The 1,053,855-nt window shown below is 47.3% G+C and overlaps 330 protein-coding genes and 1 non-coding gene across 349 annotated transcripts in view; 166 read left to right on the top strand and 165 right to left on the bottom strand.

The window, feature by feature from the left end:
* ONS95_009247 (uncharacterized protein) overlaps window positions 1-952 on the top strand; it is a gene marked incomplete at both ends in the record, with an annotated part of 1,406 nt that extends 454 nt beyond the window's left edge. The window contains 4 exons of the mRNA XM_058502826.1: window positions 23-154; window positions 211-330; window positions 497-622; window positions 672-952. Coding sequence (XP_058361756.1) covers window positions 23-154; window positions 211-330; window positions 497-622; window positions 672-952 — 659 coding nt within the window. The remainder of the gene's footprint in view (window positions 1-22; window positions 155-210; window positions 331-496; window positions 623-671) is intronic.
* A 3,166-nt stretch (window positions 953-4,118) lies between these two features.
* ONS95_009246 (uncharacterized protein) lies at window positions 4,119-5,824 on the bottom strand (the record flags this gene model as incomplete). The annotated part of the gene is made up of 2 exons (XM_058502825.1): window positions 4,119-5,643; window positions 5,760-5,824. 2 exons carry the CDS (start codon window positions 5,822-5,824, stop codon window positions 4,119-4,121), a joined length of 1,590 nt encoding a protein of 529 aa, XP_058361755.1.
* Window positions 5,825-6,925: 1,101 nt separating this feature from the next.
* MPG1 (mannose-1-phosphate guanyltransferase) lies at window positions 6,926-8,236 on the bottom strand (the record flags this gene model as incomplete). The annotated part of the gene is made up of 4 exons (XM_058502824.1): window positions 6,926-7,822; window positions 7,880-8,026; window positions 8,132-8,175; window positions 8,230-8,236. The coding sequence occupies 4 exons, from the start codon at window positions 8,234-8,236 to the stop codon at window positions 6,926-6,928; spliced, it is 1,095 nt and encodes a 364-aa protein (XP_058361754.1).
* Window positions 8,237-13,266: 5,030 nt separating this feature from the next.
* Window positions 13,267-15,059, bottom strand: RAM1 (CAAX farnesyltransferase (FTase) subunit beta; the record flags this gene model as incomplete). The annotated part of the gene is made up of 5 exons (XM_058502823.1): window positions 13,267-13,531; window positions 13,583-13,873; window positions 13,923-14,040; window positions 14,090-14,217; window positions 14,272-15,059. 5 exons carry the CDS (start codon window positions 15,057-15,059, stop codon window positions 13,267-13,269), a joined length of 1,590 nt encoding a protein of 529 aa, XP_058361753.1.
* A 2,849-nt stretch (window positions 15,060-17,908) lies between these two features.
* ONS95_009243 (uncharacterized protein) lies at window positions 17,909-21,055 on the top strand. Its single transcript, XM_058502822.1, has 2 exons — window positions 17,909-20,226; window positions 20,280-21,055. The coding sequence occupies exons 1-2, from the start codon at window positions 18,021-18,023 to the stop codon at window positions 20,378-20,380; spliced, it is 2,307 nt and encodes a 768-aa protein (XP_058361752.1). The 5' UTR covers window positions 17,909-18,020; the 3' UTR covers window positions 20,381-21,055.
* Window positions 21,056-21,084: 29 nt separating this feature from the next.
* ONS95_009242 (uncharacterized protein) lies at window positions 21,085-26,688 on the top strand. Its single transcript, XM_058502821.1, has 4 exons — window positions 21,085-22,527; window positions 22,630-22,845; window positions 22,901-25,065; window positions 25,115-26,688. The coding sequence occupies exons 3-4, from the start codon at window positions 24,025-24,027 to the stop codon at window positions 26,393-26,395; spliced, it is 2,322 nt and encodes a 773-aa protein (XP_058361751.1). The 5' UTR covers window positions 21,085-22,527; window positions 22,630-22,845; window positions 22,901-24,024; the 3' UTR covers window positions 26,396-26,688.
* A 618-nt stretch (window positions 26,689-27,306) lies between these two features.
* Window positions 27,307-27,706, bottom strand: ONS95_009241 (uncharacterized protein; the record flags this gene model as incomplete). Its single annotated transcript, XM_058502820.1, has 2 exons — window positions 27,307-27,342; window positions 27,416-27,706. 2 exons carry the CDS (start codon window positions 27,704-27,706, stop codon window positions 27,307-27,309), a joined length of 327 nt encoding a protein of 108 aa, XP_058361750.1.
* A 2,829-nt stretch (window positions 27,707-30,535) lies between these two features.
* Window positions 30,536-31,153, bottom strand: ONS95_009240 (uncharacterized protein; the record flags this gene model as incomplete). Its single annotated transcript, XM_058502819.1, has 4 exons — window positions 30,536-30,540; window positions 30,596-30,774; window positions 30,837-30,881; window positions 31,113-31,153. The coding sequence occupies 4 exons, from the start codon at window positions 31,151-31,153 to the stop codon at window positions 30,536-30,538; spliced, it is 270 nt and encodes an 89-aa protein (XP_058361749.1).
* A 611-nt stretch (window positions 31,154-31,764) lies between these two features.
* Window positions 31,765-34,741, top strand: ONS95_009239 (uncharacterized protein). The gene is made up of 2 exons (XM_058502818.1): window positions 31,765-32,311; window positions 32,364-34,741. Exons 1-2 carry the CDS (start codon window positions 32,102-32,104, stop codon window positions 34,425-34,427), a joined length of 2,274 nt encoding a protein of 757 aa, XP_058361748.1. The 5' UTR covers window positions 31,765-32,101; the 3' UTR covers window positions 34,428-34,741.
* A 633-nt stretch (window positions 34,742-35,374) lies between these two features.
* Window positions 35,375-36,521, top strand: ONS95_009238 (uncharacterized protein; the record flags this gene model as incomplete). Its single annotated transcript, XM_058502817.1, has 3 exons — window positions 35,375-35,386; window positions 35,441-36,014; window positions 36,067-36,521. 3 exons carry the CDS (start codon window positions 35,375-35,377, stop codon window positions 36,519-36,521), a joined length of 1,041 nt encoding a protein of 346 aa, XP_058361747.1.
* Window positions 36,522-36,992: 471 nt separating this feature from the next.
* ONS95_009237 (uncharacterized protein) lies at window positions 36,993-38,384 on the bottom strand (the record flags this gene model as incomplete). Its single annotated transcript, XM_058502816.1, has 1 exon — window positions 36,993-38,384. One exon carries the CDS (start codon window positions 38,382-38,384, stop codon window positions 36,993-36,995), a length of 1,392 nt encoding a protein of 463 aa, XP_058361746.1.
* Window positions 38,385-39,708: 1,324 nt separating this feature from the next.
* On the bottom strand, window positions 39,709-41,685 carry ONS95_009236 (uncharacterized protein; the record flags this gene model as incomplete). The annotated part of the gene is made up of 4 exons (XM_058502815.1): window positions 39,709-39,940; window positions 39,990-40,380; window positions 40,430-40,809; window positions 40,859-41,685. 4 exons carry the CDS (start codon window positions 41,683-41,685, stop codon window positions 39,709-39,711), a joined length of 1,830 nt encoding a protein of 609 aa, XP_058361745.1.
* Window positions 41,686-43,585: 1,900 nt separating this feature from the next.
* Window positions 43,586-48,046, top strand: ONS95_009235 (uncharacterized protein; the record flags this gene model as incomplete). Its single annotated transcript, XM_058502814.1, has 4 exons — window positions 43,586-43,727; window positions 43,781-45,876; window positions 45,922-47,078; window positions 47,128-48,046. 4 exons carry the CDS (start codon window positions 43,586-43,588, stop codon window positions 48,044-48,046), a joined length of 4,314 nt encoding a protein of 1,437 aa, XP_058361744.1.
* A 662-nt stretch (window positions 48,047-48,708) lies between these two features.
* Window positions 48,709-50,200, top strand: ONS95_009234 (uncharacterized protein; the record flags this gene model as incomplete). The annotated part of the gene is made up of 3 exons (XM_058502813.1): window positions 48,709-49,252; window positions 49,328-49,887; window positions 49,955-50,200. The coding sequence occupies 3 exons, from the start codon at window positions 48,709-48,711 to the stop codon at window positions 50,198-50,200; spliced, it is 1,350 nt and encodes a 449-aa protein (XP_058361743.1).
* A 1,531-nt stretch (window positions 50,201-51,731) lies between these two features.
* ONS95_009233 (uncharacterized protein) lies at window positions 51,732-53,063 on the top strand (the record flags this gene model as incomplete). The annotated part of the gene is made up of 3 exons (XM_058502812.1): window positions 51,732-52,652; window positions 52,714-52,747; window positions 52,849-53,063. The coding sequence occupies 3 exons, from the start codon at window positions 51,732-51,734 to the stop codon at window positions 53,061-53,063; spliced, it is 1,170 nt and encodes a 389-aa protein (XP_058361742.1).
* Window positions 53,024-57,436, bottom strand: ONS95_009232 (uncharacterized protein). Its single transcript, XM_058502811.1, has 4 exons — window positions 55,233-57,436; window positions 55,121-55,179; window positions 54,294-55,016; window positions 53,024-54,204 (listed from the first exon to the last, which is right to left on the bottom strand). The coding sequence occupies exons 1-4, from the start codon at window positions 55,403-55,405 to the stop codon at window positions 53,288-53,290; spliced, it is 1,872 nt and encodes a 623-aa protein (XP_058361741.1). The 5' UTR covers window positions 55,406-57,436; the 3' UTR covers window positions 53,024-53,287.
* A 78-nt stretch (window positions 57,437-57,514) lies between these two features.
* ONS95_009231 (uncharacterized protein) lies at window positions 57,515-59,297 on the top strand. The gene is made up of 3 exons (XM_058502810.1): window positions 57,515-57,595; window positions 57,650-57,697; window positions 57,751-59,297. The coding sequence occupies exon 3, from the start codon at window positions 57,779-57,781 to the stop codon at window positions 58,022-58,024; it is 246 nt and encodes an 81-aa protein (XP_058361740.1). The 5' UTR covers window positions 57,515-57,595; window positions 57,650-57,697; window positions 57,751-57,778; the 3' UTR covers window positions 58,025-59,297.
* A 3,086-nt stretch (window positions 59,298-62,383) lies between these two features.
* Window positions 62,384-63,574, top strand: ONS95_009230 (uncharacterized protein; the record flags this gene model as incomplete). The annotated part of the gene is made up of 1 exon (XM_058502809.1): window positions 62,384-63,574. The coding sequence occupies one exon, from the start codon at window positions 62,384-62,386 to the stop codon at window positions 63,572-63,574; it is 1,191 nt and encodes a 396-aa protein (XP_058361739.1).
* Window positions 63,575-67,164: 3,590 nt separating this feature from the next.
* Window positions 67,165-73,912, bottom strand: ONS95_009229 (uncharacterized protein). The gene has a single exon (XM_058502808.1). It carries the CDS (start codon window positions 70,821-70,823, stop codon window positions 67,422-67,424), a length of 3,402 nt encoding a protein of 1,133 aa, XP_058361738.1. The 5' UTR covers window positions 70,824-73,912; the 3' UTR covers window positions 67,165-67,421.
* Window positions 73,913-74,380: 468 nt separating this feature from the next.
* On the top strand, window positions 74,381-76,197 carry ONS95_009228 (uncharacterized protein; the record flags this gene model as incomplete). Its single annotated transcript, XM_058502807.1, has 4 exons — window positions 74,381-74,453; window positions 74,502-74,571; window positions 74,624-74,844; window positions 74,897-76,197. 4 exons carry the CDS (start codon window positions 74,381-74,383, stop codon window positions 76,195-76,197), a joined length of 1,665 nt encoding a protein of 554 aa, XP_058361737.1.
* Window positions 76,198-76,558: 361 nt separating this feature from the next.
* Window positions 76,559-77,842, bottom strand: CDC31 (Calcium-binding component of the spindle pole body (SPB) half-bridge). The gene is made up of 2 exons (XM_058502806.1): window positions 77,438-77,842; window positions 76,559-77,337 (listed from the first exon to the last, which is right to left on the bottom strand). Exons 1-2 carry the CDS (start codon window positions 77,660-77,662, stop codon window positions 76,822-76,824), a joined length of 741 nt encoding a protein of 246 aa, XP_058361736.1. The 5' UTR covers window positions 77,663-77,842; the 3' UTR covers window positions 76,559-76,821.
* Window positions 77,843-78,967: 1,125 nt separating this feature from the next.
* Window positions 78,968-85,384, top strand: ONS95_009226 (uncharacterized protein; the record flags this gene model as incomplete). The annotated part of the gene is made up of 6 exons (XM_058502805.1): window positions 78,968-79,076; window positions 79,198-79,296; window positions 79,529-83,187; window positions 83,305-83,559; window positions 83,606-85,219; window positions 85,271-85,384. 6 exons carry the CDS (start codon window positions 78,968-78,970, stop codon window positions 85,382-85,384), a joined length of 5,850 nt encoding a protein of 1,949 aa, XP_058361735.1.
* A 699-nt stretch (window positions 85,385-86,083) lies between these two features.
* On the top strand, window positions 86,084-87,268 carry ONS95_009225 (uncharacterized protein; the record flags this gene model as incomplete). The annotated part of the gene is made up of 2 exons (XM_058502804.1): window positions 86,084-86,593; window positions 86,680-87,268. The coding sequence occupies exon 2, from the start codon at window positions 86,711-86,713 to the stop codon at window positions 87,266-87,268; it is 558 nt and encodes a 185-aa protein (XP_058361734.1). The 5' UTR covers window positions 86,084-86,593; window positions 86,680-86,710.
* Window positions 87,269-88,624: 1,356 nt separating this feature from the next.
* ONS95_009224 (uncharacterized protein) lies at window positions 88,625-90,454 on the top strand (the record flags this gene model as incomplete). Its single annotated transcript, XM_058502803.1, has 3 exons — window positions 88,625-89,138; window positions 89,189-89,636; window positions 89,683-90,454. 3 exons carry the CDS (start codon window positions 88,625-88,627, stop codon window positions 90,452-90,454), a joined length of 1,734 nt encoding a protein of 577 aa, XP_058361733.1.
* A 1,850-nt stretch (window positions 90,455-92,304) lies between these two features.
* On the bottom strand, window positions 92,305-96,100 carry LIG4 (DNA ligase (ATP)). 2 transcript variants are annotated; one of them, XM_058502801.1, is made up of 4 exons: window positions 95,921-96,100; window positions 95,236-95,872; window positions 94,238-95,183; window positions 92,305-94,189 (listed from the first exon to the last, which is right to left on the bottom strand). In XM_058502801.1, exons 1-4 carry the CDS (start codon window positions 96,034-96,036, stop codon window positions 92,904-92,906), a joined length of 2,985 nt encoding a protein of 994 aa, XP_058361731.1. In that variant the 5' UTR covers window positions 96,037-96,100; the 3' UTR covers window positions 92,305-92,903. The 2 variants fall into 2 exon arrangements, with proteins under 2 accessions (XP_058361731.1, XP_058361732.1); XM_058502802.1 differs by having other exon boundaries at window positions 95,236-96,100.
* Window positions 96,101-98,124: 2,024 nt separating this feature from the next.
* On the bottom strand, window positions 98,125-98,800 carry ONS95_015051 (uncharacterized protein). Its single transcript, XM_058508736.1, has one exon. It carries the CDS (start codon window positions 98,694-98,696, stop codon window positions 98,388-98,390), a length of 309 nt encoding a protein of 102 aa, XP_058361730.1. The 5' UTR covers window positions 98,697-98,800; the 3' UTR covers window positions 98,125-98,387.
* Window positions 98,801-100,382: 1,582 nt separating this feature from the next.
* On the top strand, window positions 100,383-101,816 carry ONS95_009222 (uncharacterized protein; the record flags this gene model as incomplete). Its single annotated transcript, XM_058502800.1, has 1 exon — window positions 100,383-101,816. The coding sequence occupies one exon, from the start codon at window positions 100,383-100,385 to the stop codon at window positions 101,814-101,816; it is 1,434 nt and encodes a 477-aa protein (XP_058361729.1).
* Window positions 101,817-103,914: 2,098 nt separating this feature from the next.
* Window positions 103,915-105,705, top strand: IRS4 (Increased rDNA silencing protein; the record flags this gene model as incomplete). The annotated part of the gene is made up of 1 exon (XM_058502799.1): window positions 103,915-105,705. The coding sequence occupies one exon, from the start codon at window positions 103,915-103,917 to the stop codon at window positions 105,703-105,705; it is 1,791 nt and encodes a 596-aa protein (XP_058361728.1).
* A 250-nt stretch (window positions 105,706-105,955) lies between these two features.
* On the bottom strand, window positions 105,956-108,033 carry ONS95_009220 (uncharacterized protein). Its single transcript, XM_058502798.1, has 4 exons — window positions 107,432-108,033; window positions 107,292-107,348; window positions 107,164-107,232; window positions 105,956-107,105 (listed from the first exon to the last, which is right to left on the bottom strand). The coding sequence occupies exons 1-4, from the start codon at window positions 107,875-107,877 to the stop codon at window positions 106,229-106,231; spliced, it is 1,449 nt and encodes a 482-aa protein (XP_058361727.1). The 5' UTR covers window positions 107,878-108,033; the 3' UTR covers window positions 105,956-106,228.
* A 41-nt stretch (window positions 108,034-108,074) lies between these two features.
* Window positions 108,075-118,484, bottom strand: ONS95_009219 (uncharacterized protein). The gene has a single exon (XM_058502797.1). The coding sequence runs from the start codon at window positions 117,458-117,460 to the stop codon at window positions 108,629-108,631; it is 8,832 nt and encodes a 2,943-aa protein (XP_058361726.1). The 5' UTR covers window positions 117,461-118,484; the 3' UTR covers window positions 108,075-108,628.
* A 2,223-nt stretch (window positions 118,485-120,707) lies between these two features.
* ONS95_009218 (uncharacterized protein) lies at window positions 120,708-123,021 on the top strand. Its single transcript, XM_058502796.1, has 4 exons — window positions 120,708-121,420; window positions 121,486-121,811; window positions 121,862-121,983; window positions 122,048-123,021. Exons 1-4 carry the CDS (start codon window positions 120,895-120,897, stop codon window positions 122,688-122,690), a joined length of 1,617 nt encoding a protein of 538 aa, XP_058361725.1. The 5' UTR covers window positions 120,708-120,894; the 3' UTR covers window positions 122,691-123,021.
* A 1,471-nt stretch (window positions 123,022-124,492) lies between these two features.
* On the bottom strand, window positions 124,493-125,443 carry ONS95_009217 (uncharacterized protein; the record flags this gene model as incomplete). Its single annotated transcript, XM_058502795.1, has 1 exon — window positions 124,493-125,443. One exon carries the CDS (start codon window positions 125,441-125,443, stop codon window positions 124,493-124,495), a length of 951 nt encoding a protein of 316 aa, XP_058361724.1.
* Window positions 125,444-126,687: 1,244 nt separating this feature from the next.
* Window positions 126,688-128,327, top strand: HMX1 (heme oxygenase; the record flags this gene model as incomplete). The annotated part of the gene is made up of 2 exons (XM_058502794.1): window positions 126,688-126,790; window positions 126,844-128,327. The coding sequence occupies 2 exons, from the start codon at window positions 126,688-126,690 to the stop codon at window positions 128,325-128,327; spliced, it is 1,587 nt and encodes a 528-aa protein (XP_058361723.1).
* Window positions 128,328-129,236: 909 nt separating this feature from the next.
* On the bottom strand, window positions 129,237-130,637 carry ONS95_009215 (uncharacterized protein; the record flags this gene model as incomplete). Its single annotated transcript, XM_058502793.1, has 4 exons — window positions 129,237-129,616; window positions 129,674-129,738; window positions 129,788-130,310; window positions 130,427-130,637. The coding sequence occupies 4 exons, from the start codon at window positions 130,635-130,637 to the stop codon at window positions 129,237-129,239; spliced, it is 1,179 nt and encodes a 392-aa protein (XP_058361722.1).
* A 988-nt stretch (window positions 130,638-131,625) lies between these two features.
* Window positions 131,626-133,088, bottom strand: ONS95_009214 (uncharacterized protein; the record flags this gene model as incomplete). Its single annotated transcript, XM_058502792.1, has 3 exons — window positions 131,626-131,889; window positions 131,939-132,784; window positions 132,840-133,088. 3 exons carry the CDS (start codon window positions 133,086-133,088, stop codon window positions 131,626-131,628), a joined length of 1,359 nt encoding a protein of 452 aa, XP_058361721.1.
* An 899-nt stretch (window positions 133,089-133,987) lies between these two features.
* On the bottom strand, window positions 133,988-135,420 carry YPT7 (Rab GTPase ypt7; the record flags this gene model as incomplete). The annotated part of the gene is made up of 6 exons (XM_058502791.1): window positions 133,988-134,556; window positions 134,604-134,706; window positions 134,759-135,043; window positions 135,102-135,197; window positions 135,278-135,331; window positions 135,391-135,420. The coding sequence occupies 6 exons, from the start codon at window positions 135,418-135,420 to the stop codon at window positions 134,447-134,449; spliced, it is 678 nt and encodes a 225-aa protein (XP_058361720.1). The 3' UTR covers window positions 133,988-134,446.
* Window positions 135,421-135,866: 446 nt separating this feature from the next.
* On the top strand, window positions 135,867-136,566 carry ONS95_009212 (uncharacterized protein; the record flags this gene model as incomplete). The annotated part of the gene is made up of 3 exons (XM_058502790.1): window positions 135,867-135,966; window positions 136,017-136,357; window positions 136,408-136,566. The coding sequence occupies 3 exons, from the start codon at window positions 135,867-135,869 to the stop codon at window positions 136,564-136,566; spliced, it is 600 nt and encodes a 199-aa protein (XP_058361719.1).
* A 172-nt stretch (window positions 136,567-136,738) lies between these two features.
* Window positions 136,739-138,328, bottom strand: DOT1 (Nucleosomal histone H3-Lys79 methylase; the record flags this gene model as incomplete). Its single annotated transcript, XM_058502789.1, has 2 exons — window positions 136,739-137,729; window positions 137,787-138,328. The coding sequence occupies 2 exons, from the start codon at window positions 138,326-138,328 to the stop codon at window positions 136,739-136,741; spliced, it is 1,533 nt and encodes a 510-aa protein (XP_058361718.1).
* A 509-nt stretch (window positions 138,329-138,837) lies between these two features.
* ONS95_009210 (uncharacterized protein) lies at window positions 138,838-141,486 on the bottom strand (the record flags this gene model as incomplete). The annotated part of the gene is made up of 5 exons (XM_058502788.1): window positions 138,838-139,096; window positions 139,146-139,295; window positions 139,347-139,426; window positions 139,475-141,214; window positions 141,265-141,486. The coding sequence occupies 5 exons, from the start codon at window positions 141,484-141,486 to the stop codon at window positions 138,838-138,840; spliced, it is 2,451 nt and encodes an 816-aa protein (XP_058361717.1).
* Window positions 141,487-141,946: 460 nt separating this feature from the next.
* Window positions 141,947-148,104, top strand: RRP5 (rRNA biogenesis protein rrp5). Its single transcript, XM_058502787.1, has 3 exons — window positions 141,947-142,603; window positions 142,654-147,075; window positions 147,129-148,104. The coding sequence occupies exons 1-3, from the start codon at window positions 142,163-142,165 to the stop codon at window positions 147,654-147,656; spliced, it is 5,391 nt and encodes a 1,796-aa protein (XP_058361716.1). The 5' UTR covers window positions 141,947-142,162; the 3' UTR covers window positions 147,657-148,104.
* Window positions 148,105-148,106: 2 nt separating this feature from the next.
* Window positions 148,107-151,224, top strand: CAT1 (catalase A). The gene is made up of 3 exons (XM_058502786.1): window positions 148,107-148,953; window positions 149,006-149,330; window positions 149,387-151,224. The coding sequence occupies exons 1-3, from the start codon at window positions 148,720-148,722 to the stop codon at window positions 151,051-151,053; spliced, it is 2,226 nt and encodes a 741-aa protein (XP_058361715.1). The 5' UTR covers window positions 148,107-148,719; the 3' UTR covers window positions 151,054-151,224.
* Window positions 151,225-151,227: 3 nt separating this feature from the next.
* ONS95_009207 (uncharacterized protein) lies at window positions 151,228-156,104 on the bottom strand. The gene is made up of 7 exons (XM_058502785.1): window positions 154,524-156,104; window positions 153,647-154,476; window positions 153,297-153,601; window positions 152,551-153,246; window positions 152,294-152,462; window positions 151,887-152,170; window positions 151,228-151,822 (listed from the first exon to the last, which is right to left on the bottom strand). Exons 1-7 carry the CDS (start codon window positions 155,646-155,648, stop codon window positions 151,689-151,691), a joined length of 3,543 nt encoding a protein of 1,180 aa, XP_058361714.1. The 5' UTR covers window positions 155,649-156,104; the 3' UTR covers window positions 151,228-151,688.
* On the top strand, window positions 156,105-159,133 carry ONS95_009206 (uncharacterized protein). 2 transcript variants are annotated; one of them, XM_058502783.1, is made up of 6 exons: window positions 156,105-156,204; window positions 156,257-157,573; window positions 157,810-158,006; window positions 158,175-158,646; window positions 158,741-158,800; window positions 158,878-159,133. In XM_058502783.1, exons 2-6 carry the CDS (start codon window positions 157,293-157,295, stop codon window positions 158,975-158,977), a joined length of 1,110 nt encoding a protein of 369 aa, XP_058361712.1. In that variant the 5' UTR covers window positions 156,105-156,204; window positions 156,257-157,292; the 3' UTR covers window positions 158,978-159,133. The 2 variants fall into 2 exon arrangements, with proteins under 2 accessions (XP_058361712.1, XP_058361713.1); XM_058502784.1 differs by having other exon boundaries at window positions 156,105-156,257; window positions 156,375-157,573; window positions 158,741-159,133.
* A 626-nt stretch (window positions 159,134-159,759) lies between these two features.
* Window positions 159,760-161,884, bottom strand: ONS95_009205 (uncharacterized protein; the record flags this gene model as incomplete). Its single annotated transcript, XM_058502782.1, has 6 exons — window positions 159,760-161,024; window positions 161,075-161,350; window positions 161,418-161,498; window positions 161,619-161,660; window positions 161,720-161,776; window positions 161,881-161,884. The coding sequence occupies 6 exons, from the start codon at window positions 161,882-161,884 to the stop codon at window positions 159,760-159,762; spliced, it is 1,725 nt and encodes a 574-aa protein (XP_058361711.1).
* Window positions 161,885-162,276: 392 nt separating this feature from the next.
* ONS95_009204 (uncharacterized protein) lies at window positions 162,277-163,198 on the top strand (the record flags this gene model as incomplete). Its single annotated transcript, XM_058502781.1, has 4 exons — window positions 162,277-162,433; window positions 162,537-162,650; window positions 162,702-162,815; window positions 162,864-163,198. The coding sequence occupies 4 exons, from the start codon at window positions 162,277-162,279 to the stop codon at window positions 163,196-163,198; spliced, it is 720 nt and encodes a 239-aa protein (XP_058361710.1).
* A 328-nt stretch (window positions 163,199-163,526) lies between these two features.
* Window positions 163,527-164,526, top strand: ONS95_009203 (uncharacterized protein; the record flags this gene model as incomplete). The annotated part of the gene is made up of 2 exons (XM_058502780.1): window positions 163,527-163,686; window positions 163,811-164,526. The coding sequence occupies 2 exons, from the start codon at window positions 163,527-163,529 to the stop codon at window positions 164,524-164,526; spliced, it is 876 nt and encodes a 291-aa protein (XP_058361709.1).
* Window positions 164,527-164,657: 131 nt separating this feature from the next.
* ONS95_009202 (uncharacterized protein) lies at window positions 164,658-167,254 on the bottom strand. Its single transcript, XM_058502779.1, has 3 exons — window positions 166,448-167,254; window positions 166,281-166,397; window positions 164,658-166,232 (listed from the first exon to the last, which is right to left on the bottom strand). Exons 1-3 carry the CDS (start codon window positions 167,076-167,078, stop codon window positions 164,794-164,796), a joined length of 2,187 nt encoding a protein of 728 aa, XP_058361708.1. The 5' UTR covers window positions 167,079-167,254; the 3' UTR covers window positions 164,658-164,793.
* A 189-nt stretch (window positions 167,255-167,443) lies between these two features.
* Window positions 167,444-170,021, top strand: SPB1 (AdoMet-dependent rRNA methyltransferase spb1; the record flags this gene model as incomplete). The annotated part of the gene is made up of 3 exons (XM_058502778.1): window positions 167,444-167,611; window positions 167,660-169,421; window positions 169,468-170,021. The coding sequence occupies 3 exons, from the start codon at window positions 167,444-167,446 to the stop codon at window positions 170,019-170,021; spliced, it is 2,484 nt and encodes an 827-aa protein (XP_058361707.1).
* A 159-nt stretch (window positions 170,022-170,180) lies between these two features.
* On the bottom strand, window positions 170,181-172,859 carry ONS95_009200 (uncharacterized protein; the record flags this gene model as incomplete). The annotated part of the gene is made up of 1 exon (XM_058502777.1): window positions 170,181-172,859. One exon carries the CDS (start codon window positions 172,857-172,859, stop codon window positions 170,181-170,183), a length of 2,679 nt encoding a protein of 892 aa, XP_058361706.1.
* Window positions 172,860-173,250: 391 nt separating this feature from the next.
* Window positions 173,251-174,256, top strand: ONS95_009199 (uncharacterized protein; the record flags this gene model as incomplete). Its single annotated transcript, XM_058502776.1, has 3 exons — window positions 173,251-173,536; window positions 173,590-173,872; window positions 173,950-174,256. 3 exons carry the CDS (start codon window positions 173,251-173,253, stop codon window positions 174,254-174,256), a joined length of 876 nt encoding a protein of 291 aa, XP_058361705.1.
* Window positions 174,257-174,643: 387 nt separating this feature from the next.
* ONS95_009198 (uncharacterized protein) lies at window positions 174,644-175,384 on the top strand (the record flags this gene model as incomplete). Its single annotated transcript, XM_058502775.1, has 1 exon — window positions 174,644-175,384. One exon carries the CDS (start codon window positions 174,644-174,646, stop codon window positions 175,382-175,384), a length of 741 nt encoding a protein of 246 aa, XP_058361704.1.
* Window positions 175,385-176,542: 1,158 nt separating this feature from the next.
* On the top strand, window positions 176,543-179,187 carry ONS95_009197 (uncharacterized protein). 2 transcript variants are annotated; one of them, XM_058502774.1, is made up of 3 exons: window positions 176,543-176,827; window positions 176,889-177,562; window positions 177,609-179,187. In XM_058502774.1, exons 2-3 carry the CDS (start codon window positions 177,119-177,121, stop codon window positions 178,713-178,715), a joined length of 1,551 nt encoding a protein of 516 aa, XP_058361703.1. In that variant the 5' UTR covers window positions 176,543-176,827; window positions 176,889-177,118; the 3' UTR covers window positions 178,716-179,187. The 2 variants fall into 2 exon arrangements, with proteins under 2 accessions (XP_058361703.1, XP_058361702.1); XM_058502773.1 differs by having other exon boundaries at window positions 176,543-177,562; window positions 177,609-178,476; window positions 178,526-179,187.
* A 156-nt stretch (window positions 179,188-179,343) lies between these two features.
* ONS95_009195 (uncharacterized protein) lies at window positions 179,344-183,303 on the bottom strand. Of its 2 annotated transcripts, XM_058502770.1 has the most exons (5): window positions 182,856-183,303; window positions 182,663-182,802; window positions 181,661-182,615; window positions 181,192-181,615; window positions 179,344-181,145 (listed from the first exon to the last, which is right to left on the bottom strand). In XM_058502770.1, exons 1-5 carry the CDS (start codon window positions 183,016-183,018, stop codon window positions 180,692-180,694), a joined length of 2,136 nt encoding a protein of 711 aa, XP_058361699.1. In that variant the 5' UTR covers window positions 183,019-183,303; the 3' UTR covers window positions 179,344-180,691. The 2 variants fall into 2 exon arrangements, with proteins under 2 accessions (XP_058361699.1, XP_058361700.1); XM_058502771.1 differs by having other exon boundaries at window positions 182,663-183,303.
* Window positions 179,595-180,530, top strand: ONS95_009196 (uncharacterized protein; the record flags this gene model as incomplete). The annotated part of the gene is made up of 1 exon (XM_058502772.1): window positions 179,595-180,530. One exon carries the CDS (start codon window positions 179,595-179,597, stop codon window positions 180,528-180,530), a length of 936 nt encoding a protein of 311 aa, XP_058361701.1.
* Window positions 183,304-183,407: 104 nt separating the features above from the next.
* SRP1 (Importin alpha subunit (Karyopherin alpha subunit) (Serine-rich RNA polymerase I suppressor protein)) lies at window positions 183,408-185,397 on the top strand (the record flags this gene model as incomplete). The annotated part of the gene is made up of 3 exons (XM_058502769.1): window positions 183,408-183,644; window positions 183,926-184,435; window positions 184,486-185,397. 3 exons carry the CDS (start codon window positions 183,408-183,410, stop codon window positions 185,395-185,397), a joined length of 1,659 nt encoding a protein of 552 aa, XP_058361698.1.
* Window positions 185,398-188,652: 3,255 nt separating this feature from the next.
* On the top strand, window positions 188,653-192,222 carry ONS95_009193 (uncharacterized protein). Of its 2 annotated transcripts, none has more exons than XM_058502767.1 (9): window positions 188,653-189,472; window positions 189,548-189,662; window positions 189,715-190,200; window positions 190,248-190,731; window positions 190,782-190,874; window positions 190,933-191,063; window positions 191,118-191,246; window positions 191,305-191,618; window positions 191,711-192,222. In XM_058502767.1, exons 3-9 carry the CDS (start codon window positions 190,024-190,026, stop codon window positions 192,012-192,014), a joined length of 1,632 nt encoding a protein of 543 aa, XP_058361696.1. In that variant the 5' UTR covers window positions 188,653-189,472; window positions 189,548-189,662; window positions 189,715-190,023; the 3' UTR covers window positions 192,015-192,222. The 2 variants fall into 2 exon arrangements, with proteins under 2 accessions (XP_058361696.1, XP_058361697.1); XM_058502768.1 differs by having other exon boundaries at window positions 189,548-189,890; window positions 189,940-190,200.
* A 1,031-nt stretch (window positions 192,223-193,253) lies between these two features.
* On the bottom strand, window positions 193,254-194,955 carry ONS95_009192 (uncharacterized protein). The gene is made up of 5 exons (XM_058502766.1): window positions 194,450-194,955; window positions 194,279-194,392; window positions 194,207-194,223; window positions 194,006-194,156; window positions 193,254-193,956 (listed from the first exon to the last, which is right to left on the bottom strand). Exons 1-5 carry the CDS (start codon window positions 194,636-194,638, stop codon window positions 193,315-193,317), a joined length of 1,113 nt encoding a protein of 370 aa, XP_058361695.1. The 5' UTR covers window positions 194,639-194,955; the 3' UTR covers window positions 193,254-193,314.
* Window positions 194,956-195,145: 190 nt separating this feature from the next.
* ONS95_009191 (uncharacterized protein) lies at window positions 195,146-199,008 on the top strand. Of its 2 annotated transcripts, none has more exons than XM_058502764.1 (6): window positions 195,146-195,534; window positions 196,034-196,070; window positions 196,121-196,455; window positions 196,507-196,604; window positions 196,654-198,116; window positions 198,168-199,008. In XM_058502764.1, the coding sequence occupies exons 1-6, from the start codon at window positions 195,528-195,530 to the stop codon at window positions 198,451-198,453; spliced, it is 2,226 nt and encodes a 741-aa protein (XP_058361693.1). In that variant the 5' UTR covers window positions 195,146-195,527; the 3' UTR covers window positions 198,454-199,008. The 2 variants fall into 2 exon arrangements, with proteins under 2 accessions (XP_058361693.1, XP_058361694.1); XM_058502765.1 differs by having other exon boundaries at window positions 195,146-196,070; window positions 198,168-198,567; window positions 198,619-198,829.
* A 153-nt stretch (window positions 199,009-199,161) lies between these two features.
* ONS95_009190 (uncharacterized protein) lies at window positions 199,162-201,132 on the bottom strand (the record flags this gene model as incomplete). Its single annotated transcript, XM_058502763.1, has 2 exons — window positions 200,594-201,132; window positions 199,162-200,533 (listed from the first exon to the last, which is right to left on the bottom strand). Exons 1-2 carry the CDS (start codon window positions 200,605-200,607, stop codon window positions 199,162-199,164), a joined length of 1,386 nt encoding a protein of 461 aa, XP_058361692.1. The 5' UTR covers window positions 200,608-201,132.
* A 334-nt stretch (window positions 201,133-201,466) lies between these two features.
* ONS95_009189 (uncharacterized protein) lies at window positions 201,467-202,390 on the bottom strand. The gene has a single exon (XM_058502762.1). It carries the CDS (start codon window positions 202,203-202,205, stop codon window positions 201,480-201,482), a length of 726 nt encoding a protein of 241 aa, XP_058361691.1. The 5' UTR covers window positions 202,206-202,390; the 3' UTR covers window positions 201,467-201,479.
* A 2,074-nt stretch (window positions 202,391-204,464) lies between these two features.
* On the bottom strand, window positions 204,465-205,160 carry ONS95_009188 (uncharacterized protein; the record flags this gene model as incomplete). The annotated part of the gene is made up of 1 exon (XM_058502761.1): window positions 204,465-205,160. One exon carries the CDS (start codon window positions 205,158-205,160, stop codon window positions 204,465-204,467), a length of 696 nt encoding a protein of 231 aa, XP_058361690.1.
* A 602-nt stretch (window positions 205,161-205,762) lies between these two features.
* On the bottom strand, window positions 205,763-207,520 carry ONS95_009187 (uncharacterized protein). Its single transcript, XM_058502760.1, has one exon. The coding sequence runs from the start codon at window positions 207,048-207,050 to the stop codon at window positions 205,959-205,961; it is 1,092 nt and encodes a 363-aa protein (XP_058361689.1). The 5' UTR covers window positions 207,051-207,520; the 3' UTR covers window positions 205,763-205,958.
* A 1,169-nt stretch (window positions 207,521-208,689) lies between these two features.
* On the top strand, window positions 208,690-212,011 carry ONS95_009186 (uncharacterized protein). The gene is made up of 4 exons (XM_058502759.1): window positions 208,690-210,595; window positions 210,647-210,728; window positions 210,792-210,979; window positions 211,029-212,011. Exons 1-4 carry the CDS (start codon window positions 210,394-210,396, stop codon window positions 211,853-211,855), a joined length of 1,299 nt encoding a protein of 432 aa, XP_058361688.1. The 5' UTR covers window positions 208,690-210,393; the 3' UTR covers window positions 211,856-212,011.
* Window positions 212,012-212,737: 726 nt separating this feature from the next.
* On the bottom strand, window positions 212,738-213,484 carry ONS95_009185 (uncharacterized protein; the record flags this gene model as incomplete). Its single annotated transcript, XM_058502758.1, has 2 exons — window positions 212,738-213,342; window positions 213,460-213,484. The coding sequence occupies 2 exons, from the start codon at window positions 213,482-213,484 to the stop codon at window positions 212,738-212,740; spliced, it is 630 nt and encodes a 209-aa protein (XP_058361687.1).
* Window positions 213,485-214,046: 562 nt separating this feature from the next.
* On the bottom strand, window positions 214,047-218,452 carry ONS95_009184 (uncharacterized protein; the record flags this gene model as incomplete). Its single annotated transcript, XM_058502757.1, has 3 exons — window positions 214,047-215,620; window positions 215,741-216,005; window positions 216,056-218,452. The coding sequence occupies 3 exons, from the start codon at window positions 218,450-218,452 to the stop codon at window positions 214,047-214,049; spliced, it is 4,236 nt and encodes a 1,411-aa protein (XP_058361686.1).
* A 13-nt stretch (window positions 218,453-218,465) lies between these two features.
* Window positions 218,466-220,798, bottom strand: ONS95_009183 (uncharacterized protein; the record flags this gene model as incomplete). Its single annotated transcript, XM_058502756.1, has 6 exons — window positions 218,466-218,721; window positions 218,793-220,045; window positions 220,102-220,250; window positions 220,328-220,464; window positions 220,519-220,710; window positions 220,773-220,798. The coding sequence occupies 6 exons, from the start codon at window positions 220,796-220,798 to the stop codon at window positions 218,466-218,468; spliced, it is 2,013 nt and encodes a 670-aa protein (XP_058361685.1).
* A 257-nt stretch (window positions 220,799-221,055) lies between these two features.
* On the bottom strand, window positions 221,056-223,332 carry ONS95_009182 (uncharacterized protein). 2 transcript variants are annotated; one of them, XM_058502754.1, is made up of 5 exons: window positions 223,118-223,332; window positions 222,867-222,997; window positions 222,699-222,816; window positions 221,936-222,646; window positions 221,056-221,876 (listed from the first exon to the last, which is right to left on the bottom strand). In XM_058502754.1, the coding sequence occupies exons 2-5, from the start codon at window positions 222,879-222,881 to the stop codon at window positions 221,311-221,313; spliced, it is 1,410 nt and encodes a 469-aa protein (XP_058361683.1). In that variant the 5' UTR covers window positions 222,882-222,997; window positions 223,118-223,332; the 3' UTR covers window positions 221,056-221,310. The 2 variants fall into 2 exon arrangements, with proteins under 2 accessions (XP_058361683.1, XP_058361684.1); XM_058502755.1 differs by having other exon boundaries at window positions 221,936-223,332.
* Window positions 223,333-223,642: 310 nt separating this feature from the next.
* On the top strand, window positions 223,643-229,108 carry MGM1 (dynamin-like GTPase mgm1). Its single transcript, XM_058502753.1, has 3 exons — window positions 223,643-224,104; window positions 224,161-226,200; window positions 226,306-229,108. Exons 1-3 carry the CDS (start codon window positions 223,795-223,797, stop codon window positions 226,752-226,754), a joined length of 2,799 nt encoding a protein of 932 aa, XP_058361682.1. The 5' UTR covers window positions 223,643-223,794; the 3' UTR covers window positions 226,755-229,108.
* On the bottom strand, window positions 227,391-229,108 carry ZRG17 (Endoplasmic reticulum zinc transporter; the record flags this gene model as incomplete). The annotated part of the gene is made up of 2 exons (XM_058502752.1): window positions 228,588-229,108; window positions 227,391-228,470 (listed from the first exon to the last, which is right to left on the bottom strand). Exons 1-2 carry the CDS (start codon window positions 228,918-228,920, stop codon window positions 227,391-227,393), a joined length of 1,413 nt encoding a protein of 470 aa, XP_058361681.1. The 5' UTR covers window positions 228,921-229,108.
* Window positions 229,109-230,145: 1,037 nt separating this feature from the next.
* Window positions 230,146-231,228, top strand: ONS95_009179 (uncharacterized protein; the record flags this gene model as incomplete). Its single annotated transcript, XM_058502751.1, has 1 exon — window positions 230,146-231,228. One exon carries the CDS (start codon window positions 230,146-230,148, stop codon window positions 231,226-231,228), a length of 1,083 nt encoding a protein of 360 aa, XP_058361680.1.
* A 318-nt stretch (window positions 231,229-231,546) lies between these two features.
* Window positions 231,547-232,132, top strand: ONS95_009178 (uncharacterized protein; the record flags this gene model as incomplete). The annotated part of the gene is made up of 3 exons (XM_058502750.1): window positions 231,547-231,672; window positions 231,794-231,896; window positions 231,948-232,132. 3 exons carry the CDS (start codon window positions 231,547-231,549, stop codon window positions 232,130-232,132), a joined length of 414 nt encoding a protein of 137 aa, XP_058361679.1.
* Window positions 232,133-232,270: 138 nt separating this feature from the next.
* On the top strand, window positions 232,271-232,735 carry ONS95_009177 (uncharacterized protein; the record flags this gene model as incomplete). Its single annotated transcript, XM_058502749.1, has 1 exon — window positions 232,271-232,735. The coding sequence occupies one exon, from the start codon at window positions 232,271-232,273 to the stop codon at window positions 232,733-232,735; it is 465 nt and encodes a 154-aa protein (XP_058361678.1).
* A 571-nt stretch (window positions 232,736-233,306) lies between these two features.
* Window positions 233,307-234,172, top strand: ONS95_009176 (uncharacterized protein; the record flags this gene model as incomplete). Its single annotated transcript, XM_058502748.1, has 3 exons — window positions 233,307-233,309; window positions 233,593-233,725; window positions 233,793-234,172. 3 exons carry the CDS (start codon window positions 233,307-233,309, stop codon window positions 234,170-234,172), a joined length of 516 nt encoding a protein of 171 aa, XP_058361677.1.
* A 1,201-nt stretch (window positions 234,173-235,373) lies between these two features.
* Window positions 235,374-236,621, top strand: ONS95_009175 (uncharacterized protein; the record flags this gene model as incomplete). Its single annotated transcript, XM_058502747.1, has 2 exons — window positions 235,374-235,764; window positions 235,816-236,621. 2 exons carry the CDS (start codon window positions 235,374-235,376, stop codon window positions 236,166-236,168), a joined length of 744 nt encoding a protein of 247 aa, XP_058361676.1. The 3' UTR covers window positions 236,169-236,621.
* A 502-nt stretch (window positions 236,622-237,123) lies between these two features.
* EBP2 (rRNA-processing protein and EBNA1-binding protein ebp2) lies at window positions 237,124-239,737 on the top strand. The gene is made up of 3 exons (XM_058502746.1): window positions 237,124-237,425; window positions 237,474-238,080; window positions 238,131-239,737. The coding sequence occupies exons 1-3, from the start codon at window positions 237,174-237,176 to the stop codon at window positions 238,400-238,402; spliced, it is 1,131 nt and encodes a 376-aa protein (XP_058361675.1). The 5' UTR covers window positions 237,124-237,173; the 3' UTR covers window positions 238,403-239,737.
* On the bottom strand, window positions 238,976-240,801 carry ONS95_009173 (uncharacterized protein; the record flags this gene model as incomplete). The annotated part of the gene is made up of 4 exons (XM_058502745.1): window positions 239,945-240,801; window positions 239,865-239,892; window positions 239,714-239,807; window positions 238,976-239,660 (listed from the first exon to the last, which is right to left on the bottom strand). Exons 1-4 carry the CDS (start codon window positions 240,689-240,691, stop codon window positions 238,976-238,978), a joined length of 1,554 nt encoding a protein of 517 aa, XP_058361674.1. The 5' UTR covers window positions 240,692-240,801.
* Window positions 240,802-241,128: 327 nt separating this feature from the next.
* Window positions 241,129-242,970, top strand: ONS95_009172 (uncharacterized protein; the record flags this gene model as incomplete). Of its 2 annotated transcripts, XM_058502744.1 has the most annotated exons (6): window positions 241,129-241,433; window positions 241,502-241,740; window positions 241,844-242,181; window positions 242,245-242,422; window positions 242,478-242,591; window positions 242,663-242,970. In XM_058502744.1, the coding sequence occupies exons 3-6, from the start codon at window positions 242,068-242,070 to the stop codon at window positions 242,968-242,970; spliced, it is 714 nt and encodes a 237-aa protein (XP_058361673.1). In that variant the 5' UTR covers window positions 241,129-241,433; window positions 241,502-241,740; window positions 241,844-242,067. The 2 variants fall into 2 exon arrangements, with proteins under 2 accessions (XP_058361673.1, XP_058361672.1); XM_058502743.1 differs by lacking the exon at window positions 241,502-241,740 and having other exon boundaries at window positions 242,162-242,181.
* Window positions 242,971-268,279: 25,309 nt separating this feature from the next.
* ONS95_009171 (uncharacterized protein) lies at window positions 268,280-269,426 on the bottom strand (the record flags this gene model as incomplete). Its single annotated transcript, XM_058502742.1, has 3 exons — window positions 268,280-268,621; window positions 269,051-269,222; window positions 269,287-269,426. 3 exons carry the CDS (start codon window positions 269,424-269,426, stop codon window positions 268,280-268,282), a joined length of 654 nt encoding a protein of 217 aa, XP_058361671.1.
* Window positions 269,427-270,971: 1,545 nt separating this feature from the next.
* Window positions 270,972-273,765, bottom strand: ONS95_009170 (uncharacterized protein; the record flags this gene model as incomplete). The annotated part of the gene is made up of 3 exons (XM_058502741.1): window positions 270,972-272,701; window positions 272,749-273,183; window positions 273,231-273,765. The coding sequence occupies 3 exons, from the start codon at window positions 273,763-273,765 to the stop codon at window positions 270,972-270,974; spliced, it is 2,700 nt and encodes an 899-aa protein (XP_058361670.1).
* Window positions 273,766-274,897: 1,132 nt separating this feature from the next.
* On the bottom strand, window positions 274,898-275,320 carry ONS95_009169 (uncharacterized protein; the record flags this gene model as incomplete). The annotated part of the gene is made up of 1 exon (XM_058502740.1): window positions 274,898-275,320. The coding sequence occupies one exon, from the start codon at window positions 275,318-275,320 to the stop codon at window positions 274,898-274,900; it is 423 nt and encodes a 140-aa protein (XP_058361669.1).
* A 335-nt stretch (window positions 275,321-275,655) lies between these two features.
* FAA4_3 (long-chain fatty acid-CoA ligase) lies at window positions 275,656-278,017 on the bottom strand (the record flags this gene model as incomplete). Its single annotated transcript, XM_058502739.1, has 7 exons — window positions 275,656-275,751; window positions 275,797-276,084; window positions 276,125-276,452; window positions 276,498-276,692; window positions 276,738-277,059; window positions 277,104-277,531; window positions 277,578-278,017. 7 exons carry the CDS (start codon window positions 278,015-278,017, stop codon window positions 275,656-275,658), a joined length of 2,097 nt encoding a protein of 698 aa, XP_058361668.1.
* Window positions 278,018-278,983: 966 nt separating this feature from the next.
* ONS95_009167 (uncharacterized protein) lies at window positions 278,984-279,508 on the bottom strand (the record flags this gene model as incomplete). Its single annotated transcript, XM_058502738.1, has 3 exons — window positions 278,984-279,170; window positions 279,255-279,362; window positions 279,432-279,508. The coding sequence occupies 3 exons, from the start codon at window positions 279,506-279,508 to the stop codon at window positions 278,984-278,986; spliced, it is 372 nt and encodes a 123-aa protein (XP_058361667.1).
* A 1,443-nt stretch (window positions 279,509-280,951) lies between these two features.
* Window positions 280,952-285,951, top strand: ONS95_009165 (uncharacterized protein; the record flags this gene model as incomplete). Its single annotated transcript, XM_058502736.1, has 6 exons — window positions 280,952-282,440; window positions 282,492-283,811; window positions 283,876-284,004; window positions 284,145-284,218; window positions 284,295-284,589; window positions 284,643-285,951. Exon 6 carries the CDS (start codon window positions 284,767-284,769, stop codon window positions 285,949-285,951), a length of 1,185 nt encoding a protein of 394 aa, XP_058361665.1. The 5' UTR covers window positions 280,952-282,440; window positions 282,492-283,811; window positions 283,876-284,004; window positions 284,145-284,218; window positions 284,295-284,589; window positions 284,643-284,766.
* Window positions 283,237-283,734, bottom strand: ONS95_009166 (uncharacterized protein; the record flags this gene model as incomplete). The annotated part of the gene is made up of 1 exon (XM_058502737.1): window positions 283,237-283,734. One exon carries the CDS (start codon window positions 283,732-283,734, stop codon window positions 283,237-283,239), a length of 498 nt encoding a protein of 165 aa, XP_058361666.1.
* A 1,279-nt stretch (window positions 285,952-287,230) lies between the features above and the next one.
* On the bottom strand, window positions 287,231-291,765 carry ONS95_009164 (uncharacterized protein). The gene is made up of 9 exons (XM_058502735.1): window positions 291,431-291,765; window positions 290,000-290,582; window positions 289,938-289,940; window positions 289,754-289,769; window positions 289,598-289,705; window positions 289,480-289,551; window positions 289,352-289,435; window positions 288,135-289,308; window positions 287,231-288,080 (listed from the first exon to the last, which is right to left on the bottom strand). Exons 1-9 carry the CDS (start codon window positions 291,432-291,434, stop codon window positions 287,797-287,799), a joined length of 2,328 nt encoding a protein of 775 aa, XP_058361664.1. The 5' UTR covers window positions 291,435-291,765; the 3' UTR covers window positions 287,231-287,796.
* An 86-nt stretch (window positions 291,766-291,851) lies between these two features.
* Window positions 291,852-295,280, top strand: ONS95_009163 (uncharacterized protein). The gene is made up of 3 exons (XM_058502734.1): window positions 291,852-294,847; window positions 294,929-295,030; window positions 295,103-295,280. Exons 1-3 carry the CDS (start codon window positions 293,464-293,466, stop codon window positions 295,228-295,230), a joined length of 1,614 nt encoding a protein of 537 aa, XP_058361663.1. The 5' UTR covers window positions 291,852-293,463; the 3' UTR covers window positions 295,231-295,280.
* A 20-nt stretch (window positions 295,281-295,300) lies between these two features.
* Window positions 295,301-296,341, bottom strand: ONS95_009162 (uncharacterized protein; the record flags this gene model as incomplete). Its single annotated transcript, XM_058502733.1, has 1 exon — window positions 295,301-296,341. One exon carries the CDS (start codon window positions 296,339-296,341, stop codon window positions 295,301-295,303), a length of 1,041 nt encoding a protein of 346 aa, XP_058361662.1.
* An 845-nt stretch (window positions 296,342-297,186) lies between these two features.
* On the bottom strand, window positions 297,187-298,912 carry ONS95_009161 (uncharacterized protein). Its single transcript, XM_058502732.1, has one exon. The coding sequence runs from the start codon at window positions 298,522-298,524 to the stop codon at window positions 297,730-297,732; it is 795 nt and encodes a 264-aa protein (XP_058361661.1). The 5' UTR covers window positions 298,525-298,912; the 3' UTR covers window positions 297,187-297,729.
* Window positions 298,913-298,965: 53 nt separating this feature from the next.
* Window positions 298,966-300,994, bottom strand: ONS95_009160 (uncharacterized protein). The gene is made up of 5 exons (XM_058502731.1): window positions 300,457-300,994; window positions 300,109-300,392; window positions 299,962-300,058; window positions 299,509-299,888; window positions 298,966-299,459 (listed from the first exon to the last, which is right to left on the bottom strand). The coding sequence occupies exons 1-5, from the start codon at window positions 300,528-300,530 to the stop codon at window positions 299,233-299,235; spliced, it is 1,062 nt and encodes a 353-aa protein (XP_058361660.1). The 5' UTR covers window positions 300,531-300,994; the 3' UTR covers window positions 298,966-299,232.
* A 166-nt stretch (window positions 300,995-301,160) lies between these two features.
* On the bottom strand, window positions 301,161-302,312 carry ONS95_009159 (uncharacterized protein). The gene has a single exon (XM_058502730.1). The coding sequence runs from the start codon at window positions 302,149-302,151 to the stop codon at window positions 301,510-301,512; it is 642 nt and encodes a 213-aa protein (XP_058361659.1). The 5' UTR covers window positions 302,152-302,312; the 3' UTR covers window positions 301,161-301,509.
* A 454-nt stretch (window positions 302,313-302,766) lies between these two features.
* ONS95_009158 (uncharacterized protein) lies at window positions 302,767-303,400 on the top strand. The gene is made up of 3 exons (XM_058502729.1): window positions 302,767-303,070; window positions 303,126-303,218; window positions 303,270-303,400. Exons 1-3 carry the CDS (start codon window positions 302,954-302,956, stop codon window positions 303,288-303,290), a joined length of 231 nt encoding a protein of 76 aa, XP_058361658.1. The 5' UTR covers window positions 302,767-302,953; the 3' UTR covers window positions 303,291-303,400.
* Window positions 303,401-303,632: 232 nt separating this feature from the next.
* Window positions 303,633-304,930, bottom strand: ONS95_009157 (uncharacterized protein). The gene has a single exon (XM_058502728.1). The coding sequence runs from the start codon at window positions 304,629-304,631 to the stop codon at window positions 303,873-303,875; it is 759 nt and encodes a 252-aa protein (XP_058361657.1). The 5' UTR covers window positions 304,632-304,930; the 3' UTR covers window positions 303,633-303,872.
* A 25-nt stretch (window positions 304,931-304,955) lies between these two features.
* ONS95_009156 (uncharacterized protein) lies at window positions 304,956-306,808 on the top strand. The gene is made up of 3 exons (XM_058502727.1): window positions 304,956-305,600; window positions 305,685-306,067; window positions 306,123-306,808. Exons 2-3 carry the CDS (start codon window positions 305,764-305,766, stop codon window positions 306,791-306,793), a joined length of 975 nt encoding a protein of 324 aa, XP_058361656.1. The 5' UTR covers window positions 304,956-305,600; window positions 305,685-305,763; the 3' UTR covers window positions 306,794-306,808.
* A 94-nt stretch (window positions 306,809-306,902) lies between these two features.
* Window positions 306,903-307,938, bottom strand: ONS95_009155 (uncharacterized protein; the record flags this gene model as incomplete). Its single annotated transcript, XM_058502726.1, has 5 exons — window positions 306,903-307,135; window positions 307,213-307,294; window positions 307,353-307,501; window positions 307,560-307,688; window positions 307,740-307,938. The coding sequence occupies 5 exons, from the start codon at window positions 307,936-307,938 to the stop codon at window positions 306,903-306,905; spliced, it is 792 nt and encodes a 263-aa protein (XP_058361655.1).
* Window positions 307,939-308,197: 259 nt separating this feature from the next.
* Window positions 308,198-308,995, top strand: ONS95_009154 (uncharacterized protein; the record flags this gene model as incomplete). The annotated part of the gene is made up of 1 exon (XM_058502725.1): window positions 308,198-308,995. One exon carries the CDS (start codon window positions 308,198-308,200, stop codon window positions 308,993-308,995), a length of 798 nt encoding a protein of 265 aa, XP_058361654.1.
* Window positions 308,996-309,023: 28 nt separating this feature from the next.
* ONS95_009153 (uncharacterized protein) lies at window positions 309,024-310,817 on the bottom strand (the record flags this gene model as incomplete). The annotated part of the gene is made up of 1 exon (XM_058502724.1): window positions 309,024-310,817. The coding sequence occupies one exon, from the start codon at window positions 310,815-310,817 to the stop codon at window positions 309,024-309,026; it is 1,794 nt and encodes a 597-aa protein (XP_058361653.1).
* A 362-nt stretch (window positions 310,818-311,179) lies between these two features.
* Window positions 311,180-313,083, bottom strand: DLD1_1 (D-lactate ferricytochrome c oxidoreductase; the record flags this gene model as incomplete). Its single annotated transcript, XM_058502723.1, has 3 exons — window positions 311,180-312,751; window positions 312,798-312,900; window positions 312,947-313,083. 3 exons carry the CDS (start codon window positions 313,081-313,083, stop codon window positions 311,180-311,182), a joined length of 1,812 nt encoding a protein of 603 aa, XP_058361652.1.
* A 433-nt stretch (window positions 313,084-313,516) lies between these two features.
* Window positions 313,517-317,665, bottom strand: ONS95_009150 (uncharacterized protein). Its single transcript, XM_058502721.1, has 4 exons — window positions 317,373-317,665; window positions 316,850-317,320; window positions 316,321-316,798; window positions 313,517-316,252 (listed from the first exon to the last, which is right to left on the bottom strand). Exons 2-4 carry the CDS (start codon window positions 317,218-317,220, stop codon window positions 315,338-315,340), a joined length of 1,764 nt encoding a protein of 587 aa, XP_058361650.1. The 5' UTR covers window positions 317,221-317,320; window positions 317,373-317,665; the 3' UTR covers window positions 313,517-315,337.
* ONS95_009151 (uncharacterized protein) lies at window positions 313,716-314,945 on the top strand (the record flags this gene model as incomplete). Its single annotated transcript, XM_058502722.1, has 1 exon — window positions 313,716-314,945. One exon carries the CDS (start codon window positions 313,716-313,718, stop codon window positions 314,943-314,945), a length of 1,230 nt encoding a protein of 409 aa, XP_058361651.1.
* Window positions 317,666-324,262: 6,597 nt separating the features above from the next.
* Window positions 324,263-325,801, top strand: ONS95_009149 (uncharacterized protein). Its single transcript, XM_058502720.1, has 3 exons — window positions 324,263-324,507; window positions 324,570-325,219; window positions 325,274-325,801. Exons 1-3 carry the CDS (start codon window positions 324,344-324,346, stop codon window positions 325,663-325,665), a joined length of 1,206 nt encoding a protein of 401 aa, XP_058361649.1. The 5' UTR covers window positions 324,263-324,343; the 3' UTR covers window positions 325,666-325,801.
* A 4,776-nt stretch (window positions 325,802-330,577) lies between these two features.
* ONS95_009148 (uncharacterized protein) lies at window positions 330,578-331,512 on the bottom strand (the record flags this gene model as incomplete). The annotated part of the gene is made up of 4 exons (XM_058502719.1): window positions 330,578-330,846; window positions 330,896-331,094; window positions 331,145-331,409; window positions 331,460-331,512. 4 exons carry the CDS (start codon window positions 331,510-331,512, stop codon window positions 330,578-330,580), a joined length of 786 nt encoding a protein of 261 aa, XP_058361648.1.
* A 347-nt stretch (window positions 331,513-331,859) lies between these two features.
* Window positions 331,860-335,377, top strand: ONS95_009147 (uncharacterized protein). Its single transcript, XM_058502718.1, has 2 exons — window positions 331,860-334,239; window positions 334,322-335,377. The coding sequence occupies exons 1-2, from the start codon at window positions 332,193-332,195 to the stop codon at window positions 335,290-335,292; spliced, it is 3,018 nt and encodes a 1,005-aa protein (XP_058361647.1). The 5' UTR covers window positions 331,860-332,192; the 3' UTR covers window positions 335,293-335,377.
* Window positions 335,378-336,956: 1,579 nt separating this feature from the next.
* ONS95_009146 (uncharacterized protein) lies at window positions 336,957-337,938 on the top strand (the record flags this gene model as incomplete). The annotated part of the gene is made up of 2 exons (XM_058502717.1): window positions 336,957-337,250; window positions 337,345-337,938. The coding sequence occupies 2 exons, from the start codon at window positions 336,957-336,959 to the stop codon at window positions 337,936-337,938; spliced, it is 888 nt and encodes a 295-aa protein (XP_058361646.1).
* Window positions 337,939-339,400: 1,462 nt separating this feature from the next.
* Window positions 339,401-340,220, bottom strand: ONS95_009145 (uncharacterized protein; the record flags this gene model as incomplete). The annotated part of the gene is made up of 2 exons (XM_058502716.1): window positions 339,401-339,545; window positions 339,598-340,220. The coding sequence occupies 2 exons, from the start codon at window positions 340,218-340,220 to the stop codon at window positions 339,401-339,403; spliced, it is 768 nt and encodes a 255-aa protein (XP_058361645.1).
* A 12-nt stretch (window positions 340,221-340,232) lies between these two features.
* Window positions 340,233-341,696, bottom strand: ONS95_009144 (uncharacterized protein; the record flags this gene model as incomplete). Its single annotated transcript, XM_058502715.1, has 5 exons — window positions 340,233-340,442; window positions 340,494-340,619; window positions 340,666-341,123; window positions 341,181-341,299; window positions 341,350-341,696. 5 exons carry the CDS (start codon window positions 341,694-341,696, stop codon window positions 340,233-340,235), a joined length of 1,260 nt encoding a protein of 419 aa, XP_058361644.1.
* A 404-nt stretch (window positions 341,697-342,100) lies between these two features.
* Window positions 342,101-344,734, top strand: ONS95_009143 (uncharacterized protein; the record flags this gene model as incomplete). Of its 2 annotated transcripts, XM_058502713.1 has the most annotated exons (5): window positions 342,101-343,166; window positions 343,221-343,297; window positions 343,364-343,639; window positions 343,690-344,118; window positions 344,226-344,734. In XM_058502713.1, the coding sequence occupies exons 1-5, from the start codon at window positions 342,934-342,936 to the stop codon at window positions 344,732-344,734; spliced, it is 1,524 nt and encodes a 507-aa protein (XP_058361642.1). In that variant the 5' UTR covers window positions 342,101-342,933. The 2 variants fall into 2 exon arrangements, with proteins under 2 accessions (XP_058361642.1, XP_058361643.1); XM_058502714.1 differs by having other exon boundaries at window positions 342,101-343,639.
* A 194-nt stretch (window positions 344,735-344,928) lies between these two features.
* On the bottom strand, window positions 344,929-347,359 carry ONS95_009142 (uncharacterized protein; the record flags this gene model as incomplete). Its single annotated transcript, XM_058502712.1, has 7 exons — window positions 344,929-345,185; window positions 345,322-345,387; window positions 345,475-345,814; window positions 345,861-346,234; window positions 346,344-346,788; window positions 346,864-347,205; window positions 347,279-347,359. 7 exons carry the CDS (start codon window positions 347,357-347,359, stop codon window positions 344,929-344,931), a joined length of 1,905 nt encoding a protein of 634 aa, XP_058361641.1.
* Window positions 347,360-347,724: 365 nt separating this feature from the next.
* On the bottom strand, window positions 347,725-349,499 carry ONS95_009141 (uncharacterized protein). The gene is made up of 3 exons (XM_058502711.1): window positions 348,764-349,499; window positions 348,403-348,695; window positions 347,725-348,345 (listed from the first exon to the last, which is right to left on the bottom strand). The coding sequence occupies exons 1-3, from the start codon at window positions 349,037-349,039 to the stop codon at window positions 348,063-348,065; spliced, it is 852 nt and encodes a 283-aa protein (XP_058361640.1). The 5' UTR covers window positions 349,040-349,499; the 3' UTR covers window positions 347,725-348,062.
* Window positions 349,500-349,899: 400 nt separating this feature from the next.
* On the top strand, window positions 349,900-352,505 carry ONS95_009140 (uncharacterized protein). Its single transcript, XM_058502710.1, has 3 exons — window positions 349,900-350,536; window positions 350,587-351,750; window positions 351,854-352,505. The coding sequence occupies exons 1-3, from the start codon at window positions 350,373-350,375 to the stop codon at window positions 352,206-352,208; spliced, it is 1,683 nt and encodes a 560-aa protein (XP_058361639.1). The 5' UTR covers window positions 349,900-350,372; the 3' UTR covers window positions 352,209-352,505.
* A 262-nt stretch (window positions 352,506-352,767) lies between these two features.
* ONS95_009139 (uncharacterized protein) lies at window positions 352,768-353,766 on the top strand (the record flags this gene model as incomplete). The annotated part of the gene is made up of 1 exon (XM_058502709.1): window positions 352,768-353,766. The coding sequence occupies one exon, from the start codon at window positions 352,768-352,770 to the stop codon at window positions 353,764-353,766; it is 999 nt and encodes a 332-aa protein (XP_058361638.1).
* A 630-nt stretch (window positions 353,767-354,396) lies between these two features.
* On the top strand, window positions 354,397-355,175 carry ONS95_009138 (uncharacterized protein; the record flags this gene model as incomplete). The annotated part of the gene is made up of 2 exons (XM_058502708.1): window positions 354,397-354,624; window positions 354,696-355,175. 2 exons carry the CDS (start codon window positions 354,397-354,399, stop codon window positions 355,173-355,175), a joined length of 708 nt encoding a protein of 235 aa, XP_058361637.1.
* A 608-nt stretch (window positions 355,176-355,783) lies between these two features.
* ONS95_009137 (uncharacterized protein) lies at window positions 355,784-357,430 on the bottom strand (the record flags this gene model as incomplete). Its single annotated transcript, XM_058502707.1, has 4 exons — window positions 355,784-356,574; window positions 356,628-356,930; window positions 356,978-357,109; window positions 357,163-357,430. 4 exons carry the CDS (start codon window positions 357,428-357,430, stop codon window positions 355,784-355,786), a joined length of 1,494 nt encoding a protein of 497 aa, XP_058361636.1.
* Window positions 357,431-358,086: 656 nt separating this feature from the next.
* ONS95_009136 (uncharacterized protein) lies at window positions 358,087-359,283 on the top strand (the record flags this gene model as incomplete). The annotated part of the gene is made up of 1 exon (XM_058502706.1): window positions 358,087-359,283. One exon carries the CDS (start codon window positions 358,087-358,089, stop codon window positions 359,281-359,283), a length of 1,197 nt encoding a protein of 398 aa, XP_058361635.1.
* Window positions 359,284-359,801: 518 nt separating this feature from the next.
* On the bottom strand, window positions 359,802-362,828 carry ONS95_009135 (uncharacterized protein; the record flags this gene model as incomplete). Its single annotated transcript, XM_058502705.1, has 1 exon — window positions 359,802-362,828. One exon carries the CDS (start codon window positions 362,826-362,828, stop codon window positions 361,602-361,604), a length of 1,227 nt encoding a protein of 408 aa, XP_058361634.1. The 3' UTR covers window positions 359,802-361,601.
* A 1,020-nt stretch (window positions 362,829-363,848) lies between these two features.
* ONS95_009134 (uncharacterized protein) lies at window positions 363,849-364,407 on the top strand (the record flags this gene model as incomplete). The annotated part of the gene is made up of 2 exons (XM_058502704.1): window positions 363,849-364,113; window positions 364,310-364,407. 2 exons carry the CDS (start codon window positions 363,849-363,851, stop codon window positions 364,405-364,407), a joined length of 363 nt encoding a protein of 120 aa, XP_058361633.1.
* A 5,734-nt stretch (window positions 364,408-370,141) lies between these two features.
* On the bottom strand, window positions 370,142-370,447 carry ONS95_009133 (uncharacterized protein; the record flags this gene model as incomplete). Its single annotated transcript, XM_058502703.1, has 1 exon — window positions 370,142-370,447. The coding sequence occupies one exon, from the start codon at window positions 370,445-370,447 to the stop codon at window positions 370,142-370,144; it is 306 nt and encodes a 101-aa protein (XP_058361632.1).
* A 3,154-nt stretch (window positions 370,448-373,601) lies between these two features.
* Window positions 373,602-375,320, top strand: GT2 (Type 2 glycosyltransferase; the record flags this gene model as incomplete). Its single annotated transcript, XM_058502702.1, has 4 exons — window positions 373,602-373,654; window positions 373,761-374,615; window positions 374,664-374,958; window positions 375,006-375,320. 4 exons carry the CDS (start codon window positions 373,602-373,604, stop codon window positions 375,318-375,320), a joined length of 1,518 nt encoding a protein of 505 aa, XP_058361631.1.
* Window positions 375,321-381,418: 6,098 nt separating this feature from the next.
* Window positions 381,419-382,588, bottom strand: ONS95_009131 (uncharacterized protein; the record flags this gene model as incomplete). Its single annotated transcript, XM_058502701.1, has 2 exons — window positions 381,419-381,627; window positions 381,682-382,588. The coding sequence occupies 2 exons, from the start codon at window positions 382,586-382,588 to the stop codon at window positions 381,419-381,421; spliced, it is 1,116 nt and encodes a 371-aa protein (XP_058361630.1).
* A 2,009-nt stretch (window positions 382,589-384,597) lies between these two features.
* GWT1 (Glucosaminyl phosphatidylinositol (GlcN-PI) nositol acylation protein) lies at window positions 384,598-386,212 on the top strand (the record flags this gene model as incomplete). Its single annotated transcript, XM_058502700.1, has 2 exons — window positions 384,598-384,717; window positions 384,800-386,212. The coding sequence occupies 2 exons, from the start codon at window positions 384,598-384,600 to the stop codon at window positions 386,168-386,170; spliced, it is 1,491 nt and encodes a 496-aa protein (XP_058361629.1). The 3' UTR covers window positions 386,171-386,212.
* Window positions 386,213-387,492: 1,280 nt separating this feature from the next.
* On the bottom strand, window positions 387,493-389,452 carry ONS95_009129 (uncharacterized protein). The gene is made up of 2 exons (XM_058502699.1): window positions 388,587-389,452; window positions 387,493-388,536 (listed from the first exon to the last, which is right to left on the bottom strand). Exons 1-2 carry the CDS (start codon window positions 388,710-388,712, stop codon window positions 388,423-388,425), a joined length of 240 nt encoding a protein of 79 aa, XP_058361628.1. The 5' UTR covers window positions 388,713-389,452; the 3' UTR covers window positions 387,493-388,422.
* A 627-nt stretch (window positions 389,453-390,079) lies between these two features.
* On the top strand, window positions 390,080-396,667 carry ONS95_009128 (uncharacterized protein). Its single transcript, XM_058502698.1, has 4 exons — window positions 390,080-392,699; window positions 392,745-393,338; window positions 393,386-394,091; window positions 394,161-396,667. The coding sequence occupies exons 1-4, from the start codon at window positions 391,644-391,646 to the stop codon at window positions 395,396-395,398; spliced, it is 3,594 nt and encodes a 1,197-aa protein (XP_058361627.1). The 5' UTR covers window positions 390,080-391,643; the 3' UTR covers window positions 395,399-396,667.
* Window positions 396,668-398,454: 1,787 nt separating this feature from the next.
* Window positions 398,455-398,913, bottom strand: ONS95_009127 (uncharacterized protein; the record flags this gene model as incomplete). The annotated part of the gene is made up of 1 exon (XM_058502697.1): window positions 398,455-398,913. One exon carries the CDS (start codon window positions 398,911-398,913, stop codon window positions 398,455-398,457), a length of 459 nt encoding a protein of 152 aa, XP_058361626.1.
* Window positions 398,914-399,438: 525 nt separating this feature from the next.
* Window positions 399,439-401,918, bottom strand: ONS95_009126 (uncharacterized protein). The gene is made up of 3 exons (XM_058502696.1): window positions 400,862-401,918; window positions 400,060-400,796; window positions 399,439-399,987 (listed from the first exon to the last, which is right to left on the bottom strand). Exons 1-3 carry the CDS (start codon window positions 400,923-400,925, stop codon window positions 399,754-399,756), a joined length of 1,035 nt encoding a protein of 344 aa, XP_058361625.1. The 5' UTR covers window positions 400,926-401,918; the 3' UTR covers window positions 399,439-399,753.
* ONS95_009125 (uncharacterized protein) lies at window positions 401,909-404,140 on the bottom strand. The gene has a single exon (XM_058502695.1). It carries the CDS (start codon window positions 403,986-403,988, stop codon window positions 401,943-401,945), a length of 2,046 nt encoding a protein of 681 aa, XP_058361624.1. The 5' UTR covers window positions 403,989-404,140; the 3' UTR covers window positions 401,909-401,942.
* A 1,084-nt stretch (window positions 404,141-405,224) lies between these two features.
* On the top strand, window positions 405,225-407,190 carry ONS95_009124 (uncharacterized protein; the record flags this gene model as incomplete). The annotated part of the gene is made up of 5 exons (XM_058502694.1): window positions 405,225-405,331; window positions 405,404-405,472; window positions 405,576-406,457; window positions 406,538-406,723; window positions 406,872-407,190. The coding sequence occupies 5 exons, from the start codon at window positions 405,225-405,227 to the stop codon at window positions 407,188-407,190; spliced, it is 1,563 nt and encodes a 520-aa protein (XP_058361623.1).
* A 579-nt stretch (window positions 407,191-407,769) lies between these two features.
* On the bottom strand, window positions 407,770-409,037 carry ONS95_009123 (uncharacterized protein). The gene is made up of 2 exons (XM_058502693.1): window positions 408,434-409,037; window positions 407,770-408,373 (listed from the first exon to the last, which is right to left on the bottom strand). The coding sequence occupies exons 1-2, from the start codon at window positions 408,857-408,859 to the stop codon at window positions 408,050-408,052; spliced, it is 750 nt and encodes a 249-aa protein (XP_058361622.1). The 5' UTR covers window positions 408,860-409,037; the 3' UTR covers window positions 407,770-408,049.
* Window positions 409,038-409,401: 364 nt separating this feature from the next.
* ONS95_009122 (uncharacterized protein) lies at window positions 409,402-412,312 on the bottom strand. Its single transcript, XM_058502692.1, has one exon. The coding sequence runs from the start codon at window positions 411,253-411,255 to the stop codon at window positions 409,684-409,686; it is 1,572 nt and encodes a 523-aa protein (XP_058361621.1). The 5' UTR covers window positions 411,256-412,312; the 3' UTR covers window positions 409,402-409,683.
* An 8-nt stretch (window positions 412,313-412,320) lies between these two features.
* On the bottom strand, window positions 412,321-414,350 carry ONS95_009121 (uncharacterized protein). Its single transcript, XM_058502691.1, has 3 exons — window positions 413,652-414,350; window positions 413,380-413,579; window positions 412,321-413,289 (listed from the first exon to the last, which is right to left on the bottom strand). The coding sequence occupies exons 1-3, from the start codon at window positions 413,863-413,865 to the stop codon at window positions 412,750-412,752; spliced, it is 954 nt and encodes a 317-aa protein (XP_058361620.1). The 5' UTR covers window positions 413,866-414,350; the 3' UTR covers window positions 412,321-412,749.
* Window positions 414,351-414,369: 19 nt separating this feature from the next.
* On the bottom strand, window positions 414,370-417,757 carry ROK1 (RNA-dependent ATPase rok1). Its single transcript, XM_058502690.1, has one exon. The coding sequence runs from the start codon at window positions 417,607-417,609 to the stop codon at window positions 415,471-415,473; it is 2,139 nt and encodes a 712-aa protein (XP_058361619.1). The 5' UTR covers window positions 417,610-417,757; the 3' UTR covers window positions 414,370-415,470.
* An 82-nt stretch (window positions 417,758-417,839) lies between these two features.
* On the top strand, window positions 417,840-418,337 carry ONS95_009119 (uncharacterized protein; the record flags this gene model as incomplete). Its single annotated transcript, XM_058502689.1, has 1 exon — window positions 417,840-418,337. The coding sequence occupies one exon, from the start codon at window positions 417,840-417,842 to the stop codon at window positions 418,335-418,337; it is 498 nt and encodes a 165-aa protein (XP_058361618.1).
* A 516-nt stretch (window positions 418,338-418,853) lies between these two features.
* ONS95_009118 (uncharacterized protein) lies at window positions 418,854-420,075 on the top strand (the record flags this gene model as incomplete). Its single annotated transcript, XM_058502688.1, has 3 exons — window positions 418,854-418,871; window positions 418,932-419,110; window positions 419,202-420,075. The coding sequence occupies 3 exons, from the start codon at window positions 418,854-418,856 to the stop codon at window positions 420,073-420,075; spliced, it is 1,071 nt and encodes a 356-aa protein (XP_058361617.1).
* A 577-nt stretch (window positions 420,076-420,652) lies between these two features.
* On the top strand, window positions 420,653-423,274 carry ONS95_009117 (uncharacterized protein). The gene has a single exon (XM_058502687.1). The coding sequence runs from the start codon at window positions 420,958-420,960 to the stop codon at window positions 422,992-422,994; it is 2,037 nt and encodes a 678-aa protein (XP_058361616.1). The 5' UTR covers window positions 420,653-420,957; the 3' UTR covers window positions 422,995-423,274.
* A 297-nt stretch (window positions 423,275-423,571) lies between these two features.
* On the bottom strand, window positions 423,572-426,240 carry MAN9 (Beta-mannosidase B; the record flags this gene model as incomplete). Its single annotated transcript, XM_058502686.1, has 2 exons — window positions 423,572-425,614; window positions 425,662-426,240. The coding sequence occupies 2 exons, from the start codon at window positions 426,238-426,240 to the stop codon at window positions 423,572-423,574; spliced, it is 2,622 nt and encodes an 873-aa protein (XP_058361615.1).
* Window positions 426,241-428,515: 2,275 nt separating this feature from the next.
* Window positions 428,516-431,112, top strand: ONS95_009115 (uncharacterized protein). The gene is made up of 3 exons (XM_058502685.1): window positions 428,516-429,074; window positions 429,130-429,429; window positions 429,509-431,112. The coding sequence occupies exon 3, from the start codon at window positions 429,700-429,702 to the stop codon at window positions 430,243-430,245; it is 546 nt and encodes a 181-aa protein (XP_058361614.1). The 5' UTR covers window positions 428,516-429,074; window positions 429,130-429,429; window positions 429,509-429,699; the 3' UTR covers window positions 430,246-431,112.
* Window positions 430,534-431,900, bottom strand: ONS95_009114 (uncharacterized protein; the record flags this gene model as incomplete). Its single annotated transcript, XM_058502684.1, has 2 exons — window positions 430,534-431,700; window positions 431,763-431,900. The coding sequence occupies 2 exons, from the start codon at window positions 431,898-431,900 to the stop codon at window positions 430,534-430,536; spliced, it is 1,305 nt and encodes a 434-aa protein (XP_058361613.1).
* A 518-nt stretch (window positions 431,901-432,418) lies between these two features.
* On the top strand, window positions 432,419-434,262 carry ONS95_009113 (uncharacterized protein). The gene is made up of 5 exons (XM_058502683.1): window positions 432,419-432,585; window positions 432,654-433,004; window positions 433,052-433,735; window positions 433,845-434,039; window positions 434,094-434,262. The coding sequence occupies exons 2-5, from the start codon at window positions 432,963-432,965 to the stop codon at window positions 434,175-434,177; spliced, it is 1,005 nt and encodes a 334-aa protein (XP_058361612.1). The 5' UTR covers window positions 432,419-432,585; window positions 432,654-432,962; the 3' UTR covers window positions 434,178-434,262.
* Window positions 434,263-437,566, bottom strand: ONS95_009112 (uncharacterized protein). Its single transcript, XM_058502682.1, has 4 exons — window positions 437,485-437,566; window positions 436,138-437,431; window positions 435,718-436,080; window positions 434,263-435,619 (listed from the first exon to the last, which is right to left on the bottom strand). The coding sequence occupies exons 2-3, from the start codon at window positions 437,341-437,343 to the stop codon at window positions 435,991-435,993; spliced, it is 1,296 nt and encodes a 431-aa protein (XP_058361611.1). The 5' UTR covers window positions 437,344-437,431; window positions 437,485-437,566; the 3' UTR covers window positions 434,263-435,619; window positions 435,718-435,990.
* Window positions 437,567-438,367: 801 nt separating this feature from the next.
* On the top strand, window positions 438,368-440,040 carry ONS95_009111 (uncharacterized protein). The gene is made up of 3 exons (XM_058502681.1): window positions 438,368-438,469; window positions 438,542-439,230; window positions 439,331-440,040. Exons 2-3 carry the CDS (start codon window positions 438,571-438,573, stop codon window positions 439,889-439,891), a joined length of 1,221 nt encoding a protein of 406 aa, XP_058361610.1. The 5' UTR covers window positions 438,368-438,469; window positions 438,542-438,570; the 3' UTR covers window positions 439,892-440,040.
* Window positions 440,041-440,742: 702 nt separating this feature from the next.
* ONS95_009110 (uncharacterized protein) lies at window positions 440,743-441,921 on the top strand (the record flags this gene model as incomplete). Its single annotated transcript, XM_058502680.1, has 2 exons — window positions 440,743-441,288; window positions 441,385-441,921. 2 exons carry the CDS (start codon window positions 440,743-440,745, stop codon window positions 441,919-441,921), a joined length of 1,083 nt encoding a protein of 360 aa, XP_058361609.1.
* ONS95_009109 (uncharacterized protein) lies at window positions 441,307-443,947 on the bottom strand. The gene is made up of 4 exons (XM_058502679.1): window positions 443,748-443,947; window positions 443,624-443,688; window positions 443,435-443,564; window positions 441,307-443,340 (listed from the first exon to the last, which is right to left on the bottom strand). Exons 1-4 carry the CDS (start codon window positions 443,808-443,810, stop codon window positions 442,570-442,572), a joined length of 1,029 nt encoding a protein of 342 aa, XP_058361608.1. The 5' UTR covers window positions 443,811-443,947; the 3' UTR covers window positions 441,307-442,569.
* On the top strand, window positions 443,435-446,134 carry ONS95_009108 (uncharacterized protein). The gene is made up of 5 exons (XM_058502678.1): window positions 443,435-444,183; window positions 444,233-444,491; window positions 444,760-444,802; window positions 444,931-445,263; window positions 445,316-446,134. Exons 1-5 carry the CDS (start codon window positions 443,960-443,962, stop codon window positions 445,432-445,434), a joined length of 978 nt encoding a protein of 325 aa, XP_058361607.1. The 5' UTR covers window positions 443,435-443,959; the 3' UTR covers window positions 445,435-446,134.
* Window positions 446,135-448,111: 1,977 nt separating this feature from the next.
* ONS95_009107 (uncharacterized protein) lies at window positions 448,112-448,851 on the top strand (the record flags this gene model as incomplete). The annotated part of the gene is made up of 2 exons (XM_058502677.1): window positions 448,112-448,265; window positions 448,328-448,851. 2 exons carry the CDS (start codon window positions 448,112-448,114, stop codon window positions 448,849-448,851), a joined length of 678 nt encoding a protein of 225 aa, XP_058361606.1.
* Window positions 448,852-448,944: 93 nt separating this feature from the next.
* ONS95_009106 (uncharacterized protein) lies at window positions 448,945-449,942 on the top strand (the record flags this gene model as incomplete). The annotated part of the gene is made up of 2 exons (XM_058502676.1): window positions 448,945-449,696; window positions 449,795-449,942. The coding sequence occupies 2 exons, from the start codon at window positions 448,945-448,947 to the stop codon at window positions 449,940-449,942; spliced, it is 900 nt and encodes a 299-aa protein (XP_058361605.1).
* A 3,746-nt stretch (window positions 449,943-453,688) lies between these two features.
* Window positions 453,689-454,981, top strand: ONS95_009105 (uncharacterized protein; the record flags this gene model as incomplete). The annotated part of the gene is made up of 1 exon (XM_058502675.1): window positions 453,689-454,981. One exon carries the CDS (start codon window positions 453,689-453,691, stop codon window positions 454,979-454,981), a length of 1,293 nt encoding a protein of 430 aa, XP_058361604.1.
* Window positions 454,982-456,801: 1,820 nt separating this feature from the next.
* Window positions 456,802-457,113, top strand: ONS95_009104 (uncharacterized protein; the record flags this gene model as incomplete). Its single annotated transcript, XM_058502674.1, has 1 exon — window positions 456,802-457,113. The coding sequence occupies one exon, from the start codon at window positions 456,802-456,804 to the stop codon at window positions 457,111-457,113; it is 312 nt and encodes a 103-aa protein (XP_058361603.1).
* Window positions 457,114-465,716: 8,603 nt separating this feature from the next.
* Window positions 465,717-466,172, bottom strand: ONS95_009103 (uncharacterized protein; the record flags this gene model as incomplete). Its single annotated transcript, XM_058502673.1, has 1 exon — window positions 465,717-466,172. The coding sequence occupies one exon, from the start codon at window positions 466,170-466,172 to the stop codon at window positions 465,717-465,719; it is 456 nt and encodes a 151-aa protein (XP_058361602.1).
* A 1,050-nt stretch (window positions 466,173-467,222) lies between these two features.
* Window positions 467,223-471,036, top strand: ONS95_009102 (uncharacterized protein). The gene is made up of 6 exons (XM_058502672.1): window positions 467,223-467,978; window positions 468,158-468,278; window positions 468,363-468,517; window positions 468,564-468,626; window positions 468,675-468,818; window positions 468,868-471,036. The coding sequence occupies exons 1-6, from the start codon at window positions 467,953-467,955 to the stop codon at window positions 469,292-469,294; spliced, it is 936 nt and encodes a 311-aa protein (XP_058361601.1). The 5' UTR covers window positions 467,223-467,952; the 3' UTR covers window positions 469,295-471,036.
* Window positions 471,037-472,702: 1,666 nt separating this feature from the next.
* ONS95_009101 (uncharacterized protein) lies at window positions 472,703-473,077 on the bottom strand (the record flags this gene model as incomplete). The annotated part of the gene is made up of 1 exon (XM_058502671.1): window positions 472,703-473,077. One exon carries the CDS (start codon window positions 473,075-473,077, stop codon window positions 472,703-472,705), a length of 375 nt encoding a protein of 124 aa, XP_058361600.1.
* A 3,663-nt stretch (window positions 473,078-476,740) lies between these two features.
* Window positions 476,741-477,837, bottom strand: ONS95_009100 (uncharacterized protein; the record flags this gene model as incomplete). Its single annotated transcript, XM_058502670.1, has 3 exons — window positions 476,741-476,824; window positions 476,873-477,608; window positions 477,761-477,837. 3 exons carry the CDS (start codon window positions 477,835-477,837, stop codon window positions 476,741-476,743), a joined length of 897 nt encoding a protein of 298 aa, XP_058361599.1.
* Window positions 477,838-479,092: 1,255 nt separating this feature from the next.
* On the bottom strand, window positions 479,093-479,959 carry ONS95_009099 (uncharacterized protein; the record flags this gene model as incomplete). The annotated part of the gene is made up of 3 exons (XM_058502669.1): window positions 479,093-479,225; window positions 479,478-479,777; window positions 479,856-479,959. 3 exons carry the CDS (start codon window positions 479,957-479,959, stop codon window positions 479,093-479,095), a joined length of 537 nt encoding a protein of 178 aa, XP_058361598.1.
* Window positions 479,960-491,499: 11,540 nt separating this feature from the next.
* On the bottom strand, window positions 491,500-492,099 carry ONS95_009098 (uncharacterized protein; the record flags this gene model as incomplete). Its single annotated transcript, XM_058502668.1, has 1 exon — window positions 491,500-492,099. One exon carries the CDS (start codon window positions 492,097-492,099, stop codon window positions 491,500-491,502), a length of 600 nt encoding a protein of 199 aa, XP_058361597.1.
* Window positions 492,100-500,464: 8,365 nt separating this feature from the next.
* On the bottom strand, window positions 500,465-501,550 carry ONS95_009097 (uncharacterized protein; the record flags this gene model as incomplete). Its single annotated transcript, XM_058502667.1, has 1 exon — window positions 500,465-501,550. The coding sequence occupies one exon, from the start codon at window positions 501,548-501,550 to the stop codon at window positions 500,465-500,467; it is 1,086 nt and encodes a 361-aa protein (XP_058361596.1).
* Window positions 501,551-501,687: 137 nt separating this feature from the next.
* Window positions 501,688-502,390, bottom strand: ONS95_009096 (uncharacterized protein; the record flags this gene model as incomplete). The annotated part of the gene is made up of 2 exons (XM_058502666.1): window positions 501,688-502,156; window positions 502,302-502,390. 2 exons carry the CDS (start codon window positions 502,388-502,390, stop codon window positions 501,688-501,690), a joined length of 558 nt encoding a protein of 185 aa, XP_058361595.1.
* A 2,257-nt stretch (window positions 502,391-504,647) lies between these two features.
* On the bottom strand, window positions 504,648-505,001 carry ONS95_009095 (uncharacterized protein; the record flags this gene model as incomplete). Its single annotated transcript, XM_058502665.1, has 1 exon — window positions 504,648-505,001. One exon carries the CDS (start codon window positions 504,999-505,001, stop codon window positions 504,648-504,650), a length of 354 nt encoding a protein of 117 aa, XP_058361594.1.
* Window positions 505,002-505,802: 801 nt separating this feature from the next.
* Window positions 505,803-508,020, top strand: ONS95_009094 (uncharacterized protein). Its single transcript, XM_058502664.1, has 3 exons — window positions 505,803-506,558; window positions 506,627-506,808; window positions 506,870-508,020. The coding sequence occupies exons 1-3, from the start codon at window positions 506,275-506,277 to the stop codon at window positions 507,253-507,255; spliced, it is 852 nt and encodes a 283-aa protein (XP_058361593.1). The 5' UTR covers window positions 505,803-506,274; the 3' UTR covers window positions 507,256-508,020.
* Window positions 507,408-508,926, bottom strand: ONS95_009093 (uncharacterized protein; the record flags this gene model as incomplete). The annotated part of the gene is made up of 3 exons (XM_058502663.1): window positions 508,506-508,926; window positions 507,879-508,452; window positions 507,408-507,774 (listed from the first exon to the last, which is right to left on the bottom strand). Exons 2-3 carry the CDS (start codon window positions 508,217-508,219, stop codon window positions 507,408-507,410), a joined length of 708 nt encoding a protein of 235 aa, XP_058361592.1. The 5' UTR covers window positions 508,220-508,452; window positions 508,506-508,926.
* Window positions 508,927-509,099: 173 nt separating this feature from the next.
* Window positions 509,100-512,195, top strand: ONS95_009092 (uncharacterized protein). The gene is made up of 12 exons (XM_058502662.1): window positions 509,100-509,181; window positions 509,478-510,209; window positions 510,276-510,322; window positions 510,381-510,437; window positions 510,482-510,511; window positions 510,569-510,610; window positions 510,657-510,732; window positions 510,782-510,822; window positions 510,871-510,896; window positions 510,944-511,130; window positions 511,195-511,623; window positions 511,677-512,195. Exons 2-12 carry the CDS (start codon window positions 510,006-510,008, stop codon window positions 511,708-511,710), a joined length of 1,173 nt encoding a protein of 390 aa, XP_058361591.1. The 5' UTR covers window positions 509,100-509,181; window positions 509,478-510,005; the 3' UTR covers window positions 511,711-512,195.
* Window positions 512,196-512,327: 132 nt separating this feature from the next.
* On the top strand, window positions 512,328-513,481 carry ONS95_009091 (uncharacterized protein). Its single transcript, XM_058502661.1, has one exon. It carries the CDS (start codon window positions 512,535-512,537, stop codon window positions 513,210-513,212), a length of 678 nt encoding a protein of 225 aa, XP_058361590.1. The 5' UTR covers window positions 512,328-512,534; the 3' UTR covers window positions 513,213-513,481.
* Window positions 513,482-514,118: 637 nt separating this feature from the next.
* Window positions 514,119-514,691, top strand: ONS95_009090 (uncharacterized protein; the record flags this gene model as incomplete). Its single annotated transcript, XM_058502660.1, has 1 exon — window positions 514,119-514,691. The coding sequence occupies one exon, from the start codon at window positions 514,119-514,121 to the stop codon at window positions 514,689-514,691; it is 573 nt and encodes a 190-aa protein (XP_058361589.1).
* Window positions 514,692-514,747: 56 nt separating this feature from the next.
* ONS95_009089 (uncharacterized protein) lies at window positions 514,748-515,287 on the top strand (the record flags this gene model as incomplete). The annotated part of the gene is made up of 1 exon (XM_058502659.1): window positions 514,748-515,287. One exon carries the CDS (start codon window positions 514,748-514,750, stop codon window positions 515,285-515,287), a length of 540 nt encoding a protein of 179 aa, XP_058361588.1.
* Window positions 515,288-515,298: 11 nt separating this feature from the next.
* Window positions 515,299-518,128, bottom strand: TOA1 (transcription factor IIA subunit alpha). The gene is made up of 2 exons (XM_058502658.1): window positions 517,966-518,128; window positions 515,299-517,416 (listed from the first exon to the last, which is right to left on the bottom strand). Exons 1-2 carry the CDS (start codon window positions 518,083-518,085, stop codon window positions 516,271-516,273), a joined length of 1,266 nt encoding a protein of 421 aa, XP_058361587.1. The 5' UTR covers window positions 518,086-518,128; the 3' UTR covers window positions 515,299-516,270.
* Window positions 518,129-519,224: 1,096 nt separating this feature from the next.
* CDC20 (ubiquitin-protein transferase activating protein) lies at window positions 519,225-521,044 on the bottom strand (the record flags this gene model as incomplete). Its single annotated transcript, XM_058502657.1, has 2 exons — window positions 519,225-519,340; window positions 519,388-521,044. 2 exons carry the CDS (start codon window positions 521,042-521,044, stop codon window positions 519,225-519,227), a joined length of 1,773 nt encoding a protein of 590 aa, XP_058361586.1.
* Window positions 521,045-521,637: 593 nt separating this feature from the next.
* On the top strand, window positions 521,638-524,597 carry ONS95_009086 (uncharacterized protein). The gene is made up of 4 exons (XM_058502656.1): window positions 521,638-522,217; window positions 522,268-523,198; window positions 523,245-524,020; window positions 524,085-524,597. The coding sequence occupies exons 1-4, from the start codon at window positions 521,842-521,844 to the stop codon at window positions 524,225-524,227; spliced, it is 2,226 nt and encodes a 741-aa protein (XP_058361585.1). The 5' UTR covers window positions 521,638-521,841; the 3' UTR covers window positions 524,228-524,597.
* Window positions 524,598-527,583: 2,986 nt separating this feature from the next.
* ONS95_009085 (uncharacterized protein) lies at window positions 527,584-530,541 on the top strand (the record flags this gene model as incomplete). The annotated part of the gene is made up of 1 exon (XM_058502655.1): window positions 527,584-530,541. One exon carries the CDS (start codon window positions 527,584-527,586, stop codon window positions 530,539-530,541), a length of 2,958 nt encoding a protein of 985 aa, XP_058361584.1.
* Window positions 530,542-531,051: 510 nt separating this feature from the next.
* On the bottom strand, window positions 531,052-531,683 carry ONS95_009084 (uncharacterized protein; the record flags this gene model as incomplete). Its single annotated transcript, XM_058502654.1, has 2 exons — window positions 531,052-531,180; window positions 531,279-531,683. 2 exons carry the CDS (start codon window positions 531,681-531,683, stop codon window positions 531,052-531,054), a joined length of 534 nt encoding a protein of 177 aa, XP_058361583.1.
* Window positions 531,684-534,555: 2,872 nt separating this feature from the next.
* On the top strand, window positions 534,556-536,070 carry ONS95_009083 (uncharacterized protein; the record flags this gene model as incomplete). Its single annotated transcript, XM_058502653.1, has 4 exons — window positions 534,556-534,736; window positions 534,788-535,307; window positions 535,368-535,432; window positions 535,487-536,070. 4 exons carry the CDS (start codon window positions 534,556-534,558, stop codon window positions 536,068-536,070), a joined length of 1,350 nt encoding a protein of 449 aa, XP_058361582.1.
* Window positions 536,071-536,837: 767 nt separating this feature from the next.
* Window positions 536,838-537,920, top strand: ONS95_009082 (uncharacterized protein; the record flags this gene model as incomplete). Its single annotated transcript, XM_058502652.1, has 5 exons — window positions 536,838-536,889; window positions 536,962-537,007; window positions 537,063-537,375; window positions 537,428-537,667; window positions 537,720-537,920. The coding sequence occupies 5 exons, from the start codon at window positions 536,838-536,840 to the stop codon at window positions 537,918-537,920; spliced, it is 852 nt and encodes a 283-aa protein (XP_058361581.1).
* Window positions 537,921-538,891: 971 nt separating this feature from the next.
* On the bottom strand, window positions 538,892-539,692 carry ONS95_009081 (uncharacterized protein). Its single transcript, XM_058502651.1, has one exon. The coding sequence runs from the start codon at window positions 539,638-539,640 to the stop codon at window positions 539,218-539,220; it is 423 nt and encodes a 140-aa protein (XP_058361580.1). The 5' UTR covers window positions 539,641-539,692; the 3' UTR covers window positions 538,892-539,217.
* A 467-nt stretch (window positions 539,693-540,159) lies between these two features.
* ONS95_009080 (uncharacterized protein) lies at window positions 540,160-542,232 on the top strand. The gene is made up of 2 exons (XM_058502650.1): window positions 540,160-540,747; window positions 540,799-542,232. Exons 1-2 carry the CDS (start codon window positions 540,465-540,467, stop codon window positions 541,461-541,463), a joined length of 948 nt encoding a protein of 315 aa, XP_058361578.1. The 5' UTR covers window positions 540,160-540,464; the 3' UTR covers window positions 541,464-542,232.
* ONS95_009079 (uncharacterized protein) lies at window positions 541,754-542,059 on the bottom strand (the record flags this gene model as incomplete). The annotated part of the gene is made up of 1 exon (XM_058502649.1): window positions 541,754-542,059. One exon carries the CDS (start codon window positions 542,057-542,059, stop codon window positions 541,754-541,756), a length of 306 nt encoding a protein of 101 aa, XP_058361579.1.
* A 434-nt stretch (window positions 542,233-542,666) lies between the features above and the next one.
* On the bottom strand, window positions 542,667-543,877 carry ONS95_009078 (uncharacterized protein). Its single transcript, XM_058502648.1, has one exon. The coding sequence runs from the start codon at window positions 543,677-543,679 to the stop codon at window positions 542,855-542,857; it is 825 nt and encodes a 274-aa protein (XP_058361577.1). The 5' UTR covers window positions 543,680-543,877; the 3' UTR covers window positions 542,667-542,854.
* Window positions 543,878-544,121: 244 nt separating this feature from the next.
* On the bottom strand, window positions 544,122-544,610 carry ONS95_009077 (uncharacterized protein; the record flags this gene model as incomplete). The annotated part of the gene is made up of 1 exon (XM_058502647.1): window positions 544,122-544,610. The coding sequence occupies one exon, from the start codon at window positions 544,608-544,610 to the stop codon at window positions 544,122-544,124; it is 489 nt and encodes a 162-aa protein (XP_058361576.1).
* Window positions 544,611-545,617: 1,007 nt separating this feature from the next.
* Window positions 545,618-547,125, top strand: ONS95_009076 (uncharacterized protein). The gene is made up of 2 exons (XM_058502646.1): window positions 545,618-546,132; window positions 546,193-547,125. The coding sequence occupies exons 1-2, from the start codon at window positions 545,759-545,761 to the stop codon at window positions 547,109-547,111; spliced, it is 1,293 nt and encodes a 430-aa protein (XP_058361575.1). The 5' UTR covers window positions 545,618-545,758; the 3' UTR covers window positions 547,112-547,125.
* On the top strand, window positions 547,120-547,601 carry ONS95_009075 (uncharacterized protein; the record flags this gene model as incomplete). Its single annotated transcript, XM_058502645.1, has 1 exon — window positions 547,120-547,601. The coding sequence occupies exon 1, from the start codon at window positions 547,248-547,250 to the stop codon at window positions 547,599-547,601; it is 354 nt and encodes a 117-aa protein (XP_058361574.1). The 5' UTR covers window positions 547,120-547,247.
* Window positions 547,602-548,242: 641 nt separating this feature from the next.
* Window positions 548,243-549,883, top strand: SWD1 (chromatin binding protein). The gene is made up of 2 exons (XM_058502644.1): window positions 548,243-548,655; window positions 548,702-549,883. The coding sequence occupies exons 1-2, from the start codon at window positions 548,294-548,296 to the stop codon at window positions 549,747-549,749; spliced, it is 1,410 nt and encodes a 469-aa protein (XP_058361573.1). The 5' UTR covers window positions 548,243-548,293; the 3' UTR covers window positions 549,750-549,883.
* Window positions 549,884-550,291: 408 nt separating this feature from the next.
* Window positions 550,292-552,478, top strand: GLR1_2 (Glutathione reductase). 2 transcript variants are annotated; one of them, XM_058502643.1, is made up of 5 exons: window positions 550,292-550,623; window positions 551,044-551,298; window positions 551,359-551,637; window positions 551,694-552,084; window positions 552,140-552,478. In XM_058502643.1, exons 1-4 carry the CDS (start codon window positions 550,316-550,318, stop codon window positions 551,803-551,805), a joined length of 954 nt encoding a protein of 317 aa, XP_058361572.1. In that variant the 5' UTR covers window positions 550,292-550,315; the 3' UTR covers window positions 551,806-552,084; window positions 552,140-552,478. The 2 variants fall into 2 exon arrangements, with proteins under 2 accessions (XP_058361572.1, XP_058361571.1); XM_058502642.1 differs by having other exon boundaries at window positions 550,292-551,298; window positions 551,694-551,743; window positions 551,830-552,084.
* Window positions 552,479-553,507: 1,029 nt separating this feature from the next.
* On the top strand, window positions 553,508-560,145 carry RPB1 (DNA-directed RNA polymerase II subunit RPB1). Its single transcript, XM_058502641.1, has 3 exons — window positions 553,508-554,255; window positions 554,317-559,148; window positions 559,200-560,145. Exons 1-3 carry the CDS (start codon window positions 553,899-553,901, stop codon window positions 559,231-559,233), a joined length of 5,223 nt encoding a protein of 1,740 aa, XP_058361570.1. The 5' UTR covers window positions 553,508-553,898; the 3' UTR covers window positions 559,234-560,145.
* A 601-nt stretch (window positions 560,146-560,746) lies between these two features.
* ONS95_009071 (uncharacterized protein) lies at window positions 560,747-563,229 on the bottom strand. 2 transcript variants are annotated; one of them, XM_058502639.1, is made up of 3 exons: window positions 562,835-563,229; window positions 561,793-562,774; window positions 560,747-561,672 (listed from the first exon to the last, which is right to left on the bottom strand). In XM_058502639.1, exons 1-3 carry the CDS (start codon window positions 563,112-563,114, stop codon window positions 561,078-561,080), a joined length of 1,857 nt encoding a protein of 618 aa, XP_058361568.1. In that variant the 5' UTR covers window positions 563,115-563,229; the 3' UTR covers window positions 560,747-561,077. The 2 variants fall into 2 exon arrangements, with proteins under 2 accessions (XP_058361568.1, XP_058361569.1); XM_058502640.1 differs by having other exon boundaries at window positions 561,793-563,229.
* A 123-nt stretch (window positions 563,230-563,352) lies between these two features.
* ONS95_009070 (uncharacterized protein) lies at window positions 563,353-564,015 on the bottom strand. Its single transcript, XM_058502638.1, has one exon. The coding sequence runs from the start codon at window positions 563,930-563,932 to the stop codon at window positions 563,492-563,494; it is 441 nt and encodes a 146-aa protein (XP_058361567.1). The 5' UTR covers window positions 563,933-564,015; the 3' UTR covers window positions 563,353-563,491.
* A 229-nt stretch (window positions 564,016-564,244) lies between these two features.
* On the bottom strand, window positions 564,245-568,156 carry HIS4 (trifunctional histidinol dehydrogenase). 2 transcript variants are annotated; one of them, XM_058502637.1, is made up of 4 exons: window positions 567,219-568,156; window positions 565,588-567,171; window positions 565,272-565,521; window positions 564,245-565,005 (listed from the first exon to the last, which is right to left on the bottom strand). In XM_058502637.1, exons 1-3 carry the CDS (start codon window positions 568,048-568,050, stop codon window positions 565,322-565,324), a joined length of 2,616 nt encoding a protein of 871 aa, XP_058361566.1. In that variant the 5' UTR covers window positions 568,051-568,156; the 3' UTR covers window positions 564,245-565,005; window positions 565,272-565,321. The 2 variants fall into 2 exon arrangements, with proteins under 2 accessions (XP_058361566.1, XP_058361565.1); XM_058502636.1 differs by having other exon boundaries at window positions 564,926-567,171.
* A 141-nt stretch (window positions 568,157-568,297) lies between these two features.
* TAF9 (Transcription initiation factor TFIID subunit 9) lies at window positions 568,298-569,818 on the top strand. The gene has a single exon (XM_058502635.1). It carries the CDS (start codon window positions 568,781-568,783, stop codon window positions 569,549-569,551), a length of 771 nt encoding a protein of 256 aa, XP_058361564.1. The 5' UTR covers window positions 568,298-568,780; the 3' UTR covers window positions 569,552-569,818.
* A 2,342-nt stretch (window positions 569,819-572,160) lies between these two features.
* Window positions 572,161-572,827, top strand: ONS95_009067 (uncharacterized protein; the record flags this gene model as incomplete). Its single annotated transcript, XM_058502634.1, has 3 exons — window positions 572,161-572,354; window positions 572,403-572,569; window positions 572,622-572,827. 3 exons carry the CDS (start codon window positions 572,161-572,163, stop codon window positions 572,825-572,827), a joined length of 567 nt encoding a protein of 188 aa, XP_058361563.1.
* Window positions 572,828-573,537: 710 nt separating this feature from the next.
* Window positions 573,538-574,848, top strand: ONS95_009066 (uncharacterized protein; the record flags this gene model as incomplete). The annotated part of the gene is made up of 1 exon (XM_058502633.1): window positions 573,538-574,848. One exon carries the CDS (start codon window positions 573,538-573,540, stop codon window positions 574,846-574,848), a length of 1,311 nt encoding a protein of 436 aa, XP_058361562.1.
* Window positions 574,849-576,908: 2,060 nt separating this feature from the next.
* ONS95_009065 (uncharacterized protein) lies at window positions 576,909-580,847 on the top strand (the record flags this gene model as incomplete). The annotated part of the gene is made up of 5 exons (XM_058502632.1): window positions 576,909-576,971; window positions 577,037-578,381; window positions 578,466-579,841; window positions 579,897-580,279; window positions 580,364-580,847. 5 exons carry the CDS (start codon window positions 576,909-576,911, stop codon window positions 580,845-580,847), a joined length of 3,651 nt encoding a protein of 1,216 aa, XP_058361561.1.
* Window positions 580,848-581,854: 1,007 nt separating this feature from the next.
* On the top strand, window positions 581,855-584,360 carry ONS95_009064 (uncharacterized protein). Its single transcript, XM_058502631.1, has 6 exons — window positions 581,855-582,537; window positions 582,591-582,721; window positions 582,779-583,018; window positions 583,070-583,260; window positions 583,313-583,804; window positions 583,863-584,360. Exons 1-6 carry the CDS (start codon window positions 582,351-582,353, stop codon window positions 584,245-584,247), a joined length of 1,626 nt encoding a protein of 541 aa, XP_058361560.1. The 5' UTR covers window positions 581,855-582,350; the 3' UTR covers window positions 584,248-584,360.
* On the bottom strand, window positions 584,361-586,199 carry ONS95_009063 (uncharacterized protein). The gene is made up of 3 exons (XM_058502630.1): window positions 585,138-586,199; window positions 584,849-585,070; window positions 584,361-584,778 (listed from the first exon to the last, which is right to left on the bottom strand). The coding sequence occupies exons 1-3, from the start codon at window positions 585,642-585,644 to the stop codon at window positions 584,527-584,529; spliced, it is 981 nt and encodes a 326-aa protein (XP_058361559.1). The 5' UTR covers window positions 585,645-586,199; the 3' UTR covers window positions 584,361-584,526.
* Window positions 586,200-617,423: 31,224 nt separating this feature from the next.
* ONS95_009062 (uncharacterized protein) lies at window positions 617,424-619,026 on the bottom strand. Its single transcript, XM_058502629.1, has 2 exons — window positions 618,365-619,026; window positions 617,424-618,315 (listed from the first exon to the last, which is right to left on the bottom strand). Exons 1-2 carry the CDS (start codon window positions 618,844-618,846, stop codon window positions 617,931-617,933), a joined length of 867 nt encoding a protein of 288 aa, XP_058361558.1. The 5' UTR covers window positions 618,847-619,026; the 3' UTR covers window positions 617,424-617,930.
* A 751-nt stretch (window positions 619,027-619,777) lies between these two features.
* On the top strand, window positions 619,778-622,307 carry ONS95_009061 (uncharacterized protein). Its single transcript, XM_058502628.1, has 2 exons — window positions 619,778-621,840; window positions 621,939-622,307. Exon 1 carries the CDS (start codon window positions 619,852-619,854, stop codon window positions 621,223-621,225), a length of 1,374 nt encoding a protein of 457 aa, XP_058361557.1. The 5' UTR covers window positions 619,778-619,851; the 3' UTR covers window positions 621,226-621,840; window positions 621,939-622,307.
* A 2,230-nt stretch (window positions 622,308-624,537) lies between these two features.
* On the bottom strand, window positions 624,538-625,346 carry ONS95_009060 (uncharacterized protein; the record flags this gene model as incomplete). The annotated part of the gene is made up of 3 exons (XM_058502627.1): window positions 624,538-624,870; window positions 624,937-625,182; window positions 625,239-625,346. The coding sequence occupies 3 exons, from the start codon at window positions 625,344-625,346 to the stop codon at window positions 624,538-624,540; spliced, it is 687 nt and encodes a 228-aa protein (XP_058361556.1).
* Window positions 625,347-627,298: 1,952 nt separating this feature from the next.
* ONS95_009059 (uncharacterized protein) lies at window positions 627,299-628,497 on the bottom strand (the record flags this gene model as incomplete). Its single annotated transcript, XM_058502626.1, has 5 exons — window positions 627,299-627,554; window positions 627,611-627,657; window positions 627,742-627,993; window positions 628,076-628,312; window positions 628,390-628,497. The coding sequence occupies 5 exons, from the start codon at window positions 628,495-628,497 to the stop codon at window positions 627,299-627,301; spliced, it is 900 nt and encodes a 299-aa protein (XP_058361555.1).
* A 2,376-nt stretch (window positions 628,498-630,873) lies between these two features.
* On the top strand, window positions 630,874-632,113 carry XYL1 (NAD(P)H-dependent D-xylose reductase (XR); the record flags this gene model as incomplete). The annotated part of the gene is made up of 4 exons (XM_058502625.1): window positions 630,874-631,012; window positions 631,153-631,280; window positions 631,332-631,994; window positions 632,084-632,113. The coding sequence occupies 4 exons, from the start codon at window positions 630,874-630,876 to the stop codon at window positions 632,111-632,113; spliced, it is 960 nt and encodes a 319-aa protein (XP_058361554.1).
* A 689-nt stretch (window positions 632,114-632,802) lies between these two features.
* Window positions 632,803-634,226, bottom strand: ONS95_009057 (uncharacterized protein; the record flags this gene model as incomplete). Its single annotated transcript, XM_058502624.1, has 3 exons — window positions 632,803-632,822; window positions 632,950-633,828; window positions 633,941-634,226. The coding sequence occupies 3 exons, from the start codon at window positions 634,224-634,226 to the stop codon at window positions 632,803-632,805; spliced, it is 1,185 nt and encodes a 394-aa protein (XP_058361553.1).
* A 395-nt stretch (window positions 634,227-634,621) lies between these two features.
* ONS95_009056 (uncharacterized protein) lies at window positions 634,622-635,896 on the top strand (the record flags this gene model as incomplete). The annotated part of the gene is made up of 2 exons (XM_058502623.1): window positions 634,622-635,111; window positions 635,160-635,896. 2 exons carry the CDS (start codon window positions 634,622-634,624, stop codon window positions 635,894-635,896), a joined length of 1,227 nt encoding a protein of 408 aa, XP_058361552.1.
* Window positions 635,897-636,434: 538 nt separating this feature from the next.
* Window positions 636,435-636,839, top strand: ONS95_009055 (uncharacterized protein; the record flags this gene model as incomplete). Its single annotated transcript, XM_058502622.1, has 1 exon — window positions 636,435-636,839. The coding sequence occupies one exon, from the start codon at window positions 636,435-636,437 to the stop codon at window positions 636,837-636,839; it is 405 nt and encodes a 134-aa protein (XP_058361551.1).
* A 391-nt stretch (window positions 636,840-637,230) lies between these two features.
* ONS95_009054 (uncharacterized protein) lies at window positions 637,231-639,498 on the top strand (the record flags this gene model as incomplete). The annotated part of the gene is made up of 8 exons (XM_058502621.1): window positions 637,231-637,338; window positions 637,414-637,982; window positions 638,079-638,263; window positions 638,328-638,383; window positions 638,465-638,611; window positions 638,690-638,796; window positions 638,869-639,183; window positions 639,336-639,498. The coding sequence occupies 8 exons, from the start codon at window positions 637,231-637,233 to the stop codon at window positions 639,496-639,498; spliced, it is 1,650 nt and encodes a 549-aa protein (XP_058361550.1).
* A 1,141-nt stretch (window positions 639,499-640,639) lies between these two features.
* On the top strand, window positions 640,640-641,287 carry ONS95_009053 (uncharacterized protein). Its single transcript, XM_058502620.1, has one exon. The coding sequence runs from the start codon at window positions 640,960-640,962 to the stop codon at window positions 641,182-641,184; it is 225 nt and encodes a 74-aa protein (XP_058361549.1). The 5' UTR covers window positions 640,640-640,959; the 3' UTR covers window positions 641,185-641,287.
* Window positions 641,288-641,392: 105 nt separating this feature from the next.
* ONS95_009052 (uncharacterized protein) lies at window positions 641,393-641,620 on the top strand (the record flags this gene model as incomplete). The annotated part of the gene is made up of 2 exons (XM_058502619.1): window positions 641,393-641,459; window positions 641,526-641,620. 2 exons carry the CDS (start codon window positions 641,393-641,395, stop codon window positions 641,618-641,620), a joined length of 162 nt encoding a protein of 53 aa, XP_058361548.1.
* Window positions 641,621-642,421: 801 nt separating this feature from the next.
* ONS95_009051 (uncharacterized protein) lies at window positions 642,422-643,341 on the bottom strand (the record flags this gene model as incomplete). The annotated part of the gene is made up of 2 exons (XM_058502618.1): window positions 642,422-642,670; window positions 642,748-643,341. 2 exons carry the CDS (start codon window positions 643,339-643,341, stop codon window positions 642,422-642,424), a joined length of 843 nt encoding a protein of 280 aa, XP_058361547.1.
* A 257-nt stretch (window positions 643,342-643,598) lies between these two features.
* Window positions 643,599-645,645, top strand: ONS95_009050 (uncharacterized protein; the record flags this gene model as incomplete). Its single annotated transcript, XM_058502617.1, has 2 exons — window positions 643,599-643,956; window positions 644,027-645,645. The coding sequence occupies 2 exons, from the start codon at window positions 643,599-643,601 to the stop codon at window positions 645,643-645,645; spliced, it is 1,977 nt and encodes a 658-aa protein (XP_058361546.1).
* Window positions 645,646-646,809: 1,164 nt separating this feature from the next.
* Window positions 646,810-647,919, top strand: ONS95_009049 (uncharacterized protein; the record flags this gene model as incomplete). Its single annotated transcript, XM_058502616.1, has 4 exons — window positions 646,810-646,967; window positions 647,033-647,442; window positions 647,568-647,799; window positions 647,886-647,919. The coding sequence occupies 4 exons, from the start codon at window positions 646,810-646,812 to the stop codon at window positions 647,917-647,919; spliced, it is 834 nt and encodes a 277-aa protein (XP_058361545.1).
* Window positions 647,920-650,028: 2,109 nt separating this feature from the next.
* On the bottom strand, window positions 650,029-652,007 carry CSN12 (COP9 signalosome (CSN) subunit; the record flags this gene model as incomplete). Its single annotated transcript, XM_058502615.1, has 6 exons — window positions 650,029-650,112; window positions 650,387-650,801; window positions 650,867-650,928; window positions 650,978-651,203; window positions 651,253-651,530; window positions 651,708-652,007. 6 exons carry the CDS (start codon window positions 652,005-652,007, stop codon window positions 650,029-650,031), a joined length of 1,365 nt encoding a protein of 454 aa, XP_058361544.1.
* A 359-nt stretch (window positions 652,008-652,366) lies between these two features.
* RPL20 (60S ribosomal protein L20) lies at window positions 652,367-654,171 on the top strand. The gene is made up of 4 exons (XM_058502614.1): window positions 652,367-652,491; window positions 652,937-653,121; window positions 653,174-653,350; window positions 653,404-654,171. The coding sequence occupies exons 1-4, from the start codon at window positions 652,488-652,490 to the stop codon at window positions 653,560-653,562; spliced, it is 525 nt and encodes a 174-aa protein (XP_058361543.1). The 5' UTR covers window positions 652,367-652,487; the 3' UTR covers window positions 653,563-654,171.
* ONS95_009046 (uncharacterized protein) lies at window positions 654,172-656,231 on the bottom strand. The gene is made up of 4 exons (XM_058502613.1): window positions 655,628-656,231; window positions 655,462-655,572; window positions 655,214-655,413; window positions 654,172-655,166 (listed from the first exon to the last, which is right to left on the bottom strand). Exons 1-4 carry the CDS (start codon window positions 656,047-656,049, stop codon window positions 654,970-654,972), a joined length of 930 nt encoding a protein of 309 aa, XP_058361542.1. The 5' UTR covers window positions 656,050-656,231; the 3' UTR covers window positions 654,172-654,969.
* Window positions 656,232-657,005: 774 nt separating this feature from the next.
* Window positions 657,006-657,995, bottom strand: ONS95_009045 (uncharacterized protein; the record flags this gene model as incomplete). Its single annotated transcript, XM_058502612.1, has 1 exon — window positions 657,006-657,995. The coding sequence occupies one exon, from the start codon at window positions 657,993-657,995 to the stop codon at window positions 657,006-657,008; it is 990 nt and encodes a 329-aa protein (XP_058361541.1).
* An 816-nt stretch (window positions 657,996-658,811) lies between these two features.
* Window positions 658,812-659,382, bottom strand: ONS95_009044 (uncharacterized protein; the record flags this gene model as incomplete). Its single annotated transcript, XM_058502611.1, has 2 exons — window positions 658,812-659,207; window positions 659,254-659,382. The coding sequence occupies 2 exons, from the start codon at window positions 659,380-659,382 to the stop codon at window positions 658,812-658,814; spliced, it is 525 nt and encodes a 174-aa protein (XP_058361540.1).
* A 260-nt stretch (window positions 659,383-659,642) lies between these two features.
* Window positions 659,643-660,369, bottom strand: ONS95_009043 (uncharacterized protein). The gene is made up of 3 exons (XM_058502610.1): window positions 660,129-660,369; window positions 659,910-660,074; window positions 659,643-659,863 (listed from the first exon to the last, which is right to left on the bottom strand). Exons 1-3 carry the CDS (start codon window positions 660,328-660,330, stop codon window positions 659,808-659,810), a joined length of 423 nt encoding a protein of 140 aa, XP_058361539.1. The 5' UTR covers window positions 660,331-660,369; the 3' UTR covers window positions 659,643-659,807.
* On the bottom strand, window positions 660,337-660,868 carry ONS95_009042 (uncharacterized protein; the record flags this gene model as incomplete). The annotated part of the gene is made up of 1 exon (XM_058502609.1): window positions 660,337-660,868. Exon 1 carries the CDS (start codon window positions 660,772-660,774, stop codon window positions 660,337-660,339), a length of 438 nt encoding a protein of 145 aa, XP_058361538.1. The 5' UTR covers window positions 660,775-660,868.
* Window positions 660,869-661,233: 365 nt separating this feature from the next.
* On the bottom strand, window positions 661,234-662,320 carry RAD1 (ssDNA endodeoxyribonuclease; the record flags this gene model as incomplete). Its single annotated transcript, XM_058502608.1, has 2 exons — window positions 661,234-662,102; window positions 662,149-662,320. 2 exons carry the CDS (start codon window positions 662,318-662,320, stop codon window positions 661,234-661,236), a joined length of 1,041 nt encoding a protein of 346 aa, XP_058361537.1.
* A 152-nt stretch (window positions 662,321-662,472) lies between these two features.
* Window positions 662,473-662,810, bottom strand: ONS95_009040 (uncharacterized protein; the record flags this gene model as incomplete). Its single annotated transcript, XM_058502607.1, has 3 exons — window positions 662,473-662,518; window positions 662,566-662,620; window positions 662,672-662,810. 3 exons carry the CDS (start codon window positions 662,808-662,810, stop codon window positions 662,473-662,475), a joined length of 240 nt encoding a protein of 79 aa, XP_058361536.1.
* A 686-nt stretch (window positions 662,811-663,496) lies between these two features.
* GCN5 (histone acetyltransferase) lies at window positions 663,497-664,678 on the top strand (the record flags this gene model as incomplete). The annotated part of the gene is made up of 1 exon (XM_058502606.1): window positions 663,497-664,678. The coding sequence occupies one exon, from the start codon at window positions 663,497-663,499 to the stop codon at window positions 664,676-664,678; it is 1,182 nt and encodes a 393-aa protein (XP_058361535.1).
* Window positions 664,679-665,681: 1,003 nt separating this feature from the next.
* NGG1 (Transcriptional regulator) lies at window positions 665,682-667,794 on the top strand (the record flags this gene model as incomplete). Its single annotated transcript, XM_058502605.1, has 2 exons — window positions 665,682-666,201; window positions 666,329-667,794. 2 exons carry the CDS (start codon window positions 665,682-665,684, stop codon window positions 667,792-667,794), a joined length of 1,986 nt encoding a protein of 661 aa, XP_058361534.1.
* A 998-nt stretch (window positions 667,795-668,792) lies between these two features.
* Window positions 668,793-675,109, bottom strand: ONS95_009037 (uncharacterized protein). The gene is made up of 7 exons (XM_058502604.1): window positions 672,956-675,109; window positions 672,780-672,899; window positions 672,622-672,706; window positions 672,174-672,563; window positions 672,100-672,124; window positions 671,461-672,045; window positions 668,793-671,407 (listed from the first exon to the last, which is right to left on the bottom strand). Exons 1-7 carry the CDS (start codon window positions 673,577-673,579, stop codon window positions 669,583-669,585), a joined length of 3,654 nt encoding a protein of 1,217 aa, XP_058361533.1. The 5' UTR covers window positions 673,580-675,109; the 3' UTR covers window positions 668,793-669,582.
* Window positions 675,110-675,224: 115 nt separating this feature from the next.
* Window positions 675,225-678,884, top strand: ONS95_009036 (uncharacterized protein). Its single transcript, XM_058502603.1, has 8 exons — window positions 675,225-675,433; window positions 675,484-675,595; window positions 675,652-675,778; window positions 675,824-675,929; window positions 675,976-676,280; window positions 676,333-676,697; window positions 676,745-677,091; window positions 677,138-678,884. The coding sequence occupies exons 1-8, from the start codon at window positions 675,388-675,390 to the stop codon at window positions 678,529-678,531; spliced, it is 2,802 nt and encodes a 933-aa protein (XP_058361532.1). The 5' UTR covers window positions 675,225-675,387; the 3' UTR covers window positions 678,532-678,884.
* Window positions 678,885-682,877: 3,993 nt separating this feature from the next.
* On the top strand, window positions 682,878-684,026 carry ONS95_009035 (uncharacterized protein; the record flags this gene model as incomplete). Its single annotated transcript, XM_058502602.1, has 1 exon — window positions 682,878-684,026. One exon carries the CDS (start codon window positions 682,878-682,880, stop codon window positions 684,024-684,026), a length of 1,149 nt encoding a protein of 382 aa, XP_058361531.1.
* A 3,709-nt stretch (window positions 684,027-687,735) lies between these two features.
* On the bottom strand, window positions 687,736-691,448 carry ONS95_009034 (uncharacterized protein). The gene is made up of 3 exons (XM_058502601.1): window positions 690,763-691,448; window positions 689,532-690,635; window positions 687,736-689,481 (listed from the first exon to the last, which is right to left on the bottom strand). Exons 2-3 carry the CDS (start codon window positions 690,510-690,512, stop codon window positions 687,772-687,774), a joined length of 2,691 nt encoding a protein of 896 aa, XP_058361530.1. The 5' UTR covers window positions 690,513-690,635; window positions 690,763-691,448; the 3' UTR covers window positions 687,736-687,771.
* Window positions 691,449-692,052: 604 nt separating this feature from the next.
* Window positions 692,053-692,837, top strand: ONS95_009033 (uncharacterized protein). Its single transcript, XM_058502600.1, has 2 exons — window positions 692,053-692,322; window positions 692,427-692,837. The coding sequence occupies exons 1-2, from the start codon at window positions 692,185-692,187 to the stop codon at window positions 692,730-692,732; spliced, it is 444 nt and encodes a 147-aa protein (XP_058361529.1). The 5' UTR covers window positions 692,053-692,184; the 3' UTR covers window positions 692,733-692,837.
* Window positions 692,838-693,115: 278 nt separating this feature from the next.
* ONS95_009032 (uncharacterized protein) lies at window positions 693,116-694,429 on the top strand. The gene is made up of 2 exons (XM_058502599.1): window positions 693,116-693,513; window positions 693,570-694,429. The coding sequence occupies exons 1-2, from the start codon at window positions 693,318-693,320 to the stop codon at window positions 693,875-693,877; spliced, it is 504 nt and encodes a 167-aa protein (XP_058361528.1). The 5' UTR covers window positions 693,116-693,317; the 3' UTR covers window positions 693,878-694,429.
* A 3,797-nt stretch (window positions 694,430-698,226) lies between these two features.
* On the top strand, window positions 698,227-699,489 carry ONS95_009030 (uncharacterized protein; the record flags this gene model as incomplete). The annotated part of the gene is made up of 1 exon (XM_058502598.1): window positions 698,227-699,489. The coding sequence occupies one exon, from the start codon at window positions 698,227-698,229 to the stop codon at window positions 699,487-699,489; it is 1,263 nt and encodes a 420-aa protein (XP_058361527.1).
* Window positions 699,490-700,865: 1,376 nt separating this feature from the next.
* On the bottom strand, window positions 700,866-704,404 carry URE1 (Urease; the record flags this gene model as incomplete). Its single annotated transcript, XM_058502597.1, has 7 exons — window positions 700,866-701,486; window positions 701,568-702,459; window positions 702,505-703,292; window positions 703,413-703,841; window positions 703,930-703,956; window positions 704,068-704,154; window positions 704,384-704,404. 7 exons carry the CDS (start codon window positions 704,402-704,404, stop codon window positions 701,166-701,168), a joined length of 2,565 nt encoding a protein of 854 aa, XP_058361526.1. The 3' UTR covers window positions 700,866-701,165.
* Window positions 704,405-705,114: 710 nt separating this feature from the next.
* ONS95_009028 (uncharacterized protein) lies at window positions 705,115-705,687 on the bottom strand (the record flags this gene model as incomplete). The annotated part of the gene is made up of 1 exon (XM_058502596.1): window positions 705,115-705,687. The coding sequence occupies one exon, from the start codon at window positions 705,685-705,687 to the stop codon at window positions 705,115-705,117; it is 573 nt and encodes a 190-aa protein (XP_058361525.1).
* Window positions 705,688-706,719: 1,032 nt separating this feature from the next.
* On the bottom strand, window positions 706,720-710,529 carry ONS95_009027 (uncharacterized protein; the record flags this gene model as incomplete). The annotated part of the gene is made up of 1 exon (XM_058502595.1): window positions 706,720-710,529. One exon carries the CDS (start codon window positions 710,527-710,529, stop codon window positions 706,720-706,722), a length of 3,810 nt encoding a protein of 1,269 aa, XP_058361524.1.
* A 2,565-nt stretch (window positions 710,530-713,094) lies between these two features.
* ONS95_009026 (uncharacterized protein) lies at window positions 713,095-716,906 on the bottom strand. 2 transcript variants are annotated; one of them, XM_058502594.1, is made up of 5 exons: window positions 715,544-716,906; window positions 715,382-715,406; window positions 715,146-715,212; window positions 713,542-715,063; window positions 713,095-713,486 (listed from the first exon to the last, which is right to left on the bottom strand). In XM_058502594.1, exons 1-5 carry the CDS (start codon window positions 715,545-715,547, stop codon window positions 713,449-713,451), a joined length of 1,656 nt encoding a protein of 551 aa, XP_058361523.1. In that variant the 5' UTR covers window positions 715,548-716,906; the 3' UTR covers window positions 713,095-713,448. The 2 variants fall into 2 exon arrangements, with proteins under 2 accessions (XP_058361523.1, XP_058361522.1); XM_058502593.1 differs by lacking the exon at window positions 715,544-716,906 and having other exon boundaries at window positions 713,542-715,212.
* A 1,986-nt stretch (window positions 716,907-718,892) lies between these two features.
* ONS95_009025 (uncharacterized protein) lies at window positions 718,893-722,430 on the top strand. The gene is made up of 5 exons (XM_058502592.1): window positions 718,893-719,832; window positions 719,919-720,339; window positions 720,400-720,942; window positions 721,089-721,569; window positions 721,779-722,430. The coding sequence occupies exons 1-5, from the start codon at window positions 719,665-719,667 to the stop codon at window positions 721,966-721,968; spliced, it is 1,803 nt and encodes a 600-aa protein (XP_058361521.1). The 5' UTR covers window positions 718,893-719,664; the 3' UTR covers window positions 721,969-722,430.
* A 730-nt stretch (window positions 722,431-723,160) lies between these two features.
* On the bottom strand, window positions 723,161-726,095 carry ONS95_009024 (uncharacterized protein). Its single transcript, XM_058502591.1, has 2 exons — window positions 724,897-726,095; window positions 723,161-724,807 (listed from the first exon to the last, which is right to left on the bottom strand). Exons 1-2 carry the CDS (start codon window positions 725,263-725,265, stop codon window positions 723,500-723,502), a joined length of 1,677 nt encoding a protein of 558 aa, XP_058361520.1. The 5' UTR covers window positions 725,266-726,095; the 3' UTR covers window positions 723,161-723,499.
* A 120-nt stretch (window positions 726,096-726,215) lies between these two features.
* ONS95_009023 (uncharacterized protein) lies at window positions 726,216-728,324 on the top strand. Its single transcript, XM_058502590.1, has 2 exons — window positions 726,216-727,880; window positions 727,932-728,324. Exons 1-2 carry the CDS (start codon window positions 726,361-726,363, stop codon window positions 728,179-728,181), a joined length of 1,770 nt encoding a protein of 589 aa, XP_058361519.1. The 5' UTR covers window positions 726,216-726,360; the 3' UTR covers window positions 728,182-728,324.
* ONS95_009022 (uncharacterized protein) lies at window positions 728,294-729,992 on the bottom strand. Its single transcript, XM_058502589.1, has 3 exons — window positions 729,650-729,992; window positions 728,643-729,526; window positions 728,294-728,593 (listed from the first exon to the last, which is right to left on the bottom strand). Exons 1-3 carry the CDS (start codon window positions 729,750-729,752, stop codon window positions 728,441-728,443), a joined length of 1,140 nt encoding a protein of 379 aa, XP_058361518.1. The 5' UTR covers window positions 729,753-729,992; the 3' UTR covers window positions 728,294-728,440.
* Window positions 729,993-731,150: 1,158 nt separating this feature from the next.
* Window positions 731,151-733,374, bottom strand: ONS95_009021 (uncharacterized protein). Its single transcript, XM_058502588.1, has 4 exons — window positions 733,092-733,374; window positions 732,920-733,024; window positions 732,697-732,839; window positions 731,151-732,647 (listed from the first exon to the last, which is right to left on the bottom strand). Exons 1-4 carry the CDS (start codon window positions 733,158-733,160, stop codon window positions 732,134-732,136), a joined length of 831 nt encoding a protein of 276 aa, XP_058361517.1. The 5' UTR covers window positions 733,161-733,374; the 3' UTR covers window positions 731,151-732,133.
* A 167-nt stretch (window positions 733,375-733,541) lies between these two features.
* On the top strand, window positions 733,542-736,790 carry ONS95_009020 (uncharacterized protein; the record flags this gene model as incomplete). The annotated part of the gene is made up of 8 exons (XM_058502587.1): window positions 733,542-733,822; window positions 733,878-733,953; window positions 734,003-734,106; window positions 734,180-734,296; window positions 734,409-734,819; window positions 734,890-735,182; window positions 735,281-735,533; window positions 735,583-736,790. The coding sequence occupies exons 1-8, from the start codon at window positions 733,759-733,761 to the stop codon at window positions 736,788-736,790; spliced, it is 2,526 nt and encodes an 841-aa protein (XP_058361516.1). The 5' UTR covers window positions 733,542-733,758.
* A 160-nt stretch (window positions 736,791-736,950) lies between these two features.
* On the bottom strand, window positions 736,951-738,363 carry ONS95_009019 (uncharacterized protein). Its single transcript, XM_058502586.1, has 4 exons — window positions 738,090-738,363; window positions 737,574-738,036; window positions 737,318-737,512; window positions 736,951-737,266 (listed from the first exon to the last, which is right to left on the bottom strand). Exons 1-4 carry the CDS (start codon window positions 738,197-738,199, stop codon window positions 736,973-736,975), a joined length of 1,062 nt encoding a protein of 353 aa, XP_058361515.1. The 5' UTR covers window positions 738,200-738,363; the 3' UTR covers window positions 736,951-736,972.
* Window positions 738,364-739,093: 730 nt separating this feature from the next.
* ONS95_009018 (uncharacterized protein) lies at window positions 739,094-740,371 on the bottom strand (the record flags this gene model as incomplete). The annotated part of the gene is made up of 3 exons (XM_058502585.1): window positions 739,094-739,572; window positions 739,621-739,921; window positions 739,970-740,371. 3 exons carry the CDS (start codon window positions 740,369-740,371, stop codon window positions 739,094-739,096), a joined length of 1,182 nt encoding a protein of 393 aa, XP_058361514.1.
* Window positions 740,372-740,957: 586 nt separating this feature from the next.
* On the bottom strand, window positions 740,958-742,370 carry ONS95_009017 (uncharacterized protein; the record flags this gene model as incomplete). Its single annotated transcript, XM_058502584.1, has 5 exons — window positions 740,958-741,342; window positions 741,403-741,787; window positions 741,847-741,890; window positions 741,941-742,226; window positions 742,280-742,370. The coding sequence occupies 5 exons, from the start codon at window positions 742,368-742,370 to the stop codon at window positions 740,958-740,960; spliced, it is 1,191 nt and encodes a 396-aa protein (XP_058361513.1).
* Window positions 742,371-742,608: 238 nt separating this feature from the next.
* Window positions 742,609-744,926, bottom strand: ONS95_009016 (uncharacterized protein). The gene is made up of 6 exons (XM_058502583.1): window positions 744,725-744,926; window positions 744,410-744,670; window positions 743,741-744,359; window positions 743,242-743,686; window positions 743,131-743,160; window positions 742,609-743,065 (listed from the first exon to the last, which is right to left on the bottom strand). The coding sequence occupies exons 1-4, from the start codon at window positions 744,870-744,872 to the stop codon at window positions 743,530-743,532; spliced, it is 1,185 nt and encodes a 394-aa protein (XP_058361512.1). The 5' UTR covers window positions 744,873-744,926; the 3' UTR covers window positions 742,609-743,065; window positions 743,131-743,160; window positions 743,242-743,529.
* Window positions 744,927-745,116: 190 nt separating this feature from the next.
* ONS95_009015 (uncharacterized protein) lies at window positions 745,117-747,951 on the top strand (the record flags this gene model as incomplete). The annotated part of the gene is made up of 2 exons (XM_058502582.1): window positions 745,117-745,188; window positions 745,252-747,951. 2 exons carry the CDS (start codon window positions 745,117-745,119, stop codon window positions 747,949-747,951), a joined length of 2,772 nt encoding a protein of 923 aa, XP_058361511.1.
* An 871-nt stretch (window positions 747,952-748,822) lies between these two features.
* ONS95_009014 (uncharacterized protein) lies at window positions 748,823-750,839 on the top strand (the record flags this gene model as incomplete). Its single annotated transcript, XM_058502581.1, has 3 exons — window positions 748,823-748,997; window positions 749,113-749,737; window positions 749,789-750,839. 3 exons carry the CDS (start codon window positions 748,823-748,825, stop codon window positions 750,837-750,839), a joined length of 1,851 nt encoding a protein of 616 aa, XP_058361510.1.
* A 735-nt stretch (window positions 750,840-751,574) lies between these two features.
* Window positions 751,575-753,569, top strand: ONS95_009013 (uncharacterized protein; the record flags this gene model as incomplete). The annotated part of the gene is made up of 1 exon (XM_058502580.1): window positions 751,575-753,569. The coding sequence occupies one exon, from the start codon at window positions 751,575-751,577 to the stop codon at window positions 753,567-753,569; it is 1,995 nt and encodes a 664-aa protein (XP_058361509.1).
* Window positions 753,570-755,281: 1,712 nt separating this feature from the next.
* ONS95_009012 (uncharacterized protein) lies at window positions 755,282-757,343 on the bottom strand (the record flags this gene model as incomplete). Its single annotated transcript, XM_058502579.1, has 6 exons — window positions 755,282-755,584; window positions 755,709-755,854; window positions 755,927-755,959; window positions 756,106-756,198; window positions 756,506-756,667; window positions 756,767-757,343. The coding sequence occupies 6 exons, from the start codon at window positions 757,341-757,343 to the stop codon at window positions 755,282-755,284; spliced, it is 1,314 nt and encodes a 437-aa protein (XP_058361508.1).
* A 53-nt stretch (window positions 757,344-757,396) lies between these two features.
* On the bottom strand, window positions 757,397-758,305 carry ONS95_009011 (uncharacterized protein; the record flags this gene model as incomplete). Its single annotated transcript, XM_058502578.1, has 2 exons — window positions 757,397-757,959; window positions 758,044-758,305. The coding sequence occupies 2 exons, from the start codon at window positions 758,303-758,305 to the stop codon at window positions 757,397-757,399; spliced, it is 825 nt and encodes a 274-aa protein (XP_058361507.1).
* Window positions 758,306-759,032, bottom strand: ONS95_009010 (uncharacterized protein; the record flags this gene model as incomplete). Its single annotated transcript, XM_058502577.1, has 2 exons — window positions 758,306-758,478; window positions 758,600-759,032. 2 exons carry the CDS (start codon window positions 759,030-759,032, stop codon window positions 758,306-758,308), a joined length of 606 nt encoding a protein of 201 aa, XP_058361506.1.
* Window positions 759,033-759,345: 313 nt separating this feature from the next.
* Window positions 759,346-760,274, bottom strand: ONS95_009009 (uncharacterized protein; the record flags this gene model as incomplete). Its single annotated transcript, XM_058502576.1, has 4 exons — window positions 759,346-759,515; window positions 759,619-759,798; window positions 759,893-760,063; window positions 760,187-760,274. 4 exons carry the CDS (start codon window positions 760,272-760,274, stop codon window positions 759,346-759,348), a joined length of 609 nt encoding a protein of 202 aa, XP_058361505.1.
* A 2,252-nt stretch (window positions 760,275-762,526) lies between these two features.
* ONS95_009008 (uncharacterized protein) lies at window positions 762,527-763,462 on the bottom strand (the record flags this gene model as incomplete). Its single annotated transcript, XM_058502575.1, has 3 exons — window positions 762,527-762,956; window positions 763,011-763,229; window positions 763,299-763,462. The coding sequence occupies 3 exons, from the start codon at window positions 763,460-763,462 to the stop codon at window positions 762,527-762,529; spliced, it is 813 nt and encodes a 270-aa protein (XP_058361504.1).
* A 169-nt stretch (window positions 763,463-763,631) lies between these two features.
* Window positions 763,632-765,196, bottom strand: ONS95_009007 (uncharacterized protein). Its single transcript, XM_058502574.1, has 2 exons — window positions 764,517-765,196; window positions 763,632-764,465 (listed from the first exon to the last, which is right to left on the bottom strand). Exons 1-2 carry the CDS (start codon window positions 765,008-765,010, stop codon window positions 764,201-764,203), a joined length of 759 nt encoding a protein of 252 aa, XP_058361503.1. The 5' UTR covers window positions 765,011-765,196; the 3' UTR covers window positions 763,632-764,200.
* A 195-nt stretch (window positions 765,197-765,391) lies between these two features.
* On the top strand, window positions 765,392-766,508 carry ONS95_009006 (uncharacterized protein; the record flags this gene model as incomplete). Its single annotated transcript, XM_058502573.1, has 2 exons — window positions 765,392-765,863; window positions 765,919-766,508. 2 exons carry the CDS (start codon window positions 765,392-765,394, stop codon window positions 766,506-766,508), a joined length of 1,062 nt encoding a protein of 353 aa, XP_058361502.1.
* A 1,596-nt stretch (window positions 766,509-768,104) lies between these two features.
* ONS95_009005 (uncharacterized protein) lies at window positions 768,105-769,419 on the top strand (the record flags this gene model as incomplete). The annotated part of the gene is made up of 5 exons (XM_058502572.1): window positions 768,105-768,255; window positions 768,332-768,577; window positions 768,703-768,755; window positions 768,848-769,041; window positions 769,134-769,419. 5 exons carry the CDS (start codon window positions 768,105-768,107, stop codon window positions 769,417-769,419), a joined length of 930 nt encoding a protein of 309 aa, XP_058361501.1.
* A 5,443-nt stretch (window positions 769,420-774,862) lies between these two features.
* ONS95_009004 (uncharacterized protein) lies at window positions 774,863-781,742 on the bottom strand. The gene is made up of 3 exons (XM_058502571.1): window positions 780,910-781,742; window positions 776,954-780,494; window positions 774,863-776,878 (listed from the first exon to the last, which is right to left on the bottom strand). The coding sequence occupies exons 2-3, from the start codon at window positions 778,093-778,095 to the stop codon at window positions 775,105-775,107; spliced, it is 2,916 nt and encodes a 971-aa protein (XP_058361500.1). The 5' UTR covers window positions 778,096-780,494; window positions 780,910-781,742; the 3' UTR covers window positions 774,863-775,104.
* Window positions 781,743-783,580: 1,838 nt separating this feature from the next.
* Window positions 783,581-789,292, bottom strand: ONS95_009003 (uncharacterized protein; the record flags this gene model as incomplete). Of its 2 annotated transcripts, none has more annotated exons than XM_058502570.1 (5): window positions 783,581-787,689; window positions 787,783-788,326; window positions 788,379-788,481; window positions 788,544-789,145; window positions 789,196-789,292. In XM_058502570.1, the coding sequence occupies 4 exons, from the start codon at window positions 789,290-789,292 to the stop codon at window positions 788,046-788,048; spliced, it is 1,083 nt and encodes a 360-aa protein (XP_058361499.1). In that variant the 3' UTR covers window positions 783,581-787,689; window positions 787,783-788,045. The 2 variants fall into 2 exon arrangements, with proteins under 2 accessions (XP_058361499.1, XP_058361498.1); XM_058502569.1 differs by having other exon boundaries at window positions 783,581-787,997; window positions 788,102-788,326.
* A 1,018-nt stretch (window positions 789,293-790,310) lies between these two features.
* ONS95_009002 (uncharacterized protein) lies at window positions 790,311-791,162 on the bottom strand (the record flags this gene model as incomplete). The annotated part of the gene is made up of 1 exon (XM_058502568.1): window positions 790,311-791,162. One exon carries the CDS (start codon window positions 791,160-791,162, stop codon window positions 790,311-790,313), a length of 852 nt encoding a protein of 283 aa, XP_058361497.1.
* Window positions 791,163-792,895: 1,733 nt separating this feature from the next.
* On the bottom strand, window positions 792,896-795,175 carry ONS95_009001 (uncharacterized protein). The gene has a single exon (XM_058502567.1). It carries the CDS (start codon window positions 795,031-795,033, stop codon window positions 793,117-793,119), a length of 1,917 nt encoding a protein of 638 aa, XP_058361496.1. The 5' UTR covers window positions 795,034-795,175; the 3' UTR covers window positions 792,896-793,116.
* Window positions 795,176-795,414: 239 nt separating this feature from the next.
* ONS95_009000 (uncharacterized protein) lies at window positions 795,415-796,575 on the bottom strand (the record flags this gene model as incomplete). The annotated part of the gene is made up of 5 exons (XM_058502566.1): window positions 795,415-795,486; window positions 795,552-796,057; window positions 796,108-796,159; window positions 796,208-796,345; window positions 796,396-796,575. 5 exons carry the CDS (start codon window positions 796,573-796,575, stop codon window positions 795,415-795,417), a joined length of 948 nt encoding a protein of 315 aa, XP_058361495.1.
* Window positions 796,576-798,226: 1,651 nt separating this feature from the next.
* On the top strand, window positions 798,227-802,647 carry ONS95_008999 (uncharacterized protein). 2 transcript variants are annotated; one of them, XM_058502564.1, is made up of 15 exons: window positions 798,227-798,652; window positions 798,728-799,462; window positions 799,522-799,564; window positions 799,615-799,830; window positions 799,875-800,065; window positions 800,135-800,276; window positions 800,338-800,580; window positions 800,631-800,877; window positions 800,930-801,097; window positions 801,147-801,419; window positions 801,470-801,569; window positions 801,619-801,950; window positions 801,998-802,116; window positions 802,183-802,207; window positions 802,258-802,647. In XM_058502564.1, the coding sequence occupies exons 1-15, from the start codon at window positions 798,559-798,561 to the stop codon at window positions 802,342-802,344; spliced, it is 3,015 nt and encodes a 1,004-aa protein (XP_058361493.1). In that variant the 5' UTR covers window positions 798,227-798,558; the 3' UTR covers window positions 802,345-802,647. The 2 variants fall into 2 exon arrangements, with proteins under 2 accessions (XP_058361493.1, XP_058361494.1); XM_058502565.1 differs by having other exon boundaries at window positions 798,227-799,462; window positions 801,619-802,116.
* A 1,664-nt stretch (window positions 802,648-804,311) lies between these two features.
* On the top strand, window positions 804,312-805,822 carry ONS95_008998 (uncharacterized protein; the record flags this gene model as incomplete). Its single annotated transcript, XM_058502563.1, has 2 exons — window positions 804,312-804,815; window positions 804,902-805,822. 2 exons carry the CDS (start codon window positions 804,312-804,314, stop codon window positions 805,820-805,822), a joined length of 1,425 nt encoding a protein of 474 aa, XP_058361492.1.
* Window positions 805,823-805,894: 72 nt separating this feature from the next.
* Window positions 805,895-808,446, bottom strand: ONS95_008997 (uncharacterized protein). Of its 2 annotated transcripts, XM_058502562.1 has the most exons (3): window positions 808,178-808,446; window positions 806,324-808,118; window positions 806,075-806,188 (listed from the first exon to the last, which is right to left on the bottom strand). In XM_058502562.1, exons 2-3 carry the CDS (start codon window positions 807,820-807,822, stop codon window positions 806,143-806,145), a joined length of 1,545 nt encoding a protein of 514 aa, XP_058361491.1. In that variant the 5' UTR covers window positions 807,823-808,118; window positions 808,178-808,446; the 3' UTR covers window positions 806,075-806,142. The 2 variants fall into 2 exon arrangements, with proteins under 2 accessions (XP_058361490.1, XP_058361491.1); XM_058502561.1 differs by having other exon boundaries at window positions 805,895-808,118.
* A 186-nt stretch (window positions 808,447-808,632) lies between these two features.
* On the top strand, window positions 808,633-812,967 carry ONS95_008996 (uncharacterized protein; the record flags this gene model as incomplete). Its single annotated transcript, XM_058502560.1, has 4 exons — window positions 808,633-808,797; window positions 808,849-809,311; window positions 809,443-809,738; window positions 809,788-812,967. 4 exons carry the CDS (start codon window positions 808,633-808,635, stop codon window positions 812,965-812,967), a joined length of 4,104 nt encoding a protein of 1,367 aa, XP_058361489.1.
* Window positions 812,968-813,637: 670 nt separating this feature from the next.
* ONS95_008995 (uncharacterized protein) lies at window positions 813,638-814,564 on the top strand (the record flags this gene model as incomplete). Its single annotated transcript, XM_058502559.1, has 1 exon — window positions 813,638-814,564. One exon carries the CDS (start codon window positions 813,638-813,640, stop codon window positions 814,562-814,564), a length of 927 nt encoding a protein of 308 aa, XP_058361488.1.
* Window positions 814,565-815,286: 722 nt separating this feature from the next.
* Window positions 815,287-815,838, top strand: ONS95_008994 (uncharacterized protein; the record flags this gene model as incomplete). The annotated part of the gene is made up of 1 exon (XM_058502558.1): window positions 815,287-815,838. One exon carries the CDS (start codon window positions 815,287-815,289, stop codon window positions 815,836-815,838), a length of 552 nt encoding a protein of 183 aa, XP_058361487.1.
* A 232-nt stretch (window positions 815,839-816,070) lies between these two features.
* ONS95_008993 (uncharacterized protein) lies at window positions 816,071-817,283 on the bottom strand. The gene is made up of 4 exons (XM_058502557.1): window positions 817,032-817,283; window positions 816,941-816,975; window positions 816,722-816,890; window positions 816,071-816,666 (listed from the first exon to the last, which is right to left on the bottom strand). Exons 1-4 carry the CDS (start codon window positions 817,253-817,255, stop codon window positions 816,252-816,254), a joined length of 843 nt encoding a protein of 280 aa, XP_058361486.1. The 5' UTR covers window positions 817,256-817,283; the 3' UTR covers window positions 816,071-816,251.
* A 626-nt stretch (window positions 817,284-817,909) lies between these two features.
* Window positions 817,910-819,075, top strand: ONS95_008992 (uncharacterized protein; the record flags this gene model as incomplete). The annotated part of the gene is made up of 4 exons (XM_058502556.1): window positions 817,910-818,203; window positions 818,286-818,596; window positions 818,656-818,809; window positions 818,866-819,075. The coding sequence occupies 4 exons, from the start codon at window positions 817,910-817,912 to the stop codon at window positions 819,073-819,075; spliced, it is 969 nt and encodes a 322-aa protein (XP_058361485.1).
* A 122-nt stretch (window positions 819,076-819,197) lies between these two features.
* Window positions 819,198-819,884, top strand: ONS95_008991 (uncharacterized protein; the record flags this gene model as incomplete). Its single annotated transcript, XM_058502555.1, has 2 exons — window positions 819,198-819,489; window positions 819,556-819,884. 2 exons carry the CDS (start codon window positions 819,198-819,200, stop codon window positions 819,882-819,884), a joined length of 621 nt encoding a protein of 206 aa, XP_058361484.1.
* A 3,896-nt stretch (window positions 819,885-823,780) lies between these two features.
* Window positions 823,781-824,287, top strand: ONS95_008990 (uncharacterized protein; the record flags this gene model as incomplete). The annotated part of the gene is made up of 2 exons (XM_058502554.1): window positions 823,781-823,925; window positions 824,034-824,287. 2 exons carry the CDS (start codon window positions 823,781-823,783, stop codon window positions 824,285-824,287), a joined length of 399 nt encoding a protein of 132 aa, XP_058361483.1.
* A 1,409-nt stretch (window positions 824,288-825,696) lies between these two features.
* Window positions 825,697-826,458, top strand: ONS95_008989 (uncharacterized protein; the record flags this gene model as incomplete). The annotated part of the gene is made up of 1 exon (XM_058502553.1): window positions 825,697-826,458. The coding sequence occupies one exon, from the start codon at window positions 825,697-825,699 to the stop codon at window positions 826,456-826,458; it is 762 nt and encodes a 253-aa protein (XP_058361482.1).
* Window positions 826,459-826,703: 245 nt separating this feature from the next.
* Window positions 826,704-827,414, top strand: ONS95_008988 (uncharacterized protein; the record flags this gene model as incomplete). Its single annotated transcript, XM_058502552.1, has 1 exon — window positions 826,704-827,414. One exon carries the CDS (start codon window positions 826,704-826,706, stop codon window positions 827,412-827,414), a length of 711 nt encoding a protein of 236 aa, XP_058361481.1.
* Window positions 827,415-828,441: 1,027 nt separating this feature from the next.
* ONS95_008987 (uncharacterized protein) lies at window positions 828,442-829,173 on the bottom strand (the record flags this gene model as incomplete). Its single annotated transcript, XM_058502551.1, has 4 exons — window positions 828,442-828,605; window positions 828,689-828,841; window positions 828,893-828,997; window positions 829,053-829,173. 4 exons carry the CDS (start codon window positions 829,171-829,173, stop codon window positions 828,442-828,444), a joined length of 543 nt encoding a protein of 180 aa, XP_058361480.1.
* A 99-nt stretch (window positions 829,174-829,272) lies between these two features.
* Window positions 829,273-831,027, bottom strand: ONS95_008986 (uncharacterized protein; the record flags this gene model as incomplete). The annotated part of the gene is made up of 5 exons (XM_058502550.1): window positions 829,273-829,826; window positions 829,877-830,133; window positions 830,182-830,558; window positions 830,633-830,766; window positions 831,003-831,027. 5 exons carry the CDS (start codon window positions 831,025-831,027, stop codon window positions 829,273-829,275), a joined length of 1,347 nt encoding a protein of 448 aa, XP_058361479.1.
* A 2,627-nt stretch (window positions 831,028-833,654) lies between these two features.
* Window positions 833,655-834,569, bottom strand: ONS95_008985 (uncharacterized protein; the record flags this gene model as incomplete). The annotated part of the gene is made up of 1 exon (XM_058502549.1): window positions 833,655-834,569. One exon carries the CDS (start codon window positions 834,567-834,569, stop codon window positions 833,655-833,657), a length of 915 nt encoding a protein of 304 aa, XP_058361478.1.
* A 483-nt stretch (window positions 834,570-835,052) lies between these two features.
* On the bottom strand, window positions 835,053-835,940 carry ONS95_008984 (uncharacterized protein; the record flags this gene model as incomplete). Its single annotated transcript, XM_058502548.1, has 3 exons — window positions 835,053-835,244; window positions 835,299-835,817; window positions 835,878-835,940. The coding sequence occupies 3 exons, from the start codon at window positions 835,938-835,940 to the stop codon at window positions 835,053-835,055; spliced, it is 774 nt and encodes a 257-aa protein (XP_058361477.1).
* Window positions 835,941-836,736: 796 nt separating this feature from the next.
* Window positions 836,737-838,407, top strand: ONS95_008983 (uncharacterized protein; the record flags this gene model as incomplete). The annotated part of the gene is made up of 4 exons (XM_058502547.1): window positions 836,737-836,764; window positions 836,849-837,211; window positions 837,257-837,540; window positions 837,598-838,407. The coding sequence occupies 4 exons, from the start codon at window positions 836,737-836,739 to the stop codon at window positions 838,405-838,407; spliced, it is 1,485 nt and encodes a 494-aa protein (XP_058361476.1).
* A 715-nt stretch (window positions 838,408-839,122) lies between these two features.
* ONS95_008982 (uncharacterized protein) lies at window positions 839,123-840,387 on the top strand (the record flags this gene model as incomplete). Its single annotated transcript, XM_058502546.1, has 3 exons — window positions 839,123-839,345; window positions 839,442-839,828; window positions 839,918-840,387. 3 exons carry the CDS (start codon window positions 839,123-839,125, stop codon window positions 840,385-840,387), a joined length of 1,080 nt encoding a protein of 359 aa, XP_058361475.1.
* A 591-nt stretch (window positions 840,388-840,978) lies between these two features.
* ONS95_008981 (uncharacterized protein) lies at window positions 840,979-842,603 on the top strand (the record flags this gene model as incomplete). The annotated part of the gene is made up of 3 exons (XM_058502545.1): window positions 840,979-841,517; window positions 841,566-841,808; window positions 841,856-842,603. The coding sequence occupies 3 exons, from the start codon at window positions 840,979-840,981 to the stop codon at window positions 842,601-842,603; spliced, it is 1,530 nt and encodes a 509-aa protein (XP_058361474.1).
* A 119-nt stretch (window positions 842,604-842,722) lies between these two features.
* ONS95_008980 (uncharacterized protein) lies at window positions 842,723-843,445 on the bottom strand (the record flags this gene model as incomplete). The annotated part of the gene is made up of 1 exon (XM_058502544.1): window positions 842,723-843,445. One exon carries the CDS (start codon window positions 843,443-843,445, stop codon window positions 842,723-842,725), a length of 723 nt encoding a protein of 240 aa, XP_058361473.1.
* A 180-nt stretch (window positions 843,446-843,625) lies between these two features.
* Window positions 843,626-844,370, bottom strand: ONS95_008979 (uncharacterized protein). The gene has a single exon (XM_058502543.1). It carries the CDS (start codon window positions 844,291-844,293, stop codon window positions 843,979-843,981), a length of 315 nt encoding a protein of 104 aa, XP_058361472.1. The 5' UTR covers window positions 844,294-844,370; the 3' UTR covers window positions 843,626-843,978.
* Window positions 844,371-846,059, bottom strand: NOB1 (Nin1 binding protein). The gene has a single exon (XM_058502542.1). The coding sequence runs from the start codon at window positions 846,021-846,023 to the stop codon at window positions 844,476-844,478; it is 1,548 nt and encodes a 515-aa protein (XP_058361471.1). The 5' UTR covers window positions 846,024-846,059; the 3' UTR covers window positions 844,371-844,475.
* A 178-nt stretch (window positions 846,060-846,237) lies between these two features.
* Window positions 846,238-846,350, top strand: ONS95_008977. Its single transcript has one exon. It is a non-coding gene; the product is annotated as a tRNA-Leu (tRNA).
* A 1,403-nt stretch (window positions 846,351-847,753) lies between these two features.
* LAP2_2 (Leucyl aminopeptidase yscIV) lies at window positions 847,754-850,102 on the bottom strand. Its single transcript, XM_058502541.1, has 4 exons — window positions 849,379-850,102; window positions 849,020-849,328; window positions 848,595-848,970; window positions 847,754-848,542 (listed from the first exon to the last, which is right to left on the bottom strand). The coding sequence occupies exons 1-4, from the start codon at window positions 849,457-849,459 to the stop codon at window positions 847,854-847,856; spliced, it is 1,455 nt and encodes a 484-aa protein (XP_058361470.1). The 5' UTR covers window positions 849,460-850,102; the 3' UTR covers window positions 847,754-847,853.
* A 1,081-nt stretch (window positions 850,103-851,183) lies between these two features.
* ONS95_008975 (uncharacterized protein) lies at window positions 851,184-852,426 on the bottom strand. The gene is made up of 2 exons (XM_058502540.1): window positions 851,990-852,426; window positions 851,184-851,932 (listed from the first exon to the last, which is right to left on the bottom strand). Exons 1-2 carry the CDS (start codon window positions 852,267-852,269, stop codon window positions 851,313-851,315), a joined length of 900 nt encoding a protein of 299 aa, XP_058361469.1. The 5' UTR covers window positions 852,270-852,426; the 3' UTR covers window positions 851,184-851,312.
* A 1,104-nt stretch (window positions 852,427-853,530) lies between these two features.
* ONS95_008974 (uncharacterized protein) lies at window positions 853,531-854,923 on the top strand (the record flags this gene model as incomplete). The annotated part of the gene is made up of 2 exons (XM_058502539.1): window positions 853,531-854,469; window positions 854,534-854,923. 2 exons carry the CDS (start codon window positions 853,531-853,533, stop codon window positions 854,921-854,923), a joined length of 1,329 nt encoding a protein of 442 aa, XP_058361468.1.
* A 1,442-nt stretch (window positions 854,924-856,365) lies between these two features.
* AP1M1 (AP-1 complex subunit mu-1) lies at window positions 856,366-857,850 on the bottom strand (the record flags this gene model as incomplete). Its single annotated transcript, XM_058502538.1, has 4 exons — window positions 856,366-856,446; window positions 856,494-857,585; window positions 857,633-857,761; window positions 857,812-857,850. The coding sequence occupies 4 exons, from the start codon at window positions 857,848-857,850 to the stop codon at window positions 856,366-856,368; spliced, it is 1,341 nt and encodes a 446-aa protein (XP_058361467.1).
* Window positions 857,851-859,423: 1,573 nt separating this feature from the next.
* Window positions 859,424-860,382, bottom strand: ONS95_008972 (uncharacterized protein; the record flags this gene model as incomplete). Its single annotated transcript, XM_058502537.1, has 3 exons — window positions 859,424-859,539; window positions 859,585-860,320; window positions 860,371-860,382. The coding sequence occupies 3 exons, from the start codon at window positions 860,380-860,382 to the stop codon at window positions 859,424-859,426; spliced, it is 864 nt and encodes a 287-aa protein (XP_058361466.1).
* Window positions 860,383-863,005: 2,623 nt separating this feature from the next.
* ONS95_008971 (uncharacterized protein) lies at window positions 863,006-864,667 on the top strand (the record flags this gene model as incomplete). The annotated part of the gene is made up of 2 exons (XM_058502536.1): window positions 863,006-863,626; window positions 863,675-864,667. The coding sequence occupies 2 exons, from the start codon at window positions 863,006-863,008 to the stop codon at window positions 864,665-864,667; spliced, it is 1,614 nt and encodes a 537-aa protein (XP_058361465.1).
* Window positions 864,668-864,725: 58 nt separating this feature from the next.
* ONS95_008970 (uncharacterized protein) lies at window positions 864,726-866,212 on the top strand. Its single transcript, XM_058502535.1, has 4 exons — window positions 864,726-865,183; window positions 865,286-865,484; window positions 865,609-865,694; window positions 865,781-866,212. Exons 1-4 carry the CDS (start codon window positions 865,045-865,047, stop codon window positions 866,137-866,139), a joined length of 783 nt encoding a protein of 260 aa, XP_058361464.1. The 5' UTR covers window positions 864,726-865,044; the 3' UTR covers window positions 866,140-866,212.
* Window positions 866,213-869,262, bottom strand: ONS95_008969 (uncharacterized protein). Its single transcript, XM_058502534.1, has 4 exons — window positions 869,030-869,262; window positions 868,181-868,970; window positions 867,040-868,132; window positions 866,213-866,988 (listed from the first exon to the last, which is right to left on the bottom strand). Exons 2-4 carry the CDS (start codon window positions 868,592-868,594, stop codon window positions 866,438-866,440), a joined length of 2,058 nt encoding a protein of 685 aa, XP_058361463.1. The 5' UTR covers window positions 868,595-868,970; window positions 869,030-869,262; the 3' UTR covers window positions 866,213-866,437.
* Window positions 869,263-870,427: 1,165 nt separating this feature from the next.
* ONS95_008968 (uncharacterized protein) lies at window positions 870,428-876,321 on the bottom strand (the record flags this gene model as incomplete). Its single annotated transcript, XM_058502533.1, has 2 exons — window positions 871,441-876,321; window positions 870,428-871,344 (listed from the first exon to the last, which is right to left on the bottom strand). Exons 1-2 carry the CDS (start codon window positions 871,625-871,627, stop codon window positions 870,428-870,430), a joined length of 1,104 nt encoding a protein of 367 aa, XP_058361462.1. The 5' UTR covers window positions 871,628-876,321.
* A 176-nt stretch (window positions 876,322-876,497) lies between these two features.
* On the top strand, window positions 876,498-877,962 carry ONS95_008967 (uncharacterized protein; the record flags this gene model as incomplete). The annotated part of the gene is made up of 2 exons (XM_058502532.1): window positions 876,498-876,641; window positions 876,766-877,962. 2 exons carry the CDS (start codon window positions 876,498-876,500, stop codon window positions 877,960-877,962), a joined length of 1,341 nt encoding a protein of 446 aa, XP_058361461.1.
* A 691-nt stretch (window positions 877,963-878,653) lies between these two features.
* ONS95_008966 (uncharacterized protein) lies at window positions 878,654-880,228 on the top strand (the record flags this gene model as incomplete). Its single annotated transcript, XM_058502531.1, has 4 exons — window positions 878,654-878,704; window positions 878,799-879,161; window positions 879,232-880,064; window positions 880,123-880,228. 4 exons carry the CDS (start codon window positions 878,654-878,656, stop codon window positions 880,226-880,228), a joined length of 1,353 nt encoding a protein of 450 aa, XP_058361460.1.
* Window positions 880,229-882,206: 1,978 nt separating this feature from the next.
* ONS95_008965 (uncharacterized protein) lies at window positions 882,207-883,805 on the top strand (the record flags this gene model as incomplete). The annotated part of the gene is made up of 2 exons (XM_058502530.1): window positions 882,207-883,713; window positions 883,771-883,805. 2 exons carry the CDS (start codon window positions 882,207-882,209, stop codon window positions 883,803-883,805), a joined length of 1,542 nt encoding a protein of 513 aa, XP_058361459.1.
* Window positions 883,806-884,319: 514 nt separating this feature from the next.
* Window positions 884,320-885,411, bottom strand: ONS95_008964 (uncharacterized protein; the record flags this gene model as incomplete). Its single annotated transcript, XM_058502529.1, has 2 exons — window positions 884,320-885,021; window positions 885,088-885,411. 2 exons carry the CDS (start codon window positions 885,409-885,411, stop codon window positions 884,320-884,322), a joined length of 1,026 nt encoding a protein of 341 aa, XP_058361458.1.
* An 827-nt stretch (window positions 885,412-886,238) lies between these two features.
* Window positions 886,239-887,987, top strand: ONS95_008963 (uncharacterized protein; the record flags this gene model as incomplete). The annotated part of the gene is made up of 1 exon (XM_058502528.1): window positions 886,239-887,987. One exon carries the CDS (start codon window positions 886,239-886,241, stop codon window positions 887,985-887,987), a length of 1,749 nt encoding a protein of 582 aa, XP_058361457.1.
* Window positions 887,988-888,807: 820 nt separating this feature from the next.
* ONS95_008962 (uncharacterized protein) lies at window positions 888,808-889,143 on the bottom strand (the record flags this gene model as incomplete). Its single annotated transcript, XM_058502527.1, has 1 exon — window positions 888,808-889,143. The coding sequence occupies one exon, from the start codon at window positions 889,141-889,143 to the stop codon at window positions 888,808-888,810; it is 336 nt and encodes a 111-aa protein (XP_058361456.1).
* Window positions 889,144-891,283: 2,140 nt separating this feature from the next.
* ONS95_008961 (uncharacterized protein) lies at window positions 891,284-892,703 on the top strand (the record flags this gene model as incomplete). The annotated part of the gene is made up of 3 exons (XM_058502526.1): window positions 891,284-891,845; window positions 891,905-892,319; window positions 892,403-892,703. The coding sequence occupies 3 exons, from the start codon at window positions 891,284-891,286 to the stop codon at window positions 892,701-892,703; spliced, it is 1,278 nt and encodes a 425-aa protein (XP_058361455.1).
* A 1,388-nt stretch (window positions 892,704-894,091) lies between these two features.
* On the top strand, window positions 894,092-894,961 carry ONS95_008960 (uncharacterized protein; the record flags this gene model as incomplete). The annotated part of the gene is made up of 1 exon (XM_058502525.1): window positions 894,092-894,961. The coding sequence occupies one exon, from the start codon at window positions 894,092-894,094 to the stop codon at window positions 894,959-894,961; it is 870 nt and encodes a 289-aa protein (XP_058361454.1).
* Window positions 894,962-895,425: 464 nt separating this feature from the next.
* ONS95_008959 (uncharacterized protein) lies at window positions 895,426-896,842 on the top strand (the record flags this gene model as incomplete). Its single annotated transcript, XM_058502524.1, has 4 exons — window positions 895,426-895,714; window positions 895,770-895,834; window positions 895,890-896,126; window positions 896,176-896,842. 4 exons carry the CDS (start codon window positions 895,426-895,428, stop codon window positions 896,305-896,307), a joined length of 723 nt encoding a protein of 240 aa, XP_058361453.1. The 3' UTR covers window positions 896,308-896,842.
* A 197-nt stretch (window positions 896,843-897,039) lies between these two features.
* On the top strand, window positions 897,040-898,097 carry ONS95_008958 (uncharacterized protein; the record flags this gene model as incomplete). Its single annotated transcript, XM_058502523.1, has 5 exons — window positions 897,040-897,106; window positions 897,159-897,510; window positions 897,567-897,708; window positions 897,764-897,981; window positions 898,031-898,097. The coding sequence occupies 5 exons, from the start codon at window positions 897,040-897,042 to the stop codon at window positions 898,095-898,097; spliced, it is 846 nt and encodes a 281-aa protein (XP_058361452.1).
* A 598-nt stretch (window positions 898,098-898,695) lies between these two features.
* On the top strand, window positions 898,696-900,124 carry ONS95_008957 (uncharacterized protein; the record flags this gene model as incomplete). The annotated part of the gene is made up of 2 exons (XM_058502522.1): window positions 898,696-899,043; window positions 899,090-900,124. 2 exons carry the CDS (start codon window positions 898,696-898,698, stop codon window positions 900,122-900,124), a joined length of 1,383 nt encoding a protein of 460 aa, XP_058361451.1.
* Window positions 900,125-904,981: 4,857 nt separating this feature from the next.
* ONS95_008956 (uncharacterized protein) lies at window positions 904,982-905,914 on the top strand (the record flags this gene model as incomplete). Its single annotated transcript, XM_058502521.1, has 4 exons — window positions 904,982-905,147; window positions 905,196-905,366; window positions 905,415-905,564; window positions 905,613-905,914. The coding sequence occupies 4 exons, from the start codon at window positions 904,982-904,984 to the stop codon at window positions 905,912-905,914; spliced, it is 789 nt and encodes a 262-aa protein (XP_058361450.1).
* A 2,591-nt stretch (window positions 905,915-908,505) lies between these two features.
* ONS95_008955 (uncharacterized protein) lies at window positions 908,506-908,724 on the bottom strand (the record flags this gene model as incomplete). The annotated part of the gene is made up of 1 exon (XM_058502520.1): window positions 908,506-908,724. One exon carries the CDS (start codon window positions 908,722-908,724, stop codon window positions 908,506-908,508), a length of 219 nt encoding a protein of 72 aa, XP_058361449.1.
* Window positions 908,725-908,869: 145 nt separating this feature from the next.
* ONS95_008954 (uncharacterized protein) lies at window positions 908,870-909,925 on the bottom strand (the record flags this gene model as incomplete). Its single annotated transcript, XM_058502519.1, has 1 exon — window positions 908,870-909,925. One exon carries the CDS (start codon window positions 909,923-909,925, stop codon window positions 908,870-908,872), a length of 1,056 nt encoding a protein of 351 aa, XP_058361448.1.
* Window positions 909,926-912,087: 2,162 nt separating this feature from the next.
* Window positions 912,088-913,575, top strand: ONS95_008953 (uncharacterized protein; the record flags this gene model as incomplete). The annotated part of the gene is made up of 8 exons (XM_058502518.1): window positions 912,088-912,331; window positions 912,387-912,439; window positions 912,496-912,712; window positions 912,759-912,944; window positions 912,993-913,016; window positions 913,065-913,216; window positions 913,266-913,309; window positions 913,359-913,575. The coding sequence occupies 8 exons, from the start codon at window positions 912,088-912,090 to the stop codon at window positions 913,573-913,575; spliced, it is 1,137 nt and encodes a 378-aa protein (XP_058361447.1).
* Window positions 913,576-916,477: 2,902 nt separating this feature from the next.
* ONS95_008952 (uncharacterized protein) lies at window positions 916,478-916,931 on the top strand (the record flags this gene model as incomplete). Its single annotated transcript, XM_058502517.1, has 3 exons — window positions 916,478-916,584; window positions 916,638-916,797; window positions 916,857-916,931. The coding sequence occupies 3 exons, from the start codon at window positions 916,478-916,480 to the stop codon at window positions 916,929-916,931; spliced, it is 342 nt and encodes a 113-aa protein (XP_058361446.1).
* Window positions 916,932-917,048: 117 nt separating this feature from the next.
* On the bottom strand, window positions 917,049-918,905 carry ONS95_008951 (uncharacterized protein; the record flags this gene model as incomplete). The annotated part of the gene is made up of 4 exons (XM_058502516.1): window positions 917,049-917,218; window positions 917,330-917,509; window positions 917,589-918,668; window positions 918,881-918,905. 4 exons carry the CDS (start codon window positions 918,903-918,905, stop codon window positions 917,049-917,051), a joined length of 1,455 nt encoding a protein of 484 aa, XP_058361445.1.
* A 627-nt stretch (window positions 918,906-919,532) lies between these two features.
* On the top strand, window positions 919,533-921,265 carry ONS95_008950 (uncharacterized protein; the record flags this gene model as incomplete). The annotated part of the gene is made up of 4 exons (XM_058502515.1): window positions 919,533-919,634; window positions 919,683-919,919; window positions 919,966-920,567; window positions 920,626-921,265. The coding sequence occupies 4 exons, from the start codon at window positions 919,533-919,535 to the stop codon at window positions 921,263-921,265; spliced, it is 1,581 nt and encodes a 526-aa protein (XP_058361444.1).
* Window positions 921,266-921,643: 378 nt separating this feature from the next.
* On the top strand, window positions 921,644-923,026 carry ONS95_008949 (uncharacterized protein; the record flags this gene model as incomplete). Its single annotated transcript, XM_058502514.1, has 1 exon — window positions 921,644-923,026. One exon carries the CDS (start codon window positions 921,644-921,646, stop codon window positions 923,024-923,026), a length of 1,383 nt encoding a protein of 460 aa, XP_058361443.1.
* A 51-nt stretch (window positions 923,027-923,077) lies between these two features.
* ONS95_008948 (uncharacterized protein) lies at window positions 923,078-924,204 on the bottom strand (the record flags this gene model as incomplete). Its single annotated transcript, XM_058502513.1, has 4 exons — window positions 923,078-923,458; window positions 923,535-923,746; window positions 923,801-923,899; window positions 924,030-924,204. The coding sequence occupies 4 exons, from the start codon at window positions 924,202-924,204 to the stop codon at window positions 923,078-923,080; spliced, it is 867 nt and encodes a 288-aa protein (XP_058361442.1).
* A 791-nt stretch (window positions 924,205-924,995) lies between these two features.
* ONS95_008947 (uncharacterized protein) lies at window positions 924,996-925,483 on the top strand (the record flags this gene model as incomplete). Its single annotated transcript, XM_058502512.1, has 3 exons — window positions 924,996-925,079; window positions 925,147-925,228; window positions 925,281-925,483. The coding sequence occupies 3 exons, from the start codon at window positions 924,996-924,998 to the stop codon at window positions 925,481-925,483; spliced, it is 369 nt and encodes a 122-aa protein (XP_058361441.1).
* Window positions 925,484-926,376: 893 nt separating this feature from the next.
* Window positions 926,377-941,493, top strand: ONS95_008946 (uncharacterized protein; the record flags this gene model as incomplete). Its single annotated transcript, XM_058502511.1, has 13 exons — window positions 926,377-927,643; window positions 927,706-927,722; window positions 927,774-928,383; window positions 928,486-930,455; window positions 930,505-931,952; window positions 932,074-932,209; window positions 932,321-932,719; window positions 932,776-935,074; window positions 935,178-935,210; window positions 935,339-938,278; window positions 938,325-938,720; window positions 938,792-938,811; window positions 938,878-941,493. The coding sequence occupies 13 exons, from the start codon at window positions 926,377-926,379 to the stop codon at window positions 941,491-941,493; spliced, it is 14,151 nt and encodes a 4,716-aa protein (XP_058361440.1).
* A 741-nt stretch (window positions 941,494-942,234) lies between these two features.
* On the top strand, window positions 942,235-943,232 carry ONS95_008945 (uncharacterized protein; the record flags this gene model as incomplete). Its single annotated transcript, XM_058502510.1, has 3 exons — window positions 942,235-942,393; window positions 942,447-942,731; window positions 942,780-943,232. 3 exons carry the CDS (start codon window positions 942,235-942,237, stop codon window positions 943,230-943,232), a joined length of 897 nt encoding a protein of 298 aa, XP_058361439.1.
* Window positions 943,233-943,578: 346 nt separating this feature from the next.
* On the bottom strand, window positions 943,579-945,766 carry ONS95_008944 (uncharacterized protein; the record flags this gene model as incomplete). The annotated part of the gene is made up of 2 exons (XM_058502509.1): window positions 943,579-945,217; window positions 945,267-945,766. The coding sequence occupies 2 exons, from the start codon at window positions 945,764-945,766 to the stop codon at window positions 943,579-943,581; spliced, it is 2,139 nt and encodes a 712-aa protein (XP_058361438.1).
* A 1,219-nt stretch (window positions 945,767-946,985) lies between these two features.
* Window positions 946,986-948,724, top strand: ONS95_008943 (uncharacterized protein; the record flags this gene model as incomplete). The annotated part of the gene is made up of 5 exons (XM_058502508.1): window positions 946,986-947,108; window positions 947,174-947,274; window positions 947,338-947,555; window positions 947,608-947,809; window positions 947,923-948,724. The coding sequence occupies 5 exons, from the start codon at window positions 946,986-946,988 to the stop codon at window positions 948,722-948,724; spliced, it is 1,446 nt and encodes a 481-aa protein (XP_058361437.1).
* A 192-nt stretch (window positions 948,725-948,916) lies between these two features.
* On the bottom strand, window positions 948,917-953,165 carry ONS95_008942 (uncharacterized protein). 2 transcript variants are annotated; one of them, XM_058502507.1, is made up of 5 exons: window positions 951,778-953,165; window positions 950,761-951,722; window positions 950,545-950,710; window positions 950,000-950,495; window positions 948,917-949,885 (listed from the first exon to the last, which is right to left on the bottom strand). In XM_058502507.1, the coding sequence occupies exons 1-4, from the start codon at window positions 952,068-952,070 to the stop codon at window positions 950,189-950,191; spliced, it is 1,728 nt and encodes a 575-aa protein (XP_058361436.1). In that variant the 5' UTR covers window positions 952,071-953,165; the 3' UTR covers window positions 948,917-949,885; window positions 950,000-950,188. The 2 variants fall into 2 exon arrangements, with proteins under 2 accessions (XP_058361436.1, XP_058361435.1); XM_058502506.1 differs by having other exon boundaries at window positions 949,546-950,710.
* ONS95_008941 (uncharacterized protein) lies at window positions 953,135-954,611 on the bottom strand (the record flags this gene model as incomplete). Its single annotated transcript, XM_058502505.1, has 2 exons — window positions 953,135-954,438; window positions 954,497-954,611. The coding sequence occupies 2 exons, from the start codon at window positions 954,609-954,611 to the stop codon at window positions 953,135-953,137; spliced, it is 1,419 nt and encodes a 472-aa protein (XP_058361434.1).
* A 1,228-nt stretch (window positions 954,612-955,839) lies between these two features.
* ONS95_008940 (uncharacterized protein) lies at window positions 955,840-956,541 on the bottom strand. The gene is made up of 2 exons (XM_058502504.1): window positions 956,472-956,541; window positions 955,840-956,418 (listed from the first exon to the last, which is right to left on the bottom strand). Exon 2 carries the CDS (start codon window positions 956,383-956,385, stop codon window positions 955,906-955,908), a length of 480 nt encoding a protein of 159 aa, XP_058361433.1. The 5' UTR covers window positions 956,386-956,418; window positions 956,472-956,541; the 3' UTR covers window positions 955,840-955,905.
* An 86-nt stretch (window positions 956,542-956,627) lies between these two features.
* Window positions 956,628-960,056, bottom strand: ONS95_008939 (uncharacterized protein). The gene is made up of 3 exons (XM_058502503.1): window positions 958,910-960,056; window positions 957,003-958,822; window positions 956,628-956,746 (listed from the first exon to the last, which is right to left on the bottom strand). The coding sequence occupies exons 1-2, from the start codon at window positions 959,894-959,896 to the stop codon at window positions 958,463-958,465; spliced, it is 1,347 nt and encodes a 448-aa protein (XP_058361432.1). The 5' UTR covers window positions 959,897-960,056; the 3' UTR covers window positions 956,628-956,746; window positions 957,003-958,462.
* Window positions 960,057-964,949: 4,893 nt separating this feature from the next.
* ONS95_008938 (uncharacterized protein) lies at window positions 964,950-966,527 on the top strand (the record flags this gene model as incomplete). The annotated part of the gene is made up of 1 exon (XM_058502502.1): window positions 964,950-966,527. One exon carries the CDS (start codon window positions 964,950-964,952, stop codon window positions 966,525-966,527), a length of 1,578 nt encoding a protein of 525 aa, XP_058361431.1.
* Window positions 966,528-968,079: 1,552 nt separating this feature from the next.
* Window positions 968,080-971,951, top strand: GSY1 (glycogen synthase). Of its 2 annotated transcripts, none has more exons than XM_058502500.1 (5): window positions 968,080-968,308; window positions 968,382-968,730; window positions 968,779-968,876; window positions 968,925-969,200; window positions 969,247-971,951. In XM_058502500.1, exons 2-5 carry the CDS (start codon window positions 968,661-968,663, stop codon window positions 970,804-970,806), a joined length of 2,004 nt encoding a protein of 667 aa, XP_058361429.1. In that variant the 5' UTR covers window positions 968,080-968,308; window positions 968,382-968,660; the 3' UTR covers window positions 970,807-971,951. The 2 variants fall into 2 exon arrangements, with proteins under 2 accessions (XP_058361429.1, XP_058361430.1); XM_058502501.1 differs by having other exon boundaries at window positions 968,382-968,876; window positions 969,247-970,802; window positions 970,851-971,951.
* Window positions 971,952-978,115: 6,164 nt separating this feature from the next.
* Window positions 978,116-979,363, bottom strand: ONS95_008936 (uncharacterized protein; the record flags this gene model as incomplete). Its single annotated transcript, XM_058502499.1, has 1 exon — window positions 978,116-979,363. The coding sequence occupies one exon, from the start codon at window positions 979,361-979,363 to the stop codon at window positions 978,116-978,118; it is 1,248 nt and encodes a 415-aa protein (XP_058361428.1).
* Window positions 979,364-980,839: 1,476 nt separating this feature from the next.
* Window positions 980,840-988,188, bottom strand: ONS95_008935 (uncharacterized protein). The gene is made up of 6 exons (XM_058502498.1): window positions 987,162-988,188; window positions 987,017-987,106; window positions 986,907-986,960; window positions 986,808-986,856; window positions 985,480-986,759; window positions 980,840-985,429 (listed from the first exon to the last, which is right to left on the bottom strand). The coding sequence occupies exons 1-6, from the start codon at window positions 988,136-988,138 to the stop codon at window positions 982,591-982,593; spliced, it is 5,289 nt and encodes a 1,762-aa protein (XP_058361427.1). The 5' UTR covers window positions 988,139-988,188; the 3' UTR covers window positions 980,840-982,590.
* Window positions 988,189-989,138: 950 nt separating this feature from the next.
* COX6 (Cytochrome c oxidase subunit 6) lies at window positions 989,139-989,946 on the bottom strand (the record flags this gene model as incomplete). Its single annotated transcript, XM_058502497.1, has 4 exons — window positions 989,139-989,260; window positions 989,349-989,466; window positions 989,550-989,595; window positions 989,726-989,946. 4 exons carry the CDS (start codon window positions 989,944-989,946, stop codon window positions 989,139-989,141), a joined length of 507 nt encoding a protein of 168 aa, XP_058361426.1.
* A 1,380-nt stretch (window positions 989,947-991,326) lies between these two features.
* ONS95_008933 (uncharacterized protein) lies at window positions 991,327-994,206 on the top strand. Its single transcript, XM_058502496.1, has 4 exons — window positions 991,327-991,884; window positions 991,961-992,187; window positions 992,237-992,839; window positions 992,897-994,206. The coding sequence occupies exons 1-4, from the start codon at window positions 991,768-991,770 to the stop codon at window positions 993,993-993,995; spliced, it is 2,046 nt and encodes a 681-aa protein (XP_058361425.1). The 5' UTR covers window positions 991,327-991,767; the 3' UTR covers window positions 993,996-994,206.
* A 495-nt stretch (window positions 994,207-994,701) lies between these two features.
* ONS95_008932 (uncharacterized protein) lies at window positions 994,702-995,264 on the bottom strand (the record flags this gene model as incomplete). The annotated part of the gene is made up of 3 exons (XM_058502495.1): window positions 994,988-995,264; window positions 994,840-994,933; window positions 994,702-994,775 (listed from the first exon to the last, which is right to left on the bottom strand). Exons 1-3 carry the CDS (start codon window positions 995,198-995,200, stop codon window positions 994,702-994,704), a joined length of 381 nt encoding a protein of 126 aa, XP_058361424.1. The 5' UTR covers window positions 995,201-995,264.
* Window positions 995,265-997,345: 2,081 nt separating this feature from the next.
* Window positions 997,346-998,548, top strand: ONS95_008931 (uncharacterized protein; the record flags this gene model as incomplete). The annotated part of the gene is made up of 4 exons (XM_058502494.1): window positions 997,346-997,768; window positions 997,824-997,893; window positions 997,946-998,158; window positions 998,211-998,548. The coding sequence occupies 4 exons, from the start codon at window positions 997,346-997,348 to the stop codon at window positions 998,546-998,548; spliced, it is 1,044 nt and encodes a 347-aa protein (XP_058361423.1).
* A 3,986-nt stretch (window positions 998,549-1,002,534) lies between these two features.
* ONS95_008930 (uncharacterized protein) lies at window positions 1,002,535-1,004,040 on the top strand (the record flags this gene model as incomplete). Its single annotated transcript, XM_058502493.1, has 1 exon — window positions 1,002,535-1,004,040. One exon carries the CDS (start codon window positions 1,002,535-1,002,537, stop codon window positions 1,004,038-1,004,040), a length of 1,506 nt encoding a protein of 501 aa, XP_058361422.1.
* A 1,570-nt stretch (window positions 1,004,041-1,005,610) lies between these two features.
* On the top strand, window positions 1,005,611-1,006,849 carry ONS95_008929 (uncharacterized protein; the record flags this gene model as incomplete). Its single annotated transcript, XM_058502492.1, has 1 exon — window positions 1,005,611-1,006,849. The coding sequence occupies one exon, from the start codon at window positions 1,005,611-1,005,613 to the stop codon at window positions 1,006,847-1,006,849; it is 1,239 nt and encodes a 412-aa protein (XP_058361421.1).
* Window positions 1,006,850-1,007,391: 542 nt separating this feature from the next.
* On the top strand, window positions 1,007,392-1,009,759 carry ONS95_008928 (uncharacterized protein). Its single transcript, XM_058502491.1, has 5 exons — window positions 1,007,392-1,007,552; window positions 1,007,822-1,007,951; window positions 1,008,135-1,008,285; window positions 1,008,348-1,009,358; window positions 1,009,514-1,009,759. The coding sequence occupies exons 1-4, from the start codon at window positions 1,007,478-1,007,480 to the stop codon at window positions 1,009,111-1,009,113; spliced, it is 1,122 nt and encodes a 373-aa protein (XP_058361420.1). The 5' UTR covers window positions 1,007,392-1,007,477; the 3' UTR covers window positions 1,009,114-1,009,358; window positions 1,009,514-1,009,759.
* Window positions 1,009,760-1,010,158: 399 nt separating this feature from the next.
* Window positions 1,010,159-1,014,842, bottom strand: ONS95_008927 (uncharacterized protein; the record flags this gene model as incomplete). The annotated part of the gene is made up of 4 exons (XM_058502490.1): window positions 1,010,159-1,011,079; window positions 1,011,124-1,011,303; window positions 1,011,349-1,014,495; window positions 1,014,549-1,014,842. The coding sequence occupies 4 exons, from the start codon at window positions 1,014,840-1,014,842 to the stop codon at window positions 1,010,159-1,010,161; spliced, it is 4,542 nt and encodes a 1,513-aa protein (XP_058361419.1).
* A 1,203-nt stretch (window positions 1,014,843-1,016,045) lies between these two features.
* ONS95_008926 (uncharacterized protein) lies at window positions 1,016,046-1,017,266 on the bottom strand (the record flags this gene model as incomplete). The annotated part of the gene is made up of 4 exons (XM_058502489.1): window positions 1,016,046-1,016,351; window positions 1,016,430-1,016,693; window positions 1,016,748-1,016,883; window positions 1,016,953-1,017,266. The coding sequence occupies 4 exons, from the start codon at window positions 1,017,264-1,017,266 to the stop codon at window positions 1,016,046-1,016,048; spliced, it is 1,020 nt and encodes a 339-aa protein (XP_058361418.1).
* Window positions 1,017,267-1,017,715: 449 nt separating this feature from the next.
* ONS95_008925 (uncharacterized protein) lies at window positions 1,017,716-1,025,133 on the bottom strand. The gene is made up of 2 exons (XM_058502488.1): window positions 1,022,311-1,025,133; window positions 1,017,716-1,022,258 (listed from the first exon to the last, which is right to left on the bottom strand). The coding sequence occupies exons 1-2, from the start codon at window positions 1,022,692-1,022,694 to the stop codon at window positions 1,018,020-1,018,022; spliced, it is 4,623 nt and encodes a 1,540-aa protein (XP_058361416.1). The 5' UTR covers window positions 1,022,695-1,025,133; the 3' UTR covers window positions 1,017,716-1,018,019.
* On the top strand, window positions 1,023,417-1,024,835 carry ONS95_008924 (uncharacterized protein; the record flags this gene model as incomplete). The annotated part of the gene is made up of 1 exon (XM_058502487.1): window positions 1,023,417-1,024,835. One exon carries the CDS (start codon window positions 1,023,417-1,023,419, stop codon window positions 1,024,833-1,024,835), a length of 1,419 nt encoding a protein of 472 aa, XP_058361417.1.
* A 196-nt stretch (window positions 1,025,134-1,025,329) lies between the features above and the next one.
* ONS95_008923 (uncharacterized protein) lies at window positions 1,025,330-1,026,433 on the top strand (the record flags this gene model as incomplete). Its single annotated transcript, XM_058502486.1, has 1 exon — window positions 1,025,330-1,026,433. The coding sequence occupies one exon, from the start codon at window positions 1,025,330-1,025,332 to the stop codon at window positions 1,026,431-1,026,433; it is 1,104 nt and encodes a 367-aa protein (XP_058361415.1).
* An 883-nt stretch (window positions 1,026,434-1,027,316) lies between these two features.
* ONS95_008922 (uncharacterized protein) lies at window positions 1,027,317-1,030,022 on the bottom strand (the record flags this gene model as incomplete). Its single annotated transcript, XM_058502485.1, has 1 exon — window positions 1,027,317-1,030,022. One exon carries the CDS (start codon window positions 1,030,020-1,030,022, stop codon window positions 1,027,317-1,027,319), a length of 2,706 nt encoding a protein of 901 aa, XP_058361414.1.
* A 547-nt stretch (window positions 1,030,023-1,030,569) lies between these two features.
* Window positions 1,030,570-1,032,690, top strand: ONS95_008921 (uncharacterized protein; the record flags this gene model as incomplete). Its single annotated transcript, XM_058502484.1, has 5 exons — window positions 1,030,570-1,030,791; window positions 1,030,847-1,031,104; window positions 1,031,245-1,032,061; window positions 1,032,115-1,032,512; window positions 1,032,568-1,032,690. 5 exons carry the CDS (start codon window positions 1,030,570-1,030,572, stop codon window positions 1,032,688-1,032,690), a joined length of 1,818 nt encoding a protein of 605 aa, XP_058361413.1.
* Window positions 1,032,691-1,035,518: 2,828 nt separating this feature from the next.
* ONS95_008920 (uncharacterized protein) lies at window positions 1,035,519-1,036,676 on the top strand (the record flags this gene model as incomplete). Its single annotated transcript, XM_058502483.1, has 3 exons — window positions 1,035,519-1,035,544; window positions 1,035,604-1,036,422; window positions 1,036,478-1,036,676. 3 exons carry the CDS (start codon window positions 1,035,519-1,035,521, stop codon window positions 1,036,674-1,036,676), a joined length of 1,044 nt encoding a protein of 347 aa, XP_058361412.1.
* A 630-nt stretch (window positions 1,036,677-1,037,306) lies between these two features.
* Window positions 1,037,307-1,040,069, top strand: ONS95_008919 (uncharacterized protein; the record flags this gene model as incomplete). Its single annotated transcript, XM_058502482.1, has 8 exons — window positions 1,037,307-1,037,734; window positions 1,037,802-1,037,869; window positions 1,037,928-1,038,098; window positions 1,038,145-1,038,169; window positions 1,038,213-1,038,785; window positions 1,038,841-1,039,140; window positions 1,039,228-1,039,693; window positions 1,039,785-1,040,069. 8 exons carry the CDS (start codon window positions 1,037,307-1,037,309, stop codon window positions 1,040,067-1,040,069), a joined length of 2,316 nt encoding a protein of 771 aa, XP_058361411.1.
* A 2,261-nt stretch (window positions 1,040,070-1,042,330) lies between these two features.
* On the top strand, window positions 1,042,331-1,043,288 carry ONS95_008918 (uncharacterized protein; the record flags this gene model as incomplete). The annotated part of the gene is made up of 3 exons (XM_058502481.1): window positions 1,042,331-1,042,700; window positions 1,042,754-1,042,990; window positions 1,043,069-1,043,288. The coding sequence occupies 3 exons, from the start codon at window positions 1,042,331-1,042,333 to the stop codon at window positions 1,043,251-1,043,253; spliced, it is 792 nt and encodes a 263-aa protein (XP_058361410.1). The 3' UTR covers window positions 1,043,254-1,043,288.
* A 223-nt stretch (window positions 1,043,289-1,043,511) lies between these two features.
* ONS95_008917 (uncharacterized protein) lies at window positions 1,043,512-1,047,146 on the bottom strand. The gene is made up of 4 exons (XM_058502480.1): window positions 1,045,995-1,047,146; window positions 1,045,851-1,045,945; window positions 1,045,007-1,045,782; window positions 1,043,512-1,044,955 (listed from the first exon to the last, which is right to left on the bottom strand). Exons 1-4 carry the CDS (start codon window positions 1,046,904-1,046,906, stop codon window positions 1,044,687-1,044,689), a joined length of 2,052 nt encoding a protein of 683 aa, XP_058361409.1. The 5' UTR covers window positions 1,046,907-1,047,146; the 3' UTR covers window positions 1,043,512-1,044,686.
* Between the last annotated feature and the right edge of the window lie 6,709 nt (window positions 1,047,147-1,053,855).

The raw sequence follows: 1,053,855 nt of genomic DNA, 5'->3' as shown, positions 1-1,053,855 counted from the left end.
TAGCCTATGCTAATCTCGCTAGGTAATACTGGTGTCTTCACTCAAAACCTGACCGTTACCAACAACGTTCCCGGTGTCAACGGCTTCTCCCAGGCGAAGACCCAGGACTTCAATATCACCGTCACTATGCCCGACTCCATGAACTGCATTGGAGGTGAGAACAACATGCATTCATGAAAGAGTATCCTGGCTGACAAATGCCTACTATAGGCTCTACCGGAAACATCTGCACAGTCCGATGCCGAAACAACGCTCAAGCAGGTCCCTTCGGAGGATGCTTCGCTGTTCAACAGACCGACGTCACCCCCAACGAGAACTCTGCCAACACCAGTACGTAATCCCCCGAGGTTATTGTCCATGTTCTCTGGGTGTGAGCAAGCTTCTTGCTCTGTAAATATGTTTCAATTAGACAAAGCATTAATCGAAACCCATTGACATATCTCGTTTGCCTTTGCTTGACACACGGTTATTTACACCCGTGCTGACTGAAAATCAGTTGCTACCGCAGCTACACTCCCAGCTGTTCTTGCTCAAGTCAACCAAGACCAGCTCGATTTCGATGCTGCAAACAAGGCCAACCAAGTTTCGGCGCAAGGAGCTGCAGCTCTCAAGGCCGCAGGAGGTACGAGATCTTGTTGTCTCCCAAGAAGAGTTGTACTAACTTGAACTAGCTGAACTCCCAATTGTCAGCAAGGCAGCTGAAGTTCAGACTCTTTCCAGAGAGAACATCAATGGAGCAGCCGCTACACCAGCTGCTGGAGCTGGAGCCGGAGCTGCGAAGGGCGCCGGAAAAGGAGCTGCCAAGGGTGCTGGAGCAGCAAGTGGTGCAGATGCTGCGACTGCGACCAAGGCCCCAGGTGCCACCAAGGGAAATGGAAATGGCCGCAATCAGAACCAGAACAACAACAATAACAACAACAACAACAAGCGAGCTATCAAATTGACCGTTTAATTGCTGGAGGAGAGAGAGCGCTCTGGTGTATTGATGTTGGGAAATATATGCTTAGAGACATAACGAGGAGGTCACGATGAAATTCTTGTATCAAATGTATGAAATGTGTTATATGGTCGATTTACTTAAACGTTTCCTTGACGATCCGATCTTTCTGGCTTGAGGACTTCAGGTAGGGCGCTCAAATGCTCAGTATCGAAGATGAAGCCATTAATAATTCAAATCAGTCTCCTAATTACCGCTCAAGGGGACTGGACAACACACAACACCAATCGCAAAAACATCCACTATTTCCCCTGAGTCCCATCAGCCCCTTCCCCACCTACTTCCAACCCTCTCAAACACCTCGCCAAGACCTCGCTTCCCAGTCAACTCTCGTGCCGAAGATAGATATTCGGTATATGCTTTCAACACTTCAGCTCCGAAGCTGAAGCATATTGAAACACTACCCTCCATTCCTCGGCTTACGTCACAGCAACGAAAGTCATTAAGATTGTAGTGACAGGCATGGAAAGTCCCTGCCTGTTTAAGCCTTACGGAAGAACAGACGTTCTGAGCTGACGACGACCTGTCGGAGAATTCATGTGTGTTGTGCAGCGTGCAGGGCAGGGGGGAAATGGTGGCTTGTGATCCTGGACTTGAGGGTCCAGGGATGCGAAATAGGAAGGAGGCAGTGTTTCGGGATGTTGGTAGCTGCAAGGCTACGTGCTGATGCTAAGAAGCAATCTGTAGTGGAGGTTCCAAATGTTTTGTGAGCTGTTATGCCTCTGTCCGTTGACGTTGTCTTCGGTTGTTGAACAAGGACATCGAGGCAAGTCAATGCTCCGTGCCCAGTCTTGCTTGTTACCGGTCGGGAAAATCATAGGAGTATATTAACATCCATTCGGAAGTGAAAGTAAATACAAGCATTAAATCTCTGATCATTTGTGCCACGGAAAGTTTTTCCGACAAGATGGTGAGTGTTTTGAAAGCTAAGCGAGTATTTCGCCTCTTCTGTCTGACCCCAGGCTATTCGCAAATCTTATATTGGCAGCACAAAACCTTGCAGTCATTTTTTGAGTTAAAGTTACCTAGACAGTTGTTTTGAACTTTTGCGCTGTCATTTGGATGATCTACTACGGAGTCAAGAACGATTATCTCGCTGGAAGACTGACTTTCCATCGCTGACATGCCCGCCATACATGGAACGCTCTACCTTCCACGCCAATGGATTCGTCTAAGCGCTTCGAGATCCAGGTAATTACTTATTTGTAGATTATGCTTGTCTATAAATTCCATTGCTCTCCTTTAACGTGAGGTTTGGTCAGCCAAACATTTCCTCTTCTCAACACACATGATATCCCAACGAACTTGGAGAACCCATCTCACAATTCCAACATCGCAACACAGCGAAGCATACATATACGATAGAGCCGAACCCGAATGCTGTGCGGAAGTTTGGTCATTTTTGTTCTTTAGATTTAGCGTATAATTTGATACTTCTCAAGTAAATTGTGCGAGTGACAAACGAGACACAATCTCCTAACAGCTGAGGGAGTTCGCGGTCCACTTGTAGCAGGACAAGGAGAAGTCTTCATCTTCCAAGGTCTACCACACGTAGCCTCGACATTGCGGCCTGGTTTCTTGACATTGGCTGAAATTACTTGCCGTTCCAATCGTATAGCTAGCCAAACACTCACAGATTTGGGCAGCAAGGTGATTGATCCCAGGTATCGAACATACGCTTCTTGAGCCCACTAAGTTCCATGATGGCTGACCTGCAGCACATAGAACTGCTCCTGCGTCAACACCTTCAACATGATTCTTCTCGAGTAACGTGTTGGATACCTATCAGTAGTTACAATTGCTCTCCTCATACAGCGTCATCAGTTCGAAGATATAACTCATCGACTCCAGCTTCGCCACTAATTCCTGAATGAACGACCCAGTCCAGCTTGAAGAGCTTGACGACGACGTTAGTTGCAATTTTCAGACGTATAGACAGGTTTCTGGTCCACTAGAGTTTGGGAACGGTGATCTAAAACCAATATTTATGTGCCTCCTAGCAGAAAGCGAGCACATACAACCAGGCATCAACAAAACCTGTAGACATACAGTGCCTGGCAAATCCGAGGAGCGGCTTCTGTTCCTTTCACTCCTGAATTTCGCTATTCCCTGGCAGTTCTTGATATTTTGGTTAGATGGTGTAGCTGAGCAAAACGATACGCGTGGAAAATGCATATACTATATCACATTTCATTTCTGTAGAGAGCTAGATCTTGAATGAGTTGATTGTTGAATATGATTTAAGTGTACGTAGGTATGGCTGGTTCGTCGAAAAATGTGATTTGAGATAGTACGCTTCCCAGTACTTCATCATAAATACAAAAAAGGCATTCTTGAGATCGTCGCGGCTCTAATTTGAGTGTGCTTCAGGTTAAGAGAAACGGGGTAATGCATGGCTCTGATCAGCACGATAGTGTTTCCTCATGCTGCGCCTACTCAGCAGACTTTCAGAAGCATGTAGACGAGTTTTGATCAAGGCCACATCGCAAAATGGCACATGCCGTGCAACGGGTATGGAGTATTATGGACCAGTGATATAGCACTATAAAAAGCCCCTATTCAAAACAAAGCATGATGCAAAACGACTAATACAAAACAATAGAAACGCTACTCACCTCAACCTCACACATCTAGTCGCCAGCTCACCACCTCTCCTCATCTCCACCAGCATGCACTTGTCCTCTCCTTCGCACACATTCGGAACTCGTAGAAACCGAAACATCACTGCTCTCGAAATCACTTGCTGGTGACTGGGGTCCCAGTTAGCATGATTATAGGTGCGTTAAATTGGACCAGAATTTCTTGATGGAGGGAAGAACGTTGCGGGATCGGCGGGTTTAGCTCTGTGTTTAAGAAAGTGGAAGCTGGGGAATAGTGCTTCAGTCAAGAAAGAAACGTTTGTCCTCGTCGATAGGTTTGACTGCCCTTGACATAGGTCAGCGATATCGTTCTAGTCTTAGATTAGCTTATTGGCTTCACGTGATACAGAGGTAACTATTAATATCCTTACATCGAGTAACTCAGCACATATGCCTATCCCATGTAAATATCTGTAGATATCCATCGCTATGCCCTACTTTACAATCAATAGTTACAAGCACGATCAGTCAAGAGACCATTGCTATTTTCTGCCATTGATTCCCAGCACACCCTCCCATTCCTTCCTCATCCCCTCGATCTTTGCCCAAACTTTCGCTCCAGTAACCTCAAACTCCTCTCTCTTCTCTTTTGTCAAGTCAACCGCATCCTTCTTCCTCCCTTTTCTATTCTTGATCTCCGTAGTGTCCTCGATGTCGCCATTCCAACCCCATCCAGGGACCTCAGTCTTCATCACCCGTTCATCTCCACTCGTGTCGGTTGCTGATCCCCACTTTATCTTCTTTAAACCACCTCCTTCGGCAGCATTGAGTTCTTCGGTACCAGTGAGAGTAATCCAGACGGGAGAGACTGCCGCTTTATATGGTATGATAGGATGCCAAGGGCTTCCTATCCATCTTGCGATGTAGAACACCCATGTATAGATGACGACCAGGAAACCAGGGAGTGGCATTATGTCTGACACGAAAATACCTGGATGGGTCACATACATTTCGGGCTTTAATGAAGGTTCACCGTTCTTCGATGATCCCTTCTTTGCCGTTGTGGTTTTCGAGCAGTCAAAGAATGGTGCCGATGGTCGTTGCGTAGCTGGTAGCTTCGAGGTTAAAGCAAGCAAGTCCATAACTCTCTTCGAGCTCTCATATGGCGAGTCGGATTCCAAGCCTTGAATATCGTCGATTGAGAATTTATCATCCACAGCTTCAATAGAACTGACCCAGATAACTTTGCCACAAGTTTTTGCGTTGGGCGATGTGGGTCGTGAGAGGAGGGGCATCAACTCATGGGCGAGAATGTAATGACCAAAAACGTTTGCGCAGAAGACTTCTCCCAGTGGTGGCCCGAGTGATTTCTCTTGATCATCTAGCAACGATTGCTTAGCATCGTCTGTTGAATGTGATGTCCGGACCAGAGCCCCCAAACTCGACTTCTTGTAGATCGGCCACGTAACCGCATCTATCGTGTCGAACAAAACCGTTCTTATTGCTAATGGCCAGTCCAGACCTATCCAGCCACCAATACCAGCACTCAAGATAATAGCATCTAGCCTGGGGATCCGTATCCCGCTCAATCCCCAACCCCACGACCTTTGTGAGCCGATCGATCCGGGCTTCTGGCTGAGCGCCCATCTATCCTGCTCTACATCCGGACTGTAGCTCGCCGTACCAGGCGATCCGTGTGGGAGCTTACCGCCATCCATTGTAGTTGCATCCGGACTCCCAACCGTGCCATTGACCAGCTTGTCCGCCAGAGCATACACACTACGCAGATCACAGAGATCAATTTCTACGCCCAGGAAATGGACTCGCTGTACCATGTCCTCCCATTTGTACTCAATGCCTTGCTCCTTGGCTTTCACTCTCTGCTTCTTTGCGAACGGGGAGCTTTCGACTTGTATTCTGAGGTGGGCGCGCAGACGTGAAATTGTAAATCGGGTCTTCATAGGTGATCTCGTGCAGAGGATGAGGATGAGATGTTTATTCGGGCTGGTTGAGGGAGACGTGAAGAATTCGTCGATGAGGCGGGCTGCAATGGAAAAGCCTAGACCACTGGTAATATATTAGCTCAATTGCATCAAATTCTGGTGATTCAGCGCTGTCGATCCTGAAGGGGAGGATGAAGCTGCTGCAGGACCCCGCTGGATATCGGGCTCTGTACTTCTTACCTGTTTGCGCCAGTAATCAAGGCAAAAAGCTGACCATCGCTCGTCTCCCATGGTGGTAACCCCATTGTGCTGGAAGAGTTACGAAGCTTGTTGCGGCGAGGATATGAATTGTGGTTTAGAAAGGAGGGATGGAGAGATGTGGCGAGTATTATTTACTTTTCTGGGGTAAATTGCAGCTCGGTCCTTCTTCATGGGCTAAGCTTCAATGGGTCGGAAATCTGGTCCTCCACCTGGAGAAGGGCCTTCTCATATTAGACGAGGCGAGTAAAAGATAGAGATATGTAGCAAAGTAAGTAGTACTTTTATACCATACTTGTGTGTGTTGCGTTCAATTGAGGGCCTAGATTAAGTTCTGTTGAGTTGTAAGCTGATGTGGGAAGCACCGAATCCAAAAGTTACCACCTCTGGTTGTCCAGGCTTTTTTCGAGCTGGAGACGCAGTATTTCAAAGGAATGCTCTGCAAATATATTCATTGGCAAGTGTGAGTTTGCTTACAACGAGGCGATCTGGTCTAAATCCTGTGCTGAGCGGAAGTTCAAGGGTTTATTTGTCACTGAAAAGCGATGAAATGAGCCAGAGAAGTCAACAATGGAATCTCAGCTTATTCTTAGTGAGTTGCATATCACTGGCAGGCAAGGATGAATCAGTCGAAGCACGTCTGTTCTGGAAAGATTTATTATCTAAGATTAGAATGCATTTACAAACATAATCATGCCCATCCATCACCCAAGGGCATTTGGGAGAATGAACAAATCCATCAGCCAGCAAAGAGAACAGCCCAAACCAAATCCCTTTCCGTGAAGAAAGCCACTCGCCAAAATAAGATCAAAAACTAAAACGACATGCCCATAGTTCCTTTGATTTTCTGAAGTGCGCTCAAAATTGCATGCATGAAGCCATAGACGCCATCGCATGCAAACAACACGAAATTGTCCCACCAAGACTGCGTTCTTTCTGGCTTGCTTTCTTTCTTCATCCGAAAAACGAAGAGTAGGAGGGGAGAAGATGCTATTGCTCCGAATAACGACCCTCAATAATACTACACAGCCAGGTACCATAAATTGTACTTAGCCGAAAAGCCATGCTCCAGGCGTGGTAGATGCGATTCTAATAGCCGCATTCTTCCGAAACTGGCAGTGGCTGAAACTGTAGATTGTATTGTAGTTTTACATAATAATCGCAGGAACGTCGACGTTGACCTTGATGCTCTTATGTGGCAGGATGCTTCCCCCGTTGACGTAGATCTCGTCGCCGATTGTGACATCGTCTCCCAGTACACTAACGTTCTCCAATCGTGCCCACTTGCCTACGGTGGAGTTCCAGCCGACAATGGTACTCTTGACCCAGGCGTGGTCCTTGATCTTCGATCCTGCGAGAATGACACAACGCTGTAGGCGGACACCATCACCAATGACAGCATCTGGGCCAATGGTAACGTTGGGCCCGATTCTGCAGTTCTTGCCAATCTTCGCGGAGGGGTCAATCAAAACATTGCCGCCGTGTACGTATGGCAAGCTGGAAGAAGCAAGGAGTTTCGAGCTCTTCTTTGTGAGCGAGGAAAGGTAAAGACAGGTTCCAGATAGGAAATCCTTTGGTTGACCAACGTCCATCCAGAAGCCATCCAAGTCGAAAGAATGTAATTGACCATCTGCGCAGATGGCTGGGAAGGTCTCTTGCTCGATAGAGGTAGGGCGCAACTCGATGCGCTTCAGAACGCTTGGGTTCAGGATGTAAATTCCGGCGTTGATACGGTTGCCAACGAATTCAACGGGCTTCTCAACGAATCGGTCAATCCGCGAAGCATGATTAGGCTTGTGAACAACCACACCATATTTCGAGGGCTCCTCGACCTTTGTGACTACAATAGTACCCTCATCGCCATGGCTCTTGTGGAAATCGGCGAGATCTCCAAAGGGGTATTCGCAGATAACATCGGAGTTCAGAACAAAGAATGGGGTATCGTCCTTTCCAAGGATCTCTTCTGCGAGCTTAAGGGGGCCTGCAGTACCAAGGGGTTCTGACTCAATAGAGAAGGTGATTTTGACGTTAAACCGGGATTCGTACTAGGAGCGCAAATTGTCAGTACCTGCTGAAGGTACAAGGGGAGGTGCAACACTCACTTCTGCCAGATGCTTCTCCATAATCTCGGGTCTGTAGTTCACAGCTAGTACGATATCTGTGACGCCAGCTGCTGCCAGAGCTTCAACCTGGTGCAGAATCATAGGCTTGTTGCCGAACTCGACCAATGGCTTGGGGAGGGTGAGGGTCTATTGTTCCGTCAATCATTGAAGGTATTCTGAGGTTCTGGGTGTCTGCGGTAGGCCGTTGACCATCCGAGGATGAAGTTGCTAGCTGGCTAGGGGGTAACGTACGAGAGGGCGCAGACGGGTGCCAAAGCCACCAACGAGAATAAGGGCTACACCAGCAGTTAGCCATATATCCACAGTACAAAGTTCACCCTCGGACTTGCCCTTCATCTTGAGTTGTGCGGAGGTTGATGTTGTGAGAGTGTGCAAGTTCGAAGGGCAGAAAGTACCCCACAGTGACGATTGAAAGTGTTAAGCTTTATTGCGTAACAGGGAGTATCTGCGTTGGTTGCTGGTTTCCTTCAAGTCAAGTTGGACAGTGAGTTACTGTTGTTCAACGAGTGTCGTGGGTGATTGAATTTGTTGTACAGTTTTCTCGAAGTAGAAAATCGAATGGTTGGAAGGAGGATGGGAGGGTCGAGGAGGACACCTGGACTTGGTCTTGGTCCCAAAATATTCTCGCCTAGGTCCCGTCGGCGAGCCCCTTTTCTGCAGTTTAGTGGATCCTAGCTCGACGGAAGGCAAAATTAGATGTGCTTTGATTGCTGCACGAGGCTGAAGGGCTGGCCTCGTAATCTGTTTATTTTCACGTTCTGGATCGATTGAATAATGGGAGTGCTCGGATAATGCTCCGCTTGTTTGGACTGAGAAGTTAGAACTCGACGGTACCTAGACACCGGGGGCAGGTAGGTACAGAACGGTTTCCAGGCAGACCGAGGATGAGGCTACAACGATCGGATATTCATGGCACAATGAGCGCAAGCCACGATCCCACAGCGAGTTCTGATCAGCTGGTACACAGCATCATCATCGTGGGGAGAAAAAGTCTATTTGAAGCGCCTGTTCCTTGTGTGTCAGGCTTGGACGCAATGCGATACGGCATTGTTCTTTTGGCAGACGCGTGGGGTGGTTATCGCCTTGTTTCTTTTCTTGTGATACGATGGAGGGACGCCCTGAACCCCCTCGTATGGCCATCACGAGTGTTGAAAGAAAAGCTCGAAGTGGCTGAGTAGTGAGGGGGGGTGCTTGTACGAGATTGCTTTATTTGCACTCGACGCCACATCCGTCCCGGCGGTCCTCCCAGTCTTCCTGTCCAACCGTTACACAGTCACGGGGAACTTCTATATCAGAGGTATTATCAAACTACCGAGCAACTACCTCATAGGGTATCTCAAGTGCTTTTATTTCATCGTCAGGTCATCATTATCATAAGTCTGATCGTCCATTATGCCCAATGGGTTGCCGGTTACCCAATTTCCTTACCCCTTGATGAGAAAAGAAACTCGTGGGTTGTCATTCCCAAAATGAAAGTAATACTGCCGCCACGCTTGCTAAATGCATCATTCGCGAAGAAGGAGAATCTTCAAGCCGCCGTCACGTTCCAACACACCATATCTGCAACTGCACAATTCGTAGACAGCCTCCGTAAAGACAGTTTGTGGGTCGAGTTGCCTCTGATCTCCAGCGGTAGGTGCTGTTTTCCCCATACCGCAATCATGTCTTGGTGGTTGAAAGGTAGTGGAAGGGAAATCGGTCGTTATCGTCGTCAGTCGTCATTAAGATCGAGTCGTAGAATCGTCAAGCAACGTTTTTATAGCGTTGTCGCTGTTTTGTCTTCGTCGTAATTCGTTGTTGCGTTGCTGCAGGTTTCCCCCAGAACCGAGCAGCATATCGTTGGTGGCCAAGAGGCTCAGCCTGTATGCTCAACAGCTAATTCTTAGCTGCCGGAAGACGTATCAGTTTAGCCCTCTATTCCGATGACGTTGTGGAACTGCTGCTGCTTAAATTGACAGAATGGCTTCGACCACCCCGGCTTCTACGATGTCTACCACCACTCTCATTCGCGGGAAGGCCTTGAACCACACCATTGCGAGCCAGCATACCTCCATTCACAGAGAAGTTACGGCACACCATGAACGCCCGCATAGCTGCGTTCTCCTGAGCCAGCCCATCGGATTCGTATGCTAAGTCCGTCTGGTATTCCCGACCATTGACGAGAACCAAACATGTGAAGCCAGAAGAGCTCCTGTACGTCTCATACAAGGGATCGCGCCAGCCTCGACGACGGCAAAGACCTGCCGAGCTGTCAGTAGTTGCTCCGGTTACAATCATTGTACAAAAATGAAGTCCCAAGAATAGTAAGGAATTGCATAACAAAATGCACTGATGTGCAAACACATTCATTAACATGGTGCAAAAATGGGCGGTGGAACCAGTACCCCAGCCCAACGGGAGGGTAGTTTGAGAGAGCCAACGTGCAAGATCGTGGGGGTGGAAAGCCCCTTTCCAGCAGGATCTGGGATACACAAGGGACCGGAAGGAAAATCGGATGACAAGACCCATTGGATTGAGGAGATTTCTTTCCGATTCAGTGGATCAACGTACTCTCCAGATATGCCATATAAAACCCGCCCATCGTGACTCGTCAATTGCCAACGATCAAGTGTGACAAGATCCTGTTCCAGGAACAGGTCCAAGGTGGTGGATGTAGAGAGTGTGGGAGAACACTTTCTCGAGTTCCAGGATGTACCGATGATGATGAATGCCCAAACCACGACGACGCCGTTGATGCAATTGAGCCCAACCTGGAGTATACAAGGAAAAATGCACACAGTCTGTTAAGTGTAGGTGATAACAGTGTTGTATGGTCAGCGTCGTGGTTTTGACAGAGTAAGGCTGACGGATGGAGTGGGTGTCTAGGGCTTTGTGCAGGACTTTCGTCCAGCGACGGCGAGACATGTGTGATTTATTGCAGAGTCTACGGTTAGCGTGAGACAAGGATTATGGATTGGACTCCCGTAGAGTTATTCAGGCGCTGTTGAGATAGGACGAAGGTTTCAACCAGATGCAAGTCATGATGCGGCTCTTCAAATGTGACCCATATCGAAGTGCTGGCGTACGTGGTTGCCAATTGATATTTTCAACGCGAGATTAGGCTACTCCACCACAACATGGGAGCGCATACTAGGCGATGATCTCTGAGGGGTCAGAGGTATCAATTCGTCCTTTCCAGGTTGGTCTGCAGCTACTGTTTGTCGATGCAGCAGCGGTGGCAAAAGGCTCAACACCCGTCCCATAGATCTCGGGCAAAATTTGCATGCTGTTGCAGCAGGAGGAATGGAGACGCAGGCCTTGCCTCCATCGAAGAAAGGACGGCCTTCAAGACTTGAAAGTCGCTCGCTCCTGGGGTGACATGGAGATCCGACGGGCTGGCCGCTAATGCACTGGCATCGAGAGACACCGGATTGATGCAACTAAAATATCAGAGACTTAGAACTACTCGCCCACTGACGCGAGCCATAAATGAGCGATGAGTACGGAAGAACCATATTTGGAAGCTCTGGACTGGCTAAAGTACAGCATCGAGAGCGAGAGTGGTCCCCTCAGCCCCGCACTACAACGGTTTCGCTATGCATGGCGAAGTCCACCGTGTTGGACACTGAATGACTGGAGTAGGACTTGACACGAAGTCGGTGAACCACTCAATGCATAAAGAGTGGCTGGCCTGCTCTGAGATCTCACGGTACTTTACCCTCCAGTCGGTGGTGGGAGGGCCAGAAAGGGCGAGGCAACCCAAGCCAGACCGACGACTAGCCGTGTGCAAGGTTCTTGATCGCATGTATGATGAGCTGGCATTGCGCTTGAGGACTTAAGGAGTAAGGCTTTATGCCGTGAAAATTGAAAGAGGCATACGGCAGCGGTATATTAAGCAGTGCGTGAGAAGGAATCGATACCTGACGACCAGTCTCGGGCCCATGGTCAACGTCTCCTCCTCCAGATGGCTTGCCGTCACCTTCCGCCGGGAAAAGGAAATTCTGAAGGTCCCAGACATCGTCATCCTGTCGCCTGGGAGCGGATCTTAGATCAGGTACCTGAACCGCCTGTCGCCAGCATTGCCGCCATGGAGGGGATCGCTTCGGAGGAGGTCGGCCTGGCTGGCATTGGTGGGCTCACTATCTGTTGGCTGCATTGTCCTATCGTCTGACAGGGCATTTCCAGAGGACAACTTTCGGTGGTTCGCGCAGTCTGACAAGGGCTCCAATTCGTGGAGTGGCGCGGAGGTATATTCTCTGCAGCTGCATGCTCATGCGGGGCTAAATCAGCGTGAGAAAGTTCTGAGCCCAGACAGCACGACACGGGGGAATTGACTTTGAAAGTCATGAACATGTCTCAGAAGACGTGATGCTAGACGTTCACCTTGGGACGGAGATGCATATATCAAAAGGTTTCGCCTGTGGTCACCGAGATCTTGCAGGGCAGGGCGATGGTCTGTTGATGTCGCCGCGGGAGAGGGAGGAGGTTGGCGAACAGCTCAAGGCAATGGAACCTTGAAATCATCGAGGGAAGTGGAGTGGAGTGGAGTGGAGCGGGGGCGCGAGCTTGAACCGCTGAGTGCCCTTCGCTTGGCGCGAGACCACCACACAAGCAAACCCACAATACAAAAACTCCACAGCATCGCGACTCAACATAGCAAAATCTAGAAATACCGCTCAAGATCTGCAAGAAGTATGCAAACACCATGCAGATTGTAGCAGGAGTCTCAGTCTGTAATCAACTTCACTTCTCCGAATGCAAATGGAAGGAAAATTGATTACGTTCGCAGACTCATCTCACCGAATCTTCTTCGCACAGCGTCTATTCGACCTGTCACTTTTCAATAGGCGTTGTGTCACTGTCAAGCGTCATTATGTGGCTTGCCGTCCTCCGTTTGTAACTCCTTCCAGCTTCTGGCATTCCAACGTAGTGAACTCACGATACAGAAGCTGGTCCTGGACCATGCAAATATCAACCTGCTAGAAACTTGACTCGTGATAAATGTCCCTGTCAACGTCTCACCAGCATGACCCCACTCTTGAAGAAATCCATGGCCGTGAAGAAATAAACAAGAAAGGACGCGGCTCGACTGGCCAAGTCGTGTAATACCAAAACACCTACTGAGCCCTTACTGAATGACTTAGCTGCGAATCCCTAGTACGCTGTGAACCCGGAAAAATATGTGGAATTGAAAAGCGAGCATTCTGTGCGCATAGCAATGCAACTGGTTCGCTTGACGTGCCACTACACATGGTAAATACCCCCAAACTCCGCAATCTATGCATCAAGCTTCCATGTTGGCTCAAGATCCGTCTCCACGACCGGCCCATATGTAACGCTTCCAATCCACTTGTTCTAACCTAATGCACCGAAAGCCATTATCGACATTAGAAAGCCCCTTTGGAGGCAAAATAACCTCTCATCTCCTCAGCAGTGCGTTCGGGTATGACGAATACTGGATGAAGAGTTCCGATTCTGTCACCTTCTTCAAATATTTGTGACATTTCAATAATAGGTTCGGATGTCCATTGAAATGCCGAGGTAAGAAGACCACCAGATCCGACCTTCGGCGGTGCTTGATTGAAATACCAATCATTCTGTGCAGAGCTGAAGCCAGCTAGAACGTAGCATGTGTGGTATGAATCAGATGAGCTGGAGTTCTGTTAGCTGGAAATTTAGTAGTATCGATGTTGAACTGCCTACTGGCTTGGTTTGTCCCTCAGTCCGCCTCGCCTGGATTGGTCCTGGCAGCAACACAGGATATACCTTATCAAACCTTCCCTACTGTACAGCTTCCCATCAACAGTAATTGAGGACAGTGTTTGCGCAGAAGAGCTGATCCCATTGAGGCATGCTTCAAGCAAGGGCCAGCACCCTCCCACCCAGTGACTGTAACATCCATCGACCAACTTGTTCGTCCGGCCCGAGAAGCCGCTATCTGGTGCGTATTGGCGGGCTGAGAGCCATGAAATCAACAATGGCACATCCAGGTATCTGAATAGTGTTTGTTAGTGTAGTAAGATGAAGCAGGAAAGTTATCTACTTTGGTATTATTTCATGAGGGTCACCCAAGATGCTGAGGCAAGCCAGAGCACAAAAAGCGTACGCTCCATGAGCCTCCACATCCGGACGAGCTGACATTCCGCCCTCGAATGTTTGACCTTTGATTGTTATTAAACAATAGGCCAGGATGAGAGGACAATTACTCACATCTCGATATCCACTCTGGGAGACCCATGAGAAGTGTATCGCCTTCACGTGACCACGCAGGTGAATCAGGGTGAAGTTCGACAGGAATATCGAGGAGTGTGATGATAACAGCAGCGATATATGCTCCACTGCGATGGTTTAGCACTGATATGCGGATTTTCCGCAAGGGGCAAAAAGCTGACCGAACATCTTCCTCGCCACCAATGGACATTTGAAAACCACCACCAGGTTGCTTCAGAGCACTTAGCCATTTCCACATGTTCTTACGATCGATAAGATCGAAAGCTTCTGACCCTCCCACAATAGCGAGAGAAAGCAAAATTGCATATGTTGGAGCAAGGTGCGACATTTGGCCATGGCCTCCACCAAACCCACCATTCTCATTTTGGATCGGCCGGACAGTGTTGATGACTCTCTCTCGGTATTCTGATATATCCTCTCCGAGAGTGGCAAGCCCATTTAGAGCCCAGTAGAACATCCAAGGTCTGCTAGCATCGGCGGCAACATAGCCAGCTGGGAGCCTCCGCAAACTTTTATGAAGAAAAGCAATGTGTCGATCTCTAGCGAGCCGTGGCACTCCAAAGTCGTTGTACTCCACATCAGAGTCCAGACCAGAAAGAAAAGGAAGGCACTCTTGTATCGTCTCATCTTGGACTTGGGACGTTTGGGTCATGAGAACGTCCCGACAAAGCGGGAGTTGTGTGAATATGTCTGGAATCATGCTTGTACGAGCGGTCTTTGTTGACATTGTGTAAGGAGAGCTCGTGGTTCCCGAGACAGGGTCTATGAGCGCAGAATCGGCAAGGGCAGGATCCTCGGTGATGAATCCAGGCTGACGGGTCTCCCGGTCACCATAAAGTAAACGCTCAAATGTTTCAGACGGTGCAGCAGAGGAGGATGATGATGAGCTAGCCATGGTCCGTCTCTTGAAGATAACCTTGCGGTGTTTTCTTTCTTTGATGAAAGTCATGTGAGGCTCATTTTGGGAAAGGAGTGCTTCGATTCGCTGGAGCCTCTTCTCTTTGTCCGGGTTTGTGTTGGACAAATTCAAGCAAGGGCAGTTGGAAGTGAAGCGAACTTCCCGATTTCGATTTTCCCGTCCTTGCTTTTTCGCTTAAAAAATGCCCCACCACCAAAGCATTTGAGCCAAATGCAACCACGAGCGGGTTCGCTTTTCAAGTGGAATGTCATTACAAGTTCTCTTTGAGATTGGATACGACGTATTCCACATGTCTGGCATGGATTCTGACCTTTCATCGTATTTGAGAAGCTCAGCTCTTTGATAGTAGGTACTAATTCAGTACCCAGGAGTTTGTAGAAGTTGTTCTCTCACTTCTGTTCCTCAGGTACCTACCCTACCTTACTACCCCTGCAGGCCCACCAGGAAGCTTAGATCAATCAGCGGTTTTCCAAGCGACACTCAATTGCTTTTGAATCTGGGGACATTTTACTTTTCTTGCACAATTTGGAGCCTCAAGCATAAGGTACAAGACATACGCATCATCTTCCTAGACATCGTCTCCTGAGTAACAGATATTTTAAACACAGTACACTGTGTTGTGCAGCCAACCGTGCCGAACTACTTCCGTTGCTTCACCAGTTCACCCCACTACTGGCCCCATCCCTGAGGCACGTTATCGCTCGCCGAGGATGATAAGAAGAGGGGCAGAGGGGCAATGGCGGTTGGAGTCAATTCCACTCAGAGCTTGAACAGATAAATTACATGGCAGCTGGCATCTCTGCCAACTTGTCACACAAAATCCAGGCCTCGAGATTGCCATGGGACTGTGAGAATGTGAGCTGCAAGTGCAAGTGCAAGTACAAGTGCAAAGGCAATGGCAAAGGTAAAGGCAAGCTGAGCCGGGTATGCGAGCAATATGTCGGTATGCGCTGATTTGCATCACCAGGCATCATGTGTGTCCAATAGCGTGCATCCACGGCCAAGCGCATGAATTTGAACATGCAGCTCGTTTTTGCGCCAGCTGCAGCCAGGTAAGATCACCAAAGAGGCAACTACTGCGGGCGAAGATGAAGTAGTAATTTACGAGTCGGTCGTCGATTGACGATGACGCCGGCGGTCCCAAGTCGGAGATGAGTGCAGTGCAGTGCAGTGCAGTGCAAGACGGGTTCCTGTTCTCCCCGTCTGGTTTGGGTGAAACGAGAAGAGTCGGAATGGGGAGGGGCAAACCTGACTCGCTATCGACGCGTGATTGAATGATGATACACTGCCGTGCCTGGCTAATTGAGAGGCCGTCTCAAACTCTCGGAATACTGTAGCTTTGGCCCCAGTTTATGTTTCATTCGACGGCGGCAACTCTGTGATGAAGAAGGAGGCCCTGGAGGCCTTGGTGAAGGATGAAGGATGACCGGGAAGGGGGGGGGGGGAGGGAGGATCGAGATAGCGGGGTTCTCTCCACCGGCGTTGAGGGCCACTGCTCAGTGCGTGGGTACACGAAGACATCAGCGCGTACAGCCGTTGGCCGTCAACGACAAGTCGTGCAGCACAGGAAGACCCTCGTCCCTGTCAATAGGACAGATGAGATAGGAGGATACGGAAAGGTAGGAAGGATATCGAGTTGATGCTCGCTCCCGTTGGCGATCCGAAGCCAGAATGTAAGACGTGCACAAACGGAGACTTACAACGAGGACTATCAGGCATGGCCGCAGGGCCTTCCATGAGGAAACCGCCTCAAGATGAGCAGAAAATGGAGCCTTCCATCATCGAGAAAGTTTCTAAACACCACGAGAAACGAAGGTGGTTCTGTACTTGTACTGTACTGTACAAATCGCCTGGCTGTCGATCACAGCATCTCCCGCGCTTGCCTCAGTTACCACTCCACTCCATAATCTGGCCAAGCGAGTATGCAGCGTTGCGTTAGAGCTGAGCAAGGAGGGTGGGGTATTCTCTCAGGGTCTGGCTTTTTTGGGGGAGGCGTACCGAGATTTTCACACACTGGCAGGTTCTTTGCAAGGTTTTCAAGACACGCTCGGGATGACTGGACTACTTCTGGATAAGACAGGAAACGACATTGTGCAGTACAGGTAAGGTAGTAAGCAGGACATTGAGTATTGTACGACCATGTCAACTTCAAGCAGAGGGTAAGAATGCCAGTATCTCAATGTCAGGATTTTTCGTGTTCTCTTCGGGAAACCTAGCATAGGTACTGTATGCACCTCATGGAGGTAGATAAATTATGAACAAGAGGAGGGATTCGGCTGTTGACACGGAACGTAGAGGCTTGCAATCTTCAGTGGCTGGTGCGCTGTATCCAGCCTGCCATCCCTTGCTTCAGTGGTGAGTGGTCTATCTGATCTGCTTCAGTGGGCGCGCTATCCTTTTACAGTACAGTACAGTACAGGCGCCTCCCTGCGCCTCCCTGCCCCTCCCCACGCCTTAGCCGACGCTTTAAGAGGGGGCAAGAGGGGATACTCGTAGGCGAGTTCTCTCTGAAAGGCTGCTCAGTCCGTAGTGCTCGCCTGCCCTGCTCCCAGGTCTTGGTATTCGCTGAAAGTGGCCCAGTGGCCCATCACGTCCCCCCGAAACCGTCCCAGTCCGCTAAATCCAGCGCAAATCCATGCTGGCTGCTCCCTCTCTCCCCCGCCCCTCCGCAGCCATTGGCCACCTGACTTCTGTCGCGCAGTAGCGTCCTGCAGTGAGCTTTTTGAGTGTCCAGAAACCCGGCGCTGATTTGACGGGGCTGGGATGGTCCGGGCAAGCTTCGTGCCCACCCTGCGATTCTTCCGGCCTCTGCTCACCGCTTCTTGTGTGGAGCCTGCTCGCTCGACGGCCGCTCTCCTCAACCTTCTCACGAACAGCCAGGCCTCTCACCGACTTCATCGTGAGGTCTTCCTCTTTCTCAAAGAGCGGTGTCACCTACCCTCTTCTTACAATACTATTGACCATTCCGATCACAAAAAAGAACTCGCGACAATGACTTCGAATCTTGACTTCACACCAGAGGGTCTGTTGGACCTAACCTTCGATCCTCGAGACCCCCGATACCCATTCACGACCAATATGGCCGCGCGCTCGAGCTGGCCTATGCCTCTCGATATGGCCTCAGGAACTGCTGCTGACGAGAGGCGCGAGACTTCGCCGGGCCACAACCCCCATCAACACTTCCCTCAGGCTGGACATATCAACTCCCCAACCCTCATGACAGATTGGCCGATGCAGCAACCTCAACAGCAACTCTCACAGTACATTCCCGATAACTCGTTAATGGGGGGCCAATTCAATGCCTTTGGGGGCACCTTCCAGACCTCTCCCCTCGACTACCACCTTCCAACAACTCAAGGCACATTCGATGCTGGGCTTCAGATGGAGGCACCTTTTAATGGACTCCCACAGACGGTGGAGGCTCAGGCAGCGATGTGGGCAAACTGGCAGGAAATCGAGAATGCTATGAACTTCGCGGGAGCCAACGACGGGTTACCAAGTATAGGACGTCAGAGTTTAGGGAGCAACTCGCCAACTGGGACGTATCTGGAGGTTCTGTCACTCCCGAGCTCGAGTAGTGACAACGGGTGGGCCACGGTGGATCACTTCCCCAATTTCGAAGCATACCAGCAGGCACAGAACGCAGCAATCTTCAATCCTGGGCAAACCTTACATCTTCGGACTCACTCGGACTCGTCACAGTCGGACGGCACTGGGCATACGATAGAGTCGTTCGGCAGCTTCGAGGACATCTCATACCCATACTCACCATACTCCCCGGCATCAGATACATATCTGAACAATAATAATGACCACCGGAATTGCTTTCATGATGGTGCTCATCATCACAACCACGAGATCGTCAGCCCCGCCGCTGCCGTAGCCCCGGTACCGATCAAGATGTCACCACCATCGAGTAGAACTACCCCATCGTCTACCTCGTCACCTCCAGCCAGGAGAAACTCGGCACCTCGGAAGAGCCCTACAGCCAAAGCCACAAAGCCTGTTATTCGCCGTACATCGAATGGAAAGAAGGATACCGAGAAGCGTGTTGGACGAAGACGTGGACCGTTATTACCGGAGCAAAGGAAGCAAGCGAGTGAGATCAGAAAGTTGCGAGCATGCTTGAGATGTAAATTCTTGAAGAAAACATGTGACAAGGGAGAACCATGTGCTGGTTGCCAACCTTCACACGCAAGGTTATGGCAGGTACCTTGTACACGTATTGACATCAAGGATATCGGTTACTTCATGAAGGACTGGAGAGCGGACTATGAGAGACATGCAGGCCGTGGCGTTTCTGTCTACAACATCAAGGGCTTCGCCCAAAAGGAGGAGCTCATCTGGATCACTCACGGATATGGTTTCGCCATCCCAATCATGGCCCGAGAAGTATACGTTAGTGATGACAGCTGCTTCACTGTCGACTGGATCGAGACCGAGCATGAGGAGCCACTCGAGTTCGATACCCGTACCGAGCGAATGTCGGCCGGCTCAGAGGGTGTATCAACGGAAGCATTGTCTGAGTACCTCGACAAGCATCTCGATGGTCCATTCGAGGAGTTCATCGATGACTACTTTGAGGGTACTCCGTTCATCACTGAGATCTTGAAGACTGCCCACCGGTACTACTTGAAAGAGAAGGTCCCGGTCATCCGAAAAGCACTGAAGCTTGTTCTCGCTTACAACCTCACACTCCATGTCACGATGGTCGAGCAACGTGGTGACGAACATCCTATGGAGGGCTTGATCGATGACGAGGAGTCCAAGTACAACGGAAAGATCATCGCGCCTGTCATGATCAACTTCCAGATCAAGTGCGCACTTGCAGATATGTGGCGTGAGCTGCAAAAGGAGATTCTTGAGGAACTGTCATCGCTCTACTCCAGTGTCTATAGTGGCGACAGGCTTAAGAATTGGCCTACAATTTTCATGCTTGCCTCCATCCTTCTCGCTGTCTGGGAAGAGATGCAGTTCGATTGTCATTACCGTGTTCCTGATGCAGCAGCTGTCAACAAGTTCTGCAGCGACATGGAGACCACTCCAGTTGGTGTTATCGTCGGACTCTTCCACGCCATCTCTCAGAAGCTCCCATCATTCACTGAATGGGATACAAGAAGACACGGACAGCTTCTCAACAACAACGTTGCTGTCTGCGAAGCAATGACTGAGATGAAGGATCACGTTACCAAGCATGGTAAGCCACAATATTTCTGATAAGACATAACCCTATACTAACCACTGCCTCAGAATCCTACCTCAAGACTCGTCCAGATGCCAAATTTGACCGAAGAGATTTCGACTCCTTGTCCAACAAGTTCTTGTCAAAACTCGTCATCCGAGCCAACTAGTGTCTTTTCCTTGTCTGAAAATACTCTTCTATATACCCACGATGCACTTCGTCTGTACAAATTCAGCGACACTGCTCCATAGAGTGGAGGGCCCCACGACGGGGCCATATTGATAGTTACGAATCTTTTTCCCTTTGTTGGTTTGAGTCTAAATCTTTTACTCTCTTTTATTCCACCATCAGCGTATGGAATGCCATCAGCGAGGGCACTTTTTTCTTTTCATTTTCATTTACTCGCTAAAGAAGTGGAAGAGGGGGTGATTTCACGTGTTGAATTTGCTTGAATGGGGCATAGCGAAAGTCATATTTACGACCCGTTACGATGGTTTATCTTTGGCAGGAGACCTGTATGAATGACTCGAGGATCTAATTACGAGATCAAGGATTTTCACGTTTACGTTTTCATTGCCCTTACGGACGTCATGTTTTATCTTACGGATGGAAGGCTTTACTTTGGAAGGATACGTTGCTGTTTGATGGGTTTGTTGGAATTGAATGAGAGCATGCATCTTGGGCGTTGGAAACCCTATGGATAAACTGCCTCCGGAAGGATGCTTGGTGTGCTTTGCAACCACTGTTTTGGGGAATTTGAGTTGTCAGGAAAGAGGACTGTGTATGGCTATGCACACGACGATATGGCGCCAGTAGATATAAATCTCGGTCAAAATAAAAGAGCTTTATCTGAAGACATAGATGTGCACTTTCTCGCTTGCGGCTTGTGAAGATGAACAGGTAGGTACCTACCTAGAGTTGAGTTGAAAGTGGACACACTCACGCAGACAGTTTTGAAACAGAAAGGATTTGAATTACATCGAAGATAGCAGTAGCCCAAGAATGGCCACATTCAACCTCATCACCACCAAGTTGCACTCAGACCCTCTGAAAGACTGCCCCTCAGAATTCCCCCACCTCATGTCCACCTGCAGCTTTCCAATTCCAATTGAATGGACAGTCGGTATTTGCACGTGACTCCTCCGAGGTCGGCATCATCCCGGGTAAATCGTACCTTGAGGTACCTTAGTCACCGTTGGCATTTCGCCAAGATCCTCCTGCTTTGCTCGCTTTGTTCGTAATCGCAATCTCTGTCGCTGATGACGCAGGAGGTCGGCGGCACCGACATGGACATGACATGAACCTTTGCGAGTGCAGCATGAGAGGATTTCCTGCCTTTTTGGGGGGGATGCAAACTGACTCGACGGCTCTCTTTTGTACTCGAGACGATGCCGAGACAGGATGCCGGTTGGCGACCTCAATCACACCTAAGCTACGTAGAAGTTGGGTGCATCGCATCGTCCAACGCTTCCAGGTCTCGTGTTGAAGGAGGTGGGGTCGAGATCACCTTGAGGGCTCACTTCCATTCAGGTTCATGCAGCGGTCAAAGTGGGCCATCTTCTACAGTAGAATCGGCCTTGCCCGCTGCCTTATCGCTTGGCTCGGTGGGCTCGGTGGGTTCATCTTTGCGGGGAGGTGATGGATGGATGGGATGCCCCATGGGTCGATATCAGACTTGGAGAAAGAGACATGATGACAAAATATTGGGACAGGTCAGCACAGTGCAGCGACATCATATCCTTTGTGCATGAGGCTGTCCCGGAATAATACATGATGGCATGGAATGGCCAGGTAAAATGTGAATGTTCATAGCATACAAGTAGCCAAGTCTCGAAGCTTCCTGGTGATTCCCTCAATTCCCCAAGCACGCAAGCCAGCAACAGCAAAGCCGCCAGGCCGCCTCCTCGCTCTTGCTCTCGCTCCAGCCATTAACTTCACTTTACTGCCACAGCCACGCCATCCCTCCGCTCCACGCAGCGCAGAGTCTCGCTCGCACGAGTGTTGCCGTTGCCGTTGCCTCCTTCCTTGTCCTGCTTCTCCCTCTGCCTCGCTCGCCGCGGTGAATCATCGAATCAGGCTGCACCTGCCAGAGCCTGCCAGCCTGCCAATTCCGACCTCTTAGCGCCCCACGCTAGTCTCCCCGCCGCGCCATATAAGCAACCACTCTCGCCCAACACCGCCCATTCCTCTCTCTACAAACCATCTTCGACTTCTCGAACAAATCCAACTCGCAAGTCAACCTCTTCAATCAACATCATCTACCACATCCCCAATACATCTGAATCTCCGCAACCATGCAGATCTTCGTCAAGACTCGTGAGTTTCCCTTATCTCAGAGAGCCTCGTGTGACGCCACGCCACTGAAACTTGGCTTGAACTTGCACAACAACACGAGCGCATGCTAACATCATCTCGCAGTCACTGGCAAGACCATCACTCTCGAGGTCGAATCCTCGGACACTATCGACAACGTCAAGAGCAAGATCCAGGACAAGGAGGGAATTCCTCCCGATCAACAGCGCTTGATCTTCGCAGGCAAGCAGCTCGAGGACGGTCGCACTCTCTCAGATTACAACATTCAGAAGGAGTCTACTCTTCATCTCGTCCTCCGTCTTCGTGGCGGTATGCAAATCTGTAAGTTGTCACTTCCGCCACTTCGCTTTGAAATCACATTCTAACATCTTCTTAGTCGTAAAGACCCTCACTGGAAAGACCATCACCCTTGAGGTGGAATCCTCTGATACTATCGACAACGTCAAGTCGAAGATCCAAGACAAGGAGGGCATTCCCCCTGACCAGCAACGTCTGATCTTTGCCGGAAAGCAACTTGAAGATGGCCGGACTCTGTCTGATTACAATATCCAAAAGGAGTCCACTCTTCACTTGGTCCTTCGTCTCCGTGGTGGTATGCAGATCTTCGTGAAGACACTCACTGGAAAGACAATCACTCTGGAGGTTGAGTCGTCCGACACCATCGATAATGTCAAGTCGAAGATTCAAGACAAGGAGGGTATCCCACCCGACCAGCAACGTCTTATTTTCGCCGGCAAGCAACTCGAGGATGGTCGCACTTTGTCCGACTATAACATTCAGAAGGAATCGACTCTCCACTTGGTTCTCCGTCTTCGTGGTGGTATGCAGATTTTTGTCAAGACTTTGACTGGAAAGACCATTACATTAGAGGTTGAGTCTTCGGACACAATTGACAATGTTAAGTCCAAGATCCAGGATAAGGAGGGTATCCCACCCGACCAGCAGAGACTCATTTTCGCTGGTAAGCAGTTGGAGGATGGCCGTACGTTGAGCGATTACAACATTCAGAAGGAGTCTACCCTTCATTTGGTACTCCGTCTTCGTGGAGGCCAATAAGGGCCTGGGGCTTTCTCTTTCTTTTCGATTTGCGTGGCGTTTGGTATGGCTTGGGGGATAACCATGGCACGTACATAAGCATGATCGTTGCACTGGTATGTGCACAAGGAAATACTTGTATAGTCCAATAAAATAACTATTCGGACTCTTCAAACCATGGCATTGACATTTTGTGATGTGACAATATATTATGATGTTCTAATTTAAACGTCTGTACGGTGATTGGAAGGTACAGATATCCTTTCAGTTCTGACTATAAAGTGAGGCTAGACGAGGCTGATACTTCTTCGGTGTTTTTCAGTGTTCCCCTTCACACTTCCCTCCAAACCACATGGATTTTTGCTTATTAACGCGCCACGCAGAAACGTCTAGAATTTTATCAAAACTACTCTTAACGTTCGTCATGAGGCATACTGTACGCAAGGTAGCTGCTCCACTGAAATTATGCCATCTTACTTCTACCATCTGAAATTCGAACTATATCCCTATCCCTCTAATAAGACCGAGAACAAAGCGACAAAAGCGTCATCCAAATCTACAGCTCATACCACACCACGTTCTAAAACGATAGAAGAACAAAAAGGGCTCACGAGAGCAATCTGGGTTCCGCCTCCTGGCAGTGACATATTCCAAACAGAAGAGTGGCCAGCCCACGAAGCTGTCAGGCAAGACCTTCGACTCAACACACGAACGAAAAGTCCAGGCTCCGTATCACTTGGCCAGAATACATCGATCAGAGCTCGAGAGAGTGACGAAACCACTGCTGCAGCAGGAGGTGTAATCGACCGCGGTGCTCGAGCAGTGCGGGGTCATTTGCCCTTGATCCCAGAATCTGAAGACTGCACCACTATCTCCCCGAACCAAACCCTCGAGTTCCCGACCCCGAACCCGATTCGTGTCCCCACAGATCTGCAAACCGCGGTCAAAGATTGGAGGTTTGGGCGTGTGAGGATCGAGGGTCTAGATATGATGGAGAGGCCGAAACATAGGAGGGGTGAGAGTAGCTCTGCGGTTGGAGGCGTTGGGTCTGGCAATGGGACTGGGAATGGGATTAATGCCGGTCTTGCGCCGGAAGCTGTGGGTTCGTTGGGCAAAGTCACAAAGGCACTGTATAAGCCTCTTGAGCAGGGCGGAGCGAAGAATACGGAGCTTGGGTGGGGTGTGGTACATCTGTATCGGGATGGAGATCCGACTTCAACGCAGGATGTGAGAGAAGAGGACTTATATGAGGCTGATGAGGAAGGACACTCGGTGGGAGAGGAGGAGGATTGCACGACGCTGTGCATTCCGGCTGTTCCCAGCTATCTTACTACGAATGATTTCCTTGGCTTCGTGGGCGAGAAGACGAGAAATGAAGTCAGTCATTTTAGGATGGTTATGACAGGGAGGATGAATCGGTATCTGGTTCTTATGAAATTTAGGGATGCTGCTGTGGCGAGGAGGTGGAGGAAGGAGTGGGATGGGAAGGTGTTCAACAGTATGGAGGTATGTTTGTTGTTCTGCATTTGCTTACTAGTAGCTAACATATCAAAAGCCAGAAACTTGTCATGTTACCTTCATCAAGTCGATTACTTTCCAGACACCAAACTCCTCAAATCCCAATACCAGCTTCCCAGAGCTATCTCATGATCCTTTCACACCCTCTTCAACTCCCGCGTCCTCACTTAGACCATTCCCTCCACCAACACCGAACCTGGTCGAACTCCCCACATGCCCAGTTTGTCTGGAGCGTATGGACGACACGACCGGTCTCCTCACTATCCTCTGCCAGCACGTCTTCCACTGTGATTGTCTCCAAAAATGGCGTGGTAGCGGCTGCCCGGTCTGTCGACACACCAACCCATCGCTCTCCCTCACCTCCCCAAACTCACCTTCATATCCGCCAGACCTACACAACCCTCCCTTCGGCAGTGGTGAGGCCTCTCTCTGTAGCGTTTGTGACTCCACAGACGATCTGTGGATCTGTCTCATCTGCGGCAGCGTGGGTTGTGGCCGCTACAAAGGTGGTCACGCAAAAGACCACTGGAAGGAATCAGCGCATAACTTCGCCCTCGAGATCGAGACACAGCATGTCTGGGACTACGCGGGTGATATGTGGGTTCATCGCCTGATCCGCGGGAAAGGCGATAGCAAAGTCATTGAACTTCCCGCAAGAGGTCACATGGCCGCTGGTCATGTCAATAACGATGAGGAAGATATGGTACCGCGGGAAAAACTAGATAGGATTGGCATGGAGTATACCCACCTTCTAACCAGCCAGCTCGAAAGCCAACGTGTCTACTTCGAAGAACTAGTCAGCAAGGCAGTAGCCAAGGCTTCAGCTGCCTCGTCCGCCGCTGCTTCTGCCTCATCGCGCGCCGACGAAGCCCTCAACCAATTGCGCACCCTCTCCCTCGAAAACAAGACCCTCAAAGATGAAATCATCACCAACTTAGAGAAAGACCTCGCGCGCGAAAAGCGAAAAGCCGAGAAGAGCGGCGAGATCGCCCGTGGCTTCGGCAAGAGCCTGATGGAGGAGAAGAAGGTCTCTGAGGGGCTGATGGAGAGAATTGGGCATGTGAATAAGAGGATGGAGGGGCTTGAGGAGGAGGTTAGGAGGGTGAGGGAGGAGAATGAGGAGTTGAAAGAGAGTAATAGGGACCTGTTGTTTAGTATTAGTGCGGAGGGAAAGATTAGGGAGATGGAGGAGCAAGGTGGAGAGGATGGTGCTGCTGGGGGTTTGGAGAAGGGGGAACTTGAGGGGGGGACGTTGAGTCTGCCGCCTGAGAAAGTTCCTGCTGGGAGGAAAGGCAAGGGGAAAGGGAAGGGGAAGTGAGGTGGTATATTACGGGGCTTTGCATGCCCAAAGAAGGCGTTCGGTAGATATTTTACATAGCAGCCGTTGTGATGGAATACCCTGGGATGGAGTTTTACCTGAGTCTGCTATCAGAATAAGTACACAAGAATTGTTTTCTCTTATCTCTATGTCGTCGATATCGAAGCTCGGCTTCCTCGGATGCCATCTCTTCATCATCAGTACAACGGAGCCAGCCATACAATATTCATTTCCAGCAACGCAATTCAAACCAGCTCAGAATCGGAATAGCTGAAACAACATTTATTTCTCCCTAATGTGTATATTCATTTTATGGCTAGTGTAACTCTCTTCAAGGTGCCTAAGCTTACCAGACTCTATTCGGAGCTGATTCGACCTATTCAGTATAATACATATTCAGCCTTTCCCACCGCCGGCCGCTTCAAAGTCATGTATGCAACGTACAGAGGCACGTCCACCGAGTCTCGGGTCTCACCCATTTCAAAGAACATGTGTTACTTAAAATGTATACGAGCAGCTGGATGTCACTGATCATTAAGCAATAGAGAAAATGTACCAAGTAATATATATCAAAGGGTATTTATGATCTCCTGTTGAATTTTAGGCTACTGTTGCAGAATGAAATCTACATGTATGGCCTGATATCTAGCAAAATACTGCATGTCATCAATCCTCAACCTGCATGTCAGCTTTTGCCTTCATGATAACCTCCTCCAGAGTCGATTCGTTCGGATCAGGAGAGTTTTCAGCTTAAAGCTGGAGAACTTCCATCATCTGGAAAAGCCCCGCCATTGCAGCGTTTTCTTCTCTACTTCCCGTGGCCACGAGCTTCATTTCATTCATCTCTTGGTCGCAGACCATCTTCTTCGCCCACGAAGCACGATCCTGCCCGCATCCGCACCCTTCTTTGCTCAGTATGCCTCTACAAGTGTGATCGGATGAAACCTCTGTGATTCTTCTTAGCAAACGTTCTGTGGTCTAAAAGAGAACTCGAACACTAAAGACCACTTGCTGACGTACCTTATTAATGATATTTCTCAATTGGCTTTGAAGTCCCTCTCGCTGGTATGGATCCAACGTGAAAGCATTCCCCATTCGCAACACTTCAGCGTCATAAGGTACAACTGCCCTTTGCACCCAGGCACCTTCCATTACAGATCTCCATACAATCTTCTCAGTCCAATACTTCCGGTTGACCTTCTCGTCAACCTCCTTTGCGAACTTCACGAACTGAGTTGCACGAAGTCTCTCCCAGGCCGTACTTGGGTCCTTCACCTTCGAAGTGAGTCGGGTTATATCATCAGCCGTCATGAGCGTATAGAACTCAAACCAAAATTCCATCGGCTTGTCGTATAGCTTCACGAAGCTTTTGAAAACCCCAGAGAGGCGTATGCGTCAGGCGGGACATGACGGTGAAGGATGACGGCTTCTCACAGTTGGCGTGAAGAAGGAACAAGGCTAGGAGGATGATCGAAGATGGCTTTCGGGGACTTCTTGACACCAAGGTTCGCCTCGATGAATTTGGTTGCATAAGGGTGGTTGAAATTGCAACATAATTTTACAAGGGACTGACGAGAAGCTTTGTCGTCTATGATGACATGACGCATGTCTCTAGATGCGAATCACTCGAAAAATCATTGTCTAAGCTTCTCCTTTTGCCTCTGATAGCGTTGAGGATATCTCTGACTTGCTCAACATTAGCACGTGTGAGGGTATGCTGACCGTCGAAACATTCGTGTAGTCCACGCAAAACAATCTCCACGGTCATGACGTTGGAGTATTCCAAGTCGATGAACGCAGGTGCACAAGTTTTCCAGTTGTGTCTGTCAAATGTTGTTGCGATCACGATGGAGCGCTAGGTCATTACTTCAGCCGATATTTTGAAGTGAGCCAATACGACACCGCGGATTTTGAAACCCTCGGCCCTAAGAAACAGCACTGGCTTGGCATCCTCCGAGATGGGGCGATTTAGTCGGATTATTAGAGTTCCATCTTCGTCGAGACGTATGTGAGGAGCGCCCTCCTGCCAGTGGCTGTGGCCATGAACTTCCACAAAAAGAATTTGCGACTCGTCAGAGGTGAGGTGAACAGATTGGAGAATAGATACAACAGACATAAAAATGCAGTGTCTAGCTGCCGTAGTATTCTTTGCTTGCCATATTGGGTGATGGTTTAGAGGCGCAGTCGATCGGTATGGTACTTGCACCCTCTAACTTTGGCCCATCGGTAGGGCAAAAGGTGTATCGGCCCATTGGTAGGCAAAACTTTGTGGGGAATCCGGGATCTGCTTTATCATAGCTGTAAACCGAAGCTTGGTTGTAGGTATGATTGTGGTAAATTCAAGCCTGTCATCTCCCGGTGATTCGTTTGTCAGGCTCATCTTTTTTGGCGTTCTTTTTGGGGTGGGGGGCGGGGGGGTTCGGTCCGGCAAATAAATAAACAATTAAAGCTAAGCGAAGTCGCTTCTTCGGCCCAAAGGCTAATCTCATAGTCTCCTCCTGAAGCAGACAAGAAGGTACTCACTCTTCCCAAATATTGAATATCTTGGAGGGTGAGTCTCTACTAACCCCATAGGATAACATTGAAACCGAAGCGGTGGTTTCTGCTTGCTACTTCGCAGCTAGCCAGAACAAAACACCTCGCTTGATTATCTTATGACCAAGGGACCTTGCATACTGTAAGCCGTAACGAGTCACATAGTAGGAAGACACCTGCACACAGTCTCTGGTTTCTAATTTAAACTTTCAAATAGTCCTGCCACAACAGATTCTCCCCGTAGCCCTGATCATCGCCTCCTCCGCAGTCAGCCCTGCCGGGTCCACGGCGTTAGCAGCTTCAACCTCCAAGCCCTCCACCATCGTCAGAAGACCATCCATGCTATGATCTTCCTCGTTAGTAGACTTCGTAACCTCATCTCGTCAATTTCTTCAATTCGTGCTGTCTTCTTGACCCACAAATCTCGTGGTATACCTTCACCTTTCTCGACCCAGTATGCTTCGACACGGATTATTAGGTGAAATCGCTGTAAATATGCATCAGCAGGTTTTGAGGCTAGGTTGCAGAAGCTCGTGGATATACCTTCTCACCAAACCTTCCTCAAAGCCCACTGCAATCCCTCCCGCACAACCGGCTTCTCCCAAAACGTGTCCCCAAGCCTCTTTACCTCCCCTTCAAAAAACCCCAATCACCGTCTGTAACCACGCAACTTCCATTTCTTTTCTCCAAACCGTGTTCTCCGTCCAGTCTTTCCGTCTGACCTTGTCATCCACGCTATGCACCCAGCTGAGCTACGACATCTTGCGGAGAGTCTCCCAGTCAGAGTCAGAGCCTTTGTTTTTGCTTTTGGTGAGGAGATGCGAGATACAGCGCCTGGTCATAAGGGTGTAAAAGTCGGACTAGCATTCGATGGGTGTGTCATACGTGCGGTGAAGCGAGGGGAGAAGCTAGCGGAAGAGTAGGCTGACCGGGAGAGGATGCGACGGAGATAGACTGTTTCGTAGAGTTAGTGAAGCGAACGGACAAGGATTGGCCGACATTTAGTGAAACAAAGTGGGATAGGGATCGCGTTCGTGGAGCTGAGGATGGTTGAGGATTGGTGGTTGAATTGAGAGCAGAGACTACTGACAACCTCAGACGAACCGGGATTCAGAGGTATGGAAGAAGGCAATTCGATAGAAGCTAGCCATTCGAAAAACCAATGTCGAAATTTCTCTTTGGAACACTTGAAAGCTTGTATAATATCCATAATCCGCTCTCGACCTGGACAAGCGTGACAGATGTCAGATACTCATCACCATTGAGTGAGTCGTGGAGAACTCGAAAAACGAATCCAACAGGTAGAGACTCCGAGCAGTCAAATCGATATAGGAAGTATCAAATTCAGACCACTGTTTACTTTGGTAAATCTCCTCAAACGCAGCACAGCTCTTGACCATGACTGTAGCTGAGACTTGGAATTGCGCAACGAGGAATTCATCAGTCCTGAAACCATCGGTTCGCAGGAAATGGCTTGGACTGCTGTCTGTGGCTTCAAAGATGGTTCTTTGATATAGTCTGATTATTAAAATACCGGATAGATCGATGACTGTGACTGGGAAATCATGTAATCTTACATGATTCCGACCGTAGTACGTCACGAAGCTAGGCTATGCCTTGTCAGAGAGGACATTCGTATAGCAGAAGATCCGACGATGTACTTACATGGAGGACAGGAGGACTTTACCGTGTTTTCCCTTAGCTGCCATGATTGGGAAGAGAGTTCGAAAGAAAAAGAGCCTGAGACGAGGGTACTGATGGGTATAGATCGTGTCGGAGGTGGTTTCAGGGGAAGGGAATTGAGGAAACGAAGGATGGCGCTCTTGAGAACCGATGACGAATCGCTAAAGATTCAATATCAGGGAAATGTGCTGCGCGCTAGAAGCCTTTGCTGCGTCGTACTCACTCGTCACTATGGAAGCGGCTGCTGTATGCACACGACAGTTGTATTCTAACCGCAAGTAAGCCCTAGAGCCACCTGAGGGATTTGCAGACTTCTGCGATTGGTATGCATCAGTAATTCAGGAAATTCGAAAGCTAGGATCTTTCCTTTGGCAATTACCTTTAGTGGATATCAGAGCCTTTCAGATGATGCTCATGTTGACATTTGTAAGCAATTTTCTCGGAGTTTCAGCGTCAACTACGACCTTTTTACTTTCACTGTGTGAAAACTTCAACCTACTTGAACCTACTCGTATTCAAGAATTGCAATAAGTTACGCATCTATCCCGTATTGAACTTTCGATCAGTGCAGTGCGTCAACGACGGGTATTCTGCGCTCGAACATTTCATCAAGGGAAGCTCCTGCAGAGTCTGTGCCTTTACCATCATTAAGAAAGAAGCAGAATTTGAAAAATGTCTGTGAGTGAATTCTTCGGTCAAATCTCATTAAGCTCTTGTATGAATAGCTTACTGGGTGTATCTCAAGCCGCCTGTTTTTAGTGGTGGCTTTCCTCACAAGAATCACTGTTTTCTCGCCCGCAATCTATCGAACTTCGTCATATACGCACGTATCTAAGTACCCAGAAGTCGAGCACCGAAAACCCGTACTGTAGAAGATGAGAAAAATCCAAGCCAAGTCGCAGGCATATTTCACAACTTTGAATTCCATGCTGTGAGAGAAATATGAAGTAAATTCCACCAGGAAACAACATTCTGACATTCACTGTCGATATGTCATATCTCCGCAGAACTCTTCCGAAGATATGACATGGACAAGCCTCAAAGTGTTGAGTTAATCGGGGAAGTCGTTCGAGTTGAAGTTATGGTAGCCGCACAGACGCGCGGCAATTTGCCCCGCCAACTTGGTTGGATGATCATGGAAATTGCCAACCTTGTAGTTTCCTACACCACATTCCGTCATAAGTCTGTTTGAGCTGCCACAACCGCATCTTGAATTCCTCGACACATTCCTTACGAAACGGTATGACTTCTAGCGATGCTCAAAGCTTAAATATACAATTCCGAACAAATATCACTACGCCGCGGATTTCCGCGATTTGTTGAGCTGCAGGTGGGATTATTCAAGGCCCTAGCCAGGACCTCACCCGACAGATACCCTTACAACCTTGCTCAGACTACTCCCATCCGTATCACCGGCGGAGACATCTCCAGAGTATATTCTTCCCCGCGGCTGCCCGTTGTCAAGCTCCAACTTTCACACGATACAATATGGCGAAAGAACCAGAAATCCATGACCACATGCCACACCATGTCAAGCACAAGGAGAGGAATCCTATGACGAACTGGGTCTACGATGTCTTCCTCTGGACGTTTTCTATTCTGGTGGATTTGTTCTTTAGAGAAGTCCACCCTCGAGGATCATGGAAAGTCCCTCGAAGAGGACCTGTAATCTTCGTTGCTGCCCCACATGCAAATCAAGTATGCCATGTCGAGCTTTGGCAGAGAAATATACTGACTTGTGACTACTTAGTTTGTCGACCCTCTCATCTTAATGCGAACCCTGCGAACAGAATGCCACCGTCGAGCCGCCTTTCTGATTGCTGCGAAGTCGATGAACCGATGGCTTATAGGGTGGTTTGCGCGAAAAGTTGGCGCTGTTCCAGTCGGACGAGCACTCGACATGGTCAAGCCAGGACCTGGAACGATATACCTCCCCGATCCTGTCAACGACCCCCTCCTCATCCGTGGAGTGGGCACAAAATTTGATGGGAAGGAAGTCCAAATTGGCGGGTTGTTGGTTCTGCCAAGCGTTAATGGTACTGCTGCGAATGCTGAGATCGAGGAGGTTATAAGCGCAGAAGAACTCAGACTGAAGAAACCGTTCAAAGGCCAGGCTGCGATGCAGCAGCTGACAGGCAGAGAGGATGTCAATGGCAGCGGAAAGTTCACAGACGAAACCGTGAAGGGTGGACCAGAAGGTTTCACAGGCTCGAAATACAAGACTGCACCGAAGGTTGACCAAACACAAGTTTATGATGCGGTTTTCGATCGCCTCAGCGCTGGAGGTGCTGTAGGTATCTTCCCAGAAGGTGGTAGTCACGACAGAACTGAGCTGCTGCCTCTCAAGGCAGGTGTTGCGATCATGGCACTTGGCGCATTGGCAGCGAGCCCTGACAGCGGATTGAAGATTGTGCCGTGCGGAATGAACTACTTCCATGCCCACAAGTTTAGATCTCGGGCAGTGGTAGAGTTTGGAAATCCGGTGGAAGTCCCAAAGGAGCTTGTCGAGCTGTACAAGAATGGCGAACGAAGAGAGGCTGTGAGCCAACTGCTCGATACGGTCTACCAAGCTCTGGTAGCCGTTACAGTAACAAGTCCAGATTACGACACGCTCATGCTGATCCAAGCGGCTCGACGACTATACAATCCTACCGGCAAGAAGCTTCCACTTCCAATGGTAGTAGAGCTCAACCGGAGACTTGTGAAAGGATACACACACTACAAGGACGACCCTAGAATTGTTTCGTTGAAGAAGTCCGTCACAGATTACAATAAGCAGTTACGATATCTGAACATTCGAGACCATCAAGTCGAGTACGCTAAATTTTCCATCCCGAAAGTCATTTTCCTACTCTTCTACCGCCTCGGGAAGATCTCGGTTCTCTCTATTGGTGTCATCCCCGGTCTCGTCCTATTCGGACCTGTTTTTGTCGCCTCGAAGATTATCAGTATCAAGAAATCGAAAGAAGCCCTTGCGGCTTCGACTGTCAAGCTACAAGGGCGTGATGTCATGGCCACATGGAAATTACTGGTTGCACTTGCCCTGGCGCCAATTCTTTACAACTTCTACACAATCCTACTCACATACTGGACTTATTGTAATCGAGTCCAAGGATATATGCCAGACTGGGTGCCATTGTGGGCAGTCGTCATTTTCGGTTATATTTTCTTTCCAGCAATCACGTTCGCAGCCCTGCGCTTTGGAGAAGTCGGAATGGACATCGTAAAGTCTCTACGTCCGCTAGTCTTGTCCCTCAGCCCCCAGTCAAGCAACACCATTCAAAAGCTACGAGAGCGACGAGCACAATTGAGTGCCGAGGTCACTGATGTGATTAACACACTGGGTCCGGAAATGTTCCCAGATTTCGACGCCGCCAGGATTGTAGCAGATCCTTTCTCTGGAAGTCCAACATCATCGAAACATCGCCGTAGCGAAAGCAATACGTCTGGAATTTCGGACACAGGTTCACCACCTCCGTACCCAAGAACCAACACAGACGCTTCAATTGCTGCCGGGTCAGGATATCTCCCGAGAAACGAATCTTTCAAGAATCTGGGCAACATTGGCCTTTTCGCTACCCGACCACCTTCCAGAAGTAGAAGTCGGAGCAGTAGCAGTGGCGGGGCTGTTGGTTCTGGGTCATTCCCTCTGAAGAGCTTCAGCACGCTGGACTCAAAGAGTGGCTTCGAAGAAGTAAGCATGAAGATTAGAGGTGCCATGAAAGAGCGGGGCCAGATCAGGAGGAGACAAAGTGATTTTGCTAGAGAGGAGGAAGAGGCAAATGACAGTGATGGAGAGAGGAAGAACGAGTGATACTTCTCTTTGAATCATTAAGTGGTACTTAGCACGTTGGGTAATGGATGTAGCAAGTTGGTTGTGATATAGCGCCGGCGTTCGGAATACCAATACCAAATGATTTTCTCGCAATTTCCTTCCCACTCTTGTGTAATGGTAGTTCGAAATCATCTGACACACAATATCTTCATTACAAGAAAATATCACAGGACGGTGTTGTTGATGTTGTAGTGGTTGAATTGGTAGATAAATTTTGCAAAGAGTTCTCGCTTAGCATGATTTTTTTGTAAACAAGACTAATGAAAGCAAGCTGAAACCTCACAGTATCGAAGTACCTCAACTGTTGATCAGCGCTGATAGTAGTCATACTCATGAAACTGAACTCTTGTGAGGGAGGTGGCGATAATCATGGCAAGTATACAGAGATCTGGCAAATGAGAGGATGGTATATAATGTCACCCAACCATCAATGCTGTTCGAGACACTGAATACTACAGAACCCCCAGAATTTCCTGGAAAATCTGCTTCAACAACTTTATTTGTCTTTCTTTCGTGTTAGATGGGTCTTTAGCGTAGTGATGAACCCAAATCAAAGTCGCCTTCGAAATTTTACCCTCCGCAAACAGCCTTGTGCTCTCAAATTCCAGTCTCGTCTTCACCCTGGTCGCAACGGAGATCGGTCTGCCGGCTTTACTTTCACAGAGTTCTTGATGTCTCAAGAACCCCAGCCCAAAGCGGTGCTATCTTGCCGAAGGGTGAGCCTGACTTCGTCTCTCGATGGAGAGAGTAGCCACGCTAGCGTGTTCCTGTCGCTTGTGGTCTACAAAAGATGGCCTTGCCTTGTCCACGTCGTTCTTTCTCAACCACAAACACCACGACAGCAGTTGCTGCAATCGCACTTCTGCTGCTCAGCAGTCTCTCAAGATCTTCAAAGTATTCTCTAGTTCAAAGTCAGAAACAACACAATGTCTATTCCAGTATGTTCTTTGCAAAAAAATCTTCGTTTCTGGCTAGCTGCTCACGTTTGCCAGGACCACTCGTCTCATGAGATCGACCCAAATGGCGATCTCACCATCAAAGTCCTCGAGTATGATCTCACAATCTGTGATGACAATGGCAAGCACCCCGTCCTTAAGACTGCTTCCTTCAAGGTTTCCCGCCAGACCGTGATCGACAAAAGCAAGTCCAACCCATTGAAAGTCATGTTGAGCGGTGGTTTTCTCGAAGCACGCAGCAAAGAGATCATATTCAAGGAGGACACCATCGCTAGCGTTGATCTCTGGCTTCGCTGTTTCCACCAAGCCTTCGATGATGCCTGCTATTCGATTCCCATCAAGGAGGTCTGGCATGCTTTGGTTTTCGCCAAGAAATACCTGATTGATCCCCTGGAGCTGAAGGAATGGTTCGACAAATACTGGAAGGGTGTTGATGAGAAGCAGTTCAAGTTAAATGACATGCGTCAACACCTCTATCCAGCTTATATGTTCGACTCACCAATTGCATTCGCTTGGCTTACGAAGAATCTGGCCTACAAGAGTGCGGACCACGTCACTGAGATCAATCCAACTGAGCATCGTTATCTTCACCTAGATGGCAATGTTGTAGGTGAGTCAATTTCAAATTTGCAAGATAGGGTTACTGACTTGTTCCTTATCAGGTTCAATCAATGGTGCTCGAGGAACCTTGCGTGGCAAGCTCATCCGAGGCTTGTTCGACCCCGTCAGCTCGTTCCTCAATGCAAAGTGTGATTGTAAGGAGAAGGCTCTCTTCGCTTACAACATGGGCATCGGCAAGACAGGAATATGGCCTCTTCATGAACACCACAAGAAGTCTATTCAGGAGATTCTGGACAGTAAAGGCTTTGTCAAGTTTGAGTGCGAGGTCGCAACCGACGCCTGCGTATTTTGCCAGGCCCATTGCAATCCAGCAGTTGTCCATTCACTTCGTCATAGAATCAGTGATCACTTCGAGGGCCTGTGCCTCGATTGCATGAAGAGAACTAAGGGTGGAAGCGTGGATGATGATTACTGGGAGCATGACAAGGATAAGGAGTGGAGTCGCAATTGCAGTATTGCGCATGGTCAGCCAACTTGGTACTTCTCATTCATGTGAAGAAAGACGGATATGGAGAGACATCAACATTTGAAGAAGCTCAAGTGGGAACGGGAGAGAGACTTCTTTAACTGATTCTACTAACCGTCCACTGAAAGGCTTTTTGGGGGGCAGCATTCTGTTGGCCTTTGCTGCACGCATACTTGGGCAAGGGCTGCGTAGTGGGGAATAGGGTGCTGAAACCTAGGATTCAGCACATGCACCTGCACTTACACAACGGTGGGAAAGTCTTCTGGCTGTACAATTTCTACTTTTGCAGTCCATAGATCCATAACGAGCGCTTTCAAAATGAATATGCAGTCCTTAGGTCAACGCTAATCACAAGAGCATGCAAAAATAAGACAAGCTAGTAGCATCTTGCCTCGACGCTGAATGCAGGGTATATTGCAGAAACAACGCTGTTGAGAACCTAGCGGAACCACATAGCAGTAATGCGACAACGATATGATGGTATGCATCTCATAACGACCACTACCTCTTCTCCGTGAGAGGTACGTCAACAGCAGGAACATGCTGCTCCGCCAAATCCTCTCCAAAGTTCACCGGCTTGCTAGGGTGTGGCGTTGTCTCCGCCTGCCCAACCATCGCCTCTCTCATCTCCACAGCATTCCAACCCCTATTCCCAGCAATGGCATTCTCCTCCGCTGCCTTTAGCCAATTATCCCACTGATCTGTCTTCGGCGCCACTCCTCCTCTCGTGATCCAGCCAATTTTCTTCGTCTCGCGAATAGCATACCACACGGTGCGAGTGAACGACGGTCGACCCTCAAGTGTGTCGTCTTGAGGAAGATTGGCATCCTGCGCATCTGGGGGGGTGATGTCTCGGCATTCATAGTTGGAGAGATCCCAGAAAAGGTCTTTTGGAACGAGGGAGGCGGCCCAAAAGAGGCCGTTGAGGATGATGTAGGAGAGACCAATGGCTGCTTGCATAGCAAACTCGCAATTGCCCATCAACACTACGGAAGCCATGAGCAGGAACGTTCCAGTTCCAACAAGGATCCGATACATCTGAGTGCCAACGTAATATTGGCATTCTTCTGTCCCAGTATACAGCTCTCGAGCTACGTCTTCGTTACATCGAACAAGGAGGAAAGCTCCTTCACGAGTACGGATCACGACATCCCCTGCTGGTACTTTCGACTTGAAAGAACGCTTCATGAGAACTGGCTGCCACCATGAAGCATATCCAACAATCGACGACGCCATAGAGATTACACAGACTGCTAGAATCGCAGTTCCATCTTTTAGGAATATCGCGCCGATGATTAAACCGACTGTGACCAAGAACGAACCGACGGAGAGTATATTCAGCGGTGAGAATCTCTGGGGCGGCACTCGTGGCTTCTCTTTGTCTTGCTGCGTGACTATTCGAGTGAGCGTCCTGCGAAGTGTTGGGTGTTCGAGAGGAGTTGTAGGTCCGTTCTCGATCATGCCTATTTCTATCCTCAACGGCGTAGTATTCAGGTCATTCTTCGATTTGTTATTTGCCTTCTCCTGCCCAGGATGTAGCGGAATTGTGGGCGCTCGCTCTCCTCTGTGTGTGATCTGCAGAACTTTGAAGACGAAGGGGGGAAGGTCTTCGATGGGGTGCATGATATTCGGGAAGTAGTTGAGCGTTGGAACGAGAGTGCCATTGTGAACTCCTACGACAGCGGCGTTGAGGAAGGGCATTCGAGTCGGTCGGGAGGGTTTGAGGAGGACTTGAGGCGCGGGGATGATTCGTGGGAGTATGCAGGTCCATGATGCTGTGAGGGCTTGGGAGTGTTCCTCGATGGAACTCTCTCCTACGACCGCCAGCAGGGAGACGATATCCAATCTCCATCCATTCTCGCCTTTGGTGCCTGAGGGGAACCAGTTCGACATGGTGCTAGTATACAGAATCCCAACAGCTCTTGCCGATCTGCCAAGGCTGGCACTGTGGGGTTTGATCCGAGCGATGCTTTCTCGAAGGAAAGCTCTTGTGGCTGGCAGGAAAGGTAAAGTTTGTGAGTGTTCGGGAGGAAGAAGGTAGGTAGGCAAAGACAAACGAGAAGTGCAGGCTGTCCTTAGTATTCATCAGTGGAGAGAAACGAAATCAAATTCCGAAAGGATTTGCCAAATCCATTTGAGCTCTTCTCAGCCTCAGCCTCCGTCTTCCAGCAACTGCCCAAGCAGCTTGGGTTGGGGTACAGAATAAGAGCATTGTCAGATGCCAAGAGTTGAGCTGACGCGACGGCACATGAAACCATGTGCAGTACATTGTGCAGCCACTCAGAGAGCCGGCCCTCGTCTCTTCTGCCTCAAAGAGGTAAACTCTTCATCGTTCGTTAGTACATTGGAAACAGATGGCTTGCTTTTGCCGTGCAGCTGTTGCTCGGATGCAGCAGCGATGTTTCATTCCATGCTATGAGCTTCCCAAAGCCTCGGCACGCGCCAGGCACGGGCCGTGGCTTCGTTCCCAGAATGGCACTGACTTCGGGTCCATCCGATCTTCAGTGGAAGGGGACCGTGTTGAGAATTCTCATTTCTTTATCGGTTCATTGATGGGATGATTTATGCTGCTCTTCCTCACGGCAACTTGGAAACGGCCATAACTAACGTGGTTTTGTGTTACAGTAAGTAGTCTTTGTTCATGTACTGCTGACTGAAAAATAAACACGAGCAAACGAACAAAGAAGGTATATCTGCAGCGGGCCCTTTGGACATTGGATCATCCTGGCAAAGCCGGTCTTTCATCTATTGTATGGTGCCGAATAAACTACCAAAGTTAGATCCGAACGCAACCATCTTGGGGGACCAAATGATTGAAACAGGGAGAAGCAATGGTTTTGACTCGTGCTTCAAAATCATGCTGGATAATTTATACAGTTTATATACAAAGTGCCTAGGTATCTCTGAAGCCACCCTTCTCGAAACGCCATACGCCCGAATAATGCCAGGCTTATGGAAACGAACTCCCCGCGAATCTCTTCGGAAAACCCCGCTGCTTTTCAATTGTCTGCCACCACGTTCGATGTCCGTGGAGTACCCCTCCAAACTCCAGATATACCCCCACCCGCCCAAAGTCTTCTCTACAGCAGCGGCAAACTCCATCCCTATTGCGACAGCCTACCTCAGCGCTCGATTATCGGCAGCGATAAATATACCGTGCTTTGAATGAAGTGAGAGTCCGAATCTATTTTCAGATGTGAAGTGGTGAACAAAGGTCTCAATGACGACCTGGTTCTGGCTCCCAGTTTTGCATCATCGGGCCGTATTCATTGACAATCCATTGACAGAACTCATCCCACTTCCTCGTCCACTCGGCGGTGACTGATTTTAATTGTTCTGGATCCATGCAGCTGTGCTCCAGACTCCACTTGGCGAGTTGCTTCCAGCCTTGTAAGCTCATGGACTCGGCGCCAATCATCACTTGGTAGAAATCATGTGACAAAGAAGATCTAGAAACTGTTAGCTTCAAATTTCAGGAACGCGGGAAATGGCGCTTACTTGTAGAATGTAGCATTGTCGCTGTTGATCGTGCAAGGCACGTTGTTCGCCAGTAAAATAGGCAAGTGATGGCCAGCAATGTTCGGAGTAAGACCCAAAATCTCATTGGATATTGGGCATGATTCAATAGCAATCCCTTTCTCCTTGAATTTCTCCATGATCACAGGATGTCTGGCGATGGCATATCCGTGACCGATTCGTTTCGAGTTCAGTAGAACAGCGTCGAAGAGATTACCGTCAACTTTATCACCAACCTCAAGAGTCTCGCCGCAATGAAATAAGAATGGGAGATCCAGCTTTTGATCGTCGCACTTTTTCCGAAAGCTTAAGAACTCGGGAACGAAGTGTCGAAGCTCGTTGCCCATTTCTTCATGCCCAACAAGATCGAAACCTTTGAGATCTTTAATACCGACACGGTACACAGAAGTATCAGTACTTACCACACAGCAAATCTCTAAATTTTAACTTCAGATCTATACACTCATTCAGAGAAGCCTCCACCTGCTCTTTCTTAAAAGATCGCGGTGTGCAGTATATGACTTTCATCCCTCCAAAGTACTGTTCGCTCTCGCTGATCTGCTTCATGGTGTTTTTGAGCTCCTCGTCGATGATTCCCATAATGCCATCGTTGCCGATTAGTTGAGTCCCATCATCCGTCTTAAGTGTATTAGTCGCCATGAAGTTAGGTCGGATCTCGGCGTATTGAATGTTGTCTTTAACAAAGTCCATGATGCATGCTCTAGTATAGTTTCTAAAAGCGGATTCGTAGGCAAATAGTCCTTTCATCATTTGCGTGCGATGGTTGAACTTCTCCCAGATACTGGCTTGGTCAGTTACCTTGATCGAGAAGAGACAATGCTCAAACTTACCCTCGACTGGTCTGCCTAATACCATGGGCTTCTTCCTCTGAGATATGCATCTTCATCTCTAGCCAAGCTTCTGCACCACTTGTCCGTTGCCATTCGCGGCCAGAATCATCTCTGTAGAAGAAGAGGCGCTGAAATTGTTTGTAAGGCATCCATCGGTTGCACACATATTGTTCATCGAAGATATTTCCCAACTCAACGAATTGCTCATTACCCTCTGAATCTTTAACATGAGTTGCCTCATTTGGGGTCATAACCATAAATGATATCCGGGAGTCGATCCAGTTCTGTGGTGTAGTCAAAGGAAGTGTACTCCGGATGTACATTGCCTCGATTTCCCTAGCTTGCTTGATGAGAAATCTGGCTGGAAGACAGGAGTTGAAATGTATATGAAGATGAGCGCCTTTTGGCATCATCTTCGCAATCTTGAACAGTTCCGTCTTGTTGATGAGGTCTACATTGCCAAGGAAATGCTCTCCCTGAGTTCGCTTGCCGTCCACGTTTAGGGGTTTGCTGTAGGTGTGATCCCAATCATAGCCTCGAATCTTCCGTACTATCTCAGCGGCTGTCTTTTCGACATCTGATGACGCGGCGATAAGCTGAGCATCGAACGCCCTTGATTTCTCCTCGGATTGAAGTGCTTCCAACGCCTTGTTGTAAGCGTCCATGTCTAAGTCGGTCAGGTGGTCTGTCTGAGATCTCGTTCCTGGTCTCCCAAATTGAGGTATCTTTCGGAGTCTTCGAGCTGTTTGAGGGAACTGCTGAGACCGACCCTTCCCCTCTGGTGACTCGTCCCCGTCTTTATCAACGGTAGAACAAAGGGCGCCCATTCCATCGGCGGCCTGATGCGGTTCTCTTACATAGAATAGCAGTGCCCCCGTAAGTGCTTGACCTTTTTCAGAATTGTGGATTCTGTGCAAGCGACCTCTCTCTCATTATTTAGTTGAGCAGCTCGGTGAGGCTGTTAGGATGCTTTCGTGCTGGAGATCTGGGGTTCCTGGTTCAGGTGAGCTGGGGCTGCGCCACCATGCGATCGAGCTGTGATTGGCCGTGCTGACAACCAACCTCCTTCTTTACAGCCTCCCAGTTTTATGACTGAAGGTCGACTGCGATTGCTTAACGAAAGCTGTGACACCGCGCTTTGTTTTGATATTGGAAAGGTATTTAGAGGATGAAGAATGGCCTAAATTAAAAGAAGAGCAGGAGAGTGAGAGTCTCATTTCTCTCGCGCGCACCCAAGTCCCAAGTCCCATGCATGGGGCAGGTGAGAGGTGAGACGGCTCAGCTCAGCTAAGGTACAGTAGGTAATCAGCGTGACTTCATGCCGTTCGCGGACAATGGAATGATTGGGAAAGGAAACCCTTCAATAAAGGCCAAAGCAGATACGAGTAGGCCGGCGGAGAGCTACCTAGGTACATTCCAAAAAGCTGGCGCCCAGTATTTTGTGTGGGTATCTCCGTACATCAGCTCTCCATCCATCTGCAGTTTCTAGTTACTAGGTAGGGACTGACCTGCACATGAAGTGGGTCGGAGGTACAAATGGAATGGAAGCGTCAAGGCGCTCCCAACCTCACTTCCTTGTACCTGATGAGAGTATCTGCCCAGGGCAGACGTCGTCTTGCGACCGGTCGCACTTTTGCTGCGGAAGTGCAGGTTACGGGGCTGTGTTTGATAGCTCAAGCGCTCGTAAAAGAAGAGCAAATTTGATTGCGCATATTAGCAATCTCGCTTGATCGCCTCCTAAACTGGTGGATTGTGGCTATGGCAGAACTGTCGATTCGTCCGCAAAATGCCAACGCGCGCGAGGCGCATTTCGTCCCGCGCGAGCTCTGTGACCAAATTTGATTTGACCGTTGCTCACATCGCACAGCCTTCGTCCGAAAGCAATTGGGCTTTTGGTGTACACGTCCAGATTTGACGTTGTGTCTTGTTCACCGAGAGATTATTGCGGCTTTTTCTTGCCTATCACATAAATCACCTCAAGACTAAGCTCTCGATGCTACCCATAGCCAGTATTAGTAGTTAATTGTGAAGTCTCATGTCCATCTCCCCCACAGTATACTTCTTCGGAAAGGTACGTTGGAAAGAAGGTTTGGCGTAATAAGAAGGCGGGCGGTTTGCTGAGATCAGATTGTCTGATTGTGTCGTAAATAAACTATCTATAATCGTATGGACCTCGGGATGATTGCGAAGCAGTAAAAGTCTCTATTTTGATAAACTCCGCTGTAACACCACCTGGTTTAAACACGGCATTCTAGAGGCAGAAATTGTCGTTGTGTGAGTGAACTTCCTTTCACGTCCCAGCTACGAAAGCTTGTTCATGGTGTTAGAATGAACATAAGAATCTTGCAAAAACGGCATATATGTACATTTCAGATTACTAGGAAGGATGATGAGGGTCAGACATAAATCCAGATCAATTTGTGTCCTCCATTGTTGCAGCAGGTTTGAGCTCTTGTTTCCTCAAGGCAGCCTGCACTTTTTGTCCGTGCGGCTCACCGGAACGCAGCCACAGTTGATGTCAGGAGCCTCGAGCTCCAAAGGGGAACTTCAACATCAAAGCTCGAGTACGGCCAGAAAGTACCCGTCTCATCCCCAACTTGTTAGCCCACAAAGCAGGCGCACAGCCATGAGCAGAGGGAGGATAGGAGAATGAGAAGAAATCTTCATTTGGTCCCTAGATGATTGAACGCCGAACGCGAACCTCCCGACAAGACGTGGCTCCGCCAAATGGACGGTTCAGGTCAGAATGGACCGGGCGGGGTCCACGACAGCACCAGCAATGGAGGAATGTCCAGAGCAGAAAGGTTTGAAGATGAGAAGCGCAGGATCGTGGACAGCTGTTTTGGCAAGAAGGATGAAGATGGATCTTGTATGAGCCCATTTGTTGAACTGCAGACCAACAGCTAACCTCATATCCTCTAGTAATGGAATCATACATCACACACATCAGAATCATAGAAGACGCTGCATATCCATCTACTCCACCGCCACCAAATGCCAATCCAAGTGCAAAGAAGCCGCGTCTAATAATCGTAGCTGTGAGGAAGTCGGGAAGGGTTCGGATGCATAAGGCAAGGGAGAATGCGAATGGGACCTTTTCGATTGGCAAAACTTGGATGCTTGACGACCTGTCTTGCGTACAGTCCTATAGTGGCATCAACCCAGCAAGTCCCGAAGAGGAGCAACAAAAACAATGGGCGGGAGGTATTGGGTTCACAGTCACTATTGGGAAACCATACTATTGGCAGGCGAATACCCAGAAGGAGAAGCAGTTTTTCATTGCGAGCTTGGTCAAAATCTATACCAAGTACACCGGAGGAAAGTCCCCAGAGCTTCTTGGATTTGAGCCGAGGGAAAGGGATCAATTGCTCGGTGTCTCCGCTCCAGCACGCCCGCCGCCTGTTTCTCAGCCACCTCCTCAGCAGCCCACACCACCAGCATATGGCCGAGACAGACGGCGAGAGCCATCAAGAGAGCCTCCTGTACTCAGGAATCAACCCAGTCGAGATGCAGTACAGCGTCCTCCCCCACAGATGACCCCTCCTGTAAATCCTTATGGTCAGACGGCAAGACCGCCAATGCGGGCTCAACGAGGCGACTCTCCGGGGGGCAGTATGGAATCTAATAGCACCGCTTCACAGCAAGCACCACCAAATAATCGAAGACTAGGTACACAGCCGAGTCAGGAATCATTCGCCAGAAGCGATGATGGGTCCAGTCTACCACCGCGGTCACGAGGTGGAATGAATGGTCTCCCGAATGCGCCAGGCAGATTCCAAGATCGGAGTGCAACTCCCACATCTCAACGAGCTGTGACTCCTGATTCAAGCTCTTCAGGAGTTCGAGATATGGCGAGTGAAGTACCTCCTATTCCCGCGCCGTTATCCTTACCTCCTGAACGTCGTCGGCCTCCAATGCCAGTTCTTGGTGATTCACGCCAGAGAACCCTAAATTCGAATGACAATATCGTTCCTGCTCCTCTCACAAGTCCTGCGATGCGACGGGAAGATTTGCGGCCACCAACACGTAGTAGTGAGCGGAGTATTCCCCGGGAGCAAGATACTGACAATGGAAATCCACCATCATCTACAAACGGGTTCCAGAGACCGGTTCCATCTCGTAATACAGCTGAAAGTTTAGATCGCAGGAACAACACCCAAGCAGTCCCCGTTCCACCTCCAGCCCCAGTATCAGATGCTGCGGAAATGGTGTCGCCGTCGGCAAACGCCGAAGCTCCTCCTCCAGTAGAACCTGCCGAGGAGCCGGAAGAGGAAAATCGACCGGGACTGGGACCTATGATTAAGAAGAAGAAGTCCAAGAACGAGGTTGCTGGTGCGATGTTCAAGGCTGCAAAAGCTGCGAATGCTTTTAGCTCCTTCAAGCCACGCGCTGGAGGTGCTGCAGAGCGATTGAGGGAAGCCCAGGCAAAGATGACCGATGGCCCAGACGGAGTTACTGGTGTTGTACCAGCACCCTCGCTCCTTCGGGGAATGAGCTCAGACAGTACCACAGGAACCGGGACCACACCAGCAACAACGCCTCTGGAACGACCGGTTTCTCGAAAGAAGAATGATAGTGTCCCAGAGGTCAAGCTTACGGTACCAGAATCGGGACGTCCTGGTAGTTTTGAAGCTCCAGTGGCCGCGCCACAGGAAGATACGCCGCCCGAAAAGGCTAAAGCTCGTGAGGCTAAAAGAGCGAGACCTCCGGCGGAGACAATGTCAAAGGAGCTTGCTGCCATTGGCGTTGATCCAAGCATTCTTGGCGACCGTGGTGGGGAGCTAGTTTCTGCATGGGAGGAGTTTGGCTGGGTCGGCGAGGGCATACGATCCAAAAATATCGACCAAATGAAAGACGAGGTTGAGCGAGAGCTGAACAAGATTCAAGCTGGCGGATGGTTGAGTAGGCTAGAGGAGGAGGATGACAGAATCGAGGCGATCAAAACGGGTCTCGACAAGTGTATCGAGGAATGTGAAGAGCTGGATGGCCTGTTCACACTGTATCTTGTCGAGCTTGGCGTAAGTCGCCCCCTCCAATGTGTCGTTTACTTACTGACATTTCAGACTTTGAATGAGGATGTCGCATATATCGAGGCTCAATCACAAGGTTTACAGGTACAAACAGCCAATCAAAGGCTCCTCCAAACGGAACTGAAATCTCTTCTCGACACGATTTCAATCTCTGGAGAGCAGTTGAGTGGTCTCCGAGAAGCATCACTGGAGTCTCCTCGCGGCTTAGAGCAGATCGAAACAGCCTTAGTCATGCTTTTCAAAGCTATGCTGACTATCGATCCATCACTCAACACAACTGTTTCCAGACCTAGCGAGGACGGAAGTCTCCGCTCCGGCAAACCCGGAGGCTACGGAAACAGTGAGATTGGGAGTATGAGAGTACTGCAGGAAAAGAAAGATGTCTACAAGATGGAGATCGCAATGTTCCTTCGCCGCTTGAAGCCGTTTTTGCAAGTCAAGTTTGGTGCTGCCATTGATGAGACGAGAAAGGCTCTTGAAAGAGAGAAAGGCAGTAATCTTACTCGAGCTGCAGGAAAGGCTAAGCTCGATCCTCGAAACCACGATCTTGCCCGTGATCTTCTTTGGAGATATAGCCCGTTAATGCTGTTCTCAAGAGAGGTTGATCGTTTCGAATGGGAGGAGCTTATGAAAATGTACGAAATGGTATGCCGACCATTATATCAAGACGAGTTCCGAGATGCTACCTTCTCTTGGAAGCGCATTGCCAAGAAGCCAATTGGTGATGAGGGCGATATCTTGTTTACATCTCAAATCGAGAAGCAGACTGAAGGTATTGCAACGACGGCTCGGAAGTTGACTGTCAAGCGGAGCCAAACTTTGGCGAAGAGCTTGCGGTCTCCAATTGGTGACAATGCTAGTAAATCTAGTCTAGACAAGTCAGATGGCCGGCTTCAACCATACGAGGTGTTTGGCGGAGTTCTCGATGAAACGATTCCGATAATGAGCATGGAACAGAACTTCATTGTTGAGTTCTTCCATGTCACCTCTCTCGCACAATCGGATTTCCCCGATGCGGTGGCTGCGTCGCCACCAGACTCTCGACGTGGTGGTGACCTTCGACGACCAAGAGTTATGGACCCAGATAGAAGTCTCGCAAAACTTGTTGTCCAGTCGATGGAAGAAGTGTTTTCGTTCTATGCCAATGATATCCAATCGCTTGTTGACTGGACTATTCAATCCGATCCACTGTATATACTCCCACCATTCCTGACAAGGAAAAAGCTAACGGATTTTTAGACAAGGTGTCGGTGTAATTGCCGCCATTGAGCGCAAGCTGGTCGGATTTGAAGAATCAAATCAGGAATACCTGTCTCGAATGCTGCAAAAGCTACACGTAAAACTTCTTGGCATGTTCAACAAGTTCTTGGACGAGCAAATTCGTGCCATTGAAGATACAAAGGTCAAGATAAAGAAGCGCAAAGGAGTCATTGCCTTTATTCGGATATTCCCATCCTTCTCCTTGACCTTGGAAACCATGCTCTCGACGTCCCATGACCTCGATATCCGGCAGACCGTCAACAATGCATATGCTCGCATCAACAAGACCATGTTTGAGTCACTGAAGGTCATTGCAAGAGAAAACCCCGGTGCTCAGGTTGCCGGTGCCGACCCTGAAGACAAGGAGGCTTTGAATTACCAGGTCTTACTTATCGAAAACATGAATCATTACCTTGAAGAAGTCGATGCTCGTGCCAATCCGGTTCTTGAAGACTGGAAGCAGAATGCGAGTCGGGAAATGAACGAGCACATGGGCCTTTATCTCGGTGCTGTGATTAGGAGACCTCTAGGGAAACTGCTCGACTTTCTTGAAAGCACAGAAAGTCTCATGCTATCTAGACAACCAGGAGAGCCAGCCTCGAAGACTTCTAGTATGCCTAGTCACTCAAAAACCACATTCCGCAAGGTTCTTGCAGGCTACGACTCGAAGGAAATTAGAAAGGGCATCGAGGCGCTCAAAAAGAGAGTCGAGAAGCACTTTGGCGATGCTGATGAGCCTGGCCTTAGTCGCGGTCTTGTAGTTAAGGTCATCCAAAACTGCGAGAAGTTCTACGAGAAGGTCGAGGATCGGATCTTGACTATCAGTCGAGATGTATATGATGGAGAGGTGATTTCAGAATGGTCCAGGGCCGACGTCTCTGCAGCATTCAGAAAGTAAAGAGGCGGTTTTGGGGCTCAGCAATCTGGTTCATAAAGGACAGGATAATTTACATCTTCGTCATCGTGTCGTTTGTTGCGGATGAGGGCTTGTTCTGGATTAATGATGACTGGCGTTCTTTGGTGGATCCATGATCTGGGTTGCATCGACTGTATCAATTGTAAGGATATACCACGAGGTAGCAAATGTAGAAATTTATTGTACAGTCTTTGGGTTCAGCACACAAGAAATCCACGGAGAGTTCTCCTCAGCCCGAGGCTCGGCGGGAAGAACCGGTTGTCGATCACGTAAGTAAGAGTGGGGAAATATGTAGCTGACAAGAAAATCTCCCAACTACATCTGTATAAGAAGATGCTAGACCACCATACGTGTAAACCCTCACTCCTAGAAGGACACTTCAGCAATACCACCTGTTGCTACCCGTTTTAGGCGCCGTCAGCGTTGTTAGCACGGTGCGAAGAGAGTGTCATAATCGAATCTCCTGATTTCCATCGACCAGATATTCCAAATCTGGTGAGAATCGTCATTGCGGGAAGCACCATAGTCTCACAAAAATACATACTGGACTATTGGTGCATCTTATACCGAAAGTTCACCTTCCTTAAACTGCAAGTTACAGCCCGACGTCAAGATTCTGAGTCTCGCGCTCGCTTGATCGAATCATGGAGTCTGGACCATCAGGCATAGCCCTCACCCGGCTACCATCCACCACCACTGGATCACAGCACTCTCAATCTCCCGCCGAAGATCCCTCACAATCTACAGCTTTACGTCCAGTTTCCAGAAATCGGCAAATTCTCGTCCTTGTCTCCTCTTTCCTTACCATCGTCATCACAATCGGCCTCAACCAATCATATGGTGTCTTCCAATCCTATTACATATGTCCCTCTCAAACCATTTTGAAATCAGCGGATAACTCTCCCGCTCTGGTAGCGTTCGTTGGAACACTGGCTTCTGGCCTGACTTGGTCGGGGAGCATCTTCATCAATCCGATGCTTACACGTATTTCACTGCCTCAGCTGCGACAATTGTGTATTCTAGGCGTATTGTTGATGAGCTTGGGGTTTGGGCTGGCAAGCATCTCATCTACGGTGTGGCAGTTGCTGCTTACCCAAGGATTGCTTTATGGTGTTGGATCATCGCTGTTGTATTTCCCAATTCTGAGCTCTGCTCCAGAATACTTCAATGAGCGGAGAGGAGCTGCAAGTAGGTGACCATTTCTTCCCTCTTGAATATTTGCAATATGAAAACAGAGAGTACTTGGCTGATCAAATGTTTCAGTGGGATTCATTCTCTCTGGCGCAGGAATAGGCGGACTGGTATTCTCACCACTCGTACGAGCTCTCCTTTCCAGCATTGGCCCACGCTGGACACTGCGAGCTCTCGCTCTAATCGTCCTCATTGTCTCCCTCCCCATCGCCGTCTCTGCCTCTCCATCCCGCTTCCTCGGCAGAAGACCCACGCACGTTGATCTCAAAATGGCTGTCAAGCCCACTTTCTTAGTCTCAGTTTGCGCAGGTTTCCTGCAATCGGGCGGGAATGGCCTCCCTTTAACATTCCTTGCTGAATACAGCGTAGCTCTTGGCTACACCGCTGCATTCGGCGCTAATCTTTTGGCCGTGAATAATGCTGTGAATGCCATTGGACGGGTCCTGACGGGGTGGATTGGTGATCGCGTTGGGAGGCAAAACACATTGTGTAGTACGTGCTTGTTGTGTGTTGCTGCTGTGGCGGGATTGTGGTTGGGGAGCATTGGGGATGGGGGAAAGAAGGGGCTGTGGCTTGCTTTTGTGGTTATCTATGGGATGGCTGGGGGTGGGTACAATGCTTTGTTCCCAACTGTAGGTCTTGATTCTTAATCCAAGTTTTTCTTGCGTCTACAAAAACTCTCACCTGACATGAGATTAGACTATCGCAGAAGTCTTTGGTTTGCAAGCATATGCCAGTGTCAACGGCTTCATCTACTTCGTTCGTGGTCTTGGTACGATGTTCGGGTCTCCTGTTGGTGGTCAGATTCTTGGAGAGAGCAAGTTGGGTAATTATAGAGAGGTCATCATTTTTGATGCCCTGTTACTGGCTGGAGCTACGGTATGTGTAGTGGCCGTCAGGGGTCTTGATGCTGCTGAAAAGCGGGCGTGGAAATGGAGGGCATAATCAGAGCAGAAGGCTGTTATTGACATGAGTTACTAGCACAGGTTCTCCAGTTGTCGCACCTAGATAACATTAAGCTACAAACTCTACTCAGGTTTTTCCCACGACATGCAACGAAATAAGTGATAGGACACCGGTTCCTCATACTTGTAGCTCATTGATTCGCGTTGGGATTATACAGCTCGCACCATGGTACCTGTACCGCAGAAAAACGTCTTTAGGTAGCGCTTCAGTCTCAAGTTGATCATGCAGGTGTGCACTCTCGCGGTGCAACTTGCCGCTGGGAGCCTGTAAATACTGGCCATGCTGACAATTTTCCTTTCGCCTGATATTCTTTAAGATATGTTTCAGACTTTTTTCTGTTACTAGTATATCAAGAGATGATACGATTGGCTTGGTAGCTATCTGGGTCCTACTAGATGCATCTTCCCATTTTTTGTTTTGTTGTTAATCCAGAAGTTTAGCGAGCGGGTCGACCCTGGTCCCGAGGTCAATGTTGTGGACTGATTTATAAAGAGCCCATCCGAGTGTCTCTCTGAGAAATAGAACAATACTAATATGAGTGACGTTAAAATATGCTGGTGGTTATCGGCCTGCCAATAGGGAACCTGGGACTCTGCGGATTACGGAAGGGTTGTCAAAGAACCATAAAACTGGTGTCAATCTACCTGTATGAGACTAGTATCGCAATAGTAGGTCTGACAACTGCTGATCTATTTGAAATACCTCACCGTATATGGAACGAATTCTTCCATCACTCGGTCACACGGTGATAGTGAAGTATTCGCGTCGACTCACCTGCTCGGCTACCATTCGTTTAGTGGTCAGTCAATTCTGCCGAAGTTTTGCGTGCTTTAGGTAGCGAAATAAGCAATTGCCTGACATCTAACCACGGCACCTTAGCCCGTTAACCTGCGATGGGATGTGACAGCTTTCTCTAACTCTAACTAGACCTGAGTTACGGACTGGACTGCGTATCTTGCACCGTGAAATGGCGTCTTGGGTGCGTCTATGTCCCTGTCCGCTCTTCAGTGTGCCGTGGCTGAGTTGCCAACAACTTAGATTTTTGCCTTTTGACGATTCTTCTTCTTTTTATTGCCCCTTTATGTATAATAATGTCTGTTTAGTAAAACTTCGTTTCATTCCTTTTTTTGTCTCTTTTTGTCCTTTTGTTTATCGACGTTTTTAAGCGAGTGAGGCGGGTAGATGAATTCACAAGACCTAGCAAGGCGACTTTGCAGCGCGCACCTGTCAGAGATTGAGTCATTCGCGATTCACTTATACCAAGATAGTAGCGTGCGACTCGGTAGATGCATTTATTCTTGATCACCGACCCTCCTGCCCATAATCGGCTCCTCCTATCAACCTCTACGCGATCTCGAACGACGACCAGCACGCATTTTGCTCTTCGCTTCCTCATCTGTTTTGCGTCAAAAAGAGCCAAAACTCCCACCCACTGATCGACTTGGTAGCCATGTCTTCCCATGCAGTAAGTGCATCCCAACCTTCAAGCAAGAACCCTCCTGACCAAACCATGCCGAGAATCAATACCATCGAGATCGACGGAGCAGGAGACATGTATATTCAGACCTTTGAGTACGCCAATCAACGTATTCATAGACAAACTCTCCTCCGAGTTTCCTGCAAGGTTCTCCGGGAGAACTCTGATCTCTTCAAAGCTCACCTGGAGCAATTCGGCCAGGACGAACCCCTCGAACTCCACCACATCTCTCTTCCAGCCCTCGAATTCTGGCTTCAAATATTCCACCGTTGCGTAGATGAAGCAAGACTCCCCGACATTCCAATGTCTGACTTTGAGCGTGCAATCATCCTAGGCCAGGAATACGAGTTCAAATTCTCAAAGCTGAGCGTCTGGTTCGCCGTCTGGCTTGGCTCTCAAAACCTCCGATCCTTCAAAGCAAACGATCTCCGCCGTCTGCTCTCTATCTCGAGCGAGCTCAATCACGAAAAGGGCTCCCAAATCCTCAATATACACCTCACGGAAATCGAGTCCGGTCACGAAGATCACACCATCGCCACAGCTTTAAAACTCTTCCCACCCGTACCAGTCATGTCGACACGGCAGAGCAGCATAATCATCTTCTTGCTCGAAGACGTTTACGTCGGTGATTATGAGCGCTGGGGTTTCTCGCCTTCTTTCCAAGCCAAATACGGCGAACCCATGGAATATTACTCTGACTTCCACCGGTTGATGACTACGTCGTTCGATTATAAGGTCTCACCTAGGATCAAGAGACTAGCTAGTTTAGCCGATCAGGATACTAAGCCGAGGTTCTTGTGGTTCTGTCAAATGGCGGATGATATTGCCAGGAAGGAGGAGCTGCCGATGCTGAAGAGGAGAGAGATGGAGGCTGCTTGGGTATGGGCTGCTTTTGAGCTCTACGAGAAAGATGAGACCGCGGATCCAACGATGTTAAAGAAGATCATTGCTAGGGTAAGTCTTTGTGTCAACATGGAAGTTTTACGTACTCGAGCTGTTTGCTGACTTTGGACAGCGAATTCATCCACGGCTTAAGGTCGAGCAGTATTGTAAGCATCCGGGCTGCCCATATTTCCTTTCTCTTCCAGCTTGAAATGTCCAAAACATGTCTGGGGACATCTGACATGCAATTACTAATGTTGTTGTTCAGGGCAGGATAAATGTGCCAAGCTATGCTGGTCAAGTCACGAGATTGCGTTTCTGGAAGACGGATGCGAGGAGGATCCTGAGAGTGAGAGAATAGTGGATGGCGATGATTACGTGGACTTGGATATGGGTCCTGCGGATAAGACTGTGACTGGAAAGCAGATTTTGACACAATTGGAGGGGAAAATGGATGATCTCGAAATTGCAGAAAATTCATGAGATATCTTGATTACTTCAGTTTCTGTACCAATGCCACAACTTCCAACAGCAACTAGACGCATGTCTCAGAGAAGTCGCTTCAAGGTAAACATGCCCATACTTGGTTAGAAAGCCACCGCCATGCCCCAAAACGCCAGTTATGTTACACCATAATATTACGATAAAAGCTTTAGCAAATTTAGGGGCAATTCTCACTTTCCCAAAATTATACATTACCCTATTATTCAAACTTTCCTCTTGTTCTTCTTCCCAGTTAAGTGTCTGAAAACGCCCAATACCCACGGCAGAGTCAATATCCATGCCAATCCCATTGCAAACGCTGCCACAGGGACCGCCCACTTAAAGTACAGTCTCATCGTCGGTCTCAACTGCCCAATGTTCTCCTGCATGCTGAATAAACTCGCCACATAGCTTAACGGGATGAAGAACGTCGCCAGCCATGTCAGCCGCGCCACGTTGCGATTGTCATCTTGGGAGCGCCTCGAGTCTTCGATTGAGATGATGGCCGTGACGACGGAGGTTAGACGGTCAATTCGTTGCTGGTATTCTTCCATGTAGGAGAGAGCACGTGAGAAGTCGGATTTGATGGGGTGGTTGCTGGTTGGAGCGAGGGATGATGCGAGTGGTGTCGAGGTTGAAGTTGGAGCGAGGGCGGATTCGATGCCGTTCAGTGTCACAGATGTGCTGGTGTCGTGGACAGGTACGCGGAACACGCGTTGTAGAGAATCAGTGAGCATTTCGCGGTAGAGAGGAACAAGACGCCGCCAAACGTGGAGTTTTTTGAGGGCATCGTCGATGCCGAAGTCTTTGCTGAGGAAGTGGTCGGGATTTGATATTTCCCATTCGATGATGCCAATGCGGGTTCGAATGTAGTCACTAATAGCGAGCCAATCTGCACAGATGAGATAGAGCAGGGTTTGCATGGGCATATCCGTCCTGGATTTACTCGAGGTAATAGAGAGGTTTGTTAATTGAGATGCCGGGGCTTTCTTCGCCCAGTAGATGAAGTCTTCGAAGAGAGACTTGCGTTGCGGGCCTGCGGGAATATCGGGGGATTTCATGCTTGGGGTTGGTTCCCAATTACGATACCCGTACCACAAAGGTGTACCTTTCTGAATAGTTGGATCGAGGAGAAGAACGCCTGCAATGAAACTTGTAAGTTTCAAGGTTCCGACACCATATTGAGGCAAGTCGTATGAAGAGCAAGATAAGGAGGAAGAGAGCACATACCAACATCCTCTTTACCATGCTCGCCTTTCTTCAACCAAAAGCTGGCTCTACTCCGCGTAATTCCAACAATAGCATTCCTATCGTCCCATACTGCTTTATTGTTGACATCATCGTCCGGTCTTCTTAGAACATTGAATCTCTCCGCCTCCTTCACACCTTCCGTAAACTCGGCAGAAGTCTTGTAGTACCTCGCGGTGACATATTTCAACTGCACCCATCGTCGATGTCCTTCAGCAACCCTCATGTTAGGAGGATCTTGCCACCGATCGCGTATGTTGCACCATGCATAGTCGACTATGTGTTCCCGGAAGAACGCAGGCTCGATGTCTAATCTGGATCCCAGTGCCTCAATCACGTCTCGCGAGAGGTCTTCCACGACGAACAGTCTTAACTTGCACTCTTCCACTGGAGCTGCTCCGCCATTTACCCCAGAATCTTCACTTTCTCGTTCCTCTTTCTTCTCCTCAACATTTTCTTCTTCAAGAGCAGCCACAAGTGCAGTAGGCGTCTGACATGGCATCTCTGTCACCTGTCCTGATGCAAGATACTTCAACAACATGACATTGGTCCGACAAGCCCTGTCGTTTCGGTCCTTGATTCGCTCTCTTCGAACCTCTGGCTCAATATTCACTCCAGGGGTGGGGTGTGTCGTACTGAGATCTTTCCAACGTAGTGGAGTCGTGCTAACTTCCATGAAGTCCGCTAGAAGACGAAGATGTGGCCCTTGGGACGAGTTAGACCTGAAGTGATGAAGCTGGCTTGTCATATGTCGTAAGATAAAGCTTTCTCGCGGGCGAACGAGAAAAATATGGCTTCCGAATACCTACATGTGTTCGACAACGCCTTCACGTGGGTGAGGTATGGATAGAGCTTTTGCTCATCATTTCTATGTATCGTCAGGTCCGGCTTTATTCGTGTAGAAGGAGAAGTATGGCTCACGAGAGGATATTCCACTGCTCCTGTGCTTTCTGTACTACCTCTGTCGAGTAGACATCTCCAATCGCATACGACTCACTCATGAGATCTGGACGGAAGAAATCATATACCGGATTCGGCGTCTTCATGATGTTTGGCTTGCCCGGCTGGCCGAACCTCAGCCTCGTTGGTGCCATCCTCTCAAGTTCAATCGGCCTGAAGCTAGTCCAGTCGACCAACGTAAGGCGAGATGAAGCAAGTCTGGGGAGATGATGATGAAGGATGGATGGGTCAGGGATGAGGAAATTGAAATGCGGAACGGGACCTCAGCCTTGTTTAATCGATCGACAGCTAGCTGCGGCTGAATGGTGCTTGAATTGGGTGAAGCGAGAGGCTTTGATTGGTATGCTTCTAACGCTAGGGATGGGGAAGCGGGATGGGAAGGGCCGCTGATTGGCGTCTGCACGGTTGGTGGAAGCCTTCTTCCCAGAGTGGAAAAGAGCACAGAATTGGGACGCAAACGGGAAACTCGAGATGCGATCAATAAAGGCGAGTCTACCCTAGAGATTCTGTTTACTACTTTTGAAGATCTATCGATGAATCAGTTATCAAGTTTCTATATGTGGATTCAAAGCCTGGCTTGTAAGCAGTCAGGAGGGTGTAAGCAACAAAGGGGCAGGCAAAACGACAATTTGCCTTATTCGGCGGTCTGATGCCACCTTCTGTAATTATTTTGACGGGGCTCACAGAGTGAGAAATTTCTACAGCCCTGCTTTCCTTGATCATGGATCGTGTGTTTGTGTTTCCCTTAGGTTTTTGCTTGGTAAAGATAATCGCTCCAAGTAATGAAATTTCTCAGCTTAAACAGCCTAAAAGCAAAGAGCCTGTCATGAAGACCGCGCCTGTTGAATAAGACTCTGCCGAGCAGATGTGTGCTGGAATGTAGGTAGGTGGAGGGCAAGGGTTTCAATGCCTTGCCGCCAAGACCGATTTAACTCTGCTCCTCGGAAAACACCAGTCTTCTTGATAACTCGTAAATCCTCTGAAATATCGATCGTAATGTAGACCAAATGCTGGGCGATTCCAGAAGGACACTCGATACATTAACTGCAAGATAAAATAGGATGACAAGAGCACCTTGCAAAAAGACAGCCGTTCACGGGAACTTGGGGGCGTCGGAGAATACATGGGAATGTAACGCTGCCCTTATCATTAGAAGTTGGTGCGAAAACAAGTAGTGCGACGAGACATGAATGGAATCTTGTCAATTCTTTCAGGACAATCAATTATTATTAGGCAGCACATGAACCTCAAGAAATACAAAGGATATTTGAAGAACATGACAGATCATCTTGATCTTTTCTGTCCCTCAACCAACAACAGGATGGAAGATACCCCGGGACAAATGAAAGATGATCCTCCGCCTTTGTCGAAATACCTCCAACGCTGCATTCCTACGGGACAATGATTGAACCTAAACCTGGATATTGAAGCATTTAGGAATCATGCCTGCACGGGAGTGTTGGTTCCCGATACTTTGGATTGAGGCATGCAGGGGCTGCGGCTCGATGAAAATATCCCGAAAAATGTTGGTTTCCAAGAAAAATCCATACCAAAACTATAAGTGCTTAACATGAGGGAGGAGAATAGAACGACGAATGAGGCTGAAAAAATCCTTACTATGCACGACATCCGATAAAGCGCGTATACAATTAAAACAATTGGAAACTGTGAGGCTCGTACGCATACCCACAACTTCGCGGGCGCTTCATGAAATGAGCGCCAGACGGGCATCCAGGTATTGATGAACGACATCTCGGGTCTGTTTCAGCGTAATCTCGCAGTGGATCCCTGGGAAAGGCCCGAAATAGACCGCTTTATCATTCCACGAGCGCTTACCCAAACCTCATGCTGAGCCGCGCAGCCGCTCAAGCAAGTAACCGCCATCCTTCTAACTGGTCCGACCGGCGTTTCGCTGCCTATGCGCGTCTGCAAATAGGTAGACCACATACTGTAATTCTACTTGCGTTGATGGAACAGTGGTATTGTAGATGTTCTCTTTTTGAAAGGTAGGTGAGGCTTGAAGAGCCACGGCGGTTGTTGATCTTCATACAAGCGCTCTGGCCGGGATGGCCGCTGCTGATATTCCGAAATCTCATGTCGGCGGTCAACTCCGGGTTGAAGCTCAGCCACAGCTTCAAAGCTGGAGCTCAGGACCCGGAAGTGTATGCATCTGATGGCCAGACTGGGAGTGGGCTCGGTGGGGAGTGGGGAAAGGGCTCGCTTCCATCTTTCACACAGAACGCCATTTTTGAAGCTTATAAGTAACGAAATAAGAAAAAATCATCAACCAATAGAGACGCCTTGGTGGTCTAGCGGTATGATTCGTCAGTGGTCCCATCTTCCGCATCTCAACTCAACATCCATCTAACATCTTGCAGTCGCTTAGGGTTCACCCAAAGTTTAACTTGCGAGAGGTCCCCGGTTCAGTAAGTTGAATCTTCCACGATATGTTCTTCTACAAATCACTAACCAATTCCAGATCCCGGGCCAAGGCCAAACACCACACGATGTTTAACTTTTTTTTTCTTTCTCTTTTGTATCCGATTGAATTGAATAGTCAAGTCGAAAACTCGGCCCGGAGGACCGGAGGGAGTTTGTTAAACCGTCTTTTTTGGTCTCCTGAGAGATCTGCCTTGTTCACCTCGAGACCAGCTTCAGTCGAGGTCTATCCAGCCTATCTCAGTAAGTCCCTTGATGGCCCAGGAATCTACGCAAAGAGACAGGCCACATCAAGTGCTTCATCATTTGAATAGAACAGGCTGTTGTAGGCAATAAAATAAACTTTTGAAAAGTACGTCGTATAAAGTTATATTGAATTGATTACTTGTGAGCAATGTGCTCTCGAACATTACAGATCAGGCAAGAAAGAGGCAAAAAAAGGGGGTGCCAGTGCACCATGGGTCTTACCGCGACTCGAACGCGGGGCCTCTCGCAATGTTGAACTCAAGGTAAGGTAAACCCTAAGCGACTGCGTCCACGTTACTTCGTTAGGACAACCTTCCTCAGGAGGATGTGGAACACCTACGAATCATACCACTAGACCATCTGCACATAATTAGCAGGTGTCAAATTTGATGGCAACGTCGGGTTGATCTTACAAGACCGGATTTGCTCCAATTTGAACCAAATTTGCACGGATCTTGCTATCTCATTATATGTAGGCTGTGAAGAAAGTGGGCAACTCACCCTCACCATGACCTTACTGGTCCAACAAACGAGTCGCAATAATAATCGTGCAGGTGTGGTGGGCTACTTGTAGGTAGCTGGTAGTTGCTGCTCAAGCTGAGGACTTTTGCTTGCACATGCGTGAGGATTTTGCTCTGAGCTGGTGACTGGTCCTGCACAAAGAGTGGTCGCTGGTGAGGAATGAAATGATGATGTGGCAGTCAAGATGAAGCAGCTGGTCCACGGCTCGAGGACCAGAATGACTGAGCGTTTCAAAACACACTGGCGCACAGCCTATCACAGCGCCGTCCAGGTCCCTGAAGATCTCTCGCTTGGTGTTGTCGCAATCCCGCCAGTCTGCTCTTAGCCTAGGCATTGCCCCTGGCTGTCACTCCCTGCACGTCCCCAGCCTACCAACACCTCCCCTCCGCCACCAAGATCAAAAGACCAGAACACTCGCAGATGCGGACGGAGGCTAGAGATTCGATGCCAGACCATTCCAAGCGAGCCTGGACTTCAGCTGTTGTGGTAGGGGATGGCATGAAAGGCATGAATGGCTCATCCGAAGATGAGATAGGAGAAGTCTTCAGATGGAAAAGATCGTCGTAGCTGCATGACTGCTTTCTTCTTCTTCTCTCGATACCAATAACGATCTTCCATGCCCAGCAGGCAAATTTTCGACCTTCATAGCCTCCATCAGGCCTTGTTTGCGGCCAAGAAGTGGGCTTTGGGCTTCAAAGCCTCATCGTACGTGTAATGTATTCGGCATCAATTCTTATTCACTGGGAAGCCAAACACCAGATGCCTGCCAGCCATTTTCAAGAATGCTGGATGCATGAATGATGATATTTTCCCTCCATGCATGAAAAACGACGACGCATATCACATTGCTCAGTCCAGCCGAGTCGAGGGGGGCGGGGGGATAAACTTCGCCTGATTCTCCCATCAACATCAAGCGACCAGCAATCAGCTGCTTCACACTCACTCCTGACTCGAGAAACAAGGGAATGCATGCTGCGTGATCGATGGGAGAGTGAGGATGACCGTTGAAGCATTGCCATTCACCGCCATCTATGACGCAGGAAATGAACAACTCACTCCCTCTCACTGGATTGCAGCCCAACCCCAACCATCTTTGCGGAAATTGTAAGAAAAATTAACTGGCGGTGATATCTCCAACCTCCTCACGCATGCATGACTAGATACATTACTGTGACGGGCGGAACTCACCTTCACTGACGGAAGGGAAGCACATTTATCCAGCCAGCATTCCCTCTGGCAAAAATAAGTTCAGCATCCCTCTATTATTGCGAGACTTTATTGCATGTTCTCTGAGCAGCGCGGTTCATTTGATTTGATTGATATCGTGGTTTCAGGAGCTCCTTGAAAGCCAACCTTGCTTTGGTTATCTATTGGCCGAAGCCAATACGGCGCAGGTTTGACGGAGAATATATCGACGAACCGAACGAAGCGACTCAGGAGAGTGCAGCCTGGAAACAGCCTTTGCAGGAGACAGCACTGCACTGCACAGCACTGCACTGCACCAGAACCGCCAAGCCAAGGGACAACAGCAATTCTCCAGTGCCACGGACCAGTTCCCCCTTCACCCCCTTGGACCCATTCACGGCTATCCAGGCGACATCCCTATCTTAGGTACCTACCGTAGGTATCCTACCTCCCTACCTACCTACCTAGCTATCCTATCCCTCCGCCGTGCTGAAAACCGGATCTTCGTCTCTCCCTTGTGGACCTGTGCCTGTGGTACGCTGCATGCCCTGCCCTGCCCTGCCCTCCTGGACTGCCATCCTGTATCCGTACCCTGGCGTGCCTCACCTGCCTCCCTCCTGCCCCCCTCGTCCCCTGCATCTTCATCTTCATCTTCATCGCCCATCCCCATACCCACCACCCTCCCCATCTCAAATTCGCTCCTCGCCAGTCGATTGCCAGTCGATCCTCGGTCTCCCCCTGCGCAAGTGGGCTGAAACTGCCATCCACTTTGCTGGGCCGTTTTTGGAACGAGGGGTCCGTCAGCATTCCAACAGTGCTTCCCAGCGTCTAGGGGCGAAGCATCGCGCGGCCTACTGCTTGGTCGCCGACAGCGTAGGACCAACCACCGCCAACCATCCAGCGGCCACCGGCAGATTCCTTACTGGAGACTGGCGACTGGAATTGGACGAACGACGAAAATACCTTACTCTTACTCCTTGACGGCGTGTGTGGAAACAATTAAAACAAGTCCATAGGAGCGGCCCTCCTGGCGTCGTCGAGTCTTGATTCGGTAGGCCGCTATCTGGACCTTGCCTCACACACGCCCTTCCTCATTTATACGTACAATACTTATATCCCCTCCACCCTCATCTACCCTGAGGCTTGTCCAAACAGAAGTAGAAGTATCTTCTACTGCCACCACTTCCACTACTGACTGACTGACTGCCACACCCTCGCCTGCCTCGCACTTGACCTCGACTTCGCACCAGCCTCCACGCTCACTCCCGCACCAACATCGCATCGAGACGACGACCCGGTGTCAGTCGGATAAGGTACTTATAATCAGGTGCAGCATTCAGACAGATCATTCGAGCATCGTCCGGCTCCCCGTTCATCACCGTTCATCAACGTCACATCCTCCTCTCCTCCCTCTGGAGTACATTATCTACAGCACGACGACCCCTCGAAACGAAACACTCGGACTTTGCACGCCTCTCTTTATCGATATTGCAGCTAGAAGATCTGCGAACGGACGAAGAAACTGTCAACCCCTCGCTCGCTCGCTCGCCCTCGCCCCTGCGTCTGTGCCCCCCTGCAGCCCCAGGAAATACCACATCAACAGCGGAATAATAGCTTCTTTTCGGCGACTTTGGCCAATACTGTACTGTACTGTACTGTACTGTACGGACGTACGACTTGGATAACCCTTTTACTCCAGAGCCTGTGCTACTCCAGCACTCCCTGTGCGCACTTACACTTGGCTCGATTCGCTTTCAGATCGTCCCGCCCGCCATCCTTCGTCCAGGGCTTTCTGCTCAGGCATCTAGCGAGGCTTTTGCTATTCCATTTGGATAAAGCATCATCCTTCCCCATCCACCGATCCACTCCACTCCACTCTACTCGCTCCTTCGTCGTCCACGACTCGCATTCTCCTCTCACGCACTCCTCTCTGGCATTGGGCTTGGCTGCTTGCGAATCATCATCGCCTCCGCCTGCCTTCCTGCCTTCCTGCCGTCCCAGTCTTTTGTCAACCCTGACACGATTCCCTCCCTCCCTTGCGGCCGTTGCATTCGCATGACTTGAATCGTTTACGCTGCGCCAGCGAAACAACATCCACCACAGTCGGCATCTGCGCCTGAATCTCTCCGCTGGTCGGAAAGTTTTGTCTACAACAACGATACTTCTCCGCTTTTTTCATATACACAGCAGCCACCCCACAGTCCTTTGCCGGCCTCGCCGTTCCACAGCACAGCACAGCACAGCACAGCACTGCACTCCACTGCACTGCACTGCACAACACAGCACAGCGCAGTACTTGTACCTCGCTACAACTACCTCGCTTTACACTCTCTCAGGCATATTTTATTGTTCCTGCTCCCGCCTCGCTTGCATTGTTCTCAAGGTCCAAGTCTTTGTCGAGTCTTAGCCGACAATTCAATTCATTGTTTTTGTCGTCGCTACAAAACACACCTTTCCGCCTTGCAGACTGTGTTCCAATTCACAGCCTCGCTGCAATCCAAGCCTAATCAACCTCTCGGCTCGCCCAACAACAATATCAACAGCGCCACAATAGCAAACAGCTTTGCTAGGCACAATCAACAATACGAAGCTCACGGCCACTAGACTACGATATAACGATACTCATTAGCATTCATATTTCTATACCCTCCTGGCTTCGTGTGCCCTTTTTTTTTTTAACCAGATCAATCCTCGACACCAAACATCTTCTTCGATACAACATGTCGTACCCTTCAAGAGAATTGAACGAGGCCGCCCTGGAGCGCTTCATCTACACTCCTGTAAGCACTGATATGATCAACTATCTTGCCCGCAAAGCATCAGAAGTCATCCAGTGTGAACGAATTACCTCCCATTCATTACCTCCTTCCCCTCCTCAAACACCCCCGGAGGATGGATCAGAATCACCGGCCCTTCCTTCCCTGGAACGCTTCATTAGCAACTTGGTACGGAAATCAAATGTTCAGGTACCAACTCTCATGACGACATTGGTGTACCTCGAACGTTTAAAGCAAAAGCTTCCACCTGTTGCCAAGGGGTTAAGGTGTACAGTACACCGAATCTTTCTCGCTGCCCTCATCCTTTCCGCAAAATTCCTCAATGACTCCTCACCGAAGAACAAGCACTGGGCCGAGTATACCAAAGTTCGAGGTTACGAGCATTTTGGTTTCTCAAGGACCGAGGTCAACCTCATGGAGAAGCAACTTCTCTTCCTTCTCGATTGGGATCTCAACATCAGCGAAGACGACCTCTACGCTCACCTTGACCCCTTCCTGGAGCCAATCCGTCAAGAGATCGAGAGAAAGCAAGAGTACGCTCGCCAGAAGGAGGCGCGCAAGATAGCTGCACGAGAACAGCAATTGGCAGAGGAAGAGCAGCACAGGGTACAATACGAGTCGGCGAGTCAATACTGGCTACCAGGGTACCAAGAACACCAGATTTACGAAGGCCAATATATCGATCCAACCGGCATGGTGGTTGGCAGACCTCAATCCTCAAACATCCGCTACGACTCTCCTCCACCTTCCACCGAAGTCCCAGGTCTCGCACGCAGTGGTACAGCAGACACATACTCGATGGTCTCCTCCTCAGCTTCCTCATACGTGGACTCGATCTCGCGCGCTGGCACACCAAGCTCAAGCATCGGTAGCTACATGGAGATGGAGCAAGACGGCCAGTACTGCCGCGGCGCCAACAACACCAGCCCCAATGCTGTCATTCGCGACATCGTACAGATCGAGATGGATCACCAGGTCTTGTACCCTCAACACAAGCGTGGTATGCTACCTTACGAGATTGAGCGTGAAGTCGTTGTCGAGGAGAAGCCGGCTAAGAAGCCAAGGCTTATGAGCGGCAATATCTTCTCGCGTTTACTTGGAGGGCAGAGAGAACGCAACAGCTATGCTTCATGATGCGTTGGATAACGATAAGAATGCACGAATTTCCTATGTCAATTTGAGTTGGATGGAAGGGTGGAAAAAATGGAGCTCATGAAACGATATGATAGGTCCAATCGATCTCGGAGGACATAATGAAGGAAAGCATTGTTCTTTACATGTTCCTTGGGGGCCAAAGGGATTCAATTTGGATGGAAGCATTCGAATCTGGCCAGGTCTGCATCATGGAGTTTTGACATTTGTCCCTTTATCTTTTCCTTTGTCCTTTCGCATTAGCATGGCGTACTGGAGTCGGATTTGCTCCCTTTTGGCATGGCATGGGATGGCATTTTACCGCACTGCATTATAGTAATTGGATGACATGTGGATGAGTGGGCACGGGGAAGAAAGAAGGGAAGGCTGGATGCGCTGCATCGCCGATTTTTGGAGATATCATTGTGAGAGTCAGTACCTAGAGAATTTAAGATAAGACTCTTACACTATACAAAAGAGTTTGATGCTCATTACACTACGCTACACTTCCTGTCTCTCCTACCGTGACTTCACTCTTCAAACTGACTCCATCGTGACGACTCTTTGTCGGCTACTCTTACCTACTTGAGTTGAGTCAAATTTCAAATTCCAGTGAGGTTGATGCCGAGGCAGATCCAGATCCAGATCCAGATCCCAGGTCCCAGATCGACATTGGGGAAAAGGGGACGCCGCTCGCTTAGCTGCGCAAATGTCAACTCAGCCCCTGAACAGCCCAGCAGCCCCTTGCTGCGCTGAACAAGCCCGCCGCCTCCCGCCTCCCGCCAAGAGACGGACTTGGCCCGCCGCCCCCTCCATCTACCTCCGTAGTTTTTTCGTTGGATTACCTTGTGTTCATTCATCCCTTCTCTCTGCTCACGATTCTAACACCAAACTCGAGGAAGGACTTACAAATAGTGGAAGTGCATTTCACTCATTGTCTTGTCTTGTCTTGTCTCGGGTCTCAGCCTCCCTCTCAGCTATACCTGGTTGATTACTCAAGGTCGTGATGCAGATTCCGTCCACTTCTTTCTTCTCGTTGGAATTATTCACCATGCATGGCTGGCTGTACCTGTTGTACGGAGGGACGGAGTTAGTAATCACACGATACGATCCTTCGTTTGTCAATACCTCAAGCAGGCAGGCAGTCAGTCATATTTGCTTTCAATTTAGTACTGGTATCTGCGTCATTTGTCTTATTGTTTCTGTTCTGCGCCTCATTTTCGTCATTTGTTCGTGGCAATTCCAAGCCAGGCCAAAACCGAAGTCAAGTCAAGACAGGACGACGGGGTGACAATAGAAGGCGCAAGAGATGATAATCCTGCGTAAGCTCGCCTCCACCTCGACCTCGTTTATTGTCAGCTCAGCTGGAGTTTGCCGAGCTCCATTCTGTTTTCAGCATCACGAGCTGTCGTCGTATCTCGGGTACCTGCTTTGTCTACCTTTTAAGTAAGTGTTGCCTGTTCACGGGTGGAGTCCTGTCGTCTTCTTTCTTTTGCCTGCTTGCTGCGCATACGGTTTGATGAGGGGGGGGGTTTCTTACAGTGACTGCCTGCCTGGACGTTTATCTGTTCTTTTCGATTTCTGAGTAAGGAAGAGATTTTGAGATGGCAGGTACAGCATGGAAGGGGAAAATTCAAGATAGAGAAACGTATATATATATATGAGTTTATGTGTACATTTTCGATGTGGAAGGCCTTGTACTTTCTTATATGCATCTTTCTCTCGTCAGTTCGTGGTCACCCATTTTGGGCTTTTCCAATGATTATTCACGCTCGCAGATCTTCCAAGTAAAGCAACTTGTTGCCGAAAGTTTCGATGGTGATGTTTTGAATTGCGAGATCTCCATGTGCTTCTATTCTAGTCTGTTTTATGTGCGACAGCATGATTCAAGAGTCGGGTTTCAAGAAGCCTCGACTTCGCTTCGTAGAAGAAGCGAGGTGTGAATTTCAGGAGTGATATCATCTTCCATACTCCTCAATCACGCTCCTTGAAGATACTCTCGTTCTTGGACGCTGTTTTCATCTTCCCCTTTTCACCCTCGAGTATTGCTTCTTCATACACATGATCATCCTCAAATTCCTATCAACACCCACAATCTTCCTATGAACAACACATTACCACTGCTAGCTTCTTCAATCATGGCTTCAGCAACGGTATCAATCTGTTTTGATTTTCTTGAGAGGGCAACGGCTCGTCCGATTCGCCAGGAGAGAGGTATCGTGTGCTCAACAACCCACTGCTTGGTGTTTGCTCTTGTTACAGGTCCTTTCGCACATGCTACGTGAGAGCCCACGTGTGAGAGTGTGCGCGGAATTGTCGCTCAACCATCAATTCGGACTTGGCTTCTTTCATCCAACTTCACCTGTTAAAAGAAAGCCCGAAGAGAACTTGAGAGGGCTATTTGCCATGACATTGCCGTTTCCATCACAGATTGTCGAGGGTAGAAATACGGGTTTCGTTTCGGATACTATTGGCGTTGTTTGCCATGCTACAGGATATGCTCTGCCCATCAAATCTCCATCCACGGTGGGAAGACTCATATTCGTCAATACACCGAAGATCATTCCTCGTAGTCCAATGGCATCTCCGATCTCCAGCATCACAGCATCGGGCTGCACTTCAGTGAATCATATAGTTCTGTCTGTGGTTGCATCATCCTAGAATGTCAGCGAGTTTACCATCAGCATCTTGAGAAAGCTACTGATCACTAGGCAGTTTCTCAATCGAAACTATCAGAGACCCTTTGCCTCCTCCTCTAGCCACGAGATCCTTATTTTGAAGATCACCAGGCGAGAGCACCCACAACCCCGGTGACATAATACTCACCCGTAAATTGACCTATTCTTGCCTTGCTCTTCCCAAAGTGCCCTTTCAAACTTTGATCTCAAATACCTGGAAGAAAAGTGTGCATCCAAAGCTGTATTGTACATGTCTAAACGTGGGAGTTACACGAAGAGATAATCAGCTTCTCGGATTTTTATTTTCCAACAAACCGCCACAACGCTCCTCCCGCGTCTTCTTACCTACATTCCGCAATTCCTTGCTTCTAACCCGTGAGAGGGCCCATCAACTCCGCTAGTCCGCAAGCTCAGTAACACAATTCCTTCACATAGAAAGCATGAGTAAGTCCTTACTCAACATAGTAAATGTTACACACGGCTTTCAATCCAGAAGCACAACATTCAAATCCTCAATTGCCTGCCACAATCCCAACATAGTGCGTTGTCAATACTCGATAGGTTGGCTGTTCGTGTTGGACAGCAATAGGATCATGATGCACTATTGAAATCTGCTGTGCTACCAATACCAAAGGACATCTTCATGAAGGTTGGTCTGACTACAGGACGCAAGGCCAAGACAAACGAACTCGTATGAGTGAACACAGGTCGTAATTTGGCATCACACATTGGCGAGTGCGTTGTCGATGTATTGGAGTGCTTCTCTGCTGTTGGAATTTTTTTTAGGTAGTATCACGATGTATGACCTTGAAGGCTTATATAAGACTATGGTTAAGAGAAGTACAGAAGCTTTTTGATAGTTGAAATCTCGTGGGACGTTTTGAAAACTGGTGCACTTAGGACGCCTGGCATGGTATGGTAAGAGACATATAATATTTGGTGGTAATTTCTGTAATCTGTGGGGGTCATTCGGGGTATCGTATCCATCACTTTTCCTCCTCTTCTTTTCGAACATAGCTAGCTCACAGGTAGAATTAAATACAAAGAAACGAACACCCTTGCGTGCCGTGCCTCTTTTACAACTCGTATCTCGAGAGTCCCCAACCCATCTATCCCAACCCAGACAAAGAATATAAAAGAGAAACTCGTTTTTGAGAAGAGGAGAATCTGGATCATTCATCCTCGTCCCAGCCACCCTGCTCGATCAAAAAACTCACGATTCGTTCCTTGACTCCTGTCAATTCCCTTCCCAACGCACTACTCCACAGCTCCTCCACACACCTGACCTTCTCCTTCAGATCATCGGTCAGACGTACCTCCTCATCCTTCTCCACTTCTCTCAACTCCGCCTCGACCTCTTCCTCACCTTCTCCCTGCGCGATGCGTTGCGTACGCATTAACCTACAATTCGCGAGCGTGACACCGCTCTTGACTTCGTGCAGTAGACATAGAAGATTCGTCTGGCTCTCAATGAATTGGTATGTGCTTTTCTCGCAGTGTCCTAGTAAACTATAGAGATATTGCATCGGAAAAGCGTAGTAACTGGGATTCTCCTCGTACTCCGCAGCAGGGATTTGGATCGCGAAACTCTCATCAATACGGCTGGGAATCTTGTCCGTGATGCGGCTCAAAGACGGTGCGATGTCCCAAAAGGCAGAAAGTTGTACCTCAACACCGCGGACGACATTCTCTTCGATGATATCCATGAATTCTTCCGTGCGTTTGAGCACTTCTTGCTCAAACGCTAGCTTTCGCTTGGATGCATCTTCAGCGAAGAAGAGCTCTGCGTTCTGTATTTTCTCGTTGTTCCCGGCGAGCCGGTAGGGTATTATGACCATGTCGCGATACCGGTTGTTGCGGTCGCTGAGGAGATCGAAGAGTTCTCTGTGGAGCTGCTCACGTGCCTCGAAGATCCATTTCAAGAGTGTGAGTTTCTCAAGAAGTTCGGGCTGCTCGTCGCCTTCTTCTTGGGTTAGATTCGGTGACTGCTGTTGTGCATCAACAAAGAGTTTGGAGCGCAGCTGTTCGAAGAGCTCTGTCGAGCGGTTGACTCGGTCCATGAGAAGGTCATTGACGGGAATCACGACTTGAGACTGGAAGAGCTCGAAGTCGAGTTTGGAAGCTTCTTTGGTCTTTTCCTGCTCAGTTGCGAGGGCTGTGGCTTCGACCTTGGCGGCATCTGCGTAGGTCATGTTTCCGGAGCCGACTTCACGTTGGATATTGATCCGGAGCGAGTCTCGCCGTTTCTTGGTCTCGGCGGCGAGGTCATCTTGGACCTGTTTGCTACTTGTTGAGAAGCGCTCTTTGGTGGCTTCGACTTCAGTGAAGTCGCTGAGAACACGTACGACAGTGCGGATGGATGTGAGGTCTGGGTGATTGTTGTTGACGGCTGGATGGTGACGGGGATAGGGTGGAGGTAATGTTACAAGGCGGGAGACATCCAAATGATCTGGATTTGGTGTTGTAAGTGCCGGTGAGAAGGGTGCCGGGGATCTGACTGAAGCCTCTTGAGGTTTGGAAGAGGACGATCGATTACTTGGCTCATGCCAGCCAACCTTCTCTGGTGGATACTCATTGGCCCCATACACCTTTTGCACGCTTCTGGGCTCAGACATATCGATTCCCTTGCCATTTTGACTCGCTCTAGGGTCACTATTCTCGTATTGCAAAGATTCCCGTAATTCTCTTGGCATACCCATGTATTTGGACTCTCGTTTTGATCGTTCCAGTCGCATTGATGGAGTGCCATTTGAACCCTCCTGACTAACCTCCCACCACCTGCTTGATGGTCGACCTCTAGAATCTGAACCATCTGGCGCTTCGCTCACACTCATACTTGGAATTGGCGAGAGAGAAGGCATATAACCAGTCCACCAAGTCGATTCTGGTCGTCCGAGTGCCGGAGAAGAGGGTGTTGAGCCAGACGACGGCTCCTGAGCTGTCTGCAGTTTGGGTGCATCGTGTAAAGCCGCCATTAGAGAGCCTCGATGTGATCGATTGCCCATAGGACCTGGTGATCTAGGTCCCGTTGATGATTCCGGAGTCCATGCACTGGACCTTGAAACCATAGATTCTCTCCTAGGGCTGCTGTACGGTCGAAATAGATCGCGGGTTAGCTCAAGAATTTCTGACCCCATGTCATCAATTGCTGACGCATATCTTTCTCTTCGTAAACGAGATTCAGTAACTATGAACTCTGCAAAAATTCGAACACGCTCGCCATCGGTTGCGGCAGCTGCCTCTCTCTGTGCAAATGCCTGGTGCCTTTCTACAGCGGCACGCGAAAATTGCTCTGCAGGTGAGATTTGTGACATTTGACTGTGATTCGATTGCCTTGATCCAGGCCGCGACGGGACTAATGCTGCGATAGTCGTGTTGTCATTGTTTGGGATATGAAGTATATGCGATACGGGTCGACCTGGAGAGCTCATGGTGAGCCTGGACTGAGGTGGAGGAGTAGGCAATGCCTTCGGTGGTATTGCGGGAGACCCCTCGATGAAGGCAGCCTTGATTTGGCCGGGAGAGAAAGGTGGGGTTGGAGCTTCAGGTCGACTAGAAGAACCAGGTGGGCGGGGAGTTGAGCCCCTAGATCCAGTTCCTGGGCCACCTTGTACAGGAGTATTGTGCTGGAACTCAGCAGATCTTGGTGTTTCGACATGGTGTGATCTTGCACTTCTCGGAGTTGACCGTGTGATTGTTGGTCTTCGAGTGAGTAACGTCTGTGGGAGAACGATATCTGAAGGCGTGATAGCTTCGGCCCAAGGATTATTGGAAGGCTCTTCTGTGACAGCGCTTCGCCTGGTTTTGCTTTCGGTTCTCCTTTCTCGAAGACTCTTTTCGCCTCTCACAGCATGGGCCCTAGCCAAGCCTGACGAACTAGAGCCCGAATTGGATTCTGCAGCAGTACTCGAGCCAACGCTGGATGTGTCGATATGAAGTCCACGATTGGGGGATCTACCTCTCCCAGCAATATCTTCGTCCACCCAGCCCGCAGGAGTTGGAGGGACGGGTCCCAGAGAAGACATCGGCCCAGGCCTTCTAGTTGGTGGAGAGACAACACGATCAGTCGATCGACTCATACTCTGTGATCTCGAGGATAGCGGAGGAGGCCCAGGAGGGGGTGGGGGCAGTGGCATCCCAGGCTCCCATCTTGATGTTGACGAACCTCGCGAGCGGGATGACGACGGAGTACTTATAGCCCCAGTAGATGCAGCTCTCCGAGAAGCCGGTGGTCTTGACTCGGCCTGTATTGAGCCTTCTTCCTCGGATGACGGCGCCTCAATAGAAATTGGCACTGGCCGCCGTGAACCCGAAGCATGATCTCTGTTGATTTCGGGTGAAGGTCTTGGTGCTTCTTGTTGTGCAGGCTGCGCAGGCTGTGCAGGTCTTCTGGAAAATGAAGATATACTAAACAAGTGTGGTGTTCTATCACTGGAGCCAGCACGTTGCCGAGTATTTGGAGGAGGTGGAAACGTAGGATTTGATGTAGGTTCTGGGGATGACCGGTACTGATTTGATGGTGAAAGTCGAGAAGCAGGTGAAATGCCAGAAGACGGTTCTTCATTCATAATCATTGAAGTTCGCTGTGACCTAGGGGGACTGTAAGGCGGAGGAGGGGGTGGGGTAACTACGGGGAGCAGTTAGCGTCTCCACAGGTATAATTAGACAGCACAGCAGTTCATGAACAAAGATGATTCGCAGAAAAAGAGATTGTGCATACTCTCCACATCTTGAGGGCGTGCTGAAGAATGCCCCGATGAGAAATGAGTGCTGCTGTCTGGCGTGACACTGGGTGAATTCGACCATTGTGCTGGGTTGTAAGCGGATGTCCTGACCGCACTCACTGGAGTGAACGACGACGGGTTGTACCCAAAGGGGGCACTCAGAGACGTCGATGACAAAGCAGAACTGGGAGTCTGCTGGTGAGGCTGATGTTGAGGGAGATTGAGGGAGGTCGTCAACGGGTCCAGATTCAAGCGTCGACGAGCTGCCTCTCGCAAGGTCGCCATGATATCAATCTGGTATCCAAAAATAGCAACTTCTCTCGCCTATCCTGCTCGGTTCCTGTTCCTGTTCTGTCTGTCCTGTTTAGACGTGCACCCAGCGAAGGGCTTTCGGCTTCGTCTGGCGGCGGCGACGACTCTGGCCTGAACACATCTGGTCCCAAAAGATGAGAAAAGATTGAGGCTCGTCGTTGAGCACGAAACGAGATCGAGCAGGTTGGATGGAGGGGTCCCGGCCATCTTAATGGGGCCTCCTTAGGACTAAGGACCCCTGCTCGTGCTTGCAGTCGAGGAAGAAAGGACGCTGTGGGGCAGGGGGCGGACTAGCGGGTACTAGCCCCATGCACAGACGGGGATGTCCAATTTTGGCACACGTGCTGATTGGCGGGCCTGCGTGACATGTGGGCGGCCTTGCTTTGGCTGTCCAGCCTGCGTCCAATTAGGCGTCGGGACGGTGCGGCAGCAGACCGACAGGGCGCTTATCAACTTGAACCATCATGCAAAAGATTGTGATGGGGCCAGCAAGACGCGAAGAGCATACCAGATACCGTACCAGCAGCTATCACTATCACCCGAATCCAACCACTGAGAGAATTAAGCTTTCCGCCATAGCATGCCCCTCCCCCGTGAAGTGGAAGAGGAAGTAGAAGTGTAAGTCACTGCAGTCGGCATGTCAAGTATCTAAATCTGGTGGTATCCAACCACTCGTCGGCATGCCTCTCAGCCGGCACAGGCACACGGGGATATGCAGGAGCCTTGTCGGTTGGCATCCTCCAGGACTTGTGTCATGTTTGTGGTGATCCCAAGCTTCGATTGCATTGTGCCCTAATGCACAGAGTGCTAACGGGCATAAAGATGTAGAGTACGGCACTTATTCAACCCTGCCGAATTCTGCAAACGGGGCTGGGAATTATCTCGTGATCGGAAGCCGCCTCATATGAGGTGACTTGAGGACGGGTAAGGTCAGACAGAGTTGGAGACGAAAATAGACCCGTTGAGTGTAACCTCACTGTCCCATCAAAGTGGTTGGTGGCGGCCCTAAACGTCCTTTGTTCTTCCAGAAAAAGAAGAGGCGGCACAGTAGCTTAAGCTTATTGTCTAAAGCTGGACCTTCAAACTTATCTTTTTACTTTCTTTGCGATCTGTGGCGTTCAACCTGAAAGCTTCTGGAGTCGCCTCGTAAATTCTCCGATGTATGATGGTGGGGTCGTCTGCAGGAGTGTGTTTCCCAGAATAGCCACTTGGATTCTAAGACACGCTTGCCGGATGAAGATGGTTCTTTCGTCGGAATGTTCGAAGTTCACAGCTGTAAACTAGAGAAAGTGACATAAGCGTTAACCAAGTGAAAGAAGTAACTTTCTGTTGTAAATCTTTTATTAAGCCTCCAGCCACACATGGATGCCGCTGTAATGATCTTTCAAGATCTGTGGAGTCACAAAGTTCTTGCCATAAATCAAAACAGGAGTAAAGGTAGTAAGTACACTGGCAAATACGATACGAAGCTCAAACATCGTTCCGAAAACTCATGCGAGCCAACTGAGGCTTGAATTGAGTAGGGGCTCAACTCTGCCCTTGCCGGCCAAGAAGGGAGCTTGGGCCACTCGTTCAGTACAGTAGCACAGCTTCTGCTGGTTTTCTCAGCAATATCCACTACACAATAAACAATAATACTTGAATGCCTATCTCTGTGCGATAGTGGCCTGTGATCCTTACCAATGCTCAGAGGTAGATCGCCAACCGAGCTGTAGTTGCTTTTGTAGGGACGTGGAAAGGCATCAGCTTGATATTCTTTTGAACTTGGACCACGACCCCCTATGAGCATGGATTCATTCGCACTAAGGCACCCCGATGCATTCAATAGATACCAGAAGACCAGAGCTTTTGTAAGTAACCAGGACATGTGATGTACAAAGGCAACCTTACGTAAGAAACGCCGTGGTACCATGGATTCTAAACAATACTGGGCCAATGCCAAATGTTCCTAGATAAACAGGTTGATGCTGGGAATATTTTGCAAGATAACAAAACAGCTCATTGAGTAGAAGATCAAGAAAGGGGAAACAATAGCCAATGGGCGAAATTGGTGCTGTGAAGCAAGTCTTCGAGCCGTACATAAGACAGAAAAATGATCGTCCTTCGCTCTCATCCCAAGTAAAGCTCGGAGGACTGCCCGAATATTGATGCGGTACATATGTAGGCTTGAAAGCAGCCAGTGGCAGTAGCTTAATCAGAACTGCGCACTGAATTAATGTGGGTGATCAAATAATAACTAACACGCAGGGGGAAGAAACCCTCCGTGAATCAATCAATGTTCCTGCATGCTATTGAATATTGAATATGACAGTGTATGTGTCTAACATCGAATCTGCACTCAGGCTAAGAATATCATAGGGCCATCCAGGGCCGGTGAGTCCAAAGAGAATGAGACAAAGAAGGCTGGAGAGAAGGCTGTGTGAATTTGGAATATCAGCCAAGAGTTTGCCACTTGGCGTCCAAATGCACTATGTCCCAACGCCTGCTTACAGTGCAGGACATATTTCGGAATGCGAGAACTCGATCAAGAAAGAGAAACTGGATAAAATAGAAAGCGAAACGTAGAAGAAACTCTAGATAGCAGAATAGAGTAAGGCTGAACCCGATGCCATTCGCATTGCACGGCCCGGATCGGTGAATCAGCGAAGTGATGGAAACGCGGGCCACTTCCTCCTGTTGGCTCGGCTTGGCGCTGCGCATGCTGATGACTTCTAGCGCCTCTTGCCTTCGAGCTCGTCGTCACAGCCATCTCTTCGCATTCAAAACGCCCAACCCGAGTGATTATGCTTTCACACAACCATTGAAACAGTCTCTGCCATCTCGTCCATATCGCGCCTACCCACTCTTTCCTTCTAATACTCTTTCTTCGTCTGTTTAACCAGTGCGGGGCTCTCCTTTGACGATCCCGCCATCTTCAAGCGATCCAGAACGACGACGACACTTCAACTCCAGACAGTAGTGCCGGCTACGACTTCATATCCGGAGTATTCAGCCATCGTTCAGGAACTCTGTCATCTATTGCAACCGCCATATCCGACACCGTTCGCCGCCTAGTTCGTCATTTTCAATAAGCGCTTCTCCGCCTCGTCGCAAACATGTCGAAGGTCATTAGAAGCGTCAAGAATGTGACGAAGGGTTACTCCTCCGTCCAAGTGAAAGTCCGGAATGGTACGGAAATGATTATATGTTTCAATATACATAGCTAACTTCTTTTAGCTACAAGCAATGATCCCTGGGGGCCTACTGGGACAGAAATGAGCGAAATTGCCCAGATGACCTTCAATTCGTATGTACATATGCTCATAATTAATGGTCATTATTTTATTAACGCCATGAAGCTCGAATGAATTTTACGAGATTATGGATATGCTGGATAAGCGATTGAACGACAAGGGAAAGAACTGGCGCCACGTATTGAAAGCTCTCAAGGTTCTGGACTATTGTCTTCACGAAGGTTCGGAATTGGTTGTTACTTGGGCGCATAAGAACATCTACATCATCAAGACCCTGAGGGAGTTTCAGTACATTGATGAAGACGGTCGGGACGTGGGGCAGAATGGTAGGGACCAGTTCATGGAGTCACATTTGAGATCTGGCTAACAGGGTTTCAGTTCGGGTTTCTGCGAAGGAGTTGACCTCACTTATCTTGGACGAAGAGAGACTTCGTGCTGAGCGTAGTGATCGGAAGAACTGGAAGTCGAGAGTGACTGGCATTGAGGAATATGGCCCACAGGATCACCAACAACCTCAACGTCGGGCTACTCGACCACAGCGTGCTCAGCGAGCCGACGAAGAAGATGCCGAATACAAATTGGCTATCGAAGCTAGCAAGTATCAAGAAGAAGAGGATAGAAAGAAGCGCCAGAGTCGAAATGGAGAGCCTGAGGATGATGATCTTGCGAAGGCGATTAAGTTGAGCAAGGAGGAAGAGGAGCTTCGGCGGAGAGAGCTAGAGGAGCAGAACGCAGCCAGTCTATTTGATGACGATCCTATCCAGACTGCTCAACCTACTGGCTTCAACCAAGGATATCAACAACAGACCCAAGTTGATTGGGCAGGAAATCCCATTGACCCAAATATGCAGCAACAACAAACTGGCTACATGAATAACATGTACACTGGTTACCAACAGCAGCAGCCAACTGGCTACCAGAATGGATTTTCGAACGGATTTGGAGCTCAACCGACCGGCTTTGATCCATATGGTCAACAGCAACAGCAGCAACAACAACAATTGCAACCACAGCAAACGAGCTACAACCCATATGCTCAACAGAGTCCGTTTCAACAACCGCAGCAACAGCCGGAACCCCTTGTTCCTGCTAGCACGAACAACCCATGGGCTACGAACTCCCAGCCTATGGCAATGAAGCCAACCCCCACTGGGTCTAATAATCCTTTCGCGACTAGCTTTGCTCGTCCTCAAACCGCAACTCCTACTAAGCCATCTCTCGCCACTCTCCAAGAGCAGAAGACTGCTACTTTCAATAATAATTCCTACAACCCAATTGCTTCATTCCAGCCACCTCCCAAGGAACAAGATCCTCATCATGCAAGACTCAACGCTTTACTTTCAAGTGGTGATGGTATGGATACATTCGGTAACACTGGCGAGATGAGAATTCCCGCCCAGCACACCGCACCCGGCACATTCGTCAATAGTGCAGGCGCAGGACTCGGACGACTTACCGGTCAGCAAACTGGTACCAACCCATTCTTGCAAAACCAGTACACTGGAATGCCACAAACACAATATGGCGCTACAGGACATCAGATTCCGGCTGCAACTGGACCGGCTGGTATGTCAAATGGATTCGGTGGTGGGTATGGCTCTCAACAGCAGAACGCGAACCCATTTGGTCAAAGACCGCAACAAAACAACGGGCAAGGAGGTGATTTGATTCAGTTTTAGGGATATCTACTCGGAAATGGGATGTGACAGGGAGAAATTTTGAAGTTGATACCTTCATTCATTCGAATTCGAGAGGGAGAGGAGAGGAGACGTACGAATCGTGCGTACTTACTTGCTTGCCTGCACGCACCCATTTGTGTTATTCTCCTAGCAGGCGTGCAAATCATAAACTTCGCTAGGACAGTGACGTTTTTTGGAAGGGAGGAATGATTGACGGGTGACATGACAAGTCATGTCACTGACGGATGGATGACTGATGGCTTGGGGTTATCGTTTTTCGTCACTTCTTTGTTCATTGTGTTTAGATTGAGTGAGGGGAGGTGAACCAATTCACGAGCGATGGCATACAGTATCTATTCATTGACCACTCCTTACTGTGCGCGTTCTTCAATCTCATTCGGATGTGCTTGAAATTGCGGTGAAGCACGTTTAGACGGGGCGAAGGAATTCCATGATCAACTTGCCAAAGCGCCTAGACTCCTCGCTCCATGGTAATGTACCAAAACATGCAGGTTAACCCATATACGAGAAGGCTGTGTCCCATCCACCACGCCCCGCCTCATACCAGCAAATAATTACTAAGATGAAATTATAGTAGCCATATAAGTATCCTTTGATCGACTCTCAACTCATACAAATCCCCACAAACTCATCCCTCCCTACGCCTCCCTTCCCCTCCAGATCAAATTCTTCAATCATAGCCACCAACTCCTCATCCTCCAACCCTTCCCCCAACTCCCTCGCCACCCTCCTCAAATCCTCCAGCGTAATCATCCCCTTCTCATCAGCATCGAACAGCGCAAACGCCCTCAAAATCTCATCCCTTGGATCACGCTCACTGATCAGTTTCGCGGCTATGGTCTGGAAACTGGGGAGTGTGAGCGTGAGGCGTCCTGGGGGAAGAGGCTCGTTCGGGTTTAGTGGGTTGGAGGCGGCTGCGGATTGATGCGGTGCGGCGAAGGCGTTCTGAGGTCGGGAAGACTGTGGTGGGGGATTGGATGGGGTGAGAGGCGGGACGCCGTAGGTGGATAGGTGGGCGAGGATTTCGGATTTGGGGAGGTCGAAGCCGAGGGCTTTGAGGGCGACTTTGAATTCGTGGTAGTCAATTCGGTGGTCTTTGTCGAGGTCGAAGAGGGCGAACTGTGTTTCGTTAGATCAGGTCTCGCAATCGTGTAAATTTCAAGAGGTTTCTGGTGTTTGGCTCTTGGGAATATAGGATGCTTCATGAAGTCGCACATACAGCTTCATTTATCTCCTCCCTCTGCTCGTCCGATACCTGTGGTGTCTCGGGCTCTTTACTCTCCCGTTGCTGCTGTTGGCCCCTTTCACGATCTCCACGCCCTGCATCTCGTCCTGCTGGATGCGCTGACCCGCCAAATGCATTTACGTTTCGTTCGGGGAGTTTGCCGTGTAGTGTTGAGGAGTATGGCCGTTGTGGGAAGGAGGGGTGTGCTGTTGATGCCATTGTGCTGTGCTGTGTTGGAGGTGAGAGTTTGCGCCGGATAGAGGTGGGTGACAATGAGTTTGATAGCTTGAGGAGATTTAGAAGGTTACGGCGGGGCAAGGTAGCGAATTGTTGCTTATGTACTATTGTACGGCGTTGTATTGTATTACTGTCTCTTTAAGAGGAGAAATGTGGTGGTTGTCGTTGAGTGAGTCTTGGACGTGGGGTTAGATTTTGGAACCAAGGGACGGGAAGAACGCGACTTCACGCGTGCTAGCGTGTCTGGCAAGGGTTGCATGCATGCGTGGGAAGTTGATATTGACTTGGTTCTGCCAGAGCGAAGGTACATGTCTTTTTTTTGTGTAACTCTTTGAGAAAGAAAACGTCAAAAGATTTGTTGCCGAACTGTAAAACAATAGGATTTCTTCTTTTCATATGCTGTTGGAGAGCTGGTCTTTTCATCATCCTTCCCTGCCCCCAGAGCTTTCTCGGCTTCCTAATACCGCAGATCATTAGATACTGCACAGTGCAGGGATTTAGCTTCCCAAGTTTTTCTTCTGATACGGATGTTCGCCTGGGATCCTGTGGTAGGTATTTCAAAGCACCTTGGATAATATAAAATGGAGTCTGGAAAAGCTAATTTCCAGCTTTGATAACATACAAGGACGTCTCGTGTGAGGTCACTTTACCACTGTTCAACTTTGACCAAGGATAGCACGACTTGGCTGCCCGTTCGACACAGTGCTGGAATTCGGATCCTTCTAAAAAACACATCGGAAGAGTCATCTTTCAAAGGGAAGCCTTACGTGACTCCCTGACTATCAAGGATTGCTTCAGATCCTACCGTTTCCCCTCAGGCAACACTCTGGTGGCGATACTGTGTGGCCTAGATTCTCAGATGTCTTCTCTACCTATCCCTTCGTACCTTGAAATCCGCCTAGGCAGCAACTTGAGGCGTAGAATCAGTCACCAGACAGGCTTCGCACGCGCTGATTGGCTGGGCTAGCAAGCGGACACTGCCGAGTAACTTCACCTTCCAACAGCCTGCGAACCAGCTTCAACCCATAAAATATTCCAGTCGCCGACGACGACTCCCATCTCCCTTTTCGCCAACCTCGTTCTGCCTCTCTCCAAAGTAGATGATTCTTGTCTCTCTTTAATCAATTCTAATGTTTGCGGGCCTCCGTCGTCACTGAGCGCGACATTCCTCCTTTTTAGAACCGCGACACCACGCACCGCGTCTCCTATCGATCTCTCGCAACCTGCGCTCCTTGGTGCGAGCTCAAGCTTCCACATTGATACACCGATACCTCCCCCATAGGCAAGATGTCGTTTGGAGGGGGATTCGGAGGCTTCGGCCAGAATAACAATACTCAGCAAAGCGCTTTTGGAGGTAGCGGCGGATTTGGAGCGAATAACACCCCTCCCACTTCAGGTATGTTTCTCAATTTCTCAATTCTTCTAGCATGTCTGCGAGCTGGTGTCTGGTTTGGATTGAGATCTTTGACAAACGGCGCGAATCCATCGCTTACTCGACTCTTCTCTGCGCGAAACAGGCTTTGGATCAACTGCGACCACAGGTTTCGGAGCTTCAAACACTGGCGGTCTCTTTGGCAGTGGTGGGACTGGAACAACTGGGGGCTTTGGATCTGGAGGTATGTCCATTTTCCTGCACTGGATCATTCTGGTATCGACCCTTGCGCCGCGCTGCTTAGCACGACCTGTCAAAATCTTCAACTTTTTCCGTCCCCCATCTTCTTTGCTCGCAGATCTCAGGGTATCATCTACACATCAGTCATGAATCCACGCAAATCCTCTTCAGAGAATTCTTCAGGTCTCTATTTAGATGCGAGAGCGGAAGAAGAAATGCTAACGTCGCAAACACAGGTGGGTTCGGTTCAACGAACAACAATGCTTTTGGAGCGAAACCTTCAGGATTTGGCACTACGGCCTCTAGTGGTGGAATGTTCGGATCGGCTGGAACTGCTACGGCTGGAACCTCAGGATTTGGTGGATTTGGATCCACAAACACTACATCGTCGCCCTTTGGTGGTGGGAATACTACAACTGGTGGTGGACTATTTGGCCAGAACAAGCCAGCATTCGGTGCTGCTGCACCAGCTTCGAATCCTTTCGGCTCCACTGCCACAACCTCTCCCTTTGGAGGTGGAGGTACAGGAGCATTTGGGGCGCCCCAATCTACAGCTTTGACTGCCGCAGGTGCAGGAGAATGTCAGGGTACAGGAAACGTTCCATTCCAGGCTTTCGTCGAGAAGGAGCCAAACAGCAGCTCAAACCAACAGAATGCCTTCCAGAGCATCTGCTTCCAGCAACCATACCAGAAGTTCTCGCCAGAGGAGCTCCGACTTGCAGACTATGCTCAGGGTCGCAGATATGGCAATTCCAATAACCAGCCAGGAGCTTTCGGTGCATCGAACTTTGGAGGCTTCGGCGCAACCCAACCCGCTTCAACTGGTTTCGGTGCCAGTGCAAGCACAAATACCAATGTCTTCGGTGGTGGAGCAGCTAGCACAGGGTTTGGCACAAGTCAACCTGCATCAACTGGATTTGGCAGTACTGCGACAAGTGGTGGTCTATTCGGCGCGAAGCCAGCAACTGGCGGTCTGTTTGGATCACAACCTGCAGCTACAAATACTGGTGGTCTGTTTGGATCGCAGCCTGCAGCTACGAATACTGGTGGTGGTCTGTTTGGAGCACAACCTGCTGCGCAAAATACAGGTGGCAGTCTCTTCGGAAACAACAATGCTGCTGCTGCCAAGACACCCTTCAGCTTCGGGACCTCCCAGCCAGCAGCTTCAAGCACTGGCTTCGGATCTACCACTGCGACTGGTGGCTTCGGAAGTGGTGGTCTATTTGGCAACACGGCCACTCAACAGCCCGCTGCGACTGGGTTTGGTGCTGGTGCACAGCAGCCAGCTGCAAGCACTGGATTTGGTGGCTTTGGCGCAACTAATAGTCAACAACCTGGGGGTTTGTTTGGCTCCACGGCAGCTAAGCCGGCAACTAGTCTTTTCGGTTCAACACCTGCAGCTACTAACACAGGGGGTGGGCTTTTTGGAAACACCCAAGCCGCTGCCTCGAATCCCTTTGGCGGGTCCACGAATACCCAAGCCTCTGGCGGTCTCTTTGGAGCGAAGCCTGCCGCCACAGGTGGCGGTCTGTTTGGAAATTCCGGTCAACAGAACAACGCAGGCGGCAGCCTCTTTGGAGGGTTCGGAAATAACCAAAGTCAGGGCCAGCAACAGAACACTGGAGGCGGACTCTTCGGTGCGGCCAACAATCAGCAAAAGCCTAGCGGACTGTTTGGAAGTACGTCAACTCAGCAACAAGCTGGCAATAGCTTGTTTGGAAACCAGAACAACCAGCAACCGTCTGGAGGGTTGTTTGGCGGCTCATTAAATAATCAACAGCAGCAGCCGCAGCAGCAGCCGCAAAGCACTCTCTTTGGCGGCGGAAGTTCCATCTTCAATCCCCAGCAGAATCAACAGAATGGCCAGTCACTTACAGCTAGCATCAACGATAACACAGCTTTCAGCGGCTCTTCATCCATCTTTGCTCCTTTGGCAAATAACCAGGTCAGCAACCCAGGGCCTATTGCTACACCTCTATCGAGCAATGTCAAGACCAAGAAGAGCGCTGCACTTCCATTATATAAATTGAACTCTGCTTCAACTTCACGCTTTTCAACACCCCAAAAGAGACCAGGCTTTGGGTTTTCCTACAGCAACTATAACACACCTGGCAGCGCATCTAGCACTTCCAGTACCCCTGGTTTCGGTGGCAGCTTGCTTGGTGCCGGTAGTTTTGGTCGAACTTTGAACAAGAGCATGTCTACCAGCAGCCTTCGCCGAAGCTTCAACACTGAGGATAGCATCCTGGCACCTGGTGCGTTCTCTGCTAGTCCCAATGCTCGGCATTACGGAAGCACTGGCAGTGTTAAAAAGCTCACCATCAGTCGTGGCCTTCGTCACGACCTGTTCTCGCCACCAACTCCACAAGCCCCGTCTGCTCCGCCATCAGCCCTCAAGAAGCGTGTTTCGTTCGGCGCCGATGTCAACGGGAACGGCAGCTCCGGTTCTGGTTCTTCTAGCCCTCTGAAGCAAGTCACCAGCAATGAAGCTAGCTCAGACACCGCAGCCGTCGTGAATGGAAAAAAGCAGACGGGCCCATCCACTCCTCCTGAGATGTCACAACTCCCGAATAGCAACAACCAGCTGGCTATTGTCCGAGAGGAGGAGGTTGCCCTTGTGCAATCCAAGACACAAACTGACGAGGAGGACGAGCCAATTCTTGGAGAATACTGGATGAAGCCTTCAAAGGAGGAGCTTGAGAAGTTGAACCCTTCCCAGCGCTCAAAGGTCTCAAATTTCGTTGTTGGTCGACACAATACTGGTGTCATTCATTTCGACGCACCAGTCGATCTCAGCAACATCAATCTTGACGACATCCTCGGTAATATTGTTGTACTCACCATTCGATCAGCTACGGTTTATGCAGACGCTGCTAAAAAGCCACCCCCAGGAAAAGGCTTGAATCAACCTTCAACCATTACACTGGACCACTCTTGGGCGCGGAAGAAGGATCGTAACTCTGCTAGAGGCTTACAGAAGCACAAGCAACGTCTTGCGAAAGTCGACGGCACCCACTTTCTTGATTTCGATAATGATACTGGAATTTGGAAGTTCACTGTTGACCATTATACAACCTACGGAGTTCCAGACGAGGACGAGGACGACGAGATTGAAGATGTTAGTGAATTTGGTCAGAGTACTCTGAGTGCTCCACCAGATACACCTACGCCAAAGAACCGTACGCCCAAGCCAGCCCGATTGGACGAATCTTTCGCCTCCGACTCTCAGATGACATACACTGAGTCAGATCCAGAGGATACTTTTGAGTTCAGAAAGAAGAAGATTCTCCCGGGTGCCTTTGACGATCAAGAGTTGTATGAGGATGAAAGCATGGACGGTGAATATGACGAGCAAAACCAGGAGTCTTTTTTAGATGAGCGCTCCGTGGGTTCGCAGTCTGAAAACGGCGTCGAAGAGCCAATGGATCAAGACGGCGAGTATCAGGACGACGAATCTGTCAGTATTGTGGATCAGGAGATGGCGGGCTCCTATCCAGATGCCGACAATACCGCGGAGCTCGGTTCCTCGCAAGAAGGTGAAGATGAGAGTGTGGATGGTATGATGGAAACACCTGGAGCAGTTTTACGGGCCAGAATGAGAGCATTAAAGAGCTCGGAAACCCCTTCGAAGAACAAGTTCTCTGCTGGTGATGACTGGGCAAACGCTTTACAGGCCACTATTAGTCCCCAGAAGCAAGACCGAGCCTTGCTCAAGAGTTTGATCGATATCCAGGGAAACGATGGTCGACCTGACTCCGAACCAACACCAATCCCCAAGCGGGTCATCTCCGATGGACGTGGCTTTGCGACCAGTATTGATCTAATGAACTCTTTGTTCGGTCAGACTCGGAGCCCAGTCAAGGCCAAAGTCCCAGCAAAGCCGAAAGGTTTCGAGGTTGGTATTCCTTCCTAAGTTTTCGATTGGGATGGTTGAATCTAGGCCGTTTGTTGCGCCTGCTCATGTATGTAATGATGAATAAAGGACATTTGCTAAGAATTGTGTATCAAATAGTGGCCATATGCGAAGAAAGCAAAGACGAGTGATCACGATATGGCCAACATGGACGACAGTGAACGCGCTTTCCACGACTCGATGAAGCCTCAATGGGGCCATGACGGTACTTTGGTTTATGCTGCTCCACCAAATTCGAAACCTTTCGGAAGATCCTCTCGTCGTGCTCGCGAGCGTGATGGCTTACTTACGGTTCAGAAGAAAGCAGTGGTCTCAGAGCACCGAGACGTTCGCTTTGCGAAATTCTCGGATGAGGTACTTCATTCCAGTTCAGCCCTGTGACACGACTAACAAATCCTAGACTTCCGCTGGTCTACTTGCGAAACAAAAAGACATTTCAGTCATTGATGCTTCAAATGGCGTTCCACATGCCCAATTACCCGAAAACTTTACGTTCGGTGACTTCTTTGACGAAAGCGCAGCTACGAATCCGGCCACCGCTCACGAGAAGCTCGTATGGCAGCTTGCAAGTATTCTCTTTGACAACTTCACTATTCCCGAGCATCTCGAGCAAGTCGGTAACATAGAGGACCGTCTCCGAAAGGATAAATTGTCAGCATTCTGGCAGAAACTGGTTGATGATGCAGCTTCGAAAGGCGCTGCTTTGGCTAAGTCGGATGAGGAGAAAGCCATTGCATGCTTGTCAGGTCACCGAGTCCCAGATGCTTGCGGACATCTCATCAATACAGGAGATTTCCACCTCGCCACCCTGGTCGCTCTTATTGGCAGCAAGGACTCCATGAGAAACGACATGCGCCAACAACTCAATGACTGGAAGAAGACCCAGATGCTCTCAGAATTCAGTCAACCTGTACGTGCAATCTACGAAATGCTTGCAGGCAATGTCTGCTTCTGCAGTGGATCCAAAGACCTCAATGATCGTATGGAGGCATTCGTCATCTCGAAGCGTTTTGGTCTCGATTGGCGACAAGCTTTTGGGCTCAGGCTTTGGTATGGTATCTCATCTAACGATGTAATTGATGCCGCGGTTCAAGCTTTCGCAGACGACCTTAGCCAAGACAAGGAATCTGCTAGACCTCATGCTTGGTATATTGAGCAGAAAGTACCAGCCATGTGGGATGATGTGAATCGGGAAGAGCGGGACGATCTCCTCTGGGGTCTTTTGAAGCTCTACACCTTCTCCGACTCGGACATCGAAGATGTGCTCCGCCCAGAGAATTCTCAACTCTCTCCTCTCGACATACGTCTCTCTTGGCAACTTAGCCGAGCCCTTATATCATCTGGTCGTGCCCGATATGCAGACGATGACAATGATAAGGCTGACCAAACAACACTGTCTTTCGCGGCGCAGCTTACCAACGAAGGTAGCTGGCTCGATGCTATATTTGTTCTTCTCCATCTCACATCAGACGATGCTAGAGAGAAGTCCATTCAAGACCACCTCGCACGTCATGCAGGACTTGTCGGTACCGAAGACAGCCAAAATTTCGTCACATTGACCCAAACCTTCAAGATCCCTGCACCATGGGTCTGGGAGGCAAAAGCACTGTACATGCGAAGTGTCGAGAGAAACCCAAATGGGGAAGTCGAGTGCCTGATCAAAGCTGGGTCCTTCAACGAAGCACATCGCACCTTCGCCAGAGAAGTGGCCCCCAAGGCTGTTGTCGAGCTTGACTACGACACCCTCAGGACACTACTCTCCGGGTTTCAAGGCAAGGAGGGTACGATCGCCGAATGGCATTTGGGCGGAGAGATATACCAGGATTTCTTGGAACTTCTTCACAACGACAAGAAAGGACATCCTATCGACGATCTTGTTCTTGAGCGACTTTTGTCTGGCCTCCCAGCAGTTGTTCAGGATTCTCGTCACCCGAGCTTCATGGAGACGGTGGCTATTGAGACGATCAGTGGTGTGGTTGCCAAGACTGTGATTGTTATGGGCAAGAAGGGCGAGGTAAGTTCCACTGTTCAGCAAAAGGTCAGAACATCTACTAATATGCCGCAGAAGTCCAATCTTCACAAAATCTTGAGACTTCCACTTACCGAGGACCGATATTTGAAGCATACCGTGGAGTTGAGTCTCGAATATTACAGAGGCGTGATGGCCAACGCGAGATAAGACTTCTGTGCAACTGGAAAGGATGGGTGTCACATTCCCCGATTTCTTTGTATTCGAAAGAGAGAATACCAGGCTGCGCAAGACGCCGCTAGCGACTGCTTGGGAGGAAAGTGGAAAATACATCGTGTGCAAATGTTTTGATGGGTGGTAAGCGAATAAGCGAATGATGGAGGAATCAGGGCCTTGAAAAAATGGGATAATATCAGCGGGGGAAGATGCATGGGTATGGAGATGTGACACTCTAAGGCGCTGTTTATAGATAGTTGGTGGACACCTTTTTCTGATGCATGGCGGATTGGATGGGCATGTATTACTTTTACCTGCTTCTCTCTGCGGCTGTGTATCGCGGCATACTACTTTAGATAGCTAGATAGCTTTCGTCGAGGCATGAAATGAATGCTTGAGATGAACTGACGTGCCTTATCCTCGTTTTATAATCGCTGTGAGTGCTTAATCCTGGAGTTTGTCATGGTGCTGGTGTATTTTATTTCGTTGCTTTGCATTTCAGGTCTCTTTGACCTATTACTATGTCGTCATAGCCTGCTAAGTTCTTTCCTCAATACTCAGCCTAATTACTTCCAACAGTTTATCGTTCTGCAAGTCAAATTTGGAAACATGAGGTCATAGTATTTACATGAGACAAAGGGCTCGCTAAATCCATGATTGATTGGCGCATCACATCAGGCATATGACGAGAACGATACGGTTTCCTCAATTACTTTCTTTATTTATTACTTGTCTTTGTTCCTCCTATATCTCCGATCAAACTCCCTTTTCCTTCCTTCTAATGCTTTTCCATTCTTGGGATTCTTCATTACTTTACTATTCAACTTCGAAGAGGCATTTACTTTACTCAACATCAGGAAACGGAACCGAGACTGGATTTCAAGGAAGAGAGGAGAAGTGCACCCAAAAGAGAAGGCAGGAGAGGGAAAGAGCCAAAATGACGAAACTTCCAGTTGGAACATGCGACACTGTAATCATTCATTCGCTGCCCATTCCATTCCCCATGAATCTGCAGAAGCTTCAATGGGCACTGCCACTATTTCTCACACCAGTTTGACGACATAAACTGACCACACATTTGATATACTAGTGCCAAGCTGAAGACACAACCCTCCGTACCAACCCGTTCACGAATGATGAGCAGTGCGAGGAATGTCGTGAGGGGAGCATTATTGGGGTTTCAGATGTGAGGGCGAGATATAGGTACGTTTCCCATCTTCTTAGTCTTCTCACCTTCCCTACCACCTTACCAAGCTGGGCTACACACTGACACCACCTCACAAACACAGACTCAAAGACATAGACCTCGCAGACCTCAGCATGAAAACCGAGCCTCAACCTGCCTTCCTAGGTGGTCCAGATAGGAGGTGGTATCTCGTCAGTGAGATTGAGTTCAGAGCTGAAGAAGTGGAACAGGAGAAGGAAGAGGAGAAGAAGGAGAAGGAGGAAGCTAGAGAGCTGGCTAGGAGAGCGAAAGAGGAAGTAAGGGAACAAGCTAAGAGGGAGAAGGAGGAGAGGAAGAGGGAGAAGGCAGAGGAGAAGGAGCTGAAGAGGAGGGAAAAGGAGGTGGAGAAAGAGAAGCATAAAAGGGAGAAGGGTAGACCTGCTAGGGCTACTACTGTGGCTGGGGGGAAGAGGAAGAGGGGAAGCGCGGCTATACAAAGATTAGTTGAGGAAGGGAGTGAGGAGGAGGAAGGCGAGGATGAGGTTGAGGAGCCTGTTCAGCCAGTTAAGCGAGGAAGGGGAAGACCACCGAAAGTGAAGAGTGTTGCTGCTCAGACGTCGAGGAAGGTATCGGCGAGTGGTGGAAATGTTCGTGGGACATTGAAGCGTGGACGGGGAAGACCTCGTAAGGCGAGGGTTAATCGGGATTTGTGAAAGGGATTCTGGAATGCTTTGTCGGTTGTGGTCGAACATGAGACTGTACTGGCGTTGGCGTTCGATAGAAAATTCAAAGGCGATATTTGTTAGATTCCATATTTTTCTTTGGCTGCTTCATGAGCAAAAATACTTGTACATCCCACTTTTGTAGCAGCTGAATGCGGGGAAATGGAAGCTGGTTTTACATGGATAGAGGACTAACAGTGGCAAACTTTTGAAGACGAGGAGGTTGGTGGTTTCACCTGTTCTCACTTTCAGTTCAGCTTGATTGAGCTTTGAGTTCGAAACCGAAGAAGCTTAAAAATCCTCCGCGCTTTGCTTCAGTCTTTTGTTGAGTTTCTTACGGAGAGTCTCGAGGTGTTCACGGCTCTCATTCCGTGGATGTGCATCTTGATTAATAGGTCATGAGGCTGATGTGACGGTACCTGCTGCCTAGACGAGGGGCTAATGTCTTAAAGGTGACTCGATTCCCCCTTCTCTCACATTTCGACAGAATCCATTTTCAGATGGCTGGTAATCGTCCGAAGATCTGAATCAAAAAGCCTTACCATCTATATGCCCTATGCAAGGGACGCCCGGAAGGTGCTCATGGATGTCCATATTCTTTCGGCTGTTTCAAGGTTTGTTTGCAGCCTGCTCTGATTGGCTGCAGATCGCGCTGCGGCCCGTCGCTGGGCCTCGTCTGGGGCAGGTTATCGATAACGATTGGTCCCGCCTCCTCTTTGCAACGTCCTACCAACACATCCACCACCGCTGGACTTACCAGGTCGACCGTGGGAGAGGCCAGCACATACAGCACAGCATACTCGTAGTGAAGCTATACAGCTTGTGAGAGGTGAGTGCATCGAGGGTCGGTGCCGTGCAGCGCAGCGCAGCGCAGTGGTGTGGTGTGGTGTGGTGTGGAAGTTAATCCAGTGGCTGGGAGCTGTCGGATACCCTTCGAGTGAACCCCACTACACCTCAACCATCTCGATACCTCCCCTACCGACCGTCGTCGCATCTTCTTCTTTCCCTTATCGTACTGTCGCTGTCAATTTTCACTTGATCACTCAATCAACCATCAACAGCTGTTTCTCGGCGCAAGAACTTCGGTCTACCTGCTCAGGCTGACCCAGCGACCTCGTTCGCGTCACGCGCATCACGACTCAACAAGGCAGACGTGACTTCAGGTCATGCCCCTAATCACTGTTGAAAACCACGTCAATCTCTCTTTGATATCTCTTAACGTCGCACCCGGAACCTTTTTGGCTTTTGCAGTGCTTGCCTTTGCATATCTCTACATCATCTACGTCAGAAACAACCCACTACCCCGCCTACAGGTCGCACATCTACAAGCCCAAGTCCAAGCCCATAATGGGACCCCAGCCCACGATCGAAGACCTGGACCAGATGTTCGAAGAGCACCCTTCTTTAGACGCATCTCTGCAAGACTTCGAGCCGACAAGCAGCGAGATAGGCCAATCGCCCCGCTTCGGATACCCTTCCCATCACTCTGGCTTCCTCTCAGACACAGGCTCGGAGATGGCAGACTCGGTTTCGGGAGGCAGATACAGCCCGCCGGCATGGAGACGCGACGGAAACGGCAATCGAAGCAGCGGCTTCTGGAATAGATCGATGCTGGGCAAGCGCAGTAGGGAGGATTCGAGAGAGAGCAGTCCGGAATATGAGAGCGCGGATGATGGGGAGGATGCCACATTAGCTGCTGCTGCGCGGACAAGGCTACCAACTGGATCGATGTCGCCGGATAAGCAGAGAAGTCCGAGTCCTGGTCCTTATCCGCAAGGTTCAGAAGACTTTGGTAGAACCTTTGGGGGTGTAGTCAAGCAGGAGCAAGATGCAGTACAATCAGCAGAGAATGCCAATAACTGTAAGACATAGAAGAATCTGTAGCATATTGCAAGCACTGATTATTTCCAGACATTCGATTCGCTGTCAGAGCAGAAGTTCAACATCGAACAGAGCCATTTGAAGCAGCGTTTTCTTTCATCAAAACGAGATTTACCACCATGACGAAATCGTGGACGTCCTTGGCGACTTCAATTCTTGTTGCTCTTCTCTCATTCCTAGCTTTGCAAAGACTCTTCCAACCTAGCGACCCGCCCCCGGTTCCAGACTTGGTCAAAGTTGCAGGTCTTGCTAAGGCTTTCGAACCGCTCATATTCTATTCGGAGAATGGTGTACAACAAGTTGGTGATCTCCAAGCTACTGGGGTGGCTGTATGGGATCTTGGAGAGAGTGTACGATCAACGAATATGACCTCCGCTCCTATTATAGTGAAGGAGTTGGATGGATTAAGTGAGAGTCTTAAGACGTTGGCTATTGAACTGACGAGATTTTTTGCGAATGTGGATGGTGATGTTGATGGGTAAGTAGGACTGAGATTTACCTTGGGTTGAGTCTAATGATTCCAGGATTTTAATTGTAATGGATTGGGCGAGACGAGAGCTCTCTCAACTTCAACTTCTACCACCGTCACCTATGACATCCGCATTTGATAACGTACACACGTTGTTGACTAAATGTGGAGTCCTCGAGACCCCATCTGGAACGCCAACAAGAGTTGGTACATTAACTACCTCTATCTTTGGACTGTCTTCGCAACAACGAACACGCCAAACCCTTCAACGCACATTTACCGAGTTTCTCTCCGTCCTCGAAGAGTCCATCAATTCAGAACTGACCCACTCCCTAGCCCTCTTCTCCCTCTTCGAAGCCATCGATCGCCAATTTGGCAATCTAGCCCGCACTGTCGCCCGCGAATCCGACGCCCAGGACTCAGCACAGGACGACTTGCTCTCGTCGCTTTGGACCAAATTGCTTGGCCCCAACGCAAACACCCTCCACAAATTCGAAAAGAACAAGAAACTTCTCAGCAACATCCGCTCCAAGACCGTGCAGAACAAAAACATTCTGGAGGATCACAACCGCAAACTCCTGATGCTCAAAGCCAACCTAGAGAATCTGAGGCGCAAGCTGGTTAGTCCGCTTGTGAGAGCAAATGGTAGTACGTTGGGCATTGAGGACCAGATTAGGGGGCTCGAAGAGGTCAGTGGGTATCTGGGTGGTGTGCGGGAGAAGCAGAAGACGAAGTTGATGGAGTATCTTTATGGGGCTGGAAGTAATAGTGCGCGGAGGATTGCAGGGGTTGAAAGAGGTGAGATGGATGGGTATTGGGAGCGGTGACAATTCTTTGTGTTACACCTGTCTCCTTATTTTGCTTTTGATCTTTGCGATAGATGGACTACAGCTGCATTGAATTTGGTTCGCGCTTGATACAGATTATGGAACTCCCCTTGTGGAGATGTTGTTAGCTCGTTGGTTGGATTGGGTAGATAGAGAGCCGGACGATGGCAAGATCGAAAGATCGCAGGGAAGGATAGCTGGTTGGGTGGTGTTCTGGGCCTGTGCATTGGGGGAGCAACGGCGTCTTACTATCTTGTTTCCCCCCCCCTATTCAACCCCCTTCTTGTATAGCACCTTTCTGTCTGTTTTATTTTCGCAAGCAAATCTGTCTACAGAACAAGTGCACTTTAGTAAATGATACCAAGACTTCATTCAATCCTCCAGCTATAGAATAGCGTCCAATTCCACATATATATCTGTCCAGCTTCTTTCTTTCTTAATCTCTTAAGACGGTATCTCCGAGCAAACTGTTTCCTGAGGTATCATACCTGGAAAGCAAGCCAGCATCCTTCAGTTCATCCACTGCCCATCCCCATTGCCTTCTCCCCCTCAGCCAAGGAACAAGTTAGGCCGAAACTTCCCTTTCTCCATCTCTCTCACAGCCCAGGGGCTTGTCCCATCCTTTCCAAGAGAACAAACCCCTACCTCGAAGTCTCCTTCTGCTTAATTAGCCTCCCACAGTCCATCTTCATAGCGGCAATATATGCCGGGATAGCTTTGTACGTGGCGCACAAGGAGGTGTCGGTCCATGTGCCGATACAGGTGCGGAGTGTGTAACAACAGGTAGTTTGGGTGCACATACTTTACCTGAGGCAGAGGATGTAGACTTCCAAGGGTGTTTGGTATGTGGATATTGTGCTTCCTATTGCTGTTGGTCTGGTGTTATGAGCGTTTCTAGATGGAGGGTTCCGAACGGAAGAGAAGGCGATGGGCTTGAATGCTCGATAGAACAGTCCAAACAGTACGAAGTGGAGGACGGCATGTGAGAGAATTACTTTAGTGAATATATTGTCTAATACGGATGTGAAGCATTCAGTCTTTATGTTAACTTTGTTACCAGTCACCAGCAAGAAGAGCTCCATCATACACTATTGGCATCTGACGATATGAATTCAAGCTACCATGAATCAGAGAATACAGAGATCCAGAATCACAATATTTTGTCAACATTCCATCAAGAATCTGTCCCATAATCATACTCTATGCCAATTAAAGGCTCATCGACCCCCTTTCCCTTTTCCTTCTCCTTGAAGCCCTCCAGATCTCGAAAATACTCACTTCTTCAAGTCCATTTATTTTGAATCTACGAATAGGCCCAAATGTGCGTCCACAAACCGCAGCTCTTCACATCTTGCGCCTGCCACAAAATAACTATCACAACCTGTCCCTTCCAAGCCGCGGCCGAAGACCACGCACGGCACCGCCTCGAAGACTCGCCAGATCATACAACATGTCAACTGTTTACTACAGAGAAGGAAACGACAGTAGAAGGGAATTGTATGATGGGTAGGGAAGGCGGATATCCATATTCTAGTGACGAAGATACTACTATGCGAAGTGTGGATCAACAAACAGGAAGAATTATGGTGGGGAGCTGGGAAGGTAAGAGTAGGCAGAAGCTGTGGTGGGATGCAGACGATTTGTACTTGGTGACATGGACATGAAAAAAGCTCCAAGTGGTAAATAACTAAATAAATATAAGCAATCACAGGGTCAAATTATAAGCATGTCCAATGCGAAGATTGCGTATGGAATTATATGTCTTACTCGCCAATGTAGATTGTGAATTCAAAAGGCATTACGCAATGACCAAGGCCCCTTTCATCTCATCAAAAAACAACTCCTACATCGTTAATAGATATAATTCTTTAGCTCAATTTGTCTTGTATCTCCTTAGACCTTGTTTCTTCCTTACAGTTTCATATCTCCCAAACCCGAAAGCTTCCTAATTCCTGCTTTAACCATTGCCCTCAAAATCAGCTTTGGAGAAATTGAGACCAGACCGGTGTACTGATCGTCGTTTTCAGAAAGTTGTTTTGCTTAGGGGCATGCCAAGACATCAATCAGGGTGGCTGCTATCACTTGACCATGAAACCCAAGATGTTTTGAGTACAGTGAAGAGCGCGAAAAGTAGACGGATCTGATGAAACCGTGGAAGAAATGTTAGAAGAGGGCTTTGCGGATGAGGCTACGATTGACACTGCTGTTGATGAAGATGCTGCCTTTATGACACTTCTGTCTGAGGAATTGGAGGTAGCCTCTGGAAGTGATAGAGAGAATGAGGCACTGAGCTTGAAGGACGCTAGGCGCAAATTGCTACAGCTGCAACAATAGCCTTAGCTTTGTCTTGTGGGAAATAAGAGAATGACTTGTTGCGTATAATTGTTGGCACAAATCTAAGCTCCTACATAGTTCTTGCTCATACTGTAGTCATAACTCTGTTCATGATTCATAAGGCATACCTCTCCTCATCCATCAACGTCTTCTCTTCCCAGCTATCCTCCAGCCACTTCTTACCCACAATCCTCGGTATCTTCTTGAACCGTGAAGCTTTCTGACGTACTTCTTTTGCCACCTTTGAATCGTCTTCCAAAACAACGAAATGCGTGATGCCTTCTTTCTCCTGACCACTCTCCGCAACCTTGCCTCCCGAGAACCTCAACCTATTTTTCATGATCAAGAGATCTATATCTTTGTTTGTCCCTTCTTCATCAGAAGCAATCAAGCGGACTACACATCTCCTAAACATCGAACCGGGCATATCGTCAAGTCCTCTACCGTGTTCTTCAAGCTGGGAGAGGAACTCGTCGGATGAGAAGGTAGAGTTCTTGGGATGGATCATGTGCTCTACTAGAGCTCTCAGATCTTCCACGTTAGTGTCTCTCGCGTAGCTGTCGCCGTATATATCAACATTGTCCTCGAAGTCTGGGCGAGAGGAATCGAGCATGTGGAATAAGTGACTTGGCTCGAAGGGAAGAAGGTATCGAGGTCGGTCGAGTCCGTCAGCTTCTGCTTGCTTCAGCGCTTCAAAGATCCAAGCCGGTCTCAGAATATTTCTTTCGCCTTTTTTGACCAAACTCGCAACCTTGATCACATTCTTGTCTCCGATGCAGATTATTCCTTCTCTGGCTGTGACGCTTTGGAATATACTGCCTCCATTGAGCTTTATCGCCTGCTCGATCTCGGCTTTTGTCTTCTTCTGAGGATGCTGCATCTCAGTCATGACGCAGAAATCCAGACCCTCGAAGATTTTGGTTTTGGGACCTGCATATGGTGTCTTGACTTTGCTGTCTGCCCCTGCTATGACGATGTCTTTCTTCAGTCTCTTTGCCATCTTCCTATTCTCGAGCTTGAACTCCTTGCCCTTGGATTCTGCCTCAGCTTCCTCCTTCAACTTATCGAAATCTTCCAGGGAGAGTCCTTGGTCCCAACGCTTGTCATCTCGTATCTTCCTGAATCGAGGGAATCTCAATGTAAACTTGGTTCCGAACTGATCAGAAGCACCAACTGATGCAGCTTTGACTTCTAGAACGACAGAGTCGCAGGGTTTAATCCACACATCTGGCCGCTCGTACTGCCTGTCTCCACCACCGAGGACGATGAGATCTTTAGGTGGCTTCTTTGGATCCCAATCGTTCCATTTGCCATCAGTGAGATGGCGGATCTTCGCATAGTCTTCGGCTCTGAATCCTCCTCCAACTTTGCAGAAGGAGTAGCATTTCATGGGACTTGCCCCTGTGTGCGGGTTAGATTCTTGATCTTACAGAGAAGTTCTTGACTTACCACTTGAAATATGATTCGGATTTACACGAAGTCCACACAAGAATGATGACAGGGCTCCACCCCGATGACCAGAACCGTAGTATCCGCCAATGACAACACAGTCGAGCGACTCACCAAATTCCGTCATATACTCCGGCTTCACTTTCATCCATTCGTTATTGCGTTCATTGAGACGATAGATAGACGATGGCTTCTTCAGGACTAGTCCTTCAGATGCTTCGGCTACTACCTGGCGAAGTCGGGTTTCGATTTCTGCTGTATCAGTCGTGGCAGTATAGTGATGCTTCTCAAGTCGTCGATGAACATCGTTCACAGACATTTCCATTGCCTTGCGTCTTTCCCGCAGAGTGTATCCCGTAAGCTGCTTACCGTTCAGATACAAACAGTCGAATACTCGAAACAATGGTCGGATACCGGAATTCGTTTCAAACCCATTTCGCCCTTCAGAGATAGCAGCAGTTTTCAAAGTTCCGAATCCTACCATGACATCTGTAGCAACGTCCCAGGTGATCATTTCGCCATCAAGGATAATACTGTCGACTCCTTCATGGAAAGCCCCATCAAGATGTCGCGTCAAAGCTGAGTCCTCGTCATCTGTGCTGTTTCCATACAAATAGCTGTAGTCTTTGCCCTTCCGGGACCACCACTTGTAGTTTCGTTTTCCGTCATCATCAACTTCCATATGCATCTGCATTCGCTCGCCATCAAGCTTCTCTTCGATCCAGAATTCGCCCTTATGATCACCCGTCTCGTCCAGTGCCATTTTCTCGATCATTCTCTGAAATGAATGTGATTGAAATTGAGCGAGCTGGGGCTTGAAACATTCCATCAGTGTAATTCCTCGTGTTTCATCACTAATGCGAATAGATGGATCAACCAGTTCCCAGCAGACTCGTCTTAAACTTGAGGATACGTTGAATAGAGCCTCACCATCTGGATGCCAGACCTGTTCTAAAATCAGTATACGTGAACGACAGCCTGAACAATGCGTCACTTACATCGAGTATGGTCCTTTCTGATGCTCCAATCTTCATCTGACGGAGGATGATACGGATCAACCACATTAATTCATCAGCGTTCATCCTATCGTAGAACGTGTTGAAGATAGGTAGCTGATCCTCTTCCTTGGATACCGCAGAGAGCTTGTCCAGCATAGCGTTGACTTCAGCAATTCGCAAATCGCCAACTGTAGTCCTCATAGCCCGTTTCGCCAAAACTTCGTAGCATCGTCCTGCAAAATCTCCTGCCATCTTGCCCCCTCGAACATCCTTCCAGTTGAGCAGACTCAGAGAATCTTCGGATTTTGGATTGATTTTCAACATTTTAACAATGAGTTTTCCAATGGCTTTCTCCTTCAGGCCATACATGGCGCGATCACGATCCTTCTCAGGCAGGATGAGACGGATGGCGGGGTAAAAGTCGTTTCCCACCTCGCTCCGCCATCTTGAGACAAAACGGTCGAGGATTGCTCTACGCTGTTCGTGAGGACTCAAAGTCTTGGAACCAGGGCCTTTCTTCCGAGCAGCATGTGGGCCGCTGGGCTTCGCTTTGTTGTCGTTGAGCGGATTGAAGAGGGTTGTAAAGAGTTCATGAAATGGTAGAGTCTTAGAGTGATTCATCGGACGATCAGGATATCTAATAGAGTTAACAACTATGCCCTGCCCTAAAACTGCTCAGACCAACTTCTCATTCAGCTCCTCCTCAGTCATGAGGCCGTGACCATACTGTAGTTCATGGTCGGCCAGGGCTTCTTCATCTGGCTCTCTTGGTTGGCTTGTTTGACTCCGCTGGCTAGACATCTTAAATTCTACAGTCCTCAGATAGGTGAACTCATCGAATCGGGAGACGAAAGGGGTTTGGCCGAGCGCGTCTTCTGATGATTCTGGAGGTCGTCGTTCTAAGCAGCACGCGAAACGCGAGATCAGGTGAGTTGCGGGGCTGCGCCAGATGCGTGATTGGCTGAATTTTGGCTATAGAAGGGAGGCTGTTCTGACCTGTACCTTTGAGTTTTTGAAGACTGGAAGTGAGGTAACTTTCATTATGTCCCATTCCCAAGTGGAAGCTTATGAGTCTTGTCGTTTTGTTCTTACTTCAAATCATACAACAATCGTTCTGATGCAGCGGCTTAAGCTCCGCCCGCAATATGATTTTGTCAGAGCATACTGCCCACCTTTGGCGCGTTCAAAGTCAACAACCAAGAATCAGCAAATCTAACATTGGTCAACCGAGTATAGCTTTCAATCCATTCTTTCTCGATTATTTTTGGTGCATGCTTCTTTGCTAGACACACTCGCCTACTTACTCATAGTTCTGGTTAATTGGCATGCTTGATCTCGCACAGTTTGCGACTTCATTGGCATATCAGAACTCCACGATGATAACTTCTCCACCGCGTAGTCAACGGCAACCAGTATCCCCATATGAATGGCCAAAAGTCTAAACATCCAGCTCCCACTCAGATACCTTTTCCACTAGACTCCTTATCTCATAATATACATGTATAATTCTACCTGGCGGCACCAGAAGCGTCTGAGAGTTGGACCCTCGATACCACCTCCCGGCTGTGTCGACTTGTGACGAGCTTGATTGCGGAGGCTTATCGATGAGCAGTCGAGTTTTGATTTTGTTTGGGCTGGGTTGGCTTTTTGGAAACCTTGCTGCATCCGCTAGATGTGAATGCATACGCTCGTGAACATCAAGACCTCTGACACGCATTTCACCTCATAGCCTCATGGCTTTGGCCGAAAGATTCATTCGAATTACCCACTTGGATTTCCTCGCCTAAATATACATTTCTGCCGTATGACCTATAGTCTGTAGGCAAAATACACGGAAGTTGATTGATGCCCAGAACCATAATGGAGAAATTTAGGTCAAGGATGCTGTAGATTCGTCTTCCGGGACAACGCTACCCGAGAGCTCGCAGAGAGACCTTTTGCCGTCGTCCCAAAGTCCAGCTAGGCAATTACTGTTCAGTCTCTCATGCTACAGTCCGCGACATCAAATATGCCAACAAGTTTTGCCAGTAGAACAGCCAGCTTACTATTTCACACGATCTGCTGAGTTCGTTGTTGAAAGGTCATTTTAGAACATCTGGGCACTCTAATTATCGCAGCCTCGACTTGATGAAACTGTGAGCGGAAAACTGGAAGTCTTTCCCCAGGCATATCGCGAAGCAGTTGAGGCTGAGAGCTGAATGCCCTTCTCCAGCCAGAAGCCAATGTGGCTGTACGAAAAGCGCATTTGGAAGGTAGGATTACTTTTGTTGTTAACTCAGACACTCCGCTTGCGTTTGCCTACAGAGGCTATGGCGAAATGTGTGACGACCCCGAACATGTACTGTTGCCGTCGGATGCATATTTATTTCTCCAACCGACTTCAACCGTGTCACTGGACAGCCGGACGCCAAATCGACCAGTGTCCCAAACATGACAAACAGCCATTTGTCTTTGAGATAATCAGATTCTTAGAGCCAAGTCCGGTAAAGGCGAGGTCAACGGTTAGGTACAGCGACTCAAAGTGCTACCTGTCTCTAAGAAATGATCGCTTTTCGTAAGAAGGAAAAGAGTGGTGTGCAGTGGTAAAACTCCAACGGGCGATTAAATAATGCACACGTGAGCGCCCATTTCTCGCTGACAGTAGGGACGAACGAACATCAGATGTAGGCATCCCTCAAAACCAGCAAATCCTGATTGGGCAAATACGCAACAATATGACAGGTCATAGATAAGGGCTGCATGAAAACGGCGAACTGCAGTCTCCGGGTTGGGGGTACAGAGTCGATCGATCTCATCGTATGCTTCGGAAAGCTGAAAGAGCCCAAGGGAAAAGAGGAGGGGTAGTTTGTGTGGGATGCAGCGCGACTCAACTTTATTAGTTGGATATATCGTCGCCGCTTGATTGGAGGGCTCTAAAGTCCGCATACCTCCTCCACGGCCACCATAACTTTGATAAGATCCGCTTCGTTCTCAATACAGAGTACGAAATACTGGAGAATGCCTAAATACTCTTTCGTCACTCCAAATACCGGGATTGGATGATTTCAACTGGTAAGCTCGAGTCTATGCCGAGGCTCTATTGAAAAGCGGACATGAAAGTAGCGGATTGGTTTACTTTGTTCTCCGCAATTCAATCAAACGGCCTCTCCCGATCACGGAGCATAAACGACTTGCCCTCTTCGGAGACAATTGCGGATCATCAATTTTGATGTTCTCGATTTTCTCTGCAACTTGCAGTGTTTAGGAAGGCGAAGAGGCACACGAGCAGAGTAGTCCGGAGGTAGTAGAGCAGCGGTGAGGTTGAGCAAACAAAAGTGGACAGCGAATGGCCATTTGGAAAATGAAAAAGAGAGGAAAGCAATCCAGTGAAATGCAAAGAGAGAGAAAAATTCGCGGTGAAAAGAAATGCAAGTGCCGCTCAGTACCGTAGCAGTCATCCATCTGCATTGCATCCTCCGCATGCAAGCAAGATGGATGTGGAGAGCATATGAGTGCTTCCTGGGCCAGCCTCAGCTTCAACCGGTGAATTGGTCAACTCCAATCCCCAACTCTTGGCCGAAAATAGAGTACAGTAATGGGGTTGCTAAAAGGCTTGCTGGCCTTATCTATCCTAGCCAGTGATAGAAAATGCACGATCTGTGACTGGGTGAGTCGGAAGATGCACTAGGCTTGGGGAGCGGGATACAACATGCAGGTGGCTTCCTTAACCATCGTCATGCAAGTAAATTAGAGTAGTGGACCCTTGTATCGGTGAAGGTGACTGAAAGCCTTGCTGCTCATGCCTGAGAGTCCTCTGGATAAGTCTGAACGATCCTGAAGTTTGACCCTCCCTCGCCTCCACGTCTGGGGCCCACAGACAGACGGTTGTCGAAATGCACCACTGACAGGAAACCTTGGACCCCCCCATGCCACGGCGACAGGTAGAACGCCGGTAGACAAGGGGAACGTGACGGGTCGATTCGGGCGCCGGCAAGATATGGGGGGGGAATTTGATGAGCTGTACCGAGACTTGACACAGGCTCAGCAAGGGCAAGGGCAAGGCAAAACAGGATGAATCAGAGCTCGACTCTTGTCCTGCAACGCCCATCTGCGGTGCTGAGGTGTACAGGCAAGATAAACCATACATTTGGGGGTCCTCATTTGCTTTTGGAAGAAAATTTTCATTCTGGCAGAAGGCGCTGTTGATCTGAGAGCCTGAGATATTCCGTTCGTCATGAGAGTCGATCAGAGTAGATGCTGTACTTCGTCGCTGAAAGGTCCAACGCAAAGTGCAGAAGTAATTTACCTCGGTCTTCTGGAACAATGATAACAAGAACGAACTAACGAGTAACGACCCTGAGGGAAGGGATATGGGGGGTTGAAGCCTTGAAGGGGGGTGAACGGGGGGCAAGATAAGACGGCGATAGCGAGTCAGCCCTGGGTGTTACAGCGTCCCAGTACTAAGTAGGGGTCCAAGTCTTCTTCCAGGGGCCACCCGGGCCACTACTGGCGCAGTGTCTCGTGCCTTCCTTATCAGTCCGACAGGGATAGGAGGAAGAAGAGGAAGAGGAAGAGGAAGAGGAAGAGGGAGAGAAGTGAGGAAGGAAGAGGAAGAGGGACAAGGACAAGGACAAGGACAAGGACAAGGCGAGGCTGGCTGGCTGGCTGGCTGGGTGGCTGCAGTCATCCATATCAACCCAACACACCCGGTTCCCGTCCCCGTCCCCGTCCCCATACCCATTCCCATTCCCATCCCTTCCTTCCCTTTGCTGACAGCAACCCTCCTTCTTAACACCTAAGAGTAACACTCGCATGATTATTCCTTCTCTCCTCGCACTCGCACTGTCCATCCCTTCTACTGGATTTAGACACGAACATACTGTCACTATCACTTCACAATCCTCCCAATAAGTGTCCGTAGAGACATGTTCCATCACAACCACCAGACTGATATCTGCATCGAGCTGCTGGACCAGGAAGGCGCCTGCTCGCGATAACTTCGTCCACAGACCACTGTACTGTCAAATAGCAAGTATCGTAACACCAAAGTATCGAGCAACCTCTCGTTGGGAAGGGAACTTGGCTTTCGTCTGCGGTTTCGATTGGTAATAGGCGTTGTTAGTCTCGGTCCACCACTAACGATCACTTGGAGGTCCCTGGTCCTCGTCATGCTTCAACCACGGTCTTTCCTCTTCACGCGATCATCCTCTCCTTCTCCTTCCCCTTCTCCAAACCACCTAGAAATAAAACATGAGCGTCCGGAGAGAAAGAGCAAACCTCTCACAAACACGAAGGACATGTCGTCCAGAACATCAACAGCGACATCTACCGAGAGTTCGAGACCGACCACCCCATCTTCTCCAGTTATCATACCCCGAGGTCAGAACGCCGTAGCACACGATCGTAAACGACCGCAGCGTATAAACGAGAAGAGACAAAATGCGCGTGCCGAGAGGAGGCTGAGGCCCGATGTCCCTCCATCAGTCGCGATATTACTCGCGACGACCTCGATCCCTCCTCAGATGCGGCGCAGGAGTGGTGCAAGTCAAAGGTTGACTGTGGATGCTATACTCAAACACACGGGAGAGGCGGAGAAGGATTCTGTTATGTCTCTAGGGAAGAGCCCGGGGGATCTACTGCTCTCTCTACTGGACGAGGATGAAGATATTGCTGATAGCGAAGCTGGGCGCGAGTCGGTGCTATCAACAAGGACTATGTCCAGTGAATCCATGCCTTCTTTGGACGACGATGGATCCATGTCCGAGGCTTCACCTTCCTTCAATTCATTTGTAACTCCTGGGTCTGGATCTCGCGGCAGAAGGCTTACGGCTTCCCGAAGGATACAATCACTCTCATTTCCGCTCTTGGTTTCCTCCGAAAGTCACCCATTATCGGACGTTGATGTTGATGAGCTTGATTTCCGAGTCTTTCAGAAATCACCAGAGAAGGAGGACGACAAGTCCAGCATCGAGACAGAGTCGCCCCGACGCAAATCGGCATTCAAATCTAATCTAACGGCTTCACTAAAGGCACTGAGGTCTGCTGCAAGATCATTCTCTAGTCTCACCACGCCTATGATCACACCCGACGACTTCCTTACAAGATCGATCATCTCTATTGATCCTCAAGTACCATTTACAGATGAAAGAATGCCCCCTCGTCTCGAAGACACTCCAACTCCAGCGCTTCGCCGATATCTCAATCCTACTACGAATGCCCCCATCGAGGCTCATGTTCCACATTCGCACACCCAGACCATGAATTCTACGGCTTGTACAGCTTCGATACAGATGCAGACCTACAAGGTATCTCGCTCAACTAAAGGAACTTCACCTGTGGTTATTAGCCGACGGACCATACCGACCCCGGAAGATGTGGCCGAGGTCGCCGCCGGACCATTGGCGCGACAGAGGGACATGCGGGAGAATAGTGATTTCATTCGAGTGGCCGTCATGGAAATGCTTATGCGGAAGAAGGGAAAGCTGGATGACCAGAAGCCTGGAAGGGCGCGATGGGCTTTGCCTCCGAGGATACCGCCGACGAAGCCTTACGAAATCTCTGAGAACGGAGTTCCAGCAAGGTGGGTCGCCTACACGAATTAATCCAGGAACACAACTGGACCTGGAGTTTCTCGAATCTAGGTGCCGGCATTACCAACAGACACATGACGCTGGGAGTTACCAGGTCCATCTTCAGCATTACATTACGTATCGCGATTCGGCAACGCCTAACCGCCTTTGTGGACTCCGAATCAACCCTGGATGCCCACTTTCTGCCAGTGCCGGGCTTCTGGAAGGATTTCTAGACCCACTTGACCACGGTGAAAATCCCACAGGAAGGTTTGAACAGCACCCCCACTGTTCGCTTCAGCGGCGCTGCAGGCTCTTCATTTGTCGCGGAAATCAGGGTCCGTCTCGAGTTGTCAGGATGTTCATCTTCTGCTGCACGCGACCTTGACGACAAATTTGATCCTGACAGGCTGTTCCAAATCTTCAGGGGATAAGAACAGCTGTTGTTTCCACCGGAGACGTTCGGAGATGCATTAACTTTTACGGCGCCGGGATCATCAGGGGTGTTACCGTCACGGTGCAGCATGCATGGCGGCCTTAAGGACGAGGATTCAGACCGCCTAAGTCAACGCACAAAATATTTTGGGCTTCCTTATCAGAACGACTGTGCCTGGATCAGTCCTCTTCAGGCATCTTGTCATACGACGCGTGCATCAACCTAAATATTATCAACCACGTTGCGTTGGTGTTCAGTCTTGTTTCGCTGAAACTATTCAGCCTTCCACAATAACGATGAACAAGGGAGATATAACAAGATCTGCACTCGATGAGGATATCCTTGGCCATTTATTGGTGATCTGGCAGGGTCAAAGCTCTGCGGTTGGCGATTCATGTCATTTTGTTCACGCCGCGGGTGAAAAGGATGCACGAAGGGTTCAAAAGGATTCAAACCGTGTCATCGGAGACAATACCATCCCTGGATAGGCTTTTCTTTTCTTCGGTATCTGCGTGGAGGGTCCATTCAAATTTTTGTCGTCTCCGGGGTGAAGGTTTTAAACCTCGTTCATTGACGGGTAGGGGTCCAGTGTGGGGTATGAGAAGTGGGAGATGTGAGGAGAGGAGACTTGAGAATTGACAAGTGAGAACGAAGAAGATGGAAAAGAGGGAGCACTTACGGGATCTCAACAGTACCACAATTGAGAAGATGTTTCATGCATAGCGCTGCGTTGTCCTTTGGTATTGTAAGACTATATTGGGTTCAGGAGTATCGGATTCATGGGAATGGCAATCGGACAGCATGCATTTGATGGTCGAATGGAGTTGAATAGGTTTGCGGTTCGATACCACAGCTTTCTGATATTCCTTGAGTGCCAGGTTCGTGGCTGTATGTCGCGCAACGTGTCTTGGAAGTGTACATAGTGGCCGAGACTGACGAATAGAGAACTGAAACAGTCAAAAATCATTTGAAGTTCTTTAGCACTTGACCTCGATGCCCCGTCATAAGCTTCTGTCATGCACTCAGAGTAGCCAAGGCTTGTCTGTGCCTGAGCACTGATCCCATGGAATTGGGGAGCTTGGGAGACAGGAGTAGGAGAGGTACAGAATGAGAGGGGAACGAAAGGGGTGGAGTGAAATATAGGTGGAAGATATTGAAGTAACCTGCCTTGACCTGGATACTCTTGTAATAATGTATACAACAAGACAGGTTCATCGAAATATTTGTTTGCATTTACTACTACATGAGTTGCAGCAAAAGGGGAGCCGCCTGAAAGCATCACCAGACTCCTGCCGCATATGGAGGGGTCTGCTGATCTGTCAGCCTTGTCAGTGATGGTGAATGAGTTCTTGAATATAACAATATTCTCAAATACGATACAGATCAAATGTATTATTACCATTGAAACAAGATTCCAACAGTCCTAGTGTACACTTCAAAAGTACTGCACAAGAAATCCTCTTCAAAGCAAAATTTGCTGAGGTAAGGCTGCTGCTGTACCTTGTGCTAAGAGTTACTCAGCCTCGCCCATTTTAAATATCCAGGTCTATTCCAACGGCCTCCGAACAACGCTTCCAAGGAGACAAGCATCCCAGGGGCACCACGTTCGTATAAGCAGAACCTCATGATTCGCCATACGTATGATATCTACCGTCCGTCTCGATCGCCCTTCGCTCGCGATCCTACTGCGGCTCGATGAGTTCGAACAGAACAGCTTCGCAGGACAGCAGCAGGCTTGGCAGCGGTCCTCTCACGAACTCGAGCTCTACAATCAAAGCACGGAATCGGAATGCAGCTCTCCGAGGAGCCACTCTAGCCTTTGGGAAACCTCCTGTCAAGCCGAAGCCGCAGATACACAATTACAGCGGGAACAATGGAGCGTTGGCTGCGGCAACTTCTGTAGGGGGAACAATAACAGGAGGCTCACGTCAGAGCACGAGGAACATAAATGCTTCGAGGTCAGAAGATTTGGGAGGAGACCAGCGATTGGCATATCAGAATACTGGATCCAGTGTTGGTAGCAGATCATATACGGGAGGCCCGGACCGGAACATGGTTCAGCAAAGGCAGAGCCAACTCGGTGCCAGAAATATCTATCTCCAGCCTCCAGGAACACCTGCAGATCAATCGAGGTCTGCTTCTTTTATAGCTGCCACCATTGCAGCTTCACGGTCTGCATCGATAAGCCCCAACATCACTGGCCAACAAGAATCCTCTACTGCGAAACTGCGGCGGCCCGGGAATTCTAGAACGCCGTCCGTGAGAAGTATCAATTCCTCGCGAAGCTCTGATCATGCTCTGGACACGACCCCAATACCGCCCACAACGTCCTTGATAGGGATGTTCGAGCAGAATGCTGCGTCTACATCAACTGAAAAGCGGCCGACTGCTAGGAGGCCTGCTTCGGGTCCTCCGACAAAGGCATCACGAATCAATGGATCACCATCTCCTATGCGGAATCGGACACCATCACCACTGGCGAATAAACCACGAAAACCGCCTGTGAAATCTACAAAGCCGACTCTGGCAACAATACAGAGTGTCTCCGGCGAATCCGAGCCTCGAAAACCTCCCCCAACTGGACGGAAACCGTCATTACCTATCACAACTCCAATACCCATTCCTATCCCAAACAAACCCAAATTGCCGGAGGTCGCAACCGCACTTGATGATGACGATGCAGCATCAGACGACTCCTTCGTCTCAGTATCCGACTACCAACCTTCGGACTACCAGCCATCCTGGCGCGCTGAAATCGCCGCCCAGAACCGGCGTCTCCAATCTCAATCCCATGCCAACCACTCCAACCCCTCCGTAACCGTCAATTCCCTCGCAAATGCAATCGTGGCCTCCTCGCTGGCCTCCTCCCGCGCAGCATCACCCTCAAAATCCTACGCCTCGTCTCTCCACCCACCTCCACCGCCTCCGCGGAGAGGCAACCGCGGCGGACTCTTCCACCACAGCGCGAAAGAGAACGACCCATCACGCACACCCAGCCCTGCCAAGCCCGCCGTCCTACGCACCACAATGCGGAAACCAAAATCTAAAGAAGAGATCGATGAGGGTTTACAGCGACGAGGCAAGAAGAAGTTCGTTAAGAAGCACCCAAATAAACATCATGAAGGGGACAGGAAACGCTGGCGAGATGCTATCACGGAACGAGAACGAAAAAGATATGAAGCCGTCTGGGCGTCGAATAGAGGGTTATTTGGTTCAGGGTTGCCTGGAGATGAAGATTCAGTTCCGAGTGTTGCTGTCAGGGACATATTTTCCCGGTCGAGGTTACATGACGATGTTTTGGAAGAAGCGTATGAGTTGGTCGATAGAGGCAAGAATGGGAGACTGGAGAGGGAGGAGTTTGTTGTCGGGCTTTGGTTGATTGACCAAAGGCTCAAGGGAAGGAAACTTCCCATTCGCGTGTCTGACAGTGTGTGGAAATCGGCTGGGGGGATGAGTGGCCTGAAGGTTAAAAAGGTTAAGAAATAAAGCAAAGATGTAAATAGCAGGCATTATGACTAGGATTGGATATAAGGGTTCTGGGGAGATTTTAGACCGAGATGGATTACAGGATAGTCTCGAGATACAGATCAAGTGGATCTGACAGGACACGGAGACGTGTTTTCGTTTGTTATGTGACAGAAAATACCCCGAATTTCAATTTACCTTTAATCGGGATGCTGTATAAGCATAGATAATAGAGTGAGATTCAAATTACCACTATTTGCAGTATTTTCGTCCAAGATATCCGGCTCCTTGTTTTGACTCTAGCGAGAGACCCCCTAATCGACCCTCGCTTAGTTTACGACGAAACAGGACGTCTATCAACAATCATATCAATTACACAGGCAGTTAGAACTTCGCTTTCCTTACAACGAGCTCTAGACTCCCAGAATTATTGCTATGGGCATTACAGCAGCTATTTCCAGCTCGTACTTATTTGCACTTCTTCTCCCAGCCTGAAATACAATACAGCGGTACATAGAGAACACACTTGCTCGCCTTCCTTCACCTACCCAGGAAACGGGAACACGGCTGGACTCTTGTAACCATTCCCGCCCACACTCCTCACTCCAAAAACAACATTATCTTTACTGATCCCCACCATTGCACTCTGCACATCACCCACATCAACCACTCCCCTCCAAACGCTCTCATCTGTCCCCCTCCAAAGAACCTCATACCCCACCGCACCCTTGACCCCCCTCCACCTCAACAGACTATCATTTGTCAATCCCGCCGTATCAAGAGTAACATTCTTCGGGCCATCCGGTCCCTGCGCAAGACTCCACGCCGCCGCACCCGTCACCTTGCCCACTCTCGAAATATAGTAGAAGTCACAGAACTCTGCCAAATCACCGTACTGCGTCCCATTTTCCACCCTCACGTCTTGGTGCTGATGTGCGAAATCCTCGCGAGGTTCAGTGAATCTGTTCGCGGCGTAGCCGGCTGCTAGAAAAGGGGCGTGGTCTCCTCCGCGTAGGTAGCGATCGAGGCGGTAGACGGTCTCGACTTGCATACCAGTGAGGGGGTTACTTGCTACGTCGACGGTGAAGCGTGCTAGCTGGCGGGCTGGTGAGTCGTTCTCACCGCCTATGGAGAGGCGTTGGGCTGCTCGCGACGTGGATTCGTTGGTTGGGATGCCTTGGGCGAAGATGCGGATTATGTTGGATTGGTTCTTTCCGTCATCTCCGATGGGAGAGCCAACGATGTCGTTCGTCCACATTCCTTGAACGTTAGCAGAGGCATTGGCGAGTATTTGTGCCATGTAAGTTGAGCCGAGGAGACCTTGCTCCTCGCCTGCTACGGCTGCGAATTGGATGGTTGCAAGAGGTCGGTGGGTGGCCATAATGCGGGCGAGTTCCATGGCTATGGCAACTCCTGAAGCGCTGGAAATGAGTCAATATATGGTATTGGAAATGAGAAGAAATAGATATTTAAGCATACTCATCATCCGCTCCAGGAGCATCGTCAACAGAGTTGCTGACGTTTGTGTTTCTGGAGTCATAATGCCCACTTGTTTCTTCTATTAGCATACGTTCCTGCATCAGATCTGGGTTCATGTGCAAACAAACCTCATAATCACAATCCGTTCTGGCTCGCTGGTTCCTTTCAACGTGGCAATAATGTTACTAGATGACGATCAGTTTACATTCTACGGCAATGGCCTCCTTTATTCACCATTCAAAACTAAATTCACTCAGAGAGAACGTACCTGATATTCGTCGGGGCCGAAATCCTCCCTCCAGGGCTTTGCACATAACTTTGCAACTCCACTGTCATCCATCCCTCACTCTGTTCCGCATACCCCTGATACTCCTTCAAGATCCAATCCCTCGCCGCACCAATGCCTCGTGCAGGATCAGTCTGTGAGCTCTGTGTATGACGCGTCCCAAAAGAGACAAGCTTCTCGACAATAGCTTGAATGCGAACAGGATCGACTTGTTCCAGGATAGAAGTAAGTTCCTCATCTGGGGATTGCGAAGTGTAGGGCACACCAGGGAGGTCAGATGGCCATGCTGTTACGGCATCGCAGGGTGAGGTGGGGATGGGGATTGTGGCATTTGTGGGTGTGCTTGAAGGGTAGTAGGAGTAGGTTGCGGATGTGTATGGGAGGAATGAAAGTAGCAGTGTGGCTACTTTGCAAGATGAGGATATCATAACTACGTATTATGAGATTTAAGAATGACAGGGCAAATAAATGAAAATCTGAAAACCAAAGCAGAATTTTCTGTCCTTTAAAACGTCTGGAAATATCCCCATAATAATTATTCAATATATGGCACAAGTTCAATATCTTGTATCGATGACTTCACCACAGCATCATTGGCAAGCTTTGCAGGTACCCCGCGCTCCATGTCGACGGCATATTAAGATATGTCATGCTTGGGAAAGAGGGGTATCGTGAAGTTCAGCGCGGAACAGGAAGCTGCCAATGTTGCTTTTTAGCCGGATAAGGCAGGTCCTAAAGAGATTGTACCTGGATCTCATCTTGGCATACACTGAGATCGGCAGTGACATGACCTGTAAACAATCGAGATAATTTTGGATAGGACAAGCTCGTACAGTAGTTAGGCGATAGCCTTCAATTGATGCTGACCAACCCTTGTTACGTCTTCGGAATGCGAAGTCTTGCTACAACGTCGCAGGAGAGCATCAAATCCGCACCTGTACTCAATAGTGTGCCATTCATATTCCTCCCCGGTCTCAACAACCATCTCAACTATATACTATAATCAAACATAAAAAACACCGAGATGAAGCCCGCTATAATTTCGTCGCTCCTAGACGCCGCCCATGCATGTTCTATCCCTCAAAGGCTATGCCTCCGTTTCCTCAATCCTACACAACCTTCCTAAAATAATGGGTCTACTGCCCAGCCACCAAGTATATGTTACAAAAGAACTTTATATCAACTACCATGCTTATTAAGCCCGCCCAGGATCGTCTTGAGACCCTTCTTCTTCTTTGACATCTCCTCATGGTCGTCTACTTGTCCTCCGCCCAGACTTGACGAGCTCTCTCGCTCCTTCTTCTTCAAACGGTTGAGAGTAGTAGCGACAAAGCCTCCGTCGTTGCTCTTTGTACTCTTCGAGCCTGTCTTTTCGCTGTCTGCAATACTTTCTGATCGATCATAGGTTCTGTTCGCCGGAGTCATCATCAACGAAGCCGGAAAGGTCTGTGACCGACCACTCGATTGGATGGAAAGGACACTACTAGAATTGCTTGGTGTCCTGTCCAGCTGTCCGTTATTGCTCGATGCAAATGATCTTCGAGGACTCCTGGATCGATCGGATCGATCGGATCTTGCAATTGGACTTGTACCAAACATACTGCTGCTTGCATCGCTATTATCATGGGAGTTGTCCTGGCTTGACGGATTCAGTAGCATACTACTTGTTGCAAGCTCTCGAAGCCGGTGTTGTTGAGCGGTAGTAGGACGATGTCTGCTGAACTTGTTCCCGATGATAGCACCAGTATGGGAGATCAGGGCACGGATGACATCCTTCTTGAGTGCGAGCGCAAGGTCAAGATTTGACCAAGTTTTATTGCGATACTCGATTTCAGGAAGACGGAAGACGAAATCGTGCACGTCTTCAATGTTTCGCTCTCCCTTCCCTTTATAACTCAGACACAGCACCACACTCGTCAACTTAACATGTGCTAAGGTCATGTATTCGGATGCTCGAGACATCATCTCAGTCAGATCGTCTGATGGCTTTTCCTTTTTCCCTGAGCTACGATGAATTCCGAACCGCTTGGACTTTACGTCACCGTTGGATGACTGGCTCTCATGACCAGACGCGATTGTTGATGATCGCCCTAGAGTTGGTCGCGAATTGACACTGGATTGTAAGCTCTCAATTGATGCCTTCTTGCCCAAGGTTTTCGCGCTCAGGTTGCGAGAGCTGGAAGAATTCTTGCTGCTTGATTGAAATATTCGAAAATGATGGCCTTCTTCTCGTGCATGAAGGCTGGAAGCCTTGTTCTTGCGTATGATAGCTGTGCTAGGCCTGGCTTCTGAGTGCATTGTTGGGCGAAGGCGAAGTTCCAATGATCCCGCTCTCCTGCTGGAATCCCCATCAAACTTGTCTCCAGCCACGGTGCTAGGCCTATTGGTTTTCATCGAGTTATCGTCATCCTCGTCTCCGTCTTCAACTGGCTGCATATGCTTGACCATGAACGGAGATTTGTTCTTTGTATCGTTTGTGCCAGGGAACATGTAGTCAAAAAGTCGTTTTCCAACCTCTCGTTCGAGCTGGATCTTCATGGGGAAAAGGTTGACTTCAAAATGGTCCATGACCGGTATTCCAGCGATCGCCTCAAGCATATTCCAGTTTACACTCAACATTTGGTGATTCTCGCCCTCATTGAAGACTCCACGTTCAGCGTCTGAGTAAGGAGCAAACATTTCGGGGTAGATTGCATCTGGGAGAAGATTGAGGCCAATAATCTTTCCGATGCTCATGTTGTTTGCGTGTGATCCGTCTGAGTTATCTACTCTATCGTATTCGGCGTGTTGAAGCTGGAACTCCATAAGTGGCTCGTTGTTGTCACGGATAAGATGCCAAACGATTTGGTCGGATGAGATGATCCATCTAAGCAGCCCGCTAGTCTGGGTAGCATCGTACTTTCTTTGAGATGAGGTAATTGCTTTCATCATGAAGAACAGTTCGTCTTCACAGCTTGTCAGATCTCTATCCAACGCAAGTCTATCTTCCCAGCCTTTCTTGTCGAGGAACTTTGAATTGATCTGGAATTGTGTCTTAATTTCTTCCAGCTGTCGAATCCGTTCTTGTAAGCGTATAACCATTTCGGGAGCACCTCGCAGATCACTGAAGTCAGAAGCAAGCATGATCTTCTCCAAACGCTCATTTCTTGTTTTCTCCAGTGGCTCACTGTACATAAGCAAATCCATAACGATGATGTACATAGCGTAATACTGTGCTGAATTGCAGATGGCGAAGATCTGTGGAAACTCGACATAGAGATGGTCCATTCGATTTTCAACCTTGCTTGTAGCTGCGGCATGGGTTCCCTCACTGCTGATTTCATCGTTGTATTTAAGTCGCAGGGTATTGTACTTCTCGTAGATCAAGGTCGCGGAAGTCTTCTGGACAATACGCTTGAAGCCGAAAGGATCAACTTTGAAGTCGAACATTACTTCCATGGGTACCCATGGAGGCCAAACAGATCCAGCCGGGACACCATAATGATTTCCAGAGTACATTGAGAGCAGTTGCGATGAGAACCACTTCTGATGAGTAACGAAAAACTGGGTGCTATCCATTTCCACCGAAAAGCGTCGCTGAACAAGACCACTGACATCGTCAAAGATGCGATCTTTATCCATGACTTCAACTACCTTCCCTTCCATGCCCTTGGCAGTTACGAGCACCACAGCTTTGGAGTTTTTCTCGCTTTGAAGTTGAATTTGAGGTGCTATTAGCCGTAGGTGGTAGCTGTTCTGTGGTGTAAATTCTCGTCCGATTCCAGCATGCAAATTCTCCGAAGAGACCCTTTGGTTCTTCTCTGGCTCTTTTCTCGGACCCTTGGGATCATCAGCGTTGACGAAGTCTCTACCATCGGCCAGGAGTTGATTGATGCGATCTTCGACATCTCGGGATCCAGGTTCACAATTTGGGGCCTCTGGCGAATGGCTCCTATCAGAATCATCCGTCTCCGGCGTTACAGTCGGCTTGACAACCTTGGCCTTGTTCTGTTCATCGACGATATCAAGGATGAACTTGACGGCGCGTCTGGACAGATAGTAGACAAAGCCACGCCTTTGGCTGACTTGGTGGATGTAGCGAAGAATGATATTCCTCAAAAGATTGTTCCACTTAAGCTGCATATTGTGGATAACAAATCGATTGTTGAAATCGCTGATGAAGTCTGCTCCGGGATTTGTGTCCATTCCCTCCGCTGCTGCATCGTAATGCTTGGGTGACGAGGTTTCACCATCACTGTCGACATCTGCATCTCCATCAGGCACTGCGCGCTTCTTGTCCGTGTGAATGCGCATGGCCATCCGTCGAAGCATAGACTCCAAGAAGAGTCTCTTGTCTCGCAAGAAAGTGCCATGCTTGCTCAGCTGTTCGAAGTCAGCCCTAAGCGAAGTATTAGTGTCATCCCGAACACATTCAAGCTCAGCATCTTCGACTGCCTGGCTATGGGTTTCCATCTGTTTCTCCAGTTGGTCCAGGCGGGTCTGGATGAGATGGCATTGCACGCGACGAGGATCATCATCTCTGCTCATGATACAGAAATGTGTCTGTTCGTGTCCGAATGGGCTGGTCCTGTCTGGGTCACCCGAAATTGTGTCACCGTGGTCGGTCTGGCGGAAATAAGTGAAGCGTGGAGCATATGCAAGCGGCATGATCTTAGTTTCTGGATTTGCCTCGGAGGGTAATATCCAATCCAACTCGACGAAATCGTCCATATCGATCCAACTGAAGTCGTTGTCCGGAATTTCGAAGTGTGACAGATCTGTGGAGGGCGTATCCAATTGAGAAACGAGAGTTGGGGCTGAGGCCTTCTGCAAATCTTCAGGTGTAGTACCTGCAATGCTAGCCGTGATGGCACGAATATCGGCAGAAAGCAAGTCGAGTTGTGCTTGATGCATCTTCATAGCTGTAGTTTTTCCTTGTGTCTTGCGGCCCTTATCATGAGTAGGAAACTCTTCACGTCGCTGATGCATGTCAAGCATAAAACTGTCAAGTCTCATCTTCAATCCAGTGGCCGAGACGACGTCCGCAGAGTAATCTTCGGCATCCTTATGCTTGTAAATATGGCTAATAAAGAGCGGCGCCAATAATAGATTGTACTTGATTGTAGCAAGATGTCGGCCGAATTTCTTACTTGACTTCTCAATGCCTGGCCATAATGCTCCTTGTCGAATAGGGAGTGACATTGTACCATTAAACATTGACCACCAAGCGAAGAAGTGAGAAAAGAATCGAGGCGTGAGATGTACGGTGTTGTAGCTATTCGATTTCTCCAGGTTCGATACGGACCACTCACGATTGACAGGTGCTTTGACAGCAATTGACATGTGAATGTGGTGACTGCGGAAGCCTCTGAAAGCATCATACTCGAGGCCGGGTGGTGCCTGTGCGAAACGGGCTTCTTTCAAGATGACGTTGTAATGTGGTTCGAAATCAAACGATCGTTTGCCTTCTTCCCGTAGATTTCTCTCAAACATTAAACCAACGAGCCATTGAACATTTCCGGAGAGTTTCATAACAACTTTCTTGAAGGCTGCACCTCGCTTGAAACTGTCGACGCTAGTCATGCTGTCGCTATCGCGATCGAGTTTCGATATGTTGCGTGCTTGGTGACTGAAATCCGGAATTGCAAGAATGTATTCGCCGCTGTCCACGGTCATGAATTTTCTTGGGTCCTCCTCGCGGCAAATGTTCCAACGCACGTCATTTCGCCAGCACATGAGAAACCCTGCCCCATTGCCAGTAACCACGTAGGGATCGCGGGTTCCTTTGAGCATGAGATGGACATCACCATCTCCTTTCCATGCAACACTGACACGAGAGTGGAAGCTGAGTCTAATCTTGTCCCAGAAACCAGTTCTATCAGATGGGTCCACCTGAGGCTTGGTGAATGTCTCGATCACCATCATCATGTCTTGAATTGCTGGCTGGTATGATGCACCCCACGTAATTCTTGTTGGGAACCCAGTGTTGATGTCCACCTTGATGTCCGAGTATGACTTGACCGGTGAAACGGTTCTCCGAACGTCAATTGCGAACCCACCAGCCCTTGCGCTTCCAGGTTGGCACTTCACTGCAGGGACAATATCTACCTTAACGTGTCGCGTTGATTCTGAGCCGCGGAACTCTTCAGCAATAACGAAATCTGACTTGAGAGACCAAGCAGGAAGGCGTGGTGATTGTCCAGGCTTTATGGCGGGAACATGTAAAAGAGGCAGTGGATAATCTCGCAGCGTTATACGAGCTTCTCCCATGTCTATCTGCACATGCATAGGGATTAAAAGCGAGTACTTCATGTCATAAGGCATCCCTTTTCCGACGCGATGAATGAAATCTGGCAGCTGGTGCATGGGAAACGAGGGCTTTTCGATAGTGATGTGAAGGTCACTAATCAGCGTGGCCATCAGTGCCGGCCGTTGTGGGACCTCGAGAATATTCTCAGAATCCTCCATCTCGTCGGGCAGTTCATCAGGACCCCAGAAGATGCCTCGAATGTCCTTCATGCCACTCTTCGCCAACCCGTAGATGCGGTCAATCCTCCGCTTCCAACTCTGAGCATTGTGTCTTTGCAGCTTCTCATGCGCCTCGCCAATTGAGATTTTGGCAGATGAACTAATTCCACATGTACCTTCAGGATCATAACGCAGCGTACGGCCGCGATGAGATTTAGAATGATGACTCTCATGGATAATTTGATCTTCACTTTTACTCCGTTTCGGCGCCTGGGCATCCTTGTGGGTACTGCGACCCCGTGGGTGAGCAGATCTATTGCGAAATCGAGAGGAGTCTTTCCTCATTTCTTCATCCTCGATCTTCTTAGCCTTAACTTTGAACGCCACATCGCGTGCGATACGCTGTGCCTGTTCTACCAATCCGGTCCGGTAGATAGTCCCAAGCTTCCATTCGAATGCGCCATCCTCAAGTTCAAAAAGGAGAGCTCTGCTACGTATCGATATTTTCGGTAATTGCTTCGGCCCCTCCGGACCCTTGTTGAGTATATACTCATTCGTACCAGTGACAAAGCGATGATGAAGTTGCTGCACAGCCTTGAGAGTGTTGACAAAATTGTCGAAGACTTTGTGGAGGACGAGTTGATGTGGAATCGCTAGTCGGATGGCTTCAGAATTAAGATCGATAAGCTTCTCGTCCAAGGTTTCTCCATTGCTATGTTTTCTCCGACTTTCACGTAAATCCGCTCGCAAGCCCTTGATACTGACAAGTCTCGCCCAGACCCGTTTAATTCTTGGGGCTTCGGCATACAGCCTTGCAAGCTTGGAGTGGAGAAAAGGCGGTGACCACCTGTGTCGTCCGGCTTCCATACCATATATTTGCAACATTATGGCAGGGTCTGAAGGCATTTGGGCTTTGATTTGGACCAGCGTCGCCCTCAGGTCGACCGTGACCAACTCTTTTGCAGTGAAAGGGTACTCAGGTGCATCCCGGGTGTAGAAGTCCTCGGGAGACTTGAGCGGTGATAGGAGATCATTATCAAAGACAGCCGCTGATGCTATACGGGCTCGTTCTTCGTCCCTATCTGCTTTTGTACGTACAAATGCCTTCCTAAGGACGGTTGTGGCAACTCCAACAGCGTAGTGTCGATACAAGGAGTACTGGACGAGAAGCTGTCGAACATGCGAGTTAACGTGGAATACTGGTCCTTGAGCATCACTGGACGTGGACACTGCAACTTCGAAGCGTGGCATGGCAACAAATGGCTCATGCTCCCACTTATCAGTCGATTCGACAATGAAAGCTTCTAGGCCACGGACATGAACAGCCAGGCGACGTCCATCAGTAGGATGCTGCTGCTGCTTTCTGCGTGGAGACGTAGGCATGTTCAGGAAGAATTCTGGATCAGGCGTCAACGACCGACTACCTGTTCGGCGCCGCGAGGATTTTCTCTCCAAAGAATCCAATTTCAAAGCCTTGTAATCCGCTGTCCAAGACTCAAGTTGTAATGCGATACCTCTCGTATCGTCAGAGATATCTTCGTCCACGCCAGCCACCTCAGCGCTAAAGTCGGAGCCTGACAACTGGAAATGTAGGAGCCAAGGAGGCAGTGCTCTGATGAAGTTTGGGTCTCGAGTGGTTCTTGCGTGTGCCTTCTTGGTGGGCGCTTCGTTGAGTCGCAACTGGCGAACAATCTGGCGTACCCCATCACTGATTTCGGGTCGAATCATATATATAGAAAAGGTCTGAAGATTTCCTGTCGCGACAACATGAACTTCTGGATTTGCATTCAGCTGAACTTTGAGCTCGAGAGACTCTGTTTGAACCAAGTCAAAGTGGGCTCCAGAAGATGTCTGGTAGTAAAGGTCGTGTGATTGTACACGCAACGTCGAACCTAGACTGTAATGGAGTTCTCCAACAGCGGAGTGCGAAGACTCTATGTCCAGGGAGACTGATGATATCGACGAAATAATCAGATCAAAATCATCTTCTGCTGCGGTTTTCTCCACGGGAGGTAAAGCGATTCGGATGACAGGCTCATGCATGGAGAATTTGACGTTGGCTTTTGGCAATAGTCGCGAGATAACTACGTGCTTCTGAGACCGTGTTGAACTCCTTGGTCTCTGATTCTTGCGTAACAGTGCCAGGATCAGGGGCAAATGCTTTGGATCCAAGTCAACAGAAGGTGAGGTGATGACAACGTTTGCAAAAAGAATGTTGGCATTCCTTTCAGCTGCACTGTTGTCCGCGGCGAATTCCACTGTTTTTGAAGGGAGAGTTGTCCGTACAGTCGTTGTTGCCATCGGAATATATGCTAGCCTCTCTGACTTCCCATGGCCGTCTTCTACACCAACAGAAATCGCTAGAGCAGCGACCAAAGCTTGATGTGCTACGTCCTTTGAAGAAAAGTACATCCGGTGTGCAGGAGACTTCTGGTCTAATCGGTGCAGATCAACACCGACCTCCTTCATTGAAGCATTCAGATAGATCGGGGTGCCATGGGGTTGTACGGCGTTGATTTTCTTTGTAAACCCCACGAAACTAACAGCAAATTGGACTTCCTTGATGCCTCGAAGGATAGAGCTCACAAACTCCTTGGAATCTGATACTGTCTGAACAAGATTTTCCTCCCGGCTGCCAGGCCTATCAAGTTCCTCAATAAGATCCGTGACGGAGAGTTCCTCCACATCTGGTGTTTCTTGCACATAGAGCCGCCGGCATCCTTTGTACCTGTTCATGCAGGTACTAATATCGTCATATGGTATGTGAACTCTCCCCAACTTGAGGGAGATAGCAGCATCTCGCAGCCCATCCAAGTCTTTATACAGCAGTCCGTGTATGTTGAGGGTCGCGTGATCGAGCACTTCGAGAGAATCTTTGCCTTCAGGGGTGAACAAAGCACTTCGAACCGTGATCATCCACTCTGCTGGTCGTTGCTCCTTCTTGGGAGACTTAAGATGTGAGAACATCCTCCCGCGGTCCACCATCTTCGGCCGAGTGTCTACTGCCATGGTAAAGCTTCCAACTTGTATCTGCCCCACGTCAACAACCGTCACAGACGAATTTGTAGCCACCACGTCAACCATGCGGATCCAGTTGATATTACGGTGTAGACGTTTAATGCGTTCCTTTATACTCGTGAGCGTCTTCCAACTCTTGCTTCGAGGGTGGCCAAAGCTGGTTGTCCGCGACAACGGCTTCCTCTTTGGCTCGAAGTCGCATGCTGGACCATCTGCCCCCTCCACGGTCCCATTAGTGTCCTCCTCATGACTGCCACCTTTCTCCCCATCTGCAGCCCGCAAGTCTACAGTCACCGCCAATTCTGTGAGCACGATGCTGACCCATGTTGGTTGTGCAAATGTAGGCCGGTGCAGGTTCACGCCCAAGCCCCGAACCTCAATCTTTATGCCATCTTTCGGTGTGTATGCCAGTCTTCTCAACGAAAAGTATCCGATGCGCTGGATGGATATGCCCGTAAGAATTCGAAGAACGGCGAATAGAATGAACGAGGAGAGGTATGCGAGCACTATCACCCCGAAAATAAAGGTAGGATTCAGGAGCGCCATTAAATCGTTCGGTCGCGGAACGCCATTCGCAGCGCGTCTGTCCTATCTTCGGCGTCGAATATGTGTTCCTCCAGCCTCGGAGGCCGTTTTTCTGCAGTTGGGACGACAACAAAAGATGCCATGCGCAAATGGTCTTGTTGTTCCCGAAAGCAATAATCTGAACCCAGCGGCTCAACTCACTTTAATTCCGAAAATACCGCCAACAGAGAGATACGGAGTACTCGGATCAGCATAGCTCACCAGCGCCCCTCGGTGATTCGCAAAGCTCTTCACTGCTAGTCGAGGTACGGGAGGGGATAGTTGGGTGAGGAGGCTGTGCCGCTAGGGTCATCGTCGAAAGGCTGGAGTGGTTGGAAGGCTCGGAAGGGTTGATTGCGGGGATGGCGATGTGGTGTTGGGCGCCCGATAAAGCTCGAAGTGAAAGAAGCTTTTGTTAATACGCCCGCCGTCGTTATTCTAGTCGAGGCACAGGAAGGGAAGAACCGGTTGGCCGGGCTGGTGGCCGAGAGAAAGGTTGACGGTGGATATCGCGAAGATGGCAACTCAGGTAGGTATATATTATTCAATTTACCTTTGGGAAGGCAATGCGATGCTCTCGAATCAAGGCGGCGATACCCTAGGTACAGTAAACGTAAATCAAGAATAAGGCTGCAGCCGACCCGCTTCCATTGGTGCACCACCAGCACCCTGGACACGATCGTCGATGGCTTGCTTGCCCTCTCAAACTTGTGTAGCAAACAAATAACTGGTCAAACTGGAATCTTCAGATCCAAAAATACGCGGGAAACCTGCATCAACTCTGCTTCGATAACTCTGCATGAGCTGACGAGAGAAGGTTCGGACTGCAGCAGCGATCTCCTCCCTTGTTGGGACGCGCCCGCCTCAATTTAAATTCTGGTCAACGAAACCTGAAGCTCTGTCACAGATGAAGGATCTTTGCTCTGCAGTTCTATCTACAAGTCGCATATTGTTCAAGAAACGATTCATATCTCTGCAAAAAGGACATCGAACCTACATACATGCTAGGTACCCCATGGAACTACCTAGGTAGGTAAGGTATGTTCAATTGGGGGATGGATATCACGTGATCATAGCCACCAATTTTCATTGTATTTGCTCGCGGTGCTGCCCTCACGCGAACCTAGGCTATAGATTGCGGCAAGATCATTAATGGATTATTGACACGTTTCTAAGGAAACAAATATGTGAGGCTGGTTCCCAAGCCTTTCAGGTTTTGTTGGGATATTTGAAACTGCTCAATCGTCTGATGACCTGGAATGTTGATCTCGCTAATTGGAAGCGAGATGCCCCCTTTGTTTACAATCGGAACCTTTGCACTGCAGATGTTGAATCGTGTCCTCAATGCGCAATGAGACGTTAACTTTCGCCCCCAGAGATGAACCCAGGCTGAATTATTCTTTTCGGTCACTAGAGATTCGCCACGATTGCTACTTGCGTGGTCCAAAATCAGACGGTGAGCTGCAACTTGATCGTCATCGCTGGTAGTAGGATCATCTCCTGGACAGAATGATTCAGGCCGATCTCCTCTAATCGATCGTCCATATCAGTATCTTTGGCTTAGGATCACTGATATACTTCCGCATACCTGATCAAGTAATCGGCTACATTGTCATGTGTCAGAACTTCATATCTTTTGCCATTGATCCCCTTATCATTTGTGATGAGATGGCAATAAATGGCGCTGCTGCCAAGCAACAGTCATTTGCTGTTAGTATTGCTGTTCTGGGATTGTTTGGTAGCTTCGAATCGGCGATGTGTCTTGCCATCTCCTCTGCTACCCAGCGGAATATCTTACCACCAATATAATGCGTACCCGCCGAGGATTACTCGGACATCACCATGGCTCATGCCAATATCACGACATAATTGCTGTACCTAATGGGCTCGACTACCCGTCTCGCCACATAGCATGCTTATTGGGATGCTCAGCGAAACATGTTGTCAGCGGTTACTACTATCTGGGCTCTTGGAGTACCGGTAGTTCTCAAGTGCCGAAATATCGAGGTCATTGGTACCGCAGGTGGACTGCTGTCTAGATGATTTTGAGTCAAAAATGAGGATCTGACCTCAGGACAGTTTAATAGAGAGTTGACGGAATGGAAATGCGTTATTTTGTTCCCAACACATTTGATGCATATCTAAGTCTTGCTTAACTGCCTCCAGTTTCACCGTCTTCTTGGAGCAGAACAGATCAAGGCCTGTAATAGAACTTGGACAATTTCTGTCTGATTTAATGCCCCGCTATCTCTCCTTCGTATTCAGCGTACCCGACTTTCGATGTTCAGAGCCCTTGCATACGATGCGTCGGTGCTTACATTAAGGTCGATTGCTTGGCAAAAATTGATTAGGGGCGACGTAGAGAAGCCGGTGACAAAGCTGAAAACCCATGACAAATCAGGGCAACGACCAGTAACAAGAGCCAGATTGCAGTGCAGCGATTATCTACAAGATATACCAGCCTCAACTCCAGAGAGTCAGTGAAATGAGATGCACCTCAGCAAATGTGGGAACAAGTTATTCCGACTGGACAGTCAATCACGTCCAATACGGCAGGCACTCCCTGCTACTTTTTGTACTTGCCCACCTTTCTGCATAAACGAGGATTATTAAGCGTCCTGGTAGATTTGAAGCAGTGGAGAACGAAAGTGGGAGACCAATGGCTCATAAACTCATCATAGACGGTATACGCCGGTAATGCTGCTATCTCGGCGAGATGAAGCATCTCTCGCCGAAACGAGGCTCCTCCCAGCGAGGATGAGACAACTTGCCCCATCAATGAGCCAACAAATGGTCAATCAACAGCCACAGCGTCACCGCCTGCCTCTATCTTGTCGATGAGAAGTGATCACGACGATAATGCTCTGTCTCGGCTTGCCGCAGGTATTCGATGAGACGACGAGTTTCATCATGGACAGCTGTGACTTCCATCGAGCAACGTGCCAAGCCTCGATATAGGTACGAGTATATCGCTGAGACTGGAAAGTGGGAATGAACCTAGCTCCCCGAGATTGCCCCTCCTAGATCTGTGATATTCCAGCGAGTTCTCTCTCCTCGGTCGTCCTCAGATTGCTGAAACTTTCATTTGTATCCTCAAAAAGGTCTGCTTCTTAGCCAGCTTCCACCTCCTACGGCGCGACTGCTATCCAAGAAGTGCGTATGGTAGTGCTGTGAGCCACTTTATGTATTGACGTTCCAGACTATGGTCTCCATTGAAATGCTTGCTTACCATTTTAGTTCAAGTCACACAAGCCGATATCAGGAGGCATTCGCTCGATTTGGTAAATGAAAACCACCAAAAATTCGACGAACCGAGAGAACGCCGAAGACATCGTTACGCGCCAATTCAAGAAACTGTGTACTACATTGCACTTTAGCCCGGTGTTCACTACTTCAACGACTTAGCAGAATCCGAAATGAACCATGGTGTGGCAAGCAGTAACCATGGACCACCAAGCTCATTTTCAAGTCCGAACGAAGACCTTCACCCGATGCCCTTCGTTATGGTAGAAGAACCACTTCTTCCTGCCAGTAGAGAGCATCGTAAGACAGTTCGCCACCATGTCATGCGAGCTGTACACTCTCGCCGCAGAGCGCAGAACAAGTCTACAGTGAGAAAGCATACCTTAATTCAGAAGGATAAATCAGCATCATCAGCATCAAATCCAGATTCAAAAACTCCTGAAGCAAGTGCTAATGGCAGTTTTGCCTCTCCAATTTCATCGTTGGAACCCGACGCTATTAATGAGAGTGCCGAAGAGTTGGCCAAGCCATCGAGTGCTGTTGCGCACCCAACGAATCAAATTCAACAGCTTATTATCACCAATCCCAATGAATCATCTTCTCGACATTCAAAAGGCCAAGGCGGTACAATAGAAGATTCACGATTCTTCTCTATTGCTGGATTTATACGTCCATTCGAACAATGGACCTTTGACTCTTGTGAGATAAACTCCAACTAATGAGCTATCATTGCATCAAGGTTCAGTACTTATTTATGTATACAGCTACTCCATATGCAATATTCCAGCTGGACGGAGCTCCCATTCTCTGCATGCGTTCAGAAGGTTGGCCATTTCCTGAGTCAACTGGCCGCTTGACCCCAAAAGTCTCTGTTTGGATGCCCAGCAGGATCATTCCTATTCCGAACTTCCGCTCCCCGCGTGACTGCTTACACAACAGCGCTCAAGTCTTACCTCACATTCACAACAGTCAGGAGTACTTCGCCTTCAAGGTGGAGACAATCAAGTGGATCAATGGAAGATTGCGGAACGATGTCCTTGGGACCAGCGACACTACCATTGGAAGTATTTTGCTGCTCATCAGCTTCGAGGTGAGTAAGGACACATTATTATCGTGACACTCTGACAAATTTCAATACAGATCGCTCGTGGTAACAATGTAGAATCCATCCATCATGTCAATGGCCTTGAACGAATTGTTAATCTCCGGGGAGGTATTGGCAGTTTCGGAAATAACAAACACTTCCTGGTCAAGGTTTTACTGTAAGCACTACGAATTCATTTATTCTGTCGAGCCCTGCGCCCGTTCTTCGCTGATATCGTACAGTCTAGACCTCATTGTCGCAATCATGAGTAACACCACCCCCCGATTCATCCAAGCTTCAACCTCTACATCTTTACCCCCAAATATCCTCGGCATTCGACTTAACCGCATTTCCGACTCTCCTCTTTGCAGCACACGCCGGCTTGAACACGTGCTTCGCGGTTCACCCTTCTGCTTGAAAAGCATCCAATCCCTCCAACACATGCAAGACCTCACGACTAGTCACCAAACCCGCTTAAGCTCTCCAAAATACACCCTCCCGCCCCTCTCAGCCACAGCCAACAAACCTATCACCCTCCTCCACCGAATAATACACCTCACAGCAACGATCTTCGCAGCCGCCACACATACACCACCAACTCCCTTTTCGTCACCTCTAAACCTACCCATAGCGCAGGAACTCTGTCAAGCTCTCGAATCTCCTGACAACGATGCAACGTGGGATGCTTTCCCTGGAATCTTCGTATGGATTCTCTTGACAGGCGCAGCGGCATCGCCGGATATGAGTCCTCAACATAGTTATTTTGTGTCCCTGCTCATGAAAGTTGGACTTGGGGCTGGCTATGGCTGGTTCGATGAGTTGAGTACGTCGATGGGGGTCTTTACGACAATTAAGAGGAGGGCTGAGGGTTTAACATTCGGATAGTCCTGGGATCTTGCGAAATGCATATGGGTCTCTGTTCCAGGCATCTTGCAGTAGCTTTTGACCTGAAGCAACAAAGTCCAGCACGCCAGCTATGCTACGCAATTTATTCCCCGACCCTGGCGAGCCTGGGCTGGGATGTTAGAAATATGATTGAGAATGCTTTGTTCTATGGCATTGCTTAAGCGAGAGCACGCTGCCGAAAGTCAACAAACAACTTCTGCTTCTTCCCAACATCCTTCTTCCTAACCACCATCAAGAAACAGCATTAACATTATTCTAAAATATTTCCAATGTTAATTTTCTACCTGCATCCAGTAAATCCATTAAGCCACTAAATTCCATCAGCCGGTCCCTTCCTCCCTTCTCTCAAGCGCTATCCACTTTGTCACCAACACTTTATAGCCCCGTAAGCCAGACGCCTGAACCAACTCCCTCCACTCCCATCCTCCCCACCACCTACCCACCCTCTTCCACGTATCTATCCGTAGATTCCCAAACAACACACCAAATCAATCCACCTCCTCAAACACACTCTCACTTTCTGGAAAGCGTCCCCCCATCCCTGCGGACGTCTCTATATCCCAAACGATTCCACAACGTTGTTTCGTTCTATCTCGTCAATTTTCTTGGCATTCGGCTTATTTGAGAATGTAGATAAAGATGGACTCTCTGATCCACACGGAGAGTCTGAATTAGATGAAGGGTTTAGGTTAGGGATGGAGTGGAAGAAGACTGCTGTTGTCCAGAGAGCTGGGATTTGTGCACGTGTAGGCATGAGAATACTGAGCATGGAGCGGGCAAAGGCGATGTCCTGTGTGTGGAGTAATGAAGGCGAGACAAGGAAGCGGTAGAGGCTATACGACGCCGTACACGATAAAGAGTTTAAAGCGGGGGTGTCCAAGGGTTCGTCCTTGAGTATTGATATATGCGACAGCATCTCCTCATCTGCACGAGTTCAAAGGGGAAATGGAGCTAAAGTATCCAGTGGATACACAAGGTCGAGAGAGGAGACTTCCCATAAGGTAGGAAAGCAAGAGGTGGTGTATGCTTCCACCCGGTACAGCAGATCAGTGCATCAACATTTTACCTCTCACCTTTCGACAGCACCACTGTCCTAGCCTCCAAACGTTCAACAACAACGGTTCAACCATTTACAAACAAGTCAATTTGTTCCAATGTGAAATCTCGTTGGGGTACACTATCAGGTAGTAAAACTTGGATAGAAAGACACAGAGGAATTCTCGGATCTCTACCAAAATCTAGATAGAGAGAAAGGAGATAACGGTCAGCTCGCGATCCAGTAGACTTCTTACAATAGCTCTCGGTCAGAATAAAGAGGATTAACAACGAGTGTGGATTTCTTCAGTTTTCATCCTGGCTGAGCCCGAAGGACTAGCGGAAGTCTACTTACTGTACGCGAGCTGTCGATTACCAGAGGCAAAATTATACTGTAAACATCAATCTCATGCAAGCTCGCTTGCGCCACAGACAAGAATTCTGATTCTCGGCAAATGTAGCTAGTAATTAAGATTACATGGAAAGCAACGGAGAAACAGGAGAAATAGAAAGAATCAGCCTTCTGGCAGCCCGTTGAGCTGGTGGCAATTGTCAAGCAACTAGTCTCTGTGATATCGTGACTAAGCGAAGCTGATTTACAACTTGGTCTATAGGTCATGAGTGGAATTGCCTCTCGAGCCTGCGTAAGCTCGGCACGAATTTGTTGCTCAAGTTGTCAAGTCGTCGAATTGAAAGTTTGAAATGATAGTTAAGCTCAGTGTAAGAAAACAGTGAACCTTGGGGAACTAGTTCCATTGGCTTTTGTAGAGCAGTTCCTTCAGAGTCCAAGAGCTCCTCTCATTGCCATCAAGCCGAATTTCGATTCTGTCGATGTAGTCTCCCAGCTTCATAACGCGGTACCCGGTCCTGTGACGCTCAGTGACTCCACCACAAGCATAACACAACAAGGTATCCATGTGCAAGTGCAGCATATTTGCCACGCTCCCCGGATGAATCAGACCATGACTCCGATTGCTACTTGAACCAATATGGTGCTCCACCGGAAGGAAACCACACTCTGGTTCGTCTGGAGTAAGGACGGTCAGCACAAGGGTCCCAATGGCGAGCCCTCTTTGCTTGGGCTGGGATAGAAAATCCGGGCCTCGGACGAGGAAGCGCTGAAGCAACTCGAGTAAACTCCAGATGATGTGAGCGTACTCTCCACAGCCTGCGCGCCAGCCAGACTTGTACTTCTCCGTCCAATCTCCAACCGCTCTGATCTGAGCCTCCACAACATCGACGTGAGATGAGACAGCTGGTACGGAAAGCCATGTCGGATATATAACCCATTCATTCTCGATAATGCAGTCAAGCGAGTACTTGAGGCTGCCTGAAGCTCTGATGCGCGAGATAGCCTCCAACGTTTCTACATGTATCTGATGATTAAGATATAGAAGAGACCGACTATTGACGCGAGAAGAAGCCTTCGAGTATCTATTCCATTGACTCAAGGTACCATAGTCGAGTGGGGGTTGCTTGTGCTGGCAGAGTTCCAATTGTTGTGCATCTAGACACTCTTGGTATCCAAGGTCAAGACGAGGCCCGCACGCACTTGACGATACCGGAGCTCGATCGGCTGATCCAAGGACGGCAAGATAGATGAGATCGCGAATCTCACGACAAAGCCTCAGGAAGGGTGGCAGTGACGACACAACTGCCTCAACAGCGGCAGGTTCGTGGCTGGTGCCGGTTTCCATCTTGCAGATGGTTTCAAAGACTTTTTTTACTGTAGAAAGCCAACAAGCTGGGCCCCCGAAAAACGTGGAAAGATGAGACAAGAACACAGGCAAGAACGGATGAGAACGACGAGGAATGATTGAACAGGTGAAACATCATAAACTTACATGCCAATTAAAGGATCCAGCAGGATTTAGGCAGCGAGGCTGGATTGGTTCGCACACAGCCAGGATGCAGCGAATATCAGGCGAAATCAACGTCAGCGACATACCCACAGAACACTGAAAGGTCCAACTGGCATTTGTTACCAGTGGTAAGCTTCGGAGATCGGTGACCATTGTGAACCAGACAGACAAGCTGACGATCAGAACATGGGAATACCGTCAAAGTGACAAAAGTTGAGCCCGTCACATGATCCCACACTTGCACACTGAGACACTTGAGGTATCTAGGTAGGAATGGATCTATGTCGCAGCCGCCAGATGGTATTCTCGTATCAAGTCGCTGCCGGGATGGGATTCTGGAGAGACACAATGGAAATGTCGGATCCCCGTGTATCAGCAGTGCAGGCGAGGTCCAGATAACCTAAGATAAGGGAAGCAAGCAGGGCTGGTTGCCTTCTTCTCCTGAATCTGAAATATCAAAGCAAAATAAAGAACAATGTCGGCGGTTTCCATCTTCGACTGCAAGAAGAACGTAGCAACAGATGTCGCAAGAATATCCAGGCTGTAGGTACTGTACGAGTAAATTTACCTCCGATGATGCGATCGAACGATCGAAAAGGTACAAATCGATCCACACTAGTAAAATGCCGAGGCCGTGGATGGACCGGACCAGAAGATAAGTATTCTGTCCACTTTCTGTCCTCCGTCCTCCTATGATTTCTCTCCCCATACGATCTCCAGACTCTATCTCTACCCTTACCCCCTTCGCTCTATCCTCTCTTCTGGCGCAGTCTAGTCGAAATAAACTTTATCGATAGCGACAGAAGAGTCGCGATCGGGTCCAAAGCGGTGCCAAAGTGCCCAAGCCGTCCTGGAACTATCGAAGGAGCTATCTGCCATCGACCCCAACTCCAAGTGTGTGAATAACAAAACAAAACAAAACAGAACCAAAAAATCGATCCTCTATTCGGAATCATTTCTTCTCTTCCCCTATTCACGACCGTCTCCGACTTCACCTACAACACGTTACCTAGAGTACAAATATTGATAACTTCCTTCTCTTGCACTTATACTTATCGCACTTCCGCTTTTACTGTTTAATGTTCGCACACCATGATAGCGAGAAAATGTCAGACAGCAGCATTCCCACGCCTTCTCCTATGCCCTCTCCCCCGATAAACCCTCATTCCCTCTCCGAACGCAGTATGTTCTCATATCTCTCTAGAAGTTATGCAAACGACTGACAAAATCCAAAGTCAATATCTCGACCCGCCCTCTCCACACCCAACTCAATCGCCTTATCCTGACCCGACTACCCCTCGCCCTTCCACCATACACCACCAACCCCTCAACCTACGTCTCAGGCCTCTTCCACATCGCACCTATCTACTCAACCTTCGAAGACCTCTGGGGAGCACTGCTCTCCTTTCCACAGCTGCCGACCACCCTGCAAACCAATCACGATGCATGCGATCCAGGGCAACCCCTCCTGGACTCAAAGTCCATTCCCTTGGTGTCGAATAGCACGCAGAAACCCACACCCATGATCCACACGCCGAAGATCTGCACAAGAACACACTCTCTACTCTCACACCTCCGGATGCCAGGTCTGCTTCGAGCAGGGCGACTGCTGGCAGACATACGGACCCTGACGAACACCCCGGATCACCAGATAACGGCCCAGTTGAGAGCCATATCACATTCTGGACCTCTGGCAGAATTTCTGCAACATACTAAGACATCCGTGGAAGCAAATCCTCATGTCTTGCTAGCATATGCATGGGTTCTGTACATGGCCCTGTTCTCGGGCGGACGGTACCTCCGGGCAGCATTGAAAGAAGCAGGAGGCCAAGGCGATGCGTTCTGGTCTCGGGAATCTTCTCCAGTTAGACCATACAGCATCGACGACTCCGCCGTACCACCACGCTCAACATCCCGCCCGGACCCCCGTACAACTCCCTCCTCGACCTCCGAGACCAACACAGCACCAACCCGTGTGCAACCCACCGCAAAAACGCTCAACCCACGTCTTCCACCTCCAGAACCAAACGCCAAACCCGTCCCAGGCCTCTCATTCTTCTCTTTTACCGGCGACTCAGACGGGGAAGATCTGAAAACGCTTTTCAAATCCCGCATAGCAGAAGCGGAGGTCCTTCTCACTGTCGGCGAGAAAGACGATATCGTCCTTGAAGCCCAACATATCTTTACCTACATGCTCCAACTGGTCAACCAACTCGACGCCGTAGTCGGTACTACGGAGTTCGACATTGCGGCGTCAGCTAGCACTGCGAGAGGACGACCGCTGAACGCCAGTCGTGATAGCATATCTGTGGCGAAGGAGAGGATGAGTAGGCTTGGGACGCTGGAGAAGACTGACGATGTGACGAAGTGTGTGGCTGGTATGGAGGGCAAGGGAGAGAGTAAGAGTAGGAGAGGGTTTTTAGATGTGGTTGCTGGCCCAGTGGCGAGGGTCATAATGTTTAAAGGAAGATTGCCCAGTTTCGATCAAGTGGTGAGACGGTTTTCGAGCTCAAAGACCGGGACGTCGCAGGTTATTTTTGTGGATGAGCATGAGGTTAAAACAGATGGGGTAGAAACGGAGGGCAGTGAGAAAGATCGTATAACGACAACATCGAGGAGCACGGGTGAGAGTGTGAAAAGGAGTGTGCTGAAGGGTCTGCCTACGCCTACCATGGCTGTACTCCTGCTATTCTTCTTCATACTTTACAGACTAAAATAAAGTACTGCAATGGCCTATGAAGGTAAAAGCAGCACAACAAGAACAGACCCATATCCACACCATGACACCAGATGAACGAACACCACGACCAGGAAACTACTCGAATACTATGGAACCAGAAAGGCGTTCGGAGACTCGCAGGTATACCAAGGAATGGCGTTCAACGGATTGAGCAAGGCGATGCACGAATCAAGATCGAGGAGGCGCCCCGGAACTCTACATAATTACAATTGTGCACTGTACAGCGAGCAATGCACACAAAGCAGAACAGAGCATTGCAGAGCAGAGCAGAGATACCCATGTATTAATACACCAATACTCCTGTGCTTACTTCCCTACCTCTTACGGTCCTGTAGATAGATAGATAGATAGACATCGAGCAGACTGTATTGGATTAAGATAATAAGGATGTGAGTCTTGCAGAGGGCAATGGAGTAGGTATCTCTCCGAACCCATGTGATCAAAAGGCACTTTGTGTGTATTATGACAGCAGTGGCTATTGAGCCAGCTCAGGGAACAAATTAACATTAAAGTCTTTGTTATATGTCACATTTGGGATCAGAAACATTGAATATTATACGTGTTGCTGTGAGAAGATATATAAGAAGTAATGTATTGCATGGAGCAGAAAGCCGAAACTTCCTTATAGCTCATTATCATTACATTACAGTGTTTTGCCGCAGCAGCAATCAGATCTTGAACATGATCATTCAGCTGAATACCGACGCCGAGCGATTGGAATTGAAAGATCCCCATAACTTCCTTGTCTGAGCAGCATAGCAAATCAAATCATAACCATTCTGATGTACTGTATGTGTCGTCTCCACCCAAAGCAAACGAAATCAACCCAAAGTATCCTAGGTACATGGCGGACGAAGAAGCCTTCAGAAGGATCGTTCCTGCAAATTTTTAGAGGAAGAGACGTGTGCTGGTAGCAGAACCTCTCTCGCCGATAGTACCGGTATCGGACGGTCGTAAAGAAGCAACGGAGGAACCGAGATACTGTCTAAAAGATTCCTCAAACTCGTCAAACTCAATATTTTCCACGGGACCATCTTCAGCGATTCGGGACAAGGCTCGCTCTCGTCTTCGCTCGAAGTATGGATGCTGGCTCGTTTGGGGAGTCGAGACTGGGGTGACCTTGGCCTTATCCACGGGCGACATTCTAGAGTACAGTCGAAATTTCTTCAAGATTGGTCGAAACGCAGGTCGTAGAGGAGGAATGCAAGCACAAATAATTCCAAGGCTGACCTCGCCCATTGAACAATTGAGGGGAAGTGCACCATGATCTGTTAATACGAGCGTCAGAGAGAGGAGATGTACGAGGACGGGGAGTTGAGTCTAACATGTAATGTCCAATGACTTTAGACCCTTGAGCTGTCCCAGACGAAAAAGACCCGACAGACACGAACTATCCAGCAATCAGTACGTGTTGACGCGTCGTTAAAAGGAACACTCACAGAAGGCCAATTGAATACAACAGTACCAGTTCGATCCTCTGCTTCCGTGACATCCGAGACTTCCAGAAGTAGGGCATTGGAGCAGCCCAGAGAGCAAAGTCAGTAGCGGTGTTGATGGCGGAGGTGACGTAGAAGAACAATTGAATGTCAATGCATCTCTTGCGTTTCACGTTCCAGTTCCACGAGCTTTCAACAGGATCGCACTCGAAGATGATCGTGACGACAGAGGTGAGTGCTTGAAGCACAACGAAGACTCCAAGCACCCACATGGCACGGCGGAAGTGCACACTGGGAAAGATGCGAAGGTAGGAAGCAATGATCGACAACTTGGTGAGGGCATTGGCAAGAGAGTAGCATACGTAGCAGCCGTAGAGGATCTGGATGAGACTCTGGGTATTCTCGAGCTTGGGGTCCGGGTCCTCGCGCAGAATATCCATTATGTGTCTCCCAAGACCTGACCAGGCACCGATGATTGAGCACATAGCAAGAAAGATAGTGGCGACGCAGGCTCCGAACATGATATCTCGACCTCTAGTCAGTGTTGTCCTTTGAAAACGTGTGACAGGCAAGCCGAGCCAGAGTAACGAGGCACTGTGAGGCTACAAGCTATACCGTCAGAGCCAGAAAGAACGTACTTACAGTCATCATTTCCAAGAGTACGTGAATGATCGATGCCGGCATACGAAGGGCGGTATCCGCCTCGAACGAACAAACGCGCGAGTACGAAGGACGCAACAGCGGCCATCAGGACGGAAGTTGTCCAAATGATCGAACTAGACATGCTGGAATGGTCGTTCGGATCTAAACCCGCTCCAGCCTGCAGACTCTCGAGATAGCTAGTATCGGCCATTGTTGCGCAGATTGGTCGGTCGATAATCAGGAGGGTGAATGACAGTATGTGACGGGAAGACGAGGTCTATACGAGAGGCGAAAGGATGCAGGAGAAAGAAACTGAAAGAGTGGAAGTCCACAAATGTGGGAGGAAGAAGGATTGGGGCTGCGAGGAGATCGATGCGGGAAGTTGAAAAGCGGGAGGAGGGGAGAGGGGAGAGGGGAGAGGGGAGAGGGAAGAGAGAATGAATGATTGCGCGATATGATGTACTTTACCTCGTGTGGTGGTATTGGCCCCTCCAAATTGAAGTCGGGTCGAGTCAATACTGCAAGCGCGAGAGAGGGAAGCTACGGCCGCGAGGAGACTGCCGTTGAAAGCGAGGCCAAGACCGCCAGTCAGGCTCCCTCCTCGAACCTGAACATGAAGTGAAGATGAAGAAGAAGAGAACATCAACAATTGACCAACTTATCTTCAAGTCGAAATGAAAAGAGGAGCTTCTTGCCCTTTCAATGTGGAGAGTAACTCGTTGCGAGATTAGTCTTGTAAAATGTTCAGCAAGTCAACACCGAGTGATCCCAAGGCCAGCCTCATCTCATGCCAAACAGCACTGCACGCCAGCAATGGCAGCGCCATTAACAACGAACAGCTACCTATGCGTGATCTGCCGACGGACGCACTGTATCCCCCTCATATCCCCGGAACCACACGTAGGGCTTTCCCAGCAGGCCAGGAGCTGCGTCACCTGCACTGTTTCTGTCGTTGGCCTTGACCTTGACCTTGACCTTAATTGACCACTGTCGCAGGATCCAAGGATATTTTATCGAAAGGCCGAGCGAACCCATGAAAAGCAATGGAGTGGCGCCATGTCCGCCAATTTCGCCGTCTTGATGGCCAGTCGAAGCCAGTTAGTTTCACCAACCAATACCCATTCACGGCTTAGTCCATTGATACACTTTTTCTCTCCAAGTGAAAGAACTTGTCAACTGCACAAATACCCGATCAAGCCTCAAGCAATGGTATCAATGCCTTCACGCCTGACAAGAGGATCATCTTCATCTTTACTCTCATGATTGATGAACAGGAAGGACAGGAGAACAATAACAGCTCCAACCCAATACAGAGCACTGGAATACTGTTTGCTGATTATCATTTGGCCGATCAAGGACAAGGGAATTGTCATAGACAGTCCAACTGTCACCAACAATGGCGTAGTGAGGAGCATTGCATATGCCCAACAGTAGTCTGCAATGAAGGACGATGCAGCATTCATCTATCGGATATCAGTACAGTTTTCAAGTGGAACAGTCTAGAAAACTTACCAGGATGATAACCCAGACTTTGCTAGTAGGTGGCAGGGCAAATGTCTCCACTCCAGTAAAGTGCAGTATTATAAATCCTGGCCACAAGAAGATCACATTGAAAAGACCAACAAGTCCGAAGAACAGCGGCATGCTCACACGATCCTCGTTACCAATCCGCTTCTTCATGACAACGGCATAGATACCATACATGACCGCGCTTCCAAAAGCCATAGCATCGCCAAGGGCAATCTCTCCTTGAGATTTATGCGGGAAGTTTCCCCGATGGTCGTCATTATCTTTCCTCGATAGATCGACCGAAGATATTAAAATGATACCAGACAACGAAGCCAAGACTCCAATGAGCTTCTTGTAAGAGAAGTGCTCCACGCGAACCAGAGCTCCAAAGATCAACGTCCAGATACTGCTGGTTGATGTCAGAATAGTCGAGCTCGCAACACTGGTATATTCCAAGCAAGCCGCAACCAAGTAGTTGGCTGCAAACCAGAGGAAGCAGAATTCCAGACTGAGCCATGCGGTTTCGGACACGCCCAGCATCTCGTCTTGGGGGTGAGGATCTCCGGATAAGCTCAAAGCTGGTCCAACATCGTTATCCACGAGTAGTCTGGAATGCGAACCCGACATAGGATCCTCGGCATCGTCTTCATCGCCACCGGATTTGCTGCCGATAGCTGTGTAACTTGCCTTCCTTTGCTGCCAGAACTCCACCATGGATGTCCTTATATGCGAGACACCATGTTGATGCGATATCCTCCAAAAGATCGGGATTAGAGATATTGCAAAAAACGAAGTATTGAGATAAGTAACGAAATAAGGTTTAGAGTACGTGTTATCCGCAAATATATACTGCATGTATCTCATTAACGTGGTACACAAGAGAGATAAGGTGGGGGTTACATACACTCGTCAAGAAATTAGAGCTGGTCCACAACCCAACAGTAACAAGCAGTAAGACGATCCCCAGCGTCCGTCTTGCCACATTCCCAAGTCCAACGCCCGCTCTGAAGCCTTGGGTCTTTGTCCCTGCAGGTGCAGAAGCTAGAGATTGTCTGTCGTGGGATTGCATGCGGTGGAGGTCCACAGATCGATCCCTGGACGCCAGAACCTCTGCAGCCAAAGCCGGTGGAACTGGGGGTATTTGGGCACTCATTGTAGCGGCTGTTCCTGTATTTGATACCCCCAAGTATACTTTCGAGGTTCGTCTATTGGGCGGCGCGTGGCTTTGTTGGTCCAGTCACACTGTCAGAAAAATAACTCGAAGGTGAAGGACAGTTGCCAACCAGAGATTATGGAATCTCACCAAATCAAAGATAGATTCATGCTATTTGCGGATTCTCCATTATGATCTGCAAATACTGTTTGCTTGAAGTTGTTGCGGTCAGGAGAAGTCAAGGGTGGTGGTCACTTCGAGGTTGTCGCGACTCGAGACGTCGTATCTGTCAGACCCTGTCACCCTCGAAGTCATGATTGTAGCCTTGGCTCCACCATACCGCGATTAGGCAGCCGGACCCGAGGCGCAGCGATAAGATAGGAATGGGTGGGCGCCTGGGCGCCCATATTCCTTGCATGAGAGTCTTTGCTGGATCCGAGAAATGTTATTAGTGTTTTTATTTACTGTCTTTCTGGAAGTAAGAACCCTCATTTCATTGTTGACTATTGCGGAGAGCCATGAAGCAAAGGTCAAAGATCAGGTGAGGGGTTTCATGAGACAGCGTTTTTGTATCATTGAGAAAGGGCTCATTACTGGATAAATACATTTTCGCGGGACGTTAGAGATTTAGTGCTACGGGAAGTTAGTGTGATTCCGGTCCAGGAGAGGAAGGGATTTTGGTAAAGTGCTGGGAGAGACGTACTTTCTACCTTATTTATCCATTAAAGACCTCGTTTCTCGGATAAGGTACGCACATTCCCACACAAGGGGGGATCAAAGTGGATGAGGTCGCTACCTACTCCTTAGGATTCTTTCACCAACAAGTAGGCAATTTTGTGACAACAGACATAGGTTTGTATCCGCTTCTAATATGCCAGCAACTGTATCTAAGAACATGCAGCCCACTTATCTAAATGGATACAGACATCTAGCAAACCCATGCGGCTTGACCATAAGAAGAATGCTTCACCACGAGAGTTATCCAATTTATAAATGCAAACTCTTCATCATAAGCTCACAGCCTCCAACACACAGATACAAGACCTCTCAAAGCCCATTAAGCATTCTGTATAATCAAGGAGACGCAGACACCAAAGCGCCATGTATGATCTGATCCCTATGTACAGCAAACACCCTTACAAATCCCATTGCAACCAACACTTCAATCACCCTAACTTTGCCTTTCCGTCTGTCTTCTCACCTGCACAGCCAACCGAGAAATCAAGTAAAGGGGCTCTCAAGCAGCCAATGTTGACACAGGACAGGAACCTGCATAGTCCCATAATAGACAGAAGGAAATCATATGTGAGCCGGAAGAAATGATGTACTGTCTCTCTTTCTTTGCTAAAGGCAGAATTCTAGCATGCGCAACCGTCTCTGTCGTTCTCAATGTGGATATTGATAGGGTCTGAGAAGTCGCCACTGAACTCCTCAGATTCTTCTTGGGCGAGCGCATTTCTTGCAATGACTAAAAATATGTTAGCTTTACTACTCCAAGGGCGTGGAGACACATACCCTCAAATGCTTGCTCTACGTTGATAGCTTCCTTCGCACTGGTCTCAAAATATGGAATTCCACCTTTAGACTGGCAGAAAGTCATAGCTCGTTTTGAGGATATCTGTTGCTAAATTAGCGAGTAGCTCTCATGACTTCATATACTCTTGACTTACCACTCTCTTGTTCTCTTCCACGTCAATCTTGTTACCTAGCACGACCTTAAACCATGTATTAGCACACTTTCCATATCCCCCACGAGCAAAATGCATCAAACTTACGAATGGAAAGCTGTCAGGATCCCTCGGCGAAGCCTGAATCAGGAACTCGTCCCTCCAGCTATCAAGGGTATCGAAACTCTTGGAGTTGTTGACATCGTAAACCAGTACGCAGCAGTCGGCACCTCTGTAGAACGCAACGCCTAACGATTGGAATCTCTCTTGTCCGGCTGTATCCCAAAGCTGTGCATCCCATCAGCTATGCACTCTAGCGCATATATTCTTCGTGACGAGGCCATACCTGCATAGTGACCAATCGATCATCAACCAACACCTCCTTTGTCAAGAAATCCGCCCCGATCGTAGCCTTGTAACTTGCGCTGAACTTCTTGTTGACCTGTCCCAGTATCAGCCCTAATTCCCAAACCAACCTTCCATCTGTCTCCATGTAGAAGAAGCTCCAGCCGCAGGACATACATATTGGTTCATCAAACTCGTCTTGCCTACACCGCTATCTCCAAGGATAATAACCTAGACCACTCTCAGTAACTCTGGCTTCCGAAATCTTAACATATATCGGGTTCTCAAACCTTAAGCAAGACCTTCTTTCTAGACGCCATTGCGAAGAGAGTCTGGAGCCAGTAAGTAGTAGTGTTGATGGGCGGTAATAGTTGACCTCGCCTCCACAACTCTTGACAAACGCTCGAAAGATTGACGAAATCGGTTTGCGAAATTTGGTCAAGTGATTATATTTGCGTTGCGTGTGTGGTGGAGCGGGGCAGTTGAGTTATTGATGTTCGGTGTTGGTCTGGCAGTTGAAGAGAGAGGCTGGAGATGCAGCTGCAGTGGGCACACATCAGTATACCTCATTGCCGCTAGCGCTCTAAGCTCCAGCCTATCTTGCGACAGGCCGCAATCAGGCTCCCTAACCTGCAGCCTTGGACAATCGTCACAAGCTCGTAATCAACAAGCAGAGTTCAGCCTTTCTATAGACTTTCAACTTTCTTGCTCGCTACGAATAATGATGTAGCGTCCCTCGTTTGTTGCTTGCACAATAACGAGAACCATGACTTCATGGCGCGATGAGTATATCCAGGCTCTCCAAGACCGAGACCTGCGAGAGCAGGCAAGCTATCAGAAGTTGGATGCCGATCTGATAGCAGCCTGTAGGTATGGTCCCTCAAAAATTCTACATGTATATTAATCCTCCATATAGTCACCAATCTCCTCGACCGCACCGCCGAGCTCGAAGCCGACAAAGCCTCAAATCTCTGGCCATCTCCGCCTCAATCCGACTCGAAAACCCGAGACTCCCCCAAGCCAACAGGAACGAATGAAGGCACGGGACAGCTAAGACGGGATCTTGCAGAAACATTACGCTCAAACGGGCAGCTGCAGACTCGGATCAAGAATGCGGAGGCGGAGCTGGTGAAGCTACGCGCGAAGAGTAAGGCGGATACGAAACAAATAGAGGAGTTGTCGAGGGACAGGTCGTATCTTGCGCAGAAGCTTAAAGATAGGGATGAGGAGCTGAGGGGGAAGACAAAGCTGCTTGATGTAAGTGCCGCGTGGGCAATACAGATGGCTCTTTTGCTGACGGACATTAGGACGTTCATGATGAGGTCATCTCGCTCAACTTACAGTTGAACATGTCGGAGCAGAAGGTTAAGGATCTGAAAGCTGAGAATAAGGACCTTATTGATCGTTGGATGGCGAGGAAGGGAAGGGAGGCAGAGGAGATGAATAGAGCATTTGAGGAAAGATGAAGCTTGGGTATCAATGTTATTGATCTTTTCGCTTCGCTATCTAACATCTAGCATAATGCTCGCCTCCGTCAGTACTCTACATTCTAAGCCGTCATTTCTCATCCCGTCACGCTCTATTTACAGACTCCAGAAAACGATATAATAACACGCCAATCACAGAACAGATAAATAACTATCCCTCGTTAGCGGCACGCATCCTAGCGAGATGGGCTTCATCCTTGGTAGCGATGTAATAGTCTCCACCGCGACCTGTCCAGCTGACATCACGAGGACCAAAAGGAAGAGGACTGTCGTCGGTATTTTGAATGATGTTGGCGGGGTCGTGGTGGTTACGAGCGCTACCACGTGCAAATGACTGCAATGAAATGATGTGACATCCGTCCTTCAGGTCGAGGAACAAAAGCCCAAGGTCCTTATTTGTCTGCTCCCCAAAAACCTCATTGTTGACAAGTACCACATCTGCCTTCCTCAACACTGCAATGATTGCTTCATTCTTCAAGAAGTTGCCCTCCTCGAGCCGAACATTACCAGTATTGAGACCCCAAAGGCGGCAACGAGCCTTGAACTCGGCAGCTTGCTTTCTCGCGAGTCTGCAAGCATTAGGCATCATCTCGCAACCCCAGCTCTCACAACCAAATTCCAGAGCTGCTTGCAAGACAACGTTTCCAACCCCCGAGCCCAAGTCGACGAAGACTTGGTCAGACTTAAGCCCACACTTCCCCAGAACTGTGGAGACAAAGGACGAAAGAAGCTCCCCGTAGACACCATCGGATCCTGCTTTATAAACCCGGAGATCATCCACATGGGGTGACACAGCGCGGTCGTAAACTTGCTGTAGAATGAATTGGACCATCTCCAATGGCAAATGGTGCAGCTCGTCCAAATTCTTGGCAAGAGCTCCTTCTCGGAGAAGACTTGTCATTGTTGCGTTGTAGAAATCAACCGCTTTTTTGAAGTCTTCGAGTAAACGAATATCCACTCTCTTTGTCTTGATAGATGTTATGGCATTTTGAGCTTTCTCCAATTGTCTGATAACACCAGAATTGGCTGCGGCAAAACCCTTTGCCTGCTTCTTTGTTAAGTAAACGTCTCGAACGATCCTAGCAACGTTCACGATCTCTTCTAATGAGTCGATTTTGTCTTTGCCGAAGTCCAAATAAAATCTTTGAGTTGTGTCAGCTGAGCCATATTCAAATTACTACCAGGAGCATGATTGGTACCTTTCAAGCTGGGAAGCACTAGGATACTTCAGCTCAACTGTAACGTTTCCCGAAGACGCCTTGGAAGACTTGTCACACAGATCCGCTGCATGTATCATATCGAAAGTTCCACCGTCCTCATCAGAGAAGGCTTTCCTGGATCGAAGCTGTCGTTTTTCATCCTCCGGGCGGTTCGTCTTTTGCCTCTTAAATGACTTGTGATCGGCAAGGTCGATGTTAGAGTCACTACTCTCGTCGCTTGTGTCATACATGATAGGCATGTCGTTGGGAGATAGTTGTCTGGCAGCTTTGCGCTTTGGAGGGCGCAAAGAGGAAGATTCGTTTGGGTCGGAGGAGGGTGTTGCGGGTGTTGCTGGGCTGGCAGCTGCAGAAGATGGTGATGGCCGAGCAGATGACTCTCGAGACGGCGAAGGTCTTTGAGATGTGTGCTGTCTCGCTCTCTCGACGGAGGGGAGGGGTGCTGGTCTTTTCTCAGTCTGTATCCGGACAGTGGAAACCACGCCCTTCCTGCGCTGAATCCCAGACTTGACGCCACCGAACATCGAAAGTAGTTTTGTAGGAATGTATTCGCTGAGATGGTAGAGACTGCGCAATGCAAATGTCCAAAAATGTAACGAGTGTGGTTGTAAAGGATAAGTCTAGTTTTATGTTTTGTACAAGTGAAAGGTCTCGGTCGGATGTTGCCTGTCACTCCAGATCCTGCAGCCTTGCCATGCGCATGACGCTAAAGCCAAATAGTGAGGGGAGCGGCGATCAACCCCTGCCAGGTCACGCGGACTCAAAATGGGGTCGATTCTCGCATGCACCTGCATTGGCTCGAGGCTTGTTTACTTGTTGGAGCAGCTTCAGAATCTCACTTGTCTGTTTTCAGAGAGGAGCCAGCGCTTCTTCGAGCAAAATTAAAGCCATTTTCATGTGAGGGTATCAATCTTTCTGCAAACACCAAATCTGCACCATCTCAACGCCAATTCTTGCTCCTCTAAGCTGTTGTATGCCGTTCAACCCAGCCAACGCCGACCCCTTGCCCATATCCTGTGTTTCACTACCCATCTCATAGTTTGGAGCGGACTGCTTCCAGTCGATACTTCACATCCTTCAGCACCTTAGTCGCCGGTTTCCAGTCGTCAAACTGCTTCAGTAGTTGCGTGGTTTCCTGATCGAGTTCTGTCTTGACGAAGTCTTCTTCCAAGAGCCCGCGCATGATCCATGGAAGAACATAGGGGTTTGCATTGGTGGGAATCTCGTATTTCTTGATGTCAAGTGGAACGTCGCCTACTGATGTTGTTTCTAAAGCATACTCAACAGCAAGGCTACCGGCAATTAGTCACAACTCAACATTCACTACGAAACCTAACTTACTCGTAAACATTCCCATCGTCGTAAAGCCGGGAGTGTCCTTCACCAGTATAAAGACTGCCTGCTAGCGGCGCGGAGAGTTCTCGAATCAATCCATGATCAGAAACTCCAAGATTCCTTAACTTCAACGCGAAACCAACGAGATGTGAAAGACTAGAGATTGATCAACAAGAGAGCTTTAGCATAAACTTGGATGTGACCTACAAGTCTGGAGCATGGATTCGACCATCCACAAACACCGCTCTGAAAATGTACGGATGGCTCACGGTGGAGAATATAGATGACTGCCATCTGTTAGCAGTTGAAATGACGAGAATTATGAATGTACCAACCTCCATTGACACCAATTGATCATCGATCGAACCACAATACGTGATCCTAACACCATACTTCACGGCGACCTTCAAAGAATCTTCATATCTCTTGGATACGGCGCTCTCTGGATTCGCGAACTCGAAAAGTTCCCCCGCTGAGCCACTGAACAGCCTTGACTTATAATCGGCAAATGGTCCTAGTGATACTCCAGCCATCGCACAAATGCCAATTTTTCCGGTAGTGACAACCCCAAACTCGATCAACTTGGCCACGAGCATCACAGCAACCGGTACCCCTTGCGAGTGGCAAGCTACCAAAACAAAGTCTGCCTTCCGAACATGATCAATCCAGTTCAGAAGTAGTTTCCAGAGGTTGTCAACTCTCTCAGCAATCTTCCCTTCACCCTCAAGCGCAACTTTCTCTATCTCACAATCCAAACACCCATTTTCATTGGCCCATCGTCGAATCGCATCCGATGCGTGATTTGCGAAACGGATGGATGTTCCGGTGGGCTGTCCTATCACGGTCCTGAGTAGAGGTGCAGGAAAGAGGCCATGGATTCCAATAGCTAGGGCTTTCTTGATCTTGGGAGGCTCCTTAGTGAGAAAGACATGTTTTACTGGTTGTTGGTGGCCGTGAAGAATCAGACGAGTAATCTGCTGAAGGATTGATGGGTTTTCGACTAGCCTGTACGTGCTCTTCACCGAAGGAATGAGAAGATTTGTAGGCACTATCTTACCAGGCAATGGGCTTGGCGAAGACGTCGTTTTCGACGCTTCCGGTTCAGCTTTGAGTGCACTCTCATCTTCTTCAGTTGACTGTGGCCGGATCCGTTTACTTGATTTTGCCTTATTTTTCTCTTTGACGGTTGCAGTTTTCGCAGGTTCTGGTTTATTCTCTGAAGCCTCGCCAGCTATCGCAAGCTCTCCTGGTTCTGCGGTCTTTTCGGCAAGTTTAGGCGGCTTTTTGGCTGGCTCGGTAGACCAAAACGCCCAGCTCGAGCCCGCTGCTGGAACAACCTGCTCTGGTTCAGAAGTTGTACTTGGAACTGGTGCCGGAAAATCTTCCGTAACAGTGTCCTGGTCGTTGTCGGGGAGTTTGACTGGGAGTTCTTGCTTCGGCGCCTCTGCAGCAGTTTCTCGTGCCGCTAGCGACCACAGCCCAAACCAAGACGATGCTGGGACTTGGGTAGTAATTTCAGAGACTCCCTCTATCTGCGTAGTTGAGGAGGGCGCTTCTGCTGTCTCAAGTACTTGCGCCTCGATAGCTGGAGGTTTATTACCAACCACCTCGACTATCACAGAGGGCTTTGGTGACACACTGGAGGCTTCTAGACTTGGCCTGTTAAGCCATGAACCTAGCCAACCAGAAGAAGTAGCAGGTCTGGTGGAGTTTTTTTCGGCTTGTGGTGGGCGTTGGGTATCGGGACCTTCAGCTTGTGGTTTCAGCGGTTCGTCCGTAGTAGGAGCCTCTCCATTCGACGGTTCAGGATCCAGCTTATTGCCATCCTTGCCTGCCAAAGTATCTGAGTCCGAGGTTCCTCCCATAGTGATATCCAGAGTTTCCTTGCTTTTCCCTAGGTACATCGAAGGCGGTCTAGCTGCTGTAATGGTGGGGGATTTCTTCGGCTCAAATCGACTCAGATCAACAGTTGACGAGTTCGTGGGTTTATCGGCCAAAATTGATTCTCTGGCTACTTGGGTTAAAGCAGTCGACTTTCGAGGCCAAGTTCCATACCAGCTTCCCTTCGTGTTAAGCTGCATGGCATGTGAGTTACTGATAGACGGTGTGTTATTCTGAGACTTACCGGCTTGAAAGAGTTGGCCTCGGCCTTGACACTCTTCATGGGAGTGGGTGCATCTTTTGTTCTATTTGAGGCATCTTTGGACGTATCGGCAGGTGGCGTCGAGGCTTTCTTTACTGAAGAGCTGTCTTCGACCTGTGGTAGCGTTGGGAGACTTCCTGTCACCGGTTCTTCCGCATTTGGAGGCTTCGTTCGTGCTCGTTTGGATTTTCGTAATGGTCCCATTAAATAAGATAACAAGCGCAGATTTAAATTCACGCAGGGAGAATGATCAGTTGAAATCGACGTTGCAGAAAGTTATTCCCAACTGAGGCAACTCGTAATGTTTACGTCGCGGGGCTTGTGACATCAGGCTGCCAAGAAACCATCTAGCTTACATAATCACTTAATGACTCCGTTCAATGGTACAAGATGTATCTCCAAAGCACATTTGCAGTGCACAAAGGGCTTTGTGGGTCGTGGAATATACTGCCTTGTTGAATTGGAATGGTTGTAAATGCTCCTTACCATTACTAGAAAATATAGTGCTATCAGCAGCTTTCGGCACTCTGGGCAACGAAGACCCGAGAAGGTGAGCTATGAAATATAATCTGAAATCATGTACAATACTTCAGAGGCTCCAAGTGACTGTAAATAGCTCGGCTCTGCGATGTATGCCGGGGTTTCATGATTCGTTTTTTCTACATTACCTAGGTACTTCGTCGCCATCCCTGGCAGCCCGTACCCGTATCTCAGTCCTGTTATCAACAAGCTAACAAGGCCCCCTGTCAGTCGACTACGCTAGCTGGTCCCCGCCAAAAAGTTCTACAATGGAGACTAAAATTTTGAGAAGTTGCAGATTCGCATCCGGGCCCAAGACTTTTATTCAATTACACGTCAACAACGACGTTGGACGTGAAGTATGGCGCCGATCGAGAAGAAGAGAAAGAGCGGTCCAACCAACGAATCTTTTGCGCGATCACGAAATCCTAGAGACGCAGATAATCGACCTTCCAAAAGACCAAGAGCGGAGGAGCAGGAAGGAGAACAAACGACCAGAGCAAAGATCCCACATGTGCCGAAGATATCACAAGTACGAGATGAAGACATTGCATTTCCTCGAGGTGGTGCAAGTCTTTTGACACCACTAGAGCACAAGCAAATCCAAATTGAAGCTACTCGAGATGTGTTGTTTGAGCAGGGCGGGAAATCCACAAACGTTGATGATGCCGGGGAAGATGGCGAAAATACTAAAAAAAGGAAGCACAAATCGAAGTCAAAGGAGAAAAGTAAAGGGAAGAAAGGTCAGGAAGCTACTGAAGCCGACGAAGAGGATGTCAGGATTGAGGGCTTGAGCTACAAGGTATATTTGAGCTGCGATCATGGCAGCGATTCTTTGTTGACGTTCTATAGCGATTAGTTACAGGCTCACTAGTACTGGGACAAGTCTCCCAGATCAGTGATCTTGACATCGCCCTTTCCCTACCAAATAATCTCACCGGTTATGTACCAATCACTTCTATTTCCGACAAGATCACAGAGAGGATCGAGGCGATTGCTGCAGATGAAGGAAATGACGAGGAGACCGAGTTAGAGGATGTAGACTTGCACAAACTATTCACAGTCGGCCAATATCTTCGAGCATACGTTGTTTCGACCAAGGATGATGAAGCGGTTGCATCTGGCAAGGCAAAGAGGCATATAGAGTTGTCGCTTAAGCCCCAACAATCGAATAGTTCTATGATTTCCCAGAATGTGGTGGCCAACAATACCCTCATGGCATCCGTGGCAAGTGTAGAAGACCATGGTCTCATTATGGATCTCGGCCTTGCAGACCCAGATATTAGAGGGTTTATGTCATCGAACGACGTCGGTTACGGGGTGGATATCTCCAGCATCCAAGAAGGAGCCGTTTTCTTGTGCACGATCACTGGTCTCAATTCTAATGGCAAAACCGTCAAGCTGTGTGTGGATCCGGCCAAAATTGCACACCCGAAGAAGCCAAACTACCTGTCCGAAGCTCCAACAATTGACGCTTTCGTCCCTGGTACTGCCGTAGAGATACTGGTCGCAGAGATCACTCCAAGAGGAATCGCGGGAAAAGTCATGGGTATGCTTGACGTGACTGCCGATCTGATGCATTCAGGTGCTGGAGCAGATGGAAAGGATTTGGAGAAGAAATACAAGATTGGAAGCAAAATAAAGGGAAGGGTCATCTGCACATTTCCCAATGCTCAACCTGCGAAATTGGGGGTGTCGTTGCTTGACCACGTGATGTTACTCGCATCTCAGCTCGCCATACAAGACAAAGAAAGGAAGAATCCTCTAGACGTCTTACCTCTGTCTTCTATTGTTGAGGAAGCCACAGTTACGAAGGTGGAGCCAGGAATGGGTCTTTTCGTTGATTTGGGTCTGAAAGGTGTTTCGGGGTTTGTGCATATATCAAGAGTCAAGGATGGAAAGATCGAGACCCTCTCAGAAACTACTGGACACTACAAGACCGGCTCCAAGCACCGTGCACGAGTGATCGGATATAATCCTCTAGACGGAATATACCTCGTCTCATTAGAGGAGTCGATTCTGGCGCAGCCTTTTCTCCGGATCGAGGATGTGCCAATTGGCGCAGTGGTCAGAGGCAAAGTTGAGAAGATCGTTGTGAATGAAAGGGGTGTGGGAGGCGTACTGCTGAATCTTGCAGAGGGTATCACTGGGCTTGTGTCAGAAGCGCACATGTCAGACGTCCAGCTACTGCACCCTGAAAAGAAGTTCAAGGAGGGTTCTACGGTCACAGCCAGGGTTTTGTCAACAGATCCTGGGAAAAGACATATTCGCCTCACACTAAAGAAAACACTGGTAAATTCAGATGCATCCATATTTGTATCCTACGAGGATATTGCGATTGGCATGCAGAGTCCTGGTACAATTGTTAATATCCTCCCAAATGGTGCCGTTGTACAGTTCTACGGATCAATCCGTGGATTCCTTCCGGTGGCTGAAATGAGCGAGGCATACATTAAAGATCCTACCCAGCATTTCCGTGTCGGGCAGGTTGTAAATGTTCACGTTCTGAATGTTGATCCCGAGGAGGAAAAATTGACTGTGTCATGCAAAGATCCTTCTTCTTTTGGGCTTGCTCAGCAAATTATCATGAAGAAGTTGAAAGTGGGCGAGACTGTTTCCGCTGTGGTTACAGAGAAATTAAACGACACCATTTCTCTTGATCTTCAAGGCCTTCGTGCCAGTCTTGCTGTGGCCCATCTCACCGATGGCTCGGCGCAAAAGAATGCGTCTGCGCTGAAAAAGATTCGTGTTGGACAAACTTTGACAGATCTTCTGGTCCTCGAGAAGAACGAATCTAAGCATTTCATCGTGTTGACAAACAAGCCAGGTCTTATCGCCGACGCCAAAGCTTCGCTTCTCTTACGAAGTTTTGAAGACGTGAAGGAGAATAAGGTCGTCCATGGATTTGTTAGAAATATCACTCTCACAGGAGTGTTTGTTCAATTTGCAAGTGGTCTCGTTGGATTATTGCCAAAGGTCAAATTGACGGAGGATGCAATTCGCCTCCCAGATTTTGGTTTGAAAAAGGCGCAGACCCTTCAAGTCAGAATTGTTAGAGTCGATCATGGGCAACAGAATTTCCAATTATCTATGATTGATGCTGCTACACCCAAGGCTTCAACCGAGAAGTCCGCTCCTTCTGTCGCTATCAATCAAGAAGCATTGAATCCAATTGACACAACACTCCAGAGTCTTGACGACCTCACGTTAGGTAGATTGACAAAGGCAAAGATTGTCTCGATCAAGGACACACAGATCAACGTTCAGCTTGCAGACAATATCCAAGGTCGGATAGATGTCTCACAAATCTTCGACTCCTGGGATGAAATAAAAGATCGCAAGCGGCCCCTCCGCTCGTTCTCGCCAAAGCAGATACTGAATGTTCGTGTCCTGGGTATACACGATGCGCGAAACCACCGATTCTTACCAATATCACATCGATCAGGCAAGACTCTGGTTTTCGAGCTGTCCGCCAAACCGAGTGACCAGAGCAGTAAGGTCCAGGATCCGCTCGTGCTTGACCAGGTCAAGCCCGGATCTTCCTGGATTGCTTATGTGAACAACATACAAGAGAGCTACGTCTGGGTAAATCTCTCTCCGAACGTACGTGGCCGGATTCTTGCTCTGGATATTTCAGATGATGTGTCCAAATTGAAGGACCTGGAGTCAAACTTCCCTGTCGGATCAGCAATCAGAGTCCATGTCAAGCATGTTGACGCTGCGAACAATCGCCTTGATTTGTCCGCTCGGTCGGCACAGTCTTCGGAGCCATTGACCCTCAAGAGCTTAAGCAAAGGAATGGTCGTGCCCGGAAAGGTCACAAAAACCACTGAGAGACATATTATGGTACAGCTCAGTGATAGTCTCTCGGCCCCTGTCAATCTTACCGATCTAGCCGACGACTACTCGGAAGCAGATCCTACAAAGTACTCAAAGAATGAGATCATTCGGGTTTGTGTTACAGATCTTGATCTTCCGAACAAGAAGATTAGACTATCCACACGACCCTCAAGAGTTTTGAATTCATCTCTCGATGTAAAAGATCCGGAGATATCAACGGCGTCTCAGGTAAAGCCCAACGACATCGTGCGTGGTTTTGTCAGCAATGTCTCCGACCGTGGTTTGTTTGTGAACTTGGGCGGGAATGTTACTGCCTGGGTTCGTGTTGCTGAGCTATCGGACTCCTATATCAAGGAATGGCAGAACGAGTTTGAGGTTGATCAGCTTGTGAAAGGGAAAGTCACTTTGGTTGATTCCGCCAAAAATCACGTCCAAATGAGTTTGAAAGCTTCTGTCATTGACAAGGACTACGTTGCTCCACTGGGCTTCCACGATCTTAAAATCGGTCAAATAGTGACTGGCAAGGTGAGAAAAGTGGAGGATTATGGAGTATTCATAGTGATTGATGGATCGAACAACCTCAGTGGGCTATGCCATCAGTCTCAAATGGCAGACAAGAGCCGAGTCGTCGATGTAAAGAAGCTTTACGAGGAGGGAGATGCTGTCAGAGCAAAAATCCTAAGTCTTGATAGGGAGAAGAAGCGAATCAGTTTCGGCCTCAAAGCATCGTACTTCGATGATGGCATCGAGTCCGAGGATAACAGCGAGGATGAAGATCTCAGTGAAATGCAAGGCGTCAAGATCTCCGGAGACTCCAGTAATGAAAAAGAGGACGAGGTTGGTGGAATTGATCTGAATGACGTTGAAAGCATTGACAGCGATGAGGATCAAGCTGGTGCAAATTCAGACGAAGAAATGCCAGATGTGGATGAAACCGATGTGCCAGCTCTTAGCGCAGGAGGATTTGACTGGTCAGCCAACGTTCTTGACGAGGTGGACAACCGATCAGACGGCGGGTCTGACAACGAAGGGGGCGACGAAAAGCCCAAGAAGAAGAAGCGCAGGAAGGCAGAAATTACGGTTGATCGAACCGGTGACCTGGATGCCAACGGGCCACAATCCATTAGCGATTTTGAGCGTTTACTTCTGGGTCAACCAGACTCCTCCGCCCTTTGGATTCAATACATGGCTTTCCAGATGCAACTCAGCGAACTTAGCAAAGCAAGAGAGATCGCCGAGCGTGCCATCAAAACAATCAACATACGCGAAGAGACCGAAAAGATGAACGTATGGATTGCCTTGCTCAATTTGGAGAATGCCTACGGAAGCGATGAGACAGTAGAGGAGGTTTTCAAGCGAGCATGCCAATACAACGATGCGCAAGAGATCCACGAAAGACTTACCAGTATCTACATCCAGTCTGGCAAGCACAGCGTAAGCCAAACTCCCTATTGTGGTAGGTGAGATTATAACTAATAGCTCGACAGAAAGCCGACGATCTCTTTCAGGTGCTGGTCAAGAAGTTCTCCCAATCCCCCACCGTCTGGACAAACTACGCTCATTTCCTCCTCAATACCCTCTCCTCCCCAGACCGTGCTCGTGGCCTCCTCTCGCGCGCCAAACAATCACTCCCACCACACACCCACATCGCTCTCACGCTCAAATTCGCGTCTCTCGAGTTTCACTCCGCAGCCGGGTCCCCCGAGCGAGGTCGCACCATGTTCGAGGCCCTCCTCACCACTTTCCCCAAACGTCTCGATATCTGGAACCAACTGCTGGATCTGGAAACTACGCAGGGTGATAAAGATGTTATCAGAGGCGTATTTGAGCGCATGGTTAAGACGAACAAGGCATTGAAGCCGAAGCAGGCTGTGGCGTGGTTTAGGAGGTGGAGCGAGTGGGAGGAGGCGAATGGTGATAAGAAGAGTCAGGAGAAGGTGCTTGCAAAGACACAGGAATGGGTTATGGCTGCGGCAGCGAAGAAGGAAAAGGCGAAGGATGGTGATGAGGAGTAGTTGAGCTTACTTCCGAGAAAGAGATCGCATTCTGCATAGCATGGAGTAAAGGACATAAAAGCATCGACGCACGCCCAAGACGGGCTTTTCTTTGGTGATGGGTACTGTATGCTAGACGAATGAAGACAATTCCTGAGAGATGCGCAATGGAGTCATTTCTCTAATCTCAGTGTGAATTTGCCGTAAATGAAATGGATCCATCTCGGTCTCCGCAGGAGTTTAGCTTTCTATTTTTTGTTTGTGAAGTAGTGGCATCAATGCCTCGCTAAAGAAAATAGTATCTAGAGTCTCCCAGCATTCGGCCATGGGCCTTATATCTGACTTCTGGGCGAAGGGCAAATAAATTCTAGCTACGCATGAGATTTCCTTGAGAAAGAGTCGAATACCACACGTGACTCGTCGATCAGTATCTGGTTGTGACGACGTCATCCATTTTGTGAACTTCATAATGCACCTTTTTCCTTGCCTTTCAATCCAATAAGACCTTGAAGCCATAGCTGCCGATGCTTCGCTGTCCTACCTTGCCTAGATCATATTTCAGCGCGCTTCCTCGAGCTCCCAAACCCACGACGTAATCCTATCCGGAGCTCACCTCCACCTTGTACAAAACCTACCTGCCGTCCACTTGGATTAGATGTATCAAACGCAGCTTCCCTTGCTTGCCGCTCACTGTTGCCGGAAATGCTTCGTGCCATGCAGTCAAGCTCCAATGATTGGAGTTTCATTCCAAAACATGCAGCAGCAAGTGGTATTCAATTGGCAAGGAAGACTTCCTGATCAATCCTCAGTCATCTTTGGGTCAGGGGTAAGCTTCAAATTGTAGGGATTCTATGGAGATACGTCAATATACCTAATTGTGAAAGTGGAGTGGAGCTAACGTCATCTGTTTTGCTTCCGTTGGCCAAACAAAGCAAGCGAGGCGTGCAGCTACTGTACCCCGTCTCCCGTGCAAGCGACCCCTCCACGATATGTCACATAAATTGCGAGATCTCCTCAAACGTCTTCTTTCTCATCTTGCCGATTGCTCTCACATCCAACTTCCCACTCGAAACTCATCTTCATTATGCAATCAGTACTAGGAGGAGCAGTCGAGAAGGCCGGAGAAGCAGTCTCTGGAGCCATTGGCACCAACAAGAAAATCACAGACATGAAGCAGAATACCATTGACCCTACCAAAAACGACTTCCTCACCAGCGATTTTGGAGTCAAGCAGAACAGCCATGATGTTTGGCTCCACGCCTCAACTGGCGACCGCCAAGGTCCTGCTTTACTGGAAGATAATCATGGGAGAGAAAAGGTGTGTTGATTCTGTTCTGTGACCTAGTGTTTAGCTAATTCATGCTGCTAAGATCATGAAATTCGACCATGAACGTATTCCAGAACGAGTTGTACACGCTAGAGGTGCAGGTGCTTTCGGAAACTTTAAGCTCTACGAGAGTGCAGAAGATGTCACATCTGCTGGAATTCTTACCGATAAATCACGAAACACTCCGGTATTCGTACGGTTCTCGACCGTATTAGGCTCGAGAGGTAGTGCGGACTCTGTTCGAGATGTGCGCGGTTTCGCGGTCAAATTCTATACCGATGAGGGGAACTGGGATATTGTTGGAAACGACATTCCGGTATTCTTTATCCAGGATGCTATGAAGTTCCCAGATGTTATTCATGCTGGCAGTCAGTCATCCCAAATACCAGGACTGATTTGTGGCACTTAGCTGACTAGGAATTAGAACCTGAACCGGACAATGAGGTCCCGACAGCACAGTCTGCGCACAACAATTTTTGGGACTTTCAGTTCTTACACACTGAGGCTACTCATATGTTCATGTGGGCTATGAGTGACCGTGGAATCCCAAGATCCTATCGTATGATGCAAGGTTTCGGTGTCAACACCTACACTCTCATCAACACAGAAGGTGTCCGCTCTTTCGTCAAATTCCACTTCACACCAACACTCGGAGTACACTCTTTGGTTTGGGACGAGGCTCTCAAGATCGCTGGTCAAGATCCTGACTTCCACCGTAAAGATCTCTACACAGCCATCGACAATGGCGTCTTCCCAACCTGGAAGTTTGGCATCCAAGTCTGCCCTGAGTCTCGTCAAGATGAATTTGACTTCGACATTTTAGATGCTACCAAAATATGGCCGGAAGAACTCCTGCCAGTTCGCTATATCGGCGAGTTACAACTCAACAAGAACGTTGATGAATACTTCACCCAGACCGAACAAGTCGCGTTCTGTACAGCACACATCGTTCCCGGCATCGGATTCTCCGACGATCCCTTGCTCCAAGGCCGCAACTTCTCCTACTTTGACACGCAACTCTCCCGCCTAGGTGTAAACTGGCAAGAGTTGCCTATCAATAGGCCGGTTTGTCCGGTGATGAACAATCATCGGGACGGACAACACTGCCAAACTATTACCAAAGGCAAGATGAACTACTACCCCAATCGACACTCCGTCATCCCGCCCGCTACTGCAGCACAAGGCGCCTACGTTGACTACCCCGAGAAAGTGGTCGCCATGAAACAGAGACTTCTCTCCGTCAAATTCAGCGAACACTTCTCGCAAGCCCAAACATTTTGGAATTCCATTACGCCAATCGAGAAAACGCACTTGATCGCCGCCCTGAGTTTCGAGCTTGACCACTGCGATGACCCGATTGTCTACGAGAGAATGATCACTCGTCTTACGGATATCTCTCTTGATCTCGCGCAGGCTGTGGCTGTTAAGGCGGGTGCGCCAACACCGACTAAGGCTGGCCGTCCTAACCATGGAAAGACTATGAAGGGACTCAGCCAGTTCGACTTTACGCCTGAAGCACTAGGTCTGACTCCCACGATCGCCACGCGTAATATTGCAATCCTCGTTGCGGATGGCTTCAATTATGTTGAATACGAGACTGTGAAAGGCGCTCTGAGTGCTGCAGGAGCGATGGTGTTTACCATTGGCCCTAAGAGACAGCCTGTTAAGAGTTCGGGAGGCAAGAGTGTCACACCCGAACATCATTTTGAGGGAATGCGCTCTTCGCTGTTCGATGCATTGTATATCCCTGGCGGAGAGCATATTCCCACACTCAGCAAACAAGGCCGCGTGGTGCACTGGATCAGGGAGGCGTTCGGACACTGCAAAGCCATTGGTGCGACTGGCGAAGCTGTCGGTCTAGTCCGCACAGCAGTAGGAGTCGAGGGCATGGTATTTGCAACTGGTAATGAGGAGGCAGCTGTAGTTGACTGTTACGGTGTTGTAACTAGTGGTGGTGTGGTTGGTAGCGAGGGATTATTAAAGATGGTCAAGGGTGCGAAGGGCTTCTTGGATGCATTTGCCTTCAACGTAAGCCAGCATAGGAACTTTCAGAGAGAGTTGGACGGATTGACGGAGATGATTGCGTATTGAGGGTTAGTAATCGTAGAGAAAGGTCTCAGGCGGTATTACCTCGGGAGGCTGACGTCCGACATTTAAAAGTAAACAATCCAGTGTACATGTGAATGACATATCTGTTGATGAGCAAAACAGGTAAATATGGAGCATGCAGCCCAACAATAATGGAAGTAAATTATTGGCCGTGATCTTACATTCTTAGTACCTTGCAACACGGCTTGTGCTACCTAAATGGGAAGCTTTCGAGGTCATACGTCGTACGTAGGGCGAGATAGGCGAGAGACGAAGATTCTGTACCAGTCGGCCTGTCTAGCCAGCCAACCTTGACATAGGCACCGTAACGACGACCGAGAGACACACAATTGGCTCAAGGACATTGATTCGCTTCCAGAATCAGTATCCACAGGCTTGCACACACATCTCTGGGGACTGCCCAAAATTCCTGGCATCTGGTAACATGAATAGAAGTAATTTATTACCCCTCAGCCGTCATTAAATGCTCTGTAGGGGCGTGCTATATGCTCAAGGACAGAAGCACCAAGCCTTCAGTGTCTAGCTAAATCGCCAAAATTTCAGACTCTCGTCAACTTCCAATCAATCCCTTCATTTCCTGCAAGTCCAAAGCCGCCTCCCACGACCCGCCTCTTCATTCAAACCGTCAAAACGTAAGTAGACAATCGATTACCTGCTCCACAATATTCTAATGCATTACCCGGACATAGGAAGCTGCAGTCAGCCTGCGGAACTGTGACACTCCCTGCCTGGAATTCGTTTCCACAGTAGCCTATCTCTAGTTAGTAACATAACATCTCCACAAGCCATGAAGCCTGGCGAGAAGGAAAACTTACACTCAGCACCATACTCGACACCCCAGTACTTGAATCCTGCACAGTTCGACGCACACATCTCTAACGTCATAGAAGTCTCATTAAAGAAGAACCCTCCATTCAGAGCCCTCACTCCAGTAGCCTCCGTCTGGCATCCATAGTAGCTGTATGCGCCAACAGTTGGCTTAATAGCGGGCGTTCCCTGCGGCGCTGCAGACGAGGTCTTCGTGCTTGAGCTGGCTGGCTTTGAGGTGCTGGACGCCACCCTGCTTGTTGAGCTGGCAGGCTTGGTGGTAGAAACAGAACTAGAGACAACAAGTGAGTTTGTCGAACTGGCTTCAAACAAAGAGATTGATGCGGGGGTGAACATTGTGCTGGCTGGTTTTACAGTTCAAAATGCTAAAATCAAGACGCTTGAGGATACTAACCGGCTGCTTGATGTGCTGGGAGAGCCTGTGCCGGCTTTTTGGTAGACTTGAAGACGGTTTCCGGCACCACAATAGGCGTATTGGTCGCCTGCGCAGGTCATGGAACAGTCTGCATTTGGAACAAGAACGGATCCGGCTCCGAACTCATCTGCACACCAACATTCTCGTCCTATGTCGAGTTAGAACTTGAGGTATCTGGATATCGATACGAGTCCTGGATTATTCAAAAACTATCGTGCTGGGGGGCTCATGCTTACCATATTCCATTCCAGCGTATTTGAATCCAGCGCAAGATGCCACACAAGATTCGACAGTATTAGTATCACTTGGGAAAGATGCAGCACCAAGAGCACGGACACCATCTCCTTCTGTGTAGCAACCTAGGTAGTTATAGCCACCTGCTGATGGTACGATGCGAAGGGTTGGGACAGCTGTTGAGCTTGCTGAGCTCGAGCTGGCAGGCTTCGTTGTACTTGAACTAAGTCTCGTGCTGCTTGAGCTCGCTCCCGTCAAAGACGAGGACTTTGATGTATTAGTCGTGCTAGATCGGAGCGTTGATGAGCTTCTTGAACTCGATCGTGACGTGGAAGTGGAACGAGATGTGGAAGTAGATCGAGATGTGGAAGAGGATCGAGTAGTTGAAGCCGACAGCCTAGAGCTGGACGTGGAAGTACGAGAAGATGAGGAACTCCTTGAACTTGAAACCGCCGTTGATGATCGAGATGAAGAACCACTCTGCGTGCTTGTTGTTGAGACACGTGTGGAAGAAGTAGAACGAACGCTTGATGTCGAAGTCACTCGGCTGCTGCTGGATGACACCGAGCCGAGTTTGTACAACTCTAGCCTGTTGCCTGCTCCACAGTATTCGCTCCCGTCGCCTGGGCAGATAAAGCTACAATCGAGTTGGTTCGCAGCTAGAACGGAGGTGGCATCAAGTGTTTGACCACAGTAGCCTGTACAGATTAGCGAGAGCAATAAAGGTCAAGATACAACATGGTCTTACATTCTCCACCGTACTCGACTCCAAAATAGGTAGTTCCAGCACATTTCGAGGCACAGATCTCAAGAGTCATGCCAACATAGTCGACATATTGTGCCCCTGACAAAGCTCTCACACCGTCGCCTTCAGTGTAACATCCTTGGTGAACATAACTACCAACGACGGCTTTGACAGCAGGAGTTGGCGTCGAGGTTGGTACCGTTGAGGACCGTGATGATACAGAGCTGGACCGAACTGAGCTTGTGAATCGGGCTGAGCTGGATGACCGTGAGCTTGTAGCAACCGAGGTGAGCATATACAGCTCCAACCTGGACCCATTAGCATATTTCTACCTTGAGTATCAGTCAAATTACCGATTGCCAGCACCGCAGTACTCATTGGGATTTCCGGGACAGATGAAATTGCAATCCTCCAAAGGAGCTTGTGTTGAAGAAGCAGCGAGCTCATTTCCACAGTAACACTCCCCATAATATTCAATACCCCAGTAGACGTATGCAGCACAGTTTGAGGCGCACATCTCCGAAGTCATGTTTGCATAGTCAACGAAAGCTGCGCCGGCAAGAGCCCGAACGCCTGTGCCTTCCGTAAAGCAACCTTGGAAAGTATATTTGCCCACGATTGGCTTGTGCACTGGGGTGGGAACAGCAGTCGAAGAGGTCGTGGATGATGCCCGCGAAGATGTTGACGATCGCGAAGTTGAAACTACAGAGCTGGAAGTACTGCTTGGCGCAACAGTTCCGAGAGAGGCACATGATGTTCCGAGTGAGGCGGGATCCTTGAAATCATCGGCGAAAGTGCCACTTCTCACTCCATACTTCGTGCCAGCGGCAGAAGCGATGGTAGAGCTACCGCTGTAGATTGCATATGGCCCAATGGTCGCCCCCTTGACCATGGGGACTGTTGAGTTGGACAAAGCTGGGACGGGAACACCTCCAGTTCGAGAAACCTTTTGACTGACGCCCAATGACACAGGAGAAGTAACTCCAGTGCGGACGGCAGCAACGACTGTGAGATTAGTGCCGCTGAGACAACTCTGAGGAGCCAAGGCGATGACGGAGTCCTGAATCGGGAACCCAGCACCATTGTTGGCGTAGGTGGTTGAAAGTCCGCCCGTGCCTACGACAATGACATTGAATGACGAAATAGACGTTGTCGCTGGAATGTTGGCACTGAAGCCGTAGAACTAATCAATCAGCGCTTGAATTACAAATAGAGAAAGAGAGATCATACCGTGAAGCTGTCATCGAATCCAGTGGCTGTTCCGCTAACAGTCGTGGTAGTGATGGTACCTCCAACTCCTCCCGTGCGGTCCTTGTAGATAATCTGGACATTGAGAATGGACGAAGCAGGTCTGGTGGTAGTCCTGACTCGGATGTCCCCAGAAAAGGTGATCTGAGCACCACCTGACAGCAAAGTGAGCTGGATTCCACTGGGCTTGACTTCATATGGTGCGAGTGCGTCCGAGAGGTTCACGGTTGGTGCAACTGTGTCGATCATCCTTTGCAAAATTGACGAGCACACGGAGTTGAAAGTGGTCGGGTTTGTCATTGCCTGGATGGTAACATTCTTATCCGCAGTGAAAACTACAGTATCAGCATTTCGAGTAGCTGCAACAGACGGCCCGACAGACAGAGGATCAGTGTTGGGCCCACTGATATATCGGGTAGCAATATTGTTGTCGAATTCCAGAGTATTGTCGAAAAGCGCGTATCCGTTTGGTGCAGTTCCTGCAGGCACAATCTCTGGGAAGAACTCGCTATGAACTCCTCCGATAGCATGTCCACAAGCAGTCATCTGAATCATATCGACGGTATTGAAACCCATTCTCGCGAACTGATTGATGAATGTTCCTTGGGGGTTCTGTGGCTGAGGCACTCCCATAGGACCTGCAGCTGTGGCATCGATCCGCCCTCCACGGATAGGCACAACCGGACCGCCACATGCTCGGACAGATGCATATACTCCCAAGGCGATGAGGTCGGACACAGATAAGCGACTATTGTACAACGCAGAATATGTCTGCAACGTGCTAACGAATCCGGGGCCCAGGTTCTCGCCATTGCTCAACTCCCAAGCTATTGAAGAGTCGATTCCTCCATGTGGTTCGAAGAAAACATTCGTCGTGGCCATATCGTGGAAAGCGATCCGTAACCATTCCGCAGCCGTTTGTCGTCCAACTCCAAATTCCGATAGCGAGCAAGGCGTGACATGACCTCCGAAACCCTTGCTCTTGTAGCCCGCATTCAGAAACATAACATCTTCCAGCTCGTCAATGGCAGACGGCCATGTTGGCGCCGCAACTCCCAGTCCCGCAAAGACGGCAATTAAGCCCACAACAGTCGGACAAAGCTTCATAATTAAATATTATTGAAGAAAAAAAGATCGAGCATACGATACAAGTATATCGACAAACGAGTGTAGGGCTGCACTGGCAACACGAGATGCAACAAGGGAAAAAGAGAGAACGTCCGAAAAGAGATGGAGACACAAGGTACTTATTGCTATCACTTAACTTACTATTGACTCTCGGGGTCTCAGCCGCATGGGAGATCCAATGGAGGAGGTTCAGGGGAGCCAGGGTCGTATGCAAGTCCCTGAGGACAAGCCTCGTATTTGGACTACGGGCATGGGGGCTCGATACAGGCGGTCTGTAAGTGGTCAGCTCAGCTGCCCAACCCTCTCAAACTGGACCAAGTGCCCATGAAATTTCCTGGATAAGCCACAACAAACCTTGCCGAGCCTAGATAGGGGAGAAAAAAAGTAGATAAACACGGCACATCCCCTCGATCCCCATCCCCCATCCCCCGGGACCATGCCGTGTTTATCCAGGACGCGTAGCGGTGCAGATTACGGAGAGGCGCCATCGGCCAGAGCTCCGGACCTTCCTGAGTTTCCATTACTGTATTACAGTATTGTCGGAGTGAGCTGGCTGTCCATCATCCCTTGTGATGTGTTTGCCATACTGTAGGTACCCCATGCATGTAAGCATGCATGAATGCATCTTTTCCCCATGCACATATGTGGTGCTATGCAGTGCTATGCACAGGCGGAATACAATGCAACTGCTGACTTCTAGTCAAGACCACTTCTCTCTCGAGGTATCATTATTTTCGCCGCTTGGTGTCGAAAGCCACGAGCCCGAGCACGAGCACGAAGGCGAGCCCCTGCGGACCGTCGGCTGAGGTTGGTCTAAAGGAGAATAGAACGTGGAACTCGGATACTGTACTGTAGCCCTAACTTTGTCGGACTGGAAGCGGGAAGGCTCTGCCAATCAAAAGAATACATATTCGGACGGCGTGTATCTAATTTAAACGTCAAGCAGCCGAGAAAAATTGGCCAGTCCGTCTTATTTCAGGGGTACAGTAAATTACAGTCGTAGTACTGAAGCCACGATTATTATTGGCTTTCTTTCTCAAAGTTGGGTTGGGATGGGATGGATCATGGCTGATGGGATGGCTGATGGTTGAGGATTCGAGGCCCTGGTGAGTGGTGAGGGCGGGGCGAGGAACAGGGACCGGTGCATAAAACCCGCACGCACTATGGATTTTGTGCATCGCATCGCATCGCATCGCATAACATCGCTAGCATTTGTTTTGTGAGTGGCATACTCGTTCGTAGTCTGACTCTGACTGCATGTGAAGAGGGGCATGGGCATGCCGCATGCGAGATCGCCGCTCGAAATGCCACAGAACATATATATATATATATATATTTATATCATATTTATGATGACAAGAACAGAGAACGATAGACCTATCATGCAAGTGGGTAGACTGTCAAGATGTCTCAAGTTTCGATATGATGACGCGATATGAAGCCGCAATACAATGTCGTTCTATGACCGCTCGCTCCACACGGCGATATTCCACCCCACTCCAAAACTCACCCCGCCATTACCAAAAGCCTCAACTTGACATGAACATCCGCTAGAAGTCTACCCTGGCATCTTGTTCCCACGCATTTTGCACCCTGCACTACCGCGCCTCTGTCCTTGTTAAAATGCAACCTCGCGACCCCTCAACCATCTCGCAGCAAGAATCGATACCTGAAGATCCCACCATCACACTCCTTGAAAGCTACAACTCTCTCAACCCCTCCACAATCGCAACACTAGCCTCCCTTCCTTCGCCGCTGGAGTTTGTACGTTTCGTAGCACAGAATAGACCGTTTGTCATTAGGGGTGGAGCTTCGGATTGGAAAGCTGTGAGAGAATGGAATGTCCCCAGCTTGAAACAGCTGCTCGAAGGGGTTAGTGTTAACGTTGCAGTCACGCCGCTTGGGTACGTTATATACTTCATTTATTCATCACTTTGGTGCATCACAGTCTTTGAAGCTATTTTCATATCAACTTTCTCATCTGTCTCATTCTCCCAATCACGGTTGTCGCTTTCTACGGCATAACTTAAATTGTTCCATATACCGATTTGTTTACTTTCGCTTCTCAAGATTTACTACCCTTGTTTTGACCCTTGTTCTACCGTATTCAGAATCTCAGGCACTAGCTAATACAGCATAGCAACGCAGACAGCCCAGTCAAATCTCCAATAACCAACGAACTCCTCTTCGTGAAGCCTCATGAAGAGCAACAGCTTTTCTCCACCTTCCTCGATTTCGTAATCGCCCAAGAAAAGGAAATCTCCTCAGTAAGCGACGCCTCTCCCTCATATCAAGAGAGACATATCCCAGGAGGCGAAGTCCGCTACGCTCAAACCCGTATGTCCTCTTTTTCTATCACTTCAATCACCTGATTCTCTCCTGCTTTCCCCACCTCCCCTTTCCATTAAAACAGTCCACCTCCTTACTTTTTATCTCATGCCACAACATTTCACGCATACACACCCCAACCCTCTCTCTCTCACTAACCTCACCCACCCCAACCAGAAAACGACAACCTCCCCTCCGAATACACTCTCCTCTCCTCTTTCGTACCCCCCAGCATCCCTTTCTCCCGTATCGCTCTCTCATCCCAACCCGACGCCGTCAATCTCTGGATCGGCAACTCCCTCTCCGTAACCGCTTTACATAAAGACAACTACGAGAACATCTATGTACAAATCATCGGGTCGAAACATTTTGTTCTTCTGCCGCCTGTGGCGTGGGCAGGTGTTGGAGAGAGGGTTCTGAGGCCGGCTTCCTATCGCCGCAGCCATGGCGGGGTTGGTCAAGGGGGAAACAAGGGAAGAGAGGGGTTTGAGATTGTAGAGGAAGAAGGTGATAGCGTCCCGTTTGCGACTTGGGATCCTGATTCGGAGCTGGGTGTGGAAGATGGGAATGGGACGAGGCATTCGAAGTATGTGGAGCCAATAAGGGTCACGTTGGAGCAGGGAGATATGTTATATTTGCCTGCTTTGTGGTATGTCACACTGTCAATCCCCTCTCTGTCTTTCTGTCTCTCTGTCGAACTTTGACGTTAATACATCGAATTATGCTAATTGTGCGAATGCAAGGTACCATAAAGTCTTACAATCTTGCTCCAAGGAAGGGCTTTGTGTGGCTGTGAATTATTGGTGGGTGCATTCCCTACTTACGGCTCCAGGTCTGTGTTGTCTTAGAAAGTGCTGTTGCTAATGGGGAATCGGGACAGGCATGATATGGAGTTTGGGGGAAGCTTCTGGCCGATGTGCAATTTTGTTCGGGATGTTGGATTGGCTACGGGTGCAGGATATGGAAGTACAGCGCGGTGACCAAAGTATCTGCGGCGAAATGTCAGACTGGTAGCAGCTATTTATCATAGGACGAGGGACAGTTGATGACAGAGTGTACAAGGGCAATCAGAAAACATGTCAGATGCAGAATATCAGTCACGGAATGATATAACCTAAAGACAGCACATATTTGTATGTCAAGAGTCTGATTGCCATGACTGAAAAAACATGTAAAAGTACAAAACACAAACGCTCGCAAGATTCGACCCTCCACTATCTATGCCCTCGAAACGACCAGTGACCAGCCAGCCCAAAAAGGCTCCTCGCCTACTGTAGGAGTAGGAAACAGGAAACCCATCCAGTCCAGCCTAATGCAGCATTCCCTAGACCTAACGAAGTAACTTTTTGGTGTGAATAAACCCACTCGCAAGCAGTCGCAATTCCGCACAATGTAGGAACAGACGTGTCGTGACATACCGAGAAATAGATGCCCCATTTGCTTAGAACATCAGAGCGGGAAAACATGTGTCAGTCCGGAGCAGAGAAGAAATGTTTGTGCAGGCCGCCCATATGCATTCTAAGTGTACGAGCACACTTTACTTTATAGGCGCCGACCCCGAGGCCAAAGGAGAGCCGAGGATCTGGCAAAAGATCTAGACACATGCTTGAGAAGATCCAACGCCAAACGAAAATTTCCCGAGAAAAGCAGAGAGGAAGATTAGTGGTTGCGGGAATGGGTATAAGGCGTGATCCAATCAATGAAAGAGATCTTTTGAAACCTGTTTCAATCCATGACCAACTTTTGAATGCCGTGCCTTAAATCACGATGCAATTGCGCGCGACCCCTGGTTTCCACCACGGTTATTCTTCTTAGGCTTCGAAACAGTGCTCCATCCATCGTCCTCCATAGCAGCAGTTTCCGTAGTTGGAGTAGAGGCCTGAGCCGGTGATTGAGGAGCCCGCCCGTTCGAGTACTGTCTTGGCTCGAAATTTCTTGGGCCGCCCCGACCTTCTCCTCGACCTCTTCCGCCGCGGCCACCATGGCCCCCTCTTGGTCCTCTTGGGATGTCATCCCGTGGAGTTGGTGGACCGTTTGAGGCCCTTCTCCAAGCACCAGTCTCAACTGGCTTTGGTCTCGCATCCCGAACAATCTCTCTGGGCTTTACGGCTTTCTCGTCCACGATATGTCCGTTGGCATTCTCAGTCTCGATCGTCTCTCCTGTTTTGCTGGCGTCATCGCCCTCTCTTTGCAAGATCTCAACTTTCTTCTCCGCCTCAGCAGCCTCCTCAGCAGCTTTAGCTTTCGCAGCCTCGCGCTTCTCCTCCTTAGCCTTCTCTTCGGCTTCTTTCTTCTCCTTAGCTAATGCTGCCTTCTTCTCCTCAATCTCTTTCTCCTTGGCGGCGGTGTCAATCGGACGAGCGGCACCGAATGGGCTGGCCTTGGCGTCACCAGAAGTGGCTGTGGTAGGAGATGACACATCAAGAGCCTCAGAGACAGTTCGCTTGGCTAAGTTCAGCTTGGGGCGACCAACTGGCAGGGCATGGCTTGGTGCTGGAGATGATGGAGCCTCACTTCCATCTCGAGATGGGACGGACGACTTTGGTGCTGGGGCATCAGGCCGCATCTTTGAGCGCCACTGGTTGTCCTGTTCGGCAGCAGTTGGAGCTCTCTCGACAGCTGGTCGTTCTTGGAACTCCCGTCTTGGTGGCCTCGATCCATCCTGCGATCCTTGTCCTCGACCTTCACCCCATTGAGCGGCTGGCGACGCTCTGCGATCCCTGAATCCCTCGGCTCTTGGTCCATCATTTGTTCTTGGGCGGCCTCCTTCTCTGGGTCCTCGCTCAGCTTGCGGCAATGGAGACAACGGACCCTTCCGATCCCAGTTTCCGAAATCGCGGACCTTGCCATCCCCTTCTGCAAACCGCTCCTTGCGCTCTCCTCGCTCTCCGCCAAAGTCAGACCCGAATCCTCCACGTTCAGGTCCACGACGTTCGTTGCCACCTCGGCCGGGCAAATCTGGCAAAGGCCCCTTTCTGCTCCAGTCGGTAATTTCCCTTACGTCTGGGCGGTCTCCACGGTCCTTAGCTATAGATTTGTCAGTTATTATAGCCTAATGGGTTATTCTGAGCACATACGAGGGTCAGCAACACTGATTCTAATATTGCGACCTTGGAATGGAGTGCCATTGAGAGTCAAGGCTTGCTTGAGACCATCTCTGGAAGCAAACTCGGCATATCCGAATCCCTTTGGCTTCATCTCAAGCTTGTCCTCAATGATTCTGACATTTGTGCATTCGCAGCCAGCAAAGAAGTCGGTGACATCACCAACAGTGGCATCGAAAGAAAGGTTTCCGAGATGTACCGTGTAAGGTGGTTTGTCGGGAAGCGGCAATTCTTCACGAACGGAGTAGCCTTGATTATATGTTAGAATATGCGACAGTAACAAGAGTCGATGTGGCAAATGAAGTCCAAGACTGACCTCCGGCATTACCGCTACCGTATTGACCTGTAGTGGAACTATAGGTTCGGCGTTCACCTCCTCCATAGCCAGTGCGAGAGTCTATGGCAGTTAGTTATTTATTCCAAACAAAATCGCTGATGCGGGTCGGCGCCTAGAACATACCAGCTATAAAAATGAACGTTAGCAATCATCCAAGAACAGGCATCATAGAACACTTACAAACTGGCATGTCCTCCATCTCGTCGGCCCAGGATCCCATCTCTGCATTTTGTCAGTCTTGCTTTTGTTTGGAAGGCTGCGGGACTTCGAGGCGCTCTCACTTTCATCAGTCAAGAAGGCCCCGAGGGACATCTTCTGCTGTTCTTTCTTTTTGGGAGCTATTTGAATAACATGTCAGCATATGTTCTAGACGATTATCTAGTGTCCAGAGAGTCTGGTAGTTCTGCGTGGCAGGCTTCAAAGTGTTGGAGAACAGGCTTACCCATGTTTGCGGCTTTTTAAGGACGCTGCGCGAGAACACCTGGTCTTGCGCTTTGTCCTAGGGGGTAATCTGAAGGACAGCAATTCCTTCAGTTGATTCGTAAAGATTCGATTGCTTGCTTGTTCAAGTTCTGGGAACTTGATTGTGTCGTAGGATTCGGAGAGACAGGATACTGTTCTTTCGTGTGCGGATCAAAAGTTAGCCTTGAGAAAATCAGCCCCGGGATCTTGGTGGTCCTGTACCATACTACTTTCGGTCAAGCGGCGAACTTACTGACACCAGATTCAAGATTTCCATTCACGCGCTTTCTGCTTTTCAACTTTATGCCATTCCTTTTATAATAGTCCGAATGGGTGAATCAATTGTAACAATCGGTGCTTCTTCTCTGTTTTGAGTATGCAGCCGAACGCATGCGCGATCAAAAAAGCCAAAGACGATATGTCACAGCCATCGAGGCCAGGGGAAAACGGAGATGCTCCTCGACGGCGGAATGACTTGCCTCCTGAGGTACTAGATATCATAATCCCCGCCCTGCAGGTTGGCGGACTTTCCGGTATGATGATTCCAATCCAGTTCCGTGCAATCTCCTCTTCCTCGACTTGGAATGTCAACATTTGCACGTGATAATTCTCATGAGTGATGCTAACATACATTAGGAATGTCCGGACTTCTGGTAGGAGGATTTGCAGGTGTAATACGATCCAATGCACCGTTTCTCTTTGCCCTGGCTTCCGGAATCCAATGGTCTGTCCTTGGAGGAACTTTTTGGGGTTTGTCGATCCCTCAGCCCTACCTTGGCATCTGCTAATCCCTACTTTCAGCATCAAGAGGTGTCGTTCTACATGCATGGGGTAAGGAAAAAGTCACCCCAAGGGAGAAGGCATCAGCCAGTGCTATAGCTGGAGCAGTCGGTGGTACAGCTGGAGGCCTTTTACGTGAGTATATGTACAATCACCACCTCCATTGTCTGACCTTGGCCATAGGAGGACGAAGAAATGTTCTTCCAGGAGCAGTCATGTTTGCCCTCTTCGGAGCAACCGGTCAGGTTTTGTACAATATGGCAGATACGCGAAATTCCGAGCGTTCCCAAGCTCTGGAGGAGGAGAGAGATCTCAAAACGTCGTGGCTAAACTCAAAGTGGAGTCCCATGAAGGTCTTGTCCGATGCTGAGTACGAGGCGATGCTGCAGGACAAGCTTTTGAGCATCAACGCTCAGATAGCGCTGGTCGATGAGAATATTGAGGCTCTGCGCAATCAGAAACGCGAGGTAGCTGCCAAGAAGACTTTAGACGATTCATGGTCCTCGAAGTCGACTTAGCCTTGCGTTGATTGGCTGTTTTGTACGATGCTGATCTCACTTCTACCTTGTACACCTTGTTGGTTTTCTGCTTGTAAGCTTGTGTAAGATGTACCTGACTACTTGCGATGTGGGATACCAGTCTGTACGAGCTTACGTGAGAGGTCGCCTTTGTTTTCAATTTGCAAATAACATGGATACTCAAATCTTATAAATAATCGCACATCCTCCTCCATTGAGGGTCATTCATGGGACATTCATGGGACATTGGTTTTTAGATCTTTATTCATTCTCGACTTTCTAAAAGCATTCCTTCAGATTTTTCTAGTCTAGCATCCATTAACTCATTATGGCGCCAGCTCAGTGGCCAGAAACACCCTTCATCCCCAAGCAAGCTCAACCCAAGAGCGCAGAGCTCTTTGAACGCATAATCGGCAACTCATCTGAAATTGTGGCGCAGCATATCCTCAGTAGCCGCCTCCCACTAATTCCTGCAAATTCTGTAATTCGTACGTTCTTCATTTCCAATCCGAGCAAAATCTCTTTCTGATGCTTATGGTCCATGTCTCATATCCCTTGCTCTCCTTGCTATACACTTCGCCATAAGGTAGATACACTGACCAAGCACCACAGACGATAACGGCTGCGGCACCCTTCAAGTAACCAGTGAAATATTCACACCCACAGCCAGCAACCCCTCCCCACCACCCAACATCACAATCCACGCCACAGACTCCAATGTCTACCAAATCTCCGCCGCGTCGGCAAAGGCCCTCTCCAATAATTGGCCTGTTCAAACAGCCGTTATGAAAGCCCAGGAACTCACATTCCCCTCGGACTTTTTCACACACTCCTTCACCAACTTCGTCATCATGGGACTCACCAACCGGCCCCTCGCAGCACAACAAATATACCGTACGCTCAAACCAGGGGGCGCAGCCGTTGTAGTGACATGGGCATATATGCCACACGATATCCCTCTTAAGAAAGCGCATCTCGCTACGCGAAGCCAGGATAAGGAATTGAGGATTCAGTGGGGTGGCGATTTATTGCTGGAGAGTACGTTGAGAGATTTTTATAGGGATGGAGGGTTTCAGGATGAGAAGGTTGATATCAGACCCTTCGAGCTGTGGCTTGAAGCTAAGGATTTGAGAGCTTGGGCAGAGGGGTTGTGGAGCTTCCTTGGGGATACGGAGGAAGGGTGGAGTAAGGAGGATGAGGAGAGATGGGAGGAGGCGATTCAGATTGTTGTTGAGGAGGTGGAGAAGGAGGAGGCTTATGTGAGAAATGTGAATGAAAAGGGTGGGAAGTTGAGATTTATTGCCCATGTTGGATTGGCGACGAAGTAGAGGAGAGGCGCATGACTATCGTACACAGGTAATGACCATTTTCTGTTGACAACACTTCTTCATAATATCATGGTTCAAACTTCAAATTCCACAATATTCAGGATCTAGGGTATGCCTGAAAACTAAAACTATTCTACCTTTCACGATCTCACACTCCTATACACCAGCATTGTTTCGTACCTCTATCGCACCTGCAGAAACAGAATATCCTGGTACGCCATCTTGATGAACGCCAGTCTATCATTTCCAAATTGCAAAGACAGCACATCAAACCCTTAATTCCTCATCAGCGTCATCATAGCCTTCCTCTACGTCCGCCCACCCGGAACCCCACCTCCGCCCATCCTTCTCTCCACCAATTCTCAAATCTCTTGCATCATCGCCTTCCTCTCTCCAGCACCGAATCAGGTAGTCGTCCCCAACAGTGACCAAGTCTCCGGCAGATGTCCAAGATACGGAACCAACTTCGCGATCATGGCCCCGAACTAGTGCTGTACCATTATCTGAAACGACAAGAGAGTCGTCAGCAAGCGTGCTAAGTCCACTACTAACTCTGCGAAGAGTTGGCCGGCTCTCAAGTAGGCGTAGGGGTTGGCCACTTTCTGTCGATAATTCCTTTTGTTGAGCTTGATTTTGGAGAGGCAGGTAGCGCTCGTCGGTAGGAAAAAGTATTGTGAAGCCATCACTACTGCCAACTGCTAAAATCTCACACTTTCCATTCTTGGCTTTGCGTATGTCTGACTTTACGTAGAAGGTTGTAGCATGAAGCTTTGCGTGTCTGAAACCGTAAAGTGGACCAAGTCCCTCTTGCGTGCTAACTTGCGATGATGCGCGAGGCGGATGAATGCTGGACAGCTCAGGAGCATGACCTAACATGAGGTGTTCGGTAGAGTAGGCGTAAATAGTGTTGTCTTTACACAAAGTATAAAATCTGCTTCCATCACCGCTGATGTTAAGAGTATTGATTCCGAAATGGCGCCACTTGCTGTGCGATTGAGGTTGTGATGTAGCTGTAAGCGGACCTCGGGGCCGCGCCATGGAAGAACTTTGTCGCATGTCCCAAAGCTTGACAGAGGCGTCTGCTTCTGAGGCGGACATGAGGAGGTGTTCTCGGCCAGCCGGGAGAAAGTTGATTGCTGTGACAGAAACAACGCCCGATCTTGTTGTTTTTTCTCCAGGGTAAATGATTTGGTCCGGGGCACCAATCGCGGGAGCAACTTTTGCTAGCGATTTGTGCCCATCAAATATGGTGGTTACCGGCCGATTGAACCGAATTTTCTCCTCGTAGTCATGTTCATCGAAGATTGGATCCGTCTCGCGAGGTGCGAATATGCAATTGGTTGGGCCATCAGATATGTTGCATCTGAGGTCCCATAACTGGATGCTACCATCTCGACTTGATGTTGCCAACACGTTATTGTTGTTAGCCCCAGGTTGCCATCGAATCTGCTTCAAAGAAGCTGAGTGATTACCGAAAATGGCGATTGTAGCTTGCTTTTGCATATCATAAACTCTAGCACTTTGGTCTCCAGAAGCGGTTGCTAGTCGGCTATCATCATCTGTGAAAGACATATCGATAATAGCATTGGAATGTATCCGTGCGGAAAAGCAGTGCTTGCTGAATGGAGGGTCTCCGCCTTTGGCAGATTCCAAAATTCGTACATATCCTTCTTCATCTCCTACTGCTACAAGTGTCGAGTCGGTAGCTAGATTGTTGTCAGTAGAGCTCAGAAGCAAGCCGTAAAAGGACCAACCGTTGAGACCACGGGCACAGAACGGAATCGTTCGACGGGCTCCTTCGTGCAAGATGCTCATGCTAACGTGAACATCTTCTGGCTTGCTATGGAACCCAGCGGTATGATCTTGCCAGTCTGTAGTAAGTCAACATCAAACATTTTTCAAGAGAATGCTGAGAACGAACCATTGACAGGATATGAGTAGTGATGTGACGGGATTCCAATACTTCGGTGCAGCAATTGTCCCCCAAGTCCTCGCTGTTGTAACCTGGATATGCGTTTTACAGGCTGCGGCAGAACATCTTCATCTCCATCGTCTTCAGAATCGACTTCTTCATCTTCATCAATATACCCCAGACCTCTAGCAGCTCTCTCGCAGGGCGACGAGAGAACACCAGCCATATTTGAGTGATCTTCGTGCGAACCAACAAAACCAAGCTCTTTCCGAGGAGACTGTTCCAGTGTATGGAAGACCTTCCTCCTCTTCGACTCTCGTGTGAAACCCAGGGGACTACTCTCCTGGCCATTGATATCTCGAAAAGGTAGAAGAGGACTCGATTGTGTGTGCCGGTTGATAGCAGGTCCAGTAATTTCGTTCAGAACTTTTCGAGACCTTGTATTTGGGAGACTGCCATGAGATGACCGCGGCGTGAAGAACCTGGTGAACTTTCTAGGTGTTACGGAAGGTGCACGTCGTTCTTTTTTCCCTTTCTTGGGCGAAGATCGTGGTGGAGAGAGGTTGCGAGTGACTTCTGATACTTGGGTATCCTGACAGACTGGCAGCTCGAATTGTTCTGTCGCCTCTGTAAAAGGCATCTTGGGTGCCGGTCGAGACTCCACACAGGTGTTCTTGCTTTTCGACGAGCAGAAAGTGGCCTCGTTGACGTGTATCGAAAGTGATATTGAAGTAGATGGACCAGAGCCAAAACCACTAAACGCCAAAGCCAGTCGCTGTCGCGTCAGACGTGATGAGCTAGTGAGCTAGTCTGGTTTCTCGCGGGGAGCAGTGTGAGTGTGAGTGTGGGTGTGGCTGGGCTGGGCCGCTGAGGCTGGTTATCTTAGCGTGCTAGCAGGGGTGGTGCTACGAAAAATTATGGTACGGCGGGATGGGTTATCGAAAGAAAATTATCTAGAACTTCACTTTCCTTCATATTGGCCACCATTCGACCCGATCCGCAAAGATGGGTATCCAGAAGAAGCATGGTAAAGGTCGTCTCGATAAGTGGTACAAGCTGGCCAAAGAGAAGGGATATCGAGCCAGAGCTGCATTCAAATTGATTCAGCTGAACAAGAAGTATGGATTTCTGGAGAAGAGCAAAGTGCTGTTGGATCTTTGCGCAGCACCTGGTGTAGGTTCTAGTCTATCCTCTCGCGATACGAAACTAATGCGATTATAGTCATGGTGTCAAGTAGCTGCAGAATGCATGCCAGTGAGCAGTCTCATCGTCGGCGTGGATCTCTCCCCAATCAAAGCCATCCCACGAGTTATTACCTTCCAGAGCGATATCACGACAGATAAGTGCCGAGCAACAATACGATCGCATCTCAAGACATGGAAGGCCGATACAGTTCTGCACGATGGAGCTCCCAATGTTGGTACAGCTTGGGTACAGGATTCGTTTAACCAGGCAGAATTAGTTCTGCAAGCTATGAAATTGGCGACAGAGTTTTTGGTTGAAGGAGGCACGTTTGTCACAAAAGTTTTCCGGTCGAAGGACTACAATAGTTTGCTTTGGGTTTTCAATCAGTTGTTCGCAAAGGTTGAGGCAACGAAACCACCTTCATCCAGAAATGTTTCCGCCGAAATTTTCGTCGTCTGTCAAGGCTTCAAAGCACCCAAACGGATCGATCCGAAATTTCTTGATCCACGATCAGTCTTCGCAGAACTCTCTGACCCAACGCCAAACAACGAAGCTAAAGTCTTCAATCCTGAAATCAAGAAGCGCAAGAGAGATGGTTACGAGGAAGGAAACTATACACAGTTCAAGGAAGTCACAGCGAGCGAGTTCATTCAAACAGTAGATCCTATCGCGATTCTCGGCGGCATGAATCGATTGAGCTTTGAACAACCCCCGAATGGAGATGTTGCGCTTGCAGCAATCGACAAGCTACCCGAAACTACTGAAGACATCCGAATCTGCTGTGCTGATATCCGGGTTTTGGGGCGGAAAGAGTTTCGTATGCTCCTGAAATGGCGACTGAAGGTCAGAGAAAAGTTTGGCTTAGCGACCAAGAAGACAAAAGCCCCTGCAGAGGACGAGATAGCAGAAGTTGAACCCATGGATGAGGAGTTGAAAATTCAAGAGGAGCTCCAGGCACTTAGTGAAAAGGAGAGTGGAAAGAGGAAGAGAGAGCGACGAAGGGAGAACGAGAAGAAACAGAAAGAGATCATTCGGATGCAGCTACACATGACAGTACCTACAGAGATCGGTCTTGAGCAAGCAGGACCTAATGGCGAAGGCTCCATGTTCGGTTTGAAGGCTATTGACAAGGCTGGATCCGTTCACAAGATTGCGAAAGGAAAGATGGCGATCCTCACTGAGGCAGATCGTCGGAAAGACCTGGATAGCGGTCCTGGATTATGGGAAACCGATAGTGAGAGCGATGACGAGGAAGATAAACTCGATCGAGAACTCGACTCGCTTTACAACCAGTACCAAGAGCGAAAGTCTGATGCTGATGCTAAGTTCCGAGCCAAGAAGGCAAGAAAGGAACACGAAGATGGTGACTGGGAAGGGTTTTCAGCAGGGGAAGATGCCAGCGATGATGATAAACTTGAAGAGGACAGTAGTGATGAGTCGTCGGATGAGGATAGCACATCAAAAAGACCCCTTTTGACAGATCTAAAAGGCAAAGATACGAAAAGCGGAGGGCTCTCGAGGCGAGCAGCACATTTCTTTGACCAGGATCTCTTCAAGGATATTGGAGGGCTTCCGGAAGAAGAACTCGCATTCGAAGCAGAAGACGAGGAAGAGGTGTCCGCCGCCCTTGAACAGTTAGAGTCGATACGACCGATGGCAGAAGAGGAAGAATCGGAAGAGGAGACCCCTATGGCCGATGAGGAAGAGGACAGTGACGAGGGTGGGTTTGAAGTTGTGAAGAAAACAGCTCTGGAGAAAGAGTGGGAAGAACAAGAACCTCGGAAGGATGGCAAACTCGGTAGGGCTTTATTTACCTCCAAAACTTGCAAAACTGACCCAAATAGATATCGACATCATCACTGCAGAAGCTATGTCATTAGCACAGAAGATTGCTACTGGAGAGGTGACAACCCGCGAGCTGATAGACGAAGGTTTCAACAAATACGCTTTCAAGGACCGCGATGGACTTCCAGAATGGTTCTTGGATGATGAGCACCGACACGACAAACCCCACCGTCCCATCACTGCCGCAGGTGCAGCTGCCATCAAGGAGAAACTCCGAGCACTGAACGCAAGACCTATCAAGAAGGTACGCGAAGCCAAGGACCGGAAGAAGTTCAAGGCTGCACAGCGATTAGAGAAGTTGCGCAAGAAATCTGCTCTGCTACAAGACGAGGAGGGTATGACCGAGAAAGAGAAGGCAACCAGTATTGCGAAATTGATGAGCAAGGCTGCTAAGAAGAAGCCGAAGCAGCAAGTAAAGGTTGTTGTTGCGCGCGGTAATAATAAGGCTATTGCTGGTAGACCTAGAGGTGTCAAGGGCAAGTACAAGATTGTCGATGCCAGATTAAAGAAGGATGTTCGAGGCGAGAAGAGAGCGGCGAAAAAGAGGAAATGAGTAACATTTTAGTCGAATCGATACCATTTCTCAGCGTCGCTTTGTCAGTGTTGGAATGTTTTGTTTGATATGTACCAGCTAGAAGGCGACTGCTCCCAGAAGTCTAATACTTCAATCCCAGGTTGTCAAGCGAGTTGCAAGCAGAGCGTATCCTGCTATTCAGGCAATCTGAACAGTCGTCATCTCATCAGTAAAGGATAGCTCTCCATGCATTATCCCATGCACATACGCCTCGCCAACAAGGCGATTCTTCCTCAATAAGAACGGCACTCTTGCACCATCCAAGATATACAAAGCATCGCCATAGTCTACATCAACTGGAGCCAGCCCGATATAGCCCCCAGTTGTTCTGAAAAGTCTCCTATTACTTCTGACTTCCTTTGCCGCGCGATCGAACAGATAGAATCCTTTGCTTGACCTCAAATTCGGGGAGACGAATTGTTGCAGTTTCCTACTTCTTTCTTTGACTTCGCTGAGTGGCCTGCGCATCAATGGTGGGTCTGACCGCGCGTCTGACTGCGCAGAATCCGTTGTCTCGAGTGCCAGATTGAAGCTTTCTTCGAGCTCTTCCCGAGTGGGCAAAGCTGAGGAGGGGCTATTAGTCGCGAGCTGTTCAATGGCATCCATTTGGAACTGACGACTCTTCGGTTGATGTTCCCAGTCCAAAAACCACCGTACCATCAACGTCAGCATCCAGTCGTGGAAGTGGTCACTGTACTCCGCCGGCGCAGGATGCTGTATTGGTGGCCGTTCTGTTGTATCTGCTATGAGAGTACGCCAGAGCACTTCAACTCGATCTTCGCCTGTTCGATATATGCTAGAAAGTTTGAGACACATATCAATACAGCGTATAACATAACATGACGAGCGCATGTCATTAAGCGGGATGCTGAAGTCCGTCACAGTGTCCACGAGCCTTCCTTGCACTTCGAGCGTATGACCTCGAAACCTTCGAATAGCTGGTTTCGCCATATGAATGTTAGAGACGTTGAAGCAGGTGTGGTTTCCTAGATGGATAATTGGTACTCTGCCCAAGGCTGCTCTGTAATCTGGGACCCAGGAAGGGAGCGATAAGCTGGTCATACCACTTGGCTTGCTACCCACGTAGGACAAACAAGACAATATTGGAAGTTCTATGAGAATCGACATAGTCACGGAAGTGTAGATGTCAGGCAGTGGGAGCGAATAGTCTGGAGTAATATGCTCCGCAGAACCATTTGGAAGAAATCCTTTTACCAGACCCAGGACTGCATATATCTTGTCCTTCATGTTGGAGGCTTGATACCGTCGAATCTCTTGGATCATGTACTGCAGGTACGAAAACCATAGTTCTATGTCAGTTGATGCACCATTTGCGGCTGCAAACAGATTGGCAAATTTGGGGTCTCTAGGACCACCATGAAGTACCTGGTCGCGATATTCGAGAAGTCGGTCTGCTTCGTCGCCGATACCTCCTCTGGGATTCGAATCCATTCCCTCAGCAAGACTATGTCGCCATCCGCTGTCGCGAAGAAGCAAGCCAAGAGCATAAACGTCCTTCCATAGAATTGTTTTCTCTCCACATTGGAACGTAAGATCTCTTGCTAGAGCTACCTCTTGCACAATCCAGGCCCTCCTAAACCACCTCCGGCGCTGGAAGAACTGAAAATACTTTTGCCACATCTCGATCCAATCTTCCGCCAACTCGACCCCAATCATTTTGAGGAAAATTGGGTCCAGAGGATTCTGTACTGTGGCTTCATTTTTGACCTCCAGGTTCGACAAAGCTTTTGACAATGTTTTCCGAGCATCTGCAAAGTCAAACAGATCAGAGCACTCGCTTCCAAGCCATACAATGACATTCTTGGCACTTGAGTAAATACCTCCCATCAGGGAGATTTGTATGGCTTTCTCCACCATGTTCACCTGATCAATGCAGATAGCATCGGCCCAGATATAACCCTGCATTTTGGTTTCAGCTAGCCAAAGGAGCGCCGAGAAAAGATTGTCAGAGATCGCGAAGGATGAACCGTCGAGTTCTATCTCTTCACCGTGAAATGCAACTTCTTCGCCGCCTTGGGCAGGATATGTTCTGTCTGATTCATCGTACATGGGAGATGCCCATGTATACGAAAGTGCCTGATACGGAGGCATCGAATCGAGATTATGTGTCTCAATCATACATTTGACAATGAGCTTATCCAAACCGTCCTGGCCGAAGCCCAGGACTCTGACCAGTCTGATACTCCGTGTGCTTGGTAATGGCTTGTAATGATACGGTGGAAGACCTTGTAGACCGATGGATTTCGTTCCGGGCTCAGTCATCATAGCACTTCTGATACCAGCTTGCGTGAATGAATCTGTTGGTTTAACTGGTGTCGTGTAGACACATGCTCGCGTATGCTGGCCGCCAAGTCCATAACAGCACCGTCTTCTGCCTGCTGGGATCTCAACGGGGTCTATGCCAAATGACCCTCTTCTTTCCCACCGGTCAGCGAATGAATCTTGGCTACTTTTAGAATCTTGTACTGTTGTTTTGTTGATCTGGGCTGCCTCAGTATTATCAAGAGGATATGTGAATCCTGATGGCCTGGCAGTCTTTCCCGCTGGGTCGATGCCCCAGGATCCCCGTCGTACATGACGTTCTGGCGTTGGTGGAAGTTCCCTAGAACTCGACGGAAATGGAATGACATTCTTTCCACTTCGCTCACGGTATACATGAAGAGGATCCTCACTGGCAATTGTATATTGGTTACTCTTTTGCTGACGATGAATTTTCGGGAGAGGAGGGGGCTCAACAACATAGCTGAGATCCCATTGGCCCAAGAGAGCTTCGATGTCAGTGTCAGACTCGGCCATGATGCCCCAGATTAGATTTCGGAAAGGAGTAAAGGTACGAGTTCTCGCTATGAGTCGCCTCAGTATTCAAATGGTTGTTGACGAGAACTTGAGGTTGTTTAATGCAGCGTTCGTTCAGCTGGACCACAAGTGGCGCTCAACCCTGAACATGACTGGCTGCAGATCCAGGATGAGACAGGCACAGCCACTACAGCAAACATCCTTAAGGAAAAGATTTTAAACTTTAGCTATGAACAGTACTCCAGTATCTGCTTACCTTGAGCCACTTTCCGGAGAATGACCTTTCATGAATTCGCCAAGTGCCTCTGCTTCGACAAATTCGCTTCGACTAGTTCGGCCATCGCCCACTCTCGTCAGTGGGCAACAAAGAAGTTAATTTCGTCAAACTATGATGGATATGACAAGCGATCGATGTTCAACGTGCCAGAGAAGTAACGCAAGCCTAGAGCCTGTGGCCAAACCAAGCGAGGTTCGAGAAGTTAGTCTCCGCAGCCTTCAAACCTCTGCGGTGAATTGCAAGATATGTGCTTTCGTGCAAGACGTTCTTTCATTGGATCATACTACCCCGAGTATTACGGATGTGTCGTACGAACCCTCAAGAATTAAAATAGAAGGCGGAGGTCTGAGGTTCACAGGTCAGTGGCAAGGAGCATTAGTGATCGAGATATACAAAGCTGGTAAGTCTTCTTTCTTCATAGTGAAAGCAACTCATTTGAATGACGATAATTAGAGATACAGCCGAATCTGCCAAAACCGAAAGAGGTATCACAGAAATTGTCGTGTAACGATGCTGCTGGAATCATTGCAGAATGGATGGCTGCTTGTGAAAGCTATGTCGAGTGCCAAGATCCGGTCTCGAATAAAAAATACAACTATACAGGAACAAGACACGTCAGACTCCATATTACTAATGTTGAGATTGACCTGCACTCATCATACCTGAAGAGACTTATTTGGCTGGGACCCAACCTTGAGTTCGCTCGCTTGGTACCATTCCCTCCTGATGTTGTTCAGTATGCCGCATTGAGTTACTGTTTTGTTGTCCATCTACTTCCAGCTTCAGTATACTGATGAAGCTATCTTATACCAGCTGGGGTAGAGCACGAGATGGAGACCACATCTTCAAAACAGATGACTCAACAAAGTTGCAATTCGAGTCTTCCATTCCTCTGCAAGACGTTCCCCGAACCTTGAAAGATGCCTTTTACTTGACGAACAAGCTCGGCCTGGATTATCTTTGGGTGGATGCACTCTGCATCGTCCAAGGTAACCAGGAGGAGTGGGAGCAAGAGTCAGCAAAAATGGGACTCATCTACTCTAAGTCAAGGATTGTTCTTTCATCTACGCAATCCTCCAGCGTCAACGATGGGGTATTCATGCCCCGATCAACAATATGATTATCTCAGGACATCGCTAGTCCAGATGGCTCAATGCATGCTCGGAGGAACATGAATCACGAGATTATTACATCATGCAGAACAAAATCCAACAAATGGTGGGAAGCGAACATCAACAACACTTTCCCTGTACTTTCCAGAGGATGGTGTTTCCAGGAACGCATGCTAGCAACTCGGATTGTACATTTCACTTCTACAGAATTAGTATGGGAATGCTAGAAGTGTCGAAAATGCGAATGTGGTATTGTCCAGAGCCATCTGTACCCCGCCAAGAACAACATTTCTTCAGCTTTTCGAATATGCTTGGAGCAGGATGTCGGCGAGACGGGGATCAGACAGATATGGCACGAGATAGTCCGAAGCTACTCTGTGAGGAAACTCACGAATATGAGCGATAAATTGGCAGCACTCTCCGGTATTGCTGCATTGATGAAGAAGAAGACCGGGGATATGTATGCCGCTGGTTTATGGAAGGCGTCATTACCTTTTGACCTATTGTGGAGATGCGATCAGACTGGTGATTTGAAGACCAAGAAGGAACGCTTGCCATCCTGGTCCTGGATATCAGTTGATGGCGCTGTCAAATGGCCAGTTTCGCAAGAACCGGATCCAGCACAACCGCTCCAATACGTGACATCTACAACATATTTCGAATGTGGAGCCCTCGGTACCGAAGTCTGTAAGATTGTATGTGAAATAGCTGGCCAAAATGAGTTCGGACCGGTAGCTTCTGGGAGAATAGTCCTGAGAACGAAATTGATCGACGCCACAATTCAATGTCTTTCTGAAAATGATTGGTATGACATGTACGAAACTCAATTGGCGGTCAAAGTCGAAAATCTGGACCTGGCGCCGTTCTGGCCTGACATCAGCATGACTGGCCCACGAGTGAGTGGAAAAAATGGAGTGGCAACCGAGTCATTCTTTTTGATGCAGATCATGGAGCCTGGAGAAGCACTCTGGACTTGGGAAGAAGCTTTGGTCGTGAAACAAATGAACGGAACAACGGATGAGTTTGAGCGGGTCGGTGTCGCAGCTAATGTTTTCACAGTCACCAGAAACGAGTGGATAACTTCAAGCAGCTGGTTCGGAAATGTTATTGATGCTCGTGAGGTGGTACTGGTGTAGCTTTGGAGGGACTGATGCAACAATGGAAATTCACAGACAGCTCTGCTTCTCATCAACTCTTGCAAGAATGCGATGCATTCAGTCTTAAATCTCATTCGCAATCCAAGATTGACCAAATAGTTCATTTACCTCTCGAATTTTGCGCCATGGCCGCGGTCAACGAAGTAGATACTTGTAGAAGATCCCACAGCTCGTACCAAATGCCAAAAATTTCAGATTTTATGTCTTCTTTGGTGTCTACTACTTGATCGTCGGTTCGTCTCTATAGGAGCACCACAGTTTCTCACCTGCCAGGGGCCTGGAGCATCTTGTTCATGGTTTATACAGCGGCACTCCACATCTGTGTAGTCCACAAATTGCCCTTACAAAATTTGTCACCCAAGGCAGACTTCGGCTTTGCCAAAGATAGCTTTTCCCCGCTCCATAGTCGATGCAAATCCTGCACGCAGCGTACCGAAGACATACTGAAGTGTCCGGATACTTGCTTTTTCTTCCATGTTCAATTAGGTCGTTTCGTCGAACTCGAATTGAAATATTTCGATCATCAAATAAGAAGTCAGATCCGGGGCGCACTTTCATGCACCCATACCGTTGGGAGTATATGTTATCGACATATTAGAGAGTGGGCTGAGAACCAGAAATCAATGCTGCCGAAGAGACAACCTGATCAAACGCAACCGAGCATTTGTAACCTTAAATAATGATCTTTCCTCCAACTTTGCAACCTTACAGCGATGCTCTGCTGAACAGTTAATATCTACTTCAGTGTCTTAGTGAGTCGAGGATGGCCACGAATGGGACCAGCCCTGCGATGAAGACACGCCAGAGTCTCCATCAATGCCGAGATGGTCTTCATCGGTACTGACGGCAACACAGAGAACCTTGACGGCTAGTTTAAACTGCTAAATTACCGAGTAAGAAGTTGCTTTGTTAGCTACAGTATGAAGAGCGAAATTCGGATTGGCTCGAGTATTCTATTCTGTACTTGTTTGCGTCAGCATTTTGGCATCTACAATGCGAGGAAGTTGACTGGACGTAACTTTTCTGACGTGCAGGCAATTCCCAGATGGACAGGCAAGATATAGTTCACTCAGCACTACGTATTGAGAATTTCGGATGAAATGGCAGAGCTGGAAAAATTGGGTCTGTCTCCAGCAGGGCATAAATGGCACAGACGAAAATCTGCCCCTGACGTCTCGAAGCGCTAAGCGAGCTCCCGTACGAACCACAAGAGTCTCCAGGATCTCCGTGCGTCTCATTCCCAGACGTTTCAGGACCACCAGGACCTTGTCACTTCCGCTGGCAGGCTCTAATCCGGAGAGCGAGGCAAACCCAGCCACTCAATCATGGCTATGCATAGGGGTCATTCCCAACATCCTGTCTGCACTTCCTCTTTTTTGAGGGAGGCAGGGCATAACCGAGTTCTTGAAATGACGATGTGTTGTGAGTTTCCCCATAAACATGCAGTCGATCACGAAAACTAAGGCTATGCTATACCGTGTAGTGTTTCAGCCGTAGAGAAGCTTCGTAGACTGAACACCATGGTTCCCTCGTCCCTTCTCACTTTCTTTCTCTCTCTCTCTCTCTTTCTCTGCTCTTTCGAACCTTACGCTGTTAATCTAATCAACACGGTCTTTCGAATCATCATTCTTCGGGCTGGACCTTCCAGTTTTTTCTTTCTTTGAGCTGGTACTCCCTTTTTTATTTACGTTCTTTGTAAACACCTTTTTCAATATGAGAATCAGTCTTTTCCAACGCCGCGAGGCAGCATTCGATTCGACCAAGCTGGTTTGGACCAAGGTGCGGAGGCAGAATGATAGTTCCAACGCGGTGACGAACGAGTTGGAAACAGTGGCTCCTCCACAGGAAGAAGATGCCAGTCTACCTAGCGAAGAACCTTCTGCATCTGCTCCTCCTCCACTAGCAGCGCCAGCTATAGCGGACACCGTCACTCCCCCTACGGATACCTTCATTCCTTCGTCTTCAGAAACCATACCAACAGCGACCGAGGCTCTCCGACCGACAGAGATTACACCACCAGCAGACACCATTCCGATCAATACCCCTCTTGCTCTAGCTGAGACCTCAACGCCAGTCCCAAACCCAACACCAGAGGCTTTGATCGAAGATTTACCATCATCATCTGACGTTGCACTTCCACCAACCGAGACTGCCGCTGTAAGTAACGAGGTGGAGTGGTGTATATTTTTGCTGACTCTACAAGTCAACACTTGTACTTGAAACCGCAACTCCATCCATTTCGGTTCCAGAGGCCGTAACACCCCCTCCTGCTGCCGCCGATGAGGCCACCAGCTCAGCTGAGCCAATTACAACCTCGGCACAGCCTGTTGTGGTGCCTTCATCAGCCGCAGTTGATGTTTCTTTGTCGACCACAGCTCCCAGTGCAGGAGATGTTCCCTCATCAGTTGAAAGCTCAGCTCTACCAGTCGAAACACCTCCAAACATCCCCCCACCTGTCTCAACCCCGTCAAAAGTTCCTACTTCAACCCCTGGGACAACTCCCGCGGCGTCAACGCCACCTCCAGAGGCGGTTGCTGCAACTCCCAACATTCAAGGAGGTTCCTCCAGTCCCTCTGTTTCCTTTGACACATCATCTTCAACTACTTCGCCCAACACCTCAGCTTCCTCTCTGCCTGGAGCCCCTGCAGCTGTTGTTGCTGCTAGCACGAGTGAGTCACTGAGCCGCGCGACACCCAAGGCATCTTCCAACGCACCTACAAACGCTCTTTCTTCCAGTGGCTTGAATGGCGCTTCACCAAGCATTCTTGACACGACATCTCAAGCGTCAACATTCCTTACTGTAACATCTTCTACCGCACAACCCACTTCTGTCTCTCCGTCCTTCCAGCGTCTGTCTGCGGTGGCATCGTTTACTCAAGAAGCAGATAGTCTACCAACTGCTGGAGTTGCAAATCTTGGAACTGATACCACCGGCACCAATGCTGGAACCCTCTCTGGCGGAACAGATGTCGATGGGAATCCGATAAATGCCAATGGCATTACGCAAACTTCTCAAGATAAAGTGCAAGCGAGCAAGACTACGGTAATTATCAGCGCTGTCGCTATTGGTGGTAAGTTGTACCATTTGTTAATGGATGAAAACAATCTAATAATCAACAGTTGGATCCATCGCTCTCTTCATCGGCATTGTCTTCCTCATTCGACGCATCATGCGCAAGCGTCGTGTCGGAAAGGCAGAGTCCCCACCCAGTTCGCCACTTCTGACACCAATCGATTCGCCTATGCCTCTGTCTATTGCTCGAAGTATGAGCCAGCGCTCAGGAGGCAACGACTTCTGGGGATTCAGTAACGGCAATACTATCGCAGGGCCCAGAGGAGACAAGGTTGACGACAACTATAGAGGAGTGGCGCCACTAAGCCCTCTTCCTCAAGCAGCTACAAATTATGGAAATAATACAAGCAACGTGAATGATTTTGCAGGCTTCAAGCTGTTTCCGAGTCCGAGCAAAGGAGATGCAAAGGTGCAGCCTAGAGACTTCTAGATACGGCGGAGAAGGGTGAGAGGGTATGACGACACGCAAACAAGATCAGACTTTCGTTTGTAGACCAGATAGGTAGCAGGTAGTGATAATATACGTATCCTCTCCCCCACAATTTTCACCGTCTGATTATGCATTGCCAAGTAAAGAAATTATTCTCAACCCTGCTTGGGAAACACTCGTCTCCACGTAAGTTCGGGTGAGGAAGCCAAAGGTGTTGAGCCGCGTACAACGTTTATATTTGTTAACCAGAAGAAAAAAATTCGAAACTTTCAGTGGCATGTTGAAAGCGTGCAAACGAAATAGGGAAAGTTGTCTGAAAACAGAGATTACCTTAGGCATGCTTGATAATCACCTCCTAACTCCGAAGCGAATTAGGGACTACTGTGCTTTGATTCAACTCCACCCGGATATTTGGTCAAATGAGAAGCCAGAATACCGAGCTAGATTGCAGATGGAAAATTATCTCATTCAATCAGTCAAAATATTGTAGGTTGAGAGAGACGAAGAAATGGATGATCCTCACTATATCTGGAGACGTTGTCAATGACGTAGTATCCACTCTTGCAAAGCAATTAGTAAGAGACTGCTATATATGAACAACTCATCTTCTCAACAAGCGAGCGTAGCATTGTCTATTATCGTCAAAGAACATACTCGAGAACATCCGCCAGTACAGGTATATCAAAATGCTTGCGCTCACAAGTTGTACCGGCAAATTAGGCAAAGCGACTCTTAACGCTATCCTTGAATACAATCTCATCCCTCTCAAAGACCTCGTAATCTGCACCTCATCCAGCACCTCCAATTCGAGATGGGACTACCTCAAAAGCCAGGGCGTCCAAATCCGCTCTTTCAACTTTGACAACCCCTCCCCATCGACCTTCAAAGACTGCACCTCTCTCTACCTCATCTCCACCCCTAACATATCCATGGATTTCAACAACGCACCGCCCGGATCTGGTCGAGAGAAAGCGCATATCGGTGCCATCGAAGCCGCTCGTGAAGCAGGTGTGACCAGTTTCTTTTATACCAGTTTGGCGTTCGGAAGTGATTCCGGTGCTGGTGTCATGAGAGCCCACTTACGCACTGAGGAATTTCTGAAGGACTTGCGAGAGAGAGAGGGTGTGAAAGTCACAGTCATGAGAGAAGGTTTGTATAACGAGAGCTGGCCGCTTTATCTGGGATATTTTGACCCGAAGGGCGATGAGAGAGGTGAGGTGGTTCTTGCTGGCGATGGAAAGATTAGCTGGACAGCGATTAGGGATCTGGGGTTGGCGAGTGCGCTGGTATTGGCGGATGGGAGTGGGAAGTTTGAGGGGAAGACGTTTTATCTGTCGAGGAGGGAGGGGCCGAGGAGCATGAGTGAGATTGCGAGATTAGTGGGCGAGGCAAGGGGGAAAGAGGTTAGTGTGAGGGTCGTGGGCAGAGATGAATATGTGGAAACTTGCATGAAGAGAGGTATTGAGAGGGCGTCGGTTGAGTGGTGGTCCTCGACGTATGCTGCATTGGACAGGGGAGAGTGTTTGATTGATGATCCGACGTTGGACGACTTGTTGACTAGCCGGGGCGTGAAGACTACGGCTGTTGAAGATACAGTGAGGGAAATGCTACAAATACCGTAGCTTGAGCCTGGTGCTAGTATGTCAAAGCTTCATGTCTGCTACAATATGTCTCACGGAAGATCAAAAGAGCCCGCCGCCTCCTGAATGACTTGACATTATTCATCTGGGTTTACCGTGCTCCGCATTCATCCTAGACGCCGCGCCTGGAATTAAGCGCAATATCATAATATATTTGTGCCAAATAAAGCAAAGACTCGCTGCCATCTGCGACCATCTCCAGCATTTGCTTTGGCTGGATCATCCTCGGCCGTCTTGACTCCGTACTGCTGGATGCAGCAGGTGAAGGCTTTGTTTCTCGGCAGAAGATTGCTGAGCTCGCCATCACTTGCAGACGCCCCTGGAGGAAGTACATCACCCATCCCGCGTTTTTTGTCCTTGCCTTTGCCTTTCCAAGTTTTGGACTGGAGCCTGTCGCTTTCTGAGTCGCTATCCACATCAGGCTGTTGCCCGATGTCTCGAGGCGGAGTTGTCGACGACTCAAAAGAAGACGGAAGTAGCGTTTCGACTTTGCTACCATGTAAACGTAAAAGTTCAGATTTCTGCTCCTCAAGGTCTCCCCATAACTTGAAAAGCTGCTCCTTGAGACGAGCGAGTAGATCCGGGTTCCTGCGAAGACTGGCTAAGATCAGCATCATTCTGGGCGTCTGAACACGATACTAACTTGGCTGCATCGTCATCCAAGCCTAGCAAGCCTTGCGCTGCCGAGTTATCGACCAGCAACCAAAGCCGTTTCTCGGGTCTCGTTGGACTGGTATTTGAGCAGGCATCCTCTACCTGCAACCAGAACCTCCATTCCCAGATCTTCTTGGCGAAGCCCTTGCCACTGGTGAACGATCGCATGTCCTCTTCAACGTCTGTGTCCTCTCCTCCGCTGTAATCGGAAAGCATGTCATATTCCGATTCCCGACGCCAAACCGAAAAATCTTCAATCTTCTCTGGAGCGTAATTGACGATGCGAACATTCGCTCGGTATTTTCGCACTGTGAATGGTGACGGATAGCTAGACTCGCCTGGATGTGGAAGAGTTTCTGGCTCCATAATCACTTTCAGGCTTGTAGGAATCTTGTCTGGAAATGAGCAGCGTACTGCTTGACGTTAGCTTAATTCATCGAGTTGACAGAATACCTTGCCATTATCGTTGAGATTCAACTTCTCCGCAAGCTTTTTTTCAGAGGCGGCAGCCTCCTTCTCTGCCGCTGCTCGCTTCTCTCTCCGCCGCTGCTTAGAGTTGAGTTTCACTGGCCTATCGTCCTCTGCCTTACGCTTGTTTCCCAAGCCGTCGTCTTCGCAAAGAATTGCCTTCTTCTGAGCCTCGTGCTTTTTCCAATACTCGAGAGAGCGCTTCATTGCCTCTTTCCACCTGATATCGTTTCCTTCTGGGTCCTCCGATTTCTCCATTATCTGCACTTGGATCTTGCCCTCGAAATTTTGTCGGTCTCCACGCAGGTAGCCTTCCAGAAGTCCACCCATTTTGCCATACTTGATCTGTACGTTTGAAAGCAGCACCCACTGCTTCACCTTGACGTACTCACGAACATATGTTGCATGCTCGTCATACAAATTGAGTTGAATGGACATCTTCCCAAATGGACCTGGCCAGGCTTTTGGGTCTTTTCCACGTGATTTAATGTAACCGTACTCATCGCCGTCTTTGGCGTCGGATGACGCCCCTTCCCCACCCCAAGCATTATTGTAAAATGAGCTATGCGGAGTGTAGTCTGATAGATATAAAGTCATGACGTTCATTGTATCATGAAGTTTGATGACCTGTCCGAGAATATTGTAAAAGTGCTCAGGCTTTACATTTTTTAGGAGGCTGAACTTATCCTTGACTGTCATTGCTTGCATGCTTTTCTCGTGGAACTCGTGATCGGATGGAAGATCCATCTCATTTGATCGGCTTTTCGCCCAGATGGCATAGTTTGTCTCCATGAGACTCGGTTGTCTGAATTTCCCGGGCGGAAATGACTGCCACTGAGCTGTAGGAGAGTTCAAAGCCTTCGTTGGGACCCTTGTAGCAGCCAAGACGTGACATTCGGTCGTCTTGTGGGCGATCAAAGAAATGGCTCCTTGGTACATTTGAGCCTGATCTTGGTTAGCCTAGTAGCCCATAAAGGCTGAGAAGTCCTTACTCTAACATTACGAAGAAGAACTATATCTGCAGGGCCGGATATTGTGGGCATGTTCTCCTCCGGCCAAAAGAAAGATATCTGAATCCCGTAGCTCTCATCTTGTATAGAGTGATCTATAAGCTCAAGGGTGCATTTGAAATCTGGTTCGCACATCAGATGGACCCAAAGGGGTTGACTTGAATCTCCCCCATACCTGTGCCTCGAGTTTGTTTTGGAGGCATGAAGTCTTTCACAAAGCCAACTACGTTGACCGCTACCTTAGCCTTTAGCTGCTCATTTGGAAGATTTCTGATCTCCGCAATGGTGGTGAATCCTGATGGCAAAGGCTCGGACGGAGAAGAGTCCTGGGTACTCATCTTGGGCTGCTTCTTTCACGTGAAGGTTGACAATAGATCATTTCTTCAGGGATATGAAGGGGCCACCACATTCATCATTATCTTGTGATCAGTGCAAAGACGAATGTTTGCCTGCGGCCGGCTTTGAGGTTGCTTGTGCCAGCACTTCACCCAGAAGACGCGACTGTTTTCTTTAGACGCGATACGTCGTGAGCGCCCACCCATTAGTCAGCCGCCTCCACGTGACTCTTATTTCAATCTGATTGAGCTCTTCTCTCGGTATCCCGCTTCGACTCCAACTCACCATCCTCAACTCCAAAAACAACTTCTCCCAGGACCTGATCAACCTCGATTGATCACCCCACCGAGATACTTGAAGATACGAAAATCGCACATCACTAACCGCAAATATGGCTGACCGCTACATCCCCGAGCATCGGCGGACGACGTTCAAGGCAAAGAACACCTTCAAGCCTGAAGAGCTGAGACGCCGCCGCGAGGAACAACAAGTCGAGATTCGCAAAGCCAAGCGTGAGGAGAACTTAGCAAAGAGAAGAGGTATCACTGGTGGAGACGGTTCGCGTCCTGGAGCTTCTTTAGGGGCCGAACCGGACAGTGACGATGATACTGCTCCCACCGAGAGTCAGGTAAGTTGGTCGCACATCTTATCACTTTTTGCACGGCACAGCACGCGCAATAGCCTCGTCGTTCGCATGCCTACATAGTAATTATACATCTGGGTGCCGGCTGCCGTTGTTTTCGCCCTCTGTTTACCCCCCAGTGGGGTAGCCGCGAAAGATTATTTTTCGCTTGTGTTGAAGGGCGGGAGGTGATGGTCCACTCTTCGCAACACCCCAGGAAGACCACTTCCCCACATTCTGTATTATACCTGCTTGCCTGGTCATTATACTGATTCGTTCGTCATTAGTTGAATGAGGACCTTCCCCAAATGGTCGCTGGCGTTTTCTCCGAACAAATCGACCTTCAAATTCAAGCTACTACGAAGTTCAGAAAGCTACTTTCCAAGGAGCGAAACCCACCTATCGAAGAAGTCATCAAAACTGGAGTCGTCAGCAGATTTGTGACCTTCCTCCGATCTCCTCATACCCTGGTACAATTCGAGGCTGCATGGGCTCTTACCAATATTGCCTCTGGTTCAGCACAACAAACACAGGTTGTCATCGAGGCTGGAGCGGTCCCCATATTCGTTGAGCTGCTTGGCAGTCACGAGCCTGATGTTAGAGAGCAGGCTGTCTGGGCTCTGGGAAATATTGCGGGAGATAGCCCTTCATGCCGAGACTACGTTCTGAGCTGCGGTGCCCTCAAGCCTCTCTTGAACCTCTTGGGTGACAGCCGAAAGTTGAGCATGCTCCGCAATGCTACCTGGACCCTTAGCAACTTCTGTCGTGGCAAGACACCGCAGCCAGACTGGAACACCGTGAGCATTCCAACTTGAACTATGTGATGATAAGCTTACACTCTCAGCAGATCTTGCCCGCACTCCCCGTTTTGGCTAAGCTGGTTTATTCCCTGGATGATGAGGTCCTGATCGACGCTTGCTGGGCGATCTCATATCTTTCCGATGGTGCTAACGATAAGATCCAAGCTGTCATCGAAGCTGGCATTCCTCGTCGCCTCGTCGAGTTGCTCATGCACGCATCCACCTCTGTCCAGACCCCTGCCCTTCGCTCCGTTGGCAACATCGTCACCGGTGATGATGTTCAGACCCAAGTCATCATTAACTGCGGTGCTCTTCCCGCTCTTTTGTCACTTTTGAGTTCTGGTAAGGATGGAATCCGCAAGGAGGCATGCTGGACAATCTCGAACGTTACTGCTGGCAACTCTACCCAGATCCAAGCCGTGATTGATGCAAACATCATCCCCCCCCTCATCCACCTTTTGTCTAATGGCGATTTGAAGACTCGCAAGGAAGCTTGTTGGGCTATATCTAATGCCACATCCGGTGGACTTCAAAAGCCGGAGCAAATCCGCTATCTCGTCAACCAGGGCTGCATCAAGCCTCTATGTGACCTCCTTGCCTGCCCAGACAACAAGATTATCCAGGTTGCCCTTGACGGTCTAGAGAATATCTTGAAGGTTGGTGAAATGGACAAGGATGCCGCTGGTGAAGGACAAGAAAGCATCAACAGATATGCCTTGTTCATTGAGGAGTGCCAAGGCATGGAGAAGATCCACGATTGCCAGACGAATGCCAACGAGGAGATCTACATGAAGGCATACAATATGATCGAGAAGTACTTTTCAGACGAGGACGATGTCGCTGAGGCCGAGGACGGTACTACCAAGCCTGACGGTACCTTTGGCTTTGGCACAAACACTGCTCCCCAAGGCGCTGGCTTCAGCTTTGCCAGCCCCAACGGCGATTCGATGGATATGTAAGCTTGCGCTGCGTGCTGCACATCTCCTCTGGCATGCAGAAGCATGCTTTACACCCCTTCGCGCCAATACACCATACGATTTCTAATTCGAATGGCCGAGTACTCGAATTCGATTCACGGCATTCCCATATTTCACCGCCGACAACCCAGTTTTCTACAGCACAGACACAACCCGCGAAAAGGCGCCCCTTTCGGATGTGACCAACTTTAGCGAAAGATTCACCATCATGTATTTCCCTTATGTTCACCACACCCCTGGCACATCACATCGGCGTTGTTTTTCTGAGAATTTTGATTTGGAGTGCGAGACACGGTAGCTTTAAAGCTCCTGATCTCAGTGAGATGAGTATCAAAGATTGCGGTACTTCCTTAGTTTGAGCGAGGTAGCTTGAAAGCTCCTGCTCTGGACGATGCGGACGATGCGGACGGTGATGATGGATGGGTGATGGGGAGCTACACATGGTAATGACTATGTGTTTCAGAGTGCTTCCGAACAATGAAGAAATCCCCAAATTATTTTGCAATGGCCCACGTGAACGTACATCTTCAGCTATTCCGGGGTTGGCATCTCACTGGCTTCTTTGTGAGCATGTCGCCCTAGTCCAATGGCTGGCTGTGGCTTCCAAATGTGCTAAGAATTTAAAGCATGGCTTTACCTCGCCTGAATTCTGCGCTTTGCAAGATCTCTCGCGCCTATCTTCAAGATTCATGGTATTACCACCATAATGACAGTTTTCAAATCGACGTAACATTCCCCCATTTAATATATCTCATATGGTCTCACGCTCCGTCAGTTCACTTTCATAGTCAACATTGCTCTTCGCGATTATAATGAGCTCTGCTATCCTCAACTGCCCTGAACGCCTAAGTAAACGGCGCTTTACGTCCCAAGACTCGCTTACCGTGTTCTATCAGGCACCTCTACCAGATGGAATGAAGATTGAGGCAATTCTTGGCATAGTTCGTCACTCGTTGGCGAGTATGTGTTGGACCTCAGGTAGCTGCTGGGTCTTTGATTTTGACAAAGACAGAGTTGTTGAGGAATGCAAGGTCAGACAAGCTCACATTCAAAGCAAAATAATTGAGGTCGTCCTATGCAAATTTCGGCTGGATTATACAGATTTAGAAATCGAATGCTTCTTCGTGTTTCCGCAACAAGCATCATTGTTTCATTATCTTTACACTGACAGATCGTACTTGCGAGAGCAGCCGGCTGAATTGAAAGAGAAGCTTCCGGGCACTGTCATCAGGTAGCCACAGAAACGCACGATCATTAACAAAACCGTCCTACCTCCATCGCCTCAGCATCGTTGTCTGACACGTAGTGTCATTTGGCTGCTTGTTTCGCCATCCTCAAGGCCACTTTGTCGTTCTTGTCGGCAGACTTCCAACAGAGCCTCAATATCCTTGGCAAAATATGAGGAGAATGGATCCCACGGTTTCAGCCCGCATCTATTCCTCGCCTTCTCCAATGATTTGGTGCGATCCCAATATATATCTCTATTCCAAATGACATGCACAACCTCACCAGAGCCTGCCAGCCTGACAAGTCTCACATCAGGTATATTCCAGCCACGATGGCCACGATAGGTTGCAGAGATTTGTGCTGCTGATAGCTCTTTTCGAAAGCTGTCTGCTAGGTGAACGAAGAAGCTCTTTCCATTGCTGTCAGTTCCCTCCATGTATCTGAGACTACTGCAATAGTACTTTTTGGTCGCATCGTGCTCAATGGCTGCTTCGTGACCACATCACCATAGTCGAAATCCAGAAATTTCTGCCCATCGCCGTATCCCCGATTGAATTGCGGCTCTGTTGCTAGTAGGAACCTTCCCAGCAGACTGTTCTCCACTACATACATATCCTCAATGATGCCAAACATCTGGACAACATCGTGAGGCAGCTGATGAAATTGACCAGCTCTACTTCCACTAAATGCATGCAATGTTGCCGCGATAGCGACGCTACGGACTCGAAGCATATCGCAGGGAAGTAAGACAGGGCCATTGAAGCTTCCATAGACTATAATCCCGGCTCCACCTGTCAATGAGTTTTTGTTCATTTGCTAATGGACCAGTAACGTAGAGGAAATCGTGCAAGAAGTCAAACCAATTCTGAGGGGCCTGAAACTCAGTTCCAAAAGCCAGCTAGTAACCAATAAGCTACATTACTCGGCGTGACTGGGAAGATGCATGAAGTAGAGCAGGTATGGCAGCATTGCTATCTTGACAACTTTGTTTCTTATGGGAATCGGCCACCTTGAGTTCGACACAGCGAGGTGGGGGAAGAGTACGCTCGAAAACCATAAACCGAAGCTCGAATGTAAAGTCGGGAAAGAAGGAGAAGACTTGGCGTTATGGTAACTTTGATGGGCGGACCCGTTGCATTCTAGGGAAGGCGGCTTTGTATTCTTTGCGAGGACGGCTCGGAGTGATATCTGGCTGATGTGAACTAAATAATGTACGCAAGTTTGCTTCTGAAGAAGAAGTTGCCGGTATGGCACAAATCGCGTTGGTGGCTTGGTGTGATGGGATCGAGTTGCTGTTTAGTGCAGAAAACCAGTCTGAGGTGTTGGCTTCAATGTTTTGCGAATTTCAGAAGTTGGTGAGAGTTTGAGCTTCGCAAAAGAACGGTGCTGTCCCTGCGTCAACTTCACAATTTGTCGAAGCTGGGAAGATCGATGGGAATTTTGGTCTAAAAGTGAGGCTTGTTTTGATGACTCGCTAAGAGCCGAGGAAGAAACTTGCGAAGATTGCCTATTACCTGCCACTGAATGCAGGTGAGGGCATATTTATGCGTATTTATCGCTTCATTGTCCAAGTACTTATGGTGTGCAGGGAGCTAGTCACCTACTGTAGTTTACTTGGCCAGGCTGCCTCTTATTGCTGGCGAACTCTGGACACAAGTCTGTCCAGCTGCAACATGGGCTGCGTGCAAACCTCGAATCATGCTTTGAATACGACAATCAAGAGCAAACCTCATGGCCAGCGAAGATCCTAGTTTTGGAATCTATCTCATCCCGCAGCTCGGAAGCCTTGACAAGTTACTGCTGCATATTCCCAGAGAATGGGAATCCCAAAACGCGACTCGGTCTTACAGTATCAGGCAGCAGCGCACAGAGAAATTGAGACATCGTGGACTCGCGTATGTACCATAGAGAAGAGCATCGAGAAATCGGCTCCATATATATCATGTCATAGGCGACATGGGCAACATGATCCCTCACACCACGTAGGTAGGTGGTTTTGTTTCAGGTGAGGCTGGAAGCCGCTTTGTCATCAAAACTTGGCGCCTACCAACGCCTTTTCCAACTACACCCCTCCAGCCCTCATACCCAACTCGCTTTTCTGGCAACAACGTGACAGTTTCGACTCTGAGCTCTATACAGGCGAAAGAACTATGTAACGATCTACTGAATTGATGAATTCGTGCACCCATTGCCGTTCATTGCGCTCCAATCACGAGATCTTTCGGACATCCAGGGTTTTGCACCGCATCTATGGCGTGCTAGAGTCTAAACAAACGGCATCCATTTCGATGTCAAGACAGTACCCTCCAAAGGTTCGATCGGCATTCTCCAGATGCGCGCATCCATTCAAGGTACCCCGTTTTCAACGAGCTGATTTCTGGAAATCAAGCCTTCGCAGGGGCATGCATGTAAGATGGTTCCAGACCCCCAGGTTTCTCTCTCTACGGCTTGTATCACGCTACTGGCCTATTTCTTTTTCGCTCTCAGAGCCAATCCCTAGTGGCAAAACGCCCGGGTATGCAAGTACCGTGCGGTACAAACAAAGACCGGACTTTTGGCTTCGAATTAGAAATACAAGCCTCAACTTGCGTGATCTTATCTTTAGTCTCGGAGGTCCTGGGTGAAGGCCGGTGCGATGAGAGATCTCACAAGGAGATTTTCCAGACGTCATGGATCTTAGGGACATATATATACCAACTTCCCAGAAACATTACTCTCATTCTGTCTCTTTCCACATGAAGTGACAGCTTGCCCTCCAATACCTTGCATCTCTAGCACATACTGATTCCTGGGTATGGCTGACTCGGCTCCACAAATCCCACTAACTCAAGTAAGTCGTTTTACAATGATCTTTAAAGCTATGAGCATCTTTCAACACATTCCTAGACTGACCTTCGTCTTCCAGGGTGCCGGCTATGGCGTCGTCATTGGTCTTGGGGCACTTTTTGCCTTGGGAATGATTGCAATATCTGAAGTGATGAAGAGGAGAGGAAACGTAGAGAATTCTGAAGAGTTTACTGGTATGTAGACATGTTGATGCTTGGATTTCATGCACTTATAATAGCCTTTCAGTCGCAAAGAGATCCCTTGGAACTGGTCTGACTGCTGCTGGTGTTACCTCATCCTGGACTTGGAGTACAACGCTTCTCTCGTCCGTCACGGTTGCTTACGTGTATGGTGTTGCTGGATCGTTTTTCTACGCAGCATGTAACAGTACGCAAATCATGGTTTTCAGTAACTTAGCCATTGTGAGGTCCCGAACTGAGAAGTCCCTTCTTCTCTGCTGACTAGCAAAAGCAATGTAAACGAAAAGCACCTAATGCTAGAACATTCCTCGAGATCATTCGAGTTCGATACGGCACCACTGCGCACTTCTCTTTCATGTTCTTCAGCTTGGCATCGAATATTCTAGTCGTCTCGTCCATCTTGATTGGAGGGGCTGCTGCTATAGAATCATTGACTGGTATGAGTGTGTATGCAAGTCTTTGGCTGCTCCCACTCAGTGTCTCTGCGTACACAATACGTGGCGGTCTAAGAGCTACCATTTTGACTGATTACGTGGGTCTACTCCAATCATAGCAGACTCCTATGCTGAACTATTCCAGATACATACTGCAATTATCCTCATCATCATTCTCATGTTTTGGTTCAAAGTGTACGCGAGCGGAGATCAGATCGGCTCTCCAGGGAAGATGTGGGACTTGCTCATTGAAGCTGCGAAGCGGAACAATTACTCGGCCCCCACTAAGGATGGCAGCTACCTCACTATACGATCGATAGGTGCTCTCAAGTTTGCGATCCTCAGTATCCTCGAGTACACCGGTGTCGTCTTTCTGGACAACTCCTTCCATCAAAAGGGCATTGCTGCGGACCCTGCTGCTGCCATCCCGGGATACGTTCTTGGAGGGCTGGCATGGTATGCCATGCCGTTTACCTTAGCTACCACAATGGGCATTTTAGCTGTTGCTCTGGAGAACACCACTTCTTTCCCTACGTTCCCGAGACGAATGAATGCACAGGAGATTGGTGCTGGGTTGGCTCTACCATATGCCGCTCAGACAATTGCTGGGAAAGGCGGAGCAGGCGCTGGTAGGTTGTTCCATTAAATCAACGCAATCGTCCGCTAAAATAATGCTTAGTGCTTGTGTTGATGTTTATGAGTTGTACCAGCGCCATTTCTAGTGTCCTAATTGGAACATCGACTGTCCTGTCATACGACGTTTATAAAACATGTACGTTCAAATATCTTTCTGCACTTCAGACCTGGTCGTTTAACCACAGTTCATGTAGATCTCAGACCCAACGCGACAGATGCCCAAGTGCTTCGAGCTGGCCATTGGTGTGTTGCTGGGTTTGCGATGTTTATGGCAGCTTTTGCCACCATGCTTCATGGCGTCAAGATCGACTTGGGTTTTATCTACGTGAGTTTCCTTGACCCGTGATTTGCCCTACAAATACTCACAAGTATCTTGTAGAATATGACAGGCATATTCACAGGTTCGGCGCTACCGGCGCTAGTCGCAACATTCTTCTCCTCCCGTCAAGGTGCTCTAGCAGCCACATCGTCAATCTGGCTCGGCTTCTTCGCCGCCGTGATTACTTGGGTACACCGACACCCATCCCTCTTGAATCATAACATGTAGCTAACCAGTCCCGCCGTAGTTGACACTCGCCAAACGCTTCTCAGGTGAAGTGACCATCGCCTCCGTCGGCGCCACAGACCCCTGTCTCTACGGCTGCATAGCAGGTATCGGTGCCGCTGCCGTGGTCACCATAAGCATCTCGATCTTCCACAACGCAAATTACACATGGGAGAGTCTCGGCGCAATCCGACTCCTTGACGATGAAGGCAATGATCGCGATGTTGCTTACGAGGATCCAACTTATGATCCTGAAAGACTGAAGAAAGCTGCGTATGTTGCGAGGGGAATTACAGTGTTCTTGTTCCTGGCGCTGTTTATCATTTGGCCGTTGACGTAAGTCCTATCATTGCCTCGTTCCTTTTCGATATTCTTCTTTTCTGAAAATAGTAGAGCCAAAGTCTGACACACTACTGACACTCTCCCAGTCTCTACGGCACCGCCTACAAATTCTCCCGCAAATTCTTCACTGGCTGGGTCATCGTCTCCCTTCTCTGGGCATTCTTCTCCTTTTTCAGCGTCACCATCTACCCGATCATTGAAGGCCGCCACTTGCTCCTCTCTTGGGCGAAAGATCTTGTTGGAAAGGGTGGAAAGAGTGGACATAGTGATGAATTTGATCATCACAAGGATAAGCGAACGGCAACATTTGGAGATACAAGTCCGGAGGTGGGGAGCGCAAATGAGAGTCTGAAGGCTGGGGGTATAGGTGTTAGAGAGGAGAAGGCATAGAGTTACAGGGAAGTTGGAAGCGGAGAGTGGCAAATTGAATTGGGCAGGGGACAACTTAACGTGAGGATGTGCCGCCAATAGCGAATTGTTTATTTTGGATCTGCCAAGTTGTGTGTTGCCCACGTCGGTTTAGAAAGAATTGTCTAGAAGTTTGACAGAACAAAAGGGTATCGCTAAGGATAAAATAAAAGTCTCTATGTGTTCGTCATACAACGAGAGCCCCGAAATGTGATATAATCCCCAGCCGGCAACGGGGGGCCTACTCCAAATGCGCGAAATTCTCAAAGGTCAAACCGGCCAAATCATCCGCAAACTCCTGAAGAGAAGAAATGTGAGGTAATTACGACCATTCTATCTACTCTCAGTAGATCCGAAAGATTTCCGCCATATAATCCTTCGGTAATCCAGCACAAGCACTTCCAAAACATGACAGGCGAGAATCCCCAATCTTGCCCGGGATTCCCCAAATCTAGAATCTCGGAATCGATCAACCAGCACCCGTCAACCCAGAAATAAACATATTCGACCTTCCTCAGAACGGTCCGATCCTTGATACTTGCTGCGACGACGATTATCACTCCTGTGTCAGCGAAGACTGGACTCCAGCTTGTATTTTCCAAGGATGATTGGGGGGTGTGGGACGCCGATTTGTTCTCGTGTGAGGCGCTGGGCTTAAGGTTTCGCAAAGATGGAGTGACATCGTACCGTAGGAGACGAATGGTACCGAGACCAAGAAGTCATGGTCCGCTGTGATCCGACAATCTCGAACACTTCTGATGGTAGCGGGAAAAATGCATCTATTAAATAGGATCTCATCCGCTGGTTTCACGTCTAGCGGTTCTGAATTTTTCACGCCAAGAAACCACTTATCAGTATTAAAAAGAGTTGGTAACCCAGATGTAAGAAAGTACTTCAGAATCTGGGGCGTCCACGAGATAGGCGTGTTTGAGATCACAGGTAATGGTGCTAGAGGGTGTGGGTGCTGGCTTGAGGGTGAGAAGTCGGATAGCATGTTCAGAGATTAGAGGTGTGTACTTGTATCTGCTGTCAAAATTATCGGTCGCCATGTACAGATAGAAGATTTTGAGAAAATAATCCAAAATTGTGATAAGAAAAGAGAACGATGAGTGAATGTTCAGCTGGCTGAATGAAAATGAAAGTGTGGTGGTTGCATCAGCACCTGACTTAGAGCCAAACCATCCAAATGATAACGCAGTAAATATGGGTATCGGCACATTGATGACAGCATTCTATTCAGGAACTTCTGATGTACACATCTAATATATGCTCGTTTACATCATCATGCTTGAGTCTTGGTATCCTTGCCGTCGCTATACATGCCAAGGTATGTAGCCTTCAAGCGACTCATCAAATGCTCATCTGCAGTCATTGCATGAACCCCAGTACTGGCGCTGGCATTGGCTCCATTCAACTCCTGTACCATCTTACTGGGGACTGGCTCCAATACAGTTGATCCGACAGGATGCCCAAAATACGCAATGCTGTATCTTTCTTCTCCTCCTCCCTTTCCCTGGTTCGGAAAGATAACTCGATGAACTGTGCTCTTGAAAAGATTGTTGGTCCAGTAACTCAGAAGATCGCCAATGTTTACCAAGATCGGAGGTGAGGGATCGTTTTCTGTACCGGGAGGAAGGACTGGTACTGGTGTCCATGGAGCGTTATTGCTGTAATCCCTTTCACTGTGTGCTTCTTCGCTGGTTGATGGTGGAATAATCTCTAAGCCTGGCTGGCCGGGACGTTGGAAGAGGAGGGTGATTGAACCATAGTCGGAATGCGCTCCCGCTCTGATGTCAACTTCTGGCTCGTAATCTGTTCCTGGAGGAATGGGCGGGTAGTAGAGGAGTCGAAGTGTGCAAAAGCTTTCCTCTTCACTTCGATGCCGACTGGCAAACCAATCTGAACCCCCTTTTCCGTGATCAACCTGCGCGGATATCAGTCGAAGATATACCAAAGAGACTGGGAAAAGCTACCTCAATACCAATGGCAAATAAAGCTAGGATCCTTTCCATGAGGCTATGGCAGTATTTGTGGAAAGTATCTAGCTGCTGCTCGTGAGGCGCGAACGCGGGAGGCAAAGGCTGCTGAGGCTGACCCTTGATGAACTCAGCAAGATTGAAGGCCCTCGTAACTGTAAGTCTTGGGCTTTATACTTGAGTATGAGAAATACATACTCTTTGAAATCACCCATCTGTATGACCGTTAGTGATGACCCTTATAAGAGGGAGGACTGTGGAGCCACATACTCTTTGTGTTTTAGGATCCAGAGTCTCTGCATGCATACCGACCCATCCTCGGTTATTTGTTTGTATTGTGCAGGTCTTCTTCTCCTCTATTGGTGACTTGAAAAAGCTTTTTGACTTGGCGAGGGTATATCAGTTGTATGTATGATGTGGTGAGTACTTGTGAAACCTCACCAGTTGAAAGACATCTTCAATCACGTTCACAGGGATATCTTTCCCTTCGTTCTTAACATAGACAAAGCCATATGTAGCTGCTGCGTCGACAAGCTGCTTTGCAACTTCTGATTCTGGAAGGCTCCCTGATATATCGATGACAGGAATTTGACCATTTGATCCAGCAGTTTTGCCGTGAGAGATCGCCATGATCTATCGGAAATAAACGAAGGCTGTGAAGAATGTAGCAAACGGCTGATTGTGTACAGTTGAATCTGAGGAAGTCAGACTTATTGTAGAGCGATGCGATCCCCCACTCTCTCCATTCACTCAAGTAGATTTCACGAGATGTGAGGCTTGGAGCTTGAGAATTGTGTTTGATAGATTCTTGGAGCGTACACCCTTTCGCTTTCAGGCTTTCTGCGTCGCGTTCTGGTACCACGATCGTCTAAGTCTGTGTCGATGCAAGTCCCTCCACAAGAATTATCTTCTGCTTTTATTGCCGATCCCAAGATACTCGACTCGACTCGACTCGACTCCGGCTCGAGTCCGGATGCAGGGCATGCGAGATGGTGCCAAGAAGGCACATCACGTGAAAAAGGTTAATTTAGATATCCTACCTTACCTACCTAGGTAAGTTCGATAGACCCCTGCTCGGTACCTGGCGAGCATACGGGAGCTACGACCATGCCACGAACCATCCCCGGACTTTGGACATTGAAAGGAAAGCAGCTCACCTCACCCTCACCCTTACCCTTCTAGACCTACAGTCCCTCGCAACACCGAGTCTCGCAATAGACATCTCTTCGATTCGACTAACCTCTCACCTCTGCCGCACTCGGTCGCATCGCATCTACATCTACATCTACATCCGAAGTGCTGCGCAATTTGAGACTTCGATTCCAAAATCCAGCTGCTTCAACGTCTTGCGATCGCTCCTTCTCCCTCCCCTTCCACTCCACTGCCCGAACTCGACGAACTCGAACCTCTAAGGTAACCTCGACCCGCATTTGGATCGCCAGTACCAAGTTGCAAAGGGAAAGCACGTTCTACATACCATATCCGCCTGCCCAGCTGAAAGGCTGCGCTCTGAGTCAAGATGCCTCGTAAGTTCACATTTCACGCTTCATTCATCATCACTTCTACAGAACAACCAACCGCGCATCAGCAAGATGGGATCCGAGACATACCACATATACGACGCATCAAACATGTACCGGGGTAGTTACAACATGGCGAGCAGTGGTGAGGTCTGGTACGCACCCCAGGCTGCACCAATGGACCCTACAAGAGCCTTGTCTCGACGACAAGCACATCTCTCGTCCCAAGATTATCACTCGGGGCTGGACACTATCAACGAATATGCTCCAGCCCATGGTCTCATGAGAGCATACTCCAACGCTCCGCCTCGTACCAAGAACTTCGTTGCACCAACACACCCTCAAATGATAGAGGTCTTCCCTGCTTCGAGCAATGATGGTGTCAGACACGCAGACGAAGGCACACCCCTCATGGAAGATATTTACACAGCTGTTGATAGTCTTGCACCTAATGACACCGAAATCGGATCGAATTGGCCATATGCTAACAGCAAATTTTGTCCAGTCCAAGATGCAGACTTCAGCGTTAATTCAGACGCATAGTAAGTCGCACTTCAGTTTGTGATTTGTGCTCAGGACTAATTTGCTATAGTTCAATGCCATTTTCGGAGCTGAAAGATGCTGTCATTGGTGTCGAAGCAACATCATACCTCCAACACATGATCGACGGCCAGCCTGCTCACGAACCTCTCCTCGCAGCACTCGGTGGAGATCCAATAGCATTGAAGCACCATATTGGGAATGATTTGGATAGATGGAGCGAGAACAAAATGCGGCCTTTCTTTGTATTTGATGGACAATCGGTTGTTGGTAAGGACGAAATGGCGCTGAAAAATGCTAGAGCGGCTCTCGCAAAGACGCAAAAAGCATGGGAACTGTACAGCAATAACCACCCCGAAGAGGCCGTGAAGACCTTTGGTGCTTCTGGTACGTATGATGTAGAATCAAGTGGCTGGCCTCCAGACTAACCTCCAACAGGCGCCGTACGAGCACAAGACTTGTACCATATTCTTCAAGAAGTCCTAGCTGAGAGAGGGTTGGACTTTCAGATCGCGCCATTCAGCGCATGTGCCCAGGTAGTCCAGAATTAGCCCCTTTCTTTCATCTCTGCTAAACGTTCCCTAGCTTGCCTACCTTGACACACTTGAAGAACAATTTATTGATGGCATTATGGGTTCGAAAGAGCTGCTCCTCTACGAGATCAATGATGCAATTATCCATCCTCCAACCTCTAGTAACTGGGAAGAAAAGTGCTTTTACGGCATCATCAAGTCCGAATTACTAACAAAACTTAACGTTGTCGCGAATCCAGAAATGTTTCATGATGCACTTCTCTTGGTTGGCACCTCATTTTTACCGCCATTTCCTCCTCTCCAAGTCGAAGGCATTATTTCTTCGCAACCGTATACACTCACAGACGCAATCAACCTCTTGCGGACATCCAATAGATCAGTGACAAGCACCTGCAGTACTTTCCAGGACGTTCTCGATAAGCATGATCAGAACTGGTTGACAAAGTACCGGAAGGCAAAGATGAGCGTGAAGCATTGCTGCACAGTTACCACAGACGGTCTTGTTCATATTCGAGACTGGGACAACCTCTCAGCCGATAACTCGGAATATCTAGGCTTACAGATGCCTTCCGAGCTCTATCATTACCTCTCCAAAGCTCTGATTGGACCAAGAATCATCAATTGCTTTGTGCACTTGAAGTGGCATATTTTCCCGACCTTGGATGGAGTTGTCTCGGATGAGTATAAGAAGCTGGTTACCCAGTCACTACTCCCTTTGAAGGAGACCACTGCTGCCCTGGTTTCTTCGCGCATCGCTCGAGCAACACAATTCAAAGATATCGAGATGATATTCTGGTTTGACGAGAACCTCAAAAAGACTCTTGTCCATCGAAACATGCAGCCTCAAACCAACCAGCAGACTGATTCATGGGGAGTGAAGGATGCACAGCTTAAAACTCAAGCAACAGCGACCGGAACATCTCCTGTAACTCTATCATTTGCCCTCCTCTCGCTACAATCGAAGGATTTCCCCGCTACAACTATCTATGCCGCACCGGCTAAAGGCCACATAACCGGTATCAACTCGAAGACAGAGCTTCAGTCGAATGTGCTCTGGCGTTTTCTCCATCTCAGAGGGTACATCAACGACCAACATCAATTGACCAGTTGGGGTAAAGCCTTGGCAACGACTTTGAAAGCAATTGGACCTTCTGTAAAGGCCTACAATGATGTTCACCACCTCGAAGAGGCTGCATTTCTCGCCTTCGAGCTTCTTTCCTTCGATAATCTCAATTCGCGCAACCGTCACTCGGAACTAATCGGTGCGCCTCTTCGTGGATCTGATGACGATAAGGCAAATTGTATATTGATAGGGCGCACGTCGTGTCTTCTCAAGCTCCGTCACCAAAACCTTGGTTACACTGGGCCACTCAGCAAGAATTTCCTGTCGTTCCATTCGATCATTAAAGAAGTCCGCGAGACCGACAGAGACCTCTTGGAAGGTGTTCTTGCGTCGTTGCTTCTCAACGGGCAAGGGGAACGCCCCCGGGACGACTGCGATGGGCTAGGACGAAGGTATGTTGAACGGTGCGTGCAATATCATCATCACTTGGCTAACAGTTATAGTCTGCCTTTCTCCAAGGACATCGACACCAGTCTCGGAATCGCAGTTAAAACTTATCTCGATGACTTCTTCAAGGCCGAATGGACCCCAGAAGAACGCGAAGCCAACAAGGCAGAATACATCAAGAAGTACCTCCCACACAGCGTCAACTTCCCCGAAGACTTGGATGTTGCCTTCAAGTTCTTCGATGCAGTCTATGAAGGTGTATCAACTCTGGGCAAAGAGATCAACGAGGCAGACAAGAAGGTCTGGGATAATGCGTATGCGTACCTGGCCAAGCGGCGATAGATGGTTTTGGGGGTTGGGCGATAGTAATTCTGGCTGAATGCTTGGCTTCCTTGACATTCTTGTATCCTCGGCAGCATGGATTCTACGACAGTATGCTTAATCTTAGGTATATTGGTAAGGATGCCTCTGGATAGCCTGGGGTCACTACTCATATATAGGAAGCAGAATATATTACGTCAACCCATTACTGTAATGCTTTGGTGTTCCATCGAGACGTTGCGACGGGCGAGCATAATTAACAGTAACCATTGGAAGGAAACTCATTCAGTGAATACCCCGGTGCAGACAACATGTGCAGAGATTGGTTGCCTACAACCAGGTGTATGCAAAAGTGCTTTATTGCGCGTGTACCTTGGCCCCATGTGACAGGCTGAACGACTCGTAGTTGCACTGGGAGCTCGGAGCTCTTGGCACTTTTAGCGAGTGTTTGTTGACTTTTGAGAATGAGACATCGCATGGCAGCGAAGCATTTGCAATATTTGGACTTCGAGTAGGACTTTCATGTACATTCTGTTTAATTCGTAATGGTCCTTACTTTCTTTCAATGTATCCAGAGAGCATATTTTCATATGCGTGTCTAAACTCAAGACGGCGATCGATGGATGTAGTGCTAAGATAATGATAATTGCAAATCTTCACCCTCCAGTTTCCTCCCTTTGTCATTGCACCAGCAGTTGGATGCCATAAATACCCTCTAAAAAATCGCCCTCACATTGGTGTCAAATTCTGGATGCTTTTGCCTTCCTGACGCCCAAGATATTTCTCCCTCACCCCGGCAAAATACCTCTCCGCTTCTCCGGCTCGCACCGGTACCCCGTCCTGTTTAATCTCCCTCCTCAACTTTTCACCTTCTTCTAGATTACCTTCTCGCATAGCAGCTTCCAAAATCAACGGTCTCGCCTTAGCTATCCACATATCGCCCTCCGCTACTAAGCCCTCAATTCGCCTCCTCAGATCCTTTGCCTCTGCCTCGGGATCAGTGTCCAAGTCCATCATCTTGGTCGTGATCGTGGCATTTTTCGAATCACGCTTCTCCAGCTTAGATGCCGTCGATGAAAAAGATGAAGCGAAAGCTGAACCTGCTTGGTTACCCTGGCCGCTGGGTTGTTCGACTCCCTCCAGGACTTCATTGATTATCATTCCTGCTGCTTTGGATAGGATGCTGAGAAATGAGACTTGGGCATTTATCTCGTCCAGCCTGTCCATATTGGAAATACAAGTAGAAGCGTGGATTCCACCGCAAGTCGAGCATTTGCTAGCCTGTGAAGCGGGTTTGCGTGTTTCCTTGGAGGTCTGGAGAGCTTGAGAAGTCTGGAAAACTTGATTAGGTTGAGGGATGAGTAACTGTTGCTGCTCGTACCAGATCGGGACATTGAGTTTGACGATGAGACTGGGTTTGAGGGATGTCGGGGTGAGATCGGGGCTAGGGGCTGACTCGGCTGAGGCGCGATCATGGCTTGGGCTGGTGTCATGTATAGCTGGTGGACGGCTAAGAAGAGTGATTCCTGGTGGTTCACGGGGTTGGGGATAATTTCTGTGTGAATAATTGCTTGTAGTGACGGCTTGCTGAGCTGATAGGAAATGATGGGCTTTGTACCGAGTTGGGACTCTAAGTTTGATAATAAATCTGGGTTTCTGAGAGTCGGGAGCGGGAGTAATGTGACTGGTCGAGTTACCAATGTACTGTGGACTGGGGCGATGTAAATGTGGTGCTGTGATGGGTGGGAAGATTTTTGTTGTGTCGACATTGGTATTGTTTTCGATACTGGACTGATGGAGGGCTTTGCGCTTCTTTGTGTGTGCAACTGGTTCGAGCACAGAGTGGACATTGGTCGGAATCCAGCCTCTCCGTGGAATCGGAGCTTCTTTCCCCTTCCTTGTCAACAATTGGTCATGACTTTCGACTTCACCGCCGGCTTCTGAGGTTGAATCTGAGTATTTAATGGAAGTTTCTTCTTGCTTCCTTTGCAGATCGAGTGGATGTGCTGCAGGTTGGGTATCAATAACCTTAGGATCATCTGCGAGAACTGCATTTTTCAATGGTGAAGGCTTCTTGACGAAGCGGTTCTTTCGCCATAATCTCGAAACTGGTGTCAGCAAACGCGCGTCAAGGGCAGTCGCGACTCCGAAGAGAACTCACACCAGTCTAGGCATATTTCATTCGTGTCATGGATAGAGATTTTAGAGCAGCTGTGCTGATGTCAGTCTTTGAGATGTGCTGCTAGGGTTGCAATATCTTGTTGGAGACGGGGGGAGTCTCGAATTCCAGTATTTTTTGTTCAGAGGAGTCTAACAAGACTTGAAAGAGGGGGCTTTATAGATTAAAATCAGGTTTGGAGAATATGTAGCTATTCACCCGAACACGAAACATTGATGGAATGGAGTGCTGAAATCGAAGGTGACTCTCAAAAAGTTGATCTGAGAAAGCCACCCCCCAGAATCTTGCTTGCCTAGTGAGTAGATCACTTTGAGGTGTGCACTTGTTGTGCTCAGTATTCGTTAGCTGGGCAAAGCGTAGATGTCCCTTCAAGGCTGTCTCGGAAGAGAATGGGTGAAGATGGGGGCTATTCAGTAGATTGCTTCACACACAGAGGGGGGGAAAATATGATGGGCCGAATATGAGATTTAATGAGCGATAATTAAGGAGCAAAGTCGTAAATGCCGAATTCTGTGTTCACAGTTCTCATATTTCAGTATCTCCTCCAGCTCCAAAACGAACCTATTTAACCTTTTGGACCCCAGTGGAGTAAAATCGAGAAGCGAGGCTTGACTAGCGAATCCGGTCGTAGCTCTCGAGTGGATCACTCCTTTGAGCAAGGGATTAAGTCGCTTCTGAAGCCAGATCAAGACAAAATACTCCACTGCAGCGTGCACGGACAAAAGGTTCGTTTTGGAGCTGGAAGGGATAAAGCTACTCTCATCTTTCGAGAAGCCTGTAGGCAGACACAGATGTTAATTCTGAAGCTGTGTCTATAGGAAAGCTAATGATGACGGCTCTCCAATCCATGTAGATCTTCTCACAATGTTCATTTCGTATCACTACAATACTCCGCAGTGACACTCAAGAGGGAAGCGTTCTTTGTATAATCGTCCATAGTCACAGAATCCCTTCTCGTAGTGTCTCGAGCTGTATATACTTCCATCAGAGACTCATCCACGGCAGAAGCTTCCTTCTCCGCTACTGCTGGTGTTTTTGAGAGCTCCCGCTTCGTAGCTTGAAAAACGCGCTCTATTTGATCCCCCATCAGCGCGAAGAGGTCGTCAATGCTCTCCTCCAGATAATCTCCAGCATCTTCAAAGTTCGCCTTAGCCCTCCGAATTCCCTCTTCATCGCCTGTACGAGCCGCAATCTCTAAATGCAACATCAAAACCCGTGCTCTGTACCTCCAACACATTGAAAGAGCCCAATGGGCTACGTAGTCTTTGTGGTAGCCAATGATCGTATTCAGACTGAGATCTTCCAGCACCAGCTCCTCACTGGGCGGATAGATCTTCACTTCGGGTTTTTCTCTCTCGAGCTTCTTGATCTGGTTCAACGCGCATTCCAATTTGTCTTGATGAGCAAGCAGAGAAATTCCGTGCACGCAACCGCAGGTGTCGCAGACTTCAGATGCTTGAGATCCGTCATTAGTGGTGGTGATGGTCGTGTTGCTGCTGAATGATGAGTCATGGCAGGCTAAGGTACCGTTCTTGATATTGTTTTTGCTGTTATTGAATTGAAACATCCGCATGTGAGGGAATATTGAAGGCATTTTCGCGTCGTTTAGAGGGGGATGTGGGTTAGTAAGGATGTTGTAAGAAGTACTAGAAACTTAACATTACACTCGCAAAATACCGAGATGTGCTCGAGCCTTACTAAGTATACAGCGATACGTCTGTTGGGTTATGAATAGAAATCGTTGATACTGGACGATGTTGACTTTTTGGATGCTATTTGGGAATGGAAAGGTGACGGAACGACAAGAGAAAGAGCTCGGGCTGGTAAGTCGATTTTGACTAGTCCTCGCTTAAATTCCAAGACAAATGGGGGTGAGAATGGGAAGGAGCTTTCAAGCGATGAACTCCAGCAATTGTATCAAATCGATAAGCTTTTCAGGGATAATCAGAAATAGGCTTTCTTTTCGTTATGCTAGTATCGTATGACATTATAAAACTGACTATAATCTACATATTGTAGATGCATCTGCAGCCTAGTGATAGGAGACCCCAAAGTCTGATGAGTTTGACTTCACAAAGAACGAGAAGAAACTAACTGCGACAACCCTCGGCCTGCTTCTTTATTTTCTTCATATGTTCATCGCCGTTGTTGATATAGCAAAGATGTATGTTTCGCGCAGCCTACTCAGTCTCTTGGATAAATTTACGCCAAAAGTTCTTGCCCCGCTGGCCTCAAAGTGTGGAAAAAGGTCTCAAGAATCCTAACATGGCATCCCTCAAGCTTAGCATTAGGGAACCGCAACCTACTGTCAATACTAAGAGAGCAACAAGAATGAAGGCTTTCGAGACCTTCCACAGCAAGCAATTTTACTCGACACCAACGCCACTCTTGGCATCCACCAGCTTCTTGGCCCCTTCTCTACATTTCTGGATCATCCTCGCTGATACTTTTTTACGATCTGATTGATTTCTTCATCATATTGGCCTGTGTATATCGGCAGACGAGCCCTTTACAATCAAGCTTGTCCTCCAAATCATGTACTTCAACATCTCATGATGCTTCGAATTGAGCGGTTTGAGCCCTTTCCTTACGAAAAGTTCTGGAATATCACTTTTGAGATGATCAAAATACTTGATTAGAACTTTCAATAGATTTTTGTTCACGACAACGTTGAGATTCCTCCTCTTCTCGACAGTGGAAGCGTTCGCATTGCACGTTGTCTTTTGTGTGTTCGCGGCCATTTTGTTACTTTCCATGAGAAGTTGTCCAAATTCACGAGCAACTCTCTGATACAAGCTGACAGTCCCGTTGATGCTTCATCCGCTTGTTCCAAATTCATGAGATCTGAATTGATGAGAGTCATGAATCCCTTGACCTCATCCCGGACGCCAAGAATGGTTCTCTCCTCGTATTCGACCGAACATAGCATAGCGCTGGCAAGTCAATCAACGTCTACACTGATATTGTGTGGATCGTCTTTCGTAGATTGATGAAATGCCTGGTGAGCGAGATCACAGTCCATTTTCATGGCATGGAATGACAAGGCGCGGGCGTTCCACGCACTTCCGACCCTTTACAAACTTTCCAACTCCTGCTGAGCTCTAAAATTCGGAGTTCTAGCCCATTTATAGTGGAGATATTGTATAGTTGTATGATTTTCTTGGATGTTTCTGCGATTAAAAGGCTGTTTGCGATAGTTCTGTGCATATTTCGCTAGGACTCGGCGGATCATATTTGCAGGCAGCTTGTGGCCGGTCCCAGGTGCAGAAAGACTCAACATCTGGTCGAACAGCACCCTTCACTCTTCGTGCGAAGTATAACACTGAATCTTATGGTTCTGAAATTTAGCAATGCTTTTGTCCTGAACTCCTAGCTCGTAAACCACGTTTTAATCGTGTTAAAGAGAGGCCACGTCCGTGTTTCTTGAGTTGGAAGATTGAGATTATCTGGTCGCTAGCCGAGGTGGAAATTGCTCAAAATAATGGGAGGAGTGAGACGTACTAGGTCCTGAGCTTTCCGTGGCATTGTTACCGGCAGAGAGACAATAAGCTCTTCTTGGTAGCAGGGTCCAGCTCCATTATCTTCAAGCTGGGTAATCGATACAGTCAGGATTTTTTTGGTTTTGTTCTGCCATTTTCTTGGGGGTCCACTGAATAGGGGGTTTCATATGAAACGATCAAGAGCTGGGTTTGTCCATTGGCTGCTATATTTGGAGCGCTCTGCCCATTATCTCTCTAGGATACAAGGCCATTACTTGCATATTTTGCAGTGCCTGAGATATCCGACAATTTATTGCCTCAATCTATTCAATGAAAAAACAATCCTGAGTAAACAGACACTGTCCACAAATTCTTCAATCTGCATTCATCAGGTCGACGACACCAGCCCACTCACAATCAAGTCTTTCCTCAGCAGAAATCACGTGGTTCCATGATCCAATACCCAGAGCTGTCCACTTGAATCTCTTCAACTTTGCGTGGTAATCATTTAAGTTCTGGCAGCGACTCTCTAGTCTTGCAGCAGTCAACTGTCCCTTGTATGACGGCAACTGAACTCGTTTCAGCAAGATCTTTTCTGCTCTTTCGAGAAGCTTCACCTTGGACAAAGCTGTGTCGAACTTCTCGAGGAGAGCAGTGCTTAGAGATGCTGGATGCCCTGGCTGAATGAGGCTGTTGCTCTCTCGCTTCTCCATCTTCTTCACCTCCTCCGCCCACATCAAGTTGCACTGCTCCAGCAGCTTCTCCATGTTCTTCATAAGGCTGGCATTGTCACCGGCGTCTTCGATGTGTTGTTCTATTGTCTCCACCTGAGATTCGTAGATCTTTAGGGCTTGTCGGTCATTCTTGTAGGTCTGGGTGTCGCTCTGGTTGACATTGTCGGCGAGGTTGAAATGCTTGCAGTAGACACAATTGTCGGACGCCAAAATCCTCGTGACACCAGAGCTGTTGGAGAGCGAAGCACTTTGAGCCGCAATCTGGCCGTGGTGCCTCATTATATGGCCACAGATGAACTTCCATTCGTAATTGACGCCAAGCTTGACGGATGCCATGGCTGCGAAGGTGACTTGCAGATAAAATTGGAGGATATGGCAGTACCTAGAGTTCAAGGTCAGTAACTGACGAGTTGTGGTCTTGAGATAAGCTGTTGATTATAAAAAGAGAAATTTCAGGACCCAGACACATGTAACTAACCAGATCGAAGGTTTTTTCCTCGCGTCCAAACGTTGCGGCGCACAACGACGCAGACCGAACCAAGACGTTGATCTTGAGATGCGATGTGCGAAGACCTAAGCTAGGTGGCGCAGAAGAATGAAGGAGATTTAGACGCGACGGAGAGTAGACCATGGGAGGGGCCTAAGCAATCTTGAACTCAAGAACATGCCTGAGTTCACTTTTCAGTGTCAGCACTAGATGTTGAAAATGAATAGATGTAGAGGTGCAAGACTCACACAGTTTCAAAACCTGAAATGTCAAGTTCTATACAGAAAGGTGAAAGTCTTTCAAACAGTACTCTACAGTTAATGTCAATGTGATCACCAAGCGAGCCTCACTCTTGTCGAATTTATAAACATTACCTTACTTGGTGCCATCCAGTCGATGCAGGTTCATCAACTGTTGACTCCTGGGTGAGCTTGCAGTCAGCAATTTCTGGACCTAAAGCTCATCATTGTATTAATGTAGGTGTCTCTTGTCCTGCCAAGCTCGCCAGGTATCTGCAATCTAACGACCCAAGGTAATATCACGTTCATCTACTCAGATCCATCCCTCCCACCAAGTATAAACAACCTCTTTTCTATTTTACCAACATAATCTCACCACCTATCACTCTCCAGCTCTTTCACACCCCTTTAGCCCTCATCCATAAACCTAACAAACCTCCTCCAAACATCCATCAGATTCTTCTCCATCAAACCCTCCACTTGCATTCCACTACACCCAGCCACCCCACCCGTGCTCATATCTTCCAGCTCTCTCCACAAATCACGAAAGAAACGATGCCTTGTAAAAATCTCCCCGTTCATTCCAGGATCCAAAGCTCCCTCACTAACATTTGCAGCTTCAATGTCTTCGCTCTCAAGTAAAGTAGAGCTAGCTTGCAAGAGGAGATACGCTTTATCTCGGACGAACGTAAAGTTCTCTTCCAGAGTTCCGTAAGGAAAGGGAATCGACGGAATACTGGAAGTGTATATCCCAGCACTGCGCTTCTCAACCTCCCACACCTTCGCCGCCCACTCTTTGTTACACCTATCATACCACCCCCAAGCTTTCTTTGAACCCTCAGTATCTGCATCGAGGAACTGCGCGTATTTCAGGACTTCATCTCTCTGTGCAGCAAGAACAGCAAGTCTGAGGGCGTCAGCACGGGTGGTGCTTTCTGCGAGAATGTCGGCTTTGGAGGTGCCGTGGATTGGAGGAGGATCGTTATCTTTGAGAATTTTTCTCTTCTTCCTTTTCTTGTTGTTGTTATTCTCGACAGATGCTGCTAGCTCTTTGCACATCGGACAGAGCTCTGAGAATGTCTTGTGGAGTTGGCGGGGGCCGAAACGGATGGGGTAGAGGGGGTCTTCGTCGTCGTGGATGAGCATGTGGTTGCAAGTGTAGGTCCAGCGGGTTTGATAGTGCTCTGTGGTGTTATATGACCTGAACTCGGATTTATCTATGCTGCTGGTGTTCTCGGGATATAAGGTCGCGTTGAGCGAGTTATTTCCGGCAAGATCTGCAGTAGGAGAGAAGAAGGAGCAGCTATGATGCCCATTCAAGGAATATTGCGCGTGAGCCTCAGTAGAAGGTTGGATGGGAGGCTTGGTATGATCTTCGACAACCGTCCGGGAACAGCATTCTTCCTCATCAGAGGAGATGGACATGCTGCAACTGTGGTTGTCATCTTCGTCTTTCTCGAACGGGGAGCTGCAAGCATCGAAGTCCATAAGGAAAGCCATGACTGAATAGAGGAAGTGAATGGAAAGTGGCGCAGCGTCTGACCTATTCTTTGGGTATTAAACAGTTAGTACTGAAGTAGTTATAGATCAGATTGGTATGAGGCTGTCAAGAAGCAGAACCTTGGTGTGAAGCAGCGACCCGGGCAAATTTGAGGAGCAGTATTGTTGTGAAAGTTAGTGCTTGGTGTAGTCTAGGATCAAGATCGCGTACTGTGAGGTGTGGGATGCCGCAGAGACAACGCGATCAATTTGTCTTTCGGGAGATTCGCGAGAGTGAGTGGTTCCTGTCTTTGCGCGCCAGAAAGGAAGTAAACAATCTCGACCTCGTTGATTAGCTTGCCCCGCTTGCTCCAATCAAGTAGGTAAGCGAGGTCTCAACCACGCTGATGGAATTCAAGTCCGTAGATACTTTGCTCGTAGAAGTGAAAATTGTTGATGATGCTTAGAGGTCGTATATTTGTTATATGTATGCTTGGGAGTAGTTGAAAGAAACACGTCTTTCTTTAGTCTTAAGCTGAAATCTGCTGCTTATTCTTCCCTGTCAGGCTGCAGTTTCACAACCGTGGCAACACAACGCTAGAATAAGATTTCCTTTAAAAGATGCTTGGGGACACAGTAAGGAAGACTTCAAAGAATACAAAACCTGTATGTAACTTACTGAGTGGAATGTCATTGTTTGTTGGAGCTGTTCACAGACTTCAACAGAAGCAATGGAAAGATTTATCATGGAGTGCAACCAAAAATGCAAATCGCGGGGAGGAACCTAACATAAACCGGTGGGTCTATAGTAAGACTGATTATATGAGGAGAACATACGGTAAGGCAGCACAAAATAGATCGAAAAAGCAGACAAAAAACCTTTTCCCAAGCAGCCATGACAAGACACACAACATTTGCCAACAGCACAAGCTGTAACGACATGTGCATTTCAAACAATCATGGGCATTGCCGTCATCATTCTCCTCCTTGCTGTCAACAACAGCTTTGTACTGCAAAAGACAAGAGTTCCACCACCATCACCACCCACTCGACTATCGTCAAGACTTCCAGCAACGCTGTGCTGCAAATCATTGTCAACCCAAGATTAACGAATAACACCTTCACCGTCAATAACTCCTCTATCAATACCGAGCCACTTGGCCCCAAGAGCCTGGCCACTAGCGCCGTCAATACTGAGCAACCCCTCTGCACTTGACGATCCTGGATCGGTCACCCCTTTCTTGAGACGAACTCATCTGTCGAGAGGAAGACAGAGCAACGACTAGACATGCAGCAGCGACGAAGAACATATGTCATCATCATGATTTACGTCGCGGAGTTGTATCGTATCGTTGTCTTCCACTTCATCGTCTCCCTACAGGAGAGAGGTGTGTTAGACCAGGTGAAAATGTTGAGATGGAGGGATTGGAGCAGGTTTTTGGAAGCTCGTAAGGTTTTGAGGGAAGTTTGGCTCGGGTGGCTGGATGAAAAGGAAATGAAGTGGGAGAAGACTAGAGATCGTTGGATGGGAACGGGTGGAAGGTTGACGAGAGCATAGGAGTTGGGATGACAGTGAGATGCCAAGCCCTTTTTCTCCTGCAAGTCCATGTTGCGAAACTATGACAAACATAACAATGTATCGGTGGCAAGGCAACAATTGGCAGCGACAAAACTCGACGATCACAATGGAATTGTCGATCACGGGCACTTGCTGTACTAGTAGTCAACACCATGAGTGACTCCACATAGCATATGATCCATCTCAGCTTGAAAAACGAGACCGATGACAGGACAAACGGACATAAATCAGGCTCAATCTCAAACGAAATTGAATAGGCAAAAGGAAACATGACAGGAGCTTTCATCAGCTTCACATTGCTGCACACTATGCATCGCTCAATCCCAAGCTGCAATGCTGTTGGTCTCCTACCTGTAGTGCATTTCTCTTCTTTCCGTCAAAGAGCACATGTAATTTAACCAAATTGCAGTTTGGCAAGATACAGGATAGATGACAAGCAACAAGATCCACCGCTGCAAAACGATATCCCTCGCGTCTTGACTTCAGACTACTGCTGGACTATTGGATGGAAAGTTTTCAGTTAATTGAGCCATTGGACCAAAAGGGTTTGCACAGACTTCCCGTTTGCTGCAACTCTCAGGCCCTCCTCGCTTCGGTGGCTGCAGTGGCGGGCGGGGCACGGGCTCGGCGTCCGCCAATCTGCTCGAGTTTGCTGCACCGCGCGGATCAATTGCACAACGCCAATGATAACCACCGCCCAAGCACAGCCAGATCCAGTGATCGAGTGATAGATATCGTAATGCCCGAGACTTGTGGAGAGCCGTGCTCGCCATGGTGCAACGACAAGACTCCAGCATCGAGATAGTGGCACAGACCGTCGAAGTCGACCCCGCGTGCTCGAGAAGAAGGAGAAGGGCGAGAAGGGCGAGAAGGGCGAGAAGGGCGAGAAGGGCGAGAAGGGCTCGACTCAACTCGACAGCTACCAGCAGGATGCTCAGCTGCATCCCAGTCCGCCCAAAGCCACGCCACTCAGGGTTTGAAGGCGGAATAGAGAAGGCTCGTGCGACTTCAGCGAGCGAGAAATGCACAGCACAGATCATCAAAGCTGTCATTTGTGACATCCAAGCGAATTGTGACCTGTGTGTGAGGACTCGAGCAAGTGCAGTGCAGTGCAGGAACCAGGCACGGGATGATGATGGATGGATGTGACCATCATAATGGAATGGAATGGAATGGGCTGCCCGATGCAGAGCGAAAACGTGCAGGTAACGCCAGTACTAAGTGCCCGCCCGAGTCGCACTGGCTGGCTCTGGCTCGCCGGCTACCTTACCTTACCTTAGAGTAGGGCTTGACGGCTTGGATGGCTGCAGGAAAGTTCGAGTAAATAAAAATTATGACTTGTGCTTATGAGAGAAATTCTTGCCGATGTCTGGTCTGGTCTGGTCTGGAAGCTGCGCCATGCGAAGCTGTCAATTGGAAAGCAAGGAAGCATCAAACAAGACTAAGGTATCGAGGAAACGAGTAGGTTAACGAGTACCTAATAAGGTACCTAGGTAACGAGTAACAATCCCCCCGTGCCTGCCCACCCACACCACATAACACCACCTCGCCTCACCTCACCTCACCTCACCTCACCTCACCTCACCTCACCTCACCATCCCATGGCATGGCATGGCATGGCATGGCAGCCACGCACCTTCCCGAAAGTATTAAGATACGTCCGCGTCCGCATCCGCTCCATCCCTTACGTCCACGTCCACCTCCACCTCCAGCCCGACTTCCTTCCTCCTTATCCTGAAAACTTCACTTCTCCTGAAGTTGACCAGCTCCCAGACATATCTCACGATGTCCCATTACCCAGACTGGTTGCGGTGGTATAAGAAGCCTTCGTACGTCGACGTCAATAAGTTCGCCACAGATATCAGTGACAGTGCCGGCACCGCCTCGAATCCCAACAGCCCTCGGAGTAGTGCCGAGACCAAAAGGAGGAGCAGCCATGATATACCCTCAAAGCTCAGCCTGGAGAGGATCTTAAAGAATAGAACATGTAAGTACCGTCCACTTGGAAACACTTGCAGGTTACTGATATCCAAGATAGGTAGTCCAATGTCGCTGTATGACTTCTACATGTACCTGAAGTATATTGAGCACTCATCAGAGAATCTGGAGTTTTATGTTTGGTACGTAGACGACAGAGTGATGTCGAAAGTGCTGTTATGGTGCTGACAGTTATGCGACCTCAGGTTCAAGAACTACGAGGCCGGGCGTTCGACCGCGTTCCCAGAGTTGCCTCGTGCTCTTACGCCAGTCGATGTCAATGGCTCTGGAACAAACTCTCAAACGAGTCTTGCGAAGCCGGAAAATGATGGGAAGTTTCAAGAGCACAGGATCCAAGAGACTGAAGGGCAAGACTACTTCAATTTCGAAGAATGTATGTGATGGCCATGTTGATAATTGGAGAGTTCGCTGACATCTCACAGCCGCGATATATTCTCGTATCTCAGCCTTCGTTAGCCCAGGAGTAGCATGCGGGTCCAAAGGATGCGAAAATGGACGACTATCTCCCGTGTACAAACGACCATTCTCAGTTGTTGAGAAGATTGAGGCAGAAGCCGAAGCAAAAACATCAACAGAAATCGAGAGCCTGCGACGAGATGAACTTGATACCATACGGACAGTGTTCCTTCTCCCAGGATCGGCCAAGGAGCTCAACATTCCGGCTCCCATGCGGCGCAAGGTCCTTGATGCTATTGCAGCGTCCACTGATGCCAAGCATCTCGAACCAGTCGCAGAACACTGCTACCTCCTTTTGAAATCATGTTCACACAGAAACTTCATTCGTCTTGGCGTATCGAATGGGACTTTCGAGACGATTTGTATGGCGACTGGTCTAGGTATTGTCCTCACAGTTGGCGGATTTCTTGCGATGTTGCTATTGGCATTTGCATCGCCATCCTTTAGACACTGCTCTCGCTGGCGAGGCCTCGGTATCTGGCCAATGTGGAGCGTTGGTGTAGGACTGATACTCTCTGGGATACGGGGTAGCTGTTTCTTCCTTCTATTATTTTCCAGAAGACAGCCTCTTCCCTGGGAGAGATTCGAAGACGACCCAACTCCAAAGCAGCGATCCCGTTTTATCCGACTGGTTTCGAAACTGATGATATTCGACCGCAAATTGAAAGTAAAAGATGATACCCTGAGACGGCTCCAGAGGAAGGTCGTACTGCAAAGTGTGATGGGTGGAATGGCGTTCGCTACAGTGATGGTTATTGTATTCTTGAGTCTACCGATTTGGAAGAAAGTCTGATAGGATTGAACACATTCGCTGAGTGGGGTAATATGTATATAGCAGTCTCATACCAGTCATATCCATTTGTATTGAATGACAACATTTTTGAAGAGCTCTGTTTCTGTGTTCTGTGCATTGTGCATTACGAAGATGGACATGACGTGTAGGTGTCGTTGAAAGAAAGTTCAGGCTGATCTGAATGCAAAAGCTGTTCTAGTAAGGAGACGCCTTGCGGGGCAGCCGGAAATTATCTTCTAGGCAGGGCTGACATGTGCGAGCATATCCCAGCCCGCTCCAAGAAATAGATTGCAGCATGGCTCGTGCTGACTGACGCTTTCCAGTCCATTATTCGTGGGTCTGCTGGAGAGCAATAGAGGATTTCAGAAAATAGAAATGACAAGAAGACGAGTGGGCAAGGATGCACGAAGAGATAGAAGCTAGAATGCTGGAGCTCATGATAGCATACAGCATGTCAGAATACGCAAGTGGGGAGAGCGAAGAGGAAGAGGAAAAACTAGACACTATTCAAAGGTTGTTGGAAGCACTCTACGTCCCCTTAAAACCTTGCAGCGTTTACTGACTTAGACGCAGATGAGTGTCCTCAATGTTGGGTATTGGCAGCCCTTCTTTTTACATGAAAGAATGACTTTTACGAGGAAGTAACGCCTACTTTGGTAACAAAGCAGACCTTCTCGCAGATTCAGTCATCTATTGAAAATGCTCTGAGATCCTGTGCGGGATCCATACCTTCACCGTATTCCCTCGCAAAACTCAGCAGCTGCTCAGCTCTCCTCCACCCCATCGCCAACCCTCCCAAGTCAGTACCAGCTTCTACCTGAGTCCTTAACCACAGACTGGCTTCATCCCACGCCGCAGTCTATCCAACCAAATATGAACCCGTCAGAACGGTCCACCATCCATACCCTCCCACACCTCATAATCCTCATCCTCTCCCTCCTTCCTCTCGCCCTCCCTTGGTTTTTGGATAACCTTCGCACAAGACCAGTCGTTAGGATCTTGGAACTCCACTGCTTCGTTGGTGAGCATGTCAATGTCACCGTCTGCGTCGAGCATGGAGCGGGAGGCGGTTCGAGCGGTATTGGTGGATGTTCCGTTGTCGTGGATGTGTTTATGATTCTGATCCTGGACTGGCTCTCCTCCATTTCTTTCACGAGCTTCTTCCAAGTTTGCCATATCACAGTCCCCCTGCACACTGTTCAACCACTCCCTGACCCTTGCCTTTTCCTCCCTCTCATTGCCATTACCATGACCCTCCCCATTTTTATCCTCATCTCCTGCCCCAGCACTCTCGTCTCTGACACCCCGCCACCTCTCTACTTCCCTTTCCCTTTCCCTCCTCTCTTTCTCCGCAACGCTAAGCTGATACTCAATACAACAGCAGCAGTCGTAGTACCGGCGTTCAGGTTTGTTGGTCAAGTCGTGGCAGAGGAGTGGGTTATTGCGAGTGCAGTGTAGCCGAATGAGGTGTTTGTGGCCGCAGTCATCTGGCGAGAGAGGGGGTGGTTAGTGGGATGAGAAAGGGAGAAAACAGACGTAGGTGAGGAGGTGGAGGTTGAGGAGCGGAGAAGAAGAGAAGAGAGCAGAAGCAGATGGGTGCTTACACACGAATGTTTTGGCCAGGCACATGGTTGCAGGTGGGATCAAGTCAGTCTGACCAAGCTACGGAAAGTATCTCGAGACGATGTGATGCGGTGAGCTACGTTGCAACAAGAGACACACGACGCGGTATTTTTATGTGTCCGATGGTGCGCGCGTTGTTTTCGCTCGCTCAGATTGGAGTTTTGATCCCTGGGTGGGTACAGTTTACTTCTGTTGACTCGGCTTTGAAAGTCAAAAGTGAGAGGGAGTGTGTGATTTCAAATATCTGCAGCAGTCGAAAGCAAAGTATAAGTCGAGATGGCGAGTTTTGTTTGCCTATTCACGTTGCTAGCGGGAGCATGAGGAAGCTCGAAGGCTAGATTTCAGATAGCGTAAAGGAAATGACAAGCGCCGTAGAGTGGAGCAAGGAGATTCACCTTTGTCAATTTTCCGTTCTATTGTTGACATTGCGGTAGACTGATTGCCGAATTCAGCTTTTAGGGGCACGTGGATATCGTAAGCGAGAAATCGAACTGTTGTCAACAATGGCAAGATTTGCGGTATGTTAACCTTGTGAACATGAACTTATCCAACGCTTGTAAGCTACAAGCTAATCATCATCTATAATTTCTTCCACCTTCAACCAGCTGAAGTCAAGCCCGTTATCTTCCTTAACTTTCTTCAATGCCGTCCTAGCTTTCTTATGTAACCCCTCGACCACAACACCCGAATCAGCTTTTGAAGGCGCCAGACTCTCTTCATCACTCTCAGATTCCTCACTCTCATTCCCTCCATTTTCTGTCTCCGTCTCATCTCGCTCTTCACCTTCACTCGCCTCCTCATCCTCATCCTCCCACTCATCATCTTCCGCTTCGTCAGGCACAAAGATTTCATTGTCACTCCACGCCTCCAACTCTTCCTCGTCTTCAAGCACCTCTTTGACCATCTCCTCTGCCCCGTCGAAAACGAACTTCCAGTTTGGTTTCTCCTTGCATAGATCCAACATATCCTTTAAACCTCCAACCTTCTCCCGTTGAGTTTTCACTAGAACTTTAGCGATATCGTCGCTGTGAAACAGAATTGCTGTTGTGAATGCACTCCCGTACCAACCTCCTCGGATAGTAGGATCTGCACCTCGAGCAAGCAGGAGGCGGACTATTGTTAAGTTTCCGGAATTGCAAGCGGCGTTGAGTGCAGTTCCGTACTGGCCTCCAGTGATATTGACCTCAGCTCCATGTTCAAGCAGCAATTTCGCGGTCGCCTTCCTCCCAGCAACACAAGCAGCCTGAAGGGCAGTTCGATATCTCCCACCCAGCATATTAACATCTGCACCTTGTTTTAGCAGCAAGCGAATGAGAGCAATCGGCCCTTTAAACGCAGCAGCTTGCAAAACTGACACGAAAGTCCCAGCCTTGACATTTATATCCGCACCATGTTCCAACAAACAAGCTGCAGCTGCCACATTACCCACCACAGCCGCAGCATGTAACGCCGTCCCATACGGACCAATAGTCTTGGCATTAACATCCGCACCCGCTTCTAGAATCCGTTCAATGACTCCCACGCAGCCCTCGTCATCCCATAAAGCAGCACTCTGCAATATCGAGCCGCGTTTCGTAGCGAGATGCACGTCTGCGCCCGCTTCTAACAACATATTGATATCATCCATATCCTGTGTCTGACAAGCAAGGAACAATGGACTCCGTCCAGATTTCTCCCACACGAGATTTGGATCCGCACCTCGATCCAACAGCCGCTTCACCATCCCCGGCTCGCCCTCTACAACCGCCGCTCCCAATGGTGTGGAGTTCACGCCCCCAACAGCGTTCACATCAGCCTTGTTATCCAGAAACAAATCAATCAGCGCTTCTTCGTCATCCGAACGCTGTACGATCGCGAAACTTAAAGGAGATCCCCATTTTCCGCAGGGCACGTTGACGTCTGCTTTGTGGCGTTGCACAATTTGGTGAACGAGGGTGTGGCAGGCTCCTGAAATGGCGGATCCCAAGGCGGAACCCCATTTTCCTCCATAGATGGTATTGGAGGCGCCGTGCCGGTAGAGGAGCGATATGGCGGTGTAGTAGCCGGAGCGGTAGGCGCATGATAAAGCGGTTCCGTAGGTGCCACCTACAGCGTTGACCTCTGCACCTGCGTTGAGGAGGATTTCGAGCTTTTCGATATCGGCTGGTTGGTTGTGTTAGTATTGGTCTTCAATGCTTGATCGTCTTTAAATGGGGACCAATTGTGAAACTGTGTGGACATTTGGAGATAGAGAAAACAACAGAAAGTAATCGAGACACTTACTGTCACTATCGTCACAGAACGACGCCTGGAGTGCAGAATGCCATTTCCCACCTGTCTTATTCACATCAGCACCAGCTTCGATCAAAATCCTCACTCCGTCAGCATCTCCATGACACGCCATAGCAATGATCGGATATGGCACTTCTCCTCCACCGTTCAAGTTCACGTCTGCCCCGTACCGAAGGAGAGCGTGAAAGCCGTTAGTCTTGTAAGCTTCGGAGTTTGAGTAGTCGCCACAACAAGCTGCAATGAGGGCAGTTCCATACTTTGAGTCAAGTTAGGACTTGGTAAGAAGAGATCTTGAGGGTCGCTTACCTGGCCAACATGATGCTGGTTGACGTCTGCACCAGCCTCCACAAGAAGATCAATACACTTCTCACTCTGGGACAGAGCTGCAGCCTGCAATGCCGTTCCAAAAGTCCCACCAACAACATGAACATCACTCCCCAAATCCAAAAGTGTAGCAACTGACTCCGATTGTCCATAATAAGCAGCACATTGAAGTGCAGTTTTAAACACTGTATCCTCAGCCTCGAGTTCAAGCTGCGTACCAGCCTCAACCAGCCTCCGAATCAAAGTTACATGGCCATACTTAGCTGCCACCTCGAGCGCAGTAACAGTAACGTGGTCTGCATCCAGATCCAGATTAGGTTCACAGCAGAGATTCACATCCACCCCCCTCTCCATGAGAATATCAATAATCGCCTCATTCTGCAACCGAACTGCAGCCATCAGCGCTGTGCACTCGTCGCCATTAACAGCATTCGGATCAGCACCATGATCCAAGAGCAGACTCATAGCAGGGATGTTCCCTCGCCTGACAGCCGCTATCAGAGCACATCCCGCTTTCTCCTTGCTTCCCGGCGTGACAAGTTCGTTGACATCAGATCCAGCTGCGAGGAGCATCTCCAGGACTTTTGGATTGCAGTGATCGCTATCTATGGCAGCTATCAAAGGAGTGACGTGCAGTCCAGCTTCTGCTTCAACGGAAGCACCAAGATCGAGAAGGACTCGTACTAGGTGATCGTTCCCTTTGTGAGCTGCAAGTGCAAGAGGTGTCCATTCTTCAGTAGAGCGGAGCTCGCCCATCCCATCAATATCGACGCCATTACTGATGAAATAGAGAACGAGTTCTTCGTGGCCTTTACGAACGGCCATTATTGTAGCGTTTGCCGTATCGTAGGTGTTTTCCATGGGTACGCCTAATTCGACAAGTAATTTTACCATTTCGAGATTGCCTGCTGAGGCGGCACTCACGAGCGCTGTTCCTCTTACTCCACCATCCATGTTGACATCGACTCCAGCGTCGGCAAGCACGCGAACGATATCTTTGTGTCCATAGAATGCAGCAGCTTGTAATGAGTTCCCATAATGCGAATCATAAGCCTCGACATCCGCACCAGCAGCAAGCAGAACCTGTACGATTTCCAGATGCCCTTCTGCACTTGCTGCATTCAGTGCATTTCGATGCTTTCCGCCTTTGGCATTGACGTCTGCTCCATGAGCGAGCAACAATTCCACGACGTCAAGTCGACCCGCACAACACGCAGAATGCAAAGCATCGGCACCTTTATCGTTCTCGTCGTTGACTCGAGCTCCGAGATCTATCAATTTCTTCACAAGATCGATCTTGCCGAGGGCAGCAGCTGCCATGAGTGCACACGCGTGTCGACCACCCTGAGCGTTGACATTTGCACCATTGTCTAGCATCTCATTGATGATTGAGTCGTCTTTCCCGACTATCGCTGCGATCAAAGGGGTAGAGTACCAGCCTCCTCGGCCATTGATTGAAGCTCCGCCTTCCAGTAAGAGTTTTGTGACCCGGCGATGTCCTTTCTCTGCTGCTGCTGATAACGGTGTTCCATATCTTGGATCTGCCACTTTGAGGTTTGCACCTCTTTTAAGGAGGATGCTAACGACATCGGGATGACCTTCTAAAGCTGCGATTTGGAGCGCAGTGCCGTATTTGCCGCCTTTGCTATCGACCGACGCCCCCACCTCGAGGAGGACTTCAGTAGCGTCTGCATGACCTCGAGAAGCTGCTAGATAGAGATATCGAGCAAGCCTCTCTATGTCTACATCTGTGAAGCATCTCTTGAGAAGTATATCTATTACCTTGCCATGGCCCTCGGCAGCTGCCGCTGTGAGGGGGTCATCCGTGTTCTGCTGGTCGATAGGGATCTTGGCTCCTTCGTCTAAGAGGGAGTCGACAGTTTTAGAAAGGCCAAAGAACGAAGCGTAGTACAGAGGCGTGATATGAGGAGGTGGCATGATGGTCAATGCATTTCGTCGATGCTGTAAGTGATAGATCTGTAACCACAACTCATAGTTTCCACGTCGCTGCACATCTGAATGAAACAACTTTTCGATAAGTTCATGGATCAGGTCCTCGGATGTCGATACGTGGTGAGCATGAATCGGCCAGGACTTCGCTGCATATTCCAGGAAGCTAAAGTCCTGGAGAAGGGGAACCACTTCCTCAACAGAAACCGCGGGTCGGCGATCAAAGTCTCGGTAATTCAGATATGTCAAGCACACCGCAGCGAGCTCAGCATGGACTTGCTCTTGTGCGATGTAATAGACACCCAAAATATCCTTGATCCTCGGCGAAATCAAGAATTCCTTAACTGTGAAATGAGCCAGTGAAACTTTGTGATCATCGGACACCGTGATCAAACTACTGCAATAACCAACGATGTCTTCCGGATCCATTACATCATCGGGATCAACATTCTCGTTTATCAGAACTCGGATCGATGGCTATCGCGGACGCCAGTTCTTTCAAAGTCATCTCTCTGGCACCACGGACGAGCCATTTGAGTAATTTCTGGACGATTTCTTGGTGGTCTTCGTCTATTGACTGAAGGATTCTGAGGTAAGTATCCTCTAGCGTTTTGGGGAGATGTTTGAGAGCTTCTCGGATGGCATTGTGTGTTTTGAATTTGCAGAGGTGGTCGATTTGGCAGTTGATCCATTGGAACCTGCAAGTCTCACAGTCAGTTACAAAGCAGCTCACGAAACCAAGGGATCATGGGCTGATCGAGAGACTTACATTCCCTCCGCTTTCAACACCAATGTATCAGAAATCTGCTTCCGCAATTCCTCATCCTTAACCTTTAATTTCTTGCTTGCAATCCTCGTATTTAGCGTCGCATTGACATAACTCTCAATATCGCCCTCCACATGCGTTGCCCTCATCCTCAAATTCGGGAAATCCTTGAGTTCCTCGTTAATCAGTGGGTCCTCTCTCGAGCTAACCAGAATCTTGACATGTTCCACCGAATCTCCAATCGCCGAGATAGCTTTCAAAATGCATTCTCGATCGTGACATTCGTCTACGGCGTCGATTACGATGAAGACTTTCTGGAACGAGGCATCGAGGAATTGGCTAAAGTTGCTGCGGACAAGATCGAGTGATGGAGGGGCGAGTTTGGCGACTCGATCGTCTTCATATTGGTCTTTGTAAAATTTCCGTACGTTCTGGTAGACGGCCATGTTTTGGCTGCTGAGTTGGTTGAGCAGTGTTCGCAAGACCGTCGACGGGTCCTGTTTCATCGGGTCTTTGTAATCGCAGAAGAAATACGCGAGCCCAACTTCTTCGCTCTGGTATTCGTGCTTCAAATAATTGATGACCGTGGAAATCAATACAGTCTTCCCAGCCCCTGGAATTGCATGTAGCCAGAAGAGAGGCGAGATGTCGTCGTTCAGCCAGTGCTGGAACTCTGTGCAATTCAGAAACCATGATCCTGTGGAGCCGTATCGCAGCTTGACGGATGCAGCATGGTTGCTCAGGACATCTGCAGGTGCAAGCCATTTAGTGATTTTCTCCATGCCATCTTCATCTAGTTCACTTTGCCAACGTTTCTGGAACTGCTCTGTTTCCTCCCATCGACTGGTCTGCACCGTCCTCTCTTGGGCAGCTCTGATACGCTCAGCGTGAGCTTCTTCCTTCTCAGCTAAATTGATCTCAAACTCAATCTTCGCCATAACTTCTGACAGTCTTGTCCGGATCTCTCCGAATTGGAGCTTGAACGGTTTCCACACGAGTTTGATGAGCGTGGAAAGTCCGACGGGTGTGATGGCCCGCAGATGGTTCTTGCTTGTCCGCTCGCTGGCTTTGACGAACACATGTCGCGCCTTAGTGCAGAACTCGAACATGATTTGGAAGACTTCGACCATGAATGACTTTAGTTGATCATTATTGGGGAAGAGCTGAGGGAGCCGTCTTAGTTGAGAAAGATGCAAGCCCATGATCTCCATCATGTCTGATATCTTTTCAAAGTACTCGGAATACTCTTTCGCCAACTTATTGCTTTTAGTAAAATCCAAGCACATTATTTGAAAAGCTTGAGTGTACTCACATGTAACACAATCCGAAAAGATCCCCATAGTGGCGACAGAATCGTTGAGCTCGCATTCGCGATGACATCAAACGCAGCGGCATACTGCTCAATACCTGCAATGAACGGCTTCAATGCCACAGAGGCTTTACGGCTAGCACTTTTGCCTTCTGCGGGATTCCCTTGTAGTCAGTTCCATGCTTCAATGTATGCATGTTCGAGCAACAGTCATTCGGGAAAAACCAACTATGCACACTCTCCGCGGTCATAACATCGCCCAGCAAATTCTCGACCACAGTCGTAGCAACAAAAAGATCTTTTTCCTTAGGCGACAGGGTCTCGAAGAACAACTCCACGATTCCGCCAAGCCGTGTTCTCAACTCCCTATGTCAGTAGGTCAGTCCGTTTTCTCTTCGCCCCCAAATCGATCCCACCTACCGGTCGGACACCCTCCCCATCATTTTGACCTCAGAACCCACAAATTTGATATGCGAAAGGATACGGAAAGACAAATGGAGTGCAGGGCATTGGAAAAACGAGATGTTCAAGGAAAGAAATAAAATATGCGTAGGGCTGAAAAGTGTTGTGGTGAGCACAAAACTTTTGGCCCCCAATTTGACGCCACAAGCACTGTCATGCAGTCAGCATGGAGCTGGCGCCTATTCGGAGGGAAATAGGCGGCTGTTAATTACCGTGGTGTACGTAGATAGTTACACATACATATATGGTTTTGATGGGTTGGTTGATGGTTGGCAGTGGTAGGTGTGGTACTTCTTTCTTACTACGCATTGGGTGTTACTGTTCGCGAAGGGTTTCGGACACTGGATATGACTAATTCTTGCCTCGACATTTTTCAGCGGCATAAGAGGAAAGCTTCTTAATCCATGCCCGCGGAGACGGACGCAGGAACTAGCCTCACTTGAGGCAGTTGACATTTGAGACAAAGCCAGGATCGTAGTTGTTGCATCAGTGCATGGTTCCTTCAAGATTGGCTGAGCTGGACAAACAAAATTCATATATCTCTATTCATCCAACGCCAATACGCTATCAAATTAGCCACACATTGCAGCTACGTGCAAATGCCTTTGCTAAAGAATTGAACGCCACCATCCCAAGAAAGGCCATTCGCTAATTTTGGTGTGTCAAACATCATGAAAACTAACGCAACGCCGTAGGCAGTATTCATCCAAACACTGCCGCACAACTAGATAATACAAAGTAGAACTTCCATCACATCTGGTGCAGCTCAGGGAAGTATTGAGCTATTTTCAATGGGTCGCCATAATTTCTTGGTGGCGGAGAGTCAGGCTCCGGATCTGGAACAGGGTGATTGATTTGTGGAGGTTCCATGGCCGAAAGAGACTTTCGCTTCTTCTTTGTGTTCCCTTGCTCTGGTGGCTTGGAAGAGTCTCGTAAGCTGAGGCTCTGTAGCGGTGATAAATTGCGAAGGTCAGATGGTGGAGTTGAGATTCTTGGAGGGACGGTCTCGTTGGCGGGTGTTAGTGCTGGCGAGCCTGAAGTAGCATGCATGGAAGGAGTGAGGGTGCTGGCGAGGCTTTCATGTAGGCTAGATGACATATTTGATACCTTGCGAGGTGCAACGCCTGGAGATTTTGCGGATTTCGTGCCATTACGGACGCCCTTCTCGTTCGTGACCAAGCCCTTGTCTTGGGCGAATTGAGAGGAACGACGGTGGTATGGATTGTAGCTATAGTATTCATCAATGATTGGATGTACCATGACCGTTTGCTTGTGAATTGTCAAGGTCGAGTTTGTTGGGACTGTGACCCAGCTTTCTGTTTCGGATTAGTGACTTTGTACGAGGAAGAAAGAAATGAGATTCGGGTTCTTGTACCTCTTTCAAACGTCAAGGGCTCGCTGGCAACCAAAACAATATCGGCACCTTTATCCCGACGATCCATCTGGTATTCGCCTTTTGTACTCTTGTCTTCCCACGTGGTTCCCGAAGAATAGTACAGACTAGCCGCTTCGTCGGTACGACTACTGACATATCGAGTACAGACAACACTATGCCCGTCCGTGATAGCAAAGTTCAACAAACTTCTGGTGTCTACATTCTCCTCCTCCACCACACTTTGTGGAATGTCCGCAATAAAGTCGTTGATCTGTTGGATTGTTCTCAGCATAGCTTGTCGTAGAACACCCGGTCCAAATCCGGTCTGTGGGGGAGAGCTTGGGTTGTGTCCCATGCGCTCGAGGGTGTCCAGATACAAAGCAAACGCCCATTCGCTGTCTGTTCCACCATGTACACCCAAGTACCACTTGTCTGCCAGCCGCTGACCTAGGGGCCGCTTGATTTGTTTCCATCCTCCTAATCCTCCGTTGTGCATCCACATCAAACTTCCGTGGTAGAATGGGTGGCAGTTGTCATCGCTCAGTGAGCCTTCGGTCGTGGCACGAACGTGTGCGAAGATAAGATGGGAAGCAGTCTTGGAGGCGATTCGTTGGAGATTGACGCAATTCCATGCAGGCGTCGTAGATGTAAATATGCAAGGTTCTGGACCTAATTTAGGTTCGGTGTAGTATCCAATTCCAAACCCATCACCTGCAACGCGTCAGCAAAGAGGAAGTGAGTGAGCAGATGGGTCCAAACGCACCATTGTGAGGCCTTCTCATATCCAAACGGAGGCGGGAATCGAATGACTGTGTGAGGATGGAATGTGTGGGATCAAGAATCAACTTGGAGAGCAGGATCTCATCAGACCCTTTGTAGACCTGAAATCTGTTAGCTGGTGCTTCGTGGCCAGACGCGACGCTGTGCTTACAAGAAAGCGACACATCTTCCCAGGTACTCAACAGCTTTTGAAAGATTGAGAGTTTCGTTGCACGGAGGGATTAGGAGGATGCTCTCAAAGGCCTTGTCATTGGACCAAAATATTGAAAGAGTCCGAAAGTGCTGTTGGAAGAAAAGGTCGTAAGTGAGTCAAATCGCTGAGCTCGGGAACAGGAGTAGGGGGCGCAAGGCTGAGAACTCAGATGGCGCAATCTAAGGTCAAATAGGAAGGGGAGGACGGACAGCGAGGAAAAGCAAGCAATTACCCGGACGAGCGACGGAAGAAAGAACGAAGAGAAGACAAGACAAGACACAAGTGTAGAAAGGGCAATAAAGCTGCACCTACAAAACCGAGAGTGAGTAGAAATGGAAATGATGAATGGTGTATGTACGGGAGGTACGAGTAAGGTATTGTGCCCAGCTCAAGGCTACCAAAATTCCCGTACCGTCTGCGCTGGTTGGAACGTTGAAGGGGCGGCCGGGCGCCGGGTCTGGGAAGATGCAGCTAAAATCCAAGATCCACCTCCACCCTACAGTACGAGTACGAGTACGAGTACCTGCACCCAAGTGACCCAACAATCGGGAGTCGGGAGTCGGGAGTCGGGACCGAAGGGACCCGGACACAGGACTGGAACTGGAGTGACTGGAAGCCCAGGGCCAGTTGGGCGTGCGCGGGCCCAGGCCAGCCACACATTATCTGCACCGCCACATCCACGTAGACGCCACTATTGACGCATAGTAATACCGTTCTTGTACTTTGTTTGACATGGAAGGGTACGTACGGGTAGGGTAACTGGCAGACTGGATGCATCAGACGATTGTTCGAGAAAGCTATCGCCATCGCCCCCCAGCCCATGATTCGCTTTCTATGACCCCAAGATTTCCGGGAACGCCTTGCTACAACCATCTGTTCCGTAACAATGAGCGGGCGACTCTTGTCAGCCAGGCTTCGGCCTTTCGCCCAACGAGTCAACATGACAGCAGCGCGTCACTTCCATCACCAAACCACGTCCTCGGCCGGAGGGCTTCTCAAGACAGATTCGGCAGTACGGGCGGCGCGGAGGAGGATATGGCCAGCTGGAAATACCGCCTTTTCTAATGCCGTTGTTGTTCGGAACGCCTCTTTCGTACGGATACTTCCCAGGTTACTGCTCAAATTCGCAAGAATTCCCGCCTTATTTGGGGGTGCTACGATTGCCGGACTGGCATATGTACAATACCAGGCCACCCGTAGGTTTAGTTATGGCTCTCTCTCTCCTGCGACGGCTACTGACGCATGTATGCAGAGGCTGGAAACTACGCCATCGATGTGTTCAACTCGACCAAGGAAACTGTAACTGGAGTTGCTGGAGGCTTATTTGGAGGCGCAAAAGGAATTGCAGACCAGACACTGCAGGGATGGCAAAACACAAAAGAACAAGTTGAATTACCCGAGTGGCTACAAAAAGTGTTACGAATTCACGAAGAAATTGGAGAGGGGCCAGGAGGGGAGGGTGGTGGTAAAGGCCCTGACCCAGAACAGCCAAAGCAGGCCAGATATGGGACTGCTGCTGCTGCTGGAGCCACTGTTGCCGCATATGGATACGACCAAACATCCGAGGAGGACCCGAGGTCTGGAGAGGAGTCGGCTAGGGACGACCAGATGATGGTTTTGACCAAGAAGATGATTGAGATTCGGAGCATATTACAAACTGTGGGACAGTCCGATACGCTGAATCTACCCTCAATCGTCGTTATAGGCTCTCAGTCATCTGGAAAGAGCTCTGTACTGGAGGCTATAGTTGGACATGAATTTCTGCCAAAAGGATCCAATATGGTTACACGGAGACCCATCGAATTGACCCTCGTTAACACACCAGATGCTCAAGCCGAATATGGAGAATTCCCAGCTTTGGGTCTGGGGAAGATCACAGACTTCTCGCATATTCAACGGACCTTGACAGAACTCAATTTGGCGGTTCCAGACTCAGAATGTGTCTCGGATGATCCCATCCAGCTCACTATCTCGTCGCCACACGTACCGGACCTGTCGCTTATTGATCTTCCTGGCTATATTCAAGTGATTGGACATGATCAACCGATGGAGTTAAAGCAGAAAATCTCTGATCTATGCGACAAGTACATACAGCCGCCGAATGTCATTCTTGCGATTTCAGCAGCAGATGTTGATCTTGCAAATTCAACAGCCCTTCGAGCCAGTCGGAGGGTGGACCCTAGAGGAGAAAGAACCATTGGAGTTGTCACCAAAATGGATTTGGTTGATGCCACGAGAGGAGCTGCAATTCTCAATGATCGGAAGTATCCTTTACGACTTGGATATGTCGGTGTCGTCTCAAGGGTACCACCTCAACCGACAAGCTTGTTTAAAAAAGGTAGCGGAAGCATCGCTTCCGCAATTGCTAAGAATGAGCATGCATACTTCTCAGCTCATCCTCTCGAATTTGGTCAGGATGCTGGAGTTAACGTCGGCACTACCACTCTACGTAAGAAACTCATGTCTGTCCTGGAACAAACAATGGCCGCAAGTCTCCAAAGCACCGGAGATGCTATCAGACAAGAACTCGAAGAAGCAACCTACGAATTCAAGGTCCAATATAACGACCGCCCGCTGTCAGCTGAATCCTACCTGGCCGAGAGCTTAGACGCATTTAAGCATTCATTCAAGGAGTTCACGGAGAGCTTTGGGCGACCACAAGTCCGAGAAATGCTAAAGGAAGAACTAGACCAAAGAGTCCTGGATCTCCTCGCATCGAGGTACTGGAACAAACCTGTCACGAACCTCTCACCAGCTCTACCAGAGCCAGACTCCCTGGCTGACCTTCCAACCGCGGACCCAGAATCACTATACTGGCACCGCAAACTTGATGCTTCTACATCTGCTCTGACGAAGCTCGGAATTGGCCGGCTAGCAACTACCGTAGTAGCAAATGCTCTCCAAGCTCACGTTGATAGTCTAATCTCCCAGAGCACATTCGCGGCTCATCCCTTCGCTCGCCAAGCCATTACTGAAGCAGCTTCTGGCATCCTAAACGAGAGATTCTACAGCACTTCAGACCAGGTAGAGAACTGTATCAAGCCCTACAAATTCGAAATTGATGTCGAAGACGGTGAATGGGCTCGTGGCCGAGAAAACGTTGCGGATGTCCTCAAGACCGAATTGAAGCATTGTGATGAAGCCGTCAAGTCAGTAGAGCAATCTGTAGGTGGTAAGCGGAAACTCAAAGATGTGATGAGCTTCGTCGATAAAGCAAGAAGAGGGGAGGTTGAAGTCGTTGGTGACGGAGCTAGTGGTGCTGGTGGCTTCTCATCGGATTTGCTTCAAAGAGGTCCGTACACATCCCTTCCCGTCCTTTACACACCGAATTTAAGGCCCTGACTTCAAAATTGATTTTATATGAGACGAGAAAATAAGCTAACAACACTCTCTCCAGGCAAAGAAGCCATCTTCCTCCGGGACCGCGCCCAACTCCTGCGCATGCGCCTCACCGCCCTGAAATCCAAACAATGCGCCACCAAATCATCCCGCTATCACTGCCCCGAGATCTTCCTCGACGTCGTAGCCACTAAGCTAACCTCCACCGCCGTGCTCTTCCTCAACGTCGAGCTCCTCTCCGAGTTTTACTATAACTTCCCTAGAGAACTCGATGTCCGGCTTGGACGCGGCCTGAGTAAGGACGAAGTGGAGAGATTTGCGAGGGAGGATCCGAGGGTTAGGGGTCATTTGGAGGTTATTAGACGGAAGGAGTTGCTGGAGTTAGTGTTGGGGAAGATGGAGGGGCTTAGAGATTTGGAGGCTGAGGAACGCGGGAAGAGGGCCAGTGTTGCGGCTGCGGGTACTGGGGGGAGGAAGCGAGAGGGGAAGGGTTGGAGTCTGTTCTAGGTTGTTTAGTTGCTCGCATGCGAGACATGCCAGCACTGGATGAAATCCGAGGTTCGTCAATCATCCTGAATGAAGGCGAGGGGGTTGAATAGGAGGGGAGAGCAGTGGCGATTATGATTCATGCCACATATCTGGAAGAGGCGTTTGGTTTGTGTTGTGTGTGTTTGCCTGCTTATTCTTGGGCTGGCCGATTTCTTCAGATGATATCACTCCTGTTTCTGATTTTTGGTTGTTGCTTCCGTTAGAGCATGGAAATTGCACATACCCTCCTCTTGTTCATACCAATACCGCTCAAGTCTAAGAATCATTGAAAACAATGCACAGCATGCAAGGCTCGTCTTTTCGAACCTTGTCAAATTAGCGTTGCATTTTGGAAAGCACTTACTGCAACTTCGACCTTTAAGTCGACTTGCTATCTGGTTCAATATCTTGTCCTCAAGCGACTGAAAGAAATGTATGTCATCGGCATCAATGCTTCTGGATTTTGTTGTACATCTGATGTGTAACAGCATGACTCTATCCCACCACAATATACCGTTGCACCCGGGCCTGCCAAAATACTAAAAATGGCCTGCAGGATATAAGTACAAAACGCCAAAAATGCACAAGATTCCCGAAAATGCCATATAAAGCATCTCATTTGTCAATCGTAAACTGCGTCGTAACCTCCCACTTCACACCACCTCCCTTCCCATACCCTCCTCCAAGCCTATTCTTCACCAATACATTCAACCTCTCTCTCAGCTTACCCACCGAAGCATCATCGCCTCTAACCCTCAACTTCAAGTTCGCCATACACAGCCCATAATGCACCTGCCAAAACCTTGCCTCCTCAACTTGCGCTATCATAGGGTCTTTGTGGATCTCGCGCATCACGTCGCCGACGCCTTCGCCGGAATACGACATCAGTAGCATCAGGCCTTGCGTCATGGCCAGTCGTACACCCAGCACGAACATAGAGATGGCGATCACGGCACAGAGGAGTCGGTCGAGCCAAAGGTAGAGCGTGATGGTTAGAAGGGGGAGCAGTAGCATAATTGCGCTGCAGGAGAGGGTTAGGAAGTGGGAGGGATTGGAAAGCACGCTAGGGAGTGAGGATATCACAGCGAAGCGCATGGCTTTGCCTATGCGCGCGTGATTCTTCAATCCGTAGGCTGAGATCAATGTAGCTACAATAGACAGCACAGCAGCAGAATCTACCGAACCAGGCGATACCCGCTGATGCGAATGTGGATGGTGCGGTGTATGTGAGCCCATTCCTTCAAGCACATGCTTCAGATTATGTGACATAAGATCGAAGCCCATGAAGAGCAGGAAGACGGACATGGCGAAGCCGGCTAGGACTTCAGTGCGCTCCAGTCCGAATGGATGGCGTATTGAAGACCGCTTCCATACTTCGAAGTTACTGAGCACATCTACTACAACGCAAATCGTGGCGGACACAGCGTCAAAGAAGATCAGGTGGGAGAGGGCTGTGAGTGCTAGTGAGCCTTCAGCAGAGAAGAGCACGTATGCTGCTACCAGCGCATGACATGCACACCAAGCAATCCGAGTCGTTTGCTCCTTCGACCTGCTTGCCCACGCCTCCTTGTATGTCGGTATCGGGAGAGATGCTGGAAGGGCGAGAGGCGCTCGTGGAGGGGGCTCGAGGAAGATCTGATGCTGGGCTGACACGCTCGAGTGTTTGTATCTATGGCCTCGTCGTTTGCCAATGTTCTTTGCGGTGTTCTGGTTAGCTGATGCGGTTGCAAACTTGACCTGCACATCTGATGTAGAAGTAGAAGCAGAAGCAAAAGCAAAAGTAGGGAGTGTAAGTGAATTGGCATGCCATACTGAGTTTGCCATCGCCGGGCTGTCTTTGATGGACTGTGTCTGGAAGTCAAAAGGGCTGCGAGAGCCAGGTGGAGGTGGAGGTCCCAGGGTTGACTCGGAGTTGAAGGACGGCGTTCCTAGGCCTGCTGAGGACGGCATGGGCGAGGCCATGGATCCAAAACGGCCAGGGAAGGTGTCTGACAGAGGGGAAAGGGAGTTGGCATCGTAGGTAATGGTCGAGCGCATCGTTCGCGGCCCACCATTGATCCCAAGTCCATCTTCTGGATCTTCGGGAATAGGGGTCGGAGGCGTGGGCGTCCGCGGTGGAGCGGGAATTGGCAGGCTCGAAGCCATTGCTGCTCACTCACTATAGACGACGGCGGCGTAGCATAAGGGGAGAAAGTCCACGATGAGCAAGGGGCACTTCGGAAGCTCAAAGCTGGTGAGATTGACGTTCTTCAAGGCCGTGCGGGAGAGAGGGGAGCGAAGTGGAGGAGGAGTTCGGATGTTTTGACGTTCCAACCGCGGGTAGATGCTTTAGCTCAGCCTCTTTACAGTAGCGCTTGACAGGCCCCAGGCTCCCTAAATTGGTGGTGGGCCCAAGAGGCCAGGTACGCGAGCAATCTCGACAACTTTATTTCAATCACACTTCACTACTGTTCTCCTTCCCTTCAACCATCAAGCTTTGGAATGTATCTAATCTTCGTCGAGTGTGTTTCCAGTCAACTGCTATACGTCGCCAATCATTGCCATCTTTCAACGAGGCACAAGCATCGACCTTGATGATATGTGCCAGTTGTGACACTTCAAAGCCATTCTCCGCCAAGACCAGATATTGAAACTATCCTTGTACCACCATCACACCACTCTGCTCTTTGTCTTCATTTGCGCACTGATATATTGAGATTTGATACTCGAGAAAAGAAGGGCCTGACTGAGTAAGAGATTGGCAGACTATAAGGACAGTGTGCTAAGACCATGCTGATGATATCATCCCAGGCGCAACCTCTTGTCCCCAAGTCCGACTCTTGAGAGTCTCTGGAAACCATAATACTGTTCTTCATCACTTTGGATTGCGGGAAGAGTGTTTGGAGCAGGTAAGTTTCGTTTCTGTTGTTGAACACGCTCATTAATGATCCTCTAGCAGTTGCGCACGTGCTTGTCAAGCAGGGGCAAGGAAGCAGCAGCTGCTTGCCACGAAGGAATATTTCAACAAGAACAGTATTGTTCATCCGCATTAGTTTTTCCTCAATTCACTGCTTCAAATGATAGTATAGCCACTTGTTAAGATTTGTTTCACTTGACACCAGGCAGTCCAGGCTTGCACAAGTCAGCTATAAGTACGGCCACCCCCTTCCTCCTCTTCTCATTTCCACTTCTCTTAACAACAACGACAGCCTCATGCTTTGTAAATTGTAGTGATAAGGATTATCAATCAGTATCTCTATGTTTGTTCATGTGCTAACACCATGCCAGAGACCCATCGAGGCTACTGAGAAAACTGCGGTACTTGAGTAGACCTTAAGCTTACTCCGCCACTGGGACATGCCTTGTTAAAGACTTCTTGGTACACTTGAGCATGGAATCCAAAACTTCCCCGATAGATCCCAGCAGCCACTTCAAGGTTGCCGCCAATCCTCACCATGGAGGAGAAGACCTTCCACCAGGGCATAAGAGAAGCCTCTCCGGCAGTATCCTCTCTAAGCTATCCTTCCTGAGAGCAAGTGCAGATGAGAATCAAAATTCCACGCAAAGAGCTGAACCTAACCCTGAGTTTCTCCCTGGCGATGACCGTATATCTCCAAAGAAATCTGGAAGAGCTATGGCAGTTGCTGTTCAGCAGCAAAAGACAAGGAGAAGAAAAGGATCATTGAGAAAAGCTGCTTTACTTGGTCGTGGAGCTCAAAGGGAGAAGAGAGAGCTCAAATCATCTCCACTAGAGACTGGATTGGACCTTTCTTATGGTGGTGATGGTACAACTTCACCAGAGGAGATTCACCAGACTTCTGGGCTAGGCCTTGGTCTGTCGGACACAACGCCTCGTCCTTCCATGGAAGGCTATGCCAGCCGAGCTAACAACATACTCCTGTCACCAATCAGAACTTTGCCAATGGGGACAGAGGACCATCTTGTTACATCGCCCACTGCCACAAGTCCTACTCTCACGTATATCTCTACCACAGACGAGGACGACGTTCTCAGCATTCGCAACCACGGTATTCCACCTCCACGCCCTGGTGTCATGAACTCCTCTGGCTCCGACTCTTACTTCCCTCCTGGGTCTGGCTCTCTCACTCGTCGTCGATCAGGACAGAAGGCTAAGTCTCCATTATCTCTTGGAGGTCTTGCTGCTAGTCCTCTGCCAGTCCACGATGATGAGTGGGACTATTCAGAGACAGAATGGTGGGGATGGGTCGTGCTTATCGTTACGTGGATTGTCTTTGTGACTGGCATGGGCTCTTGCCTCGGAGTCTGGAGTTGGGCGTGGGATGTTGGAGAGACGCCATATGCTCCTCCTGAGCTTGAGGATGATCCAACTTTGCCAATAACTGGTTACTATCCTGCACTGATCATCCTCACATCTGTCATGGCTTGGGTCTGGGTTGTCGTTGCTTGGGTCGGCATGAAATACTTCAGACATGCAAAAATTAGTGGAGATTGAGAGTCTTGCTGTATATACAAAGAAGGCCAAAATCTTTGTTGTCGGGAGTCTGTATCAGTAACGCTTCACCTCCTTCTGGCCAATCATTCGAGTTCATTGTCGGCCACTACCACTAGCTGGAGAGGAAAATACGCTCTCACCGCTCGAAGACGGCAGATCAACCACCCGGCCGCCACCAAGTATAAAAGGCAGGGTTTGCAACCACACTTTACCATCAGAACAAGCAACAACCTCGAACATAATTCATTTGAAGGCGTTAATCATTCACTAACACTTCAAACAAACATCATCCTATCAAACCTCTTTATACCAACCAAGATGGCAATCATCTATGACAAGCTGCTCAGCTCAGCTCCGCCATTGACTTTAACAATGAGTCTGAACCCGATATCGACGACGACTCAAGCATTAGGTCCGCTTCTGATGCAGATGAGCACGATTCCGGTGACGACGATCCCTACATGGAGTTAAACGAAAATTATTCATGCTGTGGATGCGTCAAACGCGAGTTCTACCGCCAGAATGAGTGTTTTGCTTGGAAGTGCACAGTTGCGAACATGAGAAGTGCCCTGAGTGCAACACGTATGATGATGATGGCCTCTCTGTTCTTGATTCTGAAAACGAACATGATTCTGAGTACATCATCAATGATCCAGAGGCTGAAAAAGGTGGGATGGCTCGCTCTACGCAATTCAAATAATGACCGCTAACATTTCCAGCCATTATCTCCCAAGTTCAACCTGGTCCCGCAAGTCTCCAAATTCTCACACCCTTGCTCGACCAAGAATCTGCCGGTCGCTACCGCAATGTCGCCGATGAGATCAAGGGCCGCATCACAGCATATGTCTTTATGCCGAGTGAGCGCGTTATCAGCGTTCGCTGGAGCCACATCAACATGACATGACGCTATAGAGGCACCCCGATCCCACTTGGCACCATTGAGATCCCTGGATCCTACCTCAAGTCAGTCACCAAAGAGTTCCTCAAGCCTGCGCCTGCCCTTCTCAAACGCACTTCAACTCCTCCTGATATAAACTTCACTATGGATGTTTTATTCTTCGAGTATTTCCGATGTGGTTCACGAGACAAGGATTACGATGAATATCTGCAGGCTATGTCAGATGCTGCACAAATCCTCAAAGTTCACCAAGGAAAGAGAGGTGTTCCGAGGGTCCATGAAATTAGAGTCAGTTGGTGCAACCGAGCTGATTTTGCAGACGTCCTCAAAGAATATAACGACATTGAAGGTCTTGAGAAGGCGACTCTCATTGCTCATGACCACTACAATCAGGCGGGTGCAAGCAACAGATGCAGCGATGATTGGGATTCAATGGTTGCTGCTGCATCCGACGGCGAACTGGCTGGCTACTCCTTTGATACAGACCAATTCGACCACACGAATGTCAACCTTCGAGAAGAAGCTCGGGAGCTGGACGAAGAGATTGAAGAATGGAAAGCTAGGAAGGAGCACAAGAAATCCCCTTCTCCTACTTCTAAGAAATTTTGATTGTGAGTCTTCCTAACAATTCCCTCATCTAAAGTATTGAACTGACTTTTGCGACAATTAGTAACGAACTTCCGAAATCAGTGGTTTGGACACGACGCTAGTTGTTGATGCGTGGTTCAGTTTCTGGCTGTATGAGTAGATTCTTCGTGTACGAAGGTAGCATATCTTCTCTGCAACTGGGGTATTTTGCTCTTTGTACGAGTATTCTGGTCATCACAGCGCCGATGAGCAACACCGCATGCTTGATATTTTTCTCTTGTATGAGTAGTTTAAGTCATCGCAGCACAAAAGTATCTGCCATACGAGGAGAATGGAAACCTGAGAATGCATTGCCATTTGCCTGAAAACCCTTGTGATTCTGACTGGAGGCCTGTTGTTTCCCTGGCACGTTTGCAGATGATGCTTTGTTGTGATGTCTGATTGTTGACGACGCGATTTGTGAGAGGTTGGCACAGTCACATATCGCTTAACTTTTGTTGACATCACACGTCATCTTGAACTTGGACGACGGATGCAGAGAAGACGTGTTCTCGCAGCATTATTCAATATTTCTTCAAATTAAAACCTTTAAATGGTCTATATAAAGTTATACAGACTATCAAAACAACATTTTTAGATGCATGAATCTAATTCCTTGGCATGTGGTGTTCATCCGTTCCATAATCCATTTAAGACAAGGCCATGTCCTAATCATTATCTGGTGGGCACATCACTAATCAAACATCCGAGCCAACGAAAATCTGTTCTCCTCAACTTATTGGTCATATGACTGACCTGCTCACCGCTCGAGGCTAAGATGGCAGATCCCTGCCTGCCTAAATATAAGTACCCGAGTCCATCATCGCAACATCCTGCAGGCATTGGCACAAGACACAGGACATGCAAAAGTCTTCGAAGCACTGAAATACACCAAGGATTTACCAACACCATCATACAATATCATCATTCATAAGGCTAGAGATGCCTTCCAGCTGTTCAACATCCCAGGCTGTAAGTTTCCACTCTCTTCTCTGTCCAATGTTGCATCGGTCGGGGCCTACATAACTAACGCTGTCAGATTCTCTTGAAGGTATTGCCGAACTGGAACCCATCGAAAACAATTTCGTGGGCATCGCCGATGAAAAGCTCCTCAAATTGCTAAAAGCAAAGGTTCTGTTTGAGAAGTTCTGTCGAGATCCACGAATCATCTGGGCAGTCTGCAATATTGATACGAAAGAGTGGACGCATCTCTGCAGTAGCCCTACCAACAAGGGTTCATTCGCTCTTCATGGCCTCGATGGACTCATCAAACCATATGCAAGATGCTCATACAAGAATATTCTTGGCTGGGAAGTGACGAATACCCTTTCTTCAAACCTATCCTTGACAGTATCTTCTTCGGATGCTTCCACTGCAGAAATACCATCCTGTGCAGCACAGAATACACTTGTGCCATGAGAACTGCAGTTTTCTTATTGGATTGCCACAATATAGCTACCAACGTCACTCCCAGCGAAACAATCCAACTCACCGGGTACCAGAATGAGTCGCACCGTCTCGGATTTCTCACAACTTCCGCCATGTCCCTAACCTCCATCAATTCACAGTCGTCGCCCACGATCATTATACAGGTGCCTATGAAGATTTGAGTTTCTTGATGAAGTAAAACTTGCAGCGGGGAAATTACGATGATCTAGCTGCTTTACGCACCATGGTGGGATTGTGTGAGCTGGAATCTTCTTGGTGTGACAATGAGGATGGAGTGTCTCAAAGACGGCGTTATTCATTTGGGGATCGGGCTTTGGAACTCTATGGTAAGGCGTATTGTACGCTGAACTTGATTTCGATAGAAATATGTGTGAGATCAGTGATGTGAGGGATAGCTGGTCCCTGCCATCCATGCTAGGAAATCATCATAGATGACAGAGTTCAACCCCTTGTGTATAGCATATTCCTTCTTATCTACGAGATGTAAAGTCCTTCCATCTAAGGGGGTGTTTACCATTGTACGAGTACTTAATCGTCACGCCTTAAAGGGACAAGCTTTGCAGGTCCAAGCAAACCGTTGGATGAGCCATGAAACTTCAATTTGAGTTGGTGTGAAACCGTTGGGATCACAGAGTGATGACACGTTACCGCTTACATACTTCATCTGGAGGCATGTCTAAATCTTAACAGCGTGTATTATATGTTTGTTGTTGTGATGTTTACCTACATCTTTTGTCGTGTATGATACATCTCGGGCTTAGGATTGTGGCGGTTGTCGCTTAATTGTTGACATCACGATATTGAATAGAATGTTCAAAGTGGTAAAGGTCGGATACCAGTTACAAGTTTAAAATAGTATAATATAAGCAGAGCTGCAGAAATTTATATATATTTGATATTACTATTACGAATTTGTACAGTTTGCATGAGTATGTCCTAACAGTCTTCTATTTTGTTGTGTTTGACTCTATGTACTCTATAGTTATTATCTATAAAAAAAGAACAAGCTAGAACGAAAGCAGCCTGCCTACCTAGATTCTCGCCGCTTGAAGTAAAGCGGCAGATCAACCAACTAGAGCCGAGGAGCATAAATACTCCAGCTGCGTGCGGGTCTGTCACTCAAAAAACAACAATAGCAAGTTCATCTTAATTCATTGATTTATTCAACAAGATGGCCACAACCATGTTCTGCCTTTCAGTGGGCTCGCCTTCAGCTCAAAGCCCCTCAAGAAATACTGCAATCACATCTGACACCTCTGTCAGCCATGCTTTTGAGGAGTACAACCCTTCTGAACCCGAACATGGAGCGAAAGACTTTGGCAGGGAGCATGAAACTGCACGTTGTGAATGCACAACCGTGAAGCAGTTCTTCACCAACATCGACGGTGACTTCTTCTGCACTGCTTGTAAACATGAGCAATGCTATCTCTGCACTGAGTATAATGATGATAATCACTCTATCCTGTCTGATGAAGGCCAAGGAAACGAAGAAGGTGAAGAGCTTTGGCGCATCCACGATGATGAAGCTGATGTTGCTATTGCACGCGTCAAACAGCCAAATGGTGAGGGATCAATACGTCAAACCTAAATGACTCGAGCTGACATCTATACAGTGCCAGTATCTTCCATCGTTGAGCTTGGTACTAACGATATCAACTTTGTTACTGCAGCTTTCGACGCGAAGAGGCTAAAGAGTCGCCTCGAAAACATCAGTAATGAATGCAAGCTCCTAATCGCTTTTGAATCCCTCAAGTGGTCTGGAAATCGCCCTTTATCAACTTCAGTGTGCTGGCTGGGTCCACCGCAAAGTATCGGACTTGGAATAGTCCTCAAAGACCGAACAACGAACAAATCGAATCTTGACCGGCTATTATTGGTTGACTGGCAGTCTTCAGGTCATCAGGTCCAAATGACCAGCGACGACTGTTTCCATCAGAACAAGGAAATAAGATTATCGGTGATTTAGACATGTATGTTGGTGATTGTTGTCTTAAATTCATGCGAATTGCTCACGTGACTTCCGCCTTTACCTGAGCTCTAGGTAGATCACTCTTTACAGGAGAGCTAGAGTAGCTACCCTTTCCTTTGTATTAAGTTGTCCATAGTAGCAGAGAGCTCTCTGAAGGAGAGCTCTTCTTCTTCCCTCACGGATATTCAACACCTTGATCACATTACATGTTGATAGAGAGCACATTCTCTCTCCAAGATATCCAGGATGAAGCAGTTGCTGATGCACCAGTGACCCAGGTGAGTTCACCGTATGAAACTGACAATAGGAGGCCATGGTCGGTATCCAAAATCCCGGAAAAGTTTCGATATTTACCGTCTTGGCATCATTCTCATAGAGATAGCGTCTTGGGAGCCTAGAGTCGCTCTTACTGACCAAAAAGAGATAAAGACGATGCGGCCCGGGGACCTGACGAGTCGATGACATCAAGTGGAGCTAGAGCCAGCATGTGGTGGGAAAAATCTCTAAAGACAGCGGAAGAGGAAATCGCTCCTGAGATGGGTACTGGAACTGCAACGCCATCCTCCTTTGTTTGCTGGGCGGCCAAGCAGCCTCCAAGTGTGATGCATGGCAGGATTCTGATGCAAAGTGTTTATCTGGGGCGAGGAGAGAGAAGTACACTTTGAGAATATTGGAATTGGAATTGGAATATTCCTGGAAGCTCTTAAAGCATCGAGAGCAGTTTGAAATGTAGACGCAGGCAATGGAAATACAGGGAATGCCATGAGATTATGAGAAAACTAAACAATTACGATTATTGAATTATTGAAGTACTCGCAAGTTGCGCTAAGCATAATTACATTATGCATCTTATCTCGGTTATGTACGCTAACTAGAACAGTAAGGCGGTCAGTGTGGCGCGGCATTGATAACTGCGATCAAATTATTTCGGATCAAGCTCTGTCGTCCTCCCAAGCTCTTGATAATCTTGTACCTAACACCACCCACCACAATACCGCCACAATGGTTGCGAAAACGAAAAGCAAGCTTAAGATGGCTTTGGCCGCAGACAAGGGAGTCGATTTTGGCAAGCAACATTTGAAAAAGAAGCAAAAGCTTGCGAACAAACTGAATAAAGAAAAGTCGTCCAAAAAAGGCGGGGAGAAAGCAGCCGAGGAGGATTGGGAGGACGTTGAGGAAGAAAAGGAGGATGATGAGGCTGAATTGAGTGAAGAGGAGAGTGGGAGTGATGAGGAGACAGAGGCACCTATGAAGGCAAGTCTTGCGCATGCGCCATTAAGGACAGCTTTTAACTCTCAGCAGATCGACTTTGCCGGTATCGATGAGAGCGACAGTGACTCTTCAGCGGGCGAGAACGATCAGAACGACGAGGATTCGGACGAGGAGGACGACGAAGATATCCCAATGTCAGACCTTCAGGACTTGGAAGACGAGGAGAAGGAAGACCTCATCCCCCACCAACGCCTTACAATCAACAACACAGTCGCCCTCACGGCCGCCTTAAAACGAATTGCCTTACCAATCTCGAAGCTTCCCTTTTCGGAACACCAATCTGTGACGACTTCGGCGCCTGTCGAGATTGTAGACGTGTCGGATGATCTGAATCGTGAACTTGCCTTTTATGCGCAATCACTGTCTGCGGTACAAGAAGCCCGCAAGCAGTTGAAATCAGAGGGGGTACCCTTTACCAGACCCACGGATTACTTCGCGGAGATGGTCAAGGCAGATGAACATATGGCAAAGATCAAGGCGAAATTGATTGATGAGGCTGCCGGAAAGAAAGCAAGCGCAGAGGCGAGGAAGCAGAGAGACTTGAAGAAGTTTGGCAAGCAGGTACAGGTTGCGAAGCTGCAAGAGCGTGATAAAGAGCGAAAGCAAACTTTGGATAATATCAAGACTCTCAAAAGAAGTAAGTTGCCCCAGCAATTGATGTGGTCGATGATGCTGATTTTCCCACAGAGCGTCAAGGTGCGGATACAGACGCTACGAACGAAGCTGAAATGTTCGATGTTGGTGTTGAGGAAGAACTTGGTAAGACATCGAGGAAAGACCGACAAGGGCCCAACAAACGTGCAAAGAAGGACGAGAAATACGGCCATGGCGGCAAGAAGCGATTCAAGAAGAGTGGTGATGCACAGAGCACTGGTGACTTGCGAGGGTTCTCCAGTAAGAAAATGAAGGGCGTTGTCAAGCAGAGGCCTGGAAAGGCTAGGAGAGCTGGAAAGAGATAGAGTCGCAGTACATCAGCTGTGCGGAACACAAATGGGAAGGATAATGTGGCGTTCCGGTTGTCTTGCGGGCGGCCGCTGTCATCGGCCTTGTGCAGTGTGCGTTGGGTGTAGATATACCATGCACATTTGTTCATGACTGTTCAAGGCTTTTATCAGTCAATGTGTGATAGAGACGATCCATGTAGGTTACTGCCCTGCATCGGACGCTTTTCTGGACTCAGTTTATTTTCTCTATTTGAATGATTTCTCGATCAGCAATATTTTCGTGGTTCTATTCCAGTTCCGTAAGTGCGGACGACGTTATATCGTTTTGTGCCGTGGTTGTGGGCTGTTGCACAGTGTTCCAGCACTAAGCAGATTTATTTGCTGCAATTAGTTTATATACGTTCTGCGATAAGCCTATTGCGAGTCTCTCGTGTACAAATGTCGCGACCAGAGGCAAAAGATCATTTGTTCAAGCTATTGTTGATTCTGAATTGAATGTGGTTGAAGTGCAGTGCAGTCATTTATGTACATTTATATCTCTCACCATCCACACTCAGCACCACTACGTTATCTTTGCCTCGGCTGTGCTCACAGGAGCGTATCATATGTGTAGCAGAAGGTATCTCCCTGAGCATTCAAAGCCTCTTTGAGCGTGATCGCTGGAGCAATAGGCGACAAGTTGATCGTGAAGTCAAGGGTGACATTATCTCCGCTATAGTCGAATGGGATAATCGGACCACCAACCTCATTCAAGCGCTGCTCGAGGTCAATGTTCTGCCACTCAGTGAGTACACGATCGAGGTTGACATGGTGCAAGTAGAACAATGGGTCTCCTGGAGAGTTATACGCATTTCCAATCGTCCCTAAGACGCCACCAACACCAAAATGTCCACTTCCATGAATGTTAGGGATGGAGAAGATGGGCTCGTTTTCGATCTGCTTAGCAAATGCAGTGTAGTCAGGCTGAGCCATCACAACGTCAACATTTTCTTGGGCGGCAAAGGTGTTCATAATTGTAGGGATGAAGTCTCTTGTCAAGCACGTTGCAGGACCGGGGTAGTTGATTTGGAAAGCTGGGTATGCGAATGGCCCATCAGTCACACATCCGCCGCCGGTCCTCCCAGTGAGCCCGAATGGGTTCTGTTCGGGAGTGGTATCCTTGATGTAGCGCCCGTTGCCGTCGAATCCAACTGTGGGACTAAAAATGTCAGTTTCAAAAATAGCAGTGCTGTTTGGGTCGACAGTATCTGCATCTCGTGCCCAGTCCCAGTAACTAATCGAGTCAACTCATGTGTATTTGGTCACGGAAATCTGGGGGCCACTTACGGTTGGCCACCTGTGTATCCGCATTCGTCTCTCAGGGCAGCCTCGTAAGCAGCAGTGATGTATCTGTGCCAGAGGATGAAGTGTCCGACCCAATCTGGTACCGACAATCAGAGCTCTGTCATAGGAACTGGGTATGCCGACCTCAACTTACGTATATTTGGAGTTTGATTATTGTGCACCTATGAGCCATCAGAGATATGTTACTGGCCGCACTTGATAATTTGGACTTACTGCATGGAAATCATCATATCTGTTCACGATTCCGGAAATCCTGGAGATGGCATCTGTGTTGGTCAAGCAGAGAACGGCATCAATGTATGCATCTTTCTCAGGTGTGGACAAGCTTCTCCATTCCTTGCGAACTGGTGGGTCGCTGCAAGAAATTGCTGTCGCTGAAGCCGTGGCACTGCTGGACGTTGTTACCGAAGTTGATTCTGTCGTGAGGGATGTGACGGTGTCAATGGGGATTGTATTAGTCTTGGGATAGAGACACGAGCATGCTGAAGAGATTCTTGAAGCCAGACCGCCACAGTTGTTGGCGAAAATTGGGATTGGAGCAGTGGCTGGTCCGAGTGTATATGTTGGACAGAACTCAGATGCTTGGGATGAACTTGCTTGAAGCTGTCTGAAGCAGTTGTCTCGATCGCATGCAAGAAGCGCTGCCGTCGTTGCTGGGGTGGTGGTGGCTGTTGCAGTGATCGGAGCTGGTGTGGTTGGGACCAGACAAGCACAGGCTGAAGAAAGTCGCGATGTTACAAGTAGACCCTGGCACATTGGAACGAAAGTCGGAAGAGCTGCAGCAGCCGAGGAACCAGCCATGAATGTTGGGCAAAATGTGGAAGCTTGGTCCAACTTTTGCTCCATCTGTCGGTAGCAATTATCCTGATTACAGCTCTCCTGTCTTTTTTCCAGCACTGCACAAGCGCCTAAGCTTGCTATCGTGGCCAACGAGAGCACAATGAGGTTGAAAGTCTGCATCTTGGCTGTTGAAGGATTACGAAGACGGAAATGACCCTTGGGGGTGACCAGTTTTGTTTCCTCATGGCGATCGCCAGGTTTATAAGCTCCTTGAAATGACACTTACTGCAGGTGTGGGATTGAGCAGGCATGCTGCCGTAGCCCATTAATTCCATTTGTGGATAGATCTGGAAATGATGTCCGGCTCGAGGAGCAACAGAGATGCTGGCCCAGGTCCATATGACACTTGTCCGATTCTGGAACCCATGTTTACTTCCAGCAGCAATTCTAGCCTCATTATGATGTTGGCATCGAATAGCTTGCTGAAGCTGCCCAAAAGAGGTAAAGCATTCCTGAGTTATTTGTTGTATTTTTTTACTTTCGCATGTATGACCGTTCTCACATTGCTCTGATCATTCTGCCTTTCAAGTCTTATTCACTTCGTTGTTCATTCGAAGCCTTAATCTACGGAACAGCATCCGGTGAGCCATATTCTTCTCGGACTTTGCACCCCGCAGATGCAGTGAGTATCATTATAAAAGAATGGTTTTTGATGCAAGAAGTCCCTGCGGTATTCGTTTCTGTGGAGCCGGAGGCCGCAATACCCCAGCATTATGTTCAACAATTCCTTGGCTACATACGCCAAGCTATTCGCCGCCGCCTGAATGCCTTCGATTCAATCCATATTCCTCAAATCAATTCGCTCGCTTGTGTTGCCGTCTCCAGGATCCTGTCAATTTAGGTGGAGTCACTAGATGTTCTGGTAAGGCTCGTTCCGATTGTGGCTTTGCAGACTCGGTGCTTTCAGCTCACTTTCTTTCCATGGTTCAGGTTGATTCCTTTGGAATTTTACAAGCATTGGTGTTTCTTTTACTATGCTAACCCATCCGATCGTATTTTGAGTTATCAAGTTTCGACCGACGAAGGCGTTCGCCAGGGTCCATGTGTGAGTTGAGTTACCCAACATACAATACTAAACCAACAGACAAGGATGAGGCTTTCCACGATTTGCGAGAAGATAAAGTAGATCTCGCAGACCTTCCTCTTCAGATCAACTTTAGCGAGACGCAGTAAGTCAATACTTAGGGCTTCAGAAGGCCTAACATTGTGATACGTGCGAATAGAGAGGACTGTGGCCCGTAGCAACTGATAATTGCTAATAGTGTGAGTCAGATCATGCAAGACGCAAATGTGGGTATGACAGTGCCTCAACAAAGAGGTTGAGATGCAGCAGTTTCATGCAAGCCTAAGAGAGGGACCGGCTATACGGTTCTGCTAAAGTTGGAACGTCTTATCCCACATTTTAGAGTGACAGCCTTGTTCCGATTGGATACAAACGACGTCACAGCTTACATCAATGGGACTGAAGTCTCCTTTGGCCGGGAAATCAAATCCCTATGCCCATGTTCCCGAGCCAGGAACCGAATTTCAATCCTAGCAGCCAAGACTCTTTCTTTTCAGGATGTGATGTAGCTGATGGTGAATTTGCAGGGGAAATAAATCTGTCAAGCGTCAGTCGTACCTCTATGAAGGGCCATATGACCCATTTTCTCAGACCGCTGATGTTGCGATAGGCCTTTGAATGTAGATCTCAACCCCAGAATGCTTGGTCTCCGACATTCCCACAGCGTTGCAACGACGTGGCTGCTTCGTATTACTCGATGTCGACGCTCAATGTCGTAACTGATGTTATCATTCTCGTTATGTCTCTGCCGACATTATCCAAACTACAAATCAACGCGCGAAGAAAAGGTGATTTTTGGATTTGCATAGTTATCAGTGCTTAAACTTTGATTGATTATATTAGTGGCCTTGATCGGCATCTTCTCGACTGGCGGAGTTGCGATTCTTGCTTCGTATTTACGATTTTATGCCCTGCATGTTTACGCTATCACGAAAGACCCTTCATACGATGCAATCTGTAAGTTTCCTCTCCATATGCACACTACAAGCTCACAGACCTATATATTCTCCTTTGGTCTCAAATCGAAGTCAACCTGGCAATCATCTCAGCATCTGTTCCTGCCCTACGACCGCTTCTCAAAAAGACTTTCGCAGGTTCTTCCGATCGATCGAAATACGCACAAGCATACGGATATGTACAGAGCAGTCAACTTGGAGGTACACGAGGAGCAGTCGAGCTGCGATCTTATACTGGGAAAAATGAGACAATGGTCAAAACAGCTATGGATGGCAGTAGTAGTCAGGAACATATTCTCGAAGATGGTGGGGATCGTGGAGGCATCAGGAAGACAGTAGAGACTAGTGTGTCCCGTGAAGAGTACAGGCAAGCTCTATAGCCTATAAGCGCCTTTCTTTCGGTGATTGACAATCGCACAATACTTCGAGGGTTTGGGTCTTGGAGGATTTTTGAGCTGCGAAGGTATTTAGCGAAGAAGTATAATAATTCTACCCAGAAGATTAGCCTATTTCGCAAGAAATAGTTTCAGTAATCACCTGCATCCTATGAGAGAGTTTATGAAATCTCTCTCTACTCAAATATCACTGATTCATTTGGTATCTCTGAAGAAGGGCAATGATCCGTACCTGTTTGTTTTGGCTTGAGGCCCGGCAAAGCTACTGAAGCGAAAAATCCCCATGCTCCACTGGAACAAGGAACAACTTCTTGAACGGCTTTATAAGCGTATCGCTCTTGACTTAGCGCAGTTTACACAATCAATTTAACAGCGGCGAATTGAGCCTTGATTAGAACTCCCTGAATCTTGCCAGACTCGTTATCAGCCCTGAAGCCTTTTCTTCAGCTGGACGATAGCGAAATGTGGTTTTGTGTATCGGCATGTAAAAAAGATTAAGCATGATCACCAAGTAAGCTACTTGATTATCGATAAATTTCATAGAATGGTCCGAGACATACGTGATATATTGGGTATCGAATGATGAAAGACTGTTGAGTATGTATTGTACATGATGGTCATATATTTGGCAACGATGTCTCATGGCCATGGAAAAACTGTTTTTATAGCGTAATCTTTGGTTATTTTAGGATTAAAACCCTACACGTCGACACATTTTAGGGTCTTCCCCGTCAGGGAGATGACAATGCGAAAGCTTGTGCCTCTTCCCACCAGCCACGCGAATCACATTTTAGAGAAAATCGTAAGGAGCAAATTCCATTTCCATCTCCTCTTCCTGATCGTCATAATGGCTACAGCATGAAGTCTCGCAACACATTTTCTGCGTCTTTTTCCTCGATGCCGCCACTCTCGTCTGTCTCATTAGAGTCACTGCCATGTGAGTGGAAGAATTTCGGAAGCTGGTAGATTACTTCTCCTTCGTGTCCCTACCTACGACTGAGTGAAGCCGATTGTGGTAGTAGTCGGTTGATTCCTCGGTGTCTAGATACTCGAGTACGTCTTTGATGGCAGACATACTTTCAGCTGGGATCGGACCAAACTCCGCTTTCTTTTGTGTTGTGGGTCACGTGCACTAGCTTAGTTACCTACATTAGGAGAGCCCTACGCTCTCTTTCTCCTTTCTCTCCTTAGACGTACTAATACTATACAATTCAGCCCCTGAGACCTCTCTAGCAGCTAAGTGTGAGGTTTATATAGTAGTAATTCTAATAACTCTTAAAACTCGATTAATTCTAAAATCCTCGAATTTAACCTTGTTTTACACCTAAATAACCTTATATAAATAACTATACTACTGTTTATCTGGTATCTGATATCCGACTCTATAGATCTTACGTAAGTATAGGGAATAGAATTAGCGCGTCCTCTTTCTTAACTATCTTCTTATAGTAAAGCTAAATACTAAATAATAAGAAGAAGAAGTATAGAAGTAGAGATAAAAATAGTAGATTCATCTCTAGCTCTAGTAAACTTAGTAGCCCGAGCTTAATATCGACTCTTTCTACACCTCTTTAACTACTATCTAAGGATCTCTTCAAACGCGAACCCTCTACTTCTCTAGTAGCTCCGAGAACTGCTTATTACGTTAAAAGGGATATATCTCTAGTCCTAGCTTATAGCCCTTAGAGTCACTAAAAAAGAAAGAAGCAAGAGAATACAGAAGAAGAAGGAATTAGCTAAGAGACGTTAATTATACCTAACACATTAGAAAAAGTAACACTAGAAGAAGTATTCTCCCCCGGATCTACTTTAGCTTTACTAATAGCACCGGAAGTACTAGTAGTACCTATTATATAGTCCTCTACTCCTAGCACTTCCGACTTACTATTACCTTTCCTACGAAAAGCCTGCTTTTTAGCTTACTAGGAACTTGAAAGGTTTAACAATGAAAAAACGGAAATATCCTTAAGAATCAATTCCGATAACTATTCTGATATTATAGTAACTCTAGTAATTTAAGACTTAGACAATATCGCTATATATACCTTCGAATAATAGCTCGCGAACGCTACTTAAGTTAAAATAGTTTATAACCTTATTAATATTAAAAGAGATAAAACTTTCGTAGAGGCTAGGGAGATTCTATATCTAACGGACTTTTAAATAGCTATAATAGCTCTTAGGATAGCTAGTACTAATTGATACGTTAACCTAGAGACTAAAGCTATTATAGATATTATATATCTCACTTACTCTAGCAGATCACGCAACACTTAGCAGATTTTTATAGTCCGCTTTCGAAAGAGCCCTTTAGTAATACTAGAAGAAGACGACCTTGTAGTCCCTATCATTACCCTATACTATTAACTAAAGGTAGATACTCCTCCTCGTAGTAAGTCCACGCCTAGAAGTACTATCGAGCTAGAAACACGAGCTATATATATCAAGGCCGCAGATATAACCTTCAATAGTACTACACCTGTCACTTTATACTTGAATCGTCTTAACTACCTAGCTACTACTTACAGAGACTAATAAATCCTTAGATTGCTTCCTCTCGTAATAAAGAACTTAGCTTAGGACTAGTTTAATAGCCTCTTAGCTTCCGTTCGAATTAAGATAAATATCGACCTAAGCCTATAAGTTAAGAAACTTAGCTTACGATTTCGTAGAGACCCTTCTTAGACTCTCTAAGCTACCGACGACCTTTAATACAGATTTAATAGTAAGGATAAAGCTATAAAGGACGCCCGCGACTATATCACAAAGAAGCTTAAGTTATATAATAAAGCCGGAGAAGCAGATAAAGGATTAAAGGTTCGCTGAATCTACTTTAAGTTAGATCTTATCTTAAAGTTAAACGTACACTTATTAAACTATACTTTAATAGATAAGTTTATAACTAAGGTAATAAACGCCGAATAGTCCGCGAAGGATCAGTTCTAAGAGATATAATAAATAATTACTACAGTAGTAGAGTATAAGCGAAAGAATTTTAATAGTTAGAATCGTAGAGCTACTAACTCGAGGGACTAACCCTGAGTCTATAGCGCTCTATAACCTAAGTTCATCCCTCAGGAAGTAGCACGACGTATTCTAAAGGCTACTATAAAACAACTAGCTATTCTGCCTTTAGATCGAAGACTAACCGCGCCCGGCGACTCTTAAACTACTTTATTAACACTAGTAGTCCCGGTAGTTCTAGTAATCCCGGCTCGTTCTACTTTAAATACTTTCCGACTTTATTACCCTTATACTTATTATAAATCTCTCGCCTATATTAATCCTTAGTGCCTGCTTAATCCGTATAAGAGAAAGAATAACGTGAAGCTTACTACGTAAGTCTCAGCTTATATAACTAAATACAAGGATATAGTAGTAGTTAATAACATGCTATAGGAGATATACTAATCGGAAGTATATATTATAAAGCTTATATAGATAATAGATAAGGTATTATCTCCTAAGTTTACTGAACTAGAAAATAGTCTAGGCGGTTACTTAGGATCGGAGTAACCTCTCTGCTTAGAGATCTAACTTTTTTAGAAGATAACTATATTACTACTTATAATATCACTTTAATAAATTAATACACGCTTAATTTATCTATTATCGATTCTATTCCTATAAGTACTTTAACTCCTTTACTATTATTACTAGTGCTATTATCTTCACTTATGCTTATTCTTTAATATATTTACTATATTAACAGATAAGTGTATACTTTCTTCTAAAAGGCCCGAAGCGTCCTATTCTCTCTACTAAGTATAGCCTAAGACTTCTACCTTAACTCTAGAGTAGGAATCTCTTTAATATCACGCGAGATATAATAATAGAAGTTTCCTAAGGTACCTATCCGTATAAGACCTTATAAAATTAGTCTCTTAGGTATTAGTTAAGGCCCTATAGTATTAGAATATATACTTCTTCCTTTCTCTTTATACTTAATTAAAAGGAATATTTTCTAGTTCTAAGCGGAAGTCTACTTAGTAGATTAATTAGCGTATAGTATTCTACTCTTAAATTCTTTTCTTAAGAAGAATAGTATAAATATCGTATATAAGAAGAAGTCCGGGGATATAGATTACCTTTAGTAGAACTCTAAAAAGTTTTAATTCTCTTATATAATAAAGAAGACCTTAGAACCTTCTCGAGCTATTATATATACTATAGAATCCGTAGTAGTTTATCTTAGCACCGGGGTTAACCTAAAGATTTAATACCGACTCCTTCTAATACATTAAAACAGGTACTTAATAATACCTAAATCTTAAGGTGACCTTACTCTTAGTATATTCGGATCCCTTATTAAAGGTATTACTAATAGCTATACCGCGCCTATCCCTTACTCTAACTTTAGCCTCGCTCTTATTAAAATAGTATATAGATAAATCCTAGGACTATTAGACCGCGTTAATAGTAACCTAGAACCTACTAGAGTTTATCTAAGTCTCATAGAAGTCTTTTAAGGTTTAGAACCTCTTAGCTTAGATAAAGAAGGGAAGACTCCAGATAGCTACTTATTCCTAGTGCCACTGATAGAAGAGTATATTAATATTTCCGAGGCTTATATATCTAAAATATAAGGAGAGAAAGCCTACTAAAAGATTCTTAAAGTGATCTGTAATAATAGCTCTTTATTCCGCAGAGAATTAAGATAGTTTAATAATAGTGTTAAAATACCTATTCCTTTTAAAGAAAGCGTACCTCTAAATGATCTTAAGTAAGTACCTTTTAATATATTAGTAAAAGATAAATAAAATATAGATTTAATTCTAGACTCTCTTAAAGCTATAGGTGTTATTAAGGACGTTCTACTAGGGAAGCCTTACCTAGTAGTGTTACTAGTATTCACAGTCTACTACAATAATAAGCCTAGAGTTGTTATTAATCTTCGCCGCGTGAATACTAAGCTATTTCTAGATACCTATTCTCTACTAAGGTAAGATAATATTCTATTAGCTATAAATAGTACTTTAGTCTTTTCAGCTCTAGATATTATAAAAAGCTTTTTCTAGTAGCTTATACTTAAAGAAGATTAATAGAAGATAGCTTTTATTACCTAATATTATAGTTATAAATAATTTATAGTTAGTACTATAGGCCTCGCTAATTCTCCCGCGTTCTTCCAATATCGTATAGAGAAACTCTTTAGTAAATACCTCTAGTAATTTATTCAAGTCTATATTAACGATATTATTATCTTCTCAAAGGATATTAACACTTATATCAAGGACCTCCGTACTATATTAACTCTCTTATACCGGTCAGGGGTTATACTATCGCTATCTAAATGTTATTTTACTTAACTAGGTATTAGGGCCTTAGGCTACTAGATAAATTAGCTAGGCATAAGTATAGTAAAGGAAAAAGTGAAAGCTATTAAAGCTATTTAATTCCCTAGTACCTTACAAGAGTTAGATATAATCTTAGGGTTCTTTAGGTACTACTGCAAATTTGTCCCTTACTACGCTACTATTAGTAGGCCGCTTTAAATAGCGAAAACTATAAGCTTTAAGGGTAGTCCTATTAAGAAGGCACCCCGTAGGACTTATACTACAAAGAAGACTCTACTAGAGTCTATTAATAGGGACAAGGAGCTTCTCTAAGAATATAAAGACACGTTTATGACTCTTTAAGATTATCTATATTTAGCTCCTACCTTAGCTTTTCCAGACTTCTCTAAGCCCTTTATCTTATACGTTAACAGAAGTAAAGAAATAGGATACAGCGTTACTATCTACTAAGTCAGTAACAACGGCATTGAAAAGCTAGTCTTATATTTATCTAGAGATCTAACACTAGCTAAATAATATTACTAGCCTATAGAATTAGAGACCGGCGGTTTAGTTTAGGCTTTATAGAAATTACTATAGTTTATCAATAGCGGGAAGCTTATAGTTTATATAGATTACAGCTTAATAGTCCAAGCCTTCTAAGATAAGGGCGCGATTCAGGGTAAACAGTCTAACTGTCTAGTAAATTAGTATCTATTCCTTTAAAAGTTCGCTTCCTTTATAACTATTATTTATTAACTAGGAAAGTCCTATACTAATATCGATACCTTATCTTAGATACCGATCTAAAAGGCTCCTTATTCTGTTATATAGATAGCTTTAGCTCTTATCCTTTACTATATATTATATTTTCTAGTTCAGATTAGATCTTATAGTAAAAAGAAAGTTAGATTTACAAATAATACTTAGGAGATTACTATAGATAAGGTAGGTATGGCACTGCCTATGAAGGACTAGGTAGGCGTAGTACCGCCCGCGGAGGACTAGGTAGGCGTAGTATCGCCCGCGGAGGAGGTAGGCGTGATATCGCCTATGGAAGATTAGGTAGATATAGCTATGTCTACGAAGGAAGCGTAAGGTAAAGTTACTACGACCTTTAGTATTAAGCCTACTCTTCTTAAGGATATTATAAAGGCCCTCCTTACTAATTAAGTCTTCAGAAAGATTTATAATCTCTTAGTTGAATAGAACAAATAGACCTAAGGTAATTAGGATAAACCGCGGAATACCCTTTAATACTACTATCTAGATCCCGATTCTAAGCTCTTATTCTTCCTTAATAGTGATATAGAACGTGTATATATACCTCGGTCTTATCTATAACAAATCTTTAAGATAGCTTATAATAATCGAGCCTATATTAGAGTAGATCGCGTTTATTTCTTAATTCGTCTACTACTTTACGTTCCTCGATTGTACTAGTGAATTTAAGAATATACTACTAATTACCCTATCTATTATAAAGCTAAACCTAGTAAATAATACCTGTGGGGATCTCTATAGCTGATACCTTATCTAAATCTGCCGCTCTCTGTCCTCTCCTTTAACTTCTTTAAAGGTCTTCCCTTATTAAAGTAAGGTAATAATAAAATTCTCTTTATTATAGATAAAGCTATAAAATTCATGAAGTACCTTGCTAGCTAGATAACTACTATAGTATCTAAGTAGGCAGCTAAGTATTTTTCCTTTATCTTTCTAGACTAGGGTTTACTAGATACTATTATTTCAGATAGAGACTCTAGATTTATCTTAGAGTTTTAGATAAAGCTTTTCTAACTCTCTTGTATATCTCTTATCTTTACCTTTTCTTATTATAGCGCTAGGAATAGTTAAGTAGAAAGAATAAACTAGACTTTTATCTACATGTTATAATATACTCTAGAATATAGATATAACTAGTTTAACTAGGAAACTCTCTTATCTTATATCTAACTCTATCTGAATACTACCTTAAACGCCTCTACTAGGTCCTCTCCCTATTCCCTATTATATAGTAAAGACGTGAAAACAGAGTTTAGTATAGCTAGAGATTTCACTTTCTTTAAAGATCGTGATATTCTACGCTAAGAAGTAGCTAATATAGTCACCTTAGCTCAAGTAAGAATAAAGTTGTATTATAATTCCAGCTACTACCTTCTACTTAATTTCAGTAACTACGTTTACCTTAAGATCGTAAAGCTAAGGGAGAAAGGCTACTAACTTTAAAATCAGACTAAACTATTTACACAGAGAGTAGGACTACTAAAGGTTGTTAGACGTGTTAGAGATCTTACCTACGAGGTTTAGCTACCGGATTACCTTAAAAGTATATATCTAATTATCTTAGTCGAGTTCCTAAATCTAGCCTCACCTGATCTCTATAATCAACTTTAGCTAGAACTAAGTCTAATTATAGTAGATAGCGAAGATTGTTATATTATAATAGAGATTCTAGATAAGGAGGTTCAAAAGATTCCCGGGTTAAGAAGATAGTCTTACTACTATATCCGATAGCTTAATTACCTTGAAGAGACTTGAGAACTAGTATCTGAAATTAAGTAGTAAGTCCTAGCTCTTATTAGAAAGTACGAAGCTTAGCGCTGCCTTCTACGCCTGTTAATATCCGTCTCTATAATCGACCCCGTTGATTTGTTAGCTTAATAACACTTATAAATATCTTTAGCCGGGTTAGTAACCTAAACAGCCTGCTATAGTAGCGTATTTTATTACCTTTTTAGAAGGATCTTCTACCTTTATTAATTTAAACTTTACTTTAATTTTTTATCTTAGTTAACTTCTATTATTTACTCTAATTCAGCTTTAGCTTAAGTTAGATATTATCTACTCTTTTTCTTACTAGCGCGTTCTATTGTTTTCGCGCTACTTTTAGTTAGCGTATAACCTTATTATTTCTATAACTTTATCGCTACTTTTATCTCTCTCCTTAATACTAACAATATCTTCCTCTTCTGCCTCACTGTATTCAACTTTATAATAAGCTATAAGCTATTAGCTTCCTTAAATTTAAAGTACTAATTTCCCTTATACTACCTTTCCTTTTAAAAACTTCCTTCCTTCTCGCGCTACATGTCTCGCTTACTATAGAGAATATCGTTATAACTACTCTTAATACTAAAGGTTTACTTCCTAAAGGTAATAGTATTATTGAAATTACCTCCTAGGTTCCTCTTCCTAAAGATAGCAATCTTAGTATAACTACTACTAATACTAAAGGTCCTTTTCCTAAAGGTAATAACATTACTTAAGTTACTTTTTAAGTTCCTCTTCCGGAAGATAATAATCTTACTCTTATTACTTAAGGTAATATCCTTACTAAAGCTGATACTCCTATCTCTTACGATCTACTAGCTCCGGTCTTAGATACTCTTCTTATAATAAACGTCTCACTTCTTAAACAGATTACCCCTGATCTTTTAGTTCACTAAGCCTTTAATAATAAAGTCTATAGTACTTATAATTAAATCTTCCTTATAAATAATAATCTTATCTATAAGATAGCCTTTAACATTAAGATCTTTACTACCTAGCCTAATCTCGCTAGCTCCCTTACTTTTATTATTAAGGTTAGACACGTCTAGAATAATCCTATTAATAATCTGTATAACTATAAGTTCTTCTACGTTAACCTTATTATCTACGCCTAGGAGATTACTAAGTACGAGTTTAATAAGCCTATTCCTAAGTACTTTATTATTCCTAAAGGTACCGATATAGCTAATAAGATCCACGTTTCCCTCTCTACTAAGTTAATTATCTTTCAGGGAAATATAACTATTTCTCCTTTAACTAATAAAAAGAATCAGGTATCTTTAGAAACTCTAATTAGAGATATTACTAAATATAGAGTTAATAGCGGACCTTTCTAGTTTAACCTTATTATTAATAAGGATCTGAAGTTAATAGTAGCTAAATTCGTATCCAAGATTAAGAGAGAGAAGTCTGGTACTCTTATATATATTTGGATAAAGGAGTCCCTTTACCTCTATAAGCTCTATTAAGGAAATATCTATTCTCTTAACACTAGACCTCTTCTTTTATAATATAGAATCGAGAACGTTCAGATTCCAGGCTCTTAGGAGAACTTTCTTGTTCCCTTAATCTATACCTTAAATAATAAGTATATTCTATCTTATATAGAAGCTAATAGTATTAGTTCTTATACCTTTAAAGCTACCTTCCTTCTAGTACTCTCCTCTTACGCGAAGACTTATTCTTTAGATAACGAGCTTCCTAAGATTATTATTACCTGTATTAAGTAGGATAAGTACCTTATAGCTTGTCCTAAGGAAAGTAACTTATATACCTTCACCCTCCCCTTTACTGTTCCAGACTGCCCTCTACTTATAGATAGTATTATCGCTATTCGTAAAGGCCCTCTCCCTGTAAATAATAATAATAGTGTTAATAATTATAGAGACTTTATTATGTTTTATGAAATAAATAAGGATAAGAATAATTATATCCTAGAGACCTAGATAAAGAATACTATTACCTCCTGTTCCCGCTAGTATACTATCGCCCTGCCTCCCTCTAAGTTAAACCCTACTATATATCCTACTTTTACTCTTTACTATCTAATTGATAATCTGTATACCGGTATTAACAGAGATAACGCCCTTACAGTTAGTACAGTTATCCCTTTTATTAAGACTCGTATTAATAATTTTAAGCGTATAAGAGATATTTTAAAGGATAAGGATCTCGACTTTTATAATATCTTGTCGTGCACCTGACGCACCTGAGGCACTCCCTAAGGCGCTCCAGCCAACTAGAGGCTACTTATGTAACTAGAACTCCTAGAGCTTCCTCTTATAGGGGAGCTCTAGAATACCTTAATAAATTAAGACTTTCATACTATATGAAGCTCCTCCCTATAGTACACGATAGTTAAGAGCTATATTCGCTCGTTTAAGCTACTATACAAGTATACTACGTAGTACAGGTAGAGTTACAGGTAGTATCGAGAGATACTCATACCGCTACTTAAAGAACTCCTTTAAATACCTCCCCGAACTTCCTGAAATACTCTCGACGCTATTAGTTCTATAGAAAGCCTCTCTGATATATTAATATACCTTCAAGACGAGTTAATTAAACACAAGAGCGATACTCTTAATCAGAGAAAGCAGTAGCCCTAGTAGTAGACGACCTTCTAGTACTATACTAAACTTAAAGGAATCTAGAGATTTATTAACCTTAACACTAATAACATTAGAAATATTATCAAGTAATAACCGAATCTCCCAAGTATTAATGATTTTATATAGGAGGAGATAAATAGTCGCCTTAGTAAGTAGATAGCATCGTTAACACAAGTTAACCTAGATTTACTAGTGAAATAGAACGCTACTACTACTAAGGAAAGAGAGAATATAATAGAACCGCCGGCGTCTATAAGTAAGCCCTTAGAAGCTAAGTTTAAAGATATTAAGGTACTCTAGGAAGCTCGAATAAAAGAGTACTTAAATAAGCTAGCTAAATAGATAGCGCTTAATAACCGTATTTAGAACCTCTTTAACTAAGTAAATAGTACTATCAGCTAGTCTATTCTAACTGACGCAATTAATAATAACACTACTAAGGGCGCCGCAGGACTATAAGCGCTAGTCAGGTCTATTAAGCGTAATATAGCACCTTTAGACGCAGCAGTACTAACCTCTGTTATTTCGGACTACACTAATACACTTAGCCTGCTAACACGTTAAGATAAGAAGTCGCGAATTAAACCTTGTACATAGTATAAGCTATAGTAAAAGAACTTCTATCTTACGAGAACGTATAATATTCCCGATATATAAGGAGTATATAGTATACGAGCTTTCCTAAACGTAGTATTAATTTAGTTAGAGACTTAAGCTACTTAAGTACTCGCTAATATTACAAGAGACAATACTCTAGGACGTCAGTATAGTATAACGCTAGAGGAGTACAGTTTAGCGTTTACAGCGAATATAAAAGAGCACTACCGGAACAGAGGTAAGGGAGCTAATAGTTTCTACGCCACGCTAATACTAGGTAGTTGTTCTAATATAAGAGGCTTATAAGACTATTCCGGAAGCTCTTGGAATCGCTCCCGTTTAAATCAAGGAGACAGGAAGATTAACTGCCCCTATGGAATCAGATACCAGCACTCTCTAATTAAGTGCTAGAAGCTCTATTTCGCCTATAATAGCTTTTAAGCTAATAGCATAAGATTCTATCTAAATAATAAGTAAATTAAGAGGATTCATGAGACTATCTAAGTACCTAAGTACACAGAACTATACTAAGAGATCTCTAAGGAAAGCTAGACTACTATCTCTATAGCTTAGATTACTAGGAAGAAGCCTAGTAAGGACCGAGAACCGTCGTCTTAGTAAGCTAAAGGGAAGTACCCCGGAAACATTAACGTAGCTACTATTAATTTAAAGCTCTTAGACCTTAAAGAGACACTCGGAATCTACACCGCGGACTTTATTAATATTCCTCACGCACTCTTAGAGAGTACCTTAGTTAATAACTATAGTGCCTAGCACTTAGTTAATCACGAGAATAAGCTAGTTCCAGGTTCCTTTAAGAGATTAACTGATAATAACTACATAGAAGCTAGAACATAATAAATTCCAGTAGTCAGCAGAGGGAAATAAGTATTTAAGAACTCCTTAGCTAGGCCGAATAGTCTAAATACTTAAGACTTATTACTTAATAACGTCGCTATAGTCCGTGATTTCTATATTAATATTATCTTAGAGGCGTTACTAAAAGACGCCGGGCTATAGTACTCAGGGAAAGATACTACTTTACAGTACAAGGAGGTTTAGATAAGCGTAGTTATTAGATAGCTAGTTCGAAAGTTTAACTTAACTTTCTTTAAATATAAGCCTTTCAGATACTCTCGTTACTCCTATAACCCAGTGACCTTAATACGCACACTTATTATAATATACCCGACTCTAAGTTATAGCTTAAATAGGCAAGGTTTCCAATCGTTAAGTTAACTACTTAAGGAGCGTTCCGTAACTCCGTAACTATAGCACCTACGTACCAGCTATTTAGGAGAGAGTGCTCTACAGGCGTTACTTAAAGCAGGGAGAGGCGTATAATTCAACAGAGTATTAAGAATCTAGTATAAAGACTATACTATTATATACGCCGGAAACGTCACGTTAAGATAGGAGTTAAAGAATAAGGTAGCTAGGCTATTCTACTGAATCCTCTAGGACTTATTCGACTTTAACGTAGGTTATAATAGCACTCGCTAGCTACTTATTATTAAGGACAAGTATAGTAGGAAGCTCTTTAGCTATATATTACTAAGTAAGTCAGCTAGCTACGTTATACTAGTCTTAGAGAACTTCGAGCGTTAGACTAAGTGTTAATATAGACTATTAGTCTGTGTTATTTAGCACGATAATAATACCTTAGTTATAGCTATTCGAGGCACGTTAAGGTACAAGGAATAGACTATAAGAGAAGGGATAGAGGTAGAGAATCCCCTGCTATATACTAAAGAACCTATAGGCGGCGCGAAGCGCGTAGGATAGGAGATTATCACTAAATCTATTAAGATACGCGTTTAAGCGAACTTACCGGAGAAGCTTTACCTAGAGGTATATTATATAGTAATCTACCTTTATAATATAAGTCTTCTCGCACGCTAAAGGATAAGGAGTCTAAATCAAGTACTCTAGGAATAGTTTCAGAACTATTTTCAGTAGTACGATCCACTAATAGTAAAGAAGCTCTTAACCGACTTAAGATCTAACTAGAGTAGAGTATACATATATAAGGCGCGTGCATATCTAGTTATAACTAATAGAGAGGCTAGAAAGAATTATAGAGGCTTTAAAGTTAGCCCTAAGGCGCACGTTAGATACTTAGTTAGTTATATTACTTCCAACTTATATAGGATCTAGGTGCCTTAGCTATGCCGTGTAGTAATCACGCGTAACGTCCGGTTTAATAAGATAATATTCTATTCCCCTGAGAAAGAGAGGAAGGTCGGCTAACTTACCTCTACTCTAAGGGAGCTTATTAAGGACCTGGAAGAGAACGTCGTCGCTCTAGACGTGGAGTACGATATTAGTAATATTATCGACGCAGTTATAGCGGAATATACAGCTAAACTAAACGAAGCTACATTTAAGGCTAACGTTAGTATTAAGACTACTATACTAGTCGCTAAGGAGGTACTAGAACTAATAGATATTACTCCGATAGAGCTTCTATAAAGCTCGGGGGTAGTACTAGAGGTATAAGAGCTAATAGAGGTCGACTCGCTAGAGCTTCCTTAGACCTCTGAATTACCCCCTTATAAGAGTTAGACCTCGGAGGTAGAGAGTAATAATATAGTCCTTTATAATAATAACTTCGCCGATAGTAGTAGAGATCTGACTCCTTACAAGAGGTTAAGTCAAGGCGCCCTAAGAGATACTAAAGCTACAGAGACTAATTATCTCTTACCCTAGTACCGGAGGGACACTATAAGTAGTAATAATACCGGTCTAGGTATTAAGAAGGCGCGCTAACGAATATACCCTTAAGTCGTATTACCTAGCTAATAGCTATAAGACCTTAAGTAATAGGTCACTAAGCTTCTAGAAGCTCCTCCTAAAGCAATAGGGACTGAGTTTCTACGGGTAGCTAGAAATAGCTACTAATAGCGGCAAGTAATAGAGCGTGATTAAATCCAGGTAACTCAGGAAGCCTGAAGAGAACGTGAAAGGCTTACTATATACAACTATTACTCTATAGTAGTAGCTCTAAGATAAGATAGCTACTCGCGCTTTTAAGAGTTTACTATAACCTTCTGTAGTAAGACTCTAACACGAGCTAATAGCTACGATACTATTATACTTCACGTAGTAGTTTTAAGCGCTATATTAGATATCCAAGTAGAGGTAAGAGCTTCTAACTTATAAAACTAATATTAAGAGAAGCTCCTAAAGCTACCTAAGAACTAGAGGGAGCTAAAGAGTTACTTATACGGCGAGTAGTTTAAAGCTAACGCAGAAAAGGAGATATTAAACTTAGAAGCTTGAGACTATTAGAGACTAATTCCTAGGGAAGACATAGCTACCTCACCGATTCCCTTGAAGTAGGTGTTTACCTACAAGGTAGATTCTATAGGATAGCTTAAGTGTTATAAGTCTCGGATTATAGTGCGAGGTGATATATAAGACGACTCTATAATATTCTTAACTTACACGGCTACACTTATAGTGAGGTTATTCCGAGTCGTGATAGCACTAGCGACTTAATTCGACTTAGAAGTAAAGCAGTTTAACGTAATTAACGCCTTTATTAACGTAGAAAGAGATAAGAGAAGCGCCTTAGTCTCATGTTTCCCTCCGGAAAGCTAGAAAAGACTAGGAATAGTAATAGAAATTAACCGAGCGCTCTACGACTTAAGAGACTCACCTGTACTCTAGTATAGCGACTTTATAAAGATACTTAGTAAGCTAGACCTATCTCTACTCGCGGAGGAGCTATATATCTTTATAAACTAGCATAGGACTATCTTTATAGCGTTCTACGTCGACGATATTCAGGTCTTATATTATATTAGACACGCCGAAGAGAGCTAGACAATTATAGACAGATTATACGAGGCGTATAAGCTAATAGTCCTAGGAGACGTGGAATAGTTCTTAGGAGTGCGAGTAGTACGGAATAAGGAAAAGAAGATAGTGTCTCTCCTGCATAATATTTATATCGAGAAGATAGCTCAGAAGTTTAATATAGTAGATAGGAAGTGCCCTAGCACGCCTCTCCCGTACTACGAGCTAATCAAGAACCTTAGTATAGTAACTTTTAAGTAAATCAAGGAATATTAAGAGAAGGTTAAGTTAGTGCTATATATAGCTATTATACTCCGACTAGACGTCGCCTTTGCAGCCTCTTAACTATTATACTTCCTTACTAACCTAAGCGCGCTACACTTAGAAGCAGTTAATTAAACTATACAATATCTGTTCAGCTCAAGATTCCTAGCTATTATCTATAGTCAGAAGGACAGAGAGATACACCTTCTTATTACCTCAGATACGTCTTTTATAGATAACACTAAATCGCGTTATTCCTCCCAAGGATTCCTAATTATACTATTTAGAGGAGCTATTATTTAGAAAGCCTCCTAATAAGACACTATTACTACTTTAACAACTGAGGTAGAGCTTCTTAGTGTAGAACAGACTACTAAGGAGGTAATAGCGCTTTAAAGGTTCTTTAAAGAGCTAAGGCTTAATATAGGAGCTCCGTGGAATATATTCTACGATAATAAATAGACGATTCAGCTAATAGTTAAAGAGAACCAGCGAATCTCGACGAAGCTTCAGCACGTCGATATATAGAATATATGGCTACGACAAGAGCATAAAAAGGGGAGTTTTCAGGTAATATATCTCCCGACAAATAATATACCAGCTGATAGCTTAACTAAAAACCTACTAAGGCAGAAGTTTAAAGTGTTCGTCACTCTTTTAAACCTTCAAGACTCTCGAGCTGATATCGAGAAGCTCGCTTAAGCTATATAATCTATATAGATACTTTCTTTTATCACGTTTCCTTTACTTCATATTTACAGTTCTTAAACGCTATTAGAGAGGAGAGAAGAGGTAGAATTATAGGACCTGATCCTAAGCTGCTACTTCAGGGTTATAAAGCCGCGCTAAAACAACGCGAAGAGTGAGGGACCCGATCCTAAGCTGCTACTTAAAGGTTACAAAGCTTATACCGCTTACTAAGGAGGGAGAAGAAGGTCAATCAACCGCCGGGCAGCGCTAGTTATAACGTTAACCTCCGCTAAAGCAGAGGCACGTAAGGCTAAACGCGCCGCAGGGGCGACGATAGCAGCTCCCGCAGAGCCGGAGCCTATTCTTATAGCGCTAAAAACAGGGCGGGGGGGGGGAACAGCGGTCTTTCTGCGGAGAGCAGAGGCAGGGGTAGGAGTAGCGACTAATATTAACAGTTAGATAACATCTGAAATCTATAAGACTACTATTACAACTTACAGATAGCGGCACGGATCTTATTCTTATCCTTATCCTCGTCCTCCTTAGCCTCTAAGGCCTTCCGAATAGTAGCCCGGCGGACCGTGAGAGCTTATATATATCATAGAGTCAGCCTCGCTTAGTACTTTAATATTAATACCTTAATACTTCGTTATTCTAATACTATAACATAAGGAAACACTTACGCGTATACCCTCTAAGAGGGCCCGGGCTACCAAGTAGCTAGCGAAGAGTTCAGCGGCACAGGCAAGGGCGGTAATATAACCTAATTTATTATTTTTATAATAACAAAAACAGCGCGAAGCTATCTCTTCGTCACGATAAGGGTCTGTTACGAACGCACTCAGAAGGAGTATCACGTGTGTCTTGGCCCTGAGGCTCGGCAGCATTGCTGCACAGAGAAGCCAAGAACTAGGAACGAAATCACGGGACCATGTGTCACGTGATGGCATGGAGCTTTTGGAACCATAGGGTCCAAGGTTCCTGGAGCCTGGGATCATAGGACCCATAGGGATCCAAGGCTAACGAAGGTTCTATATAAGACTGGCACGTCTGCCATTAGATAGGAGCTTCGTGCTCAACTTCAAATAGTATTCTGATACTTAGTAACTGTCTTCCCGTCTACGTGATACACCTACCTCTCGATCATCAGAGATCAACTGCAGCCTTCTGTATTTACAGCGAGTAAATACCGGACAGTTACACTTTGAGCACCTTCTCGTCAGAGGTACCGACTCACGAAGACAACATGTCCTCCGTCAAAGGATCGTCGAACGACCACTCGGCTCCCGCCAAGGTCTTCGACCCAAAGAACATACCCAAGATCGCCGCCCCGGATCTCTACAACGGAGACCGATCCAAGCTCAGAGCATACCTCACGCAGGTTAAGCTCTATACGGGCTTCAACGGTCACCAGTTCGCCACGGAGACTGACAAAGTCCTTTGGGCTTCGTCCTTCCTCCGGGGATCTGCCTTCAACTGGATCGAGACCTTCCTCTCGGACTACATTCAGAACCGAACCAAGGATGGGAGAGTCTCCACGGCAATGACCAAGGAATCCCAGAAGATCTTTATGACCTTCGAAGGTTTCGAGCATAGGATCAACCGCGTCTTCGGCGACATTGATCAGAACCGTACCGCCGAACGGAACATCCAGAACCTAAAGCAGGTCGGGTCAGCGACCACGTATACTGCCGCCTTCCAGCAATTCGCGAATCAGACCAGCTGGAATGACGACGCCCTTCGGGCACAGTACTACAAAGGGTTGAAAGACGGAGTGAAAGATGAGATAGCAAGATCGGACGCGCCTACCGACTTGCAAGAACTCATCGAAATGGCTGTCAAGATTGACAACCGAAACTACGAGAGGGCACTCGAGAAGAAAGGCCAATACCGCTCCGGAACGCACATGCACCAAGGAAGAGGGGGCAATAACAAGAAACCATTCTACCCTCGGGAAATGGAACTCGATGCGACGTTCCGGAAGCCAAGTCATCAAGGAAAGCCGCGCAACGGCGGGCTATCTAAGAAAGTCATGAGCGAGCGACGAGAAAAGAAGCTGTGCTTCGAGTGTGGCCTCCCTGGTCACATGGCCAGCTCTCATCGACAAAAGAAGTCGTGGACAGACAAGAAACATGCCAACGCAATGGGACGTGGCTCTTACAATGAACCAACACGACAACTCGCCGCGACGTATCGACACATGACTACAGACGAGCTCGAGGAGAATCACATCCACACCCAGTTGGGCGATTCTGACGACAGCGAGCGAGATTCCGCGAGCGTCGTGGATCAGCTCGAGCAAACCGTCGTCAGCACGCCCCCTGAGGACTATGTGTATCGAGACAACGACAGCTCTGGGCCAGACGATGACACAGAGTTAATGCCAAGTGACAGCGAGGAAGAAGCCCAGGAGCCAGAGTGGACTCCAGAACCAGGGCCACCTCAACCTGAACTCTCAGGACCAGGAGTGGGTGAAACTTGGGAAGTTACCCAAAGAGAAGAGAGCCTGTATCAGGTTAGCTGTAACACTCGCCACTGGACCAATGTAGCCACCGGGGTTACTTATCAGGAACCAGGCCTTGTCGGCTTGGGGGGTCCACCGTGGGGGGCAAGGTACGAAGTAGTCTACCGGGACTATAAGCGTATCGGATGGAGAATGGCCGGCAGCTGGGAAGGACCGACGACCTTTATGCAGCACTTGCCACTCCAGAATACCGTCATTCTTAACACCAGCGCGCCACCAGGGGTGGGCGAGGAATGGGAAATCATGGCTGAGAACCGACATAATAGGACATGGGTCCACGTCAATGATGACGGCCGGTACTATTACGAGATGTACAACCCAGTAACATACACCGAACTCGGAATAGGGCTCGTATACAAGGTCAGCCTAAGCTATGGCAATCGAAGGGTATGGGAAAGTGTCCTCGACCATAGCGTACATTGGGAATATTTCTGTGTGCGGCAACTTGCCGCCATTGGGGATAAACATCTCACGTTGGAGGTTAAAATCAAGGGAGTCAAGCTTCAGGCGATGGTAGACTCTGGGGCACAAGGGAACTTCATGTCTCCTACTGTTGTGCTCGAGCACTACCTGTCAACCGAAGTAAAGGATAAGGGATACCACCTGGTACTGGCGGATGGCAAGGTCGCCTCCGATGGACTGATCGAGGTCCAGACCGCTCCAGTCCATATGGGCATCGCCGGACACTCCGAAATAATCCAATTCGACGTCGTCAGGATTGGAAGGCACGACATCATCCTGGGGTTGCCATGGATGGAAAAGCATAATCCTGTTGTCGATTGGCAGACAGGAAAACTTGAGTTTAGTCGTTGCCAAGACTGCTGTTATCCACCGGGAACAGAAGCAGTGAGCATTCGAGAGGTTAGCGCCACCTCCAAGGAAGAGCTCGGACACCAAGACAAGGGTCCACTGATGAAGGATATACCATCAGCATACAAGAAGTTTGCGGCACTGTTCAAAGAAGAACGAGGCATCGAGGCCTTGCCGAAACACCAGGACTACGATCATCGGATCGAGTTAGAACCAGGTACCAAACCGATATTCCAACCACTTAGGGAATATTCGGCGACAGACTTGATGACGATCAAGCAATACATCGATGAAAACCTAGCGAAGGGATTCATCCGAGAGTCCAAATCCCCATGGGGAAGTAACGTCTTATTCGCAGAGAAGAAAGACGGTGGACGACGAATGTGCATCGACTACCGTCGATTGAACGATGCCACAAAGAAGGATCGTTATGCACTACCATTGGCCAAGGAGCTGCGGGACAGACTCGTTGGAGCCAAGATCTTCACTCAGCTTGACCTAAGAGGAGCATACAACCTCGTTAGGATGGCTGAGGGTGAAGAAGAGAAAACAGCATTTCGCACCCGTTTCGGTCACTACGAGTACACGGTCATGCCCTTCGGCTTGACTAACGCACCAGCCACATTTCAGCGTCTGATCAACAATGTTTTGCGGCCTTACTTAGACGTAACGTGCATATGCTATTTGGACGACATACTGGTCTACTCCAAATCAGAGGAGCAACATGTGAAGGACGTCACAGCCATTCTCCAGAGGCTGGAGGACGCCTGCCTGTTACTCAAACCAGAGAAGTGCAACTTCCACGTGGACGAGGTTGTCTTTCTAGGCTATGTGGTCACCACCGCAGGATTGGCTATGGATCCCAAAAAGATCAAAGCAATCATCGAGTGGACGGGGCCCACGAATGTCAAGGAAGTACAATCATTCCTCGGGTTTGCCAACTTCTACAGGCGATTCATCAAGGACTACTCGAAAATCGCCGGGCCACTCACGGAGTTGACCCACAAGGACAAGGAATTCCACTGGTCCGACAGCGCACGAAAAGCGTTTGAGGCACTCAAAGCGGCTTTCATCGCGGAACCAGTACTCACTTCCTTCACCCCCGACAAAGAAATACGCATAGAGACAGATTCTTCGGACTACGCTATTGGAGCCGTGCTCAGCCAGCCGGGCGAGGACGGAAGATAGCAACCAGTCGCTTACCATTCGCGGAAACTATCACCAGCAGAACTCAACTACGACATATACGACAAAGAGTTGCTGGCAATTGTGGACGCAGTACGCGAATGGAAGGTCTACCTCGAGGGCGCCGCCCACGAAGTACAGATCCTAACGGACCACAAGAATCTCATTTACTTTACAACGACCAAAGAATTGAACCGACGCCAGGTTCGATGGTATGAAACACTCTCTACCGTTAAACTTCGAATTTCTTATGTCAAGGGAACGGAAAACGCCAGAGCCGACGCTCTGAGCAGGAAACCAGAATATCTCGCAAACAAAACTCACGAATCCCACACCGTACTGCGGAAGGATGGTGATTCGCTAATAGTCAATCACCGACAGCTGGCCTCAACGGGCCAGGTCGCCGAGAAAGTCTGGAGGGGCTATGCCAACGACCCGGTCATAGCCGAACAGAAGAAGCAGCTGGGCGAAGGATTCTCCTTCACCTCAGACGGCACGCTTCTGTACCAAGGACGAATCTATATACCCACTGGGGACAGGATTAAATTCGTCACGCACTGGCATGGGCTGCCCGCTCATGGACACCAGGGGGTAGCTAAGACGCTGTCTAGGCTATCCAGGGAATACTACTTCCCAGGAATGAGGAAGGTAGTCAAAGACGTGGTAGCGTCGTGCGACACATGCATCCGGAACAAGGCATCACACCATGCTCCGTATGGGCTCATGAAGTCACCAACAACACCACCTCGCCCATGGAAATCAATCGCTTTGGATTTCGTGGTCGAGCTACCACCCTCGAAAGACCCAGTCACAGGAATCGTATACGACTCGATCTGTGTGATAACGGATAGGTTCACAAAGTACGCGTACATGGTACCAGTACTTGGAACACAGGACGCGCCCATGATGGCGCAGGTATTCCTCAGAACAATCTTCGCAAGCCACGGAATACCAGATGAGGTCATCTCAGACAGAGACAAGCTCTTCACCTCGAAGTTCTGGAAAACTCTCATCGCGCTCTTAGGAATGAAGCAGAAAATGTCAACCGCATTCCATCCTCAGACCGATGCACAGACAGAACGAATCAACCAGATAATGGAAACTTATCTTCGGTGTTATGTGAACTACAAGCAGGACGACTGGGTGCAACTACTTCCACTCGCTCAGTTTGCATATAACAGCGCGGACCAAGAGACCATTGGAGTATCGCCGTTCTACGCGAATTATGGGCACAATCCCACGGCATACAACCCACCAATAGCCGGTCAGGGTACCGCGCAAGAAGCCATACTACAGGCAGATGAGCTTAAACAGCTCCATGAAGAATTGTCAGCCGATATTCTCTTCATCGCGCAGAGATCTGCGATCTACTACAACAGAAAGCGTAGCATGGGACCAACGCTCAAGGAGGGGGATAAAGTCTACTTACTCAGAAAGAATATCACAACCAAGCGACCAAGTCACAAATTGGATCACAAGAAGCTAGGACCATTCAGGATTGCAAAAGTCAAGGGACCAGTCAATTTCCAGCTAGCTCTTCCAAGGACAATGAACATCCACCCGGTATTCCATATATCCCTCCTCGAACCAGCACCACCAGGAGCACCACCGGCTCCTGTCACCGAAATACAACCAATCAACCCGAACGCCGAGTACGAAGTAGAGACTATTCTCGACTGTCAGTATTCCCACGGCAAGGCAAAATATTTGATCAAGTGGAAAGGGTACCCACAATCGGAAAACACCTGGGAACCCAAGTCTAACCTCCACTGCTCGGGACTCCTCCAGCGGTACCATCGGGAGCATGGGGGACCGCGGCGGAGGGGGAAGGAAAAGAAAGCCCCAACCAGAAGGAGTCGGGCAACCCGGAAAAGGCTTGGGGATCAAGGGTAGGATCCTCGAGGAAGCGGGAGGCTTCCGCCAGGGAAGAAGCGGCTTCTTCCTGACGAGCGGCCTCCGCGCGTTCGGCAGCTTCAGCAGCGTCGAGTTCGTCGAGCGTCTCGACGCCTCGACGGATCATCTCTTTCTCGCGATCATCCAGGAAGCGCTGTTGCTTGCGAAGGCGGAGGATTTTCGCCATCGCCTCTTCCTCCTCGTCACGAAGTTTTTGGCGCTGGCGATCCAGCGAGGACCAGTCGCTCAAGGACGGGAGTTTCGAGGTGTAATTACAAGAGGAGCGCTTCTTGCGAACGCACTCCGAACAGCGAGTGGATTCCTTGGAATCCACCACACAGCGGCGCTTGTGAAGCCGACAAAAATCACAAGGAGACATTTCTTCTGCGTCTTGGGAACGATCGATTCGAAGGGCCAGGGCGATACGTTCAAGTTTCTTGCGGGTCGCCTCAGAGGTCATGATGGAAGAAGAAGACGGCCGTGGGCAGTCGTCGATATTTCCTTTGGCATACTTAAGCGTGGGGACCACGCTAGGCTAGGGAGGGGATAGTGTTACGGACGCTCCTGGGAGCCCGCTGGGTCCCAGGAGGAAATATCCTCAGAGCAGGCGTACTCCTGGGAGTCGGACGGCTCCTAGGAGTAAAGCTCACAGGAACCAATAAGGTCTAAGGAACATGTATCACATAGCATTACATTATAGTAGTATTGCAGGTCACGGTGATCTGGCAGCGGCCTTCCGCGGTCGGGTCACGTGACGGATCCCAGGGGATCCCAAGGGATCCAGTACGACTATGTCGTGAAGGATCCCAAGGGACCTGTGGGATCCAAGGAGAACGAAGGTTCTATATAAGACTGGCACGTCTGCCATTAGATAGGAGCTTCGTGCTCAACTTCAAATAGTATTCTGATACTTAGTAACTGTCTTCCCGTCTACGTGATACACCTACCTCTCGATCATCAGAGATCAACTGCAGCCTTCTGTATTTACAGCGAGTAAATACCGGACCGTTACACCTGCGACTCACACTACACCTACCCTTTGGTACACACTCTACCTACCCTTTGGTACACACTACGCCTACCCTCTGATACACACTTTACTTACCCTTTGGTACACACTCCACTTACCCTGTATTATCTCCTTCTGTCTTAGTACTCTACCTTCTGTACCCCTGACACCTTCAGGCTCTTACCCTCTGTATTATTAGTATAGTCCTTCTGTATTTCAAGACTATTAGAGAGAGATAAAAACACTCGTCGCAAGCTAGCGTAGTTAGAAACAAATATAACCCAAACCTCAAACCCTAACCCTAAGTGTCCGATCTTATTATCTTATCTTTTACTTTATCTTTTAACCTCTTATAGTACTATACTTAAAAGGTATTATTATTCTAGCTAATCTAATTAGTGAACTACTAGAAAGTAGTAGTATATATAGTTACTAACCTGACCTGCTTTAGGTTCTAGATATTCCGCTTAGCGGTATAGTTCTAATTAATATTACTAAAAACGTAGTTAATCCTATATTTGAAACTTTCGAAGGATATAAAGATCTTTTAGGATTCCTTAGTTATTACTATAGAGACTTTTCTATCCTTAGTTTAGTTTTAAATATAATTCGAGAGAAAAGTCTCGATCTAATTAAAGGTAGATCCTTAGAAAAAGGATAAAGCCTAAAGGACTTTATTAGTATTTATAGTAAACTAATAACTATTAAAGCTTATATAGAGCTTAACTTACGTGAGGTATACTTTAAGTTTAGATTAGTCTTTACTATAGAGATCCGAGGCGGCGATCTTAAGTATATTTTTTATATTAAAGATCTTAGTAGAAGCTGAGTTATTATTCGATAATAATCCTTTAATAGAGGATATGTTATCTTTATAAGTCGGTACTTTTAATAAGATAGTACTTAAAGTATAATAGTCCGGTATTTACTTATTATAAATATAGAAGGCTATAGTTAATCCCTAATAATTAAGAGGTAGGTATATTATATAAATAGGAAGATAGTTACTAAGTATTAGAATATTATTTAAAGTTAAGTACTAAGCTCTTATCTAATAGTAGATATACTAGTCTTATATAGAACCCTTATTCTTATAGATCTCTTTAGTATAGATCCGTAGATCCCTAGATCCTTTCCCTTACTATAGGATCTAGGGATCTAGGGATCTATTACGTGATATTAGTCGCTAGAACCTGTGCCTTTAACTGCAGTACTTTAGATTATATAATATATATAGCTACTGTAGTACTATAAAATCCTAGGGGAGGAGTTCTCCTAGGAGCTCTTACTTCCTAGAAGACTTCTTCTAGGAGCAGGTGTCTCCCTGAGCCTATAGTCTCCTAGCCCCTCCTGCCTGGGAGTCCTCAGGCTCCTAAGTGGTCCGTGATAGAGGCGACCGCTAGCTATATAAGCTAGTTAAGTAAGGGCGCGCGGGCCCTGCCCCGACCCGGGTTCCCGCGGCGGCCCTAGGGGAATCCGGCGGGAATACGCCTAGACTAAGATATAGGATCAGAGCTACCTAGCTAGTAGCGTGTAGAAAGATTTTAGTAAGGCTATAGAGAAGGCTGATATTCCTGCTAGCGCAACGGTCGCAGTCTTGGCGTAAGTATTTTGAACTGCAGCTTATACTTTAGCGGTTAGTTACTGATACGAAGCTTAATGAAAAGAAGCATCCAAGCTCGAGCGATAGCAAAAGTCACTTCACTACTATCTTTGAGGACGACGATGGCAAGCATGTTTCGACCAAGCACATCTATCCATGAGTTCTGCCCGGGTAGTAGGCTAGTAAAACAGTGGGAGGACATGGAGACGTGATATATTCGAAAGGCCATGTGCGAGAAACGGTGGAATTTGAACTTAGATCCTTGTTACTACTTTGTAATATAGGAAGAGTGTGTCTGCACGGATTTATTCTTGGATAATGGTGGGGAATGGTAGAGAGATCTGTATTGCAAGGACGTCAGGACGGAAGAGTCCTCGCTACTATGGCTAGCACTATATAGATAAGCCAAAGCCTGTTCGATATATTCCTTCTTTCGCTAACTCATCTGGATCGTTTGAATTTATGTAGAACCAATGTACCTCAGTTCAAATAAGGATCCTTTACAATGTCTAACATTGATACTCTTTTTCCTGGATCCAGATTCGTCATCCTCAAGATCAACCTCTTTGCCTCGTTCCCGAGGTTCGGAAATACATCCTCAGACCATTGCTCAAAAGCTTCGTTTGACTCGTCTTCTGCAATGGCTTGCCACAGACCTGTCAAGAGGACTCTAGCTTCTTCGTCATTGACATGCTTCACCAGCGCATCCGGTAGCGGGCCGAAGGCTGAAAGCAACTTGAACAAAATCACTGGCTCGGGCTCCACATCGAGTGTCTCGAAATCTGGGTGAAAGCATTGCGCCCCTGTGATCACGTAAAGACACTAAGAGCCACCGTTAGCAAAAATGGTCAGACCGAACAAAAATTACTCGCTAGAAGTGCAAAAGAGAACACCTCCGAAGGTTTCCCAACACCTTTCCCTAGCTGTCCTTCCGGGCTACGCCACATGACATTCCCCATCCTGTGATTTAGGAGTTTTCGGCCTTCCAATTTCAATGCACAGTCCATGTCGCCCAGTGCCACCTGCTCCAGCTGGAACTGATCTTTCTCGTCCACATGCCAATTAACAAAGACATTGTTAGGCTTTACATCTATAGGATAAGTCAGCGGAGATTTATAGGCAATGGGCATCGGAGCTTCATTTGGTACCTAAGTGTATCCAATTCTTAGCATGAATATCGCGCAGTCCTAGCCCAACCTCTTTCAGAATTGTCTTTCTTGCTTTTATTGGAAGGGCTGGATAATTCTCTACCAACGAAAGCAAATCGGTCTTAAAGTACTCGTAGACGAGTACATTTTCAGTTTTATTGTCGTCCACATGAATTCGAAGCCGAGCATTATTGCCAAACTCGTCTTTGAACTCCTGCAAGAGGTCGAAAATTGACTGGGAAACAGGCTTTAGAACAAAGAGTTTTCCATCACAACTAGAATTATTTTTCATCCAGTCAGTCATGATATTGAGGAAGGAGCTAAATGGTTCACGCTTACAGTGCAAGCTTGATGTCAAACCCTGGTTTTGTGGGATGATGCTGAAGTACCTTTTGACACACATACTTGCGACCGGACTGACCAACAAGCGTTGAAAACATCCTAACAGCTTTAAAAACACGAGCACGATAAAGATTCATCAGGAGATAACTTGGAATAAAGGTAGGACGAGTTGAGCAGAGTAAAGAAACAAGAGCAGGTGAGGCGACCGTGGGGTACAAGTCCAGAGCGCGTATGTTGGTACTTGGTATGTTGGAACTTTCCCTTTATCTTATTGGATCATCGATCTCGTCGCGGAGAACCAGACGATGTGGATCTCAATCACGTGGCTATTAGCCGCTGGTGCTAAATTTAGCGCGGAATGGTTGGAACTCTCTGACGCCTTCGCGTTCCAAAATGGCCATGTTCGTCCAAGCCAGTAAGCAAATATGCGGTCCGAGTACGATCAGGCTCAACAATAGTTAGCACATTGGCATCGAATAGCTGGGCCGGCTGGACTATCCTGTGGTTATCGACGACGATGACGTTTGCGACCATATACCCACCCACTGCCCAAGAAGTCCACCTCCTCCAACATCGCCTTCGACGTCGCGATCCTCTCCCCTCTCCCCCCTCCACAGCTCTCCTGCATCATCATCGCAACGTACCGTACCATCACTCGGTGTCTCGTCGCGCAACACATCTGGGAGTGGTTCCAGTCATGAAAGGATATATGCGGGCATGGATAGACTGGAGAATACAAAGCGCATGCGTATGGTTCGTGGAGTAGTGCTTAAGACAGTTGCTTCCAGCGAGCAAGAACAAACCAAGTCGACCGAAGTTGCGGAGACAAATGATTCAGCTGCTCCGTCCTTCAATGAAGAGCCAAGGTGGAACCCAGAGCTGCTACAGACAGGCGCAGAAGAGATACCATTCTCGAGAGCTTGTTCCCAGCCGCATTTCATCCTATTGAAGTTGCGGCTGCCTCTGGAGAAGCAGATCTGAAGTGTCAGGATCATCCTGGAAGGTGGCATGTTGGAAATCCTGGGGTCAGAAGATGCTGGAAATATCATAACATAGGCATTATGAAGAATATCTGGGCTTGGTGAACAAGTGTCCCAGGCAGTAATAATATGATTCGGTGTCGACCCGCTGGGGCTTTCTGCAATTGTTATTGAATAGCTGTCCTCGGACTGCCTTGATTTGATCGCATGCACCCTGATCTATATGGTTTGTTGAACAAGGCAGTTGAGTTGAATTGGGTTGAGTAACGTCAAAATGTTCAAGAACAGTGTGAACCCGATCCAGTATTGGGTACATTGCGGTATTGGTCCTGCATACCCAAGCAGCATGTATAACAGTCGGTACTTGAAGAATCACCTAGTGCGACCACGTATCGTAAGCTGTTTCCATATTTCTAGCCTGTCCTTAAATCCCTACGCTAATGCATGTCTCAATCTCGTCCTGCGCATGTTCCTGTGTAGGTATCGCGCGCCTAGACACAGCCCATATAGTGTAGCAGCCGAAATTGAGTTTCTTCTATTCTCTAGCCTACTTTAGCCAAACCAGAACAAAGACCTAATAGCCAGACAGGTAGAAAGTAAACAACCTAACCGAGCACAACCGTCGATTCTAAACAGGACGACTAATATTCAACAGCCTGTCATAAAATTCTGTCATCGACTAAACACAAAACACAACTCCATCTACCACTTCAGTGGGTAACTGCTGGGATCCAACCCAAAATACCCACTCTCCGGCAACGGTAGCAAACTCGCATTGTTATTATACAACTGGTAATCAACCCCCTGTAAAGCAACATCATTACCCCACCAGCTGAAATTAGAATTCTTCCCCACCCCAAAGCTGAACACCAGCGTTACAATCAATCCGGATATTGCCACACCAACACTCAAACCTGCGAATACCATGTAGGCATACTTTCCCCACCAGGCGGTATAGCGACGCTTAAGGTAGTACTGAAAGAACCAGGCAATGAAGATACCTAGCGTGGCGTAGGAAAGATTCGTATTCCCCGCCCATTGCAATGCACCTGACAAAGCGACAGCTGGATTCAAGGTCGACATAACGGCAGCAGTTGGCTTCCAGATGTATTTGTCGAACGATGTGGACTGTTTAGCATCCAATCGAGATTGAATGAGCTGTCGGATCCGAGGAGCTGCCTTCTCAACCACAACCCAAGTCAATCCAAGGATGGCTCCAATCAAGAAACACCAAGGTAAGAGTGGATAAAGCTGGAACATGTTGTTCGTCCCAAAAGCACCGAACGAAATGACCGACGAAAAGACAGAATTTGCATAATTGCACACCATATACTGCTTGTTATTCCACTGGCAAAGCGTGTTGTCTCCGTTGAAATAAACGACCATGACCTCCAGCATGGCACAGTAGATGAAGCAGTTGACAACGCAAGATGCGATATGTCCTCGGAACACAGCTCGGGGCGGCAACTTGGCATAATGTGCATACTTTAAATCTCCAGCAAATCCACCTGCCATCTGCTCAAAAGCGCCTCCAAGCATGAGGATGACCAACTGTGGAAGTGGTTGTCCAGGCCATATGACACCAGGAAGAACCTGCCAGATCACATTGAGTGAAATACCAGTAGCGGCAATGGACTCAATAATGATCCAGGGAATCGTTAACACTGATCCGACACCAACCACAACGAGGATCGACCACCAAGGAGTTTGAGTAGGCCATGCAGCAACGCCAACAACCGAGACAATGAAACCAAACACGAACACGATGGTGTACCACCACTCCGGGACCTCTTTGTATGGTTTCATCAAGCGGGTCTGACCATCGGTGAACCCTGTGTAAATGGATCGTCGTTTGATGGTATTCACCACGATGCCGACAAAGGCTTTCTTGAGGGGCTTCCAGTACTTGACGAACACGTACACGATCGAGAAAGTGTAGTATACGAAGTTGGCACCCGTAACAAAAAGATTTGCAACAGCGTAGTAGGGCGGCCCATATTCCTTGTATGCTTCAAGGTTCACTCTATTGTCTTCGGTAAGCACCTTGCTGATGTTGTACGACTTCATCTCCTTGTCGAATGCCGCATTGGAGTTGATAGGCATGTACGCAGCCCATGACATGTTCGTATAGTACATGATGAGAATAACCAGACCCGCAATGACGCGCATGCAGTACTGTTGTAGCTGAGCAAAGAACGGAGAATTCATGGCAGTCGAACCGGATGCATTTGGATCCCAAGAGGAGAATGGATTGAACCCCATTCCACCGTAGGATCCAGTCACGATAGCCAAATTCTTGTTCTTTGGAGAAATCCAAGTCATCCAGTTGAAGAGTCGCAGAGCTTGGAAGAACTTGTTTGGTATCCAATAGTAAAAGAGAAATACGACACTGGCAATGACGAATGTTCTGTAGCGAGAGATCCTCCAGCCATCTACAGTCATCAGCACTGTCATTCTTCTGCAAGACCGAGGAACTTACGAATGACTTCCCCCTTGTTCTCACTTGTGATCAAGGCTCGATTCAATGCCAGCGTAGGTAGCACACCTGGCCAAACAGCTTCCTGTGGGTAAACGCTCAGGCGACGCAGCATCCCGGCAGCCCCGAGACCAAAAATCTGATCTGCAAGTGCAAGGACAATAGCGAATCCGAAGCTGGCCCAGCGTTGATTGAAGAAAATGGGAAGTCGCATAACCAACAACCCTGTGAAGTTCCCAATCGTGTTCGCTTGGGAGATGATGGTGGCAAGTAACTGTTCTTTGGATGACCAGGGTCCTGGGTTCAGGGTGTACCTTTTTCCACGCAGGTGAAAGCCCCAGTCAGGAAGAGCAAGAGCGAGGAATCGACCCATTGGTACAATGAGAAGTTGGATGACCTGGCCAGGTATGGATATACCGGGTTGTCGAGGACTGAAGACTGGGACGTGTGAGTGGCATGGAACTTAGGGGGGTAATTTAACTCACAGGTGTTCACAGCAGAAGCAACACAAACCCAAAAGAATCCAACAACATAGGCTCGAATACTCTCACATGGCTCTTCCGGATCATCATAAGGGAGTGTAACAGCGCGAACCTCGGCGTAAGGAGACCAGTTGTGAATCGTGCCAGCCGTCCTGCACGTCACATAGGCCCAATCCTCATGGTTTAGCTCGCAAGCAGCACTACCCTCCAGCAACTGCCTGCATCGCTCAATCAAAACATGGTCGATGGTATAATCAGTTTCAAGATTCTCGACGACTGATTTGAGAATTTTGAGAGACTCTTCTTCATTCAACGTGAGAATGGCGGCCGCAACTCGATCAGGATCAGATCCTGCAGGCAATGTCTCGCTCTTGCCATTGTGCTGTCCAGTGTACTCAGCAACTAGGCGTCGATGCCATTCCTCGGGTGCAGTCCAACTGTCGTCAAGCGATGTTGCATGTAGTGTTTTTTCGTTCACATCGAAAACCTTGACATCACCCAGAGACTGTTTATCGTCCAGAGACTCTTTATGATCCATTGTAAAAACAAGTAGAGTGAAGACGAGTACCAATGGCCTGTCCGATTCTGAGGTGGACTTACATCAAAGTTCTTTGTCAAAGGAGCGGAGCTGTGTTTACTTATGGAAAGGTTGGCTGGTTTTCCGCCTCGGCGCTCGTTAGCCCCAAGACTTTGGCCAAGGCATCCAACCATGCCCATATCTTATCAAAAGCGTCTGTGTTACATTGCGTATCAAAGTCTCGACGGTGGCGGTCAGGGTCGTTTGCCGATCAGTGTTGGACATTATTGACGACTAGGAAGTCAATTCATTGACACTTTACCCCGCACTCCATTCACAGTCCGGCATATTGGGGCAACTCCACCAGTCCACATAGCTTATGCATTTAAAGATTGGACAGACCTGCGCTCCTTTCCATATCTGCTGTGCCCCATTGCATGTCCAATCACAGGATAAATAAAGGATAAATGTCAACAGTGGGATACTATCGGCACATCATTTACCGAACGGGAGGCGTACGCCACCTTCATTTCTGAACGCCGCCCTCGGCTTAATATTCATCAACTCGATGATGTCTTGTCGTCCTCTTCATCACGTATCCGAGTTTCCATCACTCTAGATGCCGTGGATTTGCCGATAGCACCTGGTCACAATGACTTTACTTTAGCGAAAACAATATGGGATACTTCGAAATAACCACCACATACAATGTGATCACATGTACAAGTACATAGAGTGAGGGGTATTTGAGGGAAATCGAAGCAGTACAAATAGTGGGGGATGTAATGTTACATCTCAATTTTGAAGCACAAAGAAATCGCTGCCATGGTGTGGCAGCAGGCGAAGCATCACGAAGTTAAAACTTGGCTATGGCACAGTCCGAGATAGGCAGGTGGTGCGTGGTGTTATTCCTATCTTGATTGCTTGGCCGAGTTGGCTCTCCTCCCCGCCATCCCCAACGCATCTAACTGCATTTCCCGTAGTCGTTCCTCAAGGTGGACCTGGTTCGGATCGTTAGTTCCTTTCTTGCCCTAGCTTGAGATAGCTTGACCTTGACCCCGTGGAACATATTGTGGGTTCCGTAGAACTGGAACCAACAATAACACAGCTCGACATGTCTCGTGGTCAATCTTAGCGAAACCCAAGGTTGGCCTTAGATTCCCAAAAGAAACGAACTCCGAATCCCAATCACAGTCAATAAGATACCATTATTCGTCCAATCACCACTTGTCCAGCCACCAACGTCGCAAAACCCCTTCGGATCAGTCGCATACACCCCATATAAGAGACTCAAGTCCGTCAAAAGAATACTGAACATGACGATTCTCCAGATCTTGATGTCGAGGAACTGGCGCAGGAGGAAAATCTGAATCCCGAAGATGCAGAGGCAATACGACCCGAGTGCTGTCAGCAGGTATCGAGTGAGTGGATCTATAGTTTTCACAGGGATGGCATGAGGAACGCTGCTGGTGAGGTATGTCGCATGGTCGAAGAAGAGGACATAGATACCAGATAGACAGACCAGAGGATCGATGTAGAGGAAGAAAATGCGGTAAAAGGCTGGAATCTCGACCATGATGGATATTTCGTCGAGCCGCACGAGGAGGGTACTGATGGGTTGACTTGTTTCGGCTGTGGATGGAAATGAATCTCGTGATGAGCTTTAGTGGACACAAGGAACTGTGAACTTAACGGGGAAGTGGGTTGTGAAAGAAGGTGGGGGGAAGCGCTCCACAAAACTGTAAGCTGACGACTTCCCCGCACTTACTGGGTTCTGCGGCGTAGGGACGCTAACCCACCTCTGGAGAAGGATCTAGTCCACATCCAGTCATTGGTATTTGCATAAACATCGAAAACCTATGTTTTATATAAAGGAACGAATTATACTGGCATCCAAGGTCTCTAAGTACATCATTTCTTACTCTTCGTATACGCTGCCCCGATCTCCTTCTGGTACCTGTCGAACAAAGCCTTCCGGTTTAATTTCAAAGTAGGCGTCACCAGATTCTGTGCTGTCAGCTCAGAAACCATCAGCTTGGGAAGGAGATTTACATTTTGAGGAGTCCATTCTTCATCTGTCAGGACAACTCCCACAACAATCTCAATTCCACTCAAGCCGGATCTCTTGCCGATCGCTTGCATTTGGTGCAATGCTACTTGCTGGATTCTCTCTTCGTAAATCAAGTCGCCAATGACTTTACGTTTTATGCCGAGAGATGCTGCAAGCTTGATCAAAGCAGGCTCTACTGGCTGGATCAAGATGATAGGATGGGTTTCAGATGTCGAGGCATAGACGCACAGGTTCGCCACGATGGGTGCAGATCGGTACAACGATTCGAGCTACTGATCAGCATGGTTCAGCTGAGACGAAGAAACATACCTTTTCCAGAGCAATGTACTCCCCGTTGAGCGTCTTGACAAGATTCTTCTTCCTGTCGATTATCCGTAAATGCCCATTTTGATTCCATTCGCCGATGTCGCCGGTCATGAACCAACCATCAGAGAAAGCAGCCGCTGTCTCATCTGGATTCTGGTAGTATCCTGCCGTTACGCTATGCCCTCGAATCCAGACCTCTCCTTGAGGATTGGGCAAGTTTGTGGCCAAATATCCTGCGTCTGGATAGTCGACGAGCTTCACTTCTACGGACGATTCGACCTCGCCGCATGCATCGACAGTCCAGGTTCGAGGGTCACAGATAGCACCCATACTGAGACGGGTCAGAAAACACTTTTAACAGTGGAGAATTACAAACCCAGCAGTTTCAGTCATCCCATATGCACTTATCAGAGGCGCAATAGCTATCGATATGAACTCTTGGGTCTCTTTCGAAATTGGCGCAGCAGAAGTCAAACAGACTCTAAGTCTCCCGCCTGTCGCATCTTTAACCTTGTTGAACACCAATGCATCAAGAAGCTTCCCTCCAGGAATTCCACTTGAGGTAAGCGCCCTAACACGTAAGCATTGGCCCAACCGATGATTTCAAAGCTCGTACCGCTTAGCATAGAATGCACTCCAGAACGCACTTTTCATGACCGTACCTCCATGATCAACGTTCGCGATGATACCTTTCTTCACAGTCTCCCAGACCGCAGGCACTCCAACCAGGAGGGTTGGCTTGAACTCTCGAATATCACCTAAGCAATTCCTACAATTGGCCTCCGACAGAGTCCTTGGTGAACCATAGCCGAGAGTTATACCACGATACAGGGCGACATGCTCCAACAGAACTTCGAAAATATGTGCAAGCGGAAGGTATGCCAGAAGTCCGTCTCCAGGATGTAGGTAATCGCCCAAAGTGGTGTTTATTCCCGCAACTGATTTAGTTAGCCTGCGCGATGGACAGTAGACTTGCACGTACCTGCTGCGACAATGTTTTTGTGGGTGAGTTCTACACCTTTTGGCACACCCGTCGACCCTGAAGTGTACATAATGTAGGCCAGGTCATCAGCTGCAGGAAGCACAGGGTCGGTGTGGCTCTGAGCTCCGAGGTGGCGAAGCTCTTCAAAACTCAGGATGGTAATTTTCTCAAAAGATGCTTTCAGTACCTGCAGGTCTTCTTGTCGGATCGAATGCTCGCTGTCGGTATTGTACACAATGAACTGGATATCTTTTGCATCACTCAGGACTTTGATGAGTATGGTGATCAAGTGTGGCTCCAGGAATATTGCTCTAGCCTTTGTTGCTTTCAGAGAATGTCGAAGTCCATTTTCTCCTAGGGTGTCGTAGGCCGTCACGATAGGCATCGACTGAGAGATTGCTCCATGAGCCGTTGCGAGCCAGTGCGCACTAGGCAAATGATCAGCGCTTAGTAACTATAGTGGAAAATACATACCTGGTCGAAGCAAACATGTGCACTCGATCTGGTGATGCGAGACCCAGTTTACGAAGGCCGGAACCGAGTTCCAGGACTTGCTTATGGTATTCCGTGAAGCTCATGTACTCGTACCCGCCCAGCTCAAAATACGACCACTTCTTCTCCGTTTCTCGAATGTCCCCATCCACAAGCTTTCTTACCTTCTTGATTTCATGGTGCATTTGGACGATCCTACGTGAGCCCAGTGCTTTCTGGTCGCCATGTCGCAATACGCTCTGCTCGACGATGTCGTAGAGGGTGCTGATACTCTCGTCTGGTTTGCAAACGAGGTTTTCAAAAGCTCGTGCATTCCGCCGTGGTGCTGTCTCTCCTGGAATGGAGGGTGCATCTACAACTGGAATTGTGAAAGGTGGCTTTCTGGACATGCGAGGTTCGAAGGTAGTGGAATTTGGAGGCATTGCGGAAAAGACCAGGCGGAGCAAGAAACAATCTGAGTTCGAAATTCGGAAGCTTAGACCATGGGTTATGACAGTATCGGACAGACGCGAGGTAGGAGCACGGATAGATCAATCAAAGTGCGCCTTGGAGCCATCAAGTAACCTCAGGGTCTGACCCGCCGAGGCAGATGGTTTTCCGGAGTCGGAAACCTAGTCCGCTCGCGGATTACTTGACGCCATCAACAATATATCCCAACAGAAGCCGAAAACTCGCATGTCTCCAACATTTCTATTAGAACAGCCTTTCCTGGTGCCAGGCAATCAATCCAAAAAGGATCAGAATACAGGTCGCTCCGCAGTTGCTGTATCCCTCTTCACGTGCACGATGGCACTGAGTGCCTCTCATATTTACGTACATGAGAGTATCCTGGATTGCGCACTGGAAATTCACTAGAAACAGGCTCATGATGAATCATTCTAACCAGGTTTTGAAGTCACAATGCAATTTGGAGTATCGCAGCAAAGTTGATGTGCTAGAAAGGTGTCCCGCAAGTCATCCGGGTCATCCAAAGTCGGAGTCAGGTAAATATGCCACCCATCCCCCAATCAAACCTACAGCTTGACTTCCAGAGAATGTACCAAGGAATTACAAAGAATGACAAGACTTATGCGACACCTAACAGATGACGCGGCAGATATGTTGACGCTGACCACTAAGCGAGACCAGGTGGCCTTGGATGGTTTGACATCGGAAAAGTGGAAAAGCCAGCCTCGGTTGTTCCGGCTGAGTCATCAATACCAAGAGACAGACAACAATGAAAAGAGGAAACACTCAGAGGGACGGAATTATCATTTGACGAAATTCGTCTTTTAGCAAAAAATACTAGGAACTATGAGAAGAGAGATGAACATCGGATCCAACCTCCTTCTAGCCTCGCGGAGCTCATCTGCATGCAATGATGAAGATCCGCAGTGACTGAGGTACCTTTAAAGGTTAGCTTCAATAGTCGACTTCAACTTCTCTGCACTAGCTCCGACAAAATCCGTAATGAAGGCCCCGTTCTTGTAGAACTTGAACGTTGGAACACTGCGGATAGCTTTGCTATCTGGTAAATCCGAAAGCTTATCGATATCAACATGAATGAATAATGCCTGACTATACTGGTTTGAAGCTCTATGTTCAAGATATTCTGTTAGTGGCAGAACTCAAGTATGACAAAAGAAGTTGAACAGAAGGGTAATATTGGAAAGAACATACGCTGCAAACCTGGGGGCCATAGCTCGACATGGGCCACACCATTCAGCGCTGAACTCTACCACGACAAGTTTACCTGGAGTCGCCATCAAGGAATCATACTCGGCGTTGCTGTATAATGTCAATATGTGAATCCAAGGCAGTTGCTGGGTCCACAATCTTGCGAAGGACAGTACAAACCTAGCCACGTGGTGAACCTTGTCAGGTTCAGTGCTAACGACTTGAACCGATTTGCCGCCCTGGTTTTGGAAATCCATTCTAGGAGGGGCAAGTGTTTTCTCACCTGCATCGAGGTATCGTCAATTAGTCGTAGGTTCTGGCGATAGCTATAGATTGGTTGGGGAGAGTTTAACATACTCTGTTTTGAGACAGCGACCAATGATGGAGTCCTGGCCATAGCAACTCCGTCATCCTAGACACCAATTAGCCTATAGTTTCCTGGATAAAGTCCAGGGGTAGTCTTGCTTGAATTGAGATATGGATTGTCATATCCCTGACTGGGTGAGATATTGCTGTATGTAGGAACAGCAAGAGAAAGCACTTGATTCAAGTCGAGAGGTACATCGTGGAATGCTCTGAAATCTGGTAGCGAGTTGGAGATGATGTTATGAAGCAAGAGAAGCTGCGATGGAAGATCCTAAAAGAAGGTAGAAGAAGAGAGAATTGTCCCTTCATACATACTTTGAATTCTATAGGCACAGTATTATGAGAAATAGGGGCCAGATTTCAGAGTTTCACGAAGTCTCACTTCGATATCGTTGTGTTCCGCTGTACCCAGGCTCGGTTGTCGATCGGGTTCAAATTGACCAAATTCCGTGTTTGTTTACCACCATGGTTGTCAAACCCGTTTTCTATTGGATATCCTACACCCCTCGACGACTTTCTCAAAGATTAGTGTTGTATTCGCAATTTAAGCTGTGTCACTGTCTCAACCGATTCCAAAAGCACGATCGGGAAGAAGCGCCAACGAAGGTGCTCCGTTTGAAGGGTTGCTGTACTTAGGTCACTCTACAATGTGAATCACAGATATAAATATCCGCTGTGCTCAGATTCAGCACAAATGAAACCTGTCCATGCTCACACTCGTATCTCGGTGCTGTCGTCACACAAAGTTTCCGATATGCCGAAGGAGGGCTGGGCTTCAGAATAGCAGTATTTGGGATAATAATACCACAAACCAGTCGTAAATGAACTTATCATCAGCAATCCATGAGATGATTGACTCGGTTATCATGATGGGCGCCGATTTGCTTCCATCGGGCTGCTCCTGGGCAACTTCTCGGAAAGCTGTAGCATGAGGGTAACAACAAAGTTCACCATATGGAGCGATAAATAATACGTCATGTGCTAGATTTTCACTTCTTTAATTCCAACAAGCGGGCTCGGATTAGATACTGCGTGTGGCACACATAATGTGCAACCAAACCAATGTTTGGGGGTCGGAACTATAGGAAGGGACCTGAAGGCTTGTACAGGCACATGATGTCAATTTAAGATCGCAGAACTCTTGGTCTATAGCATAAGCACTATATCTAGAAGGTTTTTTTTATTTACGTGTCATTGGTGGATGTCGAGATGAGTAAATAGTCCACCTCGCTACCCCGCGTTTTTGGCCCCCACATGTCATCGCCTTAAATGATTACCGGCTTGGCGCATGGTTGCCATCTGGCCAGTGCTCAAAGTTTGAGCATCGATAGCATCACCACAAAACCTCCACATCACTTCCAATCACCAGGAATCAACTCCGCAGGCTACAAGATCCTGAAAATCCTATGCTAAGTTGTACCATTGACTCGTCGAGCATCGTGTCGTGTTGGGCCTCGAGTCAGTAACAGAAGCTTCACGCCACAATATCAACAACGAGCCATACCTTCAGGCTATGAGCAGCTCCCCGCGCACCGAATCACACGAATGGATTATTTGAACACTGGCCGTTGCAGACTGCACCAATATTCATGGCTTGGATAGATGTTTGTGCGGCCGGGACATGCAGAGGGACTTGGTGGTATCTGGTTGACACATCTCTTTGGCTCGACAGACACGAAGCGTTGACTGGATACTAAAAGAATTGGACTCGACGGGTCCGTCCTCCGACCACAGTGCGCAGTAGTCACGTAAGCGTCTGAATATATTCAGTGGATTGTCAAGGCAATTCATTGTCTCAGCTGTACGAGACTTTCGGAGACTCTATGAAGTTGGGTCCGTAATTCTTTCAGTCGAGCACCAACAACACCGCCGACGCCTCGCATGATCACAGCGCATCGGATGCCCTACTTGAATCTCGGCTCAGAGTGCTGGATTTCTCGTCGTAAGGCTTTGCGGATCCTAAGATTCGGGTTTCTGGGTTCATATCCAGACATGGACGGAGCACTGACACCGAAGCACGACTACCGTTCGAGTAAAGTCCGCGGACCGTGGCAAAGAGTGGACAGATAAAAAGCCTCTGGCATATCGCTTACAATGAGCTTTCTTTTATTCACAGGGATCGACCTCTTGGGCTCTGCAACAGACATCATCCTTCGCCTCGAATCCTCACACATCGTCGATCCCTTGGCTCCCAGCTGCCACTCGGCGCTTCCCTCGCTCCTCGAACTTTCCCTGGAACATCCATCGTGTCCTTTCAATCCATTAGTCCATCTCGAAAAACCATATCCCGATCGTATGCACTTTCCAGCCTAATTCATACTGCTGGAAGAGGAAAATCTCGGAAGAGGAAAAACACATTCGAAACGAGCGTTGCGCATAACGGAGATGTGAAGAGGTATTTCAAAGGTATACCCAGATGCCAGTTTGGTCAGGCCGAGGAGAGGAGCACATCCAAGGCGGATCTTGAGGAGGATTTCAAACATTTCGCCACTCAGACAAATCTTCCCTGGCAGATATGAAAGAGAATGGCTTCTGTTCAAAGAAAAGACTTCGAAACTAAATGGAAGTCTCTCATGAATGCACTCACCTGCTTGTCGGGGCTGAGCGCTAAATCATGGATCGCACGAGAGCCTAGCTTCGCTCCAGTGAGCATCATCACTGGCATCTACGAAGGACTGCGATATAAATTTCAGGGAATTCCTCGTATCCGACCGTCTGGCAGTTTTTGGCTGCCATATCCATATTTACTGTCGTCGCAGTGATGGCACTGTCAAGTATCTCTCTGTTTTCAAATCCGAGTCAAACATGACTGGAAAGAGGGGGGTAAATGAGACCCTGAGGCATTTGAACGAAATGTAGACTCACAGTGACCAGGGCAGGTAGTGGGTTTAATGAGCGATCATCATCATCAACAACAACAACTAACCTCCTCTGATTCCGCTCTTTGCCATATATGCCCTTGCGTCCACATTTTCGTTCTTACGCAGCTCGATTCTCTCTACAACTGAATTATATTCTGGGTATGGTAATGGGCTATGAGAGGAGACCATAATCGAAAATGATAATCAAGACATCCGCCGTTCAAGATTGACAGGATAGCTTGTCCAAAAAACTTCGCTTTCAACCATAACCTTCCGAGCACTCCCCATCCTCACCCACGATCTCCGCTGAAATTTACGACCGTATATAGTCATCGCACCAAAGAAAGGGCTCGACAAGATCTACGATAATTCTATTCGGCGAGGAATGCTCTTCTTTTCCAAGGCTCGAGTTTCATGAGAGTGGCGATTGATGATCCTCTTGGATATTTCTAGAGCAGAAGCTTTCAAAGAATACATATGGACGACGAGCTTCGTGGTGGCTTATTCATCTGAGAGTGCTGGGGCAGAAGTCAGAGAGATCGAGCAACAGCTCGAGTTACACCGAGGAAAGCACCTTCTTAATCAACTGGGATAATTACTTTTGGCTCCACGATTTGTTCTGCAAAATTCATCGTTGTGCTAGTACAAAGTTGCAAACCATGTTCAGATATGGTTGTTACCATATGAATAATGGCGAAAAGACCCAAGCCAATCCCAGCTCTATTTACAGTTGCAAATAGGGCCACCCACGGCTACTATCAAGCCAATATCATGTTGACGAACTCTTGGACAGCTCGTTTCCGCTCCTCACGTCTTTTTTCGTTGTCATCGTTCTTCCAGTTCAATCTTGAGACAAAAGTCATAGAACCAGCAGGCACAGCTTGAGAATCAATCGACAAGACGATGTCCTTGTTATATTTGTATCGACGCAGCAGGAGCTTCTTGTCTTCAGACACAATCTGGATGACGGTACAACCTCGCGATTCAAGGGTGTCCAGTGCTTCTTGTACGCCCGCTTCGTTGATGAGATTTTCGTACAAGAGTGATGCCTTGTGATGGAATGTGAAAACATCCCAGGCTATTTTCACTGGGTCGCCGTCCAGGGAAGTTGCGCGCGTAGGGATGGTGGCTCCATTACATTTGTCGCAGCTTGTTTGGTACGAAGGATAGCTCTCACAGCAGAACCAGCATCCGGGCGACTTTATAATGACTTCGTGTTTTGGTATTGCTCGATGTTCTGTTCCGGGAGCAGACATTCTTCTGGAGGGTGGGTGCTGGGGGCTGGAGGCCGCTGGTGATTCTTATGGGTATCCTGCGCAGTTCAATACAGAAGGTAGAAGCCGACAGCTCAGCTTGGAGACTGGAGACTGGAAGCTGAATTTCGAGCTTTATCTCAGGCGCTGGTGATTCTTATAGGTATCCTGCGCAGTTAAATACTAAAGGTAGAAGCCGACAGCTCGGCTAGGAAGCTGTCTTGGCTTCCAGAAGTTGCTTTGGAGCGTCGCATGTCGATTATGACTAAGTCGGTGAGTGTGACAACCCCTGTTTTCTTTCTTGTAAACAAAGAAAATGACAAGTACTCACCGACAAACCGCTCATTGGGCGTCTTTTTGTGTCGATTGTCGCTTTGTACACGGCTGATAAGCACCCTGTGCGTTTCACCTAGCATCCAGTCTTTGAATCAATGGGCCTTGGTACTTTCTTTGTGTAGGGTAGGGAAGATACTTTGGGCCATTTCAGGTGCGTGTCGGGTCTCAGTAACAAATTCAATATGGGCGGCATTGCGTTGAGCATCTCTTTGTTCACGGCTGATAAGCACTCTGTGCGTTTCACCTAGCATCCAGTCTTTGAATCAATGGGCCTTGGTACTTTCTTTGTGTAGGGTAGGGAAGATACTTTGGGCCATTTCAGGTGCGTGTCGGGTCTCAGTAACAGTATGGGCGGCATTGCCATAACGAAATCGCGGCCTGCGACCTATTTGGTGACTCTTGTTGTTCAGCAAGTCCTTTCTACGCTGTTCTAGGTAGGCTGTTCCGATTTTTTTCATCAGGATGGTACTGTGAAGCATATGACGGTGGTCTTCCTTTGGTCTTGCGGGCTCTCAGTAGAAGGTATGAGATCGATTGAATGCTGTTCTCTGGAACAGGATATCAATGAAAGACAGACAGAACACTTCACGGCTCACGATGTAGGCGCATTCACGAGCGCCTTTGATCACAAGGCTATAAAATGGGGCTCTTACGAGAATTGCCAGTCACTTTAGGCAGCAGCCCGAACAGAACACAGCCATGGATCGCATTGACTATGAAGACTATTCTCACCCAGAAAAGCTTTACACTGGTTTGGTGCTAGTGGACCCAGGCATGGATCCCAGCAAGCTTGAAGAGATCGGTTTGCAGAGATCCCCAGAGCTTAAGGGGCGCTTCCACAATCGTGAAGAAGGGGAGGACGAAAAGGAGCTGTGTTGGAACTGCGGCTGGGCGGTCAAAAACGAGCTCCTTTCTTCGTATGGATCACGCGTCAGAATTGTTCATACCAGACGCAATATTGGAATATGGCAAATTGGATCGAAGTGGATGATCCGCGACCAGCCAAATGACCACTCGCTTGGCAATGATTTTATAACGCAAACTTTTCTGCGCCACCAACCTGGCCATAGCATTCCAATTCTGAAGGAAATGAGGCTATTAAGTGACCCAAATGACAGGGTATGCCTCACCTTGATGTCTCGGGCTCAAGGCGTGGGACTAGACACTATCTGGGACGATCTATCAGAGGAACAAAAGACCAGCTATAGACACCAGATGAGAGACATTCTGAAGCAAATGAGGAACTTCACTTCTCCGGTCTGTGCCAAGGTCAATGGTGACCTCATGGACGACGGTACAGTTGGAGAGTGTCTTCGCCGCACTTCTCCCACGTGCCACAAGATGGGACGCACAAATGATGAATGGTTTGAGAACCTTTCAAGCGAGCTACGCTTTGGCCTCTCACGGATCCATGACACAAAAGACCCCGTGGTCATCGAGGAGAAGTTTCAAGAACTAAAGAGAACCTTCCCATCATCCGAGCCATATGTTTTGACGCATGCAGATCTTAATTTCACTAATATCATAGTGAAAGACAACAAGATCGAGGCGATTATCGACTGGGAATTTGCTGGTTTCATGCCCTGGTGGGTTGAACGCTGGTTCACAGTCGTAGGTGGCACTGACCAGACGGATGAGCTCTTCAAACCGATATGGGAGGAGTTAGAGGGGGATTACGAGACTTTCAAGACAAATGTTGTCAAACCTGTACATAAAGCTCATGGGACTTATCAGATGAGCATATCTGATCAATATATGTCACATAACAACAACAGAAATCGATGGCTGAGGCCAGGGTTTTGTAAATGCCAGCCATACGCTGGGTATTTTGAAAATGTTTTAACTGGAGAAAAGCTTGAACATGTAACCCATTTTGATACATGAACTCGGTTCCTACCCGCGAACTGATGGTGCATTTCCTCTTTTCTTCTTTTCTCCTTTCCCCCTTTTCTCATTTTCTCCTTTTTGTCTTCCAGTCAGGCTGACGCATTGGCGAATAGCTGTGGCCGTTTTGCGGCGCCAGCAGGCCTTTTAGTACAGCATAAAAAAAATTTCCTAGATGTTTCACTCAAGCCCGATCAACACAGTTTCTCAATCCATCGATTAACAAAATTCCAGGCGGGCATTTCAATCAAGTGATAGTTGAGTCACCAACCCTGCGAATAAGAAAAATACTCGGTGGAAATCACATTACGCGTGACATTCATGTGGCTACCGTGAGGGGCAAGGTACCCAGGTAAGTACTCAACAACAAAGATCTGGACGGATATCTACTTCTATACACGAGCCACGAGACGTATTTTCGTGACATCTTATAACATTGTATTCGCACTCATCCGCTGGGCTGCTGGTCAGGCTTGACACCTCGCTCTAGGCTCTAATAGGTACCTTGGAGGAGAAAACAGGTTCCGCTCCGCCATGGGAAGGAGGGGCATGGGAGAGGCACTTTGCTAAATTAACGACTTCGCAACTGTCAAGAGATTCTCATCACTATCAATCGACTGTCTATTGACAGTTCACCAAAGTGTTTTTCTTATAGCAGGTACATGAGTATCATTCTAGGAAAGTCTTCCTCCCACGGTGGGACGGAACTTAGGTACTTGCGCCTTCACGGTGTGGTAAGCCTCGGCACAATCACGTGCGCAAGTCAAGCCTTGCATCCAGTGCATGAGATCTCTCTCCTCTCGACAGTTTCCCTTCAATTTCAAATACATAATCACTAGGGCACAGGACATCATACTCAAAAGAGCCCAATTTGAGCAGCGAACCACGGACTTTATAGCATAGCGTCTTTGGGCCCAAATTATACCTTGAAATAAGTAGAAAATGAATCAAGCCCTAGCAAGACTCTCTGCCAAGATATACTTGACAGCCACCTGAAATCCGAAAGGTTTCTCAGTTCCAGCAACGCAAATAGATAAATGCCCCTTCAACTCCCATCGTTGAGCTATTGGAATACTGTCTTTTCTCATTTCAGCAATGTGAAAGGTCTCTATCTAGTGGGAATGTATTCCAAGAACTTGACAAGAGCATACTTGATTTGTATGGGGTAGAGACTAGATCTGTGAATCACGCCGGGGTGAATCACGCCGGGGAGGTGAATGTCGTAATGGAAAAAAAAAAAAAAAAAAAAAGGCAACGGCAGGAGAAAAAAGCGTTCGAACGGCTTTGAATCTCAGATGATTAATCGGATACATAGAGTAGATGATCTGCCCCTCAACTGCTGAAAACAGGGTTTTCCAAAGGGCTGCGCGAAAGCGGGGCATTAACGTTCACTATCTTACAAGGCAAGAGGGCAGTGGAACAAAAGGTCATAGGTCCTGACAAAAAATCTTCGAGATCAAAATAGAGAGTGTATCGTGCTAATAAACAAAGCCAAGCCAAGCAGCCTGGACCCTGGATCAATTTGGAAGGCTTGGGCAGGAACAAGCAGAAGAAACCAAGGACACACTGAACCACAAATTTGCCGCCGAGAAGGCAAAAGCTTCAAAGAAGGCCCGCGAGATTAAGAGCCGTCATCCATCCCATCATCCAATCTCGCCAAAAGAATGTAAACAATACGCACAGACCAACTCATCAAGCGAGTATCAACTCTTGCAGAAAAGAATCAATGTCCTCCCAGTAAGCAAGCACATCTCGACCAACCCCACATCCACTTCTCATCCACAATAGTCCACCTCCTTCCACCTACTCTCAACCCCGAAACACAATGCCCAGAACCCCTTCACCCTAGAACCCCGCCAAACTCCTCACCATCTTCGCCACGACATCCGCCCCACCAAGACTACTCTGTTCATCTGCATTCGGATAAAAGAACGCCGCAACAGCGATGATGACATATGCGGCACAGAGGAGGGCACCTTCGAGGTAATTGGAACGACCGTCCAGGACGAGGAAGTTGACAATGAAGGCCGAGACGAAGAGGGAGACTGTTTCGAAGAGCGTGAAGTACAGTGACATGTTCTTGTCCATTGCCCAGCCAAGGAGGACGACAAATGGGGTGACGAAGAGGGCTGGGACGGGGTTAGCTTGGAAGTTAGAAATTGCGAATGATGATGAGGACATACCAATCTGAATTGAAGAGCCAACGGCGACACCAATGGCAAGATCCATCTTATTCTTGTGGGCTACCGTCACGGCAGTCACGTGCTCAGCAGCGTTACCGACAATTGGCAAGATGATCAAACCGATGAAGGCTTCGCCAACACCAGAATTACCTTCAACAACAGCATTGATACTGTCAACCATGAATTCGGCACAGAGAGCGACAAGACCGGTAGAGATGAGAAGGAGCATCATGGCCGTGGTACGAGAGATGTTCTCATCGTCTTCATCTTCGGACTTATTGGCGGCAATGGCAAGACTGTTGACACGATTTGGTGTGATACGGGTCTGAGGAGTTGCGGTACCAGATATTTGTTGGTTGAGGCGATCCGGAAGCGAATTGGTGCGGCGAATGCCGTAACGAACTCTGGGAATAGGTCCAGCTGGAACTGGGTTTAAAGTAGGCGAAGGTTGCATGAAGACATTCTGAGAGAAGGTCTTTGGAATTGCCGGACGAATGCTGGCCATGTTCCGGATATGGAAAGGACGTTTTTGGGAAGAGTCCATCTGCTCTGATTGTGGCTCAGGTTCTGGAGCCATAGCGAAATCAACACGACGCGGCGCATCAGCTTCGGTAGTTTTCTCGCTCATTTCGGGTCCTTCAGCAAGTGTATCGTCTCCGTTTCTGCGAGCAGCTTTGCGGTTTTTCTTTTCTCGCTTACGTTCCTTCTTCATTTCCTTCTTGGTCTTGCGGATAATAGAGTTCTTTCGGCTGCGTTGGTGATGATCTTCATCGTCCCCTTCCTCACCAAAATCAACTGCACCAAGGCGATGTCCCGTATTGTCGTCAACGGCTTGGTCAGTGTTCACTGGAGAGACAGAACCAGCTCCAAAGGATGGGGTCCGGCTTGGTTGGATCTTCTCGTTGGTCTCCTTGGATCCAGAGCTGGACTTGCGACGGCGTTTTCCACCTCTCATCACTCTCCTGAATCGCTTGGCTGTGGTATTGGATCCACTGGAGTGTTCAGAGTCGGAGCTAGAAGATGACGAGGAGTCGTCCGATGAGGTTTCCATCCATTGGGCGACGGGACCGGGGGCCAACTCCTCATCGATGATATGCTGTGGCGTACTCTCGTACATGTATGCATGGGACTTGAGTTGGAAGAGAAGGTACAAGACGTAGACGAAGAGAAGGATCTAGATGATTAGACATGGTCAATTACGATGGCGAAAAACATACCACACTTGTGCCACGGCTAACTTTCAAGACGGCAGTATTGGCCTTGGTCTTTTGTTCGTCGGAAAATGAAGCGTGGAAGGCAGTCTGGGATGTTAGTGGTTGATGGAGAAGGTGGACAGCAAGCTTACAGGAAGCAGCAAACTCATGACGCTCAAACTGAGTAGACAGGCACTCATTTGCGTGACAGTGCTGTTATAGATCTGCGGATATCAGCAACTGCGACAACAAATGTCTGGCACCAATTACCTGTTCACGGAAGCGTAGTCCACCAATCAAGAAACACATTCCTAGAATCAAGAGCAAGTTTGCAAGAATGGAGCCGAGCAACGATGCTTGGACGATACGGATTTCATTCTAGGGTATTGTCAGCAGAATCCCAGGGTCGGGAGAGGAATCACTAACCTTTGAGAGAGCAATACTGTAGATGGGAAGATTGGAAGTGAGCATAGGTCTTTCAAAGGGTCACAAACTTCTTGCATGGGGAACAAAAGAAAAACCGAATAATATGGGACTCGATTGATTTGATAATGCCTTTAAGAGGGCTTCTCTCTCTTTCTCATCTTGATCTCTTGTGAGGTAGACATACATGCTGGAAACATTAGCTTGATTCGAACCCAGGATGTGAATAGCAAGGTGTGAATAGCTTACAAGATAATAAGCTCTACTGCATTACCAAATGTAACATTCATTAGTGCACCGATTGTATCTCCCATTCTCTTGGCCACGCTCTCGGTAGCATGACTGAGTAGACCTGCAAGAGGTACGATAGCAATAGCATTCATTGCGAAGATGATACCTGGACTTAGTTTGGCAGCCTTTGCCGCAATGCCAATGGGTACGAAGACGAGCAGCAAGTTAATATAGCTGGACAAGAGGATGGATCTGGCCGTGAGCCAAAATCGCATAGCAACATTTTTCTTTGCAGGCTTCTCGTCATCGTTTATGACAGCCCCCTCCCCATCAACTTGCGGAGGTGGAGCTGGTGGCGGGACATCGGACGAGGTATTGTCAACAGTGTTGTCTGCTGTGGGTTTCGAAGACTGGCGCGCGAGGCCGTTGATGTCTGTGGAGGGGAAGGGGGGGATGTTGGTTGTGTCATTTTGAAGGCTGGAACCGGTCCTGGTGTGCTGAGGAGTGGCAGATGGATTGTTTATGGGTAGAGTCTGTCGGCTCGATTTGGAGAGTGGAGAGGTGCCATGCGCTTTCGTTCTTGCCCAAGAGCGAACGCGATCTGCAGATGAATTAGAATCAGGCGAAGCTTTCTTCATCGATGTGGAAGATAGGGCGTGGTGGTGGTGAGATTGTTGGAGAGTAGTCCGTGGGGGAAGAAGTGAGGGATAAAGTAGAAGAGGAAGACGAGGATGTTGACGGTCAAGGGGACAAGCAACAGGATGTTGATATACTGTAGGCCAGGCGAGTCGAGCTGGTGCCAGTAAGGCGAAGATGGAGTGGAGTGGAGTGGAGTGGAGTGGGGGGAACAAAGAGTGGGATGGATTACTCGTAAAAGGAGACCAGGAGATGGCGAAGAGGCGGAGTTGGGTTGGCCAGCTTTTGTTCGTCCAGATTCCAGACGAGCCAGACGGGACTCACATCCACAGCTGACGTGCCATAAGGCGAGGCAAGGCAAGGGGACCATGCATGCCAAGAGCCGGCGGGGCGGGGATTCCGAGGATCCTCCAGCGCTGATTCGCGCATCTTCGCCGGCTGCCGTATTCCAACGGATTATGATTCGTAGATACGCGTCGGGCGTGATGCTGCCCAGATTCAGATTCAGAGATCCAAGCTTCCACGCATCCAAGCCTCCAAGCAGGACCAAGCAAAGAAGCTTCGCTGGCTTGTGAAGGCTTGTGACGTCTTGGGGAGTCTTGTTTGTATTCGCCGAGATATCTGTTTGGGACGACATGACAAGACTTTCGTAAGTCTATGTTCAGGCCAGTCGTTCAGTTTGGGTGTCTCGTGGCATGCATGTATCCTGCTTGCTTGGACCGAGAAGGGATTCCAGTGATCCAGGTCCAGAAAGGTGACAAGGGAACCCAGGAGGGAAGTGCCAAGAGAGGAAGTAAAAGAGCCAGTACTCACGCATAGCTGGATATTCAAGTGAACAATCGCGTGCTGGGACGCAGGAGGAGACGCGGCGTGCTGTCAGCGTCAATCCGATGTGTTTGTATGAAACCGGAGATGACCCTTAGAGCTGTGGCGGGTGGATGTTGTTGAGATCTAGAGGCCTTGATAATTAAGGTACTGTCTGGTTTAGGAGTGGAGTGGGCAAGATGGAGGAAAGGGAAGAATAGAGACTGTAATTGGAAGCAGGAGCACGCGAGTGTCGTTGTCGTGAAATCAAAGGAAGTCACTTCACATCGTCAAAGAAACAGAAAGGACGACTAATCTCTTGAAGCAAAAAAGCAACAATTAAGGTACTTACCCGGACGGTCCTCACTAGGTAATTTCCCACCTCTCGCCAAGCCTACAAAACCAAGTTTCCGCGTTGAATTGAACTGCCCGTCGGATGAGTTCCCTATAAAGCACATATCCACTTCTCTCTCTATCGAATTCCGGGATGGATCCTAATCTGCCATGTGTATCGCGTTTCGGAGGCATGCCCAAAAAACCCGCGTGCGTTTGTTCACTACATTTTACCCACCTAAGAGCAGCATTACATCCTTACCTATCTGTCTACCATCTCCTATCTCCTAATGAGTCTACTTCCTTTGTCTGATCTCAATCAAATCAAATCTTATCCTGTCCCACCTCATTATGACTCTCACTCTCAACCATCGCATTTGCCTTCTCCTCCCTCACACAGCCATCGGAATCCGGCACAGCGCCAAGCCCCCATCTAATCTGATCACCCACTACAATGTGGCTGAGCATGTGGCTTGTCGCACTAATGGTCTAGCTCCCTCAGCCACATCTGCTCAGCGTCGCGTCACCACCGTTCCAACGACTCAGGTTTGATGTCACCGGCTCCACAATCGTGACTCGAGATGACGAAATGACGGAATGATGAGATGACGACAAGGTAGTTTCTCAAGGTTCGTTTTGTTGCACGTCGCAAAAGGTACATATAGGAAAGAGTCCCCCGAATTTGGATGGAAGGGCAGGGCAGGGCGCTGAGCACGTGGCAACCATGGAACGAACGACCACGTCCATGAGAAACGCATCCAGATTGCTCGCCGACAAGAAATAAAGTGCTGCGGAGATCAAAATACCTCTTCTTACCACTTTTCACTGTTTTCGGTGTTTAAAATCCCTCGATCCATTTGTTTTTGCTGTTCTGGTCGTCAAGTGGCCCAGATGAGGGGCAATATGACCCCGCCTCCTGTTCTACTCGTGTCCTCTTAGTTTCTTATATATCACTCCTCTGCAAACGCAACAGACCATGCATCTTCTCTCTGCCTTTGCCACTCAATTTCTATTTTTTCCTTAGAAAAGAAAACCTGTCAATGCCGTGGTAGAGCCATCTCTGTCAGCGTGTCTTTCATCTTCTCCTGTGTGGAAATTCACGGTCGTTGATATTTTCTTCCTATAAATTTACTCACTGGAGGTTACATGGACATGAATTGAACCCCCCTGGTTGGAATGGTCTTGTTCATGGTGTAGAAGTCCTCGTGCATGGTGTGTGGATTTCGTGCTCGATTTGGTGTCCACCAATCCCAAAATTAGGCATCAACTATCAACATCTCCCGCAATACTTTCGTGGATTTGATGCTTGTGGTTCGCAATTATCAATGCATGAATCACTTGGTCATTCCCCGAACGTCTATACTTCGCACCTTCATATGGTTACCAAGTGATTGGGCAGTCTCCTCGCTAAATTCGTCAGGCCGCTTTCTTCCAATCCTTCTCTACCTCGTTTATGTATCTAGCCCCACTGCAACGAGCCGGGCCGATATGTCACGATCCTACAAACCCTTCAGTCAATTCACACATAACCTACCATGGGGCATAAAAAGTGTGGAGGAGATGTACATGTACAACTTCATGACGCAGAAGGCCGCACAGGCCGAGTACAGGAAAGGTAGGAGCGGTGTACAAGTGAACTATACCATCAAGAATGTAAATCCTACAATCAGATTATCTCCTTCAAATTCCAACCTCATTTTCCCAAGACGATGTTCCCAAATTCCACTACCACCATGCCAACAAAACCCAAATCCATCACCCTCCATTCCTCGCCCTCCCTCAGGACCATCATATCCTACCTCATCCCCTCCCTCGCCCACTGCCAAGTCGGCTTCAGCACAACCTCCATCTCCGGCTTCCAAGCCATGACCGGCTTCCTCACCACCTACGGCCACCCGGACCCCCTCACCCCCACCGGCTACAACATGGGACTCATCCCGCAACAACTCGCCGCCTCCTTCATCAACCTCGGCACCATCCTCGGTCTCCTCCTCTGCGCCACCCCTCTCCTACAACACACTCTCTCCCGTCGCCAAACCCTCTGGCTCGCCAGTCTCATCTCGATCCTCGGATCGGGTCTACAGCTCAAACATTCACCCGTAAGCGGTCTCTATGCAAGGAGGATAATAATCGGTCTCTCAAACGGCCTGTTCATCTCCTCCGCAAATATATATACATCCGAGACCGCGCCAGCACATCTCAAACACAAAATTTCGTCTCTCTTTCCACTCTGGTTCTGTACAGGTGGTGTGCTCGGTGCAGTGACGAACAATTTCACGCAGCATTTACAGACGAGCTGGGCTTATAAGATCCCGTTGACATGCCACATTACGATTCCGTCCCTGCTGTGTATCCTTGTTTTGTTCACGCCTGAGTCTCCGCGGTGGTTACTCCTCCATGGACGAGGTAAAGGGGAAGGACACCTCGACGCAGCTCGCCATTCTCTCATCCTGCTCCGCGGCCACGGCACTTCCCTCCATACACTGGACGTCGAGATTGACAAAGAAATCCTAGAAATCCAGGAAGACATTGGTTCACAGCGGAAAATCAAACAGTCACAATCACTTCTAAGCCGGTACCTATACCTCGACCTCTGGACTTCCCACCCCCAACACCACCCTCACCATGACCGTCGTCACACTCTCCTCTGCATCTCCCTATTCCTAACCAACTCCTCCTCCGGGATCTGGCTCCTCCTTTCCTACGGCACAGTCGTATTCCAACTCTCTGGCGTGAATCATCCATTCCACGCATCCATCTACAACAATATCGCCAACCTTCTCGGTACAATCCTCGGTTTATATCTCTGCACCAAGCAAGGAATACAGAGCTCCAAAAGTATGATGGTGCTGGTTCTAGTGGGGAGTTTCTTTCAAGCTGTGTGTATGCTCGGTGTAGCTGTTCCGTTCACCATCATGCCGGACTCCGACCTCGCTGGGGTGATTCTGTTGATCTGCGTGGTTGTGCATGGGTTTGTGTATTCTGCGTTCTCAGGGGGGTTGGTGGTAGCGAAGTTGTGTAGTCAGATTGTGGATCCGGAGTTTCGGGGGAGGGTGGTGGGTTTGGGTACGGGTGTGAATCATGTCACTGCTTGTAAGTCCTCAATCCACATCGAGGTATTATTATATTTGCCAGATGGAAAAGGAAAGAGTAACCTGATTCTAATTGTGACAGGGCTTATTGCGTTCACGACGCCGTATTTCATCAATACTCGAGAATTGAATTGGGGTCCGAAAGCTGCGTTTATCTGGGCTGCGTCGAATACGGTAACTAGTAGTGAGTAACTTCTTGGATGAGAATAGGAGACAGGGCTGAGAGACGCGAGACTAATAGACGTGTATCATCCAGTCTTACTTCTGCTCTTCCTCGCGACCGAAACCAAAGGATGTACACACAAAGAGACCGACAAAGTTATTCAAGATCAGGACCATAATCTGGCAAAAGATGAATGTAGGGAGTTATCACGGCTTGCTTGAGAGCTTTGAGCATTGTTGTATAGCCTTTAATACACCACCCTTCTACTAAACTCTCATCCTTCAAATCACACTACCTTCCTACTCCTACCCACCCACCCCTCTTCACGACCTCCCTCCTCTTCGTCACCTTCTCCTTCTCCAACCTCCTCTTCCTCTTCAGCCTCACCGCTAAATACGGTCTCAGAAAATCCATTCCCTGCCTAACTCTCTCATCCTGTTCTTTCTGGCGCCTGTAACATTCCATCTGAAACGTTTTATTTTCATATCGAATAGCGTGTGGTATGAACCTCCTTGGCTGATGATACGGTATGTTTGTGATAGTAGTAGGCGTGGACTCGGCGACGATGACTTCCATTGAGGAGGGTAACGGGGTCGAGCATGATGAGCTGGGCGAGCCGGGCGGACTGGGTGATAAAGAGATGAATGTGATGGGTTGGGAGAGGCTGAGTCTCTCATCCAGAATATCTGCAAGCTTCCCTTCTGTTTTTATGGTCTTTTCTGGATCCTCTTTCCTGTCTGAAGTACCAGTTTCTCTTGGCCTTAATTCACACAATCTCCTGAAAATCACTTTCGACTCCTTATTATCCACACTGTTCCTCTTGCACAGCCAAGACCAAAACCGGCTTGCTGACAGTGTGAGAAACATCACAGCGAGTATCCCCAGAGCCAACATTACCTCCTGGCCCATTGTAGGGTGGAGATCTGAGGGGACGCCATTGCTCGACGTGGAGGTTGTGATCCTCTGGGTTGGAAGCGGAGAGGTAACTGGTATTGCCGTTCCCGAAGGGCAGATTTCCTGTGCAAGGTTACAGAACTTCAGTAATTTTGACCCATCGTAATTGGAAGGCAAGGGTGCTGGCTCCTCTTGTCGTTTCTGAATGTTTTCTGTTGTTGGGATTGACTCAACAACCTCTGGATCGGGGAGATCACCCGAAGTTCTCATTTCGAGCCATGACTTTTCGCCTTTGGAAGAGGTGTATTGAATCCAAGAAGGATTTGGAGTTGGCTTTGGAGCGACGCGAAATGTGTAGGTGGTTTTCGGTCCACGTTTTCTTCTTTCTCGACAGCCACGAGATGCTGCCGGTTTTGGGTTTGGACTTGACTCCATCATCTTGAGGTTTTTGTGGTGGTGATAATTTTGTCGAATGAATTGTCTCGGAAAGAGAAAATATACAATTTTCGAAAGTGTGATTTCGAGAAGGAATAGTGACTCTGCTGTGGACGCCTTTTTAGACGGGCCAACAAATCGACGGCGCCCGTAATGCTAGTTTACCGTATCATTGCGAGCCTGTCCATGATGCGTCTAGTATTCACCGTCTGCTTTAGATTTTTGAATAAAAACCTTGGTCTTGAGCGTGGGCGAAACAGTATTTCAACCTTTCGAGTCCTATTATTCAAGGGGTAACATGCTGAGAGTTAGATTGATCTTTGCTTCTACTTTGTCCCATTCATAAAACAGTCATTGAACTGCCGCTTCTATACAATACCTCAGTTCTACATATCTTGCCTAACGATGATAGTGGAAAATAAGCGAGACGCTACATACAGCCTTAAATTGCCCCGAAAACCACGATGATATCTTCACAATGTATACATCGCTATAGTTGGCTTTTGGAGCTACACTAAAGGCAGAATAGCTACGCTTACACTCCTATATTGGTGATGTTTCAATTTCTAAACAAATGAAAGAAACGTCACTCATGGAACCGCGATGTGGTAAGCTTCGCCCTACTGACCACTTTTCATCTTCATGCTCATTTGCATTACTCAAATATCCTCAAATTTAGATCCCCTGCGATTCACAAAATGCCCACCATAATTTTCGCCACTCAGTCAATTGCGACATTGTTATATAACCATACCACAACCGACGAGCGATCCTGTAACTCTTGTTTGCAAATCGAATGTATGGCTTTACCTTCATATTTGGATTATTGGGGGGTATGCTTCTGGAAGGATTCTTCTTTCTTTGTCTTATCATCGCAAAAGAATTAATACCAATCGAGAAACGCTACGAGGAGACATTACGAGTCTGCCGGGCGCGAATGAAAGATGCTGAGAGACTGAGTGAAGTCAGGAGGAAAGCATTTCCAGATAAACCATTCTTCACCCTCAGACAAGATCTAATATTCTGTGCGGATAATCTTGACATATTGAATGATTACGGGTACTGGAACCTTGAGGATACCAACAGCGAGGAAGGAGAAAAGGAGCGTGTGAAGGAGTGCGAGCAGACAGTGACCGGACATGAACGGCAGGATGGGAAGAAGTTTCGAGGCAGGACTTGGAGGAGGATATTGAGACACACCTAAACTGAAAGCAGAAAAGAAGATCTTGTGCCATAGATTATCTTTCAGAAGTAGTGATCTGAGAAGCTAGACTTAGGAAGATGTTTTGAGTATTTAGGATCCCTCATTCCGAGATTCTTGCAATTATGAAGACTAATAAATCTCTAACCAGCTTGTCAATTCTTGTCAACTGCCCCGGCCCCGATTCCCATTACAGTGTTCCGATCGTATCCACAGCATAACAATCCTTCGCCTCATTCCAAATGGTAGAGACCTTATTCGGTTCAACGTGCCTCTTCAAGATATAGTCAACACAATGCGTCGTGTGGTGAGATGAAAAGCTCCCATCATCAATCCACTTCTCATCTTCTCTACTCTTTGCAAACAGGAATTTCCCTTGTTTCTCCCACGTATATACACAGTGTGCAATATGATACGTCTGCGAAGAGAACAGCCAGCGATATTCGCCTGCTAGCACCACATCCATCGAGAGACGTTTCGTCAGGTAGTAGTCCTCATACAATTCCCAATTCCGCTCATCAATGTAACGTTGATGCATCTCCGTATCCACGCATTCAGCTGGCACCCACGCGAAAGACATAACATCAAACACACAGCCAAGTGAGCGAGCAATACGAGGTGTGTTTCCACAGCTCGTGTTGACGCTTGTGAGAACGGCATCCGGCTGAGGTGGATTGAGGAAGTCATGTTGTGTCTCGTCGCCGATATATTGGAGGTTCATGATTCTGGTTTCTTTTGGTTTGCTTTTGGCAAGATATCGAGGAACAATCAGAAGGAGAGCGACAGAGATGATAAGAGCAGAGAAGACGAGGATACTGGCCAAAAGCTGATGCCGATTGAACTGTCTCCGAATGATGTTTTTCTCAGGAATCTGGGTATTTTCCAGGTGCTTTTCATCCTCGTCAATTGTTTCGAGAGTATTCAAAGAACCACTATCTTCTAGTGACCTCCGTTCAAGTCTTTCGTAATCCCGATATCCTGGCATCTTGTGCGATGTCTTTATGCTGAAGCACTTTCAATGGTCATGAAAATTTTGCTGGTGTTGGGGAGCAACGAAAATCAAAGAATTCACTCTGTAGCCCCGCGGGTTTCCATGACCATATCGGTATTGACTTGAACTTGGGGGTTGGTAGATCAAGTCCACTGCATGCACAAGAGTAAGCTCGGAGACATCATTTGTGCTCAATTGTGGACAGAGATCGATGAACTTTCTGTCGCTGCTTTATTGTCATGGAATGTTGTGGAACGACCGTAAATGACTGGTTGAGAATTGCTGCATAATCAAGCCGCTATGAGAGGATCTAGTGCTCACCTACCCCGCGTCATACAGCAGCGCCGCATGTGCCGCAAAGAGTATTGCGAAGCTTAGTATGGGCTGGACAATCTTATTACCGGCTTTGAATTCTTGTGGCGGGTTTAAGTATTAGCCGCAGTATCCTGGAAATCCCTCAGACGTGCCATATTGATGTTGCGTTGTTGATTCGGTGGCTCTGCTGACTTAGTATGCACCCAACACGCGCGGATCTGCACGTATTCAGCCAGAAATCTTGCAGGCCCTATTTTTGTCGCCTCACTATGCCAACGACTGATCACAGCATCACGACAAAATGGCACACTAAAGAGGTTACTTGACAGTGTTGACTTGCATAGTCGTGGTTAATCTCATCACAGCGTAAGCAGGCTGAGTTGTAACTCAGGTATCATAGTTGTAGCACAGAATCCCATCCTCGGTGTCAATGATATCCGCAACCGTTATTGCCGATGCCATATCTCCCATCTCGATCACATCCCTTAAGCTTGCCTTCTCATCTGATTCCTCTGAGTGCTTTGTGTCATATGTTCCACGCCTTCCTGGTATTTTATTTTGCCACTTCGACCACAACCTGTCCAGCTGCGCATGATGCAAGAAGAATAATGGATCTATAAAATGTCAATATCGACAAGCATCAATCACATTACACCAACTTACCTGCAGGAGCATTGAATGACAAGAAGTCTCCTCGTATACCAAAAGGTATCGTATTGTGAGGGGCGTCTTCCAGCTTCAAAGTGAATGAAAGCAGATCGTCTTCATCAAGTATCTTCTCCACCATGTTGGGCTGAATAAGTTTCCCGGTGAAATGACCTGTTGACGTATCGTTCCTGAAGTTTCTAGAAAGGCAATGGGGGTAAACCTTCGTGTCAATGTACCGTGCGGTAGTCATAGCGAAAGGGCCATCTGTCACACAATGACCGCCGCCTATTTGACTCTCACCGAGTGCGGCATCACCATTGCCTCCGAAGCCAAGCTGTGTATCAAAGACTGGAGAGGCTGCTGGATCTTGGTAATCTAGAACCCAGTTCCAATAACTAGAGAACTCAGATCAGCTTGGCATGACACGGGGAAATCCATCTGCGGTCCCTCTTCTAAATGGGTACCTACGGCAATGGTCCAGCGTACCCACACTCGTCTCTCAAACGTTCTTCGTAGATGTGAAGGAAGTATCGATGCCATGGAAGAAAGCTGGACTTCTCGTGACCTATGATATGTCAGTTACCAATAGCTAAACGTGACCGGTGGTTAACTTACTTGTGTAGCCAACCGCAGGATGAATATATGGAAAGTCATCATAGCGGCTTCCGCCAGTTGGAAGATCAGAAGGACGATTTTGGAGACATCTGATGCTCTGGATGTAGTTGAGTTTGTCTGTGGTTGAGAGTGTTCTCCATTCCTGGCGAGTGCGAGGCTTCTCACAACGAATGGATGCGGGTCGGAAGGCTTGTGATAAGGTGTAAATGAAGGCACCGGTGGTTAGTGCTATCAGAACAAAGACGAGAATGACTTTAGGCCTTCCGCTCCAATATTTGGTATGTCTTCACGAAAATGAAATGTAAGTGATCAGGAGCAAGATGGCGATGGGCTGAAGCTGTATCTCACCTACTTGTCCTCTTTTCTTGATCCTCTCCGCCAGGTAGCGACGAGTAATTGACTTGATGGGTTCGGACATACATTCTGTTGTTCTGGAGCGCTTTCTGGAGCACCTGCCTCGTGCGAGACAGAGCAGCTAGAAGTGTTCCCTTGGTTCTCGGTGTGACATGGGAAAAATTCCTCCTACAGCCAACTTTGCCATCTCATGTCGAGACACACCCTCGGCATTTAAGACTCCCCGAAAGTCCTAGTAGTCGATCTTGATGCTTGAGGTGCCCTGAATGCGGCGTAAGAATGATTTAACCGGACATCCCGCTCGCCATGGAGGGTCGCCACTAAGTGACGAGCGAGTCGTCTTCGCAACGTTACACAATATGTACAAGAGGAATGATCCCGATTCTCCCACCATCTCTGTACAGTGGGTTTGATATACGTAGATGGCTGAGGTTGATCGAAGTTGTTTCCTGCAGAGATTCGCTCGCCTCATGTAAGCCTAGTAAGCTGTGCATAACTTAGCGGCGGAATACTATGCAATTCCCAAAGCGACTCCCTTCCACATCTGACTCGTCTCGACAGCGAATTAGTTATCTATATGCGCTTCCGGCATAGTTCGGTGAAAACCCGTTCACTTCCTGACTAGCGCACGCCGCCTGATATTGCCCGATATCCACAAACACCATCTAAAGATCTCTGCTGCCTGACGCCAACGAATTCTCCGGAAGTCTCGTCGCACTCTAGGATGTCCTAAAATTCAAAGACGTCAAAGACGTAGTTTCTAAAAGCTTCACTCTGAATACCTGCACACAAACAATACCTCGAGGCATTGTTTTAGTTCACCTCGCTTAAAATTCTGTGTGCCCAGAGCAACAGCTGACTAACTTCACCACCTACTTGAGACTCTCGAGATAGTGTGATTCTTGTACACGATGAATTTCCTTGCAACTGAGTGCAAATGATTGCCACCACGAAAATCGTACTCTCATATTCTTGCCCATTCTTGAAAAACGTTGATTTGCCTCCTCTCCCTGAATGATACCCACTCAGACCACAATGTCCTAGATCTCATTTTCCAATGTCACACGATGAATAGGCCATTCCAACCTCCAACGTTCTCCTCGGATCAGTAGGCGCTCGGACCTCATCAAAACAGTGCGTGTTGTGCTCTCGATCTCGCATGTAGTCGTTAAGGGGGCCGCCAGTGGGAAGTACTTGGAGATTCCTCGAAAGCAGATATTGACAATGAGCACCGTGGAATGGCCAAGTCGAAAAGTACCTCTCGTACTTCCCTGCCAAGATATCCTCGGCGGGAATCTCCTCAGTCCTGTTCTCATGTTTCCAGAACGGCCATTTTTGCGAATGAAAGTACATGAGGGCATGTGTGTTGTTAAGACATGGAGGTGGTGTCCAAGCATAGACCATAACATCCAACTGACATCCCAGACTTCGAGCTTCTTCTGGGGTTTTCCCACATTTGAGCGTAATGGTGTTGTCTGGTTGACCATTTGGTTTCTCGTAACGAGACCACAAAAATGCTTCGGACAGACTGACCAACAGTAGTACAGCTGCGAAGAAAGCATACAATATCCAGTGGCGATGGAAATTTTGGATCTTTGTTGGTTCTATATCCGCATTTCCTTTCTCCAGTAGTGAAAGATTATCGTCCTTATCGGATAAGAGCAACGAAAATTCTCGAGTATTCTCCATGGCATCTGTTGATGGCGAGAAGAGACGAAAATAATGTGAAGAGATGGATTAGAGAATTTTTGCCAGTCTAAAAGGCTTGCGGCAGTCTGGAAATAGCGAAGGCTGCAATGCGGTCAAATCTCCCCCACGGTGTGTTGTTTCATGTGTTATGGCCTTCCTGCTCCAGTTTGGCTACTTCTTGAATCCACCGGCTCTAGAACAGTGATGTAATCTTACTGTGTATCATCAGACACACGGTAAGAATGTAGCGGGAGGGTAAACCAATCGCACTTGTTACCTTGAGAAGTAGAAATCATGTTATGATCCGTGCCGCTCAAGAAGGTATACAGCAGTCAGCCGTACATTTTTGCCACCTCCGTGTCGTCCAGTCAAGGTCCCAACATGTCATTCACACTTAGGCTGAATGTACTGGTTGCTGCCACTGCACGTTTGACACATGCACTTTAATTCAGAAGAACCTTGAAAGTGTGCCAGCTTCTTTAATCCTTGCTCGTTCTGCCAATCTCTTACAGCCATGAATCCTCTTGATCAATAGTGTAGTTTCATTATCGGACCAAACTCCAAATAGGAAGGTCAGAGTAAGTGCTCCTTGTAGCATTAAATGTCTCTGGCTAGATCTTGGCTGCAGCAGTGAGTTACCATATCCAACAATGAGCTGATAGGAGCATTCAAGCGAGGGAGCCTGATGTATAAAGCTATCATCGGACTCTTGTAATAAACTCTTTCCATTCTCAACATCTGTCCAGCTGTAAATCTCTGACATCCATTCAAGAATCCTCTTAATCCCTACCAAATACTCAACATGAAGGTCCTCTCCGTCCTCGCTGCCATTGTTGCTTCAACCTTGGTTGGCCAAACCATCGCTGCTCCCGTAGCCAACGCCGTTGCTGAGAGATCTGAGTTAAATGACCGTGGACTCGTGAGTGCCACATATTTGCTGTAAAGAACGAGGAACAATAACTCATATCGTGCAGGCAACCATGTTCTACGGCTGCAAGTTTGCTCCCGAGGAGACTGAGGTCGATGATGCCGACCCGGATAAACTCAGAAAGCTCATCAAGGAGAGAGTAGGTCTTCGAATCATTAACTCACATATCATCGCTGACGGAAATACGTAGTGTATCCCCAAGAAGTTGTGAACGGATCACATCTGTGGCAACAATGAGATGGCTTGGATATCTTCGGATGGCTCTAGCTTAACTCAGAGTTTGTAGAAGCATAATATGACACTCATTCTCTTAACTTTTACACCTAGAGCTATCTATTCATTCGCTATGATCAACCTTGTGAAGTCGGTGAAGTTTCTTTTGTGGTCCTTCTTGATTTTTGAGATGAGTTTTTGGAATATCAAACTTCTCTTGTTTTCCATGATTCTCTATACCGTTAAGTTTGGCTTATGTTGCCATGAGCTATCGTCATGTCCATATCGTAGTTTCATCTCAAAATTATAGAAAATGAGGGTCGATGTGAGTCAAGTTTCTGGAGTTTTTGCAATTGAGTTCCTTGATTGTTTTATTATGGATAAGAAAGCCCTAACAAGGGTAGATCCAAGCTTTAAAAGACTTCTCATAAGTGAGTAGACCCAGTAGACCCCGTACTGTATGGTTTCAAACACCGCCTTGGCCCCCCAAGCAAATATGGAAACCAATGCATTTCTTCCCCTACATCCATTCCCCTCAAAATTTAATGACAATAGATACTGAAAACTCCTTTAAACAACTTCAGAGCAATCTTGGATGAACTTCTGCAGATTTCGGAGGATCATTCCAATAGATCGGTCCAATATCCCCAACTCCCTGAGCACACTTCAAATATGCTGTCCCAGTGAACAGCATAGTCTTGATATCTCCAGGACTCCTGACTTCTTCCAGACAATGCTCTGCATGGGAAATGTTCCTTGAAACATTGTCCACCGGGGTGCCATAAGTCAGGCACTGAAGTTGTCGATGGATAAGATACTGGCAATGCTTGAGGTGGAGCAGCCACGAGGTGTATGAATATTCATGCCTTGCAGCGAGAATATCTTCGTGAGACAAAAGTTCCGATCTTGAAGCATCGCTCCAGAATTCGATTCCGTGAGAGACTAGCCCTTCCCAGTACTCATCAGAGAGAGTTTTGTTGAAGCACGGAGTTGGTATCCATGCGTAGTTCATGACATCGAAGACGCAGCCTTTTGACCTAGCTTCTGATGCTGAGGTTCCGCATTCTAAGATTTGATCTGGGACAACTGATGAAGATGTCGGTATCGGCGTCGGGTCTGGATGTCTGAGAACTGCGTAGAATAGACCGAGGATAGTAATGCTGGATATTGCTGTTGCGATAAGGATGACAACGTGCTTAATTCGAAAGGATGAAGGAATTTTGGCCCCTTTGGATACAGCAATATTTTCAGGTAGAAATGGTTGCTGGCTCTCATCATCTTTAGATGACTCCGACGACTTTTTTCTGAAGAGACCTGACAATTGATCCATAGTAGGCATCGTGATCCAATGCTGTCATAACAGTAACCACGAATACTTGGATGGCAACACTACGAGCACTTTGAAGTCTAAAGAAAGTGAGCGGTGGACAAGTCTGGCATTCACTCTCAGCACGAGGGGCAATGTGCTGCTGCCGTCACAGTTCGATGTCGTCGTTTGCTTACCTCGCTTAAGCGAAAAGGGGGCGGGGTCGCAGTAAGCGAGATTTTAGGTCAAAACGGGCTGATTAGGTCCGGCTGATAAACATGCAGACCGGAACTTCCGAGATAGGAATGATTTACATTGCGTGGGATCTTCATGTGCGAGATATAGGTGCTTCTTACCTGAGCACTGATTCTGCGAGAAAGAAAATGTGACTGGTGATATTTCAGTGTTTATCTCAGCACTAGCTCGGATTGTAGGTATGCCCCGCTCAAGTCCATGCACACAGCTTGTTTTGATCCTTGAACACCTGCCACCGGGGATAAAAATCTGGCTTTACGTCAATTCACATTCATCCAAATCGAACGGCACAGCGGGACAAACATACAATAAGCACTTTTGGTTTCAGCCTGCACGATGCGTGCCAAGCCATATGTCGGATTCACATCAGCACTAAACCGATGGCCGAATGAGGAAGGTGATCAATTGATGGATGTCCTGATACGCCCGAGATTTACGATCCCATCGAGACAAATTTGTGGTTGGATCCGAGCCTCTGGACTTGTTGTGTAAAAGCAGCAATACCTGATAGCCTGGTCAACATTGCCCCAATCATGGCGTCTGATATGGAAGTCAACGTCACAAATCATACCCCAAGAGCCACAGAGCTTTTCAAATACTCAAAATCGTGGCACAGCTCTATTTTAGGAAGGTGTTGTACGCAGAATGTTTGATCAGTTCCATGCAGTGAATTTAGTGTTGACGTCAAGTTCAACATCCATCTCTGCCAATAGGATCTCTTTTACGACTTCACAGTCGACAGACTTTGTGCGAGCAAGTTTCCAGTACTCTTCGATCCCCCGCTGAGTTAAGATTTTTAGTGACGTTAATTTCGAATGCCTTGTCTCAAAGGCTTGACACAGACCAGCTACTTGTACCCAAGCACTACCTATTGGCGTAGGGACAATACCGTAAACCACGGACAGTGACCATGGACTGGATCAAATGTCGCTGGCAGCAACAATCATACAAAAGACTTGAACTTCGAGATCAACATTCAAATTCGGACATTACAGAAAAGAACCAACGTCAAGGTCGCCATGAGTTCTCATACGCAGTAACATTGGTCAATTTATTGCTCACAATCTTGACCATCACGATCGTCTTTGTGCATCACAACGGGCCAAGACAACACATATTAGCCAGCGAGGAATGCATCTGTCCAGAAACATGGACCGATGCCCGGTACGAATACCCAGGGATGAATACAGATTTGAAACAAGTTACAGGATACTGTAAGGAAGCAACATCGTCCTCAATATGTGTACAGATGGTCTAACCATTTAGCAGCCCCCCTCCTCGATGAAGTTGACCTCACTCCGCAACCCAAAACTCTCAACGGCGCTTTCCATTCCAACACCACGATATTCATGCAAGACCCCTCACCCGCCGTCGATGCCGCCTGGCTCTTCTTCTCCGAAGACATATTCCTCACCCCTTGGACCAGCGTTCGCTACTCCGGTCGCAGCCTCAGCAAATCCATACATTTCGAGCCCGACTCTGCTGGTAACCCAGGGCAGTACATCGCAACATTTGACGTGTTTCATCAGATCCACTGTCTGAATTGGTTGAGGAAGAGTGTGAATTGGGAATATTATTATGGGGAGGAAAAGCCGACGGAGACTTATTTGATGCATCAGAAGCATTGCATTCATATGTTGCTGCAGAGTTTAATGTGTAATGCTGATGTGGACATGGTTACGTTTGAGTGGATGGAGGGGCACGATGAGAGGGTTGAAAGTTTCGGGAATGAGGAGAAAGAAGATAACGGTGGTGAGGTGCAGAAGAGGAACCGGCAGGATGCAATTCCAGCAGCGAATTTCAATGTTCATAAGATGTGTAGGAATTTTTCGGCATTAGTTGAGTGGGCAAAGAAGAATAAAGAGGAGGATCCGGTACAGACGAGGAGAAAGTTGAGGGTGCCTGATAATATACGGCTGAATCGGCCAGAGGACTATTAGATTGTTTCTGAATACCATCTTTGTCATGCAATTTTTCTCGTGGAATTATGTACAAGCCTGACTCAGTGATTGTAGGATCTCATGGATATCTTCGTGCAGGTGCAATTCTTCACTTTGGAGTGTCTGACAAACTAACCGCCCCTCTCGCAGCAACCACTTCCTCCATCGAAACATTCAACGCCCTATCCATCGCCCAATTTCGAATCATCTCAAAATTCCGACACTGATGTCTCGTGCTGAAATCCGGATACGGCTCACTATACCCATCAACCCACACAGCCGTAACGAGACCAATGTCAGCGGTACAAGTGAGTCTTTGGCGGATCATGTCAATGCAGTGATCTTTTCCGTCTCTCTGTCAGTCCGACTCGCTGACGAAAACCAAATTCGACGATGAAGTAAGGTAAGTAGTAGCTTACCGACATGATTGCGAAGCCAGTGATCGCCAAAAGCATGCTCTTTCTCATAATGTTCCATATACGTCGCCATACGTACGAGATTCTGTATCGCGAACAACTATCAGACTTCAATATCCTGTACTGAAGATGAAAAAGCCTACCAAACAATGCAAATTATGGAAAACTTCCAGCGTAGCAAAGTATCCGCCTCCGAACTCATCTGGGATCTTGACCGTGGCATTGGCCCTAAAGTCTTTCCCGATAAGATGCAGTTCTTCTTCTGAGATGGAAAGGGTGGGACCAGGCAGTACTGTAAGGTTGGGTCAGCGCCTGTGAAATTGTGGTGCTGGATAGGATCTTGAACTCACTTGAGCCGGATGAGAGAGCATCCCAAGCATCATCTAACTCTTTCCTTGGAGTCCCTTTGTACGCTGATTTATGATTAAGGGCGCCATGGAACTGTTGCGTAATATATTCTACGGCTGGCTGTGCTGGAGCTGAGAAATGAAGTTAGTGCATGGAAAACCACCTCGGCGAGGAAAGCTTACAGTAGATAATGGGCTCAGCAGGAGCACAAGAACAGGACTGGTTATTCCGACTGTAGCTCGCGACGAGCAATGTCAAGGAAACAAGGAAAAATGCAGCGTGTGTAATCCAAAGCATAGATTGTTTGGCAAACGTGGCTGCTCGTGTCGGGTGCCGTGGCCGAGCGCCATCTTCTGGTGGGAGGGGTTCATATTTTGACATAGTGAGCTGACGAAAAGTGATACTGGTGATGGCCGTGGCAGGAATGAGAAACGGAGTATAGATCAGAGCTTAGTCATTCATCTGATCGTCATGTGCACAGCGTATGAAGGGGAGGAGGAGGAGAAGTGGGAGAGCTCGCCCCTGGGTAGCCTTAGCGCTGACAGAGCAGCGTACCACTTAAGAGCAGCCTCCACGACAACTCTTTGGATAGATAAGAGCATTTGTTTAAATTATCTAGTGGCAGATACGACGATACAATATGGCGTCAAAGTTCGAGCTCCCACGAAAGTCATTCGAAGACGACACCAGTAATGACCGTCTTTTGCAAGACGAGCCGAACGGTTTCCCTGACAAGCAGCACCATATGTCCGAGTTCCGTAGAACATTACTCAAATACGCTTTTATTAGTTCTACGACATTGACAATTCTCCTCCTATCAATCACCACATCCACACTCCTCCTCCAAAAATTGCATTTCACTCCCAACTCTTCCCGAGCCACCACACCCCAAATATCCCCAGGAAATATCCTCAACTGCGGCACATCTCCATCACAAGCCCGTGCTCTAAATTGCATCTTCGACATAATGGACTACAGCTGGACTCCCAAACCATGCTTTCACGCCTCCCTCTCCCAGTACTACCTTGACCTAGCACTCTCCCGCAACCTAACATTCCACCTCACCTCCTCACAATCCAAGACTCTCCCCACATCCGAAGTGTTAGCCGGAAAACACGAATACGTATTCACCACCCGGATCTTCCACACGCTACATTGCGCATACTTCTTGAACCGGCAAACAAGCGTGTTGATGGACGGCTTAGCGACGAGTCTGATGCGCAACGCGAGTTATGGCGTGCATTGCCTGAACGAGGTAATGGAGCCAGGTAATGCGGAGGAGGAGATTTTCGCAGGGTTTCATTACGAGAGGTGTGCGATGGGTTTGGGGTATTTGGAGCCCAGTGCGAGAAGGAGGCCGAAGGGGAAGGGGTTGGGGAAAGTCGTTGATGGAGGGGCGGGGAACGCGTTGAAATTACCGGACCCGCCGGCGGTGTAATGAATTTGCATTGTATTGTACAGGGTATCTATTGAATTGGATTTGGGGCTGAAGCTTTGATAGCTTTCAAAAAGGCACCGACGTCTCCTTTGACTCCTACGGCGTTGGCCATGTCCCAGTCTACGACGCCGGCGTTCTCGAGACCGACTCTAATCAACTTCACCCGTCCTTTGCTCCTCCGAACCAGATCCTCATTCGGCCACCTCAATACGCCAACTGTAGACATGCCTACTCCCAATTCTAAGATCACCGTCGATCCCTGCGTCTTACTGAGGACATTCCTCCTAAACTCCTTCCACCTCTTTTCACCCTCTTGGTACGGGACTTCTGTAAAAGCGCTACCCGACCGAACACAGAGCATCAATCCACGACCACAGAAAGTGCATTTCGGAACTTTGCTGGCATCAGTCAATTCTTGCGTGACTGGGTCCATGAAAGGAATCGCAGCGTCGAGCAGCGGAGCAGAAGGGAAGTAGGCATCCTGTCTGCACGGTTTTTCGCATTGCAGATATTGGTATCGTCCTTGTGGGGTACTCATAATATCCTCAGGGAAGTCATTCTTGACGAAGAAGCCATCTGCGTTGCTCGTCCTGACATGTACTTTTCCATTTTCGAATCGCCGTGTTATCTTCAGGAGGTCGCCATAGACGTCTGATTTTGGCCATTTCCGGATCATGAGCAAGTGGTGGAAGAAATATCCCCACTTCACTTGCTGGCTTGGCCAGTTGATGGGACCGAAGAGGTCGTACAGGCGACGGAATCCGTACTTTTTGTAGCCGTGCAGATGGGTGGAGAGGACGGATGTGGATGTGTAATCAAGACCTGTAGAAGCGGAAAGTCCTGCGCCGGCGGATATGATAAGAGTATCAGCTTGTGCGAGCCAGTTGGCAGCAGTTTGGGTCGAGGAGTTTTCTGGGATGGGAGCTGGAGCTGTGGGAATTGATGCCACGTCGGATGCAGATAGAAGACTGGAATAGATCTCGAGATCGGCATCCAAGAAGACATCGAAAATTATATCTGTTATCGTTGTTTCTGGGTGTTCGTCGATCCATTTTTTCACACTGTTGACGGCAATATTCGCAGCCAGTGCTTGCGGAAAAGCAAAAATTCCAGTCGAGATGCAGCAGAAAACCAGGACCTTTCTTCCGTTCTCCATGGACTTCAACCCCTCAACTGCATTCAAGCAATTCTCATAAGAGCTCTTCAAGTCATTGATATCAACTGCGCTCGGCTTCGAGCCTTGTTCCAGCTGTGGACCAACAGTATGGATTACATGCTCCGCTGGGAGGCAGTACCCTTTCGTGACTTTTGCTCGTCCGACTGGCTCTTCGCTTCTTTGCGCTGTCATAAGAACCTCGCATTCGTCTCGTAGACGTGGACCAGCTGCTGCGTGAATTGCGTTGTCAATACATTTGTGTTGGGGCTGGAAGCATCCCAACATGCGAGAATGTGCTGCATTGACGATCGCTGTGACACCAGAGAGAGTGGTGATGTCGCCTTTCCAAACGGAGATCTTAACTTTTGAAGCGTTTGATATAGGTGAAGATCGATAGGTAGTTAGGGGCGGGATCGATGAAGAGTGTGTGAGCAGCTTTTGGTCTCTCTCATATTGCAGGGCTCTGTCGATACTTGTGAGAATATCGTCGGGAATGGGTGGTGAAGGCGAGCGGATGCAGAGGAGCGTTTTCAGGACTGCCAACTCATCGAAAGTATCCATATCACCATCGGGATAACGTTGTGCGATAGCAGAAGCGATGGAAGGAGTTTCGTCCAGGAGGAATTGTATCGAGTGTGAAAGGTGATCCGAAGGTGTGTTCGTCATTGTGTCTAATGTTGGAGTCGGATACCGTATTACTGTGCGTTTGCAATTTGAGGAATAATTCAAAGAAAAGAAGGAGAAACGAGGGACATATAAATGAAAAGCAGGATGAAAGTGATGTGCAACGAAGTGAAACCGCTTAGATGTTATTGGTGGGTTGCTGGGGAAAACCTGTGGTGATTGTATGACTAATCCGGATCCCACTCCCACAAAAGGCCGATGGGATCCGAGGGTTGGACGAACAACAGCCTCGAGGCATTATATTTATATCAACTCTGAATAAAAGTAAACTAAAAGAATTTGAGATAATACAGCAAAGGTATATTAAGTGTTTCGGGAAGCTTTTGGTGATTGTGTGGCGTGACTCACGAAACCATCTTCCCTTGCGCATTCACAACAACATCCTCCCAATTGCTTGGTCTTTGTCGTCCATCAGGCGAAACCTCATTCAGCCACTTCTCGCACTCTCTTCCCCATTCCAGCAATCCCAGCTCTGATCCCCATTCTCCCATAGCCATGATACCCACAGGTACACGTCCATTACCCTTCTTAGGCTCCACGTACCCCACAGGGCATGAGATCGCAGGGTTGCCACAAAAGTTGGCGAGCCAGACATACTCCATATTCCTGATACTGGTATTTCCGTCTGTGATTCCATACTTCAGATCGCCTTCCGAAGCAATCGGCCATCCTGCCATGGGTGAAGTTGGCGTAACAATCACGAGACCTGGATACTTCTGATACAAGAATGCGAGATGCTGCATCAACATGTTCCGCAATTGCTGTGCGAGTAGGTAATCCTGTGCCGGTGTCTGGGCACCAACAGCAAGAAGAACTTGATTCGCAGGGTTTAGACCAGCCAGCCAGTTCGATGGGTCGAAAGGCTTCGCACGAGCGCGTACTGCCATCTCGGAGAGAATGGTGAAAGCGTGCGCAAGTTGTCCTTGGGGAACGTAAGGAATGGTGATTTCAACGACTTGATAACCGAGCTTCTCTTTATAGTATGTTATGACTTCATTGCAAAGCTTCAAGACAGCTGGATCGGCACGTTCGAACCACTCTTTGTAGATACCAATGATCTTTGGACGGTGGGCTGAAGGCTTGGCGCACGGTTTGGTGAATAGGGAGCAAGTCGGATCAGAGGGGTCAGACTCGGCCATGATTCGATAAGTGATCTCCAGGTCCGAGACGGTTGCGGCGAGAGGACCACTAACGGTGACTGTGCTTCCTAAATCTTCGAGACGATTATGAGATGGCTTCAATCCGTAGATACCGCAAAACGACGAAGGGATGCGAATACTACCACCTCCATCGGCTCCAATGGCGAAAGGCACGAGTCCAGCAGAAACAACATAAGCCGCACCTCCTGAAGATCCACCAGTATAGTATTGATCGTTATGCGGATTGCGTGGAGTTCCCCAGTTGGGGTTGTTGTTGGTTGTGTCAGCGCCCAACTCGTGCATATTCAGCTTTCCGAGGATAATGCCTCCTGCATCTCTGAGTGTCTGAACAGGCCATGACGACTTTTCGGCGAGTGAGAACACTTTGTCATTCTGCTTACGGCCACTTCTGGTCCTGTAGCCAGCGACATCGGTTTCGTCTTTGATGGCTGTGGGGATTCCGTCCATAATTCCAAGAGACGAGCCATCTTTGTATCTCTGAGTGGAGGCTCTCGCTTCTTTCATGATCTCGTCAACGTTGCTGTCGATGAATGCAATTGAGTGATGTGACTTTGGAGATGCTTCTCTTCTGATGAGGGGGAGAAGAGACTCAACGACGGCCATTGGTGTGAGCTGTCCTGAAAGGTACAGCGCATGATACTCAGCAACGGAACGGTAACGTCCAGGCATATCCTCTGGAAGGATAGGGAAAGACTTCGGATCCAGGCCATTGGTGTTGGATTTACAGCCGCAATCAGAAATTGGTATCACAGTTGGCTACACAAGTTAGATACTTAACGAGGATATCATTTCCTGTACTCACATCCCATCTTTCTCGGTAATCCTTCAGATATGGTAGTTCCCGAAGGCCATTGAAACCTGCATTGGCCCACAGCGTGCGCTGGAGGAACTGGATTTTGGCAACACTTGTAATGTCAGTTGATCTGAAGTAAACTGGAAAAGAAGACAAACATCCAAGCGCCAGTCAGTAGCAGGACACCTGTAAACACAGGATTTGCATCTTCCTTCTTTTTGTATGGGGTCACTGGTGCCTCAACAGCTCGAGGATATCCGAAGAAGCGAGTTGCTGCTTGTTTTGATTCGCCCATTATGCAAAGAGATAGTTCAATCTTGATCCTGACAGATTAGAAATAGTGGAGATGGATGAAATACGTCTCAAAATTGAGCTGCGGATTGACAAGTGTTGCTTCAACCTCAGTTATTGTCCGGATATGGAATGGCTGAGGTGCTGTGTGCAGCTCTTAACGCAGATCACACGCGAGGGGGGGAAAGTCTTCCGAGAAAGATAGAATATGGTCTGTGAAGCTTCAATGTACTGTAGCAACGCTGTAGCTGTGTAAAGAAGCGTGAAGAACTCCAGGCCTCTAGCTGTGATGTGAAACTAGACCATCAGCAGTAATCTGGCTCTGGTTCATGGTGCCTCGGCTTAGAGATGTTCGGGGCGGAACAACCAAGTTCCGATCTGCCGTTAATCACCGCCCACTCATTCATGATCTCATTGCGCCTCATTGTGTTTGTGCTGTGCCATCTCGCATCCAGCTCAGAGCTGTGAATAACCGGCTTGCACAGCCCACTTCCATTCCCTTACTGACATCAGAAAGACTTCAAGAGAGGCGTTGCATTAAATCTCTCATACAATTGAAACTACCTACAAGTACTCAGCCAGGCCAAGTACATTTACTTTCCTTGTCTTTGTTCTTCCTCCTCTGAACGTATCAGCATGTGTTTCGGTAGCAAGCTCAAAGGCGACGACCCGTCATCCAGATTGAACAACGACTACAACGACCATCTCAACTCCAGACCCGTTGAATCGAAACCCTCCAAGACCTCACACGCAATGCCTCAAGACAGTTCCTACCAACCACCAGCAGGCCCGCCGCCTTCTCATCAATATCAAAGCCCAGAGATCTATGGCGCACCTGCTGGGCCCCCGCCAAATCGTAACAATGAGTACTCCGCACCTTCAGGACCTCCTCCAAATCGCAGCAATGAGTACTCTGCTCCTTCAGGTCCGCCCCCGAATCGAACCGCAGATTATTCTGCGCCAGATGGACCCCCGCCATCCCATTCATATGATGCACCGCCGCAAGAACCATACCATGACTGGCAGACAGCTGTCCCAGATACCTCTCTCCTCCCACCCCCACCATCAATGGGCAATCAACGAAGCGCCACGAACAACGCAACAGAACAGCAGGCAGAGCTAGGAGAGATATGGTGCTCGCAGAACCCTATGACAGGCCCGGTGACCTTCCCAGAGGCAGCTCTTGAAGCCATTGACAAGGGAGAGATTGGAGTTATCAGACCAAGAGACTACCAAGGCAATCTCGAGCGACCACGACCTGGAGTTTGGGCAGGGAAGACAAAAGCCAGCACACCCGATAACTGCATAATCTCGACCCTTCCCCTCTACTCCGTCATGGCTCACTCGCCTCTTCGAACTGCGCGAACAAAGAGCATATACTACGAAGTGCGCATCAAGCAGACCAACAGAAGAGAAGTCAGTCTTGCAATGGGCTTCGGCGCACAACCATATCCAACATTCCGTCTTCCCGGCTGGCACAGAGGAAACCTAGCTGTCCATGGAGATGACGGAAGTAAATACATCAACGACCGATGGGGTGGAAAGGACTTCACACAGCCATTCAAGGCTGGCGAAACATTGGGAATCGGCATGATCTTCACGGCCAGAAACCTCGATGCACCTCCTTCTTATGATTCTGCTCCCGCGCAAACGATGTCTACGAATCCGATCGATATTGAGGTTTTCTTCACGAGAGATGGGAGGAAGGAGAGTAGCTGGAATCTGCACGAGGAAGGAGATGCTGAGGAGGATCTGCCGGTTACTGGGTTGGAGGGATTCAATGATCTTTACGCTATGGTGGGTACATTTGAGAATGTGGAGTTTGAGATTGTCTTCAATCAGGGAGAGTGGATGTATCACCCGTAGTGGGGGTATAATGTTTACTGATGGTATTTCAAAGTGTCTGGCCTGCTGCAAGCTCGTCGGTAGTCATACCTATGTTGATTTTCCTGGGCTGAATATTTTCTTTAAATCTCAATGAAAGGTCTTCTTTGCCGAGCTCCCTTCTCATATACCAGTCACTAAAGCGAGCTTGGTCCCATCCTCCCATGGCCTGTGTAGCGTTACTTCTCTAGTATACTCTGAAGTTCGTTGACTAAGAACAAAATATATAAGCTTAGTGATAAAGAATGTCGTGATAATAGACATCTAAATAAGGAGATATTTCCAAGACCTGTCCATCACATAGCTTTGATTACTACGTGCATACTTGAAAGTCGGATTTCGCAAACACCCAAATACCGAGAACTGAAAGAATTTCACACCTTTGCCTCATACTTTGCCACAAGCTTCAGCTGTGCAACTCGTCCCAACTCTTGTATATTTGCACTCCTGATAATCTCCAATACAGTAAAGTCCACACTGATTCTCTGCCGGATCCAGTTTCTCATCTCGATACTGACGAGTGAGTCAATACCCAGATCCACCAAGGGGGCGCTGAAATCCATCTCCTCCTCTGTCCGCATCATAAATCCATACAACGTCTTGCCAATTTCTCGAGCTAGCAGATCGACCGATTCTGGAGCCTTCAGTAATGACATGTTGGACCCGATGTCCTTGAGAAACCGGCTGAGTTCGTGGTCTGAAGTTGCAGGTGACTCAGAAGACTCGCCATTTGTCTCTAGATTTTGATAGACCAGCATCCGGGGGTCGTTACGCCAGGTTGTTCTGTTATTTGGAGAAGTGATTGGTAGTACGGAGCGCAAGCCAATCCCGATTTGCGACTTCTGGACATACCGGAATCTCTTGGAAGATCGAGAGGCCAAAGGATAGACGGGTACTGTTGGCTGAGAACGCTTCAGCATCAATTCGATAGAATCAAGCAGTTGTGGCTCTTTAACCAAATACTGTGCAGTTGACCGAAGCGAGTCTAGAAGGTCGGTATTTTCACTGAGATATCCCACATCTTCCATAACTCCAATGTTGACAGTGGAAGCGGCAAGTCCAAGGGAATGCCTGTAGGATACGAAAGCATCAAGGAATGTATTCCCTGCGTTGTAGTTCGCCTGGCCCCAGTGACCACTCATTGCCCCGGCGGAGCTGAAGAGAAAGAATATATCGAGAGGCTCTGATTGCTCCTTAAGAAAAGCGTGGTGGAGATTCCAAGTGCCTTGTACTTTCGGATTTACTGCGGCCTGCCAGTCATCCCAGGATAAAGTTGCGAAAGCGGCGTCCTGTCACCATGCGTTAGCTCATTGTCTGATATGTGAGATGTTCTTGTATGCGATGCGTTTGTACCTACCCTCAAAACCATCGACGCCTGGAACACTCCTCCGATTGGTTCTCCTGCGGCCTCGATTGCCGAGACAACATCTTCATACTTGGAAACGTCCCCCGAAACTCTGGTGGTCCTACAGCCCTGTACTGCGAATTCTTTGACAAAAGGATCATCATCGAGAATATTTCCGGCGGATCTTGACATGAAGACGATATGTTTGGCACCCCACTCGACCAGCCAGGTTGCAATAGAGCGCCCAAGCCCACCAAGTCCCCCGACGAACAAGTACGCCCGATCTGAACGAAGCTTCAGATCCTCACGCAAGGTCTCAAATGAAAGCTCTGAAACAAGTTCCGGCATTGACACAACAATCTTGCCAATATGCTGAGATTTCTGCATGTACCTGAATGGCTCCGTGATGTTCAATGCGGAGAAAATCGTAGTAGCTGCGGAAGGCTTTATAAGTCCGCGGGCGTAGAAGTCCATGGCTTTCCCCATGACTCTGGAGTTCTGGATTAGAAAGATGCAGGAAAACCTGAAGAAATAATCCTACCTATCAAGTTCCTCTGGGCGTTTGGTCGAGAAAAGTAGCAGATCAAATCCGATAAACGCACGATTGGACTCGAAAAGTTCCATGGCTAGGGTGCCTTGGCCGACGAAATCTCGTCGACCTATTTCAACAAATGTGCCAAATTCCGCGACGCATTTCCATGAAGCATGGAGAAGTTCACCAGAAAGTGAGTTCAGCACGACGTCGACTCCCCGACCTTCAGTTGCCCTCAATATGGCGGGAAGGAAGCTCGATTCCCTAGAGTTGAAAATGTGATCACTATGAATACCGAAGTTCTTGATCAAGTAAGCCGCTTTTTCGTCGTTGCCCACAGTGCAATATATCTGTAAATTTCTCTTGTTAGCAATCGTCATTCCGAAGCGATACGGAAACGCCCACCTCGGCGCCTATCAGTTGGGCGATCTGAATTGCAGCAAGTCCAACGCCTCCAGTGGCGGCATGGATCAGTATAGACTAAATGCTATGTGAGTAGATACTACCAAAATATCCAGGGTGCCTAACTTACCTGTCCTTTACTCAATCTCGCAGCATCAATGAGGCAGTAGATTGCAGTACAATAAACTGCCGATATAGCAGCACCTTCTTCGAACGTCATGCTGTCTGGCATCTTGGTGCACAGCTTTTCGCAGACTTGGTGGGTAGATGTGAATGATCCACTTGAACTAATGATCACTCGATCACCTTTCTTGAATTTCTTGACCATGTATCCTGTTTTTGTCACGATCCCACTTCCTTCATAACCAAATCCTCCGCCGATAGATGACTTCTCTGTGATAACACCCATGGCAATAAGCAGATCCTGTAATGCGTTAGTGAATTATTACAAGCCTACAGCCGGTGGCTCAACCGTCAACCTGAACATAATCATCGGCGAGTTCAGCAAGTTCCACTTCCTTCCAGTGAAGAGAGTTAAGGAGCCCAGGTTTGGACAGTTCTAACTTTCTTACGGCAGAGTCCGTCTTTTTCTTCTTCAATTCATCTGCCACGCGGATATAGTGGTATCGACTGATCAGAAGTTTGCCATCCACCAGCGCCCACTCACTCGTCGGGCTGACGTTTTCTTCAAGTACGCAATCCTGAAGATCGCGAAAGATAGCTGGGATGAAACCGAAATTTGCGTCATTCAGTTTTTCCAGCTCAAGAGTAGCAAGATTCAACGCCATCTCGGTACGGAGCACTCGAGCGACCCCAATGACCATAGCATATCTAGGGTCTGTACATGCGACCTGGCATGATCTCGTTACCCAGAGTATACGAGATCCTTGGAGTTGACTAAGAATGCTTTTAAAGTTGACGAACCTTGATTCGGTGATATCGTGGAAGAAAGGACCCTCAAGATCGAGAATAGAAATGATGTCCTGTTGTGGTCGCGGCGAAGTTGTTTTATCGTCTAGACAGAGGAAGTCGACCTCAAATCCCCCAGCTTCAAGACATTTTGAAATTTTCTCTTTGAATTTCCCTTCTTTGTCAAAATACAGGAGGGTGACATTTCGTGGTCCAGGATGCTTCATAGTCGGCCTAGCGATGATGTTGTTATTGAGATACCCGTCATGACTGCAGGCGTCAATTCGTGTGAATCCTGTAGCTTGGAGCTCTTCTATCCATCTGGCCGCACTAATGTATGGCTCAGTAAAGCGGCCATCTGGTGCTCCGAGCCACCACCCGGGTAAAACACCCATCACGAAGTTGATCCATTTGGTATCTGTAGATAATGTTAGAGAATATGACCGAGTCTCGAAAAGCAATACGTACCTGGTGAAAGCTCTTGAAGTAATAGCCGGCCCTGAGGATGTAATAACTTTCGCACATGAGATAGTGTTCGACGTAGGCTTGGAGTCGCATGCAGAACCTAGGGAAAGTCAGCCAATATTACCAGATTCATTGCAGTGCAGATACATTGCAAGCTATGATTAGGTCAAATTCTTCGGCTTGGAAGCCTTGTTCAATTGGATCTTGGGAAATGTCCAAAACCTTATACTCCAAGCCGTCGAAGTCTTTAAACCTCTCTTTCGCCGCTGGGAAGAAACCGGACGAGATGTCCGTAAAGGTATAGGAGAGGAACATCCGTTCGCCATATGATGACCTTAAGCTGGGCAGCACCGTAGCTGTAGTCCCACCAGTACCTGCACCAATTTCAAGGACTCGCATGTTTGGTTTGCGATGAGCTGCCAGACCAAGAAAGGTGGCGCACTCAGAATTTTGAATGTAATCATAAAGACGGTGCAGGACATTGTCTTCCATGAGAAGGTCCAGCGCTTCCACTTCTCCCCTGAAGATTTCTCGACAATGTTTAGTGATTTTGTAGATGGCAGTTGCTGCCTCAGACGCTGCGGTCTGCTGCAAATCGGCGTAAAGCTTCTCGATTATAACATAGCCTTGACCCGTAGGCAAATTATAGGACGAATATTGAAAAGGAAAAGCTTCTAGCCATTCTTGGTAATGTGAGAGATAATCCTTGGTTGGTTGAATGCCTCGTAGCTGCTGCGTTGTCTCCTTTATACAGGCGAAGAAAAACTCGTCAAGTTTGAGATGTAAACTGGTTCTGTCATGTTTTTGACGTATCAAGGAAGCCACATCCAGAAAATTCAGATCTTCTTGCCATTCCAATTCTACAGCAGCATGTGGATCTATATCTGCGTCTTGGATACTCCCTAGTCTCGACATCTGAAGCCCCTGAAGGTCGATGACAAGTTGGCCTTCCGACACAGCAACGATATTACCGGAGAGTGCAGCCTTCGGTTCCTGGTCTGTAGTTGCTTGAATGACCATTTTGTTTGCCAAAGGTGGGCAGACGTAGATCTCGTGTATGTAGGTTGGAATTGAAAATGATTGAAACCTTCTAGGGAGGCCATTGCAAGTTGCTGGCCCTAAAGCTTGCAGCAAAGTATCCATCGTCACTGGATGAACGGCGTAGGCGGTTTCGTCTTCCCTGATGTCATTTGTGATATTCGCGACGAGCTTGCACTCCACTGGATGAGAAGTCATATCGTTCAGTCCCATGAACCGAGGGCCATAGTCAAGACCCATTTCTTTGAACTTTCGATACCATGCTCGCCTAGAGAGTACGCGTGGCAGAGAAGCAATGACTGGTGTCTCTCGAGGATACTCCGAGCCAGCCATAATTTGCCCAGAACTGTGCTTAGTCCAGACACCGTTTTCAAGGGAATATACAGCGAAATAATACCACTTCGAGTCCAGTGTACTGGTAATAGGCATCACTTGAAGCTGCGTAATGACTTCCCTGTCCTGGCCTTGTTGCATGACCAGCGCGGCCTTGATGTGTATTCGGCGTGCTGTGAATGTTGTTGACTTCGTGAGTTGTCTGATTGCCTCACCAGCCATACAGACGTACCCAACCGCCGGGAGTAGGACTTCTCCTGCAATTTCATGCTCTTTGATCCAAGGGACAACGTCTGATCTTAGTATATTTCGCCAGCTCGGATTTTGATCGGTGCTCTCTATGACACGGGAACCAAGAATATCATGATGCGGGAACTCTCGCAATCGCCATTCCCTTGAGAGCCTACTTTCAGCCCAGAGCGGCTCATCGTAGTGCCATGGGTACAACGGAAGAGCAGGAATAAATTCGCCTTTACCTGTAATGTTCTCTAAATCGACCGGACAATTTCGGAGCCACATCTCCCCAATAGATCTCAGGAACTCCTTATGGGAGTCTGATCCACGAGTTTGCAAGCTGAGATAATCGTCATCAGATTTCAGGCCCTGGAGCGTTTGACGAATAGGGCCGGCGAGAGCTGAATGTGGTCCGATCTCGACGAAGAGTTTTCGGGACACAATATTTGTAACAACACTGCTTACCGCTGTCGAGAATTTGACGGGGGAGACTAAGTTCTGTACCCAGTATGCAGGTCCAAGATCCTTGCCGCGAGCGACGATGCTGCAAGTCACGCTGGAGAACAACGGAATTTGTGGGTCCAAAGGACATATATTGACACTCGCCATGAGTTCTAGATACCGGCTTGTAGCGGGTCCCATCTGATCTATACAAACAAGCAGTCAGTTGAAGGGTTTGACAAGAGGCTGATCAACTTACTTGAATGATAGGCGCGGTCCACATTCAACATACGGACGAGGATATCCGGAAGGGCAGCTTTGATTTCCTTCCCTACGAGCTCTAGAATGTTTCGATCACCCGTCAATGTCGTGGACCTGGGACTATTTTCACAACCTACACTGACACCAGGCCGAAGATATGGTACAACTTCTTCTGGGCTGAGGCCAACAGCCGCCATTGCTCCTGGGGCTTTCGTTGTATCAAGCTCCGCCATAACTTTACCTCTGTAGTAGGCAATGGAAATTGCTTCTCTAGCCGTGACTGCACCGCATGCGTAAGCTGCAGCAATTTCCCCACTGGAGTGGCCGAGGACTGCATTTGGCTTGATTCCGTATTGGCAAAGAACGTCAACTAGTGCGATTTGAAGGGCTGTACAGCATGGTTGGGATATCTCTGCTTCGACAAGGCGGCTAGACTTTCGAGGAGCTGACAAGAGGTCTGAGTACGGGATCAATGAATCAGCTGTGAGTAAAGTGCAGATGGTGTAACATCGTACCTGATAATTTCCATGCTGGGGGCTCAGGAACTGTGCTTAGGAGTGTATCAAGCTCTTCAATGCTTTTCCTGAACACTTCGACGTTGGTAAGAAGTTTTGCTCCCATCTGAGCCCACTGAGCGCCCTGCCCAGTGAAGGCGAATGCCAATTGTGGGGCCTGCCGTTCTGAACGTTGGTGCATAACTGATGGCTCCCATGAGTCCTCGCCGTCTGTGACGCAGAAAGCGCAGTGGGAGAGCACTTCCCGCTTCATAGCCAAAGAGTAGCTCATGTCCGCAAGCGAATCGGGATTGGAAATATGAAATGATTGATGATCAGCTATCATCCTGGTCAAAGCTTGTGGGTGCTTTGCCGAGAATACCAGTAAACGAGGGACCAGAAGGGTCCGATGGAGCTTGACCGACGGCTGAGACAGAGTCTTGTGTATTCCGAACGATTCTGCGGAGCCTAAAATAACCTTCCTGAATGTTAGGTGAAATTTTCAGGAAGCATCACTAATTTTACTCACATGAGCATTCGAGCCTCCCACACCAAAGGAATTTACGCCAACGACTTCGTCCCAATCCTGGGGCCATGGCATAGGGACAACTGGAACATGGAGTTTAGAAGCTTTCCATGGAACTAAGACAGCCAGGTAATTAGTGTAGGCGTGGAAACATACGTAAGACTACTTGCTTTTAGGATTTGGAACTGTAAAATTGATGTTGGGCGGGATGATCTTTTTTTCAAGAGCAAGTGTCATTTTTATGATGCTTGAAAGTCCAGAGGCGCCTTCGCTGTGACCCAGGTTTGGTTTGACCTATTAATGCAAGCATGAGTGAGTGTTTATCCAATTTCCCTTTCAACATACCGATCCGATGTAGATTCCATGCTCGCCGAATATGTTTGCCACCGCTGCAGCCTCGATTGGGTCCCCTGTTCAAGCATAAGTCAGTTCTTGTGATCTTTGAATATCAATACCGAAGGAATACAACCAGAATGTAACTTACCGACAGCAGTCCCGGTCCCATGGCACTCGATCATAGCAGTCTTAGAGAGGTCTGATATGCCAGCAAGCTCATGACCTCTTCTCATAAGAGCCTCATGTGCGGCTGTGTTAGGAGCCGTCAAAGTGGATGCCTTACCACCAGAGTTAATACATGTAGACCGAATAACAGACCTAATAGGATCTCCATCCCGAATCGCGTCGCTGAGTTTCTTCACATATATTGCAGAGACAGCTTCTCCCCGAGCGTACCCATCAGCATGGGCATCGAATGTCTTACATGAGCCTGTCGAGGATAATACCCCTTGTTCTTGCATAGTGATTGACGTCCTGGGCGAGAAGATCAGATTTGCACAAGCGACAACTGCGGCCTCACATTCTCCAGCAGCGATTCCGTGACAAGCGTCGTAAAGCCCTGTTAGAGCTGAAGAGCACGCAGTACGAACTGTGACACTGTGAATTATTAGCCGGCGAGATATGAGCTGTTGGTATGGATATGAGCAGCAGACCTGGGGCCCATGAAGCCAAATTCATAGTTAACGCGATTGGCCGACATATAATCCCCATAGCCCGTCAGCCTGTACATGTGGTAGTGTTGAGGGTCCCTGCCATCAAGTTCCAACCAATCGCCATCAAATGATCCAAGGTACACGCCAATTTTCCTTCCTCGAAGCTCACTTGGCTTTAGTCCGGCATTTTGTAAGCACTCATACACAACTTCAAGAGTGAGCCTTTGCTGAGGATCCATTGTTTCGATTTCCTGCTTGGTCATCGACCAAAATGAGGCATCTGCATTGCCAAGATTGATATCGCCGAGGAAGTAACCATACTTGCTTGTCACATGGCCAATCTTACCTGGCCCATACCACGCATCGATATTGTATCGGTCCTTGGGCACTTTACAGCGCCCACTCCGTCGGTTGCACAGAAGATCCCAATAGCCTTCTGCATCATGAATACCTCCTGGGAGACGCATTCCCATGCCACAAATAGCCATTGGTTCCACCAGAGGCACAGAGTTCCCCTCAGGAGCTTGGTAGCCATTTTTGGCATGAAATTGTTCAGAATGGGGCCCATTCTGCTTTCCATTTGTCGGAGTACCATTGGTGTCGATGCTGACCATTTGATTGGAGACCACCGTCGTGGCTTTAGCTGCGGCTATTGGTTTTTTGTTCAGCCTATGTATAAGAATGGGTAGCTGTTCGATTTACGTACAATTGAGGTTACGAGGCGTAAGTGACTAGTGTCTTCGTGGCGCTGAAGGTACTCAACAGTTTGAAGTGCTTTGAGGTCTGAAACTTTCAGGATGTTCAAGAGCTGATTAGCTTTGAACGATCCGATGCTGAGCTTCTCTAAATAAGCAACCTATCCGTAAGTTTCCCAGCTTTCTACAGAGTCGGCACTCCAAACAATCTTACGCTCCTCATCTCCACACAAACCTCAGCCGCAGATAAGCACACGCAGGACAGCGGTTAAGTGTTGTTCCCTGTCAACAGGGGGATCCCCCGGATGCGGATTTTGACTCCCCGGAATTGAGGCGATTCTGAAGATAGAGTCCTAAAAATTATTCGGACTACTCCTGAATACAAGGGAACATTACGAAATGGTCTTTGATGAGCCTTTTCTTATTTTTGTGGGGTTTTTGCAAGAGAGAACAGTTAACACTAAAACGACCGGGGATAACGATCCCCGGCCTGGAGATGACATTCTTCAGACACCGGGAAATGGGAATTCGATAGCTGTACCCCGCTACCGGAATTCGGTCCTCCGAACCACTTCGGGCACGGGCCGCTTCCTAGCTTCCGAAGCGACGATGGAACAGGTCAGACTTCAACACTAGACCGGGTAATATATCATTCCATTAACTGAAGAGAAATATCACCTCGCTCCCCTTCAAGTCTGTACGAGAGGATTGGAGGTATGGCCCCACTACTGCAGGAGGCTGTTCCCACAAACAGCACGCCTATTTCGATAGGACCGAACCTATGGATCACCGGTCTGGGTAGTCAATATCCTCCTTATCTACTTGGCCCAGAGAAATTGGAGCAGCTTGCGAGCAAGTTCCATGATATTGAAAACCCAGGGTAAGAATAGGAATAAGAACAACGGCTGAATTGAAAACATTACTGATAGAATCTACGAAAAGTCTGAAAAAGCTTTTGCAAATAAATCGAACTACTGGAATTGAGACACGATCATCAATTAGATCCTATGACAGTGGATTCACCAATCAGCCTGATCCTCCCTCTATCAGCGATATAGATCATTTCTTTCGAAAGGCTGGGGTAGATTTGACCGTTCAAGCTTGTAAGAAGGCTTTGAGAGAATGGGCAGGAGATTACAGCGACATTACCCACACGATCGGTGTAACTTGCACCAACCAGAGCAACCCTGGATATGATCTCCTAGTAAATCAAAAGCTGGGACTGCAGCCAACTGTTGATCGTACACTCCTCCAGGGCGTGGGCTGCGCGGGAGGTCTTGCCATCCTGCGAGTTACAGCTCAGATCGCCTGTGGAGCGACGATGCGTGGGCGGCCAGCACGCATACTTGCATTTGCTTGCGAGTTATGTACGCCAAATGTCAGGTGCGATCTGGCCGAAGTCGTGAAGTGCTCTGATCCAGGTGCAGTCAGCATCGCTGGGGCACTCTTCTCTGATGGTGCCGCCGCGTTCATCTTATGCAACGATTTTGGGCTAGGTGACGACACCCAACCCATTCTTCAACTTCTTGAATGGGGAAACGCAACGCTGCCTGATACGACCGAGCACATGGGATTCTATGTAGACCCACTGGGTAAGCTTTTCGCTGTCTTTAAAGTTCGGTGAATGGCTGACAGCTTGTTTCGAGGCTTCCGAACCGTCTTGACTAGAAACGTGCCCGAGCTCGCCACCCGCGCAATATTCCCGATGTTCCAGTCGCTAGTGCCAGAAGTCCAAGAAAGGCTCGGGAAAAGAGATTTGAAAGCTAGTGACTTTGACTGGGCACTACATCCTGGAGGTGAGGCTATTATCGAGAGTGCCAAAGAATTGTTGCAGCTGAGCGATGATCAACTTCGAGCAACTTGGGAGATATACAGAACGCGAGGCAATTCGTCGAGTCCTACGGTTATCATAGTCCTAGACAAGCTGAGAGCGATGGGGCTAGGACGCGATCAGATCGTAGCAACGTCGTTTGGGCCGGGTCTGGGGATTGAGATGTCAATATTTAAGAAGTGCCACCAAGAGACAGAGGATTGGTGAAATCAGGTGTTGCAACCCTCTTGTTATCAATCTCGACGTTAAAACCGCCAGTCTGTTTACAACTGAGATACAAATTACAGATCCGAAAGTAAATACAAGAAATATGTAGAAACGTACTTTGAAAATTTAAGCGAACATATTTAATTAGGAGCCGAGCCTTTTGCGACCGAGATGGCCTTAAACCTCGCCGAATGCCGAATCAAGACTCTTTCACTTCTCCATACTCAATCTCAAGTATCAATTAGCTGCATGGGTACTTCCTCAAACAACAAGGCGTGATTGCCAGTAACCTTGAGGGCCAGTTACTCAGGAGCTGTAGTCTACTAGATAGCTGCTCCCTAGTGGAGCTTCACTGGCGCGTTTTCGCTTACAGCGGCCCCATTCCGTTGGCTGCTTCAACTCCCAACTTTAAGTAAAATGGTATACACTGGTATTGATTGGTATGTATACTTGGAGAACAGCTATCCTTCCACATAAGACCGTAGACTGAGGAGAATTGGGCTCCCCCATAAATCAATGATGCATCAGGATCATCACGGCCATATATCCATTCTCAGATCATGCATTTTTGGGTTTGGGAAATTCTGTTTACAGTCCGATACCATAAAATATAAAACTAGAACCTCGTATCCCAGATCTAATTTGAACCTTAGGGGTGAAAGTATTGACAATATCCATAAATCATATTGGAGGCTCTATGCTAAGCGAGGCAACATGACATGTTGAACGGGCTACAAACATTTGTCCGCACTTTCTACAACCAAGTCATGGAATCTCCCTTCTGGTAAGCCTGTCGCCAGTAGCTGAACGCCTTAAATGTAGCTTTCCTACAATCTCTTTTTCTCTTCGTCATCAACAAGTATTAATCATACACAGTTTCCTCGCCTTGTAAAGTAACCAAAGCCCATCTAATTCTTCATTGCCTCCAACCCCTACGAAGCTGACTCGTTTGAATCTTCTCAGGAAGTCTTCTCCTTGTGCTGTCGTACTGCGGATGTGTACCTAGGCTATCCAATTGATTGTTGAACCCCAATGTAGGTGGTGTCTGTTCTAACGCCGAGCGAATGATGGTGACAGCGTGGCGGCCACGTCGACAGGAGTTATTTATATATCAGATATTCTCTGGTCTGAGTTCTGGTTAGGTGTGTAGGTCTGCAGATGTATTTGACCCTCTGTACTCCATTCCGGTTGGACCGCTTGCTCAATCATATACTCCGCGGACATGCTGAGCCCCCGTTTCCTACCTTAGGGCTTCCCATCCTATTGCGCCGACGATCGGTCTCCACTTGATCCTATATAAACAAAAAGTCATAGAATGTAATCCCTTGTTGGCAAATCCTGTAGTTACTTAGTTGAAGAAGTTTTGTCACTCATTACTCGCCCGACTACTCTATTTCTCTTTAGCGGGTAGATGACGGGTTTGGGGTCCAGAATTGCCTGTTATTGATGATAGATAGTAATGACTTGAAGCAAGCTTTCGGGTATTCTTTTTGCTTAAGAACACCTGTGGCCACGACTAGATACACACACACACTGAATTGCCTACACATGGAAAGACGACTACAAGATATAATCAGTAAAGTAAGCACGATTAGAAACCGATTCAAATAAGTAAACGCAATCAAATTGAGGGTCAGGTCAAATACGGCTTCAAGCATATCTTGAAGGGCTTGGGGGTACTGTGGGGACCCACTCCGCTCTAAGCTGGAGGAAGTGCTTCGTACCTTCCCCATGCACATCAACTTATTGCAACACATTGAGACGCACCTGCCGTCGCATTCAAGGGCACACTATGCCAATTAGCCCAAACACCGGGCAAGGTCTCTTCTCTTCCATTTAATCTTTTCTCCATCCCAACAATACAACACCATTATCATCAAACACAACAGCACGATCGAGAAACAACATTGCAATCCGCGACAATACCTTCTGCAACAGTATATCGTGCATTCCTCTTTCTGAACTAACTCACGGCTTCGCATCATTCATCATACCGCTCGATCACTTCCGTTCAACTCGCTCGAGGATGTTTCCACATTCATCTGCCACGCATTCGTACCCTACCACATTGGCGCAGGACTACCGAGGGCACAAAGATAAAACGACATGGTACATGATCTGCTGCACTACGATGGCTCAGATATCAAGACTTCAAGGGTCGTTTCGGTCTCATCATTGCGCATCAAGGTACTGCAACCCCTATCCCCCCCCCTTCTCCCCTGCCCTCTCCCCCTTTTACCGACAACGGTCTAGCCACTGGATCACTAATATCCTTTGGCTTCCAAAGATTGTCCAAGATCAAACTCTATGCCTAGTTCCATCTCTGGCTTGGAGTTGATAGCAAGTCAGAGTCTAGAGTAGAAACATTCCTTCACATTGCACACGTACAAGACGTCAGCATTAGCTGACGCAGGTACACAGATACTCAGCCGCCCGACAAAGCTCAGTATAGCATCACTGCTCTATCAAGTCAAACTCGGCTTAGCATTCTCCAATCGTCACACGAACAATCACACGAAATCATCTCACATCCTTCTCCCAATCTCCAATCGAAATACCCTCGAATATCAACAGCATACTCCTAGCCAATGGAGCCAGCTCAATATGGAGTTCTTCGCCTTTGAACGTGTACACAAAGTCCACTTGCGACTATTGTGAATATTCAACTTATGGCCTGTCTCGCCTCCTCAGGCACGGCAACAAAAAATACAAGGAACGGCGAGAAAACAGTCCAAAACCAGCAATAATAGTGATTTCTTTTGTATGGGGTACGTCTTCATCAGAGTCATGACTCCTCATCCCCGTCAAACCTTGCTGACTTCAGAGCAACATAACGCCTGCGTGGGTCACCGCCGCTGCAGGTCTTCCAAACATCTTGACGATACCTTTTCACTCTTGAACGCTTCCATCCCTGACAGCACCTAAGACCCTACGTTGCTTAAACAGGAAGGACTCTGGGTATGGACAGTGGAGTGTATGATCAGGATACCCGGGGGCTTGAGGAGATTGAGACTTGTAATGCGCCTTGCAAAGACGAGAACAATATCCCCACCTCGATACTGCCTGCCAATACCAGCAGAGCATAGTTTGGGCCACAAGAACTATGAAAGGACGGAAAAGCAAATGCGATAGAAACAGCATGCGCGAAAATATCTCAGAATGATGGGAGACCAGCAGAGGTTCTTCGAGGTAGAGGACTAGATTGAAACGGAGGCACGTGTAAAACAATGGGAATGGAAGGAAAAGGAAAGGAAAAAAACGAAATATAACGATGAAGTACAAATTGAAATGAATTGAAATGAATTGAAATGAAATGACATGAACACCTGTTTTACGGTATGTGTTCTTGATGTGCGCGCTAAGGTCTAGTGAAGCTCTAACTAGGTAAGTTACAGTGTGGAGCGGTAGAACGCCACTACTGTACTGCTTACTAAGGCGGGTCCCCGGCCTAGGCACCAGACCAGGGGCAGTACAACACAAACCTTTGCGGTACAGAAAGGTACCTCTGGACTCCAGATTGAAACTTGAAATTTCATTGCTGGTTTGCTGACAAGGGTTTGATACGACCGCGGTTGGTGCCAAATAGTACTCGATTTATTTCGTAGGTAACAATCCAATCACAAGAAAAGAAAGTGATGCCTTACGGAATGCCAACAGCCGAACGTTTTCCTATTTTGGCAAGCCTCTCAATCTTAATAAACATGAGCCTAATGGTATTTTACAGCACAGTATTTACAGATTGGGTCAAGGGATATTGTTAGTGCCACTATATTGCCCTCTTCGTCTATTATGATATGCCATGACATCCAACTTGTTACCACCCTCAGCAACTATCTTTACTAGACCGGCCTGAACCGAATCAGGCTTGGCCAGCAAAGTCAATCTTTCTGCCTATTCTGCCTTGAGTGTACCGTCAGAAGTATAAGCACGGCGAGTGAAATATCACCACAAGTAAACTGCTTGCATTGCCACAATTTCAGTAACATCAAATCATTCTTCATGTTCCCATCCCACTACCCTGTCATTCTCAGAAATTACAAACTTACTCCTCAGCTCCAGGCTGCTTTTCAATTAACGAGGTCTCTCTCCGTGATTCGAATACGTCGCTCTTCGGGAATCTGTTCTTGCAGCCGCTTACTCTTCCCCGAAGCTGTTATGAGCACTTTGAATTGCATGCTCGGCTCCTGCCCAATGAGTGTTCCCAGCATGGACAAAAAGTGCCAATAGTCTTCATCCCAGCAATATTTCTCGAACTGAGCCAGGTCATCGATAATACAAAAAACGGTAAGATCTAATACTTGTTTGAACATCGTCTGGAGTAACATCTGGAATGAGAAGCAGAGATCCCCCATGGAAATCGAGGCTCCGTCACCAAAGCATCCCGAAATTTGGGCAGGTACAGAGCCCTGGGGCCATAAACGGAGCAGTTGGCAGAGCAGACTCTGAACGAGACCCATTGGACCTCGTAGGCTATCATTGGAAGCTATATGCTGCCCACAAAAGAAGAGTAGCGTGACGACTTCTTTCTTGTTTTCGAACCTTTGTGCCAAACTTGCGCAGAATGACGAGTTTGGTGATATCTTTCCAAATCTGGAGTCAAATTGCCCCTCAACAAAAATAAGGTCCGAATCATCGGCAAGCATCCATTCTTGGAAACGCGGTTTCAATGTTGTAGCCTCGCTATAAGACGTCGCAGCTGAATGAAATTGATTACTTTGTCGGACAACAAAGTCTAGGTCGCGAATACACTGGTCATGTGGCACGCCGAGTAAATCTATCAGGTACCCCAGGTGTAGTTCTTGAATTGATTCGGGTGCTGCGCACTCGGTGCCAATCCTGAACATTTTATCGCTATGTCGGGCTTCTACTGTAATGAGACATGTGGCTTGCTGTGTAGTTCAGTGGAGGTTAACTAATCAAGATACTCGTCTTTCTGCTCCCAAGTTGTTATGTTATCTGATATAAGATGCTGAAGCTTCAGTATTGCGACTTGAAGTTTTTCGACGCCCGAATGAGTGTTTGCTGTCACTTCCTGTATCTTTCTAGTGGCGAGACAGGTTTCGAACACCAGCTCATCTTGCAGGTCTCTGGCCAGGCTGTCAACAGCTAAGCTCTTTCGCTTGATGAGAGCCAACATGTCTGGTAGATCGAATCCTCGAAATAGGCTCGTCACTTTGGCCACTGTGTTCATCAGTACATGCTTTTGTTCAATCTGGATTGTTATACTTGCCGAATGTGTCAGGCATTAGCAGCTTTATCAAGTCTGGTATAACTGCAAAGAGCGTTCTCTTTAGGTCGACTATCGACTTCTCCAGCCTGATGTCACTGGGAAACCTGTGGGATTTGTTACAAGCCACGATGATGATGGTGGGTATATCTTCAAATGTATCCAGGATACTCCGCCTTACTGATTCCCTTTGCGCAGCAAGCTGAATCGCTAATATTAGCCGCGATCAGAAAGGTAAGAGCCAGTACATACATGGAAGATAATTGCAAGTCCACCATGGAGAAAGCATAAGTCATCCGGAATAGCATTCAAAAGAGGTACAATTGATCTCGATAAAGAGCTCAATTTTCTTCTATTTTTGGTGAAGAAATTCTTGTCGCCTTGTTGGTTGAGACTTGCTGCTTTTGTCGCTATCTCCAGCTCTTTCATCACTTCCTGCCAGGAGCATTGAACGGGATCAAATGGAAGCCTGCGACTGTTGAATCTCTCATGTTCTCGCAAGGTTTGCACGAAATCTCTACTGCAAGTGAGTCCCCAACCTTCAATGTGTTGTATTGTTCAGCTTACTCGTAATATTCCCTGACCCTATCCATTGGCATTTCGTCCACCTTTGAAGCCATCACGTTCAAAATTCATTTATTGATTTGTCTCCGAAACAATGAACAATTTCGTCAGCTCAGAAATGTTGTCGATTCCATGAAATGTTGCGACTTCATAACCTTGAGCCTGAAGCATTGGGCCTGGTGACCGATTGTCACGGGGAGACCGAGACAAGGCAGGTATTGCCAGCCTGATAGGCTTGCACTGTTATCTTCGCATTTCATAAGGGCCAATCATCACCATGTAAAAAGTCCATATGACACGGTGATCTTCACTTTTCAAGTCTCACTCAGCCTCACTCGCCCATGCCCCTCACTTAACTCGGGCGTTGCGAAAGGGCTGCTGGTCAAGCCTTCCTGTCGGCTACGTCAGAACGCCCTGTTGCTTTCCATGAGGTATCAGGCAACCAGCACTACCTATTCAATCCTCCGGTGATCTCATATCGAGGGCAAGGCTGTCAGTTGATCGGACCTTGATCCACATTTCTTGCTCAAGATGATCCTCGAGCACATGTTACATTTTGAATACTTTCCCGCACTCCCCTGCTCCATCGCAGCCCTTAATCTCGATCGCCGTGAGACGGTTTCAGAACAGATAGTAACCATCTAGCAATTTGAAGCTTCTAGTGATTTGATCGACTACTTGACTCCACAAGGCTCCAACGTTACACTTCAAATCCAAGTCCTCTCAGGACCCGAACATGGCATCCGATTTCGATTATAAGGTTGATCCCGAAGCAGAAACGGACGACGATGAAGAGCATCTGGGCTCTCTCTATCTGGGACAGATAAAAATACTCCCAGAGGTTCGGAAGTGTGATCTTTTGAACTTCAAGAATCAATTCAATGCCGCCGAAAAAGGGCTCTATGCCGTCGACGTCCTTGAGTCCGACACTTTCCTGGATCAAGAGGAAATACAAGAAGAGCTAAGGCTACGACGAAGTCTCGCCAAGAATCCTAATCAGGTGAAGAACAAAGGGCTGAAGCTTTCGAAGTCAACATATAGGCTCCCGCACAACACTCACACTGGACAGTCTGGGAAAAAGGTCATTTCGAAAATCCGGATACGATCGCCTGCCATTCTATCAATTCTGTCCAAAGTCATGCAGCAATCTTGGGGTAGCCGTCCTCGGACATTCATTCGACCTTTTGGCCCGCTCATATACTTTCATTCGCAGGTTCTGGAAGCATTGACCGAGATAGAAGTCAAGTGGGCACTGGAGAGTGAGGCTTCGGCAGCGGTCCTTACGTCAGTGAATTGCGATAACTCTTCCGAGAAGACGATCCAAGGTGGCATTCTACATATTAATGGCAGTGCAGCGGCTATTTCAGAAATAAGGTGCTATTTGCAATTCATGTCCACCGAGATTTTACCGCTTTACACCCAATTCGACAATCTAGACGAGTCGTCAAATCCGAAAATCATGTTCCATGATCTGTGGTATCTGTTCAAGACAAATGAACTGGTGTATCGACCCGTTGGTGGTGGAGCAATTCAAGAGACAAACGGCTTCAGTCTTGGTCAGCGAGCATGGCGCATCCATGGTACGCAAGAATCCGTGGCCGGTGATGATCTGAAAACCGCACATGATCGGAATAACTTCGAGGGAAGCGGTGGGGAGAGAACCTCTTTCAATGTCCATTGTTACTACATTGACTACACTGGAGAAGAGTTTTGTGTCGTCACCGAGATCTTCGAAATACATGCATATGAGGGGGAGAAACCCGTGAAGTCCTTGATCGTGTTTCCATACCGGTTCTTAGCAGATCACGAGGAGAGGCTGGAAAAGTACATAGAATATGGACACACTTTCCTGCACAGTCTCGAGACACGACATGCGGCATATAACTGGTGGTCAGTTGTCAAAACTCCTCGTGGAACAGCAACTACCGATATGGAAGGTAACGATCTTAAACGTGCTGAATACGTCGAGAGCGAAGTTATCGTCGACTTTGTTGAGGCCTTTCAAGCATGTCCATCATGGAAACCGGTCCCATGTATCTTGAAGGCCCAAGAACCTCGCCGACTGACCATTGCAGACGACCTTTATACATGTTGGTGGTCTGATATCCATAGAACGAAGCTTCTAGCTGAGACAAGTGAAATCATTGTACTTCAGGCTGGGATCAGCACCTATCAGTGGAACAAAAATCTCTTGGATGACCAATTCTTAGCCAGGGTCCGGGAAAACGACAAGAATAACAGGCTTACTACCAAGAAAGATCTTCGTGAATGTGACTTACCGCTGCTTCCCTCTCGAGTCTTTGGCTACGTCTTACGGTATCGAAAGTTTGAGCAGCTCGACGTCCATGGCCTTAGTCCTGTTAAGGGATCTAGCGATGGCTTCGATTGCCTGAAAATAAACCCTCAGCATAAAGTTTTGGTCAAGTCTCTTGTATGGGACCATTTCCAGAAGAAGGCCTCTGACAGAAGAGATGGTGTCAAACGTCCTTCCTTGGACTGGATCAAAGGCAAGGGAAAGGGTTTGTTTATCTTACTTCATGGAGTACCAGGTGTCGGCAAGACTGCAACCGCAGAAGCAGTAGCTCAAGCCAGCGGAAGGCCATTGTTTGCCATCACCTGTGGAGATCTTGGCTTGACACCTACAGAAGTAGAGTTTGCTTTAAGAAGAATATTCCGTCTTGCCAACACCTGGGATTGCGTCTTACTTTTGGATGAGGTTGATACATTCTTTTCTCAGAGGTTGAAAGGAGATGCCACCTTGATCAAAAATGCTCTTGTATCAGGTAAGCTGTTCTTTCATCTTTACCCCGCTCATCGTAGAGCGAACTTCAAATCCTGTGTCGTATTGACCTGTGATCAACTTAGTGTTTCTGCGAGTCCTCGAATACTATGATGGACTACTTTTTCTGACAACGAATCGCCCGGATGCTCTTGACGAGGCATTCAAATCCAGAATTTACCTCTCTCTCTATTATCCCCAACTTGATCTTCGACAAACCAGGGAAATATGGGAGATGAACATCGATCGCCTGCGAGCTGTCGAAATTGAACGATGCAAAAATACGGACCTTCAACCACTCCAAATCAACAAGCGAGAAATATTACGGCTTGCAGAAGAAAGGTTCAAGAACAGTGATGCTAGTGTCCGCTGGAATGGCAGGCAGATCCGCAATGCAATTCAAGTTGCATCATCACTGGCAAACTCTGACGCGAAAGAAGACAACATGCCACCAAGGCTGACTGCCGACAACTTCAAGCTGATATACGACGTCACTGAAGATTTTGACAACTACTCGCGAGAGCTTGTAGGGAAGTCAGACGGTGAACTTGCCTATGATCGCGGTGATCGTGCAGACCACTGGAGTCCTGAGCTTCAACGGTCCGTGGAAGGTCATTCATACGGCCGTAGAGGACTGTTTCCGCCGGGGAGAGTTCAAGGATTTGGAGATGGAGTGGCTTATGCGCAGGCTTCAACCAAGAGACGACGGCCAAGTGTTTTTGCTGGTCGAGGTCACATTGATTTCTCCGACGCATTAGGTCACTCGGGTCAACGTGCTGTTTCGCCAACATATCAAAGTCGCCAGTCACTCTCAATCCCAGGGGATGGTAGGTCTGAGACAGGTTATAGACCGAAAGCGAGTAACCCGATTAGGAGACATCCAGACGAGTCGAGTTACCCCGATATATATGAGGGCTGGGTCAACGGAGGCACGGTACCAAAAGAGGCTAGCCCAGATGAAGAAAGTGTCCAGATTGGAAAACGCACACTTGAGGACGCTAGCTCGGCGCTTCATTCTACGACAAAAAGAAGGAAAGCAGGTGATAGCGAAGACTAGAATAAGGAACATCTACCACTCCTATTATATTGTCAACTACATATTATGCCACAAGCTGGGAGTGATAAAATTGCAATAATAGAAGGTTTTTATTAAGTATCTGTGACACAGTTTCGTTCACAGATATGCAAGTGCCGTGATACCCAAGGATAAGTGACGTAAAGATCTAAATCTATCTTGGCAATGCTTCAACTGTCATGATTTCATAGTGCAATGCGACTAGTTGTGCCCAGATCAGGCACAGTGGTATGGTCAACCATAATACTCGCCGAGGAGGCACATTTGTTTATAACTGAGGACAAGCTCCGAGAGCTCAGTGTCGAAAATGTTATTGAAGAAGTAGTTAATCTAAGTCAACAAATGTATTCGATGGGCCATTACACAAGAAGGAAACATGAGCTTGAGACACGTTGACGTGAAAAGTAGCAGGAGTTCAGCCGCACTTTTTGGTGGCTGAGTCGAGATGCAGTGATTAATAAAAATTTATTTCTATTGGCATCAACGTGAGCTAGCCTCGTATTTTAGCCATCCATTTCCGTTGGGCTGCGGCTGAGCGAGCCACAATGGACGACATTCAACCTGAAATGTTGCTTCGCAGCCCCCCAGGCGGTAGAAAGTGATCAACACCAGCAAATCAATACCAGAGATGAAATTGCTATACTCTCATCACAGGTCGAGAGGGCAACATCGACAATTAGGGAGGTTCTCCGACCAGACGGAGAGGATCCAGATCATAGATCGTTCCGTCCCGCATTGAAGCGCTTCCGAAAAGGCCGCATTTCGGGAGATCACCAACTGACACGATGGATCAAAAAACAGAGCATTTGAAGAATGATTTTCACCTATGAGCGCGATAAGCAGTGTTACCACGGTGAAGAAAGTTATAACATAAACGATGATGCAGCACAAATAAGTAAGACAGTCAAAGCTATAATTGTTGTTGCAGACACTCGATTCTCTATCTAACCGAATGACGTATCACAACTCTTCTACTTCTTGATATTAAACTTTACAGTATCAACTATCTACAGAGGCATTTTACTAAGTAACAAGGCACACACAAATAGTAGAAATCTTTAGGCCCACCGGCCCAGTAGCCGTAGTCGAGGTAGGGAGGCAGCCGCTCTCTTGTGGAGCTTTATGGGCTCCAACCTGCGTTCTCGCTTATGCAGCCTCATTCTCTACCTCTAAGGAAAACAGTGTGACCTATCGCAAAACGGTATATATAACCAAAAAGCCACCACCCTTCCACATACGACCATAGACTGAGGAAAACTGGGCATCCCGTCCGCTCTGCCACACATAAGCCTCAGATCGGCAGATTAGTAGTTGGGTGGGTGACCACCAGCGAATACCTGCTGTTGTATGTTTTTGCATTTTTACTTCTCTTTTGATGTTACCAAGGATCAGCAATGACTAGATAGTCTCTTTTCCCTATTATCCCTTTTCCGCCTGAGCCCTCCACTCAAAACATCTTACGCGTCCTGTTCTCTTCCACGTGCTCGCTGATGCCAATCCATCTCGGCTACGTGCTCATACCTTGCCAACATGATCAACGCTCGCGCAACTTTTTGCCTTCTGTAATTGTTTATTCGCTACCGTAAGATATTGTACATTTTTGGCGGAAAACATCAAGACTCCCAGTATTCCCTTTTCCTCTTAACATGGAGCGCAATACACCTTCCATCGGTATCGATGGTTTTGCTGATTTGGGGTCAAACATCTCGTTCTACGAATCTGAATACTGGCGAGACAAAGCAAATACACCTCCCCCAAATGCCTTCAATGCTCCTCGATTGATTGTTCTCTGTACATGGCTGGGAGGCGCGACTACTTCACGTATACGGAAGTACACCGCGAGATATCAACAGCTCTTCCCAAGTGCAGATATCCTCCTCATTCGCACAACATTGCTGGACATCACTTTGCGCTCATTTACTCAGATTCGTGCTCGATTGGTAAGTGTTAACATCCCGCCCACCGAACTCTATGGATTCGGAATATTCCTGGCTTTGAGCATCTTGAGACTCCATGTACTTACGCGTGTACCAGGCGCCTGCCCGAGACGTTATTCGCAGGATTTTCGGCAAGGAGCACTGCGTGAGGTCAAATGAGTCGGTTCTTTTGCACATGTTCTCCCACGGTGGATGCAATACTGCTCTTCAACTTCTCATCTCTCTACAACAAGAGCGTACAACCTTGCCGCTTAAGGATGCCATCCTTGATTGCTGTCCAGGAGACGGCACATTTCAGAGGGCATATGATGCAGCTGTAATCTCTCTTCCAGCCTTCCCCCCAGTCCAGATGATCGGAAGAGCTGCGCTATATCCAGCTATTGGAGCAATCACTGGCCTACAACAATTTGGAGTACTAAGTTCTGTGACGGACTTGCGTCACCAGCTTAACGATTCTACACTGTTAGGGCCAGAAGTCCGACGGCTTTATCTCTACTCGGCTACCGATCGCATGGTAAATTTTGAGGATGTTCAATCACACCAGAAAATGGCACGGGCATTACAGTATCCAGTCGGAAGCGTTTTGTTCCAAAATGCCCAACATTGCGCTCTGGTTATGGAAGATGACGCGAAGTATTGGGCAGCCATCGAGAAGTTCTGGAATGGTAAGATGCCAACGGCTAAACTTTAAGTCACTTTGTGGCATATATATGTTCACGAAGGTGGTATAATTACGAGGTCGTTCATACTTAAAACAATTTCACTGTGGCGATCTCTGGGGCAGATTCTGGGTGAAATCACGATTTGCTCCAAGCGATCAATGTCAACGCCGATATGAGATAACAGCCCATCAGACTCAGTCTTGCCGTGTATGGGAAAGCCTGGGTGATGCGATTCTCAGCCTGTCAGCAAAAGGGGAAGGACGAGCACAAGCGCTTCGGGCTTCGGACTTCCATTCATCTGCCTCTGAGCATCATACAGCAAGTCGGCCCAACACGCACCTTCTAGGTATTATCTTCTTCCCAATATTCTGAAAATTCGGGTAGGTATCTGTACTCACAAACCATTCGTCCGAATACCCTATTTTTCCAGTAATCCGAAATGTTGGATTCGCGGATATGTCGGAAAAGCGGCGACAAGGTTGACCCGAATCCAGCCGAGCCCTTTTCCTGGCGTCAGAGAGGTACAAGCCTTGAAGGTGTGGAAAACCAGCTCAATTTCGGACGAAACGTGTCCGAGCTTTGTTTTTCCTGCAGGTCGAAAGGCACAGTGGAAATGCTTCTTTATGGTTCGACGGACTGTCCTTCCCCGTATCATCCTTTCTCCACTTGGTCCCTCCATCAATAACGCAGAGTTTTCCTGGCCGGGTCATTCTCTCCAGAGAAGCCATCTCAGCCTCAACGAATTTCCTGTGCTGGCGCCTTACATTCTTGCTGTTTCTAAACTGATCGTTCCAATCGTCGCTTGCTCAAGTTAACACCATCGTCTAGAAGTTCGCTGGTGCTCTGGTCCAGATTTTTCATTTTGCAAGACTATTGTTAGAGACAAGTGGGGTATGTCCAAGACTTCCATGTCTGTTACACTGTTTGAGTATTATTGGACTGCGAATCAGTCGCAATAGTGGTGGTGTTCGGTAACAGGTTTTCAGAAGGTGGGCCTCCGTTGATGAGGCAGACGGCACGTGATCTCGTTTAAAGGTAAACAATGTAAGGTATGATGCGAAGAAGTTCATGGGAGTACGTGTAGTTATCTTCTGACGTATATGATGCATTATGTTGAGTACCTAACCAGAGACAAATTCTATTAGGTCAAAAATGGCCCAGTGAGTAGCTAGGGCTTTTAATATTATTTATCGATCCAGGCTTGGAGTGGTTCGTACACTGGCTTGTAAGCGAGCACTAGACATAAAACTATGGTGTCAATATCTCTTGAACATACCACCTATCCAGTTCTAAGTAGCACCAAGCTACCGGCCCGTGGAACCCACTTCGAATCCTGCAGGCTATACACTTTTCACCTCAGTAATATGCCCAGGTGCGATAAGATGCAGCAAAACATGCCACTCAGACCTGTCAATGATCGGACCAGAGCACCTATACCACTCAGCACATTCTGATTCCCTAAACCCTAACTCCAGATGTCAAAATATGACCTCAAAGCCTCGAGCCCTCCTTCGAACAACAGCTACTCTCCTTGACCAACGTACTGGTCAAATTCCTGTTCGAAGGAACATCGAGCCCGGGATTCTCCGTGAAGAAATCCACCGGCTTGAGATGCAGCTGCATGATATCCACCGGCCTGTTTCAGAAATGAGCAAAATTACAGAGTTATCGGAGTAAAGTAGACTTACATAACAGGCCAGTCCTCCACTCTCGGATTATGCGTCAGCCCAAAACAACTCCAAACCACCACATCCGTATTTTTCACATCATCTCTCCTCTTCACAGCATCACTGACACCGCCAATCTCATCTTGACTTTGAAGCGTATATCTTCCGCCAGCGTATAACTCACCATCCTTGTATTTCGTCACCCAAACATGATGTTTTGCGAACTGAGCACGGCGGGATTGTATCGAATCCGGCTGGGCGAGCAAGACCTGAGTAGGCATAGGAGTGAATTTATATCCCACCGGGTGTCCACTGACAGGATTAATTTTATTCGGATTAATCATCTTGATGACTCTGTTGTGTTGTGGCGCGGCATCAAGCCATTGCGATTTCTGGATCTCAGTCTGCACGACTTCGTAGAAATTGCCCTTGGGATTTCTATGGGCTGATGTTGGGACAGGATGAGACTCTTCTGTGAGAACCGTGTTATCTGCACCATCGATCGCGGGATCTATTCGAATAGCAAAGATGTGTTGATGGTTCTGCGCGAGAACACCTGGCGAGACAACATTTCCGTACTGTGATTTCTTGCCTGCGTCAATGGAGACGACGCTGACGATGCCGGTGGCTCGAGCTTCGACCATGATGCCGCCTGCTTAGTCGAACTTGTAGGCGAAGATGTATTCGTAGTTGGCGAGGGTGATAATGAATTGGATGACAAGTTCCCGGTGTCTTGTAACGACGGCGCGGCCAGTTCGCCAATTGGAATGTTTCCAGGCGATGCCATTATCTTGCTCGTGTAGACAGACGACGTTCGGGCTGATGGTTATTGTGCCATCACCGGCTGTCTTGACTGTGTCGAAATACTGAAATATGTTAGCTAGACATCCTTTGAGAATTTTTGAAGATCGAGATACCTTGATGTGACCCAAGCAATCACATCCAAGTTGAAGGTTATTGGCACAGATTCCTGCTCCCCCATCTCCAAAGTCAAAAGCTTGCTTCCGCTGGAACGGAGCTCGAGGATCAGCGTATGGAACGGTCTGCGCAGTCAGTACATCACAGCAATCCATAGAATGGAATCATTACCATCTCGCTGACACTCAATCGATACATAACACTTCTTCCATCATATTTGATATCATGAAGTGTTGCACCCTCACGATAATTAAAGCCCACTCTGAATCTCCACTTTTGCCATTCAATCAAACTTTCATCCGTGACCTTAAACGACGGTCCATCCGGCTGCACAACATTCAACTGCTTCAAGTCTTTCCTCAAGCCACCAGGAAGAAGCTCAGGGACGTATTCAGCTGGCTGGTAACGATCCATGATATTTCCCGTTGAAGTTCCGTGGTTGAGACCGTCTTCTTCGCCGCCTGTGGCGAGATGGTCGATGCGGATAATTTCGCGAGTGCGAGCATCCATGATTGGGATTAGCGGTAATGGATAGGCGTAGAAATTGGAGTCTGCGTTCCCGATTGTGGTATCGTTGGCGAAGCAGAGGGCTTGAAAGGTTCGTCGCCATTCCTCGTCCTCGTCGGGTCCTGTTGGAAGATCAACACTTTGGATTCATTGCTATGAAGATCAAGGAGATTCATTACCTCCATATGGCCAAGGTTCGACAACGACTTCGTATTTATCTGGGATATTCAATTTGGCAATCTCTTCCTTGAAGAGAGAGGACGCAGCCACAGCAGCAGCCACATCGTCAAATTCTTTCCTATGAACAAAATCAGCCGTTACTTCCATATCTGTACACTGCATACTCACCAAGTCAAAGCAGCATGAGCCGGCTTCTCCACCACACTCTGGCTGACAATCGTCCCCTTCTGAATATCGATCAACGACTCGCAGTACTTGGCAATCTTGTCTCTCCCAATAACATCGTAAGTCACACGTGCCAGACGGGCTGGTCTTGGTGTGCTAGGTTGCAGCTTTCCATCACTCTCTAGGTCTAAGAATGGCTGCAGTTCTGCTTTTGGTGGCTCCTCGAGAGATATGGCTCGGAAATCAATGATTGAGCTTTTGTGAGAGCCCAGGACGATGTCTCGTGCACGGTGAGATTCCTCGATACTCAGAGGGATGAGGGGATGCGGTGGTGTCTTTGATTGAGGCATTATGTTTGGTGTTTGGTAGAGGATGTAGCTGAGGCTGAAGGGAGAAGGAAATGGTGTTGGAAAGTTGTGGAATGAAGGTTGATATATTATTTGTCAACTTTTAGAGCTTCTATGACCCCATCGGGGTTGGGTGCGGGGACCAGGTCAAGCCGTTCTGGCTTTTCGGTAAGCAATGTGTCGGGTATGAGCCGATCATTGGAGTTATCTTGCCCGGAAATCTGCTTATCGAAGTTTCTAACTACGAAACTGTACCACTGAAACCATGCAACATATGGTACAACTTCGTACACTACTTTCTCGAGTTTCGACTCGTTGGAGTTTCGGGTATCTCCCGGGTACGATTCGGGCCACTGGTTACCCGTGTCGAGGACACCGAAACGACGAGCACTAGAGCTGCACATCATTGGACATTCACAGGAGGCAAGGCTTGAAGCTGTACTGTATTCAGAAGCTGTAGCCGATATTGGAACAGGAGGTCGTGTTCACGACCCCGCCTTTACGGGAGATCAAGTTCAACCCCGCACTGCCCATGTAGGAGAGTGAGATAAGTAACAGGAAAACACACTTCATGTTGCCTCCAGTCCTCTGATTCTTGACTGCACTTAAGAGTTCTTCTGGATAAATTGCAAGACACATCTGTACAAAATAGCATGAATCTGCATCTACAACATGACATCCAGTTCATCCAAGGCTTCCCAAATTACTAGACACGCAGCCTATTTCCTTCTTCTCGGAACGTAAGCGATAGAGCCTGTATCGGTGTGCAAATAAATGATAGAGGTACTATGGATATCTTCCAGAGGTATGCCGCCGGGTATGGGTATCATACCCGAAATACCCAGATCTTCGCATCGCCAGATCAACGGGTATGCAGCGGTAACGCTAAAGACTAGACACCACCAACTTGGAAGGACCCTGGCTCGAACAACGGAACTGGCGGAATAGCCGTCAGATAGCAGCTCCTCCGCAAATCTTGGCTTGAAACCCCGGAATTAATTATCGTGGAGCATGCGGAATGAGACCCGCAGATAGTCGTATTTTGATAGTTATCTAGATGGATATCAGGAAGCTTGGATATCTTAATATTGATCCGTATCTGTATCCATGCCTGTGGGGTTAAGAAGCAGGACTTAAGAAGGCTATGCTGCCATCCCTTGGACCATTCTTACGTTAAAGTAATTCGAGAAACAGCCGTGTTCGCTTCCATTAACACCTAATTACACCAAATATTGCCGGGATGGCGACAAAAGAATTGGATCCCAGTGCGGATATGGAGAAGAAGCTTCCTCAGGATGTCCAAGCGACAAGTTTCGTGTCAGAAAGGGGCTATGCGGAGGAGCTTCGTCGAGACTTCTCGATCTGGTCGCTTGGCTCATTGTGTGTTTGCTTGATGGCAACGTGGGAAGCGTTGGGAAGTGTCGTTGCTGCTGCACTGACGAGTGGAGGAGCACCATGTTTGTTCTACAATTAGTATGTCCTGGCCTAAAGCGCGACCGTAAGAAGTGGAACTGACTTTGCGAAAAGCATCATTTCATTCTTTGGAACTGTAGCTATTGCGGCTTCGTTGGCCGAAATTGCATCGATATACCCCACTGCCGGAGGTACATCCTGCCCATCTCAACTCCTACTTATCGTATGGGCTTTGAATTACGGCTGACAACAAACAGGTCAATACCACTGGGTCGCAGCACTTGCGCCCAAAAATCAAATGCTTGTGGCATCCTGGTTCACTGGCTGGATCTCAATCGGCGGACAAATCGTTCTTACGGCATCTGCAGCGTTCGCAGCTGGACTGCAACTGCAGGCTTTGATCACAGTGAACAACGATGGCTACATCCCGCAGCGCTGGCAAGGAATGCTCTTCTACTGGATGATCATCCTATATGCCGCTGTGGTGAATATCTGGGGATCCAAGGTTCTCCCGCATACAAATCTTGCATCTGGTTCGTCCCCATCACACGCGCATGCTCTAGAGCTCGCTAATACTTTGCAGGAGTACTGCACATCGGAGGTTTCATAGCAATCATGGCAGTCTTGGGTGCCATGGCTCCGAAACATAATGCTGATTACGTCTTCGTCGAAGTGACAAACAGCAGCGGCTGGTCCAATCAGGGTGTTTCATGGTTGGTCGGTCTCCTCAGCACAGTTTATCCTTTCCTCGGATACGATGCCGCTTGCCATTTGGCAGAGGAGATGCCGCGACCAGAGCGGAATGTACCAATTGCTATGGTGGGTAGTGTTGTGGTCAATGGCATCATGGGATTTGGATATGCGATAATGCTCTTGTTCTCGCTTGGTGATCTCGAAGGGCTCCTTACTTCTGCAACTGGATTTCCATTCATGCAACTCTTCTTGAACGTTACCAAGAGCAGTGGTGGAGCAACAGTCCTGATCTTGATACCAACCATGATCGCAGTCGCTGGTGAGTTAACTGTCCTCAAGCCACCTTCCTCCGCCCAGTATTTTGAGATCAAGTCCTCCCAACATGTCAACTCCACTCTCGGACAATCGCTGATTTAGTGGTCGTAGCCAATGCGGCCGGATGTACCTCAACCTCCCGCACATTCTGGGCTTTCGCAAGAGACTCTGCAACGCCGTATTCCAAATACTTCTCGCATGTCAATACTTCATTGCAAGTTCCAGTACGGGCTGTGGTTCTAGTCACCATTTGCGAATTGCTTCTGGGCTTTATCTACCTCGGAAATAGTACTGCATTCAATGCAGTCCTTTCCATGGCAATTCTCGGGATGTATACCTCATACCTGCTACCAATTGTTTACATGACAATATATGGCAGAAGGAAGATGGCCGGCAAATTTGGTCCTTTCAGGCTGGGCAATACACTTGGTATGATTACCAACGTGACTGCGACATGCTGGCTGTTGGTTGCAATTGTGTTCAGTACATTCCCAACATTGCAACCTGTGACTCCACAGAACATGAACTATTCCATTGTCGTCATGGGTGGCTGGTTGGTTGTTGGGGTAATGTTCTTCTTTTTGTCGGGTAAAGGTAAGTATGCAGGGCCTATCTTGTAAGTGGCGAAGAAGCAATTGCAGCCCATGGTTTGAGGTTTCCAGGATGGTTATCAGTACTGTTCCGAATAGCATTTCCAATCGGAAGAAGCGAGCTTTACAAAGTCTAACTTCATAGGCCACTCATATAAATATCGTCCTCGGCGTGTTGGTGTTGTGATGTGAGATTGAGACGCATTCTCAAAGATGGAAAAGTCTCATCCAGGATAGCTGTTGATATTTTCAAGCCCAAACCCACCATCAAGGAGGCCGCGTAGCTGTACATCGAATGCAAAGAATTCATCAGATGCGTCACCAAAGTCTCGCAGAAATCCCCAGTCTTCAGTGGAGAACTGTGGGACTTGCTCAACCGCAGTAGTGTGACTTCCATTGGACAGATTAGGCCCAGGGGCAGGAAGTGCTGGTGTAGCCGTTCCAGACGGATATCTCTGGCTTGAATGGGAGCCTTCAGGTGCTAAACGAGCGAAAACCCATATTAATATGACTGAATTATACATGTAGATATTTCCTGAATATTGCAATGAAATCGCTGGGAACGGATTTGATCGGGCGTGGATCAAGGCAAAGGCAAAAGAAGTCAGGATACTCACTGGGTGACCGCAGGGCCCTGGGGTTAGAGCTATTCAGAGCTCGGAGTTCTTGTGGAAGGTCGAACACTGGCAGGTCAGTCAACTGATTCCTTTCAAAGTTCACAAAGGACGGAAATGGTTGAGAGTTGATGAGGAAATCGGCTGTGAACTCACTTTCAGACAACACCTGGTGTCGAGCACCAGCGCTTTTCCATGACTTGCCCAGTATTGACAGCCAACGTATGCAAAGTTTCAGCCGTCTGCTCGTTTCCGGAGTTGGTTCTTTCGACATTTTCGAGTGGTATAGTAAAGTACTCGCGGCAGTGAAGACGCTAAATACCATGTCACATGGCAGTCCCAGCAAACGATCGATATACTTCTCGAGAACAATGCAAATGTTGTTTGCTGCTTCCAAGCACACGTCAAGTGGGTGGGGAGACTCGCTTGCGGCAGGATTTGAAGACCATCTTGCAATGAAAGGTCGATGGAGGAGTATCGTGCAGTGCCAGTTGATCTGTCCTTATTAGATTATGCGAGACAGAATTGGCTTTTAAACTTACCACATAGTTGGTAACAGCTGCAGGCACAGATGTCAAGTCTTTGCTCAAGTCCAGCCGGAGTGGCGAAGCTTCCATTTGTCGTTCCCACTCCTGCAAAACAGCCCACAGTTCCATCCGTTTTGCTTGCCCGACGGCTTGGTTATCGCGGATGGTTCTCCTGGCAACGATCCCGTAGATTTCTCTGGCCACCCTTTCGAAAATCTTGGACAATTCGATGGTCGAATGAAGACCAGACAGAGTGCGTAACTTGATAGACGTGTTTCGAAATTGCCCAGGAGTCTGTTGGTTCCCAGCCTGGGTAGACATCAACTCGAATTCGTCGGCCTCGGAGACGGAAGGATATGGCGTGTCAGTTTCCTCGGCTCGTAGTATGACTATTTAAAATGTTAGCATGATTTGCTCTAAAGCCCGTCCATAATTTTGTGCATCGGAGCAGGATCCCAAAACCAAAGAGCTGGCTTCCTATCGTGAAGGTGGACTTACCTGGCTTGCCCATGTCAGAAGAGATCATTTTGTCGAGGACATACAGATTCCACCACAATCTAGACTTCACTTCAACCTGGATCGGATCATCGGAATCGCTTTGACGATGTAATCTAAGATCAATAGCCATTCCCGCCGCCACAGAACAAAGAATCGCAGCTTGAGCATACTCCGCAACGCCATGTTGTTGTAAAGTGAGAATAGTCAAAACCTGACAGGCCGTTATTGACGGTGACAGTGCATTTATCATCTGCGGTTCCTTGCTGCCACTACCCTGCTGAAGAATATCCAAAGCCTCCTGCAAAAACTGTCTGGGTTCGGGGTATTTTTGGAGAACACTGTTGGGAGTATGCTGTGCTGGCCTATCTACGCAGGAAGCAATGCAATATATGGCTGCGACGAGAGCTGGGTGCATCATGTCCGCCGGGGATCCATAGTCCATGGACTGAGAAAAACGGTTATTAGCATTAAATTCAAACATTCCAACATAAGATATGAAGAATTGATTGGGAACACTTACGGTATACAGCGGCTTGTACAGCATCGGCCATAGCGGGTGCATACAATTGAAGTATGTCTGCAGTAGTCGAGAAGAAAGCTCCGGCGACACATTGCGGACAGAACTGGGAGCTGGAGTTGGTCGCGGAGGTATTCGAGAAGCTTGTTGATTCTCCAAAGGTGTGTAAGGACTCTGTGAAGCTGTGTTTTGGGCCGGACTTAGGGAAGTATATGTCCGCGGAGGCGGTCGTGGTCGTGGACTTTCCCCAATGCTCGTTCTTGCTCTGCTACGCTTCGATATACCGTACGTGCACTCAATTTGTTTATGCTGACAAGGCGTACAAGTAGGGAAAGTTCCATCGCACTGTATTTATTCCCATGTGTTAGTATGAGTTATGTTAAGATAATTGGAGGTATCTCTCGCTGGATGTACTCGCCTTGACCTTCTTTAACCCACAAGGCTGACAAGCCTGCGAGACACGTTTCCGCGGTGGAGGGGCTTGTGGATCCGAAGACATGGACAGCGCTTGACAGGAGTCGCTTGGTCGGTCTAATGCACTTTGAAGGGGTGTCCTGGGTCGAGTGCGCGACTCTTGGTTCGGGTATGCTGGGTTGATGGAAGGTTGATTGTGGTATTGAAATTGAATGCGCCGGGTAAAATCGCGGCTGGGGCTGCATCTCAACCGGGATACTGTAGCCGAATAACCGCCCGGCGCTAATCCGTATGTCCTGCTCACAACAGTGTTCGGATATGCGAGGACTACTGTTGAACTTGTATTGCTTTGAAGATCGGTAAACAGTCTTACTCCGCTAGAAATCCTGCCTGGATATGGGGGAGGAACTGACGGCAGGGGCTGCTTCCCCGACCGGATGGCTGTGGCAAGCTATGGAAACGAGTATATTCATGACATCTGAGGATGTAAGGCTTTGCTTAGGTTATTAGATCATTATGTATCTTCTACCTTGCACGTTATCCAATAGTCACCAGGAAAGACTTGGGACTCCCATTGACATATCCAGACTGATCGACCCCACCACCCCCAGCTGGCACATCATCATAAGGAATCGCATAACCCCTCCCATCAATATTCGCCTCATGCACCAACCTCGCATAATGATTCGTGACCGGCAACTTGTAAAAATCGACAACCTTCTCGGCATTTGGATGGACCTGTTCGTTCAACAGGGTCGTCCGATTAAACCCTGCACTGATCCTCGCAGTCAGCGGTCCCAAAGCCCAGCATTGTTAGCAAATGGACCAGAACTGCATCCAAAGATATCTGCTGTGGATGGTTTGCAGAAAGAACCTATGCCGGGAAACTCGAGCTCGCCGCTTCCGCAGTGCCCGCCGACTTTACCCCATTGGGCGTGTGTGTCGATTGCGAGATGGCATTTGCTGTACATGTCCCAGACTTGATTGACGTAGGGCTCGAAATAGCCTTTGAAGAGATTTCCTCCCGCCATTACGATTCCATTGTTGGGACTCATGACTCGTAGAGATTTTCTGCATAGGAATTAGTGATCAAGCACTCAAATGTCACCAGAAGCGGGAGCCACATACCCATTGGCTTCATAGACAAGCTTACTCCAATCTTTGTTATCTTGTGCTCTTAAGCCATCAACTATATGTTGGAATCCGTCTGGTTTCAATCCAAGGACTTTCTGCTCCGCCCCATCTTTAGGTGTGAGCGTCAATGACACCGACAAGCTGACAAAGTCCACATAACTGATATTCGCGTAGATTGAATTGTTCGCGAATGTAAATTCACAAAAGTCCCAGGTCAAGTTGATATTTGGATCGCTGGGATTTGATATTGATGGCTCGACGAGAGCAGGGCCAGGATTGACCAGAAACTTGATAAGGTGGTCAGCTACCTTTCCAAAGAAACAGAGTCGAGGAACGTGGCTCCCCAATAACTCACCTTCAATTCAGTATCAACGGAGAACCAAATACGACCTCCAGCAAGCTGGGGAATGGTGACCGTGATCGTACTCCCCGGAGCACCCAGTTTAATCGAACAATTTTCCGACAATGGTTGAAGGATATCCGAAGGTGAGTCAGGATAGTACGGAGTTTTGCCGTCGGCTTTCATCAAGCATACGTGATTTCCTTTGTCGAGTGCGAGACCAGTGATATAAGCATAGACATTACTGGCCTTTGTTCGATTCTGAAGCTGGATATCCATTGTAGGAGACATGCTTGCGGCGGGTGCTGGTGGTTTTGGTGTAGCGAATTTGGAGGAATGAGCTGCGCCGAGGACTTTCTAGAAAGCTGAGCGTATTGCTTGATTGAAGTGAGAACGTCTGCTTACCTTAAACAGAGACATCGAATAGTGTCGAAGAGATCAAAGACACGAAGTACGGGATGTGGAACTTTATGTGGGAGTGAGATGTCAACAATATAGCCGAATGGTCTTCAGCCCAAGCCCGGCGACAGGAGACTCCCCAAACAAGTGGTTCACTAGCTCTCCTTGAAGCCCGGTATACTGCCACAAGGAAATTATTAATTGCTGGCTTGCCAGTAATGGTCTTTTAAAGGTGTTACTGTAGGTTGGAAATTGTGTTTGAAAGTTGTCAGCATCAAAGAAACCGCCAAAATGTTGGAATCCTTGGAAGCAAGATAGCGTCATGACAAGACCGCTGCTGACTAATGATGCAGATGCAACCAGGTGGTGGGGGAAGGATGCAGCAGGATAAGAAATCTAAATTGTTATTGAAGTTACTGTCATACTTGGAAATCTATGCCAGAGTATAGATTTAGGGTGGGTAACTACGCGTTACATGAAAGCTTATCCCGGGGCCAGGGTAACCATAGGATGATAGGATGGCCAGCTTGTGACATAGTTACCATCCTTAGCTAATTCCTCAAGGCTCATAGGGACTGCACTTAAACCAATCGGCTTCGAACGTAGACGAAGCTTTGAGCTGAATGTATACCAGCAGCTACTTATTAAGGATAGGAGTTGATGTCAGAAGAGACTCCGGAGCCAGTTCCACGTGACATGTTTCCTTACACGTCATGTAGGTAGGTACCTTGCGCAACTTTAGGTAGATATCTCTCCAGCGCACAGGGCGAATCTCTCTTTTTTCATCCACTGATATAGTAATGTGACGGAGCATTCTTCAACCTCACAATTGGAGACCGATATCAATGCTTGTAATAAAACGAGATATCACAAATGCTCATCTCCTCCGACATCAATTTTTCCAAAGAAACGGTCGACCTCGAAACCCCACAGTTATTTCAGTAGCTATGACACGGCCACAATTTTTATGCGCTTTAACTGTCCAATCAAAATGTTTCTTAAGAGTATTATCTAGAGCTCAATGGTGATCATTGTGGATGGCCGGCTGGGCGGCGATTATGAGTCTCGAGTTGGAGGGTAGCACTAAATCACCAAATGCGGGGTACGGGACGGGAATGCGAAGCTTGTGAACAAAGCATCTAAATATATATATAGATCACAAATTGATGTTATCGACATAAGAATTCTTGTATATTCTCAAATACAACACTGTAAGCTCGTCGCAATGCCACTCCAATATCTTGATGCTTTGGTTGTGGGGACTGGCTTTGGTGGGATCTACCAGCTGAAGATGCTTCGAGACCAGGGTCTGAAGGTCAAGGCAATTGACAAAGCATCGGATGTTGGGGGAACATGGTATTGGAATCGCTATCCAGGAGCCATGTCTGAGTGAGTTTGAAAATTTTCCATTCACAGAACCTCAACTGACCAAAATACAGCACATATTCTCTTCTGTATAGATTCTCTTGGGACCATCAAGATCTTATGGAGTATCCCTGGAATACACAATATCTTCAAGGGCCTGATATCTTGAAATACCTCCAACATGTGGTCAAACGACACGACCTCAGGAAAGATATGCAATTCGAAACGGAAATGCAGTCCGCCGAATGGAACGAGTCAGAGGGACGATGGATCGTGGGACTTTCAACTGGTGAAACCTGGAGTGTGAAGTACCTCGTGACAGGCCTTGGTCTACTCTCGAAAACCAACTTCCCAGCAATCCCCAACCTCGAAAAATTCGAAGGAGAGCTGTATCACAGCGCAAATTGGCCCAGGGATGCCGATTTGAAAGGCAAGCGAGTTGGTGTGATCGGCAACGGGTCAACGGGAGTGCAGCTCATCACCGCAATTGCCCAGCAGGATGAAGTGAAAGAACTGCTTTGCTTCCAGCGTAACCCACAATACACCGTACCAGCAGGAAACGGAAAACTGTCCCAACAGGAACGCCAAGAAATCAATGAGAACTACCAGGAGATCTGGGAGAAGGCCAAACAGAGTTATTTTGCATTCGGGTTTGATGAAACCTCGCGGCCTACATTTAGCGTGAGTCCCGAAGAGCGTGAGAAGATTTACGAAGAGGCATGGCGGATCGGCAACGGTTTCCGCTTCATGTTTTGGACATTTGGGGACATTGCCGTTGATGAGAAGGCCAATGTTGAGGCACAAGATTTCATCAAGAAGAAGATTCGGCAGATTGTGAAAGACCCGGAGAAGGCTCGTAAACTATGTCCAACCGAATTGTACGCCAGAAGACCTCTCTGTGATTCTGGGTACTATGAACAGTTTAACCGAGACAATGTTGACATTGTGGATATCAAGACCAATCCGATCACGGAGCTCACTCCCGTTGGCGTGAAAACAGCTGACGGAAAGGTGTATGAGCTCGATGTCCTGATATGCGCAACGGGTTTTGATGCTGTCGATGGAAATTACACACGAATTGCCATCAAAGGGCGAGAAGGCGAATCGCTGAAGGACCACTGGTCAGCCATCGGCCCAACGTCATACCTTGGGATCATGGTTCCGAATTTCCCCAATCTTTTCATGATTCTAGGTCCGAATGGACCCTTTGCCAACTTGCCCCCTGCGATTGAAGCTCAGTACGTGTTATGTCCTGACATCTTGGCATCCCTTGTTCATTCATTCTCTCTCGTTCTGGGAAAGACTAATACCTGCAAGTAGACTTGCTAATTTTGTTTACAGAGTCGAAATTATCTCCGATCTCATTGCCCGTACTGAACAGTCAACTTCAGCCAAAGCTACCAGACAAAAAAATGAAGTCAACGGAGCCAATGGTGCACACGCGAACGGGAGCACCAAAGGAGAAAAACCAATACGAGGGGTAATTGAAGCAGAGCGCGAAGCAGAAGATAATTGGACACAACGCTGTGAGAAACTCTCTGCTTCTAGTCTGTTCCGGAAGGTGGACTCGTGGGTGTTTGGTAAGAATATACCTGGTAAGAAAAAGGCTGTCATGTTCTACTTTGGGGGCCTTGGTCCATATATTAAGGAAGCCTCAGGACTGGTCGAGGACATGAAGGGATTCAGAATTTCTTGATCGAACGATCGAAATTCGGACCTTCATGTTATCCAAGTGTTTCGTCTATGCGTCTCTATTCGTAAACGGTCGATGTCATTGCCGTAACCTTTTGCGTTGAAATTTTGAGAGAGTGTCTGTCTCACAGAAGTTTAAGTGACTGGCCTCGTGAGAAGGGGCGAGGAAAGCACAAAGATTGCGGTCAGATGATGGTGGGATAATAATATCCTCTATTAATTTGAAAGCAGCATAATTGATCGATTCAATTGATTATGTAGAATTTAAAATTCAGCACTGACAAAACAAATGCGACCGCACAATCAAAAAACCAGTAAATATCGCCGTGTGGAGTTCGGGCCGGGCCAAGTGTCCGATAACCGAGAACCAAGCCTAATTTCATGAGTTTGTTTACATTTGATTCGCCACCACCAAAGCGGGGGTGATGACATACATGAACTCGCAGCATGCTCCAAGTTTTCAACTTGCCAATATTCAGTTGGGATCACTAGTATATAACGCAGCTTCAAACTTCAGGTTTTGTCTACCCCGCTCGAATTCTTGATCCATCTCCGGGAACAAAATGGCTGGCAAAACAGTATTTCTCATCGGCCCTGGCTTCATCGGTCTTGAAGTACTGGCCGAGCTCCTGAAAGAGGGCTACCAAGTCACGACACTAGTGAGAAGGGAGGAAGCTGCCGCAGACCTCAAGACGAAAGGCGTCAACACCATCATGGGCACCCTCTCTGATCTCGACCTCATTACCAGCACCTCCGCCGATTCAGACATCGTCATTCACACCGCAACTGCAGACGACAAACCATCAGCTGAAGCTGTACTGGACGGTATCACCAAGCGAGCTGCTACAGGAAAGAGCACCATCTACATCCACACCAGTGGGTGCAGCGAAATTGTCGACGACTCACATGGAGCCTATGTCAGCGACAAGATATACGAGGACGACAAACCCGAAACCATTGATGCATTGCCCGACACAGCACATCACCGAAGCATCGACTTGGTCATTCTCAAAAGACGAAAGGAATTAGGGACCCAGGCCAAAATCTCCATCATTCTCCCACCCCTCATCTATGGGGTTGGCAAAGCATCCGGGCGGCTGTCAATCCAAATTCCTGCTATGGCAAAATTTGCCCTCAAGCACGGCTATGCTGGCTATGTTGGAGCTGGCGAATCTGTTTGGGGACATGTCCATGTGTCCGATCTTGCTCGGGGCTATCTGCTCATTCTTCACTGGATGGAACAGGCTAGTCCCGAGAAAGTTTTGGGGAACCCGTATTTCTTTGCTGAGAACGGAGAGGAGCATTCGTGGAAGAAGTGTGCGGAGGAAATTGGGAAGGCTTTGTACAACGGGGGCAAGATCAAGGATCCTAAGCCAAGAGAAATACCTGAGAGTTTGTATGGAGATATCTTTGGAGAGATGTCGTTGACCGTTGTTGGTGAGAATTCGCGGAACCGTGCGAATAGGTTGCGCGCTCTGGGATGGAAACCAGTTGAGAAGTCTTCTTTCCAGTCACTGCGTGAGGATGAGATTCCTGCTTTGTTGAAGCAGGAGGGGAAATGATTGGCTTGGCAAAATTGACTGCTGTGGTGTGAGAATATGGGCTGTTGGGTGCTCAATGTTAACCAAGTTTCCTTACAAATAATAGAAGCAATCTTGCCGCATCATACTTCGAGCTACAGTCATGAGATGGAGACCTTTGACGACCGTAACCTCGCCGGGCGTGTATTGAGATAAGTCCAAATTTATTCACAGCTCTTTTTCCTGATCAAACATGCTCTATTGTCTTCCAGGTGGCTTCCGAATTCTCACTCGCAAGATCGTGGTACAGCATGTTGCACAGAAATTCAGTCACCAGATCTAGTTTGATGTACTCGAGCCAAAGTTTCGATCCAATCCATCTGGAAATAGAACCTTGGGAATGGTTGAAAGCTGAGTCGACTTCAGTCCAATGTGTCTGGGTCCACAAGGGACACAAGATGATTACCGTTATCTTGGCCGAGCCAGCTGAACCCTAGACATTGACATCGGTTCCGTGTAACATCGATTCGACAGCATGCGCGAACAAAAGTACCATGAACACGAGAGTAGTCTAGCTACTCGGTCACCGTCCCAGAAACCTCCTTGAATATAGCTACCGAAGTGTATGTAAGGTTTTGACCCAATACAAGATCAAACTCATCAACAGCCACCATGTCAGACAGCCTCATTTTGAAAGCGATCGTCTTTGTGAGCTTCCTCGCATTCTCACTCTGTCAGAATGCAACGACATTCAATTACGGATTCCTTCTTCCAAGCGGCACTAGAATAATCCACGGCGAAGGAAGTTTCGTCAAGGATGCCTACCCTCCAGAACTACATATCCCAGCCACACTTCGCATCCTGAATCCAGGTCATACGATTGACCCAACGACACCAAGCGTGAGTGGTCTAAGCAACTCTCCCACAGCATTTCTTACCCATAATCAACTGACCATACACCCCCCTTCTAGTGGTCTGGCTCTTTGGGCATCGTCGAGTTCAACACCACTGTCCGAATGCCACGGCACGTTCACCTTGCCGCCAAGAAGCACGGTCCCGGCCAACGTCTCGTTGCAGAGAGAATCACAGTCCTTAACGGCGTTGCAGTCACCGAACAAGCAGGCAAATTGTTCGTTATCCCACCGAACAGTATGGTTATTGCAGCTGCAGGTGTTCCACACGCCTGGACTGCAGCTCCTCCAGGTATTGACTTCCAAGCACTTGGAATCTCGGGCAGCGAGAAGTTGGTTTCAACGGGGAAATTCACGGCTATATTTGAGTATGAGGATAATACTGGGTTCTATGCGACAGCTCAGACGGAGGTTATCAAGAGGGCCGAGGATTATGTGCAGGCTACGGATTTGCAGAGTATTCGGATTCCAGAGTTGTCGATTGAGCAGTTGAAGAGGAAAGGTTCTTGGGTGTGGGGAAGGGAAGCAAAGAGGTTTTAAGCACCTTATGATGTGAACAATGGGATGTCAAGCAGCCGAGTTGGTCTGATTGCATTTCGACTATTCACTGTGATGTCCGTTAGGACTTCGCCTCCTGTCCAAAATGATGCCAGCTAAGTAGTTCATCGATAAGTTAAAATGATCAAGTCCAGACTAGTTCAATGTATTGTTTGGCTTGCTGAATTATAGTAATTTGCGGACTTCTGAAACTTGACTGCAGTTATGTGTTTACTTCGGCACGACATATTAAAACCAAAGAACGGGTCGGCAGAATAAGCGAGTGCACTGTTTCAGAACAACATCTGACAATGGGGCATGTTGCTAGCCCCAGCTGCTTGGCATGTCTTGCTTACTTTTGAGCAGATCTTGCCTAGGTCGCACTACTTTATATCATAATGCTAAGCTGGGTAGACGCTAAGGATCTCTATTGCAGCAAAGCACTCCAAGGCCGCGAATGGAAACCGGGATTCTTCATCAGTCACGGCATCCTTCAAGGCAGTGCAACATATTTGAATGTACAGCTCTAGATAAACTGTATGAAGATGTGAGAGTTGAGATTATATAGCTGAAGACACCCAGACACGTAAAAAAAAAAGCTCGCTTGCAAACTAAACACTATCAACAAACAGACTCTCATCAATATCAAACGCAGCAATCAGCCCCTTCTTCGCCTCTTCCATATCAATCCCCTCAATCTTCTTCTGAATACCCTCTCTCCTCTTCACCAACTCCCTACTAATATCCTTCCACTCAAGAACATCATTCTTCACCCCACTCCACATAGCCCTACCAGCTCTAACATCCACATTCTTCAACCTCCCCGCATCTTTCCTCGCAACACCATCCACAATTACCATCTCTATATCCTGAGGACTACTATGCAAGATAATTGCACTGACCGGATCATGTTGCGCTGCACACACCATGCCGGGACTCAATGCGTCCCAGACAAGAATATCCGCAAATGCGCCGACTTTCAAGGTCCCGATCTTGCCTTCCATCTTCGCAGCTCGGGCACCGCCCAATGTGCCGAGATTAAACGCCTCTTCTACAGTGCGGTTTAACTTTCGAGGGATTTTACCCTCGTCTGTAAACTTCTGGTTGTAGGTTCCGCGGGAGGATTGTAGGAGCAGACGGAGTTCTGATGGAATGGAAGCGCTTTGATTGGAATGGCAATCGATGCCGACTCCGCATTGAGAGGTGATGTCTACCGTAGGGTTGAAAGCAGCGCATCTGCCTAGACCCATTTGCAGCTCTGTGCTGGGTGTTGTGGAAGCGTGACTGTTGGTTTTCGCGAGAAGGGTTGCGTCGGTGGGTGTTGCGTTTGTGGCGTGAGAGAAGAGGAAGCTGGAGTCGAGGAGGCCGTACGAGTCGAGTTTTTCGATGTGAGATGAGGGCCCTGTTGCTACGAATCAGCTTGCTGCTAGATGAGCAAAGGATATAAAGAGTTACCGGTTACTCCATTGCGGCCGTAGTGGACTGTGTTGACTTTGATGCCTAGCGATTTAACATGTGCATAGATTCCAGCAAGTACATCCTTAGGTAGGTAGAGGTCGTCGAATGCGAAACCAAGCGAGACTCGGCCATCTCCGAATGGTGACTTGGCTGCAAGTTCGTCTAGTAAGGCGACAACCCATGGTTCCATGGAATTTTGAGCTAGAGTGAACGGTTTCCAGGATTCGACACGCCCGGATGGGCAATAACAAAAGATAGATCTGATGCCAGATGATATTGTTGCTGCAATCGCTGCTTTGCCTGTGTATTGTGAGATTTTTCTTTGAGGAAAGTTTGCAGTCACTTACTCGCGTCTGGAGAGTTGTTCAGATGGGCATGATCTACCACAGTTGTGGTGCCGGCATCAAGGCACTCGAGACATCCGGCTAGCTGTCCCCAGAAAAGGTCTTCTGGGCTATGAATGGAATGACTAGAGTTTCCTACAAACATTAACATATAATGTGTTGCGAACTTGGTTGTAGGTGCACTTTACCAGGGGCAAAATAGTCGAGTAACAAGTCATTGCTGTGACGACCTTTCAGAAGCGTCTGCCAAACATGATGATGTGTGTCCACGAATCCAGGACTGAGAATCTTGTCTGTGCAATCGATCACTTGAACACCCGAGTCGACCTTGATTCCAGCTTCGATCTTTGTGATAGTATTCCCTTGTATCAGGACGTCTGCTGTGATGCGGTTGACATGTTCGTTCTCGTCATGAACCAGAACTGTTCCTCCTTGAAGAAGTATTGAAGACGACATGACGAGAGTGCAAACAAGAGTATGAATGTATTAATCAAAACTTTCAGTGGAAGCAAAGATGAGCTACTTATATATGCGTTGCAATACAAATATTCAAAATACGTCACTTTTCTATGAACGAATCCAAGCTCACAGAGTTGGGAGAACCAAACTAGATTTGGAGATCGGCTTGCCAAACCATACAAAGGAACCAATAAGAACAACATACAGCTGCACAGCAAGGAATTGAGAGATAGCAAGGTACGCTTGGAAGAGGGGAATTAATCTGAGTAGTACTGAAAAGAATGCCTCTACGGGGATAACGGCTTGAAGGACAAAGTCCGACGGACAATCGTTTAGGACAGTCTCCTTAAGACCGACTGTCTAAGAATGTTTGATAGCTTTGCAAGGAAGAGCGAAGATGATGTAAAAAGACGTAAAGTAGAACTTGAAGATATATTCTTTTTGAGGTAAAAGTGCGGAGAACTCCTCGTTATTCTAAAAACAAAATTTAGGACGGCCACCCTTGGAATTACCCTAGATTGCACGGGCCACCCGCTCGCCACCAATCGACTCCAGTCCTCGACGTCTCAACTGCCTCGCCGCATCTTCACCTCTCAATGTAACCTCCCTCACCTCCATTTCCACAATGTCTCCCTCTCCTCATCCTCACCAGAATGTCCTCGTCCGCATTCCCGACCTCCCTCCCTCAATACATCTCCGATATGTCCCACGATGACGACAGCGACCCCTCAAAACAACTCCACCAGACCCTCCGCGAATCCATAACTCGAAACCTTTCCTCTCCGCGGCGTCCTCTCCTCACACATCTCAACGCAGACACGACATGGCTGCTCTCGCTTCCGTATCCCGAATCCGCGCCCTCGAAAGATGGGCGCGTATATTATCATATCTTGATCGATCCCTGGTTACGCGGCGGGCAGAGCGATGTCGCGAAGTTCTTTAGCCAGCAGTGGCATGTAGAGGAGAGTGCCGTGCAGACGATCGCAGAGTTGGAAGATGTTGTGAGGGGAATTGAGGATGTTGCAAAGGGACAAGCACTACTGCCTCCTCCTCCGGGTGGTTACGAAAGCTCTGACTCCGAGGACTATGAAGAGGTCGTTGTGGAAAAGAGACGTGCGGAGATGGCTCCGCCGAAGTCAACAAAGAGTCCCATCGATGTGATACTCGTCTCCCACGAATTCACAGACCACATGCATAAGGAAACACTCCTCGAAGCTGCGCCCTCCATTCCTGTCTTCGCGGCTACTAAAGCCGCCGTGGCGATCAAATCTTGGAAACATTTTGATTCCGTGGCCGAGATACCGCGGTTTGGAGGGGATTGGAGGGAGAGTTCAACGAGTCCGTTGCCGGGGTGGGTGAGTGTGAGTAGAGTTGCGTATCCCGGCAAGGACTTGCTCTATTACCACTCTGCGGTAATGGTTACATTTCCATCTTCAGAGCCAGCTGGTGGGATAGATGGGGAAGCAGAAGCTGTCATCTATACACCCCACGGGATATCACCTAGTGATCTTGCTCCTGTAGCGACAGCAAGTCCTGCGATCAAAACGCTGGCTTTATTGCATGGTCTACAGGACATCAGACTCGGCGCACAGCTGAACATGGGTGCGCATAACGGGTTGAAGGTCCAGCGGCTGCTAGGGGCGAAATACTGGGTTGGCACGCACGATGAGGTGAAGAGGGGTGGGGGAATAGTGAGCTGGTTCTTGGACAGGAAGAAAATTAGTTTGAAGGAGGCGATTGAGAGGGAAAAGGAGGAGAAGGGTGAGGATTTGAGGGGCAGTGCTGTGGAGGGTTTGAAGGAGGTTAGGTTTGAGGAGTTGGGGAATGGGGAGAGTTTGGTGCTGGAGTGAAGATTATGAACCACCGCTTTTAGTGGTCTAGGGATCTGGATAAGTGTCTCCTTGGATACGGTCTCTATCTAATAGTCTCACCCTTCCACTCCTCCAGACTTTCCCTGTCTCCTCCTTCCACCTCCTCCCTCATGCTCTCCCAATCCACTCAACTTCAAACCTCCTCCACACCCTCCCCAGTACTACCCTCCCCGGTAAATCCACCCTCCCCCAGAACCTGTCTCCCTCAACACCAACATAGATGTCCAAAGTACGCGCTAGCAGTGGGATATCGACGCTGGAGATGAAAGTACGCTGTTTGAGCTGCTGGAGGTCGGCGGAGGAGATGTAGTGGAGCTTGTGGGTCGTGAGGGAGAGTAGGAGGTTGGTGGTGGGGGAAGTGGATTGCTTGATGTTGGAGGTAGGTGAGGAAAAGGGAGTAGAAGTGGCTGAGTGAAGGGGTTCTGATGACATGTTCGGGCGCTGTAGAACTTGGATTCAGGTTTAGAAGTTTAGAATGAATGCATGAAAACCGGAATCTTGTCTTGTTGTGCAGTTCTACTCTTTCGTGCTGCCGTTACGTGGATTTGGCACCGCGTCGGGAGTGTTGCTATTAGAGATTTGAATCTTGCCTTGCCTTCCTTTTCTCTCCAGAAGAGCCGAAGTTTCCTCTATCTATCTAGAGAGCCGTAAAAGCCTCAATTGATTGGGAAACCATTCGTTAAGAGTCATTATTACTACGAGGAGAGAGCGGCGTTGACTTGACTCTCATTAGCTGACTGTTTGACTTGACCATCAGTCTGAATGGAAATGAAACATTCTGATGCATCATCATACGTATCTATTTAAATAATTACCACTTCCCTCCCCCTCCTCCTCTTCACCTAACCTCTTCCAGTCACAACAGCAAAGTCATGCGCTGTCATTTCTATATGTCGGTACCTGGTTGAGTACCATCGTCTATCTGGGTAGATTTGATAGTCAGGCAGGGAAAGAGAGAGAGAAAGAGGCTAGATGGATAATTGAGTGAGGAAAAGAAGGAAAGGGGGAAAGAAAGATTCATCTGAGAGATTGTTGGACTGGAGTGAAAAGGAACAGTTGGTGTGAGAAATCGGTTTTCTGAACGTGTGGAGTGGCGTGGCTGACATGAACGTGAAGCTTGAATAGGAAACCAGATGGTAAAGTGGCGGGAAGTGGAAGGGGAATGAGCGGAGAGATCACGTCTTCGCATATTCTGATATTCACAACATCTAAGTCATATGTAGCTAACTTAGTTAGTATAAAAGCAAGGTTTAAGTATCAAAGGGAGCCATTCATTTCTTGCTCTACCTAACTAAAACGCTGATATCATCTCGTCCCGTCACTTCCCTTCCCTTCCCTTGGGGCATAGACAACGCAATCTGCCTCATCTCCTCCCATCCATACCCTCCATTCCATCCCATCCAATTCCTCGATCTGTATCTGTATTTGCATCAGCAGCGTAAAGCAGCCACCAAGCAAACCCACCCCTTCTCTGCCCTGCAAAGGAAATCCAAACCATCATCGTCAAAGAACCACACCTCAAACCACAAAACCTGCATACACCAAGCCAGCCGACTTGACATCAAATTCCCGCCCTCCGCCTACAAAACCTGAAAAGAAAAAGAGGTAGACTGCCGGTGTTTACCGCCTGAAAGGTGGCTTTGCTCATCTAGCTAGCTAGCCACCGGAACGTAAATACAATCTGTACATCCCCCAGGTCGCCCGGTCGTTTGAGAAGAAAATAACGGGCAGAAAGAAAAAGACAAAGATTTCGCTTTCTTGCTTGCACGCTTGCATGAAACAAAAAAAAACCCCCCAAACTCCACGCTGATGTTGTGCTGAAAAGTTGAAGAAAAACCGGAGGAAGGAAGGGAAACCGAAACCGAAACCGAAACCGAAACCAGAAACCGTGAACCCAAACTGGGGTATGAGAAAGAAACCAAGTCGAACCGAATCCTATGTGGACGCTGTATGTGCAGTACTGTGCTGCGCTGTGCTTTTCGTTCTGTGGTGAGTGATTATTTGTCGATAAGATGTGCTGTTGAACCAAGCTCCACCGCTCCACAGACTCCTTCCATGCATCCAGTGTATGTGAGAAGTGAAGTGTGAGGACACGCGGCCGTGGTATGTAAGGGAAACCGTAACGCCAGATCATGAAGAACGTGAATATGTGAGAACGTATTGCTGGGGAGTGTAGAGGAGTATGTGAAGAGTGGTGAAAGGCGGAAGGTATGAGGTTGGTAAAGAGAGCTGGACTGGACGCGTAGAATGCTGCGCACATGACCAGAATCCAATCCTATGTAGGTATGCTAGACAGCTCAGTTCTTCTTCTTGCTCATGCGAATGAACCGTGTGCGGATCCACATGACGAACTTAGTCCACGCAGAATGAGTCTTGAGCTTCGCAGTGCCTGACCGTCGTGGCTGGGAAAACTGCTCCTCGCCCACACTCATAAACGTAGGAGTCTGCTGTTGGGGAACAGAGTTGTAGTCCCTGCCTACAAAGCCGTCTTTCTCCTGCATAGTGAGATCGGACTTGGAGCGCTTGGAGCGAGTTTCATTGCTTGCTGAGGAACGACGGTGGCCGCGCTCGATCTGACGGGCTTCTTTCTGTTGGCGCTTCTCGAGAGCTCGGATTTCTTCACGTGCGGCTTTCTCTTCTTTGGCTTGCTCTTTCTCCTGGAACTTGCGGCGGGCTTCTTGGATGGTCTCGGCTTGGAGACGGGTGTCTACCTCTGAGCGAGATCGAATGCGGAAACCCTTGTCCAGGGAACCTCGAATAGCGGAGACGGGAGACATGGTTTCCGTGGGAGAGGCGATGTCTGAGGAGAGAGTGGTGTTATGGAGGGATGTATGTGAAGTTGCGAGGGCAAGTCGAGAAGAGCTTCCTTGCTTGCTGGTGAGGACTCGGAGAGCGTGTGGTTTTTGTGATTGAGAGATATTGGGGGAGGAAGTCGAGACGCCTGTTATGGATGGCGTGGAGGTGTGGTTTGAGAGGTTGGAAGGTGAGCGGAAGGGGTGAATATGACTCTGGCTCTTATTTGGTGATCGTATCTGCGTCTGTTCCCGAGGGTGGTCTTCATCTTCAGTCAGGGCAGGGCTGTGGTCGAGTTCACTTTCGCGCAGAGAGTTCTGATAAGATGCTGAGGCCGCGATGGGCGGAGTATAGGGACGAGGAGTTTGCTGGAACGGATGCACAAAAGAGCCAGCACGATGGCCACTGCCTGTGGTGGCAGTAGAGAATTGGGAGGTTCCACTGGTCGAGCGGTGGTGGTAGCCTCGTCTGAGCTGGACGTCATGGGAGGAGCGAGGCCCAGACCCATTGCCATTGCCAGTCCCAAGCACACTTCCCATTCCCATTCCCATTCCCATTCCCATTCCACTTCCACTTCCATACCCATACCCGTACTCAATACCGAGTCCATTTTGCTCTGCCGCAGACCGATCCAGGTCCAGCGAGTTCCTTTCGCTCTGGGTCAATTTCCTCAGTATCGGTTTTACTATCGTCCCCCGCGATTTGGCCGGATGGCCCTGGTAGCTGGTCATGGTGCTGTGCTTCTTTTCTGCACGCTCCTCCGACAGCAAGGGCAGTTGCGATTGCTACTCCCCCTATGAAAGTCACCGACACTCATAAACCGGTACTTCGCATCACTGCACGCCTGCTGAGGGTATGGGTATATAGATGGTGGATCGGGTGCTGTGGTTCGATACGTTGCGCAGGTGGACGAACGACTCGGGTTTGACGTCTACACAACTGACACAAAGCGTCTATTCAGAAGGATGCGATGGTTTATATATTGGCGCACTGGCTGCAAAGGTGGTACAGTTCGAGGGGACGACTCGAGGTTGGATGTTGGTGCCGCTTGCGGTGAGTTGCTGCTGTTGGACTCTTGGTGCGACGGCTATGCGACTTCTCCTCCTGAACAATTGCAAGGCCACAACAAATGCACTCTGCTTGCGGATATCGATACAGGGTCTATGAGAGTCGGACAGGTGGGAGAAGATATACGGAGGATAGGATCGTGAGGGATTTTCGGCGATGCTGCACCGCCTTCCTTCTGCGTACGAAGCCGAAAGTGCTGTGCAGTGGCTAGCCCCAGGCTCCTCTTTCTCTTGCAGCAGATCCAACAGAACAATCAGGATGCCAGCAAAGGATTCCGAAAGACTGATCCGATTGTGGATGCGTCGTGCTCGACCTCTCGAGGAAGATATCGTGTTGAAAGCTGTGGAACGTTGTCGTCGTCAGATCAACAATCAAACGATCAGCCTCAGTAACACATGCCTCTGCCCTCATGCTGGGCGTGGGTCGTGGGCGGATGTCTGAGACCTGGGCCTGGCTGTCCTCCTATCGTATGGTTGCTCCAGGCCCGCTCTGGACCCTCTGCGCTGTGATTACTGGCCAGCCGAGCACTCCGACCCCTCTTTTCTGGCTGTGCCTCCCACTACTCTTATCGTGGTCCCTGTACATGTTCCCGGCAAGTCCGGGGACCAGACAATAAGCTCTCTTTGACAGAGACATGACTTTGTTTCAAAATCGCGGCTTGGATGTTTCTCTAAAAGAGAGAGATGGTTGTGAGGAGACGGGAATCAATTAATGAGGAACATGTCACTGTAAGTGGGGGAATGGTAAGTAGTGCTGGCAAGTTTTCTGGATCTTCACTGGTAGCAGGCACTTTCTACGGGTTCCTGGTGGCATGGTTGCGCGATGTTCTTGAAGCGGTTCATGATCAGCATGCGGCGACGCTGGGCGGTTGGTGCGGGATGAAAGAGAAGGGGACCTGGAGACGATCTCTCCCGTTGTCAGATCATAATCTGGTCGATAAGATCGCTGGTAAGGGTTCTCATCCTCACCAGCATCATCTTCCGACAAGATTTGGCGATGACTTCCTCCTTGGACTCCTTGGAGTTCTTAAGGAGGTTGATCGAATTGTCAAAGTCCCATACCACATTCCTTTCCTGTCATAGCCTGTTCTGCGCTGCCAAGGTTTCCCGAGAACAGCGAAGCTCACCAACAAATGGAGATCCAGACCAATCAGGCATCGAGAAGGTCAAACCAAACAAAACTGCGTCCCTAAGCGCTGTCTCCTTGCGACCAACACCACAGTTCAAATCTCGGCTCATCTAGCCTTCTCAGCTCAAGACTAGATGGAAATGACGAGATCTGTCCATAACTTCTTAGCGTGAACAAGGGAAAGAACAAAGATATATGGGGGCAAAGCGAGCGAGGCACGAGGTAGAGTAGATTCTCCCGCGGTACATGACAGCGGCGTCATTCCCTCTGGGTGAACTGCAATCAATAAACCTCAACCAAGGTAAACTGGAAAAAAAAGGAAGAAAGGAAAATCTCAATCCGAAACGAAATGAAAGCGCCAACATATGTACATATGTATCAACTTCTCGCAATCGTGCAAGCGAGCAGCCCTGTCTCGGACAGGTCCTCCGCTCGATCTTCAGTCAGACGCTTCATGTACCCTTCATATGGGGAAGGAGAAATATATTGCCGGGTCGAAATGGTACCTAAGTAGGTAACCAATATGTTGTATCCCGACAGCTCATCTTGACGTCTACTTCTCCCCAAAGAAATAAACCACTCACTCTTGTTAATCCGTTCCCTTTTCGAGCCTCATCTCCGCTCGTCCCCTGTCTGTCTCCTTCGCTTCGCTTGCTAGTGCAGCGAGAGTCTTGATTGACCCTTATCCTCGTGCGCAGTAGTTCTCGAAGTAGATCTTAGGTTACAAGACGGAGAGTGGAGCCGACTCATGACTAGAAGATCTTGTACAGATTATCGATTTAGTCCTCTTGTCCTAGAATTTTCTCGATTTGGGAGATTGTGTTGCATCTGTGATGAGATTGTACATACCTAACAGGGTGACGTGAGATGAGAAAAGACGAGGATGAGTTTGAGGGCGGTACAGGGCCGATGGATAATCCGGGCCGTGAGGCCTCGCTTCTATTCGCTTGTATTGGAAGTGTGAGGAGGACGGGGGACGGACGCGGGGATGGGGTGGGAAAGACGGAGAATCGTTCCTGCTGTTCCTTTTACACGTCTATTGGAAAGGAAGGGAAAGAGATGGCCGATAGGGTTTTGGTGATTTCAATAGAAGATTTGTGAAGAATAATAATGATGTGGTAATACACCTTATGGGACTGGTCTACTCCGTAGAAGGATTTCCTCCCCTTTCCCTTTCCAGGATGTGGATGGGATAGGACTTTGGGACTGGCCAGGGTAGGTAGTGATGTACGGAGTGTGTGCATGGTGATACAGTAGTATGTACCGAAGTACATTGCAAGTCGGAAAACTCTGTTCCTAAGCTCAGGTACCTGTATATCAAGTGAGATTTTGCAAGGCATGGTAAGGGAAAGGCAAGGATGGGAGGTCAACCCAAGCGCATCAAAATATAATTTTTTCTTATTGCATTGCATTGCATCCTACTGAGGGAAGGCCAGCCTGCAGCCAGCTACAACCTACCTACCTACCTACCCACCTACCTACCTACAGTACCATAATGCTATTGATTCCTTCTTCTTCTTCTCGCAGGCAGGGGAAAAGAAAATTCAGTCGTAACTTTGAGTCTACTGTATGATTTTAGTCTTCGTGTTTCTCAGATACTTACTTGCCTACGGACTTCTCGATACAGCAAGTGATTTACCATTCCCAAGCTTCAACTTTGTAACTTTGTATGAACCTGCTGGGTCGAGAAAAGTTACTTGCGAGTCTCGGCCTGGTCGGTCGATGGCTGGGATGCCTGAAGTGTGTACTGTATGGAGGAGGAGTATTGAAGTAGGTTCCAAACCCCTGCTTGTCCCCGCTAAATACTATGCGCACACCGAATCCTTTCTCTTTCCACCACATACAGTACTCTAAAATCGAGGCAAGCGTGACGATGTCAGCAAAGCCCAGATAAGTTAACTATTTTTTCCATCCAGGTAGGTATTCTATCATCAAGATCATCAAGCAACATTTCACTTCTGCTATCGCCCAACCTATCTCTTTCATTATTAAACAGCTTGAAAATACGGCACGCATTATCCAGACTATCTATCTAGCCCTGGTATCTCTCCATCTCTCTAGCACTACCCTCTCCTCGCGTCGATACAATCAATTCCGCTTTCGCCTCGCCTCGCTTGTTAGATCCACCTAACCTAGCTCCTAGGTAATTCACTTTCGGCCGGCATACGGGAATCGCGACATTGCGAATTGCGAATAGGTAGATTTGATTCGAGTGACTTGCATGCAACCGTGCGAGCCGTCCGCTCCCCTAACCTTAGTGTACTGTAGTGAAGTAAAGTAAATGCACGCTAGGCAAAGTGCGGCACCGTGGTCCCATGGCACCTTGGTGGTGTGCTGGTGTGCTGGATGGCGTTCCGTTTCTTTATCGATACTTTGGGACTTCCAATTTGTTGGCGGGGGGGGGGGGGGGGGGGTGTGTTAGGGGATGGAGGATTATTTGTATTTCTGAATGAAGAGAAGGTTTGAATCTTGGGTTTGGGTTTGGGTTTTAGGTGCGGGATCGTGAGGTGAGGTGAGATGAGATGAGATTGATGGGACACTGGTGGTGGTGTCAGCCTTTTTTAATTTAAGAATATTAGGCATCTTACTGTATGATTTGGAGGAGAGTACAGTCTGGAGGAATACAAGTATGAGGTAAGAAAACTGGGGTAGCGAAGGTACGGAGGGAAGAAATCGGGTGTCTGCAACGCGTACTCTACTCGACAGTAGTAGTAGTGGGAAGTTTCGACATGTGAAATCCTGAACCCGCTCCCTCCACCTCCACCTTGATACATACAGTACAGTACCTCCGTACGCATGAAAGTAAAATGTAACTTTCCTCAGTCTGTGGGTACATAAGCTTCGGCTCAAAAGCTAAAGTATTTGAGCGCATAAAAAGTTTACTTTGCGTTCTACTGTACAGGAGTAATTTACTACTTCCATAGAAACAGCGGGATTTATTTTGTCGTAAATTCATGTATGGCTGGGAGTTTTTAAGCCTCATTTAGTAGGTACTCGTAAGTAGGTAGGTAGGAAGGATACGTATCTAACCCCCATCCAGGTCAAGTCAAAGTCCGCCTGATCGATCTCACTACTGTATTATTTCCAAGAACGTTGCGTAACTAAGTAACTTCCTAAATGCCTGCCAAACTCTGTTCCATATGCCTTCCGTTCTAGACCTGCTTGCTTGTCTGTCTAGGTACCTACCATTTATTCGCACACATCCCTAAATTTTGACTTCCCAGTGGTGTGAAACTGTTGAGCCGCCTTCCCTTCTACTGTACAGTACTGTACTCTATCATGTGCGGTGGTGCGGTGCCGTGGTGCGGAAGGAATGGAAGGAAGACCAACCTGTCCTGTACTGTCCTCGCCACAATTTTCCCAGGATAATAAAGGAAGCAAGCAGGCAAGCAAGCAAGCACGCGCCACTGAGTGGACATGCTACCTACTTCCTCCTCAGCTCAACCTCAGCTAAACTAGGTAGGTAGGTAAGTACTTCGCTTTTCTCGCTTTTGTCTTTACGGAGTACCTAGGTAGGGTATCCTGCCTGCCAGCCCCACTGTCTGTTCTCCCCCCACTACACTGCACTGCACTACTACTGGCGTGCGTGCGTGCGGCCGCGCGGGTGTGTGGTGTGTGCGCAGAGCGATCGATTGATTGATTGATTGACCCTGAATTGTTGAAGTTAAATGCGATCGAGTCGAATCGAATCGAATCGAATCGAATCGCTGTTGGTTAGTTAATTAGTTAGTTAGTTGAGATGGCGGTTGTTTAGTTTCTAGATCCTAGTGTGAGTTGATCTCGATTGCTGGGCGGCTGGCTGGCTAAGGTGGTTTAGACAAGAGAGAGGCGGACCTTGGGACGGGGCTTGTTTACTGCGTAGATGGGGTTTTGATATCATGGCTGGAAACGGAGAATTTCGAGGTCTGATCTGGAGATTTCGGTTTTTGAATATGAGAAAAGGAAGCGAGAGGCTGGGAGGATTTCTTTCTTTCTTTCGTTTTGTTTTTTTGGCGCTGCAGATAGATATGCATGTCACTACTACATACTCCGTACATACATACATACATGGCTAGTGATAGGTAGTCTCGGAGGCTCTTAAACCTCGAGACCATGTACCAATGTATAGAAATGTGTATAGTTCACACGTATACACGTCCGGAGCATGGAGTTAGGTACCTACGTTCGGTATCTCACGCATAGGCGATGCCAGCACTACTTTACTCTAGTTCTTGAGTTTCTCCCTGAGACAGTACTGCTACTGGGGATAGATAAACTTTGGAAGGATGAATTGCTGCAGGAATGACATATTGCGGTTTAATTTGGGGAAGCACGAAGATGCTTCCGTACCGTTGACGTCGCCGTTACCAAGATTCGGATCGTGGGATGGAGGGATGGATGGATGGGGGGGTGGGTGATGTGCGGCCTGGCGGCTAAGTATATCCTGGCCCTTTCTTTGGCTTGGACGGAGCAGACTGGCCTGGATTAGATGAGGTTTTGATATTGGATTCAAAAAAAATTTCTTCCTGATTTTGGACTAGGAAATTAGATATGATGAGATTCGTTCGGGAGAGACAGAAACTGAGAGAGGGACAAGTCGCAAGACTGTCTGGATGAGGTGATCTAAGCCGTCTTTACGCACCGAGAGAACCAAGTAAGAAAGGAAGGTGGATTAACACAGTGGAGCGGAGTACGCAGGAAAGGTTGGAAAAATAATGAGATACAGAAAGTCGCCTGCATCGTACCTTGCTGTGAGCTTGAACCTTCGGGGTGCGCGAGCTAGGACCACAGAATGGCTGGCGACCTCGGGGTGTTTGTGGAGTCCATTCAAGGTTCTGCCAGCCTGCGCGTACATACGGAGTTATCGTCCCCTCCTCTCCTCTCAGCGCACCATTCTTGAATTTCCAGGTTCGGTGGTGGAACTTGTGGTCTCATTTGTCTCGTGAGGTTTATCCATACATACTGCAATACTTACAGCGCGCTTCGCCAGCCTGTGATTTCGCTGCCCCTCCACAAGCACGGAGTGTCCTTTGCCGCTGAGGTGGCTGTTTGTTCGTAGCCTGTAGCTCACAATCTACCCCGCCCATAGCCGTATGGAATGTCTCATAACCGCCCCTCCATCCTTGAATACCTATCAAAGACTTTGAGCTAGGAAACAGCTCCTCGAGCCATTTTAGTTTTCTGACACTTAGCTGGCTTCGAATTGGCTAGGTGGATTTTAGGTGTTTTGTTGCCGCTATCCTCGTTCTTATTTCCAGGCGGCAACAGCGCGTGAGTGGGAGCAAAGCATCGCTTACAGAAATCCTCGTCACCAACAGATCCATGGAGACAAGGCCAGAGTGGGGCTTGATGGAGATTTGAAAATTCGAATGGAGAAGGACGGCTGGCATGGGCACAAGAGCTGAGAATCATGACTGGGTAGATTTGCGAGCTAGACAATTCTGTACGAGATTCTTGCTCCGTAATGACAGTATTTCCGTTGGCCTGTTTGTAGGTTAGGTTGCTTGACGATTCTGTATCTATTCGGAGTACCTCGCATGTCACAGATACGTGCCATGGCTCCGTCTCGTCCGTACGCACGCACACGCACACGCACATCCACTTCCACATCCACATCCAAGCTTAAACCTTTTTGTTTTTCAGCGTGCATGAGCACCTGCAGCTCATCGCGTCACCTTGCTTGCTGACGAACTAAAGCATAATAATGCAAGCGAGAAAAGGAAGAGGGAACGAAACGAACGAACCGAAGATTTCGAATTTGTGGGAATAAGTCATGTTTTGCCTGCCTGCCTGCCTGCCTACCCGCTCCGAAGTCTCATGCTCGACATCTGGATCCTGGAGACGGCCTGCAATAGTTGAGGATCCCCTTCTATTCTGGCATGGTCTGGATGGCATTGCTGATGAAAGCAAGGTAATAGCATGAATCTTCTGATCTGGCAAATGTTTCATCTCTCGTGATGATATGGATGGCGACGTCAAACGACAAGCCCTCGTGCCAGTGTAAGATTTTTTGCCAATTTCTGATTCCGAAATTTGAACCGAATGGGTTACTGTGATGTCTAGTCGAGTCAGAAAGGCGTCTCTCGCTCCGTACTGAATCCTGACGACTCCCGTTCGAGATTGTCACTACTACTGTCATCAAGCACACGGCTCCCAAAACAGTTACTGCTGCCATCTGCCCCTCTTCGTTGCCCCTCCATTCCTGAGCTCGCTACACATTACACATTGCAACGGCCATGATGACCCATGCTTGTAAGGGTAGCTTGTCGTGATAGAACAGATCGAATAGAATCGTCGTTGAAGAGATCTCTCGTCAGACGCTAGGTACTTGCTACTCCTTAGACATGTATCCTCTATCCCACTTAAGTGGCTCTCACTGGCAGCTGCTGCAGACCATCGACGGCGCCGATGGCGCATGCATTGCATTCTGTAACGAGAATCAAGCGAAACGCCATCGTTTCTTTAGCCTGGCCTCACTGCTCTTCTGCATTCCTGTTCTTTTTCATTCATGAAGCTCCGGCGGAATTTCCTTCAGTCTTGTCTCGAGATGTACAAAAACGTTCTGCTGCAGCGGCCGAAGTGTCTCGAAGTTCCTCGACAATAATAATACAGTAATAAAGCCACCGAGGAAGGGGAGCCCTGCCCTGCCCTGCCCTATCCTTGCCACCAACCACTTGTCAAAAGCCCGGCTTGTTGCTGTACGCAATCAATCGAGACCCTGGAGGGTGCTTGGATGGGGTTGCAGTGCTAGGGTCTGACAGACTAGGGACATAGCCCCCACTGGCGCAAAGTCAGGTCGGTCCCCTGTACGGTCAACTACTGTACCTATCCCAGCATAAGCCTTCGCTCTATCGCACCTATTCAGCCTGCTGTCCCCGCCGCGAAACACTGCACTGCACTGCATTGCGGGCTTGTACAGTAGGCTTGCAGGCTTGCAGAAATGCGCTGAATGCGTAGCGAGTATCTGTACAGATCGCAGCATGGACTCAGCGCAGCGCAGCGCTGGCTGGTGGGCTGGCTTGCCTGCCTTTCTTATGCTGATCCCTTCTGTCTGTGGGGGATGCACTTGTTTGAGACCATTCAAGACTACTGAGGTGTGTACACCCTCTCGACCCTACTACTGTACTATGGTAGCAGGAATGAGAAATGCCGTCAGAAGAGAAATATAAATTACGTGGTTTGGACTGTCCCTGATCGCTCCGCTGAAGAAGCTATTCATAGGCTCTCCCGTAGGTTTCGTTAGGTGTCGTTGGCCAATCCATTGTGTTGAGATGTCTCGCTAGGAGATGCCCTATCCTATGGGCTCGATACTGACCTACCTATCGAGGAATCCTCGGCGCGAGCTGTCCCACTCTATCGTCCCCTCCAGCCCTCCTCCTCTCCTCCTCTCCTCCTCTCCTCCTCTCTTCCGTAGCGACTCAGATGTCGCTCAATAATGTCTCTCCTCCCCTCATTATTTTCCGCCCCCTCAGTTGTCAACAATAAACCTCCACCAGTAAATGCCTCCTCCACTAAAGAAAGGCCCACCCACCAGTACAGTACAGTATCGGCACCAGCCAGGCCCTCGGCCATCTGCTGGTCCTTGCTCTCTGTCCCCGTTGTCTTATCCTCCATTTCCTTGTAAGTATCAAAAGCTGTACGAAGTACTGAGGGTCTGCAATGTCTGTTTGTTCCTTGTATCGTGCCATATCTACTGTATTATCATGCTGTATCCATTTCCTTAACAAACTTTCCCCCTCTATCCCCACCTATCCCCTCATACTCGTGTCCTAGACATGGTATGGTGGCTCCGGTAGTAGGCAAATGTCGGGTCCTCAGCATCTAGCATCTGAATGGCAGACGGACTCTGTCTCATTTCCTGGCTGTTTTATTATTGACTGATTATTATTTTCTCACGCGGCTTTTCTTCAATCCATCAGCCATTAGCCATCGGCCATCAGCCATTTACTATCTATCTTCCACCACCCAATCCTCTCTAGCCGTCCTCCTGCTTGCGAGCGAGCGCCTCCATGTACCCTTCTGTACCCACTCCACCACTACTGTAGCTACCCTGTCATCCACTACCCCTCCCTCATGCCAGTGTGGCCACCATATCCCTACCCCTCCACTCCACCCTTTCCTTCGCGATCCCGACCTCGTCAACCCCCTCGACCCTTGACCATGCCATGCCATCAATTTAGTATCCGCCGACTAATGTCAGACTACTGACTACGACTATTTCTGCTCCCCTTCACCCACCAGCCAGCATCCAGCAGCCAAAACCAGAAGCACAATATGACTGATCGGGTTTCGCGTCCGCGACTTAAACGCTCGTCTCTGCGGCCTGCTCTCCATCATGGTGCCGTCTCCGTTCTGGCGTACCCGTGGCTGAACTATATAGACCTCCGCAGGACCCTGTGGGGAGAGAGAGAGAGAACGTTGGAGGTATGACATCTCGGCGACTCTCGTGCACCGAGCTGTATCAAGGGCATCGCCGGTTCTGTTGTATATTTATCAATTGAGCTCCAGCACCTGGGCAATAACGGTCTTTTGGTGATCTTGGTTCTCGGCCCTTCGTTGTTCTATCACTTAATCGCCGGCATATCAAATCATATCGTGTCCTTGTCAGATCATTGTCCCTCCATTGTCGTCGTTGCTTGCCGCATACAGTACAGTCAGTCATTGCCTTGCTTGTTCTGTCTCGTCCTCGAAATCGTCTTCGTCTGTCTTCGTCTGGCTCGGCGTTGCGTTGCGTTTTGTGGATCACGGTACGGAACTTTGGATTGCATTTTCCAATTGAATCTTGGATCTCGATTGTCTAGGTTTTCTGGCTTTCTGGCTTCTGGCTTGCATTTCACTGCTGGATCCAGTGAAAAACACCATATCTGCAGACTTTGTCGACTTCCTGCCCCAATTGGCCCGGACTCGACCTGCTGCAGATTTCCTCCAAAAGAAGCAGTAGCAGCCCGCTCTCGACGCAGCCGACCTCTTCATACGCTGCACGCGAAAACGCCTCGACACCCTCTCGAGCATATTTCACGCCCATACAGCACAGCCTTGAAGCAAAAACACATTTGAGCCTCTTCCCCTCTATCTTGGCGTCGGCACGCTCACCCTCACGAATCACCACCCCCGCTGATTCACTCGAATTGCCTCCAAATCATATATATCTCTCCAATCGCCTTTCCTCGTCTTCGACACATGACCCCTCAGATTTTGCCTCTCAAAACCACTCCACAGTGGCAATTCAGCCTAGGCACTCAGAGAACTTGCACCATTCCTGCAGGTGATCTCTCAATTGTCTTTGACAGTTTCCGGATAGCCTAGACTCTGTACCCCGCTGATTCAAGATGTTTACCTTTTGGGATCTGGGCCCATGGGCAATCACTTTCTGGGTTTTCTGGTAGGCGCTCACATTGTTCTTTTGTTTCCGGTGGAATATGGTGGCAAGCTCCAGATCCATGTTCTACTACGCCATTGGTCTCGTGGCTCAAAACTGACTTCTTTAGGATTCATCGGTATCTCCGAACGATTGTCAACTTCATCAGCCATTGGTGCTACAAATCCATTCCTATACCCGAAACCCCAACCTACACCGCGAAAGACGTCACAGTCATCATTCCTACGATTCATAACAATTTTGAGGAGTTGAGGGAATCCATACAAAGTATCCTTGCCTGCCAGCCTTACGAGCTACTGTTGGTCACGACATCCGACAAATACCAAAAACTCGTCCAGTTCACGAAGTCATTGGAGGCGCCGAATGTCCGCACATTCCATACGCCAATTGCAAACAAGCGGATCCAGGTCTGTGAAGCGATCCCCAAGGTCAAAACGTCGATCATTATCATGGCAGACGATGATGTCACGTGGCCAAGCACCATTCTACCTTGGCTCCTGGCACCCTTCGAAGATGCAAAAATTGGCGGAGTTGGACCCAACCAACGAGTGAAGCGGATTCGTTCTGGACCACTTGCAGCTCTTTGCTACAACTGGCTCGGAGCTGCCTACATCGAGCGACGGAACTTCGAGATTTCAGCCACACATGGAATTGATGGTGGGACCTCCTGCATGTCCGGACGCACCTGTGCCTTCCGGTCTGAAATCCTCCAAAGTCCCTTGTTCTTGGATGGCTTCAAGACTGAGCGATGGGGCCAGTATCAACTCAATGCTGATGATGATAATTTTGTCACGCGATGGTTGGTTTCGAACAGATGGAAGACATGGATCCAATACAACCCGCAATGTGAGATCGAGACTACGCTTGAGAACAACATCAAGTTCCTCTATCAATGTTCTCGATGGGCTCGTAGCAATTGGCGAAGCAATTACACGAGTATGGTCATTGAGAGACACGTTTGGAGGTAGGCTTCTTAGCAGCCATTATATTTCTTTCGCTAACATATTTAAAGACAGCAGCCATGGTCAACATACGCTCTGCATCTCGCAACCTTCACATCCCTTTCGGTCGCCTTCGATCCTTGGATTATATGGTGTACTCATAAAGCCGCTTACAATTTGCCCGGAAATGGATACTACTACGCCATGTGGGCTCAAATTATTTTCATGTTTGCGTTCATCAAGGTCATCAAGTTGGTTGGTCTTTTCAGACGAGAGCCGTTCGACATCATCTTCCTTCCACTCTCGATCATGTTTGGATATTTCCATGGTTTCGTCAAAATATACGCTGGCATAACTCATCGCATGGTAAGTCATTCACCTTTCTTCACATACTTCGTACTGACCACAGCCAGACCTCATGGGGCAGTCGTGAAGACGGTGACACCAATGACAGCGAGCGTATGAGCCCAAGAGGCCGCCGAAGTGAAAGCATCACTCTTCCACCCGGCAACCACCCCGGTCTCGTCCGCTACAACGATGGGAAAATGTTCATCTTATCGCCAGATGAGAAAGAGCACATCTTCGTAGCGACGGTCGAAAGGGCCGTCAGTCCAGACGGCTCGGCGTCGGACACAGATAGCGACTTACTGGATGCGAGAAGCGACAGTTCAGACGACTCTTATGATAACGATTCAAGTTCGAATTCTAGTTCGATGGTGACGAATTGATGGTTCCGCTTGGACGCTAGTGCAGCATAAATCCAAGTGTGGTTTCATCAGTCGCATCAAGTACATTTTTCATTACCCATTCTCTGGCGACGACTTTTACGATTCATGAATGGATGGAAGGACATTTCTGTCTAGGAGCCCACGACTTCGATGGCGGATCTAAGGAGTTAAGCATACTGGTTTTCGGGTCCGGGTTTTTAGCTTGTTTTTATTCGACTCGGCTCGACTGCATTGGTGGAGTTTGGGCTATGGGATTTGCAACTTTCCATACCGTCTTCATTCTTCTTCCTTTCTTCCTCTCACTTGGCTGCACAGAAGGAGATCTGTAGGATCCACAGCACTACTTCTCCTTTGCTGGCTAGCCCCAAAATTCCTCTTCTTGGCTCGGGATGGAAATGGAGGGATCGAGTCACACACGTGTGATTCGTGGATCTGGATTGAAGGCATTAAAAATCTGATTTCTTACTTCATCTCATCATCGCATCATATTCTCATTTTGATTCGATGGCTTGTGCTCTGGGTTCTTGTATATTTCTGGGAGGCAAAGACATGTTTTTTTGATCTGACCATCGGGCTCGCTCGACTTGGTTTTGCTTTGTGGTTGCCAGGAGAAATTCCAAAAGCTCTCGCGCTCCTCATTTACTTCATCGTTGATGTTGTTGGTTTCAAGACCGGGGAGAAAAAGAAAAATTGAGATAGAGAAGAGAAGAGAACAAAAGAACATGGATGGACTTCACGGTTGTGCCATTTGGAAAACTGGCTTTGCTGGTGAAAGAGGGCCAGAGGGCTCGGCAAGTGCAAGTAGAATGATTGATAGGACAAGATTGGGGATGGTGGTCCGAGACTAGATGAGATGAGATGGTATCAAATTATTGAAAGCCAATGAAGCCAAAAGCACCACCAGAATAACACCCCTTTTCTAAATCTATCTATCTGCCTGACAATTTTCCTAACTATATAATTTTTCTTTTCTTTTGCTTCTTCTATGACAACACTCACTCACTCACTCACTCGTTCGTATTCACGGAAGCCCCGGAACGCCAGCCGCATACATCTACCAAACCCAACCCCCACCTGGTCGAGGGTCCACAAAACGAACAAATGACCTGATTGAAATGACTGGCTGATTGATTGACTGATTGACTGATTGACTGCCTGGCTGGACTGGACCCCCATTGAGGCTCAATTGAATCGGAGGTAGGTGTGTATGTATATATACTTTACCGACAATCGAGGAGAGTTTGGCTAGATCAGCCAGCACCAGCCAGCACCAGCCCATCGGATGGTTTTTTGATTTTTTATTTGATTTGATTCTGAGTGATGTTCCAGTTCGGATGTGAATCCGAATTGAGGATGAGATGAATCAGTTCGTTCATCCGTACCAGCCACGGATAGGAGGATACTCAATGGGAATGCATGTATATGTACATGTAAGATTTGGTCAACGAACTTATCGATCAACAGCGGAGCGGGAGTGAGTGAGTGTGGAGTGAAGTGTACTCGACGTCATTGAGGCTTGGAGCTTGCAGTTTGGAGTTTGGAGTTTGAAGCCTACTCCTGACGATCGAGTCGAGCAAGGCTGACTTGACCAGATGAAGAAAGATCATGAGGAGGATCGATCATTCGTCATAGCTAATCCGCATCCGCGTCTACCGGCAGCAGTTTCACTATCTGCTGCTGCTGATGTCTGATGTCTGCTGTTGTGCTTCAAGCAATCGAGCAAGCAAGCAAGCAAGCATGAGGAGGCAATTTTTTTAATAAAAAAGAAGTTAGAGGAGCTTAAACTTGAGGGTGTCAACTTGTTATTATCCCTGCGTCCTGCGTCCGGCATCCTGCGGCCTGCACGTTTTTGGTTATGTATGTATGTATGTATGTATGTATGCTGTGTGTGTGTGTGACGGTGGTGTGTGTGGAGCTCATGCATGTGTTTGCAGATGCAGATGCAGCTGCGGTGATGGGGAAGGTGTGGTGTGGTGTGGTGTGGATGCAGGGGACTTGGGGGGGGTGTTATTGACGTGCTTGACTTGGGGGGTTGGTGGGATAGCTGTGGTTATTGAAGGGAGTTGGAGGATAAGGTAGGGAAAGGAAGGTAAGGGAGGGAAGGGGAGGAAAGGGAAGGAAAGGAAAGGGAAGGGAAGGAAAGTGTGCGGAGGTGGAGGATCGGCCGATGGAAGTACTGATTGAGAGAGAGAGAGAGAGAGAGAGAGAGAGAAAGGTACCAAGAGAAGGTGGTGGTGGTGGTGGGTACATGATAACAATGTATGAGGTTAGGATGGGCTTGGGTGAAGGGTATTGATACCTAGGGAATGGGAGTGGGAATAGGACGGGACAGGTACCTTCTACTTCTGGAGGGAGGATGATGTAGGGTCTTCTTTATTGGGATGGACGGGATAGCATGTCCATTCTGATGAACGATTGGGATGATGATATGAGGAGAGATATGATGTATACATCTCGCTTATAACGTATGTACAGATAAGTATTCTGCTGTTGAGTAGCATTCATGTAAGGAAGAATAACAATATCACAATTTCACAACGGCTTTTTTCCTTTGGAAAGTCGGTACAGCTGTCACGTTACGGGACGCCCTTTACCCGGGCCGAAATGATATATTTTCGGGTTACATTGAGCACTGAAGGCTTGAGGCTTGAGGCTTATTTGTATTCAAGAATAGTATTGGGATGGAGTTGCAAGCCGATGATATCAGGCTGGAGGTGCTTTGATTGTTGGCTGTACAATACTGCATCACCCAGACTAGAACGAGACTTCATTGTTGGTTGTAAGCGAGTCAGTGGATGAATGTTGTCATATTTCACATGTGTTTTGTCGCGTGTGGGCAAAAAAATATGATGGATATTCGAAATTATATGTGTGGTTGTTTTGTTTAGAGGGGTGGTCATAGGCTCGGCTGATTGTTTGTTAATTTGTGGCGTTGAAAATGAGCTGATGGATGTGTCGGGTTTGATCAATTGGTGGTTTCTCTGGATGAAAAATGTTATCCTCTGTTTGGGATCAAGTCAGATTCGATAGCATTGAAGGTAGAGGTACAGGTGTTTTGTTCCGTGGAAGTACTGTAAAGTACCGTCAGGCACGGAATAATATAACTGCGAATTAGTGGGATGAATGGCGAGAAGCTTGAAGGGAACGAACACGCCAGGGTACGCTGCCCAGCCATGACGAGAGTGCAAAGATAGTGGAATTTCTGCAGCGGGTATTTCAGCGCTGTCTTACTGGCTGCTATGTATCTTGGGTGGTAGGCATGGCATGCTGAGAGGGTCTAGAGCATGCACTGCAAATGCAGCGACTCATGCATCTACATGCATAATGCAATGCAGATGCGGTGATTCTCGCACTGCAGATAGTCTGCATTAGCTGGATGTACGACGCTCGATCGGAGAGGGACCTGCATACTCGAAGGTGGGGTGGGCTGGAGGGAGGGTTCATGGATGGATGGATAGACAAGCAAAGGTGGAGAAGTGAGGGAAGGATAAGAGCGAACGTTCTAGAATTGAAGTCCACTTTGAATTAGTGGTGAGATCGATCGAGATTTGTCTTGGGGAACCGGAGTTCGCGAGAGGAGATGTTGGAGTCAGTCAGTCAATCACTTGACTGTAGCTGTAGACGAAGAGGACAAGGGAGGTTGAATTTAGCGAGAGCCACGGGCGGCAGGACGTGCGATTTGCCAGGTCTGTGCCAAAGAAAGTTCCGCTTGAAAGGTAAGGTTTGCTGGTCTACCTTCATGTCAGGACATGACAGAGGCAGCGGCTTTCCAACGAAACTAAAATAGTACATGATCGGAATGGGTCTTGATCTCGACATGTCGATCTTGTCTTGTCTTACACCCCTAGGCTTTTTTTCGATTCTCTTAAACAGCTAGTGCGAGACAACAGACAACGGCTTCTGTAGCACTTGCTTTAGTTGCTCTAGTTTTGATTCAAGCAAGATTGGGTTTGCTAGTCGCTCAAGTGGCTTATCTGTAGTGTCGATTTTGATGGAGAAGAGGGACAACTGAAACATCGCCCTTGAGATAAAAGTTGGAGGTTTAGTGTGGTTTGCATGTGAGAATGGCCCAAGGCTGAGAACGTACCCTCGTGTCGAGTGTCTGAGAAAGTACTGCAAGAAATGGGTGGAATGAAATCTGACATGACTGGGAACAGGGTTGAGAATTTAACTTTTGGCTTGCGCCTTTGGTCCTTGCTATTGTTTTCTTTATCGCGTGCAGCGGCGATTCAAGGAATTGAAGCTCCAACTGCGGGGTAGGTGGGCACGACCCTGGACGGAAATTATGTCACCGAAGGCATCGTGGGAAAGTGACAATGGTAGAGTAAAAAGAGCATATCGAAGAATCAAATCAGCTCTTCTTTCAGATCTTGTAAAATGCTTAACATGGGCCGTTTGGACTAGCTGATATCTTTGGCCTGCCAGCAGGACAGGTTGACAATCACATAAAATACGGAAGGCTCATGGCTTGCGACGCAGACATTTTCACCCATATATCTCCTATGCCAAGTACTGCTTCTTGGATAAGAACATATGATTGATCAATTGACGTTGGAAGCCATCATGTACGTCAAGCTCATTCGAGCAAGCAAGTCCCAGCTCTTCACCCACACACACCTTTCCTACATCCATGCCACTGCTGCTGCAGAAACGCCAGACGCCTCCGACGGACATCTGAGCCGGCGGATCTCTGGCGGTTCCTGCGCAAAAAGCAAATGAATGAAAATATTCCACTGGTCGGTACTGATTCTGATGCGCTTTGGCACCGAGGAGAACGAGGGCGGCCTTGTTACTGTATGAGGGGTACTTTAAGCGAGGAGGCTGACTAGATGCTGATTGAGGTTTTGATAGAATGGAGTAGCAAGCCCGTGCTTTCAGGAGCTTTCGAGAACGTGGATTTCTAGTTCTGACATGTTGTCTCGGATGCAGAACACAGATGGAGACGGAGCTACTTCTAAGTGCAGCATTGTTGCGAGGCTTGAAATGGGGAGTCCGTTTTAAGTATTTGCTCAGGTTGCCTACTGCAAAATGTGGCGCTCAATATCCTTGTAGGTACATCCTCAGTCAATAGTTTTGACTACGGGGTTAGACTTGTCTCCCCTTGTCAATGTCTCGGGGCTGGCTGAATGCCAAGGAGTAGGGGACGACTGTATGTATGCTGTGCATGGCGAGGTTGGAGAAGTTGGTATTCGTGAGGCTCATGCTCATCATTCGTGTCGATCCCGTATCATGCCAAAGTCCGTGTCGTCGTATTATGAGATTGTGGGTGTTGCTCGTGATTGAACTGAGTGAGCATCTCTCAGGTTAACGGCGCTTCTGGAGACGAGATCTGGTGAGACGCTCTGTTCCAAGAGAACGGATGCTGGAATGGAGGGAATTAAGACCGGCATGGTAATAGATTTTGATGTGCTATCTTAGTTTGTATAGATCTAATGCTACATTGTACATCTTGCTGCATTTAATCGGCCGTGAAATTGTGATCGAACATAGCCCATGTCTTTCGTCAAATCTAGGAAACGTTACTGGCAGACGCAGGCGGGAAAGAGACGTGCAGGGGTCATTATAATTCCAAGGAAACGGGGTATCCTCAAGCAAGCATGTTGCGGCCATCAAGTCGTGAAAATTGATGGAAAGTACAACGAAGCCGTGCAGAGGAGGAAATTGAAATAGCCAAAAAGGAGAGCCATCAGTCGAACCCGTCGCGAACGGAAACAGAGACTTTCCACTCCCCCTCCATTCTGACCTGTCCACTGTTCACTGCCGTTGATGCAGAGGTACCGGAATGGACGAATCGAATCGTGATCCATGCGTGGTGAAATCTGGGTGGGACCAGATGGGTTGGTACGAATTCGGAAGACGTTCATTCACCGTGGATGATCGTTCAACGGTAAAGTGGTGTTGCAAGTCCGGCTTCGGCCCTGCTGGTGTGACATGCCTCATGCGAGTGACTATGCGTAGCTCCGAAAACAAACGTCTGCATCAATAAACGGCCTTATGATGGAGAAGGGTATGCAAAGCATGCAAAGCCGGAACGAAGAGGAACAGAAGTATGCGCTCATGGAAAGGCGGGACCCCGATTGTGGCAACAACACTCCTGATTAGGCGTGGCCGGCTAGGAAGAGGATATTCTCTTTCATGGCAGCTGTGAGTCGTCCATGGTTTCCTCGACCGGTGTAGATGTAAGTGAGGACATCTCGCCATGCGTCAGGGTGTGGAATTGGGAGGTCGATAGAGTCTCCCTTTCGGACGTGGCCGGACAGCATCAGAGCTCCAAGGACTGGTAGATAGTGCAGTGCATATTCTATATCTGGAGCAGAACAAATATCAGTGAAGAACAAGCGATATGGGTTTGGAGACTCACGGATGGGGAGGGAGCCATTCCCAGGAGATGGAGATCTATGCTTTCTCTTTGTGCTAGTGATCTCTGTTGGAAAAATGTCCGTATTTACTTGGGTTGACGACCGTCGAGTTCTGGGGGATCTTCTGAGAACAGGAGAGCCTTCGCTTTCTCCTGGTTCGCTTGTAACCTCGGGAATGCTTTTTCTGAGCTCCTCGATATCGAATTGCTTCTGCATCAAGAATGGCTTCCGGTCTTTCCCTCGTGGCACAACTCTTGCTCGGATAGTGACTAAATGCGTGTTTAACTTTATCTCTGCCTCATTTCCCAGTCCAACAGCCATACTTGGCCGACGAAGGCTGACAGCGTTGACAAAAGCATCTGCTGTTGCCGAGTTACCTAAATAGGCGAATCCCCAATCTCTGAGGTGATTGTGTGTGTACTGAAATGGAACCTGGAGAAAATACTCCTGCGGTTTTGCGCACAACGTAGACGCACTCCATCCTGGAGACAAGATCTCATGTGCATCATGGACTTCATTCGTAGATACATCCGACAACTCTTCTACCTTGACTTTCGTTGAAATCTCTCCGGCTTCCGGCACAGGTGACAAGCCATGATGTCCTGCGGAGAAACGGAAGCTTCCCAGTTGCAATGCCAGAGTTTTGGTTGTAGATAGCAGCGAATGTCTTCGTGGAAGCTCTTGACTCTCAACGAAGCTTTCACGCCTCTGCTGTTCAATTGGTATTGTTGCAATATGGTAGGCGCGTGCTGCTACGATACTTGGACTCGGTAATAATGTCGTGGGATGGGCGGAACTTCTCGCGCGCTGTCTCGCTTGTGTTTGTGATTCATATGGGGTGTCGGAGATAGTTTTGATGGGTTGTAGTTCGCTGTGATGTCGTCTATCAATTGCCGAGAGTGCGCCCATGGTCTGCAACACTTTTGGCCGTCAGACCGCTGTTGTGGAGTTGAGGTTGACGATCTCCGATCTGAAGAAATAGAAAATGATACTGAGATTGGCGGCGGACTCCTTCTATTTGCGCGTGTTGTTGGTTTTCAGATTACAGGGAAGACAATTGAAAGTTGGATCGAGATGTGTGCTTTGAGGATGAAAATAAGCCAGTCCGGATCGACAAAGGTACCTGAGTTATACAACATTCGAAGTTTCTTTGAGAGTTTGCATTCCCGGTGTGGTTGGCGTGCTTTCCGCACCTGCAGGACAAAGAAAAAAACATTCGGCGTTGGGTCATGCCTTGCATGAAGCCGAGGCTTCGAAGTAGCTCAGGACCGTTTGCAGCCATAAAAGCGAGCCCTCATTTCCGAGATAATTTGTCACAGTTCACTTGAAGGCAATCACTCTCTGACTCACGGTGCAGTGGTGGGAGGAACCCTCCCGTTCCAAAAGTCTCATCGGCGTGTCAGAAAATAGGCCCAGGGACTCAGTGGCTTTCCAACGGAATGTCGTTCTTCATATTTTGCTTCGAGCAATCGATGTGTCGGCTCGAAACAGTGGGAGATGAGAGTCGTCCGTGTTTAGTATGAAGGATTCGCGGGAGGCCGTTTGAAGCCACCCGCAGCCAAATCTCAACTTCCGAAACGCAGCCGCGAGCCCATCAAAGAATGTTTCGCCACTCGGCAGAGGGTAGTGACAGCCGCAACCCGAGACCATGGGCGAGCGCCGACTAGGAGCGTATGACGCGCACGATCCATGGCTTTCAACAGAAAGCTGTCCGTTTAGACCTCTGAGCTTTGATTCGACCTGTCTGCGACATTCGTTCAATATCATGTGACCATTGTAGACTGTGAGCCCATGTGCCAAGGGTTGATGAAGTGACTCTGGACAAATTGGCCGGCGAGTTCATCGCCGAGAGCAGGGTCATCGACTCCAAGCTACCACAACGAGATCGTTATTGACATGTGCGTGAGAAGTGGTAGATTGAATAGCCGATAGAGATGGTGTTGAGACCTCGTCGTGTTGCTACGACATGATGCTGGCTTCCCACACCTTGTAGGTTCCATGCTCGTCGTGTCGGACAGCTTGACCATCAGGAGACTCATGAGGAGACAAAGTCTCTTCATATAAATAGCTGGTGTCGGCCGAAAGGAGTTCAATGCAGGAAGAATGGTACGGAAAATCCTTCCCGAATCGACTGGACTTTGAGCACAAAGGGATGAAGACCATGGAATGGCGGGTAACAGTTCCCGAAGGATGGATGGAGAGGTCAAGCTATCAGCATGGTGTGTAGGACAGAGTTCGGAAGGACGACCCTGTGTGTGTGGAAACTTCCAGAAAAATGAAGCTACTTCAACAGCATTCGTCTTTGATCATACCTGAAGCGAGATGCCTAGAAATCAATCTCTTTTAAAGCAGTATCGGCTGTCATTACCACCAGATAGCAGTCAAGGAGCGACCGATCGAAGCTCAGCCCCAGCCATAAGGCAAAAGTTTGACACAGGAAGGCACGACGGATATCATTGCTCCGTCACATAATAGATGTACCGCGAAAAGGAATAAGCAACAAAACAAACGAGGTATGTCGAGCCTCAACTTAGCTCTGACCGTATCTATTCGTCGACGACTCCAAGCACGCGATGCAAGACAAGTAGGGTAATACACAACAGCGGCCGAAGCGCTAATCACAGAGAGTACTGCATGATATCCAACTATTCGGGAATCACGCATTTCAGACAAAGGGAGAAATGCGATGATGAAGACGAGAAACTTACAACTTCAAGGTGTTGAAGTTGCAAACCTTTGGAACTCAGGAAGATGGAACTCATCGCGAAGTCACGAGCCTGGTAGCCTCGGTGCGGAATTACATCCGTCCGCCTCGCGACTTTCGCGTTGTCTGGCATCTTCAATCTTCACACGTCTCTCTTTACGGACTCAGGACATCGCTCCTGTGAAGGTGCTTCTCACTCTATATTCTTCTCAAAATGTCTCGAGCAGCGGAACAAGCAATGGCTGCGAGCTACAAAGCTCTGAAGGAGGACTTTGTGTCGAACCTTACCGGCGGGAAGATTTCAGAGATCAACTATGTTACTGCTGTTGCGCCGGTCGGTTTTTGCCTTCTTCTCATGACTTTTTCTAATTCACAATATACTTGGCTCCATCCTTGGATATACTAACAGTCCGAAGGCTGCAGTAATCCTCTGGTCCGCACTTCAGGCCCGTCAATCCTTCTTCAAACCATATACCCCTCTTGCCTTCGCGGTCGACTTCCTGCTGAACGTCTCTGCGATTCTCCTTGCCATAACTCTATATGCTCCAACTCCACTACTTCTCAATGCCCTCCTTCTGGCACCCGTCCCTATACTATACTTCCTCCCACGACCTCCGCCGCCGAAGAAAGCGAAGCTTCCCCCCATTGCAGACAAGCAATCAAAAGAGACACCGAACCAGCTGCCTAAGAAGGCATTTGTGACGACGTATAGAGGTGCTATGATTGTCGTTACGTGTATAGCAATATTAGCTGTGGATTTTCGCATATTCCCAAGACGGTTTGCGAAGGTGGAAAATTGGGGCACTTCCTTGATGGATGTGGGTGTTGGGTCGTTTGTCTTCTCGGCTGGCATTGTGGCAGCAAGACCCATACTGAAGGCACAATTAGCTGGGAAGAAGCTGGCTCCGCTGGGAACGAGGTTGGCACAGTCGCTGAAGCATTCACTACCGCTGATTGTGCTTGGACTGGGGAGGTTGTATACCGTGAAAGGGTTGGATTATGCTGAGCATGTTACCGAATACGGCGTACACTGGAACTTCTTCTTCACGATGGGTTTCCTGCCTCCATTCGTGGCATTGTTCCAGAGTGCATTTGAGTATGTGCCCAGTTATGCTGGACTGGCAGTGGCACTCGGACTTGCATACCAGGCTGCCTTGGAGTTCACAGATCTGAAGGCCTTTGTCCTTACAGCTCCGAGGACGAATCTATTCGACAAGAACCGAGAAGGGATATTCAGTTTTTTCGGATACCTTGCGATCTTCCTCGCAGGGCAGGAACTGGGATTGTTGGTTCTTCCACGAGGCGAGGGCTCCACAGGCGGAGAGCAGAGGAAAAGACTCCTTGTTAGGATGGGAGCCTGGTCAGCAGGTTGGATAGTCCTCTTCTGGGCTAGCACCAACTACTCGTACGGCCTCTCCCTAGCCGTATCACGACGTCTCGCAAACCTGCCCTACTTCCTCTGGATCGCAGCATTCAACACCGCCCAACTCACAGCTTTCTGCCTCGTTGAAACGCTGTTCATGCCCAACGCGCATAAAACATCTGCAACCAAGAAAGAGGAGGAGGAAGTATACAGAGCGAGTACGAGTCGCGTGTTAGAGGCTTTCAACAGGAATGGGCTTGCGATCTTCCTGGCTGCGAATTTGTTGACGGGCTTGGTCAACTTGACGGTGCCGACGCTGCATGTTACAGACTTGCAGGCGATGGGGATTTTGGTCGGCTATGCGGCGACTGTGACGGGTGTTGCGGTGGGCTTGGATGTGTATGATATTTCGATTAAGTTGTAATTAGCGATATACCAAATATGAGAGAATTGTGTTCATACCTCCACGCGTTTCAGAGCAGTTTTACTTGTTTGCATTGTTTTGATTCGCTTAAGGAGGGTTTTGGATGTCTCGCCTATAGATATGATCATATGCCTCCACATCATGTCTCCTCATTCCCTTTACGAGTCTGTCTACTTCACCTGCAGTTTCACGTTTGTCATCACTCGTAGGTACCAAGCACGTGGTTGTGTCTGTTCACTACTGTCGGTGTATTCTCCTAGGTGCGAAGGTTCGTTCCAACCACTTGAGTTGAACAAAGAGAGTGGCCTCCCTAGTCAAGATCTAGACTACAACTCCGAGTCCGTGAAGTGAACAGGACTCTACAATCGGTGTCGTACACCACCGGCTCAGAGTTTAATCCTTTCATCAAGACCGGCTGATATCTCAGCAGTGAGATGTGTAGAAGGGGATTTATCACTGAGATTGATACTGCGGCTTACGAAATTTGATGCCCTAGACGTGATCTAGGATATGTTTCCACAGCACAGTACTAGCCAAGCTTTGCGTGTTACATATCCTGGTGCTTCGTAGACTCGTAGTTGGGCTCGTATCAGCCACTTGCTGAATGTAGGTGGCTCAATTTTCAACGGCGTTGCGTGAATGATGTTGCTGGGAAGTTATACTGGAGAAGTTGGACTCGTAAATTATTCTGCCTTTTCCAAGGGCTAAAAAGAAGGAGCAAGGTGAATTTATCTCTCGCCAGGTAATACAGTAATATCATCGTGTGTCTTCACATGGTTTCTGCCGTCAAACGAATATCGCGACTAGGCACCTTCAAAACCGTAGGCCCATTTAGTACATTCTCTCTCCTCCTCATGTCTTGTTGTCTCTCTTCTGTAATCAGAGACACCTGACATGAACTGTCTTCTTCACTTGACAGGTACAAGAATGGTTACATTGGGGTAGAGTCTTTGTGTTACTTGGGCCAGTGAGCAGTGTGCAACTTAAAGGACCAACACAAATGCTAGAGAAGAGGTCTGGATATGAATGCTGCAGCCTGTGAAGTCTTGATGTTTGAGATTAGAGGATATGATACGATAGAGGGGTGATGTCATTCATGTGTTCCTGGAAATACTCCTTTGAATGGTTGGTAGGTGACGGGAGGGACAGGAATATATTTTTCCTTCGGAATCAGACATGGGAGACACTGAGGAAACCAGTTGGTAAATTGTCCGAACGCATTAGAGACTATTGGAATTTGGAACTGGATGGATGAAGAGCCAATGAATGCACAAGATGACAGTGCGGGAGCTGATTTCTGGAATCGGTTCACGCTCTTCTCGGCAAGGAAATGGTTAAATGCTAACCAGAAGTCTGGAGAGGTCTAATGGTAAAATGAACCGGAAGAAAGAAAAGAGGTATACATCTGGGGGGGAAAGAAACAGTAACGCCGGATCTTGACTGATTCCTAATCATCTACCAGACCGATCTAATTATCTTTAGTCCTTCCCTCCCATAAGTGACAGACACTCGCTTCCATATATGCTGCTTTGTGCAGATACTGACCGGTACATTAGATTAGGCAGGTTGTCAGTCACTACCCATTACAGGACCTAGGTATTATCGATTTCAACATTCCGTTTCGATTAATCAATCCCTCGACATCAGACACATGGCAGCCCAGCCCTCGGCATGACTTCCCTTTCCTTTGCCCCTTCTCCTTCCACTTCCGAACCCCATGACCGTCACCCATCTTGTAGCCGAGCATTAGGTAGGTTCACCTCCCTTCCTTCGATCCACGAGCTAACCCCCACCAGCGGACCACTTTACCTTTTATCTAACCACCACACGGAATTATTTCTTCCCGTAGTAAGTTTATGACATCTCTTTCGTTTGCTTGCTTTACTTTACTTTAACATCAATCTACTTTGGGTTGGATTGGGATTGGATTGGGTTGCTAAACTAGATTGGCTAATAAAGGTAGCTGATGGCTTTAAGCCAAATGCGGTGTGGATTCAGGTACCGTTTGGACTTGGCGGGGAGGGGAGGGAGGTTGGTGCCGGGTGCTTGCATGCGGGTAACTTATGGGATGCATGTGAATGAGTGAGTGAGCGAGTGGTGAAGAGGCGGGTGAGATAGAATGGTAATGACTCGTGGTAGGGAGGGACGGTGTGATGACCGAGGACCAGCTGATGATGAGGAGGAGTTTGATGGTAGAGGGATTGCAGGTTGGTACCTAGGACGGTGAAGGGAACTTGACTTGACTTGACTTGTCAGGTGATAGATTGATAGAAGCCGAGGATACCTCCGTATTTCCTAAGGTGGAAGCGAGACGGAGACGGTGAGGCTTGACTCTTCTTCGACCCAATCTGGTAATTCTGGCTAAACTGGGGAGATCGTCAATTCGGAAGTGAGCTGTCAGGACTACGGTACTTACTCGTTGCAGCTTCAATGCCTTGTAGGTAAAGGTGCTAGAAACGATGGAACAGAACAAAAGGAAGATCAACCGTGTCAATGGAACCTTGAGGAAATCAACCTCGGCAGTGTGTACTGTACTGTACATCCCCCTCGAAACCCTACAGTCTTAAAACGGGAATCGGAGAATACTCATCCCATCTCCTTCCAACCAAACCAAACCAAACCAAACTTACCCAAGTGCCAAGACCACAAAATATCAAATGACAAAAACAAAGTCGGAGTAGTCACATACAATAATACGGAGGTACCGAGCACCAGCAAAAAATACAGTGACATGATGTACAGAAAACCTTAAAATAGATGAGCAGACCAGGATGGATTGGTCTTCCATTCCATTTCCTCGGGGACATGTGGGGGGGGTTTGAGGGCGTCTGATTGGTCCTTGAACACTTGCAGATTGGAGATGGGGTCTGTGTGCGGCGTTGTTCCTGAAAGCCTCATTTCCGGTGGTTTATGCCTGCTGGGGTGGGATGACTGTATTGATGAATGGATGGATCATGGATGGAATGGGAAGATGAAGGTTTTTATATGTATTTTTCCTTTTTCTTTTTCTGGTGGTTTGGAGAATTGTGTTTGGAATTGACGGGATTGAGGGCAGGCAAGCAGGCAAGCAGGCATGAAATGCACTTTCTTGCTTGTATGGAATTAAAGGTCTAGGGGTCTGGATTCGATTCTCCATTTGTTTGTTTGATGGATGCTTTTGGGTATTAAGTTTCTATGAACATGCCATGAACATGGGGAATTATTTTTGGGCCTTATTTTTATGTGAAAAAGGAAAGAAAGAATGAAAGTATGTGTGATTTACCCACTAACCGAGAAATCAAGAATCTCGGAGATGTAAATTTCATGCGCTGCCGCTGTGAGTGGATGTTTTTCTACACGGTGGGTATACATCGGTATTCCTCTTTTTTTATATGATGATCTTATGCTGATGTCTGGTGATGATGCGTGCACGTACTGTACCTACGCTGTCTCTTGTCTCTTGTCTGTTGATGTAACTCGACCCGACTCGACTCGACTCAACAGCAAAAGCCGAAAGACCTTTGGACAGACCGTTTTTTTGTTTCAGGTTTATCCCTGCGTTGCCACGCAGGCGATTGGTTGGTTGTGTTGTTTTTGTGGGCGGACGGGCGCGGCCTGCCACGTCAATGCAAGCAAGGTAAGTAAGTAAACAATGTTTATGCCTTTATCGACGGTGTGGACGGTGAGAGGAGGAGAGAAGAGATGCAAGGTTGGTTCTGGTGAAAGATGTGATGTGAGGCTCGCTTGCATTGATTACCACTGGGATGGGACAGGAAACGGTCGGGATACCATTCGGCAGACTGGCGGTGATGGCATGTGTTTACGGTACATGAGTGAGAGAGGGAACGCGCGCGCCACGATGATGTAGGTAGGGAAGAGCGTGTTGAAGGGATGAGGGATACAGAAAGTAATATGTGAATAAATGCATGAATGACCTCCTTTTTTCTGCTTCCCCTTTTTTGGCCCTCTTGGAAAGGGTTGGCTCGTGAGATCCGGACTTGATACCGTACCATCGTGTACCTCCTCCCTTCCTTCACTTGAAGAATCGGACCTCCCGAAGGAATAATTTCCACTCAATTCTTCATTCCGCATTCCCCTCGCTTTGTTGGTGACGAGATAGATATCCATATCGCGGTCCAAGGAGAGAAAAGAGTCCTCATTCGGAACGAGAGGATTGCGGCTGCTACTAAACCTGGTCCAAGGCAGTATTGATATTGATATCCAGCCTGACCCGGCCGTCAACCATACCACAACAACCCCTACCAAAAGCCTCATATCGTCCTGGAATCTGGTAGTTGGCACCCTTCCAACTTAGTCAATATCGTACCGGAACCTTCCACTTCTAGCGTTCGAGAAATAGAAGTCTCCCTTTTACCCCAATCCAGCCACTTCCTCCTCGACGTCAGCCCAATCTCTGCTAATATCAGACGCCACTGCTGGATATTCTTTGCACCACTACGCCTCGCGTTGCAGATACAAACAGCCGCGATCAGGTCAATCGGTTCACCCAATCATAATAAGCTTAAACAGATATTCGCCGACGGCAGTCTTCGACCAGAACCACCAAGCAACGAACTACTTAGACTGAGTTGAGTTGTTCTACCGCAGCTGCATCCGCGCTTTGCCCTGTGCAGCACAAGTGCCCACTGCCCACCTCACGCCTTCCCCCTATTATTGCCTTTGCAGGACCTCAAACTTCGCTAAGCCGAAAGGAAATTACACGCTCAAGGGGCCAGGGAGTAGGGAGGAGAGGAGAGAAGAGAAGAGAAGGGAAGACGTCGACCAAGCACTTTTGACTGGTCTGTACCTACTACTGGACTGGACTGGACTGGACTACTGGACAATAATATCGTACTCGAGCAATTCGATCTCACTTCCATCCTCCAACCTGCGATTCCGAGCATCAACAATCCCTCGTCGTCCTCCTCGTCCGCCGCCGCCGCAATTGTTGCCCAGCCGCCCCGTCTCCTCGCGATACCGATAACACACCACACCACAACACGCCCAGGTCAGGCTTCTACTGCTGGACGCCAGGCCAACAGCAGTCAAGACATTGAACTGTAGCGCAAAAACACGACCCAGCACTGGCCCCGTTTCGCCGTATTCAGTACTGCGCTGCACTGCACTGCACTGCACGGCACCCGCGTTGTGTATTTTTTGGGCGACCGACCGACCGCTTGCGACTTGACCTCATCAACAACCTCCCTCATCCTCCTCCTCCTCCTCCTCCGCCTCCACCACTCCCGATCTATCAGGGCTCCAGCGGCTGCTGTCAAGAGACCACGCCCTCAGCACCGCACAATGGTAGCTGGCCCATCTCATTGGCGATAGAGGCGACACACTCGCTATCACAAGCTCACAGGAAACCGGATTGGACCTCGACCTCCTTTTCGACCTGGATCTGCAGCACCAGAGCAAGGTCTGCCGACGACAAAAAATAAGGTGATCAAGACATCACCACCTACAATCCCGTGCGCATCGGAGCAGACAGACAATGTCTTCCGCCGCTCTTCAAGCTGCACCGCATCAGCCAACGTCAGTCGGATCACATTCTCCAGTCGCTGCGACCTCGAGCAGGCCCTACACTGCGGGCTCATCCCAATCTCGAGACGGATATTATAACCAAGCCCAGACAAACGCGTCTCCTTCCTCTACACGTCGACCCTCGAGAAGACCAAGTGGAAATAGCAATGGCGCATCTGCAAACAATTCTACATCCCAGCAACACTACTCACCACCTGGAGGAAACCCGAATTCGGCTTCGATGACCTCCCGGGGTCCATCGTCGAATCACCTATCTTCGGGAGAGGTGACCGCTACTTCTGGATACCCTACCATGTCTCCAGGTGATCATCAGCGTGGTGTTCCGCCAGTTGTCTCAGCACGAACATCGTCGAATCGATCGGCTGCACAAGCAGCTGCAGTTACAGCAGATCGAACAAGGAGGACTGCACACGCGAATGAATCCTCGAATTCACCCCGTCAAGCTATAACGGGCGACGGCCAGGAGCGGGTGGACACACAAAGGAGTAATGGGAACAGACAAGTGAATGGGGAGGACCCAGCCGTCGCGGCCGCTAACGCTGCTACGAGGAGACGAAGAGCTCAGCAGTCTCCGCCAGAGAGTATACCACACAGCTCTAGTGGGAGCAGGGAGCCAAGATCGTCACAATCGGCGACTGCTGTTCAGCGACAAGCTATGGCAGCAGCTACTGCACAATCGCCCAGTGGACCTTCGAGGGAAGCCAGCGCAGTTTTAAATAGAGTCATTGTCAGCAAACCCGAGGTAGATATAGATCGAGAGCGGGAACGGATGGCAGAGGCAATCCCATCATCTCCAGGAGCTACACATTCTACACCCGGCGGATTGAGCGTTGTCGGAAATGAGGGTGTTGACGATCAAGCTCGAGGGACCCGGAGTCGACATGATCACAGCACAAGCAAAAGGGAGAAGAATACCAAATTTGGCGACTACTACTTGGGCAATACCCTTGGAGAAGGAGAATTTGGCAAGGTCAAGATGGGTTGGAAGCAAGAAGGTGGTGTACAGGTAAGTATGCCAGTGAGGCCATTCGGCATCCGCTAACAGCTTCAGGTTGCGATCAAACTTATCCGTCGAGACAGTGTTGGAACGAATCCTACCAGACTGGCAAAGATCTACCGAGAGATTGCTATCCTTCGAGAAATATCCCACCCAAACATCGTACGACTACATGAAATGGTTGAGACTGAAAAGCAGATTGGTATAATTCTCGAGTATGCTTCTGGAGGAGAGCTTTTCGACTATATCTTGAACCACCGGTATTTGAAGGACAATGCTGCCCGACGGCTGTTTGCACAACTGGTTTCTGGTGTTGGATACCTGCACAAGAAAGGCATTGTCCACAGAGACTTGAAGCTGGAGAACTTGCTCCTGGACAGGAACCGCAACATCATCATCACCGACTTCGGTTTCGCCAATACCTTCAACCCAGATGACGAGCTTGGAGACGAGATCGAGTACAACCTGTCAAGCAGAGACTTTGTCAAGCGAATGGAATTGGACAAAGTCCTTCCTGGAGGACACCGCAGAGGTGATCTTATGCAGACAAGTTGTGGAAGTCCTTGTTATGCGGCTCCAGAACTGGTTGTCAGTGACTCGCTCTACACTGGTCGCAAGGTCGATGTTTGGAGTTGCGGTGTGATCTTGGTAAGTTTTGGACCTGTCTGTGGTGTGTTATGCTAACATTGCTTTAGTATGCAATGCTTGCAGGCTACCTTCCCTTTGACGACGATCCAGCAAACCCTGAAGGCGACAACATTAACCTTCTCTATAAATACATTGTTTCAACCCCTCTTACCTTCCCCGAATACGTCACACCTCACGCTCGAGACCTTCTACGCCGCATACTTGTGCCTGATCCAAGAAAGAGAGCAGACTTATTTGAAGTTGCGAGGCATAGTTGGTTGAGCGAATACTCCCATGTTGTGGGCTTCATTACCAGCACTACAACCACCACAGAGCAGATTGGAACAACCACAGTTGGAAGTGATGAACAGCAAGATGCACCACTGCTGAACAGGAGCGCATCTGTCAGGGAACCCTCGAAGACACAGAAGTCGCCAGCAGCCGTTGGGGATCTGTCAAGGAAGCATGGTAATGTGGATCCGGACGAGCCAGAGGCGTATCCCAAGCCCTCGAAAGACAACAAGAGGAGAACTGTTCAGGTGGAATATGTGGCGCCCAAATCACAAACCCAACGTGGCGAACCATCTGCCGCAGCACCACCATCAGTTTCAAGAACAAGGGCTCGTGCTGGAAGTCAAGGGCCTGTGGAGGTTCAACCGATTCAGCAGTCGAGAAGAGCTGTTTCTACCGAGAAGCCCTTGCCGCAGGATCCTCCTTCTCGCGAACAATATGCAAACCAAGGCAGACGGGGATCGAATTCATCTCGCCAGCAAGGCATGCCTCCCCCGTCTCGACCTGATCGACAAACCCCTCGGTCCGCATCCGATGCTAATTATCTTGCAGCTCATGCGGCCCCTCCCGTATCTATCGCAAGGCCGAATACTGGTGGCTCGATGACATCTTCAGGAAGCAGACCCGGATCATTGGCTCTCAGAGATCGTGGATCCTATAGTCAACCAGCCGCTCCAACTGTCGCGGGAACGAATGCTCAAGGTCGTATGTCACAACCGAAGAATACCAAGCACTACAATATCTCTGCGCCGATGATGGAGGGTGATCAAGACTATGGAAGACCAAGTGCTAACCAGATACCAGCAAAATTTGCCAAGGTGGCAGGTTTAAATGAGGGATCAGTTACTTCACAGGATTCCAAGGGACACAAGAGATCGAATACAATTGGAGGCATTTTCAGCAGGACGAACTCGATATTCGGTGGAAAGCGAGACCAATCAGAGAAAGCAGAGAAGCCAAAGAAGTCTTACCCACCGGTAAGCATGTCTGGCACTGTGGGACAAGGACAGCAGGATACCCCAAGGCAGTCGATGGACTCTCGACGTTCGATATCTTTCGGATTCGGCAAGAAGCGAAGTGGTAGCATCAGTGGGTCACAGACAACAACTCTACAAGACAAGCCAAGGCGGTTCTCACTTCTCCCAGCGTCCTTCTCATTGAAGTCAATTGGGATTGGAAAGGATTATGGTACCCCTGGAGCTCCTCCCGATGACCAATACGATGATCGTCCAGACAGCCGTGGAAACTATCTTGATCCTCCGCAGACGAGCAGGACTACCGATAGTCGGAACATTTCTGGAGCTACAGCAACCCAATACACTTCCGATGGTGCTTATGACCGCGGTGATAGCCCAATGGACCGCAGGGGTACTAGCACTTCAAGTCCAGCCCAAAAGCGATACACCTCCCAAGGAGTCTCCGATCCTCGAACTGGCGCCGCTCCACAATTCCTCCCACCGATGAACTTCCGACAGGGCGAATCTGCACTCAACACCGAGTCCGAATCCTCCCTCAACGAGACCGTACAAAGAAGAGGCGTCTACCCACCCGGCTTCAACTCATACGATGATGGAGCAGGGCGAAGACAGACACCACAATCCTCTCAAGGCCAAGGGTCAAGACCTGCGCGTGGTGTCCTACAGAAGAATAATCGCAAGTTCGCCGATGCGTACGAGCAGGAGCAGAATAACGGATATGGACCTACGCACTCAGACCATGCGGGGAGCAGTGGTGCCGCGAGAAAAGTCATGGATTTCTTCAGGAGAAGAGGAAGGGATCGTGGACAGTAGTCTTCCAGCTCGCTGAGAATATGAAACGCTTATCAATACCTGGGTGTCTAAAATGGGAGATGTGGTGGCATATGTGAGGAGTTTTACCGTTTGAGCGGTTGTTGGATTGGATCGCATTGAATCCTAAATCCTCTGAAGAATATCCTTCGTATGGAGATTAAGTCCGTCCTCGAATAGTGTAGGATGGAAGGGAGTGGAGTGGAGGAGTTTAATACGATGTGGGGCCGGGGGGTTTTGCATGGGAGGAGGGCGAAAATAGCAAAGAGGGTAATTAATGGTTGGTAGGGAGAATTACTTGATTCGAGCGTGTGTGTGTGTGTGTGTGTGTGTGTGTGTGTGTGTGTGTTTTTTACTTTTGTCTGCTTGGTGCTCTCTTTTTTTTATTTTGGAGACTGGATGCATGGATGTAGGGATGGAGATTGTTTGTCCTGCAGAACGGAAATGGCGGAAAGATGGAAGGATGGATGCGTACTTGCCTGCCTACACGCTGTAGTAGGCAGGGTGGATGGATGGATGGATGGAGGGATGGATATGTTTTGGAGTGGGGTGTACTTGCGCTGTGTGAGGGAGGGAGGTTGTGTACGGGGGGTTACTTCCATGCATCTTATCTACCTATCTACCTGGTGGAATGCAGTGGAGTGGATTGGCAGTGGAATGCGGTGGACTGGTAGTGGAGTGGAGTTGGGTCGGGTCGGGCTTTTGTTTGTTGCAGTCTGCTCTGGTGTGGTCTGGACTGGTCTGGTCTGGTTTTTGGTCTGGATGGTGTTGGTGCTGGACTGGGTTTATTGAATGTTTAAGAACCTTAAGTAAAGTCTATTATACTGAACTCTCGTTTTTTTTTTGTCTTCCTCTTTCTTTTGTCTCTGTGTGTTGGGGTGTGTGTGTGTGTGTGGTTATGTGTGTTTTGGAATTGGGGGTTGGATTTGTGAAAGATTGAAGGGGGTGAAGTGAAGAATAGGAAAAGTAAAGAATGATAGATAAATAGATATTGCGAGGACGTGAAACTGGAGGCAGGAGTAAGCAAGCTTGCTAGCATACTGAAGTGAAGTGGAGTGTAGTGGAGTGAAGCGAAGTGAAGAGCGGATATTGTAATAAAATCATAGGTACTCTTTTTTTTTTTTGGTATTACAATACACCTGTCACCTGTTACTGCCTTGTCTGTTTTCGCTTATCTTGTGATGTGATGTGATGTGATCTGATGTGATGACATGGGATGTGATGGGATGGGATTTCCTAAATCAGTTTGTTCCGGCCCGGCATATATGTATGTACTATGTTTGGGAAGAATGTATATGGTTTGGAATGTAGTGAGTGGATTTTGAGACTTTACTTTCAGGGATAAAACTCAAAGACGGTGAGAGGGGTGAGGGAGGGTAGGGTGCGCTGTTGATGTTGAATTTGAAGTTTTTGGGATTTGGGACTTGGGAGAGAGGAGGGTGTATGAGAGGGGATAAGAGGAGGGGGTAAGGGTGTGGAAAGGCGGCGCTTGTATGTATGTATGTATCTATGTGCGAGGGAGGGTTCGTGACATTTACATGGCTAGATACTTGCTATTTTGCTATTTTATCAAGGAAACGGGATTTCCTCTGCGTTGACACATTTGTAACCTATTTCGAGAGTGAGGTTGGGATTGAGATGATGGTGCTGATTTGAAAGCTAGGTAGGTAGGTATATTGATGGGGTCTTGGTACTTCAGATGAATGAATGTCGTCGTAGTTTTGCGGGACATTAGAGATTGGGTTGGGGTAGAAGCTAACATGAGTTCAATGCTGCTTCCTTTTACAGCTTCCGGTTTGTAACCTGGGTAGAAAGGGATGGAGATGATATTTTACGTAATGCTCAACCGAAAATTGTGTCTCTTATGTTTTGTTCTTTAAACAGATGCTGGCTTGCCCATACTCAATTCCTCGATACCAATCAGCAGCCACCTCCGTCCCAACAATCACATCCACCAATTCAGGGAAATACTTCCCCCTCTCCCCCGACGCCCAAAAATCAAAACTCCCATCCAACCCAACCCCATCAATATAATGCAGCATATACGCGAAATGATCCTTCGGCCCAATCGGTCTCGTGTCATTCTCCGGTCTGCAAAGTCCTCTGATCTGAATATCAAGACCAGAGATACTCTCTCCAAACGCAATTGTCCGTTTCATTTCCATCACTGCGCGGGAGAATCTGAGGGTGTATTCTTGTCTGGGGGTTTTCTTCTTGATTGGTTTGTGGCGGCGCTCTTTGATGTATACTGCGAGGCAGAGAATTGTGTAGATGATGATGTATACGGCGATGCAGATTCCAAGGGAGATGAAGAATGATTTGGTGGTGAGGATGGGAGATGAACATTTTTCTACATGTGTTGAGGACTCTATTGCGGTTGTATTTTGAGCATCCATAATTGTGACCAGTGTGGGGGAATCTTCTTGGATTTGCGTGTGATGAGGAGAGTTTTGAATGAGGAGAGTTTTGAATGAGGAGAGTTTTGTGGATAAAGGAGGATGGGTGACTGCTGGTGTGAAGCTTCAGCGATGCGCGTGACAGGAGGAAACGAGAAGATTTTACTACAAGTCTATCTTGCTGATTTGATCTCAAGACGAGATCAGTGTGGGCCAGAGGACGAGCTAGTTAGTTTAGGTCGATTTGCCTTAAAGGCTCGCTCCAGATGTTCCTCCGCGGATTTGATAGTGCCCGTCGCTCTACGCCATACAACTGTTGCGAAGCTTTGGGAAAAGGAAAGCTTATGGTAAACGAGTTAAGGTCTTTACTAGCCATCAGTCCAATGTATGCAACTAAGTGAAAATGCTTATGCACATACTGGGTCATTGGCATGTTGTGAGAAATGAGTTTAAGCGAGGTTCCGTTGGCCACTAAATCAAGGAATCCACACTAAGGATGCTTCATGGGAAAATTCATCAATGGAGGTACACAGTACACATGACCCGATATCTGTATATCTGGTGTGAGCAGGACTAGGAATGTCTCTGTGGAAGTTTAAGTTATCTTTTCGACCCTGCTCCATAAAGCCGCATCATTGATCTCAATCTCGAACTCGCCAACTTTCAGCTCTCGTCTTCGATTCCAGCCCCAAGAATCTCATCTGACTTCTCATGCGCACTCCCATCGTAGTACTTGTTCAGAACAGCCTGGAAATCAAAAACCTTCTTCTCCGGATCGGTACGAAGAAAGAGCGTCATACTCGCGTGCATCTTGGTGACATCGACAACTGATCCCATGAGCTTGAGAATGCTCGCGGTGGATGAATTTAATACCGCTTGAGTGATCTCGATAAGACGTGAATTTAGTACAGGATGTTGGAGGTATGCTTGCGCTTCTTCGAGGCTGGAAATTGCATATTTGTTGCCCTTGGCTGATGTTGATATGCCGATGAGTGATGGGAAGATATACCAGATCCAGTGGGTTGTCTTTCTGCCTCGGCGGATCTCTGATAGTGCCCGAGGATATTGTCTTTCTTGAGCTGTGATGAAGCGAGTGAGATCAAATTTGTCGACGTGCTCCATGGTTTGGAAGTATGAGAGTTTCAATCTGATGGTCTACGCGAACGTTAGTGCTGTGACCATGACTGAAGGTTTTAACAAGGTGCACCTACAATAACGAACGATTTGCGGAGCTGGAAACAAAGGAAGTCCAGGAGCTACCCCCGTTGTTGCCCGCGTTTTATATTTTTTCCGAAAACCCCAGAATGAAAGATTCGCATCAACAAATATCTGCAGTACACGTTAGCCGCGTCCTTTCAGTTCCATGTGGCTCAGGGCTTGCTACTTGCAGTCATGTATATGGATCGATGACCATACCCCTGTTTCGCCAGCCCTTCCTCGTAACTTATGATACTTTTGCGATACCGCTGGCACTTACATATCGATGTTACCAGAGAATCTAAAGATTGGATATGTCCGTGAAGGAAGGAAGACAGAATCGCGAGAGAACAGACAAGTTGAAAGGATCACCCCGAAAACGCTAGGCCCAATGAGGTTACAGGCCCCTTGAAAGCTCACCATGTCGCAACTTTATCTCAACAACATCACCACCAATTCATGGAGCATCATGGTTGTGATGCCAGTGGCGCCACAATGAGCAATAATGCTGCGCGAGTCTCGCCAACTTTCACTTCAACGGGTCAGGAGCAGAACACACCTCAGCAATCGTCCCAGCATACGAGAGCGAGGACATGGTAAACTTCGTTTTCAACATTCATCGCAGGCAGGTTCATTGATTTCTTGGATAGATCATGCTTTGGAGACATAATTTACAAGCATCTTCTCCTTTCTTGTCCCCAAGAACATATTCCCACCCATGCCATACCAACCGACATTCGGGGGCTCCTCAATGCCAGCGATCTCCTAGTGCCAGTAGGTTACGCAAACCCCTTTTACCGTCTTCCAACCTTCCTCAAGTGCCTCCACAATATCCTCAGGAAGGGGTCCCTTCTCCAAATTCGTCAAGTTCTCCTCGAGCTGCGCAGCGCTACTAGCACCAATAATGATGGTGTCGCCATACTTTCTGTCGAGAAGGGAGTGATGTGAGATCCATCTCAGGGCACATTCAGCTTCTGGAAGATCGTGCTTCTTCGCAACCTGTGTAAGGGTCAGCCTTCATTCCCCAACAGAAATAGTGATTCTTGGAGTGTGAGACTCAACACGACTTACCGATCTCAAAATATCCAAAGCATCAAAGTACTCCTTGTTGAAGTACCTCAACCTATAATTCTTCGCCTGTTTTCTCTTCGGGTCAAACCTCGAGCCCTCCTCAATCCCTGTGTCCTCATCCAACATATTTCGCGTATATCTCGACGTCAGATATCCTCCCGCCAGCGGATTGAAAGCGTACAGCGCAATACCGTAATACCTCAGACACGGGATCAATTCCGGCTCAATGGCGCGGTGGAATGCATTGTACAGGCCCTGATAGACGGCAGGCTTGACCCATCCATTTCGCTCACACAACTCACACATCTGAGCGACTTCCCACGATGCGTAGTTACTGATGCCGTAACGGTTGAAATAGCCTTCATTGTACAGGTTATTGATCTCACGGAGCGTGGTCTCAAACGGCGTGCTTCTCTCAGGAGCGTGGAGGTACCACATATCAATCTTATCAGTCTTCAATGCCTCAAGGGATTTCTTCAGCGCGATACGTAAGTGTTCCGGTCCATGCGTGACTTTAACGTCTGGTGCGAGGTCGAGACGGGAAGCTTTGAGGTTGGGCGAGAATTTGGTTTCCAAGACGAGGCCGCGCTCTTGCCATTTCAGTTGGCCGAGATATTGCTCGGAGCTGCCTTCGCCGTAGATGAGTGCTGTGTCGATTTCTGAGTGGCCATGTTTTTGGAAGACCTCTAGAACGCCTGCACATTCCTCGAGTGTGTGGATGCGGGTCGCTTCGACGCCTCGAATCGACGCCTCGAATTTTGTTAGTCGGGAGACTCAGGGAAAAGGTGAGGGGGCCAGGTACCTTTGGTGCCGAAAGTCATTGCACCGAAGACGATGGGAACGGTAGTTTTTGGAGACTCTGCCATTTTTAATATGGAGATGTTTGTCTGTGAGCAGGGATGGTTTTCTTGTTGTGGTGTTGAGTTGATATTGATGTAAGATCTCAGAATCGAGAAGAAGTTAGTCCAAGTACTTATTCCATTTTAGCAAAGGTGATGCGAGACTAGGAAGCAGAGGAGTTTAACTGCTAGGTGAATAGAATTTCAATAAGCCTTCCAGATCGTAAATGAATAGATGTCCCGAGCTAGTGGGGTACGGCGTTATCGCCAGGTTTATGTCCGAGCTGACGGCAGAGGCATACGCATCATTGGATAATCAAAGTACATAAACTGGATCAGAAAGCTTGTTTCAATCGGTACAGAGTATGAGTCAGATGGGGGCGTTCTCGAATCTGAATCCGGCTCACCTCTGGCCGAGAAGTGTTTGTTTGGATTACTGATAGGCGTAGCGAGCATTTTCTTGGCAATTTACTGGCGCTGCAACCGTACCAACTCGACCTGAAGAGATCGTGAGTTGACTAAAGAATATGGTCCAAACTCAGCCAGCGGTTTCATACTCAGTTCAGTACCCGTGTTGGCTTTTGTGCCGAAAGGGCTATACGAATTGCGACTAAGGGGATAGATATACACGTCTAAATCCTTACTGGTAAGCTGACTTGATCTCCTTGCTTATTGCTACCTAATCCCAAAACGCAGTAACTTGGAGAATTAAGTTATTCATCTTAAAGGCCAGATGTTGTGAGAAAGTCAAGGATCGAGCTAAGGTACAGGAGGAGAGGATACACTGCTTACCAGAACATCGACACTTCTAATCGCCTTCAACATCCACTAGAAGCCAGAAGACACTTAATAGTTCAAGGATGTAGTAGATTTCTCAGAAGGGATTGAGATGTCGACCCTGCAGAAATCACGTTAAATGATATTTCGGTCTGTTGTGTCAAAACCTCCATGTCGATGGGCAGTCACGAAGACACGCATTCAGGAATGGATATGTTGACAAGAACTGTGATGATACATTGGTGTCTACTTCTCTGCTTATGATATTTATCTTTTGGTGAAAGTCCCTGGATTTTCAGCTTCATCCCAACCCCATGTGAGTGATACGACAGGACTGCGTCTGGAATTTGAAGTCGTTGGTAGTGCCGAGACTTCATCGATTTTGCGCTCCTCAAATCTACCACCACGGCTGCCATTCTCGATAGCGTCTCTGTCATCAATATCCGCCAGATCACTAGTGGCAACAGTGTCAGCATCAGCCGGAGTATCATGCCGAGATTGGCTGTCTCCCTCGCAATCCCTCTTGAACTTCAATAATCCTGTGTCTACAAAGTCCCAGTTGAACATACTTTCTCCAAGCCACTTATCCCTGGTCTGCGGGAAGAAGCTCAACACATCATCGCGATACCATTCCAGGCTCTGGGCTGATTCCAGCACGCCATTGAACACCAATTGCAACTCGACTTTCTCAGGTTGTTGTCTTGTGTCCTTGGACATATCTCGTTCACCAAGAAGCCCGCCGTGAGGAACAGGTTCTGCAGCACTTGTTCTGGCTGTACAGACGACTGATATCTCGAGAGTAGTTCCAAGCCCTTCGTATACACCCACATAATCGAGAAGACAAACTTCCCCTGGAAACTCAGACTGTCTTCCGTCTTCCCACTCACGTATCATTCGCTCGTACATGGAGCGACGAGCTTGTGCCTCGAGCTCAGCAAGTTTGAGGAAGTCGACTTTTTGATCGTTCGGAGCCAAGAGACTCTGTGCTAGTATTTTGGCAGTCCAATCTGCAGCATCACCATCCGACGCAGCATTCGCACAGGCAACGATCACAGTCTGGGTGCTTGGAAAGGTGTAAATAACAGCCGTCGAGCCATTCATAGTGCCGTTTGTTTGGAGTACCGGGGTAGCTTTCTCTTGGAAGTCCAGAACAGGACGATTCCCTGAGCAACAATTGAAGCTCAATATACCCAGCCAATCTGTCGGAAAATGTGTTCGAGCCCAGCCCATGTGATAATGCCATTGTCGTCGCCCTTCTTTCCACGAGTGGCGGTCTTCGATAAGTGTGGTGATTGTCGAAAGAGCAGGGGGTGGTTGAGGAGAAATTATCGCTGCGCCCCAGCTGACAAGGTCACTAACGCTGCTTCGCATTCCCATTGGCGCTAGAAAAGTTGTTCGATGCTCGTCGGTGGTATTGTCACACATCAGTCTGCAATGAGTCCCATCTTGGAGCCTTGCGTAGGGGAAGGCGACATTCTGATCCGGGTTCCTCGAATTTCCATGGCCTGGATGTTGACCTTGATGTTGACCTTGAGCTTGACCTGGACTTTGATCTTGATTTTCACTCCGAATGGAGGCAACATCTACTGCTTCTCTGCCATAGTAGCCTCCTTCTTTTTGCAAACTTACTCCAGGCATGTCACAAGCATCAGCTTTGTTCAGTGCTGTCCGATGAAGACCAAGGGGAGTCAACAACTGCTCTTGCACAAGGTCCGCATAACGACAGCCATAAACATTCTGTAGCACTAGCCCGACAAGACCATAGCCCAGATTGCTATATGTCCAGCGCCCAAAACGATCACCCTTCTTGTTTGACGTTGGAATCTGATTGGTAAAGGTGACAAAGTCTGCCTCGCCTTGTAGGGCGCTATCGCGAGGTCCATTGATGAGGATCTGCGGATTGCCTAAGCCGCTCGTATGGCTGAGAACCTGCCTGATAGTTGCATCACGAACTCGAGGATCGCTGCCGCTCTTCGGGTTGAAGGTAGGTAGGTACTTCGAAAGGGGCGCGTCAAGATTGATTCTGCCGTCGCGAACAGCAAGGCCGACAGCCGCTGAGAGGAAGGTTTTGGAGATGGAACCGATGAGAAACTTTGTATCTTTGTTTGGGCTGAGTCGGCTCTCAACATCGCGATACCCGCACGCATCGGTGGATAGCAGAACACCATGGTGGATAATGCCGTAAGCGATGCCTGGTGCGCCACAGATCGAGAGAAGCTGAGTGATTTGAGTATGAGCCTCGGTCAAGCGTTGTGTAAGGACTGAGGGGTTGGAGGTCGTCGCGTTCTTTGGAAAGCTCTTGGGAGAAGCCATCTTGGTATGTTAGTACAGTACCATAGAGGAGTTTGTTGACTTGGGATGTTATGAAAACGGTGAGTTGCTAGGTAGATTCGTGGACAAGTTTTGGGAACGCGACTCAGCCGAGAAACCCGCACAGAGTGATTTGGGAAGCGGAGAGAGTTGGGATACTGACCTGAGATAAAGGAAAGAAACTCGAGTGAGTGGGTGAGAGATGAATCGTGTTCTGTCACGGGATAATCAAGCGAGAAATTCACGGAGACTGGAGTGATCTGATAACACCCGGCTTTGTTGACTGAGATGAAGCAGAGGCGGCGCGGAGGTGAGTGAATCTGCACATGGGCGAACATGTCGATCATAAATGATCAGTGCATTGTTTAGTCAACGAGATACTCATGAAGAAGGGCTTGTAGTATGAGTTGCTTCAAGTTTCATTCGTTGAGAGTAAATCTCACATATACGACTGAAGTTGACATGTAAAACCCCGCAGCGATCGAGCGATAGTATATATGAAGGAGCTGGCTTGCCCGCTGGATATGATACTTGGTATGATGGCTGAGAAAGGTAAGTGAGCACGTCATTGGGGAAACTCAGATGTAGAGAGACATCGTGTACAATAATTTTACAATGTGTTGAATGCGGATATTGAAGTTCCAGCAGCAGAGTTCACTCCGATATTAACCTCAAGGACTGTCAGCACGAAGACTATATCAACACTCATATATGCACCAACATTCACCGGCAGGAATCCGACAATAATTTCGACCATGGCCGCAGTCATTCCAATATATCAGCAATTTCAATATCCACCTTCACTTTAAGCCCAACTCTATCTCCCACGTAAGTCCAGAAAATCAAGGCATTCTCAACAACTCCTCAAATATCTGCCTCAAATATCGAGTCTACCTTGATCGAAGGCTCCATTCTTCTCAAATCCGTACCCATATACTCATACTTATTCACTTTCGCTTTTCCTGATCCTGACAACCTCATTCTGGCGTCTGACGCTTCTTCGTTGAGTCTCTCAGCAGCTTCGTTTTTAAACCTTTAGATGCAAGTAATTACCACTACAAGTATCTGAAGGCGCAACCACCAGCTTCTCCATCGAATCTTTAAAGTCATAGGCTTTGCCACGGCGATATCGCCATCTTCTGTGCTGCACTCTCCACAATCGTTCGACAGAAGTGGGAGTTCGGTGACTATACGAAGGATAAATTGATGGATCGAATAACGCCAATAAACACAACCGCCATGGATGAGTTGGACGACCCTGCTATGATCCTCTCCCAGGTAGCAGCTTGTTTTGGGAACGTGGGGGTGACATGGAGTCTCTTTGACGGCCCCCCTAAGACAATTTAGTAAGTCAAGGATTCAAACTCGTGTTTCCCCTCAGTCCTGGGAAGTTAAACAGCCGACTGACTGCTTGTTAGTGACTACAGAGGCACCGTCATTCACTACATACCTAGCGAGGCTGAGAATAAGCTGATGATACGTGAAAAGTATGTACTACTGCAACTTCCTGATCCTGCACGGCACCACATAAACTTACCTTCTCCCCCCATACCTCTTCAACAGAATGTCCACTGACTTACGATAATAAAGTTTCGAGGCAGCCTGCCGACAGCTACTCAGCCAAGGCATTATAACCCCGACACCAGATGGGGGACACTGTGTACATGCTTCTTTCCATAAAGATATCCTCACCCGAATGACTCTATCCGTCCTCGAATCTCGATATGCTTGGGCAACAAGCTTGATTTACAACAAGACGCCACAACAGAAGGATGGACACTCGATTATCCTGCAGTGGCCCAACGCGCAGCAGTGGTTGCCCTCCATGACTTCCCTTCTCGACCAGGCTGCAGAGGAATTTCAGACAATGAACAGCAAGACGCTCTTCCTGTTAGCCGAATGTGGGAGGAATTGGTCCGTTATGCTATCGGAACAAGGAAATTACGTGGACGCCGAAGTGATACAGCGCCAGGCTTTCATGATAAACAATCGCCTGGTCTTCGATGCTCGACTCAGGTATGAGCAGCAAGATCGGTCTGTGTATCCGAAAACCACGGTCATCGATTATTCCACGCTGCTCCTCTTGCATGCTGATCTATACAGTATCTTGGGAACCATTTCCATCGAGCAGAATCTCGGACTGTTGGCCATCTCAAGGATGGAAAAGGTACGGAAGCTTAGAACAGAAGCCTTGGAGATTCAAACACACGGCAACCTCAAGTACATCGAACTGCAGAAAGAGCATATCAACATGGCCGTACACAACGTGGCTGCCTCTTATATCATTGCGGACAAGCCAAGACAAGCATTGAGTTTACTGAATGACTTGCAACAGAAATTCAAGGAACAGTTTAGGCCACGATGGCGCGGCAACCAAGCTCTCAGTCTCTTCCAGCTCAACAGACTTCAAGAGGCAAATGAGCTCATCGACATGGCTTTGGCCTCGAATGCTTCCCCATGGGAGATGGCTCGGTATATATTCTTTTAGTTTTCTCAGCCCTGAGAGTGTTCTTCTTTCTTGAAATGGCCGAACTGACCTGACCGTCTCGTAGGTTCCATTTCACGAAAGCCAACATCCTTCTACATTTACCTCTTCCTGACATCGAATTGGCTGAGGAAGCCCTGAACGACTGCCTGGCTCTGAGACTCCAGATTATACCGAACCACCCTCTCACCGGCCTCACATATCACAAGTTAGGGAAGCTCTACCAAGATCAGAAGAGACTTTCGGAAGCTAGGTAGGTTCGCTCCCAGATTTGGGGCTGACGCTTTAAAATCCTCCGTCACTTCGCTCGAGATTGCCTCATTTTTCTTGCTCCCTGAACAATGTCCACTAGAATCCCAAATTTAGTCCTATACACGAAACTGACAAAGCTCCTTCTTTAGTGTCGCCTTTTCAAAAGCCGTAAACCTCCTCCGTCCAGCATGCACAGAGTGTATGGCAAACACCGCAACACCTACAAGTACTCGCAATACATCTACACCCAGCTTCGAATCAACAATCACCACGTCAGCCTTGGCAATAGGAGAAAACATATCCAGAACGTCCCAGTTCAAGACATCCCTCCCAGTCACATTCCTAATCCGATCTCTATGGGCATATTCGCGAGCTTTGTACTTGCAGAATCGTGGCCAGGAAGCTGGTAAATATCAAGATGAGGCCTACGATTTAATCAACAGTAACGCCGTTCTTCGACCACAATAACATCCACAAGGACAGGAAAGTGCTCGAAGCAGTGCTAGCGCTCTAGGAGATGATGATATGCGGTTGTGTGGGATAGGTTTGAAGGCTTGCGACGCTTCGTTTAAAAGTGGCGCTTGGGATGGTTGGATTTCAGTATCTCATCGTTGATCTGAGAGTTCGTTTCGTGATCCTGCTGGTAGGAGTTCTTCCTAGTTCGGGAGACAGGCAGGCAGACTGGTGTTAGATAATTGAGGTTAGAGTGGACCACTCTCGAGATGGAGCGAAGCTGCTTCGAGGTTTCTTCTTAGTTCTGCGGCGATAGACAAAATACGTTGAACTCTTCACTTAGGGTATTCTTGAACTCTCGTTAAATTTTGTTGTGCATGTGTAACACTAGTGATATCACCAGGCTAGGGCGACAAGAAATGGATCTGTGCTGCAGGTAAGAAGTCCCCTTGAGATCGTGGCTATCGGTTGCTACAGCGGAATCGAGACATCTCGAATGAAATAAGAAGAACGTGGTGCAGTCCTCCCTCTGAAAGAATAATAAAGCTCCTAATTTGTCTCTTTGGTCGTGAGATAAAATACACCACAAGAGACCTGTCGTCGGCGAGCGACCAAACCAATCATCTTCGACGCCGTCTGGTCATCATGCCGCTCGAAAAGTTTACATTAAGCTACACAGGATATCAGGCTACTCAATATGACCCTTGAAACCTAGAAAAACTTCTATAAACCTCTTTTAAGACGCATCAAATCAAAATATACTTTCTATCCGGTAATCGGTTGAACATTCAATATGACAACAACGTGAGGTCTACAGAATTTGACCCTGAATCAACGGGAGCCAAGGGGAAACGACGCAACAATGGCACAATACTCAGTCCTCCAACCCCTCGATAACCTCCACAACCTTCTCCGGCATACTCAAAAAAGGACTATGCCCACTCCCGCAACTAACCTCCTTCATCTTCACTCCAGCAGCTTCAACTATAGCTTTCTGCTTCTCCAACCGCAGACCCTGATCATTCTCACAGAAGAGGTACGTGCAAGGCACATAATCATATCCCGGGTTCGTCAATGGCGAGAAATTTGTGACGGCTGGATGAGGCCTCAGCTCAGCGACCCATCGCTTTTGCTCTTCAGGTGAGAGGTCGTTGTAGAAACGCATTTCGGGGTCCATCATTGTGGTTGATCCGTCGTCCTGGAGTTTTGTATTAGTAGGAAAATAGAAGCGGGGGAGTATGTGGGAAGGGTGACTTACCGCGACTGGGATGAAAGGTTGGAGAGATCCTCCGAGGGCATTGGCAAGTGTACCGCCTACTTCCAGGACAAACGCTGCCATATATAGCAAATGTGTTACACCTCCCTTCAGACCTTTCTTGGCCCGTGCTTTCGAGCTGAGGTCCTCGGTCAGAGCTTGGGTGCCGACAATTCCACCGTACGAGTGCGCGACCACGATCACATCCTTCTCTTCTTCCTCGATTAGGTGTTTGAGGATGGATTGAATGAATTTGGAATCATCATATAGATCCTTCATCGGTGGCTTTGAGTTGAAAGTGGGCAGTGTGGGACAGACTGTTTGGTAGCCTGCTTTGGTGAGGAGTTCGATGAGAGGACCGAAGTGAACGGCTGAGTGCCATGCTCCGTGTACGATTAAGATCGTTGGTTTAGAGGAGTTAGAAGACATAGCTGTGCAACTAAAATGCAGAATGTTAATGTGAATGTGAAATGAGATTGGAAATTGAATTGGAATCTACTTTGAAGTGGAATGAACAAAGAGTAATCTGGTGAGCGAGTACTTCCTCCCATCCGCTGAAATGAAGGGCTGCGAAGACTTTTGTGGTCAAGACGGTGACCACTTCTTCTTTGGAATCTGGTGAGATTTTAGACCATATTCTCCTTCATGGGCAATATTGTCTTCAAGAAATAGGTATTGGCTCCATGTACGAGTTGGCACTAAATTTCGTAGTCGCTTAACTCCCGAGACCGCCGTGCTGATTGGCGAGCAAGTGTTTGGGTCTAAGCAACTACCTATCAATCGAGTTCTAGCCCCCAACTCACCCGAACGTTTTTCAGCAGGCTTAAATGTGACCACCCTCTTATCTAAGTTCCGGATGACGTTAAATCCATATTCTCTATCTCCAATATGCTCGGAACTCAAACCCGCCAGTTGAAGTTCGAATCGAGTTGTGGTTTCATCAAGCCCAGTAATCACTATGGGCAATTTGCATTCAAATGTCTGAAAATTAGTTTATCTGTGAAAGTAAAAGAAATCGTCCATGCATCTAATACTATTCTTGAGCCCAAATCAAACCCCAGGCCATTTCCTCTAGCCCTTGATCTCATCCTCGTCCCATCCCAAATACCAGTATTCAAAATCGAAGCCCAACGCAGTCCAGTCTTTCCATCCCAGAAATCACGTACCCGTTCCAAGATAGACCTTTGCTCCAAATGTAAGTCTACACATATACCGCTAGAGCTGAAGCCACGCTTGCAAATACAAGCCCAAGACTAAACGACATCAATGATACGTAGCTCTTTTCCGCTTTCGTCGGTGGTAATCCTAGAGAAAACGCCCTCGTTGAAATTGCAACCTTCAGGCAAGAACAGCGGAGTCATGTTTCCAAACTTGTCAGGGGGAGGAGTAACGCGGAACCATCCAATCCTCCGATATTGGCCTGTGGCAATGCCCGTGGGAGCAAAAATTAACCCTTGAAACTGGTTACTAACCACCCCCACTGGCGCAAGATAAAGTAGTGTTCCTATGCAAACCGTCATTCCGTCTTCGATTGTGTCCGGACATATTACACATTCGATCTCTCTGTCGCCCATGCTTACAATCCAGAAATTATGACTTTTGAGTCCTTTTCTGAGGATCTCAACACGTAGTAGATTCTCACAATGGAGAGACAATATACCGCTCAAGACAGCTCCGTAAGCGTTTCCTTCCGTAATGCAACCAACAAGAACATCATGTACTTTAATATGAGTAGGATCTCTCTTTCGGTCTATGTATCTCCATTCGATCGGGCCATCAATAGAAGCCCACGACCAAGTCGGTGCTGTGTAACGATCTGGTCTTTCTTTACACAAACCCACTCCATACCAGCAGAGTTGGTTCTCGATACGATTTGTCCATAGTCCAGCTACGTACCGACCAGAAACGTGGCATTGGATAGCTTGTGCAAGACCGGAGATAGCCACGAGCTTGTCAGTGATCTTCGTTAACCGACATTCCGAATAGTCCTGAACAATCCCCTTCCACAAGTCGACGGAGTCAGATGTTACACCATTGAGGCTTATCCGAGTTACTCGGCCTCTTTTGTGATAGCTGTGAGGTATTGACTCGCAAGCGTGAAGGTGTCTGCATTCCCAGAACAGTTGGGACTGTGCGAAATGCAGGGTACGCCGGGCCAGAATCCGTTCTTGAATCGCCCACCCTCTTGTCATCAATGGCATAGTATCAAGAAGCCCTTCATCAAATCGCAAAGGAAGAGATGTGTACTGTACTTCTCTTTTCCCTGAAACAATAGTAATCTTGTCAAGCCAATTAGAGTTTCGAGGGAAAAAGCATCCAATGGTCCCATCAACTGCACCAGCAGCTGAGATATTGATTCCTGAATTACCATAAACCATTTTCATTGAAGCTGACTCTCGTTTCCAATCCTCTTCGTCATCTTGAATGATGCATAGTGAGTCGATCCAGATGTAATAATAGCCGAGATACAGAGCGATTTGCATGGCATCTTTGATTGTTTGAGAGATAGCTGCATCAGGTATTTCTTTGTGGTAAGACAGTAACATGTCTCTTGTTAACATAGGATGGTGATTGAGACCCCAACAATGGCCCAGTGTTGCATACTTCGAGATGGACTCTTCGTCCTTGAACGTGCGTAATAATGGCCTAGTCGCTGTCAAGTCTACAATTCTTGTTGGCTTGAATGTAGAATGAATCGATCTGTTGCATTTTTGGTGTGTGGTCTCACAATTGTCGTGCCAAAACTTGGAAATAGCCAAACCATCGCGCGTGGATTGCGTGAGATTCATTGAGACACCAGCTTCTGTTTGTGGCTCTGCGATCATGTGAGTTACCCAGGTGGAGCATAAAGATCTTGACTTGAGTCTGTAGGTAGCATAGCACTACTGAAACTCACCTCTATACGGAAAATATATTTGCACTCTTTCATGATAGTAACGGGCCGGAGGTTCTGAATTTATCTCCGAATCCATGTCGAGCGGTGTGTGGACATCAATGCGGAAAGATGTGCCCCTTCTACCCTTTCTTGCCTCATATATACTTACAAGAGCTTTGCCTGGTAAGGGTGTCAATGCAGAAGAAGCTGGAATGCGTAAACTTGAAAACAACCATGAGCCCCAACAACCACCTTTCTTTGAGAATGTGTAGCGCACTTTGTTGAGAGGTCTGTGTGCCGAAAGCTGAACACATATCTTGCATCCGGCTTCTGCAGCTTCTTGGAGCTCTTTTTCTGTACTGTGATGCTCAAAGGTAACATGCTTTACTATCGTGGAAGTCGGCCAATTATCGCATATCTTCCGGCAGTACGAACACAGAGCTGGATTTCGCTTGAGACTTTCCAGCATCGCTGCTTCGTCATGAGATGCCGTTCCTAGTTCATCACTGTCAACCTTGGGTCTGCTTGAGACCCGCTCAACTTCTGGACTGCTCTCCACATGCACACTACCATGGCTGATCTCGGATTGCGGCTGACTAAAGACTTCAGAAGGACTGCAGAGAGATGATGATGTCTGCGGTAAGGGCGAGGGCCATTTATCATGAGCTCCAGACGTTGCTGCGGTGAATTGCGTCTCAGCCTTGCCTGGTGTGTCCATCTTGACTGACGCTTGAGCAGTGCCGAGTGTGGGTTGCAGAGAGAATAAGTGTTGTGTGAACTCTTGGAGAGGAATATCTCCGATACATTGATTGTGAAGCTTGATTTTGATGGACAGATGAAGAGGAGAAGATGGATGTTGGTTTGTGAGGGGAATTCGGTGGTTAAATGCAATCGTCGGATGCCAAGAGAAAATGCAAGCACGACAGAGCATGTCGTGTAACCAACAGGAAGGAGCACATGATAGGGCAAGGCTACATAAGGTAGAAGCCTGAAATCGAACATCAGACTGGGAGTCAACAAATTCTCATGAGTTCTGGCTCTGGATTCAAGGTCTGGCGAGTATAGTGCCAATGCGAAGGATACCTTATCCAGCTGTCTCCGGCGCGTGCAAACAAATGCCCCTCATCTCATCATACGAGGTGCTCAGAAACCACGAATAAAACATCTCAATACCATAACTCTCACGACACCCCACGAACGAAAGTATAAGCAGAGATTCAAGTATGAACTTCTAAAAGATTCTCAAAATTTCAACTGCTCAGCAGAAGAGCATGTACATATGTACAAGTATAAACAAAAAAAGCTGTGGATATATACAACGAAGATGAAGCTTCTTTCTTTTCCCGTGTCTCTCTTCTCCTTTCTCTTCTCTCATGGACATCCTCTCATCATGCGTCCAAGGCTCCTCTTCTCATAACAAGCAATAAGCAATATTCTTGAAAGCTTACTCGCAATCCTCGTACTCCTCATCAACGGGAGTTGTAACTGGTGCTGCAGTCTCAACTGGTGAAGCAACAGGTGTCTCAACTGGAGAAGCAATAGGAGTCTCAACCGCAACCGGCGCAGACGTAGCAGCTGGTGCACTAGAACTCGCAACAGGGACAACAGCCGTACTCGACGCACTCGGCGCCGCAACAACCAAGCTCGAGCTCGCACCTGGAGCAGGAGCCGGAGCAGGCGACGAAGCACCACCACTAACATAGACCTCCGGGCCCGGAATCTGGTAGACATCAACACCATTGTAGATGTTGATCAGGATTCCAGGGTCGGTAGCAGAGTATGCGCCGGGGAAGGAGACGCCGGTGGGGGTAGCAGAGCCGGTGCCTTCGACGTGCACTTGGTAGCAGGACATGTAGAATTGGGCGCCTCCGGCGGAGCCGGCGGCGTGGAGGGCGATCTCTTCGGCGCGGATGAGGTAGTCGCCTGTGGCGAGGTCGGAGGGGACGGTGAATGTGCGTTTGCCGCAGTTGGCGTTGAGGAGGTCCTGTTTATGACATGTTAGTGTTATGGCTTTGGTGAAAGTTTGAAGGGATTATGATGTTGGAAAAGAGGGAGAGGGTTTGGAGGGACGTACATCTGCCCACTTCTTGGTGGCGGAATCGTAACCGTCTTCAGCGACCTTGAACCATGTACCGGCTGAAGCATCGGCCTTTGTGGCGTCGTCGACCTTGGACATGTATACTATGACTGGGCCGTGATGAGCACCTCCAATGGCTTCCTCGGCACAGTCACGGCTGTTGTGTTGGTGCATCTCGACTGTGACTTCGCCACCAGCTATTCATTTCACATCATGTCAGCCACAAATCTCGCAGACAGCCTTTTGCGAAGATTGAGAAGGGAACTCACCATTGATTGCGCAAATCCCGGCAACAGCAGCAGTCCCAGCATTGCACACAATATCCTTACTCGTCACATCGCTAACAGGCGAGTTGCTGAGCGGCTCACGCACACAAGTTCTCGCCTGATCAACACCATCAACCCAGAGTTGTTGCCAAGTAGCGTGTCCGAGGACGGAAGAGGCCGAAGCCAGGAAAAGAAGGGATGAGGAGAAAGTCTTCATTTTGATTTGCTGGTTGTTGTATGTGAGGTATATCAACACGTTTTTCTTCGTTTGTTTGAGTGATTGGTTGCTTGGTGTAAATGTGGGGTGTAGGTAAAAGAATGGAAAGTTGATACTGGTCAACAGGTATTGTAACGAATGAACGAGCAAACAAGCAAGCAAGCAAGCGAATGAATGTGAGAGAGAATGAGAAGATATTGCATTGGCAGGACTCCCTCTCACCGCGGACACCACTTTCTTAAATACTCCCTTCTCTTCAACTAATCCATCCAACACTCCACCCGATTGCACCAACCCAGCCCATCACAGCCAAACTATTGAAACACATCAAATCTCCTGCCCCTCACTTCCAAATCCGAACACACCACTCTACAACCCGGCACCCGCCCGCATACCCGAACAGCTTGGCACCAGCAACAATAGATTAATTTATCCCCTCCCCTCGCCTCGCCTCGCCTCGCCTCCCAGCAACATATCTACAGTAGTACACGTTTCGTCTAAACAAAACACACACCCGCCTGCATTGCTTGGCTCTTAAGCGAGCGAAGAACGCACTGGCGCGCTTCCTCAAACCAGCACCCCCTGCCCCTCCCCACAGCAATAACCTTCATCCATCCTGACAGGAGCCAAGACACACGCCAAGCCACGCTCTCCCGCAGGTTTGTGTGAAACAGTAATAAACAACTGCCCAGGGGGGGGCCACTTAAAATAAACGAGAGTAGAGCCGCATGCGAAGTAATATATTCCTCACAAAACGGGAGGCGCTAAGGGTGGCAAGGCCGAAATGAGAGTTATGCTTTTGATGCTTGGTGCTTGGGTGGAGGTGACAGGTGCTTCGTATGTGCTCGGAAGTCAGAAATAAAGTACGGCGTAAGTAGGTAGGTGCCTATATGGGGAGTGGAAGGGAGGGGAGGGGGTGGTATGAGTGGTGGGATTTCGGGTGTTGGTTGGTTGGTGGGTGGAGAAATACTTGAAGGTGCAGTACTGCAGGTGAGGATTTGATGGTTTCCAGGTTCTTTTTTTCCACGTCGACACTGGGACCGCGCGCTTGGGAATTGACCTGGGAGGAACGGGAACAGGAACAGGAAGAGGAACGGGAACAGGAGGGTGGTGATCTAGTGGTCACTGGTCAAGGAGGTCCGCTGAGATCCGAAAGAAGGTGTGGAAGTGGAAGAGGAGGGATTGGTGGATGGAGTTGAGTTGTACTCAAGAGTTGTACTACACTAAATTAAAGTGATTTGGATTGAGTGCCGAGTCCAGATTCTGATTCCACGCTGTTCTAGAAGCAGAGTACACGCCTGGTGAATCTCGAGGTTTGCAAGACATAAATCCAGTTGGTCCAAAAACACGACTTGTAGAATCCATTGAAGCTGCGTTTTCATCGAAAACAAGTATGCATGCTAATTGTAGGACCAGAGACCCTACACACCGGCAAAGCTGCGCCTACAGGTGTAGCTCTGCCGGGTAGTGATGGTCTTTGGTCCAAAGGTTAGTTGTAGAGATGGTCTTGCTTCTGCATCTGCGAAGCTATTTTCACCAGAAGGTAGGTCGGATGGAGAGGCATCAGCGACAAATCGAATTCCTGGACCTGGGGGAATCAAATATCTACTCCTCGAAACCACCCCACTCCCCATCATCAGCTGCTGTACTCGATTCCTTCTCTCCCTCAGCACCACCCTCTTCAGCCTCAAGTTTAGCTCGCCTCCTACTCCCACTGATAGCACCCTTCCGATTATTCTCCAATTTTCGCTCATAACCACTCTTCGTACTAATCTGCACCTTCCTCTTCCCTTTGCCCTTATCCTTCTCATTCTTATCTTTCCCCTTCTCAGCCAAACCCCCACGTCTAGCCTCAACACCATATATCTTCAACCTCTTCTTCTCCTCCTTACTCGGCTTGGGCAACACATCAAGTAACCACTTCTGCATACCCGCCTCGCCCACCTCCCTCCCAGCCTGCTTCTCACTCGCCGCAATGACATTCGCCACATCGCGCACATACGGGATGTCCTCTTTCGTGTACAATGTGACGGCAACTCCGCCATCGCGTCCACCACGGCCAGTCCGCCCAACGCGATGGATGTAGCTGGCGCCTGAGTTAGGCACGTCGTAGTTGACTACGCCGTTTACGCCGCGGAAGTCGACGCCGCGGGAGAGGATGTCGGTTGTGATAAGGATCCAGATTTCGCCGGTGCGGAATCGCGTCATTACGTGCGAGCGGGCGGAGTCAGAGAGGTCGGAATGCAGGACTGCGATGCGCGCGGAGCCGCCTGCTTCGGCGGGGATGTCGTAAAGGAGTTCGGAGTGGAGGGCTATGGCGCGGGGGATGGTTTGTGTGAAGACTAGGAAGGGAGGGCGGAGGGAGATGGTGGATGAGGAGGTTCCTGCGGTAGGGTGGAGGAGTTGGCGGAGGGCGAGGAGTTTTCCGGGTTCGGTGGCGGCGTAAGTAAGTTGGTGGGTTATGTTTGGGATTGCTGAGTCTTTGAGGCCTACAATGAGGCGGAGGATGGGTGTATTTGGGAGTGAGAGCTGGGTTCGGCGGCTGGTGATGGTTGATATGGCGAGGGTTTCGATGGATGAGCCTATGGTGGCTGACCAGAGCGTAACTCGTAGGTCCGGATTGGTACATGAGTTCCAAATACCAAGGGTTTGGTCTCTGAATAGGGGATCGAGAAGAACATCGGCTTCGTCAAGAACCAATGTTCGTATTGAAGGCAACGGCGCATATTTGGTAGGATCTCCTGTTGACAAAGCGCTGAGAAGAAGACCAGGCGTGGTGATCAAAATGTCGCCTTTAGAAATAGGCTGAGATGACTTCTTCTCGTCTTCCTCCTCTTCCTCCTCACTAGAACTCTCATCCACCTTCGTGCTGCCCTCCACGATTCTCATTCCCTTCCGCATCCCCACCACCTTGACCCCAGTACCCAAACTCAATTTCTTCGCCTCGTTCACAATTTGACTTGCCAATTCCTTCGTAGGCGCAACCACAATAGCTTCCAGATTATGCTCCCCTTTGTCTTCCTTCTCTCTTCTCCGCTGTATAATCTTGTCCACGATTGGAATCAGGAATGCCAATGTCTTCCCACTTCCCGTCGGCGCAACAGCCAGTAAATCCACCTCGGAAGCCCCAAGCTCAGATTCTCTCAGAGCAACTTCAGGCCGTAAAAGAAGCGGCAAACTTCCCATCTGAACTTCCGTAGGTATCTTATATCCCTGCTGTACCAAATTGTCTGCCATGCGACCAGAGATCCCGTATGTACTCCGCAGATCTCCGAATGCGATCAGCGGTTGAGGATACACCTGTTTGAAATCCTCTTTCGAAGATTTCTTGCTTTCCTTCGTTTTCTTCGACTTCTTGATCTTCTTCTCGGGCGTTTTTCCATACGTCAGGAGAGTAATCTTCAACCTATGCGATTTGAGAATCTGTCGGCATTCATCTTGGTCCAGAAGTTTCGGCTCTGCGATGGTAGTCACATTTTCTGCTGGCGCAACCTTCTTCACTATTGGAGCTGTGTTTTTCGGCGCAAAGAAATCCACATTGTCGTCCTCGTCGTTCACGGTCTGTTCTTCAACTTTCTCTCCTCCGCGCTTCCTCTTCTTTCCTCTGGAATCGGGTATCGCATCGTGGTATAATTGAGGGTTCGACGAGATACCAGCTGATGGCAACTTGGCAGAAGCATCCTTCGTAGCACCTGGCCTGTTTGTTGGTTTTGTCGATCGCGACAGTAGCTTGAGGATATCCATATTTGCGTGGTGAGTAACGCCTTTGGCAGCAGCCTCGGAATTTTATTTTCTGGTTCGCATTCTGCCGCCTCGCTTCACCGCCTTGGGATACTTGGCCATCCCGTGTTGACCTTCCACTTCCCCTCGTTTGGCTGTTTCATGTGCCAAGGTTAAGTACAAATCGTCATTTTCTCTTTCGTCATGTTTTCCTCACTCTCAAATTCTCAGCTTGACTCTATGTTTTATCCAAGATGGCTCAAAGTACTACCAGCAAGTTAATGGTATCTCTAGGCCCTCCAAGGCCAAGCGTCTCCCTCACATCCACAGCAACATGTGTTACCAGTACAATCCTAGGAGTTACCGCTTGTATCAGAACGCCTCTTTGCTTGACCTCTCCTTGGACTGTGGTTGGAACGGCTGTAACTCTTGATTCCAACGGTCTCCCATTCTTGGAGTGCATCAATACTACCTCTGGCGCTGCTGAGCCAACTACGAGCGGCCGGATCAAGCCCAGTGGGATAGCTTCGGTTTCTTTGCAGCATACTCCGTTGGATTCGACTTTTGAGGCTTCTGGGACTTCGACTTCTAACATACCGTCAACAACTTCGTCTGCTACAGGTATTTCCGCACCAGCTGCAACTCAAAGTACCAATATGGCGGGTCATGCAGGTTCACCTTCTGGAATATTAATCCCAGTCTTCCTTGCTTGGCTTGGAATTTTCACAGTTTGCCATCCTGGGCATATCTAACCAGTACCGGATTATCTTTCTCTTATTATAAGAGGCAATGGACACTTTCGTGGATCATCGTCACTCTCCTTCAACTTGCCGCCCAGCCATCAAATTGCCACACCAATCATCAGGAAATCATTCATCTCTACTCGAGCCAACACACCGTACCACCCAACAATACCACCCTATTTATCATCCACTTCCTCCCAAACCCAGGGAATTTCTGCTTTGGAGCTCCTCCGATCTAATCACGTGTCTGCAAGTCCACCAATTCGCGTCTTTAATTGGCGCGGGTAAAGCTGTCTCCCGGATAAATGCTTGAAGCTTGACATCCCTAGCTCTGGCGGGGTCGTGTCAGTGCTGATCTCGTGGGGCAAAAAAGAGGAGGACTGGACTTGACTGTCAAACCACAAGCTACTCTCCAAAGACACTTTCTTCTTTCTCCTGGGAAACTTTTTAATCCTCTTTTTCTCCTCCCTCAAGTCATCACAAAACAACAAACCATATTTCCATCAATATACGAACGTCGCAACAATGGCAGAGACCACAGATGTGTGCAACCCCTCCCCCGCTTCTCTTCAATCAACACAACAGCTAATATATTCTCCACAGAACCTCTCCTTCATCCTGAACAAACCCTTCGATGTAACTTTCGCCCAACAACCAAAGCCCGAATTGACCTCTCCCCACGATGTTCTCGTCGCCATAAACTACACTGGTATCTGCGGTTCAGATGTCCATTACTGGGAACATGGCCGCATTGGATCTTTCATCCTCAAGGAGCCCATGGTGTAAGCTCCCCTCTTCCCCTTCTCTACCCTCCCCAATCCTCAATTCAACCAGTCCATAGCTCAATAACTAACATCTCTCTTCCCACCACAGTCTGGGCCACGAATCCGCCGGAACCATCACCGCCATCGGCAGCGAAGTAACCAACCTCAAAGTCGGCGACCGCGTCGCCCTCGAACCTGGCACCCCCTGCCGCCGCTGCACGCCCTGCCTCAGCGGACACTACAACCTCTGCCCCCTCATGAAATTTGCCGCCACACCCCCCTTCGGCGGCACCCTCACAGGCTTCTACCTCTCCGCCTCGGACTTCTGCTACAAGCTGCCTGAACACGTCTCCCTCCAAGAAGGCGCCCTCCTCGAACCCCTCGCAGTAGCAGTCCACATCGTCAAGCAAGCCGAGATCAAGCCTGGGCAGTCCGTGGTCGTCATGGGTGCTGGGCCAGTCGGATTGCTATGCTGTGCGGTCGCAAAGGCATTCGGCGCAAGTATTGTTGTGAGCGTGGATATCCAGCCCGCGAGATTGGAATTCGCAAAGAAATACGCAGCGACTCATACATTCACTCCATCGCGCGTTCCAGCCGAGGAAAACGCCGCCGCGCTCCTGAAATCCATTGACCTCCCCTCCGGCACCGACGCCGTGATCGACGCCTCTGGGGCGGAACCATCTATCCAAACGTCTATCCATACGGTGCGTCGTGGCGGCGTGTATGTGCAGGGCGGGATGGGTAAGCCGGACATTACGTTCCCGATTGTAGAGTTGTGCGTCAAGGAGGTGACGTGTAAGGGGAGCTTTAGGTACGGGAGTGGGGATTATGCGCTGGCGTTGGAGTTTGTGGCGAAGGGGTTGGTGGATGTGAAGGCGCTGATTAGTAGGACGGTGGAATTTAAGGATGCGGAGCAGGCGTTTAAGGATGTTAAGGGGGGCCAAGGGATTAAGGTGCTGATTAAGGGACCGAATGAGAAGTAAGTGCCAGGTGTGAGAGAGCGAGCGGCAGCCCTGAGAAGTCACCTCGTGGCTACTAGTCACGAGGTATGAAATAGGCTTATTAAAAACGATCAGCTGTTGATGGTAGTACACATTTATATTAACGCTGAGTGGTACGATAACACAGTGAATTAGAAATTCAAAGTAAGGAGATTAAGTCTTTATATAAGATATATACAGGAGTCAAGCCAATGTAGAGGTATTTTGTCCTGGCTAGGAAGTACTTAAGTTAAGCGACGTAGTCAGAATAGTGGAGTGGTCGAAACAGTTGGGAGGGACGTTACTCATAATGAAGTAGAAATTGAATAGGTGTAGGAAAAGCCATAGCTCTCCAAAGCTCTATTATAGATCTAAGTGCAATTCTTTCAATTAAAATCCGAGCTCAAGACGCACCTTTCGCTTAGCATAGCACAGCCGGCAAAGGCTCATTGATCGATGCTTACTTTTCAGCGGCGCCCGGCTTCGATGCAGTGTTCCATCACCATGTTGTGAACAGAGGAGGGTGAGGATTGGAGAGGATAGCTTCAAATCCTGTACAGGCCTTGTTCAGGCTCAGGTGTCACCCTTCAGCTGCGCCCAGCAAGTGCAAAACATAGTTACTGATGGATGGCTATTGGGCAGCAGAGCCTGTATGCGGTGCGCAATGTTTGTTTTTTCAACTCGCATGCAGTATGTTGTGATATGATTGGATTATGCAACGAGTATCGGAACAGACAACACATCATGAGGCTCAATAGGGCGATTGGGGCTGGATGTCCAGATACCAGCCTCATTCCTATTGATATACAATAGATCTACCCGGGTCATTTTTGTCAGCCGAGATTTCCCCACTTGACTGACAGATTCGTACCAGCTAGTGAAGACATGTCTGAAGGCGAGAGCAACCACATTGATCTATTCTCCTGCCGAGAGCTCCATTCTGCATGCGATCACGACGAGTGCCCACAACAAAATCACAGCAGAGATGCTGGTGATACTGTAAATATGGCGAAGGACCTGCAAATAGAAGGAACTATTGCCGGGCTGGAGAAAAGCGCAGAAGCTGGGTGCAAGACATGTACCATATTGTTCAGCGGACTGAATCTGCCAGAAATTCGACACATCCGGAATAATGGCATTCGTCAGGCTATGGAATGCGGAAAGACTCAGCCGGGAGACTTTGAAGAAGGAAGAACGAGGATAGAAGTGATGTGGGGTGTTGGAACTGAGGTTGAGCGAGTTGTGGTTCGAACTGGGCTGCCTGAAAAGAGCACCTATGTCGACCGAAGGTATTTCAACTTTGGCTATCAACCTTCTGCGCAGCCAGCCGGCTGTAGGGTGTTTCCTATCTTGGAGAGCTTCCCAGTCAGTGATACGAGGTCGAAGGAGAGCTATGCGCATTTGAAGCGGTGGATTGATCTTTGTGATGGAACGCATAAATGTACGCCAAAGACACTACCTCTCCTGCCAAAGCGAGTTTTGAAAATATCCGGAGACAGTGTTAGGTTGTACCTAAGACCACATGAAGGAAAAGCTCGTTATACTACCTTGAGTCATACCTGGGGTTCAAACACGAACTTTACCTTGACAATTGATAAAGAGGGGAGGGAAGGTACTCTCAATTCCTTTCTCAAGGATATACCATGGATGACTATCCCCAAAACGTTCCAAGACGCTATCATCATCAGTCGTGAGCTTGATATCGAATACCTTTGGATCGATAGTTTGTGCATCATTCAGAACGACAAGCAGGACTGGGAGGAGCAATCGCGCGAGATGAGACCCATCTATGGCAATTCATGGCTGAACATCGCCGCAACTGACTCAAAGGACTCTCGTGGAGGATGCTTTAGGATCTGCAACGCAGATCAGACGCATCCATTACAGCGCGTGCCAGAAGATCTCAACATTGTGATCATGGATCAACCAGTCAACACGCACAAGGATTTTGGAACAAATTACCGCACCGATTCATCTTCGCCGCCTCTGCTCCAGCGTGGCTGGGTGTTTCAGGAGCGTGTGCTTCCTTCGCGTATGATCTATTACACCAAGGACGAGCTGCGTTGGGAATGCAATGAGATGGCCGATTGCCAATGTGGCGGCATGGTCGTTCTCGCGCGGTTCAAGCCTTACTACTACCAGTCACTGGCGGGCCTACAGGACCCCCTGCCTTTCGTGTGGATGAAAATGATAGAGAGATATTCCTGGCTGAGGCTTACTTACCCAGAGAAAGATCGAATGATAGCTCTCGCTGGCGTCGCCAAGGAAGTGCTCGATCACGGTGGAGCTGGGGACTATCTGGCTGGGCACTGGAGACAGGATCTATCTTTGCAACTATGCTGGACTGTGATTGACAATCGTCGACGTCCCACGCAATATTTTGCCCCTTCTTGGTCATGGCTCTCTGTTCTAGGGTCCATTGAGCACTCGAAAATCGAGTTCAGACGGCAGAAACGCCCTCAGATAGATGTCCAGATTACCGATGCAAGCTGCCAGCCATCTGGTGGCGAGGGGCTTGAGAGAGTCACATCGGGGATGATCATAGTCACCGGTAAGATCCTGCATCTGAATGCGGAAGCCATACATACATCACAAGATGATCGTCCTCGATATAGACTATGGCACCAAAACAGCAGCTTCGAGTATTCCGACTTCAGGCCCGACTCCATCTTAGACTCGAGTGAGGCAATTCAAATCACAAGTCTCTCAGTACTGTTCTGGGGAAAAATCTGGGTCGGAACAGGCGGTGTCGGTTACCAAAATACATTCATGGTGTTGCGTGCAGCAGGAGATGATGGATCAGGCTCATTCCAGAGACTAGGGATATTCTCGCTACCGGACAGACAAGAGGGCCCAGGGGCAACCCTGGCAGAGGAATTTGTAAGCCTGTGCGTGCTCATGGCTGATATACGCATCATATGATGCTCGTACATTACATTGGTTGGACTTTATTCATTTCGTTTGTCAAGAGCACAATACAAAGCTTACGCGATGGACTTTCTTATCGTTCGATACTCTCATTATGATGCCCGTATTTTCTTCACTTCCACCAAGCGAAGCGATGCTCGCTGCTCTCACATCGTGGCAGGTTCTATTATCATCCCATGCCATCATTCAGATGCAAAACCTATGCCAACGATTCCTACCTATTCTCACTACGTAACCACATAAATACACGATTCAAAAACGAAAAAGAATCACTCCGAAAAGGAGCATAGAAGAAATGAAGTTATTGTTGACTTCTAAGCCTGCGTCGTGTCATATCATATCATATCGTATCTATCTCAATGAACATTCCCTTGGGCACGAAAGAAAGAAAGAAATTAGAACGAATGCCAGTTTCAAAAGTGAAAGCATGTCCCGGAAGATATATCCTTAGCCTCATTGACGGATATCTATATCTGAACCGAAAAAACTCATATCCCACCCAAATAACACTCAGCCAGAGCAAACAACGGGCTTCCCTTTCTTTCCCACACCTTGACCTCACCACCCCAACCTAAACCATCCCCAAATACCTCGTCTCCAGCACCGTCTCCCTTCCCGCCCCCGTAACAGGAATACAAACCACCTCCCCGGGAACAAGATCCACCAAATTATCCCCAAACCTCACCCCCTCATCCCCACACTCGACCGCCACCCCCTTAACCGGCACCTCGGCACTAACCTCCACAAACTTCCCATCCTTGCTCAGCACAGCCTTCAACTCCCTCGGTTTCTGCAAATGCACATACTTCAACGGCTCCGGCCAGTTGATGTACCGCGCGATCTGCTCGCCGTTTGCATACAAGTACGCTGCGACGACGGTGCGTGACTCATCGCCTGGGTTGGATACGGGCACGGGGAAGGCGGCGATCTCGGTGCTGCGGTTGGAGGGGAGGGAGAAAGCGGACTCGATGGTCTTGGAGTACGTTTCCTTGCCGGATATGACGTCGAAGGCCTTGATAACCACATCAGCAGTGATATCCTCAAGCGTGAGATTCGAGCCCCAGACTTCGATCTCGGTTTTCTTGTCGATGTAAGCGCGTGTGTGTTTATCTTTCGGGATGAGATGCTCCTTGCGTGTGACGCCGAGGGAGATGGGCGCCATCTCGCGCTTGACGGTGTAGTAGGCGTGCTTGGGGCGGAGGTAGTAGTCGACGATGGCCCAGGATGTGACGGGCCAGCAGTCGTTGATCTGCCAGACGAGGGCGCCGCCGCAGTATTCCTTGCCGGGCCCTTTCCACTGCCGTTTCCAGAGGCGGTAGGCGCTGGCGAGGCATTCGGCTTGCATGAGTTGGGTGGAGTAGATGAATTGCTCGAGGGGGTCCGGGGCGTAGCGGAAGTTCTCGACAAGGTAGAGAGCGATGCGGCGTTCGTGCCCGTCGGCTTTGTTGTGAAAGTCGACGGTTGAGGATTGGGCGAAGCGGTCTGGATCGTCTTTGCCGAGGGGGAGGAAAGATTCGATGGTTTTGATGTTGGGGAATGCTTCCATGCCGAATTCTGAGACGAATCGACCGACTAGCTTGTCGAAGTTTTGATACTTCTCCTGGGAACCGTGCCATACATTCCATTGATGAAGGTCACCGATGGTAGGATCCGTGGTATCTTTGCCACCCCATGGACTACCGAAGTGGTAAAAGGTGTCTGGAATAAGTTCATTGCATGTATCGAGGAGGATCTTCTCGTAGATGTATCGAGCTGGAAAGTCAGTCTTGAGCCAACTCTCCGCATCCTTATTCTCAAAGTCGTAGGTAAGCTTCATTGACTCTTGGTATTGGTAATCTTCGTTGTTGCCAGCCCAAATGACGATGGATGGATGATGACGAAGAAGTTTCACGTTCTCTTCAGCCTCTGTCTTCACCAGGGTCAAGTACTCCGGGAAAGCAGGATAGTTTCCGCAGCCAAACATGAAATCTTGCCAGACTAGAATTCCAAGCTCGTCGCAAGCATCATAGAATGCCTGCTCTTCGAAAATACCACCGCCCCATACTCTGATCATGAACTGGTTGCCGTCTGCTACCAACTTGACCCAGTCATAATATTTCTCCTTACTGATTCGAGGGATGAAATTGTCGGCTGGAATCCAGTCGCTACCTCCACAGAAGACAGGGACGTTGTTGATCTGGAAGAAGAAAGTGGTTCCTGGCTGGCCATTCATTGGTCTCTGAATCAGTTCTGCTCGTCTCAGGCCAAACTTCTTGCTTTGCGTGTCGATTTCTGACTTGCCCTCGACTATTGTCGCAGTGATTGTATATAGCGGTTGCTTGCCATAACGAATCGGAAACCACAGAGCTGGGTCATCAATCGTGAATTTGTGAGAAGCGTGACCTTTCTCGGCCGTGACCGTCTTGGATGCCACTTCCTTCCCGTCCAATGAGATATCAAACTTGATCTCAGTTGCCGAGCCTTCAATATCGGCCTTTGCAACAAAATCTGCGGACTTCAAGGACTCGTTAACATTGCTTGTGAAGTACAGATCCGAAATTCTCGAAGAAAAAATCTCGAGGTTGATTGGTCTCCACGGTCCGCAGGTCATGAGAGTTGGTCCCCAATCCCATCCCTGTCAATGGTCAGTATTTATCCTGCAGAGCGAAATGAGCCTCATACCCAGTGATATTGCGCCTTTCGAACAGCCAATCTAGAAGTATCACCATTCCAGCATCCCCAGTGATGATCTGGATATTTCTCCACAATAGCACATCCCTTCAGATATGCACTCTCGAAAGTGATCTCGAGCTCATTGTCTCCCTCTTTCTTCAAGAACGTCGTCACATCCACCCGTTCAGGAATGAACATGCTTTCCGTCTTGAGAATCTCCTTGCCGTTCAGAACAACCGTCGCATATGTATCCAGTCCATCGAATGCAATAACTGCCTTGACAGTTGCCCGCTCTTTGTCAGATAGCGACGGAGATGGGAATGTGGTTTTGTAGATCCAGGGTACTTCGCCTATCCATTGTACATCGTTCTCATTCTTCCCCATAAATGGATCAGCGATTATATTGTTGGCAATGAGGTCCAAGTGGACATTGGTAGGGAATTGGGCGACTGGGAGGAACTTGGAGTCTTTGTTGTCGCCTTGCTTGAAAGTCCAGTTCTTGTCGATTGGGGTGATGGTATGTTTCGACATGGCTGGAGATTCTGATTGAGTTTGAGGGTTCGAGGAGAAAGGGTGTTCCGTCCGCATTTTTATTTGTTCATGTATCTGCTGGAGGAGGTGGGGTGTTAATTGGCAACACTTGGGTTGGCTCAGAGTTGCAGCTGATCTCGAGAGGGTCACAAATCGGAGTCTCGAGATAATTCCCTTGTATTCCAACAGTTCTGGACACCAAAAATGTACTGGGCAAGGCCTAAATTGTATGGGAGGTATAAGTATGTATATAATTTAGACAAACAAAAGGGCTGACTAGTGGAGGCCCTAGAGTGATGGAACGTTTCTAGCTGCGGGGTCTTGATCCCGTTGATGGTTGAAGACTAGGACGAAGTGTCATGGCCGGCGTACCCAGAGCTCCCCCAATCCCTGGGCGGCGTATCTGGGAGTGGGATGTGATCCGTTAACAGGGGATCTCCTGCTTGCGCGGCTTCAGGGGGGATGAGGCGGTGGACGCATGTTGGTACGGAAGAGGAGGGGACTTGATGGGTGGATATCCAACGCCTTGAGCTAGGAGGGATGTTGGGTCCTGCATCTGATGCGGCGCTGCTTGATGCTCATCAGGCTGGGCGTGGGGAGGTTTCGTATTTTGTGGTACAGCGGCAGACAAGGAGAGGATTCGATTGGACTCGAGGAGGTGTGTAGGTAGGGATTGGATCGCATAGGCTGTTATTGGTGAGGGGAGCTGAGAGGCATGTTTTCTGATAGAGGGGCACGGTAGGAATTCTGAATTGCCTTCTGGGCGTGCTATTTGGCGGGGAAATTCCTCCCGGCGCCGACCCTCGTTGAGTCCACCACTCCGCAATATCATGCCTATCTACCTATGCTCCTTATTCTTAATTTATTCTAGCGGAGGTAAGAATATTTGCAGACTATTCCTATGAAATAAGCAGAAAATATGCCGATAGCAGAGCCAGCAATGCAGCTCGCAACCCTCACCGCGCGGTATCAACCGGATAGTGGGGAGGGGTCGCCATGTGCTGTGCTCCTCTCTTCTGGGCATCATCCTCCCCCTCGTCATTCCTCATCCAGTAAACCGCAAGCCCAACTCGAGCCTCATTTCAGCCACTCAGGGTCTCTAGAATTTTAAATGTACCTGCATTTAACACTACTGTATATCGGAATGCCTGGCCGAGTGCCAGCAGCTGGGGTCTCGTCAGTGAGATTTGGCTGTCCCAGATTTCGCTCGCATCAATGGAAGGCTTACAGACGCAGCCACATCTACTCTTGAGACGTACCGCAGAATCGCAAATACGGCATCAGATCTGATCTGCTGTAACCTGCGCAGCATCTTACTGGACGTCGTCAAATCTGTCGCCCGAAAGAAAATGCGGAAGACTCGGTCCTGAGAATATCCAGCGCGGAACGTGTCCCTCCGTATGTCCCGTTGGGGAAAATACGGCTTCGTCTCGACGACGTCCAGTGTCATCGTCTTGCCATTTTTGCAAGACGAGAGACTTCGAACTCCACTTTGAGAGGATGCATGGGTCTATGTTACCTTCAAAGGCTTTCCGGGCAGGTATGATACTTGTTCAGCGGCATCATGTGATGTTCTGCTTACGGCACCGTGTATTGACAGAAAGTCTGATGTCCAGGAGCATGGTTGATTCTCAAATTCCTCCCCTTGAACGGTTTCTGATTTCTTCTTCCTTACTTTCACATGCTTTCAGGGAAGTCTATTGATTCTTTTTGACCTCGTAACGATCAAACGTATTATTTTCCTACAAATGTGGACATTTCTAGCCCTCTTCGGCTGTATCAACCAAACTGAACTCGATTAGTACAGCCTACTTTTTTCATCACAGTGTATGTACGCCTCAACAGCTGCGTCACTTACTATGGAAGTATTTCACAAGCACCTAGCTTACCAAACTTCAAGACGGAGAGTCAAAGTTTAGGACCCAGCACCCCAAACTCAAATCACGGCTGAATGAAAAATGCTTGCCATCCAGGTTCTGACACCAAGTCAGAAATGCAAGCATACATCAGTTCGGTCACGGAGAAGGAAAGCTCCGTCTTCATTACTACTTCTGACAATTTTGTTTTGCAATTTTCATCATATGATGCCAACTCATTTTCAGCCTGAATTAAGCTCATGTTCAGAGTTCTCTTACTTGAAACAACTCTGTCCACTCGGTGTACTGGAATCGCATAGATGACCAACCGTTTAGTATCGTGCTTGATACAGTCTAAAAATTGAAGAAGATGGAAGTCTCCCTATTCGTGGAAGTTTGACGAAGTATTTATTTCTTCACCACGTGGACTGGATTTTCCTGCCTACCTAGATTATCTCCTCTCATCGTTGAAAGCCAGCTTGTTCAATTTACAAAAGACTTACCAGCAACATATCTTGCCAGTTTTCAAGGCAGCTGAAAACTTACCTTCATGATAAAGTTCACGACATCTTATCAATCCAACAATTCCGTGGGGGCACACCATCTCTCACATACTTTCCTTCCATCCAGTAGTCTCTCCCTGCTCCACGCTGTTGAGATAAGCTCACCATACCCCGCAAGTTAGTTCGCGGGAGCGGGATGCTGCGTTTGTTTTCAATCTATTCATAGTGCGGCGGACACGTGGGCAGCGCCCGAGAACGCCTCGCGCGGTCTATCTCCACGATCCGTCTTCCCAGACGGGATGGCACACCAGAAATGTATTGTGACTCGAAAGAGTTGCGCATCACGAGACTTCCTCATAAATACTCGGTGCTGTGATGTGATTCCTGTACCACTACCCAACGTGCTCTGCCTCCCCATTCGATAAATGTAAAGAACTAAAATGTTTTGATTCTTTTGGGTCTACTACTAATCAGATATCGTTATCTGACACGAAACTCTCTCGGTTCACAAGGCATGAACCGAAATGCCTATGTCAGATATTGTTCTATGTCACTTAGTCTCCTGACTTCTCTGACTGCGTTGATAGGATCGTCGTGGTCATGTCAAGCGGTGTACAAGTGCTATTGTACGTCTTGGGATTACAATGACACAACACCAACATCAATACCATTTACATCCCATACCAGAGGAACTTGTTTCCTGTCGAGCAAACTCATCGTTGAGAATTGATGGGCCTCCTACCCGGGGTCATTCAAATCCAAGCGCTATTCTCTTCTAGGAAACCGAGCACAATTCCCGCGAACTCCCGAGTCCGCGTCAACACTCTCTAAGCGAGTTGATCAGAGAGTAAACTGTAGACCTTATAAGTACAATCCACAGCCCCATGGTAAAGCTCAAATTCTACATTCTCTTTTTTGAACTTACGCAATTCTCTGCTTCTCACCAGTTACTAATAATGTCACAAGACAAGAAAGTCGTCTTCATCACAGGCGCCAACACAGGTCTCGGCCTCGAAATAGCCAAAGCCTTATACAAAACCCCCCAACCATACCACATCATCATCGGCAGCCGACTCATCAGCAACGGCGAATCCGCCATCGCCGCCATCCAACAAGAAGCCAACCCCTCATCACCCAGCAGCACCACCCTCAGCGCCATGCAACTCGACCTCTCCTCCGACGCCTCCATCACCCAAGCCATCCAATACATCACCTCCACCTTCCACCGCCTCGACATCCTCATCAACAACGCCGGCGCCTCCTTCGACGCCCTCCTCCGCGACAACGCACTCAGCATCCGCGACGCATGGAACCAATCCTGGGACACCAACGTAACCGGCACGCAAGTCCTGACCAGCGAAGCCATCCCCCTCCTCCTCAAATCAAGCTCGCCAAGACTGATTTTCATCACGAGCGGGACTTCTGCGCTCGCGTATACGGACAGGTTTGATCACCCTGCGTTGCAGCGGATTAATGCCTCGCCTGCGCCCGGGTGGCCGAAGCGGGAGATGGAGAGGGAAATTAACCCGATTGAGGCGTATAGGAGTGCGAAGACGGGGCTGAATATGATGATGAGGCAGTGGTTTCGGATTTTGAGGAATGATGGGATGAAGGTTTGGGCGGTGTCGCCCGGGTTTTTGGCGACTGGTTTGGGGGGCGTGGGGGTTGAGGAGTTGAGGAAGGTGAGTGGGGGAGATACCTAGCGTGTTCAAGAGATGGTGATGGGCTTGCTTGCTGACTGGTGGGCTTTTTAGATGGGAGCGAGAGATCCGGCGGAGGGTGGAGAGTTTGTCAGGCGCGTTGTTGAGGGGGAATATGATTCGGAGGTGGGAAAGGTAATTGGCGCTCATGGTGTGCAGCCTTGGTGATCTTCTTAGATAGACAGTGACCTGCCCAAGGTACTGAGACTGAATGGGGATCTCCTATGCTTGAATGCGGACGTCAACTTCTGTCTCTGTCTATGTCTTTCCCGCAATCGGGTAGTTCTCTCGTCATGTAAGCCCAGGCGCGTCTTCCAACTCCTGCATCAACTCCCTCCACCAAACCCCCTCAGCACCAGCCCGTTCACCGAGCTGCAATTCCCAAAGCCGCAATCGTACCGCCTCATAGTCTCTCCTAACCCGCCTCTCACACCACCACGTTCCTTCATACCGACACATCAGTCCCAGCCAGTACCCAAGCAGCCACAACGCCCTCTCATCCCTTTCGTACAGGAGAGATTTCAGTCCTCCATGTATCTTGGTGAGAAACACCCAATTGACGAGAATCATCGATTCTGGCGGTTGAAGACTCCTCAGATAGGCAAGCGTCATCATTGCCGGTCCGAAAATCTCATTCTCGTCTTCAGCGCAGCAGTTGGAACCAGAATCACTACTGAGATTATTGCTTCTATCGCGCTTCAATTTGAAAGCCCGGATCCAAGTCTCAGGAACGATATCCAAGGTTTGGAATTTCCGGAACTCCCTCCACCCGGCTTTGCCAGGACCGAACATGATAGGGTTTAGAAACGCTACCGTCCGATCCGTGTACGCTGACAACGAATTCGAGAGCGGTCTCAAACCAGCTTGTAGAGCCAGCCATCCCATGCGTTCTCCTCCCAAGCCGAACACCCAAGATGATTTCGGATCATCCTCATCCTCATCCTCAACGCCATCATCATCGCGATGCGGAAGTGTGAAAGCAAGCATGTTCAACAGTAGTGCAGCCAGTAGCAGGGCGTTTGCCCCTTGCTGTCCTAGAGACTTACTTGGCGTGCCAAGAGCGACTTGGAAATCCTGGATAGCTAGAGACTGGAAGAAATGCTCTGCGATGCGATGCTGCAATATTCCTGGAGACATATGCCGGAGGTGGCTTGCGGCGATGGCGAGGAATGTGTTGCGGATGAGGGGATTGGATTGTGTGAGAGGGACTAGCTCGTCGTGACCTGGCATGCGGAATATGGCATCCCAGTTTGTGCAGAGGTGGTGCAGGAGTTGGATACCAGGGGTTCCGGTTTTGGGACTTGGGTATAGAGTAGTTATTGAACTCATTGGCGAGAGCTTTGTATTCGTAACACTCCCCGAAATATGGTGTTGATATAAGCCCTCATCAGGCATGTCATATGTGCATGCTCTCTCATTTCGTCGACATCGGAGGCATACTGGCTTGCACTCGTCGCACTAGTTTCATTAACATAAGCTTCGGATGCCAAGACCGTAAAATTGGAGGCAAAGAAACAGACCTTGACCTTTTTGTCCTTGCATGGACGGCAGCCAGATCTGGATTTCCTATGCTGTCTTTGCTTTTTGTAATCACGGATTTTCAGATCAGAGTTAATGAATGTGAGGACTTGAAAACCAGGCTTTGGGTTTTCTTTCATGGTTTGGTAAAAAGCGGAAAGCGAGGTGATTCGAGTTCGATCCATCAACAGCATGAAGAGTCTTGTCTCGAAGTGGTGTAAAAATGGGATGAAACAAAGTGCTGACGCACTGCTGTTCTATGTTTACAGTGGGGCTTGCTCGGTTTCCACTTTCGGTTAGCGTGGTATGTCTGTGGGTAAACCTCAACCGATGTGAAGCTATCAAGATGCCATGTATGGGATTCAATAAATTGAATACTGTCTGAAGGTGGGGATTCTAATTCTAAGAGCTTTCTGGGGGGTCATCTCACAGGTCATCATACGCGTCGTCCGGCTCGTTGACGCTGCTGCTGCATCGTATCAAAGACGGTTCCAAGCACCCCCACTCTTATACAGATGCTACGTAGGTTTAAGAGATTTACACAATCAACAACCAGCCAGGAATACATACAATAAAGCTAAAGTACTTCTTGTCTCAAAGCCAGGGAGGAGGTCTTCTCGTCATTAGCGAGCTTCGGCGTTAAGCTTCTTGGCAAACATCCAATCCCTTAGCGAAGCCCATTCAACCTTTTGAAGTAAACAGGTCCGCTTGCAGTAATTTAACAGATTTCGCGTTCCAGCTTCTAGAGCTCTTGGAAACCCCGAAATTATTCGATTTACGATGCACAGATGCAATCTTGTATGTTCATTGGATGAGGAACTTCCAGTACGTATTAGAGCCAAGTCTCATTACCCCACATCGACAATTGGCAGCTTACAAATGTGCATGATCAGGTGTCAAAAAATACCGAGTATCGCAACAGTGGAGCGGCTTTGTAATAAGGTCGAATTGTTTTCCCGAGTCCATCGAATAAAGGCTTGGTTTTGATGTCTTTTACTGCAAAATGGAGCATCGATCGGCTGGGGAACAGATGCTGGAGAGTTCCCGGAGAGATGCGCGGACTGTGAAGATGTCCGGAGGTACATAGAGACTATTTACTTGATTAAAATATATATCAGTACAGATATCATCTTTCAAGAGCCGTATCAGCGATTTTTCTTCTCGATCATTTCAGACCGGTGAAACCCCAACAATAAGCAAACATGTCAAAGCTCATCGTCGTGGTCGGCGTCACAGGCGCTCAGGTACCTTCCTCAGCCCAGTTAAACAGCCAGATATTAATCTATATCAGGGCTCCTCAGTAGCAAAGACCTTCCTCCAACTCCCAGGCTGGCGCGTCCGGGGTATCTCGCGCAACCCTTCCAGCCCAGCATCCCAAGCCTTATCTACCCTCGGCATCGAAATCATCAAAGGCGACCTCGATGACAAAGCCTCACTTCTCGCCGCCTTCCAAGGCGCGACCACCATCTTCGCCAACGTAGATTTCTTCATCCACATGTTCAGCGCCGTCCAATCTCCAGAAATAGCATCAGGTCGCGACCCCAAAATCTACGGCCACGACCGCGAAATCGAACAAAGCCTCAACATCGCCGAGGTCGCCGCCTCTCCAGCGATAATCAAGACCCTAGAGCGATTCATCTACTCCTCGCTCGCCGACGCCACGGAATGGAGCGGCGGAAAGTACACGGCTGTGTACCATTTTGATTGCAAGGCGGAAGTGATTCGTGTTATTCGAGAGAAGTACCCTGAGCTTGCGGGGAAGATGAGCCAGCTGAGGATGGGGCACTACGTGGAGAACTGGAGGACGTTCCCACCGATGGGGCCGCAGAAGCTGGAGGATGGGAGGTTTGTGCTGAGGAGACCTACTGCTGCGGGCTTGCAATGGCCGTTTGTGGTTGCGGAGAAGGATACGGGGGAGTTTGTGAAGGCGCTGGTGGATTTGCCGGTTGGGAGCATTTTGGCTGGTGTTTCAGAGGTATGTAATGCGACCTTTTCTCCATTTATTTGCTGCTTTTGCCTTTCCAAAAATGCGGAGTATTGCGATAATGGACTGTTTAGAGAAGACAAGCTAACCCACCGACCAGACCATGACCATGCCGGAGTTCATCGAAACATGGGGCAGAGTCCACGGCAAAAAAGCTGCGTACGAACAAGTGCCGTATGATGAGTTCTTTCAGGGAGTTCCTGTTGCGATGAAAGAGGAAATAGGGGATTCATTCAAGTTCATTGAGGACTTTGGGATTTCTGGCGGAGAACCGGATATATTGACACCGGCGCAGGTGAGTTACGCCCGAATGTTTCCTTTGAAGTAGGAAGCTGCTGATGAGATATAGCTCGAGTACAAGCTCAAGCTGACGACCGTAGAGAAGTGGATAAAAAATGAGGATTGGTCGTCTGTTTTGGGGGCTCAGAAGTGAGCTTGGCGAGTGATTTGATTGCAATTGGGAAGAGGAGCTCAGGGACCACAAAGTTTCCAAGTGCTTGTAGCTGGTGGTAGTAGCCTTGTTATATTTCAATTACCGCTTGACAGGTTACTTAATGTAAAGAAAGGGTCAAAAAGAATCCGAACACTTGTTTTGTTCAAAAAGCAAAAGTGAAAGCCCCGATATCTCGGATTTTGTAGAAAGCGTGTTCCTTCCAGGGTTCCCCGAGAGAAAGTACCCCTCCTCCAAGCGTGAGCCAGATGTTCCCGTCCACGCCAGGAACCCGAGAAGGTGCCTCTCGGGTCGTATTCGTGCTTTAATCGAACCGACTTCACAAGACAGCGAGCTTCAGCCAGGTTTCCCCAGCTGAAGGTTCTCCGATCGCATCCCGCAACATCCGTGAAGATAGACGGACTTGTCTTCAATTTGCAATACTTATATAAAGGTCGATGACCAATCCGAGTTACTACTGGAGAAGTTAGCTGGCTGAAGTCATGAAGTGTACTGCATGACGCCTAGAGTTGTCAGCTTTGTATTTGTATAGCGCTGTGGGGGGTGTTAGAACTTAGCTTCTGCTGAAGTTAGGATATTGGGTAGCCATGACCACTTACGCGACCAAAATGACTGCATGACTAGCAGAAAAAGTTTTACTTCGCTAGAAATATCTCATGTTTTGAAACCAACAATCACATCACATTTAACCAATGCGTTGAACCTTGCTGTGATATCGCAACCTCTCGAGTCTAGAGCTTTCTTCGTTTACTAATATCACAAGATTTCAGGGGACTAGGTAGGCTATTGTGGACTTCTTCTCCTTAGAAGACAAACTGTAGTGAGCTATTTCTTGAACTGTTGAAACTTGAAAGTGAGGCGTTGCTTTGAAGCATGTTCCATACTCTTGACTCGCCACCAGGTCAAATTTGCTCATACGCGGTCAAGAAACTTTGAATCAGCTTCGACGTAAGCGCATCGCTTTGATAAACGTCGTTGAGTCCATTCGCAGAATTTCGTTGTATATGCTGGTAGAGATCGTGGAGAGCCGCATGACACCGAGCAGCTTCATATGTGCTAAGTCCCAGACAATGCCTTCAAGTATGTTCCACACTCTCTGCTCTCCTCCGACAGAGACCTGATTATACGCCTTGAGAAGGAAACGGACAAGAGTCGCAGTCATCTCATCCGTTTGTTCGATGTCTTGGCATCGCAATGCAGCATTCTCTTGGATATGTACGAAGAGGTTGTTGATTGATCTGTAATATCTCTCGACCATGAGAATATTGAAGTATGATGCAGTTCGTTCGATATCCGTGATGCCTGGATTCCGGCTGTTTGCACTCCCTGCGTGTGTCTGAGCAGTGATTGTCGATGTGGGACTCTGGAGTGGGTTTGTTTGGAGGAAGAGGGGCGAGACAAGGCTCTGATCGCAACTTTCTAGCCTGGAGAAGGACGCCGGGGATTAACGCATGAAAAATGAAGCTTGAACATCATAACAAACCACCATCCTCCGAATTAGACTTGATTGGTCATGACTTACTGAAAAGAGAGAGAGGGATCTCATGCACTGGTGAATACTAGGTACTCATGACTTGACCAGGTGAATCGCCTCATGGGACGAACAATCTACAGCCTCGGTCACTTAACTATTCTTATCGTGCTTGAAGATCTTTCTTTCCTGCACGTTCAGCGACTGAAGCTTCAAAAACAGTCGTTCGATACGCACGGCAAATATGGATAGAAAAGGAAACGCGAGGAAGGCAAAATCAAACATGATTCAAAAGGACTAATTGCGTTGCAGCACATTGACACGCTACGCATTGATCACGTTCAGGAGATCCTGGCCTTTGTGCCATCTGTCCACAATCTGTACTTGCTCTTCGTACCAGCTGTTCATCGTTCCCTATGTGGAGTCAGCACACTTCCTGATCTGACACATGGCACTGGGGAGATAAATTACCTCCTCCACATATCCCATATGTGGTGTCAACAACACATTACTTCTTCCATCCGTGCCCCATTTTGTGGTCCTCCATTTCGAGTCCAGGGGCAGAGGCTCAACAGCAAAGACGTCAACAGCTGCACCTCGAATCGCTCCTTTGTCCAGAACTTGCAGCAAAGCATCCTCATCCACTAACGGTCCTCTCGAAGTGTTTACAAACAGTGCATTCTTTTTCAAAAACTTCAAATCTTCAGCCCCAACAATACCTCGCGACCGATCACTCAGCACATAATGCACACTCAACACATCCGCCTCTTTAAATAACTCCTCCTTACTGACAACCTTGAACACTTTCTCCCCATCCTCCTCAACCGGCAAGCCCAATGCCTTCGCCTTCTCATCAGCCGCCTCTTGCGTCAAGCTTGAGCTCCAAGCAAGAATCCTCATTCCGAAAGACTGATACATAATCTTTGCCACATTTCCACCTAATTTGCCCAATCCAAGAGTCGAAAACGTTTTTCCGCTCAACCCCGTCGCAAAATCAGTCTCCCACAAGCCGTTCTTCACATTCCTATCATCACTCGCCAAAAGCCTCGCAATACCCAGAATCAACGCAACACAATGTTGTGTCGTACTATCCGGCCCTCGTCGCTTCTTGCGATCCACAGCAGCAGATGGCGTTCGCCCTGCTTCTCCCGCTCCCGTGACTGGAATGCCGAGAGCTTTTGCGGCAGCCATGTCGATTGCCGCATTCCGGCCACCAGTGGTGAGAAGAAGCTTCAGATTTGGGAGAGACTTGAGGAGGTCAGCTGGGAAGGGCGTACGTTCTCGCATGGACGAGATGACGGTGAAGGGTTTGAGACGCGTGATAAGTTCTTGTTTAGTGGATTCTGGAGTTGTGGGGTTGTTGAATGCGGGGAGTGTGTCTTGGAAAGTTGTGATCTCAAAGGTGGGCTTGAGAGACTCGAAATGTTTGGGTGCTATACCCTGATAGTCATCCAAGATAGCGAGCTTGATCGGTCCTTTGGGTACAGGAGGCATGGTGGTGATCTGGCGGGATAGATACCGAGGTGGGGTGAGGTGAGTGGTTGTTGAAAGTTGAGTTCTCGTTGCGAAGCAGAGTTGGGTTGATGAAGTAGATTGGCTATTGGTATGAAGATATCTTACAAGTTTGATGGATTTATAGCGTCGCGATAATATAGCCGTTGGCGTGTTGGTGCACATATTATTATCGGCGCATGTGGTGTCGTTGAAGTCTAGGTACGTGGGGTAAATATTATTCCGACCCTCGGATTAAGCTCCATGACGCAATCTAATGGTTCGTAAGCATGAATTCCAATATCTAACTCAATTATAGTTGCTTACATTACGAATATGAAAAGAGCATAGAGGTTCTCCGCGGTTCGAAGAATCTGACTGCCGTAAAGAAGCTATACCAGTCCTATCTTGCTCTGTTGTCACAATATTCGAGCAGACTTGGTGGGGTTGAGAACCAGTACAAATCACGTGACTCTGGGGTTTGAAATGGAGTTTCGTTCGACCAACGTCGGATGACAGTTAAGTACTGTTTCAAACTGCTTGACAGTTTTTAATAAATCCTGATCTATTCTGAATGTATGAACACGTTGAGATGTACACGTAATAGCAAACTTGTTGTGGTAGCCAAAACCCACAAAGAGGTTACATTCTATATGCTGTTGCAGCAGCGATTTGCTGGTCCGACACACTCTGCGCACTACCCAATAAAATAAAGCTCGGAAATAGGGTACAAGTTCGGATGCTGCTATAGTGACTGGGATAGTACCAACAATACACATCGAATGATTTCTCCAATAAATTATCTTCTCAAGCTCGGACAATCATTTTTGCCCTCAGCATCGGGCTATGCCATACCTAGTTCCTTCTGTCCTGAATTTGGGGTTGGAATATCCAGGGTCATGAGCTTAGACTAGTCTCCAGCATTTCTTGATACAAGAATGAGTCCTCGAGGCCGGCCATCATCCTGCAAAAACTCATGCCCGAACACTCATCACTCCTTGGGCGGGAATTCGGCATGCAATGAGGCGACTGTTCATAAACCTAGGCGTTGTTCATTACTCGCTGTGATTTTTGTTGCTGTAGAAAAACAAAGGCTTTCAGGGTTGGGTGAATCGAAGCTGAACTCAAATATCCAACCTGAGGCACACAATAAACAAACTCGCTTAGGAGAATTCACTTTTGCAACAATGATCCCTCACCATAAACTTCCCGATAGTTCAGGTCTCTTTCTATCTCGATGCCAAAATCCTTATTTTCACGCGTAGATCGATCTCTTAGTTTTACAGCCACGAGACATCTTTTCGCCTACCAAGTACAACACACGACCATTTTCTTCTCTGCGGCACGCAGGATCCTGCAGAACTGAATTGCTGACAACTCGCAGTTCATCTTACAACAACAATTCAACTCACCATGAACAGCCAGACGATATCCCTTTTGCAACGACCACCGGTAAGATCGAGAGCGATACGCAAATCTCTGCCAGCACGTCCAGTCCAGGATGTCGTGGAGCTTCCTCGACAATCAGAGTCGGCTCCCGACACCCCGCTCAATTCCTGTGCGGACCAATCTAGAAGGAGAGAAACCAAGCCAGAAACAAGTAGCAATCTTTATACTCATACTGCCCAAATACCTCCGGAGAGCAGTCAAGTTGACCCAGCCGCAGGGACTCTGTGGGTGCCAACATCACGCCAATCGAGCGCAACTCTCGGCGAATCAAGATCACTTGTTCACAGCCCGTCTCTAACCAATGAGGCCTTACGTAAAGCAGATTTATTCGGCGACCTTGTTTTGAGCGGGTTCAACAGTCTGTTCAATCCCAATCGTTCGCTCGCGCAAGACCCGCTTATATTTCCATCGCCCGTTTTAATTCAGACAGCACGACATTGCTCAAGATACAATCCCTCTGTACTGGAGCAGGCAGAGCTAACGCGTAAAGCGCATATTTTGACACTCCCAGAGCGTCGAAATCCAAATCTTGTTGTGTCTCGAGGCCATGAGGAACTCATCCCACCATTAAAGAAGATCTACAGAGATGACATCGATCTATTTCTGTTCGTGTTTGCAAGATGGGTAAGTTTGAGAGTCTGTTTGTGCCTCACTTTACCTCTCCAGCTTTGATCCAAATACCTGTCCCCTCTTTTGTTCCATCGCATGCATTGACAATTGCTAGGCCTTCAAAGTGGACGCCGATGCCGAAACCGGAAACCGTATGTACGACATCCTCTCGAAGTTCCAAACTCAGCTGGATTTTATGGAACGCAACCCTGTACCCCCACCAGTCAGCCATGCCGCACAGAATGGGCTCGATATTGGTCGCATGATTGCCCGTCGCGCTTCTCAGACCCAGAGAGAATGGTTAATTCCCGCTGTCAGCCATATGTTTTTCACCTGTCACCAGCAGGCCGAGCAGACTTTGAATGTAATGGATGAGGAAGAGTATGCCGCATACAAAGAATGGGGTCCTGGTAGTTGGATGGATGCACAGCTCAGGGAGAAATTCTTCTTTGAGCATGCTTTTAGGTCGCTGGAGAAGTACAATGTCGATGAGATTGAGAGGAGACTAGGTGGTGCTGCTGGTAGGGGAGTCAGTGCGAGTACTGTTGTGGATCGAGGAGACAGTCGTGACAATAGAGAGGGACGATTACTGACCTGGGACGAGATTCATGAAACCGGCGACTACATGGAGTTGTTGTTCTTGAAGACTGGAGGATGTGGATCTTTCCAACTCTGAATATCTCCGATTTGTGGGGCACTGACTTCTTTGGTTTTTTTATATTTAGCTTCCTCAGTAGACACGTGGCTGGACTTGGAGTTGAAAGATATGTAACAGTGATATCGGGAACCTGCCCATGCATTTGTATATGCAACTCTACACTTTGTATTCCGTACTGTTTGTTTACTCATTCGTTTAATGTAGGATTATCAGATCATATGACCCCATCTTGGCCAAGCAGATATAGAAGAGCTGCATGAATCGATGACACATCTGCGTTGGGAACTACTTGTGATATCAAATGTGGCAGCTGGTTTGGATTGGAGCCGATTCATTATTTGTCGGCCTAGCTGCCAAGAGGAAAGCATTCAGTCGTTGGATCGCCCAAGACGAATGTATAGAAACTTATAAATAGATCCGAACTTCGTGTAGTTGCCAGTAAAATAAATATCACCGTCTGTAGTCATCGAGCTGTGTATGCCTAAAACTTTTACAAGATCTGCTTCTCTTTAATAACTGGGTTAAATTTGGTCCACTGATGTTTGAGAGCACGAATGCATGATTGGAGGAAGTGCTTCACCTTCAGATTTTCTTGATTATGGTGATTTCTGATATTGTACGTTCAACTTTATCTTGTTCGATATTCACTTGAATCAAGGATATGTTCCCGATATGAATTTAAAGATTGCTGTCTCTCAACCAATTCACCACGAAATTTAAAATCAACCTTTAGCATCAGCCAACACCTCCACCTAAACTATCCTCCTACGACCAACTGCACTATTCCACTTTCTGTAGAATCACCATTTACAACCGGAATATCAAAGAAATCAACAATCTAGCAATCCTGATCTCGACCTGACACAACAATGGGGACCCGCGTGATTTGCGTCTCGCCCTCGCCACCTGGATCCATCACATCTACACTGTCATCTTTTTCGGAAACACACTCTCTATTCTGCTCAACCTCACCCTTGCCATCAAATACAAGCCTCAAGACATGTTTCACACATCTGGAACTCAAAAGCCGAACTCGTGCTGCATGTCAGTCCACAGTTCCTCGGGCTCACAAAAGACGGAAGAGGAAAGGAGCAGATAAGGACAGAAGAAGAGTTCAGGTCGGCGATCCGAGACAGATTTGTGCAAGTACACTCGAAGGATGTGAGGGGATGAGAGTTAGGAAGCAGAAGGTGGAAGGATGTGGGGACAGGAATGGTGAAGTGAAGTTACAGCAACAGGAAGTATCGAAGAAGAAGAAGACGAAAATACCACCCATAAACACCCCTCTCATCATGTCCGTGGCGGCTGATAACGCTGCGGTGAGGTCTGGAATAGATGGTACTGAGGAGCAATTCATGGATGACGAAGTTCAAATGAGCAATATTGATGAGTTCATCTCAATATGGTTTGCCTTGGTGAGTTTGAAGCACTCTCTTGTGTTCTCACATCAAACATCCAATCTTGTGTATCTAGCTTCAAGACAGTACCACTGACATGCAGCTCCAATACAGGGCCACCTGAAAAGCGACATTCCCTTCCCACCAATTCCCGCACGCGACGCCTCACCCAACGAAGTCTCTAGCCTCGCCCGCATCTTACACACCTGGTTAACGCACGAATCGAAACCCGACATTCTCAGTGCCATTACATACGGCCGTAGCCTCGGAAAACAGCTCTGCCACGTTTGTCTGAGCAAAGGTATCATAGATCAAAGCCTGTACAACTTGGTTCGTGATATCGCAGATTTCTATGCGGCGTATGTTCAGGACTTGGAGGATGAGGCGGGGAAAAGTCTGAGTAAGAGGAAAGAGGAAAGCAGGGCGAGAAATGGTGGGCATGGAAGTAGAGGTGGAGATGTGAATGAGAAGGAGAAGAGGAAGGGCATGGGCGAATTTCTGGAAATGGTGTTGGCTAATGATAGAGGTAGTAGTAAACTTCCCGGGTGGGGACGCATGATATGGGAGGGGAAATTGTTGTTTGCGCTGTTGCATGGGGCGACGGAGGCGATTAAGGGTGCCTTAGGGGATGCTGCTAGGAAGGGAATCTGAGGGAGGGCTGGCTAGAAATGCTGAAGGACATTTGTTCAAAGGGGCGTTGATTGAAGGAAGTGAACGGCTGGTACGCGCTGCTCTGCACTGCGTTGAGACTACACATCAACCAAGATAGGGCACGCTGCAATTGGTAGGGTACAAACAGCAACTAAAACCCACCTCAGGGATTTTTGTGAGCCAACCTTTGCGAGCGAGCATGATAGAGATAAATAAATTCGCGATCTATTTCGCATGGTTTTGAAGGAAACGTCGAACATCTGGAAAGCACCTCGCTTGAACGACTGAGAGGAAAGAGACAAGTAACTAGCACCCTACGTTCCAGGCATCGAAAGGTGCCCATGATATGAAAGGATTATTATTGTATTACTCTAATATCTCACGCTACCTCTAGCTCAATATCAACAACAAATATACTGTTATCTGCAATCCCGAATAAAGCCTCGCTGAGAATATTGATAACCGAAAGAGCGAAACGAAAGAAGAGGTATGCTTGACCCTCTATTGGTACTGGCTAATGAAACACCAAATGCCGTGCCAGGTCCCGAGCTAGCTATGAGCAAGAATGAATCGTATATACGAACCAAGGAAATCTTTCTTACAACAGGTATGTACTGGCCTCTCCTCTGCTTTCTCGGCGGTCCAGATTCAACAGCATCCTCTATTTCTTCTCCGACTCCCGCTGAGCGTGAAGACTTCTTCCCACTCTCTCATCCCACCTAAAGTTCCACCGCTTATACCCCATCCATTTCTGCTCCTCGGTTTCCTCCTTCTCCTCGCACCCTCATCGACCGTCATTCCACTCTTGACGCTCGCTCCATCACCATCTCCCTGCCACCCTCCATCTCCATACTGTATACCACTCATAGGATCATCAGGATCAATTTCTCCGAGTTCAATCTTCGTCAGTATCATCCTCGCCAGCCGGTTGAATACCTCATCAACATTCTCTCCACTCAAGGCTGATACTTCGACAGATACAGGGACGTTATTGCTGCTTGCCCACTTCGATGCTTCCTCCGCACTCACTTCCCTCCCATCCGGCGCCACGCTCGCCCGTAATTGTGTGCCCAGCCCAAGGGTTCCAGCCCCAGACGCAGACCCATTTGTAGACGGTACCGACCCTCCAGCATTGAAGGGGAAGGACGAGGCCTTGCTACTGATGCTCGACGGGGTAGCAGGCGGTAAAGGCGAGCTTGTATCGATCAGTGTCCCGCTGTCTGCCAAGTCTGCTTTGTTTCCTGCCAAAAGGAGAGTGAGGTTCGGGGATGCGAGGGCTCGTGCATCGTTCATGAACGAGGGGAGGGCTGTGAAGGTGTTATGGGAAGTGATGTCGTAGACTAGGATTGCGCCAGCGGCGCCGCGGTAGTAGGAGCGTGAGACGGAGCGGAATCTTTCGGTGCCTGCTGTGTCCCAGAGCTGGGGGAGGGAAGGTCGGTTAGCTGAGCCCTAGTCGGAAAGAAAATAGAGGGGTTCGTAAGGGGGCAATAGGAGGGAAGAGCTTGGTATTTACTTGGAGTTTTATCCGTTTCCTTCTCGCGCCAGTTCCGACTCTTATAATCTTGCTTGCGAACTCGACGCCTATCGTCTGCGAGGATACGATTCTCCATTCGTTCTTCACGAAGCGGTGCAAAAGGCAGGATCTGGTTGCCATTGTCAATACTGCCTCTTCTCTATCTGCGATAACGGGGATGGTTCGTACTTCCCACTTCCACTGGGCCCGAGCAAAATGATCTTTGCTAAGTAGTCGTACATGCTGCCCAGTTCCTATCCTTTCTATCAGCATTATTCTCCTTCATCGCGGCTATCCAGAGAAGTCAACAAACCTGATCGCGCGCCGTCCCCCCCGACTCGTCGCTTGCAGCGGATGATCTCCTCGGGCGCACCATCTTGTATTATGCTCTCTGCTCTCTTCCAACAGTGGGGGTGGTATCTTGTCGTCCTGGTCGTCTGCTCGCTTCCTTGAATCTCTCCTCACTCACTTCGTCGTCATTTCAAGCATCGGATCCCTGCTGTTGAAGCGTGCGATTGATGCGTGATGTTGTTGTCTTATCGTCGTTTGTCGGCGTCTGAGAGTTCCAGGTCCGATCGACGCCTGCCTGTTTTGGGAAAGGTTGCAGGGCAATCGCGAGCCGAGGCTGTTTATTTGACTACCTCTTCCATCTCACATCAGTCTTCTCTTCTGTCTATGAGTACAGCCAGAACGACTCAACCACTTATAAATATGAAGATCGAAGGCAGAACATTCATCGTGTCCGGAGGGTGAGTTTTCTACCTGCCTCATCAATGTAACAAAGCTAACGTACAATAGAGCATCTGGTCTTGGCCGAGCATGTGTCGAAGACATTTGCCGGAAAGGAGGCTACGCAGCAATCCTTGATATGAATGAAGAGCTTGCCGCAGAAGTCGTCAAAGATATTGGCGGGGGCAAGACCAAATTCTTCGAGGCGAATGTATTGGAGACCGACAGTATAGCTGCTGCTGTCAAGGGAGCTTTGGAATGGGTCAAACAGACGGGAAAGGAAATTGGTGGGGTTATTGCTGCTGCGGGTGTTTCTACGCCAGCCAAGGTTAGTGATCTATCTTTGCTTGTTACCACCATCTACGTTGATCAACTAGTATTTTGCAGCATGAAGTGTTTGCTTCTCCATGAACAGCGCTCTCAAGTCCTCCTAGTTGTCACGTGAACAATCTCTAAGGGGGCGTTCACCACTTAGTATCGCCGGTTGTATAAGATACAGGCTTCCTTACGGATTCTTCCTCACTCCAACTCTCTTTCTCATCCTGCGTCATATCTATTCATTCCCTTGGTATAATTACATCTGACAAAACGAATAGATTCTAGACCGCAACTTGAATCCCTTTTCGCTGGACGACTTTGGTACGTTTATGCTGCTCATTTCTATCCAAGCAGATATATCATCCACATCCTACATGTGCCACACGTTACATTCTTATTTTTGTGGTCATTGTTGAAGACCAGTAAGCTCATTCTAAAACCCTCCACAGACTTCGTCATGAACGTCAACGTTCGCGGCACTATCGACCTAATCCGCCAAGTCCTCCCACACATGGCAGCAACTACACCCGTTGGGTCCGACGGTGAACGCGGTATTATCATCATGGTATCATCTTCTGCAGCCTTCGATGGCCAGCCAGGCCAAGTCGCATACTCTGCATCCAAAGGAGCTATTGCCTCGCTTACGCTGCCGTTGACGAGAGACTTAGCGAGGCATGGGATTCGGGTGGTGACGATTGCGCCGAGTTTGTTTGAGAGTCGAATGACTAGTATGATGAGTGACAAGGTTAGAGCGAGTTTGACTAGGGTTATGGAGTTTCCCTGTGAGTTTGGATTTTTCCCTGCCTTCCGAGTTGCGTTTCTAATGATATGCAGTGAGACCCGGTCAACCGCATGAGTTTGCACAGCTCGTTACACAGGGTATTGAGAATATCATGTTGAATGGGGTGGTGCTGAGACTTGATGGCGGTATGAGGATGCCAAGTAAGATGTAATTTTTTGTACTTTAAAGAAAGTGGCCACGGAATGGCTTCAAAGACATTTTTGGTCTTGGCACACTGTCCAAAATTTGCCTATCTGAATTCCGCGCTACATATGTGTTCCTTCTAGCCAGAATCCCCCTCAAACGCCAACCATGCACATCCAAACGTGCTTCTCCTACCCATCAACGCCGTTTCAGGTTTCTCGCAGCCCAACAAGAACAGGTTAGTCCACGTGTGACCTTCCTTCCCGCAGCGCAGATAGAGTACATGGAAATTTTTAACTCTTTTAAAAGAGACTGTCCTGCTGAAACATAAATGGAACAGTGCAGGGTTCTCTTCTGGAGTTCAACTCGTGTTGATTATCGGAGTATCCCGCATTACGTTGCGTTGGTGTTAGCGTCTCGCTTAGCTTTGTCTATTTTGTCACCCGCTAGACCAGCGCGGAAAAGCATAGAGACAAGCAGAGCGTCGCGTCGCTAATTCTTTTAGTATGATCAATTGAGATTTCTGATCACGGTAGATTTACTGAAGTAAATTACTGGTATATTGGAAGGGAGGTGTGGATTTCTTTGGGAATAAGGTGGTGCATTTGCTGAAGGAAGTCTTGTCACTTGGTAAAAGGTTAAGTAATGTCTGTTTGTAGGACTATAAAAGGTAGAATAAGGCAATAGGTACGTGATATAAGAATGAACGAAAATGAAAGACAAAAAACACCTGAATCTATCTGCCTCTCGCAGAGGGGACCGGAGAGGACGCATAGATTGAGCCTACTACATGTAGGATTTTGACTGTCTACACCATCAAGACAGGTTGTGAGCCACGAACTGATTAAGGGCCTCGAGATGCAACTTGGGGCACCAGACTTAAGTCAGGTGTGCGAGGAAACACCAGAGGAACTTTTCAAGTTGTAGATCGGAAGAGCAAGCATGGGATCAAGGAGGTGACACTAAATGTGAACGACATTGATGATTGAACTGCCAGCAGAACTCAATCGTGGCCGCAATGTCCATTTACCGCCACTACCGCTCCACCATACTCACAAGTGCAAGGAAATGCGTTATTTCGTTAAATGTAGTGGACAGTTCTCTCGTTTAACTTAGCCAGAATAATCTGTAACCGTCAGATTTCTAACGTCCTACGCATAACGGGCTGGCTAAATTACATATACATCAAGAGAATACTTACTCATTGGCTCTATCATTGTATCAAGCAACATGAAATCAAGTCTCTCAGAACGAAGCCTTGTACAGATTGACTTTGATATGACTTAACTGTCGAATCGAGAATATGGGACACGTGGTAGCACAAGGATAAGCTCATGCCTTCAGCTTCAAATCCTAGGACATTCACTTATTCGACAAAAATATTCCTTGAAATTGATTCGTTCAGATGAAAGATCTGCTTTCCAGAAGCAGCAATACCGCTCTGAGAGCATAGGTATATGCTCAGCTATGGCGCTAGGGAATTTCACGTCATTTGGCAATGACCTCCATTAAATCTCCTCCTTCCATGAAACGTCCGCAACTACCTCAATAATCTTTGCTCGTCGCAAGTTTCTTCCTCAGCACATCGCATCCCGCTTCAAAACCATGGCAGCACTTGGTCGAAAGTGAGATTTGACACAGGTCACCACGGAAACACATGGAGCCAAGATTCGCAAGCCGGATGAGAATACCATCGATGGCCCTGTATCGAAGACCCCAAAGATCCTTCACAATGTTCTGTTGCGGTCTGAGGACATTGGTATTAGAGGGGACTTAGCAAGAACCTCATCTTTAGCTCTGCTGGAACAATTCTACGTGTCTAGGGCCAACCAAGCAGAGGTCAATTATCTCAACCCGATCTCCGGACGTCATGTGTGGGTGGCTGTGATGGAATTTCGTGGATTCTGTTGAGCTAGTGGCGTCTTCAAAAGCAGACAACATGCAAAGATAGGAGTTTCAGAGAGTGTAGTTGAATGGATCTAATCGCGTGATTGGCATCCTCCCAATTCTGGTCTGCTGCTCTTCAGCGGAAAGGCCTCTGAGATTGAGGACCGTCAGGGAGCATAGCTTTGGGAAATGCAATTCGACTGGCAGAGTATCCTGGATGAATCAGTGAGGAGCCTATCCCCGATAGCTGCCATCAAGGCGGTGACATCAGAGCTGACAGTCAACCTTAGATTGGAATTCAGTTTCCTCAATGGACAAACGCGACTGAGCCGTTCTTTGCTTTCTTAGTACGTCTCAAGACAGATCACACCAGGAACATGCTTTGCTAGCATGCTACTCTCAGGGTGAACCCAGAACGAAGGCTACGACATTTCTCAACTACGGCGGAGTAAGCATACCTATTCCAGCCTCCACCATGTTCTTTCCTTTCCGTCCGACCCCTTCAAACACCACTACACATTTGGATCTACTTGCGACTATCTCAACTTCCCTCAATGTTTCTTCGGCTTTCAGATTTGAAGAAAACAGCTCCGCTGACATCAACGAAGAGCCTGCCACGCCTGCTGCTCATAAGCCCTAAAAGAGCGGACGTCAATCTGCATACTCCAGCCAACAGCTTTCAGAGCGATATATCCCATGCCCACAAGATGAGCAGGTCATCAAGTACTAGCCGATGATGAGCCCTGATATGCTCTGTGGCGCTGTGCAAAATGCGACGGCATCTGCAACTGAGTCTGTTATTTCGCAGGCCAATTGCGATGTCTCCTCCGCCGCGGTTTTGCAGAATTCTGCGACCGGTGAACATACTCCGACCGATGGAGAGCGAGGAGTCTGTACTGGCAGCATCTTCTTCTGAGATCCAAGAGGATACTGCAACAACGGCTGTCGCTTCAACATCCGGAACAAAGAAGAGTTTGTTGTATAGAATGATACTGTAACAGCTGGTATCGATTCAATTGCTGAAACAAATGAAGATTCTACTGTGCCAAACGATACTGTCAATACTACACCGTCTACAAAGAACGTAGACCAGGAGGAGGATCTGCCAGCTTCGCCACGCTCAACCGCGGAAGAGTCCACCATTCCGAATGTTACCATCAACGTAACTCCCGCCGGCGAGACTACAGGCGCGGATCAGAACACTACAACAGAGGATCTGTCGGCAAGTGGTGCGCATGAAGACTTTGCTGCTGTTGGAAATAATAATCTCAGCGGTGCCCCTGTCTCTGAGATCTCGGGTCACAGCATGAAGCCACTCCCCACATTCCTCCCACCAGCAAAACACCCCCTACTGATACCACAACGAGAGAAGATGTCGCTGCTCCTGCTACTTACTCTGAAACCCGTACCAATGACGAGATGGAGTTTGAGTCAACCTCATCCACCAAGCCACCAAATCTGCACGCATCTCAACAGCAAGGACATGTCTGTGTCCTCTTCTATTTTAGAGACTTCCAAAACGCAAGTCGACGACTCCTCCGAACCAGAAGTTGAATAAAACGACACCGAGATACAAGACGACGGATTGGACCCAACCAGCGAGGTTTTCTATCACACTCCTGGTGTCTGGGCGTCAAAAAGTCCGGAAGACATGGCCATGGAGGAGGTGGAGCAGTTGAGCCAAGATAAAGACGAAGAGGAAGGTGAATACGAGAGTGACTTCTCTGACTCAGATTCAGGCCCCGATTTCAACCCAGATCCCGAGACTGATATAGATATAGACGTGGACATGGACATGGACATGGACATGGACATGGGCCTGGATATGGAAGCAAGTGAAGGTATTGACGACGAAGGTTCGGACACTATTTCCGAGCCACCAAGTGATTTTGAGGAGGACAATCCCTTCGAGGAGGAGGTCGAGATGGAGGTAGCAGAAGAGATAGAAGATCGCGACGAGATGGCTGCTGAAGAAGAAGAAGAAGAAGAAGAAGAAGAAGAAGAAGAAGAAGAAGAAGAAGAAGAAGAAGAAGAAGAAGAAGAAGAAGAAGAAGAAGAAGAAGAGAGCGCTTCAATTTCAGAATCCTCGTCCGATGACGATACTACCCAGCCACCACCCCAACCCGCAACACCCACTACCGTCAACGACGACGACACCGATTTCATCGCCGGCCAATTCGGCTCAGTGTCAATATCCGGCCCTTCTCGCTCCATCTCCTCATCCACGGTCCCAAGCTCAGCTGAGTCCTCTACTGTAGCCGAAACCAGTTCTTCTCCTATGGATAATACTACCGATACTGAGATATCGACTGATTTCAGTAATGCGCGTCGTCGTCGTCATGCTGAGGCGGGCTCAGGCTCGGCTTCGGATGATGAGGATTCAGAGACGGAGATGGATTCGGAGTAGGAGTCAGGTGATGAGACATCAGATGGTGGAAAGAGCTATGAGGATGGAAGTGAGCCTGGAAGTGAGATGAATGCCAGGATAGTAACGAAGATAGTAGTGAAGAGGGCAGTGAGGCCGACAACGAAGGCCCGGACAGTGATTCCACTGAAGAGTCTGGCGACGATGAAGAGTATCAGAAGAGAACAACGGATGAGGAAATTGATGAGCTTGCGGATGGAGCGATGTCGGGCTTGAAAGTCTAGGTTGGATAATGTCCTTGCAAGTACTGTATTAATGATACCCTTGTACAAGAAGCGCGAGATTGAGATGGATGCTAACCAATAAGATGTCTGTATATTAGCTACAGTACCTCCAGTAGAATGTCTCACATGACTGCAATCAAGAAAATTGAATTAGAAAGTCTATCCAATCTTGTCACGTTGGTCAGAGTCGTGAAACAAATGATATAAAGTAGAGGCATAGTAATTACAAAAAAAATTGACAATCAATCGTCACTGCTCTTCTAACTCGGCTCCATCACACCAAACCAACAGTCCACAGAACAACAACAACAACAACAATGACACCCCTCGAGAAATGAAATCGACAGAAAACAGAAACAGAAGTCAGGTTGATAAAGCTTTAAGAAATCGACCATCATTACATCTCTTCAGTAGATTAGAGTAGCAAAACCCTTGATCGACTTGTCTCACCTACTCAACTCCCGTCGTTGGTCTGGTCTCAGAATCTCGCTTAACACAGACAAGGAGACTTCTAGTTGTTTACATTGACGAAAGGGAAGTCCATGTCATATTAAACCTATGCAGAATATCCGGAACTTTCCAAAAAGAATACGATAGGTTTCTATCTAGTGATAGTTCTCCAGGAATATGAACAATATAGTAACAGTGATAAGAATAAACTTGAAAAAATAATGTGCCTCAGAGATGCAGCCATCGTGATTTGCGTACTGAACCCCCGAGAAAGATTGCAAAACAGCATCACCGAAACACTGAGATACCAAAGAACATTTCTCACATTAATGTTTTGAATCGTAGAATAGTGATACTACATACCCAAGGACCTCCTCTCTCTCTATCCCCACCGTCGGCTTCCAAATCCCCTAAACCGACCACAGCCGAGAACCGCCATCGATCCAATTTACCGCAACATCCGCACGATCCGCTCTGCAAACCTAAAGATCCAGAATTTCAAAAGGTCTTTGTAGATTGCAAAGAAAATAATGAAGCTCCTCTCCCCGAGGAAACGCTTGCCAAGAGCCTTACAGAAACAATGAAACGTTGCAAGCAAAGTGGATCTAAGATAATCGATTCAATCATGCGAAGTCTTTCTTCTTATCCTGATTGATCAGAACCATCACTCAACCTACATCTCGGCGCCTCTAACCCACCTCTGGAATCATGAAGCTGGTACTGAGTCCACTTACCGCTTGTAAGCGAGAGGCAGCCATGCGGAGATAAGAGGCAACCCCTGAAAGCCGGAAATAGTGAACTGTAAAGGGGCAAGCATCAGAGAGGCAGATAGCGACCTCGCTTACCGTGTTTGGGACTTGAGACATGGATAAGAACTGGGATGATGGGAAGGAAATGATGCGGATGGCTTCATCCGTGTCTACAATAGAGTTTCAGAATGGGGAGGTCATTACTGTAATACTGTATTGACAAGGTTCGGGATTTGCCTCTTCTGGCATGCGAAAACGAAGGCTCTAGTGGCCCCAGGAGACTGGAAACTAGGAGAGCGAGGAACAGAGGAAAGTGGATAAATTGTGTAAGAAGCCTTCTTTTTGCGATGACAGGAATAGATTTGAAAAAGAAATCCAATTTCGGAATACTGAACGAGTGTATGATTGAGTCTGCGCACGGCTATCGTGGTTGACCAGAATCAAGTTTTCACGACCCGACAGTCTGGTTGGACATCAGGTTTTGGTAAGCATTGCGAAATTCTCCGAGTCATGCTGGGAGGAGTTCTAACCCTGCCCTTGTCCCTGTACTGTATCCTTGCTTCTGTTCTGCGCCGTTGAGTTGCGGGGATGCGACTCCAAGGATCCAAGAGAAAAGGAAATGGTGGGCCGTCCATCGCTAGGGTGTACAAGTACCGTGGAATTTGAAAGATCGCAGGGGGTAAGAGGTTTCGGCAGTTGGCTTTGGATCAATGGTTGGATGATGGTTAGAGAGCCGAATATGGGGGAATCATATGATGTCTCTTGTGGTTGGCGGCGGTGTGCTTCATGGTGCATTAGGGCTAGTCGGCAGCATATTCCGTGCAATTACGCTGGATTGTATTAAAGTTCCATTGGTTGTTTCGTTTTGGGGACAGCAGAAGAACAAGGTACAGTTTTTTGTCTCCAGAGAACAAGGGCCGTCCTCTTCAATACCCATAGACTCAGTATTATTTTTCCTTTCGCTTGTTCCGTTTCAATCTGCGGACATGAGCAAGGGCTGCTTGAACCTGAGCTGAGGGTGTGCTTACTTAATTAGAGGGTGAACAAGCCTGAGCAGAGCAGAGTCTACCTAGGTAAGCATCCTAAGAAGGCCCGAATCTGTCTACACACTATAATATAGAGCTCATTTTGGCCTCCTATGTGCCCCTGCTATAGCTTCCAGACTGAATTCTGCCCGGGAATCCATTTCTGCTCCTTCACAAGATTCCTGCTGGAAGAGGCTTTGGATCACACTTGTCGTGTAGCACTGTTGTAAATCACGATAGTTACCCCCGCGAACCCCGCGGCTATTCTATGTTCATTATCCCACCCACTCTTTCGTTCAGCGGCACTCGGGTTCAGATTGCATTGATAGGTAAAACCTTAAGTTGCAAACTAATCCAAATAGACACGACATGCCTGTATAAAAATTCTATGTCTTTACAACTTTGCGTTGATGCCTGGCATACAGTCGAATATACATTTCCTTGCGAGAGACAGTCTCTATGAAACGGAAAAGTCATATAAATTTAAGGTCTCCTAGTGAAGATGAACTGCCGCAAACCAAATTCCGGCTTGAGAAAACACGAAAATATCACATTTCATGATTTAAGAGGTCAGGAATCATCTTTCTCTTATGACAAAAATGGCTTCACCATCGCCCCCCTTGATAGCAAGATGGCGTATACAAATTTTGCCAGCCGAGAGATGATCAAGACCGTCTTGTTAAGGGAAGTTTCGACAATTCTTCAGAGTGTACTTGGGGCCACGACCGTCCAAGCTTTTGAGTATATAGTAACTTAAAGCATTGTACTCCTCCTGAACCTGAAGGCGTATTGATATGATATGCTCTTAGATTCGGAAGCGTTATTTGAATTTTACTCTCTCTCTCTCAACTGGACAGACTTATCATTACAACCAGCCAATTTCGGTGGCACACATTGGTCAGCAACAGATCTTACCTTAGCTCTCATGGGTCTGGCATGAGGTTCAGAGCTGATACAGTTTCTAGATTCACCGCCATCGTCCACCGTTGCTACTATCAAGAACCGGAATGGAGACTGAACTGTGGTACTAGAAGTGCCGCACGCATCTTTCGAAAACCCGCTGACTCCACCTGATGAGAGCCCAAGGAAAAGTATTGAGGCCCGCTTTCTGGTATACTACGAGGGATAGAGCTGGCCAAGGATTGGGTTTGCATTAGGTTTAGCACAAGATGTAGCAAGTATTTGACAACAATAGCTTGGTCTTCAGTTTCGCAACATAGCTTCAACAGAATTATCTGACGGAGTCGGAAAGTGAATTCTTGTTGGTGACAGCCCTGTTGAGCCAAATATTGCATATTTTAAGCAATTTGAAGAATCGACAAAATTTTGGTGGGGTAAGCGTGGGCGGTTGAACAGTTTGGGCTGTCGTTTGGGGTGGACGCTTCTACCGTGCTCTACTCCTGCTGCCTACCTAGAGCAACTTCGAGGTTCACGCCGAAAACGAAGTCGCCTACCATATCATAACATTATTTCTCCTTTGCACGACAAGTTTCGAAAGACCTTTAAATCATAATCCTCAAAGATGAGGAGCCATCCCCTCCACCAGCCGCAAGAGTTGGCTGCCATCGTCGATCGATTCCGTCCCGACTGGTCACCTTTTGAGGACATCTGCAAATATATCCACTCGCACCCTGAATTAGGCACCCAGGAGTCTCAAACGGCGGCTCTTGTGGCTCGGCATCTCACCGATCTTGGCCTCGATGTGAAAGAAGGCATAGGTGGTTACGGCCTCGCCGGTATCCTGCGCAATGGCCCTGGTCCCATCGTTCTGATCCGTGCAGAACTTGACGCTCTCCCGGTGCTAGAAGAAACGGGGCTCCCATACGCGAGCAAAGTTTGCGCGCGCGACAGCAATGGAGTCGAACAAACACTGATGCATGCCTGCGCTCATGACCTCCACATATCCTGTCTCCTGGCGACCATACACCTGCTCATAGCTGCCAAGTCGTATTGGAACGGAACTGTGATCTGTGTTTTTCAGCCGGACGAAGAGAGGGGGAGAGGTGCCACGGCTATGGTGGAAGATGGGCTATACGAAAAGATCCCTATCCCCGACCTGATTCTCTTTCAGCCCGTCGACCATCAACGGACGGGCACCGTGTCGATCGGTTCGGGCCCCACACAAGCGGCAGCAGGTTCCTTCGACGTGAGAATCTTTGGACGCGGGGGCCACGGAGCCCAGCCAGAAAGTTCCATCGATCCGATTGTCATCGCCAGCTACATCATTGTCCGCCTCCAGAGCATTGTGAGCCGAGATATCGCGCCGTCAGACGTGGCCGTCATCACGTGCGGGAGTATCCATGCCGGCGAAGCCGAGAACATCATCCCTGATTTCCTAGACTTTAAACTCAACATCAGGACTTTCAATTCCCAGGTCCGGAAGAAAGTGTTGGAGAGGGTCAAACAGATCATCACGGCCGAGTGCGAAGCGTCCAACGTCCCCGAGCCTCCCCAGATTACGGTGAGAACGACATTTCCAGTGACGGATAACAACGTCGCCATCGTCGAGAGGCTGAGGAATACGTGGCAACCCTGTTTTGGTGACAGCTTGCAAATAGACGTGCCGAAAGCAGCCAGCGAAGATTTGCCCAACTTGGCTAATCCGCATAATATCCCGTACGCGGTATGGTTCTGTGGAGGCACGGATGCGGAGAAATGGGACGACGCGGCGCGACGCAATCAGCTGGACCAGATCCCCAGAAATCACAGTGGTCTCTTTGCCCCCGTCATCGAACCCACTCTTCGTACAGCAATCAATGCCATGTCTCTCGCAGTTCTCACATTTGTGACCAATGGATCTTCTTTAGTCGCTTAAGCAATCGCTTCACCCGGGTACGATTATTCCATCCTGCCACTGTTTACATGACCCACTAATTGCCTTATTTAGGTACTTAAACGAGAATTCTAGCCGGGGAAGTTGGTGTCTTACCTACGAAAACAGTGACAGAAAAAGCGTACCCTTTCACCACATAGAAATCAGGATGGAAGCCGACTTTATTCAAGGAGCTAGAAGTAGTAGGAAAGGAGGCAGAGGAACATCAATATGCGGGCAAGAAAGAGGGGAGCAAGGGGGAGTGAAAAAAGGGACTGGCAGACGGATGACATTGCTCATTCATGAGGGCAGGAAGTTAACTTCAGGGGCATCAAAAAAACATCCAGAAGGAGAAGCGGAAGACCTTCTCAAGTCTTTAAATCTAGTTAACTCAAGGAGGGCTGTAGGTTGTAATCTACTCGCTCTAAGGTCACATACAACAATGGTGAACACTTTTCAGACACCACTAAAGGACCACAGAGTTTCTAGAGCAGAAATCCAATATGAAGTTCTACCGAGTTACCAAGGAAGTCCTGTCCGTAGGTAGCAGCCTTCGCGCCTGTATTCTGGGTCAGGTAATCGCCGGTAGTGATACTGTAGGTAGATTCCAACCCGCCCCGCGTGATCTCGCCATGGAGAAAGTCTCAGTACTCGGGCGTCAGGCGTCGGGCGTCAACAGTCAACCTGTCGAGGGGAAAGATTATTGTAGTGGCCTGCCCGAATTCCCATCTCGAGCGATCCTCGCTCAAAGTCTATCTGATCGCGCGCTCTATTCATTTGACTACATCTTACCGCCCGCCGCGGAGAAGTTCTGATGGCAGAGTTTGTTGGGCCAAAGGGAGGATCTACTTCCTTGCTTGCTTGGTCGAGCTGGCCGAGGAGGAGAACGTAAGTCATTCGCACCATGAGCCTCAGGTCAAGAATGAAGGGATGAACTGTTCAGCAGGGGCTGTACTCGATTGTCATTGGGTGGACTTATTGTCAAAGAAGTGAAGGCCCACCGCTCCAAACTAGGTAAACCATTCTACTCTCCCCGCTGATTTGATGAGGGGCTGTGTCTCGCTCACGAGAAGAGCCTCGAGCTACGATCCTTGCTGCGCGCCCTGGCTTCGGTGATCCTCCTGGGAGGACCGCACTCACTATTAGACAGAAAACGCGAGATACTGGACGAATGCGGCGTCCATGTTGAGGCCGAACGCGCCCATCCAGAAATCAGATCTCGATTACCAAAGAAGACTCCTTAAACCTGTCCACTTCTTCTCGAAGATTTGAGCAGGCCAGTGTTTGCACCCCGATTTTATTAATCTTTGTGACCCGGGAGACCGAGCAGCGAACTGACTTGATATTCTCGACCAAGCAGAATGGGCGCGCAGAATCTTTCCAGACAGAGGTTGGATGAGTTTGCTGAACTAAAACCCTTGGATTCAAGTCTCGCAACTCCAGATACATCAAGGCAGGCAACTCAAGGATCCGTCTTAAGCGCGGAGATGGTGTCAATGGCATCGGATTTCTCTTTGGCGAGAAGAGAGCCCCGATGGCCCTAGTATATTCATCCCAGTCGCAACGCAGATTTCCATGGCCGATCGGATATCTTGCAACTGCTGAATAAAACATTCCTTACAACCCCTGAAGAAAATGACCTACGGATGATTGGTAGGACGCAATTAAGAAGCCTCGCGATATGTGGGCCTGGCGGCATTGGCAAGACGCAAGCCGCTGCAGAATACGTCCATTCTCGAAAGGACCACTTTGATGCCATCTTCTGAGTGTACGCTGATCAACCAAGTAAAATTGCGGAGGGATTCAGCCGCATCGCTATCGAAATGGGGCTCGTTCCGGAAGACTCATCCGATGCTAAATACCAGACAGTGACACGGGACATTGTCAAAGGATGGCTTGCAATTGCCTTCATAACTTATGACATTATCGATACTGACGCGCAGGATACTGCTAAATGGTTCTCAGTTCTTGACAATGTAGATGACGCTGAGATGCTGACGGACTACTACTGGCCCTTGGACGGACCTGGATGTGTTTTGACTACTCGCCGTGACCCCCTTGCTAAGAAGAGTCGATTTTTGGCAACTGATGGAGTTGACCTCGGCCATTTCAGCCGTGAGGAAGCAGCGGATTGACTCCTCAAACTGACTGAGCGTGATACCGACACTGATGGAGTCGACCCGCAGCTGTTTGACGTGGCAGAACGTCTGGGAGGATATCCCCTCGCCATTGCACAAATGGCTGGTGTTGTCACACGGCGGCAGCTCTCCTTCGCAGATTTCCTTCAAGCTTAAAAAGAGGAGGAATCTCTTGAGGAACTATTCAATCTTTTTCTCGATACTCCCGGTCATCGCAGCGGATATGAGCATAATGTGGCCACTGTTTGGGCGATTGAGGGCCTTGAAAACGGCGGCACGCTGTTGGACGCACATTCGTTCCTGGGCCCCGATCATATCCCTGAGCGTATCCTCCCTAACCAACCAGGGATTGCAGCCTTGGAAGGCTTTCTTACCACCGCGATGGTTTACCAGAAAGCGATATCCGAGCTCCTACAGTCTTCTCTAGTGTCGAGAGACAAGAATGCGAATGAATTGACAATACATCGACTGATTCAGGACCCTGCTCGAGGGAAGATGTCAAACGCCCGTTTTTGGGCTATTTTCTCTGCCACGGTCAGATTACTAGCATCAGTCTGGCCCTAAGATACGTCTGATTGGCGGCATAGTGTGGCGCGCTGGGGTTGTATGCGAAGAAGAGTTTCCGCACACTGTGCGGATCAAATCTTCCGCTTCCCGCTTTATATCATCTCGAGTGGAGCAAGAGGAAAGTCTGCAACCAGAAACAAGTCTGGAGCTTTCAAGGCTTTTGACAGGCGCTGGCTGGTAGGCTCCTAAATTCCACTTGAGTCAGTGCAAATGACTGAGATGTCAAAGTACCATCTTGAACAGGGCGACCCAGAAGAGTCAGAAGATTTCTACGACATTTCGAAGGTGATCTGCAACATGTTAAAAATGGTGGATACCAAGTCCGCGACGCAGACACAGCCAGCTGGGGCAGCTGGGGCCACCATTGTTCTCACGTATCAATGGTCGTCTAGCAGAGATTATCCATCACGGTGGTTGTGCTGGAACCGTTACTAACAAGTCTCCAGTAGCTCTCTCATGTTGTGAGACATATAACTCGCTCCTGAGCGACGAATTTGCCATAAACCCATCAGGCGTGGGAACGGGTCTTGCAATATCGTGGAACGAACTCGGCGTGGCTCAGATGATGAATCTGCAATGGCAAAAAGAAGAAGAGTGCTGCCAGAAGGCAATCGACATAATGCGGGAAGAAACCCTTCCTCAAACCATGTGGTCTTTCCTTCGTGTCAATTTAGGCCAAGTATACTAGCTCATGGGCAAAATCGAAAGTCACTCTCTGTGCTTCTGGAAGGGCTTTCTATTCGTGAATTTGCGTATGGTCTTAACGATCGCGAGTCATTCATGTAAGTTCAAAATCCCGCAATAATCCGAACCCAGGGTATTCTGACATACTTGCCATTAGTACCGGAAGATTCTTCCATGCCTGGGGGAATGTTAAGGCTACTCAAGGGGACCTGGACGAGAGTTTGGCATACCACCAGAGGGCCTTGCTTCAATATCGGTCCACGGTCGGTGACAATCACCATCAAACGGCCGCTGCGTGTTACAAAGTCGCAGTGCACTATGCGCGACTAAACCAAAATGAGGCTGCAATGCCCTTGATCAGGAACGAAGCTCATACTAGGATATTAGAAAAGTGCTTAACCAGGCTCTCAAGGTATACAGTGCCCTTACGGCTTACAGGCCAGAACGAGCGAGGGCCCACTATTAAAACAAACAGGTACTATCATCCCTGGGCAAGGCGAAAGCCTCGTTCGAGGTCAGCCGGCAGTTGTATGTTGAGATGGTGCTGGGTGGTAAGCAGCCCGCAGGAGAACTCAGTGAGGCGGACCTGTAAAAACTCGTAGTGTTCTGGTCAAGATAAAATAAAGCTCTGTGCGCGCCACCAGATGCGGCACTGTGATTGATTTAGTTTGGTCAGTGAAGGATCATGACCTTTCAATCATTTGTCTTTTAAGGCTGCGCCTATCATCTGTCATTTTGAGTCTCGACTAGGGCAAATCGCTGTTTGATTGTTACGCAGGAGTGTCATTGTGGACCTGTGGCATGTAATTCCATTCTACAGGCGCAACTGTAAAGCTGATTGTCGAGTGATTTCGGGCGGTTGAATCGAGGTGAGGTCTGGTGTCTCCACTTTTAGTGACTTAGAAGCACGACGATCAATTGAGAAGTGGCGTTATGGAAGGAGTTTGCGGACCGAATAGAAGCATAGATTGAAAATTGTGATTTGCCAGCGTGAACTATTGGTGGCGTATGAGAGGGTTGCATGTTGTTGTGATTCTTCGGCACGTTTGGAGCAGGCATGTTCCAACCCGCCAGGGACCAGATGTCTGTCTCCTTCAAGACAGTATGGTAAGACTTCCGTTCCGGACCGAGAGCTTAATGTTCTGAGATGTGCGAGGTGCGAGGCAACATGTATCGTCCTTCGTTCTCAATGGGAGACCTCGTGTTTGGAGGAGCGTAAGTGTCTGGTTTGAGAACCGATACTGGAGTGCGGTGAGCCGAATACCCAGCCAAAATCAACCAGGCGTAACACAAGTCCCAGACCTGCTGCATACTAATGCATTCGATGCTGCAAGAGGTGCATCGAATGCATGGCTAAATAGATTGCTTTCAGACAGCGGTGTGTTGCACCATAAATGATGCAACTGGAGCCGAGAGCACTTTGGGTAGCCAGAGTATCGGAATCGGCGATGCAGAATGGTCTTCGATGTGCGTAGATCTTGCGAACGTGCGAATCATGTCTCGCTTTTAATATATGGCAATTTCTGTACTGGAGGGGTAAATGGTGTCTTCACTGTTGATGTGAAGTGGCTGTCGGAATGACTGGTTGTTGCCGGGGGTTTCTGTCTGCGGGGCAAGGTAGGAAGCTCCTGCAGGCACATGAGAGAAGCGAAGAGTGAACTTGAAGCCTGTAAAAGAACCAGGTGACTGCGCCAATTCCAAGGGAACGGTACACTCTCACCGAATTGGGGGTGATCCGACTTCGGGGATTTCTCGAACATGGGAGGGATGTTGATGCAGGTGAGTAAATGCTTGACGTCAAATGCCTGTCCGCTGATATTGTAAGGATGTGATGATAGACGGATACGAAATGGATTGCAAGGCCGAAGTTCAACAAGCCGAGCTTGCACTTCCTAAATGCAGTATATCCAATTGATCGTGCTTTGGCTAGGTTCGGGCACCAGGGAACATGGTGTCAAGGCACCATGCACACCAAACCCGATCACCATCTGCAGGTGAGGTGCCCAAATATCTCGTCGCACACCAACCTTTAGTATCCTAGACCTGGAAGCCACTCTAGAACAGCAGACTATGTCGAATGTCGCTCCCGAGACTCCCTGTTTCCGTCGCTACTATTGTCCGATGCTGAACACCAGATCCCCGAGGCTCGTACAGGTACAGCCTAATCGCTGTGCTCGCCGGATGATACAGATTCATGTCCCAAGAACCAAGATATTGGGTTGTAGCATTTTGTGTGAGGAGAGACCTGTAGGACCAAGACCTGGATTTGTGGTTGCTGTGGTCTTTGAAGATTCCCAACCATCGTATGTGAGACAGGCGTACGAGGTTGTGCCTTTCGTAGCAATTGAGGCTTGATCCTATCCATTCAGGTCTTGCATACAATAAACCATACTTATTGGAATGCCATTTTGGAAGCGAGCATTTTACAAAGACAAAATAAAAGGTGATAAGAATTAGTTGCGATCGTGACTTATTAGAGGCGACAGACCACAGAAATGGAGGAAGAAAGGAAATTGGAAAAGAAAAAAACCAAGGACAAAAACATGAATATGCTGCCATGAAGTAGCAGTAACTATTTAAAAGTCACTCCCTCCTTCCTTCGACTTGAAGAATCAAATGGTGAGATAGCAGGTACGGGCTCCAACCAAATCATCCCAACTGGGAAAGGAACCTCAAAAAAATCATCCTCATCAACCAAAGCGCATCAAACAAAAAGGAATTACCAACGGAACCATCAATGGAAGTCAACCAAAGTCAATCCAATCCAAAAATTTAGTACCAGGAAAGCAGGCATCATCAAGGCCCATCCATCCATGCCAGACCACTCTCTCGGTCTCGGTAGAGGCCCACACCATCAGATCAGTCGGGTGCGAAAGCCACCAGGCAAACTCTCATCAACAGAACAGAACAGAAGAGAATAGGAATCCGAAAATCTCAATATGGAAAAACAGACTAGACGAGACAAGACTACCTATATTGACTTCTGTCCCATCCCATACCGGTACTGTACTGTAAATTTACGTCCAGCAGCTCTCACAGCTCTCACCGTACCGACGATCACGGCCACGGCACTCACCTTTCCATCGCTACTGTAAGTTAGGTAGTGCTCAACCTCCTCTCCTTCCTGTTCCGTATCTCGACATGCAGATCCCCCATCGCCAATTCGCTCATCTCTTACTCGAGGAAACGGACATTCGCCGACCGACTACTTGAGCTTTTAGATCTGAAGTTGAATTACGATTAGTCGACCGCTGTATCGGTACCTTATCCCTTGAGAATTAAGATGATTGTTTTTAGGTAGGTAATACTCGTATTTCGCCGCGCATTATTATTGTGGGTTGGGGTGGGGTGGGGTGGGGTGGGAAGAGGATTGGTGGGTGAATGCATGAGGTGGTGATCATGAAAAGGCACGTGGGATGTGGTGTTGATGATGATTGCTTGGAGGCTGCAAGTACAGTATGGTGATGTGTGAAATTGAAAGAAGGAAGGAAGGAAGGAAGGAAGGAAGGAAGGAAGGGAATGTAGATGGAGTGGTCATTTTCGGAAAATTTGGAGAACAAGAAGGGTGTATTTGAGAAATGAGGTAAGTACCTAATAAGAACGAAAGGCAAGCTGTAGCTTTGCTTTGCTTTGCTTTGACGCTTGCGTGTGAGCGAGAGAGGAGAAGAGAGCTCCGTGGGATTTAATTTAGAGCTTGTGCTTGCTTGCTTGCTTGCTTGACTCGTGGTAACCTTACCTACATCTCCGTCCGGATATACTCGTAAATTTAGCAATCCTACCTCCCTCCCTTTCCGAAAATACGAAACCCTCAGACAGTACAGTAGTAAAAACGAACAGATGTTTCCCCCTCCTCTTCTTTTCCTTTTCTCTCTATTCTCGAAGTTTTTTTTTTAAAAAAAAAACAGAGCATTAATCCTAAATCCCTTTCACCTTTTCCTTTCCTCTTCCCATTCATTCTGCCATTCTCACAAGCGAACCCCTCCCCTTCAACCCAGCCAAACCTCGGCTCCTCCCATCCTATCCCATCCCATCCTACGAGTATCCCACCACCACCACCCAATCCATCCCCTATCCCAGCCGAGCATATCCCTGCACGCCGCCCCGTCCCATCCCAACTCAGCCGGACAGGGGCATTGCTGACTGATGGGATATGATGGGATGGTGGCTCGCGGGTGTGTGAGACATTTGTTTGCCAGGCTGGGAAGACCCCTGTTCGCGAGCAAGCCCATCGAGCAGGGAATGTGCGTCCCAGACCGTCGGGTGGGTGTGGTGTCCACCGTGTCCTGAGTGTTCGAGTGTCAATTACGAGTACGGGAGGGGAGAACCCGCTTGGACTTGGGCTTGGGCTTAAGATAGTAGGTAAGATGGGATTGGGTGGTTTGGTCAGAAGAGAAGGCTGGAAGGAATGAAGGGAGAGGGGATGAGGTTGCTGGACTTGGAAGAGGATGAGATGCAGGCAACGCAAGACCTAGATGGGGAGGGGGAGGGTTCTGAGCGGTAAATGCGATGCGATGGAGGGAGTTTATTTGGTATATACCTACCGAGGTAGGTAAGTAGGTATGTTTACAGGATCGTTTGCAAAAGTTTCTCATTAAGTTTTCTATTGTTCAACACATCTGATTGGGTACCGCCTGGAAAGTAAAGTACAGCTCTCACATATCGCGCCCTACCTAGCCAGCGCTTACCTACGCATTCCAAGACTAAAATAGAAATACCTGAAATACTTCCTCGTACGGCTGTACCTCCGTGTTGTGCTGTGCTGTGCTGTATTGTGTTGTTTCGTATGTACACATGTACTGTACTGTACTTCTAACGCAAATAGTTTATGACTGTGACAGAGGTACAAGTACATGTGCAAGGGTACCGGATACAGTATTGGTCCGTGGTTGGCCGTCATGGAGTAAGTGGATAGATGTGGTTCCGAGGAGCTGGGTGGAGCCAGCGCTGTGTAGGTTGATGTACTGTGATGAGACGTGCGGCGTTGTGCTGTGCTGGTGAGCTTAACCATCACGGCGGGTGGGTAGGTAGGTATGTTGGGTTTTACGGACCGCTTACCGCCATGATTTGGAACCTGCCATGGCATGAATAGTCTCTCCAAGAGGGAAAAGTGAGTTGAGGCATAAGTCGGTCGAGCGAAATGCAACACAAGATGAACCTAAGGATGAGATTCCGGTCGTTGCTCCGTCCACCAGAAATGTCCTTCGATTCCAGTTCACCTATTACGTTAGTCGCCTAGATTGCAAGCCGCTTGCTATCTCCCACATATAGACACCGCAATCATATATTAAAAATCCAGAATCCAGACTCTGTGTCTGTCAGTCTTGGCTGTTGGTTCTCCTCCTCCCCGACCCAAACGGATCTTTCTACTGGTAAATCTTACGCAACCAATCCCCGATTCGAGGTAATGCCATCCCGTGCTTGGCCACCACATGGGCCGCCATCATGCATGTATGATTGCATATGCTATGCAAGAGGCAGTCCTCTCTGTTGGGAAAGCTAGGGTGGGTCGGAGCAGGTGGGGTGGTTGGAGGGATCGATCAATGAAAGCAAAGCGTCACGCTCTCCGGCGCCGCAGCGTTGTTGGAAGTGCGTGCGGCTCGGCTGTGGAGATTTCCGATTTCTTTGCTTGATTCCTGTTCGTTGGGTCGGGTCGTCTTTTGTTGGTTTTTGTTTGTTGTAAAGTGGATTGGAATGCAATACGGTTCAGACTTTCCGATTCGATCGATGATCGTTTTCGGTTCTGGCCGTGCCGTCCAAATGGGGAGATGCTTTCCAGCATTATTGTCATTTTGTCAGCTGGAATGTCAGATGTTGTGAATATCCAACATGAGGCGTAGTGCTTTCCAGTCATGTGGATGTAGAAATTTATGTAAGCGCGGTATGAGAGGAGGATGCTAGTCAGCAAAGTCAGCAGTCCGAATCCTTCGGCTTGGGATCGGCTGAGCCGTTTCGACCTACTTACTGGATGCCCGATTCTATGACATGTCCCGGTTACCATAAACCGCATATAGCGTCGAGGATGGTGCGGAAATGGTGATGGGGTATACACCGGGATTGGGTATAATACGAGTGTAGGACAGCCGGTTGGTGTGAAGATTTTGGGGCTTCAAGGATGGGTGCGGCGCAGGGTACCGTCAGCATGAGGTCGAGCATGGCATTTGCCGGGATCGGAATGTTGGTGGAATAGGAAGGATGCTCAGTGGTTGGAGATGTGCAGACTTTATTGTGAGTTGGTCAGAGTACATATCAGATGTGCAGTTCCAGCTCAGCTGTATCGGTTGTCATGGATGTGTTGTGTTGTGTTGTGTCGAGGACTCGAAGTGCTGGTACTGTACAAGCGGGTGCGGGCCATTCAATCGACCCGCCTCTGCAAACCGCCGGATCCTGGTTGGTGAACCGAACTGTCGGGCCTGATGACGGTACCGCGCCTCCACCGTACTGTACCGCTGGACGGAGATGGATGGATGGACACCTATATCTCCTTCAGGACGCAATATCCGTTCCCACCACTGGAAGAGAAGAGAAGTAGTTTTGTCTCACCGACTGCGCTTAATCTTGCAGACCAGAGTTTTCACCTCGGAGTTCATTTCGTATTTGCCATACAAGTATCGTTGGTTACTTGGAATGATGAATGTCCGGTATTGGGCATGCAGACGGGCGTACCGCCGGCTCGGTATCCCATGAATCATAGATTGGATGGAGACTACCCCGTCCCGCCTGGCTGGGGCTGTTGTTGCAATCTCGGTGCGGCTGGGAATGATCATCCCCAAGGATGAAAGGGCCGAAAGAAACCCAGCTTGACTTTAATCTTAAATCAGATATTGAGAATCTTGTGCGAAGATCTCCTCTTCCAAACCTGCGCAGAGAGAGGAGAAGATAAGAATGAATCGTGTCAACTGAGCAGGCCAGAACTCTAACCACAACTTTATTACCCTGCGACACAAATCCTCAACTGCAGGAAGAAATCTGACGAGTCTGTACCACGCCATAGGTGATTCCCGTGTGACGATGAGCAAGGACAAGGACTAGGATACGCTGGTTGCTTGGGTGGTATTGTAGTGGGACAAGAATATATCCGAGCCCTGTTTGTTGGTCAATTTTTGCTGGTGCAGGTAGACAAATTTGACGTTGAGTGATCCAACGCGCTGTTTGAACAACAGAAGGATCATTCATCTGATTTTTGACCTCTGAGACCTAGAAGAAGGGAAGTATCAAAGGGAGGTCAGTCTGCATTCGCCTTGCTTTCCAGATCAACCCACAATATCAAAACACGGAGAAAGAGACCAAACCAGACAGACCCAACCTCCTGTTAGCATTCCTGCTATTACTAAGACCAGACCTGTTTCGTTTCATTTCACTTCATCTCCGCGGAGGATTCCATCATTCTTTCTAACCCTAGGTGAAAACTCGTTCATCACGAAACTTAAATTATCCTGTACTCGATCGGTTGATTGGATTCCCAGAGATCGGTTCTCTGGTCCTGACTGTCGGTAGAGTACACGAATAGGAACGACACCCCGATTCCAGGCCAAACACCAATACCAACATCTGCTTGAACGTGGCACAGAAATTTGAGTTTTGAGAGAATCGTCAGACTGGGTGTAATTCGATCTGCAAGCATTTGTTGCTCGCAACTCTCCTCTCGGATCCGAACAATCGCCAGTAATTCTGATACAGACAGACAGGGTATATTCGGCCCCCATCACAAGCCTCAGCCTTCTTCGGCCTTTTTCCAACTCGTCTGGTCCAAAATGAACATGTGAAACACCTTCTCCCTTTATTCTGTACCCGCCGACTCCCGCCATTAATATTTATATTGTTATGTCGGGTCCGTTGTCCAGGTTCATCGGGCGGTGGAGACGAGATAGAGCAGTCGGTCCCCACAAATATGTTACCGCCGTTGGGATTGAGACTACATGATGCACCAGAAGCTTTTTATATCTTCTAGCGCGTACCTGCATGACTTTTAGTCCTTTTGTGAAAATTTGGTGGAGACTCGCGACGAAAGTAATCCGACCCAATGCGAGGCAGGTACTACAAGGTACAATGGGGTTCTTGCGAACCTTTGTCTTGTCTCAGGCTATCCGATAGACTTCGATGATGGATTGTCAGCCCTTACGCCTCGATTAATGCCGAGCTTTAGTATCAGGACGAGCAAGTAATCTAAATCCCAGAAGCATGTCAAAGATCGACCATGCGATCGATCGATGAACAACTAACCCTAAGCATCAACAAATCTCCGAAGCAAAACCTGCTCTCGTCGTCCCCTTCCAGTCTGGTCGTCTGCCCGCGAGTCAAACACCACAGATCCTCAGTCCCCTTCCCCCAAACTCTCCAAGCGAGGGAACACTAGAACACCAGCCGATGTCTATCAGCTGCAAGCCACCTGTACCAAGTGAATTTACCCAGCAAAACCCCCAAAGTCTAATTCCCTTCTGCGGGCAGCTACAGGCAGCACGGAACAGCTACGGGCTTGGGAGCGTTCGGGGTCACAGGCGACACAGCGCTACTCTGCCGCTACACTACGCTACGCTACGCTGCCGTCAGTGCCATTCCCGTCCCAAGGACAAGGTCAGCGAGGTTGCACGCTGGGACGAATCTGGGACTGGGAGGTCCAGAGGAGCTGTTAGCGGTGTAGAGGCTTGCCCTAGGCGCTGCTCCATTCGTTGGATTCCAGATTGTACCGCCGCCACTGACCCTGTCCTGCTGCCCTGATGCCCTGCCGTGCCCTGTTCTGACTGCTGGGTTTCCAGGTCTGCCATCTCCCGTGCCCGAGAGTACTACTGTACTACTGAGGTGAGGGACTACGGAGCAGGTGGGTGAGGCGCTTTTCCAGAAGAAGACAGCTCCGCCAGTCAGGGAAGAGCCAGGGAACATTTAGACCAGGACAGGGTCTTCCAGAGGGAGGCCAGAGACGACGAGCACCATTTGCAGGGTGCCAGTGGACCCCGACTACAGTAGCACTGTGCAGTACAGTACTTACTTACTGTAGCAGCCAGCCATCCAAACCCAATCCCAATCCCGTACCCAAACCCAAACCCAAACCCAAACCCAAACCCAAACCCAAACCCTTCTGGGCGTCGAGCTAGAACCAAAGCTAAGGTAGACCGTAGCCGTGCCCTTCGCCGTCTGCACTTTCTTTGGGACCCGCTACCAGGACGTCGACCACCGTTCGTTCAATTACATACATACCTACCACGACCCAGCAGTACTTCTCGTCTCCTCGACTATTCGTTCGTTCGCTCTCCTTTCCCAGGACCAGAGACTCTGACGCCAGACGCCAGCGACTGTGCCAACACCGGCAGCCGTCTTCACCGTCACCGTCACCGAACCCACTACTTCAACAGCCAGATACCCACCCACTTCCACGTCACTTGCATTCTCTACGCACCACCACTTCACTTCGATTCAATCCGGTCTCTACAACCTCGTCTTCTACATACCTCTAACCACGTCACAACATTACATTACAGTCTATTACAGGCTTCCTCGAATACAGCGAAACCCCACCTGCTACGAACAGCAGATGATAGTATAAAAGCAACAGCGACCTCTGCGACGAATTTCCTATACATAATTGTCTCGATGGTTGTGACCATGGCCAACAATGGGTACGTTTGATTTCCCTCTGGTGGTTGAAGGCCGTGTCTTTGCGGGATATTTACTTCCCCCCCACCAAGTCCGCACCCTTCAAAACTCTGCAGAAACTTTTCCAGCACTGCACAGAATCTGCGACCTCAATTCTGTGTTCTCCTTGTCGGAGAGCAGTCACTGACAAGAACCCCGCCAGAATGCCCCTCCCTGTTCGCCCCGAACACCAAACCAGCCAACCTCCCCCACCAAATTACATAGAGTATGGGCGCACCTACTGTGGCTTCAGAAATGGCAAATACATGTTTCCAATTGACGAGGTGAGTGCTACGATTCTTCCAGTACAGTGCAGGGCAGAAATACGAGCCGGTAGGACATAGGGTGGTGGGCTAACTGAGGGGCAGTCTGAGATGGATCGCATGGACATCTACCACAAATTCTTCTCGGTCGCCAGAAATGAAGAACTGCACGCCACGCCCTTTAGCCCGAACTATGATAAAGGGCCCAGGATATTGGATTTGGGCTGTGGAACAGGCATTTGGGCGATTGATATGGCAGAGTAAGGCGCGGATTTAGGAGACAGTGAACGAGGCTGATTTTAGCAGGAAATATTACCACCATCACGCAGAGGTGCAGGGGATAGATCTGGCACTGATTCAACCTGCAAAGTAAGAACCAGGAGATTGCGGGAAGATTCAACTGCTAACTATATGCAGAATTCCGCCGAACTTGACTTTTGCCCAGCGAGATATCGAGTCCCCATGGTTTTGGTGCGATGTTGATTCTTGGGATATGATCCACATGCGGATGCTGGCAGGAAGCATAACTAGCTGGCCAACCACATATGCACAAATTTTAAGGTGGGATACACAAATCTGGATGGAAGTGAGCAGAGGCTGACAGAATTAGGCATTTGAAACCAGGCTACGGATGGCTGGAGCATGTGGAGATTGACATAGAGCCACGGTGCGACGACGGTACCCTCCCTGCGAATTCCAGCCTCATACAATGGAGCAGACTGCTATTGGATGCGACAGAGCGCGCTTACAGGCCGCTGGCATACAACCACGACACAGGAGCAATGCTTCACAGAGCAGGCTTCGTGGACATCAAAGAGCAGGTCATCAAAATTCCCCTGAACCCGTGGGAGAACGACCCTCATCAGAAAGATATTGGGCGCTGGTATAATCTCGGTCTTACGCAAGGCTTGGATGCACTTACCACGGCGCCTCTGACACGGATGAGCCAGTGGACGAAAGAAGACGTGGATAGATTGATTGGAGATGTCAAGAGGGAGGTCTGCTCCAAGAAGCACCACGTCTACTGCAATATGTGAGTTGTGATTCTGCCTATCCATTGCCCTATTCGCGCAACAAATTTTTCCTAAAATTGCCTCTATGACGTCCAAGCTAACATGTTTCCGCTAATTAGGCACATTTGGATTGCTCGCCGGCCAGCCAATGCTTGAGTCCTTCCGCAGCGAGAATTAACAAGCCACCCTTCAAACGCCAGCCTGCAGCACACCTCGCGGCTCTTCTCTCACACCACCCTCGGATTCGACGGGATCTCAATGACCAACCTGTATTCAATTTACCCGAACAAAATACAAAAATGCGGTACAGACAACCCAACCCGTCTAAGCCTGGGCAAGGCAGACCTCTCAATCAAACGAAATGGGCCCCCTCCCTTCCTTAACCGCATTGTAGTACCATATGCGCGCGCGCAGAAAGACTGGGTTAGATGCATATGCAGCTCTAAGCGCCTGCAGATGTAACCCCTCCTCCCTCCTCTCCCTGACCTGGCTCATTACACTTCAATTACGGCCGAAATTCCGCTCGGTACGCGAACAACCTGCAATTTCTGGCGGCTGCCCGGATCGATTTACCACCTTCCCCGATGAGCTGTTCTGCTCCGTGTTTCAAGCGTGGCGCATCGCATGGTCATTTCAAGAAGTTCACTGCAGACCATACTACGGCCTGCTTTGGTGTTGTGTGTTGGGGTCGGGTTTCGAGGTTGAATAAATGTGTGTTTTGTGGACTCGTATGACCAGTACGCCGAGAAAACATCCAATCGGCATTTCGTAGCTCTTCCCTGTCCCTCAATCCCACTGTTGGTTTTTTTTTGTTGGAAAACATCCCTGTACGACGCTCCGGACCGAAGCGAAGCGAGGACCCCCGCTCAGCCCAGACCAACCAGCACGGGAGGAACGAAACGAGTCCTGGGACAGGAGTCGCAAAGTGACAGATTTTGGGCATGTTGGTGTTGGATTTTGGGTTTTGTGTGAGGGTAATGAAGATTTGCGTTTGGGATGGATTGACCACTAACCGGCACTCCGGGAGCGCAAGGATGGCATGATGTTGGTGTTGGTGTTACATGATCGAGAGGGTGATTGCAGAGGCGCAGTGAACACTGTGTTACAGACCAGACCAGGTCAGCAAGCCAGCAAACCAGCCAGCTGAAATAGGGAGCATGCCAATTTGTCGGAGGGAGACCTGTTCGTTGGGTGGTGGATCGGCTGGGAGTTAAGTCAATTGGATTTGACCGGACTCGATTGGATAGGAGTAACATCGAAGGGGTTTTCGGCCATTCTGAGGTCCCAGAGAAAATGGCTATGCGGGCGTGGTGATGAGACATGTCGCAGGCGTCTTGGAGAAAATGACGAGAAATTTTGGACACGCTAAACCCTTTCGCCGTGGGGGTTGCGGAGCGATCTGAGTAACGAGCTGGCATGTACGGTTCACCCTTGGATGCCAGTTCCCTCAGGCAAGTCCTGTGTCTCGGCATTGAGATTCTGTACCATCAAGATTATTGTCGACCAGGCAACCTCACCGCCCTAACAATGTAAGCCTGGGGTCGTACAAGGTTTCCTTACTTTTTCCCACTGAAATCGATTCTCAAGAATGACGGGACTGGATTGCGACATGACGCAGATGAGATGAGATGAGACATGACAGGATCAGACAAGAACTGTCTCTGACCCAGGATTCTGGGATTATGGCACGCATACCTGGGCTGAGATGAGATGAGACGGAACTTTCCTTTCTTTTTTTCTCGAACCGGAGCGAGCCGGGTGGAGGGTGGAGGGTGGAGGGTGGATAGAGAGAAGGACAGACAGACAGGCCGGCCGGAATTCCAGACGTCGGCGGATTTGGATAAGTCAAGTTCAGATGGTTTGCGTTCAAGCCCCTTGAGCTTGCTTGCTTGCTTATCTACCTAGGCAGTTAAAGAAGCAAGGAAGTGTGGGATCATATGTCGATAACTTTGACGGTGCTGGGAGCTGAAGCCAACCGGCAAGCAAGAAAGCAAGCAAGACCACGAAACTGACAACTGAGATGGGTTTTGGCTGGGCTGGGTGAACTGGAAGAATGTAGATGGGTAGATGGGTAGATGGGTAGAAATAAAGAATGAAAACCTTGAGTCCTAAAATAATGTAACTCGAAATCTTGCATTGATGTCGGTCCGATAAATATGTCGGACTAGGAATGACTCTTTCGCATTCTTTCCAAAGTTCCATTCCCCATTCCTCTGCTTTTGCTCATAGTCATACTCATACTGTATATAGCGAGCTACACAAAACCCTCGGATCCTCTCCTCTCCTCTTCCATCCGATCCCATCACATTCTGACCTCTTTACAATTCGTTCGTTCGCTCGCGAGCTCGCTCAATCAATCAATCAATCCATCCATGCATGCATTAACACACCGTTCCTTCCCTTACTTCTTGTCTTTCCGAATTCATACTCAAGGCATCCCGGCATGCTAGCGTGCTTTTCCTATCCCTCTTTTCGAAGTTCGCAGACGACAGGTAAGCAGGCAGGTAGGCAGTCATTTGCGCGACTTTTCTCAAATCAGTAAAGATACCTCAGGTAAGGTCAGTAGATATCAATTGCAAAGCAGAGGAGGTTCGACCGAGGAATTAAAATTTGAATGATAAACGCAAAAGGAGTAACTTAGCAGGTAGCTTGCAAGATTATCGCCGCCTCCCTCACATGTAAGTTGATGAGACTTTGATTGCTGGCACGTAATGAGATGAGATAAGCAAGCAAGCAAGTAAGCAAGCAAGTATTATGGCAGAGGTTTGCACTGTGTTGGTTGGGGAGGAAGTTTGGGCGTAGAAGGAAGGAAGGATTTGAAATGGGAGAGAGAATGTTGAGAATGAGAAATACGCAGCGTAAGGGATAAAGAAAGTCTGTTTGATGTAGGGATGGAGTTCTTTGAAGTTCACGGGTTAGTTCTCTCCAAGGGACAACATTCTCAGAAACTGGATATAAAACAATCCTTGGGCAAGCAACACACACAGAAGCACACAGGCATCAGCGCCAACGTATCATGAGCAGAATATTAAGCATGATCTCTGACCGTTCTCTATCCCGAATATCCGGTTTGGACCGGGGTTTTGTGACTATGTATAGTCGGTGTTTTTACTGGAAATATAGCATCTCAACAGTCAATGAAGCACAGCAGGTAAGGTAAATGAATATTCTCAAAATACATATTGGTTAAGGAGTGTAAAAATCGTCATATCTGAAGCAAGTATTGCTAATTCCAAAACTGGCACATCCAAGTAAGTCACAAAGAACTCCATAACACAAATGCGTCCAACCTTCATTTTCCACCACCCATCCAATCTAAGAATGCAAAACCATCCATGCTATGCAAAACCAAGATCTAAACCAAAACAGAACACCAAAAGTACAAACTCCTCATCCCCTCCTACCCACCACCAAGCAGCAAGCCCCCCCCACTCAGTACTTAACACAAGCAATCTGCGCACCCACCAAATCCTTCGGCTGCGCAACAGGCGCAAACCCGGCAAAAGTACGCTGCTCCGTGATCGTAACAACATAGTTATCAAGATAGAGATCGCACTTGACGCCCTGGAAGTTGGACTGCAGGAAGAAGGACGTGGCCAGGAAGCTGTGGTTTGCATCGAGAGGGGTGTTGGTGAGGAGGGCGGCGACGCTGTTCTTTGCGCCGTCGAGGGAGACGGGAACGTTGGCGGATCGCCCGGAGTAGTCGTTGGTGAATTGGACGGTGGTTTTTGCGATGGGGGAGGCGGTCACGGAGGTGCCAGCGGCGGCGGCGAGGAGGGCGAGGGTGAGGGTGGTGAGGGATTGCATTTTGATTGTTGGGCCGGGTTGGGTTGGGTTGGGTTTCTTGGAGAGAAGAGAAGAAGTTTTTGTAGAAAAGGGTGATTTTTGATGTGAAGTCGAGAGTGGAAAGGGTGTTGGAAGGGTTGATTGTTGATTGTTGATTATTGCAAGTAGTAGATGTGATGAATGGAGATGATTGTTGATACTGATGAGGTTTCGATTCTGGGACGAGGACCACGAGGTTTATATATCCATCCATCTCGTATCGACAAACCTACTTACCCACCCATGCTCGTGTTTCCAAACCTTCCCCTCGATGCCTCCCACTACATACCTACACCTACCTTTCTCTCCACACCAGCCGCCAGCGCAGCATATTGCTCGCCAAGAACGGCGAACGGCGCTGTCTGTCAGCCCTGAGGGATGTAGACTATGTGCACAGCAATCAGCCAGCCCGCCGCCACGGTCACGATAGTGTAGTTCGGATCAGAAAATAGGACGAGGCGCGGGGTTCGATTCCGTAAGGCTGAGGAGGGGAATGCGGGGAGGCTGTGCATCGTCTCATCTCATCTCACCACCCCAACTTCTGTAACTCCCCGTCCAAACTCCCGACCTTACCTTAAACTCAAAGTCAGCTGACTTCCTCTCCCCCGCTACACCACAATTCCAGAGGAATAGTAGAAGTGAAGTGGTCTCAGCTGCGCCTTGGATACGAAAAAGGCCCGGTGTTTCTATTTCAGGATGCGGCTTAAATGTAGGCAAGGAAACTCGAAGGAATAACCAATGGTAAGCAGTGCTGCGTTTCTCGCGTGATACGAAAGAAGCTCAGCCGATCCATCACTTGAATATAATTGTCGTGTGAGATGATCAATCGACCATATTATCGTCAAGAGATGGGGAAAGTCGGATAATCTTTTAGGTTGGGAGTACCAGACTCCCGGAGTTTCCAGCGTTGAGTTTCTATTTTCGTTGCTGACCGCAGCTGAGATCCAGCTGTACTGTGTAAGCCTTGCACGTGATTTGTTTAGGGCTGACTTCGAATCTTTTACTTGCTGAGAAGGGTTTGTTGTTCTGATTGATGATTATATGAGAGATCGTTGATTGGTAATTCAAAGACTTGTTGTTTTATTGTGCATCATATTGTCGCAAGCTTATCTTGAGCGCGGTGTTTTGTCGTTTTCGTCAATATTGTCAAGACTTCGGTTAGCAACAGCCTTTTGGACACCTCCGTACTATCCGCAGAAACCGACAAGCTGAAGAGAACGTCTTGGTATCTCTCCTCATAACTCCATGGACATAGGAAAACACTTATAAGCATGTCGTTCAAGTGTTAAGGCTGACAGTGGCGCTACAGCATGGAGCTGGCTTTTGCTGCGGAAACCCGGCAGCGAAGCACAGCAGGAAGCTAGAACACTAAACAGAATTTTGTGAACAGCTCAGCGCAAAGATTTGACCAAGCCACTTGCTGGAATTTATGGTGTATCACACGACACTTCTGTATTGTGCCGCTATCTCCTGACGCGGCTCAGGTCGATCATTCAGCCTCGAAACGTCAACCTCCATACTTCTGCAGATATTGCCTTTTGCATGGAAGGAGATCTTTTTCACTCGAAAGCGTTTCATATTCTGTATCATTGGCTCATCTCTTTGACCTATGTCGCTGTTCTAGGAAGTCGAAAGAAGTCATGGCACAACATGCCACGGTCTTTTCCGTCCGAAAAACCTGCACATGCCTTCGGAAACTTTTCTTCGGCCCTTCGGGCAAATAATGATGGCGAGGAGCTCCGGCTAGAGCTCGAAGAGCGCAGAATAAACCCTGCGTTTGATCACCGCCCTCTTTCAGACCTTCTAGATCCGTTGCCGCTGCGACAGAGATGGAAATTATAGAAGATTAAAGATTTCACCTAGAGCAGTGTTCAGTTCGAAGATATCTCCGCCACAAGTCCAAGACATCCTAATGCAACCGTATGACGAACCTCCTCAGTTATGGGCCTACCATACTAAAGTGAGCGAAGAAGCATTGCCAATTCCACTTTTGAAGCTGGTTCGGATATCCAAGGCGTACAATGTCGTTTTTTAGACTTCGACCTGGACGGAGGGGTTGACAGCTTGGCAGTCGATGCCATACTTGGTAATACGAGCATTTGCGCAAGACACGGCTTAGTACAATGAAGGCTATTCTGTGAGAGGATAAGTTGTGGTATGAGATCAGGTAGATAGGAAGCGCTAACCATCTTTGTGCTTCGTCAATAACATAAGACAGTTGTTGCGCAGACGGAGAGAGATGAGATGAGTGTAAGACGCTTTGAATTTGACAATTTTCCCTTGCAAATTTTGTTGAGAGCAAGCTTGACCGTTGCAAACACTTTTTCCTCAACGGGGAACGATGATTCGAAGTTCATTTCCGAATTTCTCGCACTGGGAAATAATATCCCTTCTTCTTACCAACTCACCAGCAACTAATGAAAGCACAAAATTTCGTATGACCGGTGAAATATCGCCGGTTCGAAGATTTCCAATGTTGAAAAGATGAGATTGACCGTCACCTGCTGCTGATGTTACTTTTAGTGTTGATGTCGTTCGTGCTGACATTTCGCTGTGGGGCGGCTGGGCCCGATCTCCTCGCTTGCGTATTGTCGTCCAATCATATGCAAGCACAGTTCGTGATGGGTTTGGAATCTTGCCGGTAAAAGCCAAAAGCTGACTTTATATGCGTATGCATATGCAGTCGTCTCACGGAGTCACGATGTATGTTGCCAAACCCTGATATTGATGTTCAAGCTATTAGCTTAGTACTGTTCACGAGCCACTGGGGCGGAAGATTTGATGCTGACTTGAGATGCTTTAGATTTGAGGCTTGGTTTGGTAGAAAGTGCATGTCAGAAGCAACCTTGATAGCGTGGTTGAATTGTAGCTTGCATTGAAAAGTTAAGGCAGGCGAGATAGAGTGATCGTCCATCTAAGCCCATGAGACCTCTACTGCTGCGAAGGATAGTCTAATCGTCATACACTCTCACGGAGAGCTTCCCTTGCTTCTTGTCCAGAGCCATACCATGTCCCGACGAAGACTTTTGAAAATCATTCGTCTTCTATTCCGGGCTGAGACTTGAGTCTGCTGATGCGAAACTCGCAGAGATGGCTGTAGTTTGTTGTCAAGCAGCATTGCCTGGCTCGAATGATGCTACTGTTCTACCTCGCTTCAGAGCCTTCATTTGTGAAGAGATTGTGTCCTCTGCCCAATTCCACGCCAAGAGACGTAGCTAATGATGACCATTTGCTGCTGTGCAGAATATTGCGGTACGGAGGTACATAGTCGCATTCGAGGAGATGAAACTTGTTCTTCATGTTCATCGTGTCTCGCTAAGCATACTCTCATGGAGCTTCTAAAGTTGGTACGGAAACATCTTAAATCTGGCTGATAGGCGGTCTTGGTGTGCCCCGAACGACTGGTGTATGTCGAGGTGATTCTTGAAAAGACGACTCCAAGGTAACACGATTTCATCGTCGTCGATTGCGACTTTCAATGCAGAGCCAAGAAGACCCTTTGCTGTGAAGACTTGCAATAGCGATCATATAGTCCGCGCAGCGTAGTACCCGAGAAGTCTAGACATTAAGCTTCAGGTCCGAGATCTAATAGAATCCCGTCGTGTTTAGGAATAGTAGTGGTTGAATTGAAGACAAATCCTGGGGTCAGCCAAAGCTCGAACGCACAAATCCAACAACGATGGGAGGAACATTGCTTTGGATCTGCAAATCTTTGAGTTGCAAGAAGATCTGTAGACTGTTAGAATCCAGACATCAGCCATCATGGCTACCACTTGCCTCATTCAACGACGACTGTTCATTGATTTCCTCGATAATCTTAGCAAGTTCAAATTCCTTGAGTGACGGATCGCGAGTGACCAAAGCATTGTACGCGCTCTTCAAATGCGTAATCGCTACCATGGAATTGTCTTGTATGCTCTCAAAAATGAAGATCAACACAGAGGCGTGTAGGAGCAATTTCGTGGGATGAGTCTCCGACGGGGAGGATGCGATCTCTCGGATCCCTTCAAGCGCTCGACCGTACTGTCGAAATGCATAATTGAAGTGAGCAGATGCCAGGCCTGACATGTCTCCTGCTCGTTCCAAATTCTTTGCTTTGCTGAGGGCGGCGATAGAGTCATTGAGCTGCTGGATCGTGGGCTCCGTGTGAGGAAGGTCGGATTGTCTGTGGTCCCAGGGTATATTGTGAAGGACTTCTTCACCAAAGTCCCACAAGCTGCTGTCTTCTTCGGTGGTATTCTTGATACCTAGGTACTGCTGGTCTTCCAGACCGCCTTTTAGTTGCGATGCAGCAAGAGGCTGCTGTGGGGAATGAGGAATGGGCTCTGATGCTCGACGAAGTATCAGTTGAGAGTCATTGGGAAGAAGGAGACGTTTTCGATGCGCTGTCGTGCCCTTGGTTGCTTTGGCTTGTTGTCCTGACCGTTTGGGTCGGTAGCCTTCACACTCAGTTCCGAACTTCAGACATCTTAAGCACCCGGGCTTCCCTTCATCGCACTTGACCTTCCTTCGTCTGTCGAGAGAATAAGTTAGTAGTTCAGACGTAATTGTTGGTTCAGAGTTGTATGCAGTTGATGGTGACTGGATATGGCTATGTCTAGCTATGGCCCTGTGTCCAAATGGAGAACGATTCTGGCAATCAGGGGCTAGGGAACTGTAACATACTTGCAGGTTTTACAGCCTGTACGGACCTTTGGCTTACCAGCCCGACCCTTCAAAGATCTCTCTTCATCAGAAGCCATGTTTCTGGCAGATCGAGACGATTGTTGTCGGTTTGAATTCAGTGGGGTGTCAACGTCGATGGTCTTGTCTGTACCGAACGATGATTTCAGAAGACCAGATAAACGCCTTATAAATTCTAAGCAGCTGTCGCCTCTCAGGGCGTAGCGATCTTGGCATCTAGGGACCCCTTTGTAGCGTTTGGAGTACTGGGTGAGATCCAGGCCTTGGTAGTAAGCGCCTACCGAGCGTCGAAGATGGCGCGCATGGAACCGTCTTCCACGGCCTCTCCTATACCCCTGACTGTCAGCACCCCTCTCTCAAAAATCAAAGATATGGCCCAAACTGGCCGTACCCTTATATTCAAGTGTACGGCTCACCTAAAGAGGTCTCTTTAATAATCAAGAAGTTGTGTTGCCGAGTCATAGGCATTGCCGCTCGGTAAGTCATTCTGGCATGAATGATATCACACCGGACACAGAACCATTATGCTGGATTGATTTCAGGTATCGAGGGTCTAGTCCATGTCTCCCTAACTATTGTTCCATGAATCGAAGCTGCGTGCGGTCTCCCAATCGTAACAAGTTGTGCTTACGGTCTTGCCCCTTTTGGGCCACAATTCCATACAAGCGAGCCGAACAAGTGGAGATTGACGAGTTCCGACATGTCAGCAGCGACCAGCCACTTGAATGAGCTTGCTTGACAGCTGTCAAGCGTCTCTTCGCTGTAAAACATGAAACACATTCCAGCACTGCCGTCCCCGTCGTGGAAAGATACCCAGTGCTGAGAGGTAAGAGACGCTAGCATCCTCGCTAGTAAACAAACTACATTGCTTGGCGGGAGTCTCCCTCCACTGAGACGGCTCGCAGCGTATATGCACAGACGGATTTAATAAGACGGACTCCGCCGAGGAGCCGAACAGGCAAATAACAACGCTTGTCGTATGACAAGTCCATACATGGATGAAGATTCACTCGTGAGGTTGGGAGATAGACGCCGGGAAGGCTGTGTTCATAGAATGATAAGTTGTTCTAATACCGCCCACCAGCCGTGTAAGCTGATGAGGGGACGAGCGGCCAGCAAGCCATCAGACCAGTGCTGACCATATCAGGCTTGGATCCCTATGGCCAACCTTCCAGGGGAGAAAAGAAATCGAAAACATTAAGAAGAGTTCTCGAAGTCAACAAAAGAGGTGTTCAACACGTAACCCATTCCGTCTAGATATACCGATCCGTACTCCAATTGCTAAGTTTTTGCTAACGAGAAATCCTGTCATATTTACCATCCCTTCTTCTTAGTAGGGATTGGAATGCCTGGCCAACCCAAATGTGGGATTGGCTTAGGGAGAATAGGAATTCCTGTTGGGAAGCCATGGTGACCACGATGCACAGTGGTCGTTGTAGCACAGCTCCTGCATTAATGTTAGTCGTGGTCAAGCACCGATTTCTGGTGGTCTAATTGAACGCTCCTACGAGGAAATAGGTATGTATGTTTAGATGAGGCATCTTGGTCTGACAGTGACGCCACATACTTCGGCATCTAACCGAGAGACGAGTAAATAGCCGTACCGGCAACTCGACATGGCCCGGTATCTACCCAATTTATCCACCACCAGCCTGGCTGACTGGGGGTTTCGACGCCAAGAATAAAGAAATAGACTCACGTTGGGTGGTGATGGCCGGGAATGGTATGGTACCATGTCGATGTCGTCCAGCTGTAGGTGATGCATTTGGTAACGACGTAGTCATGACCTTTGCCGTTCTTGTTTTCACTGTCGAGAGGCTCGCCATCCTTTCCATGACCAGTGACTACCAACAAATCTTCGATTTTCTCGGCATAGTACTCCTCAGATTGCCCGAAGCCGAAGACAGGAGCCTTCAGGGTGTAAGGGCCATAAACAGTCTTGGTCTTACATTTAGGAGGATTGTGCGGCCACTTGGGAGGGTGATGTGGCTCTCTACCACTACACAGTGAAGTCGGTTAGCACATTGACGAAGAAAACAGTTAGGGTTGCTTCGAGAAAGCATTGAGGTTTGCTTACAGCAGGACTGCAGGCGAATCTGTGAGTTCTACTGTCTCTGCGATGATTGGGCTAGCGAGCGTACTGGCTCCGAGGAGACCAAGGATAACGACTGGAAGATACATGGCTGTATGGCTGAAGGTTCTTGTCTTCAAGGACCAAGCAGTGATGCTCGCAGGACTGAAACTCGATGCAGGGAGGGAGGAGAAGCAGAAGAGTTGGGAATCCTGGGGGATCTTATGGTTCTCCAACTCAAATCTGAGTATGGTTTGCACTAGAAATCCTCTTGCTCATCATTGTCTGTATTCATGTTGATGCTGCTGCAGACTTGACCCACAATCCTATCGGAAGGTCCAGTTTTCTTCGGCATCATACTTTTCACATGCCTGGTTGCGGAAAATGATGTTCATTGCGTGGTTGAGCTGGCCAATCTCAACAAACACCCTCGGCAGATACAGGCCGGAAGCCATACCGTCTCCTGTCGATCCTGAAACAATATGGATAGCGATATCAAAAGGCGTACATAAGCTTGAACTATGTCCTGAACCATTTCCACATCAGGTATGATGATCTGCGGCAGGCTGGTGTTTCCCGTGCACTAAAAACGCCACTGATATCGGGAGCCGCACTGGTGGCCAGATATCACACCAGACGAACCGAGAGTGTATGCAGCCACGGCCCTCACCATGCTGTCGTCCTATCAAGAAGTGCAGGTGGGGGTCAATCCCCGAATAGCTGCAGACAGAAAGCGCAAAAACTTCAGATAGTGGTTTCAAAATCAGATGAAGTCATGCAGGAAAGAGGGGATAGAACTCAAAAATATTCGTTCTCAGCCTGATTCTCTCTTGAAGATGGGGATCTGCTCATCCTGCCTGCGGAATACCAGGAAAGGAGACAGCACATGTTGGATGGAATTTGCACCAACGGACGTCCGTATAGCGCTATCGACTGCTGCAAAGCAATCATCCAAACGCAAGCCTAGAGGATGCGTAGGTGAGCACTTATGCTGGATACGTCTGTCCATATCTCTGGCCTTGCAGAGAAAATTGGAGGACAATCGTGATCGGACGGTCCAGGAGTGCTTGGACCTTTTACCGTAATATTATCAACGGTGATAGACGACAATACTCGGCGCGGTCGAATTCTCTCTTGGCCCATGACGGGAATCCCGCAATTTCCAACAGTACTCCAAACAAGTATAATAGTTATAAGTAGTAGTATAATAAGTACTTGTTTAGTAGTAATAACTCTCTTAATAACTATAAGAAGAAAGAATTACAGAAGTATATTAAGTCCAAGCTCTTAACTAACTTACTTATAAAGACTCCTAGCTTATCTTCTAAAGACCCTTCTACCCCTAGTGCTATCTGTGTTAAGAATACTATTAAAAAGAAGAAGCTTATTAAGAAGGAGACCTCTCTTATAAAGAAGTCAAAGAACACTAATAAGTATATAAATAATACCCTAGATTAGGATAATTCTAATAAAAGTAATACCCCTACTATTAAACGTAAACCCGTATCTATTACCGCTACCTCTACTCTTATAACCTCTAAGAAAATCTTATTCTAAGTTACTTAGTCTTCTAAGACCGCTCTCTCTCTAGAGAAGGCTATTAATAGTGATAAAAATACTAAGGTTTATACTAATATTAATAATATTAAGGATAAGGATAATAGTAATTATTTTAAGAAGAAGAAGAAGAAGAGATCTACTAAGTGTTAAGCTCCTAAGACTACTTCCGGAACTACTACTAGATTACACTAAGCCTGCCCCTATTATAAGGCTATTATAACTACCTCTACCTTTATTACTAGCTATCCTCCTAAGATTAAGTTACTTCTTAATAAGTACCCTTAGTAATACCCCTGTAATAAGAGTACTTCTAACCCTGCTAATACTTAGTTCTACCTTATTACTTATTAGATATACTTTAATCTTAAGTATATTAGTTATATTAGTAGCGCCCTCGCCTAAGATATTAATAATAAATATTATTATATAACCTGCTTTAAAGGATATATTTATCGAATTATTACTAAGGCTATTCTTACTAAGCGTAGCGTACTAGGTAGTTCTTCCTTAGCTCACCCGGCTACTATAAGTAAGTATTTTTCTCTCCTAGCTAGCTATAATACTAATAATAATAGTAATAGTAAGGGTAGTAAAGAAATAGACGCTAATAATAATAAAATAGCTAAGGATACTGCCCCCCTAGTCTGATAAGTCTCTCCTACTACTATATTTATTATCTATATAGATTTATTTAGTTATATAATTAGTGTTTAAGGCGATTATTTTCTTTGATTTCTTTATATAATAACTACTTTAAGTACTACTCGCGATACTACTTATTTCCTTTTCTTCTAGTTTAACTTTAATATTATTATAAGTAGTTAATAGATAGGATTTAATAATATTTAACTTTACTTATTCTTTTACCTAATAAGTAAATATAACTTATATCTCCTACCTAAAATTCCTAGCCTCCTTAGGAACTCCTATTACCCTATTTCCCCCGCCGGGCGAGTTAAATTATCCCGCGGCCTAGTAGCCTAATTATAATAGCTATATACTTACTTTCCGGAATTACTACCTACTTTTCCTCTAGTTCTTAGAGGTCTCTCTCTGCTCTAGCTTACCTTCTTATTACTAGCGTAGTACTTAGGATATTACTTCCTAAGTTACTCTTTATATTACTAGCTACTATACTCTCCCTCTTACTTAGATCTTCGGGTTCGGAATTATTAAGCTTCTTACTAACTTTAACTAGTTCCTAGATAGAGTCCCTTTTATAAAAGACCTTAAGTTAATTCTCTAAAAATATACTACTAAGTTAAGTACTATAGAGTTCCGAGAGTATATATATTCCTTTCTCTGTGATAACTATATTAATCCTATATAAGCTAAGCTATTAGTAGCTAAGCTTTAGTTTAGAAGATATATCGACTTCCTATTTAGTATTATATAATAGAATAATATTACTAACTTTAATTTCCGCTTAATAAATCCGCCGATTAGTATTAAACCTATCCTTACTTATTACTTATATCTTATACTACTTCGTAGTTACTTCTTTTAAATCTTCGTCCCTGATCTAAATCTGCTTTATATAGAGAGCTAAAGTCTCTACCTCTATCTAAGTATTCTTTTAATCTATAACCCTTTAAGTAAGGACTCTTATTTTAACTAGTAGAACCGCCTCTAACTTATATTATATCTAAGATAGTATATACCTAGTTATTCCTTTTACTATATAGTAGTTTATTAAAAGTACTATATATAGATTTCTAACTTAATCGCTTATCCCCTTATCTATTATCTTTACTAAGGTATCTATAATAGGTTTATAATCTTACTCTATTATTCTATTCGCTAGGGTATAATAAGCTGATACTACTACTCTTCAGATCTTATATTTCCGAGCGAGCTCTTTTACTTACTTCTTATTTTCCGGCCCCTTATTTATAACTAGCTTTCTAAAGATCCTATAGTAATATATTATATCTTCTTAAAGGAAATCTATAATAGCTACTAAAGTCGTATTTACTAGGGCTCTAGCTTTAACTTACCCGGATAAATTATCTCGTGCTATAACTAAGTAGTACTTTCCTTACTTTAGTAGTAAATATATTATATTTATTCCTACTTTAGTCTATAGAGCGCTAGTCTATATAGGATAAAGCGCTTCCTTTATCCTAGTAGAGTCCTGAAGTTAATAAGCTTTATATATTACTATATAAGCTTTTATATCTAGGTATAGTAAATCTTAGAAATACCTTTTTATAACTTTCTAGTAAGTACTCTCTTATTCTTTATAACCTGTATTCTTATAAAGGGATTTAAGGATTGTTTACTACTTCTTTTTATTATCTACAACCCTTCTTATCGGAAGACCTTTATTAGTATAGTAATATAGAACTCTGTTCTAAACTATATAATTTAGGGCTTACTACTTAAATCCCCTGAAGTCCTTAGGGTTAACCTTACTTAGCTGCTTTAATATAAGAAGATACTTTATAATAAGCTTAGAATCTAAACTCTATACCCCTTATAAGTAAGGAGTTGCTCTCTTAGTCTAGATACTAACTTTAACTTAGCTAAACTAAGTATCTACGAAGTTATTAATATCCTCTTCTAGAGCCTTAGTATTTAACTCCTTCTAAGTAGCTAGCTACTTAGATAGCTTATCTACTATAGTATATTTAGTTCCTAGTATATAATATACTTTGAAATTAAAAAGGCGTATCTAAGTAATCTATCTTATAACTAGAGCCCTAAGTAAGTCCGACGCCCCTTAATTAAGCTACGTAACTAGAACTATAGCGTCTATTTCTAGGATAAAGTAGTAGCTAATTAAGACCTTATAAACCTTCTTTAATACCTTTAAAACCCCGCGATACTCCCTTTTAGTAGTATTATAGTTTCTTTCTATAGCTATCTATACTCCGCTATTATACTTAATAGGATAACGCTTAAAGTTATAATCTAGCTATATTAAGACTATCCCTTATCCCTATAAGCTTATATCTACTACTAGAATTACTTCGCTACTTCCTTTAGAGATATCTAGCCTTACTAGCGCTAAGGCTATTATTAAAGCTAACTTTAGCGTATCTATCGCGAACCTTTTAATATCCCTAAATTTCTACTTTACCTTCTTTTAGAGTAAAAGGTATAGTAGCTTAGCTTTTCTAGTGTAATTAATAATCTAGATATAGTAATAGCTATAGACTCTAAGAAACGCCCTAACTTCAGTTATATTTTAATATTCCCGCTAGTTAAGTATTTTTATCACTTTTTTATTATCTAGTAACTTACTTTCTATAGTATAAATATAACTTACTAACTTTAGGCTATTAACTCTGAACTACGACTTAGAGCTAATCGTAGCCCCTACTCTTTCTATATTAGCTAGGACTATATCTAAATTAATAAAGTACTCTAAGATATATCTTTAAATACTAAGCTTAACCTCCTTATTATTATATTTTAAGTAAGGGCCTAAGATAGGAATATTATTAATAAATATCCTAGCTCTCTTAAGCTCGTAGTCCTTTAGAATTACTTTTCTAACCCTATAAAATTATACGATAGAATTAGTTGCTTTTTAAACTAAGGTAGTATAGCAGAGGAGACTAAGTAGTATTTAGAACGTAGTTAGGTCTCTACTATTTAGGTATAAGGTAACCTAATTATACCCGGAAAAGAAGTCTATTAGAGAGGTAATTATATACCTTATAAAATCTTCTAATATTTCCTTAATATTAAGCAGTAAGTTAGCGTCCTAAATTATTACTATATTATACTTTATTATAGTATTTACTATCTAATACGCTCTACTCTTTTTCTTAACTAAAAACTACTGATTTCTATATAGTCTATAGCTATATTCCAAGGTACTAGCTTTAAGCCTCTCTATAAGTATATCCTTAACGTATTTATATAGATATTTTAGTACTAGGAATCCAGGCGCTTACTAAGCTTTATACGGAACTATATGAATTTCCTATAGTAAGTAGATATCTTCATATATCTTTCTGTATTCAGAGAAGTTAAATACTATTATAGCCTTATACTTATATAGTATTTCCTCTAAAAGCTTATATTCTTATAGCTATAATCCTCCTCTAATTATTATCTCCTTTATTCTTTCCGGCGTTAACTTTATCTCGCGTAATAACTCTAAGAACTTCAGGGTTATTTACTTATTAAATTTATAAGGTGATTTAATAGGCCTCTTAACTCTCTCTTATTCTAATCGCCTCTACTTCTAGTCTAGCTTCCCCCTTAGCTTTAACTTATCTGAAATTCCCTCCTGAATCAGAATAACTTTATTAGCTTTCTTCTTATAAGTACCCTAAACTCTAATAGTAGAAAAAACTCTTTTTACTTATAAAAGCGTAACTAAATCCGTACTCCTTAAAAGAATTATATCCTTATCCTTTTCCTTATTAGGCTTAGTAAATACTGTAACTAAAAATACTTTTACCTTTCCCTTACTAGGCGAGTTAAATATACTAGTTAACTCGCTCCTCCCCTTAGTAGATCTATTACTAGAACTACTTACTACTATAGCCCTAGCTAGGCGTTTTCCAGGAAAATATCCGATTTAGTATAAGTGTCACGAACCAGGCTCAGTCTTGGTACAAGTCACGGGTTGGCACCATAATACTGATGGTACTACCAAGTGGATGGCACCAGTCGGTGTTTGGTACCAAAGGGTTGATGGTACCATTGAGAGAATGGCACCAACAAGAGAATGGTACGAATTAGCGAGTAGTACCATACTCCACGCTCGTTGTCATAATAATAGTTATGTTGATCACGGTGGACATGGGTCACGTGATGTGCTAGCTTGCTAGACGGGCTTGCGGGCTTGCGCGCCCTGCAAGACGTCTTGCACGGCTTGCACAGGAAGTCGGAAGTTCTATATAACGAGTAGGTAGTTTCCTAGATAGTAGAGCTTCGTGCTCAAATCAAATAGCAAGTTTACACCTAGTTTACCACTGCTTGTAACGTCTCAATTCCTATTGAGAATCGAGCGTCTTGTTACCTTACTTCATAGCTGATACCAACCGACGAGTCTGTACTCACGACACCGACCGAGTTAGAAACGTTACACTTTGAGCACCTCACTTGAAGTATCGTCAGCAAGACACAATGGCCCCTAAGGAAGGATCCGTCGTGGGAGAAAGCTCCCAGACCAGTAAGAAGGAAGACAAGGTTACTCCACCCCGAGTCAACCTACCGGATACCTTCCATGGTCAACGATCCAAGCTAGGACAGTTCGTACTCCAGTACCAGATGTACCTAGCCTTCAACGGAGACAAGTTCGAGGCCGAATCCCTCAAGGTCTTGTGGATCGCCTCGTTCCTCCGCGACACTGCAGCACACTGGATCGAACCAGCCCTCAGCGACTACCTTCTCAACCGACATGTGACCGGAGCTTGCTCCACCACCATGACCGAGAAGAGTCGCGTCATCTTCCGCACCGTCGCAGGATTTACCACGGCTATCAAGGGAGTCTTCGGAGACCCCAACGAGAAAGAACAGTCCGAGAAACACCTGCTTGGCATCCGCCAACGAGGATCCGTTCACGAATACACTGCCGAGTTCCACCGTCACTCCATGCGACTGGACTGGACGGATAGTGGTTTGAAAGCCCAGTACTACAAGGGCCTAAAGGACCATATCAAAGACGAACTCTCCAGGGCCGACAAACCCGACAGCCTGGAGGAAATGATCAAAACGGCTACAACCATCGACGAACGGATCCAGGAACGACAGAAGGAAAAAAGAGGGTATTTTGCCCCTACTCAATACAGGAAGCCTCAGTTCCCGGAACGACATGGGAAGAGAGGAGGAAACTTCCAACCCCACCCCAACAATAAACGGAGTCATCATGACCCGATGGAAATGGATGGGGCCGAGAGAGGAGGCAAGGGCCAGGCTGAGAAGCAGAAACGACGAGAGAAGGGCTTGTGCTACACCTGTGGCAAGGCCGGCCACCTCGCCAGGGACTGCTCTCAGAACAAGAACGGAGGGAAAGCCCCTCCTAAAGACAAACGACAATTCGCTTTGGCCGAACGAAAGACCGAGCGCCGCGAAGCGGCAGTGCTCGAACGAGTCAGCGAGGACGACGGTTGGGAGGAAGTCCTGACCGAATCCCTCGAAAACCAGCGAATCAGTGATATAGAATCCCTGGACACCCAACAAGAAAGCCAGGTGACTAATGATCACTGGGCAGACCGGCTGCCCATCATCAACGAAAATTGGGCCCTCCGCTCTCACAACGGAGAACGACGAGTCTGGATGCACGTGGGAGATAAGCCAGACCTAGCGGAAAAGCGAAGGACTCACGATGCCCCAGAGCGAGGCCTTAGTTGCGTCGTTGTCTACCGAGACGCCGAGATCATCGTATTCCAAGAGAACACCGAGTATACAGACCAACGATCTAAAAGATACACGGCTAGCCTTGTGGAAGAACCCGAGCCTCGGGAATATGGCCAGCTAGACGACTATCTGGAAGTCAAAGATACGTGGGTCGTGACCGCAACGACTAGCGGAAAACGGTATTGGAAGCGAAGACAGCAAGTATGGGAACCCCTCCGATTCCAGAGGACGAGAGAGGAACCCATACAGAGCCAGGTCAACCTTGAGGAGGATGTCCCGTACACCCTCATCAGTTACAACCAAGGCTTAAGGAAGTGGATGGACGAGACAACGGGAGAAATCGTCGAGGAACAAAGGGATTTACCCGTAAAACCGCAGGAGTACCCCGATCACCTCGATTACCCCGAACTCGCCGCCACCGGAGAGATGGACCAACTAGTGGTCCAAGTAGAGCTGAATGGGAATACAGCTAAGGCCCTGATCGACTCAGGAGCCATGGGAAGGTTCATTCACCCACGACTGGTGGAACAACTGAACATACCCATTATACGCAACCCACGCCCTTACAGACTCACCCTATTGGATGGGAAAAACGCAGGGGTTGACGGGTGGGTGCGAGACAAAACGGCGAGCATCGAAATGAAGATGCCTGATGGTCACACGGAGTACTTATCGTTCGACGTTGTCCCAGTTGGACGACACGATATCGTCCTCGGAACCATGTGGATGAACAGCCACAACCCCAGCATCGACTGGAAAGCAAGAACGCTTACTTTTGATAGATGCAACTGTCGCCGCAGTTGACTATCCGGCGAAAGGGAGGCTAGCGCCGCCTCCTTAAGGATGACGCCGATTGACTCTACACGAGAGAGTCCGATTCCCAGCCAGAAGGAATCTGAAGGTCATCCCAGACAGAAGGATGACGTACGGGAACAGCTGCCCGTACCCTATAGGAAGTACGCAAAGATGTTCGAGGATCCACAGGACATGAGGGCATTGCCTGAACATCAACCCTGGGACCACGAGATCAACTTCAAAGAAGGGTTCATACCCATTGCAGAGAAGCTTCGCTACCATAATTACGCCACCACGAGGACGCTTGAGGAATGGCGGGAACAAGGAGTGAAGAAAGGATGGATTCGGAAGTCCAAATCACCATGCGCGGTCAACATGTTAGTCGCCAAGAAAGCAGGGGATCCTAAGGGAAGACCTTGTGGCGACTATCGCATGATCAACAATGGGACGATAAGGGACGTGTATCCTTTGCCCAATGCTCAGTACCTGCGGGACAGGCTGGCCAGAGCAACGGTATACACCAAATTGGACCAACGTAACGCGTTTAATTTGATCCGAATCAAAAGAGGGCACGAATGGAAGACGGCTTTCATCCTACCCTCAGGCTTGTGGGAACACACGGTGATGCCATTCGGACTTACGAATGCACCGGCCACATGCCAAAGGCAGAATAACGAGATTCTGAAGGACTTCATCGGAAAATTCGCAATATGCTACCTGGACGATATCCTGGTCTACTCGAGAACCATCGAGGAACACCAAGGACACGTCCTACAAGTCATGGAAGCCCTACACAAGGTAGATTCTAGACTGAAACTATCAAAGTGTGAATTCTCGGTCAAGCAGGTCACCTTCCTGGGATATGTCATAAACCCAGGACGGATGAGCATTGACCCAGAAAAGGTCAGAGCGGTGAAAGAGTGGGAGTCACCCAAGAACGTCAAGGATGTGCAATCCCAACTGGGATTTGCCAATTTTTGTCGACAGTTCATCCGAAACTACTCCAAAATCGCCGAACCGCTCACCAACCTGACCAGGAAGGGTGTCTCTTTCACCTGGACTAGCCAGTGCGAGGAAGCCTTCCAACGAATCAAGAAGGAATTCACCAAGGAACCAATCCTTTACAGTTTCGACGAGGAAAGGGAAAGCATAATCGAAACCGACGCTTCGGATACCTGTACTGGTGCAGCCCACCTACAGCGAGACGAGGAAGGCCGACTACACCCAGTCGCCTACTATTCCGAAAAAATGTCCCCAGCCGAACAAAATTACAACATATACGAGAAGGAGCTCATGGCTATCGTCAAAGCATGCAAACATTGGAAGATCTATCTGCAAGGAGCCAAGTATCCAATCATCGTCCACACCGACCATATGAATCTTCGAACCTTCACAACCACTAAGGTCTTAGACAATCGACGGTTGGCCAGGTGGGCCGAGGAACTTGCCTCTTTTGATCTTGTAATCAAGTACGTGCAAGGAAAAGACAACGCCAGAGCCGACGCCCTGAGCAGGCTGCCAGGGTACGAAGGAGACAAGATCTACAATGAAACCGCCTTGCTCAAGGAATTGGACAATGGGGACTTAGTCCCCCACATCCGAGAAGCAGCGGCCTTAGAACTCAAGGGACCCTGGGCAGAAACACTGAAGAAAGCTCAGGAGCTCGAAAGGTCTCTCCTGAAGACCAACAACCACACCACGGTTGAGAAAGGATACGTGCGAGTAAATGGGAAGCTGTGGCTCCCGCCCAGCCTGACCAAGGAATATGTTCAGGAACAACATGGACTACCCGCACACGGACATCAAGGGGTACGAAGAACGTACCTAAGGATTTCGCGATGCTACTGGGGCGAGGGACTTCGCGCAGTAGTCAAGGAGGTAGTTGGAAATTGTGATGCCTGCATCAGGAACAAGCCAACCAGGCACGCACCTTATGGGCAGATGATCACAGTACCCATACCACCACAACCTTGGAAATCGATATCATGGGATTTTATTGGACCATTACCCATGTCCAAAGACCCGGCCACAGGAGTTAGCTATGATATGATACTGGTCATCATGGAGAGACTTACCAAATACATGAACCTAGTACCAGTCAAATCAACGCTCACGGCCGAGGACCTAGCGCAGGTATACCTTAAAGAAGTGGTCTCCAAGCGTGGAGTACCGGAAGAAATAGTGTCCGACCGGGACAAGCTGTTTACGTCCAAATTCTGGAAGGCATTGACGAGTTTCCTCGGAACCAAACGAAAACTCTCAACAGCATTTCACCCTCAGACAAATGGAGGAAATGAACGGATGAACCAAGTCGTTGAAGCATACTTGCGATGCTACATCAACTACCAACAAGATAACTGGGTAGGACTGCTGCCACTTGCAGAGTTCGCCTACAACAGCTCGACCACGGAAACAACCAACGTAACACCATTCTTCGCCAACTACGGTTACGAACCTGTCGCATACAGAGAACCCAACCTGACGGTTGAGGATAATGATGCGGCTCGCATCCAGGTCCAGAAGATTCAGGACCTACACAAGGAATTATCCCAGGAACTCCAGTTCGTAGCAGAAAGAAACGCACACTACTACAACAAAACGCGTAGCCAGGAGCCAACGCTACAGGAGGGGGATAGGGTTTATCTTTTACGGAAAAACATCAACACGCAGCGGCCAAGCGACAAATTGGACCACAAGAAATTAGGACCGTTCAAGATCAAGCAAGTCAAAGGACCTTTGAATTACGAACTCCAACTGCCGAACACGATGAAGAAGGTATTCCCAGTATTCCATATATCCTTATTGGAAAAAGCACCACCGGGCGCACCACCAGCCCCAAAAACAATCGCAGAACCCATCAATCCGCTTGAAGAATACGAAGTAGAGGAACTGCTGGATTGTCAGTACAAGTACGGTATCATCAAATACCTAGTGAAATGGAAGGATTACCCACAATCCGAGAACACTTGGGAACCTAGGTCAAACCTTCGCTGCCCGAAGCTGCTTGCCAGTTTCCATCAACGAAACCCAGGTCTGCCCAGAGCGGGTCCTCAGGGTCGAAGGGAAGGCCGACCGTCGGGTCGTAGGGGGGGTCGACGTCGCCGGAACTAGGACGTTCCGCGCCTGCCAACTCAGCACTTTTCTGTGCCTCCTCCGCCTTCCGCTTCTCCTCAGCTTCCTTTTCCAACGCTTCGAGAGCGTCGAGCTCTTCCATTGAGTTCAGCCCGGCAGCAATCATCTTCTGCCGCCTTTCGTAGAGGAAACGTTTCTGTTTCTTCAAACGAAGGATTTTCGCCATCGCCTCCTCTTCCTCGGCATCCAACTTCTCGATCTGGGAGTCAAGGGACTCCCAATCCAACGCTGTCGGCATGCGGTTCACGGTACGCACATCGCATGTCTTGTTTAGACGGGCACATCGACCACACCGAGTCAGTTTGGGATCGCGGGGCGACACACAGTCTTTGCAATTCGCATTTTCACATCTGGTACAGGGTGCCATGATTTTTCCACTCAATTCAATCTGTCGCCCAAGCGCAATATGATCGACTCTTTTGGTTGAGCGTTCGGGTGGCATGATGAAAGAAGAAGACGGCCGTGGGCAGTCGTCGATATTTCCTTAGGCATACTTAAGCGTGAGGACACGCTAGGCTGGAAGGGGGATAGTGTCACGAACCAGGCTCAGTCTTGGTACAAGTCACGGGTTGGCACCATAATACTGATGGTACTACCAAGTGGATGGCACCAGTCGGTGTTTGGTACCAAAGGGTTGATGGTACCATTGAGAGAATGGCACCAACAAGAGAATGGTACGAATTAGCGAGTAGTACCATACTCCACGCTCGTTGTCATAATAATAGTTATGTTGATCACGGTGGACATGGGTCACGTGATGTGCTAGCTTGCTAGACGGGCTTGCGGGCTTGCGCGCCCTGCAAGACGTCTTGCACGGCTTGCACAGGAAGTCGGAAGTTCTATATAACGAGTAGGTAGTTTCCTAGATAGTAGAGCTTCGTGCTCAAATCAAATAGCAAGTTTACACCTAGTTTACCACTGCTTGTAACGTCTCAATTCCTATTGAGAATCGAGCGTCTTGTTACCTTACTTCATAGCTGATACCAACCGACGAGTCTGTACTCACGACACCGACCGAGTTAGAAACGTTACAATAAGACCCTATTAAATCCGTGACTTTTATTATAACCTGCTTAGTTTAGTTATTATTTATAACTATAGTAAACTAATAACTTCCGCTATAAGAAAATAATAAGAGACTTATTATAATAAAAGGTTATCCTAAGATTATATTATTCTCCGCCTACGCTAAAGTAAAAAAACTCCCTATTATTAAGACACTTCTGATCTCTATAGTGACTCCCTTATATAACCCTTTGAACTTCTCCCGCTCTCCTAAGTAGCTTATTATTCTAAGATTAAGGTTAAGTTAAATAAGGAGCTTAGCCTTTAAGGTAATTATAGAAGTTATTAGATTAGCCTCTAATCCGTAATTAATAAGCGCTATTATAATCAGAGAGCTTAGTTAGACTCTGACCTTCAGGCTCCTAATTACTAAGACTTAAGAGTCCTCTAATATCTCCTTTACCCTTACTGATTTTATTAATACTAAGTTAGTCTAATTACTTCTAACTTCTCTCTCGGAGGTCTAAGGTAACTTTATTATAGCTATATTTTTAAAAAGTAGTTTCTATAAGAGCTCGGAGTACGCGAGTACTTCTTTACTAGTAATACCCTTTAGTTTATTATCTAGGACTTTATTTAATAGCTCTAAAGACTACGCCCCTTACTTTAGGATATCTAGGTACTACTTTACTTTCTTAGTAACTCTTAAACTAACTTTCTTTAACTTCTTAGTTTACTCCTTATCTATTTCTATTTCTTTAATAATCTCTTCTTACTATACTCCCTCCTTTAATACCCTTTTAATTAGATCCTTTTACTTCTACCTTCTAAGTCGTAGAACTTTTAGAGCTACTAAGTCTTTTTCCTTCTTAACTCGCTTTTTTAACACTTTCTTAGGGTTTACTTATTTATTATCTTTTCCGCTTTTCGGTTTTTTACTTCTAGCCCCTGATATTCTTATAGCTTCTTAGTCCCTCTTATCTTCTTTAATATCTGACTTATCCTAAGTTACTACTCCTATTACTATTACCTTCGCGGGTTTAGCCTTATTCATAGGGTACTATAGCACTTATATTAGCTATACTATCGAACTACTCCCCCTAGCTTATCCCTTACTAGTTCCTTATATTAAGGTTCCCCTCTAACTAGCTTATATACCCTCTATTACTAGGACCCCCTTGCGCTACTTGACTAACTGCCCCCCGCTACCCGCGCGTCTATAATATATCTAGCCCTAATAGTTGTATATAAGCCCCTTTTCTATATTTATTAGGAAAAATAAGTAATCTCTACAGAAATACTTATTTTCTAAATAGTAGAAATATTAGTTCTAGCGATCCCTATAAGTACTTATTATATATACTCTAATTAGCGAGTTATTCGGACGCCAGGGTTAGCTCGAGTAAGTCCCCTGCGATAGTTTAGATAGATTAACTTAACTACTAAGTCCTACTAAGTAGGCTTTTAACTGATTTCCTTTGCTAGGCGAGCTAAATCCCGATCTTCCCTTAAGTACTTATGAAGCCCGTGATACTCTTATAGCTAGCGCTAGTACGTTAAATACCTAGGTTATCTCCTTTACTACTTCTATAGATATAGTCTTTAGGCTAATAATAAGGGGAACTAGCTAACCCTCTGCCTTAGAGGTAATAAGTACTTAGCTAAGCGAATCTACTAATTCACTAAAGCCCTCCTATTTCACGCGACTATTAGAAAACTCTTAGACTATCTTATTAGATGTATAAATCTTAGTAGCTATCTTAACTAAGTTGTTAAACTTAATTATACCTAGCTTATTAATATTAACCTTATTCTTACGTATTACCTTCTTATAAATATCCCCTAGTAGCCCGTTTAAGAACTATATTCCTTAAGTATAATTTTCTAACTAGCCCCTTTTTACTAAGGTAGCTGATATTACAGTGAATTATTAAATAAACTACTTTATATCGCTTTCTGTAGTTCGCGGTTTTAACTTTAGAGCCTTAAGGAATAATCGGGAGTTTATTTATTAAAAAGTATCCTAATCCTTATACTCTTTTAAAAGAGAGACTACTAGCTCTTCCTAATTCTTACTTATCTACTCTAGTAGCGTCTTAATATACTGACTAATAGTAAGATTATAATATCAGGGAAGCTATTTAATTCAGTTTATATCCTTTAATTAGGCGTTATCGCACTAATTAGTATACTATTCTAAGAACTTCGTAATATTAGCTCCCTTAAAGTATAGCGCGCTTAGTATACCTAGGGCTAGTATAACTAAAATATACCTAACTTCTATTATCTTAGAATTTGTAGTCCTTGATTCTTAATAGCTTTCCTCCCGGACTTAAATATATTCTACTATATTACTTTCCTTCGTACTTAGTATTCTCTAGTTCTTAGGATCTCTTAGAAATACAGTTATATCAGGGAATTTAGTAAACGATTTAAACCTTTAGTGCCCGCTTATAAGGTATAGTATACTTAATATTACTAGAGTTAAAAGTATTAGAGTTACTAGTAAGAGTATAGCGATTATACTCTTTATAACCTCTAGACTTAGCTCCTTTAACTACTCTAACCTCCTTAACCCTTTTTCCTTATATCCCTTTTTTACTCTACTTTAGGCCCCTTTTTTATATTAGACTTACTTTCTTTTCGTATTTATCTATTCCCTACTCGTTTTCCTTATATAAACTTTCTCTATTACTATAGTAACCTTATCTTCTAAGCCTATTATAATAACTTTCCCTTTCGTGCCTTCTTAGCTCTCTCTACTTATATTCCGCTGTTTCCTAATATCCTATCCGCTGAATAGGGGCTCCCTAAGCCCCTTTTTTCTAGCTATTTCCTATATATCTATTTATTATTATAACTAAGTTACTAAGTGATAAAATTCTAACTCTTACCTTTATTACTAGCTTAGCTATATCCTAACTATTCTTCTACTTTACTTCTAGTCCCCTGCGTAATTCACTAATATAAAGAGGTAAGGTAGTACTATTAAAGTGTATAGTAAGTAAGGACGTAGAGGACTACTAATTAAATAAGTAGTAAGAGTAGGAGAGAGAAGATAATATATTTATTATATACTATCGCGCCTATTTATATAACCTTATAGAATAGGCTAACTATCTTCCGACCCAGAACTACACTACCCCACTATAATACTTACTATTAATCAAGGGGCTACTATAATTTAAGGTAGTATCTCGCTAGATTAGGAGGATAAGGATAATTATACTTTCTACTATCCGGGGATATAATATAAGCTAGGCGAGTAGTAGGCGTGTATTCGCGAGTAAGGATAGGATACTAACTACTATATTTACTGAATTATAGACTAAACGTTTACTTAAGAGGATATAGAGGTCCTAAGAGTAGATTAGGTTAGGACTCCTTATAGCCCTAGAGATATATAGATTACGCTACTAAAGATCTTACACGGGTTAACTAGGCCTGCGATGAAGGTTCATCGGACTATCTTACTATAGTTTGTTATAATTTAGGACGATAAGAAAACCTTAGAGGTTATAGAAGGGGGAAGTTAGAGAGATCTAGCTAACTCCTATTAAGATTTCACTATACCCTTAGCTACTTTATTAGGCCTTATAAATTAGTATAGAGCTATTCCCTTTCAGTTCACTGCTATAGTTAAGTTTTCCGGGTTAGGTGCTCTATCTAATACTTTAGTTATATAATAATAATAGAGTTCGCTAGTAGTAATAGCTCAGAGAAACGTTCTGTTAAGAGGGGATCAAGTAGTAGCTTATAGCTTTATTAATAGGTAGAGAGCTAAAGCACTAGTTGTAGTTATAAAGGCTTTTAAGATAGTGAGAAGAGTAGAGAAGGAGGTGTTTAGAGAGAAGTCCTTTTACTACCTAAAGGAAGTATTAAAGGCTATAGGCGTTCTAATAAAAGAGGTAGAGGCCGACGCTAACTAGCTAAGTAAGGAAGTAATAGAGATCGCGTTAAAGAAGGGTCTGTTATTTATAAAGAAGGCCGAGGAGTGCTTAGCGGCGGGTGTAAGTGATATAATAGAGGTAGATAGTTAGAAGGAGTATCTATATATTTCTTTTATTTATATGATATATCAGGGGATATAGTCAGGGGGCGACTGCTTAGTTAAGGGGGGACATATATAGTAAGGTAATATAGTTCTAGGTCAGAAGATAGTTAGCCTGTTCTATAAGGTTATATAGATAGGCGCGATAGCGCGTAATAAATATATTATCTTCTCTCTCTTACTCTTACTACCTGCTTAATTAGTAGTCCTCTATATCCTTGCTTACTATGCACTTTAACGGCACTACCTCACTTCTTTACAATACTAATAGGCGTAAGATTCCTCCTTATATTATTATTAAAAGTCAGGAGTATATAGAGAAGTAGTTCAATTCTAACTAAAAAAGTAACAAGAGAATTAGAGTCTTTAACACTAGTTATACTAATAAAGAGATTACTTTAGAATAGCTAGACTATTTTATTTAGCACGCTAAAATTCAGCCTAAGGGCTTAGAAACTCTTCTTTTAATAGATAGTCATATATCTTATAATTCTAATAACTTTAGAATTAAGTGCTTTAAATATAATATCACGCTATATACCTTTCTACCTTATATAAAATATATTATATAACCTCTTAATATCAGGCTATTTCAACTCTATAAGTACTAGCATATTAAAGCTATATAAAAAGCTATACAATTAAGTGAGATTATCTATTTAATTAAAGATTTCCTATTCGACTTACCTGAAATATAAGTATAAACCTTTACTCTAGTAAATATTAAAGCTAGCTTTATTAATTCCAGGTTATAGCCTATAGACGAGGTGAAACTTAAGAATAAGATAAGAGTAAGGAACTATCTATTTATTATAGTATATTTTACTTATATTTTAATAGGTCTATAGTATTCTATCGATTCCTAATAAGCTATAGATCGTAACTGAAGAGCTATATATTTTACTAGATAATAAAACCTCTTCTCTAGTTCAGGAGACTATACTTCCTCTTACGTAAGGAGAGCTACTAAAGATACTAGAAACTTTCCGCGAGACTATAAATATATTATATTACTAGTAAAAGAAGATATAACCTCTTATAGATACTATATTAAGTAGTCCTTCTAAGGCTATTTATACTAATTCTTTTGTCGAACACCAGCGCTGTGTGAGCCTGTCCTAGGTTTAGTGTATGCTTGGTAAGCATGCCATGTATATATAGCATGCTCTCAGCCCCTGATTCTAGGGGGTAACGCTCTTTTGAATACATCTTTTGATACTATAACTTCCACTTGATCGAGTGAGCCCTCTACTACATGAAAGCCTGCTCCACTACTGTACGACATCTTTTAATACTATAAGGACATCAGTAAAAAATTCTGACGCCGGGTGCACGTGCCACCCGCCATTTTCGCTGTTTTCACTGAATAGTCGCTTTTTACGCTTAAGACGCCTTAAAATATAAGAGGCCGTCGTACGTCGGCCTTAAATAATAAAAGGCCGCCTTATACGCCCTAGGCGCCTTTTATAAGACCCACTTTTATATATAAGCTAGACCTAATTAGGAAAGATATAATATTTTTAATTAGAATTAAAAATTAAAAGTTAAGTTTATTTTTAGATTTTAAACTAACTAAAAACAGTTAGACTAGCGTGGATTTTAACCGAGAATTTAAAAAGACCTATACTTTCTACGCACGTCCTTAAAACTAGTCTCGCTAAGCCTTTAACGCTATGAATATCCACGCTAAAAAATCGCTAATAAGCTTATAATTCGATTCGGGTAAATTCTATGCAGAGGTGAGTCGCCGCCTTGCCTAATCGGGCGATATAAGCCTAATAATACCCCCTTATAAGGTATACCTTTATAAGTACTTTTAATATCCTTAGGATTAGTATTATTAAGCTTTCTAAGCTTACTAATATATCTTATATAATAAATAAAAAATCGAACCCACTTTTATTTTATACGCTAGTTCTAATTAGGCTTATAAGCACCTATAGCGCCTTAGTCGCCTTAGGCGCCTACGTCGTCAATTTAAATTAGTATATACCGCTTTAGGGGTCGCTAGCTGTTAAATTAATCGATATGCAACTTTAGCTGAAATAGCCGAAAAGGCGCCGGCGGCGGTCAGACGGCCACCATATGGAGCCAAATATATTTGCTGATAGAGGATTATATACACTAGCGTAGTCGTAGCTCACGAATATATAACTATATAAGCTGAAATCGCTAAACTTAATAAACAGAAACTTAAATTTATAGCTTATAGTAATAAGAGAATTAAGACTAGTAGTAGAGCTATAGATATAACTTCAGGCTTTATATAAAAGAAGAAAAAGAGGTTTAAGGAAGAGGTAGATCGCTAGCGCGTATAGTATTATTAGAACAAGGTTAAGAGTAATAAAATTAAGAAGTGTAATACCGCTATTAGAATTATAGAATAAAAGCTTTAAAACCTATGATATTTAAAAGACTAGAAGAAGATTAAGCTAAATATCGTTAAGTTAAATAAAGAGAGAGATTCGTATATCGTCTTTTATAAAGAGTAGCTTATAACTAAAAGAGCTACTCCTATAGAGAAAGCTCCAGTTGACTTATAATTTAATAACAACCTCTTAGCGTTTATTTTACCTCTTAATAGCAACGATAACAATAACGACGATATTTAGTAAGCTTCAGTTAATAGAGATTTATATATTACATAGGAGTTAGCTTTATAGAGTAAGAGGGAGGCTCTATAGGTAAAGGCAGATTATACTATAATTCCGCGGGAGGTATACTCGTCTCTAGACTACCGACTGTTAATTTATAATCCTATATATTTCTAATGATCTTTAGTATAATATAGCCTTAATTAGCTATTAATTTAAGTAGATTTCTATTAAGTTATATTTTAGTGATACGAGATATCACGTGAAAACGACTAACTATTTCCAAATGACTAACTATTTCCACCGACTACTAGAGGGGGGGTTGGTAGGTAGGTGGGGTCTCTGGGGGGGCTACGCCGACGATTAAGGTTAGTACGGCACGTGCAAGCCAAGGTCAACCACGACTACCTACGTACCCGACTTCTCCATCACATCTCTCCCTTATCTGTTCCCCATAGCTCATGTATACAATAGCCGTCAGGGCTACAATCGAGAATACCGCGAATGTCCTCCAGTTAAGAGATTCTCGTCGTTGGAGACTCGTGGGAACCAGTCAACTTAATTCCTGTGACTATCCCAGCCCGCGCCTCAAAAGCACGACACCTTTTGTAGCAACAGGTAGCACGCCCTTGACCTGCGTGCTACCGAGGCTGGCAGATCTCACATGGCCGTACGGATACACGAGGCATCGACACAGTGGTGTGTCACAATGTTGATGATCCTGCAATATTCCTTTAAGAGTAACAGTATGTCTTGCTTGCAGGCTTGGAGAGGCTTGCCATGAAACCGACGCTAAAAATATGTGTCAAGCTGTTTTGATGGAACTTTTGGCATGCAAAGCAAGACGGATAATCATAGCAAGTGCTGCTTATCTTATGATATCGTATTTGCTTATTGCTGATGAGCTAGAAGCAGTACCCGCCTGCGCCTTCTAACTTCATCCCCTGTTATCCATCACAGACCTCGTTGGTTCTTGTGTTCTGTTTTCTTTTTCTTCTCCATGATGTCGCGCTATGCGACCTCGATCCAGTCGAGTACCACCAAACAGATCGAAACAGATGCAAGTGTCTACATCTACTCCAAACTCCTCACCCAAGCTATTGTCATACATCAATCACCATACTGGTATCAAGTACACTCTATGATCCTTTTTTCCATCATACTCCATCAAGGAGGAATGGGTCGATCATGTCTAGTCCTTGACTTGTTTCTTCCATTGCTATACACTTTTCACCAGCATCTGCGCAAATTCTACTATCCCACATTCCTTCCCGTCTTGGTGCGATAGACCTCAGAACATCGATAGCTTCTTTCTTCAGTGCACGATCGGGACATAGGAGTACAATCTTCAGGAGCGGTGGTATGACCCCCGCATCGAACACGAATCCCTTGAAGAAACTTGGATGTGACATCATCCTCCTGCAGAATTTCAAGATTGCATGGACATTTGGGAAAGGCGTCGAACTCTCAGCGATAAAGGATGTCGACGACCGGCCGGACGATGAGCGTCGGCCGGATGTCGTATCTGGTACGGCTAGTGCCGAAGGGCCAGCCATTGAAAATGAAGACTGGTGTTCCGACATCGATGATGAACGCGTGCTCGAGAACGAATCCGCTCGTAGATGCGATCCTGAGTGTGGCGCGAATCCACTGATCGTCAAGTCAGCGGCCATCGCCTGGACATGCAATATCGTTGCCGGAACGAAGATCGAGTCCCCTGCTGGACTCATGGCATAGTTTAGTAGTGGCTGGAATGCGTCGTGCCACTGCGCAAGTCGATATACCAGGTGCGACGAAGATCCTACAATGTCTGTTGCTTGGTACCATTTTTTCAATTGCCACGGCACAGATTCGAAGTCTGGAAAGATAGACTGTGCTTCACTGTCATCCCACAATGCCGAAATAGAGTCTGGTGTGTGGTTGTTGGATAATATCCTCCATTGTATGTCCTCCAAATAAGATCTCGCTTCGGAAATGGTCGCGAAGCTGACTGGGATATCGAGTTGCTCTGCAGAGAATAACAAGGTGAAGATGCGATTGGCTGCAAGAGGAGGATATCCTCGTCGGCTGCTCATCAATGCCAGCGATGGCCGATCGAGACGCATGAATGCCGCCAAAAGCTCGTAGTCGACTACTGCATCAGGTTGCTTTGCTGCAAATCCGACTCGAGGGAAATAGCGCTGCTGTGGTAACGTCGAGAGCTGCTTGAGTATCATCTCAATAGCGCTCTGGATATGCGTCATGGCTCGTCCCAAGTCTCCATGTAGACTTTCAAAGCAGAAAATGAGGAGAGCGCTGATCAATGCGACTCTTGTTGAATCTTGTCCAGTCGCGACTGTCTCCCTGATCCCTTTCAGTGCTTCACCATACCGCTGCAACGCTATTCCAGATGCAGTTCGCTCGTCTGTTGTGGAGGTTCTTTCACAAACATACTTAGAGCGGCTGTGGCAACCACCAGCTTCCCAATTGCAAAGTTATCGCATGCCTGCAGGACCAACGACCGCCATAGGCTTTGATCGAAGCCACTCGAGAACTCGAAAGAAGTCACATCTCGAAAGTGGCAAAAGTACTGGTAGCACCTTTCACCCTGGATTGCCACACCAGCTGGTAGAGGTTGTACAAAAGTGCCGATTGGCGGAGGTGGAGAAAAGGCAACATCTTGAGCGAGTGAAGGCGTCGACGAAGATGTAGCTTCCACAGGTTTGGATAAGAGCTTTCGAATGACAGGTGGACTCGGATCTTTGGGTGGAGGTGGGTCCTCCGCGGATGGGTATCCACCGCATATCCGTCCAAAGTTCGCGCATCTGTCGCATGCTGGCTTTTTCTCGTCACATTTCACTCGTCGAGCTCTGGAACAAGTCAGTAAAGTAGCTCCTATGAAGCAAGACTTGATTCAAAAGATAAGAAAGAAACGAGGAGTTCTGGTCTGGAAGGAAGGAGGAGAGTGGCATTACATGCCTGCAGGTTCGTAAAGCTCGACCAATGAAAACTCACTTGCATGTTTTACACCCCGACTTTACTTTCGGCTTTGATGCCCGGGGCTTCTTGGTACCCGAAGGGTTCTGAGCCGTGGAAGAGTTCATTTTCCATCCGCATTCAAGAATCGACAAAGGAAAGAGATGCTCATCTAGACTCCACGTATACCAAGTTACGGATGAAGGAACGAACGACAAGTACCGACACGGCTTCAAACACGACAGCTTTCCAATACTTTCCCGCGTCTACTATATGTGTCTCAATACAATCCAGGACTCCAGCGCCGTCTTCAAGCGCTTGTGAGGCTATATCTGGTCCTTCGAAAAATCGTATACCTCAACCAATGAGAAGCGACGAAGTCTATCATCAAGGACCCTTGATTATTTTGGTATCTTACATCAGCAAAACACCCGCACCTCAGACCTTTTGTCAAGAGAAAAAGAAACTCAGGCAGCAGCCAAAAGATCTGATGCACCAGCCAGGCATCGATAATCACGACTTGTCTCGTACAATATGACTTCGATGCGGACTGTTTTGGGTTTGGGTGCTCTCTCGCTTACCGGCTCAGATGTGGTGGTGGGGATGAGGCGTGGCGAGGGCGGGTGAGAGTCAGAAAACTTCAGGGCAGATGTCAGATTAGATCGCCGTGCCTGGAATCGCGTTCCCGTTGTTCTAGGCGGAGCCCGACCACGAGGCTCTCTGCACTAAAGTCAACCTTGTGAGTGCTTGTCCTGTTTCCTACGAGTGCGAATGCAGATGTTGGTTTTCTAGAAGACGTCCTTAGGGCTGGGTCCTGCAGATGTTTCTACTGCTGGCCTGATTGCCTTTACATTTTCCCTGCCGAAAGCTTGACACCTAAAAGCGATCGGCATTATCTACCGATGGCTCTGTGCCGATCGATGGATGCTCGATTGAGGCTTGGACAGGGAGGAATTATAGAAGAGCCTGTTGAGGTTTCGAGATTCGGCACAAGAAGGTTTGCATCGCCATTGCTGCCGTGAGCACTGGTATTTGAAATTGCAATTCTTGTTCTCCAGTTGGTTTGAATCTTCACTGCGCATAATCTATACTCGCCTTCGGCTGGAGTCGTCGCCAATCTCCTCGTGGAAAGTCTCACAGGAATTATAGTCATGGATGCATGAAGTGATCGAAGACAGAGACACCTTTGCAGATCTTCTGTCATCTTTATTCTGTCTCTTCCAGACCATAAAATATTTAGGGAGCCCCATGAAATGATTCAACAAACAGCTTTCAGCTTCTCACACCCGAAGCCAACAGCCAATTCATCATCCATGCCAGCGGATTTAATTCTCAAAACTCAATTAACGCCGCCCGCCCTTTACGTCAAACCACAATTCAGAAGTCAGTCAGCCATGCTCCCGTGACATCGATATTCTCAAGTCAATGCAGCTGTAGCACTGTTCAGAAACAAGGTTCTCACAGACATGGCAACTCAAGTGAAGGTTACATGCAGTGGTGAGGTAACCATAAGAACGGGAGGGCGTGAGAGGTGCCTCGGTCAGATCTGATTCTGAACTCAGACGTGCATTTAGGCACCCAGTCGGTCCCTCCGTACCGTACTTTGGCGGTGTCAGCAGCCGCCCGCACGGCAGTGGTTGTGGTTGGATGTACAGGCGATGTAACAAAAAGGGAAACCTAGATAGCAGATGCTTGATAATTGCTTGTTTGTTTTGTTTGGAAATAGAAATGCTTGGAAGCTGGTGAGGCTTTGCAGTGTTTGTTCATTCGTGAGTCCGGGGTTTTTCTCAAACATGAACAGAACTTGGCATGCTTGACAAGCTGAAATTCAATTTTTCCCCGTGTGTTTCCAGTTTAAATGGAACATGTTACAGAATTAGAGATCCGTAAGTATACAATTTTGGAAATTGCCTCTCGCTTTCGCATTGCATTCAACATCTGCAATTTCAGCTTCTGCTTCTCTTTCCGCTCCTGCTTCAGCTTCAACGTCAGTCTCGCCCTTCATTTTCTTCTTTTGACTCTTCCTATTCTTCTTTGACTGCGTTCGGGGCCCAGCTTGGAGTGAATAGAAGGATTCCCGGTCGTCATCTTTCGAGAGGTTCTGCCACATCACCGGTAACGTTTAGGATACTCTCGTTCTCTTCTAATAAGTCTGGTAGTTTGTGAACGGACATAATATCTTTCTTTCTTCCTGAAAGTTGTTGATGAAAGAGGGGGAACAGATCTCAACTTAAGGTATTAAAGTTTCGCAAGGGTTCAATGCTGGGATGCATGATATTAAGTGGGCGATACTTGTACAAATTGGAGGATCGATCTCGGGCAAACTTTCGCTTTGATACCCACATGGGAAAAGACTGCATTGATCGTGCGAGTCTTCCTTAAAACTTAATCAAAGTACACGCCGTCATGCGACGATCTCAGACCCTCCTTCTCACCCCAATCCTCAACATCTTTCTTGAAAACTCTACCCTCCGATTCCACCATCCTCCAAAAAGAAGGTCGCAAGTCCTGATATATTCCAAACTCCTCCTCGAGTTTATCTACTGTCCACAACCTCTCTGGCTCTGTGCCGACATAGAAATTCTTCTTGTCTCGAGCAAAGTACTTCCAATATTCAGATCGCGGCATGCGTATGACTGTGATGTCCGAGTCCTTCTCACAAGAAAGTTTGAAACAGTTGGTAAGCTTTGAAAGTCTACTCGTTCGTCTAGTTGGTCTGATATTATTGAGCATCAGCATTTGATTGGGATGGAGATACTCAATGGTATTGTTTGAAACAAGCACACTTACAGGGTATTCAGTGCCTTGTCCTCGGACCGAGCAACTCGTACGATCACAGGAATCAGACTTTTTCTGTGAACTTGAATGGTGGATGATTTAGTGCTTGTTCGCCCCAGAGGCAGGTGTTCGCCCAGGTGGAGGGTTGGTATGTTGGCATTGGCGACATGGTAGCAATGGGATAGCAATGCAAGATGTGATTTGAGGACATAAGGGCTGCGAGCAGTTGTCTGTAGTCCTGAAAGACTGTTTATTACTTCGAAGCTCCGCAGTGATGTTTTCGTTGATTTTCAACAGGGCAGCTATGGGATGCCAAAAAAGGGAATTAAGCGAGCAAAACACTCCAGAGAGGCGACAGAGACCGATTCTCTCCGAATTATAGTTGCAGTTCCAGTAGTAGATTAGACCAGCTTATGGACTCTCAAAAGACCTCGAAAGTACGACATGAGGACCCGAAACTCGATATAAGAGCTTTGAAATCCATCCCCATGATATCATCGCAGTGAGAACTCTCTTCATGTTTCAGTATTGGTAATCCATGTCAACGACTCATGGCGCAGAAGATGGCGGCAATGGCGTTTGCTGTTCGTATGACCGATCAATTTGAGTATGTATTAGTAGATGTGGATGTGTTGGTGACGGAGCTGGTTGGGTGAGACTTCGGAGTGCTCGGAGGATGAGTGTAGTCAAAGTCACGTGTTGGACTATCTCGCTTGATCTCCAAATTGTGGTGCGCCGTGGTATAAGCAAGTGGATCATTAATCTCTCCTGGGTCGTAGAAGGTGATGCAATATCTTAATATATGCCTTCAGTTGGATCTATGAGCAAAGCTGGCATGGTCACAACCATGGAGGTTAGGTTGGCACTGCGGTAAAATCACATGAGCGGACACGTGAGCGGGGTACTTCAGCGGACTTCGAGCGGACAGTCGTTTGTATCGGCCGTGTGAGTCAGTAAATCCCCGCTTTACACTATCAATTTGAAGGGATTTTTGCAGCTTCGAAGGTATACTCAATGAATACATGTCTAGGCACGGAGATAAGTAACCAGAGATAGGTGTATTTCCTAACTCCAGATGTACTCCTGCGTTGGGAAGCCATAGTGGCAATCTATATAAGAAGAGACGACCATCATGGAAAGATCAGACTAATCTCAACCACTTCTTTTCGGTGAATAAAGCACACCCGCACTGTACCTAGCTCACTTCTAACCGTACTCCTCCCATCCATTGAAAATGGCATCTCTCACCTGGTTCATCACCGGCTGCTCATCCGGCTTCGGCGAGCAATTCGTCCGTAGCATTCTCGCCCGAGGCGACAAAGTCATAGCCACAGCTCGTAGACTGGGTAGTATTGCACATCTGAAGGAAGCCGGGGCTGCGGTCCTTCAGCTAGACATCACTGACCATCAAGCGAACATTGACGCTGTTTTGGCGGAAGCGTTGAAGATTTATGGTGGGATTGATGTCCTGGTAAATAACGCTGGGTATATATCAATTGGAACGTGGGAGGAGCTTAGGTGAGTGTATTGAGGGGTTTCTTTGTTTGGAGGTTGAGAAGAAGGGAAAGTCACTGACGATGAGACAGATATGAAGATTTCCTTGCGCAATTCGACACGAATGTTTTCGGCACAATCAAAGCCACACGAGCAATTCTTCCACATTTCAGACAGCGACATGCAGGAACTGTTGTCTTCATTGGTTCTTTGTCGGGATGGGTTGGCCATCCTGGATGTGGTGCTTATGCTGGATCTAAATTTGCACTTGAAGGTAAATCCAGAACAAAAAGAATCCTCACAGCCTCAATCAAACTCACTGAAGTCTATGATAGGCATGGTTGAAAGCCTCCAACAAGAAGTCTCCCCCTTCGGGATCCGCACCCTCCTCATGGAACCAGGCCGTTTCCGCACTCAGCTTCTTTCTAGTCAGAATATGAAAACCGTACAATCTGCCATCTCAGACTATTCGCAGCTCTCCAGCGCCAGAATCTCGGGCTTGGAAGGGGAAGATAGGAAGCAGCCGGGTGATCCTGTGAAGTTTGTGGAGTATGTGTTGGATTTGGTGAGAGGAGAAGGAGTTGCGGAAGGGAGGGAAGTTCCGTCTCGATTGCCGTTGGGAAAGGATGTGTTTGATGATGTGAAAAGGAAGTGTGAGGAGACGCTGAGATTGTTGGAGGAGTGGAAGGAGATTATCAGGGGCACGGACTTGGTTGAGTGAAGTCCCAGGGTGAGGAGACTGCCAATGATTGGGATTCGGAGAAGTTGAGAAGATAGGTATTATATGGCTTGTCATGAATTGAGCCTGCTGGGTTGAATCTGCTTCAACCTATTGGAATTAGTTATTATGGTCTAAATGGGCCCACCATCCGATCAAGGGTCCTCCAAAAGCGTCTTCCCATCCAAATCACACGTAAGCAACAAGTCACAAGTCAACTTCCCCGTTCGATCATAATCTTTCACAAACTTATCACCCCACTCCCCAACCGTATTGTCCATCGTAGTAGCCGGTTTCGTCTCACAGAAATGACACATTAACCCTTTCAAACCCTTCATCAGATTCAAGCGAGGTAGCTCGGCTACCACGACATTGTATTCATCCCATGTCAACAAATTGCCTTCAATGCGATCGGGACCTTGAAAATCGGCCCAGATGCCGTAGGCTACTGCTTGGACTTCTTCTTCCTTGTGGAAAACTATGGTTCCTGTGGTGTGGAGAGCAATTGCATCCCAGACGAGCCTGTGAATATCGGTCAGCAAATCACTCGTAGAATCTAAAGCGAGAAGAGTCCCCACCCTCGACTCTCCTAGCTAATCTGAAAGGGAGTCTGGAAGAGTTCTTACTGCAACCGATGCTTATCCCAATCCGGAGCCTCTCTCTTCAAAAACTCGCGCGCAGCATTCGCACCATCAACCTCAAACCGCTTATCCTTCGAAATTAGCTCTCCCGTTGGATCCCACCCAATGTCATGCATCAGGGCTCCAATGGCATGGACCTCCAGATCACGATCCGCTAGACTCGGGATCTTCGATGCCATGATGAAGCCGAAGACCATGGAGCGCTGGACATGATTGAATGCGAAATCTGTGGAGTGAGCTCGTGTGTATTCGAGTGCTTTAGTGATGAGTGGTGTGTGGGGGATTGTTGCACCGGCGAAAACACGTGTTGGAACTGGACCCGCCATGTTGGATGCGATTGATTGACTGTGTGTATGGTTGCACAACAATCGTTACGAGTTGTCGGGGAATTGTGAAAGCCTATCGGCAATCAAGTCAGCATGGTTTTAAATAATCTTGAGCTCTATCTGGTGTTCCTACCTTGTCGATTGGGTGTGAAAGAATACCGACAGTTTGGACAGGCCGCCGCCAGCATCTGGTGAAGTCGGAAAACGTGTCCTTTTAAGACAATCCGAGTAAGCTGCTAGAACGAATTAGTAGTTCTTAATCTTCATTTGGAAGCCATTAACTAACTCTCCTTGGAGTAGCCTTTGTAAATGGGCAAATGGTGAGAGGGCACGATTGCTTGTGTGCAAGGGTGTAAAAGAGGGGTACTCCACGCCACAGATACGCCGAGTTGGACAGGAAAATAAAAGAAAATATACTCGCCTGCTCCTCTCGCTGATGAGATCCTAGATATCCCTAAGTACCGAAAGCTTGTTTACAACTGGGAAAGTGTCTCGCATGTAGCAGATTTACTAACTTAATTTGAATTTAATGGCAGGGTCATGACGCTGTGTCGCCTCCTGCCCTACAGGGGTTTTTTTACAGACACTGTCTGCACTTCTTACAGATAATATCTGTAAACAGGTATTTTAGACGGATTTTCTGTCTGTATTTTAGTTAATTGTCTGCATTTTTCTCAGCTAGATTCTTTGATTCTAATCGATTTTTAAAGATTTAGAGTGAAAATGCAGATATTATCTGTAATTTAAGGGAAATACAGCTATTATCTGTATTTTCAGAGTTTTCTAACTAATAAAGTTAATTTCCCCCTCCTATTTCCCCTCTCTTTTCCTTCCCTTCCCTTTTCCTACTGCTCTCTCTCTCTATCTCCCTCCCTCTATAGGTAGATCTCCCTCCCCTCCAAAGGTAAGTCTCCCTCTAAGGTCTCCCTCCCTCCAAAGGTAGATCTCCCTCCCCTCCAAAGGTACGTCTCCCTTCCGAGTGTTCCGGAGGTAGGTAGTAAAAGGTCTGTGTTTAACTTTATATCGAAATATAAAAAGTCTGAGTGACCCTTAGATACACGCTAAATTATCTGTACTTTTTAATGCGTCTATTACAGATATTATCTGCACTTTTTTAATGCGTTTATAGCAGATATTATCTGAATTTTATCTGTATTTTACTGTATTTTACTACTATTAGGAATGTAGACAAAATGCAGATAATTTACAGACGTTGTCTGCATGAAAAACCCCGTAGGGCTAACCATAGTATCAGTAGACTTTTATATTTATCCGAGTACGAGTACTCCAGAAGGAGTGGGGTTCGTGAAGAGGGCGGAAACCTGAGATACGCCCAGTCATTCAGACCATCTCACTGGTGAAGGTACGGTGTAGTCTCGGCAATGCAACACCGAACGGCGCACGCCTCAACTGTCTGTTCCCCGCCAAACGAACCAATAAATATATCTCAACGGACGGCATCCTCCATCCGGGATTCTTTCACAGCCTTCAAAAACGCCAGAATGTGGATTTCACTGACAGCGGGACGGCTCTGCTTGTTCCCCGCCATACTATTTCCACCGAATCAGCGAGTCAGCAGGCTGTGATGCGGCCGCCCAATGCCCTGTGCCGTGAGATAAGGATCAGCACATCCGCTTCTCTTCTTTCTCGGCCACGAACCCGAAAACAAAATCATTCGCAGCAGACTCGCTTTTGCATTCTGAGGTCGAAGCTTTCTATAACTATCTGTCGTTAAGAAAAATTTGCTATCAGTACCGAGACGTCACTCTCTATATTTGTTGACAACATGGAGGGAGCTAGTAAAGCTGGCCAGGCATCCCCACGCCATGAGGAACGCCCGAAGTCTAGTGAAGGTGCCGGTTCCGCGACGGCTTCGCAGGCCGCCGCCGTCAACAATCCTCCTAGTCCTCCCCGAGCCGCAAGTTCTGCAACTAGTCCTCCAAACAATACAACTAACACTGAGGACGCTGTCGCTGATGAGATTGCAATCGTGAGTGTCCCGTTTGAGTTCTTGGTGTTCCATTTTTTTGCTTTGTCTTGTGCTGACTGTACCTAGGATGATGGATTTGATGCAGATTCTGCATTCGGGGATGATGTTGCATCGTATGTCGAGTCTTAAAAAATTTCTTGTCTAGAAGAGGAAATTGTTGACGAGATCCAGTGACACGACTTCACTTGCTTCTGCGATTAGTAGGGGATATGTGGAGAATGGAAGAAAGTAAGTAAAGCGATGCGGATCAGGGAGTTTCACTGATTAAGCAGATACCAATCGACAAAAGGACATGAATACTGGTATGTGAAGAAGAAAACGTCTGACCTACGGTTTTCAAGCTTACTAACTTCTATCAGGGGTCCTTCAGATGACAAGCAGTTTGAGACATTTGAGTTGGGGTAAGTGATGTGATAGCTTGAAGCTGGCCAGATATTAACAGTTCAGACATCTTCTTTATATCATCCTCGACAAGGACATGCCAGAACCCCTATTCCACTCGCCCATTGGTGATGGCCCTCAGGTAAGAGCACTGACAATTGTGGAGGAGTTTAAGATTGACTCCTCGACAGAATATTCTCGATATAGGTACTGGCGATGGCACATGGGCTATGTAAGCTCCACCTTCCTTCTCACGCACAAATCCACTGATTCTATATAGTGAAGTAGCAGATAAGTACCCTTCAGGTGAGAGAGACTTCTTCTTCCGTATCAACAAAGCTGACCATTCTTAGCTACTGTCTACGGTGTTGATTTGTACCCACCACCAGCTGTATGGGTGCCACCAAACTGTGTATTCCAAGTCGACGACGTGACACAAGAATGGACTTGGAACAAGCAATTCGATCTCATCCACCTGCGTCTCCTCCTCGGTGCCTTTACACCCGAAGAGCGAGATCGTCTTTACAAAGAATGCTACGAGTAGGTTGGATTTCCAGACACCAAAGATTGGTCCTCCCGGACAACAGTAGCTAAACGCATTCAGCAACCTCGCGCCTGGCGGTTGGATCGAAGAAGTCGAGCTCGACGTCCGCGTTATGTCCGACGACGACTCCCTCGACCCAAACAGCATCCTCGCCGGCTGGGGTCCCAACTTCCTCGGGTGCGCCGAACGCGCCGGTCGACCCCTCGACACACAACTAACGATGAAATCCTCCATCGAGAAAGCCGGCTTCGTAAACGTACAAGATAAATTGTATAAATGCCCATTGGGATCGTGGCCTGCACTGAAAGTATTCAAGGATGCGGGGAAGGTCAATATGGAGCACTGGAAGGCGGGGTTGGAGGGGTGGGCGATGTTTCTGTTGACGAAGTTTGGGGAGCCGACACCGTGGACGGCGGAGCAGGTGCATGTTTATGTGGCTCAGGTAAGGAACGAGATATCGCAGCCGCATTTGCATTGTTATCATTATACGTAAGTCGTTCTCGTCGAATTTGTTGTGAGAGAATTGAGCTGACTGGAAGCAGGAGACGAGTGTGGGCACAGAAACCACTTACCTAGGTTTAGGCGAGTGTCGAACTGACTTCAAGAGTTGTGATGCAAAGCAGCCTGTCACCAATCTATCCCTGGTGGCCTTGATTCTCGCTTAATCAAATTTTCAACAGTGATGCAGTAAACAAAGCTGTCGCTAGCTTGATCAGCTAGGCATCGACTAAAATTTGCTACCGAACGCCGGAACAGACTCCCATACAACCCTGACCACACAATCCACTACAGGCACAAATGCAACAAACGTCTCTCCGTTCCCCTCACACGTACCATTCGATTAGCAGATATGTATATCTCACGAGACGATGAAAATCCAAAGCCGCAATAGTATCATAAGATCTCTCATCTTTACAATCGCTGAAAACAGGGCTTACGAATGAAGTTATATGTTTTCATATATCCCCAACACACAGACTGGCCATGTGTCTTATACAAGTGTACATAATATGCCGCACAGGAGAAGAAACTATCGAACCATAAGATGATGACTCTACGAGAAAATTAAATATCCATATACGGATAGATATTATTTTGTTGTAACTACAAGTGCTTCTAAGCTAATGGGTTCACTTACCCAAAACTAACTAGGTAATTCCTGCCGGCTCGATCACTTGCTCTCGCCTAGGTAGCCAAAATCTCCCAACCAGCTACTTACTGAGGTAGGTACTACCCAGTCCATATGGCAATCCTCGCTAGCTAAAATACGCCCGTCTGCAAACTTGTGCCACCACCACAACTCAACTCAACTTGCAAAATTATCTCCACACCACAATATATCCAAAGTTACAGTCACATCAACTCTCATACAACACAACACAACACACTCACATTACATAATGTTTTCAAAAGTCTTCGAAGACTCCCAGTCACAGCCAGAGCCATTGTCTGCATCGACCTCACATCAGATCATCAGCTCTCACAACCCACCCACGGGTAGCAATGACAGCTCGGAGCTCATATCTACATCAATAACGACCATGGAATCCATAACCGTAATGCCTAAGACAAGAAAAGAGACGCCATTCGAGATGTTCGAGGTTATTCCTCACCTATATCTCTCGAAGTTTCCCGAGGTGGCAACACTTCCCCACAACATTACGCATATCCTCAACATGTGCACACATACCCACACTGAGTCTTTTGGCCGAACAATATTGCATATCCCAATCGACGACATCGATAACATCAAGCCCCATATTCCAACAGTACTGGACTTCATCAGCACAGCAATTCAATCCGGTGCCTCGGTTCTTGTTCACTGCGCACTCGGCCTCAATCGGTCTGCGGCAGCCATTCTCACTTATCTTTGTCACGTCAAGCAGATTAGTTCATTTGAGGCGGTCAAGTTTCTGAAAAGCAAAAAGCCGGATGTCAAGCCCTCTCTATTGTTTTTACGACAGATTGATCAGTACTATGGGAGAGAAGGGGAGGTAGAAGATCCAATGGCGGGGTTTCACAGACGTCTGGAGGAAAGAAAGGCAGCTGCCGCTCGGCTTGAGATGGGAAATGAATAGACGTTGAGTCGTTCAGTCAAATATGGATATGTAACGAGACGCACTTGTCCAGAGTATGCTTTTGTATCAGAGCAGGGATGGGTGGCATGGCATTTTCAAGGCGTCCACGGAAGGCTGGTGAGAGCGTATCTCAATGCACGTGGCCTACATAGTGTTTTTGGGCGATCGAATAGACATTGTTTCTCTTTGGGGCTTGCTACCAGTAACCGTTTAGGGCTTGTTTTGATGCCGTAACAACCAAGACATATCATGAAGAGATGTACGAGAAAGGAAACACTTTGACAACAGAATCCTGAGTCTCAAACCAAAGGTTGAATCTCCAACAGAATGACGTACAGTGAAGTGTTGTTGACTGATCGAGTGCTGTCAATCTCAATTCATGTTGTTAAGAATGAAACATCTATTCCTTTTGCGCTTGTCAAGTCTTCAAAAATATCAAAACAACTGTTGTAACTGGTATTGGACTATTCGATCTATCGAAGCTTACATAGATGTCTATTCCTCAAACTTCATGACAACTTACAGAATCGAGACAAGAACAGCTGTTGAGAGTGGGTTTTTCCCATCAACAGTCATTTAAGTTAATCTCAAAGTCAATTCATCATCTGGAGATTGCGAGATTTCTAGCCAATGTAAGGCTGAACATAAAATCATCAGCCATACCTTTATGGTGAATTACATAGATTCAACATTCTTCCAGAATCTCAAGACTACATGACAACTTCTTGAATCAATCATAACACTTGAGCTTCGTCCCACGTCTATAAAAGCCTTCCTTTCCACGTTGAAGCGCAAACTTTTCTTTTCTTCTTCCTCAGTCACGGCTCCCCCAAAAAGTCTCCACACCTCATATCACACTGTCACTCACACACACCTATCTCAACTCCAAGAAGTCACAACTTCAAGATGGCAGATCAAATCTCAAATATTCTCGAACACGCCTCGCTCGAAGATAACGATCCTCCCAAAACAATTCTCAAGAAAATGCTCTCAGTCCGTTCCGTTGTCTCCACCTCCTCCTCATTCGCCAAACGCAACCAAGAAGCCTCCTCCGACATTTCCCTTCAGCAGTTTTCTGAAATTGGTCAAGGAAGCTGTGGACATGTCTTCGCGCAAATCGGAACTGCTCAGGCAGTTAAGCGAGCTCGTGAGGATGGCCCTGATGCATCAGCACTTTGGAATGACTTCTTGATGCACAAGAAAGTGGAGCAAGGATTTGAGGTCGCAAATTCTTCTGGACTTCCCACTGTTCACATTCCTCGTCCAATCCTCTTCTATATCAGCCGCGATGATAAAGCCTGGTGGGAAAACAACATTCATCGATTCCCAACCGACTTCCAAACTCCCAGCAACTTGCTGATGTCCGAGCGGATTCTCCCACTTCCCAAGGTCATTCGAGAGGCGCTCATGCAGCTCTCTACTGCCCCGAGCATCTGCGATCCGCTCAATTTGCCCATCCTAAAAACAAGGACTGTCTAGTCCGTGTTTACCTTGGCAAAAGTTCCGAAGTCCGACAACCCTCGCAGCGGCCCCAAATGTTCTTCACGCTCCGCAACTTCAAGTTACACTTGAACCAGATGAATGATCTTGGTCTCGATGTTGCTACATTTGCGATCACCATGGCCAACGCCCTTGCGGTTCTCCATTGGGAGGTGAAAATCGACGCTGCCGATGTTGAGTTTGTTCTGGGAAGTGCTCCAACGGAAGGTCATGTTCGAGCACCTCCTTATGCTGAGTTGATGAAGATGAAACCAGACTCAAGCACATATATCATTCGTGGCGGTATGACATTTCATCAACGGGTGGTGCATCTTTGGCTGTTAGATTTTAATATGTGCAAGGAGATTGAAATGAATGATGGAGGAGTTGCTGCTGCAGTTGAGGCATTTGCACTGAATGACAGGTACTACCCTCGTCCTTCAGTTGACGAGAATCTGTGGAACATCTTCTGCAAGCAGTATGAGAAAACAGGTGAAAGAATTTTCGCCAAAACACAGTTTAGAGATCTGCCCAAGAAGTTCACCAAGGATGTTGTGGTAGAAATGCAAAAGCGCGCGCTGGTCGGTATTAATTGATTTCACTCGACATCGAAGATTTTCCTCTAAATAGACAAGTTTATATTGAAGCAATGGATTACATTTCATTCCGTGTGTTTAATTCGACGGTATTCCTCCAATTCTCCAACGTTCTCACCTCGAGCGGGATGAGCCACGGGGAGGGAATAGCTTGATTGCGTGCATGTATTCTCATCTTTCATTTTTCATTTTTGAACTCAGCTGAGTGTGATATCTAGCATTCATCTCAAAGTAAGTCCCCGCACCCTTCGCTAGAATTTCACTCCCTAGGTAGCTCATCCCTGCATGCATGAGAAACGGGAATCGAGCCTCTCGAATATAATCATCCTCACTGCATCGAGCCCCTTCGTCTACCAAACCCACTCCATGCAGCAGTATCAATCCAACCTCGACCAGAAAATGCAACGCATCCCATCATCATCATCATCAACGCGCTATCCACACCCCCATCCTCACCCCCCGGTGTTCGCAGACATCATCAATCGCATGAATAGAAAGGAAGAAGGAGAAGGAAAAGAAAGCACATGTGAAATGTATTCATACAATCCGCCCATACCCATGCCCATGCCCAGCCGGCATCCACGCCCCACCACCCATTCACATGCACAGTGAAAAGCCCAGCCTGTTTGACTACGCAATTTTCGGGAATTTGAGTCGTCAAAGAAGAGGAGAGAGGAAGAGTATCGCGAGCACAGCGCAATAGAAAAACGCCAGTCTCCAACGCGCCGACCAAGGAGCTTTTTGTTGTATGATGTCAGAAGAGATCGCATTGCGGTATCATCGCCTTGTACCAACACTGCAGTACTGTATGTAGGCAAGTAGTTGAGTGCGTGGGAAAGAGGTGTGATTGACGGGCGATCAGAAGTCAAGCCTGCAAAGACAGCTTAAGCAGTGTAGAGTAGCAAGAGGGATCTACCACTCATACTCTCCGCTCGCCTTGTGGAAGACGTATTCCTTTCCATTGACGGTCAGGACGCCGTCTTTCATGACGCACTTCCTATTTGGTGTATTAGTGGTGGTCCGTTGACAAAGATCAGGCGGAGGGGAAGGACATACCACTTATTTTTAACCCGCTGCACCTTATCATACATACAAAGCATGATATGGCCCATACTCTCATCATCATCCTCCTCATCATTCAAACCATCATCCGGATCATCAAGATCAGAATTAATAGCATCCTCATCCAATTCCTCGTCTTTGACGTCATCCTTATCGTCGTCGTCCTCCGGCCCATCAGTCTGCTGCATGGCTGCTGACTTCTTGACCTTGCGTTGACGTTTGGCTGCTGTTGATGCTTGGTGGAGAGGTAGCATAAGACCACCGCCTTCCATGCTGGTACCCATTGATTCGATCTTGCTGCGGATGAGGCTGTCGATTTCGATTCGCCCCATGACTTCCTCACCAGAGGAGTTGACGCTCTTGATGACACCGAAGGACTCGACTTCATCGCCCGCACCATCCGTCTGAGCACCTCCAACACCGTTCTGACCGTTGGCTTGTTGCAGCCTGTTGGCTGCGTTCTGAGCCATGACTTGTCGGTACTGTTCTTGGGACATTGGGGGCCGGGCTCCTTGCTGCTGCATACCTTGTAAACGCTGCATGTTTTGGTTCTGGTTGGCCATGAGTTGCTGCTGATGCTGTTGCATAGACATGCCTTGCGGCGGTCCGTTCTGCTGAATATTACGCTGCTGTTGCTGGGCTTGTTGTTGGCCCATCATCTGTTGATTTTGGTTGTTGGGAGGTGCTCCGGGTACTTGGATGGCACTAATGGATGCAGCTGCTCGAGGACCATAGTTCTGATGTAGATGTTGGGCAGCTCTCTGCTGAGCTTGAGTAGCATTTGCGGGAAGAGTAAGTGGCATAGCTGTGTATGGTTGTTGGGGAGGTTGTTGCATTCCGTGATCCAAGCCAGGCTCCGACTTGATTTGTGGCTGGCGATTGCCATTGTTGACTTGTGGAAGAGTAAGACCTTGGCCTTGGTTCTGGGGAATTGGAGGGGTGTTGGATTGGTAATTGCCGGCATTTGAGGGGACGGTGGGAGGGTTGGACATGGCAGGTACAGGTTCAGGCTTAGGATCCCAAGGGAATTGAGCAACCTGAAGCTGTGACAACTTTTGTTGCCATCCCTATTGAATGTTAGCATGATGAGATATAATATATGACCATCCAGCAAGATAAGCATCAAGTATAAAATAAAAGATACACAGAACAGCATCCAGGAATAGATATCCAAGGCAACACTTGACTCCCCGACCATCCATTCAGTCATACAGTCATCCATCCAACCAGGCGATCCACGTGACGCCACCTCGGTCCCAATCAGGCACTAGCCCGGACTGCAAATTTCACAAGCGAAGCCCCAGGCTGCCGCTGGTATAAAGCCAAATACTGAGGGACGCCCACCGCCGAGCTGGCTGAGTCCACACCCAAACCTGCCTGCACCCAAAGCCAGAGGGAGAACGGCCACGCCCGCACAGAGCACAGCACAGGCAGTAGCGAAAACACACAACATGTGCGAAAGCATCAACAACGCAACAACGCCACGACATCGATTCTTTTCGACTGCACGTTGCAATGAACCCATATGATATATTGCGATATCAAAGAAAATGGAAATGCGAAAGATGAAATGGACGATGGAGGATGGACCAAACCAAACAGCGTAACGGACTCACCATTCTCAACTCGTCCAGGACATGTTCGTCCACGCCACCCTCCTCGAAATCGACGCGTGAGCTATCAATCACATCGGTGATGATCTGCGAGTATACGTTTCCTACTTGTGTGTTCGACATCTTGATGGTTTTGGTCGTTCGTTAAGCTGTGGTGTTGTTGAAGGTGAGTTGTGTGCTTGCAAGCTCAAACTCTTCCCTGGATTGCGGTAGCTGCACCTTTTCTCTCACGGCAGAGACTGTGTATCGCTCTCGTCTTCGATGCCCCCCCCCGATATCTATCCCGGTTGCTTTGCCGTGAAGTTGATTGAACTTCTTTGTCTTTTGACCAGTAGTAGCCCCACCCCGTCCGTCGTAAAGCCCTCCCAATCTCCTCTATTCACTCTTCGCCCTTGCCTTGCCTTACACTGCCCTACTTGCCTACTAACTTCCAGTAGAACCGTATGCGTGGATTTGCGAGGTTGGGGCGTGCGACGTGGACTGGGTTCGTCCGGCGTGGGCTGGTGGTTGTAGGAGGGAAGAGGCCTTTGATGGGGATATGGTCGATGCGGGATTGGGAGCCTGACTAAGCGATGGGAAAGCTGGCTAAGGCAGGGAGGCTAGCGGCGATTGAGCCGCATTTGTAAGGCTGAGAGTCATATTCACTCACCTGTCTGCTCACTCGCTCACTGCCACTGATTTAAGACAGAACTGTAGGATAAAATTAATTTAGTTGCAGAAGGAAGTTTTGTCTTCTCCGGAAAGTTGCTCCAAGTATTATTGTCGAACATAAAACTGATCATCGTCTCTTTGGTAGGATGTAAAGAATTGAGGGTTCGATGCTGTTCTGAGCAGGACTAAGAGATTCTTACCAAGCCATGAATACGGCATTCGTTCAGAAGACATGGCAGTTCAGGATACTTCATAGATAAGGACCGACCTTGGACTAGAGAACAAGCATATCACTGCGATTCCACATGAACACTGTATGTGGAAATCCCATAATTACACAATAATCCTATTGTTATTCCTAAGTACAATGTCCCATGAGTACCGCCAATAGGTCCCGTTTGCCCAACCGAACCCAGTCCATTCGTCACCCGTCATCAAGCATAATCGCACCAGGTGAAGCACTTTCGGCCATGGGCATTGAGAGAGAAGCAATGAACTCCCCAACGCCTCGCTGTAAATCCAACCGCTAATGCCAGTATGGAAATTCTTGATACTTTACCGTTGCTCTCTTGGAAGCCCGGGCACTTCACAGAGCCTTGATGTTGATTAACTTAACGAATGGTCATTTGCTTGACCATGTCGGCCTTTCCTGAAGATCCGGCAGCAGCAGAACTGGCTCCGGCCTTCTTCTCGAAAACCTTCCAGAACTTCAAGCTCTCGTCGGCAGCTGGAATATGTTAGCAGAGTTAATGGCACAGCAAACATAGAACTTACCAGCAGTAGCCAGCATTTGTCCATCTGGGCTGAGACAGCTGTGGAGAACACGGGTTTCGTGAGCTGGGATCTCAACATTGCGGACCAAGGTTGGGTAGCTCCAGATGCTGATGGAGTTGTCTGGGAAGCCGCTGGTGCTGACAATCTCACGGTAGTGTGGACTCCATCGGAGGGAGGTGACTTGAGAGCCGGTATCAATGCTGTTGACACGGGCACCGGTGGTGGTGTTCCAGAAGTGGATGTGACGGTCGTATGATCCACCCCCAGTAGCAAGAACATTAGGAGCCCATGGGCACCAGCTGAGAGCCTTGACAGCAGCCTTGTGGTTGGTCCTGGTGAACTTTGGTGCAGAAAGAGAGCGAGCGTCCCAGATGGAGACCAGGTTGTCATTTCCTCCAGTGGCGAGTTGAGCACCATCGGCTCTCCATTCCAGACCACAAACTTCCGAAGTGTGGGAGATGAGCTCGGCAGTCTTGTGTTGAGCGATGCGTACGTCGTGGTTGAAGACAAGACCGGATCGGGCACCTGTGGAGAGAGTGTGCTTGTTCCATCCCATAACACCAACGCGGGTCTCGTGTCCGTGCATGCTGCGGAGCTTAGTTCCCTCCTCCACGTCCCAGATCTGGACTTCTCCCGTGCCGAGACCGACACTGACATATGCTCCGTCGCCGGACCACTTGACGCTGCTGACATAGGTATCAGGGCTGGTCTCGAGGAGAGAGCTGACAGTTCCTGATTCGGCAGACCAGACATAGACGTTGCGCTCAAGACCGATAGCGACTTGGTTTCCGGAAGACCAATCAAGGAGGTTGAGGTAGTAATCATCGACAAGACCTGGAGCATCTAGAACACGCTCTGGTGCTGTGGCGACACGGCGTCTGAATTGTGCAGAGGCAGCATTGGCGCTCTTGAGGGGTCTGTTGTATTGAGACCGGAGGTCGACTGGCTTGGATGATTCTGGCGCAGCAGGCTTGAAGGCAAGGATGCGTTGGTTGAGGGAGACACCGCAGGCAGAGGCAAGAGAATCTTGGTATGCGACAGTGTTTGGCGATGGGCGAGAGTATGTGGATGGCTCCTCGTTATCGTTCAAAGACAATGATCCAAGGGCAGCCAAAGCGTCATCAACACCAGAAGCTAGGACTGAGGAACCCTCAGCACCACTTGTCTTTGGTCTCTTCTCACCAGCATCGAGCTTGCCAGATCCAATATTGACAATCGCAGAGCTTGCAGCACGGTTTGGGATGAATCTGTCGCCATATGAAAGGGTAGTCTTGGTAGACTTCTGACGGAGAGGACCCTTTCGGGAACGGCTGGATCCCGGGGTCTTAGCACCAGTACCGGTGAGTGTGAAGTCGGAAACACCGAGCTCAAGAGCACGGCGAGGAGTCTGAACACCCTTGGCAATGTTGGACTTTGGTGAGTCGCGGTGGGATGGTCTCGAGGCAGATTTGAAGTGTGAAGAAAGGTTACCGCCGTATGTTGATGACCGGATGCTCTCGTTGTCCAACTTTCTCTCGGGTGTGAATGGGGAGGAGTTGTTGGCCATTGCAGCTGTGCGTGTGCGAGGAGATGGAGTCAAAGGCATGCGTCCGCCAGCGGTACGGGAAGAGAAAAGTCCCATGTGGGACTTAATTGGGGTAGATACTGAAGTTGCCATTGTGCAGTATCGATGGTATGATCTCGGTCGAAAGACAAGTAAATGTATCGATCGATGATAAGAGGTTCGGTATATCGAACGAGCTCCAAGAGACTCAACCTAATGGTTCCTGGTAGTTGTTTGGTTAGTATATTCGTTTGTTGTGCTCGATATGTCGAAGGGCCTTCGTCAAGAATGGCTCTAAGTCGAGGCGACCAGATGCGGAACGTAGTACAGGCAAAAGATCTAGTAGACTTGGGAAGTATTCTTGGTTTATGATGAAGGCTGGGTTGATGATGATGCAATTAAGCAAGAGGAGGTAGAGAGATTTGAGGTTGAAGGTGTGCAGGAGGGTAGAGTAGAGTGCGTATTTGCATGAGGAAGAAAGCAGGAACCTCGAGGACCAATCCGCCCTTTTGAAGGATTTGTTGACAGCCAGTCTAGCGCCGTTGTCACAGGGACGACGCGCTTGCCTCAAAAGTCCGCTTGTGCATGGACCATGTGGCGATACCTAATGTGGCCTAGCGGCGGATACATGATCGGTAGGCGCGGCCGTCGCTCCGATGAACAAATTCCGCTCCGTACATTTGAGCAAGCACTTGCCCGGCCCTGTCCTCTCTACTTCATCACTCTGCACCTTAAGGTAATTTACCCCTTCAGACATTTGTCTTGACTCTTCCAGTTGGAAATCGCACATTGTGACTTTCAATCTATCCTATTTTCTCCTGCCACTCGCTTCCAGCCACTTCAGGACCAGTTCGCTCTGCCTCCTGAATAATTCGTCTCTCCTTAATAGTATGCCCCACTGAGCAAACACCATGGCCCAGCCTTCGACTCCAGGCCCATCGGGTTCGATCTTCGGCGGAGGAATCAACAATCAAATGGCTATTGGGAATGTCTTGACTCCAAGTTCTGCAGCTTCGTCAAACAATACCTTCCTCATGCCCAACTCCCCGGTGAAGGGACGATTGAGTATGGATGGGTACCGCCCGAAAGTTACCAGGACCCTGGGCCAGAGGCCTGCGTGTTTGGTCAATGCCTCTGTCACATACTGTGGAAACAACCAGATCTATGCGTTTGGTGGGTTCGATCAATACACAGACGAAGTGTACAATCATGTCTTGAAGCTGGATATGGTCAGTTCGCAATGGAGTTTGGTGGACAATTATGGAGATATTCCTGGTGTCCGCATGGGTAAGAGGCAGATGATATTAGTACATTCAGGGGAGGCTAATTTCGTATAGGCCACACTGCAACTCTGTACCAAGGCGACAAACTTCTGATCTTTGGCGGAGAGAACGAGCATCGAACTTACCTTTCCGACCTCATAATCTTCGATCTCAAAACCGCACACTGGACACAACCCTCTGTCAGTGGACCAATTCCCAAGGGTCGAGCTAGACATGCTGCAGTTCTGCACGAGGACAAGCTGTTTATCATAGGTGGAATCACTGGGCACAATAATTATGTCTTGGACGACATCTGCTACTTGGATCTGAAGACTTTCACTTGGTCAAGAGCATGGAAGTTCGTTGGCAGATTCGACCATTCTGCATATCTTTGGGGAGATCGGGTTTGGGTCTTCGGCGGACTGAGTGAGGACATGGACAAGATTGGTGATATCTGGTGGCTTGATCTCAAAGGCAGTCCGGCTTTCGACTCACCCCCACCATTTGGATCCATGGACCGTAACTCTGCTCTTAGCCGGATGACTGGATCTTCCCGCCAGTCGTATGCTATGGCTCCACCCCCAGCCGTTGGAAGCTCTGGTTACGCCGCCAATTCCAGCAGTGCTCAAGTAAATCCTCCTTCTTTCCAGCTCACGAGCTCCCCTCCCGTTGCTCCAGGTACAATCTCATCACTGAAGTTCGTCTCTGGTCCAAATATCCCATCTCAAGGGTCCGGCATGCATTTCCACGTATACACTTCTGGTACTTTACTTGATTTTGTCACTCCTGCTGCAACGATCACACCCCAAGAATGCTCTTTGTCTTCTCTAGAACTAAATACTCTACGATGGCAGAAGTTGGCGGAGGGTCGCGATATCTTCCGTCCTGGTTATAGATGGCATTACTGCACCATGAACGAGGATGGGACGAAAGCTTGGCTTCTTGGCTGCCCAACTGACCCAACAGCTACTGATCTTGGACCCGGTGGCTTTGAAGAATACTTGAGGTAAGCCAATTTCTCTCGGGTATCCGAAACTTATTAACAAGCTCAGCGATATCATGGAAATTGATCTTCGCCGGTATGGAATCATTGGCAATAACTTAACCCCCGAAACTCGTGCGGATACATCTATGATGCCCTCTGCGGAGCGAAACATTGTACCTCCATCCAAAGGTCTCGGTGCAGATCTCGCCAAGCTCTTCAACAAGACACCAGAAAGTGGAAGTGGAACCGATTTTACTATCACTGCGTTGAAAGATGGCGATTGGGACGATGATGAGATGATGAGTTCAAGCATGATGCGTCACAGCAATGATCAAGACCAGCAAACTTGGCTCGATCCAAATGCTACGACATCTCCACCTATTCACGTCCACAAGCTCATCCTCCAAGCAAGATGGCCTCATTTCGCTCGTCTCTACAACGCACAAATGGCAGAATTCCACACCAAAAAGATGCACATCCCCGAGCCATACACTGTAGTCAAAGCCTTCCTCTACTATCTCTACACAGATAGTATCCAACCAGAGGACTGCGGGGAGCTGAGCGATGTCGCTGGGCTGCTGGTCATGTCGAACATCTACAATATCCCACACCTCCGCCTCCTTTGCGTCAATCGCCTCTCCAAGGAGCTTGACGTCGAACACGCCTGCATCATCTGGCACTGCGCCGGCATCGCCAACGAAGAATGGCTCCGCAAGCGCGCTGCCAACTTCTGCCTCATGCACTGGGGCCGCGTGGTGCGCACTACGGGCTTTTTGAAACTTCCTCGCTCAGCGCTCGTCGAACTCAGCCAGGAAATAGACATGGAAGGTCGCGTTGTCGGAGGTGAGCAAATTAATGATTTCCTCGATCTATCTTATATCCACATATCCTAACAATTTTTTTCTAGGTGAAGAATTGGAGTATGTTGGTGGACTTGGTGGTTCCAGATTTGGATTCGGGGGTGTCGCGAGGAAGGCGAGTATTAGTAGTAATCAGACGCAGCAGATGGGCTCCGAGGTCGACGAGAATGAGGAGATGGAGATGAGTTAGATGAGGTGGAACTTGCATGATACGATGTCGATATGTTTATACGAAGTCGATGGATAGGGCGGATAGGTTTACTTGGCGTTTTGGTGCTGGTGCTGGAGGTAACTGTCACAATGGCGGATGGGACTCTCCTCCACTTGCTACCTTTTCTTTATCTTACTTTGCTCGATGCATACATTGCATCACTTACTTGGACGGAGTTGTTTATGCGGAATACAGAGGTGCAATGCAGGTGCTGGTGGAATGTTGCATTTACTTCGGCGTTCCTTGAGAATTGGTGCGGGTAGTCTTTCGCCTTCCTTGGCTCACGAGTGGGATAGGTGGATGGGACAGTTTAGATAGGTATTGGGCTCCTAATTTACATCTACCTCTCTGTCGAATGTGCATGTGCTTGGTGCTTTTGATTTTGTTTGTTCGTGACTTTGAACCATGGCAGATGGTGAGTGGGATGGAGAATATGCCTGCCTGCTTCCGATTCCACCCTGCACAGAAGTGAATGTTTCAGAGAGGGATATATAAATGCTCCACCAGCTCATCCTTGCAGAAACTAAATGCGACTCCTTGTCTACCAATGAGAAGTTTTACTGCGAGTTCCTCGATCCTTGTTACGTGAACTTCCACAGCAACGAATTACTAGGCTTTCTGCTTCAACATAGACAAATTTGGATTCTCGCATCGTTGAAAGTGTTGCCCTTCTTTCGAAAACTCTGAACGTATCTGCTAATCTCTATGATTGTCGATGTGAGTGGCGCTGTTGATGCGAGTGGAGCTGTCGATGCCGAGTCTGTTGTCACTTCGCACCTGTTCACAGCAATGAATGTTTCAAGTAGTTGTTCCGAGGCTGACTTTTCTTTGATGCAAGTGGAGGAGCACAAGACACAAGTCGCTGTAGCTGGACAGAAAGTTGTAGGAAACCGATCTGAAATGAATCATCGAGAGGGTGATTTAGGAGGCATGGAGGTGCAGGGACCGAGGCATAAATTTCTCGTATGTTCGTCATGATTTCTTGCTCGTTGTTGAAAGGAAGATGGAGAGGATTTATACTTGTTTAAGTTGGATGATGAATCTGAGGACTGTAGGCTTAGAGGTGAGGAGTGAGATCTGAGAGTTAAGAATTTGGCGGGCGTTTGTGAGGTTTAGGAGCGTGGAAGCGAGAATTCACTGAAAGTGGAATGGTTTTGGATTGAATTGCGGGCTTTAGAGAAATTGAAGACTTTAATATGGTTACTCAGTGCGGAAAATTGAACGTATAAAAAGCTTTTTCTCGTTTGTTGAGCAAACAAGATCCGTAAGGTTGAAAAGGAAATAAGGCATGGGAATGGGAAAACTACTGTTGTCCATCTTGGGAGTTTTGGATCTGGAAGTGAAATTATGATAAATATATGGTAATCTCCGTCCATCATGGGTATAACAGGCTGCAAGACATTTACTCAGCTTACTATGAGTCTTGTTATCAATGATACTTTTATTGTCAAGAAGTCCTCGCCCTGTAATCTCCGGCACGTTCTGAATTACCTTGAGATGAGTACATCTCTAATATTCCAACTAAAATTACCCCTCAAGGATCAAAAATATCTATTCATTCAAAGATTTCTCGACAAGGACTTCATGTAAGTATACCAGCGGACATTTGGCCTGCCACATTCGAGGTCGTCATCAAAGACACCGGCTGGAAAAGTCAAACTGGAGGCTATTAAAACGAACTCCTCCTCGACGTTGAATCTTCAGCCCAGTAGTTACCCTTCATAGGGTGAATTCCAAATTGCTTGGCTCCAGCTAGAGCGTCTGATGGTTGTGAATTATCACTTTGTTGTGGTTGAGACATCTTCCAATATCAATAAAGATTTTAACTATGCTACGTGTCCGAGTGGGAGCACTCATATGTTCTCTCGGGTGTCTATCACGAATTTTTCTTCGTCGGGGATAGCTTGCCATAAGTCGAAAACTGATATAATTATTTGAAAAAATTGCCTTTGAAGCGACAAGGCAGTTTGTTGCGACTGATTCTATCCTGTGAGGGCAGTAAGGAGATGAGTTGAACTGAAACGGAACTACTGGAGCGCGTGGCTCAGGAACAAGATTCACCAATTGCGGTGAAAAAAATATATGAGTAAAGGGTATATATTCCATTTGTCGTGACGCAATTACTTAACAATATTGGTACAGAACCTTTAATGTGACCACGATATGGGGATTTCATCAGACAATTACAAATCTTGCATTGTCCTTCTTGCTTTCATTCACCGAATTTTGCACGGCTGGTATCATTCTGTCCCTCATGGACTCGACTACATCACCTCAGTTCGTCTTTTACTGTCAAGGTTATAAGCGCTGTCAATTTTTAGATATACTTTATTCATGTCCGAAACTGTCACAAGATGTGAGTTCTCTGCCAATAGAGATCCGGAGTGTAATCGATGTTTAGAAATCCCACACACGGTTCATGTCTGATCTTATACCATCAGATAGTGGAAGATGATCATTATCGGAACACAGTTTCTGTTTCAAGTGGTAGATTAAGCGTCAAGGACTCGCAGAAATCACATCTTCTTCCCGAATAATCTCGCCGAGCTTGTGATTCTATCTGTCACTAACTGGAATTAGTCTATAGGAGCTAGAATTACAGGTCATACTACTGGAAGAAATATTATGATTATTCATGAAAGCATGGTTATCACAGTCAGGGCAGATATGCTTGCCTACTTAGGTACTAGGTTCGTAGACTTTGGGCAGAATATTTCTTAATGTTCTAGAAACTCGAAGCATAGAGGAAGGCACGATCCACATTGCTAGAATGACGGGTGATTGAAATTGTTTTCGCCTGAACCAATAGCCTCATACATGGATGCAACATGGGAGTGTGTCGCTCACTATTTGATAGAGATAGTGCAGAGGTAGTTTTCAAGGCGGCAGCAGGTCCAAGAAGTTTTAACCTTGATATTCACGCCTGCAGATATGGGACCGATTCGCTAGGTCCGCGCCGGTCATCCCTCGTTCCCCTTTCTAAGTGTGTTTTGAGCTAAGCGAGCTGGCTAAACTTTGTTTGTCCCAGAAAAGTCAAAATACTTCATAACATTTTTCACAACTTTGGTACAGACTGAAAATTCGTCAGTCGATATTCCAATAACTTTTCTGAACTATGACCTCACAGAAAAGAATGCGTAGTTTTGAAAACTGACCTGCCCCGTGGTCAAGAAAGAGTAAAAAACACACACTATTCCATAGCCTATGAAACCCTTAATTCATTTCTAGTTATCTGAATTTCCACAAACACATATACCTTTCATCGCAAAATATAAGATCATTTTGTCTCATAGAGCAACAAAATACACTGTTCCAGTACAAAAGTTCAGACAAATATGGCACACACAACATCGTCAGGTCAAAACACACACCAAGGATTCGCTGCCGTCAATAGAGGAATCATGGATCACTCTACGGCTCAGGCAGTTTTGACTGCCAGAAACGCCCACGTAACATTGCCTAGCAATCCAGATATGGGAAGTACAGCTCAAGGCATTCAGTACCATAATGGGAGAAATGGTTTCGCAACAGAAGGCCTGGATCCCGCCGCAATACCCAGAAATGGATTCACACCAGCGAGCCAGTATACTTCAGCCTCGAATATTGCTTATCAAGATGCCACCACGTTTCCTGTGATGGGCAATGTATATCAAGCTCATCGGGCTACACATGCAGCTCATACTCGGCCAGGACTCGCGGAGGTCATGAACGTAGAACGGATCGACCAGCAGCCAAGACCAAATCAAGGAGGTGGATGGCCAACCTACAACCATCCTTCTGAACATCGCCAAAGGTTTCCAAATGACCCTTCAATCCATCAGGGTTTTAATCAATCTTCTAATCACGGTATTAAATATTCCCAATCGACTGGTCAGCCTCCAAGGGATCCAAAATATATTGGGCCGTTTCAATCTCATTTGAGTTATCATATGGCGTCAAATGGATACCAATCAAATGGTCAAAGACTGCATAGCCCTGTACCACCTCCCGTCCCCGGACACTTCCATCGACCAGAAGGAGTGGTGCCTATGGATCCTCGCAACGAGTATGTCAGAAAATCCGAGGATTCTGCCTCTGGCAATATCAGCAACACCATGTCTAATACCGCCATTATACCAAATCCTCAGGGCTCAAGCCATATACGTGATACTTCCGATACGATATTCGAGCAGCAAAGTGTGCAAAATATGCACGAAGAGGCGCAGGTCGATGAGCCAATGAAAGTTGCTCTTCCTGCTTCAAATACAGCTCCAACTCAAGCAAATATCCCAAGTTCAGACCCAACAGCTCCAGTTAGACCACGCCATATCCTTTCCTCAACAGAGCAGGCGCAAATAGAAGCAGCAGCACATCAAGTTCTTTTGGCCATCTCAGAAGCTCCCCAAGAACTGAACCCACCTGTAACGTCAGATGGATCGGCGAACCCGAAAATCAATTCGCCACTCTCAGCACTTGGAAAGGAATATGATCCAAAAACGGACCCGCCGCAAATCGTCCCCAATGTTCCCGAGAAACGTTCAGCGGCTGCAACGGATGGGGCGAATCAGCTGTCGAACCAGGTGTCAGGGCCCTCTCCATCAGGACAGCCAGCTGCTTCTAAGAAAAGACATAGAGGCCGGCCAAACAAAGAAGAGCAGAGGATCAGAGATCTAGAAGATCCTGAGCGAGCCAGGCTTCGGGAAGAGAAGAAGGCGGCAAGAAAAGCCGCAAGAAATGCCCAAAAGCAAGCTGCCAAGGAAATCAAAGAAAGACAGAGTACAGATCCGCCCACATCAGGCTCCTCAATCATTAAGCCATCTAACAGCGATAATGAAACAACTGAGCAATCAGCAGCCAACAAACCCGAGGATATTGTAGAGGAAGTGGACCTTTATTCCGCCGATGGAGAGTCACAGAAATCCGATTCTAGAAGCACGCAAACTCTTCCGTCTGCAACTAGAAAGCGCGCTGCCACCACCATTTTGAATATATCGAGGAAGCAGCAAAGGACTGCAGAGGGACAGATCATTTCCAGGACAGAACACAGCCGAGCTCAAAGCGAAGGCGCCATCTCCATCAACTCAAGTGTCGAGAGCCAGGATAAACACAGAAATCCAGGCAGAGAGTCCCATACTCCGTTGAGCCGGCCTGGAGTTTCTTCCAGCCAGGGCTCTTCCAGTGATCAAGGAGGTGGGTCTCGTCAGCGCAGCTCCAGCACCAACACAATCGTGGTTGATCAATCTCAAATTGCTTTTCGCGGATCAATTGGAAACCCTATTGATGTCGAGAACCTGGAAGAAAACGCCGCTCCTGTTTTCGGCAACAATATACTACTGCAATCTCCTCTCGTAGTGATCCCACCTCCCGCGGAGCTAGCACGCAAACGAATGCGCGCTTACTTCGGCCGAGAATACTGCCAGCAACATGAGATCAGAGAACTCAAACGTTCCAGAATTTATCACAGTTCAACTCCAGTTCAGCAGGTTCCGGAGAATATCAATTATGTCCTGACATGTTCAGCACCAGGTAGAGTGAATCCAGGACTGCCCCGCCAGGAAGGCCAAAAGGCTTTACGTGTTATGCCAAACGAGTTCGGTTCTATCAGCAATGCGCAATTCATCGTAATCATTGACTTTATTCACGAGGCCCTGGGTCGGAAGAAGAAGCTTTTCGTTGCTGGTACCTCCGATAACGATTTTGAGTCTAAAGTCATCGACGGTCTTGCTGTCATGGCATGCGTCTTGGCGTCCAAGAAAGAAACATACGGGGAAACAAAAACCACTGTAACGCTGAATTATTTGCAAAAGATTCTCCCTGAATGGAGACCGAATCCTTTTATAGAGTTTTTGGACGACCTAGATTTTTGGTTCCAATGGGGACGTGGTTACAATCGTTGGAACAAAGCCACGAATCAATGGAGAGAATTCGTGGATGAAATTGGGGCTACCAACAAGAGAAGAAACGCTGGGCCTGATATGGAGTACATCGAGGTAAATGATTTCCAGGATATCTTGAACGTTATACCTCTTGAGTCGACCGCCAAAGAGCTCAAGCTACCCGTGCCTTTCAATCAAAGGACATTGGCAAAACAAGTCCTGGACTGGTGGGAAGCACAGACTTCAGACAAGGTCCCATTCAACTTTTCAAGAACGAAACTAAAGATGCTCGCGGGTCCAGAGATAATAGAGCAAGAAGAGGAGTGGTCGCCAATGAATCGGGGCAGTAATGAAGACGAGGGATACCATGGAGCTGAATGGAACCGCGAGACGTTGGACTGGTTCAACGAATATGTGGATAATGATGATACGAGATGAGGAAAGGACGAGACTAATAAGTAAGGAGGTCATGAAATTATTGGAATACTTTGTCGGATTAATGAGGAGGCTTGAAAGAACAGTTAAGCGAGGTGGGTTAGTGCTTAATTATGAATTCTGAGCCGAAAATTCAGGGCACAAAATCAACGAAGCATTTTGGATAGTTACGGCGTACGATGTATGATGGTTTGGAGTGGACGGGTAGAAAATATCTCAGACGGAAACACACTCAGCAGTCAGCTTCATGTTTCGTGGCTTGGGCTCGGTTTCGGACTTGAGTTTCATCGAAAACATAGACGAAGGTTGCTGGCAAGTGGAGGAACGAGTCCTGTTCTGCAGTTCAAGTTTGTAGAATAGATTTAAATGGACCTTCATTTCAAAGCTCCTTTTTTGCTGGTGTAGCGTGAAGTCACCAAAATCAGTTACTCATTTATGGGCTCTAACCTATCTCACGACGTCAAAAGACTCGACACTCTATTTCCATGAACATATTCTCCAGAACATAAAATTCTACTTCTCCGCCTCGTACATCCAACCCTCTTCCTCCGCCTTCTGCATCACTGCACCAAGTCCCGACATCAGCCTCCGCAGGATTTCCTTCTCCACATCATCGAACTTCTCTCCATGCTCCAGGTAGTTCTGGATCGCCTGTAAGTACTTCCCCGAGACAGCGATGTCTTTCTTCTTCGACTTCAAGATGAAGAACGCCTCGACAACGTCGATCTTCATGACCGTACACATGTAGGCGAGCTGGGCGGCGGCGGCGCGGTTCCGACCGTCCTCACTGTAGATGAGGATGGTTTTGGGAAGTGGGGAGGATTGGGGCGGAGATCGATGCGAGGGACGGCATCGCTGATGGCGTGGAGGATGAGGGGGAGGCTTTGGGAGAAGTCCCCCTCGAACTTGAGGGGAGCGTGCCAGTGGTTGATATTGCCGTCGGCGTTTTTGGCGACCGAGTCCTTGGTGGTGAGATTGAGAGAGTGCGTGATATTGGAGGGGAGGTGGGGTGGCCAAGATGAGATGAAGATGTTGGGGAAAACCTCGAACATCTCAAACGGATTAGTGAGATCATGTTGGTTATCGATCTCTGCTTCGGCGAATACATCTGGGGTGGATGGTCTGGAGATAGTGTAGTCGGACATGTTGAAGTTCTGAGCAAGATAAGTTTGGTGTTTCATGATTTGGTAAGATCGAGAGGCGTCTGTTTTTGTGAGATCGACAATTCATGGTAGATTTTGATGTGTTTGCTGCAGGAATGAATTTGTTCTTCGAGGAAAAAGCGACCCATGGTGCCTCGCTTAAGTCAGTGGGTACTCGAGAGTGAATGTATCCTAACAATAGGACATGGAAGTCGATACTAAACGTGGATCCTCAAATACAATACCAAGCCATTTGAGCCCCTTGATTGTCTGCTCACATTGAGTTCTCAGTTGCAGACACGCACAAATACAAGCAACAACACAAAGGCACCTGTCTCAGATTTTTTATTATTGTCGTACTGGACTCATTCCTCCTTTAGGTACAGTCTCAAAGACTCAATTAATCAGTGTTAAGAATACGTGAATCAATTCAGCTATACACTTGTTTCTAACTATTTGCCAGAAGTTGACGTTCCAGGATCCCCCCTCCAGCACCAGTAACAGTGGAGATTTGTTGACTTCGCTTGAGTTAGGCGAGAGGAAAAGATGCTTGTGACGAGCCGCACGGTTGGAACCTCCGACATGAGAGAAGAATACGGTCGGGTTTCAAGGCATCGAAAAGGAGTCGACACTAATCCCAGTCACGAGCTACGAATGATACATTTGTAGATCGTAGAATTGTGGTGACGTAATCTGGAGCAGAGGCTGCAGCTGGCTGCCACGAAGGGCTTACAATATGGAGGATTATGTCGGCAAGCATCGCTATCAAAAAATTAAAACGTCCTGAAAGTCTGCATCCATTGGGGAGACCTCCTTCTCCATGGTGGTGAGGGTCTCACAGTGGTCGAACTATTTCCTTGAGTGTTGTCGATTCCCCCAGAGTAAGAGCGGCCTAGATTCCACACTCCCAGTCCGACAGGAGCGAGAGTTAAAAACTAGCCTCCTTAAGCCAGACATATTGTGTGAGAGGGGCTTGGCTAGCTAGGCTAGCTGAAAGCTGACACTTGTCGCCCTTAAGTCTTTAATGTTTATAGATGCGGTTCTTCAACAGGTCAGACCAATCATTGGAAAGCAGTTCAGGTGACTTGACACTTGCAAAGCTCGAAAACCCGTTTTTGATGATGCCAAGGCGATCCCGGCCCCTCTTTTGTTAATCAAAAACTGTTTCCATTGATTCCTCCAATAAGAGACGAGATTGCCGTAACATGGGGTACGAAACATGCTAAATCATTTCGAGGTTACAAAGTCCATCAGCCTTTTCAAGGGAAGTTCAGGAGACGAAACCTTAATTGACGCGGCTTTCTGAAAACCCCATCCGATTGCTCTCTGCCATAGCGCTCATGCAGAACATGTTGGAAAGGGTTACTCAGGAGACTAACGGCCCTCGATCTTGGCAAAGAATGCCGATGAAGAGAGCGAACCTGTCACAACTGTTGTAGCGTGGACGTCACTTCATCCTCTGTGAGCTTGCTGCTTGTTATGCGATATAGATGCATTCTGCGCCAGCCACAAGATCTTGCTGGGTGTCAAAGTAAGCTGTGTATCATCAACGCAACGTGGGAAATAATGATTCATCGCTCAATTCTGGGGGCCTCTACTGAAGAGCTTCTGGACGTTTGAACCAAATCAACGAGCTCGTCGAGGCCCGAGACTCACCATAAGGAGGATGATGGATTCCCGTCAAATTGCCCCTCATGTTCACCGGGAGTGAAGAGCAGATGCAGTGCACGTCCTGGACATATCTACTATTTGAATGGCAGCCCCCTTGGCGTTAAAATCTTCAAATCTCAAGGCGCACTCTGAGGTGTATGTCGTTGCTGCTTTCCATCCCTCATGTCTGAGCGTGCAGATCTGGGGAGGTCTGATCATGTTTAGGGTGTCGCTTAGCACAAACTTAACCGAATTATCTTGACGTGATGCCTTTCTTGACCTAGTTTTCCGCTTTTGAAACTAGCCATGAACTTTGCCCCAACGGCATGCCGTGTCCCGTTGTCAAGAGGCCGACAGACAACGTCCATTGGCGAGATGTTTCGAGGAGGATGCTAAACCCAGCCTTGCGAGAAGATTGATCGACGCCAAGGCACAGTGTCAGATGTCAACGACAGAAAGCTGACCTGGCAAAAGAATGTTAACTTCACAGTTTCATGCGAACAGCTGACAGCGCTGATATCTGAACTTTACTCAGATTGACATGTTCAAATGTCTCAGCTTCGCTTAATGCCCTTTTCGCTCACGAGATTCACGTTTTCAACTTACTCGTGAAAGTAGAAGATCACCATAGACGGCTCAATACACAGACTGAGTCCCACTCAAATCTCGGGAACAGAACCAGATCATCTGCGATAGCGCGTTCTAGCTTTGGCAGTAGAAGAACGGGAATTTTGACGAGTGGGGGAGCAGTACCCACTTTCCGCTTCGATCCATAGCAGGGCCGTGATACCATCGCTCTAGAACATTATTCCCAGTCAAAGCGCCCTTGCAGATTATTCGCCATAATTAGGAACATGTCAGAGCTCTGCCTTGGTTCGGGGGGATGTTCCTCATCGAGCAAAGAGGAGCGGCTGGTTCTGGCCCATCCACTGACAAGTTTCTGACAGGACGGTTTCAGCCAGATCAGGGCTATTCCAAAGGATAGTGGACGATCATATTGGTTCCATTGCGAGTGACCTGAGTCCGCGAAAGCCGCACTGTTTGCTTGGATATTATCCAAGTAGTTAGCGTTCATGTCAAGGTCCAAGTCATGCACGCTCATCGTATATGTTGTATAACGCCCCCATTCTGTTCAAAATATTCGGGGTTCTGGACACGACTCGTTCATCCTGAGTTATTCTCTCGTTTTCCTCTTTTAGGATTTTAAGGTTTCCAGGTCAACAACATGTCGAACTCCATACCTGCAGAATTCATCCCATACTTCACTGGCGAGAAGATAGATAACGGCTCGCTTCATTCAACAATCATCAAGCTGAACAGCGTACTAATTGCTCTTGTGGTTTCTACCTCAGCACTGCGCTTCTGGGTTCGATTTCATATGCTTCGGTCTGGCGGGCTTGACGACAGTGCGTATTGCAACGATTCCTATATATTCTACATGCTAATATTTGCCATAGTACTTCTGTTGGTAGCCGTCGTCTTTTCTCTCTGCTTATCTATATCCGCTATCGTCGGCGACAGGTATGGTCTTGGAATCCACCTCTGGAATCTTGGCGATGGCTCTCTGGAATCAATTCTATCGAGCCTATCGAGGATAGTGAAGTCGCTTTATGGATGTTATCTTTCTTACACGACGTCCATCACGTTCACCAAGTTATCGATAATGGCAACATACGTCCGATTTCTCCCACCAGGCATTGCACGAAAAATTAACTTTGCACTGGCTGTTGTGATATTGCTCTTCTGGATTAGCTCAATATTTTCCATTATCTTCCAGTGTGTCCCTGCTCAGGCTGCATGGAACTACAGCGTGAAGGGGCAATGTCATCCGATCAAGACGTTCTTCTTGTCATTATCGACCTTCAATGTTATCACCGATATCCTTCTTTGCATTCTGCCAGTTCCTCTCTTGTGGTCGCTGAAAATGCCGAAAGCACAACGAGCTGTCCTGTGTCTCCTGTTTTGCATGGGTACTTTGTAAGACTCTCTGGCGTTGAACCCAATTTGCTTTATAAGTTGCATGCTGATATCTCATAGTGCATCAGTGGCAAGCATTCTGAGACTTACTCATTTGGACCACTTGGACAGCCTGGATATTTCATGTAAGTCAAGTACCGGGGTTTTGGCACCCAGTTTAGAACTAACACTCTCTGTAGTCAAGACTGTAACGCCATTGAACTGGTCTACAGTCGAGGCTGATGTCGGAGTTATTTGCGTAGCATTGTCAGCCCTCCGTCCGCTCGTGAAGCGTCTCGTGCCCGACTCCTTCCAATCAAACTCCCGCGTTCCAAGTCCAAATGCATACGAGACAATACAGACGACAACTATGTGCACCTCCAAGACAAGGACTGTGCAGCTGAATGCAATGGTGCAGCATGCACCATTGACAAGAGCGTGTTCGGCCGTGTCGTCGAAAAGCGAAATTCTCGTGGAGAGGACGTTCGAGGTCAAGGAGATACAAGCGATGCCAGCGATCGAAACGAGTTCAAAAGAGCTTCCCCCACTGCCGAGTCCAATTCAGCTGCTGGTGATACCACCGATGTCATATCAACGCGATTCCGGCAGACGGAGTGTCGTGGGGATGTTTACAGCGGACTTCCTGGATGCGACATCCACCGAGGACTCTGAATCTGATAAGTCTGCGCTTGATAACGACTCGTCGGGCGAGGAAGAGACAGCCGCCGATGACGATGGGACGTCTACTATTAGATGTCTTGACGGGACTCCACACGCTCTCTGATGCTAGCAAACTCTAGTTGTGGGAAAAAGATCTGTAGGAAACTTAATACGTACACGAAGGGATGAGTTAAGGATCATGACACCATGGATAGAGATACCCAGCACATGCTTAATAAAGGAATGCGATACGGCGACATGTTTTTATCGATATTGGGACTGTCCAAACACGCGATACTGCGAGGCGGATAATTGTACATAGTGTAACTACAAATGACTAAAACATCAAGAAAATTAGCAAATTCTAGAGGCGTAAATGAAGAACATGGACTACTCTCCAAAGGTGACCATCCCCAGACCAGCAATTGAACTACAGCACCACCAGAATAAACAGCAACTGCACGGAAGGCTTCAGAAATTATATCTTCCCAGCATCTTCATCTCCTCACCAGAGGTGATGTAATACACTTCAAGCTGACCCACCTCAGATGCCATGCCGAAGGTCGATGATCGGTAATTCCATTGGTGTTGTGTTGACGAATGGAGTTTGGCCGCTTGCTTGACCCGCATTGACGTTGTATCATGTAAGCAGCGTTTGAGGTTGACAGTGAAGCCACGACGTCGAAACCTCCGCCACAATGATTTTCACATGTGTAATTGAGTTGTTTGATGACTTCCGGTTCAAGAAACAGTATACCTTGAGCTCGGTGTCTGGTTTTTGTTGACGTGACTGAGATAAAATTGAATCCCCGGAACAAGGGGGCTTTAAAGACGGCAGGCTGTCTGGACTGGTATGAAACAAGCCTCGAGAGGACCAAGAAACATATCAGAATGGGTGGAGGACCAGAGTGGAAAAAAGGTGAAGAGAAGGTACATGACGAAAGTGGGTAGCATTCCAATCAACCGATATTAATTTCCGTCCTCGCAGCAGCCTTGCTAACATTTGGTCTCCCAGCCAGTGTTGTTCTCGGTAAGTCTGGGCCGAAGTACATATTCTCGTTGTGCGTAAACCTAAATTTGATTTGGAGGAGGCTTCGGACACTGACATTCGTGCAGTGGAGATTCATACACTTCCACCAATTTCGACATCAATGGAGCACAGCCGTCTCGGAAGAACCCTCTCGGCAATTCTGACCTCGGGAATGAAACCAGTGCCCAAGGGCCTGTCTGGATCGAATTCTTGACGGCGAAGTACAATAGGAGCCCTGTTTTGACCTACAACTTCGCCGTCGGTGGAGCCTCGATCCCAGATAATTACACGTATCAAGTGGAGAATCTGTATCAGCCCAAGTACTCGAAAGAGAAGTTTTGGCAAGGGTCGAACACTTTGTTTACCTCCTGGATTGGGATTAATGATGTCAGCGATGCTGTGAGTGGAAGCCTTACGCCGTCTTTCGAACAGAAGGCTGATCATTATCCAGTGGATTAAGAACGACTCATCCGTGTTACTCCCTAGACTTAATCATTATTCAGATCTTCTCGAAAAAATGTGGAAGACAGGAGCAAGAAACTTCTTCATTGTGAATAACCCGCCACTGGACAGGAGCCCATTTATCCTCGGCGGTGATGCTGGCTCAATTGCGCACTACGCAAAGATGATCAAAGTGTTCAACGAAAACCTGCCGAAGCACGTCGCTGCATTCCAGGATGACCATCCAGACGTAAGTTGTGGTAGTGTACTTGACTGACGAATTCGTTGCTGACCAAATGAAGGGACAAGTTGTGCTGTATGACGTCCACTCGTTCTTCTCGAAGGTGCTGGATAATCCGCATGCATATGGCTTCAGAGACAACATCTCTCAGGACGAGGACGGTTGTATGTGGTCGGGATCTTTCCACATCCGGACTGGATTTGACGATGTTATTGCAAAAGACATGGCCAGCACTATTGCTAAATTCCGGTTTTCCGAGTGAGCTGGGGTGATGGATGACCGGGTGAACGATTATGGGATAGAGGGGACCCAATGACAAAGCATAACGCAAAGATTGTACTCCAAAGCTCGACGTAGCTGTCCCACAGTGAGTGCACCAGCTCGGAGGAGCTTTTCGTTGTTACGTAGTCCTCCTTTCCATTAAATCGTTTCGGCTCCCTATCACTTCAGCTTTCGGTTGTCGTCCAATACTTCCAGCAGGTACAAGGTTGATAGTTGCTCTGAGTACTCTCGCGCGGCCGGAATCTCTGGTTCCACTGCTAGCATAGCTTCTGCAAACTGCGGAGAGCCGTATCTTCGGCATTTTCATGCAGGTCTGCTCCTCGCCCGGCTCTTCAAAAAAAAAAAAAGTGCAAACTTCCGTTATCTGATACAACGACTTACTTGCGAAGGCTTCCGACGAACAACTTCTCAGACCCAAGATCCCAGATCTAGCTGCATATCATGCTGTCCTTGTGGTCCCCATTCTCTAGCATCTCCTGAGCTGTATTCCAAGCAATTGTTCGCCCATCTCAGTGACCTGAACATGCGGTAACCCTTCTTTTTCGATACGCCTGAATCACAACCTCCGCTCCTGCGCTCACTCGGAGAGTTCGTCCGCCGGCATGAAGTCTATAGGGCTGCATCGTTTGCAGGAGCCTTTGCTTGCGAAATCGTGTCTCATCAAGCTTCGCAAAAGCAAGTGCAGATTCGGAAATAGCTACGGCTTTTGGAATGGCGTTAGAATGATCGTAAAACTCTTCGTAATTTCCATAGAATGTCCGTTATCAAGGACATGATAGAGCAGTTTCCATAACCTTTGCTGGTATCAACGACGAAGAATTGGGACAAGACGACGGGCTGGGAAGGTAGATACACGCCGCTGACACGCTAGGACTGCTTAGTAAGCTCTCTGTATCACAACAACAGATTGATCGGCTTCACAAGCATCAACCGACGACGACGACATCAACGACAGTCTTCCCAGTGGAGTCAGCAGCACCGTAAACTCACAGATACAGATGGAGTAAAGCTCAGGTTTTATCGATGGTGGTTACAGCATACTGAAAGTTCAGTGACGCCCGCTCAAGTGTCTGAGGCAAGGGATCGGAAGACCAATGCATCACTTCTGTCTGGCTTGTCACGGCTCATCATGAGAACATTCCTTCTCGCGAACTGTTGTTCGCTGAGCAGCTATTTCTTCTGGACATCCCGTTATTTGCTAGCTTGTCCATTATTACATGACATTTCCTGTTGCCTGATTTCCTCAACTGAATTCCTTCTTTGCCGCACTCCTTTATTCAAGCCTTGAAAGCATCATCGGCCATCTTGAGAGTGTGAGCACGGCCATATGCATTAATCTGCGGTAGTGCATCGCGCTTCTTGTACTCGTCGTCGGCCAACTTCAAAGTATGGGCCTGTCCATAGACGTTCGCCGGCTCTGCCTCCCTCTTGAAAGCATCATCGGCCATCTTGAGAGTATGAGCACGTCCATATGCGTTAATCTGTGGGAGTGCCTCGCGCTTCTTGAACTCGTCATCGGCCAACTTGAGAGTGTGGGCTTGGCCATATACATTGGCTGGTGCTGCTGCGCGGTCTTCAACAGGTGCTGTTCTTGTCAGAACATATTTTCTCTGACGACTTTCTTGCATACCTAATACTGGTGCAGCTCCGCCAAGAGCTACCAGGCTAGTGGCAACGACAAAAAAGTTCTTGAACAGCATGGTGATTTACTTTGGGTCGTCGTGATTGGGACTCGAGATATGAAGTCTTTGTCTTGGCTATGATCAGATGTTCGTGAGAAGAAGAGGGCTCCGCCAATTTAAGATGTTGAGAATCTGTAAGCAAGTCTATGTCATTGTTCAGCTTCGGAACACGTCTGCCGCAGTGTTTCTGAGCTTTGTGATACTGCTTACTTGCAGTCTAACTTCAAGAGGAAGCACCGAACACAACTCTGACGTGCCAGCCAGATGAAGAGATTACCACCTTTGGAAGGAGTCTGTTCATGCTGACACGGAAGATTGACAGCACGTAGATCAACACCTTACTTCAATGCTCTCATTGGAAATCGACACATCTCGTCAGCCTAATAACTTACCTTGCGCATATCTAGTCCCGTTTAGGAAGGTCGTCTTCGACTTTTGCCCAACTCCGCTGGGCAATTAATCGGTACTTGACCGTTTTCGAATCTTATGTGCAGATTATACGCAACACCTACCCCTCCAGTTATGGAGATCGTATAGTGGTAGTGGGGCATCTGGAGCCCGAGGCTGGCCAATGTCAACACAAGTGTCTTAGTGCTGCATTAGCGATAAGCTTGTCTCAACTACCTGCCTGAATTGGCATTGTCTTTCGATATTGCACGTCACATCAAGCTCGCTGATCCCGGGAGCAGACCGAGTGGCTGTTTGCCTCAGAGCCTAAGAAAATCGCACTGCTATGCCCGTCACTTCATACCATGAGACTAGAAAGTTGATTTTACTTTTCATTTGGCATTCTCGATTGCGAAAACTACTTGCGAAAATCATTCTCCGCAGAGGGCATCACAATGATTCCAGCTTGGATTCGTTCTTCGTCGGAGAGCCGAGCGTCACAGGAGGAGAAGGACAGCGGCTCGGTTGAGAATCTTTTGCCTTCCTCGCTGGACGATTACCAACAAGCTCAGTACAAAGGAAGGAGACAACAAAGGGCGGATCGTCGCTATTGGATATTGACGTTACTGAACATCATTCTCTTTATCGTTTCGCTTGTCGTTCTCGCTCGTGAGGTGAACGATGACAAAATATACTCCCGTGACCGGCGTTGGCTGCTGAAGCAAACATCGTATTTTTGTAAGTAAATGAGTTCGGTGGATGGCGCATATACTCATTAGCTTTACATAGCCCCAGTTCTCGAGAAATTGGACATCAAAACATCGGTCAAGCAAACAGACGGCAGTCTATTCGAATCTCCCAATCCCTCACCCTACCGTAATGCCCGCAGACCCGATCCAGCAGTTGATGCTGCATGGGAAGCAATCGACAACATCCGCACATTTCCCATCACAGCCGAAGAAGTCCGCAAGCTCGGCAAAGACCCAGAACTCGTCGCCAAATTCCCAGAAGAGTACGGCCTCGGCCCAGATGCCTACGTCGCCGAACTCGATATATTCCACCAAATCCACTGCCTGAACCTTCTACGAAACATAGCATGGGTCGAATATGGCCGTTCTGAGGATCACGGGAAGAAGCCATACTCGGAACTGCACTGGGTTCACGTATCGCATTGCACGGATATGCTGATGCAGACTCTGATGTGTCAGGGCAGTTTGGACGTTTTGACGTTCAATTGGATGGAGACACAGGAGTGGCCATACCCGGATTTTTTTGTCAATAGGCAGTGTAGGGACTTTGATGCCATTGTGAAGTGGCAAGACGAGCATTCTCTTCCATTGATGATGGGTCGGAATTTGACGAGGCCTGAGGGCGCCAAGGAGATACCCGCGCCGGCCGCCTTCTATGAGATGTTTGGGAAGGAGTCGAATGTTTCTATTCATGATAAGTTGTAACATACATGTCTGAAGTGTCTGTCGTTTTGTACAAGTACCGTTCCAGATATCTGATTCAAGACCAGTGATCACTTCTCGTGTTGAAATTATGAAAGACCTCGTGTTTCGGTTACTATAGTGCGAAATTTTCCCTGTCAGCTTTAATGTTCAAGTGGACGAAAGTGAATGCAATCTGAGTGTTTATTGGTATCGAAATGTAGTCGCGAGTTTTCTGGCATGATGATTTTACGAGTTCGTCCGGAAACATTAGTGAAAGTCGTCGGGTTCGGTTTTGGAGACAGCGGTAGCCATCAATGAGAGGAGCGTGAACCTTGGGGAGGTTGAATCGGTGGTGCAGAGTCTTGCTCTTGGAACTCCTCGTCAGGCTGCTTCTCTTCGATGTAGAATCCATCAAAGAATTCCTCAAGCTGCTCTGCAGTAGCTCCTGCCAGAGCAAAAGTATCCCGATAGGACTGATGCCGGATGCAGTCGTAGCTACCTCGCTCCGGTCTAGGAACTGGATCCCTCTTGTAAACGTACCCATATGGGAGGTAGAAGGGGCGCTGTCCTACAAAATCCTCGTGGTCTTCATCAGCTCGCTCTTCAGCTCGCTGCATCGTATCTCCTTCCTCGAGGATATTCATACGGATCTGGCCCCACCCTACGGGGGTTTTTTTACAGACACTGTCTGCACTTCTTACAGATATTGTCTGTAAACAGGCATTTTAGACGGATTTTCTGTCTGCATTTTAGTTAATTGTCTGTATTTTTCTCAGCTAGAAACTCTAATTTTGATCGATTTTTAAAAATTTAGAGTGAAAATGCAGATATTGTCTGTAATTTAAGGGAAATACAGCTATTGTCTGTATTTTAAGAGTTTTCTGACTAATAAAGTTAAATATCCCCTCTCCTTTTCCCCCCTCTCCTTTCCTTCCTTTCCTTTTTCCTACTCTCTCTCTTAAGGTCTCCCTCCTCTAAGGTCTCCCTCTAAGGTAATTCTCCCTCTTAAGGTAGGTCTTCCCCCCTCTCTCCCTCCTAAGGTAGGTCTTCCCCCCTCCCTCCCTCCTAAGGTAGGTCTTCTCCCCTCCCTCCCTCCTAAGGTAGGTCTTCCCCCCTCCCCCCCTCCCTCCCTGCCCCCCTCTCTCCCTCCTAGGGTAGGTCTCCCTCCCTCCTAAGGTAGGTCTCCCTCCCTCCTAAGGTAGGTCTCCCTCCCTCCTAAGGTAGGTCTCCCTTCCGAGTGTTCCGGAGGTAAGTAGTAAAAGGTCTGTGTTTAACTTTATATCGAAACATGAAAAGTCTGAGGTACCTAAACTCTCGTACCCTGACACACGCTAATTTGTCTGCATTTTTTTGATGAAATTGTAGCAGACATTGTCTGAATTTTGTCTTCATTTTACTATATTTTACTACTACTAGGAATGCAGACAAAATGCAGACAATTTACAGACGTTGTCTGCATGAAAAACCCCGTAGGGCCAGCGCTCTTCCGACTCTAGCCATTTCTCCCAGACTTCGGTCTCCGCACGCACTGGGGCAGTTGCGAGGAGTCCAGGTGGGCGACGGCCGAACGCGATTCTGAAATCCAAGTCTACTTCGCCCTCGCTCTCCTCTTCCGTCTCCTGGTGTCCGTTTTCTCTACGACGTCGATGGAGCTGATTCAGACGGCGGACTGAGCCGAGCCACTGTGTCCACTCGCCGTTGTAACCAGCCAGCTCAACTCGTGCCTGCTGTCTTGGTCGCACAATTCCTTCGATCTCGAACCAATTATCTACTTCAACTTCGGCTCGACGTCGGATCATTGCCACGTCGTCGCCGGGTTGAATGGGGGGCATGCGTCGGGCTATTGCCGATTCACGCCAATCACTTATCAGCCACATCATCAATACTATCCAATCGTCGTTGACCTGGTGATCGTGAGGATAAGGCGGGCGCTCATCATCTGTGTAGCTGGGGAGCGAACTGAGTGATCCTGCTCTGCTTCTAAACTCAGGTGGCTCTTCGTCTGGGAACTGTCTGCGAAGAGCTTGAGCTGCGTGAAATACGTCTCCTGGACCAAGAGCCTCAATGTTTTGGCCGGGTTGGGGTGAACCCGAACTTGTTTGGACTGAAGGGCTAGAGGTCTGGCTAGGGGACTGACTGTCAGTACCGTCGGTATTACTTAAGTCATCTGTTAACTCACCTCCTTTAGCACATCGTCTTCTGCTTGAGTTAGAGATAAATTTTTCTGGCGAATTCATAGCTGGGATTTTAAGCGCTGAGATGGTACGCTGAAGAATTTTAGTTTGCTAAAGATGTGGCATGTAGAAGACCTTATAAATTCAGAGACAATGCTTTGCAACAACCTCGTCATTTGTTTTGGTGTTAAGAACAGTCAAAACAAGGCTTTCTTCAGCAGCTTTTGGCTACCGCAATGATGGTGAACCATTGTCTTTGAGAACAGTTTCATTGATTCCTATCTAGCGTTTTGGATATTCTTGAAGCACAATTTTGCGTAATTTTAAAACTTAAGATGTCAAGTTTGTGGTACTTACGATAATTTATAGTCACATTAATTTCAAAGTAGTATTTTGGGAACAATACTATGAGGCTTTGAATGTTCTCTTTGATTTTGTTAAGTGTATGCAGAAACCTACGTAAGAGCCGGAAAAGGATTTGTATGTGTACTTTAGGGTTTAGCAATTAGTGTCGTAGCTGCTCAACAGGCATGATAGCCCTATCTAGTCGTTGCGCCTCATCGAACGCCATACAATTGAGACGGTTATCACCATCGGTGCTCTTCCGGCCCCAGTTGTGCCATTGCTCACGCAGCGATTGGTAGTGATTGTGTAGGATACCTTTCGAGCTTACTCTCACTTCTTTGCGCCCTGGTCTGTTATGTCCGTCACCAGGTTTCGGCTCATTGCACTCGAGGTAGAGTAGAATTGCTCTCACCTCAGCTTCTATAGGAGTAAATCCACTACGAGTGTACTGTCTGATGAGGTTGTGACAGATCCAAGTGTCACGCCAGACTTCCCACTCATCCCGACAGACTGACCATGCTACAACTTTCCTGTCAATAGTTGAGATATTGCCACCTATGATGCGAATGTGGAAAGAACCCTCTGATAGCTTCCTGATCATGGCTTCGAATGTCCGATCTATCTCCTCTTCGGCTTCCCGATCACTCATTATGATCACACTGGAATCAATTCTTCCGGTTTTGTAGCGGCTGACCAAATCGGCACGCAACTCAGAAATTTGGAACAAGCCTAGAAGCATGCGAATTTCTCGTTCCCGGAGATCTGCGGGGCTAAATATAGATCTTTCAGCAAGTGGACAGCTGGAAATTCTCCGTTCTTTTACTTCTACCGGTCGAGTGACATCACCAATCTGAGTTGGAGATCTTGAGAGATATTTAATAAAGGTACGAAGCTTGTTTACATGTAGAGCCATTCCGAAGGTAAGTTGATCAAGGTTTGGTCCCTCAAAAATCAGAAGCCCAACCACCGGGTTTAAATATGTACTGTTGAATTCAACCATGGTGCTGTTCGAGGTGCTGTTCAATATGTTACGCACAGTGCAGTGTACCCTTTATCCGATGGTCAACAAACCCTTTTAAGCGAGGTCACGAACACTGCAGCTTTGTTCAAAGCAACAAAGAAGATAGAAAAGAGTTAAAGCTTCGACTGTCATACAACAAAGTGCAAATTTCTTTGTGTTTCCTCAACGTGGACCTTCAATTTTGCGCAGTGTAAGTACGGTTTGTGACTTACGAGTGTTACGCGACCCATGTCATTTCGCTGATGATTTTTACACAGGGTACAAGATCAGGTGGGACTCAACCGTGTTTGACTTTCTGTAAATTCATCATATATTATGCTTCAATCATGATCTAGGAAAGCTCCCAATCGTCTGCCAATGCCATAACCACGTTCCTCATGTACTTTTTTTCGATGGTTTTTGGGATTTAGAAATGTGCCTTGCTCAAGAGAACAGAATTATATTGCAATTCAAAATCTTTTCCCGCCTCATTATCTAAGCTTTTAGTCCAAACTTGGATATATCATTCACGATTGTAGGGGAAGTCTGTCCCCTCGGATAATGGCAAGTAGTGTTGTTCCCCGCTGTCACATGATGTATATTTCAGTTGTTGGTGACTCTACTGGAGCCTGGAGGATTTTTCCAACAATCTCCACGCCATCTTCCACCCAAAAGATTTACAGCGGTATTCTCTCCAGGTTGTAACCCAAACAGTTGGAAATTCAATATGAACGCTAGGCAAGTTTTTGTGACCGTGCTGCAGCCCTATTAGCACATTTGTTAGAATCAATCTCATCATGGCTCGAAATCTCATGTCATTATCGGATGAGGTCTTGTCGATGATAATTAGTGAAGCAAGTCTCGCGGAATCTAGAGATGAGTCCCCGAAGAATATGAGCTCATCTGGGATTGCACAGACTGGCACACGGGACGCTCTAGTTTTCTCCAACCTCACCCTCGTCAACAAAAGCATGCGTCGGCTGTCCATCTGCTTTCAGTACAAAAAGCTCAAACTCACGGCTTCGAAGCTGCGCACACTTGAGTCTGGACCGTTGACTCTGCGACGAAATGTCTGTATGTTCACTCGAGAACTGACTGTATCAGGAGGAGGTTTCGATTGGGAAGCATTGCGGATTCTGGTGGTAGAATTCAGTAACCTACTTTATTTTATGTACGACTACTATCACAGTCTTGTTATATTGCCAAGTAGACCCTCTAATCTCACTCCCAGCTGGTACTCATGGACAGAAGCCATTCCTGTCTCAATTTTAGACCTCTTGAAGTCACGGTTCTCGAAGACACGTCTACACCTTCAAGGACTGCCAATACCTCTTAGACAGAACTCTCCGGTTATCGGTATCAATGAAGATGATTTCATTTTATTGGAAGGTATTGACGGATGTCACAACATCTCTTCCATTTCGGCGATACTTCACTCCGAGCACCCTGTAGCCACACGCCGCTGGATGGACCTAGCAGTATTGTTTCCAAACCTTGAAGTGCTACAATTGCAAGCTCCAAGTCAAGATCCTTTCTATTTGGAAAGCGAGAGGGCCTACGCAGCTCAAGAGTTCCATCTGCAGACACCCAATAGATTATCCGGGCTGCGAAAACTTGTTTTTGAATCGAACCGCCAACGCACGAGTGTCTTGTCCATACCCCGCACCTTTTGGAACTGGGACAAGCTTCAGCACTTGGAAATACGTGGTCGGCAGATTTTGGCTTTTTTCAAAACGACAACAGGCCATATGAACAACCTCAAAACTCTGAAGGTGGAGCGCTTTCAACACCCATATCTTGCATTCCATGCTGACGGATCGGATTTTGACACGGCACTGAGCAGTTTCATCCTGCGTCTTCCGAATTTAAATGAATTAGAGGTCATCAATTCTTCAACTAAGATCTCATCGGCAGTTCTTACACATGTGGGAACTGATCTTCGAGTGTTAAGTTTCCAAGGCCTTTTTCGTCAGCAAGCACGACTGCCATATATTGAAGAAGAAATCCCCATCGAATTTCACCTCAATCGCCATGATCTACATGAAATCTCGGGTTCCTGTCCTAACATATCCTCACTTATAATTGATATGCTCGTAATGCATGAATTGGGAAGCATAGCTTCCAGTATGGATCTCCATGTGCTTCTCTAACACCTATATTTTGCCATTGTAGTCATACGATTTCCTCTCTGCTCTGAGCAAATTCGCTTGTCTCAAAGTGTTGCGGCTTTTCGTGAAGACTGTAAACAAAGATGATGAACGATGTTACCTTAGTCGAGATGCCAAGATGATCAACGATGTTGCACCATTTATTTTCGGCCACAAAGTGGGCTGTCGTCTGGATACAGTAGAGGTATTCCTTGGGACTTATGCCAACACTCAAGACCGTCCGGACATGAAGTTCTTGTGTTGCAGATCAGATATCGGGGAATTGAATATGGAGGATAATAGGCATGAAGTTGATGCTACCCTATTTCGAGGCTATTTATTCGATGGCGAGGATATCGATGACTGGGAAGCAGCAATGGCTGGCGCAGACCTTAAAATGGCTCATTCGGAGGAGAATGAAGAGATTGGGGATGATCTGGAGAGCCTATTCGGTAGCACCCTTTCTGACGAGGAGAGCGAGCAAGATTTATAAGTATAAGTCGTGTTTCAGTGCTCAATGTTAAACACCGTAGAAATAATCAGGTAAACAGATGGCCATTCAACATCGCTCGTTTATCTGATGAAATATGAATTTGTTTGAAATATCGTATTTGGAATCTATAAAGAATTTACGAAATAGGTAAATAGGGTACATCCAGAATGTGCAAGGACCGCAGCACCTTCAATTTTGGACAGCGTACTTTTTGTTTATTTACTCTCGGTTGAGAGGCGAGCTTGCCATCTCGCTTAACCCTATTTAAGGAGACTTCTTGTGGAAAGCATATTTGCGAACATTGATTGACACATAAATCACGAATATCGTACTTCGGCGACAAAATTCTCTTCATGCTCCTCAAGAAGTAAACAGAGCGTAGCCAAGAACCAAGGAGAGTATGGACCATCGGACCTGTGAGCTTCTGATTGTTTGTTTGAAAACATCCGTCTCTTGATTTCAACACTTTCTGTGAGAGAGCCTATTTAGGTAGAGACAAATACAATAAAGCACCTACTTTACCTAGAAGGAGTTCCCTCGTTGACGAGAAAAATCGCGAACACCATAATTTTCTGGATTCCACGTGACTCAGCCTCGTTTTAGCTTGCCGCTGCTGAACAATTTCCAGCCTCACGCCTCCTCAGAAAAGCACAGAGGACCACCACAACTCAACACCTGCCGCTGCGACTACAATGAATCTCTCACTCGTGGACCCGTTCATTCTTTCACAAGACTACCCAGAATCAAAGACATCACATCTGCGAAGAGGCCATGCAACCTGTGTACGATATAATCGGAAAGGCGACTTTCTTGCGGCTGGACGCGTAGATGGGACAGTGGTAATCTTCGACGTCGAGACTAATGGAGTAGCACGGAAGCTCAAAGGACATACGCGGCAGGTCCAGTCGCTGAGTTGGTCGCGCGATGGCAGATATCTGCTCACAGGGAGCCAGGATTGGAAGTGCAATATTTGGGATCTCCAGGAGGGGCTTATATTACGGACTGTACGCTTCGAAGCTCCGGTATATATTGCAGAGCTTCATCCGTGGAATCAGTAGGTTACTTACAGGTTTGGCAGAGCGCTAGCTGATTTTGAATAGCCTTATGTTTGTTGTTGCCCTATTCGACGCCCAACCCCTCCTTGTCGATGCCTCCGGCACTCAAGTAATCAAAATGAACCTCTCCTCTGTCCCAAAACGCGCACAATTAGAAGGCGATGATCTGGTAAGCGACAAACAGGCCGCGCAGGACGCCAAACAATCTACGACAGTCTCGATATTTACGTCGACCGGGGACCACATCTTGGCGGGTACAAACAAGGGCTGGTTGAATGTCATTGAGGCCTCTACACGAACGACGATTTACTCGACCAAAATATGTACGGGCATTGTGGTATACCTAAGACTCACGAGCTCGGGAAGAGATTTGGTTGTCAATGCTGCAGATCGAATTATTCGCACTATCACACTGCCGAACTTTTCGGCGCCGGACTTGGATCCTGATACGATTGATCTGGAGATAGAACATAAATTCCAGGACGTGGTAAATAGGCTGAGCTGGAACCATGTGGCTTTTAGTTCGACGGGAGAATACGTTACGGCTAGTACATATAATAACCATGATATCTACATCTGGGAGCGGAACCATGGCTCGCTGGTCAAGATCCTGGAAGGTCCGAAGGAGGAACATGGTGTTGTGGAATGGCATCCTCACCGGCCGATGATAGTAGCATGCGGCTTGGAGTCTGGTCGAATCAATATCTGGTCCATCATCCCTCAGCAGAGATGGTCAGCGCTGGCTCCAGATTTCGTGGAAGTCGAGGAAAACGTTGAGTATATTGAGCACGAGGACGAGTTTGATATACATCCACAGGAAGAGATTCACAAGCGGAGACTGGATGCGGAAGATGACGATATTGACGTTCTTACCGTAGAACCAGTGAAAGGCAGCATTTTGGAGGAAGAGAATGCTTTCAGGATGCCGGTGCAGTTAGATCTGATGGACAGTGAGAGCGAAGAGGAATTCGTTGCCGTGGGACGAGGAGAGATGAGGAGGAAGAGCCCGACGGATGGGAGGAACTATGCTCTTGATGGTGGCGAGATTGTGGGTAGTGCAGACGAAGGGGTCAAGAAGAAAAGACGTCGTTGATCAGCGATTCATTTTATACGGAGTTTTGGGTAGGATGGGCGGGGTGGTGCATGGTTGGCATGAAGGAAACGACGCATGGCGATACGTCTTTTTCGTATGTAGGATCATTTCAATCAATCCTATAAAATTGTTGATCTTTTATTCTTCCCAAAACAGGTTGTCTTGATTCCAAATGCATAAGGTTAACCCCAGATGCAGAAGCTAGCTGCTCAACTAGACCCCGCCACACAAGGGTGTACTGTAGGTCGGTACTGTACAAGATTAAGTCTCCTGTAGGTCAATAAATCATTTCGGACAGGCCACTATGCCTATTCGTTAACAGCGACTTTCGCCCGGAGGTAAGTCATAGGCGCAGCGCAGCCACACGATGAGAAATCACAAGCCAGCGTCTCACAGCAGCCGTTGACAGCACGGCAACCACTAACCGAAGCCTGCACTCGGCTTACGGAATCGCTTGGGTCCAGCCCAATCCATCCAGCATACCAATTTACACACATATGTATGGTGTTGCCTGCAGACCTCGTCTACATGCAGACGGCCACCAGTGCGTGTTCTATATAAAGACCATGCGCGCTGCTGTGGAACGATTGAGAGGTTTATCGGAACATTTGTTTACTTCTTCGTCCAGGCTTAGAACATCTCAACCACTCTTACAGCAGTCATTATCGAAACCAGTTTTCTCTACGAGGGTATTTTCGACGAGTTCTGGAGGTGTTGCAAAGATGGCGCCGATGGAGGTTAAGACATATGATTATATTGTTGTTGGAGGGGGAAGTGGTGGGAGTGGGACGGCGAGGAGGGCGGCGGGGTGGTATGGTGCTAAGACGTTGTTGATTGAGAATGGGTTGAGTGGGGGGTGTTGTGTTAATGTTGGGTGAGTTTGAAATGGGATTATTCTTTTGTTTGGCTGTGAGTGTTGTTCTTGGGTGGTTTTTAATGATGTGTGTGGTTCGGTTGGGAGGATGTGAGCAGGTAGGGAGGGAGGGAGAGGATGGAAGAAGTCAAGTGACTTGTTCTCAATTGGTGTGTTTGGTTGAGAGTTTGTGATTGAAAAGTGGTATTGAGTTCTTCCATTTTGACGCCTAAGCCCATGTGCATACTCTTCTTGTTTATTCTGCTATGAGATCTTCGATCTGCCTACTAAAGCCATATTCTTCCTCTGTCTTACTACTTTCAAGAATTCGTTCCCAAGCTGTAATTTCCGCATCGCCAGTTTTTTTCATGTCTCAGTACCTCTATTTCACATATCAGTACCTCTTGATCAACTCAACTCCCCACTAATAACTCTCTCAAGTTGCGTCCCCAAAAAGATAACCTGGAACTTCGCCTCCATGGCCGAAGCCCTCCACGACAGCCGCGACTACGGCTTCGACACACCCGCCAACATCACCTTCGACTTCGCCGCCTTCAAGAAAAAGCGAGATGCGCATATTGGAGGCTTGAACCGCGCTTATGAGAGGAATTGGGATAGAGAGGGGATTGAGCTTGTTAGGGGCACGGCGAAGTTTGTGGAGCAGAAGGTGTTGGAGGTGGAGCTTGAGGATGGGAGGTTCGTATCTTGACTTTTTCGGAGAACCGGTTGAGAGAAAATTAACTAATTGTTTGATAGCGGACCTGCTCGCTACACAGCTAAACACATCTGTATTGCAAGTGGTGGATATCCGCTCATACCCAGAGATATCCCCGGTGCGGATTTCGGTATCACGAATGAGGGGTTCTTTGATATTGAGGTGCTGCCTAGTAAGATTGCTGTTGTGGGGGCGGGGTATATCGCTGTTGAGATTGCGGGGATGTTGAATGCTGTGGGGGTGGAGGTGCATTTGTTTATTCGGGGGGATACGTTTTTGAGGACGTTTGATCCGATGGTGCAGGAGACTATGACGGCGAGGTGAGTGGGCTGGTATTTGTAGAACGGTTTGGTGAAGATGGCTGATGATGGAATAGGTATGAAGCTGTGGGTGTGAAGATTCATAGGGGCTATAAGGGGTTTAAGAGTCAGTGCTGTCTTTCATTTGATGATCGATTATCATCTCACAAGTCATTTGGAGTATCGTAGACAGTGAGGACTGACATGAAGCAGAGGTCGAGAGAGTCAGTGACGGCAAAGGAGACGAAAGAGTATTGAAGCTTACTCTCCCGGGAGGCGAAGAGCTGGTTGTCAATGAGCTTTTGTGGGCAATTGGTCGGGCTCCCGAGACCAAGAGTCTGGATCTTGATGTGGCTGGTGTGAAGACTGGGGAGAAAGGGCACATTGTAGCCGATCAGTATCAGAACACCAACGTTGAGGGAATCTATGCCCTTGGTGATGTGACAGGACAGATGGAGTTGACTCCAGGTAAATGGCTCTTGGTCGAAGTGATTTGCTAGAAACTTGAACTGACAACACTCAGTTGCCATCGCAGCCGGTCGACACCTCTCCAACCGCCTCTTCGGCCCTCCATCCCTCTCCAACTCCTACCTCCCCTACGAAAACATCCCCACCGTCGTCTTCGCCCACCCCGAAATCGGTACCATCGGACTCACCGAGCCACAAGCAATCGCCAAATACGGCGCCTCCAACATCAAAACCTACCATGCGAAATTCTCCGCTCTTTTCTATGAGATGTCCTCTCCTGAAGAGAAGAAGAAGAACCCCACGGAGTTTAAACTCGTGTGTGAGGGAGAGTAAGAGAGGATTGTGGGGTTGCATTTGTTGGGTCTGGGGGTGGGGGAGATGTTGCAGGGGTTTGGGGTTGCGGTTAAGATGGGGGCGAGGAAGAGGGATTTTGATGCGTGTGTGGCTATTCATCCTACGAGTGCGGAGGAGATTGTTACTATGAGGTAGAGAGGTAGCAGGTCCCGGCGTGGTGTTGGAGTTGGTTATCTTGGAAACGAATGTTTGTTTTCTTAGGGCTCGCTTGAAGCTGGTAAGTTGGAAATGATCTTGACTTCTGGTTTCTGGGCTATTCTGTTATGATATTCATTGGTCATTTATGCCTCATGAAGCAAAATCGTTAGAGAACCTTGCAAGGTCTTCCATGTTGTACAGTTCTCGACAGTCCGGAAGGTATATTATGAGTCTGAAGTGGTAAACATCGCCTTATTCACAATAGGGGTGAGAATGGGTAGCAAGGAAAGATGAAGCTTTGTCACACAGCAGCTACAACTGTACAGAAACAAACCCATTTTAGGTAAATGTGGCGTCACTCCAGACTGCTACACAGATCGTGGGAAAGGCAGTTTACTGCTTGAACAGATAATCTCGCAGCCGCCAATCAACTCTGAGTGTTATCAACTGACTGCCCGCCGACTATTCACTGACCACTGTGTACCTGAAGTGCATCTCTAACAATTCCCAGCAGCCAGCCTTTCCTTTCGAGGATAGACTTTGCCTGCGAGGTACCCTGAGATGCCATGGCAGGTGGATGCGGATGATCACGCGACTGTCACTCGGGGTGTTGGGCCAGGGTTGTAGGTGAACACGTTGTTGGACATTGGCCTCATACCTGACTCGATCCGGTACAATGCGGATTCCAGAACAATGAGAAGATAGGAAGCACAAAGTTCACAAAGACAAAGGACAGACAAGGAGAGTCAAAGCTTTATTGTTGTTACCTGAAACGACGGGAGGCGATGCACCACACAAGCCCAATGGTGATTCGCCGGGTGCAGCGAAGAGTCATCCACACCTGGTAAACAAGACGCTAACACCGCATCCGTCTTAGCGGTCTTCAGAGCCGCAACTCTTTGCAGCCCAAGAACTTCCATCGTGAGATTCTCCTGGACGCGACTCCATTCATCGTCAACACCATCACGACCAACACCCCATCTCCAGGAATCGCGCGTCCAGTATCGTGCATTTCTCTCCGACGGTCTTTCTCACGAGAAAGAACATCCACCCACACTCTTTACGTCGTCACGGCCGCCTCGCTGGATTCTTTACGGTCGGACATCTGAAGGCTTTGATCAGGCCTCTGGCCCTGGCTGCCTCCAGCGCCATCGCATCAACACCTTCCTTTCCATCGTGCGCTTCGATTGCTTTTGCCTGTACCATCCTTCTGCGACTTCGATTCTGTTCTGCGACCTGCTCGAGACCCGACTGCTTTGCGCCCGACTCTGCGATAATACCCCCTTGTTCGCCACCGAAGGTGAACATCAACAACCGCCATCATGGCGAACCTCAACTTTGCGCGCTCCGATGCGAAGCTGCGAACAATCCAGGAGGTCCAGTTCGGACTCTTATCTCCCGAGGAGATCAAGAACATGAGTGTCTGCCACATTCTGTATCCTGAGACCATGGACGAGACTCGAACAAAGCCGCGCGAATCGGGACTGAACGACCCTCGCCTTGGATCCATCGACAGACAATTCAAGTGCGGCACTTGCGACCAGAATATGTCCGAATGTCCTGGTCATTTCGGTCATATTGAGTTAGCAAAGCCGGTGTATCATCCTGGATTCCTCAAAAAGATCAAGAAGCTGTTGGAGATAGTCTGCCACAACTGTGGTAGAGTCTTACTTGACAGAGTCAGTAGCCCGCGAGGCGTGGCGGATTCTTTGTTTCGTTATGCTAACATCAACATCTCAGAGTAATCCGGCCTACAAAGCAGCAGTCAATATTCGAGATCCCAAGAGAAGATTCGATACGATATGGCGACTTTGCAAGCCCAAGATGATCTGTGATAGTGATGTGTCAACGAATGAAGACGGCCTCAACGAGGATCCTAAGGAAGCTGCCAAGCGCGCTCATGGAGGTTGTGGCAATACTCAGCCGGAAGTACGCCAGTCGGCTCTTGAGCTCTTTGGTACATGGAAGGTCCCTAAGGATGAGGATAACGAGGGTGCGCAACCGGAGAAGAAACTCATCACCCCAGAAATGGCTCTGAACGTTTTTCGAAGCATTTCTACCTCCGAGATCTTTGACTTGGGCTTGAGCAACGATTACGCACGACCGGAGTGGATGATCATCACTGTGCTGCCTGTTCCACCTCCACCTGTTCGCCCCAGTATTTCCATGGACGGCACGAGTCAAGGCATGCGAGGAGAGGACGATTTGACCTACAAGCTCGGTGATATCATCCGTGCAAATGGCAACGTGAGACAGGCACAACAGGAGGGTGCACCTGCACATGTCGCGTCAGATTTTGAGCGGCTACTCCAATACCACGTTGCTACATACATGGATAACGATATTGCTGGTCAGCCACAGGCTCTGCAGAAGTCTGGCAGACCTGTCAAGTCCATTCGTGCTCGTCTAAAGGGTAAGGAAGGTCGTCTGCGTGGTAACTTGATGGGTAAGCGTGTCGACTTTTCGGCCCGTACCGTCATTACTGGTGACCCGAACTTGTCTTTGGACGAGGTTGGAGTACCGAGAAGTATTGCGCGGACACTCACATATCCTGAAACTGTGACGCCATACAATATCGGCAAGCTGCATCAACTAGTTCAGAATGGTCCCAACGAACATCCAGGTGCCAAGTACGTTATTCGAACTGATGGAAGCCGTATCGATCTCCGTCATCACAGACGAGCCGGCGCGATCTCACTGGAATATGGATGGAAGGTGGAGAGACACATCGTTGATGGGGATTTCATTATCTTCAATCGTCAGCCTTCTCTGCACAAGGAGTCTATGATGGGTCACAGAGTCAAAGTCATGCCATACTCGACTTTCCGTCTCAATTTGTCGGTCACTTCACCCTACAATGCCGATTTCGATGGTGACGAAATGAACTTGCACGTTCCACAGACTGAGGAGACGCGAGCCGAGGTTATGCAGCTGTGTATGGTTCCTTTCAACATCGTTTCCCCTCAGCGAAACGCCCCTCTCATGGGTATTGTTCAGGATACTCTGGCCGGTGTCTACAAGCTCTGCAGAAGAGATACCTTCATCGCGAAGGAGCATCTCATGAACATTCTCCTCTGGGTTCCAGAATGGGATGGTGTTATTCCCCAGCCGGCCATCCTCAAGCCACGACCAAGATGGACTGGAAAGCAGATCTTCAGCATGATCATTCCAAAGGTCGTCAACCTTCACACACCCAGCGACGCTCGTGAGGATGCCCCTCTCCAGGATGACGGTCTTCTGATTTACGAGGGAGAGCTCATGTTTGGTTTGATGACTAAGAAGAACATTGGTGCTAGCGGTGGTGGTATTATACACATCATCTTCAACGAGCTGGGCTCTAATGGAGCCATGGCTTTCTTCAACGGTTGCCAGCGTGTCGTCAACTACTGGCTTCTTCACAACGGATTCAGTATCGGTATTGGAGATACTGTCCCTGACAAGGCTACAATTGAAAAGATTGAAGGCGCTATCCAGACACAGAAAGATGAAGTCGCTGTCCTGACCGCCAAGGCAACTGCTAACGAGCTCGAATCTCTTCCTGGTATGAATGTTCGTGAAACCTTCGAGTCCCAAGTCTCGAAGGCCTTGAACACTGCTCGTGATCAAGCTGGTACCAAGACTGCAGCCAGTCTCAAGGATAATAACAATGCGGTTATTATGGCACTATCCGGTTCCAAGGGAACCACCATCAATATCTCCCAAATGACAGCCTTGGTCGGTCAGCAATCCGTTGAGGGAAAGCGTATTCCTTTCGGCTTCAAGTACCGAACTTTGCCTCATTTCACAAAGGATGATTACTCTCCCGAGTCTCGTGGCTTCGTTGAGAACTCGTACCTTCGTGGACTCACCCCCACTGAGTTCTTTTTCCACGCCATGGCTGGTCGTGAGGGTTTGATCGATACTGCAGTCAAGACTGCCGAGACTGGATACATTCAACGTCGTCTTGTGAAGGCATTGGAAGATGTCATGGCAAAATATGACGGCACCGTCCGAAACTCCCTTGGTGACATTGTGCAATTCATTTACGGTGAGGATGGTCTCGACGGTGTTTGCATCGAGAAGCAGAGGGTCGACATGATTAATATAGATGACAAGAAGTTCGCTGACCGCTACCGTCTTGATGTCATGGATGAGCGAAACCCAGTCTCCTCAGAACTTTTGGAGAATGCAAACGAGCTTGCTGGCGATCTCGAAGTGCAACAACTTCTCGACGAGGAATGGGATGCGCTCAAGGCCGATCGTGAGTTGCTCCGCTGGGTCAACTACCATATGAAGGACGATGAATTGCTGCAATTGCCAATGAACATTGCCCGAATCATCGACAGCGCCAGGAGACTGTTCAAGGTTGATGACTATCAACGCAGTGACTTGCATCCAGCCGAGGTCATTCCTCAAGTCAAGAGATTGCTGGACCGTATGGTCATTGTTCGTGGCGACGATGAATTGTCTGTTGAAGCGCAGAACAACGCCACGTTGTTGATCAAGGCACAGCTTCGATCCCGCCTCGCCTTCAAGCGTATTGCTCTCCATCAACGTCTCAACAGGCTTGCCTTTGCTCATGTTCTGGGTGAAGTTGAGAGTCGTTTCACGAAAGCTCTGGTTAACCCTGGTGAAATGGTTGGTGTTCTTGCTGCTCAGTCTATCGGAGAACCCGCTACCCAGATGACCTTGAACACCTTCCATTTTGCAGGTGTGTCTTCCAAGAACGTCACCCTCGGTGTGCCCCGTCTAAAGGAGATTCTCAACGTTGCCACAAACATCAAGACCCCGTCTATGGTTGTCTACCAAGAAGGAAATTATGGCAGTCAGGAATCGGCCAAGTACCTTCGTAGTGCTGTAGAGCACACGAATCTGCGTTCCGTCACTGCGGCTACTGAGATTTACCACGACCCGGATATTCAATCCACCACCATTGAGGACGATTTGGACATGGTTGAGTCGTACTTCATCATTCCCGATGATGTTCAAGACGCTCCTGAAAATCAGTCTAGATGGCTTCTGCGTCTCATCCTCGATCGCCAGAAGATGCTGGATAAGGGTCTTCGTGTTGAGGATGTCGCTTCGAAGATCAAGGAGAATTATCAGAAGGATTTGGCAGTCATCTTCAGTGACAATAACGCCGAGGAGCAAGTTATACGTATCCGAATGATCAAGCAGAGTGATTCCAAGTATGATGACGAGGAAGTGGAGGAAGACATAATGCTCAAGCGTCTCGAGGCACATATCCTTGATACTCTCACTCTACGTGGTGTTCCTGGTGTTGACAGAGCTTTCTTGAATAAGGAAACCAAACTCATCGTTACTCCTGAGGGAGGTCTGCTTGCAAAGAAGGATGATCCTCGTTGCGAGGAATGGTATCTCGATACATCTGGAACTTCGCTCGCCGCTGTCTTGACCGTTCCGGGTGTCGATACCAGACGCACGTACTCTAATCACTTCATCCAGATTTTCGAGGTCTTTGGTATCGAAGGTACTCGTTCTGCACTGATGCGTGAGTTGACCGCCGTGCTGTCTTTCGATGGTTCTTATGTCAATCATCGTCATTTGGCTCTTCTGGTTGATGTCATGACATCCCGAGGTCATTTGATGGCCATCACTCGTCACGGTATCAATCGTGCTGATACTGGTGCGTTGATGAGATGTTCTTTTGAAGAGACTGTGGAGATTCTTCTTGAGGCTGCTGCTGTTGGTGAATTGGACGATTGCCGCGGCATCTCTGAGAACGTCATGCTTGGTCAACTTGCTCCTATGGGGACTGGAGAGCTTGATGTCCTCCTTGACCCCAAGATGCTTGAGACCGTTATCTCTGATAATGGCAGAATGGGTCTCATGCCTGGTTTGACTGTCAAGGGTGCTGATGGAGGTGCTGCTACACCATATGACTCTGGCTCTCCTTTGGCCGAGGGCGGTTACTTGTCCATGAACACTCCAGACTACAACTCGAACTTCTCTCCAATCCAAACCGGTGGCTCGGCAACTCCAGGTGGATTCCAAACTAGTTACACCGACAACTCCGGCTTCAGCAACCAGAGCCCATACACCGTGCGAAGCCCTGGTGGTGGCTATTCTCCTGCAAGTCCGTTCAGCACGAGTCCTGTCTCTCCTGGGTTCTCTCCTACATCTCCCGGCTATTCGCCAACTTCTCCAATGATGGGTTCTGCCAGTCCGGGTTACAACGTCTCCTCCCCTCGCTTCAGTCCTGTTAGCCCTGCGTTTACTCCAACCAGTCCTGCCTACAGTCCAACGAGTCCTTCGTTCGTTTCTCCGACGTCACCGTCATACAGTCCAACTTCTCCAAACTACTCGCCAACGTCTCCAAATCTTCACGTCTCGCCCAGCTCGCCTTCGTACAGTCCTACGTCTCCGAGCTACTCTCCCACTTCGCCGAACTACAGCCCATCATCTCCAAACTTCGCAGCTGGCAACAAGATTTCCCCTGGCTCTGGGCTCTCCCCAACCAGTCCAGTCTACAGTCCGTCAAGTCCCAACTGGAGTCCAACTTCTCCTGCTCAAGGTGGGGCTGCTACTTCGCCGAAGTACTCTCCCACCAGTCCCTCCTATTCTCCCACAAGGTAAGCTTGCTGCACTACCGTTCATCTTGAACCCCACTGACAAACCCTCAGCCCTCAATTTTCTCCAACTTCTCCTCGTAATTGAGACCGAAAATGACCTTTCTATTTCCCTGTACAACATGCGAGTCCTACTCATCAAAAGAAAAAAGATCTGCATTCGGGCGTTTGGGATTCACGTGTGCCTTCAATTTTCAGGCACTTCATAAAACAGGAAGATAGTCTGTTCTTCCTTCGGCATTTCACATATTTTCACGATTGTTTCCATACTCCCAGTCAGTCGCGAGAGAAACCTAGCACAGGGCGTTTTCGGGATTTGCGTTTTGCTTTCACTTTTGCATTTTCACGGGTTATATGTGTGGTGGATGGGGGGTTAAAAGACGCGATGCAATGCAATGCGACCGCTGTGTGTTTTTAGAGCAGTTGATGGTTGGGCCCGAACAGATTGCTTTTATATTAGGGCATGCGTGGGTATGAAAATGCCAGATTGAGGTGAAGCTGACAGGGAGGGGAATTTGAATTGGTGGGTGGATGGACGGATGGGGCTCGGATGCGGAACTTTTCTGATTTGGGAGGAGGGGGGTGAGAAATCGAGCGAGCAAGGACGGAAGGAAGCCAGATGTGTTATGACGAGATAATTGGATGATTGATCGATCGAGTGCCTGGAGGCGGACAGAAAATGAAGACGAGATTGATAGATGCATGAAATATGATGCATTTATACAATTGTGTGTGTTGAGAGCTACATGCAATGTGAAGTGAAGCAATAATCATCTTGCCTGCTATCTGATAATAAGAATCATCAGCTCTTGCCTGCCCTGGCACTGTTCCCATCCTTCTCAACGACGCTGAAGCTCCGGCTAAGCGAATCAAACCACCACAAACCCCGCGCTACTTTGTCAGCGTGAATAAAATACCTCAAGTAGGAGCAAGGCTATCAGATCTATAAGGCTCTCCCCAGCTGAGCGAATCAAAAGACCGTTTCGCACTAAGCTTGCATGTTCACTGACTTGTATGAGTCGCTTCAGGCAAGTTGGCAACACCTACAAGCTTTTCGAGGATTCGGCAATCTACGAGATTGATGTATGATTTTGGTAATTCTTTGAAATATTCTGTGATGAAGCCATTAATGCGTAAACGTGCTGTTCTTCTTTCGCATGCTAGAACTTGATGTATTTTAGAGACATCCTCAACTCCGGAGAAAGCAATTCTGGGCCAGTCAAAGCACGAAGATTGTAACTGTGGAGATTTCTCTCCTCTTTGGGGCGGGAGATTGTAATATTGATATTGCATTGTGCACTGACAAGAAGAAAGAATTCATGCCGGTTTGTTGCAGATCAAAGGAGTATTTGAAACGTGTTCACTATTGCCATTTCTGGAAAATGCTACCATTCAGGAGCAAGTACACAAGAGAACATCAAATGCAATCAAGACATATTCCTAATCCACAACCCGACCTTCGTCTGTGCCTGTGGATATCCCCGCCTTTGCACGTCGCCTTCGCTTCGACGACTCCACATCTGACGCACACGAGGCGAGATCGGTGTTCGCCAGAACAAATTGGGTCTTGTAGTGAATTAAGAAAAAATCACTCGCCCACATGTGGGTGCGATGGTGGAAGGTGATCAATAAGTCACTTTGAGAGCCTTCATTAGTAAAGGCTTGAGAGGGGGTTTATCTATAACGGTATTTAGGCTTGAGTTTCTTTCTGTTCCCCCACTCCAAATCCAATACCAAGTTTATGCATTGTTGCGAGGGCATTTAAGTCCAGTTTCTTTTTTGCTTTTCTCTATGGTTACTTCCGGTCATGTGCAACTATAAAATCCCGAATTTGGGTTTTTCTTTTTTTCGCACTTGAAATAGCTTTGTAGGCTGCTGCTAATAGACCGATAATTGTCTGAGCAGAGTAGTGCTGGGGGGTTCGAGTTTTGCTTAAATAATCTCAACTTCCATTTCTTGCTTAAAGCTCCCTTCAGAAAAATCTTGACCTGGAGAGACCATGCAAATACCGATACGACGATACACTCCAGGTCGATCATCAACCGCAACTAAAGCAAGATTTATCCTCGAGTGTGCTGGATATCTGCCCTTGCCGCAGAGTCGAAGACACAAAACTGATGTTCCTTCGCTGGTACCCTCTTCAAGATCACTCGTCGAATCACGACTGAACCTGACATCGTGACCTGACCTATTGCTTTTGACGTAAAAGGACTCCGCAATAACTCCAGTTACTTTCGCGGGCTCGACGGGCGCCGCGAGTACGATTGAGCCTGAGAGGACTTCACCGGTTGGATCGAGGCCAGCGAGGACGGTATGTGCTCGGAGTACTCTCGCACATATGGCTTCGGTGTCAACAATCCCGAATATCATGATTTGCTGGGTAATAGACGCCCATGACCATGAAGGGGCGCGATAGACTTCTGGTCGAGGCAGTCTGTCTGGATTACAAAGTGGGGACCAGGCTAGGTCTTGGATTAGACTCTTTTCCCAGAGGCCAGCGAGATACCTGTCTCCAGGGCGCCTTTCTCTGGTAGAGAGGTTAGCTGTGACACTGATATGCGATGATTATGAAGCAAAGTCGCCGCTCCATCATGAGATATTCTTCAGATGGGAGACAAGGTTCGGTATACCTTCAACTGCTACTTACAAGTACATCTTTGCAACTCCTGACAATGCTGGCAGGACATCTTTTAGAAACGTGTGTTTTAGCCCAGAGTAGTCCTGCACAAACGACCGCCACGCATCAGCGGTGCTCACGTCAGGCTCGTCGTTTGTCAAATCTCTAAACAGCTGTCGTTCGCGTTCACTTCGCGCCAGATAACTGCTGCTTCCAAAACCATCATCCGAGCACTCGCACATTTGTTGTTCTGCGCACTGCCACAGAAGTTCCCCATAACCGACATGGAGTAAACGAGGCGAGATGAGCCCTTCTTGGAACGTCCAGCCGCGACTCAAAAGCGGGTTTAGAGCATGCGTTCTTGGTCTAAGATATGTATTAGACTTACAGTCCAGATGAACTGCTCGAACTTCATCCTTAGTTCTCAGGTAGATTGGAAAGTCTTGAGATTGGCCCCTGACTTGAAGTTTCTTAACCGGCGCAACCTTCGGGAAAGTTGTCCAAAGCCCAACATCATCGCTCAGAGCGCTGGTTGCGCAGATCGTGAGGTATGATCCATGATATACAGATGCCATCTCTGCAGATTCTTGCATCCAATCTATGTCGTCGTCTTGGATGATGCAGATCGAGTCGATCCACAAGTAGCGGATTCCCAAGTCTCGGCAAAGAAGAATCGAGTCCTGAAATGTCTTTGGAAGCGAACCCCAGGGAACATCTTCCATATTGGAGTGTAGATTTGCTTTTGTGGTGAGACATGGAGGGCGAGAGTCTCCCCAACAGTGACTGAGAGCTATATAATGATCGGATTGACCATCAGTCTCCACCAACCGCACTGCTTCTGGTGATATTTCAAGAACCCGCTTTGGCAAGCCAGGTTTTACTGCTATTTGGCAGGATCTGTGCATTATGTCGCAACGAGATATCCAATTTTTCGCTCTCGCAATTGATTCTTCTCGTGGTATCTCGCCAACTGGTGGCCGATGCTTCAGTTCAGGAAACAGCTTAGGGCTTCCTAGCCGAGTGTAAGTCGAATTTTACATACAAGACCCAAAAGCTCATTGTGCAGGATTACCTCGGGGCACAAAAACATCAACGGCGAAAGTAGCCATAGCAGAGTCCCTGAAACGAAGAGTTGTCCAGTCGCTTTCGCTAGAAAACCATTCCGTTTTGCCTGGATATTCGAAGTGGACCTCTCGTACAAGACTGCATTTGGCGCAACCGGTTTCAGCGTGCTCGAGGAGGTGGTGGAGAGGGACATAACCATCCGGATCCTGCTCTTTCTTTGATACAAGAGGGCATATTTCACTCGTACTGATACGAGTTTCTGGTGTTCCACCGGCACTGAATGACATGGCGTTGAAGGAGGTCTGGCATTGGTGGGGCGTGGACCTTCCTCGCTTAATTCCGAATAGGCATGAGGAAAGTGGTACAGGAACTCCTCCGAGGCTGATGATGCGGAGTATCGGGAGCATTGAAAGGTCTTCAAACTCCATCCAAGCTATTGCAAGGTTGTGTGAGGCTTAGTCACGTCATGCACGTTAAGAAACTAGACCGCCTTGAGGCATATAGGCGATATAATTGGCGTAAACAACCAAATGTCTCCAGCGTTTGCGATTTGGAGTTTACTGTCAAGAGAAATCAAAATTTTGAAAGTATGTAAAAGACTAGTTGTATCCAAGTCGACTAAGACCTCTTGATGACGCAAGGAATATCACAACCCTCCTGTCATTCAAGAATACTCAATTAAATCCCACAAATTTCCATACAAATCTTTCCAAACAGCCACCTTGCCATATGATTCAACCTTTGGCTCCCTAATCCACTCGACACCCAATTCACAGAATTTCTTGTAGTCTCTCTCAAAATCATCCGTTGCAAGAAACAGGAATACTCGTCCACCACTCTGGTTTCCGATGAAGGCTTCTTGTTCAGGGGTGCTGGCTTGGGCGAGGAGGATAGTGGTTTGTGAGGAGGAGGAAGGGGAAGAAGTTTGAGACGGTGTTTGGGATCGAGATTGGGGAGGGGTTTGAGGAGGACGTATCACAACCCAGCGTTTGGATTGTGAGGGGATGAATGTATCTTCCACAACGGTGAAGCCAAGACGCGTGTAGAAGACAATGGCTTCGTCGTAAGAGCGGACGAGGAGGGAGATGTGTGCTATGTAAGGCATGACTGGTGTTTGTCTTCGGCTCAGGACATAATTATAGCTCAAGAGTGGAGAAATGCTTCATTGAAACAGAGCGGAGCTTTTCATTGCGGATGTCGATCTGCTTTGATGGAGATGCGGGGTTGTCCGACGATAGCCGATCATTCTAATCAGGGTTTAATTTGGCTCCTTCACTGACTGAGAAATAGTTGCGATAAACTTCATCGTACATAGACGCACGTTTTAGTGCGGGGAATTAAGAGTCTTGTCTCATTGCAGACTTTGTTCATGATGTGAATTGGTCAACTGCCTCAACTGAAGTTCAAACTGCCGCCACAAACTGCCTCCACCAGAACAAGCTCAAGCCCAGTGATAGCTACTAACAGATATGAAATTCCTCCCAGTAGAATTCTCAGCTACTGTTAAATTAGCAATCCCATTAGCAAACGGTGTTCAGGCGCCACGAAATCTTTCGCAAAGGGAACAGTCAACAAAACACCTCGCTTAAAATGCCACGGCCCACCCAAAAATCCATTGACGCCGAAAACACAGCCCAATATCCAGAACAGCAAAAATGCCCTATCCGCATTGTACACTCTTCAGCTTGCGCTTTTTTTTCCCCCTCTCCGCAAAGGCAGAGTGGTGTCGCAGGGGAAATCACAAAACCCATCCACCTCGAAACCGAAATCAAAGGATCCTGCCCTTGTCCTCTTTTCTTTATCTCTTTCCATACCCGCATCAATCTCACGCTTGACTGCCAAGACTAGAATCGTATTCCTGTCTGTAAAGATATTTTGGGCACATGCCGGAGCTCGAACAGTGTATTTATAGCCGTGACACAAAGTGGCGGTACCGTGACTGCAGTTTTTCTTGATGCAATCAGTAGCTTAGCGTGAACAATTCGGGCAAGTGGTGAATGTTCACAGCAAAAGAGTGCAAGATTAGGAGATGAGTGTGATTTGAAAGTTTTTCTTGAATGGAATCACAGGCGTGGATGGCTGTGCGTCAGGTGTTTTGTAATGCAGCTATTTTTGATTCGCTAAGGTTGAGAAAAAATCGTGGATTTGAAGGTGGAAAGCTTGAGCTCAAGTGAAATCCTATTCTCGCAATAAGTAAAGGTATGCGCACGTTCTGAATGGTCTAGGGAAGCACGAAAAGTAGGAGAAACCTGAAGAAACCCGGCCATGAAAGATCTTTTGTTTCAAAAAGCATGTCTATAAAACGAAGAATCTGATCTATGCATCGCCTTCCACTACCAACCATGCATACCATGGTTCTTAATCCTGCCCTTTTTTATTTCAGCGTTATCGCCTTTCTCCTTCCCGCCCTTACTGAATCAGAAAAAAAATCAAATTTATACAACCTTGTAAACCACCAACCCCTCGTATGTCATGCTTCCTCATTATCGTATGTTCAAATCTTATTCTCGTCCATGTACTTGATGCGAATGCTGACTGCTCGTCTGTGAGCCTCAAGTTCTTCAACCTTGGCCAGCTGCATGACTGCGCTGCCAACGTTGCGGAGACCTTGCGCGGTGAGGTTGGAGCTGGTGATGTGCTTGGTGAAGGAGCCGAGGTTGACGCCGGAGTATTGCTTTGCGTAGCCGTAGGTTGCTGGTTGATGTTAGTACGATGTTCATGTCAAGACGGATGGGATTTGGTAAGGGAATGGAAACTTACGTAACGAGTGGTTCACACCAGCAGAGTAATCGCCTACACTCTCTGGTGTCCATTCACCGATGAATACTGATCCAGCGTTCTGCACCATATCTACTACGCTTTCTGCATCCTTGACTTGAAGGATCAAATGCTCGGGTGCATAGTCATTGCTGAGTGTCATGGCTTCCTTGATATCCTTGACGACCAGGGTGACAGAGTGCTCGATTGCGCCACGAACCAAGTCGACTCTTGGAAGAGCCATGGCCTGGTTGTGCAGCTCGTCTTCGATGGCAGCCAGCTCCTTCTCAGAGAGATCAATAGCAATGAGGACGACTTGGCTGTCAACACCGTGCTCGGCTTGTGAGAGGAGATCCGAGGCAACGAATGCCGGGTTGGCGTGCTTGTCTGCAATGACCAGGACTTCGGATGGACCAGCTGGCATGTCGATACTAACGCCAGCGTTTGTATCGTTGGAAACGTACATCTTTGCGGCGGTGACGAACTGGTTTCCTGGACCAAGAATCTTGTCAACCTTGGAGACGGACTCAGTACCATATGCCATGGCAGCAACGGCTTGAGCACCACCTGCGAGTACAATAGACTCAGCGCCAACCTTGTGGGCAACGTAGACGATTTCTGGAGTGATGCTTCCATCTGCCCGCGGTGGTGATGCTAGGACTATAGTTTTACATCCCGCCACCATAGCTGGGACACCAAGCATAAGTGCTGTGGACGGTAGAACTGCGGTTCCTCCGGGAACATACAAGCCAACTCGTTCAATGGGTCGGACGAATCGACTACAGACTATTCCAGGCATGGTCTCAACTTGCAGAGGCTTGTCCTCCTTTTGTGCTGCGTGGAATTTGCGGATATTTTCGTACGAGACATCGATTGCTTCGATGGTCTCCGGTGGCAGATCTATCAAAGATTGTGGGAAAGGAGCTTTAAGAACGGGTGATGTGAGGGATGTCGCCTTTTCAAATTTGTGGGTATACTCCAGCAAGGCCTTATCTCCGCCTGCTTGAACACCTTTGATAATTGGATTGACAATGCCCATGATTGTCTCTGTTGAACGTTGCGAGGGTCTCTGGAGAGCAGCTCGGAGCTCCTCAAGCGACGCTGTAGCAGCATCATAACGTCTCATTGAGATGCGGCCATCTTTTAGCCCAGCAGGATCGTCCTTGGACTTGGGAACGGAAGCAGCTTCTTTAACGCTTTCTTTGACCTCGGCAGGTTTACCATTTGTGATACCTTCTCTCGCGGCCCATTGACCCTTTGCATCTCCTTGTCTTCGCTTAACCTTGACGCTTTTGGCATCGAGGTTTCGCTCAATATCCGCAACACTAACGCCAGCACTGACTGCCTTGGTGAGGGCAAAATAAATCAAATCCGCTGCCTCGAAGGCCACTTCGCTCTTAGTTTTGGCATCACACAGTTCTTCGGCTTCTTCCATAATCTTGGCTCGCAATAGCTTCTCGTCTGAAAATAATCGAGCCGTGTATGATCCTTCTGGTGCGGAGGCCTTTCTCGAAACTAATGTCTTTTCAAGCTTGGCAATTCCACGGAGGTCACCAAAACATGTCGATTGGGGCAAGTGGCAGAAACCTTCTGTTGTTAGCAATGTAATAAGCACTTCTTTAAACCTGACTTACCACGGCCCTTCTGACGAACCATAAACCTCAAGCAATCCTGATCACAATCCAAAGAAATCCGAACCAGTTCCTGAATGGCACCCGATGTCGCACCCTTGTACCACAAGCCCCGCTTTCTACTCTGGTATACACCCGTCCCAGTCTTCAACGACTCTGCCAAACTTTCTTGACTGCTGTATACCAATCCAAGGGCAATGCCTCTCTCGTCGGTCACCATGGTGGGAACTAATTTATCTTCGCGGTCTGAGCTCCATGTGCCTGCGATGACTGCTGAGATGGATACCTTGTCTCTCGATGCTCGTTCAACAGTAAGGCTTGTAGATGGCACAATTGGAACCGCCGAGTGCTCTTTCGCCAGATTGATAATAACATCGTCATCGATCGAGTCTGTCATAACATAAATGGGTGAGGTATTCCAGGTGGCCAACTTCTTCAGACTAGCCTCAGTTGTCTGCAGATCTGCGGCTCTGAGAAAGACACCATTATCATATGCTTGTGACCCATCGCCAACATTGAGGATAGGAACCGCCCGGTCTCCATATGCTTCCAATGCTTTCAATTGTGTTGATTTGACAAAGATCTTGCAGGCGCCGGCGTCGAGGATCGTGAGGATGTCGTCGGTGGACTCGACTTCGGAGACATCCACATATGCTTCGAGGGCAGGGTTGGCCTGTAGGTATTGGAGGAGACCGTCAATGGTCTGAGTGGTGGCAGCCAGGTGAACGCATCCTAGATAAGACAGCTGAGTGGGCGTCAGGCAATCCTCGCCTTTTACAACCTCCTTGGTGAAGTCGACACTGGCGAGGAATGGAAGGGGGCAAGTAGTATCCATCGTGAGAGCCAGAGTCTGCTGAGGTGTTGTGTAGAGAGAAAGGAGGGGAGGAAGTCTGGGTAGAAGCAAGTGACTCAATAGTCAATATTTTCTTGGAATCGCCGACCACGGCATTGGTGCATTTTGGAGGGGTACAATTGTGCCGGGTGGTGGGACGACTTTAAGCTCGTGGAACGTGCAGGCTTGGCCTGACAAGGGGCTAATGCAGGTGCTGGAGTTCAAATCCCAGAGGACTGTCGGCGAGACCAGCTAACTACCAGCTTCATCTTTGCGCCGGAGCTCCTGACAGCAGCGAAATCAGACAACTATCACTCCGGAGCTGGGGATCAGATATTCACGGCATATGTGATCAATACTCCTGCCTACCGAGACGACTCTCGAGCCTGTTCATACCTGCAGCCAACACGGTCGTTGACTTGATTCTCTCTCTAAAACCTACGGCAACGCGACATACAAATAGCATCATCAGTGTGGACTGGACGACAAACCCCCCAGATATAGTAAAATCTCCAATAAAGGCTTAAATTGAGACGCGATATCTGCCACCGGCAGCGTGCGAACCCCGCGATCCCAATCGTCACCGCAAAACACCCTCAAGGGACAACTTCGTCATCGTCTCGAGATATCATAGTCTTCGAAGACTGGCAAAAGTCTGCCACGATACTTCACATAGAAGACATACGACTACCCGCCCTCCTATCCTCAAGCTCACCTTGCTCTTTTCGCCATCATGGCCGAAGTCAACGGCGACGCTCCCCAAACCAACGGGCACACCTCTCCTCCATCCCAACCAGCTGCCGCATCCCAACCAGCACCAGTAACGATCTCGAATCCCTCCGTCCCCCTCACGTCCCTCCAAGACAGCGGACTCTCCAAACGACCCCGCGACGCCCGCCTCATACACATGCTGCTTTCTTCCCTAGGCTGTACCGCCTACCAAGAGCGAGTCCCTCTTCAGCTCCTTGACTTCGCCTACCGGCACTCCTCATCCATCCTCTCTGATGCCCTCCACCTCTCATCAGACGCATATGTTTCCCAGCAGACACGTGCGCGAGATGCGCCGCCTGGAGGAGGATTCCGCGAGGCTGATGGACAGGTTAGCTCGAATGCGGTGCAGCTTGCTATACAGAGTCGGCTGCAATATCAGTTTGGGGGAGGGAATGGAGGCGGTGGGTTGAGCAAAGAATTCCTTCTTGAGACCGCTCAGGCGAGGAATAAAGTGGCGCTGCCGAGAGTGCTGCAGAATGAATGGGGTGTTAGGTTGCCTAGTGAGAGGTTTGTGCTGACGGGTGTGCCGTGGGGATTGAAAGGGCAGTGGGTTGTGGATGACGAGGATGAGAGTGTTTCTGGTGCTGGTGCGGCTGGTGCTGCTGCTGGGGATGGTGTAGATGTTGAGATGGGAGACGGTGAGGAAGGGGGAGATGAGGAGGGGAGGGGGCAGATGGAGGATCTGTTTGGGGCAGATGGTGATGGGGATGAGGATATGGATAAAGATGATTAAAGCTTGAAGGGGTGGTGGAATGCATATTTGGCGTTGGGAGTTGGGGCTCCAGGATGTATCAAAAAGCACATCTGCCGGACGAGGTATATTAGAGTATGAAGAATTCCCTATGCTTGTCAGATCTCAAAAGTGAGCAAATATTCATCCAACACCCTAACCAGTTGGGCAGGCACTCTCCAGTGTTCATTGTGTATATTTCTTGAGTATCTATCTGTTTTGCTGGGCTTTCCACACCTACCATTTTCCTCTACTTTCTGTAAAACACGCAAATCCATTTGCATCCACTATTTGTATTCCGTCCACCCTCTCCTCCCACTTTCCTGCTACATTCATGTTTCCTCGTCGCCTCTTCTCCCTTCAACGCTGCCAGCCTCGAAATACCCTCCTCCTCCTCCCACCTCCGCCCTTGGCGACGGATCTTCCGGCGTCGTGGGGACGGGTGTAGGAATAGGCACTGGTGAAACCCCGCTCGCAGGGTGAGGAGCAGAAACTAAGGGTAGCGACGGGAACGGCATATCTCTTTTCGTTCTCGACGTTGTTTCGTTGTTAGGTGTTGTTATCGTAGCTTGAAAGGCACAGGTGCTGTATATGTGGCGAGGATGGGGGACTGTAAGTTTGAAAGTTGAGCATAGGGAGGAGTGGGATTTGGAGATTTGAGGGTTTTGTGATCAAGATACATTGGGATGGGATGGGTAGGAGGGTGGTGTGATTGTGATTGTGATTGTGGACTTGTGGGGGTATTGGGCTTTGTCTGCTTGGGACTGGCGAAGTGGATGTAAGGGCGAGAGGTGTGAATAATGAAAATGACTGTAAGTTCGTTTTTACCTGCAATGATTTATCATTCTTTTTCGAAGCGAAGATCTCCAGAGATTGAAGACTGCAATGTAAGCCTGAGTTCAAAGCATCCCTTCACGTAATATGGCCAAGCGGGATGGTGGGAACGAATAACCAAGTAGCTCTGCTCTCAAGTTCCACAGAAGATTGCAAGATCTAACGCCCAAGCCAAATAACTCATTTCAAAGACTACTTCCAACGTGTTCAAAGCTCAGTGATCACCATCAATTTTCTCTCATTGGATTTCTTTCCACCACCATTAAGCGAGAACAAAACAACTCGACAAGGAACTCCCCTCCTCACCGGCTTCACACAATACATCTCAAACGCACGGAAGTCTCCCACACCTGGCTCGGGGCGGAAGATAATAGTGCACGTCCTTATTGATCGAGTGAGACTGTTATTGGAACGGAATTGACCATTTTTACTTATCGTAGTCTAGAACAGCGGACGAATTGGAGTATTGGTGTTTGGAGGGAGGGAATGTCAAGGGTGAGTACCTATGTTTAGAAGTGTAAGTGTGGCTTTGATATGTGATGGAGGCTTGTCTATAGTTGAGTGGGAGAGCTTGTTTGCGATACTGGGAGCCTGAGAGGAACTTGATGATCGGAATCTTACGTGTTTGGGTGAGTGACGAGGTCGTGGTTGTTATTCGGATGTTTGAATACCATAATTTCTCCCTTCATCAGTGCATATATTTTTGAGTGCTTGTTGAATGGAAATTATCCGATAGCTTCCAATTACATTCTGAACGATGATGTAAGTGATAATTGGGCAGTCCTGACAGGCTTTCGATTTCGCTTGCGTGCGGCATAGAAACAAGTATGACTTTGTTATTCCGCTTGAGTTGACTCGAGCATTGGAGATCAGTGTGAAATAGTTTGAGTTTCCGGTCACTGTGAGAGAGAAGATTGACTTCCACATCTACGTCTGTCGGTGAGCCTTGACTTGAGCTGCATTGCTAGTCCTCCAATCCTTATGTCTCGAAGGGCTCATGTGAGGTTCTCGGGTCAGACAATGGAGAAATCGACGTGGCGCCTGCCTCTAGACTCTTCCTATTAATGCAAGAAAGCTATGATAGATCTGCAAGATACCAATAGATAACTTCAGACTACGTCATAGAATTCTGTCCCTGACTTGGGCGCTGGAGCCACCTAGACAGTCACGTGGTCGAAACGTGTTGGGCAGCGAGAGCGACCAACCAGGAATCCGTCCTCCCCGACCCCAAATCCAGATCGCGATCGACATCTGCCTTTCAAATAGCACTTAGCACCACATATCCATATCGTCAGCCTCTCACATCTTCATCCGAACTTATGAAGCGTGTTTGAACTTGCGGTGAGCTTAAGGTTTGGCCCGCAATTAGTTCCCCGGCATGGGTGATCCATGACTCTCTCAAATCTCGACTCGCGTGTCCTCTCAGCTTCTGGAAAGATCAACTTCGCATGAAGGATCCAAATGAGGCTGGCCCCTCCACCGCCCCTCCCGCAGCAAATCATGGGGGAACCCAGCCTACTTGCGACATGGTGACGCTGGTGTCCGTCTTTCCCGTCGTGGCCTATCCTGTTTGATGTTGGATTACCATGATACTGGTAACTTGTTTGTGGAGCTCGAGGTCGAAACTAGTGTCCATATCTCTTCTTTCATCTCAAGTTTTGCTTTTCTATAGAGCTGTCCCCCAGATTTCTGTGCTTTGTTTTTCTCCTGGCTTCGAGAAGCGTTGAAGTTATCTCGAGAGTCCAGATGTGGAGATGTCGAAGCTAGCGTTCACCATCATGTTACCGCATGATAAGACAGATGGGAAGAGAACGCCGGGATTCTTCATATCGACGAGCAATATGACGTATCTCAATATCAAAGGGAAGGATTTGAAGTCGTCGAGATGGGGAAATCCCAATGCGAGTTCCGGATGGAAGAATAGGATGGAATATGGTGTCACTGCTTCGAAAGGTGTTACCAAGCTTTCGCTGTGAGTTCTTCGGAAGTGATGCTTGTGGTGCAAGGCTGATGAAGACAGTATCATGAACACATCGGTGATCCTGCCGCCAGTCTCTTGGAATATCCCTATCTTTGGAGAGATATCACCGAAGAAACAACATTCGAGATCCAAGTCATCGAGACGGAGTAGCTCGTCTAGCTCTGGCTCACATTCCGGTTCAAGATCCAATTCGTCGCGAAGTAGCCGTAAGCAAATCCGGGCAATGCTGAGTTAACGTGCTTTGTTAACCACTATCAGACTCAAATCGAGGAAGCAGAGAAAGTGGTCACTCAAGACGAGAAGAGACCCCGGAGCGACCACCACCCAGAATTAAAGAGAAAGAGCCAAGACACAAGATACGGCCGATTGAAGAGCGAGATCATCGACAACGTCATGCAAAAGAACGCCGGAAACGAAGACCAAATGTTGATCCCGGATTCATTGATAACGTTGATCCTATGTGAAGCCGTGTGGACTGTACAAAAGCATAGCGTGTGAGCGACGGAGTTGAAAACATAAGCGGGTCGTTGGGAGTTTCCATAGGTAATGGGATAGGACATCGGAAGGAATTCCGATCTTTGGTCTTTGGTCTTCTTCTTCGTACATATATTGTCTGGAACAAAAGTAATGCTCTTCCGTCTAAGTCGGAAATCGTTGGTGGGTGAGTTGGTAGCTTGCATGTATCGCGTGCGCTTCGCTCTTTCCTTCACTTGCGTCTCAGTTCGAGTCCCTACCTATGCACGTCGCCGAATTGCTCCTGCCTCATGAGTCCCTCAAACATCCGTATCTGAATTTACCCCTCTGTTCCATCATCTTTCTGATCTCTTCTACTTCATCATCCAACATCACCCGTCATCAACATCGTCATCCAAGACCATCCCCATTATCATCGACATCAACGTTTGTTTACCCTCTGATCCAAGATCCTGTCCATGTGTGCTAACATTCCCCAGGCTACTATCAACAATACCGTGACTTGTCTATGACGATTTACACGCTTCTGCTGCCACCGATCCCAGAAACCATTCATCGTCAAAGTCCTATTCATTGAAGACGCTACACCTTCAGACCGAATCAGCCCATAACCAATTGTCCAAAGTATTGTGAGGCATTTCGCATCACATCACAGTCCACTAGCTGTAAGAAATACCAACAACCGCACCCCATCATCACCATGCCTAAAGCACCTCGAAAAACGCAGCATCTGCGACGTGATAGTGGCATAAGCTTCATGCAACAGTCCAATCGTTCAAGCCGCGAGAGATACGTTCGAGAAAAGCGAGGTGAGAAGAAAATTCATGCAACAAAACAATCAGATATACAACATCAGTCCAGAAAACTGGCCAGTGGAAGTTGTGTCAAGATACCAAATGATCTAATCTTTGAGGATGATGGCATGAGCGAAGACGAGCCCAGAGGACGATCGCTGCTGCGAAATTCTGTCAGGGGTAAGAGTGGTTCTATGACGAGAAATTCATTGAGTACCAAGCGAACCGCGTTGGATGATACGGCCATGAGCCAAGAGACCATACACAATGCCATCATACATGCTGTGAATGCGGGGAAAATTTCATTTCAAGTTTTAGCAGACACGAATTTGACCATTGAAAGCATCACTGAGTTCTTCAAAAGGCACAATGACGAACTCATGAGTCAATGGAAGCAAGGTCTGGAAGCGCAAAACTCGGGAGACGATGACTCGGCAACTGTACAACATCCCCAAGACATTGCAAGCCAGCCATTCAGCGTCCTGCAAGTCGCTTTCGGATGGGCTCGATCTAAGCTCAGAGAACAAATCAATGAGAAGACGACCAAGAGGAAGAAGGATGAAGCGGGGGCACAATTGAAAAGAGCACGCGAAATCTACTTGAAGAAGAAAGCTGCTGGCATAACCAATCCGAAAGACCTCATGGCGTCCGTTTCTGATGCATTGAAGGCCGAAACCCCAACTCCAAAACCGCACCCCACTGTAGCGCCAATCACAATTACCATGACTGGACGTTCTCGGCAACACGCGCCCACGGAAGAGGACCGAGGGGAATTTGAATTTCAAAGAGATCATCTTGCAAATATGCGTTCTAGCTCATTGCACCCTCCCGATAATGCCAGCAGTCATAGGTCAGGATCTGATGTCTGGGTTGCCCCATTTCCATACCGAAAACGAGGCGAGCCTGTAGACGCGCTTGCCAACCTGTCACCACCACTAGAACTCCCTTTCCCAGAGAAAAATGACCGAAAAGACGCAGCTCCTGCATCATTGCCTTCGACTACTTCAAGACTGAATGGCCGAAAGTCTGACAAGGGAGCTTCCATCAGAGACAAGAGAAAATATCAATCCCTTTCGCGGAGCAGCGGGATAAATCTTTCGGAAGAGATGGCCATGGCTTCCATTACAGATATTGAACCAAGCTATCAACGTCCCAGATCACCGGGAAAAAAACAGAGGGGCACGAGGGGTGTTGCGCCGCCAATACACAGGAAGTAGACTGAGTCTGCGAGGACACTCTAAAACGAGATAAGCCATTGGCATCACGTTTGGACTGTTTCTCAACAGGTTGTTCAGCGGAAGTTCCATTGTGTAGTTATGCCATGATGGAAGTTATCATTAGCGATCATGCTTTTGATAGGCGAGATGGTGAAAGAGCTCACTTGTGTACCCAAATTAACGAGTATCAATAAGACATCGGTAACCACATATTTGACATTGATGCACGATATTTCGGCGTAGCGAGAATTCTGGCCATACCTTAACTCTTGATAATCCCTCGCCCAGCCAATTTCGCGTACTTTTGATGGGACACTGCTGCACGTTGGCTAATCGAACTAGCTGAGAAGATTGTCTGATGGTTTCTGTCATTATCGACTAGAATAGAAAAAAAGCCTGAGAACGTACAGTACCTCGGCTGGAGTGTACCGTACCTCGCGAGAAGTCCAGGCTTTTCTGACCGAGTACTAGAACAACACGAAGGAACAGAGGCCTGGAAGAGCTGAAGTTAGTTACAAAGGAATTCTGAATGGGTTTGAAGATAGCTTTCAGCTTGGACATAATGTTGTGCCTCGTTCCTGGGAGGAAGAGAGAATGGAAGGAGGTCCTCTGGATCATGTGATATGATCTTGGCGCTAAATGGTGGATCTTCACCAAAGTTGTTTTGACCTCGACTCCATCATCATCGAGCGACTTCGTTTCACTTCAACAACTGACAGCTTATGCTCCAGATCATCCATTCAACATTCAGCTTGGGCACGTACTCTTCAAACGAATTCCGAGATTTGCCTCGTCATTCCGTTAGGCTTAGTAGCTTCCGTTTTGTTCGTTTGTGGCGGGCCTTTCTCTCCGGACCTCTGCATATTTACGGTGAAGCCTGATGAGGTGCAAGGCATGCCACATGTTACCTCTGATTTTGTCGTTTCACAATTCTGCGTCATTCCGTATGGTTTCTTTCTGCGATATTCCGTCAGTTGTGCGAGTCTCCGTAAATTTACCAGTCCTCTCATATTAAGGAATTTGGTCCTGTCGCTCGTCAAGGTGCCGACGCTGTTCGGAAATTTTCCAGCCAAATTTGTTTTCTTGGAGAGACTCATAACAAGCTGTTTTTATGGGGACTAATGATTGCTTGTATACCTGACACGTGCTTCTCCTGAAGTCGAACACGTCGACTAGAAGCTTGAGAGGCTTATTTCCATTTGTTATGGAGTGTTGAGAGTGAGCTTTTTATATGGTGTTGCAAAGGCAGCCTCGGGCCAAGGCTGGGCGCGGCTGGGCGCCAATGTTATGATCTGTCTGATTGGACATGTCGAGGTTTCGGCGCTTTGTACAGGGGCCTGAGCAAGGCCAGCGAGGCAGAAGGTCAGCCTTGGCGGCTATGAGAATCTGCCGCCCTGGAGCTGTGGTAATTACCCATCTGATTTTCAGCTGAACTTGCTGTGCTCAAACTTTCTTTCGAGCTAAAAGCCATGACGAGACTGCCTTGCCGACCGGGTCACCACCGTCTGCCCTGTTCTTCCACCTCGCGTGATTCGTTGCTACTGTTGGAGCGTTGTAGTGACGCCCTGATCCGTTCTGGTCTGGTTGCTATCCCTTCTTTGTGACACCTCATTTGCCCATGCCAGGAACGAGATACGTCAACATGGAATTCACCCATGAAACACGCGCTACCTGCAAGCCATATCGGGGCGGAGCAAGCCTGGGTGTGCACGGGTATCATCTCTTCCTTGTTTAGGATACATATCGTGGGAGGCCCAAGGCTTTGAAGCTTTGCCCATTTCCTTGATATTTGCCCAAGGCCCTTTGAAGACGGAAAAAGCTGCGCGCCCAATTGTGTAACGCTGAATACCCAGTTCTTCACGATGAGAGGAACGTAGAAGGTGAGAAGCATTGCTGTTCTTTGTTCTAAATATAATTGTGGATGATTGACTGTTCACGGCGAGGCTGTACTGACTGACTGACTCTTTTAGATTCGCGTAAATTACCCATATATCCCTCGACCTCCTCCTACAAACAAACAAACAACAGCGCAAAGACTGTGAACGACCAAAGAAAACACAATGTCTTCCTCAGTCAGACCTGGAGGCCCAGAAGCCAAGGTCGTATCATTTGGTACTCCAGCAGTAAATATACCCTATTCTCCCACGGCGCGTGTTTGAGCAACGTACTGACCATTTTTACATCACAGAATTCTGCATCTGCCAGAAATGGCGGTCCCCCGAAAACAACCTCCCAAAGCGAGAAAGAAGTCATAGAATCAGTCACGCCCACGGCAGCTCTGGCAGTTGCTCCAGAAGTCACCGCAGAGTTCATATTACACGACAAGGAAGCGCTTACCCCTGACCCTGGAACAGAAAAGCTGTTCGAAGTAGAAGATAATCCATTTGCGTTCAGTCCCGGCCAGCTATCGAAGCTTCTCAACCCGAAGAGTCTCAGTGCGTTTTATGCGCTTGGTGGAATTGCAGGATTGGAGAAGGGATTGCGAACAAATGTGAACAGTGGTTTGAGCTTAGATGAGACGGAATTGGATGGAGAAGTCTCCTTTGAACAGGCTACTGCGGGAACATCTAAGGAAGACGTCAATGGAAAGTCTAATGGAGCTGTACGGGTTGGGACTGGCGCTGCTACTGCACCGCATGGAAACGCGGACGAGCAGTATGAAGACCGCAAACGTGTTTTCGCTGATAACCGTCTCCCGGAGAAGAAGAGCAAGACTCTGTTACAGCTAGCATGGATCGCTTACAACGACAAAGTCCTGATTCTCTTGTCAATCGCTGCAGTAGTATCCCTTTCTCTAGGTCTATACCAGACTTTCGGACAGAAGCACAAACCTGGTGAGGCAAAGGTCGAGTGGGTTGAAGGTGTTGCGATTATGGCTGCGATTCTCATTGTGGTTGTTGTTGGCACGATCAATGACTGGCAGAAGGAGCGTCAATTCGTCAAACTGAACAAGAAGAAGGAAGATCGCTCGGTCAAAGTCATTCGGTCCGGAAAGTCAATGGAGATCTCTGTGTACGATGTATTGGTCGGCGATGTCATGCATCTCGAGCCTGGAGATATGGTTCCTGTTGATGGGATCTTGATTGAAGGCCATTCCATCAAATGCGATGAGTCGTCCGCTACGGGCGAGTCAGATCTCCTGAAGAAGCAGTCTGGTGCGGAAGTTTTGAAAACCATCCAGGCAGGAGGAAGTCTCAAGAAGCTGGATCCTTTTATTCTGTCTGGAAGTAAGATGGCAGAGGGGACCGGAAAGTTCATGGTCACAGGTGTTGGAGTCAACTCGACCTTCGGCAAAACTATGATGTCTCTCAGACAGGAAACGGACGCGACGCCGCTTCAACAGAAGCTCAATATCCTTGCTGAATATATCGCTAAACTTGGTGGTGGGGCTGCGTTGGTGTTGTTCGTGGTGTTGTTTATCAAGTTTTTGGCGCAGTTGAAGGGTAGTCCGTTGTCTCCTTCTGAGAAGGGACAGGAGTTCTTGCAGATTTTCATTGTCTCCGTCACAGTTGTGGTGGTGGCTGTTCCTGAAGGTAAGTTCACTAAGCCCACTTCAGAGAGCTCAAATCTTTTCAAGACAATCCACGAGGAGGATGTAATTGCTAACTTTTCCGCAGGCTTGCCCCTTGCTGTGACGCTCGCACTCGCATTCGCCACTACCCGCATGTTGAAAGACAACAATCTGGTCCGAGTCTTAAGAGCTTGTGAAACGATGGGCAACGCCACCACCGTTTGTTCCGACAAAACCGGTACTTTGACAGAAAACAAGATGACATTGGTTGCTGCAACTATTGGAAGCTCTTTACAGTTTGGTCGGCAAACCATGTCGAATCACGATGCCGGTAGCGTCATTCATCACGATATCAAAGCTGATGAGAACGCCGACGACAAATCTGAGGACAAGGAGATTGTCCCAAGTGGAAGCGCTGATGATGCGATGCCTGCTGCAGACTTTCTCGCCCGACTAAGTGCCACCGTGAAGACTCTACTTGCTCAATCTATTGTCATCAATTCTACCGCATTCGAGGGAGAGCAAGACGGACGGCAAACATTCATCGGATCCAAAACTGAAACAGCACTTCTGGAGTTTGCTCGCACACATCTCGCAGTCGGCCCACTCCAGGAAGCACGATCAAATGTCAACGTGGTTCAAGTTGTACCTTTCGACTCGGCAGTCAAGTACATGGCTTGTGTTGTCAAGCTTGAGAATGGATCCTTCCGCGCATACGCCAAGGGTGCTTCTGAGATCTTGTTGGCCAAGTGCACCAAGATCGTCCAGGACCCGTCAAATGAATTACTCGGTGAAAGCGCACTGGCTGCTCAGGATATTGAATCGCTGAACCAAATCATCTCCACTTATGCATCTCGCTCACTCCGAACCATCGCTCTGCTGTACAAGGACTTCCCAAGCTGGCCACCCGCTGAAGCTGCCATCCCCGAAGACCCAACTCAGGCAAATTTCAATCAAGTCTTCAACGACATGACTCTCCTCGGTATAGTCGGCATCCAAGATCCTTTGCGCCAAGGTGTCAAGGAAGCAGTCATTGATTGCCAGAATGCCGGTGTCATCGTCCGAATGGTCACCGGAGACAATATCCAGACTGCCCAAGCCATTGCCGAAGAGTGCGGTATTTACACACCAGCCACTGGAGGAGTAGTCATGGAAGGACCGACATTCAGAAAATTAAGTCAAGAGGATATGGATAAGATGCTACCGAAATTGCAAGTCCTTGCTCGATCGAGTCCTGAGGATAAGCGAATTTTGGTCAAGAGATTGAAGGAGCTCGGGGAAACGGTTGCTGTTACAGGTGATGGAACAAACGATGCTCCTGCACTTAAGATGGCTGATATTGGGTTCTCTATGGGTATTGCTGGAACTGAGGTTGCCAAAGAAGCGTCGTCGATCATTATCATGGACGATAGTTTTGCATCGATCGTGAAGGCTCTCATGTGGGGTAGAGCTGTTAATGATGCTGTCAAGAAGTTCTTGCAGGTAAGTTCCCCGGTTCTCAAAAGTTGAGCCCACAGTCAGGACTAACAAACCCCAGTTCCAAATCACCGTAAACATCACCGCCGTCGTATTGACATTCGTCTCCGCTGTTGCCAGTTCAACGGAGGAGTCCGTCCTCAGCGCCGTCCAACTTCTCTGGGTGAACCTCATCATGGACACTTTCGCCGCTCTTGCTCTCGCAACCGATCCTCCAACTCGCAATATCTTGAATCGCAAGCCTGAGAAGAAATCAGCTCCGTTGATTACACTCAACATGTGGAAGATGATTATCGGACAGGCTATCTTCCAGATTGTGGTTACTTTCATCTTGAATTTTGCTGGCAAGAAGATTTTCGGATACGATTCGCCGAAGGAGGAGAAGGAGTTGAGAACGTTGATCTTCAATACTTTCGTTTGGATGCAGATTTTCAATCAGTACAAGTAAGTCCCCCTTTACGTCCTTCTATCAAGTATCCACCCTTCTTGGGAGGACTTTAAAGGGAGGAGATGCTAAATATCAAACAGCAATCGCCGTCTTGACAACAAATTCAACATCTTCGAAGGCATCCAGCACAATTGGTTCTTCTGCATCATCAACGTAATCATGATCGGCGGCCAAGTAATGATCGTCTTCGTAGGCGGCGAAGCCTTCAAAGTGACACCCCTCGATGGCAAACAATGGGGAATATGCATCGCTCTCGGCGCACTCTCCCTCCCCGTCGCAATCATCATCCGTCTCATCCCAGACCACTATATCGCCAAACTGATCCCGACAACGAAATGGAAGAAGAGTCTTGCGCCGGATATCTATGATACGGAGGAGGCGAATATTAAGGCGTTGAGGAGGAGGGGATCTAGACCGGAGGAGTTGAGCTTTATTAGGAGTATTAGGGGTGGGAGAGTGAGTAGTTTGAGACTGAAGATTGAGGATAAGATGCATGATATGCATATGCATGGACATGTGCATGGGCATGGTCATGGAGAGAATGAGAAGAAGGTGGTGGAATAGGGTTTGGGCGGGCTAGGAGGGAGAGAAGGAAGGGAAGAGAAAAACATGGTGGGGCGGCTAGATTCGATGTGTTTGTTGCCAGCCTTCTTTTCTTCTTCGCTTCGATGTATATTTTCTTTTGAATAACGACGACTTTCGCATATGACGACTACTCTCTTTTTCGTCATTTTAAATGTTTGTAATAGCGCTATATACCCGATTATCTCTTCCAATACAAGGTTTCCGTCTACAGGTCCCCAGTCCGAGTTCTCCACACCGAAGTAAAAAGAAGTCGAGATTGTCAGTGACATCTAAATCTGAGTGGAGAAACCTGGAATTTTTGGTTCTTTTCCCAGCTCACTTTCCAACCTGGTATGGACTTGGAATCTAGAAATTGTCAATGTTGTTCTACTCAACGATAAAGCGATTGAACTTAATCTTAGTCTCCGAATCTACCGCGCTTCCAGACGCGAAAATACCAAATGTCGGACCCGTAAAATCCAGCGCTGTTATCTCTTTCGTGTGAAATGAGCCTAGCGACTGGAAGCGGTCATTTCGGATCTTGTATCTGAATTCATATGACTCTGATGAAGCTTCAATCCTAAGCTGGATCTCGGCACCCTAATTCATACTTGGTCCTTGAATAGTTGTCCGAGTGTCGTCCTTCCCCATAACTGAGCTGTAGCATAGTTTCCCTAGATCGTTGTTGATGTAGATCTCTGCATGTCGAAAGCGTCTTTGTACGCTGCCAATCCAGCTTCCCAACTGCCAGATTTCGTTCCTGGTAGTACGTAATTCGGTTCCGGCTTAATTTATACATCATAGAAACTCAAACCGAGAAGTCGTAAGCTCTTCTCGGGTCAAAGTTGGACGAGGATCAAGTTCTCCTCATCTTGGTGATTGTCCCCCGAGGCAGGTGGATTCACAAGTAGCTTGTGGAGCATTCTCTATCCCGGAGGCTTGGATTGTTCCCACAAACAGGGTATCTCCTGATAATATGGAGAGAGTAAGCACTTAGATTTACTGCTGCTCCGAACCAGCAACAATTTGCCGAGCGTGACGACGGTGTACAGAAGTGGACGCAACTGGACGTTGGAAATGCCTTAGCGAAGCCAATGTCCACATCAACACAACGGCAGAGTGCGGGGATCTCATGTCCACTTCAGGTCGTACTAGTACCACACTCTCACACTTCCTGACTTGCGCGCTGCGATAAAATATCATTGCAAGTGGACATGAATTGATTGCATCTCTCAACTTTCCACTGAAAACGAATTTTAAACCTCAATCCCCACCCTGACAGTCAGGTGAATCTGGGGCGTGGAGATACCCCGCAAATTCCCCAGAATACATGTCCCGACGCACGTTCAGATATCTCATGACGAAGATGCCACCAAATCTGGAGTAGTTACTCGAAGTGGACTTCCATGTTGTACATATATCTTCGTTGGAGGCTCCAGTGGAACAGATCAAGTAGCTCACCATCTTCTGCCTCAACTGGAACGAATTTCTTGAGTTAACACAATGATCCACGACACCAAAGCACTGTCTCCAGAGGTCGAGCAGATGGATCGAGCTTCGTCTTACACTGAGGGTACTTCCCGATTCGATGACCATGTCCTGGCGCACCGCGGAACTATGTTGATGGAAGAGGAAAGGAATTTGGGTGTTTGGGAAACTGCCAAGTTACATTGGAGGGCCCTTCTGATTTGTATGTTCCGTATCCCGGTTTTTCACCTCGTTCATCTGTCTAATACACGGCAGGTACGGTATGTTTTACAGCCGGTATGCTCTTCGGTTACGATACTGTCGTTAATGGCGCAAGTATCTCCATGCCGGCATTCTTCATATATTTTGGAGATATTGGACCTACCGGGCCATACCTACCTTCCAAAGTATGTTACTGGTCGGCGCTGCCCTTTGTCACAAGGTCAAAATACTGATTGACGTAGTGGACATCGCTCTGGACTGCAATGTCCGCGCTTGCACAAGCCTTTGGAGCATTCTTTGTCGGCTTCATCCTTGATCGATTTGGGCGAAAGTGGCCCGCCGTCGGTGCAGGTGCATTGACTATGGTGGGAACGGCTGTTCAGTATACAAGTACAAGCAGAGGGGCTCTGCTCGCAGGAAAGATGGTTGTTGGGTTTGGCATAGGATCTGCTCTGGCGACGGCTACCAGTTATGCATCTGAGGTACGACCGGATATTAAGATGAAATTTGAAATTCCCAACTAACACAAGTAGGTTGCTCCCATCAAGCTTCGTGCACCAATACAGTCTGGATTGGTTCTATTCACAGTGTTCATGCAAGGGGTCGCCCTCGGAATTATCCGCACGTTCGTTCCTAATACCCACCCCATAGCCTTCCGCCATGTTTTCGCCATACAATGGGCATTCGGAGGGCTTTTGATGATAGCATTCGCATTGACACCAGAGCAAGTCGCACATCAACTACCCAATCCGAGCCTTGTATTAATGTTCCATCAGATCTCCCATATTTCTGATCAACAATGGCCGCTTGGAAAAAGCATATTCTGTGATGACCCGCATCTACGGTAAAATAGATGATGTTGATGCCAGACTTGCATACCTCATCAAGACCATTCGCGAGGAAAAATCCAACCATTCTCCCGAGAGCGGAACCTACTTCGAATGCTTCAAGAGCAAAGATCTGAAACGAACTCTCACAGTCATCTTCCTCTACACAGCGGCCAACGTTGGGGGAACAGCATTCCTCGCACAGTCTATTTACTTCCTCATCATCGCTGGTCTTCCTGCGATTCATGCCTTTGATGTATCGATTGGAGGATTTGGTCTGGCTTGTATCATTATCGTGTCGAGCTGGTTCATCATGAACAAAATCTCCAGAAGAATTGGCTTCCTGGCGGGATGCATCATCAACTTCGTCATCATGCTCATAGTCGGTGCGCTGTATTACTCTCCTGGGAATGCCTCATTGTGGGCCATCGCCGTCTTGATGTAAGTGCATTTCCTCGCGTCAATAATTTTACGGTGACATTTTGCTGACAGAACGTAGGAACGTTTTGATTTCTCTCCAAACCTCCCTCCTGCAAGGTCTCGGCTGGCCCATCGCAGCCGAACTCTCCAGCTATAGACTTCGTGGCAAGACAATGTCCATTGCGGTCGTCATGCAGACCTTCTCTACTTGGCTTACCAATTTCATCGTCCCATACATCTACAACGTCGATTCTGGCAATCTCGGTGCCAGAACGGGATTCATCTTTGCAGGCACGAGTTTGTTGCTTATTGTTGGTGCTTATTTCCTTGTGCCTGAGACCATGAGCATGACGATCGAAGAGATTGATATTGCTTATGAGAAGAAGATCCCTGCGAGGCATATCAAGAAGGGCGTGGTAACTGTTGATGCGGACTTGGATATGAGCGGTGCAGGGAAAGTGTAACCATAGAACATAGACAATCTTGGGAGATCAATGGAGTATGCAAGTGATGAAATTGGCCTGCATTCGTGACTTCACCTCGATTAGCTTGCTGGCATTGTCAATGTTCAATAAAGTGGTCTTCATCATTAACAAACCTCGGCAGTGCCTCCAATGGATTGATTATTTTCAAGTCAAGTGATCATACAAACATATCAAAACACATGCGCATACTTCAATCAAAGGTAATCCACCTGATCAACACAATCGCTGCCAACGCATTCAAACATTTCAAGCCTTCCTTCAAATATTGCTCGTAACACCGGGCTGGATTTCCTCCAGAATTTCCATCAGCTCCTTGTGCACTCGCTCTTGAGTCTCCGCGCCCTCCTTACTCCTGACAAACGGGCTCGGCTCCTTGACTACACACTCGCTCATGTACCGACCATCACTCTCCGGCCCCGCAGCGCAAGAATGCACCAGTGTACGACCACCGACTTCAGTCGTTCGCGCAATCAGCATTTTGAGAAATGTGAAAATATATCCAGAGATTCCCTGTACGCCAGGATATATTAATCGCAGAATTCAATAGGTATCAGAAAAGGCGAGGGATGCGTGGCCATACCTCAATGTCCTTGTCTAACTCTGAATGACACAACCCGGGGTTGACAGTATTGAGAATCACAGGTGTCGATGCATTTGGACTTTGTTTCATCGCTGCAGATATGGATCTGACGAGGAGAACTTCGAGGAGTTTGGACGTGTTGTAGCGATCGTTGATATACGCTTGATTGTTCTTCTTGAGTGCTTCGAATATCGATGATTCTTTTCTCTCCGCAAATTTGGCCTGCAGTAATTTCATGTCAGCATTCATGCAAGTATTATTTGAACCACGTTTCAAGATCAGATATTACATTTTCGTGCACAATTGAGCTCGTAATAGTAACTCTCGGCGTGACCCCCGTCGTCTGTTGCGATTTTCTCAGGATAGGAAATAAGCTGAGAACTAAGAGGAACGTTCCAATGACATTCACGGCAATAGTAATCTCCGTCCCTTCAGCAGACTCAAATGTATTCTTCAACACCCCAGCATTCGCAAGCAGGACATCGAGTCTATCCAGGGATTCACATTTCTCCACGAACGCTTTGATGGACTCGTAATTCGACATGTCGACTTGCCAGACCTCCACGACATTCTTCTTCCCTGTCGTCTGTTCAATGGATGATTTTGCATCGTCGCCTTTTTTGATGGAGCGCACTGCGAGGATCACTTTCGCGGCATCGAGGCGGACCAAGTGTCGTGCTGCTTCTAGGCCGAGTCCGGTGTTGGATCCGCTTACGATGATTGTTTGGCCGGCGAAGGATTGTGTGGGTACGGGGATCGTTTGCCTTTGGGCGCGAAGGGCTGCGAGAGGTGACATTTTTGGAGAGTTTGGTGTTTTGAAGTTTGGGGACGAGGAGATGAGAGCGGGGTCACGGAATTGGATTGAGAGGGGTAATGAGGGGCATGGCTATCTATCTAAATGTTCGATACCGGCCCTCAAACTTTAATCGATCTTCACTAATTTGTCAGCCTTTGAGTTATACCTTTGCTTGTAAAGACATCAAGCTCCAGGAGATGCGCCGAAAGGACAGGAGTTTCTCGTTTTCACATTACAGTTGTTCCGAGCCCGAAGCTAGCAGCAGCTATATTTGTGAAGGCCGTCGCTTAGCCTCTGATCACTAAACAATAACAGCCTAACAGCGCTGCCGTTGATCACTAAACATTTGTGGAATGCCCTTAGAGTTCAGCCAGATGGATAGACTTTGTTTTCTTAATCAAGTAGTCGAATACTCAACCGCTAATGACTCGGAATTGTCTGACTTTTTAATCGCAATAAACTAGATCATAAACAGAGATAATAACATATGATGCAGGCCATAAGCCGGCAACACCAAACGGTGTACCGCTTCGAAAACCTTCCTCGAGTTCCAGCGGCTTTATTATACCAGATATTAAATTTTGTCAACGGGACAATAAGGAATTATGTTCTAATCAGACTCAAATTATTTCATTCCCAAAGAATTGATGTTCAGTAGGATTGAGGTTTCATTATTTTGCTTGTTCAGTCGGTCTCCCTTCTGCTCGCATTTGCTACTTCAACAACGCCCTCAGACCAGAGAGCCTGTACCCCTCAATTTCATTCATAAGACTGCAGATCTCACCAGCCTTCTTTTGACCAAACACAGGCGCCGCCAGTTTGGAAAACTTTGTGCACACCCCTTTCCATGAAACTGAATTGGCTGGCTCTCCACTTGGATAGATTAATTCCTTAGACAAGCTGCTTCTATTATTATCGTGTACTATAGGGAGGAGCTTCATATAGTATGAAAGTCTTAATTTATTAAGGTATTCTAGAGCTCCTCTATAAGAGGAAGCTCTAGGAGTTCTAGTTATATAAGTAGCCTCTAGTTAGCTAGAGCGCTTTAGGGAGTGCTTTAGGTACGCTAGGTATATAATATACCTTCTCACTTAGCTTTATAATAATAAGCAAAGCGATATAAATAGTATAGATAATACTACCTGAATTATAATAAGAGTTAATACTAACTAACAGCGTTAGGTCTTAAGCGCCTAGTAGCTCTAAGTATATAAAGTAAGTAAGTTCCCTTAAACGCTCTTTCCTTAAATAATAACTTTAACGTAATATTAGTAAATATAGCTAAAAGCTCCTATGCCTCCCGCGCCTTACGCACCTCTAACCTCGCTGCTACTTATATAATAAAGAAGAAGACTATAAGTTATTTATTTAAAGATTCCGATATAGTTAGTATTATAAGGAATTATTAGAACTACGCTAATACTTTATAAAATAGGCTTATAACTACCGCACCTCCTTTACTACTGCCTCTCTACTATTACTACTACTATTATTACTATTACTACTAACTCCCGCCTACTGCCCTACTATAGCAGGGGCTATCCGTGCTATACCTTATAGCTACTATATTCGCAGTAGTTTATAAGGTACACTAGGCGACTCTTATCGCGATAAAGAGATAGCTTCGCGCTATTTTTATTATTATAAAAATAATAAATTAGGTTATATCGCTGCCCCTGCTTACACCGCTGAGCTCTTCGCCGGCTACTTAGTAGCCCAGGCTCTCCTAGAGAGTATATATATAAGTGTTTCCTTATAATATAGTATTAGAATAATAAAGTATTAAGGTATTAATATTAAAGTATTAAGTGAGACTAACTCTGTGATATATATAAGCTCTTATAATCCGCTAGGCTACTATTCGGAAGGCTTTAGAGGCTAAGGAGAATAAGGATAAGAATAAGATTTATACTACTATTCGTAAGTTATAATAGTAGTCTTATAGATTTCAGATATTATCTAACTATTAATATTAGCTACTACTCTTACTCCCGCCTTTACTTTCTATAAAGAGACTACTATTCCCTCCCCTTGCCTTATTTTTAATACTATAGAAATAAGCTCTAGCTCTATAAGAGCTACTATTATCACTCCTATAGCGCGTTTAGCCTTACGTGCCTCTACTTTAGCAGAGGTTAATATTATAGCTAGCGCTACCTAGTAGTTAATTAACTTTCTCCTCTCTTCTTAGTAAGTAGTATAAGCTTTATAACTTTTAAGTAGTAGCTTAGGAATATTACCTCTTTATTATTATAGTTCAAGCTAGCGTATTAGTATAGCTTTATAACTTAGAAGTTATAGCTTAGGATCAGGTCTCTTACTTTTCGTATTATTTTAGCGCGGCTTTATAACCTTAAAATAGTAGCTTAGGATTAAGTCCTATAATTCCACTTATTCTCTTCTCTCTAATAGCGTTTAAGAATTATAAATATAAAGTAAAGGAAACGTGATAAAAGAAAGTGTCTATATAAACTATATAACTTAAGCGAGCTTCTTAATATTAGCTCGAGAGTTTTAAAGGTTTAAAAGAGTAATAAATACTTTAAACTTCTACTTTAGTAAGTTTTTAGTTAAGCTATTAGCTAGTATATTATTTATTAGGAGATATGTCACCTAAAAACTCCCCTTTTTATACTCCTATTATAGTTATATATTCTATATATCGATATACTAAAGCTTTATTAAGATATACTAGTTCTCTTTAACTATTAGCTAAATCGTCTGTTTATTATTATAGAATATATTCTATAGAGCTCCTATATTAAGCCTTAGCTCTTTAAAGAACCTTTAAAGCGCTATTACTTCCTTAGCTATCTGTTCTATACTAAGAAGCTCTACCTTAGTTATTAAGGTAGTAATAGTATCTTATTAGAAGGCTTTCTAAATAATAGCTCCTCTAAATAATATAATAAGGAATCCTTAGAAGAAATAATATAAATTAATATCGTTAGTAAATAACACGTCTAAAGTAATAAAAAAGTATATCTCTCTATCTTCCTAACTATAAATAATAGCTAAGAATCTTAAGCTAAATAGATATTATATAGCTTAATTAACTACTACTAAGTATAGCGTACTTAGGTTAGTTAAGAAGTGCGATAGTTAAGAGGCTATAAAGGCGATATTTAGCTAAAGTATAATAGCTATATATAGTACTAACTTAACCTTCTCTTAATATTCCTTAATTTACTTAAAAGTTACTATACTAAGGTTCTTAACTAGCTTATAGTATAAGAGAGGCGTGCTAAGGCACTTCCTATCTATTATATTAAACTTCTAAGCTATCTTCTTAATATAGATATTATATAAGAGAGATACTATCTTCTTTTCCCTATTCTATACTACTTATACTCCTAAGAACTACTTTATATCTCCTAGGACTATTAGCTTATATGCCTTATATAATCTATCTATAATTATCTAGCCCTCTTTAGCGTATTTAATATAATATAAGACCTAAATATTATTAATATAGAATATTACAAAAATAGTCCTATACTAGTTTATAAAGATATATAGCTTCTTTATAAGTAGAGATAGGTCTAGCTTACTAAGTATCTTAGTAAAGTCACTATACTAAAGTATAAGTAAGTCTCTTAAGCTATAGAGCGCTTAGTTAATTTCTACTACTATTCCTAGTCTTTTCTAGCTTTCTAAAGGGAAACATAAGACTAAAGCGCTTTTCTTATCTCTTTTTATATTAATAAAGGTGTTAATTATATTAAACTACTTTACTTCTAAGTCGAATTAAGCTATTAGTACTATTATAACTTAGAATAACCTCGCTATAAGTATAACTATATAAGTTAAGAATATTATAGAGTTATCTTATATATTACCTCGTATTATAATCTAAGACATATAATACTTAAGCTATCCTATAGAATCTACCTTATAAGTAAATACTTACTTTAAGGGAATTAATAAGGTAATTATATTTTCCCTAGGAATTAGTCTTTAATAATCTTAAGCTTCTAAGTTTAATATCTCCCTTTTCATATCTACTTTAAACTACTTATTATATAAGTAACTCTCTAGCTCTCTCTAGTTCTTAGGTAGCTTCAAGAGCTTCTCTTAATATTAGTTTTATAAGTTAGAGGCTCCTACCTCTACTCGGATATCTAATATAACACTTAAAACTACTATATAAAGTATAATAATATTATAGCTATTAGCTTACGTTAGAGTCTTACTATAGAAAGTTATAGTAAACTCTTAGAGACGTAAGTAGCTATCTTATCTTAGAGCTACTATTATAAAGTAATAGCTATATATAGTAAGCCTTTTATATTCTCTCTAGGCTTCTTATATTACTTAGATTCAATCATGTTCTATTACTTATTACTATTAGTAGCTATTTCTAGCTACTTATAGAAACTTAGTCCCTATTACTTTAAGAGGAGCTTCTAAAAGCTTAGTAACCTATTACTTAAAGTCTTATAGCTATTAGCTAAGTAATACGACTTAAGGGTATATTTATTAGTATACCTCCTTAATACCTAGACTAGTATTATTACTACTTATAGTATCCCTCTAGTGCTAAGGCGAGAGATAATTAGTCTCTATAGCTTTAGGATCTCTTAGGGCGCCTCGACTTAACCTCTTATAAGGAGTTAGATCTTTACTACTATTAGTGATATTATTGTTATAAAGGACTATATTATTACTCTCTACCCCTAAGGTTTAACTCTTATAGGAAGCTAATTCGGAAGTCTAAGAGAGCTCTAGTAAGTTAACTTCTATTAGTTCTTATACCTCTAGTACTACCCTCGAGCTTTATAGAAGCTCTAATAGAGTAATATCTATTAGTTCTAGTACCTCCTTAATAACTAGTATAGTAGTCTTAATACTAATGTTAGTCTTAACTATAGCTTTATTTAGTTCGGCTATATATTCTACTATAACTACGTTAGTAATATTACTAATACTATACTCTACGTCTAGAGTAATAATATTCTCTTCCAGGTCCTTAATAAGCTCCTTTAGAGTAGAAGTAAGTTAGCTAACCTTTCTTTCTTCCTTAAGGGAATAGAATATTATCTTATTAAACTATATATTACACGTGATTATTATATAGTGTAGCTAGGGCACCTAGATCCTATATAAGTTAGAAGTAATATAACTAACTAAGTATCTAATATATACCTTAAGGCTAACTTTAAAACCTTTATAACTCCTTCCAGCTTCTCTATTAGCTATAACTAGATATATACGCGCCTTATACGCGTATACTCTACTCTAGTTAAGTCTTAAGTCTATTAAGAGCTTCTTTATTATTAGTAGATTATATTATTAAAAGTAATTCTGAAACTATTCCTAGAGTACTTAGTTAGGACTCCTTATCTCTTAGTATACAAGAGAACTTATATTATAAAAGTAGATTACTATATAATATACCTCTAAGTAAAGCTTCTCTAGTAGGTTCGCCTAAACGCGTATCTTAATAGATTTATTAATAATCTCTTATTCTATACGCTTAGTACCGCTTATAAGTTCCTTAGTATATAGTAAGGGATTCTCTACCTCTATCTTTTCTCTCGTAGTCTATTCCTTATACCTTAACATGCCTTAAATAGCTATAACTAAGGTATTATTATTATATCGAATAATATAGACTAATAGTCTATATTAACGCCTAGTCTAATACTCGAAGTTCTCTAAGACTAGTATAACGTAGCTAACTAACTTACTTAGTAATATATAGCTAAAGAGCTTCCTATTATACTTATCCTTAATAATAAGTAGCTAGTAAGTACTATGGTAGGGTAGTATGGTTCCGGGTCGGAAGATAGTTAGCCTATTCCGTAGATTATATAAGTAGGCGTGATAATATGTAATAAATATATTATCTTCTCTCTCTTACTCTTACTACCTATTTAGTTAGTAGTCTTCTATATCCCTGCTTACTATTATAGTAGGGTAGTGTAGTTCTAGGTCGGAAGATAGTTAGCCTATTTCGTAAGGTTATATAGATAAGCGCGATAGCGCGTAATAAATATATTATCTTCTCTCTCCTACTCTTACTACTTATTTAGTTAGTAGTCCTTTATATCCCTGCTTACTATATACTTTAATAGTACTACCTTACTTCTTTATATTAATAATTAACGTAGGGAACTAGAAGTAAAGCAGAGGAATAATTAGGATATAGCTAAGCTAGTAGTAAAAGTAAGAGTTAGAATTTTATCGCTTAGTAACTTAGTTATAGTAATAGATAGATATATAGGAAATAGCTAGAAAAAAGGGGCTTAGGGAGCTCTTATTTAGCGGATAAGATATTAGGAAATAGCGGAATATAAGTAGAGAGGGCTAAGGAGGTATAGAAGAGAAAGTTATCGCGATAAGCTTAGAAAATAAGGTTATTATAATAATAAAGAAAGTTTATATAAAGAAAACAAGTAAGGAACAGATAAATACGAAAAGAAAGTAGGTTTAATATAAAAAAGGGGCCTAAAGTAAAGTGAAAAAGGGATATAAGGAAAAAAGGTTAAAGAGGTCGGAGTAGTTAAGAGAGCTAAGTCTAAAGGTTATAAGGAGTATAATTACTACGCTCTTACTAGTAACTCTAGCACTTTTAACTCTAGTAATATTAGGTATACTATACCTTATAAGTAGGTACTAAAGGTTTAAATCATTTACTGAATTCCTTAATATAACTGTATTTCTAGGAGATCCTAAGAACTAAAGAACGTTAAGTACAGAGGAAAGCGATATAATAAAATATATTCAAGTCCGGGAAGAAAGCTATTAAGAATTAAGGACTACGAATTCCAAGATAGTAAAAGTCAGGTATATTTTAGTTATACCGGCCCCAGGTATACTAGGCGCGCTATACTTTAAGGGAGCTAATATTATAGAGTTCTTAGAATAGTATACCGATTAGTATAATAATGCCTAATTAAAGGATACGGACTGAATTAAACGGCTTCTCTGATATTATAATCTCACTATTAGTTAGTATATTAAGATATTACTAGAGTAAATAAGTAAGAATTAGGAAGAGCTAGTAGTCTCTCTTTTAGAGGAGTATAAGAATTAGGATACTTTTTAATAGATAAACTCCCGATTGTTCCTTAAGGCTCTAAAGTTAAAACCGCGAACTATAGAAAGTGATATAAAGCAGTTTATTCAATAATTTATTATAATATTAGTTACTCTAGTAAAAAAGGGCTAGTTGAAAAATTATACTCAGGGAGTATAGTTCTTAAATAAGCTACTAAGAGACGTTCGTAGGAAGGTGATACGTAAGAATAAGGTTAATATTAATAAGCTGAGTATAATTAAGTTTAACGACTTAGTTAAGATAGCTACTAAGATTTATATATCTAATAAGATAGTCTAGGAGTTTTCTAATAGTTATATAAAATAGGAAAGCCTTAGTAAATTAGTAGATTCACTTACCTAAGTACCTATTACTCTTAAAGCAGAGAGTTAGCTAGTTCCCCCTATTATTAGCCTAAAGACTATATCTATAGAAGTAGTAGAGAAGATAACCTAGGTATTTAACACGCTAGTGCTAGTTATAAGAGTATCGCGGGCTCCGTAAGCACCCGGGGGAAGATTAGGATTTAGCTCGCTTAGCGGGGGAAATCAGTTAGGAGCTTACCTAGTAGGACCCGGTAGTTAAGTTAATCTGTTTAGACTACTATAGAGGGCTTACTTAGGCTAACCCTGGCGTTCGAATAACTCGCTAATTAAAGTATATATAGTAGGTACTTATAAGGATTACTAGAACTAATATTTCTACTATTTAGAAAATAAGTATTTCCGTAGGGATTACTTAGACTTCCTAATAGATATAGAAAAAAGGCTTATATACAACTATTAGGGCTAGATATATTATAGACGCGCTAGTAGCAGAAAGTAGTTAGTCGGGTAGCGTAGAAGAGTCTTAGTAATAGAGGCTATATAAGCTAGTTAGAAAGGAACCTCGATATAAGGAACTAAGGAGGGATAAGCTAGAAGAAGTAGTTTAATAGTATAGCTAATATAAGTACTATAGCACCCTATAAATAAGGCTGAACTCGCGAAAGTAATAGTAGTAGGGGTAGTAACTTAGGACGAGTCGGATATTAAAGAAAATAAGGGGGACTAGGAAGCTATAGGAATATTAAGAGCTAGAAGTAAAAAACTAAAGAGCGGAAAGAATAATAAATAAGTAAACCTTAAGAAAGTATTAAAAGGGTAAGTTAAGAAGGAAAAAGACTTAGTAGCTTTAAAAGTTCTATAACTTAGAAAGTAGAAGTAGAAGGATCTAATCGAAAGAGTATTAAAAGAGGGAGTATAGTAAGAAGAGATTATTAAAGAAATAGAAATAGATAAGAAGTAGACTAAGAAGTTAAAGAAAGTTAGTCTAAGAGTTACTAGGAAAGTAAAGTAGTACTTAGATATCCTAAAGTAGGAGGCGTAGCTTCTAAAGCTATTAAATAAGGTCTTAGATAATAAACTAAAGGGTATTACTAGTAAGGAAGTACTTATATACTCCGAGCTCTTATAGAAACTACTTTTTAAAAATATAGCTATAGTGAAGTTACCTCGGACCTCTAAGGGGGGAGTTAAAGGTAATTAGATTAACTTAGTATTAATAAAGTTAGTAGGGGTAAAGGAGATATCAGAGGACTCCTAAGTCTTAGTAATTAAGAGCCTGAAGGTTAGAGTCCGACTAGGCTCTCTAATTATAATAGCGCTTATTAATTACGGATTAGAGGCTAATCTAATAACTTCTATAATTACCTTAAAAGCCGGGCTCCTTATTTGATCTAACCTTAATCTTGAAATAATAAGCTACTTAGGGGAGCGGGAGAAGTTTAAGGAGTTATATAAGGGAGTTACTATAGAGATCAGAAGTATCTTAATAATAAGGAGTTTTTTTACTTTAGCGTAAGTGAAGAATAATATAGTCCTAGGATAACCTTTTATTATAGCGAGTCTCTTATCGTTTTCTTATAGCGGAGGTTATTAGTTTACTATAGTTATAAATAATAACCGAACTAAGTAGGTTATAGTAAAAGTCATAGATTTAATAGGGTCTTATACTAAATCGGATATTTTCCCGGAAAACGCCTAGCTAAGGCTATAGTAGTAAGTAGTTCTAGTGATAAATCTACTAAGGGGAGGAGTGAGTTAACTAGTGTATTTAACTCGCTTAGTAAGAGAAAAGTAAAAGTATTTTTAGCTATAGTATTTACTAAGCTTAATAGGGAAAGGGATAAGGATATAATTCTTTTAAGGAGTATAGATTTAGTTACACTTTTATAAGTAAAAAGGGTTTTTCTTACTATTAGAGTTTAAGGTACTTATAAGAAGAAAGCTAATAAAGTTATTCTAATTTAGAAAGGAATTTTAGATAGGTTAAAGCTAAGAGGGAAGCTAGACTAGAAGTAGAGGCGATTAGAATAGGAGAGAGTTAAGGAGCCTGTTAAACTACCTCACGAATTTAATAAGTAGATAACTCTGAAGTTCTTAGAGTTACTATATAAGATAAAGTTAACGCCGGAAAGAATAAAGGAGATAATAATTAGAGAAGGATTATAGCTACAAGAATATAAGCTTTTAAAGGAAATATTATATAAGCGCGAGACTATAATAGTATTTAACTTCTCTAAATACAGAAAGATATATAAAGATATCTACTTACTATAGGAAATTCGTATAGTTCTATATAAAGCTTAGTAAGCGCCTAGATTCCTAGTACTAAAATATCTACGTGAATATATTAAAGATATACTTATAGAGAAACTTAAAGCTAGCACCTTAGAATATAACTATAGACTATATAAGAATTAGTAGTTTTTAGTTAAGAAAAAGAGTAAAGCGTATCAGATAATAGATACTATAATAAAGTATAATATAGTAATAATTCAGGACGCTAACTTACCGCTTAATATTAAAGAAATATTAGAAGATTTTACAGGGTATATAATTACCTCTTTAATAGACTTCTTTTCCGGGTATAATTAAGTTATCTTATACTTAAATAGCAGAGACCTAACTACGTTTTAAATACTACTTAATCTCCTTTGCTATACTACCTTAGTTCAGGGGGCAACTAACTCTGTCATATAATTTTATAGGGTTAGAAAAGTAATTCTAAAGAACTATAAGCCTAAGAGAGCTAAGATATTTATTAATAATATTCTTATCCTAAGCTCCTACTTGAAATATAATAATAAGGAGGTTAAGCTTAGTATTTGAAGATACGTCTTAGAGTACTTTATTAATTTAGATATAGTTCTAGCTAATATAAAGAGGGTAGGGGCTATAATTAGCTTTAAGTTATAGTTCAGGGTTAATAGCTTAAAGTTAGTAAGTTATATCTATACTATAGAAGGTAGGTTACTAGATAGTAAAAAAGTAATAAAGATACTTAACTAGTGAGAATATTAAAACACAACTGAAATTAGGGCGTTTCTTAGAGTCTATAGCTACTACTATATCTAGATTATTAACTACACTAGAAAAGCTAAGCTACTATACCTTTTACTCTGAAAGAGGGTAGAGTAGAAATTTAAGGATATTAAAAGGTTCGCGATAGACACGCTAAAGTTAGCTCTAATAATAGCCCTAGCGCTAGTAAGGCTAGATATCTTTAAAGGAAGTAGTGAAGTAATTCTAGTAGTAGATATAAGCTTATAGGGATAGGGGATAGTCTTAATATAGCTAGATTATAACCTTAAGTATTATCTTATTAAGTATAATAGTAGAGTATAGATAGCCGCGAAAAGAAACTATAATACTACTAAGAGGGAGTATTATAGGGTTTTAAAAGCGTTAAAGAAGGTTCACGGGGTCCTGATTAGCTACTACTTTATCTTAGAAATAAATACTATAGTTCTAGTTATATAGCTTAATTAAAAGGCGTTAGACTTACTTAGAGCTCTAGTTATAAGATAAATTACTTAGATACGCCTTTTCGATTTTAAAGTATACTATATACTAGGAACTAAGTATATTATAGTAGATAGATTATCTAAGCGGCTAATTACTTAGAAGGAGTTAGATACTAAGGCTCTAGAAGAGGATATTAATAACTTCATGAATACTTAGTTCAGCTGAGTTAAAGTTAGTATCTAGACTAAGAGAGCGACTTCTTACTTATAAGGGGTATAGAGTTTAGATTCTAGGCTTATTACGAAGTATCTTCTTACGCTAAGGCAGCTAAGTAGAGTTAACTCTAAGAACTTTAGGGGATTTAAGTAGTAAGCCCTAAATTATATAATTTAGGACAGAGTTCTATATCACTATACTAATAAAGGTCTTTTAATAAGAAGGGTTGTAGATAGTAAAAGAGAGTAGTAAACGATCCTTAAATCCCTCTATAAGGATATAAGCTATAAAAGATAGAAGAGTACTTACTAGAAAGTTATAAAAAGGTATTTCTAGGACTTATTATACCCGGATATAAAAGCTTATATAATAATATATGAAGCTTATTAACTTCGGGACTCTATTAGGATAGAAGAAGCGCTTTATCCTATATGAACTAGCGCTTTATAAGCTAAAGTAGGAATAGATATAATATATTTACTACTAAAGCGAGGAAAGTACTACTTAGTTATAGTATAAGATAATTTATTTAGGTAAGTTAAAGCTAGAGCCCTAGTAAATACAACTTTAGTAGCTATTATAGATTTCCTCTAGGAAGATATAATATATTACTATAGGATCTTTAGAAAGCTAGTTATAGATAAGGGGCCGGAAAATAAGAAATAAGTAAAAGAGCTCACTTAGAAATATAAGATCCGAAGGGTAGTAGTATTAGCTTATTATACCCTAGTAAATAGAATAGTAGAGTAGAGTTATAAACTTATTATAAACGCTTTAGCGAAGATAATAGATAAGGAGATAAGCGATTAAGTTAGAAATCTATATACGGTGCTTTTAGTGAACTACTATATAGTAAAAGGAATAACTAGGTATATACTATTTTAGATATAGTATAAGTTAGAAGTAGTTCTACTAGTTAAAATAGGAGTCCTTACTTAGAAAGTTATAGATTAAGAGAATACTTAGATAAAGGTAGAGACCTTAGCTCTTTATACGAAGCAGATTTAGATTAGGAATAAAGATTTAGAAGAAGTAACTACGAAGTAGTATAGGATATAAGTAATAGGTAAGGATAGGTTTAATACTAGTTAACGGATTCGTTAGGTAGAAATTAAAGTTAGCGATATTATTCTACTATATAATACTAAATAGGAAGTTGATATATCTTCTAAACTAAAGCTTAGCTACTAATAGCTTAGCTTATATAAGATTAACGCAGCTATTATAGAGAAAGGAATATATATACTCTTAGAACTCTATAGTACTTAACTTAGCGGTATATTTTTAGGAAATCGACTTAAGGTCTTTTAAAAAAGGGACTCTATCTAGGAACTAGTTAAAGTTAGCGAGGGGTTTAATAATTCCGAACCTGAAGATCTAAGTAGAAGGGAGGGTATAGCAGCTAGTAATATAGAGAGCGACTCGGGAAGTGATATCCTAAGTACTACGCTAATAATAAGGGGGTAAGCTAGAGTAGAGAAAGACCTTTAAGAACTAGAGGAAAAGCGGGTAGTAATTCCGGAAGGTAGGTATATAACTATTATAATTAGGCTACTAAGCTATAGGATAATTTAACTTACCTGACGAGGGAAATAAGGTAATAGGAGTTCTTAAGGGAGCTAGGAATTTTAGGTAGGGGATATAAGTTATATTTACTTACTAGGTAAAGGAATAAGTAAAGTTAAATATTATTAAATCCTATTTATTAACTACCTGTAATAATATTAGAGTTAAACTAGGAGAAAAGGAAATAAGTAGTATTATAAGTAGTACTTAGAGTAGTTATTATATAAAGAAATTAAAGAAAATAATCGCCTTAAACACTAATTATATAACTGAATAAATCTATACAGATAATAAATATAGTAGTAAGGAGGACCTATTAGACTAAGGGGGTAGTGTCCTTAGCTATTTTATTATTATCAGCGTCTATTTCTTTACTACCCTTACTATTACTATTATTATTAGTACTATAGCTAGCTAAGAGAGGAAAGTACTTACTTATAGTAGCTAGGTAAGCTAAGGAAGAACTACTTAGTACGCCGCGCTTAGTAAGAATAGCCTTAATAATAATTTAATAAATATATCTTTCGAGGCAGGTTATATAATAATATTTACTATTAATATTCTAAGTAGGAGCGCTACTAATATAACTGATATACTTAAGATTAAAGTATATCTAATAAGTAATAAGGTAAGATTAAGTATTAGCGGGGTTAAAAGTACTTTTATTATAGGGGTATTACTAAAGGTACTTATTAAGGAGTAACTTAATCTCGGGAGGATAACTAGTAATAAAAGTAGAGGTAATTATAGTAGCTTTATAATAGGGGCGAGCTTAGCGTAATCTAGTAGTAGTTCCGGAAGTAATCTTAAGAGCTTGACGCTTAATAGATCTCTTCTTCTTCTTCTTCTTAGAATAGTTACTATTATCTTTATCCTTAATATTATTAATATTAGCGCGAACCTTAGTATCCTTATCGCTATTAATAGCTTTCTCTAGAGAGAGAGTAGTCTTAAAGGACTAAGTAACTCGGAATAAGATTTTCTTAGAGGTTATAGGAGTAGAGGTAGTAGTAATAGATATAAGCTTATATTTAATAGTAGGGGTATTACTTTTATCGGAATTATTCTAATCTAAGGCGTTATTCACGTACTTATTAGTATCCTTTAATTTCTTTATAAGAGAGGTCTCTTTCTTAGTAAGTTTCTCTTTCTTAATAGTATTCTTAATATGGATAGTACTAGGGGTAGAAAAGTCTTTAGAAAATAAGCTAGGAGTCTTTATAAGTAAGTTAGTCGAGAGCTTGGACTTAATATACTTTTATAATTCTTTCTTCTTATAGTTATTAAGAGAGTTACTACTACTAAATAAGTACTTATTATACTACTACTCGTAACTATTATACTCCTTTATAAAAATAAAAGTTAAGTCCGAAGTATCTATATTAGATCTTATAGTAATACTACTATAGAGAAGTATATTATTAAACTTTATAATAAGGTTATCCGGACTAAGGAAAGTATAACTTATAGACTTCTGATTAGAATATATATAAAGATATAAGAGAAAATTAATCCTCTACTTATTAGATACTTCTATCTTAATAAGGACTTACTTATTAAAAGTAAGGACTAAGAGGCTGATTATATAGTCTAATAAACGTATAGTCTTATCAGCTTAGATAGCTGCTATAATATCCTAGATATAGACTATACTAGGAGTTAAGCTATATAGAGAATACTTTAAGATATACTAAGCGAAGATAATCTTTAGAAGTAACGCTATAATAATAAAAGCGATAAAGGTGCAGGTTAAGAGTATAGAAAGTATAAGGAAAGTAATAAAATATAAGGATAGTAATAATAGTATAAGAGAGGGAAGTAATTATAGAAAAATAGTTATTAAAGGAAAAAGGAAAATTTAAAAAAATAGGAGCACGGGAGGGTTTTTATATTAAGCGAATAATAGTAGCGAGGCTATAGAAAAAGTGAATTTAGTAAGAAGAAGCGTAGGATAGTAAATAAAAAAGTGAATTTTAAAAGGGAAAAGTAAAAAAAGCAGAGAAGTTACTAGTTATTTATTATATATTAGTTACTAGTAAGTAGTATAATAATACGATTAGAGGAATAGTAAGCTATAAGCTACTAAGCGAGGTATAGAAGCTTTTAGGGGGAGATTTAAGGCGCTAGGGATTTTTTCTAATTCGAAACTTTTAACTTTCTTTAAAAAAAAAATAATAACTTCCTTATATTCTACGCTATAATAACTAAATTATTACACAGATATGATAGTTTACTATAAATAATAGGGGAGATATAAGTATAAGCCTAGTCGAAGTGCCCGCGGAAGATAGATTACTAGCCTTTACTAATTTTAATAAAGTAGTTATATACCTAGATAGGATCCCGCTATAAGACTAGTATAATACTTAGTTAAGAGTCCTAGAGACTATAATAGTGTACTATAATAGGGCTAGAGAACTTATTAAGTAAGTATATAAGCACGTAGAAAAGTCGGGAATATTCCGGATCTATATATTAGAGGACGAGTTTCACTAGTCTTAGATAGAAGTTCAAGTTATAATTATTAATAACACGAAGAAAAGAAATAAATAAAGTAAAGCTTATAAGGGTATAGTAAAGAACTAAATAGACTTAGAAGTGCTAGCTTAGCTAGTAACTAGGTTAATGGAATTCGTGAGTCACTACTAATAAGCTTTTATAAAGATATCTATTAAGGAAGCTAGATTATAAGTTAACTTAGAAGTCTAGAGATAAGTCTTAAGGCTACTTTATTAAGGGATATCTAAGGTAAAGAAAGTTACTATAATAGATATAACTTATATAATAAGTATAAAGGCGAGAGAAGAGAAGGCGAGGAAGTTATTAGGGGGGGAGTAAAGGAGTATTAGAATATAGGTTAGTATAAGAGGCTTTATAAAAGAAGAGGTATTTATAAAGGAATTAGAAGATATACCTGCAGCTATAAGTAAGGAGGAAGAGAGCCCTAGTAATATTAATGATTTAGCTCACCTAGTAAGGGAAATTATTATAAGCGCTATAGCAGCCTTAGCTCCTTAACTATATTAGTCCCGGCGCTAGAAGGAAATAAGCAAGGCTATAAAAGAGTTTAGGTTTATATATAGGAAAGAAGCTAAGATTAATAAGGAAGAGGTTAACTTAGTTAAGAAGGAACTAGAGGAATAAGAAAAGCAGGAGGTTAATAAGAAGGGCGGAGATAAGCAGAAGTATAGCTATAGGAAGGATATAACTACTAGCTAGAAAACTATAATAAGAGGAAAGAAAGTTCTATTAATTATAGTAATAATAAAGCTTCTAGGTAGGATACTAGGATTTCAGTGAGTTTACTATAATTACTTACGATTAATAATAGGGCATATAAGTCTTTATATAAAGCGGCTCCCGGAAGGTTTAGCTATTAAGAGACTATATATTATATATAATAGGAGGTTAGAAATCGGAAAGCTAAAGATAGACCCGGAGACTTGTATTTAGTTTCGTATAGCTAATTGCCCTCCTTACTTATTAGATAGACTTAGACTTTATAAATTTTATAAGAAAAAGGGGCTTAAATTATTCGATTACGATTAGAAGCTAATTCTAGATAGCTAGGATTTAATAATCTTACTATAGTAAGAAGAAAACAGATAAGTTATTCGCTCTCTTTTTAAATAGTAGTTTAGTTCCCCTCTTAGAAAATAAATCTATAATAAATTAGATATATACTAGTATTACTTGCGAGAGATTAATAAGCGTAAGAATATCAGATAGCTACAGAATATATTTTTTTTAGTAACTTAGTAGCTTATATACTAAGACCTTACTTACTATATATTATATACAGCTCTTTATCCTGATAAGAAGTAGAGACTAGTTAGTTACCCTTACTACGCTAAATACACTATACTAGGAGATAGAACCTTTTTCTATTATATCGATTTAAATATTAATAATATATTTACTACTAATTAAGGGGCTATTATAATTCAAAGTAGTATCTCGCTAGATTAGGAGAATAAGGATAATTATACTTTCTACTATCCGGGGATATAATATAAGCTAAGTAAGTAGTAGGCGTATATTTATAAGTGAGGATAAGATACTAACTACTATATTTACTAAATTATAGACTAAACGTTTACTCGAGAGAATATAGAGGTCTTAGGAGTAGATTAAGTTAGGACTCCTTATAGCCTTAGAGATATATAGATTATACTACTAAAGATCTTATACGAGTTAACTAGGCCTATAATAAAAGTTTATCGGACTATCTTACTATAGTTTATTATAATTTAGGATAATAAGGAAACCTTAGAGATTATAGAAGGGGGAACTTAGAGAGATCTAGCTAACTCTTATTAAGATTTTATTATACCTTTAGCTACTTTATTAGGCCTTATAAATTAGTATAGAGCTATTCCCTTTTAGTTCACTACTATAGTTAAGCTTTCCGGGTTAAGTACTCTATCTAATACTTTAGTTACATGATAATAATAGAGTTTACTAGTAGTAATAGCTCAGAGAAATATTCTATTAGGAGGGGATTAAGCAGTAGCTTATAACTTTATTAATAGGTAGAGAGCTAAGGCACTAGTTATAGCTATAGAGGCTTTTAAAATAGTAAGGAGGGTAGAGAAGGAGGCGTTTAAAGAGAAGTCCTTTTACTACTTGAAAGAGGTATTAGAAGCTATAAGTATTCTAATAAGAGAAGTAAAGGCTAACGCTAACTAGCTAAGTAAGGAAGTAATAGAGATCGCGTTAAAAGAGGGCCTATTATTTATAAAGAAGGCTAAGGAGTACTTAGTAGCGGGTGTAAGCGATATAATAGAAGTAGATAGTTAAGAGGAGTATCTGTATATTTCTTTTATTTATATAATATATCAAGGGATATAGTCAGGGGGTAACTACTTAGTTAGGGGGGGATATATATAGTAAGGTAGTATAGTTCTAGGTCGGAAGATAGTTAGCCTATTCTATAAGGTTATATAGATAGGCGTGATAGCGCGTAATAAATATATTATCTTCTCTCTCTTACTCTTACTACCTGTTTAGTTAGTAGTTCTCTATGTCCCTACTTACTATACACTTTAATAGCACTACCCTACTTCTTTATACTATATATTTTAATAGCACTACCCTACTTCTCTATATTAATAACTTATATAAGGAACTAGAAGTAAAGTAGAGGAATAGTTAGGATATAACTAAGTTAGTAGTAAAAATAAGAGTTAGAATTTTATCGCTTAGTATCTTTATTACAGAGATAGATAGATATATAGGAAGTAGCTAAAAAAAAGGACTCTAAGAACCCTTATTTAATAGGTAAGATATTAGGAAATAGCGGAATATAAATAGAGAGAGCTAAGGAAGTATAGAAAGGAAAGTTATTATATAAAGCTTAGAAGATAAGATTACTATAGTAATAGAGAAAGTTTATATAAAGAAAATAAGTAAGGAATAGATAAATATAAAAAGAAAGTAAGTCTAATATAAAAAAAGGGCCTAAAGTAAGGTAAAAAAAGGATATAAGGAAAAAAAGTTAAGAAAGTTAGAGTAGTTAAGGGAGCTAAGTCTAGAGGTTATAAGAAGTATAATCGCTATACTCCTACTAGTAACTCTAATACTTTTAACTCTAGTAATATTAGGTATACTATACCTTATAAGTAGGTACTAAAGGTTTAAATTATTTACTAAATTCCCTAATATAACTATATTTCTAAGAGATCTTAAGAACTAGAGAATGCTAAGTATAAAGGAAAGTAATATAGTAGAATATATTTAAGTCCGGGAGAAAAGCTATTAAGAATTAAGAACTATGAATTCTAAGATAGTAGAAGTTAGATATATTTTAGTTATACTAGCCTTAGGTATACTAGGCGCGCTATACTTTAAGGGAGCTAATATTATAGAGTTCTTAGAATAGTATACTAATTAGTATAATAACGCCTAATTAAAGGATATAAACTAAATTAAAAGGCTTCCCTAATATTATAATCTTACTATTAGTTAGTATATTAAGATACTACTAAAGTAAATAAGTAAGAATTAGGAAGAGCTAGTAATCTCTCTTTTAGAGGAGTATAAGGATTAGGATACTTTTTAGTAGATAAACTCCCGATTATTTCTTAAGGCTCTAAAATTAAAACTATAAATTATAGAAAGTGATATAAAGTAGTTTATTCGATAATTCACTATAATCTTAGCTATCCTAGTAAAAAGGAGCTAGTTAGAAAATTATACTTAGGGAGTATAGTTCTTAAACAGGTTACTAGGGGATATTTATAGGAAGATAATACATAAGAATAAGGTTAATATTAATAAGCTAGGTATAATTAAGTTTAATAACTTAGTTAAGATAGCTACTAAGATTTATATATCTAATAAGATAGTCCAAGAGTTTTCTAATAGTTACATGAAGTAAAAGGGCCTTAGTAAATTAGTAGATTTACTTAGTTAAGTACTTATTACCCTTAAGGTAAAAGGTTAGCTAATTCCTCTTATTATTAGCTTAAAGACTATATCTATAGAAGTAGTAAAGGAGATAACCTAAGTATTTAACGCGCTAGTACTAGCTATAAGAGTATTATAAGTTCTATAAGTACCCGGGGAAAGATTAGGATTTAACTTACTTAGCAGAGGAAATTAGTTAAGAGCTTACCTAATAGGACCTAGTAGTCGAATTAATCTGTCTAGACTACTATAAAAGGTATACTTAAGCTAACCTTAGTATCTGAATAACTTACTAATTAGAGTATATACTATAAGTACTTATAGGGATCGCTAGAACTAATATTTCTACTATTTAGAGAATAAGTATTTCTATAAGGACTACTTAGACTTCTTAATAGATATAGAAAAAGAGCTTATATATAACTATTAGAGCTAGATATATTATAAACGCGCTAGTAGCAGGAAGTAGTTAGTCGGGTAGCGCAGAAGAGTCTTAGTAATAGAAGCTATATAAGCTAGTTAGAAAGGAACCTCGATATAAGGAACTAAGGAGGGATAAGCTAGAAGAAGTAGTTTAATAGTATAGCTAATATAAGTATTATAGTACCCTATGAATAAAGCTAAACTTATAAAAGTAATAGTAGTAGGGGTAATAACTTAGGATAAGTCGGATATTAAAGAAGATAAGGGAGACTAAGAAGCTATAAGAATATTAGAAACTAGAAGTAAAAAACTAAAGAGTAGAAAAGATAATAAGTAAGTAAATCCTAAGAAAGTATTAAAAAGGTAAGTTAAAAAGGAAAAGGACTTAATAGCTCTAAAAGTTCTATAACTTAGAAAGTAGAAGTAGAAAGATTTAATTAAAAGGGTATTAAAAGAGAGAGTATAATAAGGAGAGATTATTAAAGAAATAAAGATAAATAAGAAGTAGACTAAGAAGTTAAAGAAAGTTAATCTAAGAATTACTAGGAAAGTAAAGTAGTACTTAGATATCTTAAAGTAAGGGGCGTAGCCTCTAGAGCTATTAAATAAGGTCCTAGATAATAAACTAAAGGGTATTACTAGTAGGGAAGTACTTATATACTCTAAGCTCTTATAGAAACTACTTTTTAAAAATATAGCTATAATAAAGTTACTTTAGATCTCTGAGGGGGAAGTTAAAGGTAATTAGACTAACTTAGTATTAATAAAGTTAGTAGGGGTAAAGAAGATATTAGAGGATTCCTAAGTCTTAGTAATTAAGAGCCTGAAGGTTAGAGTCCGACTAGGCTCTCTAACTATAATAGCGCTTATTAATTACAGATCAGAGGCTAATCTAATAACTTCTATAATTACTTTAAAGGCCGGGCTCCTTATTTAACTTAACTCTAATCTTAGAATAATAAGCTACTTAAGAGAGTAAGAGAAGTTTAAAAGGTTATATAAAGGAGTCGCTATAGAGATCAGAAGTATTTTAATAGTAGGGAGTTTTTTTATTTTAGTATAAGCGGAGAATAACGTAGTCTTAGGATAACTTTTTATTATAGCGAGTCTCTTATTATTTTCTTATAACAGAGGTTATTAGTTTACTATAGTTATAAATAATAACTGAACTAAGCAGGTTATAGTAAAAGTCGCGGATTTAATAGGGTCTTATACTAAATCAGATATTTTCCCGGAAAATACTTAGCTAAAGCTATAGTAATAAGTAGCTCTAGTGATAGATCTACTAAAGGAAGAAGCGGGTTAACTAATATATTTAACTCACTTAGTAAGAGAATAGTAAAAGTATTTTTAGCTATAATATTTACTAAGCTAAATAAAGAAGAGGATAAGGATACGATTCTTTTAAGGAGTATAGATTTAGTTACGCTTTTATAAGTAAAAAGGGTTTTTCCTACTATTAGAGTTTAGAGTACTTATAAGAAGAAAGCTAATAAAGTTATTCTAATTTAAGAGGGGATTTCAGATGAATTAAAGCTAAGAGAAAAGCTAGACTAGAAATAGAGGCGATTAGAGTAGAAAAGAGTTAAGAGGCCTATTAAACTACCTTATAAATTTAATAAGTAAATAACCTTGAAGTTCTTAGAGTTACTATATAAGATAAGGTTAATACTAGAGAGAATAAAAGGGATAATATTTAGAGGGGGGTTATAGCTACGAGAACGCGAGCTTTTAGAGGAGATACTATATAAGCGTGAGGCCGTAATAGTATTTAACTTCTCCGAATATAGAAGAGTATATAAAGATATCTGCCTACTACAGGAAATTCGTACTATTCTATATAAGGCCTAGTAGGTACCTAGGTTCCTAGTACTAAAGTATCTATATAAATATATTAAGAATATACTTATAGAGAGACTTAGAGCTAGTACCTTGGAATATAGCTATAGACTATATAGGAATCAGTAGTTCTTAGTTAAGAAAAAGAGTAAGGCGTATTAGATAGTAGATATTATAATAAAATATAATATAATAATAATTCAGGATACTAACTTACCGCTTAATATTAAGGAAATATCAGAAGATTTTATAAAGTATATAATTACTTCTCTAATAGACTTCTTTTCTAGGTATAATTAGGTTACTTTATACTTAAATAGTAGAGACCTAATAGTATTCTAAACACTACTTAGTCTCCTTCGCTATACTACTTTAGTCTAGAGGGTAATTAACTCTATTATATAATTTTATAGGATTAGAAAGGTAATTCTAAAGAACTATAAGCTTAAGAGAGCTAGGATATTTATAGATAATATTCCTATCCTAGGCCCTTATTTAAAGTATAATAATAAGGAGGTTAAGCTTAGTATTTGAAAATATATCTTAGAGCACTTTATTAATTTAGATCTAGTCCTAGTTAATATAAAAAGAGCGAGGGCTATAATTAGCTTTAAATCGTAGTTCGGGGTTAATAGCCTAAAGTTAATAAGCTATATATATACTATAAAAGGTAAGTCACTAGATAGTAAAAAAGTAATAAAGATACTTAACTAGTAAGAATACTAAAATATAACTAAAGTCAGGGTATTTCTTAAGGTCTATAGCTACTATTATATTTAGATTATTAACTATATTAGAAAAGCTAAGCTACTATACCTTTTACTCTAAAAAAGGGCAGAGTAGAAATTTAGGGATATTAAAAAGTTTATGATAGATATACTAAAGTTAGCTCTAATAATAGCTTTAATACTAGTAAAGCTAGATATCTCTAAAGGAAGTAGTAAAGTGATTTTAGTAGTAGATATAAGCTTATAGAGATAAGAGATAGTCTTAATATAGCTAGATTATAACTTTAAGCGTTATCTTATTAGGTATAATAGCAGAGTATAAATAGCTATAGAAAGAAATTATAATATTACTAAGAGGGAGTATTATAAGGTTTTAAAGGTATTAAAGAAAGTTCATAAGGTCCTAATTAGCTACTACTTTATCCTAGAAATAGACGCTATAGTTCTAGTTATATAGCTTAATTAAAGGGCGTTAGACTTACCTAAGGCTCTAGTTATAAGATAAATTACTTAGATATACCTTTTCGATTTTAAAGTATACTATATACTAAGAATAAAATATATAGTAGTAGATAAGCTATCTAAGTAACTAGCTACCTAGAAGGAGTTAGATACTAAGGCTCTAGAAGAAGATATTAATAACTTTATAAATATTTAGTTTAGTTAAGTTAAAGTTAATATCTAGACTAAGAGAGTAGTACTTTACTTATAAGAGGTATAGAGTTTAAATTCTAAGCTTATTATAGAGTATCTTCTTATACTAAGGTAACTAAGTAAAGTTAACCTTAAGGACTTTAAGGGATTTAAGTAGTAGGCTCTAAATTATATAGTTTAGAACGAAGTTCTATATTACTATACTAATAAAAGTCTTCTAATAAGATAGGTTATAGATAGTAAAAGGGAGTAATAAACGATCCTTAAATCCCTTTATAAGGATATAAGCTATAAGGGATAGGAAAGTACCTATTAGAAAGTTACTAAAAGGTATTTCTAAGACTTATTATACCCGGATATAAAAGCTTATATAGTAATATATGAAGCTTATTAACTTCAGGACTCTACTAAGATAGAGGAAGCGCTTTATCCTATATAGACTAGCGCTTTATAAGCTAAAGTAGGAATAAATATAGTATATTTACTACTAAAGTAAGGAAAGTATTACTTAGTTATAGTATAAGATAATCTATCTAAGTAAGTTAAAGCTAGAGCCTTAGTAAATATAACTTTAGTAGCTATTATAGATTTCCTCTAAGAAGATATAATATATTATTATAGGATCTTTAGAAAACTAGTTATAAATAGGAGGCTAGAAAATAAGAAGTAAGTAAAAGAGCTCGCTTAGAAATATAGGATCTAAAGAGTAGTAATATTAGCTTATTATACTCTAGTAAATAGAATAGTAGAGTAAGGTTATAAACCTATTATAAATACCTTAGTAAAGATAATAGATAAGAGGATAAGCGATTAAGTTAGAAATCTACACGTAGTACTTTTAACGAACTACTATATAATAAAAGAAATAACTAAGTATATACTATTTTAGATATAATATAAGTTAGAGGTAGTTCTATTAGTTGAAATAAGAGTCTTTACTTAGAAGGTTATAGATTAAGAGAATACTTAGATAGAAGTAAAAACCTTAGCTCTTTATATAAGATAGATTCAGATTAAGGATAAAGATTTAAAAGAAATAATTATAAAGTAATATAAGATATAAGTAATAAGTAAGGATAAGTTTAATACTAGTTAGCGGATTTATTAAGTGGAAATTAAAGTTAGCGATATTATTCTACTATATAATACTAAATAGGAAGTTAATATATCTTCTAAACTAAAGCTTAGCTACTAATAGCTTAGTCTATATAAGATCGATATAGCTATTATAGAGAAAGGAATATATATACTCTTAGAACTTTATAATACTCGACTTAGTAGTATATTTTCAGAGAATTAACTTAAAGTCTTTTATAAAAAGGACTCTATCTAGGAATTAGTTAAAGTTAATAAGGGATTTAATAATTCCGACTCTAAAGATCTAAGTAAGAGGGAGGGCGTAGTAGCTAGCGATATAAAGAGCGACTTAGGAAGCGACGTCCTAAGTACTATACTAATAATAAGGAGATAAGTTAAAGTAGAGAGAGACTTCCGAGAATTAAAGGAAAAGTAAGTAGTAATTCCGGAAAGTAAGTATATAGCTATTATAATTAAGTCGCTAGGCCGCGGGATAATTTAACTTACTTAGTAGGGGAAATAAGGTAATAGGAGTTCCTAAGGAGGCTAGGAATTTTAAGTAGAGGATATAGGTTATATTTACTTATTAAGTAAAGGAATAAGTAAAGTTAAATATTATTAAATCCTATCTATTAATTACTTATAATAATATTAGAGTTAAATAAAGAGAAGAGAAAATAAGTAGTATGATAAGTAGTACTCGGAGTAATTATTATATAAAGAAATTAAAGAAAATAATCGCCTTAAATACTAATTATATAACTAAATAAATCTATACGGATAATAAATATAGTAATAGAGAGGACCTATTAGATTAAGGGGGCAGTATCCTTAGCTATTTTATTATTATTAATGTCTATTTCTTTACTACTCTTACTATTACTATTATTATTAGTACTATAGCTAGCTAAGAGAGGAAAGTGCTTACCTATAGTAGCTAGGTAAGCTAAGGAAGAATTACTTAGTACACTGCACTTAGTAAGAATAGCCTTAGTAATAGTTTAATAAATATATCCTTTAAAGTAAGTTATATAATAATATTTACTATTAATATCCTAAGTAAGGGCGCTACTAATATAACTAATATACTTAAGATTAAAGTATATCTAATAAGTAATAAGGTAAGACTAAGTATTAGCGGAGTTAGAAGTACTCTTATTATAAGAGTATTACTAGGGGTACTTATTAAGAAGTAACTTAATCTTAGGAGGATAATTAGTAATAAAAGTAAAAGTAGTTATAATAGCCTTATAATAAAGGTAAGCTTAGTATAGTTTAGTAGTAGTTCCGGAAGTAATCTTAGGAGCTTAACACTTAGTAGATCTCTTCTTCTTCTTCTTCTTAAAATAGTTACTATTATCCTTATTCTTAATATTATTAATATTAATATAAATCTTAGTATCTTTATTACTATTAATAGCCTTCTCTAAAGAGAGAGTAGTCTTAAAGGACTAAGTGACTTAGAATATAAGCTTCTTAAAGGTCGTAAGAGTAGAGATAGCAGTAGTAGATATAGACTTATATTTAATAATAGAGGTATTACTTTTATCGGAATTATCCTAATCTAGGATATTATCTGTATACTTATTAGTACCTTTCGACTTCTTTATAAGGAGAGTCTCCTTCTTAGTAAGCTTCTCTTTCTTAATAAGCTTCTAGATATAAATAGTACTAAAGGTAGAAGAGTCTTTAAAAGATAAGCTAAGAGTCTTTATAAGTAAGTTAGTTAAGGCCTTAGACTTAATATACTTCCGTAATTCTTTCTTCTTATAGTTATTAAAAGAGTTACTACTACTAAATAAGTACTTATTATACTATTACTTATAACTATTATACTCCTTTATAAAGATAAAAGTTAAGTCTAAAGTATCTATATTAGATCCTATAGTAATATTACTATAGAGAGGTATATTATTAAACTTTATAATAAGGTTATCTAGACTAAGGAAAGTATAACTTATAGACTTCTAACTAAAATATATATAAAGATATAAGAGAAAATCAATTCTTTACTTATTAGATACTTCTATCTTAATAAGGACTTACTTATTAAAAGTAAGGATTAGAAAGGTAACTATATAATCTAATAAATATATAATCCTATTAGCTCAGATAGCTATTATAATATCCTAGATATAGACTATACTAGGAGTTAAGTTATATAAAGAATACTCTAAGATATACTAAGCGGAGATAGTCTTTAGAAGTAATACTATAGTAATAGAAGTAATAAAAGTATAAGTTAAGAGTATAGAAAGTATAAGGAAAGTAGTAAAGTACAAGAATAGTAATAATAGCGTAGAAGAAGAAAGTAACTATAGAAAAATAATTATTAAAGGAAAAAGGAAAATTTAAGAAAATAAAAGCGTAGGAAGGTTTTTATATTAAACGAATAGTAGTAGTAAGGCTATAGAAAAAGTGAATTTAGTAAGAAAAAGTATAAGATAGTAAATAAAAAAGTGAATTTTAAGAGAGAAAAGTAAAAAGGGCAGAGAAGTTACTAGTTATTTATTATATATTAGTTACTAGTAGGTAGCGCGATAATATAATTAAAGGAATAGTAAGCTATAAGCTACTAAGCGAGGTATAGGAGCTTTTAGAGAGAGATTTAAGGCACTAGGGATTTTTTCTAATTCGAAACTTTCAACTTTCTTTAAAAAATAATAACTTCCTTATATTCTATACTATAATAACTAAATTATTATACAAATATAATAGTTCGCTATAGATAATAGGAGAGATATAAGTATAAGCTTAATTAAAGTACCTGCGAAAGATAGATTACTAGCTTTTATTAATTTTAATAAGGTAGTTATATACTTAGATAGGATCCTATTATAAGACTAGTATAATACCTAGTTAAGGGTCCTAGAGACTATAATAGTGTACTATAATAGGACTAGGGAACTTATTAAGTAAGTATATAAGTATATAAAAAAATCAGGAGTATTCCAGATCTATATATTAAAAGATAAGTTTCACTAATCTTAGATAGAAGTTCAAGTTATAATTATTAATAATATAAAGAAAAGAAATAAATAAAGTAAAGCTTATAAGAGTATAGTAAAGAACTAAATAGACCTAGAAGTACTAGCTTAGCTAGTAACTAAGTTAGAGGAATTCGTAAATCGCTACTAATAAGCTTCTGTGAAGATATCTATTAAAGAAACTAGATTATAAGTTAACTTAGAAGTCTAAAGATAAGTCTTAGAGCTGCCTTATTAAAGGATATCTAAGGTAAAGGAAGTTATTATAATAGATATAACTTATATAATAAGCGCGAAGGTAAGAGGAGATAAAGCAAGGAAGTTATTAAGGAAAGAATAAAAAAGTATTAAAATATAAGTTAATATAAGAAGCTTTATAAAAAAAGAGGTATTTATAAAGGAATTAGAAGATACGCTTATAGCTATAAGTAAAGAGGAAAAGAGCCCTAGTAATATTAATAATTTAGCTCGCCTAGTAAGAGAAATTATTATAAGTACTATAGTAGCTCTAGTTCCCTAACCGCGTTAGTCCTAGTACTAAGAGGAAATAAGTAAGGCTATAAAAGAGTTTAAGTTTATATATAAGAAAAGGGCCGAGATTAATAAGAAAGAGGTTAACTTAATTAAGGAAGAACTAAAGAAATAAAAAAAGTAGAAGATTAATAAGAAAGGCGGAGATAAGTAGAAGTGCAGCTATAAGAAAGATATAACTACTAACTAGAAAACTATAATAGAAGGAAAGAAAGTTCTACTAATTATAGTAATAATAAAGCTCTTAAGTAAGATACTAGGATTTCAGCGAGTTTACTATAGTTACTTATGATTAATAGCAGGGCATATAGGTCTCTATATAAAGTAGCTCCCGGAAGATTTAGCTATTAAGAGATTATATATTATATATAATAGGAGGTTAGAAATCAGAAAGCTAAAGATAAACCTAAAGACTTATATTTAGTTTTATATAGCTAATCGCTCTCCCTACTTATTAAATAAGCTTAGACCTTATAAATTTCATAAGAAGAAAGGGCTTAAATTATTCGATTATAATTAGAAGCTAATTCTAGATAGCTAAGATCTAATAATCTTATTATAGTAGGAAGAGAATAGATAAGTTATTTACTTCTTCTTTAAATAATAGTTTAGTTCCCTTCTTAGAAAGTAAATTTATAATAAATTAGATATATACTAGTACTACTTATAAGAGATTAATAGGCGTAAGAATATCAGATAGCTATAGAATATATTTTTTTTAGTAACTTAGTAGCTTATACGCTAAGACTCTGCCTATTATATATTATATATAGCTCTTTATCCTAATAAGAAGTAAAGACTAGTTAGTTACCCCTACTATACTAAATATACTATACTAGAAGATAGAACCTTTTTCTATTATATTAATTTAAATATTAATAATATACTTACTACTAATTAAGAGGCTACTATAATTTAAGGTAGTATCTTACTAGATTAAGAGGATAAAAATAATTATACTTTCTACTATCTAGGGATATAATATAAGCTAAGTAAGTAGTAAGCGCGTATTTATAAGCGAGGATAAGATACTAACTACTATATTTATTAAATTATAAACTAAACGTTTACTTAAGAGGATACAGAGGTCCTAGGAGTAGATTAAGTTAGGACTCCTTATAGCCTTAGAGATATATAGATTACGCTACTAAAGATCTTACACGGGTTAACTAAGCCTGTAATAAAGGTTTATCGGACTATCTTACTATAGTTTATTATAATTTAAAATAATAAGGAAACCTTAGAGGTTATAGAAAAGAGAACTTAAAGAGATCTAGCTAACTCTTATCGAGATTTCATTATACCCTTAGCTACTCTATTAAGCCTTATAAATCGATATAAAACTATTCTCTTTTAGTTTACTATCATAGTTAAGCTTTCCGGGTTAAGTGCTTTATTTAATACTCTAGTTATATAATAATAATAGAGTTTACTAGTAGTAATAGCTTAGAGAAACGTTCTATTAGGAAGAGATTAAGCGGCAGCTTATAGTTTTATTAATAGGTAAAGAGCTAAGGCATAAATTATAACTATAAAAGCTTTTAAGATAATAAGAAAAGTAGAGAAGAAAGCGTTTAGAGAGAAGTCCTTTTACTACTTAAAGAAGGTATTAGAAGCTATAAGTGTCCTAATAAGAGAGGTAGAGTATAATATTAATTAGCTAAGTAAGGAAGTAATAAAGATCGTGTTAAAAGAGGGCCTATTATTTATAAAGGAGGCTAAAGAGTGTTTAGTAGTAAGTATAGGTAATATAATAGAGGTAGATAATTAGTAGGATTCTCAGTATATATTTCCTCTTATTTATATAATACTTCAGGGGATATAGTCAGAGGGCGACTACTTATTTAGAGGGGGATATATATAGTAGAGTAATATAGTTCCGGGTCGGAAGATAGTTAGCTTATTCTATAGATCGTATAAGTAAGCGCGATAGCGCGTAATAAATATATTATCTTCTCTCTCTTACTCTTACTACCTATTTAGTTAGTAGTCCTCTACGTCCCTGCTTACTATATACTTTGACGGCACTACCTCACTCCTCTACAGTACTATTATAACTTATATTAAAACTAAATAAGTCCCAGAGGATTTAGTAGAATAGCTTAGCTACCTTATTCTCTAACTCCTATCTTAATATAACGTTTCTAATATATATAATAGCGTAGTTTTTACACTAGATTCTTAATACTCTATTGAATTATACGCCTCTCTTTACTTTAAGTAGCGCCTATAGAGCACTCTCTCCTAAATAGCCGGTGCGTAGGTACTATAGCTATAGAGTTATAGAACGCTCTTTAAGTAGTTAACTTAATAGTTAGAAACCTTACTTATTTAAGCTACGACTTAGAGTTAGGTATATTATAATAGGTATATATATTAAGGTTACTAGGTTATAAGAGTAATAAGAGTATCTAAAAGACTTATATTCAAAGAAAGTTAAGTTAAACTTTCGAACTAGCTATTTAATAACTACGCTTATCTAAACCTCCCTATACTATAAAGTAGTATCTTTCCTTAAGTACTATAGCCCGGCGTCTTTTAGTAACGCCTCTAAGATAATATTAATATAGAAATCACAGACTATAGTAACGTTATTAAGTAATAAGTCTTAAGTATTCAGACTATTTAGCTTAGCTAGTAAGTTCTTAAATACTCGCTTTCCCCTACTAATAACTAGAATTCGTTATATACTAGCTTCTATATAGTTGTTATTAGTAGATCACTTAAAGGAGCCTAGAACTAGCTTACTCTTATAGTTTATTAAGTGCTAAGCGCTGCAGTTATCTACTAAAGTACTCTCTAATAGTATATAAAGGATATTAATAAAGTCTATAGTATAGATTCCAAATATCTCTTTAAGGTCTAAGAGCTTTAAATTAATAGTAGCTACGTTAATATTTCTAGGGTACTTCCCTTTAGTATATTAAGATAATAAGTCTCGGTTTTTACTAGACTTTTTTCTAGTGATCTATATAACCGGGATAGTAGTTTAACTCTCCTTTAAGATCTCTTAGTATAGTTCTATATACTTAAGTATCTAAGCTGCCTTATGAATCCTTTTAATTTACTTATTATTTAAACAGAATCTTATACTATTAGCTTAAAAGCTATTATAAGTAAACTAGAGCTTCTAGTACTTAATTAGAAGGTGCTAATATCTAATTCCGTAGGAGTAGTTAGTCTTCCTATCTTCTTAATTTAAATAAGAGCGATTCTAAGAGCTTCCGGAATAGTCTTATAAGCTTTCTATATTAGAATAACTACCTAGTATTAGCGTGGCATAGAAACTATTAGCTCTCTTACCTTTATTCCGGTAGTACTCTTCTATATTTACTATAAATACTAGACTATACTCCTCTAGTGTTATACTATATTAACGTCCTAGAGTATTATCTCTTATAATATTAGTAAGTGCTTAAGCGGCTTAAGTCTCTAACTAAACTAATACTATATTTAGAAAAGCTTATATACTATATACTTCTTATATATTAGGAATATTATATATTCTTATAAGACAGAAGTTCTTTTACTATAGCTTATACTATATATAAGGTTTAATTCGCGACTTCTTATCTTAATATATTAGTAGGCTAAGTATATTAATATAATCCGAAATAACAGAGGTTAGTACTACTATATCTGAAAGTATTATATCACGCTTAATAAACCTAACTAGCGCTTATAGTCTTATAGCGCCCTTAGCTATATTATTATTAATTATATTAGTTAGAATAGACTAGCTAATAGTACTATTTACTTAGTTAAAAAGGTTCTAAATACAGTTATTAAGCGCTATCTATTTAGCTAGCTTATTTAAGTACTCTCTTATTCGAGCTTCCTAGAGTACCTTAATATCTTTAAACTTAGCTTCTAAGGGCTTACTTATAAACGCCGGTAGTTCTATTATACTCTCTCTTTCCTTAGTAGTAGTAGTGTTCTATTTCACTAGTAAATCTAAGTTAGCTTATATTAATAATACTATCTACTTATTAAGGTAACTATTTATCTCCTCCTATATAAAATCGTTAATACTAAGGAGATTCAGTCGTTACTTAATAATATTTCTAACGTTATTAGTATCAGGGTTAATAAATCTTTAGATTCCTTTAAGTTTAGTATAGTACTAGAAGGTCGTCTACTACTAAGGCTACTACTTTCTCTAATTAAGAGTATCGCTCTTATATTTAATTAACTTATTTTAAAGGTATATTAATATATCAGAGAGACTTTCTATAGAACTAATAGTATTAAGAGTATTTTAGGAAATTCAGGGAGGTATTTAAAGGAGTTCTTTAAGTAGCGGTATAAGTATCTCTTAATATTACTTATAACTCTACTTATATTACGTAGTATACTCGTATAGTAGCTTAAACAAGTGAATATAGCTCTTAACTATTATATACTATAAGGAGGAGCTTCATGTAATATGAAAGTCTTAATTTATTAAGGTATTCTAGAGCTCCCCTATAAGGGGAAGCTCTAGGAGTTCTAGTTATATAAGCAGCCTCTAGTTAGCTAGAGCGCCTTAGGGAGTGCCTCAGGTGCGCCAGGTACACGACAATTATTCCATTGAATCTAGAGTCTAATTTCGGGGGCATGGTACGAATCATCGATTTCGATCTCGATTCTCTGCAACAAATCATGGACTGCTGTATCTTCAATTTTGTCGTACGCTTCAAACCCCAAGGATGAGCCATACGGCCAGGAAATTGCCGTCTGGAAGTAGCTGCCGAATTGAGCATCGACAACATTCAGTGGCCGGATCTTTTTTGTTTTTGGCTCTCCCACAATTAGGAAGCATTGTTTGGACATGAAGGTCGTGATTTTGACAGGAGTGCGACCACCACTGGCCATTGAGATCTGTTCGGCGAGTTGAATCTGTCCATGTGTCATTCTGCAAGCAGGGAACGGCTTGATCGCAGTACTCATCAATTCCAGGTAGGAGAGAAGAAAAGTCTGTGAGGAGCTGAGAGGAGAAGGTGTTGCAGATTGTATGTTCAACAAGCCGAATCTGCCTTCAATAGGCTCTACGGCATCAAGGACGTCACTTTCGGCGAATGCGACACACATGAAAGCATCGTGCGCTGCAAGCCTGGATTTAGGCGTTTGTTCCATGATCCATTGGCAAGGTACTGCAGAAGTCCTGCTGCTTTGGATGATGCAAGACCGAAAGCATTCTCGATCGTGATGGTATCAAGGTCTCGAAGCTTGCATATGGCGGCGACGGCACCAAATATTCTTGCAGTACTTGTGTTGTGAAATCCGCGTCGGTGTCCACCCGTTCCGAGACCTACACCGAGTTGACAAGTGAATTCGTAACCTGCTGCAAGAGCGGTGAAAAGTTGGGAAGTTGAGACATCGCCTTGCCGCTCGGCTTCAGCAACAGCTGCGTCAATGATGCTCACTCCAGGACTGTCAAATCGTCAGTATGTGGCACCCTCGGAAATTCTATATCACTTACTGCAGCATACTACCAGAGTGTGTGTCGTCAAAGTCCAACGAATGAGCCAGCGCTCCATTCAATAGAGGACCATAGGGAGGCGAGAAAGATTGTCCATTGGCTACAACCGTACAACTTCCCGTTGTGGTCGAGTTCAAAGAAGTGACTGCTTTCAAGAAAGGGACGGTTGACTCTTTGGCAAGATGTGTGGCACCAACTACGACACCGAAGTGGTCCAGCAGGAACAACTTCAGAGTTTTGATATTCTCAGCCGATAAGTCCTCGTATTTCAAATCATGTATGAAGCGCACGAGGCCTTTCTTCTTCACCAAGCCCTCATCGATAGCAAAGGTTCCAACACCAGCCGAGATATTGCCGCAGTTTGCGGTATAGGTAATATGCTCGTTGTCGATGCCGTCTTGCACGAAAGTGTAGTCAACATCGGCGTCCTCCTTGATGATGGAGCAATGATTGCGATTTTGGATGTTACAACATGAGTTCATCCCATGCCATCGATTTGAATAGGATCAGGTGAGCCCATGAGACGTTTAAGCAAGCGATCTCGCTTCGTTCCTGGGGGAGGTAGATCATGTTCGTGGAAGAAGAGCGCTTTGCTTGTGCCGCCCCGGATGTAAACAGCCGGTACCGAGGCTTCCTTTGGGATCATTCTGTGGATATTTGAGCCAGATAAGCGTATTATAACTTGCTTTTCGTTTCAAGACGAGAAATCCAAGAATTGAATATTTCAGAAAGAATAAATATATGCATCGGGATTGTTCGTGACAGCTATCGGCGTATTTGTCCAAAACCGGCCCGACTTTTGGCAACCCCGCATTTCGAGACAAGCGACAAATACATACAGCAAGGTAAATTCAAATCATGCGGCGAGATTCGATGAAGATGTTATGTTTCAGAAGCTATAGGCGGTCCCCCGGTCCCCCGAGAATATTAAGTCGTGACCTGGCATTCAGAACTGTCAACTCAGAGAAGCCATCTCATGAGTTCAGAGTTAAGCGAGAATTGCCCCTGAGTCCCGTAAGCGACATACAAACAAGAATCGAAAGGAGACATGAGCATCAGATATGGTCGATTTGTATGGACTTTAGATTGAAGTTGGAGGAACTCGCCTCCAGAGCAGACCAGTGAAATTCTGTTTTAATTCATATTTGGTATTTGGTCACTTTTCATAGGTCCCACCCCAGTGCGGGGGTTTGGAGCACTCTACCGCCTGCTCTATTATGTGTTCTTTAGTATTTTGGGATTAAATAAAGGACTGAGTGTGACGCATCAACAGTGATAAGGAGGGCTCTTTAATTTCGAAGATGAAGCTTGCGATCGTGGAAATCATCAAAACCAAGGGCGGGGCCTGTCACGTGGGTCGGCGTGAATCTTGAAACGCGTCGCGTTGATCGAAAGTGAAACCAGATCCAACATCAACAAGCCCAACATGATCTCCGCCAGCGAACCTGCTCAGGGGAGCAGATACCTATGTCCCTGAATCCGATAGCATGTCTCCAAAGGACGTGTTCCTCATCTATGAGAAGGCGTTCAGGCACGAGGGAGATACAGACGGCGCCCTGTCAATCGAAAGCATACATTCGACCAGTCACAGCGCAAACCGATGGGCTCAAGCTCTTGCCAACAATCGCCACGAGGAATGCAGCGAATCTGGCGATAGGAAGGATGCAATGCGCCGAGTCTCTTGGACGAAGACGCAATGGGGAAAGTTGTTTGCAGAAACTATTACAACGCCAGGAGCGAAGGAGTTTGCTATCACTTACTCTGTAGAGCGGAGAGACTTGGAAGGCGACGAATTGACGGAGAACCATTATCCGGAATCAGCAGTGTCAGCAATAGAGGATCACAAAGAAGATGAAGGTGCCTTTGAGGGCTGGAAATTCTCGTGGGTTGGGGAATTGGACGATATGGGAGCTCGAGACGAGATCCGATACCTTGTCTTTGATAATGGAGGAGCCTGGCAGGCCATCGAGAAGTGTCTACAAGGGAACCTTCCAACATATGTTATTGCGGGGAAGAACGTTCCTCAGTCGCAACAGCAAATAATAGACGAGAAGGATCTTCCATGCCTCAATCGTCGAGCGTTCTTAAACATGGCCAAGGATCTTGGATTGCCAAAGCCAGCTCGGGAACAGCGGCCGACGAATGCTCTGAAGTGTTTCGAGCGAATGAATTTCACAGTACTTGGCCGCGTTGAAGAATCGGCCAAGGCTTTCTCGAAGTCCTTAGCTGAAGCATTCGGAACCGTACCACAATGCAATCATACCTCCCAGATGGACTATGTTGTTCGCCGTGGTGGCGACTCTGCGGTAGATATCCAACTTTTCGAAGAAGAATGTCGAAAGTATCTGAGAATCAACGACCCCACTGTCATCACGACCAGGCAGTTTGCGGAAATGATACTGAAGAGGACGTCGAATAGCTTGCCAGCAGAGAATCCTAACCTCACTATAACAAACGAAAGCATCAAAGAAGCTAAGATGTGTCTTGATGGTCTCACATTTTTGGTTCCTACTAGCGAACCTCCGATTGATGGCTTAAATGTCCATAGCTATCTACAGTCAGAAGGTGGTAAGGTCCTCGGAAACATTCATATGATGGACCTTGTGGATTACGTTGTCACAGGTACGGCAGGGCTATCACCTGAGCATTCAACCATGGCAGCACAGTATGGCGTGAGAGTCATCACCATATTAGAACTCCAAGGTCTTGTAGCCCGTCTCAAGGCCTTGAAGAAGGCAAAGGACGGGCTGGGATTGGCTATGGGGTATCTCCCACACCTCCCGCCCAAAACACGAAAACGGAAATCAGAGTCTACGTCGATCAGTCAACCTTCAAGAAAGTCTGCGAAGCTAGTTGCTTGAGATGCAGACCGACAATGCCAAATGTCTACTGTGCGCGTGTTTGCTGCATTATTACGGCTGTGGCTCCGCAGGGATTGAAGGGTAACAATTCATGGTGTCTCTTACATGCTAGATTCAATGTATCGATACTGCTTGTCATCCTCTGCCATCATTTGTACGACAGTCGGATGCACTAGAGAGGATGCTCCTGCCAGAGTATGAGTGCTTAGGTGCAAGTTTTTCACAATATTTCGCAGACCTCAGTAACGAGGAACAGAAATGTATCTTGGGAGAAATGCTAGATTGTCATAATTACAGGTATTGTGCTACAATCGTGGGAAGTCCCTCAGATCCCAATGATGCCAGCAGCGAGGACGGTTGTTATTCGCTCGTACGGAAATCCATTTACTGCATTGAGGACTGTGGGGTTTCTTCAAGAGGGCCGTACATTGCTTGCTTACAAGAGCAAAGGCAGGCCAGGTATCTTGAGTCCTGTAAAGCGACACAAATTAGCGAATCGATTTTGAGCTTGTCAAAGCCTTTCTTTTGCAAAACACGAAGCCAATGATATTTGATGCAAAGGTTCAGCAGTAACTCCGAAACCAGATCACTCTTCATCGATGGATCACGTACTCTGTAAGTGACTCCAGGACTTCAATGTCCTATAAGCCTTCAGGCCTGAAGGCTGGATCTCGAGCCATGGTGTCTAATTTCATTCTGATCCTCGTTTTCAGCGTCAAAAGATTGGCTCTGTGTTGAGGATCTTCATATAAAAACTCATGAATAGTATCTTTGAAAGCATTTGATAACCCAGGCTGGTTTCGAATCTGGGTGCCGTAAAGCTTGCCAAGTGGAGCGGCCCCGTGAATGGTGTGGCCGGGGGTGTATGGCAGATGGGCTTCTGGCGGTCCCAGGTTGAAGCATGCTGATCTAATTAACGTTCAGCATTCTGGTTTCGGGTCACTGAAGTTCTGTGTAGTGCATATTGAAGATAGAGGCAATCATACTCATACATAATCGGTCCGATTTGCCATATGTTATTGTGTGACCCAAATTTACCACAGATATTCGAGACCTGAAAATCGTTGTTGTTCCATCCGGGGTGAAATGACTCCTGTAGATTTGGACAGGCAATGTTAGAGGCAGATATCAATGAGAAGAAGGGGATCCAGTTACAGATGTACCCTTCGTATAATATCTTCTGGTGCCTTGTCTTCCTACTCGTTTGTGATATCGCTCATAGTCATTATGTCGCCAAGGGATATGATTGTTGGCAAATACCTTTTGCCAGTGCCTGGGCCCAAATCAGTATGTACATTCGTCCTCATAAGGATAAGAGTAGAGGTAATCTACTCTCATAACCCAAAGTCTCCAAATTGGATGCCATCATGTCAGTTCAGGTCTCCACGTCAGAAACGATGTGTGGAGCTGTCCACTCTCAAGTCAGAAAATAGGAAGAACCATGCTAAATAAATCATCACAGAGAAGTTATGAGTACATTTGTCGATCCCATGCGGGACAGTTCCCAAGTCCCGTTTTTTGATCATCGGCGCTGGGCAAAAGTTCGCCTGTCCGACATTGAACGATTTACATCCATACTTTACCAAACCTTCTAAGCCAATGCTCGATGTCTTTTATACATGATCACAAAAAGCAATCGATGGGCCTTGGCCCTTGGCTGATTTTAAGGGAATTTTCTCATGTCCCAATGATGGTGACAACGAGCAGGAACCGTGTTGGCCCGTCTAAGCTGCCATACATTGCACTGGCGCTGAACCAGCTCTTTATTGAATCTTCCGAAGTATGTACATTGTGTGCGTACCTCAGGGTGAGTTATCGCCTGATCTCTACAGGTCATGGTCAGCCAAGATTTATATAATCCAATATCATGAAGCAGAATGAGGTTCAACACCAGCAGCGGACCCTTTGAGATGGATGTGCGAATGAGTATTGTTTGACTTACGGTACGAGTGGCTCTGTACAAGCCAGGTCTTGCCAACCTTCCGGTCCACGTGGAACCGGTGCAGCAAGATCGGCCGCTACACATGCGTCTATGGCTGTCTTGATCCTTCTCTTTAGCCGTATCAGTCTAGGTCGATTATGTGGCACTTCATACAAGCACTCGTGTATGGCGTCTTTCAGGTTTCGAGAAAATCCAAGGATCTGGAGATCGACTCCGTACAGTAAGCCTCGTGCGGGCTCGAGGCCCGTATATCTCATAATCGTAGCGGGTCGGAATGGTTGATCTGGTCCTGCTGGCGGCCGGTCATAACAAGCTAAGCTAATGAGAAGGTTATTACTGGATACGAAGTAGGCGAGTGCCCTCGCCGTATGGAGAGGCCAGGACTTTGGGTACTAGTCCGAGAAACGTCGGGGTAGTCGGAGACTTATAGAAGTGAATTTTGCTTACTGAATAGATTTGAAGTTAGCCGATAGTATTTACAACTGAGAGACAGTCCACTTCGTGACTATCTTCAGTAGCTTAGATACCTCTTTGCCGAAGAGTGAAAGTATTGGGAATTAACGTACCTCATACATGATTTGGCCTATGCCCCACTGAATTATCAAGAGATCAGCTTATGTTCTAGAATATTCAAGACGTAAAAGGCAGGCAATGTCTTCCTCGGATTGTCGGAAATCAGAACCTGACAAGTAAGATTACATACAACATTCGTTTTCGTGCCCCATCTTCCACAAACGGGAGAGTTGTTATAATCATAGTGATTCCACCGGTCTGAAAATTGTTCCTATCAGGAAGAACGTCAGTTTGGAGTCTTCAAATACTTTCTGCGTTTCTTTTATGAGCCTACTCACGGGTGCCATATAGCCGTCTGTTCCACGATAACGTTCGATCTGATTTAAGTCCCAAGTTGGGTGCGGGACTACAGTATTAGCTACCCGATCGACGAAGAAAGACGCCCCAAAATCTGTAAGCTGTGATCTATTCAGTATTTAATACCCCTCAAACATGATATTTATTATTGTAAGCTTTACCTTGCACAACGGTGTGTGAGGATGCCGGGGATCGCGAGATGCTGCTAAGACTAACTTGTTCAGAAACATGAGTCTCAAGGAAGACAGGGAAGCATACTGTTGGGTGGCTTAAGATCAAAGTGCACTAGCACGCCAGGATCCGCCGCAGTTCCTTTTAAAGGATTATGTGGCAGTTTTGTGACGCCGTTGGCAGATTCTACGAAGGGATTGTGCCGTTCTAGCAGAATGCAACCGTCCACTAAGCATTCGAATATCCGCCAGAGTGTCAGCTCCTCAAAGCGAATGTTCCTAAAACCCAATTTAGTGAAACTATTCTGGCTTACATATCACTAGAGGAGACTACCTGCTCACTCTCATCTCCCTGAGATCTTGTAAGGACCCTTGCGGCAAGTATTCCATGACCAGTCGGCGAGCAAAGCCAGCACCGGGTGCACCGCCATTTAGCCAATCAATATGTAGATGCTGGGCTGCGACCATTGCGGGTGTTATTTGCGTTGGTGGATTGACAAGAAGCTTTACAATATGGTCTGAGTGGTTCGCTTGATTGAGATATACCATCTTTCTTCCTTCTTCCAAAAGTGCTGGCCCAGGGTCTCGTTGCGACTTAATTGCGATTCTGTCATGAACAGCGGGGCGGCCAGCAGGCGGGCCATTCCACTCCCACATAGTCACCTAATAGTGAGTAGCACATCAGTGTTAGGCTCTATCTTGTTTCATAGTGGATTATTTTCTACTGACCGACCCTCCTCCTCCAGTTCCCAAATGCTTGATTCCTTTCCAATTTGGGCCGCCTAATTGCGCCACAGGAACTCCTGGTACCGGTGCTAGTAAATGTAGGTGTCTTTGCTGAGGAGCTTGTCCAAGAGGAGGTCTAGCTACAGGTTTTATCATGTTTCCAATTGCTGTCGGAGCTTGTGGTACTGGCGGCTGAGGATCCGGAGATGGAGGCGTATACGGGACTGCTGCCGTGGCATCATAACTGGCCTTAAGGATTGTGAGTTTCGATTGAAATAGGACTAGATCCAAGGATTTGAACTTACTCGAACTTGAAGATCCGTAAGTGGTGCCGCGTTCGGGTGATTTACCATATACCAGTGCCGAAATTCATTTTCAAAGTTTGGCGTGGGAATAATACCGGCATTTGCCATTATTTATAAAAGACTTGATTCAGCGGTAAATTTTGGGTCTCGGGATACTGATGTTTACAAAAGAAGGAATGATACAATGCATACAATAGTTCTTTCGATCCCGAGGGAAGATCTTGACTTGAGTATTGAGTTCTTTGTTCTTCTTCCGCATGCCGCATGCAGCTCAGAAACAAATTAAGCAGGCTGCACAAAGGTTTAAAGATTGATGACTTGTTGTTTCGAAGGTAATATTGTATTCTCATACCCTCTATATGCATTGCAATTGGAGGAGGAAACGAAGCTACCTGAGAGGTCACGATCATTATATCCAGCTCCAAACTTCGCTAAGCTTATGTAAACAAACATCATTTTAACTAGCGAGTGGCGATGAGGGGGCTACAAAGAAGCTTCATCATTTCGTCCCAGAAGTTTACCTTTACTTGTCTCGAGAAGTCTTTATCTATGAGATTGACCAGTCTGCCGACTCTTGGTTGTTTCAGTTGCAGGTACCAAAAGATGAAACACCTCTATCTTTCCATGACATGGATACATGTACATACACACCTCTTAGTACATTCACACTTTCAGAATCAAGCATTAAACAAACAATTAGCCTCCAAATTGATGCTCTCTCAAGTCCCAATGAACCCAACAGCGAGGACGTAAGATATTACCACGCACGGCAATCTTGTGGCCACATCTCCCCCGACCCGGTCGTACAGTTCGGGTACATCTTTTGGTTCTTTCCGGCATGGCTTGTGCTTGAGCTCTAGATTCCAACGCAGAGGTTGTCAGTCGACGGACAAAAATCTTTCAAATTCACTGCGATAAATTTCTTGGACTTGATGAATCATGGACTCCCAAGATAAAGCTGAGCGATGAGATGACTGAACTTACGGGGTAAGTGGTTCCAACCGATTTAGGTTCTGCCAGCCCTCTGGCATCGCTTGAGGATTTGCTGCAATGCAAGCTGCGATAGATCTCACGATCCTTCTTTTTAAAGTGAGTAGACCGGGTCGATTCTCGGGCAATTCATATAAACACTCTTGGATTGTGTCTTTGAGCAATGTTGATAAGGGAGGCTGAATGATGGCCTGGATTTCGTTTCCGAAGACTCGACCTCTGGGAGGGAGATTGTGTATGGTAGCAGGCGTGAAGGGCTCGGAGGCTTGTACTGTGAGTTGGTCGTAGCAGGCGAGGCTGTGATGGGCATTAATTAGTGTTAGGTAAGTTGGGTGCAAGGATAGTATGAGGAGGGCTGTGATGATCTTGGATTGATTGAAGGCGTTATTGTAGCTGGTGTAGTCAAGGACAAGATGCTTCTGGAGGAGATTGGTAACCTTACTGATGTGGAATAAAAGTTAGATTGTGTTTCAAAGATTCAAATGGTAGGTTTAAATTCATCGGACGGCAAATTGAAGAATTCGAAAGATAATGAAACCAAAATCATACCTCATACATTATCTGTCCTATACCCCACTACGTCGTTATACAGTCAGTTCATGTTCGCAAGTCAATAATATGGATTGGAGCGACCCAAGGGAGAGCAGAGCCCGGGTTCGTCATTCAACATACCACATTTGTTTTGGTGCCGTATCTGCCACAAATATTGTTTGTATCGTAATCAAAATGATTCCAACTTTCAGAAAATTGTTCCTTATCGAATCCAAGTTTAGCGGTGCAATATAACTAACAGCTTGAACAGGAGAAAGCAAAAAACTTACAGGAGCAAAATAATCTCTCGTGCCACGAATACGATCATTTTGATTCTGATCCCAAGTAGCCCACGGGAGTACCCCGTCTCTAGGGATATACTTGGCCAATCCAAAATCTCCTATCTATTGGATGTCAACTTCAACATCGTTCTGTAAGTCTGTCCTTCAAAGCTTCAGATACGCGCTGATGTCTTCGGTAGCTCACCTTACAAACAGGCGTATCAGGATGATCTAGCGGGCTACGATCTCCATTCATGACTATATTGACTTAACACCAGATCCACAGACCTTGTGGAACGATATCACACAGAACTTACTATTGTCCGGCTTCAGATCAAAATGTACAAGCACTCCAGGATCTGTGTCATTTCTTGCATAGGTATGTGACCCATCGGGTATTTGCGCGACACCATTGGGGGGAGTGTGGAACTCCAATCCGTGCTCCAAGACTGCACAGCCGTCGACGAGACATTCGAAGATCCGCCATAGAGTGAGTTCTTCGAAGCGTATGTTACTGAACAGTATGATTAGTAGAGAGTTCCGAATGAGTATTTTCCGAATGGCACCTACCGTTCTCTGCGCATATCTATCAATTTACGCATCGATCCTTGCGGGCACTTGAAGAACATTAGCCCTTGGACACCAAGAATTTCAGACATATCATTTTTGTCTTCAAATAAGCAGCCAGAGAAAGTACGCACATATTCCATGATCAACCTCCTCACCGTCCCAGGCCAGCCCGGGCCTAACCCTTCCGCCGCAGCCATGGCTGGCGTAACAATCGTCACGGGATTTACCAGAAGCTTCACAATATGCTGCGAGTTGCCTTGTGCAAGATCTTCCATGTACCAGCCTTCATCTCTTAGCCACAGGTCCGGATTGGCGCCTAGTTTGACGGCGATCTTGTCTCGTGGTGGAGCAGGCTGGGGACCAATGTACTCCCAGAGTGTTACCTTGCATTGAAGGAAATCAGTCAGCGTTTGGGCTACAATTCAATCACTGAATTCTTGAGATTGTACAGTGAGATTAGCTTACAGTTCCAAATCCACCTTGTCCAAGTTGTTTGACTCCTCTCCAATTCGCAGCATTGTACACATCCGGCGCAACTGGTGCAGTCCAAGCTGGGAAGATACCCGGTGTAGGTGCAGGAGCGAGGGCCGGTTTGTTATTAGGTGGGATGATGCTCTGTCGTTGGGTTGGACCTGTTGCGGGTGGTGGACCGACAGGAGCGCCGGGGTTATATACAGTGTGTCTGCTTGCGTTGTATACTCCCTTGGAGATAGTCAGTCATGGCACGTTGCGATTTGGCTCTGTGCTGATGGTCGGGAAAAGAAATCGAATGGACATACGACGACAATCGCTGCGGGTGTTGGGGGGAGGGTTGGGGAGTTGATGGCTTGCCATGCTTGATATTCGGCGATAAATCTTTGGACTGGGAGGTTCCCGATGTCTGCCATTGTTGCATTTGTGTGTAGTCGAGGGGAGGTGGCGCCAGCTATTTGATTTTTTGAGATCCGAAATTATCTTTCAATCTATCACTACAATGAGTACAATCAGAAAAAAGCGTGCCGAATAGCAAAGAGATGTTGTGTTACACTACGAGAATCATCCCTTTGTTCTCCCACCTAAGCACGCATGCGGGGGCTTGGAGTCCCGAACAAAGAGCCTCGACAGACGACCTAGCTGTGATACGAATATCATTTGATAAAATTTGAATCATCAATACAGATGATGAAATGAGGGGTTTCATTGAAAGGAACTAAAACAAGACACATGGAGAATTGAGTCAAAAGTGTATCTACTTCCGCTTAATTCTCGCTAAGCTCAAGTAAACAAACACCGCCCCAGTCCGAAAATCTGCCTTGTACGTCAGACACCTACATTAGTGCTGTCGAAGTTACCACAGAAGCCTAAGCAATTATCTTTAGCCAACTGTGAGAATTGCAATTCACTGTCCTTGCTTTCCGACCGTCCGAAAAGCCCTGCACACCTGCCCCTCCCTTCTAATCCTTCTGATCTAGATCTCCTTACGCGGCATTTAGAGAACTCGAAGGGTATTTATCATCTTGAACGCAATGTGATTCGGTAGATACAGACTTGATAAGCCAGGATAGTCAGAAGTGTCTTGTTTTATTGATGAGAGGTCAAGAATTTCGGTCAGAATGCGAAGAAGTCCTAAGCTTGGAAGACGTGACTTGAGGAGCCGCATCACCAACTTCGTGCGCCAGGCATTGTCCAGAAGTCGCCAAAACATTGACGTTTCTCTCTCATGGAACTAACCATAGAGGTCTCAATCATACTCGTGAAAGAGACGAAATGTAACAAAGATAAATCTTTGTGCAAAACTCAACTTCGTGATCCGGAGTGGAAATACTTCAGCCACATCCCGAATGCTGCGCCACATAATATCCTCGGCCGAATTCTGACTCCCCCCTATGTACTGTTGAAAGGAAAGAATGAAGTGGAGAGTTTTAAAATTGCATATGCAGTTGTTTCCATGGAGATGTCTCGGAGATATGTAAAGTGTGCGCGTTCCCCTTCACAAGTCCCATTAAGCAAACCGCTGAGCACTCAATGGCTCGCCGACTCTCTCTAGCGGCACTCGCACATAAAAATATTACAGAATCTCAACAGATAGCACTTTCTAAGATTAGACGCCACTCAAGCATGGTCCCCTTGACTGATGACATGTTCATCGACTCGTCTCCTTCAAATTTCCTCCTCGAGCTTCATCCAGATTCAGGAAGAAGTCCTTCCGCGGCAAAACTGCACCCCTGTCCATCTCCCGGCTCTTTTAGCCGCCACAATCGCCCCCACCAGATCCACTTGAATTGTATTTAGGCTAAATGTAAAGGGACGCTACCAGGAAAGACTGCATGGAGGGGCAGATTCTAGATGGGTGGTGGATGATGGTTGACCACACGACTCGAGACGAGATTGGGGATGGGCAATACAGCCAGCGTATTTAGCCAGGCGGATGCTACAGCTGTTGCTGGCGATTTCTGCTTGGTGGAATGTTGGGCGAGGTGACTCGAAGTGCCGGAGAGGAGAGGAGAGGAGAGACACGTAACAATGCCAGGATGGGGTAGTTGGATGACAAAGTTGAATTGAGAGGCTAGGAAAGCTCGGAAAGGTACAGTTGGGAGACATCTCCAGCCAAGAAATCCGCAGAGATGGTATATCCTTGGAGAATGAGGTAGCCATTGGTAAGGTAAGTCAAGTGGGTGGTGTGGATAATAGCAGGTATGCTGCAAAGGTAGGGTAGCACAGGTGCAGGTGCATGAGCTGCATACATATCCGTACGTCAGGTATAAAAAGCCCTTCGACACTTTTCGGTCATATTCTACCTACTTTCTCCCAATTGGAAGCAGTACAAGCCACGAAACATATTGCTTCTTTACAAATCCGAGTTTGAACTTCTACGGATCGAAATATCAACTCTATGCGAATGCTCTGGCGGTAAAATGGCCTTTTACATCCTCTTCCTCCCACCTGCATTCTATTGCCACGCAACCCCCACCTCTTCTGTCCCCTCTCAAAACTTTCAAGCATTCAACTGACTTTCTCTGTTCTGTCACAGCCCCTCTCTTCTCCCATCAACAATTGGAAAACCAAGCCAATCCACTTCCGTCTCCACTATCGGCATTGCCCCTCACTTGCGCTCGTCTATTTTCTAGTCCAAGCTCCATCCCATCAACTACCCCTCCACGACTTTTCTTCCTCCTTCACAACTCCCACTCCAAACCTCGACACATCTCCAAACTCCCACATACGATTATCCTCAATTCGCGATTCTCTTCGACTTCAATACATCTGCAAATATATCTGCGAAAATGGCTTCCATCAAGCTGAATACTGGCCATGCCATGCCCCAAGTTGGCTTTGGTCTCTGGAAGGTGGACAATGCTACCTGTGCGGATACTGTGTATAATGCGATCAAGGTTGGATACCGGTTGTTTGATGGTGCTTGTGGTATGTGTTTCTTCTCTCCTAAAATCTTGAAGGAAGCTCTGTTTGGTATATCTCTAGTTGGAAGATAATGCATTCGAGTTTCTTACCCCTCAATCTCGCTCTCCCTTGATTGATTCTGGAATGAACACTGACAATTCTAGATTACGGTAACGAGAAGGAAGCTGGTGAGGGTGTTGCCCGAGCTATCAAGGAGGGTCTCGTAAAGAGAGAGGATTTGTTCATTGTTTCCAAGCTCTGGAACTCCTTCCACGAGGGCGACAGGGTCGAAGTATACTTCCCTCTTGCACCCCTCCAAGACACATACTAATCTTATTCCCAGCCAATCTGCCGCAAGCAACTTGCCGACTGGGGCATCGACTACTTCGACCTGTACATCGTGCACTTCCCCGTCGCCCTCAAATACGTCGACCCCTCCGTCCGCTACCCCCCCGGCTGGGCCGTCGACGGCAAAGACGACTACCAACTCTCCAATGCCAGCATCCAAGAGACCTGGACAGCCATGGAATCCGTCGCCGAGAAAGGCCTCGCCAAATCCATCGGCATCTCCAACTTCCAAGGCTCCCTCATCCTCGACCTCCTACGCTACGCCAAGATCCGCCCTGCCACCCTCCAGATCGAGCACCACCCCTACCTCGTGCAGCCTACTCTCCTCGCCCTTGCAAAGGAACAGGGTATTGCTGTTACAGCGTACAGTTCGTTTGGGCCACAGTCGTTCATTGAGCTGGAGTGGCAGAAGGCGAAGGATACCCCGGTGCTGTTCGAGCATCCTGTTGTGGTGAAGATTGCGGAGAAGGTCGGCAAGACACCGGCGCAGGTGTTGCTGAGGTGGGCGACGCAGAGAGGGTTGGCGGTTATTCCTAAGAGTAATGATCCCAAGAGGCTGCAGCAGAATTTGGAGGTTACGGAGTTTGATATTGCGGAGGAGGATATTAAGGCTATTTCGGGATTGGATAGGCATTTGAGATTTAACAACCCTACGGATGTGAGTATTTCCATCCCCCTTTTTTCTCTTCAAGGTGGAGAAGTTTTGGTAGAGGATTTTGGATTGAAATTGAACTGACTTAAATCCAGTATCTCGGCACCCTCCACATCTTCGCATAGATCCAACCTCCATCTTCCAATATTCCCAGACTTCAACCGCACTTTTCTTCTGTCATACCATGATTGGGTTCCCTTCGTTGTCTTCAAAGTATGGGCGGGTTTACTTTAGGGAGATTGCTTCAGTTCGATGCTCGATAAACGCTCTAGAATCAGAATCTTGCTACTTATATTCTAAATTTACTTCGCTCTTGCTGCAGATGGCGTGGAATTTTCGGCTTGCGTAGAAATAAGGAAAGGAAATACAAGCGAGTACACAATATACACCACTTCACATGCTCAATATCTGTTTCATTGCTTATGGCGGTACCATCTACACAGCCATTCTGTGGACTTTGGTGGTCTTTCCTCCTCTGCTAGTGCTCAATGCGAAGTAAAAAGGACTCGTAATATTGCCTGTTTCCATCTCTCCTGAGAACTCCATGCTATGCTATACTGAGCCACATCCATATCCAGATCCTGCCACGCTGTGTTATGACAAATAGCCAGTCAATCTGACCACAGTGTTGTTCTTCCCTTAGCCTGCGAAAGTTCTCTACGTTCGCTTCCACTTCCCATTCAAGGCTGTGAACCATATCCACATCAAACCCATTACCGAAGCACGCCAAGCGTAGAGCAGAAAGCTGAGAAGGATCTAATTATGATGTGGATGATCTATCTATTTCTATAGGTATGCTTCAAGGACGCCTGTACTATGATACGCGGATGAAAGCTACAGAACACATGTTAGCGGAGTGCTCAAATCGCATGACAAAGTCCTGCTTGAGAAGGTAGCCAAAAAAAGCAGCCAAGCACGAAGGAAGAAAAGTAGGCAGCAAAAAAGAAAAGGGAATACTCACTAGCGTCAATCTGCTTCACCTGCGGCAGCGCCAACCTAGCTTTATTCCTATACAACGCCGGCTGCCGCAACTGCAGCGGACACCCCTCAAAGTAAACCGTATTCAACTCCTTCTTCCCACCTAACACCTTCTCCACCTCCGCAAAATCCCCCACCAAATTATAACTCGCCCACACCTCCTCCAGCTCCTCTAGCCCCTCCAACCCAGCCAGACTCTCAATCTGGTTATTACTGATATCCAGGACGCGCAGCCCCGTGCAGGATTCTAGTCCGGAGAGAGACGTCAGGGCATTGTGGCTGATGTAGAGTTCTTCGAGGTGTGGGAGGGAACTGAGGCCTGTGATGGAGCGGATGCGGTTGGACTGGATGGAGAGGATTTTGAGATTGGTGAGGGAGGAGAGGTTGTTGATTTCAACGATTTTGTTTTTCCCTAGCCAGAGCTCTTCTAAAGCTGTTAAAGTCTCTAAGCCTTGAATCTCACGAATCCGATTTGCTGCCAATTCCAAATTCCGCAGTTTGGTCAGCCCTTCCAGATTCTCGATGACGCTGATTTTGTTCTGCACGAAATAGAGGTCTGTGAGTTGTGTGAGGTGCGAGATGTTTTTGATGTGCTTTATCTTGTTGAAGGAGAGGTCGAGGGATTTGAGGAGTGTGAGGTTGTCGAGGTGGGAGATCTTGGAGATCAGGTTGTCGTAGAGGTCGAGGTCTGTGAGGGTGTTGGAGAGGGGCTCGAGGCCGGAGATGGAGGGGATGGAGTTTTGGCGGAGGCAGAGGCGTTGGGTTTGGGGGAAGCGTTCGAGGCGGAGGGAGGGGATGGAGGATATTCGCGCGTGGACGCAGTCGATCTCGGTGGTGTTGGAGGGGTAGTCGTCTAGAAGGTCTGAAGAGAGGAGGGGTTAGCATTCCATTTGTTATCTTTTGTTTGCGCCGGGAGCTCTGTGACGACATCTCGTACAGCTAGCCCGAGAGATATCTCAGTGAAGAGTGTATACCCTCTTCCTCGTACAGGTTCAACTTTATGCGCAAGAAAGCCATACCTTCATCCGCCTCAATCTGCTCTCCAGGCAACACATTCTCCTCGTCTGTATACTCCGCATCTGAAATCGCCTCTGGGTTTACCAGCTCGACATTCTTCTCCAAACGTAGTTTGCCATCCCAACCACTGCTACTCCGTGGTGTTTTGGGGGTATCGTGGTCTGCGGAGTCAGTGGCGGCAGGGTCGGTGATAGAGATGTGTGGTGGGGGTGTTGTTGATTCTTTGGGAGTCGGTGACGGCATCGTGATAGCTGCTTTCTCTGATCGTTATGCGAAATTCTTGGAGGAACTGGAGTGTGGAAGAATTTGGGAGGTGGTGTTTGTATTTAGTTGTCGTGTACGCTCATTCCATGGTGTTTTGAGAAGAGGTTGGGTGAGGTGGTGATCTTGGAATCGATTTCCAGACCAGGCTCTGGCTTTGGCGGGGCTGACAGATTCTCGAGCCGGAAGTGGAGGCGAGGCGGCGAACCAGACAGCTGGGCGATCAAGCGGATGCAAGAGTGACCATCAAAGCCTTTCCCTTGCCTTTGCTTTCATCGCAACATGCATACGGCAACCCCACGGAAGAACACGACAACATGCATGCGAGCAATTGATAGGATACTGCACATTTATCACATCGTGTTTACTGGTGTGAAATGCTTCGTGCCGTGCATGGAAAAGCTTTCGTGAGACAGCTGTACATCAGCAAAGGAAGCGCCAGAGGGCAATTGGGATATGCGTCTCGATGTGCATTTTCTACCAGGTTACACGGGGGTACAGAGATTCTCATTCGGGGTCGAACTCGAAATCCACCTCATAGATATGTATTCTACCAGAAGAGGGTTTTGGGTGGTATCCCAACCTTGTTACTCCCTCCGGTAGTATTCGGCGGACTGGTCATCGCTCTCTGGACTTGGAAATGCTTCATGATGGTTCTTTTCCAGAACAAGATCATCTACATGCCTGGACTCCCTCCTAATGCACGTCGAGAGACGATTGCAGAGTACAGGACTCAATGTAGTGGAATTGAATGGCGAGAAGAAATGATCAGATCGCTGGATGGGACAAGGATTAGTCTCTGTGTCGCTAGTGTCAACGACTTCGATGTTTGTAATGAAAGGATAGTGTATATCCTTTATTTCCAGGGTTAATTTCCATCTTCCGTTTCAAGTGAACGCGGCTTATGGTATGTAGGTAATGCTTCTTCTATTCCTCCTCGTTTGCCGTTTCTCTCACCTGTTTTGAGAATGTTGAGAGATCGATGTCAGGCTGGTGCTGTCAGGTATACGATGGTATGCTGCAGCTATCGTGGGTACTGGAGTTCCAAAGGTAGACCATCGGAGAAAGGCATCGCATTAGATGCTGCTGCTTCATTGGACTGGGTACGAGACGACTTTCTCAAGCAAGGTGGGAAGGTTACGGAGTCAGTCCCAGTTGTCGTCTGGGGTCAGAGTATCGGTGCAGGTGTGGCAAATAATCTCGCTGCACAAGCACAATCGTTTCAAATGTCAAAGCCAAGTCTTTCGCTCGCGACTCTGATTCTGGAGACGCCGTTCATCAGTGTGAGGGCTATGCTCGAGACGCTATATCCGCAAAGATGGCTGCCGTATAGACATCTGTGGCCGTTCTTGTGGAATCACATGGACAGTTCCAAGGCTTTGGACACCACGAGTCAAAGATACAGGAGTGCAGAGATGAAATGTCCGAAAATTGTCTTGCTGGAAGCTGGGAAGGATGAATTGGTTCCCAGAGAGCATGGGGCCGTTCTGGAGAAGAGGTGCAAGGAACTTGGGCTGGACGTTAATCATATAAATGTCAGTGGAGCACTGCATACAGAAGTCATGGTCAAACCAGAGGGAAGACTGGCTGTTGTTAAGGCCGTGGAGGACGTAGCTCGAAGAGCGTTCTCGACGTCACGTGCCACTGGATGAGAAAAATTTGGATGGAAAACTCGTTTCAATACTTCCAAACGGAGCGAGCGCGAAAGCCCAGTTCGGATCCGAGTCCCGTACCTGAAATAAAGTGCAGCTTGCAGCTTTTATCATTTGCGGAGCACGAGATATGCGTCTATTTTTGGCATCTCGATCTTAGCCGGCTCACTCCGAAGTATTTCTCTGCAGTGGCTTGCAGCAATTTCAATCTATATAGTTCGCAACCAGCTTTCAATCGATCATATGATGTATGATTGGGACATACGGAGCGAGATTCATGAACCTGGAAAGATGAACAGAAGTTATTCTGGGAGTGGGCTGCTCCGAACCCGCAAGGAGATACCATAAGAAGGAAAATATCTGCTGCTCTCCGATTTCCACGCCTACGAGGACCACGCTACAAAACTCACATTCAGAGCAAAAGTTAGTTATCCCTCCATCCCTCAAACATTCTCACATTCAACTATTCAAACACTTACTACCCGATCCAGTCGACCATCCTAACTTCCACCAACACACACAAGAAACCACCCCCAAGATGCACCTCCTCATCTCCCTCTTCCTCGCCCTCGCCCCACTCCCTCTCCACATCCCCTTCACCTACGCCACAACCCTAACCCTCCAACTCGGCGGGCAAACCACATCCCTCTCCAGTGGCATCTCAACCCATGATTTCAACCAGACCTCACTGGGACTTTCCGACGCCGGCGCCGCTACATATCCCATCACGACATGCGGCTGTACGTCTTTGGAGGATAAACAGAGCATGTGTGCGCACATTGTGTATGACGGGGCTCCAGTGCAGTTTTATTCGAGTACGGATTGTTCAGGGCCGATGAATTGGGAATTTGATGGGACTAGTTTGGAGGGTGGAGTGGGTGAAGCTTGGACGTGTGGTTTTGGGACTTGGAGTAGTGGGAGTCTGGGGGTGGGGTGTCCATAGATCTAAAAGCGTTCGAACGCTACAAGGATATGATAAATCGAGGGGGCCAAGGAAGAGGGGACTTTGTGTACGTTCACAACTGCATTGTGGCAGCTTCTACAATGGAGGTCAACCTTGTCACGTGGCTATTCCTTCCCATTCCGGCTCTCCTTGTACACAATGCCAGAGTATTCCGAATGCATAACTGGCAAATATAGAGACTTCTCAGGGTGGCTGCAAGCTTGAAACACTACAGTTTACTTCTTTGTCCGTCAATCACCAACACGCCACGAAACCTCCTAAGAAATAAACTTGTCACATTGTATATCTTCACCTTGTGAGTGTCTTCGCAACTTGCAATATTTTGTCCTCCTGTGAACGCTCGATCTATTCCAATCACCACATCACCAAAATGGGTACCACAGGATACGATAAACAGTTCCTGAATAGATTCCGGTTCTGGGATCAGTACAACAAACCTCTGCCCCATCCACCACGAATGACGAAGGCTGCCATAAAAGTACGTGCTATCTACATCCTCTAAACAGTATTTCCTATCTTTCTTTCGACAAGTCTTTCTGACCTGACTTCGCAGGCATCATACAATGCAACATTTATGCACCCACCCGGTCTCCCCGCTCCACCAACAATTCCCGTCCCCCACCCCGTAGCAACACCCCCGGTCAGACCACGCGCAAACCCCAAACCTCCTGCATTCCCCCGCCGCGACAGGAAAAAGTACCAAAACCGTTCTCTCTTCAAAGGACCAAAATACCAACCTCACGGCGCCCCCCAAGGCGGCCATTTGAACTGGCTACCAGTCAAGTATCTCGGACAAGGTGGAGGCGGCGCCGTGGTATTGTGGGAGTACAATGGCCCTTTGGCAGCTCCACTCATCAGAAAGATTGCTGTGAAGAATAAAGTGACTCCAGACGGGAACTGGTTGTTGGAGGAGGGGCAGATGATGTCGCAGTTGATGGCGAGTAATAGTGAACATATTGTAAGATTGCTTGTTCAGCCGCGGCAGTTGACTGCTGCGAATAGAGCTCTTGAGGGTGGCAGTAGGCCATTACCGAAGGCTTGGGAGGGGGTCGTGAGGAGGTTGATTATGGAATATTGTTCGCAGGGGAGTTTGGGTAGGCTGCTGGCTGAGAGGCGTCGACGGTATGTAAGATCCTGTAAATACCGTGCAAAGGTGTCAAGATAGTAAGCCAAAGATACACTTGTAGACTGTTACTGACGTTTTGTGCGTACACACAGAAACCTCCCGTTTGAAGAACTCACTCTGTGGCGAATCTTCGAATGTATAGTGGACGGCCTATCTGTGCTTGAATTTGGTGATGAGCTCATTCCTGACCAGCATAGCTTGGGGCGTTTCATACCCAAAGCAACTTTTAATCCTGCTTTGGATTTGGTTGTACATTTTGACCTGAAGCCTGATAATAGTAAGTTGAATCACCACAAATCTACTCAAAGGTTTATGTCCAAAGATTGCGCTGAGAAATGTAGTCTTTGGTGTAGACAACCGAACAGGATGTACACATCCCCATACGCAGACCTGGAAGGTAAGTTACCTGACTTTGTGTGACTGTTTGATTGCATCTGTACACAGAACAACCAAATACTAACCACTAACTTACCTGCAGATCGGTGATTTTGGCTTAGCACAAGAGTTCGATAGAAATGGATTTAACCAACCCGCTGGCACAGGGTGGCAGGGGCCAGAGTCTGGGACCTATGTGGCGAACGATATTCACCTTCGCCACATTGGGACTGAAGGATTTTTCTGCCCTGTTAGTATTTTCTCGACTAGAGGAGGCGAGGAAAGCACAATACCGGGGACGTGAGGCTGATATACTGTTTTCATTTAGGAACAATTCTCGCCGAGGTGGAACTATGCGGATTATCGGGCTTCGAGTCTCTGTGCTAAGTATGGGCGGAAGACGAATGTTTGGGGAGTAGGACAGATCATGTACGAGTAAGTGAAAAACCAACAGACCCCATAAAACCTATGATCCGATCCATCCTGAAAGGTATCGCCCACTCCTAGACTTGCCTGTTTCGATCAAGGTCTTCCAGAAGCCTACTACCCATTCAATCCCTCAGGTCTTACCGCTCCCCACACACCATTCAGTATTGGCAATACTGCAGCCAAAGGCATATTGTACGGCACACATTTACGCGCTACACCCTATTCAAACAGACTCAAAGACACAATTCACCAATGTCTCTATGAAGAGCCTCATCACCTACTGGACTTGATGAAACTCAAGACTAAGATTAAGATCGGTATTGCGATGTGTAGTGTACTTGGTGCTCAGCCGGAGGGATGGCATACTCTGGATTCTCCTGAGCCGAGGACGGCGTAAGTGATCTTTCCATGACTTCTTTCACAATCCTCATTTCTCCATGGATCTCGTTCTCACACTGACCTCGTCTCAAACTTCCACATTAATTTCTTTCATGAGATGGTGCGACTGTTATGTGATGGAGTAAAAGCTAACACAAGATCGATAGGGCAATGGCAAAAGTTGTTCCGCCACCTTCAAAACGATGCACACGAACCGTCAAAGCCTCCCCTGGTTCGACGCGATGCAGCAACTGGGTTACAGTCGATCCCGAGAATATGCGTCCTAGATGTGGAATGCATTACAACTTGATCAAGTTTCCGTGGCAGTGATTGCGAATCTTATTTCGCCGCTGGGAGTGTGAATTTGCGTGTGAGAAGATGTCTCGTATGCGATGATCATGAGGACTTCGAGATACTCAGAGGCATCACGACGGTCCTGTTCTCAGGGGCTCTTGACTGGTATCAGTCATCAAAGTCTGTAAGAGATCAATATATATCTCTTCCGAGCTCAGAATCACAACGGTCAATTTTAAGAGCAAGTGTGATAACTGCCAAGTTGTCCTGTTTACCAGAGTTCAGGGGTTTCGTCGCTAAGCGAGAGGAGAAGCCCCATGATGTTATTTCCACCACAAAAGGTACACCAGCCGAGTGCATGAGCTTATCATATATCGGGGCCATCACTTAAGCAGCTTTTTTGAATTCTCCCAAGTGGATTCTATACTAGATCGCCGAATGTCTATATCCACCCTCACGTCCCCCCTTTTCAACGGTGCGTAGTTGTGTGATGTTTACACCTGGAAGCTACGCACACCATGTCGCACAGTGAGGGTGAGAATATCAGAAACTACCAAGGACATGCTGAGTTCTAAGTTACTTTGCCTATTGAACAATGTTAAGTCATCTCGGAACTGATACATCGTTATAAAACAGATCCGCGAAAAGCCGAGCACACGATTCCTCTGCACATTAACATCATAACTTCTTTTGACTTTTTGATATCTAAAAGAGGGCTTTTCCTTACATCGGGTATGTCGGTCGTCACGGCAGCATCGCTTCAGGCAAGCCGGCTTCAACCCACAGTTTCGCAGGTAACTGCCCAAAAAGGGTAGAGTGTCAGCCACAAGTGTCACGCTACGTTTCTGTCAAACGCTTAGCAGCCGCCGGCTTCCCCAGAAACCAGATTTGTCCACTGGGATTTCGAAATCGAGATACGGAAAACAAACGCCGCAAGATATGACGTTCTTCTAACGAATTGCTAGCTGCAACCTGAACATGCAGGATCCAGATATCCTCAAACTGACGCATGGGATATTCTGGATCAACAACATGCATATCTATCTCTGCATAAAAGACTGTCAATCTGCCGTTTAGTTAATACTAAATGAGGCACCCGTAGCGGGAGCTATTCCACAACTCAGCTTCCGAGAGGACCGAAGTGGCAAGTAAAGTCGAGGGTTTTGAGCTTGACTTACTAGAACCGTTTCTTTTTCAACCTTTTTAAGTGCACTTGGGGTTTCGTCGAACTTTTGGACCCCAGTAGTCTGTTATCCTCCAGTTGTGGTGCGACTTCCTTGGATGCTTTCACGTAAAATTATCAACTCGGCTTGCGGCGAGGAGATCACAGATTCACAAGTCGGGGGAAGCTGCAAGTTGCCATCGTTTGTGGGGCTTCTCTAAAGAGCTGAGAGTATAAATGAGCTTCTACGAACTTAATATATTTGCAAGACTTATCCGATCCCAATCTCCCTAGATAGACAACCAAGCGTCAAATCAAAATAACCAGTACTCAAAATGAAGACCTCCATGTTCCTTGCTACGCTGTTCGCAGCCAACACTGCGCTCGCCCAAGGCGGAATCACCTGCAACGGTGACATTTTCAACAACTACTGCTGCGAAGGCGGCTCTTTTAGTGGGCCCGTTGTATCTTCCTTCCTCGGAAGTTTTCTCCACCCGCGATGCCTCTCGCTCCTCCGCCTTCGCCAGTCGGGACTCTTCTCGCTCAGCAGAACAATCTAGTCGTGAAGCTTCGATTACATCTGCTGTGAGCGGTGCAATAATTACTGCGAGGGCGGTGTTACATGGACGCGCTGTGACGACGGAGGTTCAGCCGGGTTTGACATGTATTGGGGATGCGGTGTCGTCGATTTCGGGGAATGGGGCGATTACGGGGGATTTTACGACGACGTATGGATCGGGTGGTATGCCGACTACGGCGACTGATTCTATGACGACTGAGTCTATGACTACTGACCCAAGTGCGACTGAGTCAACTGCAGGTGGTGCAGCAGCTGGTGAGTGTCTCTCCCAAATTCTTCTCTCCAGTAATGTTTTCTTGAACTCGGCTAAATTGTGGAAAGGAACAACATCAAGCTCGACTGCTGGCGCTGCTTACATGACTCAAGCTCCGATTCTGGCGATGGGAGCTGCTGCATTTGCATATGCTGCCATGTAAAATCATTTGTAAAGAAATGAAGGCGAGAAGGAATTCCACAACGGGGAGAAACAAATTGAGAAGGCCAGATGACTCCAAATTTCCTAGTGCAGTATCAAGAAGCACAATATACCTAGAGAGAAAGACTATGAAGTAGATATAACGTATTAGAACATGTAGAAAGAAAACTTCTATGCTCTGACCTACATTCAATTTTGATGTCCGCCAAGTGATAACTTACCACAGAGCGAATATGTCATCATCCTTCAAGTCTTCGCAGTACACCTCATCAACCCGACCAGCTCTTCTTCCATAATAGATATTTAGACCACTAAGCATCACAAAAAGCGCTTTGTAATGTGTTGAGATTTTGAGTGAAATGTTGAGTGTTTTGCACTTGATGTCCTCTCCGGAGGTGAGGAGTTCGAGATTAGGCACTTGATTCAGTTTTGTATGGTCCAGTGGCTTGAAAAGAGCCATCATAGATAGCATTGCGCGTGAACCTTATTTATGATTAGGACTCAAATTTTGCAGGATCTTTAGAGTCTCTCGTTGTTGTGCTAGACCAGCAGAAGGAGAGCAGAGTTTGGGCTGAACAGGCTCGAAAAGTGGCCATTTACCCACATTGCCAAGCTTAAACATGATTGGATATTCTGTCTTGAAACTGTCTCTTTTCTGATAGCTTTTGGTGTGAGTGTGAAAGTAAGCAAGCTAGCTACGAGTAAGGAAGCGCAACTCGGAGAAGATTGGTGAATATTTCGTAGTGCACACTCCTCGAAATTTATCTCGCTTAAAACAAAACAATCCGTTCGCAGCTCTCACTCATCCGATTTTAATTCCACCCCCACTTGCACTGACCACGGTACCAGTGATCCATCTTGCATCCCGACTGCACAGCATTCCTACCACATCCGCAACATCCTCAGGCTGACCGAATTTTGGAGATGACTGGAGAGTAATGAACTCCTCTTTGAAGACCTCCAGCATATCAGGTGGACACTTCATGATTGAGTCGGTTTGAGTGAGCCCGACCGTGACGGCATTTGCGGTTGTGCCTTCCATGAAGGAGAACTGATATTTATTAGTTCTGTAGAAATGAATCGAAAGGGACGAATGTGCCCCCGGACAATGAACGGAAAGCGTCTCACCTTCTTCTCCTTGCCACCGAATGCCATCGACCAAGTCCGACACAGCGACTCCCCCGCCGACTTCCCGGCCGCATACATCAGCTGTCCAGACCAGGGTTGTCTCGATCGCACAGACGAGATGTAAATGATTCTACTCTCAGGCTGGAACATCTTCCTCTTGATAAACTCCTCAACGATCAAAACAGGCGTTTGGATGTTACTAATCATGCTCTCTTGGATACTCTGAACCGTCAACTCTCCCAGCGCAGCATCACGAGCATCCGAGGCATTGTTTATGAATATATCGACTCGGCTGGAGAAAGTCTCGACGAGGGTGTCTGCAATTGTTTGAGCGCAATTTGGGGAGAGGATGCTGCAGCTGATGCCGAGAATCTTGACCTTGTGGGTTCTATTTGAGGCTTTGAAGTGATTGTCGATTTCTGCGTTCATGGAATTGATGAGGGCGATGCTTTCGATGGTTACACATGTGCCTAGGATTGAACAGCCTCGTGATGCGAGGTTCAGAGCAATCGCTCGACCGATTCCTCTTGAGGCCCCGGTGATTACGGCGACCTTGCCAGCAAGATCCTGTTCTCGAGTATGGAGAGTAGCCATGGTATGTAAATGTAAATTGTGAGTTGAAGTATATGTGAAGCTGTCTGGGCGTGCAGAGCTGTGAGGTATGTTAGCAGCCTGGTAGTGGACCTGGTGGACTTCACTGCTGATGACTAATTCGTATTAGCCGGATGCGAACCACGCTAATGTGGGATGTTCGCAAGCCAGGAGCAATATGATCCGTTCCACTGCGAACTTCAAAGTTTTGAAGTACAGACCAGACATTCAAAAATAGTTACTCACCAGTAGAGAGAACCATGGATTTGCCTCCAAGCGAGGTCGAAGATATCAATCTTTCCGACGATGTCTGCCCTACGTGCTACAACCTCGACACATCCTTGATCGTCCAGCTCAATCTCTATGTGTATCGAAACGATGAGGAGATAGAAGTGAAAGTGAGTCCAGAATCACTTCAGTCCTCAGTATGCAGGTGTGAAAGTTGCAGGGTGTTATGGAAGGGCATCACAATCAACTTCGCGAAGATTCGTAGAGAGCCTGGCAGAATCGTCGAACTTCGCCTGAGGTTCTTTTCTGGGCGTGCACTTCGGGTGGTCGCGGTTATGGATCAGGAAGATTGGGACGGAATTTTTGACCTCGAATTTTATACCATGGAAGGTATGCACTTCGCCCCCAAGTGAATATTGACTGGCACCACGAGACTGTACTATGCTGACCAGCCTGGCAGATGAGACTCCTGTATGGTCGGCATTCGGTATTGGCAGTGAAGCTCCAGCAGTGTTAGATGCCGACGTATGCGTTCAAAACTTGAAGACATGGCTTGGAACTTGTTTTGAGGACCACAGTGATTGTCGCCAGGAAAGGCCTTTTCATCCCCCTGGACGTCTTTTAGACCTTTCGTCTTTCTCGAGAGGTCATATCAGGCTTGTCAATTCTTCCCAAATGGAGGAGATCAGGTATGTTGCGCTCAGCCATTGTTGGGGTGCAACTCAACCGAAAACCACTACCAGAGCAAACCTTCATGAGCATGGCGTCCAAATACCCGTCCACGATCTTCCAAATACCTTTCGGGAAGCAGCCATAATTACAGTAGGACTTGACATCAGATATCTGTGGATAGATTCCTTGTGCATAGTTCAGGATGACCTAGGCGACTGGGAAACAGAGTCAGCAAAGATGGCTGCAGTATATGGCTTGTCATACGTAACTATCGCAGTACTTCACTCACCTGACAGTCATGGCGGTTGCTTTCTGACAAGATACTGGAGACATCCCCTTTGGAGGTGGCCTGACGACGTACCTGTTCAAAATGGATCTATACCCATTACTACACAGCGCGGAGATACAGTCTCTACGGTCATGACTCGAGTTGCACTTACAAGCGCACATGAGAACTTCTTTGGGCTGCCTGAAATGGACGCCCCTCTACAAAAGCGAGCATGGGCCTTACAAGAGCGCTTACTTGCACCGCGAACTCTCCTGATATACCCCGAGGAGCTTGTATGGGAATGCCGGACAACCGCATCTTGCGAGTGCCGGGGACTGCACATGGACAGAGACACTGGATCCTCCATTTACGCTCAGCAGATCGGGGAATTGAAAGCAATGATACAGCCTCGACAAAACCTGACAGTCACCGAAGCAGCCAGGAACTGGCTTCTAATCATCTCAGCTTATTCCACTCTGCGACTGACAAAGTACAGCGACACCCTGCCTGCATTGTCGGGCCTAGCGACACATTTCTCCCAATTCATGAAAAGCGAATACATGGGTGGATTGTGGAGTGGCGACTTTCCACGATCTCTGCTCTGGCGGGGCAGGCAACAAATGGAGTCTGCCGATGATAGCCTCCCCTCCTGGTCCTGGACAGCAGCACATTCTGGACTGGTCTCGATCGCTGGTATAACTTACGATAACTCTTTCTTGCAAGGAGACTTCGCTGCCGATTGTAATTTCAATTTTGTCTCTTTTGCAATGCCCTTGTCATCTTTATCAAGTTTCGCAAGCTGCCTCGGAGGAACACTAAGTGTTACCGGTGTAATGGTCGAAATAAGCAACCTTCTACACACCAAGCCGAGCAACATCTTTCAGAGGAAGCCAGTTTATGGGCGGAACGCATACCTTTTCTCCAATGATTACCATATAGACGCTATAGAAGCCGACGAAGTTTGGCAATGCTTTCTTCTTGGGTCTACCAGGACAGATTCCAGAACTCACTTTTTGGTGTTGAGACCCAGTGGTCAACCAGCAACATACAGACGTGTTGGGGTGTTGAATGTCGGCAGAAACAACGAGAGAGACGACTTGCTTGCTAGGGCAGAGAAAGTCACTATCGACATCATTTGAGGTGGGGTCCTAATCTGCAATCTGAGCAAACAAGACGTGCCCAAGCTTTTGGACAGGTTGGGAATCGACATTGTACAGAAATCTTTCACTGAGGAGGAGAGTGCCAGCCATGACAGTCAACCTTGGAAGACAACGAAATATGAACTCGGCATAACGATAAACATGCATCAGCAAAAACGGAACAAGAAAAGGAAACTTCGTAAAATAATAAAGTGCAGCGGAGAAGAGTATTATCTCAGCTGTGGCTGATGCTTCTGTACCTCGCTAGCTCAGGGGCTCCGCAGGGGTTGAGGCAGGGGAGCTCAAGGAGGCTTCAGCCATCACATGCTTCCCACGCTAGAAGAATTAGCCGAGAAGTAGTGCCTCTTGGCTCCTCCTAGCACAAAGTCAACCGTCACGCTGGTGAACCTTCATACCTCAGGTAAACTCTCACAGCGCTCAATCATATGCCAAAAGGAACATCACAAGTGTGTATCAATATTGTATCTATGCTTCTATTGATAAAGGTAAGTTTCATCATTCTTCTCTCGAAGATCCAAGGCGTCGCAACGTTCCGTTTGCCTTGTTTTTGTTCTTCAGGACACAGACAAGGGCATCCACCAGCCATCTCCGCTCAGTCGTCGTACCAGACCATATCTATCACATTCCCCTGCAAATCCGTCTCACACTTCCCGCTGCTTTAATCCTCATGCCCAGTCCATTCGCTGCACCAACCCGGGGAGCTGGGTTGATTGCCGCGAGGAGGCAGAAAGTCAGGCCATGTGACCTTGAGTCACGGGCTGAGGCACCATGTTCGCGTCAAGTGGGCTTCCTTGTTCCCTGCCCAAGTCGCGCCCAAACACGTCTCCCCGAGGCCGCCTTGAACACATCCCGTACTTTTGCCTGCAACCTAGGCATCCTTGGTGGGTGATGGGCTGCTGGTATATATAGCTGGCTCCTCTCCTTCTGGTCACTTCCTCTCTTTCATCCCATTTCTGAGGCTCTTCGACATTCGACAAATCGACAAATCGACAAATCGACAAATCGACGACAACTATCCATCAACACATATACGAGGATTTGGATGATACAGCCGTGCACTACCGACAAAACCATTCTACAACATCTACCGATTGAGTGTCTTTCACGACATTCCGACCGAGACATTAATTACCGTGAACGAGAATGTGGAGCAGAAACGTCAACAAATCACAGACAGAGAGTTTCTCGAGGAGTCGGCGAGGCACAAAGAAGTCTTCCTTTCGAGAACATGCAGTGTCGAAAAATCGAACGGAGAGATCAACTCGCAGACCCCCGACCGAGGAATCAAACCCGACAAGCAGGTAAGCAATTCATCCCAGCCTTCCTTGCAAACAAATCGTACGGTCGCTAACTTTCTTCCGCACAGTACCCTGACCTCCTCGATTATCACACTCGTCGTCGGACGCGAACAACGGCTCTTCGCAGCACACGAAGATGTCCTCTGCATATCCCCATTTTTCCAAGCTGCATGCCGCGGACAGTTCATGGAAGCAGCATCTGCGAAACGCATCTCCCTGCCTGACGAAGAACCCGAGATCTTCTCTTCTGTCCTCGAATACCTCTACAAAGGTGATTATCATCCTCGGCTCATACACAATAAGAGGAAGAACTCGTGGGAGCTAGAGACCGGTGATGGTAGTGCTGGAAGTGTGGAAAGCACAGTATATCATCACGGCGTTGATGGAGAGTTGTTGAAAGATACAGTCATCTATTGTACGGCGGAGAAATACGGATTAGATGAGTTGAAGAGAGTTGCGTTGCGGAAGCAAGGTCTTCGTAAGTCTCCCCAGTTTATACCTTCCTCGCACTTGACGTCAACCATCGCTCTATGATATCTAAATTCAAACCATTATCCACTGCCTCGTATAGTCGAAATCGAAAGCTAATAATCACTTCAACAGAATCCGGCATTCAATGCAGCACCATCTTATCATCCGCTCGCTACGCCTACGCCAACACACCCGACACCGACTCGAAGCTTCGAGCACACTACCTCGCCCTTATAATCCGTAGCCGCGGCACATTCAAGCGTAGTGGTACCATGCAGATGGAGATGCACGCCGGCGGGTCCCAGCTATTCTTCGATCTCTTCGTTGCATTGTGCAATCATGTCGATGATGTTGCGTCGATCGCGTAAGTCTTCTATCTTCTCCCGCTCAGCCTCAAACCAACCTCAATAGTGACTCTTCATCTTGTGACTATGTACTGACGAGTAATAGTGGCTCACCTCGCAGTGTGCGGACTCATCACTGATGACTCGGACATCCCATGACCTGTTCCGTGATTCTCTCCTCAGGCTCATCTCCTTATCTCCTAATCACGAATCTCCCATGGCTTGGCTTCGTACTCTCCTTGCAACATACACGATAAAGTACATTTGGCGAACGGGTTTGACGAATTTGATTTGATACCAGGCGTTTGGAGATTGGCTCGCTTTGCTTCGCCCTACATTACGGATCCTCACAACACAACACTCAACAACCATACTTGTATCACTACTCTTCTAAATTGGCGGATAATTGTGTTCTCTGTTTATCGTTTGATGTTTTGGCCAGTCTGGTTGTGTTTCCATCTCGTCGCTGTATTTTCCTTTCTTGCTTTGCTGTTCCACCACTTGTTTTGCTGCTTGTCTCTCACCATCTCCTCTGGCGTCAGGTGTCCGGTTCATTCATTTTACACATTACATTCTCATTACTATCTATCCTCCCGTGCTCACTACACAGTCGAGTTGAATCATTTCATATCATGTCGAGTCGGGTCAGTCCATCCATCAGTATTCAGCCAGCCACCAACCAAGAAAAGCAGGACGATCGATCAGAATGCGCGCCATTTGTATTATTTATTTCTCTGTATCTCATATTTGATGGCATATTCTTATTTCCTGTATTTGACAGACAGATCTTAAATCTCAAATCTCAGATCTTGAGGTTTTGGCATGTTACATTCAGGCTTATTTGCGAGGCAGAAGCCGAGATGGAGGTGGAAGCCGAATATCAAAATTGCAAGTAGATACATATTTTTGCAAATGAGAAAGACGCTGGATTTCTGAGCGAGAAAGCATGTAAGAGAGCCAGAAAGTGAGATTGCGAGAAGTCGAGGGCGAGATATTAGGCAGAGTATTTTTTTTCAAGAGAAGAATGGAAGAGAATTGGGCAGAATGCAAGAAAGGCGAGAGAGATAGGAATTTCTGATAGGCTGGCCATATCAATCAATATCACATCAATACAGAGATTTTGCTGGGTTTGAGTATATCTTCATTTTTTCAGCGGATTTCCATTTAGGGGAAAATGACAAACTTTGAAAATCTGTAAAATTTCAGGTATGTGAGCGGGAAAGGGTAAATCAGATCTCACAAAAAACCACAAAAATCATCACCAGAGACAAAAGAAAGCCTCATTAATCATGCATTCTTACGCTCAAACCTCCTTATTAAACCATATCAGCTAAAGTGCTTGCATTAGCCTCCCCCCCCCTCTCTTCCCTCCTCATCCTTCACAACCTCATCCCTGAAAGTGCCCTGCCCAAAAACAAAATTCGCCACCCCCTCAAACTTAACCTTGAGGTTCAGCCTCCTTCCAACCTAGCTTAGATGCCCCAAGATAGCTCCAAACCCTTACATACGAGCCCTGCTAGGCCAGGGAACAAGAAATGTTTGAGGGGAGGTGATTCGTCAATGGCTGGAGCTCCAACGGAGAGGGGGACCGTGCCGTGTGAGTCACGGCTGGTGGGTGGGTGGATGGGGTGCAGTACGGTGCTGCTTTTGCGAGGGTTGGGGTTGTGGTGTGGTGTGGTGTTGGACTGGGGGTATGAGGAGGGTGAGGACTGGTGCGGGAGCGTGAGTGAGGTGGAGTGGAGTGGAGTGGAGTGGAGTGTTCATCGTGGTGAGTGGATGGGTTCGGTTGGGATGTTGTTGGGGTTGTGAAAGGGGTATTCTTGGTGCAGCAGTGCGTTTGTGTTTTGAGGTGTTCCATGGTGTGAGTGTGAGTGTGGGTGAATGAGTAGACAAGGCTGCTGACTGGTGCCGTAGTGGATGTGTAGATGGAAAGGTTCACCGAAGGGATCATCTGTGACTTGCTGGTTTTAATCGATCGGCTGGATTCGGAAGTGAGGAGACGAGGCGAGACATGTGAAGGCAAGATATTGTGTGGTGCTCGTCAGCGTATGGTTGGGTATAATATAGTACATATGACTGATTTGATGCTGAGCAATAGCAAGTCCCTCCTCGGGAATAGCAGCATGAAGAGGAAAACGGCCCAAGCTGCACAAAAGCGGAATGCGAGATACCGAAAGACTGGTTTGGATGTTGTGGCCTGGTTTGTGATAGGGAGTGATGTGGTGGCAAATAGCTGGTGGGGACCCAACTCAAACACCAGTGCCGGGGAAGGCTCCCCCTTTACTTAGAACGACAATGCCGCGCTCGCGGGCTATGTATCCTTTCATTAGGTTCTGTGAGTGGTAGATTAGCGATGGACGTGTGAAAGAAATTATTGAATCGGGTTTGGGTAGGATGTGACATGCTGTGCAGACCAGTGCGGGATTGTGAATGTAGGTGAAGGAGGCAGTTTAGGCGAGCTGATAAGGGGCGTTGCCTGGCCAGGCTACTATCAAGAAAACAAACGGACCGAACCTCGATTTGATGAAAAAGGGGCTGCGACCGTGCAGCAAAATTGCTCACGACGCTTTGGATGACTGGTTTCGTTCAAGAAGAGGAAGCAGTTACCTTGTAAATCATGGTCGAGAGTAAACACTCCACCTCGTCGTTCTCCATCGTTTCCTTGCTTCCCAAACTGATCGCTGCTCCAAAATCGCTCACAGGAATTCTAGTCTTCCTGACAGGCGGTGCAGCCGGATCTTTTGAGTTCTCCTCGAAACCACCGAAGATGAATACTTTTCGAAGGAGGTTGCGCAAGGCGATATCTCGGCCGCGCTCGAGTGTTAGGTAGATGCGGCGCTTGGTAAATTCGTCTTCGCCTGCCACAAGAGCGGCATCGAAGCCTGCCAGATCGCCATTCTTGATGCAACGGGACAGTGGCAGGAAAAGGGCTTGCAGGCGTGGATAGGGTTCCAATAGAGCACTGCTTGGCAAGGTGTGGGCGGTGAGGAGGTGGCAGGGGATGAGGTAGGTGAGAATTAATCTGTGATGGGTCAGTTCTGGTTGGGCATTCCTAGTATGACTGCATTAAGATCGCTGCGGACTCACTCTTTGTTGCGGATCGAGTCCTTGTGGCACATTTGCCAGGCTTCAGTGAGATGTTTTTCAGCCTGGTACAGACCTTAGTATCTTGGCATTTCGGGACGGAGGCAGACAAACCTCCTCGTAAGCCTCCTCAAGAAAATATATGACTCCAACATAGTACTTGAATGTCACTTGATGTGCTAATGGAAAGGCATCTAACGTTGGCATGTCGCCTCGATATGCTTGGATTGCCTTGAGGATGTTCTTTGAGAGACTGACGGAGTTGAGTTTGAAGTACGTCTTGAAGAGGAGATTAATAATGTTGTAAATTCCCCATTTTCGTGATTCTTCGAGGGGTGCTCTACAGGTAGTTAGCCGTATGTATTGGTGGGAATTCGCGACAACTTTACCTGTCACTTAGACATATTGTAAAGATCCTGTTCAGATGTCTGGCTGCATCTTCTAACTTCTCGTTCTTCTCGGCCTCAGGGTTGAAATCATCAAAATTGGTGACTGATCCCAGTGTGCTTGCAGCGCCCTCATCTGCCTTGATGGCGAAGATCCTGATGTATTTGCCTGCCACGTACAGGCAGGGCACTGTCCAGGCTTCAAACCCGCAATTGGTGTAGCCCCTGATAAGAGCAATGGTCATGTCACGCCAAGATTCGTAGACCTTGACCCATGATACCTAAGGAAATTAGCTGAGATTCTCTAGACAGCTTCTGATCTTGTAGAGTCTAGTGTCACGTGACATATGTGTCGTTGATAATTACGTCTTGAAACCGCGCCTGAAGAGCCAACAGTGTGCTCTTCTGTTTCCCAATCGCCAGAGTCTTTTCTTGGGGGGTTCTGGGAAGCCTCGTACCTTTGAGCTCATCTCTGCAGCAGCTTCCGCCTTCAGTATCTCGCCAACGGCTTTCCAGTACGCGTGGTATACATCCACCCATCCATTGCCCTCCTCTGCTGGCAGTGTAAACGGAGAAGCATGATTGCTCATGATCCGATTCTTGAAATCCTTCTGGACATGTTGGAAGTTCGTACTGCGATAGAACCGATCGAGTCGGTCTGGATCTGAGGCTGGCGATATGGGAGAAAATGTCTGGGAGAGGTCATAGCCATTGCCTGCCTCATAGGCCGTCCTGAAATCGTTGAAAACCGCATCCATCTTGAATGTATGGTCAATTGTTTGCTGCGAATTTTGAGTTGTCAGGAAGTTGTTACGATGTCCCGTGACCTTGAATGCCTGGAATTTGAGGTTTCAAAACTGCTCCGAGGCCAGTCCGGTCAACTTGAAGGCATGGTAGGGCGTGACGACGGATTCGGGTTTCGTGATATAAGATCAAGACAAGAATTGATCAAACTATCTGCTGGATGGAAGTCTGCAAATGCTGTCCTTGTTCGCCCTTGCTGTTCGTTTGTTTGTTTGGGCCAAAAGACCATTTGATATTTGCCAAGCCCGCTAGCTGCAAGTTGTCTAGCGTCCCGCACGAGGGCAGCAATTCTGAAAACCCTACGTGGGCGAAATTCAAGACGAACTTCGCGACCAACTTCAACGACAACATCGACAACGACCACCGACATACAAAGTGAGTCCTTTACACCGCTCGAATCTATCGAAATCTGCTCAATTACTGACTACTCAAAGATGGGTAAGCTCTAGATTTTCTCTCTTCCTTCTGCCACTGGATCCGGATGACGGCGCAATTCGACTTTGAAGATGCGATGAAAATTCTGCCCACGACTACATGGCGCCAGGAAGAGCTGCAAGTTATCCCAAAGGCGATTTGATGGTGTTGGATGGTGGATTGACGGTTATGGAGCACAGCCGACAACGCACTGGACTGGAGAGGGCGAAATTGAAGAATTGGGAAGACGCATAGGAACTGGCACAATTCAGCCTCAACGTACAACACCTCGACGGACTTTGTAAAGAACACCAAATGCCGGACTGTGGGAATGGTGTCTGTCGATTACAAGCCCCGAGAATACCTGAATACCTACAGCATTGACAAGAAACATCCACGCACCCCCACCAAGATACCGAGGAATCTGGATAGAATGGGAAATGAATAGCAGGCTAACACACCACCTCAGGTCGTCTTACGGAATATCAGGTCATTGGCCGCCATCTGCCATCTGAGGCAAACCCGGCACCAAAGTTGTACCGAATGAGAATCTTTGCACCCAACACCGTGGTTGCAAAGTCTCGTTTCTGGTACTTCTTGATGAAGCTCCGCAAAGTCAAGAAGGCGAACGGAGAGATCGTCAGCTTGAACGTCGTATGTACCTCCGAAATGCGACAGATTACATGGATATTGATAATTTCTACAGATCCACGAGAAGCGCCCAATGAAGGTCAAGAACTTCGGTATCTGGATCCGATACGATTCTCGTTCTGGTACCCACAACATGTACAAGGAGTACCGTGAGATGTCAAGAACCGATGCTGTTGAGTCTATGTACCAAGATATGGCTGCCAGACATCGCTCCCGTTTCCGTTCCGTTCACGTACGCTCACAAAAATCCGCCTTCCAACCACACAAAATGCTAACAAATCCCAGATCCTCAAGGTCGTCGAGCTCGAGAAGACCGATGATGTCAAGCGCCCATACATCAAGCAACTCCTCACCAAGGACCTCAAATTCCCCCTTCCTCACCGCGTTTCCAAGGCTACTGGCAAGAAGATCTTTTCCGGAAGCAGACCATCGACTTTCTACTGAGTGGGTTGGCTGGGGCTGGTTGGGTGATAAGTTATTTGGCTTGGGACGGAATCTGGTGTTGCACTGCATAAAGGGTTGTTTTCTAGCCTTTGCCCGTTGAGCCAGATTACGAAATGGCAATGAATAAGCAAAATCTTGAAGCATTGCATGCGACTGCTGTGAGATTTGTACTTTGTGGTTGCATTTGTGGTCCCCCCAAATTATTTTGGTAGCGAAGAGGCAACCATGCTCGTATCAATTGACTTGGATAAACCACTCTGAGCACTTCTCTAGCAGTTGATATTCCCCACCTAGGGTCTGCTGAAGGTTTTAGGAGGTCGTGGAGCGGTCGAAACCAGGATGTTCAAAAAGTTGGGCCAAGTGGTGTTTATCAAAAGCTAGATTCTCTCTCGCCAAATTGCAACTGCTTTCCACTACAACCTACGATTTCAGCCACTTATGCTAAGTAGCTATTCCTCTGTTTCCTTCGTTTTATTGAGTCTTCTCGGCTGCTCTCAGCCATCATGTCCATTCACGACTCGCGTATACGAATTTTTGCCTGTAGTTTACAACTTACCATTCTCCTCATTCGCCTTCTGACGATCGATCTCTGGCTTGGCAGCGAACCGTTTCTCATCCCTGGAAGCTCCGACTGGTTATGCTTGAGGTGCTAACGGGGTTTTCTTTGCCATGATTTCAGCATCTTCAGTGGGATAGCTGAATGTTCTGCGAAATCTCGAGGTGGCCCTCGAAAGAGAATGAAGTAAAGATAGAAAAGGAAGAGCATGAGTATTGAATCAAGGACGATCGGTGAGCCCGTCCTAGCAGACGAAGAGATTGATAAAGCGTGTTACAAGTGCACTATCTGAGGTAGCTATTCTAAATGATCACAATCTCTCTCCCAGCTGCCTGAGCGCTTACCTTGAAACGCGATTACAGCCCGTTCGAAGCCAGGAAGTCAGTTATCAGCCCAAACGCTCCCGTAGCATTGAAAGCGAAATTCAATCCATGCCCAGCCCCCGGGTAGCTGACGGCTTTGAACGCTTTCGCTTTCACCTTATGGAAAATCTCTTTGGCAGGGTGCTCAATCACTTCATCGCACCTACGCCGTTATCAATTTTCAAGCTCTAGTAGATGGTGTAAGTCTATATTAGCTTACTGTCCAGTACAAAAGATTAGATCGAACTGTCCTGCGATGACCTGCTCCCGGTCAGCGTACGTTCACGAGACGTGTGACACGAGAATTTACCATAGCTGGGCCTGTAAAATTCAGAGGTGCTAGATTAAGCAGTCCTCCGGAGATGGCTTCATTGATGCCGAATGGCTGTCGGTTTCGGTGTGCATATTTGGCGATACTTACTTCGTAATCTGGAGCTTTAAAGAACCTGCTTTGACTTAGTCTTGGATACGAAATGGGCAGGTACTCGCTTACGCGTTCACATTCGAGTAAATATCCGTCGGCGTCAGATATCCCTGCGAGGTTTCTGGTGAGTCGATGTACTTCATACCTAGCAAAAGAGCGCTTACAGAGTCTAGTGATTTCCATTTTGGACTCTCTCCAGATGCAATACGCGGCTGGAATGCTTCCAAGAACCCAGCGCCGTTCGTCCCATTGAAGCTGAAACCTACTTTCTGTAAGGAATATCGTTTTTGAAGAAATCACCATAATTACCAGTTAAGATCAATCCCTCTGCAATTAAAGGCTTCGCAGTAACGAGGGCTGCCGAGAGCACACTTCCGAAACTGTGTCCCACCAGGACGAGAGATTTTGGCGATCCAAGTGCCCCGATATCTTTTCCAGCTCGTACAGACGTAGCAAGCTCTTCCAATATGGCAATCTGGATAGATGCTTGGTTGACGTAGCCGGAAACTCTGATCTCATGTAAGCTACAGTTGTTGGAATGGACTCATTGGACTCACAGAGTAGACTTCCCGACGCCCAGTCGATCATAGTAGAAGACTGAATATCCTCGCGCGATCGCCCAATCTACGAAGCTGTACTTCTCTTTGGACACCTCCGGGTCCCAGTAACTATTTCATGGTCAACTACATACATCACCGATGTTCAATAATAAGACGGTCTCACCTTCGATCGAAATTCAAACCATGGCTTAGGAGTAAGACAATTCCACTCGCACCCTTCGTTGGGGTACAGAAAGTCGCCGAGATGGTATATGACGCAGTTGTCAACACCGGTGCTGAACTCGAGTCGTAGGGATTGAACGAGGTAGCTGCCGTTCTGCTATTGATGTTGCTGATGAAATCCACGACATCAAAGTTCGTCTCGAACTTCTTACCCCAGACGAGATTGACGGATGTTGGTGTAACAGGGATCTCGTAATCCGTGCAAATCTTTTTGTGAGAATATGTAGCAATGGAATTAGAGGCAAGAAGCGCTGTGCCCAAGATGAGCTTGAGAAAGGAGTGCATGGTGAGCGATTTCAGGATAGGATACCGAATATCAGTACTGGGTGTTGATAATTTACATGGTTGGGTACCTTTATACATTCAAACTTGACGGCGCGATGGTGTCTGCGGGCTGGTTACATTTCAAGAGTATGCAGCTGCACAGTGCACAGTCAGATAAGCAAGAGCCTATTCAGTATGATGACAAAGACGCCATGAAATCCAGCGAAGTCTCGTGAGCCTGGTGTTCAGTAATCTTGAACGAATTCTCAGTTGACGCGACAAATTTGAGATGTCCGTAGCTGAAGTGACTGTATGTGAACATACCTATCAAGCAATATTTATGCGGGCTGGATTTCTAAGATCGATTAGGATACCGACAGAACTTGACACTAACTTGGAGTTGGGGACATGTTGCACTGGTAATCGCAGCCCAACGCATACACGTATGGTTTACATAATGAGAGAAAATTGTACCCTGCCCGGGACGACCTGCAGGAACAAGTAAATTGGTCTGTTTCGGAGATTATTCAGCTCTTGCCTCACTGTGCAACATACAGGAGATACCTACTCAGCTACTACCTACTATCAAGGAGTCTGTCTGAATGGGAAACAAATGAGGCCCCCAATAGAACGATTTTAATCAAACATAGCCAATAGCTATGGACATTGCCTTTTGATGGATTCGCGTCCAGGAACAAGCACTTCTTGTCTCGCTTAAATTCAGAGGCAGGGTAATGCCAAGATTCAGAGTCAACAATGCGCCAGCTAAATCACCTAGGGAGCTTTTCACAAGTTTTGTAATTTTTGATACACCTGATAATCAGTGGCATAGTACAATTAAGTAGGTGTACGTTGAACTATATCTTGAGCGACATGGTTTTGGAGCTGGACAATGGCAACCCATCAATATCTAACCAAAACCCCGTCATCCACTAATCAGCGGCGAATGAAGCTCGAGCGTAATATTTTAAATAGCGACAAAGTAACATAAAACGAAGTAACAAATGCGGCACTTTTAGCTCAAGAGTTGGAAACGCAATGACAGAACCTCCAGTCTAAGTGATCGGCAGCGGAGGAGCAATGGCAATTGCTTGCATCGTGATGGCATCAACGTCCGTAGCAGCAGTGTTATTCGTCAAGATCGCAAAAGCCGTTCCTTGAAGTTGAGAAGGAACTTCTGCCCATCCATGCCCATCTGAAGTTACCCTGAGAGGCACAAACGCGGGCTTATTGGCTTGATTCAGCCACCCAATAAACAGCTTATCCTGGGGTCCTATAATCTGCGTTGAGTTGAAAGTGAAATCAAATCTGGTAGGTCGACGACGAGGCGCAAATTCACCGTAGTTGAATCCATTGACTTTCATCTGGGGAATGAGACCAATTGGAGGGACAATTTTGCATGTTTCAGGGATGACGAATGGCTGGAAGAGGTTGTAAACAAGTCTGCCGGAAAGTGGCGTATCGAAAGCAGCTACATTGGGGATCTGTTTGTTCGTAATGCGGAAGAAAGCATCGTGGCGTGCCTCGACTGCAAGAATAGCTGCAATGTTGCGAACAGGCTTGGCTTCGTTTCGAGCAAATGTATCGGCCAATGCAATGGCGCCGCCAATTCCGATGCTGGTAATGAGATGGCCAAGTGCGAGGAACTCATCGAGTCCAGATACTGGGAAATCGTATTTACAACGTGGGAAAACAGTTCCATTGAAGTGCTTGACAACGCCTTCAGCAGTCTCAACATGAACTTCTTCATCTGCAGCGATCTTCTCGATGACAGTGTCGATGGCGACAGGGAATTTTGGCATTTTGGGCCACAGCGACGTGATATTTCGCAAACCTTCTTCAAAGAAAGCAGCTTCGAGATTTTCGTTGTAGCCTGCAAGCTGAAATGCAGCTAATGTAGCTGGTGTGAGAGTTGGAGGAAGAGGTCCGTTCGGTGGTCCACCACCAGCAATCTCGTCGAAAGTCTGATTGCCTGGAGGGAAAGTATATGGATGAGTAGAGGCTACAATAGCAAACAAAAACCAGGAAAGGTGTGATCTGTGCATGATGTTGAGTTGTTGATCGTAATGTTCGTAGAGGACTTGTGAGAGTTGCTTGTCACAAAGTCTTAAATATTGTCCTGAGAGACTTCCTTTATATCAGTTTCCTCAACAAAATAGATATCATTGGAGCAGGGCATATTCTGAAGGAGACATAGCTATCGCATTCAAAAAGTGAATCCGAGACGAAGATGATTTTTAATAGGCAACAGGAAGACTGCATACTGTAGAACGTAATCGTACAGAGGCACAGTTACCACGACCTTGGTCTTAACGAAAGCGATCCCAAAGTAATTCGAAAGTAATCTTCTAATTTGATCCCATATGCCAGACCAGTGCTAAATAGTATCGACCTCTATTCCCGGCTACTGAATATTTCTCTGAAAAAGGCACGTGAGATCGTTACGACGCAATGAATCCGAGAGTGCGCAGTCAAGTAAGCATAAAAGATCGCACATTTTCTGCGACATGTCATGCTGACATGAGAGGTTGTATCCCATACGACATTGCTCTCCCATATCTGGTTCCACTCGAAAATCATTATCTTTGAAGAGCACAGCGAAAGCTTCTCATAATAACTCTACTCGTAAGAGGTTCCGAGACATCATACGTCTCCATCGATCATATGTCATGTTCCTCTGGTTAGATTTCGCTCCCTTTAGAAGTTCCAAATGCTGCATCATACGATGCTTCTCTCAGGGGAAATTCAGTGTCACTTGAAGCCCGTATGTTTCCCAATCAAGAAAGGGGCTTGGCCGAGACCAGGTCACGACCATATTGTTGGACTTAAATGCGCTCAACATCTTCCCACCACCACCAACTCTATTTATGATCTAAATCGAGTGCTTGTTTCTTGATTTCCAAACTTCCCTCATCCATAGTAGGTTCCTTTGTAATCACATAGGCGTACGGTAGCAACTCATCCATGTCGACTGTGACGAACTCGCCCGCTGGATCCCGAACAATCACTCTGATTCCTGGATAGTAATCGAGCATCATTTGTCTACATCTTCCACACGGACTAATCACCCCTCGGTCATCATTTGCGACAGCTACGCAGGCAGCCATCGTCTCCATCTTCCCATCGGGCCCTTCGAGACCCGGGGAGGAGGCCGAGCCAACACCGGCGGCTGCTGCATTGCCGAAGGCGACATTCTCGGCACAAGGTCCGCCGGAGAAGTGATAGACATTGACACCTGTGAAGACACGGCCGGCTGTCTATGGATTGATTAGTTGGGTAGTTGTTTTGTCTTATTCAACGTACCGACAGCGCTGCGCATCCTACTGTGTGATCCATGCCTTTTTCGCCGGATGGGAAGCGGGGTACGGCATCGATTGTTGCTGTTGCCGTTGCTATGAGAGTAGCTTCAGCTGTAGTCAGAGGTCGAGGCATTCTGAACAGTAATTCGAGCTTCTCAGAATCAATATTTTTTGAAGACGAACGTTGAAAAGAACAAAGTCGGTCTCAAAGTGTACCTCAGTAGTTGATTGCTTGGCCGATGTCAGGTGACTCTATTACCGTTCTCGAGATGGCCAGCTCATTCGCTCCTTTGTGGCGGACAGGACGTACATATCTACGCATACGGCTGCTAGATTCTCAAAGCGGATTGTGTATATGTATGTTTTCTCCGGCTTTATTACAATAAATTTTGCGGCCAATTGACTCACTCGGTGAACTAATGCCCCCACTCTTGGCAGGACATCAACCTCTCAAATCAGCCCTCCATCACACTTCATAAACCCATTTCCTTGTACGCTATCCCACAGCCATATAGTACATCGCTCATTCCTCTTGATGTGTCCAAACATGATACTACATCACTTTCGTCGTTTACATGACCGCTCGTACTCCTCACCACCCTCGTCATCTTCCTCTATCAGAGTCAGCGTCTCATTGCTTGACAGGATCAAAATACTTACTAACTCGCTTTCTCTTCTTACACGAAAATTCTCTCGAGCCTTGTGTGACTGGCTGTGATGCAAAAGGTTTCTCGTTTGTTGCGTCGAAGACTGGTAATGGTACAGCACTGTCTTCAGAATGGTTCTCGTCATCCCAAGGGAGAAGCTCTTCACCCTCAATGCAGACTGTAATTTCACTTAGAACATCAAATACCGAGTTCGGAGTTATGAACAACTTACTCAAGGCTCCTTTATATTCCCAGAACTCTCTCTCGCTCTCGCTTTGACATGTCGCCGTCGTGTCCTTGTCTCCGTCCGCTCCCTTTTCATTCTCTTGCTGCTGCTCTTTCATGACTCCCAATTCAGGCACCTCTCTCCCTTTCTTATAAACTCTACTATTATTCAAACAAATTCCCGTAATATTGACTTCCTCTTCGCCCATAAACTCCTAAAAGACATACTTCTCCAAGTCAAATCCATCTGTAATGTTCCTGCAGCGATAAACCATTTCCCCATCCTTTCGAACAACCAATTTCGGATCGGTATACGGAAACTTCGGGTTGGCCAGCCATGACCCCAAACTTTTATCACGATGCAGTAGCTTCTTCACGTGCTTAAGAGCAACAACTCTTGACTCTGCACAAGCGGCGAGATTTGTGTAAGGAGATGGATTCTTGCCCATGAAGTCGTTGATGATTGTACCGTCGTACTTGGTAGGTACTCCGTAACCGAAGAAAGTGTCGCGTGGCTGTGATAGGATGAGGTGTGCTAGACATTTGATGTAATGTTTGGTGTGGTGGGATTTGGGTGATGGAAGCGAGTCCTCCCATATGGAGTGTCGAAGCTCGAAAGGCAAGCGAGGAAAGCCGAGGAATGATGTTGACATTTTGACTGTGGCAGGGACTATGTTGTCAGGTGTTCTGGGTGCGAAAATGGAAGAAGTCGAAGTTTTGCGAGAGATCTGAAGAGCTAGTGTCGTGACTCTTGCCTGTGGTGCCTTTTCGCGGCTTTGTTATTGTCTCGCTTAGTGTTGTGTTTCGTGACTGGTGGTAAAGTTGCGATAGGTCTTGGCAATGTGGTTGACAGTATGAATGTTTCATTACTCAGCGTACTTAGATCTATAAAAGTATAAGCTGGCTACATATCCAAGTCAAGCTTCGAACAAGTCATTTTCAGTTTGGATTTAGGAAAATGCGCTCAGCGGACCACGTGCAGGGCTCCCTGACCGCCGTGTTGAGAAGCCGGCTTGATTGGGAATATCCAATAGGATCGAACTGGGACACGGAGAACATAAAATGGCTGCATGGGCAGGCAAAAGAGGTTTGGATATTGTTGACTGAAGGTTTTAATTCTGCAGCAAATCTTCTTCATCACCATATTCATCATCCTCACTACCCTCTTCTTCACCCTCTTCTTCTTCATCATCTTCACCACGAATAAAAGGAACAAATCTAAAATCAACGAAACTGATACCACCGCCCTCAACTTCAACCATGAACTGCAAACTTAGAACACCTTGCTCATCACCTCGAACGCTGACCTTGCTGGCTAATCTCATAGCTTCAGCTGCGGACTTGATCATTTCGAACTTATAGCTCTGAGTCCACTTCTCAGCCACGGTAAAAGTCTCAAGCAATTCTCTGCCCTTGGCAAACTCGACACTTGCGCTGCCAAGAGGACCAACAGCTGATAGACTTAAGTACGGCGCACCAGGATGAGCAGTAAGGTCAAGACGTGTTGGAGAAGTAGCACTCAGCTCGGAAACAGCATCGAAAAGCCAGCGTGCTTGCATAATGATTTTGACTTGCATGGCGTCTCGTTGGAACGGGATTTCTTCGGGATTTTCGGGCTCGTAAGTGTTGAGATTGCATGTGGTCGTAACTCCTGATTCTTCCAGTATGATGCTGAAGGGCGACCCAATGCCAGCGTATGATAGTCGACAGACACCAGCCATTCCGAGAGCTTGGTTGCTGAATGCATTGGGACGACCTGGTCGTATGTTGCTGGAGTATCCGTCGTTATCAGACTTTAGGAATCGTGCATTTGCAGGATCTGCTGCGCCGAAAATCTGGAGAGTTTCGAGGAGCGCTGCAAGAGAAATTTGGAAATTGGGATATTCGGGAGCTTCGGCTTCAGTATCGTCTGCTACAGCTTCTGGTTCTGGTAGACTGCAATTGAATGTGGTAAAGAGAGCTTTGTCGAGGAAGACGATTCCTGGAGGTGTTAGTAGACGTTGATGTAAAGCAGCAGCACGACCAACCTTGCATAACACGAGACTCCTCAACAGCAAAGCGTATGCCTTCCGGACTGATCTGAACTTGTGCCTTGGGTGCAAATCGAATGCAATTGAGTAACTGGAAGAGCTGTCTAGCCGAGCTGGAAACGGATTTGAAGATAGGTGGACCGTTGTCTTGCCCGCCAATGGTAGACATGTTTCTGGGAAAGGTATGAAGATGGTGTCTGATTGAAAGGTAATGTCACAAGGTCTTAAGCGTGCTGAACTCCTCTGCTTTTATTGCTCCAACTATTGTACAGGTTTTATGCGAGGGAAGGAAATTCGTTGAGATTTGACGACCGGTCTTCTTTATACATAGACGCCAACTGCGCAAATCATGTAAACTGCACCAAATCTACCTAATATTAGCGGTTGCAAATATGACTGGGGAAGTCCACGTACGCAATTGATAATGAAGCTGGGATTCCAACGAGGGGTATGTTGAGCACGGATCTATCTGCGGAGATAGTCAGTCATTGATTCAAGGTACTGCAACTTTGGGACGTACTCAGGCCAAAGTATCCAGTCAGAAGAAGGCCGAGGGATAACAGAGTGAAGCCAACGAAGAACTGACTATCCTTGCCGACAGATGGGACAAATGGGTTGCCGGCGGCACTCTCCCAGACCTGGTGCAGTGATGACTCCATAGACTTGGACTTTTGGATTGGGGGTCTTGGTGTTTTGCTGAAGGGTTGGGTCGAAAAATACGTCGCAAGTGGATGTGGGAGCCTGGATAGTCGCTGTCAACACTTGACAGCTTGTTGAAGACGCGAACTGGCCTCCCCAAAGCTACCAGGGTCGGCGAAACATATCCCCGAGATTTAAGCTCAACGCTAGAAAGAATGTGGATTGGCCTTCGGCGTTAGCCAAAAATAGTTTGAAGGTTCAACGACACATTGTGACATTTGCACGTTTGCTGTGGCAATCCCTTTTCTTCTGCTTCTCTCTTTGTTCTTACATCAGATCCTTTGTTCATGGTGTATCAAGACAACCAGGAATGTGCACGAGGCTAGAAATCAGCCTTGCTAGCGTTTTCGCTAATTCTGATTCCTAATCCGGGGCACGTCCGCCTCCACTTTCAGTGACTTCACTCCTGATGTCCAGATTCATCCAGGACAATCAACCCGCCACCACTGCCGCAAGCAGGCTGGAATAATTCCCCTCAATACCCCGAGGGTCTGCTAGCCATCGCGGTTTTATAATTTGCGCATCGCCCTTTCGTACTCTGCCGGCGCATCAGCATCTCCAGCTGACAACCTAATTCAGCGTCCCCTCACTGCCCAAGATCGTCACAGGACATTCAAACGATAATCCACTGCCACCACGGGCAAAGATGGGCCCGGCCAAGGAACTCAAGCGCAAGGCTACAGACGAGCCCAGCACACCGTCGGATAGCAAGAGAGTCAAGAAGTCGTCTACAGACCCCCCTGAAGAGCAAGGCGTACACCGGATACCTTTCCCAGAGAGACCCGCAGTAATTGAAGAACGAAATGGCGAGATCGAATTCCGAGTCGTCAATAATGACAATAAACGCGAAAGCTTGATCATCCTCACAGGCCTGAAGTGCATCTTTCAGAAACAGCTTCCCAAGATGCCCAAGGACTACATAGCGCGCCTGGTCTACGACCGCACGCATTTATCGATCGCGATTGTCAAGAAACCTTTGGAAGTTGTAGGAGGAATCACATATCGACCATTTCACAAGCAGCAGTTTGCAGAGATCGTATTCTGCGCCATATCCTCGGATCAACAAGTCAAAGGTTATGGAGCACATCTGATGTCGCATTTAAAGGACTATGTCAGAGCCACATCGAAAGTCATGCACTTCCTCACCTATGCCGATAACTACGCTATCGGATACTTCAAGAAGCAGGGATTTACAAAGGATATTACGTTGGAGAAGGAGAAGTGGATGGGATATATCAAGGATTATGAGGGTGGAACAATCATGCAGTGTTCTATGCTTCCACGGGTACGATATCTGGAGATGGGTCGTATGCTACTCAAGCAGAAAGAAGCAGTCCATGCCAAAATCAGAGCATTCAGCAAAAGCCATGTTGTCCATCAACCTCCCAAGGAATGGAAAACTGCTGTGGGGAAGATCGACCCCATGTCCATCCCTGCAATTCGCGAGTCTGGCTGGTCGCCCGATATGGACGAACTAGCTAGACAACCTCGCCACGGCCCCAACTACAACCAACTCCTCCATCTCCTGAACGACATGCAAAATCATGCTTCGGCATGGCCATTCAATCATCCTGTCAACTCGGAAGAAGTCCATGATTACTATGAGGTCATCAAGGAGCCTATGGATCTCAGTACCATGGAACGGAAACTTGAGGCGGACAACTATGCTACGCCAGAGGAGTTCATTAAGGATGCTAAGCTGGTGTTTGACAATTGTCGAAAGTACAATAATGAGACGACACCGTATGCCAAGAGTGCGAATAAGTTGGAGAAGTTCATGTGGCAGCAAATCAAGGCGATTCCAGAGTGGTCTCATCTGGAGCCGTAGATATATTGGAATGGTGGATGTTTGAAATGAGATAATTTCCATTGGAAGCGTGTATCAAATGATTGGAGTTGTACGTCTTATGGATTCAGGGTGGGGATTGGTATTGTGGAAGAAAGAACTCTGCTCTAGCGATGGGCGTTGGGGATTCTCAACCTGGCATGGTTCTGGTGTTGTCTGTACTTGGAGCAGGCTGGCGTTTTGCTTTCGTTCATGCTGGTTCTCCCTGATCATATGAAAGATCGTTCAGGGCTTTATGAGCGATTTATGAAATGACAAAAGCAAGCATTCCTCCCTTCATTGAACCACTTCATAACCTGTGAGATCATGTTGCCCAATCCGTACACATCTCTACGGCAAGTGAACAAACGCGTCGAAATTGCACGCATGGAGTACTAGCTGTTTTGGCCTGTATGGCCTCCATAGGTAAGCTCCCAGATCGAATAGCGTGGTTTTCAAGAGCACAAAGAAAAAGCCCGTGGCATTCCGAGGTTTACCATGACTGTAACAACTCAGAACACAGCAATTCGATTGCTCTTCTTATGCTTGTCGGCTCACGGGCGATCCTGAGAATCGTCAAGACACTGATCTGAATGCAGGTGGATTTGTTGGGTCGAGGAACAATGGCACATTCCAGGCATGGATGGGACCATGCACGGGCACAAGTCCCACCACCAGTTCAAGCTACAGCCACACCTTTGCCTTTGCCTTTGCCCCGCCACAGCGATCAGCCGCTAAAGCACGTCTTGCGTGTGACGAATAAGAATGAGAGGGAGAAGAGCGGACTTCAACGCGCATCGCAACCTCGTCAACCTCACAGCCTTACCAACATTCAGTTGTCCTAGATCTTACCACCTCCGACACCAGCCATCTGACAACTCCATCACCACCTGTATCGCTTCTTCGAGATATCCGCAGGGGGAGCCGGGTACAAGTTCCTGAAGCCCTCTCCAGATTTAGCAAGTCCGGCAAGGGACCACCTCCTCAACCTGCAACCAGAGTGAGCATGCCTCCTCCCCTCCCCAGCCAGAAGGGCACTGGAAAGAAGGGACGAGATCGCCAGTCGCGCAGCCGCAATACTACCCCGAGCATTATGTCGCAGTCGGACCCTGAAGAGACAGCCTACCTTCGCATGCCCCTCCAGAACTTCCAGACTGACGAGGGAATCGACAATTATGGCAGCGGCAAGGACAAGGACATCCCCACCTCAAAAGAACTCGAGGCGCTTCTAGAGAGACTGCAGAAACTGGTTTCAATAGCAGATGCTAGAGGTACAATTGCCGATCGGGGCATGAGAACTGTTGTGGGCTTGCGCAAGGAAAGACAAGAGGAGATCGAGACGGAGCGTCGAGATGACGAGACAAAGGAGAGACTTAAGAAGGAGGCGCTGGATGAGGAGGAACGCGGTCGCAATAAGAAAGCTTCGAAGATGAAGAAGCGAAAGGATGCCAGTACTGCTAGAGAGGAAAGGCCCCTTGCGCATGGAGCTCATGGTCTGGCTGCTCAGGATGGTTCTCATCACCCAGGTGAGTTACTAGTGATTTCATTGTTCTCATTACCAGCCCTTGTGTTGGTCGGTCCATTGTTATAGCCTTCCTCAGTTGCGAGTTTCTTCATTTAAAAACAAACTCATTCACTAATACCTTGGTGCAGAGCGTTCATCTCCTTTAAATGACAAGAAGGTTGTAAGAAAGGCTTCGAGGGAAAGAGACAATGACTCTGCTAGCTCGTCGCTTTCACCGGTCGTTGCCACACCTACCGCCACTGGTATGGATATTGACAAAGACGATGATGACGATTCGAGCTCCGACGAACATCAACCTCCACCAGCACCCGCTATTCCACACCTTCAAACTTTTGGAGACGATCCCAACACTTTCCCAGATCCTACCCTCTACGAGATTCGTCCTGTCAGACCTGGAATGACCATTGCAGAGATGAATGAGCTTTACTCCGTTGCAGGCTTCCCAGAAGATGACCTGGAAGAATTCATCCCTGGCACACCTCCCGACAAGGATTTTAGTAACGCCAAGCCGACAAATCAAGTTCAATTTAATACCTTCGCTACCTATATCGAGCCTTACTTCCGTCACTTTACTGAAGAGGATTTGGCCTTCCTCAGAGAGAGAGGAGACCGTGTTACTCCTTTCGTTATCCCTCGTCGTGGGAAGAAGCATTACACTGAAGTCTGGGCAGAGGAGGATGGTGCACTTTCTGTCGACGGTCCCCAACAGGGTCGCGACAAGTTTCCTGCCAATCAAGCTCGTGGAGATATTGAGAACATGACCGATGCTATTGCCGAGACCGATCAGATTTCTGCTGGCCCCATCCTCTCGAGACTTCTTGCAACTATGCGACCAGAGCACCGTGCACCTGCTGAAGAGAAGACTAATGGAGTCAACGGTGATGTTGACATGAATGCTGATCTGAATGCCGATCTATTCGGCGAGCCCGTCCAGCCTCCTAACGAAGCCCCATCCGTTCCACCTGCTACCTTCATGCCCGATTCCAACACCGAAGCCTGGAAGAAGGCCACCCACCCAAAGCTCGATCACGCCCAAGTTGACGAGCGCATAAAGCAAGAACTACGCCATATTGGTTTCCTCCCTCCCGACACCGAACCCGACTACGATGCCCACTATGACGACGAAATCGCCGGGCGTCTCCGCTTCCTGCAAAGCGAACTCAAAGAAAAATGCATCATGAACGGCGCCCGCAAATCTCGCCTCATGGACCTCGTCAAAGAGCGCATGGCCCACCAAGAATTCAGCACCATCCGCGAAGATCTCGACGGCCAAGTCCAATCCGCCTACCTCAAACGCACGCGCACCATGGGGAAGAACAAAAAAGCCAAGCGACCTGGTGGCGCAGGTGGAGGGAGCCACGTCGTTGCTGGTGCGAGCAATGGGATGGCACGCCCTGGAATTGGCGATGTTACCAAGACAGTGATGGAGAGGCGCAAGAAGTGGATTGATACTATTGGGTGTGTGCTTGATAAGGATGCTAATCAGGTACGGCGGAATCGGGATCCGGATAGCTCGATTTTTAAGCAGGAGGAGATGGCGGAGTATATTCGGAAGGAGAAGGAGAGTTGGGATGAGGAGGTGGAGGAGGATTAAGTGAGCGAGCAACCGTGTGGAGAATGAGAATCATCAGATGAGATGAGATGCTTTGTATAAATAGTCTCTTCTTCGCTTTTGTGTTCGTAGGATTTTTGATACGAGTATGTTTATTACGATAAACATACATACGATGAACGAATCATTTGCAGCTATATTGATATTAATTCGGGACGTATGTAATGTACCTAGATAGGGCAGATCAGATAGCAGATAGATTGTAAATTATCTCTGAGGATAAGGCAGGCTATTTATTCGTCCCAGGTTGGATTGCTGCAATACAATGCAATAAAATATAATGCAATACAATACAATGCAATGCAATATCCACGAAACCAGCCTGCTTCGTCTTTCGTCTTCGAAGGAGAAAGAGAAAGAGATAGAGAAAGAGAAAAATAAATACAGTGGCAATGGCAAACTACAATGGCAAACTGCGATGGTGAAGATATGTCTATACAAAGATAAGATAGCGTGGTCGCTTCTTAGAAGAGGAAAGGGAGGAGGGAGGAGGGAGGAGGGAGGAGGGAGGAGGGGGTTTATGTTTGTGTTTGAGATTGAAATTGAGATTGGGATTGGGATTGGGATTGAGGAATGTTGGAGGAGTGGGGATAGTGTGTTGTTTAAGGTGATATATTGTTTGCGCTTATTCCCTATGATTTTCTACAGTGTGGGGGTTTAGTGGTTGTGGTGGAAAGAGATGGGTCGGAGTGAGGTGCGCGTGGATGTAGACGTGGATATGGATGATGGGGAGGGGGTTGGAATTGGAATGGTGTATGGCATAGGATTATGGTTGGACGAGAGGAATTGATAGCCAGTACAAATGTCAGGAGTATACTAGAGTACTACAGTAGAACAGTTCATCCATTCTGACATGAGGCGATGTTTAACATGGTCTGGAGGACGTGGTGTTGGGAGGGCATGAGTCGTGACGTTTAGCGAGAAATAAAACATTACGAGGCATTGAGCGTGAGTGGATGTAGAAATCCTAGTGATGCAGAAGAGAATAACAATGACATTGACAAGTTCAAGTTCAATAGCATTAGTCGAGGGAGAGACATGGATGGATTGAGAGAATCGTAATTGCATTTATAGCGAAGAGATTGATGAAGTATTTTAATGTAGTGGGAGGTGCAGATGGAGGGTCATAAAATGAAGATGTGAGTGGGGCTCCCTAAGAAATTGAAATATCGCCCCCATATTGCCGCGCTTAAACACAACGTACTAAAGGCCGTCAGATATGATTATAGGAAACTGAAAATAGAGAATGAAAACGATGAAAATAAACATGTAAAATGAAAATGGAGGAAGTATAGAAAGCATGAACGAGTAAACAAGGAGGCACTTAAGCGAGCGTTGGAGATGTTGACAAGAAGCAGGGTAGACAAATGGAAGAGGATAATTGATTGGGAAAGGTCAGTCCTAACGAGATGCCAGAGATCTGGAGTGATGGGTTAGACTGTGCTGATCTTTTGAGCCGAATTGGTGTTTTCCGGTGGCTGGGGATTGTTTGCTCGTCATTTGGCGGCCGCACAGTCTTGCTGTCTCGAGTGATGGAGTTGTTGCTCATGCTGGTGTTGTAGATAGCCATCATGATAATGATTAGCCTGAGATATCTTGCAATCTTTCCGATAGGGTTGTCGCACGTGGTCTGAGAAGTGAAGTTGACTGAGGCGTGAGGGATTCATGAGCAGTGGCTGGCTGATTTCGTGTCGAGCTGAAGGTCTTTCATCTGCTGATATCTGGTGCAGTATAGTTCGGGACGGAGCTGTTCTTGAACATGGATGGGTATCAGGTAGAGCTCTCCTGATGCTCCCCCTCTTCATTCACAGTTTCGGCAGTCTCGATGAGAATGTTCTGACCGGATTCGGAAGCTATGGAAGAAGAATCATCATCCGAACTCCAGACCTCACCAAGCCTCTCTAAATAACCCACTTTTGATTTGGCAATCAATGCGGGCGAGCTTCTTGATTTTATGAGTCTGAAAATATCACTGTACAGCTTGCTCCTGTATTTTGCCATAATAAGATGACCTTCTGTGACAAGAGCCCCGTGATCTAGTAGTGCAGTGCAGCGATGATAAAAGCCATAGGTGACTGCCTGTAAGAGTGCTTCTGAGGTTGCACCTGCTCCATTAGAGAGCAGATGTTCCAGGATAGCGTCATCTCGACAACGAGGTGTACACGCCCACAGAACATTGGCTTCTGAAAGTAGGCCTTGATCGCATTTTTCCAGGAGAAGCACTGTAACGGGGCCAGGTCTTCCGTGCTCATCAAATGAAGCCATGAGAACTGTTCCCGTGATAAGAGCACCGTGATCTACCAGGAGAGCGCAATGATCTATCCAGCCAGATCTTGCCGATTCCTCTAAAGCCTGTGATGTTGCCAATGCACCGTGCTTGAGAAGAATTCTGAGGATTTCATCGTCATTGCAATGAGCTCCGCAAGCCCAGTATACATCTTTTTCGGATACTCCAGCCTTGTGTTGGATCAGCAAGCGTAGAATGTCGATATTGCCATATTCACATGCTGCCGTCAAAGCCGTATAGTCAGGAATGCGATCACTCTTTATAGTCACATCTGCATTCCCGTGTACAATCAAGCGGTAGGCCATGGAATAGAGCCCATTTTGTGCCGCATACATTAGCGCAGTGACACCATTGTCATCCCTCTCGTCTACATTTATGAACTCCATATCCAATAATTGAGTTACAGCTGTGTGCAGATCTGACGAGGCTGCTTGATGCAGTATGTATCTGGACATTGTGTCTTTCGTCCATTCCGAAAGCAGCTGGCCGAATTCTGGTCGATCATACAAGTTCGTCGATATTATCATTGTGTTTGCGTTAACGGGAAAATTGAACTTGACGAACTTCCGGGATGCTTCAGCAGGGTCACCTCGACACCGTCGACATTGTAAGATTGCCGCAAGATGATCGGCGGTGTAGCTGAGCAGCCTTTCAATTTTCAGTAGAAGCTCTGGAGGAAGAACATCCTGATGATTCAAATGCTTATCGAAGTAATATGTCGAATAGAAAGCTAGAGGCTCGTTATATGAGCGCCCCCAGAGAAGCTTCATATTTGGGGATGGACCAGTCGAGAAATCATTGAGCTGCATGAAGCTGATACAGGAGCTTGCTATTTCCCGATGTGCTCTCTCTGCGACTGTGAAATATTTCGCTCGCAGTGCTTGCTGAGCTCCCGGTGTCGCAACCGCGGCCTGGAAGTATTCGATAACGGAGTAATGAATCGGATGCACGTACTCGTATTTGAACGTACCTAAGAGACCAATCGATAAGAGAAGGCCGCCACAGGAATCCAAGATAGCCTCCTTGTCGTAGGCGGAGTTTGCCAATTCCTTGTACTGCGTCATACCCTCTTGAATTGCCAACGCATCCACAAGCTCCTTAATTCTCATTGACCTTTTTGCATACATAACCCACATCAGGGCTTTCCGTGCCAGCTCTTGCAACGCAGGTGATTTTTGCTCAATCTTTTGAAGGATGCGGTCGTAAGTACTGTATAGATCGCGTGGTAGGGAGACAAGCGCCTTCAAAATGTCCTGGTCTCGTCGTTCTTCGCAGATTATATTAAGTTGGAGTTTCGCCCACAAAAACCTTGCCGCATCAGTAAACACACACATCGTTGGCGGCCATGAATACTTGCTCACATTCCGTTTGATTTTGACGAAAGTGCCTCCAGTATCGCATCTTTGAGATCAATTTTCTGTAATTTCAACTTCTTTTCGTGGATCCGTCGTGCAATTTCATCCTGGAGGAAGATCTTGATATCAGCATCCACGCATGTTGAATCAATTTCCACCACTGGGCATCCATCGAAAGTGTCCATGATATCTTCGTCCCTTCTACTTGTGACAAATACTTTGATCAATGCAGATTGCTCCTTGACTAGTCGCGCGATAAAAGCGAGTATCTCTTCCCGGCTGCCAGATTCGCATTCGTCGAGACCATCAACCACTACGAGTGCCTGGGAAGGGAATTCGCGAAGCAGATTGAAGAACTGAACTTCCAAGTCGTCGGATCTTGGAGATCTCGCATCACGATAATTTGTCTGAAAGAATGTCAAGACATCCCCTGGAACTTCTTTCAGCTTGGACGTAAGTTGACGTATTAAAGAACCTAGCAGTTTCTCTAGAGGGTGGCGTTCAGGCGTTTGGTAGCTATAGTACGCGAAGACTACGCATGTTCCTGAATCAACCAGCTCAATACTTGAGATGTGATCCAGGACTAGAGACCTGGAAATTCTATGAGCAAAAGTTTTGACCGCTGCACATGTTAAGTTCACCTACGAGAGAACAGACTTCCCAGCACCGGCTATATATATATTTCAGTTTCTGAAGCATTTGATGGAAGGTAGACTCACCTTTTCCATGACACCAGAGCAATGATGAACTCTGGCTTTTGATCCAGGATTGGAAAGTCTTGTCAGCTAACAGCCATTCCCCTGTTCCAGTGTGTTTCTTCTTGATCATGTCTTCGAATGTCGCCTCGTAATCAATGTTCGAAACCCACCCAAGGAACTTTCTTCTCTCTTCTATTTGCTCCCTGGTCTGAATGCGATACATTTCTACTTCGGCGCTGTTGAATCCTGATATAATAAGTTCAGACTGGGAGTTCAATAGACTCAATTGCTGAGCGTGGGCAGAGTTTACGAGGACATTGAGATGATGGGCAAAGCTTGCTTTGATGTCGCCAAATTTATCCTCGAAGGGCTGCCATTGAACACGGATGAACGTTCGCATATGAGAGAAATCTGGAATCCTGAAGTCAGACAGTTGTGGCCCTGGTTTTGGAATTTTGATTGCACTTACTCTTCACAGTGCCATCACGATTCACGAAGACCCGTCTGGAGTGAACACAGAAATTAAGAAGGTCACAATATATATCTGCTAGTGCCTGAGAATATTAAAAGTCAAATAAGAATGAATCAGATTCATTTCAACAGTGATCTATAGAGGAGACTACTTACCTGGCGAACGATCGTGCTACTACAATGTTTGCTGTACTGGTCAAAGACTGCCACGTAATCTACCATCTGACAGATCATCTGACTCAATTTGTTATAGAATTGCACAAACTTTGCAACAAGCTAGATGATCAAATAGTCAATATTGAATGCAGTTATGAGATTACTTAGTCACTTACGTCGATGATCAGACGAACACCTCCTATGACAAGGGATGATATCTCAGGACTATGCTGAATAGCAATTCCAATGCTTGTCATTGCTGTATCAAGAGCTACAATAGCTGGTCCCAGTCCTTTAGCGCCGGTTCTTGTCTTTGATGTTCCATCGTACTCATCCAGTTTCCGTATAGTCTCCATTGACTTCTCCGGCGAGGTGTGTACGTAGCTGTTGCGAAAGGCTTCCCTGTCGCGTTCATCGAGTTGTTCAACAACCTTATTGATAGCGTCATGGAAGGCCTGGTTAGCACCTGAGACGTCCGATGAAGATATTGCTGTACTAGTCGTCTCGTTCAGAGCATCCTCCGATGGGGCTATTTCTATTACATGTCCTGTGACAGGTTCTGGGACTTGAAGCTCCTCTATCTCAAACCCGGAAGATCCAAGGGCAGGCGATGTCGAGGAATTTAATTGTGTTGAATCATGGGAGATAGCAGGTGGTCGTGATGGAGGAGTTCTGCGGCCTGATTGGCAGGAATCTGGGCCATTCGGAGTGGAGGGAGACGAGGCTGTAGAAGAGGACCTCAGCCTCAAGGACACTTTCGCCTTCAGTCTGCTTAAAGTATCAGACTTGAGACACGCCATGAATCTGTTGTTAACCAAACTCTATACGCATGCTGTTGGCTCATCTGTACTTGCGTTGTAGCCAAGAAATCGAAGGTTCAAGTTTTCTCGGCTTGACAGACCTAGCAGACATGGCGGCCTGCTGTGTGGCCACGCCATTCGGGGAATATTATTCGTTGCTTATCCAACTCCAGATAAGGCAGCTAGATAAAGCAGGTGTATTTAGCGGAGTTGTTAAACTGGCTTGGCCATACATAACCAATAGATGTCATGAGCCAATCAGACTTTGTACTCACGAAAGTGGCGATAATTTCCCAGGTCTGTGTACCTGTCTGTTAGGAGTACTTCAATGTGCCAGGAGCTGTCTGTACTTAGCTTCTACCAATCGTAATGATGTGTAAATCAAATTATCCGCGAAAAACAAAAACCAAAGTCCCGGAGTGTGCGGATACGACGTATGGATAGATGGGCGAGCCCAGATTCAGACACATGCATGGAGTGGTCTACACCTCTGAGCGAGCATTGAATGCTTTGCATGGAAAGTCAGCCACATGATGTGACACAGTGGTCTAGTCTTGCACGCTTCGAGATCTCCCGGTCATCGACAATTGTATGGCGATCAATCCGAGTGGTGTTCCTCGACATGTCGCACAACATATGCACACTGCCTATAATAACCGAAGCTATAGGCCATGTTCACCGCGTTCTTCAGGAAATCCGACGGCCTTATTGGCTAGTAACGAATCAAAATTGTGGTCTCGCCCATGCTGCCATATATCCATGTAGAGGCTGGTATACGGCATGTACGTTTTGCATCTTGCGTTTTTCCCGTCTTAAAGAGGTGACACGGGCATATTGAACATGTTATAGCTAACATTTGCATGCAAGCAAAACCTGCTTCTCAGTGAGAAATAAATGCGGGATTGAGTACTGCACGACAAAGGGCAGCTTGGTTGATCTTAAAAGGTCAACATGTGCAGCATACTTGAAGTCGTGCGCCTTGCAAGTCTCCGAATTTGCTGATTTATTTGTTTGTGAACCATTCAGGGGACTTGTGTAAGCTTAGATGATGTGTGTTAGGTGTGCTGAGATAAGTCCGAGAAGAGGACAGTGGATATGAAACATGAGCCAGCGATTGATGCAGACCTTTCGTAGCGACTCCTCGAAGAAGGAGAACTTCGAGAGCCGGCAGACTCATCAGTGCGGACATGATCAAGATGTGATCAAGGTCTCGAGGTCCACTGCGGCGTTCCAAGTATGTGAGTTTGGAGGTTGACACAGATCCTCCTCACAAACCAAACGTTGAACTTCCTGGTTTGATCAATCCAGATCCAAATTGCATGATAAGGGAAAATGTGGTGTTTGGGTCCGATCATATTAAGCAGCTTCTCGTCCTGGAGCATTCGCATTTTGTGTCTGAGAGTAGACTTGACTACTTGACAGCTTTATGACCAAGGTGCGGCAGAGAAGTCATTTGACAGACATTCGTGGCTTATGCAGTGGGTATTCAGAGGATTCTGGTCGCATTTCGGACGATGAACTATTCCAGACGATGAAGATGTAGAGAAGAAGAGAAACCGATCCCAGTCAGGACTAACTCAACCTGACTCACGTGATGCGGCGCCATTAGCGTGTTTCTAAGCCCTCCCCACTCGCGACCAGTCGCGATACTTCAACCTTCATTGTCCTTGCCAAGACTACTCCCTTCCCCAACCTCTAGATCTGAAGACGATCAGTCATCTACACAACCTTTCATAATCTGCAGTCGTGATTGCAGAGCAACAAAACCCGCAAATTAGCATGACGGACTGCCCACCAACGACGCCAAAATGTCGACCTTCAGGGGAGTGATGGAGGGGTTCGAGGATATTCGAGGTAGGAGGGGCTTCGTACAATCTGCGAAGCTTTAACTAACGGCCTATAAGTTGATTATTTCCGCCCTACTTCAGGACTGCCCAATCCTCGAGCATGCTTTCTCAGCCATGTTCACAGCGACCACCTCCAGGGTCTCGAGTCGAAGTTGTGGCGTACCTCTCCGTCCGTGACCCAATGTTCCCTCGACGAAACGGTCGAAGTGCTGATATAATGCGTAGGATATACTGTTCACCGGCCACCAGAGAGATTCTTCTTCGACTAGAGACAAAGAAGAATAGGATAGGATACGAGACGAAGGTCTTGGAGGCAAGAAAAGTCCAATACAGGCATCTCGAAAAGCTTCTTGTATGTGCTCGCAGATGGATACCTACAAATCTGACATTGCCGAAGAAGCCTATCCCTCTTGATACACCCACCGAAATTGAATTGAAGCCCAGTATCAAGTTACAAGTTACACTGTTCGATGCGAACCATTGCACAGGAGCTGTGATGTTCTGTATGTTCCATTGGATAATCGGAGTGCAAATGCTGATTAGGTGAAGTGTTTGAATTGGATGGAACTGCCGTTCTGTACACTGGTGATATCAGATCCGATCCGTGGTTTGTCAACTCGTTAAGTCGCAACCCATTGTTGATCGAATACACATCAGGTTTGAAGACGCTTGATTGTGTGTACCTCGACACCAGTAATACTGTACCACGCGTATTCCCATCGAAGGCAGATGGACTCAAGGAGCTGGTGGAGAAAGTTTTGCAATACCCTCAAGATACCGTCTTCCACTTCACTGCTTGGACGTATGGTTATGAGGAAGTATGGATGGCACTCTCAAAGGCTCTCAAGTCCCAGGTATACTTTCAACTTGCTCCAACTGTTTCACCATTATGCTAACAGGCAACAGATTCATGTTAGCAAATATGCCTACGGTGTGTACAAGTCCTTGCGAGGCGAAACCTGGGACAAGAAAGGACAATTCACCAACTTCCCCATACATGAAGGAGCTGCTCTGACCGGTTACACCTGCGGTAATGGTTTTCAATCTGGATGCCTAACAGTGAATCCCAATGTCCGGCTGCATTCTTGCGAGAAAGGCATTGGATGTCCCCTACTCAATGACAAGACCGTCTGGATTCAACCAATCGTCAGACGAAGAGAGGATGGTACTGACGAAGCAGAGCCTGCCGTGGTACAAGCTGGCAACGATTTAAGCGGATGCCCTCAGATTGAATTTGATGGAGATGTTTGCATTGATCAGTTGATGCCACTGTAAGGGTTTAAAAGTCTTTAGGATCCAATATCTAACTTCGTCTCAGCTTCTCGGGCGCGAACAACTCAGTCATGCGGGACGTCAAAGAACTACTATCCAAAGTCCTTGATACCCCCGGCCGAGTCTTGTCTTTGGCAGAATTCGGATCAGATGGAGAAGATAGCAATGTTTCATTGGCTCAGCTTGCGGCCGCAGTGATTCGGGCTGTTACTGAACAACAACGCAACGACTTAATCACTTCGCGGGAGAAGGGCAAGTCCCAATCACTCCCTAAGGTCATCACGTTCCCTTATTCTCGACATTCATCATATGAGGAATTGTGTGAACTTCTGAAGATATTTAAACCAAAGGACGTTTGGCCCTGTACAGAGGATCCATACTACTGGCATGAAGGTATGGAATAGCTTTAATTTGGTCATCAGTTTCTGACTCGATACAGTCGGAATGAGTATCAAAGATCTCTTTGGTCACGAATGCTCCGAGGCCATTTTTCGGTACGACCGAGAGATGTCGCAGAAAGTGTCCCAGGCCGCATCTCGACATGTTCATATTCAGTCACAAACAACAGCAAGTTCGCAGCTCTCAGCACCGTCAGTTAGTCCACCTTCAAAGAAAATAGCTTATCTTGCTACGTCGACTGCAGAAGCCGAGGATGAGCGAACTTCTCGGTCCTGGCTCATGGATGTTGATGACGAGGATGCTCCCACTTCGCCTATCATGACAAATAGTGTTGAATTGTCTGCACGAAGTGGGACCAAACTCATTAACCGCAACGGACAAGGACTTCTGAGACCCTTCGATGCGCAAGGTAGTGAAATCGATGTGGCATCAAGAGCACCAGAGTCGATCCCAGAGGTTCTGTCGAGCTCCCGGCGCAAGTCAAATTTCACCGACTTAGGTACCCCACTCAAGCGTTCTCGCCTGAGTCTAGATGATTCGGAATCGTCACCAACAGGCATTTTGGCTGGCCAGAAATGTAACCCCTACACGATTTCCTCTGACGATTCGGATCGTGACAATCCAGACACACCAGAATCTGATGCAAACAGTGAAGAGTCCCAAGAAGGTAAGGATGAAATTACATTCTTCGATCCCGTAGATGCGATCTTCCGCTGCAAAGCATGCGAGCATGAAGTATTGGGTGGTGAACACGGAGTTTGTACTGGCTGTGATCAAAGCGCTCTTGATTTTCCTTACATCGAGGAGGCACCTGGTGGAGCTGGACCTTTACCGCAAATCGCTCTTGATGAGTACACGGATGAAGTTGTTGTCGAGTCAACTGTCATCAAGGAACTTGTTGGTGATTGCCTCGACTACGATTCTTCCGCTTATGACTCTCAAGATTCAGCCGCCAAATTGGAAGAACAGTACGAAAACAACAGCTTCATTAATGATGAAGACATCCCAGAGCCTGAGTCTGAAGAGGAGTCTGACTCCAGCAGTGGCGAGGTTGATTGGGAGGCCAAATTTAAGGAGCTTCAGAATCAACACCTTGGACTTCAAAATAACTTCAATGATCTTGCAGTGCGGCATTACGAGTTCCGGAAGGAAATCTTGGGCTCGGACATGTCATCTGAGGCGGACGACGATGACGTAGATGAAGACGATTTCGATGAGGACGGCATGCTGATCGTTGAAGTCACTCCTCCCGATCCTATCGCTACGGACATCGTCTTGTCACAGGCGGGAGAGCAGTCCCAGGACTCGGAGGTCACCGAAGAGCGCATTAGAGATCGTGTGGAGGCTTTTGAGGCGGCGAGAGATGGTGGCTGGCATGAGATGTCGCTGGCTTCGGTTTCAGGCAATCATACGTATGCGGAGATTGAGTTGTAGAAGTCTGTTGACATCTACCGGAAGGCATTGTTGATCAATGACTTACGAGGGCGACGACGGGGAGAATATCGATTTGCTATTTTACAGGAACGGAGGAAATGGCGATTTGGAGTCTTATGAGATAAATACCCAGAGATTTGCTTTTTCCTTTGCTTTTTATTTTGCTATTGTGCATGGATGGGAGGGAACGGGATGAGAGGAGCGGGGGATCATGGAAAGGGTGCATTATACCCACGGATTAGCATTCGCATTTGCATCAGGCGTACTTGGACTGGCTTCATAAGGAATGGTCATTAGCTAAATTAATTAGCTAGTTACTTAACTCTCTCAATCAGTCGTAACTAAATATGAGATATTTGCAGACTTCTTTCTTTGTTTCGTTGAGTTGTTTGCTCACTACTTACAAGCAAGAGGGATACTTTACTCAGAACCTGTCGCCGCCCGTAGTACTAAATTGGAGGTTCCTTGGATTGTTGTGATGTGCTGGCGACCTCGACCTCCTCTTTTCCCTCCCTCTCCCTCCCCAGCCCAGACGACGGCCGGCTGGCCTTTCTGCAAAACATACATACATACCTAGGTAGGTACATGCTCGCTCATCCAATCATCCAATCAGTCACTCACTCACGCACTCTTCCCCTCATTCACTCCTAGTACACTCCCCAGCAAGTGTCTTGAGTCTTGAGTCTTGACCTCCTCACGCTCAGTGGTCTCGATAGGCCGGGCGGGCGGGCGTTGAAGAAGACTTTTCTAATCTACAGCAACGTAGGGTTAATCTACTTCCACATGTTAGGCCTTGAGCATGCTTCGCAAGACTGGTTTACAGGGGACGCGTAGGGTATCCTGCTTTGAGTGAAAGATTGAGGCTGGAGATGTGGTCGCTTGCGGGCTGCGTGCGAGGTTAATTGAGGAGAGGTTGAGTGGGAGGTCGTTGGGTCTCAGGCGAGGGGTGGGTTGCGCGGTGATTGATTGGGTGCGGAGGGCTTCTGCCTACTGTCAATTTACAAACTTAGAACTTGGAAGGTCTGGCGGGGAAGAGGGATGGATGGAAAGTGCAGGTGCCTGGGTAGTGCGGTACAGGTAGATTCTAGGGTACTGGATGATTAACTTTGAGGATGGGATGGTTGGTGTTTGCTTGCTTGGTTGGTAGACATCTTTAGTCGCGAAGTATACGTCTTGGTAGGTTTATGGCAGTGGTTGGGCCGACCTTTTGCTATGGTGACAGCGTGCTGTAGAGGTAATGGTAGCGGGTTTGGAGGGGTCGGGTTGTGATCTTGGTGGGCTGCAGGTGGTGGGGTTGACAGTTGTCATTACGAAGTTACTCGCCTGTTACCTATGGTCGCTATGGTCGCCCACCCACCGAGGTCGAAGCCAGCCAGGCCATGGCCAGCCAGTTCATCATAACATACTCTTCAAGGAAGACATCCCTTTGGCTGTTAAGTGTTGTTGAAGACGTGGTCGCGTCTACTCGGGCCCATGAGAGAGGGGTTTGGTGGTAAGAAATTTGGTCATGGGATTTTTTGATGAGGTTTGTGGGGACCAAGGATGAGGGATATTCCTTTGGCTGGGACGACGTGGTTATTTCTCCAGTATATTGAATTATGAAAGTTTCGCTGGTGGCTATGACGGAGTTTAGGAGGATATCGGTACTCTCATGGAAGGATACCCCTCTCACAATGCTCGAGTACCCTACCAGAAAAAACAGACGTGGTTGGTGGGCCCGGTAAGCAGAGCAGACGTGTCACTCTTAATAAGAGCTGTATTACTGCATCGTCATCCATTGGATGTGCTGCAAGTCATCTTTGGTGGTAGAGAGGTACGGTCAAAGTATGGAATGGAGGTCGTACCTCCGCTGGAAGTGCATGGTAGGGCTGGATACGATGGGGAGTGACTGGATGGGACAGGTGTAACGAGGGAGATGAGTTGTACCTGGACAGCGGAGCCGTGCATGGAATATAGTTTGGAGGGAGGCTTTGGTACCGAGTTTGGTGATGAGTACAGGTGGTGGGATGCTTGGTTTGGTTCGGTGCTGGACACGTCGACTTGACTTTACGTAGGTATAGGGATATTCGGAGGAGGGGAGGGGAGGGGGATATAGATTTTTCTGGTATCGTGTAACGCTGTTCACGATGTCCGGATGGGTATGTCGAGATAAAGTTCCTACCAGATAATTCGCCAATGTTCGTCTCAAGTTAGAGGTTTCTGAAATCAAACCTTGAATGTTCTATGCGACAGTCTAACCATCCAACCAACCAACCAACAAACCAACAACTCAGCTGAAATAACATCCAGAATCAAGATCACGATCAAGATCAAGATTTAACCTTAAAGGTCAAGCCTCCCGATACGGGACGGCTCAGTAGCTGCCAGCCAGAGTGATCTCTTCGGGACAGGTACAGTGCCTACACAGGCGGAAGGCTGCTCGGGCTGATCATTGGCTGTGAGATTATGCTTGAGATCGGGAGGAAGTGGTGCTGCAGTAGGGGGAATTGGTGTTTATTGGCCTTCGCTTCACGATTCAGGATTGCTAGGCTGTTTAGTTGGCGAGTCTGGTGATTTTTAACTTGAGTATATGTATTGTGATAATGAGGGGGCTTTTGTGCAGGTTGGAGAGATGATTGGTTTGTGGGCTTGGGAACGGTGGAAAGAGTCGGGCTGGTTTGATTCGATTTGATTGACTCGTGGTGGGTGATGTGGATTTGACGGTGAAGAGTGGAGTGTTCGCATTATGTGGCATTGATTGGACTGGAATTACTCGGGATGCTTGTCCAGGCAATGTGAGGTGAGGCAGGTCAGGCACCTGGAAGTTAATGTTGTGCGGTACCGAACTGGAGAGAGGTGTTACGAAATTACGGATCATGGCAAGGATGTTGACTTGGATCTGCGCCTGGCCCTGGATCTTCAGGACCCGAGGATTGTTGTGACATTTTGCAGTTTTGGAGATTAAAGCCAGGGCATGCAAGGAGGAAGAGGTGTTCGAGACAGACTTGTGAAGGAACGCAAAGGCAAATCAGAGGACATGATTTCAGCTCTTCTTCTCTTTTTATTTTTCGTCGAATCATAACACTCGTTACATCACGGATCAACCACATAACATTACTTATACCTTGCGAGCCAGCAAATTGTTTAGACTATTCCTTTCTTTTGTTAGTGGCGTGGATTAAACAATTCCATGCCCATAGTATCCCTGCAATTCTATCCAATCCCTTCTTCTCCTTTCTCAACCATTCATCATCCCGTCCATCCCACTTCCACTTCCTCTGCCTCTCCGTCTCCGTCTCCGTCTCCGGCCTGGTCTTGACAATTTCACGACTCGACGCTCACCACTTGGCCGACTAAACCCGACTCACCGCAATCCACCCGACTCAACACCACCAGATCAGACCAAACCAAACCACGCAACCCGAACTGCGACCTACTATAACGGCCACTTCCCACGACCTGCCCTCTTCCTGTTCCTATTCCTGTTCCTACGGATTCCAAAGCCACCCCATCCTCCACGTCCGAACGCATTGATATTGAAAAGGTCGAAGCCCGCTCCTCGAGAGTGCTCGATTCCTGCGTCCGCAGCAGTGCAGTTTGTGAGAGGGTAGGTTCTTGTTACACCAACTGGAGGAATACGACGGACGGGCACTATATTGCAGAAGTAGGAAGGACCGGTCAACGAAATAAACGACTTGAACGACGCCTACAGAAAAGGAGGAGTGTTGGCTGGCTGGGCTTACGAAAAGGCCAATCTTGCGTGGAATCTTGTACAACCCGACCTACTCTGTTCCTGTTACGACCACTCGGCGCGAGGAGAAATTGGGCCTCTCTGCAAGTCTGCGGAATTGACAAAACTCGACTTGGGATTCTATCTATTCACGTAACTACGTTGGTGGCTGTGAATCATTGTTGATCCATACCCGGACTCGGTGCTGAGGAATTCACTGTTCGAGAAGGAACCGCCGAGTCAACCCACCATATAATCTTCTCTCTGCGTCTTACTCACCCACGACCCGCCTCTCTCAATCTTCTCATTTCTTTCTCTGCGAACAAACAACTCCACGCCCCGGCTTGGATCTATCCTCCAGGGAACCCCTCTTGTCTCTCTCTACCTCCGTGTAGTTGCTCTCTCGAGCCCCCACCACGTCCCCTTCCAGCGATATCCTATCCAGGCACAGACGAACACGACCACAACCACGTCGCAGATTCCTAACCTCGAGACGCCCCACTGTGCCCCAAGGATCCTGAACGATTTCTGACCTTTCCGTCTGCGCAGTTCTCATTGTGCCCCTCTACGCCGCCTGAGAAAGACCTCAATTTCTCGGGACACGACATCTCCAGCAAAAACACCTAAAGTTTGCAAGATGAAGGCGCCAGCAGTCGATCAGCTCGTTTACGAGTTTATGTTTCCCAAACCAAAACCTAATGATCCGCAGAATTTCCAGGGCTTGCTCCAGCGAAACCTTGTCCCTGAAGTCCGTCTCGAAACGCAAGCTTTCTACGGACATCTGTCTTCACAAGAAGCAAAGTATCCCGGGCTCGATTACTCCTACCAACCACACCGAGTCCGACTTTCCCGCTACCCCTGGCATCGAAGACTCTTCCGCGCGTTCGACAATGTTGGGCTGACCAGACACGAGATTGCGAGCTTGACGAAGTGGGAGGGTACGCGTTGGGCGAAGGAAAGATTTGAGCGGGAACAAGGAATTGTGATCCGAGACACGACGGCAGATGGGATTTTTGATTGGGTTCCACCTGAGCTACGCGTCCCTGTTACCCCATTGGCACACCGTGCCGATATTGAGGATATGGAGGACATCCAGGAGGATGAGGAGACCGAGGAGAATGAGGCCGAAAATGAAATGGATGAGGATATAGATGACTCGGATGTTGAGATCCAGAGCGTGGGTGTTGCGCTGAATGAGCAACTGCGAGCTAATGCTGCTCTACGAGCGGCTGGTAGCGATACGATTATGGATGAAGCGTGGGAGCAGTGGTTGAAGGAAGCTGCCGAATCTGGGGGAATCCCATACATGCCTACAGAGCTTTCACCAAATGCCAATATTCCGGGGACTAGACCAGCGGTTGAGAACTCCGCTATGCCCTCCAGACTTTTAAATGCGGCGAGGATGGGACAGTGGTCACAGATTCCGGAGGCTCTACATAATGTCGTTCGACAACACATCTCAGACAACAACCGCCGGATGGAGGATGCCCATCTTGGTCCTACCACACCCTCACATGGCTCGAGAAGTGCTAATCCTCTGTTCGTTTCGAGACCACCAGCTCCAACAAGCGCTACTAGCTCGCCATTCTCAAGAACTTCAACTGCAAGCACGACCAGCTCCCCTTTCCAATCGAGATCCAGCCTCAGTTCCCGTGCTAGAATCATCCCAGTCGCAATGTCCCAAGCAAGAGATCCGAGACTGAGTGTCATTCTCGGGGCAAGTCCATCCAGTGTCACGTACCAGTACAGTCGCCTCGGGGTACCCAACCACGCACAGAATCCATGATAAGAGTTCGTTCTTGACTTGCATGGATCTCAACATCATGCACCGCGCTGCAATTTCGAAGCCGCTCTCAAAGGGAAGCGAATGGGATCATTAATTGGCTGGCCATTATATCATTGCTTCCTTGTCTACTTGTCAGACTTTCCTCTCACGATGTTTCTTTGTTCGGGTTTCGTTGTTATACACAGAACCCACTGGTTAACAGGCGTTGTATTTAGCATGGCGTTTTATAGGGCTTCTTTTTTGCTTGTGGTCTGCTCGCGGGTTTTCGGTCTCGGTTTCGGTTTTTTTCGCAATGGAGAGATTTAGCTGCATTGGGGCATGGCTTGGACTTAGCTTGCGCGATGCGCTTTTGGGGGGGATGGAGGAACGGGCACGCCATTAACCTTTAGGTAGGTATTTGGCTGTGCTTGGCTTGGGAGCATTGAATCTGGAAGAGGGACTTTCCATTAAGGGCAGGGGAGGAAATAGAAATGGAATGGAAGGCAGGTGTGGACATGACGGTGAAGCAGCTTGATTGGCGGCATTGTGGGCGTTTCTTTTCACTTTTTTCATCGAGAACTCCCAACGGGGGATGGGAAGGGGGTACATATGGGGTTTGCGATCGAAGGAGGTCATGCATGGACTTTAAGGCGTCGAAAATGAGAGATGGAGATGGGGATGAGGGGGTGTGGCCATGCATTTTTGGAAGGATCAAGCGAGCGAGCGAGCGTTGCATTGTTTTGCTAGCGAGACTTGCTGGTAGAATTTCACTGGTGAGGGACAGGATTGGGGAAGGGAAACGGAAAGGGTGTGGGAGATGGGCATTGAGGAATGATTTGAAATGAAATGAATTGGGAGTATAAAAATGTTGCTGCTAGATAGCTTGGAGCTGTGAATGATATCTTCGATGACCTACCCTTTTCCTTTTTTTTTTTTTTTTTGGATATTTCTCCCTCGTGTCTATCTCCGCATGTTCAGTTACCTACCTACTTTCCATTTACAGCTAGCTCTTGGCAGTCAGTCAGTCAGTCAGTCGCTAGGGGATGTCGGGGTCGGGAGGGGAAGGAGAAGGGGCGAGGTACTCGTACCTACCTACCTAGGTAAGGTAGGAATTCGCTTGGGGACTACAGTAGATTCGCTCGGATTGGTTCGGTTGTGAGTGATATTTCCATTGGTGGGGATTTGTTGACATCACCCCATCACATCACATCACACCTCTTCTTAACTGTGAGGTGGTGTTGGTACACTAAGGTAGGTATCAAAATATCCTTTTTTTTTTTAAAGATTAAGGATTTAAAGTGGCTGGCTGCGCTTAGCTGCGGCGTGGTAGTTTCTGGGAAATTGTGAAGTTGGGAAAGGATTTTATCGATTTGGTCGGGTTGGTGGTCTGGCGGCCTGGTGGGAGGCCGCTTGGAGGCTGTTTCGTGGCCACCTCGTCTTATGACCGGCCACTTGATGGCTGCTGACAAAGAGGGTAATAGAGACCTGGGGAGGGGGCGATGGAAGGGGGGTGGAAAAGATGTGATTGGGAGTGGGGAGGGGAGGGATGGAGGGGGGATGGCGGATGGAAAGATGGGATGAACGAACGAACGAAGGCAACCGACGTGTTGGTTTGGTTGAAAGGCGGGTGGGTGTGGGGATGGGGATGGGGACGGGTACGGAGATGGGGGTGGTGATTGTTATGGGTATGGGGATGGGGATTGGTAAAGTTAAGCGCTTGGGTCTGTTGGGTTTTGGGTGTTGGTTGTTGGTGGGAGGGACTCTGGGGTGGGCGCTGGGGCAAACAACCGTGCGTGCGGATGCTGTGTACCGTATCCTGGGGTTTGTCTGTATAAAGGGGTTTCTTGTCTAGAAGGGTGATGATGATGAAGGTGATCTTGGTTTCTTGGTTTGAGGAGATATCTGTATGCGCGGATTTGGATCTTGGTACTTGTGCTTCAAGTGGTCGTCAGTACGTGTCGAATGGAAAGCTCGGTTAAGGTTGCACAAGTGGCGTCAGGTGTTTTCTTTGTTTATGTTTGTGGCAACAACAAAACTTCACGTTTGCTTTCAAGGGTCGTCCCAATAGAAGTATTGACTGTTTGAGAATAGTTAGGTAGCCGTGAAACTCTACGACAGAGTCAGGAGCCGAAATTCTGCCACTCCTTCTATGATGCAGCGTTCGGCTAGTGACATAGCACGGGACGTCTTTGTCTTTGTCTTGTGAGTAAACAAACATCGTCTTCCTCCTTGATAGAAGCAGGTGTCAGAAGAAGATAGTGAACATTTGAGAATATGTGGGTAGCCGTGAGTCTCTACCACAGAGTCAGTAATATTCCGCCGCTGCTTCATTAGATAAAGTGCTCGCTTAGTAACATGACACCAGACGTCTTTGTTTATTTTCTTGTTTGCAACAATGATTCCCTGCTCTTGCTAGGAGCAAATATCAGAGGAAAGATAGTGAACTTTGAGAGTCTGTAGGTAGCCGTGAGTCTCTACTTCATGTTACAGATGTCGGGGCTTGATCTTTTGTTACATGCTTTATTGCCTACCTAGCTTGGTACTTAAGGCTAGGTAACCCACTCCGTGAAATTTTCAGCTTCGAATCTTGGATTGCTGGACATCTGAAATCTCAATTCTACTTATTCGTCAACCAGTTCGGAGTATTGATCTGGAAAACACTGCAGGAGGTGATCAGTCAAGTTCTGAGCCTTTGGGAAGTACTGTATGTTTCCAACTATCTACCCTGTCATGATTTCATCCCTGATGTCAGAACTAACGTATCCGACCTTAACAGAAGACATCTGTCTAGCTTTGATTACATCACCAACGCCCAAATCATCACTGTCCTCCCGTACAACCAACCCCTCAAGTCCAAATCCAACCCATCTAAAACAATGTCAATCTCCTTCCTCGAAATAGCCGTCCACATCTTCGAGACTGTGCTTACAGTGATCAGCTTTCTGATCTTGTTTGTGATGGCGGTTTGGTTGGTTTGTTTGGTAGTCACAGTTTATGCACATACTCGTCCGGTTGAGAGGGCTGGATCTCGGGTTGGGGCTGGAAGGGGTCAGAGACGGGGGGGAGTAGAAGGGCAGGCAGGGGATTTGATTATTGTGTATATGAACGAGGATGGTTCTGATTGGGAAGCATGGTTGCTGGATGGAAGAGAGATGCCGTTTTGAGGGTCGGTGTGGAAAGAGAGGGAAGTGTATGTGAGGTTAGGTGCCGGTGGAAAGAGGATTACTTTTGGAAGATGAATTGGGCACGTTGGGACATTGACTTGGTACGATCAGGACCGAACCGAGCGGAGCTCTGATTCAGACAGTGCAAATTAGTGTTTTTTCTCGCTTTTGATTTGTATCTGAATGCCAATTTCATGAAGATCTTCGCTCTAAAAAGTACAAGCCAGGCATCCGAGTATCATTATCATACAGTATACACCATTGGCCGCTCCACCAAATTACAAATCTTACCTGCCCAATATACATATAAAACAGCCTGCCAGCTCTGCCAACCTCCTACTTAGCTTTCCTGCAGGGGTGAATACAAGCATGTCTTCTCCTGATTCGAATATTTACCGTAGATCCGGGCTGTCAATCCGAGTTTCTTGAGCACAGTTGCGGGATGAGAAGGCGCATCGTCGAAATACTCAAACGCTTATCAATGCTACAGTCAAGAAGACAACAGCAATATGCACACCCATAAACTCTCAAACAAAGTATGGCTGACATAATAATATTCAATTCATCTAAAGGGGTATCATAACAAGAAAAGAAGTTCGTCCTCATCGTCTCATCGGCCTGGGTCCACCAGGTAAACCACCAGCTCTAGGTCCAGTAGGTAATCCTCCAGGACGTCCACTAACAGTATTAACCTTCACCAGTCCAACCTGTGGCGGCATCGTTCGCTTCTGCAGCTTTGTAGCTCCTCCCGTAGTATTGTACCTCGAAATACCTCTCTCCTGTCTCATACTCGGACTAGGCTGAAGTCCGCTACCTCCAAATCCACCATATCCACCCGGCCCACGGTCATTACGAACGGTATTTGATATTGGAAGAGAAGCGACAGAAGCTGATGCAGGAGGTGCTTGCTGGCCTCGCTCTTGCGCGAGACCTGCGAATGCCATGCGGATCTTCTCTTCTGCTTTGGCTAGTTTCTCCTCCTTCGTTTCCTCGCGCTCTACTTCCTCTTCCGATTCGTATATCTCATCTTCGTAAACGGATGGACTGAGCATTGGTTTGCTGGCAACATCGAGGTCGAATCTATATGCGTCGGCGAGCTTGTCTGCACCCACAGCTCGCGATTTTTCAGCTTGCTCCTGCTCGAATCGTCGTTCTGCTTGCTCTTGTTCATAGAGTTGACGTTCTTGTTCTTGCTCAAAGGCACGACGCTCCTCTTCTTCTTTGAAAAGTTGATCCGCTCGCTTTTCCGCCTCCCGTCTCTGCTGCTTCTCCAATCTATCCTCTTCAAGCGCTCGTGCCTCTGCTTGTTCTTGTCTCTCCTTCGCAGCAAGTCTCCTCTGTCGTCCAACCTCGCGTTTCCTCTCTTGTTCCTCTTCGTATTCCTGTCGATCCAGCTCCTTCTGCCTTGCGACATCTCGTTTCATTTCTTCCTCCTCCTCGCGAGATCGCCGCTCCGCCTCCTTTTCTTCTTCGTATTTCAGCATCTTGGCCGTTAAGCGATCAGCTTCCTCTTTCGCTAACCGATCTTCCTTGGCCTTGTATTCCTTTTTCTTCTCCAGCTCCGCAACTCGTTGGCGCTCTTTCTCTATCTCTCTGGCTGCTCTCTCCGCTTCAATCTCAGCAGCCAGTTCAGCCTCCTTCCTGGCCTCCTCTTCCTTCTCAACTCGAATCCTTTCGGCTTCCTCCTCGGCTTCAATCCTCTTCTGTTCCGCCTCCTCCGCCTCTCGTCTGGCCTGCTCTTCAGCCTCTTTCCTCTTCCTTTTCTTCTCCTGGTTCTCAAGATCCAGCTGCCTTTCCCTCTCCACATTCTCGACAAACTTCCTCATCGACTCCGCTTCTTCTGCAATACGTTCAGCTTCTTTGTCAAACCGCAATTGTTCTTCAAGCATCCGTTCGCGCTCCATCTCCATCTGTTCCCTTTCAATTATAATTCTCTGCGCTTGAGTTTGTAATTCCACGATCCTTTCATGTTCAGCATCTCTGCGCTCCCGCTCGAGTTTAAGCTGTTCATCCTCCTCTCCATATGAGAGGATGCGGCCTCGAATCTGCATGACATCTTGTTCGATGAGCGATGTCCGCTTCTTGATTGACAGTGCTCGCTCAGAAGTGGTTGGTGAGCCTTGCTGGCTCCAAACTGAATCTTTCCTCCCTTCCACCACAGAATTCAGTTCTGAAGAGGTTCGGGAGGTCTGGCAACTCCAAATCTTACTTTTTGGAGAGGCCATTATCTGTTTGAGTTCTTGTGACGTGCTGGAGCCTTGACTGCTCCAACCAGAATCCTTTCGTGTGATGGGTGTGATTGGTGGATCTCGCTGGGAGATTGTCAGTATCGAAATTGTTAGGATTTGCTAATGTTGCTTACCTGTGCCATTCGTGGCTGTTCTTTCACCACTGGCTTTGGAGCTTCTACTTTCTTGCCACCAGGAAGAGCGAAAAGATCATCTGCAGAGTCCAACTGGCTTGAGATTGAGCCAAGCACATCCACAGCCTTCGGTTTGGTCTCGACAGCAGGTGTGGAAACTTCGGCCTTTCTGTCTCCAGGTAGGGAAACAATATCGTTAGGAGCATCCAGTTGACTGGAAAAGAAGTCTAGCATATCCATCGCTTTCGGTTTGACCTTTTCCACCTTAGGTCCAGCAGCACCCACTTCCTTATCGCTTGGCAAAGCCAAAGTATCACTCGGCGCATCCAGCTGGCTCGCAAAGAAATCTAACATATCCTGCACCTCGTCCTTCTTCGACTTCAGTTTCGCCGTCGCGCTTGTGGCATCCTTCTTGTACTTCAACACCGCGTCCACAATCGGCATAACTTTCGGCTCTGGTTTACTTGGAGCAGCTGCTTCGACCATAGCCAGCACTGGGGAAACAGGCCGATTAATCTTGCTTTCTTGTTTCGCAGGCGTTGCTTCGACCATAGCAATCAGAGGCGAGACCGGCAATGCTGGTTTCGATTCCTCGACCGGAGGTTTGTATGCGTTCGCAGCGTACCCAAACATCCTCGCGACCCTCGATGCATTTGTTGGGGCTTTCTGCCCTGCCAACGCGGCGTCCTTCATGACTGGCTCTTTAGGAATCTCGTATAACTTCTTCGCACCCGAATTTACGCGCTGGAACCCATTGGTTTGTTTCTTGACTGGAGGAGGTTTCGATGACGTCGCTGACGTTATCGTGGTTGGAGCTGGCGCATTGAGTATCGAGATATCGACTTTGGTTATTGGTGATTTCTCTATGATGGGATCAACTTTCGGGGCAGTCGTGTCTGCTACTGAAGTTGTTGCCGATTCTCCTGCTCCAGCAGGCTTTTTCTTCACATAAGAAGAAAAGTAAGAGCCCCATGTTGACATGGTGAGTCTCTAGCCTTTCGCGGTATTGTACTGTATGCAGTATGATGCACTCGAAAGGGTTCAAGTCCAAATTTTACTTTCTTTTGGAAGGAAACCACGCAAGATCGACACTTTAGCAGAAAACTAATTGGCCACATGTCAGCCAGCTCGTACCTTGCATCTACATGTACGATTACCGCATGAAATGTTAAAGGAATAGGTTCGCTCCGTTCGAGGTTTGGTTTGGAACACACCCACGCGAGCCACGTACCTGCATACAGCGTTACAAGTGCAAAATAGACTTCCGATGCGATGCGTTTATCGGTCTCCAAACGAACGTTGAGTTCTGTGTATTAGAAGTTAAAAATAAAATAAAAGTCGCGAAATCCAGCACATCGTTTAAACAAAGCTTTGAAAGCTGCGGGAAGATACCAGCGCCGCCAGGGCGGATGCGAGATTCAATATTATAACTGTAAAATGGTCGCGGGGTAGAAGTAAGGGATGAAAGTCGTTGACTGTCAATTTTCTTTTTCTCTGAGTCCCGAATCCAGACCGACGTGAGGAGGTCGCGTGGGCTGTGCTCTGATACATTCTTGAAACGTGCCGAGGAGGGAAGGGCTGGCTTGCTGAGACAAAATCAAGTCTTGGCGCGATTTACTTAGCGATGTTTTGTTTGGGTTTGCGAGGGTGGGCTGTTGGCAGGTTATCTTATCAGGTGCGTGGACGTCATTGGAAAGGGTGCGATTCAGTTCAAGGGAATCCTGTGAGTATGAAAGAGGATACATGAGTCGGCTGGGATGCTTCGAGGTCGTGGCTGTGGTGCTGTTGGTGGAAGATGTTTGATGGATGGCAACAAGGCTAGCCAGGTGTACAGTTGCAAGCGAGAACCCCTGAAATTTAACGAGAGGCGCGCAATCCTTGGTGTTTATGAGTCTCCTTTATTAACAAGATTCTGTCAGCACACAAGTAAGCGTAGACCGAGTTCATGATGAGATACTTGTCGCTGACCCGCCGAGAAATGGAACAGAGGTTTGGCATAGTTCGTGCCATTTCACGAAGCTATTGTCCAACACATTTGTACCTTCGAGAGGGCATCTAGGTCCTAGAGTGGTTCTCGATGCCACGGAATTTAATCACAACAGGTGGGGCCACAGCCTTCAAATCGGATCGCAAACATGGCATAACGACAGAAATAATGTTATCGATTCATGCGGTTGAGTACAAGGAAGCACCATCGGTCATTTGTTTGCGCTCAACTTGGAAATGCACGCGATAGAAATCATGGAAATCGGCCATGTTCGACCCCTCACTTAAGCGAGATGTTTGTTTGCTTTAACTTGAAAGCGTGGAATTGATTGGATGAACTCCAGTGCAACGGCTTATCGCAAGCCAGATGCATTTCCATCGAGTCTAGCCTGCAGTATATGATGATGATCCTTGCTTCGATGTTGATTGTATGGTAAGAGATTCGTGCAAAGCGAAGTGACTGGCTGTTAGCGACAGATGTTGTCGATTATCTCACTTTTTATCAAACATGAAGTATATTATCTCAACCCGTCCATGTCTAGCAAATCTCTCTTCTCTACTCCAACACTTTCCAAAACAAATTGTAAATACTTCAAACTCCTCATAATTTTTACTTACCATTTCGTCATCGATACAACAACGCATCATCCTACCCAACTTCCACAACATGGCTGTATCTCAAAACGAAGCCCTTCTCGTGGCTGTGTTCAAGCAACTCGCTGTCACAAAGCTCGACTATAGAATACTTGGGAAAGACCTCGGTCTGTCAAGAGAAGCAGCTAGAAACAGATGGGTCCGGTTTCAGGTCAGTACATCTCGCTCTCCTCTCCCAACATCTTGCAGATCTACTGTCTGGAAGAGGAGTTCTATTGTGTCAAGTCAATTCGCAAAACTGACAACTTTCAATAGGCCAAGATCATGCAGTCTGCCAACTCCAATAATGCACTTCCATATGAGGACACCAGCACACCTCAGACCCCGCCTCAGACCCCTTCTCCAGTGAAGAAGAAAGTTGGGGCTGCCAAGGCAAGAGCTCTGAGTGCGAAGAAGAGGAAGAGAGTGATGAGCGAGGACAGTGATCAAATGAATTTGAATTTGAAAAAGGACATGGGCCAGGATAGGGACTTGGAGGCTGGACAATACATAGAGGCAGAGGAGATGTTGGAGATGGAAGCGAGTAGATATGATTTAGCTGCCCGGGGCGAGTTATGGTGATGCTCCAGAGGTTTTGTGGGCGTTGTGACTTGGGATTCATTTTGAATCATAAATTTGGAGGATATGATGTCGGTCATCTATCAAAATACATTCAACACATTTGCCACTCATTACAGTGTTCTCTTCAAAGCAGCTCAGTCAACGTGACACTAGGATAATTGTTAACTCCGAGAAATGAACGGGATACGCTTTCGATTTCCCCAATACCCTGCTTGCCACTGCTTCCTCTTGCCTAGAACATGCATTTGCAGTTCAAGGAATGATATGTGATGGAACGCACACCTCCTCTCCAAGCTACGTCCATGTTTGCCTGTGAAATTTAGGCTACAATGATACAAGCGGGAGTCTGCAGACTCCGCCTTTCTGCACAAAATATGTTCGAGCTTTCTCAGCCAAAGTGGTCGATCGTGGCCGTGAGATTGTTTCTCTCACATCGAAGAGCTTTACTTAAAAGTGGTCGACCTTCCACCACTAATTCATGCATTCATCTCATCAAGTCGTGATACATCGAAAACTTACAACACCTTCCCTTATCGGTCAACAAATCAAAATCTTCTATCCACAGTCTTGTTGAATTATAAGCTTATGATGGCTTCCGAAAATCAGGTCATGGCAGCCGTGCTTTCCCAACTTTCTGTCACCAAGCTCGACTTCCAACGCTTGGCAGATGACATTGGTCTCTCCAACTCCGAAGCAGCACGTTCGCGATGGCGTCGCTTGAAGGCCAAACTTGATGAGTCTGTGGCAGCCGTCCCAGAGTCTAGTCCAAGAAAAGCTTCAGGTAAGATTCCAACAGTGACAGATACAGTCTTCAAGGACTTCGCTAATCATCTCTAGTCACTTCACCGTCTCCACGCAAGGAGGCACCGGAGAAGAATGGGAACGGGAAGCGGGTGAGAGTGCCAGATATAGATGACATTGAAGATGATTATCATAAAGACATGGTTGAGAAACGTGAGGGGAAGGTTGTTGGGAAGGAGAAGGTTAAGCGGGGGAGGGGCAAGCCCAGACGGGCTGTGGTGGAGAAGAGCAAAGTCCTTGTGCCGGACGATGATTATGAGGGGGATGAGCAGGAAGAGGAGCCGATCGATGATATCGTTGATGATGCGATTCTGAAAACTTCTTCATTAAGGAGGGAATTGTAGGAAGGGCCCTGAAGCAAAGATTTCGTCCACATTCGGGACCACATATTTTCAATCCCAAGAAGACAGCTGGAATAAGTAACCTGAAAATTATACAAGAATCTGATTAAACACGAGAATTTATCTATGAGTGACCTGACCCTGTAAAGTTTGTGTTTCTCGGAGTCTGACTTAAGTGTGGAGCAATTGGGAGTAAACTGTGGGTCAGAAGATCTTTTTAAGCATATTCAGGGATCCGGAATCTCTTTCTCATACATCAACGACTGTCAATATGCATACTAAAACGCTTAAATAAGTAAAAAATCAAGTTTTGTTCCTCATTTATGAAAAGACGGAAGGCAAAATCAACCCAGAAGGACAAAAAACAAATCTCTCGAAGAGGGCCGAATTGGGGATTGAACCCAAGACCACGTACAAGCGTTGATATTACCCAAAGCACGTATTCTACCACTGAACTATCCGGCCTATTGATGTGGAGTTCGAGATGTTACTTGGTTATGAGTAGCAGGTGAAAATTTGCAAAGCGGAGTTTTTCTCTTTAAGCGAGATGCCAGGACTCCACCTTGAACTCCACTGTATTTCAATTTAGAATCGCACGATTAGTCGTAGAAACGGTGCTTAAGTTGACAGGTAAACAGATTTACAAAAATTGAATTAAACTTTATTGAGGCTATGACTGAGATAAGTAGGTCATTCGTCCAGGAATCCGTCACTAATCCAACTCCTCGCTCTCTGCTGCTGGGTTCTCATCAAACCACCTATCGCGAGAGAGGCAGTAAATAGAGATCATGATATTCTTTGAGACTAATTCAAAACACAAGAATATTGTACGTTCAGGGTCTAGAGTGTAAGTTTTCAACTTTTCTCCCAAACAAGGCAAGGTGCCTCACAGTTCATCGGAGCTCCTCGACTCCGCTTCCATCCTCTCATACGTCGTCTCCATACTCCCAATCTCCACGTCCAGACACTCCACACACGGAAGTCCAACCATCTTTACGAGTCTAGCTGACTCCATCGAATTCTTAATCGGTGTCGTGTAAGCAAGTCTCACACAGCCACAAGTGTATGTCCAAAAAATTTTGGCATATCCAGGGCGGAACTCAGCATTAACACAGTCGTTGCATACGGAATCGGCCCTTTCAAGCGACGTCGTGGAGGTACATGACGTGTAGGAGTGTGCGTTCGAGCATGGTGTGGCGAAGATGAGATGCTTGCAAGTGCAGGTATACCTTCTGAAGCCTTTCTCGCACATTTTGACTTGAGTTTTGGTACACCACAGGAGGGGTGGAAGCGGGATGAGGTACTTGGTGGAGGAGAAGGGAAAGTGAGGGGCCAGTGAAAGTTGATTGCGTTCTACTGCTTATCTTTGAATTTCAGACTTGTTCTTGATAATAAAGAAGCGCCCTGTTTGACATTCCTTTCAGCGTCTTGATGCGGGGCAAACTGTCCTAGGCTTTGAGGATCCGCCCGCAGAACAAAGGCTGGGACTTCTTCGCGAGAATCTAAGGTCAGTAAAATGTTTAGACAATGGTTTTCGCATTTTGATCTATCAAGGACTAAAACAATTATGTTGTTCTATCTTCACGTGCCTTCAAGAGAACAATGTCAGCGATCTTGGTGTCCATAAGTCGATCCCCAGGTAATTTTTGACATCTCTCTAATTTCAAACAGCATACAAAAAAGCTACTCAATAGATTACATGAAAACTCCGTAAAAATGTGCAGAAAAGAGATATACCTCTTCACTTGCGGTGAGACCCTCCTTTATGGAGTACTCAGCTGTGTAGATGTCACCAACTGCAGTGGCATTTCAGGCGTCACATACACCAGACTGTCTTGCCCATGTAATATCTGCTACCAGATAGGATTAGTGGCGATAGAATGGCAAGGAGGTGGGGCATAAGAAATGTACAATAGATGAATCGAAGCAGTAGAATTCCAGATCGCTCTCTAAAATCGCTCTTCTCCGGTTATTACTCCATGAATAGAAATACATTTGCCACTTCATTTCTTGTTTACATGCCATTTCAATGTCAAATTCCTAAACGAATGAGTCGAAATGACTCATAAGCGTCAAGCTTAAGCCATCTCAGAGACGTATTAATGGTCCTCCAATTATACCAAGTTATCGTCAGGTTGTCCACTCCGATTACAAGCACTGATAATTTACCTTGACTTGACACGAAATATGATTCACAAAGATCTTCGTTACAGAATTTTGTTACACGACTTCTCATTTCAAGGACCAGCCCTAACAAGTCCAGTAATGCTATCTATTGTCCTCAGATGCTTCTGCATCTCTTTTCCATGCGCTTTCGCACCTGCCCGCGTAACACAATCTGGACAAGTGTCCCCATGAGGGATTATGACCTGATTGCCTTCAGGATCGCTGCAGTCGGAATACGCACATTTAGCTACGCGTTGCCAGACAGTGTGCCTACAAATCTTGTACTTGAAGTATTCGTTGTAGCACATTTTGAGTCTACTAATTACTTCAAGATCTACTTGCGTTGGTTTAGGATAAGAATAGGACAGCTTAGGAAGAATTTTCAGGATGTGTATCTGACGACATTAATATATCTGGGGGACTCTAAATCTGGCTGAATATCAAGCATTGCATATATGGGCATCTCAATGGCATTGTTCTCTCCCGGGATTGGCAAACTGTCAAGGAAGGGCAATGAAGTCACCTATCGTCTGTACAAAAAGTCACAGAAAACTGGCAATGGCTTTTGCATCTCCCTTTAACTGCAAACAAAGGAGCTCACGTTTTAGGGCGTCAAAGCGTTCTTTGAGATTTGGAGTTGAGACAATAAGAAACTGATAACAATAGAAGTTTGAGACAAGGACTTTGGGTTGATCCATCAAAGTGTGCTAGTGAAGACTTGATGATCCAGCTCCGGCATTGTTACAAGGGCCTGATTTAATTTTTACAATTATGAGAGTCATGTATTATGTTCACTCACGATCAATGGACAAGTATAAATTCAATAGACAATTAAAGTGTTCAATAACAACAAATAGCATTTTTGGTTTATCAATTTCCTCAATTTCTGTTTTGCCACTTCAGGTATCCTCGCTGATCCTATCTCCCCTCACAATCACTGAATCATTTGCTCATTCACTCAATCCGAAAGGTTTTGCTTCTTGATTTACAACTTATTTCATTTATTTCCAGCCGGAAGAAGCAGTCTCAGTGGCGCGGCTCAAGAGCTCTACTACAAACTATGACCATAGTTCTGCTCCTCATCTCTCACTCTGTCCTCCATCTGCATCCTCTTCATCATCTCCGCCCTCTCCCTCCTCACACAATCATCACACTTTTCTGGTATCCTCCGAAAGAACTCGTCGTCGCGATTGGGACCATCACAGTCTTTCCATTGGCAGCGGGCGAGTCGATTCCAGACTAGGTGGCGGCAGGAGTAACGTAGGAATTCTTTGTAGCACATTTTCTTTTGTGATGTGATTAGAGTGAGTCGTGGTGTGTTGGTGTGCGAAATGATATCTGTAGACAGTGGAGAAATCGGAAGCCTGGAAAAAGATCCAGAAGTTGGATCTTGGAAGTTGTAATGATGAAGATAATGAGACGAGAATGGAAATTCATGTTGATATGTAAGACTTGGTCAGGGTGCTGTCTTCATCTTGATAGCCAAAGACGCTCGACCCCAGCAACAGAATACAAAGAATAGAACAGCCTCCATTATCAAGTTCTTGCCAGTAGTTTGAGCGGACTCTCCGCTCTGGATTAGTAAGTGATACCTAGACTATTCTTCTATCCTCCGCTGCCCCATCTTCCCTTCGCCTTCTTCAGACACACAGCAAACAACCTCTTCTTTAGCCGTTCCATTACTTGGTGGAAACAGGAAAGAAAGAAAAGTTTGGGTCACAACTAAGTGCAAAATAGGTGTCCCCCTTTCATCTGGATTTAGCTGACCGCTTAGTAAGCTCTGAATCTTTAGGAAGGCTTGGGAGAGAGGGGCGGGGTCATTCAACGGGTCGTCATCGTGGCCGGACCCGACCTAAGATTTCACTCAAATTTGAGAATATCAAGACTTCTTATCACATCATGAAGAAAAATAGCACATCTACAAAGAACATCCCAGCAGCACTTGTGCTAAACTGGACATCTACACGCGTTGAGATTCTCTGCCCATTCGTATCCTGCGACGAAAAGGTACATGGTCATGGCTATTCCCCGCCATCCGAAAACAACCTCAATACTAGAGAAGCACATTGTTCCTCACGAATGCATCTTCAGTACCGCCTTTTGTTTCCATATGAAGACGATCCACTCGTGAGAAACTTTGGTTTTCCTCTTAGATCGTCAAAACCTAAGATGGAGAACCATCGCTGATGGTAAAGGACCCAAGGATTGATGAGGCAGAAGAGCCAATCTCGACTTTACTGCGCGAGACACGACTTTCAGACTCTGCGCACGACTATACCTTGGATAGCGAAGACGCAGAACAGTTCCTATCAGACTGCATCAATAACGACTATTTGTTGTGTAAGCACCGGCTCGAAACATCAAAAGAACGTGACGTGTTAGTCAAGGGGAAGGACTCTTGTAGTGGTAAATCGGTGCTGTCTTTCGTGAGCGAGGAAGGTCACTTGGAAATCGCCAAGTTGCTGTGTGAACATGGCGCTGAGCTAGAAAATTTCGACGATGATGGAAGAACTCCGGTGATGCTGGCTACTCTCAATGGCCGCGGCCAGACCGCAATGCATCTAGCAGGGTATGGTGCTTCTCTCTTTATCAAGGATAGGGATGGTACAACCTTGATTCAGGCCGCGAAGACTGCGTTCCGGCAGCTGAGTGAGCGGGAATGGTCAATAGCCAAAACTCCGATCTATGCCTCGGAAATGGGTTCTTCGGAGGCCGTAGAGCAAGTGGACAGCAGGAATCATGTCCTCCAACATATCAAAGAAAGGAAGGAGGGCTTAAAACACATTATTGATCTCTATTTGGCATTAAAGCCAGAAAAGGACATCCAAGAACATGCTACGTCAGATGTTATGGAAAACGACTCATTTCGCATTACACAGAGAAATGTGTTATGTAGGCCACGTATGTCTCTGAGTAAAGTCCTTTTCGAGACCGACATGGCTAGAGACACCAAAACTTTCGCGTTCCTGGATCGCGGTCGGCCATTCGATAATATACAGGCCGCTGCCGTGAGTGGTTATACTGCGGGAGCAGGTGGGGCCAATGATGGATGTTTGAGTCGGGACCTCTGGACGTCGAGAGTCATGAATTACTGCGAAGTTATAGGACATGAATTGCCTCAGATCAACCAACTAGACAGATCAGTACCGAAAGAATTTTACGCTTCTCATGCTGAAAAACAGCTGATGGCGTACTTCTTGTGGATGCATACGACCATAGATCAGAACTTCAGGGAAAGCAATGACGATGGGGAGGTCTGGGGAAACAACAATGAAATGCGTAATCTTCATCTCAGCAAGCCTGATGTTATGTTGCTGAAGAAGGATATCTATGTTTCGAGGGACCCTTGTACTGATTGCAAGCTCTTTCAGCAGCGACTTCTTGAGAAAGAAGGCATCGACTTTAAATTCTTCTTTATCCGGCCGATTGTGGTTCGATTCGGCAGCTAGCAAGGCATTCCAAAACAAGACAGTGCAAGTGGCCAAAACTAAATACAGTATTGACATTGCAGTTCCTATCATGGCACTATAGCGACCTGGTAAGATACTGCACTTTTGTCAACCCCACTGGTCATTCAAGCCTGGGGATACAGAATCTGGTGGAAATGGGTTATCGAACGGCAGTCATCGTGTGTCTTAAGTGATATAGAAAAGCGTCTGCTTTCAGAATCGTTTCATAGAAATTGGGTATATAGGACACCGATTTCGCTCCTAGCAGTACTTCTCGCAAGACTCAATCTCGTTCACCAAGTTTTCGAAAGAGTTCATTGTCATCATTGTGTCAACTTTTCTCGGTAGCTCGCTCAATCTCCTATTCTTTTCCTTACTTCTCTTTCTCCCTATTTACCTTTCATTCAACGCATTACAATGGCTTTTTGTTTATTCGACAAGAGATACATAAGAATAGAAAGAGTACAAAGACATTATGTATAAACCTCTGTTTCTATCCTTCTTTGTAGGTTGCCCCCCAAACCTCCCACAAAGGCCTTTATCTCACATTCGACAGAACAAGACAATACCATTGAGACAGACTCTCGAGTCTCTCTCGAGTCTCTCACCAGCTATATAAACCCCCCGAAACAGCTCTCTCATCATTATATCTATCATACAAACCAACCAAAGCAAACCAAGCAAAACAACCAGCAAACCAAACAGTTTAGAAAACTCAATCCATTCCTACAAAAAAAAACCCGTCCATCCAAATATACAGCACAACACCCACCACCACCTTGCCACCCACGAACCAAAAATACCCCAAAAAACTTCACCCAAAACAAAATCGGCCAACAAAAATAAGACAAAAAAATGTGCACACGAGAATACTGGAAGTACACCTGCGGCCACAAGGTCTTCCTACCCGACAGGACTTGCGTCGCATATCCGATACACGGCGACGGTGAAACTTATACTGATCCAGCCTTTTGGATGCGTACGGACCTACCTGAGGCGTGTGAAAATTGTCAAAAGGCTGCTTCAGGGAGGGTGCGAAGATGAGATGATGAGATGACGAGCTTTAAAGTGGAAGAGTGGAAGAGTGGAGGTAGACAGAGATATATTAAAAATGTTTAAAAAAGAATATTGAGATTAGGGAATTGAATTTCTGAGATTTGAGAATAAGTCCGCTGAATTGGCTGGGTGAGTATGAAGCTTGTTGGATAGAGAATTGTGTGTTTTGATGAATGCTGCGTGACGTAAATCGTGATTGATTGTTTTTCTTCTGCATCTATACCTTGGTATGCTAAGCGAATATCAACACTCGCCTCACTGCCTCGGCCCTCCTCCTCCCACGCCATTGTCACTGTCACCCTTCCCTCTTCCCACCCCTCTCCTCTCCTTAAACCACTAACGACATTCTTTGAAGTGACTTAGTGTTCTTACATGTTGGAGCTAATACAACAGAAATCTCAGCTCGCTCTACAGGGATGCTTCTTGAATTGGTAAGTGCTGAAACGTAAATTTCGAGGTAACCGGGTCCAGAGTGTTTGGGAAGGGCATACAATGTAATGTAAGTGAGTGATAGGAAACAGACTGTAGAAATTTTGGAGCGATCACCGACTCAGAGCTGCTTGAATTCAGAGTACCTAAGGTATATTTTGTCTCTCTTCATAGAGACGCCCATTAACAGCTTAATAAACAAACGCTGCCTGCGTCAACGGCAACGTCACCGCCGGCTCAGCCGTCATGTGGACCCCATCAGCCTCAACCCTATAACTCTCGGGATCCACCTTCATCCTCGGCCTCACATCATTAAACTTCATATCCTTCTTGCCGATACTCCGACAATTCTTAACGGCTTCGATGCGTTTATTTAGGTTGTAGGAGGCGATGTTGCCGCTGGCGATGGATGACGCGGAGACGAAGAGGATGGATGTTGAGGGGACGAGGGGCGCGAACATGGGGCGGGCGATGATGGGTTGTACGGTGGGGATGGAGGCGTTGGGATCGCCCTGCGGGAGGGGGGTTAATATGTCAATTTGTACACAGATGAGAAGCGAAAATGGCATGGAGAGGGAGGGGAGGGGACATACCATTTGAGCGTAAGCAATCAACCCACTCTTCACAACAGTCATCGGCTTCGTCCCAAACCAAGCCGGATCCCAAACCACCAGATCCGCCAGCTTCCCCACCTCAATACTCCCAATAACATGACCCATACCCTGCGCAACAGCCGGGTTGATAGTATATTTACTCACATATCTCTTCACCCGGAAATTATCCGCTCCCGTTCCCTCATCTTCAGCTAGATAGCCGCGCTGCACTTTATTCTTGTGCGCTGTGTTCCACGTGCGGAGGATGACTTCGCCGCAGCGGCCCATGGCTTGGGAATCTGAGGACATCATGCTGATGGCGCCGAGATCGTGGAGTACGTCTTCGGCGGCGATGGTTTCTGCGCGGATACGAGATTCGGCGAAAGCGACGTCTTCGGGGATGTTTTTGGAGAGGTGGTGGCAGACCATTAGCATGTCGAGATGTTCGTCCACAGTGTTGCGGGTGAATGGTCGTGTGGGGTTCGTTGATGAAGGGAGAACATTGGCGTGTTCGACGACGCTGATGATATCTGGGGCGTGGCCTCCTCCGGCACCTTCAGTGTGGTAGGTGTGAATTGTACGATTCTTGATGGCGGCGATGGTGGATTCGACGAAACCGGATTCATTGAGTGTGTCGGTGTGGATGAGACATTGAACATCGAGTTCGTCGCAGACTGTGAGGCAGGAATCGATGGCCGAGGGCGTAGTTCCCCAATCTTCGTGCAGTTTGAGGCCACATGCTCCAGCGACGATTTGTTCTCTCAGCGCAATAGGAGAGCTATCATTACCCTTGCCTGTGATTCCAAAGTTGACAGGTAGAGTATCACATGCTTGGAGCATCTGTCGCATATAATTCTTGCCTGGAGTACAGGTCGTAGCACTCGTCCCAGCACTGTTCTCATTAGCGAAAGTCAATAACATTCGTCCGATATCATACCTAGGACCAGTACCACCACCAAGCATAGTCGTAATACCCGACGCAATCGCCTCATTAACCTGCTGAGGACAAATGAAATGGATATGCGAATCAAATCCACCAGCCGTAATGATCTTCCCCTCTCCAGCAATAACATCGGTACAAGACCCCACAATCATGTTCGGCGGCGAGATCCCGTCCATCACATCCGGATTCCCAGCCTTGCCAATACCAACAATATATCCATTCTTGACACCAATATCAGCTTTATAAATACCCGTCCAGTCCACAATCAACGCATTTACAATCACCAGATCCAGGGACACCTCATCGGAAACACCAGTCGCTTGACCCATACCTTCACGAAGTGTTTTGCCACCTCCGAATTTACACTCATCGCCATACGACGTCAAGTCTTTCTCGACCTTGATCCAAAGATCCGTGAAACCCAATCTTACCATATCGCCAACTGTAGGACCAAACATCGTCGCATACGCCGCTCTATCCATCTCAAACCCAGAAATATGTCCTGCGTCAACAATCGGTTCAGGCGCATGTGCGAATCCACCTTGTTGGAGCTTTGCTACGATATCGTCTATGCGTGAAAGATCTACTTTGCCCGTCGCTAGATGATTTCCTCCACGAATAATCTTGTTTCCTCCAATCTCGACCAGAGTGACAGTCTTTGTATCTCCAGGTTCGAAACGGACTGATGTTCCTGCTGCTATGTCGAGGCGGTATCCGTAGGCTTTTGCGCGGTCGAATTCGAGCTGAGGATTCGTCTCGATGAAATGGTAATGCGAACCAATCTGCCAAAATTAGCCAGTCTTCTTCCGATTTCTCTTCTTCCTCTTGCCCTCTCCAAATCGTCCTCCTCCCTCCTCCTCATTCCAACCAAATATCCAACCCAAAGGAAATCAAGCACCCACCTGTATCGGCCTGTCCCCCAAACTCCTAACCCTCAACCTCACCCTCCTCCTCCCCTCATTCAACCTTATCTTCCCCTTCCCCACACCCACACCCTCCCCATCTCCCTCCCCATCCCTCCCCCTCTTCCCCCTAACCACAACCACCGCCCCCGGCATCCTCACCCCCTCATACTCCTCCTCCCTCGACAACGCAAAAAGATCCTTATTCGGCACAGGCAGAAAACTGCCATAGAGCGCCCTAGCCAAATCCCCGTCGTCGGTACTGATAGGGTGGTGCACGGTGACTAGGTAGGTGCCGGTTGGGAATGTGCCTTCGACCATTATTTCTGTGAGGGTTGAGCAGACGGAGGGGAGGACGTGGCGTCGGCCGAGCATCGTGCTGCCGAGGGACATGAGGTCTGAGACGGTGTGGGCGCCATCGCGGATGAGCTGAAGGGGGAGAGGTTGTGTCAGTATGGTGTCTGGGTAGAGGGTCCTGGGAGGAGGGAGGAAGAGGGCAGGGGAGGGGGAGACAAACTTCTTGTAAATTATTCGCAATCAGCGCCTACAACCCAATCCAACCAAAAAGTCAGTATGATCTCCCCTCTTCATATCATGCTCCAATCCAAAGACCACCTTAACCCCCAGACACACCTCCGGACAAAAGAGAACTCACACAAGCCTCCGAATGATTCAACTTCACCCCCCTCGCCAGCCTCCTCTGCGCAAGCAATCCCAGCTGCGAAATAACGAGCTTATCGAGCTGTGCGACGCGACAATGGCATACATTAGCAGATTTCCTTACTTCCAATTAATACAGCAGTTTCTCGATCCCATCTTTCAGGTGGGCTTCAATGCCATCCCCTCTAGCTCCCTTGAGAGTCCGAATAGGGATCGGTAATTGGAGTCATCCCCTCTGATCTCGGGAACAGCAAATGGGGAGAGGAAAAGGAAGTCGGAGAAAGAAGAAGAGAAGGGAAAGGAGAACGCACCTCTTTCGGAACGAGATGCATCGTGATGCTTTTTGCGACTCTTCAATCTGCTCTGCTGGAACAGAGAGGGAGAAGTACAGTAGACAGGAAGTTCCAGGTCCGGAGGAGCTTCAATTATTGAGCTTAGGAGTGAGCTGGTGAGCTGTTGGAGATGCGAGTCTGGGACGTAGCCTACGAGCCTACCTATCACCCCGCGCCGATAAGCAATGATTTTTCCGGTAGGGATGTTGATAACAGCCATGACAGCGCGAAATCCCCGGCTGGGCAGGGGCAAGGAAAAGGCTGAGTGGATTAATTGGATGATGCTACTCATCCGATTGGCTTGTGCTATGACGTGCAGTAATAGATCTTGCTTCTTCAAAGTATCAAAAGTTATCGCATTATTATTCGTGCTCAGAAGAGCAGATACGGCCCGGCAACGGGGCAACGGGGCAACGGGGCAACGGGGGTTTCTTGAGACCTCAATGATATAACCTTACATCTAGAGCGAGGGTACTGGGATGTTCACGGACTTCGAGGTTGCGGGCTTGGACTATGAATGAACCTTTTTCTCTCCCTTTCTTCCTTTCTTCCTTTCTTCCTTTCTTTCTTTCTTTCTCTCGTTCTCTGTCTCGTTCGGCCGCAGACAGCCATGGTAATTTAATTCTCTGATGAACCCTTTCCAATCGTCCGTGACTGCCCCACCATACCAGCGAAGTCCATTCAACACTTCCCTGGAAATACCGTCCAGGCTATCCCATAATCTGCCTTAACACATCATCTCGGAGCGCGTCTAGGTTGCCCGTGGCATCCACGATTATGACATTGTCTTGTGGGCGGCACGGGTGATCGATCCACTTCTGGAAGAGGGCGTGTGAGTCCTGGTCTGCACGGGTGCTGCGTGCGGCAGCAGGAGGACAGTCGACGGCGGCTCGCTGACTCTTCACTGAGTCCCGGCTGCGCAGTCGTTGGTCTAATAGGGGAATGTCTTGAACCTTACACTCGACATACCAGTAGGTGAAGCCGTGTTGTTTGGCAAGTGCAGACCCTTGGTCGAGTACCTCCTGGTAGTTGCAGGTACTATCAATGATGATGCTGTGGCCTTGCTTCATGAAGTCCTGGGCTAGGATCCACTGAAGCTGGTAGGCATGCTTTGCGGCTTCGTCAAATGGAGTGTTGGCTTCAAGAAAGGAAGATCGGAGAATATCATGATCGATGATTACCCCATTGACGGAGCATCCGAGCTTTTTTGCCATCGTACTCTTCCCAGAGCCTGGTGCACCAGACATCTGAATGAAGAGCTTGTTTGGCATTGTCTGAAGCATTTTGTTATGCTTTGACAGGTGTGTGTATACGTGTGGGGTGTGTGCTTTCCGTGGATCGGTTGAGGAGAAAGGGAACTCATCATATAGGTAGAAGCTAATTGCACATGATCGCACAATCGATTCCGGTAAGGTAGTCACATATACGTGTCGTGCCATCCTGGGTACTACAGGGCTGTGTAAAGTTATCACTGAAATTATTGCTCTGCAGAAGGGTCATGAGAATAGTGCGACTCCCCATCACGCTCGTATATCTTTTGTCTTTGCAAATAAGGTAAATTATGTTTCTCACAGCTCTATATCTCTCTGGAATCTCTCGATTGTTAGGAACTGGGACCATGCTTGGGCACGTGACTCTCAGTCGAATCACCACAAATAGTACCTACGAGCCTACCTGCCTAGGTATGTATGGCTCAGACTGAGGGTAATACCCTGACTTCTAGGACGCTCTAGGATTAGCTCAGGCGTCAGGGTTCTTCTACTTCTACTAGTTCTTTTTTTTGTTCTTCCTCCCTTAGGAAATTTAGTTCAGAATTCTTAAAATTGAAATTGTTGTAGCTGACCTTACTATGCCAATAAGAGCTTTGTGACATCAACTCTTTTATCCTCTAGGTCATCTCCTTCCATTTTGTCCGCCGTTTCAGCATCGAAGCGGACACCTGTTTGTTTTTAAGAAGTATCGTCTTGAGTCCAGCCGGCCTCCAAAATAGGGTTTGGCATTGCAACAACCGGCTGCGAGCATATTGCTTGGTTTGTGGGCGTTGGCATGGAACGAGTTGACTCTATAATAGTGAATTGCTATAACTCCAGTGTGAGGAGCGAAGAGAAAGCAGTTTCATCGAAGTGATCACAATCCTTCTCGTGGATAATGGGGGGAGCAAAGGGTTCTGATTGATGAAGGAGCTCCCACTCGACTAAATACACTTGCACTAGTCTTGCATCGTACCTTTTCTCCATCTCCCAACCAGAGCTCGCTGTGTACCAGCTCAAGCTTCGAGTCGACAGGGCTAGCAAGGACCATACGGGATCTACCTATTAAGAGTGCGTGGGTTGATTGACCTGACGTTGGTGCCATTGAACTCCAGCACCAGCGTAAGCCAGACTATTGAGGCGAGGGTCATCAGGAACGTTCGACAATAATTTTTGGTACTCGCAGTCGGAGCCATAATGATAAAAGCTCATCTTGTCTCCACCGTTCGCCAGTTCGACCAGCTGGGAGACGTTCCGAAATGATCGAGCGTTATTCCACACACGGTGCGAGTCCACGCCGTAGCCTTGCTGATGACTGAGTCGAATCCACTCGTCCCGCTTCATGAAGTGCGGGAGCACCACGTCAATCAGGAAAGGACTCATCCGTTTCGCGTAGTCGTCTTCTCTCTGCGAGATGACTTCCGATAGACGGTGCGGCACGAAGGTTCCGGACGTCGTTCGCATTAGCCTCTCTCCATTTTCATGCGCCCGGATGTCTCTGAAGCTCTTAGCGAGGAGCAGACCGTCCCTCTGCTCGGAATTGTCAACGCATACTCGCCAGGACAGACTTGAGCTCGATGTCGGCCTCTCGATGGCTAGAAGGCACAGTTCGTTTCCTCCCATGGCCAGAGGCTTACTGAGTAAGAAGAATGAGTCATTCTCGACAACCCATCGACCAGGCTTCGGGAAGGGAAGCTGGTTCGCCTGCAGCAGGGCCAAATGCAGAGGTGAGATGCCGAAGATCCCGGGGGAGAGAAGCTTGTCGTTGTCTCTTGCGGTGAGTTGCGAACGGGATGATGATCCTGTCGAGGAGACGTGGACGATCCTCAGATTTTCGATGGCCCACTGAGGAACTCTGCAATCTCTGAAGAATGCAATAGTCCTGCGTGTTGCCGCTGCAAGCATGTGGGTCTGTCCTCTCACACCATTTGATGGATGGATCACCACACATGGAAAGTTACTAACGCACTCGCCTGGGTCGGTCGAGATGAATACCGCGGTACGCTTTGGCAAATAAGTTCCGACCATTTCGCAGAGAAGTTTTTGGAGCGTGGAGACAGATTCGTTCTTGACGGAGAGTTCCAACACATCATAGGGCCATTTTGTATTCGATGCCTGCGAATCAAACAGAACATGATTTATCATCGCTATTCCAAACTCTGCACCTGTAGGTACGCACTCAAAGTCAGATGACGTCTCCGTGTTATTGATACAAAGCTCAGCTTCTCCTTCCAAGAGGTCGATAACGTCGTTCAATTTCTCAAGTCCCATGAGAAACAGAGGCACGATCTCCCATGGTGTGTCCCTACCCAGAGCACAAGCGCTATCTGAAACGAAGTGTGCCGCCTCACCAACCCTCAACCTCAACTCAAAGGATCGAACGCCATCGTGCTCGACTTTGTGTATCCACTGTTTCATCAATGTGTTGGCTGCTAGGGCTGGAATGAGCATGTGGGCAGCACCGTTCATGGTATCAGAACCGGGGTGGTTCTGAATTGTGAGTTTGTGAGAATCATCGTCAGCAGAGTAATCGAAAAAACGCTTCCTGATCTCCGAAAAGCCAGTCAGGGAGAATAGCAGTTTTGAGATGTCATAGCAATAGTCACCACGCTCGAAAGTCTTGTCATCAGAGGAACCAAGGAGTGAAACACCGCGAGGATCAATAAGCGCCAGTGGCTCATCCTCCTCTGGGTCTAGTCGGCTGAGTACATTGTGGATATTAAGGTCGCCGTGGATTTCGCCGAGGATTTTGGGCGAAATTTTGGCCAGCCTAGGATGACACTCCAGCTTCTTCATGACCGTTTCGAACCCAGACAATCGCCTCCCATTCAGTATGACAGTCTCCTGCTTCAGGATTCGGTCAAGCGTCTTGTCTTGCTGACGAGCTATCTTGAGCCGCCTTCTCATCCGAGCAAAGTGCGCCTTCTGAATGAAGTAGGGGCTACATTCTTCCTGGCCCTCGGTCCAAACCGAGGTGGCCATCCGGGAGAACATGTTTACCACGGCCTTCACGATGGACTCGGCACCCACATTGGCAAATACCATCTCTCCAAAAGAGTGACTTGGGATGTATGGCAGCACGAGGGTAACATTGCCATTGTTGTCCGTGACTGTATCAGGTACTACGAACATTCTTGTCTTCTTCACAGCCCGACTGGACCTCAAGAACAGTGACTGCCGCCTCAGCCATGGTGCACCGTTGCCGTCAATTCCGTACCCCGAAGCTGACTTTCGAACCGTCACTAAGCCATCAACTCCTGGCACCAGCGTGACGTTCACTGAAGATCCACTCTCGTCCAGAGCAACGGGATTAATTGCGTCCAAAGGCTGCCCGGCGCTGTGCGGAGCGAGGATGACTGCCCCGCCGATAATCGCATCCACTCGAAGTTCCTTGAAAACACATTCACCCCGGCTCCATTGCTGTTGTGACTTGAGTCGCTCGAGGAACTCGTCGACTGAAATGTCGTGCATGGGTAAATAGTTGCGCGGAACGAGAAATTTCGAGTGTACGCTGGCATCGTCCAGGACTGGTATGGTCAAGTGCTGACGGAACTTCGATTCGAGGTCGACCACGTCTGCAGATTCGCTAGGAGGGTCTCGAGCACTATCGGACTCCCTTTTCTCACGGATGTTTGTTGTACACCTCTGGATAAGTTTGATCAAGTCGCAGATGATCCTGACTGTGCCGAGGCTGATACTGTTGGAGATAGGGAGGGTGATCGAGGTTGTAGCCAGCATTTGGCTGTGCTTGAGATCTCCTCCAACTCTGCCGTGAGGACTAAACTTCCCATTGACAGCGACACATGGCATTCTGTCCGCACTGCAATGAACATTCTCGGCCTTGAGAGCATTGCAGATTCGTCTCGCGCTGAGTCCAAAGCTCTTGGCATCGATCGTGGCACTCACCTGGTAGTGATTTGTTCCCAGCCCAGCAGGGATTTGCTGGAAAGTAACACCAGGAACACCAGCGAGAAGCTGCCGGTACAATTGCCCAGCCTCTATACGAGCCTGAAGGGCCTCCGGGAGGACATCCAGTGCTCGGAGACACATGAAGGCGTTGACCTCGGCGAGGGCCTCATGACGCAGGATCCCGGTAGGGTTGCGCTCCAGCAGGTCGGCCAGAGACTTCGGGCACACGATAAGACCGCCCGATCCTGCCCCCGTGAAGACCTTCGGGTAGCCTAAGCTGTAAATAGTAGCATGAGCGAGGCCGATCGAAGGCGGTTGGCCGTTGGTAGCGCCGAAGCTCTGAGCATTGTCAGAGATCAAGGTGATGCCATGCTTGTCTGCCAGTTTGCGGAAGGGTCCGAGATCGCATTGAGTGCCGAGCCAGTCCACGGTGACAATTGCTGCGGTCTTGTCTGAGAGGAAGCGTTCGGTGACCTCGGGCGACAGGAGCCATGAGTCCGGATCGACCTCCACGAAGACTGGCTCAAAGCCTCCGTCAATAACGGCTTCAACTGTCGCTCCAACCGTGGTCTGGGGAACAATGACTTCTTTGCGGCTAGTGGGCCCGCTAGCGCTAACAGCGGTCAGTACGGCCCGAAGCGCGTTCGTGCCGCTGCTGACGCAGATGACTGAGGTCTTGTCCGGATCGACTTTCAGGAACTCTTGGATACGGCATTGCAGAGCGACCCGGTAGCTTTTCCCAAAGCTTCCGACCCCAGGAAGAATCTTTGCAACAAAGCGCTGCTGGCTGCCACGCGCCTTGGACTCCTCATTAGGCTCGTTGCCGAGGATGGCATCGACTGCGGTGAAGTCTCCTGTGGCACGATAGCCTTGGGTATGGATTAACGGCACAGGCGCATGACGAGGGAACGCTGGACGGCCGCCGAGCACAGCGAGCTGAAGTGGAGCATTTCCGACGGGGGCCATGGCGGATTCGATTTTTCAGGAATTTGCTGGCACTTTGTCAAAGGTGTCACTACCTACGTCTTTGCTAATTAAAGCTGCAAAACTCAGTTCAAAGAGAATGCTCTCGAGATATCGGAACTGGTGAGTCAAAGTTCAGTGCAGTGTCTTGACAACAAGCTGACTGAACGACACTACTCTGAGAGCCGGACAGGTAGTCCGAAGTCGTCTTTATATTCTCAGGCATAAGCCATTTGTTCTACATGTCATCTGTGATACTACTGTGCTATCGTCCAATTATGAATTAGAACAGTCAATGGAACCTCAGATGTCCTGCGCGACCTTATGACTCCTTGTGGATTTTAGTAGGAGTCTGGTTGGAGAAGTGAATATTCAATAGGAATTTGGTAGGAATTCGATGGAAACTTGATAAAAGTTGACTAGGAATCAGACGGGAACTTGATGGGAGCTCAATCAACAAGTTGATGAAAACATGATGAGGAACTGCTGGGAACTTGTTGGGAACTTTGTGAGAGTTGATGCTGTGTAAACCTTCAACAAAGCTCTTGCTTGAACCTTTTCGTGATTGTGGGATGGTGGAACCAGCTGGTGCCGGAGTCATGCGCAGATGAGACTTATGACCTCGAATCCCATTGCAACTTTCTCGTTTTAGCTTAGACTTCTTAAGGTGAAAAGGAGAACTGGCTGACCTCGCTAGACGTTATGAGAATCTCGTCCTAACTCTGGTGAGTTTTTCCCTACTGTTTATTCTGTCCTGTTGATTTAACGCTCCTCGAATGCATCTGGCATGTGCAAAGAAAAATCCACAAATAGACGATGTACAGACCTTGATCTCCTTCGAATTCTTTAAGGTATCACCGCTATGCTGTACTGTCTGCATGGATCGGGAAAGCCATGGTCGCCAGTCCAGTTTGTGGCATCCCAGAACCCCCTAGCTCGCTCAATCATCCATCACTCTCTTTGCCACTCCCCTCAAATTGCATTCAAAAAGCAGCGAGAGTCTGTAAGCGTAGGCCACAGATTCATTCCAAACAAGACATGCAATATCCGCACGATTAATGGATCTCCAAGAACCAAAACCAAGTTTTCCCAACTTCCTTATGTGCAACATGTGGTGGCACCAATCGCGATCTTCTCTACCATCTGCATAATGATAGGCGAAGCTCGTAGACAATGGTCTATCAGACAATCTTTCCACAATATATGATTGGAGGAATCTAGCCAAAGTTCCAGAAGTCCCGGAGTCACAGTGCCACGGACAGTTTTGCCTGTCAAGTCCCCGAGTCGAGTTCTGTCAGGCTGTACATTCTTTGGTCATCACACATGAAGCTCATCTTTCTACCACAAACAATGACATCAAAAGAGGCGATTCAAACCAAGTTCTTGCCGTGTCCCTTACAGCCAACCACGCCACAAAGCCGCCTGAACCTGAGATCTTCTGAACGCACTGTTATATTGTGGTGAGACCACCCGGTTTGGTTGCAGTGTAAAGAAGTTACGCTCGCTACCTGCTGTTGCAGGCAGTAAGACACAGAGTGACATAAATGTGAAACCATTGTTCCTTCAAGACACAACACCAACAAGAACACTTAGAATAATCACAACTACTACACTCTTTAGAGATATTCTATCTAATCCATTCTTTTCTTCACTCATGGTTTGCCGTACTTCGCAGCTAAGATATATGATATCATGAGATTTGCTCAATCCTATTCTTTGTACCAAAGTACTTCTTGTGCCTTTAGTGCTACCTCTCTTGTAGTGTGGGTCTTTGTAGTTTGGTGGCCAGTTAGAAAGAAGAGTGTTCAGTTGCAGAGGTGGTTATCCCCAAGACATAACCTAAGCTCACATCCCTCGAACGGGCAGATACAATGATGGTCGTGGTGTGCAAAGAAGGCGAAATGACAAGAAGGAGCGCAAGCCACGCAAATACTTTGGCATGATTCGAAGTGTCGAAATTCTTGCGAGGATTTGTGAGATATACCTGTGAGGCTCTAAAAGGGCTACGCTATACCCAAGGAAGCATCAACCAAAGCAATGGAATAGGATTCAAGGCTGGCTGCCTGCAACGAACGCGGAACGCCCCTGTGTCAAGCTCAAGCACCCACACTCTCGAAGATTGATACACATACTACCAGTCTTTGCTTTTTGTTCGCTCCCGCTTCCGAGGCTTCCCCGCTTACTTTGCAAAGAAGTTCCCATGGAGTAGCTACCTATCCCTTTTAAGTGCCGTAAACACACTTTTGACAGGACCCGGCGCTGAAGCGAGGCACTAAGATTCTGGTGGTTTGCTTGTACCACAGGGGACGCGCACTAACTAAGGCCTTGGTAAAATAGTTGTTCTGGAAGGCAATTCAAAGGATAATAAGTAACCTAGGAATTACTATCCTATCTCTGTCTTGGTCGTATTATACTAAGGTATCTTAGCTAGCAGCATCTTTACTTGTTGGTGCGCGGCTATCAAAAGAGGGAGATAAAAGTTATTAGAGCGACTAGTGGTCCCCGCTGCCCAAGCACACCGTGGGCATTTCGGGGTTACTCTTTTATGATCTGAAGGTAGACATCTTCTCTTCATTCATTAGATCTATCATATCCGTCCTTCTCTTCTCTTGCCACTCCCCGATCAACGTATTGGAGCTCTGTGTACAAAGGTACCAAAATGTGGTGGAGAAAGATCCTATCCTGTCCTATCCAATCCCATCACATCCCATCCTATCCAACCGATCCTGTCCCCCTCTTTCCCAACTTTATAGGCAAACCCCTTCACCGATAATACTCCAAAATCGTCCGTTAATCCTCCCAAGGTATTTTGCAAACGCCAATAAACACACACCGCCAATCAATGCAAATGCAAACGCTAAATTCAAATATCAAATATCTCATCTCATCTCATCTCATCTCGTCACCCTGAATCGATGCTTTTCAAAAGCCGGGAAATGCCTTGGAAAGATTCTTCCGCCCTAAGTAGGATGTTAGTAATATGAATCTGGTTCACGGAGAGACGAGACAACTTACACTTAGATTTATGCCTCTCACTAACGAGATCCGGATCTCGTATCGGAATCTGTCCAGCTTGCAATTCTCGAATCCTCCGCTCAACAAAATCTTGTCCCGAGAGCTCCAGACTCAAAGCGCCTTGATCACGACCTGCCCCAGGATGAGCCACAAACACTGGTTGAGGCTGCCTAGGTAATGGCTGCACCGCTTGACGTGGGCTCAAAAAGTGTTTTCGGATGTTTGCTCTGAGATCTTGAACTCGCCGACGGGCACCGTAGGCCTCAACATCTCTAGGTTCGTTTTGAACAGAGACCCGCGACCTGATTCGCCGTAGATTGCGCTCTCTTCGAACCATTGCGTTCGTTATGATTGTAGGACAGAAACCGATTGGCAACGCACTCTTTTTACACATCGGACATAACGAGCTGTTGTTGGCGAGGAAGGTGTCGATACATTCTGGATGGAAGATATGGCCGCAAGGTAGTTCTCGGATCTCAGAGATACCAGATTCGAAGTCTTCTAGACAGATAGCACAAGTAGGTTGAACGTATGGAAGAAATCTGTGGACGAGTGTAGAATCTGGTATAGGAGTCTTTTCATCGATTGGAATGAGTTCTGCAGTAGCAAGCTCTTTGGCAGACATCATGTCATATATGCGGGGGTCCGATCCGACAACCGTGGAAGCTCCACTGAAGTCATCTTCGTGTGTCATGCTGACGAAATGTTCCTCTTTCTGTGGCGACGCTGGGAATGACTTCTCGTCCTCTGACACGTAGATGAATAATGGTAGGCGATCAATTGCTTTTTGAGGAACTCTAAGTCGTTTAATTCCAAGTGCTTCGAGATCTACTTCGCCATTTGCAACACGTCGACGTAACGATTTCCGTCTAGATCTTTGAACGAAGTGCATGAGACCGGATATAGTTCCCAGACAGATCACCAGAACAGCAAGGACGATCAGGAAGTAGACCCAGAGGGTCGGCAAGACCGTCTTGGTGCTCAGCCCGATTTCCGTGTACAGCCGGACATAATCTCTGACATCGACATCAGGAAGTTCCGCGATTTCGTGCCCGTACGGTACTTCGGTCATGTTTCCAGAGTACAGACTCAGCTGGTGCATCAAGGATGAACCGAGTGCTCCGGGAATGGCATATACTGGGAATGGGTGGTGCGTCCTCCATGCCCCGCCATCTTGAAGATCCCAGGCCGCTGAGTTGGAATCTGGAGTCGTTGTATCGTCTCCAGGCTGATAGAATATCAAGGCTCGGACTGGAGCCATCCGAGCAGCAGCCATGTATTCGAATGTACAGTCGACATTGATCCAAGGAGCGAGTGCTACGAGTGTGAAGTCGGTCTGAGGGAGATTGGCGGTTCGGGTGACGTTGGCTGGAGCGTATTGTTTCGTAAGGTTGTAGCATGCATCGTCGGTATTGAGGTCGGGCACGTAGAGGAAGCCACTGATGGTTCCATCCTGGTTTGCATTCCGCGTCGAGAGCGTTTGGAGATTGTCGTCGGCGAATTGAGTAAAAGAGACGTTGGGCTTTTACGACAGAGTCAGCGTCAGATTAGGCTCCTATCCGATGAATGTAGGCAGGATGGACAGTCGAAGGACAGTTACATACCCGTAATTGTGCCACGAGAGAATCATCGTAGCCTGTGTCACTCCATTCGTCGTTGGGAAACAATAAACTGGTTGACGGTCAGCGATGCTTGGCTGGCGTTTTCTCATGTCTTGGAGCTCGCGGTCGCTTTCTCTGTCGTCGGGCGCAAAACCGCAGAGATTTCCATCGGAACGGGCGGTACAGGGCTCGCGACGGCTCGGTGGAGTCGTGAGAGTTGAGAGAAGGAGTCGACTTACACAAAGGTCTCGATATCATTAATAGCTATCATGGGGACGGCGTCAGCGAGGGTTCATTGGTTGATGGATACAGATGATGAAGCCAAGATACCAAGAAATCGCCCAGGCTGATTGCCAAGGTGGGCATCATCACGGGGGGAATGGTGGTGACAGGGCACATACACATCTTCGGACGGCCATCAAACCTTGCTGTTTCTCAACAGGAAGAGGTGCAACCTTCGGGCCTTTCGCAGGCCGTACACAACACGCTCTCGCTTCGATTTGACCGTGTATCACCTTGTTTTGACGATATATTCTCCTCCCCCGCGAGTCGTGAGGTTTTTCGAGTTGATGGTATTGCCAAGATAAATTGGAGATGCCAAGAGTGACAAGAGGCGACAAGCTTTGTGGACAGGTGATTTGCGTTGGCTGACGAATGCCCCTGAGCGCGGCGAGTCATTTCACTGGTCGGACGCTCGTTAGCCTTCACCCTAGGGTCTTAGTGAGACTGGTTTTGCACCAGATCTCACGATCTTTCGATGCAGTCTTCAGGTGAGTCGACGTGGAGAAGGAATTTTCGAACGCAACCAAGTCCGAACTGTTTTGTTTTAATTATCACGCCAATCTTTTCATGAGCATGAATTCTCGTTCCAGATTCTGGCGGGATGAACCAGCATTCCAGAGCTCTGCTGAGGTCCTCTCCCCTCGATGCGGTCAACACAAACGGGAGCCGACATCCGAAGTTTGAAGTAGACCAAACTCAAGATACCGACCATACCGAAGTGCGCGCAGTGAACACGAGACTTTGATAACGGATGCGGAGTTCTCTCTCACCGATCATGCACTTAATATGATAAAATTTTGTTCAAGGAAATGTTACTGGCCGGATCCCACGGTAGGCTTGCAGGCACAAGAGCGCGCCGACGGGAAGAGAACAGGAATGCGAGAAGGCCGATCAGCTTGAAATAGTAGTGGTTGATTGGTTCGTATTCCTCTGAACAAGAGTCTGAAGGGTGACAACAGCACATCCGATGAGCCGAAAGAGGTAAGTGTAGTAAAAAGGAAACTCAAACTCGATTGCCTTCTCCTTGCTTGACTGTATGACGGGCGATCCAACCACGAACCGTCTGAATTGCGTTATGCACCTTACTCCTGCAGACCTAAATTGCCATCTGCTGCTCGCTGATCCCATTTCCTTGGTGGCATTCTCGGTTCATCCAACTAGGAGCTTACATCTTTTACCAACACGAGCGACTCACTTTACCAGAGGAATAACGAGCGGGAGAGAAAGAGGGTGGAAGAGAGAGACAGCTTATGAATTTGAACTACCAATATCAACGGCATTCCAACAACAGCGTCATGTGCTGCCGAGAAAGAGAAATACATTTTATGGAAACGTAAAGCAGATTTCATCAGCCAGGTGGTAGATATTGACAAAACTCAAAGTAAAAAGGAAGGTTATTTTCCGGACTTGGAGCAGCTCTTGACAGAAGAAATACCATCCGATCAGGACACAGCTACCCGACAAAGAGTAGCAGCAGTCAAGGTAAGTAAGTTTAGACAGCCAAAGAAAATTTGGAAAATTAATGATATTGCCAAAGTTGAAGAGGAGTGAAATGAGAGATAGAGGCTGAACTGAAGAAGAGAACCATACCTACCTCGTATGAGGAGGCAAGAAGTACAAGGGCTGCATCCCCAATCAAAGTCGGCAATAAATTCCATCCGGGCCGAGTGTTCTGTTGACAATGACATAGGAAAGAATCTTCGACGTACCTTCCTATGTTTCTCTCATAAAGCTCACCTTGATTCCAAATCACGTCCCCGATATCCCCCCTCGCAACTTTCATTTCCTCAATTCTTCCTCTCTTTTCCAGCTCTGTTCTCTTCTAACCACTGAACTCCTACCAGCGAGCGTCCACCTCACACGGCATGATTCCATCCTGGCTGTATAGATCCGGTACCAACACATGCAGTACGATTCGATACCGGTTCCTAGAACAACCACAACGCACTTCTCAATCGTCTTCCAGCCCAGCCCAGTATTCTCAGCCGCATGCATATATTGACCGACTCCGCCACCTCCAACATATTGATGCACTGTGGTGTTCATGATTTCATTCCCGTACGCCCCCCTCAGACACGAGCCACGTTCCCTGGTATACCTCGGAACCAGCTTCTCGGAATCCCAACATCCAATTTGTGGCTTTCCGATGCTGCACATGTACAGAATCTGCCTGCTCGGTCCAGCCCAGCTCCTGTGCCACCTATCCCGAAAGCAGGGTTATCCGAGCCGGATGTCGTTATGTTCTGTCCTGCTTGTCCGAGTCCCTGTGAAGCATTGCGTTGCGTTTCGTTGCGTTGCGTGGTACCTGCATCCAAAAATCGCGTGCGGAGGTAGGACATCCCTTCCACATCGGGTTTCAACCTTCTTTCCGTTGCCTCTCAGCCTCCTTTCCTTTCCGATACTGCAATGTCGGAATCCGCATGGCGTGGGAATCGGGAAGTCGTAGCGAAGTTACACAATGAACTGGCGGGATGTGTTACACTCCTACAGTGTATTTGTGTATGATCTGCAAGATGTCATCAAGTCTTAAATACTGCTGGGTATGCAAATTCCCGCTGTCATTGGGGCATCGACAAGTTTCGCGGCTTCTTGTGAGGGCAAGATGCAGGCTGGAGTCTGGATGCACCTGCGTGCGCGATGCTGCGTGTTGATTGTTGTACGGCATCTACCAGGGTAAGAAGACTCTGCTGCATCTTGTCTTACCGCAAAGTTCTGTTCGTGCCTTGCATTTGGCCTTTGCTTTGTTTTTCAGCTTGCTGTTGATGATGCGGTTTACATCCACATGAACTGGTTTTCGTTCTCTGACAGTAGCGCTCTTAGGCTCTTATCAGGAGCACATCACTGGCTCGCATGCTAAGATAAGGATACCACCTACTATTTTCATAGTCAGTCTTCCACATTACCAGGGAGAACCTCGGCTCTATCTGCATGTCATCCACCCTTATTTTCATCTGACATGAACCCTGAACTATCACTTCCAGGATTACTCCGAGTTTGAGATGATCCGATAGCAAGGTACGGGGGAATAGTCAAAGAGGGCAGGAGCTCATGCGAGGAATACGATACAAATTTTACTCTCCTTTTCCGCGTCAATTCTTCTTCAATTCTTCAACTTCAAAATGTCCAAAATATCCAAAACATCGAGCAACACAAATATAAGGTAATGCCAATAGTACGCTCGCGTGACATTCGCAAGCCGTCAAATCAAAGCGATTACCATCCTTTCACCACTCGCCAGATGTTGCCCTCCAAGTTCTCAATTGACAGAGCACACATCCCAGCAGGGCTTTGCACTTTGAGTAAACGTGACCCTAGGGGATCGACCATGCCATGCACTCCACTCCACTCCAGTCTGACTTCAGCTGGTTGGCCTGTATGCCCTGCCCTGTCCGGCTCAGACTGCTTCAAGCGAGAACCTCACTGTACTTACTGTCTTGTGTCTCCTATCAATACAATACAATACAATACAATACAATACAATACAATACAATATCCCCCGTAAGTAGTACACATCCAAATGAGTTTAATATCATACCCAAACCTCCTCGCTTCGGCAGGGCCCTACCCATACCCACATGGCTCTTCCCACGAGGCGGCTGGCCCCAGAAGCGTACAGTACCGTACCTCCGTAGGGCAAAGAAGGGCAACTCGCAGGCAGCCGGCGTCCACCGGCACACAAGAAACTCGCCAAACCACCAGCGCCCCCAGCACCGCATCGCCAAGCAGCATCAACCCTAAGAAGGCCATCTCGCCCGCTCTTTCTCGATCCCCCCGAGCCCCCCCAATCCCTAATTCCCAATCTCCATTCCGCCAAGCTGCGAAACCAGCTCTCGGTCCCTTGGCAGCAAAAAGCCTATCGACCGTGCAGCAAATAGAATCGACAAACGCTGACCTCCTCCGAGATAAGCATCCCGTCGCCGTCGTATCGCATGGACTGGACAGAAAGTATTATAAGTGAGCGACTGACTGTTGCTGCTGGGGAGCGCGAAAAAGGGTGAATGAAGTGAAGTGAGGTTAACAGAAGAGAAATCAAGTGGTGCGTGCTGTCGCTTGCTTACCTTACTTGCTGGGAAGACCTTCAATAAACATCAACCGACAAACCGCCGACCATCTTTGAGCTCTGCACAACTTTGCTTTGCGCTGCTCAATCAGCTTCGTATAGCCTTATCACGATTACAGACTTGCTTTCTTGTGTGCTGATCTTAAGCTATCTAGCTAGTTACATACATAGCACTTCAAGATGGTTGGCTTCACAAAGAAGATCAACGATGCTGTCGCAAGAAGCATTGTCGGGCGACGCTTTCGTTTGATGGGCTCAGGACACCCAAAAGCTCGAGAGGGATCCAGATTCCTCACTGAGATTCGAGCTGGTCTGGCTACCTTTTTCGCAATGGCCTATATTATATCAGTAAGTCTTCCAAAAACTGACCTTCTAAATTGCAATTCACTTCAATCCTCGGTCTCAGATCAAGCTTGCTAAATTTTCGTTCACAGGTAAATGCAAACATCCTTACGTCCAGCGGAGGAACCTGCGGCGCCTGCGAGATCTCCGAAGGAGGAAGCCCCTTCGAATGTCCCGGCCAGCCAGAATACGCTCTCTGCCTGAATCGCATGACTCGTGACTTCGTCACTGGAACTGCTGCCATTGCCGCACTCACCTCTTTCTGTATGGGCTTGTTCGCAAACATGCCGATTGCGCTTGCGCCTGGAATGGGTTTGAATGCCTATTTCGCATTCACGGTTGTGGGACCGTATGGATTTGGACCCGTGAGCTATCAGCTTGCTTTGACGGCTATCTTTATCGAAGGGTTTATTTTCGTGGGGTTGTCGCTGCTGGGTATGCGACAGTGGCTTGCGAGAGCGATTCCCGCGTCGATTAAATTGGGTTCGAGTGTTGGTATTGGTCTGTATTTGAGTGAGTTTACCTTCCAATTTTCACCTCAAGAAAGAACGCAAATCAGCTGACATACAACAGCCATCATCGGATTGACCTACTCCGCAGGAATCGGAGCCATCACAGGAGCAACATCCGTCCCCCTTGAACTCGCCGGCTGCGCAATCGCAGACCGCGACCCAGATACAGGATTCTGTCCTCCAGGCGTCGATAAAATGGCCGCCCACACATTGTGGGTCGGAGTCTTCTGCGGCGGTTTCCTAACAGCGATCCTCCTCATGTACAAAGTGAAAGGCGCCATCATCGCGGGCATCCTCCTCGTCAGCATCATCTCCTGGCCACGCTCCACATCCGTGACGTACTTCCCTCACGACCCCACCGGAGACGACAACTTCAACTTCTTCAAGAAAGTCGTTACCTTCCATCCTATCCGCGATACTCTTGCTGTCAATGAGTGGAATCTGAGTGGTGCGTCTGGGCAGTTTGGGTTGGCGCTTATTACTTTCCTTTATGTGGATATTTTGGATTGTACGGGTACGCTGTACTCGATGGCGCATTTCTCTGGAGCGATTGATCCCGAGACGCAGGATTTCGAGGGCTCGGCTGTGGCGTATTTGGTTGATGGTAAGTAAACATCGTATCCCTGTCCCTGTCTCATGCATCCCATTCCAACATCAGACGAAATCGACCTCCAACGGACTAAACCTCTTAATTTCCAAACTCCAAATTAAACCCTGAAATTTCAAGACTAACGCACCCCTCCCCATCAGCTCTCGGCATCTCCATCGGCTCCCTCTTCGGCCTCTCCCCCGTAACAGCCTTCATCGAATCCGGCGCCGGCATCTCCGAAGGCGGCAAGACCGGCCTCACAGCAATGGTAACCGGCCTCTGCTTCTTCATCTCCATCTTCTTCGCGCCGATATTCGCATCGATCCCACCCTGGGCAACAGGCTGCACGCTCATCATCGTCGGCTGCATGATGGCCACCGCAGCAAAAGACATCAACTGGAAGTACTTCGGGGACGCGCTCCCCGCGTTTCTGACCATCGCCATCATGCCGTTTACGTATAGTATTGCGTATGGGCTGATTGCGGGCATTGTCAGCTATATTGTGCTGAATACTATTGCGTGGGTGCTGGAGACGGTGAGTGGCGGGAGGATTGTGCCGGCTGATAAGGAGTCTAAGGAGCCATGGACGTGGAGGATTAAGGGGGGGTTGTTGCCGGCGTGGATTGTGAGGGCGGCGAAGGGGTATGTTTTTTTTTTCTCTTGCTTCTTCTTCTTGTCTTATTCCCTCCCCCATCTTATTTTCTTTCTTTCTTTCTGCTTTCCCCCATATATTCCCCAGCACACATCACCCATAAACTCAAACTCAAACTCAAACTACAAACTACAAACTACAAACTACAAACTACAAACTACAAACTACAAACTACAAACTAACACTCTCCTTCCATCAGCCAAAAAGATTTCTGGCACGACGACGAAAACGACCACCAGAATACAAACACCTCACCCATCACAAGCAGCAGCAGTCCCCTCCCCTCAGACAGCGCTTCAGCCCACGCGACAGACGCGAAAGATTCGTCTGCAATCACGAACTCTGATGGTTTGACGGAGGAGGGTGAGAAGGGTGGGAAGATCGCATAGTTGGCTGGTTTGCGGAGTGAATATGAGCGGCCTGGGTGCAAGCGTGTGTGTGGTTTGCTTTGGCTTTGCTTTGGCGAGGACTTACCTTACCTTACCCTTAGTTTTAGTTTTAATCTTATTTTTTTTTTTTTTTTTTAAAAAAAAAAATAGGCTGAGTGGATAGAAGTGTGGATGGGAAGGGCGATAGGGTGAAGCTATACATTTCGGCGGGAGATGGGAGATGGGCGAGAGGGTGTAAGATATGATAGGAAATCATAGGAAATGAAACGAGATGTGGCGAGATGACAAGGACATGGACATGGACATGGACAAGGACAAGGATCAGGACAGGACAAGATAAGACGTCCACGCGTTAAATATGATGAAATATCCTGGCTGGTAGATAGGTAGCTAGTTGAGCAGGTGAGCAGCTGATATGAATTGCGAGGCGGAGATAATTGACCAGAATAAAATCGATACTGAACTGAAGCATGAATCAAAGGCCTTGGATGTGTGTGTGTGTGTGTGTGTGTCTGTGTTTCTCATGGAATGAAGATTAGGGAGTTGTGTTATGAGGTGTTATGAGGTGAGGTGAAATATTTGGATTTTTTTCTGGTGTGTGTGGGGGTGTTGATATCTGGATTTTTTTTCCGGTGTGAGTGGTGTGAGTATTGTGAGTATTGTGACTGCGTGCTGCTACGATTGTGCAGGTGGTGAAGATTTGATAACTTGATGGGTGGTTGGGAAAAGAAAAGAAAAGAAAAGAAAAGAAAAGAAAAGAAAAGAAAAGAAAAGAAAAGAAAAGAAAAGAAAAGAAAAGAAAAGAAAAGAAAAGAAAAGAAAAGAAAAGAAAAGAAAAGAAAAGAAAAGAAAAGAATGCCGGAATGGAATGGGACTGTAATAATAATGTATTGGATTGATTGATTGATTGCTTCGGAGCAGGAAATGAGGCATATTGAAACGCCAATCGTGAATAGTAAAGGGGAAAGGAGTTCTTTTTTTGGGGGGAGGGGAGAGGGGGGGGGGGGGGGTGCTTTGGATTGTTGGAGAGTTTTGGTTTATTTTTTGACATGGCGGCATTTACAGATAGGTAGGACAGGGTATGTATGTTTAGGTATGATATTCAATGGAAGTGGTGCTACTGTATCGTCAAGTGGGTCTGGGTTTCAAGACTCTCCTTCCATTGGTGATGCGATGTGATGTGATGTGATGCTTAGATCTTAAAATTGTCATTTGCTACCTACTTATGTATGCATGATGTTCCGTCCTTGCTAGCTATGCTATGCTGTGCTATATGCTACCTGGATATCCTCCATTCCTATCTTATCCTATCTTATGCTATCCAATGCCGAAAAAGAAGAATAAAATGCCCAAGTCCCTATCCTATCCTATGGTTCCTACCAACCCAACCCAATGCTACTCATAAATAATGCCCATAACCATACCTTTGCCGAAACGAACTGCCAAATCCAAAATGTGCAAAACCCAACCCGACAATGCAAAAGACAGACACAAAACTTAACCAAAAAAAAGTAGTCGACATAACCACAATTCAAACCACCCCCTGAAAATGCCTCTCCCAAAAATCAAACCCCAACACACACCCCCTCTCAACTTTCACCGCACTCTCCAAAACCCTCCAATCAAAAATCGGAACTCTCTGTCTCCTCCCACCCCTCGTCCTCCACCCACCACCTCCCACCCCTAGACCCAAACCCAAATCCTCCACAGCCTTCTCCACATCCTTACAAAACCTGACCGCTTTCTCCGGACGCGTGATATCGACTAGTATGAACTTCTTAACCCGACGACCGGATTTGGTGCGGCGCGGGATGGTGGGGTGAGAGAGCTGGGATAAGGAGGTGAGGTAGTGCGCGCCGTGGTGGGGGATGAGGGTTGAGAGGAGGTGGGTGTTGGTGAGGAGGCAGGGGGAGACGATGAGGAGGGAGGAGGAGAATTGGCAGGGGGGTTGTTTGGTGGTAGGATTTTGGGTGTGGGTTTGGGTGAGGAGGCATTTGCCTTTGCTGAAGACGATGGGAGATTTTGGGGTGGGGTCTGGAGGTGTTTGGATTTGGGGTGCTTGGTTGTTGGAGGAAGTGATGGGGTTATTAGCTGGGGAATTCTTTTCTGGGGATCGAGATTGGGATTGTTGGCTTTGGCTTCCGCCGGAGGGGATATTTGATGAGATTTGACCGAGGGCTCTTCGTGTTGGTTGTGAGTTGGTTGGAATAGATATAGAAGGATCGAAAAAGCTCGGTGGAGGTTCAGGCTTGTGAGCCGTCTCTCCAAGTTTTGCTGATGAATTTTGATGAGGTGAGGATTTCGCGGGTGTTGGCTGAGCAGTGACCTTGACTGTCGCTGAGAGTGTCGAGGATCGAGGATCCCACCCAATACAATAAATTGGCGCTGGTTTTTCTGCTACTGCCCCTGTATCTTGAGGAGGTAGATTTAGAGAAGAGGTTGGTGGAGTTGGGAGAGTATGAGTTGGGTCATTAGAACCAACGCCACGTTTTATCCGCGTCCTAGTCCTTCGCTTTGGTGATGGAGGCTCTGTTGGAAAATTCAACATAACCGGTAGAGAATTTGGCAAATGTGTAACATTGCCAGGTACAGGAAAGCCACTAGGAAGTGTGACAGGACCGAAATTCTTGAGAACAATTCTGGTCAACCATTTCGCCTCCCGAGGCTGCAATCGCAAATAAAGTCCTTCCAAGACGTCGATCCTATCTGGAGGGGTTTCGTCTAGTTCTTTGAGAGACTTTACCGCCACCGAAGATCCGGCATTGAATATTGCTATTCGAAGTAATGCTTGATCAATCTCGTCGGCGGATATCTTGCTTGCTGTAGAGCTAGGCGGAATCTGTAGACGGTATTAAGAGGAATCTTGTGGGGTTGAATGGCCATTGAGTTACGAGCCATGGCACGGGTGAAATGAACGGCATCACTTACGATTTTCATGTCTTGCAAGACCTTACACAAACGTGATCCAAGATCTCCATGATTTTGAGCATCATCTCTCCAACTTTTTAGTCTCTGGTACATCTCGGTCGGCATCTTGAAGATTCTTGCAAGGATCTGTTCCATGTACGCCTCCAGTCCATACTCTCGATCGGTCTGCCTTTCTGGTCTTAACATCATCAAGACAGCGTTACCATCGGTATCTTGGGCATTGATTCTCCATCGATGCATCCGGAACCAAGACATGAGTGCATCCTTGGTCAGAGACCTCCGATCCTTGGGTAGGTATGCCACTTCTCTGACGTGTATACCTTCGAGTTTATCCAACAGGTCGCACAGGTACACAAAGGGGAAAGGCATGATTTCTTCGAATCATGGCAGCCGAGGATATCCAGCTCGGAATCGGAATAATTATGATGAGTCGCTAAAATTGGATATGGAATAAAGAAACTGTCCAAAATGAAGCTAATGGCCGATGAATAATGCCGGGGAGCTAAAGCGACAAATCCTTTGTCGGCCGGGAACCAACACAGCCAAATCCTTAACGGGCATTCAAAAGCCCATTGATGAGATTATCAAGTGGTTGACGGATTCTTGATATCTGATAGACCACGCAGACCTGTGCGCTCGAGTCCCGACAGTCATGAAAACATGACACTCGTCCAGAAGAACTTAACAGGATAGAAATCCCTGTCTCTTCCTGCGCCGGAGCCTGCCAGATGATGCTGGTGAAATCTGATCCTTTGAACCAAAAGATAGATCGATGTGTGATTCTATATATATATCTCAAAGACCAGTTCTCGTGTTGGTATTTAAGCCGGGCAATACCCTCAAGTCGGATGAAGTGGGTCTTGGAAAAACCTTGATGTAAAGTTTACCGGGCCAATAAAAGGGTAACCAGCATCAAATTTCGGGTAGGAAGGCCTTTTTTTAGCTGGAACAAAGAAAGGAGGGCGCGCAGTATTATGAGAGGCTTCTAAGCATTATCCTCCCAAGCTGAAATACTCTGAGGGGCCGATGATAGGCTGATGCTGATGGAGGGGTTCTATCAAGCAGGGTGATGCACTGTCCGAGAAGTGATAATACTTTCAGATATGAAGTGCGCTTGCTAAGGCCGAAGGATACATTGGACATCTGTGGTATTGTTGATGTTGGTTATGGGAGACGTGTTGTTTATTAGAAGATGGACGTGATGCATCAAATGTCAGAATGCGTGATCCCGTGATCCCGTGATGAAGAAGCAGGGAAGACCCAATATTAGCGTGCCCAGGCGACGCCAGACCCTTTCCGGAGCACCAATCTAACGAGGCCCTGTTTCCCCGGTTATTGACATGGCCTGCTCTTCCTCCTGAATCAACTCCCACTCATTCCTGTTGCTCTGACCAGAAATGGTCTGAATCCCCTCATTTGCACTCCTCTGTATCGTACTCTAATTCTTGCATATATAATGCCTATATGACTGTCACATACGCACCAGCTTATTGTTATTATTTGTTGATTTTTCTTGGCGGATCCAATTGTTTTGTTGACTTTCAGCAAAGCCAAAGCATACTTCGACACAAACGACACCTGCTCTACTGGCTTACACTCGCACAACGAACTGCGTACCCCTCCATACTCGAACAAGAAGCTCTAAAGCTGTCCCCGAGCACGTTATGCAATATGGCATCCACCCGCCGAAGATCATCAGTTAGCCGTGCGTCGGTCGAGTCGATTTTGATTTCAGGGGAATCGACCCAGCCGGCAGCTCCTCCAAGTCCTCACGTCGGAACTTCCCCAAACAGAGCACAGTCTGCGATGTCGCCGCCTCCTCGACCAGTAATGGGACATGCTCGTGCCTTGTCATACACTCCGCGACGGCCCAATCGACTGTCATTGAGCTTCCCGGTAGCCCCCAATAACAACGGGAACGAATCTGCGCGAGCAACTCCTACTTCGTCGAACATGCCATCATTTCCCCCAACTCCGATAGAACAAATACCTCTGCCATCTCCAGATGAACATAACTCTTTCCTTGTTGCTTTAGCTGGACAAGAGAGAAAGGTATTGGAGTTGAAGGAGGAACTTGCCAAAGCTGAAGGCGAATTAAGCAAGCTGAAGAAGCAATACGCACGCCACGAGGCAAGCAGGAAAAGGGCAGAGGTGCGACATGTAGAGCCATTACAGACCGTTGTAGCGGAGGGCTCCGGCAGTGAGGATCCATCAGTTATGCCACGACTGAGTGCGGATATGGACAGGCGGAGAGCTCTGCTCAACAGTCTCAATATACCCAAGGAGACACGGCGAAAGTTCTCAGGTGCCCATACCCGGACACTCTCACTTCTCTCTCCTGAGCGAACGAACTTCCATCAGCCGCAGCCATTTCCACCCGTCATGGAATCATCAGCCGAGCACCAGGGCCTGCCGAAAAGTCTTACAATGCCAGATACCAGTCAAGGACTCCGAAGAATCTCGTCCAGTCGCGCAAACGCAAGACATTCTTATCAGATCGGTGTGCCTCTAGGTGCGAAACAGCTTGCCGAGGATCTCAAGTCCGGAATGTGGACTTTCCTTGAAGACTTGCGCCAGGCGACCGTTGGGGATGAGGCTGTCAATGGAACTTCAAGTAGAACGATCTTGGAGCCTCCTCAGAGTGGGCCCGTGAGGAAGAGCAGTAAGAGCAGTTTGACGAGCAATGATAAAGGCAAACGTGGGCAATCACCAAGATCAATGTCTCCGCGCACATGGGAAACTTTGACTGGAAGCAGTCCCCTCATCGACCTGGGAATTGAGGAACCAGTCCGGCCCCGAGCAAGATCACCATCGACGATTAAAAAATCTCGGCCACTCTCTCTTGCAGCACCCCCTTTAGACGACCTCGATGATGACTGGGCCGCATGGGATTCTCCTATTCCAAAATCGCCACGTTGGAGTGGAAGCACGACCGTCTCAAATCCAGCTACACCGTCAAACGAGAATGATGATGAGAACGTCAAGTATGAAAAACCCTCCGCCTTACCACATTTTACCAGAGTTAACAGTACTAGAATCATTGGACAGCCCTCGGACGAGCTCAATACTCCAACCAAGCGCACGGATATACAGTGGCCAGCATTGGACAATCTGAATCTGAGCCCTGGTGCTCTCAAGGGTAACTTGCAACGGACTATGTCCACCATCATGAAGGAATGGGAGAAGACAACCAACAACCTTACGGAACAGCAGTTGGATCAAACTCCCGCCGGCTCTGAACCTGAATCGTCCAGCACCGAGGAGGTCGCTATGATGTCTCGATGAAGTATTTAATGAGCTGGCAGGATGGACTGGCGCGACTGGGGTAATGATGATTGTCTTTCTCATGATGGATGAGCCTAATGAAAACACGAAACTGAAGATAGATATAAATGTATATAAGGAGGTTGAATACTGGGAATTAATGTTCTTTCCATGCCCTTTCTCGGCTCTACCCAGAGATTGTCTACTTGCTTGTGTATCTCCATTCTTCCCTCGCTAGATTCCTCTTTTGCTTTTAGATTCTTACAATGTTCGATCTGCCTCATAGTCGCGCCAAAGGCCCATCGACTCTCGCAACACCGATCGAAGCCTTGGAGATCTCCGACACCGACTTACAACCAGTCAGCATCATGCATCGTCGAAATTCATCGTACAGAATTTCGATGGCCTTCTCCACGCCTTTTTGGCCATCGTACTGGAAAGCAGTCAGCGAAATTTCAGCCCAAAAGCAGGAAGAAGCTTACTGCCAGCCCCCAAATCGCTGGCCTTCCAATCCAGCAACATTCCGCCCCAAGAGCTATTGCTTTGAAGATATCCGATCCACTCCTGAATCCTCCATCGACATGGACTCTGATCTTCCCAGCCGCAGCCTCAACGCACTCTGCCAAAACATCTATAGTGGCTGGACTTCCATCCAGTTGTCTTCCCCCATGATTGCTAACAATAACACCATCACACCCATACTCTCTCGCCAACAAGACATCCTCCGCCGTCAACACGCCCTTAATCCAAATCTCCATCTTCGTCCTCTCCCTCAACCAAGGAATCTCCTCCGCCCAAGAATGGCTATCCGAATTCAGCGCCAGAAACCCAGAATCATGCGTCTGCGCTTGCAATTGCTCCGTCGTCCTCTCCACCATCGGGAACTCCAACCCAGCAGGCGTACGGAAATCATTCCTCCACTCATTATACCTAACACCCAACACCGGCGAATCGGCCGTCAAAAAAATAGCCACACAACCAGCTTTCTCCGCCCTCTTGATAATCCGCTCCTGCAGTCCCCGATCTTTCATCGTATACAGTTGTATCACGTACGTCATGGGACCATTCTCCAGCCCGGCCTTGACGATCTCTTCGACGGTGTAGTTTGCGAAACTGGAGACGCCCATGTGGATGTTTTTGAGTGTGCAGGCACGTGCTGTGGCGAGCTCGCCGTCTGGATGAGCCATGCCTTGGACGCCGGCGGGGGAGATGCAGAGGGGGAAGGAGATGGATTGACCGAGGACGGTGGTGCATGTGCTGGCTTTGGAGACGTCTTTTAGGACACGGGGACGCATCCGGTATTTGGCGAAGGCGGTGCTGTTGTCGTGGAGGGTTTGTTGGGCGGTGGACCCGGAGTTGAAAAATTCTGGAGAGGGGTGTGAGTTTTTGGTTTCAACTCTTGAGAAGGGATGAGAAATTGTGTGGTGATACTCCAAAGGGAATTCCACATGGGACTGTGGATGCTGTATTAAGAGGAAAGAACACAAACCTCGTGCTGAAGTGGGTAATTTCTTCGAGCCTGCTTCCTGGAGGTCCTCAATGCTGAGGATGGCCTCTTTGCTCATAGCTTTAACAACAGATTTCTCTGCCATGTTTACTTCTGCAATTGGCACTCTCGTCTTTCACAATCTCCTTGAAATATATCCCCTCTCCGCTTACTTTACGCTTGCTTCAAAGTTGGCGGGGTCCCGGTGAGATTCAGATAATTGAGATTTGAGATGCTTTAAAATTAAAGCTGAATTGTTTGGTAATGGAAATTCTCGATGGCTCTGTTCTCACTTGAGCTCTATATGAAAATCGAGAGATATGATGGTGAGAAATTAGCTGCGTTATGACTCTGTTGTTGAGCTGGGCATTGGATCCTGATGTGGAAAGTGGGGGTAAAATCACGTGCCCACGCCCTTCAGTCTACCTCACCTCACCTTCATGCAGCGCCTTCATCCTGCATTGTGTGTCAAAATGTGTATTGGACCGCGAGTATGAGCGTCATAGCTATGGCGCTTTGGAGGGGTAACATAGTTGTGGAAGCAGGGGACAAAGCCCACTTTGAATAGACGGACGGATTGCTCACTTTGTCCGAAATCCCGAATTGGCGACGAGGGGGGCTTGAGAGTTGGGAAGTTTGGATCTCAGATCTAATGAGTATGCTTTCTCTGGATGATGAATGGAGATTGAGCTCTGGTCATTCTGATGAAGCAGAGATGTAACGAGAGGTCCTGGACAGTCAACTCGTCTTCCTGGATATTGGGAAACCCGCATTGGAAGAGATTATGAGCAGGTTCGGCTTCTCAGGATTTCAGAAAACGAGGGAATAGGAAGAGAGAGACGGCTTCCAAGATGATGAAGAGGAACTGGAATGCTAGTCGTTCGGATGCTGTGCAGGAGGAAGACGTACTGGACGCTTTTCACTGCTCATTGAGGCACCAGCTCCCATGGAAGAACCTCATGAATGGGTACATTGCTCACCAACACAGAAAGTCGGGTATGTCTGTATTGCAATGTTGGATTGAAACATTTACCTTACCTTGTAAGGTGGATTGTATGGGAAAATGCAAGTACCCTGGAGAGAAGCGCTGAGAAATGGAAGACAAAGTAGACATTGCACAAAATGAAGGTGCGGGGAAACAAGTACCAATTTCAATGATTACCCCATGTTGTTTATCGACATGCAATGCTCTAATTCACTCACTTGGAGAGGCTACATGACTCTTGGCATATGATGGAACAGTATTTCGTGTTGGGTAGCGCATCTGAGATTAGTGGACAATTGAATGAAGACTGATGGAAAAAATATGGAAAATGCTGGAAGTCTGAGACGGAACTCGTAACTTGCACAAGGAATGACTCTTGTCAGAGCAAGAAATTACGCTCAAGTAATAACGGCATTTTGTGAAATATGATTCGTACAATATGAAAAGTGACCAACAAAAGAACATGATGGTGTCTTGAAATAAAATCTTGGCAAAAGTGTAAGCATAAGGTAGCATACCTTATTTTCTTCATTCTGTGTCTTTGATACCTGCCAGGAGGATTCAATAATACTCCCAAGCTCGTATTCCGCAACCAATTTACCCGAACCACTTCCACCAATCACCAATGACACAAATCTTTCTGCCCTTTGACAAACGCGAACACAACCTTCAAACCCGTGGCGTTGAAAATAATATAACTTCAATCCATACCGACGCATGCAATAGACATCAAATTTAAAACCGAGATTGCACAACTGTTAGCCCTGTGGAAAGTTTCCCCGGTCCGACGGATATTTTTAGCTTGAAGGGTGTGTTGTCTTCTCAAAAGGGTTTAGCGAGAGTAAGCGAGCCAAGCCTTCAAAGGTTAATCGCACCTCCCTGGCAAGGAGGTTCACCGAGAAGAATCACCTGCAACGACGAATGTGGATCTCTCCAGATCACCGCTGGCCAGCTGTCAAAACTTTCTTATTATTCCCTGTGCGAGTCATGGTCATCTCCTTGTTCAGTGCTTGCGCGAAGGATTTCGTGGCGCTCGTTAGCTCGAACCGAGGCAAGAAGGGAAATTGATCGTCCATTTAGGACCCTTAAATTCCCAGTACGGGGCTCTAAAATCGTAGTCACTTGGCAGCTTCAGCTTCCTGGGAATGGCTTAGATGACACAATCGACAATCAAGCCCCCAAAGAGCACGCCCAGAATCGAGTGGGGGTTGATGTGCAAAAGATTGTCGGTGCCTGAGCTGCCAAGTCGGCGGGCGGGTTGGATGTCCCCTTCCGCAGATGCCTATCGATGATTTTGATTTGCTCTCTCATGCGCTTTTTTAGTCGATTTCCATTTTACGCAAAAGATGTTGTGGAGAATGCCTTGCAATTGAAATCGTTTCTGTATTATCTTGGTAATGGATCGAATCCAAAGCAGGAGCAATCACCTCAGTCTTCGTACGTACTGTACATGTTCCAAAGTTCGAGCATCTCTGGAAGAGAACACCACTCATCGGAGGTACTTAGGCCAGGACCAAACCCATAATTGCGAACATGAAAATGGCCAAGCCAGCCGCAAATCCATTCTTCCCACCATGCGCAGCTCCAGTTGGTGTTACGCTGGGCGTATTAGTAGCTGATTGTTGTGTTGCACTAGTCGTGCTGGTCCTCGGGGCTCCAGCTCCAGCTGCCCCACCATTGAATGTGACAGTTGACAGAAAGGTCGACCTTGTTGCTGAGATGCCAATTTGTGGAGTAGGTGGTGCTGTCACTGCTGCTCCCCCAGAGCTCCCTGATGCTCCTCCACTCCCTGAGGTTTCTGATGGTGCGGATGTGCCAGTCGTTGATGCTTGGGAGTTGGCATTGTTGGCGCCTGGAACACTTCCCGTGTATGTCGCATTGAGAGAAGATTGCGAAGCTTGGATCGTTGCTGGAATAGGTGCGATACTGTAGCTTTGGCTCTGGCAGGCTTCCGTGTCGTCTTCAGTCAGACCGACAGTGTACGAGATATTGAATGCGGCTTGACACCAATTACACCTGGATAGATTTCAGTTTGAAGTGCTGTTGCAAGCTTGATCAGACTTACGCTATTTTCGTGGACAAATACCCATTTGCACAAATGCATTCGTACCACGGATTCAGATCTTTGGCATTTTTCTGTAGATCGCTGCATTGATCCCAGAGATCCAGAGCTGATCCGCAATATGCTCCCTGACCGTAGCAGAAGGACTAGAATGCACCGCAGGGTCAGTCTTGCTATCTTCAAGGTAGGTAGGTATCTTGAAGACGATGGAAAACTGCAAACCCACCAAGTCCTCTTTCAGTTGTCTGGCTTCTATTGCGTTCGACTTGTCTGCTGCGGCGAGTGACACTAAAATAAAGCAGACCGCAGTTGAAAGGGGCATCATCGTAAGCTGCATCTTGTGTGTTATTAGTGAAATCTCTCAACGTCTTCCGCAACGAGGTTGAGGTCAGGCTGACAAGATAATTATATGTTGGGCTTCTGGATCCAGAAATAAGATCGGCAAAACCGAATGAGGATCCTAGCATATGCTTTCCATATTTGGCTTTGGCAACTGCAGTGAATACCGGGTCGTTGACCGCTCACGCCTCAGGTCGACTTAGTCTTCTGAATGCTGGATATGTTTTATGCTTAATTTCCGCCAGGTCGTCATTGGCTCTTGTACTGCTTGGCAGTTTATTTACGGCCTTTGAAAGACGATTAAGTTCATCCCTCGATGGGTGGTTCAGCGCCCCCATGCTTCTTTTGGTCGTCCCGTCTCATAGGCGAATCAACATTGGTGAATGGCGCCACCAAACCGATCTTACCCCTTTTGCTGCACTACGTGGAAGTTAGAGGACCAAAGTACCATTTCCAGAGCCGGCTTGATTATGTCCGAAGTTACCAGAACTCAGCTTGCTCTGTTCGAGAGATCATCGTCTTGTCAGCACAGGCTCAAGTTCATGCCGCCGATCACAAAAGAGGAGGGGTCCAATGTCTCTAGTCTAGCCAAACTAGCTTCGATGCATTTCTCTTGCAAGAGAGGAAAGAGTTGCATTAAGTTATTACCGTGTGCTTTCCTTCACCAGTCTGGTCTCATCACACAATTCAGCAAAGCAAAATCGGGACGACTTGGACGGCGGAAACATGCATTTGCAAGATCTTACGGTTGGTTATGTCGCAGGTGTGATTGCCGCGGCTATCTTCGTGGGTAAGAGATGTGCTTGCTACCTAGTATTTCAGAACGGCTAATTCTGGGCAAACAGCTCGAGTCTATGCTCCGAGTGTCTTAACATTTATTCTCTCTGCGATCCTACGAGATCAGAATAGTGCGGCAACCTGGTGAGTGAAGCAATCGAGAACTCGGGTTCCATTACTCAACAAGTTCAAGGACTGTTGCATCTGCAACACTTAATCGTTCATACTGGCCAAATCTGCTGCAGTCCGACGGAGCTAAGAACCATGGAGTGCGAAAGGATATCATCTTTCTCACGTGTAAGTGACGAATCGAGGCTTTACCCGCCTCTGTTCCTGAGAGCAAGGACGTACTGACGATTCGTCTCTTCAGACTTCATATCTCTTATGGGAGCGTTGATTGCTATTGCTGGTATAGTGACGCCGTTAGGGCTCTTTGAGACTTTGGTCTCAACAGACAATGTCCAGACTCCATTCCGATACCTCAAGGGTAAGCGACCACCTCAGCGTTAATGCTTCGATGATTTTGCGGACCGGTATACTTCTACACAATAAAAGAGCTCCTCAGCCCATCACCGAAATCTTTCTAATTCTTCGAGCAGATTCTTCCCCGTTCGGATATGGTACACCACAACGGAGCAACTTTACATTCAATCGAAAATGTGGAGACCTCGGTCCACTGCCATGTCCGTACTCAGATACCATTGTCGTCAACGTATTTGACCAGAATGGTAATGGGACAGTTGACACACCGTACGGCTACAACATGACGATTCCTGATATTGTAATGAATACCTACTCTAGCGGTGTCGGCAACGACACGACTATCTCTAATTACTTCGATATTCAGTGGAGAAGGTATCAGACGAATTCGGTTCCAGAACTCAACAACGGCTCAACATTCCTTGTCGGAGCGTTCCGTCCAATGCAGAGCTTGGCTCTGAATAGTGCCATCCAGCCAGTGGAGGGTTTGATTGTGGACACCATCAATGGAGGAGTTGGATTTAGGAACCGTAAGTTTGCCAATCTCAGTGAACTTTTGCAAACCTACATCTGGCCAGCGTCTAATAATGACTCGGATAGATACCGTGCCCCCTGGCTTCAAATATGGCGCATCCTGGGAGGAGGATATTCTGTTCATCGAACCTGAGACAGTTTGTGTCGATACCAACACAACTCTCGACTTCACGATCGCCCCAAGCCCCAATATTAGCGTGTCGGTCGTCGATCTTGTCTTGACCGACCGTGGAGGCTTCGTCAACATCAACAAGTCATATCCTCTCATTGACCTTTCCGATCCCCAAAAGAATCCCAAGTTATATGAGCGTGCGTGGAAGGCAGCATGGATGACAAATGCATGGACTATGCTTCTCTACGTAAGTCATTGTTTTACCCATCAATGCTCTCCTCTCAACGATTATTTGAAGCTTTTTGAAGCATAAGGATACTTTTATGTTTGCTAATGTGCTCCTAGAATATTACAAATCAATATAACGAGACAACAGGCCGCAGAGCATTTTCCTACCTCAACTCCACAATGGACAAGAAATTTGCTGTGCCCAGTCAAGGTAGCAGCGAGTATTACGATGCCCTTATCATGGACAGCACTTTCATGGACCATCTCAATATTGGAGCTGGACTTAGTGCTACAGACTCGCCGAATGCCGATGCCAGGCCACCAAGGCTTGGAATGCCCGGTATCAGCTCAAGTAACTTTTCGGATATATGTGAGTAGATCCACGGTCATATCATTCTCTAGGCCTAACATTCGTTCAGCTCTCATTTGCTCTGGTTCTGGTGGTGCTGACTTCGCAAACATCACGAATATATTTGTCACTTGTGGAATCATGAGAGGAATACCTCAGCGTCTAGATGCAGGATCCAACATGATTTTCGAAGCCAACAGCCGATGGACACAACCAATTTATTCCTGCGCCACGGCAGTAAAAGCCACAATCAAGACTGTTTCTTTCACCTTCAACGGGACAGAAAACGAGCTGTCGAATCTCAATATCACGAAGTTGAGGAACAAGGAGTATCCCAACGACCAAAGTCGCCCTCTATGGGGCGTCGAGGACACTGGAAACTATTATGCCCAGACGGGTTTAAAACCCATCTGGGGACTGGTCTCATCCGATTACGAGAATAACCAGAATGTCTCGGTTGTTCGCCAGGACTCCCTCTATCTCCCAGGATACCAAAGCGCATACAACTCGCTGTTCTCGTTATTCTCACTACAGAACCTACCAGCCAGTGAATTCTTCCTGAGCGCAGCTGGTAATGCATATACCGTCGGAGGAGCATCCTCAGCCCCAGTCGACTACAGCGGCGGAAATAACATGGCAATGTGGGCACGCTGGAGAGAACTCAGCGCAAATCCCATCAACGCAGCGCAAATTCCCAACATCGTCTTTACCGATTATGCAGCTGCATCAGTCGTCGGCACCAAGGGTGTTCTGGGTCCCGGAAATGCAGCACAGCAAAATCTTGTTGCACTTCCCGTCAGTCCGACAGAGCGCCGGATCAGATACCGCTGGCCATTCGCCATCCCAGCCTTCATCGTTGCACTGATGCTCATCCTCATGTCGATTGCTGGTCTCCTAACGCTGATCTTCGGCCACGGAAGTCTCGCCAAGATGCGTGCCCACCTCCACCAGAGCTCTACAGGACGAATCTTCACCACCTTCCTGTATCCAGAGCAAGGAGGTCTGCGTGTCAGATCCAGAGATTGGAGTAAGCGGATGGGGACTGCTGTTGTGGATCTCTCAGGAGATTATCCCATGCGAGCAGGCCCGATGCAACAACCGGAGAAGTGGAATAGGTCAGGATCGGGAGAGGCTATTGCAGAAGGTGAACAGTTCTTGGGTCCGCAGGGCCAGGCAAGTCCGCGGATAGTATATGCTGGCGCGCCGGGAGAGGGCTTTGGTCAACCTCAGCCGTACACTGGTGTTCAGCAGCATACTGTGCCTGCTGGTGGGAAGTAATGGAATGTGTTCAGATTTGATGTATACCCACCCTCGTTTGCTATGATCTTGTACCTAGACTTTGCGAAATGTGCCATTGTACATACTCCACCATTGTCAGATATCGTTAAACTTCTTAAAACTTTCACAAAATCCATAATCAGGTAGATTAAACAACGCTCGCATTTAACTACAATTATGACCTAATCTAGAGACAGCCGCCTGACAACTGGAGGATTATACGCCAACATGCTTGGCTCATAAGATAACAAGCTCTCTTCCTTCTCATTCGGGATCAAATATGGCTTCAACCCTTTTCCAAAATTACAGAAACAAACCACCGAATTCACAACCGTGAAGAAGAGCAGAACAGCACTCAAACAAGCAAATAGAGTCAACATCGTGAAACCGGTTTCGTACATGTAATGGACATCTTTCCAGGTGTACATGACAATCATCTTAAATACGAAATAGCCGAGAGAGGCGCAAAGCATTATCTGGAGGTTATCAGCTGACGAACGAATGGATGAGTAGAGGTAAGGTCTTACGGTAGTGATGATCGTTCCTGCTCTATTCTCTCGTGTAGTCCAGAAGTGTGACAGGATCAGTACCGCGATAATGAGCGGCACTGCGCAAAGCGTAGCAATGAACTCTACGCTTCCCACGACCAGGACCTGCGCTGCAAGCTGGGCGATGTACCCAATGATGAAGAAGAAATCGACCTTCAGCAACAGAATGTAAATCTAAACACATGTGTCAGTTGAACGTACTCAACCCCAGGGCATCGTTAAACTGCCAACTAACCTGATAAGCAAGGAACCTCCTCTTCATCCCCGAGTCCCCCGCAATAGCCCTGTAAACCTCCCACTCAAACTCTCCATGAATCTTCCACGCCAAGGCCCCCATAATCACAGTCAAAACACCCACCACGACCGGTAACACAATCAACACAATCTTCACATCGCCCCACATATCCATACTCAGATCCACGAGCGGCTGCCTCAACGCATCTCGTGACCCTTCGATACTTCGGATGCTGGTGTGGATCTTCTCAGGCTGGATAGCAGTGTAGACGATCAGTCCGATGTTAAGGATGCAGGAGATGCTGATTTGAATGGAGCTGCGACGACGGAGGCCATCGTAGATGAAGACTAGAGAGTAGAGCGAGGCAAAGACGAGGAGGGTGAGAAACGTGGGTATTGTGCGTGAGGCAGGGACCTGGATTGCGTTTGGGCGGAGGAAAGTTTGCCATTTGGCGAAGATGTAACTGTTTTGCATTGAGTATACTGTGATAATGGGAATATGTGAAGGGCTGTTTACCTCTCGAGTACTGTCACGACGGTCGCTTGCACAATGGCAGCGATGAAGAAAGCACGTGTACAGGTTGTTTGCGGCCAATGCTTAGGCTTCGTATTGGATGAAGCAAACATTTCGAGGTGGGAGGTAAATAGATGAATCTTAAACGAGCGACGGAGGAGTGGGGACGAGATGCGTTCTAGATTATGCACGAATACGTGAAGAGATGCTTCGAGAGATCAAAAGACAACGAGCAGCATGGCAGAAATAATACGAGGAAGAAGAGCGGCGCAAGGGAGGATATCGACGTCAGTTCACCAAGGTTTTCTCGGCTTAAACACTAAACAGCTCCACATCGCCACTGCCGGTGTCTTGGTATACGAGATCATGTGATCGACAGTTGACGATCCCCCGGTTGCCAAGGCTTTGAATTATTTCCATCGTCGAACACTCCATTGTTGATACTGAGGTGAATATAATATATCTTTGGGATGCGCTGACTCTTTTTGTAGGGAATTCTGTGCACGTATTGACTCCTCAGCACCAAAAATAGAAATTCTCGCTAATTCCCCTTTATGCAGGAGATCTTTACGGAGAACCTTGATTTGATGTTTGCGCCTGCTCTGTTGGTGCAAAACCTATCATTGAATAACGTTTTAATAACCACGTCCGAGGACGGATCAATCTCCTGAGACGATCACACACTTACACGATGGTTCCCAGACTTCCTGAATTGCCTGTATGCCTTGCATCAGACAGGCGTCAGATTTGGTCACTTGAACGACCGTAAGAAAGCAGTTTCTAGCCTGTCATATGCAATTTCCACTTCACGTTATCAGAGGCAAATTATTTCACCTTCAAGGGTCAAGTTTGTGTTCGACGACCAAATGGCGTCCAGAGAATCCAATCTTGGGGGAGGATGTCTTCCTTTTCCACCTCCCTTCCGGAGACTACTTTACAGGAATCTGTCCTACCAAAGCATCAATTAACAACACTAATTGCGGTTGGCATCAAATTTAGGTCTTATTCTAATCAGCAAAGCATTCCGGAAGTTGATCAACCTTCTCCTTCTTCTTCTCTGCAGGATCCTGGGCAGCAGCTGCCTCTGGTCTTGCTGGAGTCATCGCTGGAACCATCGCTGGAGTCATCTCTGTCTTTGAAGCTGTGTTGGCTGGAGCCGATTGTGGATTTGGCTTCAATGAAGGTGGTGTCGGTGTTGAGACTCGGATGGATTCATATCCAGAATGGTTGCTTGCAAGAGCAACGACTGAGGAAGGCTTGCGGCTCTGAACTACCCTGGGTAGGATATCAAGAGGATCGTCGTGCTCTTCTCCGTTGACTGATTCATACTCTAAAGCCTTAACAAGCTTATAGATGATCACGGAAAGTACCACTCCGGCAATTGGTCCAACCCAGTAGATCCAGTGGTAGCTAGGGAATGAGTGATTGACGATGCATGGAGCAAGAGAGCGAACTGGATTCAACGAGCCGCCTGTCCAGAACAAGCCTGATAAGGTCAATACCGCAGATCATATATCATTCGCCCAATACTCACCAACAAGCTCTGCAACGAAGTACGACAAGCCAATGCCTATAGGAGCCAGATATGTAGCAGCATGGTGTTCTGCTGCGAGCATGAAGATCACGAAGGTCAATTGAGCTGTTAAGAGCATCTCAATCACAACTCCTTGGGCCGGGGTTGTTCCACCACCAAGAGTTGTACCGGTATTCAGACCACCATTGAATAGACCATAGACCATATATGAGGCTGCGATAGTGGCGACTGTTTGGGCGACGCAGGGAAGTGCGCACCTGGCCCAAGTGATGGCGCCAATCAAAGCCATGCCGAGTGATATCTGCAGTACCATCAGTCAATTGGTTGAGTTTAGCTTGGAGCTGCATACCACGGGATTGAACAAGCCTCCACTGATGCGAAAGAAGGTCCATGCAGTGACGACTAAACTGAAACCAGCAGACAGAGAAGCATAGAGCAATTGCGCTGGCGAGGCAGCAGGCGGAGCTGTGGAAACCCCATCTCCCTGTTCTTTGTTGGATGATGCACCGGCCACCTCGACACCAGCAAATGCCAGGAAGACAAATATGAGGGTACCAAGGAATTCGCCGATGACAGCAACAACATGACCCCGAGCAGAGGGGTGAATGAGTTCGAACAAGCTCCTGAATATCTGCTTGAGAGGATCGACACGGGAGAGACTGGTTCCTTCGCGATTGAGATTCATTGTAGGAGCGCGAACCAACGACCCTAGCCTGTTGTCGGCCAATGCCGGGGCCAATCGAGCATCCATGTTGCGTCGTGATCAGAGTATTTGATGATGTATGAAAGAGGGCCAGGTAGGTAGGAGATGCTTAGGTGGATAAGGATAAGGGTGGAGAAGTGATTGTGTTAACGTGGATGGAAAGGTCTACGGTTGACGACGAAAAATCTGGGGGAGGGTACATCGCAGATCCATCGTGCTTTCTCCACTCCCTAATTCTCCGCATTTCACTTATTTCTCATGAAAACATCAGTGGGCTTGACTTGGAAGCTCCTGACGATCGCACCTGCCACCAATGTCCTGTTGATGGGATACCGCTCGCTTAGTTGCTTCAAACGGTCTCGGAAGTATGTCAACAACACCCACGCGTTGAGCTAGCACATAAGAAGAACTTTGTAACAGCACTAATCGCATGGAACCAACATTCAAATTTCAGGAGGCAGCTTTGTGTCATTCGAATAATGCAACTTGAGACGAAAAGACAATTGAAGCCCGGAACTAGAAGTGCCAAAAGATTGAATTGACACATTCAACAATCTATTACTTGCACTAACAGGTGTAGCCCATCTGAAAGTCCTGCGAGTGGTGCCGATAAAATAAGACGAAGTTTCCTCATCTACAACTTGGTTTCTCGTCCCTTCTTGTATAGCTCCTCTACCCACTGCATGAACAACTCAATGGTCTTCGGGTCTCCCGGCGGGTTGAGCTGGCTTCCATAAATCCCAGAAATACCACCAACACGATCGACAAACCACATTAAGTTCGGGTATCCACCCCAAAACATAGTACCCTTTCTTCTACTTCCAACATCCTCCATGGCCAACATCCCACCCAATCCCCAGTCAACCTTAGTACCGAGAGGCAAACCACCAAATGTGTTGTTGACTTCGGACAGTTTCAAAATCTCCATCAAAGTCGCCCTCGAAGCATCCGTCAACTGCGGTTTGAACATCTCCTTCACCGTCTCCGATTTCAGTAACTTCCCATCATCAGCCAAAACACTGTACAGTAACTTCTGATAATCAATAGGCGCAGCATATCAACCCGCACCACCAGCACACGTCTCGGAACCACTATTCCAGAGCTCTTTTCCCTCTCTATGCACAATCTTGCCGGTTGGATTTGCCGTCGTACCGAACATCGTAACGCCTCCTTCCCGGTCATTCATATCTGTCATCTTGGCCATGAGATCTGGTTTTGTTTTCGGAAAGAACGAAAAGCTCTTGACGCCAAGCGGACCCCAGATGTTTTGTTGCTGGTAAGCCTCGAGCGACATGTTGGTGACGCGCTCGACCATCCAGCCAGCCCATTCAATCCCTACGCCATATTCCCAGGCTTCACCTGGTACGAAGAGGAGGGGAAAGAGGAAAGCTTCTTTGAGGTCTTGGGAAGTGTTGAGGTCTGGTGTTTTCTTCTGCCATTTCCGGTATCGTGTCATCAACGGATCTGTAAAGAGAACTCGTTAGTACAGATTTCGGTTTGCTTGCAGTGCTTGAATTGCTTACTGAAGAAATCATATGTGAGTCCTGAGGAATGGGTAAGGAGGTGTCTGGTCAAACAGTCAGCACTTTCAAACCTTTTGGAGTGATTTGGTCTCACCTGAGAGTGATCGCCTTGGTATTCTCTACCAACACTGGCGTTTCTTTCCCCTGTTCGTCCTCTTCAAACCCCGTCAAGATCTTGACCCCTTTAAACTCAGGCAATATGTTCGTAACATCCTCGTCGAGCTTCAACAGTCCTCGCTCAACGCATTGCACGGCCGCAATTGTGGTGGGAAGCTTGGTACATGAAGCAAGCCACATGACAGCATCAAGCTTCATAGGATCAGGATTGGTAGCGTCTTTGAGTGAGCGTAACCCGAAAGCTTTCTCGTACCGGTATCTGCCTGGAGTTTGTTAGACTTCTCTCAAGACCTGAATAACTGTGGGATGCTGTTACCTTCTCTATCACCAGCGATCAGAAGAGCTCCGGGAATCTCTCGATTCTTCACAGCCTCCTGCATCCGCTGTTCGAAAGTTTGGCCTGGCATCTTGAATTTGTGAATATTGAATCTATCTCAATGGTCTACGATTCTAGCTTTCAAGTCGCTGGAGGTAAATAGCCAGTTGCTCTCTAGGGAAAGAGGATCGAATGTGTGGTTAACTGGCGAGGTAAATATCACGAGAAGAGGCACAGCATGATTGATAATCCAAGAAATGAAGACAAAGGAGACCAGAGATACTAAATAGTATTCAATCTCTGCATCCCGCAGAGGGATAACCTCCACCGAGACGGCGATCCAGGAATCTGTACCCCTCAAACCTCGGCTGGCTTCCCAGCCTCGCTCTAGCGAACTACCCGCGAGCTAAATCAACAACGCTGGGCAAATCTCCGATACCCAACCAATAATATTCCTTTTGCACAATGCAAAACATTTGCCTTATTCAATTAACCCTGTTACGGAGTTCCGAGCTCTCAATACTTCTCTTTCTTCGTGACGTATGATTTAAGTAAGAGTGAGCGGTCAAGACTTAGGTAGACTTCGAGATACCCGACTGCATTGCCGCAGGAACGAATATGTGCGGGCGCTCTATGTACCTATGTAGGCTTGAAGCATGAATGTAAGTCTCTCAACGTGTACCGGCGATCATCATTCATCATTCGATATAATCGTATCAGTCCATAGTGATGGTTGTCAGCCTTGCATATTGCATGCTCCGTGACTGTATCGGCGTTTAGGCCAGGCTGTGGTCGGGTAAGCAGAGGAGAAGTGGTATTTACGTCCGATGGGATAAATGCCGAAAACATACTTCTTAGTAACTCAGCAGGAATACACGATGCTGTGAGATTGTCAGCAGACTTTGGCAATGACCCGCTGGTACCTAGCTGCCTAGGTACTGTTCAAGAGGGTAGTCACTCACCGAATCAACAGTCCGCTAAGAGAGTTCCCGTACGTAACCTTTCGAAGGTCCACACCTGCAATCACTTAACTCGAAGCAAGATAAAGGAAAGATATGGAAGGAAGTGGCGTGATCATCAACGCCTCCATTCTACAATTGAAGAAAGAATCCTCTAATCCAGATAAGACTATTACTGTACAGTTACCTGTGCCCTCCGAACGCCTTGCCAATGCTCACTCAGATCACAAAACACTCAAGCTGACATAAATACACCCTAACCATTCCCAGATCGTGTCATAAAAGTACAGTCTATCCCATTCCAACATATTTGAACCAGTTCGGCCGGCAATCTTCTTTCATGAGCCAGGACTCGCCGTCTGTGAAGCGGCCGGTCATGCAGCCCTTGCACTTCGGTGAGTTGGGGCAATTGAAGTACGGGATGTGTTGGTATCCGATGTCACGGAACCTGTTTACTTGTTAGTTTGCGCGGCTTATCAGCAGTTGATTGGGAAAAACATACCAATGGATCTTGCTCGAGTCTTCGAACAATCCAAGAGCAATACTGTGCACAGGTGCGTCTCCCCATCTCTCATAGAAAAATCCACCCGCACGATCCAGATGATTGAAATAGTCTTCATACGCTTGACTCCTCCAGAAACTCATATCCGCAATCTCAAAATTGGACCAGAAATGGCATGTGGAGTATCCATTCGCTTTCATATTGTGCTCGGGTCTCCTTGTCGCATCTGACAGCCATTGCATCGCATTGTTGTCGTGAAGGTATTCGGGATGAGCAGCAACGAACTTCGTAGTCTCGGGCCACAGCGTAGGAATCGATTGTGGCGCATCGTACAGATTGATCGTGAAGCCGTAGGTTTTATTGTGGTCTTGCATGTATCGGAAAACATCATAGTCCACATCGCAGAAGAAATGGACCTTTGGCTCGACTCGCCAATAGAATTGTGTGTTCGCAAGAGCGGGGTGTTTGTAGAAGAGACCACTGTTCCATCGGCACATCTGATGATAGGACTTCATGGCTCCGTACTGGATATCATTCTCCTTGAGGATTTTGGCGGATTCTTGGAAGAGCTCCTCGTCGATCCATGAGGGAACGTCCCAGTGTTCTTTTGGAATAGTTTCTGAACAAATTGTCAGCAATTTCCTGTGCCTAGGCTTCAATCCATCATACCATATATACACTCTGCTTTCGTCTCTGCCTTCGTCCGCCTCTTGAACTCCTCCGAGAATGGCACATCATTGAAGAAGGTCCATGGGTAATTAAATTTCGAATTCCACGTTCTTTCGAGATCTCGCATGGCTTGTACCATGCCATCAACCTCCTCGTTTCTAACCAAAGATAGGAGGGTAGCGTTTATTCGATTCGTCCCTTCAGCACCTAACCCGTATCCTTTGTCCGCCCTCCACAACAATCCTTCAGGCTCATCTGTGACTGTATAGTGCATCAGCTAAAGAAATACCATTTCAGGGCCAATTGGGCGCATACGGTCCAGGTTGGGGTCTCTGTCCATATTCTTGAGGGTATCACCAGGGCCTTTGGGATACCTGGTTGGGCCAAATATTTGGTATAGGAAGAAAATCCATAATCCTACAGCTGCCAGACCTAGCACTCGAATGGGTTTCGCTATCGCCATGATGGTTGGGGAGGAGAGGAGTGTTGTATCTCTCCAACAAAAAAGTCCTGTGCCCTCAAGTTGCGCCTCACACTCAGATCTGGGATCGATCCCCTTAACGGAAGTTCCCGTAATCCCATCAACATGTCTCAATGCCTCAGGCAGATATCTCTCATCATGACCACGGCGCGTCTCCCCAGACGCGTGCATTATCAACAGAAAAGGAGCAGCTATAAGAAATATTTGCGTCGATGGTCTTGTGGCAATGGCGCATATTGCAAAGCTAGGGGGGTTGACAGATGAGCTTGTGCAGCTCCTCACTTCTACTTCAGCAAAGGTAAACAATATCCCCCGAAACAGAACTTCTCCATGTTACAGCCTTTGCTAATCTCTGGCACAGTCAGACCAGGCAAGGTTCAATATACATCGAGAAACTGCGCTACGAGCTTTGCGCTTCAACAACTACCCACGAACAAATCAATTCGATGTCACAAGCCAACTGGATGGTCTGGAAGAGAAGCTGCGAGTTTACAATGAAGATCCCCTGGCAGATGCATTACGGGAGCGACTGGATAAATTGACGGCCTTAGAAGTAAAATGGACCCCGGAAATTCTACATCTTCTTCTTGAGCTATCGGATCAGCCAGTATCGAAGTCAAAGCTGGAGAGGTTGGACTTTTTAAAGGAGCCTGAACCAGATGCTGGACCGACTCTGAAATGGAAGGACCTCGCTGCAGAGGATCCTCTGTTGCGAGAGAAGAGTGTCTGGCGGAATGTCGACTTTGCAGCCGAAGATTCGGAGGGCGAGGATTGGTATGAAGATTCTCGATCGGATGTTTCAGTACATTCGGGCACGACTGCGCAGTCAAGTGTCGAGGATGAGCTCAACAGGCGTCCAGAAGACCATACTGTTGACACTATCGACAAAGTAGCACTGCAGGAATTACGAAAGCAGCAGTTCTGGCAGAAGACTCCAAATGTGTTTGGGGTAAAACTGGAAACAGTGAAGAAAAGCATAACGGAGCTCCAGGCTATCCGGGAGGTTCTCTTTATGCTAGGGGGGCTTCCAACGTCACTCTTCGAGGTCGATCCTAAAGAGCAGACGATAATTCGGCCATCGAAAGGTTATGCGCTGAAGCATATATCTGCAGAAGCGTTCTTCAAGCTTGCCAAATCCTTTGCCGACGATGGATCGTGCCTCGCTCGTCTTCGATCATGGATCAAGCAGCCACAGAGCATTCCATTACTCCAAGTGTTGCAGAACACCCTACAGGCTCTTGTTCACGACTTCGAAAAAGCGCTGTCGGAAATCCAGCAGCGGTTCATCTCCCCCGAAGAAGATGTTGTTGTCAGTCTTCTGAGTGTTCAAGACGAACTCGCATCTCACATATATCCCCTTGTCCGACTTTCAAATATCATCAAGAAGCTAGAAACTGAGCGATATGCTCACGCATTTCGATACTTGGAAATGATTTACGACGATACCTGCACTTCACAAATGAACGGAGACGAGAAAACCTATGAATTCATGGGACGCATATTTTTCGACTGCTTCCGCATGTACTTACGGCCGATGAGGACATGGATGGAAGAAGGAGAGCTGGCGAAGGACGACAAAGTATTCTTCGTTTCGGAAGCAATTGGAGATGTGGAGCTGGCTTCCCTGTGGCAGACCCGATTTAAGATCCGGAGAACCCAAGATGGTGTCTTACATGCACCCAAATTTCTTCAAGCTGCTGCAAACAAGATCTTCAATACTGGGAAAAGTGTGGTAGTACTGAAGCATTTGAACCAATATGAATCGCTACGATCTACGGGAGGGCCGGAACCGCTTCTTGACTTCGATACAGTGTGTACTCCATCCGTCTGGCTTGCTCCTTTCCCGGAGCTTTTCGATACTGCCTTCGACGGCTGGGTCCAGAGCAAGCATCATCACGCATCGTCGATCCTCCGAAAGACACTGTTCGATTCATGTGGCCTTCAAAGGTCACTAGATGCTTTTTCTTACGTCTACTTTATGGCAGACGGCATTACAGCATCTGGATTCTTCTCCAACGTCTTCGATAAACTTGACACTTTGAACGCATCCTGGAATGACCAATTTACTCTCACGGAATTGTCCCAGAGCACCTTCGGCTCAATTCCATCTGTGAACCCCGATCGACTTCGAACAAACGTGTTGACCATTCCTCGCAAGCACCGAGATGTCGCAAATTGCCGAAGGACAGTAAAGGTCCTGACCATTCTAGAATTCAGATATCATCTGTCGTGGCCAATACAGATCATCCTCACCCCAGGGACCATCACATCATATAGGCGGATATTCACATTCCTGCTTCAGATTCGACGAAGTTCCCACATCCTCACTCGACAGCGTCTGATCTCTGATCGACTGACTGCCACCAGTAGCACTGACGAGCGTGCGATCTACTACGTCTTGCGAACGGGGTTGCTGTGGTTCGACCAGATGCTCTACTATTACCTGACATCACTTGTGCTGGAGCCACTGACACAAAAGATGCGAGCAGATCTGGAAGCAGCGGAAGATGTAGACGCCATGATTCAGGTCCACTCGGCGTATATAAAAGCAGCAACCGAGCAAGCACTTCTTGGAAGTAAACTAGAGTTGATCCATAAAACCATTCTCAAGATCCTAGATCTAGGAATCAAGCTCGAAGACGCTCAAGCTGCTAATGCAGCATCCAATAAGGAGGCCATGGAACATCAACAAGAGATGATGGATCTCTCAATGGCAAGTCTAGGCTTGCAAACTCCCAGGAAGAAAGCCAAGCGATTCATGAAAGTGCCAAAGTCAGCGAAGAAAGACCTGGATTCAAGTTCTGACGAGGAGAATGAGGACTTCGATGTTGATTTGAGTATCTTATCCTCGCCCGGTGGTGGAGACAAAGAGGAACTTTCATATCTCGAAAGACTGAGGAAGATGAAGGCAGATTTCGATAGGCTAGTTCGCTTTGTAGCGAGTGGATTGAAGGGAGTTGCGAGGGTGGGAGGAGGAGATGCAGCTAGGAGTTGGGAGTTACTGGGCGAGATTCTGGAGTCTGGTCTAGGGAATGACAGTGGGACCATGGGGTATCGGTAAAGGCATCGTGTCAAGATTATAGGGATACACCTTTTGGTGCTACTGCACTCTCGAGAACGTTTGTTGACAGCTACATGTGGACGGCGTTAGATACCCAATATGACTTCTAATCTTTCTGAGTGTCTTTGGGCTATCCCAACCTCAAAGCCTGCATTGTAATCTGATTTCAAGGGCAGGCAGTAGGTAGTTTTCCAAACAAGACACTGCACATAATGTCCTACAATCAAAACAAACCCTCAAGGTTCTCGCTTGGAAAAGGGGTCAGCAAATACCCACGCGAATAAGGTAGCCTTGGCAAGCGGATCCGCATTATCACGCCTCATGTCGTGCTCTGAGCCACAGCCAACGGCTGCAGTGTTTCTCTCCAAGCGGGGAAACTGTCCGGGGTATTCGTACTGTACAGTACAAAACCCATCTTTCTCAACTTTCCTCATCCTCTGCACATCTGGCGCAATGTTTCGTCACTTCATATTCAGATCCAAAGAGAAAAGCTGCTCTGGCGCCCTTTAGCCCCTCTTCACATCCTGTCAACTAATCACACAGACGGAATGACTCCGAATTCCGACGCCGACGAGAGCAGCCAATGGGCCAGACATGCTTTGTAAGAAAACGGTCAAATTCCCATTCACGCACGGCGTTCAGATAAGTATCGAGCTATGTAAGCTACCTTTTATCTCGTTCCTTATCGGGAAGCTGGTCAACTTCCTCTCCTCTAATCAGATCTTCACATCATCCATTCTGTTCCATCCATCTCACCGTCTCGCTCCTCCATTTCCTATCTATCTGGTATCCTGCATTGTTTGGAAATACCAAGCACGGATAAGCTTTGACTAGATAACCTCTATTCGAGACAGAGAAAGGCATTCAAGTCATGATGGCAGACTTCGAATATGTCTCGAAGCACGAGGCAACGGAGCAGACTGGTCCCAAACCACCATTGGATCTCAGCCATCACCTGTCGAGAGTCACAGCTGCGCGGAAGGAGAGTCAAATCAAGAAGTTCTATCAGTACTTCCAAATCCCAGGAATTGGTAACCTGGCAGGAGGTGAGTTTGCAATTCCTTCTTCCTTGCTGATAGTAAAGGTGGGGTGGAAGTCAACATTTGGCGTTATCGCCTTGCTATCTAGACATCAATGACGCTGATACATATTATATTGCAGGTCTACCCAATGCTTCATTATTCCCCTTCGACACTCTCGAAGCCCAGATCGCGCAGCCAGAGCGCTGGACGCCTACTCCGAATGATCCAAACGATCCATATAAAGACCTTTCCAAGACACTCGAGAAGACCAGCCTGAAGAATGGCAGAGATGTCACATCCTCCACGCATATCACCGTGCCACATACATCCGCCATCAAGAACCCAATCCAAAAGATCGATCTCACAACAGCTTTACAGTACGGCACTGCGCAAGGATACCCTCCACTCTTCTCCTTCCTCCGCCAATTCACCCGCGAAGTCCTCCATCCTAATGTCCCGTATGCTGGAGGCCCAGAGATCAATCTTACGTGTGGAAGTACGGATGGTATGGCGAAGGCGCTGGAGGCTTTCACGAATGTCTGGAGCGAGGAGAAGGATTGGGTGCGCGAGCGCCCGGGTATGCTGTGTGAGGAATTTGCCTATATGAATGCGTTGCAAGCTGCTGCTCCAAGAGGAGTACAGATTGTGCCTGTGGCTATCGACTTGGAGGGTATGCTGCCCTATGGGCCTGGTGGACTGGAGGATGTTCTTGAGAACTGGGATGATTCGAAGGGAAAGAGACCGCATTTGCTGTACACTGTTACGTGAGTACTGTCTAAGGTTGCTCGTTTGGATGTGATATTGACATCGCACAGCATTGGGCAGAATCCAACCAGCGGAACTCTGTCCGTTAAGCGTCGCAAGGAGCTCTACGCCATTTGCAGCAAGTATGATGTTATCATTATCGAAGACGATCCATACTGGTATCTTCAATTCCCATCAGCAGTTGGAAGGGAAGCAGAGGCACGGAACCTCCCTACCCCAGCTCCACAACCAATCCATGAGTTCGCTAAGAAGTCTGGATATCCATTCATCGACAGTCTCGTGCCATCATACCTCAATGTAGACTACGACGGCCGAGTCGTCCGCCTCGACACTTTCTCCAAGACTGTCGCGCCAGGATGCCGAGTCGGATGGATTACAGCGCAGCCCGCAATTATCGAAAGAATCCTCCGCATCACAGAATGCTCCACGCAACAACCCTCCGGTTTTGTACAATCCATGCTTTCAGAGTTAATCATGGGCCCTCAACCTGCCTTGGCAGAATTCTCCAAGAAATCCAAGAAGGACCAACTGGCATTCACAGGCTGGGAGACCGACGGCTGGGTGCGTTGGCTGGCTGGTCTACGAGGCAACTACGAGAACCGCATGAATAGGATGTGCACGCAGCTCGAGGAAGGCCGTTTCTTGCTCAAGCAGAAAACACCAAACCAAATCGCTGACGCTGACTGGGCTGTGATCTCCAAGACGAAGATGTTCTCGTTCGATTGGCCACGTGCAGGCATGTTCGTTTGGGTACACATGCATTTCGACACGCACCCACTGGCAGGCGTCGTTCCCGGTCCCAAGATGTCCGAACTCCTCTGGGTATTTCTCACCACAGTGCCATACCTTGTGCTCGCTAGTCCTGGCTCGGTGTTCAGTCCTACAGAGGAGATCAGAGCGGAGAAGGGATGGCAGTATTACCGTCTTTGCTTTGCGGCTGTGGATGAGGATGAGGTGGAGAAGAGTAGTAAGAGGTTTGCGGAGGGGATCAGGGCGTTCTGGTTGATTAAGGATAAGAAGGAGATGCAGGATATTGAGCCGGAGATTAATGAGGCGAATCTTGGGCAAGTGTGTGATTTGGGGATGGGTATGGCTTGTTAGGTCTCTACATATGTCCTTGGGAGGCATCTGTCATATGGTGCTAGGACGGCTGCTTACTTGGGATACAATCGGTAGAATGGTTACGAATTTGTTAATGTCAATATCAATGCAGTCATGGTTTGATGAAATACAAGAAGGAGACTTGCATATGCATCTATGGCGAATAGTGACGAGATGTGTCAATTCCTTTTGTATGGCTGGACGCCGTGGGGGTTTTGGTTACCTGCAACACAGTCGCCTTCTGTTTCACGAAGCTCGCGATCGGTTTTATTGTTGATTTCGATTTGTTTACAGTAGCAAAGCTTGAAGATTGTAATTTGAAAGATAGCATCCTGATAGTTTGCTTGCTCAGAAATGTATAATCAGAGAGGTAGTACGTCTTTGGAATGAATGGACTGTAGATTTACAGCAGAGTTCAGAGAGTCCCATCTGAATGGTAGATGTCCCACATTGGAGCTAGACATTAAGACAGGGGTCACCACATTCACGTCTCTTGGCATGCCACTGCACCAAAAATTTCCCCTCGTTACCCCACTACCGTAACATCAACAGCCTTGTCCTCCCCGACGACACATAAAACATACAAAGTTTATACACATTCCCACGACAAACCTAAAAAGGCCTCGACCTCCCTTCCCCTACCCTCGATCGTCGAACACTCAATACCACCTCATCTTCCACCTCCATACATACTGAGAATCCAAACCACGAAACCCAAACACAACCTCCCCCACAATGGAGAAAATAACCACCAAAATCGCCGCCCTCCCCCCAGGCAGCACCTACTTCTCCCTCGAATTCTTCCCCCCAAAGACAACAATGGGCTCCTCCAACCTGCGCGCGCGTCTCGACCGCATGTCGCGGGCTCTCCGCCCCCTCTTCATAACCGTCACCTGGGGCGCCGGCGGCTCCACAGCCACAAAATCCCTGGAACTCGCAGAGCTGTGCCAGCGCGAGCTGGGTCTGACGACGTGCTTACACCTCACATGTACGAACATGTCGCGGAAGCTGGTGGATCGCGCGCTGGAGGATGCGAAGGCATTGGGGATTAGGAATATTCTTGCGCTGAGGGGGGATCCGCCGAGGGGGGAGGAGTATAGGGATTTGGGCGTGGATGGGGCGGAGCAAGAGGAGGAAGAAGAGGAGTTTGAGTGGGCGGTGGATTTGGTGAGGTATATTCGCAAGCAGTATGGGGATTATTTCTGCATTGGCGTGGCGGCGTATCCGGAGGGGCATGCTGACGAGAGTGATCCTGCTGGGCAGAGTCTGGAGCATGATTTACCGTATTTGGTGGGGAAAGTGCAGGCTGGTGCGGACTTTATCATGACGCAGCTTTTCTTTGATGTGGAGGCGTATGATAAGTTTGAGAAGAGGCTGAGAGAACATGAGAGTGGTGCGTTTAAGGATATACCGATTATACCGGGTATGATGCCAATTCAGAGCTATCAGATGATCAAGAGGACGACAAAGTTGAGTCATGCGAGGATGCCGCCAGATGTTATGGGTAGGCTGGATGAGGTTAAGGGAGATGATGAGATGGTGAAGAAGGTGGGCGTGGATATTGTGAGCGAGATCGTCACACATATTCAGAAAGAGCCAGCACCTGGGCCAAGAGGATTCCATTTCTACACGTTGAATTTGGAGAAGGCTGTGTCTTTCATCTTGGAACGGACGAATCTCATTCCATCCTCACCACTAGACTCCGAATCCGCAATTCTGGACGTACCGGTACCATTGGAATCTCTTCAAGTCAACGGCTTATCACAGAAACGCCCAGCTCGCCGCCAAAGCTCAATAGGATCAGATCCTCATAACCGAGTCATAATCTCCGGCAGCAAAACCTCCAATCCGGACCGCGAAACAACAGGTGAAGAAGCCGCCGTGCCTGCTGAACCAGTCAACACCCGCGCCAACACCCTCGCCATCTCAGAAGGCGAAGGCTCCCTAGGCCGCGAAGCAACATGGGACGACTTCCCCAATGGCCGCTGGGGTGACGCCCGTTCTCCTGCATACGGAGAAATCGATGGCTATGGTGTAAGTCTGCACATGTCCGTCAACCAGGCCATCAAGCTCTGGGGTTTCCCAACCTCGGTCCAAGACATAACATCCCTCTTCATCCGACACATCGAAGGCTCAATCTCCGCTCTCCCCTGGAGCGAACAAGGTCTCAACGAAGAAACTAACACTATTAAATCGCAACTCCTGAAACTGAATCAGAAAGGTTGGTGGACAGTAGCATCCCAACCAGCCGTCAACGGCGTCAAATCCACCGACCCAATATTCGGCTGGGGTCCCAAGAATGGATTCGTCTTCCAGAAAGCGTTCGTAGAACTCTTCATCCCAGAAGCAGATTGGAAAGCTCTCCACGCTAAACTCACGTCCTCCGAAATCGCACCAACAGTATCATGGTACGCGTCCAACGCTTCAGGATCCTTCCTCTCTTCGTCGCCCAATACACCTGATAGCGAGGGAGGTGGCAGCACGAATGCCGTTACTTGGGGTGCGTTCCTGGGCAAGGAAATCATTACGCCGACGATTATTGAGGAGGTTAGTTTCCGTGCGTGGGCGGAGGAGGCATTTGGGATTTGGGGGGAGTGGGGGAGGGTGTATCCGACGAGGAGTGCGAGTAAGAGTGTGGTTGATGGGTGTAGGGAGGGGTATTGGTTGGTGAATGTTATTCATCATGGGTATGTTGAGAAGGAGGGATTGTGGGAGTTGTTACTTTCTTGAGAGTGATCTTGACAACTGGGTTGTGGATAACTTCGCAGGCTTGGTACCATTTTAGAAGCGAAGATGCATGGAGAGTGGATTGGTGAGTCTCGGAATTGGGAATATGGACCAAGGATAGGATACCCAGTGAGGACTCGGAGATATCAACTTCTGCGATTGGAAGATTGCGCTGTCGCTACATATATTGGGAATGCGATTCAGTGCTGGATGTAGATAGACTTCCTGAAATTGTAAAAGATACTTCGGACATACCAAAAGGCGGCAAAGGCGAAGGCGAATGGAGTTAATTTTCCAATTCAGCATCAATTCCAATGCAGTCCAGTGCAATGCATATGTTTCGAAATTTCACGACCTAAATCACGTCTATCTGCACTACGAACCAGTCAGTACAACAGCTCAAAACAGCATTGAAATCAAGATTATCTCTACCGTCACCTTGCCAGAATAAAGCACACTGACATAATTCCGGTATCGGTTACGCTGGAGTGAGTATCTTTTACCTAGAACTCTGGCGTTCTGAGCAAGAAGCAGGAGACCTCTGCAGAGCAGTCGCGCATATCACATCTCACATCCTTTCTGACACCCTGCCTTACACATCACATCAGACTTCCATTATTGTAAAAGGGAATCTATTAGTCTTCATTTGTATTGAAAACCACTTGTCCCATCCCATCTCGAGCTCAAGCACTCATCAATCGAAAGGAAGGAAAATGCAGACCATCAGGAAAAGAAGGAAAGGAAGGGGGTTTCTAAATACAAGCTATCCACCCAACCAACAACCAACATTCATCCATCTGACCATAAGTCTGTATGTATGTCTGTCTGCCCAAAGAATCTTCTCACCAAGACCCCGAAAGAGAGCAATCCGTGCATCCATCCATCCATCCGTCAAGTCTTCTGTGAAAGTGTGTGCAGTTTTGTGAGTAGAGAACCCAATCCATCCATCTAATCCACCTATCCATCTGTCAATCAAATGTCTTATGCAAGAGTGAGAATGAGAAATGCAAAGCCAGAACCAAGCAAACAAACCAAACCGTCATGCCACCGACCTCAAGCGAAACCGAAACATAGCAGGTAGGCGAAATCTCTCACTTTCTTCCTCCCTAAAGAAGAAGAGGAAGCGAGGATCCAAGAACTTAATCCCAGATCGCGAATCACCATGTCGAAAAATGTCGTTTGGTGAATGCCAGAGTGGATAGAGGAAGAAGAAATCTGCCGTATGCAAGCAAGCAATTGTAAACGAGCAAGCAAGAGGAGAAATCATCCGCTGGTGTTGCTGGAGGCAAGTTAGTCAGCGATGCGAGAGGGAGGATCTCGATATCGTTATGTCGTATCGTAATGTATTTTCGATTTCAGAAAAGCAAGAAAAGCAAGCCCAGAACGCCTCATGATACGCCACTCTTTTGGTATGGGAAAGCGCTGACTGTGTCGGTTTTTGTTGTAGTCGAAATACGCGGCGCGAAATGTAAACAAGGGGGAGCGAGCGAAGAAAAACGTGCTATTTGTGCAAGGGGGAGTTGGTTGATGTTGTACAAGCGGATTGAGGTAACGTTGATCATGCGAAGACCATCCCATATGTCCATCCATCGATCGATCGAGAAATGCTGTGATCGTCGTTGAAATTCAGCATTTCTCGCGAGGGGGAAGATGTGAGATAGAAAGACAAGATTGACATGGCACTTCGCAGAAATTTCTTTGGGGAAAAGAAAAATCTAGACCTCCTCGTCCTCGTCACCGTAGTGATTGTCCTGGCTGTTGAAGTTGTCATTGTCCTCGAAGGTATAGTGGTCCTGGGAGACGGCGTGGCCATTGGAGTGACCATAGCCGCGACCGTAACCGTAACCGTTGCCATTGCCATTGGTAGCGTAGGTTGGGGCGTTGCTATAGTCGGGGGCACTGATGTCCTCATCGCCGTAGTCCTCGACCTTCTCGGGCTTGACGCGGCCGTTGACATCCTCGTCATCGACCTCCGAGTCGTGCTCAGTGTAGCTCTTGGCGGAACGCTTGGAGGGGGTCTATGTCAGGTGTTAGCAGGAATGTCACAATGAGAAACAGTCTTCTGTTAAGCATGGTTGCGGGTAGGAAGTCCGTCTCCAGGACCTCACAACTTTCATGAGTACGAGGATGGGAAGAACTTGCCTTAACAGCACCACGAGCACTCTTTGCCTTCTTAGAAGGAGTTTCGGCCATACTCTCATCGTCATCACCATCGACAGCCTTCTTACGCTTACCACCACCCGGAGTACGCTTGTTGGGTGTCTTCTTGGCGGCGGATCCACCGTTCTCTGCAGCAGATTTAGTTAAGTCCCAATGAGGTTCCTTGCGCGCGCGCTCGAAATAGGTTGATACAGCCTTACCACTAACGCCATCCCCGTATTGACCAGCGATGGCTGCAGACATAGTTAGCGAGTGTTCTTTTAGAAGTTAAGCGGTTTGATGACGGGGAGGAGTGGACAATAGGAGATGGTAGAGGAGGACGGAATGAGATGGATAGAAAGTTGTGGCAAGAGAGGGGAGTGCAGATGGAGCTGGCTACCAGCGTTCATTGCGTCGGCTTCCTTCTTGATAGGCCTGAAGCGATGCTGCAATGCAGCTGCTGTAGTCCCATCATTCATGCGAAGCGCAATTTCTGTTCAGAAGTCAATGTCAAAATTCGCGGGACCATCAAAAGTTGTGCTGTAAATGCTGAAAAAAAAAAACGGGAGAAGAGAAGGAAAGAAAAGTATCAGAGCTGGTAGCACATTTGAGAGTCTCAGCCTCCTTCTTGATGGGACGGAAGCGATGCTCTAATGCCGCAGTAGTCGTGCCATCAGCCATATAATGAGCAATCGCTGCAGAAAAGTCAATATCAACAATTGTTGGAAAATGCAATGTGTGCAGTTAAGGCAGGCTGTGCTTGAACAAAGAGAAAAGAAATGAAGAGCAAATGTTCTGACCAGAACCACCAGCCTTGACATGACCAGATCCAATGCCTAGAGTCTGGGGATCACCTCCAGCATCAGCGCAAGCCTTTTGACGCTTGGCGTCTTGCTTGATGGCTCGGAATTGGAATTCAATGCCACCCTTGGTGCTATCCTTTCCGAAGTACTTGCTGATGTCTATGTTCAACAATCAACAAGGCGTCCAGAACACGACTTGTGTGCATGTCTGTGAATTTTGTGCAGTGCTGGGATAAGAAATAGGAACGAATCTCTGACTTTTGCCAGTTTTGCCGCCGCCCTTGGCACTGTAGAGGCTATCAAGATCGATATCCTTGGGGTCTAAGCCCGCAGATCTCATCTCTTGCTGCTTCTTGCCCATAGGCCTGATACGGTCTGTGAACTGGAATTTGAGGCCGTTGGAAGTGACATCGCTGCCCATGATAGCTGCCATCTCTAGAAGGGACATCAGATACCCGTTGTATAGAGCAAAAGAAAATGTGCTGTAGAAAGAAAATCGAAGATGGACCCTGACCAGAGAGACTAGGAAGCTTAATGTCCTTGCAGTCAAGACCTTTGGCTCGACCATCACGAAGAGCGTCAAGGTTCTTCTTGATTGTGGTGCAGAACTGGAATTTGATACCACCGACGGTGGCATCGCTTCCAAACCATCCAGCAATCTCTGGGATAATATGAGCATGCATTCAAAAGACAAAAGGAAACGGTGCTGAACGGTGCTAGAATGTAAAGTCTGACCCTTTCCACCAAGAGTTGGAAGAGTGATAGTCTTGATATCAACGCCGTTGGCACGAGCACTCAGAATGGCTTGGACGTCCTTCTTGATGGGGACGGCCATCTGCCATCTGAGAGCTGAGACGGTTGCATCACTCCCGAAACAAGCAGCAATCTCTAAAGTCTGATCAATACACATCGGTGGAAACAGATCGGAAGTAACAGAAATAATAGATAGAAAGCAGAAAGCAGAGAGTAACCGAAGAAATAGACACGAGATGACGAATGCAAGTGCTGAAATGGCATAGTCTGACCCTTCTTTCCGCCCTTGCCAGGTGTGTCCTTGACGTCACCTCCGAGGCTCAGATCCTTAGGATCTCCCCCAGACTGGACGCAGTCGCGAACAAGCTTGGCTTGAGGCAGTATGTGACGCGAAAACATCTTTGCGATACCACCTTGAGTGGTATCACTACCAAAATGCTTGGCCAGTTCTGCGGGAACGTCAATGCCAGGACAGAAAATGCAAAGTAAAATAAACAGAAGGAAAACGTGAATTGTGTAGAGCATGGCAGATATCTGACCCTTTCCAGTCTTAACATCGCCAACCAGGTTGAGATTCTTGCAATCACCACCTGAATTGGCATGATCCTTGACTTTCTTGACGAGAGGTGTAACATGGCGGCAGACGGCAACCTGGAGCGAGCCAGGTGTGACATCGGTGCCAAAGTACTTGACCATCTCTGCTGGGTGTCAATGGATTGGACGAGGAAATGATGAACAGAATGGAATCGTGAAGTGTGTTATGTGCAATGTAGGTCTCTGACCCTTTCCACGCTTGCCTCCCTTGCCATCGTCATCGCCTCCGCCTCCGATGTTGAGATCCTTGGGATCGCCACCACCGTCGGCGAATTCTCTGACTTTCTTGGCTGTGGGCTGGACATTGCGGTTGATCTGAAGCTGGATGGCATTAGGAGTGACATCGCTACCGAAGTACTTGGCCAGTACTGCTTCAGTAAATGGGTGATCGGAATATGAATTTTGAGGAAAAGGGATTGGAATGGTGTTGAGTGCAAGACAGATCGTCATCTAACCCTTCGCTCCAGCGCCTTTGGCCTCCCCGCCAACAGGCACAGTTTTCGCCGGATCTTCTCCACGAGCAATAGCGTCGAGGATCAGTTTGGACGTTGGCTTGATGTTGCGGAGGAAGTGCATCGAGAGTGCATGACCCTTGAGCCCATCGCCGAAGCATTTCGCAGTTTCTGCGTTCGGGTCATCAATATCTGTAGCGTGGGGAACCAAAAATCCAAAAGAAAACTTGAAAGGAACAAGTAGATTGAATAAGGGAATTGTGTTGGTGTTTGGGATATGTATGTGTCTGACCCTTTGTCCCGCCGCCAATCTTGGTAATCCCAGACAGCTGGAGTTCTTCGGGGTCACCTCCGGCCTCCAGCGTGTCCAAGACAGCCCTGACATCGTGCTTGATAGTGCGGTCGTAGAAGTTGCGGATGGCTTTTCCATTGACGGATTTGCCATAGCAACGGGCTACTTCTAGGAGTACATCAATACAGAGACAGGGAAATGAGATAGAAAGAAATGTGCAGTGTGCTTGAAATAGATGACGAATGATCTGACCCTTTCCAGGATTTCCGTGACGGACACCCTCAATCAAGACAACATCCTTTGCGTCTCCGCCTTGAGCACGGATATCTTGGATGAGCTTGACATTGGGGGTGATGTCGCGGGCAAAATGGGTTTGCAGGGCTACTTTCGTAGTGGTAGAACCATAACAAGAAACGATTTCTGGAGACGACATTAATGAAAACCCAAGGAAAGAGACATATCCAAGTATGGAACACAGAAAGGAAATATGTAATGTGCAGTGCCACTGCTTCAAACTTGCCCCTTGCAAGATCCTTGGGATCTCCACCGGCAGTCAAAGTATCGTTGATCATCTTGACAGATGGCCTCACAAGACGAGTGACAGCATGGCTGACAGCCTTGGGAGTTGCATCTGTGCCAAAGCAGCGAGCAATATCTGCAGCGACATCAATATGGCTTTACATGATGAAGCTCTGCGTCCAGAACGCAAGGCAGGGGTGTATTGTGCAGCGCAGTGTAACCAGTATCTAGAACTTGCCCTGTGCACCTCTCCATTTGCCAGGGAGGTCCAAGTCAGCTGGGTCACCGCCAGCAGCCAGAGTCTCAAGGACCAATTTAACAGGTGGCCGAACTTGTCGCTTAACGGCATTTACAATTGCGCTTTCCGTGGCATCACCACCATAACAACGAGCAATCTCTGCAATGTCATCAATATGGCTTCATTTTGATGCATGGCTGTAGGTATCGAAGACAAAAACGAAAGGAAATGTGCATGTGGTATGGTGATGTGAAGGTCTAACCATTGCCTCGACCAGTTCCGGCGATAGCGATCATGCCATCGGTGTCGCCAACATTGATGGTGATAGGATCAACTCCATTCTTGACCGCATCGTTGATCAACTTCGCATCGGACTTGATACGACGGAAGCGATTCTCGATAGCGGACTTGGTGCAGTCGCCACCGAATCTCGAAGAGATGTCTAATGAAATCAACAAGAGAACAGGAAATGAACTGAAAATCAGACGCGGAAAACCCAATGTGCAGAAGATGCGGAATGCAGCAGCCATGGATACCTTGAGCCTTCTGAGACTTGGCAGTGGTCTGGGTATCATCCAAGGGGACGGTGAAGGGATCCTGTCCAGCATCAACTGCAGCGGCGATGGCCTTGGCATTCTTGTTGATGATGTTCATGCGGTCCCAGACAGACTTGTATTTTGCCCCATCCCCGTAGTAACGAGCGACGTCTAAGGAAGAGACATTATCAGGGACCACCAAGGAAACTTGAAGTGAACAGCAAGTGAGACGCGCAGCATTGAAGGAGGGTGTGAGGCGAAGAAGGGGCGGGAGGAAATTTTGTCAGTACGTACCGTCGTAGTTGAGCTTCAGTCCCGGGTGGGCGGCGATAATGGCCGACAGAAGTCGGACGGAAGATTCGTAACTCTTCCAATTTGGCATATTGGCGGTTGTTTGGGTTTTCTGTTAGGTGAAATGACGAGTCAGTGAGAATTAACCATATGTTGGCGAAGTGAGGTCAACAGAAGATGAGTGGCTGATCTGGAGAGGGTGATTATCTGATAGAGGGAAGTTGGGTGCAGGGTACCGTGATCGAGCTGATCAATAATGAGCGGCTGCGAAAATCTGAACGCGTCGCAATGACAGCGATTCAAGTAGAAGCAGCAGATACGGATGAGCTGATCTGTGCAGATATTTGCTGGGGAGGAAGGAAAACGTGGTTTGGCTTGTGTTTGTGGGGGCAGATGTGAGGGACTAGATCGAAGCTGTATCGACGTCGGAGACGCGTCCAGCAACGAAATGTGGGAAATACAGCAGGTAGGCAGATACGATGGCAGAGAGAAGTAATGATGGTGTGATGAGGATAATGGGCTGATGATAGGTTGACTTACCTTGGGGTTGTGGCTTGTTTACTGTTTTGTTGACCTTGGTCGAAGTGGCGAAGCTGCGAAACTATCAGGAAGCTAGTCAGTGAGAGATAGAGAGACGAAAGAGAGTTTACCAACGTATACTTGAAAGAGGAGAATGCTTACGTGGATGTGTGAGAAAGGCTCGGGTGGGCTGTGGTGGAAAGAGAAGATTGATGGAAGTTGTGGTTGAGGAAAAGGGAGAGGAGGTTGGAGGCTGAGGAGAGGGCTTTTTGTAGGCGACGGCGAGAGTGCGGTCAAGGCTGCGTTGACGCTAGCGTGCCACGAGGCAGTTTCGAGGAACTTCGGGAAGTGAATGAGAGCAAACAAAGCAAAGTTGCAGGCAGCATGTGAGTTCAGGTTATCTCTTGTGAAATCTGGCCTGCACTCGCAAGGGTTTTACATAGTCAAAGAGCAGAGAAAATCGTCAATTTTCATTTCTAAGAGCCAAAACAAATTCCTAAAGCTTCAGACTCTGTCACATACACGGTTCCATCGATTTCTGGACCAGTCATGATGCGTGTTGTGGTTGCTGTGCCAGTGCATCGCCAGCGAGACTTGAAGTGTTGTTCACAAAACATCACGACAGCCGCACAGGAACGAAGCGAGATCTCCCCGCCCCTCAATTTGCAACACCCCGGCACCTCTCGATCGACTCCTGGCCACCACCCCTCCACGGATCAATTATCTGCCCTCACGCATATCACTCAACGTGCTTTTCCGGAAGCAGTACAGCTTGTACGGCCCGCCGCATTAGTTTATAAGATGTGATAGAATCTGCAGCCATTGACCAATCACGAAAGAGCCGCATCTGCAGTTGAGATCTGATCTTTGGGATTCTCAAGGAAGAACCGCTGGGTTTGGAATATCGCCACGAGTCTTCGCAAACATAGTGCAGCCTGTATGGTAGAAGACGAGTTCTGAAGAAAGCGCCGAGAACCGACTTGGTATGGGCCGGCTCAAAGCCTGCAGAAGAGCAAGCATTCTGCATCGACTCTGGAAGAACTATCGAACCAGTCGCAATCGCAGTTGTCCCATGGCTTCCAGATGAAGTCAAGATACGATGAATCATTTGGAAAGAGAACCGAGCTCTGCAGGACATAACAAACAATTCAGAGCAGGAGAGCGAAGTCCGCCCCAATCACAACACCATGAGTCATTTTTGCATGTAGTCAAGAATGCGGAAGAGATGCATCATCTGCAGAAATTCAGGTTCAATGGAGAATCAAGTTATGCAGGACGACGAGGAGAAGCTTCGACACAATATTGCACCCATCAAACCTGCTTTGGAGCCTGAAAGTCAAGCTACAGAACACTCGAAAAGACGGATCGCATAAATGCAAACAAACAGTATGTGATACAGTGGCTGCCAACCAAATATGCAGCATAGCGCATACGTTCAGAAGTCTGAGACTCGAGGTCTGCCACACGATCCGAACGATGAGATACCAGGAAGAGAATGTGCACTTTGGCCAGGATACTGGAAGCTCCAAGCCGATACCCGAACACAGCGATCTGCTCAAGAGTCTGAGAGGCATCATGCCAATAAGAGGAAGTACCGAAAAGGAAAAGGCAAACAAATCATGTGCTGGAATCAAAAGCGTCTTGCCACTTGGCACTTGTTCGCGGAGGCAGTCCGATGGGAGTTTCTAACACCCTAGGAAAATGATGATGCCGCCTGAGCAGGGCAAGCAGATCTTGGAGCCAGAAATAGACAGTCCAAAGATGAAGCACCAGAAAAAAAAATCCGGCTCAGTTGACAATAAATTCAATTCGAAACTTGTACATCTACCCAAGTCGTATATCCTTCTCATTAAGCGCATGCCCGTTCATCCGCATGGCGATATCATGGTGGCCCTTGAGGACCGGTTCGCCTTCCCCATATACCCAATATTGTCCTCCAAGGAACAAGTCGCAACACATCTGGAAAATACCACAGAGCTTGAAAGTCCATGGAATCTCGCTAGTCGCTGTGAAGAACCAGAACATCTTCATAATATCACCAGCAATCCAACTGGCAAGGACTGACACTCTGAAGCCCTTAACAGATCGGGAGCGGAAGTTCGAGAGGATTTGCGGGATGGGAAGGGTCGCTTCGATTGATAGTCCCATTATTCCAATAAGGGCAGAATATGTGGCGTACAGACTTGGAACTGGTGACAGCACCAACTCAAGGCAGACAAGTGTGAGGAAGAGGTAGAGGAGGAACTGCCAGTATCTATAGAACAGTCAATATGACGTCGCAGATTTGCAAGAGCTGCGGAGTACTCACGGTTTTGGAGATCTCCACTGCCAGAAGTTGTATGGTCTCTGGATGCCGAATTCTCCTTCACGAGCCCCTGCAAATGGATTCGCCATTTCTCCCCCTTTGGATGACGGACCAGGTCGATGATCGAGGGCAACCTTCAACAGAACCAACTGAATGGCAATCATGATGAATGATTGTATGAGCAAGGACTTGTCAAATTGCGCGCCTGGATAGTAGAACACTCTGCGGACTGGTCAGCATGAAGTCCGCTTGATACTAAGCCCCTCGAGTCCTGGACAAAGCTGCACTCACCTCAACACCGAAGCCACAAGCATGATCAACGGAATATCCAGCGAGAAGCCCGCGCTTGACTTTGTGCGGTGTATTGAGTACGTCTGATCCGCATATGAAGTGATGGGAGAAATGATAATGAAGATGGGAGCAACGAAGCCCGTAATAAGCGACACCAGACCCATCTTGAAAGAAAGACTGAACGCCGGATACGCGACGGGATTGACGGGAACGAAGTATTGAAGTCTATATTCTTTCCATCTATAGAAATATGTACAAAGAAATCGATCGCAGTCGGATTGCACGCGCTGGATTGAAGGGGATGGCGTTCAGGGGCGTCAGATTCGAGGTGGAGGTGAGATGAATGGGCCAAGATTTATTTCGAGGAGCAAGCCTCTTCAAGCCTTCGGGGCGGGAGCTAGGCTGGAACAACCTTTCACCGAACAGTCTGGGCATGTGAAAGCCTGAGCTTCATCCAACGTCTTCCCATCATGTCTTTGTTCCAAGCGGATACTCACTCGAGACTAAACTTCATTATTTTTGAAGGTCCTGAGATAAATTTAAGCTTTTGCTTATTGGCATACCTTACCCTCTGTGCTTTAAGACAATGCTCCCGCACTTTCCTGGCTATGCTTCGCTGCAATGCCTAACCTTCGTAAGCCTGACTACGGCCACTGCTTTTCCCTTGCTTCAGTATTGAAAGATTCATTATCTGGTGGATAAAACAATGCGGGAATAATGTTGTAATCTTACAGGCTTGTTCATTGCATTAATCCATCCTGTTGCCTCAACTTTACATTTCAACAAGTTTACCCAAGTGTGACGCTCTTCCGGGGTCAAGAGCGGGCAAAACAGATCCAGCCACTAGTATACATCAATATTAGGCTGACCTGAATGTTGTTCCCATCTTCGATTATATGCAATTATATCTCTGTCATTGGTTGCTCATTCATAAGCTTCTTCATCAAATCTCTAAGACTGCCATCCTCGTTCATCAATTGAGCCTCTGGACTCATGAAGTCATCCGCAACCTTCGCCATACATCCAAAGAAAGCATATTCAAACACCCAAGGACATTCGTCCGCCCAATTAGCCACCTGTGCTGTGAATTTGAAGACATCTTTCTTATCTCTGCATATCGAAGCAATCTCAGATATCACAACTGGATATTCTGGATACTTCTCATGTCTGCTTGTCATTAGCAATACTCGAGTCATAAGTTCCCATAGAAGAGCTCACATTTTCTTGATATACTCAATAGCAGCGCCTCCATCGGGACCATAGTAATGCAAGCCCAGATAATCAGGCGGTTCTCCCTTCTCACAAATACTCTGCATAAACTCCTCCAACCACTTCTCCCCAGCAGCATCACTCGCACAACCAGGTCCCACAATCATCTTCCCCTTCTCCTTCTTCAATGGTACCATCTTCTCCATCCACATCTCCGCCGCTTTCTGAGGCGTAATGCCCGCTCGTTCTGGCTCATTGAAGTAATGAATGATAGCATGCTCGTTGTCGGATATCATTCCCCATTCATTAGGATCTGTGAGTTGATCCATACCGCGGACTGTTGGACGGAAAGGGAGTCTGCTCCTGAGTTCTGGAGTTGCCCAGGCGTTCCAGTTTGCTATTGAGGAGATAGGACCGGTGAAGTTGAGGGACTCGATAGCGTGCGGGATATTGGCAGTATTGGTCCAGTCCCAGAGGAGACAGCGTTTCTTAATTGTGGTCATTGTAACAAGGTGGTATAGGTACTTTAATGTGAAGCAATGAAGTGATATCGACAAATCAGGATGATGATTGTAACAGGATTGAATTGAAAATGCTTTACTTTAACATCTGGGAAATATAGAAAATTTATATAATAAATGAACCAACCTGAAAGAAAATCATAGAACTATATTTCATTTGTATGTTTGAAACTGGGATGCGATGCTGACAAAAGTTGGAACTGGAAGAACCTGAAGGGTTTCCACTTGCTTGGCATTGACTTTAGCGGGGTCACGGTTCAGTGACGTCCGGTTGCACACGCTGGTTTGTCGCGTCCTCAAGTTCTTTTCGAAGCTGTCGCAACCTCAGCGACCTGAACATCTCGAAACCCACGATTACCCACAATGCCGCCCAATCTTGATGAAATTGAGTACGCGCCCCCCTTCCAAGATGGTCTACCAGCTTCAAGGCCAAGTCTTGTTATGGATTACGACTCCCCAAGTCCTGATCCCGTACCAGGCGCAACCCCGGATCCAAAACCTGCTATCAAGCTACCAGAACCCAAGAAGATAGGTCCGCCACCACCAGATCCATTGCAGAAGCTACTGGACCTTCCAATCCTTCGGCCAATTCCATGGAAGGAGGGACAGGATTTGCCTCCAAGTAAATCATCAGAGCATGAGCGAGTTCAGGTTCGCAGCGCAGTTCTTCTAAGCACAAGAGGGGATGTTGCAGAAAATCCATGTAATCGTTGCGCTCGAGGGACTGGTCGGTTCGCAAAGTGTGTGTACAAAGAAGGATGGTTCATGGGAGCATGCGCAACATGTCAGATGAGCTCAAAAGGAAACCATTGCAGCTTCAGGCTGGAGAAGGAGGGTAAGTGTTTACTTTGATCTGGCACAAGAGTTTCTGACTGACAAGTGAAATTTAGCTGCTGCGAAAGCAAAGACAGCTCTAACGAACTCCACGAACATGTCGGCTCAAGAGCTCGTCCAAGGCTCTCCTCCAGGTGATACAATTCACGTCAATGGTCCATCAATGAAGCGCAAGCGGGTTTCTACTGAGAAGGCAGCGGCCCATACCTACGAGAAGACTTTTGACGATGATCCAAACGCCCTATTGCAATACGTCTTCAGCCAGCAACAAGCTGCCAATGGAAGTAACAAGCGTCACCACCAGCAATATCTAGCCAAGAGAGAGGAAGATGCGCGGGTTGGCAAATTGAATGGTTATGATGTTGGGCGGGAGAGTTACAGAGAAGAGGATCCATATTCGCCAGCAGCCACATATGGAGGCCATGAGAGATCATCATTCACTGCGCGTGCCACTCTCCCTCCAGACGACGAGCCATTACCTCTGATTGACACGTTCCCCCGCAAGAAGCAGAAGCAGCTCTTCGCTATCATCGGTAGTTTGCAAAGCGGTATCAGGACATCTCGTCAGCAAACGGAAAACCTTCAGAAACAGCTAGATTCCCTTCAAATGATCCTCGGAATCGAGCCCGAGGAGGTCGAACTATAATTGATGATGCGAATGTCTTTCATCTTGCTTTTGCATTCGGAGGAGTTTGAACTGGGGATACCCGATCATGAGCTTGGACTGGAGTTTTACATTTGCGATACCGCATGGGACGAGCATGATTGGTGGCGTTGGATAAGTTACAAATATGGAGTACAATGGCGTGCGTTGAAATCGGATGCTCAGGATACTGTAAATGTATGAGCGATGATATGCCTGAGATGCAAAGGCTACGAAGGTCCACAATGAACAAAGCCTATGACATTCCCGGCATGTCCGGATTCATGCTGGACTGTGTCTTATCTTGTCTTTTCGCACTTGAGAAGCACACACACTCACCAGTTCTTGCTATGTGCTTGAGACCAGTACATCTGCCTGGGAAGTGTTCCGAGCATAGCGAATCACAGTTTGTATTTCATTTCATGGAACTTCCAAACCCCACGCAATCACTTCCTTCTGTCCTGCGTTCTTTCAATTTGTCTCAATACTTCAATCTACAGATTCCTTTTCTTCATGTACCTTGAAATTGCAGTACTCGATTCGGACCAACATGCATCTCCAAGGATACATGCAGCGGGAAGTCCGCACATGCACCTGCGCCTTCCAGCAAACGCCCGGACCCCGTCCAATCAGACATCACTCCAACTCTCTTGTACAACATCCTGTTTTGCATTCTTCCATCCAACCTCGATCATTGAGTCGCACCCTCGAAATCATTGACCAGCCTCGTTGAAGAACCTCTTTCTTGGCGCCATGACAGAATGCACGTCAGCTGAAGAGTTTCCAGGCAGACAAATGCAGGCACGGCTGAGAATCTCCGCAACTGACTTGTCATAGTCCCGCATTCCATTCTTCACATCGGACGAAAGCCTACACACGGAACAACCATTGCCCTATCAATACCTGCCTATCTGCTGTGACGTGCTGGTAATGTAGTATCTCTCGGTGAGCGAATCAGCCGTCGAATCAGTCGCACTCGTCTTTTGAAGTTCAGGGTTGTCATAGGTAGGGCTGAGTGCAGCCGCGCCGGAGGAAACGAGCGAATCTGGTGCTGAGGTGAGAAGCTGACGGACCCCACGCTACTTCACATCCACCCTCACACACTCACATCACACCACTACATCACTCACATCATCTTTATCACTCAATCACAGCGTACAGCCAAGACAGGTACCATGCGATGCGGCTGCGGCTGCGGTACGATATTGTGTGTGGGTGGGTGGTTTCGAGACAGGATGAGAAGGCGGCAACGGATGTGGGTTCTATCATACGCCACTGGAACCCCTCCATGACGGGATGGAATGGCTCACAGAACACCTGGGGAGGCTGTCATATTCTGTTCGACCTATAGAACGGGTGTATTGCTCTTCTCGGCCGGTTTGAGGCTGAGGCCAAGGCAGGGCAGGGGGAGAGGTAGGTAGGTACAAGTCTGATATAAGTCGACCTACTCCTACTTCCCTCAGATCTTACTTTATACTTTGCATACACTCTGCGAGTCATATAGTACGAACTCAATTGCATTGCACCTTTCTCATATATTATCTTATCTGAGGTCGATTTATTGGATTGATCGATTCATTCGTTGATTTTTCTTCAACAATGCGTCTCAACTCCTACCTCACTGCGGTTCTAACCGCAACCTTGTCTCTCTCCCCTCCTGTTCTCGCAGGAGGCAAACACCACCCGAAGAACTTCTACGCTCGCAATCTCAAAACTATATCCTCAATCTACAACCTCACCGTCTTCCCCAGTACGTCCCTCCCCATCGCCAAATCCGTCTCCATCCCCTTCCTCCCGCCCATAACTAACATCCTTCACCTTCACAGACAACGTCCCCATCATCACACACGGCGGCTCCGCCGTACCCAAAGGTCTCTTTGCCGCCAATGCCTCCGGCCGTGTCTCGCCTTTAGGAAACTTCACGGGCTTCGAGGACAGCATTGAGTATTTCTTTGCGTTGGCACTTACGCCAAATGAGCCATCGTTTTCGGTTTTCACGAGTGCGAAGGTTGTGAGCTTTATTAGCGGGTGTGCGAATGTGGCGGCTAGTGTGGCGTATTTGGAGACGAGAGGTATGTTTGGCTTCCTCATCGAATCGATTCGAGAATGTCTGGGATTTGAGATTGGGGACGGTGGGAGGGATCCTAGACCCCCGATCTTGAACCATACGAAAAAGCGTGTATTAATTCCTGAGCAGTGTTGAACCCAAAGTCGACGGATAATGGGAAGTATCTCAGTACACTCAAACAGGTATGTTTTCGCAGCACCTTTCAAAGTCCCTCTCTACAGTGACAGCTTGGAATGGACTGGGTCTTTGAACACAGCTGATTTGGACACAACAGGTAGCATTCTGGCGCTTCGACGATGACGGTGCTGTCATCGCATACGATGCATGGATCCCCAACCTCAATATCTGGAACTTCCTCGCACGGGGAGAGGCAGATATCACCAATCCTTTCGTGCAGCAAGCTTTCATCCAGCGCATCTGTCCAACCATCCAATCGCTCTGCACGGGTAAAAATCAGCAATACACTGAGTATGTTCTTTCTTTCCTCTTCCTTCTGACTCATCCTTCCACCTCCTTGCATTTCCCTCCCTTCCCACAGGTAACTAAACTGACACTCTCAGCACCATCTCCTGTATCGCCTCAATGACCGCCAAACCCTTCGGCAACTACGACGAAGTATGGGGCGACAACGTCGCCTGCCGCACCATCCATCTCATCCTCGCAGGCGTACGACCCGACGCACACTGCCCGCACGTCGGACCTGATGGCGGCATGAAGTGTGTGAATGAGCCGTACAATCATGGGTACTTCGATGACGAGGACTTGTTTGGACAGCCGACTGGGAAGACCTTCGTGTGTCCCGATAAGGAGGAGGAGCATGATCCGTATAGAATGGAGCTGGTTTGAGTGGAGAGAGCGTATGAAATCACGGGAAAGGAAGGGTGAGGTTGGGAGGGGGAGGGTAATAGTTTTGTTTGGGTATATGTATACTTAGGTGGGGGATATTTGCGAATAGTTTCTGAAATACCGAAAGACACTTGAAAATGAAGTGTATTAAAGTATCCACACAGGTATCTTGAAACTTTACGCACAGAGACACGCGCATATGTTTAAGTAGAACACATCCCTCAGATACGATCTACAGATTAGTATGTCAACGAGTACCTTTCACGGCTCAAGGTAGCCACAGTCTTCCCGGATATGGGACTGATGATGTCAAGGAGCTCTTGAAAATATCTGATCCTTGTCAGAACTCTCCCAGTTTCTTCTTTTCCCCGCTATATACCTCGTCCCATCTAACCATCTCGCTTAGCATCCCGGTATATTGACTTTCACATACCTATGGCACGGGCCGATCCGTCTCAGCGGTAACGTAGGGCTATGCTTGCAGAAGAGACCTTGTGCGCGTTTTTGTATTGAGATATAAGATGCACTCCTTTGATGCGTGAAACGTAGACAAGAGGAGTAACGTAAGATATCATCATGTCGATATCAGGGCCACAGGATCAATTAAAATCACCTCACCTAACTGTCTCAAGCACAATGCAGATGCCAATATCACCGTGATCAACAAGCTCTATAATATGGTGTGATTTCTAAATTGTGGTTCACTGGATGCTTTCAAAGTCTATGGACAGGCTTGTGGTGCACTAGTGCTGGCTGAGCAATGAGGTATGGGGAGGAGAGTGTGTATCGGAATGCTTTCCGCTCTCGGTTTATAATGGGTGTGGATGGTTAATTGACGAGCAAATATTGTATGGTCTTTGGTAGATTATTGATTGTGGCGCTCCTTCAGAATTGAAATCTGGTACAGTGATAAGTTGGAATGCGAACGGAAGTAAACAACACGTGATGTGCTCATCTACAGCTTCGGTACACCTGGAACCTTGAAGATGATTAATATTGTTACATGTTTGATGGATCAAAGTCTAAATGAGTGAAGAATCGCATTCACGCTGTCTATTCTACCCACCATCGTAATCGTAGCTGCCGTTGAAGAGAAGTAAATGATTCGAACCGGGAGGACTTTCAGGTCACTCGCCTCTCTCAAGACTTTCTTCTCTGTTGTTAATACTCGAGAGTACGAGTTTCCTTCTCAAGGGCTGATGAGAATGGGTAGCCTTTTCTAGAAGGAAATATACGAGGTACAGTACTAGCATGTCTCCGATCTTGAGGAGTCCAAGCCAGTGTGTTCCAACACAGTATGATCATGCTCTCTGTCATCCCCCACACCAGACCGAAAGCGTCCTCACTATCCGCATCGACGTAAGATTCCTGAAAATCACAATAAAATGGGATTCTTCATTCACTAGAATAATCTCATCGACTTCATTAGAAATCAAATACTCTCTGAACCGATGTTTTGACTTGATAAGACGCTGGGTTCGGGATTGGGCAGCTTTGAATGGAGATGTGGCAAGAATACTCGTTCGACTTGGGATCAGTCAGTGTGCACACTTGGTGGTTATGCGACAGTGTTGGGGTGTTTGCATAACTCCGAAGCTTGGGTGGGCGTAGTGAGGAGGAATGGAGGTGTGTGAGAGAGTGATGTGGAGCTGTTTACTTGCATTAAGCGAGATGTTCGGTATCAACGCTGTGTATTTCCAGGAGTCAAGTTTCATCGCGCTGGATGTTCTGATTGTGGAGGAGAGAGAAATGCAAGCACCCCTAACGAAGTTTGAACTTGATGACTAGAATATATTCTGATCAAAATACAGTCTCCAGACACCGTCATCACTTGTCGACTTCCAACGCCAAGGAGGAGCTCCACAGTATCCCTCCTCAACCTCTCTTTACTTCCAGTTCATGCTAGTTCGACGTTTCTCTTTTCCCCAGAAGCTTTCTGCGAAGTGATGGCTGTGTAAATTGCACGGGCTTTCCAACATCGGTGGTCATAGCCAACATGCAAAATCCAATTTAGGAGGACGGTACGTGATCGAATCCATTACTGACTCGGGTACGCAAATCTCGTAGAATAGTGTGTAAACATCGTTCCTTTTCATATCTAGGGAGTGCTTTCCAATGGACACACGAACTACTTTTAGGAAGCTACTTTCCCTTTTCCCTTTTCCCTTTTCCCTTTTCCCTTTTCCCTTTTCCCTTTTCCCTTCAACTCCTCCTTCTTCTCCCTCCTGCAACCTGTCAAATCCCCAATTCAAAAGCTAAACTACCAAACCCTCAGGAATTCGGACCCCCCAGCACTGCAGTACACCTCCTTTGCTGCAGACCTCAAGCTTTCCATGGATAGCTGCTCTACTCCACCTGAAGCACGAGCTTGTATTTGGTTTCAAGGGTAAATAGATAGAGGGCATGCTACCGAGGGTATTCCGAATTTGTTTCTGATGGCAACTCTAGAAAAATTTAAGATGCTTTGAAAGAAACCTTATGAGACTTCTGAATAATATAGCGGTGTATTGAGATGATACAAATTTAAAACTAATTTATGATTGCCTGTACGGATGTGGGTTTCTGAATCATGGACAGCAAAGCAGGACAAAGTCTTTGGCGCCTGGCTGCCTCTTTAGAATACGGAATCCAGAGTTTACATGAATTGAATGCATACTTCTAAGTCATCACTGCTTGAATTAAAATACCAGAATTACATGAAGTCCCGAAACTTACATATCGTGGTTGTCTGGGGACGTGGAACTTCACCTTCAGTAGATTCTCGCTTAGCATGAAGTCCTTTGTTGCATCTTGAAGAAACCCAGCATCAAAGCTTGATTGGGAATATCCGATGCTACATCGTTGGATAGCTAGCTTTCTGTAACGTTGCAGGGTATTTTTTGAGGAAACAAAAAAGAAATATGATTAATCCCGCCGTAAAGCGCTTTTATGCGCCGTTTGGTTTGGCTTTGAGGTTATCGAGACTCGCTTAGAGCGTTCATGGATGATTTCGTTGTCTTCCGCGCTGTAAGACAAAGGGAGTAGCTTCGCTACTTTGTTCCGAAGTAGAAGCCTTTCATCGACCTCTCTAGATTGTCATTTTATGGTTGGGAAGTTCCGAAACTCTGAGTGAAGCAAGTGCAGCTGAATATGTAGAAAGTCAAATGGAGATTGAAGAGGGTAATCATGTGTTCAAGTGCATGTATCGGTTCGAGAGCTGTTGTAAATAGTTCTTATAGTTCCTTCTGAAAGTTTTAACCCCAGTAATCGAGAAACTGCTTCTCCTCTAATTGATGAGATGCCTGCGATGAGGAGTATCAGCCGTAGTTTGCTGCAATGCAGCTTGAGGAATTTCTCGTCGTTGACGCTGCGAATATGGCCAGGCCCATTTTGACACAATGGATAAACATTCAACCGGCGAGATATGGCAACGGTCGCGTAAGTGCCATTTACTATCGCATTTGACTGGAGGGAGTTCATTTTCAGCAAACTTAGTCAAATTGAGGCTGGCACTCCTGAGGAATGCTGTCGGCCACATCGCAAAAACTAACTTGCAACGCCCGTCTGATATCTCGACTTGCTTATGGCCTTGTGCAGCTCGGGTAGATCAACTAGCTCCGGAGATCAGAATATTCGTAGTTGAACGAATCATGTCCTAGCTAACTGTCATCAAACTCAACAAAGTTATGTTGCACACAAGGATCCTAATCCATAGATTGAAAAATAAACTCCCGGGAACTCTCATTGGAATGAGTACTAATAGATCTCGAATAGGAAAAAATAGTCGAGAGTTGGAGTGACACAAAAGCTAAAAAAAATAAAAGAAGCCGGCCTGCTTAGCACCAAGATAATTCCCACCCCCGCTTTCTCGCTTCGGATCAACTACCGATATTTACCTTTGACCCCTGACTCAAAGGATCCAAGCTCCCTTAGCTCATGACTCGGTGCCAACCTAGGGTACTAGGCGACCCCAAACAGTAAGGTTGCCGACGACGACACATCGAGATCCCCTTTCTCCCATCCCCCATCTCCCCCAACCCTCAACACCGCCACATCGCCCGCACCAGCCATACTGTACAGACAAAACAACACCAACCTAAAGTAAGTTTAATTCCTCATCTGGAGAACCCCCTACGCCTTTTAGCTCCAAACTCAAACCACAACTCTTGAAAATTCGGTACCCTAAAATCACCGAAAGCTGTGTGATAGCCGTGATCGCTGCAACTAAGGAAAACTTGGGAGGACCACCCCAGAAACTGGCTACTTTAGTGCTTTCCGAGCGGCAGATTCGTCTGTTGGGATTTGACCAGACTCGGGATTTGCGATTGCTGGGTCGGCTTTGAGGAGGCCAGTGAGATGGTATGCCGAGACTTAGTCTATCTTGCTTGGGGGGAAAGTGTGCTTTGGTAAGTTTGTTGGATGTCACTTTAGCTCTGGCGATGTCGCGCTGCGCTGTCACTGTTGGTGTGACTCGAAGTGTGGGGAGCTAGCTATTTTGTTGGTTTTGGAGGATAATTGATCAACCAGTGCCCGATGAAAGTATCGAGGCAAGGGAGATGAAAGTTTGAACCCGAGTGTGTCGTCTCAAGTAGTCGTCTCGTCTAGATAGCAGATAGCATAGCAGAGGGAGAGATCTGGCGCTAGAAGGGGCGGAGATCTTTGCCGCAGATTAAAAAATGGCAATTAGACCTGTAAGAAGGGGGATTTTACTTTTTGCTGTCTGGAGAAGGGAGAAGAGACGTGGAGTTTCGTTTGTCCGATACGTTTTCCTTTCTTGATTAGCCGTTTGATTTTAGCCTTTTGCTCGTTCAGTTGACGAATCAGAGGAGACGTAAAATCAAAATGCTCTGTGCCGGCCGCGAATATCTAAACTATGAAAAGCGGGCAGCGCCGCACATGGGGCAGCGGCGGTCCACCTACGATCAGGGACCCACGTGAGGAGGGATCATGGATCTCCCTGTGCGTGCTACGTAGGTAGACTGATAGACCAAGGTGGGGTGGGTGGGAGCAGGGAATGTGGCGGTTCTTTTGTTTTGTGGCCGGCAACGAGATGGAAACTTTGACCTGACGAAGGTTCACGGCAATGGAAGGAAGCGGGACGAAGTTTGAACGGCATGTCCGCATGAAACTTTTTGTTTGTTGTGGGGGGGGCGCAAAAGTGCACAGTCAGGAATCTGTAAGACAACCGGGTTGGGACACTCGGCAGTTGAAAGATTGAGGAATGTTGGAAGTCTAAGTCATGAACTCTATTACTGGGTCTGACCGTCTGGGGCTTCGTGAAACTGGACCTTGAGCACCGGAATGTAGAAAGTCAATTGTGGCTTCGGCTTGTCCGCTGTGTCGGTAGTTGAGGTGGGCGAGTCAGTGCTGTTTGTTGGCTTCGGCTCGAGTGTTGACAGTGAAGCGGTGCAGCAGCAAGAAGTCAGTCACTACTATCTGGGAGCTGGACATCGAGAATTGTTTTGATTGTTTTGTACAGTGGTAGTAATAATATTACAAATATGTAAATCTGGAGTGTCACCTATGTGCAAGTGCTGTTTTTCCCATGCCCAAGGTATCTATTAAACAAAAAAAACGCTTGATGACACGAAGCATGCAATAGCTGTGCCTCATCCGACCCAAGTGAACGCCTGGATATTGTTAAATACGTATCGTAGAATCATTCCATCATAAAACAAGTGACGCCCCGAGAGCTTTTCATGCCGTTCAAGCATAGACACAGTCATAATCTCTCGAGAAAGTCTTCTCAATCGCCTCTCTGAACTCAAAAACTCCATCGCCGGTCTCTCTGGCAAACAATGCGATGTGTGCAGTTGGTACTCCAGTCTCGGTCTTTATTCGCACCAGCTCAGTCAGGTCTCGTATACGTTGTTGAATTGAGGCTTGTTGGTTCTTTGAGCTCTGCCAGAATTGCGCTAGCTCAGCGATAACGGTTTGAGCTCCGTGGAAAGAGGTAAGACGATTGGGAATGGCATTGGCGGTGATCTTGGCGGTGAGGATGTCGATGGCTGAGACGATCGCATAGCCTACAAATGGCGAAGAGAACTTAGTTGGTACGTCGTCATGCCTTGGACTCGAAGGTGCCGATGCTCTAAAAGCTGTGAGAGTGTCAACCATTCTCAGAAGCTCCTCGGCATATTGCTTTGCAACAGCAACATGGTGCACGAGTTGGGACTTCGTCAGGTTATATTGTTGGATGTATCGGTTGAGCTTCATCGCCGTGGTGTTGTAGACTGTATGCATCATCATGAATGTGCCAAGCTTGCCCTCGCCCGATGCTCTGGCAAGATTTTCGGCGGAGAAGACGTAGCAGGAAGGCAGAGCATCGTTCCAGATTCGCAGTCGACGAGTGGCATGTTCGTAGAAGGTCGGGAAGGTGTTGCGAGTTGTTGTTGGACTCGGTCGTTGTGAGGTTCGGTAAACATTCGCCATTACGTCTCCCCATATGGTGGTGATATTAATTAGGTACGCCATCGATCCGATCGTCCAGTTGATGTTCTGGATGGGCGGTGTGGCAGGGTCGAAGTATGGGTTCTGGATATCGAGCTGGGATTCAAAGCTCTTCACATCGCAAGGAAGTCGTAGGAAAACATCATCCGAATGGATAATGCTGAGATGGCCAGAACAAAAGCCATTGAATCTGTCCATCAAATAGCAACTCCAGAACGTTCTCCTTCTACACTCAGCGAATCCAGCGCGTGTCAGTCCGTATGGATATGACTTGCGGTAGGCATCGTCCGTCTTCTCCATCTCCAAATTCAACTTGAGACCGCTTGCAGCCCTCAACGCTGCTCCGCAAAAGTCCCACGCATCTTCCGCATTATTATTAGCAAAGTAATACAGAGCGAGGAGAACTCGAGACTGGACGAGCTGAAGGCTGAACCGACTGTTGTCGCAGGCAAATCGAGCCACAGCAGCGAATTGAGCACCAAATCCCTTGTGCTCGCTCTTCAACGAGAAAACAGTTCCAAGCGCGAGGATGGTGTAAACAAGCATCAGGTCATCAGCAGACTTTTCACCTACGGACAAGACCCAGGCCTTGAATGGACCTTCCGGAAACATGCAATAAGCAGTCTCGGGAACGTGCTTGAAGAATACCGACATGAGGTCTGCGACAAGCATGGGGTGTGTACCGAACGGGTTTGTTTGCCATTCTTGAAGCAAGTTGGAGTGGTTCGCATTGCCGTTGACAGGCTCTGCCCAGGGAGTTGTCGGAGAAGTAGGATCTTGCACTGAAGCGCGAGGAGAAGCTTCCGATGCGACAGGAGTGAAGTCGTTGTATCCATTTCGTTGGCGCTTCGAGTGATGGATCTCCGAGTCGGGGGTCGCTTGTCGCACTTGTCGCGGGGAGACTGAGTGGCTACTTTCCCGCTTCTCAACCTTGAATGACTCCAAGTCGGCTCGCGATGAGGCCGGTCGTGATACTGAATCCTCGGGGTCTGATGGTGGGGTGTCTGGAGATCCATGACCACCTCGAGGGCTGTGCGTTGAAATTAGCAACGATCTCCAGATAAGAGACTCCCAACCGAGATCTTCACAGCAAGTGTTTACTTACGCATTCTTAAATTTGCATATTCTCCCAAACTTCTCGCACTGAACGCAGCGCGGGTAGTCTGGGTCGCATTTGATCTTCTTTTCTCTGCAAGTAATGCAAGCGATTGCCAACCTCTTCCTTGGTTTCCCTGCTTTGGTAACACCCCAGTGTGCATTGACAATTTCTCCATCGATGACAGTTTTGCAATGCGTTCCATCGTCGTAGAAGTAGCACATTCCTTCGCCTGGTACTTCAGCTGACCGCACAAATCTAGGTAGAAACTGCGTTCCTGTCCAAATTTTTGGTCCCAGCCCATCCTTTGTTGTAATTGGGTCGCCAGTAACTGTGCTTGTCGGAGTTGGTGGATAGGTTGGAGTAACTGGTGCGCTATGTTGTCCATCTCGATATGGCGCTCTAGAATCTAGTTCAGATCTGTTGACCGCAGCTGGTTGGCGAAACTCTGGGTGAGGTCTGAAAGACGACGATGTGTCTCTAGAGAAGTACTCTGGCCTGTTCGATTGCGAGTGAGGTGACCAAGCAGTGATGGAGGATGGTGGGTAAGGCCGCGAACTTTCAACAGAAGGATATCTAGTGTCGTAACGAGGAGACTCGGGTCTTACTCCAGGTTGAGTGGGTCGCGGAGGAGGAGGAATTCCAAGTCTTTCGACTTCTGGTCTCGCGCTGTATGAGTACTGTCGAGCTACAGGAGGCCTTTGGAAGTACGATGGATCGAATGGCCGATCTGCATGTATTGGTGTCGCTGGCTGCCGAGGATCATTTGGTGACACAGCTGGGAAAACTGGACTATGTCCATCCGAGTATGATGTAGGAGGTCGAGTTTGATGTGATGTTGAAGCAAATAGACTGCTTAGTGGAGGCAGTTGCTCTCTGGTAGACTTCTGGGAGGTCTCTGGCCTTGATTGGTACATATCTCCTGTTTTCACTGGCGAGACCGCAAAGGGTCCCTTCTGACTTTCTGACATTGGTGACGATGATTGTGAGGGTTTCCAACCATTGCCTTCCTGTTGGCGATCCGTGTGGTGGGAGAAGATTGTGTTGGACCTCTGATATTCCCTAGGCGTATATTGGTCCGACTTTTGATCGTAGATAGAAGGCCGTTCTTGTAGAGGGGGGACGGGGGTTTGGGTGTATATCTGGGTCATATTGAGAACTAGTCGACCGTATCCAGGTTAACGGTCCGCTTTCCAACGTCAAAAGATGGCACCTTGTCGAAAGGACGTCTGTTGGCGGCACAGTATCGTTTTGGTCGACTATTTCAGGAAGACTGAAATTACTTAGATAACCGGTTGAATTCAGCTGACTTCCAACAAGAAGACGTTTCCGAGGCGGCAGTCGTAACGAAGTGCCGTCAGTCCCGATTTGCACAATAGTACCGAAGGAGGTTGGTCAATTTGGCTTGTGAGACGTCGGTCCGGGTACCTCTATTTACAAGAGGAAGGTGAGTTGGTTTCAAGGTCTGATAGGTGTTCAAGTTTGAGCTTCAACACATTAGGAAGAAAGGTCGAGTTTCTGTCGGTAGTGGAAGAATTGAACTTGTGGCTCATGCTGTGACCACCAGTTCGGCCTTACCCATTCTTCTGGAAACGGCAGCTCGTGCAAGTCCGGTTTTCAAAGAACGGCTTGCCAACAATACAAGCGTCACAAACGAATTGGATTCTCAAGGGTATTATACCTGGCTCGTGCAGAAAGTTACTTTAGCAGGATGCAACTTGCGGGATAGCGAGCAGGGGGTATTTGGGGTTTTGGGACGGCGGGGAGGAGGAAGACGAAGGATGAGGTCTTTTCTTGATCTTGTTAAGCGTCTTGGCCAGAGATATAATGAGAGAACGAGGCTCGAGGAGGCTTGAGATGAGCGCTTGTAAATTTACGGTACCAACAAGTGACCCGCCATACCAAGAGCCAGCGATGTTAGCAAAACCCCCGAGGATCATCGAGAGGAGTGAGATGATCCGATCCGACTAGGCTGACTACCGGTGATAGACGAGGGATCCAAGACGAGACCCGGCCCTGTCAACGTAGCGGATAGTTAGTGCCTCAAACTGGTCTATGCCTATCGTGGTAACGAAAAACGTAGGGCGAGGGGGCTTGACGGTAATGACCGCGCTTCCAAACTAGCCGCCCCAGTGCGTCTTTGCCAGGCCGTCTCACATACCGAATACAGAGATGGCAGGCAACGGGGAGCCCAGCCTGAATGACTGCTGCATGGCATGGCAGTAATGGGTCCTGGCAGTCCCTTGTCCTACTCTGCCCATCCCTGCTTCTGGCCAGCTTCCATACTGTATGAGGGTGGAATAGTCGAAAGAAAGGACCCACGGCCGCGACACAACGTGGATATGGAACTTGTGGGGTAGAATTTCGGTGGCGTTGCAGAGATCGCAAGCCATGCCTCTCTCATGCGGCGGCGTTGGCCATCCTGAGGTCCCTTGAACCCAGCCGAGCCAGCGTGGAGACACTGACTGCACCAAGCTTCTTGGGGAAGGAATGTGGATGTCGGGAAAGTGGACGGTGCTAATTACAAGTCCATGATTATCGGCTGGGATGGCAAAGGAGAAATGATGAAGGTTCACCAGGTTGGTGGAGGTAGGAATTGTAAGAGGCCAGCTCGGTGCCGCTAACTCCATCAAGCCGGCACAAGGCGCTCTTTGGGCATAGCTTTGCAAGTGCCTGTGACTTTCATGGTGGATTGATGCTGTGATGCTAACCCATTGAGCTGTAGTGTTGGAGGGCCCCATTCGTCTACAAACAGTCTAGCCGCCGTCGCAACTTTTAGCAGTTCAACCCGGCCATATATGAGGTCCCGAATTCCCAAAAATCGGCGCTGGTAGCCGCAATAGTACTGGCGCTATCGGTCTGTCTGTGACGGATAAATAATGCGATGGGCTGAAGTTTCCCAGCAGTGCGTGAGCCTGCCGCGGGTGCATGCAGGGTGTTTGCGCACTGTCTGGAGTTCCGGTAACCCCTCCCCTTCAAGAATTCCGCAGAGTATATTGCCAGATACTGCTGCATCCAGCCCATCGAAACGGTCAGCTCTCACGGCACCCCTGAATCTCTCTGCTGGCATACAAAGAATTGTTGAACAGAAGTGCAAATTCATACACCGTGAGCCATCTGCATCACGGTTCTTGATCTTTGCTGCAGTGAAATCACCAGAAACTTTCGTCGACGTTGAGTGTGCCCAGCCAGCCTCCTCGAGAGTCGAGACACTTATCTCCGGATCGCTAGATAATGCATGCTTCAAACAACTGTGCCCGGTGAAACTCTATTGTGATTAACGAAACCCCCTTCCCCTCCCTATTTCTTATCCACAGCTTGAAGCGAGCTCTAGCTAGCTTCTTGGAGGATTAATATTGCTGGAAGGAAATCCGTGACCAAGACTAGGAGCTGCTGCGAGATTCCGTGTCTATGAAGGAGCCAGGTGTCATGGACATGCAAAATTAATCTGATCTGATAGCGGAAGCAGGTTGAATTGACGATCAGGACACCCCGCAATTTCCTTCACAATCTATTTTTCCCAACGTGCCGCCAGATCTATTAGAGTCCCCTAGACCAATATCAGCCAGTTCTATGATGCTGTATTAATAGTTCCTGCACCACGAGGTCACGTTGCCCTGCTGGTATCGTCACAGCTGTGTTTCCTGGTAACGTTTAGCATGCCAGCACGCGGCCTCTAAAGTCATGCAAGTGATGGTACCGCCATGCTGGATTCGGAACATTCTCCGATGAAGCTAAGCCGAGCCTGGGCTAAAACAACCAGTCGCTGATGTCCATGATTCTGGCGTGACTTTTGCTGGTCCAGCCAGATTCGAAGGAGATTGCTAGCTCCCGGAAGATCGACGTGTCGGCGTCTGTAAAGTTCCAAAGTCTAAAGGCCATGTCGCGAACCAGAAGCTCGGATACACAGACAAGATGCGTCGTGGTGTGCAGACCTGTGCAAAAATGGCCGGAAGGATACGTACCCTCTGCCATGGTTGGTGCGCATGACATCAGACCTATCGCTCTTTTCACCAGAATTATTTCAAGGTTCTGTCTGAGCTTCGTAAACAAAGTGCGACTTCAGCGGCCTCTGAGTTGAGCGTTTTACGGACGTAAGAACAGTGGAACTAAGTACCGAAATGTGCGGCGGATACAGCGTCTGAAAGTCAAAGAAGGTTTGCTGAAACTCTATTTCTCGGGGTTTAATTCAGACGATGAATCATGAAAACGACCACTGTGTGGAGACACAGACTCGCGTTCGTTTTGGTTTCGCTAGCCTCTCACACCGTCGTGTCGACCCCAGAAGCAACAATGCGAGTATTTCCCCATCCAGATGCTTGCAGGCTGCTGAACAAGTGCCACAGAGTAGCAGGAAATTGCCTGGCTCATGCTCGAGGGAGGAAGGAAATTTGAGTGGGGTTGTCGAGGTCGTATGTCTTCATTCCCGTGATCTTGTGAAATGAAATGAATACGTAATATACAATTACCGAGTCACGGCAGTGAGGTTGGTGAAGATCTGACCGTCATCAGCAGCGGTTTGCAGTCTCACAACACAACGACGTGACGAATCCATGTGCCGTTGACACGATCGCAATATACCGGACAAGGATGAACATGATCCACAAGTCCTGATTCTTCACGGGTTCCGACTGTGCCCCAACGCTGCAGGAACAAGCGCGGACGCATGGGGCTGGCATGGATGGTCCGGGTTGTTGATCCTCTCATAATCTGATAGACTTCGAGCATGGGTCTCCATTAGCGATGGGAGCACTGGCCAAGGCCCAAGGGTGCCACGCTGAGTGAGGAGTAACGATAAGGTGCCGTCGGAGTCTTGTGCCGAAGTGGCCGGGAGAAGCTCGAAGTACCGTCTCGTCTGTCTAACGGAGTACCAAAAGCAAAACCGTTGTACTTGTGCGACCGAATCTCATCCCCTTGCATGTCTCGCACGCGATGAAGACTGACCACAAATCTCGACTCGACCTGCCACACAGTATCGTCCTGTTCCATTGAGAGTGTCTGAGTAAGCAGCCGTGGACTTCGTTTTGAGGAGATTCTTGCAGAAGCTCAGTGCCAGCACCCGTCTTCGTTCAGACATGTCTCCGGTCAGCTTTTGATACGGCGAATACTGGCCGCGAAACTGTCATTGCTCTTGCAAATATTCCCAATTACCTTCCTTACTCGTACATGCCAAGTCCCTGGTCTGTAGGTAAGATGTCAATTCCATACCTCTCTTTGGACACCGTCTGGAGCTTGCGGGTTTGCCTGGGACAGAGGAATGCCGCGAATACAAGGGAGGTTGGCGTGTACGACGGTGCGAGTACGGTGCATTGGCCAGTCACCCCTGCCCATCAATCACCCACACCACCTTCCTGTAGCGACCCAAACCATCCCTCCACTCCCTGGCTGCACCAGCACAGACCGCAGGCGCTGCCATTTCTCGGGATCGGGACCCTCTCCCCTCTTCCCAGACCACGCTACCAAACAACACGCCCCCTAGGTTTACCCAAAAGCGCACCATCGAAACCTCCCCTGGAACGCACTCTCATTGGCCAATTTACGACTTTTCCCGAGTCATCTTTCCGCTAAGTTACGCCACCTCTGCACTAAGTGCTAAGAATAGTGTAGACCACGTTAGACACACCTTCATAATTTTAATACCGGCAGCTGGGTAAATGACGCTGGTCTCCCGCATTCCGTTTCCCGAGCAGAGCCTTGCGATTGTTCGAGGGGTCCTTCACATGATGATACTGAAAATGCATGGATGTATGTAAGGATCAATAAGAATACGCTGCTAACAAAAGTACCATACAGCGAAATCAGGATACCACTTGGCACTGGATACCACAGTATCATGTTGTGCGGGGGACCAGAAAATGCAAGGCATTATATTTCATATCCCTTCATAAAAAACGGGTCTTCATGGATGTACGAGTCGCAAGAAATTGCCCATTCAAACCCATTCCAAGGAAAGTGGTGCAACACAAAGGCACGGAAAAGTCTCGAAGCAGTGGAACTTTGAAAGACACAGGGCATCTGAAAAGAAGCTTCTGAGGGTTTTCGTCTATTTTATCCGCAAGAAGAAGGACGACTGAAGATCCACGTTTCTTCCATGATCCACCCGCGGAGCATGGTCATGGATGAGAGACTGGGGCGCCAAAGCAAGGTTATCGTCATGATCCGGTCTGATGAATCAGAGATAGCGTGCGGCAACTAAGCCGGGCTGCGAAGCCCGTACTGCTGTACTTTTCGGATTTTCCACTGCAACCTTCCCAGTACCGCGAAATTATCTGCCTCTTTTAAGCTGCGCGAAACATCGGGCGCTGCAGCGCTTCTCACTACCGACAAGGTATCCGGATATGCCGTGATAGGTTCGGCTTTTGTGCACTTTGCAATTGCCCACCTTGTAGACATCATCTGAACGAGCTGAAGCCCAGGCAATGGGGAACTCTCAACAGGCCATTAACTGCTCAAACTGGGAACAAACATTAAGCTGGATTTGTGGGCTCAAGGCGAGTGGGAGTGAGGGGAACGAGGAACCTTAGGTGAGGGGTTTCTGAATGATGCAAAAATTTATGCATCCTGCCTTGGAAGTAAGGCATCAAAATAAGCGAACAGCTTAGTGCCGAGGTAATCTGAACAACACAAAAGTTCTCTCAGAGAACTGTACTCGTATCATTGTCTCAAATAAATGCCAAGTCAAGGACTACTAGACAACAATTAACAGATTCACACGCTGAACCGATCGGACCGATAATCTGGGGGCTCATGCGACGACTTGTTTTTGAGTTTCCTCTTGCGAAATCCCGACACCGAGGATACTTCGGCCTCTCACATCTTGGTACTATGAAGGGCCGATGTCAACAGCTACCGCATGTGGATGACTGCGTGCCTGCATACACGAAGGCCATTTCTATCTCCTAAGGATTCCAGAAAGATCTCAGGTTGCCCTCCCAGCCACACATGGCGCAACAGCCCACTCCTGTCCCAGCAAATGCTCTCGCTCGCTCAAAGGGGATATCGGCGACCAAACACCTGCCTCTTTCATCACCAACACCCGTCCCAGGAATGGGAACATTTGGATGCTCCCAGGGTCTTGGTCTGCTGTAGTTAATCCGTCCACACGCAATGTAGTCTGCTACTATGCCGCAAAGCACAATCACCACGCGCCTCATGGTCGCATTTTGACGGTCGCCGCATTACTCAGCAGCTTTCGTCCCTTCATTTATTCATGCGCTTTGGAAGTCCAAAGTTTGGTTGCGCGTGGTGCGGTGCAGGGATAGAAGAAGGATCTGTCCACGCAGGGAACGTACCCATGTCTGTGTCTGAGGTAAACATGGAGACGGTGGTGGAGTCCACGGGTAAGCACCGATTCCATCCATAACTCCCGCGCAATAATGCATCCCTTGCCCCTGTCCGGGCCGTGGTGCCAGTATATCTGACAAGCACGCACCACTTGGCAACAGACGAGATCTCTTCTTCATCCCCCCGATCCAATTTTGCACACGGCACAGTGTGGTCCTGTCTTAGGCTGGGCATCGTCGCAGATCATACAGAGGGGTCCAATAACAGAGCCAACTAAACAATATCCGACGACTCCTCAGGGGACAGTCTTACAACCTTAAGCGGGTGCGGCTGCGGCTGCAGAATATTTGATATTCCACTCAGTCCGCATTCGCAAGCTCTCCCTTTTCAGGAAAACAGATGTGATACAAACTGGTAGAGATTGATTACATTGCGGCACTTCACCTGCTTCGCAATATGTCTTAGATTAAGGTACTGCGGCACAGATGTATTTCTGATATTTGGTGTTGCGCACGAGCCGGATCAATTTCAAGTGCCAGATGCCACCGTTGCATTTGAGTGGACTAGCTTCAGGATGAATTTACTCAGGCATAGCCGCCCGCTCAACGGTGGCATCCGGACACCCCTGGCAAACCACATCTCGACTCCAGAGTTGGCTTGATGCAAGTCAAAAAATGTTGTACGACACCAAATCTCTATCATCCTCTCATCCGTTCTAAAACTAGATCCATAAGACCTTCGCACGTGGCTCCCAGACCAACAGCACGATGCAGGATTGAGTTCTTACCACAGGTGAAAGGCTGGACACTGGAGACGACAGATTTCTCCAACAGCGTCATTTCATTTTGAACTACTGGGAGCATCACATGCTGACGAACTAATGTCCAAGCATCCCGCCTTCTGAAAGCTGCATGCCCAATCATTTCTGGTCCAGAAGATTAGAGTCGACAGTCTAGCAATATGCTTCGCTGATAGGACTTCCCACTCCACAACCGCAGAGCTGCGAACGAAATAGCTGAGGATATATGTTTTAGGGCAGCTGTGTCATTGGATCGGAGGCACCGATTTCTTTGAGCCTACTTTTACTTTCCAGGGACAATGATGATGCTATTTGGACTATCATCCTCCTCTTTCCGATGGCTGATGCCTTTGTAAGTCGACTATCTTCTGTGTTCATGTCTGCTGCGCGTCTAGACTGTCTTATTTCACGGGGGGGTTTTTTTTTCTATTCTTTTTTTTTCAATATTCTCTACTTATTTCCGGCCAGGTCACACTCATCTTTCTATTACATCCCCGTTCTCAAAGGTCGTGATACGTTGAGTGGCAGGGCAAGCCGTCCCTCCAATGACCTTGAAATTTGCCTAGTGCATTCGCACTGACGAAATTCACGTCTTCTTAGCCCTCGACTCTGTCTTTATTTCGATCTCTGACTTTATCCAGCTGAAATTGAGAGGGGATTAACAGGCATTATTGCGCTGCATCAGAACCACAATAGTTGTTGCATGTTGAAGTCCTGATGAGCGCCTCTTTCTGCCGTGACATTCAAACCATCATTTCTCCTCTTACCAGAAGCAGCCAGCAACGACATAGTGGATTATCTTTGCCGCGGGATAAATCAGTTCCACTCGATGTCGTGTATGGTAAAGAAGACGATCCGCGTTGCGCATCAATTAGACCTAACCTGCTCAACGCCAGGGCCTCATTCCCTGTTTCTTCTCGCTTGGGTCTTGGAGTTTAACCATAGAGTACTAACAAAATAAACATTCTTAATCCACAGACCTTAACTCAAAGATCAACGTGTCGCAAGCCAACTGAATTATCTAATTCAAGCCTCCCACGTATACAACTCCCTCAAGACATCTTTAATGTTGGTTTGAATATTCTCCGCGTGGTAGCACATACTTGTAATGAATCACCACTTCACGATCGTCCGGGCCGTACACGGCTCGTCTATCCTTCACCCATTTTGAACTCCCGAATGCAACTGACATCCTCAAAGCCACCTCAACTTTCCCCAAATAGCGTCTTACGACAATCGGAATTCCTCCCCTTACGAACCGAGCTACTTCCTTTATCAAGCCCTCCAGGGTCATACTCAGAACCCCCTCATCTCGGCATCAGCGACCGAGTCAGACTGTGGCGCCTCCCACGGAACATTGTATTTTCCACCAGTGAGCGCGGCTCGCGAGAGGCAGCCACACAGAACGAGGTTACAATACAACGACATCGAATTAATGCTCACGACACAAGAGCTAAAGAGAAAATACCAGATATATGGTGAGACGGTTCTTGTTTTCCGTTTATGGATCCTTGTTTAGCTTTATTGGGGGTTCTTGGCCGCTGGTGCGTCTGTTGGGAATTTTTAGGGCAAGGGAATTAGGAGAGAGGTGCATACATGCATGAAACTAAACCAATCCACGGAATACATCGGGGGTTCTCTCGGTGCCTTGCCACTGTTGAGGTGGTGGTGAATGGTTGCTGCCTTTGATCGACCGGGGTCTTTTCTCCTGCTCTGCTGGCAGGTTGATGGGAAGGATGGTTACAGTGATAGAATGTGATGTGATGCAAAGTGTCGGATCTTTGTTCTGCCCTGCAGTAGAAGGAATGCAATGCAGATCGGGTAGACCAATATGGAGACGGACGAGTGGATGGAGAGATGTCCGCGGTTACGGGACTTGGTACTTTGATAGTCCAGGTAGTGACAGTTTTACGGGAGTTTGTTCACTTACGACATTGGAGAAGACCTTACGTGAATGACTTGTCAAATTCGTAGACCTAGATCCAGGTAGTTGACTGTCATGCCAAGTCCAATGACTCTTGAGCAGCACTATAGTGGCTGCAGTGATTGGAAGATATACAAAACTTCAAGTCAATAAGCTGGTCTCTCATCAAGTCTGGCAATATCTGAACTAAACGCTCTGTACAGTATGTCTTTCTAAATCCACCTGTGTATTCTACAACTTCGCTCTTGTCTTCACAACCTCTCTTGCGTAATCCTCTCTCAACAATCTCCTCAAAATCTTCCCATTCGCACTTTTCGGAATACTCTCCACAAACCTGAGACCCACAAGCCGTTTCCCTTTCCTCTTCTTTGCTTGCACATACTCCATTAACTTCTCCCTGGCCCTATCCATCCTCTCCACGTCATCCTCCCCGTTGGTTTCCCTCAAAACAACGAAAGCAAATGGTCTCTCCCCAGCGTGATCATCCGGCACGCCAATCACAGCACAATCCTCCACCTCTTCATGGCCTAGTAGCAGGTCTTCCAGCTCTGCTGGAGCAACTTGGACGCCTTTGACTTTAATCATTTCTTTGATGCGGTCGTGGATCACGATGAAGCCGTCGGCATTGATGGATCCGATGTCGCCAGTGCGGAGAAATCCTGACTCGTCGAAGGCGGAGGCCGTGGCAGTGGGGTTGTTGAGGTAGCCAGGGAATATCTGCGGGCCTTTGGCTAGTATCTGGTGTGGTTGTTAGTTTCTGGGTATGTTCTATTGAAGCCTTTGGAGGGAGCGAGGTGCTGCTTCAGCAAAGCTTCGGCTCCGAGCACTTGCCTCGCCCTGTTCGTTGACACCCAATTGCCTCCCTTCGCTGTCTACCACTTTCACCACGGTGTTTGCAACCAAATATCCGCCAGTCCTTGCATATTGGAATGAATGCTTGTCAAGTGGATGTGTTGTGATACATCCTGTACTTTCGGTCATGCCGTAACCTTGCTTGAATCCTCTACCAGGGAATTTAGTCTCTAGAAGCTCTAACACTTCCTCGCCTGATACCCAAAGTCAACTAAGCAATTACAGAAAACGAATGTAAAGCTTTAAGAATTCTCCACCTCTTGATCAATACATCTGGTAAGGACAATGATAGACTCACTGATCGGTGCTGCACCCGATGCAAAGCGCTTAATGCAAGAAAGGTCGTAATCTTTGGCGCTGGGATCGTTGACCAAGCGAATGATTATCGGGGGCACTACCTGTACTTCGGCAATTCGGTACTGCTCGATTGTTGAGAGCAAGCCCTTCATGGTGAATTGTGGGAGGATGACGACTTCTGCACCAATAACGAAGGGCAGAACAAGCATCTTCACCACACCCGTAACTAAAGCTTCGATAAGTCTGGTGATTGAATTTATGAAGGGAAACTACCTTACTGTGATAGAAGGGGAGCAGGCCGAGAACTGTTTTGTGGTCTGACGATGTTGTTGGGATGAGCTGAAGGCATTGTGCGATTATGTTTTGATGCGAGATCATGACCTGTGGCTCCGCATCAATAAAACAAACTCTTTGCAGACTCTGAAACATAAATTGAGTCTTACAGCTTTTGGTAATCCAGTAGTCCCACTACTGAAACACAAAAGAGCACAAATCTCGCTGTTACTCTTCCCACGCGGAATCTCCCACGCTTTCACCTGGCGAACACTTCGACCCTCTTCGATCATCCTTTTCAAGGACTTGACACCAACCAAACCACCAACATTTCTGTTTTCATCAGTCGCAACAACACAAGAATCTTTCCTCCCGAGCTTTCTCAAAGCTCCCTTCACCACACTAACAGTTTCGCTCAAGCAAAACACCAATTTACAGTCCACCGTCTTGAATACATGCATCATCTCATCTTCATTGAATGCTCGGGAGCTCAACGCTGGGATACCACCAGCTCGCATGATGCCATATAAGATGGCAGGGTACTCGATCGTGTTTGGAGAACATATTGAGACGACATCTCCTGGCTGAAGGCCATGCTCAAGAACCAGGGATGTGCAGATGTTGCTTGCGAGAGTTTGGATTTCTGGGTGAGTAATGCGAGAGAGTGTTGATGTATTGGTGAAGCCTTTTGGTTTGGTACCGTTCTCCTGGGGTGGGAAGTACTCGTTGGTATTATCGAAGAGGAATGCATGTGTTGTGATATGAGAGGGAACTGGGTAGGTTAGAGCTTTCTGTGTCTGAGGAAGCGCAGAGCTGACATACTATCGATCTCCGGATGAGAAGATCTGAATAACATCTTGGCTTGCTTGAGGTAAGCAATGACTCGCCGAAGATGAGGTATAAAAGACGTGTTGTTCATTATTGTATGCCCCAAAGATGTCGGTAGAGCTACCCCGCAATTCGGTAAACTACCCCGCTACCCCTTTTCACCTCAAGACCAAGGACATCTCAATATCTTCAATTGTTGTTCTACTGCAGGCAAGGTCCAGTAATGGCGATCAAACCAAATCAGCATTGTGGATAACACAAATAAGACCACGTCGAACAGAAATCACTGACTTGCATTCATGGGATAAAAAAGAGTAGGAAGTACTGGGTGATCGAAACAACATGCTGGTCTTTAACTTAAAGTGCGGGCCACAGCCCAACAATAATTGTTACCTTATTTTCCGCAATAGACAAAATAAGGGATAATTTTAAAGTAGATTTTCTCGTCTAGGAATGATTTATGTCCATGGGAAACCCCCTGATAGCATAATTGTAGTCTATGTCCACAGCGGAAAGGTCATGGTAGAACATTTAAATGGACAAGTCGGTTTGTGTCAACATTGAGGCGTGAAATTATATCGTAGAGTTAGGAGGATAATGGTATACTCATGAAAGCAGTTATTAACTCATGAAGTATGCTCAGAAGGAACGAAATTTGCCAGTCTCTTGATTATCTCGCGAATTTGACCTGCTGGTCAGCTTACTAAAACAGACGAGTAACACATTTCAAACCAAGTCCTGAATAATGAGAGTTCCGTAGTCGCTACCCTCATATTTAAAATTACAACGAGTTTTAGACGGAGATGGTTTCATTTGAGGCGCAAATAAGAGCCTGTTGCTTTGACTTGGTGGTATATTTGCTTTGTTGATGTCTCCGCTTAAAGTCTTGGCTGGGTGGTTGACCAGTCGGAGACAACATGGACTTTTCTGCGGGCAACTCGAAGCAACAGCAGAGAAATAATGTGCTGTAAATCTGGCCTGTACTTGAAGTTAGAAAGATTCATCACGAGAAAGTGGTGATTGACAGACCGCACATACATTGTGATCTTCCTTGACGGTTTCACGATACAATTCTACCCTTCCATCCGTGTTGGCAATCATGCACGCATCTAATGCATATTCATCAATCGCTCCAGCTCGTGTATTTCCTTCTTTGTATTAGGCACCGGGTCAGGATCATCGTCGAGTGCGACGTTGTGAGAAGGATGCTCAGGATCCATGGCAAAACAAAACCAATTTGTCAGGCCCACCCTGCGAAACCCAAAGGTTCTATAAAATCGGACCGCATTGGCATAAGCTCTCCTCTTGACGATTCTAGACTCTTCCAATGACGTTCTACCATAAAGTTGTCTCTCTACATCGTCCGGAACAACACCTGGCTTGACAAACATAAACCGGAGACCCCTCTTCTGCTTTTCCGCCTTAGCAATCTGGGCTTGAAGTAGCGTCTGAGCAATGCCCTGTCTGCGATAGCCCTCTTCGACGATAAAGAGAGACAGTATTAGTATTGCGCCATGGTTGATTTCTTTGCCCCACGGATGCATCATGTGTCTGCTTTGTAGTGTGCCATCGCGATTACATAAGTCTAAAGCGAATGTATGGCCATTCGATTGGCTACTGAGTCGCTCGAGAGATCCGTGGAAATTGCGTGGTTGAAGTACCTTGAGGTTTAGTCGATCGATGTAGGAGGTTCGTGCTTGTCCGGCATTCTCGTCGTTGTCATCCGCATATATATCAAAAAATCTGCAGAAGTGCTGGAGTTTAGAAATCACCAATACCCGACAGTCTAGCTGGATCTCAGATAGGTGTATTTTTGTCTTTGTGGTTGAATCCTCTGAAGCGATTAATTTCTTTCTGTCGAGATCGCAACTGTCAGCAGTCCTGATAGTGGAATTCGGCGCGTCGACAAGTGTGAGAGAGGCCATGCTCTGGGGAAGCTCTGCTTCAATTATGGCTGACATTCTGCAGACCGAGACAATGACTGTCTAGATAGATATAGAGCTCCTTGCTGGTAGGATTCCTTGAAAAGATATATTTCGAATTTACATTGAACCACGCTGATGAATTTCGATTTAGCTGGCTTAAGCGAGGCTACATCGAGCCTATGCTCATAGTCACTAGTCCGTCCTACACTTATTGCTAGGAACCAGAATCAGATGGCTGTATGGTGATTCACGCTAATTTAGTGCAGTTACTCCAGAACTAGTCATCCAAAGCCTTGTGCCTAGCCAATTTCTTTCACAAGAATGTGTAGCCACTGGACTGTGGTGCATTCTCACAGACGAACTAAATATCGGAGTGACTTGCAAATATTGCCAAGTGCGATTGAGCTTCGTTTTCCAATATACAGCTGGAGTGAGAATTAGATTTGAATCTATGATTGGAAAGTACCCAGATTATTAGATTGTTGGTTGCAGCGTTTCATCGACCAAGAATGATTTCCAGTTGGGGCGGCACCACCTCTCAAAGTCACAAACCAAGCATCCTAATCCCCTCCCCAAACAATGTCCACTTCCACTCATCCTTCACTCTCTCACTCAAAGGAAAATGTCTCGTCTCAACCGGCACAAACGACCTCTCCACAAAGTCCTTCCACTTCGTCACATACTCCCAAAAACGCGGGTCGGCTCTCTCCAAAGCTTGCATCGCCAACAAGGTCCTTTTGTCCAAGTCATCTCTTGACGTGTCCAACCAAACGGAAAGTACAGCTTGCTGGTACGCTTAAACTGCTCTTTGAAGTTCTGTCTCAGGGTCTTTACCTTTTCTGGTTTATCTACTGCAGTAGGCAAGCCGTATTCTTCAACTGGGAGGAAGACAAAGGTTCCGTAGAACCTCCACAGTCTATAACTATCACCCATCCAACCTCTCAGAAGCGCACCGAGTTTTCTAGGCCCACGAATACAGTTTTGGCCGCTGTCGTCGGGGATCTCAGTGCAGGACATCCAGCATGTGTATCTGGAGGGGTGAGGACGTGGCGGGATGAACTCTACGGTCGCGGAGAGAGGAATTGGCCCGGGTTATATGATTTTCAGATAGGAGTAGAACAGTTTATTGGTTAAGCCGAAGCAAGTCATACTGCAGAGACTGGATTGGGCGAAGATGGTGTGAAAGATGTCGGAGGGAAGGAAGGCGAGCTGGTAAGGTGGGTGTGCTGAGTCTGAGAAACGGGTATAATTAGCTAGCTGGGTTTCGAGATTGGTTGGATAAAATCCAATATTACCACTGCCATCATTGAATGTTGTTGAGAGCGCTGGGATTGTATCGTTGGAGATTTCTGAGGTTGGAGAGATGGCTTCGTCTGAAGCCATGCTCACTGAAAAACTCCATTGTGCGAACCTTGAACCTATTGATGCTGTCGAATAGAGAATGGTGCTATAAAATATGACTCGAAGCTATTCGGGAGCTTGTTTAAACCATGATTCTGAAGAAAGTTAATAAGCAGTGTGATTAGGTCCCAGATATAGGACGTCTGGTTGCGTGCTAGTCCCATAGATTCTCGGACCTGATGTCATCGGCATAAGACAACAAACATGCTGGGACTAGCAGTTTGAATATTCTTAACTGTGTGATGCCGTTGAAATGGTCGACTTCTTCTGCGAAAGCGAAAATACCTATGCTGATTTCGTTTGTAATTCATCTTCGGCGGTCAAAAGATAACATGACAGTCAAGGGGCGGACGTAAACCCTGGAATTATGGCAGAATGCTTGAATGCTGAGTAGTGTGGATAGTTGGTAGCCTCTCAATTGAGTCTGAGATGTGTCAACTCTATGAAGCCTGTATGTCTATCATCTATGGTCTATGTTCTCAGATCTATGGTATTTCCTGCCTCCCATGACTCTTTTAACCAGAGTTTCATACAGGATGAGAATTTCACCCACCCCTACTCCACAGTTTCGACTCCGAACCTGTACATCTCACTTCTTAATCCCCACCACCACCAAATTCCTCGGACTCAACCCATACTCAAAGACAGCCTCCACCCAGGCTTCGCCCACACCTTCCTGCTCCCTCAACCAAAGCCATCTATCACTCACAATCAAACTCTCAACCACCCCGGCACTAAACGCCATCAAGCTCCACGTAACACTCAACTCCTTCTTCAACGCTCCATACCTGTCCGCATACCCCTCAATCTGCTCATCCGTGATCCCCTTCATCCGCTCATTAACCTTGACGCCTCTTTCAGGATCATTAGCTAGCTTATCCAATGCGCCCCTCAAATATGATTTGAATGAACCATAGCAGCCTTTGCGTATTGAGCCGATTATTACGGGCTCGGTGGACTCGAGGTTGTTGGAGGGTTGGCCAGGTTCTTGGTTCGGTGTTAGTTTCTTGACGACGCCGAAGTCAAGGAAGACTTTTTGGAGGAGTGCGCGGTAGAAATGGCGGGTGAAAAAAGAATCGCTTTCTTTTTCAGTCCAATTCAGGGGCGCTTGGACGGCCATCATACGAGCTGTGATGTTGAGCCTAACCCCGTCTGTGTTATAGGTTGAAAGTTTTTCGCTCATAGGAAAGCCGTGCGGATCGCAGGATGCAGACTCTTGGCCGGAGGCATTGATGGCGCGCAGATTGGGACGTAGGAGCGGAAGTTTGTAGGTCGGTGGGCCGAGGCGTTCGGTCATTAGATTATAGCAGCAGCCTACGATGGCGATGGCGTGGACGGAGGGGTTGACGAGGAGGGAGCGGATGCCGTGATGTGAGAGGTTCCCGCAGGAATGGATTGAAATAGCCATCAGACGCGTTTCCTCGCTCTTGGAAAACTCCTCAATGACTTGTGGTAATGCAGGATTTTCATCTCCCGTGTTGACAATCTGTAACTTGCCAGCTGGAGCTGCAATCTTCATCTTCTCGATCTGCTCCACCACATCTGAAAGATCTCCATCTTGTACAACATGCTCCACGTACTGAATGTACCCCTTGCCATCAGCGGGCGTATAAATAGTAGCCAGATCTTTACTTGGTCTCATATCGACCTCGTTCTCCTTCTGCGCGACCTTCACAGGCTTCGCCGCTCTCCTCAGCGCCTTGACATTCAGCTGATCAGTAGGCACCAAACGATCCTGCTTCATCCGATACACCTTCTTATTCCGCATGACCTTCTCCCTTTCCGCAACACCAGCAAGAACATCCATGCTCTTCGCACCCGTGATATTCAACTCCTTACTCTCCACAGCAACAATATGCTTGTTGTACGGCGGACTTGCAAGTGTCCGACCGAGATAATTCTGCCCGCTACCGAAATCAACGAAATGCGTGATTTCCTTCCCAGTAGTTTCCTCCACGGAATCAGCGACTCGAACAACGTAGTCGGCGAAATTGCTAACTTCGTGCACTTTCTTCGGAATCATGCCTACAGCGACATGTCTCGGTAATTTCGTCACTGCTTTCCCTTCTTCGTCCTTTCGACTATCAACAGTCCGCCGTAGCGAATGTTTTCTGATCTCACGGATATACTTGATCAGACTTTCAGGCGGGTTGTCATCTCGGACTTTATCAAGATCGTCACGCATCAGGAAATCCAAAAGGTCCATGGAATCACGTGCCATGAGCCAGGAGCGCCATTCCGAGGGAATAACGGTGTGATATAGGGACGGTTCTCGCGTGAAGAAATCGAGGATGTGGACGCCGCCGCAAAGGGTTTGGAATATGGTGGAGGCGGCGGAGAAGTTTAGGAGAGATGTAATGTATTCGTCTGTGTTGGAAAACTCTTGGGAGTAGGGGAGTGGTGTTGGTGGTGCCATTTTGGATGTGTTCGATGAGACGAATCGTGAATAGCTGCCAATTCTGAAGATAGGCTGTTTGGATGCTGGACTTGGGATACGGAGCCTCATAGCATTGGGGTTGGTGTATGGATTTAGTTTCTGGTTCAAAGAATTTTTCGGCCCCGCGAAAATTAGCGAGCGTAGAACGCAATGTATTTTCTTCCTCAGTTGAACTCTGTGTCACAGTGAACGAGAAGAATATTATCTTAATGTTGATCCCACCCATATAAGCTTTCGTTTCGCACACGTATCTGAAATGCCCCTGCCATGAGCAAGCCAGAAAGGGGCAATCTAATCACGTGATATAGTAGATCGGCTCTGGAGAAGAATTCATTCCTCGATATTGCTATTGTCGTCTCTGGAAAGGACTCTAAAAGATAAAAAATCAAGAAAAGAAACTGTTCAGTTTCGGACAATGTTTGGCAGCCCGAGCGGGACGACCATCCTTTCTTACTTCATGGCAGCAATTTGAGGACTCTTGGCAACCCACTCCTCCAAGCTCTCAAGCTTCTCGGACAAAACCTGAATTTAATATTAGCAGCTAATTCACTCTGGACTTATAGTATGACTATGAGGTGTTGACTTACCGAATGGTCATCTTCAACATTCTGGCCTCCAAAGAATCCATACTCTGTAAAATACTTCATATTCTCTGTCATATCAGCCGCTACGAACTCTGGCAGTCCAAATCCCATCAACATCTTTTGGTACTCCTCATAAGTACACGTATCATCCACAACATCTACCCCGCCAATAGCAGCCATAATCTTAGCCGCCTCCTGCACGGTATATTCCTTCACCCCACCCATTACCACTTTACCTAGCATCTTCTCGCGATTCAAGATAATGGATCTGACGTATTTTCCCGTGTCGGCTTGCACAGAGATGAGCGGGATCTTGAGACTGGTAGAAATAGGTGCGAAAAGTTTGTAGCTTTGTGTGTTGGAGGAAGTGGGGACTAGCATGAGGGGGAGCTGTTCCATGAAGACGCCAAGTTGGAGGAATGTTGCGGGGATGGCGAGGCTGCGGATGTGGTCTTCGATGATGGCTTTACTGTCGAAGTGGAGGACGCCAGTTATTTTACCTTCGGTAACTGTGTTCTGTTAGTGAAAAGAAGAGTTTTGAGTGGGTCGAAGTACATACTTCTGGTGACATTTGGCAGACTGCTCCAGATGAGATGCTGGACATTGAGCTCCTTGGACTAATGTTAATTTCGACTTGCCGATTTTGGGGACATTCATACCTTCGCAATATCGGCAATGTTCTTTCCCTGCTGGATTTCCCTTTCCTTGTCCAAGACTTCTTGCCAGTTGGTGACTGCGAACACTGTATGGGCATCCTTAAATGCTGCTCTCAGGGACTCCTTGTCATCGAGATTGGCCTGCACTGTTCAGTTTCTGGGCGATTGATAAGAAGGAAATTGTGACAAACCTTAAGAAGTGTAACTCCTCTTTCAGCGAGCGCAATTGCGGTTGGCTTTGTTGGATCTCGTGTGACACCGTGGATTTCAAACTGCTCTGAAATGCTTGGATCTCCGAGAATCAAGTTGACAACGGAACCTCCTTGGTTACCTGTGACACCAAAGACAACAAGGACTTTCTTGGCAGACATATTGGGAACTGAATTCGTATGGATGATAATCGGGAAGACAATGAATTTGGGAGTGGAGTGTTTGTTATTGCTGTTGCTTTGGAAGACTATGATTGAAATCAAAACAAAGACAGAACCTATCACTTATACAACTTTCAACACGGTCAGCATGAGACTCAAGTTGTCATAGATAATCAAGATGACAAATTACTAGATCGTCATTCCATGCATCAATTCTCGTGAGTCCATTGGAATTGAAACCAGGCAGTTCTCGAGGAAAAGGAGCGGGGGGAAGATTGACCCGAAATGCGCCACACCCGTGTTTAGCGAGGGGCTAAAAACGCCTCCATCCTGTCTGTTGTGCCGGCTTTGGCCACTCGGATTCCGAAACTCGGGTTTGGATTTGGAAGCACCACGGGGCAGTTGAAGGGGATGATGCGTTCGCTGCTGCATGATTGTATCGTTCTGATATTGCAATTGGACATTGAGTTGCATCACAAGATCTCTGTGAGAACGACATGTAAGAATGGTCAACCCAAAGGGTATCTCACATTCAAAATGTTGTGTGACTGGTTTTTTGCAAGCTGACAATAAGGAAAACAGATGGTTAGGAGGTGGTTGAGGAAGTCTCCTTGAACGTTTTCGAGAGCCATTGCATACCAAGCGATTTCAAGCGACGGACGCCATGAAAACACACCTTCGAGAGAATGCAGGGGCTACAAAAGAGCATAAATAAACCCTGTTCAGTCGATCATGGAAGTCATCTACGTGAAGGAAAGAAAATAAAATGCAAACATCGGTTTTGATCGGTGTCGAGTTCTGGAGAAACCAGCCAGCTGCCAGCCAGGAGACAAGTTCAAACATTGTCGAATAAGCAGATCTCCAAAATGTGTAGTCAATCAAGCAATGGGGCATAAAACATCATTGACAACGGTATCTCTGATACTTCAGGACATTAAATTTCTGTAGAGCTGCAAGTCTTGCCTGAATGAAACTGTTTTCCACGTGTTACCAGATCTTCAGCACCGCAAGCAAGAAGGAAACCTCAACAGTGCGGCATTGATCCCGGAGGTCAGAAAAGGCTTGCACATACGGAGACGATGCTCCGAAGTACATTTAATGAATGGAAGATTGGTTCCAAGTTAACACAAAACATGGGAGTACAAATATGCGGGCGTGAAGTCTGGAACAATGGGCCACGGAATGACTGGGTAATCATGGCTTTTACAGGCCAGAGCTGGCAATAAAGAAAAGCATTGCAGGTCTCCGCGGTCGCACAAACATCTCCAACAAAGCTAGCCATTGAGAGGACCAGTATTGGATGTGGTATTCGTGTTGTGAACTCGTGAACTCGTGAACTTGTGAGAGAACAACCCCGAGTCCAATGGGGAAAGCTGAAGAGCTCCCAGAGATCAGGAGATAAAAGAGTGATGTCTTCAAGTCAAGAAATTGAAATTTTATTTTCCAAAAAGAACCAGAGAAAAAGAAAGTGCCACAAGGGTGAAGGTTTGATGCTCACAAAAAAGCAAGTACTGGAAGAAGCCGCAGCATCAAGCCACGGAGTGATCGCCGATGTTGACTAAACGTGCCGACACGTGACTTAGGTCAACCACACTCGACTCCTATTGGCTGTCTTGCCCAACCTTAAGAGGCACGCAAGCCACCTCAGGATGTGAATCAAAAGCTGAGAGAGTCTCAAAAACATCAACAACATTAAGGCAACCGTCACTCATGACAATCCATGGACGAGATAGCATCACGAGTGGCAATCCCCTTAGTGCATGTTTTCCAATATCTCACCTTCGATCTCAGGTACTCGATATTTGATTTCATACGCACCACCTTAAGCTTATCAGCAATCAGCTGAACCTGTACTCGCCCTACTTATGAGGCCCGCCAATTTGGTTCTAAGCTCCTCGGAAGTAGATCCGACAACACGCCCGCCGCCCAACTCCACTTCCCCAGGTTCCCCAGAGCTAGGTAAGTTAGGTGGTATCGGAGCAGATGTCAGATCATCTACAGCCCCGTGTGAAGAGGGCGAGAGATGAGGATTCACAACGGATGACTACCTTGGACGGCTCCTGGTCTGGCTCTGATGGTCAGTATAACCCTATTCTCCTTACGGACATTAAAAGCTTCAAAGCTGCAAAGCTGAACGGCACTTTGCATACAGAGCACGAGTCTCGTCATGTTTCTCCTTTCAATTCTCGCAAGAGACCCTATCATGGCTCTGGCGATGAGTTCCCACCACCCCCTGAGGCAATCGAGGAAATCGGGATCATTGAACTCTTGGAGCAAGACAGCAGACCCACATTCATCTTTGACATTGACGCTCCTGAACAAGAAGTAAATGGTCGGATGACTTTTGTTCCGGTATACTGCAACAAGAGTCTCAGATTCTTCGACTCTCTCAGAAATGTTGTTTGTGCAGAGACATTCTACCCAAATATTTCCGAATCCACTCCATCTCAAGTAACCAGTGCAGCATCTGAGCGAGAGTTCAGAGAATGGGCCATGACAATGCCGAACTTTGATAGTTCGGTTGATGGATATCTACCTCGCCACCAGTTCCTCGGGATGTACTGGTCCATCGTGACCCTGCAAAAGAAATGGAGGGTTGTCAGTGCCTCACAAGTTCCCAGCCAACTCAAGAAGAGCCATGGAACTCCCAGATTGATTCGAACACGAACACGATCAGATTCCAGATCTTCAGTGGAATCGTCGACGGTCAGACAGTCACCTGTTTCGGAAGCCACGCCAGAGGATACGATCATGGACGAAGAGGAATCGAATCTCTCAAAACAGCTGGCCGACAGTGAGTCAAAGTTCAAGGTCCTCACAGAACTCAGTCCAGTCGGAATGTACTATCTCTCACCGGATGGCAATATTCTATACTGTAACGACACGTGTAAGCAAGCATCTTAGTCAGCAAGTCATGATTGCGGTCTGGTATCTGATTTTGCGAAGGGTACGAAATTACAGACCATCCTAGGGGTCTTGAAGGAGAGATGTGAGTACTCCAGTCCAGCAAATGTGTTTAGCGACTGACTGATGGTTCAGGTCGTTCATGAATGTCATAGCTGAAGTGGACCATCCGGTCATAGCAAAAGAATGGGAGATTCTCACGACCCAATCTGGCAAACGAGCATTTGAACTTCGTTTGAGACACCCATGGATCAGCGAGAGCGGCGAACCAAGACAGAGGTGGATTCTTGCATCGTGCGACCAAGAATTCGAGGCCGATGGCACCACAATCAAGACAATTATGGGCTGCATGTGAGGGCTCTCGAACTTTCATGAGACTCGGCTAACATTCCCAGTACCGACATCAGTGCACAAAAGAATGCCCAAGAAGAACTTTTGGCTCGCGCCAACCTTACTCAAGAGCTTGCAGATAGAACACAAGAAGCTGCACATCATGCTGAGAAATTCCAGTTAATGGCAGAATTAGCCCCTTGTGGAATGTTTACCTTCGACCCTGATTGCAGCATCACTTGGGCCAATTCACAATGTGAGTCCAACCAGGATTTTGTGCGATTTTGAAGGACTATCCCATGATTGATACTTATCGTTCTCGCAGGCTACGAGATGACCGGACACTCCCGAGATGAGAAGGCACATTATCCTATGTCAATTCTGAATTGCATCGAGAACCAAGATCGTGAGGCTTTCAGATCAGAGTGGCAGAATCTGAAAGACTCGAAGGAGGAAGTCTCTATGGAGTAAGTCCTCGACCGGTCCATGTCATCCCCCATTGTAGAGCGATCGTTGATTTTCTGTCAGGCTCCGTCTCAAAAGGCCCTGGATTCAGCAGGAGGCCAACAACTCTGCGCATTCTGTGCGAGATACCAGATGGATTCTATTCCTCGCTGTACCCCAATTGGATGACGAAGGAAAATTGACGAGCGTTTTGGCTTGCACCACAGACATTTCAGGGTTCAAATTGGCCGAGCACATGCAAATGATTAGTCGAGTTGAAGCAGAGGAGGCAAAGCGTCACCAAGAAACCTTTATTGATATGACTTCGTGAGTACTTCTGTCTTGGGACTTTCGTACTTAGACTAATTCACTCACAGGCATGAAATGCGCAATCCTCTCAGCGCAATAATGCTTAGTGCCGATGGTATCGCTAATTCAATCATTGACTTCCGAGCACCTCAAGAAAATCCAGCATCAGCTTATCGTGATCTTCTGGAGAGTAATCTTGATGGAGCTCAGACAATCGTTCTATGTGCCCAGCATCAGAAGAGAATCATTGATGACGTTCTTACTTCGTCGAAACTGAATTCCGCCTTGTTACAAGTCACTCCTGTCTCCGTCCAGGTGAGTTGATTAATCCTCAGATGAGAAGTTTCGCAGATCTGATTCCACATAGGTTGAGGACACCGTTCGACGGACCTTGAAGATGTTTGAGAGCGAATTGCTTGCCGATAACATCGATATTGCTTTTGCAATTGAGCCTTCATACCACACAGCAAATATCGATTTCGTTTTTTGTGATCCGGTCCGACTGACCCAGATATTTATCAATCTCCTCACGAACGTGAGTTTCCATGTGGCGGAATACTGAACTCAAAACTGACTAGATCAAGGCCATCAAGTTCACCAGATCTGAGCCCACTAGAGCAATTTCTGTTAGTCTTGGCGCGTCCGTCAACAAAACTCCTAAGGATCATGTCCCACATATCAGATGGTTCCCATCCAAGGATTCCAGCGCTGTACAAGATCTGACGCTGAGACGTGATTGGGGAACTGGTCAACAGGTCTATCTTTACTTCACTGTCAAAGACACGGGTCGCGGTCTTTCGGAGCAAGAAAAGGAGAGACTCTTTCACAGGTTTAGTCAAGCAAGCCCCAAGACACATGTAATTGCACTAAGCTATCGACGTCGAGAAGTTTTACTAACACGAATTAGGTACAATATGGCGGCTCTGGCTTGGGTCTCTTCATCTCGCGGGAATTGACTGAGCTTCAAGGTGGTGAGATTGGAGTCGATTCAAAGGAGGGTGCTGGAAGTAAGTCTTCTGCGTGATCATTGAAGCCTAATTTCTCACGATAGTCTAGGTACTTTTGCTTTCTACATCAAAGCTCGCAGATCGGTTGATGCCACTGCCAATCCGTCAAATGGCTCGACACCTAATCATGTCACTGCCGATACTGTTCATTCATCGCCTCGCGACTCGAAAGTCAGACGAAATTACCATATTCTCCTGGTCGAAGACAACCTGATCAATCAGAAAGTTCTCAGCAAGCAATTACGAAGTGCTGGTTGCATTGTGCATGTCGCGAACCATGGTGGAGAGGCCATTGACTTCTTGGCAAAGACTGCTCTATGGCATGAATGCAAGAAGTCTGGAATTGGAATTAATGTGTCCTTGATCCTCATGGATCTTGAGGTAGGTTAGCTGCATTGTTGCTGTAGATCTGCTAATCTTGTCAATAGATGCCTATCATGGATGGTCTGGCGTGTACTCGCCGAATCCGAGATCTCGAGAATGAGGGCAAGATCGATGGACATGTTCCGATCATTGCAGTTACTGCCAACACTCGACTAGAGCAACTGTAAGTTCCACAATTCATTCGTCATGTGAGATTCTGTTCGTCTGAACTTTTGCTGACATCTTCAAGGGACATGGCTATTTCAGCTGGCATGGTAAGCACTGCGTCGCTCCAACTAATCAGTGTAGGTACTAATCAAAACAGGATGACATTGTTGCCAAGCCTTTCCAGATTCCAGAATTGATGCAGAAGATGGATCGTCTACTTTCCAATCAGACTTCGTCTCCATGAACTCTATCTTCACTTGACGAAACGAATCAGTCTTTTATTTATACATGCTTAATAATTCGGAGATACCAAAAAATTTCTACTAGCTGGCGCACGACATGAGGACTGGCGTTTTGAGAATGAACCAGCAGATTTGCTTGGGCAAAGGGAGGCTGGGGAACCTAGAGGATTACCTGATCTCGGTCAAATACGGCAGATATTTAATTCTTGCAAGGCTCTTTGCCTGCTTGCGCGTATCTACAATGGGAGATTTGGCGAAAGGTAGCTCAATGAATTATTTGCGTTACTTTCCAAACAGTTCTCAGTTGTCGCTTCTCATTATTGACCTCCTCTGCTCCTCCCCAGCTGCTGGGGCAACAACCTCGCTAAAAGAAAAGGGGGTTCGAAGCGCTGGCTCGCGCTGGCTAGCATCGATCGATTTCCGCTTGTCAGCACCAAAACTGAACGCTACTGGAACCCTGGGAAATCGATCCATCGATCGAAATTGAACCGGTGAGAGAGATGTGGCGCACCAGCACGCAACCCCAGCAGCAAATAAAGGTTCAACTACGGGGCTGCAATCCCTGCAACCAACGCGAGCAAGTCATCCTTTCGGGTCTAGTGGCTAAAACGGAATGCAACCCTTTCTTGCAAGGCTTGCACACTTCAACCTTCCTAGTCTAGCGCCAGTGGTGCGTATTGGACTTGGCGGGAGGAATGGAAGGGTGGAAGGAATGCATATTCGATAAGAAGGCAACAAACCAACAGGTGTTGTTAGTTTTGTATCGTAGAATGCGGAGAAGGATAAAAACAGTGTAGTACAGATGGGCCAGGCAAGGTCAGGCGAGTTTATTTGTTGGTTGACGGATATTGACACCTGTCAGTGGTGTCCGCGGACGGCGCAGTACTGAAATGCTCCGCTGCATGCGCGGCCAGACGAAGTTCCAGAGCCACATCAATTGGTGCCCAGTAGTGGCCAAGATCTTTCTTTATCTTTCTCTCTATCTTAGTTTCTTCAAAACAGTCCCAAGAGCTCTTGGACATTGGGGGCAGTCAGAAATATCCGGGGAGGTTGGTTGGTTTCTACATATCCAATGCCCTGTGTGCCCCTGTGTTCTGCTGCAGAAACCGTGGAAAAATTCCCGCAGTCGCACACCAACGAGGTTCAGACTCCGACGCTAGAAGCTGCCAGGGCGTCTGGACTCTTTAGGATGCCCTGACCTCGTTCCCTACTGGCTACGTTCCAGGGTGGGCTTAGGGGTCCATTTGACTTTCGGGCTTGCTCCTGGTGCTCTGTGGTGTCTGCACTACAGTACTGACGATGTGTGGTGGCTGAAAGACGTTTTCCCTCTTTCCTCCCCCGTCCTCATCGCGATGAGATGCCCCGGCCGTTCGCGCACCTCACAGGTGTTTGTTCCAACGGCGCCGCGCCGTTGGACTTGGGATCGGTTGCCTCTCCTGACAGGCTGACACTCAGCAATTGTTGGTAACAAGTGGCAGCTTCTGGCACCCGTCGTAACTGTACAAAAGCGGCTCGCTAGCATCTCTTCCCAGACTTGCAATCGAACGACTCCCTATCCACATTTATCCAATTGGCGCCCCCGGCTCTACTGTATCCATGTTGATACCTTGCCCAGGACCCCAAGGCCCGAGATGAATTTCTGATTGCGGACTCCATCCATTCTCCTTATCGATCTCCTTGCCCTCTCCACTTGCTGTGGCTATGGTGTCTGAATCCATTTATGTCCACAATATGTCCTGGTTCGTCCACAACGTCGTCTCTCCTTTTCCCCTCTGTTGAGAGCAGTCGAAGCTCTTGTTGTGCGATCTCGACATCTAATTACTTTGGTTTGGAGGTATACGTCGCGCCATCGACTCGTCCAACCCCTTTCTTCAAGTATATGTCTCTGTCGTGTTAATCTGCATGTTTGGGTATTGAAGCTACGACAAGCCAACCCGACTTCCAACTTCGATTCTCCATACGACCATTCATGAAATTCATACCCTCCGCGCCAGCCTGGGAAAGGAAACCATCCATACCCGTCTTCATGAGGGGATTTCCAACGAGCCCCTCCCACAAGTGGGATTCCCTCCCAGGTTCGCCACCCGCGGCCTGGGACGAAAAGAAGGAGATGCTCATCCGCAGCACAGCAATATCCCTTTCGATAGCCCGGCGGCGGCGGTTTCCACTCCTCTTAATTGCAACTTTACTCCTCACATCTATATTCTACAACCAGCGGTATCATCCGTTTGCGCCGCCGCCGAGGGACGCGCATCCCAGGGGAAAGGGCAGTTTCGATGGGACATGGAATTATACGCGAGATGCGAGGAACCTGATGCTGAGCGAGAGCCAGTGTTTGCAGGCTTTCCCGGATCTGTACCATGAGATTGATAGGGCTGTGGAGGATAGGAGGAGTAGTCATGTTACGTTGAAGGAGATTGATGAGATGCCTGTAGCGAATGGATATCTAAGGGCGATGATTTACGACCAGCAGGTACATAACCTCCTTCTTTCCTGCAAGCATTACTGGATTGGGCTACATGCAGTTTTGTGAAAGGTTGCTAATGTTCTGAATCACAGTTATACATGATTAACGCCACCAGCGGAATCAACAGCCGCGGCGAAGCCTCCCTCCACGCCCTCCACCGCGCAATCCTCACCTCCCCCGAACCACTCCCCAACATCGAATTTACCATGATGGTCGACGACCTCGCGGAATCCGCCAACCCGCGGTGGACATACTCTCGGCAAAAATCCATGACCTCCCTCTGGCTCATGCCTGACTTCGGATACTGGTCATGGCCGGAACCCAAAATCGGCGCCTACAGCGAGATCCAGATGAAAGCCGAGCAGATGGACGCAAAGGTGCCGTGGATGCGCAAGATCGATAAACTGATCTGGCGAGGCGCGCACTTGAAGCTGCTTGTGCGCGAACAGCTTGTTAATGCGAGTCGAGGGAAGAGCTGGGCGGATGTGAAGATGATTGTCTGGGATGATAATGCGAAGGGGACGGCGCATGATGCTTTCACGATGGATGAGCATTGCATGTATAAATTTGTTGCGCACACGGAAGGAGTGTCGTACTCTGCTCGCCTACAAAACCTGCAGAATTGCCGCAGTGTGATAGTATCGCATAAGCTTTCTTGGTTGCAGCACCATCACCATCTCATGGTGTCGTCTGGTCCAAACCAGAATTTCGTAGAAGTCGCGAAGGACTTCTCGGATTTGGAGAAGACGATGGAAGGACTGTTGAGCGGGGAAGGAGGAGGGGGGAATTTGAAGGCCGAGAAGATTGCGGAGAATAATGTGAAGACATTTAGGGAGAGGTATTTGACGCCTGCTGCGGAAGCGTGTTATTGGAGGCAGCTGATTAGAGGATGGGCGACGGTTAGTTTCGAGCCGAGCTTTTATAAGGAGAGTACGGGACAGAAGGAGCAGTGGAGAGGGGTGCCGATCGAGAGTTATCTGCTGATGAGGCAGATTGAGTGGAATTATCAATAGTGATTGGAAGTCAAGGTCGGATAGATCAGGTAATGTAGATAATTTTAATGATAGATAGAATGTATATGACGGATCTTATGATGACATACATATGTACGTACATACTTAGCTCGGATGCAAGAACTAGTGATTTGCATGCTGATATGATATTTGATTGGAGAGGAGACTCAGAAGTCTGTCCACTCATGTGAAGTGGGACAGCGTTCTTATCTGGGAGCTTAATTAAGCGAAAGGTATGAGTGGTTCGCTTGCTGATGAATGTAAACAAATCGTCTTGCCCACCAATCTGAGCCGAGGCCTTTATCTGGTAACATACCCGATTACCCAAGCTGGAGCTGGGCCGTAACTTGCTGCCAGAAGCTCTTCCTGAGAAATATATTAACGTTGGAGGGGTGAAGTTATGCTAGTTGAATGGGGCCGTCCTGATCTTTGAGATATCCAATGAAACCAATATATCCATCTGGTCTCACCAGAACGAATCCAGGCTCTTCGAATCCGTACCATTCGTGCAAATCTCCACCCACATCCACAAGGCCCTCTCCACTTTTGTCCTCCGAATTCAAGATTTTGTGGACTGTGACATTCTCTTTGCTTTCAATCAAGGTGGACCCAGTCTCGCGCAGCTCTTCTATGCCAAAACTGCCTTCACCAATCCCTGAAAACAGCAACATGCGATACCCTGGGCCTTTGAGTAAGCCAATCAATGTTGTCTCCTCACCAGACGCAATCAACTTCCCATCAGCAGCTCGATTACCACCCCTCAGCTTTCCATTCCAATTCCTCGAATTTCCCACAATGGGACTCTCTCGATATCTGATCCCTAATTGTGAGACGAATCTCATTCTGTTCGCTCTCCTCTCTGCATTACCCATGACAAATGGGACAACCCACGGCACCAACCAATTTCTCAAGAACAGAAATATGGGATTAGTGGTAGCCATCATCTCGAATATACGGTCTGTACCGTGTAGAATCGCCAGACCGACCTTGTGTCTCTCAATACTATAGCTATCGAGTAGAGAGTCGGGACTTTGACCACGGAGAACTCTGGCTAGTTTCCAGCCTAGGTTGACAGAGTCTTGGATACCGGTATTTATTCCTTGTCCTCCAGCTGGACTGTGGATATGTGCTGCATCACCTGCGACGAAGAGGCGTCCTGAGCGGTAGTTTGAAGCAATGCGATGATGGATACGGAACCTTGTCATCCAGATTGGGTTGCTGATTTCAACTTCACCAGGAACTTGCTGCTTGATCGCGGCCCTGAAGTCATTAAGCGTGGGTTCAGTTTCTTTGTCGGTCTCAAATGGACGCGAGCAAATGAGTCTAAAAACTCCATTCTGTAAGGGAAGAGCAGCTAGGAGTCCGTAATGGCCGATGAAGATGTGGAGGTTGGTTTTGTGCTCCCATTTCAGGTGTACATCCGCAAGGATGAAATCTTGAGGGTATGCAGCGCCTTCGAAGCTCAGCCCTGCTGCTTTTCGTACGATGCTATGCGCACCGTCGCAACCCACGACGTATTTTGCTCGGATGGTCTCGTCACTGCCATTAGCATGCTGCAACACCACATCGGCACCATTATCGTCCTGTTCGACTTTCACAGCCGTGACACCCCATTCAACAGCCTTCCCATACCCGGACAAAGCACCGGCCATAATCTCCTCCGTGATCGCCTGACTGACGAACAAAGGACCAGGGAGCATCGAGTCCTTGAACGGCGTGTCCTGGAGCTTGATAGTGAAGATCGGCTTTTTGTTGGAGAAAAGCTGCACGGATAAATTGAAGGTTCCGCGTTTGACGAGGTTTGGGAGGATTCCTCCATGGCGACTGAGTAATTCAAGACTGCGTGGGTGGATAGCAAAGGCGCGGCTGTAAGGGGAGCGAGATGGTGAAGAGTCGATGATGCGGAAGGGGATGTCCTGGAGGGAGAGCTCGAGAGCGAGTATTAGGCCGGTGGGTCCAGCGCCGATTATGAGGACGTCCGTGTTGTTTTCGGACGCCATCTTTAGTCTCTTGGTGATTTCACGGTGTTATGTGATGGATTATACGGGAACTCTTGAGGATTGTTGGGAAAAGTTGCAGTGCTCGTTGGTAAACCTTTAAGGTTTCAACTGGTGTCCAAGCTGACTATGATGACGATAACATTCTTTCATTGGGTACCCGAGTATCCTATACCTCGTTTATCTGATAGCCATTTGGGCATCGAATACGAAGCTGTCAGACGTTGTTAGGTGTCGATTTCCACACCAGCACACAATAGCCCATCTCGCATTTGTGATGGTGGCGGCGCGTCATGAAGCTAGGGATGTGGAATCATTAGCCGCCAATTCTCTGTGGTCCAATGAGAGGATTTCCCACCAATCTTTGCCCAAGGTTGAAATATCACCATTTAAGGCTTGAACTATACTTTTCGAGTAACTGCCATGCGCGGCATTTGTGTAAGAATGTTGAGTTTTGAGTTTTGAGTGCTATTTGCAGTTTCTCCTGGATGCAAACACATGAAAAGGATAGCTTGCCTCGTTTAGGATATACTCATGAATACAAAGAAACTAAGAATCAGAAGTAACCTAGCTCTCTTACTCGAGTGAAGAATGAGAGCTTCAACCATCTTTGAACTAGGAAATCTCGCTTACTGTAAACAGAGACGACAGGGGTTTTCACCATCCAGATTGAAACGGAGTCTGCCAAGCAAACAAACCCGGTCCGACGTTTATCCGCACCGCCTTGCAGGCAATCAAAATCCCCTGCCCCTCCATCTGACGAGATAATTTTTCGACCCCGCGATCCCCATTGTCCCAACACAAGCCGCGACAATGGAGTTTCTTACTATTCCTGGAGACTCTTGCTTCACGTCTGCGGACGCGAAGAAGTTGAAGAAGGCAATCAACAATTCAGATCCAGGCGCACTTGTTACAAAGGTTCGCGGATATTGGGTGCATTATGTGCATTTCAAAACTGGCGACGCGTCGGCATTGAAGGTGAGATCTGCATCTCTTTGTACAACCGAAAATGGTATTGATACATTACAGAACGTAGAAGCGAAACTCAGACAATTGCTGCCAGGCTCAGATTCGGATTCGAGCGAAGTTCTAAGCAAGCCCGGAAGCCAGACACTAGTCTACCACATTACGCCGCGGAACATATCGCCATGGAGTTCAAAGGCTACAAGCATTGCACACGTCTGCGGGTTGAAGGCAGGGCTAAATAGGATAGAGAGAGGCCGAGTTATTCTGTTGAATGTGGAACAAAATGGAGAGAAGTCAGATTCGAAAAACATACCATTCCGGGATGAGCTTTATGACAGAATGACCGAGAACTTCGAATTATCTCCTCCAGAGATGCGTACTATGTTCGCAGAAGACCAACCATTCCCGCTGGAGGTGATTGCTCTGGGAAATGAGGATTCCGCTAGGTTGGAGACGTTGAAGGGATACAATAAACTGCGGGGTCTTGCCCTAGACCAACCTGAGATGGAATACCTTGTTCAAGCTTGTGAGTGATGCGTGTACCATTTGTCATATCAATCTGCTGTAATCTTGGTGTTTTCCCTAACTAAGGCTGTCACTACTTCCTTGCATGTATATTGCCAATTCCGAAGCCCTTCAATTTATTAACTTCAACAGACAAACAGCTCGGAAGAGATCCTCACGATATCGAATTGTTCATGTTTGCTCAAGTAAACTCAGAACATTGCAGACACAAGCAGTTTAACGCCAACTGGACTATAGACGGTATTCCCATGGGCAAATCATTATTCGAAATGATCCAGAACACTCACAAATTAAACCCAAAATACACAGTCTCAGCATACAGCGACAATGCTGCTGTGTTAGAGGGAGAGATTGCCAGCTTTTGGGCGCCTGACTATTCTACCGGCAGTTGGAAACAAACAAAAGAGAAAGTTCACTTCTTGATCAAGGTAAGTACTCCGTACATCCTAGATTTTCGGTTACTGATGCATTATTCAGGTCGAGACACATAATCACCCCACCGCTATTTCCCCATTTCCAGGTGCGGCGACTGGGTCTGGTGGTGAAATTAGAGATGAAGGTGCTGTCGGACGAGGCTCTACCCCCAAAGCCGGACTTTGCGGATTCTGGGTTTCAGACCTCTTGATTCCTGACCACAAACAACCGTGGGAGATGGATTTTGGCAAGCCAGCTCATTACGCTAGCAGTTTGGACATTATGCTGGAAGCCCCAATTGGTAGTGCAAGATTCAACAACGAGTTCGGCCGGCCTTGTTTGACTGGCTGTTTCCGCACTCTCCTCGCTGACGTCGATGTTGGAGTTGATGGTCGCGACATCAGAGGGTATCACAAGCCAATTATGATTGCAGGTGGAGTCGGTACTGTTAGACCCCAACACGCTCTCAAAGATGGACGAGATGTCAAAGAACAGGCACATGTCATCGTTCTCGGAGGCCCGGCTATGTTGATCGGTCTTGGAGGCGGCGCAGCATCAAGTACTGCCTCCGGAGAAGGTTCTGTCGAATTGGATTTTGATAGTGTCCAAAGAGGTAATCCAGAGATGGAGCGTCGCGCTCAGATGGTCATCAACGCATGTGTGGCTTTAGGCGATAACAACCCCATTGCCTTTATTCACGATGTCGGCGCGGGTGGTCTGTCAAACGCTCTGCCTGAGCTCGTTAAGGATGCTGGATTCGGCGGCAAATTCGAGTTGAGACAAGTCGAGAATGCAGACAGAAGCATGAGTCCCCTTCAAATCTGGTGTTGTGAGGCGCAGGAACGGTATGTTATGATTGTCAACAAGGAAAACATGAACCGTTTCGTTAGCATTGCAAACCGGGAACGTTGTGGGTTCTCTGATGTTGGCACAGTAGTTGCCATGGATTCAAATGGCCATGGAAGTCTTGTTCTTACCGATCGAGAGTCAAACATTTATCCTCGACCTATCGATCTGCCCATGTCACTTCTTTTCCCCAAGGGCCGGAAATTGGATCGAGTTGTCAAGTCAAGAAAGCCAGTTATGACGCCGTTTGATGGTCAAAAAGCTCTCACCGAGGCATATCCACAATTTCCCGAACACGATCTGCTGAGAAAAGCTGTCGAGCGTGTTTTTAATTTACCAGCTGTTGGATCCAAATCTTTCCTAATCACTATTGGAGATCGCACAGTTGGCGGGATGACTGTCAGAGATCAGATGGTTGGTCCATGGCAGACACCAGTTGCGGATGTCGCCGTGACAGTCACAACTCTGAACATGGGTGACAAGATCAAGACTGGTGAGGCTATGAGCATGGGTGAGAAACCAACTCTAGCGCTCATTTCGCCGGCTGCCTCAGCCAGAATGGCCGTCGCGGAAAGTTTGATGAACTTGGCTGCTGCACATATCCTTCGTGCCAGTGAAGGAGACTTAGCCCGCGTCAAGTTATCTGCCAACTGGATGGCTGCAGTCAATCACCCGGGTGAGGGTGCTGCCTTATATGAGGCAGTACATGCCATTGGCATGGAGTTGTGCCCAAGCTTGGGTATCAGCATCCCTGTTGGGAAAGATTCTACTTCAATGAAAGCATCTTGGAAAGATCAGAAGAGCGGTGATGCCAAGAGCGTCACAGCTCCTATGACAGTTGTTATTTCCGCTTTCGCTCCAGTCGCAGACGTCCGAAACACTTGGACTCCAGCCCTTCGAAGACTTGAGGATGTGGGAGAAACGGTGCTCATGTATGTTGATCTTGCCCAAGGCCACAAAGCCTTAGGTGGATCAGCACTTGCCCAATCATTCAGTCAACTTGGAGATAAGGTACCAGATGTAAGAGACCCCGATCTGATTCGGGATTATTTCGACGCGATTGTTCAGATGCACGAGCTTGGCGTTGTGCTCGCTTACCACGATATTTCTGATGGCGGTTTGATCACTGCCGTCGCCGAGATGATGTTCGCTGGTCGGTGTGGCGCCGAGATCATGATTGATGCCTTCACGGACAGCCCCTCCCTATCTCATGTTTTGGAATCTCTCTTCAACGAAGAGTTGGGTGCAGTTTTCCAAGTTCGCAAATCCGATGAAACCAGATTTAGAAGTTGTTTCTCGACTTGCGGTCCTCCAGCCGGTATGGTAAGGAAGATCGGCCGTGTGCCTGTTGTTGCGAAACAAGAACTCTCTATTCGATATGGCCAGCAATCAATTCTTCACATGCGACGGTCTGAAATGCAACAGATGTGGTCCAACACATCTTATCAGATGCAGAGAATCAGAGACAATGTCGACTGCGCAGAGTCAGAGTTCGAGACAATCAAGAATGACCGAGATCCAGGTTTACACTATAAGTTGACCTTCGATCCTAAAGAGAACATTATGCCACTTACCTCTTCAATAACTTCCGTCTTTGCAAAGGTGCCTCGAGTGGCCATTCTTCGAGAACAAGGTGTCAATGGCCACGCGGAGATGGCTTTCGCATTCAAAGTCGCCGGCTTCGATCCGATCGACATCCACATGACTGATATCATTTCCGGAAGAACCCTATCAGACTTCGTCGGTATTGCAGCCTGCGGTGGATTCTCATACGGTGATGTCCTCGGCGCTGGACAAGGATGGGCCAAGTCAATTCTCATGCACGAGGAGAACGCACGGCCAGAGTTCCAGAAATTCTTTGCACGCCCGGATACGTTTGCTCTCGGAGTTTGTAACGGCTGCCAGATGCTATCTCGTATATCGGAGCTCATCCCCGGCACGAAACATTGGCCCACATTCCTCCAAAACGAGAGTGAACAGTTTGAAGGCCGCGTCTCGATGGTCAAGATCCAGGATAACAAGAAGAATCCATCGGTATTCTTGCATGGCATGGATGGATCCTCTCTTCCTATCGTGGTGTCTCATGGCGAAGGTCGTGCATCGTTCAAGCACGTTTCTGATCTCGAGGCTATGAACGAGCATGGATTGATTCCAATCCGCTACACAGACAATCTTGGTAACGTCACGACTCGCTACCCTTACAATGCCAACGGCAGTCCTGAGGGAATTGCCGGCGTGAGGAGTCTGGACGGTAGAGTCTTGGCTATGATGCCGCATCCCGAGCGGACCATCATGGCGGACGTTGGCTCGTACAATCCTAAACAGCTGGTGGACCAGTGGGGAGAGTTCGGTCCTTGGGTGAGAATGTTCAAGAGCGCGAGAAGATGGGTCGGATAAGTCAACGAATTGCGCGTGTGGTGTCAACACAGTTTTCGTCTTTGTTGTCTTCCATTATTGCATCATCATTTAGTAGGGTTTGCTTCTGGAGTGGTGGGATGAATGCTTGTAGCTTGCATATTTTGATATTGGCGTTATGAAATAGAGTTGAGCGCTTATCTGATCTTACCACTAGATGGCTGTTCGACGTCTTCCTTTACTGACTGCAATGGCAGCACGAAGACATGCCAATCATGATGTCCAGACTCACGTTGAGGAGTACATAAGTGTATTCCTGGCTTGCTTAAAAATATTCCTATGCTTCGCTTCGATACTTTCTCTGCCCGCTACGGAGGTACAGTGCAGGCGCAAGTAAGCACGTGGATATATGAGCTATCTCTCGTAAGTTTCTGCATGTGGTTGACAATCAATTCATCTGGATCTGTATATATATATTCACGGTTATCTCGGGCCATGCCACGTCCCTAATCAGATGACACCTAATTGGGTTCTGCAGCTGTAGACCGCCCTAACGAGTACGGCTGGCCCCGCGCCGATCGAAGCTAGGCAGGTACCAAAAATACCGTACCCCTCTTTTAGACCCAGGAGCCCAGGGCAGGGCAATCTTAGAGCAACCTCCGTAACTCCTCTCACGCCTCTTTGAACCTCTCTATCTGTCTCCAAAACCACCATGGCATCTGTAGAGCACTGTCTCTACTGCTTCGACGTGCTTACTACAACTCTCGAGGACAAAGACACAGCTCCCATCTCCCTCGAACGTATCCAAGAGACATGGCCGTCCTACTCTAAGAGTCTCGACGATAACATCGACGCTGCCTCTCTCGAACCTGACTACGATATAAATACGAACGACCCTTTGAACAAAGATGAAATCGACAAGTTAGAAGCAGCAGCGGATAAAGTCTCACGCCTCCGGCTCCCAGCCCTTCAAAGACTAGGTCGTTCGAGCAATTCTCCAGCGTCGTCATCTACCCCAAGCTCTAGTTCCTCAACTTCCCTTGCACCTTCCACAACGGCAACTACTCCGGATCCTTTCAGCTCGGGTAGCCTCGATCCACGGATATCTCAACGCCGCACCTCCATTACTACGTCTCCACTCTTTGTGACGTGGAACACTGTGTCGCCTACCTCTCTCCGGTCTCTCCGCGGCTGCATCGGGACTTTCGAGCCACAAAATCTGTCAATTGGCCTTGAACAATACACGCTAATCTCTGCCCTTCAAGATACGCGCTTCTCTCCCATCACTACATCTGAGCTGCCCTCCTTGGAAGTCTCTGTGACTCTCCTCACAGACTTTGAAAAGGCTGATGACCAGCTGGACTGGGAGCTTGGTATCCACGGATTGAAGATCAATTTCACTGTAAAGAATAGACAGTATGGGGCATGTTATTTACCAGATGTGCCGGTAGAGCAAGGCTGGACTAAAGAGGAGACTGTTATTAGTTTGATGAGAAAGGCGGGGTGGACTGGGCGGAGAGATAAGTGGAGAGAGGTTTCGGACTTTAGGGCGACAAGGTTTCAAGGGAAAGCGGAGAGTTTAAAGTGGGAAGAGTATAACAAGTGGAAGAAGTGGGTAGAGATTATTGATAAAGAGTAGGCTAATAAGATATTATAGATAGGGTAGATAGCTGTGTAGAGTAGAAGCGGCGTTTATAAGTTCGGAGGAGTTTAGGGTCACAGTGAGAAAGATCATGGCTTACAGGATTTCTGCTGACACGTTTCGTATCCAATTACGATCCTGACAGAAGACAACTGACACTTCTTTCGAGCTATGAGATCCCAATGAAAGAGTTGAGTGAATTTACCGCGTCTATTGAGAAGTTCAGTCATCCGCTATTCCGCTCCATGCACCTGTGCTTAGCTATAGGCGAGTTATCCCCGATTGGAAGAAGTTCTAGATCACTTGCATTACTCTCTTGCCCAGCAAAACACTCATGAATGTGAGTAGTGTTCTTGGCTCCAGAATCCAAACCCCAAAAGGAAACAAGCAACCGCGCGGTCTCTAGCTCCGTAACCAGTGCAGCTGGGTGATTTGTTTCTAAAGGTTGAACCACAAATGCCAGGGAATCTCCCACCAATCTGTGAATTAGCGACCTGCTCAGTGAGGGAGTTTGAACCCAGCTGACGAAGAACCAACAACCTTATAATTGCAGTACTGGACCTTCTGGGAAGCTTACTGCCGAGAGGGCCACCGTCGTGGCGGCATCTTGGTCGAGCGTCAAAACAGTGGATGGGGAATTCCTGAATGGTCGTCCTCTATCTTATGGTCCCTCAGTTGGAGCTCCTCTTGTGGGCGTTGCAAATACAATCTGCACATCCATGAACAACAGCTCAACAACCTGCAGTGGGAGCCCACTTGGCGTAGCTCTAGAATGGATCAAGTACTACCTCGCCAAAGACGAGACATTTGAGTTTGGCACCATCACACGCCGACAGGATGATACATTATACCGGCAGTCAGTCAACCAGTACAGTTCCGTTATGGGGACATCAGACCCAGATCTCACTGACTTCAAACAACATGGCGGGAAGCTGCTGACATGGCATGGCCTCAATGACCAGCTTCTTTCTGTGAACAATACTATTGAGTACTGGGAGAGAGTCGAGGAGCAAGATCCTGGTATTGATGATTATTACCGTTTGTTTGAAGCTCCTGGGACCTTGTATTGCACGCCTGGAAATGGTTGGTTTCCTGGAGATGCGATGGATTCGCTTGTGCAATGGGTGGAGAAAAAAGTTGCGCCGGAACATCTGAGAGCTACGACGGTGGGTTTGGAGCAGGAGAGGAAAGTTGATCTGTGTAAGTGGCCTGCGAAGTTGGCTCATGTGGGAGGGGATCCGGATATGGCGGAGTCTTACTTTTGTAAATAATGTTTGATGGTTTATCAGGCACTAGAGTAGAAAAGAATGATTGGAATTGCAGCAAGGTTCGAACAAAGTGTTGATTTCATTTTCCTCCTAGTCGGCGAGCAAGGTTAGATAAAAGTCAGTCAGCCAATTCGTTGTTTCAAAACGTCTCCACAGCAATAAAGTCGTGTTCAGAAGCATGCTATCAAGCTTGCAACCACTTACGGGACACAATCTATTCAACAGAAAGTAGTCGGTCAAGGGGTATTACAACAAGAGATGGCTGAGATTGGGGTTGTGCCTGAGCATTGAGCTAGCAAGGTTGGAAAACTTGTAACCATATGAGAAAGGCAAAAACCATTGCCAAACGAATCTTAAGTGACATAGAAGAGATATCCCGAAGTGCGTTGTAAATGATGAGCAGAACGCGCTAGATCTCAGTGCATCATATGTATGAACGACAATAGTTCCCACTTCCAACCCGACAGCAAGTTCTGTTCATCCTCCTCCAAATGATTGCGGCCAACTGCCATCCTTAACCTCTTCACAGAATGCTTGCACGACACAATGATTCCAAATTTCAAGGACTGGTACACAGTCCATATGCAAGATGCGCCAAAGCCAAACAATAGGATAGCACGGATGACGCTTATACGTGCTGAAAACACAGCTGCATTTCCAGTTGCGTGCCAGAGAAGCACGGATGCAAAGTCGGAGAATCTCAGTTGGTAAGATAGCACCCATCGCTGTGTAGCCGTTGCCAGGCTTTTCAGTCCCATGTATGTATTCCCAGTCGACATTGGAACCCCGAATCCTCCCTCTGGAGTCCTGGCGAATTCTTGTGCCAAACCACTAATAGCTAGAGTTAGCAGCAATTTAGTAGTCAATGTGCACGAGATGAACGTACAAGCCACAAACGTAAAGCAGACATCGGGGCACGTAGGGAAACGCTTTGTACGACGATTCGGCCTCTAGGATTCTGTCCAGCAGTGACAGCATGAAGCGCAGGTCTACACGCAAGAGATCTCGTGCTACTTCGAAATGGATATTCTCTGTATCTGCATCGTTGGCATTTACTACACATACAGTCAATCACCAAATCAAATTCCAAAGGAATCGAACGAACTCATCGCTCCAGGTTCGTGGTCCTTGTCTAGGTATCTATGGTGTACAAATGTCAAGAATTTGCCGTTGAAGCGAGGGGTGGAAAAACGGACTGCTTCGCGCGGATCGGTTCTTGATATCTAATAAATTTCTTCAGGTGAAAGATTGCCTTTCTACGCTGTCCTTCAAACCGGGCGCCAATCGGTCTCGACTCTTCGTTGCTTCGAAACATGCTCATGCTGTAGACTAATTCTCCACGAAGAGGGACTGGCTCATTGTGACGTTGTCGTGGTATACCTCGCGCGATGACATACTCTCCAAAGTTTTCGGTGGCCATGAGGACGATGGTGCGGCGTTGTTTTGATCAGATGGAAAGGAAATTATCTTCCGCAGGGAGGGGAGAGGAGGCATCATAAAGGGGCGGGCGACACCTTTGGCCGCTAATGCGCATGCGGTACTTTCTTTACCTAGGCACGGGAGTACACGCTCCTCTCGCTTAGCTACGAAACATGTTAACCAAGACATGGACAAAGACGAAGGCAGAGACTATGACAATGACTGCGCCAGCAATTTCGTCCGTCCACCAGCCTGTTCAGCTTGCAATCAATCAATCAATCGATCGATCAATCAGTCAATTTCTTCAGAGTACATACACCACACTTCGGTATTAAAGCTTGTCTCGCCTAGCTCGTGGACTCTACTCTTACCTCTCGCACGAACGACAGGAAGTGGGTGGATCGCATTAGCTGCACCTCGTTGAGCTGGCTGGTATTTCGGTCTGCCCTGTAACCTGATTATGGTGGCTGAAACCGCCTGCAACTACCTTGCTACTTTGTCTTTGGCCCGCTCAGTATGTGTACGATGTCTTCCCCTGGGAAGGCCTGGCTCGAGTGTGTCTACCATTGCCTATATATTACCATCTCCTACCCTTCTCTCCATTTCATTTCACATCTTTTACCTGGCAACATTGCCTTTTAATAGAGAGCACAAGATGAGCGCTCTGGAAACAGCCGGCCAGAAGGCATCAGCAAATCCGTACGACTTCTTGACAAGACTTCCTCAACGAGCTCCTCCCGGTACTGACTTCACGGCTCATATGACTGTGTGGAAGAATGGACAAGGAGGGCAATGCCAAACAAATATTCAACTCGCACGCAGCATTGGGAAATTTCTCCATTCAATGCATGTGGCAATGTGCGAAGCACAGGGAACTGCCGTAAGCCCAACTCCATGGACCGTGATACCTATGTCACCCATCCAGGGTCCGCTACCGCAGCCACTTGAGGTGAGTAAATATACAAATCATTCTTTTCCTCACAAGTAATGTTGGGATGTCTGGATGTCAGTCACTGATTACGAGCCCTTAGATTGAGATCTCATGCAAGACTGCAGACATGTGGAATAATGATGAACCTGCCAACGAAGTCGAGAAACTGATGCGGGGTCGAACACTCATCGACGAGATCTTATGGAAACACTTACAAGCTCTAAGCGACCATCAAGACATCGAGACAATATTTTCGTGCCTACTCGGGTTTGTCCTCAAGTACCCAGCAACACCTACTGCCGGCGTTGAAACCTACCATAAACTCCACGTCCAGAGCTTCCATATCCCCGAACTCGAACAATGGCAAAGATGGGAGAAAGAGACGGTTAAGACGAAGTTTTATGATGGACCGTAAGAGCCCAGCTTCCATTGGTGAGAATACTGTAGAGGACGCATCTAATATCTAACAGACTGCTCGCCTTGGATCAAATCGCAGACATCTTTTTGGCCTATGACCCTGTCATTCAGATGATTCCATGTAGTTCTTCTGAATTAACACCTATCACCCGAGCAGTCCAAGGACTGAAGGTAGCTAGTGGAGCACTGCCTGATGTGAAGGCAAGGGTGGGTTTTCAACCTCGGCCATGGTCGAAATATGATACTTGTGCTAACTGAAGCAGCTGCCAAGATCGAAGGACCTTGACCGAAGCTCAGTGGACAATTTGATTCGCGAGTGCTACCCACCGGTCCTGCGATCCATGGAAGACGCCTTGGAGGCTTTGAGGGACTTAGCCATGGAAACCAGTCAGTACATTTTATCAATGATCTCTTACCCAGCTGCAAAAATGAGCCTACCCTCACAAGAAGACACTACCAGTGCAATTCACTAGGATCGAACCAGCCTTGTCCTCGAAAGGTCTGCAATTCCATCTACAAAATCTACAGACTCAAACGAGCTACTCCAAAGCTCACTGCTGTCCTCGCCTTCCTATCTGACAAGAAGAAACAAGACATGGTCAAACGTGGTGTTCTCACAATAAGCGGCGCTACCATATGTGGGGGTATTTTGGTTAGTAGCGGTTTACCGGCAGGATCTACGGCCTTCGCAGGTAGAAGCTTGTTCATGGCCACAGAAACACGCAACGTTGCCGATGTCACAATGTCAGCAGCATTTGCCACAACATCAGGGGCAATAGGCATGTCTTTGGGGAAAATCGGGACTGCGGCCTCAGGACTTGGTGGAGCACTGTTTGGGGGCGCGATGACCATACACTCTTCCCGCGAACATGCCAAGTCAAATACTGGTATGTAGGGCGAGGACTTCCAAAGGATCTGAACGGCAAGCTAACTACCATGTTCGTGGCACGTAGTGCAATGTATTAATGTAGAAATTAACGGCGACGTCGATACGGTCGTCTACTACCTTGCTCTCTGCTTTATGAAGTCCAACGGCGTGGCTCGTCCACGTGAAGCCGAAGATGAACTCGAGGGGGTTGTACAGAACTTGTATGGCCGTCGCCCGCAGAAATCGAAGCAAGAGTACCGCGCGGTATATCTGTATGATCTGGTGGAGGAACTTACGGTGCAGTTCAGAATCGTGACAGATGTCCTACGGAGCTTTGCATACAAGGAACTTGAGGCATTAGAATGGGAACCGAACATGACGATCACAGAGCCAGAGAGTATTATGATGATCTGAAAGCTTGTTTAAGGCGAAGGATTTTTCTGTCAAAAGGTCAAAAGATTAGATTTGTTTTCTTCAAGTACACGATGGGAAAAGGTTTTCTTTAAGAAATGGGGGCAACTGTATTCGTTATCTAGACTTGGATTCCATAGACCGGGGACAGGAGCATCGCATCGGGTTTTATTTACAAATTGGAGCAACAGCTTTGCTTGATACTTCTTCTCCTTTGGTCTCAATTATAAACTAGATGAGGGTCGACTTCTGAGATATCCGTGCTCCTTCCGTAGCTCCGTTTTTCTACCATTCAACCCCACCCTTACGTGTACTCCATCGCCAGTAGCTGCCATTTTATCTGATCTTTAATTATGGGCTGTGACAGATGACACAGTGTGTCTTTCTGTTATTGTGATGGCTTGACTTTCTCCGTGATGGCAAAGTTTGTAGAGGGGTCCCACAGGTTTCGCGATGGCAGCTAGGGTGACTCTGATCGGAATCCTTTCGGGCGTGTTGTAAATTTTCCACAAAGGGATTGGGTGGTCATGGGGAATGAGACAGTGAAGATGCGATTGGACAAAAAGGATTCAGATTCTGACGAAGATTGAGGTGGCCTCCTTCACTTGTCGCCGTGTTTTTCTGGCTACAATCCCACACCTCTCTCTCTACCACCCACGACAAACACCAAAAGCCGACGCCTCCCTGACCGTTCTAATTCGAGACACTCGGTTCGGGATTGTCCTCCTCAACTTTTTCAAGACATTGTCATCTTACACCGTGACCTCCTCCACCTCCTGCGTACGTGCTGTACCGCTCATCATCCTAGGATGGTGTTTCTCCAGGCTTACCGAGGCCCATGTTCCTGGACGAGTTAGAGGATGACATTTTCCATTTCCCGAACGCTGATATCACTTTGTTGGCGTACTCTCCTGTGGCTACTGGATGATACGAGTTGGGCGAGGCATCGAGGACTGAGAATTGCTGCACTGGGTAGTGGACTCGTATTGAGGTTAACAGCGTTGTGTTTCGGGAAGAAGTGGAGGTCAGTGGTGGTTCTGACAATGATGTTGTGCTGTTGAAAATGAGGTGAGGACAGTGAGTGACATTACCAGCTCACTAATTCCAGACCCTAAGACCGCAACATGTATTGTAGCCTGTGACAAAGTCCTGATAGGTATGGATGAGAAATTCGGGTTTGGCTTGGAGACAGATTCTAAACATGATGTTTGGGAGTGGGTTTGATCGAATCCGATACATACATTGCTTTCTGCGCCGATTCAACGATCGTGGAGAGAAGATGGGATTGATCGTCGTACTCGGCTAGCGTTGCATCGGGAGGAAGTTGAACAATATGAGAGGGTATTTGAGGAGAATATTATGAGAAGAGCGTATGCTGCTGCGAGGAATGAAGTACGCTTTGAATTTTGGAGACGATCCAAACAGCAGGGTTCCTGAGTGAAACATTTGGATCATAGCGACGAGGCAAGCCTTTGAATGATAGCCGGGTTCATGAACGGGGATGTCGTGAGCCGCCGGTCGAACACAACAAGAAGAGTTCTACTCATTTTAGATGAAGTAAACTATCAGTTTCCTCCTTATCGCTCTCCCCCCTCTCGCTGTGAGTTTCTACTAATATTCCGCCAGTGGCGGCTGTATATTTTGTGTATTGTATCTGACTTTTTCTGGTGCTCTGAATCGTAACCTCAACATTAAGGGGAGCCGTTCGGTCAATCAGGTCTCCAATGAACTTTCATTTTGTTGTTGTGAGTGATTCCCTCTTGGTTTTGCGTTTACTAATAAAACGTTCGTTTTCGTTTTCTCGTGATTTGCGCTCAAGAACAAGCTTCCTTGACCGCTTGGATAGGGTTCTGGAACGTCGCAGTGCGAATTTTACAGCTCCATAGATGGATACTGAACAAATGAAAGCGTACCATAGATTGGGCTCCAGCAATACTCAACACAGGTACTTCGAGCTCTTGATGTGGCAATTATATATAAATATTTCATCAGATCTAGCTAGAGCTAGGTCTTGGTCTAGAGCCTGAGCTAGAGATGAAACTAGGCGGACTCTACATACTAGTGCGTAAATGAGTCTGTTAGAAGCAACCATAGCGTGTGAACTTGGAACTTCGTAGTGCCGATTTCATCATATAGCAAATTGCGCTCTACTCAAATACAGAAGTGGCGGTCATCATGACATCTCTGCAACTCTACACAGACACCGTTCACTTCAAGAAGTAAACCTACTTCGAAGCGTGTAGAAGAACTTGCTTTGCATCTGTATCTTGTGCAGTACTGTCTTCAAAAAAGAGGGGGGGGACAACTTCCCCACACGACACCGTTGCACAACATTGAATGCTTAGAAAGCAAGTTCATGCCGCAAAGGAGGAGAAAGCCACCCTGAACTGCATGATCGTCGTGTAACAAGACACATGAGAATAGAGAAGAAATGACTCGAAGTGGTCAGAGGCATTTGTCTGACCGAGTCATTTCATGAAATTGTTAGGGCAGTTCTGCAGGCAGCAGGTCTCAATTGCACACCGTCCTATCCGAAGCAGCTAAATATGAGACTGAGATCAGGTGCCAGATGCACAAGCCAAGGTAAGACAAGACCAAGGAAGTAGAAGAAAATGCCGCATATCATTTCCAGACAAGAAACTCAACGTGGGGTAAGCTGTGGAGATATATGTATGAATATGTCCGGTAAAAATGGAGTTATCTGCTAAGAATGGCGGGAGCTCAGGTGAGGGGACTGGTAGAACTCTGGGAGAATAATAAGAAGAATGGAAGGATAGAGCTTTCTGCACTTTTGCACAATCCCAACGATGCCGGATTATGCACCTAACCTTGATCATCTGCAGCTCCATCTGCAACAGGAAAACCGGAATCAGGAAACGTGCGGGTGAAGGCGCGATGCGATGTACTGCACTGTGATGCTACGCTCAGAGACATCCATACCTTACTTACCTGGGTAATTCATGCAATGTAGACGCAGACGCAGACGCAGTGACGAGTTGAATCCTACGGCCGTCATCACCCGCCATTGACAAATGAGCGGGCCTGCCCGCAAGCGACCTGCAGCATCTCGCAGGGAGCAGCTGCAGAGCGGGCGCTAAAGCGCGGTCGGGACCGGGTGGGCGAATGGGATGAGTGTTTGGTTTCGAGGGCTGATGCAGCTGGGTGGGTAGGAATTGGAGTCGAAATGGAACGTCCGCCTTGGGAGAGTTGTCCGGGTTGGTGGTCGACGTGACGGTGGTGGGAATGCGGTGGCTGTCTGGGTGAGACAGCAGAGCTTCACCGCCAGAAGTTTTGAAGCAGAGGAAGAAGTCGATATGCAGTTACCTGCCTCCGATATCGAAAATGCTGGGCTCGTAACGACGATGCGTATATGCCGCAGTTGCTTTATCAACGTAGTTTGGATGGTAATGTTAGCCCCGAGTTAGATGCAACCATCAGACGAGTTGAGCCAGGCCACTGGACACACCTTCCAGCTCCCCCTGCGGCTGATATGCATGAGCTCTCCTGCGTGCCTTGTGACCAGGGCACGAGAATACAGAATAGCTTGTGCTTAGATTAGCTTCGCACTGCGGTGTTACCCATGACCTCGGTCAGCCAGACCAGATCATATCTCGTCACATCACATCACCTCTCGTGCTCCCCATATTCTTAGAGTGATCCTCTCCCCTCACTTCCTTTCTTCATGTTGAAAGAGCGCATTGGCGTTCTGGTCTTTGGAATTTGCAATGCATCGATGGGCTTGCTATTGAGGACCGTTGGATTAGGTTGGGACTCGCGCTGTTGAATTAAATACCTTGGTTTCGCGATTAGCTTTCTCGAGTGCGATCTTGTGACGGTTGGAAGGGTGCGACGCCAGTGGTGGACATGAGAGTGAGCAAAAGTTGCAAGGAGAAGAAAAGATGTCCCTCCAAGAATACCCGCTGGTTCTTGATTCGAGACTTCCAAATCCTCAAACTCAATGTCTCTTCTTCGACAAATTGCCTCCAGAGATCTGTCGGTTGATATTCCTGCATGTAATGAGTGAGTGGGGTTGGACAAAAAGGTGTATGTCTGAGGTTTCTCGTATATCCTTTTGATATAAAATTCGGTGGGCATTCAGGATCCGTCGTTCGGAATGTCTGGAAAAGAGAGATCAGTGCTGACAAGAGAAAGTACATATCATCCGTGATTACGAGGAAGGCGATTTCGGTGACGGCGACTTTGACAGTCCAGTGCCTGCAGCCAGGAAGAGAAGGCTGACATATGTGCCCTGCACCGCGATTACTGAATCCAAACCCGCGATTTCGATGACGATGCGATGGCCCACGCAGCATAATTCTTGTCGAGGATGGAAGGCACTCGATGACTTTCCTCCCGAGTTCCGAGGGCTATATCTAGCGTTGTCCTTGACTTGCCGACGGTTGTAAGTAGATTTTGCTAGTCGTCTGATTGTGAAGTCCGGCATCCCGAGATCCCAATTGCTGGAAATTGAAGTCGAGAGAATTGACCGCGCAAGTAGTCATATCGAGGTGACCTCACTTCTTTACACCCAACACACCTTCGATTTGCTCGACATCCCAACAGCCTACCGCTTCCTCAAGCTCGTTCCGCTGCCTCGGCTCCAACAAATACAGCGCCTCCACCTGACAGCCATATTCTCTGCGCAACATCGCGATCCCAAAGAGCATCCAGGCCCTCATTCGCAGCCAAGCGCTCTCCCAAATCAAATTCAACATCCGAATCCAACTTCAGTACCCCACTATTGCATCTCGCCCGAGCAAACGAAGAAAATTGCCGACCAGTGGAAAATGATTTGTGGTGTTCTGGCGGAAATGAACGGACTGAACGAGTTGAGAGTCAGAATTTATCGAGACGTGGAGGCGGGGTTGGAGGAGCGTGATGTTTTGCTGTGGCTGGCTGGAGTTAAGCTTAAAGCCTCGGCGCAGTATGTGGTACAAATGCCATGGTCGAATGGAGAGGCTGGTTGGGCAGATGAGGTAACTTTGCCGTTTGTTGTTGAGAGGTAATGTGATGAGTAGCTGAGCCTGGAGTTCTGGGGGAGGGGGTCCTTTGAAATTGCTAGATGTGCTGGGACTAATGAAGGTGGCATAGTGATCTTCGCGGTTATATTGAGCTTCGTAGCTTGGAGAGCATTTCTGCATCAATAATTAGCAAACCAGTAAATTGCGAAAATTTTTATTCGGAAAGGGATTGAAACATGGATAGGGGATGGACGTTAATGCACTATGAATGAATACGTTAAAACTTGGTCGCTTGGAACAGCTCAACTCTGCGTCCACAGGTAGCAAAGTATCTTAAAAATTTGGCACGGAAGGATGGAAACGAAAGGAAATCGCCTTAGGAAACACGAAGTATAGATTGGCCATGGGTAATCGGGAAATGGGACAAGGAACTTACGACTTATGAATACGTTGAAGCGTGGTAGCTTAGTTTGTACATAACATTACATCTATAATTAGCAATGCATTGAAAGTCTGTTCAGGAACACTCACGTAGTCATAAGGCACGCTGATCTCTGGCGCTACAGAGTAATGAAAGAGTTGTGTTCTGCCGGAAATGGTTGAGCGTGGTCCTTGTGCTTGTTGTTTTCGGCGGTGGACAAAGGTCAACAAAAAAGATGGAATTTCTAGAAGAACAAGTCGAGAAACTCGAAGTAAGAAGGACAAAGCTTCGCAGCTAACAGAGAATAAAGCTTCTTCACGCTTTGCAAACCATAAAAACGACGATTCGTCCAATCCTACTCCGTCCCATTCTACTCCGTCCAATTCTACTCCTCAACCCACAGATAACAAAAGCAACCACTGAATTGCCCATCATGTCTACACCTGCTCTCATCGGAGATCTAATTGATCCATCTGCCTGGTCAGAAAGCGAAAAGCTGACCATGGACAACTACCATATCTGGTCTCACAAGGTCGGTCTCATGCTGCGTCACCACCAACTCAACAAATACATTCGAATCAAAGGTGCTGCAGTGGAATGTTTGGAGCCTCTGACAACCGAAGACCTTGAGAACCTCAGCCTAGCATCCAGTTACATACAGCAGACGATGACACAACCCCTCCTCGTCAAATTCGTGAACGGCGATGCTGAAGTAATTCACAACTCGCGGAAACTCTGGAAGAAGCTCGCCGATTCGCAAGAGCTGATTCCGAAAGGCAAGGCGGCTTTCGTTCGCTTCCACCTCCAATTAGGGAATCTCCGACTGAGAGACTTTAAGGACCCTGCAGAGTTTGTGGAGAAGCTTGCTGAGGTTCAGAGCATGAGAAAGGCAACCGGGGTGAAACTGACCGATGATCTGGAGAACATCGTAGCGTTAGTGAGACACTTGCCCAGAGAGTTGGAGGAGGTAGGACTGAAGTGGAGATTAAGTGACTATGAGGGTTTGACTGCGGCTGAGGCCCTGATGCAAATCAAGGCTGCGCAAGAGGCGTATGATAAATTGCCTAAGGTCGAGCAGCCTAGAGAGCCTAGACGTCCTGAGATACGTCGTGGTTATGGGCGGACTCGCGGCGGGGAGAGGCGAGGGTTCGATCGAAAACTCGATGGGCGACGAGGCGGAAGGGACAGACGATAAATGAGAAGTGACGTGAAGCCGGTCTCAAGCTTGGGTCAGGTAGGCCGTTCCTTTCTGGACCGACAAAATTGTAGGCTAGCTCGTTTGCTGGTAACGCCTAGCAGTAGTATCGCACCTAGCTATCACACTCTTTCGCATTCAAAAATCAGATTCAAATTCATTTCAAATTGAGAGCAGTTGCGTTTGTATAACAGAGGAGTGAACTCAAGGATCGACGCAGTCAAATAGAGTAACAAAAATAACCAATGTCGTCCTTCGAAATCGAGTTCGACAACGCAGCATTCACAGGAGACCTCACGCGCGCTGCAAAACTAAAAGGAAAATCCAACTACTTACTGTGGAAAAACGAAATTGCTGAAATTTTCCAACGCCATCTCTTGGATCTCTACACCGCGACCGACGAGGACTCCAAAGACGAGGTTGATAATGGAGAAGAACTCGATCCGGACGCTCTCAGCTACTTATCAGCATGCATCCAAAGCACCTTCCACGATGATCTAAACTTTTACGTCTGGCAGGAACTCAGCCTCGATTCGCGGAAACTGTGGAAGGAGCTCGATGATCGATTTTCACCCAAGGGAAAGTGGGCGTATATCAGGTGCTCGGTGAAGCTGAATCGAATGCAGCCTTACAACTACCAGAACGACGATCAGTACTGCTTTCATGAGAAGTTGCTTGTGATGCAGAGGAATGCGACAGGCGTTCGTAAGACTGGCGACATTGAGGATATGATTAGGATCGTGAAGGACTTGCCGGATTATCTGGAATATTTAACGTTGAAGTGGTGTGTCGCTGAGGAGGACGATTTGACAGCTGCGAAAATGTGCCAGGAAGTGATGTTGGCGGAGGAGAGGTATACGATGCCTGAGGAGGTAAAGTCTGGAGATGAATTTGAGTTGAGTTTCAGGACAGAACCCCACATATTGGGATCTGAATCTCCAGAAGCTGGGGAGTAGAGATGAGGGCATCTGGGTAATGACGTCTGACGTACTCATGAGCGAGGTACAGCGTAAGGTTCACTTTGAGAAACTGAGATTTTCACTGTTCGTTACAGTTATTTGACGAATACGCTGAAGGCTTTCTTCCGAAGTATGTACTTTTCACCTTCGCTGTCGTTGAGAGGGAGTTGGTCCTGAAAAGCAAGGGCTCAAAGTCAATTCACACCACGTGATATAACGCTAGTCCCAATAGAATTAGGCAGCTCTCCACTAGCGTCTTTCCACGACCATATCTTGAAGCTCTCCATACTTCATTCTTTCCTTTCTTCTTTTCCTCTTCATCTTAGTGCATGGATAAGCAGCCACCCCCATATACTCCCATTTTCTCAGACGTCTGACGACACCATAGGTTTTACGCGTAGCAGTGAAGATTCGTCTGAGCTCGTGTTTTTGCCAATTGAGAACTTTAATATATTGACACTCTTGCTTGGCTTTGGTTAGGCAAGAAATTTTTGTACTCAAACATATCGAAAGAGATCACTTTTCATTGCGATGGGGGCTTCGAGCTATCGTGAAGAAGAGAGCGTGGTTGATGGAGGGTATGAGAGTGGAGGTGCGTGCAGGAGAGCATTTAGGCAATGATTGTTAGATCTCGGCAATATCAGATATATGGCAGGAAAAGAGCTGTTCGGTAGGTATGTAAAGGAGAACGACGTCTGATAGGAGGACATACGGAAGGATGGAGTATTGGGATGTTGATTGAGAGAGAGATTTGATTAGGACTAGGAAGAAAAGGGTATCTAAGTATCATCCCCATGCTAGATCCCTAGCTATATTATCATAGAAAAGAAATGAACCTTCACCCTCCCCCTTAATTCTCGTTCCCATACCATGCCATGCCTGACACAAAACGATCGAGTCGGATTGCTCGCTGGGCACTTTCTACCTCTCCAATATCTAATAGCATGTCTGCCCAGTCGACAGGCAGAAAATAATACGCACAGCACTGTACTCCGTCCCCCTCCAAAATCTAGGAAGGAGAAATCTATGCAGTGAGGACATCCTCATCACTACCCGCATCAGCCTTCTCGATAATCGGCGCTGGCTTTTCGAGGCCCTTCTTGCGGAGGATGCTCGTCTTGATAAAGTATGGTAGTTGGACTTTGAGTTCGTAGCCGAGGAAGGTCTTAGTGGGGACGGAGAAGACCTCTGTGGTGATTTGTTAGTACACGTTGTCATGAACCACATGTTCAAAGAGTGGAAAAAAAGATGGGGGAGGAGGAATGACTTACGATCCAATTCCTCGAGAGTGAGTTGCTTGGTTTCCCTCACGAAAGCGAAGATCATGAACCATGCGATGAGGTTGAGTCCTGCGTAGAACCCGAATGCACCGGTCTGGGTCATGACGGTCCTCATGCGAGGGAAGGTCAAGCTGAGAACACCAGCTAGGATTACAGTTAGTGAGCTGTCACAAGATATGTGAGGAGATTATTTACCGAAGGTGTTGTTGACGCACACAGCCCAGGCCATGCCCTGCTCACGCTGAATAGTTGGGAAAACTTCAGCGGAGTATTGGAATGCAACAGGTCCTTCTCCCATAGCTATCGATTGTGTCAGCAGTTTTCTCAGTAGATGTTTGTCATTGAGGCAACTTACAGTACGCGATTGTGAAAAGATACACGAATAGAACGACTGGACCGACTTTCGCGGCTTTGGAGACATTCGGATTGGCGTTGTCGAGAAGGGAAAGACCAGCAGCCAAGAGGAATACACACATGAGGGGGAATGTCTTGAATAGAAGTCAGTAAACTTCCCAAGAGTCTCCTGTGAAATATACTTACAACAAGACAAAGCTTTCTTCGTCCCTTGGTATCGATCAGGAACAGGGTGGGAATGGTGAAAACGACTTGAACTGCGCCATATCCGAGAGAGGCATACAAAGCTTGGGTATCAGTATAACCGGCCTCCTTGAAGATGGTCGAGCTGTAGAACGAGATAACTGTACAATGTTAATGGCACGTTGGGCGAAATTTGAAGGGGACAACTTGCTGTTGATGCCGCACATCTGCTGAGCAAGCATGACGGTCGAAGCACCATAGTTTGCGCGTCTAATTCTTGGGATGCGGAAGCAATCGGCCAAACGGGCGAAGTATCCAAGTCCACCAGCAACCTTCATCTCTTCCACATAGATGATGTATGAGTAGTAGAAGTCTCTAGCGCCAATGATAGGATGAGCACGGAGCTTAGCCATCGACTGATATCCTTGGCGAATCTTGCCGTGCTTCATGAGCCATCTGGGAGATTCTGGGCAGAAGAAGATTCCGACGGCGAGGATAAAAGAGGGAATGAACGCTGAGCCGAGTTGAAGACGCCAGGCGATACGGCCAGTATCTTTGACAATAACGTTGGCGCAGAAACCCAGGAAAATACCTGGATGAATGATTAGTACAGGGCCACCAATTGAGGATAAAATGACTTACCAGCGACAACCCACAATTGCCAAAACATAACCAGCGCTCCGCGAATCCTAGCAGGTGCCATTTCAGCTGAGTAAATAGGAACAGTCGCATTTTTCGCTCCAATGCCGATACCCATGATGAAACGTGCTGCAAATAATTCTTGCCATGACTTGGCGAATCCAGACCAGATCGGGGTAGCTGTAAGACATAGGGCAGTTACGAAGATTTCTCCTCGTCGACCTAGGTAGTGATTAAGAGGATCGACAATGAAAGCACCACTACAATCAAGTCAGTCGGGATCTCAGGCAGTCACATGTTCTACTTACACGAGACCAGCAGTCAAGAAAATGATGGCATTGACGACACCCACAATCCACTCGTCGCGACCAGGATTATTGATACCGAACTCCTCAGGGAAAGACAAATTGGCTCCATTGGAACCTGTCTGATCCCATCCTTGAGTTGCAGCCCCGACAGCGCACAATGAGATCGAGTACCACAGCATCTTCGATCCGTGCCACTTATGATCTCTCTCGTAAATCAGCGCCGCGCGCTCGTCGTCCTTGAGCTCGTGGACCATCTCGAATCTCTGGCCATCGCGTGCAACGAGGGCGGCTCGTCCGAAGAGGTCGGAATGTTCGGGCATGCCATGTTCCTGGGCAAAAGCTTGGGCATTGGCATATGTCTCCTCGCGGGAAAAACGCTGAAGGGGTGGAGAGTCAGTATTGTGGAGTCCAGAAACTGGGAGGAATTGGCATTATTGCTTGAGAAGCTTACCTTCAGCGGGTTTTCGACAATGTTGAGCGCAACTGATTGACGACGTCCGCCGGCAGTGCTATCATGGCGCTCTGGTGCAGTGTATGACGTCTTCTCACCCTCGAGATGAGAGGTGTTGACAGTGTCGCCTGCCACTGTGGAAGAAGCCTTGTCAGACATCTTGGATGCGATTGCTGTTATTACTGCGATATGTCGCGTGGGAAAGCGAATTGTGCACTACAATTCCAGCGGATTTGCGTCCAAGTCCAAAAAGTCTTGGAGAAGAAGAAGAAGCACTTTTGACAAGAGGGACGAGGCGCCAAACATATAGTCTGGAGGAACAGAGGAGAAAAAGAGGAGCGACAAGAGAAAATAAGAATCTAGTGCTCACCTCTCCACACCTCGCTCGAGATCATTCTGGGTAGTCCCAGTCCAGCATGCACTTCATCCCCATCTCGAGTTTACCTTCACGTCATTCAACATCGCAGAGTGGAGCCTCTTAGTAGCAGTACCCTGTACCTCCGTCCAGCCAAGAAACGCCGGGGAACGCCATGAAGGAGACCCCGCAGCCACAGCAGTCCCCCACGGCAACAGTGCGACATTCCACTCGCCAATGAGGACAAGATCAACAGATCGGCGCCTCGCTAAAGGACGCCTTCCCCCAGTGCATCGCAACGTTTCGATGGTGGCCAAGGGTCTTGGGAGTACGGGGTATAGACGCAAACAGCGAATGGTCTTTGTGCATATGTGAGAATGAACCCATAAATCCGATGAAGAAACAGGAAAGAGATCAACAAGGGGCTGCTGATGATAGTGTGCCCAGATGAGCGCGAGATATCACCGATCTCTGACAAGTGACAGCTCGCTGGCGCTGACTGTTGCTTGTACCAGATGAGAGAAAAAACAGCGCCAAGATAAAACCAAACGAGCGAACTCTTTCTTCCAGATACAGTGGTCTAGCAGTTCCTCCAGGGGATTAGTTTCCAAAATGTTGAATGAGCAAAACCCTCCAAAGGAAACGCTGTAAATTTAGTGTGAAGTTGGTTCGGATCATCCAGAGTTACGAGACGAGGTCTCGCAGTCGCAGCACGCTGATGTGTGCCGAGACTTAACATCAGCGCCGCCAAATCCCGCTGTGCCGCCCGTCTGACCAAAGCGCCCCACTGAACTCAACATCGAGTGTCATCCACAACCTAAACTCAGAATTCGCTCCTAGCAACCAATCAGTGTGCTCGAGGCCGCAGATAAAACTCTTCGCAGGCATAATTTCCGGTCCGATAGTGACAGACTCAAGAGATGCAGGGTACAAATGCTGTTGCCTGGAATTTCTTGTGGTTGTTTGCATGGTGGCCCGGCCCACGCGCGAGAAGTTGGAGAACAACCTTTTCTCCAGAGTCCAGATGAACGGCTGTGATAACCGGATTGCCAGGTCGGGGTTTCCCGACTCTATCGACATCGTGTACCCGCTCCAGAATCGGCTCCAGAGCACGAGTCTGAAGGTTTTCAAGCCGTTGTAAGAGTGGGGAAAGGCTTGTGAGGCTTGAGGTGGCTCGATGCCCAGCTCTACCAAGGTACAAGTGTAGTTGCCTGATGTCTTGAGTTCTTGGAGTTCATCTCGAAACTCCATGCTGCTGAATCTTTAAACTCAGAGTCTTCAGAACTCCAGGATCCTTTTCCATTATCCGGTTAGAAACACGAAAATGCGCCTCGACAAATCTGCATGTAGGTACAAGCGCTGTTGCCTGGTTTTTCTTGAGTCGAGATGAGTGAAATCCTCCATGCATGGAGCAGTGGAGTGAGATAGAGCTCTCCAGGTCTCCATGGTGTGATCCAGTGTTTCCCGGAAATTAGGTGGACCTCAGATTCGGTTATTCGGTTGGAATCTTCCGACCCCTATCGCCGTCTCGTGTCTCGAATTCAGAGGATAGCGTGAACCCGAGGATGTATTGAAGCTCGGAAAGTCTGTGGTAGCAGTGCAGAGCTTCTCTTCCTGTCCAATATCTTGTCCCCAAGCCGAGTTGTGGTAATATCCTCATCGCTTAACATGGGACGCCCTACGACAGGCTCGCTTGAAGGTCAACACAGCAAGTCGGTGCGACAGCATACGGCTCGAATCGAACATATCGTAAAGTTTATTCCCCACAAACTCAATTCTCCAGAAACTCAGTTCCCAGTTCATTGAGTCAGGCCAGTGCCCGCATACAGGGATGGTCGAGTTTGTTGAATACTGGACAAGTACCGCCTTCCGTTGGGCTCCAGGCAGCAGAATTCTTTGACTTTGCTGCACTGTCGGCTTGAGCAGGGAGAATCCAAGGCCTTAATGTTACGACGCCATTTGGGCAATTTATTCCTCTTGTCGATTCATCGTGCATATGGTGTGCTCACTCCGAAGACTTGTCGGCAGCCGTGAGGTGATGTGACAAACTCAACACTTCAAGTCGCAACTGAGAAATGGGTGCTGTCTGAACGGGTGCGATGAAGAATAAAGGCCGAGGATTCTATGCATCTCTCAAGCCTACCATGTTCGCCACTGAAGTAGACGAGAGCATATTGGCGGCTGTGAACGTTCAGTCGAAGCAGCATCCAGACAAAAATTGTACCTAAAGCACGTGAGAACTGTGATTATCCCCTTCAACAGCCGGAAGAACGACTTACTTTCATCACACTCTACTCAGAATCATATTAAATGAATTTGATGAATCCAAAGGGTGTAACTGACAGCGAGGCGAAGCCATAAGAAGGGAATGGCTGCCTATGTGATTCGTATGCTGATCAGGCAGTGCGTAGCACGTGATGCATCTGGACTGGTAAGAACGGCCCAATATCCACGAGTGGTAGAGGAAAGTAGCAAAGGAGTGACGTATGAATGTTGATCCTGATTTTTACTTGACCGGAAGAGGAAGTATACGCACAGTGTTGTTTAGATGATCAGGCTAGTGCCCAGCAGTGTTCAAAGGGCCTAGTATCATAACAGGTACCTATTCAGTACGTGTATTAGACCTCAGCATAACCCCTCTCATGACTGACCTGAGATTGAGAACGATCAAGAAATCCACTCATGAACATCCAACACCGCCCTCGCAAACTCCTCCGGCCTCTCCACAGGCATCGCATGTCCACAATCCACCACCCTTCTCTTATGCCTGCCCGCAAACATTTCCCCATGACTCTCCGATCCACCAGGCTTCAACGGATCCCGCATCCCATCAATCGTCACAGTCGGAACCTCAATCCTCGGTTTCAGCTCTAACCTCCTCTCTAACCCCTCCAACCTCTCCTCACCTTCCAAATTCCCAAATGCATGCCGATAAATACTAATCACAACATCAACCCACTCCTCACCCTCCCAACTCACCGCCACACGCTCAAATACTTCTTCATCAAAATCCCAAGTCGGACTCCACTGCTTCCAGAGGAGTTTACAGAACGCTTTCCGATCTTTCGCGAGACATTTCCGACCGCGCTCACTTTGGAAGAGATGCTGGTACCACATCACTGCTTCCAGCTCTGGTGTACACGGTTCGTCTCGAGCATTTGCGACGTTGTAGATATCGTACCCGGCATAACTTACCAAGCCAGCAACTCGTTCAGGCCAAAGTGCTGCGACGACGCAGGATGCTACACCACCCCAGTCGAAACCTCCTAGGATGGCTTTCTCGATGCCTAGAGCGTCGAGGAGATCAAGGAGGTCGGAGCCGAGTGCTGCTTGTTGGTTGGACTGCGTTGTGATTCCTGTGCTGGTGGTATCTTGTGAGAGGAAGCGCGTCGGTGCGAAGCCGCGGAGGTAGGGTACTATGACGCGAGCTCCTTGTAATGTTAGGATTGGAACGACAGTGTCGAAGGAGACTGGTGAGTAGGGGAAGCCGTGGGATAGGATCACGGGCCAGCCGGTGGGTGAGCCGTGCTCATGGTAAGCGATTTCGAGGTGTGGTGTTAAGACTGTTTTGTAAGAAGCCATGACGACGAAGGGAAATTTGAGAGTGGATTGAGAAGGTGAGATATTCCTGGATATTTGTCATTGGAATGCTCGGTTCAAGTGAGACGAGAAGTCCTCACTTGAGGGGAACGAGTTGAGGCGGGGTATGAAATCGTGACTTGCTTGCTATGGAGAGATTGACTTGAAAGTTATCGAAAACTTGAAAGTACTTTGTGAAGGAATATCTCTCTGCTCAGAGGTTCTTGTGTTGACATGAGAAACGAAGCTTACCTCATCCGAGGACCTGATTTCTTAGCTAATCATCCCACGCTCCTCATCTTGGCCAATCTTGTCTGATCCAGTAGCTTACGTAATTTCAATATTGCTTGAATGAGCACGAAAACTTGCTTCGAACCTCCACACTTATGTCATTCTCAATGAAGCTGATTCTGCATGTTCAGTCAGGGACCAATCGATAGAGCGTTGTTGTTTCCAAATTATTCCATTCTTTTAATTTACTTGTGGCTAAACTCCTCCTACTATCCCCTCGCTGCCCTCACTAGCACCACCCAGCTTCTTCCTCAGTGCAGCAATCTCTTTGTTCAAGATCTCATTGATCTTTGTCAAACTATCCACTTTATCCTGCAAATCCTTCGTCACCTGATTCCTGCGCTCCCGAAATCTATGCTGAGAATTGCGGTTCTGCTCGCGACGTCTCTGTGATTATATCAGCTTTGATACAGAGAAATTATTATGGACAAAGTTACTAACCTGTTTCGCACTCAACATGCGTCGGAACTCTGAGCTATCACTGTTGTTCATTTCTAGACTGCTGCGTTCGGATTCGCGCTCACGGGAAGGAGTTCTGCTCGATGTGCTCGTCACGCTGCTTCCCCTCGTCATAGGCGTGATACTGGTTGCTGGCGATGAAACATCTTCACCTGATGTAGACAGAGAATACAATCCCAGACTCGTTGCAATTGGGGAGATGCCAGTCATCGCATCGAAAGCACTCGTTTGCGAACTAACGCACGCATGGACATCTACCGAGCCATGCAGCCAGCTATCAACAGCATCGTAGTGGCGAGGCTGGAGGCTCTGGAATGCGCTGCTGTCGACCGCTTGGGGTAGCCATGTGTTGTTGGTGGATGTGAAAGAGACGCAGATGCAGAGTTCGGTGCTGAGACCGTCGTCGAATCGTGGGCGTTGGCAGAAAGAACACCAGACTGATTCGATGTCGAAGAGGGCGAGATTTTCGGTATCGGGCTTGATGTGGCAAGTGTCTTCAGCCTATTAATAGTCAGTATATGGTTCTTCGAACTTTCGGTGTCTAGACCAGGGTGGACATACTAGCTGAATCCCTCTTCCGGTATTTTGTGTTTGCATCTCGTGATCGTTGCGAAAGAGGTTCATGTTGATGCAATGTTGTTGAGCGAGGTAAATTCGCGATTAAGTGTTTTTCAAAAGTAGAAGATTGTATTGCAGGCTCGTGGGATTGCGATGGGCATTTGCCTTGCTCGGCTTTGAAGAAAGTGGGTTGTTGTCTATGGAAGAACAGCTCCAAGCAATGGAGAACAACATCTTCATATATTCTCTCGTGAAGAACTCAGCGGAATCCATTAACCACAACTCGAAACATCATCGTCATTTCTGACATTGATGATATCTCTCAAAAGGGTACATTAGCAAACTTTTCCGAAGAGTCAGCCGCGAGTCTGATTGGACCATCTCAATTCTCATTCAGGTCAAGCGTACATATTCGAGTCTCCCACATACAATGAACTTGATTGGACAACGGAACACGTCAACGAAGACCTCGAACATGACTTCAGGAGTCACAGATCCTGTCGTCGGGAAATAATGGAATCTGAAGTCTTCAATATCCTAAAATGTACAAGTAGATACCAAGAGATCCACTTCACATCAATCTCACGAATCAACTGTTCTCGCTTAGCTGCATGTTGCTTACTGATGAAGCAAAACCTTGCTGACAGTGGGATTATGTTTCTCGTGCGGGAAAAGCACGGAAGACTTCTATCCAATACGAAGCAGTCATTCAGAACCACAGCGCTATGCTCAATCAGGTCCGTAGGTGAACCAATCAAAAGCAGAGGCGTTTTCCACACATATCATGCGCAATCCCCAGATGTCTCGATCAGGACTCATCTGAATTTGATTGAGTTCTGGTCGGTGGTATCCAGCATTAATTATGGCACCTTTGAAATCTGCAGGTACCGGTATGTGCCCTACCCTGAATTTTCCTCTCCACTTCTCTCTCGATCATCGCTCATTGGCTGACCATAATTCTGCTTCTGGTTTAGCACTGACATTACAGCCACGTGCATCTGTGACTTTCGAATTCATCGACGTTGAGGATAAAGATGCCCGTCGTAAGGCTAGATCACACGTCATTCGTGAGGCAAAACAGAGGCAGAAACTCGAGACGTTGAGGTACCAGAAGAATAGGGAGGGGACGAAGCGTTCCTTGGCGCCAGCAGTGATCAGGACAAAGCCTATCCTACCCACTGAAGAGGAGACGACTCAGAGTCAGAACAGCCTTGTGGCCAAGAACGCCGTAACCTTTTTACCTTCGATTAATACAGTTCTAGAAGGATTGGTAGATCCATTTAATCAGTTCCCCGTGAAGCTGACATCCGGTAAAGATCTGGGCTTGGTGGATCACTGTAAGTCCGCAATGCGTCCGCTAGAATATTAACTAAACATTACAGACTACACCACATTTCGACCGAAACCATTTTTATTATCAGATTGTGATTATACTCCTGTAAAGAAATTGATGCTCCAAGTTTCTATGCAAGATGCCGCTTCTTTCCTCGTTATCATCTCCGGCGCTGCAAATGATATTGCACTCCGTTCGGGGAGACCTCAGTCTCAGCAAAGTATCGAGTATAAATCACAAGCGATGACACTAGTAAATAAACGAATGGCTGTTTCACAACAGTACTTCACAGATGGTACGATAAATGCATGTTCGATGTTTGCTGGTACAGAGGTATGCCACCCACCCCTCTTCATTTGACGAGCAAGTGCTAACTTCGTCGACGTGCAGCTATTATTTGGCACACCCGAAACATTCAATACACACATGAACGGCGTAATGGAAATGTTGAAGGCCAGAGGAGGCTACGAGAAGTTGCAACAAACAAACCCACTCCTGGCATCCTTGCTCGCATGGCATGATTTCGCCGGCGCTGCAGCACTTGCCTGCCATCGCAGATTCGCATTCACGAGTTGTGATCCCCTCGGTATCTCATCATCTCTGAAACCGATTGAGTACACCGCTCCATTCAACATCCCTCGTGACACTTTACCTCCGAATTATACGCTGTACGATGACCTGATGATCCTGCTCGGCAATCTCGAAAACGCCACGACCTTGATCCGTACGAAGAGTATGGACAGAGAGAAAATGGAACAACATACCAGTTTTGTAGCCAAGCTCAATTCGGATTTGATACGCATACTGTCGCCGCCTACGAGCCAAACAACACCCTTCCGTCGATTTCTCATTGAGGATTCATTCCGTATTGCGTGTTTGATTTACATCAGCGCCATCTGCAGAAGTTACGACGACTGGGAGTTTCAGACAAATGCAACAATTGATGAGCTGAAGGGGGCATTGCTGGATGATTCCGAAGGATGGAGTGTTGCTACGGAGATGCTATTGCGATTTCTGCTGGGTAGTGGGAAGGCGCAGAGTCAGAGGACGGTGCATTATGTTGAACAGCTAATGAAACTGTTTGTCCCGATGGACTGGAATCAGTGGAAGAACGTCAAGGATACCTTGCTGTCGTTTTTCTTGTCGGCGGATATGTGTGCGGGTCCGTTGCAGGATTTGTGGAGGTGTCGGATAGATTGACATTGTGTTGGGCATTGCTGCATCAGACGCGGACACATTTAATATTCTTTAGAACCAAGACAGACTAGAACATACCTGCCTCATGAAATGTCTGAGAACGAGAACTGAGGTCTAGGTCCACAAGGAAGCCAGGTTGAAACTAGGACGGATTAGGAAGAATGTCGCATCCAATCAGGACAGTCGAAGTGCTTAAACAGATCCACTTTCAGCCCTGCCGGCATCTTTCTCCTACATGAAATCTGCACTGCAGCGGCAAGGACTGATGCTATCGTTCTACCGGAGTTTATCCTGTCATTCCCAAGGATATAAATAACGGCCGTATTGAGACGGAAATGGCACCATGACGGATCAGGAAGAATATTGAAGCCAATGAAAATAAGCGAGGTCTCCGCCTTCACCTACATGATTGGCTGCCATTTGGACGAAAAGGGATATATATGATATTCGCAAAGGATTCAGAGAGAATCATCGGGTGTTAAAAGGCCGCCGATGCATATTCTCACGATTACGCTATCACAATCTAGCTCTAAAGCCAAGTGTTGGGGCGAGAGATGATCCAGTCCTGGAGACTTAAATGGAGATAGGTACACAGCGTATTTTCTCTTCAGCTTACTCCCTAACTTTCAAATCGAAACTCAGATTTGTAGAGATACGGTTTTTGTGCTTTCAAAGTTAACGGGACGTCCAAGACCAACATTCAACATCTTATCTCACCATGCCAACAATATTCCTCACTGGGGCCACAGGCTATATCGGTGGTCACGCGTTGCAACTCATCGCCAAACAACATCCAGAATGGGAGATCATCACTTTGGTACGGAATAAAGCTCAAGAGGAACTGCTCCGGAAACACTTCCACTGTGTTCGAACTGTTGTAGGGAGTCTTGAAGATCTGGACCTGGTTGGTAATTGTGCCGCCGAGGCGGATGTTGTGTTGCGTAAGTGCTCTTTTCTTGATCACATTTAGTAAATTCTCAAGCGACGACCTCTTATTGTCACCAAGTTGGGAGATGCTGATACATGTGACATCACAGAACTCGCATCATCTAGTCACCCCACTTCGAGTACAAGAATGATCAATAGCATGGCTCGACGGAATAAGGGAACGTTCATCCAAATGTCAGGCATCTGCGCTCTACAGAACCACCCTCATGGCTACGGCAAGCCCTCGGATATCATATACAACGACAGTGACCAAGACAAATTTGCCACCAGCTTCTCCTCAAGTAGCCCGGAGCTCTCAGTCCTGTCAGCGGGTAAACATAATGATGTTTCAGCCTCAATCTTGTGTTCCGGGTTGATTTACGGAATCGGAAAGGGGCCCGGACGGAGGAGGGGGACGACGGTACCGTATTTGATGGAGGCAACACTGAAGCGTGGGAAGCGATTTATGATTGGTGAAGGTACAAACGTGATGAGTTGTAAGTCTAGACCTGCTACTCTCCCATGTACATTGGAGCATTGTTGCTTTTGTTGCTGTTGAATATTTATTTTTGGCTGATCGAAGAAGGTATACACATCGACGACGTCGCATCAGCTTTACTTGTGCTCACCGAACATGCTCTCGCACGTCAGAGTCGCGATAGTTACCTTCCAGACACATGCAGCTTGGAGCCATTACCTTTCTACTTCCTTGGCTCAAACACAATATCGATGAACGACCTCACAAAAGAGATTGTAAAGATAGCACAATCACGCAGCATTCTGTCACTAGATTCCCCCACAATCGAACAGCTCAGTCCCGGTCAAGCAGCACAAATTCATCCCTGGGCACCCATGCTTTGGGGGTCGAATTGTGTTGGTGAAGCCAAGCAGCTGGAAGAATTACGGTGGCAGCCGGAAGGACCAAGCTTAATTGAAGCATTGCCAGAGATGTTGGATTTTGAAATCAGCTTGTTGGCTGGGCGGGATGAAGACCTTTTGTGCGCTTGGCAGACAGATGTTAAAATACGGAGGGAGGAGATTGTTTCGTGTTTTTGAGTTTCGGCAAATAGCGTGTTGACTCGCTTATGATCAGTCCTTTCTGGACTTGGGAGGTTGCCCGAAAACTTGCACAGCGTTGTTTCGTATCTCTCTAGAGCTTCGGTTCCGGTGAGTGGTTATGCTTTCTTTGATCTGGATAATTTTGAATTCTACTATATTCATCTATCAATGCCAAAGGAGGTCTGTTAATCGTGGCTGTCAACGGAGAAGCCTTGCAGTGCCCCATGCAAATAGGGCTGAATCTTGGCACGCAGTAAAAGTCACGTTCACACGCGTCTTCATGCAAGCCATCGGAGCTGAGAGAGCTGCACCTGGGGAGTGCAGCTCGGGGCTGAGAGCAGCCTAAATGGAGAACGGAGAAATATAATTGCTGTGAGAGCTCACCCAGCTAGACGGGTGCTTCCTCTCGTGTTCTTGTTCTACTGCGCTGCTGCTCTGCTGCTGGGTGATTTCGATTTCAGAGTTCTGCAGCGACGTTCCTTTCTTTTATGACTTGATGCGACATTCTGACAGCGTGAAGGAGAAAAAACAATTTGAATCGTAGAACAAGGAATTTCGAGATCAAAGTCGAAGAACGCGACAGACAAGATGGCAGAGGAATCCCAGACCCAGACACACATGGAGACAATCCTCTCCACCGCGAAACTCGGCGAGAAGCTCTCCATCGACCTCCTCAAATTCTCCGCCAGCTACAACATCAACCAGCTCATCATGTTAAACATGTCTACAGCAATCGGTCTGATCTCCGCAAACCTGCAAGCCCTCTCCCAGAACATTGAAGCCTTTGGACCAAAAATTGATTTCGACGAGGCCCTTACTAAACCGCTGGTCGAGAGCGTCCGAGCCATCTTTGAGAAAGTGCAGAAGGCGTTGGCGGACGGATATGAGGCGGAGAAAAAGCATGGCGATGATTTTGTTAGTCCAGAAATGGGTAGTGGGGTCCGTCGGTCAAGATACGATGCTACACGGATCCTGCACCAGCATGCCGGGGTCATCGCATTCAACAAGGTGTTTGGTGGGTACCCAGGGGGTGAGATGTTGATGTGGAATCTGGACACGCAGAAGGGTCATGTTTTCTTTCTTGCGAAAACGATTCGTGTTCTAGCGTTGAAGAAAATGGAAGAGGAGTAATTGTTTCTGTTCCCGATGGTAGAGGATAGTGCTAATGATCGAAGGGGCACGTTGCCAGACGAGCAGAGAGGCGCGCTCAAGAAATTCGATAAAGAGCTTCCCTGGTTACTCAACGAGCTACAGTGGCGCGGGCCACAACTCAAGGAAGTGGCTGCGAAGTGGAAGGCGGGTGAGGATCTGACAGATACTCAGTCTAGGAGGAACAGCGATGTTTCCATCATCCCTCGCTACCGAGAGGTAGATGTTGATGCCCGTAGCATCAGTTCCGTGAGTTCGAGGGGATCTGAGTATGTGCAACATAAGCCTTCATAGACTTTGCTGACAGATCGTCCAGCGGTTGGATCGAGGCAAAGGAGATCTACGAGACTTGGTTCATTCGAAAAGCCGAGGGATTAGTGCGCAGAGCGGATCGCAATTTCAGTTTCCTCGGTCTGAAAGTCCATGAAAATTTTATCAACCAGAATTACAGTGCCGATCCGACACCATGTTCCCAAGAGGATATGAAGAACAGATATGAGCGGTCTGAGGCAGATGGAGGACCGAAAGCCTTGAAGAAGCTGATCAACAAACTACCCGAGGGAGTTTACCGAGAGATAGACTTCCTCCTCCAGGAACGTGACAGGAATTCTAGAGCATCCAAGTTTATTCGCATCTGGAAAATCATCGATGTGAGACCAACTTCGCCTCTCATACCAAAACAATCTGGGGGATGGTTCTCGTGGTTCAAAGGCCAGGAACAAATCACGGATTGGATAGTAGTGTTGAAAGCCAAGAGCCTTAGTGCAGAGGGGCTGGTATGGCCAACTGCTACGAGCGATCCATTCAGGAAGGCACATGTTCAGGGAATAGTAGAGAGAAGAAGGATGCCGGCATATCGTGGAAATCGGGATTACTCTCCCGAACGCGAAATTGTGATTAATCACCGGCCGACTGGAAGATATAATCGAAGGGTGATAGCCAAAGAGCCAACTCCTGATGAAGCTCATGAAGCGATCAAGGACCTCATTTCTGGTATTGTGGTGTATACCAAGGATTCTGATGGAGAGAATCCTTTTACTTCGGTTGAGGAAACAAGTTCTTGAAGGCAGGATGGCTAGCAGAATGCAAATTGAATCAAGAAATGTAAAGCCATGAAGTGCAGTCGTGAACAGACAATAAAGATGCATTAAGCCAATGATAAGCTTTATTGGCCAGATTTCGGTCATTCCGGTATCCTCTGTGGAGCAGGAACGACTTTCGCTTCCCTCAATCCACCATCCTGGCTCCTCCACATGTGAGGCATCTTCTCGTCAGGAGGTAAACTCGACCAGTTCCTATAAGGCTGCTCCAGAAGCATCCATGAGATATCCTCGGCCTCAGAATATCGAATCCGCTTACACAACGCACCCTGCACCAAAGGCCTCCGATCCCGAAATAATCGGCAAACATTGATAACATCCATGTCCTTAACTCCGAAGGAACCGTTGTAGATGACTTGCAAGTACTCCAGATTTGGGAAGTACTTGAGCAGTGAGATGAGATGCTTGAGCCGATCGAGGTTGATGTTGTGTGACGGAATGTACAGTCTCTTGAGGTAGTGGCGTGCTAGGCAGACCTTGCTCATATCAACGGCCCATTGAGAAGGTCTGAGGAATCCATCTCTTCGCTGGCTGCTGAGAAGATTGAGGAACTCCGGTGCTGTCCAGGCTGGAGTTCCTCGGATCTGAAACATGTTACGCCCGTAGAGAACTTCTACAACTTCAGTGTAGACTTGACGATTCGTTCGAAGAAGTGAGATGTAATCCGCCACGCCTGCTCGTTCCTTGCTCGGATACAGTGGGCCATCGACCACGAACATAACATCGTAAATGGTATCTCTGATCTCGCGAGGGAGATTGAGTAAATGCAACTCTTGTGATTTCATCTCCTCAACATCAAGAATCATCGACTTCGAGGGTTCCGTGGACACGTTCCTCTCGTGAGAACTAAGAGCAAGAGAGTTAATGGAAGGACAGCATTATACATTAACGCATATTTAAAGAATTCAAAGTACAAAGCAGTAAATGGATAATACAGAACTGCCAACCTATATAGGAAGGGATAAAAATTAGAGTTTAATAGAAGTTGGAAGTGGAGATGTCAGCCAGAGCGAACACGATACGCTCTTCAATTGCGAGGAATGGTGGAAAGCGAGCTAACAGCCGAATGCATTGCCAGACCCAAACAGGACTAGCACCATCAAAATCCCTGTCCAAATCGCAAACTCCAAAAAATTATCACGACTCCAGCGGTTTTCGCACCACGCATCCCAATATCGATACAGGATTCCACACAGCACGCGGCCACTCATTCCGCCTACGTCAAGCTCGATCAATCGACCTCTGCCAGTTTAAACACATCTATCGCCCAAACGATTCCGTCCCCCCACACCGCAACCATGCATCTCATGTACACTGTCGACAGCGCTGGCAAGCGTGTCTATACACTCAAGAAGGTCGTTTCGGGAGAGGTCACCAAGTCGGCACACCCTGCGCGTTTCTCGCCAGATGACAAGTACTCCAGACATCGTGTTACGCTGAAGAAGAGATACGGACTGCTCTTGACGCAGCAGAGTAAGTTAACTGAATCCGCCGAGTTCATAGCAGATTTTTGCCAGGGCGATCGTCGAGTGGAACTTGTGCTGACGGGTTGACAGAGGATCTCAAGGTCTTGGGCCAGTAATTTGGAGGGGTAGTCATGATTGAGGGAGCTGGAAGCTCGATTCACAGTGGGAGATGGAATGTGAGGAGGCATTGCAGGCGCATATAAGGAGTTCTGGTGGAAAATATTTGTTCATGGTCATTGGCGTTCTACGAACGTGTGTAGGAAATCCAAATGGACTTTCGCTATGCAAATCCGTCTATGTGCAGAGACCCAACGCCGTGACTCCTCCGTCCTGGTTTTTGCACGCCAAATCCAAATCCAAACCCCGAAATCTAGTGCCGTTTCTTGGAATTTACGTTCCTCCCTGCTCCAACCTTTGTTCTGCCACCTGCACGGCCTCTGTCGCCGGACAAGAGTCCAGGGAGGAAATCCTCGTCCATCAGATCCTTCTCCTTCTTCCGCCGAGCCCCAGTCATAGCTTGGATGTATTCCTTCTGATCTTCTGCGAGGATCAAACCTTGACCCCATCCACCCTTTCCTCCTCCCTGAACAAGCTTCCCATTGGATGTACCTGCAACAGGCTTTGGTATGCTGTAAACGTCCCCTCTCTTGTTCCACTGCATGTTCTTCTTCAAATGAACTTTCACTTTGCCATCCTTATCCGTAGTGCATGACGTTCGCATGAGCGTTGGCTTTCCGCATCGACCACAGAATTGTTTGGTCATGTCCTTGGTAATAGCAAAACAGGCGTGGCATCGCAACACCCAGGTCTTCAATTGCTTGATTCTTTGCAGGGTTGGTGAGAGGAGATTAAGGTTCATTCGTAGGAGGACGTTCTGCATGGCGAAATCAGATGTGATGAGTGCTACTTGCATTATCGCGGCTTCGGTTTTCTTCTTGGTGGCGCCATTTTCGGATTTCGCCATAACTTTCTTGAGATTTGAAGGAGTGATCCACCCTTCACCATCTGATCCTTCAGAGTCTGATTCTTCAACTTCTTCAACGAGGCTCTCCGGGACAATTGAATCGGGTGTAGGCTCTGGAGCTTGAGCATCTGGCGCAGATGATCGTGCTACATCTTCGACTTCGAAGACGTTCTCTGACGACGTTGACTCGGGGACAATTTCCGTTGATTGTGCTTCTGATACAGGTGCTTGCGATTCCTCTGTGAGCTTGGTCGGGATTTCTTGGACTTCGGTTGATATTTGCACGTCCTCTGTAACCTGAACTGGAGTATCTGACTGCGCAACTGACGCTGGCTCGTCTGCAGTAGGAAGGATGGCCGCAGGGGTATCTTCTGGGTTCTGTGATTCCGATGTAGAAATGTGTGTGCTTTCGAGAACTTCATCTATCGTTTTTGGCTGCTCATCCTCTCCAAGAGTCCTTGGTACCGACGTTCCCCACGCGCCTCTTGTTTCCGGAGCAGGAGCTGGCGCTTCCACTGACTTCACAGTCTCCTCCTTAATATCTTCCGTCAAATTTTCCTCCACAGGTTTCGGCGGCTCTCCATTAATCTTCTTCTGATTTGGATCACTGCGCAGCCTCCAATCGCCATTGTTCCTCTCACATTCCAACTCATAGGCTAGCGCCATAAGATGGATATCCGGCCTACTCAACACCTCCAAATCACCCGTCTTACGCGCAAAATCAGTAATAACCTTCACGCTCGCAGGTCTCGGTGATCGTAATTTGAGGAAGGGCAGCAGGGTGCTCTCGAGTCTGGCGCGGGTGACTGCATCGCGGATTTCGTCAATGACTGCGGGGATCGTGTAGATGTTTTCGGCCTGGCCTAGAATTGTAGATACGTGAGGATCGTTCTTGATAATAGGACCCGAGTCGAGAATTAGACTGTGAATGGGCTTGGGAGTTTCGGTCGTCATTATGGCGGTAGGTTGTTGTGGTTGTTTTACCTTTGGCGGGGTAATTTTGAGGTTGCTGATAGAAAATTATCTTGGATTCTGCCCCGTGTGAAAGAGCCGGGCGGTGAAAGCCTCTCGGGGTTTGCCCGGTGGGAAAATTTTGCAGCACCCACACGACCTTTTGATTTAGTTATTAAGATAAGAGCTTTTCTATAAATCATGCCAGAACATGATAGGACAGATGGCCGAGTGGTTATGGCGTGTGACTCAAGATATTATCTTGTCAGCTAGACGCTGAAACAATTCTCATGGGCTTCGCCCGCAGGGGTTCGAATCCCCTTCTGTTCACTAAAATTTTGCTTTTTGAAGCTTTGATTTTGCGGTTCTGATTGTGGCGTGGATTTCAGCCAGGGCGTACGTAGCGAGACTATTCATTTATGCCGCGGATCTCTCCTTTGACGAGACTATCAACAGACTAAGTAGCTGCACTTCGTAGTCATCTTTGTACCAAAAGTCGTTGCCAGAACAGTGAGGATAACTGGTGCAGGTTTCCGTATATTAATAAACAATATAAACTTATCATATTAAATAAACACTACGATAATACGAGTTTTCAACTATTCTTCTCCTCCTGCGCACAACCATCAAAACACCCTGTCCAACAGCCAAAACCCCCAACAGCAACCACAACCTCCCATACGCCCACTTTACAGCAGCAACATCACCCCCATGCCACGAACTCCCCTCTGTATGTCCAAAGAACGAGTATCTCGTCCGATCATAAAACATAGGTGACAGAATCCTTACAACATTTCTTCCATCTGCACTACCGACAGTCCTGAACCACCTCCCCAGTATGGTATTAACAAACATCGGACCTGTAGCCCAGAACACTGTCGTATACCCCGTCCCCACCCGTCTATTGTGGTCTTGTAGGCTAAGTGCAAGTTTAAGCATGATGGGATGACGAGGTTTGCTGGCCATGATATCGTTGCTGACTCCGTATGGCTGTGTTTTTGGAAACCAGACTGGAAACGCGAGCAGTGGATCAAGAGGTCGTCGACAGGACACATCAAGGTCGATGTATATGCCGCCGTAATGCCAGAGAAGAAAATACCGTATTGAGTCCACTCGTTCGATGGTGTATGGATATGAGTCGTAGGTAGGAAGAAACCAGGGGAAGTGAATTTCTATGAAGTGACGAGCAGTCTCATCTGTCCAAAACATGTGTGTGTACGTTGGATTTTGGGCTTTACAGGAGTTGTGAGAATGTAGCCAATTTTCCGGGATTGTAGTTGTTTTGTATGTTTGGTGCATGATTCGAGGGATTTGTGTTGAAAGAGAAGTGGAGTTCTACGTGAAAGAAGTATCTTGGCTGATAGATTCGTTGAGGGTGCGAGTGTAGTCTTCGGGTAGGTCTGAGAGGGTGATACATCGTTTACGTAGAGCGATTCTGTACATGCTGATGTGCTTTACTTCGCAAAAAAAGTGAGGTTGAAATGTACAAAAGATAAAGTATGAGGATTGCTAATGCTGCATTGCGAAAAGTCCGACTTCCAAGTTTTGCGAATGAGGCTACTAATCTCATCTTCAAGGAGTAGAAAGTGACGGCACTGACGGTGAAGTGATAAAATACTTAGACCTATGTAGATTCAAATAGTGAGAGCTGAAGGGGGAAAGAACAAAAGGAAGCTCAGCGATGATTCGCAGTCCAATACCGATGACTGTTCATATAGAGATGGAACATGGCTATCAAGGCAAAACTGTGAATGATATTCCGCCACATTCACTCCAGTCCTGCTTTGTCTGCTATTTGTTGCCATTCTGCAAGGTCGTACCATGATCCAACACTTAGAAAGTAAACCTCTCACTCGATTTTCTTGACACAATCTGCTTCCGAGTGATGATATCCCTCTTCGTTCTAGCAGGCACCCCGTACTTACCCTCCCAAGAAATACCATATGTCGCAACAGAATGTGCAATGGCCTTCGCATTATGCAAGAACGCACCAATATTCAGGTTTTTAACATCATCCTTCGCACTGTGGTAGTTGACATCATACGCAACGCCAGCAGTACCTCCAAAGAGAGCGGCTTCTTCTTCAGTCTTGAGCTGCTCGGCTCCGGTGAAGAGTCCACCGCAGGGGACACCAACTTCGAGGAAGGGCCCGTAGTCGGAACGGCCATCGAATGCCGTGGATGCAAATGGGAGGTGCTCTTCGTATTGGAAGAAGTCTTCGAAAAGTTTCTCGGCCTGGGCAGAACCTGGTGCACCAGCGGTCCCAAATGAACTTCCATCACCATCATAAATGGCGTAGTAATAATTGGGCGAAGCAATCATATCGAAATTCAAATAGAGCCGAATTTTTGCGAGCTCCTCAGGGGACAAGGAATCGACGTAGTAGTATGAGCCGATCTCGCCTTGTTCTTCTCCGGACCACCATGAGAAGCGAATGGCGTTGTTTACGCTATATTTGGTGAGTTGGATCGCGATCTCAAGAAGGGCGATTGATCCTGAGCCATTGTCGTTGATACCAGGTCCTACAAATGATGTTAGAACCACATTTGACCAGTAGAGCTGGGAGCCACAAACCATCAATAACAGAGTCAGAGTGACCACCAACATGTAGAACATTGTTTTGGTCACCTCCCTTGGTCTGTGCAATGACATTATAGCTCGTGACATCAGACAAGTCAATTGAGAGAGAAGCAGTGACTGGTCCAGCACCGAGCAAGCTCAGTAGCGTGGCTCCGACAGTATCAGACACACCGGCTGCGGGTTGGAAGGGCCCTTCTGGATGGGTTTCTTGGGGCTCAAGAGTACGGTCTGCGAGTCTTACGACCACATTGTTGTAGATTATCGTGCCAACCGCACCTGCTGACCCAGCAAGAGCTACCTTTGAGCCAAAAGGACAGGTTCCTCGCTTGATGAAAGCAATTGAACCAGCGACTGCTGCTGGAAAATCTGCCTAGATGGTAAATTAGCAGATATAAGCTGTCCTGGCATTAATTGCTTACGGCATCGCATCCAAGGTTGTTCACGAGAACCATCGGGGCCGAAACTGATCCTTCAGGGCTGTAGATCATGTAGTCTGCAAGCAGTGTTTGACCATTGGCGGAGAAGACAGCCTTTCCACCGGGCATGGTGAAAGGTTGAACCTCAACATCATAGTAGTCTGGGTATGCGGAGAGAGTGTCCACAATCCAGTCAACAGTCTTGTTGTGGCCCGAAGTTGCTGCTCGACGAGTATTGTCATCTGCGAAGGAGAGTAAGGTTTCGGATTTCTTCACGAGCTCCGATCGAAGCAATACTCTGCGGAGTTTGTTCTATGAGAAGGTCAGTAGTATTCAGTCAAATGGGGTTATCGGAAACTAACAGACTCCACCAAAGGTAGTGCTGCAAGGGCAGTAGATGCCAATGCGCCAAAAGCAACTAGTGTCTGAATTGACTTCATCATGAACTGGTCGATCAGATTAAACTTCGGGAAGGATGCGAGACAGGATTTGTGAGCGAGGATAGCATGGTATCTTTATACCCATCTCTGGTTCTCAGAATTTTGCATGCCTATGACAAGCCCAAGTTTCCATAGCTATGGAAGTACCCCACCACGAGGCATTCCGAATGAGGCACAATATGTTCCCCTGTGCAAGGTGCAGTGTCATAGGTTGTGCCTGTTCCAGGTACAGGCACTTTGCAGATAGAGAGTATGGTAATGATTGGCTGTTCGTTGGGTCTCTTGTCGCCAAGTAAGAGATGCTTGATGTTGTAGAAGAGGGGTAACAATGTAGCATGGCGTTGCTTGACAACTCTTGCCATTGCTTGCTTACCCATGGCGCCAATGCGACTGTGAATAACATCATGATAATCAAACGAGGCAGGAGCCAAGATGTCAATTCTTCCAGACCGCTGTCAATAATGCTGTTCTGGAAGATTACAAGGATTGCTAAGCTGGAATATATGTAGCCAAGAAATGAGGCGTGGAAAAACATGACGATAAAAGATAAGGCTCGCGGTCGCAGGATAAGCTCAAATCGAACTTCCGAACCGTCGCAGCCATCTTGTGGACCTCGCATGTGAAGCTGGCAGAGGTGACATTGGCCGTATCATTATAGATAGAGGTCAGTATAAACAGCTCGATATCCAACAGTGCCTCTACAATTTCGCTTAAACCCCCTATCGAGATCACGTGGTACAGCGAAAGAAAACACACCGTCAGTCATCGCATTTGACGCCAGTGGGCGAGAATTGATTTATCCGGAGGGAAGAGGTACACCTTTGAACTCCAGAAATCCCATTGTGGAAATATCCCACACTTTTCATAGTACTATCCCTCGATGCCCTGAACAGAAGCAATCGGAATTTGGTCATGGGTTCGGATAGCTATTTGTTTGTTCTGATCGTCGGCATGTTCGTCAATGATCGCGAAATATCTATGGGGAGATGAAATATAATAGTTGAGCTAATACTGATGCATCCGAATTTACTTTGGGACTGCTCTCACTTCGCAGTTTTGGCAGCAAAGTGTGAAGTTAGCGTGAAGATGGTCGCGATGGCAACAAAAGGAGCACCGTACTTGAAATGGAAGCACAGGCATAATTGAACTCCTTTTTTGGACACAATCGTATTGTATTGAGAGACTCTTTAACCGTTTCTTGACATTCGCGGTTCATCAATCCGTTGCAGCGCGTTGATGGGGGTGTTTGCTCTACCATCGGTCCTCACACAGCTCAACAGGGGACATATACTAGAGCTTCTCTCGTCAGATTATGTTTCGCGATCCATTTGTCTGTACAAAATCTTGGTAAGTTTTGACATCTGTGATGGGCATGTTTAATGTAAGCAAAATGTCAGCGACTCGAATTGGCTCTTCTACTTTCAGAAAGAAGCTATGAAGAGGCAACGCCTGTAAGTTGACGTTCCATGACGAACAAGAGGGATAAATGAGACTGATTACGCTGTTGGAGTCTTCTGGGGAATATCCATAGAAAAAAACCTGCACTTTCTCAGACATGAAGCTGCTGCCTGGACTATTACTGTATCAACTAAAGAGATTAGGAGTTTCAAGAATATCACACAAGGAAGGTTCAGTGCATTTGCGCTCGTTTGAGTCTAGAAATACCAGTGACGTAGATCCCCTTCATCGGGAATAGTATTGGAGGTGTACATTAGTGGCTATGTTCACCTGTGTTCTTGCATTTTTTCAATCATTAATTCGCTAACCTCAAATTATCGTATATGTACACAACCTCCCCCACCCCAGTCTATCTCTCTCTCATCAGCCTCCAATATTTATATCGTCCCCTCTACTCTTCAGTGATATGACGGCAGTTCATGAGGCGATGACGAGTTGCCGTATGTCGAAACCAGGCGAGGTTTTGGCGAAGGAACCGCAGAAGGCATTTCCTGTTTGTACTCTGTCCCAGCTGTCGGCGCATCGGAAGGCGAAGTATGTGTAGCATTCTTTCGCTTCATCAGCAAGTATATGCCCACCAGGAGCGCAACTAGGATGGCTACTCCAAAACTGACGCCAAGGCCAACGCCGACCTTAGTACCAGTAGTCAGGCCAGAGGAGTCGGAGTCCTTTACCGAGATGGAGGTTATCGTGGGAGAAGTTGCCGATGAAGATGAAGGTATCGCGGCTGTACTGTCAGAGGATGAAGGGACACTCGAGGTAGTCGATGAGATGCTCGAAGTGGTCGATGAGCTGCTCGACGCAATACTGCTAGTAGTGGCTGGAACTGACTGGCCAACGGCGTTGACCTTGGAATCTGTGAGGTTGAAATATGAGGTAACGCTCATTGGCGTCAATCCATTTGTTTGGTAGAGGGCAAAATAGAAAACATTGCTCTCAGTTAGGTCGAAATCGGGGTTGGCATTATTTCCATCTACGCCGATGGGGTTCCAGGTGTAATGTGAAGTGCCTAGATTGCCTGGAAGAAAGATTAATCGGATTGTTTGTATACATTCTATGATCTGTTTCAACTTACTGGATCCAGGGAGGTACTGTAAGTCTCCAATCTGGTTCTTTGGTTTCTCTGCATTCACCTGCCACATTACGATAGTGGTCAATCCAGATGCCAGAGGATTCCATGTTATGTTGAGAAGATTGCCGACGGTGTATATGGCGTTTCCACTCAAAGGAGCGGTACCAAAGCGCCCAATATCTGCTGGTTGTGGTGACGGATTAATGAATATTCCCGGAGACTGTGAGTTGACAGTAGAAAAACACAAGAACCCCAAGAAGACGATAAATATTGGTGTCATCATGAGGTACAAAGAATGTAACCCTCTACGAGATGGTTGCAGTAAATGCTCAGCAGAAAGTGAATGACTCCGAGACAGAATTCTGACAGAGCATTTCACAAGGAGAGATGGAAATGTCAGCCAGATCCAGTAGAGCAGTCACCGCCGAAGGAGAAAACGAGCAAGGATTTTGATTGGTTACGCCAGTGAGGTTACAACAGTCAAGAGTTGGTTCCAACTGTTTTGGTCTTCCCCCATTTTACTACATGCAATGTCTCAGCTACAGTCCTTCACCCTTTACCAAGCTTGAGCCTGGCTGTGTTGTTGGCCGCAGGCATGATAAAGGTGACTCTCATTTGCTTGTTGGTTTAATTTTTGACAGTTAAGGTGGATCCGAGCTAAATTATGCATATCTGTTGCTGTGGAAAGGCACAGCGAAGCTAGAAAGCAGCTCCGACACGCTCGTAAGGCATTAAGGCCTTGTGAATGTCATTGTTTTGCAATGTAATAAAAGTACAGCATTGTTACAGTGAGCTTCTGTTCTCACGGCTGCTCTTTTCGAGAAGTCAGGAGTCAAAATCCCGATAGTTCGGTTAAGCGCCCATGCACCTGACAGGGCAGGGACAAAGTTCGCCTACTGACGTGCTCTCATAAGATAGGACGCTGTTACGACAATTATGGGACGTTTCAGTTGCCAATTTTGGGCCGATTGACCGCCCACGGTGAACATCTTTCTTGAAGGCAGCCTGAAAGAGGGGAATAATGTGGAATCCGTTGAGGGGAGCCACTCGCTGACTAAGCGCCTGCAATCGCCCCTCCGAAATGTACGCTCGCTATCGCTTGTTTACGTGTTCCCATAGGGCAGAAGAGATCCAGGATGACGTTTCAATTGCCATTTCTTGGAAGCGCTCCTTTGCAAAACCAACATGGGCTTCTTTCAGCTCTCGGATTCTCCCCCTGCTATGCTTAATTTTAACCTCGTGCGGTTGGTCAGCGATTGTCCCGTACCAGTCACAATCTCGCGGCTTGCTGTTGGGTTACGAAGAAAATGGAGGGGCAAAATGTTGGTTGCAGGAGATTGACAGCTGCGGTCGAGCTTCCTGGTGAGGTTGCATCTCCTTTTCTTTTTCAATTTTCTTCGAGAGTGGGCCAAAAGCGGATGGCTATTGTAAATTGATATCCCTCTGTTCTTGCTGGGCATCCCCAACTTTGCGCACCAGCATCGATGTATCGATCTATATCTCCATTCCGGGAGGTCTTGCACACTCTCCACATACCAGCATCGATGCGAAACACCAGAATAACTCGAGCTACTGCCCTCACGATCGGTGTCCTGTTCACTCTGTTCATTCTCCTACCGGATCAGCACCTCCCTTCACCAGACCTATTCCAGCAGAACCAATGCCCTGATACCGACCTTGCAAATAACATCGTCATCGCTGTGAAGACCGGAGCATCGGAAGCCTCGGAAAAAATCCCTTCACTTATGCAAACATCGCTACGCTGCGCAAAAAATGTTTTCTTCTTCTCAGACTTAGAACAAGATATTGGTCCTTACCACCTGCACGACACACTCAACAAAATATCTCCGGAAGTCAAGAAATTGGATGGTGCCTTTGAATTCTACAGATTGCAGCAGGAAGCATGGCGCCGGGATGGAAGCGTCAATTCAACCAGGGGAATGAAAGATCCTAGCTCATCCAGTGACCTAGCTGCTTGGACACTGGATAAGTACAAAAACACGCATATTCTTGAGAAAATTTGGGAGTTCGCTCCGGAGAAAGAATGGTATATTGTCATTGACGCCGATACTTATGTTATCTGGCCCAACTTGCTTCACTGGCTACCATCATTGGACTCGGCCAAGAAGATGTTTCTGGGATCTGTGGCGTTCATTGGAAGTACTGGCTTCGCACATGGGGGTAGCGGTACTGTCTTCTCTAGAAGTCTGATGCGTGATTATGCTGTCACACACAATGGGACGGCATCACGGTTGGACATTAAGATACACACGTCGTGCTGCGGGGACGTCATGGTCAGTGAGATACTGAGAGAGTACGGAAACAAACTTGTCAACATTCAGCCGGAGATCAGTGGTCAAAAACCAGGCACGATACCCTATCTTACGGACTACTGGTGTCAACCTAGTCTTACAATGCATCATTTCGATGCTAAAGACATGGAAGCATTCAATCAGTTCGAGAAAAGCCGGGGAAATACATCCGTTCGTAGCCCATACACCAAGAAGGCATGTGAACAATTCAACTAACATCTCGCTATTTTAATAGGTACCTCTGACATGGGCAGAAATATTTGAAAAACTGGCGAAGAAACAAATACAATCCATGCCTGAAATGCAAGAAGATTGGGACAACTACTCGTCTGTGGTGGATGTTGGATCTGGGATATTACAGGAAGGGGTGAAGAGAAGCACAGCGCGGAGTTTTGGTGAATGTGCTGCTACATGTGAGGTAAACGCTCAATGCGTACAATATACCTTTGACGGCGAGGCCTGCTACTGGGGAAAGGCCATTCGTCTGGGTGAAAGGAAGTTACCGGAGGGAGGTAAACGTTGGCAGAGTGGTTGGAATCAGACCAGGGTCGCAGACTGGATTGCGAAACAACCAAAGTGTAATGATGTCGAGTTCCCAAATTGGCGGAAAAGTGTACAGTATTAGCATGCTGATTACATAGACATCTACAATACATCTAGAAAGAAAAACTAGACAACAAAAAGTTAAAGAAGCTTCCAATTGTCTCTTCGTCATTGGCTTTTGTAAATGGAGTAAATGGTGGTTCGTCAAGCAAGACTTGAGGCCTTTGCTATCTTGATTGTGTCCTGGGCTATGACCTAGTGTGCCCTCTTTGATCGGGACAAACATCCCGTGGGAAGAGCTGTTAGTTCTCGCTCAGGAAGCTGGAGAAGCGAAGGGTATTTGAGTACTTGTTTCGGGTGCTGTGTGGATAAGAATAGGCACACAAGTCCGAAAGATACTTTCAGTTGAGGGCCATGGGTCATGACTTGGGACTTCAATCTCCGCCGAATCATCCCTCTTCTCTGGCAGCGGGTGGCGACAGAACAAATAGACTTCAGGATCAGGAAACTTGGATCTGTCCATCAATACCAACAATACCAACAATATCAGCAACGAGATCGACAAGAGCGACCACGCCGGGATGCTAGGGAAAACCAACAACAGGATCCAGCACATGAACAGCCACGCCTGAATGACCAAACCGTCGGATAGCCTAGCTGGGGGCAGTTGGAGAAGCACTGTGTGGAAATGGGAACCGAAGGACATGAACATTGAAATGATAGACTGTTCGCAATGCAACGATCAAAGGCAATGTGACATGATTTTTCTGGGAAGGTTCGTAGCTTAACGCCTCCTTTAAATGCGACGCTGCTTTTTTGCCCTCTGGTAACCTCGCTTACAAATTGCTGAAGGCTGCAGCCATCTGCAGCCATGAAGAGCCTTGGCCACTTCACTTGAAGTGAAAAGGTAGATATTGTTTGGTACAATCTGAACTGTAGTTGCTAGGGCTGATTAAAGTGAATATCAAGGAATATGGGATGGTCATACAGATGAATAACGATATATCGAAGTCTTCGAGCGGGATAAACGGATTATGGAGCGACGAGCACTAGGACGCAGGAAGAGGTCTTCGACATCGTTATGCTCTGCTTGGGAAGGCTATCTCTTCGGCTTTTCTGCGAGTGGTGCACAGACCTTGAATGCTCGGTAAGATGAGAGGACATCGAGTGCACACCTCTGAAGAACGAAGGGACGATTTGGTTGACTGATGACAGAAACACCACTCGGTGTACAGTCAGAAGCAAAAATATTTGGAATTAAAGAAAGGAAGACTAAACACAACAGACAGTTTACGTAGCTCCGAGCTGCAATACCAACAGAACGTGCATTTAGCCAAATCGCTCAATCACCTTTTGAAGTCTTGTATTCGATGGCTGGACAGATTAGCCCCAGCCTGCGAGTGCTCGTAGATCTAACTCCTCCCGCTAGCGCCTGAAATGCATGCTTCTTATACCTCCCGTGTCTTTCACTAATCTTCGGCTTTGATCTCATAGATTCTTTCGGATTTATGACTTGTCCACCGCTCAACTGACATCGGGTAATCGAACAGCGATATCTCCGGATTGAGTAATGTACCGAACCCATGGTAAAGATGGGTATTGTAGCTGTATTCGTTAGAATGGCCATTAATATCGCTGAGTACTGAACATACCTTTGGCTCAATAATCTTCAGGTACCGAACCTGGATACCGCTAGTCGTGAAGTATGGAATCTCAAACTTCACACTGATGGGTCTCTTCGCCCCCTTTCCACCCACGCCGCCCATACTACCTCCGAAGCCACCTGTCATACCACCACCATGCTCATCATCGCCCTTTACACTGGGTAGTCCTAACTCAGCTCTCATCAAGAACTCCTTGCTACCTCCAAATTGCTTGATCTTCCAGACAATGGCAGACTTTTCTGGCGCATAGTGAACACTTCCGATATTGGTTCTGAACCTTGGAGAGTCCGCATCTTCTGGTACAGGAACAGTAATTTCGACATTGTTTGCCGTGCTTCTCCGCTTGAACTGTGCCTTTGCCTTCAGCATGTATTCGATCCTGCTCCCGGAATGTGATTCCACAATACACTCGACCCAGATCAAAGGCTTGACTTGTGTGTTTAGTCGATAGGACATCAACTCGAATTCGCCATCGGGAGGAATGAAGGAGATTGTGCGGTCGTTTTCGAATCGTGATAATCGTACACACTGATGGAACTTGACATCCTCCATTTCGATAGCCTTCCCTCGAGTCGCGCGACCAGTAGTTTCGAACATAACTTTATCGTTCAGTCCTAGACGTAATTCGGGCATACCAGATAGATAACACTTCATCTTGATCGCACCTAGAATCTCGGAGCGCAGGACATTGCCATTTGAAGACACAAGAAGGTTGAGAGATTCGACAACGTCGAGGAAGACTTCGTTCTTTCGGTATCTGATTCCTTCTGATCGCCACGAGACGGCATTTGTGACTGCTATTGGAGGGCGTGCTTGGACCTCCAGCTTGTGCGACTCCTGTGTGATGTATTCTTGTAAGATCTTGGATTCCGTCGTCTGCGGATGCCCAAAGTCCATCATCTCATCAAGCAGTTCGTAGATGATAACAAAGTTGTCCCGTATCGATTCTTCCTCCAGTTCTTTGAAATACTCGGTAAAGACTTCGACAACTTTGTGGAGAAATAGAAGGATTTCGGCAGCGTTGGTATTTCGTTTCGTGAGGGCAAGGAGGTAGAGATTGTTATGTCTGATATACAGGTACTGGAAGAATGTCAGGGAAGGCCAGGTTCGTCGTGGCAGAGACATACGTTGATCCCCTCATCTGAGAAACATGGTGGAACAGATGAGCTCTCTTCCTCTGCTTCACTCAAGAGAATAGGGAACTTCTCGACCGCAGACATAGGAATATCTCCTCTGTAGTTCCGAGCCAAAAGGGTCTGCGGAACATGATCAGCATTGTCGGTGCTTAAATGCTCAGGGGCATTACCTTTCCCTTCAGGTCGAGGAAGAAGAGAGCGGAAGCCATGTTGGAGTGCGACGGAAAGGTTCTTGGTGCTGATGAAGAGCCAAAATGGCCAGTATGAGGATATCAATTAGGTGGAAACATTCATAGGGGTCGTAGATTCAATGCGCTGTTGAAGTAGAGTCTGGTATTGAAGTGATGTTGACCCCACGTCGCCCTTATTTCCTGGGAGCTTCAACTGCCTCCGTCGCCGTGGCCTTGTCTCGCTAGGTTAAGCTTCACACTACGGCCAAGTTAGAACTAGCCCCGACTAGCGCCATCAGGTCCATATCTCAGAAAATTCGTTTCGCCTGAACTTCTCTTTTCTTTCTTCTTCAACGCGCCCTTCTAGACAGTGCAGCTCAACATATAAGCTTAACCGGCCTGACTTTCTGTCAGTGCCTACTTTGCTTCCTATTGATGAAGTTAGCGATACCGTGGCGCGGAGACCGATCAAGGGTACCATAAGAGCTGGCCGAGCATTTGCTTCAAGCAACCTGTTGCTTGGGTGGCGTCAGAGGGACCATACAAACAAGTTGGAAGAAAGCATCCTACTTATGACTACCTATCAGACTGTGAAGGTTTGTGAAGGGAGCATTGGTTGCAACTGGTCGTGCCAGCCTTCAATCTGTCGTTTACAATTGCGTCGATGAGTTTTCTTGGAAGAAAACATTCCATGACCTCGTCGTTCCGTTCGCTTGCACTATTAACCGGACAAGGAGCTGATAAAGTAATTCATAAACTCGTGTTTGCGGATGTGAGCCCACAGTATCATGGTCCGTTTGGCTCCCAAAGTAATTGGCTCACATCTCGCGTATATCGACGTCTATCTATCTATGAGCAGTCACCCTTCAAGTCGTTGCATTACAGATAGTCTGCTTGTCTCAAGAATTTTCAGCCTCTTTCACCTAAATACAGCCTCTTCAGCTTTGAGGATCTTGGTAGATGTGAACAAGCAAACCACTTCGATCAGTTCCTGTTTTATTGGCAGCATAGTCATTCGAATGGGAGAATCACTCTAAGGATCTACGTCAGTGTCTCGAGATATCCTTCCCAATTTGGCGGATCTCAGAGGCCACCAGTGATTTTGTGGTATCCCTTTTTGCTGCCAGAAATGGACATGAACATGACATTATAACATTTGTGACTTAGAAACTCACAGTGACCTCGGCGATCTTGTGTCAGGGTAATCGTATTGGAGTAAATATGATACGACAGATAGAATAGATATTGATATTCGCGTATCACCCATGCCTGAAGTTCTGATCAAGTGCCAACTTTGCTTGGATAAATGGCAACTCCCCAACCAAGCCCCGAAAGGAGGCGCGATACTCCCAAATGAGGGTACTCAGCAGATAAAACATATTAATATAGATAAGCAAAGCTAAACAGCGAATTAAAGCACTGCTGTTGATATATCCTAAGATCAAACTCCAATCCACATGTAGGAAATTCGTCGACTGCGCGAAATGCGCATGGCACACAGCCCGTGAGACAAAACCCACAACGTAAGGTCACCCTCGGGCAGTATCGAATGGATTGTAGAGGCAGCTAGAAACGGATGTTCATTCCACCAAAGACAGGAGACTCAGCTTGTTTACTTCAAAAGATGACCACTGCGAGACTCCAAGTCGTTCAGTATCGCTGATGTTGAGCCGGATGGGTTATCAGGATCCAGATACACCGACACGACCATGCCTCTTGTTTCTTTACCTGCGATTATTAACAATGCACCTCATGATGTTGGGAATCACGCACGGCCATGAGAATGATTGTGGCCATGCCACCTGTTCCCCCGCCAAGCTCGCTCTGTCAGAAGAACTCGATCCAGATCTCTGCGTTTACAAGAGAAAGCTACCAGCCCGATCAGCATAGCCAGATTCCCGGCAAGTCCGCTGGATCTTGGAGCATCTTCGTCGGGATTCTCATACGCGCTAAGCCCGAGCTGCCGGATGAAGCTACGATCGTTGCCTGCAAGGTACTGGTTGCCTACGTAGTCGAGACGAGAGAGTGCATCCTCATGGTGAAAATTGATCGCATACCAGGTATCTCCCGGAACGGTGTCTGCAATGTTCCTTGTGGTAGCATCGCCAGCTGCCACCATGAATTGATAAAAAGGATTGCACCAAACCATTGTTGTAGCTTTGTATAGCTCGAGGGTATCGTCATTTGGTGTCTTCCCATATCCATCATCCCACCGGTAGCCCGAGGCGGTACTGATGTCTCCATCGCTCCATCGAAAGACCGTTCCACGATTTTGTCGCCCAAAACCAGCTGCATATATTGGAGGGAGCCATCTGCCATAATCATCCACTCGGGGAACAACCCCATCCTCTTGAGGATCATCGTTCAACGTAGTGCCATTAACGACGAAGAGGAAGCTAACCGCAGGTGATGAAGCGTATTGAGCCTGAGCCTGAGTCGTGCTTCGAGAGGAGAAGGAGGAGCCGGGTGTGATCTGCTTGGAAGTTTTCGGAGTTCTGGACGACGAGTGCTAGAGGAATTAGGCGAGCGGATAACCCCAAGAAGTGGGAGTGAGCATACCTTGGGTGACATGGTTTCGTCTGAGTCAAAACTCAACTGGAGAATTGTACAGATGAATGCTTCACTGTCTGGATCGAAGGAAAACCACCCTTTGCGCGGAATATAACCACAAGCAATTGTATCACATCAAAAGCCCCCCAAAAGATTGGCTGAGACTGACGTGACATGCCCTTTTCCGCCTGAAAGCGACACCAAGCGCCAGAATCGTCCTTTAGATACCAAAATATCGTGGTGCAAGTGCTCGTGACCAACCCTGATTGGGCTGTGGATATTTCGTCGACCCAGGATCCCAGTAGAAGCTGCATGCATGCTTGGTTGTTGCAGGATGGCTGGCATCGCAGAATGTCAATAGTGAAGTGAGAACCCCTCCATGGGTGACGATCGGCGGAAGCAAACCGCGAAGTTGTCGCAAGATGCCGCCAGTGATAATGATAACAAAGGTTGTAAGAACGCCCCTGTGAATTGGCAGGACCTCATCAATTCCTGTAGCTTTCCCATCAAAATGATACGAATACCAGCCAAAAAAGACCTACCTGTGCCAACAGACTAATCCTGGCCAAATCAGCCAGAGCTGAGGAGCTGTGCCGTCCTGGCTCCTCTTTGTCTTGATTCAAGGCAAGAGACAGGATGCCACCCTCCCCAGGAAAGCCACATATCTGCCGAGGGTTCCATAAGGAATAAGGCCGTTGCTGCAGAGCAGACGCACACCTATCACTAGATCGGTGGCTGATTGGCTAGCGAAAGAGAGTATTGGCTGCGACATACATAGTTTGCGAAACCGACATGTGGGAAATCCATAGTCCTCGGTCTTAATCCCTCTGTACGATGGACGGAGAAATCGGGAGAGGAGTGAATCGCAACTGAGCAAACTCGCTGCAATAATTGCGGGGGTCTCTTGATGGCGGGGTGAGAAGGTGGCGCCCTTGCAGGGAAAACCAGCAGACAATCTAGACACTTGCTGTCGCTGGCACTAGACCACAACGTGTCTGACAGAAATTTTGCACCTTGACCCAAGGGAAAAATATCAGAACGGGGATGGGTAGCCGGAAGATAGTGGAACATGAGGCTCTGCGACGAAGGACGGTCCGCACAGGCTATAACTTGGATGGTTTCGCCGTCAGACGGGGAGAAAAGTTGGCTTGAATGGGTGGCCTAGCGGCGACCTGATTCGATCGTTCCTTTGGGTGGGAAGACTCTCATTCTGTTGGTGTGGGTGGCAAATCCAGCGAATCACCGTTTCTGATTTCCTGCAAAGCGTTTTAGCGACCTTTCGAAAGTTCGAGGCGCAGAAGAATTGGAGAGGATACAAAACTTTTGAAAAGCGCTATCGCGACTCGTGTTTATCTGATTTTGAACGTTGTCTGTCGAGGTCTTTTTGCAACGGCGTCTTTCCTGGAGGTGGGAGCTGCCATCTTATATTTCGACCTGCAGTCATGACCAGGGTCACCTGCCACTTGCATGCGTGTACGCCCGGCTGCTGTTGACAATGAAAAGTCTAGTCTGGTTGCCTCGTTTTGCCTTGTCAATATTGAGGGCCAGCATCGATTTCTTGACCAATTGCACGGCCAGGGCAAGTCCAACGCTTGATGAGGCACACAGCATGCAAAGATGCAGCATGTTCCTGCAAGTGACAGCGTATGGAAGGACATATTGTTATTTTGCCGCTGGGACCGCAATGCGAACCATGACAGAGTGACCTGTCGAATTTGCAGATAAGAGAGGAAAGCCATGCCGAGAAATGGACGTTGAAATAAAGTTTAAGGGATCCGGGGCTGTGTGAGTTGCTCCCAAGCGGCGCATCCATAATGCATACCTGATTGGAGTCTGAAAGTGTCGAGGAGGTGGCCATGTGTGGCAGAGTGATAGTGGATGATCGATGGTCAAGGGAAAGATCCGTTTGGCGGAGGTTCCGCGCACCGTTTATTCTCGTCAAGTCATGGAGACAGACGAGGTAAGCTAGGAACATATTGAAGTCATCTGATCGGGATCGGAATCGGAAACAGAGGTGCTCTTATGAAGGTCACTTTTCATCAGACTTCCAAGATCAATGTGTCCACTGTTGGATGGGATGGTTGGAGAATGATTTCTATGACTGTCATGTTTCGATATTTGCCGTTTTTGGGCTCGTTGAACCACCGAGCATGTACCGATCGCGGAAACGGTCGATTGGAAAGCTTATATATACGGAGGAGATTCGCATGGATAGCACACGTTACTCTTATGGAGCATTCGTTGAGCCAGTCTTCTGGGTGGTGAGCGAACAGACCAGGAACACGTGTGAAAGGCCAGAATCTTTTTCAACAGGGCCCACGTGGCGAACCGCCAATACGTGGGACATGGTCTACAGACTCTGGCATGCGAAATTGGAAGTTCTCGTGGAACAAGAAAGGATGTGATGCGACTGTGACTCCCCTGTGTTGTGGTGTGGCGGTGTATGACTCCTCAGGCCCAGCTGATCTGGGAACTGATCTGGGAACTGATCTGGGAAAATGCCGCTCTACCGAAAACTCCAGCACCTATCTGGAAGAGAAGGCCCGAGATCAATTCAGCATGCCTAAAATACATTTCTTATCCGAAGCTAGTTGGCTTGGATTGAAAGTACTGATTGAAGTCTGCTGGTGTGACCGTGATATAAATGGAAGAAGACAAGGAGATCGTGGCGTCGGCGGAAAGGGCTTTGACTTCAAGCGAGGAGAGAGGAGTCACGTGGACCACACCTTTCAACGGCAACCTCTTCAAACGGCGGGTCACAATTTCCTTTGCGAAGCTAAAGTCAAAAATATTTTCTTTCAGCTCAGTTTTCTTTGATGCAACCCCAGCAGCTGCATCAAATCATAAGACTAGGCTCCTATTTCAACAGGAAAGGCACTTGAGGGCAGCGATTGCGAAATTTGCATCTTCAGTCTTGAAGCAGACTCCACTAAAGTTGTTTACTTCACATTCCGACGGGACTCTCTTCACCTTTCAATACCCACTTCCGAACACATTTCCTTGCAAAGCCATTATAATACAGAAAACACCTCACAGCCTCGAATTAAAACATTTGAAGCAAGAAGGAGACAAGTCCTTCAAAATGGAGTCCAACAACTGGCGCGTCAAACGCGACCCACAAGACTCACCAGCTACACCAGCAAAAAGTAGCCCGCGAGTTTCATTCCAGCCTCGCTCGAATTGGGGTCGAGGCCAGCAGTCGAGCCCATTGCAGCAAAATTCACCATCACGTGATGGTCTCAGAAAGCCAATGAGCGAGTCGCAGGTAAGTGACTTGCCCAGAGTCCGTAGATGTAATCTAACGGGGGAACAGGTCTCGCAGTGTATCGAGGAAGGCCGAAGACTCTATGTCGGAAACCTGCCGTATGAGGCTACCATCAAGGACATTGAGACATTGTTTCAGGACCTCGCGCCAGGGATTGAGGGAATCAACATGTCCGTGGATGCCATGACTGGACGCAATCCATCCTACTGCTTCGTTGATTTCAGGACACGAGAACTTGCTGAGGCAGTAATGCAAGAGTACAACGGCCGAGAGTTCCTCCGACGAGCACTCAAGGTCAAGCCAGGTGTCAAATCGGACAGAAGTACCCCGCGGTCTTACAACCGTCCTGAAATCAAGCCTGAAGGTGGTAATCTTTCTTTCAATCGCCGGAACAGTCTCGAGAAGCCCGCCGACCTAAATGTTGCTGCGGATGAGGGCCGTCGTCTCTACGTTGGAGGTCTACCAAGATTCGAGAGCCAGCATGAAGCAAACTTGCAGATGACTGAGCTGTTCAAGGATTACAACGTCAAAGTCATCAGCAAGCCGATCTCAGCACACGAATCCAAGAAAGGTCTACCTGGAAACCATAATTACTGTTTCGTCGATCTTGCAACACCAGAGGAAGCAGCTGCCGCAGCAACAGCTCTTGACAACATGCCAAAGTGGGACTGGAACATCAAAGTCAGCGTCAGTCGAAGCACATCTGGCAAAGTGACCGAGAGGAGACGACTGTTCGTAGGAGGACTACCCGAGTTCGCGGACCAAGACACTGCCGACCGAAAAATCCAGGAGCTCTTTGAAGGATTCGAGATCGCCACGATTAGCAAGTTGAAGGTCCCACAAGATAATGGTGATGGAAAGAAGAAGAATTGTTTCTGCTTTGTGGATTTGGTGAAGGATGAAGATGCAGATAGAGCATTGTTGGAGCTTGATTGGAAAGAGAAATGGGGAATTCAAGTTCGGGTGAAGCCAGCGACATCATCAAATACGCCTGGTTTGAAAGCAGAGACACGAAAGCCCGCGGGGAGGTGGTTGTCGTAGAGTGGAGGCTGGTAGCGAGAGTAGTTGTACAAATAGGGTCGCAGTAGAATCGAAGCAACCTGTCTCCTTTGCAGGTTGATTCTCATAGACCTTGACATATTTTTTGCTTCCACAGTGACATCTGTGTACTTCAGGAGTACCACAGAAAGCCAAGGACCAAAGGAGTAACCTTCGATCTTGCTTTGGGGCAAACAAAGCCTTGCATGTCTTCGGCAAAAATCAGAACGAGGATGGTCAAAATTAAGCGACGGCGGGGTCATGGCGGGGTCATCCAAATCCAGCGAGGCCGGCAACACCACCAACTTCAATATATCAAACACACTGACCAGATCCTAAAACCAACATTTTTTTAACACCAATTGATATCCATCACCAAAATGTCCCGTCCAAAAACCCTGGAAGTGTCCATCTCAGACCTCGCTCAAATGATAGATCACTCCTTATTACATCCCACCATGACCGACGACGAAGTCCTAGCGGGTCTCGAAATCTGCAAAAAATACAACGTGAAAACCGGTCAGTAACCCATCCTCATAGAACTTCAATCCTCTACACCAAATTTGATCAAACTCCTCAATCTCCCACCCTACTCCTGCCCAACTAACATTCCCGCACCAGCCTGCATAAAACCCTACCACATCCCCTTCGCGCGCAAAGCCCTTGAAGGAACTTCCGTGCTGCTATGCCCTGTCATTGGTTTCCCGCATGGGAATTCAACACTGGAAGTCAAAGCCTTTGAAGCGAGGCGAGCGGTCGAGGAGGGTGGGAAGGAGATTGATATGGTTGTTAACATTGGGCGGGTGAAGAGCGGGAAATGGTTCGTGTGTCTTTAGTCCGAGAATTTCCTTTGCTCTTTGCTCTGGGATGTTGGCTCATATTGCTTGACTCCCACTTATTTATCTCAAATATTCGCAGACCTTATAAGCTTACTTTGAGAACAGGGAGTACGTGAGACATGAGATTGAGACGTTGAACAAAATTGTGGTGGAGAGGGGTGCGATCTTGAAAGTAATTTTTGAGAATGATTGTAAGCTCATGCCCCAATCTGTCCTCCTCCCAAGTCACCCCAAAGCCAATTCCAAACCTCAAATACATACTGAACTACCTCTATAGATCTCACCGATGCCGAAATCATCCGCCTCTGCACCATCTGCTCTTCGGCCGAACCCCCCGTAGCATTCATCAAAACCTCCACCGGCTACGGCTTCACCAAACTACCCAGCGGCGACTACAATTATCGCGGCGCCACGACCCATCATCTCGAGCTGATGCGCAAGCATGCTGCTGAAGGTGTGCAGATTAAAGCAGCTGGTGGAGTGAGAACTTTGGATGATCTGTTGAGGGTACGAGCGCTGGGTGTTACCAGGGTAGGTGCTACGGCTACGGAGGCGATTTTGGAGGAGGCGACGAGGAGGGGGATTGGTGAGAGCAAGGTTGTTGTCGATGTGCCGCCTTTCAAGGGCGGAGAATGATTTGCATGGGAATTGCGAATGGTAGAATTTGAGATCAGAAATGGCAACTCGGGACATTATGTATCATTCAACACTCCACAACTACCCCACTCTCCAATTACTAAACGCGGGTGATAACATCTCTAAAATGCTCCTCCAAGAACTCATGCATGCAAAGAACTGGTATCTTAGAATCAGGACAAAAAAACTCCTCGCTCAGAATATGCATCAAACCACCTCGTCCTTCTCAGCTCTCTTCTCACCATCCACCCTTCCTCCCCTCTCCTCAAATTATCTTACAGCCAAACTCTTCCCTCAATCAAACAGCGACAGGCGTAGCCAACACCTCTGTAACCTCCACTGTACTACTCGCCTTCGTCAACTCCGGCCCAGGCGCAGAATCCTTCCCGCTGCTCTTCGGTTTCGACACTTGCGATTCAGCCTCAACTTCACCAGTAACCTCCGCCGTGCTAGCTTTCACAGTTGCCTCTTTTGGAGGAGGCGTAGAACCGCCGAATGGCCAGAGGAATTTACCGATTGAGCCGATTACGCTGCCTCGCTTGTTGTGCGTTGGTCGTTTGGGGGTGGTGGGTTGAGTCTCGGGAGGGTTGGTGGAGGTGGTCGGTACGGCTGTGATTTCATCCGAGGTTGTGTTGGTTGCTTCGACTGGAGCAGTAGTTTCTGGTTCCTGTGGTGCTGATTCTGAGGTTGATGGGACAGTTGGCTCTGGAACTGCTTGAGTGGTGGGAGTCGGTGTGGGTTCAACTGCGACCTCCTTGACAACGACTGGTGCCGGAGCTTGAGGTGCAGAGAGGTGGGTAGCTAGTTTCTTGGTGATGTGTTGGATGGCTTCGTGCATGGCGTCGAGTTCTGCAGTATGGTTAGTCTCGGACTGATTCGGAAGGAGAGTGGCAAACGTACTAGCATGCAGGGCATCCAAACTCTCTTGGCTGACAGTTACCATCTTCACACTTGGACCAGATGGTACCTCGACGGTCTTTGTCGTGGTTGTGGTGATATTGGTAACAGAGGCTGCAGCTGTCACAACATTTGGGCCAAATTCGACTGCACTGGATGTGAGAGCGGAGACTGCGAGGTCTTTGGCTTGGGAGAGGGCGGTTGGGATGGGCTTCTGTTCAACTTCTACGGAGCTGTGGTTTGATTCTGGAGATGTAAACTTGGCCTCTGGTGCATCTGGCTGAACTGGCTCAGTTGGATTGGTGGGCTTTTGCTCGGTGCCAGTGGCAGATTCTTCGGATTGCACTGGGACTTCGACAGGCTCTTCCTTCTTCGACTGCTCAGTGATGATTGGAATCACTGCTGGCTCCTGGTTGACTTCGGGGACAGACTCAACACTTGCTGACACCGGTGACGAGATTCCCCTCTCCTCAACCTTCTCAACTGGAACAACTGGCTCTACCGAATTCGATCGCTGCAAAAGCTGCTGGACGAAGTCTTCTGTCGTATCGGGTTCTGAGGTCGAGACCTCCTGGATCGCTGGTACCTGGATCATGGTCTGGTCCTTGGCGGCGTCGCTGTGAACAATTCCAAGTACAGACAGAATCTCTGGCTCTGCAACCTCCGTTGCCTCGAGCGCACTCGTTTGCACTGGTCCCCGTTCATTTGATGTTTGGTTGTCAGCTACTTTCGCCGGTGTTTCAGGCTCAGTCTTCGTCTCAGTGTCGACCACAGACTTCGATACTGGAGGCTCTGTAGCCTTGGCTTTCTCTTTGGCTGACTCTTCCTGGGTAATTGGGATAGGTACTTCCTTGACCACTGGAGCAGAAACTTGGGTCTGTTCTGGCTGAGGAGTCACACTCTCAGATTTTGCTGGCGTGGCTTCAACAACCGTGGATGTCATCGTGGGTATCGATTTCACTGGCTCTGCTTGGGCTGGAATTTCTTTTGCGGAATCCAGAGTTTTTTCTGCAACAACAGGGGCGGCGGGTTCTGAAGTGCCTGGAGCAGGAGCTTCTGTCTTCACTGCCGCCGGTGTCTCGATCTTTTCCGTAGCCTACACACAGTCAGTCCCAGAATGTCACATAAAGAATGTTGAGCTTACTTCCGGAGCAACAGTCTTCTCCTCAGCTGGCTTTTCCACAGGCTTTGCCCCCTCAACCACTGACTTCGAAACAGCTTTGATCTCCCCGTCCGACCCAATCGTGATCTTCAACTCTACAGGGGCAGCCTCTTCTTCGACCTTAGCTCCCCCCTCAGTCTTTGCAGCAGGTTTCTGGACTTCAATAGCAATAGTCTTTTCCCCTTCTGTCACAAGCTTCACTTCCGCTCCCTCAGGTGCCGCCACTTTTGCACCCTCCCCATCCTCAGCCTTCTTTTTCTCCTCAGCCTGCAACTTATCCTTCTCGGCTTCTGCCTTTGCATCATCAGCCAGATCTTTTGAAATTGCTTTGACGATCTTCTCCCCTTCATCTGATGCAATTTGCGTGACTGTCTTCTTCGCACTATCCGCAGCCATCTTGCCCAGAATCGCAACTTCTCCAGCGATAAGTTCAGGCTGAACAAGTGATGCAACGCCAATTGCTACCGCGAGTGCTCCCCTACGCCGATCAGCAAAATTCCTGAATCGGTAGACCGCGCTAGCAGACTTACTCAGCAATCAATTCCGGATGCTGCTTGACAGCTTCCACGACATGTTCCGCGCCATTCGAGACCTCTTCTACCACGGTTTCTACAGCGCCTTGCACTTTGTCAATTATATTCGACACGTCATCGTCTGTTGCTGATACGGCTTCTTGTGCGATCCCACTTTCAAGAGACTTGAATTCGGCGGTGGCGGCAGCGCCAACGGAAGATAGGACAGCTGTTGCTGTTTCCACGAGGACGTGCTCGGTCTGTGGGTGTTAGTTGATTGCTGCTGGAGAGGTAGAGTTCTATGGGGAAGGCAGCTTACGGCTTTTACTACTGTCGCCATATTTGCGATCTGCTGTCGCTTCTGGCGGAATATTCGAATATCTTCAGACGTCCAATTCCTTCAGCGCAAATATGTCTTTCTCGCAAGCACGCAATCTCTCTTTTCTCTTCCTCAAATCTTTTGTCAATTCAGCAACCTCAAAATCTTCAAATAAATCAAAGTAAAGAAACACTGCCATCAAAAATTGAAGAAAACTAAAGTAGAACCCCTCCAGCTCCCGTCTACCTAGCTCCCTCAGCCCGGCCCCGCCCAAATTCACCATCGATAAACCCCCAAAACTCAACCAGTCAGCGCATCCCACAGTGCACCATCGCCGGCGAGACCTACCTAAATAGCCCTAGCTGCACCCCACATCCCCCACTTCAGGGTCCCGTACGGGCTTCAGCGAGAGTGTGGCTTGCCTGGAATTGGGTCAGCTGCAGAGAGGTGCAGATGTGTGCATGCGACGTGCAGATTTGTGCATGAAATCGTTCGTGAAGTAGTGGATGAAGCCCTTCGTGAGGAATTTCAATGTTCGGTTGATGGAAATGTGTGTATAGGGAATTAAAATTGTGAAGGTAGACGAAGACAACGAAATAGAGGGTGGTTGATCTCTTCAAGGATCCGGGCTCCTGATCCAAGCTCAGACTCAATTTAATAAGCGGCAATATTGCGCAAATTACGCAATGTCTTGGACTTCTCGATCCATCTTCAAGCCTCGGCATATCACCTCCGAATTCGACTTCCAAATGGATACTGAATTGTGGTTCTGCTTTTCAACTGTAGTCACTTCATGAGGCGGATGGGGACTAAGAAGCGGAATCATAGATTCTCCGAGAGAGAAAGGTTTCTAATCAGCAGAGGAAAGCTTTAACGGTGACGGGGTATGGGCAAGGAGTAGAAGCCAGTGCGTCGCTAGTTCAGTAAGCGAAAGCGAAGTGTAAACAAGAATGCTGCGCTTCGTTCATAATACAGTGGTTCACATAATCTACTTGAATATCTCTGCACTGACGCCGTTGTCCCTTTAGTCTTGTTAGAGCGCGATACATGGAAGTCAAGTCAAGTCATATTAATGAAGGGCGAGGAGAAGAGAGTGATCTGAAAGCAATATTATTACGCTACTAAGAACACGACGATCAATCCCCAGCCCAATTTGATCCAACCACCGAACCACTAAAAAACAGCAGAATGTATCTCATATGCCCTATTCGAAATGTGTCAGAGGTCAGAAGCGTTCTGATAGGAGGAATAGGCTGAGCTACCTTTGATAAGAAGGATTTTGATTGATTGGGGTCTGTTAGAGACATCAAGCTTTCGCCTGAGCCTACACCTCACGCCACGGGAAGGCCAGACCATGTGAGGCGCCCTGTTCGACGTTAGCAAACAACCAAAACGGACTTACCATAATGCCCAAGCTAGTGCAAGGGAAGAGACTACTGCAACTCCAAGAGCTACAGCAGAATGAATCCACCTTGAACCTGAATCGTCCGCCACCTCAGCGTCCAAGTGGGGGTTAGTAGGAGGGGGATCAAACTTACTTGGAGTGTGAGGGAATGGATCCCTGTACATCAGAGAGTTCTCAAGCCAATAGCTAGAGTCTGATGCAGTATCATCCTGCTCCTCCCGCACTACAGGGAAGCTAGGATGGAATGGGTCTTTGTAAATCAGAGAGTTCTCAAGTAGCCACTGGCTAGACTCATCTGAAAGGGAAGAGGACGGGGACGACGAAGGACAGAACGAAGATTCTGAAATATAAGAAGTAGATGGAGAGGAAGGTGCTGATGTGTATGGAGTGAAACTGAAAGCCATGCAAGGCTCCAGAATGGGGATGAGACTCGAGTCATCTTCTACTGAGAAGGAGACCGACTCTGCACTGTACAGAGTCATAGAGTCAGAAACGTCCAAGTCATTGCAAGCCGCATCACACTTGGAGCAGTTGCAAGACTCATCCATTCGCACGAAATGGAGGTTGGACATAAAAGGATCCTTGATCCCGAAGGAAGACTTATGCCACTGGCTAGAGTCATTTGCAGAAGTGGGGGACGGAGAGCGGTAGTAAACCGGAGACATAGATTGTGAGGAAGAATCAACTGGAATTGTGTTTTTTGATTTTGTATTTTCAATTGTTTTTGGCGTTTGAGGTTGCTCGTAGGCAGAAGGAGAGATGGCTGATATGCTAGCAGAAACACTCACCTCAGGAACGTCCTCAAACTCCTCCTCCAATACCGAAGTGTCGAAGGAATTGTCGAAGGATGTCCGTCGGAAGTGAGTGTTAGGGTAGGAAGGGGCACTGCGAAGAGTCTGGAAGCTCTTGTCTATATCAGAGGAGAGATGTTAGTAAGTGATCATGTGAGATAGGATCATGTGAGGCGAGGTCATGTGAGGTAAGGTTATGTGAGGAGCCAGCTTACCGGCAGTGCGAATGTATCTCTTCGTCCAAGAGTTGAGGGTAGGGCGGAGGGAATAGGGCGAAGGAGGAGAGGTGTGGGACTGAGACCCACGACGAATCTCAGAGAGAGACGCCGAGATAGGTGACCGAAGGTGTCCAGGGACCACCTTGGTAGAGGTAGAAGGAATGAAGCGGTGGAAACGCGACATGATGTGTGGGAGAGGAGAGCGAAGTGTGTAGAGGAGAGAAAGAAAAGTCAGAATCTCGGGGGGCGGTCGACCTTTTGAACCCCTCTGTGGCACTAAGTAATTGTTGGGTGACGTGCTGGACTTGACCGTTTTCGTGTGCTGATCTCTGGAAAAAATTTGCTTGTGATCGTGAAATGATTGGATTCATGAGCTGGTCGATGCTTGAACCTATCCGGAATGAGGTTCGTGGCGAGAGTAGCCTCCCAACAGCGAGAGCCCCGATCGAGCCGGTATGGGCGGTGCGCGCAAGAGGAGGAGCGCTGGAGTGCTGGCGATGGTGATGTATGTTGCGAGAGTAGACATTGAGGCGTTGAGAGTGTTTTGAGATGATGGTAATGATATTTCTAGATGTAGGAGTCTCTCAATCTGAAGTGTCGGTGATAGAGTTTGATATTGTGGTGTGGAAGGAGCACCTGAGTAGGATCCTGCCAGGAATCGCGACAGTGGGTAAATAATGCAATCAGAAAGACCGAGACAACTTCAATTACACGAGTCTTGAGCTCTTGATCATTCTGAAGTCAATCCTGATAAAAAAAAATCGACCTATTGAGATCAGCGCCCAAGTCTGCTGCTTTGTTTACTTCCCAAATCCACAGAGAGGCCGCCAGATTCGTCCACAGCGACTACACAGTACCCTACCAATCGCACAGAGAACTTCCTGTTGATAATGAACCAAGTATAAGATTCATCATGCGGGGGTAGTTTCGGACAATGGGAATGTGGATGCCAGAGTGTTGAAACAAGTGCTGCCAAACACGGCGCAAGCTGCGACAAGAGAGCCTTCGTAGATCGCAGATCGCAGATCTCAGCACTGCTGAATGAGAACTACGGGGGTTTTGTCTGAACGAAGAGAGAGATGAAACTGACATTGGGTAGGAAATGCATTCTGCTGGACACAACGGAGGCTGTCAGCAACGTGGAGTAATGGCTAGGCTCCGAAAGAACAACCGATCACGCCTCCATCGATCGCAGACCTCATCGCAATCTCGCAGACGATATATTCACCATAGGAACTTGAATGTAAAATGTGGCAATAAGGACAAGGGTACGATAGGTGGTCTGATGTGTCTATGGCTAACGGTGCCTACAACCCGAGTTCACCAGATCCAAGCATGCTTCCCACGACAGAACGGTGCGAGAATCAATATCCAAACTATTTTAAATACCCAATAACTAGGAAAAGAAGAGAGACGAGCAAGAATGGAGGTAACAAAACAGCCGATTACAGCCTCGTTGGAATGATGAGCCCTGAACGCCACACACAATGAACATGACGCCTCTCACCCTGTTCTCAATTGTCGAGCGGAGACATTGTGGAGGGCAGATAGATAAGTTGATACATTTTGCGCAATGTCAAGATACCAAGGAGCAAAAATTATCTGGAAATGGCGCGAATGGAGTTGAAAGACAGTACCAACGAGGAAACGGTCCAACTGTCGCTACCGCTTCCGTCGGTGTCTAATGCTCTCAACTCATGAGTGAGGAATGTTGACCAGAAGCTGAAATGGTGCGGATACAGCGTTGATGGAAAATACTACATAGGTGCAAGGTGAGCGTCTGGGACTGTACGGGATGGACTTCCAAACAACACCTCGAGCAGACCGATCATCTTCGCAACAGTAGGCTCTATTACGAATTATGACACACAGGACGCAGAAGAGCTATGATAATACTCTGCGAAACTTAGAACCCGCACGAGGAAGGTAGGTATATTCTACCCTTGCTTCCAAGCTGACTGACTGGTCTCTGGAGTGCGACGAACGATCCCGAACCCTCTATTGCAAATTCAGGATCGATTCCGTACAATGAATCGAATACAGTGATATGTTCTCTCTTCAAGCTCAATAGCCAAATAGCCAGATGTCTACTGGGTCTGCAGACCGCCTTGACGAGGGTAGGATTCTACGCCACAAAGACCAGCGACGAATTACTACCGCTAACAGATCGAACGCTTCACCAGACATCTACCAGTTGCTACTGGAGCTAATTGACACTGGTTATGGACTGCGAGGTTTCAGAAGAATATCGTTGAGCAACGGAAGGCCGTACACGCCCTGGTTTGGGTGAGAGTGGAGTTCGCCGACTTCCGAAAGAACTCGCCTTCGTCGAGAATCTCTATCGTGGGTGGCCAGCTCTTCTGCAGATAACTCAAAGGATTGCATGATCTACAGTGCATATATGCAAGCAAGGAGGCGGAGGATCTACAAGGGAGTGACAGTGTTGTGCTGTGACGGTCAAACCTCGAAGAAAGTGGCCGAGAAAGCTTGCCATCAATCGCAGATTTAGTTCGAAAACAGCTGGATACGCAGAGCCAAGACATATGAAGAGCGCGAAATTAAGTACCAAGAATTACAATGGGAAGGCATACGTTTGCTAATGGAACAGGGCTGATACAGGGTGTCGAACCAGTCTTGCCCATCCTTTCAGATCCACCCACTAGAACGATCTTCACCAGGACTACTCGTAGACATACAAATATCCGAGAAAATCGCAAATCAGGGTCATGGAATTACGGATACATTATGATGGGTTGCTGGTTATTTCGGAAAATAGGAGATTGGGTTGGATGATGGTCCCAGGAGTGGATCTGGAACGCCACAGCCATCGCAGACTCTTCGCAGATATTCTAGACACGATGAAAAGCTCTGTGGACTTTGATTTGCTCTGGCTGAAGCTCCTGTAAGAGCAGGAGGGCATCGACGTAGCTTATGGTTACCCAGTCCGATCCTCAGCAAGCCCAGCACTCAGCACCGTCGATTACATTTTGCAGACCTTGAAGTAGCGTGAATTGAAACTGGCTCACTCCCATAAATTGCTGATGAACCCAGGAAGCCTTGGAAGAATCGCACATGCGTAAATAGCAGGATAGATAGCAAGTATACACAAATTCATAATTGGCGGCCACAAAGAGTGGGCTGAGGCTGCGGGACTGATACCTTGTTCAAACTGCGCGCGTGGGATCAAACATGAACGTTCCATGATCACCCGGGTTGATACTCGGCCATACATTGACAGAAGAGACAGCGCCTCCCTCATAGATAGGGTACACTTCGTCAAGTTACCAATGGTCATGGAACAGCAGGTCTGATCCTTGGCATGACTTCGCTGCATTCAAACGATCAGCCACGATGAAGTACGTTGCAGATTGAGTAGCCAGGTCCCATTGCATTGATATCATGGCGGGAACCAAGATGGGCAGATTCAAGCCAAGGCAGATTCCATAGTCCCGTAATGACACCGAGGTAGCATGAGACAAGGCCGAGATGCAAACCGTTTCCCATGAACAAGAATCTGAGTCATGTGAAGACTTCAACTTGAAGCCGGGCACGATACCCCAGCTCTCGATCTTCTTTCCCCTCATCGCAGGAAACTGACTTCTCGCAACAGCTGACGGCCCCTTCTCAAACCCCCATGCTAACCCCTATTCAATGCAGATGCTCGAGACAAGATAAATATTAAAGCAACGAAAGATTTACATAATATCAAGCAGATAGATGGCAAGATCCGATAGATTAACAAAGCACAAACCATTTGACAGACTCTGCGTATCTCAAAAAGGAAGGTAGTAAACAAACAAGGAGGAACAACCGAAAGTAAAACCGAAACTTCCTTGTCCGAAACTTCAGACTTGGACAACTTCCTAAACATCCTTCCAAGTGTCTCATGTGCCAAAGGAGGCATTTTTGCAAACGAATCGAAATACCGTTTTGAGACCAACATGAAGCCGTGTCTGGGCAGACATGCATGGCACTATTCCCCTAAAGGAGGGCGTAGCCTTCCATCTCCCTCGAAACCAACAAATCGATCGGTGCCTGGCAATTGAATGAGCAATGCAGGGGAAGAGACTGCACTTTGGTAATCGGTGTGCGTTCATGTACCGGTAAAGGTTGGAGATAGGGCTGTGTTGGTCTTATTCATGGCAGCTGTTCACCAAGTCGTTGGGACTTGGGCGTCTTTTGAAATTTGACAAGCCCCTTAACTCTTACAGCCAATTGTCTTCCCACGATGCAAACCGCGCACCACGACCAGCCGTCCTCTTTCAACTCCTCAAGAAGCCAGATCGTATTCCACCACACTTCTGGAACAACCTGATACCCACGTGGCCAGCCAATAATCCGAGTAGATGCTGCTACATCTTACGGCTGGATACGCAAGGTTACAGCTCTTGGAAGTCGAAACGTCCCGAAGACAGAGACATCCTGGTCTGCATGTGCTAATATGACGATGGAGGCAGATTCGACGGCTTGCGTGGAAGAGGGGCGTCTGCATGGAAGGTTTTCGAAGGAGAGAAGAGGCGGTAAAGGAGGATCGAATTCTTGATGCCGGGACGGTACGAGGCGGCTGGACTGGATGTTTCCCATGGTTACCTTACCCCAGAGTTCTGGATGTTCTGCTGTACCGTCCGTACCCACTCGATTCCCACTCAAACATAATCCATGCCAGTCAGTCCCAGCTCCAGGAATCCAGTCTCTTCTAAGCAGGTGCAGCCTTTCAATCCAAGGATGACCTGCAGTAGATCATGACGGGATCTAATCAAGCTGTCCGGACTCGCCGATCCACTCCCCCACACCTCTCGATCCTGTCACGTGAAACAGGTGGGGGTGCTCTTACCTATTATGCATTCTATTGGAACAAAATAAGACAACCAACCGCAGCGTTCGGTACGGGACGATAAGAACAGAGACATGGACGTCGACGTGATGGATGGCATTTGCCAAACCTACATAATCTCGACCTGACCTGCCAGCCTTCAAGCCGCCTTTCCCATTCCATCAGTGCCTTATCTCCATCCCTTTTATCAGCAGTCAACGCTCATGTCTCGATCATCCAAATGCCCACACCAAGGATTAGGACCGTCGAAGGGTCATGCTGGGGATGTAAGGAACGCAGAGTGATCTGTGATCTGACATTGCCAGCTTGTGCCAAATGCTCCAAGGTTGGAAGACGTTGTGATTATGGCAAGGTCAGATTACGGGTATGTAGAACCCTTGCTGGCATGTAGAAAGCTTCAGATGGGCTTGAAGATATTGCGGATAGCCGGTGTCTAGGGACCGAGCTGATTTTTGGACTCGATGTAACCCAGCGCTAACTTTATGAAGTGGACGGACTGTGTAGCTTCCCGAGGACGTCTAGCCGGCAAGAAGATTCCTCTGTGCAAACCCGCAGCCCTCATCAAGAGCGCCGACCACCATATGCTCTACTTCTCTCAAGAAGTCCTTCCCCGCTTCACCATTTCGAACTCAGTACTGCACCTCGACCTGACCGAGTTGTCGAAAGATCCTGTACTTCTCCAGTCGGTCGTTGCGGTTGCAAATGCTCATGCGACGTACCGCAGTGCCAACGAGAAAGCCTTGTCACTATCGAAGATCGAGGACCGAAATAATGCGCTTAGATTATTCAGGGAACACTTGATGGGCGCGCATACAGAAGAGCTTAACCACTCCCTGTTCATAGCCAATGTGCTTCTCTGCATACTCGATGGAATCATTGAACCTATTACGGAAAGCTCTGCGACTCACCACCATATCATCGGAGGAAAGGCTATTTTGAAACAATGGAAGGGCATGGGAGGAATACTACAGACAAAGTACGAGCTGCCACTATTGATGCTCTCGATATTCGCGACGCTGGACCTCACACATGCTCTCTTGATTGGAGATGATCCATACTTCGATGCTACAACCTGGGCGGAATTTGGGGATTGTGACCCTTGGTGGGGCAATGTCAGAAGCGACGATGATTTTCTGGAAACAATGGCTATCATATCACAACTAGCTTCGCTTGGGCACGAAGTACGCAACTTTCGGAGTACTGTATCTATCGGGGTCTTGCTCTCTATCCAGATGGCTCTCGAAACACAAACTGTCCGACAGCTAGAGGCGAAGCATACTCCCGATCAAGCAGCTTGGGCAGCATTCTGCGCCTGCTATCGATTCACAGCATCTGTCTATCTTTACAGAGCCCTCAGTGTCCTTGATGTGAACCATGAACTTGTTCAACAAGCCGTAGCAAGCTGCATGGAGATTATCGGCGGAGATGCTTTGACCAATAAGCTTCATCACTGTATCCTATTCCCAGTCCTCATCGTTGGATCACATTGTTTGAAGGAGGAACAAAGGGCTGGCATCAAGAAGAGTCTTGCTCGGACAGGACTCTTCTTGTCATTCGAAAGTCTTCGATCTTTGGAAGGGTTTCTGGAAAAGCGCTGGGAACAATTGGATCGTGGGGATGATTGCATGACGGCAAGCTGGTGGGTGTATTTTGATGACATCGCAAACGTAACCTGTTTGTTCTGAGAGGGCATTGGTATGGGAGCAGGCAATTGGGAAATGCGGATCTGCAGCATCAGATACTGTTCGGTCAGAAGGAGGAATGGTATGCATGCAAACGTTGGTTGTACAAAGATGGTGCCACTCTGCTACGGACTCGGTATCAAAAGTTCCGAAAAGTGGGAGGATTTATGGATCGCTGTAGGCCGGCGGAACGACTGCGTTGGTACACGCCGAGGGTCAAGAAAAGGAGGAAAGCTCAAGATGCTTGGAAATTAGCTCATGGCTTGGAGGCAGAAGGTACACGTAACCCCGGTGGGACTGGAGAAGATATAAGAAGGTCCCAAAGGTGGGCATAACAGACCTTAGCAGAAGGCTCTCATCACCAAATCTTGCGTGGAAGCTAGATACTAACGAGCCATTTGTTTACTCTAGTCTTATTATTGGATTACACAAACTTGCGAACTCCACACGAGCCTCTGGGCGAAGTGATGATCGATTAGGCTGGGCCTGGCCTTATCTATGACCTCTTTTGTACGAGGTACTGCATTGTGGGGCCAATCGCCGCCCCTGGTCTCGCAAGCCAACAGCCCGATAAGAACAGCTCCCCCAGCATGGGGAATGCGAACCTCATGAGAATTGAGTACCTCTTTCTTTGCGTCTGTCTCTGGTGTTCTAACAATCTCTTGTTTCGTGCTGAGGAGATTGAGTTCCCAAAATGAAATCTGACGTTCTGAAAGCATGGGAGTCATGTGATTTGACGGATACGGTAAGTTCTTGTTGACATTGGACGAAATCCTCTAGCTCAGATATTCCATTGTGATTAGATGAACAAGTATCTCAGAACATGCTAACATGCGCAGCTCTTCGTCCTCGTCTGCACAGTCTTCTGCTGGCCCATCATACCAGCCGTCGGCCTCGCCTACTCAGGCTACAGCCATCGCCGCAATGGCATGGCATCATTTATGCCCTCTCTACTCGTGATATCCTGCTGTACAATCCAATGGTTTGTAGTCGGCTACTCTCTCGCCTATTCAGATGGTTCACCTGTCATCGGAGACTTCAAATATGCGTTTCATCGAGGGGTGTTGGCTGATCCCGTGGGAACGATTCCCGCTATTCTGTTCTCCGAGTTCCAATTAGTGTTCGAAGCCACGGTTTGTGCAATTGCGGTTGGAGGAGCCATTGAGAGGGGGAGGACGGTGGCGGTTATACCATTTATTTTTGTGAGTTTGTTTACATTGGGTTGATATCAAATCCAGAACCGAGACCAGGACACTAGCTAACATTTCCCAGCTTTGGACAACATTCATCTACTGTCCATTAGCCCATATGGTCTGGTCTGATACTGGATTTCTCGTCAGCCTGGGAGTCCTCGACTTCGCCGGCGGTACACCCGTACATATCTGTTCCGGTGCAACAGCCACAGCACTGAGTATCTACCTCTCCTACCCGCTCTTCCGCTCAAAGAAATCACCCCTCCGCACACCATCCCACCTCGCTCTCCACCGCCCGGGAAACTCCCTCTCACAACTCCTCGCCCTCGTCACAATCTGGAACTCCTGGCTCGCCTTCGACGCAGGCACCACTCTCTCCTTCAACTTCAAATCCATCATGGCTCTCTGCGTCACCAATCTCTGCGCTTCAGCCGGTGCCATAACCTGGGCGTCAATGACGTACTACGAGACAGGGAAATGGAGTCTAGACTCTACATTCATGGGCGCAATTTCCGGGCTCGTGCTCATCACTCCCTCAGCGGGATTCATCGACATGCCAACCGCGTTCTGCTTCGGCGTGTTTGGCGCGGTGATTTGTAGACAGGCGTTGAGGTTTAAGAGTACGAAGTTGGCGCAGAGGATTAGGTGGGTGGATAATGGGGATACGTTTGCGACGCATTGTGTGGGTGGGGTGGTGGGCACGGTTGCCACGGGGTTGTTTGCTAGGAGGGAAGTTGCGGGTTATGATGGGACGGTTATTGATGGTGGGGTGGTGTTTGATGGGAATGTGAGGCAATTGGGGGTGCAGTTGTTGGAGGCGTTGATTGGGTTTGTGTGGAGCTTTGGAGGGAGTTATGTGCTTTTTGCGGCGGTGGATTGTATTCCGGGATTGGAGGTTTTGGCGAAGGATGAGTAGGTTTTTTGCTGTTCATACTTAGCGGTTGAAAGAACTGATGCTAATTTATCACAGCGATATCGTATCTGGAATGGATGTCGCGGAGATGGAAGAGTCATTTCATGGGGAGTGTGAGGAGGATTATCATCCGTTCAAGAATGGTGGAATTGAACTTGACTAGATCGACTCCTTGCTCTTGAGGAGCTCGTAAATCGAGGAGCTCGTAAATGCACACTGCTACAGCTGAAGCTACGAGGTGAGCTGTTTACAAGCGGAGTTACCAGTAGACTATTACCTGGCCGTCTCTTTCTAGACTCGGAATGCCAGCAGAGTAAACACATCACTCTGCCGGGTCTGGAGTAAGTTAATTACACAAACGAAGACAATGGTTTGGAGTCTAGATAAGGTTATACTCACAGGGAGCTGCTGTACTACACAACTCTCTAAGCTCAACATGCAATCGTCATGTGCATCTCTGTCCTACCACGATTGTCAAGATAATTGGCTACCTCGTGAAAGCACATCCGCATCGCATTCCCGTCCCGACCCTTCATCCTCACATCTACCCGCACGGAACACTACATTATCGTACTGCAATGCTGTGAGACCTCCCTCCCTTGGGATATGCATTCGTGCCAACACGATCTTCGTACTCGCTTCTGTAATCTGGAGGCCATGTTAGTTGCAGGAACGCCTCAAAGCCACAACACCAAATGTCAGTTTCAAGTCTTCCAAAAAGATGACTATCTGCGTAGCAATGAATTTGATAACTGATGAGATCCCCACACCATCCACGTGATAAAAATGTTGGTCCAACAAACTTCCTATTCCAGCACCTCCACCCCGGGGCGTACATGCAGTAGCGTCCCGTTCGTGCAGGGCTTCCCGCATTCATAGTTCTTTTGATCCGCCAATCAACATTGGTTTTTTTCGGGACAGATCAAGCTTCGAAGACTAGGCTTCTTTCCCCAGACTAGGCCTAGAACAGAAAACACTTCCTGCAGGTGGTGGGAGGACTACCTCTGTATCTGATTGTTTTCTGGGGAGTCGGTGGGGATAGACTGCACTTTGTTTTACCAATTGGATGTGTTGATTGGTTGGTAGAGGGGAGAGATAGGGTAATTTTGGTTCTAGCGAGAGGGGTGGTGTGGTGGCTTTTGGTTGTTTTGTTTGTTGATAGATAGGGGAGATGAGGATGAGAGGAGGCAGGGAGGCAGGGGTACGAACTGATAAGGTTTTGTGGAGGATGTCCGCTGTCAGCCTTGGCTGCTGCTGCCCATGGGGTCGGTATCTGATGATGACTTCAACTTTATGGTTAATCATCTTGATGGTTGAGTCGCAGAGAGCTTCTTGGTGGTGGTGATGCATGTGTACCGCGGTACAGGTCATTTATGCTGTACAGCACATGGATTTCTTCTTTCATACTCCCGCAGGCAAGGTGATGTATGATGCGTTTCAAACACGGACGTGCGTGCTCCGCAGATACACATGTTGCACGTTGTTGATAGACCTTGCCTGGGGTATTCCCGTCCAAATCTTAGGCAAGAAGGGAGGGAGGGGAGTCGAGCTAAATAGGTAGATATCGGTCCCTAGACCATGGATAGGTGCACGTTCCGTACAGGACCATGTGATAAGGTTCGCCGTACCTTCGCGTTCCTTTTCTCTTCTTGTCCACTGATTCCCCTTTCCCCTCTCCCTAGATCCAAACCTCTAGGTGGATTGAGCCGAACAGCCCACTCTTATCTCCCCGATTTTTGTGTGCGTGCTGCAGCGCCGTTGTTGTTTAAAGGGCGAATACCCCTTCGATATTCTGCAGGTTCTTGTCCTTGATTGGATCGAAAACGTATTGTTTGTTGGACAAGAATTCTTGGAGAGGCTTCATTGCTTGAAAACTGGGGATTTTGTGGATTTCGCCCGTCTTGGAACTTGCTTGTGTTTTCTTGGACTATTGGATTCGGATATTCCTGATAGGACGCGTCACGTGGTACATTATTCACCAGTAGGACGCGAAAAAAGCAGCGACGTATTTGTTGGCTTGAACCGAGGATCAACTTGGTTATCAGCATCTCAGGCCTCTCATCTTGTTTTGAGATTGACGTCGTCCAAGGATCTCAACGTTGACACAACTTGACTTGAGATCGATCCCAACAACCACAACAATGGACACCCAAACCAAGCTCGTCGATGAGAAAGGACCTGCATCCCCAAACAACGAAGCCGGAACCGTTCATGATCTTGACAGTCTCACAGCTCTGGGCTACAGTCCCGAACTCCGCCGCAATCGTTCCCTCTTCACCTTACTCTTCCAAAGCCTCGCCATTGCCGCTATTCCTTATGGCGAAGGTGGACCTCTGATTGTAGCCATCTATGGAGGTGGTCAACTTTCAATATTCGTTGGATGGTTGATGGTTTTAGTTCTGGATGAGTGTGTGGCTTTGAGTCTGAGTGAGTTAGCTTCGAGATATCCGACGAGCGCGGGACCGTATTACTGGAGCTTCCAGATTGCGAAGACGAACAAGACGATTTTGTCGTTTATCACGGGATGGATCTGGCTGATTGGAAATTGGACAATTACTCTATCGGTCAATTTCGGATTTGCTTCTCTGATCACGGCAACGGTGTCAATGTACCATCCGGATTTCGTCCCTAAAGCTTGGCAACTCCTCCTCATCTTCTTCGCAATTTGTTTGATCACGCTCGTGATCTGTACATTCGGAAACACTTTCTTGCCCATGGTCGATACCATTTGCGCTGCCTGGACTGCGATATCTATCCTGATCATCTTGATTGCTCTGTCTGTGAAGGCAGATGTAGGACGTCATTCTGCTTCTTACGCTCTTGGGCACTACGATACATCATTTTCTGGATGGGGTGGTTTCACGTTCTTCATTGGTCTCCTTCCTGCAGCTTACACGTTTTCTGCCATTGGAATGATCTCGTCTATGGCTGAAGAAGTTTCAGACCCAGCTATCAAAGTTCCTCGCGCGTTGTCCCTCTGCGTTCCTGTTGGTGGTATTGCTGGTCTCTTCTTCATCATTCCGATTTGCGTCACAATGCCACCGCTAGAAGATATTCTCGGAGCACCATCTGGTCAGGCTCTCCCGTATATCTTCCACATCGTGATGGGCTCACCAGGTGGTGGTCTGGGTCTCACATTCCTGGTTCTCGCAATTACCATGTTCTGCTCCATCAGCATCACGGTCGCTGCGTCTCGCTGTACTTGGGCATTCGCACGAGACGATGCGATTCCCGGATCCAAGATCTTTGCCAAGGTCAATAAGAAGCTCGGGGTTCCCGTCTACTCACTCATCCTCGTAACTGTCGTGCAGATGCTGCTCGGTCTCATCAATCTCGGTAGTACCAGCGCATTTACAGCGTTCGTCTCCGTAGGCGTCATCGCTCTCGCCGCATCATACGCTATTCCGATCGCGCTGTCGCTCTTCTGGAATCGCCGTGTGGAGGTCAGCCAGGCGAAGTGGAATGTTGGACCGATCATTGGACCGATTGTGAATGTGATCGCGCTGTGCTGGATTGCATTTGAGATTGTGCTGTTCAGTATGCCAACAGTATTACCGGTTACTGAAGTGAGCATGAACTACGCGAGTGTGGTCTGTGTTGGATTTGGAGTGATTGCGACGGTGTGGTATTTTGTTCATGCGAAACATGGTATGTCTATTTCTCTCTTTCCAATTATCTGCGAAATTCACTGACACGATTGGATAGTATATAAGGGGCCTCCAGCTTCCGATGGATTGTAGAGCAGTTCGATGCTTGAAGTGAAGTTCTTCGCTTAGTTCATGGTGGATCAGAGGACTGTTTGTTTGCTTTACGTAAAAAGTGGAGGATCGTTGACAAGCGAGTTCTGGCTTGGCTGATTCTGAAAACAATGCTAGCATTTCAAACGTCGAGCGATGGAATCTAGTTCGCTTGAGGTGTACATAAAGATAGAATCAGATCTTATTACTCGAACGACTTGGGTATGATGATGTCGTAAGGTTGAGAAAATGAAAATGCAATTCCAAGTAGTATAAAGTCACAGCACCTCGCTTAGCAATTGCCCAGAATCAATAGACAGAGCTTCATCATTTGTAGACACACGAAGCAGTTCTAGAATACTCAATACAGTATTTGAGATTCTTGGAGACGCCCAATATTCTTCTGAGTACATGAATATCAATCACGGTGACTCTCGCCAAAACCAACTGCGCTTTTCACCAACAGCATTTCAGATACGAATCTTCTGTAAGCCCTTATCTCTTGAGATTGCAGCACTCATGTTACAGCAACTGCAAGCGGTCCAACCAAAGTTGCAGTCTGCAGGTCGTCAAAGGTAGCTGGCTGTTGCGTAGTGAGCGCCACATATGCAACACCATTCATCCCCTTCGGAACTGCTGCAATGCCTGAGCCAGCTCCGAGCTTGGTGACCGGTGTATAAACTGGTTGGTTGAACTGATTAAGCCAAGCAGCATACAGCTGCTTTCCTGTTTCTCTAACCACCCATACTTGTTGATTGTCCCAGCTAAACGACATTGTCTCAGGGTATGTTGCATTTGCAAATGCCCAAGGGAGCGTTGGGTCTTCTTTCAGCGCAGGATACGTCGGCAGAGCGACCTCAACAGGGCAGCTTCCTGGAACAATGAAAGAAAGTCCAATGTTGTAAGCCCATGCTATAGGAATAGCCGTGTCGAACGGAGCTGGGTTTGGGACAAGTCCGTGAAGGATCCGCAAAAATGCGTCGTGACGTGTCTCGGCTCCTAGGATTGCGGTTGTTGATGGACCGATCGAAGGGTTAGAGGTACCTAATTGCTCCTGGGCACCTATGACGCTCCCAAGGTTGGCGGAGGTTAGAAGATTTGCGACAGCGAGGAATTCTTCAAAGGTTGTGGATGGGAAAGTGTAGTTGCATGGTGGGATGACGGGAGCAGAGCTTTCGAGAAGGACTCCAGAAACTGTTGCAACGTGGACTTCTTCTTGCTAGTCATGGTATCAGTATATTAATTTTGAAATTTTGTCAATGTCAAATCCTGGGAAGCGACATACAGCAGCAATCTTTGAAATCACATCCACCACATCATCGAATATCGAGGGCTCAGTAGTAAAAATTCCGTTCGTCAGGTTGTGGATGGCATCTGAGTAGAAGAACGCCTCGATGTTCTCCAAGGTAGCAAGTAGCTGTAGGCCGGTAATGCCAGCTGGTGTAAACCCCGATAATCCAGCTTCGGAAACATTTGGCGTGCCTCCACCAGCAATCAAGGTGATATTTTCGTTGACTTTCCCTTGGAGTAACTCAGCAGACGGCGGAAAAGCTGGAGCGGAAATGACCAAGGGCAGAAACAGGAAAATAATAGAGGCGGTAGATATCATTTCGAAAACTTGAATTTGGTCGCCGGGTGGTGCAGGGAATAGAAATGATGTTACTGCAGTGTCGAAATCGAGCTTCTCACAGAGAGACTCGGCGCTTTATACCGTCCCATTGCTCCTGGCAAGTTTCATTCAAGTCCAGCCTTCACGCGAACTATGACCTTGTAGAGTCGTCATGATCTTTCCAAATCTTACGCTAAATGCCGATTTCTGCCGGGAGTTGCGATGCTCTTCCAGTCGTAGTCCAATGTTCTCTTTTTAGCCCACTTCTCGACGAGCTAGGGAAATTGAAGAGACATTTACACTGTTATCATGCAAGATTTGGTTGTCACTTACGTGACTACATTCGAAGTTGGTGAATCAGCAGAGTCGTGTAACCAGATACCCGAGCACCCTTACCTCAAGCGGTTCGCAGCTCGTAGGATTTCGCACCACAATGACTACAGAATGGCGTAAGCAGACAGTCTCACATCCTTGCCTCAAACGATTGGCAGCTCGTAGTCTTTCGCACCCGGATGATTCCAAGTATATCTTGCGAAACAATCGAGAAATCTGATAAATCTACGAGAATGTGTTTCGCAGTGACATCATGGATAGCTCGGAACTTTCAGTGGTGTTTGTTCGTGTGCCGCATGAACTCAGGCTCTGTTATCTGAATGTATAAAGTGGTAACTTAAAAGCGCATCCTTGTGCCCAATTTCTCTTAATCCATCTAGCGGTCGATAAGCCATCTCAACATTGCAGTTCACCCAATGTCGATTTACAGTCTTTTGGTATGCTTTGCCTCTGTCGGCGTTGCTACAGCAAACCACTCTGGGTCTCCATCAACAATGCAGAGAACCTATGACTGCCAGCCTACGCAACCATGTTGGCCATCAAAATTGGATTGGTCGAATTTCAATAAGACCATCGCCGGCAATCTTCGTGCAACCATCATGTTCGGTAGTCCATGTTTTCCTAGCTCGCCTGATTACAAGAACAACACCTGCCAAAACGTCATCTCGAACTATACCAATGCCGATTTCAGGGAAGGGAACTATGGTGGAATGGCTTACACCAACTGGGAGACTTGCGGCTCGGCAAACTGTTTGCCTGGTGTCAATGCACCACAGTCAGAGACCTGTTCCCTTGGTCGAATGTCAGCGTTCTACGTGGATGCACAAGGCCCGAGAGATGTTCAGGCTACACTGGCCTTTGTCAAGACTCACAATATCCGACTTACGGTCAAGAACACGGGTCATGACTTTCTCGGCCGAAGCTCTGCTGCAAATACCTTGGCTTTGTGGACCCACAACTTGAAGAATCTTGAATACCGAGCCGATTTCATGCCGATGAACTGCCCGAGCAGCAGTGTACAGAATGTTGGAATCATGGGAGCCGGAGTTGTTGCTCATGAGGCCGTTGACTATTTTCTGGGCTATGGAATGGATGTTACGGTAGGTGCATGCCCAACTGTAGGTATTGCTGGCGGGTTTGGTCAATCTGGCGGTCATGGAGCTTTTGGACCCAGCTACGGATTGATGGTAGACCAGGCTATTGAATACGAAGTGGTCACCGCAGATGGAATCTTAAGAACGATCAATGAATGCAACTCTCCAGATCTCTTTTGGGCGATGAGAGGGGGCGGAGGTGGAACTTTCGCGATCCTTCTGACCTACAAGTTCAAACTCTACCCCAAGAAGGCCCTTGCAATGTACACTTTCCGTGCCAATATCAAGGATCCCGGTGCCAACACTACGCAGAGTCAGATTCTCAACGACACAATCACCACACTTGCCAAAACCCAATTAGCTTGGTCATACCAAGGAATGGCAGGATACGACTTTCTTTTCTACAATTCCATCGAGACCCACCAAATACTACCGGGCAATGGAGATGTGATGGGAAGACTGAAAGACATTACTGCTGAATGGACAGATTTTATCAGCAATTATCCTGGATATGAAGTCATTCAAAATAACTTTACACTCTTTGCAGATCAATCTGCCTACGAATCTGGCACCGCACATATCATTTCTCGGAATAACCAAGTTGGCGTGGGAGCTTTACCAGCCAGCCGACTGGTTCCCAGGTCTCAATTTGAAAGCTCGCAATCAATCGATACTCTAGTTGGAGGTGTTCTGAAAGGTATAGACAATGCAAGACAACTGAACTCGTCTGATAACCGAGTTGCATTTGGCATCTACAAGGTCACGCCAGCGAATACACCAGATACCCAAAGGTCAACAAGTGCCAATCCAGCCTGGCGTGATTCTCTTTGGCATGTGATTGTCGCTGGAGGATGGGAGCAAGGATTCCCAGAGGAGGACATCAAGGATGTTCAGAAGTATGTCCGGCTTGGACTCAAGGGGCTTTCTGATATCCTTCCTTCCCAGGCGTGCTACACGAATGAGGCAGACTATGGTGAGGAGGATTGGCAGTCTGTTTTCTTTGGTGAGAACTATGATAGGTTGCTCAAAATCAAAGAGGAATGGGATCCAACCTTTCTGTTCAACTGCTGGAAATGTGTTGGCTGGCTTGGCCCGGCCGATGTAATGTATTCTTGCTACGGTGGCAATCCCATTCCAACAGGTTTTTAAGCGTCTTCGTAGTTAGCAAACGGAAGCCTCTATTTACCCCGCCACTGAAAGTCGCTTCTTCTAGCACGGTTAGGACTTATTTAATGTCCTCCAAGACCAGCAGACAATGAAGTGGGGGGGGGACAGGACAGTATTAGTACTGGAGAAATTCAAGGAACTATAGTCTAAGCATTCTCGATGGTTCAAATCTAGATAAACGTCCCAACGGCTATTGAAGGGATTGGCTGCATGCTTCGTTAACAGTGCCCCCTGGAAAATCGTGTTTTCGGCAGTTGAGGGGATAAAGCTCGCTTAACCTAATGTGGGTTCTCAAGTAAACAACAAACTTGGCGTTTTACGGATGTCAAATCATGCGACGTCAAAGAACACACAATCTTTTTCTCTCAACTGTCATTGACTTTTTCATTCGTCCTTTTCTGGAACCATCTTGCAACTTGGTGTAGTGGCCTGTTCTTCCCCCTCTGGGCTCGAGGGCAGATCGATTCCCGGCTCAGCTTCAACTTCAGCGTAAAGGCGCGCATTATTTTGGCACACTTTCTCTTATGCCTTCCCTCCCTGATGAAATTGCAATACTCTTCAAAGGTCGTCTGTATCTGATGTAATCTTGTGCCATTGATCTACTAACGAATGTGGAGAATAAAACAGCTACCGTCCAGCCCCATTGAATCCTTTGCTAAAGCATGCGAGAGCTTCCAAAAACTATATGTCACAATCCTCATGTCTCCAAGAGAAAACATGTCATCCCATAGTGTCCACCGCCTCCCCAGACATCTCATGCGTCGCGCATCCCACGACAAGTCCGCTGAGCTATCCTCCGCGCTCAAGCACCCCCATCAGAAAGGAAGGACTGAACCGTAGTGGTTGATGGCACCAGATAGCATTCATCCGATGATGCTTGATCGATCATGTCGACACAGCTGGCGTCCGAGTACAGAAATATGCCTTCATTCGCGGCGAAGTCCGTCAAGGTAATAGAGCCAGCTGCTTCATCCACATCCGTGACGTTGGAACATGACCCAGCTGCTGGCGTGACGGCAAAGAGCGATTCGCCATTGCAAGCATTTCCGAGATAACCGACCGCTGTCACAGCAGAAGATCCGGGAAGTAGTGTCGTGATGACAACTAGAGCATACATGGCGTATAGTGTTCGTGCCATTGTGCGGGCTTGAGTGGGTTGCTCAATGAATGGATTTTGCTGAGACCCAAGATTGAATCGATATAGGGCGCGGAACGTAATTGAATCAAATGTTTTGGTGTTGTGGATACAAGGCAAAAAGCAGTTTTGTCCAAGTGAGATGAGGAGAATATTCTGGAGTAAGAGTACAAATTTAGAATGCCGGAAGCCAGACTTTATAGAAACTTGCTAGACGACGTGCTCGTCGAGGAAGCTGATACCCCACGCCACCTCCAAAGAAAATATCCAGGTCGAAGAAATGAGATTCGGTCAACCGATGAAGTACGTCACTTTGACGAACATGAAATCATTCTCGGAGTCAATAGACACTCCATGAATGCAGGATGATGGCACTTGTCGGAATTTCAGCTTCGGCCGGAGTTATTGTTCAGTCCGATTCCACTTTAGTCTTCTCAATGCAACGAAAAGGAAGCATTACCAGACTTTCAACCCAAGTAGACCCAAGCAGCTGACGTGAGTAGCTTTGAAGATCTTGAACTTCAACGGATCGCATTCGTTTAAGTCGAGATAAAAGAATGACTGAAAGGTTGGAAATGTCACCTTGTAAAGCAGATCGATTCCCACGTCTGACTGTGCCACCCAGTGAACCTTCCAAGGTGCAGACGAGATCTCAATGCCAAAAAGCTTACTGGCTTGCTGCTAAATTGCCTAGTTTATGGGGCAGAATGCCAAAGAAGATATCGTGGTGCTACGAATTGCTATGAAAAGTACGGTGAGGTTTGGACTGCTGATGAGACGATAACTTCAGATGTTGTAACGATGAATAAATATAAATCAAAATCCCATGAAACAAAGACCTTCATTGAGAACCACGAGCTTGCAGTACGAAATGAATCTATGAGTGCTTAGAAACGCAATGAAATGTCAAGCGGCTACGTTGCATGGGACATACAATTGTCGATCGCTTGGGCTGAGTTAAAGCCAAGCGAACCCAAGCAAAGCTTGAAAAGGCTTGTTACGACGATCGTCGATATTCAGTGTGGGATAGAGTGGTATTCCACGTCTTGCACTGTGCCACAGTATTACCAGCTGTTCTCTGCTTTCTTACGAGCTCACCAATTGTATTATTCCCTCAACTCCGCATTACCTGTGGCAGCAGAAGGGGGATCACTAACTACTGCTTCAACCCGCGTTCCCTCAACTGCCGAAAATACAGTGTTCCAGGGGGCAGTGCTGAAGGCGGGAGGGCATCAATTAACGTTGCCTATCCTATAAGGCAGAGGCGTATTCCAGGGTTCCTCGCTTTCGTTTATTACAAGGCGTTTCTTCAGACTATCCACCCCTTGTAGAAACTGTGTTTCGTTTGGCAGCTGAAGGAATAAGACTCAATTGCTAGTAAGGTTCGGTCCTCGGATCTACCTTATGGAAGCGTGGTAGCCTAGGTCAATAAGGGTTGCTATGGACGGCTGTGACGTGGAGCTTTATTTGGCCGATTGAGGCACATCAACGAAAACAATACGAACTGTTCTAAATTTCGACTACGCCTTGATACTTTACTATTTGTCCGTTAGCCTGTGGAGTAGCAAGTAACTTAGTGATAAACTTATCATATGTATTTTAAATTGTTTTGTTCGATTTATATTTCACGTTTTAATATATTCTTGCATATGATTTCTGAGCTAGCAAAATGTCTCAGCACGTCAGTTGAGAACTCAGTCAAGTCAAATTTGGATACTACCTTCTGAAAAGCGGAATGATTGTCTTCATTCTCTCGAGCTCAGAGAATTGGTCACTGCCCATACTAGACTCCTCTTGGGTCGGTTTTGATGAAACTGATCAGCACCAACAGCTTAAACCTCTACCTTACATGACTAAAATCCGGCATGTCAGAGCATAGTTACATAGCTTGAGGCACAGTGAAATCGCGTCCTGTTAAAGCTGTATTTGATGACGCAAAAGTGCAGGGTAATATCTGGAGAACTGAGCAGCTACTTTTCGGCGGTACGCCATAGCCGTCCAAACAGTATTTTCAAATATAACGGAGTTAGTAGGTTAAAGTATATAGAACACTTAGGCCGCAGACTTTCTGCCACCATTAACTATCGAACAACCGGTGTTCTACAAATCTTTTTCAATTCAAAGTCCTCAACACAAGATCGCAATGAAATCACTCCTCGTTTCAGTTTCCCTCTTCGGAAGTGCTGTCTTCGCTCTCGATCTGACCTTCGCCTCTGTGGCCAGTTGTACTGGTAAGGCTCTTCATGGAAGAAGAGACTTGCCCAGTATCTCATGCTATAACTTGACCTCCTACCCCGCTACTCAGTCGGTCATCCTTGCAAGCTTTGAACCTGGAGAAACGGTCAAGTTCTTTTCCGATGCAGAGTGTCAAGATGAAATTTATCGCGCTTCATCTGATCAATGCTATACGGAGACGAACAGGAAGGTACTAGGGTTCTCCCTCCAGGCCGCAAATGATGCAACATCGAGCAGCGCATCGAGTACCGACGTTGCGGTTTATGAGGTTAAGCTCACCAACTTCACAGGCTTATCGCAGTCAAGCCCATTCAACATCGATCTGAACTTCAGCCGTTTCGCGACTGGAGTGACACTTTCCATTGTGGCAGGTCTTGTCGCTATTTCAACAATCGCAACTGGGTGCGTCTTGAACGATTCTACAGATGTGTTGTCTATCTATGGCTGTATAGCGGGGCCAATGTCAACTAGTATGTGCTTAATACTATGCAAATTGACTTATGTTAGCATCACTGACTTCTTGCAATAGTCATTGCAGTTGTTGGGGGATATCTCATCAGTAAAGGAGTCGGCTCTGGTCCCGGCCCGTTGGAAGCCGCTATCAATATGGGCACTGGAACGATCAGTGACCTGAGAAGACGGGAACTGATTGACAGTGCGAATTTCGAATACATGTCAGGTATCATGAAACGGGACCGTGGGGATGGAATCGTTGTCGGTGAGCATGTTGGATTTCAGGGTCGCGACATGGGCAATGGTGTTCAACAGCGAAGCCCTCTTTACGAAATGGACTTCGGTGTTGGGGGCATGTACCACATGGCAGCATTCTTTGACGAGAGATCCAACAAGTTTGTACACCATTTGCACCGTGCGGAAGAATCTGGTCTGAAAGTTCGTCATGATGGCCTCGGCAGACGCCAAATCTCATACGACGATGTTCGATGGTGAGTATACCTGGAGCTTTCCTGCTCCTGCAGAGATGTGCAAAGTGACTTTGAGTCGAAGCAGTACTGATTCAACCATACAGGAACACCAATGGACTCGACTTTGACTACTGCATTTTTCAAGGGGCAACGTCTGGATTTAGCGCAGCACCCACGGACCTCTGGCAGACGGCCTTCGACCAGTTCAAGTGCCAAGTACCAGAGGGAAGTACATCTCTAGAGTCTGATGCTACGAATGTGAACGTGAATCTGTTTAATGAAGCTGCCACTCTTGTTGGGTCCATTACGATTGTTGGCTACAGCGGCACCGACACATCATCAGGCAGTCCTCCCACTTGTGCCAATCCTACCTCGAACTTGAATGAGGATTGCGTTGTAGCTTGAGAGCTCTTGGAAGAGTTTGAAGGAGATGGCATAAGCAGCCAACGATATGTGGAGTGAGAATAAACAGGACTTGCGGGTTGAATTGATTTGGAGTTTCTTTCTTTCACTTTCGGATATCTGCGTTACATAAAAACACCATATCATTCAACATGATTTGTGGTATTCCTGGGACTAGCTTCTTTTTCGAAATTACTTCGGTATGCCAGAAAAAATCCATTCCTTCTGAAATGAAGACATATTGAATTGGTCTTGCCTCGCACTGGTATTCGCAAAAACCGGACAGGGGGATGAATGCGGAAGTTGAGTCCAACCAATTGACATCTGTCCCACTCCAGAGTACCTGCTATTAAGCAAGAGACCTAGCTGGACTGTTTTGAGGTACCATTAGGCATCTACAGGTTACGGCAGTAAGCTTCCTACCTGAGCTGTCAAGCTTTGTGATCTGCAAGTGCTCCCCTTACAGGGGTTTTATGCAGATAACAACTGTAATTTGTCTGTATTTTGTCTATATTCCTAGTAGTAGTAAAATGCAAACAGAATTCAAACAATATCTAGGTACTACAGTTTTATCAAAAGAAATGCAGACAAATTAGCATATGTTAAAAGTAAGTATGAGAGTTTAGGTAACTTAGACTTTTCATGTTTTGATACAAAGTTAAACATAGACCTTTAACTACCTAATTTCGGAACACTCGGAAGGGAGACCTACCTTTAGAGGGAGAGAGACCTTGGAGGGAGACCTCAGAGGGAGACCTTGAAGGCAAACCTCGGAGAAGGGAGGGAGAGAGAGTAAAGGAAAAGGGAAGGGAAGGAAATAGGGGAGGGGTAAATAAGAGGGAGGAAATCAACTTTATTAGTTAGAAAACTCTTAATATACAGATAATAGCCATATTTTCCTTGAATTACACTTAATATTTATTTTGTTATTTTAAATCTTTAAAAATCAATTAGAATTAGAGTTTCTAGCTAAGAAACATATAAACAAATAACTAAAATACAAACAGAAAATATATCTAAAAGACCTGTTTATAGACAATATCTGTAGGAAGTGCAGTTAGTGTCTGTAAAAAAAACTCCCGTAGGCCCGTAGGGTCCCGGCTTCTGATTGAACCCTTGAAGAGGCACAGCTGCAAAACCTGTGGAACAGTTGACGGAAACTCTTTTTGGTAATACTACCTACCTTATGCTGGTAAGCCTCGCCCAATCAGCGACACGTTCAACAACGTCACAAGGTGCGAGTACTAGGACAATTGAGGGACGATCGTCAACCCGCCACACTCTGGCCCATCCATCAGAAGCAAAACAATCCGAGCTGTGCTGTTCATATCCATATCCACCTCACCTCCACATTCCTCCTAACTTTCGCAAGATACCCAACAACTCCCACAATGTCTGCACATACACTACTCAAAGCTTCAGTACGAAAAATATGCCAGCTAAACGAACTCACTAGCCTCTTGAACCCTTGGATCATCACCCCCTTCAATCCACACCTTGCCATCGCTTCTGATTTCCATCCTCTCACAACCATCCTTATTTACAGCCTTCTGGAGCAAATCTCACTCCTCGGAATCAACTATGTAGCTCTCGAACCCTGGACTGTTCTCCTTTGGACAGCTACCACCCACCTTGGCGTCTCCCTGATGTGTCTGGACATGTTTGCAGCTCTACGTCATCGGGAACTCCAGAACACTAGGGAGGAGAAGTCAGACAGTCAGGGATCGAAACCTCGTCCCCCAAAATCCTCCTCTGCTTTTTGGCTTCTGCCACCTGTATTGACAGCTGCGCTCAATAACGCCGCGTTCATACTATACAATCAAACCTCGCAGGCACCGTCTAGACTCAAACAACATTCCAACATTCTCATCCTGTCGACCTTCGCAACACTCTGCTTCCTCGGCTGTCGATTTGCCGACTGGCAGATATGGCATCGAACACGGCGAGGGCTCGATACTACTACCTATCTCACCTCTCTGCTCTATCAGCTTCTTTTGCTTCTTGCAAGAGTGCTTATGAGATGGACTGCTGGTTTCCAGCCTCTGATCTCACTAAAGACTTTGGATGAGGTGGAGGCAGAAGAGAGGTTTGGGGTGCAGAGATATCGATGGGTCAAGGAAATCGGGCTGCAGAGACTGCCTGATTGGGTCATGTGGATTTTACCATTGTTATGCTTCGTTTTTGTCTTGTCGGGGAATTTGCTGTGGGGTCGAGAAGTGAAGGCTGTATGGCGTGGGGGAGGGAGCCGAGCAAGTTCATGATACATTTGTCCTGCCCCAGACCTTGACATGAATATCGATATATATTTGATTCGACTAGTTTGACTCCCATACAATAATAGCATACCATTTTCATTGCGGGAAGCACCATCGCTGGATGGTTAGTACAGGTTGTGGTTGGTCTTTTCCTCTGCGATTGCTTGAAGTCCTTATTCCGACCTTTGAGTATGAATTCAAAAACCTTCTTCTTGCCAAACTGCCACTCAGCGCCACGTCTTGGTTTTCAAAGTACAGTAGACACTGAGAACTAAAAAGCATTCATACCAGGCTGTTGAATCGGGCAAGCTCTTCACCTTCATGACCCGATCAGGTGATAAACAGCCCCTCCAGCTGCGCTACTAAGCGAGGATGGCCTTGGCGTTGTTGATAAATCTCGTCGTCGCGATCTTGCTTCTTTCCTTCTTTCTCTCTTCTTCATCATCAAAAACCAACGCCACTGCCACAACATGGCAGCACCAAATTCTGCCCAAAACGCGCAGAATTACTTGCCTGCTGCTCCTGCTGCTCCTCCCATGCCAGTGTATAATACGATCTTGCACGACTGGGCCCAGGGTATCCATCAACACCCGTGGAACCTGACACGTGACGGCAGAATTACTACACTTGAAGCCATCTATGAACAAGTGATGCGTTACACGCGCTTTATCAATGATCCAGCTGAACATGATCCATTCCACAATGCACCAGCCCCTGTGAAAGCATACCGTGTCGAGCGCTGGTCTTGGCACACAATTTGTGAGTTCACTGTTATCAGAACGCTTTACTTGGGCTGTCTAACGGACATTCGCAGACGGTAGATACAATGATGGCCCGTTGAAATTCCCTGGTGTTGATCCAGAGCCAGAGTGCGTACGGGTATGTCATCTGTTACTTGTCCAAAGTCTTGATAGGTGTATCTAATTTATCATAGTTGCATCTGTGGAACCCCCCGCCGTTTCTTCAAAGACAGCGTGGACAGGTCTCGACTCCAGTGCAAACCACAGCTGTTTTTGTTCCTCAATTTGATGCTCCAGTGCAACAACCTCCACAGATGCAATACCAACCACCGATGCACCCTCCGCAGCAGATGCAACAAGTAGACACTGCTGAAGAACAAAGCAACGGGGACCCTGACGGTGATCTCACCTATGAAGAGCTCCTGATTAATGCAAGTGCGATGAACTGGCAGGTTGGACATGGCTAATTTTATGATTTAGGTCCTGCTGTCACATACACTGGAAGAACTGGCACAGTTGCAACAAGAGGCCTTTGACTTGAAGGCACGACGCGATGCTGCAATTGACGATGGTAGAGGGGATGATGGGGGAGCTGAGAGTTCTTCTCGGTAATCCGGTGTCCTGGTATAGTATCTCAGATGAGTACTGCAAGTCTCTGTTGAGACTGATTTCCTTTTAAGTCTCTTTTGAGAAGTAGTACTCTGTTGAGGCTACTGTTTCCTTTCATATCTCTGTTGAGATGTAGCACTCTGTTGAGGCTACTGTTTCCCCCATTTCGCTCTGTTGAGTTCCAGTTCTCTGATGAGACTGTGGTATTTCTGGCCTTAGTTGAGGTTCCGATTTAAGTATCTATTTACAGTGGATGTAATAAAATTTAACTGTGCCTTATTTCCCACATGACAGTGAATATGTTCGCGCCAGTCATGGCCACGTCCCCCACATAGAGCTGGATCAATCGATGTCCAATTGCCATCCGATTTCAACACACTTTCACTTGGCTTTGGGATCCCCTTCGTCTGTTTTGGCATGCGAGACAGTCGTATATTATTTAGGGGTGGCGACAAAGGTCCCGCAGCAGAATGCGGGGAAATACTGTATTTTAGGCCGGAATGCTCTGCCGACAGTCGACCCCTTGGTCACCAAGGTCGCGAACCATTCTGAGAACATACCTTTCGACATAATTATAGCATAGATCATCGTACCTTTCTTGCTCCAGCCGCTATTATTTATGTGAGAATTTTTATGCTGACGGCTTGAATTCGATCAGCAATTTAACATTACGTCAACTCGTCAAGGAGCAAATCAAATTCTATCAAGAAACCAATTATTCGTTCATCAATCACAATGTCCGAGATCAACCGCTTTGAAGGTCTCTTTCGCCTTGATGGCAAAGTAGCTCTCGTTACTGGAGGTACGAGCACCTCAGGCTTACCTAGTAGAAATTCGTTGACAAACTGTTCCAGGATCACGAGGTCTCGGCCTCCATACGGCGACAGCGTTCCTCCTTGCAGGTGCAGAGAAGGTTATCATCACCGCTCGAAAAGCAGAAGGACCTCAAGGTATTGATCAGGCTGTAGCGAAGCTCAACAAACTCTCGGGTATCAAAGGAAATGCTGTAGGAATCCCAGCTAATGTTTCTAATGAGGATGAGATCTTGCGCTTAGTGAAGCGGATCGAGCAGGAAGATGGAAAGTTGGATATCTTGGTGGCGAATGCAGGTGCAACTTGGGGGAGCAAGTTTGAGGATGCTCCAGATCAAGCGAGTGAGAAAATTTTGAACTTGAACGTGAGAGGGGTGTTTTTGTTGGCACAGAAGTGGGAGATCATTTGCCCTTGATTGTCATTAGCCATTTTGCTGACATTAGGTGCAGATTTGCTCCCCTCTTGGAGAAGTCGGCAAGCCAGCGTGACCCTTCGAGAATTATCATTGTGAGTTCAGTTGCTGGAAAGACAGTTCCTCACACGGGCGAGAATGGAACAATCATGTATGCGGTGTCAAAAGCAGCAGCCACAGTGAGTAGTAGCTCAATGCTTCAAATCATCTTACAGTTCACTGATAAACGTGCAGCATCTAGGAAAGAATCTTGCAATAGAACTTGGACCGCGGAACATCACGACAAATGTGGTCTCCCCAGGATTCTTCCCCAGCAAGCTGGCTTCGGGCTTGATCGATATCTTGGGAGGGACGAAGGAACTTGAGGACGAGAATCCGCGGAAGAGGCTGGGCGAACCTGGTGACATTGCGGGGGTGATGATATATCTTTGCTCACCAGCTGGGAATTACATGTATGAAGGATTCTTTGTTGGCTATTCAATTTACTAATCTCTTTCATAGAAACGGCGTAGACATATCTGTCGATGGTGGGATGATGTATACAGCGGGGAAGTTTGCAAAACTGTGAACGTCTTGATAATCACAGACTTTAAACACCATAACTATGCACTGAGTCTCGGTCCCATATGAACAAGATATTGATAATATAAGGGATGTTATTCAGCAACCCGTCAATATTCACAGGTGTCGCTGGGAATCTCGGGTCGTCCTGGCTAAGACTCGGCAAACTCGGCACTGGCATCTGCGGGGTAGTCCGAAGTCCTCACTATGAAGTTATCTTAAGGAATACGAATCCAATCAGATAATAGTTAATTAAGACGATTTGACAGCCATGTTTGTTCCTCAAAGTACTAAAAGAACAATTTGAGGGCAAATTTTGAATACATCTTAGTTGCCGTTGGAGATCTCATCGATGCGGGGTATGTGCTGAAGCTTCCTTGGCAAACACCGCCGGATTTACCAAGCTCACAAGTATTGTGCCTTAGCCTCACGCTCAGAGAATGATAGACTGACGAAGTAGGGGGAAATCGAGCTTTCTCGTAAACCAAACGTAACAATTCTCCACAATCTTCACGTCCACGACGCAGATTCCTCAGCAGCAATACTGCTTTATTGTCTCAAATCCTCTTGCGACTTTTACTTCAGACGTTGTTGACTGCATTAAAATGACCCAAGGAGAGCGATCTGTGGGACCAGAGGGTCCTGCATTCAATCGAATTCCGCCATGGGTCAAAGCAAAATTGAGTCCCATCGCCATTGAGAAAATCCGAAAAGTATATGACTTTGTTGAAGAAGAATGCATTCCTGCAGAGCCGATCATGAAAGCACAAATTGCCGAAGTTGGAAAGAGATGGACGACTCAGCCACTGATGAAAGAGCTGAGAGAAAAAGCGAAGAGGGCTGGATTATTCAATCTGTTTCTACCAAATCACTTTGAGCAAAGTCCAGGCTTGACGAACCTGGAGTACACATGTTGTGCAGAGCTGATGGGAAGAGTTTATTGGGCTCAGCAGGTATGGTTGCTTTCACTAAAAATGGAGAATTTGCTGACATGAACAGACCATGAACTGTCACGCGCCTGAAACAGGAAATATTGAGCTCTTGGCAAAGTACTGCAATGAAGAGCAAAAGAAGAAATGGCTTCAGCCCCTCTTGGATGGAACGGCATCATCAGCATACTCAATGACAGAGCCAGACGTGGCGTCTTCAGATGCCACTCAAATCGGCTGCCGGATTACACGAGAAGGCGACGAGTATGTGATTAACGGAAGAAAGCTGTACGGAAACTGTATCTGGAACACCGAAAACAAATTCTTCATCCTGATGGGCTGTTCAGACCCAGAAAATTCCAATAAATGGGCTCGTCACTCGATGGTTATCGTCCCGACAAACACGCCGGGCATAACTCAAGTGAGGAATCTCATAATCATGGGATATGATCATGCACCTGAGGGGCATGGGGAATATCTCTACGAAAATGTCAGAATCCCAGTTGAGAACATGATCTTAGGCGAAGGGAGAGCCTTTGAGATCGCACAGGGAAGACTGGGCCCAGGACGAATCCACCATTGCATGCGCTTAATCGGGCAATGCGAGCGAGCCTACGAGCTCGCCCTAATCCGCTGCATCGATACTCGCAAAACCCCACGAGGCAAACATATCGGCCAATTCGACAGCAACATCGAACTTATAGCACAGATGCGACTCGAGATCGACCAAGCGCGTCTCGTCGTCCTGAACGCTGCGGATATCATGGATGTGCATGGCAATAAAGCTGGGCGGTATGCCATTGCGCAGAGCAAGATCTTGATTCCGAATATGGCGACGAGGGTTGTTGATGAGTGTATGCAGATGTATGGTGGGCAAGGGTTGACGCAGCATACGCCGCTGCCGGAGATGTGGACGTATGCGCGGTTTGTGAGGGTTGCGGATGGGCCGGATGCGGCGCATAGGCATCAGGTGGAGAGGGATGAGTTGAAGAGTGCAGAGGGGTTTGCGGAGAGGAATAGGAGGTATAGGAGGAGGTATCTTAAGCTGGTTGAGAGGATGGGTGGGGAGGAAGAAATTTTTTGGGGTGTGACTCCTGATGTGTAGGATAGTTTGATAAGATGTAGTAGTGTTCAGCTGCCCCTTTGAATGAACAGGACATCCAAAGACGACCTGATTAAATTCATTGTTCAATAAATTCTTGATACAACGCTTGATCTATACTTTCTACTGTATTATCAATAGGTTGTCTGTCCACCTTTGCCCAAATATCATAAATAACCACTTGCCAAGACCCTATTTCGCCCCCTTGACTCGCTTGTACTGTCAACAAAATCAAGTCAGCGCAAAAATTACACTACCAGTTGAATTATGCCCACAGCAACGGAATACCTTGATCAGTATCAAACCTTTCCTTTTAGTGCGTGTAGGCACACTTGTCATACTTGGTAACAAGTAAGTCCACCAAGGCATTTAGTCCCTACCGGACAAACCCACAACTTCGAACGAAGCTACAGCTATACCGCAAAGTTCTAGAACTGCCCTTCCCGCTAGCCACCTCAAGTCCACTAACCGGGCTGGATAACATTATCCCACAAAACACATAAATACAAACCGCAAACCATACGCTTCCTTCATCAGGACACACAAACAATTTTTTAGTCTCTGTACAATGGCATCACCAAAACCTCGGAAATTCTTCTTCTCATCAACCCTCGAATTCCTCTTCCCCAAGCGTTTACAATCTATCTTCAGGCCTGGAGTTTTATGTACGTATACGTATCCATACACCCATATATCTCCCACATTCTACCGGCCAATAACTCAAAATCCATCTTCTTCAAGGCTAAACCATGGCGGAAGAACCGAGCAGCATTTCTTGGAGGGGATATTTGGGGATGTTGTGGTACCGGTCGTATTATCGTATATGGAGTATAGCGCTGACTTGGGGCGCTGCAGTATCGCTACTTATTGGGTTTCGTTTAGCTGGTTCGTGTTTTGAGAGGGGTGTGCTGTACTTGTTGGAGGAGAGGGAGAGGAGGAGGAGGAGGAGGCGGGAGGTGGGGGAGGAGGCTGGGCGGTGAGGGATGAGGGGATGAGGGTATGAGGGGATGAAGGGTGAGAGGGGCGAGGGGTGAGGGATGAAGGGTGAGGGGGGTAAATGGTTAGGGGGGGGAGAGAGAGGGTTGAAGGAGGGACCGATGGTGGTAATTGTGGTGAATAGTTTGTGATGGGAAAGATTTGAATTGGGTGGGTTGATGGTTTATTATCTTTCTGAATGTGTATGTCACAGGTGGAAGTTGGCACTTGTCGGGTGCTTGATGATGTGTTCTTCTGGAAGATGAGGGTCAGATGATTGATGGACAATATATGTTGGACCATTTTGCGATGGGGTTGATACCCTGTGCCGGGAGACAGACGGCGCTGAGGTATGTGTGGGGTCCTTGAGCGTGTATTTAGCTGATGATTGGCTCTGAGGCAGCGGTAGGGTAGCTAGCTAGTCGACATTCACCTTCCCATATATATTCACCACACGGCAGATCTCCGATCACGCTCTCTCTCTGCCAGGCAGAGATGGGAAAGCTTAAATGATATCTTCTTCTGAACCTTCCCAAGAAAATTGTAGTACTCTAGAACGCAATCCAGGCGATATCAAGCTGCACAGTCCCTCACGTCCGAAATGAAATCTCGAGTATGTGGTCATTGGGAACAATTCCTGAATCAAACCTAGGATCATCGGTGAAACTCTTCATAAGTGTTCAGCATATCTGCAGATTCTGCTACTGATAAGCTAATCTCCTACACACGATCTCGTGTTCCTTGGTAAATTGACGAGTTTCATGCGTCGTTGGCTGACTTTCAGAGGCCATCAGACGCAATTTTGACAAAGTGGCCAGCTCCTTATGTTTATTTGACGGTCAACTGATACCCAGATCCGGGTGACTCGATGATCACTCTCTTTTCTCTACAGAAGCCTGGGACTCTTCCCTTCTGTTCGATCCTATTGAGAGGAGCATTACCCCAAAGGGAAAGGAGAATTTCTACATAATCACGTGTCAGACTTATGAAGCACGATCAAGGGAAGCCGATGAATTGCTTTCGAAGCCGTACCATTAGCACACACTAACTTCTTTGTCAAGATAAAACTTCGAACGAAAATGAAATTGAACCTCGGAAATTGGCTCGTCTCGATGTGGCTGTGTGGAGTCGAATAGCAGTCGCTGTGCACTTCACTGAGGACCCAGCTCTTGTACTAAGACAACACCAAGTGACCTGAAATTCAGAGAGCCATGAGGATGAAGATGACGGAAGTGACCTTGGCTATCTTGGCCATTTCTCTTTCTCTCTGTTTTTCCGGATGATGCCCAGGTCATCGAAAGATTCTTGACTCTGACAGGTTCTGGACTCAAGAGTACACTCCATATTTGGGACGATGGCCAGGATGGTCAACGAGGAAGGTGGATATTTGTTAGCAATGTAACGTCTGCTTCTGCTCCCAATTTCCATGATTGCAAACATCCTCGGATAAAACAATTCGCAGCAATGATGAAATCCCGACTTTGTGGTAACCCATCAAAACTGAGCCGTTGCTTGGCTTGGTCCCAGAAACTCAACCGAGCAGACGATGGTCTCGGTGAATCATGGTTCAGGGTCCTGTTGAGACATGGATTCTACCGAGGCTGTCTGTTTTCGAAACTGAGTTGTCGTGAAATTACTGAAATGTCTTATATTTTTTGTCTCTCGCTTCAGCCTCTGTAAACACCAATGTCACCTCATTCGGAAGATCCGGCAGCCGCATGAGAGAAGTGCCGTTGACTTAAGTTACGCTGCTGGACAGCCAAAGCCGATCGGGGAATTGGAGTCTCGTTTCGTCAGCGAGAGGGGATCGTAATTTCACAAAGTCCACCATGATGCTGTTTCTGGATTCTCTCCAAACTTGTTGACTTCAAAATGTGGAGCCGGCAAAGACGGATGCCCGGATGGGGTAAAGAGTGATCTTCTCGTATCAGTGGAGCCAGCATCCCAGCATCCCAGCAAGCACTGCAAGCAGTCTGTTATCACAACGCCAATCCGGAAACGGCGTCCAATGACAGAATCCTTGATTCTTTTAGTGAGGGGCAGAGACTTCCTCTTGAGCCAATTGACGGTCAATAATGGGACGGCGGCCGGCTTGGCTTGGCTGGGCTGGGGTTGTGATTGATCGGTTCCTGAGATCTGAGCCGTGTACAAGTCGCCTCAACCTTGCGAGGACAACAATTTTACAGAGTTTCCCACCCCTTTCGAAAGGAAAGAACCTTTATGCAAGTTTGCATAAGCTGCATATCGAGTCGGGGCTACTCTTCTATGGTTGGCCAAAACGGATGAGTTTGCAACTGTGCAAACCTTCCAGCCACTGAATTTTCCCTGTTTCTGCAGAATCTTCAACGGTGCTTCCACTCGAATCCAGCGGTCGTCTGATAGCGGGGTTGATAGTCAGGAACTCCCGCCTTATGAGAGGCTCACAGTCATCCATCCCACGCTGGAGAGATGCGGCAAGGCGTGCCACCCCGACTCGAGCCTCCCTCCCCCTCTGCCTCTGTCATCCAAGGCACAGGGGGGCTGGTGACGATCAGTCAAGCGGCAAGCCACTTGTTGTAATCGTCCTGCATGTAAATTTATCTTCCAAGGCTCGCTTGGTTGCCAGGCCACGCCGTCTCCCTTCATTAACTGGATGCGGGCTAGACGAGGTCAACAACGTCGGGCGTTTCGGCGCGACATTTACAGTACTAGCAGTAGTAGTCGGCTCGATGATGGGATGGATGGAAATAGCAACAAGTACTGTAGTAGTGCAAGTAAGGGATGGAGAAGAGAAGCCTTGAGTTCGGGCGAAGAAAGTTTTCTCCCTCCATCCCGGCTCGATGACGGACGATGACGGGAATCACGGGATGTGTGGTAAGGCCGATGTGGGCTGGGTGGGCTTGTGGGCTTGTGGGGTGTCTGCACGCACTACTGTACTGTACAGTATTGGGCACTGGCCGTTTGACAGTCCGTTGCGTTGGTTGATGAGGTGGGCTCGGTGTCGTCGGTGGGGACTTGCCTCGATGGAATAATCCACCTCTCACTACTCAACTCAACTCAACTCAACTCAACTCAACTCAACTCAACTCAACTCAACTCAACTCAACTCAACTCACCTGCAACCTTGAACTCATCCGCTTCGAGCAAGTTTTGAGTTCCAATTCTCCAGGCCAGCCTCCCAGCTCCTCCACCGGCAGTCTCCCGTGTCCGACCCACCAAACAACGTTCTCGTTGGCCCGGCAAGATTGCAGACAGAACTCAATTCTTGTCTTCTTCAAATTTCCCTCCCCTCGTATCGAGTCCTGGTTTGCATGGGGCCTCTGAAATTTCTCATCTCTGTGTCTCGTCTCTCCCCGCGGCCTGGTAAGAGACACAATAATGCGACTTCATGTTCGGGTTGGAGTCTCGCGGGTCTCGACTCGATAGCCAACTTCCACGGCTCTGATTTCACGGTTGGTTCAACAAACAAAGATGGGTCGGGTCGCTCTTTCTTCTCTCCTGAATCGCAAGGATTCGATTCTATCCAATTCTATTCTAGAGGTATATTTCAAAGACCGACACTAATGTGAGGCTAATATTCCCTGCCTCTTGAATATGGATCTTTTACTTCACCCCGTCGTTCGTTCCTGCCTTGCCCTCCCCTGCCTTGCCTTTGCCTTTGCCTGCCTGCATCACTTCGCCTTCTCGCTTGATCAGACCAGGCCAATGCACATAAATCTCCCGACCCCCCGAAGCTTTCCTTCTTTTCTTCCTCTTCCCCCCTCTTCATCCACACAGTCACACTCACTTTCGTTCATCAACCGCATCTGTCTGTACATCTCAAGTCTTCAATTCAAGACTTCATCAACATCCACCCCACTCTCGTTACTGCAACTTACTGTCGTTCAATACAACCTTCCCTTCAAAATGAAGTCCGCTCAATCTCTCGCCGTTCTCGGCTTCGCTGCTGTGGCCCAGGCTGCCTATCCACATGGATGGAACACCACCTCCTCCTCCTCGCCAGTAGTCTACACCACCGTGACTACTGATGTCTATACGACTTACTGCCCAGTGGCCACCACCTTCACTCAAGGTAAGTTGCCAGCCCTTGCCTCCCCAAGATCTAACTAACGCGGTCAAGGCTCCAAGACGTACATCGCAACCGCATCACAGACTCTCACCATCACTGATTGCCCATGCACCTACTCCCACCCACTCAGCTACACCCCAAAGCCAACTCCATCCACCCCCGCAAGCTACCCTCCAGTCTGGGTCACCACCACTGAGATTGTCCAGACCTACACTACCTACTGTAAGCGCACCTTTACCAATGCTTTTGGACTCTGCTAATATCGAGAAGGCCCTGTTCCAACCACTGTCGTTCAAGGAAACCACACCTACACAGCGACCGAGGCCACAACCTTGACCATCACAAACTGCCCATGCACGGCTGTCAACACCTACCCAGGTACCACCACTACCATCCCCGTTGGTACGACAACTACGTACTGTAAGTTTGCTGTTCTCATTCAGTCGAATTTCTGCTAACGCAATGAAGGCCCGGTCCCAACCACCATCACCACTGGTGGCTCAACCTACCCAGTCACCACCCCAGGCATTGTCACCATCCCAATCTACTCTACCACAGTCGTTCCAATCACCAGCCACCCAGTTAACCACCCTGGAGTCCCAGCTACAACTGCACCATACCCAACTGCCTCCATCGAGACCAGCGGATACGCCTCTGGAACTGCCTCCGCAACTCCATCTGGACCAACCCATGTCGAGGCCAACGGTGCTAGCATGCAACAATTTGGCTTCGGTGCCATGGCTGCTGGTCTCGTCGCTTTGGTCATCTAAAGACCCTTTCTACACTTCTTGCTCCATGAGCCTAATGATTTAATGGACGGTTATAGAGATATGGGAGGAGTATACACGGACATTCATTTGGCATCAATACTGCCCTTCGGAAGATCGAACAGATCAGGACATTTTTGGGAGAGACCCCTCGACACATTTGCACATGAGTGGCTCGATAGATTCAATTCTCACGTACATAGATTTCACACTTGCCTGTAGGACCATGCATATCTGTTGGGCTCGAGAAGAGCTCAACACCAGATCCATAATAATTCAAAAGGTTCATAACAAAACCTTCCAGCTGTTCCATGGCTGACAACTGTCGCGTGCATATGCATATATTGAAATGTTGCATTCAATCAAATCTACCTACTTCCGATGCATCCAAGTGGATCTCTCGTTGACATGTCGTTAATCTGTGTGGCTGAATCCTTATCTCGAGCCTCGTATCGACCTGCATGCATGCATGCAGGTGGAGTGATGTAAGGCGAGGCGAGGCGAGGCTAGGCAAGGTGAGGGGTGATGTCCGTTGAGGGGACAACCCCTTGTCCGATGCAGTGCAAATGTAATGCAGTCAATACGATGTGATGCGATGCGTTGCGATGCGTTGCGATGCGTTGCGATGCGTTGCGATGCGTTGCGATGCGTTGCGATGCGTTGCGATGCGTTGCGATGCGTTGCGATGCGTTGCGATGCGTTGCGATGCGTTGCGATGCGTTGTGATGCGGTGCTTGCGATCTCGTCTGATGTTGGTTGATACTGTATTTGTTGGCCTTGGTTGGCTGATTCACGAGCGTGCAGCCAGCCAGCCGCAGCTTACTGGTTTGTATTGTGTTGTGTGGACAGCAAGCATCTTGAGGGCTTTTGATTTTGATTTTGATTTTGTGTCGTTTTACGAAGTTACCAAGTTACGAAGTGATGCACGGCTAGCGGCCTAGTGGCCGTGCGGGTCAGAGGTAAGGGGTTTAGGGGTAAGGGGGTAAAGTGGGAAGATGGAGAGGAGGTGGAGGGAGGTGGAGGAAGTTGAGGAGAAGGGAGGGGATGAGATGGGAGGAGAGGGAATGAGATGAAATGGGATGAATGGGATGAATGGGATTTTTTAAATGGGGATGGGATCTGCGATGGGAGGTGTTTGGCTGGCTGGTTTAGTGGTTCAGGTTGATGTTGATGCTGATGCTGAGGGTGAGGGTGAGATTGAAGGTGAGATTGAGGCTGCAGCTGAAGCGATGTGTGAAATGATATATGAAATGATATGTGATACGTGATTAATATCATCAGATATCTATCTATCTGTCTGTTCTGTTCCTGGAGAGGGCCAGTGCGGGGATCTGCGCCGTACTGTACAGTATGTGCCCCTTTTTTCTTCTTTTCTTTTTCTTTTTCTTTTCTTTTGGTTCCTGTTTCTGTTCTGTTTCTGTTTCTGTTACTGAGAAGAAAGGGGTGCGCGAACGTAGTGCTGCTCAGTGCGGTTCGGTTCGGTTCGGTGTGGTGTGTTTTGGTTACCTAAGGTAGTTGACTTACCTAGTCTGGTTTGGTTTCGTATGCTTCGGAGGCGAGTAGGTAGGTAGGTAGGTAGGTAGGTAGGTAGGGAGGTAGGTAGGTAGGTACGTATGTAGGTATGTAAGTGTGAATTGGGATGTATAGTAGATCAGATCAATGGATGTGGAAGTGTGAATAGGTGTTTTACTCGTACTGTATCTATACAGTATATTCCAGGTTTTTCGGGGTCGTGAATGTATATGTATACATGTATATGTGTGCACGTTCTCTTCTCGTCCCTGGTGCGTTCCATGAGAGCTTCGGAGGCGGAGAGTGCATTTATCTGGAGTCTGGAGACTGGATGGAGGATGAGTTGAACGATATAAGTTTTGGGAAAAAGACATCTTGACTGTGAAGAGGTTGGGAACCAGTGCGATGCGTCCTCACTGTGTTGAGGTGTGGGATCTGTTTCGATAGTCAGCTGGAAAGTTCATGAAATACTCGCTTGAAAGAGGAGAACAAAGAAGGAGTTTGTTAACTTCTCAAAGTTGGGGCAATTCATCTTCGTCTATGTTTTTCTGAAGTTGTTTATATTCGAGACAGTACAAGATCATAAGGACTTAAGAATTTCGGATTTAGATGTACTACGTGGGTGTGGTGCGATTGCGAAAAATAAGCCTGAGTATCGGAGGCTAGGCATGGCTGCTGAGCATGGCGAACCTACTCTGTAGCGAAACAGGCTTATTTACGACAAGTTGTCGCAACAAGAAGCTGCTGGAGTGACTTCACTACCAGGCAAAAGATCTCAATACTTAGAAGCCGCAGAATAGGGGCACTCTGGACGAGAGGAAGTGAGGCTGGGTCGTAGGCACAGAGCCTGAGCATGAGCATCACGGTTCAGGTAGCAAAATAAAGTTTAACAGCTCGCTCGACTTCGCTGGTTGTGTACTTATTGCTAGAGATGCTGCTACTGACTGTTTTGAGGTCCGATTTTGTGACCAGTGGTTGCATCTTTGCCTTCCAATGTCAAGCCCTCATCGCCGAGTTGATATGTTCCGTGGATTTTTCCCCTTTCCACCATTGACGATGCAAGATTTGTAAAGTCTTTAAGATTATCCAAGGACTTCGTCGTCATCATCATCATCATCATCATCGGCATCATTCCCAGCATCGGACGACTCGTCTTTCGAGCGGTGAGCGTGGGGACATTTGAATTTATGGATACTGAGACTTCTGATGGTATCGAATTTAATCTTGCATTTGCAGTGCCAAGTCAGAAATCCATGCTTATCAATAACTGCTGCTCCACAGTCTTTCTCATGAATCTTCATCCTCTGAGTGCTTTGGCTCTCTGCAGAAAACTTGGCTCTGGGAAAATCGGTAACACAACCTCTGTATCTGAACTGACAATAAACTTTTTCATCCGATTGAAATCGATAAATACCGTCACATGAGCCTCGATGAGTAGCCATTAATTTACCCCGCCGGAATTAAGAGACGACACTTTTCTTTGCCGCAAGTCTCGTACTTGTGTTTCCTTCCACGTTGCCCTGAATCTCCTGACGGGGCCATGTTTGGCCGTGGACCACCTGCTACTTGACCGCCTTGAGGCGGAAATCGACGACCTGCTGCAGACGCTGCAGGGATACCAGTAATTCTGGATTCGATTCTGTTTTCAGGCTCGGATGTTGTCACTTGGGGTTGCCACTCGTGATTTCCGCTGTTTGTCTTGTTCACGGGAGGTCGCTGTACAGAGTGTCCCGAGAGAACTACTGGATGTTGACTAGCTTGACCCATCGACATTTGAATTATTCTTGGATCGAGCTGGCTTTCGTTCCAGACACTTGCTTGTTCTTGAGTATGGGGTTCTATAGCCTGTGCTTGTGCCCGAAGACTTTCTTTTTCTGCATGGCCAGAGTAATTCCCAATCGACGGGCCCTCCCCGTTGTGCCAGAATTGCGCTTGTGTTGTATCCACGACTGCGTCGTAATCATGTTGAGTTTGTGAGATCTGTGAAGTGTCTCTTCTTGCTGAAATTGACGCTCCTGTTACCATAGCGTGCAGGTCTCGAGCTGGGAAATTCACAGAACCAAGCGACTTGATATATTCCGCATTGTTCTGGAGCCCCCTGACATGAGTACCACAAATAGCACTATCCACAACTGAAGAAGTGTATGAACCGCCTGCCTGATCTCCCGTAGGACTGCCCCCTGGAAGCCTTGGAGGATAGGCAAGTGTCGTGTCGGGCCAGCTGGCTGAGGGGACCGCTGCTCCGTATGCAAGATTCTGCTCATGGGAAGTATTCATACTCTCAAAGCTTGCCGTATGAGGCTGTGGAACCTTATGCACTGTTTGGGCAGGTTTCTGAGCCCTGCAGAAATTGTTCGATATTTGAAGGTTGGAGGAAGCGTTCTGAGCCTGAAACCGCTGCTGGACGGTTTGTGGGATCGTATCTAGTTGATATTCTGGGGCTTGAGAGCCATTAAGGTCCAAACCCGAGCTCAAGATAAGGTAAGAGTTGTTCTGTGCCATCTTTATGTCTGCATGTGCGACTCGCGAAAGCTGATACTGGCCAGAGATGGATTGTTGAAACAATGCACCGTTGTGATATAGAGGATATGAAGATATTGATGAATCTGGGAGCAGTGAAGGAGATGAGACGAGAGATACAAAATAAATCTAAGCACCTCCTCTCCCCAAGGTTGGAGAAACATGACTTGAGGGAAGGAGCCTCCCGAGCAGAGAGACCATTGGTCTGAGCAAACAGAGGGCTCAGGTGTGTACCGGTGAGCTCAAGACAAAACGCGGATACTGAGGGAGACATATTATCATTACCGTCAGTCCAAGGGAGAAAAGTCTCCAGATGAATGCTTCGTAAACCTGTCTTGCATGTATCTGGCAGTATGTGGCTATTCACATGGCGAGAGACAACAGTGGCAAAAGGATATCACCAGAGGCGTAGAGATACTGACAACCACACTTAATCAGACTCTTTTGGTTCTTGGGTTGTTTTGGGAGAGAAATGTCTTGCCGTGTGAAAGCTCCATTTAGCATTGCCGTACCAGCTGAAGGGACCAAGAAGTCTGGGTGATCTCAAACCTCGGCCACAGGTACCTGACCGGCAGTCTTGATACAACTCCAGAAGTTCTGAGTCTAGCATAAAGTTGTTTGATACCTCATGGCAGACATGGACATCACTTGTGGTGGTGGATCGAAATTGTGTGGTAGACCCCCAGATGCGAGATCTTAGTGAGCCCCTCCAAGAGGGAAAGTCAATCAAGACAAGCCTGCTTAGAAATTGCATTCAAGAGTCTGGCCTAGGAATCTTCTAGCTTAGATCAGAGATGCCAACTTTCCGTCACACAGTAAAGACCTTGCAATACGTGCGCGGGATTACTTCTCGAAGACAATGGGCTGTCAACGGCTTGTCCAGAGTAAGGCGACCTCCAGTGCATCTTGCCAGAAGACCAGTGGCAGAGAGAGATGCCCTTAGCAGCTCTTCAGACACAGAATGTGAGCAAAACACGTAGAGCATGTGGCCGATCTCTACCTGCTTGTAGCTCCATTGTGACTTTCTTCAACTTGCACGCAGGACAATTCCCGCAGATCCTAGATTCTACCATGCTCCACGATCCTCCGCCAGTATCTCGCTGGAAGTCGTCTTGGGGTGGTATGACTGGACACCTTGGATCTTGGGTAAAGTCATTTGATCGACCGCGCCATGGGCCTGCGAGGTTCTGTCCAGACAATCACAGACCTGCAAAGTCTCAGGTATGCCGACGAAGGGGGGTGCCATCTCCTATGAATGTAGATCATCGATTGACTCATCTTCCCCATGCCTCCAGGCATTCAATATCCAGTCGATTGTAAAGAGGATTACTGGCCATATTGACTTGCAGAGGGTTCCAGCGCTCCGGTGATCATGATCTCCGCTGTCCGTCGTCAGGGTTGCTTGCAAGGCTCTATTCCAAATACACCCCGTCGAAGTCGCCAGTTGCGCCGTCACTGGGCAACGCCTTGCCGTGCTACTGCCGTCCTGCTCCAATATCTCCTAGTCGCGTTCAACAGAAAGGCGGGCGTGAAATCATCCGAATGTCGTCGTCGATGATCTTGCGGGTGCCCTACATGACCTTATGGATGAACTTGGGAGATTTGGCTGCTAAGAAAGCGTTTCGGGCGCCATCTTCCGGCGTGCTGGTCGGTAGATGTTCCTGTTGGATGTGCGTTCAGGATCAGAGGTTCTCATGAAGTCGTCCACCGGTCCGTGTCCTTCAGCCTCGCTTTGGCCAAGCCCGGGCCTGGGCAAAGCTTCACCCCTCATTCCACAAATCCAGACACCATCTTCTGCAGCAAACTTCGAATTGTAGGTCGTGATACTGGACTCCTCCAGGCTCTGTACTTCCGGTACCCCTCAATAAAAGGCGACTCATGCATAATTCATGTAACCTTGCAACGCTGCAGCATGGGGTGGGACTATCAGCTGCAATAGACTTTGGTGCACCCTTTCTCGACCTTCCTCTTTTGTTGGAAAGATCTTCACGTATGTCATACATAGATCGAGTAATTTGAATGACCAATCGAAGGATCGAGGTCTAGGGTAGGTAGTTTAAGAAGTTTTCCCCCTGTTTACTTGCATGTTCTCGATAAAGATATACTTCCTCAATTAGCTCTGAGGCATTCCAACATCAATTGATATGGCCACAGAACGAGATCCGAACCGTGTGTATTACCGGGCAGGTGGATTTGAACAGTCTCGACCTATCTTGAGAGGAGCAGAAGCTACAAATACTTTCGAGTTCATCCCAATTGTTGACGTCAGCAATGTCTTCAGCTCGGATTTTGAAGTCCGCAAGGAATTGGCCGCAGAGATAGGAAAGGCTGTAACTGAAGTAGGATTCTTCTATGCTATCAATCCACCAGTTGATACGGAGTTGATGGGTTTGTACAAATCAACCTGCGTACCAGTCAAGGTTAGAATTGATTTTGAACTCAGATAAATCCTTTGCCGTGATCAAGAAGTTCTTCGACTTGCCACTGGAGACGAAGGTAGGAGAACCTCCCAGTTGCACACCAGAACCCTAGTTTAACATACCATCATCTAGAACAAGTATATATTCACGAAGAGTCCCTGCTTCAAAGGCTACATGCCCTCCAAGACTCAAGAGAAATCAGCTCCCGATCGTGACTCCTTTGCGGTTAGTTCTGACTTCTCCGACCCGGAGCAACACTTCATCAAAATTGCCCCTCCAGGATCGGTGCCTCTCAATCTATGGCCTGATGAAGAGTTGCCCGAGTTCAGAAAAGTCTTCTACCAATACTGTTTGTACACCCTTCCTCCCTTGACAATCGCTGACCTACTTCCCAGTCAGACAATGCTATGCGTTCGCGAAGGCACTGATTCATTCCTTCGCTTTAGCACTCGAGTTGGACGAAGACAGCTTTGACGAGTTCTTCAATGCACCGTTGACAGATGTTGTCATTCAGCATTATCTTGCGGCTCCAGAAAGAAAGGATCACGAGGAGATTCTCTTCCCGCATGCCGACTTCAGTGGTGGGTGCTGAATCATGTCTTGGGGTTCTCTGCTGACCCGCGATGTAGCTTTTACTCTGCTACTTAACCAACGTATGAGCTATTACCATATACCTAGCAGCTAATACTGATATATTGCAGGAGATATTCCGGGACTTGAAGTTCTCAATGCGAACGGAATCTGGGTTCCGGCACCACCTATAGAACATGCCTTTATCGTGAATACTGGAGCATACTTTGAATTCTTGTCCAATTCGAAGTTTCCATCTACTGTGCATCGTGTCTATACGAAGGTACGACATACGGCAATGCAAGTCAGGCATCAACTAACTCATCTTGCAGCTCGGCATCGAGAGGTTCTCATTTCCGATCTTTTTCTCCCCTGAGTAAGCCCCCCTTGTTCATTTTCTGGCGCAAAACTGACCAATCTTAAAGCCCTAGCTCGTTTGTTCGCCCTCATCCGGCATTAGTGAAAGAGGGAGAAAAGTCACAACATACTCCACACCACATTGGGAAGAGATACATTACCGGGCTCGTCAATAATGCCCCAGACCATCCTTGGGTAAAAAAGTTAAAAGCGTCCGGAATCAAGGAAGAAGACTATAAGTGGGAACTTCTTTCGCAGCCATTTCCTGAACAGAACGGAGTCTAAGGGAAACAACCGCATGCGGGCACTAATCGAAGATGTTTACATGCATTGGCAAACTCTTCATGTTCCAATATTTGATCCCTTCTATTTTTCCTGCATTCTATCAATGGCTAACTGGCGGAGTTTGTACTTTTCAATCTTCCCACTTGCTGTCAAAGGCATCTTCTCCACCCAGAAAACATGTTTCGGGACCATCATCTTGCTCAATCTTTCTCGAACCCATTGCTGAATATCTTCTTTAGACAAACTCAAAGGCGGCGCATCATTCGATGCTGGCTCTACCTCTAGAGCATGTTTTGAGCCATTCACTCCTTTTCCTTCTGTTCTGACATGGTTTTTCACCACGATAAATGCAGCTATAACCTCTCCATACCTCTCATCAGGCAATCCTACAACGCTTGCATTGCCCACCAACGGGTGCTGAAGCAACACATTCTCAATCTCAGGCGGGTATATATTCTCCCCACCGCGAATGATGATATCCTTGATACGTCCAGTAATGCGAATATAGCCGTCCTCGTCCACCATTGCCTCATCACCAGATCTCAACCACACCCGCTCGTCTCCTTTCCTATGCTCCACCACGAACGCCCCGGACGTTCGCTTTTCATCTTCCCAATATCCCTTCATCACGCAGTATCCAGAAATCAAAAGCTCACCCTTTTCTCCTCGATGAAGAGTCTTAGTCGCATCATCCCTGGCGACGATCTTCAACGAAGTATGAGGCAGCATTTGACCAACAGTGTTGAGCTTCTGACTGAGTTTGTCCGTTGGGACTGTCATGCAGATTATGGGAGAAGACTCCGTGAGGCCGTAGCAGTTTGCTAGATCTGAAAGGTTAAACTTATCATGTAATGTCTCACGGAGAGCTGGTGGTATGGGACTTCCTCCTATGACGCCAGTGCGAAGGTGGGCAAAGTTTTGAGGTTTGAGGAAGCTGAACAGTATGTCAGTGTAATCCCACAAATGGATGTGGTGCTTACTCACCCTTGTGATAGAAGTTCAAGTTCCGCGAGGAACATTGTTGGAACACCGTACAGAGCTGTCGGCTTGTCCTGCTCAATTGAGCGGAGAACTGCTCTGGCATCGAATGCCTCAGCCGGGAGCACAACGCAGGCACCTACGATGTCAGAGCCTGATACATGAATCATATCTGCCACTCACCATAAGTCATTGCCGACAACAAACCAAGTACAAGCCCGAAGCAGTGATATAGGGGTGGTGGACAACAGATGATGTCTTGCTCAGTAAGTTGCATTCCACGACCAACGAGAAAGGCATTGTTGAGAACATTTCTGTGACTTAGGCAAGCTGCTTTGGGGTATGATGTTGTACCAGAAGTAAATTGAATTGTTGCAAGATCGCTGTTTTTCAAGTCTGGCTGGGGTGGCAGTGTGCGGTCCAAGTTCCTGACAATGAGTTCATCGTATTCAGCTGTGGCGTTGAATCTGACCTTGTCCGCTCCTTGAATCCTTTAGCAGTCGTTCTGATTTATCATGCGATACTTACGACCAGCAGAATTATCAATGAGCAACACCTTTCTGGAAAAGCCTCCATCATTTGCTTCACCCGCAACGGCTTCCACAAGTGAAGCAGTTGATCTCGGCTCCTTGTATGGTAACGTGATCTCCGTGCTCAAAATAAAACAAGCTGCTTCAATATGCTTCAGAGCAGCGATGACTTGTTCAGCGGTATAAGCTGGATTCAGAGGTACCACGATTGCCCCGATCTTGAAGCACGCATACGATATCTGCGTACGCAGTGAGCCATCGTACCGTCCTTGCAGACCATCCACCCAAACTTACTACCGCATATGGCACACAGTTTCCCAAGCTAATAGCTACTCTATCTCCGTTTCCAATACCGAGTTCAATAAGACCGAAAGCCAATGCCTCACTTTCCCTATGCAGCTCGAGATAAGACAGCTGTGATGATGGCGTTTTCACAGCTGTTCTGTCCGGAAATTCTCGGCATATAGCTGCGAATTTCTCGCTGATTGTTTCTTCCAACAATGCAGGCTGCTCAATAATGGTCAACGAAATTATTTAATCGCTGAACCGGATTTACGCACTTCTCTAGGACCAGACAGAGTCGCAAGGCCATGATCTGGCACCCCACTCGGGTTCCAATTCAGAAGCGGCGACATTCTGCTTCTCATGCGCCGGATCGTGTCAAATATAGGTGAAATACCACCTCCCATGTAGCTCATCGACATCCAGAATAATCTTTTGAATGATGAGTACATGTTCCGTGGCTTATTAGGGATGCTCTCTAGCACTCTGGCAGCTGCCTTCACATGTCCAGCACCTGCCTGCCAAAGACCCGTCGCTGTTCACACACCTGGAGTCACTATTTGGACTGCTTGACGGCTAAAGATGCCAGGCAACCTCCACAAGCTTTCCTAGCCGAAACCCTCAATAGAGTTGCCGTCGGACTTCGGGCAACGAACCTGCAGTCAATCAAGCTTCGAGGAAAGTTTGGGCGAGATGCAGACACGGATCTCGAGAACACAGATAAGCTGCCCGCGGCGTTCCGTCAGAAAAAGTATCCCCTTCATTGCAAGATAGCGTATTGATCTGCAGCTTACTACTCCCCACTCAAAAGCGTCAAGGTTGACGGATTCCTAATGGAGCTAGAGACTCGGCATGCATGTTCGCGCCCACGTATGTGGCACAGCTTATGTCAAGCACCCACTTAGGCCACCAAGGTATCACCTCCCTAATGCAGGTTAAGACGTCAGAAACTTTTGTTGTGAAACCAGGACAGTAATCATGTAGGCTTTTGAGGCTAGTGGAGGTAAGCAGTAGTTACTGAGGGGCAGACAAATTTCTGTTCGGAAGCGAGAATTGACTGCATAACAAGGTCGCGTACGAGCTGCTCACAGCATTTTGCGAAGCTGCCAAAAATGTCTTTGATATGTGTGCGACGTCGTGTCGCTGCTCAAGCATATCGCTATGCAAGCCAGAAAGCGGCGATTACAAGCATTATTTATAAACGAAGTCTTCATGAATAGTGGGAAGCCCATCCCGTGATACTTTTTCTCTTTTGCTAATTTCTTCTATCAGTCTGGTAATGGTGAACGACACCAAAGCAATCAAGAATCTTGGGCCTCAAGTCAAGGCCACATTTGCGGGCGAAGTGTTGGAAGAATCTTCAAGTCCAAAGAGCATTTTCGCATGCCGAGCTGCCAGCGTGAAGGCTGTTGAGGAAGCATTGAAAGAAAGTGTACGTTCCTTTCATTTATTCGTCATCTTCTTGCTGTGAGGTGCTGAATCGCCATTCAGGGTGACCATGACATGGCCACTGTAAAGATATTTCCACTGGAGACGGTTCATACGAGTGCTCTAGAAGGATCGTGATGCAAGGAGAGCGGAAGAAATGTGGGGTGTAGGAGAAATGTAAGATGGAAAATGGTATCTGGTAGCATCAAGTAAAGTTTCAGTCACATTCCAAAAGAATCAGACAATACTGGTCACTCATTCTTTGAATACGACTTCATCGAACCCAGTCATCAGTCTGCTCTCAAGGTACCTCGCCATGTCTTCAATCATCCTTTCCTCCATACTACCTTTTTGCCACGTCAGAGTCATGGTCATTGGACCCCCGGCAATGCTGACACAGTTACAACAGAAGACAGGACCAGTAACTACATAGAAATTATTAGCTCAGGTCTTCATCAAATAATTTGGGGGCCTCCAAGGTAAAGATTGAGAGACGCTGTTCGGGAGATACCACTCCAAGGACGAAATCTACTGACCTGATCCACATTGAGATACCAGCATTCTTTCAAGCTTCAAACCTGTGCCTTTAATATCTCGTTCGGGATCCACGACTTTTAGATTGCCAAGATTGGAGATCTCGTAAGTCAGTGGCCGTTTCTTTCCCAATTGTGCCCGTGACTGCGAATACCAGTCCGAGACCCCAAACATACCGGCCCCTGAACAGCAAGTCAGCGACTGCAGGCTAAGGGTATTCGACAAAATCGGCTAAAATACTACTATACAAATGCTACTTACACACATTGTTCTTCGGACTTCTTGCAAGCTCAGCTGCCATGTCTTTGCTGAAGATATGACCCACTTCGACGATCTTGTCCAACTCTTCAAGTGATTTCTCCGGAGTTGCACGAATCTCCGAGACAAGTGGTACTGAGAAATCATGTACAAGTGCTGATGCATGGTTGCATATCTCATCATCAGAGACTTTGGTAATCTGCCGCATGGAGTACGGCGTGACAGCAAGAAAATTATGACCGGGAGGAATATATCTAGCAAGGAAGGTGACAATAAGCCCATGGATCAGTCCCGTCAGAGTAATTCTGCGGCTCCTGGAGATCTTGACTGCTTTGCTGATCTCGTCTTGTGGTATCGTAATGATACGTAGTCCAGATGCATATTCTTCTATCGAGGGAAGGAATATGTTTGCACCTGACCAAACTGATGTGGCGCCATAATCGACCTCGCTCTTGTCGCTTTCATCTCGTAATTTGAGATCAACAGCATCCTCGAGAAGTATGGGACAGCGCAGGTCTCGAGGTACAGTGACTGGCCAGACACAGTCTTTGGTCTCTGGATCATTGAAAAATTGAAGTAGGGTTCGATGGAAATTGACGTGACTGAGGCCGTCTGCAAGGGCATGATGAGAGAGAAAGGCAATGCTGACTTTCTGAATCTTGGAATTGCTGCCCGAGCCCCATCGATTTCCATGTTTGAAAACTACAGCTCTCCATGATGGTTTGCGGTGGCCCTCCAAAAGTATCCTCGCATGAGACCTTTCGAGCAGACTCGTGATTGCCGAATCGACATCATTCGCTCTTTGCTCACCAGGATCCTGATCATGAAACTCCGCGACGTCATCTCTGTAAATGGCCTGTAGCCTCAGGAACACAGCTTCACGATCTGGAGTTTGATCAAGGATCCCATAGCAAAGTGAAGGATGAGCTTCGACGGTGTGGTACAGTGCTCTGTAGAAGACGTTCTTGAACCATGAATCTGGATTTGAAAGGCCCTCCGTGCAGAAGGAGGTCTCTGTGAGAGCAGAAGTCGTACGATAGAACCCCAAAACATTGCGTGCAGAATAAAAACGTCCCAAGGCACCTAAAATTGTCAGTCAATCGGATATCCAGCGGGAGATGGTGACAGTACCTAGGTTGATGATGTCACTTGACTCCATACTTTGAATATCGCTTTTCGAGTTCCAGAACCAATTGCCAGGTGTGATAACTATGCCGGTCCAGATTACACATGTCGCGGAAGCAGCATTCCACAGTTGTGCTAGACGCCTAGAGTTCGTGGTGTGACAAACTTACAATATGCGTATCCAGGAACAGTCATCTCGTATCCTCTCACCGCCTAGATAAGTCTGCATATTATTGGAAACCCAAAGCAGATTGTTGACTTTGATTCTTAAACAGCCCAAACTTTCTCAACATAATAGCCCGATTGGGTAAGGGGCCCGCTTCGTGAAAAGAGGTCGACTTTGCGACGCTACCTGAGAGCTACAGATTGACGGACCGTTTCGCAGCCCGGGTCGCCCGAGGCAACGTTAATTCAACGACGGCGCAGCAGTGCTGCATTGCTACGACGAGACAGGAAGGAGAGTAAAATGAAAACTCTTCTAGCAGTAGAGACACGTAAGTTTCTCATTTGATTACGCCGCCGACAGACCGCATGGAGAAGGTTCATTCAGAGAGGCAAAAGTGGGATACTGCTGTATGATTGGCAACCACAACAGATAGGGGCATCGAACAAACGGCGAAGTGGATATCTTTGCACAAGGGCATTGTAGAAAGGGTGGACAATCAATGTCACCATCGTATGTCTTCGGGTACACCTTGCAGGAAAAGTTCGTGGGACGTGACCATGACAACGACAATTCCAGGTGAGCTGCTCCTGAGACTTACATCCTCGTCGTCACAAGTTCAGCTCCTCGTCACGTGAGAAGGGTCGCTGATGGAAGCCATGATTTACTCAATGATCTCGAAATTAGGGCTGGGTATTGGGTTGGTAGGTCTATGGTTCCTGTACAAGCTGTTCAGTGAGAGACGTAGATTTGCTGGTTTGGTGAGTCCTGTTTCCAGTATGCAAGTAACTCCATCTTAAACTGTCAAGCCAGGACCACCTCATCACTGGCTCTATGGACATCTCCCTGTATTCAACGATGTAAAGGCCAAACTTCCAGCGGACGCCCATATGAATTTGGTGCAAACAATGCTGGCACGAGAGTATGACCTAGGGCCAATTTACTATCTCGATCTCTGGCCATCTTTTGACCCTCAAGTCATCGTCCTAGATCCTGCATTAGCAGCCCAAACAACTCAGCTTAAGAACCTCCCAAAACATCCCTTGGTAGGTTGCAGCATTTTTAGTGTAATTCTGGCTTACACCTGCACAGTATAAGTTTATGGAATATACCGTCGGCACTCAAAGCATCATTACCACACATGGAGAGCAACATAGATTCTGGCGTAAAGTATTTGACGCTGGATTTTCCAGCTCGCATCTAGCCAGTCTAACACCAATGGTTGTGCAACGAGTCAATGTTTTCATTGAGAAACTGGAAGCTCATGTGGCGACCGGCGATGTTTTTCCTCTTCTGCCGCTTACCAAAAGCCTGACACTGGATGTGATAGGCCGAGTCACCATGGCTGCTGATTTCAATACTCAAAAGCAGTCGAACGAAATTGTAGATGCTTTTTTGACGATGCCAAAGTACATTCCACCCATCAATTTTGACCCATTAAGACTACTGAGTCCAACTCGGATCTGGAACGCAAGGTACTATCAACAGAAGTTGAACAACTTGATCAGCCAAGTCGTTGAGCAAAGATTTCGTGAGAGGAGAGAAGGCCGAGTGGGACCAAACGAGAAGTCACTTGTTCATTTAGCTTTGGATAGCTATGAACCGATGCAAGAAGGAAAAGAAGGAATTACTACAATGGATCCAGTTTTCATGAAAAATGCCGTTGACAATATAAGGGCATTCTTCTTCGCAGGGTCAGTACATGATCGCAACATGACAGTAAACAACCACGATTCGCTAACAGTATGACAGACATGCGACAACAGCCGCGTCTCTTTGCTATCTGTACTATGTCCTCGATAAACACCCAGAGGTCCTGAGTCGTCTTCGGAAGGAACACGAGGAGTTTCTTGGCTCCAATCCAGCTGATGCTTCCGCTCGCATCCACGCGGAGCCGACTATTCTGAAAAGAATGACTTACACCACCGCTGTCATCAAAGAATCTCTAAGGCTTTTCGTAGGAGCAGGAACTATTCGGACCGGCATCAAGGGGGTTGACCTTATCGATCCCAAAACAAATAAACACTACCCAACCTACGTCGGGGGTCCCTTTCCAATCATGGTTCGAGCGTTTCCTATTCACCGCGACCCTGAGAACTTCCCTGACCCGGATGTGTTCGATCCGGAACGATTCTTGGGTGCTAGTGCGTCAGCAATGACGAAAGATGCGTATCGACCTTTTGAGAAGGGTTCTCGAGACTGTCCAGGTCAGGAGTTGTCAATGATGGAGATGCGGATTACTCTGGCCCTCACAATACGGAAGTTCAATATCAGATCATTTTATGCTGAAGATGCCCCCGTGGTGATGGGCGATCCGGCTTACAATGTAATGTTCTCCAGTGCTGGACCTGCGGGAGGATTGCCAGTGAGGGTTTCGCTTCTGGGATCATGAAAAGGGGGCGGGGTAATGGCGGTGCGGGGTACAAAGTTTGCACTGGAGACGATTCGATTTAGAAAAGTGTATGGAACCGGTTTAACAAGATGGCTGCTTAAAAGCTGAGATGGATCAAAATTCCATAAACATGTCATTACTTGTTCAATTTACCTTCCATGGCTACTCTCTATTCCAGCTGAACATATCCTGAAAATGTTTGTTTGCAGGCTACGTTAGCGATGTATCGCTTATTTGTGCACCGGAGCTACCCTGACAGCCCCGTGGATGCTGTAATTTTAGTGATCGTCCACTCCCACCGTCCCACCTGTTTAACCCAAACATCGCTGAGTACCCTAACATTTCATAAAGTTGAGTCACATTGAAACCAACAGCGCAATGGAACCTTTCGATCGATTTGAGCTCTCAGAGCTTGATCAGATAATGCCTCGGGTCTACGTTCGGTGGCTTCTATGTATCCCAATCTCCCAAACTTCGCCGTCCAAACCGGAGATTGTCGAAAATCTAACAGTCGCGATCAAAGAAACACTGACGAGGCTACCGATTCTCCAAGGTATTCTTGTTCCAAAAGCCTTGGATCCGAGCCGGCTCGAAGTTCATGTCCCAAAAGAAAGACCCGACTTTGATTTGCGAGTGCAGCATCACACTGACGATACTGACGACACACTGCCGACACATGAGAGTCTCAAGGAGGCTGAGTTTCCAACATCTTCACTGCCAGACGCAATCTTAACACCTCCTGAGAAAAGTCCTCCACCAGTGTTTGACATGATGGCAACGTTCATCAGAGGCGGACTACTTCTCTGCATTAAGTGCCATCATGCAGTCGTTGACGGAGGAGGGATGGGACTCGTCATCAAATTTCTGGCCCAGAATTGTTTCGCTGTATTTGGCAATGAAAGTCGAGCGACTATTAATCCACCCTCTATCGACCGGTCTATTCTACCTCCGGGAAAGCGATCGGACCTAACCGTAGAAAACGGATTCCGTATCGTAGACCACGAGGGCACTGCCCAGAAAACAAACGAGTACGAACCTATGACCTCGCATACTTTCAAATTCAAACCAGAGGCCCTCCAAAGGCTGAAATTATTATGTACTGCAGAGACCGAGTTTATCAGCACTCAGGATGCACTGACAGCACTACTTTACGGATCTGTGTCCTACGCTCGAGGTCTTCGCCTTACAAAGCACTCAACCAAAAGCGCTAGCCTTCCGTCTGTGATGGGCATTGCCGTGGACGGACGAGGGAAGCTCCATCCTCCTTTAGTGAATTATGCTGGAAATCTGACCATATATGCAACATACTCTAGTCCAATTTTGCTCCCTGTTCAGGCTATTCCAAGGAATTCATTCGAGAATTTCGAGTTCCTTTCACAACGTCTCAGACTGCCCTCGCTGGCCTGGCAAACACGAAAAGCAATTACTGGTGTGACCCAGGACTACGTTGAATCTGTGATATCTGTAGCAAAGTCACTTGAAGATATTTCCAGACTCCAACCCACATTTGCCAATTTCTACCAAGGCACAGATTTCTTCATCACCAGTGGAGCAGACTTCCCAGTCTTCGAGCAGGAATGGTGGCAAGGCGGGAAGATTGAAGCTATGAGAATTCCGTTCAAAGGACACTGGGATGGGTCATGTGCAGTACTTGCTACTGAGAACAGAAAGAAAGGCTTGGACGTCATGCTTGGCTTGAGAGAAGATGACATGGCGGTCGTGCAGGATATCCTGCTTGCATTCGGAGCTCAAATCGTCTAATTCTTTGTTTTGAAACGGACGACTAGTGTAATGATTCTGTAAAACTCGAAGCTAAGACCACAATATCAACTTTGGTCGCCCTCCAGGCGCATTCGCAGGAATCAAGCCCATAAAAGAACTCAGCGTCAACCTCGGTCGCTGTGTTCCGTCTTCTTCTGGCTCTACAGGAAAGACTTGGTGCATGTTTCTTGAGTTGAAAATACAAAGATCGGCAGGTTTTGGCTGAATGATGACCTTCTTTCGACCTTTCACTAAATCTTCCGAGTAGCCGTAAGACGAAAAGTCTCTCCAATCTAGCGCATCTTCGGTCCATTGGCAGTCATGCACTTCAGTCTTACCTCCTTTGGGATCGGTGAAGTACATGTTGAATACAGCTTGTTTGGTCACTTGGTTGATAATCCAATCTTCTGTTCTCGAGTCATATGGCGACCACTGAATGTTGAAGGAGAAAGTCAGTGTATGCATCGAATGGGTTGAGGAAAGAGATCAGATTTTGAAGTCAACTCACATCACAATGGATAGGCGTAGAATTGTTAATCGCGCGAAATATGCCAGAGAAATATTTCCGCCCGCCCTCTTCGGCAACAGCCACATCGTACTCTGGAAGCAACGCCGCAATTTTGTCAACCACAGCTCGCCAGATATTGAGCCCAAGCTTGTGCTTTAGATCCTCGTGTAACCTGGCATGCTTGTCCGCCTCCTCAAAGTATTGCAGCTTTTCTGTGGAGATTTTAGCGACAGAACAAGTCTGTGAATGAAACAAGAGCCACATACCATCTCCGGTAACTGATCTCTGCTTCAGTTGGTCGTCCGAAATTGCTTGAAACTCAAATTGCGCCACGCCTACACGATGTAAAGTAGGTCCAGGTATATCTTGAAAATTCAGGGCATTAGCATAATTATTGAGGCAATACACATTGTGGAGATGAGGGTTCGGGGTCCCGAGTCAGTGTGTGACTTGACGAGTCGTGGTACAATGTTGTGGAGAATGATCGAAAAGTACCTTGATAAGGTGAGAGCTTTGGAGACAACTCCTCCTCAATCCTCTGCACTACTTCGGGAGATACAAAATGAGGCTCTTTGATGTACCCGACTTTCCCATCCAATACCCCAAGTAAAGCTTCTCTAGTGAAGGGTGCTGAGTCTGTGGATTCCCATTGTGAAACGTACGAAGACATCTTTGTAGAAGGCTTGATTATGTTCGGACGATTCGAAACCGGTCTCAGAATTTGTCCTCTGTAACTCGTATATGCTGTCCTCAAAAATACTGATGACGGGGTTGATAGAGCCACTCCTACGTTACCCACTGGAGTACCCCGCTGATAGCCTGCAAAGCGAGACCACTAAACCAGAATTCCACTTGCCTCATGCTCGAAGTCTCGAACATCATACCCAATCTCTCATGCCACAGGGGCCCGAAGTAAGACTTGTCGATGCCTTTAGGGGGCTTCTTGGATCAGCCATGCTTGTCAAATTAGCTTGGTCAAGCTTTCTGTAAGAAAGTTCGGGTTTGAACTCCGCGATAGCTTAATTGTCGGCCGCCATGGTTGAATGACCGTAGTGGCGTTACCTTTGATGGGAAGACTAAGCTTTACCAAATCTAGAAGGTCCAAATGAACAAGCAGGCCCAACGAACGATCCGTGCCACACAAGCAGGCAGGTCCGGGGGAAGCGATCTTGACATGTAGAGTGGAGACTGTGGATCGAGTGAGTTTGAGTGATACCTGAATTAAAAAAAAAACATGTGGATTCCGGAAACTCTTAGGCTCTCCATGATTTTAGATTCATTGATTCAGGAAATTAGGGTGGCCCAATTCATGAAGGGGTATCCAAGACGTGCACTGCAGGAAAGTTGGTTCCACGATCTGTGATCAAGCCCGATGGTGTAAGATTGCGCTTAAACATTTGTAGACTCGTTATCAATAGATGCGTGTCCCAGTTTCGAATTGATAGTCCAAACGTATTCACCATGTCAAAAGCATTACGGACAGTTGCAAAGATTCCGGTCAAGACGACGGAATGGCTCGTGATACTGGCTGACAAACCTGGAGTCGTAAGTGAAACTCAATCTGTCAATATTATTCTCAAAGAAGATCATTTGCTGACGACGTTCATCACAGCTTGAAAGACGGATTCAAATCAGACCAGTACACTCCAAAGCATTTGTGAAGCTTCATGAGACGGGGTTTGTGTCTTGGGCAGGTAAGGACCCAGCTCTTCCGGCTTGTAAAAAAGAGATTTTGACATGACCCAGGGCCTGTTTTCAAAGAGCATGTCAGTCAAGGTATCAGGCCATTTATTGGCTCTGTAATGGTTGTGAATGCGGAAAGTCCGGAGAAGGTCCGGGAAACACTCAAGCAGGACGTGTTTGTGAAGGAGGGCATATGGGATTGGGCAGGTGTTAAGATCTTCCCTTTCAGAACAACCGTACGGCAGCCGCCCGATCGCGAAGAATAGAATCACAACCCTATTTTGTATACGTAGAGTTTAATGAGTGAAATAAATTTCGACATCGCATATAGGGTTTCGGACACTGCATTGCCGGAGGGATGAAAAACAGACTGTTGTCGTTCGCTTAGCTGATAAGTCAGTCCGCAACAGGACTAGAACAGGGGCATTCTGCATTGCCCTCCTGGCAAGGATTCCAGCTGGAAAGGAAGCTCCTCAACACGACGCGTCCATCCACACGCACGACCGAATCCAGCTGGCAACCTCGGGTTTGACAATGTTACTAGACTGAAAGGCATCATCCTTGATTAGACAGACCGCCACTCTATCCCACCCTCAATTGAATGACGACCCAGATTTGGGCCGGCAGGATCGAACAGTAGCGTGTCAACGTCACATCAAGACCATGGCAGCAAGACCCGCAGGATACCTCACACAGACTTTCACCAAATCATAAACCTGTCGTTTGAAGATAGGCTACTAAGCTCCTCTTGCCGCTGACCTGCATGCTCGATCAGAGTTCCAGTATGCAAGGAGCTGATCCGTGTGGGTGCCAATGGGGCGAAAAGGTAGACCGAATTCATGATATTCTCCACACAGCTACACCTGCCTAAAGCCGTAAGTATGATGCACAAGGGTAAAAATGGGGCGAAAGGTATACCCCTTCAAGTTAACGGGGGCAAAGAGAAAAGCGCCATGGAGTCTGAACATGCCATCGTGGTCCATGCAAGGCTGAGAAACCAGCAAGCTGCCATGACATCCTGTGAAGGCATGGTTGAGGATTGAGTGGAAGATCTCCAAAATATGTCAACAGTACTATCAACTTTGGATTCATTCGGGAGAAAATAACATCACAGCAAATTCCGCCGTCAAAGATAGCACACTCTCGCAAAATCCCAATAATGTCATTGGCCACTCCATCAGATCTGGACTACTGGACGACACGACTTCGAGACAAGGAACAATGTTTATTTCCAATTCTCAACGATGGAGCAAAAGATGTACCGAATGAATTGCGAGCGCTTGAAGTCAACGTACCCGCCTTGAGCATTTTGAAGGCGTTCTGTGATGATCACGACCTTAGACCATCAACAGTTTTCCAAACAGCTTGGGCACTTGTTCTTAGGAGCTATACCGGCAGCGATGAGGTGTGTTTTGGATATCGCACCTCATCCGGATCACTTCCGTGTCAGTTGAGTATTCCACGGGAATCAAGCCTTCAACACGTTCTCGACACCACGAACTCGGCAGTCGCACGTGACTCCACTCATCATGGTATCTCCTTAGAGCACTTGGAGTCTACTCTAGGATATGGAGAAGCTGGTCTTTTCAACACGGAAATCTACTGTCGAGAAGACCTGCCGCAAAACCCTGTACGCCGGTCACTCGGGGAAGAGAGCAGCTTGGAGCTCAGTGGAACAGTCACAAGAACAGAGAGTCTGAACCATGACGGGCAGAATCTGGATCCACGAACCATCATCAGAGTCGAGACCGATTTAGGATTGGAATTTCTTCGCATGAAACTCCTGTATCGGCTCTCAAGTTTGTCAGATGGCCAAGCTGCAAATGTGGGGAGTGCCTTGGAGATGGCTCTGTCATGTGTTTTCGAGAGATCACATCTAAGTATAGCAGATCAGTCACTCTTCAGCAAACATCATGCAAGGAAAGTAAATCAGTGGAATACGCATCATCTGAAGCCACTGGATCTGACCTTTCACGGCGTGGTGTCCACGCGAGTCAAAGCGCAGCCAGACACCCCCGCGATCGATGCGTGGGACGAGCAATGGACGTACCAAGAGCTGGAAGATTTGTCATCACATCTTGCTCGTCATTTGGTAGAGATGGGAGTCAGAAGTGGCATGAAGGTTCCCCTCGTATTCGAGAAATCCGGGTGGTGGGCGGTTGCCTTGCTTGCGGTGTTGAAAGCTGGCGGGGCATTTGTGCCAGTCGACCCCTCCCAGCCGGTTTTGCGACTGAAAGATATCGTGGAAGACGTGGAAGCGAAAATTTTGTTATCTTCAGCTCAATACTCTGAGCTGCTGGCGGAGTCAGTTGAGAAAACGGTGGTTGTATCCCGGTCAACTATGGAGAAATTATGCTCCAAGAGCACAACCCCAGCGGAATTGCCTTCAGTATCCGCCGATAGCGAGGCTTACGTTATGTACACAAGTGAGTGGATTTCGATTTTTCCCATGACCATCATCTCGCAATGGGAGCTAATCTTCTCGTAGGTGGCACTACTGGTAAAGTCCGAAATACCCCAAATCTCATTGCAAATACAAAAGTTAATGTTTCCTAGCCCAAAGGTGCGACAATGAATCACGGACCATACTTATCAGGTCTGTATCAAATATTTCAAGGAACAAATCTTGGGCCTGGGTCAAGAGTACTGCAAAGTTCTTCTTACGCCTGGACCCCCTGTATTATTGAAATGATGGGCTGCTTATGGAATGGAGGCTGTTTGTGTATTCCAAGCGAGTTTGCCAAGCAGAATGCCCTTACCCAGGTCTTCAACGACATGCGGATTTCATGGGCTTTGCTTTCACCCTCAATCATCAAGACCATCAAACGCGAATCAGTGCAGCATCTGGAGTCTCTCTTGCTCGCTGGTGAACCCGTCTCCCAGGAGATAGTCTCTCAATGGTCGTCTGAGAAGACGAAAGTGTGGATCTTGTGGGCTGCAACGGAAGTTGCGAATCTGGCTAGACCAGGCCACTTCACAGAAGATTCAGACGTGCAGAATCTCGGACGGTGTAGATCGATCTGTCGGATTGTAGAACCAGGAAACCCTGAAAAGCAAGTTCCTATTGGCTCGGTGGGCGAAATCGTCGTCCATGCGCCATGGATAGCAAATGGATACTTGAACGATCGAGAACGGACAGCCGAGAAATTCCTCGATCGCCCAGACTGTGAGTGTTTAGCGAGTCTGGCCTTTCCGATTCTCTCAACATCGAGCTCTTCTTGAGCGGAGCTCTTGCTGTGTGTCAATCGCTAACATGCCCATTACCTAGGGCTTCCACAAGGGCCATCGAGCTATGGATCTCGCTGGTATAGAGTGGGTGATCTTGTCCGTCAAAATTCTGACGGCAGTCTGATATTGGCGGGACGTGGCGACAGCATGGTCAAAATAAGAGGGCAGCGATTTGACATGTCAGAAGTGGAGAAGAACCTGGGGAGCGACCGTCGCGTGAGGAATTCTCTGCCCATCATCGTGAAAAGAGGGCTGTGCAAGCATCGTCTGGTTGCAATAATTGCGCTGCATGATTTCGCTACCGAAGAAAGCAGTGACGAAACTTTTCATCTCGTAAAGGATGATGAATTGCAAGGGGCCGCATCGTGGGTGTCTGAATTCCAGAGTCAGTTGTCCTTACGCATTCCAAGTTTTATGATTCCCACCATATGGGTGATGGTGAAACGATTGCCTCTTACCATCACTGGAAAGATCGATAGGGTTTTGCTGAAACGACTCGTGGAGAACATGGACATCGAAACATATGAAAGCATCTCGTCCTTGGGTATTTCTCCAGAGGCTCCAAGGACCGAAATGGAGAAGCGTCTACAGCAGCTTTGGAGCGAAGTGTTGACCATCCCACGAGACAAGATTGGTATAAATCAGTCATTTATCAGTCTTGGGGGAGATTCTATTTTAGCCATGCTTGTTGGCGCTCGCTGCAACGATCTCAACCTCAACCTGCGAGTGGAAGACATTTTGAAGTACGGGACAATTGCTGAACTCGCGTTACGCACTTCGGCCAAAGTCGGTGATCGGAATCAGGATTCTCTGCTCCGCGACCGATACGATCATTTACACAGGTCCATTATGAGAAACCTGCACGAGGTCGGGGTACCTAGGACCTGCGATGTTGTGGACGCGTACCCAACAAGTCCAATGCAGCAAGGAATGCTACTGAGCAAGGCACGGCTAAGTGGGGACTACAACACATCCACCATCTATGAAGTTATCCCAAAGTCACAGCGTTTTGCTCCGAACGCTGAGTCGCTCCTGCGAGCATGGCAACAAGTTGTAAATCGACATTCAGCTTTGCGAACCTTCTTCGTGGAGAGCACATCACAGAGTGGATCTTTCGACCAAGTTGTGCTTCGAGATTGGGACGTAGCATCGTCCACGACCATTTTCAGGAACATCGCGGTTGAATCAGTTGAAGGAGTTGTTCAGATATTCAACCAAAGGCCGCCACAGCCCTACAGCTACCAGCAGCCACCTCACAACTTCACCATAATCGAGGCCAAGTCCGGACGCTTATTTTGCAGGCTAAATGCTGAGCACACTCTTGTTGATGGAACGTCGATTGCAGTTATCGTGCGCGATATCGTCTTAGCCTATGATGAAGCCCTCGAAGCCCAGAAAGTCTATCAATACTCATCATACATTGATGCTCTTCAGCAAGTTGATTGCAGTGTCGACAACAATTACTGGAAGTCATACTTGGATGGCATGCACCCCTGTCTACTTCCAAACCTCGCCTACAGCTTGTCTCGAGAACCACCCAAAGCCGAGTCTCGGGCAATCGTCGTTGATATCAAGGAACCACAAATGCTTCTCAAATTCTGCCAAAGCCAAGAGATTACTGTTTCCGCTCTTTTCAGAACAGTTTGGGGATTGCTTCTACGTGCATATACTGGCTTGGACGAAGTGGCGTTCGGTTACATCACCAACGGCAGAGATCTCCCCCTTGCTGGGATAGGTCAGATTGTTGGGACATTAATTAACATGCTTGTTTGCCGCATGAACCTCAAGGAATCAAGTCCGGTGAGGGATGTTATAGCCAAAGCCCAAGTTGACTACAGGAACAGCTTGCCACATCAGCACGCATCGCTAGCACAAATCCAGCACGTTCTTGATTTGAATGGCCAGCAGCTATTCAACACATCGATGACAGTTCTCAAGCAAGTTGATCTGTCTGCTGGAGAAAATCCCAGCATCCGCTTGAAGAACGTTCACCAGTGGTCTCCGGATGAGGTAAGACATCCCTCGATATGGAAAGGCCTTTCTAACATTTACTCTCTAGTACGATGTCAACGTGCAGTGTTGGGTATCGGAAGCGAGCGTGAAAGTAGAACTGTGGTACAGAAGCGAGACCGTTTCAACTGAACATGCCCAAAATATTGCTTCTACCTTCGCTAAAGGTTTAGAGGTAGTCACAGATGATCCCGAGCAGCGAGTTGGTCAGCTGGATCTTTTCAGCGAACACCATAAAACACAGGTTTGGGACTGGAACGGGACTTATCCTGATCTCATTGATACTTGTCTGCATCATATCATTAGTGCCCAAGCCGCCTGCCGACCACAAGAAATTGCGATCATCTCGTGGGAACGGGAGATGACGTTCCAAGAGTTGGACACTCACTCCGATCGACTTGCACATCATCTACTTTCCCTTGGCGTCGCTCCGGAAGTTCATGTACTGCTATGTTTTGAGAAATCAGCCTTAGCTATAGTCGCCATGCTAGCTGTCTTGAAAGCTGGGGGAGTGTGCGTGTCTATCGATGCATCACACCCAATGCAACGGCTGCAACGTATCATTAAAGACACTGCGCCCATATGTTGTTTGGTCTCGACAATGAATCGCAGCTTGTTCGAAGACGATGGCCTCCGGGGGCGAGTAAAACATGTTGTTGCTGTCGACCAGCCATTGGTAGATTCGCTGCTACTGGTCGATGGCACAAAACCATGTTCAGCTGTCAAGCCAGACAATGCTGCTTTTATTTTATTCACATCTGGTTCGACAGGTACTCCAAAGGGAATCGTACATACACATTCCACGATCGCATCATCATTACATGCACACGGGACCGCTATGAACATCGGAATTGACTCCAGGACACTGCAGTTCTCTGCATTTGTATTTGATGTCAGCATCACCGAGATCTTCATGTCTCTGACTCGTGGTGGCGTTCTCTGCATTCCTTCAGAAGATGAAAGGATGAACGATTTGGAATCCGCTATCGGTCGTATGAGCGCGAACTGGGCCCACCTCACTCCAACCGTAGCCTCTCTCTTAGACCCAAATAGAGTTCCGACGTTGAAGCATATGGCACTGGCCGGTGAGCCCCTCAAGAAGATTAATGTCACTGAGTGGGCGCCTCGTCTCGAATTGGTCAATTTATATGGCCCAGCCGAGTGTGCTCTAGCCACTACTCTTCGTGTTGGATTGGTGAAAGATGATAGAACGGACAATATCGGGAAAGCTATTGGCCTTCTGGTCTGGATCGTTGATTCTTCTGATCCCCACATACTTGTGCCTGTCGGAGCAGTAGGCGAGCTTCTTCTAGAAGGGCCAAATGTCGCACGAGAATACTTGAAAGACAAAGAGAGAACACTCGCATCATTTATCGAAAACCCAGCATGGCTCAAAGATGAGAAAACAATACCGCCTAGAAGATTCTACAGGAGTGGTGATTTGGCTAGATACAACGGAGATGGGTCGATCCAGATACTGGGCCGAATCGATACTCAGTACGTGTTTTCTTGACCCTGGTTGTCTGCCACACTAGGGATTCGAACTTCCTTTTCTGATTTTGTTTAATGGTGAATTTGGGGAGCATTAGTAGGATCTGCATGCTAATTTATTGCACAGGGTCAAGTTGCATGGACAACGTGTCGAGTTGGGCGAGATCGAATATCAGGTCAAAGTCAACTTGCTGGGTCACAACTTGGTTAACATGGCGGTTGTTTATGCCAAATCTGCCAAACACCCAGGAGGTGGAATACTTGTGAGTCGTCCGCCCCAAATTTACTCCTTTTGTGCAAGCTATCAAACCATTGATGTCAACTTTGTCGACATATTCCATCATTTCCGAATGAATCATTACTGATTTATCAAGGCCACATTTCTAGAGTTCGAGGAGAAGTCCACAGATGTTGACAACAACCAACTCATGCTAACCATTTCTCAACACCTGCGAAGAACACTCATCATGTTAGATGTCCATCTTGCCGAAACTTTGCCTTCTTATATGGTGCCCGCGATCTATTGTCCGATGAACTCAATGCCACTCTTGACCGCGGGAAAAATTGATCGGGGAAAGCTCTCGAGAATCGTACAAAACCTCTCGACAGATCAGGTCGCGTTGTTTTCGCTCGCTGATTTCCAGGAGGCAAAAGTCATGCCAAGAACGAAAATGGAAAGGATACTACAGAAGCTGTGGGCGAAGTCGCTTGCCATTGAAACAAAGTCGATAGGAGTTGATGACAACTTTTTCCGTCTTGGAGCAGACAGTGTTGTAAGTGGCTGACTGTCAGTTGATATATCAGGAGATGTTGCTAACAAGCCCTTCAGGTGGCGATGAGACTGGCTGCAGCCGGCCGAGAAAGTGGCATCACAATTACAGTGGCAGACATATTCCAGAACCCAAAATTATGCGACATGGCCATGGTTGCAAAACCTTTCAGCGAGAAAGTCATGATTGATCTCGAAGTCAGATACGGCATACAAAAGCAAAATATCCAGGCGATATACCCGGCAACTCCGCTTCAAGAGGGACTGCTTATGCTTTCCAACAGGGAACCGAAAGCATATACCGTACAGCATGTCCTCTCGTTGGATTCAGATGTGGAACTTGAGAGACTTCGCATAGCATGGGAATATGTTATTGAGCAAAATGCGGTTCTCCGTACTCGGATTGTTCACGTTGAGAGATCAATAGGGTCTCTTCAAGTCGTATTGCAGGAAGGAGCCTCTTGGCAGACTGCAGTATCACTTGAGGACTACCTGAGGCAAGACAAACAGCTGCCTATGGATTACGCAATGCCTCTTTCGCGGTATGCCCTGATTGATGAGCACAAGAACGGCATGCGATACTTGGTCTGGACTGCCCACCATTCTGTGTTCGACAAGTGTTCCGCATCTTTGATTTTCAGAGAAGTCGCTGCAGCTTATGAATCCACTGTTAACGGACCCAAGAACATTAATCTGCCAGACAAGGTGTCGTTCAGAGCCTTTTCTGAGGGTGTCTTTCACATGGATATCTCAGGCGCTGAAGCCTTCTGGAAGGAGCAGTTTTTGGATCTGTCATTTTCTCCATATCCTAAACTCCCTGCAGGACATCAACCTTTGGCAACGAATTCTATAAACTACTCTGCCTCTTTACCACCTTTGAATTCCACTAGCTTCTCGGTTCCGATTATTCTTCGCGCCACCTGGGCGTTATTACTCGCGCAGTATACCGATACCCCTGAGAATGTTGTCTTTGGACTGACTTTGGACGGCCGTGGAGAGTCTGCTTCAATGCCTGGGACTGACACCATGGTAGCACCTGTTTTTGCTACCGTTCCAGTCAAAATCTCAATCGACAAGCAAACAACCATTGAGAGCTTTCTATCTGAAGTTCAAGAGTCAGCTAAAGATATGAAGCAGTGGCAGAACTTTGGATTGCAAAATATTAAATATCTTAGTCTCGATGCAGCGAAGGCCTGTGACTTCCATAATCTGTTGGCTATCCACCCTTCCAGCACCCACAGCGGCCACGGCAATAGCCCTTTGGATCTTTCAATCACCACACATGATTCTCCTTCACCCTATTTGCTCCTACTGGAATGTCAAATAATGGAGAATGCTATCGCCATAGAAGCGCAATATGATCCAAAGGTTTTAGCGGCTTCGCAGATACAGCGCATGCTGCATCAATTCGAGCATGTCCTGACTCAATTGACAGCTCATGAATCCCGCAACAAGAGTCTCAACGACATTGAATTCTGCAGTCCACAGGATATCCAGCTTATCTCATCCTGGAACGAGCACCTACCAGAACCTATCGAGAGTTGTGTCCACGATGTGATAGCTTCCCACTCGATTTCAAGGCCGGGAGCACCTGCAGTATCTTCTTGGGACGAAAATTTGACGTATCACGAGCTTCATATCCTGTCCTCAAATTTGGCACATTACTTGAAGACCTACTTCAATATTGGCCCCGAGTCACTGGTTCCGCTATGCTTTGCAAAATCTGCTTGGGCTGTGATTGCCATGCTGGCAGTGCTGAAGGCCGGTGGAGGGTATGTACCAATGGATCCCACCCATCCCGCTTCACGCCTCCAAGAAATCGTCGACGCAACCAAGTCCTCTGTGGTCCTATGCTCTCCACAACATGAAAGATTGAGTAGGTCGCTTGCAGAGCGAGCGTTTTGTGTCAGTCGCAAGACAGTCGACATGTGCAAACAATTCGACGGTCCGGCGTGCAGAAGCGTCACGCCAGACAACACTTGCTACGTTATATTCACATCGGGCTCCACCGGGAAGCCCAAAGGTGTCGCCATGTCCCATACGGGATTTTCAACAGCTGCTGCAGCCCATGGCAAGCGTGTGAATCTCAACTCGGAATCCCGGGTCATCCATTTCTCATCATATGCTTTTGAGGCTTGTATCTTGGAAATCTTAACCACATTATTCAGTGGTGGTTGTGTTTGCATAGCTCCTGAATCCGAGCGGCTGGAAGATATCGCGAAGACAATGCGAGAGCTTCGAGTGAATTGGGCCTTCTTCACTCCCTCCTTCATCCGTACAATAAGTCCTGACCAAGTTCCGGACTTGAAGACTTTGGTATTGGGTGGCGAGGCTTTAGGCTCTGACAATATCGATACATGTACGTTCTTCGACCAGTGCATATTTCCCCAGCCCCCGGTCGAATGTCTAATACTTCCGAGGCATGAGTAAATGAGTGTTCGCTGACATCCCAATCCTCACAGGGGTGGACCACGTATATCTTGTTAATGGTTATGGTAAGTATTTTCTTGCTATCCAGTCCATACCCTCTCCTCTTGAGTCGTGCCAAGTTCGCATTTCAAACAGTGGCCGGATACGGCAGTACTTCCCTAGTCCCACTCTGTCCACGACTGACAATTTACAGGCCCCAGTGAAACTTGTGTCTTTTCCGTAATAAACGAGAATATTCGCAGGCATCATACCACCCCCGACATGATTGGAAGTGCAGTTGGGGGTGCGTGCTGGATTGTTGACCCTGAAGATCATAGCAAACTTGTTCCACTGGGAGCTGTGGGAGAGTTGTTGATCGAAGGACCGACACTTGCACGAGGTTACCTCGATGACCAAGAAAAGACCACTGCAGCATTTGTCAACAATCTGGAAGTGAGACTCCGCATCAGTGCCCTCAAAAGAAATCAAGTAAACGGATCAAACACTTGCAGGGCAGTCAATGGGAATGCTGCGCACTTGAATGGCAATGGAACAAATGGATTCTCAAAAGTTACAGGCAGAATGTACAAAACAGGCGATTTGGTGCGCTACGATACGTCAGGCCTTGCGGATGGAACAATTCGATTTGTGGGCCGGAAAGATTCGCAGGTCAAGGTTCGGGGACAACGAATGGAGCTTGGGGATATCGAGCATCATCTGAAGCTCAATCTGAGCGGTATTCGGCACATTGCTGTCGAGCAAGTCGCTCTTCCTCATCGCGAAACACAACAACTCGCTGCATTCTTTTCACCCGACAAGCAAACCCGAATATCTGGTTCGAATTCCGAATTGATTACGCTCCCATTGCCGGCTGATGTGAAGCAATCGATACTCGCGGCTGAAGCAGCATTGTCCGAGAAGTTACCCGCATACATGATTCCTACACTGTACGTGCCAGTAGCCAGGATCCCTCTCCTACCTTCAGGGAAAACAAACAGAAGAGAACTGCGCCAGGTCTCTTCACGATTCACGGAGAAGGAAATCGAACAATACTCCTTGAGCGAGGGACAAAAGAGAGCTCCAAGTACCGATGTTGAGAAGACATTAGCGAAGGTCTGGAGCCAGATCCTTCACACCGGAGACGAAACCATCATTGGCCTAGATGACAGCTTTTTCAGGCTGGGGGGAGATTCCATTGGCGCTATGAATCTCACGACTCTTGCTCGTGAGAATGGTATTTCCCTGACCGTGGCCAAGATTTTCCAGCACCCGCGGCTAGAGGACATGGCCTCTGTTGCCATCAAAACCAGTGAGGTAGTAGAGAATAGGCTCGTGCCATTCTCCTTACTTGCAAACATTGAAGATGTGGACACAGTCCTAAGAGAAATTTACAGAAGATACCAAATACCACAGGGGAAAATCGAAGATGCGTTTCCGACATCTGCCCTGCAAGAAGGCCTCTTCTTGCTTTCCATCAAACAACCAGGATCGTACATGAGTCAAATAACACTGAGTCTCAGGTCTGATGTTGACATCGCACACTTCAAATCAACTTGGCAAAAGACTGCTGAGAGAAACTCCATCCTCCGATCTCGCATCGCTCATACCGGATTGACATCTATCCAGTTCATCGTCAGGGAAGAAATCGATTGGTACCACGGCTCCGACTTGAATGACTATCTCACTGAGGACAAAAAACATCAAATGGGTCAGGGAAGCCCGCTCATTCGATACGCAATTATCACGTCAGGAAATGATCGCAATTTTGTTCTAACGGCCCACCACTCATTGTATGATGGCTGGTCATTGATGCTGATTATGGAAGATTTCACTCGTCTGTATGGGGCTGACCCGGTCAAGCCACCAGCTCCACCTTATGCCAACTTTATCAGGCATTTGATGAGTGCGGATGTTGAGTCTGCGAAGTCATTTTGGCTATCCCAGTTTTCCGGAAAATCACTTTCAAGCTTTCCAGAGCCGCGACCAGCTGCGCAAGCAGCCGAAGAGACTCAAATTTTCCAATATGCAGACATCAAGCGGCCTTCAGGATCTGACATCACCCTATCAACTGTCATAAGGGCGGCCTGGTCTCTGGTTGTTGCAAGATATGCAGACACTCAAGACGTGTTCTTTGGAGCAATATCTACAGGACGCAATGCTTCACTTCCCAATATTGAACAGATGACAGGCCCATTGATAGCGACGATTCCAGTTTGCATCTCAATAGATGGGACTGAGACTGTCGACAATTTTCTGCGAAGGACACAAAGACAAGCAACAGACATGATCCCATTCGAGCACACGGGCCTTCAAACAATCAAGTCCTTTGGTCCCGAAGCCGAAACAGCCTGCCAACTCCAGAATTTGTTGGTAATTCAACCAGAAGGCTCTGATGATATGCAGAGTCCCGTATGGAAAGAAAACGTACTGTTTGCTAAAGGAGAAATGGTCACGATGACGTATGCGTTGATCGTCGAGTGTCGGCTGTACAAGGATAAGGTCAGGATCACTGCTCAATACCGGGAGAACATTACTCCTACCGGTCAAATGCAACGAATGATTGACCAGTTCGAACATGTCCTGCACCAGCTCAACAACACCAGCAACAAGCAGAAAGTGGACGAAGTTGAGGTTGTCAGCAAAAAAGACAAATTAGAAGTCTTGGAATGGAATAAAGACTCCCAATTCCCTCACATAGACGACTGTGTTCATCACATCATTGAACGACAAGCCACTCAAAGACCTCGCTCCCCAGCTGTTGAGTCTTGGGACGCCAGCTTTTCTTACGAGAAGCTCAACAACATTTCAGGTAAACTTGCCCAGTATCTGAAGGGACTGGGTATTGGGCCGAATGTATTTGTCCCGCTTTGTTTTGATAAATCAGCTTGGACGGTCGTGGCCATTCTAGCAGTACTGAAAGCAGGAGGTGCATACCTCTCCTTGGATCCGAAACACCCAAAAGCCAGAAGAGATCTCATTATTCAAGATGTTTCTGCAAAGGTTGTTCTGACAAGCAGTCAATATTGTGGCAGTTTTGACTCCTCGGGAGTGACGGTTCTCAGCATCGACCAGGCTCTGCTTGACGACCTTCCCTCTCTTTCAGGCGTCGAAAGTCTTCCTGGGAAGTCGACAGACGCCGCTTTTGTGGTCTTTAGTGAGTTTGCAAGCAATCAACATTTTATCATTCTGACAATGCGTAGCTTCGGGCTCAACTGGTATCCCTAAGGGTATCGTTATGGAACATGGATCGTTTGTCAGTAGCGCCGAAGAGCACTCGAAAGCGCTCCACATCAACTCTGATTCGCGCGTTCTCCAATTTGCAGCTTATACTTACGATGTGAGTATGGGCGAGATTCTAACAACATTGATGCGAGGCGGTTGTGTATGTGTACCTTCTGAGGAGCAGCGCATGGGAGATCTAGCAGCTACCATCAATTCTTTGGAGGTCAACTGGGCATTTCTGACACCAACCGTTGCTGGGTTCTTGACACCTAGCGAGGTCCCTGGCCTGAAAATCCTTGTCCTTGGAGGAGAGCATTGCACAAATCAGAATATCGAAACGTGGTCGGAGCATGTAAACTTGATAAATTCTTATGGTATGCCTCTCCGGTCCCTCTTGGGAGCTCATGATGTCCGATTGTTGAAAGATGTGCTAACTTTTGGAAAGGCCCCGCAGAATGCGCTATCGTGAGTCCTCTGATGAATATTTCTTTTCCTCATCAGAGCCAGACACTAACTTCAGATTTTCAACAGTGGTGCTGTCGAGCACCAAATTTGACCTTGGAGTCCAACCCTGCAAGTCTCGGATATCCAGTCGGCGCAACACTTTGGATCACAGATGCCGTGGATTCAGACAAGCTTGCTCCTGTTGGATGTGTTGGAGAATTACTTATCGAAGGACCCACACTTGCCCGAGAATATCTTAACGACCCCGAAAAGACAGCAGCAGCGTTCATAGTGGATCCAAAATGGTCTAATAATGGATCTGACAGAAAAAGACGATTCTACAGGACTGGAGACCTGGTCCGGTACGGACCAGAGGGAACTATTCTCTTCATTGGCCGCAGAGACACACAAGCAAAGATCCACGGCCAGAGAATAGAGCTTGGAGAGATCGAGCAGAACCTGATGAGATTTAGTCCACCGAACTGGTTCCCAGTGGTTGACATCCTCCAATTTTCCGACGGCAAAAGTGATGCCACCTTGACAGCATTCATTCACTTGAAAAACGCTTCGAATCTTCCCAGGGCCGCAAATGATATGGTTATCCCCATGGACTCGGCAATTTCTGAACAACTGAGCAGGATAAGGTCCGAATTGGAGCAGGTCCTTCCAGGTCATATGGTGCCCGCTGTATTCATTCCTCTATTCAAGTTGCCTCTTACAGCAGGGGGTAAGGTTGATCGAAAAGCTCTCAAGGCATTTGGGCAGAGTCTAGATAACGACCAAATCCTTGAATACTTGCTGATTGGCCATGGTGCTGTGAAGACCCCCTCAACGGAAATAGAAAAACAGCTCCAGAAACTGTGGTCAAAGGTTTTGAATGTCAGCCTAGAGTCGATTGGCACAGGTTCAAACTTTCTACGACTAGGTGGAGACTCAGTAGCAGCAATGCGACTTTCTGCTGCTGCAAGGGAGAGCGGATTGTTGTTGACCATCCGGTCAATATTTACCTCACCAAAACTTGAAGACATGGCTAAGACAGCAGATGTAATCTCAAACGAACCCCAGAAGCTTCAAGATTATGAGACATTCTCGATATGGAAGGATTTCAACAAGTCGAGCTTATTTAGAGATGTTCTACAGCCTCAAATATCCAAAGAGCTAGGAGAGATTGAGGATGTTCTTGAGGCAACCGATTATCAACGGTGGACTCAAGGTTGTGGTCAGCTCAAGACTCGAGGTTACAACAATTACTTTACCTTCCACTTCAAGGGGTCACTGGATTTGACAAAACTTCACGCTGCGTGCCAAGAACTTCTCAAGCGCCACTCAATCCTCCGTACCACATTTATCCCTTACAAAAGCAAACTGTTCCAGGTGGTTTTAAAAAGCGCACAGCCAAGCTTCGAGTACTATAAGCATGAAGAGCGGGCTGTGATCCTTGCCCGCGACATGGAAAGACCCGTTCGATTTGGAGAGTCCATCATTCGATTGTTGTTAGTCGAGCAGAGAGATGACGAACATGAACTGCTGATCCGAATTTCTCATTCCCTTTATGACGGTATCTCGTTGCCAATCATTGTCAGAGACTTGAAAGCTGCCTATGCCGGAGAGCAGTTATCAAGTAGTTCGCCGTACAACCAATTCATCTGGGGATCATTGCAGACAATGAAAACATTAGACGCGGAAACATTCTGGCGGCGTCTTCTGAAAGGCTCTACGATGACACACATAGTTCACCATCAGACACCATCTTACCGCAATCCGATCAACAAGTCTTTGAAACGAACCGTACCGGCACCAGAGAATAGAAATATGGGCATCACATTCGCATCCATAGTCAAAGCATCTTGGGCATTGGTTCTTGCAAAGTTCTCGGCGAGTTCAGATGTTGTCTTTGGACAGATCACCACGGGTCGAAGTGCCCCTATCCCAGGGATTGATGAGATTGTCGGGCCTTGTATGAATCTTGTTCCAGCTCGATTCAAGCTAGATTCAGCTGCAACCCTTTCCGAACTTCTCCAGCAAGTTCAGGCTCAGCATTTGGATATGTTGCCTTACGAATCCCTCGGGTTTCACCACATCATAGAGAAATGTACCAATTGGCCGACGTGGACCAGATTCAGCTCTATTTTGCAGCATACGAACTTCAACACCGGTATGGATGCACTAGACATGTGGGGTGATGTTGAGATGAGGCTGGGAAACTTCACACCCGGCCATGACGTCTCGGACATTTGGATTTGGACAGGTCCTGCCGGAGAAAACTTTTCCATCGACTTCACGTACTCCAGCGATACCCTCCCAGAAGCGCTTGCTCAGGAGATGCTCGACTCGCTATGCGAGAATATTGGCAAGCTATTCGAGTGCCCAAGCAGTCCCATGGACAGTTTGCTGGCGACCCTTCAAGCACGACTACCTTTACCCCTCACTGAGAAGAGCTCTTCTGTCCCTCGTGCTCCAGCCAGTCCTGAGATACTAGCAGTTGTGCAAGCAACTTGGGCGATTATCTTTGGCGATGATGAAAATGCTCTTCCTCCTGGAACGATAGACAGCACGCCATTCTTTAACCTGCGAGGTGACTTGCTCGCAGCCGCTCAAATTTCTTGCGAGCTCGGAAAGCGAGGCTTTCAGATGACACCGGAGGACGTCATTGACAACCCTGATATGGAAATGCAAGCTGAATTTCTCTCTGCTCGGGCTTGATGGATGAAGCAGCGATTTCCCCAATGCTGACATGAAAGGTACTGAATATGGGGTGACTTGAACTTGGATAGCCAATTCGGAAGACATGGAATGGAATGAAAATATTCCGTAGCCGTCCCCAAAATATCATATGCAGATTGATTAGTCACAAGCGCAAACCGTCAAAGTAATTCTAGTGTTATCTTTCAATTCATTCTGCGCTGTGGAGCTTGTATGCTGCGTCTCGCAGCTCATGTCTATGCAAGGCAGAATCTCGCTGTCCAAGTTAGGTCTAGTATGGCGGGATGAGGAGTGATCTGATGACAAATACCGCTTAGCTGACAAAACAAACACTCGGCCATGCATCCTCTAACCATCCTGCTTGGAAGGGACAGTCATCCTTGCGATATCTAAATTATGCTAAGCATCCTGATATGCTGTATGGTGAGAGGTTCGGTTATGCTATTAGATATACATCCACTCCTGCACAGCAATCATGAATGCCTCAAAAGAGTTCGCACGTTCCATAATTTACTCTGCTGAGAAATTCACTGAGGACACCGGTGATATGGTGGCTCTGAAATGCAGGCTGAACATGATGTGGTGTCCAACATGTTGACTATATATTCCACAGCGATGCCTTCCAAAGTCCCAATATCACTTCTCATCCTCTTCAAACACTAGTGCAGCATCGAAACAAAGACTTGCATTCATCCAACAAACCAGCAATTCCTCAAAGAATACCATCTTCTTTCTCATACAATGGAGAACCTACCAGTCGACTTTTTTGTTACATCCCAGGCTTTTACCAAATCTACGTTTCGTGATGTCTATCCAGCCATAGATCCAGCTTCACCTTCAAACAGCCAAGCTGGCAAGGTCATTGTCATCACCGGCGCCTCAAAAGGTCTTGGTCGAATTGTGAGTCAAATTCCCTCCCTTCTCCAGACATTGACTAACACCGCATCCTCAAGTCTTTCGCTACATCTTTTGCCAGAGCAGGCCCCAAGGCGATCGTTCTCGTTGCCCGAACCGCGGAGTCTCTTGCAGCAACTGCGAAAGAAATCCATGCTATTGACAGCAAGATCGAAGTTCTCACCGTCCCGACCGATCTGCTCAGTGTTGAATCTATTTCCGCGTTGTGGGAGAAGGTCAAGGCTAAGTTTGGACACGCCGATGTTCTCGTCAACAATGCGGGAACTCTGTCCGGAGGAGGCCCTCTCAGTGATGCCGACCCTGCAGCATGGTGGTCCGATTTTGTGAGTTATGTACATCCCATCCTGAGAATCGTAGCTGATTTCGCAAAGGAGGTGAATGGCAGAGGTACATTCCTCATCACTCAAGGCTTCCTCCAACTCCTCGGAAAGGAGAAGAAGGGAAGCGTCATCAATCTCACCACCGGAGCAGCTGTTTCCATCTTCCCGGGAATGTCCAGCTACTCCATCTCGAAGCTCATCCCAGTCCAACTCGCAGCCTACGTCGCAGCCGAGAACCCCAACGTCACAGCCGTGGCGCTACACCCAGGAACTGTCCACACCGACATGACGCTTGACTCCTTTGTGCGCTTCTCGATCGACACTCCTGAGCTTGTTGGGGGAATTGGAGTCTGGCTCGCGACGGAGAAGGCGGCTTTCATGACGGGGAAGTATGTTAGCGCGAATTGGGATGTTGAGGAGTTGACGAAGAGGAAGGATGAGATTACGGGGGGAAAGCTATCGGTTGCTTTGGTTGGAGATTTTGGACAAGAGCAGTTTTCTTAGATAAGTCTTTGGTTATAGATCTGAAATGCTGAGTACAATTGAGCGATAATATTCCCGCTTTGCTTATTGCCCGTGTTTGGCCCTTTGAGATTGCTTTCTTCGAAGTTCAAACTTTGCATTTGGACAACTGGACTTTTTTTTTATGACAAGCTGGAGCTTTCCACAACAGATATCAACTTAGCTGTAGCACGCTTTGAGACTCTCGTTGATTGGGCGAAAACTAGCCTGACCTTGTGTGGAAGATTTTGATGTCCTGTCCATCCATCTGTTTTCGTAGCAGATACAGATCACGTAACCTTTGTCTGTCTCCGTCCATAGGTAATTTACTGTATTCTACGTTGTAACTTTACCATGCACGAATCACTGTCTCAATCCATGTGAGACCCGGCTCCTGCGGCTGATTTCCTCCACCAACATCACAAACTCTCCGACGAACACATTGCACCATCACGCTTCGATCCTCCAGACCGATCTTAACCATTGAAAGTTGGACCCTCGACCCCTCCGGAATGGTACCAACACCATCCCAGCCTTGCTCCTCAATTTCCATTATCCAGCTCCCAATGCTCGCAATCATAAATCGATCCCAAGGGCCATCATGCTGCTGCATCCTCAGAATTTCGATAGCCTCCCGCCGCACGGCTCGATCCCTACACCTCAATAGAACGATGAAGAGTGGTGGTACGACACTCGTGTGAAAGTGGTATGCTGGCTTGTTGTTTGATATTACGAGCAGATTGTCTGTTACCTGCCGAGCCAAAGATACTATTTCGGTGAATTGAGGCAGAAACTCATCATAAGAGGTCTCGTTCGTGAAAGTTGTGCCTGCGACTGCGACTTTGATACTGAGACTGGTCATACGGAGTAGCGCGATGTTTGCGACCTCTCGCAGACCCGGAGAAGCACTCTTCCCATTGGCGAGGAGTTTGTGAAACGATGCTGACCAACGATCGATGTCGTTCATTTTCTCCGCTTGTTCCTGGATGAAGCCATCCGGTACTAGGAATGGGGAGCCATATATAGAATTTTCGGCGTTGATTTCAATTGTTCTTCCCCCTAGCGTGCTCGGAGTGTCCTTCTGCAGCGTTCTCGATTTTGTTCGTACGGCTCCGTACATGATGAAGTGGCAAGACCGTCTGAGGACAAGTTCCCAATATGTGGTCGCTTCAGCAAGGTCCGAGAACACCAGTGGCATTTCTTGAACAGCAGGTGTGCCGTCCCGCATCCCATTGATGTGTACTTGATGCCCTCTGGTTTCCACAAAAGTGAGAAACTGAGTGTCGAACCGACAAAATATGAGAAGAATCTCATCTTCAAGTATACTTGTTGCTGGAGAAGCAATACCGCGACGACGAGAGTTCCTGTTGGCCCACTGCTCGGTCACCCAAGAACACAGCATCCGATCTCCGATCATCGCGTGCCAGAAAGCTACGTCGGGCTGGGCATGGATCGTTTCAAAAACGAAGACCAAGAGAGTGGAGATCAGCATCTTCCTCAGGTAAGAGTTGCTGTCTGTTGTGATTGTTCGCATGCCTCTGATAGCTTTGTCATATTGCTCTAAAGCATACTCTCGTTGATTTTTAGCTTCAGCTTGCCAAGCGACCTTGTTAGAGTCGGTTGCCGATCGGGCAAGTTCGGCGGACTTCACGGATTCATTGAGAGCAGCAATACTAATTATTCCTGACATGACGGAGTTTTGATGTGTCGACTCCCGAATCAGGATGTGATCCCAAAAGGTTGACTTGTAAACTCCTGATAGATCGGCAGCTGTCTGGCTTTGGAAGATCTTAAAGAAGTACGATTCTTTCTCGTCGTTCAAGAAGGCTTTTTGAGTAGGCTGTTGAATTAAGACACTGGGACGGGCAATGATGGCGCGGTGATCAATTCTTGTCGATGGTACTTTTGCGTAGCCGGTACACGTCCCAGTACTTTTCAAACACCGCAGACAGCTAGGCTTGGATTCATCGCATTTGAGATGTCTAGTTCTGAATTCCTGTCTTAGCTTGATGAAAGGCTTTGAATCGTGCTACTCACTTGCATGTCAGACACCCAGTCTTGGTTTTGGGTTTCCTAGTTCTGCCCAGTTGCTGCCTTGTCGATAGCTCTAAATGTCTGACCCCTGCTGGATTTCCATATGTTCCAGCGTCCTGTCCAGACATATTGCGAGATAGATCTTCTTCTTGGGGCTCGGTAAGAATGGCCGACGATGGCCCAGCGTTGAGGATCGAATTCCATTTCTCCATCTCGCTCTCACCATTCTCAATTACATCCGCGCCAGGTATCTGATCCCCTACATTGACCTCTTCTAGGAGTATCTGAGACTCCGATGATGGAGTGAAGCTGAATGAATCCGGTACAAGAAGTCGAAATTGCAGAGGTTTAGGGTCAACATGTGTTCCTTTCTGTCGCGACACATGATTACGGGCGTTCTGGCGGACGAGCTTCTTTAATTTCGGGTCCTGGATCTTGGGACCTGTTTGAGAGATGAATGAAAGCATTGGAGGGCTACTTTCTGCCACCTGAAGATCTTCCATGTCTTGTGTATTTTACATTCTGCTCCTCGGCCAGATATCAATGCTGGAAAGTCAAACCGTACCGGCATGGTAGGAAGAGCTCACGTAATCATGTTTTTGTGGACCAAGTCGGTTCCTGCTTAGTTGCAGAAGTGGGCGAGTCATGCCTTGAGGCTTGGTTGATAAGATGAACCATTGATGTATCGGCAGGAAAGAAATTGAACATGTTAGAGCCTTATCATGTCAGCTCCGATGCAGTTTTCTGGCCGTAAAGCTTGACTAAGGCAAGGGGCCGATGCCAAGAATCGCGTGCATATTAACAAGCCAATACTGGGGCGAAAGACACGCCGGCGCCCCCTCATGTACGCCAAAGTCACATAAGCGTTGATTTGTCATAACCTTAACGTCTGCTTTGTTATCCTGATGCTCCTGGGTCGACGTCACAAATACCAATATGAAATAACTTCAAGGCGACAACAGATGAGTTTCCTAGAGGTAGGGTCAAATTTGAAAGAGGAGAGGCAGAGACGTGAAGGCAGAAGTGAAAGTCTAAAACTACAGTATCAATAGATTGCCGATCGAAGGCGCTAATCAATTCGGGACCCTTACTCTTTAACCGGTAGACGAGAGCTCTACAGTGTTTGAGACGTCCGATCCAGTACACAAACTGACCTGGCAAGGTGAGGCGATTTATCAAACATGGATGACAGGCATTCTTAGTGACCAGCAAGCCTACCTTATCGCCCAGCGCCAGCGCCAGCGCCAGCGCCAGCGACAGCTCCAATTACGCTGTCGCCTCGCTTCCGCCTCTTGATATCCACATCCACCTTCTTTGTGTGATCGAAACGCCCGTGACTCTCGGACTACAGGCAGTCTAGAAAACCCAAATCATTCTCGAAGAATAATTACACCGAGATACAAACCCAAAACATAGCACGGTGTCCGCATCCACCAATACATATTCGCAGTCCGGTGATGCCAAGCCTCCATCTCGCGGGGAGGAGGCTTACCCCGCTGTCGATCGATGTAACGAAGTAGGTAACTTTTGTCGATCCCGAACAACGCCTTTGACGCCATGAGCTTGCTGTGCGACATTAAGTAGACGTGTCGATCCAACTCAAACGACATTGAACTGGGCTCGCTGGGCTTGTACCTGATCTGGGCCTCAACTTCACGTTCCTCACAACTTGGATCTGGACTGTTGACTTCACAAGCGAGAGGGATTGAGCAGCTATCAAAGATGGCGATATTCAAGAAGAACTCGCTGAAAACGCGGGATGATCAGAAGACCAACGCTGCAGAGTTGACGTTACGGCAATCGATCTATCCGATCTGCTTGGTTACGATTCTGTTCTTCCTTTGGGTATGTCGCTTTCCCCTGCGCTTCCCCAGAATTATTGAAGAGTATCACTGATGGAGAAATGATAGGGGTTTTCGTACGGACTTCTCGATACATTGAACAAGCATTTCCAAAATACGCTTGGCATCACAAGATCTCGGTCTTCGGGATTGCAGGCAGCTTACTTTGGGTACGTTGGAATCCAATCCTCATTTCTCTTCCCTGCAAACGAGGTCGGCTGACAATGAAGCAGAGCATACCCCCTTGCTTCGCTCGGACATGCGAATTGGATCCTTAGACACTATGGATACAAGCCCGTCTTCATTTGGGGTCTCTGTCTTTACGGTATCGGTGCGCTGGTCGCATGGCCTTGTCTCCTCCATCGCTCATTCGGAGGATTTTGTGCTGCAATTTTCATCATTGGTAATGGATTGGGTTCGCTGGAAACTGCTGCCAATCCATACATCACTGGTAAAGATCCTATTCTGGCAAGCAGGACTTATGGCTGACAAGTGACTTCCAGTTTGCGGACCTCCTCGCTATGCAGAGATGAGAATCAATATCTCCCAAGCCTTCAACGGAATTGGTACGGTCGTGGCCCCAGTGCTAGGCTCCTACGTCTTCTTCAAGCAGACCGGCGACGACACCAAATCTCTGAAGAGTGTGCAATGGGTCTACCTAGCCATCGCATGCTTCGTCTTCCTCCTAGCCGTAGTCTTCTACTTGTACGTACCCCCTCACCAACCAACCCGCCTATCCTTGTCCCTACCACTTTCCCCTCTTTCTCCTCCCATCCAAGCCTCAACCAAGAAAACTCTAACGAGAAACTTTTCCCCAGCTCTCCAATCCCCGAAATCACAGACGCAGACATGGCCTTCCAAGCCGAAGAAACCCACGCCAACGAAGACATCAAGCCCTTCCGCAAACAGTACCGGCTCTTCCACGCTGCCTTCGCGCAGTTCTGCTACACTGGCGCACAAGTCGCCATTGCTAGCTATTTCATCAATTACGTCAATGAGACGCGACGCAACACAGATCCATCCCTCGCTGCTAAGTTCCTAGCTGGGGCTCAAGGCGCTTTCGCACTAGGACGATTCGTTGGCGTGGGGATGATGAAGTTTATACGGCCGCGCTGGGTTTTCTTGTTCTTCCTAGGTATGTGTATTGTGTTCATCGCACCGTCTATTACCCAGAGGGAGAACACGGGTATGTCGATGCTGTATGTTACACTCTTCTTCGAGAGTATATGCTTCCCCACGATCGTCGCGCTGGGTATGCGTGGACTGGGCAAATACACCAAACGTGGCTCGGGAGTCATCGTAGGTGGAGTCGCTGGGGGCGCTGTTGTTCCTCCTTTGCTGGGAGCTGCTGCTGATGCGAATGACTCGACTGCTATTGCGATGAGTGTCCCGCTTGCTTTCTTTGTGGCGGCTTTCACTTATGCGGTTTGTGTGAACTTCGTGCCGGCGTATAGGGATGTGGCGGATAAGTTTACGGTTGCGGAGGTGGGTATGGCGGGGAATATTGCGAAGGTGCAGGCGGGAATTCTGGCTGATAATCCGACTGCGAGGGGAGATGAGGAGAAGGCTGGTGCGTTGGAAAGGGAGGATGTTACTGCAGCGCCGGAGGTGAAGTATTGAGTGCTAGGAGCAGAGACAGGACGGGCAGGTTGTTTTTAATTGATGGAAGCTTGATTTAAGGAATGTTCAGCGTAGAATCGAGACAATTGACAGACCTGTCATCGTATCGTTTGCTCTAGACTGTCATAGGGAGCCATGTAGACATGAGATAAATAAAGATACGACAAGCGATCAAAAAGCTGAACAAGCGAGGCAGAAAGAAAACACACAGCAAACTGAGAATCAATACTTCTGGATCAGAACTGAATACACCACGAAGGAACTTTCAGAATATCAAACCAAAGTAATGGCTTCCCAAACATATACGACTCACAACAAAGCGTTACAATACCCTCAATCTGGCGCTGCTTTTGTCGAGAAAGCCCAACATCAGCCAGGTATGCAATAATATTCTCCAAGATCATTCCAAAGCGGACGATTCGATGCGACGGCCTTGCAGCTCATCAAAATCAGAACCCATCCTTGCTTTGCTCGCAACCGTATGAGCAAAAAATCTCGACATCTGACCATTCTGTGTCAGGTCCCGGTGGTCCAGCACAAATCCGATAACCACAAACCACCTCCATCTCCACACCTTCTTCACCCCAACAGTTGATGACAACCAAGTACTTAAATCAATCACCATTCAATCCGCCACCAAACGAATAGTATCGTAAATCCTTACCTAGCCCGCCATATCTCATATTTCTCCGATTGCAAGCCTACCTACCTTCCTAACCAGGCGGGGCCATGGCGCCAAGTGAAAAGCGTTGCGGTTGCGGTTGCGGTGCGGTTGCGCGGATGAGGGAAGATACGATCCGACGCGCGTGGCGGAGAAGGGAGAAACAAGCTCTCGCCCTCGGAAACGCGAGGGGAGAGGGAACACAAACAATTGTTGCACATCGCGATTTCTGTGCACGGGCCGTACCCTTTGGTCCGGCGCTTCGTCCACGAGGGAGATGAATGATAGACAGGAAGTACTGGGATTCAATTTGTGTGTGATGACGTGCAAAGCGGTGCGGAAAGGTACCTAAGTTGGGAAGGAGTTTACCTTAGATCTTGGGTAAGTAGCGGGAGGGGAAGAAATGAAATGTTAGTTCAGGGCCATTCTTCAGGACGATATGATGAGAGATGAGGATGAGAAACTTCTTGTCTGAGACAAGGTGCAAGAATAGATGACGGCTGTCAGAGTTGATTAATTGATTACCTAAATTGAAATAACCTGGTTCCTTGTTGTGAGGAGGAAGGCATGAGGAAATATAATTGTATTCGCAAGAACGCTAGGGGTATACCTACATGAAGCGAAATCCAGGCATGAGCTGACCTGAAATGAACCCATCCTCCCTACTCGTACAAAATCGTAAAGCATGAAATATCCACCTGCTCGCAACTATCCCCAAATCAACATGCACAGACACCTGGGATAGTCGGCGACCTAGAAATCAACGAAATCTTGAACCTCCCAACACCGAGAGGAGCAGGATATCAACGCCACATATCATATTGGCTTCCGCGTCGCCTCTCTCCTCCGGAACTGCTCGGTCTGCCACCATCTGAAGGTACGGCAAGGAAACCACCGAATCCATTGCCTACGATGACACTCTTTCGAGCACCACCGCTTGCAGACTGCCAGCCCTTGCCCATGCTGTCGCTCAAGCCGTAGGAGCTGACTGGTCTTGGAGCTGTCGCGCTACCTCGTCTTCCACGAGCTGGTGGTTGGACTTTGGAGAAGTTCCATTCCATCTCGTCCAGTCCTTTGCTGAAAACTTGCAGTTCTTGCCTCAATCCTGGTCTTGAAAAATGTTAGTTATGCTGCATTCGAGTTTGGGGCGAACGCTTACCCTGTCTGCATTTTGGCGAAAGGGTTGTTGGAGCTAAGTCTGTTCTGATTTGTAGTATGGGGAGCGAAAGGGTTGGGGGCAACTGGGGGAGCGAAATTATCGGGATCAAGGGCAAAGCCGGGCAGTGGTGGCGCAAGGTCAAGGAGAGTTTCCGGGAAGTCAGGATCTAATATCCCGTTAGTGAAAGTCTCCAATAGTCAGAACCTCAAGGCTTACCTCGAACATAGAGCTCCTTCAAAGAAGGAAGTCCTCCGGACATCAACGATCTCGTGAGATAGGCGTAATGACTTGCAGTGGTATTGGCGTAGATATTGGCAGAATCAGCAGAAGTAATTTCGTAGTGAAACGTCTTCAGAGATTTTGATTGAAGATTTGGAGTAGCCCCAGCTGGGAATGAAGCAGTCACTGATTCGGTAATGGATAAATGCTCTAGCCTCGGAGCCACTGCGAGAATCCGGTGCAGATTTGGAGGATGGATCCCTGTCGCCGTCAAAGACAGAGTCTTGAGAGTGTTCTGGGTATCGGAGCGGGAAAGGTATGCAACCAGGCCATCAGCTGTGACGTTGGGTATATTCTCGAATATTATTTCGGCCAGAGCAGGAAATGGAGGGAGGTAGTCACTATGCTGGAAGAGCTGATCATGGAACGAGATCATGTCCGTAACCTTGAGAGCATGTAGATTGGGAAGGGAACCCAATGCATGTCGTAGAATGGTAGGATCCACATTCAACTTCCCAAGCTCCAGTACTTCCAGGTTATGCCATTGATGTCCACTCGCCAACATCTCCAATCCCCTCTCCGCTCCTCGAACGTATGTCATCTTCCTCAACTCTGGACATCGTCCTTGTACTTCTTGCTTCAGGGTATTGCAAGAGGGGTCATCTTGGAAAACGCCTTCTGGTAGGTCGACATATCGTAGATTCGGGCAGCATGCGACCGTCCTCGCCAGATCAGGTTTGCAGGTCTCTCTTGTCATATACGGTGTCTTGAGGTATTGTACATTCAGCGCAAATCCACCTCTATTGTCATGAAGGGTCCTGGCCAAAAACTTCAGCCTCGCTGCCGCAGTGTCTTCAGGTTCGGCATTGTGTCGCATAAAAGATCGACGCTTCCTCTTCTCGGCCAGGATATCTTCGAGTTCGCAGTAGTGAACGGCATCGATTCGAATACTGTGGTATCTGCAGAAATGACATGTCAGAGTGGATCCAATGAAGCTTGGGGGGAGCGACCTACAGAACATTGACCGCTGCAGCCCTCCACTTCCTCGAGACTTGCGCGCAATGCGACAGGTCGCGCAGATCGCATAGCATGCAAGTATCCTCCGCGGCTGAGTCCTCGCAGCTGTCGTACGTCTCGTCCTTTGCGTGTGGGCAGACGAACGCGAAGATGCGCTCCAGTATGGGGACAGGGAGTCTTGCCAATGTCTCTCTTGACACAGGCGGGGTTGCATTTTGCGGGAGGGACCGAGTAGCTCTCAAATCCTCCTGCGAGCGCGCCTTCTTGTTCTTCTTTTTGAACCACTTCATGATGTTGAATTTCGCCAGTTTGCCGGTATTGACGGCCCTCTTCAGGACGAGGGCGAGGCGACACGGCCGAGAGGAGAGGAGAGGAGAGGAGAGGAGTGGTGGAGTTGGTGTGAGTGCGACAGTCCGAACTTGATGGACGAGAAATAGACTTTGGGGATTTCCACCGCCTCGAGGCTGACAATCCAGGGGTATCGCTGGCGGCTGGGGAATTCAGGGGGAGCCAATCACGACTCTTATGGGCTTCTGCGGGATTGTTTAGTGTTTGCGGCGCATGCAAAGAGGCAGTTCAGTAAGCAAATAAAAGGGGAAAACTTGATTTTGATATCAAATAATTTTCCTTTCCGGTGCGATCTCCTTTCCTTCTTTTGTACTTCACGTCTGTGACAGTCAACACGGTTGTGAAAAAGTCGCGATTCCACACTGAGTTATGGTCTCGGCTCGGCTTGATTTGTCTTTATCTCGGAATGCGGCTGGCACAAAGAATCAATTGATCCACTTTGAGGGACCCTTAAGCTTTTTATCCAAGCATACGGTTGTTTGATTGATGCGTTCTGAGTTGAAAGAAACTCTGATTTCTAGAATATTGTTCGCACGACCGATGTCTCGGTCCGTTTCTTTGACTTTGATGAGAAGTCTCTGCCTGTCACATACAAAGAATGAGGGAAGGACATTGGATGATCTGAACAGCTGGTGGCTTTGGTGTATGACAGAAATGCCCAGTGGTTGGAACCAAGCTTGCTACATGTTGCGATTGTTAGAGTCACGGGAGAAAGGAGGCAATTCTTTATCATATCATGGATTCATTTTGTCTAGAAGTTTGTCGATTATGCGCGTAGCCATTTCAGTGGTCCCTCACCTGGTGCAAAGCTGCACGCACCCACTCTGCGCTACTAAGAAATACTTGTTGCTCATAATAAATGCTTGCCACTATCGTGGTATTGAGCGTTGAATGTTGATATGTTCCCTGCCATTCCTTACATGTTCTTTTATAACGATGTTGAATTGGGAAGTAAATGCGAACCTTCATCGGCGGAAAGATGTCTGATTTTGCAGAAGACGTTAACTTATTTCGAACTTCCAGTCGTTCCAACTCCGTTTTGAGATTTTGATGAGTCGCAGCAGTGCCAGCAAACACAGCTGTTCTTCGCATTGACTGGACGACCTTCTCTCCTTGCTGCTTCGTGCTCTGCAAATGCGGGCAAAACAACAGCCTTATGGAAGCCATAATAATCACACTCGTGGATTCTCATATATCTCTTGACCGCGATCAAGCAGTGAGTGGCCACGATCTGCTCAGGACCAACCCGGAAAGGTATGATGTACTCGTCCCGAAACCAAGGAGCTTCTCTGCCTTGAGGAGTACCGACCTTGTATCGAGCAATCTCCTCCTTGACTCGCAATGTCGGCAGTCCGGCCGCCTGTCGTACGTTGGCATTGATATACGTCAGCTTCACAGTATATCTGGAAGGCTTTTTACCATCGCGCTTCTCCATATGTGGAATACGCCTGTCAATAAAGTCAAAGGCACTTCCAGTGGTAGAGATGAACGCAGTTGGCTGTCGATTGCTCCAGTTCAGGTGCAACTCCATAGCCGCCCGACGACCCGCTGCAGTCTTCAAGTCAGCTTCAAATCCACCTGATAAGAAACCTTGGTCTGGGTAAAGCTTTGCTCTGCTTGCTTCGTCCGTGACACGCATTAGCAGCCCACCCTCCGGAAGCTCTGCTGCAGATTCTGCTGATCCAGACCAGGGATTATTGAGTTCCTCTTCTCCGGAAATACGAGCCATGATCTCTTCTGTTGTTTTTGGATGCTTGGTTGCAGGTATCGAGCGTTTGATTTTCTTCGACTTTCGTCGGCCTTCGGTTGCATTGGCATACTTCATAGCAGAGGCTTTCTGGATGATCTGACATCGCTTAACGGCTGTCAATAATCTATGCATCTTGATTGACTTGTTCTTTTTTCGGGAGACCATCCCTAATTTAATGATATCTTCGAGGCAGATGTTCATCTCTCTCTCCAGAGTAGAGAAGTGCTTTCTGGCGTATTGCTCGAGGACTTCGTGCTCGGCTTTCTTCTTGGCTCGCTCTGCTTCTGTATCAAGAAGATCAACTGCGCCAGCACTAGTATTCTCGGCGGTGCTGAGTACATTGGTTGAATCAGCTGCATTGTCTGGACCGACAGCATTGATCGGAACACTCTCAGTTGCTGCATCGACTGCATGACTTGAGCCAAGCATGGGACCATCCGGCATATCTAGGTCGTCCTTGCCAGTAGAGTCGTCGTCGGGCATCTCTTCTTCGTTATCCAGGATGTCATGCATCGCATCTGAATCATCCGCGATATCAGAGTCAGTCATCGCTTCGTCAGCTATTCATTGTCAGCATCAACTAGATCATCGCTGAGGTCTTGGACTTGTCTTCCATACTGTCTTGGCCTTCTTCATCAGTGTCATCGGCGTCATCTGGCAGCCTTTCGAGCTTCCCTTCCTTGTTCATAGCTTTTGTAGCCTGGTAGTGCAGAAGGTTGTCTAGCCTGGTCATATAGAGGGGAAGCTTCACAGACCCTATAACTGAATGCTTCACCGAGGCACCGCTGACTAGCCTCCAGGCTCGCTATATGGAAGATAGCAATGTATGATCAGCTAGAGTCTCATCTAGTCCAGAGACGAAGGTTGTTTCCTAAGACGATATCAGTACAGCAAAATAACACAATAGCAAAAGTGAGAACCAGAGTCCCCCACTGGCCCAGCCCAAAAGGTGAACTGAGATGAAGACGAAACCTACCTGGACTGCCGCAAAGCTGAGCAGCAAATAAAATCTTGCATCCAGATGTGGAGCAACAGTGATAGGACTCTGCGATAATATCCAAGCCTGCTGCGATTGGTGAAGACCGATATGGTCAACAGATATTGTCAGATCTGGTGAAGACCTGCAAAGCTGGGGATGTAGCTGTCTTAAAATGTGTGGCTCCTGTTGACCAAGGACTAGAAGGCGAGTAGTTTAGTCTCTGATCAGAGCAAATAAGAAGATAAATGAAGGTTAGATGGAATTGTTCGAGATGTGTAAGCGGTTGTTAATGTCAGACCCCATGGAGATCGAGGTTAGGCTTGAGTGTGATGATTGAGCGACCTTCAAGGAAAAGTATGTTGATGGTCGAAGCTTCGATTGAGAAGCTAGGTCGCTTATATAGACGACAAGGAGCTGCTGTACCTCCCCCTCTCGCCAACCTAGGAAGGCACAGTGGAGGATACACTGAGGTGTAGATCATGAGTGAATAGATAATATTCAGCTCCTGCCTTTCTACTAAACTTTCCGGATTCTATGAAATTCTGCTGAGATAGAATAGAATGAATTCAGTCTCACCTTCATCATGTCCTTTAAGATGCTCTAGTAATTGGCACCAGTTCAACGTACTGTATGTATTTCCTACCAAGGCTTTCCCCTTAGCGACACTCTACAACTTCTCACTGCTGAAATGTAAAAGTATGATCTTACTGGTGTTTATTTATAGCTCGTACTCTACCAGATCTGGAGACATTAGAGGCAGAATCTTCATAGGAAACGGGTGGACTTCAAGTGATGTTGGCGGGGTACAAACTGCTCGCTTAACTGCCCCGCTTTCTAATCAAAACAAAAGCATCGGCGAGCAGACTCGTTGAGGTATTGAACAACTGGAGAAAGTCCCACTACGCGCTTTTTTATTTGATAGGTTATGACATAAAAGTAACTTTAAATTTGTCAAGTCCAAGTTTGAAGATAATAATCCAATCACATTAAAAGCTTCAAGCTGAAGTCTACCTACCTGGGTAAGTTTGGGACCAGCCCACATTCCTACTTACCATCGACAAATATTAGGATTCTCCCATTCACCATCCATCATATCCATATAGCAATCGCCATCCCTATCCACATACTGTTTCTGCTGGTGGTACACAGCTGCACAAACCCCCTGGGTGTAGTGCGTGGGAAACTGATTCGGATTCACAGCGCCGAATCTCGTGGCCGGATACCAAGGATCTCCAACAACGAACTCCTCATCAATCTCATCGCAAACATCCCAGAGACTCTTGACCGGCCGCACGTATTGCACTGGCTGTGCAGGATACCGTTGGTATTGGTATTGGTCTACAGGTTGCTCGACGGTATTGGGGCAGTTGGTGCTGAGATGCTGGCCGCTGCAGTATTGGCAAGGAGTGTCAAACTCGGCAATGCCAAAGACGTCTCTGAACACAGCCTGTCCTTGATTGGTGGCAGTGACATAGCCATTGTCATTCCTGCTGCAAATTCTAGTGGGGCAGTCTTTGTCCAAATGCATCTCCTGGCACCATCTGCAAGGTCTTGTGACCTTCTTGGTATTGTGAGCAGTGCTGGTATTGTTATCATAGGTGCTCTGTTTCTGACCTTTCTTACTGCCTCTGGTACAATCTACAGTGTTGTGATTGGCCATTTTGCAGTTGGTGCAATATTTTTTGACCTGACCTGCAGACCGACACTCTGCAGCAATGTGACCAACTTTGTAGCAGAGTTGGCATACTTTGGCGCCTGCGCCTACTTGTCTGTTGTTGTTCCCATTTCCATTTCCTCCTCTGCCACCTCCGTTACCTCCGCGTCCGCTTTTTCCCATTTTTATTGGATCAAGAAAGTGTTTTGTCTGGGTGGCGTATATAGGTACGTTGCTGTGAACTCTATCAAAGAATGTCTTGATCAAGCTTAAACGATTCGGCCAATTGAAAGTTGAATGAAAGTATGCGGACGAACTGAATAAACATACAAAAGTGAGGAAGGATGGGGCGGATTGAGTCTGATCTATCAGGCAACAGAGGGTAACTACTCTTTATATAGACTGTTGCATGAGCATGATCGCTGACGGGGAATAAAGGGACTCAAGCGCTCTTGGCCGGTTCTGGAAGGTCGAAAGAGTTGAAGAAGTACTCTCGTGAACTTATTGTTCCTAACAATTGATCTCTTTTCATGACAACGAAATACTGAGACAATCACTGTACTATGATCCATTTTCCTTTGTTAATCCATTCCCGCAGTATATACAATGATGTAGCGAAGGTGTAGGCGGAGTCAAACGCACGTGACGGAGGGAGTCCTGTGCAGACAAAGGTGCAGTTCAAACCTGCCTTTTCCTTGGTCAAAGCATTTCTAAAAATAGCAGAGAGGCGTTACTGATCTGAGTATTTGCTACTGAGGATTGCACTATCCTGCTTTGGCGCTGCTCGCTTCCAGATGTCGTGCACTGAACTTTGACTTCTCACTGTCTTCACATATTCGTCCTTCGTGTCTCATATGCCCAAAGTCCTATACCAATCGTCCCCTCAAGTAATCTGTTTCATTCAGTACTTGAATCATTTAAATGCATCAATTTGACCGTACTCCTGCTAAGCAGCCTTGAACCCGCCAGAGCTCTACGTAGCTTAACTAAATATCGGTTGTTGTGATGTTCTGCTGCCATAAGCACTAAAGCAAAGGGCTCTCGATTTCAGCGAAGGACGAGAGTAGACTCGGTGGAGGACGAGGGAGAGAGGCAGGCACCAGCTGGCAAATCAAAAGCGCCTTCCTGTCGCACAGACTTACTCATCAGAACCTCCCTAAGTACTGGGGCTGAATTTCAACTTTCATCCCTCTGTACACCTACTATTCCACAGACCTCCATTGACCTCAAATTTCATATACTCATACCCAGAACTAAAAATGCCGACATTTGCCGCCGTTACCATATACCTTTTCGGTGTCACAGCATTTGCCGTGGGAATCCTGCACCTGCTCTCCCCATCAAGCGCAGTTTCATCCCTCGGCCTTGCGGAATCTTGCATACCTGCCACAAATGGTGAGCATAATACTACGATTTGCACCGATCTCCTCTCCATTTCTACTTATCATCATCGCACCGACTCTTCATCTGTAATTTGTACGTGCTGACTGTGAGAGGCAACTCTCTCGCCGCGATCGCCATGGGCATCTATTATACACTCGCTGCATATCAAGAGAACAGAGCTTTCTTCGTTCTCACTGTACCGATGAGGATGTTGACGAGCGCAGTATTCTGGAAACAGAGTGGGAGCTGGAAAATGGCAAGTGCTTGGGAAGGAGGAGGAGCTGCGCTCACTGCAGCAGCATTGTACTTAGGTATATGACGACGATGCCGACGATTAATTGATGGACACGAAAGCTCCTCGGAAACCCTATCTTTCACGGTTATGTCAATTAACTCTTCATAAGAATCTTGAATCCTCTGTTTAGCTCAAGGTCTGGGTCCTCCAAAACACCAAACGCCAGTTCTCAAGACACCGCCCAAGCCCCAGAATGAAGTCTAGTTTGGCACCATAAAGAAAGCCCACAATCTTCACTCATTCCAGCTGTAGCTACAACAGACTTGCCGGTACTCAATTATCCTCTCCCTCAAAAGCAACATGGCCACAGGGGGGCTGTGCCTTGACCCAGTCCGCCAGCCTCGTCTTGTTCCATCCACTATGCCAACTTCCATCCTCATCAGCGTCTCTCGCATGACCAAGTCGTACACTTTTTCCAATAGAACAGGTCGTCTCATGGTACGAGTACTGTAAGCAATCTTTATTCTGCTCGCAAGTCTTCGAACACTCTTCAAACGAAGCAGCATCCGAGAATACACCTCCTGTATGACCAAATTCACCAGCCTCTGATGCCAGATTATCCCAATCTGAGCGAGAATCGGGGATTTGTGAAAGTAGGAAGTCTTGAAGAATTTCAGAGTGCGTTAGTAGGACCTGATATCGTTAGTCGGCATACTCATTTGTTCGCAGTGGGCCAGGTTAGGGGACAGCCTGGTATGGAATGTGACGATGTTGACTTACCGAAATGTCGCGTCGCTGCTCTTCGAACTTCACAAACTCTTCCATGCCGACAGGCGTCAAGTGATGCATGGTTATCGCGGGCCAGCACCGGTACTCAGGCGTACCTGGACCAAATGGCATGCTCCAGGGTGACTCTCTACTGATCAATGGCCAAACACCTTCCAATGTACCACCGTAATCTTGCAGCGCTGCACTGATAGCAATATCGCCACAGCAATGATCGTGTAACTTTGCGTCCCATAGTGCAGCTACTCCTTTCTGCTTCACAGCCATCTCATACATCAGTGCTTTGGAAATCATGTACCCAGAACCGCCATGGGCATATCGGATACCATTCCAAGTTGATACCGAGCCATAGAAGGTCCGAGTTGTCGGGTCGAGCGTCTCCAGCCAGGTGAGCAGGTTGGTCCAGACCAAGTATGTGTCTGCGTCTATGAAGATATACCAGTCCATGTCTGGTTTCAGCGCCCAGACTTTCTCCAGCATGTGAATGTTCTTCCACTTATCTAGCGACCACGCAGCGAGGTCACTCTTGGCAACGGGATGCTTGGCACCTTTCAAGTCGGTGATATTCTTCTGCGTCCTCCAGAGCGCTCGTTGCTTCTTGTAGAAGTCAAAATCTTGGTTGTTGTCCATAATTAAAGGTGAGATCGTGTCAAGTGCATCATGTAGATGATACTGCCCCTCCTCGAGATCTTGCTCGAGATCAGAAAAGAAGAAAACGTGCTCCGCACATCGTAACGTCGTCTGTCGCTGAATTGGAATCTTGGCAGCTGCTTCTGTAGCTCCCGTCTTGACTGATATGACAATCTTCTCAGCAATGGCCGAGTGTGGGCATATCTGTGGCTGGGAATATCTGCTCGAGAAGAAGCTATTTGACTGCTTTTTATCGCTCGGAGAGCAAACCAAGAACGCCAAAACGAAAACAAAAGCTAGAAATGAAGCGCGTTTCCAAATCGAAAAAGAGCGTGGGGTCCATCGCACCATGATTTGTGTCGAGATGAAGACGTTGGTGAGGCTGTCAAGCTAGCTTGCTGCCAACTGGACTCGTGTCATGTCGACCATTGATAAGAACCGCGACATTGGTAATGATGACGTTTGATCCGGGGTCTTCAAGGAGAGGGTCGACAGGGAATGTATCCTTTTTTCCATGGGCTGATTAATTTAAAGAAGTCGGCTGCCTCGCCGCACGCTTACGTGCAGGATGATACGTAGTGGGGTAGCACCCCAGGCAGAGTCTCTAAGCGAATATAAATTCAGGGGTTATAATTATGGAGCGATGGGTTGCCAGGACACATACCCGTGAGTTTTAAGATGAAGTTTACGAAGCCAAGTCTTGATTTCAATTTGGAGACAGGTTACGATAAAGATTCGAACCCCATCGGATGGTACAAAGATCAATTCCTAAGGTGTCTTGACTGTTACTTCCATTTGCGAATCTCGTTTCAGCCGGCAATGTCGAACTTTAAATATATGACAAAATGGGAAGCAGGCTCATCTCGTGTTCAGTCGCGGGCACGAACACTTTACTGCATATCCCACAATCATTCATTTCGTGGACGCTCGAGAGTTACGGAATCTTCGAAAGGATTCGAGACGAGCACCTGACTACATTGTTGAATACAGTCATCCATCCCAGTTATGTCTCTCTACCGATCCGCTTCTGTAAACGTGCAGAATGTCCTTCACAGCCCATTACTTCCTCCTATCCACATATTTCACTCTCTCATCATTTTCTTCCGGCGTGTACGGAAAGCATCTGCATTTATCATTTCAGACAGAGTCTCGGCTGTGGATAAGGGTTTGGGAACTTCCGATACTGTTTGTCTTTGTGGACATCAGTCGTGAGTCAAAAATTGCGCTTTGGTGGCGGGGGCTGAGCCGAAGCAAGTGCTAGAGTCACTGACCGAGTTTGCATTGCATGTTTTAGTCTACTCTTTGGTAAAGACCGCTGATAGAGACAGAAGCTGGATGAAGAAGCATTGAGGTGATTCTTTGTTTGAGAAGTGAGACTGGGTTCGGCTATGATGGCTTGGGCAATACTCTATTCTTTGTTCTATTGTTGAGTTTTGAATGGAGACTGTGTGTGATGACTTGGCAACAGCAGTATACAAGACATTGATTCAAGTTATGACTGCGCGGAAGGTTTGTATCAGTCCAAGCTCTGAAAAGCTCCTTCTAGTAACTCCCAAACAGCCAAAATAAGTAACCCCGCCAAGCCTCGCTAAAACCTGTTCCATAAACAGTCCGACCTATCCAGTCTCTCTGTGCTGATACATGCGATGTGATACATGCGATGGTCCTCTGGAACCTCATCTGTTCTGATTTGAGCCTTCGCCTACAGCATTTCTCCGTTGGCGTAGATACTGCCAACAAACACAATGCGACACAAACCTATCGTAAGTGTGGCAGAACACCGGCAATGGGAACGCCGGACGGCGATATTCGGTGCATTCTTTGTCCGTGTGTCGTCCTCCGCAGTAATTTCAGGTCACCTGAACTGGCATCTGAGGATGTATTTCAACGCATAGCTGGTAGCTGGTGGGTTTGGGTCGATGTTTGCGCGGATGGAATCTTTAGCTGTCAAAATCGGGTAGGAATATTGTGCGGATAATTAGATGCGAGAATGGCAGGAGTAGATTGCTACTGCTTCTCTTAAGACGAGATGCTCGCCTGTGCTCTGCTCTCTGCTCTAGATGAGTCTCGCATTTCAGAAGCTCTGGCTCTGGTCGCAATATTTGGGTGAGCGGACTTCCCTCCATACTACGGTCCAGACTGCGGTCCTCTATCGCCCGACAGAGAGAACGCACCCACTGAGTCTTTTTGGGCGGTTCTGAAATCGAAGATGAACGAGAAGAGCTAGGCGGAGAAAACCATGAAGGAGGAGAAGAAGATGGAAAGGTTGAAGAAGGAAAAGAGGGAGATGGAGGAGCGATTGGAGAAGAGATTTGAGAAGGCGAGGAACACACGCAATATGGTGAAGAAGGGTAAGAAAGAGTGTGCGGTTATGTATAGGGGTACCGGGACGGGGACGGGGAGAGATGGGTGGTGGACAAGCGGGGAGTGGTGGACTGCATATCTTGGGGGTTCAGAGAATGAGGAATGATTAAGTGAGTAAGTGGATCGATTTATGGAGAAGAAGGGAGTCAAATACAAAGCAAGAGACTTCTAAATGTAATAGAATTCTTCATTTCGCGCCATCTACAAGCTGCAACCGTTGAACGGGTGTGAGGTTGAACCAAAGCAGTGAGACGCTGGATGTTGGAGTTAGGACCAAAATACTGTAAACATGTTTATATATATATATATATATATATATATATATATGCAATAATGTCAAGTACACCAACTCTTGCTGCTCAGTAGCTTAAAGGGTCTATATGTACAAGAAAAGGTGAATGTTGAGTTGGTTGTCCGCTTTGGACTTTCACCACTCAAATAAACAACCTCGCTTAAATAGGGGGCGGGGTATTTATGCAACTACTGGAACCCAGAGCGAATGTCCCCGTCACAATCACAATACCAAGTTACTCAAACCACAGGAGAGGGAATAGCGCTGCATGACTTGGTAGGCTTTACTGCAAATAATAGCTTGCCACCGGATTGTGACTTCATTCTGAGAATATCATCGACTCGACTCACTGCTTTCTGTTCAGCGCGGAATTTATTGGCTGATGGAAAGGAAATGCTGGAATTGACAACACCCCTGCAACGACAGCAAGGCCGAGACGAAATAGCCTAGTCTCAGTATCTGCATACTCTAAGAAAAATAGAGGTTATCAAGTACAAGCTGCAAGTCGAAACAATCCCACCAAGATCCTGATTAGGGAAGACCACTGCGGGAGACAGTGCGTCTCAGGTCCATCAGGTTCCGGTTGTGCAATACTGGGATCACTGAATAACGAAGCCTGTAACTTTGGTACTTGGGATATATATCATCCGTCCCCTGCCTCTCTCCGCATATTCACTTGTTTCCACGCCATGAACATTCAAAGTGAATATTTTCTGGTGGTCTAATTTAAGCCCACCCTTACAGCGACTCTGCAATGTAGCAAAAGGGGTTGAATGCATTCCTAGTTACTGATCTATGGTCGATTTCTATAAAAGCTTCGCTGTGCTGGGAAGATGAAAACGCCAGGACTTGGAGGTCGTTCGTAAGGAGTTACAGTGCGACGGACGGTGGGAATCGCGGAATCAGATTGGGACATCGAATATAGCGCGGACCTGCCTACTCCTCCAATGTAGCCTGCCAAGTGATACTGCGAGCTTCGTGAAGTTCATGGGCCGTGGTCTATTAACAGCGAGCGAGTAAGATTGGGTCTGGGACAGCGGGACGTTGTCACCTTGTCACCTCGCTTGCTTCTAGATCTATCATCGCCACCTCCATTGCCATTCGATTCTCCACTTCCACTTCCACTTCCGCTACGTCGATTTCTTTCTCTTGGGTTAAGAAGTCACATCAAACACAAATGACATGATATCATAATGGAGACAAAGCGGATACGCGACGCTTATGCTCGACACCCCTCCCTATTGTGCTGATCCCGTAGAGGTACGATGCGTGGCTCCATTGGGAAACTGGTTAGAGGTCAGGCTATTATGTATGGGTATTGGTTCACAGGCTGGGATATTGATACTCAAGGAGGGAAAGAGCAGGTGAATATACCAACCAATCAGTCTGGAGAGCCTGGAATGGAGGTGAAGGGAGAAATCAGACCGTTGGGGTTAGATAGACCGACGGATCACTGGAGTTGACGTGTATAAAAACTCTGAGCGAGACCAGCATGCAGAACTCAAGTCTTCCAGCAACTCGTGTCAGGGGAAAAAATGGATCCTGCAGCAAAGAGGGGATCATCATCCGCTGATGGTGTTGACCGCAGAGTCCCTCGTGGGCATTTTTTTTCTGTCGCAATGATCTGTTTCTAAAGTACAGAGCCAATGCAAGTATTTGCATTCAAGTCTAGTCTACCCTTGACTGTCATTCCCACTCCCGAATATGTCTGTCTTTCATCTCCTTTTTCGTTTACCATTTCATCCCACTTCTCCTCTCCTCTCCTCTCCTCTCCTGCAATCTAATCCATTGGAAATCCGTCCGACCTTGGAAAAGTAAATATTAAGCCAGAGCTAAGCCGAGAGTTCTAAGTTACCGAGCTAGGGGATTTACGAAGAAATGGATAGAGGTAGAGAGAAAGTGTGCCAAAATGGTTGGCTGGTTTTCGTATATGGATGTGGATGGGTCTCATGGCTACTCTGTCTATATCGAGAGGTAACCACGGTGGTGAGAGTTTTTACCTGGTGAGGAGAAGTGAGGTGGCGTGGCTTATGATCTGGGGTGTGGGAAATTGGGAGGTGGCTCGTTCACTCGCTCACTCGAATGATGGGGTGTTAGTGAAAAATGATAGAGGCTTGCGTTTCTGCCGGAGTGAGTTGGCTGAGAGGTGGTGGAATAAGGAAAGGAGTGGGTACTGGGTGGGCATCGAGCCTGAGCTAGAATAGCAGCTGGCACGCTGGGTTTGGGAATTTGCTGATAGAAAAACTTGAAATTATTTCTTGCGACATGGTTCTTTCACGATACCCGAGTCCTCGGTGACTGCAGATTCGACAAAGCTTTGTTCCTTCTCCAAGTGTCTACTAACAATGAACAAGGCAATAAACAAGTAACACAACGCATTGTCCTTCCATCTTCTTAGCAAAACACCCGCTTTGCAAAATGAACAAACAATATTATTGTTTCCTCTAGTTCAACATCCTCAAAGAACCATCATGCCATGATACGAAAATGGAATACATAACCCCTGAAATTACCACTCCAGAGTCCAAATTCGCTGTCCATCCTGGTCTCATTTTCTCTCACCTCAAAGTATCCGTATATACCTGGAAATCAGTCAGTCAGTCAGTCAGCCACCTACTCAGTCCTCAAATCGACGACCCAAACTACCGCCACCCACTCTCCCACCCACCTTCACCACTCAGCAAAATCTTACCATACCGAATATCACCTTACCAACCAGCATCTAGCTAGGTAGGCCACTCCACACCCATGTATCCCAACCCCGAACCCACAACCACTCCCAAATCCACAACCACATCCGCACCCACAACCCTCACACAATCCACGCTCCTCACACCAATTTCCACCACCTCAAAATCCATCTCAACCTCCATCACATTTTCAAACCCCACAACCAAATCCAATTCCAATTCCAAATCCGATTCCAACTCCCAAGCCATGGCCTCCCTCCTCTCAACATTCTCAGCTTACAAAGCGAAGATCCTAGACTCGACAAAGCCAAAGCAAACCACAGGATCCTCAAGTCCTACCGTACCAATTCCGGACTCAGATGAGGTGGTCTCGAGATACCGACCGACGATTGCAGAGAGACGGAGGTTGCACTGCCCGTCACGGCTGAGAATACAGCCGGTTGTGGGGAGGTTGGCTGGTGTGGAGATTGGTAGGGAGAGGGAGGTTTCGCCTGTCGCATTGTCTGAAGCTGAGTCTGAGTTGGAGTGTGAAGCTGAGTCGGAATCTGATTCTGGATCCTTTGCGCTAGATGAATATTTTGGTTCTGAAGCTGAAGGTGGAGATCTGAGTCCTCCTGTAGTGTACCACCAGCCATCAAGAAGGTGGGGAGAGACGGGAGTTGGAGTTGGAGTTGGAGTTGGGAGACGAGCGGCGATTGTGGCGCCGATGGTGAGGCATCACAGCCAGGCTGTGGTGGTTGAGGTTTGTGGTGAGGAGGAGATTGGGGGGTTGGGGTTTGATGAGGGGGGTGGAGATGGTGAGGATGAGAGTAAATACCAGGTATGTAATATCGACCTCGTAGAATGTCGCTCGCCAGTCTCGCCCTCATCATCTTCTAGTTACTCAGACGCGATATTCCCGCTACAAATCACCACGGCGGAATCAACCCACCACTCTTCTTCCTTCTCTTGCCCCTCCTCCCTTTCTTCAAGCTTCTTGGCTAAAGACTATGAGAACATGGAGGCCAGTGTCCAAGTCTTCGCCACCCTCGACGTCGAAAGCCTAATCAGCGACCCCGGCCCCATATTTACAGACCTCAACCTCGACGACGCAGACTGGTGTCTTGAACCACATCCCATGAGTAACTCTTGTAGCTGTCACTGGTGTGAGGTTGCCAGATTTCCGGAGCTGAGGAGAGAGAAGCATGATTTTGGGGTTTGGTGTAGGTGTTTGGCTTGCTTGAGATTCGAGGCGAGGAGGACGTTGTTGGAGATGGTGGAGGGGAGTGGGGGGAGTGAGGAGGTGCGGGAGGTGCTTGTTAAGTGGGTTGAGAGGTTGTTGGATGGGGAAGGGGAAGGGGTGGAGGGAGAGGGAGATGAGTGGAGTGAGGATGGGGATGAGGATGAGGATGAATTTGATGCTGGAATTGAAGGGGTTCTCAGTCCTTACTTTGAGATGGATGAGAGAAGTATGGTGGAAACAGAGGAGGAATACTCCATTGAGTGTGAGGTTCTCTTTGATGCTGGCATCGATTGGGATCTTGGTGGTCTTGATCTACATCCTGGGAGATTCAGCGCACTTTGTTCGAGATTGAGGAGGTTTTGGAGCGGACCTCCTGTTTCTACTCCTTTGCTTCCATTGCATGAGCCAAAATAGGTTGATAGCATTGGAAGTATCCTAAGGTACCTCGATAATGAAAACTTTTGCTCTTGCTAAAATAGAAAGATTAATGAGAATTGTGACAGTTGTGCGATGACAGAGTGACTCAAGATGAAAACAGTAATTGCAGTGCAAACGAGATATTGTCTCTATAACATAACATAACAAGAACAAACAAGAAAGATACTCATTTATCTCCAGGTCATGAATTAAATTAAACACTCATCCTATTATCGTGACCTTGCCGAGATCCATGAGGTCTCGTGAGACATCCCCAACTCTCCCCACTGCTCTCCCCAAACCTTCATCCCCACCCCGAAAAAGCACCGATGAAGCGCGCGGGGAAGCGAGTACAATTACCTAATACACCGTGAAGCTGAAGCTGAAGCTGTCACGAACTTATCATTGCGGAGTCCTGTTTTCACGATTGATTTTTTTTTTTTTTACAGCAGAAGATATCTGCAAGCGCGGCGATTGACGGGTGAGGTGAGGTGGCCAGGCCAGACCCTCCTCGCCTCATCTCGTAATTATGCTCGCCAAAAATGTTGGACCTTTTGGACGCTTAAAATGCGCCCAAAAACAGGGGTCAAAATTTTCCCGCACCGCAGCTCTCGTCCCCAACGAATAGGTGAAATTCTCACTCGAGAGGTCCTCAACGATGCCGGGTATTCTTCTTTGATGACCGGGTTGAGTACGAAATGTTTGAGGCGAATTGCATGGGATGTATGCAGATTGAGAAGGGGGGTCAGCAAATGGAGAGCGGAGAGCGACATCGAAAATACCTGATGCTGGAGATTGAGGGTCCACCCGCAGTGCAAGCTAGACTGGCGAGACTGGGTGCAGGATCTTGAATTAGCATGTTTTAGTGCAGCGTCTGGAGGAAAAGTGGAATTCGCGGAGATGGGCCTGTCCAAACTCAGAGGGGCTGGATGTCAAAAAAATTGGAGAGAAGACGGCCCAGGCCAACTGTACGGGTGTTGTGTTGCGATCATAGCAACCATAGCGGGTAGAGAGGAATGGAAGAAAAACAAGCGAAGGAAGTGTTGTTTGTTGGGTTCAGGTTTGCAGAAGCCACCACACCACATACATGTCTGGCATCCCGAGGTCGTACGGTGATTCGTTGGGTGGGATGAAAAAGTTGAAAAGAGTTTGATGCTTGCGATAGCTCCCTTTCAACCCCGCATCGTCCCCTCCCTCGTGTCGCTCCATCCCGTGCGTGGTGTTTGATTCCATCCATTCGCAGGATGCTGTTCTGTTCTGTTCTGTTGTTGCGCAAATGACCGTTGACTCTGACGGGCAAGGGCAAGTAGGGTGAGGTCATGCCAGCAGGGATAGAGCAGCCGACAGGGTTCAGGGTTCAGCAGCGCAACTGAAGAAGGCCCCGCCTTCATTTGAGCCAATGGAAAAGAGTGTTGAGCTCAGAATGGAGCATGCTGGGGCTTAGCGAGCCACCAGTCGGTGCCAAGGCTCGCCCATCTCCGTGCAATCCCAGCTAGCGTATCCTCCCAACCTTCCGACATTCGAAAGGCAGCTTGGGCCAGCAGAGGAACGAAACCGTCTGGGCAGACAGACCAACCTGGAGCTCTACCCTCTCTTCTTCTTCTTCTTCTTCTTCTTCTTCTTCTTCTTCTTCTCCTCCTCTTCCGACTCCTTCCTTCATCCTGACTCCTCAAACCTTCTCATAAGAAGGGCCCTTTCACTCATTCCTTTGACGCCGTCAGATTGTCTTTTGCGCAACTGAACAGTCTCTTCTGTTGGACCATTCCCAGACGACGCTGGTAAGTAAACAACTTTTTTAGCAACAACCCCCGTTCCCGCATGCGGATAGCTGACTTGATCATGTGGGGAAAGCTCCATTGCGAACGTCAGAGCTTCAAGAGTCTACCTACCTACCTACCTTACCTGACCTAGCACGAGGAAAATCCACTCCGCCCACAATCTGTGAATCTGCGAAACAAGCAGGTTGTCGGCTCTGTCTGTGAATTGGGATTGACGCTCCTTCCTCTTCGTCAAATCTGAAGCCTAGGGTCTGGACGCCGATCGCGCCACCAGCTTCATCCTCCTACTTCAACACCTCCACCTTCTCCTCACATCACCGAAATCCTAGAGCTGTAGCGCTTCCACAGCACAATGGCGGAAACAAACAGAGACATCCGGAACCATTATCTCTTTGAGATAGCCACAGAGGTCGCCAACCGAGGTACGTTACACTAGAAAGCCGTTGAAGAGTGCCACTGATTCAGACCAGTGGGTGGTATTTATTCTGTCATTAAATCGAAGGCACCTGTCACAACCGCAGAATATGGCGACAGATACACCCTTATTGGGCCTCTTAACAGGCAATCGGTAAGTTCACAATCATTGGACCTTCGGGGAAATGCTAACAAGGAATAGGCCGCTGTCGAAGTGGAAGCATTGACTCCAACGAACCCCCAACTGGCCGCAACAATCGAGGCTATGGAATCAAGAGGAATTGGCATTGTCTATGGTCGCTGGTTGATTGAAGGAGCTCCTAGAGTCATTCTGATCGATACAAAAACTGCATACAGATTCCTGGACGAGTGGAAGGCAGATCTCTGGAACACTGCAGGAATCCCATCCCCACCAGGTGATGACGAGACCAATGAGGCAGTAGTCTTTGGTTACCTTGTCGCGTGGTTCTTGGGAGAGGTAAATCAACCAAAGCCAATTGGAGACACCAGCTAACAATTCCCAGTTTGTTGCTCACGAAAAGACCAAGGCAGTCATTGCGCATTTCCACGAGTGGTTGTCAGGTGTTGCTCTTCCCCTCTGCAAAAAGCGTCGAATCGATGTCACAACAATCTTCACTACCCACGCAACACTTCTCGGTCGATACCTTTGCGCAGGTTCAGTCGATTTCTACAACAATCTACAATACTTTGATGTCGATGCGGAGGCTGGCAAGCGTGGTATATATCATCGTTACTGTATCGAGCGCGCGGCTACACATGCTTGCGATGTCTTCACCACTGTTTCTCACATCACTGCCTACGAATCCGAGCATCTCCTGAAGCGCAAACCGGACGGTGTCCTTCCCAATGGTCTCAATGTTACCAAGTTCTCGGCCATGCACGAATTCCAGAATTTACATCAACAGGCAAAGGAGAAGATTCACGATTTCGTTCGTGGGCATTTCTACGGACACAACGATTTCGACCCAGAAAACACTCTCTACTTCTTCACCGCTGGTCGTTACGAGTACAGAAATAAAGGTGTCGACATGTTCATAGAGTCGTTGGCTCGATTGAATCACAGACTGAAATCCTCCGGATCGAAAATGACCGTTGTTGCGTTCATCATCATGCCCGCCCAGACACAATCACTGACAGTGGAGGCCTTGAAAGGACAAGCAGTTATCAAGTCGTTGCGAGACACGGTTGACGTTATTGAGCGTGGTGTTGGAAAGAAGATTTTCGAGCGTGCTCTCAAGTGGCATGATGGAGACCCAATGCCAGATGACAAGGACTTAGTCACCAGCCAGGACCGCATCTTGCTCCGCAGAAGGTTATTCGCTATGAAGAGACATGGCCTCCCACCTATTGTCACCCACAACATGGCAAACGATGCAGAAGATCCAATTCTCAACCAGATCCGCCGAGTTCAACTTTTCAACCACCCATCCGATCGTGTCAAGATTGTCTTCCACCCCGAGTTTTTGAACTCTGCCAACCCAGTATTGCCAATGGATTACGACGAGTTCGTCAGAGGTACACATCTTGGTGTTTTCTCTTCCTACTACGAGCCATGGGGATATACACCAGCAGAATGTACTGTGATGGGTGTTCCAAGTATCACGACGAATCTCTCGGGTTTTGGATGTTACATGGAGGAGTTGATTGAGAACTCGACCGATTACGGAATTTATATCGTCGATCGCCGTATGAAGGGTGTGGATGATTCAGTCAACCAGCTCACTTCGTACATGTTTGACTTTGCCGGAAAGTCCCGCCGTCAACGTATCAATCAGAGGAATCGTACCGAGCGACTCAGCGACCTCTTGGACTGGAAGAGAATGGGTATGGAATACGTAAAGGCGAGACAATTGGCCCTGCGAAGAGCCTACCCAGCATCATTCAGCAGCGAAGAAGAAGACGACTTCATCCCAGGTATTGAGCAGAAGATCTCGAGACCATTCAGCGTACCTGGTTCGCCAAGAGACCGCAGTGGAATGATGACTCCTGGTGACTTTGCAAGTCTGCAAGAAGGAAGAGAAGGCTTGAGTACGGAGGACTATGTAGCGTGGAAGCTTCCGTAAGTTTGGTCATGCTTGATGTGCGAACACTGCTAACAATTATCTAGTGAGGAGGAAGATCCCGATGAGTACCCATTCCCGCTCACCCTGAGAGCAAAGCGATCGACGGGTCCAACGAGTCCTGCTGAGCCAGTTATCGCGAACGGCAATTCGTAGCCCTGGTGACATTTTTGGAGGAGAAAAGAGTTGAGGGCTATGAGAGATTTGATACAACGATGGGGGAAAGGAAACGGACCCTAGAATGGAACGAATGTGGATAGGTTGTGGTGGGATGGAAGGACAAAAAACTAATCATGTACTAAGATGTCTCCTTTTTTCTGACAGAGAGAGCTTTGTCTCCTTTTCGTTTTCTCTTCACCCGTCATTCATGGCATCGCGCTGGGTCTCTTTTTCCTTTTACTGCATACATATCTGATTACCATCTGCTTCGTGCCGCTTTTCGTGCTTTGTGCCTGTTGCCTGCCTGCTGTCTGTCTGGCACTTTGAAGTTACCCCACTTATTTCCACATGCGCTCTTTGTTGATTGATCTGTACTTTGGACTTGAGCTGCGAGTTTACTACCCTTGGTTGTTCGCTATGCTGCGCTTTACTGTGCTGTCCTGCCGTGCCGTGCTGTGCTGTGCTAAGGGGACGGATAGGTGACGTGTTTAGGATTGGTGGGGGAAATTCGAGAACATTGTTGGTTGGTCTGCAGATATCCTATATCCTATATCCTAAGTTACTGTATCAAGTAAGCAAAACCAAGTAAATACCAAATGCAATGCAATGCAATGCAATGCAAATATTTTCGTGTGTTTGTAATATTTAAAATAAAGAAAGGATTCCGTGTGTTTGGGCTAGAGATGGAGATGGAGATGGTATTGTGAGGGTTGCGAGGTTTGTGAGGGGTTGGGGAATAGGGTGTGTTTTGTGAGGGAGAGTTGGTATGTAGGATGTAATGTATCAGCAGTGATATTTGGATAGGTAGGTAACTTATGTACGAATGTCCTTACGCACGCCATCGACATTTTGTAACGGGTGGGTGACGACGTGTTATAAGTTAAATGAGAGGGTTTAAGTGCTGTGTTAGGAATGGGGGAATTGGGAATTGGGAATTGGGAATTGGGAATTGGGAATTGGGAATTGGGAATTGGGAATTGGGAATTGGGAATTGGGAATTGGGAATGGGCATTGAACATCCTGGGTTCTGGATTCTGCGTCTTGTGGCAATATGGAGGTTGTAGGGGCACTGGGTGTTAAAATGGCTAGCCGGTAGTGGGAACGTCACGGGCGGAGGAAGGGAGAGGGTGTGAGGTTCTAGGTGTCTAAGATATTGAGGATTGTCGGGAGGGAGGGTAGGTGTGTGGGGAAGAAAAAGATGGGAGAGGATGAGAGTTGACAGCGAGATTTTACGTTGTAGACTCGAATTCCTGGATGTGTACCATTGTCGATTTCGAGAGTGTTATTAAGAAAGCTTCCTCTCTCGGATGGATGTAGTGTTGCTGTTTGTCAGCTATCAATGTATTTTCAAATGTTGCGAGAGCTGTGCATGACATTTGGGTGTAAAGTCATTCGAGTTGTTTGGAGGATATAGGATGGCTGTGAAGAAAGGTGGGGGGGGGGGGGGGGGGCGGGGTGGGCGGGGGGGGGAGGAGCTACCCCAGTAAAAAAAGTGTTTAGCGAAGAGAATGATGAGTGTCAGTCAGTTTCCAACCATTCTTTTTCGGTCAGTTGTGGCGTCGATCGTTGTTGGAGATTGAGGAGGGGTGTTGGATGGCTTTTATAGCTGGGCGTTGATGAGAATGGCTGAGTTTTCCCTTGTCTTACATTGTGAATTCGGTTGTGATGTAGTGAGCAGGATGTGGAGGAGGTGAAAGGTTGGGTGATGATAGGATGTGATGTAGGATATAAACCATTCACCATCTCGACCCAACAAACAATGTGCGAGGAGTGAATCCAGGATCTGGAGAGCCAATTACGAATCTTATATGAACAAATGATATTCCAGCTTTCAATACCAAAGTAGTCTGTCCGCAATGTACAGTAGCTATATGGTGGGAACTGGGAAGTCTGTCAGGAGTTTGTGTATGATGGACGACCGTTTGGTAATACTGCTACTTTGTGCTTGGACACCTTTCTCAATGCCGGTTATGCAAATCTTGTGATATTAGGATATTTCTTCTGGGAAGGAAAGGTCAAGGTTTGTTGTCATGGACTCTCTCACTGTCACTTCCATTGCATTTCCTAGCTTATCGGCAGATATTTTATGGGTGATTACTACCAATATAATAATACTTGGCTATTCTTTAAAATTCTCTGGAGATTAATGATCCAACTTTGAAATGTCTTGTGACAGCTCTTCGAATAGGCATTTCGTTGCGCTGTACAGCTTAGCCGAGTTCACCATACGGCCAATCTGTTTCACCCCCAATTGTTGATGTGGTTGCAAGAATCACGGAAGCCTGGCTTATATGGCTATTTTGAACCAGAGTAGCTGCTGTGATAGATATTCGGATGTAAGAAAACTCGGAATCAATGAGTTTTTCGCAGGCGAGAAGCAGTGAAGTGTGGTTGTTGGGTGTGAAGCGAAGCGAGCATTAGCTTCTCACCAAGATGATTGTGAATAGAAGCCCAGAGAGTCATCGGTCTCTGAAGCAAAGTCAGGGGGATCTGAAAAGAACATATAAACGTGAACGGATCCGAGGCCAGTAGGTACAAGGCCAGTAATCATGAAGAAATTCAAACAAATGAGACTCTGGACATTGAACGCCGAGTGATGATGTATGTTTGACTCCCTCGGACTTTCTTGATAATATTTTCTGGGGTTTCAAATACTTGGACGGCAAAATAGAAAGATTTTCATTATATAGCAAGTCTCTACAGACTCCCAAGTCGATTGCATTCTCACTGCCATCAAACGCTCCGCTGTCAATTTTATCGTCTCACTGCAGACTCCCTACTGAGCTTCACTCGATCATTTCGTTTCTGGATCGGAGGAATTTACCGCCAGGACTCATGCGCAATACGGCATGTCAGAGTTGGTTTCTTCAGTTGGGCTGACTGTCAAAAATGGGATACACATCCCTGGCGCATTGTGCCCTGGGTTGCATGTTCTGCTCGTACTTGCGGGCCTGCTGATGACGAGGGAACAGATTTCAAAGTAGGGAGCTCTGGTTTATATGTTAGAATTATGCCAGCGGTCAAGACTGGTATTAGTGAGTCGAGCTTTTGTAACACGAGTGAAACGGGCTTGGCAAAACTGCATGAGGTGGAGTATATGAAATGAGGGGTTCGAATTAAGCGATGTTTACTTCACCTGTGAATGATGGCTCAGCTTGACTTGATACCCCAAAACAAAGATTAGAGGCACAATTAGTGGACCATGATGTCCATTAAACTTTTCGGTCGTGTAATAAGTACTTAACACTGGTGCCCTCAGCACTTTTCTCCCTAATCAGCCAAGACGGACGTCCATTTTCGCAAATGGCCACCTCTGAGCAAGTTCCGGCAGAGAGGGGAGACATATTGATTAAATTGAAGAATTTCATTCTGAATCTTCTTAAATCTGAATCTAGTTTGTTTACCCCCTGAGCAGGATCAACATCTCTCAAAGAAGTTGGTGGTAGGGGGAAATGATTGCTCATTTTCTGAACTCCTGCTGTCGTTGCGAGCTTCGCTGTCAAAACTCATTGACAACGTGATAAGACACGATTTTTTTCCTATTTATCCAACCTTGTTTCAGCCAATCTTATATGGGGACAAGCTGTACTGGTTCTTTGATGTTATATTCCGCAATTCCTGAACCCAGGTACGTCTTCTCCGGGATCCAGAACAGCACTGGACAGACTGTTTATTCTCATCCAATGGCAGTGTGACTTGTAGAGTCTCCACTAGGAGCATGAGGTAGAAATATATACTCGTTGGAGGACATGTTGATGAGTCATTGAACGGTTGATGCCGATGGAGAAGTGACTCAGAAGTGACCGAACACATAAGAACGGGAAGATGGATGACAATGAGGGGTAAACCTGTGAATTGCGCCTAGGTATATATAAGTTCTTCCGAGATTAAGACAAAGAGGTCAAGACTATCAATAGCCTAATATTTCAATAATTGGTCTGATTAGAACTAATTGGCCAGCTTGCATGTGCTGCGAGAAGCTGAGAGTGGTGCGATTTTTAATAACGTGACGTACTCTAAAATCGTCAGAAAGTGAATGATGGGCGGGCTGTTTTTCACTGAGAACTGCACTCCAGCGTTTAGATTTTTGGTCATCAGTTGTCTTTCTCTTATCAATCCACTGCGTTTTGTCTCTGTTCCTCTGTCAGCTCCAAGATCGCCGGGCGATATGAGAACGACAGTGCTGGAAGTCGATCGAAGGGAATTTGCCATGCAAAACAAAGGGTTTGATTTCATCAAATATCAAGTCGTGGCTTTTCTCGAACCAAACCTAGATTTTCTAGTCCATCACTGTGAGGCCGATGACCCAGAAAGCTGAGACTCGTATCTTGTATTTATAGTCTTCCCTTCCAGTGAAGTGGGAGTAAGCGACATCCCTCAAGTCAGCAAACCTATCTTGGAATGTTACACCTATGGGTGCTCGCCGCCATCTTGCTACCGAGAGAGCACCTGATATCCTCTGATAGACATAAATGGAAGTTAGATCCTAAACCTTTAAGGATACCCATAATTTCATCAAAGATAACATTAGGAAGGGTGTTGCTTAGAGATGCTTCGACACGACAATCCCACGATTATTTAAGCCGAGTCACGTCAAGGGTTTTGTATATCTTGAAGTTGATTGTGCAAATCTGTTGATGAAACAAATCCATGACCCACTTCTTGTTGATTTGTGCTGTCAAGTCATGAAGTGTTGTCAAGGATTCTCTCGGACGTTCCTCTCATTCGAATGTGGACGACGAAAGTTCCAAACCACCAGTCCAGTCCAATCCGAATCATGTTCAAAGTAGCATATTGTTCACAAACTGCACATATCAATTGCCTGTTCTCTCTCTTCAACAAAAAGGAAAAACGATGGCTACCCCATTTCTAACCAAACCTTCCACCCAACTCATAGATCGTTCAAAATCTTGGTTTCAATTATGTGGCGATTTCGGCTGAGGATCTGAATCTTATATTAGAGTCGAGAGGCCTTTCAGCATTACTCCCCCAAAAGCAGCATATTGCATGATCGAAATCAATCGCGAATTTCCCCATAGGGTTGCTTATGAAAACCCCAAGATGCAACATCCTTGCGTCCGAAGCGGGAGTGATGTCAGTACGACCACACGCTGCATCAACGTATAAATTGCCCTGCACTCTGTCTCACTTCATGAAGTCACGCACTGTCAAGAGTTCAAAGACTGCGCTTCAATGGTGAAGTACAGCGGAGTGGGGTAGTAGGGAGATCTCTGTTGGAAAGTCCTGACTTGAAACCGAATTCACGCTTTCCTAGGTTGCCAAGGACCATGTGGCGTTGAGACTGAGCAGGATCCCTTTCTCTCTCTTCGTTTCTGGTAGAGCCTACGCGTCGCTGCCAATGCATTGTATGTTGTCAAACTTCAACGACACTATACATTCTCTGTCCCGTAATGCAATAGCAAGACCACTCGAGGATGTTGGTTCATCCGCGAAGAATATTCCCTCAAACCATCGTGACGACTGCTAATAGATTTGTGTCTGAACGACTAATCAGTCTTTCTGGGCTCTTGAGTGTTAGGGGAAAAAGGAACCAAGTCTGATCAGGCATAGATCTATATATGTAAATAAAATACCGAGAGAGTGACCCACAGAGGCGTGATTAATGGTCTTGAGCGCTCGCCAATCAACGATGAATTCTATCGAAGAGAGGAGTAGAATCTCCGTGGATATCAATCGTCTAGGAGTGTATATAAAACACTTCACGGGATGCCTCTGAAGATCAAGGTAAAAATTGAAAGCTTCAGGGATAGTGACGAAAGCCTCCCTCCCGTGGAGAGATGTAACTCGGATTGTGCTAGGTTGCTTTTTGTACAGCATTGAACCAACTAGTCATAAGATTTGAAATTTACATGATCATCTGTTCTGCAGTACTCAAATTTTCGTCCATTGGTCATCACTTTTCACTGTCGTCTGTCTAACAACTGTCAACTCCCACCACATTGTCACTTGGCCACTTCTATTCGATTTCGCACAGAGAACGACCGTATTCTGTCACTAACCACGAGCGTCTTCACGAGATCCTCGAATATTCCAACATTGAAGAAGCTTAGTCTGGTATGAATTACCTTGAACCAACTGGTTACATCCTCCATACCCTTTTCAACCTACAGTGGTGTCTTGCAAAAGTCTATCTCAGTCGCTGCCTCGAATCGACGTGAGCCAAGTCATATATATAGAGCACGTATAGTACTGAAACCAGACTACCGCAATGAAGCAGGAGAATTCGCTAAGCAACTAAAGTCTGCGTTGCGTCCACAGACGCTGCATGAGGAAGTCCGCTAGGTGAATGAATATGGTGTTTACAGTCTGTGAACTAAGCGAGCTCTCCTTCTGTCTTTCCGACACAAAGAAACCCGTCACTCAGCATCGATCGCATTTAACGGAAGCTGTAGTTCTGACGCCGAAGCCAGCATGCTTTCAGTGAGTAGTGGGGGGAGTCACTGTCATCAAGTAGACAGAGCAGACGCTCACTGCGCCTTTGAGCTTGTCCCAAGTTTCTTCTTCACCCTCCACCATTGACCTCCATCGTGAAAATTTACGGCCTCTATCTCACGCTTCTCTCCATCTTCTCAACACCCTACAAAGCAATCTTCACCCCACCAAAATACAATGGCTCAGACTGACTCGCTCTCCTTGGGTACCCCTCCAAGTAGGTTGTTGATAAGCACGGATTTGCAAACATCTCCAATCTGTTTGTTTACAGAATAACACAACGCGCAAAGTTAACACTATCATTAAGATCTAGCATTACTCTTACTTACTTGCTCTTCTGAATTCAGAAAAGGATTTACAAGACTTCATATGAGCAGACCTAGTCTTGCCACGCGCGACAAAAGGAAAACCATCATCCATCCAGAGGGTAATAATGATCTCTCTGGGTATCCGCTTTTAGCAACGCGTCAGGAAAGGAACTCCTCTTTCCTGCCACCAGAAAATCCCAACGAGTAAAATCTCGGTTTAGTTCGATCCAACCCAATCCAACCGGCCGCTTGCGACCGGTATCCATAAACCCCATTCTACAGTCCATCCAACCATCCATATATGAAGAAGAATACGCACCGAACCCACCCACACAACACCCACGGTTTTCCCTGCCCCTCAAGGCAAGAAATCTGGAGTCAAAAAGACCGATTCAAGCAGCCTTCTCAACAAGATACAGAAACTTCCAAAACCCCAAAACTGCAAACCCCGTATACGTCACAGGGACATACCTCGCCCCCCTCCTAATCCACCACATCGCAACAGCAGCCGCCCACCCGGGCCCCACAACCGCCCAACCCATCCGGCTCCTAAAAGCCGCCGGCACAATATGCCTATACAGGATCCCCTCATCATCATAGTACTTCCTCGCATGCCGCGCAAACGCGCGTTTCGACCGCGTGTAGTCTTTCATGATTTGGTTCCCCGGCGGCGAGGGGTGCACTTCCGCTTCGCTGCCGACGTACCATACTTCGGGGAGGAGAAGGGAGTGCCCTGGTCGAGCGCGGTAGTGTCTTTTGAAGAGCTCGATGAGGTGTACGGCGGAGGTGCAGTTTGCGGCCATGGGGTCTGTTTTGGAGCCGTGGGAGAGGATAAGGATGTCTGTGTTTTGGAGGATGGGGATTGCGGCGTCGTAGTCCTTGTAGGACCACTCTTTGCCGAATTTGAGATCTTGGATGATGGATGGGGAGTCGGTTTGGAGTTCTGCTTTAAGGGCTGTGCCGAAGGCGCCTGAGGAGCCGGTCATGGCGATGCGGCGGGAGCGGATGGAGCATGAGGTGCCGATTATCCAGTCGAAGACGCGGAAGCAGGAGCCGATGTACGAGGAGGGATCGACGTGGTGCATGGCGTGGTATTGGGGGCCGACGACGAAGGAGTTGGGATCTTTGGGGACGACTCTTGGGTAGGATTTGTGGTTTGAGTCACGGCCTTCGAGGATGGCTACTACGAGGACTCGACCGACTTGGAATATTGTTACGAGAGTAAAGAGTCTCTCAGATAGAAGACCTGAACCGGTGAGGTTCAAGGCCTGAGCGATTCGGTAGCCTAGCCATGTTCCGCAAAGCTGGCATGATAATTCTAGTGGTAGTTCGATGACCATATTCTGGATGAGATATCTGTTGTTGAATTTGAGTCGACGGTTGAAGTATAGATGGTGCACTTCATGAAGGTATCCTATCTGACGCAGGATCCAATACCGTGATTTTGAGAATTTGTGAAGAAAGAAATGTGCGACGTCGAAGAAAAATGATCCAGCGAAGTAGAGCCAGAGACTGGATATCACCACCACCCACCATGGCGAGCCTGTCAGACCCTCCCAAGCAAAATTGAATATCCTCCCAGGTATCCTCACAGCTTCTTCTGCTAGACTCCCCCATTTTGATGTCTTTAATGATTCCATTTTGGCAATGTGTTGTGGAGATGGCAAATAAATACGATCAAATCCTTTGAATCCACGTGAGGAATGCGGATGCCCAGGAACCAGGTCCTTGATGCCCACAGGCTAAGGACGGAAACAATCCAAAATTCGAATGCTCTGCCATCCACTGGCAATTCGAGATACGTTTGCTTCCAAGAGAACCAGAAATGGAAATAAAGGACAATGCCTCGTCCAATATGACGAAATTCTTCGTATCCAAACCGAGCCCCAGATGTTTCGGCGGACCCCAAAAATACCCCGCGATCCCAACAATCGAGGAGTGTTCTCCAAAAATTCCCAGCGCTAAAGGTCAACGGATCTGATAAGAAAAATCCCAAGAATCGGGGACAAAAAATTGAGATAAATATCCAAAATGTCGTACGAGATCCAGAAAGGTTTTGGTTCAAATGACTGATGTCAGAGAGCGCGAACCGGTCCGTGGGCTAGGTAGATAGAAAATTGAACGATTGACGCAATTCAGGTGATCGACCAACAAAACCAACACTCTGTCCTCGTGAAAGGAAAGATCAATTCTGTCCTCTTTGATCAATTCCAGGCAGAAGGGCGCAGTCCTTTATGGATCCGCAAGGCACAGCAATCCAATGCAGTGCAATTGGATGTAATTCGTTTGAATGGATGGGAACTCCTATCGCGTCGTGCAACAGCAGGCGTGGTGGGTTCTTCGTCGTTTGCTCCCAGCCACCACACACCGACATGTCCTTTTTCATCAAAACCAAACCTGAGCGAGCGAGCGAGAGAGACTTGAGACAGATAGATAGATAGGCCACAGATAAAGATGGAGCGGAGCGGAGCAGCGACAGATAAAGAATAGATAAAAATATCTTTAGGAGAACACCAGCGAAAGGGATCCAATTCCAACACGCAACGTCAATTGTCTCTCATGGCTGGCTGGATTGACCGAGGTGCGAGCTGAGGTTGAGTGTTGAAGGGCGCCGCTTGTTCGTGTTCGCAGGCGGGCTGATTATGTGAGAGAGAGGGAGGGAGAGGGAAAGGTGGTGAAGGAAGGATGGATGGATGGATGGAGATGAGATGAGGATGCTGATGCGAGATGGGCAAAATCGCAGATTGATTGATGGATTTTGCACAGCCCAGCCCCAGCCCAATGTGTGTGTGCGCGCGCGCGCATCAAATGCTTATCTGCAGGGCCAGTCTTTCAAAAAAGCAGGCAGGCAATTTAGTTAATTTAAGTAAAGTTTTTAACAAGTAATTTACCTAGGTAGATACTAGGTATAGGTTGGCATTTCGCGCGTATTACAAGTATTCGCATCTATCCATGCCAGCATGCATCCATGCACACGCGAGCTGTTAAATTTCCCACAAAAGTCCCCGTCCCACAGCTTCTAGATCTAGATACGGTCACGTGTGTCTAATTTCCAGGGAGAGAAAAAGCCCCTGAGAATGCCATGCGCGCCCCCCCCCCCCCCCCCCCCCCCCCGCCCCCAAGCCGCCCCTGTAGTGCAGAGCTGGATGGATCGTCCCCAAGCTACGGAATAACTTACTGGTAATGATACATTTTCCACGGGGCTCCAGTACAGTACTGTAGTGGCCTGCGGTCAAGTAAGGTTTGGCGGGTGGTCGGGGTCATACCGAATACGGGATAAACGAAGCCATGTGGCCCTGTGCAGCATTGCTGAAAAAAACTCAATACTTACCTACTTAGGTAGGTACCGAGCTTAATAATGATGAGAGATTTATTTATTATCTTCTTGTCTTTTAGAGTTTTCGTACTTCCAGCGTGGTTATGGGGATCGCATGAATGATCGGTCGGGAGAGAATGGCAATGATGACATAGAGACATGGGTCCTTGGCGACCGTTGTTTTCGGATGAGACGAGCAGGAGGGAAAGCGAAGAAGAAGGGAGGGGCAGGTGACGTGAGTTGAAGCATGCCCGTATGAGACTGTGAGTGAAAGTGAACTTAGTGAAGACATTCCGGGGACATGGATGGGCATGGATGGCATGGCGTATGTGGGCTCTCACCCATCGCATTGGTTCGTGTGCATCTCGCGATCCATGTGTGTTCAGTGCTCCTGTGCCTGACTAGTCCCAAACGTGCCATGCCCAGGAGTGCCCAGCCTGTGACAAGAAAGCTTCATTTTTTCAGTTCAGATCTTTGGGCTGGGGAGGAGATGGGGGGAGGAGACGAGGATGGAGGGAGGAAACATGGGAGGAGGAGAAGGAGGAACAACAAGAGACCGATGGGTCCCGTTCTTTCACTTCCACCATCCATGTCTTCGACTGGATGCCTGTCTCCCTCCATACGAGATATTTTGACCGTGGGAGGCCCGGGACACGCCGTTTCCGCCGCCAGCCACGGCATGCACGCCCCCTGAGTTTTGACTCTCGAGATCGAAGATGATCAGATCAAATCAGATCTTCTTTCTCTTCTTCCTTGATGTCTTCGTATGGCCGTTTGAACTATGAGATGATCTCACCTCGGCTCCTCAAATCTGCGCCGTTCCGCTGTGTCACCGCCATTTTAGCGGGTTTTATGGTTTGGGAAGAATGGAACCTTCCGCTTTGACTTTGAAAAGAGAGGGAAGCGAAATCAGTTTCGCTGACTGTCTCGACAACCTGGATCTGCTCTATTCGGTTACAGCGTTTTCACAAGATGGGCTCAACTGTATAGCTTTACGCTTGCTCCCAGGGTGATGGATAAACGTCGATTCTCTCATGTCATCATACCTAAGGAAGTGGATGGTGGACGTCACAATGCCACTTGAGCAAACACCCTAAATCACATCGTAACTTGATTAGAGTCTCGCGTTTACGTGCGTGATTGCAGATTTATGTAGCCATCTGTAAGGTAGGATTTATGCGGACGTATGCCATCCATCCGTCACACTTTCAGCCCAATGCCACATCACTCCCATACCCACGTCCTTGTGCATAGGGAATCACCCAGCCAAACGCCGTTTACCCGCTTCTCATTAAACGAATTGGTATCCTCAGCAAAAAGCGCGCCATCTAAGTACAAACAGACCATATAAGGTCCGAAACGCCAGTGCTATGCTAAAAGCAATGAAATGAAATCATGTGCTATATCAAATGAAATGTGTCGTGCTTCGAAGAAATGTGACAAGTAAGAATTTTGATACCAAACTCTTGAGTTGCCAACTCGCTGCAGGACACACGACCAAGTAAGGGTCCTTCGAGAAAGGGGCCGAAGAGAAAGACATTCTTCGTCGAATCACTCGGTGAGTCGTCTACGTCTACCAGCGTGTGCCTGAAGCATAGCAGCATCAGCTGCATCTCTATGCAAGGCTTCTGGGGGATGATGATCTCCAACCAAATCTACCACATCAGTCTTCCTCATTCTTTTAGCAGATCTTGACCCATTTTCGGCCACATGGCTCGACGGTCTCTTAACACTTCGAGGAGAAACCGATGTTTCCTTGCCCTGAGACCGGCTTCTACCCGGCAAGGAGGACTGGTGAACAACCTCTGTAGGCGAAGACGACGATAGATATGAGACATCTGGCGGCGACGCTGCTCGCGATGGCGCATCTTTAAGGAACATTTCATCGTCCTCTTTCTGTTGCCTACTGTCCTCATTGTATGGATGTCGTTCGGGTGAATCGAGGAGGTGGACAGATCCAAGGCTTTCGTCCAGGTTGGCACCGACGCCATTCCATTCTTGATTTTGTTGATCATCCTCGGTAGCCTGATGAGACTCGACACGACTCCCAGCTTTTATCTTTCCAGTCTCGTGATGCTTTGAGGTCTTGGTAACTCTTCCTCGAGTACGGGGTGACTGCTGTTGAGCTGGTTCCTCCTCTTGGCTGCTGTCTGGCAGAGGGTGGCGGTTAACATATATCTTGTCTGTAGATGCTTGTCTAAGAAGCTTGGGTGTCCCAACGGGACTGTGAAGAGTTGAAGATTTCGAATCTCGGGCGTTTGCGCCTCCAGAAGATCGTCGATCCTTAACTTTCTTGGGTGCAACGGTTGCATCTTTCAGTTCATCATCAAAATTTTGGGAATCGTCTATGACAATTGGCTGAGATGAGGATGTTTTCAACTCGAGAGATTCCCGTGCCAGATCTTCCTTCTCTTCGACATGGCTGTATGTTAACAAAGCCGATGTGACCCTCGATATTGTTCTTAGCAAAACATTTCCTCGAACGGAATTCTGCCTAGTGTGATCGAAGCGCGGCTCAACCAAAGTAGACTTAGACAACTCATGTTCGGGAGTGACCTTTGCCGGTGTTTCTGTCGACTCGTTAGCAGCCAAGTCGGCCTTCTCCGCTGGTACTTGATCAATAACTTCTGGTAAGGGTTGAGCTTTCTCTGGGCTAGCGGAATTTCGAGCGCTTTTGGATGCCTCGCGTGATGCTGATTTGGAAGTCGAACCAGATGCCGGTGTTCCAGCTTTAGCCGCCTGCTTGCTCTTGGCTTTCTCCTTCTTTAATGCCACTGCTTCTCGAACTTGCTCTTTCTGAAGTTCAAAGAGCTGTTCGCGAATGTGTCTTCTCATATCTGATGCTGATCGCCACCTGCTGAAATCTTGCTCATTCTGTTGCAGAATGTCATGGACGAACCCATCGGGCCTCTTCAGGAATTCCTCAATATAAGTAAGGAGAAACGGGCCACAGTCGCAGTGATTGTCCTGCTGAGGGATATTTTTGGCTGTCATACCGAGATTTCTAGGCTCCTCGATCTCGATGTTTTTCTTTGCTTTGATCTCCTGCATCAAGTATTTTTTCAGATTGGCGCAGGTTGGAGAATGCGAAAGTCCCAGAGAATCGAGCGTTATAATGCGCGGTTCTTTGGGGTCATACTTTCGTGGTGGAGGAGCCGACTTTCGTTTGCTTTTCTTGGATTGAACTGCCTGAACCGGTTTCTCGCCACCTATATCTGATGACACAGTCAAAGGTTGCGAGTCCGGATCTCGGGGCTCTATGTCTTTCTGCACTTCGGAGGCTACAGGTATGGCCGCAAGAGACTGGAGTCCATCAACAATAGACATTACACCACTGTGATCCTCAAGAGTCATTTCCTTCAGTTCCATACTGACATCGTCGGGGATAGTCTTGGCAGGCGATTTCGGTGGTGATATTGTAGGGTTGGAGCCAGATTCGACTGTGTTCGGGTCCTCTTGCACAACTCCATTCTCTACGTCCAATTGTGCCGTCTCCTCCAGCGGCTGCTTGAGGAGCTTGGGAGCGTTGCAAATTATGGCAACATACCAGTGCACTGTTTCATTTACAGGAACAACGATGTAATCGTACTGAAGTAGATCAATTTTCGCAGTCCAGCGTTCGACAGCCTCGTAGTTGATTCCACCGGATTTGCCCTTGCCGTGCTTGGTCAATCTCGTGTAGAAAAAGGTGTTGTGAAAGTAAATACGGCTAGCCGCCTCAGGGTTGTCCTTTACAAGGCGTTCTTCCAGCCAACGAAGGTAGAAGAGGATCAAGTTATCGTTCAGGAATTCTCCTTCATCTAGTCGCGCAACATCCTGCATATCCACAGTGGCTTTATCTTTCCCATTCGGAGGGTAAATCAAGGAGCTCTGCCATCCTACATCCTTCACCCATTCTGGGTTATTAGCAGTCCATCGTGCTGGTTCTGGGGTCGGTGATCGCGGTCGCTGACGTGGGGATTGGCGAAAGGCAGGAGTGCTATCAACTTTGGCCAGTCTTCCGGAGGAGCGAGTTCCATGGGCATCTGCTCCATTGGCTCTAGCATTACTAGAATTGCCATAGAACTCCCCTGATTGGAGAGCTTTAGCATTGGAATCTCGTCGCGATTCTTCAATCTCAAGGAGGCCATGACTTGGGGAACGACCTCTCATGTCTTTTGCAAGACCTTTCGATCGGGTTCCTCGTTCCAAAGGACCACTTTTCTGGTTTCCATCTTTGACATTGCGACTGGTTTTATTGCCCTCAACCCATTTTCCACCGAATAGCTTCTTCTCGGCTCTGGCTTTCACCAAGCGAATGTCATCTGGCTCCTGCTGTGCAATGGGTGTTTGTCTTTTGGCTTGAATGGGTTTCTGGGCCAAGTTTCTGAAGACTTTGTCGAGATAGTCACTGCAAACGTCAGTCAGAAATCATGGAAGGGCGACTTTTGTATGACTAACCGGTCTTTAGAGAGCCTGCCAATAGTCACGTCTTTAATTTTTAAATTTTCAAACAATTGCTCGCATTCGTCGGAAGACGTGAACTCAACGTAAATATGCGTTGAAAAAGCAGCTGTATGGTTTCTAGATTTATGGAAGACCATCTTATTATGCCTATCGGCAATTTCGATTTTCTCGACGTCCTTAGTACGAAATTGGAGAACCTGATCATCGGATCGATTATAAAAGGTCAAGAGTCCGGCGCTTTTGTCGTGAACCAGGATCCAGCGTTCTAGCTGTCCTTGAAGTAGCCATTTCTTGACTTCGGAAAAGACTTGATGGATAATGTAGGAATCCTCTGCCTCGGGCTTTTTGGACTTTGTTCTGGAAGGACCATACTTGCCAGGAGTTATGTCATTCTTCTTGGTGGAAATCTCGTCTTCGCTTGAGTCCCCTACGTTGATAGCTATGCCGTGACTTTCTCTGTCTCCTGATTTGGCAGGCTGGCCTTTCCTTAACAGTCTCTGGGCGATGTTCACATGCTCCGCATTTCCGTACTGATCAGTAGATAATTCATCTTGGTCGTCTTGCGATAAAAGACTAGGATCCTCCTTTCGAAAAAACCGTGATGCTTGTGCTGTCTCAAGTGACGAGCTTTTTGGGTTTGTACTTGTCGCATATCCTTTCTGCCCTCGTGGCCTTCCATGGGAAGATCCTTCTGAACCTTGGATTTGAATCTCCAGCCTCGTGTTGGACTTAATGGGCTGTTTGGGTCCGACAATCTTCCAATCTTCACCGGCGTCGTCATCGGAAATGAGATCGTTCTGGTCTTCTTTTGCGATTTGATCGAAGCTCTCCGGATCAAAGCGCTGATGCCCATTGATGAGCGCAAGTCTCTTGTCTGTAGCACTGCCGTTTCGTTTGCGTTGCTTTTTGGGGGGCCTCACAGTCTCTTCCACTTTTCGATGTTCCCGTACGCTTTCGTACGCCCCATGGTATGTATTTGCCTCTTGCCCATCTCGGCTACGGCTGTGTCCAGACCATGTTGACGAGGGCACACTCTGTCTGGTATTCTGAGGTGACGTATTATCCACATCGATTGGCCGGTTGGACGATCCATTGTCAAGTCGCTGTCTTTTAGCCGGATATCCATATTCTAGGCGGCTACTTTTTGCATCCCCTGTGAGATCGAACGCCTTTGCCTTCTGTGAGACAGGTCTTGGCTGCTTTGTTTGAGGAAGTGCAGCGTGATTTACAAGTCTGTTTATTGGCTTCGGGCCGCCACTATGAATATAACGAGGCTTATAACATTAGCTTACGAACAAAACGTGCTGAATGGAAGTACATACCATGATAGCCTCGGCTTCTTGCGGAGTTGCTGGCAAACGAGCTGACGGCCTACGGATAGTATTAGTGAATGTTACATATTCCAGGCAAACAGAATATACCCATAATCAGGAAGGCAGTTTAGGTTGGGATCCTTATATCGCTCTCCAAAGGCCCTATAGACACGAAATCAGTACATTGATAATAGCCACAACCCTATCGTACGGCATACCATCTTGATTTTCGCGGTTTTGGCTCGGCTTTGCTGGCAATCCAAGATCGTTCGTCTCTTACTTCAGTGGGGAACGCGTCGAGTTCAATTCTGCAAAGAGTTAGCCAGCGTCTGCAAGCGGTGGCAATCTGCATGCTGGACTCACTCTTGAGAGGTTGATAATCCCAACTTGTCCTCCTCCTTCTCGGACACCTTCGGCACGTCCTCCTGGCGAATTCGTTTGGAAGATCCGTGGATATAGACAGCCTGCGAAGAGGTGATGTTAGCGGTGTTGGAATCCAAGGTCGAGGAAAGTCTAGCCGAGGATTCAGCGACAGCCTCGCCAACCTCCAGCTTGGAGAAGTTCAAGAAACCCACCTCATCCGCGCCCGCAGACTTTGGAGCTTCTTCTTCGAATGTGCCGGAAGTATCAGGTCCGCTTGGAAGGTCTACAGAACCTTCAATCGTCGAGATCAAGCTGCTGCGCGTTCGTCTTGTCGTCCCAGAGCTTCTTTCCGACATGACATCGCTGGCATACCCCACCTCAATCCAGGGTTCTGTGACTCCAGCGCGTTGCAAGCTTCTTCCGCGTTCGCATGCTTCGGTAACAATCTCCTCGCTGCGAGATCTGAATGTTCGGGAGTTGTCGTGCTCTTTGCTGGTCGGGACATCGAGGAGATGGTTGTGGACGTTGATGTACCGGAGGGAGACACTTCGGACTCGCTTGTGATTGGTTCCTGCGTTGAGCCTCGTACATTTACCCTGCCCCTCCAAGTTGATGTCAATTTCTTGAACAACAAAACTGCTGAAACTGTCCTGCTTCAGGATCTTGTTGAGCTGTACTATCAGCTCATGTGCCTTGGTGTTCGTGTCCTGTAGCCCTGCTGTCACTCTTTCATAGATTGCCCACCCTGAGGCAATATGCTTCTGCCGCTCCTGAGCAGCGGCCTTGCAATCTAGCACTTGGTTTTTCTGAACTTCTGCGCTTCCTTCTTTGATCAGAAGCTCTTGGAACATTTGGTGATACTTGAGGATGGTAGCTGAGTTCATTGGAGGCTCGTCTTCTGCTAAGATTTCCATTTCTTCCCCCTCTGTATCAGTATCAGGATCCTTGGCATAATCGGCCATGTTGTTTGATTTCATGAATTGAAACCTCTGATCGTATTGCTGTTGTCGATTGAGTTGAAATAAGGTTCTGAGGGGCGATCTTGAAAAGAGGTAGGATGTATTTTGACAAGAGCAGGACAGCTCACGACCCCAAAGGCAGTGAATAAGTTGAAAGGCCAATTTGGTTGAGAACAATAGTGAAACTCAGCCACCTACTTCAGACGGCCTTCCAGATCACTTTTACCATTTTAAAGTGGAAGGTGATCAAGTGTTCTCCATAAATAGTTACGAAGGGTGCTGGCTATCGTTGTTTCTCATAGTAGCAGTATACAGGAAGGAGCAATTGGCAATGTAGTTGACCAAGCCGAGCCGAGCTGGAAAGGGAAGTGGAGGTTCCTGAAGCTCAAGACGGGGCGTCGAAATGGGAGTCAGACATTATAAGTCATAGCAGTTATATTCTGTATGGTGCCCTTTGTCACTCTATTGTCCAGTCCGAGTACAGTTAGACGGCGGAGGATATGAGGCTCCTCACCATGTAAAGGTCCTTCCACATCGACTACCCAGACGCAACTCCTCATACAGGGCATGCCTGTAAAGTCTTATGCAGCATATGTGTTAAGAATTGGCATATATGCCTTGTGACTTGTCCCATCTCAAGTGAATTGCGCTTGACTTTGATATCCAAAATAATGAACATCACCATGGACTTCCCAAAGATAAGTCGGTCCCATCAGATTGCCTATCCAGGCTGTTTTCAAGCACAAAAGCAAGCAATGAGCCAGAAGAAACGTGCAGTTCCATCCCAGTCAGACTCACTATCGTCGTTCTCTCAAAAGTCGGCAACCAGCAAAACGTTTGTTTTAAGGTAAATGCATTGCGGTTCTTGATACAACTGTACACATAAGAAATTTGGCAACGCAGCGCCTCCAAACGCTCTCCCAACGGCTTCCCCATCTATAACCCGCTTCGATATCCATCTACACAGATGCCTCCCTACTTCCATTCTTCCTACTTCCATTCTTCCAACTTCCATCTTCTACTTGGATTCCTCAGGGTAGAGATCCTCCTTGAGTAGGACGCCCAACTCTTCCCGAAGTGGCTTGAGCTCCTCGAGATATTGGTCGTACTGGCCACGGTTCTCGACCTTTGCTTTGATTCCTGTTGCTCGTAGTATCAGCCATTGTTCCTGCCAGCCTCTGTGATATCCCAGTATGCCTCGGGTCATGTCGGTAATGGTGCTACGTACCCTCGAAGATCCGTACAGCGGTAGGGAAGTCATTGACTCTTCTCGCAGCTTTCAACGCAGCGGTGAGGACAGAGGGCGAGGGGACGAGATCGTATGCGAAGGCGTTGTTCAAGTTTCTCTGTAGACCATCGGACGATAATCAGCAATCTGCATAAAGGGATGGGACCTTGCCGGGGATAGCCAGGACCAGAGTAAACTTACCTGAAGCTCGAAAACATCTTGAACTTGGTCGAACTCCTTCTCATATCTATTATCCGGCACCTGAGCGTTAGCAATTGACGGTCGTGGCCGACTTGCAGCTTTGTGTTTCGGCTACGCAGGAATATGCTCAAAAGAGCTCCGATGGAAACCATATAGGGCCAATTGAAGCCACGTACCTGGCAGTGAACTCCTCGAAGCTCTCCTCGCCGTGACCTGCATCAGAACGAAGTCTGCTGGTAGTGCTGAAGCTGTTGATGGATCCAGAGGTCGCGATCATGGCTGGGACAGCGTAGAAGGCGTTCGCACCGCGAGGGGTCAGGCTACGGAGGCCATTGGCACGGAAGAAGGTAGATGGTTGCGCACGAGCTGCGACTCTCAATATCGAAGTCGACGACATTAGGAAAGGATGTGTTGAGTGAGGCGTCTGTGGAGGGAATCTGAGGGGCTTCAATTGTGATTCGATTTTCCGTTCGGTTTCTGGACGTCCCAAGGAACGGCTATGCGCCAACTCCTATTGGATGGCTGACTAATCATCATCAAACCTATTTGGCTTGCACCCGACCTGATCTCATATCACTTCCTTAGTTATCCCTCCAGTATACAGCAAATATTTTCAGATCCTTTCAAAGGCATGGGAAGTTTCTGTTAATTCTGCGTTGTCTTTTTTAAAAGCCGTACGCAAGACTTGGACTCCGGATTCCTGCCACAAATCCCGTCTAAGGAGGCTGGGTCTTGAGACTTTGCTTGCAAAACACTGATTAGGGTGATGCAAAGATTTTGATATCATTATCGGTGAGAACGATGATTTGGTACAGCCATGAAGGACAGTATCCTTGCATCAAATTGTGATTCAATTGCCACATCAACGTTTTTATCATTCCTTTTGTTATGCTGGTTGTATTTTACGTTATTCTATTTGACTTTGTCTCATCGAATCTCGATTTCTATTCTGCATTTCGATAGCCTTGTGGGCCAACAGGTCGCTCTCGATTCGATCAATCTAGTGGAGGTACCCGTGAAGAAGTTGCGCTCCTCATGGATGCAGCAGTTATGAAAAGGCCCGAAACACCTGGAAGGCATCTGAGCGAGTCGAAGCTCGTCGAGTAGGCTCAATATGATCTTGGGATTGGAAATCCTGGAAGCTTGCTCGAATACTAGATCTCTTTTTCTATTCGCAGCGAGAACGATGAAGGTTTAGATCGCATGTCGGACCAAACGGTGTGGGTATCTCGCAACTCCCGAAGCAAGTTTTGGAGAACTTTTGGATATCTGAAGACCGAAGGTGATCGACTCAGGACTGACCAGACACGATGGCACTATTTATTGTGCACTGGTGGTTAGCTCATACAACTACTTTTCTACCGGATTACACCTCGTTATATGTATCGCACTTATTGGGAGCTCACATCAAGGTTCCACGCATCATGTGGTGTTTTGGCGTAATGACATGTCGCTCAAATATTGCAGATCAACTTCATTGAACTCAAAGCTAGTCTTAGTCACCATCTGCTTTGAAGTTAACTAAGAGGAGACCCAAAACTTCTCAGACTTGCGCTCGCTTTGCTTTATTTGGTTGGTGCATAGGGCCCATTCTCAAGCATTCTGACAAGCTCCCAGATTTCTCACCACTAATGATAATTTAGAGACTCGGCGTCAGGCAATTCAATAACTGGGCCCAAGATGCATTTCGCCAAAATAGAGCAATTGAACGTCGGTTAAATGAGTGGTAAGTAAACAAATGATGATATACCCCAAGGAATTGTAGAAGGGTGCCTACCTAAGTCGTGGCCCATACCCGATGTCATCACTCTTAGTCATGCTTCATACCCGTCCCCACTCTCACGCATAAGAGGCTGATGGACAGACAAAACCTAAACCAATACCTGCTCTGCGGGCTCACAACACCAAGCGACAGGGCTTATTCAGACAATCGGGTGCACCAGGGAGCAGAACTTCGCCTACGCTGCGCTTATTCACAGCCACGCCGTACGCCGTGTTGAAGGACAGACGGGCCAAGGCGGGTATTTGAGTAGAAGAGGAGCGAGTATTTGAGTTCCGAAGTACGATGTCTTAGCAAGCCCAAGTTGGAGGCCAAGAGGTAGATGAAGTCTACAAGTTCGCGCCTGCCCCGCGGCATTCGAATTTCAACGTTCAAGCTTGCAGCATTTATACACGCTGATCTCGTCATGGAGAAACCCAAACTTTAGCTGAGCACATCATGAGTACCTATACTTCTAACTCATCGGGAAACATTGTGAAATCGGTAACGGGTAAGAAGATCACACGTCGACGTGATAAAATAAGCTGCATCGAATGCAATCGGAGAAAAGTCAAGGTGCGTGAGGGCTTTTCCATGTTTCGATCTCCTCTCGAGGTCACCATATATCCAGAAAGCAGCTGATACCATTCAGTGCAATCGAGAATGGCCTTGCCAACCATGTCTGGCTCGAAAGTCCGGCCACATGTGCCGATATGCTGCATCAACCTTGTCCCCTAAGACTCGGACCCAAGGAGCTCGACAGCTTCAGGACAGGAGTCCATGCGAGTTAGATGAGGCCAGGAACGATTTGGGAAGTCTAGAGTCGGAAGACAATGTAGACGAGGCCGAAATGCCTCTGGTTCTGGTAGAGAAAGGACTGTGAGTTATTTCAAGTGACTTGTGTTTGAATTGTACTGAGATTCACAAGTGCACAGTTGGGCTTATGCGACAAACCTTCCTCGACAATAAATCTAGGAAGTGGTATGAAAAGGGCACGAGCCGATATTTTGAAGTTCTTTCCAAGCAGGCAAGAAGTTGATTTTCTCATCCAACATTTCCTAGACAAGGTCAACTGGACCTATGAATATATCACTCCCGTCATATTCCTCGAGCGTTATGGAGCATGGTGGTCACAATCCAGCTACGACGGCTCAGACGATATTCTTTTCGGTACATTGATACTGCGACTGTGTACTTTCAGTTTACAGCATCTCCCAAATCCGGATTATCCTACAGATGGATTCTTGGATTATTCTGTTGATACCATGGAAGCTCGATGTGATGAGCTGGCAAGGCACTTCGATTCATACAGACCGAGGCCGCCATCAGTGATTCGAGTTCAGTACATGGTTCTACACGCAGTAACGCTAGTCACAGCTGGAGATCCAAAGGATGGCTATCAAGCTTTGCTAGAAGCCACCAAAGAAGCCCATGCCATTGATCTGTTCAACGAAGAGAGATGGCCTACACTTCACGATGCAGAAGCCGAGACGAGAAGGAAGATATTCTGGCTTCTCTACAACTGGGACAGGTAGGCATGAACTCCATTGAACGAACATATCTACCAGCGATGCTCACACCAGAACAGATTCTTCTGTGCATACTACGGCCGCTGGCCACTAATCCCAGAAGACTACTGCACCGTGACGCTACCCAGCGAGCTCCCCTACACTACAACACTCGACCCGGATATCCCCACGCAGATTACGGACAACATCCTCGGCATTAAAACCTACCAATTCGTCCGCCCCTTCATCAGCGCTCCCGCCAAAAAGCACGAGCGGCTGGATCCATTCAAAGTGGCAGAGCACGTCAAAGCCTATCAAACGCAGATCACAGACTGCTTCCCTGCCGCATTTCGCCTCATTGATCCAGATACGAGCTACGACAGTACGATCCAGAATTTGGATCTGAAGAGAATCAAACTGCATGCGCTGTCTTGGGGTGTGGTGGAGGGCATGTTACGCTGCTTTATAGGACCGAGGACTCTCAAAAGCCTACAGGCACAAGTCGCATCTCCAGATAGAGCTCGTGTTTTACTCGCGGAGGAGCACCGCCATACACTGGCAGATGCTTGCTTCAAAAGCGTGGATCTCATGCTGGACTTGCACAAGAGGATGGGCGGTGGTCAGACAAGATATTGGGCAATTCCAGCAGCTATGATTGAGTATGGAGGGGTGATGGGAGGATGCCTAATATCAGATGCTCTGATCAAGAAAAATTGGAAGAAGACTGATGGTGTTTTTCGCGCTTTTGATGAGAATAGATCGAAAATCTATATAGATGGCTTTGAAAAGGCTGTGAAGCTGTTGGGGCTTCTTGCTGAGAGATCACCACTAGCCAAAGGAGGCTTGGGCCTACTCAATAAGACGTTGTGCAAGATCAGGGGAGAGAATTTCGTCAGACCTCAAACAACATCGGACGACTGTGAAAAATATTCCACTACGACTGAAACGCCAGCTGGGAATCAGCTAGATCAGCTGGACTTTTCCCAGTATCCCGGTTATGGCGATGGCCAGGTAGCCGAAAATCAGTCCGGCACCTCGATCGCCTTTTCGTTCGGGATGTTGGAGCCTGACCCGATTATGGGTGAATGGGAAGCTGTCCCAAACATTGCAACGTCTTCGTGGTTTATAGAACACGAGACTTATGATTTTGGCATGCAATTTGGGGATGAACTTTCTTGATGGAGTTTACTTGCACGAATATATATCCGCTCTGTGTACCTTGTATAGCATAAAAATCTCAACTAACCATAACTTATTTGCACGAATCTGCAAATATTCAATAAGAAGGTGGTGGTAACCTCTCAAAATTCATCTCATTAAGCGAGTCCAATGTTTTTTGACCGTAGTATCGCTCTGTTTCAACTCACGACAAGGTACAAGCATAATAGACACTAGACTGTTTTACGTCCTTTGGCCGTGACACGATGTCTTCACCTATTGAAGTGACCTCTGTCTGTCCTGCGTATGTGTTGAGGCACCACCTCCTCCCTCTTGCTGACAGGATATACCTAAACTCCACATGAAAATCATAAACCTCCTCTAGACTCTTCCCCGCATGCGGATGTCCCTCCCCCCTCTCTGCAAACTCGCCAAACTCTCTCTCCCTCTTCCCATTACACCTATTCACCCATCAAATCAGCCCTCCCGACGTCACAACACCATACAACAAAAAGCCCAACACAATCCCATGACCCTTCACAAAGCTCGGCGGCGTATCATATTTCTTCTGCCTAATAATTTAAAAGCACTGCCCGAAAATCTCTGCCATTGCCCACGTTGTACCCCTCTTCGTAAAACCACCCGTATTAATCCCCAACCAAGAAATCAACAAAACAACACTAGGTGCCATTCCGCAAAGGAGGGCGCCGAATGTGATGACAGTCGCCTAGAGTTGTTGATGTGGGACGAAGAAACGGAGGAGGATGATTCCAGGAAGCATGAAGATGACATATCCTACGACTGTCGAGACGTATTAACCGCTGAATGCAGTAGGGAAGTGTAATGAAATGGGAGATCAATTCACAGAACATCATTAGACAGTTGTAGTACTGCTCTGGGCTCAAGTGGAGAGTTTTCTCCGGTCTTAGGAGTCGAGCATTGCCGATGCTGTTACGATCCTGGGCAGATGTGTCAATAACGTAAAACGAGGTCTTTATTTTGGAAAGCCTTACAAGATAAGCAACGAAGTAGATAAGAGCAGCAACTGGAATGATGAGACAGTCGGCTTTGAGAACTAATTGTCTTTCTGCCTTCGACTTATGGTGGAAATTGATGTTGTCCTCCGGGACATAGGCCGTAAATGGTTGTTTTTCTGGATCCATAACATTTTCAACGAATTCGCTGGCTGGCTCGGGCATGTCATATTTCCCATCAAATCGAGTCATGTTGAGATTTTTTGGCAGGAGTGGCACTTGGAATTTCGTGTACGGAGAGTGTGCGAAGTAATTTTATGTGATAGAGTGGAACTCTTCTCAATAAAATGAGGAGTGTATGACATTTATACACTGCACTTTAACCTACAAAGTGCGGGGAAATTCATGGAGAAACCTAGCGAAGACCAACCAAGAGAAATAGAGAAGAGAATGAGTCTAGAATTAAGCCCTTGGGTAATCTTTGTCCAATAATCATCAAATGTGTCTTTAGATTATGATTACTGTTGAATGCTTCGCGCCACAAATGCGAAATTGTAGATTGGTGCGGGCCGATTCCTGCCACGAACGCCGAATACCACTCCATGCAAGCAGAAGCTATCTAACTTATCGGCACTATGGAGCTTTCGAGAGACTCTCGACATGAAAGTCCACTGGAAGTTTAGCTTGAGTGCGGCAAGGGTCTGTTGACTTACCGTTACCCCGCTTGAGTTTCATAGCCTTTGTTTCTGATGTACATGAAGGCACCAAGTCCAAACAATTCAATAGCCCCTCAAATTGCTGAAGCTTTCCCTCACCCAACAAGAACAGAGAACTGCTCCTTGCATGAAGTGGTTGGCTACATCGTTCCTGGTTATGGCATTCGTCCATGGCTGGTGAGGACAGTGGGTATAGAGTCTATGGCATATTTATGGATATAACTCGCTCCAACCTGCAAATGGATAGAGATAGTAGCTGATTCTTGCAAACTTGCATAGTGAATTGTAGAACTAATTGAGACCTCAGGGTTTTTCAACCAGTAAGCATACTCTGATACATGCGGTCGAGTCATGGCTCTGAGTCCACAGCTGCGGGAAGGTCAACGGTGAAGAGTTCAATGTTCCAAACGATGAAAACGTCAGATATAATGAGAACTAAGCATTCAAACGCTTGACAATTAAAGTTCAGTCAACGACACAAAATGAAAATCGTAGGCTAGCCATGAGAACGTCCATAGTTACTGAAGGTAAAGTGACCCCTATGACTGCTGCAAGAAGCGTGCGAGAGATATGTGGAAGTCCCCTTTCTCTCATTGCAACAGAAGTCCCGGATTCCAAGACGCTAGAAGCCAAAACTAAGAATTCCAAGCTTGAATGCTCCGAAACTTCTCGACGATTTTTGAATTCTGCTGTTCCCACGATGTGAACAATAGGGGGCAGTGGGGTGGAATTTGAACCGAGGCACAAAGAAAAGCTTTGGGAACGGCGCTCGAGTGACAGGAATTTAAAATACGAGGCTAGTACTTAATTTACCAATGGAAGTCTGAGATAAGAGTGGACAGGCCAGCTTGTCGATACAGAAAAGATGAGAGGTCCAAGAGATGTCGGCACTTTCGGCAATCCTGGAGACTTTTGACAACATAAGGTCTGCAAGGTCAGCAAGGTCAGCAAGTGGCTTCTCGTTTAATCACAATTGCATACAACCGTGAATAATAAAACGTCTGCTTGGATCCGTAGAAGACTTGATCTTATATACTGAATATAAGATGTAGTTAATAAGCCATGATACTCCCATCTTCACAGCCACTTTACCATCAATCAAGGGCCTTCCAGGTAATAAAAATAAACAATACCTAGCCCCACTAAAGGAGAGGACAGTCCTCGACAACAGCCACACGTGCTTATCCCCCAATCACATGAAAAGACGTTGGCAGTTGGTCCCAGACTCCCAGTCAGTCGGGGGGGCTAATTTCCTCTCGCTGCTCGGCTACCGGGCCCATACCCCTTTCGAGCGAGTGCGGATCGATTCTTGGTCGAACCCCTTCCTTCAACACGTCAAGTCAAGTCCGCCAGCCGCCGCATCGAACAAAATCTTCCTCTGCTTCCATCTTCACCACCTCCTTCTTCGTCCCCTCTTCCAGCCGGTGATTCTTCATCGCAGATTCTAGTCACTCCTTCCACGAGCATCAACACTCGTGTTTGTTCTTCTCTTCTCTAATTGCCTCCTGCACGACTTCGCTGTTGTGCTGCGCAACGTGTCGTCCCGAGCCAATTTTTAGTTTTCTTGTCGCGTTGAGGATTTAGAAAATCTCGTGCGGACCGACTCGCCCAGTCTGTCAACTCAACGCATCTCAATTGCCCTGCAGACATACTTCATATTTCGAACAGTCCGAAGCCCATCATGTCTTCGAAAACCGCCACCGATATCCTCGCGGCTCTGCCATTGCCCAGCATAGACAGGCCTTTTGGCGTCCATCTATGGCCCATCTTCGATAAGGCCTTCAGCGCCATCAAGGGCTATTCACCGCAGGACTTCGACTTCCAGCCTCGAGTTACCCCCATGTCGACCTTGAAAGAGAGCGGATTCGCGATTCTTGCATACTACATTATAATTCTGGGTGGGAGAGAGTTGATGCGCAATCGACCAGCCTTCAAGCTGAACACCTTGTTCATGATCCACAACTTCTACCTCACCAGCATCAGCGCAATTCTCCTGGCGTTGTTCCTCGAGCAGTTGATCCCCACTCTGTACAACCATGGTCTTTTTTTCACTATCTGCGAGAAGGCTGGTGGATGGACTCCTCAACTTGTCATTCTATACTATGTGTGTTACGCCAAGCCAGAGAGGCAGATTCAAGTAGATGCTGACTTTTCTACAGCTCAACTACCTCACCAAGTACCTCGAGTTGATTGACACCGTCTTCCTTGTCTTGAAGAAGAAGCCATTGAGTATGACATACCTGTAAAGCTGGACCAGAATACATGCTAATACATTGTGAAGCCTTCCTTCACTGCTACCACCACGGCGCAACTGCCCTTCTCTGCTACACCCAATTGATCGGATTGACCTCAGTATCATGGACTGTCATCTCCCTCAACTTGTTTGTGCACGTTGTCATGTACTGGTACTATTTCCAAAGTGCGCGTGGTATTAAGATCTGGTGGAAGGAGTGGATCACCCGTCTTCAGATCACCCAGTTCGTCATTGCTCTTGGTAAGACACTTTTCCAATTTCTCCAGCTTTCAGCTATTGATTTGATACCTAGGATTCGTCTACTTTGCATCCTACACCTACTTCACCTCGACATACTTCCCATGGATGCCAAATGCGGGCAACTGCGCTGGAGAGGAGTTCGCCGCTTTCTCTGGCATTGCTGTCATCAGCTCCTACCTCGTCCTCTTCATCTCTTTCTACTTCGCAACCTACAAGAAGGATGGCAAGCGCCCAACAGGCCGCAAGGCTGCCCGCTCCCTCAAGGATGCCGAGATCCCAGACGTCGCAGCCCTTACCCACGGCAAGATCATCCCCGGATTGCAAAATGGCAACGCCAAATCTTCCGGCTCCAGCCCTAACGGTCGCACCACAAGATCCCGCAAGGCTTAGGTCTCCTTAGACCAGACAAGACATCGGCAGCACCGATACGTTTAGACGAAATGATATGACTGTGGCCATGCGAAGCAGTCTCGAAATAGATTCCTTCTACTTCTCTGTATAATGTACTTTGGGACGGAAATGGATGGGTCGATATCGCACAGCACACTACAAAGAAAGCAAGCAAGGCTCTCCCATACTACCGTCATAGAATCTGTAATGTCAACACACAAAAAACATCTGATTGAACAAGCATGAGAGCGAGGATTTGGGATTTCGCGAATAGGCGCACACACAGCAGCATAGAGATATTTCTTGGTCTTTCGAGACTTCGGGGTTCTCTTTTCTTCACACTACACTTTTCTTTTCTTTTTCTTTTTGTATTACTGTGCATGGCATGATGCATTAGACCTTTTAGGGGGTTGGGTGGTCTGGTCTGGTCTTCTGGGCTATGGCGTGGCCTGGCATGGTGTAAAGTGGAGGATGTGCGCATGCATGCGAATGGAACGAGGCATGACTGAATCAATCGATTGTTTGTTATAGGTAGTACAGGTGGCAGGTGGAACATATGTGTTGATAGAGTGGGATGGAACAGAATGGAAGCAATAATAGAGGCAATCAAAATACAGGTTGCAAACAGATCAAGCTGGAAATGTTGCAGTATATGAGGGACTGGTAAGATAACTGACCGTGAGTAAGTACTAAATTGCGATGTGAGAGAGCTCCGGTCGGCACGTGAAGTTATCGTAACTCTCCGTTCAATACGGATATTCCTATCCAACCTGATACAAGCAAACTTCGTGAGCGAGAGTTGCCGAAGGATCCCAAACTATCGCAGTGAAGTATGCTCCTACAGTATGAAACATCTAGAACAAGTAAAGTCCAAAGTAAGAACTGTCCGACAAATGCTCAATGACACAATCCCGTCTGTATAAACTTCCGATGCCTGAACCGATCATAAGATCTCCTTATCTGAATTGATATACATGTTACCGTCCGTCTGGGCTCTGGAGCAAAAGGGATATCCCTTCAAAAATTTAACACGTAGGTGCTTGTTACGTTGGGTCGGAGGTCGGAATGTAATGGATCCCCTGCATCACTCTGCATGCTTGCATTTACTTGGTATCCCGACAGCTTCAATGACGTAGCGATCTCGCTTGTCATCATTGGAACCCAACCAAACCAGGTTCTCTATTCAACCCAAGGCTGAGGTTCCATCGACCATCAAATACCCCGCCAGGACACCCCCAACAACCTACAGACAAATACATCATCTCGCAGCACACAGGTACAGATACCTGGAACTTGTTATCGATACCAGCTAGCTGTATCAAGAAAACCTTCTAGAAAAAAAAGCTTACAGAGATGGATGCACAAACAAGTTTTCCCTGGAAACTGGCATAACTTTAAGCGAGAGGGGGAGGGGTTCATGTGCGATGACATGAGACACGCTTAACAAAGCCAGCTTTGCAGGTTCGCCGAACAGCTGGAACCTGATATGCCGTCAGATATCACATTACACTGTATTACGTTCTCCCCAAGTATTCACTTCACATGCCTGCCACCAGCCCCACATCTTCTCGAGAACTGTACAGCTCTCCAGATCCCCAAATCCATGACGACCAAAAAAACAAAGTTTAGCGTGGTCCATCAACTTTGACATGACACGTTCTTCCTCCCATCCCTAGGTATGTACAGCTGCAGCTCCAAAACTACTGCACGGTATCGAGCCATTCAGAAGCCTGACATCCCATACCTCGCATCACTATCAGCGAGGTAATCTGTCAAGTCGCCGTCTGTTCGCGCCGGCTGCCGTTGCAGCTTTGCGGGAGAGCGAAGCGAAGCATCCTTGCTGGTAGATGGGAAGGTGAGGCACATGATGTTTTTGCGGTGTTTGGTGTGGCTGCGGTTCAGCTGGGTAGGTAGGTAAGGTGAAGCGAGAGTTTTGGGTGGGCTGGCACTTTGATGTGCAGCCGGTACTTACTCGTAGCTCGTCGTAGGTAAATTCTATTGCTCTGATGAATGGATTTCCTCGAATAAGAGAGTAGATCTGGACTAAATAGACAGAAAAAAGAAAGGAAGCAGGACAGAAACGCGGCTCGTTCATATTCTCTGTACCAGCCTCCTCATCCTCCCCCTCTTTGCATCCCCTGGATTTAAGAATCTCGCTTGTGAGTTCACTTGGCCTACCACTTTCCCCTCCACTTTTTCTTTCCCTACTGTACCTGTACTCCGTACTGTAATCACCAGGATCTCAGCAACTCGCAAGACAAAAGACACCGGTTCGTCGATCAAACGACGGCTGCTCTGCCGCCCAGAACGGGTGAGATATTTGATCAGCATCGGAAACAAATCAGCTTCAGCTTCGGCAGATTGGCCGAATTCGACAAGCTGGAGGATTTGAGCAACTGCAGTATCGGCCTGGGCTGACCAGACCTGAAGCTCACCAGCCAGGATGTTATTATTATTCGCGTAGTGGCAAAATAGGTCAGGCAGGTCAGGCAGGTCAGGCAGGTCAGGCAGGTCGGGCCAGCAAACAGCGGAGGATAGAGTGCGTCCCTTAGTCGCTATCTATTTATCCCAAGACCCTCAACTTCAAACAACAGGCCAGGATCGCAGCAGACAGGCTAAAAGAGGGGTTGGGCCGGCTGTGTAGAATACTAGAATAAGTGCAGAGAGCGGGAGGAACACGAGGCTGTTCAGATTCTGGTTGCAAGAAAGACCAAGAGATGCAGAAGATTTATAAAGATATCCAGTCAGCATCCAGAAGTGTTGTCTCAGACTGAGATGAGAGGCCAATGACAGCGCGCGGCTGCTGAAGAGAGTGAGGTCCCAGACTCCCAGTTTTGAGCCGTGGCGGTGGCTCGTCGGAATCCTGGAATCCTGCCGGGGTCGTTCAGTGCAGTAGTTCGTTGCCATGGATCCCTCGTCCTGCCAACACCACACCAGTCCCGCCAGTCCAACACTTGCCCGCACCACCGTTGCCAGAGCTATCATCCCGGCCATCCAGGGGCATGGCGTGTATGGCTTCTGACTGGTGCAAACTCTCACAAAAGTCACAGCCTCGAGTGAGGAAGCGAGTGGCATCGATGACAGGATTCGTGGAGAGGGGAGCTTGGGAGAGAACAGGATCAACAGGTGGCCGGTGGTGGGATGCCCTGGCCTGCCTCTGCCTCTCTCTGCCTCTGCCTCTGCCTCTTGTCCCTGGCCTGCCATGCATCCATGATGCGATCTAGAAAAAGATGCAAGTGCCAGCAGAGCAGAACAGGCCAACAGCATCCCACAGCTCTCTCTTGGTCTGCTCTCAGCATGACATGGCCCTACAAAGGTTGCGATGCCACCCTCCGTCCTGCCTAATCGGCCTACATCCTGTTTCGATTGCCATTTCTTGATACCACTCACGCAACACATCATCAGCCGCCCGGCCTGACTCTCACACACTTTACCTGCTGCCCCTTCTTCACCCGTCACAGACCTCACATAAAGACAGAGCCCCTCCCCCCTTACTCTTTTCAAACTCTTTTGCGTCGTCGTCGGCCCGCGGTCAGCAATATCAATTATTTCTGCTCTCTTGCTCTTCTGAATACGGACATCCTCTCCGCTCTCGCATAAGTATCGAAGGAGCTCGGTCCAAGGTCACTCAAAGAGGATCAACTTGAAACAACGCCGCGGTCAAGGGTCGCTTTCCCCCATCACGAACCGAACGAACCGTTTATTTTAGCTCCACTCCTGCAATAGTTATATTACATCCTCCAATCACCGCGGCACGAAACGGATCCTTCAATTCCACGTTCATACGTGAGAAAGGGGGGTTGGTACGGTGCTTTCCCAGCAATTGAGATAAACGAGATCGTGGACCCTCTCCTAATTTCCTCGTCCAAGGGGAGATTTGCCAGGGTAAAATTCATCGCGGATCAAAGAGCTTGCCAAGAGCCAGGCCCGGTATTTGTTTCAGGGGACTAAAGGAAACGGAACAGTAAGAAACGGAGAAAGGGAAAATGCCTCTTATTAGCGAAATGCCCCGGGGAAGAGAGGCGGTTGAAACGTTTTCTGATCCCTCACCTCTGCTACTCGCCAAACGAACGGAAGGCGTAAGTCTCAGTTCTGAGCAGGATCAGATTGAGGGTCAGGATCGTCATCGCGGGTACGATCACCAACACTTTGAGGAGTTCGACCAGGACGAGTGTTTGGATAGCGATATGGAAGGCTCGATATTGCATCGGCCCAGGCCGAAGAAGGTAGTCAAGACTCCAGTTCTGCCACAGAGGAGCGAGAAGAGAACTTCAAAAATCTTAGACAATGTCTTGCTGGAACTGAAGAATATCAATGGCTCTTTGGCGAAGGAGAATGATATTTCCAGGCTGGACCAGGAGGATCCTCACGAATTGTATCTGTCCAGCGAGGAAGACGCTTCACTATCAGACGACTACGAAGATACCGATTCATTACTGGATTTCGAAGAGACATATTCGGAAGACGAGAATGGAGGATCGTCATCTCGAGCTTCAAGTAGGAGGTCAGAAGAGATCACAGCGACAGCGGTATCGTTCATGGTTGTCAAGCCTCACATAGTCGAAATCCACATCCCATCCAACCACACCGCACCAGTCACACCGGCAGATGAGAAGCCCGACTCAATGGATGCTGCTCTCCCCACCATCACCACCAAAGCACCATCTCCAGCTCCTCAGGTACGACCAGCGATGCGGAGACCACCACCGCTCAACCTGCACAATGCCCGTCCAATGTCTATGGCCACAACAAGCTCTTACATCCCCTCCACTTACACACCCGCCATGACCACCAACGCCTCAATGGTAAATCTTTCTACAACAGGCTCAGTATTCAACTCAGCTCGCAAATCCTCCCGTCTCGCCTCCCTCGTAACATCCACCAAAGCCAGTCTCTCCGCCCGCACATCCTCCTTCTCAGCAAGCAGCACGCACTCGTTCCTCGACTCAGATCCCTTCGCCCAATCAAGCACACACACAAATCCACCTCTCACACCCACGGACATGTACACGCCCATCACACCCAAAACACCAACCAGCCAGTCAGCGTGGAAGAAATCCATCTCGCGGACACTGTCCAAAGCCGCACGCAAGCCAAGTCTTCAAAAGATCAATCTCGCGTATAACACCTCCCTCTCAAACACCAATACCAATTTCCAACGAGCGTCCACAATGTCCAGCTCCACAATGCCGCCCCTCTCTCGAATAACATCCAATCCCGAACCCACAACACCCAAACTCCTCGACGACAATAAGTCGTTCGACTCGAATACGGAACCCAGCGAAAGGATAATTGAAGTACCCGTCCGCCGCGCAGAGACTATGCCAGTGACGCCCAGCCCCAGAGAAGCACCAATGCAATATCAGGAGCTGATGAAGAACCGTGTGCCGCCTCCTATCCCGGAAAACACTGCACAACAGCAGCCAAGAGAGGGCAGGAAAAGCTTCAGTCTGGGCATGGGGCTGGGCAGGAAGAAGAGTCTGAAGAGATGAGTGTGGTCTGGCGTGTCCGAGACATGTCTTTGATTTGGGTGGGGGATATTGGTTTACCGAATATATCAACACGGCCATCCATGAAAGCATGAACATGGATCCATCGTTGAACTGGGCTGGCAAGCGAAAACAGCAAAGGTCCAAGCGAACCAGCGGTCTCGACGCAACGCAAGAGGCGAGAATAGGCCGAGTATTCGTTTCTTGTACAAGCGACCTTCTACCCTATCTCCTTGGGATCGAGTCCCGATATTTCTCTACCTAATTGTTTTTCTGCCATTTATTTGATTTCCAGCATCGTTTGCACGGCCTGCATATTTATCTCCGCACATCATTTTTGTCTAGCTATTTTGTCTATTTCTTGGGTATGCATGCATGGCGTACTGGTTCTTTTTGGGAGGTGGCAACGGCGTTCGATACCACATATACTCTCTATCACTCCTTATGAGGTAGATGATCTGAATGGCGATATCCTTATGTATGGTTCTGTTTGGGAATATTTTTGTAATTGAGATTGGAAGATTTTGGGCTCTGGTGAATGCCAACCCCGATGTGCTGTAGGTATGATTTGGGAGGAATGGAAAATGGAATGACAAATACAAAAGATTCCCACTACTACCTTAACTTCTTGTCTTTGGCTTGGTCGTGTACCGTGAAATGGTTCATTCAAGATGGCCTTCATGTGTTATCTTGTACAAAAGGATCAACAGCATTTCCAACTCGCAAGTGCAGTTAGCTTACCTTCCTCTGACCTCTTGGGCAGATACCTTATGAGTCTACCTAGGTAATAGCCAACCTTAGAAGAGACAGCTTGCAGCTGTTGAGACCTTTCAGTCACTGTCATTTGACAGCTCGGGGCTTAGGTGTTATCTGTCAATTTATCACTTGAAATGCACCGTCCCACTCCGACGATTCCCAGAAGCAGCCTTCTCCTTCAAGGGAAATGGGACTTGAAGCAGAAACGCAATCACGTGCTACTCACATGATCAAGCCCAGTCTCCATCCAGCAACCACGACGTCAACCATACCTCCTTCCTCCTCAAAATCCAATCCCTCAACATTCTATCTCTACACCTAGTGGTTAGAACTCTATCCACCCTGAAGCCGTAACGGGCGAAAGAAGCAATGCCACGTATATTTTATTAAAATAAAAATAATACTGAAAATTACTTAAAAGCGCTTGTGTTTCCCTTATTTTTTCAACATCAACTACGTACCTTTTCACGCACTCGCTTAAGAATGGGCCAGTCCAAACACAATACACTTGCACTTCACCTTTACCTCAGCGTTGTTCGAGAAATATATTTGGGATTGTGACGATTCTTGTATTCCTTTTCTGTTCTTTCTCCTCTTGCGCAAAGCACGGCTTTATTTTGAATTAAAGAACATCACACGAAAGTTTTTCCTCATAGAGTAGTCGCAATTATCGGATTCGAGCGTAAGACAATCACGCCTACCTTGAGTGTCGGGAGGCAGGAATCGGGTTTCAGGAATCACCTCTCCAACCATCGCGTCACGGTGAACAGTACATACCTCAAAACCAAGCTTTCCAATCTCATAGTTAACAACAGTCATGAACAACATAACTTCCATACAAGGCGCTCCATCAAGTCTTCCGAGACCGTCACGTTTCGCACAGATTAATACCCCCGTGTCGCGCATTACTCAGTCCGATATCCTGGGCCAGTGGGAGCATGATCGATTCGGTACGGTTGGTGCTGGGTCAGGCTTGAATGCGAGTAGGTGGGGAGAACATAGACAAGAGAGGAGTACAGTGTCATCGTGGCAGGCCTTTGCGCAGAGTCATACGTCAATGCCTTTACCGCCGTTGAGGGGGAGGAAATCTGGAGTTGAAGGTGTGCAGAGGAATGAGGAATTGGGAACTGGTGCTGCTGGAGTTGAAAACCGGAGATTAACAAAATTTCCTACGACACCGCCCCAGGAATACACTCGAGGACATGCAGAAGAGTCTTCATATATACCACGCCGTGTACCGACTCCACGAAGCCAGACCTGGCGCAAGAGGAAGAGCGAGATCCGCGACAGCCAGAATGGATGGAATTCAAACAGCGCACCTCAAGTCAAGAGAGCTAGTCCAGATCGATCATCGCCATTGTCTGCAGCAGTTGCTGGTGACAGAAGATCGAGCGGAGATGTTGCAAGGCGAGAAATAACTCAGCAGCCAAGAAAACCAGGTTTCGAACCTTGGGTGTCGTCTCGAACGCGTGGACACATTGTTGCTCCTAACGGAATACCGATCATACCAAATGGTTCTCAGCCGGGGAAATCATTTCCTCGACACCAACAGTCCACGAGCACACCACATCAAGTGATTGCGCAGAATATACCAGACTCGGTGCCAGAGAGACAGCCTGTGAAGTCAATACTAAGCCCTCAACAACGACATCCCAGCTGTCATCCATGGAAAACATCAACCGCCACTCCATCAACACTAGCCCCTGCCGACACATCCACGGCAACGAGCCCTTCGAAGTCTCGAGCCAAGACTACCGATGACATTGCTCGCAGACTGATATTTGCTGGTATTGGAGCCGGTCGAGCGCCTAAACGGACAGAAGAGGAGCTGAGAAAGAGACACGAAGAACAAGAGAGACGGCGTATTCAGCGAGAAGAGAGAGAAAACATGGGGAAAGATGAGGTGATGAAGTGGTGTGGTCTTGAAAATGTGAAGTCTGAAGTGAACCCATTTGAACAGGCCGTTGTTAAGAAGAGTTTGATAAGGTCTTCTACGACGATGGAGATTGTAGTAAAGGAGCTGACTAGATTCAATGGTAAAGAGATCCAGTGGTAGATGATGAGGATCGGACTTGGCTGGTCAGAGGACAGCAGTCTTGACGAGTATATCCGTGCTGGTAGGGCTCGAGGATCCGCTGTGAAGACCTATTGCTTTGAAGGTTCTGTGAGATAGCTTTGATCGATCCTTATGGATATGCCTTTGTATTGGCAGGATACAATAGCGGCAAAGGTTTTTTGAACTATCGAGAAGAAATTGGATATCTCGTAAAATCCATTACAAATTGACTTATCTTGAGTTGCAATTTGTCCTTTGTGCTGAAATGATCGAACCTACTAAGGGACCACAAATAACACCCAATCTCCTCCATATTTCCCTGACACAAAGTACAATTTCGAGGTCCCAAAACTCGGAATTTCATATGCTGTCTGTCGTTGTTGTGGTCGTCCCAAATAATCGGAAGCGCACCAGCCACATTCCATATCTCCACAAAAGCACGTGCAACACACAACCACCCCTGCCCACGAGCCACGAAATTCGCTTAACGGCGCACAGCCTCCCACACTGAAAGTTGCCGGTAATTTTTCTCCCTAACGTCGTTTCGCTGGCTCTGATCAACGACAAACCTCTCTCGACAACTACGACACCGACGACAACCCCGCCATTTCTCCCACAAACCGTCGAGATGGCATCCCGTCCTACAGTCACCATCTTGTCCGCCGATGGCTCTGCCAGCGGCGCGACTCACCCTTTGCCAAAGGTATGGACGATTTTCTTTTGATGTGATGGTGTGAGCTTGGGATTTGTGGGAGGCAGGAATATTGGATACCGGATGGAGAGAGGGAATTGAAAGGGAAAAGAAATACATTGCGCACGAGTGAACCGCTGAGAGAGGGCACGTCAAGTGGGGATTAATTGGGGGATTGGGCTTGCGACCGAATTCCTCGTGGAGAGGTTTCGAATTCTGGGATTGGGATCGCGCAACGATTTGAGCACTGCACAGAATGATACTGATTGAGTGGAATACAGGTCTTCACCTCGCCTATCCGACCGGATATCGTTCAGACAGTCCACACAGGAATGGCCAAGAACAAGAGACAGCCATACGCCGTCAGCGAGAAGGCTGGTCACCAAACCTCTGCTGAGTCCTGGGGAACTGGTTAGTACACCTTTTTCCCGTGCCAACTGTGGCCATTTCCTCCGGTATCGAACTTCAGCCCATATATAATTGAGGAGTGTTTGGAGATGGGTATTGGCTTGGTTGTCATACTTGATATGGATCTCTACGACATAGCAAGATTGGCGCAAGATGTGATGAAGGATCTGGCTAATTGAGATCCAGGTCGTGCTGTTGCCCGTATTCCCCGTGTCTCTGGAGGAGGAACCCACCGTGCTGGACAGGCTGCTTTCGGTAACATGTGCAGATCTGGTCGCATGTTCGCTCCTACCAAGGTCTGGAGAAAGTGGCACCAGAAGATCAACCTCGGACAAAAGTGAGTGCTACAACTCAAATCTCCAAAGTCTTGGATTCAAAATGCTGATATCATTCTCACAGGCGATACGCCGTTGCTTCTGCCTTGGCTGCTTCTTCCGTCCCGGCTCTCCTTTTGGCCCGTGGTCACCAAGTCTCCACCGTCCCAGAGGTTCCTTTGGTCATCAACTCCGAGGTCTTCGCCGCTGGAGCCATTGCCCGCACATCCTCTGCCGTCGGTCTCTTGAAGTCAGTCGGTGCCTCCGCAGACGTTGCCAAGGTCAAGAACTCCCGCAAGCTCCGCGCAGGTAAGGGTAAGCTCCGTGGCCGCCGTCACCGTCAACGCCGTGGACCTCTCGTCGTCTACGACCCAGAGGTCGACGGAAAGGAGCTCTCCCTCGCTTTCCGCAACATCTCCGGTGTCGAGACCTCCTCCGTCTTCGCCCTGAACCTCCTCCAGCTCGCCCCAGGTGGCCACCTCGGTCGCTTCATCATCTGGACCTCCGCCGCCTTCAAGGCCCTCGATACCATCTACGGCTCGACCACCTCCCCATCTGACCTGAAGAAGGACTTCCTCCTCCCATCCCCAGTCGTCCAACAAGCAGATATCGGCCGTCTCATCAACTCCTCCGAGCTGCAATCCGTCATCCGCGCCGCCATCGGTCAGGCACGCACCAAGCGCGCCGGTGTTCAGAAGAAGAACCCGCTCCACAACAAGCAGGTCCTCCTCCGTCTGAACCCATACGCCGCTGGCTACAGCAAGGACAAGATCGGCACGAAGGGTCTGGATGCTGGCAAGCCGGAGCGTGCTGCCAAGACTCCTTTCGCAGCTGTTCTCAAGGAGGATTAGATTTCTGGTCTTGGCTTGTAGTTCAGTTCGGCGGGGGCGTTTGTGCTTTTTATTTTCTCACTCAGAAAAGGGCAGGGAATTGGAATGAATTGGCTGTGTGAGCGTGGACTCGTATGAAGGTCTTCGTCTGCATGGCTGCTGTGGCTGCTTACATACAAAGTAATGAACAGTCGCAATGATCACCCAAAAAAAAACCACCATGTTCTCCGTAATGAGACCGTGATAGGGATGCCTTTGATCCGAAGGTAAGCTCAAATGTTCAATTGGAATGTAGAGTTTTCCCTGTCACCCGCCGCATCAGCTTCAGACGCTTTCTCGTGAAGGTTTTAGAAAGAAGACGCTGGCTCTTGCAAATTGACTCTTGATCACACAATGCCTAACACATTGAACCCATCCAAAGGCTTGACTCCAAAAACAACAATTTTGCTCTTGCAAATTTGAATGCTTCTACCTCCCTTCCGGAGACTCATAGGGAGGAAGCTGAGTGTCCCTGCCAAGACCAGAGGATTGGATTCTTGTTAAAAGCCAGGATTGGTTATGACCACGACCTTGAAGATATCCCATGCTGTATTTCTAGTTTCGGAACGAGAACATTTGCCGTCTCTGCACATATCTTGTTCAACTTTCCAACTTTTTTGGGGAGGGGAGGGGGGGGGCCCGAGGGGGGGGGGGCTGGCCCGTCAATTATCACAACACTGACACACATCGCACCTCACCACATCCAATCCACAAGCCGCAAACGGCAAATCGTAGTATGTGCATTGTGTGACTGCTGCTATGTAACATTAACAAGACAATCTGTCCACCAAACGACCCCAAGCTCCCGCTCTCGCCCACTCTGCTGCCTCCGCAGAGAAGATGCAAGTAGCAGCTAGACCAATGCAGTATGTCATCGCAAAACAAAGGGCAACGCCAAAACACAGGAGCAGGCAAGCAGACGCATGTAGATGATGATCTGCCTGTATCCATGGACGGTCGTCATCCTAACTATAGTCCTGGAAACGCTCACCAATTCTCTATCCTAGTCTATGCATCTCACCCCGGGTCATTGCAAATGTTGACCCCATCTCTCTCTCGGCGGTGGCGGCGGTAATGAATTTGGGAACAAGGCATCACCAAAGTTACCACCAGCTATAGGACCTGGACCACCCGTGATCCTCACATCTCCAGGTGCAGGACTATTGCCTCTACTGCCACCCTGTAGAACTCTGCTAATCGGTCTAGGACCTGGCGAGTTCTGGTTCTGGTTACCCATTCTCGGACTCTGGGGCACACTGGTTCCTCTTGTACCTCTCCGGCCATTTGTCACAGCCATCAGTTCTTGCTGCTTCTTGTCGTAGTCTCGCTCAAGGTCTTTCAACCGGGCCCTAAGCTCGGCATTTTCTTGACGGAGCTCGGCGTTCTCGTTCATGGACTGAATCTCCTGGATGCGAACTTTATCAAAAGCAGCTTTCTCCCGGAAGGCATCGACTTCTGTCTGGAGGCGGGATAATTCAGCCTGCTGCTCAGCAGCGCTGGATGACGAAGTTTGGAAAGTGCTCCGAATGTAATCGAGGTCATTGGTGGCATTGACATAACGCTTATGTTCTCGCTCATTCTCTAGTTTTGACTTTGCGAGCTCATCTCTCAATGTAGCTAATTCGGCAGCTTCAGGAACGGCGGAGGTTCTTAAGGCAGTCTCGGCCGCAGAGAGCTTATCTTCGAGCTCCAGATTTTTCTCGCGCAATTTGATGACTTCTGCATCCTTATTGTCGCGTTCCTTCTTCATTTTCATTTCGCGAGCCATTGATAAGTTGTTCTGATGTTCAAAGTCGCCTCTATCGTTCAGAGCTTCTTGATATTTAGGTTGGATGCTTGCCATGCTATCTTCGTAGCTTCTACACCGAGACTCGAGGTCCTGATTGATTTCTCGCAATTCCAATTCCTTGGCACACTTTACACGTAATTGAGACTCTAAATTGCGGACCTACTTTTGTTAGAAGGTATACTGACTTTCAGTGTTCGGCTTACCTTTTCGAGAAGTGAAGAGATCTGCCCACTCTCATCCTCTGTCGAGCTCACAAATGGTTTGGTTGCTATGGGTGTTGATGATCCGCGGAGCACAGTCTCACTGATGTGTGAACTGTCCATCTCGCTATTATTAGGCGTTAAGCGCTGTCTCTTCTCCGCACCAATGGATTCTTCCAGGTCCTGCTCTGTTAATATACGTATATGGTAAGAGGAATATCAACTTACCAACATGCGTTTTATCCCTGATTGGGTGTTTGCAGCAAATGATGTCGCAGATTGCTCTTCAGAGGAATTCTGGCTGTTGAGAAGACTCAGATCAATATTTGTGATATCCGGCATCGGAAGCAAAGGCCAGGAATCTTCTCCTGGTCCAACAATGAGATACTCAGCGACCTTATTAGCTGCACCAGGTGGGTCATAATAGCCATCACTGTCGAAAGTGCCTACTCTCCCCATCAGCTGGCATACACAGCTGGCTACCCTGCTCATTCGTGCAACTGCGTTAAGCTTGTCATCAAAGCACCTGTTGACGTGCTCAAAGGAGTTGGTCACAACCAAAGATATCACTGGTGCCAGCTGATCCGGAAACGAAGGCTGTGTCCGCAACTGCTTAAGGTATGGAAGTGTTCGATAACTAGAATCAAGAGCGATGACAGCTGAAGCCGGATCCACGGCAAATTGCTGTGTTCCAGCAGGATATATTGTGACTCGAAACTGCCTTGCGCTGTTCGTTCTCTGTTGATCGGCTCGCGAATAGTTGATGCCATGGTACATTAACAACGCCTCTAGCTCATTCATGATCTGATCAGGTTGAGCTATAATGACAATATGCTTGTCGGTTGCTGCCATAAGCTCCAAGAGCTCTGCTAAGAAGATGAACTTTGTGCTGACATTCTCAGCCCACTTAGCCTGTATCTCATGATTCTCATTCTGACTGTGTTCTTCGTCGAGTAATCCTGGATGACTGCAGATAGTCTGTAACATCTGCAATAACGAGTTCACCTCTGCAACCAAGCCGTCGTTTAAGATTTCATCTCCGAGGAAAGATTGAAGCGAGTCTCTGTATATCCTTATGCGGCGAACATAGATATCTCGAGTATAACTTGTCATAGAAAGCGGCACTTCGTACTCAGCACGTCCAAGAGGCAAGACGCTCAAATTGATCAGTTCTTCTTCTTCCTCGTCTTCTTCAGGGTCTGCAACAGGTTCCATGTTTGCTGGCGTTTGAGAAGGTACAACCCCTTCAGCAAGGGCAGGCGCTTCTAGAACAGAGGCGGTAGCTATAGAAGGGTCGCTGACTGGTGCTACAGGAGATTCGAAGAGAGGCACTGCAGGAGGTGCAGGCGAGGGGTCAACTGGTTGAACAGGTAATGTCCGATTCATCGCAACAGCACTTTGGTTCGAGTGGACCAGGCCAGGAGCAGGTGAGTTTGAAATAGAAGCAGCTGCTCGTGCAGCTCTTGCCTCTGCCATTTTCGCCTTGAGGATATCCGTCGCGTTTGGGGCTTGCATCTTGGCTTGATCCGAGACAACTGCAGCTGGACCATCTGCTTCCTCCATGCTTGTGGATGAGTGTATTGGAGGAGGATACTTGATATCCAACGGCTCAAAGTCTTCGACACTCGGTCTTACGGCTTCAGCCGGAGGGCTAGGAAGATGGCTCGATGCTTGACTATGCCCTGATCCCTTTGAGCTTGTCGAATTTTGAGTATCCCCAAGCTGGAGAACAGGCACCTCCGGAAAACTTTCGTCTTCTGGCGAAGCAATCTGGATAGGATCCTCCCGTGTTCCACTAGCACTACTCAAGTGGATTTGACTTAAGAATCCTTGACTCGGAGTGTGAGTTTGAGCTTGAGTTTCAATTAAATCCTTGAATTCCTGCCAGTCGGCGGAGCTTGGGGAGGATAATAGATCCGGCTGCTGATCTAATATTTGCTTAGTTGGACTGTCGTCGTCTTCTCTAGCCGGTTCGACTTCTTCACTAGGCGAACGGATATCGCGTCTGTTTTCCAGATCGTGCTCTATAGAACCACTAAACGGCAGTAGCTCGTCACGGGAATCCTCGTTGCAACTGATCTGTGGCAGCTGAGTCTGAAACCCAATACTCAGATCCTCCTCGATCGATTTCGCTGGGGATTGTGAAAGCACTTGGGGCTGGAATAAGATAGAACTCGCAATCTCAGCTGGAGGCCCAGCTGCTTCGTCAAGAAATTGATTAGCTGACTCTGGGAGGTGAGGATTACTCGAAATCGCGTCTAAAAAGTGTGAGCTTTGAGTAGGTGTACTTAGTACTTGTGCGGACGTTGGTTCGGGAGTTTGAGTGTAACCTTCGTGGTCAAAGGCACTTGCACGCTGAGCAAATTGGCTTTCAATGCTCCCAGAGTCTTGTTGCTTGCTCGAAGAAGTGAAAACCTGGCTGTTTCGGGACTCGATTGCCTCAAGCGACGCTTCTGTATCAGTATGCGTATTCCGCCTTGTTGTAGTGTTGGATGAAGAGTCGGGTCTGGATGTGGAGGTTCCCGAAGGTTTGTATGACGAAGAGCCTCGAGGCTCTTGAGAGTCAGGGACTTCTAGTGGTTCTTCCTGTTCCTCGTCTTCAATATCCGAATCCCAAATGAATGGTGCTTGTGACGAACGACGTATCACAGGAGAAGACGATTGGATGGGGTCACTGGGTACCTCTGGAGTACGTGAAGTCCTGGAGAACCGATTGTCCTCAAATAGAAATTCCTCGCCCTGGGTGTCCTTGTTCCAGCTATTTGGAGATGGGGATAGCTGACGGGCTTGCGGAGCGGAAGAGGAGTGTGATAGACCGCTTTCGTCTGTGACCCTTGGTCGTACAGATCTCTGGTGTTCCTGAGATTGGGCGAGATCACTTGAGAAGTCTCTACGGGGTTCAAGTGCTTCCAAGGAGGAGCTGAAGTTATAAGTGGTGTATGCGCTTGGATCAAAGTCTTTAGGAGCGCCAATTTCCACGAGAGCTTGTAGTTCGGGAAGCTGGCCTTCGCCCTCGCCCTCGCCCTCGGCTGCGCCGTCTTGCGAGTCTACGTGCGTTGTCTGTAGATTTCCTCGCTCTTCCTCGTAACTATCAGGGATCTCTGGTTTATCGTCCTCGACTTCGTGCTCCTGTATTATCGCTTGTGCTGCTTGTGATTCTGCAGAAGGTTCTGGGCTAGCGTGCCGGGCTCTCTTTGCAGCGACTTCTGCCCTGGATACCAATTTCCGCTTTCTTGACCGGACCGGCCGACTGTCTGTAGGAGACTCGGGTTCGAGAGCAGGCAGGGAGCTGGTCTCGCCGCGAGGTGGTGTGCTGTCTTTCGGTCTGTTCTGCCACTCTGCAATTGCTGGAAGGGTAACTCCTGAATGGTGCACCTAAAGCCCCCATTTAGTAATTTAAAAAAAGTCTGGAGTTCGGTCCAACTCACCCACTCGTAGGGGTAGGATTCACCAGTGACTTTGTTGTCTTCCCAGTCCACTAGATACCAAGTCTCTCCGTCGCGCTCTTCCTGATCCACGATGCGCTTGATCTCCCAGAAATCATCTGTACCCTCTACTTTCTGGGTCTTCTTCTTTTTCTTGTCTTTCTCTGCCTGCCGCTTCTTCTCTGAGCTACGCGGGCTGGAGGATGGTGGTTGAGATAAAGAACTGCGCGGTGTTCTGGTTCGGGTCGACCTTTTACTCGATTCTCCTACGCGTCCAGGCATGTCGATGCGATACATAGCGGGATATGTGCAGTTGAGATTGCGGCCATAATGTAAAGGAGACAAGATGGGGGTAAAAATATGTATAAGAAAAGAAGGCCAGTTTCTTCAGTGACTAACAATCAGTAAAATCCTGTCCTCCAATGGGGCGGTTATTATGCTGCTTCTGCTTGACTCTCTCGTGGTTGCGCCAGGTGGTCGTTGTCGTCTGCCGTAGTCACCTTTGCTTTAAATAACCCCGCGCTTCAGGAAGTCCGACTCTGAACGCTGGGCAAAGCTTTGGGAACTGTAGGGTTTGAGCTTCGCAAAGCTGGGTATGAAAGTGGATGATTGACCCTGAAAAAATGATCTAGGGCTTTAGAAGTAGCTCAAGTAAGAGCCACCGAAAAACCTCGGAGTCAGTGGTGTGTTTGCGTGGGTAGTTGGTGATTCCGCAAAGCATGTACGTGTTGTTTGGGTGAGTAAAGCGGTGGTTAGATGCCACGTAAGAGGGTTGTCATATCAACTACTGCTTCATTCACTGCTTGATATTTGTAAAATAGAAGAGCAAGAGCTCAGGGCAGGAGAAGCATCGGAAGGAGCACTTTCTTCTCTTGGAGGAAGACGAGCTGAGGAGCTGGTAGACATGCAAGCCACGATCCACTGCTAAGTGGTAGCAAACAAAGTTGGGTGGGTCGCGGTCTTGTGTTTTCTTTTTCTTGAACAGATCCTCAACCAAGCCCTTTAATTTGGTTCGAATCCCTGTACTTAAGGGGCCTTCTGCTCCACAGATAGGCGAGTGCTATCCTACAATTCTTTCACGAATTGCTGCTACGAGACCGAGATGTGTAAATACCAGTGAGTGTGGAGGATATTGCTGCTCGGTCTCGCTTTGCTTTACCAACTTCACTTTAGCATTCACGAAGGCCGGCTTTCTCTCAAGAACAGTTGGAAGTGAGAGCTGTAATCAATCTAGAAATGCGTCTTGAATATCATCTTTGGAACAGTTACTGTAGTAGAATGCAGCCTTGGGCAACGCAATGCAAATTTTGATGTTGATGTTCGAAAATCACAAGCGAGCTGACCGCTGATAAGCAAAAACCTCGAGCTAGCTGAGCAATAACAAACGCGAGGAGTTGAGAATGCAAAGTAGGCAGGAAATCTCGCATATCGATTTAAACAACTAGTCATGGCATATGATCAAGAACCCATGTCTCCAGCTAGCTCTAGTCCAAACATCCCCTAAGCACTTGCAAACACCTTCTCCAACTCCAACAATCTCCTGGCCGCATCCCCAAAAGTCTGTTCCGGCGTTCTGGGCTTAAGACCCAGCTTCTCATTCCACTCCTCCACATCGTCAGAGTTCAGTACCTTCTCTTCCTCGGTCCCATCCTTCGGCAGTCTGCCTTTGAGTTCCGGCACAGTTTTGAGGGCATCAACGGCGATTTGAGAACTGTACTTATTGCCACCGACCATGAAACGTTTGTTTGCTACAGCTGGGACGGTAAGTGAGAGGATATGTGCTGTGGCGAGGTCGCGGACGTCGATCTGTTGCTGGTATCAGCTTGGATATTCAAGATTATAAAGATAGGCTGGAAATTGTGTATTGACTTGAGGCAAACGTACGTAAGATGGGAAACTTGTGTCCGGAACAACTTCATACGTCCCATTGAAAAGACTGTAGAACACATCGCTCGAATAATTGATCTTTTTCAGACTAGTGACAGGCTGGATTGGAGGTCCAAAGATCAGAGCAGGGAGAAGAACGGAGACAGTGTAAAATGGGTTGTTTTCTTCGACGTATTTCCAAATTGCCTTTTCAGACTCGGCTTTAGCAACGCAGTAGCTGATGTAAGGATGGTTGGCAGCAATGGCGTCGTCGATGGAGACCTGGCATCTGTGAGTTCTTTTCCACTGAATATGATGTCTCGAATAGCGACTTACTGGTAGCCACTCACTACTGTTGAATGACCTTGCTGCAATGTCCATACCAGTGGTCATTGCATTGACCGATCCAGTAACAGCGATAGCCTTGATGTCCTTTCCATATTTGCTGGCGCTCTTCAACAACTCAACAGCTCTGCGTACACAACAAGTCAGTTCCATGTACCAATAATCGATCGCCTCTGAAGTACCGAGAGAAACTCACCCATTAACACTCGGCACCAAAAAATCCCTTTTGAAATCTGTATTTCCAGGATCATCCAATAGTGGCGCCGCCGTGTGAACGACGTAGTCGAAATTACCCCCTTTGATAGCCTCATCCCAAACTCCAGCCTTGGCATAGTCGGACACGACAGTGAAGGTTAGCTTGACGGCATATTCTGGGTGTGTAGCGAGGATCTGTTCGCCTTTGGCGACTGAGCGCACGCTGCCGGTGACTTGGTGGCCGGCAGCGATCAGTTGGTCAATGACGTGTGCGGCGACAAAGCCGTTCGCACCTGTTACGAGGGTATTGGGCATTTTCGATGTCGAAAGTCTGATGCTTGGCTGTATGCTGAAGATATGGTGGTGTAGTTGAAGGTGTTTGTTGACTGTGTTTGCCTAGCTTGGATGTAACCGAGATGTGATGTGAATTCTTGAGGTCGTAAGTTGGATGGTATTGGCTGAGGGATTGATGTCAGAGAACTGAAGATGAATGTGAACTATGAATGTAAGAGAGTCACCCCATCAGCTTTGATGCTGCCCTTCATATACATTTCCCCCCTAGCACGAAAATCACAAATGAGTCCCCTTATCTCAAAGTCTCACGATCACATATTGCACCCATTCTCAAGCGCACGGCGCATCCCCGATTTCTAAGCCGTCCACATTAGGAAAACGCTATAGCACGCAAGGAGCAGCAAACAAGCTCCCGCACGCGCATAGCCAATGCTGACAAGTTTTCAGGGGATCGTGGAACTAAATGGCGTCCTTGGCATGCAGTCCTTCGCTGACAAATGGAATCAGGGGCTTCTTCTGAAGCTGCGATGTCGCGGGGTTGGAGCCAATCACTTGATGGGAGCTATAGAAGTCATGGTTTTCGATCAGGTTTGCTGGTTCGGGTCGTCAAGATTGTATTAATTGTATGCAGTAACACACCAGACTTGTGCCTAAGTGCAAGGCATCATGTCTCTTGCATGCCGATGCGCCAAAGCCACGAAGTCCTCATCATGGCGCTATGAATATCTACCTCACACCGTAAATGCTCCTTCCGATTTTAGAAATACAGTTGCCTTACAACGCCTTGCTATGCTTTTTCCCCGCCGCCCTTCCAGCAGTACCCTTATCACCATTCGCCCGAGCAATTTTTGCTTGAGCTACGCCGTCTAAGCTTGCGTACCAGTTCCTGAGTTGCGAAACGTGATTCTTCTCTGCCTCTCCATACTCTACGGGAGGTCCACGAACCTCCACTTCATCATCGTCCTTGAACACCGCCCAACTGCTGGCATCTTCTTGAGTCGAACGTAAGGCAAAGGCCGGTCCTCCACCCCGACTCTGCACAGACATGACCAAGAAGTTTCGGAGAAGGATACCATCGCCTGCTTTGACAATTGGCAGAGCATCTTTGTATGGCCGGAATACCTGGACTTCTGTAACGCTGCTTGGTGCTATGGATGGATCTGTGATGTTGAATGTGATTTGATATTGTCTCGGACCATTCTTTGCTCGTTGCGGTTCCGGTGGGGTCGTTGTAGCAACAGCAAGGAAGTCCAACTTTTGCGTGAGGTGAAATCGAATGACTTTCAGGCCAGTGAATTCGCTGAAATCTGTCCGAAGGGCTCGCGTCAGTCTCAGCTTCAGGTCAGCGACTGGGAGCTTTCGAAGATTATGCTGAGGTGGCGAAGATGCGTCGGAAGACTCAAGGGCAAATTCGAGACTCGCATCGTGACCTTTTGGTGTTGCTTGATTGTCAATTACCACCAAAGGGGACTGGTCATTGTCGGAACTCGCTGATGGTGGTACACGAGACTTTGCAGGTGTGACTGGTCGTGCATTTTCCTTCGTGTTTTTCACGCTAGATTCGATTTTCGCTGGGGATATCGGAACGCTGCTCTGTCGGACGTTTGCGATTACAGTCTTGTTGGGCGTTACTGGACGGATATTCTCCTTCACGTTCGCAGCAGCTTTGAATGTCGGATTTGTGCGCCTCGTGCTTCGTCTGGGACTCTCGACCTGGATTTCGGACGTGTCTGCGGCATCGTTTCCATGCTCACTATCTGGCTGTGACCTCGAATCGGCAGCGTCATCAGGTGACTGCATTTTGTCGTGGCTCGAAACGATTTGGTCCTCCATGGTGACAGTATGTGCTGTTTCAGTCAAAACAGTAGTATCCTCACCCTCGTCTGCGCCACTGGCCTTTCCATCCACCTGAACAGCCTCCTGGGATTCTTCTTCTTCGATACTCTCTTCGCAGCCAGTATTCTCCCTTGTCTGAACAACTTCGTTGATCCGAGTGACTTTTTCGGCGTGGATTTCAGTTTGGAGATTGCCCATCTCATCTGTCCCCTTAGTCACTTCCACGGTTGTCGTAATGGTCGTCGTGGAAGTTTGTACATCTGGCATAGGCGATGGTTCAGTCACGACTAAGCCGGGCTCTGCAGCATCCTCTGCTTCATCTCCAATGACTAGTGCTTTTTCGGGTCGATCGAGATGCATATTACCAGGAGCAGAAGTCATGGGCTGCTCTGTACCGTTCATCGAGGAGAAAGAACTTTCCAAGGACACGGTTTTGTGCGATGTCTGAGTATCTTCCGGCGTTGGGAGCTGCGCATTAACATGCTCAGTCGAAGCTCCGGTAAATACTTGCTGGAGGCGAATAGAAGATGGCAGTACTGCCTCTTCTCTGGACATAGAGCGGTATGATGCTCCAAAACGTGGCTCGTCGTTCGCTCCGTCTAAGCTGAACACCCGGGAGAACAAAGATGGTCTTTCTGGTATTGCATCGGAAAGGGACTGGTCAGTTGTGACCGCCATCACGGGACTATCAGCATTCAAACCGGTTGGCTTTGGATCAGGCGGAATGCTAATTCGGTCAGCGCCATCCGGATTGCTGTCCTCGTCTATGTCAGCCATTCCTGTGCTGCGATCTTCCATGCCTTCATTTCCACCCATGGACTTGTCTCCTGCGAGAATCATCGATGGCTCCTCGGAGACAATATCCTCATTCTCGTCCTCATTGTCGTGTTCGTTCAAACTATCGTCTAATTCCGGGTCAATGTTGCTATCCAATTTGTCATTAGGAGAAGCCGAGTCCCGACGTAATTCGTCCTCAGGTATATCGTCTTCATACACAGCATCTTCATCTTCGTCTTCATCTTCGCCTTCTGCCTCAACTTCGTCTCCAGACGCTGACGACGAGTACTCTGCTTCCGGACCAAGTATCGAGGTCTTAATCTCAGCTCGCTCGGAATATGGGATTTCTTCGTCCCCAAGCTCGCTTTCGCCCCCACTGTCCCCAGTGTCGACATCAGGCATTGGAGAATCGCTTGCATGCCGACTTGAACCGGATCTATGAGAATTTACAGCCGGAGCAGGAGCTTTTGCTGGCATTTCGTCCTCATCATCGGAAGACAGCAAATCAATGACTTCAGGCTCTTGTCGTGCTCGAGGCTCTGGAAGCTCATCATAGCCCATTTCTTCCTCTTCTTCATCGTAGCTCTCTTCCTCTTCGTCAAAACTGCCTTCTTCATCCTGGTCCAAATCCTCAATATTTTCTTCGTCGTCCACGTCCGACCCAAATGCAGAAGGTGGCTTGGCATATACTCCCTGACCTTCTTCTTCTTCTTCTTCTTCCTCTTCAAAATCACCCTCGCCATCAGCCCCGGAATCGGGATCTTCATCTTCGTCTTCGTATTCTCGTCGGGCAATCGGTTGGTGACTCCCAAGTTCTTCATCTTCAAAGTCACCATCCTCTGCATCGCCCTCGAGTCGGTCATGAGCAAAGTTCCCCTTGTGTTGCTCCGCCGAGCTTCCTTCAGCCGAGCCGCCCTCGTCAGACTCATCGTACTCGTCTCTAGATTGGTGCAAATGAGACACTGGATCTGCTTCGTCGTCACTCTCCGTCAAATCAACTACGGCCGATTGAGCACTTTGAGACCGTGACATTGGAGTAGCATGAGACGGTAGAGGGTTATATTGAGTAGCATAATCAGTCGATCCAGACGGCTCAGGATATACAACCGAGCTAGCAAGCCAGCCTGAAGGGGCCTGTCCTAATAGACCATTGTCCAAATCTGGATAGGGGGTACGGTGCATTCCAGCATCAGTCGCGAGCGAGTCTCCGTTTCCTTGGTGAATTACTTCGCCTTCATAGAACCTGTCCCCGTGGGTACCCTCCATGAAGATCTCGTTTCGGGAAGGGGATGCAGCATTACTTAGCTGCGCTCCTGCACTTTGCCAGTGGCCGTACTGATTTTCTGCGGCGAATTGACTGTCAATTATTGAGTTCTCCGCGTGGTCGGTGGCGCCCATAGACTCGTTAAAGCGTAGAACACCAGATTCTGGTCGTTCAAGATATCCAGCAGGGCTCGCACTGTAAATGTCCTCAATTTCAAGATCGGCAGAAGCTTCCTTGTTTGACTGGATGATCACTTCGTTGTTCAATATCAGTGGTTGCCCGACTGTCTTCTCTCCTGCCTGGCTATTGGCCGCTCCATCATGAGAAAACACTGGCTGTCTCCTGTCTACTTGGACATCATCAGTCTGCCGTGAGAATAGGTTGCTCTTTGTTGACAAGAGTGGTGAAACCAATGACAGAGCATCCGAAGGTATGGGTTGCAATCGCGGCGATTTGGGGATTTCAGGCTCAACTTCATGGTCGTCGAACTGGTGGGTGATTGCTTCTGTCCGCATCACAGGTAAGGCTGGCTCGCTGGCGCGATTTTCTAGGAAGGATACAAATGAATGCTGCTGGCCGAAAGACGACAATCCGTTGACAACTGGGTACGCTGCACCCCCAACATTTATCGCCTGCCTCGAAAGATCTGCTAGTGCTTGTGCTACATCCTCCGTTGCATTATTGCTGCCGAGATCGACAGTTTGACAGCCTTCGTCTGCCATCGTAGGTGCTGATTTCTGGGCAGGCTCGGGAGATGTATCCATGGACTCGACTTCTGGGTCCGTCACTTCGGGGGATGGGGATCGACTAGTATATCTCCAGGTCGTACTGAGTCGGGTTCTCTTCCTTCCTTTTCCCGGCACCGAGCCATCGTCCTCTGCAAATGGGTCTATTTCGAAGAGGGACCCATATGATGTTCTCGCACGCTTGATAAAGGCTGGAGACGACCATTCGTCGCCAATTTTTGACCCAATAGCTGGTCGATTTACGGATGGAGTGCTCGTCGGTAGATTCAGGTGTTCGGGTTCTGGAGTCGGTATTCGGGCAGGAGCAGGAGCAGGAGTAGCCGCAGGTTCTTCTAGAACCGGATGGTCGATGTTGATTTTCTTGATTTCTCCAGAGTCTTCTTGCTTGAACTAAGTCATCTTGTTAGCAGCTACCGAGCCATCATGGCGCCGTAGACCCAACCTGCAATAATAATCTCTCAGTGAACCTCAGCTCATACTCGATACCCCTTCCTGGAGTAAGTACTGTGTCATCGTCGGACACCCACTCCACCCCATCCAAACATACAATAACCTCGTCCCCACTGGCAATCCCGGATGCTGCAATAGCCTTTGCACTCGAGCCTGAGAATCGAACACGGACTTGGCCTCTCGTACGCCGCAAACGAAAATCCGGTTCAGAGAGCAGAAAGGCCACAGACCCCGTCGCAGAGCTGTATGGCCAAGTCAAAGTGACTACTGCCCTGATTGCCGTCGTAGCAGGCGTTGAGAGTCCAGGATTGAGCTGTGCGATAGGAATGTGTTCGGTGCTTTCGAGCGCAAGGGCTCCATTCGTCTCCCCCGCCATGTTCACCTTCGATGAGATGGACCTATCCAGCAGAGAAGATAGCAGGCATTCTCTGATGGTGTGTTCTGGAGCGAGTAATTGCTGCGACCGTGTGAAAGAGAATAGAGTTGTCCTATGGTTTGTTTGCTTTGTCGTTTGTTAAGAACGATGAACGCGGCTGGTTGCATGCTGGAGCTTCAGATGACGCGCCTGCAAATTGTCTCGAAGCGGCTACCGTAGCCGAGCGTTCTCTTCAGCAAATGCAGCTCCAGTACAGGTCGAAGCCAGCCACAAGCGAACGCTTGTCAAAACATGGATGTTGGATCAATGAGTACATACCTATTTTCCGTTGCATTTATTCGGAGCGGGCCTTCTGTGTAGCCTGCCTATTTGTCTTGTGATTAATGCACAGTTCATCCCCGTTATTCTATGTCGTCGAGCTCTAAGGCTGTCTAGGCTAGGTACGCATTTACCGGCAAGTTGTCGGCGTCGTTTGCCCCACGTACGCCACCGTGAGGACGAGTAATCACCTCATCTTCCCGTACGTCGACGTCCTCTCTTTCGTCCATTTCTTATTTCAATGTAGCTTTATTTCATACGGATTCGGGTCTCAAAAGTCAAAGTGCCCTTTGCTTCTCCAGACTCTCTTCCATTCTCGGCTTATCATCAGTGCTTAGACAGGGGCAATCAAAAGCAGCACCAACCCCCATCCTTCAGTAGAAGACTTCCGCATCTGGACTTCGATGGGATCTATACCACGGCCAGTTGTCGCCTTCAATGTCAAGCGCATTGCTGTCATCGGTGCAGGTCCGACAGGGCTTGCAGCTGCCAAGTACTTGCTAGCAGAGAAAGCTTTCGACACCATCGATGTATATGAGCAGCAAGCAGAAGTAGGAGGAGTCTGGAACTACACGCCTTCTCTGGTCGAGAGAGTCCCCATTCCTCAAACCACACCGTGGGCCCCTTCCGAGAAGCCATCATGGCCCAGGGGATCACCGGCGCCGATATTTTCAAATCCAATGTACGAGAAGCTCAACACGAACATCCCCAAGCCGCTCATGCAGTTTTCAGACCAAGAATTTCCGGCTGACGCTCTACTCTACCCAACACGGCAAGATGTTCAAGCTTATCTGGTCAAATATTCTCAAGATATCAGGCACTTGATAATGTTTTCGTACCAAGTCGATGATGTAAGTCTATCTGAGACAAATGGGCAGGACCTTTGGACTCTGATTGCCAAATCTACCATCACTGGAAAGAAGTTGAGCAAGCATTATGATGCTATTGTGGTGGCCAATGGACACTACTCTGTTCCGTGGATCCCTGCAGTTTCTGGAATCGAAAAATTCAATTCTGCCTATCCATCTATCATTTCACATTCCAAGATATATCGTTCTCCGGAGAGTTTCAAGGACAAGAAAGTTATAGTTGTAGGTAATGCTGCGTCCGGCTTGGATATTGGCAACCAGGTTCTCGAGGTGTCCAAAAAGCCGCTCCTCAATTCCATCAACGGTCCATCTACCTTTCAGCTACCAGTGGACGGAATCAGCAAGGAAGACGTGCCAAAGATAATTGAATACATTGTCGAAGAACGAGCTGTCAAGTTTGAGGGAGGGAGGGTCGAGAAGGATGTCGATGCCGTCATCTATGCTACCGGCTATTTGTACTCCTTTCCATTTTTGAAGTCGCTCGATCCGCCACTTGTGACGACAGGTCGACGAACGATCGGATTGTGGCAACAGATATTTCATATAAAGCATCCAACACTAGCATTCTCTGCGCTCGGCCAGAAAATTATACCCTTTCCATTGTCTGAGGCTCAAGGTGCAGCGATGGCGAAGGTCTGGTCTAACAACATTTCGTTGCTCAGTGTGGAGGAGATGGAGGCATGGGAGAAAAGCAAAGTGGAAGAGCTTGGAAATGGCACGGCATTTCATGTCCTGGGTTATCCCAGAGATGCTGCCTATATCAATTACCTTCACGGTTGGGTGAAGGAAGCCAATAATGGCTTCTCAAAAGAACCTCCGTTCTGGGACGATAGACTCTGTTGGCTACGTGAGATCTATGTAGACATTAAAAACAAGTTCGCGGATACTGGGATGAAAGCAATTTCTTTACAAGAGCTCGGATTCGACTTCGACAAACGCGATTCGGAGATTTGAAAATATGCTTCCGCGTACAGGAGACCTCAATACCCGAGGTCGAAGCCCGTACTCCGTGTAGAATACGTTCCAATCAAGCATTCTTTGAAACTTGGCAAAATATTTTCAAAGTAGTTTCGTCACGTGGATTCGTCATTCGAAAGTTTGCATCGCATGTTCGAATCTTGCACTCCATTCCCACTCGATGTTCTTGTTTAACACTATGCTTGTGCAAACTTGGTTGACATGTGTATCAAGCTTCGCGTCGTATCATATCCACTTGCCTACCCAGGCATGAAAGCATATTAATAGATTTATATGTGCAATAGACTCGTCATCTTTATGCATTTTTTGGCTAGCCTCAAACATTTCACATAAAAGCACAGACGGGATGCAAATTCGAAAACTGGTTGCCTTCGTGGCCTTCCCTTGGAGTGCGACAGTTAAGAATTTTTTCGTCTCTTGCCTAATCCTGCAGCCAGTTCTATCGTTCTAGAAGCCCGGCAGTCACAAATATGCCGGCAGCACTGGTTCAACCATCCGATAGGGCTGAAAAGCGTCCCGAGCTGCCACCGTCATCGCCAGCTCTGTTCACGCCGCCAACCTATACCATGAAAGAAATATACGATGCTATTCCACCGCACTGCTTACAACCAAACACTCTCTTGTCTCTATTCTACGTTCTTAGAGATTTTTCTTATGTCGCCACCCTAATATGTCTTGCTACCCAAATTCCTAAAATTCCAAACGACAACGTCCAATTCGGAGCTTGGGCACTGTATTCCTTCCTACAAGGCTTGGTCTTCACAGGATTATGGGAAATCGCCCACGAATGCGGCCATGGAGCTTTATCAAAATCCAAACTTTTCAACAATGTCACGGGACTCATTGTCCACAGTCTCCTTTTTGTCCCATTCCACTCGTGGCGCATCACGCATTCAACACACCACAAGAACACCAATAATCTTGATAAAGATATTGCTTTTGTTCCTAATCTCAAAGAGGCTCACGAAGAAGCCCATGCTACTCATTCTAAGCTTCGCGATTATGTAGAGGATATGCCTATTACGGCTTTGATACACCTATTCTTTCATCAGCTGATTGCTTTTCCTGTTTATCTTACCATCAACAACTTCGCTTTGGCGAGGATGGCTGTTTATCCATGGTGGACTAGATCTCATTTCTATCTGGGCGACGATGGCCCAAACTTCAAATTTGCGAACAAAAAAGATATCCTCATTTCAGACATCTGCATTGCTATTTCTGCTTTCGTCATGTGGAGTCTGGCCCAATACTTTGGATCTTGGAACATAATGCTCCTCTACGGTTTTCCTTATCTGTGGACAAACCACTGGATTCGTAAGTCCCTCGCCTCCAAGCTCTTTCATGCGACTATTGAACTCTCAACTAACATCGTCCAAAGTAACAATCACATTCCTCCAACACACCGACGCATCAATCCCCTACTACCCCACCAAAACCTGGACTTTTCTGCGCGGTGCAGCCTCAACAGTCGACCGCAACTTCGGCTGGATCGGCACCCACATCTTCCACGGGGCCATCGAAACACACGTCATGCATCACCACGTCTCACGTATTCCTTTCTACCACGCCGCTGAAGCTTCTCTTGCCGTTCGGAAAGTGATGGGCAAACACTACCAAAGCGATTTCAAGACGCCGTACTTGTGGTCTTTCTGGACGAATTATCGTAATTGTCGATTTGTGGATGAGACTGCAAAGGGAAGCAGCATTTACTTTCTTGCGAAGAATGAGTAGAGCTTGATTGTGAGCTCCGGTACGAGCTAAGCGGGCGAAGGCATCGAGTTTCGTTCTTGCGCAGAAGGGTGTTCTTGGATATTTGAGCGAGCGTGAGGTGTCATTTGGTCGGAAACAGAATTGGAGTAGATAGAGACAAAGGTCTGGAAGTACTAGATATTACAAAGATCTAAAATTAGATACCCTTCAAGTACATAGTGTAGAGCACTAAAGATTTATTGATTCTTATATGATAGAACTGAGCTTCCAAAAAAAATCGCTCTCCAAAGACCGACAAGCTTTTGAGCCTAGGTACCAACTCAATTGCTTCGTGGACCAGCTAGGTACAATTTGTATATACTGTATGCCGTGGATAGCTGACAGCTCATATACCTTTGCGATTTTCGCTACTAACATGTTCAGGTGATCTCGAATGTCAGTTGAGTGTCACATGATTTTATACCGGTGTGGAGTCCGAGTAGGTAGCTATTCTATCTAGGTCGGGCTGATAGTCATTTAATCATCGGTTCATCCGTCCTAGGTATGTTTCGGTTATTTTTCTACATGAGAGCCATTACAGTTTTCTCAGAAATTATAGCTGAACTTTGATCTTTTGAAAAGTCACGATTTAACACTTGTAAGCTACCTTGGTAGGTCGTTAGCTACCCGAAGAGACCCAATCCGTGAGGAATTCTGTTTGACCTTCAGCTCAGATGTTTTTGAATGATGTAAACTTTACACACACATTTATCTGATCTCGAATTCCATAGTACGCTCTTCTTTTGTCAAACAGGTCAGTGCCTCACCATCCATCATGCCGTACAAAAAGCATTCTCCGATCAACTCATGGTACATACTTTCCCCGTCAGCAACCTTCCGCAGAATGACTGGTACACTACATCCATATAGGATGCACACCGTGTCGCCTTCCTGCGTATTCGGTGGTGCAAGGCCAAGACGTTGCATCCCTTTGAGTTTGCTCCGAGTCAAGAAGACCTTGCGATTCCAGGTCACGCTCTGAACCCTGTCCAGAAACTCAATCATGCTTCGCGAGGCATCTTTCGAATTTATTGCGACCTTAGTGTCCAGATCATAGTTCCCATCAGGCCAGCAAGTATGAAACGCATTTTTGAACCAGAAAGGAGCCTCATTACCCTCAGCCCCTCGATCTGCAATCATCGTTCGCCAAAGTTGATCAGTAAAGCCCTGCAATGTCCACTTTGAACCTTTGGAACATTCATCAACAAACGTTGACCTCAGCTCACGGGGTATTATCCCGCCCATCAATCGGCCGGTGATGAGTCCGACAGTAGCGATCCGAAATCCCTTAATGAATAAAATCTCGAAGCCGGGATCTGTATTCAGTTGGCTGTCGCTATTGTGCGTTACAAATTGAACTTCAGCTCTCGTGTTGCCCGATGCATGATAGCGTCCTTGTCCAGGAATGCCGACCAGGCTGTCTCCGTTGATTCGACCTAGGTTCTGGGCGTTGCCTCCGACTTTGAAAGGAAGATTCTCTATGGAGGTCATCCAAGATGGGATCTTCGGAAAGACTGGCCCCGTTTCGAGACCCACTACCGGTGCCCATGGTCGACAGATTATGTCCACGCATCCCGATTCAGCAACAGCAATAGCGACAAATTCCCTGAGGACGTCTGTCAGGCTCTTCTCGTAGTTGACCTCAAGTCTGGAGGCGGTGCTTGCCAAAGCCTCCAAAGCGTATATTGTGTCTCGGGGGTCGTTGACGTCAAATGCAGCTAGAACAGAGACCAAATACTCAAGAGAATGCAGTCTCTCTGAAATAGTTCCGTCAGGGGCCTTTCGGAAAAAGAGATCCTGCTGCGTGAGCCGAACCAGAACAGTCGCTCCCATGGCAGGAACGCTTGAAAGAGTTTCATCATACGACCCGTTTTCGACTGTTCGTGAGATTTCTTTGCACCAGGAAATATTGGTGTTCAGATAGGCAACCACAAGGGCAAAGTCTGGCCAAGATATTCTTCTCGATCCAGAATGCAATGAGGCTCGTCGAGAGAGCGCCAATTCCTGAACAAGCCAGCGGCGGGTGAAATATTTATGTTCCATCAACTTGATCACGGCCTTCCATTTTGGGTACAGCGATGCGGCGATTATAGTGTCCTGTCTTGCGAAGATTCTGCCAGCTGCATATTCGACAAAGTCGAAAGCGATATCTGTTGAGGGGGATGGGGCACCGAGCCAGATCCGTACATTTGCTGCGTTGTTGAAGATCTCTGGCATCGCTGATATTTGCACAGCCTTTTCACTACTGTCGAATTGGTTGATGCATATTGCGTCGATCCACAATACGACTACACTCATTTCGTCTCTGAAATGCTTCAGTGCGGCCAAAAGATCCGGTTTTACTAGGAATTCTTTGGGCGAGCGGACAGAATGCTCTGCTTGGGCAGGAACCACAGGCGCGTCGAATATTTTGATATCTTCTTCAGCATCCTCCAAAACCCAGCAGTACGAAATTGCTTCGAATTCAATCGTGGACAGATCTTGAACCGGAACCAAAGTACAATATACAGGCTCGTCCATGCGGCCTGGATGAAGCCGCAATAATCGAGTTTTATATCCCCCTGGTAGCGGCTTGTGACAATATTCATTACGCTGCGAATTGAGGTGGAACTTAAGTTTGTCTTTCTGCGCAATAGATGCGTGAGTTGAAACATCGCCGGCGCCGTAGGATGAGGGTATTATTGCGATATCATTCAGGTCATTTGAATAGATACGAGTCTTCGTATTATCGTCGTCCGCATTTTTCATTGATTTTTCCGCCCACTTGGAGAGAATCGAACGATATGGCTGGGAGCCGTTTCGAGCGGCAAGTTGCGCATCACTCCAGATGTCCTCCATGGTTAGATGCAGTGTCTCTAAGCAGCTGACGTAGCATTCTATGTCTGCTGCAATTTCTTCCAGAGACCTTGCGAACGGACAGATGAAAAATCTGCCAATGGCCCGAATCGCTTCGTCATCACTGAGGTAACTCGGCCTAACGAGGGGCAGTGCCATCATATCGTTCTTGGTAGCATTGAGAAGAAATCGCAAAGTGTGCGCCTTCTCCCATAGATCTCCATACTCTGTCAGGCGAGGTGGAAGACCTGAATTACGATCAGAAATGCTAAGTCTTGCCATCTGCCATTCCTTACCATCTGTCAAGATTGTTCCAAGCCGTACAAGGAGGCGAGCTGTAGCGAATGCAAACTCTGGGGACAGTTCCGTGGTGATTTCTAGCTTGTATCCGTCGTACATCATCACCTGCCACTCTTTTAACCTTCTTGAGGCTTTTCTTAACGACGTCGTTGTGGGATTCAACTGGCTGAGGTCGGGAGGGTCAAGCAATTGGTTAACAAATGTCAAAATAGCATCAATCAAGGCCCGGAATGGAAGTGGAAGCCGTCCATGCGACCTATTTCTACTGCGTTCCTCCATATTGTATCCTATTTGAAATACATGGCGCCTATGGATGCTGCAGCGCAGGTGGTGCCTTAATCATGTTTGGAGTTTTGGCACCAGGGAACAGCTGGATGAGAGCAGTCAGCCCAATTGGCATTGGATATTCATGCTAAAGAGTACGCCTTTTAGGCTGGCAAGAGTCTCGGCCTTGGTTTATGACATACGATTGGCTGTATCCAGTGATATGAAGTGGCCGTCCTGCATGAAGGCGTCGAGCTGAGCCCAAGTCCACTGCTGCTTTTATCTGAATTGCTTTTTCTGCAGCCTCACAACTGATACCCCGCACCTCCTACTTTTACCCAGCCTTGCGCCGTTTTTCAGTAATATAGATCTGTCACAGCTGTTTTCTTTTCGAACATATCCCATTATCATATTGTAGTGGTATCCTCGTCGTTTCTTTGGGCCTCCGATCACTGTTTGTTTCCCCAACGCGGCGAGAAAACACAACGACACTTTCCGATTGTGATAGGAGTCTTGCCTGCCATTCATCGTCTCTCCAGCCGACGTCGCAGAGTCGCCCCAAATGGATTCCAACCGGCCTTTACGTATACTCAGTCTAGATGGAGGTGGTGTGAAAGGACTAGCAACTCTCTGCATGCTCGAGGCAATCATGGTACAGCTTCAACTGGAGATGCCAGGTACCAGAGGCAGACGACGAGTCATTCGACCTTGCGACTACTTCGACCTCATCTGTGGTACGAGCACAGGCGGCTTAATTGCTATATTGCTTGGTAGACTTCGATATGTGCGTACTGCCTCTGAATACTTTCAATTAGAGGGTTACTGATCGCATATTTCAGACTGTCAAAGAAGCGAAAGATTTGTACCTCAAGCTGGCCGAGGAAATATTCAGCAAGGAGTCTGACAGCATTGACTCAAAGTTTGATCATTCGGTGCTGGAGCAAAGCATAAAGGATATTGTTGAGTCAGCACCAGCGCCCAGCCCTGGCAGCCTCGACCCTGATGTTCTCCTTGAGGATGAAAGCATCGGAGATCCAGAGGGGGGAACAAGAACATTCGTTGTGTCAACAAGAACTAGGGGAACTGGTGCTACAGCGGTAATACCACCTTTGACTTATAAAATTTCCAAAGCTCTCAAAGACGCAAATCAGTCTATCTTGAAGCACTTCTCTTTATGTGAGAGGATTATCGTGGTCATTCTCATTTGCTTTCCAGAAGAGAGACTGACATAGAATAGGTTCGAATGAGAAGCTACGAAATTGCGAAGAAGGAAATTGCATTCGAAGCCAAGATCTGGGAAGCAGCCCGGGCAACATCTGCGGCACCGACGTTCTTCTCCCCCATCACAATCCGACATGTGACATATGGAGATGGCGGGACGGGCTGGAACAACCCTACCAAAGAGGCCCTGAATGAGGCACATAAGATATGGCCGGGCCGTCCCATCGCTTGCCTGGTCAGTATCGGTTGTGGAATCGAGGATCCACTCCAGCTCGTCGATGGTGCGGCTCTCCCAGCGACTGGGATGTTTGACCGAATCCTCAACTATAGTCGCCCTCGAGATGCGTTCCGTCTCGCGGTCGCGAAATATTGTGCCAATTGTCTTACGAGCTGTCAGCGCACCCATGAAGAGATATCATCCAACATCGAAAAGGATGGGCTACGCGGGAAATATTTCAGACTAAACGTACCGCTTGGCGTGGGGAAGATTGGCTTGGAAGAATGGAAGAAGATCGGAGATATTATATCTCTTACAGACGACTACATGGAAAGCTACGAGGGCAAGTATCTGAAGAACAGAGTCGCCCAGATCCTGGCGAGTCCAGATGGACCAGATCGCGGAAAGAGTAGAGACGGGAAAACAAGCATGGAGGAATGGGATGATGTACTAGGCCATGCTTATGTCAAGGATGGGCAGAGAGCAGAAGCGACCTCCGCTGATGTACCATACACTGTCGAAGAGTTTGAAGAGGCAGAGTCGTCGACGCATGGATCAAGGAAAATCCAAAAACAAATCCAGTATCTGACGACCGATCAAGACAACGAGAATCAAGGTACTGCAATTCCGACTGCGGCAGAACAAGTTGGCAGAAACTGAGGATAATAGGGTCTATAGCAGGAATGCAGTACTTTTCCAAGCATGAGAAACTTGTTGTCGCTGTGGTTCAACGCTACGAGGCCGCATTGAAGGCGCTCGAGAGCTTCGAGCAGCACAGGTTTTACGCCCCAGAGCTACATCGTTTGATAGCTTTTCTCGAGACACAGTACTCAATTTTCTACATCCAGATAAAGAGACTACTAGGGCTTAAGCTGGCTTTGCCACTACATGCACTTGACCAATCCTTGACAAGTAGCATGGGCTCACATGGGGAGAATGTGGCCTTCTCGAGACTTGACGGCGAATCGCCAGAACTCGTTCAGATTCTAAACGAGCTCAATGACTGTCTAATCAGTATCGAGGGCGACCATAGCTTTCTTGAGTTCTTCACCAAGAGAAACAACATGGTAAGCCTCCTCAGGGTTCTTTCGCTCCTCGCAAACCTTCTAATTCGGTGAATAGCGAGATACAGAAGCACAAGAAAGATACAGGACTTTGGCTGCGAAGCGGAATATGCTTGACAAGTTGGAGAAATTGAAGAGTCTAAATGAAAGACTACGTGCAATCAGTAGCACAGCCAGATAGGTTTCACAACGAGTTGAGAAATCTCAGAACCTCAAGAGTTTACAGAAATCGTCGAATTCCAAGCACAGTCCGGTTTCAAGCTCGTCTTGAGCCCCATAATTAGTCCTCGTGTTGTTGTCAATCGCAAATCTGTTGCCCATCTTTCATGCCCAGGGATTCTAGTGGGTCATATTTTCACCTTGTCGAAGCACTCCATCAGCGTCAATACCTTGTTGCTGTCACTTTGTTCATCTAGAGGCTTCACAAATGCTCCAATTCCTTGCACAAAAACTTCCTTGTAGTGCGCTACAATGCGGTCTTACTCCCTTAGTCCTGCTTGTTTGACATAATTTCATCATGGATCTGTATGAAAATTGAACCGAATCGATGCCTCAGCGCCTCCATCAATTCTTGGCCAATGTTGCGGTATGGCCCGACATGTGTGAGTTGCCATGATATTGTCGCAGGCTCGCACCAGGATCTGTGATATCCTATGGGACTGAATCTGCAGACGACGGCAGCGAGGACAACTGTAAGCAACTGTAAGCAAATGAACAATACACAAAGAATAGTCGTTGCAACTGTAGATTCTCATCTTAGCATCAAATATCAATTCAGAGCAGAAAGTCAGTCTTATTATTGTAGTGTGGCCAGCCGATGGTACGGGCGCGACTGCCATAAACCCCCCACAGGTAACCCCAACAAATATTGATCGATATATAAATTATTAAAACTCCTCAAGAACATTTCCGAAATGAGACAGGGAACTTTGCTGCAGATTCGGTAAAGATACAAAACGATTCGTTTTCTATTCAAGATACATGTACGCTAGTAGATCTACTTACGCTAGCTGCTGCCATGGCACTGTTCCCGGAGTACCGACGAGATGAGGTCAGTAGCTTTTCAAGCATGCAGCTCGCGCATGAGACCCTGCAGAAAAGACAATCGGGAGCTCAACATTCAAGGATGGAGCTGAGTGATGGAGAGCGGCGAACCAGCCAGGAGATGCCCTTGACTTTTGCTTCTATGAACGGAGATCAATTCACATTGTCTTGATTGCGGCGAAAGCTGGTTTCGTCGAACAGGAAAATATGATGGGAGCTTGATCACCTCCTGGAGCGCCTTGTACACTGGTGTAGGCGTACCAGGGGCAAACCTACGACTTTGACGAGGGCACTGGATTGACGAAAGGCTGGGCATACATAGAACGAGGCCAATGATGATATCCTTTGAATGCGGGCCACGCGCCTGAGACAAAGAAAAAGCATGGACTTGAATTCCATAGTCTTGGACAAAAGCTCGTTCGTCAAGTCGCCGTTGATTATCTCTCTAGCACTGTGAATATCTACTTCCGTGCTCCAGGGCCACTCGACAGGCAGCAAGCAGCCAAATTCGTCGCACTTACAGACTGCCCCGCCCTGCCGGAAGAAGAGGTCATGAAGGTGCGGAAACTTCTCAACCCAACTGGCTTCACATTTGCCGTGACAATGAAGCTGAGCACTGGCGGGCCATTTTTCGAATGGGCTTCTATGCTTTGAAGCTTCAATTGGCACGTCCCCAGAAATCGGTAGCCGCTTGACCACTGCGTTCTCGACAGCTCCAACCTGCGAAAAAGGAGGAGATGAAATCAATAGCCTGGTAGTTTGAACCTGGAAAACGATACATCAAAGGGGAACGATCGTACTGTGGTAGGCAAGTGCCACTTTTGGGAGATTGATAAGTCCGGTGAGAAATGCTGCGTCTTACAATTCTCATAGGCGAAAGGGACAATCGACCGACTTCTAAATGGTGTCACGTAGGAACACTGCCTTGACAGTAGAATGAGAAGATGGAGGTACCCTACTTGCCTACCTTACCTACGCTAGGTAAGTAGGTAGGAAAGGTCTGCGAGATTACCACGTGATCCGGATACGCCATGGCAAACTACATATTTTTAGAGTTTCTAGAGAGGCCACTTATTCCTGCGAATTACAGGTATTAGCTATGGTCACCTATAGAATGCAACTCTTCGAGGGTCACAAGAATATCAATCAGACACAATTGCCAATCTTTGCATCTCATATTCGACCACTGACCATGCAAGCATGAGGGCTGAAATCGTATTACCAGAGTTGAATTTTCATCACTTGATATTTCAGCAGAGCGAAATCTTTGATAGAAAACAAGACTACGTACAAAGAGAAGCAGATCCATAGTCTAGCCCGTCAGAAGATGTAAATTCGCTCGTCTTTTGTGTTGCCATCAGAAGGTCATCATCTTGTCATGGAAGCACGCGCTGCCTACAAAGTAGATAGGGGCCCTCGTGACGATGGTTTTAAAGTGGTCTTTGATCTTGACCACACATCGGAGTCGCCAGCTGAGTGGAAATTGATCGAGCTGGCGAAGATTTGAGTTGGAGGTCTTGCTGTTGAAGAGAAAAGAAGAGGAACAGGACTTCAAGCTATCTTCGCTTTTTTACCTCACGACGCTAAGGGCTGCGACTAACCCGATGCACCCAAGCGACTTTTCCACCAAGTCAGGCCCCGCCGCCTTTAGTTTTGCCTCTGGTCTCTCCTGGTACCTACTGCCAGACAGACATCATCACAAATTCCAACGACAATTGAACTTAATACTCCAATATTTCCATAATAACAACACTCCCAAGTATTTGAAACGCCGCCGAATATTACACAATCATTCGATCTCCTGTTCCACACCATCAACCCCCTTCTGAAGCAGACGCAGCTCCACCCCGATCCCTTGAGAGACCGCACAGCTATCGACGACCGACTATTCAAGAAGTTCTGCATAAAGGATCCAGCACGTTCTCTTAACCACATTTTATCCCATTTACCGGCCCTCTCTTCCCCATGGATTTGTGGACTCGCCGTTCAAAGTATGTCCTTTTGACCCCTTCCTACAAGTTCAAGGAGCGCAACTCTGACCATGGATTAGCACCAGCAAGCTCTCCTTGTCCACGCCCACGGGCACTCCTGCGACGAACGGCGCTCGCCCTCCGAATGAATCGACCAAGAGCTATACTGGATCCATAGGTAGACGGGCGGGAGAGAACTCCTCCCACAGCAACAAAAATCCTTTCAATACCATGTCCCCTTCCACTACATCCCTCGCATCTCCCACATCCGGCGCAGCTGGCGCGTTTGGATTTGGCACCGGCGCTTTCTCCAAGTTCACCACCAATCCAAAGACGCCAAAGGCATCGACAGGCTTGGACTATATCAGTGCTATTGGTGCGAAAACCCCAACTGCTGAGAAGCAGAAGGACCTTGGTGCGAAAGTATCGAAGACATCCCTCGCAGGATCCAAAGCACCCACACCACCACCTACGCACAGCTTAAGACATGGCTGGGCACTCTGGTTCCGTCCACCTATATCGAAATCGAATGGATTTGTGGAGTACGAGAAAACCCTGCATCCCATGGCGCAGTTCGAAACCATGGAGGAGTTCTTTACTGTCTACAGTCACTTGAAGCGTCCCTCGACCCTGCCACTCGTGTCCGATTATCACATATTCAAGAAAGGTATCCGCCCAGTTTGGGAGGATGATGAGAATAAGAAGGGCGGAAAGTGGATTGTTAGACTAAAGAAAGGAGTCGCAGACCGATACTGGGAGGACCTCCTCTTCGCACTGATTGGTGACCAGTTCGCAGAGGCGAGTGAAGAAGTTTGCGGGGCTGTTCTGAGTGTCAGAAATGGAGAAGACATTCTGAGCATCTGGGCCCGCAATGACGGCGGGAGGGTCCTCAAAATTAGGTGTGTTCCGAGCTTCCTCACACTCGGGCCATTTCCCTTACTTACTTGCTCTCAGGGAGACGATGAAGCGCGTTCTGGGCTTTCCACCGGACACTAAGGTTGAATGGAAGAGTCATGATTCCAGCATTCAACAACGAACCGCGATTGATGACGCGCGGAAGGAAAAGTCCAATCAGCACAACAACCACCACACTACGCCAGGACGCAATGCCAACAGAGATGTTGATAATGCACCTTCGTCAGACAAGAAGTAGAGTCTCTACCACAATTGCATATCAGCGAATCTAGAGCTTTCTTGAGTTTTAGAGCGACGGTTTTATTTTGGGTTACGAATTCCTTCAGTGTACAATATTGGGTTTGCATGATCGGATGAAAAGCGACACGAATGAAGTACCTGGGCGAGTTGAATGTTTTTTTAGGGTTTAGCAACGGCGGGCGGGTCTTTCTTGCTGTATCATAGCGTGAAGAGCCTGCTGGCACTCTTCTTCGTCCGAGTTATGGTTGCGTTGCTCTAGCTGCAAGTCACTGGATGGGGTTGTGTTCAATAACATGAATGAACCTTACATTACAGTAACTCCATACCTAGTTCTCCGCTAAAGCTCGGCTTTGGAGCTGACACAGCAAAGGCGGCAACTGGCTTGAAAGTATAACTTCAAGTAACATGTAAATAAGGTATAACCAAACCCGTCCTTTGTCCAAGCACTCCTTGCACACCTAGAGCAGCGAGTTACACCCAACGCCATACTTGCATATGTACTTGCGCTTTCTCTTTCCCATTGGTCAATGCTGTCACCGTTATGTCACCTGACATAGTTCTGCGGCTGGAGTCCCACAATTGGGTAAAGTTGGGCTGACTTTCCCCTGGCAAGGTTGAATCCCAAAGCATGGATCCTTTCAGCATAACCGGCACTCTGATTGCTGTGCTTCAGGTAACTACAACCGTGATATCCATCTGTTACGACTACCGTCAGGGTGTGGCTTCTGCATCCCGAGAAGTTCTCCAGGTATCCTCAGCTCTCAACTCTCTCCGAGATGTTCTCGAATCATTGCTCGCTCTCATAGAGCAGTCTAAATCTGATGGCTCTGTGTCCAAATTAGCCACGATAGAACTGCTCGCCAATGATGGCGGCACGCTTGAGAGCTGTCAACAAGAATTGCTCAGACTGAAGAAGAAATTAGAGCCGGAGGCAGGATGGAGAAAGATCAGAAAGTCGTTGGTTTGGCCACTAAAGGAGACGGAGGTTAAGAAGGCGTTGGAAGGCCTAGAGAGGTCAAAGAGCACGATGCTTTTAGCACTTTCGGCAGACCAGACGTGCGAACCCCTTTCATTTGTTCATCAAGAGGAACGGTATTGTTTGCGATATCCTAACCGTGAGTAGGTCGTTGAGTTTGGCTATTCATGAACAAGTCGGTGGCTTGACCGAAATGTTTGAGAAACACAGTACAGGTGCGCTAGCCACAAGTACAGATCTAGCTGGGTTTGCTCACGTACTGCCAAATGACAGATCAAACGCAACAGGACATCAAGACATGGTTAGCAGCTCCAGATCCATTCACGAACCATGTCGCAAATCGCAAGAAGCGTCAAGCCCATACCGGAACTTGGCTTTTGAGGAGCAAGCAGTATGAAAATTGGTTGACAAGTCCAAAATCATTCTTGTGGCTCTATGGAATTCGTAAGTCATGGCTGGTGGTGTCCGAATATATGCTGATGTTCATCAGCTGGGAGTGGGAAAACTGTGCTCTGGTACGTCTTGATTGACGAGAATTTCAAATCTAATATTCAATAGCTCTACGCTTGTCGAGCAACTGCTTCTGTATTGTAAGAATATGCCACAGTCAGCAATAGTATATTTTTACTTCGATTTCAACGATGCTGGGAAGCGAGACGTCACCTCACTGATCCGATCTCTTATAACGCAATTATCAGCGTGGACCAAGGCAACACCCATTGTACTCCTCGAGGCTTACAAATCGTACCAAAGCGGTAACCTATCTGATGATGACGAGTCTCTGGCCATAGTGTTACGGAACCTGGTCCTGACCTTCGAGAATGTGTACATCGTTTTCGATGCCCTGGATGAAAGTTCAGACTGTGACGGCATCCTTCAACTCATGCACACCATGAAAGACTGGAAGCTATCTCGGCTACACATATTAGCAACAAGTCGGCAATTGACAGGAATCGAAGAGTCGCTGACAGGTCTTGTAACAGACAAGATATGTCTGCAGGATGCAGAAATGAATGAGGATATTGTACTGTACGTCGCGGACAAATTGCAGAACGACAAAAAACTGTCCAAGTGGCCTCCAGATATTCGACTGAAGATACAAACGAAGCTGCTTGGTGAAGAAGGCGGGATGTAAGTTTGAAGTTTACTCACTTCTCAACTATATATTACTAATTCCATTCAATAGGTTCCAATGGGTCGTTTGTCAGTTGGACATGCTCAATCGGTGTCTGTCAGTGGCTGCCGTGCGTAAAGCTTTGACGGCTGGGCTGCCTAAGAATTTGGACCAGACTTACGACCAGATTTTGGCGGGCATTGACGAGGAACATTTTACCGAGGTCATGAAGATATTGCAAGCCGTGACAGCAACCAATGACCCGCTGACTCTTGAGGACATTGTTGAAATTCTCGCTGTTGATCTCGACGCCAATCCTCCACGCTTCGATCCTGACTCTCGATTAGTTGATCCCCGAAATGTGCTGTCGATGTGAGTGCCTTTCCTTGCCTTTGAAATGCGCAGCACGAATATATGGGTGTTAGTAGCCCCAAATATAGTCAAAGCTGACTCTTATAGCTGCTCATCTCTTGTGACAGTTCAACAGGTTACAAGATGGCCAAGCAGAACCCCAATCTCTGTGCTTAGGCTCGCCCACGCCTCAGTAGCCGACTACCTGACGCAGCAAGGACCTGCCGGGCAAGCAAACTTTCACTTCTCACGAACAGCAGCACGTCAATTCCTTGCTCAGTCTTGTATCGGATATATGATGAACCCGGAATTCTCTCGATGCCACAAGCGTGGAAAACAACAAGAACTTGCGCTATCGTATCCATTCTTAAAACACTGCGTAGCTCGTTGGCCAGAATACTTAGAAAGAATGCCAGGCGACCCGGACGATTACCTAGATGCGAAGACAAGGGAGACAGTTCAGGCTTTCTTCGATACTTGGTCCCTTCCTGACGGTGGCAATTACGCTTTTTGGGTCAGCTGTCTCATACCAGATATGCCGCTTGACTATGTTCTTAATACACGTCCACTCTATGTATGTCTATAATCTACAGGCTCCCCAATGAGAGGATTCCGGAGAACTTTGTTGTTCCAAAGACTTGAATTTTTCACTAACATCTATTCAGTACGCGGCATCATTCGGCCTTGTCGACGTAGTTCGGCTCATCCTCCTCACAGAAAAAGACGCAGACATAGACGCGCTCGGTGGGCGTGCCCGTTCCAGTGCTCTCCACGTCGCCGTGTACAGACATCATATCGAAGTTGTGAAGATCTTACTTGAGAGAGGGGCGGATCCGAGCTTGTGCAATGAGAGGATGGAGTCGCCATTGTATTGGGCCCGTAACACCGAGATGAAGCAGCTTTTGCTGAAGTATGGCGCGAAGCTTGATGGAAGAGTTATCTATGGGTAACTTCCAGAGTGAAAATTGGAAGGAACGTGCTCAAGAACCTACCTACAAAGGATGTCTTTCCATGAAGATCAGAGTATCGTGGCTGACTTCAAAGGAGAGTAAGGGCCTGACCAGGAATCGAAATATACTACCGGTCTCGTCAATCTTACGCCACTTGAGGCTGAATGGAAATATATTGCGATAAAAGCCTCGTGACCCTCACTTCCACTCTCCTATCCTTTCCCAACCAACAAAATCGAAGACCTTCAGTTCCGCTTCTCAGTTCTCAGTTCTCGACCTCGATCACATGATATAATTTTCCAAGGTAACTGGTAAGGTACCTAGGTATCAAGGTAGTAGCGCCACGCCAGCTATGAAATAATTCGCGTCGCCCTTCCTATTCTTCTATTTCTCCCACCACACGCTGTAAAGTCAAAAGCCAACGTCACAAATATTAAGTCCAAGGGATAGTTATTTAATGAGGGTGGTATGCCGTCTCACGAAGGCACAGTCGGCTAGACGGTGGCCGTTGAAAGCTGGCTTCGTTGATCAGTGATGACATCGCTTCGAACACTCATCGGGACAGATTTAATGCTGCTCGGTAATCCGTACAGAGTGGTTCTGGGTGTGGGGTTCTGAGATCAAGTTCCTCTGCAATACGTTCGGATCGACTACTTCCTTTGTCATTATGTTTGGGTAGGGGTGCGGTGTCGTTGCTACGGGAGCATCACATTATTCAAGCGTGACTCTGAAGTCAATCTGAGCGTGGACTTTGTCTGAATGATTCCAGACAGTCTGGAGTCTCGACTTCGAACCGAACAGTCCAGATCAGTAGCACAGTAGCCTCAGTGAACAATGTTCTCACAATCTGTGGACAGCTAGTAAGTGCATGCAGTAAGGCTAATACTTTGTACCCCCTAGGTTTTCAACTAGGTAGCAATGCCTCATCTTTGCTTGCGTACATCCAATCAAATAAGCCCCGTGCTTCCAGTAAGGCTTCGGAGACCAGTACCATGTGAAGCCTGTACTTTCGGGGAGCATTCATTCATGCTCACAAATGCAGACGGGGACTTGGCCGGAAACGTACATAGGTACTTTTGTACTGCTTCGGGGAGCTGAAGGCATGCTATCCGTTGATCAATTACTTTTCATCACGTTTCTCCATTTTCGGCCGAAAGATGCCTTGAAGTTGACTTTAAGCTTGCTGCGGGGTTTAATGAATGTTAAAACGCGCAAAACAGGGGAGGACGGATTAGGATCCTTTCTTAATAGACTGTTCGACGCAATACAGTCAGCCTTCATTTTGCATCAGCACGATCCCAAGTAGTCAAGCGAGTCGTAGATAGGGAATAAGATCCGAACATAGAAATACTCCGATTGGCTGAACTTCATTGTCGCGCTTCTCAATACGGCTATCATCAAAATCAGGCCTTATGGCCCCTGTATTCAATGAGACACATTGTCGTAGTGACAGCGGCACCTCGCCGAGAATTGCTCAACTGTTCAGCTTTGTGTCCTTTGAAATCACGAACTGTAAACTCAAAGCTTTCTTGGACTATAGCCGTTGATGACGCTTTGTAATCCGGAGTTCCCAAGTTCCCAGCACCTTTCTCTAGGGTTACCATTACTGGCACTGATATAATTGGGAAATCAACTTCAAATGAGTAAAGTGTAACACAGATGAAGAGCCACTTATTCGGGCATGCTGAGTATTTGGTTATTCGGTCTCTTCATCTAATATTTGATATGGAAGCAGATCGAGCTATTGGTATCTCCTGTGCCCTGAAGATATGAGTTCGATGTCCTGCTTCCTCCTTGGGATTTCAAGCTAAGGCTGATTGCTCGAGTATTTCGAGTCTTGCTATCAGATTTTCCGTGCTCTGACGAAATGTCTGACAAGTGGAGCTTCCACAATATCTCTGATAAAACAATCTCACAACCAGAATGCGAAATCTATCAGGCTGTTCGCTCCGGCTGACGTTATTGAAGAGCAATATAAATCTACTTGGCGAGAACAAGTAGGCTATGAAAAGCTTTCCGATATATAATCCATATTTGTCAACACGTCGAGATATGGGTAATCACGAAATACAATCTCACGAGCTAGTGATTCAGTGCCAAACACCCAAGACTGACCACGCTTCCACTCTATAAGAGAAGCTACTGTTCTCCTTCATCTTCAAAAATCAACTCATACTCGATCATCACAACTTCGTACATCCATTTCCATCAGAGCAAGAATTTACCAGAATCCACCATCATCGTACTTCCTCTCCCCCAACATGGGTAAAACAGACATAATCTCCGGAGCGGCGGAAATCGTCAAAACCATTTTAGAAGCGCTCCAGAGGAAGAATGATGAAGACCACGCAAAAGAAAGAGATTTCACTCAGTCTACAGTTCAAAATCTCCGCGTCAAGTACCCTTACTACAATGTTATGGTAATTCATACCAAACATCAACGCAACTTCGTCGACGAAGCACACAACCACCTGGAGTTGCCAATTTCGAACAAGCGAACACAAGGATACGAAGTGTATGTTTTTGAATCTGGAAGTTTCACTCTCCAAGGTAATAGTGGATTTGAGAACTGGGCATTTGGGGGCAGCTTCAACAGAGACGGCAATAATGTCACATTCCAGAAGATTCCAGGTATTGTCGTTCACACTCAAAACACAGAAAAAACATTCTCTGACATAAGGAAGCACCTCAATCGTTTCCACCGGTTCAGGCACCTCCTCCACCTGCGATCTTGCCACCCAAGCCTACCCGAACCCATGCTGATGGAATGTACCTCGTCAATTGTCAGCGCGGAAACGAGTACTCCAGTGGCGTAGCTTATTACAAGAATCTCCACGACGGTGGAAATACTGGACGAAAGCCTGATGATTACATAGATGTTGTAAAGGGAAGAAACGTCAACTGGGAGAAACCAGGAAGTGGTGAGCAGCCATTGATAGACAACCCGTTTTCTTGTTGCAATTTGGATTCTTCAATGCGTGTACTAAGATTGCATCTAGTAAGTTTCAAGAACGGCACGAAGTTCCGATGGGGGATCATTGCTGATGCCCAGAGCAAGGCGGACACGACCCGTGTTGGCTTTGCTGACAATGGTTATGGCGTGTACGCTCTGTACAAGGACAACAAGAATGTTCTCTACAATATTGATGGATGGAACTGCCATGCGATCTATTGGGGTTACTAAACACTGGCTTAGACGCTCCAGGAAAGCTTCATGGGGGCACCTTCTAGGGTACCGACATCATTTTGTTTGTCGTTTGTTTCCAGTGACGCATGTTCTGACGAGTAATTTGGAAGCGGCCAGGACGCTGACTTCTGCTGTTAATCATTCATGAAAGAGCTCTCTCGCTTTCCATTTGTTGCTAGCCTGTCTCTATCTAGTCAAAATCTCTCACTTCACCGGCTCTCAACTGCGACCCCATTCCATGGATCTCCAAGCCCTAAATTATGAATGAAGTATTATACTGTGCCACCCCGACTTTTTTCGGTATCTAATAATGTGGGACTTGTCTCTTTTAAAGACTATTCAATGCAAAATTTGCTCCTCTAATAAGATCTTCAAAGATAAGATTTTTTGTTTCCGCGTTCAACTTGCAAAAACTCCAGCTTTTAAGCGAGTCACAACGACGAAAATAAACAAAAAGATGCATCTCGGATTGGCGGTCAATTTGCACCAGCCTCTGCGATTCTGCGTCTTAGCAATCTATGCATAACTATAGCAATAGGCCAGTACGATGGTATGTAGAAATTAATCTATGCCAGCTTAGAGACTCTAAATCCCTGCTTGGAATTCACTTCAATACCTCAACACCGAGTCGGCTCATGAGTGATCGCTTGCGAGCCCCACAATCACCTACCAAATTCTCATCCAATTTTTGCGTTCCTTCCTCGGCTTCCTCTTTACTCTATAGGAGACAGGGGAGCCGAGGCAACTGTCTCAAGGCTACATCGAGGAATTCCGAAGCACTGCATGCTGGCGCATGCAGTGGAAAATGCCGACATTGAGGAGTGGGATTTAGGGTCATTTTTGTCTATGTTCAAATCAGGGAGATGTTGAGGGGGACATAGTGTTGGACGAAGTTATTCGGATGGCCGAAGCAACATCTCGGGGACTAGATATTATGTCGTACAGCCGAAACAAATTCGAAGTGAACTCCAGCATGTCTTCCCAGTATTCACCATTCATCTTCGGTGGATATGAGTCACAACAGTTCCTCGCCTACTACCCCTGCTAAATTTAGCCTGCTCCTTTCTTTCAAGAGTCAAAGGCACCCCTTCTCGCCCACGAGCTCAATTCTTTCCGCTCATCTGGCCACAGCTCAGTCGTAACTCTTCCAAATCCTCGCTACTACCACGAAACATCACATGGGCAAGTGATGAGGCCGTCTTGACTTTCTTGGGATCCAACTAGGCTCGTCGGCGGCCCTTGTACGTGGTGTGGTTGGACTCCTGATGATCGGTGATGAGATTCCTTGGAGATTGCTCAGCATCATGTTTCTAATGGGCATATTGAGATAGGTGTCTGAGGCTCCTGGGTTGATTCTGAGATCATAATTCTTGTTTCATCCTTCATTTATTTGTGTCGGCAAGTTCCCACGTGTCCTTATTTGGCCGGTATCATTTCACTTTATTCTCGTAATGCTCTGAAAGCTGTCTCAGGATGGTGCCCATTTTCGGGGTTACGCCCCATATCCACGTATCGTCGTAGAAGTCTGCCCAGGATCGGGTCAATGTGGCAGCCAGCGATGTTTCCAGATCGTTTGCTTCAATGTCTTCTGCAAGCATGTCGCGTACTCGCTGTATAATCTGGGTGTCGGCTTCTTCGAGTCCAATGCCTCGTCGCTGCATTACCTCTTGGCCGTGAACCCATTTGGTCAAAAGAAGGACTGTGAATTTCGTCAGTTCGTGTTTATTGACTGGAGCCACTCAAGACTGACTAGAGTCCCAACCAGCAAAGGCGTGTTCAACAGCCCACGTAAACGCAGCAGTCTTCCTCACCAAGCTCTTTCCAATCTTCGACGGTATCAAAATTCCCTCCAAGGCCACGGAGACAGCACTATTCAAATATAGACTCCACTCCATAGGTTCAGACAAGAACTGCTGTATCGCTTGCTCCGTCTCATTCTCATTCACACGGAAGAGCATTCCACGAGATGCAGATTCCGCCCTCGTCATAATCCGACAATAACTCACTCTTAGCATCGCCAATGAGTTGAATAGTAAAGGCCCTTCTGTGTCGTCCCAGACGTAGGACTCATCGGCTCTGACTCTCGCATCTTTGATTAGCAGGAGGCATTTACTGATTGCAGTCTCCATCTGAGTCGTGATACTGGAAACCTGGAAATGATTCGCATCGCTACCATAATTGGATCTTTCTCCCAAAAGATACAGACCTTGTGTCATATGCGACACATAAATTGATACCGCATTCACGGCAACGTAGCATGAGTATGGATCCCATTCCCAATACTCTTCTGGAATGTCATGGGACAGCGTCACATCGAGCAATCGCGATACAGCATCTTTCAATCGTAACAGCGAGACGAGTCCATGAACTTTGGCGTTCTCGCGCCAGGTATGTGCATTTGGAGAGTCCCATAGGGTGTGGTGGCAAGGCATCTCAACGTTGCCGTCTGTCAACATTGAGAAGCCTGAGGCGAATCCATAAAGCATCGATGAGAGGTTGCAAAGGTATATATAGCCGTACATGAGTCTGATTCTCGGGGTCAGAAAGAATGTTGCAGCACACTATTCACTGATTCCATGTGGAAATTGTCTTACCTCTTGACAGATTCTCTTTCAACCCATGCATCCCATGATACGTCTTGATTCTCAGTTGGATTCGATCGAAGCCATATCAAACGAGCACGGAAATCCTAAAAGCCTGGTCAGAATAGAAGTCACAAGGATTACAGGTAACTTTACCCAGACGAAAAATCCAACGCGATGGACAGCCATTGAAGATAATTCTGTATCCCCACTGAATGTCTCGAACATTGCCAGGAGCAGTTTTGTCTGTCCGATCCAGAGAGGAAGAGCTGGGGAATCGTTGCTTTTCGAAGAAGCAGGCTTGATCCAATCCTGAAGAAGCAGTCCTTGTAGAGAAGGTCCTCTGCCAGAGCTGAGCGGGCTGATATTCTCCAAACTACAATGTGCAGCGTTGTAGAAGATTGCAGCAATCTTCCTTTCCATCCGATATATTGCACCGATTGCACAAATACAGAGCAGCAATGGTGTTGGAATCTTGTCGAGATCAACTGATGGGAGGTGAAACAGTGGGCAGTGAGTGTTGAAGATTGCGAAGTATCGTTGAAGACAGCGTTCGTACAGTACCGTGGCAAAGGACGTCATGACTTTGAGAAGGTCTGGAGATATTTGACCTGACAATTCTTTGAGAAATCTCTCACGCGTCTCCTTGGTGAGGCGAATGGAAGACGGGGGTTTTTGATGTCCTGTTGCTTGGAGGACTGGGCGATTAACTTTCACTGAGATGGGCCTGCTCTTTTCTGTAGTAGGCTGTGAGGTTCGGTGGTCACTAACGAGGTTGGGAACAAGGTCACTGAACAAATCATTATTGCCAGTGAATAGTTTCGAGAGTTCTTCCAGGGGCGAGAATCCATCCACGAGTTGACTATCAAGGTGGGGAAGAGCGAATTTCGCCATTTGCTGAGATGGCCACTCGAAAAATGGGTCTGTGAAGACTGGCCATTCTGCATCGCCTTCTCCATATTCCATGGGAAGGACAGAGACATCCTTATCACCAACTAATCTAACCTGCTTGAGCTGTTGTAAGGGGTCCGGAAACGCGCTTGAGAACGTATCTTCGGTCGTCTCCATGGAAGTGGTGTACGGGGATGCGAGCTCATCGGCGAGAGGACCGGTTGCGGGAGAGTACCGTGGTGAAGGCAGAGCTGCTTTACAGTCAGGTATGCTTCGCAAAAGACTCTTTGGAGAGCCTTACCTGTTCCTTGTAGGCTCTTGTGACTCTTGTCTTGGTCTCTTGGTACATTTGACTTGACTTTTGGCGGTGCTTTTTCTGCGCCGTGCACAAGTCTCTGGTGCCGCACCAAAAGATCTCTGGTATTGCTCAATTATCAGAAAGTAGAAATAGTCGTATCATATTCTACTTACTTGCGCATGTATCGATTCTCACAAGTCTCACATTGGTAAGGCTTTTCCTGGGTATGTCTTCGTTCGTGCCTGGTACGATGCTCACTTCGTTTGAAAGCTCTGGAGCAAGTTTGACACACAAATCTCCTCTTCGTGGTAGCAGTCTCTGCCAAAGTAAACACATCTGTTCCTTGAACATGAGCCATCATGCGAAAGTGGATGTTTTTCTTGGGATTTGAGTTTGATACAAAAATAACAGGGTCCAGGGACAGCGCGGGGTTGAGAAGAAAGCTCTAACTCGAACTCGTAAGCGTGTGCTTTGGTGGCGTTGAGATCCAGTGTGGGGAAGTGTCCGCTGCGGGGGAACGAACGACTGAATCTGACAAGCGAGAATGCCTACATTAAGAGTGGATATTACCTTCATCGTACAGACACGATATTGGAAATAACGTAAGAATATTTGACTTCTTTTAAAAACCTGATTTACATCTACTTTATCAATTCAAAAAGATTCAATTGTAATTTGTTGACCTGATTCCAGTATTGCTGGAGTCGCGTGTTATGTCAAAATCACCTGCTTAATTCACTGTCAGAGGGGAGGATTGGCTATATAAAACATCAAAGATTTTGAACTCGTTTACGATCATAATTAGCAGCCATCCTTAAAGATTGCAGAATTATTTCCTAAGGATTGTGAAAATACATCATGATCTAATATAGTCAAAGTTCAATTGAAAAGGGTCGAAGGCAAGCGATGGTTAAGAGCGAAATTTCACGTGAAATGTATGTGCATAGCCAGGACCTTCACAAGTTATTGCAATTCAATCATTATGTCCATTCATTGAGACTTTGGGATTTCGAAATTCCCCGGTCGGCTCTCGGAAGCTTTGATAATCCTCCGGTCAAATACCTTGCTTGCCAGGAGGCAATGTGGTATTTGGACCTATCGCTCCCTTCCAACCGTTAGAGAGAGTTGCTGGACTAACTTGCACTTTCACTCACTTCGATCATCTCTGCATACCGGCGGTAAGCATGATCATTGAAATCAAAACAATCCGCGTTCAGATCTTCACACACACCAAGTCAACCTCAAATATGGACTCCTGCAGTAATCTGCTTGCCCATGAATTTTACATGCATTCGCTTGCTAAACCCTCTTCTTTTATCGTCCTTGTAGCACTCAGTGAGAATCGTACTGATTGCTTGCCAGTGTTCTGGCTTCGATTTTTCGAATGTGATGAAGTTGACGAAGATTACATGCCTCTGATGCATGAAGAAATCGCAAATACATCCTACCTCGGAAGCGACGCAGACTGACCCCTAAAAGATCGCAATTCTTGCATACTTCAAAGCCATGGTGAGATCACTTATCAATATCGGAGGTCAGGTCGGCGTGAGTGTGAAGGCGGTGCAAGCAGTTAGGGGTGCAGGTACTCTTTTGCGTTAGTGTTCTCAAAGAGGCAATTTGGGGTAACTGCGGGGTATTGGAGTGACCCAAATCCCCCGCTTGGTCACCTACCAAAACGCTACTCACAACATTTGGAGCCATTCTGAGGCCTGGAATCATGTAGATCTCTTCAAAAGAAAGTGAGCTGGACTGCGAGGAGTGCCTCACATTTCGTAAACTGTGATCGCAGTACAGTATCACCTGACCTTCTCTTCATGCCGATGACTCATCCCTCGCCTAGGAGGATTTCATCGACGCGGCTTACCATTCTTCATCTTCTTTCCCTCATCATCAACGTCGCAGTCGCAAATCGCTAAAAGTCGTAACAAAATATCTCCTATGCTTGTAGGAGATACAAATGTCGTCTGAAGACAATGCCAGAGCGAGTCGGCCGCTCGTTGGCGCAAATGGCTGCTCTTCTCTTGATCGATGATGACACCACCTTGGACAAGCCCGGCTTGAAGATCTAACAATGCTTCGGCGTTCGAAGTTTAGAGGGTTGGGCTATCTGAGGATATGGGTTTCTGAGATTGCTTACAGCTTTCCATATTTGATTCATGTGCGTGGCAGTCCTGACCTCTTGCGCATCAACTGCCAATAATTCAGTGTCGTCCTCCGCTCAGTGTAGTCGATAGTTTTGCCGTTTTGTCAAGAACTAGCACTAACTGCCGCTCGTTACTAAAATCCTTAAACTAACTATAGTTAGTTATAATAAGTTAAAACTGTAGTTAGTTTATATATTAATAGTAAAACGGGTTCGTTTTTGAAACGTACTATTTTTATAACACTTACCTTACTATAGAAGACTAAATCATATTATAATAATAGTCTTATATATTAAAAATATTAAGTAAAAGTAATTAAGCTTATTTTTAAATCTATAACTAAGATAAAAAGAAAGTAAAGGAGGTTAAAGGAGGTGTTCTCGCTTAGCTCGGGTTATACCTTCTTAAATAGGAATAGCTAACCGAGCTATCCGAGCTAGCTACCTACCCTTAAATCGTTATATAAATCGCTATAGTTTATTTACTTCGTTCTTAAGAGCTACCCTGTTTCGTTCGTTTTAAGCTTTATATAACGGACTTAAGTTAGTTTTTAAGGCCTAAAACGCTAGTTAGTTTAAAATCTCGAAAACGGGGTCGTTTGAACGGCTGTAAACTATCGACTACACTGCCTTCGTGTAAAGGTAGTAGTAACTACTTCTTTACTATACCCGATTAGGAAGAGTCTAGAGCTCGGTAAAGCTTAGTAAGACTCAGTAGAGCTCAGTTAACTCTGAAAGGGTTTACCGATAGTTACCTACTTAGTTATACGTAAAGGGAAATAGCTTTACGCTACTATAGGAGTTTACGTTAAGTTTTACGTTAAGTGTAATTAGGCTTAATCGGGAATAGCCCGGGGAATTTATCTATATAAGCTCGAGCGCCCTCCACGGAATCGAGGGCTCCTTAGCTTAATATTCGCGCTAATAGAGAAGTTATCACCTGATCTGTAGTTATTTTACTCACGTGCTAGCTAACGCTAAACCGTGCTATTATATTATATTAAGCTTAAATCACACTGCCGGTAATAGCGTAATAATATCCTAATAACTTATACTTATTACTCTAAGCGAGCCTTTATTTTTCGACCCTTATTATCGCTATCTTACTAGCGCTACTCACTTAGTTATACGACGATAGATAACTTATATAAAGTTATAAGACTACGCTTAGCTTAGTGTTATTTAAAAGCTGGAATCGCCTAGCTTTACTATTAGTTAGAATTATAAGGCTAGCTAAAAGCAGATAAGTGCTTATTATTACCTAACACTCTTATATTAACCCTGAACGTCTAACTAGGTCACGGGACTTAGCTATATAATCCGACTACTAAGCGTCATGCTAGTCGTTAAAATACTCCTAACTCGGACTAGCTTCTTATTCGCTATTAGCTATTACAAGAGCTAATATCCCTCTTAGAAACGTTATTACATTACGATAGCGAATAAGAGCTACTTCAGAGAGCTAAGCGAGCCCACTAGCGTGCTCCTAGCAGCAGTAGAAAAGACCGTTTTTATAGCCCCTATTCTTTAATACGCGCGGCTCCCTGAAAGAACTAATTAAATCCTTAAGTTTAAATATATATTCAACTTATAAGCGTAAAACACTAAAAAGAGTTATTTTAGTACTTATTACAACGGTTATTATTCTGTAATAAGATAAGATACGCTAGTATGTAACGTAATAGTTACTATTCTACGTTATAATAGTAAAAAGAGCTTTTATTAAGCTTATACGCTAAAGGGGTTGTTTTTATAATTAACTTACCTTTTAAAAACCCTATATTATCACTTGATAATATCTTAGTTAAATATTAACCGATTTCCGCGATTTTAGTAGCTAATTAATAGTACGAACTATAAGCTCTCGATATAATACTTGGGGTAGTTATAATAATAGCTCTCCGAGTAGAAATATAACTTCTATAGAAAATTAAGACGAATCGAACTAATTAAGAGTCGACGACGAAGCTAAGTTATTCTCCTCGGTTTAAGGTACCCCTGCTAGAGTGTAAATACCTAGTGCTAGTAATATAGACTAATTAGAGGTAGAAGAAGCTTCTATAGCTAGACTTAGGTCTCGCTTATAATAAAGAGATTCAGCTAATAAGAGTCTAGTAGACTAAATCGCTGAACTATGTAGTATAATATAAGAGTAAGTTAAAGAGAATCGCTTATTATAGCGAGAACTATAAGAGCTAAAAAGCTCTAACTCTAACCCTAATTAGGTAAGAGATAAAAGCCTCTTAAGGTATATTCGTGAAAATACACTTAGAACGAATATTATAGAACGTACTAAGGGTAAGTAAAAAGATAAGGAAAAAACGCTTATAACGTATATTATAACTCTATCGCCTAATCGACTAATTAGAGAAGCGAACGCTACGACTTGCTTTATAACTTAAATTCAAAGAGAGCTTCCTAGAGCGTCTCTACCTCTAATTTCCCCTGTAAATTCCTCTTTTATTAGAGATATAATTAGAGCTACTATTATAGGGGCCCCTAATAGGTTTCCTAGATATAATAATAAATAATATAAAACCGGAAAAATACGTGATCCGAAGCCGCTTATAAATAGCGTAGACCCTACGTTTAAGCGATAGGAATTATCGATTATTTCTAAGCTAAAAGTAAATTAGGACTACTTTAATAATAAGTTCGCTTATATAACCTATATATATAATATAATAGAGAGTAAAGTATAAGAAGCCTTATTTATAAGGCATGATATATATAGCAGGGATCCTTATACGTATTATACGAAGCTAATAGCTGATTTACGTAAGATCTTTATTATAAAGTAAATATCGATATATAAAGCTGAATATAATAGCTTACGTATATCATCTACCGACGATTTTAGTAATTTCAAAGCTAAATTCCTACGCCTTACTAATAAGGCTAGAAAGCCTAGGGATCGCTTAAAAGACTACTTCTATATAAAGTTATATCCTGATCTTAGAGCTACTATAAAACTCGTAGTAAACTTTATTAACGGATTCGACGAGTTTTACTAAGCTACGCTAAAATCGTACGAATAAGAGAAGCTAATAGCTTATTAAAGAAGAAAAGAGTCTGTTATTATAACTAGCGGCTCTAAAACCTCTAGATCAGCTCGTAGAGAGTAAAGGACGTAAAATCGTTATAATAACGATTATATAAAAAAGACTACTAAAAAAACTATAGCTATTATAGTTATAAAGCCTAATCAGGAAGTACGCTATTATAGGTGTAATAAGGTAGGGCATTTATTACCTTAATGCCCTGAGCCTAAATTAGGTAATTTTAAAGAGCTAGATCAAGAGGAAATCGATAAAATCAGCTAATTAGAGAGTAAAGCTGATTTAAAAGAAGAGGCTTAAAATAAGACCCTCTTTTAGGCGAATATAGCGACGTAATAGATCTAACTAACTTAGACCTATTAACGCTAATAGGCGGTCTATACTTTACTTACTCTTATCGCCTTAGTAAAAACGGATATTCTATCTAATTACGCTCTTTAATCGATATAGGCGCTAATAGCTTCGCCTTCCTAAATAAGCCTTTTACTAAGAAATTATAATATCTCTTTAGCTTTATACCTTAATAGTTATTATAGCTTATTATAATAAAAAGCTATGATAGAATCGCTAATAATCAGATTATGTCTTATCTCTCTCTCTCTTTTATAATTAATAAGTGTAGAATAGTTAATATATCTTTCTTTTTACTAGAATTAAGTAATTATAACTTTATTATAGGCTATATTTAGCTAGAGTACTTTAAAGTATTACTAGATATAGCAGGAAAAGCCTTAATTTAGCCTAGCGAGCTTCCTAAGAGTGTTAGACCTTTTTATAAGGAAATATTAATTAGATAAGAGTAACTTAAAAAGAAGCTAATCGATAAAAATCATTAAGATAACGTTAATTAATATCTAAAGGCTTAAGAGGCTAAAGAGCTTAAGCTAGTACCTATCGCTATAAGCGAGAAAAGGAAGTGAAAAGTAAATCGCCCTAAATTAGAGGCTAAAAATTCGTTTAAAAGCGAGCTACACGAATAGCTTAAAACTATAGAAAGAGAGTTATTAGGATTTTCTAGTTCTAGCTCTTATAAACTAGTTACCCTACGTTATAATCCACCTACCCTACTAAAATCGAGAAATCCTACTAGCTCTTCTCTAGATATTTTTACTATTAGCGCTACTGCTTTTAGTTAAATAATAAATAGAGATAAAGGGCAGGGAACTGAGCTATTTACAACTAGCTTATACGAAATCGATTAGCTAATAGCTGAGCTTTCCCCTGAGGATTAAAGCGAAATAATAGCGAAAGTACCTGAGTTTTTAAAGGACTTATATAACACTTTTAGTAAATAAGAGTCTAATAAGCTACCTTTATATAGAGACTACGATTATAAGATAGTTCTTAATAAACCTTATAACTTAAAATATAGTCCTTTGTATAATATATCACGGGAGGAGCTAGTCCTAACTAAAAAGTACTTAAAGGATAATTTATATAAAGGCTTTATAGAGCCTTCGAACGCTCCCTTCACTTCGCCGGTCTTATTTATTAAAAAACTAGGAGGTAGCTTACGCTTTTATATCGATTTTAGGAAGCTAAATAAGATTACGTGAAAAGATCGCTACCTGATTCCTTTAATCGACGAGACGCTAGCTTATATTAGTAAAGCTAAGATATTTACGA

Source organism: Cadophora gregata, assembly GCF_030347475.1.
Source record: "Cadophora gregata isolate MNR1 chromosome Unknown scaffold_3, whole genome shotgun sequence".
NCBI classification, from domain to species: domain Eukaryota; kingdom Fungi; phylum Ascomycota; class Leotiomycetes; order Helotiales; family Ploettnerulaceae; genus Cadophora; species Cadophora gregata.
The sequence above is the reverse complement of the archived record's forward strand: the minus strand, read 5'-3'. Positions and strand labels throughout refer to the sequence as shown.

Excerpts from the sequence above, each read along its gene's own strand:
- ONS95_009243 (XM_058502822.1), top strand. The coding sequence starts at position 18,021 with ATGACTTCGAATCTTGACTTCACACCAGAGGGTCTGTTGGACCTAACC. Across the intron at positions 20,227-20,279 it reads GGATCACGTTACCAAGCATG|AATCCTACCTCAAGACTCGT; the intron begins GTAAGCCACAAT and ends CCACTGCCTCAG.
- ONS95_009242 (XM_058502821.1), top strand. The coding sequence starts at position 24,025 with ATGCCATCTTACTTCTACCATCTGAAATTCGAACTATATCCCTATCCC. Across the intron at positions 25,066-25,114 it reads AGGTGTTCAACAGTATGGAG|CCAGAAACTTGTCATGTTAC; the intron begins GTATGTTTGTTG and ends ACATATCAAAAG.
- ONS95_009239 (XM_058502818.1), top strand. The coding sequence starts at position 32,102 with ATGGCGAAAGAACCAGAAATCCATGACCACATGCCACACCATGTCAAG. Across the intron at positions 32,312-32,363 it reads CTGCCCCACATGCAAATCAA|TTTGTCGACCCTCTCATCTT; the intron begins GTATGCCATGTC and ends GTGACTACTTAG.
- ONS95_009232 (XM_058502811.1), bottom strand. The coding sequence starts at position 55,405 with ATGGCACCAACGAGGCTGAGGTTCGGCCAGCCGGGCAAGCCAAACATC. Across the intron at positions 55,180-55,232 it reads GAGCAGTGGAATATCCTCTC|AAATGATGAGCAAAAGCTCT; the intron begins GTGAGCCATACT and ends GACGATACATAG. Across the intron at positions 55,017-55,120 it reads GAAGGCGTTGTCGAACACAT|GGCCACATCTTCGTCTTCTA; the intron begins GTAGGTATTCGG and ends ACTCGTCCCAAG.
- ONS95_009231 (XM_058502810.1), top strand. The coding sequence starts at position 57,779 with ATGTTTAACTTTTTTTTTCTTTCTCTTTTGTATCCGATTGAATTGAAT.
- ONS95_009229 (XM_058502808.1), bottom strand. The coding sequence starts at position 70,823 with ATGATTATGAATGAAGAACCGTCTTCTGGCATTTCACCTGCTTCTCGA.
- CDC31 (XM_058502806.1), bottom strand. The coding sequence starts at position 77,662 with ATGGCATCAACAGCACACCCCTCCTTCCCACAACGGCCATACTCCTCA. Across the intron at positions 77,338-77,437 it reads GGGAGGAGATAAATGAAGCT|TTCGCCCTCTTCGACCTCGA; the intron begins GTATGTGCGACT and ends AACGAAACACAG.
- LIG4 (XM_058502801.1), bottom strand. The coding sequence starts at position 96,036 with ATGTCTAGCCAGCGGAGTCAAACAAGCCAACCAAGAGAGCCAGATGAA. Across the intron at positions 95,184-95,235 it reads CAGAAAGGACCATACTCGAT|GTCTGGCATCCAGATGGTGA; the intron begins GTAAGTGACGCA and ends ATTTTAGAACAG. Across the intron at positions 94,190-94,237 it reads TCCGAATCATATTTCAAGTG|GGGCAAGTCCCATGAAATGC; the intron begins GTAAGTCAAGAA and ends ACCCGCACACAG.
- ONS95_015051 (XM_058508736.1), bottom strand. The coding sequence starts at position 98,696 with ATGCGGAGGATGCAATGCAGATGGATGACTGCTACGGTACTGAGCGGC.
- ONS95_009220 (XM_058502798.1), bottom strand. The coding sequence starts at position 107,877 with ATGATATCCTCATCTTGCAAAGTAGCCACACTGCTACTTTCATTCCTC. Across the intron at positions 107,233-107,291 it reads GAACGGATTGTGATTATGAG|TGGGCATTATGACTCCAGAA; the intron begins GTTTGTTTGCAC and ends AGAAGAAACAAG. Across the intron at positions 107,106-107,163 it reads GCTCCTGGAGCGGATGATGA|CGCTTCAGGAGTTGCCATAG; the intron begins GTATGCTTAAAT and ends ACTCATTTCCAG.
- ONS95_009219 (XM_058502797.1), bottom strand. The coding sequence starts at position 117,460 with ATGGCGCTCCTGAATCCTACCTTTATTTTCGGGGTGATAGTGCTCGCA.
- ONS95_009218 (XM_058502796.1), top strand. The coding sequence starts at position 120,895 with ATGAACCATGGTGTGGCAAGCAGTAACCATGGACCACCAAGCTCATTT. Across the intron at positions 121,421-121,485 it reads ACAATGGACCTTTGACTCTT|CTACTCCATATGCAATATTC; the intron begins GTGAGATAAACT and ends TTATGTATACAG. Across the intron at positions 121,984-122,047 it reads TTCCTGGTCAAGGTTTTACT|TCTAGACCTCATTGTCGCAA; the intron begins GTAAGCACTACG and ends GATATCGTACAG.
- RRP5 (XM_058502787.1), top strand. The coding sequence starts at position 142,163 with ATGGCGCCGATCGAGAAGAAGAGAAAGAGCGGTCCAACCAACGAATCT. Across the intron at positions 142,604-142,653 it reads TTGAGGGCTTGAGCTACAAG|CGATTAGTTACAGGCTCACT; the intron begins GTATATTTGAGC and ends GACGTTCTATAG. Across the intron at positions 147,076-147,128 it reads TCCAGTCTGGCAAGCACAGC|AAAGCCGACGATCTCTTTCA; the intron begins GTAAGCCAAACT and ends ATAGCTCGACAG.
- CAT1 (XM_058502786.1), top strand. The coding sequence starts at position 148,720 with ATGCAATCAGTACTAGGAGGAGCAGTCGAGAAGGCCGGAGAAGCAGTC. Across the intron at positions 148,954-149,005 it reads ATAATCATGGGAGAGAAAAG|ATCATGAAATTCGACCATGA; the intron begins GTGTGTTGATTC and ends CATGCTGCTAAG. Across the intron at positions 149,331-149,386 it reads AGATGTTATTCATGCTGGCA|AACCTGAACCGGACAATGAG; the intron begins GTCAGTCATCCC and ends ACTAGGAATTAG.
- ONS95_009207 (XM_058502785.1), bottom strand. The coding sequence starts at position 155,648 with ATGAAGCTTTGTCCGACTGTTGTGGGCTTAATTGCCGTCTTTGCGGGA. Across the intron at positions 154,477-154,523 it reads GATTCGATGACAGCTTCACG|TTCTACGGCTTCAGTGCCAA; the intron begins GTATGATCTCTC and ends CTGATTGATTAG. Across the intron at positions 152,171-152,293 it reads CCCAGCACATCAAGCAGCCG|TTCTGTTTCTACCACCAAGC; the intron begins GTTAGTATCCTC and ends TGTTGTCTCTAG.
- ONS95_009206 (XM_058502783.1), top strand. The coding sequence starts at position 157,293 with ATGCAACCTCGCGACCCCTCAACCATCTCGCAGCAAGAATCGATACCT. Across the intron at positions 157,574-157,809 it reads GTTGCAGTCACGCCGCTTGG|CAACGCAGACAGCCCAGTCA; the intron begins GTACGTTATATA and ends AATACAGCATAG. Across the intron at positions 158,801-158,877 it reads TGTGTGGCTGTGAATTATTG|GCATGATATGGAGTTTGGGG; the intron begins GTGGGTGCATTC and ends GAATCGGGACAG.
- ONS95_009202 (XM_058502779.1), bottom strand. The coding sequence starts at position 167,078 with ATGCCTTTTACAGAGGCGACAGAACAATTCGAGCTGCCAGTCTGTCAG. Across the intron at positions 166,398-166,447 it reads CTACTCATATCCTGTCAATG|ACTGGCAAGATCATACCGCT; the intron begins GTTCGTTCTCAG and ends GACTTACTACAG. Across the intron at positions 166,233-166,280 it reads CTGTGCCCGTGGTCTCAACG|CTACCGACTCGACACTTGTA; the intron begins GTTGGTCCTTTT and ends ACAACAATCTAG.
- ONS95_009197 (XM_058502773.1), top strand. The coding sequence starts at position 177,119 with ATGAGAATCAGTCTTTTCCAACGCCGCGAGGCAGCATTCGATTCGACC. Across the intron at positions 177,563-177,608 it reads CACCAACCGAGACTGCCGCT|TCAACACTTGTACTTGAAAC; the intron begins GTAAGTAACGAG and ends TGACTCTACAAG. Across the intron at positions 178,477-178,525 it reads CAGCGCTGTCGCTATTGGTG|TTGGATCCATCGCTCTCTTC; the intron begins GTAAGTTGTACC and ends AATAATCAACAG.
- ONS95_009195 (XM_058502770.1), bottom strand. The coding sequence starts at position 183,018 with ATGAGTACCCAGGACTCTTCTCCGTCCGAGCCTTTGCCATCAGGATTC. Across the intron at positions 182,803-182,855 it reads AAAACAAACTCGAGGCACAG|ATTTCAAATGCACCCTTGAG; the intron begins GTATGGGGGAGA and ends TGTGCGAACCAG. Across the intron at positions 181,146-181,191 it reads TTGGATGACGATGCAGCCAA|TCTTCGCAGGAACCCGGATC; the intron begins GTTAGTATCGTG and ends GATCTTAGCCAG.
- ONS95_009193 (XM_058502768.1), top strand. The coding sequence starts at position 189,867 with ATGGTTTTCAGTAACTTAGCCATT. Across the intron at positions 191,247-191,304 it reads TCGCCGCCGTGATTACTTGG|TTGACACTCGCCAAACGCTT; the intron begins GTACACCGACAC and ends GTCCCGCCGTAG. Across the intron at positions 191,619-191,710 it reads TTTATCATTTGGCCGTTGAC|TCTCTACGGCACCGCCTACA; the intron begins GTAAGTCCTATC and ends ACACTCTCCCAG.
- ONS95_009192 (XM_058502766.1), bottom strand. The coding sequence starts at position 194,638 with ATGGCGATCTCTCACGGCAAAACTGCTGGATCAAATGGTCAAATTCCT. Across the intron at positions 194,393-194,449 it reads TTGAAGATGTCTTTCAACTG|TCAAAAAGCTTTTTCAAGTC; the intron begins GTGAGGTTTCAC and ends ACCCTCGCCAAG. Across the intron at positions 193,957-194,005 it reads TATTTGCCATTGGTATTGAG|GTTGATCACGGAAAAGGGGG; the intron begins GTAGCTTTTCCC and ends ATATCCGCGCAG.
- ONS95_009191 (XM_058502765.1), top strand. The coding sequence starts at position 195,601 with ATGGGATCCGAGACATACCACATATACGACGCATCAAACATGTACCGG. Across the intron at positions 196,071-196,120 it reads AGCGTTAATTCAGACGCATA|TTCAATGCCATTTTCGGAGC; the intron begins GTAAGTCGCACT and ends AATTTGCTATAG. Across the intron at positions 196,456-196,506 it reads GAAGACCTTTGGTGCTTCTG|GCGCCGTACGAGCACAAGAC; the intron begins GTACGTATGATG and ends AACCTCCAACAG.
- ONS95_009189 (XM_058502762.1), bottom strand. The coding sequence starts at position 202,205 with ATGCCTTCAATATTCCCTCACATGCGGATGTTTCAATTCAATAACAGC.
- ONS95_009187 (XM_058502760.1), bottom strand. The coding sequence starts at position 207,050 with ATGGCTTTCCTTATGGACTTCGATGCTTGCAGCTCCCCGTTCGAGAAA.
- ONS95_009186 (XM_058502759.1), top strand. The coding sequence starts at position 210,394 with ATGTCCCATTACCCAGACTGGTTGCGGTGGTATAAGAAGCCTTCGTAC. Across the intron at positions 210,596-210,646 it reads GATCTTAAAGAATAGAACAT|GTAGTCCAATGTCGCTGTAT; the intron begins GTAAGTACCGTC and ends TATCCAAGATAG. Across the intron at positions 210,729-210,791 it reads AATCTGGAGTTTTATGTTTG|GTTCAAGAACTACGAGGCCG; the intron begins GTACGTAGACGA and ends ATGCGACCTCAG.
- ONS95_009182 (XM_058502754.1), bottom strand. Across the intron at positions 222,647-222,698 it reads TATGAGAAGGCCTCACAATG|GTGATGGGTTTGGAATTGGA; the intron begins GTGCGTTTGGAC and ends GACGCGTTGCAG. Across the intron at positions 221,877-221,935 it reads GCCCTTGACGTTTGAAAGAG|AAAGCTGGGTCACAGTCCCA; the intron begins GTACAAGAACCC and ends AATCCGAAACAG.
- MGM1 (XM_058502753.1), top strand. The coding sequence starts at position 223,795 with ATGAGCGGGCGACTCTTGTCAGCCAGGCTTCGGCCTTTCGCCCAACGA. Across the intron at positions 224,105-224,160 it reads TGTACAATACCAGGCCACCC|AGGCTGGAAACTACGCCATC; the intron begins GTAGGTTTAGTT and ends GCATGTATGCAG. Across the intron at positions 226,201-226,305 it reads ATCGGATTTGCTTCAAAGAG|GCAAAGAAGCCATCTTCCTC; the intron begins GTCCGTACACAT and ends CACTCTCTCCAG.
- EBP2 (XM_058502746.1), top strand. The coding sequence starts at position 237,174 with ATGGTTGCGAAAACGAAAAGCAAGCTTAAGATGGCTTTGGCCGCAGAC. Across the intron at positions 237,426-237,473 it reads AGACAGAGGCACCTATGAAG|ATCGACTTTGCCGGTATCGA; the intron begins GCAAGTCTTGCG and ends AACTCTCAGCAG. Across the intron at positions 238,081-238,130 it reads TATCAAGACTCTCAAAAGAA|AGCGTCAAGGTGCGGATACA; the intron begins GTAAGTTGCCCC and ends ATTTTCCCACAG.
- ONS95_009164 (XM_058502735.1), bottom strand. Across the intron at positions 289,436-289,479 it reads TCATGAGTTTGCTGCTTCCT|ACTGCCTTCCACGCTTCATT; the intron begins GTAAGCTTGCTG and ends CTAACATCCCAG. Across the intron at positions 288,081-288,134 it reads TGGCTCTTCAATTCAGATTG|CCCTCTTCGTCACCCCATTT; the intron begins GTATGTCCTCAT and ends ACCCCGTCCCAG.
- ONS95_009163 (XM_058502734.1), top strand. The coding sequence starts at position 293,464 with ATGTTCCCAAATTCCACTACCACCATGCCAACAAAACCCAAATCCATC. Across the intron at positions 294,848-294,928 it reads TGTGAATCATGTCACTGCTT|GGCTTATTGCGTTCACGACG; the intron begins GTAAGTCCTCAA and ends TAATTGTGACAG. Across the intron at positions 295,031-295,102 it reads GTCGAATACGGTAACTAGTA|TCTTACTTCTGCTCTTCCTC; the intron begins GTGAGTAACTTC and ends TGTATCATCCAG.
- ONS95_009161 (XM_058502732.1), bottom strand. The coding sequence starts at position 298,524 with ATGCCAGGATATCGGGATTACGAAAGACTTGAACGGAGGTCACTAGAA.
- ONS95_009160 (XM_058502731.1), bottom strand. The coding sequence starts at position 300,530 with ATGTATGTCCGAACCCATCAAGTCAATTACTCGTCGCTACCTGGCGGA. Across the intron at positions 300,393-300,456 it reads CAAGAAAAGAGGACAAGTAG|ACATACCAAATATTGGAGCG; the intron begins GTGAGATACAGC and ends ATTTTCGTGAAG. Across the intron at positions 300,059-300,108 it reads TCCTGCGGTTGGCTACACAA|GTCACGAGAAGTCCAGCTTT; the intron begins GTAAGTTAACCA and ends GACATATCATAG.
- ONS95_009159 (XM_058502730.1), bottom strand. The coding sequence starts at position 302,151 with ATGGAGAATACTCGAGAATTTTCGTTGCTCTTATCCGATAAGGACGAT.
- ONS95_009158 (XM_058502729.1), top strand. The coding sequence starts at position 302,954 with ATGAAGGTCCTCTCCGTCCTCGCTGCCATTGTTGCTTCAACCTTGGTT. Across the intron at positions 303,071-303,125 it reads AGTTAAATGACCGTGGACTC|GCAACCATGTTCTACGGCTG; the intron begins GTGAGTGCCACA and ends CATATCGTGCAG. Across the intron at positions 303,219-303,269 it reads GAAAGCTCATCAAGGAGAGA|TGTATCCCCAAGAAGTTGTG; the intron begins GTAGGTCTTCGA and ends GGAAATACGTAG.
- ONS95_009157 (XM_058502728.1), bottom strand. The coding sequence starts at position 304,631 with ATGCCTACTATGGATCAATTGTCAGGTCTCTTCAGAAAAAAGTCGTCG.
- ONS95_009156 (XM_058502727.1), top strand. The coding sequence starts at position 305,764 with ATGGACTGGATCAAATGTCGCTGGCAGCAACAATCATACAAAAGACTT. Across the intron at positions 306,068-306,122 it reads GAAACAAGTTACAGGATACT|CCCCCCTCCTCGATGAAGTT; the intron begins GTAAGGAAGCAA and ends ACCATTTAGCAG.
- ONS95_009150 (XM_058502721.1), bottom strand. The coding sequence starts at position 317,220 with ATGACGATTGCTAACAAGAGAAATTTACAGATATATTGCACTGTGGGC. Across the intron at positions 316,799-316,849 it reads CGCCCAGAGGAACTTGATAG|AGTCATGGGGAAAGCCATGG; the intron begins GTAGGATTATTT and ends CCAGAACTCCAG. Across the intron at positions 316,253-316,320 it reads AGGCGTCGATGGTTTTGAGG|GACGCCGCTTTCGCAACTTT; the intron begins GTAGGTACAAAC and ends GCATGGTGACAG.
- ONS95_009149 (XM_058502720.1), top strand. The coding sequence starts at position 324,344 with ATGGCCCCACTACTGCAGGAGGCTGTTCCCACAAACAGCACGCCTATT. Across the intron at positions 324,508-324,569 it reads CATGATATTGAAAACCCAGG|TCTGAAAAAGCTTTTGCAAA; the intron begins GTAAGAATAGGA and ends ATCTACGAAAAG. Across the intron at positions 325,220-325,273 it reads ATTCTATGTAGACCCACTGG|GCTTCCGAACCGTCTTGACT; the intron begins GTAAGCTTTTCG and ends GCTTGTTTCGAG.
- ONS95_009147 (XM_058502718.1), top strand. The coding sequence starts at position 332,193 with ATGGCATCCGATTTCGATTATAAGGTTGATCCCGAAGCAGAAACGGAC. Across the intron at positions 334,240-334,321 it reads CAAAAATGCTCTTGTATCAG|TGTTTCTGCGAGTCCTCGAA; the intron begins GTAAGCTGTTCT and ends TGATCAACTTAG.
- ONS95_009141 (XM_058502711.1), bottom strand. The coding sequence starts at position 349,039 with ATGTCTCCTACAATGGATATCCAGCTTCAGAATCGAACAAAGGCCAGT. Across the intron at positions 348,696-348,763 it reads CCGTTGATACTGAATTGAAG|TTTCTGGTCAATCCTGGCCC; the intron begins GTGAGTTATTGG and ends CACCTTATCAAG. Across the intron at positions 348,346-348,402 it reads CTTGTCTATGAAGCCAATGG|AAAATCTCTACGAGTCATGA; the intron begins GTATGTGGCTCC and ends ATTCCTATGCAG.
- ONS95_009140 (XM_058502710.1), top strand. The coding sequence starts at position 350,373 with ATGCCACTCCAATATCTTGATGCTTTGGTTGTGGGGACTGGCTTTGGT. Across the intron at positions 350,537-350,586 it reads TATCCAGGAGCCATGTCTGA|CACATATTCTCTTCTGTATA; the intron begins GTGAGTTTGAAA and ends ACCAAAATACAG. Across the intron at positions 351,751-351,853 it reads CCCCCTGCGATTGAAGCTCA|AGTCGAAATTATCTCCGATC; the intron begins GTACGTGTTATG and ends TTTTGTTTACAG.
- ONS95_009129 (XM_058502699.1), bottom strand. The coding sequence starts at position 388,712 with ATGTACAGTACAGTACACACTGCCGAGGTTGATTTCCTCAAGGTTCCA. Across the intron at positions 388,537-388,586 it reads AGGCATTGAAGCTGCAACGA|TTTAGCCAGAATTACCAGAT; the intron begins GTAAGTACCGTA and ends CGATCTCCCCAG.
- ONS95_009128 (XM_058502698.1), top strand. The coding sequence starts at position 391,644 with ATGTCTTCCGCCGCTCTTCAAGCTGCACCGCATCAGCCAACGTCAGTC. Across the intron at positions 392,700-392,744 it reads AGCAAGAAGGTGGTGTACAG|GTTGCGATCAAACTTATCCG; the intron begins GTAAGTATGCCA and ends TAACAGCTTCAG. Across the intron at positions 393,339-393,385 it reads GGAGTTGCGGTGTGATCTTG|TATGCAATGCTTGCAGGCTA; the intron begins GTAAGTTTTGGA and ends ACATTGCTTTAG.
- ONS95_009126 (XM_058502696.1), bottom strand. The coding sequence starts at position 400,925 with ATGGCAGAGTCTCCAAAAACTACCGTTCCCATCGTCTTCGGTGCAATG. Across the intron at positions 400,797-400,861 it reads AATGACTTTCGGCACCAAAG|GCGTCGAAGCGACCCGCATC; the intron begins GTACCTGGCCCC and ends CGTCGATTCGAG. Across the intron at positions 399,988-400,059 it reads CTTTGGATATTTTGAGATCG|GTTGCGAAGAAGCACGATCT; the intron begins GTAAGTCGTGTT and ends ACCCTTACACAG.
- ONS95_009125 (XM_058502695.1), bottom strand. The coding sequence starts at position 403,988 with ATGGCTTCTCCCAAGAGCTTTCCAAAGAACGCGACGACCTCCAACCCC.
- ONS95_009123 (XM_058502693.1), bottom strand. The coding sequence starts at position 408,859 with ATGTCTTCTAACTCCTCTAAACCAACGATCTTAATCGTACACGGAGCA. Across the intron at positions 408,374-408,433 it reads AACCTTTCATCCCAGTCGCG|GACGACGGATCAACCACAAT; the intron begins GTAAGTCACCCT and ends ACAAAACTCCAG.
- ONS95_009122 (XM_058502692.1), bottom strand. The coding sequence starts at position 411,255 with ATGATCGCAGAGCCACAAACAGAAGCTGGTGTCTCAATGAATCTCACG.
- ONS95_009121 (XM_058502691.1), bottom strand. The coding sequence starts at position 413,865 with ATGAAGACTTTCTCCTCATCCCTTCTTTTCCTGGCTTCGGCCTCTTCC. Across the intron at positions 413,580-413,651 it reads CGGGATTTGCGCAATCAATG|CTGGTGGCGAAGTCACAGTC; the intron begins GTGAGTTCCCTT and ends TGAAATGAATAG. Across the intron at positions 413,290-413,379 it reads CCACCAAGAAGTGGGCAGAT|GACCTCCTCAACGCCAACTG; the intron begins GTACGTCCCTCC and ends TGTCATAAACAG.
- ROK1 (XM_058502690.1), bottom strand. The coding sequence starts at position 417,609 with ATGGATATCCTCAAGCTACTGTCGCGATCGACAAAACCAACAAACAGG.
- ONS95_009117 (XM_058502687.1), top strand. The coding sequence starts at position 420,958 with ATGTCTGAAGGCGAGAGCAACCACATTGATCTATTCTCCTGCCGAGAG.
- ONS95_009115 (XM_058502685.1), top strand. The coding sequence starts at position 429,700 with ATGCAACTCGACCTCTCCTCCGACGCCTCCATCACCCAAGCCATCCAA.
- ONS95_009113 (XM_058502683.1), top strand. The coding sequence starts at position 432,963 with ATGTCAAAGCTCATCGTCGTGGTCGGCGTCACAGGCGCTCAG. Across the intron at positions 433,005-433,051 it reads TCGGCGTCACAGGCGCTCAG|GGCTCCTCAGTAGCAAAGAC; the intron begins GTACCTTCCTCA and ends AATCTATATCAG. Across the intron at positions 433,736-433,844 it reads TTTTGGCTGGTGTTTCAGAG|ACCATGACCATGCCGGAGTT; the intron begins GTATGTAATGCG and ends CCCACCGACCAG.
- ONS95_009112 (XM_058502682.1), bottom strand. The coding sequence starts at position 437,343 with ATGTGCACCAACACGCCAACGGCTATATTATCGCGACGCTATAAATCC. Across the intron at positions 436,081-436,137 it reads ATATGGGATATGTGGAGGAG|GGAACGATGAACAGCTGGTA; the intron begins GTAATTTATCTC and ends GACTCCACATAG.
- ONS95_009111 (XM_058502681.1), top strand. The coding sequence starts at position 438,571 with ATGAACAGCCAGACGATATCCCTTTTGCAACGACCACCGGTAAGATCG. Across the intron at positions 439,231-439,330 it reads TGTTCGTGTTTGCAAGATGG|GCCTTCAAAGTGGACGCCGA; the intron begins GTAAGTTTGAGA and ends GACAATTGCTAG.
- ONS95_009109 (XM_058502679.1), bottom strand. The coding sequence starts at position 443,810 with ATGGTGCGCCCGAGGAGATCATCCGCTGCAAGCGACGAGTCGGGGGGG. Across the intron at positions 443,689-443,747 it reads GGGGGACGGCGCGCGATCAG|GAACTGGGCAGCATGTACGA; the intron begins GTTTGTTGACTT and ends TAGAAAGGATAG. Across the intron at positions 443,565-443,623 it reads GGGCCCAGTGGAAGTGGGAA|ATCCTGCCTTTTGCACCGCT; the intron begins GTACGAACCATC and ends AATGGCAACCAG.
- ONS95_009108 (XM_058502678.1), top strand. The coding sequence starts at position 443,960 with ATGTTGTTGTCTTATCGTCGTTTGTCGGCGTCTGAGAGTTCCAGGTCC. Across the intron at positions 444,803-444,930 it reads CTTTTCGCTGGACGACTTTG|ACTTCGTCATGAACGTCAAC; the intron begins GTACGTTTATGC and ends AACCCTCCACAG. Across the intron at positions 445,264-445,315 it reads TAGGGTTATGGAGTTTCCCT|TGAGACCCGGTCAACCGCAT; the intron begins GTGAGTTTGGAT and ends AATGATATGCAG.
- ONS95_009102 (XM_058502672.1), top strand. The coding sequence starts at position 467,953 with ATGGTTGTGACCATGGCCAACAATGG. Across the intron at positions 468,518-468,563 it reads TGGGCGATTGATATGGCAGA|GAAATATTACCACCATCACG; the intron begins GTAAGGCGCGGA and ends TGATTTTAGCAG. Across the intron at positions 468,819-468,867 it reads ACATATGCACAAATTTTAAG|GCATTTGAAACCAGGCTACG; the intron begins GTGGGATACACA and ends TGACAGAATTAG.
- ONS95_009094 (XM_058502664.1), top strand. The coding sequence starts at position 506,275 with ATGGCATCTCTCACCTGGTTCATCACCGGCTGCTCATCCGGCTTCGGC. Across the intron at positions 506,559-506,626 it reads GGAACGTGGGAGGAGCTTAG|ATATGAAGATTTCCTTGCGC; the intron begins GTGAGTGTATTG and ends ACGATGAGACAG. Across the intron at positions 506,809-506,869 it reads ATCTAAATTTGCACTTGAAG|GCATGGTTGAAAGCCTCCAA; the intron begins GTAAATCCAGAA and ends AGTCTATGATAG.
- ONS95_009092 (XM_058502662.1), top strand. The coding sequence starts at position 510,006 with ATGGAGGGAGCTAGTAAAGCTGGCCAGGCATCCCCACGCCATGAGGAA. Across the intron at positions 510,438-510,481 it reads TATGTGGAGAATGGAAGAAA|ATACCAATCGACAAAAGGAC; the intron begins GTAAGTAAAGCG and ends CTGATTAAGCAG. Across the intron at positions 511,131-511,194 it reads CTTTACAAAGAATGCTACGA|CAACCTCGCGCCTGGCGGTT; the intron begins GTAGGTTGGATT and ends AAACGCATTCAG.
- ONS95_009091 (XM_058502661.1), top strand. The coding sequence starts at position 512,535 with ATGTTTTCAAAAGTCTTCGAAGACTCCCAGTCACAGCCAGAGCCATTG.
- TOA1 (XM_058502658.1), bottom strand. The coding sequence starts at position 518,085 with ATGTCGAACACACAAGTAGGAAACGTATACTCGCAGATCATCACCGAT. Across the intron at positions 517,417-517,965 it reads TCCTGGACGAGTTGAGAATG|GGATGGCAACAAAAGTTGTC; the intron begins GTGAGTCCGTTA and ends AACATTCAATAG.
- ONS95_009086 (XM_058502656.1), top strand. The coding sequence starts at position 521,842 with ATGGCCCAGCCTTCGACTCCAGGCCCATCGGGTTCGATCTTCGGCGGA. Across the intron at positions 522,218-522,267 it reads TATTCCTGGTGTCCGCATGG|GCCACACTGCAACTCTGTAC; the intron begins GTAAGAGGCAGA and ends AATTTCGTATAG. Across the intron at positions 523,199-523,244 it reads GGCTTTGAAGAATACTTGAG|CGATATCATGGAAATTGATC; the intron begins GTAAGCCAATTT and ends TAACAAGCTCAG.
- ONS95_009081 (XM_058502651.1), bottom strand. The coding sequence starts at position 539,640 with ATGCTGTTCAAGAACTTTTTTGTCGTTGCCACTAGCCTGGTAGCTCTT.
- ONS95_009080 (XM_058502650.1), top strand. The coding sequence starts at position 540,465 with ATGATTCCAGCTTGGATTCGTTCTTCGTCGGAGAGCCGAGCGTCACAG. Across the intron at positions 540,748-540,798 it reads GAAGCAAACATCGTATTTTT|CCCCAGTTCTCGAGAAATTG; the intron begins GTAAGTAAATGA and ends AGCTTTACATAG.
- ONS95_009078 (XM_058502648.1), bottom strand. The coding sequence starts at position 543,679 with ATGAATTCGCCAGAAAAATTTATCTCTAACTCAAGCAGAAGACGATGT.
- ONS95_009076 (XM_058502646.1), top strand. The coding sequence starts at position 545,759 with ATGGCTCGAAATCTCATGTCATTATCGGATGAGGTCTTGTCGATGATA. Across the intron at positions 546,133-546,192 it reads AGTAACCTACTTTATTTTAT|CTGGTACTCATGGACAGAAG; the intron begins GTACGACTACTA and ends TCTCACTCCCAG.
- SWD1 (XM_058502644.1), top strand. The coding sequence starts at position 548,294 with ATGAATCTCTCACTCGTGGACCCGTTCATTCTTTCACAAGACTACCCA. Across the intron at positions 548,656-548,701 it reads GAGCTTCATCCGTGGAATCA|CCTTATGTTTGTTGTTGCCC; the intron begins GTAGGTTACTTA and ends GATTTTGAATAG.
- GLR1_2 (XM_058502642.1), top strand. The coding sequence starts at position 551,081 with ATGGCCGAAGCCCTCCACGACAGCCGCGACTACGGCTTCGACACACCC. Across the intron at positions 551,299-551,358 it reads GTGGAGCTTGAGGATGGGAG|CGGACCTGCTCGCTACACAG; the intron begins GTTCGTATCTTG and ends ATTGTTTGATAG. Across the intron at positions 551,638-551,693 it reads CAGGAGACTATGACGGCGAG|GTATGAAGCTGTGGGTGTGA; the intron begins GTGAGTGGGCTG and ends ATGATGGAATAG.
- RPB1 (XM_058502641.1), top strand. The coding sequence starts at position 553,899 with ATGGCGAACCTCAACTTTGCGCGCTCCGATGCGAAGCTGCGAACAATC. Across the intron at positions 554,256-554,316 it reads GTAGAGTCTTACTTGACAGA|AGTAATCCGGCCTACAAAGC; the intron begins GTCAGTAGCCCG and ends TCAACATCTCAG. Across the intron at positions 559,149-559,199 it reads CCCTCCTATTCTCCCACAAG|CCCTCAATTTTCTCCAACTT; the intron begins GTAAGCTTGCTG and ends ACAAACCCTCAG.
- ONS95_009071 (XM_058502639.1), bottom strand. The coding sequence starts at position 563,114 with ATGTCATTCAGTGCCGGTGGAACACCAGAAACTCGTATCAGTACGAGT. Across the intron at positions 562,775-562,834 it reads TGATGTTTTTGTGCCCCGAG|GAAGCCCTAAGCTGTTTCCT; the intron begins GTAATCCTGCAC and ends ACACTCGGCTAG. Across the intron at positions 561,673-561,792 it reads GGAGTTGCAAAGATGTACTT|AGAAAGGCGCCCTGGAGACA; the intron begins GTAAGTAGCAGT and ends CCTCTCTACCAG.
- ONS95_009070 (XM_058502638.1), bottom strand. The coding sequence starts at position 563,932 with ATGCCTTACATAGCACACATCTCCCTCCTCGTCCGCTCTTACGACGAA.
- HIS4 (XM_058502637.1), bottom strand. The coding sequence starts at position 568,050 with ATGGATACTACTTGCCCCCTTCCATTCCTCGCCAGTGTCGACTTCACC. Across the intron at positions 567,172-567,218 it reads GGTTCGTCAGAAGGGCCGTG|GTTTCTGCCACTTGCCCCAA; the intron begins GTAAGTCAGGTT and ends TAACAACAGAAG. Across the intron at positions 565,522-565,587 it reads TGGTGTGAACCACTCGTTAC|CAACCTACGGCTACGCAAAG; the intron begins GTAAGTTTCCAT and ends AACATCAACCAG.
- TAF9 (XM_058502635.1), top strand. The coding sequence starts at position 568,781 with ATGGCCGAAGTCAACGGCGACGCTCCCCAAACCAACGGGCACACCTCT.
- ONS95_009064 (XM_058502631.1), top strand. The coding sequence starts at position 582,351 with ATGATCCACGACACCAAAGCACTGTCTCCAGAGGTCGAGCAGATGGAT. Across the intron at positions 582,538-582,590 it reads TTGGAGGGCCCTTCTGATTT|GTACGGTATGTTTTACAGCC; the intron begins GTATGTTCCGTA and ends AATACACGGCAG. Across the intron at positions 583,019-583,069 it reads CTACCAGTTATGCATCTGAG|GTTGCTCCCATCAAGCTTCG; the intron begins GTACGACCGGAT and ends TAACACAAGTAG.
- ONS95_009063 (XM_058502630.1), bottom strand. The coding sequence starts at position 585,644 with ATGTCACCTCTCGCAGCCCTTCGCGCCCAAAGGCAAACGATCCCCGTA. Across the intron at positions 585,071-585,137 it reads GCTCAATTGTGCACGAAAAT|GCCAAATTTGCGGAGAGAAA; the intron begins GTAATATCTGAT and ends AAATTACTGCAG. Across the intron at positions 584,779-584,848 it reads AGTTAGACAAGGACATTGAG|GGAATCTCTGGATATATTTT; the intron begins GTATGGCCACGC and ends CCTGGCGTACAG.
- ONS95_009062 (XM_058502629.1), bottom strand. The coding sequence starts at position 618,846 with ATGAACTCATGTTGTAACATCCAAAATCGCAATCATTGCTCCATCATC. Across the intron at positions 618,316-618,364 it reads CACTCTGGTAGTATGCTGCA|TCCTGGAGTGAGCATCATTG; the intron begins GTAAGTGATATA and ends ACGATTTGACAG.
- ONS95_009061 (XM_058502628.1), top strand. The coding sequence starts at position 619,852 with ATGTCTCCAAAGGACGTGTTCCTCATCTATGAGAAGGCGTTCAGGCAC.
- ONS95_009053 (XM_058502620.1), top strand. The coding sequence starts at position 640,960 with ATGAAGACCTCCATGTTCCTTGCTACGCTGTTCGCAGCCAACACTGCG.
- RPL20 (XM_058502614.1), top strand. Across the intron at positions 653,122-653,173 it reads AGATCGTCAGCTTGAACGTC|ATCCACGAGAAGCGCCCAAT; the intron begins GTATGTACCTCC and ends TAATTTCTACAG. Across the intron at positions 653,351-653,403 it reads CCCGTTTCCGTTCCGTTCAC|ATCCTCAAGGTCGTCGAGCT; the intron begins GTACGCTCACAA and ends AACAAATCCCAG.
- ONS95_009046 (XM_058502613.1), bottom strand. The coding sequence starts at position 656,049 with ATGTATAAAGGTACCCAACCATGTAAATTATCAACACCCAGTACTGAT. Across the intron at positions 655,573-655,627 it reads GGTTTGAATTTCGATCGAAG|TTACTGGGACCCGGAGGTGT; the intron begins GTGAGACCGTCT and ends ACCATGAAATAG. Across the intron at positions 655,167-655,213 it reads AGAGGGATTGATCTTAACTG|GTTTCAGCTTCAATGGGACG; the intron begins GTAATTATGGTG and ends TACAGAAAGTAG.
- ONS95_009043 (XM_058502610.1), bottom strand. The coding sequence starts at position 660,330 with ATGGGCGAAGAGGAAGTCAATATTACGGGAATTTGTTTGAATAATAGT. Across the intron at positions 660,075-660,128 it reads GGAATATAAAGGAGCCTTGA|TCTGCATTGAGGGTGAAGAG; the intron begins GTAAGTTGTTCA and ends GTGAAATTACAG. Across the intron at positions 659,864-659,909 it reads TAAGAAGAGAAAGCGAGTTA|AGGAAGATGACGAGGGTGGT; the intron begins GTAAGTATTTTG and ends TGACTCTGATAG.
- ONS95_009037 (XM_058502604.1), bottom strand. The coding sequence starts at position 673,579 with ATGGCGTGTCTCAAGTCTGATACTTTAAGCAGACTGAAGGCGAAAGTG. Across the intron at positions 672,125-672,173 it reads GCTCTGGTGTCATGGAAAAG|CCGGTGCTGGGAAGTCTGTT; the intron begins GTGAGTCTACCT and ends ATATATATATAG. Across the intron at positions 672,046-672,099 it reads GCTGGGAAGTCTGTTCTCTC|GTCTCTAGTCCTGGATCACA; the intron begins GTAGGTGAACTT and ends TAGAATTTCCAG.
- ONS95_009036 (XM_058502603.1), top strand. The coding sequence starts at position 675,388 with ATGTCGACCTTCAGGGGAGTGATGGAGGGGTTCGAGGATATTCGAG. Across the intron at positions 676,698-676,744 it reads ATTGATCAGTTGATGCCACT|CTTCTCGGGCGCGAACAACT; the intron begins GTAAGGGTTTAA and ends ACTTCGTCTCAG. Across the intron at positions 677,092-677,137 it reads TCCATACTACTGGCATGAAG|TCGGAATGAGTATCAAAGAT; the intron begins GTATGGAATAGC and ends GACTCGATACAG.
- ONS95_009034 (XM_058502601.1), bottom strand. The coding sequence starts at position 690,512 with ATGTCAACATGGGGCTCTTACTTTTCTTCTTATGTGAAGAAAAAGCCT. Across the intron at positions 689,482-689,531 it reads AACAGCCACGAATGGCACAG|CGAGATCCACCAATCACACC; the intron begins GTAAGCAACATT and ends ACAATCTCCCAG.
- ONS95_009033 (XM_058502600.1), top strand. The coding sequence starts at position 692,185 with ATGGCTGTATCTCAAAACGAAGCCCTTCTCGTGGCTGTGTTCAAGCAA. Across the intron at positions 692,323-692,426 it reads ACAGATGGGTCCGGTTTCAG|GCCAAGATCATGCAGTCTGC; the intron begins GTCAGTACATCT and ends AACTTTCAATAG.
- ONS95_009032 (XM_058502599.1), top strand. The coding sequence starts at position 693,318 with ATGATGGCTTCCGAAAATCAGGTCATGGCAGCCGTGCTTTCCCAACTT. Across the intron at positions 693,514-693,569 it reads TAGTCCAAGAAAAGCTTCAG|TCACTTCACCGTCTCCACGC; the intron begins GTAAGATTCCAA and ends AATCATCTCTAG.
- ONS95_009026 (XM_058502594.1), bottom strand. Across the intron at positions 715,064-715,145 it reads CTCTCGTGGCACAATTACGG|CCCAACGTCTCTTTTACTCA; the intron begins GTATGTAACTGT and ends CTGTCGTAAAAG. Across the intron at positions 713,487-713,541 it reads TGAGAGGCATAAATCTAAGT|GGCGGAAGAATCTTTCCAAG; the intron begins GTAAGTTGTCTC and ends CATCCTACTTAG.
- ONS95_009025 (XM_058502592.1), top strand. The coding sequence starts at position 719,665 with ATGGTTGGCTTCACAAAGAAGATCAACGATGCTGTCGCAAGAAGCATT. Across the intron at positions 720,340-720,399 it reads TGGTATTGGTCTGTATTTGA|CCATCATCGGATTGACCTAC; the intron begins GTGAGTTTACCT and ends GACATACAACAG. Across the intron at positions 721,570-721,778 it reads ATTGTGAGGGCGGCGAAGGG|CCAAAAAGATTTCTGGCACG; the intron begins GTATGTTTTTTT and ends TCCTTCCATCAG.
- ONS95_009024 (XM_058502591.1), bottom strand. The coding sequence starts at position 725,265 with ATGCCTTTCCCCTTTGTGTACCTGTGCGACCTGTTGGATAAACTCGAA. Across the intron at positions 724,808-724,896 it reads TCTTGCAAGACATGAAAATC|ATTCCGCCTAGCTCTACAGC; the intron begins GTAAGTGATGCC and ends TACCGTCTACAG.
- ONS95_009023 (XM_058502590.1), top strand. The coding sequence starts at position 726,361 with ATGACTGTCACATACGCACCAGCTTATTGTTATTATTTGTTGATTTTT. Across the intron at positions 727,881-727,931 it reads AATGATGATGAGAACGTCAA|AATCATTGGACAGCCCTCGG; the intron begins GTATGAAAAACC and ends TAACAGTACTAG.
- ONS95_009022 (XM_058502589.1), bottom strand. The coding sequence starts at position 729,752 with ATGGCAGAGAAATCTGTTGTTAAAGCTATGAGCAAAGAGGCCATCCTC. Across the intron at positions 729,527-729,649 it reads ATTACCCACTTCAGCACGAG|AATTTTTCAACTCCGGGTCC; the intron begins GTTTGTGTTCTT and ends ACCCCTCTCCAG. Across the intron at positions 728,594-728,642 it reads CAGCGATTTGGGGGCTGGCA|TACGATGGCCAAAAAGGCGT; the intron begins GTAAGCTTCTTC and ends ACTGCTTTCCAG.
- ONS95_009021 (XM_058502588.1), bottom strand. The coding sequence starts at position 733,160 with ATGCTAGGATCCTCATTCGGTTTTGCCGATCTTATTTCTGGATCCAGA. Across the intron at positions 733,025-733,091 it reads GCCCAACATATAATTATCTT|CTTACGATGATGCCCCTTTC; the intron begins GTCAGCCTGACC and ends CACAAGATGCAG. Across the intron at positions 732,840-732,919 it reads GACAACTGAAAGAGGACTTG|TCCTTCTGCTACGGTCAGGG; the intron begins GTGGGTTTGCAG and ends GGTGCATTCTAG.
- ONS95_009019 (XM_058502586.1), bottom strand. The coding sequence starts at position 738,199 with ATGTTTGCTTCATCCAATACGAAGCCTAAGCATTGGCCGCAAACAACC. Across the intron at positions 738,037-738,089 it reads GTCGTGACAGTACTCGAGAG|TTACATCTTCGCCAAATGGC; the intron begins GTAAACAGCCCT and ends AATGCAAAACAG. Across the intron at positions 737,267-737,317 it reads CAGGAACGATCATCACTACC|ATAATGCTTTGCGCCTCTCT; the intron begins GTAAGACCTTAC and ends GATAACCTCCAG.
- ONS95_009016 (XM_058502583.1), bottom strand. The coding sequence starts at position 744,872 with ATGGCGATAGCGAAACCCATTCGAGTGCTAGGTCTGGCAGCTGTAGGA. Across the intron at positions 744,671-744,724 it reads CAGAGACCCCAACCTGGACC|TCACAGATGAGCCTGAAGGA; the intron begins GTATGCGCCCAA and ends TGCACTATACAG. Across the intron at positions 744,360-744,409 it reads GAAAGCAGAGTGTATATATG|AAACTATTCCAAAAGAACAC; the intron begins GTATGATGGATT and ends CAATTTGTTCAG.
- ONS95_009007 (XM_058502574.1), bottom strand. The coding sequence starts at position 765,010 with ATGACCACAATTAAGAAACGCTGTCTCCTCTGGGACTGGACCAATACT. Across the intron at positions 764,466-764,516 it reads ATTGAGTATATCAAGAAAAT|ACATGAGAAGTATCCAGAAT; the intron begins GTGAGCTCTTCT and ends AATGACAAGCAG.
- ONS95_009004 (XM_058502571.1), bottom strand. The coding sequence starts at position 778,095 with ATGACCCAGATATACACCCAAACCCCCGTCCCCCCTCTACAAGAACGG. Across the intron at positions 776,879-776,953 it reads ATATGCAAATTTAAGAATGC|CCCTCGAGGTGGTCATGGAT; the intron begins GTAAGTAAACAC and ends TTCAACGCACAG.
- ONS95_009001 (XM_058502567.1), bottom strand. The coding sequence starts at position 795,033 with ATGAGGCTCCGTATCCCAAGTCCAGCATCCAAACAGCCTATCTTCAGA.
- ONS95_008999 (XM_058502564.1), top strand. The coding sequence starts at position 798,559 with ATGTCAGATCATCTACAGCCCCGTGTGAAGAGGGCGAGAGATGAGGAT. Across the intron at positions 798,653-798,727 it reads CTCCTGGTCTGGCTCTGATG|AGCACGAGTCTCGTCATGTT; the intron begins GTCAGTATAACC and ends CTTTGCATACAG. Across the intron at positions 801,098-801,146 it reads TTATCAATCTCCTCACGAAC|GCCATCAAGTTCACCAGATC; the intron begins GTGAGTTTCCAT and ends GACTAGATCAAG.
- ONS95_008997 (XM_058502561.1), bottom strand. The coding sequence starts at position 807,822 with ATGGCGTCCGAAAACAACACGGACGTCCTCATAATCGGCGCTGGACCC.
- ONS95_008993 (XM_058502557.1), bottom strand. The coding sequence starts at position 817,255 with ATGGCCACCGAAAACTTTGGAGAGTATGTCATCGCGCGAGGTATACCA. Across the intron at positions 816,891-816,940 it reads CCACGAACCTGGAGCGATGA|TAAATGCCAACGATGCAGAT; the intron begins GTTCGTTCGATT and ends CTGTATGTGTAG. Across the intron at positions 816,667-816,721 it reads CTGCTTTACGTTTGTGGCTT|TGGTTTGGCACAAGAATTCG; the intron begins GTACGTTCATCT and ends TCTAGCTATTAG.
- ONS95_008979 (XM_058502543.1), bottom strand. The coding sequence starts at position 844,293 with ATGCCTCCTCACATTCCATCTCCCACTGTGAATCGAGCTTCCAGCTCC.
- NOB1 (XM_058502542.1), bottom strand. The coding sequence starts at position 846,023 with ATGACGACCGAAACTCCCAAGCCCATTCACAGTCTAATTCTCGACTCG.
- LAP2_2 (XM_058502541.1), bottom strand. The coding sequence starts at position 849,459 with ATGATGAAGTCAATTCAGACACTAGTTGCTTTTGGCGCATTGGCATCT. Across the intron at positions 849,329-849,378 it reads CACTACCTTTGGTGGAGTCT|AACAAACTCCGCAGAGTATT; the intron begins GTTAGTTTCCGA and ends ACCTTCTCATAG. Across the intron at positions 848,971-849,019 it reads ACAACCTTGGATGCGATGCC|GCAGATTTTCCAGCAGCAGT; the intron begins GTAAGCAATTAA and ends TTTACCATCTAG.
- ONS95_008975 (XM_058502540.1), bottom strand. The coding sequence starts at position 852,269 with ATGATGACACCAATATTTATCGTCTTCTTGGGGTTCTTGTGTTTTTCT. Across the intron at positions 851,933-851,989 it reads ACAGTACCTCCCTGGATCCA|GCAATCTAGGCACTTCACAT; the intron begins GTAAGTTGAAAC and ends TCTTTCTTCCAG.
- ONS95_008970 (XM_058502535.1), top strand. The coding sequence starts at position 865,045 with ATGTCCCGTCCAAAAACCCTGGAAGTGTCCATCTCAGACCTCGCTCAA. Across the intron at positions 865,485-865,608 it reads CGGGTGAAGAGCGGGAAATG|GGAGTACGTGAGACATGAGA; the intron begins GTTCGTGTGTCT and ends CTTTGAGAACAG. Across the intron at positions 865,695-865,780 it reads AGTAATTTTTGAGAATGATT|ATCTCACCGATGCCGAAATC; the intron begins GTAAGCTCATGC and ends CTACCTCTATAG.
- ONS95_008969 (XM_058502534.1), bottom strand. The coding sequence starts at position 868,594 with ATGGCTGCGGATAGTGCGAAGAAGACAGTCACGCAAATTGCATCAGAT. Across the intron at positions 868,133-868,180 it reads AGAAGACTGTTGCTCCGGAA|GCTACGGAAAAGATCGAGAC; the intron begins GTAAGCTCAACA and ends GACTGTGTGTAG. Across the intron at positions 866,989-867,039 it reads TTTGGATGCCCTGCATGCTA|AACTCGACGCCATGCACGAA; the intron begins GTACGTTTGCCA and ends ACCATACTGCAG.
- ONS95_008942 (XM_058502507.1), bottom strand. The coding sequence starts at position 952,070 with ATGAAGTGGTTCAAAAAGAAGAACAAGAAGGCGCGCTCGCAGGAGGAT. Across the intron at positions 951,723-951,777 it reads GCTGCAGCGGTCAATGTTCT|ATACCACAGTATTCGAATCG; the intron begins GTAGGTCGCTCC and ends TCATTTCTGCAG. Across the intron at positions 950,496-950,544 it reads TTCGCCAAAATGCAGACAGG|ACCAGGATTGAGGCAAGAAC; the intron begins GTAAGCGTTCGC and ends ACATTTTTCAAG.
- ONS95_008940 (XM_058502504.1), bottom strand. The coding sequence starts at position 956,385 with ATGCATTTGGACAAAGACTGCCCCACTAGAATTTGCAGCAGGAATGAC.
- ONS95_008939 (XM_058502503.1), bottom strand. The coding sequence starts at position 959,896 with ATGGTGCGATGGACCCCACGCTCTTTTTCGATTTGGAAACGCGCTTCA. Across the intron at positions 958,823-958,909 it reads AGCAGCGACGCGACATTTCG|GTCCTACTAACGCACTCTGA; the intron begins GTAAGTCAACAT and ends TAACGATATCAG.
- GSY1 (XM_058502500.1), top strand. The coding sequence starts at position 968,661 with ATGGCGGAAACAAACAGAGACATCCGGAACCATTATCTCTTTGAGATA. Across the intron at positions 968,731-968,778 it reads CACAGAGGTCGCCAACCGAG|TGGGTGGTATTTATTCTGTC; the intron begins GTACGTTACACT and ends GATTCAGACCAG. Across the intron at positions 968,877-968,924 it reads GGCCTCTTAACAGGCAATCG|GCCGCTGTCGAAGTGGAAGC; the intron begins GTAAGTTCACAA and ends AACAAGGAATAG.
- ONS95_008935 (XM_058502498.1), bottom strand. The coding sequence starts at position 988,138 with ATGAAATCAAACAACATGGCCGATTATGCCAAGGATCCTGATACTGAT. Across the intron at positions 987,107-987,161 it reads GGATTATCAACCTCTCAAGA|AATTGAACTCGACGCGTTCC; the intron begins GTGAGTCCAGCA and ends AACTCTTTGCAG. Across the intron at positions 985,430-985,479 it reads GGCAGGCTCTCTAAAGACCG|TGACTATCTCGACAAAGTCT; the intron begins GTTAGTCATACA and ends TGACGTTTGCAG.
- ONS95_008933 (XM_058502496.1), top strand. The coding sequence starts at position 991,768 with ATGAGTACCTATACTTCTAACTCATCGGGAAACATTGTGAAATCGGTA. Across the intron at positions 991,885-991,960 it reads GCAATCGGAGAAAAGTCAAG|TGCAATCGAGAATGGCCTTG; the intron begins GTGCGTGAGGGC and ends GATACCATTCAG. Across the intron at positions 992,188-992,236 it reads GTTCTGGTAGAGAAAGGACT|TGCACAGTTGGGCTTATGCG; the intron begins GTGAGTTATTTC and ends GAGATTCACAAG.
- ONS95_008928 (XM_058502491.1), top strand. The coding sequence starts at position 1,007,478 with ATGGCATCCCGTCCTACAGTCACCATCTTGTCCGCCGATGGCTCTGCC. Across the intron at positions 1,007,952-1,008,134 it reads TGCTGAGTCCTGGGGAACTG|GTCGTGCTGTTGCCCGTATT; the intron begins GTTAGTACACCT and ends ATTGAGATCCAG. Across the intron at positions 1,008,286-1,008,347 it reads AAGATCAACCTCGGACAAAA|GCGATACGCCGTTGCTTCTG; the intron begins GTGAGTGCTACA and ends TCATTCTCACAG.
- ONS95_008925 (XM_058502488.1), bottom strand. The coding sequence starts at position 1,022,694 with ATGGCGGGGGAGACGAATGGAGCCCTTGCGCTCGAAAGCACCGAACAC. Across the intron at positions 1,022,259-1,022,310 it reads CTGAGAGATTATTATTGCAG|TTCAAGCAAGAAGACTCTGG; the intron begins GTTGGGTCTACG and ends AAGATGACTTAG.
- ONS95_008917 (XM_058502480.1), bottom strand. The coding sequence starts at position 1,046,906 with ATGGAGACGACCGAAGATACGTTCTCAAGCGCGTTTCCGGACCCCTTA. Across the intron at positions 1,045,946-1,045,994 it reads GCGTTGGATTTTTCGTCTGG|GATTTCCGTGCTCGTTTGAT; the intron begins GTAAAGTTACCT and ends CCAGGCTTTTAG. Across the intron at positions 1,044,956-1,045,006 it reads CTTTGCTGGTTGGGACTCTA|TCCTTCTTTTGACCAAATGG; the intron begins GTCAGTCTTGAG and ends CGAAATTCACAG.